The sequence below is a fragment of the Falco rusticolus genome, chromosome 8 (genome assembly GCF_015220075.1).
Source record: "Falco rusticolus isolate bFalRus1 chromosome 8, bFalRus1.pri, whole genome shotgun sequence".
NCBI lineage: Eukaryota > Metazoa > Chordata > Aves > Falconiformes > Falconidae > Falco > Falco rusticolus.
Window position 1 is genome coordinate 32,897,301 of NC_051194.1, and position 975,429 is coordinate 33,872,729.

General features: G+C 43.4%; 9 protein-coding genes across 26 annotated transcripts; 7 read left to right on the forward strand and 2 right to left on the reverse strand.

The window, feature by feature from the left end:
- Nucleotides 1–8,185: 8,185 nt before the first annotated feature.
- Nucleotides 8,186–43,396, forward strand: SNX4 (sorting nexin 4). The gene is given in 15 exon segments (XM_037397607.1): nt 8,186–8,248; nt 8,250–8,366; nt 9,446–9,561; nt 19,969–20,107; nt 20,184–20,333; nt 21,398–21,445; nt 25,313–25,368; nt 29,902–29,974; nt 31,490–31,551; nt 33,115–33,180; nt 37,220–37,309; nt 38,548–38,647; nt 39,481–39,626; nt 41,027–41,141; nt 41,491–43,396. Coding segments are annotated over 15 exon segments (1,374 nt in total). The 5' UTR covers nt 8,186–8,200; the 3' UTR covers nt 41,539–43,396.
- A 24,376-nt stretch (nt 43,397–67,772) lies between these two features.
- On the forward strand, nt 67,773–105,794 carry ZNF148 (zinc finger protein 148). 2 transcript variants are annotated; one of them, XM_037398751.1, is made up of 7 exons: nt 67,773–67,877; nt 88,448–88,793; nt 90,008–90,133; nt 93,189–93,312; nt 93,967–94,050; nt 99,931–100,049; nt 100,369–105,794. In XM_037398751.1, the coding sequence occupies exons 2-7, from the start codon at nt 88,464–88,466 to the stop codon at nt 101,959–101,961; spliced, it is 2,376 nt and encodes a 791-aa protein (XP_037254648.1). In that variant the 5' UTR covers nt 67,773–67,877; nt 88,448–88,463; the 3' UTR covers nt 101,962–105,794. The 2 variants fall into 2 exon arrangements, with proteins under 2 accessions (XP_037254648.1, XP_037254649.1); XM_037398752.1 differs by lacking the exon at nt 90,008–90,133.
- Nucleotides 105,795–116,022: 10,228 nt separating this feature from the next.
- On the forward strand, nt 116,023–170,885 carry SLC12A8 (solute carrier family 12 member 8). Its single transcript, XM_037398596.1, has 14 exons — nt 116,023–116,052; nt 120,380–120,600; nt 121,400–121,546; nt 124,410–124,601; nt 128,120–128,351; nt 145,355–145,468; nt 152,845–152,932; nt 154,420–154,507; nt 157,627–157,773; nt 160,627–161,302; nt 162,180–162,277; nt 164,513–164,630; nt 166,841–166,901; nt 169,475–170,885. The coding sequence occupies exons 2-14, from the start codon at nt 120,532–120,534 to the stop codon at nt 169,638–169,640; spliced, it is 2,196 nt and encodes a 731-aa protein (XP_037254493.1). The 5' UTR covers nt 116,023–116,052; nt 120,380–120,531; the 3' UTR covers nt 169,641–170,885.
- Nucleotides 170,886–179,528: 8,643 nt separating this feature from the next.
- HEG1 (heart development protein with EGF like domains 1) lies at nt 179,529–235,666 on the forward strand. Of its 3 annotated transcripts, none has more exons than XM_037397552.1 (23): nt 179,529–179,947; nt 199,088–199,363; nt 200,397–200,627; nt 201,004–201,297; nt 201,960–202,157; nt 202,656–202,964; nt 203,373–203,687; nt 204,761–205,090; nt 205,998–206,306; nt 206,964–207,293; nt 207,976–208,275; nt 208,812–209,153; nt 210,159–211,523; nt 213,751–213,870; nt 215,540–215,634; nt 216,951–217,009; nt 217,434–217,594; nt 219,338–219,472; nt 224,948–224,990; nt 225,102–225,139; nt 225,683–225,770; nt 227,201–227,375; nt 229,070–235,666. In XM_037397552.1, exons 1-23 carry the CDS (start codon nt 179,776–179,778, stop codon nt 229,217–229,219), a joined length of 5,835 nt encoding a protein of 1,944 aa, XP_037253449.1. In that variant the 5' UTR covers nt 179,529–179,775; the 3' UTR covers nt 229,220–235,666. The 3 variants fall into 3 exon arrangements, with proteins under 3 accessions (XP_037253449.1, XP_037253450.1, XP_037253451.1); XM_037397553.1 differs by having other exon boundaries at nt 206,967–207,293; XM_037397554.1 differs by lacking the exon at nt 201,960–202,157.
- A 4,290-nt stretch (nt 235,667–239,956) lies between these two features.
- Nucleotides 239,957–270,798, forward strand: MUC13 (mucin 13, cell surface associated). Its single transcript, XM_037397822.1, has 16 exons — nt 239,957–240,215; nt 243,451–243,504; nt 245,391–245,444; nt 246,229–246,282; nt 248,435–248,488; nt 257,378–257,416; nt 258,085–258,204; nt 259,167–259,273; nt 260,849–260,907; nt 262,302–262,447; nt 263,754–263,879; nt 264,528–264,642; nt 265,789–265,826; nt 267,915–268,002; nt 269,012–269,225; nt 270,046–270,798. The coding sequence occupies exons 1-16, from the start codon at nt 240,158–240,160 to the stop codon at nt 270,094–270,096; spliced, it is 1,377 nt and encodes a 458-aa protein (XP_037253719.1). The 5' UTR covers nt 239,957–240,157; the 3' UTR covers nt 270,097–270,798.
- Nucleotides 270,799–281,739: 10,941 nt separating this feature from the next.
- Nucleotides 281,740–345,970, forward strand: ITGB5 (integrin subunit beta 5). The gene is given in 17 exon segments (XM_037397920.1): nt 281,740–282,010; nt 286,133–286,218; nt 295,152–295,356; nt 300,275–300,524; nt 304,606–304,774; nt 310,804–310,965; nt 312,450–312,545; nt 313,587–313,676; nt 317,270–317,404; nt 320,458–320,478; nt 320,480–320,800; nt 320,803–320,887; nt 338,854–339,076; nt 339,779–339,882; nt 343,375–343,491; nt 344,659–344,825; nt 345,382–345,970. Coding segments are annotated over 17 exon segments (2,433 nt in total). The 5' UTR covers nt 281,740–281,904; the 3' UTR covers nt 345,478–345,970.
- A 20,829-nt stretch (nt 345,971–366,799) lies between these two features.
- Nucleotides 366,800–372,600, reverse strand: UMPS (uridine monophosphate synthetase). 2 transcript variants are annotated; one of them, XM_037398324.1, is made up of 6 exons: nt 372,443–372,600; nt 372,011–372,164; nt 369,734–370,402; nt 368,865–369,040; nt 368,238–368,352; nt 366,800–367,434 (listed from the first exon to the last, which is right to left on the reverse strand). In XM_037398324.1, exons 1-6 carry the CDS (start codon nt 372,584–372,586, stop codon nt 367,253–367,255), a joined length of 1,440 nt encoding a protein of 479 aa, XP_037254221.1. In that variant the 5' UTR covers nt 372,587–372,600; the 3' UTR covers nt 366,800–367,252. The 2 variants fall into 2 exon arrangements, with proteins under 2 accessions (XP_037254221.1, XP_037254222.1); XM_037398325.1 differs by lacking the exons at nt 366,800–367,434; nt 368,238–368,352 and having other exon boundaries at nt 368,942–369,040; nt 369,505–370,402.
- A 284-nt stretch (nt 372,601–372,884) lies between these two features.
- KALRN (kalirin RhoGEF kinase) lies at nt 372,885–899,594 on the reverse strand. Of its 10 annotated transcripts, none has more exons than XM_037398618.1 (60): nt 899,201–899,513; nt 732,157–732,231; nt 719,811–719,925; nt 692,264–692,456; nt 687,492–688,004; nt 664,148–664,270; nt 655,327–655,518; nt 648,564–648,695; nt 642,253–642,483; nt 617,095–617,217; nt 591,695–591,886; nt 577,255–577,424; nt 571,393–571,567; nt 559,605–559,800; nt 553,671–553,837; nt 547,427–547,546; nt 544,473–544,691; nt 540,970–541,119; nt 539,960–540,074; nt 537,196–537,311; nt 536,500–536,622; nt 533,771–533,953; nt 532,575–532,693; nt 531,313–531,379; nt 530,289–530,398; nt 527,882–527,951; nt 526,079–526,168; nt 521,071–521,163; nt 519,663–519,774; nt 517,728–517,918; nt 517,209–517,310; nt 516,365–516,507; nt 514,606–514,708; nt 474,337–474,366; nt 472,574–472,820; nt 433,290–433,573; nt 432,328–432,432; nt 426,413–426,543; nt 422,719–422,785; nt 421,307–421,410; nt 420,054–420,123; nt 419,396–419,482; nt 418,521–418,613; nt 417,394–417,444; nt 416,977–417,054; nt 415,881–416,066; nt 412,188–412,359; nt 407,593–407,720; nt 406,459–406,706; nt 403,040–403,163; nt 401,617–401,676; nt 390,860–390,887; nt 390,222–390,393; nt 387,950–388,071; nt 386,314–386,445; nt 384,401–384,565; nt 383,425–383,503; nt 382,042–382,242; nt 380,985–381,123; nt 372,885–378,727 (listed from the first exon to the last, which is right to left on the reverse strand). In XM_037398618.1, exons 1-60 carry the CDS (start codon nt 899,271–899,273, stop codon nt 378,182–378,184), a joined length of 8,745 nt encoding a protein of 2,914 aa, XP_037254515.1. In that variant the 5' UTR covers nt 899,274–899,513; the 3' UTR covers nt 372,885–378,181. The 10 variants fall into 10 exon arrangements, 8 of the variants coding, with proteins under 8 accessions (XP_037254515.1, XP_037254509.1, XP_037254514.1 ...); XM_037398612.1 differs by having other exon boundaries at nt 407,593–407,831; nt 899,201–899,509; XM_037398613.1 differs by having other exon boundaries at nt 378,182–378,727; nt 407,593–407,831; nt 432,328–432,429; nt 899,201–899,511.
- Nucleotides 899,595–937,539: 37,945 nt separating this feature from the next.
- CCDC14 (coiled-coil domain containing 14) lies at nt 937,540–948,217 on the forward strand. 5 transcript variants are annotated; one of them, XM_037398286.1, is made up of 13 exons: nt 937,540–937,688; nt 938,356–938,411; nt 939,292–939,367; nt 940,016–940,088; nt 940,182–940,322; nt 941,356–941,595; nt 941,685–941,779; nt 942,793–943,357; nt 943,847–943,988; nt 944,589–944,668; nt 945,107–945,325; nt 945,407–945,539; nt 946,898–948,217. In XM_037398286.1, exons 1-13 carry the CDS (start codon nt 937,656–937,658, stop codon nt 947,880–947,882), a joined length of 2,838 nt encoding a protein of 945 aa, XP_037254183.1. In that variant the 5' UTR covers nt 937,540–937,655; the 3' UTR covers nt 947,883–948,217. The 5 variants fall into 5 exon arrangements, with proteins under 5 accessions (XP_037254183.1, XP_037254184.1, XP_037254185.1 ...); XM_037398287.1 differs by having other exon boundaries at nt 945,110–945,325; XM_037398288.1 differs by having other exon boundaries at nt 942,793–943,234.
- Nucleotides 948,218–975,429: the final 27,212 nt, after the last annotated feature.

Genomic DNA, 975,429 nt, shown 5'->3' on the forward strand with positions numbered 1-975,429 from the left:
TGAGGTACAGACACCGCTGATGATAACCATAAAGCTTGTCTCCGATGGCACAGCTATATAAGCATGCCTCTGCACAGTTGCTTGGTCTGCTCTGACTTGCTTCAGGGTGCCAGCTTAGCCTGTCCTCCACCGAGAAATGGCCATATGCCGCTGGGATAGCAGAGCAGCAAGCTAGGTGGGTGCCCTAAAGGGTAGATACTGCCTGGGGTATACAGAGAATGTATTTGGGAGAATGAGCCTAGGAAGATCTGCGTGACCAGGGGAGCTGCTCGAGTCCTAGGCAAGGGGCAACATTGCTCTTCCTCGTTTGCCGGTCTTTACATCAAACTGGGCATCTTTCTACGTGCTACGTAGTATGAATCCAGAAGAGATGGCCTGGCCTAAGTCACAACAGCTGAGGCATGGCCTTTGAGGGCTAAGGATGAGCAAATGTTTAGCAAACTTTCAGAAAGACATTCTTTTCCAATAAGCGTATTGAAAGTGCTGTGTGCGCAGTGGTTCCTTTGGGTGACCTGCCAACTCTGCTCTTTCTGATTCAGAGCATTTCAAAATGCCTGCAGATTGCTCAGGCTGCCGGGTGGATTTTCAGACGTGAGCCCTTCTGTGTGTTACAAGACAAGGGGATAAGGCTTGTGTTAGGAACGTCACAGATTATTCATGATCCCTGGGAGCCCTCTTTAAAATCAGGAAGAATCCCCCGCTGCCTATGAAACTCAGAGAGAAATAATGTCCCCAGCAGGAGCCCGGAGGGGCTTTAAACAATGGTGGACATTGACAAAACATGCTGTAAGATCTGGAAGTGCAAGGGAAGCAAGGGATATTATTTTTTTAGCAACAGAACCTGGGAAGGCAGCAGGAAGCCTGCACAACATCCCAGCAGCTGGGGACCCTGAGTCGCAGGAGCTGCGTTTTCCAAAAACCCAGGTAATCCCAAACAACTTCTGGGCCAAAGTGAACCCTGTGAAATGCTTTGTCCTGTCTGCAGAATAATCTTAGGGAGAGATGTGGGGGCAGAGCTCACTGGAATGAAAGGAAAGGCAGTAGCTGTCCCGTGCAATGGCATCTTTACAAGGCAGTTGGGCTCCTACAGGAAGCTCTGCAAGGGGAAGCTTTTGGGGAGTGATGTTTGTCCTGCTCTTCCTAAACAGCTGTACTTATTTCTTGATGGTGTTAGACCTGCTGCTTTGTAAAACATGGTATCGTGGTGACATGGACAAGGGTTTGCTTTCATAAACTGGCCACTGGGCTCTGCAGGCTGCTTTCTGCACAGAGGGAACCTGGCTGTTCAGCCCTTGCTGCACATAAGATTGCACAGAGCTAGATGTCCCCTCCCGTAACCTGCATTCTTGGTCCACTGAGCTGAGGCTATTGTAAGCAAACTTTATCTGCCGAATAGGAAGAACGTGATGCTGGGAGCTTGTTTCTTTCCTAACTCTGTGGTGTGGATCACCCCGGGTTGAGCAGGGAGCCACGCAGTACATGCCTCACCGACCTGGGCTTTGACAAACAGCTCTGTTCTGGAGCCCCTGCTTATTTCTCAGCCCTCATCCAAGGAAAAAGCACAAACTAAAAATCCACCGAAGTTACTCAGGAAGAAGTAAGAACTCTGGGATTCAGCCTAAAGTGTCTAAACTCACATTATAGAGCTTTGCTTCCATGAGAGAACACAGTGACCTTTGGAGTAAGACATTAGGGAGGAAGAAGAGATAAATGGTTATTTTTATTGTTGGCTTGTTTATTCCTTTTGGTGTAAATTCCCCTGCTCCTCTATTAGTGGTCTGGACAACCTCATAACTCAAGACACAGTGAAGGCTGGATTTAAGCTGAGGAACGTAAGGTCTCTGCAGGGTGATTTTTAAGTTGCATTGTGGGAGCGGTTTTCCCAAAGTTCTCGTTTAGGAGCTGGAATATATTTACTGGAGAAGTAAAATAAAACTTTGGACACCTGAAACAATATAGCGTATATTTAAATGAAGGTTTCAAACAGCCTGGGTTTCCACTGTGGGAGGCAAGGCTCTGCAATCAATCAATAGATCTGAAGTTCCCAACGAAGGCACTAAACACCCTTGTGCAGGGTAGCACTGTGATGCACGTGTGCCAGACCCAGGTGAGTCAAACCTCTTATTCTTCCCGGCGGCAAAGCCCACCTTCGTGTGACAGGGGACATGAAAGGAGAGAAGAAGGGAATGACATAGCCATACCCCGGATAGTGCTAATGCAAGGGCTGATGCTCCCGAGCTTCCCTGGACCTCCTCCACGCCCGTTAGACCCCAGGGAGTATAGCAGTGACACCGAGTTTAAAATGACTGACTACAACAAAAGGTGTTGGGTTTACTTCTGCACTCAGAAGGTGTTCCCTTGGCCCTTGATTGCTTTTACATTATTAATGTCTGTTGCATCTGCTTTGTTCTTTTCTAATCTGTTGATATTAGCAGTGTTGTTGGGCTTCAGATAAGGTCCATGAGTGTTTCTGTTGTAAAGAGGATTTGTTTTATGCTTTGAAGTTTTAAAAGGCAGACCTAAGGAAGACGGCTACCTGATAGGATCAGGATTGAGCTTCTATTAGTGAGCACAAATCCATACTCTTAATTTGTGTGCATATATCATGTGGTCGTATTGAGCTACTCCCAAGTTGTCCTGGCAGTTAATTAAACCCCAGGAATTTCAGTGTCATCACTTCTGCATCTTATAAGCATGGCCTTGGTTTCACCATGCCATCAGCAACAGTTGCCTGAGAAGGATGTGACCCTGCACTGTGGATCCCATTCAGCTGCCATCCCCACCCTGTGTTTGCAAGGACACTGGCTCCAGTCCTGGGAGGCTCGAACAAATTAAAATGCCATTGCCAGGTGAGTGCCGAGGGTGCCCATTGCTCTCTAGGGAAAGTTCTCATTACCTTCCTGCTGTCACAGTGCCACAGCGTGTTGGTGTTTGAGCTCATGTACATGATACTGTGGTTTGTGCTCCCTGCTATCACCTGAGGGAAAATACTTTGACCTGACCTTCGGCATTTTCCATTCTCTTGCTGCAGCATGTCCCAGCGATGGCGTGGTAAGCGGTGATGATCAGGTAGCTTGAGGAGTGCAACCAAAGCCAGCAATGTGTCCTGAGGGACACAGCTATAGCTCCTTCAGGCACAGGCAGCCTTGTCTGCATTGCCCCAGCCACTTCTCCTTAGCCCTGCCAACTTCCCCATGCTCCTGCCTCTCAGCTAGCGCTCATTTTAGTAGCCACACAGGATAAATAAATTTTCTAAGTGATGCCTGACTTTTATTGGAGTCTTTCCATAGTCCAGAAACACTGGCCTACCTTCTAACTTCTCTTAGACTGTGTGCGACAGGTTCCTTGACCAAATCTGCATAAGGATTAAGTAAAAGTCTAATTTGCCCATCTCTATCATTCACAATGTTATTAAGCTGGGGTTTTTTTCTGCTTGGTTCTGTCCTAAATCTTCTTTCTTTCTTTCTTTCTTTCTATGACATTTTGAATTTTTCTCATGCTTGCTTTGTGCTGCTTTTGAAACCACTTTCATTAAATTTTCTTTCATACTATTGATGTGCTTGTACAGATTCTTTCAAATATGTGGATTAGTTTAGGCTTTCTTGTTTCTATTAAGGGATCCAGATCTGTTGTTGCTGAAATGGATGGAAACCACTACTACCAATTTCATATTGAGTGGAATCCGGTGACTTCCACCACCCCAAAAGACACCCATATCTCTTTTCTACTCTCCACTTAACTTTCCATGAGTTTTTCTTTCCCTGAATAATTAACAAAATATTGTTATTTCTACTGGCCATTTGACACAGCCATTTAGGTGATAAAAATATGTCTATGAGCATCCTGGATTCATGTGAGGAGAGGATTTCCCATTTATTCTTTTTGAACTTCCTTTTCCTCCTGCACTCTTCCGTGCTGAAGCAGCTACTCATGCATTTTACCGACAGCTCCCTGACGTTCATTCCTCCGCTGTGTTTTCTTAGGGAACCTGAGCAAGCACTGTTTTCTGCTCCATCCATCATACTGACGACATCACATGCAGACAGATGCCAGGGTCTTCAGTGAGGATCAGCCTCTGAAGACCAAAAGCTCAAGGTAGCATCGCTTTGGCTGCTGGCTGCCTCCAGTTAGCAAGCACCTTTGGGTCTGTAGAGAGAGGCATGAGCAGTTTGACAGCCTGATTCATGATCTTTTTATTATTATTACTGGTAGTGAAATCATGATAGGATCCAGGAGCCTGAACCATGAATCAGGAATGTGCTTTTGAAGGGAAACTCCCATCCATACCACTTTGGCTTGCACTACAAGGCAGCCTTAGGGCATGTACATGCTGGATCTTTTTTCTGTAGCAGCTAAACTGAAAGGTGTGAAGGGTGGCCAGTCCCCAGGAGCAGGCTAGGGGCACCTAGCCCTGTGTGTGGATGGTGGCTCCTCAGGTCCAGCTGTGTTGCTCCATGAATCTGCTCGTGCTGTACCTTGCGAGCACCAACACAGCCAGACACTGTGCAGGCACATAGGTGCGCACCTCCCGTCAGCAGGAATATCGGCTGGTAAACTCTCTCCTCCTGAGGTTATTGAAAGGCCATGGGTGTTGTGGGGTAGATGCAAAACATAGCCACTGCTTTAGGTGTTTTCATTTAAGTTCTCAGTAGCAAAGTGATGGTTGTTAGTGGTGGTTGTATTATCATTTAATTCTAGCTACTTCTAAAATGTTGAAGGGATGAGGACTGAAAGATGAAGTTACTGAAAACTGGTGTTGTGGCAAAGGGGAAATTGCCTGAAATAGTTCTCAATGATATGGCATATATTTTTTATTTAAGGTGTGCGACTTCACAGAATCACAGAACGGTCAGGGTTGGAAGGGGCCTCTGGAGACCACCTAGCCCAACCTCCTGCTAAAGCAGGTTCTCCTACAGCAGGTTGCACAGAGTCACATCCAGGTGTGTTTTGAACATTTCCAGAGATGGAGACTCCACAGCCTTTCTGGGCAGCCTGTTCCAGTGCTCTGTCACCTTCGAAATAAGGAAGTTCTTTCTTGCATTCAGATGGAACTTGCTGTGATGCAGTTTGTGCCTGTTGCCCCTTGCCCAGTTGCTGGGCACCATGGAAAAAAGCCTATTTGCTAGAACAAAACAAATCTTTTGCTGTCAAAAGATCCAAGCAGGAAAGGTAACACACCTGACCTTACAAAAGGCATCGGGGAGCTAGTTATAAGGTAATATATCTTGCTTAGCTTTCTTCAAAGAGCAGTTTATCAAGAGTAACAGTAGAATTAAAAAGAATGGACTTCGAGGCTAGGAAAACATGGGGTGCCTGTTTGCCAGAGACTGTGCTGGGAGTCAGGAACAGCGGAGAGGAGGGCAATGGGACAGCCTGCAGCTTCTGCATGTGGTGTCATGGCTTCTAAAACTAAACACTAATACTAAAACTAATACTAAAATTTGCAAAAAGGAACATCTGTGCTTAGTGAACCTGGCATATTGGGGTCTCTCCTGTAAGACGTGTAACTCTCTAGTAAGGAAGTCAATCGTGCTTTGACATGAAAAGGTTGGTTTTGGGCAAATCTACCTCTCCGATGACAGCTTTGGAGATTGAAGGGACTTGCAGGTAGGGAGTTGAGCTTGTCTTCTTATGGTTGAAGAACAAGGGACATGTTGCCTGGTGAAGATGCTGAAGAGCAGGAGAGTCCTGGTTAGAGTAACCTGCAGGAAACCAGACTCACATCCTGACAAGAGGGTGTCCCAGAACAGCCTGACTGCACTAGCGGTTATGCCTAGCTAGGGGGGAAACACTAAAGCTTATTTTGACCAAAGTAGCACAAACCTTGGAAGTACTCCTGGAAGCAGTTCTGTGTTGGGACCACTTCTCTGTGAGCAAATACTGTTAGCCTACTTTGCAGGCTGAGGTGGGGCAAGGTGGCTCAGGGAGAGAACTTTGTTGGAGACTTTGGTGCTTGTTGAAGACCTCTTCACTGCACACTAGTTTGTAGCTCTCCTCTAAAGCTCCCCAGGCTGTATGTACATGAGGGCTACCCAGGCTCTTGGTCATCTTCATTTGGGCACTTCTATCACTATTGTCCTCCTACATATCCAGTATTTTAATTCTTCTCCACTTCACTTAGTAGTATGAAGAAAATTCAAAGCTGAAAGTAGTTTTTGAAATTACTGAATATTAGACCTGCAAAATACGACTGTACTTTATTGATAATATTGTTTCCATAATAAAAATATTTAATACAAAGTATGATATCCTGCATCAGCTTCACATAAATATTTCCATTATATCATTGATAGGGATCAGAAAAATTTCAGTATGCACATCCTGCAAATGCAAGTGTAATTGATACAAGGTATGTATCTTAATGTACATCTTGAGTAAATATAAGAAAACCATACCCTAATGGAAAACAGACTTTGTCATACAATGTGCAATCATGCTTTTACATCTAAACTGGACTTTGCGTTTAGAAAATAAATCTTAAATCAGTCCTGTTCAGAAGATAAATCACAGTTCACGTACTTGTAAAAAACTTCTGTTTTAGGAAAGCCCTTTGCGGAAAAGCTTGGGAAACTCCATCCAGCTACAGTGGTGGAGGGGTGGGAAAGGAGGGATTGAGGTATCAGTTCAAACAATCTGAGGAAAAAGTTGAATAAACATTGAAGACAACAGAATAGAAACCAGACACCAAATATTAATTCATGGAGTCTTCAAAGGGGATTTTGAGATTTATTTTAATTGTCGTTGAAAGAAAAAGATTAATTTTTGGATGAAAAATGTATGCAAATTCATCTCTGGTCAGCACCAAAAAACCTATTTCCCACTCAAAGCAGAAAAAAAGCAAAGCAAAGAAACCTGTAATATTAACTCTTTAATCCCCTGAGGTGGCCTTTAACCTGGGTTTGAAAAGGGCAGGAAAAGAAAAAAAGCTATGTGAGAATAATAAAAAAATGTAGTGCCTGAATCAAAGGACATGAATCTGGTGCAAAAATGGGAAATCTTGAGGGAGTGATGTGATACGTAAACCAGAGAACGATGGGGCTGCTCCTGAGTGCCCAAAACGATGTTTGGGGTATGAGGAATAAATGGGAAGAATCTCCGCTCTGCCCAGTTTGCTGCTCCACAAGGGCTGCGTGGGCACCTGGGGGTTGTGAGGGAATAAACCCAAAGGCTGCAGTCATGAGGGAGGAGATATATCTATATTTATAAAGTGTGATATATCAGCTGGTGCTCGGTAAAAGCCGTGGGGCAGGCTTGCTGGATGCGTCTGTGAAAGGATGGACCGGGAATCACGGCGATGGTGGTCAGGCTTCTTCCTGCTCAACGAGGAGAGGCAACGCAGTGGGGCTTTTATGAAATAAACGACAGAGGGGTCCCAGAGCTGGGCCTGGGGGTCTGAAGGGTGCGGGTGCATCCCTGCGAAGCGTGGCGGGGCGGTAGGCCCGGCGCCGGCTGGCCGAGGCGACAGGCAGGGCTGGGTGCCGGGCCCCCAGCGCGGCCAGCTGATGGAGAAGGCAGGGTGGGCCGGGGGTGAGGGAAAGCCAACACAGCACCGGAGAGTCCTTCCTCGCTTGTAAAGGAGCGAGAGCGGGGAAATAAGGGGCTGGTGGGCTTTAAAGAAATAACTCGAGCTGCCTGATGTTAACAACCGTCCTGTGGGAAAGTTAATGGCCGCTGAAACAGACTCCATAAAGCAAAGTGACAAGCTGCTGTGCTGCGGATGGAAGGTGAGGCACAGCACGGGCGCACCAGACCCCCCGCAGTGAGCTGAGGGGAACAACAGAAACACATCTTTAGAAACCAACACGGACATCTGTACGAGTGACGGCGAGCGCCCAGGGGAGCGCAGCAGGCCCGTCCCGCTGCTGGGCAGGAGCCTGGCTCTGCCCGGCCTCGGGCGAGCGGCGGGGGGACAACGAGGGGTGCCCGCACTCCCGCCGCCGGGAACGTGAGGGGCCACGGCTGGCAGGGAGCGGGGCAGGGCACCCGCAGCCCATGCGGGCTCACACCGAGTCAGCCGAGGAGCGTCGGTCGAGGCGGGCGGCAGCGAGGGCCGAGGGCCGGCGGGGCGCCCCCCGCCTCAGCCCGCCTCGCCTCAGCCCTCCGCCGGCCGCCTGAGCCGGCGCCCCGGTGGCGGCTGCGGGCAGCGCCGGCCCCTGGACGGACACACCCCCCACCCCGGCCGCTCGCTCTAGGACCTGCGATGAGTTTGCCCGCCGGAGCCGGCCTCAGCGCCTGCGCGGAGGGAGGCGGCTGAGCCCCATATCCCCATGGAGAGCGCCGAGGCTGAGCCGAGCGATAGCCGCCCGGAGGAGGACGGTGCCGCGCGCTGCAGCGGCCTCCCGCCTCCGGAGCAGCCCGGAGCCACGGTGAGGGTGCGGGGGTGGCGGGCGGCGGCGGCGGCGGGGCGTTCCTCCTGCGGGCCGCTGGCCTCGGCACGGCCTGCTCCGCCGGGGCCGAGCACCGGGCTTTCCTGAGCCTGCTGCCCGGCCGCCGCGCTTCCGGCCCGGGGCGGGCAGGGAGAGACGTCGGGATGGGCCGGCGCGGGGAGGCCGGGACCGGGCGGTAGCCGAGCGCTGCCCGCCGCGGCGGGAAGGGGCTACAGGTGGGCCGAGCCGCTCCCCGCCTGCCTGGGGCCGAGCCCCTGCTCGGGGCAGCTCGGGGCAGGGCTGTGCTGCCCGGCCCGCGGAGCTGGGGGGGGCGTGCGCCCGCCAGCCCCGTTCTGGCCGGCCTCGGAGGGCTTTGTGCACCGTCTGTCCTCACCCCTAGTGCCAGATAATTAATGATAATAAGTAGGAATAATGATCGTCGCAATTTGTCTCCCCCTTAATTTCTACAAATAAAAAAACCCCAACCGTCCCTTGCTCGATTCAGCTCTGCCTGTCCAGGGTGGGCGTGTGAGCCTGATGGACTTCAGCCGACTAATGTGTAAAAGATAACCATCCTCCTCCGAGAGATTAAAGGGAAAACATCCCGCTCCGGATGTATTCAGTTTCCTTTGAACGGGGACATGTGGTTACATGTGTCCCAGGTGTCCAGGGGAGGAATTTACCGGCAGCTGGAAAGTGTTTTGGGTTGAAAGTACTGGGATTGATTGTTTTTTGCTTTTTGTTTGTGTTTTGTTTTTTTTCTTTAAGGTTAGTTTTTCTTACCTTAAGGAAAAATGTTTCACCTTTCTCTATCTTCCTGTCTCAGCACGGCTTTTGGTGTCTGAAGTTGTTTGTTGACTTTAGGGTTTTTTTTTCCCCAAAAGCAGTTTTTTTTCTGTTCTAATCTGCAAATGTGATATTGAACACAGGTATAAAAGGAAGCCCTGCCAAAGTTGTTAACCTATACAGACCTGTCTTACTTGAACGAATGTGGTGTGGGAGAAGGGGAGGCAGGGTTAGTAGCCTTTGCCTTGCATGACTAATGTTACATGTATCTTTTATTTTCCTCCTCTAAAAAGATGGAAGAGTGTTTGGCAAAAAAAATGGAAATCACCGTTTCAGAAGCTGAGAAGCGGACTGGAAGGAATGCCATGAACATGCAAGAAACATACACTGCTTACCTCATTGAGACAAGGTGGGTGACGAGACCTCACTCTCAGAATATATGGATGTGCTATTCTAAACAGATTCTCCCTCCTTCCACCCCTAAAAATACTCAGGTGCAGTTGATGAGCGGATTTAGCTGGCTTATGATTTTTTTATGCTATTATCAACCCACTCGGAGGCTCTTTTTCTGTGAAAACTTGGCATTTGATCTCCAGTTCGGTACTAATGCTGGTGTTTTGTAACTGTGCGCTGTTAACTTTTCATTTGGAGCTAGGTGGAAAAATGTGTGTTTGAAAGATGTTGCTTTAATACAGTGTCAGCAACTGCTTGGTTATTTCTTGGACATGAGTTGGGTAAACTTATATACATATGTATGAGGTTGTGCATTGAGGTCTAAAGTAATGGTTAGGCTTGTTTGAGATCACAGGAAAATAGAGAAGTCTCATGACTTATGTCATGTGGTCAAAATTTACTGCTCCACTAATATTTGAAGTGTTTTGCTTCATCTGATCACCACATACTCCTCGTAGATGCCCTAAGGGTTAGGGTTAATTAACTATTTCCTGCCTTCATACTAGCTTGAACTTTCATTGGAGAGCTTATGGCTTTCAGTCTTCTTGTGTTAACAAGATTAATAGTACAAGTATGGTAAACATGCTTGGTACCACAAAGACAACTTGCAATTTTAAGTACTGAGTAGTGAACAAAGCTTTAAAAATCCCTTATACCTTATTATTACTTCACAAACAGTCACCAGATGACTCCTGTAATGCAGGATCGTGCTACTCAGCTGAAGCAAGAACTTCAAAATTAGACTTTATTAGGAGTTTTGTCTCTTTCCTTTTATATTAACAGCTTTAACCTTTGGGCCTTGCCTTGAGAATGATCTACTGTATAGATAAAACCTTCTGAAACAAAGCAGTTGCATTTTGCAAAGGCTCTGAAGAGTTCAAATTACAATGCTATCACAGAAGTCTTCTAGTTACTACTTAAAAGGCTTCTTAGCTTGTTTAACCGATGGACACACCCTTCACACTGACTGCAGACCTACTGGGATAGGTATGCTATATTTTTGCTAAACCTTAAGAATAAAATCTGAAATAGATGTACACTTTATTTTTCAAATATTGTAGCTCTTGGACAGTTGCTCAGATGTTTTTTAAAAAAATACTTTTACAGTGTATTGATATTAAAGATCACATTTTCTCACATAAGTAATATTTTTCTTTTAATAATATTTCTGAAGGAAAAGAGAAGAAAATTGGAATCATTGGTGTCTAACTGTGATGTGAAGTGTACCCTGGGGCCATTTTTACACAGCCCCAGAACATGCTGACTGCATCTTCTTTCCCAGTAATCCTTGCATTACTTTAGACTCACTCCTGCTGGTCTTTCCCAGTGGTTCTTTCATAGTGGCAAAACCATGTTTTGCTGCCCAGACTGCTTTCTTTCATTAAGATTTATTTTATCCTGTGGTCAGCAAATACCAAGACCAATTACATGTTTGTCACAGAGCTATTGAAAATGTGGGTTTGTCACATCTCTAATAAAAAAGGTTCTCTATTCCTTTTGCTGAGAAGGCAAAATTTCTTGCATAAATATAATTGGTGGCTATTAAATGTGCTTCCTGCTGAGCCTGTAGCTGTAGGTGGGCTCCACAGCAATTTGTCTGTGGGTAATAGGATATTTTGTAGTTGAAGAATAAAATTCAGTTTATAGTAATATGAAAGGAAGACCACTTAATAATAGTTGTATTACGTTTATGTGAACTGGGGTTCCACCATTACTGCTATCTAGGATTTAATTTCAATTGAGGAATTGCATCTGGGTGAGAGACACAAGAGGGATGCAATTACAACCATTGCATATGCATTACAGAACAGGAGCTGAGTACCTAAACTTGCTAGTTTTGCTGGTGCTGATGAAACTCTTTTCAAAATGCAAGTGATGTTGTTCTTTTTTCTTTTCAAAATGAAAAGATTTATTACTATTCTCACAGTTTCATGTGCCTTTTGTTGATTCCCCCCCCCCCCCCCAAGTGATATTATACCCCTCTGTAGATCTTTGAGACAAAACAAACTCCACTGCTGTAGACCACAGAGCATCAGCAAATTCCAAGGTTCACACTTCCTGAAGGCATCCTCTTTTTTCCTGGTTTACACCTTTCTGCATTAACTCATTATATTTTTATGATGAGCTATTTTCGATGAATTAGTCTTGAAGCCAGTTTGTTTCACAGCTTCTGTTAAACAATACATTATTTAAAAATAACTTTTTATTTTCCCTGTGAGAACAAAGGAAATTTCCACCACTCTGTGGGAAATGGCATTAAGGCAAGTACAAATTCTTGTGATTAACATGTGTAGCTAAATATTTCTTCTTGAGATGCAGGTGCTCAGCATATCACTTGCTTTCTGTAAAGGAAATTGCAAATATTCAGGACCTCACTTAAATTCAAGCTTGCGTTGTTGTTAGAAATTTAGGCAGCTCTGTGTTACACCATAGTCTGCATGCAACTACAAGAACTGAGATGGTGTAAAACCCAGAGTTTGACTCCTGGTCTTGTACCCTTTGTTTTTCATGACAGAGCTGAAAGTTAATCTGAATGCAGAGCACCTCTTAAGTGTTGACTTGTAATTATAGTACATACAAGGATGCCTTTTTTCCCCTGTTCTCCTTTGAAGTAAACAATTTCTTTTGTAGTAGTTGTACACTTCCATTTAGTTAACTTTGCTTCCATCCCTGCTGACTTTCAGATCTCTAATCTGGTCTTCCTGGTCACACAATATGCTGATTAGAGTGGTGAGGGTTTTTTGTTATGTTTTGTTTTGTTTTTAAATGTGGCTTTAGGAAAAAGTAACAAAACTTTGTGTAGCCTGGTAGCTTGCTACTTAAGCAGGATCCCTGGTTTTCAGTCCTACTAGTCTTTACTTCCTTTTGAAGTAATTTGACAGGGTCACTCAGTGTATTTGCTTGTTACTCCCCCAGTATGGCTGGGAGGGAAGTTACTAATCTTATTTCTGCTTTCAGTATTTGGAAAGTTTTCCAATAGTTATGTTGTGACATGAGTGATACTTGGTTCTCTTAAAACTGTGGATTACCCATCCAAAGATAAAGGCTTCTAAAAAAAAATTCTATTGGAGAAATGAACTTGGAAATCAGTATCCAGACAGGTCACAATTCAATGGTAGCAATGCTGCACCATGGGACTTCAGGAGTTTTCATTTCGTTACGTTTTGTTTGAGCTTCTTTCCCAAACTTTCCTATTCCATGTAGGGCTAGGTGAAGAGCCCAGGCATGCATTTCACGGAGAGAGGCACAAAGTCCTGCAGAGGTATTTTGTCTTCTGATAAAACAACAAAATGCAGATTTTGGTTTTTGAGAGTCAGGAAGACTTGTCTTTTCCCTCCAAAAGGAGGTATTGGGAAAAAAGGAAGAAAGTCTGTATTCAGTATAAGCTTTAAACAGGGGAGAGTCAGGAGGTGAAAGACAACAGAGGAGTTGAAAACTTACTTTACCGCTGATTTTTACTTAGTGGTTACTATGAGTCATTAACCTGCCAAGTATATGTTTATGTTAGTTAAATATGGCAAACTAGGTGACAGTATTAAAGAAAAATAAAAATCACCTGGCTGTGAAAAATCTTCTGGCAAGAGAACTGCCTCTTCATTACACAGCTTGCCAGGTAACTTCTGGTGTCTTACAAATGGCATAGTTGATCCATAATGATTGCTCTTCTGTCTGAGAGGCCCAAATACAGAGACCATCTCTAAATAGCTAATGGAAAAAGTTGTCCAGCACTCTAAAATAATAAAACTTTATGTAGTGACTGATCCTTGTCTTCTGTGGGGGAGTGGGAAGTGTCAGTTCTCATACACTGGAAGGTCAAAGGCTGAAAGAAAAGTTACTGCTTCTGCAATTGAAGAGGCGATTGCTTTTACAGTGAAATAAGCCAATGTACTTCCTTCTCATAGGATTTAATATTTTGCAGCCATTCCTCTTTTTATTGCATTCAGAATTGTTTAATGGCTCATTTAAGATAATTACTTTTAAATAAGAAATGGGAAGAGGTTAATTAAGTGGACTAATGTTTTCACATTGGCACTTTGAATTAAGGCAAATGAACGTGACTTTTGGAGTAATGTAATTTTATAATCGCTTATGATAACATCAGTTATGAACGTAAAAGCTGAAGGTTTCAATTTTGTCTTATTTTTTTTAGGCAGGTTGGTTCATTCAATGAATAACTTGCATTGTTAAAACTGCACTTAGAGGGGGAAACCATATGGTTTTCCTGCCTGAAGACTGTACAAGTATTATATTGTGTTTTTAAAACCAAAACAAATTGAGAAGCTTGACTGAATGTCAACAAGTGATTATAATCTTAATTGAAACTGGTCTGCAGTACTTGCATTTAATGATGGAGTTCATAATGTGGTCTAAAAAATTAGATGGTAATGAAGGCATTAAGTGTAATGAGTACCTTTTTGGATTTCTACTTCCTTTCTGGAAAGGGGTTCCTAGGTAGGAATGCTCTTGTAATTGGTGATATTTTATGTAACCAGCTGGAGACTTTTTTGGTGTGGTGAAAAAATACATATTTCTCATCTTGCTTGCCTGTCCCAAATCCATCCATGCAGTTTCAAACTTTTTTTTCTTTAACTTTGTTTAAAAGGCAGTAGTGCGGATGCAGGCTCAGGTTTGGGGGCTGTGCAGTACTTTCTCACCACAGCTTTGCAAAGAACTTCGCTGCTCCCCCACTTTTACCCAGCTCTGCAGTGTTGTGCGCTCTACAGAGCAGAATATGGCTGCTTTTACTTTATCAAAGCCTGGATGTAAGGGGGAATCTTGAACTAGTGTTAATAATTTCAAAATGTGTCTCAAATTTATTGCAGTGGGGCAATTTAAAAAGCATTACGTCTTTGTTGTGGGCACAACATAGCTGCCTTCTTGAAATGTTGTCTTTCCCCACTGGTCACTAAGAAAGCTTAGAAGTCACTAAGCTGAAGTTTCACAGCCTGTTGGGGAGAAAAAAAAAGTGACTAAAGCAGGTGCTGCTAGTGGCAGAGGCAGCAGGGATTTCCATCCTGCAGGAAGGGGCAGCATGGTGAGGCTTCTTGCTGAGGCACGGCTGTTAGGGTGCAGCTTTTTGCGTTGGAGTGTTGGGCAAGAACATCCAGACATCTTTCTGGACAAGTGTGTACCTGCTTGTTTTGCTGTCATATTTATGCTCCCTTTACCTGTTGTCTCTCAACTGCTTTTCATGCAAAGCAAGATCTCTATTATAATGGAGATAGAAGCAACAACTGCAGCCACAAAAAGGCAGCATTCACACTTCTAGGACAGCGAGAACAAATGCATATTAGAATAAAAGAGATAAGTATGATTGGAGAAGAGAAGTAATGTCAGGCTTCTTAACACAGACTGTGTTGAGAAGGTTTCTATCGGATGCTGTCTATTTTAAAAAAAACAAACAAACTACACAGGCAGGTTTGGCCTTCAAGGTTCTCTAGGTAGTAATTTAGTAGTCTTCTTCAGGGTATAATGTGAGGCTTGTGTGTCCCTCATAAGGGTTGTGAAGCTTGATCAGCCTAGCCTGTTGTCCACAGATCAGAGTAAACTGACAGTAGGCTTTAGATCTAGTAAACTTCCTTAGTTTCTTCAGTGTGGGCAGTGAAGATGTGGTGAGTGGCATGATCTGATCTGGCAGTCAGCTTCCTTCCTCCTTGGGTTTTTGAGGCCCCTTGTGGACATAAAACTTCAAGTAACAGGGTGCCTGTATTTCCATTGTGGAATAGTAGTGGTTTGTTCTGATGTAGGACCAGGTGGCTGTAAAGCTGTGGTTTTCCTGCTGAAGTCCTACAGTCCTAAGTGACATTTTAAAAAATTTTGATTCCTATTTAATTTTCTGCTTGGTATTTGTGTGTGTGGACTGAGATGTTACTGCTCTGATTATTGTGGTTTTTGTTTTTTTTAAAGAACTGCTGTGTTCTTGTTAATTCTGGCAAATACGAAACTGATATAGCAGGCATGTTGAGAAATTTTTTGCAGGTACGGCTCCACATGGTCTTTGTTGCTGCTAGTTTATAATTAACTCTGTAAAACAGTCATGAAGCATTAGGAGCATAATTTACACTGGAACATTCTCTTGTCAGAAGACTGGTCTTTTATAGTGACAGCTTACTGATGGTGTGTGGACCTGAACCCTTACAAATGATAAATGGTCTGCTACACTTTTAAAATATGTGATGATCCTCCTGGTGTGTTTGCCTTCCTACAGTAGGACAGGAACATGAAGTATAAGTTCATTCTCTTTTAACCTGTAATCCATACTACAGGAATACATGTAGTTCACCAAACAGGTTTTAATCTGTGAAGTCACTTTTAAATTTCTAAAGACATTCTTTTTGATTGAAGTTCTTTTTCTTCTGTTAGTTAGTAGCAGAGCACTATTCTTTAGTTCTTTCCTCACATTTGTGGTGTTAAAACTGTTGAAACTTATTAAATGGTAATGTGGCTCTCTTGATGGCAGGAATTGGGAGTTCTGAGAAAAATACAGGTCAACTTTTACATGATGAAACTGACTTGGCAAAAATGTGTGAGTGTAGGAATAGAGCAGAATGAGTTAAGACAGATCAGCTATGGAAGACAAGCTGCCTAACTTTGTACTACTAACGTATATTACGTAATTGTATTTGATACAAGTGCTGTATCGAGCCACTTAGAAATGCGTGCTACCAAAATTTGGGATAGTTCTTTTCTAACATCTTGTGAAGCTGTATTTCTACAGAAGTGCACTTGAAAATGGAGTAGGAATGTTTGGACCAGAAACTTACGTGAAAGTTAAGATAAACCCCTTTTCATTCTTCTCTGTGCTGACCTCATCAATGTTATAGGTTACTCAGAAAGTGATAAATAGAAGTTCAGACTTGCACTGCACTGGGAATTGCTTGGGTTAGAGGCAGAAGGCAACACCTAAGTACATGCTGTGTTGAAATGAATGGCCAAATGAACTTCATATTCAAAGTCCTTCATATTCAGGAGGCCGAAAACTGTTTGTCATTGCCCGTGGCAGTATAAGCCCATAGAATAAGTTGTGGAGATAAAATAATTGCAGTGAGCGTGCTTTTCCTTAGGGGCTCATATTGACAAGAAAAGTAAGAATGATATTTTAAAAAACAGTGAATTGTTCTTCTTGCAGTTTATCTTTGGTGGTAACATCTTCAGTCTCTGTAACGCTACTGTATGTCTGAAGTGTGTTAGGCTGCCATAAACTGTCTGTAGTGTGTGCACACCTAGCCTGCCTCTAGTTATGAGGTGATGCAGTCAGTCATAAACTTCAGTTTCATATTTTTTTTTAATGTAACTCTCCTATTGCAGAAAAATCAAAATTGGAAAGAAGAGCTAGTTAAACACAACTCCTGTGCCAATCCCAGGGTTGTATTTGCTGTGGCCAGGAAATAGTGATGCATAGGAGTGACAGAGGCATTTAATAGCAATGGACCAAATGCATCCTGCAGGGTTTTTTGGGTTTTTTTTCCTTCCTCTTTTTCTGGTCTGATAGAACATCCATTCTGTTATGGAGAACTCCTTGTTCCAGATCTGAGATCTGTAATCTTCCTGCCTTTAGAGTAAGGATGGCTGCAGTCTGCTTTTTTCTGTGCAGTGCTTCCAAGCTCTAGGTGAGTCTCTCGTCTTCCTACTGGTGCAGCAGCATCTATATCTGCAGCACAGATGGGTTCTCCTGGGATGTGGCTAGGTTCTTGGGGCAATCCTGGTCTGTGTTTTTCTTGTCTCCCTAGTCATGTTGATTTGTGCAGTATGTTCTGAGGGTCTACATAAACCTATAATGTATTGATGGTGGCAGCCTTGCTCTAAGGTTTGATGATAACCCATGCAGAAGTAGTGCTCTTGAAACCTGTGGTCTGAGTCAGTGCATCTGTTGATAGCTGCTCAAGCTGGAGATTAAAAGGATCCCTAGTTCTGAAGTACTTTTATGTGAGCGTCTTGAATGGCCAGATTGTGTACCAGACCCTGCTGAGAGTTTTGCTTCTAGAAAAGTGAGGTTTGTGCCTTCAGCTTTCAACTGAACAACTAATCTTCCAGGGCATAGTAGCTTAATTCTTTATCTATATACATTTACCTCCAACTCTGCAATAGTACTATCACTGGATACCTGCTTTTAGCTGGAGTGTTCTTGAAGTTTAAATTGTGCAGTGTTTGTGCAGGGAGGAGTTCTCCACCGCCTCTCAGCCCAGTGCTAACCTGAGCTTACCCTCTTCAGAACTCCTGCAGTTGCAACTTTATTGAATAAAAATACTCCAGTAGGGAAGAATGCTGTGGGGTGTTGGCAGTGTGATTTAGCGGCTGCCAGCAGTGTGCTCATCTTTTTTAAGTAAGTCTCAAACAGTTTTAATCTGCAGCAGTTCATGTTGAATGATTATGAATACATCCTTTTCTTGTTCCTTGTCCATTTTTTTTTCTACAAATTCGGTCACCTGGAATAAATGTTCTTTCTACAAAGTAAGGATAGATATTCAGGACATGTTCTGTCTTACTCTTAAAAAAATCCTTTTGCGTAATTTGGTATTAAATCAACCTCAAGATGTAACCATGCTTTTTTGTTTTTTTTTAAACTGGAGGATATATCAAGTGTTCCTCTCTAATGTGAGTTCAGAAATGGATGACAAAGGCTTTTTATATTTTGTTTTAAGAGTATCAAATAATTGGGGTCTCTCTGGAGTGGGATTGTTTGTTTTTCAGTAAGTTCATTAGAAATCCAACCTTACAGGTTAAGACTAGCTTAAAGTCAGTAATTTTTGTGCTATTTAGATTTTTAAAAAACTTTACTCCAGAAAGTTCTTATGAATTCAAGAACTGTATAGTCTGAGTTCTGCTGGAAAAAATAAGATGGTTAATCTGTTCTGAGTACTGTATGAGTGAGTACTTGTGGTTCATAACTTACCATACCACTTCTGGGCTCTGCAGCACAAGAAGGATGTGGACATACCGAAGCAAGTCCAGTGAAGGTCCATGAAGATGATTACGGGCTGTGGAGTGTCTAATGTGCAGGGAGAGTCTGAGAGAGAGAGGATTGTTCAGCTTCCCAAAGAGACAGCTCAGGGGATCAATGTGTATCAATGTGTATCAATACTTGGTGGGGGAGGTGAAGAAGATGGAGTCAGACTCTGATATACAGAGAGAGAACAAGAGGCAGCAGCCACAAACTAAAATATAGGAAATTCTATTTAAATGTAAGAAGACCTCTTTGCTGTGAGGGTGGTCAAACATGGGAACAGGTTGCCCAGTGTAGTGGTGGAATCTTTGTCCTTGGAGATACTCAAAACCCAACTGGATGTGGCTTTGAGCAAGGGAGTTGTACTATGGATGTGCAGAGGTCCCTTCTAACATCAACTAATCTGTGATAATCTTGTAACACAATTAATACTGTAATAATGCCAGTGCTTTGTATGCTAATTAGTCACTTAATATAAGAGCTAAGGTAGATACAGACTTCACTGGTTTCTGTTAAGTGCCTTGTCTGAATTCTCTTGCAGATGTTAACTGCCAAGAAGCGTTGCTGATCTCTGATGCTTGCTTCACAATATTGCAAAGCATTTCTGTTGCTTTAAATGTCTTGTATGAAGTATTATTTTTTCAAGTTTTTGTATTACTTCTCAGTCATGTAATATTCCATGATTTCTCCTTTTATAGCAAGGTAAAATCTTTTAATAACTTGCTAGGTGATGTTGGCTTTAAAGTTTTCAACAAATTTTTCAGATGCATCAATTTTGTATCAGCTTACCTGTTTACTCTTGTCTTCAGCTAGTTTATTAGCCTACATGTCCTTAGTCCTTAAATATAAAAAGATACCACACTGAACAAAAAAAAGTGCTTTGAAATTTGCTATGTTTTTCTAAAAATATCCTTTAAAGTTTCTTAATATTTTTAAACTTATATTTTTAACTTTTCTAGCTGTTGCAGGCAAGACAATTTTTATCCTCTGAAGTGAAGACTTTCCTGTTGAGTAGTAAATTCTTTCTTGTAATACACTCTTATCCTTCAGCTGCTCATGAAATCGTGCTGGCTTGGAGCCTAACACTGTTCCAAGAGAAATATGTCTTAATTCAGCATTGATGTGAACGAAGTCACTTGTGTTACTATTTACTTGACTGTCACCTACCTGGTTGTGGTGTGATGGAAATGTGTTGACTTTTCCTGTGTTCCTAAAAAAATTTGGGTGCTATCAGGCAGAAATTATAAAAAAATTCTTGTTTACATACTTAATCTAAAGTAACCATTTTAAAATTATGGGCAAGTTATGTAGTGATCATTTACTGGGTAACTTTTTAGGGTCTTTGCTATAATTGTACTGATGGTATGAGGGAGAAGGCGATAGCTTAGTAATGCTCAAATCTGCTGGTTTATCTTTCAGAGTTGTTGAGTCCCAGAGTGAGGGACAGTGTGCCCCAGTGGACTCCCTGTGGCGACGTTACAGTGAATTTGAGTTGTTGAGGAATTATTTGTCAGTTACCTATCCACATATTGTTGTTCCACCTTTGCCAGAAAAAAGGGTAAGGAAGCTGAAGCTGCAGCTTGCTTTGTATTTTTTGTTCCTTATTTACTATTAACACTCTTCTGTTTAAATAGGCTGACTTTGTTTGGCATAAGCTATCAGCAGATAATATGGATCCAGATTTTGTGGAAAGAAGAAGAATTGGTTTGGAAAACTTCTTGTTACGTGTGGCTTCACATCCTGTTCTTTGCCAAGACAAAATCTTTTATTCATTTTTAACACAGGTATAGTAAAGCGGTGAGCTTTTTAAGTACTTTCTTTAGTGATTATTTACTTAAGATAATGTCCTTTTGCTCTTCCCTCCCATTGACCCATAGCTTATTCTGTGCCTGGAAGAAGGATAGACAACATGAGTAAGGTTGAGGTGGAAAAGGCTTGTCCGTCTAAAAGCTTCTTAACAGCCCACTGCAGTTGTACAATTGGCCTTCTAATGACTTTTTTCCAGTCTAGTTTTAAGGCTTATGAGAGAGAATTTCCACCTCTTTGGAACAGCATATTGGTAACTTAATGTGTGGTGATTGGGAAGGCTTCCCTAGGACTAAAGCTGAAATAGTTAGCATGTGATACTGCTGGCTGCAGAGGCAGTACTGGCTTCCAATTCACTGTTTGGATATCCATGGCTTCTTTAGCTTTGTGGTTTGAATTGCAAGCCATTCATAAGTGTCGCGGTCCAAAACCGGTACAACATGTTATCACCAAATTTGTGATCAAATTGTCAGCTAAAGCATTGCATTGTGCAGTGTTCATGTTGGATGTTAGATTTTCTTTTTTTTTTTTCTGTGCTTTGAGAAATTACCAAATAGCGGGCTGAGCAGCACAATACAGTATGTAGATGAACCAATGTGTGGGAACTGGAAACAAGGGATGACCAATTGCTACACATGAGCAAGATGACTGCGTGTGCACTGTAAACAGTTGTCACCTGTATGTTCTCTGTATGCTCTCTGCCTCAGGCTGCAAAGGTCCTTGGTGCTGCTGATAATCTAATAGGCAATAGATAACTATCCTTTCTGAAGGGTTAAGCCACTTCAGGCAGAGCTGTGGGGCTTCTTCCCCCAGTTAATAGAATAGAGTAACTGAGTAGTAAAGGAAAGAGCTTTTTTTGGGGAGGTTAGCGTGTAAGCACAACATAATGGCATGTTATTCTTAACCCAGATTCTTGAAAAGATGTGGGAAGGGTAGCTGAGGCAGAACCCAGGCGTCCTGAAAAAGCTCTTCTGATACAGGGACTTGGAAAAGTTGTGGCACTTAAATCACTCTAACTGATGTTGTTTTCCTGTATTTTTAGGAAGGTGGATGGAAAGAAATGGTGAATGAGACTGGATTTCAGTTAAAGGTAATTATTGTAATTGTTTGTCTCATGAGTGCTGTGACACAGAAATACTCCAGCAAAATATTTTAGGCTGTTTATGAAAGTCTGTTTGCTGTTAGAATGAGTTAAAGACATTGCTTTATGTATACTTGTAACTACAAAAAAATAGTGGCGTTCCTAGAACGTAATAGGTAAGACCAGTTGTTAGGTTCTCTAGCAGGCTTGTTAATATGTGCCTATGTTTGATGCTCAACCTTGTAATTCTGCTAGTAATGTAGAGTTATGATCCTTACGAGCTTTAAAATGAACTAACTTAAGCCCATAGCAGTGCTTTTGTATGTTGTCAGTTTAGGTTGATAGGTGTTGGATTTAGTTTGGTAAGTGGTGCAAAGTGTCAACAACAAAAAAAGTAAGCAAAGGGGTCTGAATTGTAGGACTTTTCTTACAAGGATAGGTTGCTCGAGGGGGCTAAGACAGATCAATTTGGTGCCCCTTAACTGTTTAACAGAATGTGTCTTGAAGTAGTACGATCCCCAGTGACATCAGCAAGTTTGTGGCTGGGTAGACTGGTGGAAGACTTGCAGGAATAAAAGATCAGAGGATGTGTGTCTGTACAAGCAAGAATCCATGAGAAGCTGATAGATTGCTGGGTTGCATCTGGAAAAGTTACTATATGGGGACAAATACTGAGCTTTTGTTTTGTTGTAATGTGATCAACACTCATGAAATCACAACTGAAAACTAGGTGGATTATGAAGAGTTATTCTGAATAGTGAGAGCTAAAGGAAATCACTGGTGCTCTTATTTTCAGCGTCCAAAGGGCTTTGGTACTGACACTTAATTGTTGATTAAGTTGACAGTGCTTCTATCATGGGTAGGGCTTGCATGCTGCTAGTATTCATAATGCAAAAAATGTAAAGCTGTCAAGTTGTCTTTTCCTGGTCAACACATCTTTTTCAGCTTACACTCACAGAAGTTCAGAAAGTGTGTAGTGGCAGGGTATGTTCAGGAGTGCACACAATGGTGTGTATGTGAAAGAAAACTCAGCAGAATCCTGAGAATACTTGCCTACCTGAAACCATACTGTAGACTAATAGAGAGATGAGCAAGTTCTGTTTTCCTGCTATATTTAGTTGTGTGTATAGTTTTCCTTTTACAGTCTCTGTTTCCGTAGGAAAGAAAAATGTTTTGCAAAAGCCTGGAAAAAGCATCTTTGCTTTATTCAACATCTGAAGTAGAAACCTCTCAAGATCGGAAGTTACTTAGCACTACACTGGTGGACAAACCTCTATTCACTATATGGCTTAAACTAGAATCAGACCACTAGTTTACATGCTGCTGATGCATTAAAGCAGGAAGTGTCTCTTGTCCCAGAGGGTTTGAACCAGGCTAACTAAACTTTAAATTAGGCATTAGTGCAGTGTAGCATGTTATAGTTGAATGTTGATGTTGGAGACTTTGTTTACTCTGCCAATTGTATCATTAAATCATGCCTTTCCTCCCTCTCACCCCCAGCACTTAATTTTGCTCTTTAAGGGATTTGTCACTTGGGATTTTAACCCTTCCTTTAGGAAGGAGAAAATTCCCCTCTCTTTAGTTTACTTAAATGATTATAGGATCATAGTAGGAATTAACTGTCTGAAAACTCCTCAACTGTGCCTCATTTTGATGGGGAGTTCATCTCTAAAATGCTTGTGTATATTATTCTTACATCAAGTTTAAGACTGGACAGACGTGTTTCTAAAAGCATAACTCTGTGGTGCGAGTGCTCAAAAGTGGTGTGTGGGAGTTACTGTGCTGTTAACGGCAAGAAGGAAATAATCCTACTTAGACAGTTGAGCATTGGCAGGATCTTGGTTCCTGCCTGACAGTGCTTGTATACTTACTGAACTCTTCCTTCAGAGCACTACATCTGTCTGTAACGAAAGGCAAAAACTTGCCCTGTAACTGTAATGTAGGAAGTGATCCTTTTCAAGTGTAAATCTGTTGAATGTGTATGCTCTCCCAACAAACCTGAATGGCTTCAGTGCCTGCTGTTTGAACGTAATTACAGTATTCTGTGAAATAGTTACTTAGAGGAAAGGACTCTGATTTAATGTCACAGTACCTAGGTGGTTGTACTGTGAGAGGATGCATGAGGAGTATGTGTAGGTGCATCTGAATGACCTGAAATCTAACTGGCTTGTGTAAGGTCTCGTTGGGATACAGCTATGGAGGTCCAAGGCCACGCAAGCCTCTGGAGTGCTCTGAATACACATAAAGGCTGGGACTTTGAGTTACTGCAGTGTTTTGTGTTCCTTGTGCTATCTTGGACATGCTTCCCCATGCTGGCTTTGTCTTCCCTTTGCAAGATATTCTTAGAGGACCACCATACATAGCAGTGACAAACAGCCTGTTTTCTTCCGCTGTCAGTCAGTCTTAGTCTTGCAGGTTTCATTCACTTTTTGGTTTGTGGAGTATGTATTGGTGGTTTGGTGATTAGAAGGAGGACAGCAGAAGCTAGCAAGATTTCCATCAGTACCTCGCATCCTACTTGCAAGAAAGAAGCTGCTTTTCCCTCCATTCGAATGCCCTTCTAAGTGTCCTCCAGATATGGAGGTGGTTCCAGGTGAAAGGAACTTGCAGTGATACTCCAAATACGGGTGTCTTCTGCTCAGCCCCAGTGCAGTGGCAGATGAAACAGTCTCAGACTAGACTTGTCTCATCTGTAGAAGTTATTGCAAGGGCCCTAAAGTAAGGATTCTCTTCTTGGTTTGGGAAAACAATTTCCTTCACTGTCAAATTCAAAATAGCTCTTTAAGCTCTGAGTTGGCTGTAACTGTACGAAATATTCCTGTGTCATATACCAGCACTAACAAATACTGCTGAGGTAACTTACTGCTAGCAGTTGTGGCACAGTCTGTTAGCTAAAAGACTATGCTATAGTAAATCTGTATACCTCACAAAACATGTGTGTTTCTTTTTCTTTCACTGGATCGAGGGATGTTTTGATCGAAAGCCATTTTCCCAGAGTTGGAGTTTTCATGCAGTATAGATGAGCTCTGAGTGAGCTGTATGTGAAGTGCCATATAGAAATGAAAACTTGTGGTGATGTGGGACCTCTGGATGGGGCTGGGATATCTCATCTCTGTTGGTGTCTTACTAAGAGTAAATATCCATTGCACAGTTTAATGTTCAATTAAACTGAAGAAAAGCCCCCACCTCCTTAGGCTCCGTAGTGCTGTTGCAGTCGTCTGTAAACCAGCATCTCAAAAAGTAAAGTTGCCAATTACCTTTTTAATTAGGTATTAAACTTTATTCTGTAGAGAGTTGTATATGCTCTGTTACAGAAAAGGAACGTTGCATTAGAAATGGGTCTATTCTGATACAAATTACATATTTTCTGTAAAGCAAGTCATAAAATAAGAGAACACCATATATAAGATTTTGATTTCACTGGGGAGTTGTTCCTAGTAATAAAGAGCATATAGAGGTCACTCTACCACTGGTCTTATTTGGTTTGAAAAATATAAAATAGTTTGTCCATATGGTCTTATGTTACCTAATTGCTTCATCTAAAAAGAATGCAGGGTTGTGTATCTTAACTCCATGATTTGTGTAACATTTTAAGAAGGGACTGTTTTTGTGGGATTTGGATTATACCAGTTTAATTTTTGTGGATACTGTTTACATCCTAGTTCACAAAAACAACTTAGGTTTTTTGGGTTTTTTAATAAAAAAATCTGATGTACAGGGCAGCTAGCATCAACTTGTTCAATGTTTGAAGTTTTAAATATGCCAGGAAGGCAGTATTTTTTTCTAATGGTGCTGCCAGAAGGCTGAGACTTTTTTTTTGTCACTGAAATTTAATTGCATTAAATTAACAAAGCTTTTTTTTTCCCCTTTTTTCAGGCAGATTCCAGATTAAAAGCTCTTAATGCAACATTCAGAGTGAAAAACCCAGACAAGTAAGATTCCACATCCTTCTTCCCTCCCTTTCCCTTTTTCAGTTACAAATGTAACTTCAGATGACAGAATATTCTATCTCCTTATTACAAATTCAGAAAAGAAAAATTATATTTCTGCACTTCAAGTCTTAACAGAAGCCCAGTAAGGAGGTAGTGTGAAAAGGTTTGATAAATCCTGTTTCAAGAAGCAGGAAACACTCAGAAAAATGCCATCACTATATGCAAAATGAGTCTTTCATTTTAGCTAGATTAAAAGGAAGGGACAAAAGAAAAATCCCAGACCCAGAAAAAGAACCTCTTAATATTTGTTTGCAAAGAAATATTTCCAAGTGTGAACAGAATACAGATTGATAGTAGGTCTTTCCAAAAATCTGCTAGTGTACAGTTCTGGATGCGTGCACCCTGGTGTTGCAGTTCATAGTTATCTTCAAGCTGCCAATTTCCACAGATGCTTTTGGAAATCCAGAGGTCAGTTCAGCTCTGTTGCAATTTAGGAAGCTCTGGGACAGACATTGGAGCAATCTTCTGGATGAAAAAGCTAGTCAGAATTGACTGGGTATATAGTGGGAGGTTCATCACACCCCAGGTGCTGTGAGAAGGGTAAAATGAGAGTTGGAAGTAGTTGGAAACATTGGTGTGCGGCAGTAGGGTCAAGAGATCCTGCTGTTTGTCATCTATTAGTGGAGACCTGTATGAAGTGCCCTTCTGGGTTCATCTGCTCTCCAACAGTGGCAATAGGAGATGCTATTTAGGAGAGCCCATGTGCCTGACTGCTTTCTGTTGTCTGTTCCCTTTGTACTTCCTTAGCATCTATGGGTATTGTGTTAAGGGTATTAGAGAGTACATATCTTGCTGAACCTCCTTATAGACTTATCTGTGAACTGGTCCAGTTCCTCCTTTTTTATTACACTTGCTTTTACAGCCTTCTGTGGCAGCAAGGAAGCTTTTGGCTAGGTTTTAATGTAAAAGATAACATTCACTAATGAGATCAAAAGCAATTGTCTCAGTATCTTAAGGTGAAACTGGCCTATTTGAAGGCTTCATCCTCGGTTGTCTTTGTGTCTAGTAGGAGTTAGCTTTTCTTGCTTTCATAGCAGGGAAAGTTTGCCAGTAGCCTGGCTATAGGCATGGGTGGGCAAGACTGGTTAAGGCTCAGATGAGGGAGTGCTGTTATCTTTCAAGGTAACTTAATGTTTTAGAAAGCAAAGCTGTTGGGACATGTGGCTCAGTAAAAAGCAGAAAAGGAGTGAATACAAGAAAAACTTGAGGAAGGGCTTGTAACAAAAACAGTCCCCAAGTCTCAGTAGAGACTTCGCAGCACTTAAGAGATATGGCACATGTTTTCTGTTGTATTCTGCCAGCTATATAGCTTCCAAATTGAACTTTTAGGTACAAGTTGTGTAATAAATAACTGATGAATATTGTGGTGTGGTTTTTAGTGTTTTGTTTTTGTTTGGTTTTTTTTTTTAATTCAAGGAAAGCCTTTCAGTATAGCATGTGTGGCTCTTAACAGGAGGAGCAGTGCCTTGCTCTACCTGGTGCACTTACTCTTGAGCAGCCTGGAATCTGATGCCTTGCCCCTCATGTACTGCCTTTGGTGCTTGTGTGACTGGTGGTAAAGTGGGTTCAGCATGCTCACCTTGCTGAAAAAAAAATCTGACTGCTGTGTGGAGTGTAGGCTTTCAGGTTCCTGGACCAGGAAGGGTTCAGGTGAAGAACAGCTGTAACTCCTGGTCCGGATTGCCTTGTGACGCTGTAGAGCAACATGAAGAGCTTTAAACAGCTGAAACGCTGCTGCTCGAGGAGTTCAAATGGAGACTGAAAACTAAACCTCCCCCTGTGGGAAGCAATTAATACCTAGTGGTGGAATTACAATAAAAATATGGTATTCTGGTACTCAGCGGTAAATTTCTTATCTACTGCAGACCTCTCTGATTTGGCCTCATGGCACCCATCCTTTGGTTTTCTTTCTGTGCTTTAATCAAAACAATAGTTTTCTTCTTGGTGAAAGATTTTTTTTTTTTTTTAGAAAACACTAAATCCTTTCCTAAGGCAGATCTGTTTTGATTTGGTTTTTTTAAAAGTAGTGCTTTTTTTTTTTTTAAATCTGGCTACTCAGATGAGTGGCTTGTTCTTGTAACACCTTCTTTCACAAAACAGGAAAATGATGCTGCCCTCCATGATGTAGGGAGGAGTACTGCCAGGTAAAATGCACAAAGTAAAGAATTCATATTGAAATGCTGTCTACTGTAAATGAAACTTTCTGCTTTGCCGTTATCCTAAAAGATATTTTTGAGAAGAAGCCTGGTGGTGTTCCTACAGAAATGTGACCTGATCTGTTCTTCATTTACGTCTGAAATTTTACGTAACAGCTCAGTTAAATATTTGAACTAGCAATGTTGCAGAACAGTAAAACTAAATGAAGAGTGCTAGTTAAAAAAGCCTCAGTTACTGAGTGCTAGAACTGTGTCTTGTTTCACACTTCTACTGTTACGATGCACTGGAAAGTAAACTTCCCTTCGTGTGCCTTACAAAACTCAGTTTGTAATTTTTTTTTTTTACATGAGCAATGAATAGGACTTGAGCAGATACTTGGGAAAGAAACCTTTAATCTGCAACACCACCAGTCTCTTAAACATTTTTTCCTGAAAAATTATATATGTAACTTCCGCTTTCACAGAAGACTGGCAAAACATAGCATTGCTTTGGTTTATGCTTTTCTGAGACAATAAAAAGATGACAGCTTGGTTCTGAAGTACTAATTTTTAAAAATTATTACTTTATTTTTTTAATGGAGTAGAACTTGGCATGGGTGAAGATGTATTGCTGCTGGAGTCCAGGATACTGCAAGTCCTCTTAGGTTCCTGACTCTTGCCTTCAGGGAGTACAGCATTTGTAAAAGCTTTCTTGCCACAAAACAGGATAAATAAATCTTTTCATTATAAATTTCTGGAATGGAAAGGGGAGTCTTCCTGAGCTGAAGGCATGCTTTTTAATCTTTTGTTTTTAGTTCAATTATTTCAAATATCTTCACTGTATGTGTCTGCAGCTGTCTGACATGCAGCCCTGGTGCATATTTTATAAAGTGTAAACTGAAAAGATTGCTCTCTAAACCCCACTGTGCAGATCAATGACTACATTTATTTTTCCCATACAGTTTCTCTGCTGGCTTTTAAATCTTTTTATGTACTTTAACCCTGTGTGTCGTAATCTTATAAAAGATGCTTCTTGGAGATCAAAAATACTAGAAATGGTAATAAAACTTCTACTTCCTGAATGTAAAGATGAGAATTTTTTTAGTAGAAGACTTCCTGGCAGGGGAAGAAGAGGTGTTAAATGGAAAAACCCTGGAATTTCATACTTAGTCACCCAAAACAAGTGACCTGACTCATTTCAATAAGACCTCTTGGGTACAAGCTATTCTGAAATACAAAGCCTGACTGTGTGCTCTGTTGTGGGAGAAGGGATAAAGGTTGTGTGGGTTTGTTTTTAATGTTTCAATATCAGTGTGGAAGGCTAATCTTAGTTTCCCATTCCTTAATTCTAGTTGTGTTTATTCTCGGATCACTGTTCAGTAATTTAGGTAAAGCTGTTTCTGGCTTCCCATCTGGATTAAATACATTCTTTTGTACCAAAGTAGGTTATGATTAGACTTGTGTGTGGTAGAGAGGGTTTATATATACAGAAGTGGCTGTTGCTGTGGCTTTATTGGTTACCTGTCACTAGCAAAACTGTGGCAACTGATTCACCTTTGTCATTGGCATGCGCTAAATGTATCAGCATAAAACACCACCAAGACTTAACCAGGGTGGCTCATAAAATGCCTCTTTCCTTCAGTAGTGGCAGGCCAGCAGTGTGCATATGATCACTTGCAATGGGTTACCTGACTGGTACCCTGTTAAGATGTAATGATTTGATGGCTTTTAGCTGTGTGCAACTCCTGTGCAGGTACAGGTCTCTACAGGGTTTCATACGTAACTAGTTACATTTACTGTATGTCTTAGCCTTGGAGAAATTGTGATAATTGTGAATGCTTCCTTGAACTCCTGAAAGGCTGTACTCAAAAACGGGCTTGATGGCAGCTTGAAAGTAAAGTGTCTTTGTCAGGTCAGAAATGTGAACATCTCTATTAAGAAGCATGGTTCAGCAGCTTTTGGTTTTGTACTTATTTGAACCTTTCCTGTGCTCTAATGCTTGTGTTTATAAAACCCAGTTAAAAACCCCAAAACACAACGATGTAGTAATTTCAGCTAACTAATTCTATTTCATAAAATTTTATCTCTTACATTGATCTGAACATTCAACATTTGCATGTAAAAAAAACCAACCCCAACAGCACACTCATGCAAGTGTTGGGATATTTGCTTTAAGGAAATTACTCTGCAGTCATTTCTTTAGGAGTCTTCAGCTAATTCCATTTCAACATAATCCAGGCTCTGTCTCACTGGCTGTAGCATTGTGGCTCTATCTTGCATTCTGTGAAAGCTTGCTTTCATGATGGCTAATGATGTACTATCTGTTTCCTGCTCCCAGGAGATTTACTGAGCTAAAACACTATAGCGATGAACTGCAGTCTGTCATATCACACCTTCTGCGAGTCAGAGCTGTAAGTATTTCCCATGTGTGTCGTGACAAATAGTATAATTTATTTATAAGGCAGTATTTCTTGTTTAGTCAAGAGAACTGGTATGAGTGTTCTAGAATAAGGGCAGTTTTGCTTGAGGGAGTCCAGCTCTGGGGGCAGCAGATGGCAAGGGGGGCGTGCTGGCTTTGTACAGGTTTGGAGGGGAAAGAGTTCCAAATATGAGGGTTGAGTTTGACAGTCATCAGAGAAACGAATGAATGCATGCACGTTGCTAATCTGCCCTCTCCTGTGATGGTCACATATCAGAGGGAGGTCTTTAAAGAGGATCGGGATGTCTGCTTCTCTCTACTCGGCAGACAAATTGCTTTTGCTTGATGTTTGGGCTGGGAAGGGCCCCAAAACACTGTTTTCTGGTCAGACATATAACACTGTTTTCCAGAGCTCGCAGTATGAATCCTGTATGCTTCCCGGCACACTCTTGCTTTTTTTTTGGCTTGATCTTCGATCTGTAATGAGTAGTGTTCTTTTTAATGATGAGAACAACTATATTATGCATCAAGATGCTCTATGGGTTGAGAATGGAAGATTTTTCTTTAAAGTCACCAAAAGGAAGTAGCAAATTACAGTTCCAGTAATGAGAGCATGATACTGCTTTTTAGTATGTTCAACATGGATTCAATTTTTGATGGGAACTGTGCAGCAGAGAGGATGGTAATGGATAGCCCTGTTGAGCTGAGGTTCTTGAGAGGATTAATCACTGGTGTTCTACTGACTGCCTTTTTCTCAGAGCTCTGTGTGTGAGATCTCATGGGCAACTTGCTCATGTTTCTTTTTTACTGCTTTGACAGACCAGTAACACAACTCTTACAGATCTTCAGTCTCATTCATTGGTACATCACAATTACAAGGGCATTATCTGGATTACAAGTAGTGCTTCAGAGCGTATATGTGGTCTTTTCTCCTGAGGTTGTTGCCAGCGTTGTAGTGCTGACTCTCCAAACAGCTGAAATGACATACCTAACTTGAGCAATAAGTTCTGCAACAGATAGTTCATTTCCTCTCCTTCATTTCACCAAGCTGCGTGGAAAAATCAAGTCACTTTTTTAGAATTTTTACTCAAGGTTTCCTGACAATTTTGATGTCAGGATGGACTTTTGTCTTGCCATCTTTATGTTAAATAAGCAAGTGAGTATATAACTTTGGCATTATTTGGGTAAAGGATGCCTTACATCTAGTTATCAAAAACTGAAGGTAACTTGGTTATTTGTGATCTCCTTAGGCATATCTTGTAAATGAGTGCTTCCAAAGAAAGACTTGAAACGTTACTTTTCAATATAGCCTTGATTATGACTTCAGTCTTCAAAGAGTTAATGCTGTTTATTTTTTTTCTTCAGTAATTACTTAGATTAGATTTAGGCTTAATCTTGTTTACCTGTGTAAAAACATTAAGGCTTTAGCTTGAAGCTTGTACATGAGTTTTCACAAAGTGATTTCATTTAACATTGATAACCAAAACCTGACTCTAAAATATTTTAGAGGGTAGCAGACCGGCTTTATGGTGTCTATAAAGTCCATGGCAACTATGGAAGAGTATTCAGGTAAGAGTTCATCCAGTTTTTAAATGTATACTTAGAGAAGATGTGGGGAGGGAAAAGGGAACTTGTTGGTTATGTTGTTATGCTGTTGAAGTGTATCAGAAATGTTTCAATATCTACCTTGAAAAACTTTATATTGCAGTACTGATGAGATTTCTATGTTGGATATAGCGATCTCTGGATCTGCTGAGCTTAGTCTCTAGTGGAAAACTTTAGCTCTTTGTTTCGTATCCCAGATCTTGGGGGCTTTTGCTGTTGTGTTGGCATTCTGTTTCTTCAGAAAGTAATGTACTACCTATTTTCATGCAGTTGTCTTTGAAAAGCTTTTAGGTCCTTGTAATAGTTAAAAATCAACAACTATATCCAATGTTTGTACCTTTTTAAAGTGAATTTGCCAATCTTTTTTTGATTTATATGAGTGAATTACATGCTCAAGTTTTCCATCTCGCTGGAGAATTAAAGAATCTAAACTTCTGGTTAAGGGAAACCTCCTGCTTCTACACACTGTTCAAGTGCTAAATTTAATTCTCTGGGTTAATGGATTGCAGATGTCTTTCTCATTGGGGGTTTTAAAATGAAATTAGGTGTAGTTCTGTAATAACACAAAGACAAACAAATGTCAACATCAGCAGAGTGGAATGTTTATGAAAAAATGAAGGACAGTATAGATGCTTTAGACATAAATTATGTGAAATATAGGGGGACCCTCTTCTTTTTTATTGTAAAGAGTTGTGGGTGTAATTCTTGTAACTAAGAAATCTCGTAAGGTTTCACAAAGCTGAGAACGCAATTAAAATTGCAGTGTACATGCATGGGTGGCCAGAACAAGTCTCATGCTATCTTTATTGTAGCTCTATTTCCTTCTTTATCTAAATGATCTCCCTAATGTGAATAGGTAGTTACAGTAATGAGACAGTTGTAATTTGATTTTTTTTTTTAATGAATAGAACTAAACGGCAGTCTACTATATAGACAGAAAACAACATACAACAAACAGTTTCAGGAGCAGTAAAATGCTTGCAAATGTCAAATCCTACCTTTTGGGTTTTTGAATGAGAGGCTTCAGTCTGATATGTTGCAAGTCTGGAAAGCTTAGCTTCCTCGTGATGAGCATGTTAGTCAAGTCTGTAATTCTGTTATAGAGTTCCTTTATGTCCTGTCATCCCTGTCCTGTCCTGTCCCCACTCTGCATGTGCGTTCCCCCGCCCCCTTTATTTTAGGTACTAGGGTTTAGGATTTTCTGGTGGGCTTTTTTGTGTGTGTGCTTTCCTTAAATTGAATTTTAGCTATTTAAACAAGACTCTTTTTTTCTGCTCAGAGCCAATCCCAAACTAAGTATATTTGTAAGGATGAGTTTAGGTGTCAGGGACAATTGTTTAACAGTGCTGTAAATAGCCTGGCCACATTGTCAGTGTTGCTCCTTAGAGAAAGAAAACAGTTTGGCCAAGTCTAACTTTGAGGCAGTTTCCATTCAGGTGTCACCTGGAAAGAAACTATATACAGGATGCAGCTTATTAACTTCCCTTACCCTTCATGTGTGATGTTTCTCGTTTGTTTTTCCTACAGTGAGTGGAGTGCAATAGAAAAGGAGATGGGGGATGGGTTGCAGAGTGCTGGCCACCACATGGATGTGTAAGTACTGACTGAATATCTGATAGTTTGATGTAAGCCAGATGTAGAACTCTCCCTCTTTCCTCTCTTTTCCCTCAACCCCAAAGTACATACAAGTAGAGAAAGTTGGGGGTGCTTTGTTTTTAGGTATACAGTGTTTCTGTGATTTGGATGCGGGCGCAATTCTAGCATCCATGTACTGTATTAAGTAGCTCAAAAAGTCTCAGGAGAACCAGAGGGGTTTCTTTTTTTATTATTATTTTGAAATTGTAGAAGTGTTTGGAATTCTTCCAGTTTTTCATTTAAGCTTCTATGCCAGCAACTGGTGGAATACAACTTTAATGTACTGCAGACTTGATGAGATCTGTTTGGTTTTGATAGCAGCGTTTTGTACCATGCAGTGATGGTACACAGATTTGGGCTTAATTACAGAGAGTTAAGAAATTTAATTAATGAACACCAAAACTGCAATGGATTCTTGAAACCAATACTGACTGGATGTAATAAAGCAGAGAATCCTCCCTCTTTGCATCTTCTTGGCAGAGTCCATGAAGCACAGCCTTCAAAATAAGAGTCTAGCACTTCAGAGTGCTCTCAGAAGTGATACTGTAGGCTAGTGCTTTCTGCTTTTCAGGTAGTCATATATAGTAAGTGAAACTAATTTCTCATCACTCTGATTGCTCTTCTGTAATTGTGCGGTGCAGATAAGTAACAACTCCAGCAGGAGGTGGAAGCTGTTTGACACTTCTTCGCACAATACGTTTACTGATAACTTTACTTCCACACAAGTTACACTTTATCTGGTTTAGTTTGCAGTGCAGATTTACATATTTGCTACTACCTGGTGGTTGTCGGTGGTTTGACTACTGCCTTGTCATGTGGAAGGGTTTGAAGGGACATGCCAAACTCTGCCTTCAGCTTCTTCAGAATAATTCTGTTTTTATCAGATCTTTAAGAATTTGAACCCCTCTGAATAATCTGTTCACACTTCTGTGTTTTGAGTAACATGGTGGACTGCACCTAAAGCAAGCTATATTTATTTTTTTTTTAGGTGGAGGGCTCTGGAGAGAATAAAGAAATGGAGAATGCATTCTGCTTTCAGAATAAAATAATTGAAGTAGAGCTGCATACAATGTTAAGCAGCTACTGCAGTATGCAGAAATTGAAGAGATTATGAAAACATGGTATAATGTAGAGGAGTTAAGGAGGCACAAGTAGGTTTTTGGTGGTTCAGATACACCACGCTAAGATGTCTAACACCTAGAAACGTGTAATCCACTAGAAGAAGAGGGTCTCACTTCTAAGTCAGGAGGCTGAACCCTTTCCACACATCCAAGATGTTTAGTATTTCTGTTTGTAACACAGTTAGGGTTAAAGATCCGGAGTAATGGCAGGGAGTTGCTGGGTAACTTTAAGCACTGCATGAAGTCCGAGGTAGCATTCGTTGTCTGTCATCTCTTCTGCTCCGGCACTCTTGTGCAACAATAATCTTCTAGTGACAAGCAAGCAAGAAGCAGCAGCTGTGAGATCCAGGAACTCATTCAGTGACCCATGTGGTCTCCTACCAGAAAGGTTCATATCTCTGATCTCTTGGAAGTATAATTTACCAGTCCAGTTACCTTTCCCATAACATTAGGCAGGAGTTTGCAACAGAAAGCAACTTCAGGAAGGCTGCCTAATATAGATGTTAAACTTCAAGCCTAATTTAATTATTCTCTATCTACCCCATATGCTGTAGTCTTTACTAGATGTTTATTTAAACTTTTGAGTTGTTATTCTTTGGTATGATCTAAAACCGCTTAATATTTGGAGAAGGCATCCCAAAGGTTCTCTGGGTGTGTGCTGTATAACAGGATGAGGCTTGATAGAAAACAACAGAGTATGCTGAGAGCTCAAGTGAATGGCTGTAATTCTAGCATTTAAAAGATGAAAGAAAAAAATGCCAGACCTTTGACTTCTGTCCTTTATGCTATTAATGAGTGACCCTTTATCTCTGTATGAACTAGACTGTCACTGCAGGTGGAATCAGTCTAAACTAAAGCAGAGGTTTAGTTGACGATTCCCATGAAATGGGAACATGTTAGGTACCTTTAGAACTTACTGCAGTGTTTTTCCTTAAGACTTTCCCTCGTTTACCTATCTGTTTAGGACAAACCAGTAGTTAAACTTCAGCTTAGGAAGTCAGTAATACAGCTTGTCTTACTACTTCCGCACCCCCCCCCCCCCCCCCGAATCAAACTTAAGTGTCATTATGAAAACCCTGTCTAGGTAAGGTAGATTTCTGTTTAGTGCATTTTTCGTTTCGTTTTTGGAGAGATGTTCTAACACAGATGAACTCCAGCACTGCTCTAAACTTGAACTTACTTGAAACTGAAATGTGGGCCATCTGCTGCCTTGAGAAAGCTAACCACTATACTAAAAATTATTGCACTTCAGAACTTAAAAATAGAGAGGGTAAGGTCACTCATGACCTAGATGGCTGCAGGATTTTTTCAGAACAAGTATATTTTTCAACAGTTTGGACTTGTTCCTTTGATTCATAATGTGAATTCTTGTTCTGCCAATTTTTATCCCTTCTACTTAAACTGATCTGCTGTTGCTGGTCACTTCGTATGTTATGCCTATTTATCAGCAATAGCCTTGGTAAGGCTTTTCCTGGATGTGCCATGTCTGATTTCATGGAGCATCAAAACAACTCATCTTGCTTGCAAACATAAGATTGATGAACAAACTGGCATGCCTACAGCTCTTCCTCGGTCTTCCCATTTTTCTAGTTGTCTTGCAAGTAGCTGCTCCCACTTTGAGGAGCCTTAGTTTGCATGCCCCACTGAGCAGGCCTGAGGGAATGATAAATTCCAGCAGGAGTACCTCTCTCAGATTCCCAGGACTCTTAAGTGACCTTGTTGTCACTTTTGGAGCTTGCAGGATGGATTTCTTGTTCTCCTCCAGGTTATGTTACCAGTTCAGTTTCAGCTTGGGACACTGCCACTTCTGGAGAGAGGGACAAATCCAAAGACCTTGCAAAAATTCAAAGCCCGGAGGTGCTGTAATTGACATTTGGGTCACATTGTGCTCATGACTATACAAGCATGGACATATGCTTGCTTCAGAGAGCCTGCATCTATGCAAGGGATTGCAACGTGCTTGAGAATCCAGACAGAGTTAGCAGAATAGATGAAGGCATTTGTGATGGGATCTCATTCCTTCGGTTATCTCCGTTGGCATGTGGGCTACGGTGGCATCCTATTTCTGCCACTGTGCCAAGTGAGATGTGCAGTTACCTCTTAGCTGTGCGTCTTCCCCTGCAAATGTATCAAAGCATGGTCATCTTGAATTGTCCAAAAAGCAATATAAACTAGAAAAAGTGCATTTTGCCATTTTTAGGGGACATTAGCCTAAATGGCAAAGCTTTTAACTGAATGCAAGAGCTGCAGAGTTAGCCCAAGCCCTTGTACTTGGATTTCTCCATAAAAGGAAGGTTTCAGCTTCTCGTTGCTCTGAATTGATATGCCTGACTTACACAGCAGGCAAAGCAACAGACTTTCAAGGAACTGAAGGACTTAATGTCATGGTGTTCAGAGCACCACTGTGAGTTCTGTCATATTCCGGCTGAATAAAGAACAATGAAAGCAGCCTCTTTGCTTTTCAGAAGATACAATGTTTCATGTTCCTGTGCCTTAATGCATTAAGCCTTGCAGGATTTCTTCTGCACGCCTCTCGTGCCTTGTGCACTGCCTATTGACAGCCCACTGAAGAAAAGGTATAAATTGTTTTTCTTTCACGTAAGGAAAAACTGCTTCATCTTCAACAAGAAACTTATGATAGATTTTGTACTTGTGAAAAGACTCGTAGTAACAACCAAACAAACGGGTCTGCAGGAACATTTACATTAGCTGATTTGGAGTTTAATTAGAAACAAAGGAAAAACCTTTTTTGGAAGTGGTTGTCACTCTTACTCTGGAGTTTCTGTCAAACAGGTGTCCTCCCTTGTTCCTGTATGTGTAGTCCTTAAAGGTTAAATTAAAGAACTTTATATTTAACCACGGCTGTCTTTTACCAGATATGCAGCTTCTATTGACGACATATTGGAAGAAGAGGAACATTACGCAGATCAGCTGAAAGAATATCTCTTCTACGCAGAAGCACTACGGTATGTACAGAAGCGTATGGCTCAAATGGAAGCTGTAGTCCTTTCCTCTAACATTGTGGTTATGTCGAAATTAGTTTGGTATTCTCTTCTGTTCTCAGAGAAGTGGAAATTTCAATGTTGTGGGATCTCCGTCTTGTCACATTTTATTTTGCTTACTTGTATTTGATTGCCATGTGGGTAGCAATACAAATTAGAACTGAGCTGATCAATAGTGAAATGAAAGAAATGTTAAAGTTGGTATGCTCTGGAAGGTAATGCTGTTTATTCCTCTGGTTAATCTGTTGCCTTGACTTCTGGTGTAGGTACCCCAAAGTGCTGAAAGCTTCACGGTTCAAATGAGATAGGCTTAACAGAACAGCTACAGCCATTGCAAACTCCAGCAAGTTTCAAAGTGCCCTATGTAACTTTCATCTGCTGTACAGTATTGTGCATCTAAATCCTGACTTTTTTGTTTGTGGTGGGTTTTTTTGAAGTTAGCCTTTATAATAAGGGCAGTCCTCCCTTACAAGCATGAATACAAAAGTATATTGCTTTATGCTGTAAGATTGTGCCTAAAACTATTGTGCTGTCCATTGGCTGGCTCTGAACCTCTTGGAGAGGTCCAGTAATGCTGTAGAGGATTGGGCTGGCGAGTGTGATGGCTGCTGTGTGGGAACCCAGAGCACTAGCAGCCTCTCCTGGGAGACGAATGTGCATCCGGCATTGGAGTACGGATGTAGCATCGTCAGCCCACACAGGACTGGGACTTACTGCAGGTGGTCAGAGGAAACTCTTCTCTTTTTCCAGATGAAAGGCACTGTATGAATCTAGGAGCACGGTTTCTTGTTTCATTGTTTAAAAAATAAAATGTGAAGAATTTTATGATTGACTGATACATTGCTGCAGTGACAGGTACCATCTCCAGGCACCTTTTGTTATTGTTGTGATTTTTCTGTAATGTAGTTTGAATAAAACTGTTTTACAGTGGTGTCCTTAAGTAGGCAGTAGGGCTTGTATTGCTGAGTGTCTTGGAATGAGCCTCAAGAGAATCAGAATGCTGCTGTACTAAGAACTTGCTTGCTTAACTACAGCATTTGCAGAGTTACGCATTGTGTGATAAGGCTGTTGAATTTGAGCTCGATAAATAACTGAATGTACTGCCTGCCAAAAGAAAAACCATGATGCCATTTGTAAAGTTTAAGTGGAGGAAAACGTAGCAAAACAAAGTACGGTGTGACAGATCTTTCGTTACTTTTCAGGGCAGTTTGCAGAAAACACGAACTAATGCAATATGACTTGGAAATGGCTGCACAGGACCTAACATCTAAGAAACAGCAGTGTGAGGAGCTGGCAACAGGAGTGAGTCTTTTTCCACTTTCTTCTCCAAGATGCCTCTTTTTTTTTTTTTTTTTTTAATTTATTTTTTATTTGAGCCAAGTTACTTGGAATGACATTTAAATGGCACTAACAAGCTGGCTGCTGCTTATGAGAAGTGATGTTATATGAACTGTAGGCATCTGAGGTTTAAAGTATCTTGGTGACATAAACTGTTTGTGCCAGACTTCTTTTATTGAATACTGAGCAAGTAAAGGGTTGCAGGAAATATGACCTGAGGCAGAATAACACAAACAACTCTACGCTAAAGATCAAAACACTGGGAATTCTGAAAGGCTTCCTCTGCCTTTTGAAAGGTGCTAGTTACTGATACGTGGTGTTAGTCCCTTTTGTGTCTGGAAGATAACATAACTTAAAACATAATTTGAAAGTGGTAACTTAAATGTTTAGAATTTTTAGTATTGCAGTTGGGTCTATTGATGTTCTATACGGAACTAATTTATGGCTTTTCTTTCTCATACAGAACACAAGACTTAGTTTCTTTCCTACTTCAGTGGGAAAATTGCTCTGAAAGGTTATCTGTATCCGTGGAAAGACTCACTTATGGTCCAGTCCACAGACCAGTCTTAAAGTTTGAATGTCAGATTACTTCCTCCCGACTTTGCTCGGTCTAATGCAAGCCATCAAACCTCCCATAGCTACCCATCAAATCAATGAAAATTTAATTCACAAAATGGAAGTTAAAGCAAAAAAAAAAGCTGCTAATAAGAATAAGACCAAATGCTGGTGAAAAGTCACATAATGTCTTGTGGTTGTGCTCAGGAATCCCAAACCTCGAGTGTCTTTGTTTTTTGTAGACTGTGAGAACGTTCTCCCTGAAAGGGATGACCAGCAAGCTCTTTGGGCAGGAAACTCCTGAGCAGAGGGAAGCCAAGATAAAAGTTCTAGAAGAACAGATACGGGAAGGTGAAGAACAACTTAAGTCTAAAAATCTGGAGGGCAGGTAAATGGGCTTGACTTTTTCAAAGAAAACGCAGGGCTTGTTTTAGCAAAAGTCCTTAACTGGATGTTCTTGAAGGTGTTTGCATTTTATAAGTGTTTTTAATATATTCTTGGTGTTTATGAGCTGTCTATAAAAGCTCCTGTCAGCTGCAAGTTGTGAAATAAAGTGCAGTACACGCAGTTAGCTTCTGGTCTGAGTGTATGGCTTATGTAAGCCTGATGACTTTCCCAGTTACTGAGCCCACTCTAATGGCTGACTTGCATGCTTTTACGTTCAACTTGTAATATATTTAGCAGGTGGGCTTGTAGGTCTGCAGCTGAATAGCCTAAGACTCAAAAGCTGATTTGCTTCAAATACAGTATTTAGTTTGGTTTATGTGTATGGGTCCTGAGCTCATACTCCCCAGCTTCTCATATGGGGGACAACTGACTCCTGTTTGAAAGAGATTAGAAGTTCTGGCAAGTTGTCTTTGAGAAACTGCTGCTTGGTGCTCTAATGAAATCTTCTTCAGGAATGCAAACGTGAAAAAGGAACTAACGTTCCTAAAGCAGCATGATTGTGTCGGAACACGTTCATCATATAACACAAGGGGCAAATGTGGTATCTTCTAATATGTTAGCATTAGAGCTGGAAAGATAAGACTAGTTCATGAGTAGTTCAGAACAGCAAGACTCTGTAAATGCAATTTCTTAATCATTTTGACAGAATTCTGGAGATGGGCTTTTGTAGCTCTGGAAACAATTTTCAAGTGAATACTTGCCTTGTATGTGTAGTCCAGCACAGATGAAAGCTATGAATTACAGAAATCTACCTCCATTTTAGTTAAGGAGACATGAAGACATATCACCGAACCAACAAAATTAATTCCTAAATTATTTTTATTATTGTAATTTTATTACAAATTTGCATTGTAAATGTTTGTTGTACTTGAGTGTCTCAAATCCTGATGACAAGTGAATTTTCTTGTTGGAAAGACGGAGATTCTGACTTGACAATTGAAAAAGAAATGTGCGATGCTGTGTGCTGAATATTAGCATAAAGATACTTAGCCACCCCAACAGAATCTGAGGAAAAAAGTGTGTTCTGAATTATGCTGGTTCTATGGCAGTGATGCTTACTGGTGGGGGGAGAAGCCAAAACCAAACAACCAACCTGACATATCCTGTGAAACTGATTCTTTAGTTTAAAAACCTTAAGATGATGATGGAGAATTAGGTAGCAGTACCAGTTATAAAATGAGGATACTGTGGGATGCATAATTATAGGACTTGGTTTACTCTCTGAAGGATGGAGTGCTTTGTCATACGTAGCTTCTCTGCTGAGGGTCCAGAGGAAGGAAGATAAGCTGAAGGTGGAACATGTAAAACACTTAGTAACACAAAAATTGCTTTTAATTCCAGAGATTTTGTGAAAAGTGCCTGGGCTGACATTGAACGGTTTAAAGAGCAAAAGAATCATGATTTGAAGGAGGCGCTTATAAGCTATGCTGTTATGCAGATTAGCATGTGCAAAAAGGTACGTTTAGCTTGTGAAAGGCCAGGCTGTTGTATTTGTCGTCTCACAGGGGATCAGATGCAAACTTTCAATAACTAGGAACATTGCAGTCATAGAAGGTTGGAAGTCACTAGTGTAAAACCTCCTGCATACTCTGCCCTACTCTGAGTGACATGTTAATTCTGTGTATTTTATACATATATATATAAAATAGGCGGTGGGTGTGGTCCAATTCCGCTGTGGTCTTGGCCTTAATCTTGTGTCAAGTTCTGTGGGACTCTTTTGTAGTCTTCTGTAGAAGAAAGTCTGTTGATGAGGTTTGCAAACAAAGTGCATTTCCACCTATTGATTTTTAACTTTTTTTTTAAAGGGAATTCAAGTTTGGACAAATGCAAAGGAATGCTTCAGCAAGATGTGATTATCTGGAAATGAATTCTTCCTCCAAGTGCCAGAGAATGGAAGCACAAATGTGTAACACCAATGTTAAGTTGCTACATGACTTACATACAAATCATGAAATAAATGAGTTAAGTGAATAGTTTTTCTTTCTGCTGGTTGTAATTGTTAATAAAGGACAAAAAGGACATGTTATTAAATGTTTAGCCCTGACTGCCACTTCTGTGGCATGTTTTATGTGTGGTAGCAGATAATTCAGGGGTAAAAGAGTTACTGAAAACTATGGCTCTGTACTGGGGCAAAGGTGGGGGGAAAGTTACCCTGACAGTATGAACTGAACTGTTCTGAGACTTGTGAAACACCATGCTCTATAATGTGTAGATCACTTCCAGATGCTCCTCTTTTCAGCCCTTGCTGTTTAGAATTTTTTAATGCCTAAGGGTGCTTTGGTTTTATAGTAGGACACACAGTTGTGTTCTTGAGGTCTACACCATAAGAGGACGAAAAATGAAATATTGTAACACCTGGGGTTCATATTTAAATGCCTTTGCATGTCCATAGAGAATTGTGCTTTTCCAGAGTTCAGGTTAAGCAGTCTCAAGCTCCTGAGATGTTTGAAACTCTCTACAGTAGAGGTGTTGTACAATGGTTTGATACAATATTCTGCATTTACTGGTTCCTACTTAAGTTTTGATATGGGCATTGATTTCTTCTCAAACTTCTTCCTGCAAGTAAAGGAGACTGGTGATCCAGTTGAGCAGCAAAAACCAAAGTCAAAGCTAGTAAGAAGTGGATGCAACTTCTGTTTGATTGTTTGGAACCTGTTTACACTAGATATGAATCTGGCCTGTGGTACCTCTTCTTGTAACTGAAGCAGTTTGATTTTTAAAAGAATAGTTCTTAATGAAGATGCTGAAATAAACCTCGTGTAACTTCTGTAGTACTTAAGAGCAGCGATGGGCAGGATCCACAACAAACCAACTTGTCTGTTTGGCTCTTGTCATGCTGTTTCAGTGTGTGCATATATATGCACACCAGTATAGCGTGACTTGCAGTTACAGGTACTTGGATTAAGTGTTTCCAACTATGAAAACCACTTAACCACTCTAATGTCAGGCTTTTTCTACTTAAAGTTCCTGAAGTCTTGTGGAATTTGTCAGACTTGACTGCTAGTCCTAAAGGAAGGTTTGTAATATTCTGTTAAGAAGTGTATTTAATTATTCTGGATTATAACACTATTCAGATTTTGATTATTTTTTTTAAGAGATACTCCAGGAAGTCCTTAAGTGTTCTTTTGATAAATTATCTAAACATAGTTACTGATATGTCCCATGTCACTTTTGTCTCTGCAGCACTTCTTTTCTATAAAACCATTGTAAAGAATTCATAGGCCTGGTGTACACTACAGCTTAAAACGCTGAGGTAAAATGGTCGCTCTGATAACTGTGTTGGCTTTTTCAAGGCATATGACAGTGACGCTCCTGGCTGAGAGATGATGTTGGGCAGAAAGAGGTCTCTCCATTTAAACACTTATAAGGAGAAGCGTTGTTCTGTTCAGAGGTTGCAGTATCCAGTTCCGATACAGGCTGAAGGACTCTTACATTCCAAACCAAGACGTTGCACACTTGATGTATTCAGTAAACCTTCTAAAGGAGTGGTGCCTTAATACAATACCGTGAGGCGCTCAGAGTAGGTATTTTTCATGCACTTTGATTTTTGGTAGATCTTTCTGGTGCCTCTTTCCACATTTCACTTGCTGTACAGCTTATTAAATGTATTAGTATGCCTTTTTTCCTTGCTAGTTGTACTAAATTGAAGAAGGGAACAAAACTGTTCTTGTAAGTTTTGTGCCAAATAAGCTAAATAAAATTGCTCTTTGATATTTTTGTTACGTTGTTTTTTGTAAAAATGCTGTCTTCCCAATTCTGACAACTGCTGTTCAATTTCTTGAAGTCAGTTCTTGTCCGTCATGGCTCTCAAATGGCTTGCAAACTTGGGTTTAAAATTTCAGTAGTAAATTGTGCACAACTAGCTGATTTGCCTTTTCAGTGCAGAACATTGTGCTAAGGCCAAAACTGGATGCTTGTTGCAGGCCAGCTTTGATCCCTGCTTTGGTTTTGCCCAGACAGAACTAGCTGCCTGAATTTTATGCGTGTCTTCATCTAGGTAAGAAAAGGTGTATTTGGAAAAGGTTTGCTTTGTTTGAAAGAAATTGGGTGAAGGGTGACTTAAGGATAATTTGCAATAGCTTTATTTCTTTTACTTCTATTTCCAACAAAGCATTGCATGTGGTCTGTGTACTCGTGGACCTTAGCAAACAGTGAAGGTTCCTTCCCCCTCTTAACTCTTTATAAAGGGAAATTATCTAGCTAATGGCTGTTAGCATGTGGTTAGTAGTCCATGTGATGAATGCCCTCTTGTGAAGTGTGCGGGTTTTCAGTTACAGTGCAGGCTTAGCTTCCACAGCTCGATTCGCTTTGCCTCAGCGAGCTTCCTTCAGTTATTTTGTAAACATCAAAAATGGGTGGAAAGCTTTGAGAGTAACAGCAGGTAGGTAGGCCGTTTTAACTTAATCTTGACAAAATGACTGTATATAAAAAGTTTACCTACACGGATCATCTGATGTGCCGATGGAGCTGTCGCTTCTGTCCCAGGAAGCTTTGCTGGGTGGGTTATTACTGCTCATGCTGTCCCTGGCCTTCCCCGTTACTAGCAGTGCCTTGACGTGTCAGTACGTTTTAGTTGCTACTGTTGTCTGCTCCTGAAATGTAGCTGGAATAAGGGAGCCAGCTGAGCTGGAAAGATGAAGTATTTTTATGAACTCTATTTATTTATTTATTTTAAACATCGTATTATTTCAGTATCTGGCACGTCAGCCAAAGCAGAGTTAACCTAGCAGCTGTGTGCAGGGACTGCCTTGGCAAGCGCAGAGCAACTCGTGGAGCTCAGGTCCACACTGAGGAGCTTGCCTCGTGCAGGTGAGCCAGAGGAGAGAGGCCGCCGTGCCCAAACACTCAGCAAAGTCCCAGAGCAGCTGGCTGGGCTGTGAGCACGGCATCCTAGGAGAGACCTTACTTTCCTGTCGACTCCTTACCACTGAAATTCTTTGCCTTTCAGTTGAAGAAATGAGAAACACTTTCTAATGTTCCCTAAAGGTTTACAGGGAAGGAAGTTGTCTTAATTCCCCACGCTTGTTACACAACGGTGAGGCAGGGCTCTAACTTGTGTTGCCTTATGCTGCCTGGCTGTTCTGCACACCCCTGGTGCCTCTGTCTTGTACTTGCTCCTAGAGCTCTGTGGGGAGGTGCCATCTACATAATGAAAATCCTCGTACGGGACTATTGTAGAAATAATGTAATGAAACAAAGCTGGCAGAATGAGAGCTAGTAAAATGGGAGCACAGGCTTTGGTGCCAAATCCCAGCACAGAATACCCGTGTATCGCCAGCAAAAGCTGTCACCTGTGCCACAGGAGTAATGCGTGAGCTGTTTCCCTCCGGTGGGTGGCTGCCGGGGAGGGCAGGATGCTGGCTGCAGCGGTGCTGGGCAGGGAAATGTCTCTAAATGGCAGCGGCTCCATCGTAGTCGTTGTCGTCCGTCCCCGTCCCTGTCCCCCCTCCCCCCCCCCCCCCCCCCAGCTGAAACGGGGAGGTTTTATGTGTGACCCCTCTGCAGCACAGCTGCACCAAGTATCTCCTGCCTCGGGCAGGCTGGAGAGCGTCAAGTTCCTGGGTAAGCAAAGAATCGAGAGTCTTTGGCTGCTGTTTTCTGATGCTTCTTGGTATGATACGGTATTAGCAAAAGGAATTTGCAATTGTGACTTCTGTAGGGTCAAATGCAGACAAGTAACTTTTTAATTTTGCTTTCTTTTAGTTGCTTTTGAATGGCTTACATAGACTGGCCTTTCCAGTGCTGCATCTTCTTTCAGAAAAAAAATACCTTTTTGCTTTGGCTGGTTGTAGAAGTTACCTAAAACACCAAACAAAGCCAAATTGGAAAGGATCTTGGGTGGATCTGGGGGAAAACAATTCCAGACGGTGTATTGCAGAGTATTTGGAGCTAAGGGGAGATGGCACCGTGCTGGGAGGGGCAAGGGGGGCTGAAGCTGCATGTGAGGGCAGATGGGGTTTTGAAGAGAGACGCATAAGAGGATAAGGAGGTAAGAGGCGGTGAACAGGCAGGAGGAAGAGCAGAGATGGGATGGGCAGGGGAAGCGGAGAGGAGAGCTGATGGAAAGCTTCTGTACCTGTGGGCTGGGATGTACGGGAGGAGGGGAAAGCAGCACTGTGTGGCCCTTGTTTTGGGGGGGGGGGGGAAGTGAGGGAGGTGAAAATGGGAGGTAAAAGAAATTTCAAGAGCTGCTGAAGACAGACTTGTATAATACTAATGATAGTGTAATGATAGCACCTAGGTCTGAGTGAAACTTGTGGTGGTGACCGTGGTCCTAAAGCTGAGTCAACACTGATAATGGTGTAACATTTCTCTTGAGCTCAGAAGGAGAGATTTAATTTTTTTTCACATTTTTTTATCTACTTTTAATATGATCGCTTTGAATTTTCTGAATAAATAAAATAGGAGAAGAAGCTTCAGCCTTCCGAACCCCAGCATAAACTTTGTGGACACCTTGCTCCTACAAATGCCAGCACGATCAGCCGTGTGATCTGGGGGCCTGCTGGCTGATGCAGCTCCATAACAGGCTGCTCCATGTACCACAAAACATCCCAGGGACTATAATTAGTAAATAGCTTCATTTGCAGCAAACGTTTTCTGTTACCTGTATATATTGTGGCATATGATAACACCAATTACATTCTCTTCAGAAAGTAGCTGTGCGTGGCCACAGAAGATGAAAAACGACTTTGTGGTGAGCCTTCCCAGGATACTAAGATGGAAAATGATGTAGTCAGAGGGAAAAGGCAACCCCGACCGCCCTCTTGTGGGTCTCCAGCACGGGCTCCCAGGGTCCAAATAAAACTGCGCGGCAGGAGGGAGGCAAGTGCCACCCCAATAGCTGAGGTGTAATAGATGCCTAAATACAAGAGATGGTTATACTGGAACAGATGTTCATGCAGGATTTAGCAATGAATTCCTGTCTTGCTGCAGGTTGCTATTAATAATGCTGTGTATTATGCTGTGATTTGCAGGTTCCTCGGGTGCCATTCATACTGCACAGATGCTGCCGTGAGTTGGACTGAAAACACAGGTTTGAGCTAGCGGTATCTTTTTTTTTCTTTTTTTTTTTTTTTAAAGAACTGCTTGGAGGTCCTGCTGGCTGCGCGGTCAGAATGACCTGTGGCCATTTATGTAAGCCGCACACCAATGCGAGAGATGGCAAAGTTGCCCTTGCCTAGTGCTGTTTTGAATTAGCTTTGTCTGAAGCACGTGCTCCCTGATTCCAGCTCTGAACCTCTCTGGTGACAGAGAGGCCAGATCTCATGATGGTTGTTCCAGGGGCTGAAAGCGTAGACTTTATTTCCAGTCTCATTTGTCTGCTTTATCTCCCAAGCAAGGTGTTGGTAGGCTCCTACCTGCTCACCTCTGGTGGCCCTGCAGACACTGGATGCTCCGAGGGCAGCAGGGAAGAGCTACGGGCTCCCTACATCAACTCTTCTTTTCCCAGGTAATGCTTTCAGACTGACAGGCATATAACAATCTAATCTTTCTAACTATGTATTCTTATAAACAGGCAAAATACTAGCTTTCTTCCTGCCTTGTGCAATTTCTCCTGAAATTCAAGACTTGTTGAAAATCATCATCCGTGGTTCAGAGATCTCTTATGTTGGGACTTGCATAAGCTTGAGAAGAAGCCATATATGGATCTGCAGATACAGGTGTTAAATTAGGAAGCTGATGTCTAGCGCTGCACCCTGGGTGTGACTCAGGAGAAATTATCTCCCTGTGCTGGAGCTAACGCACAGCTATGGTTGATGAAGAGTGCACGTGGAGTATGATTCAGATTTAGCGTTCTCCTAAGTGAAGTGAAAAGCATACCCTTATGTAGTTTAATGTGTTATTACGTTATAACTCTCTGCTGTTGCTGAAGTTTGACCAAACTCTCAGACATACGAAGTGCTTAACCTTTGAACCATGTAAAATGTCAGGAATATTCACTGGCACAGGGGGTTCATTTTGTGGACCAGGAGACACCATGTGGTCTGGGAAGCCAAACTATTAGAGGACATGAGGAATCCTCCCTTCAAAATCTAAAATCCTTCTCAGTGTTAAATATTGCCGAAGTGTATCTCTCTTCCTTATAGATAATTGAACTTTTATAACCTCTAACTTCTCTTTATGGTTGGCTTTACCATTTCTCCCCTCTCCGTAATATCTTACCTGTTTCTGTTTCTCCTCTAAGCAGAATAGGGATGTGAACATGTATTGCCTTTTCCAATTTCGTGGCACTTGATATATTCAGAAATAATTGCTGGTGATCACTCACTTTTTGTTCAAAGTCCTTCTCCCTGCTGATGTAGTTACTGCTATTTTTAGCTTTAAAATGCTAAATACACAGTGCTTAGCTGGGTCTTTTTCTGTTTCCTTCCAACGAATATAATGATCGCAATTACAAGGCAATTTAGTGGCTGCTCGTTTCATGTTACTTTTATATTTGAAAACATTTCCTTTTTCCCTTCTCATGTTGACGTCCACTATGGAGCTTCCTGGGCTGGAATTCAGTGAAAAGGATGGTAAGACAGGGAGGGGGGGCATACTGCTAGTTTAAGGTGTGAGTGGCAGGATAGATGCCTCGGTGGTGGTCCTCAGTAGATGGTCCTTGAGAATTTGTTACTTTATTCAGGTGAAGTTTCTCCTTCCTCCCTATGCCCCATCACTGGAGTGGGATGGTTTTTGCACTGTGCTACTGGAGATCCCTGGCAAACACACAGGGATCAGGGTCTAATGGAAATGCTTCTGGAGGGCCACAGGGCAGCAGGTTCCTGGTCCAGGGATTTGTCTGATCTCACAGGAGCCAAGGGTGGTGAGCTGCCGTAGGAGCCTGCTCTTGGGAGCTGATAACCTCGGCATTGCAAGATCCCACTTTCAGTAGGCAGATAAGGATACAGAGGGGAAATTAGTTGTCAATAGTAGCACGGCTGGAGGTAAGCACAGGGAAAGGAATCACAGAGCTCTGCAAGCCCAGCTAGAGTTTTGGGTAAGGTCAGGTTTGGCAAATACAAACTCAGCTTGTGGAAGAGTTAGTAAATTTGGCTTCCAGGACTGACTTTCACACGACCCTGCTATGGTTAGGAGGTGGCCCTGCTTGGGAGATGGGTTGGGGTTGCTTTTTCCATCTGAGGGGCAGCATATGGGATGCAAGAGCCCTAGCCCTGAGTGACAGAGCTGGGAGCTGGCACCTCAGGTGAGAGTGGCCTGTGTGGGATGAGAAGGCACGTTTTGGTGTCCTGGGCACATTGAGCTGCCTGTGCGGGCAGACATAGTTATTGGTTCAATAGTGGTTCCTACCATCTTTGCCAGAGGATGCCTCCTCCCTTTCTCTCTTGCCACCTACCTTCCTGCCTTCCATTGGTGTTAATACTCAGGCATGGGAACCTTTCACCTGGTGTTGGTAAGGCCACCATGCCGAGTTTGTGCCTTCAAGTATGTTGTAACAGTTGATCTTACGTGTTACCCATTCTGTGGCGTTACTGTGCAGGCAGCCGGCTGGTTTCCTTCATTGCTTTTGTTCTGAACGTCTTGGCTCCCCCTCACCCTCCCTTCAAGCTAGTTCAATCCCTTTCAAGTTACTTAGTTTGCCTGTGCCTGCTGCTCAGAAAATTGGGGTGGCTTTTACTGATATGGTGGCCATCCACAGTACACAGCCTCCCCTCCTGCGGAAAGAAGGTGCCACAAAACCTTAATCTCTCACTTCATAATGCAATTGCATTCCTGATATTTTTTTCCTGTTCTTCCTATCTGTTAATGAAGGATGGGAAGGGTCTTGAGGTGTTGCTGAGGTATCTGCTGCTTCCTGTTGTGCAGGGTCCTCTAAAGTCCTTGCCAACATGTCGAGTCTCCTTGGATGTACATTGGCATGGATGGCGCTGCTTCTTTACAGGTGGCTCTATAAACAGCCATCCCTGGAAATTTAAGCTTAATTACATTTTGTGTCTCGGCTCTAGAGAGGCAGGAAGTGTGTCCCTAGAGCGATGCTCTTCTGTTATCCAGAAGGAAGTGGGTTTCTGCGGTGGCTGAAGAGCTCTGGCAGCATGGATTGCCTTCCAGGTTGGGTCAAGCAGCCGTGTTCAGCAGTGCTGCTCCTCTCACCTTTCGCCTTTCTGCCTCTTCCTCTGCACTCTCCAGCCAACAGGGCTTTGTCCTTTTGCCTCATATTTAAAAACTGAAGAGACTCCTGCTTAGCTTTGATACAAGCCATGTCCTTAGCAGACACTTTCCTTTTTCCCCCATCTTCCTTTCCAAGTGAGCACCAAGTCCTCCAGCTCGGTTGTCCAAGAGTTCTCCAGCTGCTGTGTCAACATTTACCTTCCAAACCACTGATTTTCCTGTAGCATGGTGACCAGTGTTCAGTTCTGAGGAACCTCTCCTGCTGCAGGTTCGAGATATGGCATGCTGCAGCAAGCAAGAGGTGCGCTTCCCTGGCCGGCTGTAAGAGTGTGTCACATTCTGATTGTGTCTCGGTAGCTGTCCCTGAACAAGGGATGTTTCTGGATCCAATGAATGGAAAAGCAAACTGTTGCATGGCTGTATGGGAAGTCTAAATCCACTTATTAGATTTTCCCCAGATTATGGCAGAAAGGAAAATAAAATACAAGCTGTGAAAATGTGTCCTCTCACTGACTGATCTTATTGTTGCTGCTAGTCCCTTGAGTCAACACACACCGGAGATGTTCCTTTACCTCCAGGTGTTTGAAGAGGCTGATATTTGGAAGGACAAGTGTTCTACCAAGTGTAAAGGTGTAGTCTGACTCACATCACTGAAGGTGAGATCTGGAGTTATTTCTGTGTAGCATCGCTGGGTGCGAGAAGGAGTTGGTCACATCTCAAGGTTGGTGTTTAAGGTAGGTTGAAGGAATTGCTCCCTGGAGATCTCTCTGTCTGCCTCGGCTGCACAGGGAGCTGCAGAGACATAATTAGATTTCACATGCAGTTCACCCTAAACAAGGAACAGAAGCTGTAGTGGATTGCTGTGGGTTTGCTTTTGAAGATTTTGACCTCTTTTTGTCCGTAAAAATTAGAAACTAGGAATTTTACAGAGCCTTCTTGGATTTGGTCCAGAAACGCCAGCTTTGCTGTTCTCTAGGAAAGGGAACCCCTGTCTTATGTTTCTTCCTCTCTCCCTCAAAAAATAATAATAAAAAACAAGCTAAAAATAATTTGCAGGTCAGTGTGCCTCTGGCACCTGTGTTTATGTGCTTGAAGGGCAGGACAGTAATCCCCCCCTGAGGAACCAGATGCTGGCTGAGAGCTGGGTGCTGTTGCTGTAGAGGTGTTTTGCCTGGCAGGATGGCCACAGGCTGGCAGAGAAGAGTTAACTGGTGGTATCTAGACTCATGCACAGAGCAGCTGCTGATCTGCAGGCAAATGTGTTCCAGCAGGAAAAATAAATCTTGTCCCTACCTGTGCTCGTCTGTTCCCGCCGGAGCCAAATTGCAGCGCTGCCTGTCAGGCTGGCCCGGGGCCGGCTCGCAGGCTCCTGGCACCGGCAGCGCTGGCCGCATTTCTTGCCTGGCTCCGCGTCAATGTTGCTCCTTGGGTTGGAGGATCTTGTGCAAGTGGAGGGCAGCTGGGGGGGTCAGTGAGTGTGTGTGACAGCTCATACGCGGTTTGGCAAAGTGATCTCTCCCTGCTTGCAGCTCGTCGGCACTTGCTTACCTGCCCCGTCGCGTCCGTGCTCTTTGCTAATGGGCGCTCTCCAGCTGGCTCTGCAAACGTGCAATTCACAGCTGCATCGTAGCTAGTCTCCCCAGAGCTTGCAACCGGGTTTGTGAAATCTCTCGCATCTCAGCGTTTTAGCATAAATGCTTATTGACGTCACCCGTGGTGGGTGAGCCCCCAGCACAGCTCTGGGGACCGTGCGCGTGGCACCATGAAGGGAGCGCACGAAGCAACCCCATGCTGTATGCCTTGTTCAAACAAGTGCCTTTGGATCCAGCAGGTTTCAGCAGAGAAATCCAAAACTAGACTAGACAAAGCCAAAAAAAAAAAAAAAAAAAAAAAGGGATAAATATTTAAGACATGCTTTTCACAAGGTAAATGGCTGTTTCTGGGTTTCTTCTTCTTTGGTTTTCTTAGCTAGCCTTTAGCTTTTCTGTGAAAATCAAGCCACTTATCGTGAATTTTTTGAATTTAAATTTGGGACCCTTTGCCCACTGCACAGCATTACGGGGGAAGTATTTGTGAATGGCAGCTGTTCTGCTGCAGTCAGTGTAGTGGGGAACTACACTGTGAGCCACCTCTGCTGCTCACCAGCACTCACAGGGAAGGGATGCTTGCTAGACAGACTGGTTTGTGAAAGAAATGTAAACCAAAAAAGAAACAAAACGAAAATAACCCTAAAAAGTCATCTAAAAAAATAGTGTCATCTAAACCCCATGAAAAGCTATCCAATACACACTTGATCTTAGCCTTGTCTTGCAAGCTGATATATTGTTTTTGCTATAACCATGAAAAAAAATTCTTCAGCTCAAGTTTTTCCTACTGGACAGTGTCTATGAGAGAAACCATTTCCATTTCTGGGCCTGGAGAGTTAAAATGAGAGAAATAACTTACTTGCTTATGGCTAACCTGTCAGAGGAGACACAGATCTTGGCCATCACGCTTCCACCCCCATCCAAACTTCCTCAACATTTGGAGCAGACAGATTTGAGTTTTTCTATCGTACATGGCTCCAGATGCAAAGCTTTGTTCCAGCTGCTCTGAGAGGCTTTTTGGATCTCCCACTTGGCTGGGGACCATCTCCAACAGGAGCTTCAAGAGCAGAGTCTGGGCTTGTACTTTCTGTTAGGAAAAAAAACACAAACAAAACACCCCAGGGCAGAGGGTGTGCAGTCAAGGTGCTCCTCTCTTCTGCAGCCGCCCTCTGTGCTGGCTTCTTCCAGCCTAGTGGGAGATGCTTCTTCCCCCCCTCTTCTTGCGTAATGTCAGCTACAGTCAAGCCCTCATTTTCTTTGGTTCTGTATTTCTTTTCCCCCTATAATTATTTGATAATTTATCTCCTAGTTCCTCGTGATGTGCTTTTTGCCTCATCCTTACTATTTCTGTCATTTTTCAGAGCATCCAAGGGAGCTAAGCTGCAGGTGAGTCCGTGCACCTGGCCGTGGCACTGGTGGCATGGATGAAGCCATAAATCCTGCGATTCAGAAGAAGCCTATCTAGCGACAGCCACACACTCCTGGATCTGCTCAGTGCAAATAGCGATGCACCACTAGGCTGGACTGCCAGGATGCAGGTTAGTGGCAGATGAATCGGAAATCGCAGCAGAAAGATGAGGACGTGCTAGTTAGCTACCTCCACCCTTCACTTAGGGTGTCTACAGCACAAAACAGGAGAAAGAGCAACAGATCCAGTTGCTGGCAGTTCACTTAATGAAACGCTGCTGGTGCTGTGGCAAAGGCTGTCCCTGATTTCTGTGGGCATCTGTGCTCAGGGGTGAGGCAGATGGGCACAAGCAATATCTATCGGTCGTGGCTGTGGTGTCCATGGAGCTGCAGAGCCGCCACGTTGCTCCCTGGCGTACCTAGGGCTTTATCTCCTCTGTGTCTGTCCATCCCCTGGATGGGACACTGACAGCCTCCATGGTCTTTTGATCACATCTGAGTAATTTATGGTTGCCAGTTGGTGCCAATATGAGATGTACTAGGACTTGTTGGTGTCCTTAAACACTATTTTAAGAGGGGCTCAGACTAGTGTCCCACTGCACTGTGAACAAAATTGACTTTTTCTAAGTTTTCCACCCCTTGGTGAGAGTCCTTCTCTGCAGGGTACAGACTTTTCCCCAAAGGTTGGCATGGCTGCTCCTTGGGCACCTTTCCATGGGGAACGCACTGGAGCATCCCGCTGGGCCAGGGAGGTGCAAACCGTCTCTGTTGGGTGGCGGCAGAAGTTACAGGAGGAGGAAGGGGAAATGGAGAGACAAACTGCCTGGTGCCGTGGCTGCCACAGCCTCCCCACTTTAGGAAATAAGCCTGAGACAAGTTCCCTCTTCGTATCATGGTCCCCTAAACTTGCATTTCATACCAGCCTAGTGCCTGCTGCTGTGAATCTGGAGGGAAAACCCTGCCATGGGATGCTGCTTTGGGTTGTGCAGCGAGGCACGGGACTAGCTTGCAATTAACAAGGTGGCAGGTAAGGCTCTTTGGGCTGAGACCACCGTGTTGTGTTCTCTGTGCTCGACTGCCTTGCTGCAGGCGGCAGCTACTCGAAACTCCTTTCCCCCAGCGCCCTCCAGCAGTTTAACCAGTGCTCCCCAGCAGCAGATATGGTAATTCCCAGGGTAAGTGTGGGATGGATCGGAAAACCTGCCAGCTGCCATTGGAGCCTCCTTTCCTGTGAGCCTGGTCTAGCGTGGCACATGGCCCCAGGGGCTTCTCCTTCCCTCCTATCTCCAGCTGCTTGCGGCTCTCTCCAGCTGCTGGGGAGCGGGATTGTCACCGTCCCTGGCTGGGAGATTGCTATGCAGCTGCTTGGTGGGGGTAGGACATCTCCAAAAAGGTGCCTGCTAGCTGGCCCCTGCTTTGGTCTCCCTTGGTTTCTCTGCTTTCCTTACTGCCTCTTCTCCTTCCCTGCGAAACCACGTGTGCTCCAGGTACAGCTCCTGGCTGCAGCCGCCTCTTCATGCTCCCCTTCAGAAATCCTTGATTTCCTACCACAGAGCAGGTGCTGCAGCTGGTGTGGCCCTGTGTCCCTGGTGCCACGTTTGCTGTACCCTGGCTGTTGGTGTTCTTTAGTAATTGCAAAGGCGGGGAACCTTATGAGGGGTCTAGAATAAAACCCAGCTGCAAGTTACCGTACTTAATGGTGTGGCAGTGAGCGGTATCTCATCCCACCTTTCCCAGCTTGGAAGAGGTCCCTAAGGGATAAATCTGGGTCGCTGGTAGCTTCTGTTGGGCTGTGGTGTGGCCTGAAACGTTTATGTGGGAGGAAACAGTTTAAAGAGTGATTTAAAGGCTTTAAGTTGTCAGGGGAGAGGCAGGACCCATAGCCACCTGCACAAGGGGGTGCCCACCTGTGCAGAGGCTACAGGGAAGTGATGCACTGTAGGGGACCTGTCCCTATGTGGTGGCACCACTGGTGAGGTGGAGGGATGACAAGATACGGGGGGATGCAGGACGACCTGGCCACGGTGCAGTCAGCAGCGTACAGGGGATAACGGCCACTGTGGTGTTTCAAAGCTGGCTCCAGGGATACCGCTCCTCCAGAAGGGCTTGTGAGCACATTTCAAGGCTTGGCTGCTGCTCCAGTGGCTCTGGGATCAAATGGGGGCATGTGCTGTAGCTTGAGTGTTTTGTGAACAACTAAACTGCAGTCTGTGCCAGCGTGACTGCTCTTACTCGCAATGTGATGACAATTAAATGAAGTGCAATGTTTAATGACGACTATCTCATTTGCTAGAGGGCATCTGAGATTTCTTTTTCACATTCTGATGCAAATTTATTTAAACTTAAGATCTACTAAGAAAAGGGAACCATTCATCTAAGACAGATCACAAAAACTTGCTAACTTGTTTAGGTGTCTGCTCCGTGTTGCTGTTTTGCTGCTACAGGCTTTACTATAGGTCTGAAAAAACTTCCACCGTGCAAAGAAGGTGGGTTTTTTCCTGGACACCAAAGCCACGACCTCACTAGAAACTATGCAAACACAAAGGGCCAGCCTGACCGTGCAAGGTGGTGCTTTTACTAGGAGCTGCTGATCAGGGTCAGGCACATCACAGGGGAGGATCCCAGCAGCTCCCTGCTCTCCCTCTCTCCTCCCCAGATTCCCTAGCTGTGGTGGGTGATTTAAGGTTAACGTTCCTTGATTCAGTAATTTAGTTGTAGCTATAAAACCCAGACGTCTTTCAGGGAACGGTAAGAAGATGTGCAAATTCAGCCACAAGAGATGGAGAATGTTATCTTCCTGTTGGTGGCTTTACATATTATAACAGGCTTGAGGACGGATAGACATCTCTTGCTTTTCACCGCTGTGTTCAGCACAAGCAGGTCTTCAGTTCCAGCAGGAGCTGGAATACCGCAATACCAATTACTTAGGAATGATGTCTTAAAAGATTTGATCAGTTGAGACTACTAGCGGTTTCCAGTCGTATAAAGCAACCATGGGTTTCTTGCTCTGTGTTGTTTTAAAGGCCTGTGCCACCCTGAGCTGCTACCTTGTAGGAATTTCAGCCTGATGTAGCTGTGAGCGGCTGGGGTTTGTCATTGGCTTCAGCATATTGCTCCTGCAAAGTCAAGGGAAATCATTGTACCCTTGCCTTTTTCCATTTTAGCTTCAAAGGACATGTTCCTATAGCTCCAAATAACTATGAAAATCTTTTACTAGACTAAACTTTGAAGCTGCAATATTAACCGTTTTATACACCTAAGATTGGTGCTTCTGTGGTGAAGACACAGCAATGCCCTTTCTGTTTTGACCCAGCCCATTTGCTATTTTTGCATTTAATATTTTAATGCTGTCTCACCCTGTGCTACACCCTACCATTTTAGTTCTTTTGTGAGTCAGATACCTTCTGTATTACCAACATAACTTCCTTTGATAACACATTATATTTAAGAGAAAAATGGTGGTTTGAACTTGCTTTGTGGGTTTTTTCCCACTGTCTCTCACAGATTTTATTTCCCTACTTTAGCGCTAAATAAGACCTGTTTTTCTTCCTTTTTAAGGACATTGACTTACTGATTTCTCCATGAAAAATTCACCAGCATTAAAACGACGCATTAGTATGCACAGCTATAGCACAGGATGTTTTATTTTTTGACAGCTCCAGCTTTGTAAACTTCTCTGTAAACTGTGGGGGGGAAAAAGCAGCCATTTTAGTAGATAAGTGGGCTGCACTACAAACAGATATATTTCCCAAGCAGGAACCGATCTGCAAAATACCACCACCTTGTGTGCAGTTAGGAATGAGATTGACTATCATATCTTTAATTAAATATGCTGAGTTGATAGAAAAAATGGCCAAGCTGTAAAAATGAAAGTATCCTCGATCTACATCTAAATATAATTTTTTTTCAAAGGAACCCATGGCTTTTTATCATTCCTTCACATTCCAATAAGTGGCATTGATTTCAGCCTGTCAGCTTGCATCTACTGGTCTTGATAAGGAGTCTTTGATAACATGTTGATTATTTATTTAAATAAAGCTATTTCCCACCCTGAGATACATGGATTTGGGGACATCCTGTGAGGTTAGCCCTTTTGTATATTCAACGAGTGACGCAGAATCTCCCGTCCCATTTATTTATTTATTTATTGCCATTTTGGCAAGGTTGTCAGCTAGGATTTTATAAGGATCTATTTCCTCTCTGTCTCTGGCTTCCGAGAGCCGAGAGTTAACTTTGCCTGGCAGTTAGGACCAACTGCACAACTGCCAGCAGCTCTGCAACACTTTCCAGCTCACCAGAGGGGCTGTGGGAAAAGGATGCTGCCTCTTTTCTTGGGATGGCATTTTTCCCCACAGCTTTGACCCAGAAACAAATCCAGTGCGTTACCTCACAGTCTACTGTCACTATTTGTTCTCTCCAGTTGAGTGCTTTCATCCCCTCTCCAGCTCCTTTTCCACCTGCACTTTGAAGCACCGATGGGATATTTTCTTCCACCATTCACTGCAGCTCCTCTCAAGCTGGCCAGTTCTCTCCTACCACCCAGGGACCAGTTTTTCTTCATCTGTTTGTCTGGTTTAGTGTGCATGCATCCAGCCGGCAAACATGGGCAGTTTACAAAGAAACATGTTTTTATTTATTACAAGCCACTTAAAATCATTTATTTGACTTTTAAATTACCCTCAGCATTGAACTCTCATCTGCTTTGCAGATGGAAAGCAGCACTTACCAAACAGCCTTTATTGTCTGGGATATCCCCAGCCCACAGACAAACAGTTTTGATGTTCTTCTGACCACTTTCATTTTATGTTGACCCTAAAGCTCAGCCAAGCTCCCTGGAATTCCCAAGCAGGCAGTAATTGCTATTCTGGAGGCTCTCTGGGCTGACATTCTGCAGGCCAGCCTCCTGACCGACCTTCCAGGCTTTCTCAATCTGCCTGGGCATGAAACGTGAGGATGTGCTGTCCTTCTTCAGGGTCTCATCTGCAGGATGCAGTTAGTCTTCCTTATTCCTCACCAAAGCCTTTTAGAGGCTTATGTCAGTGCCAAAGGGGCTTCACAAATGCCATGCCAGGTGTGATGCTCTAGGAGGCTGAGAGAGGTGGTGCTTTTCCAACAAGCTAGTTGGAAGTCATGTACAATTTGAAAACAGCATCAGTGCTGTTAGCTGAAAACAGACCGGTGGTGTTACATCACTAGTTCTAACGTTAAAAAACAACTGCTGCCACTAATACAGTCATCTATGGAGAAACCATACCTCATGCAGCATCCCTTTCTTACCAACGTGGACCCATGGAGAGAAGCTGAGGAAGGACCTCTCTCCTTGTGTAAAATACTGTGATGTATCAGCATTACAAAGGTCACATTCTTCTTAATGCCCACACACAGCACCACGTTCCTTCCCAGAAATTGGTCTCTTGATGTTTGTTTTATGTTTTAAACAAACATCTGGCAAAATTTCCGGCATGTCTCTGAGAGCGTCCTTAAACTGATCTCCTTCAAGTTCAGTTCTTCATAGGCACTAGCTGAAATGTAGAAATAATTGAAAATTTAATGGTTGGAGTTATTCAGTAATGAATAGGTTTGTTATGCTAATTTTGGGTAAGACTTTGCAATAAGGACCTTTGCCCTTCTGTTTATAGGTACTGTCAGTGCTGCCATCCGGACTGGAGATCCTTTGTCACTGTTTGTTCTTTACTGGATAAACCAGACACACAGAAGCAGCTAGATAAACCTCCTTGATACCCACGCTCAGCTTTCTTGGGATGATAACAAGGCCATGATTTATAAAGTCTGTTCAAGTTACTTTTTAGGGCAAAGCCATGGTTTTGGATCAGGACATGTCACATATCTAAGAAAATGCTTGGCTCAGACCTCTCCTGTTATTTCAGCGATGCGCAAGTGCGGCCAGCCAGCCCCCACCCTACTGGGATGGACAGCGTCGTCCTTTTTGGTGCCTTTGCTGTCTTTTAAAAGAGCAATATCTGAAACTTAGGCTTTTTGGCTGCTTTTCCCCACTGCGTGCCTGTTCGGCGACTGCGAGCAGCTAGCCGGGTTAGCGGTGTGACTTCCCCGTGGTTTTGGGGGCTGCCAGCTGGGGTGGGTTCGGTGGCTTTTGCCTCCATCACCCTCCCAGTGGCTGGAGCACTGCTGCTGGTGGCAGAAGGCCAAGCATCCTTCCTTCAGTGACTCATGTTGTTTCTGTAAGGAATAGCTCTGGAGGGATGGAGTGCAGCAGTAAAGGGCCCATGGGGGACAACAGAGTGCGGTGTGAAGGGCTGATGTCGGACAAGCTGAAGCAGAATTCTTTTTTTTTTTTCAAAGACTTTAAGATGTCTCATATACCTGTGCTAGTAAGCCATCTTCCTTCTGAATCCTGGTTTTAGCCTCAATGCTTTGGATGTACCATAGTAGAGAAGCTCCCCATTTTAATCTCTTGTTGTGTGCTTCCTCTGGTGTGGTTTTTTTAAAGTATTTTTAGTTTTAAATATCCCACCTTTAGTTTGATGGTTCACAGAAGGTCCCTTTATTCTACAGTATGAGCAAGGAAGAAGAAAAGTTCTTGATAAGTCTGAACCAGACATTACTATTACTATTCTGTCTCCCTTGCCTTTCTCTGAAGATAATAATCCCAATCTTTTCAATCTTTTGTGAATTGTCATGCCCTTGATCCTTCTTGTTGCTCTTCGAATCGTCTGAAGTTCCCAGTCTCTTTGAGATGGCTGGACCACAGCAGACTGCTTGAGGTTGTACCACAGATTTATGTCAAGATATTGTATCTTTTTATTGTTCTTCATCCTATTTTATCTGCACACTGAAAGGATAGAGTTGCTGAGCCTTCTGTTGCACAACAGAAAATAAGACTGGGTGGCACTTGGGGGCAAAGGCAATGATATAGGCTACTTCCTAAAGCATTTCTTGCATATTTTCCAATTTGTTTCTAAAGACCTTTGGTGACTCCACAGCCCTGCACGCCATCCCAGTCTTCTGTGACCTTTGCTATTAGAAAGACAGAAAAACACCTAACCTAAAGCTTCCTTGCTGCAATCTACCTCTTGTACACTTCCCATGGGCAGGGAAAACAGCTTTTTCCACTTGACTGTGCAATGGCCTCTTACATATTTGAAGACTCTCATCATGTTTCCCCTTTAGCATTCTTCTCGGGAACAAATGCAGTACATTTAGGCCTTTTTGGTCATGTTTCTTAGGTCTCTTATTATTATTACTGTCCTTTCTGAACGGGCCATGTCTTTCCTGAACTTCATGGCTCAAACCAGACATAATACTTCTAGCCAAAATCTTAACAACGCTGTTAAGACTGAATGGTAACAATTCCCTTGCATCTTACAAGGTATCAGCCAGTTTATACATAGCAGCATGATGTGCATATCAGTTCACGTCCAGCTTGTGAACAACCCTACTGCCCTACTAAACCATCTTTTGAAATACTGCTGTCCCGTAGCTTGGCCGTAGATGTGGTGCAGGTCCTTTCCTCTGTCCTTGCTGCGCTGAGCACCATGTTCTCCAGCTTACTCCTAGATTATCAAGAGGAGGCTAAACCCGAACCTGGACCCCAGCAGTTCTTGCAGCCATCTCCAGCTTGATGCGACCTGAAAACTTCGCAGCCTTCATCCTCTGCTTGAACCGCTGAATAGTCTTTTACAAGTCCTGGGCAATTCCATTCAATGCATTCTTGTATTTTGAAAGAAAAATCAATCATAACTACTTTCAAGAAGGGTTTACTAATTAGATTGTATCAGCCATAGAGACATTTCATCTAGTCCACTTCTCGTTTTATACAGCTGAAGCTGTATGTTAGCCATGGTGGTTTTTTGTTGGGGATTTTTTTTTTTTTTTTGAAGGTATCTCAGCAGTTTGCCTTTTCTCCTAAATCCGTAACTTCACGTAGATACAACGAACTTCCCAGGCCATTACGTTGCCTATTCATCTAGCTTTTTTGAAGGTCTCTGCAGTTTCCCTTATTCCCCTCTGGGACCTGGTTAATTTAATTAATTCATAGCTATGTTTTCTATTTATATCTATCATATCTCCTAGTTTAGCATTCATCTTTTCCCAGTCTGTGCTGTAACAAACAGCATGAGAGGGATTTAGGTTGGAAGGCAGAGGCCTTCACTATTACCCTGATGCCCCGATGAAAGTGACCACCTAACCCTCCTCTCTTCTTGCTTTCTCCGTCCTGGACAAATTCTGACATAGTAAATTGTTACTTATATTTTGCAGGACAAAGTAAACAAAGTTTTTTCGTTATTCCTTACCTTACTGATACAATCAATAATTCTAAGAGATCAGTGAGATCTGACTTTCCTTACAAAACCTCACTTGCCATAATATGGTCCTTTCAAATGTTTTAAAAGACCATTCTGACCAATTTGCAGGTAAAGATGTGTGGCTGCAGCTTCACTGGCAGCCCAGTTGTTTCAGCTCCTGACAGTCATGGATGCGCTCAGTGTGATTTGGAGAACTGTTAATAGTCTGTCTTGTTCCAACATTTCCTTGTTATTCTGAAAGAATTTTTGAGAGTACTACCAGAGGAGACCAGTAAAGGCAGGGCAACTCTATGGTGTTTTTTATTATGAGACTGCAAAACCCTAACCCCTTCTTTTTTCTTGTTCTTTTTTCTGTGTTGAGCAATTAACTTATGGGGTTCCAATTTCAGGCTCTCAAGGCTTTTTACTTCTTCACTTCAAGATCTCTTTCCATTTGGTCTTCAAGGTCCATTTGAGTCTTTCTCATTTTCCCTTTCTTCACTGCCAACTGAAATTTGAGATTTTCCTCTTTGCTAGCTTTCATACATTCAAGCTTTCTATACTCTGCCTGCTTTCCTATTGGCTCAAATAATGTATGGAAATGTACCGTTTAGCATCATGGCTTGATCCTTGTTGCCCTGGGAATGTACAACCTCTTGGGCTTTGTTGTTTTAAGCAGGATCCATGTCATCTCCAAAAGACTATTTTTTTTATTATTTTTTATTACTATTTTTAGTTTTCTTGTTTTAACTCTGAACTTTTGGTTAATAAGTATTGATCTCCCATCATTATCACTACATCACAGTCTGGTATGCTATCTGCTCTTCCAGTTTTGAGTCTTGCTTTTAGTCAGGTAAATGTTAGACTCGTGAAGAGGTGTGAATCTGAGTTTAAAGTACAATAGCTGCTTTGTATGAACTCTCAGTGAGTGTCAGGTGGTGTGATGCAGCCTAAACCACTTTAATGTAAACTAAGAGTGCTGACACAAAGTAGATATTGAAGTAGCTGGTTACTCTGCACTGAGTAACCTCCCCATATGGACAAGCCTTTACCTAATTGTTCAGCTAATGCTATCTTTCTGATTAGATCCACTGTAATACTTCAAACAAAAGAACTCAGCTGCAGTGGGACGCCTGGGAAAGATCAAGATGAATAAAGGTATGACATTAAATTGCATTAGTTAAAGCCACCAAATCCCTGTGTGGATGCTTTCTTTTTTACAGATAAAATATCCCTAGCTTCCTTTATATTTTATTCTAAAAAGCTTAATCCTAACATGTTCATGCTGGGGTTTAAGGCCCTCTTACTTTCCCATCTGTAGTTAATTCAACTTAAATGTCTTAGGTAGACATCCAATCTAAGTTAAGAGTAGATGGCTTTCTGCTCTGCTTATAACTTGTGTTTTAAGGCAAAGAAATTGGTTCTCTAAATTCTGTCTCATTGTTTGATTGACAATTTGTTAGGCAAAGTACGACATTATCATCATTTTTGTTGCTTTTTCTGCCTATTAGATGTCTCAGCATGAGACATTAAACATCCTCTTTTCTTTTTATCTGGAGATTTATAATGCTGACTTTACAGGAATGCCATGTGGGACCAAGTCAAACATATTACAGGTATCTCAGTGTCTTGTGTCTATGCAAAACCATCTTGACTGACACTGACTTGCTATCTTTCTTTTTTTCAGACAGGTATGTATCTCATCAAATCATTACTTTTGATTTTCTCTGGGATTTTTATGATGTCTTCAGCTCAAGTTTTAAGGCATTTCAAGCTGCTGTATTATTGTAAAATAAATGAATGAGTCGAATCAGGTGTGTCTGTGGCATTAGAAACTAATCTGTTATGAAGACTTTTTCAGGGCTCAGGTGGAACAGTGTTCTTCTTTGAACAGCTCTGGGAACAGAAAAGATTTCAGGAATTAAGGAAAAGAGCCAGGTGACTTGCATGCACCCTCTCCTTCTGACCAGTATTTTCCATAATTAATTACTTTTGTTTACAAGCATCAGATGCACAGGTATTTTGAGGCATACCATATCATCACAGGACAAGCATACTGTACAACTGTGTGACTGATGGCATTATGATTGATTCTGGATCTTCTAGCAATATAGAGCAACACAAACTCAGTTGAGTCAGGTTTATGTGGGATCATGAATTGAAAGCCTGCTATAAAAAAATAATTAAAACACAAATTTGATCAGGGATGCTGAAGTGAAGAGGAGCAATTTACAGACAATGTGAGTGGATGCTCAGACAATGGACTCATTTAATTTTCTGCATTGAATGTTTGTGTTAGTTAAAGCCCTGGTGAAATATTTGAATTGAAAAAATGGGTGGAAGGAGATTTTCTGTATTACAATAGCAATCATTCCCTGATTGCACCCACTGTTGAAATGTCAGGCATTCATCTAGGCATTCCTGAAGCATCATTCATTGTATCAGTGGCACATATTAGTATTATCCAGGGCTACAGTGACCTTAGTAGATGAAGGAAGAGAGGGGAAGAGAGAAATTGAAGAAGGCATTTAGTTTTCTGATTGAGTACCTGATAGCTCCATTTAATTCAATGGGATCGTTGCATTTGTGAAGTTAGACGTGCTTGGCTCTGTTGCTGAACAGGGAATGAGACATAAATCTGCAATGAGAACCAAGCTGTGTTTATCTCCACTTCTGTGGCGACAAGCCATTTACAATAAACCAGTTTATATTCTCCATCCTGGGTTTAGTCCTAATGATGATTACTGCTCCTTTATGCAGTTATGATTTGGTACTTGTTTTTGTCAAAGGGTTTCCAGGCAAAATTGCAGGTCATGCCCAGTGTGTAGACTGGTGAGACACAGACACTAAAGCTTAAACTAACTTTCATATTAAAAGAATAACTCAAGCGGGTGGGGGAGAACACATCTGTTATCTCTGAAAGTCAAGTTACTCTCATCCTCTACCAAAGTTATTAATATTAATTGCTTGATGATTCCATAAGCACAGAAAAGGCTGGTTTAACATTTTTTGGGGAAGATGAACTGTGTATTTCCACATCCTAACACCCCATGCTTTCTTTTAGATTTACCTTGGTTTTGAACTTTGTTTGTAAACAACTTTTTGAAAAAGATTTTTCAGGCAGCATTCTCCATATATAAACCACGGACATAAACTCTTCACTGATAATCTTAAGTCTGTTTCTTTTGAGACTTAGCATGGTTATAAAATACTCAGTAAAAAAACTGATTGTTGACATGCAGATTGCTTTCCACATTTCCTTTGGCCTGATCCTGTAACTACGTACAGACACATAGTTCAGCAGTTGGTTTTGGGTTTTTTTTGTTTGTTTGTTTACAGGAGAAAAGTCAATCTTGTGTTTCAAGGAACCAGACTATGAACTGGTAGTTGCAACATCTGCACAGGGAATGGGAGAAGATGGACACATTGTATACTTGTTTTACATGAGGAAGGACAGAAAAGCAGCAAGGAAACTTCACCTGGGGCAGAGTCAGTAGGACAGGCCACATCACTAAACTTTGTACACCACTCCAAAAGGCACAGATAAAAGGTTGTGTGGGTATATGGAATTGGGGAGAGGAAAAAGCTACAGCTGTTTGTTTACCTGTCTGTGGGCTAAAGGATAGAGCAGTATTTTCAAACAACAAAAAAAATACTTCTTGAAAAACTGGAAGGGATTTAAAAAGAGTTATAAGCATAAGCAAGACCTGAAAAAGACAGGTTAAAAATTCTGATACATGGTCCTTAAACCCAATGGCTAAAACTAATGATTAGAAGCTCAGGCTAGTTTAATTCAAACAAATATGAGGCATAACATTAAGAATTAAGCTAAGTGCCCATCTTTAAAACCTACATACCGGTGGACTTCCCTCTCAAATTCCCAGACTGGATCTTCCTAGATCAACTCCTGCTTCACTAGAAGTTACTGTTTGATGCATAGATTTCTGAATTAAATCCTTCAGTTTGTCAGGCAGGAGGTCAAATGAGATGGGTCTGCTTGTTCTACACAGTTATTTCGGAAGCCACTTCCTGTTGAGACCTTTTAAAACACACATATACTCTCCAATGAGTCCCAAAAGCCACTCTTTTTATATCTAGCCTGCTTGTGCTTCCTCTTTTCTTGGTTTCTAGAGTGATACAGAAAAGGAAGAGAAAAAAAGGGGGCAGCGGAGAGGAGGGAATGCCTTTCATTTTCCATTATTTATCCCTCCTAAAAAAAAAACCTGAAACGTACTGTGCTCCACACTGCACACAAATGCCTTTTAGAGGGGTTTCTCATCGGGTGGGCAACTTCTGGAATTCAGAAGGGAGAGGGAAGACTACATTAAAGACTATATTTTTTTCCCTAGGGGAAAAACAGAATTTGTCTGCCTATTACAGAGCAGCATAAAAAAAAAAACGGTCCTTTAGGCTTCTCAAGCTACTGGCCTTTACATATTTATTTTCTATTTTGTTATGTCCAACACTAATGTTAATAAACAACACAATATTAAATGTGTGTCAAACCACTAAAATAAACAACATCAGTGCCACAACTGTGTGAATTGTAAGGAGCTACCATAATTTGAAAATACAGGTGGCAGTGAAGCAAAGGTGCAAGGTCTGACTTGTCCCTTCACTACCCCTGCCTTGGTGGGGGAGACTTCCAGATGAACAAGCACTGGAAGTTTCTCACTGAACTTGACAATTTGTAGGTGCTCAGTTCCTCTTAAAACAACAACAGAAAACTCCACCCTAACCCAAACTGATGTTTGAAAATTGGAGCTTGTCTTGATTAGGTCATAGAAGAATCGCAGCACAGTAATGAACAGAAGCCAAATATGCTGAGTCTTACTTCTTTGCATTAAATGCAAGACTGTGTTTCTTCTTCATGTTACAACTGTTAATTGCCAAACAAATTTTTGAAAAGCAGGTTCCAATTGATGTGTCCTTGGAGAAAGACTGTTGCTCACCCTGCAGAAAGCTTAAATCCTCAGTGTATTTTAAATTAAGGTTTAGTGGCTGAGCTTCCTGACTCAGACTTAATGAAATTCGAAATTTTTTTTTTCTGGACAGGTCAAAAATGAATAGAGTCACCAAATAATTGTCTTTGAAGAAGGAAAAAAAATCAAAGCTGCATAAATGTACAACTTCCCTCAATTTCTAAAACTCTGTTTTTGGAAATTAAAAAGTTTCCCATTTTATTCAGCAAGCAGCTAAACACTTCTTGTCTTTATATAAAATTGTAGGTGACTGCATGAAATGTTACCATGTTTTTTAACTCCTTCCGCCGTTCATACAGATTGAGTACTCGACACAATTATTTTGAAATATATGGACTGCATGAATCAGGGCAGACGTTCAGACTGGGTCCTAATGTCACTATTTTCTGCTTAATGCAATTTATTACGCTGTAACTGGATGGCACAATCCATGACCTGCATAAGGATGCAGAACTTCATTAAGGCATCTCGTTAAAGGAACTAGAAACCCTACATGAAGCTGACTCACCAGGCAGATGCATCTTACTTCTAACAGGACCAGAATGAAGGGCCTAAGCGTTGTCACAGAGACAGGGTGATCCTGTAGGACACCTGGGAATAACTAAGCTTGCAGCAAAAAGCGTGGGGCTGCTGCTGACGGAATGACTCACAAAAGCTAAGCCGATGAAACTGGTGAATTTTACCCAACAGAGCTTATGCTGATTTTGGCTTCAATCTAGCAGAGTGCTTAAGCACATGCTTAGTATAAGCAAGTGGCATAAAGCATTAAGTTAAAGTGTTTAAGGTGTGTTTGCTGGGCTAAAAAAACATTAGTTAGAGAAATTGGGAGAAGTTGGTAACCCCTAAAGAGATGAAGTGGAGAAAATGCAAGAGCAGACACAGCCGAAGTTGTAAAAGGCCAGATGGTTTGGGTGGGAGAGGTTCCAAGGAAGGGTTTAAGCCGGCTTTGGCTCTCCAAAGCACTTACTGCGTTGGGGTCACGGAGAACACCATGGGTCATGAGATTATGGCCGCAGAAAACTCATCTCGGGCTGCCTGAGGGATTTGGAGCCCTGGAGGTCCCGCAGCCACCACCTGGTAAGCACCGGGGCCTGGGGCCTCCCGCGGCCTCCGGCCCCGCCCGCGCCCCCCGCAGCCCTGGCCTCACCCGGGAGAAGCGGGGTGCGTCAGGAGACGGAGCCCGGCTCAGCGGGGGCCCTGGGGTCCTCCAGCCCCCTCCCGGCCCCCGACCGCGGCCCCCGCTCATCCCAGAGCTCCTACTGCAAACGAAGCCACCGGGGCGGGGGCACCGCCAGCCTCGTCCCCTCGCCCGAGGCCTGCACAACCCGGGCGGCCGGAGGGCCTTTCCCGCCCTCCCGCACCTCAGGGCCGGCGCGGGGCAGCGCTCACCCGGGCCCGCCCGGCGGGGCTTCCCACGGCCGCGTCGGCCTCCTGAGCCGGGCATCACCCGGGCCGCCGGCGGGAGACGTGGCGCGGCCCGGCCCCGCTCGCCCCTCTCTTCCCCTTCGCCGCGCCGCCGGCCCGCCGCGCCCGGGCGCCCGCCGGTCCTCCGGGCGTGTTTCCCATGCTGCACCGCGGCGCGGCGGCGCTCTGGCCGGGCTGTCGCTGTCACCGCCAGGAGGAGGCTGAGTGTAGGCGCCGCTCGCCCCGCCATAGCAGGAAGGAGCCGCCGCCGCCGCCGCCGCCGCCAACTTCCCCTCGGCCTCCCCTCCCCCGCCGCCGCCGCTTCCCCTCCCCCGCGCACCCGCCGCCGCCCCGCCATGCCCGGGGCCGCGGCACGGGCACGCTGAGCCGCCGCGCCCCGGCCCGGCCTGCCCGCCTTCTCTTCGTAGCTCTGCGGCCGGTAAGTACCGGCGGGCGGGAGCGGGAACTGGCCGGGTCCGGCCGGCCCGCCCGCCCGCCGCAGCGGCGGCGGGAGGTGCGCGGCGGGAGGGAGGGAGGAGGAGAGGGAAGGCAAGGCAGGGGGAGGGGGGGGGCAGCGGCTCGGCGCGGCGGGGCCCGGCCTGGCGCGGCGCGTCCCGCCCGCATGGGCCGCGCTTGGCCCCGCCGGCGGAGAGGCCGGCGAGCGGGGGAGGCGAGGGCGGCGGGGCCCTCCTCCCGCGCTGCTCGCCGCGGGGGCCGCCGGGAGCTCTCTGCCGCTCTCCCGGCCGGCGGCGGGGCTTCCCCGGCGGGGCCGGCGGGCCGGCAGCCCGGGGTCGCGGCAGGGCCAAGCAGGCCTTGGCGGGGCGGCGGGGATGGGGCCGCGCTGCCCGCGGGCCGGCTGACGGACGGACAGACAAAGGGCCGGGGGAGCGGCGGGCGGACGGGCCGGCACTGTGTGCCGCCGGCCCTGGCCCCCGGGCGGCCGTATCCTCCCGCTGCCCGCGCTCCATTGTTCTGGTGTAAGATAGCTGAAGCGTGCCGACTTGTGAAAATTTATTTCGTTGAATTTTATTCTTCGAACAACCTCCTCCGAGTCTCCTCTCAGCTGCTCGGAGGAAGCTTTTGCACGGGAGCTCTCTGCAGCGTCGGGAGCTGCTAACAAGTGCCAGGCTGGAAGTGCTTGGGAGGGCAGGGGGGACCAGTAGGAGTTGAGGAGAAATTAGTTGAGGTTTAAACACTTTCACTCTTCATCGTCTTTCCTCTCCCAGTTCCTGCCAAACCTCAGCTGGGATGAGTGCAGCAATGTCTGTACTAAGCCGGCTCATGAAAAGGGAACACACTTGTGTTACAAACGTAAATCATCTCTCCGATCACTTGGTTTTTGTAAACTGTTCAGAGCAGCTGCGAGGGCTTTTGCACAACGATAAAAACAAGTAGATATGTGGAATCGAGTGATCACAGCTTTAGTCTTGCTTTGAAAGTCTACTTAGAGCATCACCCCTCTCTCTCTCTCTCTCTCTCTCTCTCTGTGTGTACACGTGACATTGTGGTCCAGGAAGTTTTAGATGGGAGAGGTGTCTTACTTCTGATGAGCAGCATCTTTGCCATTGGTACAAGACCGATGACAGAGGGCTATGGTTTTTCTGTTGAGTAGGATCTCAGTTGCTTTGTTTATTTGCTTTACTTATATACAGGTTTCAGTAATACTTTACAAGCTTGCTAAAGATATGTACCCGGGCTTGTCATGCTTGAACATTTTGGAGTGCCAGTATCAGATTTCCTCCCTGTAAGTGGTACAGCTTTAACAGTTGTTCTCCCAGAGTTTGGTGAAGCATGCTTTGTGAAGGAAAGATGTGGAAAAATGCATGAACCACTGTCAGTTTTAGCAGGTATCTTAGGCTGTACTCAAAATCAGACTAGATAAACCAATGGTAGGATCTAGACTTAAAATCTATCCTGCTATGTAAAAAGTTTGCATACCTTTGGGCAGTGTTAGTTTTTCAGTGTTCCAGTGTCTGGGATTCGTGCATGTGTCCAGTGACAGCTGTCATCTGCAGAAGCTTTGGCTGTGCTGGGAAGCTCTAGAGCTCATGAGGCCAGCTTTCCTGTGGATCTCATGGGATCTGCAGTCTCCTGGAGGCAGGGGTACAGACAGATCCACAGAAGAGGCAAGAAAACCCTGCTTTTGTTGCAGTATATAAGGAAAACTCAACAAAAGTAATTTTTCAGTTGCACAATCTCCTGAAAACTGTTGTCATGGCCTTCCTTGATGAATACTCAGATGCATGTACGTGTATTCAGTTTCCAAAAGTATTTTCTTTGTAGTTGGTTCTGAATGTCTGTATGCCCCTCTTCTCCAAATATACATGTGGTTAGTCACTGAGCTCATATAACTGAATAAAGCTAAAAAAGATGAGGGGTGACCTCTTGCATTTACGCTGTCATGTGCACATGTACTTTTCGGTCTTCACTCCTCAGGCTGAGGCCTGGGAGAAACAGATGTATATGTAATCTCTGTTCTGTTATTGTCCTTCTTGTCCATACGTGTTTAATTTTATTGTAATGCAAGCATTCTATTTATGGAAAATCCTACTATATAATCGATTATGAAATCATATCACAAGTAGGTAAGTAGCTACTTGAAGAATCACAGTGATTAAAAAATCAGAAAGAAATTACTCAGAATCTGACAGAGTTACATTGCAGGCTAAATTGTTCACCTGAAGGAACACATACTTCTGTAATATTTATGTACTCTCTCAAAGACGGTTTTTCCCTCTCAGGTCCAATGTATACATTTTATTTGTACGGGGTTTAAAGCTCTGCGTGGAGTGTACATGTGTTATTGTAAAACCATTGAGGTTGGAAGTTCTTCTAGCTAAGAACTTCGTATACTGTTAATGTTAGAGTTGAACTACGAGAATACTAAGAATGTATTACTCTAGTGAAATACGGTGATGATGCAATCTAGTTTAGCTCACTTACAGATGAGTTCTTTGCATCACAGGTTCAATAATGTAAATTTGTAAATAGTGAAGTTCAGCATTGTTAGTGCATGTTCAGGTTGTTAGTATATGGATTAGGTAAACAATTTAAAATGTACTAATGGGGAAGACGGGTTGGTTGTATGTCTAATATTTTGGGAAAGCAGAGTGGGATTGTCTTCTGTATCTGCTGCTAGAGATCTATGATGTTTTTAGTGATTAGGATCTTGTAGAGGCTTCCTCTGGTGAGGACTGCTATGTGCTGTTGTCCCATTGTAAATATTACAAATGAGGCCTAGATGGAGGAGCCTGACAAGTGGGCCTTAATCTGTTAAAACCACTTTGTGTTGAGAATGATTGGGATTGTTTGATTTAATTTTGGCTCTAATATAAAATACATTTTTCAGTGTGAAGTAAAAAAGTTAAATAAGAAATAACAATGTTGGTATAATGTCTTTGATAAATAAACACACTGCTGTTACCCTAAACATGAAACTGAAGTGTCCAACTTTCTTGTCCAAACTTAACAATGTCTGTATATTAAGTGAATGGACAAGGAATGAAAAGTAAATGCCATTGGAAATTTTTTTACTTTGAAAACTCCTAAATGGATCTAACAGAGAAATAAATACGTTTCATTTAAAATAATTACTTCTTGTGCCTTTGACTGGCATGTTAATGATAGCTGCCTTTCAAACCAGCATCGATTATGATGAAATAAATTCAAGCCTTCAGCTTGCAATGTGATCTGCATACCTGAGTGTTTAAAGACAAATGAAGTTACACAGAGTCTCCATGGATGTAAGCAGACATGGGTGTCTGCTTCTATCAGGTTGCAGGGCTTATGTGAAGGATCACTACTGTGATTAACTTGCACTTTAATTTGTTTGTGTCCTTGACAGAAATACTTTGGGAAAATAGTGTTTCTTGGAGTACTGAGATTCATCAAATACATTTTTTTCTTTTCTTTTTCGCTTCCATGTGTGGAATCTATGCAGACTAGTACTGAGTTTATACATTTAACGTACTGTTTTTTAAACAGCTGAGACATAGCTATTGACAGGCCATGTCAGCAGAACACAGCCATTGGCTATAATACATAGCTATATGCCAAACACAAACCTCTATCTAACAAAAGAAAATCCATTCAGGTTTTTGTGAGATTTATTTTCATTTGCACAAATGCTGTTAGTTACTTTACTTCAGTACTTTCCAGTGAAATTAAAAATGCAACTCCATCTGTTTAGCTCATTAGTACTCTGTATACCTATGAAATATACATTTTTTCATCATCTACATAGAACATAATATTTTATACGTCAGCAGTAATGCTGTAAACTACACAAGTGACATAAGTTTAACCTATTTAACTTACAAATCATTGTACAAATTAAAATACAATAACATATGTGAGCATTCCAATATTATATGTGATTAAATGGTCTTCCCCTGACTCCATATAGAGCTATTTTTCATACATCGTTCAGCATATTGGATAAAATATCTGGAAAAATCCATAATACATTCTCACAGAACTTGATTGTAAGCGTGTCCTAAGGGGAAAGTCGGTGACTTTTAGAAAGACTGTGGAAAGCACAACATGCAGAAAGGTTAGAATCTCCTGATAAGTTCTTCCATACTGTCAGAATTTTATTTTGGGTGATATTATAGAGACTTAATACTGCTTTTGCTCAGAAATAATTTTTAGTGTACTTTTATGATATTATCAGTGTGTTAATGTATTCAGGGCTATGATATCAAGAGGTATCAGTGCAAATCCTATAATGTAGTTAATGTATTACTAATTTGTATTAGTTCATGATTTCATTGCACTTTGGAAAACAGCAAGACATACATAGCTCATTAATGGGGTATGTATATTGGCCTGATCCTGCAATTGATATACTCTGCTGGCATATTAGTATTACAGTATCTGCATCATGTCACAGTTGTGCAGAAAACCTTAAGACGGTACTGTCTAATTCTTCTCTTACGACTAGGATGACATTTTTATAGGCACAGAATTAAACAGTCTGATGATAGAACGAAATCTGTGTGGGAAGAAGTTCCAGCCTGCAAACAGCAGTAGGGTATAATTTATGAACAGCTTATCAAATATAAACTGTCAAGATCTCTTGCACTGGGAAAAAAAAGCCACCAAAACCCAAACCAAAAATCAAGGTGCTTGTACAATGTCTGTAAAACAAAGTAATTTCTTGATATAACATTTGATATTACTAATGTGTAAAGCTGCTGTGATACCTGTGTGAGCTCAGATACGAGGCTGGTAAGCCTTCTGCGCTAAAGGTGTTTCAAATGGCAGCTACATCTGTAAGGTAAAAAGATGCTCATTCATAAAAATTTTGTCAGGTATTTAAACATTTTTGTAATAATTTCCCATAATGTCTCTATTAGCTTTTAATACACAGGTACCCCAGGATGGATATAAAAGACATAACTAGAAAGGTTTACAATGTCAGTAACATCATGACCAGGTCATGTTACCTTAGTGCAAGAGGTGAAGTGGGAAATCTTGCTGCTGGGCAGATTTAACATATAGTCGAATGTTCGCTAGCAGTGTTTTAAAAGAGAGGAAACAGTCCTTTTTTATACTCTCTGAATTTTAACCACTATGTGATTGCCCTTAAAATTTGTATGATTTCTTTTTTTCTGTTGTTGGGATTAGATTTGAAACAAGAAAATAGTGATATGCTGTTAAAAAGTATGTATATGTATATGTAGATATATATGTATATGTATATATATATGTATATGTAGAACACTTGTAGCATGTATTAATGATGATGTCTGGCCTAAATCTCCAGTCATCAACTATGAGAAATGTTCAGCGTAAAGTGACGTTTATTTTGCCAGACAATAAGCAGCATATTATATGAGTTAGCTGCCTGGGATGTAGCTGTGATCTGTAGTTTACTGGGAAGGGGCAAAGCAAGTATGCAACTTATAAATTCACTGGCTTTCTGCAGACTTCCTTTGGTAGTGAAAACTATTTAGTCTTGCTTTCAACAATGCATCTGTAGTATTGCATTGCAAACATTCTTCAGTTTTGTAAAGGGAGGGAAGAGCGAGAAAAATGAGAATTAAAGCCAAGAAATGAGTACATTTCACAGGATCCATGGATGATTTTTTAGTCTGTAAGCATTGTAACAGTCAGTATTTCCAGGTGTAGTGGATGATTTCAGAGTTTCTCAAATAAAAGTACTCTGAAGTAAATTATCATCTCTGTTGCTGATCTCCTGAAGTACGATTCTCCTTTGTATCTGACCACATACACAGTGGTTCCTAACATAGGTCGCTCTTATATGTGAGTCTCTGTCAGACGAAATATATGTGAGATGGATGACAATTGTCAGGCTTTTAAGTTGGGTCATTTGTAGTACTAAGCATTTCTAGATCCGACAGTAACTGTATAATTATATTTAAGAAATCATCTCCTTTGTGTTCTTGAAGTTTATTTTAACACAGTTCTTCATGAAACATTAGTAAACTCAATTAATTCTCTTTTTGCCAATCTTATGTTTCTTACCTTGAATTTTTTTTTTTTTGTCATGACCAGAGTAGGTCAACTGCAGAGGGAGGTGGTCAGTTCTCAGGGTACCAAGATATGATACAATTATTTTAGACCACAGTCACTTGCAGATTTTCTAGACGTGTCCATGGAATATCGGTTTTCAGCTTATGATTTAGCCTTATAACCATTTTCTGGGGGTAAAATCTAGTGTGAAGGTGCCCTGCATGAATATTGCTTTAACAAACAAACAAAATGAATCATTCATATGGGAGAAAGACTGCTGTCATCCCTCAAGGAGGAAAGCTTTATTAGACTGCTGTTCTGAGGAGCTTCCTCTGTCACTGGTGAACCTGATGGTTATGTTCTGTGATAAATTTTTGTCTGAGTCAGCAAAAAGATGTGAAAGTTATGTGATTGTGTTCTAGGGATTGGGAAAGCTTGTATTGTTAGGGAGTGTAAGGAAGTAAGGGAAAGCTACTTGGCTTTAATGTTGCTTTTTTCTGGTAGAGGTGATGAGGTTTGCTTCTTAAATGACTTGTAGAAAAGAATTTTTATGTATTTAAAATGTATTTTTTTAATCACAGTTATTTATACGTGACATGAAATTAGCGATTGGGAGGGGGGATAAAACAGTTTATAGAAAAGAAGCATGCAGAGGATGATCATCCAGTTGTCATAGTATATTGCTTGCATATGTAGAATAGATGGCAGTTTGTAGACAAAACCAGTGGGCTTGTTGTCTTCATCTGTCAGTTAAAAGTAGATCATGCAAACCAGGTGTATTCAGGCTTTTCTGGTGCGTGCTATGAACCTATACTCAGTGTTACATACATTGTATTGGATCAAATATGTCAGCTTTAAGTGTGTTTGCTGTCACTTTTCAAGGAACAGCAATGTAAAAGGACAGACTGAAAGAAAAGAATCTCTCAATTCTTTGCATGACCTTGCAATTTACTGTCTAGTAAGTCTTTGTGTTGTCCATGACTGACATTCCTTAGAGGTCACAGGACAGGCGTGGGGCTTTCCACAGTTGTGCTGATGGTGAGAGTATGGCTGCGTATCCAGAAAGCAATTACATGTTGCATGCCTGAAATTTGCTGTAACATTGGGCAACTCTTCCTTTCCCATCTTTGGTTGGATGCGCGTTCAGCAAAGCAGTCTCAGCTCTCGTGCTTGCATTTTGAGTGCCTGAAATTGTTGCCCCGTTACCTGTGGGACACATGCATTGAGGGAACCTGGGTGAATGCAGCATCATCAGTGGGTTGAGGTCTTGAGGACTTGAGACTCTTAATGTGGTTGGGTGAGAAAACAGTATCTGGAAAGCATAAACACAGGACATGCTGGGTTTTTGTTTTACTGAATCCTATAAGAATTGGTTTCCTGCTTGTTTAGTAATACAGGCCGTATTGAATGTATTTTACTAAGACTTGGCTTCATCATGAAGTTATTTGACTGTGGGTTGTCAGAAATTTAAGACCTGTTTGAGATGGTAGCTCTTAATTGTTGACCTGTGACTTAATGGCATCAAGAACCTTCAAGATTTTTTTTTCCTAATGATTATAGGAGTTGTTATAAAGGTGAATCATATCTTTTGATCAATCTGAATTTCTGTTTTAGTGTATTCTAGCACTTAATTACTGAAAATCAGCTGCAGGGTACCAGAGTCATTAAGGTAGAATCCAATTTCCACAATCTTTTTATTCATGAGGGCACAATCCTGAGAAGTCTGAGTTTTATTTTTTGGATTATTTTCTGTGTTAGTTAATGGGCCAGGATATCTGTGTTGTTATTGCTCTTATGAAATGGCTTCTAGACATCTCATGTTTTGGCTTGTCTTGATCTGAAAATTGGCTTAAGTGCTTTAAAATTGTTTGAGAAATGTAAAACTGTAATGAAGAGTGATCACCTTGGGGTATGTGGTAGAAGTCAGCGGGATTCCTTGCTCATACCGTTCTTGGAGTATCAAGGTGAAGAGTCATCTGGGAATTCTTGTTGGGTTTGTGGATAGTCTTTTGAAAAGGATATGCTGCAGAAGCACAATGCATGTAGTAGTTACTTGATTTGACTTTTCCTTCAGTGAGGATCAGCCAGATTAAAAGAGGCTGACTTACAATTCTGGAATTTTATGTAAGTGGGTTAGGAATAGTTCTCAGTTGATTTAATCTGACCACAAATGTTGGTTATCAGTAGGGCGGTGGTGGATTTGTTGCAACAACATGGAAAAAAAATCCTAACTGTACAGAAGTGTACTCTTCAAAAACTTTTTTTGTTGTCTTAGCATGGTCTGTGTAACATGCTTCTGTTCCAAGAGGGAGTTTTGAGAAGGTGACCTAGTTGCTCACTTCCATGAATTTAGAGTTTATTTCTACTCCTTCCCCCTCTGGCTGATTTCACACTGTCTTTAAATACTAACATGTGTCTGTTTATGTGCTGACTCTTCTGCTTATTTTTGATGAAGATGCTTGACTACTTTGAAGAACAGTGGTATGTTTTTTTGTTGTGGTTTTTTGTTGTTTGTTTGTTTTGTTCACTGTTGGTCAGTGGGCTCCCTAACTGGAGCATCACGAGATCCTCTGCTCCTTGTTTTTCATCATGCATTAAAGGAGACAAAGGGCTACCACCAGAACATACTGTCCAAGATGCTGCTTCTAACGATACCTAAATCATTGTCACTTCACTGTTCTTACATTCTTATACAGCTGCCATCACTGAAGGGTCCAAACACCTTATGGAAATGTGTGGTGCTTTAGGATTAATAACTGTCACCTGTGATTATTTTCTTTCCTGAGGCGGTTATTATATGGGCTTATTTTTAACATGAGCTGTTATGTGTGTGTTCTATTGTGTTGTGTTCATGTTAGCAAAAGTGAAGTAGATATTTATGTGTTTGAAGCAGTTTATTTTCTGTTTCATGTTTAGTTTCCCATTTTTTAATTACTAGGCATATTAGTCTTGTGGAATAGATCTCTGAAAGGCCTTCATATTTTTTTGAGGTAGGGCAGACCTATGGCATTTGAGGAGTGAAGTAGTCAACAGAGCTCAACCAAGTCTTTGAGCTTTAGGAAGGGCTCTTTCAGATCTTCTGGCCTAGACCACTCACTGGTGGCTTAGAAAGATGGCCACTAAAGGTAACACCGTGGTGTTTGAAAAACAATATAAAAAGCATAGGATTTGCTTGGTCTGTCTGCAGTGAATCTTTTACTAAAGAGGTATTCATTCTATCATGTTTCAGACTAATTGGATTTTTTGAGGTTACTGTTCAATGTGTAGTTAAAGGGTGTGTTTGAAACACAGCTGAAAAGATATACATACCCACTAAAAATGAAGTTATGCTGCGGTATGACACTGACTCCTCAGCAGGTTTAAATGAGAACATGTTCCTTGACAGTATCACCATGTGAAAAGTTAGTCTACAGAGAGCCAAGGATATTTTGCAGAAGATGTTTCTGGATCTTACACAGAAGGTAATCTTACCCTGAATAAGCTTACCATAACAAAGTTAAGGAAAAAATGTGTACTTGGTGCATGGCGATGTCTTAAAACTGAAATTGCAAGTTAGGAGAATGGTTCCTGTTTTATAAATGCTTACATTGCCCTCACAACCTGAGAGCCCGTGTTGAAATAATGCTTTCAAGTACTGAAGTAAGATCTAGAAATACTGTCTGTGCTCTGTGATCTGTTTTGTATCATTATTCATGTCCTTCTCACCTATGGTTTAGATTAGTGTTGGTATTTTCCTAAAAGTTTTTCTTATGCTGTCATGTATGTAAATGAGGGATGTCTTCCAGAATCTCAGAGGCTGCTTTTGCTGCTAACTTAAAGGTTTTTTGATCAAAACCTTCTTGATTATACTTTTGTTAGCTTATTGTCCAATGTTAACTTAGTCTACGTGGATATATTAAGTAATTGGCTTGAATTTTTCTGTCATTACTATTTATCTTTAATGTGTGTAGATTGTCTTTTAGAAAACAATGAGGCTGAAGTAAAGATATTACAGGCAAGAAAGGCATGCTTTTGAAAGAACTGTTTTAGGTATAAGTCAAGCATGCAAACATTAAATTTGTAGCAATGAGCTTTACCTATGTCACCTTAATTTTACCATCCTCACTATATTACTAATATATTGTACTTTAATATTATATTATAGTCTTTTGTGATACATGAATACAGTATTTCCCCCATGGAAGCCCCTACCTTTTTGAGTGTACAGGATAAATGCTGCTCATTGAATAAGCATCTGCTCTGTAATTTGCTTTCTTCTTGTTGCATAACCTGTATTCTCTTATTGTGCTCATCTTAATCCTGCTCTGAAGGCAGAATGAATATATTTAATTCTGAAATTTCTGTAATGGTTATCACTAGGCTTGTGAGGCCCTCATAGATAGTTCCTACTGCTCTCTTCACGCCTAAATCCTAGGTGGGTCATTGCCCCTGTTTTGGAGACAAAGAAGTGGAAATATGGGGAATGTTTTGCTAAGGTAACAGATTTGCCCAACAGCAGCGGCAGAGCTGAGAAAAGAAGCAAAATCTCTTACAGTTCTGTTACAACATCATGGGGGTAACCAGAGTTTCTCTCTTCAGTCTTACTGTCATGCTTACCTTTTCTTGGTCACAGTCCTGCATCTGTCTGCCTCTGTTCCTCTAGTGATTCTCCATCAAAGTGGCTACTCAGCTGGAAACTTACTGGCTGGTTGTGCTTTTGCATCAGTGATTAGGTGCCAGGAGAGGCCATACTCCTCTCTCCCACCTTCTCACAGTAGTTACCTAAGTAACTGATGTGGGCATACCTTTCCGTTTTACTTTTGCTGCTGCCTCCCTGGAAAGGAGCACAGCTCCTCCTTGGGAGCTGTGTGTGCTGGTGACAGGAACAAGAGAACTGGAAAGTGATTAGTTCACCCTTGTGACCTATATTTAACATTGCTTATTATTACAAGTATGTCACTATGCCTCAGGGAAAGGAAATGGTTGTTTCTTATTTTATGGCTGGAGAACTGATGTCTGGAATAAGATGAAAATTTCTGTTTGTGTGTGCATGCCTGTTGAGCTCTTCAGAGCTTTTTTTTCTTTTTCTTTTTTTAAAATATACAGCATTGCATTCATATTTGTATTTTCAAAGTATTGCTGTCATTGAGTTAATTGCAGCCTGAATACTCAGCATTTAGGATAAATCTGACCCAAATGTGTCAGGTTAAGCCACCCAGAAGATGAGGAAAGTATAATTATATTTATTTATTATAATATAATTAAATGCATTAAATAAAAATAAATAAATCAATAATATAATTACTGATCAACTGTTCTTAAAAAAAGTTTGGTAGAAATGGCTTATGTAGACTTGGGGTAAGATCTCTGGCAGGACCAAAGATAGGATCCTATTTTGCAAGATGGCATTCAACTTTTTAAATGGTTGTGACTTTATTTTCCTGTTTGCTGTGTCTCATTTACATGTTTCAGCCCTTGCAATAAATAGAACAAGGGTATTACAAACCATCTTACTAGTTTCACGTTGTTTCTATGGAGCATTCCATCCAGTGTGCTGAAGGAAACGATGCCTTTATAGAAAAAGATACGCATATACATACACACACACACAGAGACATGTATGATCTTTTATTAAATGAAATAAAATCACAGTGCCAATAGGCTAGAGAGGCAAATTATGATGCACAAAGGTACTTTACCTTGTGGTAGTCCCTGAAACTTCTTATGTTTGTGTGTAACTCCTTGTATTCTTCCAGGGGGTTTAGGTGTGTATGTATAATGTAAGGATTTTTAAAAAGCGATCTGGAAAGAAACACCAGAAATTCTGTTTTATATATACATATATATATATATATACACACTCACACACCCCTTGCCATTTGGGCCCGTAGGGTAACTGATAGAAACATCAGGTTGTCATCTTCTGTAAAGCAACGCTAGCATAGTGCTAGTGATTAGAAGAGATGCTTCACAGATACTTTCAGATAATAGAGGAGTGGTAAGACCCGAGGAATTTAAAGGCATGTAAAAAAAAAAAAATCACAGTTTTTAAAAAGCAACATGTTTTTCTTTTCCTTGTATTTTCAAGGTGAAATTATATGAGATGGGCGTGAGGACAGTTAGGCAGTGAATGCTGAACAGGGAAGGGCCCACTCCTGCGCCCTGTTTGAGCTGCCTCTGACACACTGTCTTCCTGGTAAATCCAGACATAGAATTAAACTGGCAGAAAATTAGTAACTAGGGAAAAACTCCCAATTTTACCAGGCTGGTGGAGTGTATAAACCAGTATGTCTTGACATGAGCCATCAGAGTAGGCAAGATAGGGTAGACTCTCACATTTAGGGGAGGGAGCAGGATTGCCCCTTTCAATGACAGTTAGCTGTTAGATTGGCTCAGCTTTGTCTGCTGACTGTTATCAAATCAAATGAAAGAACATTTGATACGTTATCTGAATATTTTACAAAGATTCAGTTTGAGGCATATATGTGATATATGAAGTTTCAAAAAATAATTTAACCAGTGGACTGAAGTTGTAAACTTCTAGAAGTACTTAGAAGATGCTGGGTAGCCTTATTTATGTGTAGTGCTTTCTTTCCTGCATATAAATTTCACTGGATGTCTCCAGAGTGAGCAATTTTGAGTGCCTGAGTGTCATATGTAAGCGCAGAAATTGTGTATTGTTCTTTTTTGAGATTATAGTGGTAGAAATTCCTATATAAATTCTCAAAATTAACTATTTTCTAGTAATTTATAAATTAGTGCCATAAAATCAACGGGGTTTTTTTCCAGATAAAAAGTAACATTGCCTGTGATTTTTGGAGTATTTAAAGTATGCTCGCTACACTTGTGGCATCCCTGTGGATTTTGACATGTAACTGTGGCTTTGTTAATAGAGTACTGAAAGCTTTCTGATATACATATTTGATACTAGATTATGGTTATGCTAGTGATGATCTAATACTGATTTTTAGCATAAGCAAGGTGGCAAAAATTTTCACGCACATAAAATTTTATGCATAACTAGATTTTCTGTGAGTAATCCTGTTGATTCTAATAGGACTATTCACTGCTCAGTATGAGTGTAAATCTTTGTGGGATCAGGCCCTATGCTGGTGTGCGTTCAGCAACATGGAACATTTAGAAATAACTGTGTAACAAGTCTTAAGAGTGTTTGTATCATATGTTACATTTTAGAATGTGCTGGTTTTATGACCTGTGAACTTTTTCATAATGATTGAGGTTTGATTTCTTTTTGCAAGTCAACACATTTTAATTCATTCTTACAAACACTTGTGTGTTAATTTCTAAATCCTTCTTTTAGCTCTGTCTTATTTTTCTGAGTAGGGAGAAGAGATAATTTAATTTAATTTTCTTTATTTAGAACCAGTAAGTAAGGTATTTTTCACTTTTCGGGCTTCTGCAGTTTCTTAAAAATTGAACTTTTGATACAGTGAAAGCTAGCTGTGTTTCCTTTTATATTGGACTATATCTATATTTTAATAGTGCAAATAAATATATTTTCTGACGTGAAAATACTCAACATGTTTCATGGTCTGATAGGGTTTTTAAGTGGTCATTATGAACCTGTCAAGTTCTATTTTTTCTGTCTTTTGGAGAGGATTGCATTGACTGCAGTTTTATTCATGGTAGTGCTTAAGTAGTAGTTTTAAATATGATTTAAAGTCATGTTGCTGTCTTTTTCTTTATTAGCATTAAGAATTGCAGAATTATTTGTGACTTTTATACTCCCTTTTAGGAAGAAAGTATTTGAGACTGTCGATCCTAAGTTTTTCCCTTGATCTAAATTTGGCATAGTTGTTAGGTATGTCTGTGTGGCAACTGTAACTTGTTTGTTTGTGTGCACACATTGTATTTGTGGAGCAGTTTCACTATATGCTTTAACCTAATCGAACCTGATCTGAATTTAATAAAGGATTTATTTTAATCTTCACTTTCTGAAAGAAGAATGTGAACCTATCTTGGCATGGTAGCTATCAGTTGTAGTTGATTTTATAGAGACTTGTCTACTTAGAAAGGTTCTACTAGTTGTGCCAGTAAAACTACTCTGATTATATAGTGATTGGCTTTTTTAAATTTAGAATAAACTTTTCCAAAGTGAATTACATTAAACAGGGAAGGGAGAAAAATCAATTCTGTGCTAGAATAAGAATGTTTGCTTAGGGAGTTTTGTAGATTTATATACACTGTATTCATTTAAGGTTACAGTTTAGCACAAATCATTGTAGTATGACCATAGAGATGAGTCCTAAGAAGCAAGATATGCTTAGGGATTTCCATAGATTGCCTTTTTAAAAGTTTATTGTATGTACATTTTGCACTAGTAGCCTTGATACAGTTTGCACTTTGTTATTTGCACTCTGCATGCACTCGTTCTTCCAGCGGCTGCTGTGGAAGCAAGGATGTGGTAGGGATGTGTGCAGGTACATATCCTATAGCTTTGGGTTCATTAGGAAGTTTGCCTTGTCTTACCTCAAATGAAAACACACTTCCCAAAATGTGGAACTAAAATAATGTCGCTGGGCTACTTGTAGCATAAGGTTACCCTGAAACCATTTAATACCTTGAACTGAGCTCAGTCTCAGCTTTTGTGATGCGAGTCTTACAGGTAGATGTTTTCATCAGAACAGTATCAAGTTGCCAAAGGCACGTTAGAATTGCCGTTGTGCATCCTTGTTGTTGAATCTTAGACAATACGGTCAAAGGGAGTTTATGGCTCTATATGGAAGTAGTATTTCTATCTCAAGTCTTTTGTTACAATCCTTCAGAAGGAACTCAGGTTTAAGCCAGAAAAATGACATTTTAACGAACTTCCTTTTCCCATTTCCTTCAACCTTCTTTAATTCTATTTTGCCTTGGAAAAGCAGGAAGAAGTTAGTGTAGAAAGAAGTAGAGTGGATATGGATATAGAAAGTAGCAAATCCTGCTTTTTAATGGTTAAAAAAAGTAGAAATCTTAAAACAACAAGATATCATTTTGCGTTGTATAATTTACAAATAGGAAGAGTGCATCTTTAAAAAACAGCAAAACCGCTTAATTCTGTTCTACCAATGAATATTAAAATTCAGGTGATTTTCATATTTTCTCTATCTGTTATTAATCCTTAAGCATATTTTCTTTTTTCATGTCTTTAAAACTTTTAAATCCTAACTACAGAAACTCAACCAAGTACTGCACTTACTGATTTCATTTTTAAGGTGAACCCAATTAGTATCTCTGGTTACTTGATCATTAAATAATGCTTTACTACTTGCTTAAGAAAAGAAGGGAGAAGGCAGAAAAACCTTTACCCCTACCATCAGTTGAAATGGAGAAAAAGAGCTGGACCATGTGTTGTGCTCTGGTGGATAACAAGTTCCGCCATTTCACTTCAGGGTCTCTCTTCAGTTTTACTTCATAGCAGCCACCATCCCAGCAAACTCCTAAAAATATATTAATGTTTTCTTTTGATTGTATTTTAATTTTTTATTCTGAATTGGAAAAGCTGTTATGCTTTCCATTTAGTTTGTTTCTGTTTAAATGGCTATTTCTTGAATTAGGAATATTGTCTTAGCTCTCCAACTTTTTGCACAAGTAATCTTTGGAAAAACTGATGTCAGGGTTACTGAAATGAATAGTTCTGAAGTACTGCCGTAGGGTTTGGTGTAGCAGCAGTTTTTGAAATGAAACAACATGGTTCACTGGCTGTGGATGTTCTGCAGGCAGCTGTGGAGCACTGTGTGAAAAGAGAAGGTGCTGGGACGATCCTGTGAGACCTTTTCTGTGCAGTCCCTCTCTTTCCCCCTCTCCTCCCCCCAAAAGTGTGTGTACCCAGGATGTTCTGCCTGTAGATGTCTTTTGTGAAATCTTGGTAGGAGAACCTCTACCAAGCAAAATGAATACTTTAAAGGTTTTGTTGACAGCTCTTTTTATGTCAGTTTATAGAGAAACTGTATATTCAAAGAAAAATCGTATGGTTATTTGGTGAAGCTTGATAGAAGTTCTGAAATTCCATGGAAAACATCTCTGCAATGAGGATAACAATATCTTATGCCAAGAAACATGCTTGTGTGTATTAATATGTGGTTTTTATTATTATAGCTTCCCCCTCAAGACAATCTCAAAATAAGTCGATCTTTATTTCACAGATGCATCTTGCACTTAAAATATTTTTTTAATCTTTGCAGGCTTGGTAAAGTGAGCTTGTTTGAATGCTTTTAACTTACATTTTCTTTATCACACTGTCACTCTTCCAAGAACGCTTCTCCTTGTCTTCAAATTATAGGATTCCTTTTATGTGAGCCAAAAGGTGTCAGTTGACAAATTACATGTGTTTTACTGAATTGATTGCAATTGGGATACTTCTTGTTTGGATTAATAGTTTGTTTTTGTTTGTGGTTCTTCATCTTAAAATAGTACCTGTGTGTCATATAACTTACATTGTGTTTCATCACTTAGAATATGCAGCCTAATACTGTGAGTTTTCATTATTTTTCTCTAAAAGCTAGATGTTTGAAAGCCTGATTTAACAAGCAGTATATTCACTGTACCAGCTTCTGATATGACTCAAGATCATGACTGGAAAACACCCTAAGTGCTTTTGTTTGCATGACTGCTAAGCCTGCTAGTTAGGGTAAGAAAGAAAAAGTTTCCATATCTCTGACATCTGAGAGAGCTAACAAGACCAATAAATAACCAGTACAGTGCTAGCCTGTCTTCTGGGCCCGTGCTGTTATCTTGCCAGCTCTCCCAAGATTCTGTATGTCACAAGTCTTCCTGCCTCTGTTGGTGGGAGCAGCAGGCTCTTCTGCACTGTTAAGCACTCAGTCCCTCTCTCTGCATTTGCCTGCCTACCTTCTTGCTATGAGATAGCTTTAAATACAGGATTTCCACAATTCATACCTAATTTCAGAATGATATGGTAGTATCTTCCATGTGGAACAACCTTCTGTGCTGTTTTCATCAGTGGCTTGAGCAGACAGATTAGGGCCACTGTGTTCTCACACTTGATACTGTCTGTTCTCCCTTGAATGTGTTTCAGCATCTTGAGATCTTGTATTCTAGTACCTGTCCACGTCATTTCTCTAAAGAATCTGCAATAAGCTTATGCTGTCATATTTCTGTAGTGAGAAACAAAAGCATAGTGAATGACAATGTGTGAGATGTACCCTGAGTATGGATTAACTTGGGATAAAGGTTGAAATTAATATATCTGCTTGTTTTCCTTGGAGTCTGTCTTTCAAGCTACATATTTAAAATGCCCCGCCAACCTAAGAAACCAGTCTTAATCTTAGATCTTTTGCGCCATCTCTTATCACATAATGGCGCCATGTGAGACAGATTCTTAAGAACTTCAGTTCCTTCTCACATTTCTTACTTGGCACAGGATATTCCACTTAGATAAGATGATAAATTCATCCTCATTTTCTTCTTTTAGGACGTTGTTGCAAGATCTCTCTGGGGGATCTGCATTGATGGAAAAAATAACAACCTTAGCACTGTGCCAGGTTGTTTGTTTGTTTGTTTGTGTTATTGCTGAGAAACTATCAGTATGGTTTCCCAGTTACCTCCAAAAAATACTTCATAGATTATATAATGTCTGCAGGTGGCTGTGTGGCGTACTGGACGTGCGTTTTCTCTTCAAGGCATGGAATCTCATTTTTTTTATTATAAAATGGATTAACTTGGGAATAAACTTGTCACCTAGCACTACCTGAGCTTACTCAAGGCATTAAGGAATTGTTGTTCATATTTGAAGACAGATGCTGTGAAAATTAGGAGTAAGATTTAAACCTTTATGTTAGAATTGCAGAAGAATGAGAAAGGGCAAACTGCAAGCATAGATGTTCTGAACAGTAATTTTTCCTGTGTTCTGCTCCTGTCACAGGCTTTTTTGGTCCCTAGAATGGGCTTCTTACGTAGGAAGGAAGAATATTAAAAATTTTGATGACGTTGTCATATATAAGCAGATTTAGCTTGGTGACTCTGTCCTCCTGACTTCCAGCAGAGGAAGGCTTACTAAAAAAAAAATACCTAATTGACTGAAAAGCTTCTTTCTTTGGCATGCCTCTTAAATATTTGAAACTCAGAAGTCAGACCATCCTGTCAGCCTTTATAAGATGTATTCAGAAATTTAGAACCTCTCATGATAGAGAATAGGGACGAATATTCTTTCACTCCCGAGTTGCTAAAATGAGGTGTTAATGGGCTTTTTTTTTTTTTTTATTTGTTGAGGTGTGTGGTGGGTTGGTTTGTTTCTTTGTTTGTTTTTAAGAAATTGAGTGAATTTTACTTCCAGAAGGTTAATGAATAGTAGTATTTGAAACAAAGTATAATGTAGGAGGTCTTTTTCAGCTGCTTCTGCTAGTGGCTTGCATTCTGACCAAGTAGTCTAGGTTATCACCTGAAGAAAGACTGCTGTTTATTTTGTAAACTCAGTGTAGTTTGCTGTAAACAAATCTTCACAAATGTTTAAGGTACACTGAGAATTTTCAGCTTTTGGAGAAAATCATTTGGAAAGTGAGCAAATAGATCAAACGGAAAACTGAAATGTAAGCATTTCATGTATATTTCTTTGATCCAGTCTTCTTGCGTGTTGACAGACTGTTGAACTGGCAGGGGGTTGTAGTGCTGCAGTTCTGCAGGGTGATGGCCCTGCCAATTCTAGGCAGAGAGACTTGATTTCTTTGGTTAGGAGTTGTCATTGAGAGCTGCAGGGAAAGCAGCATAGCCTCTGACTTAAAACTTGAGTGGAGATGGATCCTTTCACCATGCTGCATTCGTAGGGGGATGGAATTTGAAGCTGGTGACTAGCAAAATACCAACATCCCATCTATATCATAATTCTGATGCATCAAAATCAAAGATGCTGATGTTATCGTAATGCCCCCCAAGATACCTTTGTTGTGCTTTGACTAAGCCTGCAGTGTATTGTCTGACTCTGCTGCTGCTCCCACCCCTGTGTCTGCTGTAGCCTTTGTATAGCCTTTGCCCTCCAGCTGCGGGAAGGAAGGGGTTGAAGGAAGGATGTCGCTGTGTGTCTGAAGGAGTAGACCAGAGCACTGTGGAATGGGTAGGAGGTATGGGCTGGGGGAATAGGGTGAAGGAGGCTGACTGCTGTGACTGGATGACACCAAGGGGAAGAGTTGTCTTAGGGCTGTCTTGCATGTATAGTAATAAGTAGAGTAAGATACTGCCACTTCCAGCTTCACAAAAGCCTGCTACCCTATGTTAAAAACCAATAATGTTATGACACTTTTTGAAATATTATTTTATATCTGTCTGTGTACCATCAGTCATGAATAGCAATACCATTACATTGACTTGAATTCATATTTCCTGATTAATGCTCTGGCTTAGTGGATGTGAAAGTGAATATGTTTTTACAACCAGATTTGACCACTCTATAGCCTTTATTTGGCATATACCTTTAGCCAGAAAGTTGCATTTTCGTAGAATCATAGAATAGATTGGGCTAGCAAGGACCTTTAAAGGCCATCTAGTCCACCCCCCCCTGCAATGAGCAGGGACACCTTCAACTGCATCAGGTTGCTCAGAGCCCCATCCAACCTGACCTTGAATGTTCCCAGGGATGGGACATCTACCACCTCTCTGAGCAACCCGTGCCAGTGTTTCACCACCCTCACTGTAAAACATTTCTTCCTTACAACTAGTTTGAATCTACCCTCTTCTAGTTTAAAGCCATTACCACTTGTCTTTTCACAGCAGGCCCTACTGAAAAGTTTGTCCCCATCTTTTTTATAAGCTCCCTTTAAGTATTGAAAGGCCACAATAAGGTCTCCCTGGAGCCTTCTCTTCTCCAGACTGATCAATCCCAACTGTCTCAGCCTTTCCTGACAGTGGAGGTGTTCCATCCTTCTGACAATTTTTGTAGCCCCCCTCTGCACCTGCTCCAACAGATCCGTGTCTTTCCTGTGCGGAGGACTCTGGAGATGGGCATGGTGCTCCAGCTGGGGTCTCACCAGAATGGAGTAGAGGGGCAAAATCACCCCCCTTAGCCTGCTGGCCATGCATCTTTTGATGCAGCTCAGTTTTCTCTCACTTGTGGATATTAAGATGTTCCAGCGCTACAGTATGCCTTGGGGTAGCAGCAGTGAAAGGGCACTTAAAGGACAAGGAATTATGAGGAACAGGACCAATATGAAAGAGGCGTTTGTAAAAGATGGTCAAAATGGAAAAAAGGAACAGAGTGCAAAGGGCGCACAGAAAAAAAACCAACCACATTTTCTAAGGAATGAGAAGGAGGAATTAGCTATCATTTAATGACAAGAATTTTGCCAGTGATCAGAAGGCACTTGGATTTGAAACTTTTTATTTGAAAGTGTTCAATTGTGTACACATGCATGTAAATGAAAGGATAATCTTTTCATGTTGAAGCAAGATATCCAACGTTTTGCTTTTATTTGGATATCAGTTTTAGGTGTGTATGTGTGTATGTTGACCTACTGATTGAATTCTTATAAAATGTTTTTAAGTAAAAAAATTTGAAGCAAGAGCACCAATTGTAGATGTTTACTATTAAAACTTTTTTTGTAGGTTATTGCACTTAAGAATGAACATTGAAGACAAGCTGGGAGGATTATTTCTTAAATGTGGTGGCATAGACCAAATGCAGTCATCCAGGGCTATGGTAGGGTTGGGTGCAGTATCTGACCAGTCTGGAGTATCGGGAGAACGGCAAGAGGCGGTGCTTCAAGATCGGACTATGGCGCACCAAGAAATTCTTGCAACAGATGAAGTGTTACAGGAAAGTGAACTTCGACAGCAAGAGATGATTTCACATGATGAACTTATGGTCCATGAGGAGACGGTAAAAAATGATGATGACATGGATACGCAAGATAGACTTCCTCAAGGGCTGCCGTATGCTGTTAATGTCCCTGTAAGCAATTTCTTTGTGAAATATTGGAGAAATTAGTAGGAAGCTTGATCTGGTAGTCTAATCCTACTCTGGCAAGAATATATTAATTGCTTGTTTGGATTTTGATTATCAAAATATTTATGAATGGATGCTATTTATGAAAATGTCATTTGCCTCTGGCTGTGGATAGATTTTGCCAATTAAGTATAGTCTTTAAGTATCTGTTTTATAAATATTTTATAAGTAGGCTGTTACCATAGAATTAATGTGTTAAAATGTGCTCATTTAAATATATTTAATGTTCAAGGGTAACTACAAAGCAGAATAAATAGTGTTATGAAAAGGTGCATACTGTTTATGCTGTTCGTAGTACTGTTTAGTTTCTTTTGCTACAAGAAGCATCTTGTACATTTTCAAAGTATGTGGACGCTTAGCAATTGCATTCACACTGCAGGTTGGACTGTGACACTTCATACATGACCATAAATATGCCCCTCCTCGATATCTAATAGAAGGTGTACCTCAGCTTTCCCAGAGAGAATATAGATGACTTCCTTTTGAAAACAGAGAGTATGTCTGTAATGCAGCACATCATCACTGTTACCCTTCAAACATAAAGGATAATTACCAGGACTTAATAAGTAGATAGCCTTATACACGAAGAATAGCCTTCAGAAAGGTAGCACTGTTAAAACACTACTCTTGCTAGCTGTAGATCAGGTGGTTCAGGTGACAGAAAAAATTTGATAGCATCATGCTTTTTATTAAAGTTTACATTAGATCAAGATTTTTTTTTTCCAAAAACTTCATTAGTACTGTTCTTTTTTTCTTAAAAAATACTTCTGTCTTAAATATATAATAAACTATTCCGTTAAATCTTGCATTGACAACAATATGGACTAAAGTAAAATAGGTATGAACAACTGAATGTTTTTACAGATGGAAGTGATTTTAATATAAGAACTGATCTCAAAATCACCACAGGTCAGGAGGAAAAAAGACCTTGGGAGATGAATGAAAGGATACATCAAAATGTCACTGTAGAAATTAACTATGCCCTTTCTATTTGAGATACTTATTATTCCTTTCACTTAAATTTCTGAAAGAATGAAGCCACAAGATAATTCCCTTAGAAAAAGGTTTTCTGTTTCAGCAGTTTGTCATCTTCTAAAATTGAAAAATTGCTTTTCTGTAGTGAGAACCTTACCTGAAACTGGCACTTGGTATCTTAACAGATCAGTGTAAAGCAAGAAATTACCTTTACTGATGCATCTGAACAACAGAAACGAGACAAAAAACAAATACGAGAGCCAGTAGATTTGCAGAAAAAGAAGAAAAGAAAACAGCGTTCACCAGCAAAAGTAAGACATTGATTTGGCAAAACCAAGATTAAAAGAACCTGAAGATTTGGTTGACTATGACTAATTTCATTAGCATTTGAAGTAGTTAGGCTGGAAATTGTTTGTTTGCTCAGTAAAGATGCAGTTCTGAAGTTCACCAGAGACCCAAAACAAAACCTGATATAACAGTGTTTTTCTTTGAACTCTTTTTAGCAACATGAACCCTTGATATATTTTAACATCTGTCTTTCCAGGCAGTTCTCTCTCCAAATATTTTTTTTTAAATTATGAGTCAGTAGCTTTGTAGACAATTTATAAATCATTACTCTGTATCTATCTAATAATAGCTGTGCTTTTCTGTGAGCCTGATAATTTCGTATGCTTCATGCATAGTAGTGAAAAGTTTTTAAAAAGAAATCTAAAATGGTAGTTTTGAAAATTCTAAAAAGTTTACTAATATATATAAAATAATTTACTGGTAGGGAATATTCTTGTGATCACAATCATCTTCATATATGTATTTCTTTATATCAAAAGATTCTTACCATAGCTGCTGGTTTGTTACTTCAAAATTTGTTTTGTAGATCCATTCATGAAGAGTATGTATCCCTGTATGTCTGAAAACAATTTTCTTCTATTGAGACACACTTCAGATAAAACCAGAATCATTTCACCTCATGAGGCAGCAGTGTTATATCTTCTAGTAATTCCCCAAATCAGTATTAATCTTCAGACTTAAAATAGAACATATACAGGCTGCTCTGATAGGCAAAAATCAGTTACATATTATCCCATAGCAGCATTAAAATAAACTTACTCTGAAATCAACCCCCAGCCTATGGGTTGATTTAATTGAAGGAAAAATTCACCCTAACACCAAGAAAAACTCCAAAACCTCCTTTTTGTTGGCCTGGGAGAGGGAGCCCTCTGTCCTCCTCAAAGCACTGCCAAATTAGTTTGCACTTGTAGTATTCTTGGAAAGTTGAGAAATTGTTTCAGATTGGGTGTGGAAGCAAGTTCCAAATCCTATGCATCAAGATACTTCTCCCTTTGATAGAAAAAGGAGGTCTAGGTTGAGTACATCCACAGATCACTTCCATGGAAACATGGCAAGGTAGGAGAGGCGTGTGTCCCTCTTCCTACAGACATGTACTTGCATGCTTCCTTTTTATCTCCCAGTCTGTCAGTGTTAGTCTTTTGAGATGACAAAAGATAGACAAAAGATAGGAGAATCATTAAACAGGTTGTTTTTCAGTCTCTCTTCCCTTTTTTTCCAACTTGTCAGAGTAAAAAGGCAGAAAGAAGCTGAAGGACTGATGTAGGTGAGAGTCTACTGCAGTTTAAGTTAGTATTCCCAGAGTAATGGGGTTGATTTTCCATCCAAACAGCAGCTGGGACTTTTACAAATGGAAGTCAATTAACATCCTGAAACGTTTTGAATTATATTTTATATTAATATAGTCATCTTATAAATAAAAAGTCATTAGCTTTTATGAATCCTGTCTGCTTTTCCCTCTTCCATGCACACAGACACATTTGCACACGTGTACACACATGCATGCACACACATGCACACACGCACAAGCTTTTTTGTTGCTTTTATTAGGCAAACTGCACTGACAAAGTTAACTTTCTTCATTTAAGAGATAGTATAATGAATGGATGCAGTAGAAGAGCTCAGGTTTAGGATAACCATGAAATTAAGCGTATTTTCTGCACAGTTATCTTAAAATTTCAATACAATATATGGAAAGCATTTCATAACATGTATTTAAATTTATTTTAAATAACCAGTCAGTGTTTCATTAGCTGTATGTTGTTACAGAACAGAGTTTTTATAGTTGTCTCTATCTGTGACTTACTGGAGCTGTAACATACCAATCTTACAAACGTATGAATGTGCTTGTCCTTCAGAGTGAATGCACAAGAATTTGTTAGTTTGAGACTTTCACTCTTGCTGAGTTTTGATGCAGTAGACTTAAAAATTGTTTAAGTAGATCCTACAGTATTTGCTATTATTGCAGAGATACTATTTCAGTTATTGACTCTCTCTTTCTCATCACTGTCATTATCATAAAACCTAAAACATCATAGCTAATCAAACTGCAGATGTGTTTCCCCAGCAGACTTTTTTTTTTTGGTTAATAACAAGGGACTAAATGTTTTATTTAAGGTTACTTAAGCTCTTCTTTATAGTTCTGTTTCCAGTTAATTAAGAGTTTAGGAAATGTAATTTGTTTACTGGTTTTCTTATTCTTTTGCCAGAGGTAGTACAGAGTTTGGGGTTTGGTTTTTTTTTCTTTTTTTAGAGAAAACATGTTACGAGCTTTATTGAGTAAGTTAGATATGGTGCAATTTTTTTTCATTTAAGTTTTTTCAACTTTATATGAAAATAGCAGTCTTGTTTGACAGCAAAGCAAGTATGGCAAGTTGAATTTGTGAAGGTGATGCTCTAATATGTGTATTGAGTGAGCAATACATTATTGAGTAAAAATCCTGAAAGGGGAGAATAATAATAGAATTTGCTTGGTTGTTTGGCTTTGGGGTTTTGGTTTTAAAGTACAATTTTGCCTCTGAGACAATTGTTACTGTGTAGATGTAGAGAATTTGTATGACTATCCTGGATAAGTTTTAATGCCTTTTAGCAAACATTTACAATTGTGATTTGAAAAAAGATTATAACTTTTCATTTTTGCTTTAAAATATGATTATCCATGGTTCAGTGCCCAGAGGTGGTTTGATTACTTTGCATCCTCTCCAACAGACAGACAAAGTAAACAGTAGCGTGTAAAGTGACTCAGCTGTGAATAGGGGAGCTCTGAGCTGGTTTTCCATGAGCTGCTTTTGTCTTTGTCCTGTTGAAATATCTCTTAATACACAAGGAGACAAAAGTTGGATTGGTCTGCAGTTGGAAATGTATACTAAGAGCCTAACACATAGCTTTGTAGAAATTAGCATTGTTTTACCTGAAATATTTAAATTTTCTGCATCAAAAAAATTAATGTTTTTTTTTTTGTAGTTAATAAGACATCTTTAGAGGGTAGTGTGAGAACAAATCTTACTCTTTTTAAAATAGATCCTTACAATAAATGAGGATGGATCACTTGGTCTGAAAACCCACAAATCTCATGTTTGTGAGCATTGCAATGCTGCCTTTAGAACCAACTACCATTTACAGAGACATGTCTTCATTCATACAGGTACTGCTTGACTTCAAATTTGTCTTTTCTACTGTGTAAAGAGTTGTTTACTTATGTTAAAAATGTTTTCAGCTCTATGCGAATTTCAGTTTTAAGAGTGTAGCTAACTTGGCATCTAAGCTTAGAGATTCCATGCACCAAAGTGTCAAAAGAATACCAAAAAGAAATAATCAACATATGTTTAATAAACTGAAGACCTGTTTACAAGGTTTCTTTTCTTTCTTTATCAGAAAGTAATGGGTTGACTTGTAGCCTAAGTGCCAAAATTGACCCCTTTGTAAAACGTGCTCCGGCTGCTCATTTGCCTGATGAGGTATCTCTCTGGTTCGGAGAAGTGATAAAGGTACTTACCATTATAATAGCTTGCCCGTATCCTGAATGCAGTCTTATGCCAGCATCATGATTGATCTTGTTCATGAGGAAATTACAGCCATTTCAGATCACTCTTTGTGCTAGACTTAATGTGACTCTTAGGATCATGGAAAGAATTTTGCAGTTCATATACTTAGTAAGGCTAATGTTTTTTGGTATTAGAGTTTTTGGAATTCGCTCAGATGCTGTTTTTTTGATAGACATTTTAATATTCCTCAAAAGTAGTTATCAGAAACAAGTGTGTAGTTATTAACTTATGGATGTGGAATTATATTGTTCAAGGTGAAAAACCATTTCAGTGCAGTCAGTGCGACATGCGTTTCATACAGAAGTACCTGCTACAGAGGCATGAGAAGATTCATACTGGTGAGTATAGTGCCTTGAGTATCTTTACTGGCGTGCTTAAAAACTGTTTCCCCACTCAGGCAAGATTTCTGGTAATAAGTATGCAGCCTAAAACCCTGTTGTAGTTTGTTTTGACTTAATAGATGTTATAAAACTTTAAAAAATAAATTAGTTTTGTGCTTTCAACTTGCTCCACTTTTCTTCAGCTGCAAAGTGAGTGTAAACTCTAGTAAGCAAATCTGAAAGTAGTATGCTATAAGTAACCCCAGAGTAGCAAATCCTGAACTTTGTGCTTTCGTAAAAGTCAAGGTTTATTGAACAGTTCTATCTTTTGTTGTATGAAGTTAATTCAGACAACGGGGACTTCCAGATTACACTTCAGTAGATTTATGTATCTATTTATTTATTTTGGAATTTGATGGAAAAGTGCCAGGACTAAAATGGCCAAAATGCCTAACCCCAAAGGAATTAGTATCAGCATCAGCTTCACTTTCACTTTTTTTTTTTTAAAAGGTTTAATTCAGTACTGTTCTAAAAATAAGAGCCTCAGTTTAAAAATATGCAATATAGGTCAAATAAGGCCCAAAGTTTTAAGCCAAAGGGAGTTAAAATTTATACATGTTTATTTTTTTAATCTTCTTGCACCGCACAAAACCACATTCTTTAACAGGTTTGGCTTCATTGGGTTTTTGGCATTTTGGTGCATGGCCTTTCAGTCCCTCTTTAAATATTTTGTAATATGGTCCCTTTGGACTAGATGCCAATTTCTCAGCCTCCTTTTCAGAAAAGCAGAGCTGGTGAATGTGCACAGTGTTTCTTGGCTGTAGCTTTTAAATGGATATGAAAGCTACTAACACGCAGTGCAGTGTGTGCATGTGTAAGAGTTGAGAGGGAGAAAAAACTGTAAAATGAATTTTCAGAGCAGTGTACAGGGAGTTACATGCACAAGTGCCCTGTTGTTTATGGGATTTTTGTATCCTAGGTTGCCGTGAGTCCAGACTAAGTAGGTTTCCTTCAGCCAGTCAGCCACAGAAGAGTTCTCCATTCTTCTGTCCAGTGCCTTTGTTCTGCTCCTAGTCTTTCCTCTGGCTCTGAATTGATGAGCCATGCTGCCTCCACTTTGCGTAGATACTATTCTTGAAAAGAATGCTCATTCATTCTCTTCCATCTGTCTGTCCCCCCACCAAAGATAAAAATTTAAGTGCAGTCTTCACATTTTTCAGATTATTATTTTTTTTTTAAATGAGGATTATTCCCTGTACGTGGCTTTGAAAATCAGAATCTGGGCAATATAGTTAATTAACACTTAACTGAAAATATTTTATAAATAGATTTTATTATCCTTTTAAATTCAACTTCTAGCTCTAGTGAGAGTTCATTGTAAGCTTTGGAGGGGGGCTGCAGGGTTTTTTTGTCAGCTCTTACATATACTGTTTGTTTAGCAGAGAAAAAGTTGCCATGTAACAAAATTAACCGTATTTTTATCTGACTTTTTTAGATAACTATGTTCTCCTCCTTTCCTCAGCAACCTGAGGTATAGCTTTATTGTTTTTCAGAAAATTGAAGATGGTGCTTGTGTTGTTGAATTATGGGTATTTTCCTAGGTGACAACTAGTAGATGGTTAGGTGAAAACATGGAAGAACCAGCTTCCAGGAGTGGAAAAAGCTTTTTTGAAGTCCCGTTTAGTTAGCAAGTGATTGACTGGTGCTTAATTTTTGGCTTTGCCCAGCTATAGTGTAGCTAATTCTACATACTTGTCTGTGCTTTCACTTCTGTATGACAATATTCACCCCTGGGCCTTAGCTGTTTGTGTAGCATTACTCTGTTGTTCAGGACTGCATAACTGAACCCATGGAGAAAAGCTGAAATTTCAGCTTGATTCTCTCACCAGAAGATGAGCACTGAGTCTGTGTTTCACTTTAATGGAAGTAGAGGAGAGCTCTTTGTATTATTCATACTCTTCTAAGAAATATTCCTTATAAATTCAACACTATATTTTTTTCTTTTTATTTTGCGTTTTTATTTCTCTGAATAACCACTTTTAGCACCAGCTTTTGTACAGTGTTGAAAACACTGATGAAGAACAGGATGTTTCTTCCTCTTTTAAAGATGTTTATCAAATTTTCCAGTTTAAGTCAATTGAAGACAGTGGTAACACTTAGAAGCCCTATTTTATGCCTGTTAGAAGCCTTGAATTTACAGATGCTCCAGCTAGTTCCAGCGTGATTTGAATTCAGTACTCTGAACCACTCCTTCAAATGAAATGTTATGAGGGAGTTAGGAAGCAATCAATGAACAGCCTTATTCTGTGTAAATAATTAAATAGTTGCATCTAAAAGCAGACATTGCATTAATGCAAAATTCACTTACTAGAAATAATTGTACTTAGAGGAGGGCAGCAGTGCTAGAACCCTGCTGCTAAACTTCTCACTAATGACAGAAAATCGCCATTTCAGTTTAAGAGAGGGAAGAGTAATTCGTACACAATATTTTCATCTTTCGAGTTTGAGACTCATGAAGATTTTTTTTTATTCAAATATGTCTGCTTTCTTTTTGCTTAGAGTTGTTTCTATACAGCTTACCTGCTCATGCATTCATGTGTCATGTGTCCTAATTCAGTAACCCACCCTACTTTCCATTTTAAACACAAAAAATGAGATTACATTTGAAAAAAAATAAAGCAACATTGGGGCTAACAATTTAAGCACCTTCTTATTCAGACACGCTGTTTTTTTATTGCCTTCTTTGATATTTTATAATTTGTATTTTGTCTGTTTAGATCCTAAAATGCCTGGAGGTTTATAGTTGTTACAGCCTTCATACACACAGTATTTGTACTACACTTTATAAATAGTTCTGTTGCTCAGTTTTAATAAATTTCCAACATAGAAACAAAACACAGGCTGTTTTCTTTTAAAATACAATGCAATAATTATATGCATTATTTGACTTTGGCTTTTTTTTTACCTACATCTGATTCTTTCCCACTCAACAACACATTTCAGAAAAGTATGTCCTGGATTCTCCCTACCTTAGCAAAAGGTTGCTATTAATGATCTCCTCCATTTGCAATAAATCCTGTTTGAAAAGTACAACAAAATTGTAAAAGGCATGTGAAGTTCCAGGCTTCTCGGAAGTTATTATTATCGGAAGTATATCTTCATAGTGATTTTTAATCTTTTTCTAACATTACCTTCCTTATGAAGCCTAAAGCAAAAATTAAGTGTGGTATCAGTTTCACAAAGTGTTTCTTAAGCTTACTTCCAGAGTGTTTTGGAATACTGCTGAAAAATATTATTTTTCTGTGTTGTACTGAGTAATTCGATGGCAATGTCCCCAGACTTTGTTTCCTGTTGAGGCATGGCCAGCATTGCCTTTGTATATACTCTCAAAGTCTCCAAAATAGCCACTGGTGGTAATACTCTACAGTGAAAAACCTCAGAACATGTTTGGCCCTATTTAAGCCTTGAAGTGGGAATTAGGTAGCTGGGAGAGTTTTCTGCCAGCAAATAGGCAGCTTGAGTAGACAAACATTAAGGAGCTCTGTGACCATTCTTTTATAGAAATAGAATATAGAAATATAGAAATAAGGCTGAAGGTAAGTGTATTAGAGAAGTGTTTTGCGTTTCCTGGGATAGCGGGGTAGCTCCTTAGAGGGCTTTTCAAAGCTAGGACAACACTGAGCTGTCTTGCTTCTGTGACTTCTGCAAGGCTCAGGATAGTTTTTGTCCAAAACAGCTGCCTCTTTCTCTAAGACAAAAATCTAAGATAGTGTGAAAGCAAACTTCCAGACAATGTAAGGAGAGTTGTTCGAAGGGGCAGTTTAAAAGAAACACGAAATAGAATAGTGGAGCAAAGGAAAATAGTAAGTAGCAAGGATTAAGGAATGGAAGAGTGCCCGTGTATTAAACAAGAACAATGGAACCTAAATGTCTTGACTCATCTTCCTTAAAAGTGAAGACGGGGATTGAAATTTGATTCAGAAGGTCTCAACAGGCTTGGTGCGAGTAAAACACCGTAGTAGTAAGGGTACCTAACGAATAAAGGTAACATGAAGAATGAAAATGGAGTTTGAAAGTTAGGAAATAGGCCAGAGAGGAGGATTTGCTTATACACAGTACTGGAGAGGATTATATGATAGGTGTTATAATTTATTAAAAAAGAAACATTTTATGGTGGTTATTAATAAGCAAGAAATGGTAAAAGTTAGTCTCTGGCTAAATGTGAAAGAAGAGTTAGGTTGCTGAGGTTGTGAGCCTGTAGAAAAAGAACTGATGGAAGCCGAGAGATATTAGGAGAGGAGATAATTTGATTTAGGAGAGAATAAATTGGAAAAATTTCATCCAAGAAAGGGATTGGCTGAGAAGCTATGTGGAGAGGTAAGAATTAATAATTGGCAATAGGGCGTAGGCTTACAAAGACAGAGATTTAGAAATTGCTTGGAATTAGGAAAGTTGAAACTCGTGAGTATTAATGATCTGACTAGGAGCAAATGTGTGACTGATATAGATATTTCTCATTCTAGTTTGTATAAGTACTGGCATCTTATTTTAAGGTACTGTATTTCCATTTGCAGAAGGATGTGGTTAAGTATCTTTTCTAAATGGAAAATAAAATGTATTAACATTTCAATAATTAATTATTAGTAATAATTTAATAAAATCAGTTACTGAAACAATTTTTAAGACTAAAACTACCTCAGAAAAATAGAAACAGTCTGCGTATTTCTGAAAACAAAAGAGAGGTTTATATCCACAGAATCAGTGCGGTATAGTATAGTATCCAGAACAAAGAGGATGTTGACAGATGCTGCCAAGACAATCCCTGATCTCTATGTCAGTTCAAAAGATTTCACAGTAAATATTAAGAGGAAAGATTACTGTTGTTCAGGGTGAGTTCTATTAAATAACAGTGAACTTCTGTAAAAGGAAAACTAACTTTCAGTGCACTTGGGATTGTTAGGTTTTGTCAGAGAAACCTAGGAAATAAAAATATCAGAGGGAAAATGCAAGGCAAAAGTTAAAAGCAATAGAAATAGAGTTAGTTTGTGTTCTGAAAGGATCATTGCAGGGCTTCTTTGTGAGGAAAAATAAGGGGAGAAGTGAAGATGAACTCAGGGCAATGAATGTTGTCTGAGCAAATATTTTATGAAAGTAAAAAAAAAAACCAAAAAAACAAAAAAGCAAAAAAACCCAAAACAAAACCCCAAAAATGAACCAAACAAAACAACCAAACAGAAAAACCTGTAAGTATGCAAATGCCTGTTCAGCTACAGAGGTTTCTTGTTTTCAGCTTAATTTTTAAAATAAAATATTGTTAAATTAATTAATTTATAAATAAATAAATTTGAGTTCTAACCAAAATAGTAGGATTTTTTTCAAACAGTTATTTCAATTGTACATCCGGATAAGGAAAAAATCTGGAAAATACAGAACACTTTGCAAAAATGTTAAATTAAAAGCTTGGAAATGCTTAATTCTCATCTAGAAGGGATGAGTTTGAGTTAATGAGCTGGTCAGAGAACTGAGGTATTTTTATATAATCGTCTGCCCTAAAAAAATACTGTGTAGCAGCAGTTTGGGGAGGATATCTTTGCAGTTCTTCATTTGTTAGGTTTAAGACAGATACCTGCATCTACATTAGAAAAACGGAGTAAGAATTTAGTTTTAAAGTTTGGGGTTTTTTTAGTGTAAAAGCTTAAAATCATTTTGAGGCATCAGCTACCAACTACTGGGAAAATGACAAAGTGTGAGCAAGCCCTGTGTTGTTTTTCAATAGCAACAGACAAAGTCCTCTTCTTTATTACTTCTAATAAAGAATGTAGTATTTGACCTGGTGATTGTATGGTAGAATATAGATTTATTTTTTTAGATTAACATTGTTGTGTGCTTTTTTATCAGGTGAAAAGCCATTTCGTTGTGATGAATGTGGTATGAGGTTTATTCAGAAGTATCACATGGAAAGGCACAAAAGAACTCACAGTGGAGAGAAGCCTTACCAGTGCGAATATTGTTTGCAGGTGAGATGACTTAGAGAAATCTTTTTGCAGTTGAAAGACAGAACACCGGTCAATTCTTAAGTAGTACAGATGGGACTTTCTCCAGGTGTTGTAGTCATGTGCATACAAATAAATGTGTAACAACTGTTTTTTCTGTTAAGGTGGGCGGTCTTGATGCACAGGTGGAGCAGAGTCACAACTGTCTGTGCTTGATTTTATTGATTATATACTGTTGTTTCACACTTCATTAGAAATCGGTAAAGTGGACGAATTGTCAGGTAAACTTGTAAGAATATATTTATTTTTCAACAATAATAATAGTGAAAAAAATCTTTTGCAGTTTTTCTCCAGGACTGATCGTGTGCTGAAACATAAACGTATGTGCCATGAGAACCGTGACAAGAAACCGAACAGAGGTGCCACCAAAGTTGGCTTTTTGCCATCAGAAGAAGATTCTGGTTTCCCTACACCTATGAAAGACAGCTCCTTGCCAAAGAAGAAAAGGCAGAAAACAGAGAAAACAAAATCTGGGGATAAGGAAAGTACAGATAAATTGGAACAGAAGAAGGACAAAAATGACTATTTGCCTTTGTACTCTTCTAGTACTAAAGTAAAAGATGAATATATGGTAGCGGAATATGCTGTTGAGATGCCACATTCTTCGGTCAGTGGAACGCACTTAGAAGCAGCAAATTCTGGAGAAATACACCCACCTAAGCTCGTTCTCAAAAAAGTTAACAGCAAGAGGAGTCTGAAACAGCCACTTGAGCCAAGTCAAACCATTTCACCTTTATCTACATATGAAGACAACAAAGTTTCAAAGTATGCCTTTGATCTTGTGGATAAGCAAAGTTTACTGGACTCTGAAGGTAATGCTGACATTGATCAAGTTGACACATTACAGGAAGGGCCCAGTAAACCTGTACACAGCAGCACTAATTATGATGATGCAATGCAGTTTTTAAAGAAAAAGAGGTATCTACAAGCAGCTAGTAATAATAGTAGAGAATATGCCTTGAATGTAAGTACCATAGCATCTCAGCCTTCAGTAACACAGGCAGCTGTGGCCAGCGTCATTGATGAAACTGCTACAGCCTCAATATTAGACACACAGGCACTGAATGTTGAAATTAAAGGTAACCATGACAAAAATGTCATTCCAGATGAGGTACTGCAAACTCTGTTAGATCATTATTCACACAAGGCTAATGGACAACATGAGATATCTTTCAGTGTGGCTGACACTGAGGTGACCTCTAGCATATCAATCAATTCTTCTGAAGTATCTGAGGTCACTCAATCTGAGACAGTTGGAACAAGCTCTCAAGCGTCCTCATCAGATAAAGCTAGTATGTTACAAGAATATTCAAAGTTTTTACAACAAGCTTTGGACAGAACTAGCCAAAATGATGCCTATTTGAACAACCCGAGCCTTAATTTTGTGACTGATAACCAGACTCTTACAACCCAGCCAGCATTTCCTTCCATGGAGAAGGTCTACACGTCTATACCAGTCAATAGCTTTCGATCGGGAATGAACTCTCCATTAAGAACAACTCCAGACAAGTCTCATTTTGGACTAATGGTTGGTGATTCGCAGCACCCTTTTCCCTTTTCAGGTGATGAGGCAAATCATTCTTCTTCCTCCTCTACACAGGACTTCTTGGATCAAGTAACTTCTCAGAAGAAAGCAGAGGCACAGCCTGTTCACCAAGCATATCAAATTAGCTCCTTTGAGCAACCCTTTAGAGCTCAGTACCATGGGGCAAGAGCTGGAATATCATCTCAGTTTAGCACTGCCAATGGACAGGTGAACCTTCGGGGACCAGGGACAAGTGCTGATTTCCCAGAATTTCCCTTGGTGAATGTAAATGATAGCAGAGCTGGGATGACTTCTTCACCAGATGCCACAACAGGCCAGACTTTTGGCTAAGAAATCTTTGTAAATAATACTGGCACTTTAGAACACATTTGTCAAAAGAGGGTTGCTCTGTGTAAGATGGAGTTCTGTACAGCTTTTAAGAGTGCTATGTTAAAACAAAAGTAAGCTGATATTAGCAAGACCAATAACTGCTTCTTTTTTTCCTTTTTTTTCCTTTTTTTTTCTGGTTAGTCACCAGTCATTGAACTGCCTGATGTTGGTGCCCCTATCAAAGGCAGTTTATTATTCACTTGTTTGAATCCAGAAAATATTTTACCTTCTATGAAATTGAAAATAAACAAAATCCCCAGGTAAAACTTCCCCCCATGATTGTTTCCTTACTGGTTTCCGTTATGCTTTGGAAGGGCAGTTTATTGTCTGATACTATTCATATTGTCATTTCTAAGCTTGTCAGGATAGTCATTGCTCTTCAGCAGGGAATCGACATGTATCACAGAATAACACACAGAATAGCAAGTTTCCAAGTCAAGCAAATATGGCTTTAAAAGATGGCATTTTCTAGGAAAATAATCCTTCTTCCATTTCTCTCAAAAATAATTTTAGACCATTTGCCCTTTATTTCTGCTTTGCATTACCTTGGGTTGTGTTTGGAGGAAAAATGAATGCTGATAGACTAACTCTACTATTTAAAAGTCTAATTAATTTAAAATACTTTAAACACTTTTTAAAGCAAAATGCCTAACTGCTAAAGCCTTTACTTCATTCCTGAAGTAATGTGTATTTCTTTGTACAGCTGAATCTAGATGTAACTTTTTAATGACTTTTTCATACGCAGATAGCAAGATTTTGAAGTTTTAGTTTAAAGTACTCTGTAGATGACATTCCCAATTGCATAATGCTTACACAAACTCTGTATTCCAAGATTTAAATACATACTCATAATGGTTAACACAGAGCACTTAGTCAACTTGATAGTTTTTGATTTTGCAAAAATAAAAACATTTTTAGGTTTGATATGGTTGCATCATTTTCATCTCATACAGCTCCAATAATTATTTTCAATATACTCAAGATTGGGTATTCTTAGCTTCTGTAAAAACTGTTTTAATTCTCTGTCTTGAATTTTGACAATTCTGATCATTAAATTTATTGAAGTATCCCTGAAAGCTGAAGAAGTGGGCATTCAAATTCCCTATCTTTTTAGCGTTTACTTAGTGAAAGTCATTACAATTTTACCAACCAAAACAGCTGAATAATGCTAGCGAGCAGGATTTCTTTTTCCAGCATAGGAGAGTGATCAGTTTTCGTTGCATTTCACAGTATGAATAAACTACAAAGTTTATCCCTGTACCATGAATATGTTTTTTTGAATAGTACTTTGTCTTCAAGTATACAGTATGGTACGATAAGTAGTTCTTTGTGCATTTTTAAGGTGGTAAGATTTGAGTAGCATAACTATTGTGTAGTTTAAGTTAACAAGTTACAGATTTTTGAACTGTATGTTCATTCTATTGCACCTTCCCTAAAGGGACACTGTCTGGTAGTTTAAGGCAGTTTAAGCCTAATGTAGGCTGATTAACCAGGGAAAAACACACACACACACACACACACACACATATATATATGTATGTATGTATATGGTGGTGTTGGGTTTTTTTTAATAGGATTGCATACATCCTTTTACAGGACTATTGCTAGCTGGTATCTCAGATGAAGCCATCAGCTAGGAGAAAAGACTCTGTCTCAAGGGGCTAAGATATATCCTGTCTTTTAAGAAAAGACTTGAGCAGGGCTTACAACGGTTCCCACCTGTTCCCAAAGCAGTTGTGATACTTTTCTTGATTTTCTTTACTAGGAAGCTGATCCCACTCTGTCCCTTTTCCCTTACGTAGCGCTATTACAGCACTAACTTCACTTGGTACAGCTGAGGGAGAAAGTGTATTTGTTATCCATAGCTTGCTTCTTATATTAACAAGAAATACAGTTTACATAAACTTCTTACTTAATACCTTTGTATAAGAAAACAGGTTCTGTTTTGATTCATTGACCCTGTGTATAATATAGGAAGGCGTTTCAGTGTGCTATGACTTACTGGTAATTTTGTCTGAATTATTTGGCCCCAAGTTAAGAAGAATGAGCATCAAGGGAAGATTCCTTATGGATTAGTAATGATACATGTAAAGAGATTTGTTTGAAAGAATATTTTTAAATTGATTCATGTCTCTCTGTTTTTCTTCCTTCCATTCTGTGTTGCACAGACGTAATACATATGATCCCCTATATCCCAGGAAGCCACCCCTTGTAACGCATGTTTCATTTGCAGCGTTTCATTTCCATGACATCCTAGCTTGTGCTGCCTGAATAATGCTGTGTTGGCATCTTTGTTCTAATGTCCTGTTGTTGCAAGTAGATTGGCCTTTAATAGTACTATTTGTTCAATACAACAAGCAGCAAAAGCCAAAAAAGAAAAAAAAAGGAAAAAAAAAAAAAAGAGAAAGAATCTAGCTTATTACTGCACTTCTCTGGCCCCATGGGGAGGTAAAAGGAATAAACCTCCTTCTCCCTAAGGAGATTGACTCAGCTTTATTTTAACAAGTTACTGTCTTGATTCTCTGCTGTGAGAAAGTGATTGAGGAGTAGAAGGGAGTAGCTCTTGCCCTATGCCATCTTCACACATAGGAAATGCTGCTTGGGTGCTCGAGGGAGCAAGCTATTGTACAGAGTAAAGGAACTTGCTCTTCCCTGGAGCAAAGTGGGAGTCACCTGAGGAACTTAGTCCTTGTGTCACCGCTCATTCCCTAGCCTGCTGCTGAGCCATTACAGCTATACTCTGTGCCTTAGGACAGGTTGTGGAGTCCCCGTCTAGCCCACAGGGACTATCTCATAGGGTTCTTCCACATGTGCAGTTAAAGTGGTGGCGTGAGTAGTTGATCTGCTGATGCTCGAAGCGTTCTGTACTGGAGGACTTAACCAAATATACTGCTATGATTTCCTGAGTACATGCCCTTTTGTTCTGGAATAAGCGTGTATGTAGTTCTGGGAGGTTTAACTATGTAAAAATCTCTTGCTTGTTTAATAATTACATTATTTAATAGTATTTTCCACTGCTCATGTTTTGCTGCTTTTATCTGCTACAGATGCACACTGTTCATTGTGATCTGGTCAGTGTTCATTTTTGTTAGTTTTCCGCGTATGACTGGAAAAAAGCGACTTTGGTTTTCTGTTCTGTTCTTATACTGATACTGTTCAGTTGGTTAGCGTAAGGCTGGGGTGAGCATTTATATTCCACAGAGCTAACAACAGACGTTCTTACTGAAAGGTCATGCAAGCACTGTGTGTGTGTCTGTGTGTGTGTCTGTGTGTGTGTCTGTGTGTGTGTAAGGTGGAATTTTTTGGGGATATCTCCTAGTGATAGAGCAATGATGATTTTAAAGAAGAGGAAATTGATGACATTTATTACCAAACTATATATATATGCAATACATGTGTATATATATATATACGCACATATTAAAAGGCCATATTTTGGCCCTAAATTACTTGACAGTGTCCCTTTTAGCATGAATCCTTTGATATGTTTTACCATGAATATAACAGACAATGAAGGAATCAGCTTGTAATGGTATACTAATAGGCATTTACATTTTCTTCATTTGATTTGAGAATGAATTAATCATGAATTACAAGGTTTGCGGAGAAGGATTAACCATGTGTATTACTGTATGTTGGTTTACAAATAACAACATAAACAATTTAAATTGGATGATAAAAGAACTATGTTTATGATCTTGTGTCTCCTAGTGTTGTCTTTAGGAAAATTGTGTTTCAAGAAGAACATAGGACAAGAAAAGTATTCATGTGAAATAACACTTGTATTATTTTTATATTGTACTTGTCAATTTTTTGGATGACGGGAGCTTTTCATTGTTAATTGAGAAGTACAGTAAAATCTTGCTAATTCGCTGACCGCTAATCAGAGCATCCGATAGGTTTACACATCCCTGATGGTCTCTTTCCCACCTCTCTGCAATGGTCTAAAAAGTACTGTAGCGAGGTCTCGTTTTAGTAATACTGTACTACTTCACCCAAGTATACTACAGAATCTATTTTAGTATACTGGGAGGTAGAAGAAGTATTGAAAACTAAATTACAGTTGTCAAAATAAATGAACAAAGTACATTTTGTGACGTGACATCCTTGCTTTTATTGCCTGCTTCTTCACTATTTTCAAAATTGTCATTTATAAAGGGTTTCTAAGGCATTGCTGCGAATTATTGGGGTTCTACTGTAACTTTTGGAGTTTATTCTAAAGTATTCATGTTCTCCTATGAAAACTTTCCACCTGGACAGATACATTATATTCCATGCTTGTTCAGAATATTTTTATAGTATTTGTATCATATGTAGTAACTATTTGAGATGAACCAGAATATTTGGATGAATCCACTCTGAATTTTGCAGCATTGGATTACTTTCTGTATGTATATTTGCTAACTAAATTTTCTTGGCTTTGAGAGCTTTGGTTTTTATTCTTCTTTGTTTGCTTGTTTTAATACCATTACAAATCACAAGGAAAATCCTAACACTCCTGGGAATCTTTGGAAATTTTAACAGGCAGAAATATGCTTATGCAGTTGGTATCAGTACACATGGAACTTTCAAATTACATGGTTGGTACTGAAGCAAACGAGTAATGTTACAGTTTCCTAGTGTTCGATGTTTTACTAAAATGAAGCCTTGTAACTTTGAAAGTTCATTCAACTTACGGTAATGCATGTTTATGTTAGGCATGTAATGCATTTAGCTAAAGCTCATTTTGCAAAGGACAAATACTAGAAAGTATTACTGCTAATGAAAATACGTGTCTTTAAGTTAAAATTTGAAGTTTTGTTCAATTTTAATTTGCTTTGTGTCAGGGAAATAAATTATAGTCGCTTTTGCTCTACTTGGCATCTAAAACCTTACGTTTCCTTTTTAAAATTACATCTTTTGGTAGGAAACACAAACTGAGGCAAGCAAACATTTCTAAGAGTTGTTTCTTGCTTTCCTTAATCCAATGGATGGAAAGGTAATATTGTGTAAACAACATTATTTTATTTTTTTATGCAATATCATGCTGTAAATATGATTTATCAAATAAGGATGTACCTATGATTGAATCTTTGATTCTGCACAGCTAGAGTTTATATATAAATATAAATGTGTCTTGACAATCAAGGACTTATGTCAGTCTTCCTTTATGACGTTTCTTATTGTTATGCATTCCATTTGTTTGACTTGAGTATTTGTATTGTCTGTAAAGTATGTAATGTTTTTATAGCTTGTTTAAAAACAAACAAAAAAGCCTGTAAATACATACGAAATGATCACAGTACGGCTCTGTTAGAAGGCGTATGATGATGTACTGTTTGTAAGCAATAATACATGACAGCGCTAACTTCACAAGTAGCATAAGGATAAGTTCCAAAAATAACTTTGGGAGTTAATAGCCTTGTTTGAGTTAATTAATATTCTTAATCATTTTTTTATAAATAAATTCAAATGTCCTCCTGCTGGAGTATATAACATTGTTTACACAGCACAATTTCAGTCACAGAGGGGACAGTCTTTAGATCTATGGCTTCATCTGTACACACTTTAAGAAATGAATGGCTTGGCTGCACTTCTGCGAGATGAGGAAGACTGCAAAAGTTGAATAGCTGTGTCTCTAAACTGCTTCTGTGCTGATTCCTGACAATTCCTCTACTTAATTTTGGAGTCTTTAAGTCCTGATATTGAACTGATGAGATTTGGGCCTCCAGTAGAAAGGAATAGTTCTCTTCTTATGTCATATGCAGATAAACAGTGAACTTACAAGTCACCTCTTCATTTGAGTTGCATACTTTTCAAATAATGAGCTATGAGATGATGAGTTTATTCTGATAAACTAAACGTCAAACTTATAGTTTGAATTGAATAGGTATTAGACTGTACAGAGCAGCATAACTATTTGAACAGTCACCACTGCTTTAGAACCCCCCACCCCTGATTTCTAAATGTATATGACCTACATTTTATAGAAAAAAAAAGTTTTTAAATGCTAGTCATTTATATAATATGTGCTTTGAAGGATTTGCTAGTCCACTTCTGTCACTTTTAGTACACTGGTATCTTTTATATGTAATGTATGCTTTTTATTATTATTATTATTATTATATTATTATTATTATTGTAGTAAAGCATTTCAGTAGGAGGAATTTTGCAACAGTATGAGGGGCTGAAATTTTCATTGTCAGAAATGAATTATACTGGACTTTGTCTGTGTAGTCTTGTCTTTCTTTTAATGCTGTCTGGAAGGGAACTTGGTATTCAATAAAGCAAGTGACCTCCTTTTATTGTGAAGGCATACTATGTAGTGCTGAATTGGATCTGGAAATATGATGAATTTGAAGACAGAGGAACTAGAACGAAATCTGGTGTACAGAAGAAGTTGTGTTATGAAAAACCTGATGATATATAGTGCAACACTGTTACAGTGCGTTTCTGATATAGTGTTATTTTCCTGAAGTCCATATGCCTTCTTTGTATTTCAATTAGTAAAAAAAAAAAAAAAAAAAAAAAAAAATCCATATAGGTAAATTTAAGATAATAAGCTTATTTCAATTATTATACGATATTTCTTTATTCTACAACATCTATTCCGTCCCTTTATTATCAGACAAAAGACCATAACCTCAATTCTATCAGTAAAAGTATGTATATAGGTGAGAGATGGTTTTGTAGGAGTCTGCAAAGTATAAATTTGTGTATTCCTTATGTTTCTGACAGAAATGAGAACACAAGTCTTTATTCCTGTGAAATGAGGAATTTCCTGATTGCGAGTGAGCAAGAGTGTGTGTGTGTGTGTATGTAAGTATATGAAACATGTTTGAGTGTCATGGCAAAAATGATGCAAGTATAAAAGGATTTAATGTAGTTCAACACATGACTTACATTTAGTGTGTAAAAGAAACATTTAAATTTCATAATTCAAAAAAGTCAAAAATAGTTTTGCAGGAAACAAAACTATTTGGATAGCAGGCTTGACCAAATGAACTTTTTGGTTAAACTTGATATATTTTAAATGATTCTATTTCTGCCTTTATTTCTGCCCTAAAAGCAACTTAAAATATTTTGGGAGTTACCCTTCCTGTTCATTGACTGTGAGTGTAATTTATGTCATGGTTTACAAAATGCGGCATGAAGGATTGGATTGTTTTATCTGTATAATACAATGAAAGATTGCACTTTTTTTTTTTTTTTTAACATAATCATGGTGAATGGTATTGTATTTTTAGGATTGATTTATTCATTAAGTGACAATGAGTTTCATCACTTTTGACATTGTTTTCTTACGGTTAACTTAGTCTTCTTGGGTTTATAATGCCCTTCTATGTATTGTGATACTAAGGGAAGTTATGTTTTTGCTTTATTTTTAATTAAACTAATAGTCTGATAATTTATATTTGCAAATGATGCATTTTAAATGTGGTCACTTGCTGTTTGAAAAATAAAAATATAGAATACTGTTTTATGAATAGACTTAGCAGTATTTTTCATGTTAGATAAGTTGAAACAGAATCTGCTTTCTTGGTGAGACAGATGAAGGCAGGTAAAGATACATGTCCTGCAAGAACTGAAGTGGATACTTTCAACAATTAAATGAAATATTTAAATATTTGATTTGAGACATACAAAATTCATCTGGGTTTTCTTCCCCTTTGGATCTCCTTGCATCCTTTGATTACAGAAAACAAAGTACCTGACCTTAATTTTAATCCTGGTTGTTTTAGAAGATTGCACTGGAATCACTGTAGTAGAAACACCTAGTATTAGACCAGCTTTTCTTTTGTGATTTTTGTTTGCACTAAAGGGAATTTATTCAGTGCCAGCAACTCTTCATGTAAATGAGAGTTCGGACTTTGTTTTAATCGCAGTTACAAGAAAGGTGAACTTGATGACTAAAGTTTTCAAGTCTATTAGGTGACAATATGGCATGTGTGCACTACCTCATTTTGTAGCGTGTGCAGTAGTATACAGAGTATTTGTTACATAGATTTTTCTACTATTGAAGCAAGTATTTAAAAAATGTTGAAGATTGTAGCATTTATGCACTTACAAAACCACAAATGTGCCCTATAGCATTAATTACTGATAATTTCATTTTCTTGCCTTTATTTATTCACGTGTTAAAGGCACTGTTTTCCCTGAATCTTCTGGTCGGGTCCCTTCTGATGAAGACTTAATTTTTGTGAAACCCACGGCTCTGCTGATTTTACTTTGTATAAGAATTTGTGCGAGAAAATGTTCAAAGTTGCACGATGCTTTTTAAAGAGAAGAAAACCTAGTGACGTTCTGTGTTAAGGCTGGCACCACGATCAGAGGAGCAGTGCGGGAAGAGCTGTGTGAGCCTGGGCTGTCAGCGGCATCCCGCTGCGGGTACAGCCCTGGTCCTGGAGCCCTGGGCACGCTCCCCCAGCCACCTCTGGGAAGCGGCAGCCGCAGGAGGGGAGCTTGCTGTCTGCCTTTAGCCTAGACCCCTTCTGAGGGTGTTTAACCCCGCTGAATGAATTTGCATGCTAGCCGAGGAAGGGCACTCCAGGCACTCCAGGCGTGTTCTGGTCTCTCATCTCGCCCCGGGCCAGCAGCCCTAGCAGGGATGGCCAGGCATGGCAGTAAAGGATTAAATCAGCGCAGATGTCCTGAGGTTGGCCTTAGGAAGGGTGCCCTGACTCGGTCCCCCTCAGCCCTGTGAGGCCATAGGCATTACTGTCTCATCGTGCCTTAACGTACTGCTGAAGTATAGCGTGAATAAAACAACGTGACTTGATATGACTTTGTTTCAGTATTACTCCAGTCTGCATGTTTTGGTATTTTTTTTTAAATGGCCTATCAAGAACGTAACGTGGTATGTTAACATCCAGCCAGTATAGTAACTTTAACAGTTTAATGTTTAATAGTTTAAATTGTGGATGCGCTCTGCAATATGCCTGAGTAAGTAGTGTCTGTGTACTCGGCCATCCTGCTTCTCTTTAGCTTTATGTTCATTAGTTATACTGATTTTTATTTAATTATGCAGTGGAAATAAGAAGTCAAAACTGATAGTTTCTGCTTTATTGACTTTCATGATCAAAATTGTCAAATAGCAAAGTGATACTGAAAAGAAGACATTTTAATGTTAAAAAGAATTGCCAGAACCTACGTTTTGTGTCGAGTGAGAAAAGTAGTCCATTAAATGAGCATTCTTTTTTTGCTAGGAGAAGAAAACAGTTTTCTGTTGAAATTATTGGTTATTTGTTTATTTAGAGGGCTGAAAAATAAAAATCTCAAATTAATAATGTTCTTGCACTGCACAAGAGAAACTATATTGTAGCTGCAGGACAGGCAGCAGTTTATGAAAGGAGACAGATTTGGAGGTTGGTTTAGGGAGGTAGTCTGGAAGAGTGTCCAATTTGTTGGTTGTTTTCTGTGTTGCTTGTGCCGAATCAACAGAAGACAGTTTACTATAGACTGTTACTTGCTTTTTTGTCTGCTTGAGTTGTCAAGATACAGAGTTTAAAGAGAGCCTTCCACTGGAGCAGGGGGTCAAAGCAGAGCCCATGTGTGCTGTCCTTTCAGAAGCCGGCAGCCCTGCCCTGGTTGCTCAGGTAAGTTGCCTCCTCGGCAGCATCCTTCCCCTTTCACATCAGGGCTGCTCGTCAGGTGCCTGACATCCCTGCTGCAGCGTCTGCTCTAGCTTTTGAATCTCAAAGGCAGTTGAATGCATACATGTACAAGTGGCTGGCAGAAATGAAATACGGTGATTTGGTGAGGGGTGTGTGTGTTCGTTCTCCGCAGTCTAGCCAGCTACATCGCTTTCGCCAGAGTCGGCAGCCGTGCACGTCATGCAAAAAGCATGGGATCCAGTTCCTCCTTCCGTTATTTGTACTTAGTTCTGGATGTTTGCTGGGTGTACAAGTAACTACTGTTTTTTCCACGTGGGAGTCCACTGGGGCAGCTCTACCCGTCTTACACAGGAGAGCCGAGGAATGGTCCTACGTGATGGTTGTTCGCTGCTGCCTGCTGGTAACAAAGCCACTTGGCTTTTGTCTGGCTAGCGGTTGCACCTTGCCAGCTTCTCAGCCAGAAATGTGGGTGCCTAGTCCCAAACCAAGTGTTGTGCTGATGTCTTCTGACACAGGTCAGTGCATTGGCAGTACCTTGATGCAGCTGCCTTTGTTCAGAGGAGGTGATGCCTTCTCAGCTGCGCAGCCTGAGGGGTAAGCTGGCCCAGCTATGGAAGTGCAAGCTGTGCCACTGAACACGTTCATTTTAGCTGTTATTTGCATACAATTTTTCTTTATTTTCCTCATGATCAGATGTGATCATTAGTGCCATTTCAGAGAGGCAGAAATAACAGAGCTTTCGTAACTGCTGTCAGATCAAAAACATTAGCCTGGCCTAAGTGAAACCCAGAGGATTCTATTATTTTATCAGTGTAATTTATTAAAAAAAAAGTTTCTGTCTTGTGATATGAATAATGACTGTTCAAAATGTGTAATTTTTATACTCTAAAAGCTCTTCAGGAGCAGCAGTTCCTTAATTGGTCTGTCTGAGTCACAAAGGTTGATAAAGCAGCGACTACGAGTGCTGGGAGTATGCTCAGGGTAATTGCAAGGTAATCTCGACCATGCAGAAATGTGTAAGAACAAAGCAGAGGATGTCATCAGAAGCTCAAAGGATGACTGACTGTTTTCTCTCAATTCCTGTGTTTTCTTCCATTTTTCTTGCCAGTTCCTGAAATGATCTTTGTTATATGGCTAATTATAGACAGATCAGAGCAACCTAAGAAAGTTACAGCTTAGAAGGACGGATAAGCAAGTGCAAGGATGCCAGTGTGCCGGTGTGATCTTTTCCTCCAAAACAGGACTTGGGAGGATTTTTCTTAAGATGGCATTTATTAGCTTAAAAGAAAGTATCAAATCAAAGTAAACAGGATGATCAGTCCCCCAGTCAAACACGTAGCTACAGTGGTGGATGTTAGAGCTACTTGGAAATGAGTTGTAAGGACAGCATGAGTCCCCACATCGGGCATGGAAATGGGCTTTGGCAGTGCTGGCTCTCTCAGAGTCGTTCCTGTTCCCTGGAAGTCCGTTTTAGGGAACTGAAGCAAGAATGTTGCTTGTGGTGGTGCTCAAGTACTGTACCGGTAACTGCTGTTATGCACTGAACAAAATCGGGTAAAGATGCATTTTAAAAGCAAAGTATTTTGCAGTTTACAACTGAGTGAACTCAAATAGAAAGAGGCTGGCACTTCGTTTGATACAGGAACAGAGTCCTGACGTGGAACAGCCTGTTTTACTGTCTATCTGGGCTTTGTCTGTAGGTCATTAAGTGATGCGATTAGCTAAATTGTGTAGTTTATTCACAGTCCATGCTCTGTGTGTACATGGAAATGGGCTTGTGTGTTGCTGCATTAGGAGAGATGGAAATGTCTGGCAACTGAAGAAGATGGTGATGAGGTATGTGATAATTAACACCCATTCTGCTAAGAATCCGTCTTTCCCACATTTCACTGGATGGCTCAGACCTATGGGTTTTCCAAAGTTGTATCTCTTGCTGACTGACCTCTGCGGTGCTACTTTCCTTGTTCCTGGAAGCCATGTTTATGCCTTTGTCACCTCTGGATTTCTCCTTTACCTCTTCTATCCCACACAAACTTTTGTCACCTCCTTCACTTAAATCCATCTCTAGACTCCATCCCCAGGAGCAGTTTCCACTGAGTGACGTGGTGCAGGCTATCAGAAATCTTAAATCGCATTTCAGGATGTCCAGTGCCTGGGTCTGCCAGGCTTTGGATGGTCCATCTGACGGTCCCGAGGACCTACCTGACTTAAGGGAAAGGATTCCTGCTGGTCTGTGGAACTCGCGGCATTTGTTTCTAGCCCTGAAAGCACCCAAGAATTGGACTTTGATAAAACAATTTTAACTTTTAGTTGCATTTTCTCCCCCTTTTTTTTTCCCCAGTAGAGCTAAGGTACTTGGCAGAAGGAGAGAGATTTTTTAATTAGGACTTCTAAAAACCTTTCTCAAATGGTTTGCAGTGGTTTTCCTCGAAGGTGGTGTAAGCCTTGGAGCGGTGTGGAGGAAGGCTTGTATGGACACGCTGGTGGCTGAGTCAGCAGTGAGTCACGCAGCCATCCCAAGTGTGCACTGGGGAAATTTGTACCATTCCACATTTGTTACGAGTAATCTAAGTGCCGCTTCTCTTGCATTTGGGTTACATCTTTATTTTCAATATTCTTTAAAGAGAGCAAACTGCTTTGCACGTGACTGGCACTTGGTGATTGCCCTTGGAGGAGTGGCAGTGTATGTCGGTCTGTGGTTCTGTGGGGTGTGGCAAGGACGGAAAAGCAGTGTGCTCCCGAGAAACACAGGCAGCCCCGCTGAAGGAATGCTGCTGGCTGGGTTCTCTTGCCGAGAGGGAAAATGTTAAAAATTGCTGTGACTTAAATAGGAGCAGATGGAGACCAACACTGGGCAGTCCTGAAAGTGTGTTTTAACAGCGGTGCTTGGTGATTTTACTGTGTTGGTGTGCCCCTTGAAAATACTTTTTGGTGGATTTCTGCGGTCATTACTTCCAGTGGGAAGGCAGGATCACTTAAAGGAGTGTTTGGTGGCAAAGGGGTAGTGGTGGCAACCACCCCAGGGAACTTGCTGAGCTCTTGCTCAGCCTGCAGAGGTGTCAGTAGGGGCCAGCAGGCCAGGCTCTGGGGCTGCGGGCAGGCCAAGCTCCGGGCTGCAAGCAGGCCAGGCTCCGGGCTGCAAGCAGGCCAAGCTCCGGGCTCCAAGCAGGCCAGGCTCCGGGCTGCAAGCAGGCCAAGCTCCGGGCTCCAAGCGGGCCAGGCTCTGGGGCTGCAAGCAGGCCAAGCTCCGGGCTGCAAGCAGGCCAGGCTCCGGGGCTGCGGGCAGGCCAAGCTCCGGGCTGCAGGCAGGCCAAGCTCCGGGCTGCAAGCAGGCCAGGCTCCGGGGCTGCAAGCAGGCCAAGCTCCGGGCTCCAAGCGGGCCAGGCTCCGGGGCTGCGGGCAGGCCAGGCTCCGGGGCTGCGGGCAGGCCAGGCTCCGGGGCTGCAGGCAGGCCAGGCTCCGGGCTGCAAGCAGGCCAGGCTCCGGGGCTGCAAGCGGGCCAGGCTCCGGGGCTGCAAGCGGGCCAGGCTCCGGGGCTGCAAGCGGGCCAGGCTCCGGGGCTGCAAGCGGGCCAGGCTCCGGGGCTGCAAGCAGGCCAAGCTCCGGGCTCCAAGCAGGCCAGGCTCCGGGGCTCTGGGCTCAGGCCTTGGCAGCGGGTGACCTTGCACCGGTTCTGCAGCAAAGTCATAGATACTTGTTCCAGATTTTACGCTGGCCCTGAAGGCGAGAGAATCTGGCTGAACCTGTTCCCTGGGAGTTGTAATGAGCGTAAAGAGCAGGGAGCCAGAGGACAGCTTCTGAAAGATTCTGGGAATGGGATATGTTTGAGAGATACCTGCTGATCTCCCCAGGCTTCATCCCCTATCTGTCTGCTTGGAGTTTTTGCCTTCCCCTCCTGCCACTCTCCCAAGTGCGGTGTTTGTCCGAGAGTAAAGGCTTGCGTACCCTTGGCCTCTGCAGGACACTGGAACATGGCGTGGGCTCGCTCGGGCACGGGTGCCCTGTGCGGATGCTTGTAGCACACTAGGGTGGCCCGGAGGCATGTTGGCTGCCTCGGTGCTGGGGCCGATGGAGGCCGCGCCTGTTGGGGCTCCGCGGGCGGCCGCCCGGCTCTGGATTTGGCCCCGTTTACACCGGGACTGCCCACGGCCCGTGCCCGGCGCCCTGCCGGCGCAGCGTGGCGGTGCTGGCGGACCGGGCAGGTTCTGGTACACGGGCGCGCCGTGCTGTGCCACCGACCCCCTGCCGGGCTGCGGGTCGGCGGACCCCGCTGCCCCCCGCCCCTGTGCCCCGCACACCCCAGCTGCCCGCACCCTTGCCCCGGGGGGGCTGCGGGCGGGGGTGGCAGCGCCGCCCGGGCACACGTGGCAGCCGCCCGGGCCGGCCCAGCACGGGAGGCGGCGCCGCGGGCGGGGGGGCGGCGGCCGGCGGGGAACTGGGGGGGCCCGGGCGGCGCCAGGTGAGTGCGGCGGGGGCGGCGGGGGTGCCCGCGCCCCCCACGACGGGGAGGGTGCCGAGCCTGGGCGGCGGGGGCGGCCCCGCGCTTTGCTTTTGCTTTGCTTTGCCCGCTGCTCCCTCCGGCTGGGGCGTTGCTGCAGCTCACTCGGGGGTGGGGGGTGGGGGGGGTCGAAAACGGGGAAAAGAAAGGCTAAAAAATATTAGGGGGGTGGCGGGAGCGAAAAAAGAAACAAACAAAAAGGCAACAGGAAAAAAGGTAAATACAAAGGCAAAAAGAAAAGTAAAAAAGAAAAAAAAAAAAAACCACCCAAGGCAATGCAAAGAAAGGAAAGCAAAAAAAAAAAAAAAAGCAGAAGACAAAAGAAAAGAAAAAAAAGAAATGAAAAAACGGAAGTAAAAAGATCAGAACAAAGTAAGTCAGTATAAAAGCAAAAAGGCAAAAAGGGAAAAGCAAAAATAAAGCAACCCCCCCAAAAAAAAGGAAAAGAGAAAAAAAAAAAAGGAAAGCAAAAAAGAAAAGAAAAGCAAAAGACAATGGAAAGGCAAAAAGGCAAAGAAAGAAAAGGGAATCAGAAAAAAAAAAGGAAAAAGAAAAAAAAGCAGAAAAAAGGAGAAAAAAGGCAAAAAAAAAAAAGTCGCAAAAGAAAAGGCAAAAAAAAAGTGGGGGGGGGGGGCGGGGAGAAAGGCAAAAGGCAGGGCGAGCCTTGGCGGCAGCGCTTTGCGGGAGGTCGGCGTAGCGCGGCCGGGTGGGCACCGAGGCTGCCCGAGCGCGCCGGGAAGTCACAGCCGGGGGGAGCCCGGGCCTGTCACGCCCGGCTCGGGAGTTACGCTGCGGAGACCCGTAAAACCAGAACGGGTCGGGTGTTTGTGCTGGCTCTGGCAGTAAAAGAATAACCTGGAATAACCAGGCGCTCTGATGCGTGGCATTACCTTCGTTGCACTGGTGGCTGCTTGATTTCCCTTTTAATTCCTGCCTTCCTCGGGGTCCCCTAAATTAGCTGTTTTTAAGAACTTGACCTAGAGAGGCGTTGAGGGGATTTATTAAAACTGAAGTGCTGTTGGCTGCTTGGTCCCTTGAGGGAGGGAGGCTTGGAAGTGCCTCCTCTGGCAGGGATGAGGCTTCGGAGGTCGCGGGACCACACGCAGTTGGGCTTGGGAAGGCGTTAACCTTCCCTCTTTAAACCCAGCCAGCTGGTGAGTAGCTCAGAGCAGCAACGCTTAGCTCAGAAATGGCTTTAATGTGACAATTAATAAAACATTATTGCTTTCAAAGGATGCGGAAGGCACGGAAATTTCATCTGTGGGAATCTGGTTTTGCAATTAAATCTAGAAGTGTCGCAGCAGAAGGAGACGAGCCTTTGTAATGTTTCTTTGAGGAGGTTTGCTAGTGCTCTTCTGCTCTCTCAAGCCCTAAATGGTATCGAAAGATTAAAGCAACTATTCTTCTTCGATTTATAGACTGGTTAGTGTCTTTGGCAGAAACTTTAGGAAAAGTAGTATCAATTAACTTTCGAGTTAGAGCCTCGCTTATATTAGAGGAAAATGGTGCCTGTTTGGGTTTTTTTTTGGCAGACTGGTGTATATAGCAGAAAAGCTTCTGCTGAGTTGGTGACCCAGGTAGATGATGCCGCCTGAAAACATCTCTGTGCTGTGCAGCGGTTCAGAAACTGTGCTGCACTGGTGGCGTGCTGCATGGGGCAACAGGAAGGCTCCTGGCCACAGAATTTGCCACTTTTCAGACCCTGAATTGCAAAAATAACACGTACATCGTGTGGATTGGGCTGTGGCGGTGCATGCGGCGGCTGCCCTGGCATGTTTGTTCAGCTCTCAATGCTGAGCTTTATACCCCCTCCTGTGTTTGCTTCGGTTGCCTCGTAGGGCCGAATGGATCCGCCGTTGAGGAGGGATGTAAACAATTGCAGAATTCAGTTATAAGATACTGGGCGGCTGGAAATGCCACAGAGGAGCAATAGCGGAGAGGCAATTTCCTGCAATGGAGGAGAAAGCTCTTACACCGAGGCGAGCGGGAGTGGGGCTGGGTGGAAAGGACATGGGAGCATAGGGCGGGAGAAGGGGTTTTAATGCTGAGAAGAAAAAAAAAGAAAGAGGAAGAAATTGTGAGGTGAGGGGTTTTAAATGTCCGGGAGGGTAATGTTTCCTGCAAGGTGAGCTCCAGGTCTGAAATCTGTGTGCAGAGCCCTTCTTTCTGGATTCTGCAAGTTTCGATTGATAATACGGGTTCATCGAACCTTCCCGTGGTTCCACACCAGGCACGCTGAACCAGCAGCTTCAGGTGCTCCAAAGCTGCTGCAAGGGGTCAGGACCATCTTGTCCTGGGGCTGCCTTGGTGGAGCGGGTGAGGAAAGCGGGGGGCTGCAGGGAGGCAGCCTCCCTGTTCTTCCTACATCCAGCTGAAGCGGCTGTGAAAGGCAGGAGTTCACTGAGTGAAATCTCTGGCAAGGAAAGATTGCATTGGGGAATCTTAGGAGAATATGGCTATTCAATTATAATCTTGTTTCACGTCGTGTATTTTCTTCCTTTTTTATTACTATGGCTATTTGCATAAAAACATGAGCTTTGCTTCTTTAGTGTTCATCTGCTCCTGCTGCTTTTGCCCGGCTTGAAGCCCCAATCTCCCTGTAACAGCAGCCATTTGTGATATTGTGAAGGGTTATTTGCTTCAAAAAAAGGGGAGGGAGAAGTGGGGAATCAGTGAACTCTTATGGCTCTGGTGCTGCTTAACCAGCCACACGGACAGGGCGAAGAACCCCCCCCCTGTGCTGGGCATTGTACCGCAGCTACAGGAGACCTGCTGCAGCTGAAACACCGTGCTGGAACAGCGGCAGCATCAGTTATTTATTACTGGGTATTTAAAAGGAGAATAATAAAGGCAGGATGGTAAAAGTGCTGAGTGACCAGCTCTTTCTGCGTCAGGTTCAGCTCTCGACGCAGAAATCCTGAGTGACCCAAAGTAGTTTCTGTATGCTTTCATCCCTGTGTGGTAGGAAAAGCACATTTCTGTTGGTTGTCTTGTCTCTGTGGCTTGCAAGCATGAGGAGTCAGAGATTCCTACACCGCCTGTGATAAATTTGGTTCCTGGTCTCAGGTAAGGTGTCCAACCATTGGTACAAGCCTTGTGTGATCACAGTTGGTTCTTGTGAGCATGTGAGCTCAAATGGCCAGGAACTGTCAGCCCTGGGAGAGCCAACGGTCCAGGCAAACCGCCCTCTCCACATCCGTGGAGCATGTCTTGCTCCCCTCTGGCTACAGCCCTCTGTCTTACCCAGGCATGGTATAGCTGTGCTGAGGAACGGCCAGAAAGGCTCTGTTGGCGGTTGGTGTGGGAGACTCAGGGTAAATGGCTGATGGCCATCACAAGACCATTTGGGGGAAGTTAAGACTTGGAGCCAGCTGGAAGGAGGTGTATAAAAGCAGCCCTCCACAATTAGAGGAGAACTTTGTATAAAAACTCCCCCAATAAGTAGAGGAACCAGCTATTTTGAGACAGGGAAATGCTTGTGCTAGCTTTCCCCTTCTGTGAAGTTGTGCTAAGTTATCCCTGAAATAAAGCCTGATGCTGCTTTCCTGGTACACACGTGGTGTTGAATTAAGCCTGACCCACTGCCAGAGTCTGCCTGTGGCAGGGACAAGCCCCAAGTCGGGGTGCTGCAGACAAGGTGACTGTACCCCCAGGGGTGGGTATGACCATGAAGAAGGTCCTGGGCATCGGTGCAGGGGATGTGGCTGAGAGCATCGGGAATGCAGACTGTGGGTCTGTGGTGTGGACACATTCAGCTGCTCCAGTTCCACCTCTGTGCCATACTGGGAGAGGGGCAGAGTGGGGTAATGAGGTCGCTTGTCAGGGGAGAGTTTACACTGGCAGGACTCTAGTCTGCAAAAGGTACAGCTGAAGGGGATGTGATCAAGGCTGTGGAGTGGTTTGTGGTGCTGGGAAGTAAATAGTTCATGTGCCCTATGTCACCGGAGCATGGGGGCATGCAAAGTGACATTACCAGGCACTGGATTTAGGACCAATGGAAGGCAATACATTTCTCAGACAGCACGCCGGGGAGCTAGTGCTGCAGGGTACTAAGGATGCCAGGGGTGTGGAGGGGTTCAGAAAAGGCCACCAAGGGCTGATGATAGAGCCTGTGCATGGGCAGGCCCTGGGAGGGTGCTGGGGGACTGCTGCGCTCTGCTTGCTGTGCTGTCACTCCATGGTTCTGCATCTGCTACGAGCCACTACCGGCTCGGTCTGGGCGATAGCCTTGTGCTTCTGCAGGCTAAGAAAGCAACAGTTGTGTCTTCTGTCTTTTCTGCTTTCACAGTAAAGTGCAGTAAAACCATGAATCTTACGCAGCGGAGGATCCAGCACTGCAGGAATGTGACCAAGAAGAACAGCTGACGTGCTCCGCTCGGCCTCGCCTGCTGTAGTGTTAAGCTGTGCATTGGGCAGGCGGAGGCAACGCGAAGGGGTGTGATGTCCAGCATGAACAGTGCCAGAAATGATGGCTACGTCCAAGAGCTATTCCATGAGGAAGCACAGCAGGTTTGTCGGAGAGCCATTTCCTTTCAAAGCCCAAGTTTCCATCTCTGAGGTCTCTGCACCTCCTCCTGGTCTGTCTCTGTGGCAGTTAAACAGGGCTGAGGGGACAAAACTGCCCTCCTTTTTGCTACCTAAACCTGAGGTGTATTATTTAGAAAGGAAGAGAGGGAGCTTGGTTTCCAGAGGGTGGGAGGGAGCAATAGAAGGGAGTTGCAATAGATAACTGCACTTGCCCTGAAGTTTCAGGTCTCCATTCCAGCAGCTCTGAAATTCACTGGTGCCCCGAGTAACAGGGTCCCATGTCTCCTCTAGAAAGGTAGTGTCCTGATCAGAGATCACTGTGTGTGATGGGAAGACCATCTTAACCTCCTCTGTCAGTCCCAGTTGGCCTGGCCTGGTTTTTCATCTCATCTAAGAGACTTCTCCAGTGCATTGTGAACCCTGTATGTCTTGGTGGGGTGCTTGGCAGGGACAGAAGGAGAAGCACAACGTATAGCTGCAAGCTCCATAAAGGACCCCTTGAATTGTGTTTTTGCTTCATGGAACATCATCAGCAGGGGGAATTCACTGTTGCTGCTTATCCTACAAGAATACCAATGGGGTATTACAGGGAACCCTCTCTTCCAGGGCCCAGGGATCCCAGCAGCTCTTCTGCCCCTTCATTTTAGAGACAACTTGCAACAAGATGGTGTCTTAGCAGCTGCTGGTGGCCATCCCACTGCTGGTGGCTGGCTGTTGCACCACTTCTGCAGCCTGCCTATAAAACATGAGAGGTAAAACGGAAAGCTTTGCTTTTCTCTAGGTATCTCAAACACAGACCAAGCCCTGGTGGAAGATCCAGCTGTTTGTGTGGGAGCCGGTGCTTTTTGGAACATGGGATGGCGTCTTCACCTCCTGCATGATCAACATTTTTGGAGTGGTTCTTTTCCTGAGGACAGGATGGCTCGTGGTGAGTGTGTGCTGACTTGGTTGAATGTCTAAACAGGCATTTTCCTCTTTACCTTGTATCTCTATCACCACCCAAGTGTTTTGGATTCTGTGCTGTTCATTGTAGGCATTGCTTCTGTCCTCTGGTATTTTGCAGCATTTCAAAAAGTTCCACTAAAACATAAGGCTGAAGTGGTCTTTTTAAGTCGATTCCTATTTCAGTTTTAGAAAAGAAAAAGAAGACGACAACAACCAACCTTGCCAATGAACAGGGACACCCTTGTGTTGTATCATTGAGACAAAATAACCACTTTTCAGGTGAAGCGTATTGCTGTAGTTACAGCTACTTTGCCATCTTCCCAACACCACAGAAACAGGTCTCCTCCAAACATGTCGGTGTTGGGGTCCTGATGCCTTGCATGGAGAATCCTCAGTCAGGTGAAATTGTCATTGCTGTCAGAGGGACTTCCACTTGTGGATCCAGAATAGTATCTCACTGAGGGTCAGAGCCTGGAAGAGCGCCTCTGCTCCCCTCCTGATGCAGAACATTGTATTGTCCCTTGAAAATTTCCCCTTAGAAGAAGGAAAGCTCCCCCAGGGCTGGGTGGGATCTGAGCTTCAGGCAGAGTTCGTGTCACAGGCACGATGGACACCTTCCAAAAGGAGCAGGAAGACGCTTGCACTTTGCATTGAAAACTGCTTTGCTGGAGGCTTTGAGGGGAGCTGCAGTTGTCATGGTGGAGAAGTCATGATGATTTTCCTGGCTCCCTTTGCCTACTGATCTTGTTTCCTCCACGTCTCCTTTGAAAGCAAGTGACTGCTGGAGCAAAGGCAAATATCAATAAAGCCAGTAAATAAAAGAAAAACTGAAACAGCTGGAAGCTAGCATAAAAGGGAAGGGTGGAGAAGTCGGGGTTGGCAGGGAGCTCTCCTGGCAGAGGACAGTCAGATGTCGAGCCATTTGCAGAGTCAGGCTTTTGCTATAAATTTCCAGAGCCAGGGCTGGTAAAGCTTTGCAGTTCCAGGGGACCCTAATCTTGCCGAAATGTTCAACAACTATTGTAATGCTTTGCTAACCCCTTCCAGCACGCATGCATAAATAAGCATCAGTGTTTAATGGGGGCTTTTTCTTCTCACTTTCTCTGCTTGCTATTGTTGCTGTGGGTCCAGCCTTCCTCCTTGGTCTTCGTGTTAACCCTTTCTTCTGTGGGAACCATTGAACTGCCCATTAGCTAGCTGCTGCCGTAGCCTGGTGCCACCAGCAGATTCTGGAAAAGCCCAGGGCTACGTGTGTGTTTTCGTATGTGTGCTCTTTTTTCTTTTCTTTTTTTTAACTGAAGCGTGTCAGATTTATTAACCCTTTTAACCTGAGGGTAAGCTGTTGAAGAAAAAGCACAATTGTCCTTTGAAAAAGGAGTATCAGGTTGTGGTGGGCTGTGGTGCTGACCCAGCCAGCGCTGTTTTTATAGCAAACCTTGGCTCTGTTCCCCACGGACCAGATAACACCCCTGTCAAAGGCAGCAGGATGCTGAACCAAAATAGGATTTTATGATAATAGCAACATCCTGGATATGTTTCTGTTTTTTCATAAAAAAGAGAAAAGAAAAAAAATATGATCTGGGACTTCAACCAACCCCAGAGCTGAGAAGCAGCCTTTTAGTGCTGGTGATAAACAAACCCTGTCAAGGCTAGCATGACCTCAGAAATGAGCATGGCTGGAGCGAGGTTGGGAAGGAGGGATGTGGACATGGCCTGTAATATGAGTCAAGGCAGGGGAAGGGAAGCCAGACGTTAACGAAGCGCTGGGCGCTGGGGATTTCTGATCCTACAGTTGGAATCGCTGAGTGCCAGGCTGAGCAATTTGTCAGCAGGGGAAGGTGGGCTGGAGCACGAGGGGAAACTTTTGTCCCTGGAAAATAAATTACAGCCATGCGTGAGAGGGCTGGAAGGTCCCTAGCTCAGAAGAGGTGCTTAAATGCTTTTGGAGGTACCAACACCTTCTCTTTCTGAAAATCAGACCTCAATGGCAAACTGAACCCCCAGACCCAGGGATTACGCTGGCCCTTAAAGCTGCCAGCAGGGACCTGCAGCTGCGTTTGTTCAGAGGCTTTTGCTCATCACCCCAGAGTGAGAGGGTGGTGGGTGCAGCAGCTCCTCCCAGGGCCCTCCCTTCACTCCAAGCAGGAAGGGGTTTTGTTTTTTTCAGGGTTGCTGAATCCTCTGCACAAAACTCCCCAAGGCAGAGCAAAAGGCACCTGCCGCTCGGCGTTACCTCTGCAGATAAGGGCCAGTGGGTGCTGGTTTATGAGTGATATTTATCTTACACCCTGTGCTGCCTTTGAGTTTTTGTTCTTTGGTATTTCGTTGTTTGGGAGGATCAGTGCTTTTAAAGGTAAATGTTCTGAAAAATTAAAATGCGAGATCGGTGCTGTTAAGAAATCAACTGTTGTAGATCCCAGAGGTTCAGTTTTGAAATTACTTTTTGTTATGAAAGTGTTGGGTTTTTTTTAAGCATGTAATTCTAAAACATGCAAATAGGCGGCGATCCCTGGCCTGTGGCAGCTGAATCATTGTTTGACGTTGTTCTTTTTGAACTAGAGAGCGAAGTCAGTGATTCATGCAGAAGCCCGGTGACGGAGCTCAACCTGCTCATGCAAAGGTCTGTCCAGCCCCAGGACAAGGTAGGGGTGCTAATAGGAACTGTAAATTTGGCAGTCAGTTACATTAATTAGATAAGTAGGGGTAGGTGTGTGTTTTTCTTTTAATCTGTAGCGACTCCAGATTTATAGATCATTAGTGACTAGAAGCGCATAGGTCCTTTTTCTGTCTCAACAGAATTGGTGTGAGCTGATCTTTTTTATTTATTTATTTTTTTTTCATTCCAGGGAAACACTGGCATTGTAATGGGCATGTTTCTGGTATCCTTTGTCATCCTGGTTGCCCTGGTGACAGTCTTGTCTGGAATTGGAGTGTGTGAGAAGTGCAGCATTGGAAGTGGAGGAGTCTACTCCATGATTTCTACTGTCCTTGGAGGTCAAGTAGGGGGGACCATTGGCCTCCTTTATATTTTTGGCCAGGTAATTAAAAAAAAAAAAGTTATTGAAAGAAAACTTAAAAACTTTACAATGCAGGAAATAATCCTGTGCTTTCCTGCTGCAGGAAGTAAATTTGAGTAATGCTCCACTATGCTGGACACTGGGAGCATTCAGCCCTGCTCTGCTCCCCGAGAGCAAGCCCATGCGTGGCGATACGCCGCCCAGCACGGGTCAGGGCGGTGGAGGACCTGGATGTCTGAACAAGTGAACCATGCAGGACATGCCCTCCCATCCCAAATTACCCACATTGCCAGGACATGCCCTTGCTGGCGAGAGACTGCAATTAAACCGAAGCGGGAGAGGCCAGGGTGGCCACCTAAAGCATGGCGAGCAGCTGTGGGGCGGCAGGTTGGCCTTGGCATGCTCCCCGTGCCCTTAGGGACCGGGCAAGCCTTGGCTGCTTCTCTGCGGGAGCCAGGAGAAGGGGAGCTGGTGTGGGAGGAGAGCTGGGCAGCGTAAGGGCCGCAGCTGATTGACTTGCTGAGATCCACAGTTCTGGGTTTTCTGAAAGGCCCCAAGGACCTGTCATGGTGGTAGAGCGCCGATGTACACAAGCAGTAAACATAAAGAATGGAAAGTAATCTCTTAAACCTGCAGTAACTTAACCCCCTCCCCCCATAAAGATGTTATGAACAGTAAAAATGTGGTGAGCAGAGAAACATTTTTATTGAGGTTTGTTTTTAACTGACTGGCTTACAGCAATCTTTGAAAACCCTTAACAACCCCCAAACCAAAAATAATCCCCTCTTCTTCTTTCACTCCAGATTAAAAGCAAGTGCCCATAAAATACAAACTGAACACAGTTACAAGCCAAGATATGGAAATGGGCCACACATGAGAATCCTTCCTGTCATATTTTCCACTCTTGCTCTCCGAGCGGACCCCGTCTGGGAAAGCAATCAGGTTGCAGCCTGTCCTGAGGGTTGTAAAAGCCAGGCTGCGGCAGCCCCGGCCCCTGCCCAGGCATCCCGTGCGCACGGGGGGCCGCGGGGTGGGAGCTGGCAGCTCACTTAGGAATGCTTTGCCTGCTCCCAAAAGCCAATGCCTTTCCCTTCTCTTTGGCTCTGCTTTTTGCCCAACGTGCTTTGCACCAGCTGCAGGCGGCTCCTCCACTCCGAGGCGCTGACAGAGCACTGTAACCTCCATTGCGAGGTGAGTCCGGCCAGAAATGGGGTTATTCCCCGTTTCCTGGTCTGACTGGGGCAAGTGGGGAATGACTGGCCTCGTGCTGCTGGTGCCCTGGGAGGTGAGAGGTGGCTCAGTGCCCTGGGGCTGCTGCAGAGATGGGCTCCTGCTTCATCAGCCAAGGTGAGATGAGACCCAGCTGGGCTTTGCTGTCCTCCTGGGATGCTCCAGAGAAGGGACTTAATCAGATTACCCTAAATGATGCAGCATGCTTCTACTAGGTCCTCCAGGGACCAATGTGTGTTTGGTCACCGCAGCTCTAATCATGAAGCTGGGTTTTGCTGCTTTTCTCTGCAGTCTCCTTTCCTGGAGTAGTTTGCAGTCAGACCTGTCTGTGCAAGAAGAGGTTTTCCAGGGTCCAGCCCTAAAATCCCCAAAGCAAAGATCGTGGCAGCGCTTGTCTGGGTGTTGAAAATCAATTATGGTCTTTGCCCAGTCCCTCGTAAGGGACTGGTTTCTGCAAATTTCAGCCTAGAACTCAGTTCTGATTTCAAGACAGCTGGCTCATGAGAAACCAGCCCCCATCACCACGCCACTGGGGCCCTGGCTGTGGCTGTGCGTGGGGCAGCGGGGTGTTGGGGGCACCCAGCTCCTCCATCCTGCTGGTGATGCTCATGGCTCATCAGAGGCATGGCTTCCAGGAAGCTTGCTTAGCTCTGCTCCCTTCAGAGTGTCCTTGAACATTGCCATCCTTGGTGTGAAAGGAAAGAAAACTGACTTAGTTAAGAAAATGTAATTGCTTCAAAAACTGACGTTGGTCAAGTACAGGGGGTTGGGGTTAGGTGATACTGCTTTCTGTCCACAGAGCTTTTCCTCATGTGAAAGGCAAGAACTGCGCCTGGTTTTGATGTGTTTATTAGCATTAGATTCTGTTTGAGGTTTTTTTGGCTTCAAATCTCAAGTGCCATTTTTGTGGATGCCCCAAGCAGAGCTGTGCAGGCACGGGGTGTTGTGCTTTACTAGCTCAGGAGGGACCTGTTTTCCAGAGAGAGCACCCATGTAGGATGTGTGTTTTCCACTCAGTGTTGCTGTAGGCCATGCTAAACACAAGTAAATAAGAATATCTCCACTTATTTGGGGCTACCTTAAAGAGTCTGATGCTTCTCTGGTGGAGGCATTCACAGTGGGGCTACCAGCCAGGAGAAAGAGAGACTGTCAGGGTGTAGTTCACCCCATCCGTGCTAGGTGTCTGCCTGTGATGGAAGTGAATCCTGCTGTAGGATCTCCAATTTTTAGGTGTAAGGATCTGAACAGGTGACTCCCATGCACCTGGCTTGCCAAAACCTGTGCACGAACCCGCCGCTCCTGGGTATGGGTCAGGTCGTCCTGGACACCCTCAGTGGAGCGGTGCTGGTGTGGTCTGAGCGAGATCTGCAGCGGAGCAGGGCTCTGCTCTGGCGCTTGCTGGCTTGGGTGATTTTTCTCCTTTCCAGTCATGTGGGAGCTGTGCTGCATGTCCCTTGCCTGTGGATGGGGACAGTGAGATTGCAGGACCCCGGGGTCACAGCACCCATGCTGGCGTGAAGCCGAGTGCCCCAGCCTGGCTCGCCAGGGATGCTGTGCCCTGGAAAGGGTTGTTGCTGATGTGTCAGCTAGCGGGAACCTCTGGAGGGAAACATCCTGGTATTTCGGATTGCTGCCCCGCAGTGGGGTTTGAAGCCTGAACCTGTGCTGCAGATGTCCCATCCTGCAGGCTCTCCACCACCCAGGGCAGAGTGCCTCCTGCCCCACAGCCAGACAAACCAGCGGCATTCCCGGGAGCTCAGGGAGGATGGCTTGCACAATACGCTCTCCTCAAAAGTGCAGGCTTCGTTCCAGCAATGAGATGGGGAGCCAGTGAAACATCAGGCTTTACATCCAAACTAAACAGAGTTAAAAATAACCCCTGGGAGGCAATGAAGGGGGAAGCAAACTGCCATTCCCCAGGCAGGTGTTGAACTGAGACCCTTTCCTTCAGAGAAACAGAAGAAGGGGAGCCACTTAAGGTTGACTCATCTTACACTTAAGGTTTTCTCCCTCGAGAAGCCGGTGTGGTTTCTCCTGAAGCATTAATGGGGGTAGATTTTAAAGCCCACGGGAAGTTGCTGGGCTGCTGGCCCTAGACCCAGCCTTCTCTGTCCGGGCAGTAGGTGTGCTGCCCTGGCAGTGTGCTGTCTTACAGCAGTAAGGTTCAATCCCTGTAGACCAGAGTAACACTAAAGATTGTATTGTGACAGCAAATGTCTGTCTGAACAGGGACCCCCCGGCCAGCCCAGCATGGGGGCTGTGGATGGGGATCTCTTGTTCTCCCATACTCACAGAGCTCTGTCCTTCAGTGTGTTGCAGGTGCCATGTACATCACTGGCTTTGCGGAATCCATCGCAGATGTCCTGAGCCTCAGCAACATCTGGGCAGTGCGCGGCATCTCCCTGGCTGTCCTGCTGGGCCTGCTGGGGATCAACCTGGCCGGGGTGAAGTGGATCATCAGGTTCCAGCTCCTGCTGCTCTTCCTGCTGGCTGTCTCGACGCTGGACTTTGTCATTGGGTCCTTTACACACCTTGATCCAGGTAGAACTGGGGGTTCATTACATGGGGTAATTACATCACCTGACGGAGGTGTTAATCCCTTGGGGTTTTCTCCTTGGGTGTCTTTGTGACGTTACGCATCTAGGCAGAGGTACAGTTCAGCGCTGCCAGACATATCCCCTGTCCTTTGGTATGATCTTTTAGAGGTGACCTGTTATTTTGCAGGGAGTATTTCCAGAGTACGACTGGAGATGTCTTAGTAATTCAGGTGTTTGACTCAGCTCCCACGTGTGCACTTGTTATATTTACATTGTGCTTGGAGGTTTTCTAACAACAGAGAGTTCACAATCGCTCTTTGCAGCCTTCTGCTGTCTAACTCCAGGTTAGGCATGGTGCCCACAAAACCAGAGGATTATGACTTTGCTTAGGATTATGACTTAGGAGCTTCTCTCCCCAGAGACCCCTGAGGTCACGTAGACCCCGGCTGTGGCGCCCGGCTGCACACTGCTGGATTTGCTGCCCAGGGCCACACTGGGGAGCCAAGGAGGGACTGCGTGGGCTGGGGCAGGTGCCTGCTGGGGTTTCAAAGAGGAGTGTGTTCAGGTTTCCCCCGTTAACCTTCTCCAGCCTGAGTTCAGCCTGCAGCGGCAGCTCCAGCTTGGGCAAGGCAGAGATCCAGGGCTCCCACCTGCAGTCCTGCTGGCACCCTGCGCCCCCTTCCCCTCCCTCCATCCTCATCCCCGAGGGGTGTTTTCAAGGAAACATCTCAGGACGTGGGAAGTTGGCGGTGGAAGGTGTAAGGGGACCGTGAGTGCCACAGCGGCTGCTCCAGTAATAAACGAAGTGTAATTAGCTGAGTAAACAGAAGGTGTCACCTTTTTCTTGGCTTCCTCTGTGTCCAGCAGCATCTTAGGGGGTTGCAAGCCACCTGCTAAAGTCAATTTAAAGGAAAGATTTTCGGGTTTTATTCACAGCTGGGATTCAGCTGCCTGCCAGGCGGCAGGAGGTGAGTCACAGAGGTGCTCGCAGTGCCCATGGCACAGCTGTCTCTTCGTGCTGCTGGGTCACTTCGTGCTGCTGGTACGGCGTGCAAGGACAGCGGGCTGGGAACAGAAGCTGCTGCACCAGCAGCTGCTGCCCTCTCAGAGACAGCCTTGTGGAAAGGTGTTTGCGTTTTATATTTAGCGTATAAGAAATGCCCCAAATGAAAGGTGGTAAAAGTCTTGGCAGACACGTGCAAATGAGAATGGAGTGAGGACGGCTGTGCGTGTTTCACAGAGAAAGCAACTGACCTGCCTCAGAACAGCTCTGTTTCACAGGAGGTTGTTTTCTAAAGGAAACAGGAGGGGGTTGCATTTCAGTTGTGTTCAGAGGGGACCTTTAATGTAGACCTGGAGACCTTTCTAATAGTAGAGAGAAAAGGAATACTTGGGGTGAGAACTGATGGTAGGAAAACGAACATGGGACCAGGAGGAGGGAATTAAAGGAATACAAACGTCAGCAGGAAACGTGCCCAAGTTGAGGTCAACGTAGCTGTCTTTGATTTCCTCCACTGCTGAGCACTATGTCATTTTCTTCTGACAGAAAATAGGGAAAGGAAGAGAAACGAGGAGGTTGAGCATTGCATATGCTGCAGTTTAGCAGTGGCTGGCTAAAGAGAAGGGGGTTTCCAGTGTGGGGAAGAACACTGGGCTGATGGTGGCCAGATCCAAGCCCCAGATGCCAGTTCTCCCAAGCAGCACTGCCCATATGTTTGGACCTGTGGCCATAAGGCTGGCTGGGGAGAGCTGGGGAGGTTTTTGCTTGTACAGACCGCTTCCGTGTGAGAGAACTGTTTTGAGCCAGGCTGCACGGTTGGTTCCTCTCAAGTCCTGCATTTCCCTGGAAGGCCTCTGAGTGGTGTGTCAGCACCAACGGTGAGCGCTGGGCTTCAAGAAGCCTCCTCACTTTGCCTTGCACGCTTTCTGCACGGCATGGACGGATGCTTGCCTCTTGGGTGCGATTGCACCCGTCAGCAAAGCATCCCTCCTGCAGGGAGGCTGTGGGTGGGACGTGCAGGTGTCAGCGAAGCTCCATCCCCAAGAGCTGGCTGATGGCAATGGTGGGGTGCAGTGCGTCTTGAGCCCAGCACCTGGGGAAGCATTTGAGACCCCTTTGGGGTGAGCAGTCAACTGATCAGCTTTCCGCAGCTGTCATGTATGTGCAGTTGTTTTGGGTTTGGTTCTTCGGCTGCAGTGGTGACTGAGATGCAAAGGGCAGTGTGCAGGGAGAGGTAATTTTTGAGGATGGACCCGTGCGCTGGAAAGATTTCAGCTGACATCTTGTCTGGGTTGTTTCTGTGTTTTAGGACAGGTTTATAGGGTTTCAATTCATGGCCTCAGGTCTCGGTCTCTGAACCTGTACAATGGGCTTTGTGCAGCCATCCTGCCTTTCCTGCTCCCACCATGGCAGCCTTTTCCCTCACTTAACATTTCCAAGTGCTGCGCACATACCAAAGGACTGTGCATCTGCCAAGCAGCAGTTATTTGGATTTAAATAATCTCCAGGAATTCTTGTCCATCTTGAAGGTCTTAAACGGCTGCCTTTGTGTGGTTGCGCTGGGTGGAGTCCCCTGCTCTTCTGCCCGTTCCCTCAGCTCACACCCAGGCACACACCAAATCGGATATTGTCCAAGCACTCACTCCCTTCCTGTGGTTTGCCTTTATTTTTAGTCTAAGGACGGAGCGTGTTTACACAAAAGGGGGCTTCTCAGCAGGGCTTCCCGCTGCTTTTTCTCCTCTTTTTTTGTTATCCCCTCTTTATTGCCGTGGCTCGCTCCCACTGTGAGAGCCGGCCGGGCTTCTGCAGCCCCGAGCACCCAGGGGAGCTGGGTGGCTGCAGCAGGCAGGGGCTGCTCAGGGTCGCTTGTCCAGATGCTGCGGACCCCGCTGAGGCTGCACGCAGCCCTGCCTGCTCCTGGCCAGGCTGCGGAGCCCTCTGCCAGGCCTCCAGGGCTTTTGCTCCTTTCCCCAGGCTGCCTGCAGCATGGGGTGGGACTGTCTGATTTTTTGGAGTTAATCCTAAATCCTCCCCTTGGCTCCGGCCAGCACTTCCCCTGGGGACAGGTCACAGTCCTGGGCTGGGATGTTGGCCAGGGGTGGGTGGCGAGGAGGGGGGCATCCCTGTGCTCTGCTGGCTGAAAACCAGCCTCGTTGAGCTGCCTCTGGCCACTCACCTTTAAAATTCGGACAGACCTCCAGAACCAGAGACCCCTGCACTCCATCCTTGGGATGGAAAACTTCTGTATTCTCTTTCCTCCCTAGGCACAGCTTACAGTTTTTACCAAACCTGACACAGGTGAATTGAAATCAGGCAGCACTGAACTTCCTGACCCATAACCAAGACCCAGCACTGGCCACAAAGCTGCATAGTAGCAATGCAGGGTTTTCTTGGCTCACATACATTTGCCTTTTAATTCTGGAGGTCCATACCTCAAAATCAGCCTGAGTAAAGGGGGAGGATGCTCCTCAGAACAGTATGTGAAACGTTTTGGCCTCTTCACGTCCTGAACATTAGAGTCACGGAAAAAGAAGATAAGCTCACTGTTAATGCCCACTCTTTTGTTTTCCTAGCATATCTCTGCTAATTTTTGTGTAGGGTGACTCCCAAATACTCCCTTTCAATTAGGCGCCTGCTTTCCTGTTTTGGCAGCAGCTCTCAGGTGCCCCGTTATAGCAGAGCGGCTGCGGGAGCGCAAGGGGGGTGGTTGCTGGGGGAGGGCTGGCGTTAGTTTGGTTGTGCTTTGTTGGGGAGATGAAAGGAATCACAACACTAAATGCCCTGGGGGAGAGGGGAGAATAAATTATTTTGTTAGGAATTCAGTAATTGGGTCCCCTTGGGCTGGGACCCTCCTCATCCTGTAGCAGATGGTACCACGTGGCTGGGGGAAGCTTGGAGCCCGGCTGCATGGGGCTGAGCCCCGTCTCCTCCCGGCTGGGGAACCCAGGCAGCTGGTTTCTTAGGGATGCAGAGAGATGTGAAGGGCGCATTGCTGTCAGGGTGCTTGTTTGGGGTTAATTTCCACGCAAACCGTGGCCTTTGTGTCACCTGCTTCAGTTTTAGCTTTGCAAAGTTGTGCACACAGAGAACTCATTTATCATCCTCACTTTTTCCTCCGAGGGTGAGTCCTTTGGAGGATTCATCCCTCTCGGGTGTTCTGCAGCCAAGCCAGGGAGCTGATGCTCTCCTGTGGGTACCACTGGTGAGGAGCTGTGGGAGATGAGCTTCGCCTGGGGCTGCTCCAGCAGACAGGGAACCTACAATTGTTAAAGTGATTTATGTATATAAACACTCTGGTGTTGTAAAGATCCCTCAAACGGTGCCTCGGGGGCTTTGGTGTGTAGAATTAATTAAATATATTCCCACATGTTTAATATGAAACTGATCAAAGCGTCCTAATCAGGGGCTTTTGCTTGGCTCTCTGTCGTTTTATTTTATTTTTGGGCACAAGGGGTGTGCCCCAATTTCATAAGAGAGGGTGCAGGAAGGATGTGTGTGTCAGAAGATGATCTGCAGCTAATCCCAGAGGCTTTATCCAGGCTGATTGCTGACTTCCTGGCCTGAGACACATCTGGAAACTGGCATCAAATTCCAAGGAGAAATCACTGAGTGAGCGGCAGTAGAAAAAAAAATCCCACTTTGCTACTGAACAAGGTAGACACCGGGGTGAATAAAAGCAGGAGACTGCTAATACGCTCTTTATTTATTAAAAAACACAGGATTGCTTTCCCCAGGTTTTTCCAATTATAGTGCATTGAATGGCCCTGACATCACTCTTGAGCCAGGGCCAGCCTATTCAACAGTCTGGCAAAGACATTTATTAACTGGTTACCTGCCAATTGTCTGGGCTAGGAGCTGCGGGACAGATGTGTTTTGAAAAGTGATAACATTGTTAGGGCCCTTATTTAGATAGTGAGAGGAAAGCTACACCACTCCATCCAGGCTCTCTGAAGTAGGTATTTAAAGCAATTAAAAATAAATAAATTAGGTTGAGATGTAACTTTGCTATGCAGTTCCGCTTGGCTGCCCTGTTGGTAGGTAGGTTTTCACAGTGTTTCCTTGCTGGAGGACACCCGGTAGTAGGACTTTGTTGAGGAGCGGTGGTCTTGCCTGCCGGTGGGTGCTCAGGGTGTCAGTTGTCAGCACAGCTGCTGCTCGCTGGGGGCTGGACTTGGCATCCCTGTTCTCCCACTCTGTGGTTCCACTGAACCCACTGCCCTGAGGCATCTCTCAGGAGGTGGGTAAGGAGGAGGGGAGGAGGGCCCAGGGCCTGCGGGTCCCTGCCCTGCTGCACCCACCGGGCTGTGCTGGCGATGCCGTGTGCATCTAACCTGCTCTTAAAAATTTCCAGCAACGGATCCTCCGCTGCATCCTTGTGGACCCTGCTCTAGTCACAGCTATCTCGGGCTAACCCCCCTTCCTGCAACCAAACCCCACCCCTCTGGGTCTCTCAAGGGCTTGGGGACCAGCTGATGTCCTTCCTTTCTGCATTAAGCCACCTTGCGTGGAAGACCCCTTGTGCTCCTCTTCAGTCTTCTCCAGGCTGCCCCATCTGAGTGGCCGTATGGGATGGGAGCGAGCTGCCCTCTGCCACGTGCTGCTGAGGAGGAGGAGGGTCCTGGCCCCCTCTGACACCCTACAATGTGCCACTGCATGGTGCCATCAGGGCCGGGCTGGCCCGGGTCCATCCCTGGAGCAGGAGAGGGTTTGCTGAGGTCGTTACAGGTTTAAACATGCCTAATAGATAACACTGCTCCTGATTTATACAGATTTTGTGCACAGTTGGTTTAACCTTTAATTTCTTTGCTGTTGCCCTGTGAGGCAATGCTAAGCTCATCTTCCTAGAGCTTGTAAATGAATCCTGAAATACCTTGGCTGGCTTTGTCCCCTGCTAGATGCTGCCTTCACCTTGGCTTTCCCTACCTCTTCTCCTCCATGAAACCTCAGGTGCGGGCTCTCTGTTCAACTTGTTTAATGCTGGAGACCTGATAAAATTAACTGGCTCGAGGAAGTTATATATCATCCCATAATCTCTCCATCTATCCCTGTTGCTGTGTTTAAATGGGACAGCTTTATTTAATAGCATTGATTTTTTTTTCTATTTTTGGTGCCGCTACATAATTGTTTTCAAATGATAGAGATATTTTACCTCCTCTTTTTTCATTCCCCCAGTGTTTAATTCCAGTCACAGTTCAGCTGTGCCCTGAATCAGCTTTCCTTATTTAGGGATTCAATTTATGAAGATAATTTCTAGATACTAGATTCTTCCTCCAGCCGCTTCACTTGTAGTTTGCATTCCTCTCTTAGGCTGAAAGAAAAACTTTGCCTGGGACATGGGTCCTTATCTACTGCTCATCATCATCTCTGCTGCCTTGTGTTAACAATTTTTGGCCTTTTTTGGTAGTAAGAAAGAGATTTTAGCCTAGTTGTACCTTCACTGGCCTGGATGATGGCCGGTGGTTCTTGCTGGTTTTCTTTTCTACTCAAATGGGAAATGTATTAATTGAAAAATGTGATTTTAGTGGGGAAAATGTATTCTCTGGTATAAACTGAATTCAATTAATAGCTTCAAACAAACAACAAAAAAATCCTTTAAGGTGCCAACATCCTGCTCAACCTTTCCAAAACCAAACACTGTTTGATTTCCAGCCTGAAACTAGACTTGAAGCTGTAGCTATAGCTGTGTGTGTTGTATAGAGGATAATTAAAACCTCCTAAAAATAAAATAAGCCTGTTGTTTTGGACACAGATTCAAACCAGCAACAAATGGAACAGGTTTCTTTTGAGACATTGTTGTCATCTGGATAAGATACCCGTAAGTTGGGAGTATGGGATGCTCTAGTCGTGAGTATGGCAGAAGACTCCGTAGACCATGGCAGGGTGCGGTGCATTATGTTACGTTTTGGTTAGCTGCCTTCTTTTGAAAGATGGGGAGTTGGTCAACATGGATTGGGCTTGGTCCCAAGCGATGCATGGAGTAGCTCTGAGTTAGAAAGGAGGTCACTCCAATGAGTTCAAAGGATGTGTGTCATCGCTGCTGCCGCTCGTTTTCCTCCAATTGTTGTGCCTTGACTCAGCTGAAGTTCTGATTTCTCAAGGCTGGGGTTTTTCGTGGGAGAAGTTCTGCAGAGCCTCCCACAACCAGGGACTCTGGGCATGACTTCCAAGAAATACCACTCTGTAATTAATAATAATAATAATCCCATTGATGCAAACTATTTTCCTAGAAAAAGGATGAAGCAAGGGACTTTTTACTTCTCCTCTTTGTAATGAATAAAACTGTTTCCACTGGCTGGTTTGAATACCGCTGAACAAGCCAGGTAGCGGATACCACATCAAAAAATAAAATAGTGATGGAAGGATTTTATATATTACAGCAGGTCTGTAGCTTAGCGTTAAATAATATAAAACATAAGAGGGCTTTATGAAGTTGAAATACTCATGTTAAAATCTATTCCTTTTTTCTCCTAACCAAAATTTCAGATTTTCCACCTGCAGAAAATATTCATTTTTTGGCTTTTTTTCAAAAAATAATTAAAACCTACCAACCTGCAGAGACAGAATAAGTGCCAAGCAGCTCTACTAGCTACTTCCACAGGCACATTCCTAAGGTTTGCTTTATTTAAGCAGTGCCGAGATGCTGGGCTTTCGTGGTGAGGAGCTGCCCATGGGGACACTTTTGGGCTCTGTGTGCATTCCCCTGTACCCCAGTGGTTTTCTACCTCTCCATCCTCCCGAGAAGGTCAGGTGGAGGTAAAGCAGGTGCATGGGGACTTGGGGGAGAAATTAGCATTTCCTCCCACCCAACTCAATCCCATAGGAGATTGATGTGGCTGGGGAGAGCTCAGGGGAAGCACAGGCTGCTTCACGGTCTAAGAGAGGTGACAGTGTCCCCCAAATGAAAATTGCCCCATTGGCTAAATATAAATAAATAAATCTGTCAGAGACAGATTGAAGCATTCCCTTTGTTTATTCTGCCTTTTATGCTGTTTTTAGCTGTTGGCCAGCACCCATTATTGCAGGTCTGCTGGGGAGGGGAGGATGCTTGTGACCTGGTGGCTCTCGTGGCTGGGATGCTCCATGAGATCGGGGATGGAGTGGGAGTGTATTTACTGGGAGGGTGTTTAGCAAAGGGGGAAATGTGAATACTTGGGTTTATCATGTATGCAAAGGACTGAGCAGGTTTTTTGCAGGTTTCTTCAAACAGATTACCCCCCCACCCCCCACCGGTGCTCGTGCTCTAGGCTTTCTTGCTCGCTGGAGGGTTTTCAGTGCCCAAATCCCTTGCTCCTCCATGCCTCCTGCAACATGGCAGACCATTGCACCGGCTGGTGTTAAACCTCTCTGAGAGCACCCTGTGGCAGGGCAGTCTGCAGAGTGTGCTGCTGAAGCTTGAGGAGAGGTTGCCTGCTGTGTCCGGAGACTTCAGAGAAGAGCAAGATGGGAAAACAGGCAGTGAGTGCTTCCCCTTGACGGCGCTGTCAGTCTCCATGCTTGCTAGTTTGTCTGCTCAACTGAGAAATATGTATACCTGGGGGTGATTCATCATCCCGCAGCAAGGCTGGTAGCAGCCGTTGGGATGATGCCCTTCTCCATGCTGGTGCTCGCAGGGTGCTCTAAACACCCTGTTTTCACCCCCACTGGCAGTGGCTGGGATGGACAGGTGTGGTGGAGGGTGGGTTTTGGGAGGGGGTTAGTGGTGGGATCCCTTGGAGCCCATGGCGGCAGGAAGCTGTATTGTGTGTTGATTTTAAACAGGAGGTTTGGGAGATCAGCTCTGGAGCAGAAAACAGGGGCTCGGGAGGAACAAACATTCACTGCTTCAGAAGGGTGGTGATTTCCTTTTGGGTAAACACGTCATTAATCTCAGGGAGCACATTCTTTTCCATCAAAAGATAAGGGATTCGGGTTGCCTTTCTCAGGGCTTGGTCTTTTTAGATTGTTTTAACCGTGGCTTTTGCTCCTTTAATTACAGACTTTACATAATCTGTAATTTTGGATTTGCCAGGCTTATTATGGGTGCAGAGAAAGTCTTGGGCAAGGGAACTCCTTTCCTTCTTTCTTCTAAATTGCTCTGATCTTTCTCTCTCCCCTCCCCTCTTGTGATTTTTTTTTTTTTTTTTTTTTTTTGCTAAAACCTGTCTGTCCTCTTGCTGCTCGCAGCTCTGATGAATTTGAAATGTAAGGCTGCTGTTTGTCCTAATTTATGAAACCATCTCCCTAGCGCTAATGATAAAGTAGGAGCTTATTTGTTCACCACGAGTGGAAAAATAGCAATGGGCTCCTCTCCCCACCCTGGGCTGCCTCTTGCTGCTCAGCTTTGGTTTGGCATTTTGGAGGATGCCACTTGCTGTGACCAGCAAGGTGTGGGAAGATGCCAGCTACAGCACCCAGCACTTAATTTTCAGCTGACACCATCCTGACATGTGGGGAGACAGCCATGGCAGGGGGGCTGCTTTTACTCCTGCTTCTGTGGCTTGGGGTCTGTGACTGCCCTGAGCTCTTTTGATAGTAAATGTGTTCAGCTAGGATTTAGGAATGAAATTACAGAGGGAATTTAGTCCCTTCCCATTCTTGACTCCCCTTCTTCCCAGTACTTTGTGCTCAGGGCTGCCAGCAGCAGCATGGCTTGGGGTGGAGTGGAGCGCCCTGGCAGCTTGAGCAGATGCTCTGCAGTCTTTTTGCACTGATCTGTCAGTGTGGCCACATGCCTTTGTGTTAATTGCATAATAGCTATGTTTTTATCACTGCATACTCATTGACCTGCATGTATTCAGCACAGAAATTCCTCTCTATTTTTTCCCTTGCCTAGTTTAAGATTCCCAAAACAGAAATGCTGAGGCTGTGGGAGCTGTCAGCAGACAGGCTGTGCCTGTGGAAACTAAGATGAACCCAAGGCATGATGTCATTTGTGACATGCAGAGGGTGAATCTACAGGGCTAAGTATCAGAAGACTTGTGTTTGCTTTTCTCCATCTGGGCTGGTCTGCGTGTGCCCTGTCTCCAGCACAGAGCAGTGGTGCTGCCCACAAGTCCAGCACGGAGCAGGCGTGCTCCTGGCTCATAGGAAATGTGCACTGATCCATGCTGGCTCACGTGGCACATGCGCTAGGGCTGCAGAGAAGGGCAACCTGGGTTGGGCAGATGTAGTCCCCTGGGTAGATGAGTCCAGCAGTACAAGAGACAGGGACATCAGTTTCTTCAGTCTATCCCATCCTCCTCCAGCTCTGCTCCCATGTAGCTCTTCTCTATTCCCTCTGTTTCTTCCCAGTCTTCCAGCCAAAACTTGCATACCCAAAGGTGAAGCAGGAGATGTCCTGGAAAATGTTAGAACATTTTTGCCTGTATAAGTTCAGCAAAGGTCATGTTTATTCTCTGTACCTACCAGTGCAGCTCTGCCTCTTAACGCACGTTGCTTTGACGTCTCTTAGAGCGCTGGAACCTTCTGGTGAAAATCTGTTCATGCATCTCACAGCCCGAGTGTCAGCCCACAGCAAGCTGAGCAGTGGACTGGTAGCATGGAAAAACCACCATACTGTCCTCTGACCACCTGTGCTGCTTCCCTCTCACTGTTTTCCTTCCCAACCCTTCCATATTTTTCTCTTACATCTCTGCCTCCACCTGCCCTGTACCAGGCTGGCAGCAGTAGACCAACACCCAGGAGTAGCAGTGGTAGCGTTGGACTTCCCTGGGGAAAAAATACTGGGAGGACCTCGGGACCTGGAGCTGGGTAGTTGCAAAGGCATGGCTGCAGGAGCAGCCCAGCCTTGGGAGAGCATCGAAAATGTGTGGCTGATGTGGTGTTAAACAGGCTCAAACACAGGGAGCCAAGCACGTGCACGGAGGGATGCGGAGGCATGGGGCTTGCGATTGCACCACTTTGATTTTTTTAATTCTGTTGGGAAAGGTGATTCAATGTTATTGGTGATCCCAGTGCCCTCTTCATGCCTCTCTGATGGTGCCAGTTCACCGGAGAGGTGCACCGTTTTCAGTGACCTTCGCTGGGTGTGCTGCGTGGCATTGGTGAGCTGTGGTTGGGGTCAGCGGGACCCACGTCATTCCCTGGCGTGTGAGTACCTGCTTCGCCGGGAAAGCCCAGAGTGTGACTGCCTCAAGTTAAGTTTCAGTGTTTGCATGGGGGGGGGGGGGGCGGAACACAAAGATAAAAAGACCGTGGTGTTTGGATGACGTTCATGGCTTCACATCCATCTCTTCACATCTGCAGTTTCTATGTGGATGGTTAATCCTGTGTGTCTGCAACTGCACACTGAGATGCTGAAAAACCTATTGCTGGTGGTGGTTTGGCATCAGAATGTTGCTTCATTAAAGCCAGACATGCCTGACTTTCCCTTGGCAAGTGTGATAGGCTATGGGTGGTGAGTTTGGTGACCACCAGACCACCCGTGGATGAACTTCTTCTGTAAGCGAGGGAAGGATTAGTATTGCAGGGGCTGTTGGAGGAAGAATTTCACTCCCTCCTTGCTGTAGAGCACTTTGACCTTTGTAGAAATTAATTTGGTTTAGGCCACCCAACAGCCATCTGATAGACCACAGTTTCTGAGAGTTACCAACCTGACAGGGCTTGACTTGCCCACTCTGGGGAGTTAACAGCTCAGAAGTCCTGGGCTTGTACCTTGCCCTTGTCTAAGAATTTGGAGGAGCAAAATGCAAGCATGTGGCTGGTGAGGAGTGAAACTTTTTCTTGCTGCAGAGGTGTGTGTTCAGTTGAGGATGGCAGCTGTGGGACCAGGCTGTAAGGACCATTCCTGTTTTGTCCACGCTGTTGCCTGGGTATCTCCAGTACCTGCACCAGGAGCTTGCTCCAGGTGGGCACTTGGACTGGTGTCCAAGGGGAATGACTAGATTCCAGAGCTTATGCCAGAAGGGTTTAGAGATGGAAGAAGGAACGGGAAAGAGAGAGAGATGAGATAATTATGCCAAGGATATATAATTACTCTTTGGCTCTCCGTGTCTTACGTCACACAGGATCCTGAAAACGCTGGGGTCAGACCTGGGAAATGTGCTGCAAGACAAACACTTCCAGCTGTTCCTCTGAAAGCAAATCTCAGCAAGTACCTTCCAGGCAGGAACGCGTGGGCTTACTTATTTAGGAAAAGAAAAAAAAAATCTCACCATTTCAAGCCTTCAGCATTCACCTTCATAATTAAAATTTCTAATCACAAGCAGAGGGCAATAAGTGACAGCCTTCTGGGAGCCATTTCTTAAGGTGGTTTTCCATTTTTGCATTATTTAACCCCCACCTCGGTGCCAGGGTTTACTTAACCTTAAGCTTGTGAACAGGCTTATTGAATTTGGCCAAGGCTTGACTAATCTGTAATGAGCTCCAGGTTGCCTGGAACTTGGCAGCGCTGTCGTCCTCTGTGCCGTTGCATAATGGCCTGACCCCGTGTAGCCACGGCTTCGCCTTGTGCCCCTTCTCCAACCTCCCCGAGTCCCACTCCGAAACCCTGGGCTTCATGGAGGGGCCGCCCAGCTAAGGGGTATCCCAAAGGGGTGTCAAAAAGCGCTTTCATCCTCTTCCACAGCGTGAGAGGTAGGAGAAAGTGCAATAAAAGTTCAAACATGGAAACCAGCCAGGGTGGAGGGGGGGATGCAGTGGTGGCAACCAGGCAAAGGCTGGTACCTCCTCCCAAGCATCCGTGGTGGACAGGAGGACATGGGAACACTGACCATCTTTCTCCATCTCCTTCTCCACCTGCATCAGGCTGATTTGCAGCCTCCTCTGGTTCCCTTGCACTCGTGAATGGAGAGTGCTCATCCTAGAAGCCCTTCCATTTGAAACTTGCTAGGTGGTTTTTATTGTTTGTTACATCATTTTAATATGGACAACTGGAAGAACTTGGTTTGTCAAAGATCACAGGAATAATGCAGGTGTTGCTCTAAGTCAGTTTTTTCCCTGTTGTTTATTTACTTCAGCTCAACCACTTGAGAAACCCATTATTTGCCTGCTCCTTATTGAGTATCTAATGATGAAAATAAATTGTTACTGCTCTTCATTGTGCATTTCCCATAAGGCTGACATGGTACAGAGAAGGAACCGGATTCTTTTCCTTCTAGCATGACATGACACTGGGAAGATTGTTTATAGCACTTCAACTCCAGCCCTCTGCAAGCCATCTGAGAGCAGGATCATTAAAGGCAGGATTTAGAGGCTGTGGGGTTGCATAAATTAATTGAGAGCAAAGTTTGTCAGGCAAACATTTTATAACGAATGAAGAGGGAGGAATCTGGCTTGGATCTCATGTACCCAGCAATAAGCTGGAGGAAAAGATTCTCTTACAAAAAAAAATAAAAAATAAAATGATGTTGCCTTGTTTGGAGATCAGAGAGCCAAATATAGACCCTATCGTGTTTCCTTCCCTCCTCCTTCCGAAGCCCATCCTTTTGAAGTGCACTTTCAATGGGATGTGGTTAATTGACTTTGTGAACAACCGACCCAGTGCTCTGTTGGTTTAACCAATTGGTCTCACTTGCTGATTCCTGTTTTGTTTTGGATGATTTTCAGCCCAATTGCCCCATCAGCTACAATTAGTCCCATTAATATGACAGCTGAAAGGTCACAGATGACTCGCTCCGGTCACAGGCATGAGGGCAGCCAGGAGATGCTCACAGCATGTTCTCAGCAATGTGGTCGCGTGCTGATGGCTGGCTTAAATTGATGATGATTGCAAGTCCTGGTGTAAAACTGATCAAAAGGGATGTGAGATTTGCTTCATGGTGTGTGTGTGTGTGTGTGATTGACTGAGAAATGAAGTTGCAATAACAAGTAACATTTGGATGAACTTTAATTAGACAAGAACGCTCTGCATAGATGAGAAAGGTTCTGTACGAAGGGGAAATGTTTAATGGCTGGGCTTCCTCTTGCCCACCAGTGCCGCCAGGAAAGGAAGCAGAAGTGGGATAGAGTTGTAGGCGCATCCTGTGGCTCTTTCAACAAGTCCACAGCTGTCATTTTCTGTGGTTCCAGTGACATCTGCCATGGTTTCGGGCTTGGTCTCTTCCATCTAGGATTCACTCTTAGGGGAATGAAGTAGGAAAGGGACCAGCAGATGAATGGATGGAGCACAAGGGATTGTTTGGCTTCTTAAGCTTAATAGGGGTCAGATGCACACAGGTGCAGGTCAGACATGGCACTCATAGGTCTCACAGTCTCTCTTTGGCTATGGTATGGCCAAAACAGTATCACAAATTATGTAGTCTGGTTTACTTGGCCTTTTGCATGAGAAAGGAGACATAAGGCACCCAAAATGCTTGGATCAGCCCGTCATTGAATTACACAGCCCCAAACCCAGTTAGAAGACAGTGGCTGGAGACGGTTCATTTACAAAGCAGGGTGCTGTGGTGAGGTTCTGCAAGGGTCTGGGTTTAGTTTGGTGGTGTTTGATATTTTCTTTAACTGCTTGGATGATTGAGAAGACAATATATAGATTCAATTTGCAGACGCCCCCCAGCTGGGAAGGGCTCTCAGCAGCCTGGCTGAGAGGGTCAGACTTCCAGGTGAGCTCGCACAAGCTGGAGTAGTGGTGTGAAAAGGGCGATTTGTGGTTTGATGAAGACAAACAGAAAGTTTTACAGCCTGGCAGAAACACATCGACTGAGCCATTGCAGGATGGGGACTGTTTCCAGTAGGTGAAAGAATGGGGTATTTAAAAATGCAGATAGTTCATGGATCAGGCAAGAAATAGCATCATGAACTTCAAACAGGGTGATTTTGGTTAGACAGTAGGGGAAACCTGAATGATAAAGACAGGGAAATATGAGAGTAAAACATCAAGAGAGGCTAGAGTCCCCTTCTCAGGAGAATTTTGAGAACTGGTGAGACAAACTTCTTTTCAAGAGTGACATAGGGGTATTTGATGCTGATGCTGCTGTCAAGCACAGGTTGCAGGTCTGCAGATCTCCTTGGGATGAGATTAATATTTTGCTCACTCCTTTTGTTTTACTAATTAAACAGTAACATCTCTATGAGGAGCACATAATTTGTGAAAAAAAACAGCCCTTGGCCAGGGACCAAAATTTTCCTCCAGCTGTTTGGTGGGAGCTTTGCAGCCAGCCCGTGTGGTGTGCTGTCACGGGCATGAATTCCAGTTGAAGGAGCTCAGGTCTGCTCTTGCGGGAATGTACAGCCTACACAACCCCCCCACTTTATTTCTCCAGAAGCTGCACTTTCTGCAGACATCTGTGAGATGCAGAGGTCAGTGTGTTGTGCTGAGCTTATTCCCTTTAAATCTTGTCTGGGACTTCTTCCTAGTGAAGATAGCTATCACTTTTAAAAAGCCTAGCCGCAGGAGACCTCTTCTATCAGCGTGTTTCCATCCATGTTTGGGCAACACAATGAATGCAGATGTAGTAGGAAACTTTTGATTATCTATGGGATTCTTCTGTGGCAACTTCAAAGCTTTGTGGTTAGTTATATTCTGAGACTTTAAATGGATATGTCTGGTGTTTAGAGCTCTGATTTAATTTTCCGATTTAATCTACTGTCCAAACATCATTAATGTTGTCTCTGAGGCATGGGACAGCTTTGATGGAGTCTTTTTTAAATTTCTGGCCATCACCCTGTTGCAGCCATTAACAACATCCTGCCTGCTAATAAGATAATTCAAGTTGTTGTGGGCACATGTCTTGTGGAAAGAGACTGTAGTGGCAGGAGAAAAAAAGGATCTGACTTCGCTCACCTCCCACCCCCCAGCTGGCACAAGCATTTGTACTCCTGACAGGGAGGAGAAGTTTCCACAGGTTTAAGGTACTCCATTAAAGAGCAGCGTTGCCTGTTGAAAACAAGATTGTTAATGTCATAGACATATCATGAATTCCTTAACCTGCCTTCATTGGTTACCTTCTCTTCCTATAAGCATCTAAAACCTTTCCTAATTAATGCCCTGCCAGCACATCAGCTGATGGGCTCAGCTATTGCTAACGAATCCATGCTTGTGGAAGAATTTGACCTGTCCTTCCAGTGTGAAGAAAGGGAGCAGGAGCCTCCATTACATGCCCAGTAAACCAGTTGCATGACGTTGATATCCTACCCATTGCTTTCCCCTCTCTTCCGTCTTCTGTAAAACTTTTGGTTTGGAAAGTAAAACTTGTGCGTGTATGACCTTGGAAAGACTGGGCAGAAGTCACTGTGGGGAGCAGGGCACAGCTCGAGGTCTCGGCATTTGCTCCTTGTTGCGCTGTGATAAACATCTACAGAAGATCTGGGAGGCGGGCGGCTGGCCAGGATCACAGCCCCATGTTTTGCCCTGGTCTGGGGATGATCGTGCAGCAACAGGAGAGCAGCGGCATCAGAGGGTGAGCGCACAACACGACAGTGGGTGGTTGTAGAACACCTAATTCCTTCTCCGCTGAGAAACCCATCTCATGGAGGAGAGCCCACCCTGCAACTGGCTTTAGTGGCTCCGGGCTCATTGGCAACCGGCGTATAAGGAGGATACGTTGGCAGCAGCTTCACAGCATGGGCACATCTCAGGTCTTGTCTGTGCAGACGCTTGACTGGCAGAAACACAGAATACGGTGCGAGGGCTTGCTCAGGGATGCACCTTTCTTATGGCAGCATATTTTTGCTCTATTTGGATAAGGATTCAAGTGACATGGATAAATAAGTATAAATATAGGCTGATGGCTGCAGGCAGTTTTCCTCCGTGGGCAAGTTTTACGGGAAGGTGTCCTGCTTGCTCGCAGGCAGGACTCGGTACGACGTGTTCTGGCTTGGCAAGAGCTACCCAGCCTGGTGGTGCCTCTCAACGTGGTGGCCTGCACTGCTGCACCTTTCCCGGGCATGTGCACCCTCGTAACAGCACTGCCCTCTTGTCAGCCTTCTCCCCCACCAAATAAATTGGCGTTCATCCTTCCCAAGTATCCCTGGAAACAGCCACTGCTGTTGCATGCGCTTAGAGGACGGGTGGCCGCCAAGAGCAGGCGGGAGGGTCTCCTGCAGTCCCTGTGGTTTCTGAGGTTCTCCTCTCACCCTCCGTGTCTTTGCAGAGCATGGCTTTGTCGGCTACTCTGAAGAGCTTATGTTCAACAACACGCTGCCGAACTACAGCCAGGGGGAGTCCTTCTTCACTGTTTTTGGAGTGTTTTTCCCAGCTGCCACAGGTACCGTTAAGTTTTTTCCTCCCTCTTTCCCTCCCGACCCACAGCCACATCCTGGAGATGAGCAGAAGCCGGTGGGGTTCCTCTGGGCTGCTACGTGGGGCGAGCGGGACCATACTTGGCTGCAGCAGATTCAGGCGGCCTATTCAAAATGTTCAAGCGTTCCTCCAGCGTTGCAAACTTTGCGCATTCTTGTCCTGCTCACTTGAACATGCTCTTCTGTCTCTCTGTGGTCAGAAAATGCTGGTCAAGTCTATGGGCTGACGTGGTGGTGTAAATACTTCCCTGCCAAGGATGAGGCTCAGGCACTGTTCTCGGCCAGTGCTGTCAGGCCACGAGGTGTCAAGCCTTTTTAAAAGGGCTGATCATGATTTATCTTATTAGCTAAGCCTTATGGCTTGGTTGCACTGGGAGGGTGGGAAGAAGACAAGGAGGGCTTTCCCTCCATCCTTACCACGGGCAGGTGGCTGAGCTGAGCTGATGCCATCGCTCTTGATGCTGACCCACTGCGCTCTGTATAGTCTCACAGATACATCTTGGCATGTCAGCAGAGCTCACTTTTATGAGCTTAATTGGATGCTTTCACGTTATGTATTCCCTTTAATTACCAGGAAGATCCATGTCACCTTCCTAAAGCTGGCAATCTCCAGTGGGAAAGAAATAGCGATCAACTGGAGTTACAATACCTTCTGTTGATGCTGGGGTTTTTAAGCTATAAAAAGTACTGATTATAAGCAGTTTCCATAGCGATGAATCCTTGGATTACAGAATGAATTTTCATAGGATTAACTCTAAGTAACTCGCTGGAAGTTGTTCTCAGATTTGCTGCGGTACCAGCAGACAAACTGAAGGGTTTTGTGAAACAGATGGGACTGGAGGAACGGTCTGGTAGCAGAGGGTGTCACTTTGTCGGGTGCACCTATGCAGGCCTTCAAATTTACCCTTGAAATCCTCTCTCCCAGCTTATCAGGCTGGCTATTGCCTCCGTGCAGACTTCCTCTTGGAAAACTCACCTGCCTGAACTATCGGTACCATGGAGAAGTTGGCTTCTGCTCTCTTTTTTTGTCATTTCTGTCTGGCCCAAGCACGTCCGCCAGCCAAAGAAGGAGACCTTCCTCGTGAGCCCTGCCTCTGATGCAGGAAAGCATTTATTTCCAGCTCCCTGCTTATAGAAGAAGGAATAGTTATGACACAGCTGTGCAGAAACGTACCGTGATTAGCCACATTAAATGGTTCTTCATCACTGCTAATGCTTGGCTGCTAGGAAGAATGCCAAAGCTAATAGATATAATATATTTAAAGCCCTGACAGCCTGTTGCTTTGTTAGTTAGCAGCAGTAATACCAGTAGTAATGTTAAATATTCTCTGAAAATACAGTTTGGGCTGATGTATAATTACTTTGGTTGCTGCACGGCTTTTTCATGTGTTCTTTTTAATTGTGTGGTTATTTACAGGATTTAAATTATTCCTTTGGAGTAGCAGTGCCAGTGGTACCATATAGCATCATGATTGCTCCTGTTATTGCTGTTTGTACCACTGTGGAGTTCAGGAGCCTCATAAAGCATAGGGTTGTGTTCGTTGCTCTCCGTGGAAGAACTTGTGATCTGATTAAGAAATTTTTCGGATGGGAGTCAAGGCTTCTCTGCTGCAGATGACAAATGGGGAGCCCAGAGAAACTTCAGAAGTGGGAGTAAAGCTCACATCTCCTCAGGCTGGAGCAATGAATGGGAGCTGGTTCCACCCACCCCACCTGCCACCTGCTGGCTTAGCCTGCCTCCTCCCCGATGATGGGGTGTGATGTTCAGGCTGCAGAGGCGACCCCGGGTTTCTTGGGGTCCCGCATGCTGGAGCAGAGCTGCTTCCCACCACATTGTGGGGGCTGCCTGGATACAGCCCGAGCCTGCCAGCAGGACAGGCAGTCTGTGAGATTGGAGATGACATTTCAGGGATGGGTTTGGCCATGACATTAGTAGCGGGCTGGAGAGATGCGATAGGGTTGCCAGCACCCCTGATGCAGGGCAGGTAGCGTGATGCAGATTGTGGGTGAGTGCCAGTGTCAGCACCTCCACGTGAGGAGGAGTAACAGGGACATGTGAACATCACTCCCAGGTTGTCACCTCCTGCTCCTGCCCAGCACCGTCCCCAGGTGGTACCCGCCTCTGCTGGAAGCCCCGCAGTGACCCGGCCAAAGTGCTGGAGGCAAAATCCTTTGTGTTAAGATGTAACAGAAATTTGGGGACAGTTTCAGCGAAACAGTATGTTGTTTAGTTTTGAGGGGTTATTTCAAAGCAGTCTGAAACATTTCTTTGACCCAAAGCAGTGTTCTGTTTATCTTTAATTATTAAATGTTGTGTTTACTCTTTTTTAATTTTTAGCATATGGTAGTTTACAATCTAAGATGCTGTTTTGATAAAGTTTTCTAAAGAAATGTTTAGGAAATTGTGAAACGATGTTTGGGTCTTTCTGAGATGAAATATTCTTCTTTGAAGTGAAACTATTTTGATCTCTTCAGGATAAGCTCTTTCCCTCTGAAATGGTTATCTGAACTGGTTTAAGTTTGGTCTCTGGGATGTACTGGAAAGTGGTTTTAAGTTACCCATTTCCATCAGAAATGGCAGTGAAAAGGAAACTTCAGAAATACAGGCTAGTAGCTGTAAAAGCAAAGACCCTTGCTGGGATGGAACGGGCAGGAGGAGCAGCCGGGTGTCAGCTTCAGGTAGAGGTGATGGGGGGTTCATCCCAGCCTTCCGTAGACTGGTAATGACATGTTGCCTCCTACAAGCACCCTCTTTGGATCGTTTTGCTCCAGGATGGGTTGTTTTCTCTGTTTCTCTGTATTTTATTTGTAGGACTCCAGCAACAAGAGTGAAGTTATCCTGGTTTTACGGTTGAGCAGTGGTAAGCAGAGGCTGGTCCATTTTATTTCCTGGGTAATAGCTGCTTAAACCATTTCAGCTGGATGTGCAGTGCAGCTGGCTTTATTCCTGCAAGTTTGTCATTTAATGATAGAGGAATATCTGGATGATCTAAAATATACATCTAGAGCTGGCCTAAATGGGAGTGCATGGGCTTGGAAGACTCAGATTTGCTGGCTTCAATCAAAAAGACTAACATACTCACTATGGAAGATGTGAACATACCCCTAGAGAAACTCTGTGCATTAACCAAACGTTTTTCTGTGTGTTTACAAATACTGTCTTAATGCACGTGTTTTGCTGCTGTGCTGTGATATATAAACACTCGCCTATCCATCTAGCCAGGGCTTTGCACAGGGAAGGAGTCTTGGGAGCTGCCTGCCCACACTCAGCTCCTAGCAGCAACCACACAACCATCAATGCATGTTTTTAAATGAAGTTAAACGTTGTATCTGTTGTGCAGAGAATGTTTTTCTTTTTCTACTAAATCCCCGAGGTTTTCTGTCTAATGAAAGAAGTGTGTTGTCATGTGATACAAGAAAGTAAGACGGCATTTCAAGTGGCGTTAGTGGAAAATATCATCGCACTGAAACCAGTTCTGAAATAAACCGTATTTGGCACTTGCAAAATGACAGCATGTAGATTTAGAAGTTTTGGTCTAAGTTATCAGATGATGTAAACTGGCACAACTCCATTGGAGTCTATGGAGAGGTGCCAGCTTACATCAGTGGAGAATTTGGCCCTTTTAAAAAATTAGCTACAATTCTTATCTAAGATTTTCCATTCTTCATCTCTTGAGTGAAGAAAAAAACCCATTTTATATTTTACAGTGAATTCACTGGAAAATGCAATGGGTGTTTGCAAGCAGTCATATCTGCAGCTACAAGGCATAGCTGGTGGAGTTAGAAGCCTGAGCTGGTGGAACTGATGGTTGTGTCTAATGTACAGTGTAGGTGGTCCCCTCATGCACGTATCCACTGCCTGGATGATGCCCAGGACCAGATTATGCTGGGAATAGCAGCAATGTACAGACTGTCTCAGCCATAATTTCCTGGCTGAGTTGACCATGTTTTCATGCTTCCTTGTCCAGAAGCTTTGTCATTATCTGCTGCTCTCTGAGATAATAGCCAGTGTGGAAAATCCAGCCTGCTATCTCATTGAAACAGAGAGGCGGATAATTTTCTCCGTGGACAATCTGCAGATACGATTGCTTGAGTTCAGAAGGGACTGGCCGTTTCCCTAGGGACAGGTCTCTATCTGGAGAAAGGAACGTCTCGACTTCTCTACATTGCTGAATTTTATAATGCAAGTGTAGAGATTTTCTTCTGTTGAGTAGCTAAAGTCTCTGGAAAGGCTATTTATGGCTACTAGCAAGTCAGACCAGCTCTCTGGCAGGGGGCAACCAAGGCTTATGGATGGTGGGGATTGTTTAGTTTTCTTCTGAAAATTAATCAGGTTGTTCTTTCATTGAAAAGCGGGGTGCTTAGACTGCTGCTCACAAAAGACCTTCTCAGCAGTGCTTTTTGGCAGCTGTCATCCTGTGTGGAAAATTACTTTTTGGATGGTGGTGGGGAGGTGGCTTTGGCATTGTCCATACTTCTGTACTACTAGATTGTCAGTACTTCTGTGCTAGCCAGGTCAGAGGCATCGTTGTGGCATGGAGGAGGAGGCGTTGGCCTGAGTGACTGAGAATATCTGTGTTGGTTCCCTCTGTGGTGCCCTTGGCCTTTGGCAGTGGAAGCCATGAGACTCTGGTGACCTCCTAGGGGTCCTGGCAGAAGGTAGTGGTGTGCACTGGCCTTGGTCTGACCCCTAGCTGCTGCCGGGCAAGAGGTCAGTCATCCATCTCAAGGTCCTGTTTATGTGGGCTCTGACAGGTCATCTGGCTGCTCCTGAGTACGCCTGGGTCCGTGGGAGGGAGGCAGTGAGGTGGCCTGGGCCCTGAAGTCATCGCTGTGCTGATGACTCGCGTGTCTTCGACTTTTTTCATATTCAGTCCAAAAACCGACGTTTTGGTGTTTCCCCAGTGCTTTGCTGAGGCAGGAGTTTGGATGAGGAAGAGGTGAGTCAAGCTCAAGCTTTAGTTTTAGCTTTAGATTTAAAGGTGGTGCCAGATGTTTGGGAAGTTTGGCCAAGAGGCACATGAGATTAACAGCTGTCCTTCTGACAATAGTTTGCTCCCTTTGGAAGAAAAATTCAGAGTATTCTCAGCTTTCTGCTTTGCCCCTGAATTGCAAAGTAGCATATCACTGAAGAGTGCTTCACAGAGACTTCATTTAGTATGATGTCTGTGACCATTTCCATGGACTTCTGCCTTTTCTAACTTTTCTCAGCTCCAGATAAGCCTGTTGTGTAGCTGTTTAAAAGGAGCAGTGCTTGAACAGTGCTTGGAAGCTTTATCTGGGGAAAAGCGCACCCATTGACGGGCTTTTAGCAGTGCTGTTCAGAAGTATGTCCACAGAATAGTCTTCCAGGAGAAAATTAAGAACTCATTTTGATTTGTAATGTTTTCGGTATGGTGTCAAGGATTCAAATCTGGTCTGAATCTGGAAGACAGCTCTTCCAGGAGCTGAGGAATGCCAGGAGCCCATGGGGACCAGGCAGCGCTGTCGGGTCTCTGGCTCTGTGATGTAGAAGGAGGACAGGAAAAGATGGCTGCTGAGTGGAATGATCAAGGGGGGAAAATAAGATCATCGAGGAAAAAAATATTAATAATAAATAAATAACCCCCTGGATGCTTAGCTGATGTGCTTGGCAACATGTGAGCGCCTCGTGCTCATTAACAGGCTATCCGCATGGCAGCACAGTGAGGAGGGAAGTGTTAAGATGCCCACTGAGCAGATGGGGAGATGGAGCTATGAAGATGCACAGTAAAGCCTGGGACAGAGCAGGGGGATGAGCCCCTGTGCCTTGATCAGCAACCCAACTGTTTTTCCCTGTTGGCAGTCCATCGGTGGCTATGCAAGGTCTGTAGGGAAGGCATCCATCTGGCTGAGCTGGCTTTGTCCCCTTTACTCTGGGGCTTGTCCCACAGCTCCTGTCTGTCCTTTGACTTGGGAGAAAACCCTCCCAAACAGTAATCAGTGCTTGAGCTTTAAGATGCAATGAGTTATTGCTGATTTAGAGCTGTAGACACTCAGATTTGCGGCCTCAGAAGCTGCCTTAGTCATTCTTGTACCCTCTGAAAATGAGGAATGACTGCTGGATTTGGCAGCTGAGTGGCAGACCGATGCACGGCCGGTCCCCTGCTGCCGGGGCTGGCAGATGTTGTGAGTGCCGCGGTATTGGCATCCTCCTTCTCATTGTTCTGTGGTGATCTCACCCTGGCTCCCAGGGACCATCCCAGGAGCACTGCTGGCCCACACGTCCTTATGAAGATGTTAGTCTGACATCTGAGGGGTGGGACAGTGATGGGCAGCAGTTAGTATCTTAACGAGGCTCTTCTGTCTTGCCTTCAAATTGTCCAAATTCTCATCAGGATTCTAAATCACAGAATTTTTTTAAAAAAAATTATTTATTTATAGCAGGTATCTGAAGCCTTCTAGGGCAAGTTTTGGGATAATGTGACAAGAGAAGTTGTGATTTTTTGCCAAGTCTGGTATGACTCCTCCTTCAGCTATGGGCAAAGCCTTTTAATCAGTTTTTACCTTGGGTTCCTAGCCTCTATGTGGAGCCTCTAATCCTTTGCTCCATCCTGTTTCCCTTGCTTGCATCTCTAGATGGTAATTTTTTAAGCTAAGGAGTGTCCCTGATTGTATGATACCCTGTACTCTGGCCTAAAATAACAGTTCAATACTTTATTCTTAGTCTTACTATGTGTTTTCTACATGACTTTGGGACAATCACTTGCCCTCTCACCGCTTCTGTTTTCCTATCTGCAAAGTAGAGATAATGCCTCCTGCCAAAGCAGATCCCTTGGCTGGAAGGTGCCACCTACGTGCTGAGCGCTGTTATTCCCTCTGCTAAATGTGCATGTGATTGTCATCAAACACGGGCAGGCCAGGCGGTTTTGTAACAGTGGTTGTCCCCCATGAATGCAGGGACCTGTAATGGATCTGGTCTGGGGGGGGTAGTACCACCTGCTGAATGCGCTGCTGTGATGAACGGTGGCGTTTTTCTTCTCAACAATCGGACAGCACTGTCTTCTGTGAGGTTTGCATTAAGATAAGATGGGTTTTGTTCAGATTTCTGCTTCCTCCCCTCCCCAGCATTGTTCAGACTGGACAAAGGGTGCTTTGTAGACGTGTTAGTAGTGGCTTGCTTTTATTAAAGGCCTGAGCAGTTTCTTACCAAGCAATCGATGTGAGCCAGTATGTGTGTGTGGCAGTGCATTGAAGTGATATAGTTACTGTTCCGAAACAATCAATTAACTGATTGATTAGATTATATTACGTATTGTAATGTGTATTATATATGCCGTAACTTAGACTGACTCTAAATTGCATTTATGTCTACAAAATACAGGTGTGATGGCTGGCTTCAATATGAGTGGAGATCTCCAGAAACCTGCTACCAACATCCCCCTGGGGTCTCTGGCCGCTGTTGGCACCTCGTAAGTCATAGACTGGGGAAGATTTACTCTTTGGAGTCTGCCCTGGGTGTGACCAATCCATTCCATATTCCCATCAACCTTTTATTACTCAGTCATCTGGAAAATGAAAGTCTGGCTTTTGTTCAAATTATCATCCATTACCACCACCTACTCTGGGTGGGTTAGAAAAGAGGTTCATTAATGTGGATGTGATCAGTCCTTCCTTCGCCGGGTGGGATGTGTGCTGGTGCTGGGGCGGCTGTGCTGCTGCAGCCTGGCTGTCCCAGAGCAGGACGCAAATCTCTCGAAGGCTTGGGGTGTATGGTTTTGTCACTTATTGCTGTTGATCTCAAAGTGCTTTCTTCTTCTATGTAAATAGAAAAAAATACAAAAAACCTCCATAATTTTTATGATTGGGAAAATGGGGCCAAGACATATGAGATTACCTACCTGCCTGCAAGACCAGGGGAACACAGGAGCCCTGCATCCCCAAGTAGTCCTCTCCCCTGGGAAACGCTGCTTTCCAGTAGTAAAATACTGTTACATATTTTAAAAAAACCCAACACCTCAGTAGGTTTTTCTGCCTGCTTTTGTTGCCACCTAAATTGTTTTTGAAATGATTACTTTTAATTGAGTACCAAGATTCAGACAGAAAGGAAGGATCTTCACAATTTAGAAGGACTCCTGCTGAATTTGGTGCTTGTTTTAAGTGAGGGGATCCCACAGGACACAGAAGTACCACAGATGGGTGGACTGTGGTCATTCACATCTCTGCTGTCTGGGCTTTGCAGACAGACTAGCTTATGCTTCCACCTGAGTGCTGGAAAGGCCAGAGACAGCAGAGGAGGATCATGACTGAGGTTGTGGAACAAGCTGGCTGTGGTGTTTCATGTTGCTGCCAGGTGAGAGTACCTGTGTGCCTGCAGAGTCATAGAATCGTAGAATAGATTGGGCTGGCAGGGACCTTTAAGGGCCATCTAGTCCAACCCCCCTGCAATGAGCAGGGACACCTTCAACTGCATCAGGTTGCTCAGAGCCCCATCCAACCTGACCTTGATTGCTCCCAGGGATGGGACATCTACTATCACTTTGGTCAGCCTGTGCCAGTGTTTCTCCACCCTCACTGTAGAACATTTCTTCCTTATATCTAGGCTGAAATCTACCCTCTTTTAGTCAAAACCCTTTACCTCTTGTCCTATTGCTGCAGGCCCTACTAAAAAGCTTGTCCCCAGGACTGGGCTGTTCCCCCCATGCACACATCAAGAGTGCAGGTAGCTTCCCCACAGGGGTGCTGTGCCATCGGCTGTCCCTGGCACCTTGGAGTGGGGAACGAAGTGGACTGCTGTTAAATTTAGCCCTGAGGCTAAATCATGCAGGAACAGCCCCTGCAGAGTGATTGAAGAGCCGACTTGTGGGTACTTGACCGTCTCCTGGCTTTGCTAACAGGCAGAATCCTCAATGGTCTTGTCTTGCTGGAAAAAAAATATGTTTATTTTTATTGTTTGCAGGTGGTTTCTGTATATGGTCTTTGTTTTTTTGCTGGGAGCCATTTGTACCCGTCAGTCGCTCCGCTATGACTTCATGATAGCAGAGAAGGTAATTTGTTCAAATAGTTCAGCGTTGTTTTATATAATGGTGCTTTCGGGTTGCCATCTGCCTTACTGAATGCTTGAATTTTTCCGAAAGCCTAAGGAATTTGGGTACACATCCCTCATTGAAATTCAGGGGGATTTCCCAGTGCACAATTGATTTGAATAGCCTTGCATTCACCAGCATGTCCAGTAATGCTGAATCTTGGCATAATCACCTGGCAATACCTTTAAGAGCTGAAATATGCTAATGTGGTCTAATGATAAATGCTGTATTTTATTCAATGTATTCTTTCTTCTTGCTGAAAGCTTATACCAAATTGAAATCTCTAAAGAACCCCAGTGCTTATCTTTACTAAGTCAAGCGAAGCTTACATTTCCATATCTAGCAGGCTGTAATTGCAGGGCGAGCAATAGGATTATTAAACTCAAGACATTCCACATGGGTGTATATACACGAGGGAGGTTTGTAGTGTTACAGGCAATGAACCTTATCACTGCAGGCCTTTGAAGAGAGAGTAAAAGATTCTGGTGTGCCATTGTCTTACTTTAAATGGGATGTGTAAGGGCAAATTTTTTATTATTTAGCATTATCCAAAATCATGGGTTCACCATATTTGACACTACTTCTTGTGATGAATTTAAAATTGAGATGTTTGTCATTTATTTGATTTGTAACATGGTTTTAATCTAAAATATAAGTTTGAAACTCTGGCTTTGTTTCTTTCTAAGTAATTGTAGCTCTAGACTTCCTTCAGCCCCCAAAATAAACCAGTTATTGGTGGGGCTTCCTGCTAAGGTAAAAAAATCATCTCTGTTTCAGGGGGGAAAAGAATGAGCCTGCCTTCTTTAAGGCAGTGTCTCTGTGTGTCAGTGAGTTAGTGGGCAAAAAGTACAGTAACTAAAAGGATCAGCTTGAAATGAATCAGCTGAAGAAAAAGAGATCATTAAAGCTGTGTTTTAACTTCAAAACCCTTGGGGTGAGGAAACGAAAAATCTTCCAGTGAAGACTGTAAGGATATTTAATGATGTTAAATTTAAAAAAACAAATAGACAAATAAAACCCCCCAAAAAAGGAAATTCAGTTTTCTTTTCCCTAGTATGGAACAAAACAATTTTTGTGGAGTCCCAATGTTCATGTTGCTGCTTTGAGTTATTACGAGCTGCTTTAGCTTTTAATGACTTTGGAGAGGGAGGGGGGGGAGAGATCATTACACACCCAAACTCTCCCTTCTGTCACTCACAGGTGAGTGAGTGCTTGGGTGCTTCTCTCACTTACAATACTTGTTTGGCTTTGTAAACATAAAAATGAGATTCAGTAATTTCAGTTCTAATGAGCTCGAAGTGCCAATTTCTTATAAAGTATTCACACTCTTCATGCTCAAAACCCCCAGCAAACCCTTTCATCAGCCTCTGTAAAAAGGACTCTTCCCCTCTAACCCTGATCTGAATGTCAAGTAGTGCATTTAAATGCAAGCATTTTTGGCAGCTAAAATAATATATGATGTCTGGCACAACTGTTTGTTGCTTCCAAGTATTTCTCAGAGCAGGGCAGGGTTAGAGGAGGGGGAAGATTTGCCATCGAGCGTCTGTCTGTTGGTTTAATGGAAGCTGGTATCTGCTCATCTTTGCCTCAAGTTTCTTTTGTCCCACAAGATAAAATTCACAAAGCCAAGTGGATTTTCATGGGGAGAAGAAAAGTTGTGGTGGGAAGTTTGTACAGTTCTGGACGATGACATTAATTTTACATGCCTTCCCCAAACAGCAAGCGTTTTATGGCTTGTTACCCAGTCTCCTTTTTGCTGCGTGCAGATTTCATAGATGAGGAAAAGGCATATGTAGCTTGAATCATCCTTAGCCATGTGTGTTTTTGTAGTTCCTTCTAATAAAGCATGTGCCACCTAGCTTCACCAGGGGCAGAAGCTGGGAGGACCCATGTTCATTTAGACCTTATTTTCCATGAGAGGAGGGGTGGGATGCAGGGACCCGCATTCAGTGACATCTGCCACCAGCGTCTGTCTGCACCGCCGGCAGCTCGCTTCAGTGGAACACGGGCAGGATGGATCTGGACCAAAACCAGGGGGTTTCTCCCCACCTGGCCTTTGTGTTGATGTTGCCCACCGTGCCTTGCCTTCCCCTGTACCTGGCTGCTGGCTGTCAGACCTGTGTGGTCCCACAGGACTTGGGGACAGCTCAGGTGCCCCATGACCTTAGTCTTCTTGGCTGTGTCTGACGTCGTTACACCACGGTACCAGGAGCAGTCCCGTTTCAAGGCTTTCTTGCACAGTGTCCATGTTGTGGGATATGGTGTATTTGGGTGGGATTTTTTAGATAAGCTGCCTGTGCTTGCAGCTTTTGACAGCGGGGACCTGCGCAGGGAGACCCCAGTGCTCGCTTCTGTGGGATAGACCGTGAGCTGCCCTCCTGTCCCTCCACGCCTGCGGGAGATGCTCCCCGTGCGAAAGGGTGCTCACTGGAAACCAGTAATAAACCCAGCCTTGCTAGCAGTATGGCTTTAAGGATTTTTTTTGAAGTTTCATGTTGGCCAAAGGAAATTCTTTTCTCATTGAAGACAGGAAAATAAGGTCATTCTATTATATCCTTCGGAGCATATTTTTTGAGATGCCATTTGTTTAAGTGGCAATTTCAATTTGGTTTTACTGTGGGTTTTCTTTCAGGATTGGTTTTCCCCTCTGGGACACAGGGATTTGTCTTCCTGTTTTGGATGATTGGAAGCCTGGGCAGCTTTTCCTGTATGATGTGCTCTGTATATAAGTGATCCCTCCTGAAATAAACTCACTTCCAGTCACTTAAGGGGAATCTAATAGCTGCTGCTTTGCTGCAATTGCTCTAAGTGACAAAGAATTTCTTGGATATGAGCTTGTCAAATGGCTCTGTTGGTACAGGATGTTCAGTATTAAATTACTTTAATGGGATAATTTTCCTGTATTAATTGCTTGCACTTTATGCCACAGAGCAGTTAAATTGTGCTTTCCCAGGGCTCGCTCTGTTCATTTAGCAATGTTACAAAATATATGTGATCTCTTAAAATACATGTATTTAATACTGCTCAGGCATCTTTAAAGAACAATATAATCAACTTTGCATTCTCTCTGCTTCCTCCAGGTATCCTTGGTGGGTTTCTTGTTTTTGCTAGGGCTGTACATCTCATCCCTGGCCTCCTGCATGGGAGGGCTATATGGAGCACCCAGGATCCTACAGTGCATCGCCCAGGAGAATGTGATCCCCATGCTCGCCTTTCTTGGACGTGGGGTTAGTCATGCTTTCTCTGACACTGCTGTCAAACCTTCACCTGAAGGAAAACTGGTGATTTAAGAAGCCAGGATTTCTATGTGTCTGTAGGGTAAGATGAGAAGTGTATGAAATGCAGGGAGGGGAAGACTTGGGGTCGGATACCCTATGCACAGTCAGAAAAGCTGGGAAATGGGTGGTTTTATGAAAAAACCAAGAGTCCAGCTGCCTGTGGTCCTTCCCCTGCCTGTCCCCTGTACTGCACCGCCTCTGCCCTGAGCCCTTCTGTGGGGCTCAGCACCATGCAGGAGCAGCCCTGCTTCACCCCGGCATCCCACTCACCCACCCCTTCACCCTGACCTGGGACTGTCTGTCCTGCCCCTGTGCACAGACAGTCCTTCCTGGGATGCTGTTGGTCCCCTCCCTCCCTTGGACCTGGTTCTTTGAGATGTTCTCTGTAAAAGAGCCACTTATAACTTTGCCTGGATTTTTTTTTTTGGGGGGGGGGTGTGGTTTTTTTTTTTGCAAACGCCTTACCTACGCTGGTGCCTTTTTTTTTTCCTTCTTCTTTGCTGCATGTTTTCTTTAATCTGCTCCTATCCTCTTTGGTAACCTCATAGCTGAGTACATGACTAGTCGTGGTGCTGTGGGTTCGGTCTGTGTGCACTGGAGAAGAGTACACTTCTCTGTAAGATAAGGTGCCTTCTGGACACTATAAAATAAAAACAAAGATTTGAAAGGTTAAGTTAGTGGGCTGCTAATCTTTAGATATACTTTGAAACAAGTATTGCTTTGAGTATGACAAGGGCCTTTGTCCTTGTCCTCACAAATAATCCTTATTCACATGAGTTGTTCTACTGAGATCAAAGTACCAGTCACTAAGGGCTTCGTAGTCTTGAGCTATATGTTCAGAGCAAACTATTTGTAATGGGTTTCTCTTCTTGTAAATAGAGAGAAAATAATTCCGTCACTGTCAGTAGCCTACAGTACCTAACTGTATCAGGTGGCTGGAAAAACCTTACAACGTTTTGCTTCTTCAGAGCAGCTTGTAAATACAGAAAAATATTTTACAATATTGGTATTTATGAACATTTTAAAATATTTAAACATTTTATAAGTATGATAATTTTCTATCCTTTATTTTATGTTTCTCAAAGTAAAAGTCAAGTCATATTAATAGCAAGAATAATAATAAAAAGTAATAAATATAGGGGAAACAGGAACAATAACAACAGCAAAAACTTCCAGCTCCTGAAAGGAGTTGTCAGGTGATCCTAGGACAAGCTGTTCTCCCCTTGGCAACACTTGTGAAATTCTCAGTGATTTAACAAAGTTGACTGTAAAGCTGATCCCCTCACCTCTCTGAGAATTTTCTGTCTTTGTGTCAGATTTTCTGTTCTGAACTCTGTCTGGGCAGAGTGCCATGATGGGAAGGGCTCAAAAAGAGGTGAGATGTCAAAGGCAGATCACTTTTCTTCCTTCCTTCTCTCTGCCACCTTTGAAAATTGTCTAGATTTGGTTTATGGGGAGTTAATAGATTTAGTTTGCCTTTACCAATCTGTTCCACATCAGTTCTTTTCTGTGGCTGAGGGAAGTGTTGTAGTCACTGTAACCCCAGCTGATGGGAAGAACATGAGTGTTTTCTGTAGAGCTAAACACAAGCCAGAGGATCCTGGGATTGTCCCATCTGTTCCCTGTCTCCGTACATCTTTCTGATACTGAAGATGCTTTCTGAGACCCGTGTTCCTTTGTCTCCGAGACGTATTTCTGTTTCATTATGAAAAGCTGTAAATTCCAGAACTGGTCCCCTTTTCTATTAATAAATAAGAGCAAAGGTAATAGAAATAGTTTCCATTTGAGCTGTGTGTTTATTAAAGCAGCACGTGCAGTAAGTGAAAACCTAAGATATTTTGTAAGGTATCTTATGAGATATTTTCCAGTGAGGTCTTTAGCAGCCTGCACAGGCTCCTTGGATACCGATACAGGAAGACAGTGCCTGCTCCAAGGAAGGGCACCTTAGCCTGGGATTAAAGTTCATGAGCTGATGGCTCAAATCTTTCCATCCCCAGTGCCTTTTGCTTTGTCTCTCTTTTCCTCCTCCTTTCCCTGCCTTCACCCCACCCCAAAGGAGAAGAGCAGGCAGTGTTTCTCCTGGCTGCCTGCCTTCCCGACACACGCCAGGCATCGCTGGGGGCTGACTCCCACCCTCCAGCATCCTGGGCTGCCTAACCTCTGCTGCTTTCCTCCTGCCGCTGGCCAGGTACGGCCTGGGTGGGTGAAAAGAGGGAAAGCCCAAGTGCAGAGGCTCAGCAGACCATGGATTTAGCTCAGCTTTGTGTCAGGGCAGGGCCAGAATCTGCTGATGTGAAGGTGGCACTGCTCCATGCAGGCAGACCTTCCTTGACTGTGTCTGGCAGTTGAAGCCTTTCCAATGACAGCATGTGGGAGCCTTTTGGGTAGGCAGCAATGCGGAGTCCTGTAGAGAAATTAGAGATGAACAGTTACCTCTAATTAACACGTTTTATTGCCAGACTTCCCATAAGCCCTGCAAATCTCTCTGAAGGTTTATTGCTGCTTTAATGGCATTGTTTTACTGTGGAGGTATGGAGTGAGAGTGGATGAATTTTCCAAAGGCAAAGCTTGAGTAAGGCTTGGAGGTGAGGTGGGAGCTCAGCAGCTTTTGGCTTCCAGCCTGTTCCTGAATTTATTAAGCTGGTGAGCTTCTGCTTGCACATGCATGCACGTATTTCATGACTAAGGGGGTACTGCAGACTGCCAAGGTCACCGCCCATGGTGGCTGAGCAAGTGGGGAATCCTCATGGTAAGGCTCGTGATTATCGATTTAAATGTGAGATTGTTTTGTTTATGAACTAGAAAGGACCTAATAAGACTTCAGTGGCTGCGATTTGCTTAACAAGTCTCATCACCATGGCTTTCGTCTTCATTGGGCAAGTGAATGTTCTTGCTCCCATTGTCACCATCAACTTCATGCTGACATATATTGCTGTAGACTATTCCTATTTCTCAGTCTCCTTGAGCTACAAAGTTCAGCAGAAACCTGACAACACCCAGATGGGAAATGCTAGACCTGCTCACGTTTCCCAGCCTTTAATTTTCAACAAGCCTTCCAGCCATGCAGCAGATGGAGTAATTCAAAGCAGATCAAATGGTACCTTGCTGGAATTCAGAAAAGACATGGACCAGCTTTTTAAACCATTTCGTAGTGAGCCAGGTACTTGCAAAAAAGGAGGAGCTGAGAATTTAACTCAAAAGCTCAAACAAAAGAAGGCAAAGAAGCCGGCCAAGCAGACGTTACACGACAGCTTTCTCCTGGATCTCCATCATGATGCTCCCCTGGCTCAGTATGGCTGGGATGAGACCGTGGAGCCCCGCAAGGAGAGCTGGCAGGACCTGGCTGAGGAGGGCTGTCAGCATGATGCCAATCCATGCTCATCACTCTCTGCAGATGCCCAGTGGTCCCCCAGGCTGCTGGAGCAGGGGGAGCAGCTCTGTAGTGAGGTGCCAGCGCTCCCTGGCCAGAAGGGAGAAGGTAAGGGCTGTGGGAGATGGACAGCTCCATGCTTATGGGGGAATGATTTATAACCTTGGTCCTTCTGGTGCTTTCCTGAAGGCAAGTGTGAAACTAGCTTTATACAGGGCTGTCATTCAGTGATTCATAGCAATAATATCATTTATTCCAGGTGAGGGTAGAGTTCATTGCAATGCATCAGAGGAGAAGTTCCAATGCAATTTCCTATGGAAGATTAATCACAGGAAAGCAGGCAGGACTATATTTAGTGTAGGGTTGTTTACTATATACTCATTATTCTACACATGCACACTCAATGCTCTACCTTAAAAAGGTTTTGAGTGTATCTTGGGGTTTCCTTCATCCTGGCGTGGGGTAGGTGGGATGGAGTCGTGCAAGTCTAAAACTCAGGCTATCAAAATGCAGCGGTCCTCACACCGCAGATGGAGTCTGTAATTCGACAGCTGCAGCTAAGAGTCTGTATTTGTTTTGTTGGTGATGTGAGTATTTGATACTGTGTCTTTGCTTGGAGTTTGTCATCTCAGTGCTGTAGTGTTTTATCACCAATTAGACAATTAAGCTTCATAAACCCCTCCAAAGGAGAAAAATATTATTTCTTTTTTCACAAATAGGGAAACTGAGGCAGAGACAGGCAGATGTGGCCTTCCAATGGACTCAGTACCAAAGCTGGCAGCTTTGGTTTATTCCTTGCACTTTTCTGTTTTCATTTTAGAGGTTTTGGTCTAACTCTGCCATACCCAGCTGTCAACTAGAATTTCTTATTTGGTTTTCTGGAATCTGGTAATGTAAAGTAGGAGAAAAAACCCCACACTATAGCTCCTTTCTGATGTCTCTTCTTTTATTTGTATTTCTTTTTTTTTTTTTTTTTTTCCTGTAGAATCATCTATAAAACAACAAAATCCAAAGCTGGGAATTCAGCAAACACCAGAATCCTTCTACTCCAAATTCTGCAATCACTGGGTTTCCTTTGCTGGTGTAAGTAATTTTATTTTGAGCACTGGTTTGTGATTGTAGAAAGCAGAAGGAAATTCATCACTTACTGCAGTGTAAATACACTCTAGTGCTTTAAAACAGCTTTTGATTCTATTATTCCAGGTCACCTGAGTTAAGTATTCAAGGTAACATGCATCCAGCAATTCAAATTCAAAGAAAGCCAGATGGCATATTAATTAAAACAACAGCAGAACACACCCCACCCCCCAAAAAAATGTAACAAACCAAGAAAAACCCAAGAAAAAAAAACAAACCAAAAAGATACAAATTCAAAATCTGTCATCTTAGGACTTTAGAGTTGCATGGCTGGGTGGGAAAGAAATCAGGGTCCCTCTTTTCACCCTGTGCTAGCTGGCTTTTTCTTGCCATGGGATGGAGTGAGGCATCAGCTTCAAAGCTGTGGTGTTTTTATTTATGAGCCAGTTTCTGCAAGCTCGGGGTGGGGTTTCATTAAGGCTGACCTCCTGATACCAGCAGCCCAGCTGCGAAATTCCATCTTTTGAGGGAGGGAAGTGGAGCATTCTTCCAGCATGTTACTTTAAAAAATAAATAACTTTTAAATAGCTTCTATCTCAAGCCGCTGAGGAGTTTAAGACATTTAAATTCTTTTTGGAAAGATGGATTATTGGGCAGATGACAAGGAAAGGGTCACATATGCATAGTGAATGAACCATATGGCTGCGCTGCATGGATAGGCATCTCATAGCTGTGTGTAAAATGTAACAAACCCACCCAAACAACACACGGAACCCTTTTAGTGTAATCCTCAGATGGAGTTCGACACCTACTTTTCAAAGTCACTGCTGTGGCTGCCAGCAGCCAGCTCCTGGCAAGGGGTCGCAGCACCAGCGGTGGGGTGGTGTGGAGGCTTCTGCAGGAGGCTGCGTGATGAAGCTGTCTCTGGGCTCGGTAACTAATGTGGTTCCCAAGCACTTGTCATCACGGAGCAGTCAGTTCTCTCTGCCTTCGCAGGGGAATTTGCTTATGGAGATGACTGATGTGTTCATTAAAGCAGATTTGGTTTCCTGTCAATAACCAGACTTGGGAGGAGGTTGCAGCAGAGCTGAAAAGGGATCAACGATTCAAAATAAAATCACTGGCTCCTCTCCCCTCTGACCTCTCTCTTTGAGCTTCACTGTTTATGTCAGCCTGGACTCATTTAGCTCGCTTTTTACATGCTGTTCCTAACCTCAGCTATGAAGATGCTACCCCTGCCCCTGTTTGTATGTGCTTTGGGCCAAATCTGCCTCCTGAGCTGGTGAGCCTCTGGATACTCCTCTTGGAACAGCTCAAGCAGAGAACCATGCTGCCTCTAGGACTCGGTGTAGCTCACTTTCACTGCTACCTCACTGCTGCTGAAGATGACACCATAAACCTGTGCTGTCCCTCCTTTTAACAGTGAGGTCAAATGAGGCTCCCTGTAACAGGAACCTCATTACCAAGAAACCTCAGCCATGCCATACCCAAATCTTTTCAGATAACGCTGGGTGGAAATGCTTTGCGTGTGGCCAAAAGCCACGCGCCGTGGAGGTTTTGCAGGCAGGAGAGGATGTGGTTCCCCAGGGGTCCTGCTGCACCACCAGCCTCAGCCACCAGTGCCCCAGAGCATCCATCCACCTGCGTGGTTGCAGTTGGCATCGTTCCTCCTATGGGCAGGACCTGGGCTGTGCAGCAGGTCTTGTGCAAGGAGGGCCTCTGTGGTGTCCCCATCCCGGGACATCACTAGGAGGGAGACACCTACAAGGAAACACTCATTCAGGATAATTCTGAGCAGCTGCTTCCTGGGTCCTGACAGTGCATGTCTCTTACACAGCAAGTCTTCTCTCCCAAGAAGACCCTGAGAAAGACAGAGGTGTGGAGATGCCATCAAAGCACTGGTTTTGCATGCATTTAAAATGAAGATGCAGTATTTCTGGCAACAGCAACAAAAAAGAGCATTTACTACTGCTTTCATAACAACTTGAAGGCCCCAGCACTGCCTCAGTTTTAGAGAATTTCCATCAGAGCTGCAGGCTCCTCTTGCCAGGCTGAGGAACAAGCTGCTGACCCGGCGTCAGGCTGTGGCGGAAGGTCAGCAGCCCCCCATGGGCACTGCGCTGCCAGCTCTGCCATGGGGGCAGTGGAGCCCCTGGGCTTTGCAGAGAAAGGACTGGCAAATTGTTATCATTGTATTATCTACGGACTCTGGGGTAACCTCAAATCACGTCTTTTCAACAGGCCATCGTGTCCCTCATTGTAATGTTTGTCATTCAGTGGATCTACACCCTCGTCAGCCTGGGTGCAGCGGTTATTCTGTATTTCTACATCGGCCAAGTGAGCCCAGGACTCCCCCTTGGTGAGTTGTTTTTTTATTATTATTATTAAACCTGCTTAAAAATTCATTAAGCTTTAATTTAACTTAATTAGGAGTTGAAACTCTTGTGTTTAATATGCAGGTGACACTGTGAATGATGAGGTTTTGTTTCACTGCCAGTTTTAATACATTTTCTCTCCGACTGTTTAATTTTTTATTGGATCCTAACTGTAACTAGCATTGGTTTGATAGTTTGATTGTTGTGCTTATTGCTTTCTTATGTTGCACTTTAAATGGCAAATCCAGATACTAGTACTAGAACTTAACAGGGATGGCAGATTGTAAATGTATCAGAGCAATGAGAAAAATCTGCCGTAAATACGTTTTAATAAACTTAATCGATCTAAACCCACCTGAGAAAACTTCAAGGAAAATGGGGATTATGATGAGTATCTCATTAAATCTCAGCATTCATAACTGCAGAACAAGAGAACCTTTTGATTCCAGAACTAACCAGGCTGAATATGTTGGGAATGTAATCTGGGAAAATACTTCAAGGCAGAGGGCATTGGAAAGGTCTGTGCATGTGATCGGCTTAAACAAATTCAAAATTGAACAGTGAAGCACATTCAGAAAGTGGCTTGTGAGAGCCTACAGCTCCTTGGCACGGGCGTGGGAGGGGTTTGCGTTGGTCTGTGTCTCCGAAGGGGGAGAGTGATGCACACACAGTGTGCACGTACATGTACTTAAGCATACATACGTATGTAGGTGCATACATACATATGTAGGTGTGTGCATGCATAAATAACTGCACACGTGGATGTGCTGTTTTTTGTCCAAGATGAGAAAAGTCAAAAGAGCCTGAGTTCATACATCTTTTAGGCAATGCAGAAATAGCTACCCAGGTTTATTTTGATGAAAGATTATTAGACATTAGGTTAAGCAGGCTCTAGATTTCAGAAACCCAGACAATGAGAAACCAAAAACTAGTTGTCATTCAGTAACTATCGAAACATAGCTCAGCAATTCTCCTTCTACTCTGAAGTGACTTTTGTATGTATCTGTATGGGATAGTAGAAAAGAGCTGTGCTGGTAGGTAGTACTTGCTAATTTGTATCTCTTGAAATACATCTTTTAACAAAGTTTTTCATGCCCCCCAGATATTAAACAGAACACAGTTAATGTTTTCAGGCTTTGGAGTTTTCTTTGCCTTTGTATATTCACTATGTTATAGCCCTGTTTTCTGCTTTTGAAATATTTACCAAAAATGACCTTAACAAGAATTTCTCAGTCAGTGTGTAAAGGATTTTGGAAGGTGATCTGAGAAAAAGCAGCATGATTAGACATTTTTTTCTTGGTTTCTTTTGCACATGCTTTCCCATGCATACAGTAAAACAATGCATGGCAAAGAAAAAGAAATGAGCTCTCAAAGTTCAGTCTGATTTTTATTTGGCTGTGAGTGAATGTTATTTTGTGATCACAAGGCATCCAATGATCTGTGAGTTTGTTCTCCAAAGGACTGGACGACCCTCCTGTCATTGGGAGACACTGGCTTGAGAGATGCTCGGGGTTAAGGACTAGATGAAGACCTTGGGGGCAGAAGCGCTCTGAGATTTTGACAACTACGCCCTTCTCTCTCTTGCTCCCCAGCAGCCTAAGCCAAATCCACCAAGCACTGCTGGGTCTCAGTTCTCCTCCCTGTCCCTCACCACAAAGTTCCTCTGCTGCTATTGCTGCCAGTTCTGGCACTTCCCTGCCCCTGCAGTGAGCCAATGCATGACTCTACAGAGAAATCAGGAGGAAAAAGTGTTGGTGTAATAAGCTAAGCCAGCCACAGGGTCAGACAAGAGGGAATGAAAAGTGAGACCACAGCCACCCCGGCGGAGGTCAGCTGAATGGCTCCTCCTGTCTCCCCATCCCTGCAGTGGGAACGATCTTTGCGGTCCAGGGAGGAAAAGGTACCCCAGTGGGTGCCTGGGCTTTGCTCACAGCTTTATTGAGGTTTAACAAGCTGTTGGTCTGGGAAGGGATAGCTGTTCTCCATGGGGAATTTGGGTTCATTTCTTGACAATTGTTTAAAAGCCACAGCGTGTGGGAAAGCTGCAGGAGTGTTCTCGCCATCACGAAATCTTTGGGTACTAAAGGCTAATAACAAGCAAGCTGGTTCAAGATTTTATGCAAAAAATTCAATGGTGTAATGCTATTATAAGATAATTAGCAGCATACTGACTTCTCGTGCCTTTTCTCTGCAGGAGCAGCAGCAAATTTCAGTTTCTTTGGCTGGATTAAGTCGGTTTTGATCACCTTGTGCAGGTTGGTACCAGTCACTTGGCAAGTGACCAAGGCGGTGCTTGTTGCTCCTGTGGCCCACTAACGTGCACAGAGATGGGTGGAAGAGTTGGCTTGCTCACTACCTTAAGCAGTCTGTCTGGCCCTGCTTGCGTGCTCAAAGTTATTCTTACTTAATGGTAAAAATAACTGTTTGCTCCCTTTAGCCTGGCATATGGCAGGCCATGCAAGTGGGGTGGCAGGAGCCTCCTCTGCCTGGTGCACGGACACGGCAACTGATACCCATATCTTGGTGCCTGAAGCTTTATCTTACCCCAAAGGTCTGTGCCCGGCCTCTGTGGCTGAGGTTGAACTGGAAAATCTGGTAGGAAATAAGAAATGGGAGACTCCGTTTCTTCCACCCACCATCCACTGAAAGGTATAGCTATGGGGCAAATACAGTAAAACAGGTCTTCAGCGAAGGAACAGTTCAGTATTGAGTTTGCATGGGACTACAGTAGCGTTTTCTCGGGGGTTTCCTTCCCAGGAGACCTTAAAGGTTTTGTTTGATTGCTTATTAATTAGTTTTGTTAATCTGTTTTAATCCTATTAATTATTAATTCCATCATGTTTGGGTTTCCCATAGCAGGTTGTGACCATCTGTGCCATGCAATAGGATTTGAGGTTCTCAATCTGTTGGGTTGCTTTTTTGTTGTGACAGGTGAACACTCTAGTAAGGACTGCACAACACGAGCTGCCGAGCGTTATAGCTTCAACTTTGGTGACTCCTTTAACAGAAATGAAAGTCCAGGCATTTAAGCATGTTGGCACGTGCCCATGCCTGTCTTGCCAGCTCCTGCCCCTGCCTACAGTCCCTCTAACATGGCCACATGCCTTTGGTAGCAAAGGTGGTTTGGGAGAAAAGCTGGGGGTGACAGGACCTCTCAGGTCCCCATTGCAGGTCTGTGGTGTAGCCGAGAGCAGATGAGTCGGTTCTCCCACATCACATCCATCCCTCTCTACCAGACCAGTCGATGTCTCTGAATACGGGACTGGGTCCTTGAGGACCCGCCTGCCCTGCACACCTCTTGCTGTGAGTAGCTTTGTTCACACAGCTACTGCTGCCTCTCATGGCAGTGGTACAAAGCTGCACACTTGCCTAAGCGTTAGGGACGAGAGCCCAGGTTAGGCAGACTACCCAAAAGAGGAGTGGGGGGTGTGGAGGGTGTGCGCTTGGTTTTCTGGATATGTCGTTTGGAATAAGGGGTTTTCCCCTGCCCCTTTTCACAACATCTGCTGGACTGGGACATGAGCCCATGACAAGGGTGAGCAGGTGAGGATGGGAAAGGGCACGTGGGGCCATGCTGCAGTGCTGCCAGAATTACTCATGGCGCTGAGTCAGACCCCACTGCTTCGTATCCCAGGCACTTGCCTGGCTGGTTCCACCTCAGTGTTGGGGCGGGTTTGTGGCAGGTCATTTTATTGTGGCGCAGCTATGATGATAGAGCAGGATTTTCCTTATGGATGTCCCTCGGTGCATCTCAGCCCTGTCTCCTGCCTGTTTTCAGAGGTTCCCCATGGGAATCTGGTGGAGATGTGAGGCTTCATGAAGAGTTACCAGGTGTGAAAAGGAGAAACTATCCCTCCCGGAGAAGCAGCCCCACTTCTCATGGGTAGAGGCGCTGTCGTTGCCGGGGCATTTTATCCTGTGGGTTCCCAGACCAGCACAGTCCTTGGTGCTTCCACCATTGCCATTGATGAGCAAGGACCCTGCCAGGGAGGGCTGAGTGGGGAACTGGCAAGTGCCCAAGGCAGAAACTGATCCTATTTCTCTCTCCTAAACAGTGCAATCTCTGGGTCAGCCAGCCGGCTGGATTGCCGGCTAATGCCAGGGCTCCTGCTCATGCTGGCACAAAGATGATTTTGGCTCTGCTTGGGGATTTTGTGGGTCATTTTGAAGCCCACCTTTGCTATGTTGTGAGAAATTACCCTGAAGTCATTTACAGGTTTTTCCTAAGCTCTGATTTCTTGAAATGCAGGCAAGATATTTTAGTGAATTGTAGTTAGAGAAAAAATCCCATTAGATTGCAAGAGAGTTGGAGGTAGCCAAGGATCCTTGACACCTCTCAGGCTCTTAGGTGTTCGGTGAGGTCTGAGTCGGTGCTACAAGCTCTTACAGTTTTGATTTGCAGATGCGCAATAAGGTTTTCTTAAAATCAGCCTCTGGGGTAAAGAGATTGCAGGAAAATCTCCTCTTCCATTTAAAAGAATTACAAAAATAATTGTACACTAAAGCTTAGGAAACTATAAGAAGGGTACTTTGCACCAGAAATGGTTCACGCTCCATCTGGAAAGTGTTTGCCATAGTCAATGTCCAAAGACGAGACTTATTTGTTGAGAAAATGTATATTTTCCAGTGCGTGCTGGGGGAAGGGAGTGTATTTTTTGTGTGTCTTCTAAGAAAAATATTTTCAGATCTGCTGTACACCTCCCAAGGGTGTTGAGAAGGGTTTAGCCTCTTCCTGAAGCGCCCAGGCTTCTTTGCACAGCCGAGAGCACAGCTGCTAATGGATGGCAAACAAGGGGTGATGCAGGCGCCTCTGCTTCTCTGTTTGCAGGAGAAGGCCATCTCCCCGAGAGCAGATCGTGGTGACACCGTCCTTTGCAACAGTTGGCATGGAGACCACGCAGCTCACCCAGGAGAACACAGACTTCGCCTCGAGGGACCGCTATCACCAGTCCTCACTTATCAGCAGAGAGGAGTTTGGGAATCAATTCCAGTAAAGGACACACAAAAAAAAAATCAAGCTGTCACTTCAGAAAGCATTTAGAAATGCTAATGGCTGCCACTGTGCCTGGTGAAATAACTTGAATATATATGGAAAGGATGTGAATCGTTATTTAAATATTCCAGGCTTGTTTGTTTATGCAAATGACAATGTTGCTGGGTTTCATATCTTACCCAAAGGGGGAAAAACTGCAAATGAAAGGGCCAGTTCAGGGAAGCCACGAGGGTTACTGAGGACAGTATAATCCTTTTAAAGAATTCAATTATAAGCGCTGTTGAGCTCTAAAGACCATCACCGCTATAAAAGCTTACAACACCCCATTTCAGATGTCTTCTAGGTGACTAGGGATGCTTTGTGCCTGGGAGTGGTGACCTCGGCAGCAAGAGGCAGCGCCCTGCTCCCGGCTGTGCCACGGATGGGTGCGGCCTTCCAGGTCAATTCATTTCTCCTCTCGGCATGAATTTGCCTGCTTGTAATACAGTAATTTTCTACCTCAGCATTTCAATTATCAAGGTCTTAGAAAGTACTTTAAGGCATTAGACAATAGGCCAGAATTCAGTGGCAAGTGTGAGAAGATGATGAAATATATTCACAACTAGAATCGCACATTTTGGTGCAGTAATGCTGTGTAATGACCTCTACTATAAAACTGTGAAATGATGCCTTAGAAACTGTTCCTAGTGATTTCCCACATCCTTTCTGATGTGACACCTGCAACCTGATGGCATAGCTGGATCCAAATAGAGCATTTGGGACAGATCTGAAGGGACAGATGATTCAGAAATGCCTTAACAAAGTACATCTGACCTCACCTTTGCTCGTTTTGCTTAAAGCCCATCCCATAGTGAGCACCCACGAGGAGCCATTTCTCCCACTGCCATGATCTGAGACGTGAGAGGTTCAGCTGGGGACGCTGCAGGATTTCCTGCGCAGCCCTTAGGCTTGGTGGCAGTGGCAGTGGCTGTGGGGTGAGGTCTTACATGGACACCCCCATCACCATTGGTTCTGCTCCCCCAGGGAAACCCCCTGCGCGGAGTGCTGTCCTGCCTGCAGGCAGCAGTCGTGGCAGAGACCCGCAGAGGTGCGAGGGAGGGCTCTGGGACGAGGCAAGCCCCAGCACCACAGATCACTGCTGATGCTACAAAGAGGGGGAAATCACCGCCTTCCCCTTCCTTTCATCTCGGATTGTTTCAGCCTTTAGATTATTTCTCCTTCTGTGCAATAAAAGCTTGAGGCACCAGGAACTCCTCTCCATGCTCTTTGTGGGCACACTCGATGCCTTTGAGCACCGTTCTGCTTGCCAGCACTTGGTGCCCTGGCGTTACCAGCCATGGGGGGACCCTTTCTGTCCCACTCTGTCCCACCTTGTGGTCTGGCCAGCTGCAGCTTTAGGTCTTCCAGTTTTCTTACAGGGGGAAGCAAAGGAGGTTTTCTGCTGAGATATGAAGAAGAGAGCAATCCTGGCACACTGCAGAAAGCATATTCATTTTTCAAAGTCGCAGGTCTTTTATTAAGTGTTTCCAACCTTAATTATCTCAACAGAGGCAAGAGGGAAGTTACGCTTGTGTGGCCAGCTCTGAGCCACCTCAAGTCGGTTGTTCTGTGTTGGAAACAGTTCTGCCAGCGTTGCCTCCTGCCGTTGCCTTTTGCCTTTGGTTTCCGAAGAGTCTGGATCTGCTGTGGGGATGTGGCTCCATGCTGGAGCTTCCCCTGGGTTCCCTGGGACCAGTGGCTCCAGAGAGCCCTTCCTGTGCTTGTAGCATCCTTGCCCTTGGCAGCTAGTGCTGTTACGCAAACTTCAAACACTCCTCAGTGCTGATCCACCACTGGCAGGCTGCATGGTGCTGTGTTATTCCCTGTTACAGTTTAATATGCAACCATAATGCCATTACTGTAAAATCTTGTATTTCATAAAGTCCTGTTGCATCAAAATATTGTGGGGTGACTTCTCTCCCAAGACAGGGATTGCCCAGCCCTGTGTTTCTCTGTAGCTTGAACAAAAGAAAACCTCAGAGCATGGCATGAAGTGATTAATGGGGAGAAATTCCTGTGTTATCTTCTTCGTTAGCTCCTAAACAATTTAGTTCCCTTCTTAAAATAAGGCAGCAATCAGGAGATCCAGAGAGGGAGGATGGGGAAGGTCCCTTGGCTGTGTACCTCGCTGGGGAGCTGTGCTGGCAGAAGCCAGATGCCTTGGTGGGGGGTAGTGTTTGCCTCTCCAATGCCACGGTCCCTGCTCAGCCCCAAAACTGGGGGGTGATGGGCCAGAAATACAAGCAGCTTCTCCCTTGGTCTAGCCGCATTGGGAAGGTGCCCAACAGCTTTGCTTTCAGCTGACTGAGTCTGCAGCAGCTGTCCCCTTCCCTTGCCGCCACCATCCTGCCCCGTTAGCTCCAGCAGCCCTTTGCATTCAAATGTCCTCTGCAACAGTTTTGGAGTTTGGTTGTGTTTGTCTTCTGGCAAAGCCTCCACTGCCTGCTGGGGGAAGGCACTGGGCTGTGCAGGGGCCCAGTGAGGGGATATCTGGAGGGCTCGGGTGCAGGGATGGGTCGTGCCCTGGTATTTCTGGAAAATGGTGGCAGGAGGGCTGGCACTGGTGCTGGAAGGCAATAGCTGCTATCGGGACCTGGCGGCAGAGGAGATGCTCTAACAGAGCACATCATTCCAGGGGTTTCTGTTCTTTGGCCTCCACGTGCTGCTGCTGGAGAATCTCTGCCACCTCCTCCCCTGGTACTACCACCACAGCAGGAACCAGCTCCCTCCACTGCCCGGTAAGTACGGGTGCCTGGTGCTTTCCCTCCCTTGTATCTGCAAGGGAGGAATGCATCGCATAGGGCCAGTTTCCTTGCTGCCATTACAGGTTATGAGTAGAACAACTTCGCTGTTTAATGCTCGAAAAGGGACGTGCTGATCGCTTCTGGAGCATCGGCTCTGGCATAGTTGATTAGCTCTGGCGTAAGAGTGGAGGGAAGCCTGGTTTTAGCACCAGTGACCCCACAGGCTGGGTCAGGTTGGAGACTCAGAGAGGTCAGGCCATGTGCAGGGCTTTGCGCACTGAGGAAGCTTTTCCAGCAAAAAAAGATCAATCGCACTGCCCAAAATTGGGGTGTTGCGTCAAAAAATGTCTGTAGCTTCTGTAGCACTCTAAAAAAATAATGGGTGAAATTAGGGGTAGGAATTTATCAGCTTCACATTTAGTGGTTGAAGGGAAGAGATGTAGGTGGGGATTGCGGCTGTGAGCAGGAACATGCTGCTTTCACCCCTCTGGGAGCCAGGCTCTGACTCCAGATGCTGAGGCTTTTGTGAAGCTTCAGGTTCCCTGAAGGTGGGTTTGGGACTCAGCTCTGAGCATCACATGTCCCATATACATTGCAGCTTTATTAACATCGTTATGAAAAGGCTCTTTAATCTTCTAAGCCATGTAGGCTTTGTTATTATCTATAATTATTTCCCTTTAATTTGGAAATTTTGGGGTTTTTTATTATTATGTAAGAAACGAAAATATTTTGCAAGGCATCAGGGTGTGAAGACATTTGTTTTTTGAGAGAGATGTGGCTGTAACAGCTCGGGTTTGTTCCTTTAGAAGACTCAAACTGTAAATCAGTAGCTTTAGTTTTGTCGTCTCCCTTTGCAGAGCATACAAGGACAGAAGGCAGTGGAGGATAAATATTTTATTACTTGCCTTGCAGTATTGCCTGGAAGCTCATGCTGTGTTTGTGATCCCACAGCACTAAACAGGTCCAGAAATCAGAATCTTCTGCCTCAAAAAACTTGCGGCACAAATAATCAAGACTAAGAATTGGCAGGAATAACGTGAAGTGTTATTGTGATACTGGCATAAGGAGACAGCTCCTCAGTTGGTGTAAATTCTCAGCATCCCCCTGGATCTGCCTGTGTCCCCCATTAGGAGTATGCACAGGGAGAACCAAGCTCCTTAAATCCAGAACTTAGCTCAAACCTGGCCTCTTCTTCTCCCGTCTTGGCTTTCTCTCGATCAGCTTTGAGTTTCCTTGGATGGTCTTTGTTGTGTACAGTGGCCAAAATAATCACCCACCTGCCAGGGTAACTTATTCACAGCAGATAGTTGAGACCACAGCGCTGAGGTAGCAAAGAACAATGACAAAAGATGAAGTGATGCTTCTGCGCGTGGCCAAATTTAGGTGTGGGGGGCTCTCTGTGCCCCTTGAGCTGGTATGCTCTTGCCCATGCACCTCCGGGTCAGACAGGCAGAATTTCTTGAACAACATCATACTTAGACCTGCAAGACTGGAAGGCTTTTGCTGAATCACAGGAACCAGCCTGGGATTAACATTTAGGTTAGTGTGAAACCAAGGTTATTTGAATTATTGTCCAAGCCTGGTGAATTTTAGAAAAGGCAATTACTGGGATAAAAGAGAGAAAAGTTTGTAGACAACCTATAAATTGGGTAACTCCATATAAAAGAGGTATGTGTGTAATGGACTTGCTTATATTCCGCAGCAGCGTGTTGCCGAGACGCAGGTTTGGCATAGCATCTGCCATTAAACCTGAGACGAGGTGAGACCTCAGCAGTAACAGCCTTAAAAGCTATGGATCAGAGGCTCCAGCAGCAAACTGCTGGCTAGAAATAAATAGCTTTAAAGCCCATATGGCACAAGAGAGGCTCCTTCCCTTTCCGCCTTCTGCTCCTCACAGCTTTTTTTTCACATGACGTTCATGCACCGACCCCCTATACCTGGGATTTGCCCACCTCGTGCAAGAGCGAATGGAAGCGTGGGCACACTCCCAGGAACCCAGCAGTCAAGGAGTGCACCTGTAACTTTATCGGATTCAAATGTTGCTTATAAACTTTGGCAGAGGCTTCTTTCTGGATTATAAGGGTGCTGCTGTGCAGTGTTTTGCTCAGCTCTGAAAGGGTTGGGTTTTTCTTGAGTTTTTTTCTTGAAAAGGGTCTTAAAGGAAATAAATCAGGAATTTAGAATTGTTTCTTCCCAGCTAGATTTAAATGGCTGATTTTTTTTTCCCCTCCCAGAAAATATGGGGTTTATTTCCAGTGACAGGATCCAAAATGCAACATCATTGTAATTTGTTGTGCATTTTTGTGTGAAGGATGAGAAGAGATCACAAGACCTGTATCCATCCTGACTTTCAATTTTCAAGTATCTGGAACAAGCTGCTTCCAATGGAGGTACAAGGCAAGCAGTTCTTGTAAAAATTAATCAATAAACTACCACCCCCAAAATGTCAAGAAAAATGGTCCGGTACTAAGTGCCTTTTGGATGATTGGGTTCCGTTAATGGATGGCTTACAGCATCAAGAGGAGAAGAGGAAGGTAATTCATTACGGTTAGGAACTATCTGTCCACTTTGGAAACTCACGACTTTTAATAACAAATTCCGAAGCAGAAAATATTCACTTTGTACCTTAATTCATCATCAGCTTAAAACTTGTCTGAGGTTTATGAGCCTGATCCAAGATTTGGACAGATCTGGGCTGAGTTTCAAGGGAGCTGCAGGAGTTTCATGACATTGGCTGGGGCTGCAAAAGGCTCCTATAGAACCGGAGAGAAGGGACCGGTCCATGTAATCCTAACGAAGTGCTGCAGAGATGCTTCTTCTGTAGAGGCTCCTGTGGTTTGTGGTGATTTCAGTCCAAAGCAATGCAGAACCAGGCAAATTTGGTCATTGTCTCTAGCCCCTCAATCTGGAGAGTGGAAATCAAGGTGAAATAAAAACATGCTATGTTTTTCTTCCCCCAAAATGAGGTGATGGGTGGGATTCAATTAATCAGCATATGATATCAATCATGTTTTATATAGTTGTGTTAGAGGCTTCCTGGGTTGATGAGCTTTCTGTTTGTTTGTTTTTAACTCCTTTGTGTGTTGAATGTGCTGATTGCTTTCAGATGGAAGCATTAAATGCATTTTATACATAATCTGGGGAGACGTTTGAGGTCACAGCCTCTTTCAGGAGGATGCTGTGGCATTATTTTACATCAGGGTTTGCCTGGCCCATCTGACTCCTTAGGCACACTTTCATGCATTTAAATCTCCTATTAGTTTTGTGCTCTCAAAGAGGGAGGGGAGTAGCCCTCAGCCCAGAGCTGCCCTATAACCATTATTAGCAGGATGTGGCAGCAGAGCGTGCAGTCGTGCCACAGGGGTAAACAGCTCCAGGACCATGCAAGGAAAAGTCAGTCACCAGTGGCTTTCACTAAGTGCTCATGCTCCACGCAGCCACCTTCATCCTGCTGCAGCGCATCCTCCTCCCACCACTGATGCTTCTTCCCAGCCTCCCAGGACGGTGTCTAATGCAGCACGTGGGTGACAGGGGTGGTATCCCCACCACACTACCCTCTGCAGCTCCCATGGATAAAAAATTATCCACCTTTAAAAATCCAACCCAAACCAAAAACGTGAGATTTTTTTCCCATGTTTTCAGGCGTCTGTTGGAGCTGGAGCTCAGAAGCACCAACTGTAAATTGACTCCTTTGCTGCAGGGATATTCCTTATGAAGTGGTGAAGGTGGGAGTAAAATAAGATGGCAGGAAAACACAGTAGCTTTAAATTTACAGCCACTAAACCTTGGCAAATTAGGCACCTGGGAGGGGAAGGGATTGCATTTGGGAAGTCCCAAACTGCCTGAATATCAATGTTTCCTTTCCAGTTGCTTGTGAATGATGTGCTGCTCGTGACTGGAGCCATGACGAGGAGAGGAGAGGGATTATTTTCTGATGGTAAGTACTGGTTTGAACACACGGGTTCACACTGTGGGGCTTTTGCTGGGGCTGGTGAAGGCAGCAGCCTCACTGCTGCCATGTGCGTCGGAGGCTGCAACGGGCAACCCCTGGCCCTGCCAGTGTGTTTCTCCACCTATATTAAGCTCTGCCAGGACGCAGCCAGTTCAGGGGCAGCCCAGGGCCCTTTGCCTGGCTTTTCCTGCTGCTGGCCATGTGTACCGGCGTGTGGTCCTCGTGGTCACCCCTGTCACGGTCATGAGTGCCTCGTTGGGTTCAGAAATGCAGTGTTGTGGCAGCTCAGGCAGGTTTAATGGCAATTTGGGTAAGGGTGTTATCTGCCCTCCCCTGCCCTGAGGGGGCTTCTCTGGGTCTTTACTGCTTTTATAGCCCGTGGTGTGGCATGGTGGGTTGTGCTATGGATGCGCCATAGGGGCACAGGGAGCCGGAGCCATGCGATAGGGACGCCGGTTGTTCTTTCAGCAATGTTTGTTTTGCATTTGCCTGCTCTGCTACTGTTCTTGATGTGCCTCTTGAGTAAAACAGTAGAAAAAAATTTATGGAGACTTTCTTGGAAAAGCATTCGATACTGTGCTTCCTGCTGGTTGGATTTACAGCTTGGGAGGATGTAGGAGGAGCAGGGAGCTGCTACCTGGCTTATACATGGGGGAAGTCTTTTGGGAAAGGTGAGGGGAGAGGGATGAGATCTCTAGGCTCAGTGTTAGGGCCCTCAGGCTTGAGAGTGAGTGGACAGGAGAGCGTCTATTTCTTGTCAGCACTGGGTTTGGCTTTAATTTACCCTGCACAGCCCTGATGGTGTATTGCTGACTTTGGAGGGGTTTCTTTGCCCCTCCTGCTTCACCTCTGTTGCACAGTTAAAGGAGGTAGGAAAGCATCAGATGTGCTGGTTGGCAAATCCAGGAACTAACAAAACTTTCTGAAGAATCATAATTATTACTGATATTAATTATTATCTTAGGAATCGATAATGTGGAGTCCTGCATTTCATGTATAAAGATATTCCCAAGTTATTTGAGCTGCGGCTCTACATTCCCTGTGCCATCTCCCAAAGTATCAGAAAATTTCACAGCTCTTCACCTGAGCTTTAACTCAATCCCACGATGGCACATTACTCAGCTGTGTATTGGTCTCTCCATCTTATTGATGAGGAAACTTTTTTTTTACACAGTTTCATAAAGAATTAAGTACATTGATATAGACTGAAGGAGTCTGTAGCTGTCCTGTATGGATCACGGACCTTGGTGGTAATTGTCTGTGGCTTCTGGGTCACTCAGGTCACCCCATTTACCAAGACTGGGATGCTTGCTTGTATAAGTAAAGTGTCATTGTGATTTGTTTGTGCTTCGTGTCCCAGACTGACACTAGCTTGACTTGTTCCTTGAGTTTAAGCAAATTCAAAGCAGGAAGATGGCAAAAGTTGTAGGGAGTAGAATAGGGAATGGACTGATAGAGAGGTGGCTCAAAGGGCTGCCTTTTCCAGGGTTTTAATCTGTGGTTGTGCAAGCATCAGTGTGAAGATTTCCAAGTATGCGTCACTGCAAAGGGGTGTGGGAAGGTGCAGAAAGCACCTGCATGTCGAGAGGAAAGCAGAGGAGCGGGGGAGACCAAGTCCTGTGTCTGGGTAGAGCCAAGGTCATTAACATGCTGGTGTGGGCTCCTCAGTGACACCTTTTGGGTGGAAAGAGGCTTTCAGGAGAGTTCGTGCTTATCAGCCATCGACTTCTGCTTTTGATGGAGAGAGACACAGGGAGTGGGGGGACTGTGGACCAGATCTGGGCTTTGTCCGAGCCTGCAGCGATCTGGCTGTGGTGTATTGTCACTTGTGCCCCAGCTGTGAAAGGTCGGGTTCTGCCTGGCCTGTAGAAATTAAGCCTGATTCTGAACTAGCTCCAGGGAAAAGCAAAGGGCCCAGGAGTGACTCCGAGGGGAGAGGCTGCCCAGGATGGGTGCACGTTCCCTGGGGAGGGAGAGCTCGGCAGGGATGCTAAACCCGGAGCATTTGGATGCCAGCAGCCCTGGCAAAGCCTGACCTGCTGCTCCATAGCGTGCTCTCTTGCAGAACTAGGAGCATGAAATTATGAAAGGGAATTTCAGAACAATGAAGGGAAATCCTTTGCCTCCCGTACAGCCCAGCCTGGGAAATTCACCACCACAAGAAGCAGCAGCCTCAAAATGCTGCTGCTGGCATTTAAAAGAGAGCAGGTTAGCTTTATAACCAGTAAAAGATTTGAAGTGATTTAACCAGGGCTTGATTTCGAAGGGCATTACATTTGGGGCTATCTAATGCTCACCATGCTTATCGGGAAAGAAACTTTTCCATCCTGCAGAGTGCGGCACAGCCGCTTCAGAAGCTGTATTGGTGGCATCCAGAGAGGTGGTACTGGACTCGATTGCTGGCTGCCTTTGTTTCCCCGCAGCTCAAAAACGAGCATGGGAGTGTCACAGGGCGGTCACGGGGCCGTGTGGCCCGTAGCCCTGTGCGGGAGCCGGGCGGTGTGCGGGATGCCCTGACTGCAGCCCCCTTGTTCTGGCCCGCTCCCCCAGACCGCCATCGCACGGGGCCTGCAGAACGGGGCAGGCAGGCAGGGCAGCGCAGGCAGGCAGCGCAGGCAGGCAGGGCACGGCAGGCAGGCAGGGCAGCCCTGGAGAGCAAAGCACCTTCGTGGGGCGATGCGCGGTGGGAGGGCTCACTGCCGGGAGCGGGGGGTCCCTGCCGGAGCGCGGATCGGGGGGTCCCTGCCGGAGCGGGGCCGCCGCTGCGCGGGGCGCGGGACTTGCGCGCTGCTGGCACCGGGAGGCGGCGGCGCTAAGGCGGCGGCAGCGGGGCGCCCCTCGGCGGCTGCGGCTCGGGGTGGCGGGCGAGGGGGTTTCCCGCTCGCCCGGCGCGGCTGGGAGATGCATCAGGAGGAATAAAGTAAAAGTAAGAATAACGTTTAAATTATTGTTGTTATTGCCAGTGGTGCCGCGCACGGCCGGGTGAGGGAGCGGGCGGCCCGAGGGCTGCGCGGGGCGGGCGGGGGGGCCGTGCCGAGCCGGGGGGGCCGTGCCGTGCCGTGCCGAGCCGAGCCGTGCCGGGCCGCGGCCGGGTGATGTCAGGCTCGAGGAGGAGCCTCCGCCGCCTGCCCTTTTACTTTCGGGCGCCGGCACTTGGCCGCAGGCTGCTGCCGCCGCTGGCCGGGCCCCCCCTCGCCCCCTCCGCTATGGGCACTCCGCACTTCTAAGGCCGGGGCGGCCGCCCTCTGCGCCGCCCCGGCGCGGGGGGGGACTGTGAATTAATTAAAAATCGCTATTTACGTGGTTATTCATTGCCCCGCTTCGGGCATGTGAACAACCACCTCCCCCCCCCCTCCCCCCCCCCCCCCCTCCCCGCTTCCCCTCCTTCCACCCCCAGCGCCATGCCGGCAGCCTGCATCCTGCTGCTGCTGCTGGGGCTGGTCCCGGCGGCCGGGTCGCTGCCCCTCGCTTCCCCGCGGCGTCTTCCTCCCCCTCCTCCTCCTCCTCCTCCGTCCCGAAGCCGCCTCGGCCGCCCTTGCTCGCCTCCCGCCGCGGGACACGCCGGCAGCCCGGGTGAGTGCCCTGCTCCGCCGCGGGGACGGGGACGGGGACGGGGCTTGGTGGCGGTGGGACCCGCGCACTGCCCGCCGCACCGCGACAGAGGGCTGCTGAGCATCCCCCCAGCACCGCAGCTGCGGAGTGCAACCCCCCCCAGCACCTTCCCTCTCCGCTTTGACCCGTGCCCAGCCCTGGTGGTGCAGGCAAGCGCTTCGCTGGGCGAAGGATGGGGATGGGAATCGTGGGTGGGAAACCGTAAACACGCTGTAGCTGCGTGGGCTGGCTCGAAGGTGAGTGGAGGAAACTTCACAGAGGAACTTGGAGAAGGCGCTGGTGGGTACTAGGGGCACGGCCAGCCTGCATCCACCCACCAAAATGCTTTCCAGGTGGGAAATCGGTGGCTCCCATAGGTGGTCTTCAGGGTCTGAGTTGCCTGCTGCTGTCTCTGGACATGCCCTCATCTCGCCTTAGGTGCTGACCCACATCCAGGTGGGGGGACAGGTGCCATCAGCTCTCTATAAATAACCTCTCTCTCTCTGTTGCCTACAGACTGTCAGATTAGTCATGTATAAAGTCACATTTTTTCTTGCATGCCGCATCCACAGTATCGTTACCAGGAGCGATGACTACTTTGGTGCTTTACAAATGATGCTGAACTTGGTTTCACCACAGGAGAAACCATATTTTTCCCAGAACAAGCAGGGCTCATTTTCACTGGCACCCAGTAAACTGGTTCATTTACTCACTGAAGAAGACACATAGCTCTAAGTATGACTAATTCTAGAAAGTGCTAGGTGTCTGCAGGTGGTATAAGGAAATCCAATTTGTCAAATAAGTTCTGTGTATGTTTTAAGTAGGTTTTAGGATTGATCACCTGCCTGAGCTGGATTGTAAAATTTCAACTTTTAATTTCTCATATAGACCGAATCTCATACTTTGGTACTTGGGGTTAAGTTATTTTCATGGAGTTATACATTTTCAGGAAATGTGACAATACTACATTTATAGCATTTTAGTTTTCTTCACAAACCCAAGGTGTGCCTTTGCAAGATGTATCCACACTAGACCAAATGTACAGTTGGGGATATCAACTGGAATGTACTCTGCAGAGGATTAGAAAGCTCCTAACTAACACTGTTTGCATGAGAGCAGCCTGGTGACTAGGATACTGAACTGAAATGTAGGAGATTTGGGTCTGTTCCCAGTTCAGCCACTTCTTTGTGGTGCTCCAAGTGTCCGTTTGCCCTCCAAACTGGGAGAGAATAGTGCTGCCTTACCTGCTGTCAGCTGTCTGAAGATAAAATCTGCAACTTGCCAGCAAAGTGCTCGCCTATTATTTGACGAGAGCTGTGCAAATTTCTTGGTGGACAGAAAAAACTATTTCATTTCATCTCAGCTTTCGATCTGGCATCTTTTTCTGTGACCTTGATGACTCCTGAGAGTCAGTAGAGGAATGCATTTCCTTTGTTAAGAGTCTGAAAAGCTCGAACTATCCGTCCACATGCTGGAAAAGCCATTTGTCTGGCTACCAGTGTCTGGCTGCCTGGGCTTTGCTCCATGCAGCCCATGCTCAGCAGCTACAGGTGCTCGTGAATTATGTCAGCCCCATCCAGAAGGAATGGGGGATGCATCGTGAAGGAGTGATAAATAGCGTGGCAGTAGCTCGCTCCCTAGCAAACAGCATCATGAATTACGCTGGGTCCTGACAGCCGCGATTCACTCGCTGTTAGCTACAGCTCTATGCTTGTCAGTCAAGGGAATTGTTTGGCATTTCGGGCGTGGGCTGATGGGATCTCCTGAATCACTCTCAGGTTGAGCTGTAGACGCTTGAGAAATCCCTGTTTGTCTTGGTACTGCCTCTGCCCCTCTGAGATGTTTTTCGCCTTTGAAAACACTTGCTTGAAGCGGGGGGTGGGGTGTATCTTGTGAACCCATCACTCTGTCGCTATGTGGAAATGAAGATTACATCTCCACTTGAAGCGAGTCTGAGGTTAGGCAGCAAAAGCCCTTTCTCAGGCAGGGTTTAGCAAGCAGATGGTGAGGCAGTGGGTGTAGAAATGGGGCTTTTGAGCCTCTCACAAAGCGTGGGGCGAGGCGGGAGCTGGGCTGCCCCACAGAGCCTCGCTGCCTTCCCTGGCCTGCCTGCGCCTTGGACCACATCTGCCGCCCCTCCCTGCCAAACCCACCACGGGCTTGTCTGATGAAGAAATGAGGACAGATGGCCTTTGTGTGTTGTTTAAAATACAGGCTGAACGGGGGGAGAGGAACACAGGGGGAAAAAAAAATAGGCAAAGTAGGAAGCAAGAAAGTTGGTGACAGTAAAGTTCGAGCGTCTTGAAACCCCTCCGTGAAATTTCTTCTGGCTGCTGTTTCATGTGGGCGCCCAGTGAGTTGGAGGCACTGCCTGCCACCAGCCTGGGTCGGGCAGGGGTTTGGCTACAAGCTCTGTCCTCCCACAGGTCTCAGTTTCCCAACTGTAAAATGGGAATAATTCCAGTAACACCACGAGGACAGTGGGGGTGGCACCAAGCCCCCAACAAGGTCACTGCAGCCGGGGTGTCCCCCTGTTTCTGCAGCATCCCTTTTCCCTTTACTTCTGACCTGCACCAGTGCCCTGCCAGGCTGCCCAGCACAGCACGGGGCTGCCAGCAACGGGCTGGCCCTGAGAAGTTCTGCTTTTCTGCCATCTGCGCCTGTCCTTGTGTCCTTTCTCTCTCTCTCCCATACCAAGTGATGCCTACGTTTGTAGCTTCGACGGTGGGAGCCCTGGAAATAGTTGTGAAATCACCTGAGAAGGAATCAGCTTAGCTTGCAGCAGAGATTTAGGCTGGCTGGCTAGGAGAAACTTTGCAACCCTTTTAGAGGGGCAGAACAGCTTGCATTTATTTATGTTATTTTTTTTACTTTCTATCTTTGAAACTTTCTGTGTGAGGAAGAAGCAGATTTAGGAGCAAGGGAAGAAGATGGTGAGGATGCTTCTTTGCACAAAAGTACGGTGCTGCCTGCAAACCTGCTTCAAATTTCACCGTATGTATTTTGTGGCTCCTGGGTGATGGAAACCTGGCTCTCTGTGCAGTCACACCATTACTGAGAGGTGTAAGATGCTGCTGTTTAGCTTTGATATGATTTCAGGTGACCAGGGTGGTGCAGGAAGGATGCTTCCTCCCCCTGCAGCACAAGGACAAGGAAGGATCATCTCCTGCACCTCTGCGTTGCTATCAAAAGACCTGCAGGCTGCAGGGTTTTCCTGTCTCGGGCATCTTCACTGTTCCTCCCTGTGAGCTGTAAGTGGATTTGGTCAGTGCGCTCTAGACATGAAGTCCCTGGAGCTGTATAGATTTAGCTCTGCTCCTTTGGAGTACATTATTAAGCAAATAAGTAAAGAGAAGGGGCAAAAACGCATTTCAGAAAAGGAGGGAGATAAGGGATCAGCTTTCCTGCCCATTCCCCATCCCAGACCCCTGAAGGTAACAAGAGTCATGCACTGACCGGCTGGGTTTGTATCAGCTTGTAAAAGCGCTTTGTGTGATATTTAAGTGATAAATGAATGCGGTCGGAGGGGTAATTGTGTAACCAGACTGGCAAGGGAGCACATAGTGATGCGTATTGATTTACACCACCGTACGCAGTGAACGCGAGCGCCAAGCTGTGACGAGGGCACAGCGGTAAGGGGATAGCTGCCGTAGCTAAAGCCCCTTGTTGGGCTCTCTGTAAAGTTTAATTTCCCAGTCGCAAACTGCCAGAGCCAGCCCGCACCTGTTCAGCAGCAGCACGCTCTGCTCCAGCAGCCCTCACCACTTCAGAGGGATAATTTGATTTGCTTTATTTTTCTCCCGTGGCTAGGAGGACAAGGGAGATGTGTGGTTGCTGCCATGTCTGTGGGGGCTGATGCCAGCCTTGCTGGTGCAGGGGTGTCTTCCTCAGGGAATATTATTTTCAGTATCAAAAATTGCAGATAATGATGAGTTTAGAGGAGTGTGGGGTTTCTGGGACAACTCGCTTCCTTCACCTGCTCTTATAGAGCCCAGTTTTTGAGCTAGCAGTCAGAATGCCTCCTTGACTGAGCTCCCAAGCTGTTTCTGTGTGCTGCCTCCACCCTCCCCATCCCATTCATTTACAAGGGGCATTTCACAGCCACCGAATGCCGTGCGGAGGCTGGTGGCTCCATCCCCACCACATCTCTTGGAGGTGGCAGAGGATTATGGTCATTTAGCAGAGGAGATGTGGTACCGGGCTAGAAAGGTGGTTGGTCTTGGGGTGGTTGTAGTGCAGAACTCGAACGGATGCTGCCATGGCTGGGACTGTGCCTGTGCACCCAAAACAGAAAGCTGCTGCTTCAAACCTGCCGCGTTTCAGGCAGTCCCGCAAACGGCATTCCGGGAGTTTTCTGGGCAGTAGGAGCAGGGGATTGCTGTCCTGCTAGCTGCCAAACTGGGCACTGAGCTGTCCCTCGGGTGAAAGTGGAGACCACAGCCTGGCCGACTGTAGGTGCACGCTGTGTGGGTGATGCCAGTGGCCAGCCCTGGCTCGGGGGATGTGCATGGCTGCCACGGGCGCTGCGTCTGCGGTAAGTGCAGCGAGCGGGACTGAGGCCTCGGTAGCGTTGCTCTGGTTGTGATGGTTTTAATGAAGCATTTATCCAAGCTAATAAAAAAGACCCCAGAATAAGGAACTATTGCAATTAAAAAGTTAATCAAGCCAATAAAATGAGTCAGCATAGCAATGGTGTTTCAGTGCTGCGGTCTGGAGACTATGGCACCACCAAAGTCTGCAGCTCTTCTGGACTCGCTGCTGGAAGGACCCTTGGCTGGCGCTATGGGTTTCCCATCGGTGGTAGCTACATACCGTTTCCAAACTAAGGATAGGTGGTAGGGCTCAGTTGTGGCTGAGCCTGCTGCCTTTTTGCACCAAAGAATGCTGTCTTTCTGCCTGTGTCTGTGCTGCTGCAGGGAGGCAGGAGGGGGGCACGGCACGCTGCACCCCATGCGGCTGCCCCTGCCGCATGTGGGATGCTCAGGGCAGAGCTGCAACTGCCTAAATACCCTGAGGAAATGATCTGGAGCCACTGTAAACCCTCTGTGTCCTGGCTTTGCACCCCCCATAGTTTCAAGAGTTTCTCGGGTGTGGGGGGTGAGGAGGGTCTGGGTGGGTGAGCGTCTGTGCAGGCGAGCGGCACTGCTCACGCTTGGGCTGATCCACTGGGACATGCACGGAGCTCCTCTGGAAAGAGGCATGGGCGGATCCTGGCACCTGTCGTGGTGTCTTTCTGCTGTTGCAATGGTGCAAAGAAGCTTTCAGGGCAGTTTGACCAGCCAGAGGGTCAGAAGGTGCTCCAAGCGAATTAAAGGTTGGTTGTTCATACTATCCTTTGATAATGTCCGATACAAAATCCACAGTCTGCAGCTCATGAGCAAGCTCATCACGAGGCCTTAATACCCCAACCACAGGCCCTGTTATTTACATTTGATTGAAGATGTAGGTCATATGATATGTGTTTTCTTTTTCCTGATTAGCTGAGCATAAAAGGCTCAAAGAATCCAATTTTCAGTGGTAGTAGACCTGATTACAAATTCAAATTTTTATTTCTCTGAGCAGTTTTTTGACATTTGCATTGTAATTCTATGTTTCCATAAATATTAGAGGTTCTTTTGCTGGGATATTCATCCAGAGCAGATGCAAGAGGGCTACAAGCACAGGCTTGGTGAAAGAATGAAGTCTGTGGGTGCCTATGAAGTGGAAATGGTTTTGTTCCATCTGAACTCCGTTCCCTCTCACCCTTTTCTGCATACATACAGCTGATGCATGTGTACCCATCACCATATATTTTTTAATGCCCAGGTGTTATACCATGACCTCGTGCTGCTTCAGCAAGGGGCATGGTTCATTTGTGGCTCTTTGATTATGCAGAGTTCGCATTCATCCTTTCAGGCTGAAATCATTCGCATCCAAGGACAAGGAGAGAACTTTCCCACCCAAAAGGGAAATGATGTTGCATTACTGAGCGACCAGCCCAAGTAATAATATAATCTTAGAAAAATGCAGTTCCCTCGAGTAAAGGAAGCTCTGTAAACTTCGGCTCCTCCAAGCTGTTAGCATAGCTATTGCCTGTGCTAGAGTAACGTTGCTGTCAGACCCAGTCTACTGAAGTGCTCAGGAGAGAACAGGGGGAAAAGGGAATAAGAACCAGTTCCTGCTTAAAATAAGGATGTCTCGCAGGATCTGAATACTGTGGGGTTTATAATACAGATTTCAGAATCTTGGGTCACATCCCTTCTTTGCTGTTAATTTGTGGTTTATCTCAGCTGGGTGCTGGTCACCCCTGGTCCTGAAAAGCTCGGAGAAGGGGCAGGCAGAGCCAGGGTGAGCAAAGGGATCAACTGGAGGAAGGTAGAACGACATGAGGTTTCCAGTCACTGGGGTGCTGGGGTCAAAAGTCTGGTTGTATAACACCAGGGGAGAAAGAGGCTCATTTTTAGAGCTGTCAGTGTTTGGGCAAACCAATGCAAGGGCGATACATGTGATGAAGTCACTCTGTGAGCAGTACCTGTAGTTTGCTTCCCACAGCATGGGTAGTTTATGTGTGCTGTGGTTTATTTTGAGCTCTGTGGGTGCTGAGTGCATATGGGTCCCACGGTCAGGGCATGGACCAAACCACAGGGACCCTCCTTGGTCTGGGTGCAGCAGCTTCCTAAGTCGGACACTCACTGGAGTCTTCTTTAGCAAAGTGCTGGTCTTTGTAAAACCTGTAGGAACCTGCTGTCTTGGAGGTGTCTGCCATCCAGGCTAATTTGTTTTGATGTAGGAGGAGGACAGAGGAAGCTGTCTCAGGAGCTTCATCTCTTCAGAAACCAGTATAAAATGCATGAGATATAAAAATATAATTGAAGATGTGCCTGAAATGGAAAACCCGACCTATTTCCTATAAGCAGGTGCTTATAGGAAATATGCTACAAGCTGTCACTGCTCCGGTGCTGCTGCCCCAGTCCCTCCCATGGCTTTGGATGAAGGTGTTTCCCGTTGCCTGTCCTCTGCGCAGGCAGGGCTGTCGAGGAGAGTTATATCTGCTTCTGCATCTGCTGTGCCCTTGCCTCAGAGTAATTTGATAAATAGTTTTGCAGTCGTTTACTTAAGCATCTCCTGAGCTGCAGTCAGCATCTCGGCTGTGGGCGAGAGAGTGCTGCTGCCAGAAGTCAGGATCTGTGTTGAGAGCCTCCTAAGGTTTGGCTGTCTTTCCTTAAAACCCCAACTCCTGGAGTTGTTGTTACAGGAGAATCACTTAGAGGGGGAGAAAAAGAGCTTCTGGCTGTTGAGGTGGTAGATAAAAAGCCCTTGAAAGCGTGAGCTGCAAATCCAGGAGACACACAAGAAGTCCAGGTTGGCTGCATTTAAGAATACCGCTAGCTCAAAGCTGATCTCCAGAGGCTTTTGAGTCCAGACGCAGGGGCCGTTTCAGACAGTCCTGCTTGGCAAGGCTCTGCCTGTGAGTCTGTCTGCAGAAGTGCAACCATCTTAACAGTCTTGCTTTGCTAGGAAAAGAGGGGGTGCGCAAAGAAGTGCAGGGCAATGCAGCAGGAAGACTGGGTGCAAACCCAGTTGTTTTCTGTCCCGCTACCCGAATGCCTTGTGCAAGCGCCTTGACCTTGGCAGATCGACTCTCCGCTGGGAGATGCAAGCTTCATCTGCCTTTTCATTCTTTGCAAGGATGTGAAGCTGGAAGGACTTTCAAAACTGCTTTTGCAGCATCCTGGCTGAGGTCTGGCCAGTTTAAGCTGTTTGAGGGTGACTGTGTCACTCGCAACACAACAAAATGCTGCAGGTCCTTCCCTTTGCCTGTCTGCGTGAGCACCCCATCTTGGGCTCCCCAGTCGGTGCTTGCAAAGGGTCCTCTGGAAACGCCGTGACCTTTACAGTTCTTTCGCCAAGGCAAACACGGAGATGTCTGAGGGACCTTTTGCACAGTGGTTAGATGGCAGCAAAGATCTTGCAGCTGAAGGCTGGGAGAAAATACCCTTTTCTTTTTAACCCTGAGCTAATTTAGCTCTGAGATGAAATCAGCTGGAAAAGGAGTGAGGAGGAATTTTCAGTGGTCCGATAGAAAGGCATAAAAACTGTGCCTGAAGGGTTGACTTGGCAGGGTTAACCGTTGTCCCAGGGGTGCAGCTCAGGCTGCCTCTCCCAGAGGACGTCGTGTTGCACACACATTCAGGGCGTTTTTCTCAGCATTTTTCAGCCTGCTGTGATGGCAGAGGTTTTAAAGGCCATCACAGGAATTGGTCTGACCTCTCGCCTCTTGCCAGATGGACATCACTGTCATTTCTGCTACCAGAACCCACCCTCAGATTCCCTCAGGGATCTCCAGACCATGGAAGAAACCCCGTGCAGGAGTTTTGGACTGATGGGCAGGCTTCTTGGGGTTACCAGTAGCAAAGGCGCGCCCTTTTTTCCTTGAAGAGCATGCTAAAAGGCATTTCTGCATCTGGAGTGACAAGAGGAATTTGGATCTACAGAGCACAATTATCCACATCACTGCTTGTTAGGACACAGGCGTTAACACCCTTCCTTTTGTGGAAAAATCTCTTGAGCCCTGAGGACCGGCGTGAAACATCATGCTCTGTTGAACTTCGCTGAAGCGGGGATGAATCACACCAAACTGAAGTTTTGGCTTCAATGTATTATTGGAAAGATACCTTCTGTGGTAGCCTAGCTGGAGGGTACTGCTGCCCACCCAGGGTGGCAGGATCTGTTTCAGGGGGAGGACAGCACTCTTTGCAGTATGTGTAAGTTGGAGGGGTGGAGGTTGGAGCGGGGATATTTGAGGGGTTTTTCATTTGGTTTTGGTTTTGAGTGCTCTATAAAAGCACAAGGCAGGCCTGAAAGGGATCTCAAGACATCTCGCCAGGGATGTCAAGGCTTCTTCCCTTGCAGGATCACCAGCAGATGTTTATCTAATACGTTTTAAAAAATTTACTCCAGAGAAGGGTTTCACAGCATCTCTGAATAGCTCTCCCGCTACATCCGTGCTGTTATAGGTAAGAGAACACTTTCTTATCGAGGAAACTGTAGCAGCTGGTAGTTAAACCTTCTGCAAAGAAAGGTATCCCATACAAGTGGTGGCCAGGTGTGACCCTGCATAACTTGTAAGATCACGAACTGACAAGTTAAGGTGATTTAGCAATCTGGGGAGGTAACACAAAAGGTAACCCTTTGTATTGAAATGATTTCTATCCCTTTGGTAGGAATGAATTTCCAGGGATGGAAACATCAGCAAACCAACTGCGCATGATTTGCGTTCCTTGTCAATTGGAATCAAGGACCCTGATTGTGGAGCATAATACTGCTTTTGTAATTCAGCCTTTATCTTTGTGCCGGAGCTGGGCATAATTCTATCTGTGTCTGGAGGGACAAGGAGAAGGGTTTCAGTAGCTGGTGCTCACAAAAGCATCTTTAGAAAGCTCCTTACTCCTGGTACAAGCTTGGAAGAGCTTAAAGGAAAATACCCCTGAGTAGCTTTAGGCATTTGAACAGTCATCATTGTTTGATTCAGATTCAGTTACAGGACTAACATCTAAATGTTAATTCTTTTTAGGACATTATGAGCAAATACAGAATGGGGCTGCAGTTTTAGACTGGCAGCCAACCCTGCAGATAAAAGCACTTTGAAAGGATGCTTTTTAGGAGGGAAACTTGATCAGAGAGTGCAGAATAATCATGAAGATGGTCTTTTCTGAGGGGCATGCAGCAAATATGATGCATGAAGAAAGCCAAATGAGGACTGGGAGGCTTCTGACCTGGGAAATGTGAGTATCGGCAATTTCATGGCCTCTGAGAACAGTCTGTACCCTGCAGACAGAGATCCTTGTAATCCTGCCCTGCAAATTGGTGGTGCCCCTGGATCATACGGTGCTGGGTAAGCAACATCACGTGCTGGGTTAAGACCAAAGTTGATGGTCACTTCATGGCAAGAACGTGCCAAGGCAGTTTGTGTGAGGTGGCTCTGTGCTGGGTAATATGGGTCAGTGTGTGGGCAGATGGGGTCTGGGCACAGATTTCTGGCCTCTTGATCCTCTGCGCTGCCTTGCTTGGCACACTGTGCCGGTGCGCATCAAGGGAGGCTGTGACCTGACACTGACTGTGTCCTCAGTGACAGCTCGGAGGGTGACAGCCTAGTCCTGCCCTTCTGCATCGCCCACTTCCACTGCTGGCTGCAGGGCTTGGCCGCAGGCTGCCTGCTGCAGAGCAGGGACCCACACACAGCTGAAAAGACGTCGCCTTGTTCTCAGCCTCCCTGAAACGTGCAGAAAGGCACTGGAAATGGTAAATCCCCTCCCTCGTGGTTCTCAGAAAGGAAACATGTGACTGCAGAGGCTGTGGGAGTGTGGCATGGGGCAGCAGGAGGGATGCCAGCTCCAGCCGCCCCAGGGCAGGCTGTTCCTCCACGGTGGCAGTGGTGATGGGGTGGCGGGTGCCAATGGTGAAGGACCTGGCTTGTGCCCTGGAAGAAGGAGGCTGGGCGCCATCCTGAGCGCGGCCACCGCTGCTTCCGGTGGCAGATCGGTGCGGTGTCATCTAGGAAATGCGATTTAGATCATCATCCTTTCGCAGCAGATGGGGGAAGGGAGGTGGGGGCCCTTATCTCTTCTGGGGATTTCCCTTTAAGCTGCTTTAGTTTTTGCCTGTTTGCATTTTTCTCTGTGCTCTCTCAAGGCTCACTGTCCTTTGCTGGAAGAGTAGGAGCCATGAGAGCATCCATGGTTCCCACTGGCATGGCACTGTGCCCTGCATCCCACCTTCAGCTGGGAGGCAAGAGCAGGTTGTAAGGCTTGGGCTGCCGTTAGTTTTCCCCTGGGGTGAGGTTGGATTTTTCTAGTCTACATGGAGGGTAGAATCCAGCGAGCCTTGTATCTGTGTGTCACCAAACTGCATCCACCCCTTGGTGGCCTTGTGATCCTCCTGCATCCAAGAGGGCCCTTCATCCTTCTCATCCTCACCACGTCCTTGAGAAGTTGCTCAGTTCCCAGCTTGGTCATCATTCCTGGTGTGGCCATCAGCCAGCAAAGCTCTTTGGCACGTGCTTAGTGTTAAGCACGGAGAGTAGTTCCCTAGGGAGCTCTTCTTAAGTGCATTGCTGGAGTGAGGCTCTGGTCAAGGCACCTGGACCAAAGCCCACCCTGCGGCAATGGGCAGCATCGCTTGGCCCCCAGGGACACGTGGCAGCCCTGGCTGCTCCTGGCATAGCCTCTCAGCATGGCAGCACCCCTTTTCCTACTCCCTACTCTGTCTTCCTGGTATTTATTATCCTCTCCTGGCTGTGGGAAGCAGGTCCTGGGCTCAGAACACTTTGGAGCAGGGACCTGTCATTTTGTTCCCAGAGTCCGACATGAAAATACTGCCTTGTTTTCTCCTGGGTCTGCAAAGGGCCAAAGTCCTCCACTCCTGGGGCAGCCGGCTCCTGCTGCACATATGCTTCACACTGCCAGGCATCACTTTTTGATGTGTGTTGAGGTTTTGTGGAGAAAAATCTGTGCTTCAGCCCATAGTTCTCACAGTTTTAAGCACAACCCTGAATAATCACTAATACCAGTATTTTGGGGTATTTTTCCCTGCAAGATCCATTTAAGTCAAGTACAAGTCACTGAACTTACACAGGGAGTAAATAAGCTACATGGAATGACATTGGTTATACATGAGGTCAGACAGAATGAGCTAATGCTCCATTCTGGCCTTGACATTAAACTTTTCAGAAAGCAAAATTTCATCCTGCAGCTTCTAAGCTGCCAGTACCTTTCCTTGCAGAGGAGCCTGAGCCCCAGGGCTGCACAGCACTCTGCACCTTGTGAGGCTGCTCACCTCCCGACTGCCAAAGTGTAGCCCTGCTTGGAGGCAGTTTTCTTACATTACCAGTTTTAAGTGAACACGGGCAGCTGCTGGGGGCGTGTGATGGGATGAGAAAGTCGTATGATGGATTGTGATGCCCTGGTTAACATGAAAAGGGTAATTAATATCTCTCTAACAGCAGTGGGCTAGCTTCCCTGGAAATACTGCCCCATGTGAGATTTTTACCAGTTGCCTACCTTGCAGTCAGATTCTGTGTTTCTGGAATTATTTGTGTGAGAGCTCTGGAGAAAGGTTCACACTAGAAATTAAGTCGCGTGCTTACGAAAGCCAGCAGCATCATCGTTCTGCTCTCTCCGACCCTGGTTCTTTCCACTTAACCAGCACTGTACTCACTGCCACGGCTTTTTTCCTTCCCCCCCGCTCCTTTCTTTTTTGCAGCCAGGATGTTTTTTCTTGCCTTTTTATTGTTCCAGTGACCTAGCAACTCCACTTTGGTGGAGCCCTGCCAGGAGACTTCCTCCCCAAGCCGTCTGACAGTCTCCAGCAGCACTGCCTTCGCATGGGAGCAGAAGTTAAAATGACACCGGGCCGGCTCGCTGCATGGCTTTTGCTCTGGCTGCCAGTGCAGGTGAGGGTACTGCTGCCTTCCCATTGAGCAAAGCTTCCAGATGACTTTAAAAACCCTGGAAGGAGGAAGGAGAAGTGCTGCATGGCTGATATTTTCTGTAACAATTCTGCAGAACGTTAGAGAAAAGCCTGCAGGGTTTTTGAAGTGCATGCGGTGGCGCTGGGATTTAGTGTTCAGGATCCATGGTGCAGGCAGGGTGCTTGGAGACATTTCAGCATCACAGAGCAGCAGGAGAGGGGGAAGAGAGTGCTTAGAGAGCTGTGCCGTTCAGGAGGTTTCTTTTGGCTTATTTTTATTAATGTGTACTGAAAACGGTGAGAAAGAAATCCCTTTGGTAAGTGCACCCGGGCCCCATCAGCTGGTGCTGGGGCAGAGCTGCCTCCGCACCCCCTGGGGCTGCAGGGGCTTTTCCCACATTAACACCTGGGACACTTCTGAGGTAGAACACAAACGAGCCAGCATGCAGGCAAATACGGCTGATTCAGGCTTTCTGCTCAGGGAAGGCAGCAGGGACGTGGGTCTTGGTGGGACCCTGTGGGAGCTCTCCGTGGCCGCAGCCTTGGTCCCCTCTTCGCTGGATGGCTGGATGACTGGGTTGGGATTTTACTGGAGCCTTGGCATGGTTATGGGGCTTTTTTAGGCGTATGGGTAGTCATGAGACAGCTTATCCCTGTTGGAAGTGGACTTGCATTTGAACGTGTTTTCCGAAGACTTGACAATAAAACAGGACTTTTTTTCAATTGAGTTGCCAAAAGCTATTTAAAAACAAAAGCTCATGAAAAGAGGATTAAGGTGCTGCTCTGAGCCCTGGGCTGGTGGTTTTCAGGGAGTGTGGGTCTGTGTAGTGCCAGGGATCCGTGGACTGAACCCAAACTGTCCAAGAAAGATGAGTAAGAAGCTCAGGGCTTCGTAGGCTTGAGCTGGTGATCTGGGGGCCTGCACCTCCCCGCGGAAATGTTAGGATACCAAAAGTAAGAGGCTGGAAACCACTGGATAAGCAGGACAATATCCTGTCCCTGCACAGGGTTTTATCCCTGGTTGCAGGCAAGCTGTATGCATGCATCCCACACTTTTGGAAAGGGCCACAGGTTTTTGTGTGGTCTTTATTTTGGAGTACCTGTTTCTCTGCTTTAGAGTACTGGACTTAAGAGCAATAATTGGATCCTTTTTTTTTGCTTATTGCATCTCTGAGCATCAGGCTCTGGGATCATGAAAAAAATGGTAGGAACCAAAAATGACCTTTAGCATCCTCTGCAGTTTTACAGGTCCCAGAGGGGAGGTGGTGTGGAAGTGTAGCATGGTTTTGTCTCATAAAGCGCAGTGCCAGCAAAGTGCCATGGCCTGGCATAGGAGGGGCTGAGAGCGATGCTGATGTCCCCAGCCCTGTGGGCACACGTTACCCATAGCAGCCAGGAAGGTGTTAACCACCTGGACCCTGGCACTCTGAGCTTGCAGGGTCTGCTGCTGGCATTAAGCCCCCATCACCTTTCTCGAGCTGACTTATTAAAGCTCTAGTCACTGTTGGTGGCTGCATAAATCCTTTGTATGATGTTTAAAATGATTTAAAGTCCTGTGAGTTGCTGTCCTGTTCTACCTGGCAGCTGGTGGGGAGAGGACGAGGAGCACGAGGACCAAAGCAAGGCGCTACCAGGGGATGTGTCTATAGGGTACCCCAGCCAAACCAAGCCCTGCAGTAGGGTCGGAAGTGCTAGCAGGGCTCCCGCACCGCTTCTTTTCCCCATCCACCCTCTCTCGCCACCTTTCTTCATCCAGCCTGAATAATTCCTTTTATTAATATTGAAAGAATTAGCAGAAAAGGGTTGACTGCATGTGGTTAAAAACCTCTCACATTCTTCCAGTGCTTAGTGCACACGAGGGACCTTCCCTGAGCAATATTATCAGCGTGTTTACGCTCAACTGACCCGTCTCAAGTATGAATATTTTTTTTCTAAGCTCCATTTCAGCCCCCCCGTTCCCCCCTCCCTCCTCAAACGGCTTCTTTCAGGGCAAGAACAAGGAAGGAAATTGAAAATCCCAGAGAGCCCTGGACGGTCCAGATTTAGGGCTGTAGCTTTTGTTCACACAAACTCACTTGGCTCCTAACTGGCCTCCACCCATGATCCCGACATCCGCAGCAGCCGTTCAAAACACAGCACAGACCCGGCCTCGACCCCGGCGGGGAGCGGCAGCCACCCGTGCCACCCGCTGCGGGGCCGGCAGCCCCGGCTTTGCTCCCTGCCTCTTCTCCCTTGCCGTCTGCCTTTCTTTCTAAGCTTTTCCTACAGCCGGCATGGAGTTTTCTAAGTTGAGATGAGGTGGGTTTTTTTTTCCCTCCGTGAGCCTCGGATGATGTTAAGATTATGCAATGTTAACAGATGTGGACTTTATAATTATAGCTCTCTGTCCTCGGGAGGGGCCTGCTTTAGCTTTCCACGAGCTCTGCTCACCACGGGATGCTCCCACGGTGGCTGTAGCCCTGGCAAAACAGCCACTGCATGGGCGGCTGTACCAGGAACGGTCCCCTGGGAATCGCTAACCTCCTGAGGAGTTGCTGCTCTGGGGTGAAGGGCTGCTCTGGGCAGCCAGGCAACTGCTCTTGGCTTTTTTTGTGTGCAGACACACATTACATTTGTGTTCCTTGGTCAAGTGAGTCTTTTTGTGGCCTTTGAGGAGATAAATCCCTTCTGCAGGAAAGCAGCGGGGCTGGTATAGCTTGTGGTGTGCCCTGGTTGGTTGTGATGCTCCTGCCAAATGCTGTCTGCGGGGATCCTGCTCCCCTGGCGTTAGCAGGATACATCCTTCCTCACTACCTGCCCTAAAATGTCTGTGAGTGATCACAGCCACTTGCAGCATTGTGCTTTTTGGTGTTGTGCTGTCCCATGGTTGAGCCTTGAGCATTGCCATGACATTGCCCCAGCAGCAGGCACCTCCTGGACAGGGAAGTGCCTGTGCTGCGCCCTGGGATGGAGACAGAAAATCACTGGTCCACAAGGGATTTTTCAGGAGTCTGACAAGGTAGACATCCAGCTGCGCTGCCAGGGGCAAACCCAAAGCCTTGAGAAATTGGCTGGAACTTGATCTGTTTGTCCTGGCTGCATTATAACTCAGCTCCCAGCAAGCCATGGACTTGTTATGCTTGTGAAGAAAAAGTAACTCCGAGCCTCGACCTGTCTGGTGAGCATCACTGCTAGTTTTAACTGGGAAGGAAAACACCAGTCCGGCGGGTGGCAGGAGGGTTTTGCGCTGGAAGTCAAATATTTCTCGACAGCTGTGGTCGTGTGGAGTTAAACCGTGGAAAGCAGCTGGCAGCTTAGGACGTGACAAAATTGTTAGTGACAAATCAGTACCTGAGCTAAAGGGCTGCTCTGCTTTAAGCCTTTAATGCATCAGGGGAGGCCAGATGGTTTTTTTGGAAGAAGTTTTCATCTGCTCTGTTCACTCCAGCAGAGGAGGGTCATCTTTGAAGGCTAATTTCTGCAGGGATGTCAAAGAGGAGATTACAGTGATCTGGCACTTCTGGAAGGCTTGATGGCTGTGTGATGAGCTGAGATTTCTTGTCTGTTTTGTTGAAGAGACTGATTTTTTTGAGTTTCCTTACTGCATGCTGTGGGTTGAATTTTCCAGCACAGCTCATGCTCTGCACCCACCAAATGGCAGAGCTGAGCCCATGCTGGCGTGTAGTTTTCCTTCCTGCAGCAGGACCTGGCATACCTTGCAGGGCAGAGATAAAAATGCCTGATGATTCTAAAAAGCCTGTGTAAATAGTACCTTCTTATTCAGCCCGTCTACTCCCTGACTGCGCTCAAAGCCAGGTTTGCTAGTGCCCATGGTAAGGGGAAGGGTTTTGCTTCGGTTTATTCCCAGCAGCTCTGCAGAGCCAAAAGAGGATAGAGAGAACTCCGAGGTGGATTTGCAGGGCAAACAATGACCAGACAAGCAACCAGCAGCATTTTACTTTCAAACCAGTTGCATTCTATCAAGGGCTGTAGCTGAAGGTACTGCTTGCTGGCATTTCCAGGGTTATTTTTAAGAAGTGGCAATTAAATGCCTGCTGCAGTGCCCCATGATGTGTTTTAGCATGCCTGGCCAGAGCCCTTGTTAACAAATGACTTGGCAACCTGAGAAAGCAAATTTCCCTCTGTCTATACTCGTCCCCTAAGGGTTTCTTTAAGCATCTGCTGCTTTGCCTTTTTTCTGTGCAGAAAAGCTGGCTGCTGAGGCACAGTAAGCACGGGTTGGTTGCACAGCTGAAAGCTTTTAGTGAGAGGGGAATGGGGAGAAATCTCCAACACACCCAAATCTTTCAGCATCAGGGCTGCTATAAATGGACTTGTGGGCTACAATTACAGGCTGGGTATTGGCTTGCCAAGTGTCCCCTGCGACTTTGCATCCCCTTGTCCACATGGCGACAACAAACAGCTTGTTAGATGGGACAGGAGTGGCTCACAGCAGGCCTCCAGATGGCAGCGGCTGCCTGCTGTGCTCGGCATGGTGGGCATCACAGCTGCCAGTAAAGGCATCTGAGGGGTCCTGCTCCACTGCAGCTCTTGTCTCCTTGGGCCTTGTGGTGCTCAGACTCCCAGGATGAAATGTGGACTGTCTTACCTACATATCTCTTTTTTTCTCGGTGAGTTCCCACCGAAACTATTGCAGATGGATAGAAGAGACCACTCCCCAAATTGCCACTTTTGGTGTGGCAGGTATGGCCACCCCAAAGGAGACAGGCAAGGTGAGGAGGGGTAGGTGCCCGTGGGTGTTTTGCCGAGGCTAGGCTTTCTTACAGAAAGTGCTTGGAGGGGAAGGACAGACACGCAAGGCTTAACCCTCAACATCAGACCTTTTGGACAGAGATTGAGTGATGCCTTCAGCTGCTGCTGGTGTATCATCTGCGGCCCCGTTTGAGATGCCATATGTGTAACAGGCAGGACATGTTCCATAGCCTGATGGATCTCTGAGCTGCAAAGTGGGGGGAGTTCCCCTCCCAAAAATATGTGACTTTGCTCACTTTCTTTCCAATTTCCCTCGCCAGCCTCCCATTTTGCCCGCTCAGACAGTGGAGTGTGCGCTGGGCTATTCCAGCCCAGAGATTGTGTTTTGATTACAAGGAAGATAGGCAAAGCGGGGGTCTTGCTAATTCAGGTGACACAACCATTATTTGAACTTGCTTTGACTTGTTGTGGGCTCTGACGAGCATCCGAGGCTGCAGTGCTGGCCAGGCCTCAGAGCTGGAACGTACATGGCAGGGACGGATGCTTCTGATTGTCATGTGATCGATATGCAGGGAAGTCCTGGTGCAGCCCTGGCTGGCACTGGGGGCTGGAGCCCCAATTCCTCTAGCAAATCTCACTGGAACTGCTCATGGCAGCTGCCACTAGATGCTCTGCTCCAGGCGGCATCAGACTGGATGGCAGACCCAAGGCTGAAGCTACAGCTGCCGCACCGGGTCCTGCTGCTGCTGGTGGTGGTCTGTGTTAATGATTGAGCTGAGAAGTTGGCTACTTCAGTCCTTGCTTAGGGCCCAGTTTGGGAACATGTTGATATTCGAGAGATGCACACGGCCATCTGTGCGCTTTTGGAGATCCTGTAAAGCATGTAATGCCTATTGATGTCCCTGGGAGAAGTAATTTTTTGGTCCATGAGATACAGCAGATGGTAGAAATGCAGAAGAAACTTGTGCAAAGAAGGGATGTGATCACTGCCGTGACACATCGGCACAGTGGGGAGTAAGTGGAGGGAGGGGAAGAGCTAGTTAAGCTAAAGGGTAATGCTGACTTGGGAATGAATATTTATTCTATAAATGCATTTATTCATTTTCTAATGAAATGAGAAAATTATTCTGGATGATAGGAGAGGTGGGAGTTTGGAGCAAGCTTTCCAGCAGGAGCAAGAGAACAGACTCAAGCACTTCAGGATGGAGCAGGGGCTCCGGCCATGTTCGCTTACAGAAAATGGACCTGATGATGCACAAACTTCATCTTGTTTCTTATGTTCTGGTAGACATTGATGTCGGATACACCAAAATGTCCATCACCTTGGGGTGCTTCAGCACCTGGAGGGCCAGTGTAATCCACACCATACATTGATGTCTTCTTCCCGGTGCCTTGTGGTGGCTGGACGGCTTATGCCAGCCCTCCTGTTTGCCTGGTGGTTCTTGGCCAACTTCGTGCTAGCTCTCTGGAGGCGATGGGATTCAAGGTCAGGCATCCAGCCAGCACGGCCTGAGCAGAGAGAGGGGGAGAGCTGTGAGTCCCTCGCGCCATCACTATGGCCTCGGGTTGGGGCACATGGGCTGTGCTGGGCGCCAGCTGGCCATCAGCTCTGCAGACCTACACTGTCCTCCCGTGGACTCCACTCTGCATGTGTCTCCATTGCTTACTTGTTTAAGACTCTTTTTGCTCCTGTAAAGATTTTTTTTTCTCCTAACACACACACACACACAAACCAATCTGAAAAACCACGGGGGTGCTGAATTGAATTAACCTTGTGCACAAAGGTGGGTTTTGGCATTTGGCCTTGCAGACCAATCTGATTTTCACTGGTGTGAATCCAAAAATAAATTTCATGTCTGTGTTTTGATTATGCAAAATTTTCTCTAGTGTAAATGAGATCAGAGCTTGGCCTCGGTGTCCAAGCTGAGCCTGCATGTCCAGCGCTGATGGGATTTTAGGTTTTTTTCTTGTTTTTCCTTTCAGTCATTGAAAGCAGCCATCAGGCGAGAAGTTCAGACACAGAGATGAGGACTTCTGGTGCTCTTGTGGACAGCATGGAGCTGGTAACAATGCTGGCTGGGAGCAGGGAGCGGGCATTGCTGCCTACAAGACACAGTGTGGTGCCGGCAGCAAGCAAGGTCGTGGGACACATTGGTCCCCCCTCCAGTGATGGGGATGTCACCCCACCAGGAGCAGGACCACCAGAGAGCCCATCTGCTGGGACAGACACCCACCTGCCTGCCCACAGCCATCCTCCTGGTGAGTTTTATGGATGTGAGAGCCCCTGTTTGCCCCACCCAGACCATGGACCCAGAATAGCTGGTGCGTTAAGAAGTATTCCTGCCCTACTGACTAGAAATTCAGATTTTGGGAAGAAATCAAATCACAGGAAAGCTGGGGGTTTTTGTGGGTTTTTTTTCCAATGCTACAATGAAAATGCTTCTTGGGAGCTGCCATTGTCATTTTTCACCACTCAGCAGCACCCCAGAGAGTCCTGCCCATCCATGGAGCTTGTAGGTTGTGCACAGAGCGGAGACCCCTGGGCATCCCCACACATCCTCCCAGGAGGAGCTGAACCCCATTGTGAACCCAACCTAGATTATAACTACCCGAGCTAAAAATACCTGACTAACTGCATTGTGATTCGTAGCTGAGGTTCTCGCGTGGAAATCATGCAGGTGAACACTTACCTTTGGGGTCGTTCATAAGCTTTACCACATTTGGTGGGACTGTGTTCCTGAGTAAACCCATGTACTTTTTTAAGCATGCACTAAAGTAAAACCTGTTTCCCACAGCAGCAGGACAAGGCTGTGCTGATTGCCCTGTCCCCCCTTCAGTTTTTTTCTTAATAGTCCCAGATGAAATAAGTGTCTTGCTGAGTTAGGAGCATAGAGGTTTTCTTTGATTTTTTTAATTCCTCAGTTTTTTTCCTGCTTAGGGACTAGAGTATGGAGCTAGCATGCCCAAGCTGCCAGCTGCTGGCTGTCCTGGCATAAGCTCCTTACTGCCTTCTACGTTTACTTTTTTTTAAAAAAATCTGGATTTCTTTTGCCACACACAAATGACGACAAATTTTGAAATACACATTTTTTTTTTGTGACAGAAACCCTCTGTTCCCAGCAGTCTCTCATGTGCTCTGTGTTAAGAAGAGGAAACCCGGGGGATGCAGTTGTGACCCTACCTATTGTGCATGGTCGGGCTGGGTACCACAGCGGGTGATGCTGCTGCAACCCCAGCTGAGAAAAATTAACTTGTCCAGCGGGAACATGACTCTCTCTGCATTGCTTTCCAGCTGCTGGAAGCCAACACCATGCTGCGGGCAGCCAGGAGAGAGGCAAGAGGGCTCTGGCTTCCCCCAGCACCCCTGCAGCTGCCAAGGGGACGCTGCTGGTTTTGGCAGCTGTCACCACTGATTCGCCTGAGAGGACACTGGGCAGGCGCCCCGGGGCCTGGGAGGTGACGGGGTTTGACAACTCAATGAGGACAGTGCTGCTGCCTTCATCCACGGAGACCCATCACCCAGGTGAGCCATCCCAGTTCAGCCTGGGAACAAGGTGGATGCTGTTCCCTGGGGACATTAGGCATTGGTTAAGCCTGGCTCTCCTGCACTGCCAGAGCTTTGTGTGCTGGGTCCAGCCCTCCATCCCCACCGTGTGCTCAGGGCAGTTTTCTGGCTTGCTTCATGCGTAAGGGTGGAGAGAAGGATCCGTAAGGCTTCTCCTGGCCTTGAAAATTATCAGTGAATCGGTGCAGCTCCCGAACGCAAAGTTGCTGTAGACAGAGTACAGGCCAGGGGACTGTGGGCTGTGGGGGCAGATGGAGAGTGTCAGCGGAGGATGTTGGGTGGGCAGCTCAGCCTGTCTCTGACCTCTCATTTGCTTTCCCCCATTGCCTTGCAGGCACTGGTGGCCCCTCTCGACCGGTGAGCGGCTGGGTGGGCACAGAGCTGCCTGGCAGCCCTCCCACAGGCACTGCAGCCACTTCACCCAGCCCCTTGGGGAGCGGCGGGGGGACTCTGCAGCCCCTCCCCAGCACCCATCTCCCTGGCTCTCCAGAACAGCCCCAGGCCTCCCCCCAGGCTTCCAGTACCCAGCCTGGTGCAAACCACATCATGCTACACCCCAGGGATGTCACGGGGGACTACACAAGCCCTTCGCTCACAGCATCACCTGCCATGGACAGCACTTTTGGAGGTGAGCTTTGCTGGCCTATGGTTTTGTTTTTAGCTTTAAAAAGCCTTTATGTAGTTATTTCTTTCTTGAAACAGAGAAGATGATGTGTTTTGCACATGCTTTTTCTCTGTTTGTTACTATCTGGATGGTTAGCTGAAATTCCCTGCTGAAAACATGAAAAAGCAATGAGAAAAATAATTTGGTCTAAAAAGCCCCAACATTTTCCATGTGAAAAGAAAAAAAAGGTCTTTGGGCCTCATCACTGTGTTTTCTGCAGGGTGGGCAACTGCAGCTGCAGAATATCTCACCTGGTTCAGTGCCAGCTGCAGAACAAAGGCGGGGTCCCAGCCCCACCTGAGCTGTGCCCCCCCCGACTGGTGCTGCGGTGGGGTGTTGGGTTGGTAACCCACGCTCATGGCCACGTGGGGTGGGTTTGCTCTTGGCTAGACAGGGTGAGATGTCTGTGCCTCAATGACCTGTACAGGACAACAAACCCAGGATCCCTGGGCTCCATGGCTTCCCCTCATTTGCTTTTCAAGCAGCCAGTTTCTGGTGTTCTCAGAAACGGAGACTTTGCCCCACTGCACATGAACTTATGGAAACCTCCATGTTGCCGGGTTCTTATTCTGGGAGCCAACGCATCTCCAGGGTTCTCATGTTGACACATCCCTTCTCTGTCACAGCTGCTGGGCACAGCGTTAGGGCTGCAGAAGACCCAAGGTCTGGTGTCAGAAGGACAGCACCAGGCTCTGCAGCTCAGCCCCTGGCCTTGAAGCCCTCCTCGGTGGCCCCAGCATGGGGACGTTTCCCCAGGCCCTCCATGGAGCACCAGCTTGCCCCTTCTCACCCAGCTTTGGAAAGCACTGCCGCGGGGGAGCTCGGTTAGTCTATGATTTGTTGGTTTACCCTATTTTGTGCTTCTTTAAGCATTTTTCCCCATGTCCTGTTAAGCCCTGGGATGTGTAGCAAGCTGGAGGCTCATACAGGAACATGGCCGTGGGCAGGTTTCCCCCTTTTGCTGTTTGATGCATGGTCAAGCTACAAAAAATACTAAGAGAGCCTGGGCTGATTTCCACGAGCCTTAGAGCAAAGGTGGGATGTAAAGGCAAGTCCCTGCAGTCCTCGTCCCGTGGGATTTCGTGCTGGCCGAGCCACCTTGGCTCTCACAGAGCTGTGCTGCCCTGGCATTGAGCCCTGAGTTTTGTGCTAGGTCTTCCTGTGGTGAGGGGATTCATACCTTTCCAAAAGAGCACTTTGTCCAGATTGAAAACTTCCTATGCTTAATGTCCATATGTGCGCTGTAAGCATCTGGGAAGAAAATGGATCCATCTGTTTATAATTTCATATGTATAAATCCAGATTTTTTTATTGTGCCGTAGCCATTGGAAGCAGCTATGAGCCATCCAACATCTCAGCCACAGAGGGAAGAGTTTCGGATTTCCCTGCCGCCAGCACCTCTGTTTCCACAACAGCCACCAAGGATGGAGGGAGGACGTTAAGGTCTCTGCCAGCCGGCACCAAGCTGGCTGATGGAGCAGAGATTGCCACCTCTGGTACTGAAATCATGGACTCTTCAAACCAGACCTGGTCCCCTGGGATGTCTTTGGGTGCCCAAGGTGGTGGTGGCAGAGGTACCACAGACCTACTGCTCACGGACTCGCCGTCTGCTTCAGAAAGTGCTTCCATGAGTGAGTTTTGATAGCTAGCTGTATAACTCAGATCATTATTTAAAGACTCTTTATAAACAAAATACATCCTTTTTATTTTAAAGAAAGGAGGAATAATATTGTATTTGGCACATTCTGTACGTTTAAAAACATTTCACAGAAATGAAAGTATGGATAAATATTATTCTTGTTGGAAGAGGAGGATAGATTTTCCTTGAACTTTCAGTTGAATTTTGCAAGCAGTAACTTCAGGAGTTCCTATATGGAGACCTTTTTTTTCCCCTGTCTTAATGATTTCCTAGTATTAAATATTTCCGTATTGAATATTCACACACACGTTGACTACATCTACTGATAGAGGGATGAAACCTACCCGACTGTTTTCATTTATGTGTATGCAGTTTTACATTTCTTTTCTCCTTTCTCTAGCCTCTAGCAGCAATTATGAACCCAAGAACATCCCAGCTGCAGAGGAGGCGACCCTGCGTTTGGACACCCAGGATGCTGACATGCCCAGTGTGCCAGCAGGGGCACCGGGGTCCCACACAAGTGGCCACACAGCCAGTGTGGCAAGCGACTTTGTCACCAGCACCAAACCCACCAGCTCTTTGGGGAGGACCTTCTCCTCCTTGGGGGCCAGGACACACCATCCTAACAGCTCACGGGAAGACACCGATCTCCTGTCGCCTCCCGGGGAGCCTTTGCTCACAAGCTCCCTCTCTGCCTCTGAAAGTACTTCCAGAGGTAAACCTGTTAGTCTGAAAGTTGGCTGCTTCAGGGCTGGGTGAGATTTTGCATCCCCGTGCTGTTTTTCTTCAGATATGGCCACCAGTCACTATTGGATACATGGATATTTTTATTACTGGCTGCATCAGGCTGGCAGCGGGGCTGGTGGGAAGGGTGGGACTGGATCGCAGTTTTGGGTGAAAAAGCGCAAAACATCGATGTCCTCGCTGCTAATGAAACTCCCGTGCTGGGAAAAGCAGCCACTGGTTAGAAATATGTGCATGTACTTTTTCCCTGCCAGAGACACTTTTGCTGGGGATTTGCAGCTGTCGCCTGGCGCAGCATCTGCCATGCAGGCTGGTCTGTAAGAGAGGCAGCATTTTGGGGGTCCCCACAGCCACGACAGTGCTGACTTGCCCTGTGCCCTTGAAGTGGTCTCCAGTGAGCTCTACCCCCCATGCACCATTAATTCACAGTTAAGCCCATTGCTTTGCAAGTGGTAGTGCAGCTCCTGCTCCTGGTGAGCTAGTGGAATATTGGCATCGCCGGGGTGCGGTCTGGGGGAGCCCTGGGGCAGCATGCCTGCTAGACTTGGGGTAAAGCTGGCTGGGGTGAGCACCAGGCTGGGGCATTTCTGAGCATCATACGGGTGAGGCTGTGTCCAGCCCTGTGTGGCTGGTGCTGGGTGAGGGGCTCAGCCCCATGGCCGTGCCATCAGCCTGGTGCTGAGGTGGCAGCTGGAGTCTCTGGCTTGCCACTAGAAAACCTAACCCAGGCCTGTTTTAGCTCATCCTCCAGATTTGGCTTGAAGTTACAGGTGTACACTCCTGATTTCAGCTTGAAAGAGCTGAAATGAGTAAGTCAGGTTTTGTGCACAGCCTGCAGTTAAAAACCATGGGTTTAAGTTGAGATTTCATGGCCTTTTGTAAGCCACATGTGCTTGAACATAAGGGATTCACCTCTTTGCAGAGCTTGAGAACTTGGTCTATTCAGTTTCTTAATGAACAGTATAAAAATGTACATTACACAAACAATCCCTCAAATGTATAGCTTTACATGTATAATTCCAACCTGATTTTCTTGTGTCTTAGGTGTCAGAAGCAGCCACCAAGCAGTTAACAGCTCAGCAACAGAGAAGAACCCCCTTGCTTCCTCTCCCACCAGCGTCTTCATCTCAGCCACGGCCACTGGCAGCGGGAGGCCCCCGAGCTCGGCCACAGGCAGCAGCTGGTGGGCAGTAGAAGTCTCTACTTCCAGTACTGGCACGTACAGGACCCTGGGCACCATCCAGCCCTCATCCGTGTCTTCTGTGAGAGACACCTACGAAGTTCGTGGGCCCAGAGAAATCACGGATTTCACTGAGAGGGTGGCAGACTCATCGCTAACGCACTCTCACTCCCCTTCGGAAGGTCCTTCCCCAGGTGAGCTCAAGTTAGAAGTGAAATACCCTTTTCCCTGTAAGCAAACAGAGGACTGTTACTGTATCTTGCACTTGCCTGACTTTTCTGTTATGCAGAATGTATTGTTTGAAAGGATGTAGCGTGATTTAGTCTCTGAAATATTTCAGTTCTTGCTTGACCAAAAAATGTGGTTTGGGTTTTTTACAGAAAGGGCACATGTGTGGGAAGTTTCATTAAGCCAAGAAAAATAATTAACTTCCAAATCACGATTCTGTTTTTACTATCTCCAGTTGTTATCTCTATTTTATAGGCAAGAGTACTAAGCAAACAAGGGTTAGATCATGTCCCTACAGCCCCAGGGACTGGACTTCAGTTCCTGCCCTCTGTCCTAACACCTTGGACCATGCTGCTTCCCCGAAATTGAACGAATTCAACAAATTTAAGGCAGCTTGGAATGTGATCTCTGAGGTCTTTTATGCCACGGTTTGGTCCCAGACCCTGCTGCGGTGCTGAAGTGGTGCGATCCCCCTGATCCTCTTTCTTCAAACTTTTTCTCTAAGGCCTTCATGCCACCCAGCGTAGTGCCTTGTCTGAACTGATTTCCAGGCTTTTCTGGGTTGTTACAGCACTTGTTTGTTCTAGCAGTGTGGCGTGCACTCGGGCACATAATGGTGAAATCAAGTGCACAACATTATAAGTTCAACAGTTTTTTTATATTAGCACTTTTCTCAGCATCAAACCATGTTTTTTAGAAGACAGATTTCAATAGGAAGGATTCATGTCTTTGAAAATTTCCTATTTTCTCTGGATTGACATCTTTTCTCTATTTTCTACTTGCTGCCTCTGGGGGTTACTGGAAGAAAGCTCATTTGTTTATTTATAATTTCACATGTGTAAAAATGTAAATTGTTTCTTTATCACGTCTTAGCTACTGGAAGCAGCCATGTGTCACTCAGCATCCTGTCAACAGAGAGAAGAACTTATTTCCCTACCAACAGCGCCTCCGTTTCCACAGCAGCCACCAAGGGTGGAGGGAGGACGTTAAGATCTCTGTCAGCCAGCACCAGGCTGGCCCAAACAACAGAGATTTCCACCGCTGGTACAGAAACCATCAGCTCTCCAGACCATACCTCATCCTCTTTGGGTGCCCAGGGTGGTGCTGGCAGAGGTGCCACCGTGTCATCCACGGACCTTTTGCTCACAAGCTCACCAACTGCTTCAGAAAGTACTTCCCCAGGTGAGCTCTGACTGTCCTGTGGGGCTTCTTCCTGTAGATCTCAAACATCTGCTCTGTATGGAGGAGTGAGGGCATGCTAGAAGGTGTTAGAGAATGGCATTGGGCATTATGGAGGGAAATTTCAACTTCCAGAGAAAAATGCATTAGCGGTTTTTTGCATTTAGTTACAAGAAAAACTCAGCCTTACCGCAAGAGCAGTCCTGTGGCCAAGCAGGAGGCCACACCAGTCATTCCTGACTACCACCCAGGGGTGCAAACGCTATATTTACTGGTGCCATAGAAGCCTGCTGTGCTATGTTTTGAGTGTCGGGGTGTCAGGTGCCGCTGTAACCCTGCCTCGCTCACTGCTGGTGCTGTGGTGGCAGTGTGGGCACGTGGGCCCCGCAGCTGGACTGCGGTGCTGGAAACTGTGGCAGGGCAGCAAACCCAGCAGTGCCCCCATGACTTATTCTAGTGCCTTCTTCAGGGTGTCCTCCTGTGAGCAGCAGAGTCATGCACCAGCAAGGGTTGTGTCTTCACAGTTAGCATTTTCTCTGGGTTTAGATCTTCCGTCATGTCACATCTGTGCCATCAGCCTAAGGGTGGTGGTGGAAGAGAGCATGCCCACCTCTTTCTAGCTTAGGGTGTATAACTCCATTTTGCTTTGCCCTTTCTCAGCAGAAGGGGCCTCAGCAACAGGAGGACGCCTGCCCGATGCTCCTCTCACCAGTACACCCAGATCAGTGATAACCACCAGTGGTGGGGAGAGGAGCACAGCACCCATGTCAGACACTCGTGCTGCATCCAGCATGGCAGGGAGCTCTGCTCCCGCTCCACCCCACACCAGCTCCATGGACGTGGTCCTTCTGCCATCCTCATCAGCAGCAGAGCCTGGGAGGCAGAGCGATGCTTCACAGAGCAGTGCTGGACCTGGTGAGCTTCCAACAAAGCCGCTGCCTGCATTTTCTCCCAGAATTTCAGTGCCTTCACCTTCACCAAGTGCTTCAGGTGTGTCTTGTGGTTTTCCAGTTTGTGTGGAGGACATCCCATCCCCTCACCCCCGGTCCGAGCTCCCACTCTCCCTTTCCTAGTTTTAAACTAGATGTGCCTTTTTAGTAAGCCAGATGTATGGCGAAGGGCATCTGAGCACTGTGTGGCTGGTGAGGTACTTGCCTCACAGCACTTGGGGCAGCGCTTCCCATGTTGGGAGCTAGATGGCCAGGCAGCTCTTCTGGCTGCCGTGGAGCCTTGACCTCCGCCCTCAAGCTGGGGGAGCCTAGCATGAGATGTGGCAGGGGATCAACAGACTTTTTGCGTTTCATTATCTCCCAGTTATTGTGCTTCAGCCTCAGCTCTGCTGCCAGGGTCACACCAGAGCTGGTTTGAAACCCACTGGTCCACCCAAGGGAATTTTCTGCAGGACGTTCAAGGGCAGGACCTACCTCCCTGCCACTGTTCTCCTTCAGAAATGCCATGCTCCCCAGTCTGTTTTATTTTTCTGATGTTAAAGTACAGATTGCCTGGGAACACCACTTAGCAAATAAGTGATGCTGGTCACCAAGTGCCACCTCCACTGTGGAGATAGAAATACTCAGATTTTAGTCCCTATACAGGCCTCAGAGGTATTATTAATATACAAAATAAGTATTTTTTGTATATATCTATGTATATCTCTGCTTTGCAATTCCAGAGAGAGGAAGAAGAGTTTCTGGTGTTCCTACTGAGACCGTGTATGTCTCGACCACACTCTCCAGCCACAAGAAGGAGACATCTCAGGCTGTAGCTAGCCGTGGCACGTGGGGCACAACGGCAGAAAGCCCCATGTCTCACCCAGACACAGCAGAGGAGTCCCACACCGGCCCCCTCCTGTCCTCCACGGCATGGCCTGGAGTGGGACATGTCTCGTCTGGCCGAGCAGGGTACCCAGAGCCCAAGGTCACCATTTCATCCAGGGTCTCTACCTACTTCTTAGCCACCAGCGAACCTTCCAGTGAGTTTTTCTGAACTCTGCGATGGCATTTGAATTTGAAAAAACCCCACTGCCTCTCCCTTCCCCTCTTCCGTGGGGCTGCTATGACTGCCAACACGTGTCAGAGCTGTTGTGGGTGTTGTGGGGAGAATTTGTAAGTGGTGGTGATTCTGCTCCTTGGAGTTGTGTAACTACAGCTGTTGATGCTTAACAAAAACTCTCAGGAATGCGATGTGTAGCTTCTTGCTGTAGGACACATATACTACCTGCCTGTGTTGGGGCAATAATTATAAATAACATAAATATGCCATTATGACTCTAATGGTACTGATTGTCCTTCTGTATTTGGACAGTCCTGTTTCTTTGGAGTAGGCTTTGTGTGTTAAATCCATATTTAAGGTGATAGATATATGAGATCTACTTAATCTGTATTTAATCCGTGTTTATCTGCACAATGTTATTGATATGCATATGCAAACAGAACTATTGTAGGGCTCACAAGTGCTCTCTGCTCTGAGATGATAAAATCAGATGCCTGCTTTTCAATCCCATTCCAGCCGTGGGCAGCAGCCACCACTCCCTAAGCAGCTTGAGTGCCAAGGAAAGTGTGTCCAGCCCCGTCACTGGTCCTGCATACGGTACATCCACATCTGCCGGTGGTGTGGAGAGGATGCTGCACTCGGTGTCGGACGATGCGCTGGCTGGTGCCATGGAGCACTCCACTTCCTACGCTGAAACTGCCAGCTCTCCTGCGTCAGCTCGGCTGGTGGCCGTGGAGCAGAGTGGGACAGCAAATGCCTCTGCCAGCAGTGTGGGCTTCACGGGCTTTGCGACAGAGACGCTCTTCACACATTCTTCCAAGATACCCACTGACTCTTCTTTCCAGAACGATCTCACAGGTAAGCTCATGTCTGCCAGTGTACGCTGCGGGGCGCGGGGAAGTTCACTTTGTCCTGCGTATAATTACCTGTGTTGCGTACATAGTTCTCCTTCATTAGTACATGCAATGCCACCTGCAGGTTCACTCAGGAGAATGTTTTCATCAAAGAACTCAAAGCCAAACCCCACTTAGCTGGAAAATCGTTCCAGAAGGGAACCCATGAACCCAAACAGGGATGCTCTCCTGTTTTGATGGCCACATTATTTTTTTGCATCCCAACTGGTTTCTTTTGGGTTATGCTTTCACGAGTGTTTCACGATGACCTAAGTCAATTGTAGAATTAACATTTTCAATACCCTGGTTTTTACTTTTAAAGGTTACTGAACTTAGCTGTACATCTGAAATTTGTATTATAATATGTAAGATTTGCTGCACCTTTTATGCTGAATGATCTGAATTTTTGGCAGACTGATGTGCTAGTTGTTTAGGATTTCCTGACTGCAAAGTTTTCAATCATGAGTTCATGATAAACTGCAAATTAACATAATGTAATAATTTCATCCTGCAGAGGCATGAAGTTCGCTGTGTCTAAAAACAAATTGACTGAATAAGTCGGATGTTCTTTAGTTGGGAACGGAGTATAAGAGGGAGGGGATATAAGTTTTCTAAATTATGAGTGATAAAAAGAACAGATGGGTTTTCCTGCTTAGCTTGCCACAAAATATCATGGAATGGTAGGTGCTCAATCACGTTAGAAAAGCAATACTGGAAGAACAGTATTTTAGAAACCTACATGTTTCATGGGAGCCTTGTGTCTATCCGAGTTTACCAATTTAGAATCTAGTAAGGAGTGCAGAAGACTCCTAATTGGATACCATGCTTGGATGGTGCTCCAAATTTTGAGAAGAGCACAGGCCAATTCACAGACAGAGTGTTTCATGTATTTAGCAAGTGATTTTAATACGACATCTAAATACTTTCATATTACTTTGTCTTTCTAATACATTTTGTCCTTTTACTCCAGGCTTTTCAAGTAGCCATCAGCCAGTCAGTAGTGTCGATGCTGAGAAAAGGACCTCGGTTTCTCATACGGATGGCACGTACATTTCAACCACATATACCAGAGGAGGAGAAAGGACCCTCCTATCTATCTCGAATAGCAGCACCTCTGCTGAGTCCTCAGAAAGTTCCACCTTTTTTACTGAAATTTCCAATCCTTCTGATTCATCAAAATCTTCTGTGGCACAGGGCAGGAGGGGCAATGTATCCAGTGATGGCAGTTTCATGGAACCATCTACAGAGCCATTGCTGGTACACTCTTCCAAACTGTTGACTTCTGCTTCTGCAGGCAGCGTACAAAACACAACTCTCTTCAACACTGACTCTGAGTTGCTGACCACTAGCCCGTCATCTCTGTCTTCATCGGCACTTCCAGCCTCTTCCTCACTCTCGTTGCTGCATCACTTGCCGTCATCAACACCACCACCAACTGATCTGTTTACATCATCAGAACCATCTGAGCCGTTCTCGCCCTCTGTGTTGGCATCTTCACCCCCTCTGCAGGCTTTGTCATCCTCCTTGCCCACTTCCTCATCGCTTTCCCCATCTTATTCATTAGCATCTTTATTGCCCCTGTTTTCATCACCAACATCCATCTCGCAGTCCAATGATAGTGATCAAGCAAGCACCTCTGTAGCTACAGCTGTGGTCAGGCAGGTGCCCTCCACAGCTGCCGTGGCTGGGAGCTCGCCCAGAGGGACCAACAAACACAATGTCATGCGTCAGCCCCAAAATAGCACCACCTTCACCTCCTCTGGCTCTTCTTTCCCTACGGTGCCCATGGAACAGCTTGGTGGACGCATTGTATCCATGTCCACTCCTGCGACTGTAAAGGAGACTGCCTCTCTGGGAGCCACCACTGCCCAGGGGGGCAGCTTCGGGAAAGCAACGCCACTGCTCACCATGGCCAGCGATGCCTCACGGTCTGGACCAACGGAGGCACCCCTTAGTTCCTCACCAAGTGCAACAAACCACAGCATCATTGTCCCTGCAGTGGCACAGACCACGGTGAAACCTCCTGTGCTGACAACGGCGGCCAGTCACCAGCCAACCTCAGGTGATGCTAGCACTGTGAAAGACCACAGTGCTCAAACACCCACTGCCACGAAGCACATGTATACCACTGGTGAAAGCACAGAAGCTGTGGATCCCACCACTGCAAGGCCTCATAAAGTCACTGAGGAAAACACCCCTGTTACGAGTTCTTCTGAAGCCCCTGCAACCAGCAAGACCACTGTGACCACTGTAACTACTTTGGCTGCTACCAAACCAACCACCATTCCTCCATCAAGCAGCACGACTGGGCTGAGGATGTCATCTCCAGCAACAGGTAACATGTCTAATGGCACTCATCAGTCGTGGGGCCAGGGATGAGGGGGGCAGGAGTGCCTGGCTCCCCCTTCTAGGGTCTTTAAAGGGTTATGTATGTATGTATGTATGTATGACAGGTCTGTTGTCAGCAGCGTTTGAGGATAAGAGCTCGGTCTCCATGTTGATATTTTTAAGAGTTTAACAACCAAGCTGAACTTCTCGAAGAGGGTGAACGTTTTGGTGAGCGTTTCTGATCGAAACTTTAAGCTGAAATTTGAGATTTTTAAGAAAATAAAGCTGCCCTTCTAGGTAAATGTAGGATGCATTTTGTGCTTGTTGATCGATTGACAATATCAACTGATATTGATCGATATCTATCTTATTCATGAGGAAAGAAGGTTGGCCAGCACTTGATGTTTCTGTCGGAACACCTTCTGTTATTACAACCTATGGTCATTTTCTCCCCACTAAATAATCTCCTACTCAAGGGCCTGTTGCTTCTCCTGGTAGGCTATGTATCATAGTCCCGATGAGTGTGTTGTTACAATCATTTACTACCACTGCCAGGCTCCTTATCTTCTCAAGTAAATGTATTGACTGAAGTTTTATATTAATGGGAATTGACTGTGTGTTTAAAGTTCAGGAGCCTGGCCCTTCTGCCACTGTGGGATATTGTGAGTGCTAATTGCATTAATGTCAGTGAAATACTGGCAACAGTATATATTACATCCAATAATTAAATATTTAAAGGTTATTTCTCAGGCTAATTTGCTTTAATTCTAGCTATGGCTTCTTGCAAAAAAAAAAAATATCACTGTAGGGTAATGCATTTCTTTAATAGAAAAAATAAGGTAACATATCCTTTATTCACACTTTTGCCAAGTTACTCTTTCCTTTAAATACTGAGGTTTGCCATTTACCAGAATGCAAAAGATCCTTCTGCTGCCTTGGACATGGTGCTTTGTACGTAGGTGCTCACTGCCATGAGAGAAGAAGCTGCCCTGGGTCCCCCCCACTGTACAAAACTCAAACTGAAGGACAGCAAAGTGAAAGCCAATGTCTTAAAATATGCCCACTCATTTCTGGCTGCTTGGATCAGAGACATGAAATCTTCTCACTGATGCTGAGGCAGCTGTGCCAAGCTGGTGGAGACATGGAGATTGCATCAAATGGTGTGTCCCAATGTGGAGCTCGGCTCGGGACTGTCTGGTCTGCGCCGTCAGAAATGCACACGTGGGTTTGGCTCGGGCACTTTGTGCTTTGCCTGCAAAGCCCATCCTTCCTGCCTCTGCTGCAGTGCTTCGCTGCAGCCACAGAATAGGGACGGGTGGTGTGTGAGCTGCCTTGCTGGCCTTGTGGTGCCTTGTCGACAACAAGTCCACAGTCCTGCCTACAGTCTGCCCTTGCACACACATGTGACATGTGCTTGTGCTTGTGAATCATAAACACAGCAAGAGAAGCATTTTTGAGCAGGACATGGTTGGTTTTTTTTTTTTCAAAGGGATGTATTGGCTATCTTCTCCAGAATTTGTAGTTTGAGTTGGCTAATCTATGAAGTATTCGAGCCTACAGTCATTAATTCCCAGATACCCTGTATTTCACAGTGGGTGTCTGCTCCACAAGCCCTTGCTCACCCAGAGGGAAGGGCATTATGAGCGGTGGCACAGACAGATATTGCTGCTGTGGCTGTCCCCAACCTAGCACTGAGAAAGCTGCAGCTCTGGTAAAGGAGGTGACAGCAGCCAGGGCTGTCTCCACCATTACTGGGTAACCTACAGACTGCACCAGTGTTCAAGCATTAGCTTTGGATCATGGAAACAATGTTTGGGTGAAAAGGACAGGACTTTGGTGAAGTAGCTTGTGCTCCCGTGTCTAGCTCTGGCTGTCAAGGTCCCTTCTTCGGTCTCTCCATCCATAACTGTAGGGTTGTTTGTCTGTGAAAAGCACCCTGAGATCTGCAGAGAAGCAGTGCTGTAGACAAGCTGAGTGTTCATATTAACATGGATCAACACTGGATCCCAAGGGCTTTTGAATGAATATTCAAGAGAATGTGATTTCTATTTATTCTTTTGGCTCTGACAGAATAATTAAGAACAGGATAAACAGTAAGTGCAAATAATGCAATGAAACATCTGATAATGCTCAGCAGGTCACAGAAGAGAGGCCAAGCTGACCTTTTTTAGCCCAACAATTGATGATTTTTATGATTCTTTAACTATAGTCTCATTTTTTTTCTGCTTTTATAGATGTTGATAAATGTCTTTCCAACCCTTGTCCTGCGCTGGCCACCTGCAACAACACCCGTGGCTCCTATATCTGTCAGTGTCCTCTTGGATATGAGCTGGAAAAAGGAAAGTGCAATTTAGGTAAGAAAACGAAAGTGCAATTTAGGTAAGAAAACGAAAGTGCAATTTAGGTAAGAAAACAAAAGTGAAAAACCAGGGGAGAAAAAGATGGAAATAATTATCTGTAATCTTCTAAAATAAATTAACCTCTGCTCAGACTAGTTCAGGGGCTTAATGTTCCTCCCAACCACCACTTCTAATGAGAGCCTTTTGCTGTTTATACCAGTGCAGGGTCTAACGCCTGTCGTGTTGGGCTGCCCTGGGGAGCAGGCTCATAGCTGCGGGTTTCTTAAAAACATAGCAACAGAGCGGTGGGGCCAGGCTGGTTAGTGAAGGACAGATGTGCCTCCTCTGTTCCTGATGTGTCTTACAGCCCCCCAAAAGCAGTTCATTGTAGCTCCCAGCCCTGCAAACCTGGGCGACAGCGCTTGGCTTGGGATGTGAGTGAGGCCATTGTGTAGCCTGGCTTCGGAGGGATCAGCCATGTGCAGAAAATTAAGCAGCCGTGAAAGCCTTTGTGAGATCAAGGTCTTGTTTCGTACCTTCTAGCATTTTTCATGTGGCACAGTTATTAGTTGGATCTCAGGTTCTGAACCCCTCCTTTCTGTGAGAGGATTCTCAATCTCAAGGATTTACAATGTCCCATTGTAAAGGGAAATTTGTTTTGCTTGAGTTCCTTCTGACCCTTAATCAGCAAGGATTACAGGCATGGAAATTTTGCTAAGGAAACATGGGTGAGGTGTCTCTGAAGGGTGTTTTGAAACATTTCTTTGAATTGGAATGTGTCAGCTTCTAACTTAGAGTTGTTTTGATTATGCCTTGAACCGGGATACGGGCAGACTATGTAAATACTGTGAAGGTAATTCTCATCTTATTCTTACCCAGAGTTGTTACATTAGATCTCTCTGATGTAAAATTTGTGGTGAAGATAGGCTCTGTGGATGGGAAAAAATGGGAAAGAATTGGAGGCTTTGTAATGTCATCTGCAACCATATTTATTTTGCTGGTGGAACATAAAACTGGAGACCTGAGTTCTCATTTCCACCAAGTATCTCATGACACTTAATACAAGATTTAGGGTTATTATCTCTCTGAGTCTGGATAACTCAGATTATTGCATTCTGCTGCCGTGAATCTAATATAAATCTAAGCATGGAAAAATGCATCTTTTGGATCTCTTTTCAGATGTCGTTGCTCATTCTGTCCAACAATTTGAAAAAATGAAAATGTCCTTTCTGCAGTGCTTTATTTTGACTTGCTGATTTGCTTTCCTTCCATTGCAGGGAGGGGTGAGAGATTGGATGCATTGACCCCAAAATATTATAAATAGCTTTGGTACCTGAAACTGTCTTGTTACTAAATCTACCCCTCTCTCTGTGTGTTCAGGGGTCCTTTTAAAGTAGCCTGTGTTTCTATGTGAAATGTGTGAATGCTGTGGTGAAATGCTGGCTGTTCAGCACCATTGAGCTCTGGAATTTGACTGGGGCTGTGGGAACATCACAGCAGCTTTTTGGAAAAATCCCAAGTCTGGGACTTTGCTTTACTGGGGCAGTGACTCTCAGACATGAGTTTTCTGTCCTCTGCGTGAAGGGGTTTTCCAGGCAGTCTCTCATGTAAGGCAGATGAAACCACAGCTACACACGGCACAGACACGTGTGTTCTGACTAAGTTGTCTTATTCTCCTTTTCAGTAAGAATATTTATTGGCCAGGTCCCTCTGAAGCTTAATATTACCCATGGGAAGTACACAGAGCTCCCCCACATCGAGGGCGAAATCTTGGCGATGGTGAGTGTCATTGCTGGGGCTTTGGCGACGCTGATGGGACGGGTCCCCTTTGCTCCTCCTGCAGTTGTCATGGGAAGCCATGAGACTGTAGCAATGAGACTGTAGCATGGATTTAGCTGTCCATCAAATCATCGAATCACCCTGGTCTGGTGTAAGTAGGATTGGTGAGATGTATGCTTTTAAATCTCATCACACTTCTCTTCCCTGTCCCGCCCAGGCTGTCAAGACTGCAGTGGAGAGATTTGGCTCCTGTGGGTCTTAAGACAGCATATCTGCCCAGAAAACTGTGAAGCCCTTTTCATTGTGTGGCTGGGTTCACGCTTCTGTAGCCTCCATCCTCTCCTAGTGTCTCCTGGCTGCATTGCCTTTTCCAGACCTTGAAGGGGCATTAGTGCTCCTCCAAGGTCAAGCATTAAAACAGTAACCCTGGGCTTTATCCTTCACCAGTAAATCTCACAGGTGCTGGGACGGGTTGAACTGCGGCTAGTGCCACCTTGCTCTTAGTCAAACCCCATGGGATGAAGCACAGCAGCAGCACCCACCCAAACATACCTTCCTCTTAGTGGTGGAGTTTCCCAGCCATGCTGCCACAAACATGTGGCCCTCGATCAGCTGAAAGCAAGTGCTGGGTGAGCTGGTGGCTTCCCCAGATGCTGTGCCATCACCTGCTCCAAAAAGACCCCTGGGATGGGGATGTACATCTCTGTGCATTTTTTAGCCAGATCATTGCATGTGTGAGTCCACCCTGTTAGCAGGTCCTGGGCTGGCTGCAGTTCAGCCCAGCTCTTTTTGGGGTAGGTGATTTGGAGATGTCGCCAAAGGATGGGGGAGTTCGAGTGAGTCACCTTGATGCTGCCTGCATGGTTTGTGCTGGGGAGTGAACACAAACAACTGCCTGGATCCAGCGGGAGGGAGGCTCTTTGGAAGATGTGCAGTCTCTGAGGGTGCCGCTTTGAGCACAGCCTCACACGGGGCTCTCTCCCTGCTGGCTCCTGGCTCACCCTCAGCCTTTGTGGTTGTTGCACAGTGGGGCCCCAGGCAGATGCTCATGTCACAATGGCCAGATCTTCATTCCTGTCCAAGACTGCACGGTGCTGATTTTAGCCGTCCCTTGCTGACAGCAGGACGGCGCATCTTCCTTATCGAACAGATGAACTGCTGGACACTCAGAGCCCCCTCGGCCTCAGCAGACAGCTCTGGCAAATGAAGGGGATGGTGTCAGTGACCCAGAAGGGCCATCCTGTGCTACATCCTGCTGGGCTGCCTCCCTCCGTCATCCTCTGGGGCTCTAACAGCTGCTCTCTCCTTCCTTGCAGCTCAATGCATCGCTGTCGGGCTTGCCGGGGTACCACCACTCCACAGTTAAGGTGACCAGGTAAGGCTAAGGCTACCACGGGAAAGTGAGAAACTTGAGCGTTCGGGATATTCAACGTGAGATCCACTTTCTCCATTCTGAGTCAGTGCTGGGCTTGATCAATCCAGCCTGGTGGTGGCACAGAGCATGGGGAATGCCAGACCATCTTGTCTGGCTCTCCCAGCATCCTCCTCCTGGCCTGAGTGCCTTGGGGATAGGCTTGTGAGCTGCCCAGGAAGGATTTATGGCTGGTTTCAAAGTGAGATACCAGCATCCTTCCAGCCCCAAATTTCCCTCTCTGTGTGCAAGTTTGTCCTGTTTTTAAGGTCTGTTACAACGCACGGCTGTTTCGCTTGTGTTAATGAGAGTCCTATGTATAAAGTGCTAACGATGACATCAGACTGACCTGTGGTACTCAGGGCTGTTTTGTTTTGTTTTCTGTTAGGGAGACAAATTTTGTGCATGTTTCAGTGCAATCCACGTTCTCTTTAGCGTCCAACGTGACATTCTATGATGTTGTCAGCAGTGTGAAAAGCTACATTCGAGCTTGCAAATCCCCCACTGAAGCCTGCCAGTTCATCTCCAGCCTGAAACCACTCCACAGAGGTAAATAGTGTCTGGAGGGACTGGGCCGGGAGGGGAAAGGGATGTTTTATTTGGCTGCTTTTATAACAGGGAGAAAGATTTTGATGTTCGGAAAAACCCCTCTGAATCTTTTTTATCCTATTTAAATGGGATTCATCTTAGGAGCCTTGCAGTACAAAAGGGATGCAGACATTGAACCTTATCTTTTCCACATGTGTGAGAGATCTGCCTCTCTGAAAACATCACACAGCACAGGATTAGAGACATTGTAGGGCAGCCTTTCATCTCTGGGAAGCGACACCGGGCCCTGGCCAGATCAAAAAACCTTAAGTCTTAATTCTACACATGTGGCCGGGAGCCGGGGAATCGGCGTGAAAGCCAAGAGTCACCCCCCCCCGTACAGTTGATCAGAGCTACTGGAGGCTTCTGCGGGGAGCCCCGTGCTCCTGCCTGCCCAATTTCAGTGTTGCAGGGTGTAAAAACAGTTCACAATCGAGAGCTTTCGATTTCTGTACCCAGTCCTCTACCAGCCAAAGGGGAACATGGGTGCAGCGCAGAGACACTTGTGGAAACACGAGTGTTGTGCAGGACCTTCTCCAGGTGGACCCCATCGGTGGTGGTGGCCCTGTGCCCTGCACCTCCCAGTCCTTGTTTCCAAGGGAACAGTAGAGATTTAGCCATGAGAGGTACCAGCAGGATACTGGGAGTGAGCACCCCTGAAAGATGGGCTCCTGCAAGGAACCTTCTGCATGTGGAGCTCTGTGACTTTGGCATGTGAGGCTTCAAGGTTTGGCTTTGAGAATGAAGGGCAGCAGCGCTTAGCCTGAATGTAGTGGGAACCCCATTGGATCATTTTAGCAAAGTAAACATGAAGATGAGAATTTTATACGTGTTTTTATTTTAACATGCCGTATTTTAAAGCCACACTCCACCATGGATTGAATTTATCTGTTTTGGTAGACCAGCTTAGATTATATCTAGCTGTTACCTCTGACACGATGCTTCTGGTGACGTCTGCTTCTCACTTGCAATAAGCAGTATAAGAAACAAATTATGTTCTTGTGTAATTATGTAAAAGACGTCAGATAAAAAAAGAAAAAAAGATGAATCCAGCAGGGGGAGGTTTATAAAAGGTGAGTGCCAGATAAGTGACAGATTTTCCATAAAATCCTATTCCTCATAAATATTTTTTCATTTGTTCATTCCATTTAGTCTGACCTCCCAGTAAAAAATGTAAATTCAGTGACACAATTTCCATCATTTATCCACGGTTTTGCTGTATGCTCGTTGCACAAATCTCACTTTCTAAAATAAAACACTGCTTCGAAGTAAGGTAAATGAAAGGACAAATTATTTCTTTGAAAAATGAAAAAATCCAGTGCTTAATATTGAAATGGAAAATAAAATTGTTTTGGGCAGAGCAAAATATTTTGCTTGATATAAACTTAAAAATTGGTTTGTTGAACTGTCTTGGGGATGAATATTTTTCAGCTTGGCCAAACCAAATTTTTCTTTTTAATTTCCTGCCTCTGAGCTGAAACATTTATTTGCCCCCCTGTTTGCCTGTACAAATGGCAGTAGATAGGCAAGAAATGGTGACATAGTGTAACATTGACTGTCTCCTAATGGAAAAAATATTATTAAAAAAAAAGGGGGGGGGACTAAAGCAGCCCATGAGCTGAACGTGATGCCTGGGGAAAGCAAATGAGCATAAGGCTGGGTTCAGAGAGAATCACGCTGATGTTGGCCGCCTCTTCCCTACAGTTGGCAGCTTGTGCAAGCAGAAAGACCCTGAGTGCGACAAGGAAACTTCTGAATGCACCGACTTTGATGGAGTCGCACTCTGCCAGTGCAAAAGTGGGTACTTCAAATACAACAAGATGGACCACTCCTGCAGAGGTATTACTCTTTATGCAGGGTATTTTGCCTGAATTTTGCTTCAACTTTTTTTTTCCAGTGGAAATGAGTGTGTGTGTGTGCGCGCGTATCACTGTGCGTGCAAGAAGCACCATATTATGAATAAATATTAGCAGCTCAAGTTTCTTTTATTTAGTTAGGGGACTTTTCAGCAGACACTGAAGATACAGTCTCTCCCTAGGAAAAATATTATCTCTTTCTGGAGCACGCTGTGAGTCACAGTGATTGAGAAGAGGGAGAAAGGGGCCTGACAGCTTTGGGCTCCAGTTCAGTGGCACAGAGCAGAGATGACGTGTGTCTTTGCCTGTTTTGATTTTGTCTGAACTCTCAGCGAACTTAGGAGAAGTGCTTTAAACTCACAAGCTTATACTAATATATCATCAATATTTTAAAAATAAGTATCTGAAAATTATTATGAATTTATTCTTCTTCTGTGTTCCTAATAAATTTTAAGCTTAATGGTTATATTATTTTTTAGCTACTCCTCAGATCATGAAATCTGTTTTTACTGCATTTTAAACAAGGTCTTTGTCTGCTTGCCAGTGGTCAAAATGACTTCTGTAGGATCAGGGTGTCCATCCCCTAGTTCCAGCAGCTGTTGTAGGGCTTCCGAAGAAATGTGGTTTTCAGATGACATATCAATAAGAATTGCAGTAGTGGTTATATATTGCTTCTGGCAGTGTCTGCTGGGTTGCAGTTGAAATAGGAGGACATGCTTTCTTCATTCCAAATCTGATCAGAGAGTGAGAAAAATGTGCCTGGAAATAACTCATGTGCTGCAGGCTCTGGGATGGACATCTTAGAAATGGGCATCTCTAGGTTCCAGGTCATGGTCCTGCCTCTGGGATGGTCCTTCCTCTCCTCTGCTCTGTGGCTGCAGGCAAAACCTTTCTTCTCCTATGTGTTTTCCTTCCCTGCCCTCATCTTGTATGTTGGGACAAGGATTTCTGTTAGGAAATACTGACTATCCACACTGACCCTTGAGAGACAGAGAAGGGCTTATTGTAGAGAGTGGGGAGCTGAGCTGAAACCTGAGAGGCTTTTGCCCAGTTCTTGCTCCGTCATCAACTCTGGGGACCCAGCACAAGTTACTCTGTTTTTCTTGTTCATGTCTCTTGCCAAACAGTGTTGTGATGATAAATAGCTGAAAGGCTGTGGGGCGCTCAGATGTGATGGGTGCAGAGGGCTAAGAGATCTAACATCTTGTACATGTGGTTACTTGCTACTTACAGGTCTTGTTTGCTATGCAAAATATAAAAAACCCTATCTGCACAGGGTAAGGGCTCAGTTCCACCTTCAGCTTGCTGCTGCCAGTGGAAACATCTTACTGACCAGCCTCAGAGTGTCTGAGGGACACGTTTGATGCGGGATTTAGGCGGCAGTGCAGTGGCATGAGGGTAGCACCAACAGCATGGTGCCACGTACCATGGCAAGGTAACAGATTTTCAGCATCACTTTGTACCCATCTGGGTAAGCCAGGTGGTTGGGATTTTTAAAGGCTTTTTCAAAAGCCAGGCTATGGCCCTCATTTGATATTTAGGGCTATTTTCTGATAAATATAGCACACAATATGCCAGCCTCTTTGAAAATCTCTGCCCTCTTAGTGACTAAACAGGAATCAAGGTCTCCTGAGCATCCGACCCTCATTGTGGGTTGTGAAAATGTGGTGTGGTAACTCCAATTATAGTATTTGCAAAGAGGGAAATGGCTATTGTGCTGCCCTGTCCGGTCTACCCCGTGGGAAGGCGGGTGCGGCTGGGAGAGCGGCTGGGAGAGCCACTGGGGCACGAGGCATTGGCCACCCTGACCCCAGGGATTGTTCCGTCCTGCCTGGCAGTGTCTGTCCCCTGGAGCATGCTCAAAAAAGCATCCGCAGCACAAAGGGAGGTTGGGGTCTCTGAGCCACAGGAGTTTTGACATGTTCGCCACGGTACCTCTCAGTGTGCAGTTAGGTTGTCTCTGGGTCGTTGCTGGTTTTCAACCTTCCTGGTATCTTCAGGGAAACGGTGGCAAAGCCAATGTGCCAGCTTTTCAAGGGCATGCTATTTCTGGAGCAAAGCAAGGAGCAGCAAAGCAGGTTTCTAAAGAGACCCTTGAGTCTGTTTTGGAAAGGCAAAGAAATCCCAAGTAGAAAAGCACAACTTGATAGCTTTGCTTGGCCCCTGACACTTAAGCCTTTCCTCTGTTCCCTGCTCATGTTTGAAAGCTTGCTGAGTGAGTGTGACAGCACAAGCTCTCCTGGGAGCATGTTCAAAGGAGCAGGAAAGATGCCAGAGGAGAAAGCAAAGTGGCAGGAAAAGGCAGGGTGAGGAGAGGAAAAAAGATGAGCATTGCGTGTTTAAGACAGAGAGATGCATGTTCAGGATCTTGTTTTTCCTCTGTGTTGCCCCATAGCCTCCTGGCCCGAGAGCTTTGTGCCAGTGGGGTCCCAGGGCTGCCCCTGCCCCAGGCACGGCTCCACACAGGGTGTACGTGTCTACACACGTTACTGGGCTGGGGCTGAGGGGTGAGATTAGGCTGGGCTCCAGCATCTGCCTGCAGGCTCCCCCAGGCCTTCCCAACGTGCAGGCGGCAGGCTGGGGCTGGGGTACATGGGGCTGGGGTACATGGGGCTGCTGTGCTCAGCAGAGAAGGCATCTGCAGTGAGCTGTCAAGTTGATGCCTCCTCCCCTTCACTGCAGATTTTGTTATTGCTTCATCTTGTGGTTTGCTTTGGTAGAACATTTGTTCCATGTTTTCAGTTTGCGTTTGTTAGTGACTGACAGGAGCAACTCATCCAGCCTCATTTTGCTCATGCCTCAGCGTTATGAATGAGCCAGGCAAAGGTCCTTTGGGGTTTACTACCTTGCCCTGACTTGACTGAGGCTTTTAACTTTTGTTCAGCTTCCTCTGATCTCCTCCTTGACTTCAAAGAAACCATCTTAAAGAGAGAAAAATAAATCCAATGCAAAAAGCATCATGATGAGATGCAGCAGAGGGGGAGTTGTAAAGAGCCTGACCCTCCCCATCCCCAGCTCTGGGGGAATAAATAGAGTTAAAGAGGTAGTGGGGGAGTAGTGGGGCTCTATAGGGCAGAGGAAGTGGTGCAAGACCAGCTGTTGTGGACATCAGCTCCCACATCATCGTTGGTGCCCATTGCCATGGCCAGCCTGTGCCTAGAGCTGCAATATTCATGATGTGAGTGCAATCACTCCTCTGCATCCCCACACGCCGTGGGGAAAATGGCATGCTGAGCAACATGGGATGCTTAGTAAATGGTATATAGGAAAACAGTATTTCCATATGACCACATGCAAAGCGAGGCATCCAAGAGCAGAGTGCCAGGCACACTGTGGGTTGCATCTCCTGGAAAGCAGAGACTTGGACAGAGCTGTGAAGGGGGTCTGGCCAGTAAAAAGAGGTCCCCAGCTCTGGCTTGTAAGGCTAATACAGTTCCTGGGTGCATTTAGGGGTCACGGGCAGGCAGAAGAGGGAAAGTTTTGTTATCCCTGGCCTTGCAGCATCTATTTCTGGGAACCAGAAATCAAAAGGGTCAAAGAGAACCTGTGAGCGTTCAGAGAAAAGCTGCAATAACCAGGAAGACTCAAAGATCTCAGTGCACATTATTAAAGGCAAAGGAGTGATTTGGTGGTGAAAAGGAGAAATGTAATCATATAACCTTTTCCAATCTAGCAAGTAAACATCCAAAGGCTGGAATCTGACACTGGAATAATTCAGACCAGAAAGAAGGTGAATGTTTTTAATGGCTGGGGAAATTAACTTTATGAGCATCTGACCCAGGGTTGTGGTTGATTGTCCGTCACTGAAAATATTAAAATCAAACTTGGATGGTTCTCTAAAATGTAGCTCCAGTTCAATTATTTGATTTGAAACTGGAATTAAATTTAGGGAAGTTCTGTGACCTATATTATGAGGAGGAGGTCATACCACATTGCTCCCTGCTGGCATCAGTATCTCTTGTTATTGGTGCTGGAAGAGCCGCAAGATACTAGTGCTCTCTCTCGGTTTGCTGTGATATTGCCAGCCCACCCTAACAGACAACGTTACACGTTTGTCCTTTTCTTACTTTCTCCCCTCCTGTGCTGAGTGTTTCTGAAAATACAGTTACTGGCTGTGCCAGAGGGGAAGAGGCATCTGGTGTACTGGGAGCAGCGGAGGAGGAGGTGAGGGTTTTGCTCTGATTTAGCTGGGACCTCTGCTGAAACGCTCTTTTCTCCCTGCAGAACACCTTGTGCCTGCTGGGGTTAGAGAGCGCCCGAACTTTTGGCTGCAGGTTATCCCTACAGTTAGAGTGCAAGGCAGAGGGAAGAGGGCTTGAGAGCTGCTGCCACACCAGTTTTAAGCATATAGTGTTTAAGGGGAAAAAAGATCCATGAGCATTTTTGTTTCCACGTAACAGTCTGGTTTTATTCCCCGTGGAGTGTGCTGCAGGGGTTTCTCAGACTCCGGTGCAATGTCTTGCAGACCCCCAAGGGCTGCTGCACTGCTGCACGTGCTCGTCCTGGTTGTCCCCCTGCCCAAAGTGACTCCGTCTATGTCACTGCTGCTCCATTCTTTGAGCGACCACCTTCGCTGCCTCTGCAAAAGGCAGCAGATCTACCTGAGCTCTGGTGGGATTATTGCTGAGAAAAGCAGTGATCTCATCAGTAGTTTGAAGCTTATAATTTTATGTCCAATGTGTCATCACCTTTGCTGTTCATCAGAAGGGTATTGTAATATTCTCAGATAAATCAGGTGATGAGATAAGCACAGAAATTATTTTATTTTGAAGCAATGGTTTCAGTTTTTCACCAATATTTTGTACATAGCAGTTTTCTGGGTTTTTTAGACCAGTAAATTTAATTTCTATTCTGTAGTAAAATATATTTCAAAATTTGATTTGGCTCTGAATTTGAAAGACAAGAAAAAAGGATGACACGAGACAAAACATAATATAGCACTTTGGGTTACCCCAACTGTGTTTGCATAATACTTTGTTGCAATACTTACATTTAACAGTAATTAATAATGTGCATCAATGATAAAGTAGCACTGTTCAAATGAGATTTCAAACCAAAAACTGGAGGCACTTGCAGTTCTTTTTACACTGCTGCTTTGTGGGAAGCGGTACAAGTGTGCAGCGGGTTTCCATTTGGACAAGAAGAGGTTCTACTGGGAATTACTTGACCAGCTGCCCACCCTGTGCTAGGCTGCAGGCTGGCTTTGCTGGGAAGTCCTGAAATGGTCCCATCAAAGCCAGCGGGAGGTGAATTTCAGTGCACGGTGTTTCACTTAAACCGGAGGAGATATTGCATCACACTAAAATGCACCGTGTTCCTGCTGTGCCAGCAGTGAAGACCAGCTTGTTGGTCCCCAAGTTTGTTTGGGGTGAGGCTGTGGTGGGAAGCGGTGATGGGAAATGCTGCTGCCCCTGCGCCACTATGCGGTGCTCATGGCCCTTCTCTCCTCTGTTTTCAGCCTGTGAAGACGGATATAAACTGGAAAATGAGACCTGTGTGAGGTATGGTGACTGTTCTGCCCTCCTCCTACCCCACCATTCTTCTTATTGTTGCTTTGGTGTCCTGTTGGCACAACTAAGCCGCTGAAACTCCCTGTTGTTTTCTGTTACCAGCTGCCCATTTGGCTTAGGTGGATTCAACTGTGGAAACCGTAAGTACTGAATTTTGGTTTTTTTTTTAATTTCCACAGTGTCAGAAATGAGAGATTTGAAACAAGTAATTGCAAATGACTAAGTCTAAAATGCAGTAGGTACATGCTACTCTTGTCAGTGTTTTTTGTTTCTTCATTTTCTGTTGAAAATTATTTTGTTGAACTTCTTTGACAAAGTTGACTTAATGTTATTTCCTAAGGAAAGGAGATCTCCTTTCTCTGGATGCCCTGTCATGATAGCACATATAGTGGGAATTCTTGAAGCAAGATACTCAGAGGTGAATCCATGTAATACCATTTGAATTATTCTGGTCTATCAGTGAAGTGAATCTGTCTCCTGGGGGAACAATAGCTTGTTCTTCCTTCAGCAAGAGATCCCCAACTCATCCATTTCACTCGAAAATTTAAGGCAAATTGCTTACAGAGGGAGGGAAGATGGGAAATAAGCAGTTGATCCCTTTGCATGAGGACTGTGGAGGTGTTTACATTAGTATTTACAACTACATTGCTGTTTCTAAGTGAGTCTGTCTTTCCCATCTGTAGCATATCAGCTCATCACTGTGGTGATCGCGGCTGCAGGAGGGGGACTTCTGCTCATCATGGGCATAGCACTGATCGTCACCTGCTGCCGGTAGGTACCACCGCCAGCCCTGGCTTATCAGTGGCATCCTCTCAGCAGGTTACACCACACTTAGTGCTCCACACGTGAACCCTGAAGGACCAAAACATAGGTGAAAACATAGGATCGCTAAGCAAATGGATTAATCAGAGATACTGAAGTGTTAGATTGTGCTTTCATTTGGGGTATTCCCCGCCCCCCCCGCCCCCCCCCCCCCCCCCCCCGTAACCAGGCTAAAAAATCAAACTGGGCATCTTTAAAGATGTGCCTGGCAATCATGTCCTCTAAGGATGGAGAGTCAAAGGAGTCCTTCCCACTTAGAGCTGTAAAGCAGCCAGGGAACAGTCTCCAAAAATGCAAGCTAAGTAGAAAGGAGAAGCTTAGGCAACAGGAGGGGTTACTGGCCATTGCTCCAGTGGGGTTTGAGTGTATTTAAGGCTATTTTTATTTCCTTTTACTGACAAGTCCTGCATGTGCTCTCATTTTGTGTCTCTCCCTCTCAGATGCACACATGCATGTACACACATAGTTCCTGTACCAGCCGGTAGCTTCAGACTAGAGGCAAGATTTTCTTGCTGAGGAAGATCTGCTTCGTGATTCATATATCATGAAAAGGGTTGCCTTGCAGTAACACTCTCTCCCCCCATTCCAGCCGCCAGATCTAGGATTTCAAAGCTCTCTGATTAAAGTCAGCAGCTGGATTTATCAGTGACATAGACGTGGTGGTGGTTTGGTTGGCACAGTGGTGTGCGCTTATTCCCTTGTGTTTTGAGCCAGGGAAGCCCCAGCAAGCCCCAGCCAGGAGGTGTGATGGCCAGGTCACCCCCGGGCCCCAGGATGCCGGTTGTGTGACTTCCTGGAGGGTACTCAGCTTTGAACTGGAAGTGTCGCCAAAGCCCACTCATACAACATTGTAGTCATGTAGGGCATTTGGTGCCATTCAGACTGGCCTCTTGCAGGTCTTCCTTCTTAGGAATTCACATACTGCCTGGAAGTGCTATAGTTAAGCACTTGGAGACTTGAATAGCATGGGGGCTCCCATACAGGGTTTTTTCTTCCTAAATTTCCATGACTTTTGCATTGACTTAGGTGAACACACACAGTTTTGAGACAACAGGCATATATTGGAACAGGAGAGGTTCAAACTGAATGTAGGGAAAAACTCACCAAGAAGATAGTAAGGCAGTGGAACAGGTTGCTTAGAGATGTTATGCCATCTCCATCCTAAATCCCACCAGATAATGCCCTGGCTAGTGTGATCTGACCTCATACCTGATTTTGACTCCGAGCAAAAGATCGGACTGTAGCCCCTCTGCGGTGATCTTTGTTCCCAGTCAAGGTTCAAAACATGAAGTAAATCTCTTGAGATCGTGACAGAAGTGAATACAAGATAACAGGGTCAGTTGCCTGTTTTCACTCTCCTTCATTTTTTTTATAAACAGGAAGAATAAAAATGACATAAGTAAACTCATTTTCAAGAGTGGGGATTTCCAGATGTCACCATATGCTGAATATCCAAAGAACCCCCGCACACAGGAGTGGGGCAGAGAGACCATAGAGATGCAGGAGAATGGAAGCACCAAGAACCTGTTGCAGATGACGGATGTGTATTATTCGGTATTTATCTATAGTTTAACTATTAACTCTTCGTGCCTGATACAGGAAAGACATATTCCTTTAGTTTTGGAAGTACAGATCCCTTTCTTGCAAAATAAAAGAGCAAAGCTAATGACTTCTATAGACAGCAAAGCACTGGGAATCCTATGGACTCTAGCTATTACACATGGTGAATACCACAAAGAGATGTCATTAGGAAGATTGCTAGGGAAATATCTAGAAATGTTTTGGTATACGCCCGAAAATACCATTCCTAGAGTAGAGAAGAACAGTTAAAGGTTTTGGACAAACTGCTAGGGATCCCTGTGGGTAGTTTTCTCTTGTCACCCTCACTGATGATGTTGGGAGTTTGAGACCTCTGCATAGGGGACTTCACCCCAAGATGGGAAAATGCTGCTCACTGAGGTGAGGTCACTGAGGTGAGGTAGAAAAGAGGTCATTCTTTTCTTAAAGAGGTCACTCTTTTCTTCCATTCCTCCCCTCTGCAGGGTGCAGGTCCCTTCTTGCAGCAAGAAGGGTGCATAAGGAGCATTCTTTCAGCTCTGAGGGAACAAGTGACAGGGAAGAAGTGGTGGAGGAGTAATAGGTTGTGCAGAGTACAGAAAGACACAAGCAGAAGACCTGCTATCATGGTTGGTACCATGTGCTAATGTCTGTATCCAGAGCTGTGATGCTGGTGCATCACCTGTCACTAATCTACAGCAGCATACTGGAAGTCCTTGAGATGTTAGGGGGTTACTCATGGAAGTGAAGGTTGCAGGATTTCACCCAAACCACACACCTTCTGGGCTCATGCTTTCCAGAGTAAAGAACAGTGAGCAATGTTTTTTTTTTTCTGGCTTGTATTTTAAGTTTTTCAGTAAGAAAGTTTACTGCATTGCACAGCATGAAGGGAAATAATCCTCCTTCCTGATAATAATCAATCCCCCAGTATGAATGAGAGATTTGGAAATGTAAATGCATTTCCTAAACATTTTTTAAGACTTTTATTATGCTGGCAACTAGAAAGGGGAGCTTTTTAGTGAGCAGTGGGTAATAAGGGCTTTGCATGGATCTGTTCTGTAACAGATCAAAGCAGGTGGCTTGGTGTTATTTACTGGGTGAAAGGACTGTACAGTCTTGGTCTTAGACACCAAAGTTCCTCAACCAAGTGTCCCCAGGAGTTTTACTTAAGTAAGAAAAGGGAAGAGAAAGGAAGGTTGGATCACTTTGTATTTGACATATAATTCAAGTGTCTGTGTTGGCAGGGCAGGTACCTGTGGTTAATGGGGAGAGAGGTGCTCCCAGGTAATACTCAAAGCAGGAGACTAACTTTAATTTTCTAGAAACATTTTCTTTAAGGATGGCTCTGGGAAAATATCCTTTTCATGAGAGTTGTTTCAATACCTGAATTTATCAGCACAATTCTCTTGGATTAAAAATTAACTGTGCACTTAGACTGCACTTGATGAAGCTAGGTAAACTTTAAGTCTGCTAATTGGCAAGATGTCGAAACTAGATTGCATCAGAATAATCCCTTCATGCAATGCATAACTCCCACGGTAAAAATCGTTCTAGGTTATAGAAATCATTAGTGATCACATAGTTCCTTCTAGCTACTGAAATAACTGCTGGGAAAGGTGGTAAGGCGGTGCCTGAAGGAGGATATGACTGTGAGAATAAGACCCTTTTTATTTACTTTTTTGCTAATACAGCCAACTGGACTGAGAAATCCTGAACTGGAAAGAAATGGACTTTATCCTCCCTACACTGGTTTGCCTGGATCTCGACATTCATGCATCTACCCTGGACAATACAATCCATCCTTCATTAGTGACGAAACCAGAAGAAGAGACTATTTCTAGCAGTGAGGACAGGGAGTGGAAGATTGACACAGCTTTATGGCCCTTGATCCCCAGGTACAATCTGTCTCCTGGGCAGTTCAGCCTACATCAATCTTACTCTTCCCGTTCAACAGGAAGGACTTTGAACTTCATGTTGAGCATTGCTGCCCTGACGGATGGCTATACTTGCTGAGCAGCAGAGAGAAGGAAGAGGAGGAGGGAGAGGCTCAAGGTGCACATCACTAAAAGACCCAGATGGAAGTTAACACATGTACTCCAGTTTTGTTCTGTGCTGCTTCTTCACTCTTTACGCTACATGGCAAGCATGGATCAGTACAGGCAGACGAACTGTGCCCAGCACTCTGCATTGAATACCACTAGGGAGTGTTTTGTTTACAGATCTTCTTCACTGTAGACCGTGCTTGTCTTTTTAGCCAACCTTCATGCAAAGATTTGCTGTGCAACTGCTTCTGGTAGGACAAGTTTGTGCACTCCCTTCTATATTGCTGCATTGCTTTCCATTTTATACATGACAGAAAAGCTGGCTTATCCTCTGGCCCTTACCTTCTTACTGGTCGAGGTTCTCCAGATGACTGGATCCTTGCTGAAGCCTGGTGCCTGGCCATGTTGGCTGAATTCATGGGTTGATCATCTCCAAAAAGTTAGTCATACCACTGCAATTTTACCTGAAAGAAAACTCAATTGATCCTGTGTGCCGCTTTGGAAACTTCCTATATGTAGGGAAGAGTCCAAGTATGTTGTTTTGTCAACCAGCGTTGTCCAGAAGTGATGTTACTACGCATCATCATAGTGCTTCCATATAGGATCTTATGGGGCTCTGTTTCCCTGCAGGGATTTAAGTGTAGAAACAGCAATATAATGCTAAATAATTGCTCACAGGGAAGAAAAAGATGAGCTGGGAATTCAGCATGCTCCTTATGAGGAATTTGGGAAGGAGCAATAATTCTATAGCCCTGGCTGGGAAGTGGAATCTGAATTCTGGGCATTGCAGGTGGGACATAGTTTTCAAGCCTCCACAGCCCACCTTGACTTCTGTAGGAGCTGTAGAGGCTTTCAGTACATTGGAAAATAAGGCTCGCTGCAGTCAATTGCATGTAAAGGAGAGAAAACCATGATGCTTTCAGTCCTAGTGGAGCAAAGATCACTTATGTCGGAGTGTTTTGCTTTCTCCCATCCAAGTTTTGAGTGGTTCAGACCAGACAGGCTTCCACGTACTAATCATCTTGGCAAAAGCTGAAAAACATAAGTTATTACATTTCTTACCAAAGATCAGATTGAAAGCTCATGGACTGTATTCTGAGCTGGGTGTTGCAAGAGATCTTATTATTGAAGTATATTTACTGCTTATCTTTTCTGGGTATTACCCTGAGGCATCCAAACCCTGTCCAAATACAGATCCTTCCCCTGAATGTGACTGTGCTTTTAATTCAAGGTGGCTGCTTGTACGAGGGTAACAAATAGCACAATTCCTTAGCCATTAACCCACCATCTCTGTAGTGCGTACATAAGCTAGTTTCTCTGAAGGGCACATACCCTCTGATATTCCCTTCTCCTGGCCATGCTTGAAAAGACACAGTGCCTACAACTAAGTTCATAAGGTAGCTCATCCCACTGAAGCACTAAGGGCCACAGGATGCATCTCCCGAAGTGCCTAACCCCAAGTAAGAGCAGCAGTTCAGATGTGATATGTTGTGTGGTTGCTCACGGGAGGCAACCCTGGGGTTGACGAGGAGCCCTCCATCAGTGAGCAGGTACTTGTGTCCTACAGATGATGTGAGTTCCCAGATCCTTTCCCAGCACTTTGAAGGCTGTTGTGTTCCCTGTCAAAAGTGTGCAACAGCTACCCAGAGGAAGGGGAGCTAGCAGCAGGCAGTCTTTAGCTATGTGGGATAAGAGGTTTCTGGTCCCTGCTCACATTCACGTCTATTTTCTCAAAACTGCAAGGCAGGAAAGGCACCACAAATGTGCTTGAGAAGATATAGTTTGATGCAGCAGCCATAGCACAAAAACACAGTGTCTTTTTATGCCTCACCCCTTATCTACTATGTAGAAGCAGCAGTGTAGGCTTGCAAAAACCCAGATCTTTATGGATCCCTGGGGCAGTATCCCTTGCTCTTATGTTGCCTTATGGTGATGTTGCATGCAGCTTCATGCTGTCTGATCCATAATCAACCTCGCAGGTGGTAGTATGTGGCTTGTCTCAGCTGTAGGGAGGAAATGACTGGATGCTCATGGGAAGTACAGCTGCCTAAAGGAGTTATATTTAAGGAAAACTGTAGCTACAGTATCCAAAATAGTGTAACAGGTAAAGCACAAGAATTAGGATTCCTGCCACATGGATCGGTGTTTCCAGTCCATGAACGATATTCTTCTCCCTTTCATTAGCACCTGGTATCTTAATTGCACAAGATTTGTTGGATTATGGTTACTAAGGGCTTGACTCTGTTATGCGGTGGGATCCATCAAAGAGGACATTGGCAGGTTGTTTCTGTGTGGGTGAGTTGCCTCTGATTTTGAGAGTGCCCAGGACAGAAAGGACTGCCTTTTTCCCATGGTATGGAGGAGGGTTTTGTCTGTGTTAGAAAAGAAATGGAGAAGATGCGAATGATGCTGAATCTAAATCCAAAGTATGTAGATGAGCACTGGGCTCTGTCCCTTTTTACTAAAGTGGCTTAGCAAGAAGGAGGAGAGTCCCAGCAATGATGGTAGGATTTAACCACATGGCAGCATTTTGTCAGGTAAGGAAGACTTCAGGCACATGCTTACAGGCAAATATGTTTAATTGCTTGGTTAGTTGAAAGACTGGGCAATTTACCTGTGTGTGCCAAGTACAAAGGACAAAGTAGGAAATATCAGCTCACAATTGCAGATCAATCCTTCTATATAAAGAATAACATGGACTATATGAACAAAACTCCTGGTCTGTATCTCACAGCAAATAGCAAATTGCAAGTGATTTGAGTGGAAATGAGATAGGACTATTCCTAACTGAGATCACACAAAAGTTTGCAAGTAATTAATTTTCATGTCTTAATGATTTTCAGCTGCTTCTTAATGTTGTATCTGAAGTGAAAGGGTCTCAGTAAACCCAGCAGGATTTTCTGAGTGAGGACTGCAAAACTTGGCCTTTCCCAAAAGAGAGCACTTTAATGCACAGAAATTTTCTCTCTGCCAAAAAAGGTAAACATTTGGAAATTTCTTATGAGAATTCATTCATTGCAGCCTGATCTTCTTGTTAGCCTTGGCAGGAAGGGAGTCGCAGAGCCAATGCATAGTCCACAGAGGGAGGAAAGGGGTCTCTCCCGACCAGCAGCACCTTCTCTGGGTGTCCTAGGAGGCCCTGCCCAGCCGGCAGGAGAGGATTCAGGCAGGAGTTGGCACCGGGGTGAGTGCAGGTACTTTGCCACACAGTGATACCAGGAAATCTTTGCGGAACCAGCAGATGCTGCCTGGGGTGATTCAGCACCCAGTTCTCCCCCAGCACAGCCGCTCCCCATGCTGCGTTGCTTCCGCCTTCACCCAAGCCCCACTGTCTCCCAGCTCCACTACGGCAAAAGAGGTGGGTGCAGTGCAGTGTGTCTTGCCAGAACTTACGATACTTACATTAATGCTTATGTCCCAGCAGCAGTGGGCTTGCCCAGCCACAGCAGGGATGTGACCTGTTTCTGTGCAACTTGCCTGTTAAAGCTGCTACCAGGATCCTCTGTCTGCCAAAAATGAAGCACCTTCTGGCAGTGGAGTGGAGCTTGTTCCTCCTGACTGATGTGAGAAGTCTCCACGTGCCCTCAAGCCCACTTTCAAATGCGGATGCCTCTTATTTCTTAGACTATTTAGATTACTTTTAGCTCCCCCAAATTGCAGATTTTGAGCACACTGGATGTTTTTGCCAAGGGGAATTGCTGTCCCCTGTCCAAGGGGTTAAGATAGAAGTGGCATGTTTCTTGTAAGGAGGATGCAAGTGGTTCAGCCAGGTGTGGGGAAAGGAAGAAAAACTGTATCAACACTGCACAGAAATCTGCTGTGGCTGTGGTGGAAAGCTAGAGGAGCAGTCAGCAAGGACCTATGGGCAGTGATGTGGGGTATTTCTGATTAACTTTGGAAAAAATGCTAATTCTGTTGCTTGATAGTAAAAGATGTAGGAGGTGTGCGTTTGCTGCTATGATGCTCTGCTAGTTGTCCTGACAGAAGCCACTCACCCGCAGAAGTACCTCTGGCAGTCAGCCTAGGAGAGGCAATCCCAGTGAACAGAGCAGCAAAATGCAGATTCGAGGGATTATTCAAACTCGTGCGCACAGCCTTCCTGTGTCCCTGCCACGCACCGCTGCTCTCCATGGCCAGCCCTCCCAGCTGCGCTGGAAAAATAAGAGGCCTTTTGCATAATGTTGAAACCTCACAGCACTGAATTGGGCTATATGGGGGAAAAACAGGACAGGGGCATTTCAATGCCCTTTGCCCTCCATATTTAAAGCATTCGGTAACGTGGCAGCAGTGAATCTCATTGCTGTTGTGGCATTTCCCCTATGTCCCGCTATCAGTCACTGAGTCACCTGCTGTGGCCAGCCTTCTAAAAGCTATTTGCCTCCACACTGAGCGGTAGTAAAAGGCTTTGAAAAATAGCAATAAATTGCAGTTAGAGAGAGGTGTTTGTCATTGTGGAATTGCTTGTGCCAATACTTATTGTTGTTGCCAGGACCTGAGTGAGCAGCAGAGTGGGCTTGGGAATTGCTGCAGACACCAAGTGCTTCCCCAGGACTTGTCTCTAATGCTGGTCAATGGCCATACCCATTCCAAATCCAGCTGGACTTCTCGTTCCCTCATAGTGATGTTTAAACCTTAGTTTTCTTCCTTAAATTAACAAGAACAGATGCATTTTACTTAAATGCTCTTCCTATGCTGACTAATGTTTTTTCCTCTTCACACACAAAGGACCTAATCCAGCATCAACTATAGTAACTCTCCTATGGACTTTAATCAAGTGGGGTTTTTAGGCCTGAATAATTCCACCACCAGGGTCACCTGTGTGTCATATGTACATTCCCGTGGCTCTGTGTTCTGCCTATTTCTGTGATACTGTTGCTGCCTTTCCATGTTGTATTTATTTTTTTAAAGTATGCTTATTCTGTAGCGGGACCTGTATTATGTGAGGTTGAACAAAACAGGTTCAAGATCTGAAACACCTTCCCGAGAAGAAAATAAATGTGAATTTTGTGGTGGTGTTTTACTGATCAGCCAACCTGTTTCCTATCATGTCAGATCTTTTAGGGGCTTAGAGGTGCTTGCTGCAGTCACAGATAAGAACTACTCTGCTGTTCACTCTTACTTGTCCCTTCAGAAACGAGGCGAGATCTCCCAGTTTCAAAAGGGGTATGCACTGTGTAAGATTCCAGGAGCTTTACAATGTGTACTTAACTCTTTGTTCCCTTGAACTGCTGAAATTGAAAAGCAGGACAGAAATCCATTAGGGGTAAGAAATAATAATAAAAAAAAAAAAAAAGAAAAAAAAAGAAAGGAATATACTTGCTTGTTTTGCAGAAGTAAATGTCTAAGGTGAGTATGGCTTCTATACTGTAAGGGCATATGTGGGATGGCACCTATTCTGTGTCTGGTTTGTGTTGCATGTGCATAATATCCTCGTTGAGGGAAAACCTAGAGAGGGTGCCTGATGTTCCTCAAAAGTAGGATGTAAATGCTAAGTCTCCTGGCCTTTATTCTGGTAAAATGCTAGAAGAGTTGGGAGTCTTGCTTGGGTTAATGACTGCAGCAGGTAGCCCCCAGATCTGCAAAATCCTATATGGAAAAGTCCTGTGGAATACAGTAAAAACTGATCACTTCTTTTGAACATAAATTTTACCTGACATAAAAGGTCTCCAATAAAATCTGCTAGGATGGATTTACTTAAACAAACAAACAACATAAAAACCACCCCAACAGAATAAATACCTAAAAGTTTCCTTTTTTAAAGGAAATTCTGTTAAACTCGGTCATTTGTTTTAAGCCCTGTTAAATTCTACAGGAGTTTCTCCTAACAGAAGGTCAAATTGGGTGTGTAGAATCATAATGGTTTATTTGAGCAGCTTTCAGAATTGCGGTAGTAAAGCTTACCTTTTGTGAGCTCTGTTTCAAAAGGTAAATTTTCAGCATTTGTTTGTGCTTCTTTTATAAACCTGAATGTAAACCTCCTTTATGTCCTTGACATTGCCCTGTTTCCTTCCCTGTATCTGTGAATGTTTGCTTCCATGTTGCTGGGTTTCTAAGGACATTTTCCAAACCAGTATTATTTAAAGTTGTATCATATTTTCAGCCTCCACTAATTATACAGTACTGTAGTAGCAAAATGTAATTTTAAAGGGTTGGATTATTTTTATACCTGCATCCAATATTATTAAATCTGGCGTTCTAGTCAGTATTATAAAAGGATACAATAAAACTAAATATCGTGATGTCTCAGCTTTTTTATTGTCTTAGCTTTCCCTGTAAAGAGATACATACACAACTTTTAGAAGGTTTTTACTATAATTAGAAATCTAATCTAGGAAATAAGAAATTGAATATTTTGTTCTTCTGGTTGTGCTTATTGATTGAATAACTAAAATGAAAATCACAGTGGAAATGGGTAAGTTCTGTTGTGCTAAATGAAGCTCTGCTCAGCTGAAATACAAGTTGTGTTCTGATATGTTTATTTCAGTAGCGTTACGCAACTCAGTTTAATTTTAATTTTTTTCCAATTTAATTTTTCATCCTGCTGAAATTGCAAGGGGATTGGTGAATTTACATGTTTTCATGTGTGAGTGCATGTTGAAGGGAGAGAAAACCTCAGGAGAGGTTGGTGCAGCAGGGCTGTTTGCAAGGTCGAGAGGCTGGACCTGACCACAGCCAGATCAGTCCTACCTCAGTAAGTGCCACTGGGAACTGTGAGGAATATACAGCTGAGGGTCTCTCAGCGGAAGAAGGAGGGTACCTTGAATCCAGATGAACACAACATCCAGCCCAGGCTGCTGGGCAGAGGCATGATTTGGAAGAGCTTCTGGAGTAATGGCAGGTATGTTCAGCTGGGACAATCTTTTCATATATTGCTCCAGAGGAGTACAACACTCAACTGCGATAGCAATCGGGTGAGACTAAGGTGGGATTCATCTGCTTTACCAAAAGTTAGGTGGCCAGTTTGAACGCACCATTTGGCTCCTCCGCTAGCCATGAAAAGAGACGAGCACCTGCAGAGGGTAGCTCACCCCATGGTAAGATATCCCTCACCCTTCACAGTAGTGTCACAGGACCCCACACTAGGCAGCTGCCCTAGGTGAAGGGAGTGCCACTCGCAGAGGAATGGTGAGTCTAGAACATGCTGCTTGCTACATCCTGAAACTTTATACTACTTTCTACTGTGATATAGTACAGATTTGTGTTATATGCCTGCTCCTTGTCTGGTAAGACTCTGGTGGGAAAAAAGAGGAGACAGTAACCTGATAAAATCCTGAGACCCTGTTCATTTGCAAGAGGACCGTTAATAGTGTCTCAGTTTTGTTATTAATACTATTGCAGGTTGTTCTGTTTTCTGTCTGACATTGGTATCTTTTAAGGAAATTGGCAGTGCAAAAGGACTGGTGACAACATTGCCATGACACCAGGTAAAAGACCTTTGGAGTTATGGACAAACATGTGTAAGAGTCCTGCCAACTTCAGATTTGCATACCAGTGTCTCTGAGACCATCGAGTGTGGGCCCTCAACCAGCTTGGGAACCACCTGAAAAGAAGTCAAACTGCTTCCCCTGATTGCGGGTGAATCTGTAGGTATAGCACTTTGGTTTAGACTTTCGGGAGGTTTTTTTGAACTTTTAGAGAATTACAACATATTTTCCACTTGTGTATGTAATATACAGTGGATGAACCACATTTACATGAGATAGCAAATGTGTAGGAATCTAGTAAGGAGTAGGACTGAAAAAATACACAGGGAGAAAATATCCAGCAGACACATGTGAAAAGCTGTAAAAGGCACTTGCTCCTGCTTTAATGTATGTCTTCTGGCAGCATGATTGCCTCTTGATTACACACAACTTACAGTTAAATAACGAGGCTGCACAGGACTATGCACCCTCTAATAGGTAAGCAAGGTCTTTCACCTTTGGTACTTCTTTTTCCTGCCATAAATAAAGATGAAGACAAGAGGAAACTATTATGTGTGTTGCTAAGTATAGTACAGTTTTTATTCCGTAAACAATCATTTGTCAGTGTTCTCGATTGCCATACCTGAGCTTTGACACACAACAGTTTGGTTTTACAGCTTAAACTGTACGCTTTAAACAAGTGTTTAATAACTTCATTAATAATTGCATTAGAGCTGCTGACGTTTCAATGACATAATTTTTCCTGTTTTGGTATTGCTTTATGTCTGTTCTCCTAAACCATCAAATCTCAATTACTAATTCCTCCACAAACTGACAAGCAATGGGGCACATACAGCCTGTCACCCTCCTTCTTCCCGAGGAGAGTCTGTGGTGACCACTGGTGTGTCGCAAAAGGGACAGGGTGGGGCAAGCAGAGTCAAAAAGATCTGGTATGTGGAAGTGTAGGTCTGATCAGTGCATTATTTCCTGGAGAGGCTCGTGTCTTTTGCATTGCAAATAATTCACACCTTCCAAACTGTGATCATGGTAAACAAGAACATCCAGGTAAGAACGGAAGTGAACTCTAATTATATAGGTAATACACCAGCTTCTGATGTGTATTCGCCATAGAAAAGAGTTTTAATGTGCAGGACTACACACTCAGCCAGTAGATACCAGTGTAGCCCACAAAGCTGTACCATTTACACCTGCTGAAGACCTGACCCTCGGTTTCAATAGTACCCTGGGAAGTTCTCCTGGTCCTACACACTCGCTTCAGAGCCAACAGGGAGATTTTAAGACCTGCATTAGTCTAGTTGTACCTAGAGGGAGCATTGGAATATCGGGACATATTGAGATGGCTGAAGAGTCTAGATATGGGAGATGGACATGGCCGGAGGACCGGTGGCATACAGCTCTGCCAGATACCCTCCACAGCCAGGTTTGTCCTCCTCGGCACATGGATTTCCAGCTGCAGCGTGTGTGGTGGCTCCTGGGTGGCTGGTGGCCGGGGCCGCTGGGTCTCCCCGGCAGCTCACAGCGCAGTCTGCTCACGACTGACGGGCTTCATTCCAACGAGGATTCGGGTTTAGTTTTCAGGAGCCTCCTGCCCTCTGTAAGGGAAGGCTGGGAGGGTGGTGGTGGCCTGGGGTGGAGGCTGGACGCTGCCGAGGCAGGGGGGCACAGCGCCCTGGTAGCAAACCCTTCCTTTTTCTGTCGGCTCCTGGCAGAAGGGAGTCTGAAGGAGGGGCCTGGAGGAACCGAATCGGCCAGGATGGGCAACTGGCGGGGGAGTAAGCAGCAGCAGGGGCAGGAGCTGGGTCCTGGGTGGCCTGAGAGGGCGGCTGGAGTGAGGGGATGCTGTGGGGACCCTGAGCATGCCCCAGGCTGCCTGACCCTGGCCTCCCTCGCAGGCCATCCCTGCTCCATGGCTGGGGGTGGTGGGGTGGACCCTGGCCGCTCCTGGTCCCCCAGTGCCCTCAGCCCCACAGCTCCCTGACACCCAGTGTTGTTGGCACTGGAGTCTGCCAGAAGAGACCAGCTCCACAGCCATGAGAGGTGCCTTTGCAGGAGACACCAATGGGTTGCTCATCCTTCTAGTCCATGTCTGATAATGACAAGATAATCTGTGTTCGTTTCACAGAAAGTCTTTACTGGCAGTTGTGGCAGGATCCAGGGTCACTCAGACCTTTGAAGGGAAAGAAACGATACCTTGGCCTGAAAAGGAGAAACTGGAAATGACCATGGACCACCTGGTTTCTAACAGTCTAAAGGAGTGCATTTTGCTGAAGCACAACGCAGAACAGACACACTATTCAGCTAGAGAACTCAGGCAGGTGAGGTAGCTAAAAATAAGAGGGTTGGGAAAACCAGATTTTGCCTGCAGAGATCTTTTTTTCCCATCTTGGTCTCCACTAGCAGTTTTCTGAGGCTTCCTGCAATGCAGTAAGTCTCTACCTTCCACCTATATTCCCTGTGCAACAGCTGTGTCACCTGCTCTGTGGTCTTTTGGGCTATTTCTCATTTCTAGATCTGCTGTGGGCTTCCTGCTTCAGCCTGATCATCCCTGCTTCCCAGCATCTCCCTGGCACAAATAGGCTTCCTCTCAGGAAAGGAGGGCTGCCGCCCAAACACCCGCGGGCTGCCCTGCCTGCTCCCCCTTCTCTTGCCACACCACCTTAGTGAGCCCGTAACACACGTAAGATGGCAGCAAACAAACCAGCCGTAATCACTGTCGGAAGGGACAAGGTCAATCCTGTTTCTCTGATGTTAAGGATGCAGATGTTTGTTGCTTTTTTACTCTGTTGAGCAGTAAGAAGTGCTTTGGCATAATATTTCGCTTATAAGGAAAGAACAATTGGAATCTGAGGCACAGAGCTTGTCTGTACTGTAGTTTATTGCAAGGGAAGCTAGCATGTGGATCCCAGGTACTCTGCTCCAAGTGCATACTTAACATGCCTCGCGATGGGACAGCTTCTTCCACTTTAAGAACAGATTATACAGTAACCTCCATTTAATTTGCACTGAAGGTGTTAGTGTGGAGAGCTGGCAGGGGATAGCTGATATGCTTTCACTTCCCACATCAGTTTATTTAGCAGTAACTTCCTTGTGTCAACAGCTCTCAAGCATTTATGGCTTAAAGATCCAGTAATCTCCTCCCAGCCTGAGGAGGAAGAAATACCTAGCTTGCATTTATCATTTGCCATTTGCCACCATGACGTCAGCTCGGGGCTGAACTCTACCTGTGGCTGGAACCTTAAATGAGCTGACACCAGAAGACAAAAGCACTTTCTCTGAGGTTTAGCAGCAAGTAGCAGCAGCGACAGAGGCAGCAATGAGACGCTGTGTATTCCTCGCTGTGTTGCTCAGCCTGGTGTTGAGCCTTTTGAAAGGTAAGAAACACTATCTTCTGTTTTGGGATTTATCAGGGTAGCTATTCTGTGGCAGTGAATGGATTGCTTAGTACTTTCAGCAGCTGCTGAGGCTGGAGGTCAATGGTGGTACACAATTCAGCACGTCTAGATTTTGATTAATTAACAACGAAAAATGTCCCTGAGAGCCAACAGTTTTTCTTGTTCACGGAACAATGCAAAATCACTGGTGCTTGTGATTAACCTAATTTAGCCTATTCCAAGAGCAGTTTTCCGGACCTGCACGCTACACCCAGGTAATTCAAGCTCTGTTACAGTCACAACAAAAGGTGCGACAGTTTCACCCCAGCACCCAAGGAAAGGAGTGCTGCTGCGGGCCTGCCGGCCAGAGGCTCCTTGCACAGTCCGTCTGGGAAGCAGCACCACCTGAGCTGGCTTGTGGAGTTCCCTCATGTTGAAAATAATTAATGGGAACTTTCCCACCAGCTTGGGTGGCAGAGGGCTGCGCCGTGGTCTATTCAAACAGCAAGGGCAGGTGTCGGTCCTTAAGCTGCTTACTGCTGCTTCTGGCATCATGACAAACTTCGTAGTAGTGGGCCAGAGCCTCTGCTCAGACGTGCCCCTCCCTGGTACGAGGGAGCAAAGGTGTTAGCAGAAGTAGAGTTAAGGCAACTGTACGAAGAGTTTTGTGGTGACATGAAGCTGTGAGAGGACAGGAACTCCTGGCTAATACAGAGATAAAGTTACAGATATATGAGCCAAATTAAGACCTTCACTGATGCTGTTAACCTTGCAACTGGTAACAGATGGTTGTGGGTCTCTTGACTACTTTGAGTGAACATATGTATTTCCAGCAATGTCTACAACATGCAACAGACCATTTTTTAGCTATAAATTATAAGTATAGATATCTTCAAGTTTGTTAGTTGTTTGGTATCAGCAAGATGTGGGTAATCTTGACTCGAGAGCTACCAAAAGCAATGTGAGGCTTTCACTTACTGAAGCAGGCTTTGCATCAGGATGGACCTGCCCAGAAACCTTTTTCATTCTAAGCAAATGTAAAAGCTTTGCAGGATGTGTCTGTTTGAATAGTACTGTCAAAGGCCCTGCCCTGCCCAGCAGCCAGATGTCTGTTATTCCATAACGTTGGTTGTAACATCCATTTCTTTATCTTGGTAGTGAATGTCTAAATCTATTAACACATCCTGTTCCCTTACACATAAGGCAGGGTCTAGGCAAGGAGAGCCATAAAATAGCCACCTTTGCTCAGGTTACCCTTGACGAGCGCGTCAGCAAGGTTCAATTGCAGCTCATGTGCTCTGCTGTCACCACGAACGTGATGCTCCCTGAGTCCAAAGGGTACACCTGGACATCTGTTAGCCAGAGCCTCTACAAGGCTAACAGCTGTTGTACACCAGAGATGAACTCTGTAAGGGATTACTGCCCCAACATCCAGTTTGAGAAGGCAGCCTAAACAATGCTCCAAAACCATGGCCTGTGGCCAGTATAGATTCATATTATCATTGTTATAGGAAGAATTTAGATTTCTTTACATTGACTGTGGAACAAATACTGCTGCCTATAGGACTCAATGACCAGTGGAGGCAGAAGACTTCGCAGAGAACTGGTACAATTGGTCAGGTTTCCCCTTCACGTAGAGGAGACTAACGGATTCCTTCAGGCGCTGTCTTTTTGATGTGCCTTTTCTACATCAGCTTTATTGATCAGAATAAAAAAGTTTATAGAATTTGCCTCACTTTGGATTTTCGAAGTCCTACAAAGCTCTTGAAAAGCAGGGTCTATTTTTCAAATGCCTGTTGAGATTTGCAATATTTTTTTAATATGACAGCTATGAGTGTGTTAGTGCCAAGAATTTTAGCCACAAATACATTAGTCTTCCAGCTGCCTGCTGTTAATTACTTAGATTAAATTATGATTGCAATGACATTAATTCAGAGTAAATATGTTTATTCCTAACTCATATATTAACTAATTTAGATTAAATTTAGATCTTATGATCCAAACTGGCCATTTGTCAGTATCGCACACTTATCAACAATGTTGTTTTATTATTTGTTCTCCTTGCTTCTAGGCAAAAAAATCCCAAAACGTTCCCTATATGGAGAGTTAAGAATGACACAATTTAAATATAAAATAAACATCCTAAACCTAAACAGATTAAATACTTTAGAGGAGTAAACACAGTAAAGGTAATGCTAAAACCAAAATGTCAGGAAAATTTTCTTCAGCTCTTGTCTCATATCAGCCTGGTTTCTCTTTACTCAGAAAGAATTATAACAAGGAAGGAAAAGAATGGCAAAAAATAATCTAAACTGTCATAACCACATGGCAGCATTGTCCTGGATATGTCTTGATACCACTGATGCTAATTTAGCAGGATATGCATTCTTTGAGTAAAATTGCAATGCTTTCAATGTCCGGATGTATTTGTTACAGCATAGGAGAAGGTGTTAGCAAAGGCAATCGTTCCTCCATTGCTGCTATGGAGGAGTCCGCACAGGGGTTTAAATGATGCTTTTCCTGAGAACATCTTCCATAGCTGCAAAGTATCAATATATCTCTACCTTGCAGCAAAAGTATTTTTTGTGGGTTTAGCTGAGGTCTAGAACAAATCTGAAGAGTCACTGTGAACATCTTAACTGTGGAGTGCAATGTCATATAACATCAAATTAAAATCAGTGCAGCTACTGCAGATGCATGATGGTAAAAACACTGTTTGTTTAAGGGATGAGAAAAGCAAATTGACATAGCAAGAGAAGGCAGCAACAGTGGCACTAGGTTGGACAAGAGCTCTGCTACCTCTCAACCTGCAACATGTTCGCTAGCAAAAGGAATGCCCCTTACCCTATTCAGGCAGCGAGGAATGGCAGTGTCCTGCTGCCTTGGGAAGGCACAGGGAGCTTTCCTGCAAGGAGAAACGTGTGTTGGCAGCTTGGTGTGCCAAAATCACCTGGACGAGAAAGGCAAGAAGGGTACAAAATTGCTGTTGGGGGGAAGGAGCCAAACGTTTTGGAGTGGGAAAAGCACTACAAGAAAAAACATGACACCAATAAGGCATGGGGCCAGTGACAGCCCAGGGGCAGGGCAAGGCTGCCCAGGGCTTGGGCTGCTCAGCCCCACACAGGTCCCCCACTTACCTGCTCAGGGGTTGTCCTGCACACACAGAGTGCCACGAGACTTTTCCTCCACACATGGCTAAGCAGCGTTACCATCTCTCCTCTTTTCCGTTCCCCAGGAAACAGCACCGAAGCAAGTTCTACCCTGCCTGGAACAACCCCAGCAACTACAGGTAAGGAGCAAAAAGCCGCAGGCCATCCCCTTCTGGGGACAGGCTGGAGTAACTCAGTCTCAGGGAGCTCTGCAGCTCCCCCAGGCAGAGATGTGATTTCCTGCGAGGGTTTCCCCGGGTTCCTCTCCTAGTTGAAGTTGCAGAGCTCCAGATCTACATCTCCTCTGCTGCCTTCCTTCTCTGGCCATCCTGGTCTTTGCGGCAAGGGGAAAGTATTGGTGATGATTTGGGCCTCTCCGTTCCCTGCTGCTGGGTGCCTTTGTCTCACTGAAGAGGCCGCAGCACACACATGTGTTCCACACGTGCTGCCATGCAGGCACAATCAGCTGCTGCTTCATGGTTTTCCCAAAACAGTGCTGCCAAGCAGGCCACTATGAGTAACACGTTCACAGGCTGATGGGTGACCTCAGCCTGCTCTGGCAGAAGGTCCTGCCCATGAGCTGCTGCTTTGGGCGGGCTGAGGGAGCTCTCCTGCAAGGACACAGGCGTGTGCTGGGGGCTGGGTTGGCCTCAGGACAGGCTTGAGGACATGCCTGTGTGTGGCATGTCCTCAGGCCCTGGGATGTGGGGAGCAGGGGCCGTGGACACATCAGACTGCACAGGTGTCACGGCCAGGGACAGCCCAGGGGCAGGGCAAGGCTGCCCAGGGCTTGGGCTGCTCAGCCCCACACAGGTCCCCCACTTACCTGCTCAGGGGTTGTCCTGCACACACAGAGTGCCACGAGACTTTTCCTCCACACATGGCTAAGCAGCGTTACCATCTCTCCTCTTTTCCTTTCCCCAGGAAACAGCACCGAAGCAAATTCTACCCTGCCTGGAACAACCCCAGGAGCTACAGGTAAGGAGCAAAAAGCCGCAGGCCATCCCCTTCTGGGGACAGGCTGGAGTAACTCAGTCTCAGGGAGCTCTGCAGCTCCCCAGGCAGAGATGTGATTCCCTGCGAGGGTTTCCCCGGGTTCCTCTCCCAGGGGAGGCAAAGGTGCCCACATGCAGGCTGTGAATCCTCTTCACTCTTCCCTCTTTCCCTGCTGGCCTTTGCTGCAAGGGAAAAGTGTTGGGGAAGATTTGAAGAGGTTGCTCTGTTCCTGCTTGCTGCCTTTGCTTCTGCACCAGTGCCAGGTGCAAGAGGATCCCTGCAGAGCGGGTGCCCAGGGCAAGTCAGGGATGGCACCCTGCTGGCAGTTGTTCCTGTGGCTTGATGGAGCACAGGCAGAGAAGAGAGGGAGATGCTTCACATAGCGGCATGGGGCAGTAGTCAGTGCCCATGGCCGTGGAGCCCAGAGAATCCCTGCTGGGAGTCCTCCATATCTGGCCAAGTTGCCTGTCCCAGCGTGGTGCTGGGTAGCGTCATCCAGGTGGATCAAAGCTCCTGCTGGGGTCACCTGAGGAGGGGAAGCCTGCTCACCTGCTCAGTCCTCCTCCATGGTGGCCTTGGGCAGGCGCATCCTTCTTGCCAGCACCCCGCTTTCCTATCACGCTGGCTGTACGCAGTCTGCTGGCATCCCTTGACCTGTGCTGGTAGCTGGTCCCAGCCATGTGGCACTGCCTTGGGCGGGCTGAGGGAGCTCTCCTGCAAGGACACAGGCGTGTGCTGGGGGCTGAGTTGGCCGTGGTCAGCTGGGGCCAATACACTGCCTGTGTGTGGCGTGTCCTCAAGCCCTGGGATGTGGGGAGCAGGGGCCGTGGACACATCAGACTGCACAGGTGTCACGGCCAGGGACAGCCCAGGGGCAGGGCAAGGCTGCCCAGGGCTTGGGCTGCTCAGCCCCACACAGGTCCCCCACTTACCTGCTCAGGGGTTGTCCTGCACACACAGAGTGCCACGAGACTTTTCCTCCACACATGGCTAAGCAGCGTTACCATCTCTCCTCTTTTCCGTTCCCCAGGAAACAGCACCGAAGCAAATTCTACCCTGCCTGGAACAACCCCAGCAACTACAGGTAAGGAGCAAAAAGCCGCAGGCCATCCCCTTCTGGGGACAGGCTGGAGTAACTCAGTCTCAGGGAGCTCTGCAGCCCCCCCAGGCAGAGATGTGATTCCCTGCGAGGGTTTCCCCGGGTTCCTCTCCTAGTTGAAGTTGCAGAGCTCCAGATCTACATCTCCTCTGCTGCCTTCCTTCTCTGGCCATCCTGGTCTTTGCGGCAAGGGGAAAGTATTGGTGATGATTTGGGCCTCTCCGTTCCCTGCTGCTGGGTGCCTTTGTCTCACTGAAGAGGCCGCAGCACACACATGTGTTCCACACGTGCTGCCATGCAGGCACAATCAGCTGCTGCTTCATGGTTTTCCCAAAACTGTGCTGCCAAGCAGGCCACTATGAGTAACACGTTCACAGGCTGATGGGTGACCTCAGCCTGCTCTGGCAGAAGGTCCTGCCCATGAGCTGCTGCTTTGGGCGGGCTGAGGGAGCTCTCCTGCAAGGACACAGGCGTGTGCTGGGGGCTGTGTTGGCCTCAGGACAGGCTTGAGGACATGCCTGTGTGTGGCATGTCCTCAAGCCCTGGGATGTGGGGAGCAGGGGCCGTGGACACATCAGACTGCACAGGTGTCACGGCCAGGGACAGCCCAGGGGCAGGGCAAGGCTGCCCAGGGCTTGGGCTGCTCAGCCCCACACAGGTCCCCCACTTACCTGCTCAGGGGTTGTCCTGCACACACAGAGTGCCACGAGACTTTTCCTCCACACATGGCTAAGCAGCGTTACCATCTCTCCTCTTTTCCGTTCCCCAGGAAACAGCACCGAAGCAAATTCTACCCTGCCTGGAACAACCCCAGGAACTACAGGTAAGGAGCAAAAAGCCGCAGGCCATCCCCTTCTGGGGACAGGCTGGAGTAACTCAGTCTCAGGGAGCTCTGCAGCCCCCCCAGGCAGAGATGTGATTCCCTGCGAGGGTTTCCCCGGGTTCCTCTCCCAGGGGAGGCAAAGGTGCCCACATGCAGGCTGTGAATCCTCTTCACTCTTCCCTCTTTCCCTGCTGGCCTTTGCTGCAAGGGAAAAGTGTTGGGGAAGATTTGAAGAGGTTGCTCTGTTCCTGCTTGCTGCCTTTGCTTCTGCACCAGTGCCAGGTGCAAGAGGATCCCTGCAGAGCGGGTGCCCAGGGCAAGTCAGGGATGGCACCCTGCTGGCAGTTGTTCCTGTGGCTTGATGGAGCACAGGCAGAGAAGAGAGGGAGATGCTTCACATAGCGGCATGGGGCAGTAGTCAGTGCCCATGGCCGTGGAGCCCAGAGAATCCCTGCTGGGAGTCCTCCATATCTGGCCAAGTTGCCTGTCCCAGCGTGGTGCTGGGTAGCGTCATCCAGGTGGATCAAAGCTCCTGCTGGGGTCACCTGAGGAGGGGAAGCCTGCTCACCTGCTCAGTCCTCCTCCATGGTGGCCTTGGGCAGGCGCATCCTTCTTGCCAGCACCCCGCTTTCCTATCACGCTGGCTGTACGCAGTCTGCTGGCATCCCTTGACCTGTGCTGGTAGCTGGTCCCAGCCATGTGGCACTGCCTTGGGCGGGCTGAGGGAGCTCTCCTGCAAGGACACAGGCGTGTGCTGGGGGCTGAGTTGGCCGTGGTCAGCTGGGGCCAATACACTGCCTGTGTGTGGCGTGTCCTCAAGCCCTGGGATGTGGGGAGCAGGGGCCGTGGACACATCAGACTGCACAGGTGTCACGGCCAGGGACAGCCCAGGGGCAGGGCAAGGCTGCCCAGGGCTTGGGCTGCTCAGCCCCACACAGGTCCCCCACTTACCTGCTCAGGGGTTGTCCTGCACACACAGAGTGCCACGAGACTTTTCCTCCACACATGGCTAAGCAGCGTTACCATCTCTCCTCTTTTCCGTTCCCCAGGAAACAGCACCGAAGCAAATTCTACCCTGCCTGGAACAACCCCAGGAGCTACAGGTAAGGAGCAAAAAGCCGCAGGCCATCCCCTTCTGGGGACAGGCTGGAGTAACTCAGTCTCAGGGAGCTCTGCAGCCCCCCCAGGCAGAGATGTGATTCCCTGCGAGGGTTTCCCCGGGTTCCTCTCCCAGGGGAGGCAAAGGTGCCCACATGCAGGCTGTGAATCCTCTTCACTCTTCCCTCTTTCCCTGCTGGCCTTTGCTGCAAGGGAAAAGTGTTGGGGAAGATTTGAAGAGGTTGCTCTGTTCCTGCTTGCTGCCTTTGCTTCTGCACCAGTGCCAGGTGCAAGAGGATCCCTGCAGAGCGGGTGCCCAGGGCAAGTCAGGGATGGCACCCTGCTGGCAGTTGTTCCTGTGGCTTGATGGAGCACAGGCAGAGAAGAGAGGGAGATGCTTCACATAGCGGCATGGGGCAGTAGTCAGTGCCCATGGCCGTGGAGCCCAGAGAATCCCTGCTGGGAGTCCTCCATATCTGGCCAAGTTGCCTGTCCCAGCGTGGTGCTGGGTAGCGTCATCCAGGTGGATCAAAGCTCCTGCTGGGGTCACCTGAGGAGGGGAAGCCTGCTCACCTGCTCAGTCCTCCTCCATGGTGGCCTTGGGCAGGCGCATCCTTCTTGCCAGCACCCCGCTTTCCTATCACGCTGGCTGTACGCAGTCTGCTGGCATCCCTTGACCTGTGCTGGTAGCTGGTCCCAGCCATGTGGCACTGCCTTGGGCGGGCTGAGGGAGCTCTCCTGCAAGGACACAGGCGTGTGCTGGGGGCTGAGTTGGCCGTGGTCAGCTGGGGCCAATACACTGCCTGTGTGTGGCGTGTCCTCAAGCCCTGGGATGTGGGGAGCAGGGGCCGTGGACACATCAGACTGCACAGGTGTCACGGCCAGGGACAGCCCAGGGGCAGGGCAAGGCTGCCCAGGGCTTGGGCTGCTCAGCCCCACACAGGTCCCCCACTTACCTGCTCAGGGGTTGTCCTGCACACACAGAGTGCCACGAGACTTTTCCTCCACACATGGCTAAGCAGCGTTACCATCTCTCCTCTTTTCCGTTCCCCAGGAAACAGCACCGAAGCAAGTTCTACCCTGCCTGGAACAACCCCAGGAACTACAGGTAAGGAGCAAAAAGCCGCAGGCCATCCCCTTCTGGGGACAGGCTGGAGTAACTCAGTCTCAGGGAGCTCTGCAGCCCCCCCAGGCAGTGATGTGATTCCCTGCGAGGGTTTCCCCGGGTTCCTCTCCTAGTTGAAGTTGCAGAGCTCCAGATCTACATCTCCTCTGCTGCCTTCCTTCTCTGGCCATCCTGGTCTTTGCAGCAAGGGGAAAGTATTGGTGATGATTTGGGCCTCTCCGTTCCCTGCTGCTGGGTGCCTTTGTCTCACTGAAGAGGCCGTAGCACACACATGTGTTCCACACATGCTGCCATGCAGGCACAATCAGCTGCTGCTTCATGGTTTTCCCAAAACAGTGCTGCCAAGCAGGCCACTATGAGTAACACGTTCACAGGCTGATGGGTGACCTCAGCCTGCTCTGGCAGAAGGTCCTGCCCATGAGCTGCTGCTTTGGGCGGGCTGAGGGAGCTCTCCTGCAAGGACACAGGCGTGTGCTGGGGGCTGGGTTGGCCTCAGGACAGGCTTGAGGACATGCCTGTGTGTGGCATGTCCTCAGGCCCTGGGATGTGGGGAGCAGGGGCCGTGGACACATCAGACTGCACAGGTGTCACGGCCAGGGACAGCCCAGGGGCAGGGCAAGGCTGCCCAGGGCTTGGGCTGCTCAGCCCCACACAGGTCCCCCACTTACCTGCTCAGGGGTTGTCCTGCACACACAGAGTGCCACGAGACTTTTCCTCCACACATGGCTAAGCAGCGTTACCATCTCTCCTCTTTTCCGTTCCCCAGGAAACAGCACCGAAGCAAATTCTACCCTGCCTGGAACAACCCCAGGAGCTACAGGTAAGGAGCAAAAAGCCGCAGGCCATCCCCTTCTGGGGACAGGCTGGAGTAACTCAGTCTCAGGGAGCTCTGCAGCTCCCCCAGGCAGAGATGTGATTCCCTGCGAGGGTTTCCCCGGGTTCCTCTCCCAGGGGAGGCAAAGGTGCCCACATGCAGGCTGTGAATCCTCTTCACTCTTCCCTCTTTCCCTGCTGGCCTTTGCTGCAAGGGAAAAGTGTTGGGGAAGATTTGAAGAGGTTGCTCTGTTCCTGCTTGCTGCCTTTGCTTCTGCACCAGTGCCAGGTGCAAGAGGATCCCTGCAGAGCGGGTGCCCAGGGCAAGTCAGGGATGGCACCCTGCTGGCAGTTGTTCCTGTGGCTTGATGGAGCACAGGCAGAGAAGAGAGGGAGATGCTTCACATAGCGGCATGGGGCAGTAGTCAGTGCCCATGGCCGTGGAGCCCAGAGAATCCCTGCTGGGAGTCCTCCATATCTGGCCAAGTTGCCTGTCCCAGCGTGGTGCTGGGTAGCGTCATCCAGGTGGATCAAAGCTCCTGCTGGGGTCACCTGAGGAGGGGAAGCCTGCTCACCTGCTCAGTCCTCCTCCATGGTGGCCTTGGGCAGGCGCATCCTTCTTGCCAGCACCCCGCTTTCCTATCACGCTGGCTGTACGCAGTCTGCTGGCATCCCTTGACCTGTGCTGGTAGCTGGTCCCAGCCATGTGGCACTGCCTTGGGCGGGCTGAGGGAGCTCTCCTGCAAGGACACAGGCGTGTGCTGGGGGCTGAGTTGGCCGTGGTCAGCTGGGGCCAATACACTGCCTGTGTGTGGCGTGTCCTCAAGCCCTGGGATGTGGGGAGCAGGGGCCGTGGACACATCAGACTGCACAGGTGTCACGGCCAGGGACAGCCCAGGGGCAGGGCAAGGCTGCCCAGGGCTTGGGCTGCTCAGCCCCACACAGGTCCCCCACTTACCTGCTCAGGGGTTGTCCTGCACACACAGAGTGCCACGAGACTTTTCCTCCACACATGGCTAAGCAGCGTTACCATCTCTCCTCTTTTCCGTTCCCCAGGAAACAGCACCGAAGCAAATTCTACCCTGCCTGGAACAACCCCAGGAACTACAGGTAAGGAGCAAAAAGCCGCAGGCCATCCCCTTCTGGGGACAGGCTGGAGTAACTCAGTCTCAGGGAGCTCTGCAGCCCCCCCAGGCAGTGATGTGATTCCCTGCGAGGGTTTCCCCGGGTTCCTCTCCTAGTTGAAGTTGCAGAGCTCCAGATCTACATCTCCTCTGCTGCCTTCCTTCTCTGGCCATCCTGGTCTTTGCGGCAAGGGGAAAGTATTGGTGATGATTTGGGCCTCTCCGTTCCCTGCTGCTGGGTGCCTTTGTCTCACTGAAGAGGCCGCAGCACACACATGTGTTCCACACATGCTGCCATGCAGGCACAATCAGCTGCTGCTTCATGGTTTTCCCAAAACAGTGCTGCCAAGCAGGCCACTATGAGTAACACGTTCACAGGCTGATGGGTGACCTCAGCCTGCTCTGGCAGAAGGTCCTGCCCATGAGCTGCTGCTTTGGGCGGGCTGAGGGAGCTCTCCTGCAAGGACACAGGCGTGTGCTGGGGGCTGGGTTGGCCTCAGGACAGGCTTGAGGACATGCCTGTGTGTGGCATGTCCTCAGGCCCTGGGATGTGGGGAGCAGGGGCCGTGGACACATCAGACTGCACAGGTGTCACGGCCAGGGACAGCCCAGGGGCAGGGCAAGGCTGCCCAGGGCTTGGGCTGCTCAGCCCCACACAGGTCCCCCACTTACCTGCTCAGGGGTTGTCCTGCACACACAGAGTGCCACGAGACTTTTCCTCCACACATGGCTAAGCAGCGTTACCATCTCTCCTCTTTTCCGTTCCCCAGGAAACAGCACCGAAGCAAATTCTACCCTGCCTGGAACAACCCCAGGAGCTACAGGTAAGGAGCAAAAAGCCGCAGGCCATCCCCTTCTGGGGACAGGCTGGAGTAACTCAGTCTCAGGGAGCTCTGCAGCTCCCCCAGGCAGAGATGTGATTCCCTGCGAGGGTTTCCCCGGGTTCCTCTCCCAGGGGAGGCAAAGGTGCCCACATGCAGGCTGTGAATCCTCTTCACTCTTCCCTCTTTCCCTGCTGGCCTTTGCTGCAAGGGAAAAGTGTTGGGGAAGATTTGAAGAGGTTGCTCTGTTCCTGCTTGCTGCCTTTGCTTCTGCACCAGTGCCAGGTGCAAGAGGATCCCTGCAGAGCGGGTGCCCAGGGCAAGTCAGGGATGGCACCCTGCTGGCAGTTGTTCCTGTGGCTTGATGGAGCACAGGCAGAGAAGAGAGGGAGATGCTTCACATAGCGGCATGGGGCAGTAGTCAGTGCCCATGGCCGTGGAGCCCAGAGAATCCCTGCTGGGAGTCCTCCATATCTGGCCAAGTTGCCTGTCCCAGCGTGGTGCTGGGTAGCGTCATCCAGGTGGATCAAAGCTCCTGCTGGGGTCACCTGAGGAGGGGAAGCCTGCTCACCTGCTCAGTCCTCCTCCATGGTGGCCTTGGGCAGGCGCATCCTTCTTGCCAGCACCCCGCTTTCCTATCACGCTGGCTGTACGCAGTCTGCTGGCATCCCTTGACCTGTGCTGGTAGCTGGTCCCAGCCATGTGGCACTGCCTTGGGCGGGCTGAGGGAGCTCTCCTGCAAGGACACAGGCGTGTGCTGGGGGCTGAGTTGGCCGTGGTCAGCTGGGGCCAATACACTGCCTGTGTGTGGCGTGTCCTCAAGCCCTGGGATGTGGGGAGCAGGGGCCGTGGACACATCAGACTGCACAGGTGTCACGGCCAGGGACAGCCCAGGGGCAGGGCAAGGCTGCCCAGGGCTTGGGCTGCTCAGCCCCACACAGGTCCCCCACTTACCTGCTCAGGGGTTGTCCTGCACACACAGAGTGCCACGAGACTTTTCCTCCACACATGGCTAAGCAGCGTTACCATCTCTCCTCTTTTCCGTTCCCCAGGAAACAGCACCGAAGCAAATTCTACCCTGCCTGGAACAACCCCAGGAACTACAGGTAAGGAGCAAAAAGCCGCAGGCCATCCCCTTCTGGGGACAGGCTGGAGTAACTCAGTCTCAGGGAGCTCTGCAGCCCCCCCAGGCAGAGATGTGATTCCCTGCGAGGGTTTCCCCGGGTTCCTCTCCTAGTTGAAGTTGCAGAGCTCCAGATCTACATCTCCTCTGCTGCCTTCCTTCTCTGGCCATCCTGGTCTTTGCGGCAAGGGGAAAGTATTGGTGATGATTTGGGCCTCTCCGTTCCCTGCTGCTGGGTGCCTTTGTCTCACTGAAGAGGCCGCAGCACACACATGTGTTCCACACGTGCTGCCATGCAGGCACAATCAGCTGCTGCTTCATGGTTTTCCCAAAACAGTGCTGCCAAGCAGGCCACTATGAGTAACACGTTCACAGGCTGATGGGTGACCTCAGCCTGCTCTGGCAGAAGGTCCTGCCCATGAGCTGCTGCTTTGGGCGGGCTGAGGGAGCTCTCCTGCAAGGACACAGGCGTGTGCTGGGGGCTGGGTTGGCCTCAGGACAGGCTTGAGGACATGCCTGTGTGTGGCATGTCCTCAGGCCCTGGGATGTGGGGAGCAGGGGCCGTGGACACATCAGACTGCACAGGTGTCACGGCCAGGGACAGCCCAGGGGCAGGGCAAGGCTGCCCAGGGCTTGGGCTGCTCAGCCCCACACAGGTCCCCCACTTACCTGCTCAGGGGTTGTCCTGCACACACAGAGTGCCACGAGACTTTTCCTCCACACATGGCTAAGCAGCGTTACCATCTCTCCTCTTTTCCGTTCCCCAGGAAACAGCACCGAAGCAAATTCTACCCTGCCTGGAACAACCCCAGGAACTACAGGTAAGGAGCAAAAAGCCGCAGGCCATCCCCTTCTGGGGACAGGCTGGAGTAACTCAGTCTCAGGGAGCTCTGCAGCCCCCCCAGGCAGAGATGTGATTCCCTGCGAGGGTTTCCCCGGGTTCCTCTCCTAGTTGAAGTTGCAGAGCTCCAGATCTACATCTCCTCTGCTGCCTTCCTTCTCTGGCCATCCTGGTCTTTGCGGCAAGGGGAAAGTATTGGTGATGATTTGGGCCTCTCCGTTCCCTGCTGCTGGGTGCCTTTGTCTCACTGAAGAGGCCGCAGCACACACATGTGTTCCACACGTGCTGCCATGCAGGCACAATCAGCTGCTGCTTCATGGTTTTCCCAAAACAGTGCTGCCAAGCAGGCCACTATGAGTAACACGTTCACAGGCTGATGGGTGACCTCAGCCTGCTCTGGCAGAAGGTCCTGCCCATGAGCTGCTGCTTTGGGCGGGCTGAGGGAGCTCTCCTGCAAGGACACAGGCGTGTGCTGGGGGCTGGGTTGGCCTCAGGACAGGCTTGAGGACATGCCTGTGTGTGGCATGTCCTCAGGCCCTGGGATGTGGGGAGCAGGGGCCGTGGACACATCAGACTGCACAGGTGTCACGGCCAGGGACAGCCCAGGGGCAGGGCAAGGCTGCCCAGGGCTTGGGCTGCTCAGCCCCACACAGGTCCCCCACTTACCTGCTCAGGGGTTGTCCTGCACACACAGAGTGCCACGAGACTTTTCCTCCACACATGGCTAAGCAGCGTTACCATCTCTCCTCTTTTCCGTTCCCCAGGAAACAGCACCGAAGCAAATTCTACCCTGCCTGGAACAACCCCAGGAACTACAGGTAAGGAGCAAAAAGCCGCAGGCCATCCCCTTCTGGGGACAGGCTGGAGTAACTCAGTCTCAGGGAGCTCTGCAGCCCCCCCAGGCAGAGATGTGATTCCCTGCGAGGGTTTCCCCGGGTTCCTCTCCTAGTTGAAGTTGCAGAGCTCCAGATCTACATCTCCTCTGCTGCCTTCCTTCTCTGGCCATCCTGGTCTTTGCGGCAAGGGGAAAGTATTGGTGATGATTTGGGCCTCTCCGTTCCCTGCTGCTGGGTGCCTTTGTCTCACTGAAGAGGCCGCAGCACACACATGTGTTCCACACGTGCTGCCATGCAGGCACAATCAGCTGCTGCTTCATGGTTTTCCCAAAACAGTGCTGCCAAGCAGGCCACTATGAGTAACACGTTCACAGGCTGATGGGTGACCTCAGCCTGCTCTGGCAGAAGGTCCTGCCCATGAGCTGCTGCTTTGGGCGGGCTGAGGGAGCTCTCCTGCAAGGACACAGGCGTGTGCTGGGGGCTGGGTTGGCCTCAGGACAGGCTTGAGGACATGCCTGTGTGTGGCATGTCCTCAAGCCCTGGGATGTGGGGAGCAGGGGCCGTGGACACATCAGACTGCACAGGTGTCACGGCCAGGGACAGCCCAGGGGCAGGGCAAGGCTGCCCAGGGCTTGGGCTGCTCAGCCCCACACAGGTCCCCCACTTACCTGCTCAGGGGTTGTCCTGCACACACAGAGTGCCACGAGACTTTTCCTCCACACATGGCTAAGCAGCGTTACCATCTCTCCTCTTTTCCGTTCCCCAGGAAACAGCACCGAAGCAAATTCTACCCTGCCTGGAACAACCCCAGGAACTACAGGTAAGGAGCAAAAAGCCGCAGGCCATCCCCTTCTGGGGACAGGCTGGAGTAACTCAGTCTCAGGGAGCTCTGCAGCCCCCCCAGGCAGAGATGTGATTCCCTGCGAGGGTTTCCCCGGGTTCCTCTCCCAGGGGAGGCAAAGGTGCCCACATGCAGGCTGTGAATCCTCTTCACTCTTCCCTCTTTCCCTGCTGGCCTTTGCTGCAAGGGAAAAGTGTTGGGGAAGATTTGAAGAGGTTGCTCTGTTCCTGCTTGCTGCCTTTGCTTCTGCACCAGTGCCAGGTGCAAGAGGATCCCTGCAGAGCGGGTGCCCAGGGCAAGTCAGGGATGGCACCCTGCTGGCAGTTGTTCCTGTGGCTTGATGGAGCACAGGCAGAGAAGAGAGGGAGATGCTTCACATAGCGGCATGGGGCAGTAGTCAGTGCCCATGGCCGTGGAGCCCAGAGAATCCCTGCTGGGAGTCCTCCATATCTGGCCAAGTTGCCTGTCCCAGCGTGGTGCTGGGTAGCGTCATCCAGGTGGATCAAAGCTCCTGCTGGGGTCACCTGAGGAGGGGAAGCCTGCTCACCTGCTCAGTCCTCCTCCATGGTGGCCTTGGGCAGGCGCATCCTTCTTGCCAGCACCCCGCTTTCCTATCACGCTGGCTGTACGCAGTCTGCTGGCATCCCTTGACCTGTGCTGGTAGCTGGTCCCAGCCATGTGGCACTGCCTTGGGCGGGCTGAGGGAGCTCTCCTGCAAGGACACAGGCGTGTGCTGGGGGCTGAGTTGGCCGTGGTCAGCTGGGGCCAATACACTGCCTGTGTGTGGCGTGTCCTCAAGCCCTGGGATGTGGGGAGCAGGGGCCGTGGACACATCAGACTGCACAGGTGTCACGGCCAGGGACAGCCCAGGGGCAGGGCAAGGCTGCCCAGGGCTTGGGCTGCTCAGCCCCACACAGGTCCCCCACTTACCTGCTCAGGGGTTGTCCTGCACACACAGAGTGCCACGAGACTTTTCCTCCACACATGGCTAAGCAGCGTTACCATCTCTCCTCTTTTCCGTTCCCCAGGAAACAGCACCGAAGTAAGTTCTACCCTGCCTGGAACAACCCCAGGAGCTACAGGTAAGGAGCAAAAAGCCACAGGTCATCCCTTTCTGGGGACAGGCTGGAGTAACTCAGTCTCAGGGAGAAAGATGCATCACATAATGGCATGAGGCTGAGTGCCCAGGGCAGTGGCTGGGTCCCAGGGAGCGGTGTATCCCAGGAATCGTCCCTGCTCATATAAGCCCCATCCCAGCTGGAAGTTCCAGGGGACATAAAAAGCCCCTGGTCTGTGCCCATGCCTGCTCTCCACTTTTTCCTGCTGGCCTTTGCTGCAAGGGGAGATTGTTGGGCTTGATTTCACAAGCTTTGTTGCTATCTTGTTGGGGGTCTTTTCCTGCGTAAAAGAATTTGTGTTCAGTAGGAACTCTGGAAACACAGGGAAACACAGTGTCTAGAGATGAGTCTCCTAGACAATGGAACTTCCTGGTGTATTTTCCTTCTCACTTCTGGGGGTATGATGACAGTTGCTGTATTTTTCCCTTTTGCACAGAAAATCTCTGCCTCATCTATGCGAACACACATATAGATTTAAGTGAAAGAAAGCTTGCAGGGTGAAAAGAAGTGTTTGGTGACCTGTAAGAGAACTGTAATTACCACCTGATTTATAATATATAGTGAAATATAACTGTTAATTACTTATAAACTGATACATTATGTATAAATATGAAATATATACTCTAAAATCCTTACAGAATATATAATTACTTAAAGAAAATATGACTGTGACCATTTTAGGCAAATAGCATACCCTATAAAAAATTGCATTTAAAATACATTAGAGATTATTCTAATGTGCTAGTGCTCTCTATATTTCTTTCTTCTGGTTTATTTGCTTTCACATCTTTGAAAAAAAAATTCTCTTTCTTTTTGCTGTAGATAAGTCTAGGTTAGCTTCTTACAGGATGATTTTCAAGGAAGGATTAGCTGGAAGTTTTCTTGTAGTGCTACTATTCTTCCCAGTGTTAAAACACATTGGAGTTGCAAAAGGTCCTGGGCTGGCTCAGTACAGAGGCATAAGCCACAGGATTCTCTGGATACACTGAGGATGATGCGGGGGTGGAAACAAGAACCTTGCCCTGGTTTTGGGGTAGCAATGACTAACTTGCCATTAGGGGAGAGGGAGAGATGTGCGGAGCCTGCAGAGCTTTCAGACAGAGAAAATTTGCAGAGAGAAGGCAAATCAAGTGGAAAGACAGGTTGCCAGAGAAGAGATATTACAGGCAGGTAAGCAGGGTAAATCACACTGAGCAACAGGTTGCAGGAAATAAGGGCATGGCACTGGCTAAAGTACAGGGCAAGGCAGAAGCAGATTTGGGAAAAGTTTTGAGGCATCATATCATGCTGCCTTCAACGGCCTTAGCGTAACCAAGGCACTAACACGGCTGACAAGTTATTTTCCCTTTTCCAGCAGTGGACACAGCATCATCTTCAACAACAGCTCCAGAAGGTAAGTAGAAGGCAGCAGTCAGCACAAACCTGTGAAGTTTTACTGCTGTAGAGTTATGGTATAGTGGTCAGTTAATATCATTAGCCATCTTATGGTGACAGCTGCAAGCCCTGCAACAAATTCCTTAGCAGCATATTCTAATATCTATTGAGGTATGTATACTACGATGATTAACTTGGGAGCCTTCATTTTATTAATGGATCTGCAGTAAAGGACCCTACTATGACACTGTATTACAATAAGGCAAGTACATACCAGCACAGTATTGAAGACACACAGGCTGTGGTAGTCTGCCTTTTTCTAACTTCATCACTGAATTTGGCAACCCTTGATATACTTCTTGTGTTTGTTTTGGTTTTAGTTGTATTAAGAAGAGTTAAATTGTGGATGCTCAGTATGACAGACAATGAATTTTACCCTTACTCTATGTCCTCACCATGATATCCTGCTGGATTGTGTAGAGAGAAGAGCTATTACATAGACACTAAGCAAGCAAGACATAGCCATGTGTTCTTTAATTGCATCTATACTCTATCAAACATACCTGTTAGTTTTCCCTAGCAAAAGTGTATATATAAACTATTTAACATATCAACTACTTTATATATGAACTGGCTATTGCAATTTCATAGAAATCCTGATGTCAATATTTTTCATCTTTGTATCAGAGGACTTCTGCAGCGGAGACCCTTGTGGAAAAGCATTAGCTAAATGTATTGCTTTAAATAGCAGTTTTATCTGCCAGTGCCAATATGGATTCTACTACAGCAACAAGGATTGTCACAGAGGTGAGTCGCAGAAGGACAGTCTATATTTTTAGTTACTTCAAAGATAGCTGCCTAGGTAAATTTATTTTCCCATATCCCTTGTTCTCATGTTATAACTGAAAACATAATCAGTCTGGGAAAGTGACTGATGAACAGTGCTTTGCTTTGGAGACAGCCACTGCTACAATGACCTAGATTGTTATCTCACAAAACAGTAACAGCCAAAGAAGTTAATGTGCTAGGAAAAGAAGGTGGAGTTCTCTGTCAGGGCTGCTGGGGATTAAAATGAGTGAAAAGCAGGAGAAAAATGCAAGTATAAACCTGAATCAATATTAATGGTCAGGATTTAAAAGAGACCCAAACCTGTGAAGACCTCTGAACACCTGTTTTGATGTTCTCTGTGGCTAAACACTCCACAGTCCTGTTGAAATGCATTTCTGAGATGCTGCTGGAGGCCAAGCATGTGAGCAAACAGGGCATCTCAAAGTGCCAGCAAGCAGGATTCTCAAATTTACTTGTGACCCTGAAGAAGCAGGTAGACACTGAATTGCTTTCTCAGATATGGTGAACCACATTAGCTGCTTAGTGGCTGCAAAGTTGCAGTCCTTTATGTATTTTCTCACTAAATGCTGTAACAGCTCAGTTGGAGTCTTTTGTTAGCTTCAGACCATGCTCCATGCTTACAGTTTCACACTATACAGTTTCATAGTCTGGCCAGTTTGGTTGAGCCCAGGATTCTGCTTGCTTTTCAGGTAGCCAGAGTACGTCCCTCATTGTAGCTGAATTGATTGAGTAAACATTTGTCCCATACTGATTTGTCCAGTATATGGGGAAAAAAAAAATAAAAAGCAGATTGATTTCTGCATTGTATTTCCCCATCTCTGAAGTCTGAAGAACTGTAATGTGAAACACAACTTACTTGAATGGTTTCTAATTAATTAATATTCTTTATTAATCAAATAATTCGAATTTCATCATTCCAGGGAAAATATTCCCAGGAGTCATTACACTGAAAAGACTTTACAGTAGTAGTCTTCAAATTGTAAATTCCGCGCAGTATGAGGAGGTGTACGAAAATATAACAGTATTGGTGAGTGATGATGGTATTTTTCCCCCCTGTATGTTTAATGCTATCCTGAATGTCATGCAGACAGTGGGCATAGACGCTGCCTTTAATGTGGAGCCTAGAATAATTTCACTTGAGAAATTTACTTCTTTCAAAGAATGCTTCACACTAGTTTAGACCTATTCATAGAAGACTTAAATTTTTACCTCAGATGATACATGCATGGCTCTTACTGAAGTGAAGCGATGTACCTGAAGTATGTAACATCCGCATTTTTTGTGCCACTTCTGTTCTGGGAAGCACCATGCTGTCTCCAGAAGCCATAGGGTTGAGCAAAGTTTTCCAACCCATTTAGTTTCTGATCTCTGCTGTTTGCTGAGGGTTCAGTAATACTGAGTAAAAATGAGCATATTTTTTTTTAAAGAAAGTTAGCATTTCCACACAGCACAAAGTTTTCAGAATGGTTGTCCAGCTGTGTCTAAATACCTAAATAATAAGTCTCTTCCATAAGCACACCAGTATTAATATTTAAATACTATTAGTGAAATGGATATTACACATTTCGAGCATTCTATGATTGTAGATAAAATCTGGTAATGGATTTCCTGGAGAAATAAGATGAACAGTTTAATTTATACTGCCATGTTGAAACAAGTGGATTTGCTTATGTTGCTTTCTGGAAGTAAGGGAGAAGATGTATGCAACTCTACCAGACAGCTGATAAAAAATATTCAAATATTAATCAGAATTCATCAAAAATGGTTATCAATTTTTTTATGTTATTTTATTGCTTCCTATGAATGTTTTATCAGAAAGTAATCAAAAATTGTCCCTCCACAATGTTTAAAAATATTTTCCTCAATTCTTCTGTTCAACATTTTTTCATGACATGGCTTCAAATATGTATGATATGCAGCACTAGAATAGATATGTAATAGTACGCAAAAATGAAAATAGCATAGAAAATTATTTTCATTTCATTACAAAGAAGAGTAGTTTATCTTTCATCTCAGTTGCCTTAGACTTCTTAATCCTTTTCTTACGGTGCCTCCTGCTTGTGTGGCAGTTGGAGGTGGCTGCCTCCACTGGCTGTTCCCTTGTGACAGTGACTTTTTCAGTGACCCCATCCAACCCCCAGTGCTTTCATCAGTGCTGTACTTCTCCCTGCAAGACCGACCCCTGACAATCCAACTTCACTGTACCTTAGAGACACATGCCATCTATAAGGATGCCTATTTCTCCCTCTTCTCTCTACTTGGATGTAGGTTGGTACTGTGGAGACACCTTTCTAAGCAATGAGTCTGCAAGGTAGTACCTGTAGCTATCCAGCCAGTCAACCCTAATGAACTGCCTGACACTCATGCAACTCGTGTCTCTCCATTCCTCCAGTGCCCTCTCATACTCCTTTTTCTACAGCACCACCCCACTGCTCCTCTTCTGCAATGCCTTACGCAATGGATGTGACAGATCTGCTTGCTTTATTTGTGCCTATAGTAGCAATTTCTGAATTAAAACTTTCTAGCTGAGGACTTAGTGGTTCACGTGATTTTAGTCTATGTTTCTGCTTGCCTTTAACTCCAATTAATTTATCTTTTATAGTTTCAGAATGCCTTCCAGGGTTTAACAGGCTTTGTACAGACTGTCATCGTGGAAATTCAGTAAGTTTGCCAGTTTGGTTTTTGCACAGTACATGCTTCCCACACACCCTATTTTAATCTGTTTCCCATGGAGTACTCCGTTCAGGAAAGGATATGGGATGAGTTCAATATTCCTTCTGTTTAAGGAGGACATTCTTTTCATATTTTTGAAGTTTCTGGGATGCTGTCCCCATTTTTACCCCATGGATTTCCAATATGTCTGTGAAGTGGGCTGGCTGAGACAGCTCCACAGTGGATGTCCCACTTCTAGCACCTTGTAGGGTATAGCACTATATATGTGCTATAACTAGCAGTCCCTGTGATATCTGACTTGTCTCTGAAATTGTAACAGTTACCTGAGGTTCCTATGAACAGGTCCAATTTGGAGTCCCAGTCCAATTGAAGAAACACCCTCGTTACAGAAGGTTACTGCATTTTGCTATGCATTTGCTGCTCTCTCCTGATGGCAGGCTGAGCAGAGATGTTATTGAATGGGCTGTGGTGACTGTAGCTGTGGGCATAGGTCCTTTGCTGATCTACGCAGACACTGTAAGATGTCCCTCTCTTTCCATTCCCATCTGTTACAGATTATTGTCCCCAGAGCTCTGCTAGCTTCTCTATGAGCGCTCCCTAACCCACATCAAGCAAAACCTGGAACGCTAGTGCACACAGCAGTGTAAACCCTTTCAGCAAACCCCATGGATTAAGCAGTTAAGCAGACTGTTGTGAGTTGTTAGGGCAGTAACTTCCAGCAGAGTGGTTGTGACAAATACAGGGGGCACAGTAACATCTTAAGGCATTACAGCAACCTACCACTTACAGGTATTTGTGTGTGCATCCCAGCAGCACGAAGTTCAGCTGAAGAACAGGGCAGTCGGTGCTGTTCTCCACCTCACCCCAGGGATGTTGCTGTCCTGCTGATCCCAACCCAGCTAGCATGCAGTTAGCATAGAAAGCTCTACACTGCAAACAGACCCTTCTGAATTCATTGCAGTCATACCTTGAATTAGCCTCACCACACTTCAGAATGGGTTCTCCGTGTCATGACTGGATGACACCACAGGCTTATGAGAGCATGTAAAAGTTAGGGTTTAACAGATGATGCCTTCCACGCTGCAGCCAGCTTGAGGTTAGCCCAGTACAAAAAGATACCAGTTGCAAGCTAACATCACACAAAGGAGTGATGTTGTTAGCATTAAACTCAACAGGATCTACTGGAAAGATGGTCATTAATGTATTCCTAAGCAAGACTTGAACTTCTTTTCAGGTGTCTTAGCAACTACCTACATTATGAGATGAAAGAAGCTAGGGGAGAGAGGGAGGTCTGGCAGAAATCTTCTCTTGTCTTTGCCCCTAGCTTGCTATCCAGATGGATTATATGAGACTTTAAAAGGATGCTATCTGTACTGTTTCAGACCTCTACAAGAAATGAGAGCTGCTGTTTCAGTACGTGTAACAGTGATAAACCTGTTTACGGAGAACTCAACTGTAAACAATGACACAGTTACTTCTGCAATAAATACTGCAACAGAAAAATTTACCTATGTCTCTCATTACACAGGTATGTAATTCCTTACTGTGGGTGTAAATAAACTGTAGAAGCAGAGGTTCCTATCTTCAAAGCTGGTTAGAACATTTCTGTGTGCCACAAAGCCCATCAGAGCATAAGACTTGTTGATTTTTAGGAGCTGAGTGTTCAATCTTAGGTAATTTTGAAGACAACCATTCACTGCTGGGCTTTTTTGTCTTATTAAGGCTTTCTGCTTCCTGTGTAAAGAAGAGAAGGAAAATACTTATTCCCAAGTAAGCAATGGCATGTTGATTTTAACTTGCTGAGTATTAAGTGGCTGGAAAAATCCAGACAAAATATATGGAGACATAAATTGTGCTTGTGAGAGGAAGCCAGAATTTTACTGGCAAAATAGGATGAAATTCTCTTTAGACTTCAGCTTCCATAATTAACCATGGCAATTGAAATGAGGGCCCACTGATTAGCTACTGACCTAAGTGATTCATTGGTCTAAACCAGTAAGGTCTTGTGTTACTGAAAGTGTAATACTTGGAAAATGATTTTCTAAATGGAATACAGATTTTTTTCTCCCTCCCTTTTTTTTTATAATATGCTCCTATTTTGAAATCAGATTTTACAAAAGGTATAACTAGTAATTAAAGGAGTCCATTTCATGGCTTATAGCCTACGTTTGGTCCCTGAAGGTGACTGTATCCACCTCAACTATGACATTCCCTGTGTGTTGGTCCTAAACGTGAGGGGAAATAAGAAAAACCTGAGAGCTCACAAAGCACCAGTGCAACCACATCACTTCACTGCATGCCACCCACTGAGGTGTGCAAACCATTCCCACCACTGGGACACAGATCTAAACATGCTGGGCAAGCAGCATACTAATATTGCTCATGAAACGAGCTGCATACCCATAAATATTTATATCTATATAGAACTGTGTGGGATCTGGGCCTCACAGTTCAGCTGTAGAAAAAACTGAGGGAATAGTGCTGGGGTTTTTTTTATATATAAAGAGAGTCAGAATGTAAGTGTTCAGAATATGAACTCTTGGGTAGAATTTCCCTCTTTGTGGACTGGGAAGCAGGAGGGAGGCAGTTGCAGGAGGCTGAGAAACCGAAGGTCAGACGATGTGATGGGAACAAGACCTTAACTCATAAAGAGCAAGGGAAAAGAAAGGGCTGGTCAAATGCCTGCAGTATTGATGTCCCCCAAAAAGGACTTACAAGTGTTTTTTTCAGGATTGCTAAATAATTGGTTTATGATTTACTGAGCAATTGCACTGCTTTCTATGAAACAATATTATTAGTACTCAGTTTGCTTCCTGACTGTTTCTTTTTTAAAGCTACAACCTATTGTGCTGTTTTTCTCTGTGATGATCAAACCACAGACTGCGAAGAAGGTCAGTTTCCAAAATGCACATGCAAAAGTAGTTTCTCAAAGACAGAATGGGATGAGCGTTCTTGTTCAGGTAAGAACCTTGCCACTTTATCCCTGAAAAGCTAACCCGGCTATTCCCTGTCTCAGTCTCTTTTTGAAAAGGGTGTTCTGCAAATGTACTGACTCTAAAAATCAGGGAATGTGTGTCTTATTAAGGAAGCCATAGAAACACATTCTTATGTTTAACTTTAAACACATCCATTATTCTATTCCAGTAGAATAAATTACTAAAGCCTGAGAAAATTACCACTGAAACCAGCGAGTCGACAACTCTTTAAATGCATTGTTAAATTCTTGCTAAGAATTGAATCCTACACTCGCAGCCTTCTCTATTAGGACATATTTTGGGAGCAAACTCTACATGCTGCCTGGAGGCAGCTACAGGGACACCGGCAGAACTGGAAGTCTCATGGTGCACTACAACGATCTGTTAAAGCTCTGTCCCTTGTTGGTGGTTCTAGGATTGGATTACCTGTGTCCTTTTCTATTTCAATTTCTGTTCTAGATATGTATAGCCCTAAAAAAGCCATTCTGGTGCTTTGAAGCACTACAAACTTGTGTGTGTTTACAGTGCAACAAACAAAAAAGGAAGGGGGTGGGGTGGTGGAGGATTTTCTCCAATGTAGATTTGGGGGCTATTTGCAATTCACTCTGTATTTTTTTCCCTTTGAAAATACAGATTGCAGTAAAGACTGTTCTGCAGAAGAAAACGAGTACTGTGTAAGAGAAGAAAATGGTGTTCCAACATGCAAATGCAAGCCTGATTTTGAAAAGAAGGATCAAAAATGTGTACCGTGAGTACTCAGCTCTTTCTTGAGTTCCTGTGTTCTAGGCAGAGATAGGGATGAAGAACATCTACCACGAGGTCACCCTCAATCTAGACAAACAGGCTGCAGCAATGTGAACCAGAGAGGTGCCTAAGCTGGTTAGCAGGTGGACAAATTCCCCTGGTGTCGCCAGTTACGGCATTTTAACTGCTTGGCATTAGCTGTTGGTGTGCACTCATAATATCTCAGAGGAAAGTCAAGGAGATCCAAGGTCATCTGTGTGGCTCACAGATGTGAAAAGGATAAACTACTTCATGCTTATTTTGTGGGTTCCCCACATGAATGTAAACTATTTCTTCAGAGTAATTGAGCCATAGGCACTGGTATGATGAAGTGTTTAGTAAGCAATGCACATTACAGCAAGTATTCCCTCAAACCTCTGGGATGTTTCCACTGATATCAGTGGAGACTCTGTTTCCAGATAACTTTCAGACCTATGTTATTTCATCTTGGTTTTCTCTGTGGGTATTTCTGTCAGTTCAGGATAACAGAGCAGTGTTATTTGCTGGTGAAGTTGAGCAATTGGCTGGTGTTGCTTTGCTCCCACGGATAAGTAGAGGGACCTTACTCCCCATATCAATTAATTCAGCTCTTTTTGTAATTATTGCTGCTACATGCTCAACACTTCTTACCATAAAGTCAATATATTTTAAATATAAGAAACTAGTATGAGAGGAAGATAAAGATCTGCCAGTCCTTACATTGAGACTTTTGATAAAGATGGTGGGTAGCAGTACCAAGTGGCTCAGCGGTATAGGGCTTAGTTCTTTGGAGAAATTAGGTGCTTTTAACATTTTTCAGGCTAAGAACCTGAAACTCTGAGTGCCCAGCTCACCAATGAGTCTGAAAAATCTCAGATTGTTTTACTCTACTAATGAAACTAAAGAATTCAATATTAAGATAGCATTACAGAGGAAACCTGTAACTAACACACCCTGTGAAGAAATTGCTGATAAAAGGTGGAAATATACTGTTGTTTTGAATCATAGCATCATAGAATGGTTTGGGTTGGAAGGGACCTTAAAGATCATCTGCTTCATGACATTATGTTTCTTTTCTTTCTTTCCTTTTTTTTTTTTTTTTTTTTTTTATTTTTCCTTTTCTCTCATGTAGTTGTCCTATAGGCTACTCTGGGGAGAACTGCAAAGACAGTAAGTACAAGATTTTCTGATTTTCAATTATAGCATGAAAAAATACCCAGTAATGTTTAATCTGCCTGCAATAATGAAAATAACAGTAGTAGCCTTTAGTGGTGCCACCGTCCTGTATTGATAGCAGGAAAATGTTAAAAAAAAAAGAGTGAAATTCCACTGTTGTGGAAAATCCTTCTTGAAACTTGTGTTCAGACAGACAGTAGCATTTCCTCTAATGACCTCTGCATTAAGCGAAGTAGTTTTTAGTCAAACACAGAAAAGCATTTAGCCCTCATCTAAAGACATGCACTGCTGAACTCAGCACCACTAATGGATTAGTTTCTCCTGCAATTAATCACTCTCCCTATTAAAACAACAGTGGTTACTCTCATTTGAAATGTTTCTGCTTTAATGTCCAACCACTGGGTTTCGTTTGTGATTTACCTTGCAAGCACTGCATACTATCTAGTACTCTACACCGGTGAAGAGATGATGGCCCCGACTGTGTATTCCCCTAACAGTAATCATGCGGACAAGCTAACCAGATGGGCCTTCCAAACTGTTTTCCCTCTCCCGAGTTAATTTTGCAGCTGTTCACTGCACCTTCACCGGTTTCCACCACCACACAGATTAGGAGAGGATATTAGTCATGTCTTCTAATGTTTGCATGTGCCTAAACTCAGAACATCTAATACAGTGAAAGGCATGTTGGAAAACAAACAGCTATGGTTCTTCACTTCTCACAACTCCTTTGGCTTTATTCAAGGAAAAGGTATATTCTCATGTGGCCGTTCGGAGTCTCACACTGCTGCATTCTTAAACACACATTTAACATACCTGTATCTGCAGTTATGAGATCTTCAAGGGTTTTCTTCTGGTTTTGCCTAAAAGTTTTGGAGACTGGCTAGTGGTAGTTGTTGTGCAGCACAGTGAATGTGCCCAGGTGTAAATGTTTGGCAGGAAGGATGTTTTTCATCATATGGAACATGTTTTTTGAGAGAAAGTTTTGGGGATTTTAAGGCCTTTTTCATAAAGCAAAAGAAAACGCTAAATTGGCACAAAATCAACACATTGTGAATTTAAACACAAATTTGGGACTTGCTAATAATAAACTCCATTAATAGCCTCATCTTCTCCATGTGGCACTCGGTGGGTACTGATGTAAAAAGTCTGCTGAACAATAATCAAGGATCTTTTACACATGTTTGGCATAATGTTCTTTCAAGAAATCATATGCCCTGTTGTCCGTCGTATGTCCCTATGATTCAATGTGCTGGATGGTTCTTCTGGTAACAGCACAGTTGGTGGTTTTGTGTTGTGTATCTCCAGTACAGGCATTCAGTCTATTAAATGGCAAACTCACAAATCCAGACTGGGATCTTCAAGTAGGTACCACCAGTAAGGCTGGGTAGCTCAAGAGACTGTCTTACTCTGCACACCCTTGTCTTGAAATTATGCCCTGTAGGATACAATTTATTTATTTTCTTTTTTTTTTTCTTACCGTGGCTACACAGAGCTAAGACTATGTTTAAGCAATTCCATTCACAGTTGAAGGAAGATATACAGACTCCATATCTTCCTCCCTTAGTCACACTTGTTCTCCAGCAAGATCAGTGAAAACTAATTTTCCTTGCCAAATATTTATTCATGTATGGGATATTTAGGCAGTGTTCATAATGCCACATAATAGACACCTGAAATCAGTGTGCCTTATGTGCTTAGGGCAGGGAAGAGCCTATTTAACACCTAACTACACATTTTAGCAGCAATACTGTTTCAAACAACTCCTACACCCTCCAGTTGTTCCTGTCTTTCAGCTATAACTATGTGTGAAGCCACACAGTGGATGGGATTAGACACCTGAGCTGGGATCAAAATAGCCATCCAGAAGAGACAGTCTTAAATGCCCATCAATTCCCTAATGCACATTTTTCTGTGTCCGCAGACAGTTGTACTGAGACAGCACCAGGAGACGGGAAATGAATAATAATATTTTTCTTTCTTTCTGTCTTCATAAGAGGACAGGGACAGGACTTGGTTTTCAATATTTACCATGAGTTTTCAATTAATGCTACTTGTTTGGTTTTGTTTTGTTTTTTTCCCCAGATAGTGAACTCATCCTTATAATAGTGGGTACAGTGTTTGGAGCCGTTATCCTATGTTTAGTGATAGCGATCTCTGTTGTTTCAGTAAGGTAAGAGTATTTCTTACAATTGAATAGAAGCTGCATCACTGCATGTTTGTAGGGAACTAAACAGAAATTTAGGGAGGGGCAGAGCTGTGAATGTGGTTGCATGCCTAGTTGGGCAGACAAGTTAATTTAAGTCATGTAGCCATTGGAATATGGTTTTGCCGGTGTGCTCTTCCCAGAAGTATTTATTTTCTTGTTCTGAATTCAACTATGAAAGCTTCAGCCAAGTCTTCAAAACATACACCTGACCCATTAATCCTAATCCTGCTCTAGCCAGTACTGATATGGCATCTGGATGAGACTGAAGAAGGATGCTGATATCAGAAGACTCTGTGGCCCAAATTCAGACCTGGCATGCCTCTTTCGGCTCGATACAGGTGGCATTTCCAGGCAAGAGTCTCTTTAAGTTTGCTGTTCCCTGTGTACTGGCAAAATCCCAATTGCAGTTACACCTCCTCGCTTCTTTCCACACGATAAGTGTAGAAGCACTCAAGTAGCTTCTCCGCCTTTGCTCTCAGTGCTGTCCAGGTAAAGATGCCTACAAGACCACCCATAGCAGGCATAGCCTGGCAACAGGTGCACCAGCTGGTGCTGAGTGTGTGTGATGGATGGACTTGTGATCACAGACAGTTCAAACGCATCATTTGGGTGTCCAGCTTTGGCTGCAGGCACAAGGGCAACTTTTCTTCATTTCTGCCTCTGAATAGATGGTTGGAGCTATTGGTGGTTAAGGAAACTCCTTCACTCTAGGAACTAGTTGGAAGAGGCCAAAGTCCCTTTCCACCTCTCCTAGCAACTTAGCCCCACCTGTGATAAGACATGTCAAACTTTGTACTCTATCATTGATAACGAGGGTTTTGCAGTAAGTATGCTAGAAAAATCTGTTCATGTTTCAGAACAGGACCGAGCATTCAAAATAAGGTGGGAGTGGACAACTCAGTAAGTTGGACTTAGTAAGACACACTAAAAGGTCTTTTAAAACCTCCTTTTGTTTTTTTCATTTCCTCTGAAGAGCCAGACACAAAAAAGATCCAGAGAAGAAAAGCCTGATAAAGTCAGGATATTCAAAAAAAAATACCTTTGATGCTGATGATAGACAGACCACGATGTTCCCCAGAGTCCAGACAACTTCTGGCCATGCAAACCCAGGGTACCAGCCAAACAACCCCTATGAGATGCGTTCTGCAAATAGAAGACGTTTTCCAGAGAGGGATTGTGATGATTTGGTAAGTTTCACACAGGCCTACAGGAATTATGTTCCTGAACTGTAGCATTGTGGGCTACAGATGCTGTTGGAATCTAAACTCCACTGTGTCCATTCTCCCTTGATCTAGAAGGCCAAAGTGATATAAAGGCACCCAAACAACAGCAGCTGCAGCTGAAAAAAATTCCCCTAACACAGAGATCAGCATTTATCTTATGAAGACCTTTCTAAAGCCCCAGTAGTCATCCTCCAGTCACAGGAGGGATATGTGAGAAGCAAGGGTCAAAGCAACAGTTTGGCTGCCCAGCACTCTTCTGTGTCATAAGACATTTGTCTGCATCAAGCAAACACATCCCTCAGCACAGGTGCATGCAAGCGCCACAGGCTGTTGCAGCCTGTGCTTTGTGCCAGCTGTAGTGCTGCATCGGTGCTTCCAGTTGCAGCCTCATGCAAGATTCAGTCAGCTTAAGCTGGCACAGCTGCCCAGAGGGATGGTGTCCTCCCACCTGCTCTGCCACTGCCTAGCTCACAGAAACCAGATGTTTAGGGAAAAAAAACCCCAACAACCAGCTTCTAAAAAGCTGCCACTTAGGAGAAGAAGAACATCTGTTTAGGTAGCTGGTTGATCAGATTCATGTGGATTTTGGCATATCTAACGTCCCAAAGATGCCCAGTTTTCACTGGTGAAAATCTGCCTGTTGGGTTTTCCCTGAGGGCTGGTGTGTCAGACAGAGAGGGCTGTCGTGTGCAGTGTGCTCCATGCTGAACTAGTCTGAGAAAGGAGCTTTCACACCCAGAGCTACTCTTTATTTCTTTTCTTTTCTTGTCCAAATTCTCTATAGTACGAAGTATCACGGGAGCCTGAGGGCTTTAGGATGCAGAGCAGATACTGAGTGACCAGAGCGGTAGAAGGATGGATGACAACTGCGACAATGGGTCAGACCGAAGAGTTTCACAGCCTCTCACCAATGCAGTTACTTCAGCAGAAGAGACAACAAAGTCCATAACCCCAGACACTGTGAAGATTTTCTGAAGGAAGACCCTTGCTTGAAAGAAAACGTGGACAACTCTAAAATAAGGGAAAAATGAAACAGAGGGTAGGGAGACGAAAAGGACTTTTAAAAGAACCAGTGGACTCCAATACACATTAGACTCTTTTCAGGAGGGTCAGTACTTTGACAAGAAAGTGAGTGTAGACATGGTACCAGGATCTTAACCCTGTTGTTTTTTAACTCTTCTGGAAGATAGTCCAGGCAATATGTGCTGCTGAAAAATGTGACTACCCAGAGCTTTGCCTGTATTTGTGTTCACTCTGTTTCAGCTGCAGGCAGCCTGCGTGGCTTTGGGCAGGGCAAAACTGTGTTTCATAAGAACCTAACCTGGTTTTCTTTACTATATCAGATAGTCTTTTTCCCTCCTCAACCCCTCAGTATTTCCTATCTAAAAGCATTCTGTTCAGATCTCTGCTGACATGCGTTGTGTGAGACAATGGTACTTGCCTGACCTTTTACACAGCCTTCCTTCCCAATACAATGACAAGAAACAGTATCGTCAAACAAACACTACTGTTCTCCATCTCGCACACTACATTGATTTTACATAAGTTTAGATTGAATGATCTTAGGGTTGTGGGTTTTCTTTATTTCTAATATACACTTAATAAACCTGTCTGTAAAAGAATTCACATTTTACCATACTTTACTAAGTGTGCATTATCTATTGACTAGCAATAACATTTCCTTATAAATATATAATATATATTCACAAATATGTACATATATTTATAGGTTAAGTTCTTTTAAAGCATTGTTTAATTCCATGTTATATTTTGTGGTTTGGTTTTTATATATCCAGATTAACTTTTCCCATTAAACATTATTGTTTCTCAGTACCAAGTCTTTCTTACGTTGCTGCACAGTGGTATAATTGGGGTTTTTTTTACAATTCCAGAGACTATTTTATATTAAACTTTATATAAAACTTGTACAGAGTTTAAAGGCAAGTGCACACAGACTGGTTGCATCAGCACCCAGCGTTCACTCAGAGGTTCCAATCAAAAGTATCATTAAATCATAATGAAGCTAAAATGTTTATTGTTGTAAGGCTGACAACAATTTTCTGTGATTGTTTTCGGTGGGAACTGTGTAGTTAGTGCAGCTGGCTCTCCTTTGAAAACGTGGGACAAGCTGCTTTCTGTGATGGCAGCTTTGTGCATATGGGTCTGTTAATGTCACACAGCTGAAAACCAAGTGTCAATGGTAAGTTTAGGAGTCAGTGGTAGAGAACACCATATGTGGCTGTAGAGGTTACAAGGATGTGCATGCAGATGGGTTGTTCCAGTGCTTTCAGTGATCAAAACTAGCTCCTGCTCACCAGTTATGGTCCAAAACTAGCAATTAAATGGTTCTGATCTTTCTCAGGTGGCTTCTCTAGCAAAAGAAGACAGACCTTGCTTTCTCTGAACTGCCTGGAATAAGCAGTAGTTCAGAAAAAGCCTGGTGAGAAAAGGTGCAATTTTCTCTCTGTTGTTTTCCTGGGGTTTCGCTGTTTCTTTCTTCTAGTTGTCTCCTGTCCCCTCTGCTGCATTCACTGGCTGCAGAGCATCTGCTGTTAGCAGGTGTCTGTAGGAGGCCAGGCCTCCACTCTTTGTGAGCATCTCAACGTGCGCAAGATGACTTCTACTCCATGTGAGCAGGATTTAGCTATTCAGGACACTTATTCAAAGAACGGTGGAGATTTGGTCCTATTTTCTTGACTTTTCCTCTGAGAGTACTCACCTGTGAGGAGCCAAGCAAGGCAAGGTGGCTACCCTTAGCCCCAGAGATGGACAGGCCCTATCCTTCCTCCAGCTAGAAAATCCCTACAAGGGGGACCAGCTCCCTTTCCCAACAGTTTCACTGATGTGTGCCCCCCCATGCCTGCTGCCCCCTCCTTTTTTACTTTGAGCCCTGTGGATCCCCACCATTTCCTGGGCAAAGGAGATGCCTCCCTGCTTCTATTCCCTCTGCTAAATCCTTTCCTTTTCCCCTTTTTCCTGATTTTTTTAGCAGCAGGAAGAGGTTCTGCTGCCAGCAGAACACTCTGGGGAGTCTGCAGTGGGGTGAGACACTGAAAAGTGTGTGGGATACATGCAGAACAAATGGCAAGAAGTCATGATGCTCAGACTTTTACTTTGTTCAGCTGGCTGCTTTTGCTCGGATACCCCCTCCCGCCCTTCTTTCTACGGCAGACTGAAAATTAGGGTTATGTGAAATCCAATAAAAAGATTTCTCTGCATCAGGAGCAATAGCCCATGCATCATGGTCTTTCACTGAAGTAAATTGCCTGGTTCCATCAGCTTAGTGGAGACGATCCTTAAAACACATGTAAGAGTAGCCTGCTACAGAGGCACATGAAACGGCTTTTAAGTGTTATCTCTTCTTCTTTTGCAAAGCAATAGGGGTTGGAAATGCAGGTGAAAGCTCAATGATAAACAGAACTTTAATGCAGTAAAACTTTATTGAATGTGATATCTAGTCATTTGTTGTCATTGAGAATAAAAGCAGCAAAAATAGTCAGGTGTCTGCGTCATTTCACTGCAGAGGAATTTTCATTGCTCTAGTTCAAAGCTAATTTCTGCAGCTGCAACCAGTTCTCATTTAGCCTGTGCTGGGGAGGGGCTATCAGATACTACTGTAAGCCTACTACTATTTAGCATTTCAAAGGCTGCTACAGCTATTTTATCTGGACTGAAATTCTCTACCGAAAGGGCAAACTCTCAGATGTTTCACTTCTGTTTGGCTATTAGCAACCCGTGATTCTGTTGGGAAATGTGATCATGGAAAACAGCTCTTTGTGGTGTTTTATGACTGCTGCTGCTTGGCTCATGCTTTGTTTCAGCTGCCCATCCTTCAAAATCCAACTGGCCATGGGAGAGGGAGCTGAGTGAGACCTTTACCCGTCAGTGTGAGAGTGGACATGACTGCAGCAGGGTGAGAGGCTTCAGGGAGCTGCCACCACTTGTTTCGCATCCTGGGAACTGACTCATTCATCTGCCACCCCTGTGAGCAGAGGACTGTCATTTGGCAACTGCAAGGTCATTAATACTATTTTTTCCCAGTTTTTCACCCTGTACCCTTTGTATTTTTTTTTCATAGCCTAATGATGCTGCCTGTTTCAAAGCCTTATGTCTGATATTTGCAGATAGAGCAGCTTTGCTTATTAAAGGTTCCCACGAGGATTAAATTGACTTCTCCCTGGTTTTGGGGTGTGAGCTGAAGATACTGATTTTTGCAGCAACTAGTCAAAAAAACCCCAAACCTAACCCTAGAACCCAAAGTGGTCTAAGAACAGGGAAACCCATAAAACATGTCAGGTCACAGCTAAACAGGAAATAAACAGGTCTAAAAATAAGAATCTGTAAATTGCCTTGCAAAGGATGCTCTAACTGCTGATAAAAAGCTCTTTAAATATATCAAAGCCACAAAGACAGCTAGGAAATCGGTGTGAATGCTGATGACAAGGATTTAAAAGGGGCAGATGGGGAAGATGAAGATGTGGTAGAGAAGTTCAGTGATTTCTTTATGGTTGTTTTTACAGCTGAAGCTGTTGGGGAGCTTCCCACATCTGTCACACTCTGCAGTGGGTCAGCTGAAGGAGCCAGAGCAATCAGAAGTAAAAAAGTAACATGGAGTAAAGAGGTAGTAGGAGTAAAGTAAGTGACATAGCTAGGTAACAGGAGGTATAAGGTTGAATAGATAAAGTGGTTGTTAATACGGGACCAGGATCAAGTGATGCTGATCCAGGGGATCCAAAGGAGTGGCACAGCCCAGTGGTACTGGGGGCTGCAGTACCCAGCTGTGTTCCCAGGCACAGTCATCCACCACACCCCTTAGGCTCACTGGGACACACTAAGCCATCACTGATGGGTGTCCAAAGCCATTGACTTAGGGTGACAGCCAAACACCCACCAGAATTTGGGGGTATGCAAAGCTAAAGGAGGTCAGTGTAAAGCAGGGAGAAAAAAATAAAAATACAGGCACAAGTGTTGAACTTGCTGCCATAGAGAGCTGCGGACGCTGTATCTGCAAGTTCAAAAAAAGGTTAGGCAAATGCGAGGGTGCAAATGCATAAAAGAGATGTACCCTCTAAAAACAGGATAAGAAAGTGGGGGTGCTAAAGAAAGGGGCTGCAAAACGAGCCAGGCCCCCAAGGTAGCCTCTCCTGTTGCAGCCCCTGGAGCAAAGCCTGGGGCTGGATGTACAGCCTGGGCCAGCGGGACATTTCTCATCTTCTGAACTCATTGACCTGCTTTATTCAAGGCAGCATGGGCTGGAAAGGTGATACCTGGGGTGTGTGTACATAGCATGTCTTGCATACTCTAATTATGCCCAGGCTGTTCATAAACTGTGGAGAGGCAGAGTAAGGTGCTGTACACTGGCCTCTTCACTGTTTATGTAAAAACAGGCTCATAAAAGAAACGAGGAAAAATTATTGCAAGCAGATAACTAAAAAAAATGCAAAATGCTTCCTGCTTTCTATCTTGAAAGGTGCTGCCTTTCACACACAAGCTCCAAGGAGCAATCTCTTGAGAGCAAAGTCTGTCCCTCTCCAGGAAAAGCAAACTAAGACCAACAGCTCCCACCCTCCCTCTTCTGGTGGCAGTAAAACAGCTTGCAAAGGAGCTGTGCCCCACCTGTCCCCAGTCCCCAGGCGGTGTCTTCCATGGCACCCACCAAGGTGGGCAACATCAAGGGGAGAGGAGAGAAAATACCTGTCCAGCTGCTGGCCCAAACATGGCAGAGATTTCCCCAGGGGAGCTGGGAGACTTGCAGGGCCAGACAAGGTGGAAAAGGGAAAACAGTACACTGAGAGGAATAGGAAGTTTTGCCCAGGGCTCCAGAGAGGGTTGCTAGAGGGACCAGCATTGTTTTTGGTGGACATCTATGGCAACCGAGCATTTTCTTCCTTTTCATTGCCTGTTCTGAAAGTAATACCTTTGGTAACATCCTGACAGACCTTTGTCCCAGCTGGTTTCCTAGTTCTGTCATTGCTTTGCCAGTCAGCTTTCTAAAATTACATTAACACCTTCCCAGAGCAATGTCCATCATGTCTCAGTGGGGCGGGGAGGGCAAGGAAAGGTCTCAGCCCTCCCGAGATGGCTCACCAAGACCCTCACAAGTGTCACTGCTGCCTGCCCCATGCCCACTGACATGAGCCTGGTTAAACATTAGGGAATCTCTGCCTCTCCTTTAGTCACAGATAGCTGGGTGCAGCTGGGGAAGAAACTCTGCCACATAAATGAGACTTTGGAAAAAAAAGGCTTTCTCTGAATTCTTTTATCCATAGAAATCCTTTTATGGGATAAATCAGTCAAAAATTTGAAAAAAAACGTTTCCTATCTGGGACAGTCAATAAATTCAAGACATTATTATAGTGCTAAGGTACCTAATGCCCTCTCAAGTAGAGGAATGTTTAAACTGGTGGAAATCAGGGGTCAAGTCCAGGCAGGTATTTCTGTGCCTGACTTGTACCGACATTAATGGGAATAAGGGTCCTCGGTGGACCTGGGCTTATATATCATTCCTATAAATGAAACAGGGCTTGTGTTGCACTATGTGTAACAGTATGTCATTATTCTTTTCAAAACAAGGTCTTTCCTTGTAGACTTTTCATAATTTCTCAACTGTTTTGTCCTTCCAAGGCTGGTGTGAACAGATTCTGCAGCAAGCTCATGCTGGGCAGAAACCGTTTGCCAGAAAAATAAGCAAAAAATGGAGTCCAGTGATCTATTTCAGATAGTGATTAAATAGCCAAGTGTCAACTGAGATTTGAAAAAGCTGCATGGGCATTGGGAGGCCCAAACCACACAGATCCAGGGTGAATTTCTTGGAAAGCTGTTTGTACCTCCAGAGCACTCTGCTTGCCCAGGCACTTGGGACCTGGGATTTTACTCTATTCAGTGGGAATTTTGCCAGAAGTTTGAGTGGAGCTAAGCCTAGCTGGCTTTATCCGCTGGCATATTAAATCATATTTAATGATCCTTTCCCCCACATGCATGCATACAGAGGGAATCTCTTTGGGCTTTTCATTTACAAGAAACCTTTTGCTAGATGCACCCAGTAAATACCCTTGGCTTTTGTGGCTCTCCTGGACTACTAATCAAAATGGGTCCAGTTTATTTGAGGCAAGATGTGCAGAAAGAAAGGATATTTCTTAATCCACCATGCAAGGCGGTGGGGTCGGACCGTCAGGCTGTCAAACCCTCTCCCTGCTCCCTCCTCCCTCCTCTGCGACTTGGCAGGGTCCCGGGCCACAAGGTGGAGCTGGCTCTTCACAGTTGCAGGAAAAGCCACGCGAGCAGCAAAATCTTGTAATGAGCACATTTTAATTGGGGCTAACCATTAACATAGACCACTGGCAGGTTTCCAGTGAGCTCCTATTTTTTAACCCTTTCCTGTGCCACAGCCTTGGGCATCCCCATACCTGCCCCTCTGACTGCATGCTTCTTAATTCTGGGGATCAGGGTGTATTTTTCAGGGTGGCTCGTGGTTGGAGACATCCATCACCCCTTTCAGTTCAGCATGTCAGTGAGCCCCTCCTGAAAATAGTTGCTCAGGCAGCCAGGTGCCCCCAGCCTGCTCTGAGAGCTGCAGGGACACCAAAATTTACCAGGTTTGGTGTGGCTCCATCATCACTGTTTGAAGGACTTGAGTTTATGTACCTTAGAGGCATGAGGAAAATCTCCCCTGTGTACCTCCCTACTCTCCAGCCCAGTAGCTCCAGGCATGGACTTGCTTAGAGATTTATTCTGAATCTTGCCTTTTTTTTTTCATGTAGGAGAGGGCCCGAACTTGGCAAGGCAAATTTAGGTGCCGTTCTCTGTTTCCCAGCAGTGTTGCAATGCTGCTTCTCAGCAGGTCAGTAGCAGTAGCATTGCTTTAGAGTAGCTGAGAACAGAGATTCATGATCAGATGGTGAAAACATATTTTTATAGCCAGCAGCAGCAACATGAACTGCATCTGTAGCTGGGAGGATAGCACGTAATGTGTAAGAAAGGATGAAATTCATGATTGTCATTTTTTGGCATGCAATAGTTGACTATTGCTGACAAGGATTTTGTGTGAATTGGAATTCTTTTGTAGCTTCCACAGAAAAAGCAGGAGGCAAACTTTTTCCATGGCTGTGAAAACCCTGGGAGCCAGATCTGTGGGCTGGTTTGGGGGGGAGGCAGTGTGGGGACGGCAAAGCTGCACAGCGTATGCCTCTGCACTCCCACTTCCCACCTCAGCGCAGCCAGGACAGCCCAGCAAACAGCATGATGAGGAACTGTAAAGGAGGAGAAAGTGTTTTCCTAATACAAGAACAGTTTGTGACGTGGTAGAGGTCCCCAAGTTTCAAATAAGTTTGCCTTTTATTTCATATCCCTGATCCTATGCCCCAACTTGTCCCTAGCTCCCCAAAACTCCTTTTCATTAAAACCATAAATCAGCCCAGCTTGATCATCATCTAGGTTCCAGTTTTGCCCATCTTTTGTTGTATGGAGAGCTGTTTGGACTGAAGGACTGAGGGACATTCAGGACTTGCTGTGTGCCAGCAGTGCCCGAGGCCAGGCTGCATCTGAATTCCTCTTCCAGCCATCACTGGCTTCACTGTGACTTCTGGAAATGGGTAATCTTGGCTGTCTTAGCTGGTCTTTCTGGCACACTAGAGAGCTGTGCCTGAGATCCCATGGCTTCTGAACTTACTGCAGATATGGTAATTGCATGAGTTTTATTCAATAATGAGGTTATAATGAGTTATATCCAGTCAGAAGATGTCTCTTCCAGCTGGAGCTGCTAGTAAGTAGCAACCCTAAACTTATGTCACAGTCTAGAAATGGGAGAAAGTTGGAGATGTCTCAGGATTTTACTGCAGGATCAAGGCAATATTTTGTGGAAGGTTATGGCAGAGGTGGAGTGTCACCCTGAATCAGGCTGCAGCCGTGGGCTGGGGCCCTGGCACTGGCATTTTGCTCAGTCTGGTGCAGAAAGAGGAGTTGTTGAAAATCTAGCACCTCTTCAGTGCCATGGCAGACATCTAAAAGTGACTCAGATGCTTCTATCCACTCTTCCTGCCACAAGGAAGATAATGATGATGAAAACCTACCTTTAAAACACCCTAAGTATCCCTGATAAAGCATTTTGTTTGTTTTGACTGATAATAAAAAAGTCAAATAACTAGCTTACAATTTCATCACTTGCAAATGCGTGCCTAGGTCAGATTACACTGAGTTTATGTCCTGCTTTGACCATAGCTTTAAAATGCAAGTGATAAGAAAGCAAGCACAAAGATCAGGTCTTCCCAACCCGGGGTTTTTCCTCTTTCTGTTCCAGCAGAACTGTGCAATGATATTCAAAACCCAAGCTCAAGGGCTTCTGCGGCACCTAAACATTTGAGGGAACCAGAGGGATCTCAGTCCCATGGGCAAGGTGATCCTCAGCAACGGCATTTTGAGGACAGGAGAGATGATGGTCAAGGCAGAAAAGACACAGCAGTGATAGCTGTTCCTGGAGATCAGCAGTGCCTTTGTTGCAGGTCAACCTTTCACAGTCACCAGGAGATAGAGCCCTTCCTTGAGTTCCCATCCCAAAACTGTGGTGCTGCTTTAAACTCATCTTCTACTGGTTTGTATGATCTCTTTGTCCTTAATAATCTCATTAACACATGGGCACAAAAAGGATTTTTTCCCAGTCCTTTATTCAGCACAAAGGAATCTCAGGAGGAAGATGAAAGGCTTATTTGGTTTCATATATGGAGGAAATCTTTTCAGGCATCTACTCTAACTCCGTCCTCCCGGACTCCAGAAAAGCAGACAGCACACAGCAGTCCAACACCATCATCACCAGCAAACAGGAAGGATTTATACAAACACCCTCTCTGGGGACCTCATTTCAGGCCATACATTACCTTTCCTGATGCTTCACTCCTTGCTCCATGGACCTGCCCACCCCATGGTGGGTGCATTCTCCACGTTCAACTACCACAAAGTCCCCCTATTGAGGTTACAGCTGCTGGCTTGGTCATTAGTGCAATTACATCCTCTTTTGCTGCTGGTGGGGGGGGAAAGAGTGCAGTGCTGGCTTTGGAGAAGGGTATTAATGCTGTTTGCATTGGGGAAGTTGCAGCACTTCCTCCCCTGCAGCTCTGTGGGGGGTCTTTCCCTGTAGAGCCCTGGGTCCACAGCACGGTCTGTTGGTCAGTGGTGGTCTACTGGGACAAGGTATATAGCCTTGAATCTGCAGGACCTTCACAGGGGCTTGGCTTGAAAGGTACGATGTTAAGAGTACATGACTGATAGCAGATGTTGAGCACTGACAACAGCCAGTGGCTCAACAAATGTGTAGCAACAGCTCCTGACCTTCTTCCTTCTCTCAGGGGTTTCTCATGGGGGCTGTGGGGCAAAGTCAGCCTGGACATGGTGGGCACCAGGTGCTTGTGGTGATGCTGCAGGCGCCTACAGAAAGCAAGGGCAAGCACTTGACCTCAGCTGAGCCTGGCTAAATATAACCGGTGACTGGTGAGCTCCTACGCCTCGCCTGGCTCTAGTCCCACCACAGTTTATTCCTTCTGAATGTTTCCTGCCTCTTCCACAGATCCTCTCCTTTGCTTTTTGAGATGCCACAGCTGAGTCTCACAAAGTGGTTTTCTTACCTCCAAGTAGTTTCTTCCTCCCATGACCCTGCTTTTCCTTTCTCCCTCTTGCTCATTCACCACTTGCCCCTGTGCATCTGCTCCTTCCCTCAGCACTCCTTGGGTGGCATGGCAGGACACAGGGACAAGGGATAAAGGTCATGTGGTTGTGTCTTGGGGTACTTGGGCATGACCAGAAGATCTAAGAAAGAGTCCCTTTAGGGACTTCCCTTCTAAGAATCTTCTAGGTCTACACGAGGCTCCTCTAGGCATTAAGGCTCATATCAGGTACCTTATCTCATGCAAACGCAGGATCTGCATGTAATTTTCTTTCTTTTCACAGAAATATGAAAAATATGCCACAGAGGAGCAACCCACTTTGAAGTCCCCACATGCTACAAACTTGCATTTCCAGGTCAGTCACAACACAACAGTATTAATTTTATTATTAATAAATGGTGATTGCATGCACCTGATCACGCTTTTGGGATAGGAGGGAGAGCTGCTGATGCCCCTTTTCCCCCACACAGCCGACAGCTGGAGGGCAGCTTGCAGGTCACGGCCTGGGCCATGTACCACACTCCTACCACAGCAGTGGTTTTGGTGAGGCATTTGGTCGTATTTTTGCACTGGTTGCAAGCGTGTGTGGTTGTGATGCTCCTGCAGCCACAGTAGGAGTGACCCTGATTTAGCAGCATGAGGATAGTTAAAATGTTACAACTTTTGTAGGCGGGTATTTCCTAAGACAACAAATAGTCGCTTTAAACCCAAACCTTGTATCTCCCCGGGATACCTACAGGCTGAAGAAATGAGCGAGGTTTATGAAAGCAGTGTTGGAAATTGGGAAATTTTGGCAGATGACATTGCAGTTAATTTCTTTCTGAGAACAACAGTGTAACATATGGGATTGAGGGCATGTGTTCTAAGCAAAATCTGATGGTGAGATATAGTAGACCTTATGCTAAAGCAGCATGAGGATTTGCAGGCCAGGGGTAGTTGATTGTTACTAAAAATTGCCTTTAAAATCAGTGATCAGCTCTACAGTTGATTTATGATTTCTTTTAAAAACAGAAAGCTCCCCAGCAACCCAAACACGGCCATAAACCCACCATTTCCTTTAGATCTGAAGTGCTGATGTCCAGTCGCATCAGGGACAGGCAGTGGGTGTGTGGGCAGTGCCAAAAGCCAGCGGGCAGGGCACTGCCACCCTGATGCCCTTGCTCGGAGAGCCCTTGAACAGATGGGCACAGTTTGTTTGTGCAGAGAAAATCCCTGAAGCAGGAAAATGCCACGTAAGAGCGGCCAGTGACCTGTGGGGAAATGAGTGTGAGCCCTGCTGTGAGCCAGGAGGGAAGGGCGCGCGTTGTCCATGTGTCTGCGGGCACACGGGCATGTGTGTCTGCGTGTGCGTGGGTTTGCATGTGCTTGGGTCTGACTGTGCACCGCTGCCTGTCGGTGCACAGCCGGGTGTGCCCGTGTACGTGCATCTGTGTGTCTGTGAAAGGTACGCACATGCGTGTGCACACATGCATGCGTCTGTGTGCAGGTCTGTGCATGCAGGTGCGCGTATGCGGGTGGGTGTATGCGAGTGCATGTATGAAGTGTGCGTGCATGCACACGTGTGGCATGGGCATGGACACGCGGGCGTGCATGTACGCCTGTGTGCGAGTGTGCACGAGTGCGAGCGGGTGTGCAGATGCAGCCTGTGCCCATGTGTGCCCGCGTCCCCGTGCACACGCGCCCACACGCGTGCGTGGGCCAGGCCGTGCCCGCCGGTGCCCGCTCCGCGCCCGCGGGGGCCGGGGTTACGCCTCCCTGCGCGGCGGGGCGGGGAGGCGGCCGCGCACCCCGGAGCGGGGCACACACGCGGCCGCACCGGCAGCACCCGTCCCGTCCCGTCCCGTCCCGTCCCGTCCCGTCCCGCCGCCCCCGGGGCAGCTCCGCGGCACCGCCCCCGCCTCCTCCTCCGCCGCCGCCGCCGCGGCCGCACAAAAGGCGGCGGGGAGGGCCCGGCCGGGAAGGGCTGCCCGGCCGCCCCGGCCGCCCGCATCATGCCCCGCCGAGGGGGGCTGTCGGCCCCCGCCGCCGCCCGCCGGCCCCCCCCGGTTCTCCTCCTCCGCCTCCTCCTCCTGGCCGCCCCGCTGCAGCCCGGCAGAGGTAAGGGCCGCTCCGCTCCCCGCCGCCCCGGGCCCTGCGAACGCCGCCCCGGAAGGCGGGCTGTCCCCCCGACCCGCGGCGCTGCGCCTTCGCTGCCATGGCCGGTTCCCCCCCGCTCTGCGCCCCGCTCCCGGCCGCCTCGGCCCCGCTCCCATCTCCCCCCGCCGCCCGCCGCGCCGGGCTGCCTGTGCGCCCCCCGCCGCCCCCTGCCCCGGCGGCCCGGGCTCCCTGCGCTTCCCGCTCCCGCCCCGTGCCGTCCCCGAGCCGTGCCGGGGGTCCCAGCCCGCGTCCCCCCGGCCGCGGGTGTGGGGGACGGCCGCCCTCCGGCAGCGCTGCGGGCACGGACCGCATCCCCGGGCTTTGCGGTGCGGGGCGTTACACCTTCGCCGTAAAAAGCATGGAACAGCTATCTATACACCTCTCTCTATATATACTGTAATGGAGCCAGCTATAACCGCTTCTGTTCAGGGAAAAGCACTTCCCGGGGAGGTTTGTCTGAGCAATGTGTATTAATTGATTATTAATGTGTATTAATTGATTGCGGTGCAGCAGTGTAAAAGCCCCAGGCGTTCGCCCTGCCAGAGACCGATCCCACCTTGCCCCGTTCCCCCGCGCCCACCTTGCCCCGTTCCCCCCCCCATTCGTGCTGCGCCCCGCGAGCAGCCCGTGTCCCCAGTGGGGATGCTCTCACAGCTGCTGGGCACACTCGTTGCAGTTTTGTGACTCTGCTCCAGTACTACTGGAAATGGGGTTTCTCTCCTCTCTGAGCACTTGGGGAAACTTTTTTATCCGAAGGGAGCACACCAAGTGCCCAAGTCCCCTGTTATGGTACTTAGTGCTTCATGTTTTAATGTGTTTTCTAACAAGAGGCTCATCAGAGTGCTGCGGCACGTGACTGCAAAATCTCAGAAGAGGTTTGTTTAGCTTTTTTATTTATGTATTTTGTGGATCTGGTCCTTAGAATTGGTGATTCAGTAGTGCAGCAGGCCATGACCAGGGTGAGGCTGTTGGAATGCTTGTTGCAAGCATAAATAAAATGACCTTTTTTCACACTTAGCTGTATAAAATACATCACTTTTTTTTTGGATTGTAGTTGGTTGTTGGTTTTTTTTTTTCTTCCCCCCAAGCAGGCCAGTACATTCATCTCAGTCTGAGGAGCTGCCCAAACTAGGATTTCTTGCAGAACTGGTTTGGAATAAGGTCTGATTGCTTAGAGCATCTTTATGAGTAATTTTGTTGAGTAACTTTCATGAGAGTTTCCTATCTTGCTCTACATCAGTCTGATGTTATAAAATCTGAGCTGTCTAGTGGGATGCACGGTCTTCCTCTGCTTTTTGGGGCTCTCCTGTGGCTCAGTCCAAGGGAAGGATGCCATTTGGAGATGCTTTTTGTGCTGCTGGATGCTGCTCTGCAAAATGAAACATGGTGCAGGGCTTAGGACTCAGTGGCAAGTGTGAAGGACCAGATGTGTGGTGTGGAGCCCTGTGGTCTGAGGTGGTGGATTATTTTCCTCCAGAGTAATCCCCACTAGATCCTGGATGGAATTTTCCCCATTATAAGAAGTTTAGTTGATGTTCAGGAGTGGTTTCATTAAATGAAAGGAGCAGACCGAGTTTCTTCCGTTTTCACTGGGTGACTTGCCTCAGCATCTGGAAGGATCTGGACTAGCATGAGCATCTTCAGGTCCTTCCTTTGCCCAATTCAGGAAAGACTGTGCTGAATCAGGCACAGCAAAGACTTGCATCTGGAAAATCCTGTGTGTTTTTACTCCAACTCAAAAAGCTTGGGTTTCAGTTCAAAATCAGAGGGCTCACAAAGCTCTGTTTTCACAACAATGCTGGAAACGGTTTGGTGTTGCTCCGAAGTGGAAAGAAAAGCATACTTGGAAACTCCAAAAGCTGCCACCAGTGGGAATGACACCCTGTGGCCAGGCCTCAGCAGTGTGGGCTGCTTTGGGCATGGCACCTGATGGAAGGAGGAGACCTTGGTTTTCCTTCAGATATTACCGTTAGTAAGTAGACTCTCAAAAATCCAGCAGTTGGGAAAGGAGGTAAATATTATCCTGTTTCAATATGGATGGGCAAGTAAAGCTGTGGGACAGCCAGGGCCGGGTAGCCAAGCTATGAATGCAAGTGTCTGCTTTATAAAGCCCATTATTTTTGCTGTGTTACCTTGCACACCACTGCCAGAGCAACAGCTCTCGAGGAGAGGCTTTGGGCTGTGTTGTAGGGTTTGGAAATGCAAGTGTTAATCTCTGTGCAAATTATAACTCAGTGGAATAAGTTACGTTTTACTTTATGTTATCTATTTATGTTTTGAGCTTTTGCAATATTTAGGAGCTGGAATGTTACTTCTGGATGTGAACAAGGAATGAAATGCCTGGGTATGTGGTAACAGCCAGGAAAAAAAACCCAAAAAAACCGAACACCAAACCCCAAAGAGGGCTCTTGTTCGGTATGAATGAGCCCAAGGAGCCTGTCTGAATGAGAGCCATAGAGAAAGTCCAGGGCTTCGTGCTCCCGGGTTAGAGTTAACCACCTTGTGGGCAGCAGAGGCCCTTCAGTGCAGGGCTCTGATACAGTCATGCCTCGGTAGTGACTGAGAACTACTGACAGGACCTACCACCCCCTTTTTGCTTTTAGCCTAGGGCACGCTAAGTTTTCCTCCAGCTGTCCAGCTTTATTCACTGCTTCCTGTGCTCGCATCCCGACCCTATACGGAAGTGACCCAGGAGCCAGCGCTTTTCATTTCTTTGTGCAATATTCACATGGGATACAGCAAAAATCCCATTTCCAAAGCTCTTAGGGCAGAAAGTTCTTAGGACCAGAGAAAACTCAGTGTGGCTCTTCAGCAGCCACTGGCAAGTCTGTGCTATCTGCTGACTATAGCCAGCAGCAGTGTGGTGCAATGATATCTGCAGATGCAACTGGCTGAAAATAGAGGCCTGACAATGCTTTTATTGATATTTGGGTTGGAAAAAATAGCAGATTCTGAGTCCGAGCCTGAGGCGTTTCGTTTGGAGTGTGCAGCCTCTGTGCTGAATCCTCGGCTGAAGATTTGTTTAATCAGTTATTGACAATAGAAGTTAATAGCCACAGCCGGGGGAGCTGGGGCACTGGTGGTATCCAAGGGCACGATCATAGCCACAGGCATGCTTAAACAAGCTGCTGCATTCAAAGCCGATACCATTGATGTTAGCTTCGGTTTAGCTCGTGTGGTTCTGCTTTATTTTTAAAGCCCAAAGCCCAAACTGTGGAATTTGCAAGCGAAACGTGCTCGGCACCCCTTGTGCTGCTGGACACCAGCAGTCCAGGAGCAAAGAGCATCGCTGCTGCCCTGGCTGCTGCTGCCTTGGTGGCCACAGAGCCCTTGCCGATGTCACGGACAGGGAGAGCCCTCGGCTGCAGCGTGGTGCCTTCCACCCCGGCCAGCCCTGGACATGCCCCAGTGCAAACATGCTGCCTGGCTTAACCTGGATATCCTGTGGAAATGACTCTTGTAATAAAATAAAAGTAATTTACTCTAACAGGAGTCCACTATGGAGATCACTTGTGTGGAAGGGGGAGATGAGTATCTTCCAAGGCTGCTTTAAGATGAAAATTTTGGGCAGGGCCCTCCCCCCTCCGCCCCCTATTCAGCTGGAAAAATTGAGATGATGTGCCTAGTCTGACTGTAAAAGTCAACATCTTGAGGGGGGGTGGTGTGTTGGTGGTGTTGGGCAACCACCTCCGTATTTCAGGCTGGTCAAACAGCTATTGCCTTCTGTCCTTAGTGATGGAATTATTTCATTAGGAAGACAAACAGCTGAACTCTGATTAACCAGAAACCATTGAAAAAGAAGAAAGAAAAATCACCAGAGTTATATTTTAGAAGTTCTCAGCTCCCCAACACAAGTTTCTGTCCCTTTAATTTTTCTTGGGGGAAGAAAAGAAAACAAGCTCTCCTTACAGGTGAAGAGAGATTTATGCCTTCTCCTGCCTTTTAAGCTCCTGGGAGATTTTTTGCTCTTGTTTGAACTTACTCTTTACACTAAACATACTGTGTCTCAGAAACCCCCTGAACACTGTTTTGGAGTGCTGTAACCATTCAGCCCACCCTGCTCTCTGTTGTTCTCTCTTGAAGGTCTCAATCTGTGCACCAGTGGAAGCGCCACGTCCTGCGAAGAGTGTCTCCTCATCCATCCCAAGTGTGCCTGGTGCTCCAAGGAGGTAGGTGGGCTGACCGCGTTTGCCTTGCATGCTTTGTGTAATGCAGGAAGGGAGCTGATGCCCCACATCAACTGTTCCTGACACCGTCCTGTGCCAGAAAGGGTGGGTGAGGGCAGTGGGTGCTCCATGCTGAGCTTATTTTAGGTGTATGCAACTCCTCAGCTCTTTGACACTGTAGGAAATAAGTCTCTGACCCTGCTGGCCCCTGCACATCCTCAACAGAGCACCACTGTTCCTTTGGTTCCTCTGTCCCTTCAATTACCTTCTTGTTTTTGGTGGGTGCTTGGTCCCTGCATGGGCTCTGTGTTGCAGGGAGCCTTGCTTTGAATGCCCTCTCCCTAAAAAGCCCCAGAGCCCCCGCTGGTGTCCTGCTACATGTCCCTTGTTGTGTGGCCTGGCATGGCACAGGCGCTTTGTCTGTAACAAAGATTAATTCTCCTTTCTGAATCCATTGTGTCATTTTGAGGGGCAACCCATGCTTCTGGCATCTGAGCCATGCCATGGCAATAAGTTACGCAGCTTAACTGTGTGCTTCGAAATGCAAATGCATCCTTATGTTGGTGCTGAAGATGCTCACCTGTAATGTAATTGAGCCTCTTTAGTTTGTGAGAAATTGAAAACATCTGTCTCTCTATCCAAGTATCCATCTTATCACATACACTTACAATTTCTAGAGAACAAGATGTGTAAAAGACCTTATAATGTCTAATAGACAGATAGCTGTTGTCTGCGTAGTGCCTGCATCTGTCTCAAGTGCTTAAGAGGGAAATAGGGATGCTTACAGATGCAGGGAAAGACCCTGCCTACTTGCAGGCACAGCTGCTGTGCCAGGAACCAGTGTTGGGCTGTGAGAAACCCCAGAGCAGTGGATGATCTTGAACATTTCAATGGACGTGGCCAGGAGTGATGCTCTCCGATTCCCTGCTAACCATTTTTCCTCTAGGGTGGCTGTCCCAGTCCTGTTTCGGGGGAGGCAAGCTGTGGAGTTGAGCACACACTTCTAGCTACAGGCAGTGATTCTGAGCTGAGGATGCAGGTGCTACCCACGTGCCTCTCTGCTGCTCCTGTCCCTCCTCCTGCCAGCCCTGCCTGGCCGGCCGCAGCCCCTCAGGGCAGAGATGGGCATGGAGATGGACATGGGGCAAGGGGGGCTCCCAAGCCCCTCAGTTTGGTTGGGTCTCAGGAGATACCCCAGCCTCTGGCTTTCCAGGTCTGTTTTACTGGATTTTCACTTGTAAGCACAGCTGCAGCTCTCCAAAGAAAACCTCCTAACGCTACTAACACCATGCTACCTGACAGCGTAATAGCTTTCATGGTTGTTTTTTTTCCAGCAAGGCAAATGGTGTGCAGAAGGGAAAGAGTAAAGCAATAGATCCCACTTCTGAGACATCTTGTAAACAGCTGTAAGAGCTCCTCTTCCAGCCAGCTAATGTGGTGGTGAGACTGGATCCAGCAATGCTAACTATTAAGCTATGGGTACCCAATAGCTTGATTTTTTTTTGTTTGTCTTTTTTAATTCTTGGCATCAAAACCCAGCTTTTTGCAAAATGCTGCTAGTGGAAACATTTATCTGGTGGTCACTGTGACCACTAATTGTATGGCAGCCCATGGGACTGGCAGCCTGACTCTTTATCTTGCAAACAGGAGAGTTACAAAAAAAAAAAAAAAAAAAATTCCTAAATGGAATGGGGGGGACAAGAAGGAAGATGGGTGTTTACAAGGAAGTGCTGGAATACTTCCTGACCTTTAGCCTGCAGCAGCTATTTAAAGATACATTTCAAGGTGTTTTGTGCCAAGAGCTGCGTGTTTAAAAGTGGCTGTCCCCATTACATGCTGCATGCTAGAACTTAATAAGTTCTTATTCTAATTCTAGTGGTGTTTGGTGGTGGTTTTTTTTCTAGAATTTACTGTTTGAAACTCTAATTATCCCTTTTTAACTGAGATCATCAGGTGAGGTAATGGGACTATGAAAAATATTGAGAGGTTTTTGACTTTTTAAAGTTTTAAAGTTATATGATAAACTCTCAATATCTACTTTCTTTGCATAGTCATTTTACCACCTTATTTCCCTTCCCTCTGCTGCAGCCTCGTCAGGTGCACTTACTAAATTGCTTTTAGTCTGTTTTCCTTAGCTATTTCCATTAGCTGTCATTCATTGTCTGTGTTACATGGGAGTTTTATATGCCAGTCAAATTCTGTAGCTCTGCTTCTGTTTAAGTAGTAAGGTATCTGGGCTGTTTAAGAAAGAAGTATCTGGGCTAAGATACTGGAGTGTTTTCCACAGATGCTGGTTACGTTGTGGTAGAAACACAAATCAGCTTAATAGCATGTATTTTCTGCTCCCTTTGCATTTACTTTACAGGTTTGGGAGCAAATTGGGCCAGCTGATGCCATCTTTGTAGGCAACAATTAATAATTTTGTTAGGAAGTGTATATATAGTAGAAGTCTAGAAGCATACATATTATGTGTGTATGTTATATATACAGGAAATGTAGATAGGCCTATAATATATATAGTATATATACACTATATATATTTTTTATTTTGTCTTCCGGTGTACATATACCTTCTCATACATAATATTCCTCCCTTTGGGGAATAACATCTCTTGACAGTGCCATCATACCTGTTTGTTCTTTGTCCCCCTGGGTGCCCAGCGGTGCTGATGCTGTGAGGGACCCTTCGGCTGTGGGAGAGGAGCAGTTTGGGCAGGAAAGCCATGCCGTTTCCCAGAGATGGTCACATGTGACCTCCTGCAGTTTTGCATCCTCCTCCATCACCCTTTGCACTCCCAGATCCAGGCTGCATGTGACTGTATAGGAGCAGAAAGTCTCGAGCGCTCAGGGACTGCAGCTAGGGGTTAGGAGTATGTGAAAGCAATTCTGTGGATACAAGGAGCCCCGTCCCAACAGTTTTCCGAGTGGGATAAGTTTCCTTGTATTTATGTTGCCTTGAATTGTGAGGGTAAGAGCATGTGTATAGATAGATGCTTACAGCTGAGTAGTCAAGAAACTACAAATTCAAGACTACCACCTCCTGCCTGTTAGTACAGGGTGCATCACATCCCCTTGGCTTGAATTGGCCTCTGTTCTCTTCCGCTTCTGTTCTGTATCTTTTCTCCCATCCGAGATGGTGATGATGGATGAGCTGGTGACAGCAGCTTCTGGTATGTGGCAGCCCCAGAGCCCCCGGGAGCTGCTGAGCTAACCACAAGTCTTTGGGCTGTTGGAAATTTGGAAGCGTTTGTTGGCTGGTGGAAGAATACCTGGAAAGGCAGGACTTAAATGAGGTGATCTGTTTAAATGGCACTTAAAAGAGGAGGTATGTGATGGGTGGCCTTAACTGCCACCTGAGCTCACCTTGAAATGGGGCTGTCTGGGGGAAATACGTGACTCTTGGGTGATGGAGACTGCTGCAGCCTTTCCATCCGTGCTGAATCTGAGGAGATTCTGCTGCTCCAGAAGAAGCTGGAAATGACTAGAAATTGCTGACACGCTGCTGGTGGAAGACTGGGTGGCAACTGCACGCTGGCCTATGGGGTTGCTGTGATCGCTGCGGCAGCCTGGTTTTCATGGGAGGGAGTGGAGAATGCTTGCTTGTGTCTTTTTTTGCAATGGCATCAGGTTGCTGGGGCTCAGCGGGGCTCGCCAGGCTTGCTGGGGGGAGCGGGGAGCTCTGGAAGTGGCATCAGCGCTGTCCTCTGAGCTGCCAGGTAGGGTGTGATAGACACGTGGGGCTGGTGTTCATTGTGAGCCTACCTGGGGTGACTGCAATGGGGATGCTCTCCGCAAGGCGGTTTGGGAGCACTGCCATCTCACAGACAGAGCTTGTGACCCAGTGTGCAAAGAGCCAACACTGCACAGAGCCGAGACAGCATTTATGGCTCGTCTGTCGTAAAACATTTTATACATTTATACTTTGAACAATTATATTACTATAGATTATTATGCTTTGCATATAAACATTTATACTTTGAACAATTGTTCACAACTAGGTTTAGTCACACTTAATTCTCATGGGTTCTTACGGGCCATGTAAAGGGGCAGTATTCTTTCTTTTCATTGGGCATATTCTCTGGGGAGGGGGCTTTCTTTGTTGGAGGGTGGATCTTGTAGTATGCTAACTGGGATAGTTCCCACACAGTTCCAGTAATTTTCTCTTTGGTTTCATTAACCATTTAGCTCTCCTTGAGCTTATCTTGTTACTTCTTAGCTTGACACATTTATGGTGTCTATTCCTTCTCCCAAGGCCACGTCTTGTTAACTATTTGCAAGGATGAACTACATCCTCTGTTCTTCAAATTCTTTCTTGTTTTCAATGATAGATATTTACATATTTTGTCCAAATTTCAACTGACTGACCTATTAACCACGTACATGCGTAAGTTTGATCTAATACTGAGTCGGTCGACTACAGTACCAGTATGGAGGGAAAAATTATGTCATCTCATTGCTGTTGTCTTCTGTTTGCTGCTTTGGGGAGCAACCTACCGATGTGCAGGGGCCTCTCTTATTTTTTAGGTGTGTGCATACTGTGTGTTCGTCCATGCATTACCTATGCCGGTGCATTTGTGTGTGCACATGCAAAGCAGACAGGCATGTAAGTTACATTAATTAAACTGAAATTTCTGTTTTTGATTAATTGGATGGAAATTTCCTGGATGGCACCCTCTGTTTCCCAGCAGGTTGCTTGTACCCCCCATCCTTTCACATCTCAGGAATGTGTGTCTAGAGAATGAGAAAGAAAATCAAGGATGTTCCTAGAGGGAACATGTCAGTTTTTTTAAAGTGGAGAAAGCAGGCATGTTTCAGACTGAATTAATGCAGAGCTGGACTGATTAAAGCAAAAAATGGTAGGGACATGTCTAGTTGGGAGTTAGATATAGTCAGTTAGGTACAGTCAGTGCTATTCTCCATTTTTATAGCATGAACCAAGCAATTTGTCTTAAAACTGTCAAACTGATGAGCATGTAATTGTCACAGTGTTGTCTCCATTCACTCTGTCTGCTTGTGTGCATTTGCTTTTGTGAGCTTGTTAGTTAGAGGCCAGACTGCAAAGTGCCCACGGGGCTGCGAGCAGCCAGTGCTGCTAACAAGGACTAGGTGGGATCTTCCCGAACCGATGCCTCTCTGGGGCACTAAGCAATGTTTGGGGTGGTTCCTGCTTGCTGTGGGGTACCTGCTGCATTTCTTGCTGAAACAGGTGTGCAGGCAGATGGGTGGCTGTTGGAAGAAGGGTTTGCCGGAGTCAAGAAGACGCTTAATATGAGTTATGCATCTTGCTCCACTTTATTAGTTTCTAACACTACTTATATAGAACCGGTACACTTGCATATTTGTAAAGCAGAAATATAATTGGTTAGTAGTCTCTAAACGCGCGCGGTTCTTACACCCCTAATTATCGTGACTAAAATAAGCATTCTATCCATGTAGCTAATTGTGTTGCTGTGCTTCAGCCTTGTAGTTTGTTACTCCCTATTTTCCCATACCGGTCCCTATCTTTCTTGGCCCTACACCTGCTTTCCCAGCAGCTGTATCCTGTTACAGCCACGGCCTGTTGGCACAACATAATTACTCGGTCTCAGGATTCAAGAATAGCTCAAGGCTACCTTTCTTGTTAACTTCAGCACAGCAACTTCAGTACAATTCTGATTACAGGCCTATTCTAATACCAGGCCTGGATTGTGCAGATCTTCAGAGATTCTAAGGCCATGTTTCTGCAGCCATTCTTCTACAGGTGGCAGGTATCTGGGGGCATCAAGTTGCTTAACTAGTTGTGAGATGTCCACTGCTTAGGGGGCATTGGGGTTTGAACCGGTGTGCCACGTCTGAGCTGGTGTGGGTCTGCCTTTCAACATGGTTGCTCGTTAATTGTTTGGACCTGTGCAATACCCTTTACTCCTCAAATCTGCTCATCCTTTTTTCCTTTCATTTAACATCTGGGAGTCTAGTTTTTTTCTGTCACAGAAAACTTTGTGCTTGAGTTGGATGGTACCTGATAGCCATGGTTTTAGCTTTGGGGTTTGACCTATGGGTGCATATGAGGGTGTTTGTTCGCAGGGTGCTGCGGAGATTGCTGGGGCTTTCCTGAGGCTGTTGTCACTCCCCTGCTCGGTGACACCCTGCCTGCGTTAGAAACCCAAGCAGAAATAAGGGTCAGTCCTGCATCCCTGGGTGCTGAGCTGCGTTCCCCTCCCCTGGGGCGTTTGCAGCCCTGAAGGGGGGTATTTTCTTTCACCCCGGGTAATGTGGCATTTCACCAAACAAGAAAAGGCCTGGATTTGACCAGAGCTCCAGCTCAGCAATTGCTGCCCTGTAGCAAGCCCTCAGGGCCCATTTTAAAAAAGTTTAAGATAAAATAGCTGGGTTAGGCTCAGGGGACCTGGGAACTGTGCAAAGTGCAGAGGTGCTGCTGACCTTAGACCTCTGTGCAGCTCCTGTCAGAAGGAGTTGTGTAGGGGCTTTCCCTCCAGTCTCCTGGGCATCCTTTGGAGAACTTTTGTCACAGAGGCTGCAGAAAAACACATTGCAGCAGTAACCGTTTCTCGCCACCATGCAAACGGACAGGCTTGTGCATGCATGGGCACCCTGCCCCAGAGTAGCTTTGGCAGGTCCCACAGGGATGAGCTCTTTGCCCCATGTGCCGGCACTGTCTTGGCTTCAGCGTGCGGATGCTGCTGTTGTATTCATCCTGTGCTGGGATGACGAACGTTGGTATAAACAGTACCATACCCAGAGCTGTCTCTTGTGGTGTTAGGAGCTCGACTACTAAATAATAGCAGCTGGGGCAGGAAGCCACCACCCTCCTCTCCCTGAGCTGCGTGCCCCTTCTGGCTCTGGTTCTGCTACCCCAGTCCCAGCCAGAAAATTAAGCCCGAATTCAAAGCCCTTTGACGGCAAGTCTTTCTGTTCACATAAAGAGGCTTTGGAGCAGACCCTGGAAACGCCTGATAAAGGCTAAATTGCATGAGCATCCCTAAATATCATCCTGTTTGGATGCTTCTCTCCAGTGTTAATTCCGGGGGAATAACTTAGAGGTTCCTGGCTGTACTCCTGGTGCTGCTTGTGTTGGTTTTTGCACAAGAGTGTCCTTTCTAACAGGTGGCAGCAGAAATGAGCTGGCAGAGGTGCTCACCTGGAGCTGTGGTCCAGGTACCGAGCAGGCAGGACATCATTTCCTTGCAGGTGCTCTGCTGTTGGGTGGACCAGCCCAGGAGAGTGCCTGGACCCCTCTGGCTTTTCACTGACTTCAGGTCAAATCACATTTGAGAGAAACTTTTCTCCAAGGCTGCACTAAATGTGCTGCTGTGAAAGGCTGGGCGTTGTTTTTGGTTTTGTGAGGGATTCTGATTTTTATTGTGTCATGCTGGAGATGATTTAAATAGTCCCAGTCCTCCTTTCTGGAAGTTGATCTGTTTACATGATGTGTTCCAAGAAATTTGTGTTCATATCCATCCAACGTGCCGTCTCCTTGGCTGGACCCCGCTGCTGAATGCTGGAATGCAAATCTTGCATTTTTCAAATAGCGTTGGGACCCCATAGTGAGAAAATGCAGCAAACAGCCTCTGTCTGTGTCCCTGGACCCTGAGGCTATCCTTGGGGGACCCCAGAGCACCCCATGGGGTGCAAAAGTGAGATCTGTCAGACGACTTCTCCTTCCTTGATGTCTCTCCATCCTCTGCCATGCTGGAGCTTCAGCAAAAAGTGAGATTTATTCAGCCCTGCACTGGGTTTTGGCTGCACAGCTGAAGGAGGGGCTAGCAGAGCTATGAGCGTCTTCTCTTCATTTTCATGTAATTTTAGTCCATCAACCCTGGAGCAGAAGGCGGTTGTCTCTATTGTTATAATGCAGAAATAAGTAGGAATTGACTGTTGAAAAACCACTAAGTTTTGGGCATGTGACTTGCTCCCTTTGGCACTTTTGGGGAGGAAAAAAAAAAAGAAAAAAAAGGCATTCTGACAAATGGGCTTTTTGCAAAAGGCTGCATTGTGCGCATTCCTGAGCCCTGCCCCGCACAAGGCTGCATTGTGCACCACGCATGGGGCTCACATCCAGGGCTGGAGCTCTTGGGACGGGTGCTGGGAGACTCCCTGCTGTGGCAGCCCATCCTCTGGGACTGAGCCACTGCCTGCACCTTGCTACCTGCAGCGGGCATGGGCTGCCTTTTGTCCACCTCCCATGAAGGCTCTGCCACCTCCCTTACTCTCCCACAAAGCTGCCCAGGACAGCCTGCCCAAGTCAAACTGCTCCGGCTGTGCCCCTCCTCAGGGACTGCTTGCTGTCACTTGTTCCCCCATGTGATGGCGTCACGCCAATGCCTGCAGTGCAGAGGTGTGAGGGAGAGGGGACAGACGGTGCGGGTGTGGGGATGTGTGGTGTCTCACCCAGGGAAGAAGGTGCAGGTCCTTGGAGCCACCCAGCCTCAGTCTCTGGCTTCACATCTTGACTGGCTCTTTGGCTTGGTGGGTTTGTCCTGCTTCCCTTGGTACCGCCTCCTTCTCCTCTCTTCTGTCTTTTGCAAAGCTCCTTTAAGGTGATCACATGCAAAAGATAACAGCTTCTCACTTTTTCCCCTTGAAGAGGTGGCAGTTGGCTGTCCAGGCAGCAACCCAAATATTTTGCCTTGCTTTCATGTTGCCCAGATCAGGGCTGGGAGTAGCTGCTGCTGTGACTGGGGTGAAAACCAGAAAGTGCAGTGATCTGTGAGCAAATTCAGGTTTCAAATCCTTGCAGAATTTCTTTTTTGGTTGATCCCTTTGAAAGGCTCAAGGTTCAGCGCAGGCTACTTTTGAGTACGGCCACCAGAAATTACACCAGCTTCTCCTTATCATCTCCTATTTGCTACAGACACCAGCATGTCAAAACAAAGCCCCTGCTGTGGGACTGACGTTTCTCCTTCCCCTTCCCTTTTGTCCATTCCTCACCCCCTCAGGAGTTCGGCAGCACGAAGTCCATCACGTCACGGTGCGACTTCCTGCAGAACCTGGTTGCAAACGGTTGTGCGGGAGCCATCGAAAACCCCAGCAGCAGCATCAGTGTGGTGAAGAATGTCCCTCTGAGCAGCAAGGGCTCCGGCCAGACCCACCTGGACGTCACGCAGATCACACCTCAGAAGGTTGCCTTGAATCTTCGTCCTGGTGAGCCCCCGATGGCTGTGAGCTTTATGCTGGGGTATGCATGGGGATGAGAAAGGGTGGCCGGGATGTCCCAAGAGCGTGTTGTAGCTTGTGACCTTGTAGCCCACTAAAGCAGGGGGCTTCTGGCCCCTTTCACAGCCTGTGAACTTTGGTGGTGCATCACGAACAGGTTTGGCACTGAGGTTTATGTCCTCTGTGAGAGGACACTGTTGTGCAAAGTCAATCAAAGTGCACCTGCAACTGTTACCAATACTAGCCTTAACCCTTGCATGCATTTAGAAGGAACCTGCTCAGCTTAAAAATGTAATCACTGGATGGAAGGAGTTAAAACAGCTTCAGATCCTTCACCAAGCTGACAGTGCTTGACTCTAAACTGAGACAGCTCCTTCTATAAATTGGAAACAAAAGCACATATCTGTTTTCTGTCGGTATGCAAAAGAGCCATGGGATCAAGGCAGAAGATGGAGATTTGAACTTGTGACTCAAGCCTTGGACTGTAGCCAGATCCCTGTTTCATTCCCCTGAGCCATCACTTTTCTTCAATCTGTTCCTTTTAATTAAAAATTAGAAGGGAATGGCTAGACTGAGCCATGTGAGCATGCTTGTTATCAAAAGTTTTTGCATGGTGGGGGGAGGCTTTAATGTGGGTTCAGAATTCTTGCAAAAAATTGGCAGCTGATATTTCTGAAGGGGGGAAAAAAAGCTCTTTATTGCAAAGTTAAGAAGCAAATATAAAAGCTCAATTCATTATAAGCAATTGGTGTGGGTTTCTAAGGCTTACAGTTTTGTGACAGCTCTCAAGAGCATACAGAAAAATGAAATACGATGTTTTGCCCAAGAAAAACAGGAGTTTGAGCTGGTGGTCACACTACCAGTGCTCTCCCAGAGCCTCCCCATTGCTGCAGGACTTTTTGGTTTAATTCTGCAAGATGGATAGTTGTCATGTCTCTTAATTAACTCTTCCTCAGCAGTATGACTGCTGTCATCAGTCAGACCCTCAAATGTAAAGAAATTTTGCTTCAAAGCCTTAAAAGTAGATAGCTGAGGGCAGTCACTACTGGATGCGTGGCTAGATGAGGGGCTTCTGCAACTGCATGTGGCTGATGAAACAGGTTTGTTCCTGTAAAAAAAAGGAGTTGTTGTTACTCCTGTTTCTTGAGGCAATTCCTGGCAGAAAGGGCTGGTTCAGCCTCCACGCCTCGCCTCCTGCACACCCTCCTTCATGCACAGTGCCCAGTGCTCAGCAAATTCCTCTTTCCCGATCCCTGGCAGTTTTTCCCAGCCAGAGACGTGCCCACTGCTCCAGTCTGCGGCACGGTGTGGGGCACATCTACCTTCGACTTCCCAGAGGCCGTGCTCTCAGATGCTTTGGGCTGCACGGGGCTGGTGTACTGTTCCTGCCAACCCTCACAGGGGACCACGCTCGTGGCCACCTTCAGTTCTGCTTGGACAGCAGAGAAGCCCTCCAGGTGTGGGCTGAGCTGCAGGAATCGCCCTGAGGCCCCCCGCAGTGATTCCCACACTGAGTGCGGGGGTCCCCTCCCTGTGCTCCCCTTGTAGAGCATCAGAGTCATTGCAGGAGGGGGGACATACCTAGATGTTTGTAGTAGTATCTCCCATTTTTGCTCTTTTTTGGTGACGGGCAGCCCTCTGTCTTAGGGCTGATGGCTTCTTAAACCCTCGTACCACCATCCCCAGTTTAAATTACCCATTAATCCTTAAGTTTGAGAATGGGTTTCACCCTGTGAACCCAAGACAAAAAGGAGACAATGTTGATTTAATTTTGGGCATGAAGGGTGTACAATTTCAAAGATGAATTCACGCGGCAGTCTGTGGCAATGGCGTTCTTTTATTCTTAGACCGCTAAGCAGAAGCAGAAGGGAGGGAATTGTCAATTGTTTGCCGTTCCCACCCAGGCAGTTTGATCTAATCGTCCTGTGGCAGAAGTCACATCCACAAATCTCTATGCCCACAGCTAATTTCCAAAGGCCTTAAATTCATGTCTTTACAGGGTAGCTTTCAGATTGAGCATTTAGTTTTTATAATATTATTTTTTAATCTTGGGTCCAGCTATAAAGCAGTGTGTCCTGGTTAAATGAAAAATATGAGTAGTGTAAAAGGAATGAAGAAAATGAATAGATGCAAGATGTGTTGCCCATCAAGCCATAAGCCTCACCAAGCAGCAAAAAGAGCTTTTCTTGGATAAGTGTGATTGTCGAGTTCATGTTCTTAAATTGGCCAAAAGAAGTTTTTACAGTTTCTGCACTGCCTCTGTGTGACAGTATCCAAGAAATATTTCTGAATTCAGTTCTGAGTTTAAAACTTTTCAGTAAAAGCCCTGAGGAGGGGATGGTGGTGACAGTACGTTGGGAAGGAGTGGGCTGGATTATCCACTAGAAGTGTGACAGTAATACTGTGCACAGAGAATAATGAACCTTTTTGCACCTAAATCTACGTACATAGCAAATTCTTTTCTGAGATAATCGATCTGTGCAGTTAGGAATGAAAGAACAACCAGACCCAGGATCCTGTTATTTTTGGTGCTTCCCAGGGACTAATAAATTTGTAGCTATTCAAAGAAGGTTTGATCATAGCATCCCAAATACCCTTCTGGGCATAGGATTTCCCATCTTAAGACCTGCTCAAGAAGAACAGTGTTTTGGGAATGGAAATGTTGGGAAATGCAGAAGGACGCATCCTCTTTTTCTGAAAGGGTTCAGCATTCCAGTAAGAAAAATATGTAGGAATGAAAAGAATAGGCATGGGAATGAATTTTCCAGGAGTTAAACACATTCTTGCAGCGCTGACTTAGTCAGGCTTGCCCTCACGGTTTGTTACCCTGCAGGCAGCGCTAACAGGTTTCGCACTGTGTGAATGATGTTCCCCCACCAAACGTGTGCTAGGTACGGTGCCAGGGCCCCTGGTTTGGTTGGGCCGCCTCTGTAGCTTTGCTTACTGTAGAGCCAGTGCTGCATTCCATCCTGCTGCACCCCGCGTCTCAGCGCCATGCCAGGAAAGCCCTGCTGCTGCTGGGAAAGAAAGCCAGGGAGGATAAGGAGGGACATTTATGACAAGTTTCCTCTTCCAACAGCTGATACCTGGGCAATACCTACATCTGCGTGCTTGCGCGTGGTGCCTCGCAGCTCTGCCTTTGCCAGGAGGGGTTGTAGCAGACTGCAGCAGGGCACAATTGCCTGCAAGAAAAGGGGCCCTGGCTTGGAAGCGACCCTCATGCAGGGAAATCATTAAAAAGAGGGAAGGTCTTGGTTTAGGAGCTGTAGCCGACTCCTCTGGTACCCCAGCATTGAGCTGGCTGAGGTGCAGAGAGAACTGGTGGAGCAAAGGGCAGACCCAGGTCTAAACCCTTGACAGTTTTGTTTGCAAAAGAGGCAGGCTCTGACTTTTCTGTGCATCCCCCTGGGTGCTGGGACCCCAGCTCCTTCACTGAGCTGCTGGGCTGAAGCAGCTGCTGCAGAGGGCTGGGAGGGGGTGTCGGTGGCAAAGCCCCGCCGTGCTGTGTCTTGCCAGCACGGCAGTTCTGGGATGCTGCTGCGTGTTGTTGAGCTGGAAGTAAGTGGGAGCAGCTGTGCTGCTGCGCACAATGAGGAGAACAATAAAAGGGCTAGGGGAATGTTTTCACAATACTAAAAAAATGTGCGTTTCATTTCTGGGGAGGAAGAGGGGAAGCCACCAGTGTTCTGCAGAACTTGCCAATGCCCAAAGTTCAGTCTCGGCCCTGGAGAGCTGGGAGGGGTGGGCAGGAGGGGAAGCTTGGTCTTGAGAGTAGGCAAGTCCCTGGGTCTGAGACCCCACTGAGCTGGAAGAGGGGCTGAAGTGGCAGCTGGGGACATGGGATCTCCAAACCAGCCTGGGGCCTGAGAGTGCTGGAGTCTGGGTCTCCGTTTAAACCCTTCTCTCAGCAAAGCATAACATGAACATTTGCCACCTCCTCCCTGGCTCCACTGAGGTCCATCTGGTATGGAGCTGTGTTTGCTTTGAAGTGGCTTCACCTTTTTCAAGGTGGGGGCAGTGCCAGTGGTGGCCTCTCCTCCCAGCATTCCTGCTGGGGGGCATCTCGGTGAAAGCGGTTTGGCAAGGGGCAAGGTCAGGGGAAAAGCTGCTTCTTCACGTCTGCACTGCCTGTGTTTCAGCCCTGTCAGCTCCTTCCCTTGTGTTCATCGCTTCAGGAAGCTTCATCTCTGTCTCACTGCTTCCCCGGGTGACCCTAACAACCTTCTTTTTCCAATTCACCTTCCTTTTGCCCTGCTTTCTTCAGAATCATGGTGGCACAGCTCTTTTTTTGGGGAGAGGTCCTTTTCAAATGTATTTCTTCTGTGTCTGCTTGAACTTGACTTCCCTGAACAGCTTCGAGGATATCTTGCATTCATCTCATGCTGACTGTCTTCTCCTGACACTCTTCCTTCTCTTACTCCACCTCCTTCTCTTTTTTGTGCAGGACTTCTTGGACTGCATTGTTTGGAGGACATACCCAAGCAAGTATGTACAGGGTCCCTCTTTCAGTAGTCCATGAAACATCCATTTGAGGTTCACTGCTTGCTTTTCTTTACAGTTTTCTAGGAAAACACCCCTGGACTGTACACAGTCGAGGGCAGCAGCATTTTTTGTGTGTTTCCCTTTAGATGTTCTGTCAGCTGAGATGGAAAGACTCTTTCCCATATTTCCAAAGTAAAATAGAGCCATGGTGTGTCTTTTTCTTGCCAGCCAGTCCACCACGTAGCTTAAGAGGACCCAAAGTCGTTACCTGCTTTCCTGTTAGTCTCCTAAGCTTATTCCTTTCACCCTCTTCTTTTGCAAGTGACCTGTCTGCTCTGCAAGAGGAAGAAAAAAGCATGTGGTCTGGATGTTATGTGTGCTAGGAGTTTCCTTTTCACCGCTGTCAACTCTTGTGTGTGTGCAGGTGACCAGACCTCCTTCCGAGTTCAGGTTCGGCAAGTGGAGGACTATCCCGTGGACCTCTACTACCTGATGGATCTCTCCCTGTCCATGAACGACGACCTAGATAATATTCGCAATCTGGGGACAAAGCTGGCTGAAGAGATGCGAAAGCTCACTAGCAATTTCCGTCTGGGGTTTGGCTCTTTCGTGGACAAAAACATTTCTCCTTTCTCCTACACGGCACCAAGATACCAAAACAATCCCTGCATTGGGTAAGTGGTAGGTGTGCCCTGAAGGGACAAGCCCTGGGTTTGCTCAGAGCTTTGGATGCAGTCTTCTCTTCCCAATCTTGCTTTAATTAATGAACCTCACGTAAGCCTCGGCTTTTGGGAATGCTGATTAGCTGTGGCTATCACTGTGATGCTCCAGAGTGATTAAAAATAGGACAACTTCCAATTTTGCAGTGTCTATTGGGAGATCTCTGCATCTAGAGATGGGAAACTGTTGTATCGGGAGGCTGAAGCTATTTTGAAGTACCTGAAGAGGATGCAGGCAGAGCAGGCTTTTATACTGGCTTTAAAAAAAAGCCAGAGCCAGAAATTCCTGATTTCTGATCCTAGCTCTGAGTCATAGTTTGTCCTTGAGTAAATCAATCAAGCTCTTTGTCTCCATGTTATAGATGGGGTGACCAAGGCAATGTAAGTCCTTCCCAACAGAAGTGTTTGGGCAAAGTGAGATTTGTGGCAAACTGGCAGCTGCAAAATGCACAGACGATGTGGTTTGCTTGGTGCTGATATCGGAGTCTTTTTGTTTGCCTTTTAACCACCGGAGCCGGGATCAATTCCATGCAATTAGGGATTATGCCAGAGTGAAACTGGGTGTAGTGGAGGGTGTCTAGGCTCAGATGGGTTTGAATGTTGGCATGAAAAGATGGATACAGCAACAGTGGGAGAACAGGAGAATGTCATTGATGACACTTTCCTTGATGGTCCCCATCTTCACCTCATCCATCGTTGGGGTGCTTTCTAGTCATGTAAGGGCAGTAAGGTTCGCACTTTTGAGCCGTTCGTGGATACTTACATTGTAAGAGCACTGCACGAGTGGATGCCAAACTCTGTGAGCTTTTTCCATATGGGACAGATAAAGAGACCTTACATCAACTCTGAGTTTGTAGGCCAGCTTTTGGCATTGACCAAGCATTTGGCATCTCATTGCCCATTGACCAGACAAAATTATCTGTATTCTCCTTTCACCAGTTCTGTCCAGAGAGGAAAGTCAAATGGTTTTTAACACTGAAAACTCACATTTTGGCCATAAAGCATAGCCAAAAGGGACTATGCTGACTGGGCCAGGGAGGTGGCTTTGCCACCATAGCACCGTATACCACACTCTTTATAGCTCTTTTCCCCAGAAATCTGGCATGGCTTCAGATGGATGCTCTCAGTGACGTCTGTTACCCTCAGCCCTCCATCACTAACACCATGTTTCTTGGGGGCAGGGGACAGGGTTTTGCTCCAGCTGGGGAAGTCTCAGAAACTTTGTTTGGCCGGTGTGTGATCTAATTGAAGTGATGTGGCTTTTGGGCTTTTGCTGAGTGAAATATGCAGGAGGGGAGGGGTGGAAGAGGAGGAGAGGATGGAGCTGGACAGCTCTGCAGCAAGGCATGCCTGAAACTGCCAGTGCCCTTTCTTAAAGGGCATCCAGAGCTGTCACCTCAGCTTTTCCCACTGTGATCAGGCTATCTGCATGTTCTTTTGGGTTTACTCAGGTGATTGCTTTTCTGTTTATGGGTTGCATTAAGTAAGCCTGGTCTTGGGGAAACCATTTAGGAAGGATAGCCCAAGGCAATTCATCTGCCGGGTGCTCCTTTCTAGTTGCCATCTGTCTCCTCCTCATCCAGACCAGGGGTGCTGGCTCCCAGTTGTTCTCTGGTGGCATCGCCTTCCCCTGCCCTCTCTGTGAGCGGGCTGTCGCTGCTGCCAAGTGGCTTGCTGATGTGGTAGTGAGGTGGGTTGTCAGGTGTGGTTTTGTTTGCAGCTATTTCTGGTGACAAAGCAGACTCTGTCCAGTGGCCTGCTCCCATTTACGAGAAGCTGCAAGTAAACATGAGCTGCAAGTGGGTGTGTTTTGCCCCCAGTCCAGGCTCCCTCTTTCCTTTCCTCCTCCTCTTCATAGTGATGGCTATTCTGCAGGTCTGGGTGGGGTGCAGCCCTGTTTTCATGTGGGATCTGGGTGGGATCCCTTGTGCCTCCTCCATCTCACTCCAGCTTGCTGCTTGCCCCTGCTCCTGGCTGGGACTTCCTGGCGAGCCAGGGCTTGGTGTCATTCAAGAGAGATAATATGAAGGGAACAAATCCTAAATTTAAAAAGATAAAGAAGGCAGAGGGTTTGACTGAACATCTATCTGTGATACCACTTGTGGAAGTTACAGCCTGAGATAGCCCACCTGTGCTGCTGTGTGCCCTTGTGTCACGTACCTGCTGTCTGCCCTGCTGCTGCCTACAGATTCTGCCAGCAAACCTGGAGAGTAAAACAAACAAAAAAGGGTTAAATCATACATCTGCATGGGAGGTGAGACCCTGTAGTGTGTCAGTGTTTTCTTTCTGCATCGGGGCTCTGGCAAACCGAGCACCCAGATGTATCCTGTGGGTTAAGCGCGGAGGTTTCAGACATCACAAATCCTTGCCTTGGCCCTAGGTGTGGGTGGGATGCAAGTCTGAACGTGGGGCTGATGGCAAGGGATGGCTCTAACTGCCAGCGGGGCTAGGGGTGTGTTTGGCTGTGCGGGTGGAAATCCCTGCAGTGGGGTCTCTTGTGAGGGATTTGAGTTCCCAGCGGTGGTAAATCTTAAATACTCCTTTGTGTAAAAAGCCTCTTATAACTTACCCATAGTAGGTCATGTGTCAGCAGAGGCCTTTAATTGTTCTCCGGGCTTTATCTTTGAAGATAAGAGTGAATTAGTGCCAGGCCAACTCCTTTTTAAGCACATTTTCTTCTTAACCCTTCTCATCCCTCTCCCCTGCACACACTTGCTGATTTCCCACACCACAGGAGCTGCTCTGCTGAGCTTTCCTGGCCACGTGTTGAGCACCAAAGCTGCCTCCTGATAGCTGGGTACAAAGAAAGAAGTTTTCCTAGTAGCCTGCCGAGGCATTTCTCTGCCTTAGGGTGCCCCTGCTACCTTTCTGCTCCAGCAATGCTCTGGAAAGCAGAGATGGTGTTTGCTCACCCACTTGCAGGGAGAGTGGGAGGATGCATGAGCTGGTGTTAGTTATTAACGCATCGCGTTGGGCAGTTGCCAGGTGCCTGATCATGTGCAGTGGGTGCAGGGTGGCCCATACTGCCAAGAAACCTGGATGACAGAGTGAAAATAGGTACTGAAAAATAGGGGAAAAGTAGCTCTTGGCAGTGATGCTTCTGTGTGGTACCTGTTGACACCAGCCTGCTGGGTCTGCAGGTGTGGGACATGGCTCACACCGCCCTCCCGGGCTGCTGGGGAGGGATGCTCTGGCAAAACGCACCCTTTGCATCGCGGTGGGTCGCATCCTGCACTGTGGATTCCCAGTGTGAAAACAGCTTTACAGGTGCTGAAAATGCAAAGCTGCATGGCCCAGGGCAGGCTGGTGCTTGGTGTGTCTGCTCAAACTTCACGTGGAGAGATGTTCAGTCCTGGTGAGATCTCTGGAAACTTCAGCTGCTCAAAACCCATGCGGGTGGAGAGCAAAAAAATAAAAAAGGGGCCTCAACTTTAGTTTTGTAGATAAATAGCCAGAAATTGAAGTGTTCAAAACATGAAGGTGGTGAAGGGTCTGGAGCAAAAGTCTTATGAGGAGCAGCTGAGGGAACTGGGGTTGTTTAGCTTGGAGAGGAGGCGACGCCGGGGGGATCTTACTGCTCTCTACAGTACCTGAAAGGGGGTTGTAGGCAGGTGGGGGTAGGTCTCTTCTCCAAGATAACAAGCAATAGAACAAGAGGAAATGGCCTCAAGTTGCACCAGGAGAGGTTTAGATTGGAGATTAGGAAAAATTTCTTCACTGAAAGGGTGGTTAAGCACTAGGACAGGCTGCCCAGGGAGGTGGTGGAGTCACCGGCCCCAGAGGTGTTTAAAAAACACGTAGATGCGGTGCTTAGGGACATGGTTTAGTGATGGACTTGGCAGCCCTGGGTTAACAGCTGGACTTGATGATCTTAAAAGTCTTTTCCAACCTAAATGATTCTGCGATTCTATGAAGTATGTCATCACTCTGAACAGAAGTTTGGAGATCAATCTGGTAGAGCTAGGAGCTTCTGCAGCTCTTGGCTGCTGGCATGGTTCCTCCCAGCTGACCACCCACCCCTCTGTTCCTCCTGCAGTTACAAGCTGTTCCCCAGCTGTGTCCCATCCTTTGGCTTCCGCCACCTCTTGTCCCTAACGGATAAAGTCGACCGTTTCAATGAAGAAGTTCAGAAACAGAAGGTTTCCCGCAACCGAGATGCTCCAGAGGGTGGTTTCGATGCGATTTTGCAGGCTGCTGTGTGCAAGGTGAGTCACTCTGATTTCTGGGCTTTTAAAGCAAAGCAAAAGAGGAGGAGGTTTCTTCTGCTCCGTTCTTGGACCAGGATAAAGCTTCAGTATGCCATTTCTTGGAAGCAACTACTCATTTTTTTTCTTGCAGAAACCATGAAAAATGCCTTGAAATGTAGGGGCTATTGTTCTCATGTGCTTTTGTATATGATCAGGCAAAGAAAAAATGGTTAAAGGGGTAAAAACTGAGGTTTTGCAAATGTAGGGCTGAGCTTTCATCACGCAGACTTGTAGGTGCCGATCCCTGAGCACTCGGGACAAAATCCATTAAGGTTCATGTACACCTGTGTGCAGCAGGTTGATGTGTTTCTTAAGTGTGTGTCAAATGCATCTTGCAGCAGTTGACACATGCTGGGGGTTGGAGCTGGTTCCTGTTACTTGTACCTGCCCCCTCTGTGTGTGGGGCTGGATGATCCTGCCTCATTGCGCTGATAGCCTGCTCTCCCTCTTTGTCAGCAAAACTGGAGCTGTTAGCAGTAATTAAAGACAGAGTTCATTAGCTTGGTGCCATGTTAGCCACATACTTAATGGTTTTGGAGATATTTGCTTGGAGATTTTTCTGGAACAAGTAGGTGGGTTGCTCATTAACCCTTCATGTGTCAGGGATGGAAGTGTTCGTGCCCCTGTGCCATGTGGCTGAGCTTCCCTGTTTGCTAGGGATGGCTCCTGTTGCTTTTTCCCCTCTTGACATACAGTGTGGTTTTTGTTTGCTCCAGTCTTGTGTAGCCCTTTTGGTTGGGTGTGTTTTTTTCTGAGTCTGGATTTTGGGAGCTGGGAGACAGGCATTGTCTGCAGGAGTGATGGGATGCAGGCTTGTGGGAAATCAGATCCCTCGCCTGAGCTGGCTTCATTTAAGCTTCGTGCTTTCGGCAGGACTGAACCTGCCCCATTGGATCTGATGCCACCCAATAGTCATCTTCCCCCTCCCAGCTGGCGGAGATATTATTGTTGGCACAAGCACAGTGCGGCTCCCAATAGTTGTCTGGGCATAAAGTGCTTCTCAGTTTTGGAGAGGTGGCTCTCATGGTTAGAGCAGGGACATCTCAGGATGGTAACTCAGTTGTGCCATTCACCATGTGGATTTTTTTGCAGTCCCTTCTACCATGTTATTGCAAAAATGGGACAATTTTTCCCTATGGTACAGAAATACTGTGGTGTGCATCACAAGGGCTTGTTTTGGAAGTGTTGGTGGAAGGCAGGAGACCAGTAGCATATTTTCTGCACGTTTGTGCCAGTCTGAAACTGTTCATAAGGACCAAAGCGTAATTCTTGAGTGCACAGCCTGGTCCCTCTGGAATTCAGAAGATTAATTTAAGTGCTGGCACCATCTAAATTCAGAACCGATCATCCTCCAGGAAGGGTGAGCAGAGGTGAGCGTGTGCACTTGCACGGCTCCTGGCATGATGTGGGAGGTCATGACAGAGGAATTTCTGCAACCACAGCTGTTAATTAATTACTGGAGCTTGACTGTGGGAAAGCAAGCCCACGGGACTGGTGTGCAAGGCAGGAGAACTGGCTGCACCGTAGCTGGTGCTGCCTTGGCGGCGCCTGGCTGTGGGTGGAGGAGCTGCCAGCAGGCGTGAGCAGCGACGGCTCTGTCTATCCAGAGCTAGAATAGCCAAAATTTCGGGCCAGCTGATTGACCTCCCAAGCCCTGTAGCCAAAACAGGAGCTTAGTGATTAATTTCCCTCATGGCGGCCAAGTGATAGCCCAGACTGGTTGGCTACCGTGGGTTGTGGCGTGGCCCGGTGAAGGTGGCAGTCACCTGGGGTGACAGTGAAGTGCTGCTCCCTAATGAGGACAACTCTTTGCTGCAGTGAATGGTTCTTTGCATCCAGCGGTGATTAATGAAGTATTGTGGGGACTCAACCCTGCACAGACAGTAGTTCCCAGTAACTCGGGCACTATTTTTCCCCCATACAGGGAGAGCAGCATACAGATACCTTGGTGACTTCTGGGCAGGGTTTCCCCATCACTAGTGTTGTACCCCATTGCATCTTACTGGCATGTTCCAGATTTTTCCAGTTTTCACCCTCTCAACTATATTTAAAACCCAAGATTTAGGGCAGTTATGACCTTAGAAAGCCCCCTGTCCTCAGGGCAATACAGCATGTTGACTATTAAGTATTTTGTGCTCAGCAGCAGCGTTTGTGGCACCAAGGGGGACATCCCAGGGAGAGCCAGTCATGGCATGGCAAAGCCCTGCTGTTTCCAAGCCATGGTGCATGAGTGTGGTCTTCTCATCCCCTTCAAGCACTGAGGTGCCAGAAGCAGTGCCTACTCTGTTGACTAGGTATTTTTATACTGTAATTCATATCAAGCATTTCTTCGGCATGAGCTGTGTAAAAGCTCTGTAATGCTCAAGTCTTTTTTTGGCCTGGTTTTCAGCCCAAGGAGCGGGGAAAGTTTGTACAGCTAATAGACTAACGAGCAGGCCCAGGGTTTGGCTCCTTTCTGAAAGATGAAGATATGGTAAATGTTATTCTGGAGGTAACGAAAGAGCCAGAGACAATAAGCCTTTATCCTGATGCTAAAATCGTAAGCCAGGAATATTAATCAACCTTCTGTAATTACATTTTTCCATTTGCAGTATTTGGTTTTCCTGCCATTCTTTAAGTGCAACCGTCATATGGCTTGGTGGTATGTAGAAATTTCAGATCTTATATACAAAAAGGCAGCACGAGATATGCTGGGTTAGAAAATAAAGTATCTTTTGAAAACAGTTTGATTGGTGCTTGCTAGACACTGGTACATGGAGATGGCCAAGACATCTGGGAGACACTGAGGTGCCTTTCTGAGCTAAGCCAAATGAAGGAGGTTTTTGGCTTTATAATCTCTAAGGCATATTTGTCTTGCACCTGTATCTGTTTCTTCCAAAAAGGTCTGCATCTGCAAAACTGACGGGGGTTTAGATATATTGTTGAATCCAGGGGGGTTCTCCTGGCAGTTCAGCACCCAAAGCATAAAATACCAGGCTTGGAAATACCGATGCAGGGTTTTGCAGCCTTTTCATAGGATCTGGGGTTGGGCACCTGAGAGAGCCATAGCAGCTTTGCCAGTTGCTGTTGGACGTAAGGCGTGAGAAGCTGGCTGTCAGGGTATGGGAGGCAACTGCAGCTGGTCGTGGGAGTAGGGGCAGGATCTGTAGCATGCCCAGCCCTGTGGAGACACGTCTTCCCCCTTCACTCTGCTTTGGGTCAGGTTCCACCCCTGCTTTCAAAAACCTTTATATCCCATGAGCATCAAAAACCAGATGAGGGGGAAGACTTAGTGCAGGGTTTTTTTGTTCAATGATCCCAGTCCAGTAAAAATAAATTAAAGTCCTTTGTTATTTGTTTTAAGCGGAGCAGAGTGCTGCTCTGGGTTTCGCGGTGGAAACTGCACGCTGAAGAGCTGTATTTTCCAGTGTCTGGAAGCTGCTGGCGTAGGCAGTGTGAGATGCGGCAACTCCTTGGTGTGCTGGCCTCTCTGGGTGCTTTTTCCATAAGTCTCCAACTCTTTTGATGTTGCATTGGCACTGGCTTGGCCACCTCACCTGAGACAACCTGATCTGATGCTTTTGCAGCATCAAAATGCTCTCGGGGCCTGGATATCGCACCAAAATTGAGTTCTCATTGCTTTTGGAAGTGAGTTTCCTGAACCTGAGCAACCAAAGTGGTTTTGATGTTTTTTATGTGGGAAAGTGTGTGTAAGAGGCACAGAGAGTTGTCTGCAAAGGGATACTCAGCCCGTGATTTAAAGATGGGCTTAGCAGGCAGGTGAACAGCAGCATCACCCCTGAAGTGGCTTTATAACTGCCGCTTGAATGCAGCTCGTTTTCTTTGTGCATAGCACATTTCTAAGGAAATGAAACTCAGATTAATCTTTTTATCTCTTTGGGAGTTTTTTGGGCCTCAATCATTTAAAAAAAAAAAAATCGGCTTTGGGTAGGCAAACAAAACTGAATGGGGTGGGCTTCTGTCTGGTGGCTGAGTAGACCAAGAACTACCTCTTGCATTTTTAGAGCTGTAATCACTTTTCAGGTTGAGTTTTTCAGAAATTACATTTGGCATGAAGAATTTGCCTTTTGTCCAGTGGGTCATTTCAGTGGAATGACTGCTTTTTCCCCAGCGCAAAAATGTCTTCATTGCTTAGTGAGCTGGGCTGTAATATGCTGGTATATGGCAAAGCATGTGTGTTGCCAAAGATTTCTTCCTATAGCCTTATTTGCGGTGTGTGCATCTTTAAAATGCCATAAAGAAAAAATACCTTCTGCATTAGGGAAAGAAAGAGATCTACTCTGGTATAGTGGCCCTGAAGCAAGAGTTATATTTATCAGAAAGATCAGCAGTCTTTGGGCTATGACTCACATTTACAGTCGAAATTGCGCTGTCAGCCTTGATTCCACATCCTTCTGCCTGCTCTGCCCTCTCACCCTGCCCACACCAGTGCTTTCCATAGGAAGTGCCTTTGCAGCTGGGCTGTGGCAGTGCATAGGCTACCGTCTTACTGTAAATCAAGGCAAAATTCACATTTTGCGTAAATAAGCTGAACAGTAAGCTCTGGAGGATCTGAGTATATTTATCTGCACTGCGCTCCCATCAGTAAGCTTTTACCAGCTTTCCCTTCATCCTTTCCAAGGATTAGTGCTGTGTTGCTCTGAGTGGGGGGCTGGAGGAGGGGAATGCTGGATGTGTGTGGGGAGGGAAGGTGTGGGGCTGCATCCCAGGGCAGACAGGCAGGGTGGCCAGCCCAAGGGGAAGCTCTAGGAGATGGAGCTTTCTGCTCCTGCCTCTGCCATGGTGGATCCCCGTTCTGTGGTTGGCAGGTGGACCTCAGCCCATCTGCTTGGCGATGAGCTGGTAGTGGGAGCAGGCAGTGAGCGCAGGGGAGAGTGCTGCACTGCTAGGGTTTCCAAAAATTTCCTTTGAGCTCTCTGGTTCCTTTCACTTCCATTGCGACCAGAGTGCTTTAGGGTACTGTTGTAGGCACAGATCTGCTATTGGGCTGATGCAAAGCTGGGAATCTGGAGAAGCTTTGTGGAAGGGAAACATATTATCCTTCACTTACAAAAAAAAAAAATCTGTCCCTCCATCTCTCTCCATGCAAAGGCAGTGATATTGTCTTGTCCTTGCACAGAGGGACCAAAGAGGGTTCAGAGGACACTTGTGCTGTGCTTGACATCTCGGTGCTTTGATAGGGATTGCTAGAGCATGGCTTGGAATCAGCATATTTTTAGGTAACACAGAAGTTGCTCACAGCAGAGCTGTGTGGGGCAGTTATGTACGGATTAGTGCAGGCAACCATTGCCAAAGGTCCCGCTGGCCGCGCATCTGCCCAGCTGTGTGCGACTCCTGCTTTTCTGGGCTGTTGAGAGGGAGGTGAGCTGTTTAGGGCATGCGTAGTGGTGCACAAGGCAATGGCAGGAGGCTTGGAGGCACCATGGCTTCCAGAAGATGTGCACAGAAGGGGACCAGGGCAGAGTGCCTGTGCATACATGTGCATGCATGTGGGCGCACCAACGCCAGCCCTATGGGCAGGGACCTCACTTTGTGCATCACAGCTCAGAAACAGCCTTTTTGAGTGGTACTGGAAATGCTGAGTGGGGATATTGCCGCTCTTGCTGTTGCCTTGGCCGCTGCACGGAGCTGAGGAAACAAGGTCAGATTAAATGTGTGTGGAGGAAGTTGGCAGGTCTCCTTTGGTTATAAAAGAAGCTGAAATTATTATTCTTGGATCTGAGTATAGAAGGTCTGGTGGACAGTCCACATACCTTCTCATGCCTTTTAAGTAAGTGTGTTGGAAGGAGATGCTGGGAATGCTGGACGGGCCCCTGAAATTCTGTTTTATTACCAGGGATGGGTGGGCAGGAGCATGGTACTCTTCTAATTAGTGCTAAGGGGTCTGCTTCTGGCCAGGGGCATGGCTAGGACCATGTACAGGGCGAGGGGTGAAGCGTGGGCTTGGCAGGGCAGACCAGCTGTCTCACAGCATTGTTTTCCCCCAGGAGAAGATTGGCTGGCGTAAGGAGGCATCTCACCTGCTGGTCTTCACGACAGATGATGTGCCCCACATAGCCCTGGATGGGAAGCTAGGGGGGCTGGTGCAGCCCCATGATGGCCAGTGCCACCTGAATGAAGCCAACGAGTACAGCGCATCCAGCCAGCTGGTGAGGGGGGACATGGGGCCCAGCCCTTGGAGACCTCAAGGTGTTGGTGGAACTCTCTGGACATCAGCCACCCCCAACTCCAGCAGCTTTTGGCAAACACAACACCTGACCAGCATGGTTTCACCCAGTCTTGCAATTTGCAAATAAAGTTTGCTGTTCCCCTTGGGCATCCCCCCACAGTAAATGCTTCTGTGATGCTCAAAAATGAGTTAGGAACTTAGCAAGTTCCTTCAGGGCTCATTGAAAAGGAGGGAAAAGTAAATCAGCATCCTGAAGAGCATCAGATTTTGCCTGCAAAGTGTAGAGGAAACATAAAATACGTCATCCCTTTTCTAGAATGTCCAGTGGACTGTCAGCTTCTCCCTGGGGAGGCTGAATCCACCTTCATGTGGCTGCACTAGCAAGCACAACAGGATGCTCCTCTTATACACAGACTTTGAGCACAACATGAACATAGGTCTTAGTAATAAACAGGCAAACTAGCCCTTTTTTTTCAATTTAAGCCCAGTGGAGGAAAGTTCTGGGATGAATGAGCGCTTGCCTGCTGCCTCATTATCACATCCTTCTGCAGAATGGTGCTTTATTCGGCAGATCACAAGCACTAATTATGATTTTTTTGTTCCTGGATGGATGTCACCCTGTAAAGGAATTGTTTCTGGATGGCTGCATTATGGCCAGAGGCTAGGCTCCATGGAGAAACCCTCTTTCCACCCACCTGTGTAATCCTAGCAAACATATATGTAAGGGAACATAGCCCTCATAGTGACATGGAGTTAATGCCGAGGAGCTGGCGTGGGGATGCTGCTTTGGTGTTTCTGTGTTTGAGTCTCAGAGATTCTCAATCAGCGTCCCAGTCTGCAAGTAAAGGAGGTGGTTTTTTTTCAAGGACACCACTTCAGAAGCAGCCAGGGAGTTTTAACTCAGCTGGTCCTTGAAACAGAGCCCTGGGTCATTATTTTGTTGCTTGTGGGTAACTAGAACAATCTCTTTCTGCCATCCTCTCTGGGAACTCTGCAGAATTAAAGACCTTATTGTAATCTCTTTATGGTTCCAGTAGGCAGAAAGAGCAGGCAATGGATGTTTCTGTCTTGGGAGAAAAATCATACATTTCCAGTCGCTGCATTTCTAGATCTCCCTGCCTCACATCCCTGGGGATAACAGCCAGTTTTTTTTACATGTGTGTATCTGCTGATGGCAAAGCTGAAAGAGGAAAGAAAGAAAGAAATCCAGTGTTTCAGGTGTAGCTGTAGCTAATGGTGTTGCTAGTCATATATTCTGGTGAGGGGTGCAGCAGAAATATTTCAGGGATGACAGAATTTCTACTATTTCAGTTGGGATTGTATTGGTATATCAGGGACTTCATCCTGCAGTGAAACATGCCATGTGTCTGGAACAAATTTTGCTGTTGGGAGGAGAAAAAGCAATGAAATTAGTCTTGTTTCTCTGTTGCCCATTGGTCTTTCTGACCTTTTTTTTGCTCCTAGGATTATCCTTCCCTGGCACTTCTGGGGGAGAAACTCGCTGAAAACAACATCCACCTGATTTTTGCTGTTACAAAAAGTCATTACGTCCTGTACAAGGTAAGAGCCGCCAAGCTGCCTGGGCTGGGGGGAGGTGATTTAAGTGTCTCTTGGAAGCCTCTTCCTGCGGTGCGGTGGGGCGGAGGCAGCCCCATGCATGGCCACGTGCTGCCCGCGGGGCTGGCAGGGGCAGGCAGATGCAGGCAGGCGAGGCTCAGCCTGCCGTCCCTCCCCGCTAGTCCTTTCAGCAAAAAAGTACTAAAGCTTCTTAGAGCAACATATATATGTTAGCGAGCATGTGAAGACCTAAAATAGACTCCAGCTTATCTTGATGTTCGGGACGGCTGCCAGCCGTGCAGCGTGCGAGGGAGCAGGAACCTGTCAACCCATTCTGCAGTGACTTAATCCCATTACCTAATCGCGTGCAGTGTTTCTGCCCAGCTGTGTTTTTCCATCACGGAGTCCAGGGCCCTGACGCGCCACATACATTTGAACTCCCTCGCCATTCCCGCTCTCCCCTCCAAAAAGAAAAGATGACCCGAGCCGTGGGGCTCGCCTGCATCTGGTGCTGCCCTGCGGGGTTTCGCTCCTCTGCAGATGCAGGGGAGGGTGTTCAGGCAGGGTTGCTTTCTGAAACCTCTGCTCCGCTCTCAGGGCTGCAAGCAAAAAACCAACAAGCAGCCGCGTTGCTACGGTTGAGATGCTGCTGCTCGCTGGGCTGAGCTCATTCCCCACCCCCCCTCCCCTGGGGATGCTTGTGGGGCTGAGGTGAGACAGGGCAGCTGGACCTCCCTCCCTGCCGGCCGGCTCGCCGAGCGCATGGCCGCTGGGCTTGCCCCCTCTGGCAGCAGATCTGGGTCCATCAGTCCCTGTCCCGAGGCCACAAGCTTTGCTTAGTGTTCCATTAGCAATGCTTTGCTTTCAAAAGCTCTGCTAACGGGAGCCAAGCCGCGCTGTGTACACCACCGGCCGATGGGGCAGGGTGTGTGGCTGGTGTCCCCTGGTGCAGGGGTCCGTCCCTCCTCGTCCTCTGCTTTTCCTCTCTGCATCTCAGAGTTATCTTTCATGTTCTTTTTTTTTTATTATTATTATTTTTTTAAGAACTTTACCGCCTTGATTCCTGGGACAACAGTGGAGATATTGCACAAAGACTCCAAGAATATCATCGAGCTGATCGTCAAGGCGTACAATGTAAGTGCAGTTTAATACCACAGCTGCTGCCCTGCGAAGCGCCAGGATCTCAGCCAGCTCGCCCCTCCCCAACACACTCCCCCCAGCCTGGCCGCCTCCCTCCCCGATCCCCTGCACATTGCCAGCGCCGGGGCATCCACCCTGTGGAGGGGAACAAGGTGTGTGAGGTGAGAAAGGAGCATGGGGATACCCAAGGGAGCCTGTGGCACAGAAGAGATCTCATCCCACATCTGTCATGTGCCAGAATTACCCTCAAATACAGCCCCAATCTAAAACCATTCTCTCCCAGAGCACCCTGCCACTGTGTAAAACGGGTTATTTCTTTGCTCTCTGATGGTCAGAAGCCTCCCAAGGATGTGACCAGGCTCCAGCTAAGGTCGTGTCCTTGTGCTGGTCTCTGTGCAGCACAAGTCAGTCCTCAGCACCCTGTGAGCATCGATGACTGTGTCTCTTTGGTCCCAAAGGAACCTATGGGGCACTGGCAGTGCAGATGCCCTGCTGCAGTGGAGCCCATGGAGGCCAGCAAAGGGGCACATGGAGGCCAGCAAAGGACCTGCAGTTACACTGCTGACCTGATGTTGTCCATCTCCATGGAGATCAGGGGAGCGGATCGATTAAATTGTGTGTGTGTTGGGTAGTCAGCTGTCAGTGTTTCTGTTGATTTCTCTCTGAATTCTTATGGGTCAGGTCTTCATGCTCCTGGAAAGATATTGCTGTTTTGGGGCTGGGCATGGAGATCTGACCCCATAATGGTCAGCCTTCAGGTAGGGTTCTTCACGCATGGGACCTGTGAACGCAGCTTTGGTGGACTGCAGCTCTTCTTCTTCTTGGTACTATGTTCATTAGTGCAAGCGAGTGAGAAGGGACTTCTTCGAAGGAGTTTACACATCCAGAGGTTTTGTAGGATTGTGCCGTGTTTTGCATGACCTGTAACATTCATCTTTGCTGCCCTCGCAGCTCCCTGCAGTTAAAGCAGCGTTCGGATTATGTCCTTGGGAAGAGGGCTTCCCAAAGCTTCACCCTCTGAGGAAAGGCAATGAGCAGCTAATGCGCTAATGAGCCCTGGAGATACTGCAAAACAAAGCCCAGTTGTCCCAGTTTGTCCCCTTGAGGAAGGAGGGTCTTGTGGCTAAGATGCTTAGCTAGGGAGAAAGAAATGAACTTTCACTCCATGTTGACTTTGCATGTGGTCTCTGCACCACTGCATGAAACCTCCCTTGCCTCAGTTTCCCAGATGTAACATGCTTCCATGCCTCCATTTCACCACCCCTCAAGCCTTTGCAAGTAGATACAAGCTGACAAAAACCATTGGAGAACTGATGCCCCCACCCTAGCTCCCTCCTTCTCTTCGCTCTTGAGCTTTCTGGTGCAGCTGGAAACCACTAGGATGCTGAGACCACGGTGCCCCACGGAAGGAGCTATGCGGGATGACGTGCTGCTGAGACTGGGATGGTTTCTTGCCTGTTGGGCTAGCAGTGGGTGCAGGCTGGGAGCGCTGGGAGTGCTGCTGGGAGCTGGCAGCTCCTGCCTGTGCTGCGGGCAGCCTGGGGCTGCAGGAGACCTGGCGCCCGCCCAGCCCGTCTCCTCTTGGTCCGCTTTGTTTTTTCCTGAAATGAAGGAGGAAATTCTTGCTGAGGGAGAAGCCTAAAATTCCTGTTTCCCAAGTGGGAGTGAACCTTTTTTTTTTTTTTTTTTTTTTTTCCCCCTCACAAAAAAGAAACTCTCAGCCTGGGAAACCCTTCAGCTGTGACAGGAGTTGTCTTTTCCTGCAGGGTGGCAGTGGCTGGTGCTCTGAGCCTGGGCTCAGCCTCTCCCCTTCAGTGCTTTGGCCATCTCTGATGCTCTCTTGTCTGCTTCCCTCCACCAATGCATTCATCAGGCTTGTGCAGGGCTTACATTACCCCTGAAATCCTTTTCCCCCATCTCTTCATCTTCCATCTCCCTTTTTCTTCTGCCTTGTATTGTATCGCTTCTCCCTCATCATGCAGGGTGTGAAGCAAAAAAAGAATGGAGACTGCTTTTTTCTCTGCCCTCACTAAGAAAAAAACCCTTCCCCCAAATCTTGACATGCCTGGGAGATGGAAAGGCTCCTGGAGGGCTGTACCCAGGCTGGCATAACACCAAGGGGTCTCTGCCCAGGCACATGGGCTGGGTTTGGACTGAAGGGCGCAAATGGGACCCTGCTTTAAAAAGCACTTTCCTAAACCCAGATGAGGCAGGTCTCAGATGTGTTTCTTGTTACACCACGAATGGGTTTCCCATGGCAAGTAGCTGTCACATCAGCCATCCCTGGAGCCACTGCTGGTTCAAGATTTCCTTGTTTTCACACTGAAATGATCCGTCCTTTTGATTTCCCCATGGCTATAGCAGACAGCTTTATTTCAGGCAGAGACCATTTTAAGGCCAGGTCCTTCTTCTGCATCTCTCCAGCATCCTCTGTTTGTCCCTGAAGGTGCAGCGGGCCTGGCCACCAAACAATGCAACAGCAAAATCCTGCAGCTGCCCTTAGTGGTGCTGTGAGAAGGTACTGCTGTGTAACGATGCAAAGTGGCTAATAATAATAGCATTGCAAGCTGGCTAATAGCATTACTATATTGGGCTAATAAGAAATCTTGACATCTGTATAAGAGCATAGGGAGAGCCCACGCAAGACCTGGCTTTGTGTCCTGTCTTCTGCCATGCCCCAGGTGAGATGCTCTGGGCAAGAAGATGGGATGGCGTATCAGTGTGACAGCTAATTTCTACGGGGTAATTTTGGGCAAAGCAGTATGCTCAGCTTTACCGGCACACACAGCATTCAGCTCACGGATGCTCTGTATGGTCCAAATTGCCACCCCATGAATGGCTTCTCCTTTACAGAAGAGACATGGAAAATTATTCCTTACTTTCCTCAAAGGCTGTTTAGATTTACTGGGCCAAAACTGATTTATTTCCTGCCCATTTCCAGAAGCGTTAGCTCTTTGCTGGCATGTGAACCCTGATTTTTGTTATCACGTGGACTGGCAAGAGGTCTGAATTAGCACTTTTCCTTAATCTGGCAACATTGGTGAAGACTGGGGACAAGGGGGAGAGGGATGGAGCTGGCAAGCTGACTTTGGAAAAAATGTATTTGTACAAAAAGCTCCATTTTGAAAATCTTTGTTGTTTTTGGACACCACTTTCAAAAAACATCAATTCCAGCCATTGGAAGAATTAAACAAAACAATGTTATTCTGAATTAATGCTTATAAACTTCATTTTGTTTTGACTTAAAAAGTCTGTGTGCAGCAGGATGGAGAAATGAAAAGCAGAAGAAAAGGGGGTAGGAGCATACCAAAACCTCGCTGATGGAAAATGTTTTTCACTTTGAAAGGTTTCACAAAGAAAGAGGTTTTTCATTTATTTTTTCTCATGGTGGTGCTTACCCATCAGAAGTCTCCTGAGCTAGTTAAGTCAAACCCAAATGTCAATGTGTGTGCAGGGGTGATTTTTTTTTCTTATAGGTGCAGAGATGTCCTAGCCACCATCTGGAAACATCACGAGAAGAGACTAAAGCAGGAGAAACCTACCTGCCTTCGGGAACCTGACAGTTTGCTTTCCTGTTGCATTTCTAGAGTATTCGGTCCAAGGTGGAGCTGACAGTCTGGGACAGCCCTGAGGACATCGGCTTGACCTTCACTGCCACATGCCAGGATGGGTTGTCCTATCCTGGGCTCAGGAAGTGTGGGGATCTCAAAATAGGAGATACGGTGAGTCTGTCTTTTGGTTTGTCCCCTGGAGAGGCTGTTTCACCCTCCATGCAGCCACTTACTGCTCTCAATGAGTGGTCCTGGGCAATAAAAAATACAGCTTTGCTCATCTTCCTCTGCTTTTCTCATGCTGTGCCATGTTTATATAGGAACCCATGGAGACTCTGTGGGTGGCATAGATCAGCCCAAACTCAGTTGCAAGGGAAGAGGGAATTACAGGCACCTTGCCTACAGCACCCTGAGCCAAAAGGTCTTGAGCAGGCAGTGGTACACTATAGTCAGGAATGGGCTTTTTTTCTCCTGTAATCCCAGATGCTCTCACCTGTGAAATTTCACTGCTGCTCCTGCTGGTCTTTTCCTGGTCCACTAAATATTCAAGGGTTTTCTTGTTATTGTTTGAGGATCCTGGTTAGCATTAGCACCCTGGCTTGTGTCAGAAACTGTGGCCAGCAGGACCAGGGCAGTGACTGTCCCCTGTGCTCAGCAACTGGGTGAGGCTGCCCCTCAAATCCTGTGTTCAGTTTTGGGCCCCTCGCTACAGGAGGGACATGGAGGTGCTGGCGCGTGTCCAGAGAAAGGCAACAAAGGTGGTGAAGGGTCTGGAGCACAAGTCTTGTGAGGAGCAGCTGAGGGAACACGGGTTGTTTAGCCTGGACAACAGGAGGCTCGGGGGGACCTTATTGCTCTCTACAACTACCTGAAAGAAGGGTGTAGTGAGGTGGCAGCTGGTCTTTTTTCCCAAGCAACAAGTGCTAAGATGAGAGGGAAGTGGCCTCAAGTTGCACCAGGGGAAGTTCAGGTTGGAGATTAGGAAAAATATCTTCCCTGAAGGGTTGTTCAAGCACTGGAACGGGCTGCCCAGGGATGTGATTGAGTCATCATCCCTGAGGTATTCAAAAGATGTGTAGATGTGGTGCTTAGGGACATGGTTTAGTGATGGACTTGATAGTGTTAGGTTTACAGCTGGACTTGATCTTAAGGGTCTTTTCCAACCTAAATGATTCTGTGATTCTAATCTAAACCTGTCTTTCTCAGAGTGAAGAGGTCATGGGTATTTTCTGAGGTGTTGCAAAAAAAGACAGCGTGCACAGAAAGGCAGCAACCCTGCCCTTGGTTGTTCAGTACCTAGCGTTGCTGGATGGCAGCACAGACTAGTTTGCCCCTTTAATGCTACAGTATACTGGCATAATCCATCCTGTGCGTTTTTATAAAAAAAAACCAGAGAGGCTAAGCTTGGCTTGTTGAAATTGAATATTGATACAGACAAACGAGTTGCTGGGCTGTAGGAGGGCTTGGACCAGCAGGAACCTCCTCCCTTCTCCAGGCTTTTGCTGTCTGCGAGGCGCGGGTGCGGGTTTGTTAGCAGCCCGATTGCCTTATTTGAGAAGAGTGACTCTGCAAACATACCAGAGCTCCAAGCACTGAGGCATATAAAAATAGTTTGAAAGAGTCAACAGTAGCTGGATTTTTCCCCCACCAAAAAGGATCATGTGAAATGCTAGAAAGGGAGGTGGCCTCTGCTTTTTTAGCTGACTTACAGGATCTCTGATTGCAGCAAAGCATCCCCATAGTGTTGCCATTCCTTGTTCCCAACAGCAAAAGCCTGGCCCGCTGAGGTAGCAGTTAATCTGGGGCTGATCCTGAGCTCCCGGCTTTGGCACAAACCGGGGGGTCTCGTGCAGTACAGCTGCTTGGCAGCATGTGCCACAGGGAGCTGCCACTGGTACCTCTCCAATTTTAGGTGCCTGCACAGGCCAGACGTGGCACAGGATCCTGGGGGGGGGGGGGGGGGGGGGGGGGGGGGGGGGGGGGGGGGGGGGGCATTACTCCATCCTCTCTTGTTCAGCTCTTCTCCGCACCATTACTTCCACATGGATCAGGATTTGCCTCCTGCTAAGAAAGTTTTCCCCAAAGAGGATAACTGCTGCACTGGGTCCTAATCTGCTGGCATTTCGTCCCTGGGGCTGTGGGTGTCAGCAGGGAAAGGGAGCAGGATTACCTTGATCCCCTTAGCTGCTTTCTGATCTTCTCCTCGTAATTGAGCTCGTTGCCTAATTGCTTCTGGCCTTGGGAATGGGAGGGGGTCAGGGAGGTTTCCTGGGGGTACAGCTATCCCAGCAGGGTGGTCACACTCACCCCTTGGCATGGGGATGATGCAAGCGGTGAGAGCTCAAGGTGACCCCACATGTCTCCAGAGAAAAATCATTCCCTCCTGATGCCTGGGAAAAGGGCTCATTTACTTGGAAAAACGTTAATCCTCTTTGTTAACCAGCAGTTTCAGGCAGCGCTTGGTGGGCCCGAGACCCTCACCATACAGCCGGATTAAGTTGGGGCCGAGCCAGTGGCCATAGGGCAGCCTTGGTTTTCCCAAGGAGAAACCCCGGACACTGGATTGTAGTAACAGGAAATGAGTAGGGGGGGTGACTTATAACCATATCATGACGTATAACCCTTCTGAAGCCAGTCTTAATAGAAGTATCCACCAAAGATGGCCTGTTAGCAGCGTGCTGAAAGCCTGGGACTGTGTGACTGATGCATGTCTGTGTGCAGGTCACGATTCCCATAAAACCTTCTAAATCCATGATCTTGTAGGCACCCTTTGGCCTTATGGTTGGTTAGTTAGATCGTTGATAGTGTTTGATTTCAGCAGAGTGTATTATTTTTAATAGCATGAGAACCAAGCTACTTGCTAGAGTTTTGCCCTGCTTATTTCATGGGAACAGGCAAGTGCCTTCCTGCTTCACAGAAACCAACGGTCCCTGATGGATTTTAAAACGTTAAGGATGCCAAACCCCTTGTGGTACTGTCAGATGTTAGTGCAACCGAGCTGCAGATGCTCTTACTAGACTTGTGATTGTGTGTGTGGGGGTGTGGGGGGTTTGGAGACCTGGGAGTGAAGCTCAATGTGCTGAGCATGGCCCAGCTCCAGGGAATTGCTTCATGGCTTTTCCTCAGGACATTTGCCCTCCCCTCCTGCCTTCCTTCCTGGGACACCCTTCATGGCCATTCTGGGGCCATGCGTGTTAACTTCCCGTCTCAACCTGTCCCCCCAGGTTTCCTTCGAGGTGGCTGTGTAGGGCGCGGAGCTGCCCTGCTGAGGACACCTCCCACGCCTTCACCATCAAGCCTGCCGGCTTTCGGGACACGCTGGAGGTGGTGGTGACCTACAACTGCCTCTGCGGCTGCACTGGCCACGCCACCCCAGCCAGCGGCAAGTGCAGCGGCAATGGGACCTCACCTGTGGGGCTATGCGAGTGCGACACCGGCTACCTGGGGGCCAGGTGCGAGTGCGAGGAGGGTGCCAGTGGGGACATGCACCACGCATGTGCCGGGAGGCCGAGGGCAGCCCTCTGCAGCGGGAGAGGGGAGTGCAGCTGCAACCAGTGCCCCTGCTATGAGAGGCGAGTTTTGGAAACATCTATGGGCCCTTCTGCGAGTGCGATGACTTCTCCTGCGCTAGGTACAAGGGAGTCCTCTGCTCAGGTAGGGAGCCCTTCTCCCTCATGTCCTCACTTCGTGGGATGGGAAAACTGACCCCGAAATGGGGAAGGCTGCTGGACTGGTGCGTGCAGGGTGTGCGAGGGGCTGCCGCCTGCCCCGCCTGCCGAAATGTGCCCTGGAAATTTCTGGAGGGATCTGCCCTTTCCTTCTTTTCCTTATGGAAAAAAGGAGGGAGAGGTTTAAGGGCATCCATGCTAATGAAGCACAACGTGCATTATCCCCATCAGAACTGAGTCTCCAGCATTAGGGTGAAAGGCGCTCTCTTGCAGGCTCGTCCTCTGCCCAGGTCCCATGGAGGTGAGTGGGGTCTTGGCTTTTGGTGGTGTTATTTTGACATAACTATGCACATTCTTGCACACTGAAGTATATCCCTAGGAAAGAGTAAGCCGGCACGCCTTCAGTCCTCTGAAGCTTTTTCGTTGGATTTCTTCTGGATGTGCCACCCTTCCCTGCATAGGCAGAAACAATCCTTTTTTTAAAGAGGACCATTCGAAGTGATCCCCTGGTGCAGCCAGGTGCAAGGAGAGGTTGTGTTTCAGTCTATTACTTATTAAAGAAAATCTGTGTTAAAGATTCCTAAAGGTATTTTAAATATAGGGTCTTCTGCCCATTGGGAAAACAAGTCATTCACTGGGAAAGGTGTAGCCAGTCAGCTTTCCTTAAACAAAAGTAGAGGAGTTATTTAGCTGTGCATGCTAAAGTAGCTTTAATTCTTTGTCAGTTCAAGCTCACATAATTTACCTTGCACGTAATTGCCTCGATTAGCCCTTGGACATAATTCCCTCAGTTGGAGCTGAGCAAAAGGTGATTCTTTAAAATTTGTCTGCTTTCAAGCAAGTAAAATATTTCCTTAACTGAAAATCTTGGACAAAATTTCCAAAACAAGTGTAAGCTTGGAAAAAATAGCTATTGATCACATTTCCTCCAGGGAAGTGTGGAGTTTTTTCCCTGCTGTTAATCTTGCCCTGCATGTTTCTGAGCTGGGCAGTAAGTGATGGAGCACCTTTTGGTTGCAAGTTTCTGGCTCTTTGGGGCGTTGTTAGGATGGGTAGGGGATGTTTGTGCTCATTTTTCCTGCAGCCAGGCTAGCAATGTGTCGGCACTGCTGAGGCTGGGGCAGGCGAACCTTGGGTTTGGCACTGCCCTGGGGCTCCCGCAGCACAGCAGTGAGAAAAGCCAGTACCACATCCCGCAGTGACTGGACCAGCCCTCCCGGTCCTGGTGGCTCTCCCTGCTGGTGCAGGAGTGGAAAGAGGGGTGGGCAAGCCGGAAAAGGGTTTTGGAAAGTAGATGAGGGAAGACGTAAACTCAGGTGTGAAGTAATTAAGAGCAGTGCTGTCTGGGGGTTCTCCATATGTCCATATTGCTCTGTAACATCATCCCCACCCAAAAGGAGTATTGATAACAAGCAGAGCAGTGATGACATAAAGAGAGGCTGGAGTTACTGGTGTAGTGATTAGTACTGCAAGAGAAGGACCCCATTTGCTCAAATTTCCTTTCATCCGCAGAGCCAGGGCCCTGCTGCTCCATAGGCAAGCAAGTTGTATGTCTCTGTTGCACCTGCTTTCTTCTGTCCTGTGGAGACTTCTGGTGCTGGGCAGGGCAGCAAGAGCTGGTTTGGGATTTCCAGAGTTTTTGAAGTCATTTAAAAGTCCGTTTTATAGCTATGAAATAAACAAAGGGTTGGTCTTTGCTCTGGGGGTGGATGGAATCTGGCTTGGCTGGTGTGAGGTGGGGTGATTCTCCGTATGCTTCCTGGTATTTCTATTGCTGTTGGGTTTGGTTGACTTTTTTTTTTTTTAGTTCCAGCAGTTACAGTGCTAATCTGGGATGTAGCAAGCATTCTGCCACTGACATAACATGTTGAGGTGTTTTTGTCAGCCCAAGAAGTTTTGGCCTTCACCAGCCTACCAAATGCGCCTGAGCTCGCACAGCAGTGCTGTGCCCAAAGCTGCGCCTAGCAAACAGTTCTCCTATGGTGGCTTCCAGCAGACATGTGCTCTTTTTTCCTTACAATGGGTTCCTTCTTGGAAAAGACCATGTGTTTAGCTCAGCACTGAACATTTCAGTCCACCAGAATGGGTAGACTTGGTGGCCAGGGGAGTTTGGGTCATGCCTTGGGTGCAGGATGACCTCTGGGGTGATCGTGCAGGATCCAGTTGCTGCTTTTGCTCCTGCAAGGAGGAATAATGACACTCTGCCCTCCCTATGTCTTCTGGACACAATATCTGTCTCTGAAAGGCCTCAGCATCTGAGTGCCCACCACTCTCACAGGCTGAATCCCACTATGAGGGGAGACCAACAGGTTTTAGGAAATGCAGAAACCAGTAAAGCAGAGTGTAGGGAGCTGTTGTTTTGCTGCAGATTGTGCTTGGGAGTTGCTTGGCTTGGACCCCTGAGGGGAACTCATCACTGTTTTCAAGGGCTTTATTTATACTGTTTGAATCTTCTGGTAGTGTAGAAGGCACTTACTGCCTCTCACTGTGCATTTCTGATGATTGCATTTTGAACAGCGTTTTCACCCCAAAGGAACCCAACCTCATTTTTAGCTCATGGGCTCTGATGTCCCCCATTAAATGCATTTATGGCTGCCCAAGCTGTTGAACAGGATGGTATCATGAACCTCTGAGTGCCCATGCTGGATAGAGCAGGTGGGAAAGCAGCCAGTCCAACAGAGCCTGGGGTTTGGGGAAGCATGAGGAGCAAAGCAGTTTTCCAGGCTGAGAAGTAAAAGTCCTCATGTCCAAACTATTCTGCATGTATGTGGCCCTGCTGATCTGAAGTGAAGCTGTCCCCATCAAGCCACTGCCATGACATAAGGCCAGGTGGCAGATTGTGCTCTGGCATCTCATATTCCTGGTGGAAGCTACAGCGGGGTTGAAATAGTCTGAAATGAACTTTGAGCTTCTTCTCTCTCGGTATTCAGTCCTTTGGCCATCAAAACTGTTTTCAGTCCTGTGTCCATTTATAAATATTGGCACCTCACTTTGTCAGCGTTTGAGAGATGACTGCAGATGGTATTGTTTACAGCTTCTGTCCTTTTGTAGCCCCCCATGAAGCGGAGTAGCAGATTTTGAGTGGGAGATCATCTAAAGGAGAAGCAAGAATTTCATTCCAGTTAGTGGGAGGTTGTGTGCCTTCTGCATCTGTGAGAAGAGTGGGGAAAGGAGTCATTTATAACATGTCGTAAATGTTGATTCAGATTGCATCCAATCCCTAGTCGATGCCACTTAGTCACTAAGTGGCGTTTGTTCTGCTGCTCCCCAAGTCCAATGTAACAGCTCCGGAGTAGCTGTTTCAAACCGTTAATCCAGCTTCTGGAAGGGCCATCCAGTATAGTTTGCTGAAGTGTTCTGTTGCTCCAAAAGAGATGCAACTGAGTTATCCACAGCGTTGTGCTCCAATAAACCAGGCAGTCACTTCCCAAACCACTGAATGCTTCATTCCTAGTTTTTCTCTGGACGGAGAAATTGCCCTCTTACATTGAAGCCTTTGGTGCATCGCTCTGTCCTCTACTCTGAAATGCAGGTGGCTGTGGGAGAGGGGGGAGAGAGCCCTCCTGCCTGCAGCTGGGGTCGGGAAGGGGCAGCTGGCTGCACAGCCCAGCAGCTTTTGAACCCCTTGGCTGTCTGCCAGGCAGTTTGACAAAGGAGGAAACATCTCGGCACTAATTGCATTCCTGAAGGTCCCATAAAACTAGGTGGCAAGAGGGAGAAGAGGCCCCGGTGAGGGCATCACGCATTTGCCTCTAATGAAGAGAGACTGGCTCGCCAGAGGCCAAGCTTCATTAGCTCCAGTGTTGCAGACCTATTTTTTCCTTGGAAGGGGGAGATGCAGAGTAGTACAACATCATCTTTATTTTGGTGTTTCTAGGCAAATTCCCCCTTAACCATCACTGCTGTTACTTGACTCCCTGTGTGGGTGTTGTTTGTGTGCTTTCAGCCCAGGACTGTGGCTGTGCACGGGAGCATTGCTACTGAGGTGTAAGTAAAGAGCACTTGCCATGCTGCAAGCTGTTTCACCCCCTAAAACAGAAAGGATCTCGTCTTGAAAGTCCACACTGCCTGAGCAACACAGCCACTGCTGGTAGTGCAGTTTTGTGGGATCAGGTCTTTTGTGGTTTCTCTTCGTGTTTTTAGAATTAGATAATAAATCAGATTTATAAATGCTTTGCAATTGTAAATCAAGCCCTGCAACTTCTCTCTAGCTCTTAAGCATCTGCAAGTGTCTTTATCGGTTAGAGATGACTAAAGGTCATGGCTGGCTAAAGCACAGTGAGATGGCGATGCCTCGGTGCGTAGGAGCTGGGAGTCTGGTCTCGCTTGCCGGTACAGGGCTTCTAGTGACATGAAAAGCTTGGGTCAGCAATAAGGCATTGGGTGTCACATTTGCAAATACGTGCAAGTGCCAGAATTGCTTCTGAAATGGGATTTAAGAAGTGACAGCTCATTGAAAGTCTGTGGCTTATTTCGCACAGAACAGCTAAGCTACATGCAGCACAACTCCAGGACAACTGCAGAAACCACTTCAAAAACTGCTAAGGACACACAAGTCCCCAGTATTTATTTCTGAACACTTCCCTTTCTTGGTTTTGTGAAATGGGGAAGCACTGTGAGGTTTTAGCCTGTACTAGGGCCCAGTGAAGTAAGGCTTTTCTGTTTAACAACCTCAAATTAGAAATCTCACTCCTGTTTCTGCAATTTGGTTTTGGCGTTCCCTGTCCCAGGCGCCGTAGCGGTGCTCAGTGGCACTGTGTTTTCGGGAGGTCTGTGGGGACGATGGGGGTGATGGCTCTGGTGCCAGCGTGGCAGTTCCTAGTTTTGTGCAATAGGGCCCTGTGCATTGAAAGCAGCGCTCCAGTTTGATGGCACTACTGGTATCCTCACCCTGGGGTTTCTGGTTGGGTCTGTTACAAATCATTGTGCCCATGGACATATCTTATGGAAACCGACTTTTTTCCACCCTTACTTTTGTAGTTATTTTTCACCTACCCAGTGGTAGTGCCTGGACAGAGGATGCTGGTGTGTATCTGAAAGATCAGGTGTGGGAATAAAGGTGATCCAGATTTAACCCTTTTTTTTCTTGCCTTAATTCTCTAAATGCCTAGTGGGTAAGCTTTTACCAGAAGTTGCTGTTAAGAAAGAAATAGGTAGTATTTGATTTATTAACTTCTGAGGTGCAGCTGATGGGTTGAGCGTGGTTTGGGAAGGAAGAGGAGCTTGCTTGTGCCCACTGCCTGTGCCCGTGCCAAGGCGGTGGTGGCATTAAAGCAAATGTAGCTGTAGCCAGAAGGGAAGAGGGTTGCCTGCGGCAGAAAAGAGAATAGGGAACGGAGACAAAACCACATCTGCAATGTTTTCTTTTAAGTCATGTCAAGTCTTGTTATCTTTAGGTTTTTGATTTTGGGGCTTTTTATACAGTTTCTCTGAAAAGGTGGAATCTGAGCACTGCCTAGCAAAACAGGACCTGAAGAGGAGAGATGAAATAACCTTGTGAGATGTGGAGGTTAAAAATAATCCTTTGGTTGTTGCTAAGTGCTTGTGCAGCCGTGAGCCATGCAGTTATGGAGGAGATGCGGCTCCGTCTCTAGGGTGGCTGCTCCTTAGGTCAATCCTGTTCTGCTCCCCAGGCTGGAGGAGGATGGGGAGCACATGTCTACCAGCATCTCTGAGGCTTATTTTGGTGACAGAGGATGCAGTGTCAGCTTGCATCACCATGATGCAACCTTGTGGTGCAAACCACCACTTTGTTAGTGGTGCCAGTTATTAGCAGCAGGTGGGGGGCTTGGCGGGGGGGCAGGCAGCAGCTGCATGTGCTGTCAGGGCTAACAGCATGGGGAGGGTGTTCTGGGGTGAGCTGAACCTAGTAAAGTTCTCTGAGCTGAAACCCTTTTCCATTACGGTGGGTTATAGGACTACTGTGTCTCTTTTTCCCCACCGAAGGTCAGGGAGCTAAAAAACCAGCTGAGGTTGAGCTAGAAAACAGAGGGGTATGTAAGTGCTGTCATGCTGCGTGGGGCACAGGGTGCCCATCGCTCCTTCTTAGCAGCCAGCAAACCTGGTTTCAGGCATCTTGGGGTCTCCTGCCTACTGAGCCACTGCGTAGCCCAGGGGGACCTTATGGCCAGAATAAGTAACGAAGAGATGGCACTGCAGTAACATCTCACTTTTAAGATGTGGTCAAGACTCAGTCAGGCTGCATGTTTATCCTAGAGCTTCCAAAAAGCCTTTGTCCTTGCTGCATTCCTGTTTGGCCTTGGCTTTTATTGCCTGCAGAAACTGCTCAGCCAAAGTCCTTGCCCCGAGACGTTTGCATGGCATAAAACAAAAGAATCCCCCTGAACAATAAGAAAAAATAAACCTCTGACTTGCTGTGTCCCATAGCAGTGAGGAGCTGAGGTGGGAGAGCCTGGGCCTGGTGTTGCTGCTGGATGGGCATCCCCTCTCCAGCTTACATCTCCCCTCCACCTGTGAAACATTTTGGCTGCAACAAGAATAGACTGCAAACATATACTGAGGAACAAATCAAATGGGGGACCTCCGCTGTCCTCTTCCTTTTTCGGGGTTAAACTGGGAAGCTGGGCATGTTCTGCTTACTTTAATCATGTGGATTAGTGTAAAAAGATGTAAGGTTTAGGTCATCTCCATTTACTCCCACCCTGTGGGTCAGCCTAATGCTATGTAATGTCCAGGTCAGCTGGGGCAGGCAGGGCTGGGGGCTGTGATGGAGTCAGGCAACTGAATTCGCCTTGACCCTGCTCAGACCGATGCTGCTCTTGCCCTGCAGACAAGCAGGGGTTTTTTGGCTCTGTGTCTGATGTTGTGCAGACAAATGACAGCTGAGCCGCAAATCAGGAAAAATTACTCTCTTATTTTTTTGAGCTTTTTTTTTTGCCTTTTTTATTTCCCTAACACATTTGTTTAAACTAGATCTTTTCTGATGTCAGTTGTTGATATTCCTGCATTCATGCTTGACCTTCCATAAAGTGTGGGATCTGCTGTGCCATTGCAACATTTTGGGGAGGCAGAGCATGATTGCTCACACAGTGATTTGGAAAATGTTTCCACAGGCAGGGAAGGAACTGTGGAGGAGCCTTCTGCTGCTGTCACACGTAGGATGCTGGCTTTCAGGTCTCACTACGGTGACAGGAGCTGGGATCATCCCGGACTGCTTCCCATGGTGCCTTCCCAAAAAGCTGGGTCTGGCAGTGCTTGGCTTGGGGGCTGTGAGCTCTGAAAGCAAACACTTGAAACCTCTCAGTCTTTAATGGGGAACGTAATTGAGAAATTCTCTGCTCTTTACACAATGTGAAGAGGATGAGAAACCACCGGGATGTGTACTGGAGGTTCTTACTTGCTGTAGTCAGCCCACAGTGCCTCATGCTTGCATTGTACCCTACACTGGGGTGGCACCTTCTATGATGGGAAGCAGGGATGCTCAGCCCCTGGCTCCCAGATAATTTGAAAGGGTGGAGACTCCCCAGGAGCTGTGAAGGTGGCTGGCTGTTGTTCGCATACCTCTTCAGCAGTGTTTCAATTCTCCTTGCAAGCAAAGGGCATCCTGAGCATCTATCACTATTATTTTGGAGGGCTGGAGCCAGGCAGGGAAATGGAGGCACTTGCACCTTGTTGGGGTGTTACTGCTGACCATTGGTATCTGTCACCATGTGTTAATGAATTGCTTGGTTTTCGTAACAGAGGAGCCAGGGAGGATTTTTATTTAAAACACACCCTCTGCCAGTGCAGGCTTTCTAGGTCGCGTCGATGGGCTTTGGCTGGGGCACATGTTCCCTCCTCTTGGCAGCCCTAAGCCAAGAGAGACAGGCACTCCATAAACCACCGTCTCGGAAGAGACCTGTCCTTAATGCTGTCTCGCTGGAGTCTCTGCAGCCAGCTTCTCACTCCCGACAGCTCCTTCACTCCTTGCAGGTGGCTTTGAGGTCTCTCTGTCTTAAGCTACCAAATTCATCATCGTGTCCCATGTGGTTCTGGGTGTGCTCATCTCCAAGAGCTGTGGCTGATAGCCCCAGTGCAGAGAGGGGCTGAGAGCTGGGTGGGATGTGTCTGCATCCCAAATTTGATCTTCATGAAGTCACTATTTGCCTGGCATGCAAATCTTCGGTGGCCTTTTGGAGGAGTGGGGGTGACTCAGTGCGTGTATTTCTTTGTATCTCTGGTTCTTGGGAGGCTCCTGAAACCTCCCAGCCACTTCCCCCTGGATTGGCATAATTTCCATCCTTCCCCAATCTCTCTCTTCTGCTTCTTCTCTGAATTTATCTTTTCCCCTTTAACAGTGGTTTCTGTTCTCTTTCCAATTTAATCCTGAGACATGTGCTGCTCCCCTCTGCTGAGAGCGTGCGCCTCCCCGTCCTGCTCCGTGACCATTCAAAAGGCTGAAGATCCCAAGGGGTTCAAATGGCTGCTGGGCTAGGGCAAATGGCACAGGGTGACCCTTGCCCGCTGGCCGTGACCTGTGAAAGCTTGGCCAGTGCTTGTAGCTGCAGCATGTAAAAATGCCTGGTTCCTCCTCTGATTGCTCTGCTAACAACCTCCCATGTCCCCCAGCGCAGCTGCTGTGTTTCAGGTCAGAGGTGGTTGTGTTTCAGTGCAGGTGGATGGTTCTTAGCAAGAATGCTCTGTGTTTGATGTGTGGGCTCCTCCGGTTTTCTTTCACAATAAATGAATTCAGTGTTAGGTATTATACCACCAGGCATTACCGTTACATCTTTGCCTGTTAATATTAATTGATTATCTGGGAGTCGGACTCGATGAGCTTTATGGGTCCCTTCCAACTTGAGATATTTTATGATCTTTGCATGGATTTCTCATGGGAACACAAATGATACTTCCATTCCTGTTTCTGCTCAGTGCTGTGTTTATTCTTCATCATCCTTTGTTTTTCTGGCAGCAGGTATACCCTGCCTGCCCTACCTTGCTCACGCTGAGGGTTTGTGTTGGTTGTTCACACTGAAACAGCAATTGAGTTGGACTTTCTTTCCCCAGCATATCGCGTACTGCTTCGCCAGAGTTTCCATTTCTGGCACGAAGGAGCAAGGCTGCCCTTTCTTACCCCTCCCTTCCCCCTGCCTGGGCCCTCATTGCTGTCAAAGTCTTGCAGCTCTCCCCAAATCTGGCAGCAGCTCCTTGGAGGACCAACCCACACAGAGCGCTGCTGTTCCTGCCTCTTTTCACTGGGGTTTCTCCTTGTCCTTGAGCGGACCTTTTGCAAGCATTAATGCATGCTAATGAGGCATTAAATGCCAGGGCAGAATTCAAGAATAAAGAAGTGACGTCTTCAACATTTATGGGAGCCAGAGCTCTGTCTGTGGGTCTCTGCTCTTAAAGAGGCACAGCATGTGGGTTGCAGCTGGAGGTGTCATCTGATGGTGCATGCATGTACCCAACCCCCCCCGTCGAGCTGCAGCCACCCCCTCCCACAGCTGGGAACCCCATATCTGAGAAAAGTAGAAAGCTCCAAAATAAAAGCAAGATGAACTTTGAAAACACAGCTCATTGCCTACTTGCTCCCCTATGAGAGAAGATGGTCTTAGAACAAACTCTCTTAAATGCTCTGCCTTTATGGCCAGCGTCTCACTGAGTTTGGCATTTGCATTTGGTCCTTCTGATGACAGTAATTAACAGAAATAAACATTTGGAATTGAATGCTGTATTTGGGGTTTAGAGGCAGATGAAAGCCTCAGACTGGCAGGTGAGTGAAATTCTGGGTTTCTGTATTTCTTGTTGACATGCACTGACAACTTGGGATTTTTGCTTAGTTTGGATTGAAAAATTGAATTTAAATACTTGAGCTGAAAGGGAAGTATAGCACAGGCTGTGGGCTCATTCTTTCTTTCTCTCTCTCTCTTTTTTTTTGTCTTACTTTGAATGAGATTCTGACTTCTTTCAGCTTCCTTGGGAAGGGAGGAATCTGTTCCAAAACCATGGACCTTTGGTGAACTTGCACCAGATTATGTGTTTGCATCAAAACACAGAACTGGGCAAGGCTCCCACAGCATGGATCCTGCAAAGAAAGAATCTCTCTCTGCTCCAGAGCCCAATCCTCTTAACAAGGTCCAGCTGAAAGGACATTTAGCCCACTTGGGCTTCAACAGGGTGGGAATTACACTGCTTTTCATTTGAAGGATAAACTGTAGAATTTGCCCCTGGAGTTCAAGCATTTGGGATCATGCAGCTTTGTTTTGCAGCCAAGTTTTATTTTAAGGAAAAATCTGGAGGTTTTTTGGGTGGTAGGAGCCTGCTCAGGCACCAGAGCAGGAGGATGAAGTTCATCCTTCCTGGAGGCACCACACATCAGTGGAAGGGTTGCAATACTATAGCTTTTCTCAAGCCTTTCATCTGCATTTCATCTAACTGCATGCTCACCATATGTCACCTCATATTTCTAAATCTTCCAGAGTCTTCACGGTGACAAAAGTTGGAGGCTAAATGTAGAGTTGTATAAGCAGACCTAGGCAAAAAGATGGGCCAAGAAGTATGTAAGTAGGGGAGAAGCTCCTGGTCCTGGACCCATGGGTGTTGGTGGTATCTGGACAGGGTTGGGAGAGCCAAATGGAAACCAGTTTTCGTCAAGCAGTTTTCTTTGTCAGGCTTTGTGGGGACAAAGGAAACAAACAGGGAGAGCTGCATCGAGGGAGTTTTGTGAGCAGGTCTCATCTGTTAGGGGGGCAGAGAGCTGGCTGGAGAGAGGAGCACTGTGGTAGAACAGGCACTGGTGCGTTCCATGGCAGACCCAGTAAACCCTCACACCCAATAAATGCCTGTATGAGAAGGGATGGAAGTTGATAGAAAAGGGCAGTGGCACAGAGACTTTTTTGAGTTACAGGATTGGAGAGAAACACAAGAGGGAGAAAACCCAGAAGATTCATACCCCCGTACACCCCTACCTTCCTCTCTGGCTTACAGAATAGTACAAATTATTAGCAGTTTCTGCAGTGCCTTCCATGTCAGGTGCTTAAGGGATGACAAAGACAAGGATGAGCATGTGCCCAGTTTGGTGGGATGATATTTGGACCCACAGCTTTAAGGGAACCAGCACATTCATCCCAGTTTCCCCTGCTTGGGTTGAAGTGCTGCATCTCTGGGAGCATCTGGCAGCAGCCCTCACCCTGTATCGCTCCCTGCATCAGTAGCAGAGTCAGCAGCAGAACCTAAAAGCTCCAATTCCCAGCTCTGGGTCTCCATCCAAAGGGCCACGTGTGGCAGGCTCGGCTGAGGCACTAACATAAGCAAAAGTCAAGAGATTTGTGAAGTGCTGAGCTTACTTAAAAAAAAAAAAAAAAAAAAAAAAAAAGTAAGGCTTTATTTTAAGAAATGCAGCTTTAGATCTCCTTCAGGAAATGAGTCCTCACTGCCCGTCTTGGCTTTCTGGTGGATCATCAGCAGTATCTTGTGATTGCATTTCAGCTCCCCTTCTGCAGCAGAGAGAAGGAAAATGAGGAAAGGCTGGCCAGAGCTGCTGCAGGAAATCCGCCTGCCCTGGATTGCTTTCAGCTGCCTTCATGAGACAGCAGTTTCCAAAGCCCTGTTTTCCCTGCCCAGTGCTTATTTAACCCAGAAGGTCCCAAGTGAGTGAGAAATTGGGGGGCTGAGGGTTTTTTTTGTAATGACAGTGCTGCAACGTGGGGGATGCTGGCAGTAATGTGGAGCTGGTGGTGGGGCTTGTGGTACCCAAGGCTGAATCAGCAGCTCAGGTGTGTGTTTATTCCTTCAACTTTGGTTTCATTAGTCTGCATTTGTGATGGTATTTTTGATGACTGGTGAACTCAAGCAGCACTATTATTGAAATAAAGGCTTATTTAAAGCCTTGTCAATTCTTGGCCAAACCCATGTGCTTCAGAATATAAATAACCTTTGAAATTAATGCAGTGGGAAGATGTACAGACCCATGGTGTCTGGTGTAAATAATGTACAGAAAAGCACTATTTGCTTATCGCAAGCCTTTTAGCGTCTGTTTTGTTGTTTCAGTATTGCGTTGTGGATCAGTGAGTGTGGGCAAGCTCTCCTCTGGAGTGACTGGAGGTGGTCAGTGAGTGCATTTCAGTTTACACAGAAACACTGGACCTTTGACGTTTGTGTGTCTGTGTTTATATGGTAAGCTCCTTTTCACAAGGAGGTTGTTATGCTCCATAGGCTCCAGAAGTTGGGGTTGCTCCTGCCAACCTGCCACCCTTGTTTCCCTGACAGACTAGTGTCCGCAGGCAAGGGGTCCTAAGCCCATCCCCAGTATTTAAAATTTCATGAGCGTTCCCTGACTTCCCACCGGTGCTGACCATCTGGCAGCAGGACGGTGCCGCGGGCAGGCTGCCTCGCCTTGCCTGGCCTCTTGATGTGCAGTGGCGGCTGCTTTGAGTCATGGAAAGCGATTAGTGGGGAAGTCAATGATTTATTTGCCTAAGCAGGCACTGTGTCTTACCATAGCCCTTTCCCAAATGGAAAGGTCTGTATTTTCCAAGTGTTCAAAGCCTCTGCTGCCCTTCCTCCTCCCACTCAATATGTGCCATTCATGGAGCCTCTCCTGCAGGCGTTGAGCACTTTAGCTGGGAGATTGGCTGGTCTGGTACAAAACCAACACTCAGGCAGTGCTCTGTGTTGGTCAGGTTTGACTTCTTCTCTCGTAAGCAGATGTTTTTGGTGCATCCACCCCTAGGGAGTACAAACAACGTGTGGTTTCTGTGTTGGGACTCCGGGTGATGGGCACAGCAGCCAGGGCTCATTAAAGGGATGGCACCAGGGAATCTGGAAATTTCTTGCCATAACTTATTTCTCTTAATTGGTTTTCCTGTGGCGTTTCAGTGGGTTTTTTCAAACTAGTTGTTCAAGTAACCGAAAATCACAAAAGCATAGCATTTTGAAGGTCCTGACCCAAAGCCTGGATGTGAGCACGGAGGCACAAAAATAAGTGGTGTGATTTAATAGGAAGAAAATGCAGTATGGCCTTTCCCCTCCCAAGTGCTCAGAAACAGAGAACCTGGCTTAAAAATCATCAGGATTTTTTTTTTTTTTTTGTATGGTAGGCATATCAATTTAATTTTCTAGAAGGTGGGGAAAAAAAATGAGTGTTGGAGAAGCTTGTTTTCAAACCCTGTCTCACCCTCCGTAAAAGCTGGGGTCATTTTTTATTTCTTGCAAAAGAAAGCTGGTGCTTTTCTGTAATTTTGTGGTCACCAGAAGCAGTGGGTTTTAGCAAAATTACGTTCTATTAAAAGACCTAGTGACAGAGCTTTTAGCACGTTGCTTTTCAGACCTCTTGGTGCAGTGGTGGTTGGGGCAATTCCTACAAGGCAAATAGTTATCCCAGAGGGCACACAAGCTGTCCCACCACACACTCGGCCACTGCAGGGTCCCCCTTTGCAGCCTGCTGTCAGGAAACCCGGGATGAAATCAGGGTCAGAGGCTGGAGGGTTCTGCCAGAAGCTGCTATCCTGATTCCTGCTCACCGGCAACAGCCCCACGCAGGGACCGGACCCACGGCACACAGCGCTGGTGCCAGGCTGCCCAGCCAGGTTTGCGCGGTGCTGGGGTGAGGGCAGAGGGGATCGGGTGTGCGGCTGTCATCCCGGCGGGCAGTCGAGCCAGGGGGAGAGGCAGAGGTGGCTGGGGTGAAACGAGGACAGTTGGTTGTCCTGCCAAAAGCTGCCTGAGTGACATGAGACGTGCAGCCCAGCCAGGGCACGGCAGTGGGATGGGAATGTATTTCAGGGCAGGGAGAGAGATGGAGAGGCTGGCTGGGCTGCAGGTCTCGGTTCGTCTTGGTGGCCTTCTTGGGAAGAGGGTGCCTACAAGCAGTGGTGCACCCGTGGCTCCTGCCCTGCTGGATCCCAGTCTAGTACAGGTTTAGTCTGGGAACTGCTCTCCCCCCACAGAAGCATCGCTTTCCTCTGCTACACCCTCCCAGCGTGTTTCTGCAGCCTCCTTGACATGTGTTTCGTGTTAGCCCCTCCAACAATCAAGAGATGGCTGGAAAGTATGTTATCAGATTCGGAGGGAGCATTTCATTTCGCAGTTTGATCTGGATCTTTTAAACATCTAAGCTCGTCTTATTTCAAGGGTGAGAACAGAAGAAAACATCTCTTGTTATGTTTGGAGAACATAATTAATGTCTTTTGGCTTCACAAACCAGCTTGAATAGAGAACATGCAAACTCAAAGAGTTCGAGGGCATTAAAGTCCAGGGTAATGTCCTGCACCATGAGATTTCTTCTGGTGCAGAGATGTCTCAAAATACACTCTCACTGAGTACACGTTCTCATCTTGGAAATGAAACTGGGAAGTAAAACTAGGTTCATCATCCACATAGTGGTGGAAGGCTTACTGCAGGCACGGTCTTACATGACATAGGGACTGCTTAACCCCATCAGCACTGCGTGTGACCATAGGATAGCTGTGACTGGAAACATGCAGCACATTTTGCTGCAAAATACACAAATACCAGGTAGCACTCTGTGTGTTGCAAGCCTCAGCTCTGGGTCACCATCACCAAAAGACTTGCTGCCACATTGCCTCAGGGCTCCTCTCAGGCTGTGTCCTGAGCAAGAGGACGGAGTGGATTCCGATCTCCAGTGCTCCAGGTGGATGTTGAGAAGTCGGGTGACTCATTGAGAAATAAATGTATCCCGCTCACGGCATTTCTCCAGTCTTCATGCTGTGTGGGAGATGGATGGAGAGCACCAGAAGTGGAGCTCATGGTGCTTGCAGGAGTGGCCACTCTTTCAAGCTGATCCAGGCAGTGAAGATCTTTGCTGTTAAAGGTCAGCATGGAAATTCCCACTCTTGACACATTCCCCATGATGAGTTTCAGCCAGTGACTTGTAATGTTGAGCCAGTGTGGCTAAGGCAGAAAACACATTTCAACATTTTAAGCTCACACCCCATACTTAGTCATCCTCATGTACAAGGGCTTTCTCTTCATCCCCTTTAATAACTACAACTGCTTGCTTTAAGACGCTGTTCCTTAAGTCTTCCAGTTGCAGTGGTTTAATAGGATGAATTGTTTGGAAATAGCTGTTTCCCTTCCCTGGGACAGTAATTGCAGGCTCCATCCCCAGCCTGCCGGGGGCTGGAAGGGATGTCAGTCTTTCTAGCCTGCTATACTGGCCTGGCACTGACTGTTTTAAAAACTGAACCATTTTATGGTCCAGGGACAGATCTCCAGTGGACTCACATCTCGTGCTGGGCTCTGTAGTGTCCTAGGAGGACTGAGGTAAGGTTGATGATACAGGGGCTCTACCCCTCTGCCCAAGAGCAGGGAGTGACTCCCACCCAGATCGGGACCATGGGGCAGTATGAATGCAGTTGGCTTTCTTCCATTCACCCTCACAGCTTAAATTCAGGCATGAGAATATTTACATGAATTCCTAATGCCGGCTGCTTTGGATTCCTTGAAATAGTGCCTGTTTAAGAAAATGATGATTTACAGCTGATTTGGACACATGCATTACCAGGGAGGCACGAAACTTGCTGTGTGTGAGAACCTGATTGCCTGTATTAATTGTGAATATAAGCCAGCCACTCTATTTGATTTGCTTGTGTCCACGGGCTCAAAATCAGCTTTGAAGGGAAGGGGCCAACTAAACCTGCCTGGATGGATGTGTCTGGGAAAGGGCGAGGCTGTCGTCATGAAGGCAAACAGAGCAAGGGATTTTTAGTCTCCAGCAGATGTAGGCAGGGAAGGAGGTCACCTCTAGAGATCTTGTAAACATAATCTCCTCTGTCTAGTAACGTTTGAGTTTGCAGGCTGGATCCAAAGCAAATGGTGGGAATGCAAAAGAGGCTGAAAGGGGGCAACTTGTGATGTGCTGGGACTTAGAAGATGCCTAGTAAAACAGAAGGTGCTGCCATGACTTTTGGCAAGGAATATAGCTTGACAATCCACAGCCTCTCTGGTAATTTTGGAGTGGTGGGAGAGGCATGGAGATCAGTAGTTTTGTGCCGATGAAAGGAGCGTGTATGTAATTTATCTCGTCTGAGGTGCTTGAGGCTGTTTCCAGTGGGAAAGCTGAGCTGTAATTAGGTTGCTGATGAGCCTCAGATACAAATCCCTCAGCTCTATAAACTATATCTTCAAAGGCATCCCTTCTCCTAGGGACTGACCAAGGAGGAATTCAAGCAGTATTTCCAGCAAGCTGATGGATGCCTTTGTGAAATCAGATGCCCAGCAGCCAGCCACTCCACTTACCGTCAATGAAAGCCTTAAAGTCTGTTGACTTTCTCAGCCCATGGCTAAACCCCATGGCTTTACTTCAGTAAAGGAGTGCCCTCACTGGATCAGGTTCTTCATCCATCTCTGCTGCGAGCTGCCCCTGGGGGGAGGTTCAGCTGGTCCCAGCAACCTTCCTGGTACTGGCTGGAATGTAGAGGTCTCGCTTGGACACAGGAGATGGTGCTTATTAATTTAATAATTTGTGAAGGCATTTTAAGGTTTTGGGGAGTACTTCTTAAGCAAAACTATTAGTAAAGAAGGGTAGAAAGACCTTATGAAATGGTTGACCTGCTAGGCTTTTTGCTTCTAAACCCTGGGTTCAAAACCAGCAAGGAAGCACTGTTCCATTCCCATCTTCATATCTCTCGATGCAGACAGAGAAATAAGAGACTAACTCATACAAAACTCCAGCCAGCCCAGTAAACGTGGAAGCTCTCACAGGATCCCCCTCTTTTACACCGTTTTGAGGGCTCAGCAGTAATACTGATCTCCAGAGCTCAGGGTCCACAGTGGGCAGGGAAGTGTGGAAGGGAATACTCCTTGTTGAGTGGTGTGGCCTGGAGAAGGCTAGGCTTGGGCCACCCGCTATGGTGCAGCAGCTCTGCCAGGAAAATCTGATGCTGTAGCAAGACTGAGCAGAAAACTGGTCGCAGTCCGGCTGTGCTGCCTCCTTGTCTGGTTCATGGGCTTAGCAGCGAGATCACATCAACTGCCACATCCTCTGGTGCCCTGAAGTATTTGTCCACCCAGTGCCATGCCTCTGAGATGGACACATCTGGTTGGAGAAGCACATTTCAAAATGCTGCTGCCAGAGACCCTTCATCAGCCTGAATACTTCTGGTACTGTAGTGGCAGTGGAAATCACGGTACTAGACTAGCCATGGCCCTCCTAGCACAGCCACAGCCTTCGGGTGGGCACACAAGTGAAGCCAAGCAATGCTTAGGAAGCACCGGGGTGTGAATGACAGAGATGCTGCTCATCTTCTGCAGGGGTGGGAGGCGCAGTGCCGTGCAAGGCCCAGGTGCACAGGGGCGGGCACCAGGAGGCAGGTGTGGGGAATATTCACTCTGCGGTAAGCAAGGCGTGTGGCAGCACGCTGCTGAAATGTGCTCTCGGCTGTTCTCTTTGCTGTTGTCAAGCGCTGAATGGGGGTGCGCCAGGAGGGTCTGAAAGGGTACCTTGAAAACAGGGGGATGCTTGGGAACCCTCATCCAGAAAGAGGAAAATAAGAGGGTAACAAGTTTGACGCCTGGATGGAGCATGTGGTCTCAGCCAGCTAATGGTGTTTGGGCGCTACAGTGGTTGGTAGGTGGTTATTCCTGGCGTGGACCTGGGGTGAAAGTCACCTTGCCCAGCTGCAGGCTGTGTCTGCCCAAGGGGAACTGCCCTGTTCTCCCCATGGTCACCATCACTGTTAGTACCTCCCAAGGGCAGTTTTTGCCCCTGTTCTGGCCACCTGGTCCCACCTAGGAAGGGAGAGGTGCCCATTTGTCTTGAGTGACTGTAGAGGGAAGTTGGGGGAGCTGTAAACCGGTATTTTTTGCTGCTAAATATAGATACTAATTTGATATTTAGGTGTTTTCCATTGCCATCTCTTTGTTACTCTGCCAAGTAAGGTCTCTCTGGCAGCTTTTCCTGCTGGGCTGCTCGTCCCCCCTGTGCAGGGGCAGCCACAGTGCCGGGCGGTGGCCCAGGATGCTGCTGACACCTCCTCCCTGCTCTCCTCTCAGGCCATGGAGAATGTCACTGCGGGGAGTGCAAGTGCCATGCCGGTTACATCGGGGACAACTGCAACTGCTCCACCGAGACAGACAGCTGTGTTTCCAGTGATGGGCAGATGTGCAGCGGCAGGGGCACCTGCATCTGTGGGAAGTGTCAGTGCACCGAGCCGGGGGCTTTTGGAGAGACGTGTGAGAAGTGTCCCACCTGCCCAGGTGTCTGTAGCACTAAAAGGTACTCACGGAGGGGTTCAGGAGGGGCTTCTCACTGGTGGGAAGGGCAGCTCTTTGGTTCCTGGGAGACTTTTCAGCTAAGGACAGGGGTGATTAGCCCCAGGCAAGCCTACACTGCTCAGAGCCCACGATAAGCTACATGAGAGTATCCTAGGTAGAGGAGCGACAAGTGTTGCTGCCCAAGTCCTCATGGAGGTTTGGAGTTTTCGTGTCCCTGTTGGTTTCCAGCACTATCCTGTGCTGCAGGAAAGCCTGGCAACCTCAGTTCTGCTGCAGCCTGAGCTGCAAACATCTGGGCCCAGAGAGCTACAAGCTGCAGAGGAGGGGAGGATGGGGATGACTGCCTGACTCGCAGCTGTGGAGGCGCCCTCGGCGTCAGCCTCAGTCTGGCATGGAACAGCAATGCTGTCTGCCCTGATCTCAGGCAGGATGGATTTTGCAGTAGCTGATGTGCAGCTCCTGACATCCAAAGGGCAAATGGACCCCAAACCTGCCAGCTGTTCTGCACCTTCATTGAATCCACTGCTAGAATAAATCCATCCTTCAGATGAAGATGCTTGGCCCTGAAGTTGCTCTTTCCTTGTGGTGCTGATGTGCAGCCTCCAGCCCAACACCCAGGGAGTCCCTTTCCGAGGGGTGAATCTCTGTGTTCACGTGGTTTCTTATGGGTGCTTAATCTTCCCCTCCATGTGTCTTTCTGCAGGGACTGCATTGAATGCAAGCTGTTTAACTCAGGAAGACTGGCTGATAACCAAACCTGCCAAAAGCACTGCAAGGATGAGATCATCACCACGGTGGATGTTCTCGGTAAGTAAGCAGCAGCAGGACTGCGCACGGTGGGAGCCAGTGACTGTGGTGTTGAACTCCTCTTAACCAGACCAAGACATATCTGTAAAGAAAGCCTTAGGGAACACCTGGTATTTAGAAATGTATGTGTGTATGTAGAGTGTATATGTGGTATGTGTGACCCTCTGTCTGGGTTGTAAGCTGTGCTGAAGTAAAAAATCCCTTTGATTTTAAGTAACTTCTTACCACAGCTATCCACTACTGCCAATGCAAGGAGCAAAGAGCGGGATGAGATCAGATGAGACAGTAGATGATGAGCTGTGAGAGAGTGCAAAATGACAACATATCACCCAAAAAGGCATTCTCTAATCTTCTGAGAATTCATCTTGGAAGAAGTGAGCAAAGGAAGAAGAAGAAAGCAAAGCTGTTCTGGAGATGATGAGTTCTGCTTTAGCGAAACTTACTGCTAGCAGTCCCCCCGGCAAGCCCCTCTCCTGCCCTTTGTATCCTCTTCTGGAGGTCACCCCACATGTGTGTCCTTCAGCAGATGACTTTCTTCCTTTCTTTTGAAGCTCCATTCTGGGAGTCCCTGGTTGTTATTTAGGGTAGCAGAGGGGTTCCAAACTTATGACAGCTTTAATTGCAATCCTGACCTTGGCCTTAGCAATACTGCTTGGGGGGAGGGATGGAGATCAAGCAGGGATAAGTTACTGTCCACATCTGACATTTCCTCCTCTCCCCATAGTTTATAGAAGTGCTCTACCTTGCTCACCCTTTCTCTCCCTTCCTGCCAAACTGTCTGCAGGCAACGTTTTTCCCATTGACTCTTCTCACATCCAGTGTCTAGCTTTTAAATTACCACCAGTGGGGTTCCCTGCTTTTCCCTTTGGGAGCCTTGCTCTCGTTCTCTCCATCCTCCCTGCAGTTTAGCAGGGACTGCACCTACACCGGCACACTGTGAGAGGTTACAAGGCACTTCCAAACCACACCAAGTTCCTTTCTGGTGCCTGCTTGGCCTGTGTTTCTTAGGAGCCAGCAAATACCAGGTACTAAAGCAGCACTCTTCTGCCTGGGTGTTGTGCCATGCCAAAGCCAGCTTTTGTGCTCACTGCACCCAGGGAGGTGAGGCTGGGCTGGGGTTTTCCAAGCCCTTGCATGGTTTTCAGAAAGAACCACAGCTAGATTTCTGTCTTAAGACCTTTTTTGGGAATTATGCTTATTCTTCTGTTGAAATGCTGTTGTCAGGTTATGGGGGATGCTGAGCTCTTGGGAGCTCAGGTCACTCTGCAGCTTGGAGATCTGTGCTGCTAAAGGAAAGGGTAAAACAAAATATTCCTAGTGAAAGTCCTTGGAGACTACAGACTTCTTCACAGGCAGACTCAGGCAACTCCTGGTCCTCAAGTGCTTTTGTGTTATGCAGCACTTGTTAACAGTCCCTGCTGAGGCCAAACGCTGGTATTTGTCACAGAAGGCATAGGTCTGCATTCTCCTGGCAGTGAAGGATGGGACCTTCTTAAGTACTGAGTTACAATGAGCATACCCTGGAAGATCCCAAGTGCCTTTTGGCACTGGGTATGAAGCAGCCAAAGCTTTGTAGAGCAGAGGCACCTGTCGTTGGATTCATGAGACAGAATTATGCTTTTTGGGAAGCTTCTATGACTTGAATTGTACTCTGCAGGATCTCCTTCACTTCTGCAATATTACATTTCCACTCCTGATGGTTCCAGAGACGAGCTTTCAACATGAGAAAAGCATGACATGTCCAGTGCTGAGCAGAACCTGCCAACAGCACACGTCAGTGGACCTGAAAGGTCCATGGGGCCATCACACCTCACTGTGGACATCTGGTCTCTGAAACCTAGTAAAGGCCAACAGAGATCATTACTATCAAGACTATAATGACTCTAATAATGGTGCAAGGACAGGAATGAGAGCAGCTGGGCTTGGAGGAGCTAAGATTTGCTGCTAAAGTCAGAAGGGCATTAGTCAAGAAACATGGAAGTTTTATCTATATTAATCTAATTAGTATTTTGGTTTGTAACAACCAGCACTTCTCTAGCCCTGCCTTTGATACCACTTGCAGGTAGAGCAGGTTTTTTTGTCCCAAGGTAGGAACAGCTGAGGTTTGTCCACACCAGGAACCCCGTCAGGACTCACCAGAGGGGCAGTTGTATCTGGGCTCAGAGCTGTTGAAATGGAGAGTGTTAATCTTTCTGCTGAAAGCAGGTCAAAGGCACTGAAATGAAAGACAAACAGACAAGAGAGAGATAAGGGGCTGGAATAGCAGTGGTCATCAAGACGATCATTTTTCAGCATGACAGGCACACATACAAGTGAGGAGGAGAGCTGGGGGAAGCATTTTCCAGGTGCCTAAGCCAAGGTCATATCTTTGCCAGATGCCCAGATCCCTTCCCCTCCCTTGAAACTCTGAGCCCCAGCAGGCCCGCAGAGATGTGCTCCTGCAGAGCTACCTGGCATGGCCGGAGGTGTTGCCCCATCTCGCTCCAGGCACCATCTCTGCAGCAGGGACACCCCAAGGCTGCACCATGCAGGGCAGTGGCTCTGCTGAAATCACCCCTGAAAGCTAGAGCTGCAAACCCCAGATGATGGCTTTGCTGAAACTTTTCCATTGCTTTTGTGAAGCAGCCTTCCCCAGGAAGCCTCTAATAGCGACCAGAGCACGGTGTGTAGAACAGGCAAACAAACAGCACCCGGATGGCCGTGAGAATCAAGTAGTCTCATTTCTTGCAACTCCCCCATCTCCGCAGCCTCCTCCCCAGCCAACTCCTCCCTTCCCCCTCCTCTCCCATTTTCCTCTCCTATCTCACTCTTTAAAAACAAACTTCTCAGCTGTTTCCGGAGCTGGAGCTGCTCGGTACAGCTGGAGCAGGAGCCAGCCGTGGGCCGCTGCTGCTGCTGGCCCTGCCCCTGTCCTCACAGGCTGAGTCTCTGCCTCTTGCTCTCTCCTCAGCTTCCACTCTTCAAGAAATTTAACAAAATAAGAAGAAAATGGCATTTATTGCCAAAGCAGACTTGTGTGAAGGAAGAATGTGTGTATGTGTGAGGTTGTGTGTTTGCCATGCAGCGTTTGCCGAGTGCCACGTTTTCTCCAGCAGTAAGTCTGGACACTGCTCGGTTACAATTTGCAGGGATCGTGATCAAACTGTGCCGCTTTCCAGGCTTGCTCCCCGTTCCTCCACTCCCAGCTGCCAGTGGGAAGGTCTGTTCAGCTTGCAGAGGAGAATTGTGCTAATTCCTAATATGAAACCTGTCAACTAATTCAACCAAGTGCCATATTGCAGCTTTAGGCACACCCCGTTAGAAAGGGTGACTAGTTCAAAATCAGGGGAACACACACCATTGCAAGTTGTTAGGGGGGAATTAGCTTAATAAGAAGAGAGCGTTGGAAGCATTTCTGTAAGAAATTGGGATACAAAAGTTCTGCAATCTTTAGGAATTTTTAAAATATAAAAAAAACAAAATAAAACTCTGCGACTCTGTATCTCGTTTCAGAAACGGATGACCCCAACACGATCCTCTGCGCCTACCCAGTGAACAACTGCGTCATGAAGTTCACCTACTCAGAGCTTGCCAGTGGGAAATCCAACCTCACCGTCCTCAAAGAGCCAGGTTGGCTCTCCCTTGGGTTTCCTTTTAATAGCACAGGCTGCCTCAGGAGAGGTGACAGGCTGCTGGGGAGCCTGGTGGGTTGCAGAAAGGCTGGCTCCACTGCCTGTATGAGGGCATGCATGAGCAGATGAACCAAGATGATTTAAAACAAAGTGGTTTACAGTGCTGTATCCCAGCCCCAAATGCTCCCAACTTAGTAAAAAAGGATTCAGAGTGAAACATGCACCTGAGCCACCAGCATTGCTAGCAAGTGGCTGCAGAGATTTCTGCCAGCTTGGGATGCTGAAATTAAATCCAGCCTATTTATGTAGCAAAAAGCATGCCGTGTACTGATTTGGAGATACAGCCACTGGGAGCAAAATATCAGAAGAGAACACCTGGTGCTGCTGTTGGTTAGGTCAGGATGTTAGGAAAGCCCACATCACCTATGGATTTCTGCATTGCCAAGGAGCTAGCTCTGGTCCAGGCGGTGTAAGGGTTGTGTGCCCTTGCTCCCCTCCCCAGGCCGTTTCAGACAGCTGTGCTTCTCAGCATTATTTTAACCACGTGCAATGCAGTTTCTCACAGAAAACCCCACATGGTGTTGTAGGACAAGCTGGCGAGCACTCAACAGTAGCTTCTCGCAATCTGCTCTGGTCCTCCAAGGCACAGGCCGGTATGGGAAAGTCTGAGATATTGCACGTTCTGTTTTATTTGTGCTGCAGCTTGCACTTAATTGAAAGACCAGTTGGTTAGCCAACAGTTAATATACTTATTTAAAGTGCCTAGTGATCACCTGTCTCCATGTGGGCCAGAAGCTGAGGTGGCTTTTGCCAGAGGCACCTTAACCCTCTGTGTCCTACATGGGTCACCTGCATTAAAGCCAGCGTCACTGTTGGATGGTGGCACTGCAGCACTGCTCTTCCCCTCAAGCGCTACGTGATATCCTGGCTCCAGTGACGTCCATGAGACCTGTGCCTTTGACCTGCCTCTAGCCAGGAATTTATTTAATAGAAAAAACCCCTTTGGCTTCAGAGAGGACTGTTGCTTTTTTTAATTTAGTCACTGCTGCTAGCACTGCCCTGAGGTCACTTGCTCAGTGGCTGTGGTCCAGGTCTTTATGTCCTGGTATCCTGATCTGGGATACGCTCACATCATAGCTAATTACTTTTTCCCCATTGTTACCAGCATGCAGCTCAGCCCCCAGCGCTGTGACGATCGTGCTGGCAGTGATCGGCAGTGTGGTGCTGATCGGCATCATCCTGCTGGCGCTCTGGAAGCTGCTTGTCACCATTCATGACAGACGGGAGTTCGACCGATTCCAGAGTGAACGTTCCCGGGCCAGATATGAAATGGTGAGCCCAGGGCAAGGGTGCTGCTGATGGGGGCGGGGGGAGGGGAGCAGTTATTGGGATGGGCCAGCAGTAAACAGCTCTGTAGTGATGGAGAAGGGTGGCAGGTGTGAGGGATGTGGTTGCCTGTGCCCTGCAGTATCTCGTGGCAGGGCTCCAGGGTTTGGCGCATCACACTGCCCTTCCCCTTGGCAAGTTACAATACCAAAATTATACCCAGCCTTTGTGTTTCCCAGCAGTGCGGGAGGGCTGAAGGAGGTAGGGGAGTGGGGACCAAGCCCTCACTGTGGTGGCAGACAGATTGGTCAGGTCTATGAGGGGGACCTTCCAGGATGCTTTAGGTGGGGTTGCTCAGCATTTGAGGGCATCACCTGTGCCTGCAGTTTGTCCTGATGGACAAACACCACTGCTTTGGATCTGAATGCACATTTCAGTCAAAGCCAAGTGTAGCAGTATCTCCAAATTAATTGGCACGGGAAAGGGAGTTTATACACTTTTTCACCATGACATGGACTTTGTTCCTGACGTTTGTTCTTTGTCTCTGCTCATTTCTCCAAAGGCATCCAATCCTCTCTACCGAAAGCCTATTTCCACGCATAACGTAGAGTTCACGTTCAACAAGCTCAACAAGTCTTACAACGGTACTGTTGACTGAGGGGGTCTCAGTGCCTGAGACTGCTGTGGACAATTGCTTGACTGTACATGCTGCCTCCCCACTTGAAGATGGGATCCTCTTCAGGGGTGAGAATCCTTTACGACAGGACTGGTCGATGACCAAAGCCTTTTATTTGCACAGTAAGGAGAAAAGTCTGGTTCATTCTGGAGGCATGGACACAAAGGCAGGCTCCCCACCCGTGCTGATGGACTCTGAGCCGTGTGCGACTCCGTACCCCAGCTTTCTGGATATATTAAACCTGCCAACTAAGTCAACCAAGTGCCATACTGCAGCTTTAGACATATCCCATTAGAAAGGGGGACTAGGTCAAGAATCAGGGGAACCCACACCATCGCAAGTTGTTAGGGGGGAATTAGTTTAATAAGAAGAGGGCGTTGGAAGCATTTGTGTAAGAAATTAGGATACAAGAGTTCTGCAGTCTTTAGGAATTTTTTTATATAAAAAACAAAATAAAACTATTGTGCATATATGATGCTGTGAGTAGAGTTCATTGTTTCCTTGTTGAGCCCCTCACCAAAACCGGGGCTTGCTCCTGCAAGCAACAGTGGTGCTGCCTGATTGATTTATTAATGGAGCCTTATCGGTCAAAGCATGGCTATAAAAATAGGAGCTGGAGCCGCAGTGCCTGCGCAGAAGGTATGTTGATTTAATACCTTGGTGTTGACCCAGGGCGGGGAGTGCCACAGGGAGCTCCTGCTCCATGCCAGCAGTGTTAAACAGACGGGAAACTGGTAGGAGCCCAAGGGAAGTGGGAGTTGAGGCTGAGGAAAATAAATCAAACACCCATTCCTTGGGGTGTGCAAGTAGGCGTCCGGCCCGGGTGGATCCTGCCTGCAGGAGGGCAGCTGGGAGCGCGCAGCAGCACAGCCAGACCTCTGCTGCTTTTACCGGAGGACTATTGCTGTGGGGTCCAGCAGAGCCTGGCTGGACAAGCAGGGGAGTCCTGAGCTTTTGGCTGGGAAGGGAGCTGGATAAACCCCCGTGTTGTTGCTTCACAACATACATTTTACTTCGGTTTTGTTGGGTTCCCCCCCCAGACTGTTCCCCCAGCCCCATTGTTTTCCTCTGGAGCTGGGGACAGCTGCAGCTTTAAACCCACACAGACTGCAGCGGGGCTGCAGCGCCAGCTGGAGAAAGAAGCCAGAGCAATTGCTACTGCCTGCTGTTTTTTTTTTTTTCCCATTTTTTTTTTTCTTCTTTTTTGCTTGTCTCTTCGCCCTGAACAGATCATGCAATAGTCAGCTGAAGGAAGCTTGCCAGGGAAAAGCAAAAACAAATGGTGTTTATTGTTTTGACTTGCTCTTCTCATTGGAAAAGGGCCATGGGCCCATCCTTCCGGATTTATTTTTATATATTTGGTTTTGCCTTTATAAACAGAAACTCTTATTTGCTCAATATAAACAGCTCTCCATCAAGAACTTTATGGTCCCCCCTCCTCCTACCAGCAGTACTGAAGAAATGCAGCAGACCATACTACAAATACCACCAAACGGGGATTTTTAGGAGTGTAACAAGTGGCACATTGGCAGCATCGGCGCTGATCAGGTGTGGTAAAAAACCCCAAATACATGAAATCTGTATGCTGCCTTCCCACTTGATTCCACTACATTTGCCCTAGCAGGGGCGGGGAGTGGATACATCCTGCAAACAAGTGCAGGGGCAGGCTCTGGTTAAATGCTGGCATTGCCTTGGTGTAACCCACCCATGGGTGGGCTGGGGCTGCCCTGCCTCCTCCCTGCAGCGTGGAGAGCAATAGGGCAGGCTTGAGCACTGCAGAGGGGTGGTTCTTCAGAGCTCCACATTTCCTATACGATATTGAAGTCCAGGCTAAAGTTTGCAGGCTGAGATGTTGCATAGTGAATACCTGGGACTAACGCTGCCAGCTGGGAAGGAGCATTCATGGGGCAAATTTGGTTCTTGTGATCATCGCACTGCCTAGTACCAGGCTGGCAAGATAGATTTCATCACTGTCACAAAAGAAAAAAATAGAAAACAGTCAAAAAAATAGAAAACAATTAAAAAAAAAATCATCACAGATAGACAGAGCAAGTTTTAGCTTGGTTCACGTGACTGCCTCACACAAGCCATACTGCCCCAGGCATGGAAAGGGGGAGCAGGAAGGAAAGTGGAGGGAAAGGAAGGGCAGGAATGTTTTAAACCAGCTTTGCCACCCAAAGCAGCAAACACTGTGAATGCAGTGTGAATACAGCTCTGCTGCTGTTAATTTGGAAGGGACCGAGCCGTTTAAAACTAAAGCCACCCCCTTTGCTTTCTTCCTTTGCACTCCAAAAGGAAAGGCACAGGCATGTCTCCCTGCCACCCTTTCCCTTGCAGATTACCTGTGGCATTTCCCAGCTCGCTGGGCTAGTGCCGAGAGAGCAAACAATCAAGGTAGCCATAGGGAGCCAAGTTTTGACTCACTGCTAAGGGGTGGTTTGGGTAGGGAGAGTGGAAAAGAGGAGTGCAAGAGCCTGGGGACAGGACTGTAGATGCCCTCCTTCCCCTGCAAGGGGAGACTCAGCTGTGAAGCAAACTGGTCTGCAGAGCAGCAGGGGAGCAGTGTGGGGGCGAGTATGTGAGGGAGGGGTGACACAGGCCAGGCACACAAGCTGGTGTAAAAAAAACGGAGGGAAGAAGGCTGATGCTGTCAGTGAAGAGCATCCTGCTGCCCAAGGCACTGCGCCAGGCAGCACAAAGCAGCCCCCCCAAATTTAGCTTCTCTGCAATATTGCATCCAAAAAAAAAAAAAAAAAAAAGGATGTGATGCTAAAAACAAGGCTTTGCTTTATTGTGTAAGCAGATCTGTCTTTACCCTTGCAAGGTTAGTGAGAAGCACAGTCATGGGAATGGTGTATTTCAGTCAGCAGCAGTTTATTTGTGTCTCTAAATACAGGCAGCCTGACCACAGCTAGCATTCCTGAATGAAAACTCCAGCAGGAAGCATCAACGGCTCACATGTGATGGAAAAATGTCAGTGCTTGTCTGGCCAAGCTGGAATCCAGATGCCATTGCAACATCAGCTCCTCCTATTTCCCTAGCCACAGCTGGTAGCTGCTGCTGCACAGCCACTGGGGCTGGGGCTCACCAGCATGTTTCCCCTGTGCTGCTGGTGTTTCTGGGGGAGAGAGCATGGTATCATGCCTTGGGAAAAGTCGAGGCCAATGGCAGCATTATGTGCTTTGTTAATTGTGGAGATGCACCGTAACCCTTTGCTGTAACACAAACCTGAGTGAGGTGTGCCCTCTTTGCACCCTCTTTGGCCTTTATGGTTGAGTAAGAAGGTGCTCAATAGTTGGAGGCAAAGCCCAAGCTCTGGAAGATGAAAGCCCCACACTCTTGAACCCGTTTAACCTTGCATTTCTCCATGTGAAAAGCAAATGAGCTAGTGTCTTGAGGAGAGGGTGACTGACATGCCTGGAGGAAATAACGAGGTAACTGGCTACACCTGCAGCCCAGCAGCATCTCCTGGCCCTTATAGCCCAGCACCATCCCCATCTCTGAACGCACATTGAACTGGAATTGGGTGTTGTTCCTCTAGCTCTTCTTCGCTGCCAGCCTGCCAAAAGTCAAACCAATGCAACAGAACACAGACATGGGGGTTTAGCTCATCCCTTTCTCCATGCCCACTAGTCAATGCTGGTGTCTGCTGGATGGAGCCCAGCAGGAACTTCTCCATTTGGCTGTCATGACCCAGAAGGATACCCAGCCTGCAGGTAAGCAAAGGTTGTAACCATGGTTTCACAGGACTACATCATGGACAAGGATACAGAGGCTTTATTTCCTAAATTATTTTAATGTATTTTACTACAGATCACCACAATCAAGGCAAATATACTTATGATTAGCAAAACAAGTATATCTATACTAGAAATTACTACCATGAAGCAAATACATATTTCAACAGCACTAGAATTCAGTATTAGCAGCAATGAATATTAGTAGCAAGTATATATTTCAGTTTTGCAAGTTATTACAGAACTACCACTAGTAAAGCTGAAAATTGTTTAGGATGAGAGGAAACAGCCTCAAGTTGCATCAGGGGAGGTTTACAGTGCCTATTAGGAAAAATTTCTTCACCAAAAGGGTGGTCAAGCACTGGAACAGGCGGCTCGGGGAGGTGGTTGAGTCATCACCCCTGGAGGTGTTTAAAAGATGTGTAGATGTAGTGCTTCAGTACTTGGTTTAGTGGTGGATTTGGAAGTGTTAGGTTTACAGTTAGACTAAATGATCTTAAAGGTCTAGTCTAACCTAAATGATGGTATGATTATATGCATGCCTATATATATATATTATATATATCTACATGTCTTTGTGTGTGTATATATATATACACACACAGATATATATAAAATGTTACCGGTATCAAGTGCTCATCAAACCCATCTCAGAAATGGGGCCAATCAACCCTGGACAAGGTCTCGCTTGGATGATGATTGGCAACACAGAGCCTGGAGTCAGCCCAGTGTCCCTGGTAAGGGCCCGCTCTGCCAACGAAGTCTCATGGGGAACAGGAGTTCCTGCACAGACATGAAGAGAAAGAGTCTCCATTTGGGGTAAAAGGTAAGTCCTTTTTATACCACAGAGACATAAAGGGGTGTAGGACACCACCAGCTGGAGCAGCCAATAGATGCCACTAACTTCTGTTTTCATCTGGCATAGTCAATAAATGATGATCTTTTCTATTCTTTCAGACCAATTTTTTTATTTCCAGACTGTTTTTCTCTGTCAGTTTGAACAGCCGCTGTCATTTGCCGATGATTCCTTTCTCAAGATGTCTTCCTCCTTTTCCAGACCTTCTTTTCACCTTCCCAGATGACTAGTTGCTGTTACAGTTCCTTGGTTTTGTGCTTTGCATTGCTGGTATCTTGGGGTGTTTCCAGTTTCTTGCAATCCAGCTGCACTTCAAAGATGCCAGCTGCACTCCTCAAGCATGCCTCTGGTTCCCAGGCTGGCAGGCATTTTCTCTGTCAGCATCTGAGCAGACACCTTCACCTGTTCAGTATTTCCCCCCTTACAACCAGGTGGTCTTTATGGCTGCTCCCTACAGCCACTGACTGGTCACTGGGAGTGAGACTGCTCCATGCATGGTGCATCTCTCTTGCCTCCTAAAGTGTGAGGTGGGGGAGAGTCATGTCCATGTCAGGCCCAAAGTCGCTGCAACTCCTGGGAGGGCTTCTTGGTTGAGGCACAAGTACACAGTACTGCTTTGGGTGACAGAGATACACATGGTGCTTTCATACAAGATAAACTCCAGAAAAGCATGAATCCTGCAGCTAGGAAGGGCCAATGTCTCAGAGAAGCGCTGTGCCCATGCTCCGGGCAGGGGCTGCTCTTGGGCTCTTTGGTGGACATGTTGCTGAATACTGATGAACACTTGCATGTTCCATTGGTTTGGCTTTGTTAGTGTAGAAGCAACAGGCAGTGTTCGTTAACACCCAGGTACCCCTTCATGTGCCTACAAGATAAACCTCAGCCGGGTACCCCTTCGTGTTGCTGAATAACATTCACTTTGTGTTCCATTTGTTTGGCTTTGTTAGCGTAGAAGCAACAGGCAGTGTTTGTTAACACCCAGGTACCCGTGCCTACAAGATAAACCTCAGCCGGGTGGCCATGGGTCACTGGCTGCAGCCAGCCCTGCTGCGCCAGCTGGCACAACGGCACCCACCACATCTCCTTGGGGACAAAGGACTCCAAGCCATGTCTTGCCAGGAGCTAACAGTGCCCGCCTGAGCTGTGACTAGACCAAAGCTGCCACAGCTGCACCTACACGGAGGGGGGCTGACTACACGTCCGTCGGTTTGTACTATAGGTGCCTGTAGCCCCCCGCGCCTGCTCAGCTCCCCTGCACGGCAGCAGCTGCACAGCCCCCCTCGGGCAGGACACCTCCCAGGCTGACTCCTCGAGGCTGAGACCCTTCACCCTATATCTGACATCTATAACAAGGTAAGCAACATTTTACGTTAGGCTTAAAGATACATTGCGTGCTAGTGACATTTCTATATCCAGCTACAGCTTAATTATTAGAAGTGTAGTAAGTAGTATTTTAACACTGTCTAAATTATTGTCTAAATCATCATTAATCACCACCTAAATTATCATTTAAATCATTGTCAGATCATTGTTAAATCACTATTAACATTCAGTTATTGCTTAATCATAATTTGATTAACATTTGATTTTCATCCAATCATTAATTACTATTTGATCAGCATTGAATCATTAATAAAACCCTTTTAGTTAAAGGCACAACAATGACTTCTCTTAAAAATACACCTGTGACAGGAGCCAATTGCGCGATTGAGTTGATCTCTGTCTGTAGGTTCTTTAGAGCATCCACAGCAGCATTTTGGGCGATCTCAAGTGTAGTTGAACCATTAACAACAGCTCATTCTAATTCAGCAGCATCCAAATTTGGAAACAGCTCACATACACACTTAGGAAATGTAGGTGGTCTAACTGCGGGGTTAGACACTCTGCCCTGGTTACCTACAGGGTAATGGTTGTGACGAAAGTTAAATGTCAAAACCTGAGATTGAAATGCTTAAGGCACAGGACCTGCTGTGGTGCAAGTGTCTGTCTGACATGGTGTTAGACTCTTAGAGGCGTTAGTGCTGCAAAGCCAGAACCACTGAGGTGTTAAAACGTCGGCCACCAGCTTCACCCAGAGTCATTGCCATGTTTGCAGAATGAATTAGAAAAACACAGATCAGAAAAACAATTCATTTTGTTAAGCACGTTAATTGGAGGGTCCAAAAACAGTTACGACCTACACAGCCAGCTATGTTGCTTGGGCCATGTATATCTCAATTATCATTAGTACTAAACCAACCATTACTGTGTAGACAACAGCACGTAGAATTAGGACTGGTGAGATTATAGTACCTTTGACAATTCGTGTTATTAATGTTCCATGTAAGATGCCAGAGTCCATTAAAGCCCCCTTTGTTTGTAATTGCTGGTTCATTATTTCAGGTCCGTGACATTTCTAGAAGTAATACAAGCTTGTGTTCTGTTCCATTTACATTGAAACCATGCTTGGGTGTGATTGTAATACTAAGTGTAATTACCATTGCTTGTCTTTGCTACCCAAATCAAATTTGTGTCCTGGAGCACTGTAATGCACCACAGGACCTTATCATATATATGTGCTTTGAAAAGTTGTTGTTGATAATTTGGTCTATCAGGGAGTGAGTATGCCAGATTAGGTTGATACCAAGATGGACAGATTTTGCTCACCACCAAAATTTGGCATCTAATGAGCAAGGGTGGTATAAGCAATACCAATAATACCATTTGTTACCTGCTTAAGAAATTGTGTCCATAAATTGAACAATGCAATCACTATTCCATCCTTGATATAAGGAAACAAGCAATAGTGTAATTACTTGATATGATCCAATCACTGTGTTTAAAATATAACAATTATAAGAAATAAAAGTGCTCGTGACGTTGTTTCATTTCAGCCAATACGATGAATATTGAAGTCGGAGCAAAATCCAGGAGGAATAATCTGAGTTTCTGCTTGCTGATGTTGCAGTTACGACGACCTGGAAGAAAAACAAAATCGCTTCATTCCTTTTGGATATTAGGTAAATTGGATATTATCCATCACTTAGAAATGAGATGCTCGTCACCCTGGTGATCGAGCACCTTCTTTTAATTTTCCATCTTTTCATTTTCCAATCATTACGTATATTGCATCAGCACTGGACTCAGCACCCCGCTGCTTTTTCATACTGGACTGTCAATTCCCCCTGTAAGCTTGTGTCCCCTCGGTCCAGCTGCAGTGTGGTCTGTGCATCACCATCTCCCGGACTGCCCTGAGCATGCAGCAGATGACAGGGCAGTCCGAGCAGCAGTGGAGCAGCCAGCAGCGGCAAAGGGACACATGAGGGACACTGAGGACAAGGTGAGACTGTGACTGCTGAGGCGGGGTTCCCTGAGTGCCTGAGGGGAACCTGGGAGAGCAGGTGATTCAAACAGGCTAAAACAGTGTTCCTGGAGATGAAGGGAGATGAAGGCAGGGAAGCCTGTGGGAGGTGTGACCAGGTAGATGATCTGCTCTGCATGGTGGCTGGGCTTCAGAAGGAGATGGGCAGACTGAGGAGCATCTGAGAGTTTGAGAAGGAGACCAATGGAGCAGTGCTGTGCCATCTCTGTTGCATGCAAGGCAACTCAGTGTGTCCACTACAAAAGCAGGTCCAGTATCCATTTTGTACTAGGAGAAAGGCAGAATTACAAGGGATAGGAAGGGGTGGAAGAAGGTTACTGCATGAATCTGTAAAAGAAACCGCTCCTTACCCTCTCAGATGCCCTTACAGAATAGGTACAAGGCCCTAGACAAAGCAGATGATGAGACAGAAGAGGAGGAACTTTTGCAAGCACTCTCACCAAGGTCAGACTGACCAACCCCTTGCAACAAGACCCGCGTTGAGACCAGCATCAGGAAGAAACAACAGTGAGCTGCGGTCATCAGTGGCTCCCTTGTGGGGAGGAGAAGCACCCATTTGCAGACCAGACCCTCTTTCCAGGGAAGTTTGCTGCCTCCCTGGGGCCAGAATTGGGGTTGTCACCAGACAACTGAAGAGCTTAGTACAGCCTTCATTCAGACTATTATCCACTCCTGCTCTTCCATGTGGGTGCTAATGATATTGCAACAAATAGTCTAAGGTCAATCAAAAGAAATTTCAGGGCTCTGGGAAGAATGCTTAAAAACGCAGGAACACAGGCAGCGATTTACTGGATCTTCCCAGTAATGGGGAGAGAGTTTGGAAGAACAGGAGATCCCAAGATATCAATACCTGACCCCAGGACCAGATGCCTTCACCGAAACTTGGGGTTTATAACCATGGAAGAGCCTTCAAGGCACAAGGTATGCTGGGGCCTGATGGCATCCACCTGTCCTGATGGGGAAAATGCATCTTTGGTATAAGCTGGCAAGGCTGGTTGAGAGGGCTTTAAACTAGAATCGATGGGGGAAGGGGATACTGACAGGCAAGCTGAAGGTAAATCAAGGGTTGGTATGGCATCACCTGAGGGTGACAGTGCTGGTGGGAACCACTTATGCTGCTCCAGGAAGCACAGAGAGCCCAGGAGCACATCTGAAATGTTTGTACACCAATGCATGCAGTGCGAGAAACAAACAGGATGAAGTGGAAGCGCTGGTCAGTCCCCAGAGCTATGATATCATTGGTGTTAGTGAGACTTGGTGGAATGAGTCCCACAATTGGACTGCTGGGATGGAGGGCCAAAGGCTGTTTGGGAGGGACAGGCAGGACAGACGGGGTGGAGTTGCACTGAACGTCAGGGAGAGGTTTGATTGTACAGCCCTCACAGTTAGTGATGATGTGGCTGAGAGCCTCCGGCCTTGCTGTGCTGGGGGAGCTTTCTTGCGGAGATGAGGGAATACATCTCTCCCTTCCCAGGATTGATGTGGGTGGGTTTATTATACAGATTCCTGAGGTCCTTGTTCACCCTTATGTGAGTTGTTTAATACTACTAATTAATACTGTTGGCATATTATGGGTTTTGTGAAATCTGGTCTCATCCTGGTATAAAACAAGAAAACTTTTGGGTGAGGCAGCACTGAAATGTGTCCTGAGGCTGCCGGTCCCTGGGTGGCAGGGTGTGTGGAAGGATTTGGGCAGGTTCCCAGGAAGTTATCACCTCCCATAACCTGGGACTTTACAGCTGAACGGGCAAGCAACCCCGGCACACTGATGTGCCACCTGATAGAAGGGTGCCTTGCCTACCCCAGTGAAAACCCACAGCTTCTAGCACTGTCCTGGGCTCTGGGCTGTGCCTATCAAGCCCCAGTTCAGTATCTCAGAGGACTGTGGTTGAGGCAGGGACCCAAACTGCATTTGAGGACACCATGGCTGAGTTACCAACCCAAACAGTTACAGTCATTTCCCCAGTGTGGCTATATGTTTGGGTTAGCACCTAGGCTGTAGTAATGGATAGCTTCATTGTGCAAGCCTGGTGGCTTTGCATAAGCAATGCATGCCTTACTGATGACTATGCCCTCCAAGAGGAACTGAAAGATGGACAGATGGGGAACATCCTGCCCTAGAAGGGTCTGGTACCTTGAAGTCAGCAAAAACTGTGGTAAGTAGGGGAAGGGTAAAGGTGGCAGGGGGAGATTGCAACCACCAGCTCAATTTAAGACTGGAAAGACTTGTCCCCCCCCACACCTGCAAAGAACATGCATGATGATCTACATAGGAAGCGAGGCCAACCTGAATATAACTAAGGAGCATGAATTCAGGTGGGTTTTGCTAATCATGTAGCAAGATAAATATGCTGTAGTTCTTGTGTGTGGTGGGTATGTCTGCTTTGCAGTTAATGTCAATTGCTTATAAGGTGTTTAATCATTGTGAAGAGGTAGAGAAAAAGGAGAAACGAGGACAAATGAAGTTGCAGGCTTCCCTGTTAGCTGCTTTGAGCCAGGGACAGGGATGGAATGGAGGTAGAGGTTGAGGGACCATGCAAGAAGGATTCAGGGGCAGGAGAACAGGTTGAGGGGATAATAATGGCAATCCAGGTATGAATCAGCGTACGAATTGTAGACAAGCGGGGCATTGGAAAAAGGAACGTCTGCACCTTGTTGGTAAAGCTAAATAGGAAGTAGAAGAGGCAGCCAAAATAATGGCAGAAACTGGATTAGACGGAAGGGGACTAGAGGTTTTCCCAGCGGATCCTCTGGTTCCAGTTAAGCTGGGAATGAAGTTACAGATTTTTTGATTGATAGCGGAGCCACCCATTCTGTAGTAACTAGTTGTAAGGGACCATTAAGTAAGACTAAGATAGGTGTTGTTGGTGTAACAGGGAAAAGAACCTTGAGACCATTTTTACAGCCTATGGAGCTCTCATCTGGGAATCCAAAATTAACTCATAAATTCCTCTATATGCCAGAATGCCCTTTACCATTACTCAGATGAGAATTACCTTGCAAGCTAAATGCTCAATTAGCCTTCTCTGACGATTGTTTAGTTACATATTCCTCCAGAGAACGCATGGAGAGCCCAGATATGCTTGTTAACTGAAAAGGATCCTGCCGAAGAAAAGGATATTCCAGACAAAGTATTAAATGTGGTAACACCCACAGTATGGTCATCAGGAATGCTGGCAGGACAAGCCAAGAACGTGACTCCTGTAAAGATCAAGCTAAAACCAGGAGCCCAGCCAGTAAGAAAGAAACAATATCCCATTAAATTGGACGCTTGGAAAGGACTAGAGTCTGTAATAAATTCTTTTTTAGAACATGGACAATTACAGGAATGTCAAAGTTCAATGCTCCAATTACACTGGTAAGAAAACCTCACTCATTAATGTAGGTTGGTACAGAATTTAAGAGAAATGAATGTGAGGACTATAGAAGTGCACCCTGTGGTCCCAAAGCCGTATACCCTTCTTGCCCCAATCCCTGACAGTAATACTTATTTTACAGGGCTGGATTTGAAAGGTGTTTTCTTCTGTATACCTGTGGATGAACAGAACCAGGTGATTTTTGTTTTTGAATGGGAGAACCTGACCACAGGATGGAAAATGTAGCTCTACTGGATGGTCCAAGGATTCAAAACCAGCCCCAAGCTGCTTGGTAATGCACTAGCAGAAGAATCAGAACAATGGCATAGTGAGTATAAAACCATAATATTGTTGCAATATGTGCCTGATTTATTAATTGGATCTGACACCTATGAGGAATGCTTAGAGGCCAGAATCAGTTTACTCTATTTTCTAGTCTTGGCTGGTTATCAATTGTTCAGACAAAAGGCATAAACTGGAAAAGAAAAGGTTCAGTACATAGAATTTGAAGTTGAAAAAAGGAAAATAAAATGAAGTACTGAGAGAAAAAAAAGACTATTTGCAGAATTGCAGTACCTAGCTCAAAGAAACAGTTAAAGGGATTTTTGGGAATGGGTGGTTGGTGTCAGCTATGGATTCCCTATTTTGGACTGATTGCCAAACCCTTACGTGCTGCCAAAAAGGACCTGATGAAACATCAGAATGGATAACAAAGTGCTGCAAAAGCTTTTATGAGATCAAGAGAAAGGTGACGGAAGCCCATCAGAATGGATAACAAAGTGCTGCAAAAGCTTTTATGAGATCAAGAGAAAGGTGACGGAAGCCCCTGCTTTGGCATTCTGCTGAATTTAAGAAAACCCATTCAATTATATGCACAGGAGAGACTGCAAGTAGCACTGGGAGTACTAACACAGAAATTGGGAAATGAAAAAAGACCAGTGGGATATTTCTCCAAGCAAATGGATGAGGTTAGTAAAAGTTGGTCTGCTTAAAGGCTATATTGAAAGCATTGAGCAATGGGGCACGGAAGCACTGGGATTCTGTGGGAGAGGAGGATAGAGAATGTTTGAAGAGAGATGTGTGAGAGGAGTATGCAGAATGTCTGACCATTACTGATGGGAGATAAGAGAGAAGAGGATAGAGAATGTCTGAAGAGAGATATATGAGAAGAGCATGGAGAACGTCTAACCTGGCAGGAGATGACAGAACAGCTGGGTATTGTGAAGGAAAGTAAGAAAGATAAACATGGGCATCTAGTAGCAAAAAGGTATGTGCATGTTTGTAGTGATATATAGCTATGTAACTGCATGAATGGTTTCTGCCCTGAGCCTGGTGGTACATACAGCTGGAATTTGTATCTGGGCTCAGAGATATAAATATGAGCTTCTCTGTACAATAAAGGGTCTCTGGCTGCACCACAGCCTTGGTTTGCGCCTTCATATGCCACAGGATACAAATTCAGCAGAAGCCACTTGGCTTGTTAACACCAGAGGATCTGTTAACTGTGCTGGTCCTGCCCAAACAAAACCTCTACACATTGTGGGAGGAGACAAAACCCCTATAGTGCACCTAGAGAAGTAGCTGGGGAAGACTCTGTGGATTGCTCCTCCCATGGGACAAGGCAAAACCATTTGTCTTTGCTTTGGATTGTCTTTGCTCAAGGACCCGTGTGTACCTGGTGGGTAATGCGGAAGGATGGGGAGACCTGATACCAGTGTGTCTCAAGGAGATTTAACCTTTGGGGGAAAATAATCTGTGATGTGACTTGTATGTTGTAGGAAGTAATGTAGCAGGAATGACCTGAACCGACAAAGACTGAGTTTTGCAAGGAACCAGACAAGTGCAACAATGTCCCAAACCAAGCCGACATTAATGCCTAACACTTGAACATACTGCTTCTCCTGTCCTGTCTTGACAGATGGGGCCCAAGTCGTAACCAGTGAACATCTGGAGGAGTGAAGGAAGCCCACAGAACAGATGAGTAATATCTCTCTGTTAAAGGACAGGGGACAGTAGTTAAAGTGTATTCTCATTAACTCATTAATATTATTAAATGCATATTTTGGGTATAAAGATGGTTTAAGTATGTAGTTGTAAGTATTGGTAAGAAGGGATTTCAGTAAATAAAACACAATGGAATGGTTGGATGATAGACATATATATATTAAATGGAAGACAGACATATATATATACACACACATGTATTAAATGGTTAGAAGATAGACATGGTTAAAAGCTGAGCCAGGGGAGGGTTAATCTGGGCATTAGAAAGGGTGGTCAGACACAGGCACAGGCTTCCCAGAGGGGTGGTCGATGCCCCAAGCCTGTCTGTGTTTAAGAGGTGTTTGGGCAATGCCCTTAACAAGGTGCGTTAACTTCTGGTCAGCCCTGAAGGGGTCAGGCAGCTGGACTAGGTTGTAGGTCCCTCCCAACTGATCCACTCCATTCTGCACCCAAGGAACGGGAGCAGATGCCCCGATTCTTTTAAGAACAGAGAACAGGCCCATATTTCTAGAGCTGCGCCTCACGCGATGGCTCCAGCAGCAGCCAGCAAGGATTTTTCCCAAGGCAAATACTATGACTGGGAACCTTGCCCCTCCTCTCAGCCGAACGGTACGGCAGTTATTTGGGCTTTGTTGAGAACTTATTGCTACATCCCACTGACATCCTCTCTCATATGTCCTCTATGCAGGCTTTCAGTATTATGGAGTCCATAGCCTGATGTTCTGAAACATCTTCATGAATAACTGCCTGCACTGTCCAGGTAGCACAGCTCTAACAAACCACGCAAGGGTCAAGCAATTATACCAGACTGCAAAATATGCTTGCCAGAATCCTACAGTTCCCAGAGCGATCAGGCATTATTTGGCTTTTACTAGAGGAATTGCCTCCCTTTACAGTGTCACCTGTGCATTGATACACTGTCACCCCTGGCTTGTTCTGATTCCCCAGCTGAAGCCTGGTATGACAAAGTAAGGCTATGTTTGAACCCTTGGGGTAATCAGGTAAAAGCAAATCTCTCTCGGTTCTCAGGTCATAACGGGACTGCGGGAAACATACCTTTTATATCCAAGGCAGCCATCCAATAGAAAAAAATAAGATTTGTAATAAAGGGGACAGCAGCATGTAAGGGTCCAGTATTTTCATTTAATTTATGACAGCCTGCCATCAAACACTGGGTGCTGTTAGACTTATGGACAGGCTGTACAGGGGAGTCATAGGGTGAATGAGTTTTCTGAATAATACCCCTAAATCCTGCATGAGAGCAGTTACGCCTTGTGAGGATTCAAGGCTAATACAATACTGTCACACGTGGGTGAAGGGGCTTCTAAAGTAAGTTGGGTGCTGCCTGTAGCAGAAAAGCAATAGCCTCCACAGCAGGCATTTTATCAATAGAGATAAGACAGTTCTGGGTCTGAGGGTTTGGCACCTGAGAGCCTAATGGTGCATTAATAGTCTGGGATTTTAATATATCCATACCAAAAATAATTCAGAGCCTTACTGCCACTATGGGTCTCAGTGTCCTTCTACCAGGCAGAGAAAATTTTATCCTGGCCATGGGGGGCTCTCATCTTTTCCTGGTAATCACCACTAAGAAATACTTTCTTAAGATTACTGAATTAATCCAGGAGCATCTTCAGCTTTAATCATTGATATTGAGGCTCCCATATGCGTAAGAAAAGAGACAGAGTATTTGCCATCCACTATTAATGGTATACAAGAATGCTAATATTAATTCCCAAAATTGTGGACACCAGGGAGGGGGCCTTGGGACTCCCTGGGCTGACCCTGGGAGCTCCGCTATTCGTTTTCAGGTAGCGGGGTTGGGGGATCGGGCTGAACAAGGTTGTCTGGGATGGGGGAAGCAGAGGGACTAACACTACCTGGCTCCTTCCCTGCCCCCGGGCTGCTGGTGCTGCCTTCATCACGCTTATCCCAGAGTCTCTGCAAGACGAACATGGGCATCCCCTCTAACTGGCCTGCTGTGAATCCTATTCCTTGCAGGAGATCCTGTAAGCATCTCCGTGCCAGATTGTACTCCTGTTTGTCAGGGCGTCGCTTTGTGTCAGATTGATTAATTTCAGCACTGTGAGCGTTTTTTTCCTTATTCTTACAGCTCTGATCTCCCTTTAGTGTCCTGACCTGACCTTCCCTTTTACGGGATGTCTTTTTGGGGGTGCTGCCCTGTCCTCGTTGTCTCCCCATAAGGGCTGTCCAATTTTGTAACCCTTGGGCCATTATGGTGTTCCAGTCCCAGGTTTCATGGTGTAACATTAAGGCCAGGTTTTTTGGCCCACCCGGTGCTGCATTTTGCAAGAGTTTTAGTTTCCCTGCTGCTGTTGCTGTCACAGCCATCATGTCCTGGGGTATTGCCCCTTGTCCCTTAAGGATATCCCAAGCAGCCAGTCTCATTGCCCAGCCAGCAAACCCATCAGGAGTGCTCCAGGGAGCAGGAGGGAGATATCCCCGCGGTCCTGGCATTTTTCTAACAGCATGTATTATGGAAGATAACAGGGAGAAGGTATTCACTCCAGCCCCTGCATTAGGGTTTAGGAGAAATATTCTTCCTCCCAGGAATACCTGCCTGGCTGTAGTCTGATTAAGGATCACAGTTCCAGCCCCTAGCTGGTAGCACCGCGCCACCCATCCCACCCAGTCCTCATGGGGCTTTTTGCTATACTGCAAGGACAGCTGCCTTAGCTGTTCAGCATTAAAATTCACAGCGGTCATTGTGACCCCAGGCAGTGGGGGAGCACCCTCCGCTCCAGCAGGAGCCGGGAGTTGTACCGGGAAAGGTTTAATGCTAGGGTACAAGGAGGCTGCATTATCTGGATGATGCTTGGGTAACAAAGCGGGGGTGGAAGACCTGCTGCCAGAATCAAAGCTCTCCTCCTCCTTATCCATTTTCAGAATGCAATTCTCTTCAATGACCTCGCTCTCCGAGACCAGGCATGTAGGCTCTGGCTCCAGCTGTTGGATAGCCAGAGGTCTGAGGTTTGTTTCTAATTGTTTAAGTAATTGGTTTGTTACAAAACTATGGGATTCAAAGGCAACTGCTCCCACGTCTGCATCAGCTTGCTGCAAAGCTTCCAGTTCCTGCCTAGCAGCGTGAAACGAAGCGCCCGCAGCCATCAAAGCCTCCGTGAGAAGCCCAATGAAGGCCCCCTTGTCATCCTCTGCTTTGCATTTATGAGTGTCCTGCCACTTCTGAAACTCTGCCCGCAGCATTTCCCAATTCAACCAGTTCTCAGACACCCAATCCCTGTCCCACCTAGGGGTTTTCCACCCCTTAGCCTCTTGCCATTTTCGCTGCTCTTCTACTGCCCTCTCCCAGACATCCATGACCTCTGTTTCACAGAACCCCACTTTTGACACTAATTAATTAATAACACAACTAGAAGGGACCTGGCCTGCGGGTGTGCAAAGATAACAACTGTCCGCAGGTTTGCAGGACTCCGTCATGCACAAAGACCCAGAGGATTTATTGCCGCTGTTCTTCACTTCATTACAGTTTACTACTATCAAGTGGAGTTATAATTGGCAAGTTTATCTATACTATGAGTTACTACAGATTTCTAACAGAAAGCAAACATTTATCTCAACAGCAGTAGCAATCAATATTAGCAGCAAGTCTATATTTCAATACTACAAATTGCTGCAGAATAAGTACTAGTAAAGCAATGAATATACTTATTAGTAATTAATTACATGCAGGAATATATATATATATTAAAACCCATTACCGGTACCAAGTGCTCATCAAACTGATCCCAGCAGCAGGGCTAATCAAACCCACCCCAGAAATGGGGCCAATGGACACTGGACAAAGTCTTACTTAGATGGTGATCTGCATCATGGAGCCTGGAGTCAGCCCAGTGTCCCTCGAGGGTCTGCTCTGCCAAGGAAATCTCATGGGAAACAGGAGTTCATGTCCAGGAAAGAGGCTCCATTTTCAGCAAGCCTTTTTTATACCCCAAAGACGTAAAGGGGCGTAGGACACCACCACCCGGAGCAGCCAACAGGCGCTGCTAACTTTATTTTTCACCTGGCTCAGCCAATAAGTGATGATGTTTTCTATTCTCTCAGACCAATTTTTGTTTTATCAGACTGTTTTTCAGTCCCGAGTTAGAACAGCCAAGCGTTGGCAGACACCAACACTTACTTTCTCAGGATGTTTTTCTCCTTTTCCAGACGTTTTTTCCCCCCCTTTCTAGATAATGTTGTTGTTACAGTTCCTTGTTTTTGCACTCATCAATGGTATCTCAGGATGTTTCTGGTTTCTTGTTATCCAGCTGCACTTCAAAGATGCCAGCTGCACTCCTCAAGCATGCTTCTGGTTCCCAGGCTGGCAGGCATTTTCTCTGTCAGTATTTGAGCAGAGACCTTCTTCTGTTCAGTATTTTCCCCCTTATAACCAGGTTGCCTTTATGGCTGCTCCCATCATCAGCCTAAAATGATATCTCTCAGCAAAGCAGAAACTATCAGCTGCAGGGAACACTCCACAATTTCCCTGTCTAAATAGTAGCTATACAAAACTACTTTCACACAGCATTATTAGTTGTTCAGGAACAGGTCAAAAGCAACTGCGCTAGTTTAGCTTCTCCTCCTGCAATACCTATTTGGGCTAAACACAATCTATGGCATACCATCACACTTCTGCTCAGAAGACCATGCTCTAAGCAAGAATTTCACCGCGACAGCCTTGCTCAGGCCTTCTCCTGTTCTCCATACTGGCCAGCCTCCACCTACAAGCCCTGCAATTACACTGCCTGACTGTGGCTAGCATCAGCTTGTGAGAAAACGTTCAGAGGAGGACACGGATCATGCAGAAAGAGAACCAAGACTGAGGACAAAGTCAACCCAAACATGCAGGCAGGGTCACCGCTCCCAGCCTGCAAATGTCTGCCAAAAATCAGAGGAAAACCTGAAGGTGGAGCAGGCACCAGGCTGAGCTTTAATTTGCTGCAGCATTCAAGCTGTACTTTTCACTGTGGTACTGACCAAGAACCAACAGAGCGATTGCAAACAAACAAAACATCCAGCCTGTCTAGCCCACAGTCCAGTTACAAGCCTTCCAAAACACAGTTCCCTGAAACAGTGACCTCTGAAAGTCAGACCTGGAAACAAACTTCCTCTGGGTGCTTCGTGTTCCTTTGGTCCTGTTCCCTAAATGCAATGTTTGTGTCACTTGCTTAAAAAATCCACAGCAAAAGGCTTTCCACATTAGATTTAAAGGGAAGTGATTCAGTTATTTTTCTGGGATTAATTTTCATAGAATAGGATATGGAAACTATAATACGACCTGTCAAATATTGATTAATAAAGCAATGCTGATACTGTGACATACAAATCAAACTTTTAAGGATAAAAATTTTAACTCTGCTGCTTTTAATTCGGTGCTGGGTTTATCAAGATTCTGCAAGAATTTTAAGTCCATGTAAAGCACTGTACTTATGCAGTTACACCAATTAAAGTGCTGAGGCTGTGCTCTCTTGACGCAGCACGCCTCATGCTAGAGATACCCACAAACTGGGAAAGACAGAGTAAACTTTACATACAAGTATCAACAGCAACGTAACAATTCCTTAATGATTCCAGCTTGCACTGGTCTCTCACACAGTCCCTGCTATGCTGCTCAGAAACAGCAAGTCAGCCTTTTCTGCTGCAAGCACGGACAACACTTGACCACAGTCTTATTTCACTACGAAAAGTGCTATATCCTTTCATTCTGTTATCATCCATACTCCAGAGCAGATTAAGAATCACAATTTCATATAAATGCCTACTTGCCAGATTCTATAAATCATATGACAACCCAGTAATTTAAATATAAGCTTATGCCTCTGCCCCAGACTCGATCAGATCAGAGAACGAACTGCGAGACTTCCAGATTCAGATATATTATGATGCAAATGAGTTTTGTAAATCGTGACCTAGTTCCCATGTTAGAAACAGTTGGGACCAACAGCAGGAACTATGCAATGAATGTGAACAGCGGGGGCAAGCAAGGAAATTAACATTTGTTCTTAATTTGAAATAGATTTTTAATCACTTTCAGGTGCCTCAAAGAAAGTGCACACACTTGTTTACTATAATCATTCTGCCAGAAGAATGCATATAGGAGGTGACGTGGTTTTGTGTTACTAATTGAAATGTTTGCAACCGTACTGTCAAATGAAGCACTGGAATACAGCTCTTTCTGGGTGATTTACTGAGTGTGCAATGAGGGACACTGAAATGAAGTTTTCCAACCGATGTTCCTCAGAGCTTGTTTTGTCAAGAAAATGAGTTGCACATAATCCTCTAAAAGCAACTGGATATTAGATCACATCCATCTCTCCAAATATGGTTGTTATTTTTTCAGCTAGAGGGCTGATAAACTAGCTCTCCAAAAAGCCTGCTCAGGGATTTAGCTGCATAGATGTCACCCACACACTTAACACAATTCAGCACACATAGTGGAAAATACTGAACTCACCACATTCTGCCTGTGCCATTAACAGTAAGCCTACAACACGCAGTGCTCAACTCCGGCCTGAGGCAGCTCTCTGGTAAGCTCCACTGTTTTAAATGAGGGCGGCAGCAAGGGTGCAATTTGTTGACAACCAGACAGATTTTCATCCTAGAGTTGGTATTATCATTGGAAACTATTAGTTGTAAAAGAGCTAAGGCGTTGACTCTCCTGAGAAAATAAGTGTCTCAGCTCCCTCTGGTGGAAAAAGTAGTTTTCTGCAACACGGTTTACACGGGAAAGTCTTGTTTCTGCTACAGGCCTCAAGGCCATGAGAGAATTAACACGAGACAGTAAACAAATCCCAAGGACCAGAACTTCTTAGAAGTTGATATGAGATACCATGACTCACAGACTGTTGCAGGGTGGCTACACAAGATACAACACACTCAAGTTCCTGCTGTGAAAGGTAGCCAAGAGAGCCTCCACTTTACCTGCGTGGAGTTCTCCAGATGTCAATCATGATACAGAAGACAACGATTGAAGCAAACAGTACCCCAAGGATAACAAAGCACATACACTGAGAAAGTTCTAATATTCTCTCCACAGTAACCAACTCCTAAGCCTCACAAGCAGCCCCATCACCAAGGGGAGTAGAAGCACACTTCCAGGGCACGTGAAGTGAAAAAGCATGAGAATTCATCAGTCCACAACGCACCCAGACAGTAAGGGAAGTCTTTTAGTTGTATATTTATGAAGTCTGACTGCCAACACAGCACAATGTCACAAACACAAGAAGCATAAGGCAAAGCCCTCAGATCCAAGCCCGTGTCCCTTGGTCATAGACACTGCACAGATTAATCCAACAAACAATCAACAAAACCCCTCCTTTGAACTTTAGCATAACTCCAAGCTCCTATTTTGAAAGGCTTAGTGAAGAGTCCAGTACTAATGCCAAAAGAGTCTTCTCACTAGATATATTTGTTCCTAGTCTGCAGAAAAGCACATTAACAAAGGGACATGGCTTTCTCTGTGTGCTTTGCATCAATACAGGAACAGCAACAGTCTAGGACTGCATCACCATTTGTCTTTGCCTTGACAGCAGCAAAAACTCAAGCAGATTTCCACCACACATAACACTAGATATATTTAAGGTTATTCCATCCTTTCTAATCAAAACCACTCATACAAGATAATTCCAGGAGTTACTTTCCACTCTTCATGATGAATAAGGACAAGTTCTCTAGCTATTGTCACAAAAAGTCAATAAAGTACTTTTCATTTGAGGAATCAACAGCTCCACTGTAATAAAGCACACAACAACTAGCTGCTCTGAAAAAAATTCTTTGTAGCTCCTGTAAACAGTAACATGAGTAATTCCTGCAGTCACAAACAGACTAGAATACCTTTTTATAATACTGGGGGTCTGAAAAAAGCATTTCACACCGCCACAGAAGAAAGACTTACAGATCCAATGAAAGGAAAACAATAGCAAAAAAAATATTTACTAAACAACACGTTATTCAATTTCACAGTGTGGGATTAAGACCCATACTTGTTCCTTGGAAACAGCAGAGTGGAGTAATACTCTGAGAGCAGGGCAGCAGGTCAGGTCTGCAGGTGGGGGTTTTTAAACAGTAAAATACTGTTTCCACAGCCAGAGGGAATGAGGGTGCGGAAAAGAAATGAAAGCAACAACAGCCAACCAAATACCCTTGGAGTATTTCATGCAATATTTTTCAGCAGAGAAAAGCAAAGCTAGAAACTGGGCATGGGCATGAATTTTTTATTTCATACATTCAAATACTGAAAAAGTAACCACAGCATTTACAAGTTGAACTGTGTGTGTGTGATTAAAAATAATTCAGTTAGGAACAGATCCTTCCCCAAAAGGGCAGTTTTCTGTTGGCTGAATTGTCCATGTCTTTAACTGGAAGCCTCACGATGACTGCAGGTCCATCAGCCTTGTTTATGGAGTAGGAAAGCAGTCTGCTTTCAATCTTCTGCACGAATACCCAGTCTGCTCATGTAGCTCTCCCAAGCTGCTTTCCTGTACTTCTCTGCTTCTTGAAGACAGTCTGAAGCCGACAAGATGCCACGTCCCACAATAACGATATCTGAACCTTTTTCACTAATAACTTCCTTGGGGCTTAGGTACTTCTGGCCAAGGTTATCACCTGAAATAGAGACACCGTTTTTTTTTTCTTTTTAGTTCGTACAAAACTTATCTACTATAAAGCTTAAAAAAGAGGTGCTGGAACAAAAACCAGGTGTGCTCTTTCAGCTCTCATCCTAACAATTCACAAAAAAACAGGAACTCTTGTCTCCAATTAGTGAATCCCCCATTACACAAAATAAAATTTGACAGAGCGCGACCTTCTTTTTTCATGATTTACCAGTCACAATAGATGGAAGAGTTACATAAAGAAGCATCAATCTTGATCACTGAAATAAGCCTTAGCCTTCTTACAACAGGCAAAACCCCCGAACATTCACGTAAAAACTTCAGGTTTCATCAAGAGTTAAGTATTGCAGAGAAATACAACTCCCCTACTTGTTTCAGTAACAACCTGTTTAGTCGGTATAATATTTCCAGTTCACCGATACAGCATCTATATCAGTATCAACAGTGTTACAGTTAGATTTCTGTATTTGTTAAAAACCTTTTTTTCTACTCCTAACCGAGTAGCTGTACATCTAACCCACCCATGTGACATCTCATATGTTTTAAGGACTGTGCTTTGGTATGCACAGACCTCAGCACACACACAAAGCTGCGTAGCCTGCTGGTTGCCTTTCAGCGCTCCCAGGAAAGGGATCAGCGTACCCAGAAATACAGAAGGCAGTCCATAAAGGCAAACAGAGACTCCTCCCACCAGCAAATCAGCAACGAAAACCTCTTCAAAAGTCACTTTTTCACTGAAGGCTAGATCACTTACTGTATTTAAAAACAGGCTAGAATTATTTCAGAAAAAGTTACCTCCAGTTTGCAGCTGCACCCCTGGAGTCAAGTGAAGAAATTCTGGTTTATTACTAACTCTAGATCCAGATATGAATCCAAAAACAAAATCGGAGTTGTCTTCAGCCATCTGTACCTGAAGAAGATCAGTAAACAGTTACAAGTGATATACCTGAAACTAAGTTTGACTAGCAATCTGTTTCCCCATCCACCCTTTGACACATTGAGCTGTGCAAGGCAGGGGTATGAAATGCCTGTTCTTGCTTTATTTAGCAATATAAAGTCACCCAGAGCTCACTCACCCCTCACCGATCCAGGAATGGGAATGTTATGTTTCTTTCTATGTTGTAAATAATATAATGACTGAATTTAAACTAATCGGAACTTTTTTGCTTAAGGGAAAAAAAAAGGGGGCTTTAACAGCAAAGTTGGCATGTTTACTAGAATTCACAGCATGAACTCCATCTCACATGACTAGCCTTAAAGGCTGCAACCTTTAAATATCACGCTTGATTCTTGAGTCTCCAAAGAAAACCACTAATAGTTAAGGTGAAGACACTTTCGGAAGCGCATATATTAGAAACACAGAAAACCTCCCTGTCACAACATTTTACAAGCTTTTAACCTGAAACAAAATCGCGCACTTACTGCAGCTTTTGTGTATTCACCAGTTGCAAGTGACCCTTGGGAACTCATCTCAGCAATCAGAAGACAGCCACGCTGGAGGGGAAGACCTACTTCCTTCAGACCTTTCACAACTCCAGAGCCTGGAACCACATGGGCATTGATAATGTCTGACCAGGATGCGATTCTGAACACACCACCTGAGAACATGGATAGGAAGACAGGCAAAGCATCACTAGAAATGTATTAAAACAGGAAACACGAGTTAAACAAAACAAGCTGCACATTAAATCATTCACATTTTCAAAGACAGTTTTACTACTGAAGCTTGATAGCTACAAGTTCAGTCTCATCAGACAGTTCTGACAGCTGCCTAACCACAAAAGGTGTAATCTTTCAGTTTTACTTTTCACAAACACTTCTTAGTATGTCACCTTTAATACTCACCGAGACATTTATGAAGAAATCCGCTGTCATAGGTGCTACCTTTCAATACAGTATGCACATCTTATGGGAAGTATGAATCAGAAAAAAAAACAGTCCTACAGTTGCAGAAGCAATATTGAATGAAAGCCATAACAAGCACACAAGCATGCAATAGCAGGCTGCCTTAAGAAGCCATGCTACATTTTCTCATGGCAAACAACTACTCAGAAGTACTTACTGAGCACCACCACAGATTCATAAAAAGGTTTAGGTTGGAAAGGACCTCTGGAGGTCATGCCCTCTCAGCAGGATTAACTTCAGAGCTAGATCAGGTTGCTCAGGGCCTTGTCCCTTTGAATCTTCTCCATGGCTGGAGATCTCACAACCTCTCCTGGCAACTTGTGCCAATGCTGCAGTTACACACACCAGCAGCAAAGTTATAGTAAATAGAGGTTGATGATAATCACCTTCATATTGATGTTTTACCGTGTTTCCAATGTCTGCAAATTTCCTGTCTTCAAAAATCAAGAATTCATGTTGATCTGCGAGTGTTCGCAACTCCTTTACTACCTCTTGGGTGAAATCGTTCAGGATGTCTACGTGAGTCTTCAGGATACAAATGCTGGGGCCCAGGATGGCAGCTAACTGCAGCAGCTCTTTGGAGCTGGTAACATCAGCAGAGAGGCACAGGTTTGTTTGCTTCTTTTCCATGAGTGCAAGAAGCCTGGCTGCAACAGGATGTACCCCTGGCAGCTCGGCACGAGCACCGAAGCTCAGCTCTTTACATAGTCTTTTCACGGGCGTGGGACCATTCTGAGCCACTGGCTCAAACATGCTTCCCTGAATGAATTTCTTCACCTTTTCAACCATCTCAACAGCCACCTCTCCCTGCTCCTGGAGAATCTCCAACACCCCGGACAATGTGCAAACAGAATGCAGGCGAATTCCATGTTCCTCTAACCTGGCCTTCCCACCCTGCTCCCTATCCAACAGCACTACAGCATCTGTGACTTTTAACCCTTCTTTCTGAAGAACTTCTGCAGTTTCCAGTACGCTAGATCCACTTGTTACCACATCTTCAATGATCAAGCACGTTTCTCCTGGATTAATGGTGCCTTCTACAATCCGCTTAGTACCTTAAAAATAAAAAGCAAACACTCCACTAAATGAAGAAAGTTGAAAAGACCCCAAAATCTTGAAGAATCAAAACTTAACTTGCTACAAGAACATGCCATGCTAATATAAAGATCATATTTGTTCCACATACAAGCATATGCTGCAGCACATCCTGAAGTCCAATGGAATCTGACTTCAGGAGAACAGGAATTTCACATTCACTGCCAGTATGGAGAAGTAATTTGTTTAGTTAGTAACTGACAGCAGTTATCACAGCTCTTACCACAGCTCAGTCACTGACTTGTAATTCAATTCATAAAGACTGTTACTTCTCCAAGTTCATAAAATACTTCTTTACCTTTCCAGAAGTTATGCACCATTAACGAAACTGACATACTGTTCACTGCACAAATTTGAATCTTCGGGTGACTACAGAAGTTTATTACTGGTGTAAATGGAATGATCGGAATTACAAAACTATTTTTTCCAGTTATTTAAAATGTCTTTAAAACAGCCAAGTTATGGGTACTCTTCAGCTCATTTCCTATTTTCTGCAGGCAGTACTCTGTGCTTAACATGCCTGTTAGAACAATTACAAGGAGTAAAGCCCCAAATGCCTTTGCCCTAATCAACAGGCACACATCCATGAAAGGCCTCCCAGGGGGCAACAACAAAGGATGCCTAGCTTTCCCAGGAAGCAGCAAGCAGCAGGAGAACATTATGCAGCAAGTGTGGTGCTTAGACCATGACAGCCTAGGGAACAAGCACACTTACAGCTTTGCAATCCATGTAACACCAAAAACCTTGTGCCAGGCAGTTAATTGCTGTCACAATTGACTTGTCTTTCATAAGAAAGAACAGCAAACGTTTTCATGCCTGGCACACTGACATAAGAGTAACGCGTACTTTGACAAGCATGCTTTACAATTACTGTTGGAAAAGTACAGCTCTTATCACATGCAGAAATCCAGTTGCTATGGTAGGTTAACACATCAGTCTTCTCTCCCCCTTCTTTTATCAAAATCAAATAAATGGTTCATTGCATAGAGAACCGATTGCTTCTCACCTGGTCCACCCTGCCCACTGATTACAGGACTACAGGTTATGACAGATAAAGGGGTTTGAGAGGTAAACGGAGAAGACTGGAAAGGTTCCTCTTGGAGTCAATATGCAAAAATTTCTGTTTAGGGGTGAAACGTGGCACCGGGCTCAGCATATCAAGAAAGACTGAGTTATAAATCTTGGTTTTTTGGAAGAGGGCAGCGGTGCAGAACCATGGTTATGGTGCCAAGGGAAAAAAAAACAACCAAACAAAAAACCCACTGCTGAAGAAACAAACAAAAAAGACCCACAAACAAGCATCTGCCCAGCTCCCACCTCCAGAGTCTCCAAACCTACTATAGCTAGATTCAAGCTGCAGCCTGATCAGCAACCAGCTGGGAGAGCCTGCTCAGACTGGGATGCTGTGGGGGGTATGCTCCAGGGGGAAAAAAGCTGCATTTTGAATTGGAGTGGTAGCCTTAAACTGGAACAGAGATGCTGCACATAACAGAAGAACCACAAACATGCAAAGTCATTTCCCAGACAAGACAAGAAGTAGACACAAATCCTCGATTTAAGTGTTTTACCGTAGTCTTTTGCCTCCTTCCTCCGTATGAGCATCGGAATCTGATTTTCTGCGCAGATGATGGTGGCCAGGGGCAGCGCCGTGTAGGGCACGCCGCACACGCAGTCATACCGCAGGCCGGCACCTTGGGCTGCTCGGAAGAGAAGATCTGCAACCTGGGACGGGAAACCGAACATTGCCAACCGCCAGACCGCGGGAGGTGACCGAACCGGTGCCATGACCGGGGCAGGCCGCGCAAAGGCCTGGGCGCCTCCCTCCCGGGCCTGACAGCCCACCCCGCGGCGGCAACGCTCCCCCGCCCCCTCCCCGTTCCGCTGTGGGAGGCCCCCTGCCCCGCAAGAGGCCCAGCGGCCCCGGACCGCCCCAGCGCCGTGCGGAGCCCGCCCACAGCAGCCGCCGCTCGCCCCGGGCGCGGCCCGCCGGGCACCCGCACCTGGCGGAGGAGGAGCGGGTGGGAGACGAGGCCGCGCAGGTCAATATACACGGGGGAGGCCCGGCCGCTCTTCAGCACGAACTCGCCGAAGCGCAGAGCGCCCGCCTCACGCAGCGCCGCCGCCGCACACCCCGCCGCCGCCATCGCACCGACCGGCGCCGGGAGATGACGCGGCGGGGCGGGGCGGGAGGAGCCCGGGCGCGCGGCGCCCCCTTCCCGCCCCCGCGGCGTGAGGCCCAGCCCGGGTCGCGGCCCCGCTGCCCGCCGGCCGGGTCCCGTCCCCCCGGGGCTGCGGCGGGGGCTCGCTGCGGCGGGGGCTCGGGGCGACCCGGGAGCTGGCGAGCCGCAGGGCCTCGAAACGCGCCCTCAGCGAGGCCACCTGCCGGCTGCCAGCCCGCGGGGGCTCGGACTGCCGGACGTGGGAAATCAGACTGACCCGGTCTTCTCTCAACAACGGTGTTTAATCAAAAAAGCCCAGAAACTAAATCATTAGTATACTCTATTTATGGGAATGCGGGGACAGAAGATGTACAGTTCGAAGCTACATCCGTAGGTGATCATATATACCGCAGTACAGGAATAACAACATGGGACAGCAAGTAATCACCTCACAACAGTACACATGAGTGGTTAGACTTACAAAGGAAATATTTACAAACTTACCTTTACAAAACAACATTGTGTGCATACAAAATGAAATCCGCATTAAAACTGAAGATACATTTAAGGCAGAACAGCAATACACTGAAATAATTAAGGCTGTGGAATTACTTTGCACCTTGAAAATGCTGAGCTGTTAGCAATACTGTTTCTTTTTTCCTCCTTCAGTCAATCGTTGCAAAGATTGAAAAGCATCTACATATTCCAGCTGTTTGCTCTTATCTCAGTAAGTAAGTCTGAGATGTAAGGGGGGGTTTTTTGCACCTTCTGTTGCATTTGCCTTCCAAAAGTTATCAGCAAATTGATCTCAGTGGCAGAGCAACGCTGAACAGTTTGGTAGAAAGAGAAGTAAAAGCACCAGCATCAGAAGTTGGACATGAAGGTGAAATATGGCTTGAGTAGAGAAGATGTTGTTTTTTTCACTAGCTTCATAATAAAGACTACAGTTACAGCGAATATTCAGCATCCTGACGCTATGGTAACATTCACCACTACACAGATCCCAGAACGAGAATTCATCACTTGATGGCAGTGTGCAGTCAGCCTAGTACAATGGGATTTTATTTTGTTTCCTTGGGAGAGCACCATTTTCTGATGGGACATGAAAGAATGAGCTGGAAAATAAATCCAAGCCCTGTGTTAGAGGAGAATTTACCTCTGCAGTGAAAGGAACAGAAATAAAATCAGGTGGTTGGCCCCTGTGCGTGTTAATTATCTGTTAGACCTCTGTATATACAGACTAGCCTTTACATCTGCCTCTGAAATTTACATTATCCAGTGACTTGATGCAGTCCTGTCAGGGCAAGGGTATTAAAATACAGTTGTATATTGTCAGGTCATAATGTGTGGTTCTGCTTAACCTTTTTTCACAGTATTTGTAACACGGGCCTAATAGCATGCTCAGAAATGCTGATGAACTCCACTGAAGCCTCAGAACTTGTAAATGTCGGTCAAGGGCACAGATTTTGTCTCAGCATTAACTTTATTTAAAAGTAAAATGCTTTTAAATATAAATGTTACTGGGAAAAAAATAGTCATTTAAAAGGGCAGTAAAACTAAACAAGGCTTGTTGGTACAAGTAGGAACAGAGAAAATTTATACATTCTAAATCCTGGATTGCTTTGAAATACTACAGTCTAAAACCCTGGCCTGGCTGTGTGTCATCCCTGTAGTAGCATGCGTAGGGGGTTGGCAGCTGTGTGGAGTGGTGGGGATCTCCCACAGGGCAGCAAGTGCTTTGGACAGCCGATGGGAGCTGACACTATTACACGGGCAATCAGATTTCCTATTTGATGGCTAGGAGTGAAACTGCCTGGCCCGGCTCCTTGAAGTGGAGCAGAGGGAGAGAGGTGAGTTCTCGTTGCCACGTGTGTTCTTTCAATGTAGCCATATTAAATAATGAATGCCACATGTCACCGTGCCCTCTGGGCTCTGTTTCACTGGCACCTTTGCTGCTGCCTTCCTGCAGGCCAGTCCCAGCCCAGCACTGGCGGACACGGTGAGCACGTGTACTTTGATGTCAGTGCAGGGTAAGAGCACGGTCAAGATGCCTGAAGGTGGTGGCTGTGTGCACAGTGCCAGTCTGCGCTGAGCTGGCGGTGCTCTGTGGCTGGCGTTACTGTTGGTCATGCTAGTTGGTACGAAGCTGCTGCAGAAGCCAGAGGGTGCAGCTGCCACTACACCTTCACTCAGCCACCTTGGGAAAACCCTGAGTGGTAAAGCTGCAGGTGGAAATCTTCCTCTCAGAGTCAGCTGCTCTCTGGGGAGCTTTGTAAAGGCCTAACAGAACTCTATGAGAAACTGCGTTACCACATGTTTGTTACAGGCAATATTTCATACACAAAAAGATCCAGTAGTTAAAGAATGCTGCAAAGGGGGTTGGCTGTGGAGCTTCCCACCCAGTGGGCTCACTCCAGGCCTACTTACTGAGCTTCTGTAATCTCTTTACAGCAAAGTTACAATTTACAACAGAGTTACAGGATCTGTTGGAACTGCAGAGGGGCCACAGGTGGGCTGCAAAAGACCTGGAGAGAGCAAGGTCAGAATACTTCCTCTGTATTTATCATGCAGCAACATTTTCTGTCAACTTGATAGCATTCAGGCAAAAGAAATCTTTGCGATAAAATGCAAGAATGGTTGATCATCACAAATGTATCTGGAAGTAATAACGAGTTCAAGTTTTCCTGAATGTGCTGTATGAAGAGCAGTGCCCAGGAAGAAGAGGAGTTCTTTGACATGAATATGGAAAAAACAGAACCATAAAGGAAAGCAATCCCATAATACTCAAAATCTTCAGAGTTCAGCACCTCCAGCTCTCCCTTAATAAGGAATCTCTTTTTTGAACCTGAGCACCGATACCTAAACACGTATTCCCTTTCAGCCTTTTGTTTGTTTCCCACCCCCCTGTTATTTGATGGCAATGAGGCTTAACTACTCTCTTAAACAATCGAGCTTTTCTCCCCTGTGCATCCAAAGTGTCTGCTGTTGCAGTTTGAGATGCAAGTGTAGGAAGTAGGAAAATAAAATGCTAAATAACTCCAGATTTCATGTGATACACGAGAATTTGTTTGTATTAATGCCAAGCAGAAAGGCTGTGGCTTAAACTGTACCCGGTTTAACAGGGCTAATAAAAGCTGTGGGTTTTATAAACCACACTTCCATAAATATTTTTTTAAGGGCAGCACAATCCAGCACAAAGAGCCAGCTTTGACAAATAGGAAGAAGTACAAACAGTCCTGTAGTGAGAGAGTACCTGAGGCTGGTGCTAATTAAAGACACCCCTTGATGACTGCTGTCTGAAGAAGTTTCCATTGCTAAGAAGTCACATACTTCACACTCTTGCTCAGGATGAGAGTCTTTGTCTAAGAGGTGCTGCTGGATTGCTTAGAAAATTAGCTGCTGTACTACAGAGGAACCGAGATAGGTTCTCATGGATCCAGAAGGTTCAGCTTTCTGTGAACACCCCCTCTTTCAAGCCTTTCCACCACTTCCCTCTGTCTCAAATCTCTCTCCATCAGCCACACAGCCTTGTACACCACTTCTGACTCTGCTCAGGCACCTGGGCTCAGACTTCTGACTGTGGCTCCCCAGCCTCAAGGTCTGTTCTTGTATTAGATGCACACAGTGCTGAACGTTGTTTTTTTGGCTGTGCCTCCTTTCTTCTCCACTAGCAAAACACTGACCACTCCAGCATACTGATAGAGCAAGCACAAAGAGGTTAGGTCTCCTACCTGCTGTGAAACTGAGCTTGGAGGTGGATCAAAAAAAGGGGCTAGCAGAGCCCTGAGAATTTAACAGTACTTGCAGAGTATCTCCACTACCTGCTGGCAGAGACAGCTTTTGCTCCTGCAGGTACATGGCAGGCTCACAGTGCAGTTACTTGGATGGTAAATTAAATTTGACTCTTGCCCTTACAAGAGAGTCTATACTGAGCACCCATGGTCAGATCAAGCCCTTTTCCTTAGGAAAACCTTTGGTAACAACTGACATTTTCCATTACAGGCACAGCAATGTCTCTCAGCACCAAGACAAAGTCCTCACATGCCGGGGGTGGTGGTGGGAAAAATATCTCCTTGATCGCCACCCTACAAGGCTGCAGGGTTTTATGGTGCAGCAGCAGGAGAGAGAAGACCTAGCTGGGGAGGTGTTTCCCCTCCCGCTCCCACTGCTAGAAAAGAAAATTTGGCCAGCCTACAAACTGGGGTTTTGTCACTGCAGACTCCCTGCATTGGTTATACTTAAGGCTGGCTCCATCACTGTAACATCAATATGATGATGTTGCAACTTGGCTTGCAAGAGAGCAATGTTTTAATTGTGAATATTTTTTATTTTGTTACAAATTAGGCTTCGGACATAAAAATATCCTCATGAATGCTTTGTTGATGAGGTGCTAACGGGGGCTGAGAGGTATTTACAAGTTTGGAAATGAAACAAATGACGTACTTTAAACACTGAAAACGATTTTCAAGCTGTAAGCACAAGGATGAACTCACCATTCCTACCACACTCTGAAAGGCTTAGATGGACTTTGGGCCAAGCAATTCTGAAGCTAGAAATGGAACAAGATCCTTTATATATATATATATATTTATATATATGATACAATATATGTATACTGAAAACCTGTGATAGAAAAAAATGTCTTCATCATCATCATCTAGTTTACAGATACTGCAAAAATTGGACACAGCCTTTTCTCAATGCACAGGTTTTGCAAAAGATTTCTGTACAGTGTGTATAAAATGCTTTTAAAAAACCCATCATAGTCCCATTGTGCTTAGTCAAAACCAGCTGTATGCTCCAATGAATTCATTGCCTTAATCGTAGCTCCAAAAGGTACTGCATGTTGACTTGACACAGCAGAAAGCCCAAGGATTAATGGGGGATTTTGGTCTGAGCACTACCATGCAACAAGAGTGTATGTAAGCCATGCCACCACGGAAGCTGATCCAGCAGTGACTAGAGCCTGATCTTGCATGTCCTATGCAGACAAAGTACCCACTGCAATCATGGCAGACCCGGGCATTCGGGGCATGAAAAATCTGTCTGTTAACCTGGAGCAGACTTGCAACAATTTCAGCAAAAACCGACTTCAGTCCGGTTCTGCAGTACATGCTAAGGTCAGCCTAGTCTCACTCTGCCCCCCCACCCCCCACCCCCCCACTATCCTACTCCTAATCTCTCGTACATTTTGAATTCAATTCAGCAAGATCAAGAGGATTTCTTGTAAGGCTGCCTCACAAAGGTTAAGGCAACTGCAATTCTGGCTCTCATTTCCAGTTGGCGTTTGCTTCCCACAGTTCCTTTTTTTGGCAGTGGATGCAAGAATACCACGTGTCCCAAGAGGAGCCTGCCAAGGGGAGGGAGCAGGTACCCGCTGCCATTACCCCCTGTGCTTTGGTCCCAAGGAAGCGGGCAGGTGCTGCCACCTCCGCAATGGTTTGTACCCTGCAGTTAGGGAAGCCATGTGAAATGCTAACGCCAAATACAGGACTATGTACAGACAGATCCGCTTTGCACCTGCTTGCTCCCTGCACCTTGCCTCAGGACCAGCAGTGTGGGACCCCAGCGATGGAGGCATTACGTCCCTGGGTTCAGCCTGCTCATCAGGAAACTCTTGATGCTGGGGACTGGGTGCACGTCGTACTGATGCCTGCGGCGCTCGATGAAGGAAGCCAAGCGGGAGGTATCCAGTGGGATCTTGGAATAGCTGCCGTTGTGTGGTTGCAGCCACGGATGCTGTAAACAAGTGGCTGCTGTCGGCCTTCTCCTGAAGTCTTCCTGGAGGATAACGTTGATGAAATCCCTGGCAGCATGACTCACATCGGAGAAGTACTCAGGCGGGAAGCTGAAATCTACTCTGCACACATTGATACAAGTCTCCTCTTTGCTTTCATCCAGGAATGGAGAGACACCACTTAACATGACATAGGTGAGGACCCCAATGCTCCAGATATCTGTGCTCAGAGAGACAGGAAGGCCTTGGATAACTTCAGGAGCTGCGAACTCTGGGTTTCCAAGGAGGTGGTGGATGTGGTAATGACCTGTGATCTGAACTGCATCTTCCAAATCAATGATCTTGACACGAGGTACCGGGATTCTTAAATCAATGAGCAGATTTTCTGGCTGTTGAAAAGATAATAAAGAAAACCTAATTATACTGTATTTTTGCAAATAAAATGTGTAGATTTCATTTAGGTTTAATAGCCAATCAAAACTCGCATTTAATCAGATGTGCGAGATCAGGAGAGTGAATGACAAGGAACCGGCTCAGCTGCTGCTTACACTGCTGTAAACTCAAATCAATGCTGAAGTTGCAATGACAGCATCCCCTTTTGCACTAGGGCAACACACTGGGATTTTGCACTTTGTCCCAAATACTCAGGGTTTTTTTCCCAAACTAATCCCAGATTAAGAGCACTGACAGATTTTTAAATTTTAATAAGACTTATGTATCAGTTTATTTAGATTTCATTTGTTCACATGACAACTGGTTATATAAATGTGCATAACCTGCAGCAGAAATGCTCTTCATGAAGTAAATGTTCAACTTTACTCCCACCAGCGTGTATCCTGGGAGGGACCCTGGTGCATACCATTACCATTGCTGTCAGTTGACATGAATGGAGCTGCCAGAGTTCCCTTATAGACTCCAGCACACAGTCATGCTTTCCAAGCCGGAGTGCAATTATATTTCATCCCAGTTGGTTTTCCTTCTTTTTACCAACCCTTTCAGTATTTAAGATCTATCTCTTTCAGTGGGAAATGCTGAACATTGCCTATATACTTTGCTCTGGGGACTCAGGGATTTTTCTTCTTCTGTTGGCTCTGAGATGATTTCTGAATTTCTTTCTTTCACCCTATGCAGACTCACTTTTCTCTCGTAGAAGTCCCTCATCCTCATGCATATTTTACTGCTGCCTCATGGATATATATATATATATAAAGCAAAGTTCACTACACTGCTGTTCAAGTCTCTCCGCTTGCTCTTTTCCTTGCACCCTGCCTTGACAAAATCAACAGGATCTTGAGCAGAATCCTGGGACAAGACAGTTCATGGCAGTCACTACCAATGCATCTCCTCCTTCCACTTAGCAACAGAAGGTGCTTTATTTAGTATATCCCTCATGTACAGGAGAACTGTAAATAGGTCACAGAAAATTGGCTTCCCAGCTTGTTTCTGGGAAGTTTCTTATGATCAAATAGAAAATTCACTGCGGTTTCTTACCTCCAATTGATACCTATTTTTTGACAGGTCCTATAAATACAGCAGAAAATACAATCTTATTGAAAGAAACCAGGATGATTTAGCCTTGTGGGACTAATGCTCACCTAAGGTACTGTACAAAAGGAATCTTTTTTTTTTTTTTGCAGTGGCAGTAGGCATCAGAACAATGAAAGCATCACTTCGTCTGACATGCCTGGGGGTTGGAGAGTTGAGAAGACACCTCCTTGGAACTGGACTGTCCACTATACAAGAAAGTTAATCTCTCATTCTCCATTTTTAATTGGCATTTAAGCCTGAAAAATATTATAGATTATCTGATATTCCTGGCAACCAGAATCAATGTTGCAGATCACAAAACTCAAAACACATAACTTCAATCGCTGATTCTCTGTCATCCAAGATAACTGGGATGGTGGCGAGGACAGAAGTACAATGTAAATCCAGGACAGTACAGTGCCTCCTGCCACGTGCGCCAACAAAAGGAGGTACAAGCTGTGCTAATCTAACTGAGCATGACATTAGAGAATGCCTGAATTTCTTCTCCACAATGCAGTTTGTTCTTCCTGTGAACCTCTCCCTGGGTGTATTCCCAGTTCCCCTCTCAGGCTGTGCAGCACAATGCGGCATGCTGCTTTCCTTGGCCCCTGCCAGCCCTCCCCACCTCCTGCTCCCCTGCACCCTTACCTCCCCTGGGGCTCTCCAGGGCACTGCTGTGGACGTGAGGGAGAGACACGCTCCTGACCTGCCCTGAGCTGCCTGGGCACAAACCAGCTCTGCTCAGGAAGCTTGGTAGCTAAGCTGGTACAAGTGTGAGCCCAAACCATACCCCACGGATTTTTGTTGTAATTCCCCTTCAGTCAAGGGCTAGTGACACCTCACTTTTGCCTCAGACATCCTCCTTCTCCTTCATTAAATCCAGCCATAAAGGACTTGACAACAAACCAGTGAATCTAGGAAACAGGTGCATCTCAAAGAAAAAGACCTTGCGCTGCAGGTCAGAGAATCCTTTCTGTGGTCAATAGGTCTGAGTGATAGTGCTTGTCCATTTAGTGATCATCTTTTTGCAGCACAAACTGTGCCTCCTCCCTGTCTGTGCAGCTGGGAACTCTCTGTACCAAGGCACTGAATAGTAGCATCATTCTCTTTTCTTCTTACCTTTATGTCTAAGTGAGCCACTCTGCAGTTGTGAAGATACTGTAAGGCTTCCATTGTGTCTCTTATATAGAAAGCGACTTTTTCCTCCATAAGTTCATCATGGTTCATTAGATAATCTAAGAGACGACCATCATCCATCCTACAAAGAAATCAACCCCTGCACATGAAAGATCACACAATATCTCTAGGAACAGTTAATATTTGAAAACAAAATTGCAGTGGAAGCTTCATGACCTAAAAATGGAGGAAACTAAAATGCAAGATCTGGTGACTGTTCAATGATATCTCAAGATACTGCAGGCCATGGAAGTGGTAGAATGATTAATCCTTAATTGTTATCTCCAGTCCTTGAAAAATTCAGCAACGGTCTCAAAGTAAACTCCTTTGCTTAAAGATGGATTCAATAGACAGAGGCAATTTCTTTGAAAACAGATCCTCTTAATTATTTGGATTCATCAATTTACTTATAGAGCTGGTTACGTAATGCAGAAAAATCACTGACATTTTTGGCTGGTAATACATTCTATGGGAAAACTAAACCAATGAAAGTTTTCCACCTAGTTTTATTTATCTGTATAAATAAACAAACAAATGCCCCAAATATACTTTGTTGGATATACTGTAACAAAGAAGCATTTTGGATTTGGGTTGCTATTTTTCCTTGTGGGCGGCAGCATGGTTGCCAAACAGCGCTTTTCACCAGGAAGTGTTAGAACAGCGTAGGCTTCAATCTAGCTGAAACACATTTACTCAAATATAAAAAGTAGATAAAACTGCCCAAGTAAATCTGATGCTATTCAACGGGACAAACTGCTGATACAATTACCCAAGCTTCACCGGAGTAGAAAGCAGTTTTATTTGTCCTCTGAATCTTACTTACTGTAAAGAAGAGGCAGTGGAAGCTCTGGAGAAAATGGCTATTTCATTTGACATCACAATCTATAAAAAACAGATGACAAATTCTTTGCCCTGCTAAAGCCAGGGTGAATTTTATCCTTGGCTTTAATAGGGCTGTGATTCCTACCCAGACACTTGAATTCAAGCTCCACGTACTTACAGTTCCAAAACTAAGATGTAAGAAGTAGGAGACTCGTAGGTATCGTGGATAGTGATGTACTGAGGATGCTGTAAGTGCTGTAACAAAGCTGCTTCGTGTGCTGCCTGCTCTTTCTTTTTCATTTTTTTACTAATGAATTTCACAGCAACGTCTTTCCGGGTAGCTTTGTGAACACATTTCTTTACTATGGAGAATCGACCCCTGAAATAAAAAAAAACACTCACAGAATAACGAAGGTGCCTCATGAATAAATCACACCTAGTTGTCAGTGGGATAACAGACTGATTTTCAAAGTGTTATTTGATTCAGCACATTAATATTTCACAAGAAATCAGATTTAACAAGTTGTTCATAACCTTTTTTGAACAAAGAGCCTCCATCTCTTACCCTGGGCGTAGAGATTCTTTGGGGATTAGCAAACACTGAGTGCAAACGGTGTCACTTTGCTTTGTGCAGCCATACTGATGTCCTCTAACAATCTCTCCTGGGTTCAAGTTGCCACCACTTTGACAGGTTTTCTCTCTTTTTTTTAGCAGACTCCCTTCTCCAGTTGCTTTAATAAGAAGCCCAAACTTTCTCAGACAACTAAAAGCAAAGCCTTGTTAAATAATCACTAACCTATCATTTTGTCTCACTGTTTCAGGCACACAGTAAGAAATTAACTAAAAAGCTGGCAGGAAAGCATTTAGGAAACTCATGCAGACTGGTGCCTAGTACTGGTCCTGAAAGTGAAACTACTCAGTGAAACCATGGGCTGAACTTGGCCTCTCAATACATCATGCTTCTTTCTACAGAACCAGAAAGCCTCCTGTTCTTTCAGCCCCAGACTTACTCACCTCTGATCTCTGAGCTGAAGAACTAATTGCATTAACCTGAATTGTTTCTGTGTTCCTTATCTGTCCTCTGCGCAGAGCTATACAGCCCCTATCTAGGCTCCTGTTTAACTGACCCTCCCAATCAGCAAAGCCCTTTGGCATGTGATTTAAGTCAGTCACATGCCTAAGTTCTTCGGCAAACTCAGGCTTTGGGGCTAAGTTTATCCAGAACCAGCAAATTGTCATGACTTCAAAAGCTCACATCAAATCCGAGATGACAGAGGAGATACCAGTGACAGCTACCAGTGGCTGTCAGAGATTTGGCTGCCCAATTTGTTCACAAGTTTGCCAAACTGCAATTCTCAAATCCCAACTGATCTTGAAAAACAGAATTTAGTCAGTATTTTAACCGGTCTGTATTTTAATCAGTAATTAATGGGCAATGCTCTTTGAAAGGAGTAGCAGTCTTCAGGCTAACTACAAAAAGCAACCTAAATTTCCTCCAAGGAAAAAGCTTCAAGCCATTGTTTCAGTGTTTTATTGCAGTGATAAGCAGGGTTAATATTACCTCCCAATCTCATGCAGCTCTGCATAAGCGAGGTCAAAGTTTTCCTTCCATGCAATAGTGGCACCATCAGCAGCAGAGTCTTTGAGAGAACAAAGCACATTAAGAAAGCATAAAGTTAAAGACAGTTTCCTGTGGACTATAAATGGCCTATTTTAGAATTATGTGAGACTGTGTTACTTAAAACAGCAAGTATTACCACTAGGAGTCCAGTTTCATACTGCTTAGGCACAGCTCCAATGTGTTGGACTGCTAAAAGCCAGAGCTCCCCAGAGGATGGTATGGATAAGGTGGATTTAAATCTGTCCTTGTATTTTTGGGCTGAGAAGGGCCACACGGACAGTCTAAGGCCACGTCTGTGTGTAACTGGGAGGCAGAGCCATGCTGTGTGAGCTCTCATTTCATCCAGCACAGGCTATCCAAGCCAGTCACAGACCTAGTGACGCACCAGAGCTGCTAAAACATGGGGAAATGTGGGCTCTGGTCACAACACCATGAGTGAGCTGTACCCCAAATTCCTGCAGCACTGCACACTGGGGGCTCACCTTCGTTGCAGCCTTCCTATGCTGGCTGCATTTCTCAGGGGGATATGTTTTGCAAGCTGACTTGCAGACCCATCTGGGTAGCCCAGCAGAAGGCCCTGGTGCTGCTGGTATTGCTGGAAAGGCAGAGGGGACACCAACCAGGACACAGACCCCAGAGATAAAGGGAAGTGGTCTTGGGATAGAAAGCAGGGACCTGCTGGAGAACTGCAACAGCTTCTGTGACAGAGGGAGGCTGTGAGCCCTGCTGGAGGAGCAGACCTGAAAAGCCTTTCTAGCGGCAGGAGCTGGCTCTGAGCATCTCAAAGGCTGTTTCTTGTATTCCTTCCAGGTTCAGGATAAATGTTTTTATCAAGACCCATCAAAGCACACCATACAGACTGCACAGATGGATGGACACATTTGTGCATCAAGCCCTCCTCAGTGTCTCCACTCACCATACTCTGGGAGCCTCACAAATTCAGAAGGGTCGCTGGGCAAGCTGATCCCCCAGGGATTGCTGGCACTCACTCGAAACTGATACTGGCAGCCTGGGGCCAGGTCCTCAATGACAAGATATGTGTCCAAAGTTGAGGCTACTGACTGCTGCCAGACCTGTGAGCCTGTGTTTTACAGTCAGAGAGAAGGAGAGTTGAAGGAAACAGAATCAATATGTCAACTTAGAGCAGAAGCTTTCTCTGCCCAACTCATGCAGTACTCTGGGAGGTTAAAATCCATGGGGTTTTTAAAAGACAGTGTTATGGCAGACTGATGTATTTCTGTTAAACCAGAACTGGACCACAGGAAGCTATTTTGTGTTGCAGCCCCCTTCCAGCCTGGCTAAATGAGGGAAGAAGGAAATGCCCCTCACTTGACTGATAACAATAGAAAAAACACAGCCCAGGGTTGATCGCTCCAGCAGTCTAGCTGTGGCTGTGTGCTACAAGTGATGTCGGAGGGCAGCGTGATAAGGCAGGAATGGAGGACTGATTTGATGACAGCTCTGCTATGAGAAAAACAGTAGCAGAAATACAGAAAAAAAAAAAAAGAAAAAAAAAAAGGACAAGGCAGTCCCAGATGAAGCTAAGACAGAGCGTCAGTGCAATCCAAGTGCTTTTGCAGACAAAGTCTTTTTTTGGGAGACATGGTGACTACAGTGAATCCTGGAGCTGCAAGAGGAGAACCAGCTTTCTGAGGCTTAGTATGGATTTTTTTGCAGATGAGCAGGACTGCAGCAAAGAAATGTCTGTCGTGTTCCTTCTCCTAACAACCCCACCTAACCATTGCCTAACCTGTGGCATCCAAAGAAGCAATACTTTATTCATCTGCACTGGGTCACAGAAAAGAAAAGGACCCCTGTGACACTAAGCCCTGTCACAGCCTATGATTTCTTTCAAGAATATGTAAAATTTTATCTTATTTTAGTAATTTCAGGGCTTCTTACATTATTTGCCATGACCCGTATATGTTGTGTGTGTTGTGGGCAAATTCTGATTGCCAGGTCTCACAAGGTCAAGGCTGGTTTCACAGGGAAGAGTCAGTGATTCCTTTGGAGTGGGAGGAATACTGAACACTGACAGCACTGCTGCTTTTTTGCTGTTTGTTCTAGTGGCTGTTGTTAATAAAGAGCTTTTAGTCTTTCACAAAAATGCCAGTCACACTGATGGCACAGTGAGGGTCAAGGCAGAGAAGAGAAGTTATTAATGTGATGGAGTGATTAAGTTTGCACATTTACTAACATGAGGTAGGATTTTTTGAAGGATGAAGGGGAAAAAAACAGAGATCACATACCTAAGGCAAAGTTTACTGTCCAGGGACCCTCACACCTTGCAAAAAGGGATGTGAATAATTTCAAATTTGTGCCCTTTTCAAGAGCACATGCCTGCGCATATTGGGAAAACAGTGCATTTAATATCTATTTGATTATTCAGGGGGAAAGGATGGTTGGATTTAAGAATAAATGGTTTCTGAGCTGAGCTTGAAAAGTATGCAGGGATCTGCAACTCTACCCATTTCAAAAAAATAATGAGGCTACTTTGATTTTGCAATTCCCAGGAAACATCCACCAGAAAGGATGGATACCGTAGTGGTGAAACACAAATGATGAAAGGATGCCTTAGTGGTGGATATGTTTTAGCTTGGCACACTTAACTTGCTGTAAGTGACTGGAGGGAACAGAAAGGTCTGTAATATATGAGAAGTTGGACTGGAGGACAGAAGGGCTTCTTTTGGCCTTAGACTTTGGGTTCTCTGAGCAGCACCTAGTGGCACCCCAGTGGTGGCATGGATGCTTTTGGGACTTGTTGTGCGATAAAGGAGGCTTACTTTGTTCTTATTCTCCCAGCCAGTGAGCACAGTTCAAAGCATTTACCTTCTTCCCTGTACTCCACAGTGTAGCCTGAGATGGTGCAATTGCCTGTACTGGATGGGGGTAGCCAGCGTAGGATCACAGAAGTGCAGCTTCTCTCCTGAGCAATGGGGCGATTTGGGGCAGCTGGGACACCTTGGGAAGAGAAAACAAGCACCAAGTCCAGCATCACATCAACAAGTGCTAGGGCTTTATTCTGCAGATCAGGTGTACCAGGTACATCAGGTCACTATGGGGCAGCTGCCCCTTGCAGAAGGAGAACTCTGGTTTGCACTGGGCTACCAGCACAACCAGAGGAAAGGCAATGTCACTGTCCCATTCACCCACCACCGTGAGTCTGATACTTCCATACTAGCAGCTAGGAGAGAACTGTGCTGCTCGTAAGCCCTGCTGCCTCTGCATGGTCTCACAGTACTGCAGCACAGGGGGGGATTTCTTCTTGCCCACAGCTGGTGGTCAACTGCACTGCGGTGCCCCGGAGAGCTCCCTGCGAGACTGGCTGGGAGAATCACCCCTCAGGTGTAGAGAGTCCATCTGAGCTCAGCTGCTGTGAAGGCAGGGACTCTTTACCTGCTACCTTCTGCTGCTAATTTTTGCTCCAGCTCAAGACCTGATGCAAAGCCCATGGAAGTGAGGAAAACAAATATTACTATGGGCTTCACCAAGCAGCGAGTGAGGAGGTGGGGAGACAGTTACTGTTGAAGTGTCCAAAAGCGATACAAGCAAGGCATTCAGAGCGCTTTGTGTTCTTGGTATGTTTGGCAGCAGATTGACAAACGACCAGTAGTTCTGTGCTTTGCTCAGGGCTCCTTCAGCACAGGAGTAGTTAGTGTAGCCACTAACTTGGATAAATTGGGGGAATTATATCTCTAGGGCAGTTTGTGACACCGAACAAATCAACTGCTAAATGCTTGTGACACTCTTGCGTCTGTAACCCACTCATTAGACATTAATTTCTGTGCCATCCCCTTCAACGCAGCAGGCACCCCTCATCTCTCATGCTAACAGATCCCTTCCCAGAGCTAGAGGTCACGAGCATCAACTCATCATTTCATATTCATTACAATTAGATGGGTCACTAATTGCAGCACTGAGAATTCAGGCTCAGAGATACGTCTCCAAGTTGAAACCCCGCAGAGCAGTTCATCCAGGCCAAACCTTACTCTCGCCTCCCCTGTCCCCGACAGGGAAGGGATGCTGAGAATCAGTGTTGTGGGATCCCAGGTCCCCCGGCTCCAGGCAGACTCTGAAGCTCAGAGCTCCCTGTGGGCAGCCCGGGGGTCATCCCCAGAGGCTCAGCAGCCCGAGGGAGCTCAGCTTCCCCCAGCCGACCTTACCAAGCCCCTGGGAAGCAGTGCTGCGAACAGGATGCAGGAGCTGAACCAGTGCCAACACATTTTCATTTCCCAGATGTGATGCTTATGATCAGACGACTTAATCAAGCGCAAAGAGTCTGCAATGCCTTCAGCCATCAGTGGGAGTCTTGGCTGAGGAACGGTTGTATGATTTTAACGTCTCAATTTACCTGGCACAGCTCCACGTCCGGCTGACTTTGCACTGGCTATTCCTGTGTGCTCCCAGCCCCCACCAAGGGACCCTGTGCAGGAAAAATCCTGGGTGTTAAGGTCAGATGTGCTACCTTGAACTTTGATGGTTGCAGAGGTTGATGCGGTTCCGTGTTCGTTGGTTGCCACACAGGTGTAAATGCCACTGTCCTGAGGCATCAGGTTGCAGATCTTCAAGGTCAGCTCCCCAGAGTCACTGTGGGTGCAGGAAACCCCCGTTATAAAGCGCTGCTTCACTTGCTAATGCTTCTTATACCAGTTCCTGCCCTGCCTCGTTACAAACACAAATCCTGTTAACTCATTTAAAGGAATATCCCTCCAGCAATCTGGTACCCAAATACAACCCCCACCCCATATATCAGGATTAAGCTGTTAATGAAACCTTCAAGCCGAATGGTCCAGATTGCCTGCTAGGCAAATCTACTTGTCTGCTGTGGCCTCAGAGGAGATGGGCAAGCATCTCTAGCGACTCAAGCAGCAAACAAAGTCCAGAAGCTGAACATTTGTTGTGCCTGTCCAGAACTGGATGCTTAGCCTCCACATATCTGGAAAGATTTCCCCAAGCACATCTTTCCTATCTGAGGAGATGCTGAGCTGCCGTGCCTCTGCAGTTAAGTCCAACAGACACCAGACAAATTGTGCTTCCCACGGATGCAGAAGGTGGTCACACAGTGCAGGGTGCCTGACATTTCTGGGGAGCTTCAGACTCCTGGAACACACGCTGTTGATCTAATGTGGCTGCCAGGCCCCCAGGGGGACGGCTAGACATCTCACAACAGCTAGGGATAAAGAACGCCAGTGCTGAGTTCATGAGAGACACTCAATCTTTGGGCCAATCTGAGAAAACAAACAGCTCTACGGAGTCTGGTGAATTTATAGCAGGTCTGTACATAGTCACTTCAGTTTGCATACTGCAGTCTTCAATATGCAATTTAAGGGAGTTGGCCTGAATTAAAGGATTTTGCTTGTGTAACTGCTTTAGCCGTACTGGAGACCCAGCTTAGAGCCAGCAATAAATTCCCTTGATGGCTAAAGTAAACTAATTCTTGAATGTGTAAGCTATCGGAAACTGCTGAAGGATGTGGTGCTGGTGTAACTGCCTGGACACTGTGGCCTTTGCTGGTCTGACTGTGCTGGTTTGAAACAGGACAGAAATATCCCCTTCCCCCATAATCTGGCCACTCATGCCAGCAAGATTTGTAAGACAGCCACTGGTCTGCTGGGCCTCTCCTTGGCAAGCAGTGTCTCCACTGTAAAATATATAAGAGTAACAAGACAATACAAGTGCTGATAGTGCACAGGGAGCCAATGCACAGGCGAAAGACTCTGATGGAAAACAGAATCTTGTATGGCAATATCCCCTCATCCCAACTCCAGCCAGACCCCAAAGATAAGGCACTAGCAATCTACTGAGTAATGGCTAAAAAGACAATTTTGGGTGCTCTGGGGCAGCTGCACAAGCTAATGATCTCTGAAGGAAGCTCTTGATCATACGTAATTTTTTTTATAGAACATACAAAATCCGTTCTCTCTTAGTGTTCATTTGTAACTTCCAGTGACTTTGTACTCCCTGGATTCCCTGAGCCAGAAGTGCTGAAAAGTTTACATGAAAGATTGTCTCCCAGAGATTTCCACAGCAGTTTGCCCCAAATCCCTTATATAAGCTGCAGATGAGCATCCAGGCTGTTCCCTGACCTGAATTCAACTCCAGATCTTTTTGGATCTTCCCAGTGCTTGTCGTAAAGATGGCTTTCCTCCCTGCTAGCCAGGCCAGGAACATCTTGACAAGCACCTTTTTGTCCAAGCACAGCCAGATGTAGCCTTCCCAGGAGCACATGTAGGCTCTTTTAGGAAAAGATGAGGAAGGGCTCAGGAAAACTACAGGAGTTACCACCTCTGCTCATGAGAAAACACCCAATGACATGGGTGTTGCAAGCTGGTGAGGGCTTGCTCTGCCCAACTCCTGTTCCTACCAAAGGTCAGCATGGCATCAGTTCAAGCAGAGAAGCCCCAGCAACACGAAGGCAGTATTAGCCAAACTAGTAAGCTGGAAACATTCCGGCTTCTGGCTTGCAGCTGGCTCAGGAGGTCAACAGGAGCAAGCTCATGTCTGCCAGCAACAGACTTTGTGGACATATCCTATGTCAACTTGGGAAATGATAGAGATACCCAAACCCCAAAGTCTGACCCTTTCTAGCTGACATGTGGTACAGCAATGGGCCAGTACATCATGCCAGACAAGATTAACTCCATTTCTAATGAGTATTGTAGCCTGACTGGTGCCATATTTGAGGGCAATGTGACCATCCCGACCAGCTATGCTGGGATTCACAGGCAGGACCTTACCAGGATGACACTGTGTAAGTGGCTGTGCTGCTGTCATTGTCAAGAATGTTCTGATCTGGTCCTTTCCAGGTTATAGTTGGTTTGGGCCGTCCACAGACTTTGCACTGCAGCATCACTGTGTCGCCGAGCAGGCAGGTAATGTCCACTAATGGCACAAGAAACTCTGGAGCCACTGAAAAAAAACATGGGGTTACACGCATGACACCTTCTTTTAATCTACAGGTGAGGATGTTCCCCATGCAAGCCTAGAGAATACATTACAGGACCAACTATGGGATCTGGGCACCAAACAGCTGGGGGGTCCTGGGATTATGTTACCAAAACTCCCCCCTCACTAAAAGCCAGCTGCCCACAGGGCAGAGAAGGAGGTGGCGGGGACTGTCCATCCCCCAGCCCTGTGCTCTGGCAGGAGGGTGAGACTTTATGAAGGTGGATTTGGGGGGCTCAGCCTTGCCCATGGCCCCGGGCTGTCTAAGCCAAGCAGCCAGCAGGAAGGCCGCTTTCCCTGGGGACTGGGCAGTGGGGAGCTGCTTTGCTGTAAACGCTGGTGGGTGCAGAGCGTGCTGTTGCACCAGAGTAAATCACAGCTGCTGACATGCCCCTCCGTGCCAGTCAGTGCACAGCTGTCCTTAACTCACCTTCTTGAATGAAATTGGGGTTGATTATCTGTAAAATACAAAGAAACAAAAGCATTTATTTTTTTTGGACAGTGACAAAGAGACGTCTGGTTTCACAAGGTACGATGGTGAACCTCATCAGAACCGCAGAAGCACGGACCAAGGGCTACAAGCAACTTCTAACAACCAGCAGGTGCAGCAAGCTCTGGTGACAATAGAACAAGCCCCTGCACAGCTGGGGAAGCAAATGAAAGCTATGGCATCTGGAACTCTGATAAAGCATCCCTGGTAACAGGCACGACACTAAGAGTGAGGAGGGTGGACATGCTTTCTCTTTGCTTGGGTGGTAACGCTCAAGACATTAACTCTTCTTCCCAGAGATGGTTTGTGCCCAGCTCCAGACCCTGTGGAGCTCATGCAGCACCTGTGGTCACCACACACCTGCGGCATCTCACCAGCACTCTGTCCACTAACCAGCTTTGGGAAGATGTCTTGTAACTTCTGCTCAGCTTCAGGGAAAAAAGATAAAGCACTAAAACACAAATATGGCCTTATTTTTGCCTACTGGCAAGTATCAGTCCTGCAAGAACTCTCAGTCGATCACAATGAGTAAAATTTTACTCACTGCGTTGGACTGCTGGAAACTTTCCAACTTGAAACTAGGTTTGGATAACTGAGAGTTATTTTATCTAACTAGTTAATTGATCAAGCTAGCAGAGACTTGAAAAGCTACTGTGTGTCTGTGACCTATATATGCCAATTTGCTCATGTAACCCCAGAAGCAAAGTTGGGAAAAGCAAAGACTAAGTTCTTACATGAAGAATCGATCCTCACTACATAGTAGTGTCGCTGCAGCCGCTGCCGGCGCTGGAGCCTCATTAACTATTTTAATAATCTCATAAGGCCTTGTTATCCAAATTCAAACTGATAATTTGCTATCAAGCACATAGACATCAGTGTGGTTTATCTCGCCTTAAATATCTTTGTTACTATCTATTTCAGAGCTATTTTGGAAGACAGCAATGAAGCAGTGACCTAATTCATGGTCTGCCAAAGCTGATGGGAGTTTTTGCAGACGGTCAGAAACCAGGCCACAAAGCAGAAGCAATAACCATTAAAATTAATGTAGATACCTCTTCAAGATTTATATTTACACTTTGACTTTATAAATAGTTTTCCAAGATGAATGGCTCAGGGTGCCATTCAAGGAAGCACTTGAGCATATTCAGATTTATTCTGGTTCCACAGTCCTTCACAGCCCCAGGCAAACCTCTGGTGCCAGCACTGACACCACAGGGTCTGCTTTCCCCTATCACCACCAGAAGGACCAAACGAACCAGGCATAACATGGACTCGCCACTCACAGTAGTTCATTTTTTCCCCATAGAAACATACCTTACATCAACAAAATTCCGTGCCATATGAGACTGAGAGTTACCCTTTGTCCTAGCAATAGGCAGAATTTGATCCTTTGGGACACATCCACAGAGAACACAACATTCATGGTACCAGCTGAAACAACTGGTCAGTACTAGTGCTTTATACTCTGCATTCCAGAAACAAGCAGGGGCTGCTGCTTGTGGGCAAAGCAGGTTTCAGTCCCTAGCATGCAGCCAGTCAGTCCAAAAGGCCAACCTGGTGGCCAAAAGTGTGATGGTTTGGACTCTCACATGCTCTCCAGAGCACTGAGATTTCAAACATCTCATTCTCAGCTCCTGGAAGGAGCCAGCCTCTGCCTACATCCCGGAGAGGACTCTCTGAGCACTTCTACTCTAATTAGGGCTTCTTATTTTTCAAAGCTACGTTTGGGGCATCTCTGCCACTGGGGTGGGTGCAAGAGAGCATGCCACCCCTGCAATGGGATGGCATGGCTTGGCTCAGTGGGCAGGACCCTGACTGGGTGATAGAGTGACCCAGGCTCTTTGGATCCTGTGTCAGGTTTTCCTCCTGGCTGCACCTCCTGGCCCAGGCTTCACTTGCGATGCACAAAGCCCCATCTGAAAGGTGCAGCTAGGCACTGACACAAGGACACGGACCTCTGGCCAGCCACCCCAGGAGCCTCCAAGAGGCTGAAGGGACTCAGAGGCAGTGACTGCTGCTCCACAGGGTCCAGCACCCACATACAGTCCCCTGGATCCCACAGGCAGGAAGAAATGGGGGCACAAGAGGGCACTGGATAAAGAACATCTCTCCCACCTGTGCAGATGGAAAAGGAGAGGTGGATCTTTGTGATTACATTGCATCGCTCACACAACACATCAAAGGAAGAAAAAGCTTCTCTGTGGGTAACCACTGCTTGCCACTTTTCACTCAGTGAGCCCATCTACTTATCAGCTGAGTAACCCCAGGCATCAGCTCATTTGCACATACATCTTCATTTCGGTAGTTTTTGGCTTAACTGGAATACACATCTACCCTCCTAAGCTCTCCCCATTCTTCACTGCAGCATGCACTAGATTCCTTTATTATTCGCCAATTTCCATCCCTGTAGGATTAGAGATCAGGAGAAAGAAACACTCCTAACAGTCTATATTAATTTTACAACTCCAAAGGATCCATTAGAACAGGCAGCTACAATGATGAATGTAATGGATATATCTATAAATAATGCTACATTTCTAATGACTTCCAAGGCACAATCATTTATAATAATTGTCTTACCAATTTTTTTCCCCCTTGCCTCACCATGAGAATATCAGAAAGAAAATTACCACTGCTAGATAATATTGAAAGAGTCTATGGGTAAAATTGACATTTCCTTTGCTTCACCTGTTAATTAATAATATGTTACCCAACAACACCCCCAAAGCCATGTTGCAGCTTTTGCCTGCTTTAAGTTTAGACAAAAATAAAAGCCTGTTTGCATACGAGAATGTTTAAGTACTACCAAAGTGATTTAATACATCACTTAATTAGGGAATGGGATTTGGTCTGCATTGAAGGAGGAGGTCAAATGGTGGGGTGAGAAGGGCAGAAACAGGAAAGCAAAGATTCATAGCCAGGTCTGCAGCCAAATCCAGCTCCGCTGGCTCCCAGGTTCGCTCCCAGGCCCTGGGGCTTTGCTACCTTTCTCTGCATGCCGGCCAGGTTCCCAGGCTAAGGATGGATGGCAGGAGATGACAGACTCCACGGAGTTCTTCTAGGATTTGGAGGGGACTTCTTCATTTGCCAAATAGGTTTTTAATACCTGTGGGTGGAGAGGACGTCTGCAGAGCCTGGCCGCAGAGCCCTCGGAGGACAGGAGCTCATGTACCGCTTGTCCACACAGCCTCCTGCTGGTGCCACGGCTGTTTTCCCTTATGGAAAAATTTGTCAAGCACTTTCCAGAGCATCTTGAAAATGATGGTGTGTGCAAAAAGCTGGAAACGCTGTTAAAATCCATGCAAGTAGCTCCTCCCAATTCTCTTTTTCTCAGAGATTTTACAAAGAGTCAAAAATCAGGCTGCATTGCTCTAAGAGCAGAAATTCCTGCCAGCAAGGGGCCTGGGACAGGCTGCTGGCAAGCAGAGTGAGGTGCCGTACACTGGAAGGGGATTGCAGGCAGGGGATGCAGCTCCCTGGCAGCCACCAAGGCTCGGGGGCCAGGATGCTGCACCTGTGGCACATGATGCTGCCAGAGATGCTCACATGGGCAACACAATGGGCTCCAAATCCAAGGGACTTCTCCCTCTGAGAAAAGGACGTGAAAGACCACTCTCTCCAGCATGTTTTCCCCCCTTTTTAAGCCCCTGCTCACCGTAGGGTGCTCCCATACAAGCCAAAGGGCAGTGGTGGTGGTTGCGGGGCTGATGCAGCAGCCCTGACTTCTGTGCATCACTCCCTCTGGGAATGCTCTGCACTGCTTTGAGATTACCAGGTGGGAAAAAACCCTGCTGGTTATGTGGCTTTTGTGGAGTTTTACTTGTCTTCTGAAAAGCGACACAAGGCTGAGCCGTGAGACCCTGCGCAGTCTGTAGCAGTTTGCAGGAGGACCTCCCAGCCCTCAGCTGAGCACCCCGGCCACAGCAGCCAGGAGCGGGAGAAGGTGGCCTGGGGTCTCACGCTGAGAAGGGCTCCCTGAAGAAATCCCAGCAAACACCACCTGCACCACTGTGGCTGCCAGGCTGGCCTGCCAGCAAAGAAACTCACAGGGATGGAACTATCCAGTGCAAAACCTTCTCACACCATCTTCCATCAGTCCACAGCAGGTAGACACACACCCTAAGGGATGAAACCCGGCTGGCAATGCAGTCGCTCCTCAGGTAAGAAGCACAGCTGGCTCTATTTTCCTAGGAACATAAATTTAGTTGAAGTGAGATAGATTTACTTTTTCCAATAGATGAAATACCTCTAGCCTGGTCCAGGGTAGGTGAACACTCACAACGCTCCCTCTGCGGCCAGGAGAGCTTCTGTTCCCTGTACGGTGATGGGTGAAAGAGGAAACCTCAGAGGGTGAGAAAGGCAGAGACCACAAAACGGCCTCTGCTCAAGTGATGTGGGGACTAACACAAAGCCAGGGAGCTGGAGGGAAGGGGGAGGGGGAGGACATAAAGATATGGGAGGACGGGTCAGGGTTATTCAATAAAAACCCCAGAAATAGACCTTGCTTCTCCATCCTCCAGCCAGCGCTGCTTCGGGTCTCAAACCAAGAAAGGCATGCAAGGCGCGTACTTGAATGCCTTTGGGGACCTGCAGGGATCTAAGTGACTTAGATCTAAATGACTTCAGCGTAACTCGGTGTAACAGGCTTTAGAAAAGCAGCATAGCTGCTGCATCCAGCAACTCAGCATTCTGCAGTACTGGGCCACTTTTTCCCTGGTTTGCTAGGCTCACATTATAAAGATAGAAATACATCTGCAGCAGTAGCGGCACAGTCCACTTGCAAAGTGACTCCAACCGCCCTAATTCTTAGCAAGAGCTTATCTTTCATCTGTCCACACGTGCTGTGTCTGGTGGGGAACGAGAAATCATTCCGCAGTGCCAAGGGCCAGCCCTGAAATGCTCTGCAAGCGCAGCTCGGCTGCCTTGGCCAGGGTTTGCTTCTCCGTTGCAGAGACGTCCTCGCCGTGCCTAACCCACCCCCCTGCAGGAGGCCTGAGCCCAGCCCAGACACACGCAACACCCAGCAGGTCCCAGTGGATGCCCAGAATTTTCCAATGCCACATTTCAGTCCTATTTTAAGGGAGTGCAGCAAGAACAGGAGTCAATTTTTTCCCCCTAAAGCATAAGGTTAGGCTGCAAACCAAGCCCTCTGTAGTAAAACCCATGCTTTGTCTAAACAGTAGAGGGCATGTTCACTCCAAGACAAGCGGCTCAGCATTTTGTAAACACCTCATGGCACTTCTTGTTCACTGAGTTAAAATCAAATATTGACGCATTTGCACGTGCTGGTAGCAGAGTCAGAAGCACGTTCCTTGCTCCCTCACACGAAAAGAAAGAGAAGAGAAGAGAAGAGAAGAGAAGAGAAGAGAAGAGAAGAGAAGAGAAGAGAAGAGAAGAGAAGAGAAGAGAAGAGAAGAGAAGAGAAGAGAAGAGAAGAGAAGAGAAGAGAGAGAGGAGAGAAGAGAGAAGAGGAGAGAAGAGAAGAAAAGAGAAAAGAGAAAAGAGAAAAGAAAAGAAAAAAGAAAAGAGAAAAGAGAAAAGAGAAAAGAGAAAAGAGAAGAAAAGGAAAGAAAAGAAATGAGGAAAGAAAAGAAAAGGTAAAGAAAGAAAAGGAAAGAAAAGAAAAAAGGAAAGAAGAGAAGAAAAGATTAATGATTCTCAGAAAAAAAATGAGTTACAGAGGAATTAACCCAACTCTAACTTGTAGGAAAAGGTCTGTCAATCCATCTCTGACTAGGTCAACTTCTACTTTGAGACTTTTGCAGAGAAAAGCTCACAGTGTCACCAGTCTCCCCCCCCCCCCCCCCCCCCCCCCCCCCCCCCAAATAAATAAATTAACAGGAGAAATTTCTTGTTAAAAGAAGCAAATAAGGATCCTGCTACACATGGATAAATGCTACCAAAGGGAAAAGATGATTTAAAATGGGAGGATGTTATCTGATGAAATGTCCCACAGCATCAGCCTTTTGGTGGGGATGGGGGATACCTTCTGGCACCCAGCATGGATGGGTTCAGCAGCCTTTGAGACTGGTGGAGAAGCCACAAGGGATGCAGACTATTGTACATGCACCTGTGCAAAGCAGAAGTCCTCTTGCCCTCACCATGCTCTTGCTGCAAGGCCCTAATGGCTGGCGGTCATCAACAGCTACAGCTGTGGGATGTCTCTGGTACTGCGGGCACTGTGTTGTAGCACTGTATCTCCTTCCTGCAGATGAAGTAGGTCACTTCTTTCTTTTCCAGAAAGCTAAACTACCACACCTGCGCTGCCAGCTCAGGCTACGTCACACCTGATGAGCCACCTTCCTGGTCAGTCTTGGCAATCCCTGGTCACTCAGGGCAGTGTTGCCCATGGAGGCCATTCCAGAGAAACACAGGAAGTTCTCAGGCTTGCACTTGTTCATACTGTAGGAACAGGCCAAGAAAGGCTTTCTTACTAGGGTGGTACGGGACCTTGCCAAGACAGTGTGTTAGATCTGCTCTGGAGGTGGACAGCTCAAGGCATTTGCCTGAAGCACTTGGGAATTCTTGGCCTGAGCTGAATGTTGACGTGGAGCCAGTGCTGTACCCACCAAACCATGACTTACTCCACCGCTTGCACTGCGGGGATTCTAACACAATATTCTTCCCCACAGGATGTTTCCTAGTGCTTATCTTGCTCTAAGTGTCTCTGAGTAGCTCTTAACATGCTAAAATGTCATAACTGAAAAAAAAAAAAACCATTACAAAGCCCAACTTACATACCTTGGCAATAGCCCAGCTCACTAATCTAATGATGGCACTTCCACTGGCTCAGGGTGGGCCTGGACTTCATCTCTCCTTTGCACAGCTAAGAAACTGGAACAGACACGAGGCTCTCAGCGATAGTTGTGTGTTGGTCAGGATTACTTGTAACACACTGCAGTTGGAGTCACACTGTGCAAAACAAGGCATCTGCAGCCACGTCAGATCCCTACATGTGAGGTCCGCCCCAAAGCCTGGCAGAGCTGCTGCTGAATTTAGGGAGGTTTAGCTCAGTCAGGTCTTCTGACTGCTGGAAGGACATTCGCTTAGACAAGAGAGGAGCCCGATGGGATCTGCACAGTTGACTTATAACCACTTCAGCCATATTAAAACCCCATGAGATGTTACAACACAGAATTGTACGACAATTAGTTGTGTCATTGTCCAGGACCCCAGACTTGGGTGTGGATATTTACTGATTCACAAGGGCAAACACCTTCTTCCCAGAAGTGGAGTTGCCTGTCCCTATGCAATTAGCTACAGACATGTGGAAAGGGAGTCTCCGATCTCTGTTAAATATAGGTTACTCCCATCCCTCACGTGGTTACACATGCTCCTTAAGTGCCTGCTCCTACACTTACATGCCTAACAAGTGAGTTTTCACCTTCTGTTTTGTGAAACAACAGTGCAAAGCAGAAAAATAGGGGAAGAACCCCCAAATTTCATTTCCATCCTTATGTACTTTCCTTACGTATTAATAAACAATGAAAAAAGAAAAACCCACCAAGTGATACTATATCTAGTCAAAGTTACAATGAATGGAAAGTTCCCCAGGGCCAGCATGTCCCTGTGTGAGCAAAACCACAGTAATGGCATTTTAAACATTAAAATCTAAACATTTTAAAACTCTTTTAAACAGTCACCAGTTTACACATACAACGCTATATGTGTACTCCACATTTCCTCCTGTCTATGTTTCCCCTTGAAACAAAGGCAAAGTGCTTTAGAAATCTGAAATGGACTGAACAGATATGGGGTATTTTATAAATAGCAGGCAAAGCTAGATTTGAAAGACCACGATAGCTGTGGGACCTCATGGACACTACGAACAGCTTACTGACTTCTTGTGCAGTGAGTAGGCTGGAGGTAAATTGCACTGATATTTCCAAGTAATTAATATGTCTGCTTTGCATTTAGAGACTGCTGCGTCTGTTCTAGTGCTGGTGCATGTTCTCTTGCACGATGGAAGGAAGAGGGATGTCGAGGTGACAGTCCTATAAGTGAAGCCAAGTGACTCACCCTGTTATTACCTGGCTGTAATAACAGCCACACACAACTCCGCCTTAACGACACAAGTAGGGCCTCATGCACCTCTGAATGTTGACAGCCAGGACACAGCTCTCCTACCAGCACCCCAGTGTCTATAAAATCCATCATGAGCTGAGCCAGGTGTGAGGACAAGGTCTCCCCTGCCCTCAGGCAGCCAGTCACGCTGGCTCCATGTCCCCAGGGAACTTTCCAGTGGCTCCACTGGGATGGACCACGTCGAGTAGGGAAAGGAGAACTGGGTGAGATGCTGATTTTGACTGCACACACAGGTTGAGGCGGAGGGGCAGCACTGTTCAACAATTATTGGAGCCTACAACACAACACCCGGAAGACCAATGAAGCCCTGAACCAGGCTCTGGCCATGGAAGTGCCTTGCCTTGCCTCTGTTTTAATGAGAAGGCTTCAGCTCCAAGGCCTTAATAGAGCTCATTCCTCATAACACGTTTGAAAAGGGTCATCAAAACACTCATAATGAAGGGAAAGGGAGAACAACTGTGGTTCCCAGTAAGTGAATACCCCAGACCTTTACAGACTAGACTTCTCCATGGCCTCTTCTAGGGCTTCACGAGCATTTTATGAGCCCGCCCTTGCTCTGCTCCCTCTGGATGATTTTCTTTAGTTTACACTGTGTATCAGCAATCCCTTCCCCCCAGCATTTCTTAGCCAGACCAGCGAGCTGACCACATTCACTCCAGGCTGCAGATGTACAAAAATCAGCACAAAGCCAGGGCTGTACTGCACCAAGCAGGGCAGCGTGAGCTTAGTAAGTCACCCCCACAACTGCAGTCTTATTTTCTCTCCCTCTGCCATTTTAAACATATGCTCAGCCCTGAAGAGCTTTGCTGAGAAGCAGGCTTGAGCTTTCCAAGCCATGTGGAACACTGTGGCTCCTGGGGACCACAGTGCAGCGCAGTGTCATCTCCAGTAAGTGACCTGGGAGATGCAGAATGAGGTTTCTGAGTGTAAATCAAGTTACATACCAAGCACATAGTCACTCCCCCAACAGCAGATTCATACCATTGCTAAGACCTCACATTAGTGTCTTTTGGTTTAAATAGAAAGGCTCTTACCTCCTGAACTTCAGAAAGGCAGGCTACCATGGTAAAAAACCCCAAATCAAACAAACGAAAAGGCCCATGTGGAGAATGTTAGAACTAACTAGAAATGTCGACAGTGTGAGGACTCGGATACCTTCCACTGACAATTTTAAAACGTCTGGTTTTCCTGTTAGGCAAAGTCAAAACACAGAAATTCTCTGCAAAAAGCATGGTGATTCTCACCCAGCTCTGTACAACACACGGGCATCTCAGCCACCTTTTTCACACCACAGGGCAATTTTCAGTATCTAAAGCTTACACAGACTTAAGTGCAGTAACTGAGCACCGCCTTGCAACAAATACATACACTTCTAGTTGTTACCTGTGATTGTCAAAATGCTCTTTGAAAATGCAAACACGCTCCTGAGAATAATGCGTCTTTAGTCACAAGGACCATTCAGTCTCCAGGATGCCAGCTGGGCCCAAAGCTTTCTTTTAGTACACATCCCCTTCTCAAAGATGTGTTTACTTGTGCCAACACAATTAAAATAGAAGAGAGCCTTCAGGTTAATAGCTGAGGTGGTGCATCTCACTGCACTTCTCCCTCCTTTTTTTCCCCTTCAGGAGGAAGATCAGCTGTCTTTTGTGGGATATTTATAGTGCAGCCTGGCTAACAGCATCCCGGAGATCTCCTAGGACACAGATATCCCTGTTCTTCAATGACCTGCTCTGTCATCTCCACCAAATCACTTGTGTCTCTCTGAATCTTGTCCTCGCCTGTTCCAGTAGGAAGCTCTTTCAACCTTGGTACCACGTACACAAATGCTTGGTGTGGTCACTATGGGCAGGAAAAAATGGGTCCTGCGAGATATTAATGGAGCAGAACCAGACATGTAACTTTTTATGATTGTAAGCTCCTTTGGGCTCTCTCAGCAAGGCATGTCTCTGTCACTCCACTAGAAGCGGTGGTTCCACATTGGGAAAAAAATAGTAGTGTAACACATCATCATTTGGGTCCACCTGTCTGCATCAGCCTTGTCTGTGATACAGGCACGTTCATACAACCAGTTTTACCATTCTCCTTCAGTACCTTTATAGAAATGCAATTTCCCACTCTGCTAGGAGAAAAAAGAAATGTTGCCTTTTCTGACCTCTGAGACAATTTAAAGCACTAGCTGTGGTGCAACCACGCTTGCTCCAGTGATTTGTAACACAAGCCTGACTAGCAGCTCAGCACATATCGCCAGGGCGAGGGTGGGGGTTTAATACAGAAAGCTGCTGGGTTTATCAGCGGTTGACATGCATGCATTATTGTTTCACTGAACAAGGTCCCAGGTGGGAAACAGTGGCTGAGGGTGGCTACGTGAGCCTCCAGCTCAGCAGAAGCTTGTTCCTCAGCTTCCTCCACTGCTCCCACCACAAAGGCAGCCCAAACTCCAGTTCAGCACTTGGCAAAACCAGAGTTGGTGCTTTGTGTGAATCACACTGAAGTGGCACATATGTCCACAAGTGATACAGACCCGCCAGCTCCCCTTTCAGCAAAGACATTTCAAAATGGGCACATGTTCTTGGGAAAAAGAAAAACAAAATCACAAGGATGATTGTCTCTACCTCCATGCTAGTATTGGGGTCAAGGTCATCACACTCTGATTCCTCTGAGCTGTTTGTCTCCTTGTTTGGCAGCATGGAGAGGAAGAAAGAGAACAAGAGATTAGAGGAGAGATTGGTTAGACAGGGCAGAACAGCACAGGAGTTGTGAGCAGCATGGAGATGGGTAACAGTACGGAAAATGCTCTCAAAAAACCAACAGAAAACAAGCCGACAACAAAACAAGGGGAGCAAAGGCAAAGACATGCTTTTGTCAAAGAAGCAGCAGTGATTCTGTAGGTCGTTCAGGTAGTAAAAACAGCGAGGAAGCAACAGGAGGAAGAACTGTGGCCACCATGCTGGAGCAATGGCTTCCCCGCGCCCAGCCCTCGGCCGGCGGGCTGCAGGGTGCAGGGCGGCTGCGCGGGGGGTGCGGGGGCGCCCGGGGTGCCGCCGCAGGGCTCCTCCCTTTGCACATGCCATGGCTATTCCACTAGGCTTACAAGACGGAAAGCCTCTGCAAAGGAAAACACTTAATCATGGGCTCTCCTGGAGAGGGGTGGATCCAAAGGACATGCTCAAGTGCTCTCCTGAACCAAGGCCGGGCTTTGGTTGTGTCAAAATCACGAGTGTTTGCTTGCCTCTGTTGGGAGGGAAAGCCCCAGATTAGTCCTGAGCAGGCCTCATGGTCGGTTTTTAGGGATGGATCCTCTGAATTGGAGCACAGCGGTCAGGCACCCCGAGCAGAAGATGGAGCTTAACCCCACAGTTCTCAACCTTTTCCATACTGGGAGATCTCAGAGAGAGAGAGACAGACACACACACACGCACACAGACACACACGAGACCCTCTCCTGGTGAGACAGAGTCAGCATCTCTGCCCTATCTGGTCACATGGAAAGTAAAAGGTCATTGAGACCATCTCCCCAATCCAAAGACCTTAACCATCTCAAGGTTGAGAACCCATTACCTTAAGATCTGGTGAAATATTGGCCTAAAGAAAACTCATCGACCTCAGTGAGGCCACTGGTTCACCCAGTGGCTTTCTCACCACTGCAGCTGCTCTGGTGGAGCTGCAGATTGGGCTAGGTCAGAGGTCAGTAAATCACTACTGTCACAATTTTAAGAACAGTTATTTAACCATCTATATAGTTGCTCTTTTAATGAAGATTACTTACTTGCATGTAGGATGCCAGGAAAAAGAAAACTAAAAACAAAGGCTGCATTTTATCTTGCATGCAAAAGTCCTGCTAAAATGGATACTACAAAAAAAAGGAAAAAAAAAAAAAAAAAAGGATAACTAAAGTGGAAAAAACCCCAAACCAAACCAAACCAAAACCAAACCCAAAATTGCCACCCCCTCCCTCTCTCAGGAGAGGATGCTATAGGGGGTGAAAAGGATGGGAAGCAGGAGAGCAGCACACAGCTTTCAGATGGCCTTACTCACTTTAACAGAGACTTTGTTCCCCAGAATATCCTTGGATTTACGTGGCCCATTGGCTTCATTTTTGCCACTGCTCTCCTTTTCCGCCCGCTTTCTCATGCGCAGGGTATGCCATGAACATGACTTCCTGTTGTACCAAAAAACGCAGCAATCAAACAGCAAATCATAGCAGGAAGGAAGGATTTGGAAAGGGGAACCAGCATCCACATTTGCGATTACTGCGATTCCCTAGAAGGTGAAAGCCACCGGCAATACGCCTATCTCAAACTGAGCAATGAGAGTTGAAGTTAAAAACCAAACCAAACGGTTCTGCAAAGCAGATGTTGTGCCACACTTGCTGTTTAAATGCATGGAGCAGGAAAAAAATGTCCATGATGGAAGCAGGCAACTAGAACTTGGACATCTGGTTTCAGGGACTTTGTTTTGCATTGCCACAAATAGAAATTTATTTTGTTTTTGCTACAGTTAAAAGGCCAATTTGGTCCTTGGTCTTGTTGGTTAAAAGCGGTGGAACAAATGTAAATACATTAATAGATTACTCAGTAGAGCAAATTTTAAAAATTTAAGAAATTCAAGGTGTTGCTCCCTACATGTTGCTCAGAACATGAATAGCCCAACAAATAGGAACTACGTCATTAACTTTCCAAGAGATAAGTCATCTCCTAGAACGACAAGCTCTGCTGTGACCCTCAGGACCAAGAATTCCCCATTTGATTTTGCCAGTCTGATTAGAGAACATCAGTCACTCCAAGGTTTGTGGTTAGCACCACAGCAGGCACAATTCCTGGTACATTTTTCACCCCTCATTACTGCTCCTATGATCTCTACTCTTGGAAAAAAACAACAGAACATGTCACCCCTTGTAAGAGCAATGCTGTGTTGACAACAGAAATTGCATATCAAAGCAGACATAAATTAAGAAAAAACCAAAACATCTTAATATGGATTTAATTTGGTTTAAATAGTGGACAGGTTGGGGGGGATTTGGGAAGGGGTATGTTGTCCAAAGCAGAAAGCTACCAAAACAGCAGTGTGATGAGCTGGGATCCAGGTTCAATGCATCTGCCCACCTTTAAGTCATGCAAATTTGATTTGCATGTTTAAGCCCAATGTTTGGCACATGTCATGTCTACAGTACCTTGACACATTTTACAAAGCAAGTTGCATGTAATCCAACGATCACCTGCGATGCCAATAAAACGCAGTATGTTAGCAAGGTAGGACTCAAAGGATGCCCCGCACAGACGACGCTCCCCCATGAACACTGTGGCTGATTCCTAAGCATTTTTGGGTTCTACTTCAGCACCTGATGGAAGCTGTATAATAGCTCAAATTAAAAAAAAAAAAAAAAAAAGTAAACTAATGGCCTCCCAACAGCTGTCTGCCACTGACACAAGACTGAACTGGGTCGTATCAACTGTTTTCACAACAGGATTAGCGTCTCCACTGCAAACAGCTGGCATGTGCGGTCATGTTTGAGCACAAGGAGCACCAGAGCACCCTGCACGTCTCAGCCAGACAGATAAGTGCTGTCTGATATTTGGGCATTTCTGGAGGAGGTCCAAACGAGATATGCAGAGCAGGGGAAGTTATCCAACACTTCAGGACTGTTAAGTTTTCCTTTAAGATATGGTAAGACTCAAGGATGTGGCTGATGGACTCCCTGAGTTATCAGTGAATAATACATGGTGCCAACACTACTGGATCGACCACATATTTTGTGTACAGTATTTGTCAACAGAAGAAACTCTTTTATTACTTATATTAATTATTCAATATGATCTGGCAGACTAGACAGGGCTGAAGATAACACCAGCTCCAGGTCAGTTTTTACCCACAGGACTTCAGTTGTTCAAGCATCTTTTTGATTTCAGGGTTGTTTTAGCTGTTTGAGTCTGAAAACATGATACGAGACTTTAAATCTTACTGCAGTGAGAAAGAGAGAAGTGCAATGCACGTGTCTTTTGATTTTGTTACACCTTCCTGGCCACAATTCATCCGACCACATAATTTGATGTAGAATTTGACTGTACAGCTGCCATGAAATCAGTCTTCACCAGGAGCCTGGTGCCACGGATAAACCTAAGAGCACGTGGTTGCATATTGTGGTTAGAGAGGAACCCAGGAATGACCGTGGTAGATGTGCAAAAGATGTGCTAAGCAATTCCTTTGGCTTAACATGCAATTTACAGTAGCATTCATTACTGACTGACAGGTAAAGTCATCATTTATCTTAACTGAAACTCCAGCAGAGGTCAAATTATTATTTTTAGTGAATCCGTCACAGAATCTTTCCTTGTGTTTAATTCTGCGCCTCGAGGTACTCATGTAAGGTAACAATTTGTGGCATACGTCATGCATTACCATCTAGTCATTTTAGATGTTAAAAGAAAGCACAGGTATTACTGAAAAGAGGGTTGTACCTTCTGTATTTAATACCAAAAAACCACTTTCTTGCATTAGTCATTTCAGACTGACAAATTTCTAAAAATCAGAAAAGAAAAATATATATATCCACACATTTGTTAAATAAGCAACAAAAAGTTATAAACAACAACAAAAAAAAACCAACAAAAAACCCCCAAACCAACCCAAACCAAAAAAGGGTCATACTAGTTCTTTTACCTCATTAAAACATGCTCATGGTGAAAATTTATTTTACATATTTAAAATAGTACATTTAAAATTAGTTACATTACAGGTACAATGATGAACATTGCGACTATCCATTATATTGCACAACCTGACTTCATCAATGTGAGTTTGTTTCTTTTCCTTTTTTTTTTCTTTTTTTTTCTTTTTTTTTTAAATAGTGCAAAATACTTTATACAGGAATGTACTTGGATGGGGGTCTTGCAAACCAAAAAAATATATTACAAAAGTTACTGCAAACAGAAAAAAAACCAAACAAAAGAAAACAAAATAAAAAAAAGATACAAGCTGTACAAGGAAATTGCCACAGACAACAAAATCTCTCCTCCACGAGAAGTGAACCTCAGTCCAACATGGGGCCTGGATGTTTTTGTGGTTTTTTTTTTTGGTTTTTTTTTTTTTTTTTTTTGCTATATCCTGTTATAACCAATATATAGATTAGTAACTTAATACAACATAAATATAAGTCCAGTCCAAGCACGTCCATGTTGGTGTAAAATGGTGGAACATAAAACATATCTTTAACTGTCTATGGTTTTATTTTTCTCCAAAGTATAAACAAAACCCCACAAAATGAAAATAAGCAAAACCCGAGCTATCCACCATGGCTGCCCGATGCTGCGGATTGACCATTCAGCTTGTTCCAATGGCACTGTAGATAAAAACCAGCAGGAGTTCCCTACCATTTGGGTTTGTTTCTTTTTATTTATTTTTTTTTTTTCCTCAAAAAATCCACACAGTGCTCCCAGCGAAGCCAACATGGCACTTACTTGATGCTTCCGTCGCTATTATCTGTAGTGGATTTAGTAAGGGGAGCCAAGATACTGCCGGGGATCCATCCTTCAGCGGCTGGAGAGTGGTCGCTTGCAGGCTGGTAAACCAGGAACATGTTCTGCTGGTTGATAGCAAGGACCTGAACCACCTCTCCTTGATTCACACAGATCTCATCCTCCTTCAGTGCATAGTAATCTTTAATCACCACCATGGAAGAGGTCCCATTGCACCCTCCCAAATCAGTCTGAAAATGGACACAACAGAAACCTGTGAGCAGGCGGCGCTGAGGAACCTGCCTTTGCTGGCAGCAATCCCACTGCTTCATGTCAAGCCTAACTGTACCAGAGAGAAAGGCACAAAATACTTAAAGTTCACGTTGATAGAAAAGGATTTTAAGGATCTGAAAGGCAGCACTAATCTGATGCAAACCAGCCTCCTATGTCGTCTTAGATCTCACAGCTGCCAGCGATGGTGCCCCTGCCATGTTCTCATTTGTATGGTCTTACAGATGAACCATCCGTGCTGAGCCATACAGGGGGAAAGACCAACAAAGGCTCAACATTAGAAGCGGAATGAATACTCACACATCTCATGATCTTAAATACACGGCACACTGTAAAGTGGCTTTGGTCAACTGCAGCCAGCAGTGGGGTCCAAACACTGCTGGCTGATGGTTGCTGATTCTGGTGTTTTGTGCACAGTGAACACGCACCCAAATTGTAACCTTCAGCTGGCACCCTGTGAGCTGTTGCACGGGAAAAGGTCTAAACTCTTCTATACCAGAGCAGACCTCCTGAGGAATGGGTGGTTAACGGATATTATAGAAGCCTGAATATTGCTGCTGCTAGTACTGCAAAGGAATATTCAGTTCACTGGGTCTGCAAACACAGTGGCCCAAAACCCACTGCGATCCTCTCTCCAGGCTCTGTCTCCATTTCCCAGCTGAAGTGCCACCCGTCTAGATGCCAGAGCTTTTGCAGTCTCTGTTTAATGCCAATCACATTTTACACCACTGCTTCAATATGTTGATTCCTGTTGACCTGGTTAGCATAAGTAAAACTAACTTCACAGATCACCTGTGGTATAAGAAATGGGCTATGAGATCATGTTTTATCAGATGAGCGCAGTACCTTGCTTTGTTCATACTTGTCTCCGGGCTGTGAGTGTTCATACCCTGTACTGCCGTTGGAGGTAGATATCTTCAGGGGTGGGAGAGATGGGTTACGGCTTGTAGCCTTCAAAGACTTCTCAGACCCTACTGGAACAGAAGAATAGGGTCTGCTGTTGGGCTGAGGGACCCTACTGGTCTGGGGCCTCAGCACTGCTGAGCTACTTTCTTTGCGTTGGTACTCTATGGGAGACTGTAGCGCTGCAAAAGAGGACAAGAATTAGCTATATGCTTTCAATGACATTGCAAAGGGCTGCAGAGAGCGCGTGGGGGGGATTCAGCTGGAACAGACACGTAAGCTGCAAATCAAACAGGAACAGCAGATGCCACCCCTGGAAGCACAGGGCACGTTCATGGCTGGACAGGACACAAGCATGTTACATTGTACTGCATGTGAACTGAACACAGCACTCCATGCTGCTGCGGAGAACAGCTTCTCTAATCAACAGAGTGGGTTAAAATATTTGCCACTTGTAGCACACATAGTTGCAATCATTTTCTTTGAAACGGCACAAATTAATCACATCCTGTAGTCAGAATAAATGAAAGCTTGAATGAGATGCACAGCTTATTTACAGTGAATTTTGCTATCATCAGAACACACAGGTCAAGACCCCTAAGTCTCATTTGTGTATTCCCAAGAGAGTGTGACCACTAAATATTCTTCAGACATGATGCACAGCAACTTGGTTCTCCACGTGCTTTCTATATTGACTATTTTGGTTCAGGGCAACTGCTGGAAATGACCAGCAAGTGAGGAAGTACAGATGGCATCAAGACATTAATCCCAGCACTCCAGACCTCTCCAGAAAACACCCACAAGCAACACTAAAAAGCTTCATAGGCCTTAAAAAAAAGTCTGCTTGTGAGAGTGTATGTTTCATAGTCATGGAGAGAGCTTACACTGGGAAAAGGAAGGATAAAAATGCCAGATGGTAAAGAAATAAAGAATTTTTTACGTTTGGAGGAGAAAGGATCAGGGCTAGGACCCCCAGTGAGTGGGAAAGGAACAGATTTGCTAGGCTCAGACTACCATCCGCAGACCTATGGGTTTGGTTTTTCGCATGTCATGAGGCTTTAATGCATGATTTATAGTCAGTTAATACTGTGTACGTGCACCAGACTAAACCTACTGGAATGCAGAGAGACTAGTCTAGCAAGAGGCAGACAGGACATAATGTCACAGCATCAGCCCAACAAGGGAACCACAACAGAAGGAATGTCTTTCCCAACAAGAGGAAAAGGAAAGAAAAACAGAAAGGCTCAGCGCCACACAGCATACTCTCCAGCATTCCCTTTCCATAGAAAGGCAGGACTGCTCCAACAAGAAATCACTTGATACTAAAGAACAAGAGAGTAATTAAAAAATAATTTAAAAAATCAAGGAGGATGCCAGATCGCTATTTTTTCCAAAAGGATACAAACACAGACCTGTGTAGCAATCTGGAAGACTACTTGGCTCCAAAACCTACGCAGTGTCCCTTGTCACAGAAGTGCTTCCTATGCTTCCTATTTATGCCACAGTGACCACCAGTTGTACTCGCTTACCTCAGCTGCAGCTGAAAATGGTTTGGTCCTGATGAAGATCAGGCACAGAGGAGAAGGAAGGTTGGGGAGAGCTTTGACAATGATTTTGATAATGACAGTGACGTTTCTCTAGTATATGCTGTAGATTAGGCTGCAAGATCTTTAGCAGTAAGATCTGGATGCTTATCAATCTATCTTGAAACCATCTATCCTTCTCAGTGTTTTTAAAGGGTATTTAGTTGAGTGTCCACTTGTGACTACTAATTCCACCATTAACTATCACAGCCATGCCTGGCTTCCAGCCCCTTGTTCAACATCTGCTCGTATTATTACGAGCTTCTGGCAAAAATCAGCGTCCCTGTACTTGCATGCTATCTCTTTCTCTAGACCCCCACAAAATATGATGAAAAGGTATAGATTGATGGCATTTTACTTATGAAATATATCCATCAGTGACATATTTTCTTTACAGCTTGCTTCTTAAAAGAAAACAAAAGAACAGTCACTATAGCAAATCATTTGGTGCACAGTCTGTTTCTCAAGCTTAGCAGCTTTTGCTTTTCTGAGGAAAAGCATGAAAGGCTTAAATACTACAGTGTAATTGCCCCAAGTTTTACATTTATGAACTGTGGATGCAAATACTACACTTTGTACACAGCCCTGTATACTTTAGGGCTTCCCTGTTGAAGACAGAAAATCAGAGACAGCTTGGGCAAGAACTCACAGGGAATATTTTGTTATTAAGTTTATGCAGCATTGGCTCAGTGTGGATTTAATATGATTTTAAAGACAGAAAACATCTGCTTTAATGAAACACAAAGCTAAAGAACGTATTTAAAGCTTAGTCAGCCTCAATAAGATTACATATTAAAAGCCACTTAAATTGTTCTGGACTGCACAGGCTCTGCTGGATACAATATCATTTTCTTGGATCTTATTTATAGGTTTAAGGTAAATCCTTAAGCCTGTGTTTTAATATAAATCTATTTTTACTTCTAGCTTTAGAGATACTGACGATTATGTTCCTAACCCACCAAATTCCTTGCTGGCCTCACAGCAGATAGGATAAATAGGGGCTATGAAGATGCTTCAATAGAAAAAGGGGCTCACGGGGCAGTAAGCTCTGGGAGGATAAGAGTGAATATATCAAACATAGAACAACAAGTAAGAAAGACGTGGAAGGGACAGGAATCCCCTGCAGTAGTGTCTGTGGAATTCTCACATTTTAAAAAAAATTCTGTAGCTAACCATTAGTGGAACTTATTTTTGTTCCGGTAATCCCTCATTCAAAGCCAATTGCAACAATACAAAAGCCACAACTTTTGGTACTAACTGGTCAGACTGGAGAAGCTGAGACAGCTCATCTCACCAGTGTATTTAAGGAATCATTTTACAGTGGTGGTAACGAGGCCCTTTCTATTCCAGTATCAAATTTTGGAAGCACAGGTGAAACACTTCCCTTCTCAGCTCAGCCATTGTTTTCAGACTAAGGTGAATGAAAATTTTAAAACCCTCCATGTTGAAGGAAAGGGAATCTCTGTTTTTATGCGAACTGAAAGGGCCTTTTCAGATTTTGCAACAAAAAAATCCACAAAATCGAACACCAAAACCTGAAAATCAAAAAAGCTAACAGATTGTGCCAAACCAAAATGCTTTGATTCAAGCAAATAAGTTTCATTATTGAACATAGTATTAAGTTCTTAAAATATAGAGCTTTTTTTCTAATATAAGCTCCATTAAAAAAAGTTGTTTTGAAATGAAGAGTGCAAAACAATTTTGGAAGCATCCAAAGTAATGATTCCATTTTGTTGCTTCCAAACAAACAAAATAGATACTATTTTTAGATTTTTGCTCTAGCCTAGGTTCCTCCTCTTTCCCTCATTCAGTCATGAGCAAGAACAAGCTAAAATTGTTAACTGCACTTGATTCCTCTGTATTTTCAAAATACACATTTCTGTTTATCATGTGTGTTTCTTTTTGGTTTTTGGGGTTTTTTTTGTGGGTTTTTTTTTTTTTTAGAAACACAGCTTTACTTTAAAATATTATTTCTAACCACCTCAAATCTAGTCCTAAAGGAAAGCTGACATTTTGGAAAGGCAAGTGTTCATGCACAGCTCCCATGGTTCCTAGGAAAACCAGGGGCAGATGTTTCCTTGCCCTCTTGTGTTTTTGTTGAAGGCAGCTGTTGCCCTGCAGAGTGTGGACCTGTAAGGGCATTGATGGTGAGGCAGCCTTCGTCCCACCTTGTGTCCTTAGCTTGTAGTACATGGTGACGTTGAATAGGAGGTTCCTGGGGATAAGCCTTGCTCTGAGTAAGTGGGAGCTACTGAGTAGATAGAATGGCAACCTGGCTTCGACATTGTCCGGGAAAGGGATTAGATTTAAAATCTCCCTGTAGAATGGAAAGTACTAGGTGACACAGACCTGGAAAACCCAGCATTTTAAAAGGATCTTGCACAAAAGTACTACCAAAGGCACGTCACTGGTGGAGGAACCTGAGACCTGAATATGAACCTGACTGATGTATGCACGGCAATTGCACGGGGACCCACCACCTATTTAAGCTGGGAGTGGTAGGCTGCCAAAAACAGTCCACAAGATGCTGCTAATGAAGCCAGGCCAGAATGACCTGCTGTCTTTAATGCAAGATGGGGCTCTAGCAGCTTCTGACGGTGGGCTCCAGGGCCACACAGCAGTTCCCATCAGGCTTGCCCAGCCCTCCTCCCATTCTTCACCTTCCCACCAGGCAGACCTGGCGTGCAGGGCAGAGAGCTCTGTACGGTGGCACTGAGGTGGTCTCTTTTCAAAGACCACCTGTAAATTATGAGGACTCGTTCCCATGTACTCTCTGGATACCACTTGACCCAGTGCTTAATGACAGGCAGAATGGGCTCTAGTTTCCTACTTGGGATTTCCCTTACGAGAAGAAGTTGCTGGATTGTTTTTCTCACAGAGGAAACAGTGACACAAAGATTCTAAATCCCATTTAGTGTCACAGTTTGGGAAATAAAGCAAAGACCATGTACATACCATTTAGGAAATCTCTTTGTGTGTCCAGGACCTGGTTGATGTCCTGTACCCAAGCTTGTTGAATTTCTGGATTAGCTGCCTGTAAAATGACTCTCTCTGATGTTTCCCGGCTCATTAGAGAAAACTTGCAGGGATCGTTGTCCACATTTTCTTCAATGATAAGGTAGTTCATCTGAAATAAGCCAAGGTAAGCATGTTACATGGAGCATAAGTTAACATTACTCAATAATCAGAATAAAATTGCTGTGAAAAGTTCCTGAAAATAATTTGAGTCCAGTAACACACTTTCAGATCATAATCAGAAGAATTTGCCTCATCTAGATATAGGCAGATAAATCTTAAGCTTAATAAAGCTCTGACAGATGTACCAGACATCCGCCTGCCTTGTCTTGAATTACAACTTCTATTTTAAGGCCAGATAGACCTGACTGATGTGCTAAAAATTTACTATAACCTGTAAATATAGTTAAAAAGTTCCTACTAAGATGTTAATAGTCTATCCTTCCTTGATTTAAAGAAGTGTTTACATTTCTTATCCTCCATTGTTAAGTCAGTTTCAGTCAGAGTATTTTAAAAATGGAATGGACCATGCACAGGGATATACTGGGAAAAAAAGAGCAATTCTCCCCTGATGTTCCAACAGATCTTCTTATTTCTAGCAGATTACAGTCATCTGCACGCAATCACTTCACTTGACTGCAGTCACAGACCTCTGGAAATCTCATGGATGGCATTTTTGGCTGCTGTCCTGCCCTTGGAGGCTTCTGTTTAAGTACACCCAAAACTTTAACTTTTCCTGAGCTACTTATACCTGTGATAGTAAATAAGAATATGTTAGCATAGCCTTTAAAAAAAAAAAAAAAAAAAAAAAGAGAGAAAGAGAGTCTTCATATCAAAAGTAGACAGCTCCAAAGACTAAGGCAATAACATCCCTCTAGAAGAAGTCTATCTCGAATTGCTCTGAGCATCTGTCAAGGCATGGAGGGATTCACTCCACATCTGAATACTGTCCAGCATTCAAACTGCAAGATGGAAAGAGCCTCTTCCTTCTCTTCTGGGGGACCCTGTGAAGTTAGAGGGACACGCAGGAACTCCTCTGACATGGTGAGAAGGAAAGGGACAGACAGCGAGCCTGGACGGTGCTCTTCCTCTTGTTCTGAGGTCTTGCTCCTCTGGTTGATAGCCCAAGCAAGCAAGTCAATCCTGGTATGACTCCAGGAAAAAGACTTGTAGGTCAGAGTCCCTAACCTCCTATTTGCATCTCAGGGAGATGCATTTGCCAGGGCTGGCCACTTAGGTGTATTGAGAGTCTGAAAGGCATCCAACTGAGAAGTATCCAAGAAGGGATGTGCAATTTCTGAACACTAACTTCATCAGTGCATAAAGAAGTGTTCTTTGCTAATGTAGGACATCATGCTCAAGCTTCTATCACAGTTTCAGTGTGACAGACCTTGGAGAACAATATTTGGGAGCCTGGCTACATCCGAAGTCATATGCATTTCTTGCTCTAACGAAGAGGCCTCCAGTGCTCAGCAGCGACTGTGACACAGAGGAAAGAAATAGGATCTCCACTGCTGGCTAGGTCCTTCTGCTGTGTGGGAGGATGGGACCAGCAGGGGAACAGCCTCCATGTCTCAGGGAGTGCCTCCCAGAGAACCAGACAAGCATGACTGCAGATGGTATCGAAGCCAGCCAAAGATGGCTAGGCAGTCCTGGTAACTGCTGTGAAGATGGGCTCAACCTGCCCAGCAGGATCTTGTCAGCACTTGAACCAAGGTCAAATAAACTTGGTCCCAGCTGACAGTGTAAAGCTTCCTCAAACTCTGGCTCGTGAACTCCTATCAGATGCAAATTCTGGATGCCCACGTTTAGGGCAGGGTTATGAAAGACAAGTGATGAGGCAAGCCTGCTTATGTGACACCTTGGGACAAACTGCCTCTTGCCAGGGAATCACCCAGCTCAGGCTGAAGCTCCACTGCAAGGTGAGGATGCCTGTGGCACAGAGTGGTGGTCCTGCAACAGGGAATGGTCCTGCTCCACTGTGGGCCACAGCTCATCTCTGTGGGAAAGCATGAGAGAAATACAAAAGCAGGCAGAAGCTGAAGTAGGGGCTGGGAGGCAGGGTGCGAAAGCTGCTGGCACACAGGCTCCACGCTGCGCTGGGGGAGATGCACACGGAGCCACGGGGAATCCTACACTCGCTGTAGGCACTCACCAGGAGAACGAGCTGTTTGCCAAGGGGAAGAAAAGAGGGACTGGAAAATTATCACACAAAAATTTTAAACTCAGGCAGTGGGAACAGTATTACTTTCATAGGCTGTTTAACTAGAAAAGCAACTCATGCCCTTGAGGCAAGCTAATTTTATTGACATTAGAAGAGATTTATTTTTCTCTCTTTATCTACAATATACAATTCAGCAATTGTTTCCTGCAGATAAAAGCTGCATTGTTATACATACCATAAACTGAAGCAAAAAAGATTAATGTTATTTCCATCTCCCAACTTTAATAATGATTTAAATCAGCAATAAGATAAAATCAAAGCTGATCATCTAAATCAAGATGATTGTTTATTTGTACACTTTAGGTTTTTCCTTTATAGCTTATTATTTGGTTGGAAACTATGAAATACGCTGACTTACAAATGGATATAGGCTTTTCAGTAAATGCTGCAGATTCTGTCAGCCAACAAGTTGCCCTCGTTTCAATAAATATGCTGTTTATCATATATTTGTTTAGTTATACATGGTTAATATGCATTATGGTACCTGATATTGTTCTCTTCTACTTCATATTAATGTATAATTTAAAATATAGAGCAAACACAATGCATTCTTCCATATCTCTTTTTAACCTGTATCTTTGAAAAGGAAATCAATCCCGACTTGCTTCTCAGCTTTTGAATGATCAAGGCACTCAAATGAACCAGTGACTTTGCTCTTTCTGCAGGCACAGTAAAGGCTGTTCTACCAGGAGAGGTGTAGCGCTTACCATTTTAGATGTTAACTTCATATTTGTTAAACAAGCATAAACCCCCTTAAACAAATGAACAAACAAGTATTTTCCCTGGTTACTTCCAGTTTTTACTTTCAGTCCCAGCCCCACAATCTGGAAAGATTATTTAAAAGCAAAATTAATTTCTTGAAACGTGTTTTATATTTAGCTGGTTTTATAATTCCTCGTAGCTGCATTTTTAGAGCTATGCATGGTTTTGTTTGTTTTTGAAATAGTTCTGTCTTCTTGCAACAATCACATTTGTACTAAAAGCCCTCCCCCGATTAGGGACAGTATTTCCAGTAATGTCACAGAGAGGCTTAGTACTGCCTTAGAGTTTGGCCTAAGATGACTACACCTTCCCCCACCTTTCATGAGCACGCTTAAAAGCAACTATTGTATACTTCCTTTGACTACTGCAGGCTCTGTAGCAATATTTGCTAATGCAGAGCTATGAATGACAGAGGACCTGCCCTCGCTGTGTTCCTTGTAAAAGTTACCCAGTAAATTTAGGCACCCAGTGATTTATTTGGAGATGGTCTTAAATGGCTTCTGGTCCATTGAAAGGTAAACACAAATGTTTTCTGCAAATTGTTGTCCACCTATGACAGGATGGACCAGTCTCGCAGCACAGAAAACTGGTAGGATTTCCTTACCTGACCATCAAACAGAATATGCCTCTCCCTCTCTACTTCTTACCTTTATGCTTTTCTTGAACATGTAGCCTGGTGTTAAAGATCCTTTTCTAAGGAGTTCGCTGAAAATAACTATTTGCTCAAAGAGAAACACCCTACGCTCCTTTGGTCGAGACTGAACGCCAGAATCCTGCTCTGTCACATAGAAGGTGTCCTGCTGCAGCAGCTTGCCTTGCGCTGTCAGCTTGCCCTGAGAAGCAGAAAGGCACCAACGTTACAAACATGATCCCACACAACAATCTGCTGGTTTGTGCAGTCCAAGTTTTCCAAGCAGCACTGAATTCATGTGAGACATATCCCCTCTAAATTTTCAAAGCAGCAATCTTGTAAATCAAGACCTCAGTTTAAGAAAAATAACATAGGTTTTCTTTGTTCCCGTTGCCACTGATTGTGCACATAAAACCAAAAGCCAGAGGTCTCAAGAAGAATTTTTTATATACTTAATTTCAGACACTGTTCCCATTATGTAGTTTGTTACTGTAGTGCCTTGGATTGCCTCTGGTCTTGAGCTCTCCATCATTCCCTAAACCAGAAGCCAATGACAACACCTCTGGAGGCTCAAAAAAACCAGGACCTACCTGTTTGCAGGAATGCTACAATGCATAAGAGGGTAAGACAAACTTGACTTCATTGTGCAGATAAGACATCTCAGGAGGGCTGCCAAAGTCTATGTTGGCTTAGTTACAAACCACAAGCTGTAACCTGTGGGGTTACAACTCACAGGTCCCCTCCTGGATGTTGCCAAAGTCAGGGGGAGCTGTTAACACATTAATGCTAGGGTGACCTTACTAACAGGCAGAGTAGTCTGGCTCAGCACTTATTTTGCTCTGGCAATAGAGACAAGAAATCTACTTCAAGCTTGCAGAAGCTTTTAAGGACCTCACATTTTGAAGAAACAATAGATAGATTGTCACAAGTTTGGAGTGAAAGGTATATCACCCCCACCTTCAAAACCACACCAAAGCATGCAACTCAGCAACTGGAGAAGAACAAGCACTAGATAAACAGCCTGGAATAGGGCCAGTTGTAGAGACAATCATAGAAAGATAAAATACTTCTCCTTGCCTAGCTGTTGTTATAAGCAGAATGCAAACGCATACCTCAAAGCCTTGCAGGCGACCCAGGTTCATCATATCATTGCAACGTTTTGGTACAAGGCACATTAATTCAACTGCTTTCTGTTAAGGAAAAAGGACGTTGTATTATTACAAGAGAATCAGAAGGTTCCTCAAAGCAAAGTGTCAAATAATGAACTTCAGTAGCACAATCACCGCTAGCAGTTATTCATGGCAAGGCCCTCATGTGCTGAAGAGGTACAGTCATGTCTAAAAGAGGATGGTGCACCTGCAATGCAGGACTGTGCCTTCATCTTTTACTTCAGATTTTAGCTAAGAGCAATAACATGTTTAGAATACCAGCGGGATCTTCAACTATTGTCAAAGGAATACTGGGCTTTTCATTCCTCCACATAAAGTGCCATTAGATAACAGTACTATTGTCGGGACTTGAAAACGTACCTCTACATCGGAGCACTCCAGACCAGCTTTTTCACTGTACCTCAGGAAGTCCTGAAGAAAGCAGAAAGGTTTGCATTAAGGCACTTCAGGAAGAGAAAACAGAAGATGCCAGTTTGAAAAAAAAAAAAACCCAAAACATATCCCAGCATGTGATTTTCTGAGAAGAACCTTGCTAATATTAATAAAACCGTCTGCAGAGGTTTGTGAACATTATAAACTCTTTATAGATATGGAAAAGGGGTGTGGATGGTTGCTGAAAACATCATATAAAAAAGACAAAGCCAGGATTAGCCCTTGGGAATGCTTAGTTGGTCCCTGTCTTAAGCCACAAGACCACACACACTTGAAGACTTTTTTTTTCCTTTTCACATTTCAGGGAACACACTGCTGTCTCTTTGCTAGTGTGCAATTACAAAACTGTGGGCTGATGGCAGCCTGCTTGAGACTAGTTCAAAAAAAGAGAAGAAACCAGCTCAGAGCCCCAGTACTGCTGGGGATGACAGGGTAGGGTTCAGCCACGCCTGCTCCTAGATGTTAGCTTGAGACCCTACGGATGGACTTCCAGAAATGCTGAGTAACTGGCATTGTGGATAAATCAGCAGAAGCCAGAGTGGTCAGACTCCTTTGGGGAGCTCACCACAATTTTTTCCCCCAATTTTAAGACAGCAGAATATTCTGGAAATAAAGTTCCTTAAGGTAATTTGAAGAGAGATATTCAGAAATGGACATTATAGCATTTATTAGAAGTCTGCCATTCAGCACCAAAGACAGGCTTTACTAACACGCCTGTGTGCCTTATTGCAATGTAAAAAAATTGAATGAAAGTTTGCTCTGAAACTTCAAAGGAAGAAAATTCCTATTTGGATTTTACTCTTCTATAAAAAAAAACAATAGAAAATAATTTTAAAAAATCTTTTTATCATCCTAAATTGCAAACTACTCCTACAGATGTGGCTCTCCTGCTCTCTGGACATTTTTCACAGTAATCTGTCATTGTATGCCCATGTTTAAGCAGACTCTTCTTTCCTTTTAATCTGATGAAGTTAAAACCAAGGCTGAATTAAAACGACAGCATCTCATGCAAGATGCAGACTACAGTTTAGTCCAAACTGTATCTTTCCACTCACCTTGAGAAGAAGCTGGTATTTAGTTATTCTTTGAATGGGTTTGATTAGAAAGTCACTGATGGTTAACCGTTGGCTTATTTCCTGTTGAACCTCCTAAAAATTGAGGATTAAAAACAATTGCAAACAATAACAAAGTAAAACAGAGAACATGATAAAATGTCTCAGTAGAGACTTATTTCCACAGAAAGTTGGCCTGTTCTTAATCTTTTGTTTGCAAGAGGGAATTTTAATGGATTTAAAAAACCGGCATATCCTACTTAGGCAAGGACTGGGTAAGTCTTGACCAAGCTGGAAGGCGTTGGAAAGCACGGGATCCCTTCCCCCTCTGAGCTAACCGAGCAGGACTACAAGGTCTGGAGACCACTCTTCCCACTGCAGCGGGGATTAGCTCACAAACAAGTCCTGCAAAGCATGCCTCTTACCCTTGGGTGAAAGGAAACATTTTTCCCTTGCTAAACAAGCTTCTTTCACATTAATATCTAAATGTGTCTAGTCCCAAAGATTCCTTCAAACACACAAAGTTATTTGGAATTTATGAGAGGCACCACCCAGCTCCAACAACTTTTACCTCCTCCCCTGTTTGTAGACCACAGATGAAAAAGTCTTATTTTATTTTGGACAGAAATCAATGCAGTTGTACTCCGAGGGCCACAGACAGTGAGTACGGGATTAAATATTTATTAGAAATTAACAGTATGAGAATTTGAAACAAATGAAAGAATAACACTTTTCCCCATAGCAGAGACTTTAGCAGCATGGGCAGTATCAAAATCTTCTAACGTTTGTTTTAGCCAAACCCCACAGGTTACAGAATAGTCTACTTGCCTTCAACTCACAGCTGTAAGTAGCAGTAACGTATAATGAGCCATGCTTACCTCAAAGTATGCCTCATACTCAGCTACTATATATTCAGATCGTGGCTTGTTTTGGCAATATACCACATACATGTGTAATCGCCGCTCCTATGAAAGCAAGAGGCCGGGTGAGATATTGGCTACCGTTCTATTCTGCTATTAAAAGCTGGCAGAAAGTTGCTATGGTGTTCTGCTTGGTCTGCCTTATTTTTGGTTTAATCAAAGATTTAGTTTGCTGAAGTAGGAAAGTAAATCGGTAATTGGTTCTGCTCTCCACTTCTGCACCTTAAGCAAGGGGAGGTTTCCGTGGGGGCAGCCACTTGGGGTTGTCAGCCCCACACTGGTCGGTCTGAGATTTGCTGTAGGTTTGTGCTCTAGCTATTATCACATGAACATGTCAATTGTAGCAGTTGGCAAGTACCTGCCATAATTATATTTTGGCAGATGTCCTCGGCCACAACAATCTTGCCCCCAAAATGAGAAGTCTGCAAGAAGGCAATGATTAATGCTTTGGTTCAATCCAGCTCACTGCAGATGCATAACTATAGGGATACTTTATGACTAAATTTAATTTTAGGCATGTAAAAGTACCAAGTCGACACAAATATGTTTTTTGGAAAGGAGTCATCACACCCTAACTGACAATTATGCTAGAGACAGGTAACAAAATAAAACTTACGTGCTTAATAAAAAGCTGTGCTAAACGCTCAGGTTCTTGAAGACATTTTTCCAGTTCAGCCAGGAAAAAGCTGAAAGAAAGGACATCAACATTTCAGAATACTTCTTTAGGTCATCCCAGCAGCAAACTAGTTGTCCTTCAGATATATCAGTGCAATTTTAGCTATATTATTCAATAATAAATGAAAAGCTAAGCTCGGCTTCAGCCCATAATGGTTGGATTTCTAAAACATTAGATGAGAGCTGTGAAATATGGAGGTCTTGTCTTGCAAAATATCTGTTCTTCTTTACTATTACAGTGGTTTAAACTTTTAAAAAGTGCCACTATCTATCTAATTGCAAGAGTTGCTTTCCTTCACTGAGAACTCCCGAAGTAAAACTTTTCCATATACCAAAAGGCTTGTGAAAACTCAGCTGAAGCTCTACCAGGAGTTCTCAGTTGCATGAGCAGATCTGGAGTACTGGTCAACGTGGAAGAGATGCATAAGTTTCCACCTGAAGAGACAAATCAATGCGTTTTTGCTGGTGGAGTTTTGGTATGTTCTGGTTTTCACTGTTTTTCAGTATATTACCATTAGTAACATACTGTAATTCATAATAGTAATAGTAATTCATGCACACAATCTCTATCTTGACCTGCAGCTTTTGGGTCATTCATTCTAGCTGGAATGTTCTTACCAAGAATATACCAGGAAAAGTGAGGTAAAAGCAGCTAAACTAAACTTTAGAAATACTGGTAGGTTTTTCTAACTGGTAGGCGAATCCTCACAATTTCCCTTTCCACGATCATCCCCTTTTTCAGTGCAGGATTTCTGTCTCAAATGCCTCCATGGATTTGCTACAGTAGCCATATTTGGTGACATGCCTGCAATGGCCTGGTCCCAAGAAATCCCAGAACCTCAAAAAAAGATGCACATTGGACAGCTGTCCCAACTAAACATCCCTATCGCTACCATCAGGTACAGTGCTTCCATAACTCAATCCTCCATAAATGTTAAATTCATCTGCATTTAAATAGACTTCTTGACCTAAACATGCAGAACTAAAAATAGGAATCCCTCCCTGTGTGTTACAGAAAACTCCTGTCATCACGCTTAAACAACAAATGGCACTCTGTTGCTGGTAACAACTTGATACATGATGAAGCTTTTTCTGACATTTTTTGGTTTGTGCTTACAAGGGCACCAGATACCCCAATCCTTTATGGATGAGTGGTTAGAAAGGTGCTTAAAAAGGAACTAAACCAAAACTTACTCTTTGTGCCAGTCGTAGATCTGGTGAATATTGCCAAATACTATCTTGTCTTTCCCTTTCATATCTTCAGAAACTCCTTTTTCTTCCATCCTTTTCATGAAGCCCTTTAGGATTAATGATCAGTGATTAGCAAAGGGTTCATTTGGAGGGGGAGCATAATTACACTCTTTTATTTTCCCAAAGAACAGAAGGCTAATGTCAGGATTTTTTACATTGAAAATGCTTAAAATACCTTTTGTACACTTTAAAACCAGAAACCCATCTAAATACTTTAAATCATAGTTTGCTTAAAAGAAAACTTTAAAGGATTTATTCTGAGTATCTACCTTATACAAACCGTTATTAGATGTCATTGAAGTGACAAGTGCATTTAGAAGATAAAAGTTAAACAAAAGTAGTTTATCAAGCTCTTGGCTTCTCTGTAAGAGGAAGAAGCCAGACTCTGTACAGAGTTCTTCCACTCATCACCATGAATATTTTGTGGAGAAAAAAGCCAAGCAGTAAGTTTAAAGAGTCACATGAATAGGACTTCTCACACCTCCTGAGAGTTTCTTTGTAAGCTTTTCGATCTGCCAATGGTGCCTGATGTAAACAGAAGATAATATAAAGGTTTTTAAGTTTGGAAACTGTTGAAAATCACTGTTAGATGGGCTGATAATTCTCCTTGGACTAGTGAATGTCAAAAACACTGCCGAAAGGCACTTCAAACACATGCCTCCATCCCTGAGTCCTGGCTGGAGAAAAAACTGGACCCTGCCTGCGAATTTGCTCTGACAGGTGATCCCTAGGGATCAGCCAGGTCTTTACAAGTTGAAGCTTAAAAAACCATGACTTTTGTTTACAAAAAAACCCCACCCCACCCCACCCAAAAAAACAAGCCCCAAACTCTATTTTATCTCCAGGGTTTTTTGCAAAACAATAATCCACAGGCCACACATGAACCTCAGCACAGACCCAAACACAGCTTCTGGAAAGGTACTCCGGCACTCAGACACAGGGCTTTAGTCCAGGTGCCAACTCAAGAAAAGCATGTTACCGTTACTTGATATGACAGCAAGAAAAGCACAAAAGTGGTAGAAGCATCAGTTATTCTCCATCACTGCCCTCAGGACTACACTATAGCACACAGAGTTTGTCACAAGCAGGGTAGCCAAGAAAAACCTTTGCACACTGAAGTTGAAACCTAAAATACAATGTTTGTTAGACAGAAGCAAAAATAGTTTCCAGAGACATTTCTTCTTGTTTCTGTCAACATGAGAAGGGGACCATGGAAGCAGAGCACAATAAAATAAATAAAATAAAAAATAAAATAAAGCGGTTTGTTTCTTATGCTGTATTTTTTGTTGTCACTTATCAGCATGGTACTTTTTAGTGGGAAAACCTTCTGCATGGCAGGGTTTGCTTCAGCTCACCTCCACAACAGTTCCCAAGTCTTTGACGTAGTCTTTTTCAGTCTGTACCAGCTCATTTAAGACAAACCTAAATTTAAACAGAACAGACATGCATTTAACCATATTCCTTGATGTTGCTGTTTGATCCTTTAACCACACATTACCTCTCCACAAAACCCCATCGTCACCCAGATCACATAACACAACTCACTCTTCATTCTCTTCTAGCTCAGCGGAATGTAAATGACAAAACCACCAGGTCAGGGTAGTTTCAGTTCTCCTAACCACACCTAACAGTCCAGCTGCCTGTGCTTTGAACTACCTCTCCCCACTCTCCTCTCCTCCACCCCCCATGCAGCCCCCTGACAACGATGGAGAGATGTCCTGACCCATTCTGCAGTAGGCAGCAGAGGATTTCTTGCCCCTGTCCCTCTGGCTTTGCCCAGGATTCAGCAATTAAGTTTTGATTTGGAAGTTTCAAATACCTGGAAAACAAATCCCCTCTCCCGTCACAACCAAGAGCTTAATCTTTCAGACTGGGTAATCTACATGTGGGTGTCAAATGCTTTATGCCTATTTCAGAGCTAATAATCCTGGGTAGGAGAGTCACCTAATGAAGGCCTGCTAGATGTAAACAACAGCAAGCTAAAAAAGCCCCTCCTTTGTAAGTCAAACTGACTAATCACATAATGTGCCTTGGAGGACAATTTCAAAAAGTTACAGCTTGCTGCAGACAGTTTGCCTCTCGATTACGCCATTACATAGACTTGGCACGTGACAAACTCCATCTGTGCTCAAGTTCACTACAGCAGTAACGAGGCTAACAAGATAGAGGAGTGCTTTCATGTCTAATACTGCCCTGTTCACATCAATCAGCAGATTGACCCACTTGAAACGATAGGGCTGAGGGCAAACAGCGCTAAGATAAAAGCCTGGTTGAAAATATCTAGAGGAAAAGAAAGCAGACTGGTGTTGCAAGGGAAGACAGTTACGAGAGGTTACTGAGAAAATAAATGCTGCTCTTGCTGCGCTCCCAACATGTCCCTTGCTCAGAGAGAGCAGAGGAGATACTTAAGACATGTGGCAGGAGGAGGTCAAACAGCTTCTTGTTCATTTGAGAGTGAAATCCAGCCCCCTTGGCAGAAGCCAGGGCTGGCAGTGACGATGCCAGATGCTTGTGCTCTCCGAAGTGCCCTGCCAAGTTGTATGCCTGGGTAGTAAACACGCGCGGGGCAAAAGGTTGCTCTTTTACAAAGCAGCAGCATGTGGCCTGAACAAGTGCGTGCTGTACAGTCCCCTCTCACTGGCTGACGTACCGTGCCCTTGTGAAAGGCTTGCCACTCTCCTCCGCCCAGGGAGATGTGCGGGGAGGTTACTTTATGGCTCTCACCACCTCCATCTGCACCGCGTTGCTCCACGAACACAGAGAGCTGCTGGGGAAATGGGGAGAATCTCTCCCACCTGCCCACTGCTTCTCCTTTGCTCTGAGTTACTGCAGGGATCCAACTGGCCAAATCCTGCTCTAAAAATGAAGCAGTGGGTACTTGTGGTACATAATGCTGCAGGACGCAGGCAGGCGGGTGTGAATTAAAAATCAGTGCAGCCGTGTCTATCGGGTGAAAAGACTAAATCTGCAAATTTACACCTCTCATAGGAACCAGGGTTTGCACCTCCACTGTTTAACTGAGCACCAGTGTTTCCCCATCTCCTCTCTTCCTAGCAAGCAGAAAAATCAACCTTGACCATCTCTTTTGGTTCTCTGAAGCCCACCTGACACAAGACCTTAGAGGTAGTGCCAAATTTAAGGTGCATACTAAGATGTATATTGCCAAGAATTCAAGCTCAGTCATCTTTTCATCTGATAACGTAAGTCACCAGCAGGTATTGACTACACAGCTGTATTTAAAACAGCATGAACTGGAACAAGGATAGAGCCTCCTCAATTCTGACTAAGTCTGAATATTTGGGTATCTTGCTAACTCTGCATTAAATCTATACTGAACAATGCCACTCGATGAGACCACTGCATTACTGCTCACAGAAATGCAGCAATCAAGCCTGATGGAATAGGGGCTTCCTAACACCAGGGCTAACTGCTGGCATACACGTGCTGCCCGAGACACAGGAAATTACTGTCTGTGCCCGTGCAAGAATTCAACTGCTGTTTTGTGGGGAACAGGGGGGTCACAGCTCAAGCTGGGAGCTCAGCTGCCTCATATAGCTATGGAATGAAACCTAGTGAGCCGCAGAGATATGGAGCAGAGACACAAAGGAGCTGGAGAAGTTGCAAAGGAGACAGATGTTTTGTGCTGAAAGCCACTAGCAGGTGCTCCTAAACATCCTGGTGTTCAGGAATTCTGGACAGAGGCAGCCACTAATTACATGTAACACACTACCAGTCTCCGTGCCAGAAGCGTTGCGTGCTAGAAATCATTACTGCACCTACACTTACAGTGGCATAGGTCTCTGCACTAAAACCGCAAACTGCAGTTAGTTGTCAGTTATCTAATTAATGAAATGCTACCAGAAAAATCCAAGAACTTTCAATATTGAGGAGCTTTTAGGAGATAGGCACAGGCAGAGACGTTCCCTGTGGGAAGGCTGATGGCTATCTAGGAGATAACTTCTGCCATTCAGAAACACATCCAGGAGCATCATGTCCCTGCCTGCTGCTGGGAGTTGCTTCGGTTCCTACCTGTGTCACTTCTCTGGCTTCCTACGGCAAACCGTAGGAGCAAATGGTAGCTTTGACAGAGCTGTGATGCTTTGCTCCTGCTTCCTCTTGTGCTCTTCATTACCTCCTTGTTCTCCCCGACTTGGTTTCCTTCCCTGCTTGGCATCTTTCCCAAATGGGCTGCTCTTCTTCCACCTCTCACCTTACCACACAAACTATACACTAACTGTAGGGAGCATTACTTTTCCCCTCAATCTACCATTTGATTAGATCGTTAGTTCCTGTTGTTAGTGTAAGAGGCAGTATAAAGAAAACAGCTACCTCAGCTCTCTTTCACACAATTCTTGATTCTGTTTCTCCATTTCTCTGTGTCCTTCAGCTGAACTATGCATTTAAGAAGTGCTCCAATCATGATAAGCTTTTAAGGCATAAGTGTTATTTTTGTTACATTTAAGGGAGTGTACAGATAATTTTAAAAAACAACTTTCATGAGCTGTCACCATTTCCTTCCTCTCCCATTACTATAACCATGAGGGTTTCCCAAATGAAACTTTCTCTTTAGTGGCATATTTGCATCACAAATGCACCTGAAATCTGCCCCTTCCTTTGCTAATAATGAAGGCAAAAAATATTCTCTCATGCAAAAAATCGTAGTGGGATTCTCTGTTCTTTTTCTTGAAGGCAGCTAACAAGGTCAACCACATATTCCCCTCTGAGAGCTGATTTCACCTCTGGCAATGCAGTAATCACCAAGGCAAACGTCTCAGTAATACTTGTCTAGCTGTTCAGAGGCTTTTCCAGCCACAGCTATTTGCTATCTGGGGTAAAAGCTGTACATTTTAAAGGGTGATGAAGAACTTCCCAGGTGTGCAAGTGCTTTTACAAAGTATTTTTACAGGTTAAGAACAACCAGAAGCAAGCAGAACACAGTTTTGCGCTCAGTTCTGTGCTCATTCACTGACTACAAAGTATTCTTTCAGTGCAGCTATGTGTCCTTCTCGGGTGCATATTTCAGAAAGAAGAACCAGCAAGACAACTTACATCCTGCCTCTCATTGCTTTGGCTTTTTGTTCCTCTTCAAGGTTTCGTGGGGGAGTTGAAGGCGTCATTCCCTCATTTAAGCAGCCAGTGGTGTCTTTTAAGCTTCCTCGGTAAGATCCTCCTTCAAGGGTCTATAAAAGCCCCAGAAAATGACAGAATAAACATTATCCTTGAACTCCAGCATCAGTGTTATCGTTTTGAGTCAGTTCTGCAGTCTAAAACCAAGCAGAGCATCCAGCCATACTTTCCCGCAGGACTTAGTGAAACACAACCAAATTAGTTTTAATTTGATATAAGACCAACACATCTCCCCCACCCCTCAAAAAAAAAAAAAAAAAAGCAAAGCATTAAAACAAAGAAGATGTCCTTGTGCTAGAAGGTGGAAGAAGATGTTCCTGTAGCCCCAGAATGAGAAAACTTTTCCAAGTTATTTCAAAACATCCTGAAAATATCTCGGTGTCTCAATCACAACCAGTGTTAGGCTACCTGTGGTCAGTGTTTCTCTGCCAAAGTCTGAATGGGGATTCTTCATAGTAAAGTGAAACACAAAATGTAACAGAAATACATGGATACATACTAACATTCCACAATAATCAGAGTTTCCCCCAGATCCCTGGAAAGTAATTGCAATTGAAACAACAGCCTGCATGCAGGGGAGAGAAAATAAAATATCCTCCGAAAATATATCTAACCAGAATAATTGAATACTTTTCAATTTGTTAGTCCCTTAATGAAATAAAAGTATTTTGAGTAAATATTCTGGGAATGTCTTTCTTGGTTTCCCATGTCACAAAGAACCTTTACCACTTACTCCTTATCAAACACCCTATGAACACTGACTATCTTCATATACCAACATCTAAACCAAGAAAACACCAAAACCCTCTGAAATGATTCACTAGATAAAGCTGCTTGCACAGGGTTACAGTAGTATAATGATCACTGCAGGATTTTTTGTTTTTTATTTACTCTCTTCACCTTTCCAGTATACATAAGGAAATGGACCTTTATAGGCTTATCATAACCCTGCTTTAATCCTGACTTGGTAATTAAGTGAAACTTGCTCAAAGCAAGCATTCACGTAATTGTAGAGGTCCTGGGACATGTAGAAAAAAGGTTTAGTGTTGATATTAACATTTTGAACTGTTCAAGGGAAAACTTAAGAGAAGCCAAGATATGAAACAGGATTTACTCCTTGTCCAAGAGACATGGGACCAGACAGGGAGAGTGCATGATACTGAAAATTTTGAACAAATTAAACCCAGAGCATTTTTACTGCTTATTCCACTCCCTGTCAGAAAGAGTTGACAAGGCAGATTAAAAGCAACACATGAAACTTTGTAAACTTAAAGCACAACTGTGATACTTCAAGCAGTTTTACTCTTTCAAGGGTCTTTTCAGGGAAGCCAGAATACCATATTCACACGTTGGGTAGTAAAACTTCCGTGCCTCAGAACAAGTTCTAAAACAAACCAAACAGAACATCCCAGCGCGTAAAACATTTGAATACCAACAAGACCCCAGAAAGAGTGCAGTACAGTAGCTCCTGCTCTGCAAAGCCCGCTCCAAAAGTGCCTTTTGACTATGCAGTGCAGAGCCTACATGGCAATGTGAAATGTAGGCTTCATCTCACAGGGGGAGCAAAAATGCTAGACACTCTACTGAGAAGTAGAGCACAAAGCATTAATAAAAGCATAGCAGGTGAAGGTGGAAAGCAAGGAAACCAGAAACAAGAGGTAGGCTTTAAGGGCTTTAAGCCCTTCCCTGAATCATATTAGGCCTGTTGTGTACACAGTTTTCACAACACTAAACTTACCAGCTTACTTTTGACCAACTTTTCTATTGCACTGACAAGATCCGCAGCAGTTGGGACATCGGAGGAGCTCTGTCGAGCAGCTAGCAAAGAAGAGGACTGCAAGACACCAGGTTGCAAAGGAAAAGGAAGTTAGCAGGATGAGAAGGGAGTAGGAAACCAGCGGTCAGTGAGGCAGCTTCTGAGACAGGAGAACGAACGTGAAAGGGAGCAGAAGGGTTAGAGGACTGCATGCGTGGTCAGGTGAGTGAGTGTCGCCATATCAGACAAGCACAGAATTGCCATCCCCTTCTGGCTGCATGTCTCCCTGCAGCAGTTCCAAGGGTGGGAACCAGGGAACAGCACCAAAGAACTGAAGTTCATTGGCAGCCAGGCTACAATACTCTTAATGTCTGTTGTTTCCTCCTTCAAAGGACATCTACGGTCTTACAGGCTCCAGAATATTGATCTTCTTACTGTGGATGTAAGAAATTACCCCCTCCCCCATACATACATATTTAATAAATGCAAGTTAAGTACAACGTACAGATGGAGTTACAGGCAATAGGGGAGGGAGGCAGAGGGGAATGAATCATTCCCCCTCCCTTCCCCACAGATCAGTTGCAACTCTACATAAACTCAGACGACACGCACTCATTCATGTAACTTCAGCCACCTAAACATGTAACTTTTTCCTCCCCTCTCTGCAATCAGTGGAGAGAAAACACCCCTACGTATCTCATCCGCCCTAAGCACCTGGCACAAGAGGGCAGAAACACTATTTGGAGATGCCCACTTTTCCCTATTGACGTTAATTAGAACAGTTTCAGTCTCACTTCTCTATGCCTGTCTGTTGGTCACAGGTATGCAATTTTAGGTGCCTGACACCATGTAATGTCTTCGGATGTATCTACATTCAGGTACCCACAGCTAATAGCTTCTGGTTATTACAAATCTCTGGATTTGTAATTACAAAAAACCAAAAAACAAACCCTGAGACCTCTTCAGTGTGCTACCCAAGCATCCCCTATGGCACCACAAAGACTGGCCTCTGTGAAATATTCAGTTTTACGTGGGCCTCTTCACCCCTTGGTCTTTGTCCTGAGAAACTTCACTTTGAAAACCCAAACTCATGTGATAGCTATGGGAATTTGTATTTATTAGCTCACCTGTATGCACATTTCTTTTGAACGAAATATAAGCACTGACTAAAACGGTAAGTCCTTTGATAACCTGCTTTTGGCAGGCTGACATGGACTAAAGCATGAGGTAATTTTTTATAAATTCTGCATTAAAATTATTAAAAAGCTTATTCATCTCTCAGCTGCTTAATAAAGGTCTTCTGGAGAGCAGGTATTTCAGCAGAGTCACTGTGCAGGTGCCAATGAACGGGCATCTGAGATTAAATAGTGCTGGCGAGCGAGGCATGGAAATGTGATGGCAGGAATTAGGCAGCTGGCCACCTCTTTAACAGCCCTTTGGGGAGGTTGCTCATGTTGAGTGACACAGCTCCAGGAGGAGAAAAAAAAAAAAGGCAAAGGAGACCAATCCCAACCAGAAGCCTTTTGACAAAGCAGAAGCATTAACAGTCTGCCACTCATCGTCTCCTCTTTCACAAATAATACATCTAATCAACAGTTCTAATTACACCAACAACAAAAACTACAGGTAATCAGGCTGGTAATTGAGGAATTAGGCTGGCAATGCAGGAATCGCATACAAAAAAGCTCAGCCAGCCTGTTTCACCTGCAATGCTGAAAGACATGTCTAGGGGGGGAAAAAAAGACTGAAAATAGGGACTTTGAAGAGATACTGGACAACCGCATAGATGATAACCATCAAACATAACCATTGTAGCAGAGGTCATCCGATTTTTAAAGGCATTGAACAGCTGTTGCTCTCACTACTTTTCACTGAAATTGCTCAGTATCTCTTAAAAGAAAATAACAGCAGGATTTTGAAGGGAGCATGGAAATATTTGCTGCCTACAAGTCTTTCATGGTTAAATAAAACTCTTCTGTGACTGATGAGAGAGTCTGGCTTGTTTGGGGCAAATCGGAAAATGGTATTTATGTTTCCCAGAAAGTAAATTATGAATTTCTAATATGAAGAGATCTTGCAATTTGTCTTCATAAGAGCCTCCTGGAGCAGTGAGGTACAATTATTGCTGCCTTGCAGATGGGCTTAGGGAAACGTGCCACCCCCTGCACCATGCAGACATCTTCCACCTACCACTGCTGCTTCCCCATGCTGCTGCTGGCCCAACCTAAGCCCATGCCTGTAAGCAGTAGTAGGACATGAGCAGGGAGCTGTAGCCAAATTAACACCATGAACACGCCCCAAACAGTGCTTGCTAATGCATGCTCCTGTACCAGCGAATTCAGGAGCCATGTTTGTGAACTTAAGTTTTTTCCCTCGTGACAAAAAGCGAGTAGGGGATGAAAAAGAGAGAGAAAAAGAGTTTCAGATGCAACTCGCTCTATTTAATCTTCTCTTTTAGGACTGGGTGAAGAAACAGGATGCCAAAATGCTCTATAAAGCCGAGACATCTGGAGTGGAAAACAGTTTAGTTCCACAACATTGGCACTGTCAGAAATGTATTTAAGAAATACTGACATCACATGGCATGTTAAAAATCAAAAATAGTCACCCGAGCTAAAGCAGTTTTCTCTTTCTTTAAAAATAAACCAAAACAAGCCCCCAAAAAAACCAAAAAGCAAACTAACCTCAAAACGTTCAACTAAACACCACAGGGAACAAGCCAGGAACAACTGCTGTTGTGCTGGGCTCGGATCCACCACGGCTCAGCTTCACCGACCTTTTGCCTCCGTGCCTCACCAGACAGCCAGCAGCACATGCAGCACTCAAAGGGCAAGAGTCCACAACTCCAGCTGCTTCCTTCTGGTCTTGCTGCCACCACAATGTCATAACATTTCTGACAAATTAGCAGCAAGCCCCCAGCTCCTTTCCTCCATCACTCTGCTCCTTGAGTCTCAGAAATATTTGTGCTCTTCTGTCTCTATTTCCAAACTCCTGCCTGAACCTTCCCCAAGAACATTCTGGGTTGTTGGGTTTGTTTCTGACAATTTATTAATCTCCCCTATCCTTGCCTCTTTGCACGCAGTAATTACAATCAAAGAATAGAGATGCAGAAGTGGCAGTGCTAAAAACAGATGCCAGCAGGAAAGCAGGAAACAGCTCTCCAGGAGGATGGGTTTCTACAAGGGAGATGACAGCACCAGGAAAGGGTGGGGAAGGACACATGCCGACAGGACCTGTGCGGACTGTGAAGGCAAACCACTGTCACAGCTGTATTCACAGGTTCCCACCGCAAGTCCAAGAGAGCAACTGAAGGACTCTGCACCATCTGCCACTGCACCATCTACCACAGCAACCCCTGACTTAACATTCAAGAGACCCCAGCTAACAGCAGAGAATACCACCACCAGCATGCTGCACAAGGATGGGCAGACCAAAGCCTTTCTCACCCTCCTAAGGGGGACTTCAGATACCTTGTGGGCTTCTGAACTACCTGGAGCAGATGGACCATTCAGTGATGACCAGCCACACGCTGAAAATGCCAAATGATAGCTCTGGGTAGGCTTCTCCATCTGCAAGTTTTAAAGCACTTCAGAACGGAGAGTGGATGGTGGGGCACAGACTAAAAATGTTCCTGGACCTCAATCACACACACAGCCTGAGTGGAGAGCACAGGCTCTCTAACTCTCAGTAAAGGTGGTATTTCTGGATTTAAACAGATGCCAGCATCTGTCCTACTCCTCAGGCCCAGGCTGCCACCAAATGCTATTTCTGCTGCTGCTGCCAGACACCAAAGGCACTTTTAAAACAGGTGCAGCAAACGCACGTTACCAGCCTGAACGGAATTTCTGACCACACACAACACACGCACACCATCGACCTGTCATGAAATGGGATGCCAAGGCTAAATTGCTTATCCAGCACTATTTGTCAATCCAGTTGGTGAAAGGTATTAGATTATGATTTGGATATAGGAGTCTCTTAAAACCCCAAGTCTAGGCCCTGAATACTAGAAGACCACTGCGAGATGGCTATGTGAGAAATGTACTTAAACAGCAAACTGATATAGCAGGGGAGGCCTTACCATCTCATCTTGGGTTGGATCATTGTCAAAAATCTTCATGGGAGGAGGAAGAGGTGTGTGAGACTCTTCATCTGGTTCATCTTCGCCCCAACCTTTCTTGCTCTTCTGAAGAAAATTTAAATGTAATTACAAGCAGTGACAGGTTTCTTGTATCTTTTTAGATACCTGAACCCCACCACCGGGTTGTGGGTCTGTTGATACTATTACTGGCTCAATATTGCACTGGCTGTAGAGAACTGCAGGTAATGCTAAGCACCATGGAAGAGAAGCAATAAAGATGTAAGGTTTTGCCAGTTAATCCTGGTGCATTCTAAGCATTACAAAAATAACAGTTTATAGGTCACCCAAGAAGCTAGGGCAGTTACAGTTGTCTGTCTGCTGATGGAAAAGTATTATTCAATTTAAATGAGAAAAGTTCAATGTACAGTTTTTAAAATGTGTTCCTCTATTTGTGTTCAGTTTTTACCATCTCCATTTTTGGCTTGTATTTCCTTATGCACTTTATCAGGAAAGAGCCATCCTGGCAAAGAACATGCCTGAGAGAAACTGCAGCTACAAACATGTAGCATACTTAACAGAAACACGGCTGTTTCTCTGAGTGTTTTCTTTCAATAAGAAATTACACTGCCATGGTAGGATAAAGGTGACATGAACCTCAGCAAAAAATGATCTGCTCAAGAATAACTTCATTTCTATCCTTAGCAGCTTTCTAATAGGCTACTAAAAAACCCTCTAGTTAAATGTCAGTAATACATGCAAACTTTCAAATGCTATTCCTTCTATATCCCACTGCTCTTTGCATGACAACGCTGTTTGCAACACAGCTTGGGTTGATGCAATTTTACATACAACTCGCTGTTCCCTTCAGACCCTAAGGGAACTGGGTTTACTCATGCGTGAATCACAACCACAGAAGAGACTATCAGAGATACAGGCTTTCCTGCAACAACCACCGCACACACCTCATCTGCGCTGTCTCCTTGAGGAGTGGTTTCATCTCCGGTCTTTGGTGAGCCGAGGTCAAAGCTCTTCCTGCCATCTCGCACCTTTTTATGTTTCTTGATGTTGCTCTCGGTTTTGCCACTGTTCAGCCGGCGCACAGGACTAGTCAGCCATTTCTTCAGGGTGTTGGTTGAGCGCTTGGGGCCAGGAGAGCTCTGGATGGAGTTGAGGGATGGCTGAGGTTGTAAGTTGGCCACTGAATCAGACTTGCCACCATTGTCATTGGAAGAGACCGAATATGCGTCTGGAAGAAAACAATGCAGGTGAGAGATCATACCAGCACCTCCTCTCTCCTAGTGCACATCAAGCGCTTGGCAGTCCTAAGCATGAAGATACAAGCTGCCTTGATGCAAGGCCTTCTGACCTATGGACATCGTGTAAGCTCTGTTGCACACCAGGGAGAGGAATATGCCCTCGCAACAGGCATTTTTCACAGTCTTACACACTGCTCTCATTTCCTACTACACTATCTGTCTTTACAAAAGATTGCAGACAGCAAAGTTATCTAGTTTTTGAGGAAAGCCTGAATTTCATGCTAAATGCTGAATTTCTCAGCTTCTTCCCACAGATTTCACTATGAATTGCCAGGAAGAAAATAAGGACAAAAAGCAGATTACTAGAGGAGACCTGACAGCCACCAACACTTTGTCAGATTCCAATTCCATAAACGTTCTTCAGCTGTTTCCGGACCCCAATGGCATTACTGTTAGTTAAACTACTTATTAACTTTTGAAGGTTATTTGAAGCACCTTAAAATTACCTCCTTTGCCCCTGAAAGCAATTTGTCAGAAGACTTCACATCTTCCCTAGAACTAAGAAACTGGAATGAGCAATTACAAATTGTTCAAACCAAAGGAAACTCCCAAGAAAGAGGTGCAAGGCACGCTTAAAATTAAAAAAGATTTCCATTCTATGCAAGCAGGAGATACTGCTGAACTGTATCCAACTGCAATTATCAATACACATGTTCAGACTAGCACCTTAGAAATGGGTGCGACCTCCCTTACCCTCCCCCCCACCCCCAAAAGCAACAGACCAAAGATGTGCCAATGTCAATAAGTCTTTAAAACCAAAGCAAGTTGCTCAAAGACTTCTTAATTGCCCTTTAGGAACAAGTGCTCTGCTTTCACCTTCCTGAAATTGTGGCAAGGCAACTCCCTCCCCAGGAGCAATCAGGGCCTCAAGTGTTTAATCCCACACAATTTAAGATGAATATTATTTTTTTTTTTACAGAATTCAGAAATTGTCACACTCCTGTAAGATACATCTCAGAGTGTACATCAGCAGCCAGCTGATGTTATTACACGTTTTTTAGATGGTTATCTCTGAATCTTCCATCTGCCCCAGCAGAAAACAAAAACATAAGTTACAACACAGGAAAATAGCCTGGTGCATCCAGACATTCTCAGTTCAGCAATAAATATCATTAGAGATACTGGACAGTACACATGCTGAAGGAGAGCTACTCTCCCAGAGAATCGCTACCTATATTGTTTTAGAATATAGCATTATATAGAATACGTAGCTTCTGCTACCTGCATGCAGAGCTCCCATCCCGCCGGGCAAGGCTGCTGCCGCCAGCCAGCTGTGCACCCAGCAGAGACCACAGCCTGCCCTCTCTGCCAGCTTGTAAAACATAGCCCATGAGTTATAATATTTTATCATATTTTATAACCATAGACAGTCTCAGTTGAACCAATAATTTATTACATACCTGAAGTCAAAAGTTAGTTTTTTAGAACATATGGAAATAATTGTAACAAGCTAGAGAAGTCAAAGTTCATTTCCCAGACAGGAAGAAAATCCAAAGCATCTGTCTTCTGATGACAGGACTGAGCGTGAGAGGGGCTGGGAGGAGGACGGATCCCAGGTGGAGCTGCTGGGTTTTTTCTGACCCCAGGGCAAAGTAGCAGTCTTATCACAAAAAGGCCTGAGTCTAGCCAGCTCCTGTTGATGTTATTTCATGCACACGAAGTGGTGTTACATTAACTAGCGCAAGACAATATTTGTCAGTGGCCGGCTTACGTTCCAATCAATAGGCTTCAGCCAGCCTCCCCTCGCAGGTTCCACGTGATGTTCTGGGAGTTTATCAGCACACCTTGCGTCAGCAAAATTCAGGGTTTCATGATGGTGATTCTGATTTTGCAAGTGCCCTCACCCCTCCATCCCCCCAGCAGCACCGAAAGCCACGCAGGTGGCATGGGAAGCTCCAGGGTTCCTCGCCAAGGGGCTGCGCCGAGCTGGGTACCCTCGGGTGCCCGTGCCCCTGCTGCCGCCGGAGGAGGGTTAGCTCTGGGAATTACCGGCGCAAAGGGAGCCGGGCTGCGGTCATGGAAGAAGAAATGTTGGAAGTGATCGCTCTGCAGAGGCTGCCACTGCCAGGGGTGATTTGGGGCCAGCAGCCGCATCACAGACCCGCTGCCTTTGCTGGGGACTGGGCTCAGGGGAGGCTGAGGAGAACCCAGGACAAGCTGATCTTCCCACATCTTGGCTGATTAGTGTGCAGAGATTTTTACTATGGCTTGGCAGTAACACAGTCCAAGCCCCTACCTCCAGTTGACGGCACATTGCCAATTTAACTTTTGGTAAGGGCAGGGAGCTGACAGGAGGCTGGACAGAGCCGGGGACAACCCCATCCGCCCCAAGGATTTGTTACTGAGATGCACAATCATTCTTCAGCCCAGCAGGCTCGAGGCAGAGCCAAACCCAGGAGCCCCAAGGTTCGTGATGGAAAGGGCAGGAACCTCCCTTCCCACCAGGAAACACCCCTGGTTTTACAAGCAAGGCCAGGTCCTCACCTCGCTGCTCCTGCTCCTTTCCCCAGACAGCGCAGCTGTGGCTGGGGCACGGCCGGACACACAGCACCTCTCACACCACAGCTCTCTTGAGGCCATCCCGGGGAAGTGATGGTCAGTGACTGTCCCTTGTCAGCCTGGGGAAGGCAGCAGGTGGGCAGAAACAGCCCAAGTGCCGAGCTGGCCCACAGCCCACCCTGCCCAATTGCAGGAAATTTGCCTAAATCTTAACCTAGAGCCAGAACCCCTCTCCAGCCCCACCATCAGCCCTCCAGAGTCACAAGCCACAGCAAAAGCCAAACCAAGGGTTTCCAGAGGGAGGTGTGTTACACTGCAACGATCCCGCCTGGACGAGGCTCTGGATTTTCCTGCTCAAGGTCATGCTTTTTGGTGAGGAAAAGAGGTATTTACCAAGGGCTTACTAAATCTCAGTTGTGCTACGCTGTACACAAGCCCGGCAGATATGAAGTCTCCTCCTTTCTCCTTGTCTGTTGAACTGCCCTGACTGCCACTGCAAGGTGTGTGGGACAGAGCCTGTGCTTCGCCTGGCCCATGCAGCCCAGGGCTGGAAACATGGCCTTATCTTTCCTTTACACGGTAACAGTCTCTGCTGGCTGAAGGAAAGGGAGGGAGGTGAAGGAAGAAAAAGGCTGGTATAAATCTGCCTGCTCCTCAGCCATCGTGAGAGCCCCTCAAGGCGGGGGGAGTTTGCTTTACCCAGCACCCTGGACACGTACAAAGCTCTCCCATTGCATCATCCCACTTACCACCATTGCCAAACACGCATTATCCAAAAACCACACTGAGAGCCCGCTGCCCCCCATCCCCTTCATAACCTTTTTTCCTTTTCTTTTTTAAAGGAACTGCAAATATGGATACATTTGTGAGCAAGTCACACTCGCCATTTGCCAGCCCTGCTGAGAATTCTTTCCTTTGTGCATAAAGCTGGTCACCTTGACATGGTCACGGAGGCAGTACTGGAGCTCAAGGAAGAGCAGAGCTCACGAAATGAGAGACAGAAATATTTAACACAAAAAACCTGCCAGGAAAGACTTGGAGACAACCTCCTAAGCTGTGCTTGTGTGAGCTCCACCGCTTCCGCGGCACGTACGGCTACAAACACATTAATCGTGACACTTGATACTAGCCTGAGACCCAGATGCCAGGTGGATCAAGCGGAAGAGGAGGACATGTTACCATGCTTTTCTTGCAAAGCACTAGTACATATGTGCTTTGCAAACTGTATTGGTAGAGCTGCTTGGAAACACAGTCTGCTTAAGAGAGGCCAGGGAGCACTTTGGGAAAGGTGCAGCTGCCGCTGCCCGCAAGGACTAGCAAAGCAGTGGCTGCCCCCGCGCTGCAGCAGGTCTGCAGGAACGTCAGGGCTCAGCAGAGAGCTGCAGGGAGCAGTTGTCCTGCCACAAATATCACGAGACACATGCATCTAAAAAAAGGTATTTGGTGAAGCAAAATGAGCGTAGGGAGGTCAGCAGACTAGTGTGGCTAGATTGATTTCCTGGCCAAACCATTCATTCAGACAGAAGAAATGATGGTTTCCGAAACACCCCTAAGCAAACCTCCAAGAAACTTCTGGCAATAGGACTGTGACAGATACTCAGCCAGACCGAAGAGCTTTACCATTCAGAGCTTTTGCACTGCTAGAGGCCTGAAATATTTGTTGTTGTTGTTGCTCAAACAAACAGACGTCTATAAAAGCACAGCTCTTTTACTTGAAAAATGGAAGGTTCCAGTTCTGCGCAGCCTTGGGCGAAAGGAAAAAAGAAAATCTCATCGGCTCTTTTCAGAGGCACAGTTATATTCCCATTTGAGTCAGTAGGAATTACTGCTGGAACATAAACACAAGACATTTTATTTTTACCTCCCTGTTCCCCAGAGCACGCATGGGAGGGGAGGTCTGTCTGATCAGGCTCATGCAGCACCGGGCTCATCGGCAGGAACTCAGATTTCTAACAGGGAAAAGGGAAAGGCTTCTCAGAACAACTCAGAAGAAAACACCAGGCTTCTCTTTTTGATCCATACTAACCACAGATCATATACAGCAGGAAGGAAATGCTTCCATAACCAGAAGTTAATACAGAATATAGCTATGAAGACAGGTGACTATGGCAGGCCACGATCTTGCTTTAGGCGAGAAGCGAATCTTCTGATTTATGTATGGCTCCATTTCTCGCCCCAGAAAAACAGCCTGAGAGAAAAGGATTTTTCCACAGAAGTCAAAGAAGACGAGCCAGAATGCGAACTCTGTAATCCTATTAGCATGTGCATTTAAATCAACAATTTTTTTGCAGAAGTAATTCCACTCATGAACGAAGGCCAATAATGACAATTTGACCGATGAGCACATAAATTAGCTCTGCTGTGCTTGACAGAGCCCATTTTCCATATTTAGTGATTCCTGTAAAATAACATCTCTGACAAACACGGAATTGAATCAGATGTGGGTGAAAGACTAACTTGGTCTTTACTTGAACTATTATTTCCTGAAGAATGGGAACTTCTGTACTAGAAAATCTTGGAAAGTAGGAGTCATCTAGATCCATCCTATGCACAAAGGCTCCACGTTGGTATTTCACACTGAACAAACAAGAATCTTTGAAACCACCAAAATGCACCCTCTCCTGCCCTTCCCAGGAGCATCTCCTCTACCACACCAGCTGCAGGCTCCAGTCCACCGCTCTCAGCCCCTTGAGGCTTTTATACTCTCCCTTGGGAAAAGCTGCTGTGAGAGCTGCCTCAGATGGGCTTGAGGGCTAAAGCCCTACTTGAGAGATGCAAAGATGGCAGAATGATATGAAAACTGCTTCTTTGCTCTCTTCCGTGATTTTGTATTAAATGTCCAAAACACGCTCAGTGAAACATTTTTATTGGCACGAGTCAGAGTTACAAAACTTTGTGGCTTAGGCAGATGACAGTACTGATCCCAGTTTTAGTGTTAGAGCCTATTCTGCCTGTAAAACCTGGCATGGATTTGCAAAAACTTGGGAGGTAACAACATTTGGATAATACAAAATCACTTTACAGCTATTCCTCAAGTAAAAACACTAGTTCATAACAATGTAAATATCAAACCTGACAACTTTTAATGCCAACAGATACACTGTCTCCTCAGGCACTGCCTCTGAAAAAGGCTGCAGCAAAGAATGTAAGTGAACACGAGGAAATTTTCAGTGGCCGTGTCAAAGATCGAGGGCAACTGGCTTGAAAAGCCCTTTAGATTAGAAGTATGTTAAACTTTTGCAATGGAATTGCAAAACTCGCCCTGGAGTCCTCCACGGCTCCCCATATACTCCCAGCTCTGCACAGCCGCTCTCCACGTGTCCAGCTGCAGACCCGCCCTGCACTTCGGCTCGAGGGAAAAACAAGATGAGACCACACAGGTCCCTGTTTCACACCAGAGGATAAAGACACATTCAAACTATGCCACTGAAATCTAAAAGCAAATTTTGCTGTGAGGTTCAAATGTTCTCCCTAACTTTCCCATCTCGTGGAAATGAGCAAAATTGAGAAGCTTCAACTGACTTTTCTGTTTGTGTCTTTGAGTGTCATTTGAAGCTTCAAGCTGGAAGTAACATCAAAAGGCACAAATCAATCTGGCAGGATTCTCACAATTCCATTTATGTGGATAAAATGACTTCTGTCCAAACCCAAGAAGAGTGGTATGGAGTTAAATGTTTTATGCAAAAGTTTCTAGCCCAATAGAGAAAGTAGCCTACACTGCTAAAAGAAGATATAATTGACAATGTTTCCAATCACTGTAATGTAAAAACTCAAAATCTGACTTTCTGTTCCACTGCCAAACGTGCAAACAAGACTAACTTCCAAAAAGGGGGAAAAAAATGGACTAAAAACTAAATTAATGACACAACATTCAGAATGCACTGTTTCTTTATTGAATAGCTGATATTTCTTGGAAATGGGAAAGAGGAGCTGCTTTGAAATAGATGATGACCTGCAGGTTCCCTTTAGCTACACTGTAAAGCAGGGGATGCTCCTGGGGGATTCTGCATATGGGTTTTGCCTTTGGGAAACGGTCACCTATCTGTTGTTTTTAATAGTCAACTTCTTGCTCATTACTTCCAGGTAGAAACCTAAGGCGAGGAAAACAAGTACTCACCTAGCTGGGGTGGGCAAGCACCGCCACTCAGAGAAGCTCATTTTTTGGCAGACAGCAGCTCACCTCCTGCTCTTGGCAGTCAAGGAGCTGCACACATTTCTGCCCAAGGGCGCTGGGAGTGGGAATCACACCCTGTAGGAGCCTCTCTCTTTCCATTAACTACAGAGGGAGTCCGAGGAAATTACACTCTTAGCTAAATTTAGTTATTGTGAATCCCCTTCCCACATCTGAGTATGTTTCATACCAGGCCGATCTCACAGCAGGAAATGATTAGCTGAAGTTAAGCATCTGACAATTCACTTTAATGAGCAATAACTCATGGCAACCCGCCATTAGCTTCAGTTGAATAGCCTTTATTTTTAGCTGGTGTTGCTCAGATGCAGCTTTCATCCAGCATGCGCTGGGAAAGCTGACGTCCCAAAGTAGTCTCCAGGTCTTGGTTGTGCCAGTCAGAGTGTCAGGGCTCAAGAGCTCCAGTTCCTGGAGGTCAGAGAAAAGTCATTGCAGTTCTGGGAAAATTTCAAAGAGTGAGATAAAACCGAAAGCCTGGAGAAGCAGCACAGAGGCGCATGGTCTCAAGAGACCTTGCAAGAAAAGTTACTGAAATCCTGAGAGCGTGCTGAATGAGTGAGCTGGGTCTCCAGGGAGAGAAACAGCACAAGGGGAAGGCACAGAGAGCGAGCCTGCTGAGATAAAACATGACTTTGTTACTGTCCAAGAGTGCCTAGTGAGAGGAACAGCTACAGAAGCCGTATCTATTCTATCTGCTGCTCCATGTGGACCTAAAGCTATTGTCAGAGGTGCCTGCAGGAAGCATGCAGGGAAAAGAGGAAGACGAGCCCTCAGATGAATACTGGACAGGGTCTTGTTTCCTACAGAAGAGAATTTCAAGGAGCTGCTGCACACAAAGGCAGAACACATCCTTGTGCCTCTGAAGAGACTCTCAGGAAAGCGTGCAACTCAGCTCCGCAGCACCAACCACCTGAACAGCAGCTGAAACATCTGTGGTCCTCCTCTCCGGGTGCCCCATGCAGAAATGTGTTTCATATAACAGCTCACAACTGTGATGGGTATCTACAGCTTCTCTGGTGGAAGGTTTGAGCCGTCTTCTCTCGATTTATCAGCCTGACAAACTCATCCTGCTTCAGAGTCTCAACCGAGCCCTCATAGAAGCAGCTGTGAGTTCATGACAGGAGTAATAAGAGAACAAACACCCACAGAGTGAATCCACCAACCTGCTGGTGAGATACTCCTAGCCAGCTCCTATCCCAAAATACTATGACATAGGTATATTGAGTCCTTCAAGGAAGCCTCACTTATCTCCCCAACAAAGCAACAACTTTTTTGAATAGTTTTTTTTACTGAATAGAAGGGTGTGGAAAAAGCTCAGAAAAAGAGCAGTGGCTCCACACAGCAGAACTGGAGGCCAGACACAGCATTTCTACACACTCAATGTCATTCACCCATTCTCTTGCCTCAGGTTTGTGCCCAGCACACAACCCAGACCAGCCCAGAGGACAGCAAGAGCAAGTCAAACACATCTGCTGGCAGTGCATGTCGAAGCAGCTTTCCCATAATGCCTCACAGCTGGGAGAGCCGATTTCTGAAGTCAAGAGGCACACATTTTACTTCAGCAAAGAAAGGAATAAAAAGTCAAGACTAACAAGATCCAGAAAGGGCACGCTGGTTTGTTGGTTTTTTTGATGGTTTGCTTTTTTTTTTTTTTTTTTGAACAAATCAACATTTATTTCAGTTTAGTTGAACAACTTGTTGAAGCACTTCTCTAAGTTCTACTTTACATTTTGTATTTACACTGTCCTCATTCTGTGACAAAAATAAAATCCCCGACCCTGAAGTTTCCAGAATAAGTGTTGCTAGCAGCAAAAAGAACAAAGTCCCAAACACAAAGCAAAAATCCTCCTTGATATATTTTGATAGGGGATTTATGCATGTTCCATAAAAATGTTTAAACCCTGAACCTTTATAGAAACCTATATGGGATGATGGGGAGGGGGGAAATGTCACGTTTGAAGCTGAACAAGAAGAGCAGCATTTGCTGGCCTTTGCAAGTACACTGTTACTTATAGCATAAGGAACTGTGAAATGCTTAGACACCCACATAGAAGCAGACTTTTTAACTTTGATCTAAGCAGTTTTGCTCTGCTGGGAGCGTAAGGGTACCAGAGTCGGCAAATACCATCTTTTATCCTGGTGGTGGGCACAAAAACAAACTTTATTACACATGCTTTCCAAGCAGCTGTTGGTACAACACAAGCCTTATTCTTCTGTGAAGTGTCAAGGGTCAGCTTCATTCAGCAGCTCCCAAATTGAGCTACTGTAAGAATTTTGAAGTAATTTCTGTTAAATGAAATCATTGCTAATGTCAACTCTGCCTTATGCTTGAAGCCAGCAACCTCAATGACAAGGTGGACCACTCTGCTGAATGAAGGAAGAGGAGGGAGGATGATGACATTTGAATATCGTATTTATGTCTCCCTACCTCTAATGAAACTGTGGCTATGTACCCAAACAGTTCCTCATGGAAACAACAGAGGAGTATTGGTGACAAAATAAATTGGAGGGGGGGGGGGGGAAGCAACAAAAAAAAAAAAAAAAAAAAAAGCAAGAACAGAACCCAAAACTTTTTGGGATAGGAAGAAAAACTGCATGTTGAGAAAAAAAGGATTGGTCATTAAATTTTCCAGGCACACACAGGGCTCAGAAAGCACAGAAAACAAGCAGAACAAACAAACACAACTGTGTGCATCTTAGCGTCAGCTTCTTTTGCCAAATGCAGTAGCTTCCAACATTCAGCAGCTGTCTCTTGCTTTCTAGTGCTGTGCAGTTCTCTTTGGTACTTGGAGGCTGTCAGGAGCTTCGGGCAAAGAGAAAGTCTTTGTCCATTTACCAACCAATTCCAAAGGCGCTGATCTTGAATAACTTTACTAAGCAAGAGTGACACAGATGTCTAGCAAAGGGGCTTTTCTCTTAGTAAAGTTGTGGTAGGTGCAGTGGAAACGCAAGGCAATCTACATGCTTGTCAAATTGTGCCTAGGTAAGAACAGAGTCCTCTCCATGAACGTCTCTCATTTGTTCACTCTTAAATTATTCAGGCTCTGACAGCCCCTGAAAAGAAAAGAACGGAATAAGAATAAGTTGCAAGTGGTGCAGGGCAAGAGCGGACACCACGTAACCACCAAGAACAACGAGGTTGGGGTGTTTGACGACAGACACACTGCAGCTGGAGCCTCCAGGGCTGGTGCCCAAAGCAGCTTCCTCTACACCCTCGTCCTCCAGAAACACTAGCGGAAAATACAATCTCACAGCAAAGGTACTGGTTGGGATGGAATAAAAGAAGTAATGAATGAAGTAAATGCAAACAGCGCTTTGGAAATAAAACACACAGATAAGAACTGCTGGTGCTTGTGATGTTTTGCTCTTTGAACACGGCACAGGGAAATGGCTAAGCAGCTTGGAGACTTATAACTGCATGCTCAGGACTATCGGTTAGACTTGTGGGAAGCTTTAAATCGCTGAGCTTAAGTAGGAAAATCAGAACATCACTTGCCATCCCATATAGCACTCAATCACACGATCTATGCCTTGGTTTTTCATCTGACAGTTCTCCAGGGCAGGGAGCAGTTCTGTGAGGAACCTTCCCTATGGTGCCAGTCAACAAGTTTATCAAATTTCAGGTGACAAAATCACTACTACACTCTATCTGTGTCAGCAAGAAAGATGGGATGGGAACTTGTCTCAGAGAGCATCTGCTGCATGGGAACAGGAGGGCTCTCTGCAGCACTCTGCCAAGGTCTCAGCCCTCTGAAGCTGTGCAAGTGCCTTGACCCAGCCACCAGCCTTTCCAGTAAGGCTAGTCCTGAGAAACTCATTGATCGTGACTTCTGGAAGGCCACATGGAGCTTCCCATGGCTTTTACAGTGCCTACACCATTGCTCCTTACTAGCAGCATCCTCACGGAAAAAATTCTACATCCAGCTTAGGAGAGATGTGCAGGTGCACTGCATGAACTGCACTGCTTCATCCCCAGCTGCATTACTGCCTCTAATTGCATATAGCCATAAAAACGCTCTACCAAGCAACATGTCTAATAAGTGATTATCATTATATAAGCTGTCTTTTTTATTGCTGAGTAGTTGCTTTCTTTTGGCTCCACCTTTCAAAGTAATTCGGAAAAAGAAACACTTATTTGAACACAACAGCAAGGGCTGGACTGGTCTAGCAGTAGAGGCTCTTTGATTTTGCAACGACAGAATGTCTGTCACAGACATCAACCTGCCTGATAGTTTGATATCTCCAGGACAAGTGACTGCCGTGAACACTCAGCAAGCATTAGCCTTTAGACATTTGTCTGGGGCTTGCCTTGCTTGAGGTTTTTCTTAGACACACTGCCGGATCAAATTTTACAGCAGTGCAGCTCTGAGCAGCTACAGACCTCCCTGGGTAGCCCAGGATGTTCAAGCCTGAGTAATTTCTCTGATACTAAAACAAAGTCAACTAAGATGCTGCGGTCCGCTCAGCACCTGCCCCCTGGCAGGACCTGTGCTTTGCTTTTGTGGAGCTGAAGTTACTACTGTAATATTCAAAGTGTTTTCCTCCTTACCTAAAGCTATGGTTTCCCTTCTGCTGCCCTAGAAAGGATCTGTGTTGATTAATACTTATTCCATTTCCTAACAAAATCTATTCAGCCTCCACATACTTCAGCTGAGAGCAATGTTTGAGTATCATGTTGATCCTCAGGGTTCAAACTACAGAAGGTACAAAGAATACCAGACTTGAGGCACTTCAGCAGTATTAGCTGTGAATCATCTTTTTACATTTTACCACTCCAATACATTCAGATCTAAATACATTTGCATTTCTAATTAAACCAGATTACCATTAGTAACTAAAGAATGTCTTAAATCAGAATCCTCGGGCCATAAAAGCTAACTGCATGATGCTAAAACTGGATTTCAAAAATATACATATTATACCCCCTGCAGGATTAATTAGGCAACATCTCTTCAAAAGAGTTCTCAAAAGTGTATTTATTCAGCATGTGGTTAAATTATACTGGGTTGTGCAACACATTTCATAGCCTGCCTTGGCACACACTTCTGCTGCAGCAGACAGCTGGGGCCTTGTTCCTCAGGGGTGCTCAACATGGGCAAATCTGATTTGGGAGCGCAGTAAACCCCAGCTGATGAGGAGGAACACACATGCTGGTTCATGCTCTCTTTCTCACAACCGCCGAGATGCTGCCTTCACCCCCATGCAATCGCATGTACCGCTGTGCAGTGGTGGTCGCTTTGGCCTCAGTTCACTGGTGCCACTGAACTAGATGATCTTGGGTATGCCTGGTATGCTTCCAGGACACACAGGCCTATAAAAAGGCTGAAATCAACTGGCAGATATAAATCTGGAAGCTATGATGGCTGAGTATTTGATGCTCATTTTTTCACCAATTTCCTACGTGACCTCAAGAAAGTTTCAGAGCGCTTAGTGACTGTAATGTGTTTTTGGATAGGTTAAGACTGTGCTGCGTGTCTTGGGGATGTAGGAAACCTCTGTTCACTAAAGCTGCACGTGTATCATGAAGGGAGGAGAAATAAAAACCAGCACAGCATAACGGCACATCCTCAGCTGCTATGCTCTGTAGCTGTAATAGTCAGCAAGCCTAAACTGCATGAAAAAGTGACCCCAGTGGATTTAGCTGTAGCTGGGGATGTGCAACTCCCAGCTCTCCTTGTGCTCCATGTGAAATATGAACATGGAAAAATGCCCGAAAACATAACGACAGAGACACCTCCAGAGTCATTAAATCCAGTCCCTTCTCATCACGGGTAAGAGTCCATCTCTTTCCTAAATCACAAAATGGTTTGGGTTCGAAGGGACCTTAAGGACCAACTAGCTCCTACCCCACTGCCATGGCAGGGACACCTTCCACTAGACCAGGTTGCTCAAAGCCCCATCCAGCCCGGCCTTGAACACTGCCAGGGATAGAGCACACACAACTTCTCTGAGCAACCCATTCCACTCTCTTACCACGCTCACAGTAAAGAATTTCTTCCTAATGTCTAATCTAAATCTACCCTCTTTGTTTAAAACCATTACCCCTTGTCCTATCACTGCAAGCCCTACTAAAAAGTCTGTCCCTATTAATTCAGTTGTGCTAGTGAACAAGGGATCGTGGCTCAAAACGGACATATAGAGTGTACTTGTGCTTTTCTGTATTCAGCAATGTTAAATTTCCATGTTTAATTTACAACCTTCCAATACAACTGGTAACAATCTCCACCAGAAACCACTTACTGGTTCCTTGGGATCATGTTTGCTAATGGGTTCCCAGCAGGCCTGGCTTCCAGGCTTCACCACCTTAGGCAACTCTACAGCCTTGAAGATAATTTTGCAGGAATCCAAGTTTTCAGAGTTGTTGAGCTCTACCAGGACTAGCAACAGCTGTAACACATGGAACAACGAAGTGCACTGGGGCGCAATATGGGCAACAGGATAGGTATCACTCATGTGCAACACACAAAACGAGAGATGTATTTTTCACGTTTTCCAGAAGTACTGAGCAACCACAGTTCCTGTATAGTAGAGGAGCACCCATAAGCATTGGGAAATGCATTGGGATGTGAGGGAGTAAGAAACTAGCCAGAGCTATAGTGGGCTTTCTGCAATGTGATATAACATATGCTGCATTAGAGAAAATCAAACGTGTATGTGAACTGAAGCATATATAATGGCTCTCTCCCTGTCAAAGAGAAGAAACTCCCATGGCTGTTCTACTATTAACTGCTGTAACTCAGTTTGCAGGCTCTATGTCTCATCTCATTAGGACTTCACTGGTGAAATTTTCATATTTTGTCCTAATTATCTGAAAGGAGCCCAGGTGATGTGTGTGATTTCTATGTTCTCGGTCTGCCAGGGAGAGGATTGTGGGACCAGTCCAGGACAGAGGCTGACGGATCAAGAGGCATGTCAAACTCAACGGGAAACCCAATGAGATGCACTAACTACATTTAATCCAAGGGATGGTTTGTGTTTCAGCACAATCAGCCACATGAAACATCATGAACTAAAAGCAAACAGGTTAATTTTTGGTTATTCTAACAGCAAAGAACATTAGTCAAGGGGGACATTTTTGAGCATCTCATCAGGTATTTTCTAATAATTCTTTACAATGCTGAAGTCCTACAGATGGCCTACAGATTTGTTTTCTTAAAACAGCCAGATGTGCTTCTGTAGCTGTTTTAAAAAGTATCTTTACATGACATTGAATTGTGTGATGCAATATAAGCAATTGAACTGTTCTGCAATAGCAACTGATACGTAGTGGCTAAATGGGCAGAGAACTGGATTTCCTTAGTGAATCGAAACCCACATCTGCAGATCCCTGCTGTAAGCACTGGCAGCCCAACCTAGTCTTCTCTTTTGAAAAGAAACTGCAGCTTTTGCCAAAACTGAAAATGTTAACAAGACAAGAATTACACTGAAATGTAACAGTGTTCTGGTGTGTTTGAGAAGTATCTTGACGCTATTTTTAGACTGAAACATTTTGAGGTTTGGGGCTTTTTAACTTTAAAATGATAGCTTACTTTTCCTAATACACAAGTTTTAACAAGGTATACGCTGTAACATAAGAGGGTTTGGGGAAAAAAAACCAAAATCCTTCTGGGGTCATGCAAAGTAACTTCCCTTTTTGTTTCACTTCAGAACGGATAGATTTTATTTGAGCATCCGTGCATTGAATTCCTAAACAATACATCTATCTGGCACTTATTTTATAGTAAAGCAGCACGTTTAATTACCCCATGTTCTTTGCAGTGAACAGGGAGCTACCCAAGCTATATTTTCACAATTATCTGTTCTCTTTCCCTTAGAATAAAGTCTCCCTTCTTCAGGCTTTTGACAAGATGAATAAAGCCTTGTGTATTCTTATACGCTTCTTGGAATGAATGCAAAGTTTAGGAGCTTTGCCTGCATAAAAGCAAACCCCATGTTTTTTTAAAACTGGATGAATTTATGGAAGTTGAAAACAATGCAGCAGTCTGAATAACAAGGATCCCCACCACACATTCACCCCTGGACTACTAACTGAACGCTGATTTTTATAGAAGATCTTGCTATCTATTTTACACATATGAATTAAGATCTGAAAGTTTATTTTCTGTACAACTTTTGTCACATCCTGTATATAACTATATCTCAAAAGATAAGGCTCCAAGATCAGTCACATAAGGGAGACACAAAGCTGGAGGATGAGGGGCTAGCTTGCATGGACAGAGTTAGCTGTCTAGCAATGTGTGCAACTTTCAACCCCACCCCACCCCCAAAAAAAAAAAAAAACAAACCACCACCACGCTAGTATTACTTGGATCTTAAGAACTGAGAGAAAGTTGCTAAAGCAACCCAAACACTGGCACCGATATGATAAACATCAGATATACACAAAGTGGCTGGTGGAAGATGAGAGCAGTGAGCAGAGACTCACATGCAGCAACCAGCACTTGAAAAAACCTCAAACCTCCTATGCTCTTGGATACTTTATATTTTGCAGTAACACAGACTCACTGTATCCATGAGCAAGGTTTCTACTTTCAAAAAACCCTCCTGTGAACAGGTAGGATTTAACAACACTTAAAACTAAGTAACCCTACGAAGAGCTCGCTGTTCCCCCAAGCCTGCCAACAGAGCAGCGGTCGTGCTGCTCTTTCAGCTGTCCATGTTCAGAAGTTGCTTATCAGCCTCAGGACTTCCCCTCCTGAAATCCTCCTACGTCTCATAGCCATGTTCAAGGGAGGACATGCCCATGCACACAAACACTAACAGGTTCAGACCAGTAAGTCTTTATTTACCCCAAAAGGCTGGCACGGGGACTGTCGGGCACGCATTTGGGACACGCTTAACTCGGGACTATCAGGAGAGTGTAAAGCAGGTGTGGGAAAGCACATTTCCACACTAACAAAAAGAGCAATTTTTTTTGCTAACAGTATTCACCTTGTCACGTTAATCCTGCTTGCTCAACTGAGCAGCATTTTCATCAGCTCTTTTGTCCCTTCCAATAACTATCTGCCATGACCTACTCTGACTCCTGACTCAGCCTGCAGAGGTGGGAAAACGCAAGACTTGGAAGAGATGTTCCTGTCATGGGCCTAGCAGTTTTCTCTTAATAGAACTGGAAGAAAATAACAACAACCCTCCCAAACCTCACCACAACCACTTGCTTGTGAAACCTGCCAGGAGAAACTGCCGAGCACAACTCTGGTCTGAGAGGGAGAGACTGCCCACAGACCAGTACACTTGATCCTCTTGACTCTACTGAGATACAACTAATGAGCAACAGATGGACTTCACCCAAGGAGTATATTTGGGGAAGGTAACAGTTTCCTCATATTTCTCATTCAGGAAGGGCCAGGAAACTAAGTGAGCTTGGTTGACACCCTTAATTTTACTATTGTTTTCTCCTCTGCCTCAGTTTTGACGGAACTGCTTTGGACATGCATTCCATTATGCTTTACACAGTGTAACCATGGCTCAGCCTGAAACACTAAATAAAATATGTTCAAATTAGGAAATGTTATGGGCTTAAATATATTACTGCAGATAACTCTCTTGCTACCACTCAGCACAAAGGTACCAGTTTCCTTAGCAAAGCTCTGCAGCTCGCTGTAACACAGTGTCAGCACCTTCTATAAAAAGCACCATCAGATCTCACTTTTTACCTAATGAAGAAGTAACTTTCATTAACATGCTGTTGACAGCCCTTGTAATGATGCTGGTTTGCCTAACTTCCAGTTAAGGCTCTGTTTCTGACCAGCTAGCAAGGATGTACAAGGTGGCTGAACTCCCTTCACTGCACATTAGTCACCACCACTCTGTCAAGAGCAGCTTGCTTTGTTAATCTTAAGAGCAAAGAGGTTCACCAGACTGAGCCAGCAACAAATCAGACCTGGGGAAGGACAGCAAGAAGAGGAAAAGGAAGGAAAGAAAGAGGAGGACAGGAAAACATACAAACACATGCAGAATGAAGAGCAAAGATAGGAGAGAGAAGAAACTGGAGGGACAGGAAATTTTAGAGCTTTACCAGGAGCTTAGCACAGACACAAACCCACTGAATCTTTCATTTTTAACACACTGAAATTAAGTTTCTTGTGCTCTGAAAAAGAGATGTTTGGACACGACCGGCAGTCTGCTCAGAAGAGCAACGGTTCAAGGAGGCAGAGGGGGCATGTTCTTTATTGAAGCCAACATGGTGCATCTACTTAAATCCATCTTCCCTGTTTCTGGCTACCCTCAAGTAAAAAAGTGTTTTATACTCTCACCTGAAGCTACTCTGCAGCCACGCAGTATTACTTAGAACAGGGTGAAAGGTGTTGCACTGTAAAATTATGCCAACGATAGATTGCTTTTAACCACAGACCCTTTTCTTTGAGTTGTACCAGCTTCTCAAGTCCAGTAGACAGGAACATCTCTCTCCTTGTGCTCGAAGAGCAGCACTTCCTACACCTTGTTAGTGCTTTCCACCCTCCCGGTGCCCCTTTGAGCAACGAGACCCCAGAGTGCTCCACACTGCGCTAGAACTGAATGAGCCAAACTACAGCAAAGAAATGTCCTGTAAATAAGGCCCTGGGTGTAATAGAGCACACAGAACTTAACTTCTAGGTTAAATCTGAGTCACTGACTGGTCTTTACAGCCCCCTGTGCATCAGAGCCTGGCCTTCAGTCTCCACCTGACCCAAGCTCCATGCACCCACTGCTGAGCTTCAGAGCTCTGTGCTGAAGGTAGTGCAGAGCAATGGCACTCACTGGCTGGACTTTACTCTGTTTAAAGGCAACAAAGCTTTGACCTTGTCACATTCAAGGCTTGAAGCTGGCCGTTTGCTTTACAAAAGACATTTCACAAAGCAGGAACCCTCGATATCTTTGCTTTCTCTCGTCAGGATCCTTTTGAAGGAACCTCTAATCTGAGCCACCTAGAAAACTGGGGAGATCAACTGCCTGTTAAAAGAAAACAAGGTATATTCAACTGCAAATCCTGGACTGATTTCTAAGGAGAGTTCAATGACTTTCTAGTTATCAGAAGGCCATTAGATTTTGAACCCTCCTTATCAGTGCGCTTTCTGGGCCAGTTTTGGAGCACTAAGAAGCATCCCCTTACACTAGGCCACTTTGCATTTGTGCATTTAGGCGATACAGCAAAAAGCCTCGCTTGCCTACTCTTGGCTGATTAAGACCATTGGCCTAAAGGCTGTGCAAGTCTACTGCTCTTAGCTACCCCTTTATATGGCTGAAAGCAAGTGACAGACTCTTGTTCTGAAGCACTCCTATATTAGGATTCCTATCTCTCCAGAACAGACAAGTAGTCCTTATTTAGTTCATGCAGGGGACTATCAGGGACAGAGCAAAACTGCAAATGGTACTAAGTGTCAGTTGCTTTCTCTGGATAGACCCCAATAACTTTGTCCATGGGCAAAGCTGACAAGATCAGAAATTTACTAAAAGAAACAAGCAAAAAAGCAATATCAAGGTCTCTACTGCTGCAATAGACAGGTTAAGATTGATGCAAAGAGTAGTTTGAGTTATCTGTCAGAATCCTTCAGAGAAATGCCCAGTTACACAAAACGTACGTACTTCATGATACACTGGGGACACAGGGTTTAAGTTTTTTCAGCTCTGCATTATTGTTGATCTGCTAAATATCAAGCATCCACATCACTTCCTAGCTCCATGACATGAAAAGCACTGACACAGCTTGTACCGACACAACCTGTGTTTGAGCATAGACTGCACGCTCATCATCTCAATTTCTCTCACCGGACGGTTCTTATTGGCAAAACAAAACCTACGAAGTTCTTGCAAAAGATCAAGATACATCAGGCATCTGTCACCAAGGGGAGAAAAAAAAAAAAAAAAAAAAAAAAGTGCCAAATTTCCAAAGGCAAGGGAAGGTCATTTCTGGGGCAGCAGCGAGAACAGTTCCCAGGTGCTTCACATCCACCTTAAATGCAAACTAGAGCCACCTATTCACACTGCAAGTCTGAGATCAGTGAGAAGCCCAGGGACTAACGGCATCTCCCCAGAAGCCAAGATAACCACTGACAATGCAGCATACATGAAGCCAGAGCTTCAAAGGTCTGGTTGCCACATTAAAGCTTGCCACAGAAGCTGCCCACAGCAGCACACTGGTGCTATGGTCTGGGGCACCCAACCCCCTCATCAAATGTCAGGTTTGGTACCTGCTTACATTCAGGGAGTACTTCCACCATCTGACTACTTCCGGTTTTCTTTGATAAATACAGCATAACAGGTAGCCTTTTACAGCTCTTTGGCCAAAGTTTCCTACCAAGGCCATGAGAGAAGTAAAGCGATTGGTATACACAACACCTTTTGTTGCTAACCCAGTAAACTAGAACTGCAAACACAGTTAACATTTCAAAAGGAGAGAGAAGAGCCAGCTGTTTCTCCTTCCCCCTTTTAGAGTCCATTGCAGGCAGGACAGGCAACAGGGAGGTTTTAATCTGATATAACCTTTTAAAGACCAGAGCCACGCCAGAGAGCTCAAATACTGCTCCAGCCTGCTGCACAGGCCAACACATTAAAGCACAGGCTATCCGAGGGACTTGGCTTCCCCAGCAATTTAGTACCACAACATTTCTGTTAGCAGCCCTACCACTACAACCAGGTTACGTGTTTCTTTTCAAAGGCTGCAAAACAGCAGGGTTTTGTGCATTGACCTCAAGAGTCACTTCTTTGGCATGAAGTAGTGTGTTCTCCCCAGGCTGAAAAAGATCAACGTCTTAGGAAATCATGGCAAACTCCATCACCAACTAGCTTGCTGCTGTCACCACATAAGTGTGACTCTAGCTCAATAACTTGGGGAAACAGGGCTCCTGCATTGCAAATATATGCCTCAAGAAATTAGCAAGCCCACCCGTCCTCAAAGTCATCTTTAGCTGGGGATGTACGAACTGGTTTCACAATTACCAAAAAACTGCAATTAAAAGTTTTAGTTTTTAAAAAAGGACCCAAAACATAAGAAAAGGCCAAGTTTCATTCAGGACATGGTTGCCTGGCCATTCAGAGCGCAGGAAACACTGAAATACCATAACACTGATCTTCAAAAAACTCACGTTGCCCAGAACAAATTCAAGAGCCCGTGTCACAGCATAAAGCCTACAGGCTGGGGCACCTTCAGCCAATGCACCGAAGCCGCACTGCTCATTGTAAAAGCCGGATTTTTATTTCCTTTTGCAGATGCTCTAGCTGCCATGGCTTTCCCACATCCCTCTCAGTGTTTCAGCTTCCCCAGACCTTCCCACATCACCATTCCGAGATTTGTGAACTGTGAGAAACAGATGTTCTCAAAGCATTCTGCTCCTATCCAAGCCCAAGAAAGACTCGAAAGGGAAAAAAGAAAAAAACAAGAAGAAAAAGAAATCTCACTTAAGCAAATACTTCTCCCCGCCCTATTGACCTTACAGTCCCAGGGTGTTTCCTACCAGCAGCGATAAAATGTATCCTGTCAACTCCAGCCCGCTCCCTCGCCGTGCCCGCGGCCGGTCGCCCCGCCGCTCCGCGCCCGGGGGTCCCGGCCGCGCCGGGGGGTCCCGGCCACCCCCCACCGTCACCTGCCGCGGCCCCCGCCCGTCCCCGCGGCACGGGGGCAGGCGGCGGGGGGCTGCCGCCCTCCGGGGTCCACGCTGAGCCCCGGGCCCCGCTCCCCGGGCCCCACCGACCTTTGCAGGCGCAGCAGCAGCAGCACTTCGCCAAGAGCCATCCTACACCGGAGCGGGCGGGATAGCCGCGCCTGCCCGCTTTCATGCTGCCTTCGGGCCGCTCATGGCAAAGCGCCACCGGCCCGCTCGGGAAAAACAACAGAGCGCAACAAAAATAACAACAAAAAAAAAAGCCCTAAAGCCAAAACAATATTTTTAAACCGCCGTGCTAAGCGGCCGCGGCGCCCAGCAGCCGCTGTCCCCGCCGCGCCGGGCGCGCACCTCCGGGGGCGGGGCGGGGGGCGGGGCGCGGGGCGGGGCGTCCCGCGGCCCTGGCACCGCCTCCTGCCGGCGCGGCGGGACGGGGCTCCCGCTGCTCCCGCTCCGGCTGCAGGGAAACGAGCTCTCGGGGGCGGGAGCTGCTGCAGCCGCTGCCTTCAGCCGTCCGGCCGCCGTCCGCGGCCGGCAGCGAGAAATAGACGCCGCCTGGCAGGAAGCCTGCTAAGGCTGATACGCCGTGGAGCGGGGGTCCTCCGAAGTCTTTAAAAGGGAAAACCTGTAGCGCTGGGTGTTTTTGTTAAGGTTCACAACTTTCCAGGGTTTTTTTCCCAGTGTCATGCCTTAGCATCTGACAGCTAAAACTTTTTACACCTAGTTGGAAACGCTAACCAGCCCGTCGTGATCCCAGTGGCGCTGCCCGCCCGTTCCCTGCGCCTGAAGTACCGTAGGTAGACGCTGTGTTCTTCTGACACGCGGACCAGGACACCTGAGAGCCAGAAACACAGCTTGCTCTGGAAGCTGCCCACCTGTTTTGTCAGGATTTCCCACCTAAAGCATGGAAAACTGGAGGTGCCAAAACCTTCCCGAACCTTGCTGGAGGCAGCTGGCAGGAGAGGTCGGGCAGGATTCCAGAGCAGCGGCATCATAGTTTTGCACTCTTGCATGGAAAGCTGACCAGACCCAACAAGCTGCTTCTCCCGGGCGTAATTACATATTCAGAGGGAAGAGCGGAGGGGAGATGTGCTGTGCTTTGTGCCTCGGTGTGCCAGCAGGCTGCACCAATGCCACAGGCTAGTGATCTGGACTAAGGCTCTTGGTTTTGCTGCCTAATGGCTTTGGGGTAAGCAACACTCCTGTGGAGCCCAGGGCTGTTTCTGGACAGGAGGTGAGGGCTGCGGCTTCAGCACAGTGTTCGCAAACCCACCTTGGGTCGAACCTGTGCAGTGGGTGCTGCTGCCTAAGGGCAGGCCTGTGCTGGATGACTTCTGCTGTAGCTGTGAGGTGGGATCCTGTGAACTCTAGAGCCATCCTGGCAGAAGGACTGCAGTACCTGGTGCCAGAGACCTTCCCTGAGAGACTTTGTCCACCACATTGGCAAATATGACGCTTTCCTCCTTCATTTGTGTCTGGCGCTATACGAACTGTTCTCTGACTACAGCCTCACTGGAAGGACTGACAACCTCACAACAAGCCTGGAGCATGCAAAATTTTCCTGCCTATGACCTTGAGCGCCAAGGTGCTTTTCAATACCTAAGAATGAAGAGAACCTTAACTCTGTTTCCACCGGAATTTCTCGGGGGCGCACTCAAGGCTTTTGCCTGTAGCTGGGAGATAATATGTCTCACCGGAAGCAGAAACTGCAGCTGCAGCTGGAGAAGGAAGAGGTGGGCTGGGAACCAGCTAGGACACCCCCACCCTTTCCCTACAGACTGTTTTTTCCTGCCACGGTGCCCCAGGCAGCAGTGCTTCAGGTGGCTGTTTCAGCTACCTGCAGTGCCAGGCAGAAAGAAGGCATGAGCTTAGGGCCTCCCAGTGATTCAGGGGACTTGCATGAGAAGGCAGCTCTTCACTTCTCTGCTTTCTGCTTTGTACCGCATCTCTCTCTTCACTCCCTCACACCATGGCCACCTTCTGCCCTATGGGCTGGCTGCCTCCCACCTAATCTGAGCCTGCTTTGTGCAAACAGAAAAAAGGGGTAAGTGAAGATGCTTTTCACTGGCATTTTGCTGTTCCTGTGGCACCTGCCCAGAGCAGTGATACAGGCTCTAGTTCAGGAACGCTCCTTACACAGTGCTTAGCACGCCACAGCCCTGCTCCTGGCAGGTTTAAAAAGCCATCAGAAGAAAATCTTTAAGAATCCTCATTGAAGAAACTAGGAAAGATCCTAAAAGTAGCATTTCACCCCTAAATCCCCACGACTCTCGGGCAAGTTGGCCGCTGTGTGGACCCATGTCGGGGCAGCAGCCTGGAGGTGCGCAGGGCCAGTAGCAGGCAGAGGGCAGGGGCAGTGGGGGCGAGGGGCAGCAGGGACAGTGGGCAGCGGGGACAGCAGGTAGTGGGGACAGTGGGTAGTGGCAGGGGCAGCAGGGACAGCAGGCAGGGGCAGTGGCAGGGGGCAGCAGGGACGAGGGGCAGGGGCAGCAGGGATGGCAGGCAGGGGCAGTAGCACGAGCAGTGATGTCGGTGGGCAGGGGACAGCGGCCGGGGGACAGCGGGCTGTGGGGACAGCAGGTAGTGGGGACAGTGGGTAGGGGCTGCAGCAGCAGGCAGCAGGGACAGCAGACAGGGGCAGCGGGGATGGTGGGCAGGGGACAGTGGCGGGGGGACGGCGGGCAGGGGCAGGGGCAGTGGCAGGAGCAGTGAGGACGGCGGGCAGGGGCAGCGGCAGGGGCTGCGGGGACGGCAGGCAGGGGACAGCAGGCAGTGAGGACAGCAGGTAGCAGGGACAGCAGGTAGCGGGGACAATGGGTAGGGCAGCAGCAGGGCAGCGGAGACAGTGGGTAGTGGCAGCGGCAGCAGGCAGCGGGGACAGCAGGCAGGGGCAGTGGGGACGGCGGGCAGGGGCAGCGGCAGGAGCAGTGAGGACGGCGGGCAGGGTACAGCGGCCAGGGGACAGCGGGGCCCCCTAGCGGCGGGTCGCGGCGGCGCCGAGCAGCGCCCACGGGCCCGGGGAGCGCCGCGCCACAGGCACAGCGGTACCGGCGCTCGGGGTGACGCTGCAGTAACGGGGTGCTCAGACGGCGAAGCGTGAGGCGCTCAGGAGGGTTTTGAAGCAAGTCTGTAGCTCTTGAAATTGCGGCCAAACTTTAAACGTAATTAGGGTGCAATCTCAGCTCTGAACAACTGTTTACTTAATTAAAACAGAACTGAAGTCATTATTGTGGGAGGAAGCAGGCTTCCTCTGCCTCTGCTCTTAAATACACCTTCAGAAAGTCCGCAGATGTACGAGTTGCTTTCGTATGAAACCTGAGAGTGCCTCTAGAAATTACTTTTGCTGTAGAGGGGAAATAAGTTCTAATACTTTTAGTCAGTCCTCTTGTGCAAAATTTGGGGTGACAGAGGCAAATACAAATTCCTGCACCGTCTCCAGTGCTCCCCCGTACCTGCAGTGGCTATTTCATTTTCTTAGGTTATAAACCGAGGGACCAATCTGAAGGAAACACAGGACAAAATAATTAGTGGATGTAAACTCACATGGCTTCATTTGGGTCAGCACGAACACAGTGAAATAAGCCTGGCCGAGGTCTGTAGTGCAGAACAGCAGCGACAGCATTTCTCCCATAGTAACAGGTGCTGTTTCCTTCCCCCCATCACATATAGAGGGATGTATAATGTAATAGCTGTCGGGAGCATCTGTCCGTTACTTATGCAAGTCAATCCTACATTGTGCTTTAGGGTGTAAAGTGATCTCTGCAGAAAATCCATCCCTACGGGCACCACTATCGCGGAGTAAGAAGTATTATGGCCGATTTATTTTTTTAATCCAATGAAGCTTAAGTATTAGCTACTCATTTCTTAGGAAGGAATAGGAAACCGACTGCCTTACAGAACTAACTCATAGATGGCGAAAGGAAGATGGATTCATACAATTTTAAATACGTCATTTAAACATGTGGCATGACTTGCAGAGACATATTCAGATAACGCAAGGACATGTATGAAATTTAAGCTTTGTCAACAGGGAGAGTTAGGCACCTCTGCAGACCAATTCAGGTGGTGCAGGCAAGACAGTAAACATGGATGTGTCGATAACCAGTCAGTGAGAAACACCAGGACCAAAGACTTAGTAGAACCTGTTTCTTGCTTATGGTCTTGTCTCAGTTCATGCAGAAATCAAGAGTTACGCAGCATCTTAAGGAGCCCAGTAGATGCTAGCTGACTAGTTTCATTACTGATTTTCCCACTTGCTTTCTGGGTGACTTTAGGGGAAAAAGATGACCATTTCATGCCCCAGTTTTCCTGTGTGCAATAAAAGGATATTTGCATTTCACATTCCCTTTAAAGTGGTCTGAAAGAGAGATTAGACATCCTACACTCGACAACAAGAAGAGTTATTATTGTTTGATGTGTCTTGAAATGAGTGTGGCAAGATATGGCTCTGACATTATTGGCCTTTAGATGCAGTATTAAAAAGCATCAAAATCAATATGTCTTGCCTGCAAATGCTACTCACAAAAGCAGGTAAATCTGAACAATTGGAGGGAAAGCAGATTGGCAGAGGGAAGCAGTCCTTGCTCAACCAGCACATTGCAGTACATTATTCTTGGCTCTGGCTCCAGCTATTTTCAACAGCACTAAACATTCATTAGATTAAATCAAATGAACCACATTCTTTAAAAATAGCCAGAGCCTTGTTGTGCCAGTTGGAAAAAACAACAACTTTATTGAGTACTAAAACAGATCAAATAAATCAAAAATAAATAAATAAATACAGTCATATTCCCTCCTGGCGCAAGGGACCACAACTGCAAGGAGAGGTTTTTGGCTCCTCGGTTCAGCACAGTGGTAGGTAAAAAAAGAACATTCTCAACTAGCTAAAACAAACACAAGAAATATAGACAGTCCAGCACAAACTCCATGCTGGACTGCAACATAGGCATATGTTCACCAAATGTTAGAGTATCTCATTCCTGATCCCTCTGCTGCAGACGTCAGCACAGGGTGGGTTTATGGCAACTCAGTAGAGTTGCCATGATCAAACAGCAGCCTGGCCCACCAGCTCTACTGTAAAGCCTCAAAGGCCACGGCCAGACCTGTCTGCTCTCTGCGATGGACCTCATCTTTATGTACTGCACAACCCACCTCTCCCAAACATCCAAAGTGCCCTACTGACACCAGCCTAACTTTCTTTCCTAATTTTCCTAATTTACAACCTTTTTTTTTTTTCTTTCTCTGCATCCTACGAAGAACGAAGAGCCCACCAAAAAAAAAAAAAAAAAGGAAACTTATCCCCAAAAATGTCTTTAAAAGATCATCAAATAAGCAGCACGAGGTGGATGGCTGTAGAGCGGACTGTGGAATGAGATACATGTGCTTGCTTTGTTGTGATTCTGTCTGTTTCGAAGGAACTTTGAGCTGCCCCCCAAATACTCATGTAGGTATAATCTAGGAGAATTTCATCCACTCTTCGGAGCAGAACAGACCTGCAGAACATGTCCCCCTTCAACTTCCAGCCTAACTTTGCCTCTCAGATATCTCAGAACAGATTCCTACATTGTCCAGTTCCTCTGGTTTCCTGGGCACAGGACCAATTCCACTATATATATGGCTTCTTGCTAAGCAGTAACCAGCAGCTGAAAGTGAGTTGCTTAAGAAAACAGTTAGAGGCTGGTGTACAGTCCTGCCTTCCTCTAAGACATCAGCACAGGTTCACCTGCCCCTGGACTGGCTCTACCGCTTCAGCAAGGCTTTGCGTGAGCAGAGAGGATTTGCCTGACCCCCCAGCGGTACCACCAGATGAGTTATGCTCAGATGAGGCTGCAGCAAAGAGCCTCCCCTCACAAACCAGCTGAACGTAAGACGTCCAGTGAGTGAAGCCATGTACCACATTGTGTTTGCTGGAGAGCTACACTGGACGGTAGACACATCCTGAATACCGGTCAGAATAAAAAACCCAACCCTTCAGCAGAAAACAGTGAAATAAAAATTGAAAGCAGGTTTTGTGTTCCTTTCCTGAAGCACTTATCTCCATTAGAGCAGAGACATATCTTTGGGAGTTATTGCAGTACCCAATGATGGAAGACGCAAAGCATTAAAGTGCTGCCTTTTGGACATGTCTTGGCTCCTGTCTTACTGTGTTGGGCCTCAGCAGGGAAATCATGAGCCTATCTCAGCCCATCATGGTCTGCTTTGCAAGACAAGCAGGAGCCTCACCCACTTGTGCGTGACAAAGGTGAGTTGTTTTTAGCAACTACAGGCTAATAGTGTAACACATGGATTCCCCACTTGCCAGTCTCGACTGCTTGCTGTTGTTCTATTTGGATGGTACAAACCACAGCTAATTTTCTCTTTAAATGGAATTTCTCCTCCTTAGAGTAAGTTGTCACCTATTTTGGGCTTTTTTGGTGTGGTTTTTTTTTTGTTGTTGTTGTTTGTTTTTTGTTTTGTTTGGTTTGGTTTTTTAATGCAAGAGTATTCAGTCTATTCCCCTGAGATGTTTTGCAGAAAATTGCAAGTTCTGTTCATTACCCATCTCCTGCCCAGTATTCAACACATTTATGGTTCAAGGCAAGCTGAAAGACAAAATAAAAAACTGGCACACACCATTTGCTAGTTAGAGAGAATATTTCTCTGTTTGGCCACTCTGGAGGAATTGGGATATTTAATATTAAAATAAAATTTAATGTCAATATTGTAAACGTTTTTATTTATTTGGGCCAAATTATTGCATTAACTGTATTTTCCACTTCTCTTTTTTTCTAGGGTAAAAAGAATGCAGAGAAGTTCTTACCAGGCAATGTTTAGGATGGCAAAGCTTTCTGATTTACAATACCAGATCTAAGACAAGCATAAAAAAATCTGTAAAGCTGTTATTGAAGCTTATGGCAGGTATAAATAACAAGGGCACATAACAGGCAGCCTGCTGTGTGCAGAATTGGGGGAAAAAAGGTTTTAAAGCTATTTTTATCAGCTGGTGTAATGACTGGCTAGAAAACAACCCTTTTGCTTTTATCAGTATGAAGCACCTCTGCCTGCTTTTGTTCTTTAGTGTTCACATACTAGCAATAATGGCATTTTTAGGATGATAACTCTCTGGCAGGCAGGAGTTCTGCTGATAACTTGTACAGAAATGTTGCTCCTGGGAACGTCAGTGAGACATTGCTAGTCTAGAACCAAATGCTCTAGAAATCCCCCTTCTGCCTGGTACCATCAGACATTGCCAAAAGCTGGACTTCTACACATTGGCATTTCCAGTCACCGCGAGACAGAAAAACCTGTTGTCTTTCTGTGATTGGGACAAGTACATGATGTCATGAAGTATTTTTTAATTCCTATGTTCAGCCAATCTCTTGGTATGTAACATTACATGATAGTTCCATGAGCACTTTGAGTTGTTGAGAGCCAACAGCCCTGCCAAAACCCTTTGTTGCCTTTTCTGTCTCTCCCAGGTGCCTGCTCCTTCCTGCCACTTCCCCTGTGCCAACAGAAACGTTTGTGCAGCCTCACATTGAATCTGATCTGCAAATGGATCCAGGTTAAAATTAACCTATGGTGGAAAAAAAAGTTAATTCTAGCCCAGATTGGTTCCTTGATCTGCCTTGGTTCTCCTGTCATTATTGTCCAGATTTTACTGCAAAAACCTGAAGGTATATGACTTGCATCACCTGTACTGCTGTACTATCTCCTGGTCTTGTTGGTCCCATGGCTAGGGTAGATCCCATGCTCGGGTAGGATCCCACGATCTACCCATGAGGTAGATCCCAGCTGCTCAGGTAGGCACAGGACACATAACTGATACTCAAAAAGGTTCAGCCTCCCCGTGTGAGACAAGATGGGTACTTCCATCTGGCTGACTATCTTTTGCTCAGCAGAGAAGCACCAGCCCCCAGTGCTGCTGCAATCAGTCCTGTCTCTGTTGTGCCTGCATGGCCCGTAGCATGTTTTCTGATGGTAATCAGCAAGCTGATGGGGAGTGGGATGTGCATTTTTGCATCTTTATGTGCAGAAGGACACATTTTCAAAATAAGGAAAGGCTGCAGCAGGCTGACCACTGCAGAATGTGTATAGCTCCCAGGTGAAGGCTAGGTACAAAGCAGTTGTCCTGTTGAGTAGCACTGTGTATGCACAGCACAACTACAGCAGATTTGTCTGAACAGGTGTGCAATGGCCATGAATACAACTGGCGTATAAAGCCTGAACTACCTTCCCCTGCCACCCATGCACAAAACTTTCATTTTACTAAGCTTTTGCATGAGTTAGAATGGCTTCCCTTTGCAGCAAGAGCACCCCGATTCCCCCACACTGCATGGAACTTAATTTGACTTTTGCAGGCAGTGGAAGGAAAAATGTTCTTATTTCACTGAGTAAGAGTCCTGGCAGAGTTAAAGATTTCCATGTCCCTGCCTAGTCTAGAAAATTGAAAAATGCCCGTGAAATATGAACACTGGGTGCTGCTAGTTAACTTGTAATCTTCTTGGCTTGCAAAAGCAATGAGCAATAAAAAAATGTACTTTGGCATCAGGCAGTTTAATGTTATTGGTGAGAAACCTGGAACCTTAGGTTCACTTCATGAAAACAGGAGTCACCAACACATGAACTGTAAATTGTCTTCCTTAAAAGAAGTAGTCAGGGCTGCTTTATTGCCTGAAGCGCTGGACAGTGTATTACCATTGTTTCTGTTGGAAGGCACACCTTTAGAGAGATTGGAGGCCCTTCCAATGTTTACCGCAATCTGCAAGCAATTATCTCTCTTTATTTTTACGCTGTGTAAAATTTAATTTGTGTTTTGCAAACTTTAGAAAGAAAAAAAAATTACTTATTTTACTGCATGACAGTTCTGCAGAATCAATAATTATTCAGTGCATTTAGGAACAATACAGGATACATATGTAAACCAGCATCTTTTAATAAATACCCAAGAACGAGAATGGGTTAACTTCAAAATAAAAAAGGAAACTGTTATTCAGCTTTTCTGAACTGTGAGAGACTTATTTAAATGGATTTAAGAAAAATATAGTCAAATATGGACTCTGCCTTAAAGAAAAGCAAAATACAATTCTGAAGTTAAAGGCAACATTTGTAAGAAGAGATAATACCTTTGTGAGACCAGTTAATATGAATGGAAAAAAATACACTGGCATTTATGTAAATAACCTCCTGCCCTAGACTTCTAGACAATCACAGTGGCAATAACATTAACTCTACTTTCTAGAATTTGGGATTAGTCTGAACTAAGCAAAGATGACATTGGTTCAGGCTCTTTTGCAAAATGTGTAACCTGGGAATAACTGCTCTGACAAAATGCTTGCGTAAATGACAGGAAAATCAAGCTTCTTGTGTCAGGATCGATATATCAAATCTGTGCAGTGTGCTGAAGCAGATACATAGAAACATAATTTCAATTACTTGCAATACATTATTTAATACACATGTGCTCTGCATTGCAGTTTGCCTATCTCCGGCTCAGACTGGTCAGGGAAATGGGATTTTTAGCAGACGTAGTTTACTTCAAAACGCACTTATAAAATATTTGTTTAAGATTAGCAATGGAAGGACCAACCCAGCAATGTACAGGCCTTGCAGGGTGCAAATACTGCATTTAGGATTAGTCCCTTTAACTGTCTGGAAGCTGAAAGAGTGACGAGGCAACATTTTTGGGAAGCAAAAATCATCAATCATTAGTATTTGCATTACTGCAATTCTTGCAAGTACCAGTTATAGGTTCAACCTTTGTGATGATGCTATTAAAGAAGTACGTCCACAGTTTGACATTAAGTTAGTAGGGATGTCAAGTATGAGCCCAGAACCAGCAGTTTATTTTTCCTTCATGCTTAAACTTTAAACATTTCAGGGAAAAGGATCAGGCAGTAAGTTACAGCATACTGAGCAAAGCAGAAAACCATGAGGAACGTAATGAATGGTGGCTCACTGAAGCTGGTTACACAGCAAAAAGCCTAGGCAAACAACCCAGATCCCACTCTTCCCCCTGCAGTCCCAGATGGATTAGGGTCCGATGTCCATCTGCAAATTTGCTAAATTTAGTCTGGCCTCAGAGGAAACACAAGATGCAAGCCATCCACATGGTCCCGTTGCTCCTCCAGCGTGACCTTCCTGTTAGCTCGATGGGCCAAGCGCTACAGAACAACTCCCCCCTTCCCACCACGCTACATGTATTTCAAGACACACGACTAAATACAGAGGAAATAGATTTTACTCAAGGAGCTATTTTTATACTGTTCCTCCAGGCTGCTTTTTTTTCACTAGTGGGGCAGAGGCGTGGGGATGTTATGGCTGCTGGCTTCAGGTCAGAGCTAGTATGAAAACTCACGGTACAAACAGAGCTCTCCATTCCGCCTGCTTGCTCTGGTGTCTGCAATGCACTGAAGCACCACAGTTCCAAGGAGGAACAGAAACAGAAGGCATCTATAAGGTTCCTACGCAGTTAATAAAAGGAAACAGGCATCACAGACCATTTTCAGTAGGTGCCTCCCCTGGGTGATTGTGCGAAGTGCCTTGGACAATACTTGACCTGGTCTCTTGAACCTCAGTACCGCAGCAGGAGCCCGAGTCCCTCCTCTGTACAACCACCATTGCTCAGGCTCAGTAAGCATGTTTTGTGGAGTCCCTTCAAAGTCCCCTCTCTGCTCTGACCCTGCTAACCCAAGGGAAGGTTTGTGAAAGGACATGTGCTGGGATCACTGGGAGAGCTGAGGACTCGGCAGGACAGGCCTTCCCTGGCTTAGGGTCCTTTGTATGGAAAATGGCTCTGGTCTTTCCCAGGCTATACGAGATGCTGCACAGTTCACATTACTCCAGGAAACTATCTCACATAATGGATTAAAAGTACAGTATTTACTCAGTGGAATTGTGTGGAACTTTGGTCTTTGGCCTTTGCGATGTCCCAACAGTTGAGAGATCAATATGTGAGCAATAAAATTTAAGACTCCTTTTCTAGCATGTCATTGAAGCCAAGCTGGGAAAAAAAGGACCAGTGCAATCATTTGTCCAGGTATGCGCAGCTGAAGTACTGTCAGACTGTCCCTTCTCAGATGGCTCACTTGGCCAGGAGAAGGCTGTGGCCACCCACCTACCCACTGCCTAAGCAGCTAGGTCCTGCCAGCAGGGACGGGCTGACACCTCCCCTTTGTCTGAGTGAGCTGCAGCCAAGAAGCGAGGTTCTTGCTTCTCTGCAGGACAGGGAAAGGGGGTGCTCTGTGCAGGGCAGGGAAAGGGGTGCTCTGGGGTTCTCAACACCTGCACTGAAGGGCACAACCCTGTCCCATTGCACATAGCCCTGAATAACTGGGTTGGCTTAACCCGTCCCTGGAAAGGACGGGCTGGCCCTAAGAAAGAAGGCTGAGAAGGCAGGCAGGAAAGCCAGGAGGGCAAGGAGAATTTATGACCCTGGTCTTCCACAGAAGCTGTGGAAGGAAACGCGGTCCTGAGCCTGTCGCAGGGAGGGACTCTGCATTACAGTTTTTTTTCCTGTGGGGAAGCATGAAAATGCCTTCTAACAATGCTTTACAAGCAAACCTCAGTAGGATGTGAAAGTCTTAGAGAAACATCAAAGAGCGGGGAGAATGCATGACTATGTCTCAGCGACTCAATTCTCCTTCTCTGCCTCATTTTAAAATGCTTACCCATGTCTGCCTGAATGATACTCTCAGTGCCTCAGACAGACAGAAATAAGGCAAGTGAAGAGAGGGAACAGGTCCAGAGAGGCCATAAGAGAAAGCCTTTTTAGAGCTGTGATCCCTCTCCCCACACCCTCAGTACCACTGTTGAGTTTCCCCCAGTTTCCCTGCCAGACCAGCTGCTGAATCCTTCAGCGTTCTTGATGAGCTCAGCTGGCCACAGCATTTTAAATCCCTTTCCCATACACTTCTTTTTTTTCCCCTTCTTTTTTTCTTTTTCAGTGTGAAAAAGAGTATGGACACTGTACAGTGAAATTTGGTGTTAAGCTGACAGGGTGCTAGGTGGATGAAGTTTTACCCTGTTAGAAGGGGAAACAAAGGCAAAGTAAACAAGAAAATTTGCAGGCCTTCTGTCTTTTAAACAAAGACTCCTGTGTTTAAAATAATAAAAATCCACTGTACAAAAGCAAAGCAACTTCCCCCAGAATAGCCTTTCCTGTTTTATCAAAGCATTCATCAAAAGTGTACTTCTCCACAAAAATAAAGTTCCAGGTAGATCACTGGAGGCCTTTTGCTTTGATTAGATAACGAAGCAGCTGAAGCAATAAGTATAATTGACTTTACTGGTACCTGATATATCCTAAAGAAGTCCACGTGGCTGAATCTAGCTTTAAATATCTAGTGATGCCATACCAAAAATAAGAAAAAAATAATGAAATAGAAATATCATGTCAGAGAAATATGGTTATTCACAAGCCATTAGAACATGGCTCCAACAGCCTGCAGGCAACCTGCATCCATGACTTGCAGCTGCTGCAACTTACTGTGGAGGACAAGCCGTTGCCACGCCTGGCCAGGCTGTGCCTAGCTTACTGAGTTACTCAGGTGGTGTTTGGACTGATGCCGCCTCTAGGGTTTGACTACGCAAGGATTTGTTGGTATAGTTTTTTCTTCTTGATGTACTGATGTACCCAACAGGTAAAATCCCTGGAAGAACTACAGTCATAGTGATATGAATACCCTTACACAGGTATGGCTCATCCCTTCAGGCTTAGCTTGGCCTACCTCTTAGAAACACTGAAAATCAGATCTCATCACCCATGTTGCCAACTGTTGCTAATTTTTTGTTCATTTTTTACTATTTTGGAGATAGCGGAGTCCAGGAGACCGTCTAAGCATAGACAACACCAAGGATGGACACTTTCTGGGTATCAAGTTCTTCCACAGGGTGACTATGAAGTAGGAGAAAGCAGAGAGGTCTGGGATCCCAGCATTAGGTAGGGGAACAAGGCATCACGACCTCTCCAGCGCCAGGGCAGACATTGCCCACTGAAGCAGAAAGGAATGATACGGTGGGGAGAAGCTGTGAAGGGCCATGAAAGTGAAGACAAACAGCCATTGTTTGATGAGAGAGAGGAGGGAGACACAGTGGAGAAAAAAACCCCAACACACGGGAAAGTGTGACCTGATGGAAATAGCAAAGTGGTTTCGAGTTCTTTCATCTTTCTATTCCCTTTCCTTTCACAACTGCATGGAGCCACACTTGCACACTGAGGCAGAGCAGCAGTCCCAAGCTGGGCCCCAGCAGCCCTTGGTGGCAGCCCACAGAGAGCTGCTGTGTTACACCACACTGTTCAGCCAACTTGTTTCCAGCTGCTCTATCATAATTGAAAAGGAGTGAAAACGCAGCAAAAACTTTCCTCATGTGATTTTTCTACGTAAGCCATGTCCTGAACTTGTAACAAGGATGCCATGAGGCACTAAATGCTAGCAGGAGGGGTCCACATGACCTCTCTTGAAAGACAGCCTATACTATGAAATTTTGACTCTGAACATCCTTGTCAGAACAGTATTAGGAGAGGTGAGCATTTTGTTTTTTTATTTAAATACTGCATATTTATATTGACAATAGGAGCCTGAACATTGTTTGCTTAACAGAAACCCCATGACCTGTTTATGTGCCAGTTAAATCAACTATGTTACTTAATGAAATGTTTCCTTTAGTTCAGAGCCTTACAAACATCTTAATCGACTGCTCTTAATTAAGACTTTCAAAAACAAACCCAACTTCTCAGCCTCTACAAGGGCAACTGAAGGTTTAATGCAGTGCACTAAAATTTCTGAATTGTCCTCACGTAGCTCCCCTGGGACATCAGGAATCATTACCACTGAACGTGTTTCGCAACACAGATTGTTTAAAACGCAACAGAGAAAGTGCATGAGCCAATGCAGATCGCAATTTAATACTCAGCGGGAAGAGGGACACAATAAAAGCAATGTAGACTCTTTTCCCCCACTAAAATCCAAGATGTTCTTAAAAAACAGAGAGGTGGGAAGAAACAATTATGCTTTTCCCTACACAGATCACTCTTCTGAGATCAAGAACTGGAGGAAGGAGACTTCCAGCCCCAACAAGAGCTGGATTAGCTTCACCAGCTTTGCAACTAATCCATTAAATGATCTGCTCTTTCCTACAAGGAGTGGTCACAAAACCACAAGTCTCAGTGTGATCTCTTTTGCATTGATACCCCTCTTCTTCTCACTAGCCTCATGAAATCCTTATTCTGCTTCCCTCTTTCACAGTCCAGCCTGCCAGCGCACCTACCAGCCACAGTTTCTCTCCGGCTGTAGGATCAGGTAGGCAACCTCCTAAACGCACAAGCTGTTACCTGAGCAGCACCAAAACCCCTGTCCCTCCTGCCCAGAGTCTGGTGCGCTCTCAGCTGAGGCACCAGGGCAAACGTAACACATCTGCTAAGTGCAGGCGAGATGCTCACCCTGCTAACGTGCACCTTGTGAGACCTGTTTCCTCTTCGGTTGGAAAAGACCCAACTATTTCTCAGTTTGCTCTGTTACAAGGACCCACTGCTGCCACCAAAGCCCTGCTGTTAAGTGGCTATCTGCCTGCACAGCAAGATGTTTGCATAGCATCTTAAGAAAATATATTTCTCTTCTCCTCCAGAGGTATGTACCGGACACAAGTATTCTGTGGGTAGGATCTGGTTTGGGGCCCTGAACGGGATCCCTTCCCATACCACCAGTCCAAAACAAGTGCCATAAAACCCTATTTATTTTTTTTTAAAACACTTTTTTTTTCTTTGGTGATGGAGGTTGCTTAAAATTACTGGAAGAACTAGCTTTTGTTACTCTTTGAATTGCACTGCAACTTTGATGTTACAAGAAAAATGCTGGGTGAGGGGTGATAAGACAAGAGTTTTAAGATCAAGAGTTCATCTAAATATTTCATGGGCCAAATTCAAATTTGGAATCACTCAGTCAAAGCTAACAGGCTGACAGCAGGAATATGCTTGTCGCAGTGTGCTTAATGAATGTTGGCTAGGTCATTGAGTTGTTTTCCACCCACGTGGATTTCTTTCTTAATTTGAAATGTATAGCTTAATACCTTTGAGCTCAATTATATGGTAAAGACGGGAATAAAAGTCACAGTTTTCCTGTAATTAGCCATGTGGGATAGTTCAAACAGTTTCATTCCTAGTGTCACAGGTCTTTCTTTTTCCTGCCTAGGAATGCTAGCCAGAAAAAAAATCCCACAAATTCTCGAGGTACAGTAACAGGGACTGCAGAGTTCCTTTCACTCATTCATCTGTAAATCACTTGCAAAAGGTGAATCCCAGAAACCTGTTTGCCTTTTTACAGAGGGCAATTGCAAACACTGTCAGATCGTCAGAGAGGAACGGCAGGCAGGACTATACTTTGGCTCTGAGCTGTAGTCAAGCAATGAAAAAAACAAATGTGTATCCTCCAAAGGAACATAGCCAGCTGTCAGACGGAAGGCTGGGAGACCAGTCCTTCAAGTCTCTGCACTTATACCAATGAACAAGAGAAATCTGTAAAGATATTTCATTACAAAAGGTAGGAAGTGCTCTCTTCCAGATTTATTCTCTTACACCCAGACCATGTTTTCCCTTTTGCAATATTTTATGTTGATTCATTACCTATTTCCAAACGAATAGTGTAAAAAAGTGAGGATAAGCCAGAGGACATGTTCAGTTGTGAAGTTTGGTTTTGCATTTCCAGTGTATTTCTGTGAGGCTGTTTAAAAAGGCTTATTTTTTTGTTTGATGAGGACTTGCATTGGTGCTCTACAAAATGTTCTGGTGATCTCACCAAATCTTTCAATCCTTCATCTGTTCAGGTGTTTTCTGACATGTTACTTTCCTTACTCTTTTATTTTAAGGATGGTTGGTAGCTTCTGTGAGCCACATGATTTCCATTTGTAGTCCATCGTACCTTATAATAGGACAAAACACAGTAATTTGCCCTTTCCCACTAAGTGGATGTAACTGTTTTAATACTTGTCAAAACTCTGCATGTTTCTATCATAGACAGCAAATTCTATTATTAGAAATGTTAAGTTTTGAGTATAGATACTTTCTGTTCTCAAAATTACAGGGCTTGTAAAAGCAAAGATTTATGTATCTTGGTAATTGCAAGCAAAATTCAGCTATTAACCTGCTCTTCTGCACTGTGTGTGTTTATATACTTGAAACAGGCAGGGGACACCATTTGATGCTGATACAAGACGTGCCAGCCTTTGTTCGGGGTTGTAGTAAAAGACCAGAAATTTTGGAAGCCTGGACCAAGGGGTTCTGAGTCCAAACCATGCCTAACGCTACTGGAAGTAGAGGACACGAATCTGAATAGTCAGAAGCCATTTATCATGCTAATCCTTCCAGCACCTCATGAGACAAGCAGGCTCTTCCAGTGGCTACTGGATCTTCCCTTTAAACTTTTAACTTACCCCTCTCTCTTTATTCCCAGCATCTGTTCTTTCAGTTTAAACAATTTCCTGTTTTCTTAATAGAGGGAGAACTGATTAGACACAGAACCTATTTGCTGTACTCTGGCCAAAACTGTGGATTGGGTGGTTATTTTTATTATTTCTAGCAGCACTTCTGGAGATCCCATTAATACTGAGGCTCCCTGCTACAGCTTTGGTATGTGCAGGAAGAAAACTGAGGCCGAGGGGGAAAGAGATATAAGGAAATAAAGGCCATGAATAAATACATGGCTGGAGCCAGCTAGCCCCAGACTCACTCTGCACCTGCTTGGAGATGATGGGACAAGAGCCAGCTCCAACCTGGAAGCGGTCGCAGTATGCTACGTGAGATAACCTGCCCCGCAGGCAGTGAAGGCATGCTAGCACAGGCTTGGAGCTGTGCTGACACAGCCTGGTGGCTCCCAGGCATCAGTTAGCTCTGGTCCACCAGCCAAAGCCTGGCACTGTGCCCTTCGTGCCATACTGTGGTGCAATTGTGCCCTGAAGCTCATGCAATCACGCCAGAGTCCCCACGCCCCCGGCCAGCACTCAACCCCTGCCCCACCTCACCTCTACCCTCCTTGGGATTTTCTGCCTCCCTTTCCACAGCTTATTCCTGTAATTTTTATTTTTGTTTAATTTAAGGAAAAGCTCTACAACTTAGTGCACTCAAATGAAGCTTGAATGGTGTCTCACAGTGTCCTTCGGCAGAGGACCCAAGTCCAGCTGCTGAACCATGCACCCAGCAGACACTTCTCTGCTTCCTGTGAGTCATGCCAGGCAGTGACTGCTCTTACGTAGACCAGGCTGATTTTCAGGTTTAACTTTCTGTTTATTCACAGATTTAGTTTGCCTGTAAGCAACTGCAGTGCTTCTCAGAAGAGAGCTGAGGACCAGGACAGGCTCCTGTGGCAGCAGAAGCAGGGAAGGGCCCCAGGCATGTGGCAGGGAGGAAACGCGGCAGCGGGTCTAAGAAACGCATGAGTTTGGAGTTTGCACAGCAGACAGAGTGGACAGCCAACGCTGAATACCTCCTCCCTCTCACAAAGCAGGGCAAGGGGAAGCACCTAAGGGAATGAGACCTGCTGAGGGGATCATATCTTAGAGGAAAAGCTGAGCTCTCCTTCCCCAGGTTTGGATCAGAGAGCTCTTTAAGGGACACTGACTGCGGACCCTGGCTGGACCGCGCTGCTCTGTCCCAAGGGTGCGCCCCGCGCCCAGCCTCCCCAGCAGGAGTGCAGGCAGGGAGAGAGGACGCACTACAGTCCGGTTTCAGTGCTTTTTCTCAAAACAAACAAAACCACCAAGCTTAACTTACTCAAACAAGAAGGGATCGACTTCTATTTCCCTTAATGCAGAGGGGGGAAAAAAAATTTAAAAAGCCAGTTCACGTTGTGGGCTTGAAGTCGAAAGTGAGATAACAGGAGCCTTTCCTCCCTGGAACCTACTTGCATTGTGCATGGCCAAAAGAGGGGGCACAGCCAAAAGGAGTTTGCTCTGGCCATGCTGAACTGAACTGGTTCTGGACTATCGGTCTGGAGCGTCTCCTATGCTTGGTTGCGTGGATGCTATGTGCAGGACACACATTGCTCAGAACAGAACACCAACTAAATAGGCCACAGACACCACAGACACGAACAAGATTTTACCCTTCATTGTGGGTGAAGCCCACGCTCTCAGGATAATACTATGGTTGTGTTTTGTTGCACACTAGTTGTAAATGATTCTTTCCCCATTGTACTGTGCCATTACGCACAATGTCTCCAGTTCATGAGTCAATAGAGTGTACCAGTACACACTGGTGGCTTCTTTGCAATAATAGACAGGCAGCAACGATACACCAAAAGACCATGCACTAGTGTGCACTGTGGCACTCATTAAATAACATATCCATGATTTGGGGCATCCTGGGTGTATATACAACATGACTTTCCCTCCTTCTAGGCTTTTAGGCACTGAAAACTGTCCCTTCATTGTTTAAAAGTCTTCTTTTTATCCAGGCTCTGAGAGACAATAATGACTGTCACACAGCAAAAGACGCACACATACAAACATTGATTCATGGAAATGGAGTTAGGCTAGTGCTGTGCCCATTCACAGAGATCCGGTAACAAAACTCACTAATGACTAAAGAGCCTTTTACCCATGCCGACTGCAAGAGCTACCCAAGCAGCTTCGCACTTACATGATACAAAAGGGGAAATCCGAAACAGTCTTAAACCTGCCGGACGGTTGCCTACCTTTTCCTGAAGGGAAGAAGCAATCCATCTCCACGCTGCTGCGGGAATGGGAGATGCAGAGCGCGCTGCTGGGGACCAGACCCTCCTGAGGCGGGCTCCGCTCCGTGGTCCGGACCAAACACCAGCCTGGCCTTTCGCTCGGCCTCTCCAGCAGCTCTACCGTCTGCCCCACCTGAATGCTCAGCTCGCTGCTGTGGCTGGCTGTGAAGTCCTGGAGCACCACAGTTAGTTCGCACCCTCCAGACAACTGCCCAGGTTCAACAGGAAAAAAAAAACAACCAAAAAACAAACAACAAGAACAGAAGTTAGAGAGGGTAGGATGAAGGCAATCATCTTTGCATCATATTTACACTGGCAAGGACAGGACTTGTATGCCTCAGAAGCCAAGTTAATAATTTCTTTTGTCAAAGTTCAGCACATTGTGGCCCTGGTTTCCTTTACCTTATTGATTTTGCTGGGCTGAAATGAGAAGTCACAGCCACCCACCCAGTAACATTTTGAATGCTAGCTGTGAGTGTCCAACAGAAACCTTGCTTTTTTTCTTGCTTAAGTTTCTGGGGTGACTTTGTAGACTGGTTGCCTTGGTGCTATGCCTCGTGGCAGGACAAATTCCAGCTCACCCCTCCACAGCATGAGTTAGACACATTCCCATGTGCCACCAGAGCAGTGAGGAAACAGCTACATTTTTTTTTTTTTTTTTCAAGACAAGAAACATGCCCTCATCTTCCCCAGCTGGCTCTAGGGACCCCTTGGGATAGTCAGGAATCCTGACGGTGAGGATCAGAAAAGCTCCTCCCATGCTCTTTGATGGAAAACAGAGGTGTAAATATATAAACGTAGAGTGATTGATTATATGCTGACTTCCAGGATTTGTATCTAAGTATAAATGTATCGTCTTACTTCCGTACTGAGCACTGGCAACCTGCTGCTTTCCTTCAGCCTCACACCCTGCTGCTCTCGATGAACAATACTGCTCTTTGTTTAATCACATTCTCTATATAACCAGAGACCGGATATGTAAGTACTTGTGTATGTAGCAGAACAAACCAGAAGAAGTGATTGCACAAGCAGCAGAGCTAACGAAGCTTGGTTTTTTACAGATTTGGGTCTCAGAGTTGGATTCTTGGGTGTCTGAAAATGTGCAAGAACAATTCTAAGTTTTTCTGGTGTGAGGAATCTTAATGCTTCTCTACAATGTGGATTTCTTGCTGTCTGCCTGTCATTAGGGGCCCTGCTTTGGGTCTTTCTCCTCTGCCTGCTGCCTGCTTTCCTGAAGCTTGCAGCAATCTTTGAGGTCCTTATTCCGGTGTCAAATTTGATATAAATTAGTTCCCTGATTCAAAAGTTATTAAGATGAAAGTAGTAAACAAGCTGATTCAAAACAGTATAATACCATAAACCTTATTTTCTTAGGATATGAAGCTAAACCCAAGCATATTATATAATATTTTTAAAGGAGCAACTTGTAAATCCAACTGAATTGGGAGAAATCTTGTAAGATGTTGAGTATCTCTGTGAAATCAGTGAAAACTGGGATCTGCTTATCAGTTTGAACGGGGGAGCCCCTGAGGAGCCACACTCTACAGACGTCACTCTTCAGCTGGTACAATCTCAACATCTCTTATCTTAGCCCAAGACAGCCCATCTCCTCACTCAGTGGCATAGGGGTTTGTGTGTCCAACACAGATGTAAAAGAAATCCCATTCACAGGGGTGATATTTACAATTACAGAAAGGGATCAGTGGACAAGGACTGGTTCTCACCTGTCCTGTGTCTCTGCCGTAGACGAAATGCTAGATTTGGGGAAGAAGAAGGAAATAATTCTCTGAAAGATTATTTGTAAATAAATAGAATAAACAAACAAAATAAACCACGGCAGCTGTTTGAAGCCATTCAGACAAAAGCTGGCATTAATCCGGGCAGAAAGAGCTCAGTGGGTTGATGAAAGCACACGAGAGATCTCTTTAGCACCTAGCTATGCAGTTTACCAGCAAACCCACCATTCATCACGCCGACATAATCTTCCCGTAACTAGAGTACAAACATTCATAGGTACGGTAAGAATAAGATATTGTTATAATATTTGCCGAGGTTTCTTTGCTATGGAATAATTTGAGGAGTAGAATATCCTTCTGATCCAATATGGTATCTGATCTGGTTTGGTATGAGATATTTAAGACACAAGAAAAAAATAATACTACTTCTTGGTAAATAACACTTACCAAATGTGATGAATTTCACCTAATTCTTCCACTACTCCTTCCTAAGTAAAGTTATATGCCCCAAATTATTCTACCTGTGCTATATACTCTGAAAATAATAAAATCTCTCATTCTTTTACGGGGAAACGCGAACAAATACCCTGCTGTAACTATTCCTGTCTCAGATTCATTTAAAGCCTCTACATGCCCTGCACTCGAGTACCAACCACTAGGTGTCCGTGTTTGCCATCACACAGCAAACTAATTTGCTACAAAGAATTAACTCTAAACTTGTCTTTAGAGTGCTTACCTAAGTATGACGTGCACTGTCTGGGCACGAAGAAGCTGGTTCAGCCAGGATCCCAGCACCCACCACTTCCAATGATACGGGCAGAGGAAGCTCCAGAATATTAAAAAAATTTCTTCAGATGGTTTGGGTTGATTTTTGAAAATTAAATAGCGTTCATTGCTTAAGCAGGAAAGGTGAAACAGCCCTGAAATATTTCCAGGGGAAAAGGCCTGGTGAGGACAGCACTTGGGGAAGTTTGGGACTAACAAGGCACTTCCCAGGGAGCATCAGCCTAGGAAGTGCTGCCCTAAACCTAGCCTGAAATCAGCGTCACAGGTCTTTGTCAATCCCTTCTCAGATAACTAAACATCTGTGATACAAACAGATGCTTCAATTACAGCGACACCTGTAAACATTATCCTAGAGGAGACAGGTGTGCTCCATAACCCTCAGGTACCATCTAGCCCTGAGCTCCTGTTCTCTCTGATTCATTAAAAATAACCATTTAATATAATGAGAACAGGAAGTAATCACCCCCTCGAGGAGCTGCTCAGCACCTGGTGTGACCACACTCTTCCTCAGCAGGGGAGCTATTCATCCCCCCTGCCCCGGCTTTAGAAGCCTACCTTTGATGTGTGAGGGAGGGAGCTAACCTCCCTTGGCTTCCTGGAAGTCATATGAATTTATATCACCTGCTCCTCAAACATTCTCAGAATGGAAACATGGATCAGGGCTTCCCCACACTCCAACCCACCAGCTGGGGTCAGTGCTAAAATAACACATTTTATGGGAGGGAAAGACCCCCTCTTTGGCAGGAGGAATTAGGCACGTTCCTTTTTACAGGTGCAGGTGATAGGCATGAGCAGTAAGCTCAGACAGGAGCCCGCAGATCATTTTCAGGTGCCATCCACAAGGAACAGAAAAGGAGCTCCTTCCTTTTGCCCAAGGACTTCCAAGTATTTATCATGCGGGATCTGTGTCTTACATATCATCACACCACAAAGAACATTTATTTACCAAATTAAGCCACAGCAAAGTCATCTCTCTAGAAAGATTATATTATACATACACAATTTGTAAGCCACTGAGGAATAATGCAAATACATCTGATTCCCGATGGCAGAAATCCTTTCACCTATGAAGTGATCCCTCAAGCTATTAGGTACTTAATTTGTTTTTAGAGAATCATTTTCCCATCTCAGAGAAGTATATCATGCTTCTCTCTACGTTGGAGCATGCAAATTGGAACACAGATGGGGGCTGCTGGTTTCTCACGCATACTGTGTTTTGTTTCGAAAGAGGAAGAAAATAGAGAATGGCTTTAAGGTTGAACTTCACAGGTAAATGGCTTCATATTTTAACATGTAATGTTCACTTTTATTATTCCTGTGATAAAAAACACCATTGCAGCCACTGACTGGATATATTTAAAACCCAGACAGCAGTCTAATCTGTGTATGGCACAGTAAGATCGATGAGAGACAATAAAACAAAAATAACAATGCAACATGCCTTTGCAGAGTACAAGGCATAACTGAAAGACCTGACAGAGGGACAAATCTAATGAATTACACAGCAATGAATAGCCTTAACATGAGGAAGAAAAGGAAAGGGTAGAAGCAAATAGCAAAATGTAATGAGGAAGCAGGAGGGCCTCAAGCAGTCTGGAGTGAACATGCTCTATGTCCTGAGAGAAGCTAGCAGGAGCCCAGCCTGTCTCCATGGTGCCTGCCACCAGCAAACCATCTCCCATCCTCTGCATTTACTTGTTCCTGGGCTAGGAAGCATCACTCCGCATTCAGTATCTGAGTGGTTTTGACCAGGATGTTCTAAACCAGATCCAATCTAAGCTGGAATGGAGCCCTGCCCTATGTCATCAGTGCAGACAGGGACCCAACCATGCAGCCATTGAAAACTCCCCTCTCTACCACAGGACACTGCTCACAAACCTCTGAGCATCGATGAGAGCGGTTTATGTCAGCTGCTGACTCTGGTGAATGAGTTTTGTCATGACTCACACAAGGCTTTGTGCTTCTGGGAACACCAAACTGAGTGCCCATCAGCCGCAGGAAGGTGAAGGGCGAGCAACCAAAATGACCCCAGGCATGGTCACATCCTGCTGCAGGGGCATCCAGGCTGCTCCAAGCACAGGAGCCAGCGCAGCTCCAGGGACCAGCAGGTACTAGTTCGTGCAGGATTACCATGTGATGGTCTTTTCTGAATAACAGTATGTGTGCATGTCCACTGCTGCATCTGTTTAGTTTGCAGCCACAAAGCAGCAGCCAGAGGAAGCAAGGCTGAACACTAGAGACACATTTATCATTATATTGCAGATAGAAAACACCTATCAGGTCACAGGCTGCCCTTCCTTCCCTCTAAAACAGATCTTAAGTAGTACTAAATCCACTCCAGTTGAAAAGAAAGTGGGAATGAATATCGCTCTAACAGGATGCACAAGGATTTGGGAGATGGGTGTCTGAAGGAGGACTCCTTGGGCACTTCTTAAATGGGTAAGTAAATGGTTGTTCCTGCAACTTGCAATGGATCTCACACTGTTTCTAAAACATGACCCCAAGATCTGAGAGGCAGTGAACTGGTAATAGTGATACTGTGGTGGTTGTATCCGCGTGAGTGAATAACGTAGCAGCAAATGTAGCAGCATTTCAATTGTCTGTTTCTACAAGGGTGCAAAATACTGGTGTGCTTGGTCTTCCCTCCTGTGGCACTGTGCCATAACAAAGGTTTTAGTTCTTTCATAATTAAGGTCTTTAGAGCTTTAGAGCTTGTTAGAGGCTTGTGAATGACGTCGTGGTCTGTGACATGTGAAAGCACATAACAGTGACAACTTGGCTACCTGTTCTGTCAGGGAGCTACCTTTGATGCTCATGGGAGTCCCTGTGAGCTGGACCACAGCCAGGGTTTTGATGCTGCTGTCTCCTTCCAGCCAGCCCTGTGACAGAAGCTGCATGTACCCGGGCGGTTCCTTTGGCTCAGTGCTGTATTTGAATGCCGGGGCTGGATGCTGAGGAATGAATACAGCTCAGGCAATCTCACTGCCAGTCACTGACACTCACTGCCAAATGAAGTACACAGATCAGTTATACCTTGGGCTCCTCGTTTCCAAATATGCTTATAGTTTGATCAGATCCTTCTTGCAACTGTTACTTCAGGAGAATAAATGTCATTGTATTATACCTACCTATATCTCCCCTTTGCATCAACTCCTTTTGAGTATCACACTGCCTGAAAACACAATAAACTGAAGCTGCCACACCTTTGCCAAAGCCTACAGATTGTCATTTGTCTGGCCTAAGGTCTTGCGACTGCCAAAGATGCTCTGTCAGTACACAGCACATGACTATCCTTTCATGCAATATTAAGCTATTTAAAAATAGATTATAATGTAAAGAACCACGCCTAGCCCAACTCACTATACTGAATAATCCAGCGTACTCTTTTATTAAAATTACTGTATAATTTGTTCATATTTATCTCCTTTTTCTGCTCCTAAAATTCTTCAGTTTCCCCTTCAGTATAGTTTTCAATCACATTCAGAAGCAGAACCAGCAGTGCACAGCATCTGCAGATGTAGGTAAAAACTGATACATTTCAGGTAGGTAAGAAGTTGTTTAATCTGCAGTACAAATCGCAAGCCAACATCTGCTTTGCAGCCAAAGAATCAGCAATGGAGAATGAACCTATCAGGGTCAGAAGAGTTGCTCAGAGTATTTAACTATTTTGAAATATGCCAACATTGCTGTAGAAATCCACACTAGCTGGTTATTTACGTATATTCAACAGGACGCAGAGCTCTGCTAGTTTAAACAAAGCATTCTGTGTGGTGCAGCACTGTGTCCTAATATAAATTGCTAGTTTTCTGTTGCTCTTAGGCTTTTTGCCCATCTGGTTTTGGATGACAGCCAGTTTTGGGTAGAAATGTTTAGTCACCATAAACAGCCTATTTCAAGAGGGTTAGAGCAGCAGTGGGAGCAAGAATGGGATTTGCATTCCTATCAAGAGGTTTTTAAAAAGTAAATAAAACCACTTAGATGTTGGTTCTGTGCATTGCAATAGAACCAGGAACTGTCACTCTAGGTGGGGACAGGCATGAGAAATCTTACTCCCCATGGAGTTCTTTGCAAAGACTTATGTAATTTTGTAGAGATTTTCTTTTTACTGGGAGGTTAGAGAGAGGTATCAAATTCAGAAGAAGCCTTTGAGGAATTTCAGTACTAGAGAATTGCTTTCGTTTTCTTTGTAACAGGCTTTGTTTGGAGTGCAAGTACCGAGTGACCCATGTTCCTCCCTCTTAAGCCTCTGCAGCAATAAAGGATGTTGAGCTAGAGATCTGGCATTCCTGGTGAAGTTTGTAGCATCAGTACAGAGGTGTTTCTATGGGGACAGACTGTATATCAGGAACAATGAGCTGAACCAGGAATAACCTGTTATGGTCAGCAGAATTGCTCCAGACTGCGTTCAGAATCAGGAATTCAGTGGAGAATACCTGCCGTACCTCTGAGTCTTGCTTAGTCCTCAGGGCCCCCCTACCCATCTGCCATTAAGATGCAGCTGTTGCTTTCCACTCTTCCTGTTTTGTCTGACCAGAGAGGATCACTGCTTGAGCTCCACTGGAAGGTGTCTATATTTAAGCAATAAGTCAAACACATGGCTAGGATAATGGTAACAGCCTGTAGCCCAAATATATCATCTTTGCTCTTCTCAGCAAGCAGATAAGAGAGGCATCTGGATGTGCAGCATTCCATAAATCAAGACACAGCAAGTTATTCCACAGCAGGAAGAAGACACAGAGATGGCACATGAGACGTATAAATATGCTAACGGAAAGGAAATCTGTTGTTATGGTCTCAAAAGGCACATACCTTTCCTGTCCAGCATCTCTTGCTGGAGTCCCTACTAGATGACCATATCCTGACTGTGCTGCATTTCTGGACTCTGCCATATGCTGACATCTGCAGAACAGCTTGAATGGAGCTGTCTGAATTATTTCTGGAGCCTTTTGTCCAGAAAATAAGACTAAGTTGACCCAAATTAAGCAGCACATCCAACTCTAAAAAAATGCTTTTGAAGATAAAGATTACCAGACTCAGTTTGTTTCACCCAACAAACTGAACCAGGGCACCAGTCTGTGTTTGATCCTATAGACTGAAAGTTTTCTCATGGCATTTGGCTCAGAGAGCTGGTACCCAAATTCCACTCCTTTCCCTTCCCTGGACAAGCACAAAATAGAGCAGATATCATCTGTGTTTCTTCAGTGACACAGAGCCAGCATGACTGGCTCCAAAACCCTTTGTTGCCAGCGTCACAGAAAGTGAGAAAGGCAGACAGCTGAAACCCTCCAAGGTAAACCCCCACCTCCTGTCTTTCACAGCCACAAGATGTTCTAAACTCACCCAGGGTTAATAAAAGCACAAGAATAGACAAATCAGGGAGTACTAACTAGTTGCTTTCACACGTCCAGCACAGTCTGAGCAAAGCAGACAATCTTGACCTGGGACATTGAGGGTTTCAGTCAACAGACATTCATCAGACATCAACTCCCAAGACACTGCTAGCAAGTACACAAAATCTGATTGTGTATTCTGGCCAGGAACTTTGTGAAACATCTCCAGGTACAAACAGCACAGGCAAAGTGTGCACAGTAAAAGGTCTACACAGCTGATGAGTTTAAAATAGAAACCTGGCTGCCTGCATCACATACCTGGTACCGCTGCAGAAGAAGAATTCAAATCCAACAGGAGCTTTAGAAAGACAAGAGACAAGCACATAAGCCCTTGCAAAGGGTGGGCAATGTGTACATCTGTCTTTGTCTAACCAGGGTGTTCTGCCCTGGCCAGTGTTCCCAGCTGAGTATTTTCCCCGCTATTTGCTTGTCAGCAGAGAACCTATACCTTCCCTGATATCAACATCAAGGAATAATTAGGACCTACAGGTCCCCAATTAGCCATCTCTGCTTTTAAATGACGTTGAAATAAGAATAGTTACCTGAAGAACTAGGAACAATAGCTCACAAGAACCAGAGGAGAAACCTCAGACTGATGCCCTCTTAGGAAGGAAGTGAAAAGATACTCAGAAGAAAAGCACAATAAGATCACCCCAGGAATGCTTTAGAACAAAGCAAATCTCAGTTTGTGCACTGGATCAAATTTGCTTGGTACACATATCCCCAGATTTATTTCCTTTATAATCTGGATAATTATTTTAGACAGGTATGTTGCTGTCTGCACAGCTACCCTTTTAATGGAGTTGTGAAAAGTGATATAATTTCAAACAACACCTGCAACAGATCTATCCCCTTCCCTGCCTTGTCAAATACAAAGGAGACATTTCCAAGACAAACAGTTGCAGATCGCTTCAAAGCTATGCTTTCCTGCTGTGGTCCCGGTGTAAGAAGTGAGTGCTTGAAGGCAGAAAAGGGACAATCTCTTACTCTACCTCTGCTAGCATGCAGGGATCAGGATTTATTGGATAAGTAGCATTGTGTTTTAGATACATATAAGCCTGATTACATTAGATAGATACCCTTCCCAGTAGACAGCCATGCCCAGCTCCCAGCACCGTTCCGAGCAGTGCACAGGGCTGGCTGATGGGAGGACTGCCTTCCTGTGTCTCAGCCCAGCTCTGGGGAGGCCTGTTCATTGCAGACCCTCTGCTGATCTTCACTGACCTGCTTGAGGTGCTCTGGACTCTCCTAAAACACACACATTAGCAATGAAAGCTAAGCATCTGAAGGCAGCATGGATGGGGAGCCCAGCACACAGAAATGCAAAAGCCTGCACTGATGCTTGGTAGCATCATAGGAAACCACAACACCGCTCCTTCAGGGATATTAGCTCCTCAAAATGGGTAAGGATCTGAACAGAGAAACAAAAATCACGATGAAGGATTTAAAGTGCCCCCTAATATTTTTTTTTTTTTTGCCCAAATTGTTGAATTCACAGAACAGATGTTTTATATAAAACTGGCTTTATTTTTAATTGCAGGAGATTATTCAAACTATGTCTAAGCCATATGGTCCTGTAAGTCTGGCTCCCCTCTGTCATTGCTGGAGAGGCCAGCTTGGCATCCCTCTCCTTTTCCAAGCCACTTCCTTTTAACAGATTTAATAGCTGCTATTTTTCTTTTTTATTGTTGGTCCCTAGGTCCCATTACTATAAATCAGGGCCAAAATTAACTCAAAGGTGGATTTGGATAAGTTGCTTTTAATGATTTTCAGTAGTAAGTTGGTCTAACGGAACACAAAGGGGAATGCAGATTTGAGATGACAGAAAACACATTGGGAGGAACGATGACAGTGAATGGCGTTCATCTCCAAGCTGCCAAAGGAAGACCTGGTCCTGCTGGCATGTTTTCCTGCCCCTTTTCCCCTTGCAGGTGCCACACTATGGGGCAGAAATGTTCAGAGGGATTTAGTACATACTAGAAAAACTGGGGCATGTTACTGACATGATGCTGAGCGCCAGGCAGGCTTCAGGCTGAAAGAATGTGTGATGGCTGAGGGCATTGCCCTGCCCCAGCACCGCACTGGGCATGTTCCGGGCTCAGCACAGCCTGGATGTCTAGTGCCTATCTCTACTGTGCCCAGTGCAGTCCATGAATCGTCACCAGTTCAGAGTAGTAATACTTCTGGCAAATTGAAATCACACTTTAAGAGGCTGGGGCTGATATGTAAACTCTGGATGCTGTCTGGGTGAGGGGGTTGCAGTTAGTCAGATAGCAGGAGGCAGCCAGGCAATCCCACAGACCCTTCTCCCTCCCTCCCCAGCTGTTTTCTTTAATGCCAGTGCTTTACTGATAGTTATATTAAAGGCTCATCCTAATGATACGCTCCAGCTCAGTGTTCCCATTAATCACCATATAAAAACAGGCTGCTGCTGCAAATAGGCTGCATGGATGGGCTGTACTTGAAGCAATGCCCACTTGGAGCAGGACAGTTTGCAAAACTGTTGCATGCCCATACCCTCAGTCAGTGTTTGGCGCTGTGGAAAAAGGATCTTAAGGGAGACGTTTTCTTGCATTTGAGTCCTCCTCGTTTCTTGCATTGCTCACTGCACCCACTGAGCCTTTGCAGCATTGCTGCATAATCTTCAACCATCACAATGGGTTGCAGCTTGAGTCCTAACAGTTAAATCCTGGGGCTTTCATTCTCCTCTCCATAATACTGCTATTTACTTGAGGTGACCTCATTTGCCAAATGATGTAACAGGGTACACGATTGAGCCTGGCACGTCTAAGCAGATGTTTTCAGTGGACACAGAAACAGCATTATGAAATGAAAATATCGCCTAAAACCTGAGCAGCACAAGAGATTACAATGGCCTTTATGCAGATCAGGTTACCTAAAATAGCATGGAAAGGCCTTTGGCTGCAGTCGTATGCTTCCCTTTTTAAAAAGAAAGACCGTTGCTTGTACTACTGTAATGCGACTCCCAAAGGAACTGGCAGCTGCAGGTTTTGAATTTTATCATTCCTGGCCTCTCTGTTTGATAGAGTTACTGCAGCATGCCCAGAGGACACTCCTCCCATAAAATTTTCTTCTTTAACTACAAACCCAAAAATTAGTTGTACTCCTTTGTTTTGTTTTATTTTGTTTTGCTTTAGTTTCTAACAAGTTAATAAATTCTACTTCAAACAAGAATATAAATCCAAAGAGTTTGATATCATTCTGACTTGCTTTGTTTCTACTGAAAGGAAATGCTCATTGACTTTGCTATTTACATCTGCTGTCACGTCACATTATCAGGGAGGGTCAAATATGGATCAATGAAGTCCAGTAGAAACAAGTAGAAGATTGAGAGAAGCTTGAAAGAACTTGCTGTGTCCATTTATCAAAGGATAAGCCGAATAATAAGGTTTATTGATAAGCACATTCCTGGCTTTTGCTTCATTTCTTTCATGGAAGATGCTTCAGATAAAATATTCTGGCCTGTGCAATCACTGTTACATGTAAATGGTTCCTGGATGAATATGTTAATTTCTGTTCTTGCTAGGCTCAGTTCCATTAATACGGAGGCCCCAGTTTTCAAAGACAGATGTGTCTGTTTATCCACAACACTCACGCATGTGTTCTTTTGCTCCCCAAACCCACATTTCTTTTTTGCACACAACACATGCAGAGGAAGGTGACGTGAACTGAGCTTAAAACTTCCTCAGGGTGTTTGACAACTTGAAATGCAACAGTGTCCAGGATAAAAAAAAGATTTTGGTAGCTGAGCGCAACATTTTCAGCATGAGATCCAAGGACACAATGTTTGACATTACCATATCCAGTATGTCTCTAAAGCCACTGGAGGGCATGTTCAGGGCAGCTCACATAAGAGAGCTACTGCTGGGGATTTCAGAGTCACAGAGGAGGGATAGAGCCCGAAGTGAGTGAAGTTCAGTGTGAATTGAACACTTCCTCTGGGTTTCTTTTGAAAATCCTAGGCTAAATCTCTATCTTATTCTTAATTGGCAGATAGAAAGATATGGGCTCAGGGGAAATACATCTAGTTTTTTGCTAGTAACTGGGAAATAAAGATAAACTGTGTACGAAATTCTATTGCAGAAAGACAGTAAATCTGTAGAGTTTGACAGTGGATCTGACTTGTTTCAGCCAGAATAGCAAGGGATTTTGTGGCATCATAGCTGCAGATGAGAGGGACAATTGGAGTCCATGCATGGAGGGATAGAAGAAAAGCACAGGGCTGTGGCAGAACTGGGGCTGCAGAGGTGGATGACAGATGACAAAACAGGGGCCTGGGGGATGGACAAAAGAAGATGGTGAATACCAGCAGCGGTAACTAACCAGGTTGATAAACAGCCCTCAGTGCTGATCAGCACTTGTAATGAAGCTGAGCAATTCCCACATAAACCTTAATTCACTTTGAGACGAATTTCTCAAACTGCATACTGGAGAATCCTAAACCGAGGAAACAAGTGATTAACTTTTGCTGCACTTTCTTAAACTCCACTTACTATTACTCCTAACATCCACAGCCATACTTGTGTTTGTATGCTACTAACATTGTATTATCACACCTACTTAAACTGAATAGCCAACAGGACACTTCCTTGGATGAGTATCTCCTTTTCCAGTCACAGAATTGTGTTCTCTTAATAAATTCTGTTTCACTCATTCATTATTTCTTTATATATGCTGTAAGATTTTTGGCATAAGCATCTTGTTTCCTTTCATAAAATGCCAGCACATTTTGGACAAGAATGATCATGATAAATAATAAGTAAGCAATTCCCTCTATCCCAGGCAATACAGTAGCAGAGCTGTGTGTTCAAACCTCATTAACCCCTACCCAATCTGAAGAAAAAGAACACTGAAATGCTCCGGTTGCCAGAATGACTCCTAAGGGGACGGAAAACATGCTTGAACTAAAAGAGAATGAACTTGCCTTCACTGCATGAAAAGGGATTTTACTGTTGCAACACTATAATTATGAGTTGGTGGCTCTTTCAATGATAGATTTCATAAATTATGAAAACACAATGTAAAACATATCTCCTCCTCAGAGTTTGCATGCAAGCCCTTAGCAAGAAGTGACCCTATTAAAAGCATGTACATAACTTACCAGAACCTGCACGTTTCCTTCTGATTCTCCTTTCTGTCCCTTCAGCAAAAAAGGGACTCTATCACAGTGCTCTATATTGTATCATAACGAATGTCTGGGTTGATCTGAGGTGCAGATAAATGAATTCACCTCTCTCCTATATCAAAGGTATTTTTGTCAGTAATATGCACCGTTGAGGCATGGGGAAAAAAGCAAAAAGAGTCTGAAAAGTGAGTCTGAAAAGCCCGTGCAGAAAACAGAGGAGCTCTGGGGACACAGTATTCAGAGGCAGGCTCATTCTTGGCAGACAGAGGTTTCTGGCCACCACTGTACCACTGCCCAGCTGCAGCAGCAAGCTATCCCCCCCCTCCTGTGCTGAGAAGCTCCTGGGCTCCCCAGTGACAGCCTGCCCCCCTGCCCTGCTCCTGCTGGGGAAGGGGACTGCTCTGACAGGGCAGGGGCAGCGGGGACAGCGACAGTTCCTGTCCCCTGAGAGCTGGGCTGCAGCTGCGGGGGGTGGGAAGCAGGAGATGTGGCAGTCCTTTGAGACAGGCCCCTTCCCTGGGGTTGCAGGTTACCTACTTTTCATGCCTAATGTTAGAGAGGGTAGGTAATCAATCAATGGCCAAACCCAGAATGTTTTCAAAAACTCCTGGAGTTTCTGGGTCTTGAAAACCCAATAGTGCTCTGTCAGCTGAAGCAGCACAGCCTCTCCTCCCACTTTCAGGCTAGACAGGCTTTAAAGAAGAGGCAACAACTGAGAAAAAAATAAATCAGGAAAATGTCTTTTTTTGCCAAAATTTTTCTCCTTTTTAAAAAATCCCTGAATTGCAGAATGTGAAGAGACAGTTTAGCACAGAAAGCCTGAAAGAAGAATGGAGGGACAAATGGACATTTCAGCATTTCAGCACCCTAACAAATGTTTTATGATCCCCCCTGAATTTATGGTTTGATGCAAGAAGCACAAGCTATAGGTCTAATTCAGGAAAGCACCCATGCATATGCACAAGCTCAGTAAAAACCAATAGGATTTAAATCGTGTTCTTTCAGGAGTCAGGACTGGTGTGAGTACTTGCAATCAGGACAAAACAAGAAGCAGCCCACAAAAATGGAGAGGCATTGAAGTATGTGAGACCATTGGATTGCATGATTCTGCACTATCTTGGAGGGTGGGATGCTATTTTATGTCTGGAGAGAGGGATGTGGGTCACGGAGAAATAAAAGACTTGGTTCCACTCCCCAGTCTCCATTTATTTTCTCTCCGTTACACTGAGCACGTGGCAACTTCAATACAGAGACCCCAGTCACGTCTCATGGGTACCGACGATGAAGGCAGGAGGAGTACCTTCAAAGCTGGGCCATAGATTTTACCATGTCTCAGTTTCCCGATCAGTGGTAGTAAGAATGTTGAGCCTTATTTCAAGAATGTCTGTAAAGCCTTTTTCTTGTCTTCCAGCCACAAAGTCCCAAATAAAATTAAATGTTATTACAGAGGATTTAGATCATATGAAATACCTTTCTGTCAGGCTGAAATCACCAGTAAGGAGTTTAAAAAAAACATGCAGAGGAGCGTACAACATTTTCCAAACTGAAGCCAAAGGGAAATACAGTTCTTTGTAGATATTTCCAGAGTATTTATGCATACTCACCACAACGGCAATGCACTACACTACTACTAATGTAACTAAATCTTATTTCTCTCATATGAAGGACAATTTAATCCTCTACAGAAAAAATGTTTATCACCCAGTTTTATGTTCTCTACCTCCTTGAAACCTGGCAGCCATTTGGTGCAATCCATCTCTATTAGGATGCCACCAGTTATCAAATGAACACTTATCTTAATTCATTGGCTATTTGGAAAACTGCAGCCCCAGATGGTTCTCTCTCTTGCAAAAATTTCTACAACTCACTGGCTCCACTACATACATTTGGTTTCTATTTGTAAAGCAAATGTCATTTACATTGGCTGACTCCATTTTCCTTTTCTGATCACCGTATGTCATTTTATGCCATTTGTTTTCTCAGCCTTAATTCTACCTTGCAGCCCAATATAATTTGAATCATCATCCATATCATAGGCTTTGCTTCTCCTCTTACCAACTTTATGATAGGGAATATTCTGTTTTATGCATATTGTTTAGCAATAACAAGGACACTCTTTAATTTATTAGAATTATCACGTGTTACCATAGACAAGAAATGAAACTAACATAAATTCATGTTTTAGCCATAGTAACAGGAACTGCATCAGCTATTAACGCAGTGTGATTCAAAGTCTTTCGCAGACACATAATCTATTATTTGGTAGTAAACATGAACAGTCCAGCAAAAATTAACTGCTTCCCCTGCTAACACCTTTTTCTTGTGAAAAGGAGTAAACTCATTTTTAAAGGAATTGTTAAAGTATTTTTTGACTACTAAAAATGGGAAGGTAGTCACAAAAGCAACACTGAATGAAGTGAAAAAGTCATCTAATCTCACTTTACCAAAAGAAAAAGTAGCCAGTCAAGAACACTAAATGAGAAAGCATTACAGTAAAAAAATTGGCAGGAAAACAGTCATTCCAAAAATGGGCACTTATTGCTATAATCTACAGCTATAGATGTGGGGTAATAAATATAGGTTTGTTTTTTATAAACACCTCTTTTGTATAGGTGTTTCTAAAAAGCTCCTTTGGTAAACACTAGCAAAACCTTTACTTTCAAGCAAAGCAAACACACTGAAGGAATTTGGTGCTCTTCTTTTGAGGTACAGTCCTGCTCTCACCACCCTCCTAAGAGGATACCCAAAAGCAGAGCATTTGCAGAATGGTATTGCTTGAGCAAACCTCTTAGCTGGATTTCTTTGTGGGTGAAAACTCCAGCATCACCTGCGCACAGCATGAATCTCCTACAGCTCAGGAAAGCTGCCCTGGGACTTGAATAACACTTTCTAAACCTTCACCCAAAGTAGTTTAGAATCAGGGATGGAAAATGTAAAAGCCAACATACCTTCCCCTCTGGCAGTTCAACAGGTGTGTGCTATATTAACTAACCCTGTCTCTGTGCCACTGCCACCTGACGTCATTGTTACTGGGTTGACAAAAGGTTTCCATGACAAACAAGAAAGCTGATCTGTTATCTTCCCTCTGGAGGAAACCGAAATGCCCTCTCTCCCATATTCTGCTAGAACCACCCATCTTGTTTTTGGCATGTAGCACAGAGGGTGCATTTTTGTAATTGATTTAGATTTCCCTCCGCTCTGGAAAAGAGAAGCCAAGTTGTTTGTTGGTTTTCCCCTAACTTAAAATAGACGGTGTCACCCTCATCCCACTGCGATCCCACCCACCTCACCCACAGCACAATCTTCTTTGCAGGCATTTCGACTAACATGCTAAAAAAGAGAACAGATAACACGGAGAGGACAAACTTTGAAGAAATGAACAAAAACACTATTAAGACATTTGATTCCCTTCTTGGCTGTAATTTATTACCTCTACTAGCAGGCATGGCTTGTAATAGTTAGCAGATGTTTGAAACATCTCATTTTGAACTTTGCCTAAGATTAAAAAGAGATCTTGTAGTGTTTAAATAGCAGCTGCAGAAAGAAATAAAGTTACCTTCCTAATGTGACAGAAATGTTCATCCCAGCCTTAATCAAGACGGACTGTTTTATATTCTGTAAATACTAAGGAAGCTAAGTTTCTGTGCAAGGCACCCACACATTATAAATTTTATATATATCTACTTTGCAGCAATTGACATGAAATAACCCCAGTGGAAAAGGCTGGCCCAGCTGCGTGAACACTTCTTTGGTTTTTGCTACAATTTACCCCAGGCCTACAGCTCACCACAAGCGGGAGAAGGGTGGGCTAGTTTGGCCACGAACAACAGGTTAACAAATTTGCAGGCTGAAATGTATTTATTATCATTGCTATTCTCACTGCACCAAGGGAGAACCCAGCAGTCCTCAGAGAGGATCATGTCCTGGATGCGGAAACAAAACCAAAGAATCTTCAAGGAGCAACAAAGTATGTTTCACTACAGCTGTACGTCCTGACCAGCCTTACTGCCAGTAAGGATTTGATCCTGTGCAGCAATGTGAATTCACCCTTTATTTAAGCACTGGGGCCCGATGTTAAATTCAATCTCATGGGCACAGTCCCTGTGAACCTGCTAGGACTACTGATGCCCCTGCCTCTTGTTCCTACAATGGTTAAACTTCAGCCAAAGGCTAATTAACTGAAACAGATGGCTAAGCTTCTGATTTGAGGAAGTTAACATACAAACAGGTTTAGATCGAAAAAGAAATTATTGTTCCCCTTCAGACTGCCTGTATTTCTTCTATAGCCTGGCAGAGTGGCTGCTTTCTGAGATTTTTATGAAATTCATTGTATTTGCAGGTTTCTTGATGGGCACAGAGATCTTACATGGCAGGCAGCCCCTATACGAAGCAGATTTTGGAAGATCTGCTGTAGCAAACAAAGATGGCCCTAGCCTTTATGCATCTGGTTTGAGTTAATATTTTTATCCCCTTAGAATATATGAGGCTTTTTTCCTATGCTAGGCTTTTCCTAGTACACATGTTTCTTCTGATTTTAGTCACATAAGGTTGTAATATACTGCTCTCGAACAGATGTGATTTTGGAGCTTGTCCTGAGTAGTACTGCTCACCTTCAGAGGGAGGCAAACGCTAAACAAACTGTGTACCTATCGTCTTTGGGGAAGAAAAATGCCTTTTTTTGACTCCTGCTAAGATAATTTTAAATCCTGCTGCATGACAGCTGGTTACTGTTAATGTGGTGTGTAATATTAAAGATGTTATTACTGAATATGAAAATAGCTAACACTTTTGCAAATATAATCAACACATTTAATTCATTGTCCCATTGAGGTTCACAACTCTTAAGACCTTCAAACCAGTACAGGACTTAAAAACGTACACTTAACCTCAAGCCAGTGCTAACTTTATTCCTGTTGAGCAGAGCACAGCATATGCTTAACATTAGGGGCATGTGCTTAACAGGCTCGTGAAACAAGACCTGTTTTATGATTCAGCACAAGCAATTTGCAGCTCCGTATTCATCTTCCTTACAACCAGTAATGCGCCCACAAAATTACAACAGGCCGGTGGCAGAAACAGAGCACTGGTCTCATCAACAGGGCCATAAGGCTGCACCAGCACACAGCATCAGCACACAGCACCAGCCCAGGGCAAGGCAACCCTCTCCAGCCCCAGTGGCAAGCCCCGGTCAGTGTGTTCAATTTACAACCAGAGAACAGGCGGAGGGAAACCACCACAGCTAATTAAACACCATAGCTAATTAGCATAAAGACACTATATGCAGCAATAATACCCACAGATGTTTTTCCTACAGGTTTACAGGAACTTCACCACTCCCAGCAGGTGTCAACACTCGTGATTCAGGGAACACAATGCCTGCATGTATTTTTTATTTAATTACCATGATTTTTCAAAATTTTCTCTGCAGTGCTCAGAGCAGAGTCATTAATATTCAGTAATCTCTTTGAGCAACAATTTAAACTTTTATGAGCCTGGAGCCCCTGCCTAAAGCAGTGGCTGTATTGTCTGAGAACTGGATTTTATGCAAGGCAGCTGTCATGGCAACGTGACGGGGAAGGGAGAACCCAAACAATAATCGAGTATCAAAGAATTCTAAGTGCAGGGAAAATTCAGAACTAGATTCCATATTAGAGCTATAGGCTGTCCAAACTGCAGATTTTAAAGCTTAGGAAGACTGGATATTATTATAAGCTCTCTTGGGGATGGCTGCATTCCAGTAATGCATTATCACTGATCTGTTCCCATTATAATCCATGCATTTCACTGAAAATGACATGTTTGTGGGGCAGTGGAAAAGCAGTCTGAAATGGAACAATTGCACATCTCTGCTTTTGGTAGAGAAAAGAGAAAGAGGGAGGAAGAAAAAAGGTTATGATCAAAACTATATTTCAATAGCAAGCCTGGCTGTTGTAAAAATAATAATGGTCTTGGCTAGCCGCTTGTGAAATAATGAACCTTCTGCACCTTTATAATATTATTGCAGGCGTTCTGTAGAGCACCCTAATAAAAATGGATGGCTAACTAAATGAGAAAAGGCTGATGCATTGTTTTATGAGGCAATAATCCAGTTCCAGAACACATAAATTGTAAACCCCAAACCAAAGAGTTTATACCAAGAACACAACTTTATTTCTATTGTTACCCTGCTGCTCTTGTATATGCTGTTACAGACGTGTTTTTAAAATAATTAAGATCTTAAAGAGCTAGCAACAGAGCAGAGCATAATTGTGTCTCAAGAGTGCTGAGTGCCCCAAGCTGTTATGAACTTTCATATAAGAGGGTGCTTTTTTATGTTCACATGAATTGGTTTGCCGCTTAACTATGGGAACATACAGATATGGAAGCTAAAATAACCTAGCAGAAGGCTACTGCCTGGGACAAAGATGATCTCGGATTTAACTCCAGCTCTGTTTCTTGTCCAATGTTTAACTTGGATGGCTTCACTCTCCTATATCCCTTTTGTGTCTTAGAAACAGGGATAGTGCCAGTCACCTTTTCATGAGACTGAATACAAACTCGCATTTGACCTAATTTTTTGCAAGAAACAAGCAGTTTCGATTAGCATATTTCTAACAAGCTAAAAGCCACCACAACTGTCGTGAAATCACCAGTCTGCTCAGCACCATTGCTAAACCCTGTGCCTACAAGGGTGGCAGATATTCTTCCCTCCGTGTCAATGACACCTGCATGTATCAGGGTTTGTCCCGTTTACCTACGCCAAGCTTACCAAGCTATTTGGATCATCAGGCTGTTCTTTCTCCTCCTGACTGCTCACCCAGCTGCAGGCATTTTTTCAGCTTCTCACGGATAACTAGCAGTCCCCATGGAGCAGAACCAGTGCAGGCCAGCTCCCCACAGATCTGGGCTGTGTCCTCAGCCTCCAGCTACAGTAGAAGATTTTTCTGTCAAGTATCTATGAAGGCTCTCAGCCATGTGAATTCTTTAGTAATGTGTGTGCCCATAAATACATGTGTTCATACTACTGCATTTCTCCTTATTAGAGCAGCTTCTGGGTCCTTCTCTCTATCCTTATGCTGATCTCCACATAAATTATTTTGAGATCAGAAGCTTCTATCAATTTGCTTGAAACTGGCCCAATGGGTACAAAAGGTATCAGAGGGCAGAGCACAAACAGATGTGGAAAAAATGAAAGAAAACCTTGTTGCCTTAGAAATTTAAGTTAAAAAATTTCTGCTATCACAAAGGTAAAGATAAATCTCTTCAGGATTTCTCTACAAACTTTTCTGTCCTATAATAATTCTATTTATATCTCCATCTGTCAGCTAGCCAGGTTTCAATCCATTTAATACATGCCATGTTTACTTTCTATTGTTCTGCTTTGTTAGTAAAAATACCACGTGGCCCAGATCAAACGCCCACAAAAGTATATCACTGAGACACTATTTCCTCTATTAGCTGAATTATAACCTCATAAAGAAAAATACCAAGCTAGTTTAATTTTATTTTCTATAAACAGGTGCTAACTGGCATTACTTACATGAACTGGATTAAATCCATCGCTAACTCATGCTCTTTATTTGTAGTTTCATTGTTGTTCCTGGAGTCAATATACCAGGTTTGAAATTCAGTTGTATTAACTAAAAATGAGATGTAGCAGATATTGAGAAATGCAATCTCTTCGAGTCACAGGTGAGGTGTAATGATTTGACACTTATGAATCCTCTTACTGTTTTAATTTTTAGATCAAATGCAACTTCTGAAGGTTTCTCAGGATCTTTTGTATTATTTTTATCTCATGCAGGAACACAGATACCCATTACCATGTCATTAAAAACCACATCAGGTTTGACTACTGTAGGTTAGACAATTCTTGTAGCATAAGACACTCTGCTATTTGAACTTGAACAGAAACTTGAAAGCAACTCCCTAATGGACATGCTAATGCAGGCTATATTTGAAACAGATCCCTTGTCCCATTCCTTCTGGACAGGGCCAATGGTCCCATTACATTAATGTCTTTAAAAGCTGTCCTGCAACAGAGGTCAAGGATCAACTGTACCTGACAGCTGACCCACCCTTTGATGTTAGCCTTGAACCCTAGAGACTGAAAATGACTCACGATGGGTGTTGCCTGAAGTTGCTCAATACAAGTATGTAAGTGCAAGCACGGGTGCGTGTCTGCTTGCACACTGCAGTCATGTTTCGCTAATGCTTCCTTTTCTGTGACATTCTAGAAACAACCTGCACAGCCTATGGGATGGAACAGTACTGTCAGCAATTGCTCAGCACAAGTCAGTTAAAGCTCTTTTTATTGCTTCAGGATAAGTGACTTCCACACTAATATAGCTGTTCCACTGCCTATGAGGCAAGACAGTCTATGGTATGATGGCTTGTTTTATTTCTGTATCGATTTCTGAATCAGTATTCTTTGGTTTTACTGTAACCAATTGTCTGTGGGTTTATTCATTTAAAGATGCTTTTTCCCCCAATCTACTCTTAGCTGTCTCTGTAGTAATAGCAAAACATGAGCTTGGATAGTTTGGCATGTGATTAATAGCTGTTCAGATTGCTTTGGCAGTTTTAGCATTTATTAATTGGGTTGACAAGGTACTAAAGTGTTCCAAGGTGTTATGAATGTGTTGTAAAATCAAAAGCTCTGCTGTTAAATGCATTCATTACTCATGGTGTGTAATTTGCTTGCCATGAGCCTACTCCAAAAGACAGTATTCCAACCATTTCTCCTACTCCTCTGCGAAAGACATTAGCACAGCACCACAAAATGCAACTTCAAGTGATACTGCATCATTTCTAAAGAAGGAGTCTCAGCCAGCAGGTTCCCTGGTATCTTTGGAGGATGTCAGATTCCTCTTTGGCTGCAGCTGGACAATCAAGTCACAGTGGGCCCCTTGCTGTGTGTTGCTCTTACCAGGATGCTCTCAGACAAGCAAGACATTTGGCCACCTGGGCACATTTGGGCCCAGAGGGCTGTGGACCTGGCTTTGCCCACCCTTCTGCTCTATGAGGGACTCCCATCCACTGCTTGGGGCTGTTCCACACGCCCTCAACTCCCTGCTGTTTTCCTCATCTTAGCCTCTAGGCTTTATTGTTGTTCCCATTCTCCTGCTCCCCACCTTTTTGCTCTCTAGGCATGATTCCCCATTCCCACCTCATGCTACCCAGTCACACTGCCTGACAGCATTTCTGATCTTTGCAAAATACCAACCATGGTGGTCAAACCAAAGGGCTGTCACAAGTACACTGTGCTCTCTATTTTACAGATAATCTCAGACAAAACAGTCATGTTACTGTTCAAGCCTACAGAACTGACCAGAAAGTCACAGTATCACTTGTTCCCATTGCCCATTTTGCCAAAACATTCCCAATTCATCCACCGATCCAAGAGACAGGTTCACCTGATACCTTTTCCTCCTTCTGCTAGTTCTCCCTTATCGAGTTCACACCTCTTGTCATTTCTGTGGAACTGAGCAACTCATTACTTCCTGTCCTCTCTCTTCCTGTTCCTCTCCCATTAACACAAAGGCCTTATCCAACAATGATATTTAAGCTGACATTGATTTCTGCTGTATTTGGAGTCAATAAAACAAGACAAACCATATATCTTTGCCTGATTACACTTTGTGACAAAAAAGTCTGTGCATGCAGGTACAACTGAGCCATACTGACCTGAGTAACTGCACCAGTCATTTCATCCAGCCAAACCACTAAATGAAATTAAAACTAGATGGTGGGACTAAAGCACTTCATTGACTAATCGGCATTAGTGAACAAACTTCCTGGCAACAAAGAAGTTGAATCTTACATCCTAGATGTACAGAGAAATAAAGGATAGGAAATTTCACTTTTTTTCTTCAAAAAACTGAAGCTGGAGTAAACCACTGCTAGCACACAGGAGAATTACACATGAATATGAGACATCAGGTAAGGAAATGATCACCAGTCAAGAGTTTGTTTGCATAAGACTTAATCACCCAAGAACACTATTCAGTGGAACATAGAGAGGAGTGTACAGATGAGAACTTGTTCCAAGGAACAGCTGACTGTAAATGGTAGCAACTCTTTATGCAATTAACTCTTCAATGGAGACAGGTGTGACAGCAGGAAGGAAATGTTTAATCTTTGCATCTGAAAAAATGAGTCTTTCTCGCTTGACTGAAAGATTAGTGTTATCTCAAAGCCAATATCAGGCTTGTAAAAGTCTCTGCTTTCAAGTGTAAAGGTTTAAAGCAATAACCTGCTTGAGAGGGGAGACAATTTCAGATCCCACTGAAGTCAGTCTCCACACACTTAAAAGGGACAGGGTTTGGCCTGGACTCAAAACTGGTTTGCAAAAGTGGAGGTGGGAACACACAGGTGTGATGGACAGCTGAATCCAGACAGCTTACGTGTGCACTTTTACACAACCTTTTTACAGGAGTGAGTTCTGTATTTGCTCTACTGCAGTTGGTGAAAAGAGAACACATTTTTCTGCACCAAAAAGATAACTGTGAACAATGGAAACACACTGCCCCCTCAGCTCCTGGAAAAATCACTTACGTTAGCCCATTACACCAGCTTGTAATGCTGTCTCTAACCTGGCAATGCAAAAAAGTAACTTGGCATACTGACTGCAACTTAATAAATAAAACACAAAAGGTTCAAATCTGACCAACTTCAAAGGCCTGTAAATATATGCCCAGCATGGAGCTCATACTGTGCTGAAGCAAGGTGAGCGTTCCCTCTCTCTGCCTGCTGCTCGTGAAGCAGGTTGGTCACCCACCCTACGTGGTGGGGAGAGGATGTGCAACCGATGCTCCACATCCTGTTGCTGCTTCCAGTGACTTCTTCCCTCCTGCTCAGCCACTACAGCCCCTGTAACATGCCACTGGGCTAAGCAGGGGGAATGGCTGCAGCTGGATAATCTAACACTCCTAACCCCTTTTGGCTCCAGCAATTTAAAAGGAATGCTCACAATTTATTTAATCCTAAAATCCATCTTGCTGTAAGAGTTAGTAGTCAGATAATGCTATGTATAACATTCCAAGCATGGTGCCATAAAGAAGGCATCTAAATAAAAGAGTTTGCAGCAAATGTTCAAATCCAGACTCCAAGATTCACTTCATTAAAAAGGAAACCAACTTACTAATCTCCACTGCTGTGTATTTTAAAGACATGAAAAACAAGATTCTAAGAGCTTCTGAGTACTGGCAAGCTGCCTCCACATTTTGAAAAGAAAGAAGAAATTACATTAAATTGCCTTTTTAAAGGCTTATCCTTCCTTTGCATGTTTTCATTCTTACAGCATGCTTCACTTGTAACCTGGCATTTGGCCCCAGAGAGGTTTGGGGTTTTGGTTTTTTTTTTCATTCCCCCCAACTCAAATATGCTTCCAGGAACAAAACAATGTTCTTGCTACACTTACAGAGTTCTGGTTACACCTACAAAATGTCAAACCAAGCCTTGCCACCAAGCCTTGCTCAGTGCTTTCTTAAGAACATGAAGTACCCGGAAAAAAAAGTAGGACATCAGAAGTGATTCTCTTTTAGCCCCTGTGGTGGAGCAATGGTGGCTGGCAGCCTCTACAAACCTGACAGCCACAGTGATTTGCTCTTCACACAGTAAATGCAGGTAAAAGCATGACTTCAGCTCTGTCTCAAGCAGGAAGGCAAGAAATCTCATATTAAATTTTATCTTGATGAAAACCTTCAACATGGATTTAAAAAGAACCCCCTCACAGTTCACTGTCTACCGTTGACTATATTAAACAGTCTGATTCACTGTTCACTGCCCTTTCCCCACCGAAGAAAAACAGAAAATCCGCTTCTAATTTTTGCTGTATGGGTCACATGTTGTGTCACTGGCATGGGATACCAAGCCTCCCATCAGTTAGTTGCTCAGGATTCAGTAGGAACACTCTCTTCTCCTGGCTTGTTGACCTTGCTGCTAGTTGCTTCCATAGCTGTTCAGACCCACTTACAGAAAGCTGAATTACTCCTTCACAAAGGTAGGCTTTAAACTAAATTAATCTTATTTGCCACTAAAATAAGATGCTTAATAAAATTGCTGAGTTGAAATTCCAGCCTGGAATGAGTACGATCTTTGGAAAATAAGCATTTAATCAAGAAATTTTGTGGCTGACTTTTACTTTTTAATGGATCTTAAATATGTGGGCACTAATATTCCCTGAGCAGGTAATTTGTTCCCAGATATAGCAGCTATCTAATCCCTCCTGAAATGGGCCAGATTTCTCTCCAAACACAGAAATGCAAACCCTGTCTGTGAAGGTTTGAGCTAACTAGAGTTCGCATAATGAAAACAGGTAAATTTGGCCTGCTAATTCAGGCGAAACTGAAAGCAGGGAAGGAAGACAAGATGCACACAAAGGGAGCCCAGTGCGTTTGGCACAAAGTGGGAGTGAAACAGAACATCTCCTCATGCTGGGGCAGAAGTGTGAGCTCTGGCAAATCACATCACTGCTCTGCGAACCGGTTTACTCCGCCATAAAATGATTCTGATCACTTTGCGGGAGACTGAGCTCTATGAATACGGAATATAAGGTAGACATGCCATGCCATTGAAGTCAGTTGCTCTTCTGCAGCTTGTCTGCATATTTATTAAAACAAGATTTACCAACAACATAGAACAAACAGCAAGCAAGACCTCTCCTGTTAGTGGTGATAATGTGACAAAGGTAAAAACTCTTTCTAATTCTGCCATCTTTCAGAACTCATTTAAACCTCACTAAATTGCTAATAGCTGCCATGACTGTTTCATTTTCCTTGATCATATAGATGTTGCCTTGGGACACTCAGAATCACTCCTTTATTGTCCCACATCAAGAGTTTATCTTAAGGATTTTAAATAACTTCTTTTTGATAGATTTATTTTCTCCTCTACAGCACAAAGAAATTTAGTAAGAGAGACCCAATCTGTTGGGATTAAAAAAAAAAACAAACCTAGAAAGTGTTCTGGCTCTTGTGACGGTATTTTATATTGTTTCTCATGAGGGGAATTATCTCCATTAATGGTGATTGCAAATCCCTGTGTACTGGGACATTAGCTTCCCTCAAGCTTGTTACTGAAATGAAAAAAAAGACAACTAAAATATTACAGAGCTGCTTTATAAAGCACTTATCCTATTAAGCCACTTAGCCTTCATCTTTACATAGGGATGGGATGCCCAGAAGAATTCTTTGGGGAATTTATCAGATGTAGTATTAAGAAAGGCAAAGGAAAGCCCTCATTCCTTAGGGTCAATTTTAGCAGTTACTAAATTACTCCTATGAACAAAAATGCCAGGTTCATGGATGCAAGTGGCCACCTTTCAGATCTGCACCCTGGGAGGCACATCGTAGTTCTCCTGCCATGCAGCAGCACTGCTCTTTCTCTCTCACAGCAACCAAGGACTGGGAACCAGCAGATGGAAAATAAGTTGTATATTTGTTTAGAAGATATCTGCTTTATCCCAGCTCTTACTGAACTATTTTTATTCACTTATCCCCCCCCTCACAGTGTTTTGTTCAAAGGCTGGGGGCAAATCCTGCTACTACTGAAACAAAACCCCAAGCAGCCAATGGATTCCTGAAAGGCTGGATGTGGTGTGGAGCCACAAGACGCTCTGAGCCAGATATTCACAGGGTGCACAATGAGGTGGTTTCCTCGACCTGACCAAACAAAACTGACTTACATTTAATCCTGTTTTCTTTGCATTTCTTCAATGACTTATCTTTTTGTGCCTTGCATCTCTGACCTTAGCAGCTACCAAACCTGGTGCAACAGCTCTTGCTGTCCACTTTCTCCCTCTGTGCAGTACCACATAACTAACTGCATTTCAGCTTCAACAATGCTACCTTTTTTTGTGAAAACGAGTGGCCAAGTGCTCATAAATAACACACAGGCATCGCACAATGAGAAGGTCATAAAGGAGGAACTTGATGAGTTGAGAAAGAGCTGATATTTAAAGTCCTTTCTCTGTCCTCCAATTTCTCTCCTAGAAAGCTTGAAAGGCAAGGAAGGCAAGGTTTCATAAAAGCAAAAAGTACCAAAGGTTCAGCTGCCAAGGCAGGTGGGGCAGCAGAACTTCAGGGTTGGAAGAGGGTTTCTGCAAAATAACTGCATGTAGCACTGAGATCAGGACCTCCGAGAGAGTTTGAAACCTCAGATTTCAAAAGATAACCCACAAAACCAACCCCCAAAAGCCGGGTTTACACCTCTTGTTATATTTCAGCCGCAGAGGGAGGGGGGATGCAGCCACAGCCTGCTCAGCCATTGCAACAAAAGCCAGAAGGTGATTCAGAAACCACTGCCCTCAGCGCCTTCACCCTGCCATCAGCAGCTGTTTAAACCAGTACAAAGCTGGGGGAAGGTATCCTCTGGCTGGGTCTGCTGCCAGGAAGGTATGGGGACAGCAGAGACAGGGTACTCTCAGCCTTTCAAGTGCCCCAGCACTTGAACACACTGGAGCCTGCACAGTGGAAGACCCTCTGTGATGTGCGGTGCCTAGCTGTGAAGGCAGAGATGAGCCAGCTGAATGCCACTTTTCCCATTTTATATGCAGCAAGAGATACAGAATGTGGCCCTTTACCTTTCTAAGGAAAGTCACTTAAATTCATTAAAAAAAAAAAAAAATCTCTCAATGCATTATCCACAAGTCAGAAAGCTGAAGTTTCTCTGTGTGTTTCAATTTATTTTCTTCTCTATATATAAATGTTACACTTCTAACTGATGTTTTAATGACTCCAACTCCAATTTTAAAGGAACATCACATGGTTTGGTTAAGGAAAGTGTTCCTTTCCTTGGGTAGACCCCCTGCTGTCATTTTCTATTGACTCCTCAAGACCACGCAGCAAATACCAACACTGGAAAACTTTTAGAAGTAGTAACACCAACTGAGGTCCAAAACCTGTGGGGCACAGCTGGTTCCCACCCTTAATTCTTCCTGCAGCCTCTGCAAGCTGAGAAGGCTCAGCACTTTGAGAGATGGTGCCCTAAAGACAGAACAACAAACCCAACGGCCTCTTGTGAAAATAAATAAGCATCAGCCAACACACAGCTTTTCTCCACGAGAGTGGAAAATACACACGTGTGGTCCAGCCATGTTCTTTCAATAATTGCTTATTTGCAAGTACGGCCGGGAAGTGATGCTGTAGTGTCAGGAAAAATGAACTCAGGGAGAAAAGGGGTTGTGGAGTAGTGCCACATGTTTCACACCCCTCTGTTTCTCGCCCACACACATTTGAGGAGGGTGTTTGATTTTGATTGTTGGTGGGTTTTAAATTAATGCAAGATCCAAACAGAAAAATAAAGTTGGTCTGGATAGCAGCAGCACTGTGATTCTGGAAACCGAGGCTTGGGCAAAGCTTTGGACGTCTCTCTCTCAGCTGTAGGCTGCCAGCACCAAGGCATGCGTGCAGTTTACAAGGTGGGGAGAATGCTGACTCCAAGGCAGGGAAGTGCCTCCTGGGGCATCCTGCAGCAAAAATACTTGGCTCCAGAATAAATATTGCGTCAGATCACTGAAAAGAATGTGCATTAGTGGACTAGCAGAAGCAATCAGAATAGCCCTCCCCGTAACTCAAAGCCTTTCCTTCCCTACTTGACCTCGGGGAGAGAAGAATTAAACCCCTACTGAGATCTAAGGGGAAAGAGAAAACAAAATAATGATACATTGTGTGGTGTGATCTCTTCCTCCGGTCCCCCACATCTAACATTTCCATTTCTCATGAAAGCTCTCACCTCCCTCAGCCACCTTGCCCAGCTCTGTGCTTCCCTGTGGCTTGTCCTCCATGTTCATCTGCCTCCTTCTATTGCCTCCCAGTCCAGTATCTATGTTCTTGTGATGCTTCATGGTTTTCCATGCTCGAAGCTGTACTTGACCAGGCAGCACAGAAAGAATGAGGTAGATGCTCGAAGAGTTAAAATCAATTAATTCACTGTCTGCTCCCTTTTGCTCATAATCAGGCATTGCACTTTTTATGTGGCCGTGCCATAAAGGCCTCTTCCACATGAGAATGTGTGAATGAGTTTTACATAGGTTTTACATACAGGTTTGGATGCAGAAATGGTTACCAGCACACAGCAAGCTGAAGAGAGGAAAAGTATGAGCTGAGACAGTAGGTTATGAAATTCTCCCAAGAACTGATCAGCTCTGGAGACAAGCAGTCTTGCTGAATCCCCAGGAACTGATAAATTCAGCACACCAAGAGTCAGCCAAATCTGGACAAGGCCACCAGCACACCTAGCATCATCAACCGGTTGTCTAACTCAGACTAGATTCAAGGCAGCAGTGGCTGTGCTGCATACAAATATATATATATATACACACCCTTGATGAAAGAAAGGGCTCTTCAACAGAATCTGAACACCTGCTTAACAGCTACTGCACACTAGTACAACCCTCCACTCCTGAATTAAAGGTATTCTTATAAATATTGTTTGTGATTTGTGTTTTTCTGACTTGATCCTCTATACGAAGAAAAAGGGAATTTGCAACTGTTTCCCTTTGTCCCCCTTCTTCACACACAGTTTTTTTTTCCAATATAAAACCTGTTGCTAATACTGACTTTGAACTTGGATGATCTCCAATGTCCTTTAATGTCCTTGATCAATCAACTTGAAAGTGTTGCTCAAAGACTTGATCTTAACGTTTATTTCTGATCTCACTTAAACTTTTCTTCCTTTCCAGACAGTTATTCTGTTATCCCTGTATGCCCTTTATAGCTGGAACCATACTGTTCCAAGGATTTCTAAATTTCTTGAACAAACCTGGCACTTTACAGCTAATAAGCATTAACCACACAAAAATGATGAATTCTAAAAGGAAAAAAAAATATCTATGACAACAAGAAAACATATTGTTCCTCCAGAGGGATATATTTGATATTGTACAGCCAAATCAAACAAACATTCTGTAATCACCAGACTGAAACCTCAGAAACAACACAAAACACGACCACAGGATAAGTAAATATGAACTCAAGTTCTTTGAGAACAGGAGGGGAATGATCAGTTTTAGAGGAGGAACAGCTTCTTGCTTAATGACAACATGGAAGGTAGAACTTGAGATGAAATAAAAAAAACAACACAAAACCTCTTTAAAACAAGTTCTGAATCCTGCTTGCTCCTTTCTTTCTAAGCCTAACACTTTAGATGATCTAGTGCCTGGCTCAAGAACGGCTACAGAGACAAACCCAGAATACTGATGGAGGCTTCCTATTTATGTCCTCATTTTGGGAGGACCACGTAATCTACCCACTTCTAATTAACACTTTTTTCCCTTCTATCAACAGACAAATCTGCAAAAGCTGCATGACCCTGAGGCAGGAGTATCTATTTCATGCCTTGAGCGGGCTTGTTTAAAAAGTGGTGCTCGGACCTTTCAGGGTGTAGGTCTTGCCAAGTGCCCATGTACTCTCATTAGATGTGGCAAAGCAATTAAGTCTGAAGGCAGCCCGAGGAATCACTGCCACAGAATCCATCTGCAAACATCAGTGTCACAGCCCCGCAGTCATTCTATGCTGTGCAGTAAGTGCAAGAACAAAAGTGAAAAGGAATTGTTCATGAGGAGAAAGGGAGGAATTAGTAAATAATTTACAGGTCGCTGAATGTTAATTTTGATAAGCAATAATGAGGAAATGGCCTTTAACGACTTACAGTTCAGCTTGCACTCTCATTAGCATGTACTTAGAGGAAAAAGGAACTCAGCCACTTGATCTCTTAATACAAGTATTTTTGTCTAAACATTACAGATGGAATCTTGCTGGAAAAAATACTATTTTTGACTAACATGAATTAATTTAAACTGTTTCTAATTAAGTCAAAGATCAATTCAGACCTAGAAGCTCCTCTGCAATCTGAGGTCCAGCTCAGTTTCTAATGTAACATAAATGGCAACAAATCTTTGACACCTGATTCTCTGAAAACCACAGCACATGTATAAAAGTCAAACGACAGCTGGTCTCTGTTTAGAGCTAAAACCCAGAATATCCTTTAATTCTTCTGTGCAAATCAATTATTTATTTGAATCATTCTATTTTAAAATGCCTTGGGTTGGTGATGTCTTTGAAGGAAAGATAAGGATTTTACTGCACTTCCTTCCTTCTTATTTTGATTGCATGAAACTGATTTATTTAAACATCCTCATAACTTAAACATCCTCTTTCTTCACAGCAGGCATTAAAACACTTCTTTTTTTTGTTTTGTTTGGTAATATAGAATTATTGATATGGAGCATGATTTTATTTCCTCTCGTTTGATGTGATAGTGTAGTCCACAGCTGAGTTTCAACCAGCTTTACAAGGGCAGAATTCTGCATCTCATTCCTGCAGACTTTAAAATTACGGCCATCCCATCTAAGCAGGATCACATGTTCCTCAGTGTCTTGTGACTGACAGATACCACACTTGCAGTGAATTTAGGATACAAATCAACTAAGATGACCTTTAGCTGTGTGCCTTGCACCTGTAATGGGAATGTGTTCATCAACACATTAGTACAGAATCTGATTTTCACACTGCTTACAGGAATAGAAAGGAGATACCAACTGGGCTGCCACAGAAATTAAATTTGAATACCCTCACGTGAGTATGTTGACCCTTGGCATTCATAGCTACAATGTTCTCAGGAGATCTTCAGCCTGAAGGAGTCCTATACACTAGTTTTATCAAAGAGGGACTTACATTTTCAAATATTACTGATTTACTTTTTTCCCATCAAAAACATGCATTAGATTGAAATGACCTAAGAAGACGACTGAAAGCTACTGAATGCTGATCCTGATTTCCTAAATGAAAAAAAATATCTATAAAAATCAATAACAAATGCTCTTTATGAAATGGATAACAAGAGAAATGATAATTTACAAAAGAATGTACTTTATAAAAGAAGTAAAGCATACTTTATCTGCCCCGGGTGTAACTGCTAGTTATGCATGGAGGAAAATGCTGAAGAGAAATCTCTGAAGAATCTCTTTTCCTAGGACTGCACTTGCAGGGACTTTCAGCTGGATCTCTTCTCAGCATCCCATCACCCAACTGAATTCATATCTGCAGTTATTTATGACTACAAATAAAACCTGGGAGAGGTATTAAGAAAATATCTGCTGCTTCTGCACTGGTCTAGAAACAAACCTGTGAGTGCTGACTAGCTACCCTTCACAGACACCAGAGGAATGTATTTCCTTCGGGGACAGAATTGTGTCCAAGCATTCTGAGAGCAGAGGTCCCACTAAAGCTAAATGGCACTTTCAGTAATCCCAGTTGAGATATTTGAGATGCATGGCAAATTTCATGTGTGCCTTTTATGAAGGTGTTTCCTGGGAATATTACCCAATGAGCAATATCATTTCTATCTCCATGGTCACTACAGGTGTTCCACGTTTCCAGATATTCATTCATTTTCGTCCATCAAATGAAACTACAGGCTGCTCCACAGCCAGCAAACTCTCCATAGTCAGGAACTCTCTATAGTCAGCCTGTTAGGCCCATCAGAGAAAATGACATTTGGATTAAAACTTTTTTATATCATATAACTAAAAATCTGACACTATTCATATATACTTTAAATGTCCTTTGAGGTGAGAAAGGAAGAAGCCCCTGCAAAGCTTGTGCCACGTTATGTCCTTTGGTTTGGCTTTGCTAAATTTCCACAGTGATTAAGCTAAGGTCGTGTGAAACACTCCAGTCTCTGGGAGATTTCTTGCTAAAATTCAACTACTGGATAAAAAAAGGGGGCCTTTGGTGAAACCCATCCATTGTCATCATCTCTTAGGTAGCTGTGGGGGGAAACTGTCTATCCATACAGTACAATAAGAACTGGACAAGTCTCCACTACATGGTAAGGACTTAAGAGAAAGTTCCCTGAGCAATCACTTTGAAGTTTGCAAGTGCTTCCAACAAGGGTCATATTTTAAAAGCAGCTGCTCATGTCTTAATTTTGTTTTTCAAAAGAACACATGCACCCTTTCTCAGAAAGCTCTTTGAAACAAGACAGCCTGTCTTTAGTGCTACCTCCACCCACAGCTGCAACAAATACTCGCTCGCAAGAAGGGAAAGCACATGTCCCTACTCTAAGCAGCACTTGCACCCTCGACAGGTCACTTCTCAAAGGTAAATCTCTTGACCATCTACTTGTTACATTTAGAAATGGGTGCTGGAGAAGACAGATAACACACATAATTCAAGCCAAGATTAAACCTGGTTGAAAACCAAGGTTGGTAAGAATCACTTTTTCCCTTGTTTTGAAACATGGTTCCAATCCAGGGAAGACCAAAGTCCATTTTCTGAAAAGTTATCAGAGGATAAAAAGGTCAAAGGCCCCAGAATTATTCTGGCAGATTTGTGTTGTAGGCGGTGCCAGTATTAATACCTGTGCTATGGAACTGGAGATCCTGCACTACATGCATTATAAATCCAAAAAAAGAGCTGTCAACTGTTTCCGCCTGCCAATGGCAGGTAGCTAAATTCCTGTAAAGCTACAAGGCATAGTGACCAGCGTACAGATAAAAAAGGCAATGTGAGATCTATCATCCAAGTCCTAAACCCAAAGATTAAGTTATACTATAGGCCTAGCACTGACTCTCTGAGCAAGGGATGGTTCAGTAATCCCAGCTGAGATATTTAAAATGCACGGCAAATTTCATGTGTGCCTTTTATCAAGCTGTTTCCTGGGAATATTACTTAATGAGTAATATGATTTCTATCTCCACGGACATAGGTGTTCCGTGTTTCCAGATATTCATCCATTTTTGTTTTAACCATGGATCACCTCTGGGGTTCACAGTTTTCTGTGAGTGCCCATGCAACTTTGCACAATGAATTAAATAAAGCGCACATAGCATTTCAGTCATATCATGACCTCATTTGGAAATCTAAAGATGTAATTTAAACCTTGCCTATTTTTGTGTGTTATATCTCATTCCACGAGCCTCAAGTTTGTATGTTTTCCCCCAAAACTTGAAAAAACTCAAAAGAGGTAGGCAAGTACAGCCCTGCAATTCAAAAGCTGGAACATTTCATGATGCTGGCAGTGCTGCTTTCCTGATAAGAAATACAGGAACCAAAGAGAAAGTCCTTAATTATACTTAGGAAAGAGAAACAAGGAAAAGTGCCACAGTAATATTACTGAGCATGAATAATTAGAAAGGCAAATTAATGTAAAAGGAGGCACTGCCAGCAGAGATAAAACAGTCTTCTTTTATCAGGTCCAAGTGTCACCTCAGTGACCTCAGTTTCAGGAAACCATTCACAGCAAAAAAAAGGTACATATATTTCTGTATTTTTCCGAGGGAAGAGGGTCCTTTGCATTTACAGGGGTCCTAGCCAAGATTCAGAGCAGCAGTTGAGAGGCAGTCTCCCGAAGCCTAAGGGAAATTTTAAGAAACTACCATGAGAGAGACAGAAAGAGAGAGAGATGTCAACTCCTGGCTGAACAATTTATTTCCTTGATAAAATAAACATTTTGCTACAACATGACAGTATCTGGGAAAAAGTTAACAACCTAGAGCTAGTGAGCACTCAAGAGGGCTAATTAAAGTGCCAAAATGTTTTATGCCAGGTTTTCCTTTGCTAGCTATCATGTCCTCCCTCTTCCACAAGTGAGGGCAGTAAGAACTCAGTGTGACAACAGCACTAATGCTAGGTAGCATTCAAGCAATAGAAATATATCCTCTGGGGTCATAATTCACTCTTCTTTATCATACCTTCACAGGGAAAATTCACTTAAGAGTCAGCAGCCATTTTCTATTACATAAATTTAATTTTGCTTGTGGTACCATAATTCATCAGTCACTATAAGGGAGCAGCATTCCAGACCGTGCACTGCTGAATTTGGCACATCACTTGCCTGGGCAGGATCAGTGCAGAATAGCCACAACAATACTTACATAAACGAGACCAAATCAACCCCTTCCTTTGCCCTTTAGAAATTCAGTTGTTAAATCTAATCTAATTTACAGAGAGTAAAATATATAGGTTGGAGGAAGGAAGAAATCTCTTCAAGTCAATGCCCAGCCTTACCTGGTAGGCAACTCTATATGCATCATCTTTCACAATGCTCTAGAAAACAGGAAGATTTCTAAAGAAATAATCCAGATTTGGTATTTAAGCAACTACCTGCTTTACCACCTACTCCATATTCCCATGATCATGCTCTCCCTTAGCTCTGCCATAGTCAGAGTTTACATCCGACCTTCCAGCTTCCTTCGTATCAGCTACAACATAGAGCAACGTTGCCAGGGTGACTTCCCACTTACGGGCGTTTTCTATTCAGTGCAATCCCACTGCTCAGGTACTGGATAGACTCCAGTCCGTAGTGCTACATGGCTTGACCACATACAAGCACTGCTGGGATGCAACAGCTCTCCTCCCTTGAAGTTCCTCCAGCAGTGCAATAGAAGTGTGTCTCTTGCACATGGCTCAATACAGAACTCACTGGCAGAGGCGGAAAAGGCCAAAACTCAGCTCATGGGATGCAAACATTTTGCCGTAATGATGCCAGAGGGATAGAGGGCTTGGATCACTACCTCTATAAAAATTTTGTAAGAGAGTAAAGATGATTAAAAAACCCCTAGTAACAGGGGTTCAAAACAACACCACCAAAAAAAATATATTTGGGAAAGTAAAGTATATAACTAGAGAATACTTTAATAGCACTGAAGAGAAACAACAGCATTGAAGAGAGACAGAGATCTGCTATATAGTTTTTAGTTCTGCTTGGTATATCAGTTACCTTGCTAAGAAACTAAGTAGAAATGAACTGGTCAGCTCTGTATCAGCAAGAGTACTATTGTTAGCAGAATAACATATACATCTGCCTTACGGTATTGTTTTTAATTTCTCCATGCCTTTAATTCCCTCTCTGGAAATGGGGATCTCTCTCATTTTTATCCCAGGTCTGTATTTTCTGTATTTGATAAAGTAATGTCTCATATTGACATACATTTTTAATTTTTTTTTTTATCTTGGTATTCTTATTTCAAGGGGATTTTCACTGAAAGATTATTATTATTTCATTATTTTGTAGCATTTCTTTAATCAAACTTTTCCAAGTCATTCCACCTTTGAGAGGAGCTTTAGGCTTGCTGCTGATTCCAGGCCAGTCTGAGAGCACAGAGCACCAAGATCAGAGACATCTCTGGTGGGATCAGCTGTATGACACAGGCAGAGCTGCTGTGCAATGCTGGCAGTAGCAAGGATCATGGTCCCAGTACCAGCGTGCTCCAAGGGGCTACTTCCACTTTCAAGTGCCTAGAGAGCTGAGCTCATGTGTAAATAGAAATTTGCAACTAGTTCCTACTCTGCAATGCCTATGCCTCCATGTCAACACAAACCACATGGAAACACCCCTTTTATTTGCAGGATCTGTGTCCTGTGACAGGGATAGCGGGGCATGCACTGCACAGGGCTGTTAGGTCAGCTTTACACTAGTGTGAGGGAAAAGACTTTAAAGACTTTTCCTCCAGTGACATTTAGGGAATGATGCCAGCCATCAGGAACCAGGAGCTCCCTACTTGGTGTGGTCAGGTTTCCAACTCCACTGCTGGAAGCAAGTGGCTGAACTTCAGCTTCTGGGATCGACAGTTTCAGAGAAGGGAGCGTTTGTCAACTCACCTTAACATGTTTCATTTCGTTATAAGCTGCCACGACAGAGTAGGATCTTTGGTTTTTCAACTGTGGTTTTAGACACTCTAATTTCAATGCTTAGTTTCCAGATTAATTTGTGCTGGGAAGCAATGATTTTGACCACTTTGTGTTGTATATGTTGATGGTGGCATCTAATAAACATAGTAATTTTCCTTATGTCCTCCTTGTGAGGTATGTAACAGAACAAGTTTCCTTTTCTATTGAATGAGTGGGTTTTTCCATTTGTTTTTTTTTTTTTTTTTTTTATCAGCACATACTAACACTAGGTAATAGTTTAAGGAAACACTACAGATTTAGAAAAACGTGCAGCATATTGGTGCACACCTTCATGGAGTTCAAACCCAAATTGATTAGTAGCGTCAAGGAAGAAAGTGCACTCCTGGTATCTGTGCCACATGGAAAGAAAACTTCCAAGGAACTGAGAATTCTTCCTAAAGAAGAATCTGAAGCAGTACTTCCTGCATCAGATCCTAACTTCTGTTTCAGTAACAACATCACAGGGAAAAAGGTATTCTACCTTGCTTAGAAGCCTTTCAAGAAAAGAGAATCCACCCCTAGTTAACTTAATTCTAAAATCTTCCTTCTTATACCAATTACCTGCAATTAGAAAAATTATTATTGCTAGATTTTATATATCACCACTGATGTGGAAGAGGTCAAGATCTTAGTCTCATGACTGCTGGAAGATGAGCTGAGTCCAGTTTCTACTGGAAAAGATAGAAGTATGTAGTGTATGTTTATTTTTAGAGATTAAAAACTTTTCTGTTATCATTTCAGAGCTTTTTTTCACATCCAAAAACAACAGGAGGAAATGAGAGCTGCTCTCCTCAGCATTCTGCAAAAGCCAACAAAAAAAGCCATTAGGAGATGGACCAGTATCACCAGAAACAGCTGTTTTACAAGCCAATGGATCAATGGGCTTAACAAATGAGAATGCCCTGCATGCTAGCGCTTTCTTGACACAATTCTCCAATGCTTTGAATCCAAATATAAAGACTGAAATCCTGTCTGCTGTGAATTGAATAGGGCAAATATTTCTCTCTAAGGAGAGGTTTTTAGATAGCATGCTGAAGAGGGCTTACTGTATAGAAAAAAAGCTGTCTACTTTGCCTTTTGAAAAAGGATGAAGAAATTCTGTATAGTAGGGTACCTAGAACCTGACTTGGATGCTCAATGGGGATTACACTTACTGTAATAGTATTCATCATCTACTGAGTCTTTAGCAGTGAGTGCAGTTCATGAACCCATTTTTCCCCCTCTATATAATACTTATATAATACCCAAGGACAACCCAAATAATTCTTTTTCTGTATATGAAATAATTTAGGTTACAGATTGCAGATATAAAAATAAACATTTTTATATATTCTCTCTTTATTTCCTTTTATAAAGATGCAGACCTACAGCCCTTAAAGTCTGTGTTTCTACTATACAGTATTTAATAAAAATGAAATGTTTGAATCCCAGGATAATTGCCTTATATATTTTTGAGAGAAAAAAACCCAAGAAAATTAAAGATATTAAGGACTAAGATCCAGATATAAGAAGCTGCTTGAACAGGTATTTAATTTAAAAGGAGTAATCTCTCTTTTTTTTTTTTTTTTTTTTTTTTTTTTGAGCAGACTTGGACAATTCTCTTTTTTAATCTGAAGAGTCTCATATAATCACCTGACCACTGTCTGCAGCCAGGAAAGCCTGAATATTTAAAGACTTAGTAACACTTCTGGAGCCAGGCATGTAATTAAGAATATTGTCAAAGCAGAGATTGCTACCATAAAGATTGCTGTGAATTCCCATCCATATACAAAACTAGCTCTGTATTTGGTTCTGTATTCTGTGTTGGGACAACACAGGACAATATTATAATTAATGCACAAATGTAATATTTTCAAGAATTTCTGTCTCCCCACCAAATTCCTAATCAAAAAAAAGAAACAGAAAAAGAGACAAGCGCAATGTGCCATCAGATGTAATTTGTGATGGCATCCAACACATGAGTGACAGAGCAGAACTAGGACTCAGCTTTTCTGGCCCTCAGTCAAGTGCTCTGTCCTCTGCATGGAACGCTCCCCCTGACGAATGTTATGGCTAGGTTCAGATGTCTCGAGAGAAAGCCAAATCCTTGCTGAATTTACAGTAATGTTATCTCTTTCCCACTTAACAACAAAAAATCTCCTGCCTTTTTAGGGGTTTGAAATGCAAAGGTAAAGCTTTGCTCTAGGGCTGTGCTATCCCGAGAGGAGACAGAAATCGTTACTTGAAGCCCAGAAGGAGCTGGCTCACAAACAGGTTGAAAGAAATACGGATGACTTGAGGCACAAGGAGTGTTATTAAGCAGAAGTGCTACTTGAAATGGGAATCTTTGAGAGGTTGTGGTTTTCTTTGTCTAAAAGGTTGTTTGGCATTTTTGTCTGAACATCCGACTAATGCATTAGGTGATCCTTGGGCATAATAGCAAGATTTAGGGAAAGGGCAAAGTACACCAGCTAAATCTTTGAAATCTTTTGCCTTCAGAGAGTAATATCAACTCTTGAATGTTACTTGAGAATTGTTTCTGGCACTGAGTTAATACATCGATGGTCCCAGTGCAGGATTAATCTGCTGCCATACTGGCATGTTAGCACTGCAAAGCTCTTTGCATGTGTTTGTAAATGAGGCTGCTGTGAACAGCCAGAGTTTTCAGAGGTAGGAGCACTTGCTCTTGGCTCCTCAAGATGAAGATCTCACTGGGGCACACAGAGAGGTCACCCACAGAGGCTCCAGCTGTGAAAAAATTCAGAACCTGCATCTGAACTCCTGGGAGTAACTCTGCTGACTACGCTGGAGTTAAATAGGCAGGGAAACCATTATTTGCTGAACACATTACCTATCAGTGCCGTTATCAATACCCCATGAGTTAATTTTAACATGTATCTTACAATGTTTACCGAGCACTATCAACTCTGTCAAGAAACCTTAACTTGAGAGCATGACATGGTACAGTCTTCCCGTGCCAATAATGCAGTACCTGTCTATGTGAGAAGATAAATCTTCCCAGTTCAACAAGATGTACTCAGATCATCCTAGAAGATAAGCTCACCTACACCCTGGAGGAAAAAAATCACATTTTAAAGTTGGAGAGTAAAATAACTTGGAATGATAGTGAATTGTTCCCATGTGTACAATGTCACCACCAGGAGTTTTGTCTTGGGTCCTTGCACAGCCTTGGGATCCCCTCGCAGCAGATGCTAACATGTGCTAAGGGCTTTGTGCAAGCAGCACACGAACTGATGTTTGAACTGAGACTGAACGCAGGTGTGCCTCCGTGCTGCTCCAATGGGAAGTGAGAAACACAGCTCTATCTGTCATTAATTTGGGTAATGTGTAGAAAAACCGATAGAGAACTATAAAGCGATGCAGGGAGTTAATTTCCCTCGGAGCAAAGACAGAGTAATGCAGCATTCTGGGGGCTAAATTCTCCACAGTATTCTGGCATTAGCATCAGTGACAATAAGGAAACTGTTCCACAGGAACTCCCTCTAAGGATGACACACTAGTTGCTCAAATTCAATAAAGCACATACAAGTATATTTAAGCTTTAACTGTACACTGGAATTTGTTTCTATTCATTAAATGTATGTAAGGACACATGAACACACAGATAACCTTGAGTCAGTAAGTGAACCTATCCACTTTAAAGTAAAAAACATGACACAACCCAAGAACTGATTTTGCTTTTCCCCAGTGTTAACATTTTTTTCCCTATACTGTATGGTGCTCAATTTCTCTCATACACATTCACCATTCAGTTCCAACAAGGTTTTGGATAGAAATTCCTACAACCTTTTCCCATCTCACATCCTTAAACCAACTGTTGTCATGATGATCTGTCTTTCAGGGTACAGCCTGATAGTTTCCTGTTCTGTTGGTACTATAGATCTTTGTATGCAGCTACAGCATACAATATGGAGCATCTTACCTAGACCTTGCCTGTCTGCCAAAATTCATGCAACTGAGTCAATGGGCTTGGGGCAAATGAGTAAAGCTTATGCAAATGTTTAAAATTAAGCATGAGCTCAAGCACGCTACCAAGTCAGGGCCTTTCTCAGGAATGATAAATGTGCAAAACATGAAAACAAGTCCATGTGGATTGAAGACATAAGAAAACACTCCTTCAACATCGGGCAAAGTATTTGCATACATTACAGTGGCCTGTGGATTGTGAGGATTAATACTTTTCTAATGCACATTATTGGTCAAAAATGCAAAAGCACAGGGACATGCCTTTAAGATAAATACAACAGGTGGTCTATACAAAGGTAATTTATTTACAATTAAATCCTATTTCTGAGTCCAGAATAAAATAACTTTCAAAGTAACGTCTGCACTGAACCTTACTTGTGAACTTTACAATTGCAAACTTGAACTCTGATTTTGTGAAGACACCCTTCTACCTTGTGTACATGGCAGCATAATTAAAGCCCTGACAAACAGATAAATCCATAATGGTACTGCAGAATTCATCCTTTTGCAAATTACATATGATTTCAAAACAACACGTGAAAAGAATATGAACATTCTCTCAGTGGATATGACAAACTTCATCAGCATAGCTAAGGTAAATTATTACTAACAGCCCATTTACTCCTACCAGCAACTGCTAATTCAGCTGGAGATTGCAGCTGGAGGTATCAGGGAGACAAATCCAAGTCAAGCATTCTAGTGGAGCTGGGAATTTGGATTCAGATCATCTGACAAGTAAACTGACAAGTACATACGTGCTGATAGTGTGCAGCATTCCAACAGAATCTAGTGCATCTCGGGGCCATCCATATGCTCCACCATATGTCCGCGAGGAGAGGGGTCCAGAATCACAGTCACTGGAATGGATAGGTCTCCCAGGCTCTCAAGATACCAGCCAGGATCCCAGTATCGCTGTATTAATTGGTGTGTAAGCACCTGTACTTCCTCCAACAAACTGCTGATTTTAGCTCAGAGGGCAAATATGGAACATATTTGTTTGCTCATTCAAAAGCTGGCTCCCACAGGGCAAGTTCTACTAGGGAAGAAAAGTTTGCTCTGAGCTGTGTTTCTTCAAAGCCAATTCAACCTCTGTGGGTTAACCACAAAGAAGCTGCTGCAATGGAGAAATTACCATGTAAAACAGCAGTACTGTTTACCAGAAACAGATTGGCTTTTAATAGCCTAGCATAGAGCAATATAAGTTTCAGCTCACTCAGTAGAAGACAAGTTGCTTTATTTTGCCTTCTATTCTGCTCTTCACTTACACTTTTCTGAGGGCAATCAGCTGCAGCGTATTTTCACATTTCAGTCCTACCTTATCGCTGTCCACTGTGTTCTGTGATGTCCTGGACGCAATGGAAATAGTGTCAGGTTGACTGCTGCCATCTCCTTGGCTGTCTGCGTCATCTACTCCATCTCTGTAAAAGTCATAATAGGGAAACAACAGTGCTTAACACACCACCTTGGAATGGACACAACTTTATAGGTGGATTTGAGGATGCTGAGTCAGTGTGCCAGAGCTGGCTTTCTGCTAAAATTACTTTGCTGATGTGGTCCATATTGCTATGTGGCTTGCAATTTAAAATTATGTCACCCTCAGCCATAGCACTGGGATTAGCACATAATCACAACGTTGTTGCTGGAAACAGAATGGCCATTGCCTGCATATTTACTGCATAAAAGGCTCTGGTGTTCACAAATAACTGTGTAATGAGGGTGTTAGGCAGAAATTTTCCTTCAATTAGATTTCTGCCTTAACCAAAGCCATTCAGCTCAGGCTACAGATGATACTGAAGGAAAGGGTATTTCTTTTGTCTCACAGGAATGACATCTTCAGGATGTAAATACTAAGCCATAAAAATTATACCCAAACATAAATACAGCATAGAGCTCTACAAGTCTACCTCTATAAGTCTGCTAGAGGTTATTTTCTTCTCTTTTGCTGTATAGATATAGTTCCCCTAAAATTTTACTGGTCTCTCAATATGAACATTTAAATAATACAAAATACATATTTGAGGACAAAGAAAAAAGAACAAAACACTAAAACCAAAAAAACCCCAACGCCTCCCTGTTTTGTGCTAGAAAACTCCTGTATTGGTGCACACCCTGAGGAAGAAACATCTGGATCCTTGCCTTGCTACAGGTCTCCTGGGTGACTTCGGTTACTTATGCTTTGGATGCCTCTATAATACAGCCTGAAGTAAAAAAGTGATAAAACTTGATGAAGAAATAGAGATGCTCACATTACAGGTGGCTTTTAGGAATAACAGCATGACAGCTAAAAGAACAACTGATTTTCTATAATTTCTATTTAATCCAGAATTCAAAGAAATTGACAAAAAAATTAATATTACTTCACAGGCTGAAATGAGTTTATATTTGATGATGAAGCACAGATTCTCCATTGTAGTAATATATTGTCATGACCAGCTGTGATTTTCCTTGTCAAACAATTCAAAATGCTAAACAGGGAAAAAAAAATCTTTTAATACTCAAATGTGAAGTAAATTGTACTTTGGGAAAGAAACTAACCTTGGACTCTGAAGAACGTTTACTGTTCATTGCTCTATAATACTTTGGAGTACTAAAATAAAATACCTTTGTATGTATATCACAGTAAAGCTTTCTAGCTACTTCTGCCAAGGCAACATAAAAAACAAAGACAATGAAAACTGAGTTTCACTGTAGTAAGAAAAAGCAAGTGAATCCAGTAAAAAGCACACAGACACCGCACTGCTGTTGGTTGATGTTGCAGCACAAGCAAGCTACCAGGCTGCAACAAGACTTTACTGCCATCAGTCATATTTTACAGTTCATGCTGTTTCTCCTTCCTCCAGAAACCAGACCACGCTGCTCCTCCTCCATCCAACCCCCTCTCCACAATCCTCAGGGCTATTTAACCACTTAGCAGGAACGAGCTACACCTGCACATCGTCCGTGTCAATCAACCCACTGCCTTGGGGCAAGGCCACAGCTGCATGTTATCAATGCTGATCAACACACTGCCTGCATTCCTCTACAGGTTGAGAAAAGGCTAGTTATTTCATGTTGTATGGAATGACTGAGGTTACCTTCTACTGTTGTTTCGCTGCTTTGCTGGTGTCTTGGGGAGCTGAATTGGCTCCTTCAGAGCCCCCTTCAGATGAATAATCCTTTCTTGAATGACTTCCCGGATATTTTTGATCCATTCCTGTTTTGTCTCAATACTGGATGCCTAAAGTTCCACAAGGCAGAAAGACAGACTCTTTATCATATTCCCAGCATATCACCTCCTATGTAGAAGAATCGTGGCTGGCTGATGAAAATGCATGATTAACTATTTCTCCTCTCTGCTATATTGTTTTAGCTGCTGGAGCACCTGGTAACCCCAGGAGAACTGAGGGTATTTTTACCAGACCTACTTGGTAAGCAACAGCAAAGCAGCTAAACTCTGGATAAATATATTTAATGCTAGCAATACAGCGTGCTCTGTAAAGGGAAAATAGATTATCAGTGCAAGGATTTCCTCAGACAAAATAACTATAACAGGAATTCTTCGTTCAAAACTCACTTGACAGAAATGGCTGTCAGCTCTGGAGGTTTGAGGAATAGGTTGATTGTTGGTAAGCCCAGTGGCAAAGGGCTAAGAGAATTACACCTTCCAGATAAACACCTAGAGATGTGCCCTGTGTCAGCATGCAGCTTCTCAACCCAGGTTCCAAGAGGAGACGCAATTTCAGCAAGGCCGCACAACTGCACTGTCTTGGTTCATACTGAGGCCTTAGAACTGAATTGCTCCTGGTGCAGGCATGACCCCGCTGGCAGACATGGAAGCCACGCAAATATGAGGAGGGAAAAAATTGACCTTTCATTTAGCACTCCCAAGGCCTGTACTAGAAGCTCTAAAGGCAAAGAAAACAAATAGAAAAGACTTACTTTGAGCACTGTTTTATTGTCTGAGGATGGTGTTCGTCCAGACCACAAAGCAAATTTACAGGGATCTCCTTCAACATGTTCAGTCACTCCCAGTTCTGAGGTCTAGTGTGGAGGAAAGATGATGACAGATTTCATATATATGAAGCCACATGTGTCCAGAAAACTTTCATTTGTAGGGAGAACTGGGGATACAGGGGTGGGTAGGGGAGCAAGATCTCGTCTGCTTTGCTACACACAGGTAAAAGAAACAGAAAATCACCAGAGGATGGCAGGGAAGCGAATGGCTTGAGTGATCCTCCTTGCATTTCTTACCCACCCTTCACATCTGGCTATCATAAACCTGTGCAGACTCACTACGAGCTTGGCTTCCAGATGAGCTCTGCAGGGCCCACAGCCAGCCATTGCAGGTGGCATGAGTATCCCCAACCCAGCACGGGGACAGGGCAGCCATCCCCCATACCCCACCTCTACCTCCAAGAAACACAACACCCAGAATATTTTCTCTGCAGCCACACCTACCAGTAACTTGTTCTTGTAAACATATTTTGTGTGTCCTGAAGAATCTTTGATCTCTTTGCTAAACACCAAAGAGATTTCAAAAAGGAACAAATGCCTTTCACGACCTTTCCGAATGAGAGACTTGGGATCCCACACTTGGAAGGAATCTTGAAGAATCAGCTCTCCCTGGACGTCCAGGTTCTCATCAAACCCTAAAACCACAAAATACATTGGCTTGTATTTGTTCTTGGGACCAGTAATGCCCAGAAATGCCAGACCAGTAAGGACTTGAAATAAAAGGGTGTTTCTCTTTTTTAATGCACATTCTGAAAGAACATTAATGGGCATCCATTGCCCCAGTGAAAATATGTTTTTTTCCTACTGCAACAATGTAATTATTTCACCAGAGGCAAATAGGTCATATGTACTAAATGAGACTGCTGCTAAAGTGTAGTAGTAATTACTGAAAGATAAATATTATAAAGGTTTCAGTGGAGGTTACTGTACAGAGAACTGCAATGCAAGAAATCTTGTGCAGATCCATATGAATTCAGAGAAACCTAATGGCTGGAAGCGCCCATAATACCATGATGCCTTCAAGTGTGCTAACCCAGCCTTCAACGGACTGTGAGCCCACAGCAGTGACATGGGGGAGCGACGTCTATGAGAGCAAATTGGTATGGTGTCTGAAACAAGCTTTCTAGGAGGAGTTTCTCATATTCCAAGCTGCACATCAAAAGCCTTCACATGGTTGAGGATCACAGGACTCTCCACGTAACTGGGAGGCTTGAGGGAAAAGGGAGTCTCTAGTGCAAGATGCCCTCCAAGCTGCTGTCTCAGCAGATGGTGGGTCACACTTCTCTCCAGAGCTGGGGACTGCTCCTCTGCCAGCACAGCCTGCTATTGCTCATGCCAGATAGCCCTGAGACAGCAGCAAATAGCCCTGGTTGCTGCTCCGAATATTCAGGGATATTGTTTTATACGAAGACAGCTGTTCAAGTGCTTGTCTACCCTAACAAAGTCATACCTGCTTCTTTATTATTGCATGGTGCTGGTGATTTCATGGGGATAGATTTTCCAGGCATTATTTTTGGAAACCTTGCTTTTCACCAGCCGCTACGGTTAAAACCACCTTTAGAGTGTTGCTACCTATGCTGGGTCAGTTTCCCCCCCTGCAGTTTTAATTGCCTGGTCTTGACGTGCTGCTTAGCTACTGGCAGCATTTCCTTTTTCTTGACTGTTTTAGTACTCTTCTTGTTTCCTGGTTCTGACTCAATCCAGGCTGGAAATGGTTTTCCCAGGCCAAGAAAATGTTTGAGACACAATAAAGCATTCTGCCCAGAATAAAATTTTTAAATTTTAGAAATATTCCACACATCAAAAAGTCAATATAAGACTTAATTTTCAAAATATCAAAATACTTGCTTCTTTAATTTTGAAATACTTTTTAATAATATTTTTTTCTCTTTTTTTTTTTAATCTTTGGGATAATTATACTAACATTTTGAAACACAAGCTGTTTTGACACAGAAAACTAGAACTTTTTCTTTTGAAATGTTGAGATAGTATTTAGAAATGTTTTCATCCAATAATCATTACAGCTGCCAGCAGCTAAAGTGATAGTGGTTTAGGAGGTGTTCTTTTGTTTCATGAAGTAAGAATGTTTCAACAAAATGTATATATACACATTGTCTATGTATGCTATTACACAAACTTATGTGTATGTACATACATATACACACATGACGTAAATAAATAAACCCCCAGAACTTCCTAGATAGCTTTATTCTTCCAAGACTTTTAGAGAAATATCAGAAAGGAGCTAGGAAGTCTGAAAATTACCATCAATCAACAGTATTGCTGCAGTCACCCTGTACTAACTTCCCACAAAGTTACAAGAAGGCTTCATTTGTCAGCGGGTCCCTCCCCTCCCCTGGCCACCTGCCCATCTGCTACCTTCCAGCATGCTGACGTGCATTGCATCGTTGGCCTTCTTTGGGACACTGAGCATCACTTCCAGACCATCTTTGAGTTCCCCTTTGCCCTCCTCGCAGCAGGTCAGTAGTTCCTAAGAAGTAATGCAGAACACTGGTAAACAAACTGACCAACATGCTGGCTTTGTATCCAGTTCTGTTACTTAATACATGCAACCGCTTCGCTAGCGGAGACAGAAGAAAGCTGAACTGCATCCAAACCCACTGTGGATGCCTACAGGTAGTGGGGATCAAATGAGAATAACTATAAAACAAGGCAAAACAAAGTGCTCTCAAGTGAGACTGTGCACTTGGGAGATTTCTGGAGCTCATGCCTGTGCTGTATTCATCAGCCAGCCCAGCTGTGCCAGCTGTGTTGCAGGACCCCTGCCTGATCCTGCAGGGCTGGCAGTGTGCTGTGCCCAGGGCAGGGAGGTCTGATTCACCTGAGGGGGAGACCAAAGGGGTGATGACTGAAAGGGTGTTTTAGCCTTCCCTTTAGCAGATGTTTTGGGCAGTGCAGGCTCGCTGCCCCACAGCACTCTCTAGGCTAGGGTAAACCCGTGTGTTGTTTCAGAAAACTGGCACAAAGCACAGATTTGTTAACATGTTGAAGGTACTCAGTAAGTACCTTCCTAGTACAGCATACCACTCCTTTGATCATATCTGGTCCTAGCTTTTCAAAGTTAGAATCTGACTCTTCCCTTTTATGCCCCAGATATTTTTTCCTCTCTGGTTTACTAGTTTTGAAGTGAACAGTGGGTGGTTAAGATCTAAAATTCACTTACTCATGAGATACTGCAAAAACCTGTAATCAGTTTACAACAAACCAACAAAGGTGGGTTTTTTTTAAATGGGAAATATTAATATTTACTTGGACATCCTTGTTTTGTATATGAAGCTTTTCTCTGTTTTTCAAACACAAACATGTTAGCTTCCAAACAGAATCTAATACCACTGAAGGAGTCTCAGTCAAAAGTTAGCAAAACTTCTCAAAGTTCATTACCACTGTCATTGAAGCTTTTAATCAAAATCAGTCACAAACTTAGCAAGAAAGAAAGTAAACAACTCTGTCATTCCTTCAACTTCCCTTTCCCAGTTCTTGTTTTTTAGGGTTAAATTTACTTGGACACAAATAAACCCCACCAGTTGAAACAGGTGATCAGTTTTTTACTGTTCCTTGTTTTCTTTCTGTGAGCCTTTTCCTTTAAAACACCCAACCTCATGTCCCACTCTTTTGCCATGCTCAGGCCCGGGAAGCAGGACTAGCAGCTCAGCAGCAGCTTGCAGGTCAGGAACAGGGGATGAAAGCAGCCCACTTAAGAATAAGCGAACACATTACACCTGTGAACTCCTCTGCACGAACTGATCTGGACAGCTCACTAAGGTACCTTCAGTAAGAGTTGATATTTTGTGATCCTCTGGACAGGCTTGATTAAATAAGAAGAGATAGAGTTGGCCAGTCCATGTCTTTGTTGAATTTCCTAGAAGAGATAAAACCAGCAGTTAATCATGGAAAACTCTTAACCCCCTGCCAGACAGAACCACCCACAACTAAGTTTAGCTCTGGATCTCCGCATTTCTTTGTTTAGTTTTTTAACTCTTACTTTTGCTTACATGCAAATAACTGTGGTCTCAGAGAGGCTGGCAATAAACTGCAGAGTCCCTCCAAGGCCTCTTAAATGGCAGGGGCCCTGTGCAAGTCAAGCTAAGGCTACGCTGAGTAAACAACACAGGCTTCAATTTAAATACGACTCATCTGTCACGTCAACTGGTTTCTCCTAGCTATGAAGGCTGAAAGCAGTCTTAATGTTCTATTAAAATGCAGTGACATTAAATTAAATTACATGCAGAGGGTGTAATTTAGCTGTCAAAACATAAAGACCCAGTACCATTTGAAAGCCCTGGGGTAGCTGAAATACCTGCAGATGAGTAACAGGTGTGACACAGTGCTGACAGACCTATGCTATCCTCAGGTGGCACCTGGGGGCCAGGAGAGAGAACCTTAGGATACCTTCTACAGCACTGAATACTTCTGTTTTGTCACCCGAATCTCAATCAAAATGTCTGTGCTGATCAGTGTGATGTGCTCATGAACTTCTGGAGACACTGCAGATAGGCACCTGGTGCAGTCTGCAAAGGGTCCATCTGCCTCCTTCCAACTGGTTCCAGTGAGAGTTAGGAGCTCCTGAAAATCCTACAGGATCCTAATGCACATATTTAGCCATCTAAAAGACCTCAAACTCACACACTACGGGGGCAGATTCTCTGCTGAAATAGAACAGGTTGGAATTCCTTCTGTCTCTTATCAGGCCCTGGGCATGCCTCCCCTTGCTCCTGGTCATCATCAGGAAGTCACTGGTTCCTAAAGGAGCAGATGGGGAGTGGGAATAGGACTTAGGTCCAGCCACTGGTGGGTAATTTGGAAGTTGTAAAGGGAAGAAGTTACAGAAGATGAAGTTTCTGTATACAGTGATTTTCTGCTGAGTACTGGGGAGGTTACTGGGTTTTTTTATCTCCAGTATTTATGCTGGGATGCAAAAATAGCCACTTTTCACACAATGTGTTAATTTTTTTTTTTTTTTTTTGTACTAGGCAAGTTTATTTTAGGAAAAAAAATATCTCTGGTGCCACGAACAGGACCAAAAGGGGAAGGGGCTCTGTGTGGGGGCTAATGGTGTTTGCACGAAGCTGAGTCACGGCTGGCTCCAAACAGGGACAGTGCCTCCAGAGCATGTGGCTGGGACTCAATTAGTAACTGCAGGAGCCAGCAAGACTTCAGCTACATCTGTGAACTTCCTGGAGCTGGCTAAGTACACTTGTTTTTGTAGGATCCAAGTAATGAATTTAGCACTACTCCTTCCTCCCAGTTCTCTGATGAGCAGAGCACGCTCCCAGCAAGATGCCTCCCCTTTGGGCATTCCTTGCTCTGCCAGGATGCTCCTGGTCAGACTGTGTGGAGACAGAGTGGGTTGGCAGAGTGACAGCTGTCCCTGCTGCATGGGAACCTGCAGCAGGAAAGCAACAGCACTGCTACATGGCAATCAGACAAATACACTGCTGGAAAGGGACATTCTCCCTACAGCTCCTCCCTCTGGTCCTTGAAATGTTGGAGTAAGATGGCAGCTCGCTGGAGTGTGTCTTGGGTTGGCTTTGTAACAGCTGGAGAGGTCTGGACTTGCTGTGGGTGGAGATGGAAACCAGAGAGGTCTGTGCAGGGCAGCACACGGCAGTGCAGACGTTTCTCACACACCTCTAAGTAACACGAAGCACAGATATACCTGAGCTAGCTTTGAAGCTGCTGGCAGGGTTCAGAAGCAAGGTAGCCACAGGGCCCTGTGCTCTCTACTTTGCCCTGCTTCTTGTTTAAAGCAAGCTTGGCTCATGTTATAGTGTGCCACGGCTCACCACAGCACACAACTTCAGTTACTCCTTGTGTGGAAAAGTGTCCCAAGAGCCTGGAAGAAATGAAGGGATCTGGCAGGCACCACAGGCTGGCAGTTGTGTTGCAAACCAGATGAGCTGCAGAACAGGATCAACATGTAGTCTACGTGCAACGACAAAATCCCAGATAAAACACCAAAAAAATCCCTTGTGTAGGGAGCACAGGACCCTCAGATGCCCTTGGCTGGCCAACATGGAGACAGGAATACTTAAATACAATTTCATACCATAAGAGTTGCTGAATTTACCATGAAGCAGTGATAAAGTGCCCTGATTTTGTATCAAATGTCTGAAGAGATTCACAAATTAATGCAAGTCATCTAATTGTGTTGTTTAGTAGGAGGACAAACTGCATCCTGAACTGGGTGTTCAGACCAATGGCTTGCTGCATGGACTGATGCACCACTAAACTCTCATGAAACATTTAGGTTTTGTAACGCACGACACAAATCTTTGGTGAGCCATTTCAGAAAAAAAAATGTTCCCAAGGAGAAACTGAGACCCTGCTTGTGCTTCTGCCCATTTCCTAAGGGATACCCCAGCTCAGTAGAGAAACTGCCCAAGAACCATCATCCATGCAGAAACACAATGTTCTGCAATACTATTAAAGTCAACGAGCTTTACCGTGTTCTACACTGGTCATGCAAGTTAAAGGTGCCCTGTGGCTTCTTGAATGTAATAACTGATCTTTTCCAAGATTTAAGGGGAAAAAAATATTGAAAAATAGCAAAGCATATAGATGACTGAACCCAACTCTGTCCTGAGAGCCAAAGGTCACTTAAATAACTGACACTGAAATCAAATTGATCACCTCAATAACATGCAGATTTCTACCAGCTGAAGCTGAGGGCTAACACATGTTGGCAGTCAAAAATATAACTTGCTAGCCTGAACTATATGGTATTACAAATACTAAAAGTTGCCAAATACGGTAGGGATCATTTATCTTTGAAACTACTGAATGAAAAATACAGTTTTAAGTAATGTAGTAATGCTCTCAGACGATGAACAAGACAGATACGAAATGTGAAAAAATCCAATAAATGTCTACTACAGTTCTGTAAGATTAAGCACACTAGTTGCATTCCTTATGCAATTTCCAGCTAATATAACTATACCAGCTTCTGAGTTTTATAAGCAAAGCAAGATCTATGGAAAAGGGAATACAGTAATCTTTACCCTTTATTAGAATAATGCTATAGGATAAACTAGGCAAGTTTCACAATTGAGACTTTGTGTGTAATTTTTCCACCTGTGTCAACTGGTCTAAGAAGAGAAACTGCTTTTCTCTACAGATATTGTTTCACTTACATCCTTAGAATGTCCCAGCTACAACAGCAAAGCTAGTAATTTCTCATCAGTTTCAAACAAGATATGCCACTTATCTTTGCTCCTTCTGATTAGCTAACCCCTGTAATAAGCCCTGAAGCTTCAAATTTTCCATAGACTTGAAGGGTTCAGACAGATTACTGGAACTTCTTGATTTCATCTCAAAGGTGGCTTTCCATGATAGTTTATGCAATTGGAAGGTTGGTTTGTACACTTGTGATATTTGACCAGGCTTCTTACTAAGGGTTATATTCCCGATAACTCATTCTCATCATCAGGGTGTTTTAGGAAATTCCAGGTTCTGCCTGGAAGAAAAGAACTAGTCATTTCCTCTGTACTCCTTGGGCCAGGCTGTCCCCTGGCCTGCCACCGAACCACTGCCACTCCAAGGTCAAGATAAGAAGGATGGACACATACTTCACACTACCTTACATTGAGTGACCGGCGAAAAAATTTTTCTGGGGAAAGCCAGCTTTTGCATTTTGCACAGGCATCACTGGGTAGCCCAGGACAACTCCCACCAATGGAAGGAAAACATCTCGCAAAACAGCAGATGCTGACACATGAATAATCACTATTAAGCAACACCAGGCAGGTTTCCAGCCCATATACAGAGCTGCAGTGGAAAAGCTTAGCAGAGGAAACGCTTTTAACCTATGTAAACAACGCTGATCGACACCTAAGGTGGCTCAAACCCTCCACGAGCCACCGACCAGTATAAACCATTCAACAGGCTCAAGCGCCACCTCCTGGAAAATCCCTTTCAGTTCAATTCTACTTTTAGACGTTTGGTCACAAGGCAAAATAAAAAGGTGTTCATCACTTTTCTTCTTGCTCGTGTGAGATCTTTCGGTGTTGAGTGTAATTAAAATGCTATAACCATTGGCATAGACAAAACCCAGGGAAGATTCATGTCAGCTGCCAACCACATCACAGGCTGGATCCTGCTGAGTGGTTACATCTGTAAAGAGATTTTCAGTGCTTTGGAAAAGAGGTCTCAGTATTTTTTCAGAAAGGCAACTAATTAAAGTTGTAAGGTAGCAGACAAGCATGGCAAAATAGATGAGGTTCCAAAATTCAGAGGAAAAGCTTAAACATACTCAAACACTTCAAAGATTTTTCTCAGCCTACAAAACTGGGATTGGAGCCTACAAGTGCTTATCACCAGGTGTAGTCCTTGTAATGGAAATAGTCTAATTGTAGCCAATGGATTTCCTTACTAATATGATGAAGCAACTGTGTAATAGGGTGGGTAAAATTTGCAGAACAGGAAAACAGGATCTTGTTTTGAACTTAGTGATTTCAGGTCATAAAATACAATGGGATCTGCTTTTCATTTCACCACTAAACCCAGAAGCGGACAGTACATCTAAACCAGATTTTTAGGAAAGATTGAGTTTGAAAAATGCACAAAGGTTCCCATAAGAATGTGTCACCATTAAAAATGACTTGCCACACTGATGAAGATCACACATCACGCCACAGCCTACCAGTTTTCGTTGATACCTGCAATGTAATGAAAACCCCAAATGCCAAAGCACAAGAAGGAACACTTTACTCAGATGTAAAGAGGAGGAGTTTCAGCAGCACTATGCATGCTGACAGAAAATGGCAATGGCTCCTTACATCAAAGAAGGTCCCTGCATGTTCCAGGATGAGCTGGCTGGAGTCAGGCTTGTTTTTGCAGTAGGTGACATACATCTGAAATTTATCTGCCTGTGAAAACAAACATCAAGGGAAAAGAAAGATAAGCTATTTCTCTGCTCCCACAGTCTTTCATTAAAGCTTACCAGGATAAATACAGGTGATCACTGTGCCTCCCCCCCCCCAACCAACATAAGAATTGAAAATTAGGAATGGAAGACTTATACACAGTTCATACCTTACCTGACCAGTTCTGAGGGGAACAAGATGCAGCCTGTAACAGCTATGGGAGGCTTTCATTAGCAAGTGTCACAGAGGGAAGGCCTAAAACTTTAATCCAGCTATAAAATAATTTCTAACATCTGTAATGATGTTGTAAAGACTGTATCCAAAAGTCTGAAGGTCTCAAAACTCAGTCATGAAGTGTTGGCTCTATCACCTACTTGCATATAAAGCCTGTGCAGAAACTCTGGGCCAGAGACTCACCTGGCTTAAACTGACTCGAGCCAACATTTTTGGCTTGACACTGGCTCAGATTTGTGACGCCTGGCCTAGACTTGCCTTTCCTACTTTGGTTCAGACTTTAATGGCTCAAACTTTATGTTGTGTTAGGAGTGTTTTGCATTTCATTTCCTAATTTATTTATTTTTAAGAGGAAATGAAAAGCATCTGTGCACTCCTGCCTTAGAGCAGTTTCATATTACTGAACTCTGGTCTCAGGGACAGGCAGGCAAACAGAAGAGGAAGATCGCTTCCTTTTACCACTATTGCATTTTTTATACCAGGTATCTAAATAACAGGACCCTGCAATTGGGCAGGCAGCTTTGTATGTATGTGTGTAACCATATACACGGCTCTGGACATGTACTATTGCTGAGATGATGTGGCACTATCTTAAAAGTACCATGAAGATTTTGCACAGAATGATACATAAATGTGTCTGTCTTTCATACATATGTAACCTCTTCTTTGTAAACTATATTTCTGAATCCATTTTTTCAATATTTGTGTCATGTTTTTAAATTAAAACCCACTTGAAATCATCCAAATATGCTAATTTTTGACAAGTGAAAAATGTCCATAATTACTTTAAAAATACTAATTTCCAACTTTGAAATATGAATAAAACCATCAGAGAAAACATGAAGATAGCTGACTTGCCTGGTAAAAATTTTGAAAAGAGAACAACTTTTATACAGAGAAATTATCGTAGCCAGTTCCTGGAGCCTTCTACACCCACGAAAACTCTTAGCATCAAGAGTTCAAAGTCCTGCTGGAAATTATCCTGGCATTGCATAATGGAATGAGAGAGCACAGTGGCTCAGCAATTTGACACTAATTTCTGAAGAAAAATGTTGATAAAATATGTTGTTCATGCCTTTATAAAGGTCTCGTGGCATAACTAAAATTCTCTAAGGAAGGTATATTAAGAATTTAACTGTCTGTCATCCCAGGGCCCTCCATAAATAAATGAATTTCACCCTAAATACAGGTTTGGTTTGATGAAGACCTTTTACACAGGAACCAGCAGAGGTAAAAAGCTGTGTTGGTCAGTGTAGAACAAGGAGAGAGGCTCTGGAAAGCTTTCACACCACTACTCAGGAGAAGAGTTAAGGGAGGGAACCTTTAACCCTAGGAGAGGTGAAGGACTGAACAGTCATAGTTCCAGATTAGCTTCTAAACTCACTTATTACAGATGTAACCCTTGCACCAGTTCCCAGCTTGTTTCTGTCTGTGCTGGAGGAATTAATTTGAATAAATAATGAAAAGAAGAAGCCTTATTACCCAGGTGACGAAGCAGTGGCCCACATCCTCAGGCAGTTGTTCGTATTTCTCTAGTTCTTTTAGAAAAATGCTGAAAAAAAGAAGATACCAATGCAATTAGTTACAGTCAAATACCCAGGGGAAGCAGAATGACCAATGAGTTAATCAGTCCTAATGATCAACACTTGTATCTTGATTATGAGGCTAATCAAGTGTCCTACCAATGGAAAAGGTTCTCTTTGCCAAGGTATGCTTTGGGTTTTGAGTACAGTCATGCCTGACTCCACTAGAAAGGAAAAGGTAGCAATCCCTAGTAGGTGGTCAGCGTATTCAGGACTGCAAAGTAATATTCAAGAACCAGAGTGTGAATCTGCAAAAAGATGTTGTGCAGTGGTTCAGAGGAAGAGCAAAAAGAGAAGCCCAAAGCTGTCAGATTTCCATCACCAAACTCAGCACACTGGGCAAAGGACAACAATTTAAACAAGCTTGACACTTCATAGGTAAGTAGTAAACACCCCAAATTTTTGTAATCAACTCTCTCCCAACACCATGTACCATGAGCGACATCTCTGTTTGTAGATGGAGCCCTGTGCAATGCCTGGGTGGAAAGAGGAATGTGAAACAGGAGTTGCAGAAGGAGAAGCAACTGACTGTGTTGTTTCCCAAGCCCTGAATCAGGCTGGGGGGTGCCTTAACATCACCAGCCAAAGCACAGGACTGTGGAGAATGTGATGGGGGACACAATTTATTTTAGCATTGCTAGAAATTTTAGAGGGAAAAGGATTACACATAAGCAGCAGGCTAGAGGAGGATGGGACAGGGAAAGAAATGACAGCAGCAAGGGAGCTATGGGGCATGACTGAGGGCTAAAGGGGTGGTAGCTGGGAGCAAGGGAAAGTAAAAAAGGAAAGTAATAATAGATGGCATCAGACAGGGTCACTAAAAAGAAAGTACAGCACCACAAAAAGAGGGGAAGTAGAAAAGTATCCTGGTTTCAGCTGGGATAGTGTTAATTTTCTTCCTAGGAGCTGGTACAGTACAGTCTTTTGGATTTAGTATGAGAACAATGCTGGTGACACACTGATGGTTTGGCCATTGCGAAGTCGTGCTTACCCCAAGTCAAGGGCTTTTCAGCTTCCTGTGCTCTGTCTGCCAGCGAGGAGGGGCACAAGGAGCCAGGAGGGAGCAGAGCCAGGACAGCTGCCCCGAACCAGCCAGAGGGATATTCCATACCACAGGATTTATGCCCAGTATGTACACTGGGGAGGGCTGGCTGGGAGGGGCCAATGGTTGCTCAGGGACTGGCTGGGCATCGGTGAGCAGGTGGAGCAATTGTATTGGGCATCACTTGTTTTTCTTGGTTTTATTCCTCTCTCTCTTTTCCCTTTTCATTACAATTATTATTATAATATTTTACTTTATTTTAATTATTAAACTGTTCTTATCTCAACCCATGGGTTTTACCTTTTTCTGATTCACCTGGTGGGGTGAGTAATGAGCAAGCAGCTGTGTGGTACTTAGTTGCTGGCTGGGGCCAACCCATCACAGAAGGCAGTTGGGTGCTCCTAGCAGAGTTTTAAATGAGATGCTAATATTTACCTGTATGATGGGGCAATTATTCTGGGCTGGCACTTGATTCATCTATTACTTAAAGGCCTTTTTAACGTAATACATAGCTTGAATCTACGAACCTGATACGCTTTCAAGCTGCTTGCACAAAAGCATGCATACGGCAGCCTCTGCTGGACCATACTTATGTCTGTATGATGGCACATCTATCTGGCTGAAGCACTGAAAGTCTCCCAGAACTTCAATAGGGAAGGGTTTTCTGATTTGTTTGTCAAACTGATTTGGTTTTGATGCGTAACTTGAAGAAAGACTTTGAAATTCAGACTGAACTTGTGGGATTCAGCATCCCTAAACATTGTTTGTAACTACCATTCCATTCACATTATAGCAGAGAAATCTGATCTGATACACAGTCTTATCTTGGTAAAATTGAGTACTGTTAGTCACAAATTAAATACAGTCTCCAAGAAGTAGCAGGAAAGCTACTTACTAACCCATCTTATGTCAGCCACTCCCTTTTTCCCCCCTCCTGTTTTCCAAGATATCATATTTTTGACAGGCAAGCTTCCAGACTAGATCTAGTGCTGTGAGATGGAAAGCATGTATAGGACTACAAAGCATTGGTATAATATCACTTTAACATTGTTAATCAGCTGAAGGCAAAGTTTAAACTAAGACAAAATTCATTTTTGTAAAGAAAACAAAACAAGAAATAAAACATTATCTTGCAAATCCGGATCAACTTATTTCTAGTCCTGTGTGCATTGTACTGTAGGCGTTCACTGCAGATGTATAGGTATACACATGCCTTTGGTTTACTTAGTCAGTAAACATTAACAGAACTGTTAGGAAAACCTACTTGTTATGAAAGTCATATATCTCCTGAATATTGCCAAAGATGATGTGTTCCTTATTAAGGATCCCAGCGGGTATTTCTTCCACTCCACTTGTCATTTCCCAAAGGTAAGTCTGGAAGACACCAGCAATTCTTAGTTTTCTGAATAAATGCAGTGAAAAAGAATAGATCTCCCTGCTTTATTGCCAAAGGCACAGGCTGACAAGGGAACTATGTACTTAAAGATTAAACAAACAAGCTAAAAAAAAAAAAAATTAAAAGAAAGTTTCAACATCACAGAAAGCTCTCCAGAGAAATTAAAAGTGCTGACACTTAGAAGTTGTCTGAGGAAAAAGCAGAAACACAACAACAACACCTGTCTTTGCTGTCCAACTGATGGTGTCCAAAAACAGCAGGCAGAAACACTTGAAAGATAAGCTGGATTTGCCACTTCAGTAGCATTAGATACATAACAATCTCTTTCAAACTGCAGGACTGTGAAAGCTGACAGGTTTTACTGGAATACACTCTGCTTTTTGCCTTGAATATCACAGTTCCCTTCTACATGCTGCTGTAGAGCTAGGCAAGGTATTTGACTGTAAACCCAACTCTTTCTAGAGCATGAGAAAGGGATAGATTTGAATTTTTAGGAAAATGTTTCATGATTTAAAAAAAAAACCCTAGAAACCAACAAATTTCAAGTCTACGTGCAAATATCTTGTTCTTTACTGAGTCCCAGGACATTGCTCTCTCTCTGCAGGGGGGAGCGCAGCTTTGTAAATAAAGGCACACTGTGGTGTCTCCAGAGGTGCATTTACAGCCAAGTGTGGGGAGCACAGGACATGGTTCTGCCAGTGGGAGACAAGGTCCCTCTGCTGCCCACTCAACTCTCACCATCAGCAGGACATAGCTCTGTGGTTAAGGCACCAGTGGTGGTACCCTCACACATTCTTGTCAAGCTCAGCCTTTGCGGTACAGTGAACATCACCACCTCAAAGGATATCAGGTCCTTCCTAAAAATACTGGAGACTTCCCGGCCGTAACTTACCTCTAAGCATTCATGCAAATCCCTGACATAAGCTTTTTCTGTCTGAAGCAGCTCAGCCATAATGAATCTGGAAAAAACAGGATTTCAGGTGTTTTGGACATTATAGGTATTTGTACAATGAACAAAAACCAAAACATCCTTCTGTTGTCTTAATCAATCAGTGCACTTCCACTCTAAACCTTCAGCTGCCTTACCTCGCACCTTTCAGCTCCATGAACAAAATACCAACCTAGCTTCTTGTAGGGGTATTTTCTAAATAACTTTTCTGCATAAAATTCCATTAAGTTGTATTTCTGCAACCCTGACTTGTGATTTACTATCTACATGACCATCTTTGACAGTTAATGGTTCTCAGATTTTTTTTTTCCCCAGGAGTAAGAACTTGAGATTCACAACAACACTTGCACCTTCACTAGCAGTCAGTGGCAAGTCACCCTGAAACTTGACCTTCAGTGGCAATATAGATGGATTTGGGAGACACCACTACTCTGAAGAGGCTTCAACTGCTGGAAGCCCAACAAGCACGTTTGTAGTGCCTGAGGCTGGGCATCTCAACGTTGAAATGCCCAATGTTTTGATAATGTGCCATAAGCAGACCAAGTGAAACCACTGTTCTCCTGAAGTAGAAACAGTTTCTTTTCATGTTTATGCACTGTAGCGATAATTTCAGAGAGCTGGGAAGGATTGTACATACAAATGCTTTCCGGAATATTCTCATACAAAAATTAAGACAAAATACTGTGAAATTAGACTGGTTTTAGATTTAAGTGCAATAAACACTCTCCAAATATTTCTTCTAGTATGAAATACTTCCAGTTCTTTCAGTTGTACACCCACTGAAATCTGAACCTAACTTCAAGTGAACTCGTGTGTCACTGAAACCTAGTTAACTCCTCTGGATGTCATTGGAGTTCAGATAATTCATAGACATATAAAGATGCTTTTCATGTTTTCCTGTTCATTTTACTTTTCACATACACACCCCTGAACGTCTCCATGACATCAGGGTCTAATCAAAGTGCTTGACTCACTCCTTTCCCTTTCCAAAAGTAATTTCTGATTAAAACCAAAAGAAATTAAACCTGTATAGTATGAAATTCTCTAGCCCACAAGTCACAACTGCCCCACATCTGTAGGCTTATCTCAATAGCTCTGCAGCTGAAAGGAGTTATAGGACTGTCAGTCCATTCTAGTCACGCAAATATCATAGAATCACTCTTAGATAATGTGTCATGGCAGACTGTGAGTGTTTGGGGACATACTCTTTTTTTCTGGCTGACTTTCTTTTTTCTTCATTGACTTCATGGTTTGCATCTCGTAGCTTTACCTCCCGGTCTGAAAGACTTGCTGGAATAATATCTAGTTCTAGGTCCTTGTTATCCTAGAAAAAATAACAGTACAGATTTTAAATTCATTGTAATCCTACTGTTGTCCAAAATGCAACATGTTTATGAGATTAAATGAGTAAGAAGAGACAAAAGATAAAGATGTCAGAAAGAAGAAAATTCAAAGTGATTTAGAAGAACTACAGTGAGAAGGGAGAAGGTAAGAAGGTGAGAGAAATCTTAAAAAAACACCACCTGTGAGAATCGTTATAGTTGTCACTGTTACTCCTGTTCAGGAATAGGTATTGATGACAAATGTCTAAATTTTACCTTACTCCTTCATGTCTAAATTAGTTGCCTAGTGTGGGACTTCAAAAACAGTTGGATGAAGTGGAGCGCTATGCAGAGACAAGCCCAACTTCCAATGGCTGGCTGCCATGGAAATACCTTTCCAGACCACGGTTAGTAACTTAGTGCAAACCAGAGACCCTACAAGGGACAGTATAATTAAGGTATCCTGAGGGTGCAAGTGAGGGAATTTATTCCTCTTTCTTTGACACTTAATGTTGAAGGATGGTTGACTGAAAGGTTTTTAAGTGTTTCTGCTTCTGGCACTCCCCATTTATACTGCGGCCAGGGAGCAGAAGGTTCTAATTTTTGTTTCTTGTGTTGCTCTATTTCACCTAAAAGAGATCAGAGATGAGGTTGGGGATCAATTTTTTGGTTAGTTAAGGCTGAGAGAATGGAAAGTTACAGTCCAAGCCCAAGTCTGATTCAAAATAATGGTGTGGGAGCAGAATTTATGGTTTATGCTAAAATTAACACAGACTGTTATTCAACTAATGTGTTTTCCCCTTCCTTCCTAGTAGCTGTATGGTCTCCTGGAGAATGGTGCAAACATTTGTTTAGAAAGTCTTTCTGATCTTCACCTGTCTCCTCCTCATACCACTGATCTACCACAAAAACACCTTTTTCTCTTCAGAAGCAGTTCTGAGCTTGTCTAGGTAGGTTGACTAGGTCTTAAGTGTTTCTTACAGACACGATAACCTGCAGCATTTATACCATAGCCTTCACCTCCCCCTGTGACTTTCAGCTTCGGTATAAAATCCCAGCAGGACATGGACTTACAGTACCTCTGTATTGATTCCAAGGGCTTTTTCCAGAGAGTAGCGGTATTTCCCCATCCTGAGAGAGAAGTCACGGTAGCGTTTGTCGACGGTGGTGACCCATTTCCTAATTTCAGTGGCGTGTATATGTCCTTTTTCTACAAAGCTATCAGCCAGCTGGATGAGGAGCTTCACTTTCTCCTTTGTTTGCTGCCCAAAATATGGTCCTTGGTTATGTTGCATTATTACTATTTCCTTTGCTTTTAATTCACACAGCAGTAAGAAGCAGCTTGCTATTTTTTTATACATCATTAAAGACTGTCTGTACTTAATCTTACACAAAATAAGATGCTTTCAACTTTTCCCAGTAAAACATGAAAGGAATGACATTTTTATAAGGAGATTATGAAGCTGCAGTAGATAGAAGTTGAGTTTTTGAAACCACACATGCACAAACACATAAGGAAAACGTTGAAACTTAGACATGCCTCCTTCCTATAACCAAAAACTTATTTTTTGTGAGCCTTGGAGTAGAAGATAGCATTTAAAAAATCACACCTCGTAAAATACGCAAGTTACTTGAATCTATACCGAGGTGGTTCTGCAGACCCGAGCAGGCAGGTCATTAATATACCACATACCATTCCAGGAAGTGAGTTTGAGTCACTACTACTCTGTTTCAGAAACAAGCAGAATTTAAATCCAAATTCCTGTTCTACAATAAACTCCTCCATCAGTATTTTAGTTTCACTTAGAGTACTACAAACTAAAAGAAGCCTGAACTCCAAAACATACACTGAGCCACCAAACCTTCCACAGGTCTTTTCTAAACCACCTGGGCTCTGATTGCCCCTTAGTCATTATGTTTTTCTGTGTTGAGGAACTTTGTGCAAATCTGGCACAAAGGAGCTAGTTATAAATTAGCTTAGATTCCAAATCTATCCCAGGAACTGAAGGTGTCTGGACCTTATGTTTGAGCCAACTCAAATACAGAATGATTATAAAAACTGAGATATCAACTGTACAGACTGCACTCCATCTGTAATGCACATACTAATCCTCAAAAGCAAAAGGAGAATCAGTCGTATCCTCGGAGGTATTGGCAAGTTGTTTTTCAGAGATGGAGGAAACTTTCCATGCTGACTGAAGCAAGACATGTTGGCAGGTACTTGACATTATCAGCAATCGGGCCACAAATGGACAAATGTGTGTCGGACCAGAAAACATCTAGCAGATTTCAAATACAATACTAAATTCAAGAAATTTCACCAGCAAAATAAACAGCTGAATCATAGATCATCTTAACAAATTAATTGAATACTTAAGCAAGGCTAGGTGTGATGAAGGAAAAATCTGACTAGCTGTTATATTTAAAGGGTGTTTCATTCCCAAAAGCCACTGCTGATTCTGCTTTGCAAACAATTGGTTTCGCCAGAAAGTTATTGGGATCAGGAAGACTTTCAGTTACAGCTTAATTTGAGAATAACATCAGTCTGGGAGTGACATGCATTTACCAAATTGCATGTGGCAGTGAAAATACTCTAGGGCAGCAGTAGAAAAGTGATTTACTAGAGCTCTGGGGAGCAAGACTAGATGTGTCAGTGTAAGGACCAGCCAGTTATGGTCAATAAGGAACAAGGTATAAAACTCAGTCCTAGGCTAAGTCAAGAGTAGAAATAGTTTGGAAACTTCAGAATGCATCAGGATTTTTCTGATCAAAATTAAATTATAAACTGGAACATGATTTCAGGTAGACTGATAATGGGTGGAGGCCAGAAGTACTGTTAAAGGCACGTTGTACAGGTTCTGTCTGATTAAATTAACTTCTACCCACTGCTACTTATCTCCCATTTTCACAAACATGCAAGCTAAGCAAAAAGGAAGGAGACAAGAACACCACAAAGCCTGTGAATCAAACCCATGGAAGCACGGACAGCCTAATGAGGAATTTAAGGATTACAGAAGATCAATTTCAGTACACAGTGAAATGAAGCTACATAACACCAAAGCCATGGTCTTGTTGCAGTCCGATTTTGCAATTTAGATCCTTATCAGTGACTGTTAATACCCCCGTGGATTCACTGTCTGTAAATCACCTATGGTTTGAATTAATTTGTCTGAAGCAGATCCAATCACCATTCCTCTGTAAACCCCACCAGTTTTCTCGGAATTGCTCCATATAAATGAATAGATTCTTGGTAAAGCAGTTTTGTATTCAAAAATGTTCACTCTGGAGTTAAAACCCCCATTTATTTAAAGTATTTTGTTGGGATCAGCAGATTGTTTCTAAGGAGATAAATGATCAACCGTGATCAACCAAATTAATTTGGAATTAATTAAAGAAATTGTAGTTGCAGTAACTGAACAGACAGGGAATCCAAGATGACCTTGGATATGTTCAAAACAATTAGTTACTCTATACCTTTCTTGTATGATTGTTTGAGGATGGAATTAGGCTACGTCTCATTAGGCTGCTGTGAACTCTGCATGCAAGTGGTCGTTCCCTTCCTTCTGATCAGAACAAAAAAGCTGCATAACCAGTACAGACCAAAGGGGAGAAAACCTCCTTTTTGTGTCTATGTTTTGCTAAAAATGAAAGATTACAGTTCTCAAAACACATTGATCTTCTGGGCCAAGAACGTCAGGAGGAAAATACAAAATCAAGAGAATATTATTACAGAGATCTGAGGCATTGAAACAGGATCATAAACATAGACTAATGCAGATGCCATAATTACATTAAAGTCACTGTTTACCTTGGCAGGCACTCTGAATTCCCCATATTCCTTCAGGAGTTCCTGAGTTTCTTCTGCTGATTCCCCTGTGGAGTTGTGAGTAGAGAGGTAATATTCGCCTGTTTCTTGGATCCAGTCTAAGGCCTGTGAATGTCAAAAACAACCAAAGGAAAACCAAAACAAACAATCTTTGTATTTCAAGAACTAATTCTTTGACAAAAAAAAATAATATCTGCCAAATAACATATTAAATCCATTGGGTCTTAATACTGTGTATACCAAGACACTTTCTAGGAACACATAAAAAGACTACAGTAATCTAAGCAGGTGGGAGAGAATACAAAAGACGCTGTATGTTTCCTAGGAGAAAAAGGAATGCAGGGAATTCTACCTGTACAAGGATAAATCTGCACACAGTGAAAGCAGTTGTCTCATTCAGAAATAGTTCAATAAAACAGTTTGCTCTTATACTTTTTTTCAAACAAAGGAACAAATCCAGAAATTAATCTGACCTGGCAAATATACTGAGGTTCATTGTTGGATTTTGGAATTTTCTTCAATTGTTTTAAAAATCTACATTTGCCATGTTTTCAAAAGTTACAGTTTTTAAATACCGGTTGAGATTACAACAGGAACCCCACACAGAGGCAATACACAGATACAGGAAATATTTACACACTGCCAAGACAGAAAGACAAAGTGGGGGTTTTACGTTACCTGCTTGGCACTGCGCTCAAAGACAACATATTGTTGGCACTGATCTAATCTCCGCTTCTTCAGGGTCCAGAAGTGAAGGACCCGGTTCTCCCTCTGCAGCAGCTCACTCAGAATGGCTGTAGGGCAAAGGAAAACATCTGCATGATTAGCGATTCTGTGAGTGTATACAGAAATAAGCCATAAAAAACTGAACGTGCTCACTCTGCCTGGACAGCATTCCCAGGAGCAGAGCCTCTGAGACTGTAGTTCCTAAAAACAAGCACTGATTCAAAGGGGCTGCCTTAAGAAAAAACACACACAGACACACACACAAATATAAATAAATAAATAAATCAATAACCCTTAAAAAAAAAAAGTGCAGTTGCAGGTTTGTCTGGTAAAGGAGAAGATGCTAGAACAGAGTTTGGGATTTAACATGATTTCTAGTCCTTTTGTTCTCTTGTGTTGCTTATTTCAGAGGTCTAGTACTGGCTGACATAGAAGTTGCCCTTTTACTGCCTTGCTGGTTGCTCTGGCCACAGGCTACGCAGCCCTTGGCACCAAAGCCTACTGTCCCATGTAGAGCTCTGGTCACGATTGAATTTTATTCAGACCTGAGCCCCCAGTCTGACATACTTGGTAAGGGTTCTCATACAGCTGTGCTGCCTGGCAGCCCTCTGTGTGCTCCCCATGCAGTGACTGCAGCAATGGTTTTGGGTTGAGGCCTGGTATTGGTCCTCCAAACTGTTTTCTGTGTGACAGGGGCGTGACAGACACCCAGATTCAGTAAGAAACTGGCAGGAGACCTGCTACTCCTTGGAGTCTAGGACATACATGTTCTCCTTCAAAACCCAAGCGCTCAGTCAGACTATAACAACTTGATGAAAGGGTGTGAATTAACTCTTTAAAAAATACCATGGGTTTAACTGAAAAGATTATATGCAGAGAGCATAGAGAGGGTACAAGAGATTCACACTATATCACTAACAACAACCTAGTTAAACCTGAGTTTTTCTATTTAAACCTAGCTAAGTCCCGTGCAACTGGCAGCAGCATCACCCATCCCAGCCATGCCTGGACATGGAGCTCAGCAGGTAAGGCATGGCAGCCCTCCTGTCCTCGCCTCAGAGCACATCATCCACTAAGAGAGGGCTTAGGCACTCACAGCCTGGCAGCAGCTCCACTCTTTTATACTAAAACATTGAGTCTGGCTTCTCAGCCACCTACGGTCACTTAGGATCCTTTACAGCACCTGTTAATAACCCCTCTCACCCTAAGCCCTTTCTGATAGGGCTGATATTTATTGCTTATGTATCAACACTGGGGCAGTAAACAGTTTTGGATGTATCCCTCCCCATTTACAAGTGTGACACTGATTATGGCCAAAGAATTTGTAATACTTAATTGCAAAACCTACTCTAGTCCTTTCTGAGGGCAACAGGAACTTTGAATGACAAAGGGAACTTGAAGCTTGTCATGGGTGCTCTAGATCAGGTGCCTGCATAAACAGTTTATGCCAAATATAACTAATTTTGTTCTGCATTAATGACTTTGCTTTGGAAGCACAATAAGTATCCTACTAAATGGTTCTTTTATTCTGAACTAAAGCACCCACTTCAAAGATTTTCTGTGAAAAGACTCACCACGTGTAAGAATTACACATTTGGCTTTGAAAAAGACTAATACACAAATTGTTTTTTATATAAGTGAGTCATTTCAAACAAGCTCAGTGAGGAACAATCACAAGCTTATATCAGGTGCATATTTAAGGGCTTGTTGAGTCAGGGTTTAATTAATTTTCCCATGATTTTCAACTGTAGGGAACAAAAGTCCACAACAAGAAGAAGCATTTGACACAGTAGAGGGGGAAAGCTGAACAAAGTCATGTTAGCATTGAAGAACTGGTATTGAAAGAAAGGAAGGAAAATAATCCCTTCAGTAGCACCCCTTTAATCTTCTGTGTATAATCAAAGTTCCCATTCCTCCCACATATATAATGACTGCACTGCTTTTAACCTGTGCCTTTCTGCAGCTTGTAAGAAAGCCAATAATAATAACAAAAATAGTTTGTTTTTGCAGGATCTCTTTGCTCATTCTTATCAGTACCTTGCAGCACTGCCAGGCACAGATTAACAACTGTTTAATTAAGCAGAGGACTGAAAACATTTTAAACATCTCAGATGTATCATCTGATTGTAAGCAATGCTCTTCTGACCAAACGAAGGTAACTGCAGGCAGGTACTTTTGCTGGTGATTATTTGATGCAGTCAGACATCAAAGAGGATTCCAGGGACAAAAAAATAGCAGATCCATCCTAGGGATGAACAAGTCTGGGGTTCATTGTTTTCCAGTGCTCAGCAGCAACAGGATGCATCTAGACCTTGTATTCGATATGTGCTTATGTATTCATTTTTAGGTATAAAGGCAAAAGAGTGTCTGATCATCTCAGCTGACAACCTACATAATGGCACAATGCCATGGACTCTCCTGACAAGAGAAGCCAGAAAAAGTCCATGTTTCAAACCCCTTTTCTTTTTTCCCTCCACTACCACTTGCAACAGCAGAGTTCTGTATAAGAACTGATGCCCTGCAGAAGGGGCATCACTTTCTGAGAGGCCTCGCTACCACTGCGAAAGGTGTCAGGCCTATGTATGATTTTAGTGACAGAGAGAGATGACAAAACTTAAGGTGCCTTCTTAGCATGTTCACGAACTTTAGGATGACCACACAGCAGAGAGGGAAGCAAACAAAACCTTCAATGCTGTCATTGCACCAGTGCACCAACCTTTCACTTGCTGCTCGGGCCCCCTTGTATGGCTTGCTACTCCAGGCATGCTGACATTGTTCCTGTGGATGTACTTGAGGAACACTTCAGCATTCCTTCGTGCCAGTGTACAGGCCTAAGAAAAAAAGTCCCCACCAAAAAGAATCAGTAAAGATGAGCAAAGAAAGCAAAGGGGACCCAAGGGAGTTCTCTACTTATTTTGCAGGGAGAAGTTTTCTTTCATCTCGGAACGTGATAGCTTCAGCTAAGAGTCAATAAACTCAGCTAATAAACTAACAGCCTCATAAATATATTAAAACATGAGTAATTTTGAATATAGTGGCTGATTTTATATATTAAGGCAAAATAACGGCAATAATAAAACAACCCATCTCTCAGGAAAAGTACTCATTGTTTCAAAAAACGTACAATCTAGAGGCATAATTTCTTAAGCCTTGCCTGCAAGCATAGTTTCATTTTGTATATCAGTTTTAGTGGAAGGTGGAAGGATGGCTGTCATTTGACTTGTCAGCTGGTTAGCTTCACAGTTCTTACAAGGCAGCACCTGGAAGGCAGGAGAAAATCTCTGTCTCCATCCTGGTGCTGCCCTGCAGAGACACAATTGCTTCAATTGTTAGTAGTTCTTCAGTTACTGGCCTTGAGGACAGAATTTGAAATGCTGGATGGTTTATATAAGCCAACATCAAAATGCCGTATGATACCTATCATTTATAATGCTTATCATATGCAATTTTGAGAATTTGAACTTTGAACCAGCACAACAACTAACATCCTTCAAGTGCAATGCCAATACCACCTAATTAGTCCTGATGACATCTCTGAGGTATGCATTGATGATAATGCTTATTACCCCTACTATAACAGTGTAAAACTGGCGTAGGGTTTATACAGGCAGTCAGTAGTTGAACTGAAATTACACCTCAGCGCCTCATCTCAAACTCATCAACACTGCTCTAAATTGACTACTTAGTGGGGAGTTTTCCTGACTTATAAGAGAACTAAAATGAGACCTTGAGAAAAGCCTCCTTCTGTTCCAGATGTTTGCTGATCAGAGGGATGACGTGGTCTATCTCAGCTGCTGGTCCAAGTTTATCTCGACCTCCACACCAGTCCTCATCCCGTCTGTATTCTTGCTCCAAACTCTCTAATACGCTGCACACCTGAAACATGCCCACAGCACAATTCAGTTAGCTACAGTCATAATAAGGAGGAACATATTTAGGAAAAGTATGACCAATGACATTTCAAATCTAAATGTTTTGGACTATGGGCCATGGCATAGGAATAACTGGGTATGAAACAAGCCCTGGACAGAATGATCTAGCAGTTCTTCTTACCCATAGGCATCTCCACTGCGTGGGATGCCATTCATCTGGTTTAAGGGTGATAAATCCTTCTTTTCCAATGGATAAGGTGGCGGGGGGTGGGGGGGGGAGCTAAAAAAGTTGAATCAAGGCAGGGGTCAGTCTGGCCCCAGTCGATCATTCAGGAAACAATCCCTATTCTGGAAGGGTGCTTTAGGTGTGTTTAAATCTCCCTGAAGTCAAGGGACTTAGCACATACTTAAAGAAAAAACACATGCTTAAATCCTTCCCTGAAACAAAGTCTGAAGCTGGAACTAATTCTCTTCAGCTGCATGTTAGCTGTTCCCCATATAGCTTTTGTAAAGACTGGTGGCAACCAGCAGACATTAAATCAGTGTCACAACCTAGGTGGATGCAGGTGTTCCAATGTACAGGGCTTACACACATATCTTCTATCTTGATAGAACAGCGGGAATGACATAAATAAACCAACACAGTCTGAAAATTGTGTATGCAGTGGCCTCAGACAAGGCTGAGTCTTTTGTACTGCAGATCCTGAGAATACTCTCAGTGGCCTGTGCAGACACTTAAAAAATCGCAAAAGTTTTCCAGAACATTTGGAATTTCCTCCTTCTCTCCCAGAGGGCTCTTCCTACCCACTCCACTGCTGAGATTACTCAAGATGCAGTTATTGCTAGGGGTCCAGCTAACCACGTTCACCCTTTTCTCACTCACTCTTGCAACTTCTGTATGAATACAGTTATAATTCAGAGGACCCCACATGATTAAGTGGATAGTGTGGAAGAGACTCCAGCATCACCCACCAATCCTCCCCACTATTGCAGGCCATTTTCATATAACTCCATCCATGAATACATCAAAGTCCATTTTAAAATGGGTGAGCCTAGGGAAACCGATCAACTTATCCTGCTGCCAGGCTGTTCAAGGACCTTAAGCATCTGACAATCTGAAATCATCTTCTTGCTTGGAGGCAAACCAGCATTCACTCTCAAGCATTTATTGGAAAGCAAGTGCCCCACGCATTATTAGGCACATGAAAGCATTTCCATTTTACTTCTTGAAAACTTCAGGACTCTATTGGGTTTGGTGACTTAAAAAATGAAAGCAGAAAGACTGCCTGGGATCCACATCTTTCCAGAAAGGATGGTCCCTGTACATGCAAATATCATCTTTCTGTTAAGGTGATGAGAGAAATTAATACCAAGTGGGCTGTCAATGAAGTCAGAGAGAAACTGGGCTATTTGGAAGCCAGGGTTCCAGCAGTTATATCAAGAACATAGTGTGCTTGGGGTAGACAGGCATGAAAAATTTTGGCTGGTTGTAACAGTCTCTCCACCCTTTTAGCTGCTTTTTCGAGATACTCGGATTATTCAGGATCCAGTAAATTACTCAATCCACTGTCATCCAGTCAGGGAGCAGACCATTAAGGATCGTAGATCAGTCGTGTGGCCCAAGAGGAGATGACAGACTACTTGCTGCAGTGAGTTCATGAGAATTCAAACACTGAATGATCTTTACCCTAAACATTTGCTGAATAGACACAACTAATGAATGAACTGGTGGACACTACAGTATGCTTGTCTATGACTTGGAAACAGGAAGAGACTGAACTGACAAATTACTGGCTATGCATATTTTGGCCAGCACATTTGACCGTCTAAAGCACTAATGAATCCCTTAATGGTTTTCATTTCTCACAATCCTCCACCAGCAGTAATTCATTTCAATCTTGAGTGCATCAGGGACTGTAAATCTGTTTGAAACACCTCACAGTGAAAGACATTCATTATAAGGAATGAATTAATCTTAAACAATCTTAAAAATGCATTAAACAAATGACACTTAAAAGTGGCCCAAGGATCATCTACAGCCTCAATGTTAAGGAAAAAATAACCTCTTTCCCCAGCGATACATTTAGTTGTGCTAAAAACCTTCCCATGTCTGGTTTTCTAGTTGAGGAACTAACTGTGTGATAATAATAATAACAGAAAATTTAATGGAAATCACTGATGTCTTTTGTTAAAACCACAGGTTCCTGCAATGTCCGTGTTAACATGAACTGCCTGGCTGCAGTAAATTACATCAGGCAAGGCTATTTGAGTATCCACACGATGACACTAATTCTCACTGACTACAGTATAAATGACACCTGCTTGTGCAAGGGATGAATAATTGCACCATATCAGCAGCCAACTGCAATGTGTTTTGCAATTCATGGACACCTGGGATGAAGTAAAGTTTTGTCAACATATAATGGTTGCTGCTGTAATTATCTGTGTTGCGTATGGGTTTAGGAGAAATTGCTTCATACCTTGGCACCTTTTTTGGCATAGTGGTATTTAACTTTTAGCGAAAACACTGGCTAGTACTGCTCACAAAGTAATTAACTGCAAGCAGTTCTCAAGGAAAGGCAGATTTCTATTCCTCAAAATTAACTCTGATATCATGAGAACTTGAAACAAAAATGGTGGGATTTCAGAAATTCTTCCTGTTGGACAGGGGACAATTGAAACAACCAAACTTCAAGAATTACATTGCTTCATTGAAAACTTTTAAGGTGAAAGTTACTGCGAACTGCTGCCTTTTTTTGTTTGGTTGGTTTTGGGGTTTTTTGTTACAATACTTGTCAAGGAAACAACTTTGACTACGTCAAACTTTGGTTTCCATGTGTGGCTTAGCATTGCTATGCCAATGGAGCAAATGTCTTTTCACTTAATTTTGCCAGTGCTGTGAGATCCCTTGCTGGCAGAAGACCCTCCGCACTCAGGGTCAGAGGAGAAAGCCCATACCTGCCAGCACTGTTACATCATGGAGTGCACTCACATTAGTGTTTGCCAGCTGGGAGTCACGTGAGGGCTCAACACTGGCCCTGTTCAGGTGACAGAAAGGTTTATATGCACCTAATGCATGGATGAAGACTTGAAAACATATGTAAAAAGACAAAGGGCAGCTTTTAAGGGCAAGCAGGGCTGACTGAAGCCACACACTTTCTACTTTTGGGATTACTCAAGGAAAAGGGAGAAGAATGAGCATGGCTCCTTAGTGGTATTAGCAGAGCAGGCATTTGGAACAGTTCAACACTCTGCGCTGATCTTGGTGAGTAGCAAGTTCTTCACACTCTACACTGGGAGCTAAATCCCAGGCAGCAGTCATACACTATGGCACAGATATGATACTGTTCAGCTCACCTGCTCAGAAGTTTTGTAGAAGGCCACTGAGGCATTGACAAGTTTGAGCCTGTCCTCCATCTTCAGCATCAGCTGCTGCCAGTGCAGGGCCACCTTTTCAGCACACTCTCGGATAGCATCAGCATCATAATGCCCAGCCTGTAGCAACACTTCAGCTTTCTGCTGGACCTGTAGGGCACTCTGGTGTGTCTTCTGTAAGGAAGTGGCATGAAAGAGGGACTGTGTATGAGGGGAGGAAAGAGAGGTTGTATAGATGTGCCAGATGTATGGTAGAAAGGTGAAGCGAGGTGTGAGCATGAAGATGCAAGAGAGTGAAACATTTTCAGAGCGTTATCTTCAGTTAACAGTTACTTTCTGCAAAGCATTTTAGTTTAAATTATTCACACACATTTGCAACATTATTAAAGCTTGAGAAAAGTAAGCGCTGGCTAAGATGGGTTAGCTCACTGGTCAGCTACTGCCGCTTGGGCAACAGCCCTGGGTGGGATTGCCAGTGGATCCATTTTGACAACCCATATGTGGGCAGCTGTTGTGCTGAGCTCCCAGCCAGCCTGTACTCAGCGCTGACTGCATGCCACACAACCTGCAGATACAAAACTAAACACCAGAGTTGGCAAACTTTAGGGTCTTTAGGGCCTGATCACCCTAATTTGACTCTTGCCAGGCAGTATGCTGGCATCAGCAGCTGTACTCATGTGTGTAATTTTCCTGTCTGCAGTATACAAAACATCAACCCCAGAAGATATGAAGACGCCTTACTAAATGGAATGAACTATATCACAAATATCAATCCCTACAAGACATATTTCTGAAAGTCAGTTCAATCACATTGGAGATACACTGTGCTACCTTAAAGGGCAGAGCTGGGGGCAGTCAAGCCATTTTCTCCACCATTCTCCTATTTAGTCAGTAGCCACTTTACAAGCAGGACTGAATTATCTGCCTTATTCCCCAGCCTACACCAGCTTCTCTCAGAGTAACCAAGTGGTAGTTACACCTTCCTCTGTGGGTTCCTGAGAGGAAAATAGCCCCCAGCCCTTCACAGCCTCCTGAGTAACTGTATTCAGGCATGGTTTAGTCCAATATTTGATTTTAATCTTCTGAACAGAAGCCCTGAAATCTCCCAAAGACTCCTCTGTTCTGCATCCCATTTGTAACTGCTGCTGACAAATTCTCATGTGATACTTTTATGATCTAATCCTTGAACCTGGAAAGAAGCTTGAAATCGTCTGGTAACACACTGATGAATAATGCAATATAGAGAAAGCTATTAGCAAAAAAAAAGGATTAACACTTGGCAGAAACGTTTAGGAAGATGTTCAAGAACAACTGGTTAAATTTAATATCCAGCTGCTTTACTGATGTTAGAATTGTAACACTTGTTTTAAATAGACTTTGAAGGATTTCAACTGAAAAATCAATTCCACATCTAGAATGCCTTTAGAGGACAGTCTGCCCTGTGTGCTTTGTTGATCTCTTCTCCATATTGAGCTTTAAGCACTTAAAATATTTAACCTAGCATCTTCTTCCTTTGAAAACTTATTTTCCTCTTACTGTGGTGCAACCTTCTCCCTCTGTGATATGCATTTACCACCAAATACAAGTGTATTCTTCCCCAGTGTTCTTCCCCAAAAAACAACTTCCCCAATGGCAGCAATAACACAGTCAGCGGGTGTCTTGTTCCCCACTGCTGTCTGGTGACGGCTGCCAAGATGTGGTCAGCCCAGCTTGGTACCAGCCAGCTCATACAGAATTGATAGAAAACTTCTTCCTTCTCCCTTCGGAGCTGCAACAGCTGCTCCTTCCTTAGTGTGAGTGGAGCTGGATCCAAACAGGTAATTACCTGAGATTTAAACTCTATACTTACTAGCAACACTGTGATGTATATTGACTTATTTAAAGTTTACCAGAAGACATAAAGATAGTTTCCCCTCACTAAATCAGGCATCTCTTCAAACCTACATTATGGAAATCTTATTTTCATAGTTTAAAGTCTGGTTTAGTTTTGGTTATTTTTAAGTATGTATGAACCCCAGAAAGAGATTTACCAACTTGTTCTTTGCTCTGTAGGAAGCTAACAATTAGCATAATCTGGGAAGCAGGTTATACACCTTGTTAAGCAGGAATAGGAAAAAGTAACGGACCCCCTTTCTAGCAATGGACTGAACACACCCTGTGAGCGCAGGGTTTGTTCACAATGACAAAGATATATAAAGTACTGAGCCTGTAAGTCCCATAGTGCCCTACTCAGGGGTGTCCATAGCACTCCACTACCTTCTCATTCAAAGGAAAGCAGCTCAGAGGAGATGCTATTACTCCTGCCATGTCCCAGACCTGTGAGTGAGGCAAATGAGTTGGCTCACAATTAGTTTTCAAGGACCAGGTCAAAGATGTGTTACTCCAGGTCAAGTAGGAGCAAAAGCTCAGTTTAACAGGCAAGTCTTAAAATTCACCCCTCTTGCCTCTTCTTCAAAGGCAATTGAGAATGTGACTTTGAATGACTGTCTCTTCTGCTGTTCACAAAAGGAGAATTGAATGAAACAAAGATTTTACATGAAAGCATTATCCTGTAACAAAGATATTCATAAATGAATGCTCTGAAATAATCTGCAAATCATGGGCATGGGAGGAAACTGACTTCACAAACTTTTCCCATTTTCAGATCACTTTGTGAATTTTGATCTTATTTTTTTACCAAATAATTTATCAGGAGATGCGTGTCATTTTCATGAATGGAAAGGCTGATATCTGACAGCAGAAGAATTAGCCACAAACGATAAATAATTCATCTCACTATTAACCTCTGGCTGCATTACGAGTTTAATGATAAGGCTATTTTCTAAAGCTTTTATTCCTTCCCTTCCTTCAAGCAAGCCACGACTGATGCCCAAGAGATAACCTTTTGTACGCTGTTCGCCTGGAAAGGAGAAACAAAGTTAACTTATTGGTGTTACCTCTATGGCTAGCTGAAACTGCTCATGCTCTCGCTGGAGCTGCTCAGCTTCAGAAAGGGAGCTTGCATTGACGAGGCTTGCATTCAGCATTGATTCACCATTCCTGATCCAGCCAAGGACCTGTAAAGAAATGATGTGTTTATGGAAAGGTTGTTTCAGTGCAAAGGTTTATGTAGTCGCCAACCAGTAAATGCTTCAGCCTGGCTAACAAAACGGCACTTTACCCAGTGTGGTCTCAGGCTGAATCAGTGAGCAGAAAGGAATCCTAGGACAATGCCTTAATGACATAAATTTTTAGAGGGCAAAGATCTTATTGAAGAAGTTACTGCTTGGAGAATCCCAAATATTTACATGGATATTCATATAGCAAACAGCTTTAATTTCCAAGGTTTGATCACAAAAATAAATGTTCCCCTATGCAAATACTCCAGGGCAAAACCACTGAGCATAAAGAGGGAGATTTGAAATTAAACATAAAGATGTCTCTCTTTTTCAAATTTCCAAGTGGGATCATGGACCTTACAACTCCTTTCTGCCTGTGTTTTTCACACAAAAGTCAGAGTTTAGGAGTGAGGAGGGAAAAGACACAACTGGTTTCATGTGACATGGAGTTAAGATGCAGTTGGAGTTTCCACCTGCATGCAGAGCTAGGAAGAAAACCCAGGTCTTGCATTTTATATTTAGTCAAGACGCTTTATTTCAGGGATATTCATATTATTTGTAGACATGCAATCCATGCTGTAATGACTGCAGAATCAAACCCTAAATACACATAATTAACCTATCAGGCTCGTACATATTCATCTAAGCAGCAACATTTTCTGCTATTTTAATACACGTGTTTGGAAAATCAGCACCCAGAACACACGTGCAAGTTCTTTGCTGTGTTGCCTCAAAGCCTATTTTCTACCTGTGTAGGTGTCAAATTATTCCAGAAAGCCAGAAAGTTGCTGAATTCAATTCACAGATGCACAGGAAATCTTAACTGCCCAACCACTGCCCTAAATTTAGCTTGTGATTTACAAAGCTCCAAAACTGACTTTGCTGCAATATTCTACATAGTAATTTCCCTTTTGTGCCATCATTTTCACCAAGTGATCCATTAAATTGCCTGAAACATATAGGGATTTTCTGTTGTTTTGGTTTTTATCCCTACATCATGTATCACCCTAGTTACAGCCATTCAGTTCCCTGTAGGGTAGGAAAATGAATTTTTCTTAGGAGAAAGAAAGAGGAGTCATCCACACATGTAGCTGACCCTAATTTGTAGAAAATTACATTCTGCTCAGTACAACAGTGTGGAAGATTTCATTTGTCAGCTTTCTTTCTTTCATCAGCAGGTGTTATTGTTCCTGTGGGAAATGCAACAAAGATTTAAAGGAAAAGAAATCAGGTTATCATATGGCAATTTTTTTTGGCTGGCATTTTCTATAATCCATCAGACAAGAAACCTATATTATTACTGACCACACGGTACCAAAAGCTGAAGTTAACCAAAGGACCGCGGTATCTGGGAAAGACTTGAAGTGAGGACATCATAAAGCAAGATATGCTTTTATGTTTTATATACCACGATAGCTATCCTGGCTTGGGCCATTTATAGCGTAGAAAATACTGAGTATGTATGCTCAAAATGTAGCAGCTTTTCTTCTTTTTTTTTTTTTTTTTTTTTTTCCTCTTTAAACAATACAATCAGGGCATGACAGGGTCCTCTGGAACTACTTTCATTTGAGCTGAAATTTTCAAAACCTGCCACAAAGGTTTTGACACATTTCATACAAATATCTGAGTCTCTAAATAATAAAAAGAATCAGTGGAAACCTCAGTCTTAAAACCAGGCAACTTGATTAGTGAAAAGCTAATAGGCAACACAGTTGAGTAAGGAGGAAGAGGTACCACACAACTGAAATCAGCCAGGTTTCCTCTAGTGTTAATTATATGTGTGCGTTCCTCTCTACGACTGTCTTCTTGACACAAAAACATTCAGGCTAAAGCAGTTCAGGTCAGGCTTTGATGGACTACGTCTTGTCAGTAATGCCTGCAGCACTCTTCTTGACCAAGGCTGCTGCCATCCCTGAGTTGTGCCCCTCCCTCCGTCCCCCGGAGCGTGGGTTTAGACCCTCACTGTGAGGCTCCGACACTCCCCCTTCCAGGCCCAGTGAGCACCCAAGCACAAGCAAATGTTGCTTGGAAGAACTTCAATGATGACCCCATTCTACTGCCGGAAGTCAACACTTAAATGTCAGGGTCTCATCTGGGATTGCATCAGCTTTTTCCACAGTAATGTTCTTTTAGGTTTTTTTCTCCCTTTCTTCTTTTGTGTTTGTGTTGTTTACAGTAAGAAAATATTTCCATGGCATATCCAAAGCTTCTTAAGTCTAAGTGCAAAAACCAGTCATCTGCAGAGCCTTTCATTGTATTACTACTTTGGAAGTAGACTATGAAATGGTTGTAAGAGAGCATTTACACATTTCTATCTGGTGTACAAGATGTGCTCACAAACTGACTCCTATTTATATGGTGCTTAATACCTTTTTATTAAAGTATGTACAGAAGCTGCTAATACAGCACCAAGACACTTCTCTGATCATTTCCTATATTAATGGATTCACCATTATCTGGCAATGTACAGACAAGCCAACAGCAAAAGATGGCTTTAAACAGACATTTCCTACAAATTACAGATGTTATCAACTTTGTAGAAGCTGTGATTAAACAATTCTGGAGCTAAAAAAAATCTCCAAAGACTCTTTTAAAAAGTCGAACTATTTTATTTATTTTTTTTTATAACAGAGGAGCAGAAACACACTGACAGCATGTTAGAGAAAAGCCACTTGCCACTGGAGAACAATTTCACTGCAAGGCATGAGTTGTCTAACGTGGCAACCACCACAGTTCTGAAACAACTCACACTTTTGACTCCAATTTGCTTTAAACAGGCTACGGTTCTGTATATGGCTCCTATGTAATTAAATAATAGTACCAAATTCTTCTAAAATTCACACCCTGAAACTTTGTCTGAAACTTTTCACTGAGCACAGAATCAGATGTTACAGGAAAAATTAAAAAAATGAAGCACCCCTTGTGCAGCCTTTCTTAAGAAAGGAGAGCTCTATGTCACATGGTGTTTGTGTCTGCTGGTGTAGTTTGGTCAGAATACCTTCCCTGATGTTTCTAAAAAAGACTTAAGGCCTTGCTAATGATACCCATCAAGTTATGTCGGAAACAGTTTTTAAGTTTAAAAGGCAAAAACAATGCAAGTGAATCTTTCACATCCCTGGACCCTTTGCAGCTTCTTTGAGAGGGTCTTACTGCCACAACCACCAGCAAGGGCACTTTCTGGCAAATTTAGGTTTCCAGGCTTCCTGTGACATTAGATGGGGAAAAAACCAAAAGTATTCAGTGTCTCTCAAGTGACTATTCCCAGCATCCTTTGGGCAAATTCACCTGAAAGCAAATCTAATGCCAAATGGCAAAAGTGGATGGACAACAAGCACACAAAAAGGAAACACTTTAAACCAACCTAGAAAGTAAGTGTAATGGGACACTGTGAGAATATCTGGGAGTAAATTAGGTCAAGTTGAACACTTACCACAAAGAGAAATAAAACATACAAGGATAAAATAAGGGGATAGGGAAGCCAAACAGCTGCAAGTACAGCATTTAGAGACTTTGTTTTTTTAAATTGTCTCCACAACTCTATTCTGTTATTACCTTCATGTAAGCAATCCAAGCTCTGTAGTTTCTGACAGAAATGACTGTGATCCAAATGAGAGGAAATCAGTCTTGGGCAGGAGCTTTCTTAATAAAAAAAGTTTGTGAATCATTGATCTATACTATTTCCCCTCTAAAGCAGTCCACAGAACATCTCATCTGGAATTGTTCCACTTGAATGGCCCTAGACTTCGACCCATTGTCTTGGCATTTGAACCTTTGGTGCATATGATATAAAGCAGAAATCCCTGGTAAATGAGACTTAAATAGATAGAGACAGCTAAAAGACTTTGTATTTCCATGAGCCACTATATCAAAATGCAACCACATGTACACGTAGCAGCCTTGACCAATTTTATGAAGTCAGCAGAACTTAACCACAGCTACAGTAGGTGTCTTGTGGCAACCACACCTCAACTGATTCACAAGAGTGAAAGCAATTTCATAATGAGATCATCCGTCATCTCAGATGCACTAAAATGAAAGTGAAGGAAATCTGGCCCAGACTGGTGATGAACTACAAGCCAAAATCAATATATTTCCCAATTTCACTAAATGGTTGGGAATATGACTCATCTACAGGAAACCAAATAGATAGGGCACAGATATATTTTAACTTGCCTCTTTCTAAGGGAAACTGTAGCTATGGTAATTTATAGGTTAATAAGCAAGGGAGCCCCTACCATTCAGCTGAACAAATAAAATGTTTCTTCACTACTGGTTTGCTGAGAGGTCACATAGTAATGAAGGCTCTGATGGTCTCAAGCTCCATTAAGGAAATACTAATTCAAAGCAGCTGTTCTCTCACAGTAAGTACTAGATAGTCCATTCCTATAACCATTTCCTTCAGTTAGATTTTGTTTTGTAAAACAGTTAAGGCCCAGCAGACATTTGATAATGAGGCAAGGAACATCAGGTACCTGCAGAGAGTGCTGCACTGCCACTGTACTGCTCCAGGAGCAGCCACAGGGCTGACCAGCTGACACTTCACCCTGGACAAGCGGGCTAGTGACACTTGGTCAGATAGCGATAACCTGCATTTTAGTATTTCTGCTACACATATTACTCCTCTCTATTTTCTTCATAGTTAGAAAGGCTCTATTTAATCATAAATCTACTGCATAAATCTCCAGGCTTAGCTAAGTAGTGTGTAAAAAACTTTGGGAACCTATGGAAAAAAGGATACACAGCATAATCATATTAAGGTGGTGATCATAAATATCACAGCCTCTCTTTTTTTTTTTTTTTCTTTCTTTCTTTCACAAGAAAGCCAAAGCACTCTATAGAGCTCTGAAGCTTCAGGAGGAGCTGGCCTTCAATAATTAGAAATGCAAAATGACTACATTTCAAAATAAAAAAATAGGAGAGTTCTATGCTACTTTCATTTAGGGTTGCAAAACATTCACTTCAAAGTGGACTTTGAAAGAAAATGTATGCGCTCGTGTTGGTGCTTCCAGCTTCTAGCCTGAGAGTTGTCTGAGAATGAAGAATTTTTTGCTAGCAATGATAAAACAATTCAGACAAAGCATCACTCAAATATTCACTTTTGAAAAAAGAATGACTATGATCATGTGTACTGAGCACTCAGTATATTTGTGGTTGTTTTTTTTCTTTTTCTTCCTCTCTTTTCTTTTAGTAAACAAAGAAGCGAACCTTTTTCAAGAACACCCTGTAGTATTTGGACACCCCCCCCAACCCCCATCCCCACCCCATTTGTATTGGTAAAATGGAAACCTGAGTATTCCAGGTGTCTGGAAAAGTGTTCCTGGTTTTCCTAATGAAACCAAAACCATTCCATTGAAATCCAGACATACACTGAAGTGTGAAGCCACCTATGGATTAGGAAGCAGGATGTGTAGCACTATCCTGTGTAGCACTATCCTGTGTAGCAAAGGACAACAAAGAGATTTGAGGCATCCAAATTAAACATCAGGGGAAACCTAGGGAGGCAGAACACAATTGCTTACGCTAGGTTGAGATCTGGAAGAAAGGCACTGTAACAATACTAAGATGACTAAACAAGTCCGATGATCTAGAGACCGCGGACAGATTTTTTTTATCTCACCCAGAAGATGTTAGAGATTCTTGCAGATAAACAGATGTGTTTCAATACATGAAAAGGTGAAACTGCTGTAATGTCATACTTAGACCTCACAGCTCAGTTACCCTTTGTTTTGGGCCAGTTCTCCACAACAGCTAAAGTACGGACCCCAAATCAAATCATTTTATTCCCAGAACACATGGAGATTGAGGCAGCTTTTGCAGTTGAGAAGTTACACCGTCAGTTCTGTGCAGACTTCCCATAACTATTCATGAAACCAAATATACGACACTAGAGGGATCAGAGCCCTTCATTATTTGTAATGGGTCACACTGCAACCTGTCAGCAAATCAAGTACTGTCAAGGAAATGGGGATTAAGATCGTTCACCTAAAGGTATGTGACTTGGCAAAAGCTGGTTTAGCCGTTTGCTTGTATGTAAAGGCAGAAAACCCATTTAAGAACCTTATGTGTGGTTAAAAATTCTCACCTGCTTGACTTCAGCCTGTAGGTGCCGGAGTTGTAGGCACTGCTCTAACCTCTTGTGAGTTTGGTCAGCGTTAAGCTCCAGTTCATGTTGTTTCTCATGAAGGAATTCCAGCAGTTCTTGAACCTGTGTTGCAAGATCAATGTCTTTTTCACAGATCAGCTCAATGCCTGAAACATGCAGAGAGAAAGATCATTGCATTTATTTGAAATTTCAGTTATTGCACAAATGTAAGCTTCAGACTTTTTTGCCACCTAACACATTGATTTGCAACTCTGAGTAATTCTTTCTTACTAAACTCTCTCACATGTAATATTTGAGTTTCCTGTTCTGCGTCACTAAAGCTTTCTACAAGGTAGTGGTTCTCTGGTGATCACTGCTCATCTCACCCATCAGCATCTGGCTAGTAGGACATGATTTAACACCACAGCCTTGCTCAAAAACTCGCATGAACATTTAAAAAAAAAAAAAAAAGACAGAAAACCCCTCCCTTTCTTACAGTAATTAATTAACTTATACTTTAGAAATGCATGTTGAAGAGAACTTAGAATAGAAAAGATGAGGAAGAAAATAGAAAAATGAAATAGGGGAAGTAATCTCTGGTTGCCAGGTCTACAGTAGTGCTACAAGTGTGTTGAACTCCATAATGTAATTCTTTTTTCCATCTGGGCACTTTCAGAGGATCATTAACAACAGCCTAGTTTAAACCAGCCTATAGTTCATTCAGAATTATTCCACAGACTGACTTTCATCCAGCCCTCACATAGCAGAGGGAGATGGTGGCTTACTACCACATTTCCACCTCCTTGCATCCTGCATGAAATTGATAAATCCCTGAGTGACCTGGTCTGATTTCATAGCTGACCCTGACTTGATCAGGAGGTTGTAACAGAGACCTCCTGAGTCCCTTTCTACCTCCTGAATTTTATTACAACCCTACAACCCTTGTGTGTAGTGGTTACATGAAATACAATGCAGAGCTTCACATCTTCCTTCTTTATTACACTGGTGCGATAGCATTGCTGGGTACATTACCAGGGTAATTGTGAGAGTCTGGCCTGCAGGAAATATGATGTCATCCCATGTTACTGCAATCCCTGTGATTATAAAATAATAAAGACCTGACTCTTCCCTTATTGAGGTCTACTGGAATTTTTTTCATTGGCCTCAATACAGGGAGGATCAGGAACCTCATATAAAAATAATCAGATTGCAGTAATGCTGAGACAACACTATACTTTTCTCCAAAGCCATTTGATTTCATGGAATAATAGGACATTAAAAAAGAAATGTGTTAATTAGTAGCTGCTGTACAAAATGTTTGGATACTATTTTTAAAACCCATTTAGAAAATGTCTTTTCTTCCCCCTTTATCCTCCTCAGAGGCTCATGACTTTCATTCCTTCTCACAGCTGTATCTACAGAGGACAGTACACAAAATAAAGATGACCTTATGACTGACCCTATACTCTTTTTCCTGGGTTCTGGTTTTATCAGAAAAAGCACAAGGGAATGCAAGCGATTGGCTTATTCGCTTTCCTGGCCAAAACAAAACAGTTTCTTCATTACCAAATAAAGTAGAATAGCCCCTGGCTTCCCATTTAGAACTGGAAATTTAATATATGTTTCTGTTCCGGGGAGTGAAGTTCCTTTCAATTGCCAGACATCAGGTCTTGTTGCTACAATTAGCCTGCATATGGTTCTGTATGTTCAGGACATGATGGCTTTTTGTATGCTTGACTTCACCACACCTATTTGATATTAAATGCACAGTTTTCCTTCATGCACACTCAGCTGGTATGGTTTTGATTGTGCTAACTCATCAGCAGCAACCAGGGAACTGCCTGGGATGCTATCCAAGGTCAGCCTGCACTCCCTGTGATGAATGATCTGCCCTTTCTTGCTTGTCATATGTCACGCAGTTTTATTCCACAGTGCCAGTGCATGCAGTGAGAGCACTTATTCTTCTCAATGATTGGTTTGCAAAATAGAAAGCCTTGTTTTCAGAATAATTTCATACATATTATCTTTACATTGACTTTTGATAGAAAAGCACAGCTGATTTTCTGATAAAACAAACTTAGTTGCCATTTTCTTTTAATGTCTTAACCAGTGCAGCAGATTTCAAGTGAAGGATAATGAAATGAAAATGTTTTTAACAATATATTACAGGAAAGAGTACCAAGCCACACTAACTGGCATCCTACAAAACATACATTAGTTACACCTGAGCTATTTGTAGTATGAGACACTTTTCAGTGTAAGGAAGGGGTATTGCTTTTTTGACCTGTACAAAGCTGTTTTGAACCTGTTGTTAGGATAAAATATTAAAAACCTGTGGCAGGAAAGCTTCCTGTCCTATTCCTTGCAACATAAACTATAGCTATAACTAACTATAAATGACATCACAAACAAGATGAAAAAGATTTGCATTTCCCTTTTCAGCCATGCAATGCTGAGAGAAGCTGTGAATGATGTTAGTTTGACGACCAGGAAACAAAATGGCTTTGAATTTTCCCTGTAACAGGTAGGGACTGTATAAATTTCCCCAACATCAGCTTTGCAGAGAATTTCAGGCTTGACTTACACAATTTTCTTCTAAGATATAAAGAGGTAGCTCTGTCAACCAAGAGCAACTCCTAACTGTGGTGCCCATTATTACAATGATACCGACAATGCAAATGGACTTTTAATAATCAAATAAATTTGTGCAATCAATTAATCAACTATTAGAGTGTAACTACTTTTAGTACCTAGAAGCAGAATGACTAGGATGTGTATGCTAATGAATTGCACGAATGCACCATCACTGCTGCTTAGGTCAAGACGTTAAATCACTGCTGAATTATGATCCTAAACTTCCCGTAGGAAACGGACTTCTCAGAAATGTTCAAGCTGCCACCTCTGGAAACACCAGGCCCCTTCAACATATCAAGTTAGAAACCCAAAAATCAAAACCCATTTTTGAGAATATTTGCCTTTGCTATCAGCAGCAGAGCTACAATCAAACTGGAAAAATAAGAGACAGGTTCATTGAAATAAAAACTACTGGCTTATTAAAAAGCCTAGTCTTCTTGACAATACTGTCATAACAATTTAGAATGCCTTTAAAAACAATGCAAACGTTTCCCGAAGGACATGGATCTTAGTGAGACAGAAAGACAATTTGAAAGTACTGCAAAATTTCAGAAAACACGACATGACTTCCAGTTCTTGCATATCCCCTACTGAAAACATAAATTTCTTTGAAGAATAATTACTCTGATGATGAAAACAGGCTAACCCAAAGCAGGCTCATGCACATGTGCTAAAGTAGTGGAAGGAATTACAGGAACATAACTCTGAGCTGTACGAAGCTTTGGAAATACTGGACTTGCATAGATGCCTTGCATGCATGGATTCCTTGAATATCTGCACAGTCTGATACGGTGCATCACAGGAACTCTGGATTTATTGTACTAACATGACAAAGTTCACAGGGATTTCCAGACACTCCACAGCCTGGTAAGAATCATGGCTCCAAATTTGCATTGGACATACAAAAATCATGGGACAATGTCCAAAACCTCCTTTTTCTACCTACACAAGCTTTCCAAGTAAAAAAGGCATCATGCACGGAAAAACCTGGGTGTAATCTTATCTGACAGACTTACTAGCTTACAGACCTCCAAGCCAAACACCAGGGTGATCAAAATTGAATCAGTTTCCTGTGTGACATGACAAAAAGAATAAAGCTCAAAGAGAATTATAGGGAAGGGAAAAAACTTGGTCATTTAAGAGTGGCTGGTTATGTAGAATGTCCCTGACAAATCACATTTTTTCTGGCGCTATCTTGTATGGTTACAGCTGAGTTTTGATAGTAGCAGCGGTGACACTGTACAATAGGAGGCAGCAATAGCAGCTGATTTCCCAGAACCCCTGCAAGTTTGCAGCTCTGGCAGTAAGAACAATCATCCCCTAACTTATGCAACGAATGACTATGATATAGGATTCAGGAAGAGGGAGTAAAATTAAATGAATTTTTTATGAAGTATAACTGTCCTTTATTGAAATAAGAAACAGTAGGCTCCCAAGAGCAATCTCTCTCCCTTATTTTGCCATTCTCACAGCATTTAGCATTCCATGCATGGCAGACATGACCATTACCTTTGATTAACTACAGTTATTCTACAACCCCCTGAGGCTTCTGCTTCCTTGCCTTTGGGAGCAATAGATTTTTATTGAGTAGGCTTCATAGGAAGTGATCTAGGATAATCTGGTTAAAAACATTTTAAAAGTAATTTCATTTAGTGGCTAATCGTCAGTCTACAGTCGAAAAGTTGTTGTTTCTAATTTCTTGACAAACACAGATTATTTTTTTTTCCCCCCTAAAAATCAGTCACTGAGACTCCTGACTGTGTTGTTCCGGATCATATTCTTTACCTCCCATGGATCCCTACTCACATTAAGATTCTTCCAGGATAAAAAGAGAAAAAAACAAACAACAACAGAAAAACAAAGCACAACAAACAAAAAACCCAGAACCCAAGCATCTTAATTGATGTATTAGGACAAGTTTTCTATCCCAGACAGCAAGGGTGCTGAAGCTTAGGACTAGGCGTAGCGTGGGCAGATCTCATAGAAGCTTGCACACATGGTTCATACAATGCACCGGATTGTCTAGTTCACAACATACGCTCGTAGCAGTCCTTAAGCCTCTGTTGAGTGCAGCTTGCCAAATCAGGCTGAATACTGCCAGATTTTTTTAAAGGTGGGTGCCCAGAGGTAAGATGTTTGCCAAAAAATAAAACCATAAAAATATTTTTTACTTTGAAAGTGCAGATTGGGAGGGAAAGAACAGGAATTGCTCTCTCTTTGCACTCTTTCCAGACATTTAAGAAGATTAAACCACTTTAGAAGTAACATTCAATTCTGGACTTTACACAGTGACTAATCTGAATTATGATATTCTTTTTCGAAATGCAAAATGCAATGATAAAAAAATCCTGACTCATGGGATGTCTTAGAAATAGGATCCCACTGCTGAGCAGCAGAGTAAAAGTATCAGACACATTCCCTATCAACATGAATCAGGTCTGTCATTTAAGAGCATGTGCAGAAGGTTCTTTTTTTACATCAAGTTACTACCTTTCACTTTCAAGTGCACACTAAAAAGGAAAATTTCAGTATGGTTTATCATATTCCCTTTTTATACAAAATAATTCCAATTAGAGCCATCTGGAAACAAGAGTTCCATTTCATGGCTGGCTTCTAGGCTCCCATATTTGGATTCTTTCCCAGAGGGCTCTGGAATAACTAGATTCTTTCTCCCCTCCCACTTGTCTCTCTCCCTAGGGCATGTCTGCACCCTGAAATGAGGCATAGGTGAAAGGTACTCGTCTGCAGAGAATGAAGCCAGCACATCTGGTCAGTCTGCTTCTCAATAAAGTCTAGTTGCAGAAAGGTTAACAAGCTTAGGAGTCTAGAATGACTGGACTTCATCCAGACCTGAGTTCTGACTGGCCAGCTCAAGTATTTGTAAGTCACGGTTTCCTTCAGTGCTTGTTTCTGAGCTGGTGCAAGGACAAGGACGTACCAGGGTAACTTCTCTTGCCCTCCCCACCTCTATCCACTTTGGAACTGATCACAAACTCCATCCTGCAGCTGTGAAACTTTCTGAATGAAACCTGAAAGTCAGGTTTATTTCTTCAATGAATCTCAGACTCAAAGAAGCAGCATTTTTGGAAACATAATCCTGAATCAAAGAATTCTCCAAACTCGTGGAACAGTTCTGGGAGCAGAGAGACGGGTATTGCCCATACTTACGTTAAAAGCTGATGCATTTGGTACATATTGGGGTATTTTTGTTTGATATGCATTTTGGGGGGGGTTGGGTGTTTCTTGGGTTGTTTTTTTTTTTTTCCTCATGTGAAAAAGAGATCAAACTGTTCTGCTTACCTGAAGCTTGGACCTCCATGATGTATTGGTGTAAATCTTGCCCTTGCTGGATGACTTCAAAGGTCATGTTGTTCATGGCCAACTTTCGCTCTGTGTGACGTTGCAAACGCTGCTCAGCCAGAGTGAGGTCTTCAGTATTGAAATCATTCATTTGTCTCAGCAGATCTTCATTCCAGGCATCTAACTCTGCTGTAACCTACATGGGCAGAACACAGACACTGTATTCACTAAAGATCAATTGAAAAGTCTTACTCTCAGACTGTGTTTGGATCACAAAACTACTTCATGTTTTGGCTCTGATCCAGAAACCTCCAAACCACAGCTTCAGTACACTCTGGATCCTGCCCACATAATGATCACTCTTAACATTTTGCTTAGGCGAGGATCCATGAAAAGATGATCAGTCCAACAATAAATCTGACACCTTCTTTTCCCCTTACACATTCCAAAGGGCACTGTAAAAGAAGACCCATTATATTCACATAGATGACAGAGATAATATTTCTGAATAAATTCAAATTTAAATGAAGTAACGCTTACAGAATTGTGAACAATTTGTAATACCTGCAACCACATAATCCCCAAATGGCCTGAAAGTTTCTAAAAACATTTTGCAACACACTGTTATGTTCCATATTACAAATGGAGATATTTACTCTGTCTTCATAGAACCAAAATTATAAGCTTCCAGTAAGCCCTAAAATAGGCATAACTAATATATTTTCAGAATTATTATTATTATTATTGATATAATGTATTTTAAACCATATCTACACACTCTTCACAGAAAAAGCAACATGAGACCAAATATTTTATTACGAATATGTGAGTTAACCCCCACAGCACTGATTGCAGTTGTACAATGAGTCCTATGCTGTGTGCTTTCAGGGACTTAGAGTCTTTTATAAGGGTCTTTCTGCTGTCTTTCTGTCTGACTTGGGTTCCCAAGGCCCTGTATAACTTCTTTCTCTGGGGGATGAATATAAATAATTCACTTTTACAGATGGGGAAAGCACAGCACAGAAGCACCATAATCAAGGGCTAGGTGAATCACCAGTAGAATCATGAATGGTACTGGCTCTAACCAAAGACCTACATAACCTGCCAATAACTCATGGAAACATGAAAAATCTTCCGTTGCTTTCTCTGTTTCCTGATTATAACATGCAGTCTGATGATTTTAGCAGTCCGTTGATTTTAGCAGTCCGTTTACTGTATCTTCTGTGGTTTATATTTTAGCCCACAACTAGCCAACTGATATCAAAGTCCTTCACTTTTTTGGCTGTTCAATTAAAGCAAGATCTAGCCTTTACTCAAAGAGCACAGTCTCACCTCAATCTAGATTCTGCTACTGCAGACAAAAAAAAAGGGAATGTGCTAGTGACAATGAATGAGGGAGGAAGGACAAGGGAAATGGGAATTAAATCATGCATATAGGCTAGTACTGTGCAGAACACAATTTCTTTTAAAGTATTTAAAAATATTAAATAAATGCCTTAATTCTGATTCATAGGTCAATTCCTTATAGCTAGATTCAGAAGAGCTAAAACTAGGTCTCTAAATTCCCACTTGTGCACATTATTATGTAGTGAAAAGTTCTCTGCTTCTCACTAAAAGTGCTCTTCAGTGCCTGTGTGCAGCAAGATGCTTAACTTCCTAAGTAGCTAAGATTTAAAAGATTCCATTCTATTTTCCTTTCTGAAAAACTTACATTATATCCAATGCAGGCACAGGTAGGCGACTAAAACGGACCAGCTCTCAGCCCTTCTCACATTAGAATGGATGGGAGTCCACAGTTTTGCATCAGAAGGGGGAGAAAAAAAGCAGGCTTTAGGCTCTTTTTTGAGAAAAGCAGAAAAATAGATTTCTCAACCAAGAACCTGGAACCTCAGCCTCAGGGTGAGAGGCAGAGTGGGGATATCCTGAGGAGCTTCTATTTTTCTTCAGCTTGTTCCATTCCACATTACACTCAATTACCTTTAAATAATAGCTTATCTCTACAGTTTCTTTGGCCCTGTTCCTGACTCCAGCAGCCTCTGATTCATTCACATATCATAGCTGGAGTTGCTGGACTATGGAGACTTACTGGCAGATTTAACAGTTATGGAGAAATGGTCCAAGTAGATGCTGGGGAAGGGTTTTGCCAGATACATTTACATTTAGAGACAAATCCTCAGCTAACAGTAATCAGAAATGGGGTGGTCTTGACCTTGTTTCAAACTATAAAGGAAGGAATTTAGAGTAAGTGCAGGCTCCTACAGTCATGACAACACTTAAAGTTCAATGCAAAACCCTTTCTGCTCCTTCTAATGGAAAGGCATGCAATATAAATAATTCAGAAGAATTTTCTTTTTTATGAGCTATTAAAAATATTGTCTGAATTCATGGCATTGTCAGGCTGCTAAAATGTAATTATTTGAAATTTTGTGAGGATTCACAAAGTACTTCTGAATTTCTTGTGAACATTCTCAGGCATGTGCACTCAGGAAGATGTCTAAAAGCATTTGTAAGTGACAATAATAGAAAAGATTAAATCAATCAAAGAATGTATTACATTAGTTTGCTCTGAAAGCCATGACGCTACGACTGGGAGATTCTGATCAAAACAAAATCTCTCCACCCCATTTGCATCTATGGACATCAAGTCCAGGACAGGAAAACGCAAGCCCTTCAAAGGTTGAACTGTTAGGGGAGTCAATGATGGACATATGAATAAATCAACAAATGTTCCCCTAAGTAGGCTGAGATCCAGCACTTCTACAAAACTGCCTGGGTAAACCTCTCTGCTGTGGTGCCGTTTCTCTTAGTTACTCTTCCACTGCACTGTGGAAGGGACACTGATCAGCAATGCTTTTATCATTAAATCTACAATAATTTCCACTTGAGGATGGGGAAACAGCTGTTCCTGACTGTATTGCTTTTTGCCCCTTGGGCCTGAGTGTCCAGGACAGGTCTGTAGCAGAAAGGCATGTACAAACACTCAAGAGAAGTGGCAACCAGTGTTCCTCATGCTCATGTTAGCAACCAGCTTTCACCAGGCTCTTCACACAGGAGGGGCTGCACGCAAATATCTACCTGTCCTATTAGCCACTGCAAGGCACTAAAGGGTTTTTGCTCCATTATCCACACTCCCCAGTTCAAATTAGTGGTTCCAGTTAAAGAGGAAAGGACGATACAGGCAGTCTGGACACAAGCTGCTAAACACAGGATGGAAGGTCAGCCCATGGTGCTCCATGTTACATTGCCAAGCCTGCACCTGAGTGGCTCTGGACAGTTAGACAGGTCCAGCGGGGCTTGTTAACCCAGTGCCAGCTATGCTAGGGCCAGAAGCACAGCCACCAATGGAGGGGAGAAGGAAGGAAGGAGGGAAGTTGCCTCTGAGTAGGGGGTAGTGAAGGAGTGATAATTATCCCATGTGCTGGGTTAGGGGGAACAGAGGAAGGAGTCAGGCACAGTGAGAGGTGGAACATCACCAAATTTCTCAGGCGAAGTGTGTACAGGAAGGCTGGGTACATCGCTCTGAGTAACCGAGACAAACAGATGGCTAGAAGGGAATCTAAAGCACATGAAGGCAAAGAAGCAATAGCTGAGCTGTGATAACAACCCAGGTTTCCTGAATCCCAATCTGGTGCCCTATACTAGAGACCATGTTGCTTTGCATATCTCATTAAGACATTTCCTTTACTGTCTGTACAGCCAATGCTTCAAAAGCCCATACTTCAAACTGGACTATTTGGAAATGGTCCCAGAGTCTGAATTTGAATCTCTGACCAGTTTTATTTGGGTACAGGGAAAAAGATTTATTTTTCTTCAGGAATAAGCTGTAATTAGGCAGCTCTGTTAACTACAGATGTACATTTTTGAAGTCTGAAAAAAGGACTTTGGATGCTTTCACAGACTGGTCAGGCATTAATGTCTATGGTGAAACTTGGACTGCATCAGACAAAAGTGCCCTACCTCCCAAGCTGTGGTAAGAGCCAATGGCACTGGGCCTGCATCAGAAATTGTCTCATAAATGAGGCTCACTTGGCTATGAACTCATTTAATTCCCTTCTGACCCAGAAGAATAGCTGATTAGAGTTTACTCTGTTCATCTCCTAGATTTTTTTTGTGGGAAAAACTGATAGCACTTCTTATGTTTATTCATTTTATTTCCCAGTGTTTGTGATTCTAAATAGACCTCAGCATCCCTCACATGCCCCGAGTGAAGAGAACCTGCCGCAAAAGAAGCCCTGAGCTCTGCTCTGTTCTTCTGTGGCATGAGAGGGAAATCATACCAAAGCAGAAGGGTCATGAGAGCAGCAACAGTGGCAGTGCACAGGTCTGCATCAGCAAAAGCAGCAGACTTATCCCCAGCTGCCCACAATGTTCCAAGGAAAGCTGCACGCATGCCTCACTGTCAGCAACACTCTGGCTGACTCCTTGGAAGAAGCCATGCTCCTTCCTTTGTGGGTCACATAAAGTTGGTGGCCAAGAAACAGCTTCCTATTACTAAAGAAAGGTCAAGTGACCCCAGGGTAATAATGAGAAAGACATGACAGAGCTACTGATTGACAGTGTGCCTGGAAAGCACATTTCTTCATTCTGCACCCAAAACAGATGCTTCTGCTGCCATGATAACGGGAGGGGAACTAATGCTGGTAGTAAACCCAACCAGCTATAAGAGCAGCGGAGGCAATGCAAGAGTTAACTTTGGCACGTGAGCAAATACAGGGCTGAGCTCTGTGCTACTACCACAAGGCTGTAATAGATATACAGACTATGACAGCCAGGTCTGTTTTTCATGCAGACACAGTGACCACAGTCTAGACCACATACTCCTTGGGCAGGAATCCTCCTAAAGCAGCAACTTAATATACCCAAATTCCCACTGCTGCAATATTACTGCATTTGCTGCTTCCTGTATTTATCATGTTGCAACATCAGCAGATAACATGACTGAAGGGAGAGAGACATGTTCATCTCCAATCCTGGAGAAAGAGGAGAGGTATAGAGAAGAAATGTGCAGGTGAAAAGTAATAGCAGTGGTAGTAACAACAGTAGCCGTCCAGCAATCTCATGCCTACATTGCAGCCTGCTGGTGAATTAGGCCAAAGAGGCTATCCGAGCTACAGCAGCTGCCATGCAGGCAATCTGCATCTGCAATAATTTCATATCTAAATCTTAAGGTTTGGGTTGGGTTTTGTTGTTGGGTTTTTTTGTTTTGTTGTTGTTGGGGTTTATTCTCCTGCTGCTGAGCCTTGACTGCTGCTTGCTTGGCCTTAATTCAGTGTTTGACACCTAAAGTCATCTTGTTTAATGCCACCCAGGAAATCTTGTTTGCCAATTGAATGAGGTGGAGAGGGGAAATGAGGAATCAAGCGAAAGAAAATAAATGTTATATGGCAAATGAATCACATAGGAGCTGATATTTTGAAGTATGTATGGGCTGAGGAAGGGCATATGAGGAGGAGGGAAAGAAAGTTCTATCCTGGGAGCAGAAGCTATCAACACAAAGAGAGTGGGTTTGCAAGAGCAATCTGAAAAAGAGTAAAGATGTTTGGGAAGAACAAGCAAATGTAGGAGGCAGGTTGCAAGAGAAATGATGGTGCAAGTAGGAGGAAGAACAAAGGTGAGAAGAGTGGGTACAGCATGAGGATGAGGCAGGACAGGAAGAAGAGTCACACAGGCACAGGGCAGATCTGTACAGAGCGCAGAATCAAGAAAAGGGAATATCTACCTCATTTCAAAAGAAGAAAAAGTGACAGCCATACAGCTGGGATGAACAGAGAGTCGGGATGGATGAGAAGAGAGGTTAGATATAATCCAGAAAGGAATAAAAAAAGGCAATTCTGACTCCTGGATGCTGAGGGAGTATCTGTGAGTGCAGAAAAGAAGGGGTTATAATGGAGTAGGGGGGACCAGATCTCTAAGGCACATACTAGAGATTGGGCACCAGGGATGCCGGGGGCAACTTGGCTCTGCTTCAGCATTCAGAGCAGGCTGGAAGAGCAGAAGCCTGGGTGCGACAGTGTAAGTGGATTTATGAGCAGACTAATACTGAAGGTATTTGGTAAAAGAGATGTAGGTAGGAAAGGGTGAATGACACTGTCACTTCTACAGATCACATAGGCAGAAAGTTTGCTGTTCCTTCTCAGGCCTCTGTTTGAGCTGATGCCATGCAGTATGACAATACTGTCACTCATTTTTTTGACAACAGAGAAAGATGCCATGCTGGCTTAGTGGGGACCTGGGCCACTGAAGCGTGAAAAGGCTGTCACAGTGATGATTCTGCTCCAGTGCTTTTGGCTCCTGAATCCCCAAAATATCAAGAGAAACAATGGAATTCAGCTCCAAAAGACAGGGTGCCCACGGCAGCTAAGTGCTTGCCTTTCTTGAAATGAAGTGATGAGCAGTTTGAAAACTAGGTATATATAGGAAAGAAAAACAAAAGCTCAGTAAGCATGAGGCATTATAGGATTCCAGCTTATGAACAGAAGAAACTGAAATTTCTCTCACCATTCTCTTTCTTTCAAATGTATCTCCAGATCTCTGCAACTCTTACTTCTAATAAAGAAGCTCACATCTGAGTGTCAGCTATAAGCCAGTGAGTGAGGGGTTGTTAAACATCTTGTACCTTCATGAAGGCAGCTAATTCACTTGAAATTATAAACCTGTTATAAACCTGGAATGGGAAACTCAAGTGAGTTGTATATAACAGTGAAGTAAACTACTGTGAAAGCTGGCTCCTGTTCCCTTCTAAACTCATGCTCAGGGATGGGCGTGAACAGCCAGAAGAGCCAGCAAGTGAAATCAAGGCTGAAAAATCTAATTAGCAGGTGAAATGGAGCCAAAGAGACTGAATGGTGGAAAAACATACCCGGCAGGTGAAGATTTTAGTGTTCATGGGGCTTTTTGAAAGACAACAAATAGCATACAAGATCAAACTTATCTTGTGCAGTGGGAACACTCATAATCCTTTCCAGGACTATGTCTTGGCCTAGGAACCACGTTGCTCTAGAGACTACAGTGCATAGGCTCTGTCTAGTGTTGCACAGATCCATGTGCATTGCAGGAAACAAAACACACAGAAGGGAAGGAGCTGGGCAGTTCTGGGAATGGGAGATGTATGTGTCTTTGGAGGTAACCAGCAACTGTTGCCAGACAGGTATGGGCTAAGGTCATTCCTGTTCTCAGTCACAGAGCTTTATAGAGGCCTACAGGTGAATTTGATCATCTCTCTACAAAGACATAAAAAAAAAAAATACACAGAAAGACTCTGGATGGCAGTGATTTTGTTAGGGGTTGCAATTCAGTGCATTTTACCATTTGTTTCTTAAGCATTTTCTCAGCATTTTACTGTATATTAGCATTCACTCAAACAGCAGTTAATAAGCCTTTAAATTACTATTTCTGAAGCAAGGGACAAAGTATACTTGACAGATTTTACTGATGATATAATTCTGGAATAAGACTTTGCTTCATATGTGTAATGTGCTCAGTGTGGTGCCAGCACTGCTGCTCATGTCTGCCAGCTATCGTCCCTTGAGTCTTACACCCTATTCCCTCATAGTGGATCAGCTACCACACTCACATTGCATGAAATCTCCCGAGTTACTTGGTTGGCTGCACAAACTCAATTGAAGCCTGTATCATATAGAAAGACCAACCATATAATCCTAATGATCCCATCTTGTCTTGAAATGCGCAATGACTTGGTAAAGGAATAAAACATATCAGGCATCAAAGTTAGACACGCTTCCTAAATAAAGAATGGGTTGTCATTTTACGATTTTGAAACCTAAGGCAGAACAGCCTCCCCTAGGGAGAGCTAGGCTCTCTCATGTTTCTGTTATGTCTGTTTCCAGGTGCTGTCATAGTTTGGATTTCATAATTTACCCCAAGAACCCAGAGTGTAAATATCAGTCAATATAATGAGATTAAGGCAAGAAAGAACAGGCAGCACATGCTATGTGCCTGTGGGTTTGTATCCAAATTCGTATCTACTAAACCTGCCTTGACTCAAGCGCAACACAAAAGCTGCCTATGCGGTTTAGCAGTCCTTAGAAGTCCTAAATGAACACAGCTGGTCTGCCCTGCAAAAGAAATAGGCAGGTGGCTTCCCTTTACATAAAATACTTTTCCTGAAGACAAAATGTAACAAGAGTTGGCAGATTTCACTGAAGTACAAGAAAAGGTCCAATTATGCCTTAAATAGATGGAAGTAAGTGTTGCTTGTGCAGTAATCATTAATTCTGAAGTTTTGTCTGGACTCCAACCTCTGTCAAGCAGAGATTATAGAAAATCTCGAAAACTGGGAGGGCTACAAAGCAGATGGGCACAGTGCAAGTTTAGGAGGGAAGGCCAAAGGAAAGGGTTGTGTGATCTATGGCATGGACTTCAGTGTCTGGGGAGAACAGTACAAGTAGGAAAGTTTCCAAAGAACAAATGACAGTCAGACACTTTCTAAATAAAATAAAGGCCAATCACTCAACTTCCATTTGTGAGTTTGAAAAATGCCTACTACTTTCAGTTTGCCTTATTAATCAGAAAAAAAAGAGAGAGGGGGCAGTAAGGAAAATTACAGAATCAAAAATATTTGGTACCAAAACTGGATGGAAAGACACAACGTGAGATGTAACTATTCTCTGAGACGAAGATCTAATGCACAGCCTTCCCTAAAGCTGTTGGAAGTAGATGGGCTCCCACAGCTGCATCCCTCTGGCTTCCACTAGAAAGATGGAAGTTTTTTCTTTCACCAGAGTTCCCAGGGAAGCGTCCTCATCATAAGGGATCCCCTGGAGCACAAGAACACAAGAACTAAGGGTGAGAACACAGACCCAAGGAAGAAAAATGGGAAACTCAAAGCTTGACAAGACAGAAGCAAAAAAGAGGACAAAGATGTTAAAAGTCTGAGAGGTGGAGGGCCCACTTTTTGCAGAGGGTTTGTGTGAGCACAGGAAGGAGAGAGATTAACATGGCTGCAGCAGGTAGAGGGGTTTCGTTAGGGATGTGTTCAGTATGGCACTGCTCTTGAACAGATGGAAGGGAGCTTATCTAAGGCTAGAAAAGGAGAAATTCATTTGACAATCATACTGGTACACATCATTTCCCTATTCTTAATCTATGCAGGATCTAGGCTATTATGGGAAATTAAAACCTAATATACTTCCAGTCATAGCTCAAGCTACTTGTCTTTAGTAGATAAAATGCTTAATTTCCTGCTTTAAATTTTGTCATCTTTTTCCCTTAAAAGCTTGGAATAATCAACCATCAGAAATACTACATTCTTTTTAATTATGGTGATGAAAAAAATCTTTTTGCATCTCAACAATGGCATGAGATAATTTTGTTAATTTTGATAATAGTTTCCTACTGACTTGGCATCTTTATTATATGGCTGAGGCAACTGACTGCAATCTACTTTCTAAGGATCATTATTGTGTCAATTTGAGCCAATTCAGCTGTTGTTTGAAATGCATAGCATACATGTGTCATTTAATATTTTATTTCAAATTGCCTTTCTTTTTATTATCCATCAAACTGTTTTTCTTGTTTAAGCACCAAATGTACTTACAACATTTAAGATATTGACCTGGATATATTTTTCACTGTGTGTTCAGTTATAAATTAAATGCCATAATTATTCTAAAATTAAAAATATTTTTCAGAAAGAGGGAACTTTCTAAATAAAAAAAAGCTACCCATAGACTCCCTATGAAATATTTTCTCAGATTTCCTTGTAATATTAATCTTACAGAGGGAATTCAGATGTTCTTATTATAAAAAGTAGCAAATCTACAGTGACAAACTAAGTGGTGGTTTTCTTTAAAATCCTTTCTAGCTAATCTGATTTTAGAAGACTCTGAAGCACATTTCCAATTTTAAATATCTTAATGTATCACAGCCACTCCAAATGTGTGCATGAATACACAGAAGTAGGATTTGTGCGGAAGCAAAACCGAAGGATCCACGTAATATTCCCCTCTCTGGCATCACATACAGAGGGGACTAGGGTAAATCACATCCTGATGCCTCGGTTGCCCCATCAGTGAAGTAATCCATGGCAGTAAAGGCCTTTGAGATCTTTAATTGGAAGACTATGTACAAAGAAAAAGAATTTGAAAACAGTGTTGGTTTTTGTTTTGTTTTGTTGGTGGTTTTCATATTTTTTTTTTAATCTTTACTTAAATGAGCCTAATTCTAGGTCCATTCCTGGAATTTGCAGTAAAATAGGCTGAGAACTTAATGAGCAACTCACATGGGTTCACCGTATACTGCCTACTGACATGTTTGGGTGTTCCAGAAGCACATACAATACTGGTTTTCCTTTTTTTTAATTTATTTATTTTATTTTTGTATTATTTTTTTAAAATTTTGAAAACTATTTAAAAGATGCTATTTATATGTATGTACAAATATATGCATTCACACTCCATTTATATATTTAGAGTAGAAGTCTCAATCGTTCAATATCTGCCACACCGTTGTATCAAAATATCTTCTATTTAAACATAGGAGATGCTGCAGTTACTGCAGGCTCCTGAATTATGAGTGCAGCATTCTTAAGGCAAAGTATGTTATCTGACATGTAATACATAAGTTTATCCTTATACACACATATTCACAAAGAGTACTGTCTCTCAATTTCGAGGGGGCTGTATATAACTGGTAAGCAAAATGACAATATTCTAATTTATGTAAACAACAAGCACTATAGAACAGACTTCAGTACAATACCTAACTATGCAGTCACAACAGGAAAGCTCAGATACTCCTTGCTGATTTCTATCTCTGGCATCCAATTATAGATCAAGACACCTAAAAATCTCTGTTTCCAGCCTTTTATTCCTCTATAATTCATCATGGCGAGTCTTAAAATAAACACAAAGTATAACACAGCATTCTAAGGCTCCCATTAATTACCAGTACCCATCTTGAGATTACCTACGGATTTAGAAATAATACCTTCAGGAATATATCATCATAAAACACGTAAAGGTGCTGCATGAACTGAACAAGCATCAGTGGGATACAGTAGGAGGAACACACCCCAGAACGGACATAAGTACTGACACGTTTGTCATCGATGTTGTGCACAAGTTAATTTACATGCCATTCTTTTTGCATCATGTCCTAACAGAATTACAGCAGTTAATTAATGAGATTGGATGGAGTCTCCTTAAAGTTTCTCTGCCCGAGAATACCTCAATTATTCATGTTTTGATGAGTTTTCCATCCAGTGCTTTTGACTTCAAAACAGAAGTACAAAGCAGACTGAAAGACCTTTTTTGCACAAGAGCATAAAAATACACTTCAACTTCCCCCCCCCCTTTTTTTTAAATAAATCTACTGTGATGCTTAAAAAGCTCATCTTTTAAACATCCTTTCCTTTCATGCATAATGCTTTGTCACTTGATGGTTTAAAGCCAGCCAAGTGTCTGTCTGTATGCATCTACATTTGTCTCTGAAGAGATAAACCTCACGAGTAAGTGAGAGAACTTTCAAATCCCTGAGTCACTCGTGTCAATAGAGTTGTAACAGGAGCATCTTACACAGCTTCTCTGCAAAGCAGGCAGATTCTCAGCATAGTTAAACAGACACAAATTATTTCAATGCATTCTAACAGCATATCCTCAAGCATATTTTTAGCTTCATTACGCCAAATTTAAAACCTGGTTGTAACTCTCTCTCTTCCTTACTGGACAGCTGAGCACAATCAAACAGCTCCAGGTGAATCCAAACAGAGTTTACATATATTCCCTCTCCCACAGCTCTACCTTCCTCAGGTGATGCAGCCAGCTCTTACCTCAATGGTGTACTGTTCAAAAATCCGGAGCTGAAGGAAAATGTCTAGCTTAATCTTCCTCTCATGGAAAAGCTCTTCCATCTGTACCTGGGCCTCGTCGAGCTGCTGAAGGACAGATTCAATGTGGCTGATGGAGCTATTGTGTGGAGTCTTATTGTTGGAAACGGCGGAGTCCCTGTAGCAAGGCAGAGAGCATGGTTAAAGCTGAGCTTTAAGGCAGGCAAAAGAGCAAGAACTACACATCTGTGATTCTGCGTGCTGCTGAGAAGCAAACCCAAGCACAAAGGGCTGAAGGAAGGTGTATGCTACACTCATCTCTTCTACTCACTGAAATCCTGCAGCTCCTGAGTTCGGCACAAAGTTTCAACAAGGGGATCATCCTTTCTTGTGTCGTGACACTGTGGCCTTACACACTTGGGAGGGGGAGGGGAAAAGAATGACACATCAATCTCAACAGCTCTCTTGAGGAGACTGGCTGGCAATCTCCTTCAATCCTACAGAGTGACCTGCTCCAGCCTACAGTCCTGTCAAGCCCAGAGATGCTATTTAGTCACCTGGACCTTTACAAGTTAATTTTGTGCATTTGCTTTCTTACTTACAGATGAATTGAATTGGAATTACCAGCATTTTAGACCAAGGGGTAAGGATGCCTTGATTTCCTCTGGATTACATAGTGCAGCAATAGACGCAGATTACAGTGCAAGAAACTCCACCGAAGGAAAATCTTTCAAACACTGTAAGACAGGCTCTGACTTGTCTTTTCACTAGGGTAAGTGAAATGAGACATGCCTGTGACAGGTCAGATACTGCTCCATCTACACCTTCCATATACAAGCAACAGAAGGAAGTAAGCCCTTTAACTGGTGGGTTAGGACCAAGGAAAATTTTACTGCACCTGAAAGTCTTAGCATGGACACAGGACAGTTCTGACAACATCTCTTCTGTTTCTGCTCTGACACATATGAATAGGCTCACCTACCGTCTGTTAGATCTTCAGCAAATTTTTTATGGATAAAAAGCCTTTGCAGACATAAAGAGCTGAAATTTATCCTTGAATGTGCCAGAAAAGGTCTCCCAGCTTTAACAAGAACCAGACAGGAAGCTCTGAAGCCATAACTTAATCTCACCTTTCGTACTTCGGCTAAAACAAGTTTTAGATGCAGTGATATCCATCCATCCACCCTGCTCAAAGGCTTGATAGCAGCTGCATTATTTGGCATACTTAAACCAAGCCAACTGAAAACCCTATCAAATACACTGTTGGAAGACCTGGGCACTGGTGGGATAACAGGATGAAGTGGGTAAACCAGCAGGTCTTACCACCAATACTTCCTATCAGCCTCCGGTTCTGCCTTGGAGAAAGTGGGAGGAGACAATTACAAATCCAGCAACACATACCGGACTACTGGTGCACCAACAAACTCCCACGTGTGCAGCGAACTGGCTGATATTGGAAGACATGTGAAATGTCAGGTAATGCTGCCAGGTCACTGCATCGTCCCACAGGGACCAAATGCAGCTGGGAGCCATTCTTCTGGCCAGCTAACCTGGGCTGCTGAGCAGAGATGCCCACGGAGTCTCCTCACTGTGGAAGAGTGCTAGTGTGTTCCAGATGTCTAGGTTTTTATTTACCTTTCCTCGGTTGAATTACCCCTCCATAAATATCTAGCAAAGCATTTGTAGTTTTACACAGAACTTGACTGAAATGCTTGTGCTTTGCTCTTTGCAAATTATCATCACATAGAGTCAGATCAAAACAATGTACAGTCAATTTAAATGTTAAACACTGACAGTAAGCATATTTGAGAGCAAAAAAAGTATAACCTCTTGCAGATGCCTTAAACTGACACACAGAGTCATTTTAGCTAAGTTTAAACCATACCTTTGTGGTTCTAAGGCAACAAAACACAGGTTATTGTGTTTTCATTATGTGTCTTGAAGCAACAGAGCAAGCATTTGCCTCACCATCTGAAGCCTAAGAATAAAATTGAAAATACAGAATACTATTAACTGCATAGTAGTTTGCTCTTTGGATGTGTTTCACCTTTTTTCTCAAATACTTTATGTTTGAGACGCTGAACCTCAGATGGTCCAGCATTACTCTGAAGCAAGTACTACCGACTTCTCTTGCTTGTAAGGGAATATTACACTAATATTACTCTTTCCAGGTGATATGATTTCTGTCCCACTCACTCAGTCTTGTGTTTTCACCTTCTTGGTGACCATAAAGTCTCTTTCTGACTCCACATTAGAGCTGTACAGAGGAAGGGTGAATGAAGATAACAAGGTGAGATTTTGAAAATACAGCTTAATCTAAGGCCACATTCAATCAAGTTCCGTTTCCTTCAGTCAGCACCTGTCTTCCATAAAAGCACATGAAATATGTCTTCATTTAAATGCAGGATTATTACTATTCATATCTTACCTAAATGACTCAATGAATTATTCAAGACTGGTGTTGAATAATCTCTCATGGGATCTAAAGACACACTTGGTTTTAGAAATTATTTTTCATTAAATTTTTCACTCTTCAAATGAAGCTACACTTGCATTTCAGTGGCTGATGCAACAAAAAAAATTTAGTGTAAGAATCTGATATTTTTTCAGTGTCTCCTCAGATAAGGCCTCGACAATCCCTATATAGTCTGGTTTGAGAAAGATCTCCTTCCAGGAAAAAAAATCTCAGAGAATGGATGCTTCTACAAGATTTGTTGTTCTGTTTGGTGATGTGAAATTATGGGAAAGAATTTATACAAGATCCGTAATAGTCTCTGAAAGGTTATGGATTAGAGTTATAAAATGCAGGGAATTATTGAAAAAAAATACAAAATAAACTTTGGGGAACATAAAATTGGGCTTAGTGCATTGCTGTTGAGTTTGTTCAGAATGAATGCTGTGCTTTTGAAACCACTTTCAGTGCTTTAACTGGGAGAGGGCTTAGTGACACATCACCATTATCAAAAGCTCATATGCTGAACTAACTGTAAAGAAGGCAAGATACATAACTCTTCACTGTCCTTTTTTTGCCCCTAACATTCCTGTTCTTTCACATCTCACTGGAGCAAGTTGTTGTTTTGCTTCTCACAAATGTGCAGAAATATTGCCCCCCCAGCAGCACTGCTAGAGATACAGTTCAAAAGATTTGCTTCATGTTGACTGCTGAGAACAATGATCACCTCAGTAAAAGACTGATAAGGAAAAGTGAAAAAAGCATTTCCAGTGCTAAACATGACATACGCAGTGCTGCTAGCCAGACCTGTTTCATTCCTGACTGGTATGGTCTCCTGATGCAGAGTCACTGAAGGCCCCGAAGACCAGGGAAGAGCAGTCTCAGGCATTGTATTTAACTAGTTCAGGCAGCTGAGTTTTTCCTAAGCTATCTGGAGGAAACCAGAATGCTATTACACAAATGATCTTCTCTAAACCATTATCTGTTCTTTCAGAGATAAGGACAAGAAATGTAAAATTTTTCAAAGCCCCACTAATTTTATTGGCTTTAACCTGTGCTATGACGTGCTTGATAAGAGCAGTGTATTTCATTCTTTTAACTGTAGCGTTTGCAGACTTCGGCTATTCTTCATAGCAGGTACAAGGTGATCCACACTGTGAAATGCAATGCCATGTTAAGGAAATATTGTAGCAATTCTAATTTTTCCTCCTTTCCTTTTTCTCTGTGTTCTTCACTTTCCCCAGCAGCCACAAAAGTTGTTAGAGCAGGCAGACACAGAGGTGTTTCATGTTTTTCTTTTTGAAAGTGTCCAGGATCACGTTACAGGCTTTGCAGTTAGTTGGAGTGCTCAAAACCAACACTTGAATCAGAGATTGTCTTGTCAGTTCAGCTCTGCAAATCTTTGGGTGCATTCAGGGCTTCTGTCCTCCAGACAGCTGTTCCCTCTGTGTTTGGTCTTGGCTTTACCAGAAGCAGGGGATCACTTCGCACAAATACATTCACCATGTTCCACCTTGCTCACTGCCCAGGATAAAAGCCAGACCCCCAAAACATTTCTTTGCTAAATACAGCTGCCACAAAACCTGTCTTGGCATTTCACAGATATTTAAGGCAAAAAGCCTCTAGGTCAATCCCACAGCCAGCACCAGGACTCCTTCAATACAAACATCTTCGGCAACCCCACAAACCACCCCATGCTCTGCCTGATGGGTTTATACATGGTCCCTTTCAGGCTTTTCTCCATGGGTGTTTATGCTGAAATGATATTATGCCAGTAAGTGGCATGAACAACAAAACCAATATTTAGTCCAGAATTTCACTGTCATTTTTGAGATCTCCTAGAAATGCCTTAAACTTTTCAAAAAAGTTTCTTTGCATAAAGAGAAGTAACTGTGCAGACTTTTGACTGACCTGTTATGGCTGGCCATACGTACGTTCTTATCTAAAACCCCCTCCTTCTGGCAGCTCACTTACCAAACACAGCATGTTTCCTTCCTACTTATCTCATCAGCAAAGATTAATGGATGGACGGAGCCTAGATATGTCTACTTCTGATCCTTCCTTTCCAACTCTGATCTTGGCAAGCAATACCACAGCTTGGGTCCCTTGCTCTCACCTGTGATACAGGTAAGCCACATACAGTAAGGCTAGGAAGTTACACAGGCTCTCCTGTGGGGCTGCCTAGGGCTGAATGACAGTCAAAACTTAGAAGCCTTTTCAAATATATATCTTCCCCCCTGCCCCCGCCCCTCCCCTGAGCGAATGGAGAAGATTTGTATCCTGGGATTATAGGAAAAAGTACAGAGGAAAGCTCAACACACAGCTGTAGTAGAAGACTCAGGACTTGAGGAAGGTTCTTCAGGGCAGAGCTTTACCAACACCCTTCGTTACCTACTCTACTCTAGAGCACATTACCCTTTCCTATTGTGGTTCATGGCTTTCTGCACTTCTCATGTGAGAACCAACGGCATCAGATTAGGAAAGCTCAGGGTGAGGAGGATGACATAAGTCTCTGGGACAGTATCTGGTGAAATGAGTAAGACTTGGCAGACTGGCATATTATACATGTATACAGAACGCACACACTTTGTACATGTAGATAAGGGCACTCTGTAACAACACAAAGATCTAAAGAGTAAGTGATGTATTGGACCTTGTTTTGAGCTCGGTAACATCATTAAAAGGCAGGAAAACTCCACTGCTGTAAAAGTTAAAGTCACAGAAAATCACTGCAAATAAGAACAAATGAGAGAGGTCTCACAAGTTTTGTGTAAGCTTACTCTGCACACATTCATTCTACTACACTTACAGACTGAGAAAGCAAAAAAAACCAAAACAACCCCACCTTCTTGCAACCAGTCTCTTAATGTATTTTAAATCAGGCAAAATGAGCTGGTTTTAATTCACTATGCAAGTGGAACTGGCCGTATAAGACCCTCTTTGACACTATGAATAAATCCCACATGGGCAAAGATAAATAGAAGGGTGCTGCATACAAAATGAAAGAGTAAATAAAATATACACCTCTAACAATCTTAAGAGGAATATACTTCTCCCACACCAGGAGTAACCACATAAATCACAAGGCCTCAGCTCACAACCATTTAACCATCTTCTATAAATACCAACTAAAAATATTCACCTGAAACACTTGTTTCAATTCACTTCACCATGCCTATAAATAATTTCTCTGTCAAACAGGATCCCATGCTAATCCAGACTACTCTAATCAGTCCACACAAATCACTCCTTACAATTCCAATAAAATACTCACAGAATATGAAGAATCATAAATAAGCAAAGAGTTAATAAACTCTGCCAATTAATCCTAACATACAGTCCCCTATTTATACATACCTAAACCACAGCATACATCAGATTTCTCAACACCTGTCCTCCAGGTAGATGCTTACCTGAGCTGTTGAATTAGATCTTCCCCTTCTTTAATAACATTGAGTGTAGCGTCCAAGGTGGCTGTTTGTTGCTGCTGAAACTGCTTGATAAGCTCCTGAACTGCATCCACGGAGTCAGCACAGACATCCTCTAAGAGCTCCTTCTGCAGATCTTCCATCCATGTCCACAGCTGGGAAGGAGGGGAGGGAAATACAAATCAGAGAGGGATTGAGATTTAACCCTTTTGCTCTCTAATTCCAAATCAGTAAGCATTAACTAGGGCTGCAGGTTTCACATGAAAACTGACCTAAAGTTTCTAAAACCAAAATAATACATTGGTATTGATTCTGGTTGATGCAATTCTATTTTAAGCAATAGAGTAAAAGAAATATAATATCAGGTATTTTTTTTCCAAAATTAATTTGCATTTCAGTTCATTATGTGACAATAACTATATAAATCTGATTAACTCTTTACACAAATAACAAATTACAGTGCCCTACAGCTGTGATAACCTAACCCTTTTTAGGACCTGTGTGCTATCAGCTGCTATTAATTTCACACGCAGCTGAAGCCTGTTGCAGAACAGACCTAAAATCTTTGGTATGTATGTATGGTACTGGCTGAAGTCTAGCTGTGTGGGCTCAGCTATGCCTTCCCAGCCAGAAGGTCTTGTGGAGGGTTAGGGGGTTTTGTGGGTTTCCACCACTCATCCCCCTCCACAAAATGCCCCTCAGACTCTGCTTTTTAACTTTGGGAAATCCAAACATAGGAGACAGCAGTATCCCCAATCAATCCCATGCAGATCCTTTTTTTTTTAAATAGTCTTGGTAATCAATTTCAAAACAACAACAACAATAAATCATTTGAGTAAGTGCTTAGATGGGAATTTCCAGCCAGCTGTTCATCAGAGATCTGGGCAGTGGCAGGCAAGCCTCAGCAGCATCTTGTTGGCTGTAAAGGCTTAAAGCGAACGGAGGTGTCCCCTTTAAGCTTGCTCTGAAAAGTGAGTATAAAATTGCACCAACTGAGCTGGCAGTGTGCCAGCAAATCCTAATGACTCCACCAGAGAGACTTCTCTGTGCCATGCCTGCCCCATTAACCCACTTTCTGCTGGTACGTTCTGCAAAGTAGCAGAGAAGTACAGGAGCAGGAAACAAAATGTTCCACCAGTGCACTGGGAAATGTCAAAGGAAGCAGTGCTGGCGGTAGCAGGGCTGCACTTCTGCCTGCCGTTCCAGGGGGCTGCAGATTGTCTCAAAGGGACCTACAGGTACCCCCTGAAGCAGATGACAGACGTTGTGTGGGGGTGGCAAAAAGAGCTGGTAAAAACGTTTCTGTTCAAAATGAGGTGCACTAGATCCCCAACCTACAGGATTTTTTTCTGAGATTGAGAATTCTGCATGTCCATGTAAAATGAGAGGAGGAGAGGGATGTCTGAAATGCCAGCTGGCAAGGCTTCCCACAGTTGGGGTCCAAACCTAAAGCCAGTCATTGAATGTTACACTATACACATGCCACTGACTTCAAGGATATCACCCTGATCTAAACCAAAATAATAAAAATCAAACCCTGTCCCAGCACTGCTCATGATACCAGAAAAGGGAGAGCCCAGCTCCCTGTGCTCTGCCCCCACCTCAGCCACTGCCTCCTTGCTTGACAGACTTGCAAAAACAATCTTTAAAACTTATGGTTAATTTGAAGGCTTTTCAGTTAGATTTTCAGGGTCAGCTTTGAATATTTTGGGTAAACGCCTCTGTTTATGGATAAACAGCATAATCATAATGGCCTAGCCTACCACTGGCCTAAAATGGAATGCCTTTGCTCAGGTTATTCACATACTTTCACATTCTCAGGAGAAAGGCATGCTATAAAAAGGCAACTATTAATAAAAGAAACAAATATAACTAGGCAGGCTTGTGAAATAAATGAAAGAATGAAAACATATTTAAAGAAAAAAATAGAGAGCTTTTTAATTTGTGGCCTGAGGTCCACATGCTGAACTTTGGGAAGCCACCATAAAGGAAAATGCGTTAATGCCTTTATGTACAAATCACATTCAGAATCCTCCTGCTTTTGATCTGATCCCTGCACCCACTCAAACAGTAGGGACAGCTGGACTGTAACAGGCAAGAACCAGGCTGTCCAGAAATATTACTTTCTCTGCTTATCAGATCTTCAAGTAATACAGCACTTCGTAACTACAGAAGAGAAAAATGGCCATGCGTATAAATCACCCTTCTGTTTCAAGTTGGGAAGTCAGTAGTTTTAATATTTCTTGCTGTTCATCATATTTCATTTTTCCACTTAAGATAACAAAAAAAGCCCAGAGAATTTGCTTTACAAAAATGAAAGTGAAACTGAGAACTTGCTTTGTTGTTAGGAATTTGCTGTTTTCTTGAAATTATCATGTTAGAAAGGGCAGAGAAGAAAGTTTCCAATCTCCCACTGCGACTTCAGAGGAAAACCCTGTTTTCAAAATCGTGTCCAGAACCCAGCTTTCAGAAGCAGCCAAAAGGATCTGGACATTTGAGATCCTAAGTCACTTTCTGAGTACACTTCTATATCAAAGCAGTCTTGACATACTTAAACATAAACTGTACCGTACTCACCTGGAACCAAAACACTCATTAGTTTCAGAGAGCACTGAAATATATTAACTCATATTAGCTTCAGATGTTTCCATTAATGACCTGTGATTGTAAGGATTTGCATAATAAATCTATCAGAATCTAGGTCATCCTTGACTCACTGACCTTTAATCCTTTAGACTCCACCAATCCCTGGTAAATCCTAATGCAAAGAATCAGTCAATAAGATTAGGGAGACCTTTCAGGAACAATTTTACAATAGGAACTCGATTCAAAAATCTCTTAGGTTATTCACTACAATTAACAGCACCTGAAATAAATTGCTACAAAGCCCCACTTGTGAATGCCACAGAAATGGGAAGATGCCTCCACGTCACTGCAAAACCAGAGTCAGAAAAGCTGTTAATCACAAAAAAGAAATCACATCCTGTTTGTCACTATTAGGGCTTGATGTTTAATTCTAGTGCAACTATTCAACTGATTTAAAAAAATCCTATTAAAACCTCAAATAAGCAGATACCTTGTGCATTTCCTAATTCATGCTGTGACCTACTCTAAACAGCTAGCTGGCTTACACTGAGTGAATTGTTTCAAGTTTTCATTGAAATTTGGCATATTACATGGAACAACTTTTGCCTGATATTTGCAGAAACTGACTTTCTTCTTTTATTCTTAGCACAAGCAGAATTTGTGAGCACCTGTCCTATTCACATACAATACCCCAAACTACTGCTAATGTATCACTTGATCCTACACAGGGGGCATAGGCAGATGCATGCAGGCATTTCAAATACACAATATTTCCATATCCAGCTGTGGTCACTTTTACTAAGCTTGTCAGTGATGTGCATGTCCAGAAAAGGAGATAATCTCTACAATGTAGTACCTAACGTACTAAACAAAAAATATAGAATCCTGGAAAAAATGAGGAAATAACACAAAAAAAATTTTTGTGCTTCCTTCAAATTGATCTATGCTTTTGGTGTGATTAATTTGATATAGAAATACTAACACATAAGTGTAAAACCTGAATTAAGTTCATCAGAGAGATCCAGCCACAAGTCTGACTCATGCAAAATGTTACAGTTGTCAGCTACGCAGAAGTCCAAGGCAAATACCTATACCTAAAACATCCATGCTGAAGGTCCGTAAATGTTCCAGAATTGAGGCTTTATTTATGAAGGTAACCATGGCTTTAAACAAGAAAAACAATTCTCTTCTGATTACTAGACCAGTGGAAAAGAAGAATGACTCCCCCCCCTTCTTTTGGGGGAGCATCTGGCACCTCTTATGCATTGCAACAACTTCTGTGTCTTTTTTGGTATAAAACACAGGCAGTTTCCCTCTGTCCAAAAGACAATACAGCTCTTTATTCACAGCTATTTCATCTCATGCAATACCCTTCATTTTACTCAAGTACTTAATGAGACCACTTACTGGAGGTTTGAAGGACATCTGTGCCTGTTACCTAGAAATTAAAGCCTCTGCCTTAGAGCAAGGGACAACTTTAAATAAAATCTAAACCCTAAAGAGATTGCTAAGAAAATCTTGCCTGTGTATTTGGAATAACTATTAAACACCCAGTGTTTATACACTGCTATTGGCAAATGCCAGAGATGGCTTTTAATCCCCTCAAAACCGGTTTAAAACCACTGAGTAACGAGACCAGTGAAAAGCAAAGAACCAGTCAGTTCAATCCATGAGAATTAACATTATATCTTTTTGCTAGCAGTTCAAAACAGGGTTGTTAATGGAAACAAGCAACTTCCCAGGGTATATGTTCTACCCTTTTACTATGCCAGAGAAGTGTCATGTGTTGCAGAGCAGGCCCCAAAAGGATGCTCATGCCAACTCAGTGAAGTGAACATCCATCATGGCAATGAAGGCTAGAGCAGAACACAGAAGAATTCAGTGGAATATGGGGACTCTCCTTTCCCACCTGATATTCACTGCTTCCACTCCGTAAGTTGTAATATAAGTGTGCAGAGAACCAAGGGCAGGTTGAGAAAAAAACCCAAACACAAACAGAATTGCTCCAGAGAGAGCTGTCCAAGGTCCATCAACCCTATTTTCCTCTGCTACTATGCCAGGCTCATACAAACCTTTTCTGAGCAGTAACATCTAGCTTTCTGGTAATATGCATTAGGAAGTCACATAGACCCCAAGTTCAGGCTAATTTATGGCAGGATTTTAAACTGTGCTTAAGTTTAAGCACCTATTCAAGTGCTGTTGTGAATCTGGCTTCACTGTGCAGCCTTTAGGAAATGGCCTTTTCTACCTTCATTTTCCCACACTAGCATGGTGGAGATAATAAAACTTTTCAGCACAATTAATCTTCATCAGCTGATGTTTATTCACACTTAGAAGGCATCCAGTGCTGTTTCAGTTGAAAGAACTGATGGTTGTTATAAATTGGAAGCATATTTCAACAACGTTTTCCAAAGTCACATTCAAGGTCTCATGCAAACGTCAACAGAAACATAGAAAGCAATGTATATGCAATGATGAGCTGTAATGTGACCGCATGTCACTAGCAAAGTGTCACACAGTGACAGCATACCTAATAAAATGGGACAAGATGGGTTATAACCAAATATTACGTATGAAATGCCACAATATGTGACTTCCACAGTAAGATACAGCTGATGAGACACCCTGCTGCAAGAAGTAATGTTGTCAGACACCACCAAACTGGTTGGGAAGAAACAACAAGTGGAAAGAAAGAGAACGTTTTGTGAAAAAAGCCACCTCATCTCTTCCTAACCTCCTTCTTGCTTTTTCCCTTTTCCTTGCCAATTTTTTGACATTCATCCTTGGTTGGGCTGCATCTGGTGCTTCTGTATGCTGACGCTTTTTAACTAGTAACCTTGCCTATGGCCAAAGGATTTGCAATACCTAAACATCTGATGCTTTTTCCAAGTCCTGCATGGACCAGATTGATATAGCACAAAATAATCTCCTCGCAAGGGAATTGTGATTTGGGTATCTACACTTCCATCAGGGAGTGTGTAGATCCCCAGCCCAAGGTCATGTAATTGTAATTCAGAGACTATTTGCCCTAGGAAAGAAAGTTGGATTATATCAGATGTACATGTTCTGTGTCACTTATGCTACCATCACGAATTGCAAAAGCATGTTCTTCTTCTAGTAAAATTTTAAAATTAGTTATTTGTAGTCATGATTCTGGATGTAATTAACTGAAGTAATTGTACTAAGCAAATCAAATTCTGCACTTGATCATACTGCTAATAGGCTTGGAGAAGTTCTTCCTACAGCAGATTTACTCAGATTTATACCAGTGTAATACAGTACAATTTAATGCAGCAGGAGCTTTCCACAGCTGTAAAATACAAACTACAAATTCAGCAATTTACTTAAATAAAAGCAGGTACCATTACATTTTCTTCTGAATTATTCACTGGTTCTAAACATTCCATTACTTCTCAAATGGGACTTGCACTGCCTCTTTCCTCTGCGCTTTTCCCAGTGACTGGCCATATCACTTGCAGTCGTACCCTGATCTGCTGCTTTGAGCCTTTTGCACAACTTTGTGCACTATGCATAGAAATCTCAGAAATAAATCACTTGTGATAATTCTGAATCATTCTGAAACTTTCTAAGGATTAAACAAACTGTAAGACCTTTCTCTAACCAAAAAGTCTTATTGGATCCATCAACTTGAACCACTATACTGATACTAACCATTTTAAACTAGTTGTGTTGACTCTGTTGCATACATGAAGTGAAGGTGCAACAGAATGCGTCTTGAGTGATGAGTGAATTACAGGAGTGTCACTGTATGGCTTTGATGAAGATTTACTCAGTACACAAATTATCACAGGCACTGGCTGCGCACTCTATTGCTTTTGTACACAGCAGTAAAAGCTGCAAGCCCACATAGTGAAGCTGGGAGAAGCTCATCTTCCTCAGCTTTTTAAAAAAAAAATCAGGAAAATGGGCTGTAATATGACTAATAAAAGGGTACTTTATGAGAGTTGACATATCCTATTTAAAGGTCCTCATAAAACACCCTTCTAGTTGCAGCACAAACCACTGTTATTTGGAGAGCAAGGCATACAGGCTGGAGACCTGTCTCCATAACATGCAAAACACATGCCAGGGCCCTCAAAAGCCAACGGTGACATTTGAGTGAAGCCAAGCAGTCAGTCAAAATGCTGATGAATGACCTGAAAAATGCAGACAGCAAAAAGTATGAACTTAACTGCAGTCTATAGGAATCCTTTGGCTAGCCCACGGCAGAATGATGGAAAGAACTCTTCCATGTCCCTGCCCTTGCTCTGCCGCAAGTTTGACTTCCTGACATTTGGTTTATGTGGCTGCATTTACAAGCATTTAATTCTTTTTACCTTGGTTCTGTCTCACAGGTTTTTGCCATCACAGATGGTAGTTTTATTCACTAGCAGTCTGGCTGTGCTTCAAACTCCCCTGCTCAAGAGCGGGATGTGCTGCCAGGATACCACAGCTCTCTTCATTCCCAGCTTCTTAATCTTTCATGAAAAAGCCTTGCTTCTAGACAACAAATGGACAGGAAAGAGGGGTACCCCGCACCATCCCAGCTGTCCTAGTTCCTCATTCTCAGACCTTTGGTAGCTTTATAGACACGATTTAACTCTGCAAAGAAACCATCAGCACGAATGACTGGTGAATGTTTGCATTTTGGTCAAAACCACAGTCTATGCTCTGGAGTTGGAGAGGGATTTGCTTTTGATTCTGTGCTTCATGGTAATTGATTGCTGATAACCAAAAGTGAACTTTTTACATAGCTCACACAAAAATAACACTTGTTATACCAGCAGAGCCCTCTCTACAGACCCAGTCGTCAGAATGATAACAGTAGCTGGCAACGCATCTGTCTCCTCCAAGGAATCTGCCATCCAGGTAAAGAACTGCATGCGTTATCTGCATTTGCAGCTCTGGCAGTTCACTTCTCGCACAGCCTCTGCTCTCTGTCTGCAAATCCACCTCTGATGGGTTTATCAGAATATTTAGAAAACAAGTACTGGTTGTTGTTGTTGTTTTTTTTTAAATCAGCGTTTACTTAATCCCTTATAAATGCAATTTTTTCCACCCCCTTGTCTTGTTATTTCTTTGCTTATAATATTCCTTCTCGTCAAACTACACTGATTCAGCTCCTAGCAAAAACAATTCATATTTGTTAAGAGGCATAAATTTAAGCTTTTATGTTTCACATCCCTGCAGTGAGAGGGGGGACAGATTTTTTCAAAAGTCTGATTTTGTATGCTGCTTTCTATCTATTACAGCTGTTAATTTTATCCATTGAAGGAACAAATTTTCTAGATTTTGAACAAGGCACGTAGTGCTTCATTCTAACCCTGAAAAGTACTGAGATTTGAAATGGCCAGTCAGTGAATATTTTATGTGCAGAAAGACAGTTTGGGTCATTTTGGTGTTTTATGCTTTTTGGTTTTTTAAATCTGGCTGTAATACGAGAAAAGGAACAAAAGCACTGTCCAGGACAGGAGTAGTGTCAAAGTGCGTAAGACAAATACTTTGTGGGAGACATGTTCAGAGAACAAGACCTTTTCAGGACTTCCAGAAGTTGCCAGCAAGTGGAATTGCTAAACTGATTATCCCCTTCATCACAAGTCTCTATTATCTGATGGGTGATTACTCTGAAATGTCATTTTAATAATCAAACAGTTAAAATCAAACAGCAAATTAAGTTCAGTAACATTAACTTTGAATCCTGGGTCAATTTACAATGAATGACAGGATTATGCAATATATCCCAGAACCACTATCATGTTTGCTCCATTATTAACTCTGATACATTCTGTCAACTCTTCTGATGAGAGTCAACTGCAGCCAACCTTAGCCCCTTGAGCTTTCTGCTTCCTGCTTCCCAGCAACTCTGCCACAACGTGAGGGCCAAGACCTGTCAAAATTAGTGACTTGCACTGAAACAATCTCCTAATCATGATATTCAACCGAAGCAGAGAGAATCTAATTTCACAGGTCTTAGTTATCAAATAAAATTGTTAGCAGTGCCTGCAATAGAACACTGTTACTGTTCCTAACTGGCAAGGTAAACCCACTCCCATTACTCACTTGAGTACCCAATGATATCTGTGGGGTGACCAGTGTGACGTGTTGACCACAAATAGTTAAGGTCTACATAGGAAGTTGCCTGACACTTAATGGTCCAGGACTTTGCTCTCGGTTTCTCATGGCCTTATCAGACAAACTGTTCAGAATGAAACTTTCCATACCAGGTATCTGCTTAAGGTTGAACTTGATGAATTTTGAGGTGAAAGGTTCAGAATGAGAGGAAAGGGAAAAGGAGTTACTTTGCCTGTGTTTTAAAAGGAGTCTTATTTCTGCTCACATGAGATGCTCCAGACCCTCAATACTTTTAAGCAAGGGTTTGAAATTTTGCAAGATTTAGCCCTGATGTCAAGAATATACATTATGCCATCCCTGTGAAAATTTGCCCAGATTTGGTCACTCAGAAGACCTGCCAAGTACCAGTTTGCACATGTTCAGAAAGAACCTGTTAAGAGATTGGCAGCTTATTTCTCTCAGCGTTAAATATTTCCTAAGCATACTAATCCCGTTATTCTGTGGGCCAAGTAGACCTAGCAGGCTCCACATGGAACTGCAAGCACTGAGCACCTCGTCCTATGCTCTTCTGACCTACCAACAGCCAGCAAAGCACAGGGCACATGACGTGAAACCACACTACTGCTTCTCCTGCTTTTTTCCTACTCTCTTACTGGAGTCAACACAACCCAAAATGGTGATCTGAAATCCAACGAAAAATGAGAAAAATAGGGATGGTATGAAAACATGCTTTTCATGCACCAAAGAACTATGAAGCAACTGCAGACTGCTTTGTAGACCCATATTGCAAATGGATCTAATTCAGTGAAGTTCCTTGTTCTTAAATTAGCAACTGCATTATCAGCTAATACAACAAGTAATGCAACAAACCTTTATGTCAGTTACATGGAGAATACACTGGGGTACATAGGCTTGCTCTTAAACACCTAAATTAATCCTAAAAGCTTAAAATCCTGCCGATGAAGTCAAGAATTTATTTGCATGTAGATATCACACAGAGCTATCTATGTGCAGCCTCACCTCAACACCTACTTGACAAAAGTAATTCCCAGGCTTTTCTACCTTGTAGTTTAAGCTCCCAGCAATGAAGCTGTATCAGAAACTGCTGGTACCAGTATTTCCTGCCACTTTAAGCCAGGTAAAGCAAAACTATAATTGCTAAATAGAGAAGAAAATTGGTATGGAAAGTAAAGACATTTACAAGATGCTAAGTCATCATTTAATTATGCAAGAGGATTTAAAAAGTTTTTAATGATATGGAAATAGTGACTGTACTCTTGTATCTACACACAATTGAATTGTAAAGCACACTTCAGAACCATAAGTTTAAAACTGTGAGACCAATGTAAAATACTAAGATTCAGACAATGAATTACAAGATGCTTTTATTATTTGCCTTGAGGTTTTTGAGTCTTCCAGGTGTGATTTTATCACATCTGCAACCTCTTCTCCAGGAGGCTAAAAAACTATTCTATTTTAAACAAAATGAAATGATAGCCAAGAATCCTGTATCATCATTTGATCCTAGCAGCTGAGACCTCACAGAAAAACATCAACTGTCATAGGATTTGTGATAAAACTGCAAGATTTGACAATCCTGCCAATAATTAATTCAGATCTGAAGTAAAAACCTGAATTCAATCACACTTAATCCTGAGAGAAATTATTCAGGTACAATTCTGTTGAAAGCACTGATAATAATTTATAATTTTACCCTGCTATACAGATAATTGGATTTGATTCCCAGGGTAATGCCTTGGCCTAAAAGGGTATGAAAATATTGACTATAAACTAAGAGAGCATAATGAATACTGCAGGACAGTGAGACACGCATCTCTTTTAGGCATGGCAATAGGACAACTACATTACTCATCAGTTATGACACTAACAATCATTTAGGGGACTGCTCTAAATTTATGCCTCTAAAATGTTTTTACCATACCAGAAAGTCATAATTTCAGCCTATTGCATGTATTGCTAAATAAGGCCAGTTAAAAAAAAAATGTTGTTATGCTTAATTGACAGTCTTTTTCATATTCCTTCAACTGTGTAAGTCAGAGTTTAGCAGAAGGAATCCTCTTATAATGCTTTCACATGAAATGAGCAGTGATTCAAGTCTGCTGTAGTATAGAAAAGCCACTCTTAACTTTCATTGTTCATGAGATATCTGGATTTAAATGACTTGCTCATTCAACACTATATATTGTCCTGAAGAAATCCCAGCAAGGCAGATTACAAAAGGAAACATTTCTATGACAAGGTCACTTTTTAAAAATGGGAGCTGTTACAAGTTTCCCATGTGCTGGGAATCTGAGCAGTCACAGATGGAGATGAAGAGGGAGGCAGAGTACAGGTCAAACAGGGAGAAGTTCACAATCAATGTACTCATCCATGTTTAGGAATTACCACATCTGAAATGCAATTCGTCTGTGCTAGGAAGACTGTCAGAAGCGGTATGTTTGTTGCAGAGAGATATTTAGAATATTTCCATAATACCCATGTCAGTAAGACTGATTCTTTCTACTTAATTCTCCATTTTACCAGTTCTGTCTCAGTAGATTAATATATCAAGAAATAATGAGAATTTGGGAAACTTAGATGAAAAATATACCTGGGCCATAGTTTCCTGCATTATTGCCAAGATAACATGAAGGGGAGTGTTACTCGTTTCCAAGGACATAAGAGAAACAGTTGCTAATAGTTTAAAAAATGTTTTTAAGAACTACAAAGGATGAAATCAATAATGATCGTTATGATTAAGTAAGTAATAACACCTTCTAGAATAATGCAAAATATGTCAGGTGTTAAACTTGTTAACAACATGCCAGCCAAACTGCTTTCTCCTTGCCCCAAGGCACTCCTAGGTGATGGGTCGGGATGGGCATAGCCCAGTCCAGCATCAGGTACAGCATGGCGTGTAGGAAGGGCAAGGTAAATCAAGGAGGCGTATGTCAGCACTGTAACTGGAAAGTCTTCTGGTGAAACAGCAGCAATGGATCTCCGATCTGCCTGTATTTCACTGCTGAACCAAAGGGGTTTTTACCTTGACATCTGCTATAATTTAAATCTGACTGTGAACTCTTTGAACTTAGCTAAAACGCTACTGGCTCAAAGGGAATTTTGCTTGACAAATCCTAAGTTCAAAGTTGGAACCTAATGTTATCTTTGCTGTTTGGAACTGAAATCCCAGCAAATGCAGTGAATTTATTTTTAAGCAGTTTCATTGAATGAGCATGGATGGTGCAGATCTGACCTGGATAAGTGGGCAAGTGGCTAGAGCAAGAACCTGCATTTGGTCCAGCCCAGCTCTGTAGGCTGGGAGGTCACACTGAGGCTGAGCTCATTTCCTAGGCAGACCCCAGAGAGGAACCAACTGAGATCAGCTGATAAGAAACACAGAAAGGACATAATACTATCATAGACATGATGGCAAAGGGAGGACATTTGTATTTCTTCAATTTTGAGGAATCCAGCTCTCTCTTTTATATTCACGTTGAAGAATGACAATTACATTGCTTAACTCCCCATTTTACAATATATGTGAAGGGCTAAGCAAGGCCAAGCAATTAGTCATTTCTACTTGAGCCAATTTATTTATAGCATAAAAAGGCAAATACAGATCTGATGCTCTCTTGTAATGCTTTGCCCTTTGTACCAGTTCCCCCCTGGCAGTCTTTGGTTACTTCACTGTGTCTGTGGGGATCTCCTCAGCTGGCAGACAAATACTAAACCAGCAATAATTTCCTCACTTATTATTATTGGCAGAAAATGAGGTATTTGGGCTGTGTGACTCCCACCAGTGCAGAAACGTGTCACTGAAGGAGGCAGGTGCTGACACACAATGAAATTCAGTGAACCTGCAGAAAATCAGAGCATTTGGCCCCCACAGGAGTGAATTAACACAGAAGTGAGTGAAAGCTTCCTTTCTCCTGCAGAGCTACTGTGCATCCTCTGACACTGGGCACCTGCTGGAGACTGCTATAACTTCAGCGGCCTCTTTGCACCCAACCCAATGGCTGTCATTTATTCTGATGAAGGTGGATTCCTGGGTTCACCCTGACTTTGCTGATATCCCAGTTTAACGCTACAGCTGCCTCAATTCCCCTCTAGAGACAGAGAAAGGCACCCGGAGTCTGTCCATTCTAGGTCTCCCTAAAACTGACAGCAAGTACTGAGCTTTCAAAAAAGGCATCACAACACCAACCTGTCTCATGGGTCAACCTCAATGAGGCAGAGATTTAGGGTGTACTGTCAATATCTAGTAAACAGCTGTCACAAAAGACTGTTTTTTTGTAATAGTTAAAAAAATGTGCATTTTTATATTTCTCCATTTCTAGATACCAAAGCAGGGCTCATTAAAACCAGGTGAGTGGAGCAGGCAAATTCCCTTCTTGTTAAAGAAGGGTAGAAGTGAGTATAGTGCACTGCAATCCAAAACATTTAATACAGGGAAGCTTTAGTTCTCAAACCCAAATTAAGCTACACAGTACCAGTAATCATTAGAAGAAATTAGATGATAGAAAACATATTTTGCTGATAACTTCCTGGAGTCATCCCTATCTTTGTGTTACTAGTCACCACCTGCATAGGTGAAGTGAGGTTAATCACAGTAGGAAACTGTTATGAAATAATTTTGCCTGAGGAAATAACCAATTAAGTTTCCCCTGTGGCAAACCAGCATTTCTGCAAGCATTTGAGCTACACTGGAAACAATAGTACTACTCACAAGCTTAAAGTAAACACATTTTAGTGTATTGCTGAAGCAGAATGTAAAAGAAAAATATTAATGTATCAGCAGCTATAATGGCCACACTGTAACTCCATCTTCTATATGGATGTGTGTGTGTGTGTATATATATACATACATATATATGAACGTGTGCACACAACTTCTGTTTAAGGAGGCTCCCCAACATGCTGAAGCCTGCTATACACAACTTGTTCGTAACATGTAAAACCATGAACACAGGCAAAGCTTTCAGCTTCTAAGAGCATCTTTCTGATCAAGTGTGCCTTTGCAAACAGATGCTGCAGAGCATGAAAACAACCATTCTGACTAATTCCATGTCTCTCAGCAGAAACCCTATCTTTAAAAGTCGCTCATGAGTGAATGGCCTTTGGTCTGCAGAAAAATGTGAAGTATGCTTTAATTATGTCCCCAGTGGCCTCCCATTTGATGTCCTGTCCACTGTATCTCTGTATCTCTGGCAAGGCAGCCTTATCTCTGGATATTTTTCAATTACACTAAACAGCATTTCTTCAGGTCCTCACTGATTCATGGTATCAGTATGTGGCTTTTTGCTCTTTAACCGTAATTTTGAAAAGTGAAGTCTGCCCTCATTAAACAATGTAACAATGCAAAAAAAAATCCAGTAACACTTAATAATAATGGATACATTAATTAGCATTATATTCAACTGGAAACCCTCTGAGGATGCATATCACACTGCTAGCATGTTTATACCTAATGTGTTAATATCAACTCGTGTTCTTACAAGAGAATTCTTATTTTTAACAAGACATTCTAGTTGTGAATTTAGCACTGCTTAATATGTTAAGAAACGTTGTTCCTGTATTTTAGTGTACTGTATCTTTCATATATTTCATTCACATTTTACTTCCTCTTTACAACGGTTCATCATATGCATCAAACGAACTGGTATCAGCCCTGCATGGTGAAGACACCTTTTCTCTGTTGTCTGAGTTTTCAGTCAGCCTCTTGCAGCAGTCTGCAATACTCAGAAAAATTCCTTCATGCACATCTTACCTCTTTGGTGTGGGTATGGAAGGAGACTGACATGTCCAAGAGAAGTTTCCTCTGTTCCACCCTCCGGACAAAGTCCTGAATCCGTACTTCCAGATGCCGGGCTGCTTTATAGATCTCTTCAGGGTCACATTCCCCAGTCTGAGCCAACTGTTCTGCAGCCTCCAAAAGCTTGTCTGCATTGGTGTACGTATTCTACCAGCAATCAAAGCAAGAAATGGAGTATGAGTAATACAACTGTGGCAAGTAAACCCCTGAAATAGGATGTTTATACTTTCAAAAGTATGAGAAAAAGTGATTACCAGAGTTTTAAAACAAAAGTTAGAATTCCTACTAGCACTGCCCTCTGTGAAAGGAGAATGTATAAAGCCACTTAAGACTAATACCTGAGTACACATGAAATAATTTCTTATTTGGAACACACCACCCCAGCCCAATCCTGCCAGGCACAGCAGCAGGACTGTGAACTTGTTTATTTCCAAGTTGCCTGGAATTTCTCAAAGATAATGTAATGAAGCAAGTGGGACTAACGACCTCAGAAGCCTATGGTGCCTCACATGACAGTCGGCTACTGGCTCGTTGCAAAGGCATCCCAATGGCTTTCATGTTATAGCATGTAATTACGTTAGCCAGAGACATCTCAGCCTCAAAAACCATTTTCCTTTCACTGGCTTTTGTGAGATAACTTGAGAAGACTGTCTTCAAGTTCCTTCTATGTTTTTTCTTCTCATCTACTATTCTGCATCGTATTTCTAAATGGAGTAATTCTATCTGATTAGCTTGCAGCTCAGTATGTAATGCTCAGATTGTTTTGGAGGGGTATAATTTCCAGTTTGTCCAAGGCACATACCTGCCCTCCAGTACATAAGAATTTGAACACTTCACCATCCTGAATAGATTTACCCCATAGCCACAGCCCTTGCGATATGAGATGTATTACCTCCACTTTAAAGAGAGGGAACTGAAGAATGCAGAAGTGAAGCCATGTACCCAAGACATGCCAGACTGTGGAGGAACAAAGGTGAATTACCTCAGCTTTCAAACTACCTGTTTATCCTTTCTTGCCCTCTTCCACACTGCTGGAAAACAGCACTGAACTAATACATGAGAGAGTCTCATAAATAACAGCAGAAATGGAAAGGGAGTGCAGTCATCTTCTCCATAGCCACGGAGCGATGGTTCTGTCAGCTGTGTTTAGCTAACTGAACATAGCCAGCCCTTGCTGTCATAGAAAAGCTTTCTTCACTGAAGCTGAGGCCAACAGCTCTGTGGTGTTTAACACTTAACAAAAATAAGGACAGACAAAGATATCAGCTTAAGGGTGTTTCCAGTACCGGGTGAGATCTTTAGAAATGTTTGGTTTTGGCCTGACTTCTCCACTGGGAATTTTAACCTCTGCATCAACAGAACCAGAATTGTAGCACTATCCTTTTCAAAATCCTGCTGAGAATCCTTCTCAGTTTAAAAATACATTAACTCGATGCATACACATCTTTGAACACTGTGGACACACATGTACTTCTGAGCATTAAAGAAACACTGTCAAATATAAAAGACATGAATCAAGTTATGTTGTTCTTAGATAATACCCTGCTGCAGTCAATAGCTGTTGCTTGAGAAAATATTCAATTTTCTCACTGGCCTCCAAGTGTTTAATGGGGGAAAATATTCCCAGTTATAAAAAGCAGAAAGAAACCAGCTCATTCACTGTTCATTTTCCCAGTTTCTGAGGGTTGACTATAAATACACAGTATTTGCATTTCTCCTTTTGGACTGTGAAGAACATATTCTAGACAGTTTTGTTACCAACAGTAAATTTTTATTCCCTCACTTTCAGGCTGCTGCTATAATGGTTAGGTTGTTAACAGCGGCAAATGTTATGTTTTAATAATCATTTTTTGGAAACCTCTTTAGCTGAGAATTTGTAAAAAATGTTCCATTTAATATGATCTGAATTAGGGTCCAATTTCACTTAACAGCATCCTTTCTGAATGATCCTCTTCCAATAGTATTTGGAGAAAATGCCAAAGCTAGCACTATTCTTCAAAGTCTACTCCACTCTAGGGTTTTTCACACATTACCACTACAACAGCTCAAACACCAGTGCAGCTCCCTGCGGAGACAGCTGTTCTCTGCTTTTATTTATAACATTTAGTATATTTTCAAATGCATTTGCTCTCTGCTTATGGCACAGATCTGGGACACAAACACCTTGAAATACAGTATGAATACAGCTTTACTGCCTTTGTCCCTAACACGCTTATGTTCATCTCTGCTGAAAACCATAGGTTTACTGACTCCAGCATGTGCTGTACCTAATTCCACCTAGACGAGGCGAGCTCACCAATACAACGATCAGATACAAATATACTGCATGGTGAAAAGGGTGTAAGCTGAGCCCTAGACCGGGTAAAAAATTCATGTGGGCTGGCCTCAACAGAGGTTCTGGCCACGCTGCACAGACAGTAAAGGATGCAGTGGTCCTGCAGCAGTCCCTTTTGTATTGCACAAGGTTCTCAAAGGCAAAGGGGAATGTGGAAGGAGGCACATACAGTGTTTCCCCTGGGCTGTGCCAGAAACCATCAGCATACTGTTATACTTTCCTGAACCATTCCCACCTAATCTTGGACATGTTTGCATAAATGTGTCATGCACAAGAAGCCTGAACACAGCACATTTTAAGTATGGTGAAGTTCAGCTCCTTTTCTATGTTTGTCCACTGAGCTTGCAGCTAAGGGTCTGTGTTTTAAAAACAGGTGCTGTTTATGACTGGAAAAACACTAATGGCTTTATCCCTGCCATTACAGAAGGAATGCCTGGTGCTGAGAGACTTCCAGCTCACTGTTGCAGATTTAAGAGATTTAGATACATTTCATGTAAGTAATCACATTTGGGAGTTAACCACACTTGCCTTGAACTCCAGAGTTTGACGTATTCATGAAAGAATTGTCATCTACTGTCTCATGAGATATAAACACAGCACAGGCCAAATAAGCTAGAGGTTAGTTATTTGGTGAGGGCCTGCTCTGCTTTTGTTCTGTTCATTTGATTAAAGTGCATATAAATCATATCAGAAGTTGTTACATGTATCAAATATTTTGAGGCACATCTATTTCTCTACAAGTGCTGAACTAAAGATATGTTGAACCTGAGAGCTTCATCCTGGTTGGTACTGTAATGCTGCACTGCTTGCGTGCGTCACACATTTTCATCCTGAGCTCACTCTCTTCTTAGTAAACTCTTCAGATTAGAGACCCTTATTTCATTTGTTTGAAGCACTTCGTACTTTTTTGGTGTGACATAACCCTGGATCAGGAATGGGTGGGAATCCAAAAGAGAATAAAGTTTCACGATGAAGAGAAGCATATAGTGCCTCCTTGTCCTACTACCCCCAGCCAGAAGAGGTTACCTCAGATTCCCAGTCCTTCTGAGATCTGGCAGGATCTACCAGAAGCACAGGATCTAGGTACATCTCCAAACTGGTATCAGGATTCAAAACTTTGGAAGGAGGTAAGAGCTAATGTAACCACAGAAGGAAATTTTTTCTCCTACAAGGACAATCATAGCTGTCCCCTTTTCTGCAAACTGCAGGTGCATGGAAGTGGCATCCTGAGAAAGGTGACACCAAAAATGGCTAAACCCTCCAAAGGGAGATCCCATGAAGAATCTCTCCTCTGTATCTGTGGAAATTTGTTCCTGTCAAACTACAATAGCATGTGTTCCACAGAAAAATAATCTGAGTTATACAATGATATGGTCTCTGAAATTTTAGGGTTGTATGGCATTCTTTCCTAACATTGCATTAACCCCTGGGAGAAACCTCATGCAAATCCTTGAAATTCTTAGTGATCAGCTAACTGGAATTACATACTTCTGCACCATTTCAAGCACAAAACCAACCACCATCTCAAATCCCTTAATGATCTTTCTATATTAATCTTTGCATAATCACCTATTTCAATCATGAAATCTGCAAACACAAGAAAATGAAACTGTACCCTTCAGGTTTCAGACTGGAAATGGCTGTAATAGATGCTCTCAGAGTTCATTTTAGACAGAACCAGAAGGCTTTCATATATCTTCTGTTTCTTGCGAATAACAAAAAAGAAACACAATTATAGAAAATAAATAGACTAACAAAACCTATACAATAATCCCTACCACAGATCAGAAGGCAGGTGATTGTTGTCTAATCCCATGGAAATATATACCAACAGCATTCCCTGTAACTTTCGTTCATTAGTTCTTAAGAGTTTGATATTCTGTAGCAAGTTGAAAAAAATGGTTTATGAAAAAGCTGATGTGAAATTTGACTGTTACACTTACTGTGCTTTCCTTTGCATTTCAGACCATCAAGGGCCAAAACGTTAGGATCCATTTCCACCTCTGACCCAGGTAGATGGCTCAGCCAGGATTCCACCGTGTCTCCAGGTTAACACACATGAAGCCATCGCTGCATTGGAAATGCGCTATCCAAACACAGCTCTTTTAGCAAACTGCCTAAGATATTTCCTTAAAGTTGAATCAAATACTATTTTGTCCATAATTTTAGTGCCAGAGAAGCGTTTCATCAACTGTTCTCTCCAAATTTAATCCAGGGTAGGAGCTGCACTGATTCTCAACATCAGAGCGCACTGGCTGCCTGCGGTTCATGCTTGGCCTTATTTGCTACACAGACAATAGCACTGCAGTGCTCAGTACAAACTAACCAAAGGGCCCCAATTCTGCTTTGAAAGTACTTTTTCCTAAATAAAAATAAAGCAAAATTAAATGCAAAAACACTGAATAATGTATCAGTTAATTCTTGGACCGATAAAAGTTTAGAGGCAGAACAGAAAGATTTTGCCTTTCTTATGATATGTATTGCAATCTAAAGAAGTCAAATACCTTTGTCATTTAGAAAAAAATTAGAAATGGAATGCAATAGACTATTTCAGTTGGAAGGGACCATCACCTAGTCCAGCTGCCCGACCAATTCAGGGCTGACCAGAAGTTAACACACATTGTTAAGGGCATTGCCCAAACACCTCTTAAACACCGACAGGCTTGGGGCATCGACCACCCCTCTGGGAAGCCTGTGCCTGTGTCTGACCACCCTTTCTAATGCCCAGATGAACCCTCCCCTGGCTCAGCTTTGAACCATTTCCCCGTGTCCTGTCCCTGGATCCCAGGCAGGAGAGATCAGCGTCTCCCTCCCCACCTCCCCTCCGCAGGGAGCTGCAGAGAGCCGTGAGGCCGCCCCTCGGCCGCCTTTTCTCCAAACGAGACAGACCCGGAGCCCTCAGCCGCTCCTCACAGGACATGTCTTCTAGCCCTGGCACCGGCTTGGCTGCCCTTGTCTGGATGCATTCAAGTACCTTAACATCCTTTCCAAATTAGGGAAAAAACACCAAACAACCAAAACCCAGGAAACACCAATCATATATATTTGTGTTTTTACTGACCCTTCCCCACATTTTTAATGCATCAATCAATTTAGTGCAGCAGTTTTGGTTTCAACTCAAGTGTATTTTCAGGAACTGATTCTGTCATTTTTCCTCTACTACCAGCTTCACTTGTACATAGTTTATTGCTGCATGTTTCGAGGCAGGTTACATGGAAAATAGCCGTGTCTAATGGCAATCCAGGGCAGAGTTTGTGCCCTAAATCTGGCCAATTTTTTTCCTGAACAATCTGCCCTTGCACGGTGTTTTACAACTGTTTATCATATTTGAGAGATTTTCATAGTAACTGTCTCCAAGATCTCCAGCATGTTGTGAACTCTGCCAATCAGCCAGTGAAAGATGCTTAGCTGTATACATCAGGTGAAACATGAGGTAGGGGAACAGAGCAGGTGATCAGACACATTACTGCATTAAACACAAACTACATACCCTAGACACTGCACCTCCTAAGCAGACGTCTAGATATGCTGAAGGGGAATGATGCAGCACTGGTCTGCCTTACTCTGTGTTAATCAAGTTCTGGGGCTGTGAAAGGCAGCTGCAGGCAAAGGTTCCTCATATTAATTCAGAGAGCTTTGTCACCTAAGTCTTACCATGTAAAAGGCACAGAAGAGATAGCATCTCTAGAGGCCAGTAAGTACTGACTAGAGAGAGAACTTAGATGACTAGCTTAGATCTGATCTTCTTTACTAAAGACTAGTGATGTGAATCCTGCCTTACGCCTGCAGGCTTAAGTTTAGGAGACTTATTAGGCTTTCTCTGATGTGGTATCTCCTTTATGTTCTTTAGAGTCATGACTTGACTCCTCAACACCAAAGATGAAAACTCAGTATTATTACTCCTGCTGTGAAGATGGGATGCTGAGACAAAGTTCAAAGTCTGATCTATCTCTCACTGAAGACAGTAAAAAGGGTCTTACTGACTTCAGTGAGAACTGGGTTAGCCTCCCAGATATTTAGTCAAGATTACAGGAAGAGACAAAAAATGGCAAAGGGCTGAAAATTCAACTCTGGATGTCTCGTATCCATGTCTTGCACATTGACAGTGGGTATTATTCCTCCCTGTAGAAACTACAGCATGATTCACATTCACAAAATGATAATTATGGAGCTGATTCTGCATTTCTTCCCAATACTTATAAACTATTGTTATCCTGATTTATGAAGCTCAGTTACTGTTATCAGATTCTTTACTCAAGCTACTTTGTTAAAATCTGCTCGGGTTTTTTTAGGTTAAGTAATCTCACAGTCAGGCTTTTGTGGAGAATTACATCTTCAGTAACTTGATATTCTAAAGCAAAAATGAGTGACCACAATGAAGCATTTCTTTGATAAATAAATCTGGGGTTTAAGGAAGCATCCATCTTTGACAAATTCCTCCTCCCTATAAGCAGGGCAAAGGCTAAGTGCATATGATGATCTAATGTAAGATGTGGTTTATTCCATTTGAATTTTGCATAATGAAATCAAGACCTGTATTCTTACTTGTGCTCCATTGCTCTAATTCAAAACAGACTTACCAGGAATTACAGTTACAGAAGTTAAAGGCAGAAAATCCCTCTGAGGTCCTGCAGCCACTCACTTTATCAGTCGGCACAGGGTTGCTCCCTACCGTACACTAGAATGGAAACTTCCAACCTTTTAAAAAAATATCGAGGTTAATGAAGTTTCCATCACCACCTTCTGCAGACTGTTCTTCCCTTTAATATGGCAATTCATCCTGAGTTTTTCTTGTCATAATTTTGCCCCAGTTCTCCTTGCACTGTCCTTCCTGAGGTGTGAGCTCTTCAAATATTACAGCTTGTTACATTCATCTTTCAACAAACACGTAAGAACATGCCTACCTTTAAATGAATGAATCAAATCTGTTTAAGTAGTTCAATAAATGAGGGTCTCAGGTAAGTTTGTGAGTGCAAGCATGTGTGAGTGTGTGTCCAAGTATCAACCACTTGACAATTTCAACAAAATTACTACTATTATCAGAACTGCATCTATTTGCAACCACAGTCTAGGAACCAGAGTGATAAGGAATGTCACCTATGCATCAGGTGACAAGCACTGCACAGAAAACCTCTCTCCCAGCTCCTGGAAAATATATCTTTCCAGCTGATACATGGGGCTGAAAGGTCCTTAATGCCTCTCACTTCCCATTGTCAGACCACGGTTCATTCACAATGATTTAAATTATTTTTCTTCAGGTATTTTCTGGCTCAGCATCTGTACTTACTGATCCATTGTTACTTTCCCCACTGACATTTTCCAGGGAGACTTTATTGTGTCCTTTCAATACTTAAATGGGGCTTATAAGAAAGACTGGGACAGACTTTTTAGTAGGGCCTGTAGCGATAGGGTAAGAGGCAACGGTTTTAAATTAAAAGAGGGTAGATTCAGACTAGGTATAAGGAAGAAATATTTTACAATGAGGGTGGTGAAACACTGGCACGGGTTGCCCAGAGAGATGGTAGATGCCCCATCCCTGGGAATATTCAAGGTCAGGTTGGATGGGGCTCTGAGCAACCTGATGCAGTTGAAGGTGTCCCTGCTCATTGCAGGGGTGTTGGACTAGATGGCCTTTAAAGGTCCCTGACAATCCAAACTATTCTATGATTCTATGATTTGAAGTTTAGCTCAGTTCAGGAAAATCCACAGATTTGGTACATGTGAAGTGTGCTCCCATTTCAGATGGCTAAGAGGCCATATATAATAAATACCATGCTGATACTAATTACTACTTTACACCTCCACTAATTCCATGATGTCAGTGAATTATAAAAGCATAAGGGATTTTTCAGCATGAATGAGAAATAAACAGTTCCCAGGAATGACAAGTGGATACGACACAGCATTCTCACTAACCATCGCCAAGAACCAGATACTTTTCCATGTATCATTATCTTTTATTTATGATTTTCCCTCAGGATTCACATAGAAACTGAGATGAACTTATTATTTGAATTTAAAATAGTGACACACATTACATCAAATGCTGAAACCCCAAATAAATTGTTTAAAAGCTACCTTAGACCTTCAAACTAATAAATAAGCAAGATTAGAATCAATAGCAGGAAACACATTAGCTAAAAGAATTCTTCTTTGTGCTATTTCACACTGAGTGCTTATTTTAAATTTAAAAAAAAAAAGTTACCTATGGTATATTTTATCATATCGATGGTTTACCTCAATCAGAAGTGTAGTCATATATCAATAAGATAATATTCATATTACCACAATCACAGTAATTAACTCTGGTGTGATCCCAACCATTATTCAATGCAATGCCAGTGAAACATATAGTAAATAATGTTTCAAGTGCCATCAAATATCACACATCACATCCAATATTAATAAGTATGGAAGGACACACAGATGCACATGTGCGTGCACACAAAAAGAGCAAGCTAACATTTTAGCTTAGTGTGGTCAGCTTAAGTGTCACTGAATTCTTCCATCACTACTAAAGAGTACCATCTCTGCAAGGACTTGACTTTGAATGCCACCAGAGCTATTTTCTTCTAAATTAGAATGCTCAAAGGCATGTTTGGCAAAGATCTAGACTTTTCAAACCTCTGCTGAGATTTTTTTTTTAATGTTGCAAGATTAATTTATTTTTGTTGCAAGGGGGAAGACAAGGGATATCCTTCTTTTTGTTCAGCAGAAAGACTACACTCAACAAAGGTTTCACCTGGAGCGTGGCAAACTTCCCCTTTCCTCCCTATTCTAATTGGTATATATGTGCGATCTCTATTAAACAAACCACTAAGCACTTGCTTAATATTAGATAAGTAAACAGTCCTTCCCTTTCCAGGGAAGCAATCTGCACACTTCATGTTATAAAGAGGGCATATCACCGCAGGATTACACAGGAGTCTGATACACATTCTTGAAGAAGGTGCAGTTTACCAGAAATACATGGCCCTTTACACTTTGTAAGACATGATTTAAGAAGTTTTGATCTGCAAAACTCCACAGAGGAACTGGAAGAACACCCCTTTGGAACAAGAATGAAGTTTTAGTTCCACAAAGCCAAGCTTCGGCATCTTTCCTGAGACCAAGGAAGGTTGCCAGCTGAGAAAGCAGTGTTGCCCCAGGAAGGATTATGCCCTGGATCTAATAACCAGACAACTATGTTTACAAAATAAAGAATCATTGGTAGAAACAGTTTTCAAAGACTGCATTGAAAAAAAATAATTGACAGTTTTAACTCAGGTGGTCTCACAGGCCTTGAAAGCCAGCAGTTATATCTCACTATGGCACCTAAAGGCACCCTGAATAGAAACAGTATCTATTCAATATGTAGGCTCATTTTGTGCTTAAAGGAATTTGGGGTTTTTTTCCTGTCACCCTACTGCTTTTCTGGGAGAAGCATATCTAAACAGCATGTTAAGATTAGATGATGAAATACTCTTGCAGTGTCAGTATTTTCAATATTTTATGGACTGTACAAGGATCTACAAGAATTAGGGAAGGTATCTGAAATTCATAGAATCACAAAATCATAGAGTCAGTTAGGTTGGAAAAGACCTTTAATATCATCAAGTCTAACTGTTCATGCGGGACTGCCAAGTCCATCACTAAACCATGACCCTAAGCACCGTATCTATAAGTTTTTTAAACACCTCCAGGGATGGTGATTCCACCACCTCCCTGGGCAGCCTGTTCCAATGCCTGACCACACTTTCAGTGAAGAAATTTTTCCTAATCTCCAATCTAAACCTCCCCTGGTACAACTGGAGGCCATTTCCTCTTGTCCTATTGCTTGATACTTGGGAGAAGAGACCGACCCCCACCTGCCTACAGCCTCCTTTCAGAGAGCTGTAGAGAGCAATAAGGTCTCCCCTCACCCTCCTTTTGTCCAGGATAAACCACCCCAGTTCCCTCAGCTGCTCCAGACTTGTGCTCCAGACCCTTCCCCAGCTCCGTTGCCCATCTCTGGACACGCTCCAGCACCTCCATGTCCCTGCTGTAGCGAGAGGCCCAAAACTGAACCCAGGATTCGAGGTGGGGCCTCACCAGTGCCCAGTACAGGGGGACAATCACTGCCCTGGTCCTGCTGGCCACACTGTTTCAGATACAAGCCAGGATGCTGTTGGCCGCCTTGGCCACCTGGGCACACTGCTGGCTCACGTCCAGCCAGCTGTCGACCAGCACCCCCAGGCCCTTTTCCTCCAGGCACTCCCAGCCCCCTGCCCCCAGCCCGTAGCGCTGCGGGGGGTTGCTGTGACCCACGGGCAGGACCCGGCACTGAGCCCTGTTGAACCTCATACAACTGACCTGGGCCCATCGGTCCAGCCTGTCCCAACCCTCTGCAGAGCCTCCTGCCCTCTGCACATCAACACCCCCCAGCCTGGTGTCACCTGCAAACTGACCGAGGGAGCACTCGATCCCCTTGCCCAGATCATCGATGAAGACATTAACCAGGACCGGCCCCACCACTGAGCCCTGGGCAGCACCACGTGTGCCCGGCCACCAGCGGGATGTGACTCCATTCCCCACCACCCTGGGCTCGGCCGCCCAGCCAGCTTTAACCCAGCACAGAGCACCCCCGCCCAAGCCAGGAGCAGCCAGTTTCCCCAGGTGAATGCTGTGGGAGATGGTGTCACAGGCTTTACTAAGGTCCAGGTAGGCAACATCCACAGCCTTTCCCTCATCCACTAGGCAGGTCACCCTGTCAGGGAAGGAGATCAGGTTCATCAAGCAGGACGTGCCTTTCATAAACCCATGCTGGCTGGGCCTGATGCCTGGGTTGTCCTGTATGTGCCATGTGATGAATTCAGGATGATCTGCTCCATAACCTTCCCTGGCACTGAGGTCAGGCTGACAGGCCTATAGTTACCCAGATCCTTATTCCTGCCCTTCTTGTAGACACGTGTCACAGTGACTAACTTCCAGCATTCTAGAACCTCTCCAGTTTGCCAGGACTATTGATAAATGATGGAGAATGGCTTGGTGAGGTCCTCCCCCAGCTCCCTCAGTATGGGTGGATCTCATCCAGCCCCACAGACTTGTGCATGTCTAAGTGGAGCAGCAGGTCACTGACCATTTCCTTCTGGACCGTGGGGACTTCATTCTGCTCCTCCTCATTCCGGTCTTCCAGCTCAGGGGGCTGAGTACCCAGAGGGAAGGTGGTCTTACTGTTAAAGACTGAGGCAAAGCAAGAGGTAAGTACCTCAGCCTTTTCTTCGTCCTCTGTGGCAATGTTCCTGGCCGCATCCAATAAAGGGCAGAGATTATGCTTGGCCCTCCTTTTGTTTCTAATGTATTTGTAAAAACATTTTTTGTTTTCTTTTACAGCAGCTTCCAGCCTGAGTTCTAGCTGGGCTTTTGCCTCTCCAGTCTTCACCCTGCATAACCTCTCAACAACCTTATAGTCATCTAGAGATGCCTGCCTCTTCTTCCAAAGGTGGTAAACTCTCCTTTTCTCCATGAGTTCCAGACAAAGCTCTCTGTTCAGCCAGGCCTGTCTTCTCCCCAGCCGGCCTGTCTTTCAGCACATGGGGTCAGCCTGCTCCTGTGCCTTTGACTACCTTCCTGAAGAATGTCCAGCCTTTCTGAACCCCATGGCCCTTCAGAACTATCTCCCAAGGGACTCTGTCAATGAGGCTCTTAAACAGGTCAAAGTCAGCCTTCTGGAAAGCAGTTCTGCTGATCCCCCTCCTTACTACTCTAAGAATCAAACTCTTGTCATCTCATGATTGCTATGCCCAAGATGTCCTTCAACCACCACATCACCCACCAGTCCTTCCCTGTTTGTAAAAAGCTGGTTCAGTGGGGCATCTTCCCTGGTTGGCTTACTGACCAGCTCCATCAGGAATTTATCTTCCACGCACTCCAGGAACCTCCTAGACTGTTTCTTATCCATTGTGTTATATTTCCAGCAGATGTCCGGTAGGTTGAAGACCCCCACGAGAACAAGGGCTAGAAATCTTGAGACTTCTCCCAGTTGCTTGTAGAATGTTTCATCTGTCTCTTTGTCCCGGTTGGGTGGTCTATAAAAGAATCCTACCAGGGTATGCACCTTGTTGGCCTTCCCCAAGTCTTACCCACAAATACTCAACCCTTTTGTCACCATCATTCAGCTCTGGGCAGTTGAAACATTCCCCAACATACAGAGCTACTGTACTATTGTTTCTTCCTTCTCTATCCTTTCTGAAGAGTTTATAGCCATCCATTGCAGCACTCCAGTCGTGTCAGTTATCCCACCATGTTTCCGTGATGTCGATAATGTCATAGTCTTCCTGCTGCAAAATGGCTGCCAGCTCCTCCTGTTTGTTGCCCACGCTTCGGGCATTAGCATAGATGCACTTCAGCTGTGCTATCAATCTCACCTCCAACCCTGGCATGCCACCCCCGGGCGCAGGCTCATCTGTAACAAGCTTGGTTTTATTCCCTCCCCCCTTCAAATCCAGTTTAAAGCTCTCATTCCCCTTTCAGACAGGTGAACCCCATCTGTTCCCAGCCACCTTGCTACCATGTAAATTGACCCACGATCAAAAAAGAACCCCAAACAACCTGGAAATAACAAGGGAGCACAAGGAGGCAAACTGTCAGGAGCTAAACGCAGCATTTTGAAAACTTCTCAAATGATAAATATCATCAACATGCCAAGATTAGTTCACAGCAAAACTCCGCAACTTCTTTATGAGAGACGGAAAAGGGAAGACATGTGCAGAAACAAAGGAACATGTGGCAGCTCCAAGGTGAGCAGCAATCTGGGAGGGCACAGTATTGTTTCTGTCCCAAAGGCTCAGCTCGCATCTTTTCTGAGCCCTGCAGAGATGAGTACAACCATGACAGCTTTATCACATCCTGCTGGTCTCCTGAATTGATATAACCTCAGGAATTCTGGGTTTAATATCATGCTCACAGTTTGGAGATTTCAAAGACACAGCAATGACAGTATTAAAGGGCTTGGGACTGTCAGCAGCCCTGGGAAAAGTCAGTACCAAATACAACTAGCAGTGCTGCTGCAGAAATAAACCTACAAGGATGTGAACTTCTGTAAACTGCCTGTCTTTGTTTCTAGCATCTAGGTTTTTATGAAATCTGCTTTAAATAAGACAGTAAAGTGTTTTCTCTCCCTGCTTCCCCCCCAGCCACTACCACAACTCAGCTACGCCTTTATTTCCCATTAATGTAGAGACAGGTTATAACATCTTTCCTGAAGCACATTTTGAGTGACATGGGACTGTTTATAGAATGAGATAATGTTTAACAAAAGAAAATTCAGCAACATTTTGACCCAAATTCTCCAGAGCTCTCAGCTTAAGAATTCCTATATAGCCAACTATAAAGACTAGACCGTCTGGAGCACAACACAGTACTGCATATACATCACATAATACTCATTCTTTCTGTCTGGTAATACATGACAAAAATGCAACACAGGCTACTGCAAAAAGGTAACTCTACCATGAATGCATCATAGGACCTCGAGATTTGCAGTGAACTCTATTTTGCCATAAGTTAAAGGTTACCTCTGACAAGCAAAGTGATGTTTGACAGGAAAGTACAGAGGAAGATACGCCACAGTCTTTTAGCAGGGTTAGTGCAGTGCTGCTGCTTCAGGAAGGATGCAGAGATTTAATGACATTTTTGCTGCTGCTCCTTTGAAACACAGATTACCTCCCTGAGACACTGCATTGCATCAGCTCCCATGCACTGACCCAGGCGAGAGCAGTATGGGAGATGCTCTCAGCGAGGGCATCATGTCTTGTGGTGCAGCTGAGCTGGTGTTATGTGCTAGCACTGTCTATATACCCTCTAAACTCAGAGGAAAGCAGGGAGTCCCTTGGTATTCTCCTGGATCCCTTCTATTTGCAACAGTAAGTTTAACTTGTGGAAAAGATTAAGTTAAAAATTGGTCTTTCCATCTAGAGTAAGCCTCACACTTCAGTACACATCCAGCTGAAGACAAAACACATGAAGAAAAAACACCAAAACCTCTGTTTTGTTGACAATTTGGTTATTTCCATTTGGTAGAAGGACATTTCTCAATATATCTCAATATACCTTGTGAACAGGAATGGCAACACAACACCTGCCCACCACTCAGATAACTCTATCCCCATCCCCCTACTCTCTGTACCTCAGATAACTTGATGGTGAATGCCCCTCTGCCACCTACAAGAATAAGGCACCCTCCCTAGCTTAATTAAAGTTGAAGTAACTTTTTACTTCATCTCCTTGTTCCAGTTTAGCATCCTTAGGAGGAGGTCAACAAGATGGGTCCCCCTTTGGATTCAGAATGTCTTCACTGTCAACATTAATTAAGCTCTCCATCATGGTTTACACCTTGGAATTTGTTTCAAATGAGTAGAAACCATCTCTGAATTTTATTAGATTTATCAACCAATTTTTCATCATCGTTATCTCCCTGACATGTGAACTGTCTGTACAGCTTACCCATCAAATTAATTCTTCAGAGGTGCCACCAAAGCAAAATGGACTATGGGCTCTGTATTCCCTAAAACTTGACAAGTTTAAAACCAGAATCTGTAACAGCTAGTGCGATATAGTGCATATTTATAATGAGGAAAAATAACAGGGTTTTTCACTACCCTGGACATAATAAACAATTGTATTTATTTATTTATTTTATACCACAATTATTCATATACTTTAAAAAAGTTCCAGACAGGAACTAACATTTTTCATGTTGGTCAGAAAGCATTTATATGGTGTGCATTTTAAAAATGTGTTCTACTGTGTGAAATTCAATCCAGGTTATCAATAATCACAACAAAGATTTAGAAAGATAACATATTATGTATTTATTTATTTCTGGCCTTTATTAGGTGGCCACACATGATCTGAGAAAAATATATCTTAGTAATGACTTACAATGAAAGATCTGGTACAGAACAGTATTCCCACCAGAAATCTTCATGCTGTAAAATGTATTGGGTTTTGGCACATCGTAGATTTCCAAGAATACTACAGGCATATGAGATACTGCCTCTACAGTCAACATCTGCCAAACTTTTTACTATAAAAATTCCTGAATGCTTTCTAGTGTATTCTTTATTTAATGTTGCCGAATTCTTTCCTCTCCCTATCCAATCGCCCTTCCTCCAAAAGTTCCAAATCAGGCCCTCAAAGGATACAACTGGACATAATACAAGGCAAAACCAAAGATCAGAGAAATTCTCTTTGAGTTGTCTTTTAATCTCCCTCTGCCTATTATCCCTGAGTCCCAGTTTTGTGCCAAACCCCAAGCAGTAGGATCTGGGCACCTGCCCCCATCCCTGGAGGCATGCCCAGCAGGTCCAAGCAGTAATTCACGCTACTTCCACAATTCCCATCCCAAAATAATCTCCTTATTTTGTGTCCCTATTTTAGCACACAAATCAGAATCTGTTCTGATCTCGGAAGTCTCTTCTTTCTTTTCTGTCCCACATTTACATGCAGCTACAAGAAAACTAAGTTTACAATGGTTAACTGACCCAGTGACCCAATTACCAGTCCCAGGGGGGAGCACACACTCTAGTGAGTTGACTGATATTTCAGCACAGCTGCACAGCCCTGGCTCTGCTGTGAAGGCTGCTTCTCTCCTATTTGATTTTCAGTGCATGGAGAGGAGCAAAGCAGGAACAGAGCCCATCCCTTGGTGTGCACTGAGGCACTGCTGTTTGGCACAGTTCCCTTTGGGTAAGGACCTGGAACTGGGAGGGACAGCATGACACCCCATGAAATGAATCAGAAATGGTTACTTTCTACAAAGGAGGAACAGTGTGAATGCATTCATGGCTGGGCAGTATTTGTTTGAGCCACTTTTGCAGTGGGGGAAAAACACCTACCTCTGATTTTAAAGAGGATTCAGCTAGGTCCATTCTGAGCCTAAAACAAACCCTAGAGGACTACAGAAAGTAACAGTGAAATTGTACTAGACCTCTCTCCCCCACTGTGGAGCACTGCAGGTTTCAAGTCCTTCCTGCCCTCCGCTTTGATGTGTGGGCATTGACAAATCCAAGTTCTGGTTGTCGGTATAAGTCCTGGCCACAGGCAAAACAACCGGGAGCCGGTTGCCAAAAGCTAGTGCTCTCAGCCACCTCTCCTCTCCATGCAAACACCCTTCATTTCACCAAAGACTCAATGCATTCACTTCAGCTCTCAAGCTGACACATTTAATGTGAAGGCTGCACCTTCCATTCCCTGATATTAATGAGTCACAAATGCCCTTTTACACTGTGCACTTTTGTGTTGAGACCTAATATTACTTCAGGGGAGACAAAAGCAGGCTCTGCTCCCCGGTTCCTATATAGCTGTTGATGTCACTAATGCCATGAGGAGTTACCCACGCTGTGCAGAAAAAATCAATCCTTATGCATTGAACAAAACACTCTAATAATATTAAGGGTTGCATGTTAATAGGACACGGTGTCATTGTTTTGGAGCACATACTGGTTTCTATTGTATTAGCTGCATACTAATATAGGCAACCCTGCTAAACAAACACGTGCACATACTCACTGACAGTTCAGAAACACCTCATCCTCAGTTCCTGACTTCTTGTGAATTCTACAATTTCTTTCTCCCCAGACATGCTTCATTTTAAGTGTAGTGACATGAGAAGGCTGATTCTGCCTGCTTTTCTCATGCCAACTGTAGAATTTCTCTCCCTAGCTCTGAGAGGGAGAAGAGGAACCTGTGCTTTTGCATGTGGTAGTGCTCTGAATCAGACACTAAACAAAGATGCCTAAATGCCTCAAACCGTATGCCATTTCCATACTGACACAAACCAGTGCTTTCTTGGGGCTTGGTTATGCAAAACCAGACCTCACAGACCACAGTTATGGAGGGCAATATTAATGGCTGGATTACACACACTGAATCAACAAGTGAATTATTTATATACACATTAGGATTTTTGTCCCTATTCACACACATGTATTTTCCAAAAGACCTCTATAAATCCACTGATGTTGCCCTATTTCTATACAGGGGAAACTGAAATCTGAAATGTATCCCAGGGAAACACATTTTAAAAATAGGTTTACATGCAATAAAATGTTGCTTGAATACTTTCTATTTATAAATAATCATTATAAATTTGCAATAGTCTCATAGTGCAAGTGTGCTTTTTAGACAATTCAAATGCATGATGTGGAATAAGAGGACATACTTCATCTGGACAATGAGGGACCCGTGATAGGAAAAGAAGAAAGGGACAACCACACTGCCAAGCAGCTTCTCTGCAGTGTAGATACAACCATTGCACTGGATTCTCCACTCTTCAGAACAAGTTAATTATAATCAATTTCTCTGAAATTGGAAGTGTGATTTTGTTCTAAATCTTGTGCAGCAGAGTAATTAATCAGACCCAGTTAGTACATTCCCAGAACATTTGCACAATGATAATGAATACCTAAAACCTGTCCTTGAAAATTATTTTGCTTTGTTACTGAATACAAATCTCTTTGATATTGGCTTAGTCTACATGAAATATCCTTTACCAAATGTCTGCAAAGCAGCATATTTGTGATTTTCAGCAATGTCATAATACAGTTGCTGTGGCTAATGTGGGATCTAAAAACACCACTGGCTGGTCTGGAGGAAGCAGCACAGCCATCGGCAGCTGCTTCTACTGCCTTACGACAAAATCAGAAAATAAAAATGCTGATCAGATTCACAGTGTCACTTCTCTCCCCTCTGAGCCTCCCCACTATCAACAGCTACAGGGAATTGAATTGAAAAGTACTAGTTCACCATCATTACAAATGAGATTTGGATATTGCTGCAATTAATCTTCCTGAATCAATAGGTACGGTTTGATAGCCCACTGACCTGCCAATAAGGAAAGCACAAAGAAAAATGATCAGAGGGGATCAAAAGCCTATAGATGATAATGTTTTTTATTAATATATGCAGGTCAGTCAAAACAGCAGTGCTCCATCTAAGAGGGCGTACTTCACAGAGATTGTCAATGGTAAATTTTTTTGTTTCAGCTGTGTATTAGTTATTCGGTTAAGATATCAGTACCATATCAAACATATTTTTAGTATGCATGCTAGATAACACATTGGTGTTATAATTTTCCAATGTTCTCTTTAAAAAGTTTATGGCCTTGAAAAAACAAATTCCAGGATTTTTCTTCTTTAGAAAATTTTCTGATTCTTTTCCTGTCTTTTCTGATTCAAAAATAAATTAATTCAAAAACTTAGAATTCCACACACAATAAAAATCCCATTTTCCAGAACATCTAGAATGAAAAATATGTATTTTTTTAAATAGCTTTGATCTTTCCCAGTCTGTCATGGGAACAGCATTATGCATTTATAGGCAAATTAAAGGAACATATTTTAAAGATACAAAAATAAACCTACCCAAATAAACCAGCGATAGGAAGCTAGCTCCTGGTAATTGTCAAAAACGTATTGCATTGCCAAGCCTTGAGATATTATAGGGAGCATTTAGATTGTGAATCATGCTGCAGACGGTTTAATGAAAAGATCCAGCTGTCATGTGATTTTGGAAGACAAGAAATAGGAAAGAAAACCCCCTTTAGCTTGAGGAGAAATACACCAAAACATAAACTCAGAGACATGGTGCAATAGGCACAGCTCTTCATGTGATTGCCAGGAATATTTCTGCACCATTATAGAGCATCTCTAAAAACAGGTTCCCCATTACCACTAGATCGTGGAGTACCAAGGGCCACCAATTCCATTACATTGCTTGCAGAAGACAGCCAAGAAGCCTTTTCAAGCAACCCCTGCTAATGAAGTCTCCATGGGCACATCTAGATCATGCAATGGAGCATGGTACTGATATCCACAGCGTACTCTGAAGAGTATCACACTTCCCCAGGGAAAACATGTCTTACAAGACCTGTTTCTGACATAGGTCTGGCAGCCAAGTCCCCACAGCATCACATCTAACACACCTATACTGCTCAGCCCTTCCCAGCCTTTCTGGTTCCTGGCTCAGGCTGTGCAGAGCAATTTCAGTATCTGCACTTGCACTGGAGATATGTCCTGAATCACCCACAAGCTGCTAGACTTCAGGCAAGATTTATACTATTGCTTCCGTGATAAACTATCTGGCTCTTCAGCTATGCTGTTAGAAGTTTTTAGATCCAGAAGTTCCAAGATAACCTTCACAGACAACCCATATATAGGCAGTTTTATTTTTCTCTGCTGCCTGTGACTGCCAGATGCAGCCTGCTGCCAGCCAGGAGAAGAAACCAAAAGTTCTGGAGCCCAGAGCTCCTGCACCACAGTACAAAGGCCTATGGAATCTGCTGCCAGTGGGCATTTTTTCCTCTTTGTGTAGATGTGAATATTTTTATATAAATTAAGTGAACAGGAAACTGCAGATTATAGCTTCAGAACTTGCTAATGACCATGCAAGGGATGATGAAGATAAGAGTAGGGCTGCTTTTTTGTTGCCCGTCTCATTCTTTTTGATATTTTAAAAAAGATTTGGCATTATTGCAACCACAGTTATTATTGCTGACTTTGAGCATAGCTCTTACCAAGTTTAATTGTCTTCTTTCTCCCCGTTTTGGCCTAGTATATCACCCTACAAAGGATTTTAGTCAACCAACACAAAGGGAAAAATCCAGTATGCCCAGTGAGCTCTTCCTTTCAACAATCAAGCAGGTAAAAAAATTTTAAAAAGTAATAATAATTTAATCATCCTGGGACAACACTCTCTAAGTGTTCATTATCAACATGGGCTCCTAATTTATGCCTAGCTGTTTTATATCAGTACTGAACCTTATGCCAAACTTTAGAACAATGACATCCAACAGAGCTGGAATTTGTATGGGAAAGCACTAGGTTTTTATCCTGAAGGCCAAACAAGTAGCTGTTTGCAATTCAGCTTTGGACTGACTATTCCATTACCTCACTTGGTTTTAAAGCAGTTCAAGTAAAACTATGAGGGGCTGAGAGATCACAGAATACCATTTTTACCTGCAGTATTCTTACTGAATCCACAGGATATTTCATATGACAAACAATATAATCATATTTTTAAACATATTTACACTTAAACTACTTTTTATCCCAAATAACTTTTTGAAAACTCTGAACTGAGAGCATTTTAGGAATGGTACGATGGAGGAAGGGAATACCCCAGACAGAAACACTGGAGCACAAATTGCTTCTCAGATGAAAATTATCACCTGTTCTTTGATTTCTAGTAGATGATACAGGCCTTTGGCTTTCAAGGTCTTCTCTGAAAGCCTCCCCTGCAGGAAATTTATTTACCTCCCTGAGAAGAATAAAAGGAAGAGCTGAATCTTAAAACTATATATGTACACATAAAGTTAACTTTGACATTCAAAGCCAGTGTTCAGGTGTTTAATCATCATCTTCCAAAAATTGTCTTGGAGGAAAGCAATCACAGATACCCAAGAACAGAAAACCGAATAGCTTCCCAAATGTCATTACTGCAAAGCTCAGCATTTTTGCTCCCATTTTCTCTGGCTTTCCTTCTTTGTAGTAAATCAAGAGTATTCCACTGCATTGCATGTATACCTTGGCAAAATGGATCCTGTAAAACTTGCAAAGTCAGGAACACAGGATCCAGCCATGTACCTAAATCAAAACTGCTCTAGTCACAACACCCGAACAAGGAGCTGCCACACTGGACATACAAACAAGCCCCATGAACTTGGATGGCCACAGCCTCCAGTCAGCCTTCTTATTGTGTTTGATAATGGTGGACGACGGCACATATTTTGAATGAAGGCTGCTCAGAACACGTGCTTTGTTGCATGCTAGAGTTGTGATATTTTACCTTGCAAACATCAGTGCCTTTGGATTACCATGAAAAATACACCAACTATTGCATGGAAACATGCACACAGGTACTAAATACAGAACGCATTTGTAGTTGTGAGCATAATGGGGCCCAAGAGCCTTGAAAGCAGCTCCACAGATCTGAGAGCAGCTTACCCCCTAAACACAGATGACAAATCTACCTTGCATTAAAGCATGGACTGCCCAGCTTTGCAAAAAAAAAAAAAAAAAAAAAAAAAAGGATGGTTGTTTTTCTGTGACCTTGAACAACGTGGGTTTCGTCAGGGGTGGGAGAACACCACGGGGACAGAGTGTGAGCCAGCTTCCACTTCTGCTTTATTTCATTTTGCGACGACGTTTGGCTAGTTTGGATTAAAAACACCAGCTCTGTTTACCATTAGCAGAGCTACAGGCTTTTGCAATGCATTGCGAGTGCCATCTGCAGGTCGCAATACGTACTGGTGGGCGTTCGCAGAGCAAAAATGCGGAAAAACCTGCTCGACAGGAAATCTTAACCGTACATCTGATGGAAAAGCTCGTAAAAGCAGAAAGACTACAGAAACGCTTGTTTTAGATCATTCAAAGCGCAAAACCACTCAGTCCCGTGGCAGCTTAGTGCAAGGGATTAACAAAGCAGCTTCCCCAGTATCTTTCCTAATTCTGCACCAGCACAAATGCAGTGATGCTCTTTGTGAGCAGAGGAGGATGTGAGGCCACCCTAACCTCTGACTGCTGAGAATGCCAAAAAGGAGGAGGCTGATCTGTGGCACCTCTCTTCATAGACCGAGAACCGGAGAAGGGTTTCCAACATGTGCAACTCAACTTCATAGTGCTGAAGCACTGGGAGGCTTTTCCAACTAGAAGGCACACTGGTTTTCAGGATAAAAGCCCTGAATAAGGTAGAGAGTCTAAAATGAAATTATCTTTAGATTTACAGTTGTAATTGACTGAACTATGGTTATCTGATTTGCACAAAAGAATTCCAACCAAGCAAAGAGGCTGTCATCCAGAGTGGTATTTCTTTGGAGATATCTTGATAATGCCTGACTACTAAGTTTCACTGTGCGGTAGACACTGTGCCTACAGGTGGCTTTTTCAGGGTGGAAGCCTGTGAACAGTATCAGGACTGGCTGAGAAAGTAACAGGTATATACAAGCTAACAACTTCTGTCCCAGGAGCTCAGGCTTTTTAATCCAAATTCAAACATCTGTGTTTGAATGCCATCTGTGCATTCCATATAGAATAAGTACTGTCAGAAAAATTGCCACAGCAGTTTTGAGAGCAGTTATGAGAGAAAGGGACCCCAAATTATATTTCCTATTGGTCACAATGCAGCACTTTCAAATTCACTGACATTTTCCGAGCACAGCTGTATGCAGGACTGTGATCTATTTGAGCCATGCCTGATTGAATCACTACATCCAGATTTATAAATCTGTGGAGTTTCTAATCAGACACACAGACAGCACATTCCACCTCTCAATCTAGTGCCTTGGCAGGTCAGTCAATCAGAGCATTTCTCAGCACAGCAATCTCAGACACACTTCTTTACATGTAGTTAGGCAGCATTCAAAAACATGACTGTTTTGTCCACTGTTGAAAATATCAAGAAAACTCATGAAAATTGTTTCATCTGACCTTTGCAAATGCCTTCTTGAAATAGAACAAATATATCTGCACCAAAAGAAAGTAGATTTTGGAGAATAGATTTATACTGTATGACAGGCTAAGTATTTTTTTCAGAGAATTGCCAACAGCAAATACTATTGCATATACGGTCAATCTCATCAGGTATGTCAGTATTATGCTTTTTTTTTTAAAGAAAAACAAACACAATCCTTTTTATTGTCATTAATACCAATAATTAACATACTTACGAGGGGAATAGGCAAACCCATCAGTTTTTTTCAGGATCTTAGCAAATGTGCTTAATTATATGGCTATATTGGGAGCAAGCAATGCCAGTTATCCACCCTACCCATGGTGAAGTTATTTGCTATCTTGAGAAAAACTACAAATAACTGAACTTAAGTTAGAATTAAGTACCAACTAGCTCTAAAGAGTTAAGCATCAAGAAGGCAGTCAGGAAGTATAAAAACTGGTCATAATCAGAGTAGTGAGGAGATTTATTCCCCAACCACAAACTCACTAGAAGCTTCTGCAGGAGAACTGCAGGTGTGATAAATTTATGGTCTACCCTCTTACCCTCACTATTACTCTTTCCAAAGCAGAGAGTATTATATTCTTAAGTCTTTGACCTTAGATAAAGCCTGAGATTCCTTTCACTTCCCCTCAATTCATGTCCCCATGTCCATTTACCAGCACCACATTCCAGTGTCACACTGCAGACAGGCCTCATAAATTAGGAATGGTATTCTGGTGTGAATACACAAAACTATTCCTGTCAAAGCCAGGGGGAAGTAACAAGGTTCAGCTTGTGTCAGTTATTTCTATTCAGGAGGCACCATAAACTTCATACTCAGAGTGAAGGACTGATTGTGACTGTTCACGATTGTCCAGGCAGAGCAATGAGATGCTCATTGATGCTATCGCATAAGATGTAAAAGGATCACATTCAGAGGAACCTGAGAGATTCTGTATCTGTGTAAACCACACTTTCCTCTTTCCTCTCTATCCTCCTCCCAAACACCCACCTTCATTTGAACACATGTGGCCATCCAGTGAACTAAATTCACACACTCTTTGCTCTGAATTTGGCCTCATGAAGTGAATGGATGTGTGTCTGAAGTTATTCAGAGACAGACATACTGAAATAGTACAGAAGGAGGATTAACAGCGCGGTTAGAAAAGTCTTTAAGTGACATAATTCTATTGTGACTTGCCCTAGTACCTACCCATGCATGCTTCCTATCTGTAAGGTTCCTAAACCCTGATGAGGGGATGTATCTCTAAATTACTTCATCCAGTAGTGCAAGCCTTAAGCAAGGTGTTTCCATGTGCAGTTACACGCCTTGGTGTCATATCCACTGTCTTTTATCACCTGTTCTTAATTTATTTCCTACATCTCCAGTGAAGTACTACTCAAAGAGGAGGTAAGAAATGGGGAGGAAAGCTAACCGTGATCTGGAAATGTGAGATGTAGCTGGAATTATGAAGCTGACGCATCACAGAGAAAGGAAATTTAGAAAATATTAATGCCACAAAGGACATTACATCACCTAGTTTTAGCTCCTTTATATTACATGATCATCATTTTCATTTCTTACCTCAGTGTTGCATCCAGTAACAGCTGACTCAAGCCCAGCTTCTGGAAAGGCACCTTATGCTGATTTCAGGATAAAATCTCCCACTAACTTGTGCTTTTGGATGAGGCCTTGTAGAACCATGGTTTGCAACCGCAAGCTTAAGGTCCATTTTAATAAATTCACAGAAAGTAATTCCAGAAATTCAAGCCTATTACCAGAAGACTTAAATCCACAGGTGGTCCCATGAAATTTTAGAGACCCACCAATCTAGAACTGCTGCTTTCAGGCTATGTGAATTGTCAATGGTATGCAAAGACATCCCATCACAGCTGTGACAAATAAAGATGAGACGTATTTTTAAACATCTACTATGTCCATGCTTCGAGGAAAAGTTATAAGCTTTTAGCTTTATACCAAAATTCCTGGACAAGCCTTGCTTACACTGTGCTATGAGGAAAACAAATAACAATAATAATAATAACGTCTCCTTGTAATGATTGCTTCTCACTCCAAAACAAACAAAACCCCCTCCCAAATAATACAGTGTACTCTTGGATAGAGTGAAAGGGCAGTTGCCCTTGCTGCAAACATTCTAGTGTTTCCCTTGCTTCTTTACAAGCTGCTGCTTTCCACTGTATTCTCCAGGTCCTCAGTTTTCACTGTAGGAGCTAAAATTGATTTTTCTACCACTCTTGCTCATAACCACCCTCCTCTATGTCCCAACACTTTGCATTACTATCTCATAAACTGCTTGTAATTTCTCATAGGCTTTGAGACCTCTCATCAAACAAATGTGGTGATTTTCTGCTTGCAAGTCCTGCTGCTACCATATCCTGCAGTGTGCATGCTAACTTTCAACCCTGGAAGCTGGGATCCTGGTCAGTTTCCTGGTCAGTTCCAAATGTTTGAAGAGAGCAGTGTGACCCAAAACAGCAATATTTTTTTTTTCTCAATATAGAAGAGGAGTAACAAAAATCAAGCCAGAAAATCTCCAATTCGGACTCTTACCTGTGCTACCTCTTCAAAATCATCATGTCGTTTCTGCAGCGCGCGTGCTCTGTGTAGAGATTTCCCTACTCCCGTATGTTTACTCAGAAAGGCTTCCCCATGATTTTCAATCCAGTCCAGAACCTGCCAGAAAAGAAGAACATCCAATTACCTCTCCTGTCTCAGCAGCACAGAGAAATTCTCGGGGTGAGGATAATACAGCTGCAGAGGTATTGCTTTGTGCTTGCTATGGCTAAACACATGCAAGATCTGTCAAAGTCCACTCCAACTGTATAAAAGATACAGATGTTTATAGATGTTACTGGTAAAATCAGGATTATTGGAGTTTTACTATTCAATTTATTTTGAAGTGTAGCTTATTTATTTGAGCCTGGCAGATATTAAATATTTACTTTCACGTAAATGAATTTTAGTGAACAGGAATCAGGAATCTGGAATTTTTTACAGCAAGTACCCTCCTCTTAAGAGCTCCTTGTGTAAACTGAAAACAGTGATAGCTAATTTCACGTACACAGCAGATCTCAGTGGGAAGCATCTTAAGCCAACCCAAAAGTACGATGGAGGGATCAATTAAAAATTATTTTGATGTGGGGAGAAAGCATTATCAGGGTAACTAGAATGAAAATGTTAAGAATCCTTCACTGTAGGCCATAAAATATTGACAGTGTGTAACCTACGAGTCTTTCAGGCTTTCAATTCAGTTTCCAGATCCTTATGGAAAAGCAGACTGTCAGATCCAATATTCTGAGAGTTAAAGAGGATATTCTTTTAAAAGTAGATCAACTGTATGAGCACCATCCATTTGGAGCTCCTTCTCACAATAACACGGGCATTAAAATTTAGATCAAATCTGTCTGAGGTCTACTACAAGCTGGGAAAAAAAAAATAACTTGACAATAAGAGCTTGGAAAATTTCAGGATGTGATCTCCACCCTTTCTACAGCTCTTTCCCAATACACAGAGGCTAAGAGAATAAATAGTACTAGATCAGCGCTGCTATTTGTGTAAGTAGCTAGGGCTTCAGCAAGGAGCTGCCTTGCACTTGCAACGAGTTCTTGATCCTCATTGCTACTGGGCTAGCAAACAACAGCTTGTATTTCTGTCACACTGAAGGGAGAAGACGTCACAAGCATCCCCAGGATAGGGACACTACCACAGACTGCTGCACCTGCAAATAGCCTTGGAGCTGCATCCTTTCTTTGTGCACCACTGGGGTGTGAGCAGCAAGTGTGGGCACCAGCGATGCGGGGCAGGGCCTGCAGTGTGCCTTGAAAGTGGTGGCAGCTTGGCCTGAGAGAGGCTCTGGTGCCAGGGTACAGAACCGAGGCAGGAGGGTGCTGTTGTGCGAGAAGCCACTTGTCATGTGTGGGGCTGATCAATGAGCAGATACTGCTGACTAAGCCTAGAAACCTAAGACTGGAAAACTGAAAGATGTGACTATTTTTTTTTTTTCAGGCAAATAAAGCTATTTCATGACTTGGTTGTACAGAATCTAAATGACCTGGGTTTTGAGTCTTTTCTGTACTGTAGATCCCAAGCACATTTTTCTACGTTCCAAGTACAAACAAAGCTTTATACACATATATTTACTTCTCAACCCTATTTCTTTGCTGGGAAAAAACTTTTTTAATTAATTGCTTACAAGGTATTTTTCATTCACAGAGTACAAATAATTTCACAAAGTGGGGTATCAAAGCACTTCATGTCCTGCAGGGACAACACATATTTGGCACAGGTGTCACTGTGGGGTTGAGGAAGCAGAACCAGGTATGTTGGCAGTTCAATCATCGCTTCCTGCTTCCCTTTCTGTGATAACTTTGTCTCCCATTTGCTCTCAGCAGAGAATCCCAAACACATTCCTTCAAACTGTTTTGACAGCCATGTGCCAGCTGGTTTGCTAAGAGCTCTTCTGCAATATATTCTTGACCAGGAATCTGTATATAACTGGTAATAACATTAATTATTGGACAACAGCCTTCTAACATTTGTGTCGCTAACAAACTGTAAATAATTTATTAACATCCTCTTTCCTCTTGTCAGGATTTGTCAACTTATCTATTAAAGATGGAACCAGATGAAAATTCAATTTTGAAAAAAATCTCATGTAATGAGGCCTTATTTTTTAAATACTATTTTTTAAAATGGCAAATGGCTTTAATTTAAACAATGTTTTATATGAAGTTAGTTTGTAGTATATGCTTTCTGTTTATTAATAGCTGATTGCCACTCACATTAATTCTACAGCAAACTATTCTAATAACTTTTTTTTCTGCTTATAGCATTAAAGTAGTAATAGCATAATAATAAAATTGTTATCCCAACCAATGTTATATTGGGCTGCTTTAGTCACTCTTAGATGACTGTTGACAGAGATTGCCTCTTCTGTTTAATAAACAGATGTTTCGTTACATGCTTCAATTCAAAATAGGAAATACAATGTTTGATGCCTACCTTAAAGATAAAAACAAAGGCAATGAATTTTAAGCCAGAGTATTCATCAAAATAAGGACACTTTACTCTCAACAAAAAAAGCAACCAAACAAACAAAGTGCTGGAACATTAATCCATAGGGAATAAACCTTTGTTCCAGGACTCATTCAAGAGCTGGCAACTCCTGCAGCAAAGTCTCATGTTGCATTTGGACAGTTACTCCGTACTGCCTGACACAGAAGGGCACCATCTGGTGATGCACCAAATCCTTCCTGTAACTTGAAAGCTTCCCTCTGAGGTCATCTATACAGGTATTGATTAGGTTTCCAAATCCTTTAGTTTGTAAGATTAGATATAAAATACCCCTTGATGTCACAGAATTGTATAACCACTTCAACACTACTAACATATCCAAATCAACACTAAGTGAGCAGACAAGATTAAAAAAAAATAAATCTATAAACCATCCACTAATGACATGGCTGTAACACCCTATTTGATGACTACTTTACTACGCCATTTTTCTACTTAGAGTGCCATGCCTCAGATTTCATAGACCCTATCTGCTCTTTAAAAAGTTCTGGTTCAAATTGTTCCATAAACTCTACTTCTGCCATGATTCCCACAAGAAATAAATCATGAATTTTTTAAAAATAACTTGCTTAACAGCATTTTCTGTGGCTCTGAAACCCACATGAACATATTTGACCACTCCAGTCTTCAATGAATTTATTTTCACAACCATTCTGTGAAATACATAAATGCTATAATTTCATTTTGCATGGGGGAGATATATATATATATATATATGTATGTATGTATAAAGAGACAAAGTGAGTTGCTGAGGTGCCCCAGGAAGTTGGCAAAAGACAGGACATTAGCATGAGGCTCTGATAATCTGATAGCCCTAACTATCAAAAGAATACTCAGCATTTATATGAGCAGCTAATATGTTTTTCCTTATACAAAGCATTTTCTATCTAATAAGCTCACAATAGTTTGCAAACATGGAGAAATACCACGTCTTTGTTTCCATCATACAAGGCACAGAAAGTTTGCACTAAATGATGAGCTGAGGTATGGAATAACTGAGTGAGCAAAGGAACAGCAAGAGCATTAATCCGGACAGATATAAAGCACTTACTCCCCAGTGAAAAGAATGAGAAATGTTAAGCAATTAGTCTGTGGCAAATGCAGGAACAACTCAGAAAGGTCACAATGAAACCTGAAATCACCAGCACTTGTAAACATCTACCTGTCAGTGTGTTTGGAGACATTCTCCCTTACCCTGAAGAAAGGAAATGTCTTTAGAACTAGCATAACTGTGTAATAATTCAAGATAACATTTAGCATTTTAATCTAGAGCACGGACTGTATATCTTACTCTACTGTCAAAAATTAACATTCTGAGATATAGTTAGCCATTGAAGTTACAGTGGCTTAGTTCAAATAATTTAATTACTCCTTAAAAACATAAACAGCTTGAAGATGCTGTAAAAAACACAGTTAAGAGTGTTTTCCAAATTACATCTTCACATTTCCTAACTGTCCTTTATTGCCAAGCTATTTTTTCTTGTAACAGCTAGAAAAAGTCTGTAAGTCATGAATTCTTTGGAATGAAAATACTGTGCTACAGATAGATCCATCATCTGAGGTGTTTCTTGAAACAGAAAATATATTTTCTAACTCCAGCATATGCCAACTTTCTTTCTAGTATGCATTTACTACTGTACTTTCACTACTTTGAAAGCTGCTCGGGCCAGGGGCCAGGACCTCCCTCCTGCTTTGTAGCTCCTAGCGCAGTAAAGCCTGATCCTGCATAACCACAATTTAAATACAGGCTAACTGCTGTGTGGACACACTCTCCCTGTAGGCAGCATTTTCAATCCAGTCTGCTGTCCATTAGATAATACTACATTCATAAAAACGCAGCTGAGTTCAAACTTGAAGGCCCATATCCAAGCATGGGTGAAGCTGCCCCTGGAATCACCTAGGAAATGGTATAACTCACTGACATGTTATGGAAGGATTGGGGGATAGTAGTCTTGGAATTTTACCTTCACCAGTGGCAGATTCCCATCCTACACCTTACTGACCCCAACCACTATTGGTGAGCTGATTGTGGTAGCTATTTCTGCTGTTCCGCTGCCCAGTTCCGTAAGATGTCCATGGGAGGAAATAAATTAGCTGCTCTGTTTACTCTGATGGTAGCTTGCCTGGGACTCCAGAAAATGTGCATGTGAGGCTAGGAGGTGAGAAGGAGGCTCTCTTTCTTTTCTAGATGGAGATCCATAATTCTGTGTTTAATTCCCAGCTAATAAAAGCTTACACAGCATCAGGCTCGAAAGCATGGAATGTTTGCTAGGAGCCTGTTAACAGAAGCAGAATGTAAACCAAATGCTCAAGAAGCACATTGGATGTCAGCAGCATTTATTGGTGGGAATGCTGCAGGATACACACACATGTTAAAAAGATATCAATATCTTTTTTTATTATTATTATTATTTCAGCTAGTTTAAGATCAAAAGTGGTAAGAGCATTATTTTCTTTCTCTCATGATGTGCGTGTCCTGTCTCCTTATCTCCTCAGGGGAACAATTACACACCCAACAAAATAAGCAGCAAACCCAGGTCACCAAGACAATTAAATAAAACTCCAGTACAATTACGGCAGGCTGACTGCACTAGCTATTACAGTCATTATATGGCTGGATAACCACAAGAATCAAAATGCTACCTGGAGGAACAATAGCCCTAACTGTCCCTTTTGAACAATCTATGTAACTGCAAAAATAATAATAGTGGCAATTCAGACAGATTTCATCTGAGTGCAGCATCAGGAAGCAGATGCTTCAACGAGAAACGCTTCCAGAGCCCTCTCCACACTCCTTTTTGCTGATGATGGAACTCTTGCCTGTAGGAAGCCTAAGACCTATGGCACACCTAAACTGGCAAAATAAATATTGCCCAGGTGAGGTCAGGGAAAAACATATCTGAAAGTCCATTTGCAGGGAATGGCAATAGTTTGTACAGGACAAGGTAGGAAAACGTGGAAAGAAAGAAATGGAAGAATGGTTTTAAAGGAAAAGGATTGAAGAAGCAATCAGGCAATAATTAAGCAAAGTTCTGGGATAAAAATTGCTCTTCCTCTAGGCTAATTTGTATGATGGGAATATAGCAAGATGATTGCATTAATGCAGTTAAGGTCAATTCTTTTAATAGCTTCAAAAGTTAATTTGATTTTTAAATTAAAAAAAGCAGTGAGTACTGTTTTTAAAGGGTAGAGTTTTCAATGTAGCTCTTTGAAAATTAAGCCTCTTTCTGTAGGTATCTTTCCTAATCAGTAAATTTGAAAACTGAAAAGCACCTCATAACTTTATCTGATTTTAAATTAAAATCTCCTTGGGAACCAACTCTTTCCTAGCAGATCCCCATGCTCTGCTCCCGTTTTACATTAATACAACATGTGAAAGGAGTAGTAAATCCATTACTTTAAGGAACTATATCCGTTATTGAAGAAGTTGGAAAAATTCTGCATTTTCACATCTTTTAAACTGTATTTCTTTTAGCAGCAATGAATGAATATAAGATGAGAGTGACTTGGATAAGAATCATAGAATCATTTAGGTTGGCAAGGACCTTTAATGTCATCAAGTCCAACTGTTATCCTAGCACTGCCAAGTCCACCACTAAACCATGTACCTAATAGCCACATCTACACATCTTTTAAATACCTCCAGGTATGGTGACTCAACCACTTCCCTGGTCAGCCTGAACACAGAGGCTTGCTCAAATACACCTTGTCCTACAGGAGGGAGATGAGAAGTGTAAGCTAGTGAGCAAACCAGCATGAATAAGATGCAGCATGTTGTGCTAGCAGTGATGGGGCACCCTGACTTCTGCATATGACCCAGGCCCATGTTTAAGAGTTTCGCCGCTCCTGAGCAAGATGACCCACTGAAGTGCCTTGGCAGAGGGAATCATTAATCTTTGTTACTCTAATACCCACAGTTGTTGCCATAGTGACTCTTAGGTTACTATGAAAACTGAAAACAAATTATACCATTTTACACTTTCAGCAGTTAAGAGTCAGATCTTGATCTCAAACCAGTCAAACCTGGCATAACTCAAAGGGGTTAGATTAACTCTTTGGTAACTCTAGCAGGGTTGCAATAAATTCCAGAGTAATTCCCATGAGATAAACCCCATTTATTCAGCTTTAAATGAGGCCTCATTTCAAAGAGGTGCATAAGCATTACCTAACTTTAAACACATGGATAGAGCCTCCAAAATGTGCTAGGCTTATGCCAGTGAAAGGAAGCCAAACAGTATCAAGTTGCCACTACACGCACTTTATTACTTGCTCTTGAGATACTATGGGCTAACTAAAATTCTGGTGTGATACCAGGAACTCATACAGCACTTCAAAACTTGTGGTTTTATAGTCTCATCACCATTTCCACTCACAAGATTCAAACCTTATCTTTACCTTTTCTATAGCTGCTATTATGAATGTTCAGTAAGGCCTTGCGTATCTGAAACTCCTATTCCAGAAACTCTGCCTTTGCGAGCCATGCTTTTTGTAACCAGGAAGTATACTTAAAAGGTTTCTGTTTCAGATCATGCTTTCATAGGTACCTTACCACCAAAGCTTGTTGTAAATGTTTTGTTGTACTGCACAGCAACAAAATCTTTTCTGTCAAAGCCCTTCAAAATTGTAGAAGCCCAGTTAGTTACACTGGCTGAACTAGAATTTGCAAATACAACACAGAAATCTCTTGGCAGAAGATAATTCATTTTCTTACAACAGAGGAACTAGAAGCTACACATCATATATGCATTTATGAGCAACACAATTCAATGTAGGCATGCTCTCAAGGTACCCACAAACCATCCCCTTCTTGGGTGGTAAAAGGAAAGGGCCTCTAAGCGATAAAGAGTTCACATTTGCCAGGGAGACCACTGAATCTCTGGGTGGAAGAAGTAGCCAGCGTGGGATTATCAACTTCTATCCACTGGAATTACATCTGCTTCTGGACAACACTATTCTGTGCAGGCTGGCATGGCTAGCCCAACCTCTGACCTGCTACCAGTACTTCCAGGAGAACTTGGTGTCAGCAGCAGCACCAGGGAAGACAAGAACAAACACTGAGAATCAGAAGAAAAACAAAACAAAAAATCCCCCAAACTCCACACCAACTCAAGGAGACTTAATAAATCCTAATCCTCTTTAATGAATAAAACGCACACCAAGTCTGATTTAAATTAAAATACAGTTTCTTTGTTGTATTCCAAATAGTTGCTGAAAATAGATTTCTTTTCCCTCCTATCCCTGGCCCTGTCACAGCAGGGTAATGTCAAGTAAAGGTCTAGCTGAGAAAAAATACCAAAATACAAAAGAACTTATCCTCTGGCTTTTCCTGCTATTATTAATGGTTTATAATAGAACCCAAAACAAAACTCAGCTGTTCTCATTGTGGTTTTTAGCTCCTAATAAAAACTGAGCTCGCCTTTTCACTTCTTTATTCATTATAATTTTAAGCTGGTGGCACAGGAATGTATTTTTAAAACCAGTTTTTTGAAGAAGGGGGATCACACCTCCTATTTAAACCAGAAACATCATCTTTGGCTCCCATGAGATTATTTTTAATTTCAGAGACATCTGTATCTCACTCTAAAACTCAGGTCTTGCTCCCACCAACATCCACAGCAAAGTTTCAACTGACTTCAGTAAACATGGATCAAAGACCTCGTGTTTGTAAAGTTAATAGGCAGGGGCTAGTTATGCATCCAGCAGAATCTGAGCCTCCAGACAGACGCCAAACAGTATGTTCTATTTCCCATTTAGCAACTTCTGAACAAGTGTAGTTCGTATGACAGCACGTTGCAAGCTGCACAGGTTGATGCACATCAGTGCACTCCTACCATACATAGACAGCTCTGCTAACGCAGTTCAGTAGCAGTGCAAGGGAACAGTGCTCTGTTCACTCTCTCTGGTTAAGCATGTGAAATTATGCAAGAGTTTTAAGAAATAAGCAAAAATCGACAAGGATTTAATATCAAAAGTAGACTGGAATTCAAGTGATTTGCTTCCATGCCCAGCACTGCAGTTCAGCAAATGACTCAATTTCCCTGCCTCCATTCTCATTTCTAAAATGACATTAACCACACTTAAGTCAAAACAAGTAAGGATGACAAAATGTTTGGAGTGAAAGCTGCCTTTTACTTCAAGTTTTTGCAACCTCTAGCAATATGTGGCTCCAAATTTGGTTGAGGATTCTAGGAACTTTTTCCAATACAGGAACATATCATGAATAGTGAACAACACCACGGTAGCTGTACAAAAGCAAGCAAGCAACCCATTGAAAGGCAGGGCTTTAAAATCAGGTGGAAGCTTCTTCAAATTCACTGTGGTATAAATGCCTCATCACTGAACATATAGCTGTAACTCCTGAAATACCATAGCTTGACCTGGCCATGTGGCAATGACTAATTCATCTTCAGGAAATATTACAGCCAGCCAACCAAGTTCTTTCATTCTCAATTCAGCTCAGATGATCAGGCATAAGAGTAACTTTTTTCAAATTGGCTTGGGACCTAATCAGCATATCCCACTATCACCAGCCAAGCAGTCTGAAGTGTGGTTTTGTTGTTGTTGTTGGCTTTATTTGGGTTTTTTTGCTGTTTCTGGGAGGGGGAGGGTGGTGGTGTGGTTTTTTTTTGTTTGTTTGTGTGTTGTTTGTTTTTTGTTGGGTTTTTTTTTTTTAAAGAAGAGGTGGAATAGAATGAACAGAGCTACACTCATTAACACAGTCTGAGGACTGGACAAGAAAGATGAATTCTGATACTTCCTCAGTCCCTTCTCAAGGAAGATCTCTCTTAAAATGCTACAATAGATAACCTTCCCTGAAGTCAGTCAAAGTCTGTCACCTCCATTTTGCCTTTCCTTTTTGCCACAACTCTTCCTTGTGGTATGTATGCACGCAACTGTGTCTGGGTCTCTTTCAAAAGCCAAAGAACTAATGCAGCTGCTATTAAGTATGATTTTTTTGAATCACCCCCCCCTCTTCCTCTCTAACTGTAGTTATTCCAAATACCACCACGTAATTAAAGAGGTCTTTTCAAAACAAAAAGCATGCAGTCCCATTTATCCTTGGAGCAAAAAGCAACCTTACAGACCTATCAGTATTTTGCTACATAGTGCAACTAAATTAACAAGGAGAATTAAATGCAGAGCCAATTACAACATTGAAAAAAACTTCCTTTATTCTCTTGTTTACATTAAACCAGAAAAAGAAGTCCCCATGAAATCAGAGTGTAGGTGTTTTTATGAGCTTCCTGGACATTATGTGAAAGTTTCACCTCTGCACAATCTTTCATTTTAACAACAAAAATCTAACCTCTCTAGTTAAAAGCCCCGCTAGTTTACCAAAAGCAGAACATCCATGTTCTGTTCTTTGCAGTGGAGACAGCCTTGAAAAGCACAGCTGATCCTAGTGAACACTTCTGTGTAAATCACACAGCTATACTCTTAGAGTGTCAGAAAAATCCTCAATATGTAAAAATACGTGCATATAGTCTTCTTCAGACTCCTCACTGCTTCTAGCACCCACAGATATCCTACAAGCCCATCTGGAAACAGGACTGTAGGAGTTTGTCCAAACAAGACAGTCCCTGCAGCAGGATCTTGTTCAAGAGCTTCTGCTGTGGAAATCACTACAGAATAACAACTCGCCCTGGCTACCCCCTTCTTAGCAGCTTCTATTGCAAAAGTATGCAAAAAAAGTTGTGAGAAGAGCTCCAGAGTTAACAGCATGACTAAGTGAAGACATCCTAAATATCTCCCATGGCAATGGCCTGAGGACCAACAAGACTGTTCTTAACTTTTCTAGCAGAGTTTCAGAAGTTCATGGTGACTTTCTGATTAAGGCCTCAACTTGCAGTAGCACCGCTCTTCCATTTCCCACCCCCCTCCAAGAGCTTTCACATTACTGCAGACCTATAGACCTCTACAATAGTCAAAAATACTCGTTTGCTCCCAGATATGCCACCCTCCCACGGGCAGCACGGCTGCTTACTTCATGTGATGATGAGGTGTGCACAGTCTCTCACCCAGCTGCTCCAACTTAACTCCTTACTTTTTCACATGCTTATATGGCAAAAATAACCTTGTGTCTGCTTTCTGCAGATGGCTATTATGTACTTGTACAGTTCTTCACATCTATAAATATATTATGATGGTTTAAAACTGACATGCATTTGGAGAAGAATGAGAATATGATGTGTTCTGGCCCCATCCACCCTCTCTCCATGTAAAGAAAAGAGCTGATCCCAGCCTTAGTAATCAGTGAGATGCAGGATTTAGTCATGTCTCTCTCTTGGGAACAGCGCTTTCAATTCAGGTCTCTGGCAGAGTTGGCTGGGTGTGGGCTGGCCATTTTGAGAGCAGTACTTGCCCATTTCCTCCGGGCAGTAGCTGAGGTCATGCAGCCCCAACCTGCTCCTTCACTAAATGTTCTCATCTAGGACGCAGGCTCCCCAAAAGGGAGTGGGAATACACATGCCTTTCTTACCCTGAGAAAGAACTTCTTTCAACGTAACATTGCTTTCCTTTGGTAGAGTTCTCATTCATCAAATGTATCCTCCTTATCTTTCATTTTCTTGATTAAATATTTTACTTGATAAAGTTTGGCAACTGCCTCTCTAAAAACATTCCAAGTAAGAGAACAATAGACAGACAAATGAAGAACTAATGTTTCTTCCTTAATGCCTGGATTGTTACTAACGTTCCCAGAATATTGTTTTTAAGGAAATAAAAAAAAAGAGAAAAAAAATAATCTTCAGGTTAAAACCCCTGTTGTATTCTTTAATTACTGAACTTCTTTTAGAGCAAGTTTCAAAGCTGTGTGTGGGTGGAGAAGCTATAAATAACCACATTTGTGCATGCTCTTTCTGTACAAGACACAGAAAATGTACTCTGCATCAGCACAGAAAGATGCTGCTGTGCTCTGCATGAGGCTTCTCAAAGCTGGCAGGTAGATTATTTCTTTTGCAGTTATGCTACTTGTGCTGCTGTTTGTGAGTCTTTTCTCCAACATAAATCATAGCTGGCACTTAGCTGTAGTGTAATGAATTAGCAGCACAACTAGTCAGATCTATCAGTCTCTTACCAATGATAATGTTCAGAAATACAGAAATATTTTCTTAACTAAAGCATATAGCATTTTGGTTGTTTCTGTCTATAGCAGTTAGAACAGTGATTTTGCTCCTTCTGAGGCTAATATGCTTTCCCTAGGTGTCCATTTCTTTTCCACTGTTTGTTCTTTCAGATCAGTTTTACAGGGTGCAACTGCTGGGTCAGTCAGGGCTGGGGCCAGCTCTAGTCTTAGGTCTGGCTCCCCTCATCCGGGCTATTTGCTTGGACGTAAAGTTTTCTGAAAGAATATCCCAGGTCTCACAGCTCAAGAGGATGGGAGGAACATTGGCCCCAACAAAGTGGGCATCAAAGCAAAGACAACCTGGAAAGCTCTTGACTTTTTTTTCAAGCAAACCTCCCTTTCATTTTCCTTTATGAGAAACATAAAATTATGAAAACAAAAAGTTGTTTCCACCACTTTAGCTTATGCTCTGGATCTCCCAGGAAGAGAAATACTTGAGCACTCAATATCTGGCCCAGCTTCTTCCTCATGTGTGATGAAGCAGTGGAATCTCTACAGCTCTTCAGCACCAACAGATAAGCAAATATCCTAATCACATTTTATATGCTGAATAACAATGCTCAGACTATGCTGTGACCATGTTTACTAGTTGTTTGGTTTTTTTTAAAATTCTTCAAGTAATTATTTAGCATCTTGTGTTTCCTCTTACCTCTAGTAACCCTCTATTTTCCTTTTCTGGCATTAGACCAACAGAAAAACAGCATTTGTAGATCTGATAGTAAGTAGAGACACCTGCAGGACCCAGCTGATTTAGATTTCTTATTGGGAGCTCCGATTCAGACTTCTAAGGTGTTGACCCCCGAGTTGTTGTTACTAATGACAGCTATCATCACAGCTAATCTTCAAGTTTATGAATACAGCATCACAGTACTGATTTTCCTGTTAGTGAGGTAAAGCATCCTGATTCTATAGAGAAATTTGTGCATCTGGAAGTGTGGCCCTTTGTGGCTTGTGAAGTATTTTCCTTGCATATGTTTGCTTAAGTTTTTTTCTCACTGGGACTGTCGAAAATAAAAAGTCCCCAAGAAATAGAGCAAGTACACAGCAGCGGAAAAAAGGAGTTACGTAAACTCTTTAGAAAACTACATTATCTGCAAGTATGTAAATAGAGCAATTGGTTTTAACTCTGCCAGTGACAGAGGTGCTTATGGGATTCAAGAGAGGAAACAAAGCAGAACTAATAGAATGTGGAAAAAGATCCAGGAAAAAAAAAGGACTGTTCTTCACAGTTCCAGCCCTAATGTGCTTTATGGCTCCTCTCAGTGCCTCAGTTTCCCTGTCTGTAAAGCAAAAAGAGAAATCCACTGATAGGTAAATGTCAGGCTAAGATAATGTAATCATTACCGCTACCATTAAATGTTCAGCAATAGCTATAAACACTCAGGAAAAAAACACAACAAAACAAACCATGAACAAATTTACTACATGTTTTTTCAGCTCCAGCTGTAACCAGAGCATAACTGGGTTAGTGTAGGCAGAAGTATGATAGTATAATGGTATGTCAGGTAGGTACCTACCTTGGGAAATACACTCATCTACTCAATAGCAAGCTTCTAATTTTAGTGCTCTGGGTCACTGTCTGGAACGGTACTAATCTGAGATTGTTCTCCTAATTTAGATAGTACCATCTACATTTTGATAGTATCAACCCATCTAAACTGTTACTAGTTTAAACAAGAACTTTAAAGGCATTTAACAATTAGAAAGGACTAATAAACCAAAGATGAGCTTTACAACAGAGTAGTCTTTAACGCAAACACTATGCTCCAGGCCCCCATCTAGGCGCTCCCTACTGTGCTTGAGTTGTCTGCTTCACCACAGAGAAAACTGCTGATTGACCAGGATATTAAATAAAGTGCTGCTTTAAGGTTACCGTTGGGAGCAGATGATTTAATCATCTTGGTTTAACAAGGCTTACAGTCACAGCACACAGCAAAGACAAGTTTAGCAAGAGAACAAATCCCAACTGGGACAAATGGGTCTCAGTACATAGTCTTATCCCAGTAACAGAAAAACTCACCAGGATGGCACAGCGCCGCAGTAGTCTTAAACACCCCTCCCAGGGTCACAGCCCTCTGGGGCTGAGCGTCATGCCATCATCTAGGAAAACAGAACCTTTGGCCACGGGGCTCTGACCTGATGTCAGGCTAGAGGTTAAATATGAAAGTGCAAACCATGTGGGGAAGAAGTAGAACAAGCATGAAAGGAACAAGCATGAAAGAAGTACCCTGAATGTCAGAAGTGGCTATTCTCCATTAGGGACTTTCCTGGGATCTCTTATTTGTCTTTTAAATAAACCACTTCATCTCACAGTTTAAGATACTCTTATGTGTCAGGCTGTGTGCAGGGAGAAAGGAATACAGCACAAGGCTGTTGGACATTTTAGCAGGGCTCCTCTGCCACTGGGTGCACCCCAGGGATTCAAACCTGCACCACAGCATTTCTCCCACCATAGGGCCACCTCAGCATCTCATCTGCTTGCACTGCCTGTCTGTCAATCACTGCTCAGGCAAACCAGCTGCGCTTGACACACGGTATCCCCGGGCAGAGAAGTCACAGCTCAGTACTGCAAGTAAGTGGGGAAAGGGCTAAGTTACTGTGGTACATGAGAAGCTTTGCATGTAGCATACAGACCGCATGCTGGGCTAGGCACTCAGCATGCAAGACACAGCAGAGCTGAAATAAAAAGCCCAGGATGTTTGCATCACTGTGTAATCCACCCATAACTGTATGGCTGATTTCTTTTACATGTTACAGCAGAAATGGATCCTGTGAGGGTTTTGAAGGGTGAAAGGCTAATGACCTTACCGATTCACCAAATGAGGCTACAGATAACGGGACTGAGAAGCTATTTGTGGGAAGGCAAACAAATGGATGTTGAGCCCTGAGTCCTCTGGCAGACTGGTATTGCACTCATAAACTCGAATAGGTTGCAAATAGGTGCAAATAGGGCAAGACTTATGAAAAGCCCTTTCAGCAAGAAACAACCTTGAGCCGTTCAAGGGAGAAGAGGAGCCACCTAGAACTCCAGGAGTGAGAATCATGGGCAGGAGGAGGGGTAGAAGTGCTTGAGGGCTTCCCCTAATAGCACCTTTTAAATGAAAAAAATGAAAGTTTTTGGTGAAAACCTGCTTGCTTTCTTATGTTTTTCTCCTAGCTTGGTGACTCCCAGAATATGGCATCCTCATCCTGAAATTCCTTCTCTTCTGGTTTCCTGACACCTCATGCATTTTGAAAACCTGAGAAGGTAAGGAAGCAGAAACAATACTCCAAAACACATTTTGATTGTTTAAAGTTACTTTTTTCTGGAGGGAGAGGGAAATTAAAAAAAAAAAAAGTTTCATTTTGTGGTTCCCCTCCCCCCCCAACTTTTCCTCCTTATTTGGGAAGGGAACTGTCTCAAGGTCAGAATGTTTTGTATGTTACTAAAGCCAAAAATAAAAGTAATTTTCTCCATCCTTCAACACGTCCCATTCAAAAAAGTCCAAAAGGCAGGAAAGAAACAAGTAAAGGACTATCAAAACAAAGGGAGGAGAAAGGTAAAAGAGCAATGGACAGGCCTGGAATATTTTCTTTTGCATGCTTTCACATTTAAAAGACATTATTGCTGAAAGGGAACTATAGTGTAACATAAAAGAAAGTTTATAGCTGTAACAGTATAGAGGAGTTTGAGCCAACCAGCTCTGTCTAAATGTGCCTGAAGGGTCACTCCAGCCTAGGCAATAGCTTCCAGAACTACAATCCAAAGATTACAACTTTAAAAAACAAGCAAGAAACTTTGTGTGAGAGTTCCCTATGAGGAATATGAAACAAAAGAAGTTGCTGAAAAGTCTCCCGTAAGCTACAACACTGTGTTTAGCCCTAAATAGTGCACAATGTCTCTTCTAAGGACAGAAATACCAGAACCCTTCAGTTGAGTTGGTTAGGTAGGGCAGCTACCAAAACAAGGCACAGCCAACAGGAGATGCTAACAGAGCAAATAGCTGCTGCAGAGCGCAGCTATATGGAACACACCAAGTAAAAGTAGTTTGTGGCCCGGAGTAAGGTAGAGCTGCTAGGAGGAGCAAGAGCTAGTGGGAATGACTAGCACGGAGAGGAGCAGCTAGCAGAAACTGGTCATGGTGCCAGATCAGCTCAGTCTAAACTGGGCCCTGCTACCAAGCAAGACACCATAATCTCAAACCATAGATGCAGTTCATTACCAGAGGGGGGAAGTAACCAGCGGGCTGAGCAGCAGCTCCGTGGAGGGAAACACAGCGCAATTGTTATGGTTATACTTTGGGAACTAGCTATCATTACCTTCTTTGTTGTCTGGCTAGTTTTGTTCTCACTTCAATGAAAACACCTTTTGTGGGCCATCAGTCAAAAGCAATATGAAAGAGGACTGATCATTCTGAGTGACAGGCAGGATCATGAAAAAGCTGGGAGGCCACGTGAGGAGATAATTGGAAGGAAAGATCAAGGGAAACAAATTGAGTAGAGAAGAATGACTATTTTGGACTCCTAAACCAATGCCTAAAATAGCATACTTATTTCTTAGCATAACAGACCCTTATTTAATTTTTAGATAGTCCCAATAAATCCTGTAAGACCTTTTCATAAAGGGTAAAACTGGAGTAGCAATGACTTTGAGGGTGTAGAGCAGGGATTTGTGAGACAGACTTCCTGACATGAAGAATTCTGGTCACGAAGGTTTCAGTGACCTTTGGCAAGTCACTCAACATCAACCTTTTAGAAAACCCATAATCCTGAGATGAAAGAAACCACAATAAGCAAGAAGTACTACTGTTATTGTTAGTTCTTAAAGTAACAGGGGAGAGCCTTCTGGCATTCCAGCCTACGCTTATTCAAAAACCTTATTTTTCTCCATGCCCTTGGTAACAATTACTCATTCTAGCAATTGCTTTCAAAAAATATACATATTTTTGGAAAAAAACCCTCTATTTCTCTTCCTTCACCACTATTTTTGTAGGGCTAATCAGTAACAGACAAGCCTGATTCTTTCTCCTCCTTTGTCATGACAATGAGAGCCAATGATGCCTTTCAGAAACAATAAACTACACATCGTATTTTCAGGGATGCTGACATGCAAATAATCCTGGGATACAAATAGACAATGAGGATACGATACATAAGGATGATGATTCTGCTTAGAGTGTAACAGCAGATTTTAGCAGTTTGCTTAGGACTGACTTCCTTGCGGTTTGCAGTTTTTCTGGATCAAAATGCACTGAGTGGCCTGGCATAATGCTTAGAGGTGCTCTGCACCACACAGAATCGGGCTCATGCATCCTAATACATCTCACCCAACATTGGATAATAAACCAAAGGTCTTGTCTGAAGAGGATACCTTATTATTATTTCCCCAACAGCCAACAGTTAGAGAGGGAAGTACGCAGGGTGCAATTCAGATCTTAGACAGACCGAGTCATTCTCTGAAGATGTCAGTGTCTCTCCATTGACTATAAAAGGAAACTGCATTAGGCTCCTGATTTGGATGATTCAGTTATTGTCCTAAAGACAGGCAGGATAAATCCAGACCATGGATATTTGCATCTGCCTACAGAGATCTAATTGCATCTTTATATGACCACCTCCATTTCTTCATACTACAGATTATGTCCTCCTCATCCGCTATGAGGTAGATCCAAAACCTCAGTGAGTCAGCAGCATTTCAGAGGGTTTTCAGAAAGCCGCCTTAGAGGTTCCTAAGCTCTCAGTAACAATCCAAACATTTGCAGTTCAGGAAATAGCAAAACAGACCATCTGAAAGGACTAAGTCTTGAAGGACAGGCAGAGCTCTAAACAAGAAAAACACTTTTTTGGGGGCACAAAGGATTTTTTTAATTTTTTTTCAGTTCCTCTTTTCACTTCAGTAGGTTCGGAGATCAAGCTGGCTGGATCAGATTTCTTCAGATCCTATTTCCCAAGACAGCTGTGGAGCTCATCAAAGTGTTCTCACACTGCTTGCACATCAATGCTAAGTAAACTTCAGTTGGTAACTGAAGCTGGCCCTGAAGTTTGATATCCCTAGCACTACTGCTCTGTGTGTAAATTAAAAAGTAATCATTATTATTTTTTTTAATCAGTGACTCTTTAAAAAAAGCACAAAGAACAATTGTCTGCTTGGCTTAATAACTATATAGAGGAAGAAAGACAAGTTGTTTCCAGATAATTTCAAGTCACACTTTAAATCAAATTAAGAAGAAGATAGAGTACTATTAATCAGAAATCTTTAAGGAATTTCCACAACAAATATAATTAAATTAAAATGCAATAATTTAAACCTATAGTTCTTTGTGAAGAGTTTTGGCACAAAAAATACAAGATAATACTGATCTACATTTAAAGAGCATTGTCAGAACAGAGCTCTCTCTCTCTCTCACATGAATTTGAAGTATTTAAAGCAATTAAATTCTTAGGCTGATAGCCCGAGACATCTCGGAGGTGTTCTTATACCACACACTGATCAATGGTTACAGGTTGCAAATGTGACTACCTGGACAAAACCAGAGAGCCTAGCCTCTATACCAACAGCCATTGTCTGAACATGCTCAAATATCAAAGTGCCATGTATTTGAACTCCTCACTTGGGAAGCTTTGCTGTGGCCCTTTGAAGGGCAGATATCTATGCCAGAGGCACTGGTAAAGAGGAAAAATGCATGCCATTTCTTTCAGCTGTGTTCTTTTTCCAAGAACACTGTTCTGTCTGGGTTGGACAACCCTGAGTGCACTGTCCACAAACTCTCCATGTCTTTGCAAACTAAAGGAATCAGAGAAGTATCTGTATGAAATCACCAGAAGCTGAAGAAATATGTGGATGATATTCTCCTTCCTAGCACGGCTGCCTTGTGCAGCAAATCCAACACAGTCTGATCATTGAGTACTAAGGGTTGTTTGGCTGTGCAGAGCACTCCAATTCTACCACTCCCTCTGCTGCCACCAGAGCTTAGAAATACCTATATAGCTAGTAGAAATGATCTGAAACTCCCGCGTAACCCCATGCCACTGTGGGTTCAAATTAAGGAAGACAGTCCTTTTTTTAACAGTTCAAAATAAGCCACTAAGTCGCTCAGTAACCCTTGTGTTATTTAAATTGTCATGTCATTATTAATTCATTTCATAATATCTGCAGGGCACTAATTAGCACAAATATATGACCACTTCACTTTCAAATCACTGTCAGTGTTGGTTACTTGTTAGTCCTCTTCAGAAGATAAGTGAGACCACAGATTTCTTCATTGCCTAGACTTGCACTCACACTGCCTGAAAACATGCCAGTTCCTTTGGCAGAAACAAAAGGAATGGAATGAAAATTGCTCTAAAGAAGCAATTGCTGAGATATTTTATTGCATGGTCTGTGACAAAGAGTAGACGGAAACAAACAAAATATCCTTTTACTACAAATGTACCACCCTTTACTGCATAAATAATAAAGTAGACAAGTACTAAATAAGAGGCTGTTAAAGATATAACATGGGTTTGGAAACACCCGCATATCTTACTTAGTCCTTATGTAGGTAAAAGTTGTGTGGCAATCTATCAGAACTGTGTGGTAAGAAATTTATATCAGATAATAAACCAGGTGTGGGCACTCTGGCCTCAACAATTGCTGGAAGGACAGGGTTAGTGGAAACAGAGGTATTTATCTCTTAGTCATGGATAACAAAAGGTTGTTTTCTCTCGTTACATCCCATTGGGAGAAGGTTGCCAAGTAGTCTTACCAGTATTGACTCCTGAGTTCCTTTTTCATGAATATTTTTGGACAATACAATCATAGTTAGAAACTTTACTCACTATCAAGTAACACTTTAACCTTGTGGCTGGTAAGGTCCCATATACCTTCTAAGCTGAGAGAAAGTACAGCAGGAATACTTTGAAGATGTAAACGTATAAGTGATGAATATTAAGTGCATCTCATTACCTGATAAATTTAGCAAAGGGGCTGTGAAAATTCTCTAGGAGGCTTTGAATTGTAATTTTTTAACATCAGTGGTAGCTATTTACAGGTTAAATCTGCTGAGATGGCATACAGAACGTGATGTATTTCTGTAGGGTGCTTTGGCTGAAGTCATATGGTAGTAAATATAAGCTTGAATTGATTCTAATGTTCTTTTTTCTTAGGAAATGTTTAAAAATAAATCTTGTTTTACAAGACCCAGTGAAGGTATTGTTGTAAACAAAGCATAAAAGGAGATATATAGCCTGATTTCTTCTGTCTTTGAAACAACGACAAGTTGGAAAATTACAGAATGTTGGAGAACTTTTCATTGCCTTGAAGTGATCAAAACAACTGAGTGTATGCATCATGCAGGGGGGGATGTATCCTAATCCTCTAAAATCATGTGTGAGTGCTAAATGAATCAGGAACTGCCTCAAATATCCCAGCATTCTTCTGCAAATGGACTATGTAGATCACATGCATCACATGAAGTGTTCAGCATTCTCAGATAGAGTATGAAGACAGATAGATGTTGGAGGGACATTTTTCCATACAAATGATGCCCTCATCTGTTTTCTTGGCTAGTAAAAGCTGGACACATTACAAGTTAAAGTGCTTGGTTATGAAGAGAGACAGCCTTTCCTCTGCAATACTTTGCAGTCTCCCACAACAATGGCAGCTCGTAAATGTAGTAATATCAGTATAGCTGCACAGCCTTTTTATCCATCACCAGAGGCAGATAACCACACAAGGAAACCAAAGCTATGTCCATTGATGTATCTGGGAATGAAGCCAACAGAATGCAGATCCACAAATTTAGAGAAACCCAGGTGAGCCAAACCTGATATAGCTTGACCTTTTCAATAACAAGATGATTTGACACCACTACAGCTGGTCTAGCAACAGTCCCAGTTTCCTTAGTACGTGCCTACCCTCTTGCCGGTAAGCCTTTCTTAGTGTCATCTTGCTGTTTACCACTGGTCTTCATCTGGCATGGTGGACCTGTTCCATTTTGTCATGCAGAGCCACCACAGCTAACTCGAGGCTGTGCACATAGCCAAGGAACTCCACCAGCATACACAGAACCTTTACATCCACCTATTTTCCAGGTCTTCCATTACAGGCACCCATCACAACCAAAGTGAAGCAAGAAGGAAGCAGCACCAACAGTGACCTTGAAAGAATCATGTGGATCTGTGGAAAGAAAGGCTGCCTGTATCAGGCTAAGCATTGGTATGTATGTATGGAAATGATGGAAAGACTGAGAATTTCCATGAGAAGGAATGAAGCCTGAAGAATAAGAGTACCAGTTTGACTGTTCTGCCACAAAAGAGCTTTAAAATACCAAGTTCAAGGCTTGCACAGACCACTTCAATAATGCATCTGATGGATCTCTGTTTTCATTTTATTTTAATAGGTATGCTTCAGGCTTTACAGCTTCACTTCAATGAGTTTATGAAGTGACAGAATTCAGACAAAATTCTTGCCCATATGAAACAAAGGGTATGGAGGAGGCAATGGGGTTAAGATGAGCACTTTAAACTTACTTCAGCTATTTCTAAGGCTGCTTGGTAACATCTGCTCATGGTACAGTCCTTATGCTACCCTTGCTGTTTTAGAGTGTTGCTGTTCACAGGGGCAAAGGGAACATATTAAAATGGAGAGATGCACGCAGAGTCAGACAGGGTAAATCAGGATGTAACAGTGGAAAGCAGTAGAAACTGGAGACAACATGAGAACAACCTCAAATCTCAGCAGAAATGGAAATGGTATTAATTTGCTGGAGAACAGTCTGCAGAAGGGGAAGACCCAGAGCAGAGATCAGCAAAAAGGAAAAGCTACCAAAAATGGGCTGAAGCATCTGCAGCAATTACAGAATATTAGTATGAATGTCAACGGGATTTTTTTCCTCCCTTGCAGGACAGAATCTCAGCACCTCCTCCCACAGCTGTGTTCTAAAAGGATCAAACAGCACAGCTCTTCCCTATCTAAAATGATAGGGAACTTCTAAAAAACCTGAAGCAATGAAGTATTTCACACGCTCTGCAACCCAACATTTTTTATAATGATCCTAAATACTCTTGGGTGGTAAAAGAGTTCCTTGTCAATTCCTGCCTGTGTAGAGCCTCAGAACAGCTCACAAATTGTCTTAACTGCCATCCCTTTTGTGTGAATGGTACTCCATTTCCTGTGAAGGCTGCAAATGCATTTTCATGCCAATTATTCTCTTTCCTTCTTTAAAATGCTATATATTTGTAACTCATTGCCCTTAACACACCATTATTTACCTTGGTTCACATGTGCAAATTGATGTAATTGTATTAATACGTAGATGTAATAGCAAATAATCTTGTAAAATGTCTGATGGTCTGAGGTAGTGACTACTTCTAATGATATTTTATAACATAACATTTCTTACATTAATATTGTAACTTGGCAAGCCATAGTGTTTAATTTTTTTTTTTCCTACAGTACAACCTCTATTTTGGTTATGACACAACTATAAGGATGTCTGACTTTCTATCTCAGAATAAAAATTACTTTACTTCTTTAAATCCATTATTTTCAGTGCTTTCAGGGTTTGTGAAGTTCAAACTGAAACCCAGCTAGAATCAAAAGGATTTCTGTGACAGTGTGAAACTATCTGAGAACACAGCCCTGACCTGACAGTAATGTATACAGCATGTAGTCTAGCCTTGCAAATGGTGCAGAATACACCAGGAATGTGATGAACAAGCCCTGTTTTAACACAGCTTACCCTTAAATCCCGTCCAAAAGGCAGACACTTGGCCTGCATAAAGCCTTCATCCAGCTAACCAGTTTTGCAAAGACCTCTCTATGAAAGCTTGATATTGTGTGCCTAAATACTTGATCCCTCTGGCAAGATTAACTAAAGCAGTTAGGTCAGGAATTATTGATCTCTCAGGATTCATAAGAGGCTCTTCATGGAGATGTGTCTTTACCAAAAGCTGTTAATGCCATTAATGGCAGACTGAGAGGATGCAAAATAATCCTGGAGTCTGTATTAAGAACGTGCAACACAACAAAACCTGTCCTGATTCACATCTGCTTTTACGACAAAATTGATACAGACAGCTGACATGAAGAGAAAGGTATAGATGAACATGTGAGGGAGTGTAAGTTCTGACATGGAGATCATCTTTCACCAGAATTTTTACTGCACTGTCCAACAGCTGGAAAAGGTGAGCCACAGGATGTCCTGATAGGGAAAACTGCATCTGTGAGAGGATGCTTAATTTTGAGCTGGGTGGAAAGGGAAGAGGAACACCTTCCTTAGAGAAACTACACTGTATCATTACTTTTCTAGAAGACCGTGAAGTCTAGTAAACTTGGGGCTCTCCTGTCAGGAGTTGTTCTCCTGCATCTTTTCTTTTTAGACTTGAACCATGAAGAACTCAGTTAAAGGTTACTACATTTTGACAAGGCAACAAATTATTATAGGTAAATGTTACTTACGATTAGTGACAACATACAGGTAGACAGCTTCACCTGCCAACTGATGGACATTTAACAAAATAAGCATAATAGGAATTGCATGACAGATATACAGGAGGTGATTATTTAAAAAAAAAAACAACCCATCAACATACTCAGATATCTTCCACCTCCTCATGGAATCTACACTTCATATTTCTGTTTAGCTGATAATTTCAATTATGAGTTACAAAGCATTTATCTTGAATAGTACAGATGTTTATTGAAGAGAATGATTCATCTCTTCCTCTCTACTTTCTAAGTAGGACAAAGAGATGCCTCCAGTAAGTGTATGCTGGGATAGAAACATGTCTGTCATTAAGTTGTTGCTTCCCAGATAATAATTACCCATTAAGAGAAAAATTTGGAAAGAGTGCTGCCAACAAACAGAACTCACACAGAGTAATGTTCTCTAAAGTGATTGTACTCCAGTGACTCTTACTGCTTGCTTCTTTTCACCAAAAGTCACAGTATGTACAAAAGACCTGTTCCTTTTGAAAACCAGTGACACAGCCTCGTTGCCTTGTATATGTGGGAAGTGAAAGTCTGAATGGTTTTCATGAATGAACCTCATAAGCACTTCCACTGATTTCAGAAGATGTAAGAGAGAAAGTTTGGGGCTGGAAGAATTGAACAAAAATGTAAATCACCCTACAGGACGAAGAACACCTAAGATAATATGAATTCTCATTGACATATTTGACATATACCACAATTGGAAGAAGCATAATACCATCAGAATTTACAACCCTTGATTTTTGAGATTTTAACTCAAAAATCATATTAACTTTATATAGTTTGCAGAGAGTGTTCTAACTGAATTCCAAGTACATGTGCTATTTAATATATAGCTTATGAATTTCATTACCATGCAGTATGTTTACTGACACACAACAAAAGTGAAGTTGCTTATATTAAGCATCTGTTACATTCAGATCCAGTATATGACATGAATATCTGTGTAGCTTTATAGGAAAAAGAGCAGGTAGAAATTCTGACAATTTTTTCAAGACTGCCAAAAAAATTGTCATATGTATTTGCAAAGTATATCTACAACTGCAGTTCTGCCTGTGCTGGTGCACTTCAACTACGGCACTAACAGGACCACAAATCTGCATGTTGAATCAAAGCTGCCCATCTCCTGCCCTTGCTGGCTCATGTCTATTTTGCATGTGACAGCTTTGTTGCTCTGTCTCCACCTCATTTTTCACTTGGAGGAAGGCAATGGCATAAAGAACCCCAGGGACATTAGAATGCTCCATAAACATGATTAGAGCATTCAGCCTCTTCATTTAAAGCAAGTACCATATTGCTACCAACATCTGCTTCAGGCTGTAATGGGGCCCTTAAACAAACCACAGCATCCTAAACGAGCAGAGCCCTGTAACATCTGTTGATGTGTTTGCATATTTGGCAGCTACAAACATGGCAACTCATACTTACTGTCAGTTATGCTGTTGTGCTGGTATTCAAATGAATTCCTCTGGGAGAGAAAAGTTATTCACCTGGAGGCTAAGTTCTCAGAGGTGAGCCTGTACTGTATAAACTATATTTTCGTGAGGTGGGCTCTGCACATTGGGGTGTGCAATTCCTTTGAGTCAGCTAACTCATAACACAGGTACGTGGACTCCGTAAGTGGTAATAACGCAAAGGTCATCTCACACCATGGCTAAAGGTCTGTATCTGTATTGCTTTAACATATGAAGGTGAAATACATAACGGTTCAATTGTTTCTTACAGTTGAAATTTTTTTTCCTATTAAACATCACTTTCACAAGAACAGTAGATCTATATATCTACAGCTAAACTGCTCACTTGTGAAAAATCAGCCACTGAAAATAGTGCCACATTCTTGTGGGGAATGGACTCATCAGTAATCAGTGGACTGATTGATGATTTCCAACATGAAACCAAGAGATACTTGAAGATGCATTATGATATTAGCATATTTCTAGCATAGATAGAGCTACGTGTGAAATCTTGGTCATGGCAATATAGTCTAGATGAGTCACCAAACCATCTTTATATCTAAAAAGTAAGGGCCACTCTTTATCTCCTTTAGTAATGATATTACCTGTTGAACATCCTGCTGGAAAACACATAGCTGCAGCCTTTGATGTAGCCGGACCTTTCTGTGTTGCCAGATGCTCTCTAGGCGCCTCTGGTGATGCAGGACTTCATGTACCACATCCAACACCTGGTGAACAGCCTTGGAGTAGTTTGCAGTAGCAGTGAGAGATTCAGAATTCCCAGGGCTCAAGGGACGCTGTAGGACATCCAGCAAAGCTTTTCCATCCTGGCTCACCTGAGTGAAGAAATAGGTCTCCTTCACTGCACTGATACTTAAACATCCAATAGCTGGCAGAGAACAGGCTAGCTGATTCTTTTTCCCCTGTGTTTTCCTTATTTTAGTAAAAAAGGAAGAAATACCTCCTAACAGCTCTTTCTGACTTGTACTTACACATTCAGCAGTTGCCTTTGCTTCCTTCTGAGCCTGTTGTGTCACTCAGCAGGAGCACTGCTGGAACTGTGTACATAGAGACAGAGATCCCAAGACTATATTACACTGTGACACTTGGGCACTGAAAATTCTTAACATATACTAGTTGATGACAGGTGGCATTTGCAATAGCAGGCCTATTTTTGTGAGGAGGTGGCATTTTAAGAAAACCACAGATGGCAGAGTCATTCATATTCCGTATGATAAGGAAGCGTCCTTTCTTCATAGGATTACCAAGTACGTATATACATTGAGAAGTGTGACATTCTGATTCTGTATTTCATTCAGTGGCAAGGAAAAATAAATTAGTTTACAACAGTGATTCTTTTCCTCCCCAGGAACAGCTCAGAGGGACCTACAGTCTCCATTTTCAATGGGCTACAAAGTTCGCTGGCAAATGCAAAGCCCTCTGCACATGTATAAACTTTTTTGAGCACACTAAAACACATTTGCAGATGAAAAGGCATGTGGGCATTAAAAAAAAACCCAGAATGCCGTATTTTTTAATGCCAGATTTTTCCCTAGAACATTCTTGAAGCATTTTCATATTGCAGAGGCAAAATGAAAAATGGAACCATAAAACCCAAACTGTTATTAAAAAGTGTGTGCATGCACTGGTTCTCTAATAATGACTTTTTGAAATATTTTTCAGTTGCAAATTGCAAAGTTAAAATATTTTGTTCAACAGAAATGGTAAATGAGGACACTATCAGAATCCCTCTCCTCTTCCCAGCCCACTTTTCTCTTTTCCCTCTGAAACAAACTGCAGTAGAGATGACAAGATTTTCTGAAAAGTGTTTTTAGTTCTGTGCAATCACAATCACCAATCTTGCCAGAGAACGGCTTGATAAATGTTTTTCATCCATCTTCAATTTTGAACATTATCAGTCAAAGTAAAACATGTTTCATAGATTTCCAAGTTTCATTTATTTCTTTATTATAAGTTGCTTATTCATATGTAGCAAATATCCTTTAATACCCAAACCTGTGCCTTTTGGCAAGCCATGCTACGTCCCAGTCTGCTGTAGCAGCATATATCTGGTGCATTTTCAGAGAAATCAAGACAGCCTTTGAGACTTATACTGGCAAAAGTGGGAGAAAAAATCTCATCATATTTATGACTGTTAGTTGGGTTTAGGCAGATCCCTGGAGATTTTTTTAAATATTATGGGCAATTTGGAATTACATCATGAAATAACTGGAGAGTCCATAGGGAGTGGCTTTCCATACTCAAATTCCGTTGCTTCTGAAGACCAGCTGGAACAATTTGCACATGCTGGAGCCTTCTGAGATCACAGAGGGAACAATTGTACTCGCCAACAGCAGTGGATAGTGGCAGTATGAAGGAGGATTTTAGGAGGAAACACTGAGGCACAAGTGTTACCTTGGCAACATTATGGAGGTGGCAGTAGCAACTAGGCAGAAAGAAACAGTTTCTAGACAGGGAAGGAGACAAGACATACTACGTCCTGTTTTATCTGTGGGAAGATAATCAGCAACAATTAAATCACAGGGAACAAGAAACCAAGGCTATGCACACACTTGGGAGCAGCTTATTGTACCAGAAACTCTTTGCACTGGCTAACTTCAGTGTGTGAATTCACTATGTGCCTGTTACTGGCCTGTGGGCTTACAGTCAGTCTGAATCTGTCCCTGGGTGGTGTTACAATTCTTTTGGTACAGTCCCTGCTGATTTACACTGATAAAAATCACAGCGAAGTCAGAAATAACAATAAAGGTTCAAAAGTCTACCAGTAAGAGATATGTGATTGCACAAACAATTAGTTGACATGCTTTACTCAGGACAACTTTCCTGGAGACTTTGTGCTGTAATACAGACCTATTGATACCTATACCATCTCCCAAGGGCAAGCCCCACAGGTCATTTCTTTGCCTCCCAGAGGTATAATTTTGCAATTCTTCCATTTTGAGGGGTCAGATCCTTGGGTGAAATATTCTGTATACTAATTACGACTGATCAAAACACTGGACTAAATTCAGTCATCTTACAAAAAAGTGCTCTTCCAGAGCTGACTAGTGGGTGAATACAGCCAACAAGGTCTTTACAATAAAAAGTCTCAGTGGTAGAAGCAATGCAGAACAAAAAGGCTGTTTCAAAGGCAACAGCTTATGTGACCCTGCTTCATTCGAAGCTGAGACAGGGCAATGTTCTCCCAGATTTGTGTAAGGGAAAGAGTGAGTATACCTCTGCACCCCCTCTTACTCATTTTTCTTCTATAGGATTTAGGCTTTTATCTATTGCATGATAAGAAACTTTTTAAGTCATAGAACAGGAACAAATTTTCTGAAAGTATTATTGTTGTGAATATTACTGCATTCCCAATCAACGAGCACAGAAGGTTTGTGCTGTCAGAGTTCACCATTGAACAGATTTCAGAAAGGAAGCGCTTCACAAATGGAGAAGCTACCTACTGTGCTCTTTCAGCCATTTCCATGTTCTCCTTATAATTGCAAAAATAAATCTCCCAATCTCTTTCCACGTGAATTGTGAATTTTTTGAAATTTTCAAGGACTGTGCAAGGAGACAAGCATCAACAACCCATCTTAGTTGCATCCCTTCTCTTACGTCTCACTCACAATGTGTATTTAAGAAGTATTGCAAAAGTCTTAAACTGAATGGACCTGTGCCCAGCATGACTTGCAGCGTAAGTGTCAGTGCTGCATTTGTCAAAGCAAATTTGACCATTTCTCACTTATTTTGAAAAGTAAAGAATTGCTGCTAGACTCTCTGGGAAGGTTTAACTCACCATCTGACACAACACACATATACACTCCTGTCATATGGTGACATTTCTGCATTTTGGTTTTGTGGTAGAAGGACCAGGATGGGCAGTATGGAAATGCTTCTGTAAGAAGTTATGTGAACTTTGGTGAACCAAAAAAATAAGTTTTTGTTGCACTAGTGGAATAATCTCCATGGATGCTGTATATATAGCTAGGGAATAAGTTAAAATCTGTTGATATCCTAAATAGTGTGCCAGAAAGACCTCCAGAGCCTTGCAAGTGACCAGACTAATGGTGACATCTGTGAAACAGCTACAATTTGCAGTAGGAAAAAATTTAGTCTTTAGAGCAAATATTTCATGTCTCTAGCATCAGACAGTCCTACCACCAAGCAGGCTCAAGACTGACTGGAGAAAACCTTTCTCTCTCTATCCCTCTCCCTCCTTATCTTACCAATCAGTACAGTCCTCAGTAGGGCTGTCCCAAGTTTGTCTCCTGCTGCTCATCCACTAGAAACACTGATGAAGCAACATAAACCCACCCTGGCTACAGATATCTAGAGGAATTCTTTTTGCAAGAGGGGAATCTGCCAAAGGCATACATCTCAAGCGTATCTTCTCTCTCCAGCACCGCTCTACCCAAAGTAAAAGCAAGAGCACCACTTGATTCTCAGAAGACAGAAAACCTGCTCTGCCAGCAGCTTGGCTTACCACAGGAGAGGACTGCTTAGCTGTGGGCTGCATATCAGGCCCATGATCTCTGCCTCTGTTATTTCTGAACTTCACTCAAGTGCAGTAAAGGACAGAAGGCAAAGAATTATGGCTACAACCATGGCAAGATAGGAAAAAAAGAGTCTCCCTAAGATTCTTTGGGCTTCTTTTCTTAGGTTCCTGCAGTGAATCTAAACTGCTTTGTTATACTCCTTAACAAAACATAATAGGCCCGTGTATCCTATTAAATGTTAATTAATATCCTCTTAAATATCCACATAAAATGGATATTCCAAGGAATGTTCATTCTATTCCAAATCTCTTAGAATTATAGAAATAGAAAGAGATTTTCAGTGACTCTGCAGGAAAAGAAAGGAAAGAAAAAGGTACAATTTTCATTCTGCCATAGAGAGCTTGGAGGGAAGAAACATTTTCTATGGGCAAGGAGCATTATCTAGATTGGAGAAATATGCATGTGGCTAGGAGACAGGACTCCTAAGGCTTTTCAGCTCACCATGTGGCTATGGGAAAAGAGATGAACATTTCTGGAATAACAGACTGTAACCTTTCTGATAATTCTATGTACTGTATAAAAATGTACCTATTAGTAAAATAACATAGACATGTTTTAAACACCTGTGTTTGTGTCAGGTACAGCTTTGTGAAGAAGCATGAGCAAAAGCAATATGGATGTTAAACGTTGCTTTTAGTTATGAGTTTTAAATGGATTTTAATTTCACAAAAACTAAGATTGGGACTGATAAACAAAATGCCATTTTTTATTTATCATTATTTTTATTCAATACCAGTTTGACTTAATTTTTAGAAATAATTTTTAAATGTAATCTAAAAACTTAGTTTCACCTGACTAGACACATAAAACATTCACAGCTGCAGCTAGAGGTCAACAGGACTGTTCTGTTTGCTCACACAACTGGCTGTTCCTGAGAAGCCTGGATATTGAATAAGGAATTGCTCTTTGTGAATGCAACGCAGACTTGCTCATTCTAATTGACTAACTCCCATATTTTTGCAGGTGTTTGGAACATAACAGATTTCTATCTAACATTCTTTACATTCATCATCAAGGTATCTGCACAACTTCAACAGTGTATGCATGAGTGCCTACCACCAACCCTAGATTACCAAATCCTTTTATCTTTTATTTTATAATGTAGGTAATTTCAAGAACATGGTGACCAGAGCAACGGCTGAACATGGAGGAGAGTTGTTCTGTTCTGCGGTCTTCACTTGGTAACTTACTAACTCTAGTAAGCACTACCACAGTCCTGTGGTCCAGCTTGGAAAACCCTGCACGGAGCAACATCTCTTGATACTCGGAGAGACAGTCAAGCACAGCAAAATACAGGGAAATGAAAAATACAACTAAAATCAAGCATTCAGGTGATCTTTGGATTACTTTCCAACAACTTGTGTCCTGGAGACGTAAATAACAAAACAGAACAGATAACGTATATGGATGGCTTCCCAGTTCCAGGGTAGTTTGTAGGTTGACCCACGCCTGGGTGAACATTTAGACTAGCCTCATTCCTAAAAGGAGTCTTCCCAGATGCCAGGGAGGTCCTGCAGCCCTTTTGCAAAATAAAATGGACTAAACAGACCCTAGCCTACACGGTCAGATACACTGAATGTTGGCTGTTTGTCAGTAGCTTTTATTTCATGCTGCAGCCTGGATGGGAGAAAAAGCAACTGAAGAATTTTACTTTCCAGAGAACATGTTTTAGTCTTAGCATCCTCGACATCCCCTTTTAAAGGAAAAAAACACATATCCTACTTAGGTCTGAGGTATTTGACAACAGTATATACAAATATATCTGACGCGGTACTTAAGGACATGTTTTAGTGGTGGAGTGGTGGGCGTGGTACTGCTAGGTTAACGGTTGGACTCAATGATCTTAAGGCTCTTTTCCAGCCTAAATGATTCTAGATTCTGTGATTCTATTTAAAGCACACTCTTTCGCACCATTCATTGTAATAAAGACCTGACATATCCGTAACTTTGTATATTGAAGGAAGACGCCCTTGGTATCCTCTGTTCCCATTAGCACACCTGTGCTAGAGCCAGGACTCATTCACAGAAGGAAAGCAAATGGAGTAAAGCTACTGGTGTTTTAAAGAGGTTACCTGTTCAGCAAACAAAGTGAAGTGGCACTTCTTTGGGGTGCCAACACTAGTTCTAGACATCCTTTCTGTATGGCATTTGTCCTTTGGATTTGTTCTGTTGTGCCCCTTTGCAAGCAGATTGCTGGGAGTCACCTCCTATAGCCTGGGATTACATCTGACTCCTTTGAAAAAGTTGCAGAAATGGAAAGCAGAACCTATCTAATTAAGAAAAGTTATCCTCAAAATGCAGCCAAATATCTGTTATCACTTAACAGATACTCACATTCTTCTCTGGGAAGCACATACCTCTGTGTAGGCCTGTGTTACTTGTTCATACAGGGTCTGATGGTGATGGATGGCCAGTTCCAGGTCTTGCATTTCTGAGGGAAGGCCTCCTTCACTGCACATTTTGCACCACGCATCCACACCTGAAAGGAACTGAAACAATTCCAGGAGCAATGAGCAACAGTGACACAGAACATTTCATCAACATTAGAAAACTTTGTAGAGTGCCACATATGACTGCAGCACAGTCTGAGGAAAATGTACCAGTTACAACGGAGTCCTTTTGGGCACCCTGGACAGCACATTCCTGTCACCTCCTCAGTACTTGAAGAGCAACTAGATCTAAAGGAATGTTTTCTGTTTCTTCCAGATTAAAAACAAATGCTTCTTTAACCAAGCTCAGAAAAATAAAATGAGTCTTTGCATACCATGTAGGGAAGCTACAATATTACATTCCAAAAGCAAGACTGCAGCATGTTTAGAAAAAAACATCAGTGTGAAGCACGAAAGGGCACAGTTACAGCTCCAGCTGTATTTGGCATTGTCTCAGCTATCAATCTTCCCTCAGTCACTTACCTGTCCTTAGACTACTAATTTGAGCAATAGAAAACTCTCATTAAAATCAATGCTGACATTCATTTCAAAGGCAGCCAGTTTGCATTCAAGCAGTTCCTAACCCAGGGCCAGCTCAGTGGGATTGCTAATAGGATACCAAGGCTTTAAACCCCTGGGTCACGCATTTGATTCTGGCCCAGGTCAGCAGTGATCAGATACCATTACCATCCAAGGGCTGCTAAGCAGCCAATGCAAAATGAGCTGCTGGTCTCATTCCAGTTCCTGGTGGGCAGATATCCACAAAAAGGGAGCAAAAAATCATTACTATTGCAATTGAGATGGTTTAGCACCTTGGTTGGAAGCCTTAACAGAGAGCCAGAAACTGAATGGCTTTGGGGAACAGAAGAATGGAAAAAAATATTTTCCACTTATAGGCCTCCAGAGCAGTGCTGATACACTTCGACAGAACAAATTAGGAAAGCTCTCCCGGGTACTGCCTGTTCTGTAAAAGAAAAGGGGAATTTAGTCTTTAAGGTTCCCATCCTTTTTTTCTTTTAAGCAGGGCTTATTTCAATGACACAGCTCAAATGTTCATATTTTGTCCATACTAACTACTTAACGTCACTTCGTTACTCTTCATTAGTATTTCCTCTTTCTCCATCTTTTTGTTAAACCAGTCTGCATACTTTGGGGCTATTTATAAAAAAGAACAGCTAATTATACAATAGATGCAGTGCCCTGTAGGGTGAATGTCACAAAACCACTGCAGGGATCACAGCTTTATCCACTCCTGAAGTGTTCACGTGTGGCTTGTTAGTAAAGCACACACAGCATGACAGGCTGCGAGACTCAAAGCAAAGAATTTCAATTCAACTGCGACTCTGTATCAGCATCCCTTTTTATTAGCAGTGTAAAGCTATTCCCTATGCTGCTGTGTAATCAAGGCTATAAAGTGTTTGCATTGTAAACACTTCGGCGTACAAAGATGAATTCCTAAACGTTCATGTCTACAAAGTACAAATCTACCAGTGAAAACTGCTTTCTAGAAGACTGAAGACAAGGATGGCAGGTTCTCTTGTGTTGGTATGACTCCTGATCTGTTGAATCTCTTTAAATGAAATCCCCAAACACCCCTGCATAAAGCTGAAGTCGTCGTATTTTGTGCCAAGGTAGTGGACCTCACAATTTCCTAAGCAGTTTTAAGAGCACAGAGAGCCAAGATCAATGCCTTTTGGGGCTGTTACATGAACCTTTTGGTTTGCACAGTAAACAAAAGACCTTTACACTTTATAGACCAGTGCTCCTGCTGCTGGAATGACACTGTTATGGCTCTTATCAACAATGCTGAATTCCACCAATTTTAGTACAAGCTTTTATAGTCATGTTAGTCATAGATTGCCACATCCCCAGACGGTGATTTGCACAGTAGGTGGGAGAAGTCTCAAGAAGATCCTACACGCATAACCACATTTCCACCTTGTTGTCTCACATCTATCTTTCTTTTGTATATCTGTTGCATCAAGACAATGCCACATCCATTACATCAGTAACTTCATTTCTGCCACTAGCAGGAGCAGTTGACATCATCAGTTTTAAAATGTTATACGAAATGCAGCCTGTCAGTGTTCTATTCTGATACCATGAAACAGTGCATAGTGGTCTGCGCTGTGTGCGTAGATTCACGGGGGGAGAGCAAATGTTTTTACAGGATTTTTGCAAAGCGTTAGTTCATACCATCAGACTATTGATTTGGGTATTTTCAAAAAAAGAAGCTATGTTAATTTTTATTATTTGTCAGACTGTGGCATACAAAAAAATTATTACATGTAAACACTTCATGCTAGAAACACACTCGTATCACAAAATCACTATTTGACCGAGTTTGATCCATTTAAAATTGTAAATTGCTAACTGTTAGGTTGGAACAGGAGCTGTTACTGTACATTGGATACTCAATACCATTTAAATTAATTGCTTAACTTTCTAGTTAGCCCACAGACTAGAATAGCTACTATAGGGAACATAAAAGCTGCTTAAATATGATTTGAAATGAAAGGCTCCAATAATTGTCCATGTTTTTCAAGATTTCAGAAAGGACTGAGAAAAATTTCTCCTAAAAAATAAAAAGGTCCCTAAGGTACCTTTGTGCCTCTGATTCTATCCAAAAGTAACTTTGAAGTAATGATATATACCTACTCCTGACTCACAACTTATTCACCTAAGTTGCAAATTCTGTATTAGGTCAGGTAATAATGGATCCTCAGATGACTTCCACTGGCTTTCCCCACAGACTGCTCTGTTGTATCACATGGTTGCTCCAAAACACAGCTCAGACATTTTGTAGTTCATATTTCTCCACATTTTTTGCACAGTCTTGCTTATTGCTTGCTAGGCCTCTGTGTGGAACCTGCAGGAAAACCAAGATATTTCTCCTAGGCCCCAGAAAAATTAAAATCAAACTCTAGTGTACTTTCACACTCTAGAATTGCTGTGTGAAAAGGTGGAAAGACAACCATGAAATCAGTTTCCTCAGTGACCAATGATATCTCTTAGTGCCCTGATTTTTTGTATGAGTCTAATTGTATATTTCCTGTTGTTATTTCTGGAATTTTCCTATCAATGCAGATGTTACCTGGGTCTTACCCCTGCATCTTATAGATATCAACTGGATTTCCCTTTCCTCAAAATCTTCCTCCCTTTTTCCACTTCCTCTCTTTTTCATTTATTTTCCTCAAATAGGGGAGTTCAGGATGTGCTTAGGGAGATCAGGCAGAGATAAGAACAGTAGTCTTCCTGGTTGGGGAGTAAGGTAATATGAAACAAATGGTCAGGGGTCAGTTTTCAGAGAATCAGCATAAATGTCTAACATGTGCACCTAACACCTACTACCTTAAATAGTGATTCTGCTTGTGCACTTCTGAGGGTAGACTCTGACCCAGAATTAATTAGTTGAGATGTCTTGGCTGATCGAAGACATTAATTTGTTCATTCTGGCAGGATCTGTAGGGTGAGCTGCTTATGAACACTTTAGCACATTTTCAGAGATCACGTCCAAGAAAGGGAGGACACCTGGTATGTCTGATTCCCCCATCTGGCAGTTACTGGGCTGAAATCTCATCTGGAGTAAATTAGGATGGTTCTCCTGAAATGACAGTGAGATAAGGCATGTTCTCCTATGTTCTCCTGCAACTTTAAATAGCCTCAGAAATACCTAAAGATGCAGAAACAGAATCTCTTTTGCACTAGAGTATTTCCATGTTAGCATGGGGCAGAGGGTAGGGGGGAAACTAGCCAAGAGATTTGTAGCAGGTAGAATTAAGGTACATTTGGGAAATACCTCCACTGAATATCCTGAGTTGCACCTTTACCTGGACATATTGGTTGTTTGGAGTTTAGTTTACTGGCTTTTGATCAAACATACATGCTGACGAAAGTCTGGCTGAAGGCTAAGTTGGCAAGATTTGTCTTTTTCTTTCTTTCCTTCCTTCCTTTTTTTCCTTTTCTTGATGATAGTTTAGTATGTACAAATTGTGTTAAAAAAATTTAAGGAAGACACAAGCATGCACATACACACACAAAAATCAAGAAGAAAAACAAACAAATATAAAAAAAAAAAGCAGCTTTGATCCAGGAACTCATTCAAGTCCCATTCAACATTCCACATGTATCTGCAATAACAGCCAGAAAAGCAATGTTATTCTGAGACACGTGAGGACAGATGTGAGGTTCAATTCTCAGCAGGGTTGACTCAGCCTTTCATCCTTCCAAGCCAGATAAACTGTATTCTGTGCAGTTTTCTGTGTGGGGTCTTTAGGAAGAGACCTTGAAAAACAAGTTGCTTCCTGCTCAGCTTGCATGTTAGAGAGATTGTAGAGCTTTTCATAAATCTCTGTCCCAAGCCAACAACTTCCTTGCAGGCTGGGGTGTGCCAAAAGCTGAAAGATTATAGTCCTAATAGACTTGCTTCCTGTTGGCATTAGAGAGAACTTCAATCAATAGGAAGGAATGAACTGTAGCAGCTTATCACACTGGAGAAGGAAAGACAATCTGCATATCAGATTGGTATAAGGGAAGCAGAGGTACACTGTGGCAGAAACCGTAGGATCTGCAACAACATTACCTTTACTGACAGAACAAAGAGAGTGAAAAAAGATTTGATCTGCGACAGAAGATATAGTGGGTTTAGCTACATCTCTGCTTCAGAGATATAAGCCTTATTTATCGTAAAATAATGAACCCAAATTTGAGTTAAAAAACCCAACAAACACCACCTAGGCGATGCCAAATAATAAAGAGTCACAAATGTTTCATAGACAACAGACTGAGTTAAGGGCCAGATCCCCAACACCTAATTCTTTATATCATACAGAGGTCAAATGACTAGGGTATTAGCCTTCAAGTCATTAGTTTATCTTACCAGAGTTACTAAAGCAAGAATGAAATTTTAGTCCTGGCTAATGGACACACTGACTCTCACATCTCTCTTTTTGCAGCAGTTTGAGTTTAGAGGTTTCATATCAGCACTTATCTTCCACTGAACTGTCTCTTATTGCATGTGAGGAGCAAATACTGTTCACAATTAGCAAAGTCTCCTGCCTGTTAATAACGAGAGACTGACTTCTGTCAGAGAGCACAAACTTCAGTTCCTTATGAAAAGATGCCAGGGCAGGACTGGATTTTTTAGATCCACCCATACAATTGTAAAGAAAAAAAAGACCCAAAGCTGAAAGTGCCATTAGTATAGCCATTTTTCAAGTTAAGGCTGAGGCACTTTGACAGCATTCAAAAGGCAGGAAGACAAAAAAAATATTCACCTCTAGCTTCACAAGACAGCTTTCTGTGTTATTGCCTTTCATGATATACAATACCTCAGCAACTCCTCATAAATTGCAAACAAGACTGACACTTCAGAAAAATAGAGGATTGCTCATTAAAATAATAATAAAACCAACCAAATCCAAACACCTAACAAACCAACATAAACAAGACAGAACTAATTCATTAATAAACCTTAAACATTCTCTTTGTGACTACAGACTAGATATAGATTCTTTTTCAATTTCTCTTTATGAACATAAAGAGAATTACTACCTGACAATTACTACCATAAAGACTACACCTAAACACTACAGTGCCCATTGTATGGAGATGGAAATTCTTGTACTGGGCATCTTAGTGTATCCATCCCATCAGAGCCACTGAGTGTGCTTACATGAGTAAGTGCCCAGTAGGGTGAGTAATTGCTCTATAGTATGGCCTGTTGTCAATAGGAAACACAAAATACAAAAAAATCCATTATAATTCTACAGTCAGAAACAAACAATAATAATAAAAATCTTTACTCTTGAGCCAAACATATATTCTGTCTTATGAGGTATAGTTTCTGGCTTATCAGTCATAACTTCTTCTTCAGACACTTGTAGTACGGGTCATTCTATAAACATTAAGCATACCCACTTACTAGCTCTGATATTAAATATTTTGAAAAACAAGCACACAACAATACTGAAGAGAGCCCCAAAGCAGTGTTTGTCACTGGGAAATTAATGTAATTGACGTACGATCATTGACGTACGTCATTAGGTGGACTTGGTTTAGGTGTAAAAAAAGTAGAAGGTTTATTCACAGACATATTTCCAACCTTTTGTGGCTATGAAAATTATGGAACAATTCCAGTAGTTGTTAAAGACACAAACCAGAGTTCAGAGACATGGAATATTTTCTTGGATATTCCTAGCTGTCTCTGAGATCTCTGCTTAGTGAGGTCTAAAAAAGTTTGGGGCTATAGAGAGCACTGCAATGTCCTTTGGCTCCTAGAAATTGTCTGCTGGTATGGGTCTATGTCATATGTGTCAATATTCCCGTGCGCAAGGCACACATCACATATACATTAGTGCAGATACATACTGTTTTCCTGACCATAATCTGATTTTATTCACACCACTGATTAGGCAATAGAAATGAAGCAGCATGTTACTGCACCAGTGCATTTCAGTTATGATCAGATTCTTTTTCATCACTAGGGCATAAAAAATATTTTCTTGCCTACTCAGGGAAGATGTGCCATCTTTTGGGGGAAACATTACTATTTGCTTCCGAGACACTGATCAACTAGGAACAGGGCTTTTAACCTCATTGCATGTAAGCCAAAAGCCATCAGGTAATAACTGCAGCAGCATCATTATCAAAGTAGCAGTGAATCACTTTGCCACTCGCAAAAGCAGCTCACCTGTTCAGCTTTCTGGTGAAAGACAGCAGACATGGCTAAGATGGTGCTGCGCTCATCCAGAGCTGCAGCAAAACTCTTCCACTCTTGATCCAGCTGGCTAGATATTTGTTTAATTTGCTGAGAAGCATAATGGCCTGCCTCGGAAAGCCTTGATGCAACAGACATGATCCGATTGATGTTGACGTAGGCATTCTGAAAATTAAAAAGCACACATAAATAAAGAGAAGGAAGAATCGTGACCACCCTCTGCCTCCAGTACACATTCCAACCACCATCAGTTGGAGTAAAGCCAAGCAGTTCAGTGAGAACAACCAACCACCCACTTAAATGTGCATGAATAGCAGGCATACTACCTACCACTCTAAAGATACATCCCTCAGGAATCTTTTTGCACATCTATGCCATTGTCTAACACCGTTAGTTCCCCCTCTCCCCTTTAATTTATTTATGTAAAGCTAATTTACCATACTTTTGCTATTTACTCACCTGTTAGGGTCTACTCATTGCTTCTATCTTATTCTTGATATTTCTATTTCATTACTTCATATTTCTGGATGCTATATCCACATATTCATAAGTGAAATGTTTGCTTTCTATCCTCTGAGAACTCTCGAACAATCCTTTACATACACACTGTGTCAACAAATGGAAAAGTCTTACAGAATTTAAAAGCTCATAAGGATATTCCATAGAAATATAAGAGTTTCTATAGAAATGTCTATTAAATTATATTCTTCAGTTAAAATGTTATCTTTTCTGTAGGTTATTTTAAGCTGTTCTCCAGCAGAGATACAATTTAACTATATACTGAATTTAGAATGATTTAAAAAGCCTACTAAAAGGGTAATATTTTCTGTTCTTTCATAAGAATTTTTCATGATAGTTTTTATTCAGCCTTGAAGCAGTGGAAGGATAGTTATTTTTCCCTCAAACTGACTGTGAATAGCAATGTAATTCCATTAAAATACCCTTGTTCTGCATAGGAATGTAAACCTGAAAACAGCTAGCCATCATGACAATGTCTTACAAAGACACACCATCAAAAGACAAATGACAGCTATCTTGCAGATTTCTGGGATGTCATTTGATGTAAACACTTCTCCTTTCTCTTTCCTCTTCACCAGAGGAAGGGAGCATCCCAAAATTTGAGATGTTTTGCTAATGTTGACACACCGCTTTCTTGTCTCACTAAAGTATTTCAGAAGGAATTTCTCAGAGTAGAATCTTTAAAACCCTTATGCACAAGGACAACCACAGCCCTGATGATTTTAACATTATTACTCACGGGCAAATAAATCAGAGGTGGAAGTGTTTGTTGGAGCAGGACCTCACCATAGTGAGTGGGAGCAAAATGTTGAAAGGTATCTGCCAATCCAAACACGAAACACAACAGAGCACTGCCAGAGCAGGCACAGGTCCAAACAAGGTTGTGAAGCAGGGCAAAGTATGTCTGCAAAGTGTGTGGGATAACTACAAAGTACACTCATCATACCTGCAGGTATGCTAAAGGAAGGAAAGATGGGACCACAATCCTTACAGCCACTATGCTCTCCCTGGTAGCACCATGACTGAGAGCTGTTACATAAATAACACAGAAGTAAAGCAATACCCATCCTTCAGTTTTGTTTTTCCCCCTTATTATACAGCCTTTTCTTAAAAATTGGATTTGGCTTAAAAGTGTCAGATTAATTTTATAGAAATAAAAATGCTTTTTTCAGTACAATTAGAGAAACTAATTCTAATTGTTCTGGAGTTTAAAGTTACTAAAAAAGATATCATGACTTAGAATTTTTGGCACCAGCCACAGGCAAACACTTCTTGGTGTCCCTCTAGGTTGGAAACTGGAATTTAGGCTGAATATTTAAGCCTTTCTTCCAGAACATCTTCATGACTGAGCCTCAGCCAAGATCATTCTGCAACATTTCAGGTCAGCTGTTCTGGTGGAAAGCAGTGTAGCATCACTACAGTTGTTAAAGCTTGGATAAGTCCACCAAACGAAGACATGGAACTTTGCTGGTTTTGAAGGAAAAGAAAATGTGGGGAAGAAGTTTTGATTTCATGTAAAAAGTAGTCATTTTAATCTTGCTTTTATTTATTTATCTCCCCCCTTCGGAATTATCTCAGCCATTGCAATGCAACGAGTATGGAGGAAAAGAACTGTCAGTTCCTTGGCTCCCTATAGCTACATATACTAATGTATTAACTAGTAGTAAGGTAAATGTGAGATTAATTGATATACAGCAGATGTTCTTAAAGTCTGTTTTTTAAGTTAGGGAAATTTATATATTGTTACGTTTGTTATATTTTTATACAGAGATGAGGATTCTTTGAGATTAAATGTTACTTTCCTAGATAAGTTTTCATGGAAGAGTACCAACCCATCCTGTAGCCAACTCACTAATTCCACAGCTTTTCCAGCAGAAAGCAAGAAGTAGTTTGGGAGTCACCTGGTCACACCTCCATTCTTAGCACACCACGTGGAACTGGCTCAGCAAACACTCCTACGCTTCCCTTGTTGCTTTCTGAGCCATAAATGGATTCAAGTGCAATATCACATGTGATGTGCCTTTCCGTAGAACTCCAACGGATAGTGTAAATGAGATACCTCCTACTTCTGGACACGTGCACTCTTTATTTCCACTTTACCTGTACCACCTCAGTGAAGCAGAGACATTGAAGTGGGGCTTGGACACATAAGATTTGTCCTAAGTCTCACAGTAAAAGGAGACTGAGCAAAGACTTAGCTAAAAATCTGGAACTCAAGATAGTGCATCCTACCTAACACATTTTACAGTCTCAGGACCTTTATCCAGTGTCACTATTATTGGGAAAGGTGGGATCTCTGGGAAAAATGGGATCTCTGTTGTGGATTGAGGTAAAATGAAATATGGCTTCAAGGTGAATTTCGTTTCAAGAGAAAAAAAAATAATTGACCACAATCCACAAGATGCAAGACATTTCTGTTCCAGCTTGAAATAGAATAAAATTGCAAGCCACCTTTTTCATGTTTATTTGCCAACGTGTGATGTTCCAAGTAAAATGGAACAAAAACCTATGCTGCCAAAATTCAACTCCTGACATTTCACAGTTAAACTTTCCTTTCCCTCTGGTTTATTCACCTCTAAAAACTGAATGCATTGAGATTTTTCTATGTCAGTATTATATCAATCTTTTTATCCTAATAGGAAATAAATGAAATAGAACAGCTAATGTCTGTGACTTTATTTTTCCTTTAGGCTGGAAAATCCACTACCAGCAGGCTCATAGAGAGTCTCACTTTAAATATAACCTAAGGCCTCACCTTTTTTCAAACTGAGAGATGTCCCCCAAGGAGGACGGCAAGGGATCACTGATTTATGGCTATAAATAGGTCAGTATTGTATGGCTACAATAGGTCAGTATCTAGAACTAACAACAAAAGCACTTCAGTTGACATTCTGTTGTTGTGACACTAGGAAAGACCCAAGTTTTGGCTAACATATATAATTTATCATTGAAAAAACTTTATTTTACATGTATTTGCACATTTTCCAAAAGTACTGTCCATGTAAATTCTTCATTTACTTTATTTCGGCTTCAAAATTTTAGTCAAAAAGGGGGATTTTTGCCTTCTAGAAGTCAATTGACTGGCAACCAAAAGTTTCCCCACATGTGCATAAGCACCACAGAATGCAGAGTTTCTTTTACAGTTTAGGAAAGCTTTGTGCAATGCTTTGCGAGTGCACATACCCCTCTACGACCACCAGTTCTTAGTTCCTTTCTGTCACCTAAACAAGACCTTGATTCTGGTCATCAATGTCTAACATAGCTGTTCCTTCCAGTGTAAGTAATCACTGCTGAAGTCCCTAACACTTGGTAGGATAACATCTCTAGTCTCAGCAATATGCACTAACAGTAGTGGAGTTTCAATTCTGGAATGATTTCCCACAAGCAAATACACTAATTCAGCCCTAATCATCTAGAGGGCATGCTGGGAGACCTTCCCTCCTAATTTTGTTCCTAGCTGGAATAATACTTTCTTCTAATACACGTATTAAGAAATACCTTACACTTGCAAAAGAAAAATGAGCAGAGCGAAGTGATTAAATCTGCAATGAGCTTGGCTGTGTTCATCTCATTTCCTAGAGAACAGTTCAGATATTGTGATGCAACCAGCAAAGGTGGGCTGCAGGAGGAGGGTTTTGCAGATTAATTGAAGGTGAAATTAGATTGTTTGAATACTTCTTTAAAATAGAATAATTTTAAAAAACCAAACCAACCCAGTTTGCACTATGTTACTGTGAGTTTAGAAACCATCTGTGAAATGAACCCAACACATAAATCCAAAGCAGAATGTTTCACTTACAAAACAAATGTATGAGGTATCTTTAAGACCTTTAAGTTTCTATAATAAGGCCAATTACATGTAGCCTGTTGCAGAATAATATTGGATGGCATTTTAGCTCAGCCTACATACAGAAAATTATCATTCATTTAAGATAAATGTTGCAAATTTTCAACAGACTTTGGCTGTTGAAAGGCTATCATTAGCCTTTACGTGATAATTGTGTTTGAAATATATTGTGACTTTCTTAGGAAAACATGCATTTCCATATAGTATCAGACAGCTAACTCCCTGACAGCAGGATAGGCAGCAATGCCAGCATTGAACACTGCCATTTTAATGCATGTTCCACAGAAAGCAGTAACTCATTCTTTAAGGAGGTTAACAGACCTGGGCATAAAAAAAGTCCAAGCAAAGGAAATACGAGTAACTTCAGTCAGAACAAATAGCACGTATACCATGTATCCAAGTGTAGAGCTACAGCCAGTACATTTTGTCATACTGAAACATTGTTGGTTTTCTTTCTCTAGTAAATTTACCACATTGAGATTACTCAAAAGGTGTTGAAGCTAAATATTCATCTTTGTGAAAAGTATTATTTCTTCAGTATAAACATCATACAGCTGTGATAAAGACTAATATAATTTATTTTGAAACTGAAGTGAAAACAAGCACTGCCTTGAATCACAGGAAAAAATTATCGATGGTCCTTATTTGAAAGAAAAAACCCCACACTACAGTTTATTAGTTCAAATACATGAGTTCTCCAAATCCCACATAATTCATTTAAAAGGCATAATTAATATTGTAAAAAAGAGTAACAAATTGTTTTTCCAAGAAGTAGCTTTGGTCACAGCATGCCTACAGAGATCTATAGGAAGAGCATGCAATAAAAGACATGACCCAACAAAGATTTGAAGACTGTATTTTCTAGAGCAACTGGAAAGAGTATTTTAACTATTATTAGTTATGCAAGGCTTAAAGTACACTAGGCATAGTGTAAAGGGAAAAAAATAATGAAAAAAACCCTCCTGAAAACACCTTATCTAATCCAATTAGATAAGTGATCTAATAATCCAATTAGATTAGTGAACCAATATCTAATGCAACTTCAGCTGAAGTTTGTAGGATTTTTTCCCTGCAAAACAGTCATCCTCAGCTACGTTGTCCTCCTCCATACATTCTCTCAATACCGATTTTAACGTATTGACAAAACAAAAGAAACCCCAAACACCATAAACAACCCCAAGCCCCACAGCCAATAAGCGTACTTAAAGTTTTAATTATTTTGTTACTAAGATTCATGATAGCTGAACTATTCTCAATTCAACAGTTGCTGGAACTAATTAAAAAAAAAAAGCTAAATTAAAGCAAATTTTTAGCAAAATCACAATTATAAAGCAAATTCTCAGAGAAAAAGTGTATAGTGTGATCTAGTTCACCCTCAAGAGACGGAAACCAAAAGATTTATATATGTTAAAAAAAAAGGCAGGACCACCTAACTGGGTTTGAAAAGTCATCCTTCTTGAACAAATCTCCATGTCTTGAGTCCAAAGCATCTAGCTAAATATCTGAGTTTTGTAATCAGCATGAGAGAGCTTGAAAGCTCATCAGGTATGAATGATATGAATGTTTTAATTTATTAAAACTCACCAGTATCTTAAGTTTCCAGACTTGGGTGGGTCACAATAATCTACCTGGGACTGACTGAAAACAGATCTGAGGGTTATAAAGTCCCCATTGTGTGGTAAAGAAACAGGAAAGGATTCCTGTCATTTTTCTGTTTGCAGCCAAGGGTATTACATTAAGAGATTGAGGAATACTGGATTATAAGCACAAATGAGTACATACCTAATAGTAAATTCACCAGAGCTATAGTTTTCTCTCTAACACCCTCCGCATTATGTTGCTTAATCCTAATCCTTAACTTCACATATATTTATCAGTGGTTAACAATGCAAGAAGATTCTTGATGTGCAAAATAATTTGTTTATATAAATATTGTAGGAGCAGAGACTCTGGCAACAGACTGCAAGGCAAAGACCTTTTCTTCCTTTGAAAATGTATAGCATCTAGAACAGTGATCTAAATCGCCTACTTTTACTATAATATTATCAAATAATATGCACTCATCATTTTCCAACAGTCTCCAACAGAAATCAAATGGTAGCCTGAACAACTGAACTGCCATAAAAATAAGACAGTTGCATGAAGGCAGTTGTGCAGCAGCAATCACATGATTATGTATTTCTAAAATCACCCACTGTAATTTACTTAGAGGAAACTATATTGGATAAAAAAACCCAAAACCCACATAATCCGACTGTGCATCATAAAACCTGGCAAAACATATAGACTGTGTATATCTTGCCTCAAGATGCTACAGTTACCTGAGGTGGTTCTTTCCCATTAATTTCGCTGTTATCAGCAAGAGACTCCACATAAGTGCTGTTACACGAAACAGACCTAATCCCTATTTCTAGTCCCATTTCTCCAGCAACCAAAGTATGGCTCAGACTGCTGGGTAGCCTTTGGGTATGTAACGTCCCACCAATATGCTGAGAGTCATCACCCAACATCCTCTGTTCTTGCTTCATTCAAGTAATCAATCTGTCCTGACTACGTTGCTGACTGTCACTGACTCTTGCCTTGAACATGTGCAGGGCTTCATCTTTACTACAATGTCTTCACATAGTTCTTGTGCATGCCAAGAGACAAAACTGCAATCTACCACAGGAGTTGGGCTGTGGTCAGGAAAGAATAATTTCAGTTTCAGTCTCCTCTTGCTCTTCCTGCATGCTTTACCACAAATGTATGCAGTCCAACACCCTTATGCAGCAAGCTGACGTCTCCTGCATGCTAACACCCTTATACTCACAATACAAGCCACAGCACAGGTCCCTGCCCCTACAAGCTCCCCCAAGATCTTTGCAAATGTCTCACTCCCTTGCATTCCTCATTTCCAAAATTTCACTTGGGGACAGATGGAAGAAGAATGGAGGAAAATATTTTTTCTTCCATTAGCTGGACACTCCCTGCCACTCATTAATTTTCTATTAACAACAATTATCTCTTTCCATGTTTCCCTTCTAGTTATTTTAAGTAATACCAGACGTATCACAAAAATTATAAAGGGAGGTGCTCCAGCTTGACACTTCTAATGGTGTTTTCTGAAGAATTATGATGGACTTTGCATGTTTCATAAGCCAAATGACTTTTAAAGCACTAACCTCCAGGACATATTTATTTGTTGGGATCCTGTGACCAGCAGTGTTATGTAAAGGCTGTGCTATCCTGTATTTTACTAGATGGCATTGTGATGGCAAGCTAAAGAATCAGGTGCCTTGAGCTTGTTTTTCAGTACTTCTTTCAATTATAATCACAATAAAGACATTAACAGACATTATAAACATTTCTCATCTTCCACTATTAAGCAATGCCCCAGTGCGGCACAGTGCTGTAGTGAGGAATACCTAGGCAGCCAGAAATGGTGGGTGAAGTTTAGGTCAGAGGAGTTAATCACTTGATCTGGAATTTGGCCAGAGTACAGGGTTAACACTACTAAAAGCAAAGAGTTGGGACCTCTTTTTCACATCTCAGATCACTGCTCTCAAGTACCTTGCTGTTTGGCAGCATAGTAGGCTGTGGCTCTCTAGTGATTTACACCCACCAATTTAAATGTCAGCCACCACCTTTGAGGTCTCAGCCCAAGTGCAACCGTAATCTGACTGCACAACGTGAAGAGGTGCACCTGCAGCAGTTGGTTTACTCAGGGCAACCTTTTGTGTAGTTGACACAGAGCATTCAGAGAGGACTTCTGTGCATTTGCAGCAGGGGGTATATGCATGCATTTTTCTAACCCAGTGCAACAATCAAAACATCAACACATTCTGTCCTCATTTCTGTGCTGAAAGCAGAGCAGTTTCCAGGACAAATACCTTATACGCCTGGAAAGAATAAGTGTGCAAAGCACTTATAAATGTATACTGACAGTCATGCCCCCCCCCCAAAAAAAAAAAAAACTAAGGTAAATTGAGTTGCATTCAAAGAGACTGACCGATCAACTACTGAAAAAGCCAAAATCCCACCGTGGCCACAACTGACAGCTTGATTAGTGTCACTTTTTTAGGGTTTTGAAAGGTACCTTAGCAGGGTGTGTGGGGAGAAACATAAATTAAGCTGCCACCTACAGCTCTCATTAATTCCCAGTCAAAGTAATGTCAAAAACTTAAAAAATATTGTATTTGCTCTCCAGAATGTAAACAAACTCCACAGACTTTGTTGCTCTTAAGCCAAGGAAATAACCATATATTAGTGTTTGAGGGGACAGAGTAACACCCTGCTTTCCAGCAAGAGGGCTGTTGCCACAGCCCTGCCTGACCTTCCTTCACCTCTCACAGGTCCATAGTGCTCTCTGAACTGGAGGTGGCCTCACGTGCTGGCCCTCGCCCCACTCACGTGCACAGACCCGCTGTTCACAGTGTGCCTTCAACTCACCATGGAATTCATGGCAAAGTGATTGTGCTGCGTCTGTAGGTCAAGGGCATGTTGGTAGCTCACGCCAATCTCCGTGTGACTCTGCAGGAACAATTCTTTGTTGTGGCTGATCCAGTCGAACATCTAGAAGTATCCACATAGGATAGAGGGGGGGGAAAAAAAAAGTATTAAAGCAACTATGAAAAAATAAGAGACAGTATGAAATACAGAAAACCAGTTCTGAGACAGATGTATACACAACCTAGACAAAAAAAACCCACCACCCTCATTATGTTCCTCATCAAAATAAGCTGTTGTTGAGCAATGGAAGCATTTAAGTTATCACCATATTTTGTTATTAGCAGAACAATGGGTCAGGAAACATAATTCATAAAACATGTTCCTCAGTAAGGTGATCCCACAGTCTTTTCCTATAAGTAATGGGAATTTCATATACAGAAAGATGGCAGCAGAGGGACCTAAAATCAGGGGTTGCTTCACTGACCAAAGATCTAGCAGTTCATAAAGTACCCTTAACCCAGAAATGGACCAAAGATTCCATAAATATTATTGATGCAATTTTCTCCCCCTGCCCCCCCCCCTTTTCATCTATACATAGTTTCCAAATGTTACACTTCAATAGCCAGCAGACTTCCTACACTTACATTTCCTAGATCTTTCCAATTCCAAAGCCAGAACACAGTCTACCTTTCACTTATTATTTTTGGGATGAAGAGAGAAAAAAAAAGTATTTTATTAATATCTATAAAGAGTACACATTTCAACTTCTCCCACTTCTAAATGTATTTCCAAGCAAAATGGATAGTTCAGTACCTCAGACTCAGATAGAAATATATTGAATAAAGCTGATGAAATGCATTCCTTATTTTATAGCACGTTAATATGACATTTCAATCTGCCGCATATTCATTCATTAAAAGCTGTCGATAGTCAGCTAGGAGACTGTTTCTGTTTTGGTTTGTTCTAGGTGTTAGAGACTAAATTCATTCAAAGGTTAACACACTAGTTTTAGAGACTAGAGACTTCATTCAAAGTAAGAACCTTTCATTCTTTACTCCTATCTACTGCTCTGCAGGCACAGCAATCTCAGATTTCTTCTTTCCTGCAATACTTTTGTTACAGAATCCCTTCAAACCACATTCCCTCATCTCCACCCCAGCAAGCTGGAGAACTGTCCATTAATAAGGACTCTTTCATAATAAAATACCTACAACTTATTAATTAATTATAAGGAAATAAAAACTAATTAAAGAAGCAGTGGAGGTCATGTCAATACAGTCCCTGGTGTTAAGAGAAAGGTTTCAGGGTTAAAAGGCGAGTGATGCAACCACCTTCTAAGCAATTACCTTACAGTCAAAGGATCACTCCAGATCTCTCTTATAACATTCACGCATCTTCCAGTCAAGAGCTGTTCTGTTCTTTAGCACCGAATAACAATTTTTGGCCTGTGACAGCTGAAGAACACTCAGAGCCCACTGCTCAGGGACTCTATGTTGCCATAGTTTCTCAGGGTCGGTTACCTGTAGAGACAGTGCTCCTAAGCGTAGAGGAAAGGCCCTGTATGGGTCACCTAAGATTCCTGCAATAAACTCAGAATCTCATGCTGGGCACTTGATTCAGCATGGGAGTGCACTGCTTTATGCAGTGGATTTACAGAAATAATACTGAATATCCCTTTCATCAAAAGGCAAATAAACATTGAAAGTGCTCTAGTGTCACAGACACACTACACTGACCTGCTCCCCCAAATCTGTCACGTATGCCTGACTTCTTAATCCTTTATTTATGAAAATACACTTGCAACTACAGAGTCTATGCTAGCTTGTATTTTCTGTTGATGAATAGTCTTAAAGGCCAAATTTGGTTCAATTTATGACGACGCAAGTCCAAAGTAATATCATTGACACAGTTACTTACTCATTTGTACCCATGGAACTGATCAAAATCAGCCTATCACCATTTTTTCAGAAAGTATAAATAACAAGATTTTTGCAAGGATGAGCTCAGGGTTTCAAACATTATTGCCAATTAAACAGAATAAAACAACTTTCTATAACCTGAAGAGACACCTAAAGCTTTCTCATTGAATTTCTTTTTCTCACTTTATTAAGATTTAATAAGAAACATTAGCACAAAATAATTTGCCACACTTGTGGGCTTAAAGCAAAAAAGCCATAAAACCAAGAAATAAAAATTCCATAACAGCAAAGTTCATGTCCCAACAACAGGATTTTACATCTCTGCTGAGAAACCAACAGAGATTTCTTGTAAGTAGATATATGTTTGATGTGAACATTTTAAAACGTTTTAAACAATCTGAAGACATTCAGGGAGAAGAAAACTGGCAGCAATCCACTAAAAATAAACAGTAAATCTATTATTTTAATGTCCAGCAAAGCCAAACCAGGATCTTTTTAAGACAAATAATTTAAACAAGTAATCTATTATTCTGTGGATAGGGAGCATTTCCTCTATCTAATCTATACACATATTATTGGATAAGAATCTAGGTTAAGTTAAACCATGCTTCTTCCTTTTAAAATACGATAATAAACTATATATAAAAAAAGAAATTTAAGAGAGAATTGATCTTTTTGTCTTGTTTAATCAACTGAAATACACAACAGCAATTGTGTGGATGACTTTCCACAATTTTAAGTAACAGACCTCAATGATGATATCTGTATCACCTTCCAAAATAGTATGGTTTTTAAATTTCTGTTCATGGACAATAGCAGATTTTGGGAGATTCAATTTCAGTTTAGACTTTGAATCTTTCTATTATCCTCACCATAAAAAATTACTCGGGTTTCAGCTGGCCTATGCCTGTAGCAAATTATCCCCCATCAATATGGTCTGGAGTCTCTCCCCAACTCGTTCAAGTCTCACTTGAAAGCCCAGAGAATGAGGAGTTTTGAGTTTCATGTGGTTTGGAGCAGAGAGAAAATAAAGCAAGATGCCTAGGAATGAGTGCAGAGTGAAAAAATGCAGATTCACTACAGCCTAAAGTAGGGTTAATTATGCACTTTAGTCTGTAAAAAAATTCATCGCTCTTGAGTCTTAATGAATAATAAGCAGTATTTACAATCATTCCTGCTTTACACAGCAACCTTTGCGAGACTGCAGACGTGTCTACCTTATGCAGTGCATTACTACATCCGAGAGACTCAAAAAAGTTCCAGATGAGTTGGTACCTCGGCATGGCACAATCCAGTGCTGTGTGGAAATGCTAACTTGACCCTCAAAACAGCACGGCCTGGGCAAAGTACTGCTTGGATTTGTCTACATCACTTTCGTTTCCAGGGCTGGTTCCTTCAAAAACTCCTCAAGCATTTCTGCTTAATGCTTCCTTAACTATAGACATTTCCCCAAGTACCCATAAGAGAGTATTGGGTTTTCTTCAAGGCACAGGTCTAGCACCATGAAAAACTTTGTACTTTCACCCTCCTAATCAAGGATGGATGGAAATTATAAACATCACACAGTCCCACAGATCACACTTGCTTAACAATTATAGGATTTAAATAAAGAACTACATAAGAATGGGGTCTTACTTGCTTTTGAGATCTAATGGATTGTGTTTTTAAATTTTTATCTTTGACCACAAAGTCTATAATGGACTTAAAAATTTTATCATAATAATATGACTGGAAATTGAGGCTCTGAAGATACCAGATGTTGGGTGACTTGTGATGATGCTGTGAGTTTGCAGTGTGTAGTCAGGAGGTTTTTATATGAAGTTCTGTCAGCATTGTCTGTCCTGGCCAATATTACTAGCAATATTTCCTGAAAGCTTTCAATTTAAACTTGTTTTCCACATGAGAAACACTGATGCTTCCTGTGTTCCTGAAGTGAGTGTGTTGCCTGGTTTGCTTAATTAAAGCACACCATTAAGGATGTGATCATGGCAATGACCCAAAAATTGCCGTTTTACTTAACCCTGAGAGGGCCGCCCCCGTTTTAAGGGGCTAACTTGGGCTTCTAGAATAATGTTCAACATTCTTTGATAAGTTAAGTTTCCCTGACAAAGGAATGAGGTTTTAATACAATGAATAGCAAAGTCTGGATAAGGTGCCCTGTGAGATCAGCTTAAATCAGATACACTGTGTCAGCTAACTGAGATTTTCCGTGTCATTACAACATTGCTGTACAGCCCGGCATCAATTGATCTCATCCCATTCATGAAAAAGACTGCCTTAAAAAACCTAGCTTACTGATTATCATCAAATTAATGGACCTTTAATTATTCCTTTGACTTACTTCTTAGTTGGAGTCGCGCTGACTGCCAGAGAGTTAATTCTTCTCTTAAGTCGGCTAATCATTCCTGCCGTCATGAATTCACACTAAACAGGAGCGCAGAATAACTAAGATTGGACATTATATCACTTAAAATACGTAAACCAACTGTCCTCAATGTCTCCCAGACTGGCACTTCACATTGCTGTAGATAATCTGGAGACTAATTAAGTAGTTAAGAGTTTTCCAGTGACTAAGTAGCTGGGGGAAAGGGTTAAGGATACTTAAAATAGAAGATAAACTTTCAATGTGATTATCTTGTGTAGTCCCTGTTTCTAACAATACATAAAAGGAAAGCAAATGCATATGCTGAAGAATGTTAAGTGCTACATTTAATTAAGAAAATTAGTCTCTTATGAGAAAGTCAGAAGAACTGGGAGTGATCCAAAGGGTCTCCACCCAACGCTTTGCTAAACCATCTACCCTGTCATTAATGATCATACATGAGCCAGTAATTAATACACATGTGGTCTTGAGGCCACTTCACTTGAGACTTGGGGTATCAAATCGTATCTCCAACATTAGTTGTGCTGGCAACAACGAGTTCTTAACCTCATGTTTTGTCATCATAGTTGATGAGTTACTAGAAAATCCAGGTTAAGTGTTAGACCGAACAGCAGGTCTCAAGCTGGTCATGAATAAGTCCTACAGAGGGAGAATGTGACTCCATACTTTCCCTGGATTTGTAACATCTGGCAGGCTAGTGAGTACAGGGCAAGAGCAGCTGTTTGAGAACAGAGAAGAAACACACGGATATGGAACAGCATGTATGCAGACCGTGTGCAGTCCAGCCCCACCTCAGAGAAAATAAGATTTATAACATCGTTTCAAATAACCTCTGCTCTCCAGCTTTTGTCAAAGCTCGCTGAAGAGCATTAGCACTGGACTCAAACAGTGGTGCAGAACACCACGGGATGATGTTCCCATCACATGGCTGGCAGCACAATCGATGCCAAGTGGTTCTGATGGGAAGATTACAGCCCTCATGGTTTTGGCAGCCAGTGAACGGAATATATTTATTAATGAAATTTTTTATACAGCTAATAAATATCAAATCTATGTAACACTATGATAGGCCTGGAATTAATTATGAACCTGCTTTTAGCAAATCATCTTCTCTGTAAGTTCTGAGCCATAAATATCAACCTCATATGGGTAAGTAAGGGCAGAATGATAACCACACTGTGTTGAAGAACAATGCAGGATACATATCAAGACAACAGTCCCAATGGGCCACCCAGGTCACGTCCAATATCTGCCAGAAGTAGTGAACCACGGTATAAAAATTCCTTTCATCAACAGATGAAGCTGCACCTGAAAACCAGTTAAGTGCCACAGCTCAGCTCCTCCTATGAGAAGCAGTTCCAGAAACCTTTGCTCTTATTAAGGAAATCTTCGTATACTCTCTGACCCAAATCAGATTCACAGCCAGTTTATACACATTTGCTCTTAGGTCAACACTGTCCTTTAAGTTAAAAAATTTTTCCTCCCAGATGTTTAACCTTTTCCAGCGTGGACAGGGAGGGTTCATTGTCTCCCCTGCTGTTTGTTTTACTAGAGCCCAGCTCTTCTATTTTTTCACAAGATACACAGCCTCCCTCTGCACTTGTTCTAGTTCAAGGTTACCTTTCTATCCAAACTAAGGTACCAACAGAACTTTGTGGAATGTTGATTTTTTTGCTGGAAATACTCTAGCTGACATCATCTAGGATCACCCGTTAAGTGCTTCTCACATCAGCTTTAGGAAAGAAGATAGAAAAATGGGAGAGCAACAGCTACTGAATCAACATCAGTACCTCCTGCATTACCTATCTTTTCTCTTGGTAGCCTCTTGCATAATTATCAATAAAGACCAGTAGCATTTACTGGATTTGCTCTGACAAGCACGATCAGGTTATGTTGCAAATAAGAAGAGCAAGTCCAAAAGCACTTGGAAAAAACTATAAGGCAGGGTTTTGTAATAAATTCCAGTCAGTCTCACATGTAATGCACCAGGCATAAGTGTATTCTCCCACTATACCTCCATATGCTGCTAACAAAAAGAAAAGAAAGTGTTAATCTAAATGAATGTCTTGCCTGTAGTCGAGTAGAGGGTAGAGGACTAATTACATGCCAGATGACATCCCTATCAGATCAGTGCTTTCCAATCTTTGCCAAATTGTGAACCCTGTAAAATTTTTCAAGGCAAGTGCTATAGCAAATTAAAGTCTATAGACAATAAATATGTTTTATTGAATACGTTTACCAACTACTAAAGAACTTAATATCTGTGTTCCACAGGTTGCAAAATGCTAGAGATAAGCATGCATTGCTTATTAAAGAAAGGTCCATATAAGAGCCCATGTGCATTTTGTATTTTCAAAACTACTCAGCCAGTGTTAAATTGACTAATCTACAACAGAAAGTGGAAAGTTCTGCTCTGAGGGTATCTACAGCTAAGCAAATTCATTTTCATATGTTTTCACAAACAAAATAATAACACACATGGAGCAGTAACTGCCAGAGTCCCTCTCTTGAGGTTTACCAAGTTTCCAGCTACAGGGTCTACTCCTGTCTTTTAAAGTGAAACCAAGTAGTCACAAGAATTGAATTAAAGACAAATTAAGCCATTTTCCTTACATTGTTGCAACTGAATGTAGCCAGTAATTGAACGCAAAAAAGAATACCATGCAACAGATTTGCAGTACACACACAGTCTATACTGATACGGAAGGGCCTGATCCTGGAAAGAGTTGCACATGAGCTACCTTTACAAAAAGCAATCAATCAAGAAAGTCCCCTAGTGCCTCCAGACAAGAACCATAACTACAGTTTAATTGGAATCAGCCATATGTAGGTCACCTTTACATCTGGAAAAGGCCAACAAAAGTGCAACACATCCACAAAGGAGCACATGAGAAGAGCCAACAGTCTAAACAATCAGGACATTTACCTGTGATACAGAAGAATCCCTCTGCTCAAGCCTCTGAGCTAAATTCAGCAGAACAGTGGGCTGACGCTGGCTGTCCAAGCTAGCTGCCTCCCAAAGGCTGAGGAGCCAGAAACAAAGACCCAGCAGCTGAGATGGGTCTCATTAGTCACAGCCTGTCCCACAGCCCCTGAGGGCTATTAGCATCCAGGTTTAATCAAGAGATCATCAGGCAAGTTGTGTTGGTAAGACAAGTCCAAGCTTAAGTTATGAAGTCAATCAGCAGGTCAGGATCAGGTCCAGTGAGGGTAACCAGGCTCAGACACAGCCCCATGATTGCAACACAGGTCCACAGGGGCGAAGCAGGTCCCAGGTCATGGCACAAAATCACTGGATCAGTGCCTGGTTCACTAGGGTTCATGACGGGTAGGACAGGGCTGTGGCAAAGCTGGAGGCTGATACCCCACAGCTGAGCTGCAACAGGGCTCCTGGACCCTGGGCACGGGTTGGGGAGGCCCCAGGTGAGGCTGGTCAGGGCCATTAACACCCATCAATGCTCACAGGGCCCAGACATTGGGCTGATTACATGAAGGGTCACTAAGAAAATGTCTTCTCTCAGATAGGAATGTACTTGCCCCAGAATAAATTTTGGACTTCCAGAAAACTTGGATAGTTTTTTTTTTTTTTTACTTTTGTCATGAATCAACAAATTTGATGAAAACTGTTTCAACAGAAAACATTACCAATCTGCTGTAATTCCCATCACCACTCTATAAATACAGCCTTAATTAAACCGAAGTACTTGTAGGTTTAAAATAGAACTCAGCGTACATCTCAATGCTTTGCTAACCCAGGGCCTACATACAAAATTGTGTTTGGTTTTGTCTCTTGTTTACAGATGGTGATGGACAAGCGGAAACTTCTGCCAGATCTTTCCCTTTCACATGTGTTCGGCGCGGTCCACAGCCAGGGTAAATTGGTGCTGTTCCAATGAGGCCAATTTACACCAGCTGAAGATTCAGCCCCACAGCTGTATTTGTGTATCCTCAGCGCTGCATGAACAAAGTTTTTCCATTATAAATATCGGTGCATATGATTTATACACTATAGTAAATTTAAGCTACAGCACATTAAATTATTCCAGACAATGGGCCCAACTGTCAACCCATTAGACAATTAGCTATATGTGTGACTTGACAAACACCTTTTGTATTAGTAGCAGAACACCATTTCCAAAATACTCACGCTGAATGTTCCTAGTAAATGCCAGAGTAAGATATCTGGGTTATCTTTCCTGACAGGTATCAAGCCACAACCATGCACAAAGACAGACATGTGATTCCTATAATGCTGAATAGAGAAGCTATACTTTTATTGTTGAAGATGGGAGAAAATTACAGATACTGAACACATAAATATGACTAATGGTATCTGGGTGTATTTTATGCATCTGCGTCTTTTGCTTGCTTTTTGAAATATTGTACCTTTCCACCACACTTAGTTCCATCAAACACTCAGGTATTCCTGGAAAGGATTTTCTATTCCATAAAGTGGAAATGGCCTTTTCTGGGAACAGGCATTCTACTAAGAACTGCTTGCTGTCTACATACAAATTAATTAATTGGCTGGATAAGAAATGTAATACTAGAAGAGATAAATAGACAACAGCCTTGTGAATGGAAAAACCAGTGGAAATGATGAAAAAAGCAGAGTGGGCTCCCCAGATAAAGGATCTTCCTCTCAGTTTTCAGAATCTGTGAGATAGAATTTCATTAACTTGAAAGTGCTGTACAAGTTTGGTGACTTTATTATTGACCCTGGTTCTATTCCTGGCTTGACGTGTAATGTTCCTATGACTCCAAATAGCTGCCATTAAAAGCAAAACAGCCGCGCACATGCTTACTGCTGCGCATGAGAAGTGGGGCATTTCCCTTACCCAAATCACCTGTGTGAGAGGCCCACAGACACAGCTGTGGTGTAATCACAGGTTTAAACTCCCGACATGTCATGACACTTCAGGGCTGGAGCTGGGATCTCTGCACAGATGGACCCATGAGGATATCAGCATTATTCTGGATTTTGGGATGTCTGGCACTCCCAGCTGTTTCCCCATCCCATGAATCAACCAGTTCAATGTTTTCCCTTGACACTGGCAAACTGGAGGGGGGATGGTGTCCTGACCTGGGGACACATAAGACCTCCTTCAGCCAACAGACTTGTTGGGAAAAAACTTAAAATCCAACTCACCCCTCACGGTGACTTCTGATTTCCCAGGGCTGAAAGGATTGTGAACACTGATCTGCTGGGTGTGAGGGTGACTCTTCATTCCTCTGTGCAATGGCGGGTGCGCAGCAGGGCAGTGGGCAGTCTGTCAGGAGGCCGCCAGCTCCCTCGAGCCGGTCCCAGCCGGTTCCCACCAGATCTGGCACAGAGGGGGGTGGCAGCAGGAATGCCACCATACACCAGAGCCTGACCATTGTGCCAAAGCACCCATCTGCCAGAGAAGCGCCTGGATACAAGGCGTTAGGGAAACAAAATGGCAGCTGCTGAGGGGGACACTGAGAGGGACACACGCTGTGGGGTCCTCCCTGGCAAAGGGGGCAGCGATGCCCCTGAGGGACAGTGAGTGGCTCACGCTGGGCAGGGACATTAAGGAACAACAGTAGAAAAAAATTAAGAATCAGAAAATAGCTGTAACGGCAGCAGAAATTCACTCCTGCAAATATTATCCCAGACATCCTCCACTGCCTGTCATCCCACCAGAGGAATTTTGATGGACTGGGTATAAACCGCAACAAGAATCAGGGAAATTGAATCTGTGTCCTATGTTTTCCTCTCAATACCCAAATCGAGACCAGAAGTTTGTGGTGATTAGCAATAAACTGAGCAAAATTCCTCAGCTCAACTGCCTTACTCGCAACACCTTTTCAGCATCTGTGCAGGACATAAGGCATCCAGGATTTTGATGACAAGTAATATGGAGGGGCCTCGCAATACATGAGGGTTCAAGAAAACATTTCTGAATTAGTTTTCATAATGTGCATGGTATGTAAGAAGAAAAGCCACCTGGCTTAAAGTGACAGCGATACTCCTGGAAACAATCCACAGACCATGCTCCTGGTTTCACCTCTTAAGACCATCACCAGCTCCTTAGCAGGTAACCTCTCAACCGCACACCCACCCTTATGTGTTCACTACAAATAGACATAAAGGCTAATTTAGGATATAATTTTAAGACCCCAAGCTCTGCCAAGTATGGGCCATTTAAGCATTTCAGCCAGGCCAGGAAGACATTAATTTTGGAATAATCACATAGCTACATCTGAAAGATGCTGCACAATAAGTCTGTGAACCTCATACACAGTTTAATTATATTATTTCCTGACAGCTAGGCTCTTATCACCTAACCTTCTCAAGGATCAAAGCAATAAATAAAAAAAGCAGCCGCCTTCTCTTTTTCTGTATGTGTGGGCCTCTTTCTGCTCTTCTAGATGTGTCGTCTTCGTTGCCCTTTAGAGCATTTGGGTCTTCTTGTCCTCATTAGTTAAATCAGAACACTGTGGTTATAATATGCTATATTCATCCTTAAAAATGAGGTTTAAGACTTAAAAATGAGGTTGGTATTCAGATGCCAAAACACTTTCTCTTGCCATGCTGATCAGGGGAGAATTCCTGTGCCTCCCAGTGGTGCCAAATTGGAGAAGCTGAAACAGCCTCAAAATGCTCCCTATCAAAATTGGCAAGCAAAATAATGAGGAAATTTGTGCAAATGCAAAAATATTCCGTCAGAACATACTGCTTTCAATTATTTTTGGACCCATTCTAATGTTCATGGAGGAAGCAAGAGGAATAGTAACTGCGTACCCAGTGTCGGCAGCAGGAAACTACAAATAGCACAGCACACCATGTTCCACTTTCAGCAGCAGCAGGATTCAGAGCCATTTCCTTACAGTCAGTAGTGGACGGACTGTGAGGTGACTGCTGCCAGACTCTGGAAACACAAAGCAGGAACTACGCCATCACTCAGTTAATGTTCTGCCCCCTTGCACTGAAAGGTCACAAGTGTGTTGGATGATCCGGTGCAAATCGGACAGAAAGTGGCCTCAGACTGCTGTAACTATGCTATAGGGCACACTTAGCATGAAGGAAATACGCAAGCCTTCCTCATCCTTAGCTGTAGCAGTGGAGCAAGGTATTGTTATTGTTTTCACAGTCCCATCAAAAAGATCAGGTTCAATTCCAAGCGCTGTGAAGCCAATGTATTTAGCTGCCTGGAAAAAAACAAACACATTTGGCAGCACAGGGCAGACTGAATTTATAAGGAAGATGGAAAGCACTGAGGTATCTATTTTACACATCAAATCAGAAATCCCACTGCAGGACAGACATCCTGCATGACAGGAGGCAAGGCAGTTAATCCCTGTCATTTGTAATTCCCAATTTTCAGTTTTGAACTTTGCATCTTTTCTACTTCCATTTTGCTGCTCCAAAGCCAACCCAGATCAACAGCAATCAGTCTCCGGCAGATGATTGCCCTTCCTGATGGACAACTGTCCACATCTGAAAAATCAGTACCACAAATGCCTTCAGAGGATTCTCATACGCTTTGCTTGTGGAGTCTGAACTTGGGTCATGGGGAGGAAGTTTGTACTGTCAGAGCTGTCAAATCAGCAACAAACCTCTTGCAGCAGAAACAGAAATGTCAATGGTAAGCTCCAAAAGGAGTCCTGCCCCCTCCTCCACAAGGTTAGGTGACATCCACCACTAGAATAACATCCACCAGGAAGAGGACTTCTGATATAGATTTATCCAGTTCCCTGTACTGCTCTGCTCAGCAGGCAAGACAATCCCACACTTCCTCAAACCAGATGGCAAAACTGGGTTTGTAGCTACTTTCAGTTGTAGCAGCAGCACAAAGCAGTTGGTGCGTACTTGTGAATTTGTCCTGTTGTTATTAGATTTGTCCCCAAGCTTTCTACTGGTGGATAGAAAGGCAGAAAAGCAAATGTTCACAATGCTATTGGTACACAGGGGCAGACCCCCTGCGGCCTTGACTGATAAATCAGAAAGTAGCAGGATACAAGCCTGACACTGTGAAAAAGCTACAAGCTCCTTTGGAACATAACTAATAATGAAGACATTTTGATTTTACAATCCAATTAGCAGAAATGAGCTCTGTTTGTGCTTTGAGGGAAGTTGAAAACTTCTATAATGAACTCCTGGTATTGCAAAAATCTGTTCTTTCCTACAGATACCAAGAACAGGATCTTAATAAGTGTGACCAGCAGTGGTCAAAGTAATGAACAGTTCCCACAGAGCCCTTGGTGATTACTTCCTGTTCTGACAACTCTTCACTTTAGATTGGGGGCAACAAATTGTGGAAAGCATTAGCAACCTGTCAGAAGCCTCCTTCATATTAAACAGAACAGATGTCAGCTAGCTGCATATTTAATTCAGAGCTATAGCCTGCAAAGACTGCGAGTCCCAGCATGCAGGTTCCTGAACTGAGAGACACAGTCTATGCAGGATTCACCTTTCTGTTTTAAGATGAAGGGTTTTGTAAGAAATTTATTCTCGTAGATGCTGGAGAGGATTTACCCCACAGTTCTGCAATAATTCTTTCATGTCCATGATTAGGTGAGGGGAATTGCAGACTTGTCACAGTTTAGCTGCCACTCTCAGAGCTTTCCACAGTGAAAGATGCTGATCCCACTCTGAAATCTCTTTAGCACGTGACATCTATGCTTACAGTATCACAAGGAATCTGTCAACACACACTCTGCACAACGACCCCTTGTTATAACATTTTTCTGCTTCCAGACAAACTTTGTTCTTTAGTTTGTTTACACACAAAAACCCAACCCAACCCAAAAATATATGAGACCAGTAAAACCCATTAATTTGGGGAATCCATGAGCCTGAGTCCTGTTTTGCTTCCACTGAGCTTCAGAAAAAAATCAGTAAAGATGCATTCAGAACATCATACTGTTTATTCAGCTGCATCAGAACACCTAATAGTGGCTAATGAATGACAGAGAGCACTGATGTGCTTCAACACAAAGGAGAAGCAATACTCAGAAGCAAGAGTTCAATTATTTTAAAATGCAAAAAAAAAAAAAGAAACATGACAGAGAACACATTTGAATAAACATTGAAGATTAATGACAAACTGCTGTTACAATGGAGTTATTGCTACATACTTTCAGTTCTCACCTGATTTATTACAGCCTCCTTTGTTCTAAGATGTGTGAAGTAATTGAATCAAAGTGATTAGAACTGGCATAAGTTCATTTGGGGAAATAGACAGATTTTTAAGAATGGATATACAGTTTCTCCCTTGATAGAATTCCTGGATTGATCCTTTGTCCTTGATTGCACAAAACGTCTCAAGTGAAGCAGAATATTTCCAGTACTATATTAAAGCAACCCAAGTCATGTGTGGATACATATCTGTATTCAGTAGGAATGTTTCCATACCCTTCCATCTCCAATGGCATTTTTCAACTGCAAATCTGCATTTCTTTGCTAGAAACAGCCAATACTCCAGCCAGATTCAGTATGTTACTGTGTTAGGTGCTATACAAACATGCACTTTATTGTTTACGCACTGAGCTCAGTCTCAGTTTAAACCTCCTTTCCACATCATCTATATAATTATCTTTCCGACATTTTAAGATATGATATTTGTAAGATGGTGCCTGTCATTTTAACAACTTAGGGACCTGTCTGCACGTGTTCTGTGTTCTGTTTGGTATTAGAAATTCTCTGTCAGAGCAAACACTTCATGTTGAACACAGGGCTTGTGCTCTCTGTTGTTTCCGTTTCAGAGTGGGCTTAGGTACAAAGGATGGTATGAAGTGATGATCTTCTATTCAAATGGCAGCTTATTTAGACTGATAGCTGACTCTCCTTCCCAGCACTGGGATCCCAGTTCTGATTTTATTAATGGGGAAGAACAGTTGTCTAGTGAGAACCTCTATACCAAAAAAGGCACCTTATGCTAAGGGAAACTTCAGATCATGAAAGAAAGCATTTTTCACTGGTAGTATGAGAGAGTAGATGCCAGATATGGAAACAAGGTTTCAGGAGAGAACAGATACTATGTGCTCTGTGCAAGAGTCCATATGCATGAGAAAAGAAAGAGAAAAAGATGCTAAAGCAACTTAAAATACTTTGACTAAATGTTGCTTTTCAACATCTATTCCAGATCCATAAATGTAGAGATCTGTATATTCCTTCTATAGCTTAAACATAAGAACCTGTTTTGTTAGGAACATTTTCAAAGCTTGTTTTTCTTATTTTAGGACTATTGAAAGCCCTGGAAAAACAAGCTAGCCACAATGTTGCAAGTGTGTACTGACATAACTGGAATACTGGAGGGGGGCACCAGTACCGACAGCTGGAAATAAGCTCTCATTTCTGTAAGTAGGTGGCAAAGTCTCTAACCATGCCATCAGTAAGGCTGGAGCCAGAGACAGAAGCTACACAGCTCCTGGATGCAGGGCTCTAACAGCACTGGCCCACTGAGCATCTGTCAGTGGGAGCTCTTAGCAGACACTGTGAGTCTTTCATTAATGTCAATAGAAACCAAGACCCTCTGCTTTACAGGACCAGACTTCTGGGCTTTTAGCAGAGAACTCAGGGAGACCTCAAGCACCAAACTGCAATCAAGTGAGGGGATGCAGCTAAAATGTGACACTCATCTCCAAGAAGGGAAGGAAGGAGGATCCAGGAAACTATCTCAGGAAGGTTACTGAACAATCATCCCACATGCCATCACACAGCACGTGCAGAACAATTGGGGGATCAGACCTGCCAGCATGGGTTTATGAAAGGCATGTCCTGCTTGATGAACCTGATCTCCTTCCCTGACAGGGTGACCTGCCTAGTGGATGAGGGAAAGGCTGTGGATGTTGCCTACCTGGACCTTAGTAAAGCCTGTGACACCATCTCCCACAGCATTCACCTGGGGAAACTGGCTGCTCCTGGCTTGCGTGGGGGTGCTCTGTGCTGGGTTAAAGCTGGCTGGGCGGCCGAGCCCAGGGTGGTGGGGAATGGAGTCACATCCCGCTGGTGGCCGGGCACACGTGGTGCTGCCCAGGGCTCAGTGGTGGGGCCGGTCCTGGTTAATGTCTTCATCGATGATCTGGGCAAGGGGATCGAGTGCTCCCTCGGTCAGTTTGCAGGTGACACCAGGCTGGGGGGTGTTGATGTGCAGAGGGCAGGAGGCTCTGCAGAGGGTTGGGACAGGCTGGACCGATGGGCCCAGGTCAGTTGTATGAGGTTCAACAGGGCTCAGTGCCGGGTCCTGCCCGTGGGTCACAGCAACCCCCCGCAGCGCTACGGGCTGGGGGCAGGGGGCTGGGAAGTGCCTGGAGGAAAAGGGCCTGGGGGTGCTGGTCGACAGCCGGCTGGACGTGAGCCAGCAGTGTGCCCAGGTGGCCAAGGTGGCCAACAGCATCCTGGCTTGTATCTGAAACAGTGTGGCCAGCAGGGCCAGGGCAGTGACTGTCCCCCTGTACTGGGCACTGGTGAGGCCCCACCTCGAATCCTGGGTTCAGTTTTGGGCCTCTCGCTACAGCAGGGACATGGAGGTGCTGGAGCGTGTCCAGAGATGGGCAACGGAGCTGGGGAAGGGTCTGGAGCACAAGTCTTGTGAGGAGCAGCTGAGGGAACTGGGGCAGTTTAGCCTGGACAAAAGGAGGGTGAGGGGAGACCTTATTGCTCTCTACAGCTCTCTGAAAGGAGGCTGTAGGCAGGTGGGGGTCGGTCTCTTCTCCCAAGTATCAAGCAATAGGACAAGAGGAAATGGCCTCCAGTTGTACCAGGGGAGGTTTAGATTGGAGATTAGGAAAAATTTCTTCACTGAAAGTGTGGTCAGGCATTGGAACAGGCTGCCCAGGGAGGTGGTTGAGTCACCATCCCTGGAGGTATTTAAAAGATGTAGTAGTGATAGACTTGGCAGTCCTGCATTAATGATTGGACTTGATGTTCTTAAAAGCCTTTTCCAAACTAAATGCTTCTATGGTAAAACTACCTGAAACAGAATTGTTTCACCTGATGAAGCAGCTGCTTTGGGCTGAGAGGAGCAGGTATCAACAACAAATTGAGCCCTTGTGATCACTGACAACTCTTTCCTGGGCATATGGGTAAGAAATTTTTGTAGTTTAGTAAATTCTTGGTCACTCTTCTTATAAAGCTCTCTGCAAACACATGCATTTTCACAAACACAGATCCCAGTTCAGTGCCTTTCCCAGTCAGCATCTGTACCCCAAGACCTCTGTCCTTTTTCTGCACAGACATTTGAAATGGGCTAAGGATGAAAGTAACATGCTTACATGAGCCTCACTTAGACCCTCAGTCAAATCCCTCTGCAGAAGACACTAAGCTTATTGACTCCTTTTACTGCAGAAATCTTATGGAGCTTACCTCAGGTCTAACAACACCCCCATGTTCAAAATCTCCAGGAAAGCTCCTCACTGTGATGCTCACTTACTGTGCTGTTGTGATATCCATTGTGTAAGTACTTAGATGGAAAAATCCAGGGCATGCTGAGTTCTGTACACCAATGCAGTGTTCATGTAACTTAAATGAAATCTAAATCCTGTGCAAAAATCCATGTCTAATCCATGCTTATTATGCCTGTATGATTATTACTGTTAAATACCATTCATTCAATAACAAATCCTTTTGCAGTGAACAGCACAGGGGGCATACATATTTCTCCTTGGTGCAAGACACTAAGGACATGCTCTTGTTATTAATCCTGATTCCGGTTCTTTCCCATCTTAATATGCTTCCTTCCTCCTCCCCAGTCCTAATTATCCACCTCCCCAGAACACATTTGCTTTGTATTCATTTCACATATGACAGCTCCCTCCGTCAGCTTCTCAGTACTTTCCTCGTTGGTTTCCCTGCTCTTATTCCCTGGGACACATCCCCCTTACAGTAATTTCTAAGCCAACATTTCACATGAAATCTTGGAGGCAATTGTATATATGAAACATAGACCAAATGAAAGAAACCATGTGCTTCCAGCAATGAAATAAGAGAGGGGAAATGGTCCTTCACTATGTGGACTTTTTCTGAGGAGTCTGTACCAGGTGCTATGCCTTTTGGCATTACAGAAATCCTTAAGGGTTAATATGACTTGTTGTAAATGGGAAAACTCTTATCATCTGCTTACGTATCAATTCCAGGGTGTTTTGACACTGCCAGAAGAAGAAAATGTAGAGGTGATTGGAAATGAAGAAGATGGTGAAGATGTTGCTAATCTTAATCTTTCTTATGCTTTTTCAGGAAGTCAGCTAAGACCCATTTCTAGGAAACGCTTCCCCACACAGCATCACTTCACTAAAGGAGCAGATACAATTGCCCTATTTACTGGACTGTAATAAAATAAACTGTGTCCTACTAGCAAGAAGGATCATATCATCACATTTGTAATGTATTTTATTACAGAACATACAGCATCAGAATTGTAAAGTGTAGTATAAGGGGAAGTAATGTATGAAATGGTTAAAGTGGATATGTATCATAGAATCACAAATGCACTGATAGTTTCCCTTCTCTCAAACATCAAGATATCACTGTTTCTTTCTTAAAGCCATCTTCCCCACCCCCCGCCCCCCAAAGCACAGTGTAAATTTCCACATTTTGCATTCTATAATTCCATCAGAGTAATTCCACACCTTTTTAGACCAAGAGTAGTTTGCAGAGCAATCCTTCCTTCTGAGGAACATAAACCTTTGGCAGGTATCAGGTATAATACTCCAATAATAGCATGAGCATGGTTCAGATACTCAGATGATATATACTACTTGGACTATCTTCTCTCCCACTGACTTTGCTGTGGAGCTAGAGCTTCTCTGTATTTTTGTAGACTAACTGTCTGGTGTTGAATTAGATTCTAAATCAGGAACTCCTGAATTTCATCTGGAACTTCAGAATAAGTGTTAATGGGTATATTGTGCTTCTGCTGAAAATTAATGGGAGTCTTCCCAAAACTTTTATTAGGAATGGGAATAGGAGTCTAATACAGCTGGTATATCTGTGATTGTCTTCCTTCAGAAACCAAATGCCCCATATTACTTATTTCACTAAATGGGGCTGAGTTTAATAGCATCTATCCAGTAGAAAAACATGTCAGTTCCCTTATTTATGGAGACCAGACTGAGGAAGAGGCCTGAAGCAGCATGGTGTGTGAGAAGGGAGGGATGCAGTGTGTGCTCCTTGGTGCCATGGTCTCACCACCCACAGCTGCACAGTGAGTGAGATGGAGGAGAACTGCTGCAACTGTTATTCCACCCTATTCATAGCAGTACCACAGCAGCCCCCATCAGCCAGCACTGCTTCCCATAGCCTGCTCCACAAGGAAAATCACAGGCAGAGCTGTGTTTTGCAAAGGGAAGCTTTAGTATGGATGAGGCAGATGGTTTTGACTGCAAGCCTGCTACTTCACTGCTCCTTGAAGACTAGATGTGGCCTGTGGTTTGCCACCAGACCTTCTACAAAGCTGACCCTACCCAAATAAAATGTTTCTCCCACCACAAGCTTCCAGTGAAATTCTCTGGTGGCATTTCCTAACTACCACTGCCATCTTTGGGAGTTTGCCTTTGTGTAGTGCACTCTCTAGAAAGTCCAGGAGAAGGGGAGGTGAACACAGAGCTAACATGCAAAGTCTTCTCTGCCCCCAACGATGCTACAGCAGCCTGCTCTTTCTTCACTCTGGTGTTACAAGTTTACAGAAGACATCCCTGGTTCAGTCCAGCTGATGACTATATCGTTTATACTTAACGTGGACAACGCTGATTACATCATGATAGCTGTTTTTCATTCACATACATGCCACAGCAGTAAAATTGATATGGAACCAACCAAGAATGATGGGGAAATTCCTACAAAAGTCAAGTTGGGTGCCAGTTACAAATGATTTCCAGAAAAGCTGGAAAGCATAGTCTGTAAGGATATTTTTTTTCCTCTTTTTTGGTATTTACTCAAGTGCAAAACATGTGGACTCTTGCCTGAATTCTTCTCCCTGTCCAGATTTCAACCAACCAATTAACATTTCTCAGATAGTTCTAATAGTTGGATCTATGCTGATTGTGGGTTTTTTGTTTGAAACAATATTCAATTTAGACTGGAATACATTTTTTCATGTTACTGATGGCTAAAACCACTTTTCCTGTTACCCAGTAAAAACACAGTGAAGCCTCAGTTCTAGTTTCAAAATTATATATATGTATGTACATACATATGTATATATTAGTTGGTGAGGACTAAATTTGTTGAACAGTGAGGGTCAGGGCTACACCAGTGACTGAAATGTGTTATTTATCAGCAGATCATTACAGTCAGCACTGCACAGCATGTGAATTTCCTTACACCACTCTGCCAAAGCTCCCCACATGGCTGACCTGCCTGCTGACTTGAGCTTCAGGGAGCTTCCAGTCTCCATCTGGGGATTCAATCTCACTGCACTGCTTGTGCCTATGTGATAGCTCAACTTTTTCCTCCCTCGGCCCCAGCACAGGAAAATAAAACCTTAACAGCCTGACTTGGAGGCAAAGTTTGTCCACAGCCAGCTCTGCTCTCTCCCACTGATTTGAGTGGGAGAAGCCCAGGCTGTGACTGCCACCCCCTCCTTTTATTTTGCCAACAATGTGATTTGCTCAGCACACAACCATACAGACCTTCTGTAAGTTGTAATCATAATTTTATAGTAATTCAAAGTTGTATTTATTTTTAATTATTCAAATTACAAATAGAAATTTGAATAATTCATGTGTCCAGGCAGCGCCTCTCATTTATAAATGTTCCAATGGAGGGCATCTATAGGAGGGAAGAGAGTGAACTGATTTGCTTTGAAAATCTAGGGTATTTTAATACCAAGGGGTGCAAAAATTAACCTACCTTAAAATACTGCATATTTTTGCTTCATGTGTCTGTCCTCCCCCCTTTTTTTTATTCTCATCTTTAAGAACTTTTCAGTGAATAGGGATATCTGAGATTTTTAAAATCAGAGGTGTCCAGAAAATGGAAAGTCCTTGTCTATTTTCTCCTTATTAGAACAGGTTTCCTAAAGTATCACCCAATGAGCATACAGAGATATTTTAAAAGGCCCTAAACCCTTATTTATATTCAGAATTTTATGTTGGAGTTTGAGCTTTCACAGGGTATTAGAGTTGTCATTTGATTAGCACTAAATGACATATCCAGGTTATATGGAAAGAGCTGTGCTTCTCCCCATGAGATGAAGACTATCCTGGCTCTGCTACCATACCTAACTGTAGAAGGTAGAGTGCCAATGAGCAAATGGAGGTACCAGGAATCTTTAAAATTCAATACACAGAGAGAGCGTGATGGCTATTTATACAGTGGAGAGGGCATTCAGGCTTGATTTAGCTCTGAACATTTTATGAGACAAGTACTTTCCAGTCTAAGGTGGTCAGACTACTTCAAAGAGAGCTGCAGCTAAGGAGAATAAGCACATCAATATTTTTTATCAGTCCACATGTGCAAAATATGAAGTAAAATGATCTGCAACCTTCTCTGGAAGAATTTTAGGGACTCACAAACTGAAAAGATTAAAAACACTTATTTGAGAGTATAAAAAAACAAAATCATTTCTATTCTTTGGGAAAATGTAGTAGTCAAGGAAAAGCAAGCAGAGCTACTCAGAGAAGCCAAAGCAAGACTGTGTTCAGTTAATGTGAGGTAGATGAAGAAGAAATATTGAGAAGATCAAAATGCCAGTTTTGTCAGTTGGGAATTGCTTGAGACAGCCAGTGTTTAAAAGGCAGGAATCATATTTTCACTGCTTCTTCTTCACCTCAGAAGTTTCATTTATCTGCTGACTTGCCTAAACTTTACACTTAACAACCTCAGAATAACACATGCAAAGAACCTAGCTGTCACAATGCTCAGGCTTGTATCAAATCATCCTTTTATGCCTGTTTCAGAAGATCAAAAGGAAAAATATATTGGAGACTTCCTTCAATACTACAGAGCAGTGCTTGGCAACAAGAAATTCTCAGGCACTGACTTGATCTGAGACCATTTCAGCATATAACATTATCATTAAAATTAATTTACTAAATAATAATAATCTGCTAATAATATTAGCAAATAATAATCATAAATAAAAATTAAAATTTATGTTACTAAGCAGTGGTCACCTGAATAATCCCAAAGAAACTGAAAATCCAAACCGAAGCACTGACTGAAATACAGCAGCTGCTGGGAAGGACAGCCGTGAGTGATCTCCTTATAGCACGTGACACACAAGGAAAAGAAAGAAGAAATTGTGGCATTTGGAAGAAAAACTCTGCTCTTACGCATTCTTGAGTGATGCTGCAGTGACTCTTGTTTTAGAGGGACTCATCTGAATTCAAGGTTTTCCCAGCAGGAGGATTGATTATACAATGATGGAGCCTTTTCAGTCCTAGCATGCCTTAGAGATATTTAGTACATGCATTGAAAACCAATGTCTTGTGTTTTGCTCTGTAGTACTGAAGATTATATTTGTTTCAGCAATGTGCTTCTCCCTGATGTGTCAAAAATAATATAAATTGCAGTTGATTAAAAAAATGCATCTTCAGTGAGATCCTCTGCAGATGAGGTCTGCATTTCTTTTGCTATTCCTGCTGGGTCAAGGCAGACACATTAGTGAAACAACTGGATCATACATTAAGTGGAGAAGATTCAGAGACCGGTGCTTTTGATGGCTATAGAAACTAGATAAACATGAGCCTGCGAGCTCGGTACCTTCCACTGAGAATACCTTACTCTGCAGCCTGGAATTTTAAATGTGCAGTAAAGACTCGCAAAACCATCTCACAAGATGTCAAGCACTTCCGTGTTAAGAAAGTAAGACTGCCAAGACTCTGGCATAATACAGTTTTCTCAAATAAATTCATCAAAATCAGTACCTACATGTGCTTCCAGAGGCAAACAGCAAACAAATACTACAAGTATTAAGAAGCCTGCTTTACTGCGTGTTACTGACATTTGTAGGTAGTGATGCATATGAGACCTGGTTAGGGAACTCTGGCTGTTTTTTAGCCAGTCTTTTCAACAAACATGAGAAGCTGCTATGCTTTGCTTGCAGGAGGACTTCCCTATCTATTACGGGTTCCTGAATGAGTAACTTCTGAAGAGGCAGGGAATGGGTATGTAACTCTGGTGCAGTACTATACACCTGTTAAACTACAGCTTCCTAAAGCCATGTTACTTACCTGTGTTTCTGCTGCTCTAAATACTTTTGTACACTGTATTTCATTTCGAGACACCCTATGTACTTTTCAGGCTGATACGCTACATTACAAATGCCCAAGAAACATGAAGTTGCAGTGCTATCTCTGGAATAATTTAATGTTAAATATTTCTCAAATAAGGTCTTGTACTAGTGAACAGGAATCTTGGCCACTGACTTAAGTGTCAAATATGAATTCAAATGCCGTCCCTATGCGCTTTTTAATGCAAAACAGCCACACTGAGTTTTGCATGCTGCTGTCATTTCAGAATACTTTCTCTTGGTCTGTTTATATGTTTAACTTAAACACAGGCTGAGATCTCATGCTGTGGGTACTAAGTGGACATGTCTTTGATACAAAGCCATTACTAAAGATTTTACCAGTTGCAAATCCTGTTGTGATTTCCTAGGAAAGGGAAACTGAAAATGTTGTTTGAGATAACAATTAGGAGGATTCAAACTACAAATTTCCCATAGACTTGCAAGAAGTGCAAACAGTAATCATAGTGAAGCAAACCCTAAAATCATTCTTCTCTAGGTGCTGTGACATGTAGATAAATATATTCATAAGCTTAGAAAAAGAAACTTGAAAAAAAGCCTGATTCTTGTGCTAATGTCTAGCAAATGTACCCATTATGACACAAAAAAGCAGATTAACTTTCATCAGAAGTGACATAGAGAAGTTATTCTTGGATATTGTTATGCCTGCTACATCCAACAGTTAGTTCAGTGAATGTGGTTTACAAGTCACATAAAGTACATCCATTGGCAACATGAGATTTACACCTGTTATGAATACCTCATGCTGCTAATTACAGAAAAAAAAGTCACAATGTCTTTGTGATAAAGTCTTGGTTAAAGTATGAAAGGAACAGATTATTCCCTACCTTCTCAGCATCTTGCTCAAAAAGCCGGAGTTGAAAGCACTGGTCCAGTTTCAGCTTGCGGACATGCCACATCTGATGCAAGTGTTGCCGAGTAGAATGCAGCTTGTCTAAAAGGCTGGTGATCTTTGGCACAAGACTTTGAAAATCTGCACTTCCGGGAATGCAATTCCTACCAGAAAAACCATCACTGCATCTTATGCATTGTAATAACCTTTGACCCTCACGATCCAGTTCTTCCACAGGAGCTTTAATCACTTTTTTCTTAAGCTGCGTGTGCTCATCGATCAGCCTTCTTGAGCCCTCAACATCAACTGGAAACTCCTTCCTAGCCAACATTTCCTGGAGATCCTCCAACCTCGATAATAAATGGATGGCACTGTTGAAAAATTCTTCCAAGGAGACACGCAACTCTATCCATTCATCGTGGTTGTAATCCAAGGATCCTTCAAACTCATCCGTCAGTTGAGAAGGATCTACAAGTTTTGCCAGGCCTTCAACAGATACCATACTTGTCTAAGGAAGGGAAAATGACAGCATTTGAATCAATGACTGTCTAATCAGAAATAACATAGCAATCCATAAATAGCCTGAAGGGATTATTTTCTTCATCAATACATAATTGAAGGAACATTGTAAAAGATGCCAACGACTATGTTTGATTTTGATGAATTAAGTGGATTGAAAACATTTCTATTAATGGCACTGATTTATTTATTTGTTAAAAGACATGATATTTGGTGGGATAATGTCGATCTTTTTCAGCTGGCCTGACTATCAAAAACATACAATGAGAATTCTTCTGCTACTGATTACTTTAACCTAGCTGGACACTGAAGACTTCTTACTGCAGCTGTTTGATATCTAGACACGATTGTTCATTAAACAGGTATATGGTATTACAGGGATTCTGCTTCTTGTGTTATGCTCAGGAAGGTGGCTATAAAACAGCAAAAGTTTTATTCATATAAACTGAAGCAGGTATTGTGATCTGCCACAACACAGAATATGCTGTTATCTTCCTCCAGATTATTCCAGTTGGCTTTTGCCACAGGCAGCTCCCTTTCATATTAGTAATTTCTAATGTAATTAAGCCAAAATCAATGTAAAAGTAAAGTGTCATTGGAGTATTAACAAGTAGAAATTATTGCAAATAGAAAGTACTGCTCATGAATCATACACAATCAATGAGAGATGGTTTTAATTCATTCAGACTCAGTAATCAGTGATAGAGAAATGCACTGGGTGCCTGGAAAGCAGATTACAGTTTAAGAACGCAACAACTGATGGCTGTTCCCATTTATTTCACACAATTATTTTTTTTCTGAAATATGAGCATAGGGTTCTGTATGTTACTAGAGATTTTCAGTGCTGTCATGTTAATGCACAAATTGGCAGCCCTTAAAGGCTTGTGATGTTCATCAGTGACTGCACATCTATTCCCTAAAGACCAGGCCTCTAAAGAATGTCAGAGTGCGCTCTTCAGAAGTGGAGGCACCCAATAACCACAGCAATCTTGTAAAACTCGTCTACAAAGAAAAATACCTCAAGTCCTGTCCATTATCCTGAATTACGTCCAAAATAGCAGGCTGCCCACTGGTTTAAAGTTAATAACAGGCTTTTCTTCCAATTTGTATCCTTCTAAAATATCAGGCATTCTGAAATGTATCAAAATTAGTGTTGCACTGAAATTATGCACAGCAGAAAGATTATTTTAAAACTTTCTTTCAATACTCCTTGCTTTGGGGAAGGGAGAGGACAGAGGGAAGAGTCAACAAACAATGGGAAGCTAAGTATGTAGCTTCAGAGGGATTTCAAATTGCTAAACCTCCTGACCTGGACACTGGCCCCTTGAAGATAATTCAATTTAGAGTTTAACTGCCTGTCAGGAAAAGACTTCATAGCTAATACCTGGGCAACTCCCCTTGCAGTGTGTCTGCTAATGCAGCTAATGCAAACACTGCTCTTTGTCATGAACAGAATTTGACATGATGATATAGCAAAAGGGCTTTACATTTCATGAATTCTGCAGCAGATTTCTATATTAAAATTTGTTTCTTTAAGGAGTTCTTGAAACTCTCATGAAAACAACCTTAGTTAGGCAGGTAGGTGGTAAGACAAAGTAACTGCCTTTCAGGCATCACCCATCTTTCTTTTAGAAATCACTGTAAAAAGCACTGTCCACTATTTAAACCCTTTTGGCCGGAGAAAGAATCTTGCAGGCACTTCTGCATTAATGCTAAACTAAGCTGCCTGGTCCATTCCTCAAAGTGACAGAAAGCTTTGGAGTCCACATACGTTAACCAAACCCTTTTTTTTCTCTCTTTTCTTTGTGTGATGGTCTGTGGGCATGCTTTACTCTCTGGACTGTGACACAGAATCATTCTGCCAGAGTCTCACAACACAAAACCCAGATCATCAGCCTCCACTAAGGGTCATACACTGCCCTGGCACATGCATAATGCTTCCACTAAGCTCAAAAGCAGAATCTGGCCTTAAAACTGACACTGGTTACTGCTGAGTTTGCAGATGGGGCAATTCAACAGAGACTCCCATGGCCTTCCACCACAGTCTGTTCCTGCCAAGAACCTTGTGTTTGAACACAGTGGTGGGAAATCACCACGATGGTTCAGTGCAGAGAGGATACCTGTGTGCTGCCCCACATAAATCAAATGTGAGTCATACTGACCTGCAATGCTTACTTGATATTCACAGTTCTTACGAGAAAGCATGAGCTGCCGCAGAGCCTGAGCCTACCACTAAACAGCAGCATCCACAAGAATTCTTTAAAACAGAAGTTCCTGGATTGTGGTGTGTATATTGCAGGGGGTCTGCTGTACTGTAGACCACAGCTTAAAAGATCTTTTAAAAATCATAGAACTGAAGAACTCATCAGTGTCCACAGGTGGTCCAATAGACAGTGAAAGCACTGACTCTCCTCCTGCGGTCCAAAATTTGTGAACCATTACAGACACCCATGTGAACAGCCCTGCAGACAGACTAAGGCTCGAAGGCACACACACAAAGTGAAAATACCCTTCATGCATGCCAGCATGTACAGCAAACTAGTCCAGAGCTTTTAAAACAAGACTCATAACTGTAACTATGAAGAATAGCTTGACCACAGTCTAATCTTCATTATCAGCACACCAACTCCACACAATAAAAAAGTCAAGCCTCCAGAAAGTGTTAATTCATTTAAAAAAAACCAACAACAACCCAATGTTACAAAAATATATATTTGAACTCTTGCTTTTGTTTACTAAAGTATTGGAGGACTGAAATTCTGTGCTGGATATACACACATAAGCTGCCTTTTCTTGGGCTACCATGGGACTGCCCCTTAGTGCCCATATATATTTTAACCAGAAGCTCCCTATTCCCATGAACTATTCTATTACTAGCCTCTGCACAGGCTCTCTCCTGCTCCACATTCTTCTGTACCATTACATCTCCTTTCTCCTTCCCACTGCCCTACTCCCTCTCATTCCCCGCAGGCAGCACAGCCAACCTCATTGCACTGTAACGGCAGCCACAGTTCTGCCAGTGTGGGGAATCTCTGGAGGTAAAAAAAACCCCAACAGCCTATACTGACAACAGCCTTGCTTTCAAATTCATGTAGGGCATAGCAAGTGGAAGTTATTTTGATGACTGAGTCTTCATAGGGAGCCAAGGAAGGTAAAGACTCATTTAAACAAAGCAAAATTTATGAGTTTACTGTTCTTTTGAGACAGAGGGGGAAAATGTCCAAATACTTAAATTGTGATAATAATGTAAAAGTTTGTTAATGCTTAACACCAATCTAGTTATGCAGTGCAATTCAAGAGTGCTTTTAAGAAGAGCTTGAAAATAAGGACATATTTATATCACACTGACTTCAACGTATCTTAAATATAGTCCTCCATTGCAGTCAAAATTAAGAACTACAGCCACATTCTTCTCTTCTGAGCTCCAGAGATACAAAATCTGAGTGTCTCTCTGAAATTAACGGATTGGCAAGACAGCCAGCCAACAATAGAATAGTTTCTCATCAAATTAAAAAAAACCCAATATATAACTAGCTCATGGCTGGGCACGATTGATGTATGAGCACTTCATGCACCTGAGCTTTGCTTCTCTTTGAGTAAGAAGTTGAAAATCACAGAAAACTAAAGCGCACTGAGAGAACTCAGCTGGTTTGTCTTCACCAATGACAAAGTAAAATTCCCTTTAATTATGCAGTTACATACTGGTTACTTCTCAAAGAACCTGCCTGAGGCACCTTATCATTAACATGAGTTGTTAATGTTACCCCTGAATTGTAAATTTTAATTAAATCAAAGCAATGATAATATATAAATAAAGTCAGCATAAATAACTTTTATTAAAAAAAAGCCACTACCTGAAGCTGGGTAGGGGTCAACTAACAAACCCGTACATTAACATCTAGACAACTTTGTCCTTAGTACATTGACTGAATTGGTGGGGTTTTGTTTCTAAAAGAAACAAAGGAAAGACTGAATGTAACACCACCAAAAACAAATACCACAAAAAAAGCCCACAAAACACCTACCAAACTGAACTATACATGTGAGACTCTGAGGTGAAACATGCATCCCATTCCATCTGTGTGCTCAGAAGGCAACCTGATGCCACAGCATCAGCTCGCTCAGTCACACAGTCCTTACATGTCTTTCTTTTTCTCAGTCACAGGGCTTAGGAATTTTTTTTTCTACCTGAAGAAACTTTCTTATCAGAGAAAATGCTTTACCATACATCTCTCATGTGGCTCTCACCTCGAAGATGAACTTGGAACTGCCAAAGTTCGTTTTCTGCTTCTGCCAGAAATTATCAGGTTTTATAATCAGGGCAACGTGAATCTCAGCAGGAAAGGCTTCCTGAAGGGTCTTTAGGAGTGGTTTGATCAAATCCCATTTGGATCCCCGCATATCGATAATAACAGTGAATCCTCGTTTACAAACATCTTCGCTGTAGGAATAAAAGCATATCAAAATAATTAATATTGTGGAAAGTCACACTGAGACTCAACTTTTGTTGCTAGTGTTCAGTGCTTCAGAGCTGATCAAGGAATTATATACTTCAAAATAAAAGCAAAAGATGGTACAGCATAAAGGCTATATGAAAGGCTATATTAATTTTACCATAATCTCATTTACATTAAATTCCAGTGTATATATTAGTTTAATCTCTAATTTCCCAACTACATGTAATTCAAATTTTCACAGAAAACATACATACTTTCACACAATTGAAAACAGAATCAAATACATGTGTATAGGAGCTATGTGTACATACAAGAGATTCTCCTTTCAACACACTGAATTCAATCCACAGCCAAAGCCAACAAGCAGGGTCCTGTGCCTTGGCATTACTGGCCACTTGTAAAATTGGGTGCCCTCATTTTTAGAGGCCCTTTTAAGGGCTTTTAAAAAAAGCATAATTTCCAGAAAAGTGCCTGGCAAGCATTCCCTGAAGGGAAGGTCCTTGTGACTCAGCATGTGGACTGTAAAAATTGGGGCCCTTTTCCCTCCTGATTTGGAAGATCTTCCAAATGTTGCAGGATCTTTTTCAATCTGCAGTCATGCTTTTCTGCCAGCCTGTGCTCCTCCCTTCTCAAAAGTTCAAGACAGTGTCTGGCCTGGTCATTGGCAATGCATGGGGCCCAAAACCAGCAAGCTCTAGCTGGTAAATACGTCTTCCCTTTCTCCTCAGGAGAAACGAGGAGAAAGAATGAAAAGGACATGTTGATTCAAGCCAAATCTGACCAGCTTTCAGGATAGCTTTTCCAGAGGCATAGTTTTGCTCCTCAGAAAAAGAAGTAGCTCAAAACCATCATCCTCCATCTGCAGCATTCAACATTTGAGGAGATTTAGGAAATGTCTGCTCTTCTGGCTGTCCAGCTAATATATCTGCCATACATGGTGTTGAAGTCTTGAGAGCTATGGTGTCTGCTTTAAGCTTCAAGCACTTGCACAAAATGTGACCTTCCCCATCCCCAGTAATATTATTGGTATGGTAAGTGAGTAAAATTCATTGGTGATATACTAAAAATGCCAAAATGGTCCACCTACTGATCTAATTTATTTAGGTTTTTTTCAGGTGGAATGAAGGCCACAGCCTTTTCCACAGAAGGAGAAGCTTTTGGAAGAAAGTAAGTGTGGAAGGAAGAAAGGAAGATGAAAACAGCAAGAAAAGCTGAGAAAGAAGAGAAACATGGCAGAACATGAACACATTTGTATAATGAATGTAACAGTGAGGCACAGAACAAGAAAACCTCCTTAATACATGAATTTTTAATACATAGCATCTTTGACCTTTCTGCAAACTGGCCATCAACATAAGTAGGATCAATAATGTGGCCATAAAGACGTATGTAAGATAATTTAAAATAGCAAGTGTTGATATCACTGGAATCAATCTGAAATATGCTGAGGACAGGCATTATTAATTATGGATATAATGCAGAAATTGTAAGACACTGTTTAGCCTCCACACAAATACTCTCAGTGCACAAACACACAGGATGTCTTTTACTATACTCTGCCCCTCTAAATTCCTAAAGGACTCTTTCTGCTAATAATATCCAGCTCCTATATATCTCACTGAAAGCTTACAACTAGGTTTCTGGTCTCAGACAAGGATGGGGGTATCCTTCACAGGAGGCACACTGGATTAACACATGTAACTTAAAAATAAAAGTCCTTGGTGATGCTACGTTTGTCTAGAAAGATTTGTGCACAGATGGACCACTCCATGGCAAAGTGGATTTTGCCATTTTAAGAGTCTGTTAACTTGAATACTTTCAACTCAGGGCCAGGAAGGAGCAGTCAAAGCCAACAAGCTTGGTCCTCTGCCTTAACATTATTGGCACATCTAGAGCATGCCGCATACAACAGTCAGTGCAAAGAAAAACTAGGGAGACCAGGCACTTCCAAACACTGTCAGGAATATAGATCTTTTTGTTCTCCTTTTACCTAGTGCTGAAAGGTCAGCCATCTGATCCTTCAATAACTAGTGCCAAAAAAGGCTGTAAAAGAACCTTTGTTGGTGGTGCTACTGCTTCTTGCCCTTCTCAACAAGAGCTGTGGCAGAGAATCAAATCAGAAAGAGATGAACAGAAGGGGGTTGTGTTTTGCATTTTTTTCTTGCAAAGCTTTATAGGGTCTTCAGTAACTTCTGCCAAGTCACCAATGCCTGTTATACCGAACTGACTTTTCCACAGATTGATTTTTCTTCAAACTCTTGACAAAGAGATCCAGGAGTCGTACAGGCACACGGAGAGCCCCAACACAGTAGCAGGTAAGTGCAATCTGTCTTTTCTGACATAAACAAACAAACACCCCCCCACCCCCACTGTAACCACAGCAAGGTACAGCCAACATTAACCTCATTGCAACTCCCCATGGCTGCTGCCAACCTGACAACTTACCAAATCCGATCTAAACCAATAACTTAATTTACTGATGAACAACAGAAAAACCTGTTTCAGTAAGCAGAACAGGAACATCTTGAGCAATGGAAGTCTTCCATTTATGAACCTGAACTGAAATCTTAGACCCAAACAGACCCAAAATCACACCCTGCCCCCAGCTGTAGAGCATAGGCAGTGTGATACCATCTTGACACCCACGTTGACATATCAACATGACTGAAGGTTCTGCCTGCAGTGTGATAGATATTCTAGATATGGAACGAAGAGATGTAACTGTGGGCTGGATTCTGTGTTCATTGAAGGTTTACAGCCTTTCTGGACCCTGGAGGTGCAGAGAAGCAGAGGAGCATGCATGTGTGAAAAAACTCTCCACAACACCCTAAATCTCTACTTTCAGGTTTTTGGAGACTTTACAGCATGTTTTCAACAGAAGAAGAAAGGAGTAACAATTCCGCAGCTTTTTCTGGTGGACATAGGAGAGCAGCCACTGACCCTGCAGGCCAGGCTGGGACATCAGCCCATGGGTAGGAGTCAAATGCTTCCTGATTCTTGTCCTGGAAGAGGCAATAAGCAGTCATTCCCTACTAGCACTATCTACGCTCCTTGTAACTAGACCAAATTTTCAACATGCTTAGTACATTTTCAAGTAGGAAACTGACAGGATGTGGGGATCAAGAAGAAGGAGAGGAAGAACAATCAGATTTCTTCAGTTCAAAGCACATCAACAAGTAACAACTATTTCACTAATAATACAAAACTCAATACAATGCTCTTAATTACAAAGAGGAATTCCCTACTCGATTAGTCACATAGGCATTTAAGTTTCTTTTAGCAAATAAAGTAAATGAAAAAATGGGTATCATTTCAATTATAGAGCAGATAATGTACAAATGGATGAGATTTATAATTTTCAGCAAATTATCTGTTTCAAGAACCTTGCTCAGAGTCTTGCAGAAGTGTCTCTGCTTGCAATTTTTTTCTCGAATGGTTCTAACCTGTATGGTAGATGAATGGTACTAACCTGTAACAAGTCCTGTGGGTCTGTAGTCTCACCTACAGAATTTGATCTGGCACAATGATAATTCCGCATGTTCTCTGACTTTTTTGCAGAAAATTAGCACCTGATTTCTAAACCTGCTTGTCAAAACCTATTATTTAAGTGTTTAAACTGCTGCAAGCCAGAAAGCTGTCTGCTCATTATTTCTACTTTTAGTTGCCGAGCATGCTGTGGAGAGGGGTACCTTTGAGAGCACTTACACTATACGAGCAGGCAGCCAGATACTAAACAGGTACTAATACTTCAGGGAAAGAAGAGGGGGATAAGAAAATTATTTAGATTGTAAGCTCTTCAGGGCAGAAACCATCTGCCATGCTGTGTTTATCTAAGGAGCCTGCCTTGGTGAAGGTCTCCAAGTACGCATACTACAGGCTTCAGCTATCTAGAATGAATTAAAAAAAAAATACTCTTCAGGAAACTATAGATGCAAATCCAATGAATTAAAAATAATGAGTAATAACAGTCTACAAAAACACAACAGAACACATGTGAAAGTAGAAAAGGCTTACATAAATGTGAGGACACTTTGCAGGCAATTTTATTAAAAAGAAACTTAAAAAGCCCCAAATTTAAGTTGCAATATCCAAGTATTTACAGCTCTTGATAGGGTCCTAAAAAAGCTGGCCTTGTGTAGACATAGTGAAGCACCCATAAACTCTGGTGAGTCAGAGCAATCTGTGAAGATCTGTCATCTCTGACAGTTATTTTTCTTCAGTTACCTCAACATGTATTGATGAAATGACCCTAGGTTCCTTTTGAATAATCTACCCATGCTTACTAAATTTATTGTTTAAAAGGAACAACTCAAACCCTTCCCAATTTAGCAATTGATCAGGAAAAGCATCAGTAGTAATCAAGCTTCCTTCACACTGTCTGAGCATGGCATGCCTTATCCCTGGCTCCCAAGATGCTACATCAATTATGCTATATCATTATGCACAAGTAATCATTTTAGGATGTCAATTAATGTTGATTGTGGTGCTTTATTTTTTCTGGTATTGATATTTGACCAGAAACTGGAGAAACCACTCAGATCAAGGTATCTGGGCAATCCATCAGCCTTTTGGCTGCACTCATCTGGACTAGATTTGCAATGATGAGCACAAAACATTTGATAGTTGATATGTCATTTCAGTTGCTACAATGCTTTTAAACAAAGACAAAGACCATCCTCTAAGTTTAATAAAAATACCCTAGAATATTTGTGAAAACAATACTTACAATCTGGATTATTTTTTTTAATAAAGCACAAAATCGAAACTCAGAAGCAGATGTGACAATTTTGTCAAAATAAATGCCTCTATTTTGGTTTCTAGGGTAATTTCATAAGAGTTATTTTCTCAAATTTCCTCTTTAATTCAGGCACATTCTAAATTGTATTTTCTTTGGCAAGGGCTGGCTTGCTGGGTTCCAAATGAATTTAAGGACTTCATGCTTTCTGATTAATTTTTCAAATACCTATCATTGATTATATGTATTTTTTCTCCTTACGGTTTGGCCAAAGCTTCTGGCATTTCGAACCTTCAGCACTTGATTAGCTGAAATAACCTAATATCTCCATTCCCATTTTGCAGTCATGAGTTAATGACAAAGCAGCACATTTAGTATGCCTGTTGGACCACTAAAAGCACAGATCCGACACGTATAGCATCTCATTCAAAATTTGATTTGTTAACAGTGAGAGCAAGATCTCCTTTAAGGAGGGTCAGCGTAACCTTGTCAGGAGACAGTCTTAGCATAACAAGTACCTCTACAGGCATCAATCTTTAAGCACAAAATCTGCAGGAACTTAATTATTTTTGAGATCACTGTTCCTTTGACAAATGTGGCTGCAGTCAGCCAGCTGATTCACAAGCTGAGGGTGGAAAAGGGAGAGGAAGAGGACAGAAATGGGTATGTGAAAGCCTCCAAGCACAGACTGTTATCCAAAAGGCCTCATTTCATACTGAGACCAAACTAACTGTACTGCCTAGTTCCCGTATCAAAATGTGCCAAGGATCCCTTCAGTAACATATGTGTTAATATTTTTGATCAATTGTAAATTTTTAGTCAGGTCTGCGGTTTGTTTATTCAGCTTGAAAGTGAAGCTAGATGAGGAATTTCATCATTAGCATCATTACTGACTTCCATGCTTTGGTTCTATATTACAATGTTGAGCCTGAAGATCACCTTAGAATAGAAATAGTCAATCATCTATATTAATAACACATTTTCCAACACTCTTAGAGGACCAGGCGAAGTCCCTTCTAGCAGACCTGTTTGTCAAGCATCCTGAATCAGCATTATTTTAAAAAATATTTTAAAAAATATTTCACTCCATTTAATACTTCTGAGCAAAACGTACCTTGCTCATTATCACAGTTACCAGGTATATTCCTGAACTTTCACACTGTCAGTCTGAGTTACCCACATCCACTGTGCCTGTTTGGCATGATGAGGCAATCTGTCTTCTCAAAGATCCGAGGACACCTGCAACTGCTGATCCTCACATCTCCCTTATGTGACCAGCAAAGGAAGTTAAGGATGCACAGCCTGAGAGCACCCTTTGGAACAACAATTCCAAGAAAGCTCCCACCACAGAACTTTGGCTACCTAAAAGACTCTAGCTAGACAGACTTAATCCTAAATTTTCTAATTTAGTTTCACAATGCTTTTTTGTAATTAGAGGAGCCTCCATTTCCAATTAATCCTTTCTTCCTTACTGTGACCCAATGTTGTTTTTTCTCTTTCAGTGCTGAAAAGGAATCACTCATTCTCACTTTTCTTTTTTAAAAGGAGAAAGAAAGAAAGAGAAGCCAGATTCACACTGGCTGGAGCTGGACATAAAGCAGCCATCCAGAGAAATTTCAGTGACATGTTGTAAAAAGACTTGGAGCCAGTGAAGTCCAGTCAGAGACAAAGCTCCTGTCTCTGGTTTCCAGCCACTGCTGTTAGGGGACATGAGGTGTGATTGCGAATGGCACAAGAATGCAGATGTGTGGGCTGCACAATGTCCACATTCAACCCCTGCCTCTGGCCCCGTGTCAACAGGAGGGAAGAGAAAGACTGAAAAAACCCCAAATATTTTGGCAGAAGCTAGCCGGTGCCAGAACGAGTACTCTTGCTATTCTCAAGCAAGCAGCTTATTTTGGTATTTGATTTTTACTTCTAAGAAAAATAGCTCTGAAGTCAAAGTAATTCTGTTGTAAAACGATGTAAGCTAGGAAGAACTCAGACACCAGCTAGGTGTAAGAAAACCTTTTCCCAATATGTAACCATGATCCTGAGAGTTGTTGTGAGAGGTGCAGGTCCCATATGGCATCTGCACCAGGATTCACAGGGTTGTGGTGTGCTGTCTTCTACCCAGGTAAAAATCCTGATCTACATCATTACACCCAGACCAGAAATGGAACCCAGAGCTCTGCAGGCATTCATCCTCCTATTTAGTTGAGCAAATAAACACTGTTTGAGAAGCTTCCTGTCTTCATTCAAATAGCAAAGATATAAAACACAGCTGTGTCCAAGAATGCATGATTGCAGCTGTTAAAGCCAAATCTGGAGGACAAATATTATAATTTTTCACATTCCTATTAAGTTTCTGCTGGTAAATGATGCCTTCATAGAAATCCATTTACCCTCTTCCCCTTTTGTTGCTGAATGTCTACTATATTTGGATCAATATCTGGCAGGTCTTCCTTGAAACAGCTGCTGAGATAAATATGAAATTAATCAGGGCTTTGTTTTTGTTGAAGCGGGGCTACATTTAAAGATTTGTTACTACAACAAAGAAATATTTGAACAGTAAGTACCATTCAACTATCTCTTGATCATTTAAAGTCTTCTATTTGAGATGATTTAGCAGAAACAAAACAAAAACACTTTACTAAATGAAAATTATATGTTATTGACATTTGCTGGAAAAAATAAATATTAGAGTTGTGTTGAAATATAAACAAACATACCATTCTTGGAAAGGTTTGGATGATCAGGGGCTACTGAGAATAAGTTTGGAAATTCAAACCCATTGGACACCAGGTGAGCAATAAATATATATAGTTGTGCTTAGCACAGCCGAACTAGTAAGATTTAAAAAATAAATGTATCTTTTTGCCTGCACTTTAAGCATTTTTTGCAGTTCAGGCAAGGAGACCATGAAGTCCATTTCACATGCAGTTAGTATAAATTTTAGTTTACAGTCAACACTGCAAGATTTTCACATAAGGAAAAGGATACTTCATCGGGCAATGACTGCTTGGGAGTCTTAGATCTGGGATCCTGATTTATCAGTTCAAGGCATCACTGACTTAACATCTGAGGGAATGGTGCATGGTGAACAGCTCCAGGAATTCCAGTCATCATAGCAAAACACAGTCACCCCAGAACGGAAAGTCTCCAGATCGCAAATACATACATTTCGTTGAAAGGCGTTGTGGGAGGCAGTTACCCATAGTGGAAAGACCTTTTATAGCATAAATAAGATGGCAAACATGTACAGCTCATGCAAAGAATGATTAATGTAGGTTTATACAGTAGACAGCAGCACCTGGTGAAATCCAATATATGTCCAGAGGCAGACACCATGCCGAATTCAGTCCTGATGTAAGCAGGTATAACCACTCTGGGACTAGCACACTGGACACAGGGCTCAGTTGGGCTCATAGATGAGGAAAGGAAAAAATGCTCTTTAAAGATGCTAAAACCACTTTTTCTAAGGAGTATCGACATTTCTTGCAGTAAGAACTCATCAGTTCTCATATGCTGCTCCTGGAAGTACAGGAGAGCAATGTACATCCATTTTCAGAAAAGCTGTAATTAAAGTAAGGAACTAAGGAGAGAAGATGAGAAATCACACATTAATTCAAAATAATATCTTTCATGATGAGTGCAAATTCTCATGAAAGTGTGTACTGAATTATAAACCAAAATAAGGCTTTTCTAACAGAAAAATATTCTTTTTAGGCCTTTTCAGATTAAATTTTTCTTTTTCATTTTGTTCTTTTTTTTTGATCACACAACATAAAAAATTATTATCAAAACAACATATTTTTATTGACATAAAATTTTAGAGGTATTTTTGGTGAGAAATTTCTAAAGCTGTTGGATTTTTCCTAATTTAGAAATCTGCACTTCAAAATAGCAGATTCTTCCACAAATAAGTTACTTAGCTTCTGCCCATCTGCAGTGCAGAGTTCAGCATTAGACTTGCTTTGCACTTTTTATCTCCTAAGCAGAAGTGATACAGCCATTCTTTGAGGCTTACAAGGTTTTGGCCAGAGTCCACACTCTCCTTTTATTTAAGGGTACACAGTGGATTCACATCCATCTGTGCCATGGTTTAACCCCAACCTGCAGCTAAATACCACACAGCTGCTTGCTCACCCCCTCCTCACTCTGGTGGGATGGGGAGAAGAATTGGAAAATAGGCTGAGATAAGAACAGTATAATAATTTAAGAACAATAACAACAACAACAATAATAATAATGTAATGAAAAGAGAATCAACAAAAAGAGAGAGGAATAAAACCCAAGAAAAAAAAGTGATGCACAATGCAGTTGCCCACCACCCACCGACTGATGCCCACCCAGTCCCTCAGCAGTCATCAGTGGGCCCTGGCCAACTCCCCCCAGTTTATATCCTGAGCATGACGTTCGATGGTATGGAATATCCCTCTGGCTGGTTCGGGGCAGCTGTCCTGGCTCTGCTCCCTCCCGGCTCCTTGTGCCCCTCCTCGCTGGCAGACAGAGCACAGGAAGCTGAAAAGCCCTTGACTTGGGGTAAGCACGACTTCGCAACGGCTAAACCATCAGTGTGTCACCAGCATTGTTCTCATACTAAATCCAAACCACTGCGCTGTACCAGCTCCTAGGAAAAAAATTAACACTATCCCAGCCACAACCAGGACAACCTGTTAGGAGGAAAGGTTGAGTGCTACATCCCAGAAACACTCTGCAGTCCCTGCAATGAGTCTGTTTTGCTAAGACACTATGTAAGAATTTCAGTTCTCTTTAGAAGTGTACAATTTAAAAGCTGATGCCTCCATTTTCCCCAGGCTGGACAATAAGGACCAAACATGACCAATAAATCAGTGGTACTTTTTTTTTTCTTTTTTTTTTTTTTTTGACCTCCACCCATATACAAAGTGAGTCTTTGTAGGCACAATGATTTACCCAAAATAGTTCACTTATCAGATAGATACTTCCTGCCATGCCAGGCTGGGTGAAGACTGCCTGTGGTGTTACATCCAGAAGGGCTTGCTCTGAAGCTACAGAATCAACCCATGTTATAAGATACATTTGTAAAATTAAATTTTGTGTATTCCTTTACACAGTAGACTTTACTCATTCTTTCAAATAATTACCATGATGGCACTGAGAGGAGAAAAAGACTTTTTCACTGAGTCCTCAAGAAACAGTGGATACTGACATGTTATTCACAATCCAGCTTCAAAACATCCAGCTCACGTCTGATTTTTTCTGACTTTGTCTCCTAGCAAGGCCAGGCTCTCTCACTCTGCCTAGCAGGAGGAACAAAGCCTGCCCAACGAAGCTACTTGATGTGAGGTATTCCTTATTATTTTTATGGAGACACAAATGTGTGATAGATCAAAATCACTGATGCTGATTGAGCACAAACAAGCAGATAACTCAGTATGTCAAAGGGAATAGAAGACCCAAAAGATATTTTTGACCCTCAGAGTGAGAAAGCTGGATCCAAAAATCTTCTGGAAAGCAAAGATGAATCCAACAGTCAGGTAATGGAACCAAAATCTGGCAATAATCGTGCAGACCACGACTGAGTCTCTGAGCTAACACTATGCCTGACTTCCAAGAGCACCTGAGGTATTTGTCCAGCCTCAGGTGCTCTCACCTTTGTGGGAGACTGAGCCCCTTCAGATGCCTGTGTGCAGTCCCCTCGGTTTTACAGCCCGTCATGCCAAGGCACTCTCCCTCCCTTGGTGGGAACTCACATATTGGTGTCATGTAAACACAGTTTTAAGGTTGCTTCTCTTACAATCCTGTAAGATTTCATTATGACCAGTACTAATCCCGGTTCTTCAGTCAGTACCTCTTCCCATCAGTCACTGCTAATTTGAAAAACCCAGAGCAACTGTTTCATCAAATAAAGCAGGCTCAGATAAATGCTCTGAAAAGTAATTGCCTGGTTTCAACTGCCTGCTCCTTTTCCCTTATTAGCTATATTGCTTCTCTATCAAATGCACAATAAAACTTCACAGGCAAGTCCATCTACAAGTGCCACACATGAACATGCATCATCTCAGGAAACTGCACACCCCAGGTGGTGCTTTTCCCACTGCCAGACCTGAAAATTAGGTTGACAAATTAACGTATGCCAGGATAGGAACAATAGGAATCTGCTAGTCAAGAAAACTCTTAGAATTTGTTGTAGATAACAGCCAGCCCACTGTAATAAAAATCACAGAGCAGATTCATGGAGCACTGCACCTAAGGATATTTGGTCTAATACCGAATGGTTCATTTGATCCAGAAGAGACACATTAAAGATATGTCACAGGCCACATCTACTCCACCAGATTAATGGGTTTCCTATTGCGAGTTAAACTAATGCAACATCCTCTGCAGAAACGGGCCTGGTGCAGCAGGTTTCTGCAGCAAGTGTAACCACCACAGTAACCCCCTTGACAACAACCGGTGAGAAACAACAGAAGCGTTTCACAGTCGCGCTGCAAACCTCCAGCCTCACATTGGACACATCACCCAGCATATGAAAAGCCTACCAAGTATAACTGCCTGACACACAGATAACACATATAACTGTATTTTCAATTATAGCTTCACCATTTGTCCATTTTTCACATCTGGCTGGAGCACTGCAGTCCAGGGGATGAGACTGAGAGGGGATCCTAGTTGGGTTGCTTGCCTGCTGTCTTGCATTTCTGAGTAACAGCTCAACTCTACCTCTGGGATTTTTTCATCTTTGAAAGAAGTGTACTGTACTTTTCTTTATTGAGGCTAATGCATTCTTTCAATGAATGTATTATATTTACTGCATTTTCAGGTAGGTTACATAACTGCAGGAGAACCACAAATTGCAAATGGTCATGGCCGCTTCATGGTTAATTCACAAAAGCTTAAGAGAGATCACTTAATAATCTAAGCATGTGCTTATTTATCCATGCTAGGTTATATTATCTGTTACACGTGTGCTGATTTTATATAGGGAGCGTTTATTGCTCTATACATATGCTTATCTAATTGTACTGAATACACATGCTTTATTAAACTCATAAATGAGCACATTTATGGGTCTATGTGAAAGTAGAGCCCTTCATATTTTATTTATAAAGTGGGACAATAGAACTGCATTGACATAGAACGTCCATTTAATTCAGAGGATTTAGGGTCATCCCACAGATTTTGCTATTTTTTGCCAGAATCAAAGCTTTTGGGTTTTTTAATTAGATTTCCAGCCCATCTGCTTGCAAAGATAGTCTTGACAATATAAACTAATGCACATTTGTCTTGCTGAGTCTGCAGCCAGTGGAAAGAAACAATGGGACTAGGAGAACAGTGAACTTGTACCCTCCATCTTACCGGGGTGTTAACTAAAAAGCCAATTCAAACTGCCTAACCAGGATTCTTAACTATTTCATTGCTGTTTGCCATCAAACCTGCAGATAAAATGTTTGTCAATGTCCTGAATTATTCACAAAAGCTCTTGCCTATTTTGATGACTATGCTGTACAATTCAGGCTGTCAATTAGGACCAGGCATGTACCTGGCCAAATATATACACCTTTAATTATAATCAAGAATTTTGCTCCTTTTTCAATGTGTGGGGCAAAAGCACTGATTACAGCATAATCAGACAACTAGTACTAGAAGCCTATAGTGGAAAAGATTGCAAAACCAGTTATTTTGGATTTGATGTAGAACCCACAGGAGCACTAGCCTAATGCATAATATTAAGTGCTTTATGATATAAAACTAAGGGAAACATTAAAATCTCTGTTGCTATGACATGCTTTATAAACTGCATAGAAAACATAGCTCAAATATACTCAGAATTTCTCCTACCACTTGAAAATAATAAGAATACTGCACAGGGTCTCTTATGAGAGTGATGCTATACCAATTTATAATATTTCAATGCTAAAATCACCCTCAAAACTAATGAATCTAAAAAGAACCAATTATTCCAGCATTTTTTTAAGTTACTGATTCCAAATGTGAATAACTCTTTCAACCCTCTTTGACATAACTCTCCTAAAATAATTAGCAATGTGTGGGTTTGTCCATGAAGCAAGCTCACACAGGTTGTTGATATCTGAAACTAAAGAGGTAAGGTTGGGTCTGAGTTTAAGACAGTGGTTGCTGCCTGAATTATCACATTGTGGGGATGCTGCATGGATGCAGTCACATCCTGATACTGGGTTTTTAAAGGACAGCACTGTTCATTGACCATGCTTCTTTAATCCTATGATCTGTCTGATAAAAATATCTTCCATCTGGTTCCTGTTTGTATGGTTGTGCCTCACAATATAGGGAGGCTGATTAAGCAATTAAGATGGTGCATGAAGCACGTTTACACTTGCTGGATATGGATGGACTTACACACATATTTGACTGCTTTTCTGGAGGGAGATTACAGGACTTAAACAAGAATTAGGAAAGGGACACAGGAAGTAGAAACTTGCAGGCCAGACAGGGCTTTTACTGCTTTGGTTGACCTCTTACATCAATTTCCAAGTTTATTTTAGTAAATTAATGTGCTAACCTAAAAAAGTATGCATATCCTCTTTTCATTTCCGACTAAGAGAAAATACAGTGAATGCATGTTCCCACCTTGATGATTTACTTCTTATGCCTATGGCAACTTACACAATGAATAAATACCTTTGTTGTGTCGTAAGATCTAAGAGAATTGTGGAAAAGTCCTAGGCTTGGTTAATGGTTGCCTAGATAGATCCTTCCTAGCCTGTTATTTTGAGATACATTTCTTGCTTGATTGCTTGCAAAGCAGATACATATATTTCTGGAATGTTCAGATGCTGTTGAAGTCAGCTGTAACCTGGAAGAACCAAGAGATGAATCCTGTGATTTTCACAGGAGGCACCTGTCAAAGGTAGGAAGAACTAATGGTTTGATAAATCAATCCAGAGCCACTTGTAAAACTACCCGATACTTTAATTTGCTCCAAGTACCTTAAAATCCACTCAAAAAGAATCTTGTTATATCATCTGGTGATAACAACTTCCTTGCATTTCTCTCTGCCCCACCTAGCTAAACTAGATTATTGTCAGCTGTGTTAGAACTTGACCAATACTTGGATCTATGTGATGCAAAAAGTGCCCTGTACACTACATTTAGCATTGGAAGAACAAACCTACATTGTAAAAATGATGTCGTAACCTGTCGTATCATCTTTCATCCTGAGGGATCTTACAAGAGCTTTGCCATGAGTAATCAGGTGTTAAATAAAACAGTCTACTATTATGCTTTAAAGTATTTCATGCAACAACAAAAGCAGAGGGAACTGCTTTTTTTGTATTGGACTTAGACAAAGAACAAAATAAACCCCAGAAGATCTTTGAAAATCTCCTTTGAAAAGGAACTTAATTCTTGGCCAAGAAAATGAGAAATACAAGAATAAAAGCAAGGACTTAAAAAGCTATGTGCCAAAAAATGTTCACAGGTGTAGGAATTAGACTTTCAACAGAATCCCTAATTACACATCTCACTTTTGGCATCTTTTCAAGGCAGCATGAACACAATTAACGTTCTTTTGTGCATTTGTGTCCTCCCACAAAAAAGGCAAAAATGTGTTTTCATTTGTAAAAATAATTATAAGTCAATCACCTCTAAGCGGGCAAAGTGAGCACAATATTGGCAAGACGGACTTCAGCTTCTGGAAATACTGACTTGTCACCAATTTTAAAAGCCCAGAAACAGAGATCAGGACAACTTTGCACTAGTACTGTATCTGATACATCTATTTGATTTATATCGCTCCACTTTCTGTGCCTTATTCAGCTATGCCTGCTTTAATTTTCCACGTGCCACCAGGAACATACGAAATATCTATTATTTATTTTAACATTAAGACAAATAGCATCTTATTCACTAAGGCAAATATTTCTAAACCTAGTGTCAAAGTCAGAGCAGGTGGATCCTCAAACGGCCTCTTTCTGAAAGGCACTGAGTTGATTTTACCTAACAAAAATGTATCCCTTTTTCCTATAATTAGTAGGTCCCAACAAGTCATCAGAAAAGTGCTGCCGATGCTAATATAGCACAGATGCAATTTAACAGTCCATAAAACTACAGAGATGAAGTGTCCTATAGAATTCACTCTAAATGAAAATCCCAGGAAACCTTTTTAGCTGATCCTATTTTCCTGTCACCTACCATATACCATCTGACACTGCAAAATCATTGAGGTGGCTGTTCTGGAAATTAAAGAGAAACTGAGATTTCCAGTAAGCCTGGTAAGTGTGGAATGACGTAACAGTTGATTTCTGCCTTGTGAACGGAGAAGAAAGAAACCCTAAAAAATCTGCACATATTGCTTGTGTATTTGATTCCTGGTCTAACAGTTCATTTAAAAAGTAGAGCTTCCAGACATTCTTCCTATGGGTAAGACTGTCCGCTACTCTCCTATGTACCTGCTTTTTAATTAGATTTTGGAATGGAATCGCAGCTCCTACCCACAAATCTCCAGTGAGAAGCAAAATCTAAACTAATCTGTGATCCCAGAAACGTTTGCTTCTCCAGATGCAGTTTCTGAACTAAATTACAAATTTTGTAGAAACAGAAGAACGGAGAAAGAAGGGGACACAACTACAAAATTGGATGTGATTAATCAGTGTTGTAAGAGTTAAGTTCTGTCTTGAGAATGGAGGGAAAAGAGGTCTTAAAGAAAAAGAACATTGTTATTTGATTAATTCTTAGATTAACAGTTTATTAACAAGGCAGCATTTCCAGCCATTCTTCCTATGTGTAAGATCACCCATTAGTTCATCAGGAACCTGGTTTTTATTTAGATGTGCTTTGGTCTTCTCTAAGTTCTTCTACTCCCTAGACTCACGCCACGGCAAAATGGTCCATTTGTAATGAGACACTTCTATCAAGTGCATTTTCTAAGGTCAGGAGATGAAACAGTACATGCCCAATTTCTTACACAGTGCTCCCAAGACAGTATTGGGAAATACAACTTTAAAGACCCTGCTTCCTAGGCATGAGAGGTCTAATCAGTGCATACTAGTAAAGGGACCTCTATTTCTGCCTCATGCAGCATAACTATAATAAAACTACTTGGGGGGTTTGATCTAAAAGATGTAAAAATGTCAGCTAATTTCGTTTCCCAAACAGTTGTGAGGTGTATCCTGTATGCACCAGTAAATTCAGGCTATGCCATTAAACCAAGGGAAAAGAGAAAATGTTGAGTCCAGAGCTAAAATTCAGGAAGCTCTGACCATGTGTCTTGCCTAATGTTCTATGATGGCACCTACCTTAGTGCAAATGTGACCTAAATGGGTGGCCTAAATTAAATCTGAGGGTCCCATCTGATCACCGTCTACAAAGATTACAGAGCTGCTAATAAATATAGCCCTCAGTTGGTGGTTGAAGCAGAGCTGCTAAGGCTACTGAAAAGGAAATGCAATTTTAGTCTCCAATTAGGACTGCCTCATGACAGAAAAACAACAGAAGGAAAAAAATGCATTTCTGCATTAGCAGAGGACTTTGGCCTCTAGGGCGGTCAACTGCTGATTCACAGAAGATTGAGACAGAAGAGACCTATTAAATTGTCCTAGCCAGGGATGCTACTAGTCCTTTGCCAAGAAGAAACAGTAATCAGTTCCATAAGCCTGCCTTTCTTGCAGCTAATCTTTCACTAACATTAAATTAACATGGAAATAAAAAGGAATGGTAGGGAACAGTTTTAGAGGTATAGTTTATATGTTTTAATTTTATATATATATAAATATTATGTAAAGAATATTTGAAAATATGGAATACAAAAGTATCCATCCATGATTACTGATGCTGTGCCTTTTTCATGTGATATACAAAGTGTAAGCACACAGTAGATGAAACGTGTGTAGATGAAACGTTTACAGGAAGCCCATTTGGAGTTCTCTAAGGGAAAAAACTTATTCCTAGTGGGATGTAATGTTTGCCCACGCAACAGCACTTCAGAACATAGCATTCATTCTTGACCTGAAACAAAGTGTTTTGCTGATCATTCCTCAGGATCACCAAAGCCATTTACCATGCTTTGCAGAATGTTAACCTGCAGAGAAAATTTGAAATCACTCCCTGGAGTTCCAAAGTATCACATCCCCATGTACGGGTACAATATGTATTTTAAAATGCCATACAGTTCCTGCTAAGAATCCCACTCATCTGCATACTAAAGCTGTGTTGATATCCTTATTATTTGTATTCCTTAAATGGATACATTTAATAATCACTTGAATGTTGTACCCTGGTTTAGGACTGGGAGAGGAAGAAGGGTTGAATTTTACCAAGCAAAGGTTTTTAATGAGTAATTCATTCAAACTAAATTTCAAAAAATTATATTTGTTTGATCCTCAATGACAACATCAAATAAACAATCAAACTTAACACAACCTTCTAGCAAAAGACTAAGTGCTAATAATTCTGCACAGAGTAGAGATTGTCAATTCTTCTTGTATTCTCATGGGTAACAGGATGATGGAGGTGAGCTACATCATACGAACATCACATACACACTTGAGCAGTGCACAGGAAAGGCATATGAAACCAGCCTGAATTTGCGGGGAGATTAACTGCTGCTGCTGTTACAATTTTCAGAGAGATGCAACTATTCTACAGTGCTCTATTCTTCTACTACAATTTCTATTCAATGACTTTAACCAAAAGGACCATTCAGCAAAGATGACCCTTGTAAATATTGCATTGGGCTTACAGCAGGTTCTTACTTTTTCTTGTTTGCACTGTAGCAGGGGTATGTCAAAGAGGTGCAGGGTATTTCCCTGAATGCAACTGTAGGACAAGGGAAAGTTGCTTTGGTGCTTTGGCCTGCTGGTGAAGTACCAAAAAGGAAATTTAAAAAAAATACTACATCACTGGAAAATTCTCCAGAGATTAAGGTTTCTCTTTAAACTTAGACATAAAATAAAGCCCTGTGTACACAGGCAGGGAAACCAATGCTCCCTTGTTAATAGGAGAAAAGTACACTGTGGCACACACTGCAGACCAGACAATATCTGCTGAGCCAAAAGTGTGTTTCAGTTACACTTTTCTACTTTTCTGCCTTTTCTTGGCAGAGGAAGGAGAGATTCTAGAATTATTTTTCTTATTTATGATTTTGTTTTAAGGTATTTCTCTCTCTCTTTCTCCTTCTTAATCTAAGTAGCCCAACAGCCTCACACCACATAGTTACAATTATGTTTTGCTGCACACAGCGTTACAGGATCCACAGGGAACTCTGCAGCAGCGCCAGGATCCACAAGGAAATCATAAAATAGCACAGACTGACTTGGTTAGGAGCACCTTGTGGAAAACGAGAAGAAACCACTGATGAGATTTACAACTGCCTACCAAACTTGGATACCAATTCCCTTTGCAAACAGCAGGGAATTGAGCATCCCAACCTCTGAAGCAAATTTTGCCAGTCCCAACCCATACTTTCCATACTATAAGAGTATCAGCCTGCTCAATACCATATGTTACCATGAATTGGTCATTGTTCCATTCCAGTATGATCCAATTTGCTAATACCATAAACTAAAATGCACTTTTATGAACATGGGAACCACCAAACCTTGGTAGTGGTTTGCACATTGATTCTCTAATGTTTAATACCAAATTTGCTTCTTATATGCTCTGGAGATATCCCCTTTACCTCCAGTCTATAAGAAGGGGCGAGTTCAGATCACCTTTCCGTCTCTGGACACTAATTATATTTCCTTCCTTGACATGGCTGTCTAGTCTCATTAAATTTGTAGGAATTTACTGTTCTTGAGAGTCTTCTCAGACAGATTTGGTTTAAGCAGTGACTGACAGACAGCACGATTGCGTAAGCTTTTTATCATTTGGAGACAAGGCTAAAAATGTATTTCTGAAAACACATCTGTCCTATCCAAGCTGTGCACTGGGGAATCCAGACTTTGAAGCAGCATCCACAACACCTCCATCCATCTGATGAGGATAAGGACCAGGCAGTCTAGAGTGAGACGACTCCGCTTCTGTGTCTCCCATTATTTGCTCCATATTGGCACACAGAAAAGGTCTCATCCATTCTCCACAGGCGTTTACAAGAGCTTTCCATTGACATTTAGACACCTTTGACAATAGTCCCATTATAAAGCAGACTGCAAAGCACAGCAGTTGTTTTCCTGCTTCTAATGACATCTGTGAAGAGGGTGGCATAAAATGCTTCCAAATTATAAGAATTTCTAAGAGTGAAAAGGATGTAGCACGTACTGGAGTTACTGATGAGGAACACAAGCACCCATGCTGGAATGAGACAAAAACCATTTTACGGTCTCTGCAAAAACCGTAGGAAAGAGATCACCGAAAAGTTGGGATTGGCTGAACGGCTGCATATTCTGCAGATGGCTGCTGACAGCTTCAGGAGGGAACCACACGTGGCCGGTGCCAGCTCTGCTGCCAGCGCACCGCTCCCACAAAAGGTCTCTGTTTGCTAATTTTAGCTCTTCTGAATTACCGCTCACATTAGTGCAAACCTGCCTTCTCCATGGAAGTCTCCAGGTCGCTGCTGCCCGGACCTCTCAGAGCAACCACTTGTCAGAGAGCCACTGAGGAAGAGGATGGAGAAAATGATGCTCTGCATAAAATTTGTAGCAGGCTGCAGTGCCCACTGGCTCCCTCACCAGTGAATGGGTGTGGGATATATCCTAGTTTACAAGTTACTGCCTTTTCTCCATCACCTTGGCTCCTTCTTCCAGTCAGTAAATGCCAGTACAATCAACATGCAAAAGCCATTTAGCAAGGAGGAACAATGCTGATCTAATCCCCAGATCGAGGCTTGGATGGAGCTCAAAAAGCAGAGCCCAGCAGCGCAGCTGTACGTGAGACAGCTCAGGGGACGGGATCAGGCCCCAGACCCTGCCGACACTGCCGGGTGTCACTCAGTCACGGTGGCTCCTGCATCCCAGCAGTGCTGATGTGCACAGTGAGGGGGTTCGTTCTGCTGTTTGCCCCAGATTTGGAGACACCCAAGCAGAACCCTTCCAAGCCCAACTCCCTCATTGGAAATGCAGCCAAACATCACCTACCACACCACTAACAGAAATACAGCGACACGGGGGGGCAGCTGCACAAGGCAGGTACCCACCCTGGTGGGAGAGCCAGAGATCAGCAGCCCACAGCCTATGCTGGGGAACTGAGTAGCACCTGAGGCGTCCCTGAGAAGACAGCTGGGGTTTTCTCAGTTCCTTAGCAAAGCTCAGACCCCTGAGCCACCAGCCCCTCAGGATGCCTTGAGGAGGTTCAGCTGATGCGGCTGGTGGCAGGGGTGACCATCCCTACAGGAGATTGCTCTTTGCAGGTCAGCCCCCCTTGGCCATGCCTTTGGTGGGAAGTGCTGCCATAAGCACCTCTTACCTCTGCTCAGAGGGTTTTAGGAGCCCTCCAGTCCTTCCTCTCACAGTGAGAAAGAGATAAACCAGGTGCAGTGATGCTGTGGAGCTATGGTTCAGCAGCAGCAGCCTGTTGGCCATTTTCTGTGCAGTGGACCTGGCAAGATGGGGGCTGAGGAGAAGGACCCCTCTCACTGCCATCCTTCTGGCTGCTCTGAATGTACAGCCTGAATGTGCTGCCTGTGGTGAGCAGAAACAGCCCACAGCTGGGAGGGTAGAGCTGGAGCAAAAAAGGCCAGACCAGTAAACCCCAAAAGTATTGTACCTGAACCAGGTACGAACACTTGCCTTGCTGCCTGGGAAGAGCAAAAAATAAAACAGTGACCTTTTATTTCATCCAATGTGTTCCTTCGTTGAGCCCTGTCTGCTGACTCTGATGAAGAAAGCATAACTGAGCTCTGACTGGGCTGGAAAAGCAACACAGCGCCGGGAAAAAAGGAACTGCTCTTCCAGCCCCATACATTTTCTTTGTACATTAAACCTGGCCTGCAGGGCTACCTCTCCAATCCTAAATCTTCAAATGAGTAACCTACTGCAGAATCTTTATGTTGGAGATCTTAGATGAATGAAAGAGAACCCAATATGACTTTGAAATCTCAGCATGAGTTTGCATGGTTGGCAGTAAGAGAAAACCAGGTCCCCTACCCTGTAAAACAGAACAATTGCCTTGGAAATAATTCAGACACAATAAATGAGGGATTCCTTCATATTAGCTGTTTGCAATTACAGATTTATAGTCTAAAATTAAGCAAATGTTGAGTATTGAATAGAATGCTTAAAAACAGACAAGTTGAAATCCTGATTTCTTTGTATGTGGCAATCTGTAATTTCAATTGTTTATAGCAATACGATAAATATATAACAAAATTGAGCAAGCTACTACTTAAGAATATAGAAGTATTGAAGAAATCAGTGTGAAAAAACAGTAACATACTTTCAGGTCTTCCAATATGGCGCAAATATTTTTGGATATAAGATAGACAATTTACAAACGGATTTGCAAAATATTTTCTATGTTCTTTAAGGAATTTGTTTCAAATAAGGAATTCAGTCTTGAATTAACATCAACTTTTATTTTGAGTCCCCAAACTCATGTTCTGAAACAAGACAATCAAATCTCCATGTGTTTATCTCAATATTAACTTTTTGTTTATCTCGTTTGCCTCTGTTTCACAAGAGAGAGATGAGAGATTCTTCTGCTAGACCAAATAGAAGATATTGAAGATCACAGGTAGAAGTGATATGCAGAGCCCAGGTTACCCTGCCTTTTATTAGTCTTTAGAAGAAGGCTACTTGAGCTGTGCAATTCACAGTACGTTAACCACAAAGCTCTGTATCATGCTAATTGTGTTGCTCATCACAAAAACAGTCTGAAAACACTTGCACTGTCACCTAGCTAGAAGGCAGAGCAGGGCTCAGCAGCTAACCAAGCTGGAACCAGCCTGAGGGTGCTCTCAGTTCCCAGGAAGGCAGAGGAACAGGGGACATTGGCTTTAGGTCCAAAGCTGTGTGAGATCGGTCCTTACACTATCCAGGAAAACAGCAACAGGCAATGAAAGTAGGAAGTAATTTGGAAACTGATATGGAAAGCCCCCATTTACCTTAGGTTTGGACTAATTTTCAAAATTAAAATCTTGTACCTATTAAAAAAAAATCCCAGTGTCACAAGAGCTAGAGTGGTTGTTTTTTTCACCCCTCTGCTGCAAGGCAGGAGTGACCACACCTGGGACATTCCTGATACGCCTTCTAACAGGGTCTCCAAGATGGAGATGCTACAGAAACCTGCTTCATTTCTTCAGTCTATTATTTTAATCCATTTATTTTTGTCCCATTTGCCATGTACACCGAGACCAAATAATTTCCTTTAGCTCAGTCTTGCATGCTGGATCTTAATCACATAAATTTTACTTTCCCTCTCTTTAACCCAAGCACCCCCAACACCTTCAATCTTGTCTCATAACTCCTGCTCCCCAGGCTCTGAATGTTCTTGCTGCTCCCTCTGCACTTCTAGGAATTCCATATTTTCTAGCAGCTTCTAGTAAACAGGGGAGCTTGCCAGGCTGGGAGCTATAGACATATATGGCAGAATTTTTACATCATTTATAGCCACTGCCCACTTATCTAGGAATAAAATGTCTCAGCAGGTCGTTACCACAGCTGGAAGGAAATCTGAGATCCTCTTTTGAAGAGCTGATCTCCAAGAGATGAACATGTAACTTGGTCCTGAGGTGGTTAGTAAAGGGACACAGGAAACAAAGCAGAGTGATGTGGTCAGAAGCCTTTTAACAGGGCAAGGTGAGACCACCAACTATTTCCACAGAAGTCCCCCAAGCCCTAACAGATGGTGCTAATAATGTCATGTACCAATACCACGTACAAAGGAGGCTGGATTTGAACTGGCTGTCGAGTGGCAAAGGGCTCTTAAATCCACTAGCATTCATGTCAGTTATATACTCCTAACGAGCTTCTTTCTCCAAAATACGCTTATAATTAAAAAAAAAAAAAAGTAATGAAATTATATCTGAAGAAAATACTAAACCTTCATTAGCCTCATCAGCTTTACTTCATTTTTTTACTGTGGTATTTTGATACAAGTGTATGGTGGAATAATTATCTTACAGATGGCACCAGATATTTAGTTACTAAAATTAGTACGAAGTCCCTGGTGTTATTTTTAATATACATGGTTATTTTTGTAGCTCTACAATAGCCTCCAGAAAAAATGATCCTCAAAAGCTTCTTTTGTGCTAGGATCACGTAACAGAAAGTACAGCTCTAGGGTTTAATTCCTATCAATCAACAAAATGAGTTTCACACTACTCCTGGCCAGAGGAGCTAATATACACAGTACCACAGGTCATCAGGGAAGAGCTTAAAATAAATCCAAGAGTGGGTGAGTATTGCTACATTTTGCCATCCCCTGCCTTGTTCTTCTAATTTTATAAAGCCCCAGTCACAGAACTAATTATTAGAGGCACTTAAGTTGTCCTACTGATCCTCACATCTTTCACTGAACTCGGGCAGCTCCGAGGAGCTGTTCAAACATGCAGGGCTGTCCCTTGGAAACATTTTGCTGCTGTTACGAGCCCTGGATGTCCCCCAGAATAAGGAAATATTTGAGCAAGGTTTTTAAACAGAGGGCAAATAAAAAGTAGATGTCTTAAAATACAGGCCTCCGAGGCATCTCGGGTTTCCCCCTCTGCAGCAAGCGCAGAAGACTGCTTATCTTGGCTCCAAAACAGATTGATGTGTTCAGCCGGAAGATTCACTATAGCTGACAGAGAACATTTCCTTCATCTTATTGCTTCACCATGCGAGGAGATAACTCAGGCTAATAATATTCTGCCTCCTTTTTATCCTCCTATAGCCTATGCATAACTTAATTCTTAGTTCCAAAGGGCTCACAGAGGAGATTGGTCTGGTGCTAGTTTCATTTACACACATATAAATCAAAACTCAGCCTACTGGAATGGATGGCACTGCACTGGTCTTAAAAAATAAAATCCTCAGTGAGGCCACAAAATTCTCTCTCGGCTCTACTGATCATAAACACCATGTTATCCTAGCTTCAGTCACACCCTCCAAATTTCTAAACATTACATCCCATTTAAATTTGAAGGTAAATAGCAGCTATCTTGATTCACAAGAAATACTGCTTTGCCTATCCAGAAAGCATTAATGCAAGTGTAAAACAAGCAGAAAATGGCAGAGCAGTAGAAACCTGGCATCCGTGGCAATTATCTTTACTTCTAATAAATAGCATCTTCGTTTCTTAGTAACTAATTACAGTGGAACTATTTGGAGAAAAGAACCTCGTGATATGCCTGAAAGAACCACCACACAGCACCATATACCCACTCGCAACATCCTCCTAGCACACAAGAGTGCAGCGTCAGGTTTTTGAATCTTCCGGGACTCCTACGCCACCCCAGGTACTCCGGACTGCAAGGTTAGCATTTTGGGATAAGAACAGACGGCGCTGCGAGATCTGAAGCCTTACCCACGCAGCCACACAGGGATCCCCGCGGAGCGCAGGCACCTGCCTGGCCGCGGCTCGCAGCTGCATGAAAGCACTCACTATTCTGCTCTAACTCACACACACATTGCAGCTTTCAGAAAACCCACATTATTATTCTGGTTTTCAAGAAGGAATTGTGGAAAGCTGAATTAGAAACTTGGAGAAGGGCTAGCATGGCCCTGGTTTCACTTACCCTAATCCATCATCATAATTCATCACCAATCTCATACCTGCTCAAATCTCCCAGCAACGCGCCGGCTCTGCCCCCTCCATTACGATATAAAACAAGGGTTAAGTGACAGATAGTATCAATGTGGATAGCAATCTGTCTCAGAAACCATTGCACAGGGAATAAAGAAAGAATTATTATACTGGTGTCAATATGATAAATTACAGTCTGCTTTTTTTTTTCTTTTCCTAAAGAAGAATTTCTAGTTTTTCAACTAGCACAGAAAACTCTACCCTTTTCAGCACTCTGAACATCAGAGGAGTTTCTCCTGACATTCTGTACAGAGTCTCTGCTAATGAAACTGTTTATTTTCACAAATGGATGGCTGATGCAGTTATTCATTACGGCACTCATCTTGGAACAAATATTAACTGGGAGCCAGTGAAAGAAATTCAAATGGCTCCTTCCATGTATTTGCTTCCAAAAAGTAAGTCTGAAAGTTAAAGTGAACAAAATGTTTAGGAAAAATGAGTTTTCAGTGTTTTCTCACACCACATAGGTTACACAATCCTGCATGCCAAACCCAAGAAGTTTGTGATGATGTTTCGCTGCCACAGCCATGAGTTCACAGCTGTGGCACCAGACAAAACAGGACTAGGAGCAACCTGAAGAAGTCACCTCCCGATTCATCATCCCCTGCCTTGAACATTTATACACAGGCCAGAGGTTTGCTTATAGAGTTAGACAGGAATTTAAGATTACTTATTCTAGTGCTAATGAAAATCCATTAGAAATCTTTTCCTCTCATCCAGCCTAAGCTTCCCTTGCTTTGTCTTTAACATTTCTGTTTCTTGTCCTAGCCCTACGAACCCTTTCCTTTTGCAGCATCACAACATGTTTACAAAGACCCTTCTCACTCTCTTCTGTTCTTTTGGCTGAGCAACCTCTACCCTTTTTCCTTCCTTGACAGACCACTTTTTCTAGACCTCTGATCACTCTTCCTGCTTTCTGCTCCACACCTCTCAATGTGTAATGTCCCAAACAGGAGACATTGCTCTGGTTAATGCCTCCACAGAACCAATGTGCAAGGATCCTTGGGAAACTGGTGAAAGTGCTTCAGGAGTAGCCAGTCCCTCACTGCTGGGTACATTTTCATGATGGGAAGTTGAATCGCAGAGGAAGGAATATTCGCTGGTATATCTTTGCAGTGAAAGACCAGGAGGCGGAATGTTTTTTCTAGTGTTTCTAGAGAGGCAAGCAGCTGCATTTTGTATTAGCTCCTTCATCATGCACCTTTGTCCCCCAGCTTCTGCATCATCAAAGAAAAATCATTGCTGAGTGAGGCAACCAAAAGCAGCATCAAAGATTGAGCTAATCTATTTAGATGTGTAAGATCAGGGAACAGAAGGGAGCTTTCCTGCTATTACTGCCACCTCCACAAGGGAAGAGCAATTAATAGAAAAGATTGACATGTTAGAAGGTAATTTTTGCTGTGCAATACTTGCAACCTCAAGCAATGTCGTATCTTCATATTTGCAACCATGCAAAAACTGATAAGATGTAAGGGAGCAGTTTCATTACTGTAGCAGCTGGAAGGGGATTGCCAGGCCCTGGGACACAGACTCCCAGGGAGTGACCTACTGCTCTCCCAGCCCCGCAGCATGTCCTTAATCTCTCACACAATATGGTTGAAAATAGAGCTGGCTAGAGGAAAAAAGGGGAGAGGATGGGGAGAAAAGCAAACCAATTCAGCTTATTAGTAAAACCTTGATGAGCAGAAGTCCAACTCAGCAAAAATTGTATTGCCAGAGGACTTGTGAAGTCCAGGAAACACGCACTGGCAGATCTGGCACACTGCTGAGTTTGTCCCTTGCTCTCTGCAGCCAAGTGATGAGTCTCCAAACTGCTCTCAACTCTCTTCCATACCAAACATGGGACCATTGTTCTCTGCATATTGCACGTTTAGGAACTGAGTGCGTTTCTGAGACCCTTCCTTACCTCTTGACTTCCAGACACAGTCAAACCCTCTGCCCTTCAGGTCTTAACTTCACGTTTTGCAAAAGGTGAGCACTGTTTAACTGGTCATACACTGGGTTCAAAAAGAAGGAGCATCCAGGTGGCACAGGGTGTGTTACTGCAATACTGAACATCCTTTCTGAGCTGCTCGCTTGCCCTGTGATAACATTTGTCTCAATAACCAGTGCAGTTGTTACTGGGTAAGTACATTTGGCAAGCTTGAAAATAGGGAAAGGAAGCTGGATGAGGATGCACATAGCCTTGTACTCTCAGAGGCATTAAACATTGGCTCAGAAATACCTGCCTGGGCACTGAGCCCTATAAACTGTGTCCCACAGCTTGCAAAGATGAATATGCACTAGCAACAGACCTCTCCCCCAGCATTCTTGGGAAAGGGATGGGGACCTGCACGTTGGAGGAGGGACACAGGTACTAATGCGGGAAAAGGTGCTGGTTTACACATAGAACTATTTGAAATGTCTTTCTTTGAAAGCTTCCCCCTTAGTCCAACCATGTTCCTTCCTGAGCCTGGAGAAAGCTCTGGAAAGTGTTGGAACAGGAAGATCTGCCTCCTTGCACAGGGCAGGCTTTCCTCCCCAGCAACTACAATCCCCTACCCCAGCTCTTCTGAACCTCCTACAAGGTATTAAAAAAGCAACAGCACACAGCAGGCTCTCTCCAGCTTGCTATATTTAACTGCAGACCTCTAAGCACTCTCCTCCTTTTCCACTCTGTAAGTGCCACACAGAAACATGGGGAACGAGAGCTGCTCCTTGTTGCTGTCACGAGCCTGAAGCCCAAGTTTGCTCACACTGCCTCCACGCTGGGGCTCCTGCACTGCTACGTGTGCAACAAAAACCATCAGAGCATACACAGGAGGAGGAAGTGAAAACTTCTGTTCCTCCATCCCAAGAACTGAAGGTACTAAATGTTAATACTTGGAAATCGGCAACCGCCAAGAACAAGTTCCCCACCCACCCATCCACCCTGAGCTTTGAAGTGTTTTCTTTCTAGCTTTACCTTGGCACGCTGGCCAAATAAGTCACAAGTTTCCGAAGGTCTTCCTGCCTTATTCTGTCGTGATTGCTGCGGGCTGGGAAGGTCAAGACAGGACCACCTCGTTTATCACGGCCACCTGCGGAAAATAAAGGATTGTTAGAAAATCAGGCAGGAAGCACATGTCAAAAAAACTATGTGCACCAAATTGATAAACAGAAATTACGGCACATTCAAGAGCCCGTGCACTCTTTGTAGCTTTCACGCTTGCCTAATTGAGGAAGACATGCTTGCATTTGCTGGAGCTCCAAAGGGGGGAAATAAAAACAAAACAAACCAACACACAAAAAAATTTGCTACTAGCATTTCTTCTGACTCTCACCGAATCCCATCAAATCCAATATAACTGCAAATCCAAGTAGGCAATGCTAATGAAATCCTACTGTGAGGATAGTTTTAAACTGTTAACGCCAAGAAAGTAAAAGTATTTTTCACTGGTAGTCAGTGAGTTGTATTGTTCCTGTCCAGATATTTTACAATGTCCCATCAGTTAGAAGCGATGTATCCTGGTAATGTTTATGCAGTAAGATGTTCTAATCTATCTGGCAAATCATCAGAAATTGAAAATTTGGTTAGAAGTTCATGCCTCCTATGCTTTCTATTTATAGAATTGCTGTTGGCAATTTGAATGATTTTTGGTTTTTTCCCCTGTAGCTTTCCTGTCCTAAAATCCACTCTCTTTAAACTGCCAGTGTCTGGCACTTCATCTTTTACAGCAATTGTCACAATTGAACACAAGACACCTGCACTCTGTGGGGCCATGACTTCCGTAGGGGTTCTAAACACCCTAATTCAGAAGGCAGAGTTCTAAGAGGCTCTGCTGTAAGAGTAGGATCAGCAGGAGAGCACACGTGTACTTGGAGAAATGGTATCCTGAATCGCCACAGGACAAAGAATTGCTCTGGGCAGAATTTAGATCAGGACTCAAGGACACGCCTCATACAACAGGAGTTCCTGCAGGTGGACCAACCAGAAACCAAACTGATGAGATACACCCATGTACCCCAAGGCAGAGGTTTTCCAGCTGGCCCTGCTGACAGAAAAGAGAAGGCACTTGTAGATCCAGCTCCCATCTGACAACATACCCCCTTGTCCATTTTATTTTGAAACTGTCCATTCAGTTGTGGCCACAACAGGCACAAGCTCACCTTCTAGCACCAAGTGGCTCTCTACATGACCAGAGCTACAAAGAAGCAGCTAAAAATAGCAATGTAGTTAATATATATATTTTATATGTATGTATGTATATTTTTTTAAAAATTGCTGTCCTGTCTAAAGAGTTTTCTACAGCACTACAGACTGTACATGTTAGTTTGTTACATAAACTTCATCTATACAGACAGAGATGCCAGTTCTACCCTGTGTTACAGTTCATCAATCCCAGAGTTCTCAACAGATCCTATATACCTCAAGGGTTACATCATGCATCTCTTCATTGGAGCCAGGTCATTTCTGATTTGTCCAGTGGTATAAATGGAGAGGCAAACAAGAGATGCCAGGGATACTTATGGAGTACAAAACCTGTCCTGCCTAACCTTCATCCAGATCTCACTGCCTGATGTTTGTCTTCAGCTCCACACTGCAAAGGTGAGGAAGGTCCATGGGAATTCAGCACCACCTTGGCTGATTCATGCCTCTGCCACAGAGCATGAGAATGGAGGTGTAATGTAGCAAGGATTCAGTTCACAAGGAAATAAGCTCATTTTTATTTTCAGACCTATATACATATATATGTATAAAAATTTCCTCACTTTAAGCACATTTGTTGAGATTATTTCACAAACCGTAACAATGCCAAAACCATTATATCATGCATGATGTGTCCAACAGAAAAGAAGCCAGCCTATAGAACGGCAAACCAATCTAGTAACTAAAGCTGAAGGGAAATATTTTTTCAACACAGGAAGCTTTTCAAGGTTTTGAAAAATTTCCCGTCATATCAAGATGTAACCAAGGCTTTCAAAAGCTTCCAGATATTCACTGAAGCACAGACCTGAACTTGAATTGCATCCCAGAAGAACATGCTACCCGCTACTCAGTCAGGCTCCCTTTCCTCCTCCATTCTCAGTTATTTAAATATTTCTACAAAGTGGAAAAGCACTAAGAGATGAGATCAGGAGACACCCATGCCCATACATATAATTAATTCCCCAAGATATGAAACACCCATGAAGGGCCATGAGCTTCCCACAGCCCAGCAGCCCTGATCACACTGATGCTGCTCATTCACCTCAGCTTGGTAAACCAAAAATTGTGTAGCTGGGCCAGGGACCTACTTCCCACCCACAGTTCCACCGAAGTGAGCTCTGCCAAAAAAAATATTACAAAATGAAATATCTAAATTCCGGTAGGTTGAAAAAGTTAAATCAGAAAATTCTTGACCCTTTTACTAACAGCAACACAAGATTTGCAGCTACAGAAAAGGGAACAGGGTCCAGAACATTCCTGTCCTGTCTTTGCTTCAGGATAAAAATTGTCCCTCAACAGCTCATCTAAACTGTCCTCAGGGAAGCAGGATAAATAAGGCTCTAGCACAGAGTCAGAAGTTACCAGGACAGGCCAGAGAAAATGGGTTAATTCTCACTGGAGGAGGAAGGTTACGCGATGACCCACTTGGAGGTTTCTGGATGATGGAAGGAAAAATGAGTGCCTGGACTGATTCCTTCTGGTCCTATGACACAGAAGAACAAGGAGACATGGGGCAAATATCAAGAAATGTGAAGATTAGAAACAAATGTTTCTCATTTATGATAAAAGTATTGCTCTATGCTTTGAGCAATAGGGTGAAATTATTATTACAAGTGCATCATACATATTAAAAACCTTCACTCGTTTCCAAATTATTCATGAGCAATCCCTAATTTTTATGAATGCCTGCATAATTCACAATTTTATGAAGAGCCTGTACAAAGAAACATCAGGTTTCTTCCAGAACAAACCATGGTATGTTTAATTCGCCATGAGACTTGCAGAGTTCATACTCTCTTAAATACTATGTGACTTTTGCATTGCACTTTATAAAGCAAATCTCAGCTTTTCTAGGCAAACCAAATGGGATATTACCACCATCAAACCTTAGATGCCTAACATGCCTGTATTAGGGCCCTCACCTCCTCTAACAGAGCCTCCAGAGTGGTAGCAATGGCCACTAAAAGAGAAAAAAGTCTTTTGGCATTGGCTGTACAGGGAGTTTATACCTTTCCTCTTCTTTATTGTTATGTCCTTTTTTACTGAGGGGACTAGTGAGGTACAGCGAGGGGAAGAAACTCAGCCTGGATCCCACAGCAATTTACTTGAAGAACCAGGAGTAGAAATGAGGTCTTCTGACTCTTAGTCCACTGTGTTAGAGCTTCATAGTGCTTAAGCTAAAAGTCAACAACTAAAAACATTACAGAAACTCTGTCTCTGCTTGTTAGTATTCTACCCACAGAGGCTAATCTTGCCCCAAGTTGGCCATGGTCTCAACACCATTTTTACATGAACAGTCTTTTCAGAGAAATACCCGGCACTTTGTTTTAAAAGAAAATAAAACATGAAAGAGTCTCAATTGCTCTAATCAATATGTCCCATCTCCTGCCTCCCACCAGGCTCCCAGACATGGGATGAAATAATCAAACATGTCATTAGGTTTGCTGATTACAGTTATTAAATGCTAAAACAAACAGCTGATAATTTCAAATTGTCTTTCAAGGTGGGTTTTCATGGGCTTTGCTCTGATTTAGAGGCGCAAACAGATGGTCTAGCTATTAGTGCTCTGGAAAAAGGAGTCAGGAAAACACATGTTCTTCAGGGCACAAAGTACTGAGAACAAGTATTTAGCCATCCATGTCTTTCATTCCTCCTACAAAATCCTTTGTTGATCGTCTTGCCTGTTGGTTCTTCCCATCTCCCTTTCTTCTAGCCTATACAGAAACCATTGTGAAATTCAACACTTGTTCCCAGAAGCAGAATTACAGATTTTTTTCCTCCACAAATCATACAGGGGATATTGCAGTGATGGCACAAGGCATCGTGATGCATACCACGTTAAAAGAAAACATTAAAGAAGCCTGCAAGCAAGAGGAAGGGGACTCTGGTCACAAGTCCCTGTCCTGGCAGCTGCCTGAACTGACAACCGTCACAGTGGTGGGCTCAAATGTTTCTGCCCACAGGTAAGTCAAGACGTTGGCCAGCCCAGATTGTTATTAATGTGAACTCTGCATGCAGGCCTTCCCAATTTCAAGTCCTGAGGCGCATCCATTCCTGACAATACACAAAAAGCTGAATTTCCAGCTTTGTGTAATCCTGTTTAGGACAGGAAATTATCAGTTTCCTTTAATGCAGACTTCTTGCATACGACAGATAATGATTTTATCGAGCTCTGTTTTCAAGCTGCATCTCTCCAGTTCTGTCAGCCATTCTATCATGATACTTACCTGCTTGCATTTATCTCTATTTAAGGGACTCAAGTCCTCTGCTTCCTTTTGCACTCTATAAGCACAAATTCACGAGGCCTAACCATACACAAAAACAAATGTCCACACACATAAAGGCTCCTGAGTACCTTGTCTAAGGTACTTCAACACATCAGCAATGGAGACAGTAGTACTTAGTGTCTCTGGCCTCCATCCAGATGTCTACTGCAGTTCAAATGAATACTCTGCTTCATCCGATCCTGCAGATCATAAGCTGATCAATCCTGATGTGGCAGACTCTGCTGAGACCATAAGTGAGTTTCCAGAGGAGCTGAAATACTCCTCAAAAAGGTATTTCAGTCCAAAAATATGGTGAAAAAATGAATGACAGTGATGAGAACTAGGAGACAGAATGAGCTCAGCTGATGTCGGACGCCTCAATAAAATGGCAAACAATGTGCTCTGGTTTTCTAAATCTAATTGACAGACTTCCTAGGAAAGCCAAGTATCAAGGAATTTGTATCCACAGTCTTAAAATAATATTCCTTTCCCTACCATAGCTGAGCTCTGTGAGAGCCTGCTTGCTACCAGACCTCCTGTGAACAGACCCCTATACTAAAACTCCTCCAGCTTCAAGAGGGGCTAATTTCTTGTAAGGGTCATATATAGAACTACCTGTGTGACAGCCCTGAAATTCAGCTGGTTACAAAGCAGGTGATTCTAGTCAAACAATGATGGAAATTTAAGCTCCCACAACAATCCCACCTGCAAATTAACACAGCTGCAGTGCAGCTACCAAAGCCTGATCCTCCAGCGTGTTGCTCTTCGCAGCACCCTATACCAGAGTCAACTGCCTGAATCAAATCCTAATGGCCAAAATTTGCAACATTACATTTAGGGTTATCAAATCCAAAACCAGGGCTGTATGTTCCCACCAGAAGATCCCTTGGCAGAGCAGATCAGAGGCTGTAGACAGCACGCTCCGCACAACCACTGTAGGATCCCATTTCCCACCAAGCAGATTTACTCTGCAGTCACTCAGAGCCACTGCATGGATTTGAAGAGACCACATGTTGTGGCTTGTAACACACCTCTGCTGACTTATGCAAATATTTTGGGAGACTTCTTTAGTTTTAAATGTTTACTTGGACAAGTGAGACTCATTAAAACCAAGGAAGATCTGCTTTTTGTGAAAGGCAAAACTTCCAGAGAGAGTTCAGAGGAGCGCATTTCTTCCTCTGGAAGAAGGTGTTTTGCTGTGAATTATTGAGGGAGCATCAGTACCCTCCTCTTCAACACTGACCCTTACTCACACCTATACAAAACTTGCTGCCTTTTGCCCAGCTGCAAATCAGGTTTTAATCTTGCCCTCTATTGCAGACATATGGGAATAGCTGTATATATTAAAAAAAAAAAAAATAGAGGAACTGAACAAAATAAACACCAAATCTTCTAAAACAAAACACCCCGCTGCACACCCTCTTGCCACTGGAGGAGGAAAGGGGACAAAAGAGCATGTGGTGATGCCAGTCATGCTGCTGGTGGTACTGACAGGCACCCTAAACTCAGGCCACTGGGCATAACATTAGAAGCTGTACAGAATAAGGAGAAATAACGAGAGGCCATATTCACCCTGATCACACAGTTTTTCCTCCTCATTTGAGATAAGCACAGAGAAACAGCAATGGCAATGTTTCTGATGTTCATCATCAAAATTAAATATATGATATATTGATTTAATATAACTGGCTGCTCAGGTTCGCCACATCCCCAGCAGGTTAGTCCTTGGTAGCTGCAGCCAAGTAGCGGATCCTGCAAATTAATGAAAGTTCAGGGGAGAGTTCAAGCTATTGGACTTACATAATTGCTATTAGGAAGACTTTTTCCCCCTCTGGTTTTAAGAATAAATCCAGCCTAGAGCTGGAAAACACTGGCAGATGACATTTTTTCTGAAATGGCACATTCCAGCTAAGTATTTCCATTTCAAATAGCCTTTATTTTCCCACAAAAAAAAAAAAAAGTATTAAAAAAACCAACCATTGCTAACACAGAGACAATGTCCAGTTCTGAATTTCAGTGCTTCTTGTCAGTTAAAATTGATTCCTTTGGAAAAAGCCATAAGCCTACAAACCAAAGCACTTTCATAGAAATAAGGAAGTTTTCAGAGGTGATGACTTATTAGTGAGACAGAAGAGCAAACCTTACTGCAAAATGACCAATATTGTTGGTTGTTATCATATTATTTCAGGTGCTACAGTCACCTCCCTGGGTCCTTATATTGATTTATAAGCTCCTAGTCTTGATTTTGTATAAGGACCAGTCTCGACCGCCTGCGTAAATGAAGATGAGACTTTTGCTGAGATACGCATGGAGCTCAGTGTCCTTAAGGACAAGAAAACCCAGTGAGCTGGAACAGGATGGAATGTATACATATCTTCTTGCTTCACAGGCTCAGTTCCTTCCTCTTATTGTTATTTTGAAAGTCCCCGTCTTTAAATGAGAAGCTATACCTATGTAACAGGATACACGGACCTGTTGTCCAGGAGGTGGTCAGAGTCCAGTGCGTTTGGATGACACTCAATTGATGACTTGTGATCCCAAAAGTTCTTGCAAGTCTTTTTGGATAGAAATTTTGATTGGGTTGATTTTTTGCCCAGCTCTGTACAGCACTTGAACCCTCCTGCCTCTCCACAAGGCAGCACAGGTTGCATCACTACTCTCACACATGCTAATTAAGGGAGTACATAAAGATGAAATCTCCCTGCTCTAAGGAGATATTGGTGGATCTTGGCAAGCTGCTGGTGTCCAAGTGCCAGGACAGTAAGTGCTGGCATTAACTAGGTATTATCCACAGAAACTGTTTAATTTAGTCCATGGCTACAGTTAAAACATACGGAAAGAAACACAGCAACTGATTCTGCATACTACATTTACAACCTGTAAATGAAATCAGACATCCCAGGAAACATTTTGATTTCTGCTTTAACCTTAGAGTCCCAATGAGGAGATTGAAACAGTCCCCATAGGTAAAGACTCTCCTCTAGCCTCAAAAATGACCTAACACTTGAAAAACAAAAGCAAAAAAAACCCCCCAAAAACCCCCCAAACAACAAAACCCCAGCAGGCTCAGGCCTCATCAACAGACCTGGAAACTTTACAGTCTAAACTTCCTCATTTTCTTCTTCAAAGAAAAATCTGCATCACCACAGCAGCAAATTCTAGAGGAAAGCATGATGGCCCAAAACCACTAAGAAAATTCAATAGTCAAGCAATGCTATGTTTTTCTAATAGTATATTTCATCTTTTTGGCACTTCCTTTGATTTCAAACTACATCAGGGAATGGTATAAAAAGGAAGGCATTTTTCTGTAACAAAATATAGAAGAATTGTTGATGTTTCATTTGAAATTTCCATTCCAGAGGAAGAGGAGAATGGATACTTTTAATTCAAATCAAAACTTTTGGTGCAAATACAAAATGCTTGCGTCATTCAAAAATTAAATATTTTGGTTAGTTCTATTCCCAAACCAATAGAATTTCCATTGTCTACAAATCAGCATTTGAGACCCCCTGAAACCTGGATCTGAACTCTTCCTGTTCCCAGAGGGCCCTAGGGTCTAATTTCAACTCTCTCTCTGAAGAGTGAAGTGCATCCATCGCAGAAAAAGAAAAAACATACCCCTCCACATGTGGTCATGTGTACTTCTGGCCTGTAATGACCTGTGGCATCTGCAGACAAGTTTTTGGGAAGGTGAGTGTCTTCCCCTCTGAACCTTCCTCTTCAATTGATCCTGCTTGCCTAAATTTAGTGAAAACTAATTGCAAAGTTGTTCTTTCATTTCATGTATTTACACTGAAATTCCTCCTCTGAAAGACCTTTCAGGAAATCTGTTTTTCCTTCAAGCTCTCAGCCAGGCTCAGATGTCACTGTGACCCAGCCCATGGGCTGCTTCTGAAACGTGTGGGATTGGGGACAGTGGGCTTTTGGAGGATGGAGATGGCCTAACTGTTACCGCATCCAGTTCTTCCTGCCCCACGCCTTCTGTTGCCCAAAGTCCACAGAAAACCACAGGAAAAGCCTCCCGCTTTGCTGAACACACGTTGGGAGCTCTGCTTCTCACAGCTGCAGCAGATCGTCAGCTTATTACACCCTTTTGCTGTTGATTCCTCCATGCTCAACCACCCTCTCAGAAACCTGGCCAGCCTCCTCCTTTGTACTCCTGCCTCGGCAGATGAGCAGACAGTACCTGGGAGACAGGCGGGAGCCCACGCGCTGCCACTCTTCTGAGCCCTCCAGGTAATGGGAAGTACTGGGAAGGATCCTGAGAAACATTTCTGGGTGGGACATAGGGAAAGGGCAAATGCTTTCAGCGAGATCCACGGCATTAGTCAATTAACAAGCTTTTCACAGCCTAAATGCATGAAAAGCTCCATGCAGGGAAAAGAACAATCTATCAGGCTTCCTTCCCTCCCCTGAGAGCTTCACACACATCCTCCTGTATTGCACTGATCAATAGGAAATCTCCTATAAATATAATCAAGCAGCTGAACAACATCCCAAGTTAAACCACTCTTCTAAAACAGCATCTGTGTTTCCTAGGAAAGACTATATGCCCAGCTTCCAAAATATTTCACCATGTCTCACTGAAAAAAAAAAAAACCCAAAAAAACCCCCCCAAAAAATCACAAACCTAAAATAATCTACAACCTGTTTTATTTCCTCTCCTCTGTGCTCATCTCCTTCTCAGAATACAAAAAGCAGTCTCTGGCCTGTAGCTCGCTCCCTAATGGTTCCCAAAGCCATTCTGTTGCTGGAAGCAACACAGTGAACCACCTAGGCAAAGCCAAGATTTTATTACAGTTTCGGCAACAAGCCTCCCCCCCGCCCGCCAACACCCTGCTTCATCTGCTTCCACGAGGCCAGCGATGGAAGCAGGCAGCCAGTGATGGCCAGGGTGCGCGGCACCCCCGGCTGCTCAGGCCACCTCTCTGCTTGGAAGTGCTGGAATGGGATTTTCAGGTGCTGTTCAGACACACATACATATGAACTTTGCTCGGGTTCAGTCCAGCTCATACATGACATCACTGGAAGAAATCAATAACCAGTTCCAGGAAAAATTCCCAACATTATCCACGCCTCCACTCTCCCCCGGTGCAGGGATGCGGATGCAGAGCCCTGCGCCTGCGGCTCACTGCTGGCTGAGCCAGCTGAGGGGGAGTGCCAGGCACAGAGCCCCAGGCAGCATTCAGGCTGGATGAATCCATGCCCAGCTAGTTAAAACTGTATTTCAACTCTGAAATTAAGTGCACTTCTGAAAGTCTGAGTGCTCCTCTAGGATTCCATGGCTGTGCAGGCAGGTCCTATTGTGCCTGCTCTCGAGCAGGCAGCAGCTGGTGTCACTTCCCTGCCTGTTCTGCCTGCTGCTCTGCATGGTCCAGGCACGGAGCATCCACAACACTGAAACACGAAGCATGGTACAGCCCCTGCCTGGAGAAGCTTGTTCTCTGCAGCTTTCCTGTCAACTCAAGAAGTAAAGAACAAGCTGGTGAGCCACAGCCGATAAGAAAATAAACTATGTAACTGAGATGTTCAGCTGAGATTTTTGTGTGGGTCCTGATAAATTCTGGTGGTGTAAGGAGAACCCCCTTGACAACTTTACTGTATTGTTATTGTTAAAATTAACTGTAGTATAAAACTCCAAAGAAGACTCAATAAAACTCTCCTGTTCCTCGAGGAAGCCTGATTACAAACGCAATGTGCTCCCAGAGTCTGTCCAAACTACAGAACAATTTATTTTTTTTTTTTTTTTTACCTTGCAAAGCCCAGCTATTTGTTTTTTCTATTTTGGCAAACATTTTCTCTTCTGTGCTCAGAGCATACTCTAGGATGTTATTCCATTTTAATTAAAAAGAACTTAGCCATCAGATGAAGTGCTCAAATCCTTTTCTTAATCTGCCTTATTACAACATCCCAGGGGAAGACTGGGCCGTACTTAAACTCTGGGCTGGAGGGTGATGCTGGGGTTATTGTAGTAAGACACTAGCAGCTCAGAGCATTCTATCTGCAAAGGCTCCTGATAATTGTTGCCCGTAGCCGTTGTGTTTGGAGGCCATGGAGAGGAGGTGTAAATCCTAGGACCGCTATCCAGCTAGCTGTGTCAGGAATAGGCACATTTTGAGCAGATACAAGTCTGGAGGCTGGCAAGTCTATGAGGAGCGAGCTGTCCCCTGCCTGCAGCAGATCACGGTGCGAAGCTCCGGGGGATCATGTTGGCGCTGCTTAAGGTCCCCCCATAAGGCAAGCTTGGCCCAGGACAGCATCTAACGAGCTGATGATTTGGTGTGTGACCCTCTGGCTCAGAGCTGAACTCAGGCACTGTCAGTGGAAGGGACTATATAAACAATCCAGACAGGTTGTCATTATTAAATATTCCACGAATTACCAAATGATCCTGCAGTCATTTCCATGTGAAACAACAGCAGGAGCCAAGAACTAAATTCCAGTACAGTCCCCGCATAAATTCCTCTCTTTCGCTTCCCCAGAGCACCCGGTTCAACTTTGTGTCGTGAACAAATCTGCAGGTATGCTGTGTTTCTATGACTACGTTTCCCCTCTTTGGAGCAGTGAAAGCCAACAACCATGTAAAACATTTCAGGACCTTCAGAATGAGACATCAGTGTGAGGTAAAGTAGTCCTGCATGCAAGTACTGTTGGGATAGCCTTGGGTTTTCACATGGGGCTTTTGGTGCTTCACAAACTTCCCTCAAAGTCCTGGACTTCCAAGTCATTGGTCAGAAAGTTTAGCGTTTATGGAGCCCCAAATCATTTGTTGCCCAAGCCTCCACTGGACTCGTGATCTCTGGACCATTTAACTGTTGGTACGTGGGAAGACATGTCACACCAACCATTACTCAAGGTAAAAGCTTTTCCTGCCTGGCATCTCCATGGCTCAGCAGAGTGGCGAGACCCGTCCTCGTGGGCCCCACTCCAGCACCCCGGGGGGGGGTTACAGCCAGGGAGGAAGAGTTCGGGTACTTAATGGCCTTGCTGATACTCCCCTCCCCTCTGCAGTCAGCACTACTGCAGAGACAAAGGAAACAAAAAAGCAAAGACTGCAAACGAGGGAGCTGGCTATTTTTAATGCAGGTTTTCTCACTGCAACAGGGAAGATCACCAAAAGCAGCCTGAATGGTTTGCAATCATCAGAAACGCTGGCTCTGGAAATACCCTGATTTTATGCTGCCAATTTGAGTGACTTCATGCAAGATTATGATCTCTTCAGACCTCCTCTTCCCTCTCTCCCTGACAAGTTGTAATTCATGCCAGAAACAATATAATCCCAGCCATTCTCAAAGCCTTCTCCATATTTTCCTCATCCACCCCCAGGTCCTCAAGATTTGTCTCCTGAATAAAGGTTGTAAATCTTTGTACAGGATGGCAGGAGATCTTTGAGCTTCTGAGTTATTATGTAAATGCAGCTTCAAAGGTACTTTTAACTGCAAGTTGATTGGGATTGCAAATGAAATACCAATGATTTACAGGTCTCGGTGCTTCCTACAAACAGGAATTAATGGTGTTCACTGACCTTGAACCCAAAGCAGGATCCTTGAACCATCCTGGATGCTGAGACAGAACGGGTCTGGGATGGAGCTGAAAAGCTGCACTTTATCCCACCTGTACTGCCCATTTCCCCGTTTCTCACAATATGAAGAAAATCAATATGGGCCAGTTTCCAACACTTTGAGTATTACTGGATAGCCCTGTTCTGCACACAGCCCTTTTCTTAGCAGAAGAGCTAAGTACTACCAAGTCCAAACAAGAAAGTGGTCTCTCATGCCTCTGCAGCACCGTAAGGATCGGGATGCAGCAGGCAGGTCTCATGCTGGGATGGAGGGATCTAGAAAAGATGTGCTCACCTGACACAAAGGCCACTTTCTCCTTCAGTATAGGAAGGACATCAGCAGCTTTTAATCCATCATTTCGAAAAGAACCTGCAAAACAGAGGAAAAATGGAATCCCACATTAGAAGAGAGCATGTCCTTGCTCCCAGCTTCACAGACACTCCATGTTTCTCAAAATCAGACTGGAGAAAGTCTATAAGTCACATAAAAGCACCAAGAAACCGACCCAAATAGCTGATACACAAACAGCATTAGCAACAATAGAGATATGTTTGTAAAAAGAAAACACAGAGAATCAGCTCAAAAGTTCTGAAAGGTTAACAAATTTCCCATCAAGTAGCCACTGCATTTTTCACAGATCATACATATTATCAAGCCTGGGAGATGCCCAGCTTGCACACCAAGCCAGAATCTTCCTCCCTTCACTGTTTTGAATACAGTCCAGGCAAAATTGCAGGGAATGTTACAGCCCATACACATCCTTTTGGGATCAGCCCTTGAGGCAGATCTGCACAGGGGCTGTCTTAAAAAATGCTTTTCCCCTTCCTCCCTTTCTGCTCTACACAGCACAGCTGGAGATGGAAAGGCTTAAGGTGGGGAATGCACTCAGAGGGAGGACACGCTTCTTATGAGCCAGACAAAGTTTTCCCTGGGTAAGGAGTCATTTGAAGCCACAGTGCATCCTCATGTAATTCATGCTGTTTGATTACATGCTAAATGTACTTGCACAGGCCATTTATCTTCCCTGAAGTGCCAAACTATTTCATGTCTCCTGAAAGCTCACCAAAGAAGTCCCAGATTTTTACTCTCCTGGAAGCCTCTGGAAAAGAATTGCTGACAGTTTCAGCCACCAGCAGCATCTTTCTGCTTTGCAAAAGACCAGCAGTAATGGGTCACCCCACAGCAAGCCAGACACTGCTATTCCATCAGTGCTACTACAAAACAAAAGGTGGGTTTGAAGGACATTTTTGCAATTGGTCTGAAAAATAACTTGCCCATCACTGGGTAGTGAATACCCATCATGAGAAGTGACCTTCAAAACAACCTTAAATCTATTCCAGCTCACCAAATATTACAACACATTTGAAACCCTGTGGGTTTACTTTCTGCTTTTCACATGCAGCAACCACCATTCTTCTGAACTGGTACCAGAGCAAGACAGTCTTCTCACTAAGCACCTTTCTTGAATGACTAGAAATAGGGCAGCTTTGCTCCAGCCATCCCACTTTCCTCAACGAACACCGCAGATGACACCTGACCATCTAGGTCTGAAAGTGGGAATGGGGACAACCCCACCCCCATATATTGTCACCTATTTCTTGCATCATGCAGCCTCAAAGGTACCGTGGTTTGATCCATGCAGACCTATCAGACAGACAGGATGAAGACCACAACAGCTATTTTCACCTGCAGCTGAACCTGCGTATCTTCAAGTATTATTATTACATGGCTGCAGCATGTGCCATTCACAGACAGCTTGTGCAACAAGACTGTCTTGTATATGCAGATGCGTTCTTCAATGGTGCCCAATGGCTACAACTACTTCTCTGTGTCCCCACATGCTCTCCAGTGTCACCTCCGCAACACTCACCTCCAGAAGATGAGCAAGCTCACCAGCTAAGCCTATGCTTGTGAAAATCAACACACAAAGGAGTGAGGTAATTCAATGCAAGGCCAAGACCAATGTAACTGCAATTTGAACTTGCACTGATGCTGCTGATCTTTGCAGCTGGAGAAATTTGGCCCAGTACTCCAGTGTCTTAGAGCCATCATGATGTGTCTAGTACGCTGACTGTTCTCGTTTGTTTCACGGTTGGATGAGATGCTTCTATACAAAGCTGCTTAAATTCCAAGTGTTGGCCCTGAGCATTCCAAGAGCATGGTCCTGAGAGATCCCTAAAGAGTACTCTGTCTCAGTAAAGTGTTTTGGGACCAGGGAAACTAGTCTTGGTTGCTGAACTTTCTGTGTTCTAAGCAGGACGTTGTGTACTCTATGTTAAATATCCAAGACTTTGCTCTTTAACTTCTCCTCTTAACTAGAATAACTTCTCTGCTCCCAGGCTGTGGCCAGCTCTCACATCAAAGGTAGGAACCATTCAGTCACAGGCAACACTTGGAATTTAAGCAGCTTTGTATAGAAGCATCTCACCCAACCGTGAAACAAACGAGAACAGTCAGCGTACTAGACACATCATGATGGCTCTAAGACACTGGAGTACTGGGCCAAATTTCTCCAGCTGCAAAGATCAGCAGCATCAGTGCAAGCTGAGTTTTGGACAGTATTTGCTAAATTTGCCAGGGAAACAGCAAAGTGAATTCTTAGGCGCTTAACCGTGCAGTAGACATTATACAATTGAAATCTTAGTGAATATTACCAAAAGAATGTCAGTGGGTGTGTAGTCATACATGTAAAACACACAATAAGGACATCTTAGCAAGAGCCCACTATACTTGTGGGCTGAAGGACAATTTCAGACACTCTTCCACAAGGAAGGATTGCATCTCCTCCATACAGAGGTAATATGCATGGAGACCAGGAGAAAAATGTATGACTCTTAAAGATAGTCATCTTCTGAGCTACAGCAGGCTGCAGGCAAGCGGCTCACTGCTAACAGCCCAAATGTCCTGACTGTGCGTAAGAGTGGCAAGAAAAGACACAAAAGCTGCTGGAAGGTATCTTTGCCTTTCTCAGTATCTCCTAGGACAGGTCAGTCACACTCCAAAACGGTGAATGAATTAGAAAACTGTGAGTCCATTCTACAGCCAAGTAATCGACAAAAACTCCCAAGAGCTGCAAAACTTCCCTGGGGATGAGAAAGGAAACTCTTAAAGGCAGATCAGTGGCTAAAGCAAGTGCTTGCTCTGGATGATGTACGTGCTCACCAAAGTGGCAGTTCATGACCCACAGATGAGGCCATGTCCACCGCTTTCAGGGGTCACTCCAGCTCCTGACAATATTTTTGCATTACCAGCTACATGTCAGAGCCTGCTGTCAGGTTTTCCAGCAAGAGCTGGGGAAAGGGATGCATAAATGGGAAAACCAATGGCTGTAATAAGGGCTCCAAAAGCAACAGCAAATCTATCTCCAGGAAGACCCAATGCAGAAATTATACACTCCCCATTCCCTAAGTTATTATAAGGATATCCCTAATAATGCTCATTTTCATCCTGTTCCCCAGCTGTTTCTAATACACTTATTTTGTTTGTTTGCGTGCTGGATCCAAAGCCATGTCTGCATAGCACCATCTATTTTTTGCCACAGAGCCCCAGCTATACAAGCATCTAGACAGTTTGTTACTAGACAATGACAAAGGCTGTACTTATCCTGCCCTACAACTCTCTCCTACCCCTGTAACAACCAAGCCCTTCTGCAGCAGCAGGACAAAGGCCGACAAACAGATGAAGGAAGGGCACTGAGCCATTCTGCCCACTGCCCATGCACCGGTCTGCCAGTTCACCATCATCATAAGCATGTGACTAGACAACAATGCTGCTCTTTCCCTTCTACCTGCAAGTTTCACCATGGCCTGCAAGGAAGCTTGAGGATTGCAATTGCCTCTTTACCAAAAGAGAGGCACAGAGAGTACGGTGCCACGTCGCAGCCACCCTGAAGCCCCTCACACCTTTATCATGTTCTGGCTTAGTGTGCTATTCACACAGCAGGGACTCAAACTTTTATTACTCCAGTGATACGAGACGAAAACACACCATGTCTGCAGAAGCAGCTGACAGAATAATGTATTCTTGTAATCTTGGCAGCACTGAAAAATTAAAACAGTGGATCCTCAGTATGGTTGAGTCACGTTTCACCGCAAAGCAGCACTGCACATGCACAGCTCATCTCCTAGCAAGAATTCTCTGCACTGCAGAAGCAGCTCACAGTTTTAGGCAAGATGCTGTAATGAGAAGCCAGCTGGGTGAGATGGGAAGCTTAAAGCATGCTTCCATGTTAAATGCAGCAAACCTGAAATTGAGAAAAAAACCCCTCCTTTTTCCCCGGACAAATGCCCCGGTTGACCTGGGGAATTTGCTGCCACAGGATGCAGAGGTCAGCAGCTCAAGGGGCTTCCCGAACAGGTTACAGATCTGCAAACAACAAACATCTCCAGGGAACTGTAAAGATTAATAAAATAAGCAATAGCTTTGGAAAGAATATAAGCCTACAGGCTTTGAAGTGAAAGCCAAACTCTAACTCTTGGAGTGAAATACAAATTATCCCTGGAGAAAGCCCTGTGGGCTTTAGGATTTTTTTTTTTCTTTAAAGCAGAGTTCAGGGCCTCTGTTGGGGACACTGTCTTGGGGTGGATGGACCAATGGTGTGCTCCAGAGTGGCTTTTCCTAGAAAAGCTTCAGTTCTAATCTGAAAAATACAGTTCTTGGCTTCAAATAAAGATCAGTTGCTGGAAATATAGAAATACTTTCTATACTTAAAAAAGTATGCGTAGGCAAGAAGAAGGCCTCCTGTCACAGCACTGCATGGGGCTTAATCACTTGGCTCCTGATGCCTTCAGCAGGAGTTGTTCATCCCAAGTCCCATGCAACGTTTCAGGAAAGGCAGCCCACATTCTCATAGTTCTCAGAACAGATTCGACTATTTAAAAACTTTGGCACAAAGTTTCTTTAACCAAACAAAACTGAACTCCTTGGGCTAAACCCATCCCTCGAGGAACTCCACTGGAGTCCAGGAGGCAACAGCAAGATTAATCTGGTCCATATTGTTTCTTTCTTCTTCCCTCAGTAAAGGCCTCTCCTGTATTCTCCCCCACGCCCCGCCAGTTTTTGGAGCAGTTATCCCCAAGGTTTACCGTAGCCTATCTGCCTTCCCACCTCTTCACCACCCCCACCAAACCCTCAGTGGATTTTATTTTTGTTTGCAGTATGGTAGCATCTTGGCTTTGTACAACTTATAAACAGAAGGGACGTCAGATGTGAGCAGAGAAAGGCAGAACAAAGGAGACTTTATTATTCCCATTGTAGCCTTTGCAAACTGAGACACAGAGAGATTGACTTGTCCAGTGTCAGACAGAAAGTTTGTGCAGAGCTCAATCCTCATTTTCCCAGCGCTTCCCCAATGCTTTTCTCATACAACCATCCCTTTGTTTTCTGGAAGAATATAATCCTCCTTCTTCTTCTCTTTACACTTCTTGCTTCCTCCTCCTGCCCTTCTCTCTCTATTATTCTTTCTTTCTGCATTTCTGCCTCAAATATTTACTTTTTGTGTGTGCTAAACCCTATTTAACCCCTTCCTCCCTTTCCTGTACACTATTATCTCGCCCCGCAGAGCTGTGAGCTTTCCTAGTTTAATTTCTCTGCTTTTCTACAAGCCATGGAGAGGGGCTTAGGCAAGGGCTGCTGGGGCCTTTGCTGCTGGGATTTTGCTGGCCGAGGCTCATTGGTTTAGAGGCAGAGAGGCCACAGCATGGCACAAGTATTTAGTTGAATAGAAGCAACATGTGCTCCGGACTAGTATTTTAGCACCATCTGGCAGAGATAAATGGGGCTGGACACTCTGCATCTGCCTATCGCTCCTTTGATCCTTGATGCAAAGAAAGGGCATTTTAGTGACCTGAGCCCCCCCAGGAGCCTGTGCAGCTCTCCCACCACACCTCCCTGCTGCTGACAGCAGAAAAGCAGGTTTTGACTTCACAGAGGAAGGAAGGAAGGAAGAACTGAATTGAATCTAAATACAGCACCAGCCAGAAAAAATAAAAAATTAATCTGTAAGTATCATTACCAACTACTATTGCTGATGATTAACCCAGAGCTACATACTTCACTAACAAAGGTTATTAGTCTCCTTAACAACCAATAAATTATACCTGGCCTCACAAGAAGCATTTATAGTCCTAGGACTGCACGTCACAGTGGGGCAGGGACAGGATGAAAGGCAGGTTGGACTAGCACCACAGCCCTGGGGCAAGCGTGGTGGCTGTCTCCCTCAATCCTCGTTTCTCTTTCTCAAGCAAAAACTTCTCACTCAGTGCTCCTGATATGTCCACCCTTCCTAAACGAACTAGTGTAGCAAACAGTCATCTGCATTCAACATACCTTGAGCACTAAGCATGGCCACAGCATGCAACATTCATCTGGGGAGACCACAGACATTGCCGATATTTTCTGTGGAAGCACGGCTGGCATTGGCTGTGCTTCTCACCCCATGCAGAGCTGGGGCTAGAGCTTGCTTTCAGCTCTGCAATAGAAATGTAAATAATCCCTGAGACCCTCGTAGCCTTGTGATGATGGCCTTACTGCTATATAATTGAAGACCTACATAGCATTTAAGCTTGTGGTAGAAGTCTACTTATTTCTGCACATGTTAAGTGTATATGAACACAGGACTATAGATATACAGGTATGCAAAGTGTGTTACAGGTACCTCATAGAGGACCTGACCATAAATCTGCTGTGAATCTAATATCTGGTATTCCTGTTAGTCTTGTACACACTAAATGTTTTTACGCCACCAGATCTAGTGTGCAGACTGACACACAGAATCACACTATAGGCTGCAAAGTTGCAAGAACCATGGACACCAAATAGATGCTCTGCACAGAAGACTAACTCCACTGCACAATGCCAAGGACTTTATCCCATGTACCACATGCCAAGCACTTTATCCCAGCTGAGAAAAGAGTTATACTCATTACATTGCTGCATTTATTCTATTTATTCGAAAATGAAAAGATGAATGTTGGTTTTTTATATATATATATATATATATATAGGCTCAGTCCAAGACTAATATTTTCTCTGTGTTTCCTTATTCTGTCCTTCCTTTTATTAATTATATACCACTACTTATCGCTGGAACATCCTTTCGGTCACATCTATTGGGTGGCAATACTACAGGCTACCTCCACTTCCAAGTTTTGCCAGTGCTCACTTGTCAGACTGTCCCCTCTACACTGACAGGTCGGTCTCTCTGATTCCCACTGCCTGAATCCCTGCAAAGGAACAACCACTGCCAGCTCACCCCTGTTCCCTCCCCTGCCTGTAACACCAAGAGAGGCAGGGCGGGGGTTTGGGGGAGCTTGCTAATTGCTGAGATTGTTATTCCTTCCACGAGGTTCTTGGCAGCATCGAGCCTCCCAGCACAGCCTTTGAATGTCCACACATTTAAACAGTAGCCTCAGCTTGAAAGCACGCCAAAGAATAGGCAAGGCTTCAAGAAAGATACAGCCGCTTGCTGCAAGCGTGCAAATTCATTAGCCTCTGTGCACATGTGGCCCTCTAATAAGCTGTATTCAGCATCTGAAGCCTAAAACATTGCACCCTGTGCATCCCACATAAGCCAACAGCCAGGCTTTGCCTTTTCATATGTGGCACAGAACCATTCAAAGCATCAGAAGGATACCAAATTAATGCACAATCTGTGGCGAAGGCTCTGCTTCATCTCCATCCACAGGGGATTTTATTAATTTCATTTTAAACATACACTAAGAGAGATGCTAAGAGAATGCAATGACTGTGAGTCAATCTTTCATGCATTTCCTTTTCATGTTCATCAGGACTTTGGAATCAGGCTGAGATCTTTCCATTCCTACCCTTAGAAAAATAATTAGACATTATAGGTAGCCCCGTGGATAGCACATCTGACTGCTAGTAAAAAGACTTGGCTCTATTTGTGGTTCTGCTCCTAAATTGCTTTGTGATCCTGAACAAGCTGTTTTAACTGAACTAGATTTTGGTTTTCCTCTCTATAGAACAGAAATAATGACTGCCCACATTAGTAAAGCACAGTCAGGTCCACAGACCTCGAAAGCACCTCACAAACATGACTTAATTTTGTCTCAAAAAAACCTTTCTGAGGCAGGGAACTGCTGCAGTGTACTTTTATAGATAGGCAAAGATGAGGCACCAACAGTAGGAAAGCCTTGCTCTGGTGATCACAGAACGGACTTTTTGGTCAGGAAAGGGAGATGTTAAGAAAATTGGAAAAATAAGGTCATCTGACACAAAATCCCGTGTTTTATTTCTTAAGTGTGCAAGGGATGGATGTGCTGCCCCAGAGGGAAATCAGTATACTCAGCACCTTGAGCTTTTAGTCATTAAGTGTCTTGCTGCAGATTGCACTACACATCAGTAACCACCCTGATGCAACAGCCCTTTACAGTGTCAATAAAGAGCTGTGGGCCATTTGTAAACTGAAGTCACATTTTAAGCATGGCCATGGTTTCTACCCAAGCCTAGTATGCGTGGATATTTTCATTTCAGTCCCCCCACAATTACAATTGGATTCCTTATGGAAACATTCCTCAGAAGTTTATAATCCTGTAAAAAGTTTAGACCTGCTGATGGATTCCTGTAGGAAGGATGCAAGTCCTCTGTGAAGCTGTAGAGGCAAGGTACCCAGGGTCTCATCCTCTATTGAATTCTATAGGTTAGAATAATTTCCTTTAACTGGCATTGGTTTAGTTGACAGGCTTTTTCGAAAAAGCTGCATCAAGGCATCTGCCAGCACCTGTTATGTATCAGTGACGTGCTTAGGGCTTCCCATCCATCTCTCAGAAAGCCTCCCTCTCAGATCCTGGAGGTCCCCAGCCGCCAGTAACTTCTCCAGGACAAAAAAATAAAATAAAATATCTAATTATGTACAACATTCAGGAGGCACTTTGCTGAAACACCAGCCTTACAAAGGGACCATATGCCAGCGCCTCAAGTGTGCTTTGCAAACATCTGCCTCTCAGGGGGATTTCATGCCAGACAGTAAGAAAGCAACTTTAATTAGAAGCCAATTGAGATCCTTGTCTGAAGGCCTGTGACTTCCCTAAAAAAAAAAAAAATCACAAACAAATAAAGCAACTGCATTTGCCCCCGTGTTTAAAAACTAACTGTACTGTTTCTCTTTCAATGCAGAGTTCTCTTTATAATTTTCCTGACAGGGTTCAATGTGCCGTTTCTGAACAGAGGCACAGGCTGACAAAGTTCCCGTTGCCTTCAGAAAGATCCCTGCCCAGGAAGGATGGTTGTGTCTAGTGCGAGCGTTGGAGTGGGGTTTAAATTAGTTATTTTTTATTGTAGTTCATCCAACGTTCACAGACTAGTACCTCCCTATTAGTTAAGATTTACATTTCCCTCTCTCCCATCTAGCCTCAAATCCCATCTGATCAGATGAATTTCTTCCTTTGCTCTTCGCCTTCGGTCCCTCTTTCTTTCCACTAGGGCTTACGATTTCAGCTTGCATCTATTGTGTCACCCTGTTAAGCTGATTTTTTTAAAAAATAATAAAATGAAACCCCAAACCTGCAACTCATAGGAGAGTTTTCCCCTCCTGTCTATGAATTCCGCAATTAGGAATAAAGCAAGATACGTGCCCTAATCTCTTGAAACAGGACAGGCAAGTAGAAACCATCCCTGGGGAGGGGTAGCTGGGGGAGCAGCCAGAGCCCTGCCAGGATTGCAGAGCCTGTCCCCAGCCCTGCGTGGGGAACAGCGCATCCAGACCAGGCTGCCACAGGTCTCTGAGTGATGCACCTTCAGACAAAACCAGCAAAAACAGGGCAGCAAGAATGGCAGAAGAGAGCACCTGAGCTAACATCAAGTGCAGTGCTTCCCCACAGGGTCCCAGGGAAGGCTCGCAGGCTATGCTGTGATACTGGGCTGCTCCGACAGCAGCTCCCTGCAGCCTTTGCTGGGAGAGCAGTACCTTCCTTCACACCCCACTCTCCTGTCCTCATTTCAGTTTCCCAGGGTCTACTCCTCTGCAAACCATCTAAAAACAACCCCAGTCCACCATCAGGGACTGCGCATAACCACTTGGGCTGACTTCAGATTGTCTAGACCACTCTAATGAAGCAGCAGCGGCGGCAGCTCCTCCAAGGGTCTCGCAAGGAAATGCTCTGGCTGTAACAGCAATCGGTTTAACTTCCCCGACAACATCCTAAATCTAAGCAAAACCAGGGCAAACATTTTACACACATCGGCGGGAGGGGTAAGGCAAGACACTCACAGGACTAAATAATTTATCTGCCTCTCTTACGGATGCTGACATTTTTGACACACATTAAACATTAATGAAAATCATTTTATGGATGGCTGAGTCATGCCAGTCAATGCATAATCTCCTGCCTCTCCACCTGCCCCTTTCACCCTCATCTGGCTCCTGTCGTGGAGTGCAGCCACTTGTAACTCTGCCCCCTGAAAGAGGCCGGGCCCCCCAGATGCCAAAGAGCAGAGCAAAAGCACCAAGGGGGCTGAACAAACCCTAACAAACACATGGACAAGATCTGAGCCCACGGAGTCCTAACCCCGCTTCTGTTAAATTCACAAACCTGCTGTTTTGTTAATTAGCTAACACAAGATGCTGTGAATCATTTTGGAAAGCAAATTACCTCCCTGATTTCTAAAAGCTTCCTAGCTGCATTTTTTTTTAAGCTTACTATTTTTTCCTTCTCCCAATGTATAAATGCCAATTAAATTACTGCCTGCCTCTGTTTAATCTAATGCTAGCCTACTCATATTTTCAGCTGCTCCCTAATGCCAGTACAGCCCCTTATGCCCAAATCTCTTTAGCATGCTAGTATAAATGTTTATAGCCCTAAGACTTACAGCTGTAAGAAGCTTGACATTTTTGTGGTAAAAACCTGCAATGTTATTGTAATGTTGAATAGAAAAGGATCACCAATGGGCTGAAAATGCAGCTTTCCTTTAGTTTGTTCCAGCTAAGGACACATATAAAGAGATGACTGGGATTAAAGCCTCACTAGCTGTCTGGATCTTTTCCTGGACAAGCAGTCCTTAAATTTGCTGAAATGATACTCACCAGAAGGTAGAGTTACACAAAGCCACTGGGCAGCCTTCAAAGACAGAGGATACACATTTAATCTCATCTTACGTATCCCATTAGACTGTGAGACTGGATGCCAGAGTTACCAGAAATACGTTCTTCATCCCAAACATACTTTTCTTTATGGAAGGGGCTAAAATATTTCTAACAAGATTATCGCCTAAACTGAGTAAATTGGCTTCTTTTCACTAAGGGGGAGCTCAGAGCTGCACAAATAACCGGCTACAGGTTAATGAGATCTGACTGCTCTCCAGAGGGTGCAAGCTGCTGCTTTATAGATCCCTGACAGCTGGAGTCGAATGACCATCCAACTCATCCCTAAAACACAGGGAAGTAGTTTGGGGCCCCTCTTTCCAACCCACTGCCAGGTTGCAAATACAAAAGCCACAGACCTGACATTGTCTCCTTATTTTTTTCTTTCAACAGAGGTGACAGAAGTGCAATATATAGGCAATAATTTTTTAATTTCACGGATTGCATTATGAAATCCTTTTCCCACACACATCTTCCCTTCTTCTGAAGGGATTTTACTGCTTCAGGGTTTTCCTGATTGCAGTTTTGCTGAAGAGCACACTCCGCAAAAACCAGCAACGCCAAGCAGGAAGAAACTGTCACATGCAAAGTGTCAGTAATAGCCCACACAGTTCATTAGAAAGATCTCCTAAAGACAGTGGAATTATACATTGATCACAGATGACCTATTGCAAACTGTGGTGTCTTTACCAGGATCTTGCTACAGGCATCTGCCAAGCCTCATTTGAGTACAATACTGGGGAGCAGACCCCAATCTCAACGCAGCTAAGTCAACAGAAGGCCATTTATTACCTTCAGTAAACTAGAGACGAGGGGAAAATGCAGCCTCTCCTTTCCCACACATCTCCTACTGCAGGTGAGATTTCACTTCCCTGGCTGCAGCAGTTTTAATAACCTATTTTTATATTTTTGCCCAGTGAGAAATCCAATCTGCATACACCTCCCACACAAGGCATTCCTGCTCTCCATCACACTTCGGTTCTAGGCTTGCTGATAAAAGGACAGATTGCATCTGCATTTCCAGCCTTCAGCTCAGCCCAGGGTTTCATGACCTTTTCCTTCAAACTCCAGCTCTGCTGCTGGAATGACTTGTCCATTAGGTTAGTTGTTCAATAACTCTTAGGCACTACCATGTTAATACAGCTTTGAATAAATGACAAGTCACAGTCAGAAGTCAATGCAACACTAGGAGCGATGACAAAATAAAAACGGCAAATTAAGTGTACAAAGGAAAACAAAGAAATGCACTGGTATTTTTCTGCCTGCTTCTAAAGCAAAGGCAGAATGAAAGATGGGCTGGAGAGAACAGATACATCATGCTTTGTCTTCATTATTATAATAATTAATTTATATTAGCAGGTGCACATTAAAAAGATCTGTTTCCACCCCTCTGCCACCACCAGCTGGTGCAACATGCGTGTGTCAGTCACGAGAAATAGTAGTTGTGCTGATGCTCCTCACCATCCCTCTTACGTCTGCATCCTGCCCCACCTGCAGCTTTGTTATGGGGTCCAGTCAGCACCACTGGTACAGGGCTGCACAAACAGATTGTGGAGGGCAGTTTCTCACCAGAAGTGCCTAAAACAGACGGCCAGAGCCAACTATGGTTGGAGAGAACCAAACACGTAATGGCATTTCCCATATTTCATGGCAGCTGACTGATGGCAGAGCATGGGTGCCATGGCCAGGGAGTTGAGACAGGACATATATAATAACATTTTATAAACCTGACATTTATAAACCTGCACTGGAAAAATAGCTAGGACTTTCCAGCCAGAACTCTTGTTCCTGAGGAACATATAATGGAAATGTTCATGAGATCTCTGTTTTGTACCTCATCCAGTGAATCCCACCACAGGATTTGGCCCAGAGCCCGCCAGCAGGGTGCAGGGATATTACAATGGACTGAGAGGGCCAGAAAAATATCCTCTTGGTAATGCCTGCTTAACTTTTGTGATCTGATGAAAATGCAGCCTGTGGAAATACATCTACCCCCTCTACCACTTTCCTGGGAAGCCTTATCAAATGTTGCAATAGCCATTTATAGGAAGGTGTACATTAGCTCCAGAAAGTTTAGATACATGATACTGACTACTAATGAAAGCTGCAGGATAAAGGAATAATGACATGCTTGTGAATAAAAACTGCATACCAAAATACTATAGAAAGAAAGTTACAATGCAGGAGGTACAAATTTCAATTTTGCAAGTGGTATACTGGCTTAAATGATATAGACAAAGAACCTTTTTACAGCCATGAGATGCTTCTTTGGAAATGTTTTGTGAACCCTCACACAGAAAGAAAGACAAAGAGATAAATAGTCTCTTCTTCCACTGCACTGAAGAGCTACAGTACTGAGCACGCTGCCTGCTATAAGACTACTGACAATTAAGGACATGTCACCCTGAGCAGTATCTCTGCCTGCACATATCTTGTCTGCCCATTACCATCATCCTCAGCCACCACAACACAACCATGCACAGCAATCCTACATTATGGGAATAAATATCCACTGAAGCCAAAATGGCAAGTCAGCTGAGCACATAAATTGCCCAGATTCTACCCGAGGACAAGAATAATTATCTTTCCAAATCCACTTTAAAACCCTCGCTAAAGAATACTTTCTGAAGAGGTCAAGCCCTGATGATAGCTAATACTTTCAAATTAATCTTTGTTATTGCCCAAATACAAAGAGCTGTTTTAATGCATCACGACAGAAGAATACCTCCTCCAGGAGCGAGCTTTTGTATAGATCATCTCTTAAGTGTTCAGTAAATCATATGATTTTGCGGCTTTGAAATATTGCACTTTGATGTCCAAAGGACAGATGTCAGCATAAAAAGACGGGGGGGAAAAGAAGCCCAAGCTCTGTGCAGCCAGCAGTAATTGACAAAACAGCAGTGAGCTCATGTGTAGAGACCAAATAAGCAATAGCAACAGAGCTACATCCTCACCCCTTTTCTTCCAAAAAGTGTTTCGCGATAGTGTAGCTATGGAAGTGCCAGCAAAGTGCAGTGCCCCAAGTCACCACTACCTGCTCAGCGACGTGGCTGTGCAACAACTTACCCTACCTCTAGCTCAGGAGCACCCACAACTGCTAGAAAGCAGGTACCTGGCAAAACAGCGCACTTGAAGCTGTAACACCAGTTAGTCCCTTGAGTGTCAATTGTTTGAGGAATAGCGTGCTGTAGCTTATGCTACCACTGTCACTGCTGTTCCAGGGATAAACAGAAGGCTTCTGTCATCAGTGTTTTCAATCCAGCCCTTTTCACAAGGACTGCTATTCAATTATAATGATTGTTTTGTTAAGTGTGGTTCTACTCGGAAAACTGACTCCATAAAAATAGGATCATGGAGTTAATGTTTATTGCATCTCAATGATTTCCAGATCAAACACAGTCAGTTTACAAGTGAAAAAGATGTTTGGTTTGTTTTTCCAACTACCAGGTCTACAAACTCATGCTGGGATCTAGAAGTTAAGTTGTCATCTTTTTGGCTCGTATGATTGCAAAAGAAACAAAAAAGAATTCTGCTCACCCACTCCTGGAGCGGCTGCGTATTTCCAGCTTCAACAGAGATAATAAGGAATAAAAATGAAGACAATATTTTCAAACCCACTTAACTAGTTCTGTGCTTCAGGGCTCCAGAAAGGTAATCTGATTTTAAAAGCTACTCCAAGGGCAACTCAAAGTGATAAGACTTAAGCACCACTTAAAATCTTACTGCATATTTAGGTACCTAAATAGTACGTACCTAACTTTAGGCACCCGTTTTTCAAAACCATTCCCCTTAATTTAGTCAGCAAATTAATCAGATTTGCATGTGATTACACATAGATAGCAGATCATTTCAGTAGGAAGGTGCTATTTTTATATAGACACTTGTTGGAACAGAATTGCATGTTAAACTAAAATTTATGAGTCTGCAAGCTGAGTCTACATTAACTATTTGACAGCTGCAAATTATTGCATTACAGACATCGCCAAGTTGCTTACACAGATACATGTGCGTACGTGTAACTCAACCATTCCCCAGCTGCCTGTAAAGCCTCAGCATTGTCAGGGTTAGCAGGTTTCCCTCATGGCAACTCCTACAGGTCATAATCAGGTTATCCGAGTGCCATCATTATGCACATGAAAGAAACAAGCTGTTCTAGGGGTAGAGGAACTCCTGAAACCTGGTTTGCTATGGATTAGCTTCCTATCATGTTGACACACAGATCCTTCAACTCTTTGTCATGTCCCCTATGAGCTCCCTACAGCAAACCTCCGCTCTTCAGCCACACCTTTGCTTCTCCCCATTTTGTCTGCCCAATACATCCTGCTTTTACCTTCTGGGCTCCTGTGCCAAAAGGTTTCAAATGCCGCCAGTCAAACATACATTATACCCCCAGTGCTGCTCTGGACCCCAGTATAATGATTGCAGTGAGCCTTGCAAAGGATTTGAAGGAGCCTTAGTAACAGCTGTATGTAAAACACAGATTTATTGAGGGCAAACCAAGAGAATGTTTGCCCCATTAACCAGTTCCCACAGAGCACTCCTCCATGACCTGGTACAGCCACGTTAATGCTGACCACCCCATCTGGATCTGGGCTTTGCCTCCTCCTGCCTTGCACATTTGGGAGTTAATGACAATGTTTGATGACAACCAAAGAGATAATGCATAAGAGCTTACAAGAGAAGTGGGCTGAAAATAAGGGCTATGAACATGGCCAGTATTTACAGAAGTACTGAGTTAACAAGTTTGGAGGAACTTTCAAAAATATGAGCCAGTTTTACACACCTGACCTTTCCACATTGTTTTCACAAGCTGGAGGTGCATGCTTGCAGGGGCAGTCCTGCCAGGCCATCCTTGCAGCTTTACTGTGGCTCTCCTCCCCTTCCTACCCCCCTCCAACAAGGACAAGCAAGATTGTTTAATTAAATCCAAATGTTACCATCTTTAGCTAAGTGTAAAACTGTTGATTTGGAAAGCACCATACTTGGCTTTCATGATTAAGGAGCACTGTGATCAATGTAACATCAGGCCAATTACGGCAGTTACGGCACTGAGAGATGTATTTCTGTTCTCTGGCTCTCTTTATGTATTCAGCTGTAAAGTGAAGGAAAGTGCAGCCTCAAATACTAATTGCACTGCTTTAGGACATATTCACTCCTAAGGAGCTCCTTCTAGGGCCCCTTCAATCACACGGCTATTTAGTGCCTTTACCACTCCAGTACCAGTCAAGATCTTGCCCCTGATGATGAAACCTGCCTGGAGATTTTAGAAACCCATAGTCACGCAAGACAAGGTTGTTGCTCCTGCAAATAAGCCACTGCTGACTTGCCTTCATAAGCAAGAAAGTCAGGGGGACTGTGAAAAGAGAACAGCGAGAAGGAATGGGTGTACTTGTGGCTCACTCCATCCTCCGGATGATATTTTCCCAGCACGTAGTCACAGCTCGTGCTATTTGAGTCACTCTCATCTGAGAATGCAAATAATTCCCAACCGATAATACAGCATTTCTGCCTGCAGGCTTAGAGCTCAGCTTCTCTCAGGATGCTTCAAGCTGAGCAGAGTCCTGGAGAGCCAGGGGCTATTCGATGTTGAGGGGAAGGGGCCTTGTACAGATGGGATGGTAGGCAATCAAATGCTTTGGTCAGGAGGGAAATCGCAGCCCTCCCAATACTAGTGGCTTTAGACTTTGGGTGTCTGTCCTTAGGAATGCCAACGCAAAGAGGAGTAGCTCAACGCAGTTATTGGAGAACTGTAGATTCACCCTGCTGAAACCATCCTTCAGTTCCACACTTCTGTATGATTTTCCCCACAGTTTCTCTGTGAATTATTTTAATTTCTTATAATAAGAAATGGATTTGCCTTGCCATTTACAGCACAGAATATCACACAATTACTGACTCAGATCTGAACACTTACTGCTTGGATTCCCAAGAAAAATAACATTAAATTGGAATTTAGGTTGAGTAACTTCAGATATCTGAAAGCAAAAGTAGCATTTTGTGGGAAGCTGTAATTATTCCAGACAACCAAGAGAAATCCAGAAAATTCGGAACTCAGTTAAATGTAAAAACAAACCAAGATGGATAAGGTATAGAAATCGGTGTTAAAGTATACCAGCTATAATGCAGAGAGCCTTCGGGATACCAGGGAACAGGAGTACAGCTATGGCTAGCATGCAGTACTACTGATAGCTGCTGATTACATTGATATTGAAAGCCCATTTCATTTTTTATCTTTCCGTTATTAAATTATTTTAGGATGAGTAAAAGGAGACCACATACCTGTCTGTTAAGATTAACATGGACGTATACCACATTAATCTGGCAATAAAGCCATTATGGACAATCCCTTAGTTCAAAGCCTCAGGATGTGTATCTTACTCAAAAGTTGCTTATAAATTCATTTAGCCCAGGAAACAGTTGCTGCCTTATAAACATGGGATGTTTCTAACCTTTAATTTACCTATTCTCCTGCAAAAACAGGAGATCATGGAGATGGCCAGACATCAGTGCAGGTCCCAGCCCCTTTTTGTGGCTCATTTAAGAGAGCCCTCTGGACATTAACACTGAACCCACACTTGCCTTTTATTCCTTGGAAGGAAACAGCCTTCTCTTCCTTGGTGTACCCTTTCCAAATGCCTGTGAAGTAACCCACGTCACAGCAAAGACAATAAAAGCTGCAAGGGGCCCAATATAGGAGACCTTCCCCCAGCTCCATGCAGCTCTGCCTGGGGTCTTGCTGTGCCAGCTCTGATCTCCAGGAAGCTCTGACATTTTCCTTGACGGTCCCAAGATATGGAAGGATAATGGTTACCAGGGTTAGCCTGAAACATTTGGTTTTGAGTCATGGCCATAGATGTAACGTGTGATCACACACAAATGGCTTGCTTTTCCTGCATCTTGGTTCACTCGTGTGCTGGGGACAGCATGTTTCCGTACCCTCCTGATTGCAGCTGCAGAGCCTGGAAGCAGCGTTCTGTCTTTTCACTGGCCAAGAAAATTTCTTACCATCAGTGGTAAGCAGGTGTTTTCTCTGTACGGTTTGCTTAAAGGGAAATTAAGAAGCAGAAAGATGTAAAGCTGTTCTTGAAAAAAAACATGTCCATCTCTAGAAAACCGAGAAAATATTCAAGTGCCATTCATTTAGCGCTGCTGATAAATAAAGTCTTGAGTAATTAGTCTGCTGATTACTCCAGCTTCACTGGGTATAATCTAACTTAACATCAGTCGCAGCCACAAGGATGTTTCCAGCACATGATGGTCACAGAGAGCTGTTCTCAGCTGCCCCACTCACCTGTTTTGACCCAGTGAAAGCCTTCAGCTGCAACCCACCATGAAGTGCCAATTTTTAGTGGGGTAAATGAGAAGTAAGAGTAGAGAGTACTGCATTCAGAAAGAAACCCAGCTTGTCTGAGTCATCCCTGAGCTTTCAACACTCACATCTTCGAGCAGGATTGCGCGTACCCCGGAGCAGCTGCCATGGAGAGCAGTATGCTTGGAGGCAAAGTGCATCTACTGTGTGCGTGAAGGAAAAGCAGCATGAGAAAGGCAAGTCCCTCGTTGAGATCACACGTGGGGTTATCACAGGCTCAGGATAAGTCCCTTGCGCAGAGCCCTGTGCCACGCACCACATGGCCTCCCCTGACGAAGACCAGGACTACATTAATCGCTTGCTTATCATCCACACTGCAGATGCTTACAGGTGTTTTTACTTCAAAAAGGTGCTCGTCTCAGGAGTCTGTTTACACATGCTCGATCTCTGAGCTTTCAAACATTTCATTAGATACGAAATTCTCACCACAGCAAGTAGTGATCTTCAGAAGGTGTAGAGTCTGGGTCATGGAAGAGACATTTAAGTGCAGAGTGGGTGTTAGCCCTGATCTCTTTCTCCTCAAGGCTTCCTCACATCTGACAATGACTACACCAAATTTCTGAGCAATAACAGCTTTGAAATAACAGCAATAGCAGATTTGAAAATAAAACATGAAACCACGTACTTAATCGCCTGGGTGCTGGAGCATGTAGTTTTTCTATCTACAAGCCTGGAAGCTGCCAACACAGTTGCAGAAAAGAGCTGCAGTGTGAGGGAACAAGCACAAGTCTTTTGTAAAATGTTTTTTGCAGAAGCGAGAACAGCTGGTTGCCAAAACAATCACCTTCAATTTTAAAACATACGCCCCAACTCTTTGTGGCATTTTCAGTGAAATGAGGATGAAAATTTGGTCCTCAACAGGAAAGCCTACACACTGGAATCTGAAGCAATGAGTTGCTGGTCTCTACTCAGGTGAGAGTCATTTGAAGCAGCACTGACATCAAGTTACCTCTCATTTAAAGTGCTTGCCCCTTATGGCTGCAAGCGAGGTGCTGAGCAGGGCACGGAGAGGAAGCTGGCAGTCAGTGGTGTTTGACATGTGGCTGAAAACCAAAGATAGCTTCAGAACAAGAAAGACCCTCCCTGCTCCCAGTCTTCCAGAGCCACGTCTGTACCAAAATGAATATTGCTGGAGAAGACTCATCAGAGGCACTATAGCTTCCTACTCCAGAAATACCGAGTTTGATGGAACGCGTGATTTAAATCAGGTCAGCTAACCGATAACATGCCCAAAGAAATCCATACCAAAACATGGAAAAAACAGCAAAGGGCAGCAGAGAAATTTTGTATGAAGTTACTAATAGCTAGATATCTTTGTCCTTCATCCTACTGTGAGGGAAGCCAGGTCTCACACAAGACTTGTAGTTGTCAGTGAAATTTGTTCTTCCAGACAGGAGAAGTGTCCAAGATCTCAGATACATCTCCACCACAACAGGTCCTAGCCACATACTCTTCTGGCAAAGGTGGCCAAATTCCAAGGCCTTTTTTAGGCCAAGACCCAGATTTTGTTGCGAGGGGACTTGTGCAGAAAGCCAGTCAGCAAGTCATAAACAGGCATGCTTATCTCCAAACTCCCCAGGCTGGAGCCATATCTGTTTGTAGGAGGTTCCTCCTAGAGAGCTGGTGTCATCTGGGAAACAACTCTTACCATTTATTCCAGCTGCATACTTTTTTATTCAAGCCACAGATACAGATTATCATTTGAAAACAGAGTAATCCAACTACCCTGTGTTCTTCCTTTAACCCAACTGTAATTTATAGGAATTTAATGGAATATATAGGACTTTCCTAAAAGAACAAGATTGTGTGATAGTTCAGACTGCCAGGCCTTTTCAGCTCAAAGCGCAATGCGGTGAAAACAGACACTTAATCAGTGAAAACAAGGACAATAAGTCAAAAAAGAGAAAGCGAGAAAGGAACACGGTCATGCTTTTTAATGAAAATATTATCCTGCTAAATTGCATGATTAGAAGTCAAAAGAAGAAATTCTGAATGTGGCAGAAGTTAAAAGAATTGCATTTTTATACAGATTTTTTTTTTATCCTGTCTTCTAAATAGTCAATAATCTGTTGCACATAAAACTGTAGGATGGTAATTGAAAACAGAGTTCTAGTCCCACGACAGGAAATAAACTCTTATCAATGGCTTTTGCAGATCTTGGTCAAACAGTCAGGAAATTGGTAGTCCTGGAAATTAATACATAAGATCATGATCTTAAAGAAGGATATAGCAGATACACTTATCTGTAATGAGTCCATGCTGGTTTTTTGCTATAAAGATAACCCTTGAATAAGAAATACAGCCATTTCCTGGTTTGGACTTTGTCAGAACTCCTGGTAATGGCATCGAAGAGAAAACCCACATAATTTGCTTGTCAAACTGAGACAGACTCCAGCTTCCAAGCACGCGCAAACAAGAGATTTTTCTAGCATCTCATGAGCTGAACTAAAGACAATAACAGAGCATTATATAACGTGACAGAGACCCATTTTCACTACAATCCATTAGTAGAGTTGAATCACTCAATTCTGCAAACTGCACTGATAATTCAACATTAATTGGGGCAAATTAAGTTATAATTTATGACTTTTCTCCTTCATAATTACTTATGGAAGGAAATCATGAGGAACTAACAATTAAGATGATGGGAAAAACTTTCAGAATAATTTGTTGAATACTGATGTCCTTTCTTTTTCTTCCCCTTTCTCTCTGCTTACAAACAGACCAGTAACTCACCTCTGAGTTACTTGGGTCATCATTTACAGCTATGCCCCAATATCCAACTCACAGGAAACAGGAAATTCACAGCCCGCTTTCTCCAGCTGCATGGATAGGACCCACATCCATATTTGTGTGAAAGACACCCAACAGCTGGTGAACATCCTATGATGATATTACAGGGGAGAGTGGTTTTAGAAAAAAGAAAAAAAAAAAGAAAGAAAAAAAAAGGGAAGAAAAACTATTAAAGAGAAGAAACCAGTATAGCAAGGAAATCTGGAAACCAAGGGAGGAATTCATAAGTCTGAGGCTGACGCATCATTACAGACCGACAGTCCCGACACAATATGACTTGCGCACAGGGCCTGTGCCTCTCCTTTTCCAAAATGATGATTTGGACCCTTAATGAAATCAAGAAATCACTTCAAGCAAGACCAATAACTGATGCTTATCTTATATACACAGAAAAAAAATTAACTTAGGCCCAAACTCAAATTACAAAGAAAAAAAAATCCTCCAGCAATGTAACCTCATAACCAATTATTCCTTTCACAGCCTATTATTCCTTGCATATTGTCAGTCCTCTTCAGTTAAATGCCCAGTGCTATTTTAAAGACTATAAACCAGTGCCAGTCCAAATGTATGTTGTAAATTCATGCAGATGAGGAAGACATATATCCAAGCCATAATTCTTTATTCCAGGCTAGCTTGCTCACATTGTAAAATGCCTTTCTGGACACAAAAAAAGGACTGACTATCCATTTTTCCACAGTGATCTGAAAACAGGGTGTGGGGGTTGATAAAAACGTGCTGATATTTGGCAGTAAAACCTCATCAAACCTTTCCAGACAAGATAATATCCAAATCCAGAAACCAGAATAAAGGCAGTATGCAATTTCTTGCCCAAGCTGAAAATTCATGATCACTTTGTTCCCATGTTATTCCTGTCACACATTGTCTTCTTAAACAGAAGATACTTGTTGTAGAAAAAAAATGAAGAAGTTGACATGAATAAAAAGGCTTTGGTTCCTACCCTGCCTTCCTGTTCACCAAGTGGCAAATGTGGCCTGAATTTCTCTACAATACACAAAGATAACTAGCAGCTAAATAACATACTGCAACCAAAAATATCATTAGAAGACCAAGTCAATACATATATAAATCAGAGAAGTTGGCCATTCATTTATATTCTTGAAGATAACGTGTCTTTAAATGAACAATGAAGCAAGGTAGAGACTGGTGACAGGCTCAAATGATGGCTCTTCTCTCAGGGAAAACCACAAAACTATGTCAGTGCAAAGAGTGATGATGCCTTTCTCCTTCTGTGAGCACAGAGTGGAGAAGCAGATACGGATTTTGGACGCAGCTCACATGAGGATGTCTTCACATCAAACAACAGTGGAGCGTTGTCACAGCACTCTCCAAACTAGCCAGCTGCAACAAGATCTTTTACCATCACAGGCCAACACGCTCTTCACACCGGCCTCTCCTAGTCTCTTCTCGTTCAGGGCACATGCCCCCTCTCTCTCACTCTTCTCTCTGCTCCTCCTCCATCCAACCCCCTCTCCCACCATCCTCAGGGCTATTTAACCACTTAGCTGAACGAGCTACACCTGCACATTGTCCGTGTCAACCAACCCACTGCCCTGGGGCAAGGCCACAGCTGCATGTTATCAATGCTGATCAACACACTGCCTGCATTCCTCTTCAGAGTGTACAGATAATCAAGCAGCTGTAAGTGCACTTGAGAAGCCACCACAGTAAAAATCTTGGCAGAACCATTGCCCATCTTCCAAGGAAGAGAAACGACTGCCCCAGCCTGCTGTATCACTAGTGCTCATTTTAGCCCTGTCTGAGCCAAACTCTTGGTCACTTTGCCACTGTAACCACAAGAACAACTCTACTATGCAGAAATTATTCCTTGGGCCTGTTCACTGCAGGAGTTTGGGTCTGGAATGGAGATATTCAGGGCAGTGAAAAAGCAGAGCCTAAGCAGCAACAGCAGAACAAAGCTTAAAGATGAAGATGCTCCTAGCTCTGTCCCCACAGTCCCCCCTCACCTGTATTAGCCATGCAGGTTTGGAAAAGAGACCTGACTGAGGTGTGACTGTGTTCTGTTGGCCCTGTGTATGTGGAGCGATTTCTTTATATTATGAGAGAAGCACCATCCTCTTAAGCACAGTGATGATGGACATCTTTTCCTCTGCCAGATTTCCCATGTCAGGTGTCTCTATGAGAAAAGATGGTTCTTCCTGTTCTTGCCCATAGCAGCAAACCAAAAGTAACAAAAAGCACTATTAAGCATTTCCTGGCTCTTTTGAAATACCACAAATGCTTCTGATAATAGACTAGGATTTTCAAAGGGATGTCCGTTTGGGGAACCCAGTTTCTTAGCAACTGCAAGAGACCTCTTAAGGAGTAGAGATTTCAAGAAGAGAAGTGATGACCATGCTCTAAACTTAGCCTCTTGTTGGGAGGCTCCAACAGAGTAACTTGAAAATATAAACCCTCAAAACATCTACTTCTGCTGGCAAAATCTCATCCCCAGTGTCATATCAAGCACAGCCTTCTGTATCTGATCCTCTTTGCATCCTCCCCCTGCTCCACTAAGGCAAATAGATGTTTTTGTCAGTGCTGCAAGCAAGCCCTGTTTCCATCAAAATCAATCTTTCAGCACGTTTAGAAAGTTCAAACAAGAACTTGGCTGTAAATCTGAGGGGTTTACCCAGACAATGATGTTAGCTGTTCGTGTATATAGGAAATGCTGCAGAATGACCTAAAGCTTCTTCTAAACAGTTTTACTACATCTTCTGTGTCAGTCACAAAAGTGATGGGCGGAAAAAATGTTCATTGTTATTAAAAATGAATGTCAGTTCCCAAAATAAGATATATCACACTCCACCATTTGTCTGCCAAATTTTCCCATGTACTTAATGACTCCACTAGGAAAAGAGATTAAAGAGAACTGTATAGATCAGATTATCGAATGACAAACTGTTTCAACCTACAATTCTGAAAGCATAACGTTCTGGCATCCCACCCCACACTTCAGCAGCTGGAATATCAGATACAACCAAGGCTCTCTGAATCCACTGCTAGTGAGAATCAGACTTTACACTGGGATGTGAGTTTCCTTTTACTGTTGGAGGGCGAGGTTTTTTTTAGTAATCCAAAATGGAGAGCTGTGCAGCTGAGCAGAACACAGGGCAGTTTTGTCCTTTTCATTTCCCCTGCTGAATGGACTGTCAGCAGCTCAGTCTATGTATCATGAATGCTAAAGTACTGGTTCAGACTGGAGTCCTCAATAGACCTGCTGTGGTACCAGGCAGCCTCATTATTCCCACCGCTGCAAAAGCACAACACCCACAAAAATCCTCTCTTCCCCAAAACCCCAAACATCCTCCTTTCCCCCACATTTAAAACATTTCTGCTCTCCATTTTTCTCTCTTCTTTCTGCATTGCTGAATATATATCTGGGATCTGCTCAGTTGCATTTCAGTGCTGCAAACTTTATCCCAGCCCTCCACTGGGAAGCAGGAATCACTTCAGGTGCCTCTTCAGGCAAATTTCTTTAGTGGCCTCCTGTCTCCCTCCTTTCTCCCTCCCCCCAGCTTCTTCTGATCTCGGAATAATTTTTTCACACAGTATTGCTTCCTTCACCATCTGAAGCCATAAATCAAAACACAAGCACTACAAGATCTTACATTTTCATTACCTTTTGGTTTCATTGGGAAAAAAAATCTATGCAACAAGTACGAGGGAGTCACAATTGCTCTTTTAACACAGGCTGATGGAAACTGAGTTTAATCCAAATTTCTGCCAAAAAGAACCTTTTTTTCCCTATTACTTTAAATCAGAAGAGTTCCACAAACCTTGTCTTGGTTTTTACCTGCAACCATTCAGGTTGCTGTTTGCAGACTGCTGCCCAGTACAACGTGCCTGTCTGCTGGCTCCTTCCCTCTGTGGTCCCAACCCAGCCTCTGGCATCCCTGGACCCCAAGAGGTGGTTCAAGGAGGGCTTTCCCTGGGTCCAGGTATCTCCTGTCTGCTTTGCTACTGGTCACCACAGAGCAGCATGGAGTGATGCTGTGGACAGGGGAATCACCGTTACAAGCATGGCTCAGGGGACCTTACGGTCAGGTTCAACACAGCAGGAAAAAATTACCACAGGGTAGGGAAGTGCTGAACCAGGCGGCAGAGGGATTCACCCTAGTAGCTGCTCAGCAAGGGGAATGCTTGCTGTCCCCCAAGTAGTTTATCCTGCTCTTCTGGACAAAATCCCCTTTTGCCATTAAATTACTCTCATGAGATCTTTACGGTGATGGGTCCAGAGTAATGGCACAGCCTATGGAGATGAAGATTAGAAAATCCCTTATCAGCTGTACTCAAGAAATAAGAGAGCTGGTCAGCACGTTTTTATCTGTTAATGGCTCTACCATCCTGGATCATCTCCAAGATCTTCCTATGGAGAAATACTGCCCGTGATTCAAGGACAAATGTTCACACTTCATCAGTGTACCCCACAAACATTTCCATTTGGTTTTGGATCTTACCTACCTAAAATCTGCAGTAATCACTTCAAAGAAATGATATGAACAGACAGAGACTTGTTTAATTACCACCAGCCCTTAGAAGCTGTTTGATAATAGTAAGTGCTCTTCAGAGGGATCAACACCTCCTATATGAATCCCTGAAGCATGTAATTCCTCCAAAAAAAACCCATCTGAAAGCTAACAGTGATCACCTGAGTCTTGCAAATTATCTAAGTGAAAATAAACATGCAGGTACAGCAGCACCCAACTATTACAGCGACTTGAAGCCACCACAGCCAGCAAATGCCATCAGCGAAGCTCAGAGTCATGCTGAAATTTTTTGTCATGGCCCATTTTGAAACTGAAAAAATGCATCATGCAGTGTCAGATCTGCAGCAACTTATTTTGGCTTTCTACATCCTGTATCTCTGAGAAGAAAAGAGTGAAGAGCTGCTAGTAACCAGAAATTTGTAAGTTGTTTTACTTTGAAGATGGCTGTTATTCTGGATTGCTTTACAGATGTCAGAATTATTTACTACAGAATTTCCTTTCATTAAGAAAAGAATTTTTATAGCTGGGTTTCACTAGCTGCAAATAAATGAGACATCATTTAAAGCACCAAGGAAAGGCTTTTACCACTTCAGAGCACTGGTTTTTGTAACCACTTCTACAAATTTGCAGAATTGATGGCTGAAGCGTGTTTGTATAATATGATTCCAAATTCCAAGAAATGAGATCCCAAATAATTCAGAACTAAACAAGGACTCACACAAATGCTAAATTGTGACGTCCTGTAGTGTTTTTTACAGGACCTTCTGAACATAACGGCAGTGCAGCCAGACTCAAGTTATCATCTGGCTATCTCTTCCCAGAAACTCACTAGTAGTAACCACTAAGGTTTGTAGTCTCTGTTAGAGGATGCTAGCACAGCTGAAAGCTCTATTAATGAGCTATATGCCATTAACAAAGATTGTATGCGTGCACACAAACATCAAAAGGCCATCAGGTTTTACCCAATCTGTGAAAACTGGGCAATTAGTGCAACTTCTCCTGTTAAAAGCTAGTGTCCTCAGTTAGCAATTCATGACAGATCACTGAAAACAATTAGGGTTGTTAACATACAAGGCACTAATGACATTTACAGTGTGAAGTCATGTGCTGACCCAGCATGATGTAGAGATTTTATACTAGAGGATACATATGCTACCGCATGTTATAAACCTGCTCATTAGAAACTACCAGAAACGTCACCTTAGAATCCCAATTCTTATGAATAAAAATGTAAAAATAGTCATATATTTTCTTCTGGTGATGCGTACTACAGTTCACTGGAGTTTTCCATTTAAAAACAAGAACGAGAGAGATCCCTCTCCCCATCTACCACGTTTGTGGGGACGGGGAGTGGGCCTTAATGGGTGCTGAAGCTAAATGCAATGAAGCAATAGCAATAATGGGCACACACCATGGAGATGGATTTTAAATTCGGGACTCCTGTGCAATCCCTTTGCTTCCCTTGTCTTTTAGAAAGGAGTAGAGTTCCCTCTGTGCTGTCAGTAGATGGGGTTTGATTCTTGTAGCCTTTTTCAGCCCTCTTCCAGTCTCAGTTACGGTGGAAGGAGTGGTATTTCACCTCTAGCTTTGCAAATTCTGTTCCAAAGGGAAATTCAAACAAGGTTGGTTTTATTCTAATTCTGAAAGAAAATAAATTTGGTAATGTCATAATTTTCCATAAAACAGACTTCCAAATGTTGACTAACTGTCATTCTGATGCTTTAGTGGGCATTTAAAACAGCAAATTTGAAACAGCTGAAATACCTGGAAAAATTAAATAGCAGCTCTTGATATAAGAAAAATATAAATTGATGGAGTAACCTGCTTTAGATACAGAATTAAAATGCATGTGGGAAATAAACCAGAATACCTTGCTCATTTTTTGTTCATCACAGGTCATCAAGCTAAAATGAGAAAAACAAACTTAGTGTTTCACTAGCCTGAGTTATGGAATAGAAAGTGGTCTAGGACTGCTCCCCTAGCAGTTTGGAAAAATATGCATTTTTAAAAAGACTGATTCTTCTGGCAAATTCCCAACAGAGTATGGCCACAAGCTGTAGAGGACAGACCACACACATGCTTTCTGGACAATCAGTGACCAGACACAAGTCCTTCCTCTGACTTCATGTTATAAACTTGATGGTTACCAATATTTATTTAGTCTGTAAATAAAGGTCATGATTTGGTAATATTTTTCTTCTCCAAAAGAGAAGATCCCTATCCAGAAGAGCACAGAGGAGAAGATCTTCAAAGAGTGTAAACTGAACCACAGCTCAAACACAAAACACAATGATATTTGCTGTCAAGGCTTGAAAAATACATTTTCCCATTTGCTAGGGCTGACTCAGTGGCTTTGGCCAGCACTAACACGTCATGAAGCCATCACACACTTCTACACTTTTTGGATTCCATCTTTACAATAACCACCAAAATCACTAGAAGCCCAAAGCAGAACTACCCCAAAACTGACACAGAATTAGAGGGTTTCCCCCTTTTTTTCCTTTATCATATGAAACATATCCACAGAACTGCACAGAGTCTGGCTTTGTCAGAAACTTTATTCTATAATCAATTCAGGAAAACAGAAGATGCCCTGCAAACCTCCCCCTCCCCAGCCTTTTCTTTATTTATTTGTTTCCTTCAATGGAAAGAATTTCATACAGCACTGAGGATGAACAATCCAGTTAATAACATTGCTGGAAATTCACACATCTGGGATAAAAGCAAGCTTCAGCCTGACAGCTGCTTGAAATTATCAGAAAGTCTCATTCTGTTGAACAAAATCTCCCCAGTACAAATTTTAGATGATTTTTTTTGTTCAAATTTACTAGCTTATGACCTAACACTTGTTATAAAAAACCCGCAAGTTAATTTTCAGAGACCTGAAGACCTCTGCAGATGTAAAGATCTTCAAGCAGTTCCCAATTAGAAGAAAGCACAACTGAGCTATGCAGGTGTCAATCCCGTGCAACTGCCCCAAGAGCTCTGGGCTTGCACCCACCCAACAGAGGACAGAGCCTGGCCCTGGTGCTCTCCTCCCACACCCAGCTCCCCAAGGACCTGCAGCACACCATGTGTAACCGCTGCTTTTTCAAGATCCAGAAGGCAAACTGGATGAAGCTGTCAGTTACAATGTCATACATATGTCATACATAATCTTGCCTATGTAAGTCACTGCCACCCAAAGGAGCTTCTGTACCCCACAGACAGCAGGTATAACCGTTTGCAAATCCTTGTCCTCAGCACTAATAATGACTGTGCTGTATATAGTCTGCAGGCCAATAAAAGACACTTTCATTTACAGTATGAATAACAATAAAACAAGAATTTCCTCTTTTTCCACTAAGCAGACCCACTTCTTGTTCCTCCTTACTTTTGGCTTTGTCTGCCCAATGTTTTGAGCATTACCTGCATGCTTAGAGAAGGCAAAGGTGCTGCCCGTTCCCACTCACAAGGATCCAAATAAAACTTCCAGTGCTACAAACCACTCCATACTTCCTTTCAACAATAGTCAACAGAGGGACATCCCAAAAAAACCTTCCAGCTGCCCCATCAGCAAAAATGATGCTTTCAGGCAAGGTTTCCACACAGTTCTACAGACAGGAGAGATTGATCAGATCAAACCAAGCTGTTTCAGCACAGGGGAGGGACTGGGCAGGAGGCAAATGTGAAGGCATACAGGGAAAATACAGACACGACCAGTATTTGACTGCAGGGACATACAATCTGGCAGTTGGAGACATCCAGGTTTTTTTTAACCTTTTGTTCATTGTTTTAGTAATTTTATCTCTCGATGACAGATGAGGCGGATATTGCTAGGAAACTAAATGATTTCTTTGACTCAGTGTTCTGCAGGGAGAATGAGGGAAACACGCCAAAAATGGAAAGAAATTTCCTGGGGGCAGAAAATGAAAAATTAATGAAATTCTAGGCAACACTCAGGTATGTCAAATAAAAGAAAAAAGGGGCAAGAACAATTAAAATCAGACAATGCTCTGAAGGGGTTGGGAGGATCAGCAAGGCAGGAATGATAGTCTGAAAAAGAACTTGTACAGTGGAAGCCCTTTAACTCGCTATGAGGAACAGATAAGAGATGGGGCAAGCCCAGGTACAGGACACAGCATGAGGAACATCAGGCTCCCTGAGCCTGGCCTTAGCACTGGGAAATGTTACTGGCTGTAATTTGACTAAAGAGTGACACACATTCACAGGTGGATGTGTACGGTGGACAGATCTATGTTTTTTTCCTGTAGGGAGACAACAGTGAAGACAGACCCAGAACAAATAAGCCAGTCTCTTTGACTTGGTTTTCAGCAGGCGAGTACCATCTCTATAATCAATGACAGCAAGTGGAGAAGACGGTATAAATATGTGGTAACTTACCAGGTAGAGGAAAAAGTAACATATGTAGGCTCATTTTCCTTATTGTATATAAAGCTATATATATAATATTGCATATAGAGGTGTTCTGTGCCTGTGACATCTGGTTATTGAAAGGCTGTGTCAGCACCAAGCCCAAATTTGCTGCTCCCATCCTGCAGCTGCTCAGCTGCCTACGAGCTGTTTAGCAGAGTAGTTAACAGCTCCGAATCCCAGTCTCTAACCTACTCACGGCTTGGGGCTGCCAAACTGAGTGCATACTGATCATGCAGCAGCCCCAGGTTTGCAACTCGAGTCCTAGTTTGGAAACAGCTCTCTCTTGTCAGGGGGCAGCAGAAGACCTTGGATTTAGGTCTAAACTCAAGAAGGCACTTAGGCAAATGTCTATGCCTCTTTGGGACAGGGCTGTTTTCCTAGATTAGTGAGTGACACGTCAGATTGCTAATAACAACATGGGGGAAGACTAGATGCAGAGACAAAAAGAATCGAGAAAATAGGTCAGTCATTCACTTCTGAGAAAGAAGAAAGTGAGCACAATGCTGGAAACAACTAGCTGAAAGGACTAAATGCAGCTACCTTGATGGCAGTGCAGGATATTGACCAAGAAAGCATCACTGGTGACAGCAAAAATAGAACAGGCCAATGATGGAGAAAAGACAGCACTTCCTTTACAAAAAGTAGAAAAAGACTTTCTATGGACCATATCCCAGAGACCAATACACTTTTCAGGGCACAGTGGTAGCCTCTAATCTCCTTAATTCTCTTTTAAAAGGATTAGTTTTCTAACAAGAGTACTTGCCAGTAGGTCACATGGTGAGCATGGCATGTCTGCTGGTGTCAGCGAGGTTGTGCTCCCCTACCAAAGCAGCCAGCACTTCTGTTTTACAGAAGCAGGGTGAGGGGAGCTGTCAGATGGAGAGAGAGGTGCCAAGACTTCCTTGATGGAAGGTGATAGACAGGTCTCACACTTCTACACCAACTGTTTCAAAGCCTGATTTTTCAATCACTTTTAATAATTTCTTCTGGATCCAAAATAAATGTGGACAGATGACATGATACCCAGACAAAACCTGACTCTCCCAGTGGGAGGAGGAATATTCCTAGGGTTAGTAGGAACTCAACTTTTAAAGCCAAAGAAAGTAACATTTTTCCTATATGCAGCCATTACATTTCCTCTCTGTGCATCGCCTCCTTCCTGTAAAAGAAACACACTCACGACTAAGTGAGATCCAATGTATATATTTATGTATATATATAAAGTGTGATGCTGGAAGAAGCCTGCTGCCAGAAACCCTGGATGCTTTGGGACCAAAGCCGTGCTGAAATCCACAGCCCTTCAGTCACAGCTTGGTGGGCATCTTCCAAAACCCTGAATAAAGCTGTACCCCGGGGCCTCTCCTGCAGGTGTGAGGGGACTTGTGGATTTTACATCAGGAATGGCACAACATGAGAAATGCTCCCCTCACTACAAAACTGACTGGCAAGCTTTTCTCCCAATTGAGTGTTTCACCAGTTCAACAAGAATAAACACATCATAACTGGCTGTCCACCCACAGCATGGGGGTAAAGTGTTGCTCACCAAACCCAAGCCAGACAAAAGGCAAAGGGCCAGTTGGCACCTGTCAAAAGAAACCAACGGTAGGCAGCAAAGGCATGAGGTAGAAAGCCGAGCCCCAGATTTTGACTTCAGGTATGCCTGCAGAGACTTGCAAGGCCCTGGGTCTGTAAGGGGATTTGTACAGGCGCAGCCAGCACTTTTACTGCATTTATCACATCAGGTTTTAAAGCACTGGTACAATGGTGAGCAATGAAATCACAGCCCGGATTTGCTTTTGGATCTACAGCTGTTTATCTGAATTTTTGGCAGCCATCTCTCTGAGCTAAGGTTTTCATTGGGCTCTTTGTTTGGTACCGGCTGGATCCTCAGCAGCTGGAGTCAGCAGCTGTAATTTCATACTATTTCAGTGAAACCTAGGGAACTGTTATGATTTGTCCCAGCTGAGGATCTGGCCCATGGTACGAGAGAGATCACATCATAAGGGGAACAGCTTCACTGGGGAGCCAGGCTGCAGAGTTATCAGGTCTGTCATCTGGCTTTGCAGCACACAGTGTTGACATTTTAAAGGGAGGAGCAGAAGGAAAGACTCTACTGAGCTGCTACCTGGCTGTGCCGCCCTACACTGCATTTGGGTGGGGACATAAACCCCTGCATGGGATCCTTTCATACTTCGAAGCACCAGTCTTTGCACTGGATAATGCTATGCATTTTTCTACATTACAGCATCCAACACATATAAATTAGCTGCATCACCGCAACTCTCTAATTCATTCACTGGCACAAAAGAGTCCTAAAGAAAACTCAGTACTTTGCAGATCTGAATCCCCTATACAGAAAAAGGAGAAAAAGCAGCCTTTTTACATTTCTCCAAAACCCTACATGAAGTAATGACTAGAGACGCCTGTGAGCTACTTGGGAAATAACATCACAGGCAGAGATGAACCTCAAGGTACTTTTGTGCTAGACCAGCCTGGACAGCCTCATGACACCTCTCATACATTATTTTCACAGGTCAGCCCCCACACTGTAGTGGTTTTCCCTCAGTCTCATTCTGTTGCTTTTCCGATGCATACCCTACGGATGCAGTGGGGACCAGACCACCTACCCCCGTTTGTGGCAATGCACATGCCACAGCAGAGAAGGGGGAGTTTGTAGGACGCTCAGGCCTGGCTCCTGTGCTGAGGGTGCAAACTGTGGAGCTGAAATGGCTGCATGGGGAGAGGAAGAGTTGTGCAGGGGATAGCTGCCAGGCTCTTGGAGGAGAAGCATCTCCAAAATCCATGGATGAACCCCCATCCCTTTGCATAAGAGAGGGAAAAAAGCTCCTGCTATTCAGGGCTCTTCAGCACAGGGAGGAAGGTGCATAACCCACAGCGGTTCACCCCTGGGCCACCTTTCTGCAAATACACATTGGCTATCATGTCACCCTGTGATACACCCTGGCCCTGGGGCATCCCGTGTCCTCTGTGTGGTCCTGACTTCCCTCACAGAGTAACGTCAAAGATGAGGCTCCAAAAAACACTCAGCAAGAGGCTGGTTCATCAATAGGGACATCCCCAAGCAAACCCCTGACCCTCGCCGTGCAGCTTTCGGGCCTCCCTGTCCCATCACATAATCATGGAGAAAATCAAAAGTATTTAGTTTTGATAAGCAGGTGTGTGTGGCGGGCAATCACTAAAATATTTCAGCTTGTCAGAGCATCTCCTTGTGAGGAAGATGTTCATGTTACAAGGTTAAGAAAATCTGAATGTGAAGCTGAGCCACAACATAAAAGCCATGCTATCTGTCAAAGTCATCAACAACCTTGCTGGTGGGATTTAACAATCAAAGTCCCAGCCCAGAGCCTGTCAGCTCTGTCTCCTGCAGCAGATAACGCATTTAGCAGCAAAACTCTCCCACATGAGACAAAAAGTATTACCTGACCACAGAAGTGAACTTTGGATTTCAGCTTCTCCTTTTTTTTCATTGGTGATGAACATGTAATAACACAGGAGGAAAAAAAAAAGAAAAAAAAAAAAAAGCTGTAAAACAACTGAAAAACAGATGTAAGTATTTCTGAAATAGACTGGAAGCTTTTTCTGCCAGTGGACTGTACACACCTGATCTGCAGCACTTCCAAGACTGCATGCCTAAAATTTTTCCTAATTTAACAAGTAGGTTTGAAACTTCTACAGAGTAATAGCTGACCTTGATAGCTATTGATCAGAAAGCACTTTAGGATGGAGCAATCCTCTTGTAATCTATTTATAAAAGCTTCTATGGAGCTCCCACCATTGCTGAAATGGTGGGACTGGTATGGCTAGAAGAAAACAGCACTTCTACTCAGTCCTGGAGGAAATAAAAGCAGAGTATAAAATAAAAAAAAAAATTGAATAAACCAAGGACCAGGAAAACTTAAACTGGGGAATGCAAAATGTCCAAAAAAAGTGCAAAACTCCTTCCTGAGCGGCTGCATTCACTACTGTGCCACAATCCACAAGGTAGCCCTGTCCTGAGCTGAGGGTGGGTGAGCAGCAAATGAGTTTGCTCTAATTGCATTGTGACCTACGACACTTATCTGAGAGCATATGGTCACTCGGAGCTGCAGAGAGCTGAGCCTGAAATCTTGCCCCTGCCCCACTGCAGTCAGCAGAAACTGCAGTGAATACAAAAATAAATTAAAATAACATAACATAAATTAAAAAAAAGATACATCACATGCAATATCACAGACACACACCCCAGTTCCTACAGAAGCCAGCACCCTGCCTTGCCACCCTGCGTGCTTCTAGTGATGAATGCACCAGCAGCACTGCTCTGAGGATTTGTATGCTCGCTGAGGACTCACTTGCTATGAAGAAAGGAATATTTGACCTTTCTAGCTGAAAGAGCTAGCAAATTAGCCCTCAAAACCTGCATCAACTGGGCTGTGTTAAAAGGGGGAGCCTTCATTCTCTGCAGTAAATCTGTAATTCATTCGATGTGCTGAGCAGCAGGATAAGGGGGGCATCTGACACAGAACAGATGTCAGATTTATTTTTTTTTTTTTTCCCCTCTCCTCCAAGTCTAGACAGTGGGTCTCACATGCTTCCACCTGGGGACACATCCACTTGATTGGGCTTGTGGAAATGAGCAGGGATGCACCTTGTGTGCATCAGCCGGAGGGACCCAACCTCTCAGGCAAAAGCGCACATCACCACTTAGTGACCACGATACCCCACCACAGGCTGGAAGCAGGATGCTGAGGCGAGGGTGAGCTAGTCTGCTACAGCAGTCAAACCAAACTCTGACAAAACTAGTGGCAAAACACAGTAAAGTTCAGTGGTGGAGGACAAGTACTTGCACCAATGCCATGATACAGACAGCCGAGAAGAGCATCTTGCACCAGAGACCAAAGGCAGCAGTCCATTAATGAAGACAGGGAGAAAGCAAGCCATGGATCTCCCTACCTGCTCAGTCTTTCAGACATTTGAATCACTGTCCTAAAAGTATTTGTTCTTCAGTGTTTGCGGGTCACCTCTTTAATAAACTAGTTTCCAGCTAAACTTTTAATGAAGTTAAATTAACTTAAAGAAGCCTCTGGGCCCATGCCACTTTGCATCGTGTTGTTGAAGGGGAGGCTGCTGGGCTGGGTGCCCCAGATCTCTGCCAGCACACCCCTTGCAGGGCATACTGAGAGCACAAACATTGTACCCTCAAGCCTAACAGTAGCAAAGAAGTTTAAGATAAGCAAAGATGTTTAAGATAAGTGGGTCAGCTATGCAAAGCTGCAAATGGCATTTCCAGAAGCATGTTGTTATTTATATAGCACCATAGGGGACTTTGGAGATTCAAAGACAAATAAATCATGACAAAGTCCCTCCCTATGGGGCTTTGTAATATACAATTCAAACCCTCTGGGATGTTAAATGCTCCTGTGAGGTGCTAAGTGCTATCAGCTCCCACTGACTTTAATGGACATAAGGATGCTCAACACCTTGAAAGACAGCACTTCCAAATTACTTTCATCTCCAGCAGTGTGTCCACTTAACGCAGTTTTAACATAATGAAATAGCAAATGATAACAGCAAAGAACAATACTCTGCAAGGGACAGATGGAAGACAGGACCACTTAGATTTTCATCTCTACCTTCTAGACTACAGAGATTTTCTGGAAGAAGGTGGATGTCTCTGAGAAGTTGAACAGGAAAATGACCTTGTATGAAAGTGCAGCAAGACAGCAAGACACAGGTGAAAACATCACAACCAAAGCTGACCTTCAGCCAGGGCTGGGGCATGACACCTTGCTGCCCTAATCTGTTTTTAGGGTATTTCTCTGGGGTTTTTTGTTTTGGCTGGTTTTTAGCATCTTCAGTTTAGTTGCTTCATGAATGTTAGCTGTGTCTTTACTAATAGTAAACCACCTACAGCACAAAAATTCCTAACAGTTAAGTGATCCAGATTGAAGAGATGCAGGGGTGTCCTAGATCTTCAGACTATAAATCTCATTCATCTGCTGCCTCCAAGCCCAATCTTTGAATTAAATTTTCTCCTTTTACAAAGGTTTGGTTGTTTGTTATTTTCCCTCTCCATGAATCTTGCAGCAATGGGTTTGGCTTTTCTCTCTTTCTCTTTTGTGTGTGTGGGTTTTTGTGTTGTTGGGTTTTTTTTGGTGGTGGTGGTTTTTTTAATACACCTTAAATCTCCAGGTAACTTAAGCTGCTTCCCCCATGTAATTGCTCAAGGCATTGCTAAAATTCTATAAAAATTTCAACACACAGACGAACAGGTCAGTCCTTATAACGAAGCTTATCTTGTGGGAGCTGTAATATTTGAGATACAGTCAATGTAATATTTATGTGCTCTATTTAATTAACACCTTGCTGACTAATAGTGAAGGTTCTTTGTATTTGTTAGGGTTTTTAAATCAAATTACCTACATTTATGTATCAAGAGGAACAGGTTATGATGCTGTTCTACCAAGTGGTACAGAATCAACCCTTCAAATCGCTAAGAATCAAAACAAGATCATTCTGGTATTTGTAGGAAGGAAAACACTGTTCACATTTCTAGCACTTTTCATTTGAAGATCTCAAAAAGTTTTGAAGCAATCAAGGATGGTGACGAGTCAATGTCCATTGAAGTCAGTGAAGTTACCCTTAAAACTTCAAAGTGATCTGTATCCATACCTAAGTCTTACAGGCAGAGAGGTAGAAGAGTACAGTCACTGAGGTTTTTGACATCAGTAAAAAAATCCAGAAGAACCTGTAGTGAGTGAAGCACACAGGTGGAGAAGCAGATACAGCCCCTACAGCCTGTGTGTCTCGAGAACAGGATCCACCTTCCTGTGCTTCCAGTTCTCAGCTGCAAAATTCCCCCTGGCACACACGCACGCCATGCATGCTGCCCTGCTCTATAAGCAGTTGGAGGTGTGAAATACACTGGGACTTTCATCCAGGTAACTCCACAAAGGGACAGACAACTCTAATTCATGTCCACAGTTTCAAAAAGTTTCAAAAGTAAAACCCATAAGTACAACAACTGCTTATAGTTCCAGAGACAGTAATATAAATAGAGGTGGTGTCCTGAAAATAAACCTCCTCCCAGGTGGATAGAGGCATGAAGAGTCAGAAGAGAGATGTGGGCTTATCTACAGACCGCTGTGAAACAGCAGAAGGCTTTCTAGCCCTGTCATCCTGTGTCCCAAAGGACTCCTTAAATATGTTATTATTTTTCACTGGGATTTCATTCCAATGGGAAAAAACAATCCATCAAAGATATTTACTTACTCCACTCTAAAATGTTGCTTGGCTTTATCAGGTAACAATAAACATATTCATATTAAATTTTATTGCCACGAAAGATGAACATCAGCAGCACATATAAGAGCAGTTGCTCTGACTTAAGTTCCACCTTTTCCCATTCAGTGACAAAATTAGATTTCCTTTCCATCTTGCATTTCATACAGGGCTAGATTTCAAATGAGGACTGCCATTTGCAGGTGTATTTTTGCTTCCTGCATAATTAGGACACCCCCATTTATGTGCCAGCCTTTAAGAAGGCAGAGCCAGAATGAATACGATTCTTTCTGCTTCTGTGTGGCTGCAAATCAAAGACTTACCAAATATTCTGCATGCTACATTAATTTAGAAGGTTCAAAACCACAAAAAAGGCTCCAGGCTTCAAAAGCCATACCCAAGTGCTCTGCATTAACCATCACCTCCTCCATACAATAATCTCAAATTGCTTTAACTACTTGCTATATAGATCAAACTCAGGTTTCTGCTTGTATCTTGTTAAAGTGAGCTCCTAGTCACCAGCATGACTCAGAGAAGGCAGTGAGAGCACTGCTTAGAAACTCATCCAGATAACAAGAAAAAAATAATCAAAGAACATAACTTCTGTTATAAATGTGGTGTACAGGCCACTTGCAAAAGTCAAGAGTTGTGAAAGCCAGCCAGAGAAAGCTGAGCGTGTGCATGTATGTACATGTGTTTATGCCATGCATACCTATCTATATGTGTATATATATATACACACACATGCACACACACATATAGATAGGTATGCATGGTATAAACATGTGAGATTACCAACCTATATAAAAGAAGTACAACATTGCTGGATGTTGAGAGAGACAATGTTTGTAGATGGTCTTACATGGAAGGGGCTTTTTGCTTTGCCATCCATATCCGCGAGATACCTGGCCTCCTGCAGGACATGGACTCACTGTGTGTTGCTCTCGCTCCCCGGATGGTGAACGCTGTATGTCAGCAGCAGGGCACATTGCATACATGGCATGACTCCTTTCAGCTGCCAGCTGATTAAGATGTTGTGAGTGACATGGGTGATGCCAGGGGCTGAGTAGCGCTCTCCTCTTACACAGAAATAAATTGTCTTTTCCACTGTAACCTCTGATAACTCCAAGCTCCCTAATGTACTTTCACTTAACATCTCTGCAGAGGATGGAAATACCATCCTGATTTTATAAGGGATTCGCTCATGCTATGTACCTGAATACAAGACCTTACTGTAGACTTGTTCCTCAGTATGTGACAAGCAACTGAGCACAAACAGCTTTTTGACACCCAAATGCCTTTGTATGCTTGGAGACTAGCTCCAGCGCTGTTTCACAGCACTTGAACTGGGCAAATTGGCCATTGGTCTTAGAATAACAGAGATGATAATGTTTTGATCTAATAGCACTTGAATTTGTTTCTGTTACGTACAGCAATAATGTTCCATAATACATGCAGTTGTATGCATGCTGCGCCCCTCTGAATAACCCAGTTTAAATTTTTATGAACAGGCATAATACATCCCATCTTCCTCTACACAGAATTCTTCACTGGCTCATAATAGGCTTTCTAGCAGTTTTTACTTGGAAATATAAACGCTTGTGAGGCATCACGTCATTTAATTAGGCCCTGAGAAAGGCAGATATGGCTTGAGCACTAGCTGATAGTCATCCGTCTTCCAAATAGAAACTGCCTGCAGCTATAGGAAAGCTGTTTAAGCGGCTTTGACAAGACACACAAGGTGATGTTTACACTTCTTTGTACACAGATCTGTCCTTAGATGCAGTTAGGATTTTTTTCAAGTCTAAGAGTTCTGCTGTTGGCTTGGATTCTCAAAGAGCCCCTCTGCTACTGAGTAGGTTTAAAACGACGTGGTCCCAAAGGCTGTGGTGCCTTTGGTGGTGCACTGTGGCCTCACCAGTGTCTGAATACCAGTGTCACATCTGCAGCCATTTGTTGGGTACTCCATTATGAGGTGGAGAAAGAGGTGCTTGCAGAGCACCCATCTGCAAAGAGTGAAGTGGAAGCCTTTCTTGGCTTAAACCAAAGCCGAGAACTGAAAGACTTTGAACATCAACTCATTCTGCACAGAGGAGAAAAACTCTGAGGAATCAGCTAATTTCAATTTTTTCTGTGCTGCTGGTCAAATCTGGCAATAGGAGATGCTTTCAAGCTTCCAGCTAGCTGCTACTCTCATTTCTGAAACTGTACAGTTCTCCAATGGATTACCCCAGCCACAACTTTCTGAAAAAGAAACAAACCAGAAAATATAAAAAGAAGCAAAGGTCAATAAAAACTCTTTCGGATTATCCATCAAGTGATGTTTACTGTCATCAAAAGGTTCTATTTCTCTAAGAGCATTACAAACTGAAGCAATTTGTGCTGTGATGCATGTGAAGCAACAGGGATGTTGCAAACAATCCATAGACTGGAGAACAGCACTCCACCTTGGGCCGTCCAGGGCAGGGGGGCAATAAATCCTCCTTCAGTTCCATTCACAAGTCTTTGCACATCAGACTACATCTGACCAATGAGATTGCCAGGAGCAATTTCTTATAAACCTCATCTGCTGTCCAGCTTTTCAACACCCTCAGCAGGAAATTCTGCATTTCCACCTGGGCATCAGCCAGTGACTCTCACTCCTAAACAATCCTTTAAATTTTGGTAGCTGAAACACAGAACAGGAAAAGGGATAAACCTCATTAATTACATGGTGTAACTCTGAACAGTTAGGTCACTTCTATGACATAGTTAGCAAAATCAAAACACAGGACCTCAAGACATCATTTGGTCTATGCCATCCCCACAAGTGACAAAAACCTACTCCGTTCACTTAACAATCCAAATGGAAATACCTCTCATTTCAGAATGGAGTTGTCAAAAATTAGCAGCCCCCTCCTTGCCTTTTTCCTGTCTGGAAGAAAAAAATTTCCTCAGCTTCAACACAGAAAATTTACATCACAAGCACGTGGAAATGCCAAAGTCAACATTTAAATACCATGCTGTATCAGGTCAAAAAACGAGAAATGGCTGTGCAAAAACATCACCAAACACAATATATGAAAACTATACTAACAGCTTTGTTGTGACTGTAGAGAGAAGCAGTTTTCAGTGAGCTGTACCTCTGTCCTTCTGCCTCAAACTTGCCTTTCTACTGACTCTTGACTTCACAAGATTGTACCTGGGTTTGGCTTGTTCTGCTCAGGGAAATCATTCTTTCTATTTAAAGCTGCAGTAATGGAATTTTAAAGAAAATCTAAGGTGGCACTTAGACTCACTAATCCTCACCAACATTCAGGGCTCCTTTGTACTGAGCTGAGTGCTTAGTACAAGTGCAAGTAGTTTCCCTTGGCTTCAGTGCTGATTACAGGCATTTCAGCACATCACAGGAGATGGTTTTTATTGTGCATTACTATTGCCTTGAACCCGTAACTCTTCAAAAGCCCAGTGCAAAACAAGAAGGCATGGGTGTAGTTTGTCCTAAATGACGTTACAAAGAGATACAAGATGACTATAACTTGGACTCAACAAACTTCCACAAAACCTAAATCTGGTTGTGCATCTACAGCCACCTCCCATGTAGCAGCAGAAAGAAAGGAGAGCATGCAGCAGGGAAGTGGCACACAGCATAGGAGAATACCTGACTGCACCCCTCAAAAGGGATGACGAGTGAGTCCCTCAGGCACATGCAACTCTTAGATTGGTGCAGCTACAGCCTAACCATAATACACACAATTTCCAGAATCTCTGATAACTGAGCCCAAGGCATAGGAGAAAAATCCTTGCATTTAAATTAATTTGCAAAAATGCAAAAGTACAAATCTATTCTGCCATAATGCATGGGAGCATAATATATCTGAATACACAAGTATCAATTAAAAACCAGACCCTTCTAAGCATATCAACCAGTTACAAAATACACCTGGATCATCTGTGCTCCTCTGAAAAGAATGCCCTGTCCACCCTTAGTAAGGCTCATTTATTCACTTAAAGAAATACCATCTTAAAAAATTTGCTCTAGCCTTTGATCTCCAGTCATCAGTACAAAAGGCATTTGGAGTACTGCTCAGAATTAATTAGCTTGCTCCTTTTTTATACATGACCTCAGTCACACTCTAATTAATCCATTTATGGTTAAAAATCTAACAGTCAAATCCCATACTTCATTCTTCAGACAACTTCAGAAATGGATCCACTCCTCCTCCTAATTTGTTGCGCTACTAGCAACATCCACCCCTCCTTTGGACAGTCCCCCTTTCCCACTCAAGAAAAAACCCAGAAAACATAACACCTCCAAGGAGTAACTGAACTCGGATCACCTGGAAATGGGGCTTCTCGGTACACAGAATAAAAAAGCAACATGAGCCTTCTTTTGGAAAAAAGGAGAACTATGAAAAGCTGAACTCCACCTCCTGTATTGCACTGAGCCACTGCTGAACGTAATACACAGAGCTGTCAAGAGATTTAATTAGGATACAAAATCCAGTGATTTAAGAATTCTCTCTCCTTAGAACATTCTTAGGGATTTGCTCAGAATTAGAGGATGGTTTAAACATTAAAGGTTTTTTTCCCCCTTTTAATGAGATCAGCTGCATAGTGGAAAATTAGACTTTATTTATCTAAATATCACATGAAGAACTGAATAATTTAATAACCCCTCTCAACTAAATCCAACCCAATATATTTACATCTCTTTTTCTTTTGCATATATAATACTTATTCTGTATTTGACTTCCAATGTATAAACAATTCTTAGCTTTACAAATCTCAAAGATAAATAATTAGAATTCTGTATTAAAATTAAACTGTTATCTTTGCTAGAGATAAAAAGTCTTTCAGTTTATATTTACATTCAACTCTGAAATCATACGATGGTTACTCACTTAGGCTAGATCTCTTACTGTATATTTCTGGACATAAAAACCCTTTCACCTCATTTAAAGGTGTTATGTACCATTCCAAAATAAAATCTTGTTCATTTTAGATCAAAACCAGCACTGGGAATCAATAACTAATAATACCCAATTGATCATTAGGGACCTAGAAACAACTGAGTTATGAGTTCAGTTAAATAGTTTTACAGACAACTTTAACATGTCAAGGTTTGGAGAATAATCATCAAGTGCTGGAAACAATAAAAACTAGTACATCTATTACCTTTTGATACTGCTTTATCTATCGCTAGGGCCAAATTCTGCCCCCCTTGCAAGCATTTACTGTCGCAGTGGAATGATCCTTTTAGTTTAGGTTAATTTAGTTCAATAAAGTCAGTGTAATCAGTTCACCCAGGATTAAGAAAAAGACTGAGTATTGGATGGGAAAACAAACAGGAAGATTTGTCTTCTTCTGATACATGAAAAAGAAATGAGTGTAGAGAACTGGGATCTAATTCATTTGGAAGGACAGGCTGTCCAAAAATAAAGGGTCTAGTTAATTACCTAGAAATAATATTTAAACATTTTAAAATACAAGTATACTTGGATTAGTAAAAAAAATATCTTTTGCATCCAGCACAAGTGAAGTAACTTTACCTCATTAATATTAAAACAATTATACAGTGAAGATTTTCTGCATTTTAACTGAAAATCAATTTGTATCCTTAGCAAGTTTGTTACAATTCATGAATGAAAAGTTGGTAAATAAAGATGTTCAATATTTTCTGATTGCTTAAAGCCTAAAAGTTGAAAATATGAAAAATAATTTTGAAGCTATAGAATTACTTACACATGTATAATGTATTCTCTTGCTGGCAAAAACTGCCAGATTTGGTGTAAATTATGTACTTTGGCAAATCATCATGTCCTAAAGTTTACTAAATAATATCAAACCAAGCTTCACTCACAAAAAGATCAAAAAGTAAAAAAAAAACCCCAAAGACACATCTCATTTTAGTTAGAGAGACTAGACAGTCTCTACGTGATGACATTAAGGATGCATCTGCCCAGTTTGGTGCACCTCCTCTCCCCGTGTAATTCTGTGGCCACGCATGAGCTCAGCAAATGGAAAGGCTTAATCTGTGCACAGCTATCAGCATGCACTCTGCTCACCAGTCACTCTTTCTTACCCAGAAATCACACGCTTATATTAATATTTATTAAGGCCTTCTAATGGCACTGGCCTGTTTGTGTGCTTACACTTCAACCATGGTTGCCTCACAAGAGTATGGTATGAAATAAATCATTTGCAATGTCTGCTTCCCTGACTGTAATATATGGCTCTGCGTTTTGGCAAAATGTAAGCTAGGGCTTTTCTACCTAAAGTAGCTTCTATCAGCTGTAAATAGCACGTAGAGTGGAAGGGTGCCGATTGCTGCAGTCTCTCACTGCTTTCTTCCAAGTCAAAGATGCTCCTTGATCAAGTAAAGCAGGGGAAAAGTAAGCGAGGGAAATAGAGTACATTGCAAAGATGCACTGTACAGAAAGTAGTAAAGCCCTATGGCACTGTGCAAGCTTGGGAGTATGTTCAGTTGTGGGCATTGATCACTGTCTCTTCAGCTAACACTTTAGAGCATTCCTAAGTCCTCGGTTCCCGCTGAACCTTCACTTTGCACAGAGCTGCGGCAGGTGCAAGCTCCCCCTTCACAGCAGGGTACTGGAAGACAACTGGAAAGGCCAACATTCAGTGGTTTTCCTTCATCAGCTGCAAATGGCTTACAACAGAATCAAAGGAGGGAACAGAGAAATGGGGTGATACAGGGGGCAATTCATCTTATTTGAAGGAGATGTCTAAAAAAAAATCAGATGCATCTCTCTCTAAGAGTGTCTATATCTCATAATTAACAACAAAGAGAATCCTGATTAGCTACGATGCAGGTGTAAATACTGTAAACTTCTGAAGTAGGATCCATCAGTCCCACCCACAGCACCTTCAGAGAGCTGAGCTGCTTGGGTGTCTTTCAGTTTCCTCCACCTGGAGTTTTGCCTTTAGTGGCAAACCAATGTGTTTAGGCCTAACGGCACAACACATGCTGATTTAGAGGGTGAATGAACACTTTGGAAAAACAGCACAGATTTTCAACCGTGGCATGAATGAAGATTTTCAGCAAATTAGGCAAATGCTGACGGTGTAATGACCATTCATATATTTGAAATTTCTCTGCTGGCTAATGTAAGCCACCAAACTTTGGGTGTCTAAGACATGGTAGAGACCCAAGTGCACCATGTGTTGCCTGACAGTGTGGTCACCAGCACAGCAATGAGCTCTGCTGTCCAGCAGCCTCGCATCTAGAGGTTTGTCTGCAAGTGAGCAAAGTCAGGCACGCTTGGGTCAACAGCCTGGGCACATGGGACATGCTAGCCCCTCCTCTGGCAACCTCTGCTTGCACTAGCTGGGAACCTGAGGAGTTAACAGTTCCAAAGGACAAGACCATCCCTAAAGACAATACACACAGAGTAGGAGACGGGAAGGAGCATGATCCCATTTATGTCATGAGCAAACTGCAGTATCAGAGAGAAGAAAAGCTGGCAACAAAACCATCAATCCAGCATAGTCAAGTGTTCAAGTCAAGGACTGTCCTTCCTTTCCGAAAGAAAACAAAAAAAAAGGAAATTCTAATAAATGCTTTCTTTAAAAAGAAACTACTTGTATATAAAAGTACTGAGAACACAACATTGATATTGGTAGATCTTTAAAAGAATGATACTCTCAGGATCCAAGTAAGGAGCTGACACTTTCCCAGCACTAGCACAGCACAGTCTCAGGATGAACTGAAAATGAGACCGTGTTATCAGTAGTTCACTATTGATGCCAGGTTCTCATAGTCTGTTTTTCATTTTCATCAAGCCTACTTCATTACCATGGCCTTGATGCAAATTAAAATAAAGTCATCAGTCTCTAGACAGATATACAATTTTTGTCGGCAAGGCGATGAACCCAGTTCCTGTTCCTGCAAACAATTATGCAGCAACCAGTCTAATTTTCTACAGATGGCTTAATGAGGCTGCATACGCGTAAAAAGTTACCCATAGGCATATTCGCAGTAGAAAGGCCATGGTTATCTCTCAGCTGCAGGGTTTTCCAGAGACCGAAGCAATTACCATTGTTGAGAGCAACAAAAGCAATGTTATGAATTCATCAGAACAAATATTTCATAAACGTGCTTTAATAGTTACACCTGGTGCTAATATTCTTAATGATGGAGCATCATTCAGGGGGAAAACCTCCTGCAGTGTGTGGTGATGGGTACACCAGCATGGACACAGCCAAGCCATGCAATGTTCAGACACGTCTCAGGTGCCAGGATGGCTTTGGTGGCCAAGCTGCAGAGCTGCAATTGCCCAGGGGTAGCCAGAGCACCTTAAATCGTTTCTGTGGGACCAAGGAAGGGACAGAGGGAATTAGACTGAACCATGTAGTCCAATATTTACAGCACAGCCAGGAGCCCCACCACCTGCCCACACAATGCCGTCTCCTTCATGGAGAGACCAAGTTGCAGTCTGCCTCTTCTCAGCTTTAAACATGTCTCAAGGCTCTTGGTTGTACAAAGACTTTGGCACTGAGCTGGTAGGGAAGGATGGCCACCCCTGTGGGAACAATCACCCCAGGACACTTGCTTGTGTCCAAGCAAGGGCAGCATCAATGCAATGGGGACACCAGACAAGTCTCTGTCACAGGCGTGGGAGTAGTGCTCATGGGGGAAGCTCCAGCATCCCAGTAATGACCCCAAATGTGTCAGGGCCAAGTCAGGACATTATCCTGACAACCATTTACAGTCTTCCTAAGACTGAAATGGGATGTTTCCAGGAGCAAGTCCGGCATTACCGTTCCTGCATTCCCTCAATGACTTCTCTCAGCAGGTGTCTTTAGACTTTTTGAAGGCTGAGCACATTTTCTCTGCTGTAGCCCTTCATTCTTTGGGACAGGCCAGCTGTGATGATTTCCACCTCTCCTATATAATTTTTATTCAAATTCTGACTGCATATTGCATGGGAATGTATATTTAAACTGTCAATAAATGTTTTGCCTTGCTGCTCTTTAACATGAAGACACATCTCACAGGGCACAAGAAACAGGAATTTTTTATCAATGACAGTCATACATATGTTACTTCCTTCCAACACGGTGGGACTGGGATGACTGAGTTGTCACAAGTCGGAGACAAGGCAGCCTCAGGTACCCTTGGGTGAGGCTGACAGGCTGGAAACTGTTCCCTCGCAGTCTGCATGGAGCGTGGACCCTGCAGCTACCCAGGAGCTAAGTGAGAAGTAAGTACATGGCCCAGGGAACTTCAAAGCAATTTTGAAAGGAAACAGCTGGTGTTTCAAACTCCTCTGCATGTTTCTGAAAAGCTGTATGCAGCATGTAAAAGGAAAGGAAATATTTGTCTTTGAAAAGAAAACAAAAATTTGTTAAAATCTCGGAAGATGTGACGCCATGCAGGAAAGTAGGTAGAAATAGTTCTTAGAAAATATATGACTTCATATTTGTCCCATTTATGTGCCTAATATTCTTAGGCTCCCACATTAGACCAGAAGCCAAGAAGACTCCCTGCTTCGCTCAGACACAGACTAAATACCCTGTAAGGGCTAGGGGATGAAGTGGTGACTGTAAGCTGAAACATACCTGTGTAGGAAGGGATAACAAAACCCATCCAAAATCTGGGGCAACCCCATACAGGAGACAGTAGAGGTACAAGAAATACTGCCATATTTGTATCTGCAATACAATTGTACTGCAGATACCTATAGAAATTGGAAATGGAAGAGACTGGTTGGATAAGTGTAGTGATAACAAATATAGCAATGTAAAACATACACATAAATAGGAAACTTGTTCTGTTACGTAGAACAAACAACTCCTCGATCTGGGCGCAGCACTGTCGTCAAAGTAATTATCAGTGAGCAAGGCAGAATCTGCGGTTCATTATGGAGATGAGAAGGAACCTCTCAGGGACCATTACCAGCTGAGGGTTAGACCTCGTTAACCCTGGTTAAGCCAAGGGAGATTATATGCTGCAAAGCAGATCTGAATTTGGCTTTAGATTTACCACTTGTTTACACAAGTGGATCAAACAGAGCCCGTTTCTGCTTCCAGACACCCTCACTGACCACTCCATGCTTCCCTGGGAAAATTCTAATAAAATAGCTGCACTATTCTGCATTGGTGCAGCACTTTTTGATCCCAGTCAGACTGGTCAAAGCCCAGGTTTCATGCTTCTCTTCAGAGAACTCTGGTCTCCCTTCCCACCTTGCAGGACATGCCAGGGGAGTTTGGCCTCCTGGAGTTCACAAGAGCTGGGGAGCAGCCAGCTCCTCTTGCCTCCTCCAGAAGCTGGAGTAGATGGTTTGCCTGTGACATGGTCATTCACTCAGACTACACAGGTTGCATGTGATGAGTAAACTAAATGTAACTTGGAAGACAATGCTCTCTGCTGTTGAATAAATGGCACCTGGCAGGATTTTGGCTTGGGCTGAGTAGCACTTTCCCGAACAATTTCCAAGCAGGGCAGCACAGGCCATCGACCATTCCCAATTTGCATGTAGACACCCTGCTTTGGAGACTAAACAATGGCATCAGTACAGATTCTGGGCTGCCCCATGCCAGATGCCCTCACTGCTAAAGAACAGTCTCAGCCACGCTTAACTTGTTGGTCAAGATGTACTCCCAAGCCTAAGTTCAGTGGCTTTCTCAGTAAGACGGTGATTAATTAGCCTTATGCTGCAGTATGGGAATTATTTCTCTTGCCACCTCATATGAGCACACACAGAGGGATGCTGGATGCTGGTGGTGGCTCTCCTTCCCCATCAAGAGATCACACACACAAACTTGCATGTGTTACAATGGAGAGAGCAGCCCAGCCTTGCACAGACTGCACGTCCTTCTGGTGAGTAAGCCAAAGTCCTTGCCCCCCCGCCTTCACAAATACAAAACCTAGAGCCCTCTGGACCAGCTGAGACCAGGTGAAGGCATAAACAGGACAGGGAGGAGGATGAGAACAGAAAAAGTTCAAGTACAAACCAGATCTGCACTTGAGCATCCCCCAGCCTACTGCATTTCAAAGGAATAAAGTGATGTATATCCATCCCTGCACGCTATGCAAACAGCCAGTGACTCAGAGGGTAGCACAGGGGCAAGCAGAGATGATCAATCTGCCACAGCTGAGCACGTCCAAGTCCACTGTTGTCGCTGGGGGATTCGTAACAGTTGTGCTTTGAGAAACAAAACAAACAGCGGCACGCTTCTGTATGCACCAGCTCAGGCAGCTCACCAAAATCAAACCAGACAAGCGAGGACTGCTTGACCTGGAGGATTTAATTAGACACCCCCACCCCCCACCCCAAACCATCTGAAGGGTTTAGAGTTTTATTTTTACAAACTTGCAAATTTACTGCTCTTATTCAAAAGGAAAATTCACAATCTCAAATGTCAAGAAGTTATGTTCAATTTCCTTCTGGCGTTTTGACCTTCTCAACATGAGTGAAGTAACCCTTAAAGAGCCAGTGAAGCAGGGCTGCACAGAATATTTATGTTGAAGGACTCCTGTATGCCTGTCAGGACAAGGCTCCGTGCTGGGCACCTCTCATGCATCTCAGACCCAGAAGATACCTCCTCATTTCAATAGACTAGTGTAGAACAAATACCAACATTTTTCAAATAATTTTGAGTTCAGTTTAGATTTCAATATGGAAACTCAAAAACATTTCTATTCAATTACCTTTTAAATTCACTGCATAAAACCAGGAATTGAGTCCTCAGTTTTTCTATTTTTAGTGAATCAGCATCTCATGCAGCCGAATGGGGTTATAACACGCTCAGTGAGAAGCATTCTGACATTCCAGGGTGATTTTGGATGGTTAGTGATTTCCAGCTAAAATTTCCAGAAGTAAATATATCACTGAGTTTCATTTTGTGCATTGCTGAAAATGTCACCCAAGCTGAAAGGGAGTTCATATTCATTAAATATTACTCCAGTTTCTGGAAAGAAAAGAAGGGGGGAGGGGATCTCACCACATTATTTTCAGAAAAAGAGTTAGTAACAAAAATACAGAAAATTTGAAATTCTCATCTGTCAAGTCAATTATGAATACACTCTAAAACAATGAGGTCGGGTCAGTGCAACTTAGACTAGAAGTGCATCTGCTTGGCTGCTGGAAGGTAGAAACCTACTAATACAGCACTCCCTCCATAGCAGACTAGTTCAAATCCAGCCCATGAAAGTTATTACCCACATGTAATATCTGGCTTCCATGAAATGATTTCCATCCATCCACTCACCCACCCACCCATCCATCCATCCACAGGCTTTGGAAGGGAGAGATGCCCACATGCAAAAAGCAACTATCGCAACCTGCATCTTCGTTGGCATCCTCAGCTGCAAAGCTGAGGAAACAAATGCACATGGAAGACAAACATGTCTCCCCCTCTGTCTCTCCCAACAGGCTCACTCAGGGTCACTGCTCTGCCGCGAAACAGGGGTAACATTGGAAAATGTGCCCAAACGTCTTGAGAAGGAACATGAAACTGCAGACATCACATGCCAACAGCTTCCATCAAGTCACTTCCAAACCATTTGGGGATTTCCACACACAGAGCATAAGCTTCCTTACCCAGTGTTGTGCAAAGAGATATTTCAACAATTGTCACCATCTTTGCATGCTCAGCCATGCCAGCAATTCAGCCTTCCTTGCTGGTACAGAGATGCAGGACATGCTACATGGACATATGACCTCGATGCTAAGGAAAACCCCTTCTTCCTGTTACAGCAGCATTAATACCGCTGTGGTACAGCAAAAAGGAGGTGAAAGTCAAGTCCTACAAGAGATACGTGGCATCGATTTGTGTTGGTTTTCACCCATTACAAGAGCTCAATGAGGCATAAGAGCAAAAGAAAGATGGCCCTCACTGGCATGAAGTTTTACAAGCATCCTCCCACCGCTTCAGCCAGCTTGCACATTTCATAGCATTATGAAGTTTAAGTGCCATGGGATAGATCTGTCTGGCAATAAATTCAGCCAAAGGCAATCTCTTAAAAAGCCATCATTATGTAAGGGTGTGCTTGCTCATTATAATGAAGGATGGAAAATACAGTATGCGTCACACAGTGTAATTCAAAATTGATTTCCTATCGTGACACATTTTACAGAGGCTATTCTGCACAGTGCCTTTGCCATGGTCTAAACCAGGGCTGTTTTCCCACTTTTCTTCCCTTTCATCTTCTCCTGTTTGCCCAGTGCAGGAGACTATTTCAAGGTAATGCCTTCATCTTCACTGCACATCAAAAGCAAAGCAAGGGAGGAGTGTTGCTCTTATCCTGGCAGCTCTCCATCACGTTTGAAAACTCTTCCTTGAACCAAAAAAGCACATCACTCATTTTATTTTGCTACTCATCAAAGAAGAGCTGGTTGCTAACAGCAAAAAGAGCCACTTGTGAAACATGCCAGCTCCTGGCCTCATCCTGCCAGGAGCTGTGTCATCTCAATTCCCACTGACACTCTGCTTCCTATAAGAATCTGGACCATGCAGGATTGGCCTCTCCTAGGGACTCAGGTGGTGCTAGAGTTATGTTTCTACTTTGAAAATTGTATAGAAACCCTGTCACAACACCCTCAATTTTTCAGCCGAGCTTTTCTTTCTATTTATTTATATTTTACCTCTTCACTCAATTGAAATTTGTAATATTTTCGTGCTGATGCTGCTACATAGGTCTTTTTATACCAATAATCACTTTATCACCAACACTGCTTGGCACCCTTGCCTGCAAAGTCAACAGAGATGCCAAGGGCTATGGTGTAAATTACATTTCCCACCTCTGATCTTCTGTTGGATGGTGCCATTGCTGGCACTGTACCTGTACCCCTTCACAGGCTTGTCAAGTTGGTGCTACATGCCCACACAGCCATGCCTGCACCTACATAAGAAGTTAGCTTCAGCCAGTGTTACAAAGGTAAAAATTCAGAAGACTGCAGTCCCTGTGGAAATAAAATGCAGTGAGCTGCCCATCAAAAGCCACTTCAATAAGGTGACCTGTCGTAGTACTGTGCTACAACCTGTGGCATGAATCAAACAGCCGGTGGGGCGAAGGATCCTTGGATGGCTCAAAGCCACCTTCACTCCCTCCAGATACCAACACCCTGGGACTGGAAAGGCCATGAGCATAATTCAGTGATGATTTCTCAGTGTTACAGCCTTTTCTCTAGCCCGCCCTCTGGGCTACCATTACACTGCAGTATGTCAAATACACAGTCACACCCTCCTTACTAAATTCCTGCCCCCTATATGCCCTTGCCTCCTATTTAAATCACTTCAAACCCTTCCTGCAGGACCCTGAGGAGGCAGCCAGGTTCCCAGGTAAGGAAAGAGCTGACCCAGCAGGGCTCAGGCACTGCGCTGCTCCTTGCACTGTGAACAGGGCTGCCAAGGCAGGAGTTAGAAGCCTAGACAGACACTTATTTGTGCTTCACACTCTATAAAGGAGCCGCAATTCCCCATCTTCAAAACTTGCAGAAATATTAAAAGATTATTAAATGCCTGGGGTCCAATGAAAACTGTACTTTCTATTTTTGGAAATAATAATTGAACTATTATTATTGCTATTTTGTAAGACAGAAAGCTCACAAACTCAGGGTTCAGACCCAAGCATCTCAGGAAAACAAAGCAGCCCGACAGCCACACAAAGCCTGTCGGGGTTCAGCTCTTGAAATCCTGCCCTGTGCTTGAGCTACAGAACCATACTTGGTCCCTTTTGTCTTCCCAAAATAGCAGCTAGCAGGACTGGAGAAGAATCAATTCCCAAGTAAATCTCATGCAAATTGGAACCACACAAAGGAGGCTATTAAACTGCAATGGACATCGGCAGCACCACTCTCAGACCTGCATGACATGTTTCAAAAGAGGCTGATATTAATTAAAAATGGGTCCGATTTATTTATGTTTCTTTCCACTGTGCTTTGTTATTATAATCACTGAAATACTGGACACTCATGTCCCATTCCATTGTACAGCTTTATGCATAATTAAGACATGCACATAATCTTTATTAAGCTACATAAAAACTAATAATGGAGTTTTACCATCAATATAAAACAACAAATTAGGTTTTCTCTGTAGTTTCAATTTGTCCAATACTGATACTTAAACATGGTGGAAATTAAACACCACAGACATTAATCGGATAGAAGCAGGTCTGCAGTACCTTTGCATGAGTAATGCTACATGAAATAATTAAAATTTCACGTTTATGTAAGACTTTCCATCTCCAAGGGATCCCAGAACCCATTAACAAGTGCAGCAGAACGGACATCTTTTGTAATATTTTGCCTTCCTGCGACAGCTTCCACGGATTTCAGATCATTGCACAAACACTAATCAAGCCTTCAGCACCCTGCGATGCTGCTGCACGGTGAGGGGACTGGCCCCGCTGAGGGCACCCAGCCCTGCGGATGGGGTGACCGGCAGCAAATCAGAGTAAGGGCTGATGTGGGACTGACCGCCTCAATTCAGCAAATGTTTCTATTTAATAAAATACTTAATCATATGTTCAAGTGTGCTGTAATGGATGTAAGCATGGCCTCAAGCATCTTGCTGAATGTGTGTGGTGAACAAGGACCTGGGAAAAGTGTGGTGCAGAGGAAAGTGTGGTAACTACTGGCCCATGAAGGCAGCTCCTCTCTGCCATCTATTTGTCATAATTACTTCAGGTTAGATGTGAAATAACCTAATGAGTTATTTTAGTTGGGTTCTGCATGTGATGAAAATAACTAAACACCCTCAGACCAATCACCATTTTTTCTGTTTCATAAGTCCCCACATCTTTAACAGGTCTCGCAACCCAGCTTCTTTTCCCTGTATACTTTCCAGTTTTCCAACTGACAAATTTTCCAGCTGACATTTTCTAGAAGGGACTACACTTTAAATCAAGGCTAGCTCTCCAAAATTTTCTGTGCTGATTGCTCTTACTTGAGTAAGCACTCCATATAACAGAGAGGCACTACTGGGTGAAGCAAGGGAAGAACCTCCCACCCAACTGCTCTCTGATGGAAACAACAGGTCATTCCCAACCTGAGCTTTTGCTGCACAGAGCTAAGTCTGTGGAGCACACCAATCTACGTACAACAGCTTTGGCATCCTGCCATGGCAACCGCTCTTTTAAGCATGAGAATTCACTTTAATGTCTTAAAACTTCCTCTGTTTGAAATAATGATTTTTTTAAAAAGAATGAGATGCCTAGAGCAAAAGATTTTTCACATAAACTGTTTGTTACAACACCGAAATATTTCCTTTTTCCTCTGTTTGGAAGCCTGAAAATCATATTGATTTGTGGACTACATAGTACCCATTGAATTTTTCTTTCTGAGGCACTAACGTAACATTGGACTTTCCCCCCATGATGTTGCAGAGGACTCTGCCTAAGGCTTTAGCTGGAGCAAGCTTTTCCCCCCTGTATTAGCGGTAAAGGACCATATTTAAGAGGTCTAGGAGATTATAGCAGATTGAAAAATTATTATCCCTGTCTTTTAAGAAAATGAGAGCAGGGCCTGAGAAGAAATGCCCAATAAAGGCCATAAATGTCCATCGAGTACTAAGCTGAGGACCATAAAACTTCCCTTCCTCTCTCTAAGCTCTGTACTGACAGCAAACCATGGTAAGAAGTATAATGATTATTTCAGCCTAAGGTTTTCCTTGTTTTTTACTTTTTCTTAGCAAAAGATGGAAGACTGTGGTTAATTCTTCACCTGCAACCAGACTTAACTGAACTCAGAAAAGGAACAACGATATTCTGTATTTTTACCACCTACTATTAAGTGCTAGTTTCCAGCCTTGTTTAAATGCCAGTTATCAATTTACCCCCTCTGAGGGGGATGTCTGGTATCATTCTGAGAATAATAACTGCAGTATATTATGTTAATTGAGCACTAATAAGCTTCACAGTGCTTTTGCTTCCAAACAGGAATGGAAATGACATTTTTTAAATAGAGTGCATTAAGCACCTGTCTATACTTGCACCACCTCATTTCTGAATCTGAGAATATGATGCAGCAGAACAGATTTGCTGGGCATTACAGAGAACATACGGAAAACCCAAAAGATCTAACTTCTATTAACACATTCTTCTCTTAAGCCCAATCCCCATTTGGGAAACTAGGAAATCCCACACAAAGAGTGCATTTCATCGAGATGGCTTCCCCTGTCAGCAGCCTTCAATGAACTTTAAATATACTTTAAGGCTGTTGTCCCACGTTATCATCAATCTTAAAGATGAGGAGTCTCCAGCAGTGAATTTCTTTTCTGTTTAACTCTCAATAGAACAGTATTTCATGCAATTAATGTCAGATGCTGCTTGTGCATTTTGATCATTTCATTTACTTACAGCACAAGAATTTATCACAACCACAAATCCAAGGCATCTTTTGCACTCACTAAAAGTTGGCACTAAGCCTTCAAGGTTATGCAGGCTTGAGAAGACTCTCAGGGATAAAAGAGGATTATATTAGTTACTCTAATTAATATTTTGTTATTAGACAGACTAGGGAAAATGACCTTTAAAGATGAGCAAGAAGAATTCCCTCCTGTGTCCAAAAGAGATGAATGTATACAGTTACATGCATTTGTACCAGTATAGATGTTGAGTGTAAGACACCATGGCCACTTTATATTTCTCATTTTAGCATGACAAAAATAAATAGGAAAGTTTCAGCGCTGCCTCAATTTGAACCTTTGCACTAGAACCATCCCCTTCCCCCAAAACAAAAAGAACCACAAAAACCAGAATCATGATTATTTACACTGTTTTAATAAAGGCAGTGATACCTGGAGAGAACGTCTTACTCTTTCTATCACTGACCGTACTCTCAATACCAAGCAGACAACCCAGGGAAGGCACGGTCCCATGTGCACGATGGCCTTCCAGCTGCAGGGCCACCATGTGCACAGCTGCTGGAAGTCTGGGAGGCTGGTAGCCCCAAGCCTCCCATCACATCTCCCTGGGTACCCATCCTGCTGCCTCACCAGCTGGTGGGGGTGAGCAGAGCTGTGCCACAAGGCTCCACACCATTGACCACTTTCAAATTTGAATTTTCCATTTACAATGACCTTTTGTTGGTGTGAGGCCAGTTTCCAGCAGCATACAGCTGTTCCTCTGCTACTGCTTATCCAGGCAGACCTTTTTCCAAAACCTGCCTTCTTCCTTCCCCCACCACCATTAGGTCTATGTGCAGTTCTACAAAATGCTTTTCCTCTGCCATGGCATTAATATCTTAATGTGTCACCAGAAAGCCGGCTGAGCATGACTTCCCCAGTCAGCACTCACCCTGCTTGTCCACAGTGAAGCTACACCTTTCCAGGTGTTTTCTTACCACATCGCTTGAGAAAGCTTCCAAAGGAGATTCCTGTCCTAACAGCAGATGTTAAGTAAACTAGCCTACAGTTTTCCAGTCCATGTCTTAACCATTTAAAAATAATTTTAAAAAATGTTGTCTGGTACTTCACAGCCCTCAGAAAGCTTTCTGGAGAAAAAGAACTTTCAAACAGGTCCCTTCATAGTTCACCAACCCCCCTTGCACATTCATGCCAAACCATGAAAGGGGGATTCCTTTTCAGACATGGCAGACATTATTTAAAAAAGATAAAGGTAAAAATCTTACTAAGCCAATACAGCTTCTAGAAAAGTGGAAGTGTTTCATCTTTCCCTAGAGACCCTAGGCCAAAACCTCTGGTGATACAAACTGGCCCACCTTTATCAATTCAAGAGCTCTTATCAGTGATACATCCAAAAAGGTCATATTTTTTCCTTTGTTGTTCTTCCTTTTACCTTTCTTAGATACCAGTATTATTTTAAAGAACGAATTTTATGTTAGATTAACACCAAAGCTCTGGCAGAGGCCAGAAACCCAGACGTTCCAGATACATGATAAATCCAAACCAGTCCCTGAGTCCCAGACAAATGGGCACCCTCTCATTTGAACTTGCTTGTTGAAGCACCACAGGTCCCAAACTACGTATACTCTAGCCCTTGCAGGTTACTCTGGATCCTTCCCTGGTAGAGCAATCTTTCCCTCACAGAAGTTTCACAAAGTCCACCTACACTGACCTGTTTTGAAGCTATTTCAGATGTACATTAAAAGGAAAGCCTAAAGGACCAGACCTGACACATTCACACATCACACTTTCACCCTTTACAAAATACCATAAGCTCTGTGGGCAGGATGCCCAGTACAAGGGTTGGATGCTTTGCAGTGATGTTTCTAACATTTGTTAAAGGCTGTAAGGACTTTGGTTAGTGGTCTTTTTCAGCTGCCTGATGACTAACAATTTTATATGACTCTAAAACTGTATCAGTCCTTGATGCAAATTTAACATTCTCACTCCCAGTAACAGGCATGCTGCCAACTCATACCTAGCATCCAGTGATTAGGCCAAAGTTTTCTTCATCTGTCACTGATATAAATATTAAAGAGGGCCTACCAGCAGTGAGATCTAAGACACCACGCTCTCCCCTCCACTCTTACAGGGCCTACTGCTATTCACTTGCAGATCTGAAATTTCAACAGTTGAGTTTTATGCATCTAACACTCCTGCATAGGATTTCCAGGACAGAAAACTACCAGGAGGTGTTTCAGACATGCCAGATATGCCACTCACATGCAGCACAGCTGGGCAGCAGATGCTGAGCAGGTCCACCCCACACTCCCTGGAAGTGCGGGACCCAGACACATCTAAAGTATGGTAGCTTTAGTCCTGCTTCAGCAGTAGTTTGATCTTGTTTCAAATCAGAGGAGCAGGCAGGACAGCAACGAACCCACAAGCATCAAAGCATGCTCATTAACTTCACACTGAAGTTAAGAACATGCTTAAAAGCTTTGCTGAATTAAATCTGTAATGATCAGCTCAGACTAAAAAAGGAAATAGCACTGCTCATGCAAGGGGGAAGCCGGTGTTAACTGGGAAGAAAAGCATATGAGGAATCTCCTCAAAAGCGTGCTTTGCTCCAGTAAAGCCATGTTCATGCCACGTTCAAGCAAAGGCAGGACCTTTCCTGCTGAGCAGGGACTGTATGGTAGCATCTCATTTGCAGCAATATATGTTCCTTTTCTAACTCATAAATGTAACCACTTGTTCATTGTCAAAGGTATACTGGGCACTGGAAATGATCCACCATCTTCTACACATCATGCCCAATCGTTAACAACTCTTATCTTGTAGCCAGATATTAAAGATACAAGTCACTATGGAAATAACCTAATTTATTATATACCACACTCATTTAGAAATCACCACTTATTTTTAAAAACCACAGGGGGAAGTAATTAGATTTAGTAGGTAGCAAAAGCCTCTAACTGATGGTGTAGAGTGCCTTTTTTCAACACTCCCTATACAGAAAGTTGCAGAAAAAATCAAATAAATATTTTTTTTCCTTCTCACCAGGCATAAAAATAAATAAAACAAAAACAACATTTCACCAAATGCATGAAATTAAATACGTGCTTGCTGGCATGTGCTGTGAGGGTGTCACTCGGGAGAGTATTTAAACGCATATGCTTGTATTTAATGAGTTATATAAGACTTAGGAGTAGGTTTAACATCAAGCATGTGTGTCTGTGTTTTGCTTCACAGGGGAGGTGTGGTAAACCAAGGTCTCAGGAGCTGAAGCACCCCAGGGGTATGGGACTCGGCAGTGAGGAAAGCCAAGCGTGCCTTGCCCCTGCAGAACGGCTCAGCATTTTTCATTGGCTGATCCCCCATGTTTCATAGGAAACACGCACATCGTTGCACTTTGTCTGTGCTTGCCAGAAACAATCTTCTGTGGCCATGTGGTGGTTCTCGCTCGACAAGGAAGAAAAGCTGATACCTCCTTGTCTGACAATAACTCTTACTGCTTTAAATCAAGTTGACTAAAATACATAAATCCCCCTTTTTTTTTCATGCCTGTGGACAGGTTAGCAGATGTTTTCAACATCCAGACTGAAACCATAAACGATGAGACAAACTTGGATCTCTGGAGGTTCATGTGAGGCTTAATGCAAGAGAGGAGCTGCCTTCACCCACAGCTTGCACTGCTGCCCTAACACAGGCAATGGAGCCACCCAACTGCAGTCCGAGAGGAGGAGGATGCCTGAATCCCAGGGGGGGTGATGTGCCACAAAGGACAAGCCCCCACCTCCCCTACACCCATTCCTGACTGCTGGGCTGTCTCCTTGGATGCCCGTGATCAGACAGGCAAGGCAAAAAAGAAATGGAGCCTCAGTTTCATCTTTGAAATTGACTGAAAAAAATTTAATTATTTTCTAAAAGGATGACCTAGGTAAGTAAAGAGACTAAACACCTGAGTGATCATTTCAGTCTTCTGTCTATTCAGCTTCTACTGCATGATCGCAGCATAAAGTAAAAACTTCACACTGGATGGATCCCTCCAGGTGAATCTCCTGTTCCAAGTGAAGTTTTTGCTCAGGTGTACAGAATTATTATTCACAGACCAGTTGCACCTGGAAGCTCAGACAGAAATCGGGAGCCAGCATGCATGTTGGTGTGCAAACGCACAGCAAAAGCCTGAGAAAGAGCTTGTGACTGTAAATACACACAGCTAGAGAAAGGCTCGACTGGAGGGGGCCCACAGCAGCGATGCCAACTGCCTGCTGCTCAGCAATAGTGGAGGCACAGGAGGACAGAGGCATCTGCCTCCTGCCTCCAAACAAAAACATCCCCCTCAGCCCTTTTGACTTTTTCCATCTCAGTTATTTTTCCTGGTGAATTTTCACCTACTAAAAGTTGTTCAATCTGGACACCTAGAGAGCGAAGCCCCCAAACAGGCACCAGAGAGATGGTCCTTGCCACTCCCAGCAGGGAACCAGCAGGACCATCTTTCCAGCTATTATTTGCAGGCTGGTGATGAAGTGGGGGGACGTTTTCTGCTCATTAAGAGGCAAAGGGAGTGGGACCACCGCTCTACTCCTTCCATGCATGCACAGCACTGGGCAGCTACTGAATGAGACAATGCTCCCTCATTAGAGAGAGGAGCAACAACGCGTCTGTCATCCTTCTGTTACTATTTCCAAATGAACTCAATTAAGTTAATTATTTTTTTCAGTGCAACAAAAATGGCAAGGAATAGGCTGAAACACTAAATGGGAATAAAAATAAAACATTGCTCCTCCTTCTCCAACCCAGATCTCAAGATTGTTTGCTTTCAAATTAAAATAATTTTCAAAACATTAACTTACTTGAAGAAAATCCCTAAGTGATTTTCTCTGTGGCTGCTTAATTTGAAAAGTCATACCCACCCTTCTCCATGCAACCAAGGACGATTAATGCAAAGCAACATTACTTTCTTAAAAGAGGAATTGCTGTCACACTTCTGTCATCTCAATCAATTACGGTTACTTCAAAAGATACAACAAGTTTACATTTAATCCCTATAAAAGTTTAAAGGTTATATTATGTGCTTTGGATATACAAGGATATGGGCATATAATTTTATTGGGACTAAACTGTATTCTGAAGGAATCTGGTAGGTAATTTACATATAAAGACACAATATCATAATTGACTATTTCTGCTTTGTCTCCTGATGGAGTCTTTAAAATCAAATAGGATTCTAATTCATTAACCGTTTTTTGGATGGGCCTATACATTTTGCCTACCATACAGATTTCTAGAAGGTGGAGAAAGAAGAAAAGCTTTCCATTTTTTGCAATCTTCCACAGACTGGAATTAGAAAAGAAAAAGGCAGTGAAACAGTATTAAGGCAGATAAATCTTTAAATATGATTCATTCAAATTATTTCCATTTCATTGCTGCTTTATCCTTTTTTACGTTAATGATTTGATGATTGCACCCAGCAAAATCAAACAAACTAAACTTTTTTTTTCCCTTTTGAAGAAATGACAATACAAGTGAACCCCAGTGCATGAAAAACATGTTCTCTAGAAAAAAATTCTATCATCTTTTATTGATGCATTAAAAAGAATCGTGACAACAGGGGATGATTCCTTCTGTCTGTAAACCGGTTTTAGCTCTTTTACTAACAAAATCATGGATGCATCTGGAACTTCTACATAAAGTTCAATCAAATGCAAACAGACCCAAGAAGTTTTAGCCAAGAAGCACATGTATTATTACATGCACAGTGACAACACAAGATCCCTTCCCAGATGAGGGTTTCACTGTGTCATGCCCTGTATGAAATCCAAGCTGAAGAGATACTCAGTGCTTCAAGAAACCTTTCAAGCTGGTCAGAAGCTGGGTAAGATTTCATCTCTTAATGCAGAAACTGAGTGACCTCAACTAGACAGAAGGCCTCACTTCCACCTCCTAACAAAGCTTTATGCAACCACTAGAAAAATATCACCATCTCCACTCTGTTTCACATGTTCAAAGTCAACATCCTCATCTTCTCTGATATTAATTTCACCTTGTGCTTTGCTCCCTCTAACGTCAAACCACCTAGGAACCTAATACTCTTCTTGTTGAGACATATTTAACTGGATTTATCCTCCATCTGGCTGCAATAGTCAGCTGCAGTAAGAGTGAAGATGTTTTCTATCTTTTTGTCCCAGCTCTCTCATAACAGTCACTGAATGAGTTCTTGTAAGACTCCTGCAATGCAGTTAAAAAGCATTATTGCATTTTTTCAGATTTAGAAAGAGGCATGTAAAAAAACCCTACCCTTTAGAAGTGGCTTCTATTTTGATGCTTAGAAGCTCTTAATTGCCTCTGGAGACTCCAGTGAGCTTGTACAGATCACCTAAGTTGCTGACTGAAGTACCCAGATCAAATGCCTAAAATTGGGATGCAAGTATCCCCTGTTGGAGATTGAGTTTCAAAAGTACTGCCTATCATTGCAGAAGTTTATCCAGGTGACACCGTCAAATAAATTAGGAAAAGCAGACAGTGTTTACATGGGCACATCTAAACTATGGTGTCTAGGAAAATTTTCCAGCTCCTCTGGATGTGTACTCTGGCCACATCCCAACTTAATGTCAGGGCAAGTGTTAAGTCCCACTGTCTCCTCTCCAGGTCCTGTTTTCAACTGGAGGAAAACCTTGGTAACTCAGGAAACCCACGTTATGCTCTAATACATTGAATGACTGGGACTGCAGCACAACCCTGTGTGCTTTGGCACCAATTAAATCATTTGGGACCCCAGACTCATAGAAAGTTGAGAAAACTGAGCACCCAGGAAGCTTATAAAGGTCTGTCATGACCTAATCACCTCTGCTCTGCCATTTTGCAACCTTATCCTCTAGAATGCATGTTATTATTAGTTTTAAATTATTAATACCTGTCACCCGCTTATTTAAGGATCAGACTTTTGGGGTCTGGTGAAGACTTCAGCTCCTTCTCTTTACACACAGAAGCTCCCAAGCAATCTCAGCAAGTGACCCCTGCTCTTTCAGGAGCAGCCCTGCGGTCAAGGCGAGCTCTGGTTCTCAGGCACTTTTGTTTCAAGTGTTGATGGGGGGCAAGACAGGTGCCAAAGTGGAGGAAATGGTCCATAACAAGTCCCTAACGCTGCCTGTTAGAAGGTCAGCCATTTGTCTCGCTGCTCGATACTTTCCTGGCAATTGATGCCCCCATCCATAGCATGTCTGGCAATAAGGAAAGCATCCTGCTAGCAGCAATTTCGTGCTGCCTACCTACAGCCTGATACTCATTCACAAAAGCTTTTCTGTATGTAAGCTTAATGGATAAAGCAATCAATACAAACAAAATCAGATGCTGTCCAGCTTTTTTTCCTTTACTAATTAGAGTCTGAATCTTAGGGTTTTGTCTGAGCTGCTCCCTAGGTCCAGAATAACTAAAGATAGTATGGATATTTACAATCTGCTACAACACTTTTAACGTAAGTATGATATGTGGGTAATTTCCTCAACTCAGTTTATTTCCTGGCAGAAGGAATCTCACTGGTGAAAAGCGATGTGGTGCTGTAGTGCAGCTGACCATCACAGGAACATGGGACAGCTTTTGAAACCAGTATTTCAGGTGTCAGATCTCACCTTACACCAAACTAATGAAGCACAGATCAAGAATTCAGAGTTATAGCAAAACTGCCTTTCAGTATCTGTTAAGATAGAGATGAAGCTCAACAGCTACATGTGCTTGCTTTCTATTAAGCTTCTCACGAGGCTTTCATGCCACCAGTAAAAATAGGAAAAGAACTGAAAGCCAAGCTTTTGTTGGAAGTTCTGGGTTGTTTTGATCTACCTGTTGCAGAGAAGGATGTTCCCAGTTATTCCTGTTTTAATGTACTGTCTCCCATGCTGTATTTCACCATGAACACATATCCCACAAAGGAAAAACAGTGAAAAAATGAGGTGAGCTCAAGAGCCTCATGAATATCAGGTTATCAAATGCTTGTAAAAGCTCCACCACAACTGTGTGTGACCAAGAATTGCTTTTTTTCATATTCCTCTGTAAGCATCCAGGATGTCACAGAAATCTAGGACAAATGCTAATAAGCCAAGTCAGATTTTTTCAGTCAAAAGATTCTTACTCTGGAGTTTTCAGCCTGCTTCACCCTGCTGCATGCATCAATGTTACAATCACTAGGGGACACCGAGAAGTTCAGTTTTCTGTGCCATGTAAAATCATGAACACATACAGAATCCTGCACTGAGGACAAACCTGGGGGACACTTTGCAGCCAGACAGACCCAGGGATCAGCTTCCCTCTGCTCCCTGCGATGTTGCAGCACCTCTGTATGCTGTTCAGCAAGCTCTTTCACACCTGTGTGTCTGTCTTTACCCTTAAAGCTTTTGTTTGCTGCCTCCATCTCGTCTGGAAGTTTTTCAAGACAGAAACCGCTTGTGCCAGAATGGTGTTCCACTCTCAATACCAAAAATGACCAAGACAGGTTTGCCAGTTATGATTCACAGTTCTCTATATTTTAAGGCTTTTCTTCACTAGGATTTATACACTGATTACAAATTATATGCCGAATATGTCTGAAAAACTTAGCAGAAAAATCTACTACTGCAATGGGAGATTACCCCTTCACTGGCATTATCCCCAGCACAAAGGCGCAAGCCTGGCCAAGCAAACAAGAAGCTGCATTTTGTAGAGAACATGGGAGTTATAATCTTACTGATTTATGGGACACCAACTGCCTTGCAAGGCAGTAATGATTTTGCACAGAGGTCATCACGGACACTGTTTATCAGTCTGCTTTGAGCAAATCCCATTAATAAATAGGTGGCTGCAATGTTCATTAAGAAAACCATGAGCTGCATGACAGTGGCATATATAACATGTATAACATGAGACAGACACATAACATTACCACTTCAGTTCTACTGGATTGCCTACGAACACAGGGAACCTAATGAAGCAGGTATTCCCATGACAGGATTATTAATTAAAATAGAGAGATGCACAGATAGATTGGCACAGTTTGTGTGTTCTGCACTGCCTGAATTACTTCCATGTGACCACACTTTATACTTAGCTTTCCATACATTGATCTCTGAGCTTAGATTTTACCTCCTTATCTTCTCTTTGTCCATCTAGCACATAAGAAAGATTTATGGCACGTTACAGAAGGTGAACATGTGAAAAAGCAGTTACCATGACAACCCAGGATTTCTTTTCTGTATAAACTTGAAATACTGAAGCAGAGGAAGGCCAGAACTCCACACCAACTTCAAAGTTGCTATTTGTTCCTATTATGATGTTTTAAAGAAATCAAAATATTTCACTGCCATCAAGCAAACATATTAAATACGTATTTTTAAACCCTTTAAGAAAACACAGCCCTCATGGTCAGTCATTGCAAAGCACCACTACAGAAGCAGCTTGCCACGCATCAAGTATGGTATCATGAGAGAGATGTATCTTGAGAGATGCCATGATCATGCACACCTGTGAAGAAGTATGTGAAAGTGCAATGGGTCACTGCATAGCACCACAAGAATTCAGTATTACAGGTCAATTTTGCGATATTAAGATACTTCATGATCAGATTCCTACACCTTCCTCTACTGGATCACACATCTTGATCCACACAGTTGAATCACAGTTGTATTTTCTAAAAGTCCAAAACCAGAGCCTCCATTTCTGTGAACCAGCACTATGCCTTTGCCCTCCCATTTATCACAGACTACTTTACGTTCACATACATAGGCTCCACTGCCCCTAAGTTTATTATTTCCCAGAAAATTGCACCTTAATTCAGGGCACCCTACATTTGCACTGACATCAGGCAGCTTTACTGCAAAAGTCACCAGCAGATACCTTGGGGTCAGGTTGCTTGATGCCCTTCATGCCTCCATGATTACCCATGGGCTACACACAGGGAAAGGGTGTGCAGAACCGGGGTCCTGTCTACACCGTGGAGTCTCTGCTTGTTCTCTGCAAGCAAGACTTCTCTGCCTCGGGTGGGCAGGATCTGTGGCCCACACACCACACAGAGCCCAACAGGTCCAACACAAATAAACAGATGTGCACCAAGGTGGCCTAAACATCTGCTAGGACCATTTGTCCAGTCCTTTGGATATAAAGCATTTCTTGAGAGGTAGAAAAAATCCAAGAGTAGATTTCCAGGGAAAGACCTACAAATAGGGAAAAAGTAACCTCTTTTTCTGTCTGCATTTTTTTCGTAAGGGAAACACTGGCATAAATAGTTTTGTTTACAGGATACATCACTTACCTTGGAGTCTGAAGACCCAAATTTATAACTTTGATTGGGGAACACACACAGGAGCTCGGTGTCCTTCAGCAACATGACCCTGGCACCTCCATTTCTCCATGAAGCATTACCATGCAGCAGCAACATTGTGCCAGCTGAGCAGATTGACTAGGGCAGGCATAAGCAGTCATTCCAGCTGCTTTGTAGCCGGATACTGCTTTTTCTTTTCCCTATTGCCATGTATTTTCCACACGGTCGAAGCCCTTGCCAACGACCATCGCTACGCAGCTCCCACATTCTCACATCCCCGTGGTGGGACACCAGATGAGCTCCCGTGCGTGCTGCACTTGTTCTGAACTCCCTTCCAGGTGAAATCACTCAGTCTTTTCTGATTAGTAAAGGTTGAACTTCCTGTGACACTGGTAGCGTGGAAACACAATCTCTGTTTCACAACACTAAAAACACATTATCCAATTATGAATGAGGTAGGAAAAGAGGGAGAGAGGTAGTGGGATACACATGCATCCCACGGAAGACAGCAGAGCCTCAGAAACTCACAAATAAACACAAATGAGGGCACTGCCAGCTTAGGGGAAAAAAACAATGCTTTTGGGGGGCTATGATATCAATTGGATGGATATAGCAAATACTTGGTTTGCTATGTAAACTGTGAGGTGACTGATTGTTTTTTCACCTGCTGAAGTGCTCCTGCTGCGATGTGCTACAGCATTTTGTGTACAGATGGGAACCAAAGCTCAGGCACTTTCTTCTCAGTTATTGAGGAAGTCTAATAGTGTTCCCAGTAAACCTGGCAGTAACATGGTGTTATTAAGTGGAGGCCCACTGCTGATCTCACTAAGACTGCTATCAAGAGCAGATTCATTCCGTTTTACTGCAGAACTCCATTTTGATTTTATTTAGGGAGGCAGCATGATCTCATAGGCAAGGCATCAGGAGATCTGGGTTGTGTTCTCCACCATGCCATGTGATCACAGGCAAAACATGCAAGTGCGCTGTGCTTTCCCTTTTTTTTTTTTTATCATCTGCCACATGCTGAAAATGATCATTATTTACTGCCACAGAGTGCTCTGAGATCAATGAATGATAAACCCTAAAGATATGCTAAGTGTTACCAATGAAGTGTGTGATTTTTATATGATTAGAATGATATAAATCAGGACTAACCCCAGTGTCACCGACGTAACGCAAAATCAAGCCTCCGGGTGATCAGAATTGGTAGTAAAGTTCCTGGGAACAACATATAACACAGTGAAAGCACAGTTTAGTACTCAGCACACAAATGGTGTAATGGTATAATAGGCTTTGACATTGAAGACAAACTGCCATAGAACGAAAAAAGCAGTTCATCTTATTTTGTTCACGTTGTGTCAGTTTTTCTTCCCTTTTATGAGTGCATCCTTTCACATACATATGCTACCTCTTTTGTTCCTGCTCAGCTTTGTCTTGGTCTTATGGCCTCCTCCCTTCCTCCCCTTTCTGAATTCATGCTGTGCGTAAAATTGTCTCACTCACTTAGACTAAGATTTACTATTTTTGGCCCAGTGCTCTGCTCCATTGTAGGCCACTGGTCCTACAGCAGGGAGATTTAGCACGTGTTTCATAAAATATTTCAACTCATAGTTCATGGTTTTATTCTTTTCCATTTCTTTTATTTTTCCTTTTTATGGAATTTCATCACCACCACAGGATTGATACCTGGGTTCTGAAAACAGCTGATTCAACAATGTGCTACCCCATCATGCTCAAGATGGTACATAAAAATGACAATTCTCTATCAGGCTTGCTCCTCATTAGCCTGAATTCTACAAGAAAGAAAATTTATGTGCATTGTTGGCTGTACCTTGAATCTAATTTAATCCTCAGAGTAGCATCCCTGTATCTATTAATAACCAAACTCCCAGGTTCATATTACATTAGTGCTCTGAACACTGAAAATACAAAAGAAAACAGAAACATTTAAGTATCAGACATTTACAGATCTTGGACATTTAAGCCAAGTCTATCACAAGAAACGCCTATTGCAATGAATAAACCTTATAACTCTAGGGGAAATCAGCTTTTAAAAAGAAAGAAGTCACTGCTTGGAACTTCCACTGTTCATAAGACAGGAAATAAGGCAATATAAGGGGCACCTCTGGGCCTCCGGTCACTGGTAGCTACCCACTCCTCCCCCACGAGACGAGAAACTTGAAGGCAATATTAGGGAAAAGAGATGATGGCAATTCTGACTAGTTATGATTCTTAAACACCTCTAGCCACTCTGTTGCAAATGTGCTGGAAATTGTTATTATTAGGATTATGATGGGGGGACTCCAGCTGCAGTTCTTTGCTTCATTAAATGCAAAAAGCTTTTTGAAAGCCACAGTTTTCTGTTAAAACTTGATGGCAAGGTAGATACCGTGTAACACCTGTAAGTAAGCGCAGTTCTGTTCTGTACTTCCCTTTAACATCTGCAGAGCTTTGTGGGATCAAAGACAGCTCTTCCTATCTTTCCGGAGAGGGAAAGATAATTGAGAGCTACAGAACAGGTATGTCCTCCATCGGCCCTAACCTCCAACAGGACAGTGGTGTGTGATCTCTGCGAGATAACTGACAGGTCCACAGGAGGATTCAGCACAAGGTCTACAAGCCAGACCAGTGTGAAATGCATTAATAGACCTGGCTTAGAGAAAAAAAACCACCAGTCTTTAATTCTTGGGTGTGTATCTCACTTACTGCCAGCCTAAACATAGGAGACATTGAAATACCCTTTCAGTGAAAACGGGTTTTAAATCCTCCTGGTTTTCTATTTTGGGTAGCAAGTTCTTTTGCCCATACAGAAGAAATGAGATCCTAGAAGGCTCTGCTTATATAGGCAGGTAGCACTACTGACAACAAATATAAAACATTTTAAAATATTGCAAGTGAAGTTGTTCTGCTTGATTTTGAAAAAAAAATCAAAAGCATTTCCAGCTTGCCATTGCCAAGTCAAATTTGGCCTATAACAAAAAATCAAACTGTTAATAAAACCAGAAAGCATAGGTACATTCCCATAACCAAAAATGATTGAGCTATTAAAGCTCAGCAATTTACTGCCCATCCACTGAGTTGCAATAACCATGTGTGCACTTTAAGCCCACTCCAGCATTGAAATAAAAGACATTTGCTGAAAACGTGCTTCAGGGGATATCTGCAGCTGTTTCGCAGAGGTTTAAGCTCACCACGTTAGTGAGTGGAGTAAGCTACGAGCACACCAACAGTAGATTACCATGTTTTGCCCGATAAACTAGAATTTGTTAAGCCACAGCTATTTGACTGCTTCCAACCATGCAAATTCACCGTTACTCCGTTAGCTGAAAGACTAGGTGCTCACAGTGGTACCAGCTCAAAACTCCTGCTGATTCAGAAAGAAACAGTCAAGACTGACAATCACAGATAGACCAAAAGCTTTACAGATAGCTGCCCTACGGGATACGTAGCATAATCAGACATTGAAGCCAACAGAATTATAGGATCATGTCAATCACAGCTCTTTAGGCTTCATTTAAACTCATATACCTGAAAATTTGAAAACAAAACATGTTTCTGCATATATTTTTAGAAATGAATGGTCCACTTTGTGAGGTTTCTTAATGCTCCTGTATGCAAATCTACATGTTAATAATTTCTGAATCACTCCCTGGAATACTATACCTACGATAAATATTTAATTCCTTGTACTGACTTCCCAGGTTAAACACTTTTATATCACTATCACATTATTAAAGCCACGAACAGTGGGGAACAGACTGAAATAATCAATTATATTTGATCATTCTTGGCCATAGCCACTGCAAGGATAAATCTGCCAAAGCGAAGAAAAATGTGACAATGCAAAAAGATGACAAAGAGCTTGAGAAAATTGTTCATTTGACATTATGGGACAGTAGCAACATGTGCCACCTCCTGTCTATGTGGAGAAAGAGCTTCCAACAGGGTTTGGAAAACTTTTCTGTGGTCTCAAAGCCTGTAAGTGAAAAAGCATGGACACTGGAAGAGACATCCATTCTTTCAACATCAATAACCTTAAGGAAAATACTTAAGCCATGGGCATTTTTCCAGTCATTGTTGGCCATTTGAAGCATAATTATGACCTTTTCAGTGAATTCAGTGACAGAGATAAAGTCAGGAGCAGGTGAGATAAGGCCAGTGCACAGGCAGGGATGAGAGACCTGGGGACAGGTGGGTTTCTCTTACAGCAAACATCCAGAAGGTCTGACAGCAAAGCTTTGCTTTTCCTGATATGCAGAGATCCTGTCGCTAGGAAGGAAGTATTTGGAGAAATACCCACAGGATCTTTGCACAAATCCCCTGCCTCTCAGCCCTGCCATCACAACTCTGGACTGATTGAAAAGACCAGACCACCAAAATCTCTCATGCCCATGGGTGCCCCAGTGTCCCATAACCACCACCCTGCCACCTGCCCTCTGCAACCAGAGCAGTAAACTACCAATTTCTCTCCCAGTTCTTTTCAGTCTAGAGAGCCAGAGCTATACTCACAGTGATTTTCCCATCATTGTTAATTTGCAGATTATCCAACTGCATTTGATCAAGACAGAGAGAAGAAACTAATAATATAGCACAGCACTTAGGAACACTAATTGCAAATTACTCTTAAATAATACATCAGCCCTCCCTTAATTATGGCATCTTTCACTCGCCTCAGAAAAGTGCAGCATCTGCTAATGTAGTTTTCCAATTATTAGTATGAAGTTGCAGGGAAAGGGTATAGCAGTAGCTCCTTTGTATCTTGACCTGCTCTCAGCCTAAGTTTCCCTGAATGTCCATAAAGCTTTTTTATTTTTTCCCTTCTGACTCAAATAACTCATTCTTAAGAAACATTTCTTGAACCAAGGCTCACTTACTAACACCCCTTCTTGAAAGAAAGGGTACACCAGGAACCTGGTTTGCCTGAATAAGTAATTAAATCTTGAATTTCCCATTCATTGTCAAAGCCTTTCAAGGCTGAACCACTGTAGATTCTGCATATTTCATCATTCTACTTCGTTTACTGTACCAAAATCTTTGCTGACATTTTCCTCAGTACTTGTATGAGGGACTGAAAGATGCTGAAGCATGTGCTACCACCTGAGTTCTACACATGCCCATCACCAGAGTTTTCAAAAGGCATCCATGACTCTGAACTCTTTAATGTCCTCTCATCAGATATGAGGATGGCCATGACAGATTCTCAACAGTGGTGAGCCCTAAGCATCTGCACCAGTTCCTGGCTCTGGCATTGAAAACCAAGCACACAGCACATGAGCTTCTGCTCCCAAAGCAAACAGCCACCTTTGAAAAATGTTAAGGAAAATTATTTTGTCAGCACTATCCACTACGCCAATGGTGGCTCTGGAATCTGAGCTCAGTTCTTCTTGATTTAATCCATGGATGTTACTGCTTCATGGGAGCACTGCACTCTAAGACCTCTAATATGAATTTTTAAACAACTCAGAACATTGGCAACTTCAGTTTATTCTATTGTCTAATATTTCCATCAGGCTCCAAATAAATCATGTTTAGTGCAAGTAAAAGTGACATGCAAATAAAAGTGCAGTACAGCTCCAGACCTACTGCTACCTATAAGCAACACAGTCATGCTATGGGATCTTCAGGCAGCTGTATTTAGCCAGGCAGCTGTCTCACCTGTAGCCCCATGACAGTAACACCAAACTAATAATCTAAATGAGACACCCTTCTCGCTCCAGCCAATTAATCTTTATCTTTATCTGACAGGCGCAGGCTTGAGATTATTGCTCTGAGCAACCAGTTTTCTTACCTCAGAGAAAACCAACAATTAGTAATCAAAGGACAGGAAAGAAAAAAACAACCTCAACCTCAATGAAAATCAGCATGGGTCTTTAAAGAGATTTTCATTTCTCAGCCTGTACTTCACAGGATATGCATCCTCTTACTGACAAAAAACAATGATGGGCTTTCTAGGGTCTCAGATATGTTGGCCTGTCATTTTCCTTGCCCTACATAACCTAGAGCTGGACAAAGGATCATTTATTTTCTTTTCTTTGAGTTCATCATTGGACTGAAAACCTTTTCAAATTTTACAGGAAAACCAGTGCAGTCAAAATATCTATTTCAAGGTAGAAAAAGTGAGAGGTGTGATGGAGACCTTTCTCCTTTTTTTCAGAAGCAATCAGGGCCTACCTTGGTTCCCAAATCCTTCCTTTAGAAAATATCCCTGAGACTAGCACGTTAGCACAAAACATTTCAGCTTCCATGGACTGCGTATGGACCCTGCCAAAACATTTCTGCCCATCTCCAGCAGAGCTGCAGGCCCAGCAAAGCCCCTCTTCCCAGGCATCCTTGAATTTCCCTATCACTGGCAGAAGGAGCTTGTTCTTGCATTTCCTCACAGAATGCAAAACAGGAAACAGCCCTCATAGATAATTAAATAGAAAATCTGGCAGATTTTCAGACACGCTGCTACCTGCCTATGAATACAAAGCAGTTTTGCTTGACAGTCAGCTAAAGCACTGGGACCCCTGCCTGGGTTTGGGTTAGTCTCCTGGAAGACTTTAAACAAATGTTTGTGATAGATCAGCATTACACTGCTCAGTTAGCCTTGTCCAAGAGACGTGACACGCACATCAGCTTTGATGACTCAAGTGAAAATCCCACCCCTTTCCCAGCAGCACTGTGCATGCTCCTACTAGGTTCTTCTGTAACCTAGCTGTGCCCAGCCCATTTCTGGGTATTTTCACTGGCAATCCCATAGATCCAGGTATTAACACCCAGGCTATTAGCTGTGCTGCTCAACTGCATTCATAGCTGCTTCCACAGGATTTCCACTTGTTCCAGACAATGACTTTAACACTGACAGACCTAACATGGGGTCTATTAACCCCACAGTATCCATACAGGTAAAAATGAACAACTTTCCCAGCAGCCGTAACAGCTGAAGTGTTAAGAGTGTACTGAGGGCAATGCTCTTTTTAACAGCACTTGGCACAATTAAGCTTTATTAATTCAGAGCTGTTATTTTACAGCTTTGTTTGTTTCTGCCAGTTTTATGTTTTGAAGGGTGGAGAAAGCATGAAGGAATAACAGTTTAAGTAGAGCTCAGCAGATGGAGAATGAGTACCTCTTATTCTCTCCATCACTGCTGAAAACAGAAGTATTCCACCTCACAGGGATGCCTTGCCAAAAAGAGGAAAAAAGAAACGCCTCGGCAGTTACCAGACAATTTGAACCATTGCAGGCAAGTATGTTTCTTTGCAATGTTGCATGGGGAGATGTAGCTGGGAAGACAGGTGGTGGGTAGTTGGCGTAGCTAACTGCATTTTCTGGAGACCCAGGTTCGAAGTCAAACCAGCATCTTTCAGCCTCTTTTTTTTCTTAACACTCTGGATATAAGAGAGGGAAACTTGCAGGAAAATGTGACCCTGACATGTCAAGCTGACACCGAGTGTGTGAGCTGGTTGTGTTTCTACTTTTCTGAGCATGGCTCCTCTCCACTCTGCATATCCAGCAGCAATTCACCTCTGGCTAAGGAATAGGACAAAACCCACTGTGGGTATTAAGCATACAAAGCAAACACACACTCAGGCCTCGTGACTAAACCTGTCATGGGCAGACTGCATTGCAATTAAAGGCTCATACAAGCTCATGAGAGGGAAAAGATAAAAGTTCTTTTGTAAGGGCAGTGCCACAGGTTGTGGGGAGCTATATTGGTGTCCAAGCTGGAAAAGGGAGGGAGAATCAGTAGTTCAAAGCACAGGAAACAAAAAAAACTTAAAAATCAGATCACTGAAATGGTCCAAAGGAGGAAACATGCTGCTGCTAATGGGGAATATCACTGGTTTGCAACTCAAGGGTACTATCTGGGTAAGAGCTGCAGTAGCCCGATCACAGACAATGTCATTACAGCATGCTGGGCCTATAGGTCCTGGTGGAAACCCCCATATAGGAAGTCCTCCAGCACATGGTGGTGGGATAGGAAACACAGCAAGCAATAACCGCTTTGGCGCCAGATACAGAGGGTACAGAAAGGGGATGGCAAACTCAACAGTTCCCCACCCACCATCTCTCTAAAAAACAGAGAAGCCAAACATGGTGCAGGATCCTGCCCAGAGGTTTTTGTTTTTCCCTCTGCTCTTCAGCTCACTGCACAAAGTGCTCACATACCACAGTAATGAGCGCAGTACAGAAATGCCTCCAGAGGTAGATTAGATTAAAGACAGCCAAACAAGAATGCCGCAGCTAAAGGGATAATCAGAGCTCCTCTCACCAGGAAAGGGCAAGTCTCAGGAATTCTCTCTCTGTCAAATCACTTCTAAAAATAAACTCATGAGACAGATTCCAGCCTGACAGCATGACAAGAGTTAACTGCAGCACTGGGGGTCCGTCATGCCTCCTACAGCTACAGAATTGATCTGCTCAGAGGACAGTTACACCTGTAAGTATTTCTCTGGTGTCCTCCACTGTGGGCAGTGGTCAGGTCCTGGCCAGGACGCTTCATCAGCTTACACTACCACCCTCCATTTCAGAGCCAGACTTTTACTTTTTCCTGGGAAAGGCCAATGTTTTCTTTTTTCTGCCTCAGTTTCCAGTAGAACAAGGCAGGATAGGCTCAGTAAGTTTCACCTGGAGCTCATTAACCCACAATTTCAAAATCCACCCTTTCTTGTGCTACCACCTTAGTATCACCTAGGAAGGCAGGACCCAAACTTCCCTGTCAGCTGAGGCTAGGGGAATACACAAAACTTGTCTGATTCTCCTTCAAATGAATTGTAGCAAACACATTTTTCCTCTCTATGTAAGAGCAGAAGAAAAATCAATGTTACAGCTAATACACCCTTTCATGGGACCAGAGTAATCAGTAGTAGTCTGCGCTGCAAAACAATACTTGGCAAACCCACAGTGCTTTAGGGTCAACAGAGAGATGTCATTCCTTCCTACATAAAATCATTAACACTGACGCCACAGATATGTTCCTCGTAATGCTGGGTAAATATCCCAGAAAGATTAATAATATTTTCATTGAACTCTCTATTTAAAGGAATACAGAAACACCATTTCATCCCTAAGCTGATAATAGAGTCCACGTGTGAAAACAATAAAATAATAAAAGTGACATGAATAAGATTTCAGTGGAAAAAGCTTTACCCAAGGAAAAGTTTCTACATCAAAGCAGGCAGATAATCTGACAATATTTTTTTCTACAAAACTGGATAAAGTTACTTAATGATTTAAACAAGATACAGTACTATAATTTTTATTAGTCCCTAAGGAGCTACAACTAAGCTGCATGGGAAAATTGCCTGCCTTATCCTGGCAGGAAATCTAAGGTACCTGTAACTTTTTTCTGTTTTGCATGATCGTGACCAGAAATGCAAACAAATAACTGATTTTCAAAAATTACAACTGCAAACATTAGTGAGTTTGGTGTGAAAGTACTCAGGAGTTGAAGTATGCAAGGATCTGACCAGTTTTCCAAATCAATGGGAGTAGAAGGCTCCATCTTCTCTTGTGCTCCTTGTGCTGCTGTTGCATTCCTTGACCAGCAGCTCACACCAGGGGCATTGCCAAGAGGCGCACGCCATCAGGGAGAGCAAGATACTTCTCTAGCAGTGAATTAAGGTGGGACCTAATGGGAAGAGTTTCCAGCTCGTCACCTCTCCTAAGAGGAACTAAGCACTAACTGAATTCTATTCCAAGAAGCGGCAGAGAAAACTAATGAACTTTCCCTATCTGCTTGAACAAGCGATAGACACGGTTTTTAAGGGATTAGTATCACTAATAATATGTGCAATAAGCAACTCAGCTGTTATCAAGTGAGAGGCATTCCTTGTCTCTCTGGGCAGTTGGATTTTCTCCACTGCATCTGACACTTCCACCAGTAGTAGAGCTGTGAGAGCAGTACAGGTGTTGCCATTCTAGTAACAGTGAACTATGCAATAATTTGGTCACAAGTGAAGAAAGCCATTACAAAACTAACCATGGATTTACTACCATTTTGGTTACGTTCTCAACAAGTTTTGTTCTTTCCCATTTTTAGTCTCGCTCAATCCTTGCCACAGTCAGCATTTTGTTCAGGGGGGTATGTACAAGCACGGCATCTGAAGACAACCTGGCCTTGAAGTTTAGCCCTTCATCTACCTCCTGGGTTTTCCAGATCCCGCAGACAATGTAACTAAAGATCTCTAGGTTAAACATCTGTCAGGAAGAGAGGTAAGACAATAATAATTCAACAGGAATCGAAATTGGCATGTTAGGACCACAAACATATTTGTAAAATGAACATGCTCTCATGTAATCCCTACAGAACTGGAAAGATCTTGCTGATTCTTTAAGCGTAGATGTTACAGAAGAGCCCTTCCTTGGCTCTCTGTATATATAATCCTGGTCGTAATTACATGCATATGTTAGATATTATTTATAATTCAATGACAAGAGGCAGATTTCATTTTTGTTTGTCACTGCTGCTCTGTATGTTTGTGCTGCATGAAACACAGATTTACTTTTGACAATTAGAATCTGGAATCTAAGATCCTCGGGTGGGTTGACCCTGGCTGGTCGCCAGGTGCCCATCAAGCTACTCCATCATTCCCCTCAGCTGGACAGGGGAGAGAAAATACAACAAAAGGCTCGTTCACCACCTACCATCACATCAAAACAGACTTGTGGAAGTTAGTTTTAAATTATTACCAATAAATCAGAGCAGGGTAATGAGAAATAAAACCAAACCTTAAAAACACCTTCCCCCCAACCCCTCCCTTCTTCCTGGGCTCAACTTCACTCCTGATTTTCTCTGCCTGCTCCCCATCCCAAGCAGCAGCGAGTGACGGGGTGGGGGGGAGTGGCAGTTCTGGTCAGTGCATCACTTGTTGCCTCTGCCGCTCCTTCCTCCTCACACTCTTCCCCTGCTCCAGCACGGGGTCCCTCACACGTTCCTCCACAGAATTCTCCAGCAGGAGTGTCCTTCCCACGGGCTGCAGTTCTTCACGAACTGCTCCAGCGAGGGTCCCTCCCACAGGGCGAAGCCCCTCAGGAACAGACGGCTCCAGCCGGGGTCCCCGTGGGGTCACAAGTGCTGCCAGCGGCCCTGCCCCAGCCGGGGCTCCTCTCTCCATGGGGCCACAGGCCCTGCTGGGAGCTGCTCCAGCGTGGGCTGCCCATGGGGTCACAGCCCCCTGCGGGCACCCCCTGCCCGGGCTGCGGGGGGATCTGCTCCCCCGGTGCCCTCCATGGGCCGAGAGGACAGCCCGCCTCGCCGGGGGCTTCGCTGTGGCTGCCGGGGCATCTGCTCGGGCACACGGAGCCCCTCCTGCCCTCCCTCTGCCCTGGCCTGGGGGGCTGCAGCGCCGCTGCTCTCACATACTCTCACTGCTCTCTCCAGCTGCAGCTGCTGCTGCCTGGGGTTCGTATCCCCCTTCTCAAACACGCCACCCCAGAGGCGCTGCCGCTGTCGCTGATGGGCTCAGCCATGGCTGGCACTGGGTCCATCTGGGAGCCGGCTGGCATTGGCTTCATCAGGCACAGGGGAAGCTTCTAGCAGCTTCTCACGGAAGACACCCTCGTAGTCCCATGCTACCAAAACCTTGCCACGCACACCCAATACAGATCCCTATGGTCAAAACCACTTCATCATTTTTTTTTTAATCCTTCAAAAGCATTGACTTTATCCACAGTGCTCAAAATTCCTTCTTCTGCTTCTTTTTCTTTTCTGACTCTCTAACTTCTTGATTCTAATGCTTACACTATGCTTATCACTAAAATATCTGAATAGCAAAGGAGCCAGGGCAACTTAAAATGTTCAAACACACTCACCAGATCACTGAGGGGCCTTCTACATAACGTTCAGTTTCTCACACAAAAAATCAGGTTTCACCCATTCCCCTGTAGCACTACGCTGACAGCACTGAACACGAAGTGCAGGGAATACATTGAGAAGCAGCATAAAATGTTTATTTTTGAGCAACACATCAGGAAAGAAACTCTTTATCCTCTCCTATTTGGGCCATCTGCCTCCTTACTGGGTAAGGGACCAAACCAGAAGTACTTTGGACACAGATCAGAGCACCTCCTCTGCAAGAAACTGACTACAAGTAATCCCTTTAGTCTCAAATTACTACTACTAATAATAATAATAATAAGAAGAAGAAGAAGAAGTTGCATTGCTGCAAGGCCAGCAGACACCTGGGAACTTCATATGTCAGAAGGAGCTAAGGCACCAGGCCACAGAAACACCTTCAGGTTATCAGAGAGCTGGGAAGGAAGAAGAGGCACTTGCCTGTAAATTTATGAAACCAAAGAGTTCAGAGTGTATCACATCAGCAGACATCAGATGCTCAGGCTGTCCCACTTTCTCTAACAGGTGGCTTGGGGACAGCCCAGTCTCCTGAAACACTCATTCTGAAAGTTCCTCTTGGTCTAATAACAATGCTGCTATGTATTGGTTTATATTATTAATGCTGTTCATAGCACAACCAGCCTATAAAACCAGAACCAACCTGCTGAAGAGATACTTGAGACAAAAAATACATCAATTAATTACAGCTGAGTTTGATTTTTTATTTTTATTATTATTTATTTTTATTACTTTTTATTACTGAGCAAACTGTTGACATGGCCTCTACTTTTTATTTTACTCATTGTAAGTTCATGATGGAGAAACTAAAAATTCTGGGTATTTATTATTTTATTTGTTCCTGAAGGAAAGACAGCAAATCAGGTATGTCCATAGATGGGTAAATGACAGGCAGAGTACATACAACTCTGGGAAATCCAGCCACACTAGCCAAAATTATTTAACTTGATATTAGTCAATAATATTGCATCAAAATTCAGAACAAGGAATAGAAAGATTGTACATGAGATTTATGTTTCACTCTATGATTTGCATTATAAGTGGTTTGATTAAATATTTATTCTAATATTCACTCTGGTTAAGAATTACACCAATGTGTCTGTACATATCTATGCAGAAGCTCTAAGGAAATCTTATTAATGTACCAGAAATGCATTATCAACCTTCTAGTTTTGTTTTAAAACCATGGGTTTTTTTCTTTCACGCTAAAAAAAACCTGCCAATATAATTCATGACTTGCCACCAGTGGGCTATTGATCTTCACAGCAGTTGCTCATGGGCTAAATCAAGAGAGGTTTCTGTAAAGAGAATGCAGCTTCTCAGACTTCTCGAATACCTTCAGAAGCAGAAGTTCAGTAGAGCGCACATTAAAGGAGAACTTTCAGAAGGTTGTAGTTAAGCTTTTCTGATTCACCATGCTCTTTGATACATTTCAAAATTCAGATTAAATTCTTCAAAAACCTAAATTTCATCCCTCTTATCAGAGGACATTAACAGTAAACGTTTCAGTTAACAACATATTCTTTCTGCTAGATGGATTGACCATGATACCTTGGTTTTCATCAGATTGAAATCAGCCCTAAAGTACATTTTATTTTCCTTAGAAGACAAAGAGATCAACATTTACATGAAAACGGGCCTAACTATTTAAAAATAGCAGATGATGTTGAGAGACATTTAAGACTTACTCTTAGAATTGTTTATGGTTCAGGCTCTGAAAATGAGCTCAAGTTATACACTCCACTGTCATTAGTCATATAAAAATAGAAGTCACAAGTCTTGACTGATTACTGGTAGCTGACAACCACTTGCAGGTGGAGCAGAACTTGAGGAACTCTGTTGTCAGCTCTCGCACTGTTTGATGCACTGAGTTATGTGGTCCTCACCTTTTTCTCCCCCTGAATTAATTTAGGAGGTTATCTACTTATGTTAAGTATTGTAAAGCTGACAGACAAAAGGCATTATATGTATTCCCATTGTGTTGCTATTTACTAATTAATGTAGTAAAAAGGCATGATTGTGCATTTTTTTGTTTAGGAAAACAGCCTGTGGAAAAGCCTCATATCACCTCTGCTGATTTGACAGAGGAAGTATCATATTATTAAATACAAAAACGGCAAGCACATGATGATTCTGTTGGTCTGTCTTTGCCAGAATCTATCAGAAAACCTACGTAGATGGTCAAAAGTTCTATGGAATGAAAAATATTTAACATTTTTCATCTGCTTTTACTACAACTTCTGTCAAGGTTCTTTCAGCCAGCCAGCTAAGAGTATCTGCTAACAGTGATTTAAACTCACAAGCTAAACACTTCTTTCAGCTCTGGGATACAAAATAAAAGAGACTTTCAAAATGAATGAGACTTGTCTTGCTTTTTTACCCCTTATTTCTTAGCAATAGGCAGAGGAATCTTAAGTCTCCAGATCACCAGATCAAGTATCAGTATTACTGAGCTAATTTAACTGAAGAGAATATATCATTACAGATGCTATAGACTCTCCTCAGGGCTAGAAAACCAAATAATTCACAAATAAAGACAGTTTTCCACTCTCAGTCATGTCACAGCCCTCCTGCGTGATCTTAAGCAAGGCACCTTACTCCAGCATGCTTTTCCTTTTCATCAGTAAGACATATATAATAAATATGCCTGAGTCAAAAAGCATTTTGAAACTTGCCCTGAGAATTCTTTAGGTCTAAAAGTACAAAGTCCAGAATTTGGTGTCAATCAATTGCCTAATGAACCCCTTTAATTTTACTACTTAGCTATCTGCAGAAATATCAAAGCATAAATAGAAGAGACTGTCACAAGTACAGTAATTTAAATCCACCACTCCAGACAAGTTGCAGAAACTTCCTAGCTGTTTTTAAGAAATTAAGCTACATGCTGTGGTCACATTAGATTACTTATTTCAGAAAGATACTTAATCTTTATTGAAATATTCCAGGTAATTAAGTACTTCCCACATCCATTGGTAAACTACTGCAGATTCTATAACCCTGACTGCTAAAGTGGTACCCATCTTTCCTGTTTCAATTTAACTGACTTCAGCTTCCAGATAGGGGATCTCAATATGCCTGTTCATACTAATTAAACAACTCTTTAATACAGTATCCTTTCCTTTAAGCATTCATGAGCCGTTTCTGAGCCTGGTTTTCACAAAAGGTCACTGCAATAGTGGTCTCAAGGGTTGTGTGGTCTAGAAGCCCTTGAAGCTCTTTCTTGCAGATTCATACATGCAAAAAACCATGGCTGCTTTTTTTCTGGCAAGCCAGAAGAATGCATCCTGGCACAACCCCACTGTATTACTGACAGGGCACAAATTGCCCTAACCTGCTTTCAAGTACATCCAGTCCCTGATGTCCTTGTCCAAGCAAACCTCCTTGCCTCCAAATCCAGGGGACACAGATGTGACCTCTGTTCCCAAAGAGACAGAGGCTGTTAAGGGAGAAGTCTGGGTGACTCTCCAGCCTGCTTAAGGTTATCTGTTAAGACCCACTGTTCAGAAGAAGACAGTCTAGCTACACAATCCAGATTCCCTTTTTCTCTGTTTCTCTGGTTCTGTGTTTTATCAAGCAAAGAAAGTACAAAAATAATAGAAGATTATTTTATAGAAAGTATACTCAGATATTTCTCTCTCTCAATTCATCGTTTCAGACCCGCTCCCAAATTTGGCTGCTCCTGAAAGTTAGTATAACCGTAATTATGCAGCTGTACGCTCAATAGTTCAGTGCATCAGTATTCACAATGCGTAGCTGCTTTACTCTGCATTGATTAAAAGGAAGGGTGAGTGGAGAATGGCACTACAGAGAAAATGCTGTCCCCAAATTCCTTCTCCTCTGGCAAAGTGTGGGGTCAGACACAAATAGGACACCCTACCTGCTGGCAGCTGTGGACTGGACAGCCAGGATACTAAACATGTATCCAGGTGAGCACTACCACCCCAGTACATGCAATCATACCAGCTGTCTTCCTTTTCAGCTTGATTTGATCAACTCATCAAGTACTGTCACACCAGCATTTCCCCCTCAGCAAGGAATAAAACCAACAAACTGTCCCAAAGAACTACGACTGTGTAGGATTTACCACTGTTTTCCCTCGATTGCCTTTCCTTACTGTGAATCATGCAAGTGCCTGTGCAAGGTATGAAGGTTTCTCCATTGCTATGGGAACACAGTACTCTGCAGCTACTGAAATATTCAGCCCACCTCCATACAATACCAGGATTTGCAGATGCCAGCCAAACACCCAAGCAAAGAAAGGTTTTCAAAAGCCAATGTGGTATTAGCATTTAATAAGGAGAAAGGAACATTATTCTCTCCAAACAGCTTGAGACTACTCCAGATGATGGAATTACTGCTTACCTGCTGCACTCAACAACTCTGCCTCCCACTCACCAAAGATGTTCATAAAAAGACAAAGCCTTGGCAGTAGGAAAAGACAAAAAGAAACATCTACCTCCAGAACACCACAAACATCGGTCATCCAAATGTGACTGAATATTTGTGGTCAGTATCCAGCCATGTGGCACCCAACAATCTGGATCATCTCTGCCCTGAAATTACCCCGCGCCGCAGACCTCCAGGATAGGCACCCAGACATTTGGCTTCTACCTCAAGGCTGAGGTTAGATGGCATTCCTGTTCAAAGGGCTGAATATTTCCTCTTTTCTTTTACCTGCAAACTCAAATATCAGAAGAAAAATAGGAGTTTATTTCCCAGCACTGGCTGGCACAACTTTTACGTAATCTGGAACAACAAACAAGGACACTTGCATGGGATTTGGCTTTTGTTAGGCAAGGATATTACTGGGATTCAGTGGGTTTACTTCTGGTTTATTGGGCTATCCCACTTTAATAAGCCAGTTCTTACACAAACATATTTGCCTGTCAAGTGGTAAGATGAGGCATAAAAACTAAGTTGCAACAGAATTGAATTCAGCAGGAGGGGAATTAATTATTTCTCTTTGAACAAAACAAAAGAGAAGACAAAAAAGTCTTCCAAGTATATTTCCAGGATCATCCTGAATCTATCAAATTAATGATCAGCAGAAAACTTTGAAAGGGAAGGCAGATGATCAACTGGGATGACAATTAAAAACACTCTAAAACTGCTGTCACTGAAACTTTTGTGTCTGATTTTGCTGTTTTCCCAGTGGTGGTAGGAGCTGTAAGGATTTAGGGAGTACAGGAGGACCAGCCATAACCGTAGCCTTTGCTGAGCAACACCAGCCATGCTCTCTGAAGACCAGGCTCCTGGGTCCAGGGTCCAGCAGCATAGGAATGAGAGGACCAGTCCATGATGACTGGCCACAGCCCAGGATTTCCTTCTCAGATAATAACCACCCATGGTTTCCACAACCCCCCACATTCCGTACAGGCTCATTGAAAAAGGGTCGTGCCTATGCACCATTCAAGCCATGGTACACATACCTAGTGCTTGGTAGGTCACAGGACCCTCCATCTTTTCCTTTTGTCTGTCATTAAAAGTATTTACAGGATGCTTGCAAGCCATAGGAATGAAGTTACCCCAAGACATCTGATCCAGCCCTGGATGGATATAGACACTGGCCATGATATGAAAGGATCTATCTAAACCTTTGAAGCACTTCACAATGTTCTTACAAATGATGACCAAGTTTAAGCTTCCTGTTTCCTGGAAAACTCATAGAAAAGTTTAAAGACCAGCTACTAACCCAATCTAACTTGACTTGATATTCCTGGACAATCTGGATTACACAAGAATATGGAGTTCAACCTCTTTTAGTGGTGGAGTAACAGATTATCTCCTCCTGTATTTACAGAAAAACAAACCTTATCTACCCTCAGTCTTCATTCTTCTAGATAATTAAGCAAGCCACATCTTTAGTATCTTTTCAATGAGGTCACTATATACATATTTTCCAGCTTTCTGACCATCCTAATAGCCCTTCTTGGCACCTTTCTTGAATAGACACGTCCAGGCTTCTGTACATGTTTTGTTAATAGCATCTTATGTTGAGGTTGGAAGCACAGCATCTCTGTCAAAGTCAGTTATTCATTAAATCATAGTAATTCCTTAAGCTGTGGTAATGCTGTCATGTCTTTCAGCTCTTCTTCAGATCGCATAATGCACCACTGGAAAACAGTCAGTTCCGGATATGATGAGCACAGTACATAAATGTTGGGTAGGATAGGATACGGTAGGATGGGACAAGACAGAAGGAAACACAAGTTCCTGGCCATGCTGTCACAGATCAGAATAACCTCAAAGACTAAAAGTACAAACAGCAAGTCACAGTAATACAGGTCTTTGTAACGAACAGGTTGATAGCTTCGGTTTATGCCATGTACAAGTACATGAAATTACAGTGATTTATGCTTTTTAAACAAAAGACATAAGTGTTTCAATTAGGCTTGTGGGGGAGGGAGTATCAGGCTTTATATTCAAAGCTTCATTTTAACCAGGGAAAATTACTGACTGCTGCATGAGACAGCATTCAGCTTCTTTCCTTTCCTTGAGCAGGGCACCCGGCTTGCCTCAGGAATCCAAACGTCGCAGGATGCCTTTCTGACATCTACCTCTTGACTAGTCATGGGTGTATCTACTGACATTAAGCAGCATGAAATCTTCTCAAGGAAACAAAGCCCTACGTGAAAAGGTTTCACTGCAAGAGGAGAAAAAGTCTTTAAAGGGAAAACTACTCAGCATGCAGCTCCAGAAGCCCAAGCTGAACTTTCATTTTAGATACAAGCATTCTGTAATAATAGTGTTCATCTACTTTCTACAGTAAATTAGTCTTCCTCAGCTGTACTTTTGTACACTTTAAATTTTGATATAAAATTCTAAAGAAAAAGAAATCCCAGCAATTATAATCTTAGCAATTATACAGGCCCTTTTTGTAAGACATCAGAAGTTGAATTGCTACCAGTGACAAAGCACTGTGCCCTGAAAGAAGCAGGACAATGAATTCCGATAATGTAAAGATGATGAAGCTTTCTCCGGGTAATGAAAAACCGAAAATCATTGTCAGGCAGCATATATGAGAAAGAAAAAAACACACCATAAAGCAGCAAGATCCAAAGGTCTTAAAGCCTATCTAAGAAGTTTGGCTTGCAAATTAATGGCAGAGAAAAAAATTTTAGCAGCGAATTAATGCTCTGCCAACATTGAAAAAGTATAAGCAGACAGTTAGGATGACTATAAATTATAGAGTCTGACATCGGCCTCAGACAGATGAATGTAAAAGTTAATACAAAACACAACTGATAAAGATGAATATGGTCAATATCTCAGCTCATACTTCGATCACTGAAATATCTTGTCAAACAAACCTGGCTTTGTTCTTGAATGAGGTTGCAAGAGTGGTTGCTCAAGTCTGGCTGTATTGATGTAGTGCACTTATCTTTTGCTGAAATGTTTGATTTAGTGCGGTGCAACACTTGTATTAAAAATTAGCATGACAGATGCATTAAATGAATTCAGACCTGGCTAACTGACAGACCTCAAAAATACTTATCAGTGGGGAATCGCACATGAGGGATGGGTGTTTGCAGAGGCTTCTTCAGGAATTGTTATTATGCTTGCAGCTACTGAACATTTTCATCAGTGTTCATGAGATGGAAGTAACTTTGCTGCTAATATATGTGCCTGACTGATGCTGAGCCTGGTCAAGTAGCAAGCGGTGATGAGGACAGGACAGTCTAATACAGCGGCAATCTGGGTTGCTAAGGAATCCATTCAAAACCCATGTATTTTTACAAAACAAGGTGAAAAAATATACAAGAAGCAATATGCACAGGAACATGGGGCTTGTCTTTGGAAGGCAGCAGCTCTGAAGAAATTTAGATTAATGAGCTGCAGCAGCTGAACTCAAGTCCTTTATTCAGTGATATTGCAAAAGGGATCTGCAAAGGACTGCAAAAGGAAAAGAATTGGACAAAGAACTAGAAAACAACTGCAGATTATAATCGGTATTGCTACAGTGAGATGGAAATTTTGGAAGTGATGCAGAGAACTGCCATCAAAAAAAAAAAAAAAACAAACCAAGATATAGAAAAAAAAAATCTTAGAATGAGACTTTAATAAGCTTAGTTTACATAGTTTACCATCGATAAAACATCTGACTGCATTACAGGTCTAATTACTACCACTTAAAAAAAAATATCAGATGGGAAACACTATTGAAAGAGCATGACTGGCCGTAGGATTTACTACAGGAAGACAGTCAATTCTCTAGTTCTCACTATCTTGGTATCAAATGGGATTTTGTTCCAGTGGGGAAAAAAAAAAAATAGCCAAGTGAATTAAACTGCAGAGGCTCAGATCTTTAAAGACCCTGGCTGAGTAAAATATATTCCTTTAAAAAGTTGTGCAATCTGCAAGAAAATCAATAGATGCATCCTGACACACACTCTCCTACTTAATCCAGCACACAGCAGCAAAGTTTAATGGTGTGATGCTCTATTTGTCACACAACCGACTCCTTGATGACTTACTGGAAACTTGGTGCAGTTGCTGCAGTTCAGGTCTGGGCCTCTTACCTGGGCAGCACCCTGCTGCCCTTCAGCTGCTGTAGGCTCAATGAAGCTCAACCATTCCATTTGAAAGACAAACAGGGAAGGCAGTAAAGAATTTGCAGACAGGGATGCTCATACTGAAAGGCTAAAAAAGAGGAAAGGAAAATGCTTCCAAATAAGAATATTTTCCATCTAGAAAAAGTGTTCATGGTCTTTGGATGGGAAGAATTAATATCTCCACTTCACAAATAGGACAAGTGTGTCATGAAGGAGTTACGACGTGCTATTCCCTGACCACCCCGTCAGGTGCCTTAACTACTTGTCACAACTAAAGTGGGTTATATGACCTAGAAATAAATCTGTATTTGTGGTTACCAGACCATGGCATCTCAGACAGACCATGGAGACAGTTCGTGGGTCTGCTCCATATTATCTGCAATTAATTTCACATGTAGTTTAATAGCATTTTTGTGCAGTTTTTGCATAATATTAACAGAGGGCAACACAGCCACACGTGCAGTATCAATGCATAATGTCTCAGGCGTCACTGAGCCTGCAGTCCAAACCCAAGACACACAATTGAGTTTTCTCTGAGTCCTGTCCCGAGGCGAGCAGCACCTGACCTGTGGCTACTGGCCCCCCGTCACACCTCCAAGCCCCACAGCCCACCACAACCACCACCGGCAGCAAGCCTGTAAAAACCAGACCTCCTGGTGCTGTCCCCAGCTTCTCACAACGGGCCCAAAGTGACACTTTGTATATATACATAGCTGAAAAATCTGCACACATTTAAGCTGCTAAGTACTATATATGCTTTTAGACCAAATATTCACTGACCTCTTGCTGAATGCATTGTAATTGAAGTAATTATTCACTCAGCTCCAGCTGCTAGAACTCCATCCTGATATGTCTCAAAGTAAACCGCTTTTCGGATTGCTTGCTTGGAAGGCTGGGAACTATCTGCAGATTGATATGCAGCTGGGAAGGGAGTCTTCCCAAGCCCATCCGTTTTTCACAAGTTCTCTCATCAATTTATCAATAGGTTTTTAATGCTGTTATCAATGAGTGCCTATTAGGTTAACAGCCTGAAGTATGGATGAAAACTGTAGTCAGGGAGAGGCTTATGGTTTGTTGATTTCCAGTGGGTATTTCCAAACCTTTTAACATTCTCTTGTTTTCATCAAAGTCTAAATTGCGTCTGAACTTTCAAGGTAGCAAGTGTGCTTCTTGAGTCTCCTTGTGAGGATTTTCACTCATTAATGAATCAATATGTTAAAAGCTTGGGTTTACTAAAGCAATTGGCAAAACTTCCACTGGGAAACTGGGAAAGATTTCACCCTAACCTTAACACTGGCTTAGTGTTTGTTGTTCCTGAGAAATAACATGAAGTTAAAAAAGAGCCTTTGGGGGTTTTTTAGGCCCTTACAACTTCTGAAAGGGCCTTATGGTAATGCTGGATCAAGCTTCCTGCAGGACAAAGTTAGCTGTAAGTCTCCACGTTCAGGAACACTGCCCTTCTCATATGGCTGAATAAGACCGTCTCCAGGAACATCCCTGTTAATGAGAATATCATACTTGTATTGCAAAGTGGGTCTGTGTGACACATAGGCTAAATACCATTTCTGTAGGTAAAGCATAATGTTATCACCATGAGTAGGACAGACAGCAAAACTTTTAAATCTTTTTAAAGATTATCCAAGAGGCTAAAAAAATGTTACCCAGGCAGCTGAAGCAAGTCAAGGTCAGAGTCAGAAAAAATAAAACCCAACTGACAAACAGATTTACTGCTTCCCAGCCTCATGATCTAATTAAATACAATCAACACTAGTATTAACTATACCCATTTCTTACGGGTTTCTGTCTTGTGGAGGGGTTCCCTGGGGTGTAAGGCACATTTTGATCCAAAGCCTTCTCTACGGCTCGGGTTTTCAGAGCCACCCTTTACAATAGGGCTTCTCTGTGGTCTAGTAATAATGTAACTCGATTCATACTCAGCCTTTTCTCACTGGGCTCAAAAATTATCATTCAGAGAACTGGCAGTATCTCTCAGCCACCACCATGGTGTTGGTCTTCCAGAAACTGGGCTAAGAAACAACCTGGATTTTTCCAGTTGCTTATCTATATTTTGCAAAGCCTTTTCTATATCTTCTCCTGCTCTGTATAGAGATGTCACAGTTTGCACGTCCCAGGTATGTCTAAACATGCCAGCGGTTTATCTGAGCTGATTATGCTTTCTTAATACCTAGCTAGGACTATATAAACAACTGAAAACAGGCTTTAAGAAAATTTTTGTCTAGCAATTAATATCAGATTCATCACTAGGGATGATGGTGTTAAAATTCTTGACAGTGTTTCGTAGTCTAGTAACAACAAAAGAATTAAAAGATCTGTTTAGTCATTCAGTCAGGATTGCTAGCGTTGTTTACAACACAAAGGGACTTGTGTATACATTAATTACATTCACTTTTAAAAATTTAAACCCATGGCATTGCAGGAAAGATTTATAATGCAAATGACCAAGGGAAAAAGACTGTTAAAAGAAGGCATAAAATTAATTACAAAGACTTACAGAGTTAATAATGGCTTTGCACATAATACTATCATGTTTCTTTTTCATAAGTTAAAACTAGAAACTGATGGTCATTATTAAAGAGGACTCAGCTCTGCAGATTTTGTTAGACCTCTGGCAATTGCACTTTCTACAGGTTAATGAAAGGAGCAAATTACTCAGTTTCACATTATAAATACAAATCTGCCACCTTTTAACACTCAGTGAACTCCTCTAGCAGAGCCTTTGTCATGAAACAATCTCCCTTACTAAAAGAACACCCCAAAATCGCTCTGTGTGCATAGAGCACATGTTGAGTCCCCCTTGATTAAGCAATTACTTTTGGTTAGTCTCTGGAAGGGTTTTGTAAGACATTGACTCCCACATTGTCCCTATAAGGACCAGGAATAATTCTAAAGATTATTTCCCCTTTGGAGTCAAGCTATTAATGGCTCAATTAAGAAAAGTAAGACCTGAAGCAAGCTGCAAGAGAGGCAGAATATAAAAGTTTGTTTAATAAACATAAGTAGTGTCACTTGGATGCTGTAGATTGCAGGAGATGGTACAAAAGAGCGGAGAGAGATAGGAGAGAGTTTATGTATCAGTAGTGTAAACAACAGCCAGAAAGTCATCATCAAAATAAATCACTTTCTGCTTTATGATCCTCTCTGATCCAGCCTTTCTCCATTCAGAAGACAGGGCCTCTTGCTAGAAGATAAAAGGCTGCAAATTCCTTCAGACCTTTGAGCTAAACACCATGGCTAAGGGCGCTGCCTAAAGCAGCCACCTAATGCTGACCATGGCCACCCTGTCCTCGAGCTGAGGCATGGCCTTCCCACCACCTACCATCTCAAGGACAGCTCATCTTCCAGCATCATAGGAGGATGCCCCACCAGTCCACCTACTGTGGGTCACCCACCTACCACACTTCATGTGCCTGAGAAACTGCAGCATAAACAGGTCCCACGTTCCTCTCTGCCTCATGCTCTGCAGCTACTACCCACAAAAAAATCCTGCAGTTCCCCCCTCACCCAGACACTGGCACAGACAGTTCATGTTCCCCATTTATACTGACCTCTCTGAAAGGCTCATTTCTTTTCCAAGATCAGAACATACATTTCACATACAGATGTACACTTTCTATAGGGCTGCTCTGTCCCTTGAGTTAGGTTGGGTAACTTATTTATATACTGACTCAGGTTCTTATTTGATTTTTCCCATTTTCTAGGCTGTGAAATCCCCAAGAAAGGGCTTATGGTGATATTTGCATCTCATACAGTGCTGTGAAAATTCTAAGTGATTAACAGATACGCAGCAACATCTACATACATCAGACAACTCAAACAGAAGAACCAAGATGGAAATGTTGCATCTAACAAGCAAATGAGAAACGGTAGAGCAGAGTGTTGCATTGCATTTCTCAAGCTCTATCCCCTGTGTAGCTCCAAGCTTACTTTGGCAGAGAGTACTAATTTTTAGGGGTTCTTTGCTGGCACTAACCGGTTTTAAATGAATATAAATTGAGTAAAAAATATTCCACATTGACATAGTATGTGGCACTGTACTGAGATGTCAAATTTTAAGAGGCATCTTGTCAACAGTACCGGACATAAATCTAAAGCTATCTCATCTAAGAGCCAGTATAGTATTTCCACAGGGCAAGAATTAAAACATATATAAATCTATTCTAAATATTCAGTTCACTCCTTTGATTTCAAGAGTCCAGATTTCCCAAAACAAAGAAATTCTGCAAGATCTGTTTTGTGTACACCAGTGGAAACAACACATCTGTTAATGCCAAGAGGTTTAGTTAAGCACATTCAGAACAGATTTGCTGCACAATGTTAGTGGCGCTGAACCTGAAAGCAATTGTTAGAGAAGGAATTTATTCTTGTGCTAACCCCAAGCAAGAGTCACCATCCAGCCAATTTAATATCAACAGCGGTAATTTCAACAATATGATATTTAACCACAATCCTAAAATGGATCAGTCTGGAAGCAACGCAATATCAGCATTTGAAGGAATGCGTCCCCAGCAACATCTGAAGAGGAAAGGTAGATTCAAGGCCACAGTGGCTTTTTCATAGGGTTGTATATACAGCTTTTCCTTGAACTTTTTCTTAATTAAGGTTGCAAAAGAGAATGCTGAGGAATGAACCCAAATACCATTTGACAGCAAAGTTTTCAAAGGACAGTAACAAAGGACAAGTTCTTTGCTCTGCGTGTGTCTGGATACAGTGCTACACCACAGCCTCTGTATATGCCAAAGGATGCTCAGGTACCCATCAACCTTTTACAGCTTTTACAGTGATGAACCCCTAAATACATCATCAAAAGAGACCACAAGGCTCATATATTAACCCTTTTTTTCCCCTCACGTAATTCCTTCATTTGCTCCCCTTCCTCTATTCTCCAGCAAATTCTCCCTCCCCAGAGACAAAACTCCCTTCTACTCCTGCTGCCCTGAAAATGTCTAACAATGGTGGATATTTTCTTTTGGCTATTGTGGCTTTCTAAGCGAGCCTAGCTTAGGGGACCCCAGACTGCAGTCCCTAAGCCAGGTGCAGTTTTTCATGACAAACCATGTGGCCTTGAAAACTTTTTTGTGGCTTTTGGGAGGGAGGATGCCAGTTCAAAACAGTTCACATTGTTCAAATCCTGACCCAAATCAACAATGCCTTTATGAAATTTTCCTTCTGAATCCTAACCTTGTGTCAATGCATTCGCTGTGTGTCTTACCAAGCTAGATGATTAGATCTTTCTGCACATACCCAAACATTAGGTGAAAACCCATTTCCACTATGATTAAGTTAGTTTTACAATGAATTTCAGTGGCAGAAGATTGCAGTTATTAAGAAGTAGACACACAAGCTGACAGAAACCTCCATTTTTCAATAGCCACTGCAAACAAAGCGTGCTACAAAACTGTTACATCAAAGAGATAATTATATGACAAATGTAACATCCTGAAATAAAATAGCACCACTGCTTTTCTAACGTGCTTTATATGCACATCTTTCTCAATAAGCACGGATGAAAAAAAAAAAAAAGCAGAAACAGCAAAAGAATATTAAAAGCACAGAAAACACCACCCAGAAATTTGCACTAAAGGGATTATTGTTCTGATCTAGTATTGCAATCTCCACGTTCTTACAAGCCCAAATATTCTCCTCACCGTAACACTGAAGAAACATTGTATTTCATATCTGGAATTTCCTTGTAGTGTTCTTTCCCTCCTGAAATTTATTCTACTTTGGGAAAGGATATTCTCAAGATGCCACAGACAAAAGAAATGTAAGAATTGCTACTGAGAGTTCCTTGACTAATTGCCATGAACGCATCCAGCATACCAGGGCGTTTTCTCTCAGTGTCAGCATCTATTGCTCCTCCAAGCCTCAGTACAACGAGGGAGACACTTATATCAGCTTTTTAACAGTCCTTCTGTACTACCTGTGGATAACTTGAATGGCTTAAAGTATTCCATGAAATTAAATAGGATAAGTAGACACAAGTTCTTAAAAAGGATCAGATGTACTTTAAGGCATTAGGAGAGAAAATAATACCTAATCTATGCTGCTGTAGAGGGTCTCTTTTTCCCTTATCACTTGTAAGAAAACAAACGTACTGATAGATCATAGACTTACAGCCTCCAGGAGTGGCTGGTTATGACTAAGCATTCCCACCTGTCAGTAGTCGCCTTGATTTATCATTATCTAACCTCTGATGACACAAATTAAATATCCCCACTTCTCATTCAAACAACGAGCAAAGTCGTTATCAGACAACTGAGACTAAACACACTGATTCAGGGAAATGCAACACCGTGAACAAAGAAGTTACCCACTTGGTGGATGTCTGCAATAACTTCACTGTCTTTTTCTTCAATCAGCTACCCCTTACCAGTCTCCAAAACTTCTGTCTGAAGCAAAAGGGTTACTGTACTGCAACCAACACAACTCCTAGCTCTCCACTCATTAACTTCTTCTCTTAAAATTTCCTTTTTCTTTCAGTTTCTCATGCACATACAAACACATTGTCAGAGTTTACCATAGCTGATCCCGAGTCAAGAAAACAATCTTCATTTTTATCACAGATCATAGATGAAAGGCACTAAGCAAGCATGTTGTTCTTACAGATTGCTTGAGTCACCCCAACACACACCCCAACCTCATAACTGTTAATTTGAACCATCACAAAGGCTCTTTTAACTTCTAACAATTCTTGTCTTCGTTTGCAGTTGCCAGCAAAAGAGGACACTGAAATAAATTTCATTGTGGGACAATTTGAATACCATCATCTGTAGATTGGAGGAAGGACACTTCAACATAGTAGTGAATAGATCAGTCATGACTCATACACTCCACAAACAGAAAATTATTAACTAATAATTTACCAAAGTAAATCTAAATGGTTATTTACCAGCACACTTGCTATGGCTTGTCAGGATTGCATCTGCTTCTGTGTCTGATTATGACAAACTTTATCCAGCCTAAAGAAGTCACAGAACATTTCTACAGTGCAGATGAGGTAGTCTGAGTGCTGGAACCACTAAATACATGACTACTCAGAATTCACCTACATTCTTCTGAGAAACGAGCCTGCTAGGGACTCCACCCTGCTGCAGTGAGGCTGTTTTGGTACCCAGGTTGGCTCAGGTATTTCTAACAACCCACTGCAGGCAGACCAAGGGCTTTGCAGTCATGCACACCATTGGAGTAAAGGCACACATCCTGGGAAGTGTTGGTCCTCTCAGCAGCCCACCATCTACATGTGCCACAAGCTGTCTGGTGAAGAGCATGTTTTGAAAATGCAAACTGAGCTGGGCTTAGTTTACCTTACACTGATATAGATGGGCTTTTCTTTTATTATTATTTTTGCAGAAGGTGCAAAAAGCCAAAAAGCAGATCTAAAATACATGTCTGTATAAAGTCCACTGTACCCAAATGTCCTGTAAGCTCAGCTTTTCCATGTTTCTTCAAGTTCTAGAAAGAATATTGATGGATATATTGGCCAGTTTGGATGGAATTCTAAGATCACTTTTGACAGATATCTGGGAGGCCTCTGTGCCATATATGCATACAAAAGACTGGAAAAGAGCCCTGCTGTAAAACTTTGTGGCTCTCCCATTCACCTATAAATGGAATGGAAAGAATGAGGATGCTGGTTGCAAAATTTGTCTCAGAAGTCCCATCAAAATTGAGTTATGGGCCCTGGAAGACGCATGTTTCTTTAAAAAAATTAAACTCTTATCTTTACAGAAAGCAAAAGCAGATCATTTTTAAAATAGAACTTGTGGTGATGTTGTTGGGGGGCCTGACTTGTTCAGCACTGATAGGCTTAAAATACTTTGGCTCTGTGCTTTGGACAGAGACAGGTGTCGGTGAGCCAAACTGAAATCCTTTCCTACCTTGCCAGGTAAGTGTTCTATAACTGAGCCTTTTCTGCTGCTGATGAGGATGTCTTGAATATTTATGTGAGCTCCTTCTTACAAAAAAGCCATTCAGCATCCATTTGGTGACATGTAGGCTGCAGAGCCTGGCCCTGCCTCTAAGATATTAAATCGAGATTAAAGGCATGATTGTAAGAAACTGTAGAGTGCAAATACCAAAGGCTGAAAAACTGAAATGTCTTAACTGTGTTAGGGCTGTGAAATCCATTTTAGTCAGAGGTTTCTGACTAGTCCCCTAGACTGGGATGGTGTGCACATAGGAGCTCCAAGTTCCAGGCTGGCCCTGGACATCCCAGAAAAGTCATTACAATATCTTTTGTTTCCTTGCTAGTAGAAAGGTCTAAAGCAGTGTATTGGGTTTGCGTGGCAAGGTTTTGGTAGCATGGGACTACGAGGGTGGCTTCTGTGAGAAGCTGAGCCCATCAGCGACAGCGGCAGCGCCTCTGGGGTGGCGTGTTTGAGAAGGGGGATACGAACCCCAGGCAGCAGCAGCTGCAGCTGGAGAGAGCAGTGAGAGTATGTGAGAGCAGCGGCGCTGCAGCCCCCCAGGCCAGGGCAGAGGGAGGGCAGGAGGGGCTCCGTGTGCCCGAGCAGATGCCCCGGCAGCCACAGCGAAGCCCCCGGCGAGGCGGGCTGTCCTCTCGGCCCATGGAGGGCACCGGGGGAGCAGATCCCCCCGCAGCCCGGGCAGGGGGTGCCCGCAGGGGGCTGTGACCCCATGGGCAGCCCACGCTGGAGCAGCTCCCGGCAGGGCCTGTGGCCCCATGGAGAGAGGAGCCCCGGCTGGGGCAGGGCCGCTGGCAGCACTTGTGACCCCACGGGGACCCCGGCTGGAGCCGTCTGTTCCTGAGGGGCTTCGCCCTGTGGGAGGGACCCTCGCTGGAGCAGTTCGTGAAGAACTGCAGCCCGTGGGAAGGACACTCCTGCTGGAGAATTCTGTGGAGGAACGTGTGAGGGACCCCGTGCTGGAGCAGGGGAAGAGTGTGAGGAGGAAGGAGCGGCAGAGGCAACAAGTGATGCACTGACCAGAACTGCCACTCCCCCCCACCCCGTCACTCGCTGCTGCTTGGGATGGGGAGCAGGCAGAGAAAATCAGGAGTGAAGTTGAGCCCAGGAAGAAGGGAGAGGTTGGGGGGAAGGTGTTTTTAAGGTTTGGTTTTATTTCTCATTACACTACTCTGATTTTGACTGACAATAATTTAAAACTTATTTCCCCACATCAAGTCTGTTTTGCCCACAATGGTAATTACTGAATGATCTCCCTGTTCTTATCTCGACCCATGAGCCTTTTCATCATACTTTTCCTCCCCCTGTGCAGCTTCGGAGGGAGGAGTGATAGAGTAGCTTGATGGGCACCTGGCATCCAGCCAGGGTCAACCCACTACAAGCAGGAACATTCCTGTTTGAATATTGCCTGTATTACTTATGAGTTGATTCATATTTGCTAATAAACTTCCTGCTCAGATGGCTGTCCAGGTTGTCTTGCCCTCTGGAAAGTCATATCTTAAAGGGTATCTTCAGGGAACCGACCCTCATTGATGATCTGGCAATTGCACAGAAGTAAACCAGGATCTGTTGCAAAGGATTAGATCTTGTGCAGTCAAAATCGTGGTCATGTTGCCACTGTTCCCTGGATCAGTACAGACATTACAAGACAGTAGAAAGAGTTCTTTACTGGCATGGAAGACAGCAACATGGACATAGGAAGATCACATGAGGAGACAGTTTTTAGCTGGACACCGGAGTTTGAATTTCTGTACAGTTCTGTGTGCTCCCCATCCCAGAGCAGATATGTGTCATGGGAAATAAGGAGACGTTGATTTGTCATTTGATAGTGATACACAAAGAGGATGTGTATCATCAGACAAGGTTTGTTTGGTAAATACACAACCACCAACCAGCTCCAAATAAGCACTGTTCAGGAGTCTGGCATGCTGAACTGCACACAAGGTGGTGTGGATCCCAGCCAACCTTGGCAAGATCTGGCTACTGAGGCTGTGTGAACTTGTGAAGTGTTTCACAGGTTTCAGAGGGGACTAAAATTCTTCTGGAGGAGCCAGCTGGCTGGTGATGCAGAGTCAGCACAGACAGCGAGCACCGTACTGCACATGATAGTACCAATTTTTCTTTGTTTTACTACATACCTAACTGAGCAAGGAGGAACTGGTCCAGAGGGATTCCTGACTTCGTATTTTGAATGAATTGAAGGACCTGTACACTGGGAGCAATGAACGATGAGGAAACTCAGAGCAACCCTGTTCTTTACAGCAGTGGAAGAAGGTAAAAGGGGGGGACACACAGCAGCAGCCCCTGGATGCAAACACACATATCTAAGCTATTCGTTTTCTTAAAATCCAAGCTAGCTCAGCACTCAGAGCTCTGAGTTTTCTCATGATGGAGCCAACCACAACCACAGTTCCTCTCCTCTCACAGAGGAAGAAAAGGATGCAAGGGGACAAGGGTCAAGACTAACTTCATCTGAATTCATACAGACACAGAGGTATGGTATTTCCATGTCTTATTTCCTATTTACTCTCAAGAGCAGCATCTTCGGAGCTTAACCCATCTTGTGCCTTCCCACCCCAACAGTGCCTTATTTGCATCCCTTCTGTTCACCAGTGTTTGCTCCCAGCTCTGTCATTTCACACTGTAGGTTTGGCCTGAAGATTGCACAGCCAGCTTGTCCTAAGGTTGGTTTTTCTTTTTCCCCACAAGCAAACGAACTTTAAAATGTTATTTATAATTTTAGGCCACCAAAGACTGTAAAAAAGATATATGGACTTTGGATGAAGCAGTAATAATAAAAAGAATGTCATTGCTCGTTTCTTTAAACAAGCTACATGAAGCAAATTAGTATGGTTTTTTTCTTTTGAAACTCTTAACCATCAAAAACAATGATCTCATGCTTCTGCAAACAAAGAGAAGTATTGAGAAACTTATTTTAAAAGGACAGACACGCTGCAAATAGATTTAAAGGAAAAACAATATAGGTGGAAGGTACCAGATGGCAGAACTTTAAATGACTTCAGTGGGAGTAAATGTCCTAAATGGCTCAGATCCTGGCCCTCACTGAATGCTGGTGTGGGGAGCCTGCAATGTTTCTTTATGGTGCTTGGCTCTCACCAACATTATCCTGCACTCTCGTAAACACTAAGTACGCCAAAATAAAAAATAACTTAGTTTCAGTGAATACAAGGAAAAACTTTTCCTACTACAAATAAACAAAATGGATTGAGTAAGATAAAACTGGTATGGTTTTATAACATAATGAAATACTGATTTTTAAAAATATTTTTTACAAATTTGAAAGCAAACAGAACGTTGCTTTATCTTCCTTTCCCTCTCTTTTTTTTTTTTTTTTTTCAATGTTGTTTCTTTTGGTTTTGGTGTTGTTCCTTAGTGAGCTTTTTTCCCCTCAACCCTAAATCAAACCATAACTGCTGCCTGGAAAAGCTGTAGTTTTTCCCTCCTGTAGGCTTCACCCTCTGTGCTCCTGGGTTTGGGGACAGCTCAGAAGCTAAGCTGCCAAAGTACTAAAATGGAAGATTTGAACTCAAGTGATGGAAATTGCTGCAGAAAGCCTACAAATCTCTCTGTAATTTATGACATTACTACCTATGTCAGCATCATTTTAGCCAGGTCCAGAGCAGACAGGTCCACTGCATTGCGGCAGCAGTCTGGGGGAAATGGCCTGCTACCCAAAGCTTTTCAAGAGCATCCAAACTCAGAGAAGAAGCTTGGATTGCTCCCAGCACCACCAGCAGCTTCCCCAGCTGCCACCTGCTCCCTACACCCTGGGGTCAGCAACAAGTGGACAAAGCCTTGATTTGCACCATGGGTAAGAAAAATAAGAATTTGTGTTTTCTTTGGAGATCCTTCTTTTTTTGTTGCCCCTCTAAGCACAGGGCAGTGTGACTCTGAGTAATAGGGAACCACCCTCTGGAAAAAGTCCTGTTTGGCTGGAGGTGAGCGTGCTCCAAGGCCAGGAGGAGTAACCCACCAGTAGTAAGAGGCACTGCTGACGGATAGGGATTCCAACAAAAACTTCAGCCTCAGACTTAAAAAGAAATAAGAACCTGGACAGAGAAGTCCAGATTTCCTTCTGTCGGCTCAGGTAGGCATTCTTCTAAATTATAAGTTAAATATATAGGTATATAATATAGAGATATATAAAATATTATATATATATATATATATGATATATACATATAAATATAGGAATTACTAAAGTCTTTAAAAAAAAATAAACCATCTTCAAGCAAACAACCTGGGAGGATATATTGTGACAGGCATCATGCAGGAGCTTTCATATCCATCAGTACTTGAAGAATTTCTCTCTTCACAGTTAATACTGAAATTGCACCACAAACAGGCAGTTAAACTGTCTCAGGGTCTAGTCCCACCTGGCTTGCGCACACATACACACTTGTTTTGCTCCTCTGAGAGTTCAGGACCAGGACCAGTCTATGGGATCAGACCCATATATCTAACACTCTTGCAGCCAGCCCCTGTTGCTGTCCCTGCAAACCACCACTGACAACTCTGCTCACGGCAAGAAAAATAGCTCCTTCCTGCGCTCGTGGCACGACGGCTCCCGGTTCAAACGTTCAAGCTCTGGTGGGCTGGCTAAGGCAATGTTTATAGTTCAGTCGTATGGATGAAAACTTACACAATGCTTTACGCTGTCAAAGCAAAATGTGATCATCTCAGACTGTGCGCCGACATTATTAAAAATATCAATTAAGGCCAAAAATGCACTTTTACACTGAGCTGCTTGGATTAGATTGTAACCAGCTCAAGCATAAGAAACACTGCTTGTTTATCTTAATCACTTTTAAAAATTCAGGGCTTTGTATTATCTTCCCCCACAACAGACCTTTCAAGTGACACTAGGAATTTCCCAGTGGCTTCAAACGGATTTTCTTCTTTAACTTTTTTTTTTATTATTTTTCCTCTTTAACTTTTTATTTTTCCTGTTTTTCACCACTTTTAGGCAAATACTACTAACCCATGATTCCCTAAAAAACAAAGAAACAAAGCGGAAAGAAATAAAAGTTCAATGTCCAAGAAACACACAGGACAGTTTGCAACACGATGCCAGATAAACACTCATTTGCCTTCATTGGAGGTCAGTGGGGCAAATTGGTGGGAACTCTTTGTAATTACAGGTTGGTGAGAAACAACTGTGGCAGTTGTACAGCTTTTTAATGATGCAGTTTGCTCTAATATGGCCTTGGAGATCTTACAAGAAACGGAAAACACCCAGAGCTCTGCAGGTTCCCGGAGTGTCTATTTGAACGTGTTCGAATAAGCCAGACTAATTTGTTTCCAAACTCCAAATTTTATCTCAGTAAAATCTGTGAGATATTACTACATACAATTAAATTATGATCAATGCATTGTGTTGGATGGATATCAACAAGTGCCATTTGCGTCTCATCTGGAAGTACGTATATTACACATACGAGAAAATGATGTAAAACTTCAGTTCTGTGAAGCCTCCTGAAACTTTCTTTGAAACTTCATTATCAATGTAAACTTTAAAAGGAAAAATTCTAGAGGCTTAATGTCCAGAATACATATAAAAAAAGCAAGAAAATACTTTCAATACTGTGTGCATATCTCATTTATTTTTAAGGTATTGGTGAACTCAACCCACAATTTTTTGAAAGACTGAGATTCACAACATTGCATAAGGCTTCCAACTACCTATGTTTATTAAATAATCCCTATAACATGCCAGAAAGGAAGGTGAAACCTTCCACACCTAAACAACCTTGTGTTTGGCGATATCTTTTGACTGATAGGAAGATAAGAAACAGATGTTCAATTTACATATGTTTACAACTCTAAGCACACAACACAAGATATTTGTTAAGTTTTCCATTATCAAACATCTTATTTTGTCACGATTACTGCTTTTATCCTAGTACCAAGACACCACTGATGCTTACCAAGTTCACACTAAACCAGATTTTTTGCCTGAAGTTCACTTGCAACATTCTCTGGGAAAAAACTTCACCAGTGAAGAGTCCAAACTGCAGAACTAAGTTTTAGATTTTGAATTCCTTTAAAGTTCAGGTTTTGTTTTGCTCTCTGCCACATCTATTATACATGTTTCAAAACATGCACCTCTACATTTCCCAAATTTCAGGTCAAGGATTTTTTTTCATGTTTCTTCCTATGTGTCACTGACCAAAAGAACTGTTGCTACTCTCGTTTCTGAAAGATGAGGGGTTTGGCCTGTTTAGGAATTTTTATGATAACGATTAACAAAAGCAGGCCAGAAGAACGGGACTACACTTGAAGAATGCCTGCCTCAGCCGACAGAAGGAAATCTGGACTTCTCTGTTTCATCAAGTCACTTATTAGGTGAAAAAGATTACCTTCTAACATAGAAAAAACAGCACTTCCATGCTGTAATCAAATGCTAGGCCCAAGCTGAGCACCCACGTACAGGAAAAAACCAAGCAAACTCTGTCCTCTCTGTGCTTCTGAGTTCTTAACCAACCAAACCCTGCAATGGGCACTGGGAGGGCAATTTCAGGGTGGGACAGAAAAAACAGAAAGCATGATTTCTGTGCCTTTTTAATAACAGCTCTGTCCACAGTAACAGTCTCTATGTACATATAGACTGCAGAGTAGTCAGCTTCTTGGCAGACGTAATCTGGTGGAGTGGCTGAGCGTGTGGCTGTTACCAGCGAGAACAGCACTGCGGCTATAACTCCATCAAGATCTAATGTTATTTTTACCACACACTGACTGTTTAATATTAGTAATTGTGCACATTTCTGAGGTTTCCTTTATGCATGAAAAAAAAAACACAACAAACAAGGCAAACACTCAAGCATCCCACAGCTTTAAATCCCACCACATGGACTACAAGGGCTTTTACTACATCCTGGGTGAGAACCATTGAGTAACTCTGAGATGCTGTTTGAAAGGACATTCCTCTCCTGCAGGCCTGGTGGTTGGCCTCAAGGATGTGAAACAGAAAGGACATTAAAAAAAATAAATATATTTTTTACATTGTTTTTAATTCCTTCCTCCATTTTGCTGACAGCCTGGCACCTCAAGAATGCAGACATTCCTTCGCTCTACAGATTCCTTTAATCAAGAAGAGGTTAGTTACTGAGCCTGTGATTTAACCTTTAATGAGCAAAATAGGGGAAGTTTTCCGACATATATCCACACTAGTTTAAATCTGTACATCTGCACTCACTTAGACCCAGGCCATGCTGGTAGAGTTTCCTCAAATCCATGTTTCTCCTGTACAAGATGCTGCCTATAACATATGCCAAAATCTTCTTAAATTAAAGACATAAATTAACACCAAACATGAATTCAACAAAAATCTATTAAAGTTTTAAAAAACAAACATTATCTTTGCAATCGACTGAGCTTTAATCTCAGGACTCCAGTGTAATGGGGAGGAGAAGAGAACTACAGAAGTGACCAGTTTCTTCCCACTGTGGTGCAGTCCCAGTGCTTCTCAAAAGCTTATTCTTGGAGGCTTAATTCTGTCTTGTAGCAACTGACTCTATTTGTCCTAAATATTCAGCTGAAAATATGGTCTACATTACAGTATTGCACAGAGAGTCTTTTAAAAGCCTTGTGATCATTAAAGTTAAAAGTCTGATGAGTAATGTTGTCCTGTCTAAAGTATATGCCGTTCCCTTTGCCTCCTTGCTTTATTTTGAGACTGATATACTTAAAATAGCTTTTTAAAAATATGGAGATTATTATCCAATCTAAAAGATTTAATTTAGCATTTATATGGGTTTTAAATGCATGCCAACACTTTCCTTCATTTCAGCATTTGGCAACTGTTCACTATTCACAATTCCAAAGGCTGCAGACACATGTCTGATCATTTTAGGATATTTACAGTTGTAGCCAATAAAGACAGTGCTGATTTTAATTAAACTTTTAATTGCTTTCTGAGACAACAACAAGAAGCCATGATTGCATGAAATTGTGACTGGCTCCTTTAAATAATAGTAGGTGCAGATTGCCAGAAGCATCACTGTCCATCACTTCTTAATGGGTGGGTATAAATAAATGCTAAATCATCCCTCCTGATAACATCAGTGGCAATTTGGTAATCCAGCCCAACTGTAAACAACTTTGTTTCCAGTAAGAAGCAGAATATGGACTGGACAAAGAAAAAAAGCAACCCATAAATTAACTATTCTGCCAGTCCATTCCTGCCTTAGGAAACTGTTTACCAGCAGCTATGACAAACAACAATATATAATACAGCAATTCCTCAGATGGAGTGGGACAATTTAGAGCATTGGTAGCAGTACACAGTCACTTCCATGCCACCATTTCAAGTCAATCTCAGGTCTCCTGGGAGCAAAATCCATGTGCTGCCTTAAGGTTGTACTATAGCAACCATGTTTTCCAGACTTTCCCAATCCTCTCACTTTCTGCTCTCATTTGGGAGATACCTCCCATGCCATTCATGTAATGCCTGCTCCAGCCATTGCTTACATGGAAAACTCCAGCATTTCCACAGCCACCCTACACAGCATTTTGGCAGCTGGAAGCATTGTCGTGGCTCAAGGCTGCATGAGTCGCTCATCCCGAGGGACCCACCAAGCCAGCATCCTCCCAGCTCGGCCCAGGAACCACGGATGGATGGGAGAAATGTTAGTGGCCTTTGGCCACTTCCTCTGGGCACACATCGATGTCAGAAAGTCACCAGAACACCTAGGACTGCTGGGTCCCATGCAGGCAGCCCTGGGTTTTTCCTCATGCCAGGTCAGCCATCACGCTGCTGTGTGCAGGACAGCTCCACACATAAATAAATGACTTCAGCCGCCGCCGGGGCTCTCACCAGCCCTAAACTGCTGTTTAACAACATAAATCACCCGCTCAGCCAGCCTGTGGATGACAGACACTGAAGAGCCATCAGCTGGCATGATCTCTGCCTCAGTGCAACCTTCTGAGAAATCGAGAGAGGAGCACTATGCACCAGCCGGGAATGTCCCATGGGCACTGCTGACCACCCTGAGCAACCAAAACACTGAGCGGGGCCCTTGCTGCAGGGCAACCAAGGGCGATGTTCAATTTCTTTTTATAGGCTTCCTTCAAATCACTCAGAGAGTCACTTACACAGTTTACATATTTAAACATATTACATCATTCTGCAAGATTCTGGGAACATTTGATTCCTGGTTCATTATTACCACTGTATTTTGGAAAACAACAGCAACTTGGATAGATCATTAGTATTCTGTGACAATTAGACAAAACATTGCAAGGTCCCTCTGTACAAAACATTTTCAGGTTCATCAAACATAACTGTGTGGGCCATGTCAAGAATCAGCCTTTTTACGTGGTTCTTTATGGCATGGGAGCTGTTAGCCTATCTATACATGCCTACCAAAGCATCCCAATATAATGTGCCTTTATGACGAAATGTAAATACATTTGGTCTCGTCTGCGGACAGGCAACACAAGATATAAGCTCCTAACCACCAGCTAATAATAATGTTTAGTTATTGGGACCTCAAAGATGCTTACATAGTTATAATCAAAAGCTGCATTGTGAAATGACCTGCCAGACGTTAACACTGATGGGACGTTTTAGGTGTAATTATACAACCATTTCAGGCAAGGAAGCCTTGCCTAAGGGCTGCAGGAATGAGCTTTTATGGTCAGCAGTGGCTGGTGATGACAGTCCCACCCACATTTCTAAATGATTAAAACCTCCCAACTCCTTCAATTGCTGACAACCTCCTTCATTCCCCTAAAGCACCTTAAAGCTGTTTGGCTGCATTTCCCACAGACGTTTCTGTTACTCAACACTTGACTCTTTGCTCAAGACCTCCTGTGTCTAATTTCAAGTAAATTACACAAAATTTCACACTAAGCCTGTTGACTTGCCATAGTCTACTCCCAGCACTCATATGCATGCTGCAGGGCATGAAACACTGCTTGAAAAGATCTACAGGTTTTCAAACCCCCTCTTCATTAACAGAAATGCTGAAAATCCCACTCTATTGATAGGAACAGCTCATGATGCAACATGAGAAGAGCCATGCCAGTAATGATACTTGCTCAGGAACTAGAGATTTCCCACAAAGTAAAAATAAAATGCAAATTATTACTGTACCCCTCACAAAGAAACACAGAAAAGCCCTTCACTACCCAGTCTATTTACTCACTTTAGTCAACATTTATCATCTCAGTCCCATGAGCATTACTGCCATTGTAACTGCAGGCAACAGCCTTTTGCATCACCTTAGTGATACTATATGGTACTAAATGCCAAAGAAGACTCTGTAAATACATTATCAGAGAGCAGCTGGTTTGAGCTGCTTCTATACCACAGATACATTTTTCACACCTGTACAATTGCATTGGCATCTGAACATTATCTGCATGAGGGAGCATCCCTGCTATGTACGGTTCAGCAAAGTACTGTCCAAAACCTATTCTGAGTGCTGAGTGTATTTGGAAGCTACCTCTCCTCCCTGCAGTGAACCTTTGCAACATGGTTTAATTAAATAAAAAAAAAACCAAACAAATAAACAAGCAAAAAAATCCCAGCAGCTGAGGGAAGAACTTTTTCAAGACAAAAAAAACAAACAAGCAAAAAAAATCAACAAGTCATCATAGCCAATCTTTAGCAGGGAGAAAAAGGGGACTAATGAATGAAAATTATCCATCAAATGCTCACAAGACCTGATCGGTTATTCCCAAGCTCAACATTTATTATTTCCCATATAATTTTCCCATTTTTGCCAAGTTTATCCTGCAGTTAATTCCCCTATACAGTTAAAACCCCTTTAGCCTGAGTGATGTCAATTAGTTTACACAAGTTTAACAGAGAATGGGATTTTTTCCCCAGTGGCAATGTCTTTAGTCACATGGCAGAACAGAGTGTTGGTCTGCTGAAAGCCAGGAAGACCCTTGGGAAGCAGCACTGTGGACCCTGCGCTTGTTCCACCCATGAAACTTTGTTGATTTCAATGACTGCTTCATGGATGGGACATGCTACGTGTTGGCCACAGGAAACCAGGAAAAAAGACCAGAGGCTAACATTGCTCTCCATCTTCAAATTGAACAGGATATACATCAAATCAATATTGCATTGTTACATTCCAGAGCATTTATATTAGTATTCTTCAGAAGCTGTTGAGCTGCACAGGGCATGTAATAAAGTCTGGGCTAAATGATTGATAATTTACCACGTAGACCTCAAACTCTGAAGCATTAAATTGAAAAGCCCTTTAATTATACCTCACCTACTATTATCTCCAAACTCCCACCACTGTAACACAAAACAGAGAATCTGTGGACGATCCTGTTAATGCATTCATCAGCTTTTGTGACTGTTCAATGTATTTTCATGTGCCACTTTGACAATTATTCATATTTTATGCTTCCAAAATATCGGTGTATGCTTGCATGCAAATGCAAGTCCTAGGTAATGCAGTAAGAATCCCTCCATTGAGTTCAATGGACTTTCAGGCAAACCTTGAAGACCTACAATTTCAAGCTGCATTAGCTAGGTGTCTGTTTTATTCCTATATTTTCATCGAATATTGCTAAGTACCTTTTTACATCTGCAGCTTTTTCTGGGGAGATTATTTAGCTAGTTTTGCTTGAATGTCTCAGAGTAATACACAGGTACAAAAGCCAGAGACTAGTTTTTCCAGTTCTAGCTGCAAATTACACTTTAGGTTCTGCATTAGTGCAGGTGTATACTGCTGGCCAGATAGCTACAGCCCCAATACTGCAGCACCTGTAAATGTCTATTCATGTCCTAGTAGAAAGAAAGAAAAAAAAATATCTCGTGCTTAAACTGGCATTCAAGAGTTCTACTGATGTGCAGCCTTATGCATTATGCAGTGCTCTTCTTGTGTGTGTTGTGAATATATATTCACGACCTAATGGCACTTGGATCATCTGTAGGTTGGCTGTATAAATTGAAAAGGAAGCATTCAGAGCTCTTTGTTGGTCAGGCTTCCCTACAGATATCATTAGTAAAACTTCAACAATTGGAGAGGCTGAGGCAGGCTGACAATGAGGATACTCAGAAACTCCTTCTCTATATCTAAGCAATGCTTAATATGACAGCTTGAAAAGTGGTCTGCGATTTGCAGTACCTTTTGATACTTCTTGCCATAAAAAGATTTCCTGAATAGTCTGGGACAGTTCCAGGACAATTTTGCAAGACTCTAGGAAATAAAAAAAATCCATCTACTGCAGTTTCTGACTATTAGTGATAGGTGGCTGTCATTTTACATATACAAAGAACATTCTTCTCTCTGCCTTAAATTTTTCATATTTAATTCCCTCAAGTTCCTTTCACTCAACCATAGTAATGCCATGTATCTCTGTTAAAAATGCAAACAACTTTGGCAAATCATAAAATGTCATCTTACTCCACCTTCGAGAACTACTGGTAGCATGCAGATTAAAATCACCTACACAGACTTCTATTGCAGTTCAAATTAATAGATGAATTCCACCCAGTGAGTAAATTTTTCCATACTTCCTAACTGATTTGGAAAATACATCTCACTGAAATTAAAACCCTATGTGATAAAGATGAACTTTAAATACAACCTCATGCTTTCAGAGTTAATGCACAACAGTATTATGTCATCACCAATGCCAAGAAAACAAATTTAATTTTACTATTATATCAAAAATATTAAAATTATTACAAGATGGCATTAATCTTTTAACTTTTTTTAATGACTGTACTCTGTGGGGCTTCTAAAGTGCAATTGGTTTCATAGGGTAGGTCTCCTTCAGCAACCAATTTGAAAGACAACAGAGATGGCAATTTTACAAATGACAAGTGGCCATTTTTCTTTCCATTTCAAGGTAAGACCAAACAACAGTACATTGGCTCAATCCTGCTACACAAGGACTGGGAAGAAGATGTGCAAGTCAAATATCCTATAGAAACTCAGTGCCATCGGTTCTTCCAGATGTAGGTTTTGTTGAAGCTGAAAGTTTCAAAGCTACTTCTGATATTTCTTTATCCCAAGATCTAAACACATACTCTCCATCTAAACAAGCATATTTTAGATACATAGAACCACAGCAATGGATAACTGCAAATTCTAAGAACAAATCTTCCCTAAAGGCAGAACTTTTAGAAATATAAAGATGGTGTCCAATATATACACAAAAGAAAAATCATCTGTTTCACAGCTCCACACATGATAGTAATTACTTCTACCATGTAATATTCACCTTAAATAACAGTGGTAGTTAATATTTAAAAGCATTTTGAATAATGGCTTATTGATCACAGCAAATACTGTAAAGCAAAATACACAGTCTGGGCTGTTATCTAGATTAGGTTTATGGTAAGGTAAAACAAAAGAGCACCACATCTGACACTGCAGCCCTGAATAGCGCAGGTCACCTCAGTGGTAACGGGAAGGAGCTGGGAGAACTTCAGCATACCTCCTTGGGAAACAACATCACTTCTTGTAGGACCACAGTATCAGAACAGAAATGAAGCCAGGAAAGTAATTTTGGTTGTTTTTTTTTTCCAAACAAATACAAATGAGGGAACATTGTAGGTTTTTTTCTCATTTTTATGGTCTGAATATTGTAAATTGCATGTTATTTGTGTTTCGAAAAGACCTACATATAATAATCAGATGCCCTGCCCATTGTGCTAGAATTGTACACACACACTGGGCTCTGTTCTGGGAAGCCCAAACTCTGGATACACAACCAAGGACAAATGAAATACACAAAGCTTAAAGAGATTTGTCCACAGTCTAACAGGACATTTATCGCAAGGACAAGAACTGAACACAGACTTTCTCTCGCATAGTATAAACACATCACCACTCTTCCTCCATCATCTTATGCCTCTACTTTAACTGACAAATTAACCTTAAGTTTAAGCTAAGTTACAACAGCTGGAGAAAAATACTGGTCCCTAGTTACTACAAAACCTTTTGTCACAAATCTGACAGAAGTAAGTGGTTTATTCTTTAATATGTCAATAACTTCTTTGTTTATTTCCTCTTCTTCCTGATCGTTAATGTCTCAGATTGTACACACAGGCCGGTTCAGTTCTTTAAAATTATTTGCATTCAATAATGCTTATCCAAACAGTATTTTTAGTTAACATGCAATTTGGATAGGACTAGCATTCCAAGTCTGACATTTATCTTGATTACTTTAAGCTAACTGTACCCACAGGCTCTAAAATGGCAGTTTGGAAACTGCTCTGGGCACAAGATAATAGGAGATCGCTAATTAACTAGCAAGTTTTAAAAGAAGATCTGCCTGATTCAGCAAACATTAAGTGTGAGGAACCCTATGGAAAACACGTGAAGTTGCTGCATATATCACACAACATTAAGAGCACGCTGAAAGCACCTTGCTGAAATAGGGCCTAATTTAAGCATCTCATATTCTCTTTAATGGAGTGTACTTCAAGTGCCTGGTGTGTTGTGGTTTCCTCTTCTCCGTTAGGGCAAACGGTCTGAACACAGGGACAAGAGCCAGGAATTCCTGCTCTCTTAATCTCCTTCTGAAACTGCCTGTCTGTGTTTTGGACAAGTCCATGAACATGACTGCATCCAAGATTATCGCTTGAAAAATGTAAAAAAAGTTTCTACTTAGCAACTTCCCCTACAAAACTACGGTTAGGATCAATTATTTTTTTGAAGGACTGGGTGATTCACTTTTAAGCTCTCCTAATACAGTTATAAAAGATTTTCTACTGTCCCTAACCAACTTTCCTAAATTATGCAATCTAGGTATGCATCTCTTCCTCTGTTGAATTTTTTTTAGTGAATAACTGTCATTTAATAATCTTTTTAGCAGTGACATCCGGAGCAAAAACCATGGAGAAGCTTCTTCCCCACTGCAAAGACCCTGCATAAAAGACCGATGAGACCCTGAACCGGGGCAGTACTGCCAGGAGATACAGGCTGGCAGCTGACAGCCCTTTCAGGCAGCCCTTGGGACACACCTGGTACCAACTCCATCACATCACCTCCATGTTCTGCTGCTGGACACCACAAATTCAACACTTGCATTTTCTCAGGAGCGTTATCGCCTCACTTCATCTCCCTGATATCACCAGCATTTATTATGTCTTACAAAATTAAGAAAACATAAATAAAAGCCAATAGGTCCCTAAGGAGATCTAACTTGCAACTCCAGTGTAATGCTTTAGATCTTCTTGGGTGATGAGCTCTTCCTGACACTACTCATCCCACTGATTCTAATGGAAATGCTCAGGCACTGGCTTAACTGGCTGCTACTGGACACACAGCACAGTTTGAAATATCAAGAAAAGGAGACTGAAAGGGAACAACTAAAGATCACAATATGGGTTTCCCTCTTTTTACATATCCTGGTGCCCCCTGCAATGCAGTACGTCTGTAACTTCAGGGAACAGTCAAAAAAAGGGAGGCAGTAAGAACAGATGAGGAACAGAGATTTCTGAAGAAGGATCTGATGTGAAAGATAAAGGTTAGAAAAAGAAAAGAATACTATTGCTTTTCTCCTTAGCAAACGAAGAATACAGACCTTGCTGTTTGTACGAGCTCATGGCATGGACTGCGCACCAAAAGGGAGGGAACTCTGGGCAAATAAGGGCCAACATGGAAAACGCCAGTGTGACTGGTACTAAACTGAAACCCCTCTCTCATTTAAGTCCTTTCCTGGTCTTGTATTCTCTAGAAATTCAACAAGTCCCCATTACTTCTCATAGCAGACATAAGCATTCCTTACATCACCCACCGCAGCATTACCTGATCATGAGCATAGTGAGAAAATGGAAGAATATCATCGCAGGCCTTGAGACAAAATTTTCAAAAACTATTTCTAATACTGTTGCACGAGAGCCCAGCTGATGCATTTTTTTCTTGCACATTCTTCCCTTGAAAATAACAGATAGTCTCTGTAAGAATGGTAACTGCTGGTACTGTTATTACCAGAAAACACATTCCCACTACTACAGGTGAAGGAAAGATATTTTTTTTAATTGAGTTCCTGGGAGAATATTTTTCAAAAGCTCAAAAATGCTCACACAACTATAGCCTGCATTAATTTGGGGATTTTACCAAGACTTAATACTCACAGGAGGGATGAGGGGGAGAGAGAGAGGCAGGCTTCCCTCCCATCACTGCCTTTGAGGCTGACTTGAATTTATTTTGAATTCAGAAATCTGTCAGCTCGCTGTCTCACCCTGAGCCACTGGGAACACAGGCGTGTGTGAGCTCCTCTGTGTGAAGGCAGCCGGGTGAAAATATTTTGCCTGATCACCATACTTAGGGGTCTGTCATATTCCCTGAACAAGCTACAATTTCACTCATGACTGAAGAGAGCAGGTAGAGCCACACAAATGTGAGCAGCTCCATAATGGCTGCATCTGTTTTAATTTTTAGTGGCTTTTCAAATAATGATTGTTATTAAAACAAAATGTATTTTGTCGCAGATGCTCGCAACAAAGACTAATTGGCTGCACAATTACCAGGCTGTGGCTGAATGGTGCTGGTGCAGAAAGCCGGGTCTGCCCAAGGTCAGTGCCCGTGCCTTGCTGAGCATGAGGAAAACCCCAGGGTCATGACAGGCTTCTGGTTTAAATCCCAAAAATTAGTCAGAAAACCACCGTGCATACCACTGGGCTTAGTACCACCAAGGCAATAATCCTTTGATCTGGCTCATTTCTGGGTTTAGATCTCAGACTTTGTGCGACAGAAGACACTCTCCAAGTTCAGAAAGTGCTGGGCAATGTGACGCCAGAGAAGGTTTGCCTTGTGAACCCATGCCATATGCAGCCCCATAAAGCAACAAAACCCAGGAGCTGCCACAGCTCACTCTGCCTTGATCCTACGGAGAAGAAAGGATGAAGCTATGACACTAGAAGCCACTCCTCAGTCCCAGATCCACTCTGCCCAGAGGTTGGGATGAAGGTTTATATGCAGGCAATGCTTTCTTTGCTTGACTTGCCTTGAAAGAGTAGATACCAAGTGAAACTGTTCTCCAGTGAAAGGTCTTCAGGTTGCATGTGGTCTACATAACTGGAAGCCAATATTTTTTAGACAGACATTGATCTCTGAAAGCCTCTCATTAATTCAGTGAATCAGACTCAAACCCAACGTTCTTCAGAAAACAGCATTTAAAAGAAATTTTCTGTATTTTTAATTCAGCATGATTTGTCCTGCTTTAAAAACAATTTTAGTTACATTTCAGTTTTGAATTTTTTTCTACAAGATGCATAAGATATTATTCTTCATTTAGACCATGTCACTGGAAGCATTTCATTACATGATAAAAAATCCCCACAAGCCTGTCTGGCCTCAGGGTAGAAGTGACTGAAATGACATCTCTGTATTTTTAGTTCAAGAATTAAATGTGTATAGGCTGCAGCTCCAGTCCCTTGTGGCAGGCATCCTCCAGGACGAGATGGCACAGCAGGCATCGTGACAAAGGAAAGGAAGGGGAAAAGTTGGGGATGGAAAGCAGGCAAGAGACTAATGACAGCCAAACTTGTTCTGAATTTTATAGACATGGGGAAAAGCCCGGAGTAAAACCGTGTTGAGTCTAAAAAGAAAAGGAGGAGCAACCACCTGGTACATCTGCTGGAACTGCACACAGGAGTCAATAATCCATATGAATATCTAGTATCAGGTAAACTGCTATAAGCATTTCCACAACAGAACCTGCTTCAGGAAGAATGGGTGAGGCGATGGCAGTAAATCGACTCTGACTGTGGGTACACAGTACTAACAAGCTTTAGCTACCAGATCTGCTGGGCTATATTCTGCTTTAAGATACAGATGTTCAGGCACGAAAAACACCGTCTTCTCTCAGCACTGATACTACATTTAACTAAGATTATTCAGCATCCAAATTATATGCTCAGCAAAATCACCTCCATTTTGATAATTGCCTTATGAATGCATAACACGGCAGCGTGGGGATTTGTATTCCCAGGAATGTCTGCTATCAGGCATCAGTCGTTAGTCTGCTGAGGACATGGAGCACCAGCTGGTAAAGAGGCACACGGCATTTTTGGAAGACTATTGGCAAGAATCTGATTTCACCCAGGTTTCACTGGGCTCTTGCTCCATAGTTGCTGACCCACAGGTAAATTTTAGGCATGACCCTGATACTTAAATCACCTTTCCCAGGGTCTATGCAGGAAAAGATCATGCCACAGGACAATTTTTGCAAGTCTGGTGGAGAGAACAGCCCTGCACCCCTTTCACAGATGATGCAGTCTGCAACCCTCCGCCCTTGCTAATACCTCCAGTCAATGCAAGGGGACATTTTAGAGACACTGCTACTCTTGTTAAGGCAGGGGGTGGGGTGGGGGGGGTGTGGTGGTGTCTGTGTGTGTGAAATCCACCTATTAGAAATTCTTTAATGCAGGTTTGCAAATCACTTCTCTCCATAGGGTAAACAAGGAGACAGGATTTGGCATCCCTGAAGTGAAGACCTCAATTACTCATCACTCCCTTAACCTCAGATATCCCAGTAATTGCTGTGAGTCAGTGAGGCACTTCCAGTAAGTGCTCCGTGCAGGGGCTGATATCTTCTCTGCTCTTTTCCAAAATAGCAACCACTTGAGTGGGAACAGTGCTGATGTGTGCATGGATGTCCCTGGGAGAGATGGAGCTGGAGGGGCTAGGTGGGGGAGGCTGGGTGCCTGCTCTTCGCTTGGCTGAGGGGGCACAGCACAGCCCACGTAACAGATGGTAGAGGCTGCACTGCAAGGTGGAGCTTTACAGGTGATGCCAGAGACAAACACATCACAGTGAGGAAAGGCAATACAAAGGAGGAGAGTTTTGGCGATACATTCATCCCTCAGAGCCACAACAATAATTATGGCTGGTTAGAAGAACAGAAGTGAGAAACTGGCCATGCAGGCAGTGGCTGCTCACCTCGCAAGGGGTGAGAGTAAGCACAGCTACTTTAGTATGACAGCGGAGGTCCAGAGTGCACTTTTGAAGAAATCTACCAACTGCTCCCACTTACTGTGCTTTGATTTGTGCTGCCAAGGGGTCTTACAGATGCCCAAAGTGCATCCTTTTGGATGATGCTCAAGTGGCTGATTCATACACACCAGAAATGGGTGATCTGGGCATCCATGGGGCCAGTCCAAAGCGCAACAGCTGAAATTCACAATATGCAAACATCAGCTCCTCCACATCAACCATCTCTTGGTGCAGATTCACTCCCTCTTGCATACTATTCGATACCATACACATAGAAGCATGTACCAGTTGGGAATTCTTCTCTATTCCTGAGTAGCCTGAGCCTCAAAAGCAGAAACAGCTTGTGGTCCCTTCCACAAGATGCATTTTTCAAGACTGAAAGTCCAATCTAACTATTCTCTATCACTTAGTCAACTGTGAATTTAAAAGTGCTGAGCACAGCTTCTAAGTGAGCAAAATGACTGGTCAGATGACTGTTTTCTTCAGCTATAAAAGGAGGACATTCAGATCTTATCATATTCTAGGCATGGAAAATATTCTACTCTAAGAATTACAGGCCCAGCCAGGAAATGCCTGTTGTCACCACATTGCACCCTGTGGCTACTAAACATGCAGAAGAGGGAACTGTCATGCACAGGTCTCCATCATCCATTTCATCATGCCACGACAATGCTCTGAGGTTTAGGAAAGTTCAGTGCTTTTTATTCCTTCTTTTTTTCTGCACACAGATAGGACAGAAATTTATTCTACAGTATTATTGAGAATTTCTCTCACATTTTGCTATAAACCCAAGAATACTTGAAGAAGGCATGCAGCTATCACTGAGGTTGTTTCATTCAGAGGCTTGCACAACCTCACAGGGTGCTGCCTCTCTCTCATAAAGGGCTGTGCTCTTTGAGATGGTTTTTTTCATGGTCTTGCTGCCAACTTAGGTAAGAGTCGTTCTTCCAAGTCATTTCAGCATCACTGCAGCTGGGGCATTTTCACTGCAGAACCCAAACTTTTGGCTTCCATGAGACTCCATCCTGTTTGGCGTGTTTCCCCTGACAGAAATGCACCTTCAATCCATACTCCTGCAAATACTAAATCTATACATGTGGCCCTGATTTGCAAACTCTCTGCAACTCCACTTCTGAATCTGGTCCATTTGTTCAGTGGAAAGGGCCAAAGTTATTACTGCAGGGAACCACAACTCAGAGCTACAAATCAGCACAGAAACGATAAGCCAGTAGAAGCGGTAACAGTCAAGAACCCAGATACAGATCCCATTAAACCAGCACTTTGCCAAACTGCTTACGCCAAAAATCCTTCAGCAGATGCCTTATGAGCAACTTCTTAGAAATTATAGTTTGAAAACCATTGAACAGATCAGCAACCAAAAGATAACATCACTGAAAGCCCAAACCATGTGGGTTTTCTTTATTCTTTTTTTTTTTCTATAAACTAGCAGGACCATATTCTGTTCTCATTTATAGCCATAAGGATCGCTGGTCTCAGCAAACAGCCATCCAAGATTTACATTTACAAAAAAAACCAGAAAAATTAAGTTCAGGTTATTTCTGTAGCTGAAACTTCTGTTCTTGGACACAACGGGAAAGCTATGATACAACTTCAACTGTCTTAGGATAGCAAGGAAACACAAGAGAAGTTTTCTTATGGCCCAGACTACTGCAACAATAGCAAAGAGGACTGAATCAGAGTTAGAAACTAGAGAGGGGCAGCTGGTTTGCAGATGAAAATAGAGATAAATCACTGTACGGATGGAACAGAGCAGTCAGTATATTTCCACTTTCTGGTGCAGGATCTATTCATTCCATTCTCAGTTACTCAAAAATCCCATCTGAAAACTTGCAGCAAGTAAATACTATAGAATGGAGCAGGAGAGAATAAAGAGACAATAAATGGATTACAACATTCAGGAAATGAAGGCATCCCAATCACTTGCATCAGAATTACAAAAAATTCATTTAATTGGCACTGGGCCACAAGCTGAATTAGCCAAATAATGAAACGTTAATTCTTCAGTTTTGCATTCGATTTTACCCAATCAACTGTTTGCAAACACACTGTTGTTTGCAAATCTGGAGCTGCCAGATACTACACAAGAGTCACTGTCCCCAAAATGAAGTAGGGAATAGACTAGACAACCTCTTGAGGTCCATATTTTCTATGATTTGCTTTGCAAACAAACTGCCGCCAACTTTGGTAACCCATTTTTCAAAAGGTGGTATGTTGATGCTGAACAACACGCCACACAAGCGTCCCCTGCCCTAGAAACTGGGCTTTCATATACCTCTGGTGACATACAATGAGTGTCCCCCTACAAAACATCCAGTTGTGAAACATCAGGCACCTGACAGCATCATTGTGACAAACCTGAACCACTGCTAAAGGATCCCAGAAGTCTTTTAATCAATATGTTTCCTTTACAATATCCTTATAATTCATTTTGCAGTGGTGGTAGCAAATGGTTTAAACACAGAAAGGGTCATTTTAGGTAAGTCTCCAAAGGGTAGCCTCTATTACCTGCAAGTTTGACAAATATCCATTACAGATATCCTTTAAACTTGGTAATGAGCCACATTTAATAGGTTGGGGGATTTTTTTTATACGTAAATTTGAAACAGATTCTCCAAGTAATGAAACAAAGTTGGCAAGCTAGAGTTTCACCATGTGGCTGAGTGCCGGCATCACAAGTATGTGGGGGTGCTCAGGGCCCTGTGTCTGTCCCAGGCATTTGGCAAAAAGCCGCTATTCTGTTTCTGCTGCCACATGAGGCTTTTATGTTTATAGGATTTAAACGTTTCCTGTTCCTGCCCATCCATTTATCATTTTCTGAATGAAAACCTGACAAAGATTTTAACAAGGACGTAGTTACTTCAGGCATCTCAGTTTTAGGCACCAGCTAAAGACAACAGATACAAGCACCTGAAATACGTTACTCATTCTGGCACTTGAATTTCTAATTACATCTAACTGAAGAGCAAGTTTAACTACACACTGGAATAAACACATCGGGAATAATTCTGGACAGCGCTGTATCCCACTGTCTCTACCATGACGTATCTATAATTTGCTTTTCCCCTAGGTATCCCTTGGGCACAGTAAAAACCTAATAGTATTTTACTGAATTCTGCAGCTCCAATTATCCTGTGCTTAATCAACCTTTGCTCTTCTAGATTTCCCAGTTTGCAAAACTAATTATAATGAATTGGCCAGTGTGTGTACACACTATTGCCCTTCACAGTACCAAAAAGGACTGCCCAAATATGTACTACAGGTTAGCTATACGTTAATAACCACAGACAAATGTGAACATATGTTTCTAGTGTGCTTTTGGAACTGGAGGACAATGCTTCATCCTTGCTGCCCTTTTGGAATGAGACTTATCTTCTATTGCAGATAAGATAGATCTTCTATTTGTCTAGATAGAAAATAGGTATCTTCTAGATATCTAAGGACTGCTTTTTTAATTAGTATTATCATCATTAATCATAGCTGATCTGCTGTATTTATTCACATTATTGTTGCACAAATATAACAGACACCCCCAAGTACGTAATAAATATATGCTTCCCATCATCTGGTTGGTACGAAGTAACAAACTACAGCTAGTTTTAAAATAGATGTGCATAGACTAGACACACTGATCCTAGCAGGCAAATTTGAAAGCAAAAATCTATGGTCAAAAATTACACCACTGTATGACTGAATACAGCAAAGCACTCGAGTGAAAAAGACTTACATTCAGCCTTGCAGCAACACTTAACATTTTTACTCTACAAAGCCAGATATCTGTCCCCAAGTATTTTTGCCTCTCTTATCTAGATTGTAACTCCTGCAGAATAAAAACTGTCACCATCAACATTAAAAAATCCCTTGACTACTGACCTGATTTTTTTTTTCTTAGTCCCCTAGAAAACAACCATTTGAAACTCTGATTAAACGGCATGCACAGGAACCTACTCTCTTTCCTCAGTGGTGACAAAAATAGCTTTTCTGAGCAAGCGCATCAAGAGTAAACACAAGCTGCTACAATAAAAGAGAAAGTTTGATTTCATAACTCTTCCTTGTGCAAGGAAGCCTTTTAAAAAGAATATTAGGTTAGGCAGGACCCTAGACAAAGCAGGGGAAGTCCCATGGCAGCCACACAATAAATGGCAGCACTATTAACATTAGGTCATAACCTCTGTGTCACTGAGCTTTTGTGTGCACTGAGCATGGTGCGCTCGGAGCTGCCGACAGCTGTTCCAGGGCAACACATGGCGAAACAGAAAAGCAGCAGCCAGCAAGGGGTTAAAAACGTTGCTTTGGGTTTTTTTGCTGTAAGCAGCACCCCTTGAACTTGTTATTATCTTCCTGCCATCTCCTCCAGACTTGTCCAAAAACAGAGATGGGTGATGTACGTCTCTGAAATACATGTAAATGTGCCAGGTGCTTTCCCTTCCAGTATAAAATAGCTGTGCCTTTCCTGAGATTCTTTTAAAATGGTCACTAGTTTCTAGCACTCATGTCAGAAATCCATCATCTGGATTTACTTAGACACCATTGGTTTAGCATGCAGATTACCTGCTCACGTATTCCGACTTCTTTTCTCTTTTGCAATTAAGAAAAAGAGCTTTTGTAAACCCAGAACTTTTAATTCCTCCATTCACAACAGCAACAAACCAGTATGCTGCTTCACACCCCAATAACAAGTTTATCTCAAACATCAGATGTGTCATAAACATTATCCTTACAATCTTTTTTAAGCAACAAAAACAAACATTCTTTAGTCTCATGGCTTTTCTCAAGGCACTGGCAAGATATTATTTCTGAATATAAACTATTCCCAAAGTCCAAACATTGCATATAATAAAAAGATGCAGCTTTTTTTGGACCATCTTGTGGCTTATTGCCAAAATGCATAAAACTGTATTTCTATCAGGAGTTCGCATTTATTCCTGAGGAGCAACATGCACTGGATGGAGCTGATAAATAATTCAAAATAACTCTTTTACTACAACTGGAAAAGTGCTCACTCAGAATGGGAAGAACAGGAAAACCAGGGGAAAGGATGAAACCGTGCTGGAAACTAATTCTTTGGGGTGTCACAATGGCATTGCATAGGGTAAAACAACTTCCTTCATAATACACTTCTACACCTTCACAGACGGCAGGGGAGGCAAAGGGCCATGGTAAACAAGAGTGACATAAAATTAGAACTGCACAGATTTCTCTAATTACCAAAGCCAGGTCTGCACCCCATTTTCCTCTACACCTGACTGCCGGCCAGGGATGTGATTTTATACCAATCATACCAATACAGTTATAAATACACCATCCCAGTGTACGCCCTGCTGTGGGCATCCCTGGATGATGGCAGTGCTCATCTCTGTCCATGCAGGCAGATCTTGCCCTGGGAAACAGTCTTTCCTGTGAAAAGCACCTTCAACTATCCAAGCTGTGGTTACATTAGGGAGTGATGTACTGCTTTAGTAGTACTGGTGGTGTTACTAGTAATACAACTCCCCAGGAGACAAAACCTTATTAAACTACTGTTCGTATCTGGCAGACTCAGGAGATGATGTGTCCTGCTCCATGAAAGAGCCTGTAATCGTAGTTTGTTGCTGAAACACTACAGGCTGAGGTCCCCCTTGCTCTGCAGAGCATAACGTCAACAGCAAACTCTGCCAGCAAAGAGACTGCTGCGGTCTTGAGACAGAACAGAAACTTTTTTTAAAAGAAAAAAAAAGAAAAAAAACTCCCATCACCCTTGCATTCATCAGACATAAAAAGTGTTTTGTTTTCTATTAAGATCTTGCCTTCACCTGGTGAAATCAGACCCTTTGCTTTATGAAACAGGCCTTCCCACTCCCCATGCACAGGACAGGATGAGGTTCAAGACCTCGTAGCTCTTCAGTCATTCACAGCTTTCCAAATAAGCTTGCCATTAATTCCCCCATTCTCTCCCTCGAGTCATACATAAAAGCTGCACACCCATTAGTAACTATTAACCGAGCCTAATCAAATACTCTAGCTGAGTTTGAATGTTGCTATTCAGTTTGGGATGTTTAAACGTAATTACAGGCAGCAAGACTTTTTGACATGACAAATATTTTTTAATAACATTACCAGAATTGTTCGTTCTGTTTTCACTGTGAAAGCAAACAGAGCAATTCCAGCTGGAAAGTTAACATTTATCCTTGCAGTAGGCTGAAAAAGACAGACTCTGGCAGCCACGCAGCCAAGGAAACTGCTTCCACTAACCAAGGAGCAATGGTGCTTCCAGGGAGACTTTCCTACAGCCAATTTTTCTGCAGTTCAGAGTAGTGAACCATTACAAAACTTCATGTACTAATAGTTCATTCCATTCTTTCACCGTGTTTTTTCCCCCCAGTTTCTTCATAATATCCTCCTCCTCACACACACTCTCTGATTTGCACGAGGTTGAGCCTTGATGAAAATTATTATTTCTTCAGAAAGGGAAACACTGAGTTACTCAACAAGGAAAATCCTCCAACACCCAGATGATAGCCTACTGCTGAGTTTGGAAGGAGGTAGGTGCATGCTAAAAACCTTTGTGATCCGAGCTGACAACAATAGGGTTTTTTTCTCTTTTGCTCATTGTTTAAATTGTATTCTACTGCAAGGAGTCTGGGCGCCTTTCAAATGTAAATATTTTACAAGGGAATACCATATGGGAGACACAGCTGTTTGTTTTTATTAGGAAAAAAAAATTGAATCCTTTCATTTTGCAAAGATTTTTTTTTTAAAGCCCGACTCATAGTTATATGCCAACACTCAAATTATCTTAATTCAAGTTAATCCCTAAGTAGTTGTAGGAAGTGTTTGAAGTTGGGGTTTTGCAGTTGTTAAGTGCTTAAAGAAGTTGTAAAGGAAATCAAGATTGCAAGATGTTTATACAGCAGTATTGTCCCATGCTTGATAAAAAAAGAAAACACACTGACACCTTTACACATTACTACAGGTGACATATTTAGAATCCGATAAGGCACAATGATAATTAAGTAGGTACACAAGCAATATCAACTACAGAACTAATACTATCTGGTCTAAAAGCAGAGGTGAACAAAAATACCAGAGTAACTAATTCACTTACCTAATTAAGCCTCTAATTTTGTTTACAGGTTACTAAAAAAAAACTTGCAGATTTTCTCAGATGTGTTGCTGCTTAAAATAATTTGCAAATAATACCTGTACAGTGAGTTAGGGTAGAAACAAAATGCTCCTATGCTCTCTTTAAAGCTCAGTTTGCACAGGACACACAAAGAGCTGTGAGCATGAACAGAGCATCCACAAGACTCATGTGCCCACAAGTCCAAGAACCTGCTTCTGTTTCTCGGGAGAGTCCTCGCTGTGATGGTCTCTTGAGACCAGAGAGAATATACATGCACATGTCCCACCTTTGTTTATCTTATTAAGTCTTTTCTTTTTATCCTCATCCTTCACACAGAATTAAGTTACCAAGAAAGAGGCATCATACTGGACAACATCAGTGCTGAAGTGCTACACCTGTTCAGCCCTAAACCCAACCCAAGGAAGAACTGATGGACCTAGAGAAACCTCACGGAAGAGATATAAGACCCAGATACCTGACAAGTGATACTTCTCCAGGATGCTTTTCCAGCAAAAAGTAGTTTACAAGTTTTCTCTGGAACAAATTCTAATTTAACTGTTTTGTAAGCTTTTTTACTGGACTTCTCTTTCATGAATTCATTTAATCCCTTTCTGAATCCGTTTATAATTTCGATACCAACAGCCTCCTGTGACAATAAATTTTCTAGTTTAATTATGTACTGGGCAGAAAAACTCTTTCCTTTGCTTTACTATTTCCCTGTCGTGCAAGATGCCCTCAGACTTGTTAAACGTGCTGCACCCTACACAGCCAGCCAAGAGCAAAGCGTTCAGCATGAGGTCCAAAAGCGCAGAAGCTGGCAAGTGCTGAGAGCTTCATCTCCATGGCTCTGGGAATCAGTTGCTGCCTGGGACTGAACATGGAACAGAGGGGGAGAGTGGAAAGGGAAAGGAAGCATGTTTTTGGAGGAAATATACTTTAGTTAAAAATTACAGGTGAGAAAACATCATTTTTTTTATTAGCTAGAGTAGCTAGGTGAGCAGGCCTGAATATCAGAAACCAGTCACTGAATCATCGTTTCACCCATCCGCTCTCCAGCACCAAAGCCCTCCAGTTTGCAGCAGTCGCCCCACTGCCACCTTCCCCACGTGCCACCGAAGGCATTGGGAGCCCTCCTGGCCCTCCCCATACACCAGCCAAACCTTGCCCACCCCTCCGCATCTCCTGCTGCTGCTTCCCTCATCCCAGCCACCCCCGGGTTTATCTGATTTCCAGAAAACAAAGGCCAGCTCTTTGGCACTGGGGGAGGAAAGCTGCTCCCCTCTGAGTGTCCACAGGATCTGCACAGAGGACGGGAGAGCAGCTCCCCCATCCCTGCTGCTCTGGGTCAGTGGCACAGGCTGGGTTCCTCCCAGCAGCAGCTCTTTGCCTTTTCCTTGTGTTAACGCCAGCAGCTAAAACTGCCAACCAAAACCGAGCTGGCCAGCGTATGCACAGTAAAGACAACATCCCCTCCAGAGAGCTTAACCTCTGAAATAAGAAGAGAAGCAGTGAACAAGAGACTTGAGCATCTCAGCGTCCCAGCAGGAAGCAGTATGGGGCAACCAAAACTGTGGCAGGTGAACTGGCCCCACCTTGCCCAAGGAAGGTTATTCCTACGAGTTACACATCTGGCACGCTGTGTTGGGAGGCTGTAATGCTGCCCTGAAGGTAAGGTAAGTTATGCACTAACCACATACCAAAAATTAATTATATCCCTCAATATAGCTGGCGCACACAGGTCAAGATGGAAAGTCCTTCTTCCAAAACAAGCAGGCCTTGGCATAGCCCCTGAAGGACAGCACAAACTACAGAGCAATGACAGTTTGTCTAATATATGCCTACATAAGGTAAATCTCACTGATGTACATTCATCCCCCTACCATGGTTTCGGGGGTTGTATTTTATCCCTGACGTGGGCAAACTGCTCCTGCAGTACCACCACAGCACACACTTCTCTGAAGATCCCTTCCTGGGGGAAGGCTGAAACCCAGTGTCACTCATGCAGTACCTCTACAGGTCCCCACGCCTGCAGTGCCACACACTGCTGTTGCAGCCCACCTTGCACACTTCTCCCTAACACAGCACCCTCCCAAAGAGCACCTGCAGGCCCCTCCTGACGCAAGGGACAGTGGCAAAGCCTTTCAGTCACAACCTGGTAAGACCTAGTCACACTATAAACACCGACACCTAGTATTAACTTACACTAACAAGAAGCAATCCACCTAACTTACAGCCCGTTTAGTGATGCCACTGAAAAACCAGCCCACATGAGGGCACCTCGCTTTTCAGTGCGTGGGTCTCTGTTTCAAATGCAGTGGTAGAATTTAGCACAGAAAGAGCCAGAAAAAGTTTTAAAAGATAAGGAAAAGGGATTTCTCTGGACAATTGGCAACAGAGGGGTTACTGACATTCAAATGTGTGCTCCAGGCAAGAGCTGACTTTCTGACACTGTGCCCCAAACCATGTTGTTCTTATAATAAAATCATTCAGGCATCATTTGTGAGGTGGAAGATTACACTGAAATAGTACTCCCCACACTGTATCTTTTTCATTTGCATCATTTACTGCTGGGCATCTGAAAAGAAAGGACGGCTTATGTAAGAGCCTTACCCAGGTCTGGGAATGTTTTTCATTTCTCCTTCAACACAAAATCTTTCTTCTTATAAAGGGAATGCCAATGTTTTTTCAAAGCTGGACATTTCCTCTTTCTGGTTGAAGAATTTTGTAAGAGTAAGAGTAGTTATCGCTTTGGCCCCATGTTCGGGTTGAGAAGCACAAATAGTCTCTTTGATATTAATGAAAAAGTAACATCTGTGGAAAGGGGAGGTCTCCACAACGACCTCTTTTGTCTACGAACAAACCTATCTGTAATGACACAGGGACCCTCTAAACTTGGTGCTTGCAGGAGTGACCCATTACCTTACAAGCTTTTTCCTCCTGCCAGCACGAATGGGCTGCATGTGTTGGGGCTGTTTGAAAAGGCTGCCCCAGATGCCCAGCTGCTGGGGTGGGTACCACTGCCCTGCTGTGATGGCATCAAAACTAGCACTAAGCTTTGAAAGGCCCCTGATGGCACAGGAGCCTTACTGAGAGTTAACGCTAACGAATTTGCAGCTCAGAGGACAGAAGGGATTCAGTATGTAACTCAACAGCACTTCTCAACCACTGAACCAGCTGCGTTTGGGTATCAGCTACTTCATTGAGCATAGTTACTTATTATTTCCCTTCAAAGGTGTAAGGCCATACACTAGCTCCAACTCGGTGCCTTCCTGCAGCAGCCTGAGACATTTTAAGCGTTTGCTAGGACTAAAAAACATCAGTGGAGATTTGCTAAGGTTTCTTAACTTAGTTTGCACCTCAGCCCTCCTTGTCGATATGAAACATCAGTTCTGCGTGCAGAGCCAGCTCCCCTACCCAGCTTAGGAAGCAGTCAGGCTGAAATTTCCAAGAGAGCCAGAGGAAGGCAAAGCATTGAGATCTTACTGAAAACCAAGGGACATGGATAACCAGTGCCTTGCAAATCCCAGCGAGGATCTGTGCCATGTAATGTGGGTCACAGGGCCTTCATGAAGACCAGCCAAAGGCAGGCACTGCTGATGGGGCATGGTCACCCATCTGCACGACATGCTACACTGTCCTGGCCCTGGTGTCGCAGATACTGGGGCAGCAACTCAAGCAATTCAGACTGTGGCAAGACGAATTTACAAGTATAGATTCAGGCAGGGGCAGAGGGATACCATATGTTCCCTTCCTAAATAAAAACCTGCTGAGAAGCAGCGTGCAGATATACAGCACGGTGACTAAATAAGCACTTTGTTCTTCAAGGGCTATTTCCCCCCCTTGAAGGTTAGCTACTGACCAAAATTTCTTGATCCTGCCACGGTCACCCTTAGTCTTAAACAAAATGCTTCAGAGAGAGAGAGACAGCAGGAGTGTCACCTGCCAGCTTTTAGGGTTTCAGAATGCCATGTCTTTTCACCGCAATTTGTATGCCTTGTATATTAAAACATGAACATCTTCCTGGTAGGTGAGGGTTACACCTCTTATCCCAGGCATGAATGAACAACTGCTAAATGTAACAGGACCCTGAATGTAGCTGTTCATATACACCGTAACACCAGCAACACAACTGTTCATGACAACATGACCTCTACCTCATTGCTGTCTGGGGGTTTGGGATGGGACCCCCTCTCTGCCAAATTTAGCTATTGGTTAATAGTACCTATGAGAAACATTTGGCAAATAGCTCGAAGTTACAGTTCAGATTTACATTAATAACGACAAAATGAAACCGCCAAGTTTCCAATGTAAATGCTTCGAAGTCAGCAAAGACCTTGTTACCACAAATCCAAGTTTCTACATAGGCCACTGCAGCCGTACCTATCAGTATTCAACAAGCAATCAGAGGAGGTATTCCAAAAAAAGAAAAATACATTTTGCATTAGTGATAAATTTGCTACAAAATATTTTCAGTAAGTTATTAATAATAGTATATTCCCCACTTAGGACTGAAGTGCCATCAAATAAAAATAAGCTTTTGTTGCCAATTAGAAAACTAGCTCCATATGTGTCTGTTGGAGTTATAACAGCACTAGTGGCCAGGTGCAGAGGTTATAATTTTGGCAAGGAAAGACATATCACTTCTGGGCATGCCTAATCAACACGAGCGGGACTCGGTGTGCTGTCCCCTCTGCTGCCAGGCCACATCGAGAGGGTCGTGTGCCTCAGCTGCAGCAGTTAATGCAGCAAAACACAGATTTCAAAAGGCATTTTGACATGTGACTCATTAAGAGTTTACTTATGGACTGTTACCAGCAAACTTAAAAGGCTAAAGCACGCACTCTGTAACCTACTTCACGTTTACTGTCTGACTTAGTCTTTACATATAAAGACTCTAGCTACTGAAATAAATGGAAAATAAAAGTCTAAATATTCTGATTAGTCTAGACCCTAAATTCATACTCATTTCAGCAGGGATCTAGGAGCGTAAAATAAAAGTTAGGTGCTTAAACACATTTTCAAATCTGGATGCTAGGCAGCAGGCATCTCTACAGAACCTGGGAAAGACCTTAGACCCTCCTGGAGGCTACTGGTGTCACCAAATGGTAAATAAATAAATAAAATGATCAGAATTATAACTTTGCTTGCTGTCATTAGCTCATATGGGAACGATCTGAAACACCAGGAATGTAACAGCACTGAAACCATCAAAGAGAGGGGAAAGCAAGATAAAGTTGATGCTTCAGAATACAGCAAGAACATGGGGAGTATATTATGCTAACACATGACATGGCATTATTCATACAAATGACAGAAAGAAATGAGGCTGGAAAGAGCAGTTCCCCAGTGTGCAATACTTGTTTGGTTAGTTCAAACTACAGCTGAGATAACTAACAGTTATTTCTGCAGGAAAAGAGATGCCATGAGGCCAGTCTCTCGTGAGCTGGTGTAGTACCAAGTCTTCCCCTTCTAAAGAGATCATAAAGGCTTTCTTCCAAATCCCCAACAACCTTTTTTTAAAATATTTAAAAAACCTCAAAACACAAAAACCTTAAATCACAGGTTTACAGATCCTCTCTGTCTATTTAATCACTGCAAAATATCAGTGAAATACCAGATAAGATACCTCTGTCAGGAGAGGGAATCAATATTGCCTCTTTCTCCAGACTCTCTTTCGTTTTCAGTTTCACATGTTTCACTCTTTCCTGGCCAGATGATGTTATAATTAAGCACCCTGTGATTGCCAGAGCCCTCATGATGCAAAACTCTCCTTCCCACCAGCATCCCAAGGGCAAGCCTGCCATTGGGGCAGGATGCCCTTTAACAAGTTCAGTTTACTAACAATAGTTTCAGAGTCAACATTTTGATTGATACTTTCCCATGGTTTTATCCTCACAAGGGGTAAGAATATATATAATTCAGATCTGACAGCTACAGGTAATCATTCAGCAAATCATGCCACTAGCCAAGAACAGACAAGGAACATTATTCCAGTGACTCTCATCCTTTTACAAGGAAGCAAGGATGTGTTTATACTGTATAGGTTTACAATAAATTTGCAGCAGTGGAAGTGAGGAATTTGACTCCCACTGAGAGAGGGAGGGACTGCAATAAAGAATTGAAAAATCCGAAAGATCATCATGCCTTATGCACATACCAAAATCATACAGATCCTTCATCAGAAATGCAAATTTGGAAAGCACCTGAAAAGCCCGTACAGTGACACATGCCACAAACTGTTACTCGTTAAATGAACAATTACGGGACTTGTTCATTTCTAAAAGAGATAAAAAGGACCTCATCTTCAGATGGAACTTCTTTATCCACAATGTAACAAATAAAACAAACCTCTGAGCATTGTGGCATTAAGTATAATCAACCCATCAGACAGCATTAAGTTAAAACAATGGCTCAGGTATCACCAAGCCTCTTAAGGGAATTTGGTCAAATCCAGACTTATTTATTTGAATTACATGGCAGTTTGGGAAATCCTGTAGAAAAGTATCATTTTCCTTCCACTCAAGCTCAAAGAATCTGAATTCTTTATTCTCTTACAAGCAGAAGAAGAAAAAAAAAAGAATTGTAGTGGCCTTGTATAAAATTGCTCAACTGAACCAACTTGTAGTCAGCCTGGAAGCTTAGTGACTGCAGCTCCATGCCAAGCCATGTCTGAATAATGGTCCTTGTCTGCTGCTCCTGAGGCTGAGAGCACTCAAGAGGCAACAGAAGCAGCTTATTTCAGAAAAGGGTCCATCTCATCTTGTTCAGCAATAGCCCGCTTTGGCCCTGATCTTACGGTCTGGAAGCTAGAAACTAGATGGTAAGGAAAAGTACTGATGAGATTTGAAGAAAGCCTTGTCTGGTTTTCTGTGCTTCCAAGCTGGTTCATCTGCTCACGAATTTGGAGGGCTGGTACAGAAAGTCCATCGAAAAGGAAGAGAGAGTGGCAAACCCACCCAGCCCAGACAGCTGGGAGCTCAGACTGCGGCTCAAACTCCTGGGTGCTCCAGTGCTGGGCATGCACATGTGTAAAGCAGACCCACAGCCTTACATAAGCATAAGCAACAAACATCTCCATTTATGTCAACAAGGGCTGCAGAGATCCAGTATGTCTGAAAGCAGGCATGTGTTAACAACATGGCCATATATGGGTTTAAATGTCTCAGTTTTTTAGGATGCTGCTTTGAAAATATTGGCCCTTTCTCCTCGTAACTGTTAGCACCCAGTAACTCTTTAGATTGAAGCCAGAGATTTCTTTTTTACTTCATTCTTATGACAATGTAGCATCACTGGCTTCAAATGAATTCTAACAGAGTAAACCTGAGTGTTAACAGTGAAAATTTAGGCCCTACAGTTACATTTAGTAGCCAAACAATGCTGAAGTAAACAAGCCAGAAGAGTTGACTAAAACAGCAACTTAAACAGTGCTGGTTGTGCTTTTGCTGGACTGTAAAGGAGAACTTGTGGATGTTGTGACAAAACTCAGCTTGAAGCCATTAATTTTCAAACAATGACATACCCTGATGTTGATCTGAAAGTTGAGAATTAGGAGATGGAAAGTATTCCTGGCTTTCAGATTCCATCACATATTTTCATGGTGGGGGAAAAAAAAAATAAAAAAAAAATAAAAAAAGAGTTTTGTCTTCCTCATCAGAGGACTGCTGTTCTTCAGGAAGAGCTTTCCTCGTGTTCAGGGTTGCCATCTTCCTGTGTGGTGGTGTTCAGCCCCACACGGTGACTCTGTCCAACAGGTTTACATGGCTTGTACAGCTACTAAGAACCACTACGGCAAGACATCGAGATTAAAAGCAAAACAACACTGCTGCAAACTTCATCTTCAGCTGGAAGCCAAGTTCCACTTTTTCCTGGCTCATGCATCACCAGTAATAACACAAATCCTTTCAGGTCCAGTGCTGCGTAAACCAATTACTCATGAATTATGTCTCCTGTGTCATCTGGCCAACCCTATTTCCTTCTTTGAGGTTGTACACATATCACTGGGAGCGTAATTTGAACACAATGAGTTTGTAAATTTGAAGATAATGAGTTTCTACAGGTGGCTTTGCAAGATAAATGCAGGTAACAGTAGCTCTGATGTGTATAAACTAGGAAAAGTTTCAGGTTTTTTGGTCAGAGGGGTGGTGGGTCTATAAAGCAGAGTAACAAACTCCAAGACCTGACTTTCACTGTGTACAGGGGGCAGATCTCCAGACCAAGACCGGTGTATGTCATTTCTTTACAAAGAATTGTATTTTAATCACCGTGGATGGCATGGTCTGGAGAAAAGGAAACAGGAAATGAAGGCTAAAAGTAGCACAAAGGTGGTGTCAAATGCCCACATATTTTCACCTGCACACCATGCTCTTCAAAGATGGGCCAAGGTCTTCATTCCAGCTCAGAGAGCTGCGCCAATGCAAGTTTTGTGTCAATGCAATTAAACCAGGACAACTGTGCTGATGGGGCTGTGGGCACAGCATTTGTAAGTTAAAAAAAAAGTAGCTAAAATAGCTTGTCAGATTTATTCTAGTCTTTTCCAGTGCAGGATGAGTGCAGCTGTGCTGCTAGAGGTGCATCTGTGCAAGGGCCTTTGGCCATAAGAGCTGTGATGTATACTGGAGCTCAGCAGTGACGACCACATGTCACTGAGGCTGCAACTGGTCCAGGAAGTGACTGAAAACCTCCCATCAAAAAATCCCTATCTCTCCCCACTGGCTTTCTAAGCTATGAACCGTCACCTCCAAGACCAGTTTGTCCTCAGGCCCTGGTAATTGGGAGCACTAGCATTACAAGTACATATGAACTGAGCTGCTCCCAAGGAAGTTGGTGACAAAGTTCCCAGTGATCTTGATTGAGAAAGAAGCTGGCACAAAATGCTGTAAGTCATTGCATGATCTTACTATGACAATACTCTGAGCAAATCAATACTTGGGCTGAATTTCATTTTGCAAATTAAATCAAGGATTCAACTCTTCTGTCTTGCAGGAAACATCTGCCTTACAAGACACCACAAGGAAAAGAAGAATTAACTCAAATGTGCCTTATAATCAGTTGCATCTATTCTAGGACCACAACCACTAAAATGCCTTAATCACATATTTAGTATTATTGCAGGGCATTAGTATAAAGGAGATTGATTGATTTAATTGTGCATTTCTTATAATAGCATAGTGATTTATTCTGTTTCCTTAACTCCAAACTCCATGTGCTTGCAGTGTTTGGATGCGGGGAAGTTACAGTACAATACTCCCCACCCTCTCCCAGCCCCCATTGGGAGGAAGACCTGTCTGGGATTGTATAAACTCAAATGGTTCTCTGGCTGTTTACTTCAGCAGACATTTTGGCCCAAAGTACGTTGTGAAGCTCAGGACAGGAGAAAGGAACAGCACGTTCCAGCCCAGAAAGCAGGTCTGAAGGATATCGAACCCCTCCTTAGTCATACTTAGATGAAAACAGCTGATACTGGGAGTGTCCTGAACACTTCATATTCACTCTACCCCTGCTAGAAAATCATATGATGTGCAGGGGTGGAATGCTAATTTTAAATCACAGTACAAGCAAACATTTTTAGAAAGAGATCACGTCTAGTGGGTTGGACACCAGGCTGCTGAAAGCCATGAACTCATGGATGGACGTGCTGCTCCAGCACTGCACCCCTCCACACCTTTAGGAAGGTATTTACCTGCCCTCATCTCTCATATTCATCAGGGAAATGAGATTTACTGATCTTGGTAGTCAAGATGAATTAATTACTGACCTGGTTCTTCCCTTAGTTATCTTGCAAGTCTGATTTTACTATCAGTCATGGCTGCAAAAAACATATGTTTGACTGTTCCATCATTGGGCCTCAGGAAATCAAAACACTTGCCCCAACATTACAAGAAACAGTGGCATAATATTAAAAATAACCTGGACCATATTTAGAACTACCTGATTTAGTGTTAGTTCTACCCACCTGCTTCCTTCCTGCTCTAACCTCCAATAAAAATCATTTCATTTATCTTTGCTTCCATGAGTTCCCCATACATCATGGGTTACACTGCAGTCCTTGTTTCCTCGGTCCCATTTTAATATTACCTATCAGCTACATTTTCAGATGATTCAGTGTCAACTTCACTGTTCTGACCTATTAGAAATTGATGAGGGTTAAAATAACTTTTGCTATTAAAAGCACAGCCAAAAAAAGAGAACATTTTACTTTGGAGAAAATCCATTTGGATGCGCTCACTCCATTCTAAGAAGCCCTAAACAGCTTGATCCAGGAGACCTGCTAAAAAGAAATGTAATTTCTACTTATAGCAGGCTAAAGAAACTTTTTCCCTTGGAGATTACATCACTTTGATTGGATGTTATGTTTTCCATCCTGATCTCTCTAGTAAAGTGAAACTGTAGGAGAAGCATATTGCTCATTGAAAAACTGCATACAGAACTACTGTAAAACAAGGGAGAAAAATACCAAAGGAAATAGAAATCACTTGAGCCAAATTCTTTCCTGATTTACCCCTGCGCAAACAGGTTCAAATGAAAAGAGCTGTCTTCAGTACAGGAAGAACAAAAGCGGTAACATTTTTCTTTGAATATTAACTGTTTAAAATGTTCACAAACAAACCCAAAACACAAAACAACTCCAGCATGAAGAACAAATAACTAGCTGAAATCCAACACTAACATTACGAAACCTTTATTTCGGTTTATACCATGTGCATATAAATAGAACACAGTGCAAGCACCACTCAGAGGCAATGAGAAGGTTGCACAAAATAGCATTCAAAAATCAGGAAATGCCAGAATTAAGGTTGCCCGGGCAACCTTAATTTTACCCCCCGTGCATATGCATTTTACAGCATAGCCTTTAAATACACCATAGCATTCCATTTCTCATATACAGTATCATATACAGAAGAAAGCTCCTAACAGCATTAACCAACTTGTCATGTTGTACACGTTGGCGACTTTTGCTACAGGGAGCAAGCAGATTGGTTTGTAATCTTTCTTATTGCAAGACTGAATTAATTTCACTCAAAATTTAGCAGAAAATTTTCCCCCAACATCAACTTTGGAAGTGAGTTTTCAACCATTACTTAACCTTTCACCCTGGCACAAAGTCTGGCACCAACATAGTTAAAATAAATATACTTGTATGGGCAATGCAGTCTTTGCTCACAGTTGAAATTAGTGTTCTCCTGTGATAAAATTTTTGCCCTATAGTCAGAAAAAGGCTGGGATATTGGGATATTGCCCTAAAGAGACTAGATGAATTAGTTGAGACAAACCCAGGACTTGTTAAGCTTTGCCAATTCATTCCCCCAGCCGGTGAAGGCGGGTTCACGGAAAAACCTGCTGCCGTGAAACAACAGAAAAGAAACTCCCTTTCCTGAAGGAGTTGTGAATATGCAAAGCAATAGAGAAATAAATACAAGTACAGAAATGAAACAAACTTCAGAGGAGTTGATGAAGGTAGGGAACTTTCACTAGTAATGAACCAAATGAAAATATCCATTTCCTCCTCTCCAACACAAGCTAATGAAGAAAGAAACCCAAAAACCATCTGCCTTGCAAACATCTAAGACTAATGATAATGGTGCCTTTTGTTTCCAGGAGCCTTTCTTTCCTCCTGTTTTAACAAGGATCTTTGGCATTTCTGAAAAGCCAATAGGAAAAACCTCAGCTTACTTGTGTTTGTCTTATTGGCACTCTACCACACAGAATGCTGAACAATTCAGCATCAGGACAGCTTCCCTGAGAAGTCAAACAGTTACTCACAGAACCAGATAAGCCAAAGAGAAATGGCATAAGTTGCTTCTATTTCCCACGATAACAGGCACTGTAATTCCCCATTAGACAAGCATCTGTCCCTTCTCCTGCCACTTTCAGACAGCAAAGTGCTCAAGCTGACATCAGTTTGAAAACTCCCTCAGTTCCATCAGAATAGATCCAAAATTAGTCCAGCATAGAACAGAGTAGTGTGCTTGGAAGCACTAGAACCTAGACCAAAGACACTTAGCTGCAGTCTTCATCCTTGCCTGCCACTCCAAGCAAGATGTGTCCCTTCTGCAAACCCCTTTTCCTTCACCTGCCAGCCTTCCCTTATCTTCCTTTTACATTACAAGCTCTTTGGGGCAGGATTCCCTTCCAAGTACCTGTTTGTACAGTGTACAGCATAGTGAAGCTCAGTCGGGGTCTCTAGGTACACGTGGAATGTAAATAGTGAAAAACCTAGCAATGAGAAAAAGAGCAACTAAAGCAAAGGCCTTGACTTTTACAAAATAATCCATGGCCTGGATAGGCACGGCTTGTGACAGATTCTTTCCTACTCCATTAAATTGATGGCAAAGCTCCCATTAGCCTTAATGAGAGCAGGATCAGACCCGGCCTGTGTACACTGAAAACTTTCAAAAGGCCAAAATATGTTTAGCTTGAATGACATACAGCATTTCAATTCCTATGGAAATTTCAAATTCCTATTGAGTGTGTGATGCAGTCAGTCCTAAGCCATCAGTTACATCCATTTCCAAGCATGGAGGCTCCTGAGGGACACAGGCACCTCAGAAGCACTGGATGCTTTATGAGAAGCTTCAGTCACCTCGCCAATAACACTTAGAACAAAAATAATATTTTCCATTCTCACATATTGCTAAGTTGTAAACTGTTCCTTAGATACCTGGACACAGAGTTTATGAGAAACACATGTAAAATCCTGACAAGCAAACCTTGTTTATACCTTTACACAAAATAACTACTGAAAGGACCAATTTTCAGAAGACGTCTATTGGGACCTGTCAAGTATGCCATATGCCAAAGGCATCATCAAGCAATGCACTTCAGATGCTGTTCTGCTTTCCCTGAGATGCATGCTTCCTCCTGAAACTTCCCTTGCTGCTTTCCCAGGGCAGATATCACCCTGATGGTTGCCTTCAAATGTCACCAGAAACTTAATAAAAGCTTGCTGAGCTTTCCCAGTAAAAGGACAAAAAATTCTCATGTTCAAGATAATTCCTCATAGTATTCACTGTCTGGTTTAAATCATTACTGGATAAGCACAACATGGTTCACTGGGACATGACAAAGACCTTCCTACTCAGCTCAGAAGACGCAAAACCTGATAAGCTGCTCTACATTTGTAAATCAGAGGATTCTGTCATGTCCTTCTTGTGTGCTACGTAACATTTCTATTTTCACTTGTATCACCAAAAGAAAGAAAAGTCAGCACAGCAAGGACTTTCTGTTGCTAAAACTTGTAATTCCCAAACACTTCATACAAATGAATCTGCTTTAACCAGCTCTAAAGTCGGTGGGGTCTTCTGTTGTTTTGTTTTAGTTTTTAACTTGTGTGCCTCATTCAACATGAAGTGCATGGTATGGAAGGATCTTGGTCACCACTATAGTGACTGTGCATTAACGACATTACTCCATCCCTCTCTGACCACTTACGAAGCGGACAGGAACAAGTAATCGGGTACTTGCTTTCAATTATATTCTCCTACTGTATCTTTCCTGTATCATCTCATGATGTCCTTTGGTTATCTTGACCTTCATACTTTTCAACAGCACAAACTAAGGAGTGCATTCAAAATTGCATTTGTACTTCTTGTAGCAATGCCACAATGAGACTAAACTGTTTTACATGAATTCTGTAATGACAGAAAGCTGTCTTCCCCTACTTAGATACACATACTCATTGAAAGTACACCAGGCAAATACTCCTTTCAGCTTTGCACTGTCATCTTAATCCCCAGAGCAGTAATTTTGGCTCTAATATCACTCAGCACCTTAACTGATAAAAATGGACTCACTGTAGATGAGCAGTGCTGTAACAATTCAATGTGCTGCTACAGAGCCTGAGTTTACTCAGCAAGAAACCTCCATCTTCTAAATTCACCAAAACGTGTTCCCTTACCTAAAATTAGACCAGAACATTACAGTTTCACTTCCAGTCTTTATATCTTACTTTTAGCTATGGCTTCCTAAAAACTGTGTCACAGACAAAAAGAACCACTAAAGAAGTGCTATAAAACTTACACTCAGGGCAACAGTCTCTCCAAAATTGCCATCAGAAGAGTAGCTTTGTTTTGTGACATTTCAGAGGAACTGACACACTACTATTTAGTCCTCTACACCACCCAGTATTACCATCTAGACCACACACAAGCTGGCTTTGCATTCTCTGTAGTTTTAGAGAAATTCTATTTCTATGTCCATTTTACAAGTTCTGTTTTCTTATTTCTTTATTTTTTTTATTAGTGTGCAGGTAAGAAGTATCCTGAGAAAACAACTGTGCTCTGTAAGAATCGATAGATGTACAAATTGGAAGTGTCTCTTTTGCTGAATACAAATATTTTTAGCATGAAACCAGCAGCATAACATCCCTAATGAGTTTAGGATACAATTAGAAGAACTTTGTTCTCTTGGACCTTTGGTAAATACTCTTTGAAGATCTCTGAGGCTCTTTGCAAGCTGCATCTGTTTAAATCAGAAGTTATAAATGTAAATACCTAATGAGAGTGTTGAATAAACTGTACTTTGACTAACTCCAAATTAAAAAGTTGAAGCTGGGAGCTGACAAACTGGGCATCAAGAATATCATACTCATAGAAAAACAGCAGAGTGGGTACCTCCCTCACCTTGTTTTTAGAATCATGCACTGGCACAATGACAAACATGAAATGTCATCCATCACTGATTGCCTAAAAGATAAGTCTGAAATTAGAACTTGGAGAATTTCAGATCTTTTAAAAGGTTTTGAAAAGCTCTTAATCCACCAGGTCTTTAGACATGAAGATGATCTTCAGCTGTTGAAAACCACCCTCCAAAACTGTCAGTGGCAGAAAGGACAGATGGGCCCAGGATACAGAGAAACTCACTGCAAGACAACAAAGAAAAGGAAAGAAAAGAGAGGGGAATCCCAGTGGTCTCATCATTGATGGATGGGTGAAGACAACAGCTTTAAGCAGATTATCAGAACTTCACTCATACGTGCCAAACACTCCAGTCAGACAAGTTTAGAGGGACATTCAACATGTTATTCCCTAAAAGTTAAGTCGTTGTTTCTTAAGATTAGCATGTAGCTCTCTGGAGATCACTGCCTTCTATTTATAACTTTATTTAGATTTTTATGACTGTTCAGAGCTGTGTGTTGCTAATGCCAGCAGTCAGGAAACACAGACACCACCCAAAGAGTTTGTTGGTTTGTTTTGTTTTGTTTTTGTTTTTGTTTTTTTTTTTTTTTAAAAAAAAAAAGACACACGACCGACACAACCACAGAGCATAGCTTATCATAGTGATGCCAGGCAGTCACATCAGCTCGTGGAGCAAACCATGCATTCCCAGAGATTATGAGACTCTTAAATTACTGTTATTTACAAGTTGTCATTCATCTAAACCATTCACCTTCATCTGTCCCATCTCATGCATTTATAGAGCTCAACACTTGCTGGTGTAGATGGTTACATCCCACCTGAATGACTAATACAACCAGATCTGACTGATGTCTCAAACTACTTGCCATCAAGAAATCAAGCAAGTAGCTCTGCTAGTCATCAAACTACAAGGGTAACGACTTCACCATCAGTGAGGGTCTCAAGGAGTTCTGCTGCCTTTTAGAGGAAAAAAAGAGGCAAGTAAGCTCATGGAGGACTCTGGGCAGTGCGCTTCTATTACTGGAGCAGTGTGAAGGCTTGGTGCTGAAAACCTGGTTTTCTTGACTGCCTGGCAGATGCTCATAAGGGTAGCTATTACTGCTGTAGTGTTTCTGCTGTTTTCTTTGAAATCCAACAAAGCAGGCTCAGGCTGTTATGACCTGCACCAACATATCACATGTGAGAAATCATCTTTCTGTAGGAAACGTGCATGTAAGGCTGCCAAAATAGGCAGACACATTCCCTTCAGTTCTCACTTCCATCAAATGCAGACAACTTTTTGACCGTTACTCTCCCGGAGCCTGTCTGAGGTTACTGCGCGGGTGACAGTGGGGTTATTTCACTAACACAGCCAGCAGCTTTCTGCTTGCTTGGGGCAACAGCAGGAGAAAGCTTAAGGGAGCCAGGCTGACCAGCTTCTCACTGGTTTCTTGGTTGTAATCCAACCCATTAATAGGCCAGCAATCCCTCTGAGGCTCCAGCTCTGTGAAATCCTTCCCCTGTCCTCCTTTACTACTAACTCAGAGAGTATCAGACAAAACGCTCAAGTAAAACTTGGACCATGTCAAAGCCAGGCTCTAATTTTTATTACAAGAGGCTGTGGTGGGAGAAAGAAGGTCCTACAGTTAAGCATGAGAAAATCGGGTCTATTTCTGTTCGCCCACCACTGTCAAATCGTAGCTTTTCATCCACCTCTACATGCTTCAGTGCCATCTGTAAAACAGAGATGCTAATAATCCCCCACGTCTCACAGCTGTTCTATGAATTAACTCACCAGGGCTCAGCAGTGTTTTGGTACAGGACATACACAACATCCCCTCTTTTCTTTGTCAGCTTATTAATTATTGCACATATTCTCCAGGTCTTGCAAGTGGAGTGTGTTTTAATGGCTGAAATAAATAAATAAATGACAGCAAATAACCTTTCCCTGCCTACAAATCAACCATCCGTCACATTCTTGGACATGACAGAACTTCTAATCAATATATAATTTTCACCCTGTTTTAATGAGTGTTGCTGTATTGTTACCTGCTGCTGATTGTGGTTATGTCTCCTCTTGGACTGGTATTAAACAGTTCTGTAATGGGAAATGATGCCAGCCCAAAGCCCTCATCCTTCAGTTGTACCAGATAAGCCTCCACACATAAAGTGTGTGTTTATATTATGTATTTCACCCAGCTTCATAAACAGGAACAGTTTTATCACCATAGCAGATCCTAAGAATTAAAAAGCAGTCATGGCAGCTTTTGCAGAACTTTTCCATGGAATAACCAAGGAAGTTTTCATACAGTTCGTTTCAGACTAAACGGACTTCCCTCGCACTGCCTGGGCTGTATCTCATTCTGTTGGGATTTAAGGAGCACATTAAACAAATACTTAAATGGGAAACATCCGAGGAATAGTTAACTGTTGAGAGAAGGGGTTTGGGGATGGTCATCTTCCTTCTGGGTCAGGAATAACTAGAGCTGGGAAGAGAAATGCTCTTGCCTAATGCAGGATTTTAGTATTTAAAAGCCTGGTTTTCTTCCAAAAGAAAAATGGGGCCTTAGCATCTTGGCAGCCTGCTCCTGAGCCACAGATCCTGTGATGCCAGGATCCTCAGCCCTATGGCGGTTTGCATGCCCGGCTGCCCTGGCACCACGTACTCTCCCAAGAGGACATCGCCAGCCCCACAGTGGCCCACACAGCTGGCTGGCTCCACACCAGGGACCCTGGGAATGGTCCAACTTCTGTCACAATTTCAGCAAAATCAAACCATGTCAGCAAAATATACAGCTCCTTTCAAAGCAGGAAGTCCAGTGAAGAAAATTTCTCTTATCAGCTTTAATGTAAATCTGACAGCTCAGGATGGTGTGGGGTAAAGTGACATCTCAAATGTTCTCAAGTAAGATCAGGTTTGTGACCACATGTGGTTTCCTTGCAACTTGTGCAAGAATAGCCTTTGCAGTCAATTTGCGTCATATTCTGCTTCATAGAAAGCGTGACTAGAGATTCAAGTATTTGGAAAAACTGGAATTGGATTTCATTGTAAAAAAAACCCAAAAACAAACCAAAACAAAACATAGAAAGGCCATAGTCAAAAAATAACAAGCAACAAATAAATACAATTAGTTCACTTTCCACATTTCCATATCATTACCTTGTAGGAATGTGATTTAAAGTTTAAATTCTAAGTTTCCTATTGCAGCCTCCCAGTCCAGCACAGAGCCACGGAGAAAGAAACCACTGCAGAGCAAGAAGAGGCAGTGGCACTCAGGAGGACAGGCAACACTGCAGACATGATGAGAGGGACAGATGGGCAGCCCCTTGTTTCACGGACAAAGAATGTCCTCTTAGAACATTCACTTCTATTTTTTGGTCCTCAATTGGTTTAAAAAGCAATTAATGAAGGCAAAATTACAGACAGGAGCAATGCTTCAGCTCGTGTAAACCGTCACAGGCTAATATTTTGTAGGTGGACGACTGCAAATAAACTGCAATGGATGGAACTGGAGGAAAGACAGAGCAGATTTAGGCTCACCGGAGCACAAAACATCAAATAAAAGCTCAAACATTTCAGCTGCCTTCCCAACAGCCTCCATCGCAGGATGCAAAAGCCACTTCTTTCACCAGGCTACCCACAAGGAGGCCACATAAAATCCCCCACTTCACACACAGATAAACAAAGCCCAGATGGCACTGGGGAGAGACAGAGGGAAACCTCTCTGTATGTGTGTACTTTATAATTTTGGGAAAAGTTGCAGATACCAGGGCACAGAGCTTTGATACATCAGCAGACAGATGTGAATTTGAGCAAGCCTTCAATATCACTGCTACACTACTGCTTTTAATCTCTGCTAGAACAGCAATGAAAGAAAGGATCAGGCAGCTAGAGGAAAGGGAATTTTTGGTGGTTGGAGCAGAGCTGGCTGGCTCAGTAAATCGCTGCGCTTCCCGTTCCTCACTGCTGCAGAACGATCTAAGCTTACCGTGGGCAGTGGCAAAGCTCTCATTGACTTCACTGGAAGGAGGACAACTGAAAACAGTTACATTAGAGGTTTCAGGAACCCAGATTCTAACTAACATTTTAATAACCTACAAAGGCCTTGCTTCTTGCTTCTTTAAATGGTGTTAACCTTTTACAACATTGACATTTTAGCTGGTTATGAATTCACCCCATGACGAGCAAACTGGGGCAGAAAAGGGTCTCAGAACTGTTTAATACTTGCCAGAGATGCAGCGGTCATTCTGTGCTCCTAATTGCACTGTTTAGAAAAAAGCCATATTTTTCCTTCTTAATTTTTCTCTGCACTGGGCTGTAGGCCACATGTCTGAGGCATTAAGTGAACTGGTCTATCACAGCACCTGATCACCAAACTAAGCAATAATAGCAACCATGGATGGCACAAGTCACAGACAATTGACCTTTTGTTGCTACCACAGCCTTATTTGGTGTGGAGGCTCAAACATGCCAGTATTAATGAATCAGACCAGAAGTATTTCTGTGTCTCTGCTTGTCCAGAACAGACAAGACTACCTCATCGTTTGTGCTGCACGAGCACTCGGCACACCATACCGGCTGCTCCTCACAAGTCCTGCCACCACAGTGGGTGCAGGGAAGCTCCAGCTAACCCTGAGTATAAATTATTCCACATCTCATACATCTGAAAGCTACAGCCAACATCTTGGCTACTTAACATGGGACACCTATTTCACACTCCTGAGCAAGTGACTTCGTTTGCAGAAGCCAGGGAGAGATGTGTTATTGCTCTTTTCCAAAATGCAGTCTTAACTCAAATACAAGTCCAAAATGTACTTACATGTCTAATACGAGGAACTGCAATCTGAATCTTTTCGCCTAAGCATCCATAAGGCTCTGGTATCAAAACTCATTTTCACAATGATGGAGAAGAAGAAAACTTTATGTGTTGCTTTCAAATTGCAGTATGTGGTGTTTATAACAGCTGGTTACTTCAGGTACTCACAGGGCTGAGTTTGCAGGTTTTGATTGCTTTTTTTGTGGTTTTGGTTAATGAACTGGTGATACAGAGTATGTTAGCTATTAAAGGCTCACAGCAATATAGCAAACTTGCCAGCATACGTGCACTCCAGCAGCCTAGTGAACGAAGCCATGAGGTTTGATATTTTACTTAAAGGTGTTCAGATGTCAGCAATTCCTCTTGGTCTGCTGAGTCCTGAGGGAACGGGCAGATGAAGCAGCTAAGCCACTATCCATCACATTTGGGAAGTCATGGCAGCATGGTGAAGTTCCCACTGACTGGAAAAGGGGAAATGTAACTCCCACTTTCAAAAAGGGAAAAAAACAAGACCTGGGAAACTACAGGACGGACAGCGACACCACCATGCCCAGCAAGTTTCCTCCTGGAAACTATGCTAAGGCACATGGGAAGTAAGAGGGTGAGTGGTGACAGCCAACATGGCTTCACTAAGGGCAAATCATACCTGAGAAATTTGGTGGCCTTCCATGACGGGGTTACAGCATTGACGGATGAGGGAGAAGCAACTGATGTAATCTACCTGGACTTGTGGAAAGCATTTGACACTATCCCACACAACATCCTTGTCTCTAAACTGGGGAGACATGGATTTCACACGACTATTCAGTAGATAAGGAATTGGCTGGATAGTTGCACTCAGAGTCAACGGCTCAATGTCAAAATGGAGGCCAGTAACAAGCGGCATTCCTCAGCAATCCATACTGGGACCAGCGCTGTACAAACATCACTGTTAGTGACACTGACACTGGGATCAGGTGCCCCCTCAGAAAATTTGCCAACAACACCAAGCTGTGTGGTGCAGCTGACACGCTGGAGGGATGTGATGCCATCCAGAGGGACCTTGACAGGCTTGAGAGGTGGGTCTGTGTGAACCTCATGGAGTTCAACAAGGCCAAGTGCAAGGTCCTGCACCTGGGTCAGGGCAAACCCAACCCCCAAATACAGGCTGGGCAGAGAATGGATTGAAAGTAGCCCTGAGGAGAAGGACTTGGGGGTGTTGGTGGATGAGAAGCTCAACGTGGCCCATCAATGCATGCTTGCAGCCCAGAAAGCCAACCAAATCCTGGCTCCATCAAAAGAACTATGGCCAGCAGGTCTAAGGAGGCGATTCTTCCCCTACACTCTTTTTGACATCCCACATGGACTACTGTGTTCAGCTCTGGGTCCCCCAGCATAAGAAGGACATGTGCATGTTGGAGAGAGTCCAGAGGAGGGCCATGAAGATGATCAGGGGGGTGGAGCACATCTCCTATGAAGACAGGCTGAGACAGTTGGGGTGGTTCAGCCTGGAGAAGAGAAGGCTGCAGGCAGACCTCGTAGCAGCCTTCCAGTACCTAAAGGGGGCCTTAAAGAAAGCTGGAGAGGGACATTTTACAAGGGCATGTAGTGACAGGACAAGGAGTAATGACGTTAAGCTGAAAGACAGTAGACTTAGATTAGGTATTAGGAAGAAATTCTTTACTGTGAGGGTGGTGAGACACTGGAACAGGTTGCCCAGAGAAGCTGTGGATGCCCCATCCCTGGCAGTGCTCAAGGCCAGGCTGGATGGGGCTTTGAGCAACCCAGCGTAGTGGAAGGTGTCCCTGCCCACGGCGGGGGGGTTGGAATTAAATGATCTTTAAGGTCCCTTCCAACCCAAGCCATTCTATGATTCTGAAAATCACAGAATATAGAATATGAAAATAGATAAACTGCTGCAATAGCTGAAGAAATACTCCAGGTAAAGCAGAAATTAGCCTTCAGAAAGCTAACAACAAGATGCCTCTCTCAAGGCACAATATGAATTGGTGCCAATTCACAATCAAAGGCACCAGAAGATGTTCAATACATTTTTATATCTGGTTTTAAACAACAGAGCTTGATGACATCAGAGGTAAGCAGGAAAAAACATCTCTGGATTTTTCTCTCAATATCAGAATTTCTTCCTGAGGTACCAAAAATATACAAATAATAAAAAGAAGCCAATAATGCAGACATTAATTTTTTGGTTCCTCTATAGGCAAAGGCATCTAAGAAATCCATTCACTAGAAAATGGCAGTGAATGTCAAGATTTTCAAAGCAATCATAAAGGTCATTTTTTTTTCCTTTTTTAGGACATCTATCTTGGACAAAAATAGTGGTCTCCTTTTGAGAGGGCTGAGTGTCTGTACTGGAAAAGCACTATTATTTAAGAACTATACACAGAGCAGCTTTTCTCTTGGGATACAGAGACGTAAGCAAGACAAAGGAGAAAAAAAATATACATTTGGCACAAGTTCTACAGAATGAAGGTAAGTGTTACACAAGACAGCTAGTAGCAATGCATCATGCCACCCTGGTAATGTGGTAAATGCAGAACCTGCACTAATGCAAGGCACTCCAACATGCATGTATGTGTGAGTCATGTCCAGGTAGATGGGGCTGTAACTATATCCAGCTTTTCTAAGAAATCCCCAAGGAATCATCCCAGCCTGAAGGACAGAGCACATTTTCTGATGCTGCATGCCAAAACCAGTTCAATGTTCTCTCTATAGCTCTGGTCATGCCAGCATGCCAAGTAAAAACAAAAAGAGAACACCCCTCAAAAAAAAACCCCAACCACTAACCAAAAGTATGCCTGAATTTAATTTTTTTAAATGCAAAAATAAAACTCCTAGAATAAATAAGATTTATATTCCACATCTTCTGCAAGCCATGCAAATACAGATATTACTGTTCTCCTATTCCAGACTGCTGCTTTTCCAGAGCACGAGGGCCAGTATTTGTCTTAATTCTTTCTGTTCACCATCCCACAGCAAGGCCAGTAAATTGCCCATGCTTTTATGCTGTGCTAGCCAGACCAGCCCTGCTGTGTGAATACTGAAATACCTGAAGAAGCACTGAGGAGCATAAAAATCAACCTCATAGAAACAAAAAGGAAGAGAAAACAAGTTAAAAAGCTGAAACTATCCAAATAGGAGCAAGGCTGAATGACGCCCAAACCATGCGCAGAGCAAATAAACCCAGCTTTCCTACATTCTTTTATTTTTCTGAAGAGCTGGACAATAAATTAGACAAGGAAGTGTTACCACGATGCAGGAAAAAAAAAAAAAAAAGAAAAAGAAGAAAAAAAAAAAGAAAAATATAAAGACATTTGCCAAGAAGTCTCTAGAAATTTATTTTCCACTAAGGAAGTAATAAGTATTTGGAATCACCTGTAAGATTTTTAAAACAAATTCACTGTAATATCCAAGTGTCATATGGATTATATTTTTCAAAGGAAATACAATAAGTAGGAGAGGAAATTACATAATGAATGGATTTTTTTTCCTTTTAATTCTTCCCATTTTACTTCAGAGACAAAAATTCACTCATATAGACAGGAAAATATCCTTTTCCTCTTAGACGTCCTAAATCACATTCAGCGGACAGATTACGGGCATATGGACCTACTGTGAAGGTGCAGAAGAGAAGGAAACTCTGACCTTTATTTCACTACTTGGTTTGCTGAAGGCAAGAGCTTCTGACACACAAATAGTCACATAATGGCCTCAATACATAAATACTAACCAAAAACTACCCCAAAGGATGCTACAGCATGGACTAGCCCTGTTTTCTGAACACCTTTTTAGGAACTACCAGCAGACCCCAGAAAATTTAAGAAGTTGGTAGCAACTATTCAAAATCTTGGCTTAAAACCCAATTTCCACTTTTTTCCCCTAATTGCTTCATTTTAATGTGGCTTAGTGCATCTTTCCATGCGATCAGCCACATGTAACAAACTCTCCGGGGGACCTGGCACGGGTGGCCTCCTGCAGCCGGATCAGACCACTCTGACACGCTACCCAAGGCAGGATTTTGACAGCTACTGGAAGGAAGACAATTCACACGTGAAAACAATTTCAATAAAGTTGTGATAACCCCATTGCAGATGAGCACCACTCACATTGTCCCATGTGAGGCTTGGGATACCATCCTCAGTGTGAATGTGGTTGTGTTTATCACTGCCTTGCACCTTGTCTCCTTCTGAGTCACTTAGGTAAGCTTTAATTTTTTTTTATCATCTGTAATCATCAATTTGGGGAAATTCCAAATTTACACCAATGGAAAATTAAACATCTCTTATTTCTGCTCAAGTTTTGCACTCCATGACAAAATAAAATAAATAAAACCCAGCTTTATCTCACCTAAACTACTATGAGACATGACAGCAAATCTGTCAGTCTCATAACCCAACACCACATGTATCTGTCTTTCCTTGCCATAAATTTCTGCTCGAGCAGCAGGAATATGACAGCTGTACCATGCACTGGCATATTTGCAATACTAAACCTCTCCAGAGTAGCTTGATGAAGGGATGAAAGCTCCATAGCCCTTAGTGAAACAAAGCAAGCAAGGGAGACAAATCCTAAACTGCCTCGGTGGCTAACAGCACTTTGCACAGTTTGGTCAATAAATACTGCAGGAGAGCAGGAGGGAGCAGAGTTTGCAGACTGCAGCCCCTGTTGTCCTTCTGGAACCGTGATACTTCATGATTTCCAAATAGCTAGAAAACTGATTGCAGCTACTTGGTACGTTGCTGTTTCCCCACCCGAACACTATATATTCATGCTATATTTTGCAATATTTGTCAATGGGAGCAGGGGATTTTCTTTTATTTCAAGACTTATCTTTGAAGTAAATGAGGAAGGGGAGAAATTGCCATCCTGAAAGAATTACTTGTCCTTTGATCTACTGATTTCCAAGTATGCTACACAGACAGCAGCCCCAGAACCTCTTTGACCCACCAGACTCCCAAAATAAAATTTCAGAGAAGTATAAAAACATGCAAAGAACTATGTTTTGCTAGTGAGAATCTTGATTTCCTTCTGCTTCTCGTATACCCTCCTCACACATGGTAATTGTACAAGCAGTAGTTGTTCCAAATATCTTAAGGTCTTTCTGCAGTCTTTGAGACTATCCCATATGCACTGGTGGCATAGGTCCCTGAAGCCCTCTTCCTCACGCTGTTAAATCTCTAGTCTTTGTACGTGCTACACAGATTATCAGCTGCCTTGGCTGCTTAATTTGCTACACCTAAACCAGGATCTCTAAATTGCCCTTGTCTTTGAAAATATTTATTTTTGCTAATGATGTAATCAAGAGCTTGTAAATGTAATAACATGCTGAGCTGTGGCCTTATCATAAATAACTATATTAGAGACAGTAATATCAAGTAGGATAAACTGGAACTGCATTACACCAGGGAGACTACCTGCCCTCATGCCACAGAGAAGTGAATAAAGAGTGATCTGTGACTAGGAAAAGCTGTGGACTCTTTTGAAGGAATTATGAACACCTTTCCACAGGAAATCATGTCCACAGAGAGAAACTTTGCTTCTGAAGGTTTACATGAGCTTCAGATGCCTGTACAGGAAGCGTAAAAGCCAAGTGCATCCATCACATAAGGTATACCTCCGACAGAATAGCTACAAGGCAATCTCATACAACTCCGCTGGTTGTGTCCACACCAGTCCTCACACGTTGACTCAGCAGACATGAGTACAACACAGGCACAGATCTGCCTGTCTGCTTTCTGCACAGGGGCTCCCCTGTAAATTGCCTGGAGAAATTCCTGCAAGAAGCCCACCAACAGGCCATCGCGTGCTCTTCATACCCTCTAACCCACATCTCTGCCACACTGAAACCATGCCAAAATGCCAGGCATACCCCCACTCATCCATGCAATCCCATAAGCTCTGAGATATAGACCCCATCTACTCCCAGTACCAAATCTGCAGGTTCACTGAAATACAACATGGCAACTGGTTTCACTGGTTGGTGCTCCCATAAGGCAGGGGCTTACTCCTCTACAGGTAAAATTCTTCCTGCTGAATGATTCCAACTGACCAGAAGCATGCTGGGCGCTTCAGAGAAACACAGACATAACCTCGGCCTGCCAGCACTCAGAAACAAAAATAAGACAAATCTGTATTAAAGTGCATCATTATTCAACGAGTGGAGGCATTAACATGCAGACAAGACAGAAAGAGGGAAGAGGCCACTCCATCAGAGCACCCATCAATCACCATGGCACGAACAGAGCTGACAGCTCCATTAACTCTGGCACGTGCAGGTCGCAGGCTTGCTTGCTTGTTTGTTTTTTAATATATTACCAGCCTCATTTTGAACATAATTAAAGCATGGTAATTTACTGGTGATGCAAACAGAATGGTTTTTTAAGAGATGCTTAAGCAACTATTTGGAGGAGCAGGGCTGAATGAGGAGTTTCCAGCAAAACTTTCTTCTCACTGAAAAATGGCTTTGACTCAGCAAAATAATCCAAGGAAAGGGCCTCTTGTTCTCCAAAAAAAATTTCTATTTTTGTTGGAAAACGTAAACCACTCATGAACTAACAATTTCTATTCTAATTTTCTGGGAAGTTTTCAAACAATTTTTTTTCAGTTTTTAGTGGTTTTGTCCAAACATGTCAAATGATCTGTTTTTCTTTTTTCAGCTGAAAGCTGAAGAAGTTTCTCCTGAAACCATCAATAAACATGGACATTTTTATTATTACCACCAAAATTTTCAGGATGAGATGACGTGGAGACCATTGCACTACTGGAATGCAGTGATAGCATAGAAAAAGCATGAGAAATGGTAAGTGGAACAGCCTGAATACCATGAAATTGGACTGCAATTCTACAAGTAAAAGATAGTTGTTGCAGAAAAGTAGTGTTTAAGATTGAAGGTAGCCAATTCCAGCTCAAGCCATGAGCTTACAGAGTCCTGGCCTCTGGGCAGGTATAGGATTTGAAGGCAACCAGATAGCAGGCTGAATCTATCTTCAGCTTTTCCTGTGTTTTTGTGTCAGTCAAGCTCATTTCCAAAATGCAAATAAACCATTCTTGCACAGAGGTTTCTAAAATGCTGGAGACAGTCTGTAAGCTGCATATAGACATGTCTCTGCTATAACACAGCAAGCAGAAGGACCTGGACTGGGAGCACATTCTTATAACACAGCAGAAATCACAGATTTGCCAAATGCAACCAGCTGAGGCCAGACTCCGCTCTGGTGTCTCTCACACTGGTGTCTGAGCACTGCCATGGGATTTTGCATCATGTCCCCACAGGTGTAAATGGCCCTACAGATTGCACAGCAGCAGCCAGCGCTTTGGGTTGGACTCATGGCTGTTGCCTTGTGCTACAACCCTGTGTGAGTGTGAGCACAAGGGAGCATGCTTCCAGTATGAATCACTTTATTTCTCCCTGTATGAATAATGCCTATCGACAAGATGACTGGTTTAAACAACTACAACTAAATTAAAACCAACAAAAACAAGCTGAGAGGTTGAGATGAAAGATACTGTATTTCTTCTGTGAAGGACAAGCATATAATGCATTCAATGACCCAGAAAAACATTCTGCAACATCTAGGTCTGTTCCTTACAAGTGAATGTCAAGAGACCTGAAAGAAGGAGAGGTCAAGCCTTCACCTCAGACAGCCAGAGGACGCACCGAGTCTCACTGTGAATGCATTTGGAAATAAACACTGACAAGGGAAAGTCATTTCTCTTTGGTTGTCATCAGCTTGAGGGCTAGAAGACATGAAGCTGCCACATGCCATCATCAGCACAGCTGCAACATTCACCAGATGGGACTACTGAAGGCAATGAGATGGGCCCCAGCATCTGGGGCGCACCCCATCCCATGGCCCGCACATCTCTCCTCACCACCACGCACCTTAAAACCACTGTGAGTGTGAGGAAGCAGGGCTTCTTACATTTATTTATACAAATGCTCAACTCTCCTGAACGAGCCTACACACTGATACAGGATTGCCCTGGTGTTGCCTGCACCAGAAGCTGAAAGAGGCCCCATGTTGGCAAGAACATGTTGCCCTGGTGAGGAGCTGGATCACAGCATCCAGTGCGTGCGCTATGGGAACAAGAGGATTGTATCTCCTGGGGAGGGCAGACGGGCTGAGAAGACATTTGTTTATAGCTGAGGGTATCTTGGAAATGTCTGCTGGCAAGTGACACAAAGTGATAGCTTGTTGTGCAAACAGGTCACAGTGTGTGGACGCAACCTGCACAACCACTGCCAACAGGTTCCCTGAGGGGAAAGAAGGATCGGCCCTTTCAGCAAGCCTAACTCATGTGCACTGATGTTAAATCAGAGGAATCAAGTCTCAGCACAGCAGAAATCAATGAGATCACTGTCAAGTCCAGAGTCAAACACACACGCTTACAAACCTGCCCAAGACAACATTACAGGGTTTTTTATACTGTCCTCTATGAACTAAAATCTTGAATGTTTCCATTCAGTTTTTGCAGAAAGCCTTGCTGTATCTGCCCCCTTACCAGCATGTTTAGAAGGATGAGAAAACCCAGAGAGCATTGCTCATGTAAAGACTACACATGTGTCAGTCATGTGCATAAACATCTGAAAATCCCTGCTGTTATCCAGAAAATATTGCCTGGGTAGCAGCTTCCTTACAGCCCATGAAAGCAAGTGCATTTTAGAAGAACTTTGAAGTTACTCTAAATTGCCTGTAGGGGAACAAACAGCCACTACCAGGCCCTTCAGCAGGAACATACATCTACTATAGATGGCATCAGTCTGCAAATTGATAATCAGAGGCCAAACATGGGAATCAGCTGCATTTCTAGCCCTTAAGAGTATTTTATTGTTTCCTATAAAACAAGGCTATTGTACAGGACAAAAGCCAGGGCAGCTTACTGAACTTGCCCACAATTAGCATTATTCAGCCTGTGGTTCAACTCACAGCTCGGCTGCAGCCGAGCTGGGTTACCACCCCCTCCAATCTGTCGCTATATCGGTACACAGTCACTCCCTAACCCGGTTGTGTCAAAATGATCCAGGTTGGCTTGCTATTTAAAAGCGTGGAGAATTTTCTTTAACCCAGATGATTTTGACTGATTTGGGTTAGAGAAGGACTGCACACGTGCAGCTACACCTGTAGATACTGACCCTGCCACGGTGGGGACAGCGCTCAGCCACTTTAAGCCTAGCTTGGATTCAAAGCCTTCGAACCCAGCTCAGCTGCAAGCCAGGCAGCACATCTGGTCACAGCTGTAGATACTGTTCAGGAAAAAAATGGCATATGAGGTTGCATTCAGTGTCACAGATGAACTATGGAGTGTAAAAAGTTGTGGTATGATTCATGAGAAAAAACCACTCAGCTTCAGCTTCCATTATCACAAGTTTAAAAAAAAAAAAAAAAAAAAAAAAGGCTGGTACTAATGGTCTTCATTTTTCAACTAAATTCTTCATTTTCAGGTAAATAGGATTGGCTTGTTAATACTACATAGCCGCACACAGAGACAGGCATCTCACAGTACAGGGCATGGCTTCAATCACTTCTGGAAGCAGAGCTAGGTGTGTCTTTGTTTCAGTCAACTGACCTCCAGAAAGATGAATTTTAAAATGGAAGCACACTGCAGGAGCTGAGAAGCTTCTCTCCTATAAGCAAAACACCATCTGTTACCTGTACAATAGCAAGGCAGTTCAGCTCTTTCTCTCCCCCTATGCTGCCTGCTGTCTCGCACACCAGAGCCCTTGCTTGGCTTCCCAGGCATGGGCAGGGCTCACCAAGGGACCCAAGCAAACATAATCTGCAACTCAGAGTGGGAGGGAAACAGTTTTGCACCCTTTGTTCACCTGCAAGACCTGTGCCCAGGATTACATTTGAGTCAGTGTCAGAAACAGCGAGACTCCAAGAATCTGTTCCCAAGTTTCTTACCTAGGCATGCCATCCCGTATCATTTTCCAGCAATCTTTGCTACCAGCCTAACATGAAAGCCAGACCATGTCCTCCTGCTGGCTAACATAGCTGTAAAATGGGAAATGATATTTCCTTGTTTCACAGAAGTTCGGTTAGACAGAACGTATTTAGCTTTGTAAAATACAGCCAGATCCAGAGATGAAAGACGTTCCTTAGGTGCAAAATACCGAATGATTGTCTTCATTTAAGAACACAGGATCTAGTAATCCAAAATTTGTTTGGGGATATTCTGAAGGACTAGACTCTTCAGATTCATTCAGAAAAGAGGAGAAAAAATGGTTGCACATATGCTTCAGCACAAAAGTATTTATCTGACATTCAGCCAAAACCATTTTATCTCTGTAAGCAATCCTTAAACACTGCAGAATGCATTCACTGCTTTCATTACCAAATTACTTTTAAGAGTTCAGCAGGTAATTGAAGTTCCAAATGTCTTAAACTGGTTTGGCAACACTGAGATTTCTTAATGGACTTGCTATCCAAGAAATTTAGAGGGAAAAATCAGCTGGATACTAAATATATACCCTAAAATAAGATGGATTCAAATTACACCAAGAAGCTGGCTTTTAAAGAGGGAGAACATTTTAAATGAAGATTAAAGCTTTGCTCAGAGGAGGTTCCATGATGTTGAAGCTTCAGCTCATATTCAAAACCACAGGGCAAAAAGTCCTGTGAATTTTCCAAAGACACTGTGTTGGCCTAAATCTGTTCCTATTGAACTCAAAGGCTGTTAATTTCAACAGAAAACTAATTAGGACAATGCTGTCCCATATACTTTGTAGTATTAACATATGCTTGTTAAAAAATGGAGGGCTCTAAAACCTTTTTCCTTGATAAAACCCATTTTGTTTATTACTTTTCCAATTCACTCAGCAAGAACAGTGAAAGGAATGAGCCTAAATCTGTTCCACACACCAATGTCCTCTGCGCCTAACCAGCGCTGCGGTACTCGGAGGCAGGGGCGGGAGGGTGCTGTGCAGCACGAAGCCTGCAGGCTGGCCAGGCAGCCGCCAGTGCCAGAGGTCTAATGAGGACTCTTGCTCTGACTACATCAATAGCTTTTGGCAAACCATTTTCTGCCTCAGTTCCTCATATTTATAAAGTAGAGATGATGACAGTGTTTTCTGTTAATAACTGTTATATGCACTACCTTAAGCGTTATTATTTTATAGGGCTTTTCATCCACAGCCGATTACCCAATTCTCAGAGGGAAACTGAGGCATGGAGCCACGCTAATTGCTTAATGCCATCCAGCAGACCACAGCAGAAGGAGGACCTTCATCTCCAGAATCTTACATTATCCACTAATCTTAACTACAACCTTGGTACTACGAGGTGAAGAATAAATTGCTGCTTGTCCAGCACTGTTAAACAACAGGATACTTGCTTTCTTCTGCTAACATTGCTATTTGCAGCCTATCTTGTTGTTGCTAATGTTCCTGCAGAGAAAGCACAACATTAGATTTGTAAAATCACACTATATGGGAAGACACTGTGATGGCAAATGCAGGATTATGGTCTCACTGCAGGCTCCAGCAGCAGGGAAAGCTGGTGATGATGTGGGCTGCTCACAGTCTAACATGAAGAGCTTTAAGGATGACAATAGGAACACAAAACAACAAGACCAAGGGCTTCGCTTTCACAGCAGCAATCTTTTCTCTTAGGATTACTCCAGTGCAAAAAAATCCTTGTTCTGCAATGGATCAGTTTCCATAACAAGGAGAAAACTGATATTTAAAGATGAACAAGAATAATTGAGGAATCTTCTGGTTTGGCATAGATCAGAAAAGATGAGATGAATAAAATTAAAAGCCCGGTAAAAGATGCTGTTCTAGCACATAAGATTCCTGCATCCAAATTATGGCTCCCACCCAAGACTGTTTCATTTTACAGGGATGTAATGCTCATTCCTGTATCACAGCCTTTCTGCTGAGGCGTTTCTATTGCAACATTGCCGCTTGTAAATATAACTTGGGGATACCTACAACTTTAGGATGAAAGTTCCTGGCTGTACCTAGGTGCACTGACACCAGCAGAGTAAGCCATCAGAAATATCAGTCGAGCTGTCTGTCAGATAAAACATGCCAGGCTTTACCTAAGGGAGCCTCAGGAAAGTTATGGATGCAGATGGTCAACAGCTCCTGTCAGAAAAACCTGCAGTTCAGCTGCTGCACCCTAATTCAACCCTATGTGAACACAACACACCAAAAAGAAGAAGAGGGATGAGATACTGAAAACTCAGCTCCAGTCAGCACCAGAAAAAGCACCCATTGATTTGGGATGCTGAGGGAAACCGGAGCCTGCCTTTCCCCTTCCTTGCGTACAGCAGGTGTTCACTCACAAGCCTCTTATCAAGTGGTGGAAATAGGAAAGCTCTGTCTGACCAACACGTGCTGTTCTTATAAACTTCTTTAACAACAGTAACATTTCGCATTTTACAGCCCTTCTTGCGCTGCAGGATCGCAATGCACTTTGCCACCTTAAACAATAAGCTGTGACGTGCTGGACCTGTGAGCAGCCGGACAGGAAGAGCTGAAGATACGAGGAGGTTTCCTTCAGGGGTGCAGGCTGGTGACGCAGGGGAAGCCCGTGTGTTCCCGGACGACTTCAATAGCAGGCGGGAAGGACGGGATGCCTGGACGTGGTGTCTGCATGTGCTGTTCCTGCCACAGAGCTGCGTTTGTTTTACGTTGCCTGAAGTGAGAGAGGTTATGCAAAGACAGTGGAGGTGCTAAGAATAACAGGATCTTCATCCTGAAGCCCTGTGAAAGAGTCACAGATACAAATTACCTCTCAACACTAAAACACAGCAATTCATACAGTCAAACTTATCAACTATTCATGCACACTAGCATTACAAAGTATAACCTCAGAGCAGAAACGTAAAAAAGCAGAGAAAATAGCTATCTCAAGAGGAATCTGGCCAGGATATTAAGAATGTAGCCTTCCTTTCCAGAAATTGCTTACAGGGTTCCTTAGTTGCACCAACAGCTTCAAAACTGTGAACCTCCAGTCTTAACTTCAAAAAAAAGTGCAGTTTTGATATCCAAGTGCCTCTTAGGGGCTCAAATGGATAGGTGTCAATCATTGAGTCATCAGCACCTACCCATCCATGGGAGCTTTCTATCTAAAAATCCCATTTATCAGCAGAATCCCAGGAGGATTACAGTATGATAAACACCTCCATGACAAGTCCTAAACTTCCACACTAACACATTCTTTTACTTAGCCATGTATAAAAGTGTAACACTGAAACACACAGCTTTCTCGAGCATCAATACCTAAGCCAAAGCAATCCATTACAGCTTTCCCATTTGTTTCTGCATTGAGAATAAACTGAAGTTAATTCAGCACAACAGAAACATTGTGTAGAATTACACAATAGAAATATTAAGACAGTCTCAAGAGACTGAATACAAGATTTATATTCACTCCTACATGCTGAATGCCTCCTATAAGGAGGTACAAGTCCAGGCCAGTACCTGCCAAAGACCTGCTGTAAAGCTTCTGTGCCACAGATGTTCAGAGGACCTGTGCAAGGATAGGTCCAGATGAGGCATCAAGGATTGATGCTGCAACAGCCCACAGCTTTCCAGATCAAGGTTCTTCAAGTTTCATTTACTGTAGCTGAGAGGTGTGGGTATTTGCAACTCTGGTGCTTTAAGGTCTTACATAGTACTTATATCCATAATTCTATAGAAATGCTAAGGATGAAACATATAAACTTACACATGAACTCTTTGGTCATGCAGGATTTTTAAATATTTTTTTACAGATACTTGAAATAAAAAAATGCAATAGTGTTTCATAACAGATGACGGCCCCAAGTCCAGACTCCACCACTTGAAGGGAAACAGCACAGCCAAGAAATTGCAAAATGACAAGCACAGTTTTTCAAACAATCTGCAACTCTCCATTATCAACACACAGTACAAGCAGGACTGCGGATGGAAAGAACAATTTATTGCTGTCTGATAAAGAAAGCAGATAGGACTGCACTGGCAAAACAGCAAACAGAGATGCTCCTGCGGGTTCACGCTGTGGCAGCACAACACGTGGGCACCCAAGACCAGTTGAAATCAGGTCATAAAATCCAATTCATCAAAGTAACATTTTAAAAATAGATTGCTCCAGTTGGCTTCCTGTGAAACCTAACTGCTTCAGGCTGCTGCCTGAGCCACCGTTTGCACAGTGTCCACACACCAAAAGGAAAAGTAATGACATGGGAGGTTTTAATTCAGTTCCTGGAACAGCTCTCAGGGAAAATAGATACATAGACTGGAAGAACAAAAAGGAAGTCAGAGGAGGAGATCCCTTCAGAAGTCATTAGCCATAGCTTTAATGTAGCTATGTGTTAGATGGGAAGAAAAAAAAAAAAAGGAAGAGAGAAAAAAGGAGCTTAGTCCTGCTTTGTTTGCCTGTGCACTTTGCTTGCCTGCTAGTTAGGCAACTAGAGTCTGCCCTCCGCAGTGTCTTACTAGTTTAAAGATTTTGAGTTTTATCTGTATAAAGCTTTCATCTTGTCCATTTGACATTCAGGTACTTCATGTGCAAACAGAGGTCACTGCATACCCCAGGAGCAGGGCAAGAGGAAAAGGAGTGACAGACTCCCCCCACAAAACTCTCTTGTTCAGTTCCACAAGACCCCTGTCTTTGGGTTGGGGACATCTAGAAAAAAAGAGCCAGGGAGCAGGTTTGCTCCTTCCTAAATCTTCCAGGTAAACATGAGCCAAAGGAAGCCTTTGCTGGGGAGATGCAGCCACCAAAAAGTAAGGGCCGTGCTCTGGTCTAGGGAGCAATGAACGGGCAGTGGCATTGTACTGGGTCTGGCTGAGATGGAGTTGATTTTCCCCACAGCAGCCCTCAGTGCTGCGCTTGTGTTGGTAGCACACCAGTGTTTTGGCTACTGCTGAGTGGTGCTCACACACCATCAAGGGTGTCTCTCCAACCTTCTAACCCCCCCTCACCAGTGGGACGGGGGTGGGCAAGATCTTTGGAAGAGACACAGCCAGGACAGTTGACCCAAAGTGATTAAAGGGATATCCGACATCCCATACCATGTGAGGTCTGCTCAGCAATAAAAACTATGAGAAAGGAGAAAGAAAGGGGAGCAGTCATTATTTATGACGTTTGTCTTCTGGAGCAACCACGATGCATACTGAAGCCCTGCTTCCTGGGAAGTGGCCGGACGTTGCCTGTTGACGGGAAGTAGAGAATAAAATCTTTTGGTTTTCTTTGCTTCCACACACTACTTTTACTTTATTAAGCTGCCTTCATCTTGATCTACGAGTGTTTTTCCATTATATTTTCTCACCCCCTGTATTACTGAGGAGGGGAGTAACAGAGAGGCTTGGTGGCACCTGGCATCCAACCAAGGTCAACCTACCACAGGCATTTACAGAGAGAGAGAGCTCCCACACCAGCCTCTGCAGTCCACGGACTGGTGACCAGTGCCTGTGCTATACCTCCCACTGTTTCTGTCTCTAAAGAAAAGAAATATAAAGATAACTCCCAAAGAAGAAACTTTCCTTTGTCTATATATTCCCATAGAAAAATGCAATCAGACTTTATTTCTGGTCAGTGTGAAAATTATTCTTCAGAGTAGCACTTAATTACAACTGTTTGCAGTTGTCTCATTCATGCTACATGGGGAATGTTGCTGGTAAATACAGGTGGTACGTGCAATCAATTCAGCACTCTTCAGAAGGCCATGGGTATTTATTCTACACTGGACAATGCCACATTAAGTGAATGGCCCCATTTGGAATAGCAACACACAGGTTTTACATTTGCTAGATATATTCCAAGAGGAAAAAGTATGAGGAAAAATGAGACCAAGAAAAGGAAATCATATACGATGGTTATAGCTCTGTTAAACTCTGCTGTGTGGAACCAGTCAGGAGGTACGTTCCCCAAGCCCACAGTAACTAATGCGCCCACGGGAGACATCCACAGCATAAACTTCAAGGCAGAGTGGTTGGCTCTGCAGCGAAAGGGAATCTGGCACTCGTAAAAGACAACAAAAGCAGGATCAGGGCTGTAAATGGCTCCTGACAGCATTCTCTTCATAATGAGATCTCTGTGAAATATGGAATATATTAGCAAACCTGGGCTGGAAAGCAAAGCATTTTTAGGTAGGTGGAACTTTTTAATAGCATGCCATTAAATCTCTCTTACATTTAGCATTTAATAGATGTAACTTTCACAGCAGCATGCTCATTACAAAAAAGGCACAGGGGACCACACCAAATAGCGAGCAGAATGGACCCAGACCCCAAGTGCCTCGTTTTTTTAGCATACGGGTACCACCATGATGAGCAAAATCTGGATGTCTTAACACATTAAATTAGAAATATCCTTACTCTGCTACTAGTCCTCTTTGGTCCCATCCTGACAGGAGTTTGTCAGCTGAAATAAGGCCAAAATTTCTGCCTGTGTAAATTACTATAGCTCCTCCGCTGCCACTGGCATAGGGCCATTTTCTATGCCAGATGTAGCTCTGACCTACGTATATTTAAAAATACGGTCAGTGTAAAAAAAAATAAATCTTAAGACCGTTTGACTGGCTGGTGCGGACATAGGCAAAGTATGTTAATCCCATTGCCAGGACTAAGGCCAAGATGTATAACCTGTCTGAAGCAGGTCACCTGCATCCATATATAGACACCTATATAAAGTGTTTTAAAAGAAGAGCCGAGTGTTTGCACATCTCTCTGATCTCACCTGTCACTTCAGCCGTGACCTTTGACAGTCCTACAGTAAAAGGGATTGGGGTGCTTTTCCTGGCCCATGCCTTGCCAACAGAAGGCAAAGGCATGCAGTGCTTTGTCAGGGTTTGCTCCACCGCCAGGGGATGGGTTTTTCAAGAACATGCGCACAAAGTCCATGCAGCCTCAAGAAAGCCACTTAGTACAGCTTTGTGCCTGATTATCCCCTTTTTATAGACAGGTTTGATGAGACTTCCCTATTCTACAACAAAGACTGTGACTATGTGTTCTGAAATGCTGTACTAATTCTGCCTATTATTGCTAATTACTATTATCTCCATTACTACAGCACACCAAGGGGACCTGAGGATGGCTGAGCCAAGCAAAGCAGTTATTGTTCATCCTGCACATCTTGAACACTGCTTGACTTCTGAGGTGGATGCTGTAAAAACCTGTCCTTTGACTACCTGAGTAAGAACCTAACAGCCATTGGTTTTGAACTATTGCACATGAGCATCATAGGGTTCCCATGCACAAACATCACAGAATCACAGAATGGTCAGGGCTAGACGGGACCTCTGGAGATCATCTAGTCCAACTCCCTGCTAAAGCAGGTTCTCCTAAATCACATTGCACAGGACCACATCTAGGTGGGTTTTGAATGTCTCCAGAGAAGAAGACTTCACAACTCTGGGCAGCCTGTTCCAGTGCTCTGTCACCCCCAGAGTAAAGAAGTTTTTCCTTATATTCATATGGAACTTGCTGTGTTTCAGTTTGTGCACCTTGCCCCTTATCATGTCACAGCACCACTGAAAAGAGCCTGGCCCCATCCTCTTGACACTCGCCCTTAAGATACTTGTATACATTGATAAGATCCCCTCTCAGTCTTCTCACCTCCAGGCTAAACAGGCCCAGCTCTCTCAGCTTTTCCTCATAAGAGAGATGCTCCAGCCCCCTCATCTTCTTCATGATCACAATGGAGCTGAACCTGGATCAAGCACTGAAATCAATCCCAATTGCAGCAACCAGGTCCAAGCTGCCAGTTACACCTTACTGCACAGGTCAACGATGAGGAAAAGCAGCTTTTCTTTAAAAAAATAAAATAAAATAATCTTTTCCCATGATAAGGGCTTACATGCTGGGAAGTGTCATTTTTACAAACTCCAATTACCCACACAGATCAGCGTTAACTGATCTGAACTCATCTAACCAACAGGTTTTTCCCTCTGCTCGGTTTTAGAACCAGAGGTGTTTCAAACAGGGCCTGTGTTAACAACTTTCTTCTGGCCTCAAATAGTTCAAGACCATCTCGTTAGGAATTTGATAAATAACCTGAAGCAGCAGACAGATTACAGGAATCTGTAATAGATAGCTGACCTATTTAACATCCCAGCTAACTTTTGAGCAGGACTGAGTTGAATAGGAGCAAGCTGTTAACAGGAGATTCGCACACCGTAGATCTGAGTCCTTGAAGCTCACAAGATCATTACTATTTACCCAGTAGGCATGACTTGCTCCTTTGGGCTAAATTTATCTGAATGCTTCAGACTGGCTCTATTAGCATCACTCCTGAACTCTCTGCCTCAGCACAGAAAAACAGAGCAGGAAAGTTAAATTGCTGTGAACACAGTGGCAGTCAGATCCAAGGAGGCTGGCTCTTCATGACATATTTCTCTGAGCAAGAGGCATTAAACGTGAAGCAGAACACCCAAGACTTTGGCTGTGTCTTCACTTCATAGGGAAATGACTTCTCTCCAGAGCGTCAAAGCAAGACAAGCATTTGGTGTAGTCACCATTAAAAGACTGCAGTGTGATAATGATGGTCTTTGATGGTGATGGGCATCTCCTATAAGAGAAAACCTTGATATTTTTCCTGTGATTTGCAGTACCTCCTATGGCTACCTTCCCCACTCTGAACATGGTACATGCACAGGCTTTGCCTGTTCCTTCCTTTCACTATGTGCCCAGCCAAAGTTTGTCAATTTTTTTCTCTGACGTGTCAGAAAATCTACCTTTGGCTTTCCATCCCAAAAGCTCAACTCCAATCAAACCTCTTACTGTCTCATTTATGTGATTTCCTTTGGCTTCTGACCTTCCCCACACTGACATCACCCGCTTCCCTTCCATGAAGGATGCAGACTGTGATCCCTTTTTCTGCCAAGTGCCCTCCAACTCTGAAGTGCTCTGCTAGATGACTTGGTTGCATTCTTCTATGTTTTTAGGTTTCCCTACAGTTTTCTCATTTCTTCCCTATTTTTCTGCTTGTACCTATTCCCAGCCATTCCCCCTGCTCCACACCCCGTGCTAGAATCCTTAATTCCTCTGGCTTGTCATTTAGGTGTCTTTAAAAGAAAAGCATAGCGAAAGATAATTTTTCGGTTAAATGAACTCATAACCCAGTGACAGCATTTATTGTAAGCACGTGATGGCAGGGATCATCTTTTTGTCCAGTGTCACGCAGCATCTGCTTCAAAACCAACTAATCAGTGACTGAGACAATAATACAAATAATAAACTCTGGTAAAGAACCATTGTAACGTGGTGACAATATAATAGGCCCTACAGGAGGATAGCCCTATTGGAAGTTTTATTGCATCCACTCACAATCCTTCAAATGCTCTCCTGTACCTATAGCTTCAAGAGCTACACAGACTGACCGGTACAGCACTTGAAGGGCCTGCTGAAACGAAAGGCAACCCGCTGAAACTTTTCATCTGGAGATTCCACTAAACTTGTCCCGTGGGAAAAGACAGTAGTAAACAGTGGAAGAGAAACACAGTCCAGACATTTCCACAGAAAGTAAATCTGCTTCCACAAAGTACTGCATTTTTCTTGCTAGCTATTACCTTTAGCCTCTTGCAGATTTATTTTTACTACAATTTAAACATATCTGTTACATACCATAACGTTATTATGAGAGACACTAAAGCAGCGAAGTATTCTAGGCACTTGATACCATTTTACAAAACAGGGAATTAAAGCCAGTGATGACTATAGATCACTGCAGCAGCCACCGATGCACATGACCTCCCTTCCGCCTTACTTCTTATACCTCCAGACAGAGGGCAAGACGAACAAAAATTGTAGAATTACTCCCAAGGTTGCAGTGTGCTTTCTCTTGCTGTTTAATTAGGCAGAGCAAAAAAGGAATTAAAATGCATCCAGTGGGATGAACTTCTGCCTGCTCCTACTGGGCTTTAGGCACACCACTGGGCTCACAGCCCACAGCCTAGAGCCACTGAAGCTACCAGCTAAGCCTATACATCTCATATTGAAAACTGCCTGGGGCTGCCACACACCTCAGAAACACAGAATAGTTTGGGGTGAAAGGGACCTTTACAGGTCACCTAGTCCAACCCCCCTGCAATGAGCAGGGACACCTTCAACTGCATCAGGTTGCTCAGAGCCTTGTCCACCCCGACCTTGAATGTTCCCAGGGATGGGGCATCTACCATCTCTCTGGGCAACCCGTGCCAGTGTTTTACCACCCTCGCTGTACAACATTTCACCTTATCTAGTCTGAATCTAACCTCTTTCAGTTTAAAACCATTACCCCTTGTCCTATCGCTACAAGCCCTACTAAAAAGTCTACACCCATCCTTCTTATAAACCCCCTTCAAGCATTGAAAGGCTGCAATGAGGTCTCCCCAAAGTCTTCTCTTCTCCAGGCTGAACAACCCCAAATCCCTCAGCCTTTCCTCACAGGAGAGTGTTCCACTCCTCTGTTTTTTTTTGTCCTAGCCGTGAGGCTTGCATTTCATTTTTCACTAAGCTGCTTTAAATAAGCAAAAGTTTACACAAGGGCCTCAGGTTTTGGCTTCATAGTGTATACTCTATTAAGTCTAATAAAACACATTTAAACAAATAAATTCTGTCTTCATTAATCAACTTAGCTTTTCAGTGTTCCAACACTGATGGACGTCTATTCGTATCAAGACAAACTATGGTACAGCGTAACTTTCCACTCCTGAAAAGCACTGCTGCAAAGCTCTTTGTTTTCAACTTGGATGCTGTTTGGCACAACAGTTTGACATTCACTTACAAGACTGGTGAAAAATATGCACTGCTAATTTTCCTAAGTGCCATGTCAGCGTCTCTGGGGGCTATGTGTTTGTCTGCCTTCCCATACAGTAATATGACTTGCTCCCAGCTAATAAAGTGGACTTCACATCAGCTAAGGAGGGACTTTAGTTAGGATGTCTCCCTTTCTTCATTATTGAATGATATATTCATGGCAAAGAGCTAAAGTTGATAACATCTTTAAAATACTTTTTTTTTTTTTTTTCCCCATAACATGGGGGATACAAGCTGATAATCCCTGCAGATCTCCTTTTTCTCCCCCATTGCCCCCGTGGTTTATCATGTCCAATTAGCCATCTGCCATGCCTGCACTGCCATACAAAGGAAGCCCGCTCTCCTCTACCACAGCCCATCAGCAGGGCTATTGTCCCAGCTGACAAACAAGAATCAGACACTATTGTTTCCAGCTGACCATGCTGCTCCCAGTGTAGGCTGCCAGTTGCCATTAAAACAGCGGGAATGCCAGGGTACACTCCAGGAGTCAGGAACCATGCCAGCCACACTGATATTACCAAGGAACCTTTACAAAGCTCTTTTCACTACGTACATTCTAACTTCAGGTAACATACCAACCTGGGCCAGCTACCACTCTTCATATCCTGGCTGCACCACAGCATGCCTGACCTATTGCCTTCACTGTTTTACTGAGCGCTCACCTTGCAAAGGAAAGGCTCACAGCACCCAGGAGAGCACAACACCTTGGAGTCAAATCTTTCCTTGCAATGATTTTTATTTTTTTTTCCATTTTAAAGGTAAGGCATGTCTTCTGTCACTTAAGCACAGCTTATTATGTGCATTACAAAAAAAAAAAAAGTTGTTTAAAAAACCTGAAAACTCCACTAAGTCTACACGGGTACCAATTATGCGAGAAGGCTAATTTAATTTCTCTCACAAACAGCACACACTCACCCTTTTCCCAAGGCCACTTCACTAACAGAAATGACCAGAGCAGCTGGCCTGCCAGTCACCGAGATGTTAAATTGAAGATCATTTCCTCTTATTATTCTCAGCAAAGCATGATGTGACCTTACGCTAAAAACTACAGTCTGCCTAATTATGGCAGTTTTGTTCCATCAGCGAAACTGAAATGCTGGTTCATGTAATTAAGGTTACAAAAAAAGGAATTTCATTTTTAGTTTTAAAGGCAATTTGTTGCCTTGAAGCAGGAATGTGACAAATTAGGCCTATGTACCTACATGCTCTCAGTCATCATATCGGGCAATTTGGAAGAAACAGAAAACAATCCTAGATTTTAGTAACAAAGCCACACATGTTGATAAGAGAGAAAGAACCCAAATAAACCACAATTTATTCTAGGCACTAGTTAATGAAAATGAGCAAGCAAAATGAATATTTATATTTAAACAGAGAAACAGAATTATCTCTTAAGCCTTTGATTAGGAAACAGGAATTGTTTAAACTTCAATAAATGTTTCACACAGTATTTCACATGCCAGCGTTGAACACACATATTTTTAATATACCACTTTGAACCATCACTGAATAGTTCAAAAATAAAGTAAGTGAAAAGCAACTGAAACTAATGTTATTCCACAGTAATCGCATACATAATGACTTTCACAATGACTTCCAAAAGAGAAAAATCTTTGCCCTGGATTCAAATACAGGGTTTCTTCTGAACCAAACTTGAAATAAGACATGAAAACTTAAATATTTTGCTGAAATATTGCTCCATTTTTAGCCTGGAATGCTCTAAGTCCCCTTCGAACACATTGCAGGCCACATATCGCACAGGTTACTGACTCAAACCTAGATTTACAATTGCCATTGTGGTGCCTGGGCCCAGTTCTGTTTTCAGTTACACCCATGAAAACTCCCGAACAATTCCTCTCAAGTCCTCTGGATCTGCACGACAGTAATGCAATCTGTCCCAGAACTGGAGGGGGAGGGGGGGATAAAATATTTCTTTTACAACCCTCCACACTTTAGAGTTGTCCATTCAGACAACCATATTTGACTTCTCTTTTCATATCCAGCTTTCTTTTGCAACACGTATACTGTAATATTCACTGTTATTCTTGCCAGATTTGCCAGGCAAAATTCCCCAAGTGGCAGAGTCCCTTCAGTTAAACACAGGGTGCGTGTGCCATGCAAGGCTGTAAAACGGGAGTTGTTTATCCAAAGAAATATTAAAAGCAGGACACCAGTCCAAATCAAACAAAAGCACAAATACTTCTAAGTTGTTTCATGACTGACTTTAAGTTCCAGCCATAAAATGCATAGCACTGTGGGTTTATAAGGCCTAATACTCCATAAGTATTTTCTTTGATATAACTATGAAGTACTTAAAATACCACTGGGTACTATACGGTACATGTCGCCATGGAGCAATAAAGCTGCTATACATCCATAACCAACCTTCCTAGGGACCTCAAGGTCACAGCAGCTGAAACAACAGAATACTTCATCCCCCACCTTCAAAAGGCCCAGAGCACCTGTCTGGCCGGAGGACTCCCCAGCAGGCTCTTAACGCGAGGGTGTGCTTGGAAATGAAACCCAAAGAAAACCCCCTACCAAACCCATCAAAGCTGCTCCCATTTTTAAACTCTCATGTTTCCCCAGCAGGTTATTATCATCGGACTTGACAAAATACACTATGGGAGGCAGGTATTGGGAAACAGCGATAGTTGCGTTTGCCTGGCCAAGCTGGATGTTCAATTGCATCCATGTAGCTCATCATCCCAAAACACACATGGCCATCTAAGGCCACATGCAAAATGGGCTACAGAAGCACTAGGACGGTTGTACAGGGCTCCTCTCTGGTGACTTTGGGACAGCACTTTTCTTCTTTCAGTTTCAGCCTCAAAACACAGTGTCAGCAACAGGTCCGTCCATCCCGTTCCCCCCCACCAATAACTTCTGTAGGTGCCGTATCAAGCCTTACTGCATTGCCTGTGAACTTTACTAATGTCTGTGCTATAAGCTTACATTCCCTGTTGCACTGTGTCCTGGAAATTGAAGATTGTGAACCTCAATGCATAGCAGCTCTAAACAGAAGCTGGGTGTGAAAGGCCTCTTCCTCTGGAAGTAATTCTGTTCAGCGTTAATTGAGTTAATATCAAGAGAATAAATATCTTCCTACTGCCCTATAACACAATGCAATCTCATCCAGAAGAACATTGTAAATTACTATCAGTTGTCACCCCCATTGCCCTGTATGTACTTCTCAGTGAGAAGAAAGGAAGAAGTATGTGCAATAAATGCTTTTCTGAACAGAAATCACCAAAGTAAATTGCTCCCTTCCAGTATCAAACAGAGATCCTTCCCTTTTTACACAAGACCCCACAAATCAGCACGTTCTGCCCCATTTCTGAGCAGCGTCTGTAGGACGAGATAGGAATGACTGTCCTCTTCCCTACCAAGAACTCTTGATTCACCTATAGATCCTTTGCCACATCTACATGCCAATTCCTGGACTAGCAGAGCTCCCTCCAAGAGTCCTGAGGAGGAGATGGGACAACAGCAGGGCACAGCCACACAGCCTTCTCCATGCACTGGGCTACCCGGTGACAAGAGGCTTAGGAGGATCTGGGTCCCCACATGATAGCCGTCCTCCTCCCTCACATCAATCACATGAAAAACCACCTACATTAGACAATAAGAAAGGAACAAACCTCATAATCCTGACAGGGTCAGAGGTCAAAGCCTCCAGAGAGCAGTGGAGATTTTAATTAACAGCATCACCTCAAACACAGGAGCTTTCCAAGTGGTAGGCACAACCTGACGGTCTTTTCTACAACAGAAACTCCTTTATGAGCACACATTACCAGACCAGGCCTTACAAAGTCTCAAGGTGAGGAAGCCAGGCATCACACGAACACCTCACCCCCAGTGACAACTCGACTGAATCAATTTATCTGCCCTATGAGGAAACACTTGATTCCATCAACCTCAAGGAGCACTTCTCTGCAGACATCATTTCAAGCACGTCTATTGATCAAACAGCCTGGCCACTGCCAATCATTTTAAAGTTATTAAGTAGCGGAGCTGCCAGTCACTTGTGCACAAATGAACAAAACTGGACGTATAGCTGCCTGGTGGAAAGCAGAAAGCAAACAGAATAATTCATTGCAGTCAAAGGAGATGGAACAATATCAATTTTCAACTCACAGGAAGTATCGATAACAAAGTCAGCATCTTCATATCAGACATAATCAATGTTATACTTAAGTGCCATAAAAATAAATCAGAAAATAAAACTGTATCTGCTAGCGGATAAGAAATATCGATGATTACCTTTTCCAGTAATTGGTAGTTTGCTAAATTGTTCTGCCACTGACCTCTGTAAATATTTAAAATTTTGGTAAAGGTTTTCCTTACATGTTTCACCCCTGCTTCCAAAACATACTGCAGAAATTCCTGCAGCTTCGGCACAAAAGTAAAGCTTCCCTTCTGTGTCTGTATCCAAGGGGTATCTGTCATTTGTATGCTTTACAAGGTGACTTACTTTATGTTTGAAACAAGCAGTATTTGGAGTCAGTTCCACGCAATATAAAAGTCTTAGTATACATTTAATATAGACTACCCAGAGTTCCAGAGAACTTGCTCATATTTTATTTGTCCGCAAAATAGACATGAAACTTACCAAGACATACCTAGGCATAGATTTGGTTTCTTATTCAAACATAAGCTCAAACAGAAGGGATAGATGTTGCACAGAAATTATTGCCTCAATTCAGCAGCCAGCATTATCCCAGAAATCAGAGCTGCAGACTGTAGTAGTCATTTCTGCCCTTAAAGTCCCTCTGCCTGTTAATTTTTATGCCAGTTACATGGGAGTGATTCTCTAAAAGGAGACTGAATTACTCTGTGCGTGTATCTGATGGTGAAAATTAGAATAGTCCCTACCCTGCCTGCCTCCTGAGAGGTTTAGCTGACTGCCAGCATCAACCACACAGGTGTTAAATCCACGCTTTTTCTTAAAAAGTCCTTCCTAGTTCTCATCAGTGTAAGCATCAGAACAAACCTTCCTTTATTACCTCTTGTTAATTCTTCCAGTTTTACTTTCCAGGTACAGCTCAGAGAGCTGCTATCTCAGTTGCCATAGCTGATAAGGGACTGCTACCTCCAAGTGTTTGGGGTGCTGCTGGGGGAGCCGCTCTGTTCTCTGCATCAGCCTCCTCTGCTGGTACCAGGGAGCAGCCTATCGATCCTCCCAGCTCAGCGCGAATCCCAGCCAGTTGCTAAAAGCCTCCAAGTGAGACAGTAGTTGTTTGAATTCCATTTTTTTCACTGAGAATAACGAGTTCATGCTTTTTCATGTAGTGGCTATGAATTTGGGAAGAGTTTAGACAGCTCAGTGTATGCTTGTGCTATTAGAGCAGCTAATCTTTAAACCACATAGGTTCATTTTTTATTTGATGTGAATGTTCAAGGGTATGTAAACCACAACAGTTATGCTTTAGAGATTCAGCATATAAATCAGGACAGAAGGAATAAAAAAAAAAAAAAAAGCGCCGGTATCAACGGAAGAAGGATGCTAAGTCAATGCAGGTCTCTGCAGCTACTACAGAGCAGACCCTATCTCACAGTCCTTACTCGGGCACAATTGCTATTGACAGCCAAGAAGACAAGTGGGAGAGTCAGTTGTGTCCTGTCTACAGCTGTTCTCCTCAGCCCCACATCAGCTGTTCTCTCTGCCATCCATTAAAACTAACTTCAGACAGGCACAAGAGCAGCGCACAAACCCCAGAAGTGAACGGTGGCACAAACAATGCAGGAAACAGCACACAGTGCAATTTCACGAGTCTTGTCTGCTCTCATGCTTTTTCCCCCCCTACTTCCCAGTGATGTTGTGTGGCTGTTGTAACAGCTGACAACCAAAATGAATAGGGTTTTTTCATGTCATCTTTTTGGACACAAGATGCTACATAACAGCACAGAAACAAGAATTTTGCCACCTCCTTCCACAAAGCTTAAGGTAGGTGAAACAACCACCAGGGACGGCCTATGCATGTATGGTTCAGCACAAGGATGTGGCCTAGGCACCTTTCCAAGTCCAGGTTCCTGTGATTTTCTCCCCTCAGCAAGCCAAAGTGTTAGGAGACTTTCTGAAATCTCCAGGTTAAATGTATAAGGCAGGTGACAAGCGTATTCATGGATCTACAGGTGAACGTTCAGGTGGAAGCAGATTGGGAGAAATGGCTAGCCACATGACTTCCTGTACTTTTTCCTCACTTAGGAATACTTTTTTTCCTGTAAGATAGACAGATTTGATTCTCTCCAAATTCAATTCTGCTAACGTGCTTATGTTGAGAAGGCAGTGTCACAGAGAAATGATTCAGCTTTGGGTGAAAGAAGGGAGAAAGAAAAGGTGGGGGAAAACTTAATTAACAGGTTCCTTTCAGAAGAAAAATTGGTGGGTTATTTTTCTTTTTATAAACAAATCTGTCATTGTTGAGACTTCAGAAATGAGCTTGTAACCAGGTAGGCGATCAACAGGCAAATATCCTATGGCTTAATGGCTTGTGGATCACAAGATACGCACAGCCAGACCTTATTATAGTTATCCTCTAGATCAAAGAGTTTTCACACAAATGGGGTACAGTCTATCATAGCAGGGAGCTGCTGCAAGCCTTCAGGATTTTAAAGTTTTGGTGATTACATTATTATTATTTTTTTGTAACTGGAGCTCAAAGCACTGTGTGTAGCTAATGAGCAGGTAGAAGGAGGAAAACAGCTGAAAAGGAAAGTCTTGACAAACAGCCATGACAGTAAGTTTCAGTCCTAGACTCTAAGGGTCAATCCCCTTATGAAACAAGTATTAAATCCTTTACAATTTTTAATTAAAAATCTGTGAAGAAGCCTATAATACTGCAGATTTTGTCGGGGGGTGGGGGGGGGTGGGCAGGGAAGGCAGACCACAAGTTGTTTCTGTTGAGATGCTGACCCTGTGCAAAGCCCTGCTTCAGAGCGGTGGGCTCCCACACAAACACCACTTCACAAACGGGTGGTGCAGCAGGGACCCCCAGCACGTACCCAATGCCCAGAGAATTTAATTAGCCACCGCATCATTAGCGAAGGCCCCACACCACGCTCTGCTGTAGCCCAGCTACACTTCAACTCCAGCATCCCCTGAAACGGGAGACCGACCCACACGGCTCTCGCCCTGCCCTAAGATACTTCGCCAGCCCGTCCCCGCGAGCTCAGCACCCCGGGCCGGCAGCGGGGCCGCGGGCGAGCTGTGCCCGGGCCGCCTCTGCCTCGCTGCCCACCCGCGGGCGGCACGGGGGGCGCCGGCGCTTCGCCCGGGCGGACCGGGGCGGCAGGGCAGGCAGCCGGCTGCGTCCGAACACCGGCGGGTACCCGGGCGGCCGCCGCCGCTGCCCGGGGCGGGGGGCGGCGGGGCCCAGCCGGCGCAGCCTCCCGCGGCGGCGACAAGGCGGCGGCTCTCCCCGAGCATCACCGCGGGGCTTTTGTGCCTGCTCGGGGCGGGGGCCCGGCCGGTCCCCTCCCGAGGCGGTCGGCGGCGGGAGCGCAGCCCCGCAGTAGCATCCTCCTCCCGGGGGCGGGAGCGGGGACAGGGGAACGGACGAGCCGAGGGGCTGCGGCGGACAATGCGAGGAGGCAGACGGGGACCCCCTCCATTCCCTCCTCTCCCCTCCCCGCGGCTCCGCTGCCGGCGGTGCCCGCGCCGCCGCCGCCAGCCCCGCATCCCGCGGCGGAGGCAAGGCCCGGCGCTGCCCCGGCCCGTTCGCCGCGGCTCCCCTACCTGTTCGGAAGAAAGCATCCACCTCGGAGTCGGGGACAGCGCCTTCCTCCGCCGCCCCTTCGGCAGGATTCATGGCTGGGGGAGAGGCGGCGGCGAGCCCGGCGGCTGGTAATATCCAGTGAGTTAGGGAGGAGGAGAGCCGAGAGAGAGGGAGGGAGAGAGGGAGGGAGAAGAGGAGGGAGGGAGGGATGGAGGCGCGTTTAGCAGCGAGCCCAGCCGAGCGCCGCCCGGATCATCCCTTCCGCGGTGCCTGCGGGGCGGCTGCCCCGGGGCTGGGCTGCGCTGCCCCCGGGCTGCGCTGGGCGGCGCGGCCCGGGGCGGGGTGCGGGTGCCGGTGCCGAGCCTCGCCGCCGGCCCCCTCCCCTCCACCCGCTATTGTTCCGACCTGCTCCGCTCCCCCGCGCCGCCGCTGCCCCTCGCCGCGCTGACAGCCCAGCCCGGCCCGGCCCCCGGCGGCCGCCCCCGCCGCTTCCCTACCGGCACTTCCTGAGCCAGGCCGGGCCGCGGGCCGGGGAGGCTGAGGCGCCCCCCACCGCCGGGGCAGCCCCTCCGCGGGGCGCGGCCGCTCCGCGCAGCAGCGCGCCCGGGGCGGGGATGCAGCGGCCGCCGGCGGAGCGGGCCGGGCACAGGTGCGGGCCCGGGCGCCCCAGCGGGGGGTGGGTTTCTTTATTCCCTACCCCCCGGCGCTCCGCAGCCGCACGGCTGAGCATCGCCGGCCTGCGCCGCTGCCATGTCTCCCCCGATGAATAACCGCGGGGGCACGGCGCAGCGCTCGGCTGTCAGCTGGGCAGGTACTCGGCGCGCGAAAGTGAACGCCGGTGTGATTTACACGGCAAAACAAAAAACAAACAAACAAACAAATTTTTTCTTTGTTTTGGAGTTATCGGCGGGTTGGGTTTTTTTTTGCGGGGGTTTGGGTTTTTTTTTGTTCCTGGGCTGTGGGGTACAATTGCTTTGGAAACGATCAATGAAACTGCACGTTGCTGCAGGTATGCCTTCGTATGTTATCCTTCACAGTCCCAGGTAATGAGAGAGCCAAAAAAAAAAAAAAAAAAAGAGTTTGAAAAGCCAAGACCCTGGTCCCCACTCAGACACTGATTCAGCTAGCTAAATAATTTTGATTTCTCTGCCATAGCTCCAATATTTGTGATTTGGGATGACAATTGTTGTCTCTAAAGGAGCACTGTGAGGAACACTTGTTTGTTAGCAGCTGAGCTGGGTATTATTCCCTGAGACCAGCTATCAAGATTTCAAGCACAGACAGAAAGACAGATGTTTGCCATTTGGGCGCTTTTCTTTCTTCTCCTGTTCACCTGTTGAAGTCTCACCAGCTCCTCATTCTTCTACAGTCAGGTAACAGCTCTAGAACTAGCAGCCTGCTTAAGGAGAAATTTGCTGTTCCCCCTATTAAAAAGACCATTGTAAAACAGGAGTTACTCTCACAACTCACAGTTGTTCGTCCTCGCTACCTCTACCATTGGAAAGAAAAAGCAACTGTTGGAGCAATCACCCCTCTGGCTGCACTACCCTTGGATAACCCATCCTTGGTGCAAAATTGCATCTCCCACCCTCAAGAACACAAGTATTTTAGCCGGCAAGTCCTCGTGCCCTCAGTGTCATTATCCTGCAGGGGTAGTGCCCAAACACCACTCCTTTGCCACTGAAAAACTCTGATGTTTAAGGGACTCTATGGATGCACAGGGAGGAAGTCAGCTGTAGAAGATAAGGACAAAACATCTCTGGGAACCTGGTCACCACGAGGGGGACTCGCTGGAGCACTTCAAAAGAGCTAAGTATCAGTCTAGTGCAGCTTAAGAAAAAAATACTCCAAAACAGAAGTCTCAGACCAACTGGTTGTAAGTAGTAGTCTCTGGATCAGACCTCAGTCTGTCAGGTATGTTAGCAGCTGAGGCTGGCAGAACCTTTCCTGTTTCAGCTCAGAGTATTTTAAGCAGAGGACCACGGGTTTGCTCCATCTGATCTCTTCTCAATAGAGTGTAGAGGAAGAATGGGTTTGGATGGATGCTCACTGACTAGATATATTGCACTTGATAAAAAGGCTGAAAATTTCCCTGCAGAAACTTAGCTGTCAAAATGGCATTGACCTGGCAGGATGAGCACAGAGATCCCAGTCACATAGTCTCTGACCTTACTGTTTACTACTGGAATTGAAAGAGAATTGAGAAGCAAATCATATGTCATGCCCGGGGACAGCAGAAATAGAAGGAAATATCCCATATAGATAGCATTTAGTTTCCCCCTGGTTGCCTTATTCCAGCCCTTCTGATCTCTGATCTACTGCCCATTTCCCAAGCCTAACACCAGCTGCTTTTAATTGAAGACATTTACCTTTTTATGTTTATGGATAAAAAAGGGTCGTTTCACAACTATCTTCAGAAAACATCAACACAAAAGCTATGTCCAGGCTCGCAAAGCTCATTGCGGACATTTGTGCTGCCTCTGAGCTCATCTCCTTAGAACAACCAGGATGCCAGGACCACCTCCGTATTAGTAACACCAGCAATAGGGCATTACCACAAGCACCAGACCTTCTTCAGTGACCATTCAGCCCTTCCACATCACACCAGGATGCAGAAAAGCCTTCCAACCGCCAGACATAAGCCAGCTACATTATTTCAAATCCCATCTTAAGATCTCATCTCTGAATATTCTCTTCCCACAACTCAGATTCCCTCCTTAACCCTCATTCTCCCCCGGACTCTTACATACAGGTTGATTTGTGAGTGTGCACTAAAGCCTTGGTAGCTAGGAAGAACGTGGCTTCCTTGTAAAGCACTTTGAATCCACCCAGGATTTGGTACAATCTGGTGATTTTTAGAGTCAAAGCATTCCTCCTTCAGGAGCATTCTTAGAAGCTACAGGAGTTACCTATAAGCAGAGAAGGTTTCAGATCATCCAAAGGGAATTAACATTGTCAATGACAGAGAAATTTATATTCTCCTTGCCTAAGAACCCTGCAGGCGTGGCCTACGGCATCAGCTGTAGAAATTATATAGGCTACAGAAAACATCTGTGTCTGTATAACCTGCAATCAAATGCATTAGAAACTGCTGGGGGAGGGAGAGCAGTTTGTTTAGCTGACGTACCATCCTGATACCTACACAGGCTCCTGGTTAATGATTAAACAAGTTAAGGCACTTAGATTTGACCATATAAGATACTAGTATCTTCTGAAAACAAATAACTATTTTTTTCACAGAACTTCATTATAACAAGAAGGGTCCCAGATCTCTCATACTCTGAAACAAATGGGAACTTCTACTTTTTAAAGAGTAAAGGTGTTCAGATGGTTTTTTTTAATCCAGTTTCATTAAAGTATGTTAAGACTAAGCCATGCATTTTTGTTGCCTGTCTCTGCTGTGCAAGGAACAGCAAGTTTGTTCTTCTCTGCTTGCAGCTCCACTGGCCAGCGAAGTCCTGCACAGTATATTCACTGCTTTCATGGCATTACCACTGAAGCAACAGTCCTGCTGTCACATTTTGCACACACCTCTCATATGCACACACCACGGCAATGCATGACGGGGAGAACCACATTCAGGTATCAGTAAATTTTAGTGCAACCCCAGACGTTAAGCTAGCTACTATGTTTATTAACATTGCGAGCAGAACAGGGCTGTCACTGTAAAATATCATTAACAACTAGGAACCACCATGACTTCAGTTCAAGACCCGGCAACAAGTTTACAGTTTTTGTTGTTCAAAGAAGAGCTGTTAAATATAGAATTAAATACTTTCTGCAATGTATAATTCACTTTCCAGATATAATGCTGAAGGCACCTACAGTTTCCTTGAAAAACAAAATACAAAAAAACCCAAAACCCTGTAGAATTACATAAGCCAAAATACACTAGTTTCACTGACAGATACTGCTTTAATCTTTTGCATGGCTCTACTTGACAAATACCTCAATCCACACCGAACAACTTAGGTATGAATGCTTTTCTTCGTGACAGCCCCTAAAACTGCTCAAAGATCAGAAACTGTCATGCAGTCTTTCAGTTTAAGGCCTTTGCTACAGTCAGGTTTTCCAATGGGATGGCAATAGGTAGCATCTGAGATGAAATGTTTTTTTAGCTAAATCTCAGGAGCTTGCAAATTATAGGATGGGAGGAGGGAGAAGAATTTCAACAAGAAATCAGTAAAATTCATCGACCCAAGACAAGAGGAATGTATTTGAAGGCTCTAGGACAGTCACGCTGCTGGAAACAGTACAGCACTCTGAGAAAGCACATGCAATCTGGGTGTCACGCACAAAGAATCAGGAGTCAAGGCTGCAAAACACAGTACATGCGCCAAGGGTTCTCATTCAGAAAGGGGCAGGGAGAAAAAACATCCTGCCAGGCTCATCAGACGAGCTGCAGTCTGCAAGGTGCTGCAGAGACCGTTATTTGTGCAGAAAGTCCCTCCCCTTCGTTGTGACAGCAACATCTAAATACAGAGTGTTAATAGATAGGATCAAAGAGAAAACCTCAATCGCAGAGCAGGAAAATATAAGTCTTAAAAGCACCTAAGGCTGCCTGGTTAATACCTTATTTGCAGCTACATTCTGGGGTATGTGAGAAGAACTTCTCACACCCAAAGACTTGTTCAGACCTATGTCTAGGTATTAGAGCTGAGACTACCATGCTTTTAAATGGGACCAGGCACAGGGGGTGAAAGTTTCCATCCATATTCTAGACTATCAGGAATGCTGTGAGGGAAAATCTGCAAGTCCCCGGAAATATGACATGCAGAGAAGCCTCTAGGGCAGGATGGAGGAGGCAGAAGGCATGTTTCATATACTTAGACTCAAATGCCCGCATATATGCCAAAGATTATTTCTGCACTCTGTAGGCAGCACATACACATCAAGGTCGGCTTTGCAGCACTCACATCTACATTCGCAGACATAGGTTAGCTCTACCCTTCACTCAGATGTGGAACAGCTGTACGGGGCAGACATAGAACAAGGTCTAATCGCATGCCAAAGCCCTTGCCCCAGCATCATCCCTGCTATTGTTATCCTCCCCATCTGGATCAAAGCTGAAGTGGGAATGTCTACTCAGCTGCCATCTAGTCTCCTGCTTCCGGAGTTGACATTAGTTCTGATTTCCCCAGACTTGGACAGAAAGCTGAGCAATAATCACTCCTCTCCAGAAACGCCACCCCATCCAGAAGAAAGTGATAACAATTAGCAAGACAACTTACAAAATATACAGTAGTCTTATCACTGTGGCAATGCAGAGGTTTGCCAGCATAAGCAGACAGCCAAAAATGCCTCTTCCATGAGACACTGAACTGCATTTGCCACTCTGGACACAGAAGCTTAAAATGCAAACAGCCGATACCTGCAAGAAGAAGATACAGGTCTTCCTCCAAGTTTAGAGATACGAATCTGGAAAGAGTCAAATGTGACTGAAAATCCTTTTCTCCCCAGTAACTATTTGGATACATCTATTAAATAAATTGCTAGTGCTAATAGATCACAGATTCTGTTACCAAAGCCGGGGGGTGGGGGGTGGGGGGAAGGAATGTGATCATAAAGGTGATATCCCTCAGCCAGGCTCCTTGTGATACAGCAGGGTAGAAAAGAGAGGCTTGTGCTGGCCAAGTCAACACTGTACCTTCATATACATAAAGAACATCAGTCCTAAGCACTGTTAAGCTAGAACATTTTATTCTAACTAAGTTTCCTGCAAACTTTTAATCCTGATTCTGCAAGTTTGCCAGGTTCTTAGCAATACTGAGCAGCACTTAGTTAGCAAGAGCTCCTAAACTCCATGCAACCTCCCAGGCAAGTTCTGCCCAGTGCAGAAAGAGTTACAGAACTAGATCAGAAAAAGGAAGTATTAAATATTTAAGTGTTTTGGGAAGAATGTAAATGTACATAGTAGCTATTCAGAAAACCAATTTTAAGGTGAAGCATGCACTAAAATTAAACAGTGACTACTACTTTATTACCACAAGCATTCATTTCAGTGCACTTGTAGGATACTAATTTCACACATGGTTGGACATAAATACTAACCTCTTTTCCATTTCACCAGTATAAATTAGTGTGAGAAAGAAGTTTCTTCCTGGGACAAAAGAAAAGTAGTAGTGTTGTATGCAAAACTAAAACCAATGTGAGCTGACTTTATTTTTTTTAATAAAAAGTTAGAAAACTAAATGATTGGATCTCTGCATTTTTTAAAGTATTTAGGCTTTGGATTTTCCTAAGAAGCCCTAGTAAACCTAAAATTAATCAGCTAACACATTAAAAGTATCCTTAGGTCATTGAATGATTCATGCATTCTTATTGAATCAGATGGTGTCATCTTTGACAACCTTCTAAAATCCCCTAGACCTCCTTACGACAAACTACACTATACAGTCCTCATAAATCCTGCCAGCAATCTTTACAGACCCTCTATGTAGCAGCTCTTTTATCCTACTTAGTGCTTTACAATATCTGTAACACTGAAAATGTACATTGTAATGCTCACATCAGACTCCACCCAGTAACTGGAATGTCTTTTTCTCAATTACTCAAATGAATAAGGTTCATCAAATACATTTCGTTTTGATTTTAAGTGAACATCACAATATTGTTCATGTTACAAATTTGGAGAAGCATATCTGCAGAGCCTCACATGAGGAACTGTTATAAGATGCCCCTCAGCTGCTTTTTTTTGTGGCAGTTTGGATTTTGTTTTTTCTGAAAACATAATCAGTGTTGCTGAAGGATGCAATCAGTGAGGTATTGAGGCCAAATCTGATGCACCAGAGTCGTTCAGTGACTTTGACTTTTTACCCATGCTCCTGGAAAGCACGCACAGCCATTCTTTCCACTAGATCTCAGGGGCAGTCATAACTCTTCCTGACACCAGGAGCAGAGGTCGGTTGTTCAGTGTCTCCCAGCTTTCCCGTAACTACTTCTCTCCAGAGAGCTTTAAAAGCCTTGCTGAGCAGATCTTCCACCTTCCCCAGATATCTTTTCAGCCTGGTTTACAGCTGTGGCTGGAGAGTTTCCAGATGTTCTTCATTTATTGTTCCTTTGGCTTTTTCTTTTCCACCTAATAGCAGGTCTTCTTTCTCTGCTGCCTATAAGTGGAGGTTCACAAGGATGGACAGTAGCTCCAGCTCCCTGCCAGTATGACTTGCTACAGGCAAATGTGAAGTAGGGAAGGTGCTGGGACGCTGGGAGTACAAGATAAGCACGTGTGACTGCAACCAAAGACTAGTAACTAGGCAAGGAGGAAGATGTGTCCAACCAGCCACATCCTTGTGCTTCCCAGGCTCCCTGGCTGAGGGCCAGCCTTCCACACCACTCCACAATGATTACAGACCTGGCACTTCAGACCTCGCAAAGCTCAAAGCCCAGTTTAGCTCTCAGCTTTAAAAGTAGTTCTCTACTGCCACCACATCTTGCTCGAGGTATCTTACACTTTCCATGTGTTAGAAGGTCAGAGAGACAGATTCCCATAGTTCACCAGGAGACCTAGACAGTCAGACAGGGATGACAATGTGCATATGGTATATTGGAGATTCTTGATGAGGTTTGTGCCAGTTCCAATAACTACAGATATATTTTTCACCCTACAAGAGATGCTTCTCTGGCAGAACATTCAAGGAAGAACTTCAGTACCACAAAGAGGCCCAAATGCCTCTGTATAATTTGGGTTTTCAGTACAAATTTCCATTTTGATATTTGTATTTTTAGTTCCAGTGCTGATGGAACCAATATTCATGCAGAAGTGCAGATCTGGTGAGCTGAGAGCTTAGAAGGAGATAAAATTAGGAACCAGATGGGAAGTCACAGATGATACTGTTCTGCAGAAGGGGCAAGACAGTATCTGAAGGTACAATTTGCAAAGCAATATTGTTCCTAGCGACTGTGACACTTGCTCTGAGAGGGAGGTCATTTATATGACAGCAGGTAAGGTTGACATACTTTCTGCAGTAGAAGAGCTGCCTTCAGGGTAGGTATATCTATAGGCCCGCCTGTCAGTCTGATAAAGGCTGGTATCAAAATTGCCCTCCAGGGAAGCTGTGCTATAAATTCTTAAGGACCACACATGATTCTGAATATCTTTGAAAACATAATGCCTCACAGCTGCTGGAGCTGAAGTACTCCTTCCTTCAAAGGGTAAACCTTCAGTGGTCATCTGGATCTGTTTAGAAATGCTGATATCTGCTAAAAGGAAGCTCTCTGTATCGTTATGACTGATATAATGAATCTAGAAACTGTACACAAGTACCAACCATCTTCCTTTCTTTGACTGTCATGTCAGCTCTTCCCTGTACTCTGGTGAACATCTGGAAGAGACAAACCCATGCTATGCTATGCTATGTTAGCACACTTTATTTCATAGACAGCACTAGACAGCTCATGCGCCAGAGCTGCAAGAAGTCCGAGCTATAGGCCACAGGCCATCTGGCTACCAAGATGCAGCAACTTTGGACTAGGCCTCTTTCGTTCTAGTAGAAGAGGGATTTTACCATCAGACCTGGTGTGTAACACAGACAGAAGTCTACAAAGGCCTTCATACACCATCTTGTCAGTGATTAGAGAAAGCAGAACTCATTTCATCAGGACTCTATTTCTTAAGTAGAGCTGTCTGGGGCAGCAGCAGGGAGCAGCAGGGTAACAAACAAATACCCAGAAAGAGAAGGCTGGGCAACCTTTCTTGTTTCAGTGCAAGGTAGAGTTTTGCTAGTATCAGTTTTTAACTTCTGACAAATTTGCTGTAACACACAACTTTGGTAAAACTGACTGAAACAATTCTGCTAGAAATATTGAGAAAGAATACAGAAAATTTTTCTTTCAAAATCTGACATTTTGTCTCTCTAAGTGAAAATAATTTTGTTTCAGATACTTTTGTTTTAAATGGTTGGTAGCTAAAGACAAGCCAAGTGCCCTGAAAGTGAAACAAATACAGACTGCCTGTGCCGCTCGAGCAGTTACGGCTACTGAAAATACTCTGAACCTGCATACATGCAGTACATGCTCAGCGATATTCAGTCTGGTATGTAGTCAAAGAAAAAATACTCTTACTCCAGTGCCAAAGCCACAACAACAAATATATATTAGGTAGAAACAAATATTGGGAGTAAGGATTCTCAGATTCGAATGCAAGGTTTCTTTGTGCTGTGAACTGTGACATACCACAGAACAATGACCACTCTAAATAATAATTAACCTATCTGCAAGGGTATTCTCACTTTCAAGAAAGGCTGAATTCATTATGGTTCCATGAAATATTCTTAAATCTACAGGTGAATGACACAATACTTCAGGGTAAATTTTACTCCTATGAGAAGCCTTGACAGACCCTTTGCACAGAGGTGAATTCCACATTCCCATTTAGGGTGGGTGGTATAGAGCTATAGAAGGATATTTTGGTGCCCAAAAGACACACATTCCGCTTCCAGCTTCTGTTTACTCCCTTCAGACGACACTGCACGCACAGTCTGTGCCACAGCCACATTGGTCCCCATTTGCTCACAGAAGCAACACCCAAACCCCAGCCACCCCTGCTCCAAATCTGATGTTCTGCAAGTGCTAAACAATATCCGATGGCAAGTTATGCCAGGAAAAGCTTTTATCTCAGAGAAAAATCTCTTCATCAGCTACAAAATGGAGCAGCACAACATGACAAATGAATTTTAGATTCAAATGTCAATATTGTAAACATATACAGCTTTCCTAGGCAACAAAAGCAAACACTGCAGTCATTATTATCATTCACGTAGTCAAACATCATTTGAAATCCATGAATTCATATTTGTTTATATGTAATGGCATTTCAATGCTCTTATTTTAATCTCTTGCCAAGGCCATCCTTCCTGCCCCTTTATATACACTCATATTTAGGCTGATTCTTCCCCAGTCAACAGAAAGAAGAGTTTCACATACACTTAAAGTGTGGGAAACCAAATTAAAACTTATTTTGGCAATGAAGTTTAAAGTTCCCTACTAAATATTTTTATTTATTTGGCAATGGCTATTATCTTGTTTAATTTATTAGAATATATAGGTTTTCTATGCCTTGCCTCTGCAACACCGGCATAACAGCTTTTAGTTTTAGTCAGTAGTGTACATAAGTGTCATAAGTCTACTATTGACTTTAACTGTGGAACTGGAGTAAAATCCTAGGCCCAGTGAAATGAAAAGCAAAAGTCCCTCTAATATTAAGACCAGATTTCTTCAAAATGCTTTTCAGGCTCATCAGTATATGATGTTTTTATTGCTGAAAATCCCAGGTTCAAATACTACTATCAGCGCAACTCATCATTTAGATTGTGAAACTTATAGGAATTTCAGTAAGTTTAGTCAGGAGCAATTTCTCTTACTTGAATTAAAATCAACATTTGTTCCATTCTATATGTTTTCATTAAAGACTGTTGCTCAGAAAATTATCTTTCCACCCTGTACTAATGTGCTCCAGGATCTCCCCCACTACTTTCTTCTGCATCAGTTACTAGATCTTGCACTACTCATGGTAACACCAAGTTCTTACACTTGACAAGTTGCAGCTAATTCAGAATTCATCAGTGCACATGAGCAGCTTAATTTATTTCCCCCAATGCATTATTATGTATTTATCTTCACTGAATTTCATTTGCCATCACATTGCCCAAACATCCAGTTGTATTAAATCCTTTTGGACATCCTCCCAGTCCTCCATATTTTCTTGCTTGGTTTCACTACCTCATTATTCAATTAATCTTCTAGATCATTATGAAATGTATGAAAGGCATATTCTTTACACTACAAAGTGATTATTCTTAATATTGAATGGGATTTTGCTGTGATACATTAAGTGGTGCAAGAAACACAACCATGAAAACATTAGAAAAAGAATAATACTCCAACATATGTCCCTAAAGAAAAGGAAAGCTAGATGGACTTCCCCTCCTTGCCAGGGACACAGTGGTTTGTTGTTTCAGGCCCAATAACACTTTCTGTGGTTTATGGTGTGCTAACAAAAGAGCCCACACTTAAAACAGAGCCTGATGCTTCCAAACTCTCCTGTGCAAGGGAGTTGAACATCCCCACTGCATCAGCAGTGCCTGCATTTGCTTTAGTCCTCCTTGCACCTGGGAAGAGCACCATAAGCCTGATACTGCTCACTGACATGTTCTCCTTCCTCCTAGAAGCTCTTGCCATCTCCTGCAAAGCCAGGTGGGGAGTGGGAGATAAACGAGAAGGCAAAGAGGATGGAAGGAAAGCATCACCACACTGGGATTATGCCAAAAGTCTGGTAGACATAGGCACTCCATCACTGTTCTGTAGAAGTGCCAAAGACTACAAAAATATTTTTTTAAAATCCCTAAAGAAATTACTGTATCTGCCACATTTTGCCAAGGCGTGGAGCTGCCTCCTTGCTATGCTATAGTTTTGTCCATAACAGTGTGGGTGGACATTTTTAGACACTAACATCAGGCAGAGGAGCTACTGACTCAGAATCTGCTGTGAACTTTCAACTAACAGGAGTCAACTCCAAAGTCTCCCTCTGGAAAAGTTTTCCACAGCCTCTGTGAAACTGATCGATGAAAAGGTTTCAGAAACCTCCAACTGATCCTACCCAATAGATGTTGCTTTCTGTCCATCCTCCAACCAAAGATACACACTTCTTCAGAGCCCAGTATAACTTTTGTAGAAGTCAACAGAAAGACAGTTCAAGCTCCAGGGCTGTCACTTCCTTATTCATTTTGGAAATACTCACAGCTACAGCAAAATGACTGTTGGCCTTCTTCCAGATTTCAAACAGAGAACTGCAGGGTTTGACTTATTTGTAGTTTCTGATTCTTTAGGGCAATGCTTTCTCTTTCCTGCAATTGGCAGTTTCCTATCCATGTTTTTAGAAATCTCGTTTTCGCACCTTCTTCTCTATTATCTTAATGAAATACAAATTATCTAAATAAAAAATGAAGTTGGGGGTTGATCAGTAAAATTGGACAGCTGACAGAGTAGTCAGCAGTAAATGGAAGGGCCGGATGACCCAGCAGTTTCCCAGTCCCATGCCCTTCTTTGCCTTCCAGTTACACTGTTCACAAGGGGGAAACAGGCTGGTCCTGGTCAGAAGGAACACACTAAACGCGAACACAAATATCTGGATTTATTTTTTTTTCCATTTATAAGATTTTAAATACTACCATATTTTCATAAAGCCTCTGGGTGATTTGCACATATATGAGTGGCTGTGTGTGCACGCACAGACATTCTTTTACACGCACAGGCATCTCTGGATCTTGTAACAATTCTGCTATAGCTTTGCAAAATTACCTCAAGCAATTCACAGTTCTGTGCCTCTCTTTTATACTTCTGTAAAATGGTTATAGTGATACTTATTTACCTCATAGGAGTGGCAAGGAGCCCTCATTCCAGTGCATATTGTTCCGAGATGCTCAAGGAGTGCTAAAGAAAAGTGGAGAGTTAATTGGTTCATAAATTGTCAACCTTGCGGTCATCCTCTAGGTTAAAAATAGCTTTAATAAGTTAGTTCTTTTTGAATTAACACAGAGAAAGGCAATTACTTATGACAAGGTAGAACTATTTTTTTTTTTCTGAAATGTAACCAAACACTAATTAGTGTGTAAACATTTATTACAAACTACCACTCTTTGGAGGGCTACAAACAAACTCCAGAACAATCTAACAAATGCTAGAGCACAGACTTCTATGCACATATCACACACACTTTTTGTAACATATAATTGTAATACTAATTGCTTCAAGACATTATGATGTAATTATAACACCGTTATAAAGACAAAATAATGTTTCCATGGTTCTATCAAGATGATGTACCATACCAGAATGAAACAATATCAGTGTGCATGTATGGAGGCAATGCTGGTTGTCAAAGTGAAATGAAAGGACGATGCTGTGATCATTGGTGAACAACCTTTAACAAGCCAATGGAAGTGACACCAACATGATTCTGCAAAGGCAACATTTTGTCCAAATTAAATAAAACAAAATCAGAGTCATTCCATTTAAATCATGCCATGAACAAGAACCATTTATGCATTTGTGATTCAGCTTTTTAAATGTGTCAGTTACAATACATTACATTGTTTTGACAGTTCATCTTGAATGCCAAGAGGAATCATCTGAGCCATAAGCCTTTTTTTTTTCTTTCTCTCCTGTTTCTCTCCTCTAATCACCTTCCAAAGAGATTATAAAGTGCATTTCTGGTAAGAAGAGTGGTTTCATAAAGACAGCACTCTGAAGATCAATATTTATTCATTGTCAGTGACCACCAGAGAAAAGCTCTATTCCTACTTTTTTTCCCCCTGTAATATCTCATTTTTACTGTAATATCTAGAGACTGATCAGAGTTTTACCTTGACATGTGCTATCTAGACTGTATGTGCAGACAGTCCCTGGTTCGGAAGAGTTTGCAGCCTGAATAGTAGAACTCACTGGGAAGTTTCAATCCAAGTATTACATTTTAAGGAAAAACAGTCTCCCAAAATTCAAAATTTCCCCACAGGAAAATTCTGGATTTTCCAGCTTTCTTTTTTTCTTCTATTTCATGACGGAAATAAAATCCACATTTGTTTGTTTATTCCTTTTTTTTTTTTCAGGCCAAACCCCTCACCCTGCTGTTTTTACCGAAGATTAGTCCTCCATTCTGAACTACTTCCCATGATGTGCCACATCTCTGCCCTAAATAAGCCACCACATGTTGCAGGAGCCAATCTGTTCAGAAATCCCTACCCATATAGCAGAAATATCCTTCCTGTAATTGCACTGAAGTCAAGATGGTGCAGAAGCTGCAATTCAGACCAGCATTCAGGCACATTTCTGTTCTCAGCTGCATAGTCCAGACCTGTGCATCTGGAGAAGCACCAGCCTGCACCCTACACTGGTGTGCAGCCACTGCAGCCTCCCACAAAAACTTCAGCTAACACATCAGTGCCAAATGCATCCTCCTCCTCCTTTTGAAGAAGCTTTTTGATGTAAGGAAATAGATTGTGCTATACAAAAATCTTTCTCAAGTGACCACCCAAAGGATTAGTGAAAATGGGTTGCCCAGTAATGGCATTGATTTTTATTTGACCTGCAGTTAAAGTCCAGTCTGGGAAGGCTGATGTATATATTACAAATATCCGGTAAGGCACGTTGCACTGAATAGAATCCTTAAGACACATCCTGTATTAAGATGCCTTTTCCGAAATCACTTCCTGATTTTTCTGACTACCTCCCGCCTAAGGGTCATGTGCTTGAACAAAGAGATGCTGAACCACCATCACCTCTCCCACTCCCATTTGAGTGTGCAGAGGATCCAGGATGTGCATACTGTAACCTCACAATTACCATAGCAACACCAGAAGGGTCTTGTTAACCACAGGTAGCACAAACACACACAAAGGTTTTAAACCATTCTGCAAGACTCAAAAGGAGGGTGTCAAATACACTGATTATAATTTAAAATTCCTGATAAGAGCATGATTTTAAGATGGCAATTGAAAAAGGAAATCTGTCAGGTGGAAACAGTATTGCTGTTCAGCTCATCCAGCTGTATTGTAAGACAACTCCCTAAGCAAAATTTTCTGCTTTTTATAAAATAAAGTATTATCTCAATAGCTAATATGAATCATGAGGGAAACTTTACTACAGAAAAGACCACATCATTTCACCTAGATAACTGTTGTTTTTCTAGATATCTGCTATATAAAGCTATAACACAACTGACAGATAACCAAGGAGAAATAGAGCAGTAATGGTGCTATTGCTCCCTCTACTGTAAATATTCATTTTTTCTTATTACAGGAGATACAATCCAAGTAATTAAAAATAATTCAACCAATCAAAAAACCAGCACCAAAAAAATCATATTTTCAGAATGGCATAACCAAATTATTATGTTCCCTAGCACTGCAGTGGAAAGAACATCCAATGAAGATACCTTTTTTTTTTTAATAATAAAAAATCAGCAAGGTATCCGTAGGTTTTAATTCTAGCTGTGCTCACAGGTAAGCATTAAATGGATAGTTGCATCCATTACCTTAAAAAAATAAATGCATGAGCAAACCTTTCTGCCACTGGTCACACTTTCTTCCTAGTGGCAAAGGGAAAACAGAAATAATAAGTGCCCAGTGAGAGGTATTTTGGCCTTCTGAACAGCCTCCCATTACAAACATTGGCACTGAGGAATTCAGGGAATTAATCAGGGAGAGTAGAAAATAAACAAGAAGGTGATTCATGAGGAGATTTGCAGGGCTGAACTCTACATGCATGGGAAAGCAGGTTATTGAATAACACACAGCCTTCCATTACCAGAACGGCCTTATTTCTCAGCTCAGCAACCAAATGCACCCATTGCTGAGATGCCAGGCTTACACAGAAAGTCTTCAAACAAACTCTGATCTTCTGTCAAAGACTAAAAAGGCTGAACATAATTTTATCCAAACCATCTAAAAATAGATTGCTATTGAACAGAGGACAGAAAGAATTTGCCTCAGCACCAAATTACTCTCTCCAGGGGCTTTATTCCTTTGCAACTAGAGATCCGTAATTTAAGAAAAAAGCCTCTTCTGTCTTTTCTGCAATATTATAGTAATGGAGCACGAGAATGTAGCTGCTAGATTTTTAGCACAAAATTCCTGCTGGGAGGCAATTTAAAATTGCCTTCCCTCTTTCTTGGTCCCTGCTATGGCTCAAAGCAATCAGCAGCAAGGGGAGTACAGCAAAGGAGGGGCCGAGGGCAGGAACATCACCCCTGGACTTAGTTGGCATTTGCACAGACAACATTGGCTTTGATAAAGATCCTCAAGATCCACAGAACAGAGTAGATTCATACACCTCCAAATTTCCCTGCTATTTAGAGAGCAGTTTGAAAGTTAATTGTGTTTTTATACTTTCTCTAAAATATTTCTTCACAGGAAGGAATGGATAACTTTCATTTTCTACTAATTTTAATAACGCAGGATAAGGCTTCTCAGCCAATTTGTTTTAACATGCTCTGGACTCCAGTTGTACAAAACTTTTCTCATTTTACCACTGATTGAAATCAATACAAAAATCCTCACCGACTTCACTGATCAGATCTTTGCACTATGCAGCCTTTAATAATCTGAAATCATGACTGTAACTTTACAGAATTTTTTTCTTTTGTGCAATAAAGCATGTGTCAGGCACTTTGGGGAGCGTGTTTCAAGTGTCTTATTCACTCTGTGCTCTGCTTCTTGAGGAAGCATAGGGCTCTTTGTGTTTGAAGTCCCATAAATCTGCATTAGTTTAAAATATAGGAATGTGAATCATTAGCCTAAGACTTCAGAGCTAATAAAAAAGAACACAAGTTCAATATCACTTCTAAGCATTTCTGAATTTGTCATTATCATGAATGAGAATAAGAAACACCATAGCTGCATATTTAAAGTGTGTCATTGACCACTCTTAGGACAGCTTTCTCTGGGGACAAACCCTCTTTTTTAAGATCAAAAACATTTATTTTTTTTTTGCTTTTGAATCTTCACGGACAAATAGCTTTTGAAGATTACATACCCAAAATAGCAGCACCATCACTTTAATCTAATTAAAGCCATTTTTCAGAAACATATTTTAAAATTCAATGAGACCTGTACAGCCAGCCTTGAGTTCAAACTACAATTATCCTGCCCTGTGTATAATTAGGATACAGGGATTAATGAGCACACACAATTACACTTTTTTTTTCCTCCACCAAGGTTTTTAGTTTTAGAGAAGGAAGGAAATAAGTCATTGAAGAAGACAGTAAAAAATTAAATAAATTGTATTTTATATTTGTGTATTTCAGACCACACCAAAGTAAAAAGCATCTTCTGCAGAGAATAAAGGGGGGTTTGGTGTGAAAGAAAGATTTGGGAAAGTTTGGAAATATTTCCAAAAGTTTTACTTCTAAACTGTCTTCATGACATGGCCAAAAAGATTTGAGATCCAGATGTGCTTGTCTTTAGACACAAGGATTATTGTTTAAAGTTAGCTTTCAAAGTTCTCGATTTTTAACCACTGACTGAATTCGCAAAAGCCATTTATTTCGAATAAGGAGAAAACACACATTAAAATCCAAAGAGGCAAGATAAAAACTCTGTGTTTGTGTGGACCTCCTTTCCACTTTGTTTATTCCTTATCTAAAGGCAAGCAATAAGATATAATGCTAAAGTGGCTTTTCACTAACTTAAAGCTTCTCCTGCTTCAGGCTTTTACTGAAGCCTCACAGTTATTCCAAACTTTGCACTATGTTGGGTCACAATGGACAGAACAGCTAGAAAATAGTGAGCTTTTACTAAAACCCCTCTCTCCAGCCATAATTTCTTAACTCATCTGATATTTCTCCCATGGTAGGTTAAAGGTAGGGCAGCAATGGGCAGCTCCACATCACAGAGGATAAGCAGAACCAAGTAGGATAAAAAGCAAAGATCCTGTATCTTAAATCACACTGCTATCACAAAAAGAGATACAATCTGCAAAGACAAGGAATTTCTTTTATTAGTTCAGCAGATATAATTGGGAAACACCAGATATGCTTTTGGGTCCATAAGTCTTCCTTCAGGCCTTTGCAATACTTTTCCCTAAAAAGAGGTTTACATTCCCCCAGATATGTCTGGTTTTCCCAATAATACCATTTGACCTAATAAAATATAGCACATTTTGCTATATTATTTGTCTTGCTTATAGCTTTGGGTTGGATCGTCACAGCTACAACACTGCAATGCTATGGCAAGATTGAATTCTACATTCGTTGTTAGCTTAGCAGCAGGTTGGGCAGGCACCAGCATCATTTCATTGCTCAGAAATAGTTCTCAAATAATAATCTTAAAAGATTTCCAGACACAAAGAAGCCTGTTGTGATAAGAAAAGAAACCTCCGAGTCAGGTATATGTCCAAAGCTCAGGACTCTGATTTAGTCATCACAACTGCTGTTTTAACTCGGTACTATGCCTTATCAAGTCTGTGCCTTTTCATGGCTTCATTCCCCTTCTCTTAACCTGATGCAACACTCGCCTTTTCACTAGCTTTTCACAGACTATGGGTACAATTAAATTAACTAATCTGATTCAGTCAATAAAGAGTTTATCTCTCATTGGCATTGTACAACTTGCTCCACTTGCTTTTCACAGAGGACATACTCCTCTGAAGTCCTTGATGAAGACTAAACCCATGGTACATACAGTGTGGATATGCAGATTCCTCATGTTTTCATAGCTTTCCCCCACATACACATAATATATGGTGAACGCACAGTGTGGGCAAAGCTATGCTACTGACAACTTGTCTTTAAAACAAAGAGATGCCTCTCTTTGCTGTAAGAAATCCAACAAAGCAAAGCAAAAGGTAGAAGAAAAGAGATTCTGTCTGTGGCTAGACTAAATACTCCAAACAGTGGCCTTTTTTTTTTTTTTTTTTTTTTTTTTAGATCAATCAACAGTAGTTTCCTTCCAATTTTCACAGCCAAGCCATTTCCTCCTGTGGTCATTATGTTGTTATTTGTACAACGAGAGCTGCTTTACAGGAGAAGCAGAAGACACTGCTCTTTTCACCAGTGTCAATAAGTAATGGCAAGACCACATCTCAGATCTGTGACGACAGACTTACATGAAGTGGCTTTGTGCAGGCTTGTTTCATTGCCTGTCCAATGCCAGAAGAGAAATCAGGCTCTCATTTTCAAATGATCTAAAAGAGAAAAGTGACAAATAGCACAGGGCAGACAAAAGAAGGGCTGAGCTCTGTAACAACATGATTATATGATTCTCTAGTTTCACTATGTGTTCAAAACTATCAGCTCTTTTTCTAAATTAAAGCTGTGATTTAGTAGCCTTCCTGATTAGCAGACAACTGCTATATAGCAAGATTTGCCTGTTATTTAGGCATCAGTATTAGACTCTGTCCTTTTTCCTTGTTAGCAATTGATGGAAATTGCTAAAATTTGTGTCTCCTTGCTTTTAAGCAGAAATTGTTTTTGTCAATGCTTCTCTGCCACCAGGGATCACCTGAGGCAGGATCCCAGCTTGTGCCCTTTTACCACTTCATCTTCAAAGCGAAGGACTTGCCCCACCGGGGTGGTCTTTCTCTTCCCTGCCATGTGGCTGTGCTCCAGGGCACCCCAGGGTTCCTCTCCCACTGCTACCTCCACCGCCCACCAGCCCCGTATCAACCTGCTGCGCTCCAGGCACTACCCTGGTCTACCTTTCCCCCATACCCCATTTCAAGCCTTCATCTTTCTTCCAGGGAATTGTAGTTTAGGTTTAATACAAAACTTAAAAAATAAAGTTATTTGATTTCATCTTGTTTAGGCAAAGGTAGGAGACAGACTTTCTGTACCTAAAGGATTTCTTATGGTAAGTACCTGAGTTGGTAAAGAATTTCATTACAATACTCTTTAAGGTCATGAAAGGCAAGGCTTTATTTTTTCACTACAAAGTTTGTAGTCATGTTGCATTTTTTTCTTGCTTATCAAAGAAGCTCCAGAGTCTTTCTGAGCCTTAATTACATTAAAATAACATGATGAGAATGACGTCATTCTAATTTATCATTTACAATGCCACTTATTGAAATGATCCCTGTGGCTAATTTGGGAAATAAGGCGGCATTTTAACCCCCGTCATCTTCTCTGTCACAGGACATGATTCTTCCCCCAGCATGGTAGAGCAAGAAACTCCTGTCTTGGCTGCAGAACTTTAGGAGTTTCAAAACTGGGCAAGAAAGAGTCATACTGGGTAATATGTGGGACAGTAAGGACACCTAAACTTCAGAAAAAACATATTGCAAAGTAGGGAGTTGAAAACACAATAGCCTACTTACAGGCTGTCATGCACAGTATACAAACCCCATGAATAAGGTCCCAGGCTGAAGCCCTGATATCAAGAAGATGACGGCACCAAAGGGATCATTGATGCCTATAAGCAGCAGGACTGAACCCCAGATTACTCTTACAGAGCACTTCCATCGGGTTGCCACTTCCATTTGGGAACCCCTTGTTAAAACTCTCTAGCTACTGCTCCCTCTGGCCAGAAGCCTTGGCTTTTTCATGCTTAGCCTCAGTTGCCACATGCCCATCTCAACAGGTTATAGAAACTTGCTACAGCATGCAATAGCTCACTAGAACATGTGACAAGTTTCCATATACTTTTTTTTCCTAATACTGTTTAAAGAGAACCCATGTCAGCATTCTTGTATGTTCATGCATCTGCACAGGAGACCTCATGATTTGAGACAGACACATGACAACTAGAGGTGAGCACAGAAGGGGGTCAAAAAGAGAAAATTAATAGGTTCTTTGCAAGGCACTGGCCATTTTTTTCCAGTCTGCCAATGTATATCCATTTAATATTTTGTCTGCTTATTCTTTTTGTGACAGTAAATAACCAATTCTGGTTTTGATTTTTCTTACACTGTTTTCCAGCTTCCTTTGTGCTATGTGCACACATATATACAAGTCTTCTACAAATTGCTCTGCTGAAATGCCCACCAGGTAAAAATCATTAGAGTCATCACTGGAGGGAAATAACACCTCCAGCACATACACATAAATTCCTCCCATTTTATTGCCGATATTTACTATCAGAATAGTATGAGAATTTTTAGAATTCAGACTATTATATCCATCCCCCTTTCAGGATGCATGATTCTCCACCATTGTTTCCCCACTGCAATCAGTTTTCTTTTAAGTGTCTCAAGGAACTAGGTTTTCTTATGAAGCATGTTCTGCTGACATTTCGTTACATCAGGTTATGTTCAAAACTGTGTCACACCCTTAGAAGAAAGTCCTATGCAGATGCTAAATTTAACAATGCCACATTTTTTTTTTATTTTTTTTTTTTAACTACCACTGAGGCCTTTCTACAGCCTGCAGACCAGATAATTTATTCCATCAAATTTTCAGTATTTTGTGACAGGCTGACTTCAGTATTTCTTTGCTGATGTATCATCCCATCAGCGAACAGAACGCTATAGGGAGGGAGGGTGGACTGGAGGTCTTCTGCCATTTGCATTAATGGCACTAAAACTGCAAACATTAATGTTGCTATTCAGTTCATTGAAAACAGGGTGGAATCTCATCAGTAATTATGATTTAGTGAGAAGAACTTATTTTAAAACAATATATTTTCTCTCTTGGCACACCTTTTCTTTTCTCCAGAGAAAACACTGTACCTATGCCTGATTTTTCTGGATTTTTTTTACTCTTGTCATAGAAATTAGAGGGGGGAACAACCCTATATTGATCTGCTTGGACCAAATCTAAAACAGGTGCCAAAAATCTTGATCAGTTGTTGAGACAATATGAGGATAAAACCTTCACAAAAGATTGTCACACAGTAGAGAATGCAGAAATAACTGCAAAATACAGCAGGAAAAAACCACACCTGTACGCAAAAGAAAACATGCATAGAAAGTCTTATTGCTTATCATAATTTCCTTAGATTCCTTGCATATGAAATGCAAGGATTCTAAGGAAATTATGGATTCTGCTAAAGGATCCCATGATAAAGAGCCCAAATCCCTCTATCTACAGAAAAAAAGACTGCAACAAAAGCTGATACAGAAAAAAAAAGAATCAGAAAATGAGATAAATCACTCTGATTCTCTGCCATTCCCACCTGATGACCTGGCTGAATATCAACCCATTCCCACCTGAAGATCATCATTCAGACCCTGCTACCAAGCTCAAGTCCTTAAAAGCAGGATCTTATTTACCAGGATTTTCTCATTAATTTCTTGATTTATAACTTAATGGTTTGAAAGAAATGTTTGTAAATATGTTAGACAAAAAGAGGTCCATCAGAGCAGCATTCAAAGAATGCTAAACTAATAAGCTGTGCTAATTGCTTCCACCAGTTTTCCAAAGAGTCTCAGCTGAACACAATACTGAAGTATATTTCTCTTTGCATCACTTTCACAGAACAGGTGAAGTTGTTACTGCTTTCCTGCTACCATCCCTTGATACAAATGACAGCAAGCTTCTCCGTTTAGCAGTTGCTTTTCTTTAGTCTTCTCTGCTGTTTCCTCCACAAGTTCTGTCTTGCTATCATTTTTTGATTTAGTACCTTTCAGTTGCCCTTTTCAACTGTGCACCATTAAGACTCCTCTATTCTAGTCTTCTCCCCAGCTGCTGAAAATTATAATTCTTTCTTCTAGTACTTGGCTTCCTATCCTTTGATCCTTTTTTTACCTTCCTAGTAAGCTACCTGACCCTTTCATAATTCTTCCACCTCTTTTTCCTCTCATTCACCTCCTCCTTTCTTAACTGCTTTCATCTTTCTTCGTCTTTGTGCTCTAGCTTCCCAGTTTCTCTTCATCTGAAAATGTAAAATTTTTCCTAGAGCCTGATAAATCCCAGAAGTCAAAAATATTATCTTTAATCTTATTTTCCAATTTTCAGTATGGGTTCTATTAAAATTGAGTTGGTGTTTTCCACTTCACGGTATACTGATGCAGCATTATTGGAGTTCCAGTTATGTGGTGAAGGACCTGAACTAAAAGTGAAAGCCAAATTTAGATTCTTTAGATATTTTGCTCATTGAGATATTAGTTAGAATTATGTATAGATGTAGATGTACCCACAGCATCTCCATCTTTCATGATGTACTGCTCTTTGTAACTTTCTAGTCTCTTTACATTAGCAATACAAAAAAACCCCAACCAGCTAAAGCAGACCAAATCAGGAGATGTTATCTAAACTAGCAGATTTCTGTTGGTGAGGTGACCAGGGGCCTGACCAAGCTGCACCATGGGAGAATAAAAGTCAGAAATATAACATTTGCCAATGGTTTTCATCATGCAGCACACGTGTGGGTGGACACTGCACATAGCTCAGAGGTTTGGCACTGTGGGCTGCCCAAATCACTCAGTGCAATCCCGCAGAGGGATCCACAAAGGTAGAATAGGAATTTACCTCACCATCATGTTTCTTTTCAAATTTCTGAGTGGAGTAAATAAAAAAAGCAGCTGAAAGCTTTTCCTACAAAAGAAGGAAAGCAGACTGGGTTCCCCAGACTTCTGTGCCCCCCAAACTACTGTAACAAAGGGCTTACAAAACTATCCTTTTCTTCTTAAAGATTCCCCCAACCAGCGAGTTCCCAGTTAAAACACAAGAAATCATGGCTAGAACAGGTAAAGTATCTTTACCAAAGCCACAGCAAGGAGTGAAAAAAAACTTCTAAAATTTTAGCAAAGAAAATGTAGCTGTAGTCCCATCCTCCCTGCCTCAGTTTTACCCATTTAACCTCCTTTAGCTCACTGGATTGCCCAAAGACATCTGTCTGTGTGAGATTCCTGGCTCAGCACACATATTTTGCTGGGACAGTTTCAAGGCCTTTACTTTACAGTGAGATCTCTGCACAAGGCAGCGCTCAGACAGACCTCATCACAAACCAAGGTCCAACCCTTCATTAGGGCAGCAGTTGCATACTTGGACCTCACAGGCTTACATGAAGGCTAAGATATACGTAAGAGATGTTTTTAGGTTTCCATCAAGCAGTAAGCGCTCTAAGGTAATTGTAGCAGAACCTCTAACCTGCTGGGAAGCCTTAGAGAGGTCTCACAGATGCTCTCAGCTGTTGAGCTGTGTCAAGGCACAGTCTCAGCGAATTTGCATGTTCCCCATTCCTTGCTGACTGAGCCAGTCTGTGAGCATCACCTTTGCAGGCTTTCTGGCTCATACTGTGTGTCTAAAGTCAACATATTGGTCTCAGAATGATTATGTGCTCAGCAACATTTAAAACAGCCTCTTTTTCTTTTTTTAATAGAGTGGGAGTTCTGGAAGTTTTTCTGGCTATTTCTTTTTGTTATTAAATTACTAATCATAGATATGACTGCTCTAAAATCTAGTGTCAACACCAACTGGATGTACATCACCATTTCTGCGATTTAGTAAGTTGCAGCACAACAACCACACCCAAGTAATTCCTTATGTTTGCACTTAACCTGTGGAAAACATGAAAGGAATCATGCTAGCTTAAACCTCTGTGAATGAGAAAACACAGATGAATGTCTGAGCTCCTGTTATAATGTTGAGGCCTCCTCTATTGTACTCGTTGAACTTCTGACACCAGAGGTGTCAACAATCCCTTGGCACTACTGTAATGCTGTCAGTAAATAATCTCTTCATGTGAGCTGTGGTGTGGGAGGAGGACTAGGGAGGCAACCAGGAACAAATACATTTAGACTGATACCACATGGGCACACAGCTGATTTTTTAAGACCCATGTTTTCACCTGCTGTGGCTCAGTGCACAGCAGTGTTCCTACAGTTGTGTCTGGTTGTGGAGGCTTCACTGCACTCATGGTTTGGACTCTTGCACCTCCCAATCATGTGTCAAGTAGCCCAAAAAGAAATTGCAGCAGGGACTTTGGTGGCTGAGTCCCTGTGGATTCTTTGAAGGGGTGATATATGGTCCACAGACATCCCTAAATTAAATTTCTCCCAGGGATGCGCTCTCCCCAAGCTGCCATGTAACATTGTAACTCTGCAATGCAACGCCATCACCCACAGACCCTTCTATGGAAAAATGTTCCAGTGGGCTGTTTTGCTCTTTTCAGTGCCGGGGAACACCTGGGCAGGTGCAGCAGGACACTGCAGTCTCCTCCCTGACACAGAGTGATACAGATAAGGGGAACAAGGACTCCACAGAGGGCAGAAGAAGGGAGAAACTGAAAGGCAGGGAGCAGTTGCGTGAGGTAGGTGCACAGAACTGTTGTGAAGATACAGAATGCCATCTTTTATCCACACCTTATTCACTGAATCTCCTTTCTCCTCCTCCTATTATCCACCATTCTTTGCTTCCCCATCTCCCAAAGCAAAGGCCAGAAAGGAAACATGTTTGCATATCAGCGCATCGGAGGTGCTATGTCTTCACCTTGCTACAGACTTGTAGTCCATTTGGTGCCAATTTAAGAAAAATGTGTATTTGATGATGAGTTGAAAAGTGGAAGCTTTTGATAGGATCAGTCATTATTGCTGTAGCTGGCAACCCATCGCACAATACCTATTCTGCCTCTTCCTCAGCTGGCTGGGAAGTAGCTGCAGAGTACACCTGAGGCTGTCTCAGCCAGTGCCCCTTCCCTGCTGCAGGTGTATAGCAGCTTCTCTGCTGGACGCTGGCTGGGTCACAGAGAGAGAAGAGAGAAAACCACTCACTCTGGCTGCTTTATTATCTGTTTCTCTTTGAAGCGTGGAGTTTTCAGGAGAACTGGAGCAGAGGAACAACTGACAGGATCCAAATGAACTGTGATAAACAGACTTCCTCCTGCCACTCAGGTAAGTCTAGGGGCCGTGAAATAAGAAAATTCAGCAACCAGGCCATAACCGTCATTTTTTTCTTTTCCTACCAAGTGTCAGGCAGCCAGTGTTGCAGCAGGCGGTTAGAAAGGCTCAGGTGTCATTTAGGATGAGTGAGAGCACACTTTGCTTCAGCCATGGCCACATGCTGTTCCTGTGTCATCCCACCTGCACCAGAGAATTAGGGAATGAAAAATTTGCAGCCTGAGGAGACGCCCTAAGTGAATTTTGCTGCCCTTAGATTGTCAGATTGAATGGCAAAAAACCAAGACCAAGCAGGAAACTTACAGTAAATAATTGATTTAGACCTCCCAGGCTTGCTGAAAGATGTATCCCTGGGATGAAGATGGGAATATCTGAGATTCAAAAATGTATTCAGTATTCAAAACCCTCCACCTACACACATACTGCACCCTGCTAAGGCCCAAGAACAGACAATATATGCAATGCTGTATGTGCAAGGCTATTGTTTCCCTTGGCTGTGGCTACAAATAGGGAAATAATAAGCATTCAGGTCTCCCCTCTGTATTTAAGGATATGGTGATACAAAACCAGCAAACTCCTCTGCATTGTCTTTCTCCCATATCTCTCACATACTATTTGTTCTTTCCAAAAGACAGGATACAAACACAGCACGCCTCCACTGCCCAGGCAGTTTGCTTTTATTTTGTTTCTGTCAAATGATCCAAGTGCTCCAACCCATGAAGGAGTGATTAGCCCCTCTTCTCTGCTCACCTTCTTATAAAAACATGGATTAAAGAAGGGTGAAACACTAGGAGCAAATTGGGGGAGGAAGGAGCATAAAAGCGGAGTTTTCCTAACGCTAGCAGCGTGCACGTCCATAGCAACCTCTTGCCAACTTACTTCCATTAGCAGTAATTTGGTTACTGCACAGCAGTTTTCTGAGACCTTTGCACACCTTGATCTGCTCATCATTATCAAGCTTTTGTTTTTATCATAAAATTCATGTTTCTCCGTAGATTCCTAATAAACAAGGACTATATTATGAACTATGAACTATATTATGAACTATTCTGCACAGTAAGAAATTATGGCAGGGAATAATAAAATATAAATAGGAATCATAACAAAAATCATGTGAATTATTTAATCAAGCCCTAGTTTAAATTAATATTTTTTTCAAGGAATAAGTGTTTGTATTTGCAGTTCCTCAGATTGATTTAAATCATTCTCCATAAGCTTTGTTTCTGTTCTTAGCAGTCTGCAGAAAAAAAGTTACTATGCCCATGTTCTATCGCATTTGCACCCTCTCAGCTGCGATATAAATGCTATTAAGCTCCCTTGACAATTTGTCCAATACTTAGATTACTGCTATAATTTTTTTCAACCCTAGGGCAAATGCTGTATCACACAATGTCTTAAAGGGAAAACAGATTGAAACATGATGTTTTTATCATTATATTCTGCCTTATTACAGCACACAAAACATGATTTAAAATTACCTGCCTGTTAAAGCTTAGATAGCGGTAAGTTTAAAAATAAATATGTGTATCTAGATAAAAATAATAACATATATGCATTCAGGGTGAATTTTCAGTGACTCTCAAATAGTTTCTGAGAATCCTGAAGGTGAGGAAGCCCAGAGATTCATCCCCAGGTGATATGGGGAGTCTACAAAGAAGATAAACCCAATATTTTAATTTATACCAAGCTCCTACGCCCTGTTGTTTATGCAGTGCTTTGACAACCTGAAGAGAACAAAATCCAACTGCTGCTGAGACCAGTGCCTCCTGCAGATTCTTTACAAGTGTTAGAGACAGGATTCCCTGCACCTTCTGTGCAGGGGAAAGAAGAAGGTGGCCTTTTACTATTTCTTTTCCAACGGAGGAACCTTGTTCTCTTTTATATTCCTCCCAGTTTCCTACAAGGCAGCATGATCCAGTCCTCAGTAATTTAGATGCCCATCCTCTTCCCACCACATTCAAGTACAGAAGACTACTCTGACATCAATAGGAAAGAGAAAGTTATATTATTAGTGCTAATTGGTTAGCAACAATTCTCTCTGGAACATATAAAGCCTATTCACAACTTGAAACATTACATAGAGGAGCATATAAATGAGCATGAGAACTCCATCAAGAACCCTCAGCAAGCCTACAACCAGTTCAGCACAGACTTCAGCTAGCTAAACCCAAGTACCCAGTATGCTTTGGTGAACGACAATTGAGCATCATTATTTAGCTTCTTGTATCTGTGGCAAAAAAAAAACCTGCTTGAAAGAAGAGAGTTGTATATTGACATTGTTTCATTTCCATAAGCAGCAGGCTATCTCTCCTGCACTTCCTGACCTTCAAAGATAGGCCAAGATGTAATTTCAGACAAAAGTCCTATTTTTTCTGTTAGTAATCACCTGGGAGATTAATATAACACTTTTTTTTTTATTATTCATTTCACTTTTAGTCACTTGGAACAGCAAAAGTAGATGAATAAGTTTCAAGACTGTAAACAGTTTTTTTCAGTTTCGTCCTCTGGTTCTTGGGCAGAAACATAATCCAAACACTAAATTAAATATTTAAAATCAGATCTGCCTTCCTGAATTTTTTGTTAAAGAAATAGGACATTTCTTTAACATCAGGCTCTGGAAATCTTTAGAAGAAGCCTGCGTTTTGAGCCTAAGGTAAATAAAAATTGAAGCACACTTAGAAGCCAGTCTTTTTAAAGGTCTATCCCATACATATTGAAGTGCTCACTAAGCTCACAACATGATAGTGTAGGTCACACTGCTAATGTGGGACATTCCCGTTGCATCCTGATGGGACAGGAAGCAAGAAGCCAGCACTAAACCCTGTAAAGGTAGGTCCACCATAACCAAAGGGATGACACTTCAGGTGCAAGTAAAAGGCAAAGAAACAAAAGAATAAACTAAGGGAGATGACAACTACTGGACTCAGAATGGGATTATAGATGTAAGTGAAGGTGAGGGATTCAGTGGGACACACTGAGCACAGAAATAGCTTATTTTAGGTCAGCAAGCTTCTTTCATATGTTCTGACACATGAAAGTGTCAGTTAGAGCTAAGACTGAGGCTACCACTTCCATCTCTGAGAATGAAAAAGGAAATAAAGCTGTGATTAAGTTATAGTTCTGGAAATCAAACCAAAGAGAAGGGGGAAAGCCCAAAAAAATGACAGAAGCCCAACGGGGGTAAAAAAAATGTGGTAAGTTTTACTCAAAAGTCAGGACAGTCTCTTGATGTCAGGCCATTCTCTGTATGACCAAAATATAAGGTCACTTCAGCTTAGTTCAGCCCTGAGAAGGAGACCCTTGTCCACCTGAGGCAGGACTCACAGACCTCAGAAGACAACCAGTCCCATGAGTAACAAGTGTTACAGTATGTCTGAGTTTATACTCAATATTGCTAATTTAAGTTGTTGGAGAAGGACAGAGAAGGTAGCAATTGCCTTAGCGAAATTCTCCTATACAGCTCCTTTATGTCTCTCCATATGGAGAAACACAGACACTAAGAGTTCAGGCTTCCCTTGCCTAAGCCAGGCAATGTCCCTCAGCAGTAATCTGAGATGACTTATATTAGAAGAAGCAAAATCTGTTTTCAAGTCTTTATATTTTCAGCTTTCTCTGCCGTGGGAGTCATAATTTATGCTAACATATTCACTAGAAAGCAGAGTGAGATCACTAAATTCATTTATCATAAGACAACAGTCATGAGAGAGGAAAAGATCTCCAGTCACTTTCAGTACCAGGCTGGGAAAAATTGAAGGCAGTGATTTTTAGGTGATTTATTTATAATTTTTTTTCTGTAAAAGAGATATGACACAGATCCTGAGAAAGGTTTTGTAAGTATTCGGGCAAACCTTTAGGGAACTATGAGGAGGAGGTTATCACTGAAGGATTTACACAGTTGTTCCATAAATGGAAGTAAAAATGATTGCTTGAGAACTTTAGCTGAAAATACTGAAATGAAATGGGGAAGATCAAAAGCTGACTTTCCAAGACGCTGTTGGAACTAGATGAGAAAAAGTGAAGCATAGTTCCCATCCTATAAAACAGGTTGGGATGAACCCTGTTTTAGAGGATAAATGCTTTTCTGTGACCAAGGTCTACTTTACATCGACAATTGTTTTTCTCTGATGAGATAATTAAGGTGAAGACAACAATACTCTACTTCTACCAAATTATTTAAGATGAAGACAACTTTTTATCTTCCAGCTGTTGCTTGCATCCTTTGATGTAGTCCCAGGCCTAAGGAGACGTATCTAAGATGCTTATTTTCAGTCATTTCTTACATTGTTTCAGGGAGCAGCTAATGATACATTTTCAACACTATTATTTGGTTTGTAAAGGAAATAATTCCAAGCCTACTATTAAATAAATAGCAGGTTTCCTAATTATTTCAAATGCTTTAGGTTAAGTCTAAAAAGAGTAAAAAAAACACTTGAACCTCTGATAAAATCAGATTCAGAAAGTTCCCAGTGACTAAACTGAGCATACAGGTCAGCTTCCTAGCTAGGGTAAATGGAATTGTACTGACACCAGCTGAGATTCCATTTAAACAGACTGTAGCATTAAGTCCATGTTTTACCTAATTTACTGGAAAAATAACCAAAGCTTATAATCTTTACAGACAGAAGATTCTGGCTTTTTTTAAAATATTGGCGAATTCCTCAAATTGACAAAAATAATATTCAATAATAATGTTATTAAAATGATATAAGCATGATATGTACCATTAATTACAAGGTTTGTTGTGAACCTGTTTCTCCATCACCCCATCGCCATGTTTTGAAGCCAATCCACTGCAGCAGCAACCCTAAACTGGAATAACCAAGTGGTATACAGATGTAATACACTGACTTTTTCTTACAATGTTCTCTGACTACATACTACGCTGTTGACATTGAATCAAAATGATAATTGAAATGTCTGTGTTATTAATTACTTTGCTGATAGCAAGGGAAAGTATTTGATACAAGAAGTGTGTAGAGGCAGCTACATGTGGGTAGATTACAGGGAGCAGATTCTAATCACAAGGACCTAGGTGATGAAACCTAGATTAAAAATTCCCTTAACATACAAATTAGAAAAATCTTGTGGAAAGATAGCCATTCAAAAAGGGAATGTGCAATATTCTACAGCGAGCCAGGATTCAGCAACAATATACACATTAGCAATAGCTGGATAGTTCATACTGTTGCAGACATTTTTGAGGACTATTGTGAAATTCAAGTTCAACATCAGTTAAGAACTCTGTGCTGTTGCAAAAGAGAAAAATATTGTATTGAGAAATATAAACAGGGGTATCATTTATAGACAGATGATGTAATCCTTCTGCTATTGTTAGCATGGGTAAGGTCTCAGCTGGAGTGTTTTGTCCAGTTTGGGGCATCATATTTCAAGAAAGATGTGTATCAGCTGAAGACTCCAGATAAGAGTAACTAAAATTTTATGAAACACAATACACAGGCAGGATTGAGCAATTTCAGGTGTTTACCATAGAAAACAGAATATCAAAGGTGACATAGTAATTGTCTTCAAATTTTTAAAACACTACCGCGAAGAAGAAAGGGAAGTGATGCTCTCCAAGTTCAGGGAGAATAGAAAATAAAACAGTGGCTTAAAATGCAGCAGGGAAGATTTAAACTAGGAGCAGGACAAACTTTTTTGCAGCAAAGAACTGCAACAGATTGTTCAGAGGGATTTTGTAGCACAGAGTGCAGCAGGGGCCAGCTGCTCCCTCAGGGGTGAGAAGCCAGGAGCCACTGCAGTGCCACAACTGGCAGGGCAGAGACCTGCCAGCCTGGGTCCATCCCACTGTCCCCAGCAAGGTACCAGGGCAGGCCAGGGGAGGCAGCTCAAGCCCATGTCATCAGGCAAGTTCCTGGTGATGAGGCAGGTCCAAGGTCAAGCCAAGCAGTCAGGCAGCAGACTGGGATCAGGAGGGCCCATGGCCAAGCAGAGCAGGGCTGTGGTGGAGCTACAACCTGACATCCTTCAGCATTGCTGGGGCAGGGACTGATGGCCCCGGACTGCGCTGAAATAAGAGTCCTGGCTCAAGGACAGGCATGGGGATGATGCCAGGGAAGGCTGGCCAGGGCCATTCAGGCCACTGATGCCCTCAGGGCCATGGCACATAGAATGAAACATGGAAAAGCTGGAGGTCTTCGAGAGCAGGCTAGACAAGCTCCTGGCAGGATGGGCACAGACATCTCTGATCCAGCCTTGGGGCTGAAGGAGAAATCAGATCCGGGAGACCTTTAGACTTGCCTTCTTTATTTTGACATCTTAAGTTTGATGCCATAGATCTGAATTACTCTACAACTGTTGTGGCCTGTGGTGATGTTCCCCCAGACATCAGGAAAGATGCCTGGACAGAATGGAAAGACATCACACCAGAGCTCTTAAAGGTCCTGGATCAAAGAGCAAGAAATATCTCCCCCAATTCTGGTGCAAATATACAAAACATTGATAATTTACATCCATAGGCTGTTATTTACTATATTTATTATTCCAGTAATATTGTTATACTGATTACATTTTCAGTTTGGATAATCTGCTTTCACCTCTATGTCCATAAACATTCTGTATAGTTAATATAAAAATAACAGATGATGAACACTAGTGTATTAGCTGTTTTTATATAGTAGAAAGTAGATTATTTCTTCAGCTGTGCTTCCTTTGGCCCTGAAGATTTATGGTTTTCGTAGTCAAATCACTTGCTCACCCAAGTCATACCACTGTTGCCAAAGAAAGGATATGCATGAATAAATGTCCACTAACACATTTAAAATTATAGTCAGGCCACACTCTTGTAAAATTAACATCCTTCCAGATGTAACAGAATATTTCCTGTACTCACATTGTTAATTTTATCTGTATTTTTATAACTTGTAATCATTATGTGCTTCCCCTTTTTCCTCCCATTTTATTTATGGAGTGGTTTTGCTATAGTCTTTCTTAACTCTACCCAACAAATGTGCTTTAGGCATCCAGTTAGTCTCTGATATCACTGATGCTCCCTATATATCTAGCCCCTAATCATCACAACACACTTAAAAAAGAAAAGCCTAGGTCAAGCCCAATTCAAGTAATTTGGGTGTGATACTGGATTACATAAAACTTCCTCTGAATAGAGGCAAAATAGCATGCATTTTCCTGTGATGCATTTTTAATTTGCGCTAATAACTGTGTTAATAATTTTTGCCTCCAGATGGAAGGGACAGCTATAATGCATGTAGGTGGACCAGCTCACATGTGGGAGGCACTGAATCTCCCAGAAAATTTATTTGTGAGTGTAATGAATATTGGAAATTTCATAGAAGAAGTTGAGTGGCTGAAGTTTTTAGCACTGGCATGTAGACTGATCGAAGCTGTAAGTTTATTAATACTTTCATGCTATCCTGGATGAATATGCCGTACACTGTGATTTTGAGTTAATGGTTTTGTTGAAACAGTAATCACATGTTTTAACCATCTAACCACTAACCCAGCTGCTGTTTTTAAAGTCAGGAGGAAATCCTTTTTAGGAATAAGAGAATTACTTTAACTATATTCTTTCAGGGATCAATGGAGCAAGAATATTTGTAGAAGGCTCTTTTCCAGCTTTTCCCTTTCCAGATAATTTGCAACAGGTTAAGCACTGGGGAAGACAGCTGGAGAGACAGGGACAAAGGTTGCAAGCTTCATCTAACAATTTGCTAAAGTTGTTTCTGCAGCGCTATGCCATAGCTGTAAGGGTAAACCCAAAAGAGTTCCTTTGTTGCCAGCGTCACTCAGCAGATCTGACTGATTACAAGTATCCTGGTTTTGTATTGCTATTCCTCACACACTCTGAATTTGTATAGTTAATGTAGATGACTGGAGCAAACTTCTTTGTCAAAGGAAGCAGATCAGCATCTTTTCACCACTACCTAATATTCAGACAATCTCAGTCAAAGAAACCCAAGAATATGAGGGAAACTTACTACCATAACATGTGTTTTCAGTTACTAAGAAAACCAAAAGGCAGGTAGTGGTTTTGGATCTAATGGCAATTGATAGTCAATTCATATGGGCAGCAGACTGCAGTTTTCTAACATAACCTCAAGAAACCAGAATGTAAAAGCATATCAGTTAATGCTGACAACCCAGCAAATACAGTCACAAATTTCACTATGGATTCAGAAAAGTACCTAGATACTTCGCACAGCATTTAAATGTGTTGCTTCTTCAATTCTTCTAGCCATTTTATAAAGAAAGGAAAATGGATGTTATTCCATTCTATTCTATTTCATTCTATTCTGTTCTGTTCTGTTCTGTTCTATTCTATTCCATTCCATTCCATTCTATCATATTTTATTATCAGTGGAAGATAACCAGGTTACTGAGCTGACATGACTAGTTAGATATATTGGTGAGACTGATTTACTTGCAGATCTTAGGAAAGGACCCCTCTCTCTGTCATCCTAAATACTAGTGTTGGGCAAATGTTTACAAACTGAGGACTGCATAGTTCCATAATTCATATGTGGGGTCATTTGGAGAATTAGCAAAGCACTGGTTATAGCGTTGTTATTATATTGGTATAACCGACTTTATTTTCTAGCTGAAAGCTTTAATTCAGATGAGATTAGGCCATGTATGTGAGCAAGGAAATAGATGACACCGAGGTAACCACGAGTGGACTTGAAGGAAAAAAAAAGTAGAAGCAAATTTTTCTGAATAATAATCACAGAATCATTTAGCTTGGAAGGGACCTGAGATCATCTGAATGATCTGGTACAGCTCAAATCAAAGCTAAGGCTTCAAGCAGAAATTTGTGGACAAAGCCCTACTGGCTCTTTGCAAAAGAAGTATTATTTTAAAAGTCTCTTAGATATTATGACTTACTAATCAATGAATCTGTTCCTAAAAACCCAAGAGTTGAGCAAGATTTAACCTTGGTAGGACAAACTGCATTGACCCTTGTCTTCAATACTCTCACTGCTAGTACTAATTCCAAAACTTGCCTCATGGGAAATTTAGACAAACACTCTAATTACAGGCAATTCTCTTTAGATAATTTATTTGCTCTTCTTCTCTTGCTCCATTTCTTTTCCTAATTTAGAATGAAAATGAGAAACATTTTGAGAAATTCATCTGTTGTTAGAGTTTGCTCTTGCCCTAAAGCCATCAGATTCTAGATCTGCGATTAAACTTGCATATTGTGAAAATAGCCCATGTGTTTTTAAAGGCTATTTTGATGTCACGGTAGATTTTATATTTAGTAGAGCAATAAATAAATAGTGGTATGAAGTTCTAGCCAAAAATTACTATTTTCATACAGACACTTTCACTAATAAAAATTATTCCCGTAAGTAGGATTGCCTGAAAAGACAAGTTCTGGCAAAAGTTATATGAAATACTAGTGGAACTGCCCTGTTACTTGAACAAAAATGTGCATTGATTTATCTTACGTAAATAAGGAGTCACTTTTTAGGTTCAATGCAGTGCTGCTTATTTTATGTTCACGTGGCGCCATCTTATGAGAGTCAAAACTCATGCACAAGTACTTGCAGCATGTCACCAGATTTCAGAAAACTCTGGGTTGTTATTTAAACTGTCATCAGCTCAGAAAGGTCAAAACAGCTTTAATATTAGTAATGTTTTCTACAAGTAATAATTCAATAACTTTATGATCTAGTCCTTGTGAGAACTTCTCAAGGTGAAGAACATTTAATGTGCTTTACATAAGATACTTCACTTAAATGTGGGCAGATAGGCCAAAGCTAAGTTGTTTGTGTTTTTCTACTATATATACATATCAGGAAGAAGATATAAGGTTTATACACCCATTCATTCCAAATACATCACAAAATCAAAATTTTATGACATCCCTTCTGAACCATGCAGATCATGGATCTTCCACGCAGTGAGTCCTGCTGTAGCTTTCGATACGTATGATTACCTTTGACTGAGACACTGAAAATCTACAACACTCTGGAGGTTATTTTCAAACTCATTTTACAATTGCAGCACAGTTCTAGGGTCCCTAATATTCATCTTAATCTCATCATTAGATCTTTACCTATCAAACTGAAAAGTTCTCTACTAAATTTCTCCTTCCTCTGATAGTATTTCTACTGTGATCAGGACAACCCTTTATAGCCTACAGTATTGTATTTTTGCTTTACTAACCTTTTATTAAAAGAATAGGTCAATATAACCTTTTTAGAATGTGCAGCTGTGGCCTTCTGTGGTGATAAAAGGAGCTTTGAAGACAAGAAAGTAACAAATAAGAGAATTGAGGCTTATTCTTAGAGATAACAGGAACAGGGACAAGGCTACAAATTCGAACAAACCCACTCAAGACTGTTATATTTGTACAACTCCCTAGAAGACCCCTTGTGCGCATGCGCGGACCCTGAGGTCAATTAGTGGACATGCTGATGAAGACTATAGATCACCGCTAGAGACCCCTAAAAGACCACTGACTTATTTCGCAGCACATGGGCAGAGTGTATTAGCATATCATAGCCTATGTATGATGATTCCGGGAAATATCATGAATATATAAATGGTTTCTTAGAAATCTAATGAATACATATAACTTGAACACTACATAACCTATACGATTTCGGGCAATGGGTGCACTCATCTTTGCAAAACCATTCACATGTGCACCCAGCATTGCAATACAAGACTGCCTGCTCTCTAAAACGCCAGAATGAGTCTTGGAGAGTTTCTCTGCTGATTTTCACAGTAGCGCCTTAAACCTGTCTTTTACAAATCAAGTACCTGTTTTCTGTAGGTTGCATTCTTCACTACATACTCATTGCTATTCATCTCCCCTTTCCTATTTGTTATATGTAGATTGAAGGATAAGCGGATACACAAAAAAAGCTGTTCATGCTCTTCCCATTAGCCAAGCTATAGCTTTATTCCTTAACTGTACATTTAAGGGGGTTTGGGCATCTACCAAACTAGTCTTAATCAATATCATTTATCATTGATATTCTTGGCGTACTTGTCTCATAAAAGGCTCCTAATTTTGTGAAATACTCTGTTGTTCAGTACACACTAATTTTTGGTTGTAACCCACTGTCCTGGTTTCAGCTGGGATAGGGTTAATTTTCTCCTTAGTAGCTGGTACAGCGCTGTGTTTTGGATGTGGTGTGAGAACAAAGTCGGCAGGACACTGCTGTTTTTGTTGTTACTGGGTAATGTTTATACTAAGTCAAGGACTTTAAAGTTTCTTGGGCCCTGCCAGAGAGGGCTGGGGAGGAAACTGGGAGGGGACACAGCCAGGGCAGGTGACCCAAACTAGCCAAAGAGGGACTCCATACCATATGACATTATGCTGAGTATATAAAATGGGGGAAGAAGAAGGAGGAAAGGGGGGACATTTGGCATTATGGCATTTGTCTTCCCGGGTTACAAGTGATGGAGCCCTGCTTTCCTGGGGATGGCTGGACACCTGCCTGCCAATGGGAAGTATTGATGGATTCCTTGCTTTGCTTTGCTTGTGTGCGCAGCTTTTGCTTTACTTATTAAATTGTGCTTATCTCAACCACTGAGTTTTTATTTCTTTCCAGTTCTCTTCCCCATCCCTTTGGGTGAGGGGGAGTGAGCAAGTGGCTGCGTGGTACTTGGTTGCCGGCTGGGGTTAAACCACGACACCCATTCAGAGGAAAGCTTAATGTTAGTTTCTGCTAATGTTTGATCATGCCTAGGTTAGTATTTTATTAGGTCACTAGACCTTGTTAGTACTGGCAGCAGGAGACTTCCAGAACTCACACTGAATGAGAACATTACTTGGTTTTCCTTGCTGGGTACTGAAAAAGCCCCATTTTCTGGTGAAACTGGAGTGTTTTACAAATGGTTTGTCTTGCCTTTATTAGCTTAATTTTGTTTGATTTCTTTCCTTTCTGAAACAAAAGAGCTTTGTTTTACTTTATCTGAGGAATGTCCCCTCAAAAATCTTTGGTCCCCGAAAGCTGTGTTCTAAGGGTATTTATTTCTTCACCATTATTAAGCATACCACTCTTGTGTAGTTTGCTGTTTCACCCTGGTATTTCAACTTAAACTGTAAATTATTTAGTTTAAGAATAAGCTTTTTGTTATTTTCAGTGATGCTTCATGAAAAGTGGACAGCACCTCAAGTATTAAGATTGCAAATACAACCACATATATGCTTCAATTATTCGTAATTCAAGCAGTTTCTCACTGATTAATGACTTGAGCCTTTTCCTCCACATGTATTTTTGTTCTGTATAATTTACACGTTGGGAGAGCACAGATGTTTAATATTTATATGCACTTCTGCTATAGTACTCTTAATAACATAGTAATATAAACACATTTTCAGCCTGAGTAAATGTAATTGCGTTCACTGCCATGTTTTCAGAAGGTCTATTTATTCAGCTAATAAAAGCAAATGTATGCAGAACACTAATATGCCTGTGTGTATGTGTGTGAAAACTGCGGCATCATCCCTTACAATCCATGTACACAGACGTTTTCAGGGATTGCCAGAGATTTTAACACTAGCTGAAAGCCAGCATGAAGAACAAAGAACTGATGGTTTTAGCCTGTATGAAGTATCATCATTTCCCTTTGACCGCTACCAGCCTGCTTTTGCCTTTTGCACCCCTGATGACTTGCAGGACACCAACTACATAGCCAAGCAGAGGCCCTGAGGCAGATTTATGTGCAACCCCTCCCATGGAGGTGTCACAGTTTTCGCTCAGGGTGGCCTACCCATCTGCAAGTCCCATTTTTCCATGTATTTTATAACTGCATGGAGTCCCTGACCCACAGGAACTTCTGCCCGTGAAGGATCCCTACGGCATCAGACACGACGCTGTAGGAGGACAGCACTGGGCCAGGAGGACCCAGCTCTGTGAGGTGATTTCTTCTTACTAAGCGGACAGGCCGTTGCCAGGGGTGCGCCGCGCTGCTCCCCTCAGAGGCGCAGACAACCAGCTGCCCCTCACAGCCCGCCTTACCCCCGCCCATCCCCGTTCTCTTCTCCTCGCGCCCACTCTCCGCCAATCCCCGACCGCGCTGCGTGACGTAACTCCTTCCCCTTCCCGCGCCTGCTACCGCCGGCGCGCAGCGAGGAGCCGCCAAGCGGGGCGGACCAGGCCAGGGGGCTTTAGCTCCGCCCCCCCGTAACGGCCGCCCCGCCAGTCAGCCAAGCAGGCTCGGGATTGGCCGGCGCGGGGAGCGCGCCCCGCGGGAGGGGCAGAGCGGGGCGCCGGGGCCATGGCCCGGCCGGGGGCTGCGCGGCCCTGCAAGGTGCGTGCGGGCCGGGGGGCGCGGGGGCGGCTGGAGCCCCTTTGCCGGCCAGTCGGGTCTCAGCCTTTCTTTAGCCGCCTCATTAGAGCCCAGATTTGCCTGAAGGGGGGTGAGGGGCGTCCCCCTGCAGTGCGGAGCAGGGCGGTCGGCGTGAGGGGGAGTCGGGCCTTGGGCACTGGGTGCCGTTGCCTTCCCGGGCTGAGCCCGACACCCCTTCCTCGGGGCTCGGCGCCTCTCTGTGCGGTAGGGGCACGGCAGCTTGCCGCTGCAGTGTTTCTCCACCGTGGTTGTCCGGGGTTTGCGTAGCGACTGTAGTTTATTCTTGAAATCCCACAAGGCCACGTGTGTATTGATCGAACTTGGCTTCAGTCTGGAATGTGTGTTTTGTAGGTCGGCCCTTGGCTGTGGCCTTCCGTGAATTACTGTAACTGTAGAGTGCTATGGAAATTAATAAAGCTTCATGCTGTAAAGGCGTGTTTTCTGAAACCAAAACCGGGAGATTTAGGCCCTGATGGCAGCAGCGGGCTGCATCCTTGCTCTGAGAGCTGTAAATTACCTTTAACTGATCTGCCTCAGCAGCTGTTCTGGAATGTGGGGGCAATGGTAGTCTTCAATTATGTTGGGAAAGTACTTCACGAAAATCACAGTATATTTCTGTAATTGGCAGGTACTGTCTTCTGGAAGGCTAACAGGAGCGGCTAAGTTAAGAAATGGAAGACAACAGTAAGACCTTAATCATGAATACTACCTAAGATTGAATGTACATGTCAGCATTTGGGAACCTTATACTTGTCATACCTTACAACTAGCCAAAAATTCTTTGTATGTATTGGAAGCCATTTTTAGCTGAAAGGCTGTATGGCCAGGTTCTAAGCAGCCCATGAATAGACTGAATAGAAATTTTTCATGTAGTAGTACAGGGTTGACTCTCTGCATGTTTTATAAGTAAAATATTTCCTTTCTGTAGAATCATAGAGTCATTTAGGTTGGAAAAGACCTTTGAGATCACCTAGTCCAAGTGTTAACCCAGGACTGCCAAATCCAGTGCTAAACCATGTCTCTAAGCACCGCACCTACCCATTTTTAAAATGGGTACCTCTAGGGATGGATTCCGCCACCTCCCTGGGCAGCCTGTTGCAATGGTTGACCACCCTTTCAGTGAAAAAATGTTTCCTAATCTCCAGTCTAAACCTCCCCTGGTGCAACTTGAGGCCATTTCCTCTTGCCCTGTTGCTTGTTACTTGGGAGAAGAAACTGATGCCCACCTCACAACCTCCTTTCAAGTAGTTGTGGAGAGCGGGAAGGTCTCCCCTCAGCCTCCTTTTTTCCAGGTTAAATAACCCTAGTTCCCTCGACTGCTCCTCGTAAGACTTTATAGTTACTAGCTCTATGTAAGACTGTTGAGTAAAGACTGAATTCTGCTTTGAAGTAAGCTGTTAATATCTGCTGAGCATGTTTGTTGCAGCAATGCAGAGTTTTCAGAAAAAGGTTACTTTGTTTCTTGACAAAATTAATTTGCTTTAGTTTGCTATTATTGAATAAAAGTGTTATTTTAATTTGCATGTTAAGGAGGTGGTATAAACAGTGAATCTGACTTTTTCAGGATTGGCTTAAGAAAAGGATGTTATTCTGAGGTAGAGTCTGGATGCTCTCTCTATTCCCCTGACTCTGACAATGAGGTAATTCAATGGCTTTTTAATACAGTCATCCCTGTTTTCTAAAGAGAAGAGAAATTGGAATACTTTGAATAATAGAAGAAAACCAGGTTAATGTAAATACTACTGCATCTGTACTAGAAATAGCTCCTACAAAGCTAGCAAGAGTGTCTGTACTGTGCTTTGAGGTATCAGCAAGCTGGCTTTGTGTGCAGTGAATTTGGCTCTGAGAAACCACATTAAGGCACAGGATGTATTTTGCAAACGCAACTATGCAGTTCATAGACAAGGGCTGGTTCTGGCAGAAGTATAGCCCTGTTTGTTAGACTTTGTGCCAAAAAGTGAGTGGTATGGAGTCAGTGCTGCAGCACTGTTTTGTGTGTAGTGCTGAGTCAGTTATCTCCAAAACAGAAACAGGTGGTAGATAATAGCTTAACATCCAGCAAATGGACACGCATGCAACAACACAATTTACTTATTTTGCAAAATTTGTGTGTTTGCAAACTTTTATGTAATTGCAAAGTAATACATGGAAAATGACACAGTTTTGCTGGTTATCAGTTGTTCTTTTGCAGATGATGGAGTGGGGATCATTTCCCTCTGAAATAGTATCTTTGTTTACGGAAAGAAGACAGTGAGACTGTTTTTCTGACTGCGTCATTCTTTGTGCAGGTTGATATTATCCATAATGGGCTTGACCGTTGTGCAGCTTTACTGAAGAATATTTTACAAAATGAGGCTACAGGTTGTACCTATTGAAAATTTAAGTTATGTTTTTAGATTTTGTAAGACTGTTTTGATTTGCTTTGTGACTGGTTTTTCTTTTGACTAATACTAGGAAAGGAGGCTATCCATAAACAACCTAGGAAAACAACTTCCATTAAAATTACTTCCAGGCCTTTGCTAACCAAAGGAAATACTTCCAAGAAGAAAGTGTTGAAAAAAAGCATTACCCCTGCCCACATCCGAAAAGAAATTGGTAAGTAAACTTTCACAGGCTTGCTTTTTTCTCAAACAGCATTGAGAGACTCCTCAACTTATTGAAATAAAACAAGGCTTCAGATAATTGTTGTTGGTTGTTATTGGTTGATCCAGGGCTGGATCCACAAAAAGATGTAGACGTTACTCATTGTCTTTTAGAAACCTTAATTGTTTACTAAACAGTTACTAAAATTCACAGATGTTTGAACTTCATGTACAAGGAAGAAAGTTGAGTGTGTCTATAAATACCAACATCATCATGTTTAGCTGATAGGAAGTGTGGAACAGAAAATACCCATGTCCCATTTCTTTTGGACAGTGAAGCATTACAGTGCTTGGTCTCTGTTTGGGATACACAACTATAAACTGTCCAGGTGCTAGGTGTCCAGCCAGGCTTCTCTCAAGGATTGGTTTCTGGAAACAAGAAAGTGTTGCAATGAGTAATAGGAACTCAAGTGGTTTAGTGGCTTTCCACTTGAATGGAAAGGTAGATGGAGTGCTGTAGGCTGAGCTGCTCTCACATTTTATTAATGTTTCTCACTCTCCACACCGCTTCTTTTGTGTGATTTTTAATCCGGTAGACAGGTAGGGCCTGTAGACTAGATGTGTAGCAGAATGCCTATTTTGTGAGCTGTAGAAGGTGAGCACATTGTTGATATCTTTCCAGCACTGTAAGAGTACGGAGTTTTAATTATACCCAACATAAAGAAAATTAGGTTTGGAGAATGCTTTGGTATTGGTTATTCCAAATGGTTTAAAAGCTTAGAAAGCAGCTAAGTAGAGATTTTAAGAATTGCATTTTAGAATTGGCCCTCTGTCCAACTTGTTTAGGTTACTCTGTCTGGAGGGAAAAACCTGATGAATTGATTTGCTGGTGAGTCAAAATCTGACTAGAATCTTAGTCTGTAGAATCTTTTGGTGTTCTTTTTCAAAGGAACTTGCCAGAGTCTGCCTGACCAGCACAAAGGGTTCATGTAGATGGAGAAGATGGGCAACTTCAGCTGGGTTTTTTGTTCTTTCTTTCTCTACAGTGCCAGTATCAAATAGAAAACTTGCCTCGTTCACCACACCTTCTACCGAGAAGGAACTTTCCAGTGCAGCACAGAATCAGATGGTTCAACCAGTTCACGTGCTTTGCAGTCAGCACTCTCCTGTGATGCATCAGAAGCTGTGCGAGCATGTGCAAACTCAAATGTCTCTGATAACTGGCCAGCCACCACAAAACAGTAATGAAATCCCTACTGTCGCTTCTTTTCCTACCTCGAATCATGGTTAGTGGAACTGTTAATGTAGAGCCTGCTGTTTACTGTATGAGTTTTGCCCCAAATTGCCCTGATCTGCGAGTCTTGTTTTCTTATAGGATGTCAAAATGTTACAGCTTTTAATTATCGATTACCTACCTCCACATCAGCTCAGTCCTTGCAGCATTCAGCTAATCCCTTATCTACTCAGTCAGTAAGTAAAAGTTTGATTCTGACTATTAGCAGACATTTAAAATGAGCACTGCCAATTTGTTTATACATTTATTCAAGTGTGTGGGTCTTCTTGGGATTATGTAATAATTTTCCTTAAGAAAACAATTTGCATATTTCAACCTATAGTGATGAACAGAATAACAAGAAGAATTACAGCTGTTTAAAATACATTTTATTTAGACACCAAAAAATGAAATTAGAGGTAATTGCAACTGGCTGCATGTTTCTGCATGGTGAATTCTATAATGGACAGCAAACATGGAAGGTGCAGGGGATTACTCATTACTGTTAATAATTATGTTCTCCATAATGCACTTTAGGATCATTGACCAACTCCTCATAAAAGAAATCATGTTTCATATGTAGCTTTGCCCTACCAATGATCAAGTTGATTATTTCTTCAGACACTGTGTATTATCTTAGAGCCACATTTTGAAATAATTCAGGGCATAAAATAGAACTAATGGAGAGTTCCAGCTGCTGCCTTGGGAAATGTGGTAAAAGGCTTGCACCTTGGAACTGTTAAGACTCTATAGACTTACCTTCCATCTCTAGGCAGTCCATGTATAGCTAGTGCTGTCCTTTTAAGAAGTTTGTCTGCTTAAAATATTGAAAGGTGATGGTGTTGTCTTTTGTGAGGTTTTTTTATTCCCTTTTCCTGTCAAGGAATGAGTGTTTATGAACAACAACCAAAAAAAAACCCCAAACCTCACCAAAATGCTGCTGAGGTTTTTTCTTTATAGAACAGCTGAAAAAGAATGGTGCTTTAATGTTGTCAATAACATTTAAAATAAAGGTAATCTAAACCACATTTACATTTTAATTACTCCTTAATATACTGGAAAATTATGCATTTAATGAACTGTAGTTACTTTTATAATTTGCAAAGAATGATGAAGACTACATTGAGTCAGACAACGGTAGTGCTATTTTTTTTTAAGATTTAAAAAAATCATGTTACTTTTTTGTTTAATACGAATATTCTTTATGCAGGATGTTCCTGTAGGCAGTGGCAATGAATATGTGCCAGAAATGGGAGGACCTGTGGTTTCCCCAGTAGTTTCTGCTGCTCCTGCTGCGCAAATACAGTCTGCCACTGCTCTTTCGAGTGTGATCCCTTGTATAGCATCAGGTGCACCAAGTAACTCTACAGTGCCTACATTCATTCCATCATCTGGCAGAGAGATGACCCCAAACCATGAGCAACAAATGAAAGAAGCGGATTTGATAAGATGCATACAAGCTCACCTGGCCCTGTTACAATCACATGAAAAGATGAACGGCGGGACTGAACAGAAGCACCATCATCATTGTCCGGCAAAACACAGCGCTTCAGGTAACAAGGAGGAGAATACTTCTGATGAACACAGTGAGGACTTGGTCAGCGAAGAAGAGTTGAATCTTCTTGACACAGCCCCAGTGAGAGATATAAGCTGTAAGACAAGTTTTGTGAAGAAAGTTCTAAAATCTAGAAAAGAAAGTCCAGAAGAAACAGCCCATAAAGTTAAGACTGTAAAGTATCTTCTGGGAGAGCTCAGAGCACTGATAACAGATCAAGGTCAGGACATTTTCATTGTGCAGTAGAGTGATTACATGGAAATAACAAAAGAGCTGCTTTAAATGAGTGATCACTTCAGTTTCTGGAAGTGTCAGATGATATATGACATCTTAGAGTGGTTTTCCACAACTGTAATAGCTTCATGTTTCACTCTGGATAAGTGTCACATTATTTTTTGGAGTATTTTAGCATTACTTTAAGAACTAGGGTAAAGATTGTTCTCATTTCATGTACAGTGGTTTTTCCGCTGAGAAGGGGAGCAGTGTAGAAGGATTGCAATAGCAATCCCACCAAGGTTGGTTTTCATAGTCAAGCTTAAAATTTTTAAATAAATAAATATAATTAAAATAAAAAGATGAGGGTTTCTTGAAAAAAACGTAGATACTACGCTATATCACTTTGTAGATTGCTTAGTCACATATAAAATATTACTGTCATATTCCAGGTTTATATGTTTACGGCGTCTTTTTTTTCTTGCACTATTTGCAGATGATTTGGAAATGTTAAGGCTGATGAATGAAATAGAAGACTGCGTATCATTGCTGCCAGCTGTAGTGGGAAGTACGAATATACAAGCTGAAATAGCACTAGCTTTACAGCCTCTCAGAAGTGAAAATGCCCAGCTGCGTAGGTTAGTAACTCATCAGTCATTCTGTGTTTACTGCAAAGGCACCTAAAGCACCTTTAACTGGTCTGTTCTAAATTGCATATTTTATCATTGTTATGGTGTAAGTGTTATGGCCCTTTCATTGGCACATATGGCAGAAAATGTGTTGGTAAGACTACATAGTTTAAAAATAAATAATTAACACATAGCAAGACTTCAGTTAATACTGATATTCCGGTAGCCTCAGTTATATCATGATTGGGCCATTGTCTAGGCGGGATCATCATTCTCTCTAAAAACTGCAGTATCTAGTTAGCCTGCTTATATTCTGTGTATAGTGTATTCTGAAATGCAGAAATGTGTCTCATTTCAGGGAAGCTCTCAAATCCATAACTGGGTAGCAGTTCAGAGGGAAAGATATTTACCAGAACTTGTAAAGGGTCTTTTGTATTGAAGAAATATAGGAATATAAGAAAATGCATTAAGACCTTTTTTTATATTTCTGAAACATTCTGTGATATTTAATTCTCAGTAACAGCTTCTTACCGAACTAATTTTAAATGCAGTGGTTTTGAACTTATTCTGAACTTTCTGAATTTTTGCTTTTTCACAATTCATATTTAGGAGACTAAGAATATTAAACCAACAACTCGGGGAACAAGAAAGAAGTGAGAAGACGTCTGGACAGACCTGCAACTATGAATGTAAAGTACTAATAGAGAATGATGTTTGTTAGGGACATTTTGTTAAAGCTTTATTTAAATAGATGGGCATATAAAGATATAGATACATAAATAAATACCAGTATATGTTGTGGCCTTTAGTGGCAACTGATCTAAGTGTTGTGCGTCTAGCAGTGCAGCTGCATTTGCATAGATTGTTGTGCCTGTTTGAACTCCACATAGTCAGACTCAGCTCTTCAGCTGCCGAGCAGATTATTTTTCCTTATGTACCTCTTAAAATGAAGATTACATATCAGATAATTAAGAAGAAAGCTTGAGTTCTATCTGGCTGCCTCAAAAACCCCTTCTGTCTGTAAGCAAAATTTGTATTACCGAGATTATTTAAAAACTTAGTTTGATTTAGAAATTCAAACTGTACCACACAAAACACTTAAACTTTTCATGTTTTACTTCTGGTAGTAGTTTCTTTGCAGTCCTTGAATATGATGCTCCAGAGTCAATTGAAAGAATCACTGAAAGGCCTTGAGTCACTGCAGGCTAAAAATGAAGAACTACTTAAAATAATAGAAAGTCAGAAAGAAGAAAATAAACATCTCGCAAAAGATATTCAAGATAAAGAAGAAGAATTGCTTGAAAATAAACAGCACTATGACATTCATTCCACCAAGCTCAAGATTGGTATGTGTTTTAAAAGCGTTCATTCTTCATTCAGTGTTCTAAAACTTCAAATAAATAGGTAAATTCTTCTTGGCATTTTAGAACTGGAAGAGGCATTAGCAAACGTGAAGAGCCTTCAGTTTAAGCTGGAAGCTTCAGAGAAGGAAAATAAGATTTTGGGCATAACGTTACGTCAGCGTGATGCAGAAGTTAACAGACTGCGTGAGTTAACCAGGTACTAATGGCTAAACTATGGGGTTTTGCCCCTTGAGATTGCTTTTCTTCCCCTTGCAGCCCCATACTTTGGATTATTGTAATCTTAATATCTTGGTGGTAGGAGGTCATGTAGGCTAATACTTCTCTTTGTAGTTACTTTTGCTACAAGGGTGCTATAACATTAAAACACCGTTGTCATGCTCCATGATTTGAGTTCTGTTGTAAAGTGAAATGCTATCTGGCATAACTTGTCAAGAGTTTTATTTCTTAATAGCAGACCTGCCAATAAGGAGCTCCACGGGAAGTGCACAGACCTGTAAGCCTACTGGTATTTCTTGTGAAGCTGTAGAATTTGGAAACTAACTCTTAACCTGAATTAAGGAGGGATTATTTTGTTTTTCTTTCTTTCTTCACACTTCACACAGAAATTGGTCTGTTTTGAGAAGAACTCACTTCAAGAGCCACAGCAAGCTCTTCCTGTGGGAATGAACAGTCCTTTCTTTAATTGTACACACATTTGAAGTAGATCATACCCAAATATTAATTATGGGTAAAGGTGGGAGTTCTGGGATCACTGGATGAAGGTGGTGGTACTTACCATCTTTTAGACCTATTACTGTGAATTTATTTTGTCATGGTCTTTTATGATGAATATAGTGACAAGCTGGACTTAAATAGCTTTTTGCATGTGCAAAGTGGTATGTACATAAAACTTGTTTGGACATGATGTGCGGAGGAAGTTAAAACTTGTCTGTCCGGTTTATAGCTGATACTTCCTGGAACAGCAGAATCTTTTTAATCAATACTTCAGATTCTGTAGTAGTTTAGCCACACTTCACACTTCTGTGACTACTGTACTAACCACCAGATGGTAGTATAGTGATGTCCTATTACATGTGTGTCTGCAAATGCTATATACAGTAAGCATTTAAGCATTCAGTTGTTTTGATGTACAAAGCAGAAAACAAGAAGAATTATTTATTTTATTATATTTTCTATTTAGATGCAGCAGGCAGAATAATTCGGAAGAAATTCTTGCTGATTTTGATAACTGTTTCTATATGCTTTTTAACAGTTTCTTGACAATTTATTTCATTTTATAGTACTGTAAGCACACAAAATGAAAATAATCTCAGTAACTTCATTGGCTTGTGCTATTTTAGTTACTTTATAGGCACATTGAACTGAGCCAAAGAAAGAAATTCAAGAAACTTGGAATTGGTTCATATTTGTACTACATTGTAGGACAACACATAGAGAGAGAATTGTAATTTTGCTGCAGTCTGATAAATCTAATGTTTTGGTGTTATATAAAAGTTTTTAACTATTTTTTTCGTGATCGTTTTTAAGTCTGATTAATTGATCTTACCTTAACAGAACCTTGCAGGGCAGTATGGCCAAGCTTCTGTCTGACCTCATGGTAGACAATATTAGACCTAAATCTGAAAAAAGTCTCTCAAAGTCTCTCTTGGAAGACCACGAAAAGCAGATGCTACCTGATCCGTTTCCTGGGAGTACTTCAGTAATGACTTACCTTAAAAAATTAGAAAAGGATCATATTTTGACAGATACAGAACTTCAGTTCTCAAATAAAAATGGAGAATTAGAAATGCAAAATCTAGCCTATGAAAAGGTTGCAACTGAAGGAAGTAAAATAAACAGTACATTCCCAGAAAAAGGAACATCAACTCCCAAAATACTACTAACCTCACTGGAGCAAGATGCAGAAACAGTTAGTGATTCTGGGACTTTACTAGATGACCAAAACAAGTTGGATGAGACTGTTTATATTCCATTGACTAGCAGTGCCTCTAAAAAACAGCAGCTAATCTCTGAAAGAACTGGTGTGCTACCCCAAAGTAGAGGGGCTTGTAAGATGTTAGATTACCACTGTGAGCTCTCAAACTCTGTGCAGCAGAATGAATGTGAGATATCAAAGGATCCAACTCTTGCGGATAAATTAAGTGCTGGGTACAGTGTGAAGAAGACTATGGAAAACACGCTTGAAGTTACAGGGGATAAAGTGAAGCCAGAAGTAGACAAAGTCCAAATGAGGCCAAAAGGCATTCCAAGCGGAGCTGCAAAAGACTTCACAGATAACCCAGACCAACCTCAGCCTAGTACATACCCTTGCATACCAATGCTATTTCCGAAAGAAATTTCTCAGAAAAAAGGCAGTCGAATAGTTGATTTTAGTTCCATTTCCTGTGATGGTCTATCAGGGAAGTCTGAGTGGAGTGCATCCTCTTTCTCAACATTTACTTCTCGAGATGAAGAGGACTTCAAGAATAGCTTAGCAGCTTTGGATGCCAACATAGCTAGGTTACAAAGAACTCTGCAAAACAGCATTATGAAACAGTGAGTATGAGGAAACAAAATGGGGTGCACTTGTCTGGATTATTTAGGTTTTTCTGAGGTATATTAATAAGTATGGTACTGATACAAATATTTGTATTTTTTTGGTATGAAATGACTCTTTCCTAGCAGTTTAAATTATGGATTGGATTTGTTCCTCCTTAAGCTGTGGTGCTGTTTCCCTTGATGTGTACAACTTGAAATAACTTGTTTTAAACTGTGATCTAGGTTTATACCCTGTAATTGCAAAACTAATTCTTAGAACAGCACTTCATAATAACTGTAAGAAACTGGTGTGCTGTTGGCAGTATGGTTTTTCCATTAAATGATAAAGGACACTCACATGCGTTTCCTGTGTGTTTTTTCAAAGTGGTAGGAACAGCGTTGAGAGATGAGTTTGAAGTCAGTTACAGGTGTGATAAATTTTATTTCATTATAATTTGAGTGTTACAAAATGAGATGCATAGTTATTTTCCTCAGTTATGACCATGTGTTTCAAGAAACAAGCTCCTTGTTCTGGTTCATGAAGGGTGTGCAACCAGTAGAGTCAACATCAAAGAAACAGGTGAACAGGATGACTTACTCAGCTGCATTGCTTCTTAATCCAAATTGGGTTTAATCAAGAAGTGGGAATTTAACTGGTGAAAGGGGAGCTGCCTTGAACATATAAAGTGTTCTGCCTCGACTAGGTAGGTCTCTTGAAGTTATTTTGCTTTTATTTGTTGTTTTATTTTTTAAAGAGGAACTTAAGTGCAGGAGAACAATTGCAAGGTGCCATACATGGGCAAGAGGTTCCACAGGTAGAGTCTGGGGAACTGCTATGTAGTAATGTTGAGAGTTACAATTGCGAAGTCAGGATCATGCTGTTCCAAAAAAAAAAAATCCAAGGGCAGCCATCACAGGGGATTTGCAGTGTGTGGTAGAGCCTATAAAATACATTAATTAATCCTTTTTCACTCATCACTGGTAAAACTCGGTCTTCTGTTTTGAGCATTTGCAGTTGAAGAAAAAAGTTGATTAAGTGGAGAGTCTAGATGAGGGCAAGAATAGAACCATCGAAAGTTCCATCCTTTTCTACAATTCTGTTTCAGGTCATAGTTTTTACGAATTTTTGATTTTATCTAAAGAGACTATAATATCAGTGGATAAACATAGAACAGGCTGGTGCTGAGAAACAGAAGCAGTAACAGGCTTCAGCTGACACAAAGGAGACAAATTAGGCATTAGTGAAAGCTGGCAAACCAGTACAGTTAGCGAAGCACTAGAATATCCAGTGTGAGGAAGTCATGGAAATACCACAGTTACTGAGGTGTCAAACATCTATTGGTCATACGTACAGAGAGTCTGGACTGAGTCACCCACTTGGCTCTGACACAGTGAGCGGAGGGGGAATGATTCCTGTCTGGTGGTGTCGATGGGGCTTTCCAGACCTCAGGGTCAAGAATATGCATCATTCAAGTTCTTATGTTACAGGTACAGAAAGTTGGTTTACTGCTACCATTCTGTTCCTCTCACACCCTTAGCAGTGCTTGAACGCTGCTTTTCATGACTCATGTTTTTTCAGGGAAAAAATGATCTTTGGAAAGAGATCAGCAACTTAGGGACCTGAATTTACGACTGCTTTTTCTGCAGTGTTGCTTATTTTTTTTTCCTAGAAAACATTACTGTGCTTCCTGGTGCTGGCCTTTTCTTTTATGCTTCCATGTAGGACAAAAATCTCAAGTTTTACCACTTTGAAGAATGTATTTTTTTTTCCATGGTCAGTTGCTTGAATGAACATGTTTTAAAAGTAGAGCACTATCCATACATTGTACTGTTGAGCAGTTAATTTGATTATTTTAGTTACTGGTAACAGCAATAAAAAGGTATGAAGACAGCACATACCACAGAAGATGCCAGCTGGCAGTCCTGCTTTGAAAAGGGAAAGTTAGACTAAATAGTGACTTCAGTGATTTAGAATGCTTGTGAGGCTTGGCCTGGATTTCTTACTACTCTCCACACTGCTCATGCTCAGATTCAAAGTAAGGTTGATGGTATGAAAGGGAACAGGTTTTAATTAAATATTTACAAGCATTTTCAGTGTAGAAGCAAAGCAAGATGTAAACAATGATAATGACAGGATTAAAGAGAAGCTACAATAAGTTCCAGTCTTTAAAACTGAAGAGAAGGCTCAGAAAAGACTGAAAGAATAATCATTAGTAGACAAACTAATTCAATTGTCGTCTTGCAGCTAGGACTTACTCTGTTTGAAGGAGGTTATTTGTCCTGGCCAAAGCTAGTTGCAGTCTACATTAGGCAGCTGTGGTGTCAAGATGCCCAATTATGTTCTCGCATTTAGAGCATTTGCATTTGCTTTTATCTCAGTGGGGGAAGATGCTACACCATCTTACTTGTGTCCTCTGTCGTTACAAAGTTAGTTATATCAAAGCATGAGTTGACAATTGGAAAATCTTTTTGGGAACAATTTGATACGAGCAGGTTTGTAATGTGTATCCTTCAAATAGAAGGAGGAGAAGCTAAGAAGAAACAGGAGTCATCTTTAATACAGTTCTTTGTTTTGTACTCAGACATGTCAGTCAGAGCTACAGCAACTTTAGGTGAAATATGAAATTTCCTGTACGCGGGCATTATGCATGTGCACTGTTGTAGAAGCAAAAGCCAGCAAGATCAAGTATGGAAGTGGTGGGAAAGGCTTCCAGGATTCAACTCAAGGCAGGGGTGTTGAAACGGTGGAAGTCAGTGTAACTCTAGTGTTCAGGTAAGCTCAACAGAAGACAAATAATAGTAATATGTCTTACAAACTCGTTCTTTTAATGTGTTGTATTTAGTAAATAATCCCTACAGAAAGTAAAGGAAGTCCTAGAACTTGTATGCTTTGTCACATGTGTATTTTCACCACTCAAAGTTGCACGGCATTGGAAGTACATAGTAAATAAGATGCCAAATGACTTGAGTGGAAAGAAATATTTATCTTTGGTGTGTAAAACAGCTGAAGAGTTATTTCTTACTCCAAGTGTAGCTCACACTGCAGCATACATTGCTGCTCTTCACCAGTCAGGATATGGCAAGTGCTTGTCATTGCATAAATTAGGAGTTACCAAGATTCATCCTTGTTGCAAGCAAGTAGACGTCAGACCTGTGCATTTCATGGGCTGAGATACATTCCTCACCACACTACTTTTAAGAACTTTTTTAGTCTGATGCAACCAACTGAGCTACCTGGTTAGATTCCAACACCAGACTTTGTTTGCTCACCGACCCTGGTTACACTTGCTAAAAACTGGAACTCTGTTTGGAAACAGGACTGAATTTTTACCTGTGGAAGCTCAACACTGGTGCCAACCACTCCAATAAGAACAATGCAATCTTCATTTGACTTCTGCTTTTGGACACATTGCTACAGCAAGGGACAGTCACTATAGGCAGAGGAGTCAAAGTCTATTTGTGACAGAATTCAAGCTCTGTTTCTGTTCTGGGTTTGTTAAGGTTATGTTAGGATAGCTTGGAAGAGGTAAGAGAACACAGTAATGAGCTGGGAAACAGTGTCAATTATGCATGTCATTTTTCTGTTGTGCGTGGAATGTTGCTGCTGTTTACAAGAAAAATAATAAAAAGAGGTAGTATTTAAATTCAGGTAGTTACATTGTCTCATAAAAGCTTGGGCCTTACTGGGAGCTGAAGGATCACACAAAGGACAACCAGCTGCGGTGCCTGGGTTTCTGTAGCTAGGAGGTGATGTTTGCATGAGGGAGGGTAACAGGAGTGTAAAGAGCCACCGGAGGCAGTTCAAAAGGGAACCGTCTCATCTGTGTCTGAAGGTCTGCTCTTTCCACACCTGCTTTTTTACTGCAGTCATTGAAAAAACAGCTTCAGATTTTCTTCCACTGTATTGTAAGTAGTTACAAAATATTACAGTATATTTTCAGTATTTAAAAGGATTTAGAATTGGACCTTACGATGCCAAGTTGTGCTGAGGAGTTTATCACAGGTAGCTAGCTGATCAGACGGCCAAATAAGTATTTAGCAGAACTTTCCAGCTTGGCCAGCAAAGCTGGTTTCAGGTTCTGCCCATCACTGTGTCAGCCTCCAAATGTAAGGGATATATGAAATTTGTATATTCAACATGTAATTATTGTTCTATGTTCAGTAATAGCTGCTGTGAAACATCTGTCCTGTTCCAAGGACTAATTTACAAAGAACAGCTCAGCAGCTGCAGCTTCAGTGGTCGTGTAGCTGCCTGTAGCTTTTTCTTGTAGCCACAGAGAGAAGATACAGGAGTTTCATTTTTACAAAGTATGTTCTGTGAAGTTGACATTTGCACTTCACAGTGACGTGGAAAGGAACTCAGTTCATCAAGATCTTAACTGTAATTTTTCCTTATGTGAGCCCTTTTCCTTGTGGAAAAGAAAGATTAGGCAATACTGCAGAATCCAAGATACTGGAGTTTAACCCATATATAATTCCCTGCTTTGACTTCTTGAGCAATGAGTGTCTATAGTCCAGTGTCTCATCCAAAGAACCAGGGAATGGCGATAACTCCCTGCAGACACGAAGGATTGCTGCCTTGCGACTGTGTCCAAGTCAATCAAAGACTTGGACAAATATGTTCCTTCATAAGGAACAAAGACGCCTTATTTGCTGATGTAAGGCCAGTGCTGCGTCTGTGTGTGTAAATAAGCTACCTGTTGACACCGCTTGTGGTCAAGTGGCAACAGCATTCAGCTCTGTATGGAAGGAAGGTTTTCCAGCTCACGGTGCATTTCACAAAATAACAGAGATTGCTACTGGTACCTTAAGCACCATTCTTAAGTTATTGACTTATGCAGGCATCCTTAACAAGGGTGATTTTTTTCCTTAGAAGGGAAAGAAACATTTCCCTAGTTAATCTGGCTGGTTAGATCAGAGAAACAGATTAACGAAATTAAAAAAACAACCCAACTTTATAGATTTAGTCACTTCAATGATCTCCTGAAATAAGGCAGAGGAATATTCTAGTTTGAATGGACCAGCCAGGGCAGGTCTGCACATCTGTTGCTGCACCAGAACCAGAACCTACAAGAGCTGAGAATATCAAGTCAGCTTTGGGGTGTTGAAGTGGGTATGACAGACAAGTCAGTCCAAACACAGATTTAGCTCTAAACCGTCCTGGGTAGATCAGACTACCCACATTAATGACTTGTTTCCAATTAAGCTCAGGCAGGCCATCTCAAGTGGTTCTTGTCAAGATTAATGCAAATAGTGTTAGAGATTAGTATCTGTCTTCCCCAAAAGTCAGGGAATTCCTTCAGTAATTTCTCTGCACAACGAAGTCCTAGAGTCAATTTGCCTTCAGCCGAATTCACGGATATTCAGTAGTCCTTAGCGATACGAGTGAGCAGGGATTTTGCCTGCAGAGCCTGAGGTACAGGGGAGACAAACAAATAGCAGATGAGATCTTATTACTGAGCTTATTTTAGCCTATCTGCTTTTAAGGTGAAATCAAGAGTGACAGTAACTTCCATAACAGTTCCTACGATGTGAGCTGTAACCAGACAGGAGCCTGAACAGAACAACCTGTTCTTTCCCCCAGCCCTCCATTTGTATTACATTTGATCTGGTCTTTCTTCAGCATAAGAATAGTTTATGTGCTTTTTTTGGCTTTTTTTTTTTTTAAAAACGGCACACACTTGTGCATACATGGTATATTACACCGACATAGTGCATAAACTGAGAAATCTTTTCGGTAGAGAAGAAAATGGTTGTTTCAGTTTCTAGTCTCCAGATTTCTCTTAATCTGAGATGAAAATGGACTGTTTCCACAATCTTTAAGAGTCTTTGTAAGTGTATTCACTTTAGTTCTTTTCATGTTACTGCAGTGTAGGCAAGGGAAAGGTGCCTCTCTGTAAGCACTCCACACCTTTGGTTACTGGCAATCCCCTGTTGTCAGGAGTCCTCAAAGGCTTCCCAGTAAACTATGGTGCGGCTGTGAGGAAAGCGGTATTCATCAGATTGTCTTTGTGCAAAGGTATGTTGGTCCCCATGGTCCCCATTGTTTTCCCTTCCAACGCTTGACAGGAGTGCCGTAGTTACATGGTGATCCTTTCCAGGAATTAAATTATGTGTAAACAAGGTATGTCAGCTGTGAACTTCAGATCTACACAGATGCTGTGGTCATACCTAAATGCATCTTCAGTGAATGATTTCACATGCTGTTTGAAGACCAAACACCAGGCTGAACTGAAAACCAAATGCTTTTGTAGACATACTCTGTTTATCAGGACAGAGTGGAGAGAATATTATCCCATAGGTTCCCCAGTAGTACCCTTAAAGGTTTCTCCTGGCCACACACAAGCCTTTGTCACAGAGCACAGCCACGAGACAACCCCCAGTCAGGGAGTGGCACCAGTAGCATTGCAAGTTCACCAGCAATGACACATGCTGAAAATCTTTTTGCATGCACATGAACACCCAATACTGAAGTTTTCACACCATGCTCCAAAGACAGCGTAGAAATGGTGCTTTATGAACTGGAAAAAGGCAGCTTAAACTAGTTAAAGTGTAGGGGCCATCTGTGCTACAGTTAACATTATGTGGTTTATAGGCCCTTTAAGCATTTGCATGTCTGAAGACTGCTTAGAAGTATTATTTCTTTTAAGACTCCTGGTTTTGTCCAAGCCCATGATAAATTCTGGCTACTTCTCTGCTGCAATCATACAGCCAAAACATATATTTTCTTACTGCCTCCTCCCAGATTCTATTCTGTATTTAGAAGCTAGCAGTGATGGTTTTGGACTTGCAATTATGATATTAAGCTAAGTGTAAAATATTTTTCTTGGCATAATCTAGAATATAAATAGCTTTAACATCAGTTTCAGGTTCTCTTTATTCCCCTAGGGATTGCCAGCTCTCTTTCATAGTTAGTCTCAGAACTAAGATCATCCCAACATCACCCTTGCCCCAGCCCCCCCTTTCCAAGAACCACAAGGAAAGCAGGACCAGGAACCGTGCTCTGCCCCGCAGACTTCAGACAGACAACACAGAATTACTGGTCTGTGCAGATGTTCCCGTACATTCCCTCAACCTTCACCCCCCTTCCCTCCTAATCTGCAGAGATGCAGCAGTTCACCGTGACTACTAGTCACCCTAGCACTAGCATCTCCAACCACAGTTTGCATTTCTGTTCAAACAATTTTTCACCATGGCATTTTTAGGTCTCACACTGGCCGCAGGGCCAGGGCTTGAAATATAAGGGCTACTGATTTTCACCTTTGCTCACACCAAGCACGCAGGAATGTTGCCACCTAGTCCAGCTTTTAAACCATGACCCTCCATACAAGGGAGCAGTAGAGCCTGTCTGTAAGCAATGAAGCTAGTTTAAGGGATTCCTTTCATAGCAGACATTGACTAAGGAATGACAAGCTGAGATCTGATTTTGAAGCAAGTTCTTTCAAAAGTAGTACTTTTATTTAAAAAAACATATTTGTCATCAATCCAGTTTGCACAGCGTAACGTATACTGAGCAAACATAGGCATGTGCCTGGTTAAGCTTCCTCATTCTTCCCAGGAGCATTCTTGAGCAGGGTCCTGCAACCACTGCTCTGCGATTAAGAAGCCTCTGAGGTGCCCTACCTCAAGGAGTCACAAATATCTACCTGCAAGTGTAGCAGCAATGCCGACCATGTCTACTGAGACAACAGCCAGCAGCATGCGTGTGGACCGAGCAGTCCCAGCCCAGCCCCATTCATTCACTGTGTCTGCTGAATGCACCCTAAACACTCCCTTGCGTGCCATCACTGCCTTTACTCCACTTTTGTCTCTGCCACCTCCTAGCCCAGCCCTAATCCTTGCAAAAGGATTAAGATCATCCCCTGAGAAGGCACTGTGTCGAGAGCCAGGCTCGGAGGCCGTTTGCCACAGCACAGCCTCTCTTGAGCAGCTGGCTGTGGAAATGCGAGCAGAAATCACCACCACAAACCCACCGAGGAGCCTCAGACACTGCTCGTGCAGACTGTCTAAGGCCATGTACGGAAGAGCTGCTATTGTTAGTGCCACTCAGGAAATATTCGAGGGAGTGTGTAATTGTTTATGCTCAGATTCTTTTATCAACACTTAATTAACTGCAGTTACAACACATGTTCACCATTAATATTTCAAATTACTGAGAAGTTTTTTAAATCTGTTCTGTCGGGCTTCTTAGAAACTTCCACCAAAGGTTCCAAAAGCGGTAGGATGTATTCCTGTGCCTGCAGTACTAGCCCCTTCTTGCTTAAGGCTCTTCAAGTATCATCTTGCATGACTTCTACATTTCATGACCATGGCAGTACAAAGGGACCAGTTCTAAAACTTATCTGATGCCGATTTAATTTTCTTCCTTTGTAAACAGCTCTGGGCATTTCTAAGATGCTGTTTTACCCAGCTACAACAAAAGCTGTTGTCGTCCAGCCATGCTACAGAAAGTGGTTACTTTGGATTTGGCCACTTCTTCCCAATAAACTGTTTCATCAGTCATTTCATCCCACAGAAGCCACGGCAAGAAACATTTTGCTTCTAAAATCCAGAGACCACTTCTAAAAGCCTAGAGTTCTGTTTTCCCCCACTTGGCTTCTTCAGCTGGATCCCCTCTGCTGAAGCAACTGAGCAGCAGCTTCTTCACCTTTTAAATAGGAACATACCTAGCCTAAATGTAAAGACTAGTTTTCCTGTTAAAGAGACATGGGAGGATTGCAAATGACAGTCATTTTACAGTGCCTGGGTTTTGCTGAAAAATCAGCCAGGGCTCCAAAAATTAGCAAAAATAGCCTTCTTTTTTTTTGAAGATTACTTTAAAGGCTTGCAAGAAGATTCATTACTTGGGTCACAAGGCTTGAAGTTGATCATTCTCAGCCTGTGCTCTAGACAGTCTGGCTGCGTCGTACGCCTAGTCATTAAAGATTTCATGTTTGTGGTTTTGCAGGATTTTAAAGGAGTTATTCTGACAGTTTAAGGGGGCGTTAACTAGTCTTGTTGTTCCCATCCATGTCTTGCAAATATTGACAACTAAATCAAGATTACAATTCAAGCATTCCTTCTGTGCATTATGGCACTTACGGTTGATCAAATCTGGAAACATTCTGTTAACACTGAGAAGCATTTTTTTTCTGCAGCAGTTGTGCATTTCTTGGTCTAATCTTTGTGGCTTTATGCTTATATATTGAAGCCTCTCCCTTTCCTTCCTGCCATATTTGTCTCCTTGCAAATATCATGTTGTGCATGGTTCTGCTCCCATCTTCCTTCCAATGCAACCCTTACTGGGATGAGAGTCTTCCTCGGTTACCCACTGGAGGAAACAAACTCTTAGCATAATGGCATCTGAATGTCTGTGGGTAGTGCATTATAAATCATGGTTCTGACTTCCAGGGACTCTATTTCCAAACCAAGTTCCCCAAAGAGCACTCATAAAAGTGTGTGTGCTGGAGATCAGTGTAAGTATCTAGGCTCCAAGCCTGTGAAGGCACTCTGCATCTCAGTTTTAGGATCAGGATGTGTATTTGTTATTCAGTCCCTACACTACTTAATAGAGCAAATAACAGTTGAAGGGATGCTTTAACTAAGCTTGCAGTTATTCTGTTCTTCCTACTCCATCCATAAGTGATAATAAATGGCAATATTCTCATGCTTCAGTCCCAAACTATTTACCAAAGGCTTCCCTTGATCTAGAGAATACTAGGACTATTAATAGAGTGGTATCCAGATTTTAATGAAAAGTGACTTTTTCCGAAGGGAGGAAAGAACTTAAAGGGTTGTTCCAGAACAGTTAAGGAGAAAGATTTAAATCCATACTCTTTAGGTTCCTTTGTTGAAGGCAGCAAATATTTTATCTCAGATAAAGCACAACCAGTGATAATCACCCCACTGAAATCTGTACAACCTGATATGTGTGCTCTGTTGGTTGATTCAGAATCGCTGTGTTACTCTTTTATCAGCACCAAGATGACATCTCCTGATCCATTTCTTACAAGGGAGAGCTTCCCTGCACACAGAAAAGGTTAACACAAATGAACAAAGATTTGATACTTTGTGGTAAATGCAGGTTTGCGTGTCTGGTGCTTCTGGAACAAAAGCAGCACTTTGCTAGTAAGAAACATACTCAAATCAGTCATTTATTGTAGCATTAAGGGGCTGCCTTTGCACAGCCATTCCGAATCTGCTTCCAGTCAGATCAAGGACTGATACTTACTAGTGAAGCTACTCAGAGTCCAAAGAGATATGAAACTAACGCATGGTTTTTAAATAAAACAAAAGTTCTTCTTACCCTTTTCAGTTCTGCACTAGCTATAACCTGCTGTATCTAGTAATAGAAAAACATTTTTAAAGAAATACTGTAAAAATTACCACAGCAATGAGGCATCACTATTACAAGCTAGAGAGCATTATTTTTGACTTTTTGAAGGTAAGAGCTTTGCTTTCCTAGCCACTCATTCTGTCACTACGTAAAGATAAACAGAAATCACTACCTTAACCCTGATGACAGACATAAGCCCTGTATAAAGCTAATACATTTTAACAGCGAGAGCAAAATGAGCAGTTTCCTCTTACTCTTTTCAAAACTAAGCCATTGAAATATATTACTATACCTCTAAAAAGGCTTTATACATAATGTAAGAATATATACAACTTTTCACTAGAGTTATCATTACAGTATATATTTTCAACAAAGGCTTTGGAGATTAAACAGAGACCTAAGAAATACAGAACAAGTAATTGAAAGTACTTGAAAATTTTTACCTGTAAAACAAGCCAAAAAAAATGTAAGCAAGCTTTAACTAGAGTAACCAACTTCTGGACCCTATACCTTCATCTTTCTGCTAACTATTTGACCATTTCTATGAAATAATAAATAAGAAAAAAGCCTAGAGTACTGACTGTATTTGTTGAGATGAATGTAAATCAAAACACTTCCACTCCACCACATTCTGTTTTGACTGGTAAATGCCAACATAACTATTGGGTCCCAGGAGTTAGCAAACAGCTCCTGGCAGCTTTATATTACTTGTACTGTGGAGTTCCTTGGTTATTCACATGTTTTCTAATTAGGCTGAGGAAGGAATTATTGCTAAACTTCTTGCTAAGCTCCAGTTTTCAGCAGGGTTTTTCATAAGAATTTTTTCCTTTTGCGAGTGTACGGTTTATCTGACAGTGGGACTCTGTCATCTTCTACCTGAGCATTGGATGTACCAAGCACTCTTGTAAGAATTCATTCTTTTGTCCTATTTATTTTCTTTTCAACTCATGTATATGTTTTGGTGACAGACAAGCCCTAGACATCTGGAGAAGGCGCGAGTTGGTGACTGTGATCTGGTCTCTCAGCAGAAATTCCCATATAGAGCTGGAGCTCCCTGGGAAAGGTCTTTCTCCTGCACCGCTGAGCTCTCATGCTGGACTTGCTGCCTGTACCATTACATTTGATATGCATTTTTCCTGAAGAGCTCAAAGCAAAGTGAAGGCTCCAAGTTTTCTAAGACATACATACAGTAAAAACTTGCTATATTATATGAGTTTCAAAGCCTTGCCATTCTCCTGGTATCATTCTGATCATCTGAAAAGTCATTTAAGCATAAATGAATGCTCTAAGGATTGCAAGGTTAGACAGTACTACTGATCTTATTAGATATACATATCTAGGAGCACCATCTCTTCCCTCATTGCTCAAGGAAAGGGCTTGGGTCCAGCTTATTACAATGACAGTGAATGGCAGTGAAAGTCAGGCTGGGACTAAAAACAGATAAGATAGAGGGTGAGAAAGAGACAGAAAATTCAATGAGATAGAGACCTTTTTTTTTTTTTTTTTTTTTTTTTTTTTCCCCAATAAAGGATTTAAAAATACTTTCCACAACTGACAGCATGATCTCACTGGCTGGTGAGATCATGTGTCTTTCCATTTCCAGGATGGCTGAGTCAACTGAAACACCTGAGGGACAACTTCACAGTTGGGTGTCATCACAATTTATATTCTATTACTTTCAGGCTTCTTCTCTGTAATTTTATTTTCAAAGAATTGTTGCTAGAATGCCTCTGTTTTCTGTTTAAGCATGCCTGGTCCTACAAAGGATTCCAGTTAGCTCTAGCAGGCATGAGGTATGCTGTTTCTTTGGAAACATCAAATCTAATTAAAATGGTAATGCCCTTGGGTGCCTGCAATCCAAGGTATATCTGTGATGCTGGGAGATGGGATAATTTCTCATCAGTCTGTAAAGGTCATCTTGGGGACTAGTGGCATCACCTTCCAAGACACAGAGAAGTCAGATGTTAATAATACCCCCAAGCAAGGGACAGAAAATGAAGACATAACCAATCAGGAAGCCCTAGATTCTCATCATCTGACACAATTTAAGTACTAATTGTTAGTGACTGTCTGAGTGCTCTAGCAGGCATGATTTACCCAAACTGTTGAGTAACTTACCCCCTTTGCTTATGAGTCAGGTTCCAGCCCCTACACAGTTTCCTCTGATACCCTTTCAAGATGCTGGCCTGGGAACAGTGACAGAAGTGCTCAGAACTAACACAGGGCTCCAGAGGCCACCGTCCGCAGCACACAGGGAACCAGCCCTTCCCCGGGCAGTGACACCCTGCCTGAGTGTGCTGCGTTTGGCTGGGCTACAGTTCATTTTCACAGTAGCTGGTATGGGGCTGGGGTTTGGATTTGTGCTGAAAACAGTGCTGATAATTCCCACAACAGTGGGATGTTGTTGTTCTTGCTGAGCAGTGCTTACATGCCATTAAGGTCTTTTCTGCTCCTCACCCCACCCCACCAGTGACCAGACCACCGAGGAGGCTGGGGATGCACAGGGAGCTGGGACAGCTGACCCTGATGGACCAAAGGGATATCACATGATACCCTGTGATCTCATGCTCAGCAGATAAAGCTGGGGGGGAAAGAAGGAATGGGGGGATTTTTGGAGTAGTGGTGTTTGTCTTCTCAGGTAACTGTCACACATGATGGATCCCTGCTTTCCTGAAGATGGCTGGGTGCCTGCCTGCCGGCCCATGGGAAGCGGTGGATGAATTCCTTGGTTTGCTTTGTTTGTGTATGTGGCTTTTGCCGTATTGCTCGTACATTGCTCAGCAAAGCTTTTATTTTACTAGCGGAGCTTCCCAAGCTCCTTCTTATCTCTTGAGATGTTTATTTTTTCTTAGACCTAATAATTTATATTTTCCAAAATGACATTTTCCTTCTATTTGTTTTAGACCTGCTTCTAGTTGCTTTTCAACAATTCCCAGTATAGTGTAAATTTACGATTATTTTTCTGTTCTTTCTCCCTCTAAATATTTTTTTGAAGTGATGCCGAACCAAACTTCACAGCATCTGTGTTTCCTGTCTTTCAGAGAACTTTGAATGTAGTGCTCCTGTGCAGCTAGTGGTAAATCCTGAACCATGAGTTTATATTCTGTGTGTGCTCATACAACCTATAACAAAACTAGAGAAATTCTTAATACCCAAACAGGTGGCTAATTGTCTTTATTATTATTCTTTTAGCTTTTTGGCTTCAATAATATGAGACAGAGCCCTCTGGAAGCTGTTTATATTCTGTGATAATAAGTGGTATTTCATTCAGTTGTAAATATGTTGCCTTGAAGTTTCAGTTGATACTCTGTAGTCCCGTACTGGCAGGCAAGATACCGGAACAGCTTGACATGCTTTCTGTGGTACCATGCATAATTTCACAATCCTACTGTCCCTTCTTTATTACCTTCTCTCTAGATTGCATGGGTGCATAGCCACATTAAAAGCAGATGACATTATGTGCATAAAAATACTAAAATTATTCGGCTTTACTGAAGCCAAGTCAGTTCTGGACAAAGCTGATGCCTTGGATAAAGATTGGGTGTAATGGGGAAATGGGCTTTTCAAGGGCAGCTGTAGAGCCTGAAGCCTCAGGAAGAGGTGTGTTAACAACAGTCAATCTGTTAGCACTTAGGTAGCTTTCAATAAATAATGAAAGCATGTATTTTTATTGCTTAGCATATGGGGTTTTAGATTGATTTGATTAATTGTTGTTTTATGGTTACATTTGCATTAATGAGATTAACTTATTAAAAGCCATAGTTCCATGAATAAACTAATTTGTTCATGTGCTCAGTTCTTTGGAGATAAAACAAATGATTTTGAAATGTTCTCGGAGAAAAAATCCTATTGCACTAGAGAAAATATTAAATCTTTAATTACAAGATTTGTTGCAAATAATTTAGCACTTGAATGCATCTACTGATGAATAGGAGTCCAATGTGATTCTCTAGCTTATTCTGTTAATTAATTAAGGCCATTTTCCTGTGAAGTCAACATAATTATTTGTATTGTTACGAGGTTAAAAGACTGTAAACTTATTTTTAGAAGATGAGGGATACATGTAGAGAAAAAGACAGCATAAATCTTTCAGTTCTGGAAGTCCAGTACAAATAGGCAAAGAATATGTGTAATTATTATTATTATTACAACCTTCATTTAAAAGCAGGGAAGCTGAGATCTAGAAAACTACCCAAACTGTAAGTCGGCAGTAAAGAAATCAAAATGGGGTTTCAGCTGCATAGATGTAATGAAAACATTTCACTTTGATGTGACTAGGCTACCTCTAATTTCCAATTTTCAGCTGAGAGACACATTTAAGTTATTAATAAACTTGATTTCAGGATAAAATTACTATGTGCGACTTATCAACCTTTCAAATAGTTCCAGTTGAAAATTAAAATCTGGCAGCAGAAGATATAGGTTGAGGGGCTTTTCTCTGCATTTTAATCTGGGGGTTGATTTTCCAGTCTTTTTTGCTTGTTTCTAACCCCAGCCTTTTGGATGTTTCAGGGTGAACTCAGTGTTTCAACTGAGGTGTTTCTGATTTACATGTATTCAGAGAAAGACAGCTGGTAGGAAGCCTCTCTTTTTCATTAAGGGGTAAAATTGTAAGTAATTTTTTTTTAATGTCTACAAAGACATTGGGAATCGGCAAGTCTGGAGACTGACACTTGCTATTCACATATGGAAATGTTCATTCTTTTTCTGTGCTTCTCACCCATATCTAGAAACTGTAGTTGGTCAGCAATGTTGCTCTTTCTGTTGGAACACTTGTCCTGTCTGAGAAGGTGGCCCATGAGGGTGCTAAATTAGTACTAGTAGTGAGATAAGTAGTCTGAGCAATAATCCGATTTAAGAATAATTAAGAGGTACCAGAAATACTTCCAGATCTTAAAAAAACCCCAAAAAAACAAAAAACCCCACACACACCAAAAAACCCACACCCTGCTTTATAAAACTATCAAGGTACCTTTCCAGAGACACTTTCTGCACAGAAGTAGGTTACTGAGTGTGGGAGAAACACTGAATCTAACTTGTTCCAGTAAACACACTGATAAACAGCCATATGTTTCCCTAGTTCACCTGGATCTCACACCTTTTCTATAATCTTTTTTTTTTTTTGGGTGGTGGTGGTTTTATTTCTTCATCTTTATAGTAGCCATTTTGTAACACTCCAGTAGAAACATCCTTTCTGATGAAATGACACCAGAAGTCTGGTGATGTAAGTAAGCTGTGGTTAGTACGTATCTGAAAATGTGGGGAAAGCTTGAAAACAGTGTTACTTAGAAGAATCTGCTGGTTAGGATATTTCTGCTCTACTCCACTCCTTTATTTCTGTATTTCACCAAAAACTTATTTAACCCTTTGAGCTGTCACAGCCATCAATCTTCAAATACTTTAAGCTCATCTAAAAGAATTGTTTTTTGAAACAATAATCAGATTTGACATCTGCATTGCAATGGCATCTTAGTCTGTTTTGGTGGTCAGAGAGGCAAACTAGCAGCCTTTTTTCAGATTAAGCTTGGAAAGATCTCAGTCCTCTGCTTAATGACTAAACATTGTCTTAGTGCTAAAGACAGTCACTCACATATACGTGTGTATATTCATACATGCATGCATGTAGAGGCAAAAATATCCTACAGCAACAACATTGTTTTTAAGAGACGAATATTTTGTGAATCCTTACGGTGGAATAAAAGAGCATTAGTCACAGTTTTCTATATCAGAAGCACTTCCAGAAAAAAAATCCACGAAGTACACACTTTGACCAGAGCCAAATTCTAGCTCCTGCAGCAGGGATATATATACTGAATGTCTTAATGAATGCCAGGTACAAAATACCCACCCACAGCTGCCTTTCTTTCCCAACTAACAGCTTGTGTTGGAGCAGCATCAAAGCTGGCTACAGGCACAGCAAATGTATGCACCTGCATAGAGTAATTACTGAAGCTAATGCCGGTACGTATTAGCTTCAGTGCTCTTGCGGAAAAAGTACGGATTAACTCACAGCATTCAGCTTATTATACCTGTCTCACTGCACATCCAGTTTTTATGAGCACTTATAAAGCAATATGCATCTATGTTCCTTTTTATTTCTGATGGAGTCCTTCAGCTGTGACATTGGAGTGTACTTCAAAGCTACTCCTTTGTCTGCTTTTCTCCCTCTTCCTTTTTTCCATTTCAGACTTACCATTAGTTTGCAGGTTACTGCTCGTGTCCTGCCACCAACATACACCTACTGATCTATTTGCAACTTTTATATAACATTTACTTTTAATGTCTTCGTGCTGGTTCCTTCCCTGTCATCTGGAATCAGTGGGAAGATTGGTTCACCCCAAAACACAATTTAGAGATTGTTTCTAAAAACAATAATGGCTTTGACAATCAGTGCTGTCTGAAGCAGGTATCTACCTAATAAGAACTGCATTTAGACACTCCTGGCTTTTGACCAGTATTGTCTTATGCTGGAATAAATCTAGAAACAGAAATGAAAAGCTGCCACTTCTGTAATCGTTCTCTTGAGCTGTCCCCAAAACCACTTGAAATTATTTTTGTGAAGTTACCATGAAGTTATAATTGTGAAGTTACAATTTCTTTTTTGTGAAAATGGGGTAAAAATAAATTTCAGCTCTAAGACCCTGCCTGCCCTGCGTATGCCTGTTTTGTCTAGACTATAAGCAATGAGAACCAGACACATCTGAAATGTTAATTTAGTTTATTAAGGAAATGAGGCTTATATGATCCTGGTATCTGTCTGTGTCCCTTAATGACTTTCAAACTCATTGTCCGATTTCAAGCTAATGTGACAGAAGTGGGGAACAACAAGATAATTAAGCTGTAAATGCCCTGGAAGCCTGCTGCAAGAATGCACATGTAGTCCGAGATTAAAGAATCCATACAGTAAAGATCTCTTATAAATTTCCCCAAGAAAATTTAATTTTTTCAGCCCTCACAGAAGCACGTGTTCTTCTGGCCTTTCCACAGAGCTCTTCTGAAGAAGCTAGATAATCTGCAGGCAGAGAGAAAATAATTAGGCAAAGGCCTCTTGACTTTCACAGTCTGTTACAGTGAATGAGAATTTTAGGTGAAGGTTTCCTATAAGTGTTAATCAGCAGGAAAAAACCTCTAGAATCTGAAATTGCAGTTTGTCAAGAAATACAAACAACCCAATCTTTATTTGTCTGGTATCCAGTGAATTATTGCTTATCTGCTGAAAACCAGCAATGCATCCTGTGATGCGCAGGAGTAACTGAGACTACAGTGTGACAAGGATCTGACTGTCCTGGTGCTTGGGCTGGGGATCAGCCACAGGGGCTGGGGTTGGCAGCCTGCAGAGCTGGCACAGCTTGGAACAGACACCAAGCTGCATAAGTGCTGTGTGAAAATAGAGTGTTTACTGTAAGTGTACTCGCTTGGATTTGGCTGCCAAAAATTTAGGAACTACAAGGGTATAAAGCAGCCCATGACATAACTGGTTCTTTTGATCGGAGGTGACTTGAATATCCCATGTTTCACTGCAGGGCTGCAGGCAAAAGTGATGCCAACATTGATGTCTGCAGATTCTCTGCAAGGAAGACAATGCAGCTATTTTTAAAAGATTATTTTTCCTAGCATGGGTGAAAGAAAGAGCATAACTGGTATAAAGAAACTGTTCCTGGAACTGTAATTCATAATGACACTCTACTAGAAGAGCGGAACTGTGAGCACGTATGAGAAGATACGGCATATTTTATACAGAGTCTGTGGAATAGGACCAGGAAGATGATCTGAGTAGTTGCATTTCTTTTTGGTACTATGTGTGCCTGGCCTTTTACTCATTTTTTTGTTCAGTCTCTTCCCATTTCCAGCACAAAAGTTCAGGGACACTCTGAAGTCATTCTGTACTTAGCTTAAGGGCGAACACGTGGCAGAGTCAGCTGCTTTTCGTCTACTTTCCTTCTCCTTGGGGAGCCCTGTTCTGCTTCCAGCAAAGGGAACCCTTCCTCTGAAGATGGAGGGGAAGGTCTAACTCCAGGAACAAAATTCAGCTGTTGTGTATGCTGATGGTGTTGTGCCAGGCTTGCAGGCACACAAAGTAGCTCATTAGCTCAAAAAAGAAGATGTTTCCTCAGTTTCATATTAAAAATGCAACTGTCCTCTGCAACTGATAACAGAATAATAATAATTTTCATGTAGCAAGCTCTGATTGTTGTTATTTTCTGGTAGATGGAGTTCACTGATCCCTTCTGTCAGCCAGTTGCTGCTTTGGAAACTGTCTTGACAGAGATTTGTCTTATTTAGAGAACAGTTAATTCATTTTCTATCCATAATGAAAACTAGCTCACCTGCAGGCTGCCCTACATCTTCTTCAAAGCACTCTGCCAAGGTAAGACACCAACACATCTGGCGGACCAGCTGGTTTGTAACCAGGGTTTTTTATTCCATCAGTCACGAGAGGGCACTGTTAAACGTGGTCTCCCTCCGCTAGACAAGAGGTTGCCTGCAGGAATATTATAGAGTTCGTAATATCTTAATGCCTTGGAGCTATGGCAAACAGTTCTGCTTTTTAAAGTTATACTTTAGACCTGCCTCCTCTGGTGGTGTAAGATGCTGGCAGCAGAAGGATATATTAATTGTGTATTTTATAATAAAGAACATAACCGTTCCTTTTTTACTCCTTGCTTTGCAATTGCCAAAAAGGAATAAGAACCTGTCTTATGTAGTTCTCAGGCCTGCACGCAGATTCCAGGCATCCCTTCACCTTCCTTGGGGAGGAGATGGAAGGAGGTTGGGTGGTTTTGTAAGAAACAAATTTTAAGCCAGCACAGATTACTCTTCAGTTTCTTTTTCATATAAGCTGTATTGGATAGGCAGTAGTCAATATTTGTTTGAAATACATTTTCTCAGCACAAGGCTAGATTATGGAGCTTCTTGCCACGGGACATGCTGGGACTGGAGAACCTGCATGACTTGAAAGAATCTGAATGTGTTCACAGACACCAGCAAACGCTGAGTCTTCCGAATTAACAAATTGATTTTAAAAGCTTATTAGTAATTATTTTGTCGCTTATGTCTTTAGAGAAGCAGTGTCGGGCTTGCTGTTATGTATTGCTTACTGTGTGGTGGTTGTGCTGCTCTGGAAAGTACCAGGTAGGTGGCACAGCACTGTTCTAATGTGGCTGCACTATCAGCAGCGCCAAGCTACGCTGGCAATCTCTCTGTCCACTGCTTTCTCCGTAATGTGACGTAGGACATCCCTATATCCTATAGCATCGCTCTGTTAAAACTTGCACCTGGAGCATTACCCCAAAGGCTGTGAGGTCTACAAATACTGATCTGGCACCCCCAGGTTTCTAAGGAGTCATAGATCTGTTTCCTAATTGGTAAAATCTGCCTCATGCTGACCAAGCTTCTTTTCTTGCAGAGTGAGATCAAGCAAGTTCCAGATTTCAAGCAAAGATTGCAAACAAAGAGAAGCAGGGACCAAAATGTTCTCTATTGCTTTTACTTACTATTATTACCATTCCTCGTTTTAAGCATCTGAAAAGCTGTTTATATCATTGCCCATGTGCCAAAAATCTTAAATAGCTGCTTGATTGTCTTGTGAGCAAATGGAGGCCTTCACACTTAGTTCTCTAATTGCTCTCTCCTCCCTCATTCCCAGCAGGTTAAGCTGTGTATGAATAAAATACACAAATGCGTAACACAAAAATGCTTTGGAGAAGGTTGTGTTTAGTAAAGCAAATGGCCTGACTTTAAGTAATGGGCTATTTGTACTGCAGGAGGCCTGTGAAGCCCCACCGGGTGAGATATTTTCATGGATCTATAAAAGAAAAGTTTGTTTTGGAAGGAGCCGGGGAACACCTTGTGTCCTCCTGGTGTTACAGCCTAGAAGTGGAATTTGACTGTGAAATCCCTCTTTTGTCTGAAGTCAATGAGCTCAGATAAGGGCCAGACTGTAACTTTCTTTGGTCTTCCAAAACTTTCCTGTAGTTATTTCCTTGCTTAATTTCTCCAAAGACTATATTGACACTTACAAATAAGATTAACTCCTGGCTTCTGCTGGTTGCTGGTAGAGCTGAGAATTGCGTTTACTGCCTTAAGGTGCTGTGGTGGTCCTACTTTATGAATGATCACGTTTACTGTGTTTGGACAGGTGAGTGCCGTTCACTGTATGAGGAAAAGTGTGGTAAGAATACAGTAAGAAGGCAGATGTTGGCTTAAGTAAATGAAGATTCACCTTCTATCTGTAGGAAGAAAAGCTGGAAATGTTTTTAGAGATCTTTTAAAGAAAAACTTGATCCTGCAAAAGGCAGCTGGAGTCCAACATAGAAAGTCAGTGGGAATTTTTCAGAGGGGGGAGTGTCCAGCTGGACAGTAAACTTCCAACCTGCTCTCTGGGTTTGAGAACTTACTGTGTCTACGGTATGTGTTTTCTCACTGGCTACATGCTTTTAAATGCTGTGGTGGAAGAAGTGGATTTGAAGTGAACATATGAGATGTTCATGGTCTTGTGTAATTCTTGGTATGTTGACAGAGCAGTAATGAAAGGCTGTTTCAGCTGACCAGTTGGAATATAGATAGAGAATATGCATGTGGTAAGGAGATCTGCATTCAATTACCGTCCTACCACAGACTGGCTGCAGACAAGACAATTATTCTGTGCCTCAGTTCCCTAATTCTAAAACAATGATATTCCTTTGTCTGACTTGTCTACTTAGAGGATTTGCTCCTTAGGGCACTGAATGTCTCTTACCATGTTTTTTGTTTTTTGGGTTTTTTTTTGTTTTAGCAGTTAATACAAAGCAGGTCTGATTATCTGGGTGCTACTGGAATTCTGATGGTCCTAATCAGAAGTGTTTAATTACTCATTTGTTATCTCTGGGTTTCATTTTTGTTGTCTTTATCTAATCTTGGCAAAAATGCTTCATTCTTGGATAACAACATTGCATGGTACTTTTGGAAAACTGTCTCACATGATGTCTTTATTTCTCTTTAATTCCATTCCATCAAAATTCAAGAATGTCAGCAATAGTAGTCCAAATTCCCATCCTAGACCATGCAGACATTTTTTTTTTCTTAGACTAAAAAATTTTGTTATAAACAAACACATACGATTAGCACTGCAGGGTTGTTTCATTGCCAGTTAGCCCCCTGTGCATAAAGATAGGTTGATGCTTTCAGATTAAATCTGAGATGCCAGAATGTCACTACCCTAGATGAATTTTAATGCAGTCTCTTGTGCATGTGTGTTATTCACATTAAAAATATCACTTTGGCACAGAAGCCTCTTGGGCTGACTTGAAAATGTTTGACCAGATAACAAGGAGACGTAACAGTCACTGGAAGCATTTCCAACTTGGGATATTTAATTAGACCTTATGACTGAAAATTCTTATGATCATCAGAAGATCAACATTCCAACATATTCCTGGTTATGTTTATTAAATATTCCCTTTTTTGGTCCTAAGTGTGAATGTTTGGAAAAATGTTAAGTTAATACAACCCACTTGACTTCACTGGCACATTTTACAAAAGGAGGAGGAAAAAATGTGGAAGCCACTGAAAACTAAAGGGTTCTTGCTTTGGAGAAAAACAAAGTTCAGGCCAATGCTACAGACTGGCTGGAAGCCTTCCACAGTTTTAAAAGAAAAAGACCCTGTTGAAAACTCTTTTCTCAAAACTCCTTTGCTTCCTTTGCATAAAAGAGGAACCAAGCACACTTAACACTGTGCAAAACACATTTCTTTCAGAGAAGCCAGCTTTATCTTCAAGTCCCAGCTAGTTAATCTGCTCAAACTCATTTTTAACTTATAGTCTCAGAAATTTGACACACCACAGGGACTTAAAATTTTTAGTCTAGATGGAATTTGCTGACAATAACTCTCAGCTAGGGCGCTGATATAGCAGGATTGGTTTCTCTCATTATGTTTGGTAAGAATAAATGCTTTCCTCTCTCACGGAAAAAGAAGGAAGAGCACAAGTAAAGAATTAATTTCCTTTCTCCCTAGGTCTGTAAACTGTACTAGCTACATCTGTATGGTATCTTCAGATGCGTGTGCCATACACAAATGATGTGCAAATACAGTTGTTTTGGAAGTACTGGGGAAATCCTGCATGAAGCATTCCCCTCCCCTCCACTAGTTGCATGTTTTTACCTGCTCGGCAATAGAGATCTAGATATAAATCCAGAAGCCTAAGCATGTCTACATTGTAATTAGGGCTGGCTTCCAAAATGTAGATGGTGAACTATTTCTGTGGAACTCCTGCTGTGGGTGGCTGGCAATCCCAAATGTGCACTGGAGCATGGTCAGGCACATGTTGCATTTCCAGGTAACTCTAACGTCCTTTTGCTTTTCCATTGTTTGAGTATTGGTTGATAACCGCAACTGAATTTCCTGGCAAAATTTTTTAATAACAAATGTTATGTTATGCTCCTGTAACTGTTGAAGTTACCTAATCTGATCTTTGTCAAATAACAACTTTATTGCCATGAATTAGGCAACCTTCAAATATACATTTTCAATTTATTATCTTTACTTCTTCAGGGTAACAAATTTGTGATATATGAGACTTACCAGCAGTTGTTTCTATCACACTGTTTTATGTTTCATTCCTAAGGGTTAAATTATTTGCATGGCACTCTTAAGCTTCATATTAAAAAAAGAAAGAAAAAGAAAAGAAAAAAAGGAGAAGAAAAAAGCAAGAATATTGTGTGTCACTGTAATCATGATGTTGCCATGTAGCCATTACCAGTGCTTATTTCTTAGGCTAGAAATTGAGATTAGAGACTGAAGGTTGTAATAAAAGTAAATTATACTCTGCAGAAAGCTTGGCTGGTCTCTGTACAGAATGGGAACAGGCACTAACTACATATGTAATGGAAGCTCTCTAGTTCTCAGCTATTACTTGAGCAGAACATAAGTGTGCTCTGTAGAAATGGTTAATAAGCATATTTGTTGATTTTTTCCCAGTCTCTGATATATCTCACACACAATTTTCACATTTCACAATTTCAAATTTCACAAAAACCACACCCAGTCAATTTGAAATTAGTTCTGCTAAAGTGAGAACTTCAGGACAAAAAGCTGTGTCTTCCCCATATGTGCAGGTACTCTCTGTTTCCATTGCATGAAGAAAAGGACAAAGCTAACTGCATGGTGCAGAGTGGCGATACTGTCTTTCTGTTGATTGTCTTTATAATGTTCCATTCATTGATGGTCAATGTAGCCTCAGTCAGTACCTGTTTATCAATGCCTTTTTGTGGAACACAGAGAAACGATTCCCTTTATCCATCACTTGACTCACATGAAAAACAATAGTACTCTTCTGATGGATTTCATTCAGCAACAGTCAGAAATAGTTAATGTTTTTGATGCTTTAATTTGTGAAAGTGGAAGTTCTCTGCCACCAGTGGCTTTAGAAAAATGATGGTGCAGAATTTTTGCAGTCTAACCAAATATTTGGTCTGCTAGTCTGAACAGACTGTTGGTTTGAAACACAAGTTGCACGTTTCAGCTGCTATTACAATCAGTGAAATTGCTAGTGTTTCCTTGTTTATGCTGCTAGCTTATACATTATTCCAACCTCTAAATACAAGAGGATAAAACAGCTGCTGAGTTTCTAAATCTGTAATTTCCCCAACAGCCAAATGCTTACAGCCCTGTCTTCTTTTTCCAACAAACCTAAAAGTGTAAAGACTCGGATACTGGCACATGTTACCAGATAGGCATAAACTGCCTATCTGGTCTTTTGCTGACACATCTAATTAATTTTTCTTGCTCCTGAGCTGAGTGAACTAATGCTGGCCTACACATTGCATGCCAGTGTTAGTACTACATTGTGTCTGACCTCTTGGCTTCCTCCCTCTTTAAGTACTCAATCTCTATTTGCAGCATGAAACTCACAGGCTTCTCAACGCTTTCTATGTTCCTGGTCAGCAAAGACACAAGCAGGATGGGGGATGATAATTTAGTCTGCCTGCAGATTTGGGAAGATATTACAGTGGCTCACTTTTAGAAGATTATCTTCTAATCTCAAGAGGCTAGAAACAGCATTGCTTTTTTAAAATCAGTGCTTACATTCTGCAAAAACAGGCGCTCACATGCTAGAAAGAGGAAAAAAAAAAAAAAAAAAAAAAGGATTAGCTCTGGGAAATGGATGAATGCATTCCTTCCCAACAAAGTTACTTCCTAAGCATCTGATTCTCTAGTTTCCTTACTTAAAAAGGGGTCATACCAAGAACAAGCCCTGTACTTAAGCAATTTCAGAAGCAGAAGTTTAAGTGTGAAAGACGTGCATGTAAAAGTGCAGTTGTGTTTGGGCACCTTCTGAACTTTATCCTGAAAGGAGCCTAAAAGATTTTACAGCAAAAGGAGAGGTTATCTTTACTCCCTTTATGCAGCTCTGCTCCTTGTACTCCTAATCACCCGATAATCATCTGAACCCTTCAGCTTCAGTAACTCACTTTTCCAAACACTTCAGCTGGGTAACTTCATCCTTCATTTGTTTCCTGTGCCGTGTCCTACAGAAGCTACTATATAAGCTCTCTGAGGGTTGTGCTGGTTACAGTCTATGGCTTGTAAGCAACAAAAATCTAAATGTAGGTCAAGATGAGTTGAAATCTTTTAAACACAGCCAGCCGCTGTTTCTTAAACACGTCCCTGGAGCAGCTGTGTGAAGGATGTTTACAATTAAAAGAACACCCCCTCAAGCAGCCAGTTAAGAATGCATAGGATTATCCAAGCCAGCAGCATTCATTAAATGTCATATCTGAATATTAATTATCTTGTGCTTGATTTGATTTAGGATCAGCATCTAAAGAAGTGACACTATTGACTTTCAGCATCCTAGAGGGGTCTTAGGACAAAGGTCCAACTAGATCAGCAGTCCTAGCAAGGATTCAGGAGAACCTGTAACTGGACACAAAGTGTTATGTCATACAGGCTTCTACTAGGATGGGAGATTCCTCACTTTGGTTTTGGTGGTTGTTTGCTGTTTTTTTTTTTTTTCTTCTTGATAGGACTTGTGCAATAAAATAAAAAAAAAACCAGGAAGAAAAGAGAGAAAAATATGTGAGCTTTGTGGAGAATGAGTCAATCCCTTGAAACCCAGCAGGGGCACCACCGTCTGCTCTCCTTATGTAGCTCAGTGGCTTTCATCCTAATTCCAGTGTCTCCTACTCCTCCCTCTCAGCTGAAGGCAGATGTGCGTTCACTGGCAACACTGGGCCTTGTTCTTTGTGAGTGTTTAAGGCCTGAGCAATCATTTTAAATTGAAAGCAGAGCCAGTGATGCTATTACAAGATTGTCTAGAGCAGCAGTTCCCTGGTAAGACATGAGAATTTTTACAAGAAAGGAGTTTCATGAAGGCTAGGCTAGATATCAGCAAAGAAAATATAATCATGATGCAGAGCAGCAGCTTCTTGGAATGAACACTTAAAAATGTTGAAAAGAAAACTCTTTCCCAAAAGGTGTTGCCAATACAGACTTTGGTCAGCCATGGCATGGGAAGGTCAAAGCTATCTCGTGCCGGGGTCTGTATGGCTATCTTAGAGTTTCATGTTCTTTCCGTATTCTAATGCCAAATAAACTTGTATCTGCAGAAAGAAAAATGTTCACATAGCAAGCACCTTTCTTTTAACAGCTCATATACCAGTGGGTATGTAGCTGTTGGACTCTGTGCACATGCACTGCCATTTGAAATCAACTATAGACAGAGAGGCATGCACTTCAGCCAAGTCAAGGATTGTATGTCCATTTGTTTTGGACTAAAGGGAAACATCTTTACAGTCCAGAATATACCCCCACCATGCATTGAGAAGGAAAAATCCTAGGAGTAACAGCCTGGCTGCATGTAATTAGCATAGTATATATGTACAGCTGAATGCTGATGCTATGAATGGTGTTACATGGTTTACAGATTACCTGTGAACTGGCTAGTAATTGTCTTTAAAATGTGTGTGTGCCAACTCCTAGGTTTACTTTATTTTATAGATATTCTTAAAATTTCCTTGACACTCCACTGTGACTTCACAGAACAGAAAATCTGAAGAGGAAGGTTCAACAGAGCCAGTGAGAACTGAGGCATTCAGAACATCTGAAAATTAAGTCACTTTTCTTTAGGACTCTTGTTTCAGTGATTCAGGGTTGGTTTGTTTGTTTGTTTGTTTTAAAAAAAGGTCTCTAGCTTTTTTTTCCAAAGTCCCAGAGCCTTTAAAACAGGAAAAGCATTTTATGCTCCTAGCTACCTAGCTAAGGGTCAGTCTAAGGGAATTAAGAGTAAGAAAAGTATCATTACCAGCAGAAAACTTCTTGAAGAGGCAGCAGCAATTTCTCCTAGTTCACTCACTTTGTACTGCATCTGGAAGTTAAAGAGGCAAAAGGGATAGCTATAACTCTTCTTGGGCTCATACTGGTAACTGCTCAGTAACACAAACTATGTACGGGGAAAAGCCAGCATCTTGCACCGCCTCCTACTTGGGCTGCAGGACACATCCTCTGTCAATGGCTGAAAAATTCACCTTGGAATCAAAATGAAAAACATTGAGGTCTCTGCAAATATAAAATTTCTGACATTGCCACAGCAAAGTACAGAGAAATAATTAGAGCCTGGACTGTGGTTTGCTCCTTCACCCCTAGAGCTATTTTAGAGCCTGGTGAGGAGGCAAGTTCTCTGCACTTGTGCTTTCCCTTTTCTGTAGTAGTTCAGAACCACATTTTAAGATACCTAGCAGTAATGTGATCACAGCACAGAAGTATGCAAGATGACATGAAGGAAAGCCTTTATCCATGGAACCTGGGCTTTTGGTGTGTCTATCCCCATGTGTGTTTATGATCCATCTATAAATCCATTTCAGACAAAGTCAGTTGATTGTTTTCGTTAAATGTGTAAATAAAAATTTGTAAAAGTACTAGTGTGTAAAGGCTTGAAGTTTGCAATGTACATGGGTTTCCCTACACCCCCCTCCCCCTCTTTCAGGGTCCCTAGTTCCATGTTATAGAACAGCAGTTCTAAGGCCTTAGTATTGAAGAGGAGTCAGTTTGTCCCCATCTCTCGTCTGCTCTTCCTTCTACACTACTTTAGCACTTAACATAATTAACTGTAAATGGGTTATTAAACTAAATCCCCTGCCCCAGATTTGGATGTCCCTAGGCAGACATGCCAGTGCAGCAGCCCTAGCCAGGCTCTGGGGGTGGGGGGAAGGTATGGGGCCGCCCCAAGTCCCCTGTGTGCCTGAGAGAGTGCCACTGTCCCATTGGTGGGTCGGGAT

Excerpts from the sequence above, each read along its gene's own strand:
- UMPS (XM_037398324.1), bottom strand. The coding sequence starts at position 372,586 with ATGGCGGCGGCGGGGTGTGCGGCGGCGGCGCTGCGTGAGGCGGGCGCT. Across the intron at positions 372,165-372,442 it reads ACCCGCTCCTCCTCCGCCAG|GTTGCAGATCTTCTCTTCCG; the intron begins GTGCGGGTGCCC and ends TTCCCGTCCCAG. Across the intron at positions 368,353-368,864 it reads GTGAATACACAAAAGCTGCA|GTACAGATGGCTGAAGACAA; the intron begins GTAAGTGCGCGA and ends GATCTTCTTCAG.
- HEG1 (XM_037397552.1), top strand. The coding sequence starts at position 179,776 with ATGCCGGCAGCCTGCATCCTGCTGCTGCTGCTGGGGCTGGTCCCGGCG. Across the intron at positions 202,965-203,372 it reads TTCAGAAAGTGCTTCCATGA|CCTCTAGCAGCAATTATGAA; the intron begins GTGAGTTTTGAT and ends TCCTTTCTCTAG. Across the intron at positions 205,091-205,997 it reads TTCGGAAGGTCCTTCCCCAG|CTACTGGAAGCAGCCATGTG; the intron begins GTGAGCTCAAGT and ends ATCACGTCTTAG.
- KALRN (XM_037398612.1), bottom strand. The coding sequence starts at position 899,273 with ATGAATCCTGCCGAAGGGGCGGCGGAGGAAGGCGCTGTCCCCGACTCC. Across the intron at positions 406,707-407,592 it reads ACAAGTATGAACAAAGCAAG|ACTGATTTGGGAGGGTGCAA; the intron begins GTACTGCGCTCA and ends GTCCATTTTCAG. Across the intron at positions 390,394-390,859 it reads CCCCAATTTCATTCAAGAAG|TGGCTCCAGAGTTTCTTGTG; the intron begins GTGAGTTAAGGA and ends GTTTTTTTTCAG.
- ZNF148 (XM_037398751.1), top strand. The coding sequence starts at position 88,464 with ATGAACATTGAAGACAAGCTGGGAGGATTATTTCTTAAATGTGGTGGC. Across the intron at positions 94,051-99,930 it reads GCATGAGAAGATTCATACTG|GTGAAAAGCCATTTCGTTGT; the intron begins GTGAGTATAGTG and ends CTTTTTTATCAG. Across the intron at positions 100,050-100,368 it reads AGTGCGAATATTGTTTGCAG|TTTTTCTCCAGGACTGATCG; the intron begins GTGAGATGACTT and ends AATCTTTTGCAG.
- SLC12A8 (XM_037398596.1), top strand. The coding sequence starts at position 120,532 with ATGTCCAGCATGAACAGTGCCAGAAATGATGGCTACGTCCAAGAGCTA. Across the intron at positions 152,933-154,419 it reads CTGGCCGCTGTTGGCACCTC|GTGGTTTCTGTATATGGTCT; the intron begins GTAAGTCATAGA and ends TATTGTTTGCAG. Across the intron at positions 166,902-169,474 it reads GTTTTGATCACCTTGTGCAG|GAGAAGGCCATCTCCCCGAG; the intron begins GTTGGTACCAGT and ends CTCTGTTTGCAG.
- MUC13 (XM_037397822.1), top strand. The coding sequence starts at position 240,158 with ATGAGACGCTGTGTATTCCTCGCTGTGTTGCTCAGCCTGGTGTTGAGC. Across the intron at positions 240,216-243,450 it reads GGTGTTGAGCCTTTTGAAAG|GAAACAGCACCGAAGCAAGT; the intron begins GTAAGAAACACT and ends TCCGTTCCCCAG. Across the intron at positions 263,880-264,527 it reads GGATGAGCGTTCTTGTTCAG|ATTGCAGTAAAGACTGTTCT; the intron begins GTAAGAACCTTG and ends TTGAAAATACAG.
- CCDC14 (XM_037398286.1), top strand. The coding sequence starts at position 937,656 with ATGGCCCGGCCGGGGGCTGCGCGGCCCTGCAAG. Across the intron at positions 937,689-938,355 it reads GGGCTGCGCGGCCCTGCAAG|GTACTGTCTTCTGGAAGGCT; the intron begins GTGCGTGCGGGC and ends TGTAATTGGCAG. Across the intron at positions 945,540-946,897 it reads AGACTGCGTGAGTTAACCAG|AACCTTGCAGGGCAGTATGG; the intron begins GTACTAATGGCT and ends TTACCTTAACAG.